Raw genomic sequence first — 1153433 nt, 5'->3', positions numbered from 1 at the left:
TTACACATCCATTCGACTCCTATGCTATTTATTCTTCGAACTCTAATGACACATTCTGATATTGCATCATTTTAGCGTTTTTTGAAATGGTTCCCATGCACTGTCAATATTCTTTCCATCCAGCAACCGACACCATTCCACTGAACTCAGTTTACTCCTCAGTTGATCATAATTTCCTGCTTTGTAGTTCAGCATGTAATCTTTTCTGAATGGAACATTCATAAACTTAGCCAATTCACATGCTTCGCGAGTACCACATGATCACTGTCACCAACCGAAGGCAGAATAGTTACGTATTTAACTGAAACACCCTCTGACACTACGATCAAATCTAACACTCTTTGACTTCATTCTGTCACATGCTGGTTGAGGAAGTTGTCTCGCAACAGCTCAATAAATTCAGTTTCATTCCTCTCGTGAGATTTTACTGCTAGCAAATCAATGTTTGGTTAATTAAAGTCTCCCATTATGATTACTCTTTTCGCGCTCATCTTTTCTGTTTGATGATGCATTTCGTCATCACTAGCAACTGGTCCACTAGGTCTGTAACAACACCCGATTATGTTTTTGATCTTATTAGATTTCACCTCACACCTGATGGTTTCAAACACACTGCCACATGAAAAACTGTTACTAGTATGACATAGATCTCAACACCAACTGGATTCAATATAATTAGCAGCACGCCCCTCCTCTCCTATAATTTCCATGCTTCCTAAAAATATTACCTTATAAAAAATATTACCTTATAAAAAATACGTTAGAATATGTTTCTAATAGTTACGTTTCACTATTTCCTACAATCTGGGGTCTCAACATAATAACCAAGGAAACAAACTCTACCCGTTTGTCTTTGATAATCCTAGCTTTCGTGTACAAACTTAATAAGCTTCCTGCATATTCTTTTGTATACGCTTGTGTGGTATATATACGTGACACAGTTGGACAACTTGCAGATCACTATTCTTCTCTAGTGCCTTATGTATGCAGACATTATTGATGGGTCAGACCCGGACGAACACAAAATCAAAATCGTTCTCTCCTCGTAATCATTTCTAAGATTATGCCAATTCCCGTCATTACCCAGTTAAAGAACATTATGACTCTTACACACAGATTCTCGCCATTCCTTCCATTATAATTTAGTTTCCCTGTCTCTGTTTGTTAGGTCTCATTAAAATTATTATTTTTTCGATAATTCTGTAGGAAACAAGTGTATTTTTCTATAGCTGACCCTGTCTTCGGAACATTTTCATGTAATGATCCTTCCCTTTCGTCATATAAGTGCTAGAGCTAATTCTAATTGCTGTAAAAAAAAAAAAAAAAAGGCGTAACACAAACGTATGAAACTAATATGTATTCATGGTCAGGGTTGTATTAAAATACAAAATACAACGCATAATGCAAGTCATTAACGCAGAATGACTTAGAAAGAAATAATTACAAATTAGCGACTAGACCAAAGATGCTACCGCGATGAGTCTTTTTACTCCATGGAGACACCTTATATAATAATAATTATATAAAATGATAAGCCTTTTTATGTGACGTTTTTTGAAACGTTTTGAAACTCAGGGGCTACCCTGAGTGTCGAGTCTTCAAAATTCGAGTCATCAGAATTCAAGGAGAACCGGCCTACCAGGCCGGAACACGGGGGGGAGAGCTGGGGGAGTATCCCCCTAGTACTATATATTACCAGAAAGTGATAGCTATTCGATACCTTAAAGGGGATACGAGATTAAAGAATAGAATGATGACATTACAACCGTAATGATCATTTAAATCACCCACAAAATTTAAATAGTTATTCGGCTCCGCCAAATAGCCTCCTTCCCGGTCCCACGCTTAGACTGGGAGCCCGGAATCCTTTGCACCTTACGTTAGTGAAATTGGACGCACAAGTCCCATCGTTATAAAAGAACACAAATGCCACATCAAATTTAACGATTTTGGTTAATCTCGTTTTCTGATCATATTCTTAACACTCCACCAAACTGGTTGACAACGACAAGCAGTTTGGTGGATATTCTTGATGTTCATTGCATCCTGCAGAAACGTGTGTCAATTTAAGCAAGCCTGTGAAATTTTAATAACATTCTTAATCGAAACAATAATGGTGGCGAAATATCCCATGCTTATGGATGGCACACATTCAGCTCATGTAACCTCTGTTTCAAGTTCTCCAGTACGCTCACTTTAGGAATCTATGATTTAATTTCAACTCTTATTTCAAATATACCGGCTAGCGCCAAGAATAATATATTTAAAAAAAAAAAAACTTATCGCTCATCTCTAGTTGTGATGTGCATGGATTTTTTATTTCGACAGATGCCATGCCAGTAATGTTAACGGTTGACCAAATTAGTGTGACTTTTGCATATTATGCGTATTGTAATATATCTTTTCTCCTTGTATATATGCATTCCTCTGATTATGACCTCGATATGAAGATCAAAAACGTAGGATGATCATTTTGGTTCATATTAAATTGAAGTTATTACTCTTAAAATCCAGTTGTCTCGACGATTTATTTTAATGAAGTTGCATTCAAGTTCTGATAGAGTGAGTTCTTTAGGAAGTTTATGATGTGCATTAAAATGCTATTTATGAAGTGTAAATGTAATTTCCTCAAACACATAACTAGTATCGGGATCCATCCGTAATTGACCAAAAAAAAAAAAAGAAACAAACAAACAATAATATTGTGAAGTGTTGCTTTTGAGTTTCATCCTCAAATTTCAATCAGAGTAACACTCACATAATTGAAATGGGGGGGAGGAGGAATCAGCTGTTGAGCTGATTAGATATGAATACACTTATTCTCCTCAATCAAATTTGGTTCTCCACTTTAACCGAGAATTATTCAGTATATGTGAAACTATTGGGTAATCGCAAATTGACATTCCCTTTAAATATACTTAACGAACTTCAGAAACTAAAAATAACAAAACTCGAGCTAAAAGTGGAAGTCGTAATATTTTAACAAATTACGCGAACTTCTACGGCCGAGACTCTCTCGACATCTATATAGTCTGACTTATATACACTATCTACCAATAATTGTCCGGACACCCCTGTTATCTGAAGTTATATAGAACTCCAGGTTTGTTAATATAGTCTGACTTATATACATTATCTACCAATAATTGTTTGCACCCACCCCCCCTGTTATCTGAAGTTATGGAACACTCCAGGCTTGTTAATAACATAAAAACTGGTGTACAGATAGTTGGAAGCAATATTTCATCGTAGCAGCTGAATACAGGTAGTATGGCAACATTGCCATATTACCAGTATGTGCCATTGCCGATCAGTTGAAGAATCAAAAATCAACGGTTGGCGATATGATCAACAAATGGAGATGTTCTGGTGTCACTAGTGCAGGAAAACACCCAGGACGGCCGGCAAAAATAACCGAGTGGGACAGGAAGATGTTAAAAAGGGTATCACGCAAAAACCAGCTACAATTGACACAGACCATCTGTGATGAGTTCCAGTGTGCCCATAACACCATGGTGAGCAGTAATACTGTACGAAAAGAACTCCATTTACTGGTTTTCTACGGAAGAGCAGTGGCACACAAGCTGAAAATCACAACAAACAAGGCTGCTCATCTGGCCTGGTGCAAAGAGCATGTGAACTGGATAATTGACCAGTGTAAATTGGTACTCTGGAGCGAATCAAGGTTCACCTGTTTCCAGTCTGATGGTAGGGTGTGGAGGCAGCCTGGTAAATGTTTGTTACCAGTGTGTGTTGTACCCACAGTAATGTTTGGTGGTGGAGGAGTAATGGTGTGGGGTGCATTCAGCTGGTTTGGAGTGGGACCACTAGTTGTAGTCCAAAGTGCCATGAAAGCAGCTCAGTATCTTGATATTCTGGATAATCAGACACTGCCTACACTGTGGTTCTTATGGAATGGTCCCATGTTACTATCAAGACAATGCCACATGCCAGAAAGCTGCAGCTGTTATGGAATGGTATGAAGAGATGAGTGGTGTTAAACAACTTCCTGGCCTGTGCATAGTCTTGACCTTTACCCTATCAAACACCTGTGGGATGAATTGGAGAAGCACATCCTTGATCTGTCGTTGAACTCAGTGCTGCTTTGTTGGATGAATGGAGACAAATCCCACCTGTCTGCTGCACACTGGTGGAAAGCTTCCCCCCTCACAGAGTGCAGGAGGTGATCAAAGCCATAGTGGACATACCCGATATAAGGGTTTGCCTGCTGGTATCAGTTGTGAATTTCTAGTATCCGGACAATTATTGGTAGATAGTGTGTGTGTGTGTATAAATCCTGAAAAAATTACTGGCATAATTTATGTACGATAATGTAAAGAATGAATATACACATATATGCCACTGAATTAGGTACCTTTATGAAGATTACATAAAACATCACTTACAAGCACATATGCAAAATACTTGGTCACGTGTCACCGAGTGTTCTATGCAATTATTTAAGAATCATCAATAGTGTTGATCATAATGGGAAACAAAGGATCATTCAGAGTTTAATAAAGGGCTTAGTGTGGTATTCATATAGCTAGTGCCACGATTTTGAAAACAGCAGAGCTGACTGGCTTTTCGAAAAGTAAGATATTCCATGTGTTTAATCAGTGGAAAAATAACTGACATTGCTTGTCTACGAAGGGTAACTGTGGTCCTAAGAGACAGTTATGGGGAACTATCAGGAACGAGATCACCATCATCTGAGAAGGCTTGTACGGACAAACAGAATTTCCTGTGCACAGCAATTGACTGAAGCATTTTAATGAATGCTGCTACTGACCCATATCTCACTGAACGACATAGAATTGAAGAGGATCGGTATTGGCAGTCACATGCCTATACAGAAACCACTGATTTCTGTGGAAAATGGGAAAGTTCGTCTACAATGGTGCCAGAAAGACTGTGACTGGACACTGGAAAAAGTCATGTGCTCTGATGAGTAATGGTACATCTTGTTCTGTGCTGATGGTACAGGACAAGATGTATGACTTCATGGCAGGAGCCTCATGAAGCAATAAACCCAGCTTGCATTGTAAATGCAGCTCAAGGTTCTGTTGGAATGGAAGAGATCCCCTGATATTGCTGGAAAGTCAGGTGTCATCAAAGAAGTATCTGAACTTTGTTGATGATCAAGTCCATCCTGCAATGTTGACTTTTTACTCAGCAGGTAATGGTTGTTTCATGGACAACAATGCTACTGTCCATCGTGCAAGAATTGTTCAACAGTGGTTCAGCGAGCATGGCAGCGACTTCCACTATCTTCCCTAGCCACTGCTAAACTCAGATTGGAACCCCATTGTGAACGTATGTGACATGTTAGAAAACACAGATCTGGGAGCAAAATCCTCTTCTATCAAATCTGAGCCAGTTAAAGGACTATCTGGTAAGCACTTCTATAGTACTCTCCAGATAGTACTATATGTAGACATAGATGCAATCCAAAACCTTGCCGGCAAAAGTTGGTCAATTGGTAGAGCCTCTGCTACTAATGGCTCAGTTAAGTAAGTTTGAGTGCGGTTAGTAGTTGGAAGGGGACCAATCGTTCGATGCTGTTGGCACACTCTCCCTCGATGAGTCTTTGGACTCCCTGGAGGCGTCTAATAATAATAATAATAATAATAAATGTATCTATGCCAAACTTCATATATGCTGCATATATTAAATAAAAGTTTCTAATTCAGTGGCTAGTATGTGCATATGCCAGAGTAGCATGTGGTATTTCTGCAAGGGATGGAATCTGGCTTTTCTGTATTCTTTTCTATAAACTGTTTATTTATCAATATAGTATCAACTAGTAACATAAATTCAATTTTGAAAAATCTGCCAATATCATTTTAGTATACTGATCTCTACTCTTGAAGTATATAGATATCTTAATCTTAACGAATGAGGAAGGGGATTTGCCTTGCCTTATAAAAGCATCTGCTTTTTTCAACAATTGAAGTCCTATAAAATAACTGCAGAAAGACACTACTTTGAAGTTAACTTCATTTGAATGATTAATAGTCAATCAACAATTTTTTTTTTACAAAAGTAAAGTACTGAAATTTTTGATGCACTATATCAAACAGCCATTATTTTCCTCAATTTACACAGTTTCCTGCTTCAGCTAATGTCTGTTTTTCAACAGGTTATAAATTCTTACTATTATGTATCACATAACTGTGCATATTGTTTTTATCACTTTGCTATTTTTACTATATTTATGATATGACTGAACTTCTGTTGTAATTTAAGTATACTTTTTTTTTTTTACAAAATTGTATTACATAAATGAAGAACTAAAAGAATTTACAAACTGAATAAATATTTTCAGTTTGTAAATTATAGTATATTATATATCCTTAGTGAAGTTATAAGTATATAAAACTATCATATTATTATTACAGCTATTTTTTTGCCTGTCTTCATTTAGGAGTGTCCCCTTGGCTCTTTTCTCAAGAATTCTTAGGGTATTATAAGTGTATTTTAAAGGTAAATATATGCAGATTGATAGAGGAAGAAATTTTGAACATTCCTTGTTAGAAAGTTAGGATGTCTTCTTTCTCCATACTTCTGCTGTTTGCTGTTATAAAAAAAAAAAAAAAAAAAAAAAAAAAAAAAAGGGGGGGGGGGTTGATAAATTAGAAAACCTGGGTTTTTTAAAATAATATATATACATTATTATATTTAAAGGTACTTTTTGGGGAAGGGGAAGGGTTATATGGGAAACTGGGGTGGGGAGCAAATGCTCTCCCCCCTCCCCCAAAAAGTGCCCGCCCTTAAATATAATAAATATATATATCATTTTAAAAAACCTGGGTTTTCTAATTCATCAAACATCCCCCCCCCCCCCTTTTTTTTTTAACGGCAAACAGCAAAAGTATGGAGAAAGAAGACATCCTAACTTCCAAACAAGGTACGTGCAAAATTTCTTCCTCTATTAATCTGCATATATTTACCTTTAAAATACACTTATAATACCCTAAGAATTCTTGAGAAAAGAGCCAATGTATTTAAAATAAGGGACACTCCTAAACGAAATCAGGCAAAAAATAGCCATCATAATAATAGTTTTTAAGAGGAGTAACATGGGAATTTCCCAGAGATAATACCTAAAACTATCATAATTAATTACCAATGGTTTTAATTTAAAAAAATGTTTCTTTTTGTCAGTTCCAGGCAGTGGCATGTCTATTGGCTGTTCAGGTGGGATGCTCATTAGTTAATACAGATACTCAACCACAAAGCATGGAAAAAAGTGAGATTGAAGCCAAACCATCAGATGATATGGTTTTTATTGATATACCTACCCGTTTTACCCCGGAAATGAATTATCACATGGAGCAACAAGTTCCACCTAGTCATTTTACTGCTGGTACTAGAAATGTCTTTTCAGTTGGGAGACGTCCTACAAACAGGAACAGAAGGAAGCCTTTGAATCAAAGGCCTACCTTTGATTCTTATGATTTTGGATTCAGTCAATATGAGAAAGCTCAGTCTTCTCCACTTCCTTCTCCAGTAACTTTAAAGGTTATGACACATCTTCCAGAAAATACGAATGGAGCAAAAGGTGGATTTCCAGTTACCGTATATCGCTTGCCTCTACCATTACGCATTATTGCCATCAACCCTGGCAATCTGTTAAACCGATTGAAGAAGGCAAAATTTGAAGAATTTCCAGTTTCCCTACAACAGCTGCACCATGTACCAATGATGATTCTTAGTGTTAGTCCTCAAGAAGACACAAGTTCTATATATGATACAAATAACTTTAGACCATCTGTCATGTATGATGACTGATGGAACAAGAAAAAAAATAATAATTTGGGCAGCAGCTGTCATATTAAAAAATAACTACAGATATTTTTAATATCGCAACTTCATGACGTTTGACAATGTAATCTAGAACTTGTTTCCAATTGTCAAGTTGATAGCTAAAATCACATCATGTTGTGAGTTAACATGGAAATTTTGCCACTTAGCAATTGGTGGAATGTGATTAATGAGTCTTCATTAATGTGAAATAGGAAATTTCCCTCCCTCCCCTCCAGAAATCTCATCTTCATCTAACAATGCTGATGATCCATATCAAAATCACTTAGGATGAAATGAAGGCTGACAACATTCAGTTCAATTTTGTGGTTGGCAGTATATGAATTCTCAAGAATTTTAAAACTGTATGTTAACTAGGGATATATGTACTGTTGCACTTGTATATAAGAACAATTCAAAGATTTAAAAAAAAACAAAAAAAAAAAACTCAAAGACTATCCTCTAAAAATTATCTCTGAGTATTAGCAATTAGTTGAAATATTCTACAGAAATTTTTATACTCTAGATCCCCTTTTTCTCATTTTTTTCAAATTTTATTTAGCTGTTTATACCCTATTTTTTATAGGTTTTGTAATTAATAGCTAGATAAACCATTTATGCATTTTTGCAAGTTTTATTTTTTAAATGAGTATTTAAAAAAAATTATTGCTTTATGCAGTCTAAAATTTTGTTATATTATTTTTGCTAATTTGCAAAATTTTATCACCAGCTGTTGTCCAGATTTTCCTTATAAGTGCAATAGTACAATAACAATAGAAATTCACTATTATAAGTATTCATTCTGTTGGCTATTTAAGAAAGAGATAAGACTTTTTTTTTTAATTTTAATGAAGTGTAAATTGTTTATTTGGTACAGACTGTCAGTATAACATAATCATTAGTGCATGACTGTGATAATTATAATGTTAAAAAGCAACAGGGTACAATATCTATAATACACTAGTGTATACTACAAGTTGACAAAGTCCTAATTGCCATTAATCTCATGAACAATTAAAACTGCTTTAAAGCTGTGTATTATATATATAAAAGCCTAATACTGAAGAGGAATGTTCAATAAAACAACTTTCCAGAATTGCGAAAGATGGAAAGTTAGTTTGGTTCTATCTATTTTGTCCTTCATTGAATGCATATATTTAAAATGATCACATTACACTGGTAAAATATTCTGTAGTATCCAATTACCTATTACTTAAATATAAAGAGCCAATAGACTTCAATTCGGCGATTTAATATCCCCTATACACACGCTTAATGTATTTATTTATAAATACACAAGCATTTATAAATAAACTGTGTAAAAAGAACATAGCATTAAATACTGGTGCACACACACAAACCAGACCATTCAACAGGACAAGCTATTTAATTAAATAATTGCATATGTAATGATTTAATACACTTGTAATTAGCAAATTTTCAATAGCCAAGAACAAAACAGAGAGAGAAAACCAAGATGAGAGCAGAAACATGCATTGATTACTGTGCTGAAACAGAATCTATATTGCATGGACTCAGATGCCACATTCATCTTAAGCAAGAAAACAAAGCTGTTTTCCAATTTTAAATCTGGTATAGATTCCATATGGTTGATAAAACAATTTTATTTAGATCTCCACTAGGTTTGTGTATCTTTTAGTACACTTCATCAGGACATAAAAAACAGTGAATTATATGAATGAGTTTGACAACAAGCAAATAACAGTAATATTGGTAGATAATATTTGAAAATGACTAACTATGGAAAGTGCATGTTTTTATGTTGTATCCTAATAGTTAGCAATGTGATAAGAACATCCAAGATCATCTTTCGTTAAATATCTGGCACATATACACAGATCTTAGACACTATCATCACATTGTTAGCCATCTCAATAAAAAAACAAGCATGCTTTCCATTGTTAGTCTTTATAATGTTATAAAGTTATGTTATAATGTTAATATGCACTAATGTTACTGTTATTTCCTTGTTGCAAAACTCAGTCATATAATTCACTGATTTTTTTTTTTTTTTTTTTTGATGAAGTGTTGCTATAAAGATTCACAAACTTAGTCATGATCTAAATAAAATTGTTCTAATAACCATTTCTATATAAAATTAATACTAGATTTAAAACAGTTAATATGTTTCCTGTCCTGAGAAGTCAAAGTGGTTTTATTATGTACATAGAAAGTGAAAAGGCAAATGACTACTGCCTCAGATAATTTTGTAAAACAAGATTGAATATAAAAAGATTTGGCACACAAACATGAATATAACTTGTTAATGAAAGTCATGACTCTCTCATCAATCATGATTAACATGTAGCATTTAAACTGTTTCAACTACCATGGTTTAAATGTTTTGAATTACAGAATTTTTCACTGTTACTGAACATAAAACAACCACTTGTCAGTGAAAATGCTTGCAGCACTTTTCATCACAAAGATCAGATAAACTGTGCAGCCATATCCCATACAAGATTTTGTACATATGCATGCTTTTGGCATAATTTCATTGTATTTTGTAAAAATAATTTGTATACTGTATTTACAACAGTATTAAAGGAAATAAAATTATCTGTATAAAGTGTATAAGTTTCTTATTATTTAGATTTATTATGTGTAATGTAGGCATAGAATGCTTATTTTTGACTGCCATAAATCTTCATAAATGTACCCAGTTTGACAAAAGCTGCAGACCTCTCTGAAATTTTGTTCTAAAAATGTAATATTTTACTTCCTCTGTGGCTTTCTATGAAGAATTTCAGGAAAAATCTAACCTTGTGATTCATGTTTCAATTCATTCTAGCTGATAAAGCTAGAATAGATTGAATAAAAAACCCAATAAAGCTTGTATTATTGAGTTCATTGAAATAGAATAATTCATTGAATAGGCTGTGGGACTTGATAATATATCACCGCATATTCTGAAGGAATGTGCCAGAGAGTTGACACCTGCCTTGACATGTTTTTTTAATACGAGTCTTGCACTTGGTCAAGTTCCTAAAGAGTGGAAGGAGGGCAAGATTGTGCCACTTCATAAAGGAGGTGATAGAACTCAAGCATCAAACTATAGGCCTATCTGTGTGTGTCAGGTGTTGTAGTTAAGTTGTTGGAGAAGCTTGTGAGAACTAGGATCCAGAGTTGGGTGGACAACAATGGTATAATCTTTGATGGACAGCATGGATTTGCTAAAGGGAGGTCATGTTTTAGTAATCTACTTACTTATTACAATAAAGTGACTGCTTCCTTGGACAGAGAAGGATACACAGTAATATACTTGGATTTCACAAAAGCTTTTGATAGAGTACCTCATGATAAGTTGACAGTCAAACTAGAGCAGATGGGGTTGGTTGGATATTAGATTAGCATTGGATTGGAGATTGGCTATCTGATAGGTATCAACAAGTTGTGTATGGGGGTGTGATATCCAAGAAAAGGAAAGTCACTAGTGGAGTGCCTCAGGGGTCTGTTTTAGGGCCATTACTATTTAACTTGTATATTAATGATATTGGCGAAGATTTGGATGGAGATATTCAGTTGTTTGTAGATGATGCAAAGTTGGGACAAACTATAAAGAGTAGTGAAGATGTTGTGGCCTTGCAAGAAGACTTGAATAAATTGAGTGATTGGGCAAGCAAATGGGGATGTGAGTTCAATGTTGCAAAATGTAAGGCTTTAAAATTTGGAAAACAAAGATGGGATGCAGAATTTATGCTTGGTGAGAATATATTGTTGGAGGTAGAGGAAATAAGAGATCTGGAGGTGATAGTGGATAAGGATCTAAAATTTAGGGGACACATTGCCAAAATTGTGAAGACAACACAAAGACTTCTGGGAATGATGCAGAGGACACTGACATGTAGAAGTAGGGAGATTCTTGTTCCATTGTATAAGGCTTTGATTAGGCCACACATGGACTATTGTGCCCAGATTTGGTCACCGGGTTTCAGAAGGATGAAGAGATGTTGGAAAGGGTCCAAAGGCGACTGACTAAGGTAGTTTCTGACCTCTGGAATGTTGAGTATGAGGAAAGATTGAGAAGATGTAATTTGCAGAGTCTGGTGGAGAGAAGGAAGAGCGGAGACATGATAGAGACCTACAAGTTGGTAAGGGGTTGTTATAAGATCAATGGTGGAGAAGTTCTACAGAGAATAGTGGGAGATCAGGGAAGAACCAGAGGTCATCCCTGGAAACTGTATAAAGAGGGTGTGAGTAGGGGAGTGAGAGGCAGGTTTTTTTCGTGCAGAGTTGTGAATGATTGGAATGCCTTGCCTGAGCATGTGGTGTCTGCAAGGAGTTTGAGTGTGTTTAAGACACAGTATGATGAGATTGTGTGTGTGTGTGTGTGTGTGTGTGTGTGTGTGTGTGTGTGTGTGTGTGTGTGAGTGAGTGAGTGAGTGAGTGAGTGAGTGATAAAAGGACCTCCCAGATGAGTCTTTGACTACATGAGGTCTTGTTTAATAATAATAATAATAATAATAATGAATCCAATAAAGCTCATAAACAAAATCTTTTATAGCCAGAATTAAAATTTCATTATTTTACATGTGAAATTTTAATGCGAAAGCTTATTATATATTTTACATGTAAAAATTTAATGTGAAAGCTTATTATATATTCAAGATCTAAACAAAAGTTACTGAACATAACTAATTTTCACACCCAACATCAAATTTGTGAAGTTTCTTGCATCTATCTTGGCTGTCTTTCTGAGACAATATTTTTGTCAGGCCTGCAGTATCCACTTCATACTTTGCAAAAACACAAAAACCTTTCTCTGCTTTCACTTACTGATGATGATATGATTTTCTGCATAACATTTAATTAATAAGTAACCAATTGGTAATGTTATTATTATTATTATATGACACCTCTAGGGAACTCATAGCAGGAAGGTACTCGACTCCACATGACCAATCTTCACTACTTAATCCTTCCATCTATGCAATGCCAATATCCACTATCAATTGACAATCTCATTTACTGCCCACTAATATTATATTTTGTCTGTAAATTGTGGGCATTCTCTGGTAAGTTTGGCTGTATGAGGGATGAAAAACTTGAGTTTCTGGGACAAAAATGCTGCTAACTCTATATAAGAGTGACTAACTTACCTTCAGCTGAAAAAAGACCACATAAAGATTCCTCTCATCGCAATAAGAATCAAAGTTGGTCCTTTTCTGTGAATGGGACAAAAGTCCTGTCATTTCTAATTGTGCTATGGAGGTGCTCATTATTATAATTATTAATTATGTTAATAATAATTTTGATGTTCTTGCACATTGTACCTCCCAATGGAAAAAAAAAATAATATGCACTACTTTACATTGGGATTATTATACAGCAACAAGCTTTTTTAGTATTGATTTTTTTCAAATTACATTATTCTTTTTAGCTACAAGGAAACCTAGTATCTGAAACATTGTTCATTTGCTCTTTCTTACAATTACAATGCAATCTTTTGCTCTCTACTCTATCAGAATCATGAACTTTAATCTTTTGAGTGTGCATGTAGTTATTGTAATTTCTTATGCTAATAGATTAATCAAGCAGTTAGGTAAATCCTTGCCACCTCTTTCTTGCAGTCACTTCCAATATATTTCCAAATCTTCAAATAAATATAAGTTCATCTAATATTATTATCATTTGAAGACTTGGAAATATATTGGAGGTGATGGGGTAAAGAAGAGTTAAGGATGAAACTAACTACTCTGAATGAAATATTAGAAAAAATTGCTGAACAAAGAGAAAGAATTACCTAATGTATATGCAGTTTCATGTGCACATTAAGATTTCACAGTTTATTTCAATAATTTTTCCAACCAGTCATTTCAAATGTCATAATAGAACTTCACAAGGGGGTAGTTTTGCACCAAGGCATCTTGTTAGGTGTTCATATATGGAAAACTTCAGCCATAATCTCCCCCCCTCTCTCTCTCCTACCCAAAAGTATTCAAAGTACAGAGTGCAAGTTAAAAAAAAAAAAAAAATTTGAAATGCAGAACTGAAATTTTCCCTGGCAAACTGTGTTGCATACAGATTAAATGCTGTTAATCTTAACCATTGCTTATTAATTATTTATTGACATGTTATCAGTGTTGTTGGTTATTTTAATGGTACCCCAATCTGATATATGTTTGTACTTTTTTTTATGAAGCTAAAAAAAAAAAATAAAAAAATAAATAAATCCTCCTACTGCTTTAATGTGCAGTTAAAAATTCTGATCTTTAAAATTATTTTTGATCTTTTTTGATCAAAAATGATTTTAAAATCAAAAATAATTTTTTTGATTTTTGATTCTGGTCATTTTCTGTAAAATCCCTGTCATTAAAAAAAAAAAAAAAAAAAATTAAATATCCATTTACATTATATATATAATTCAGGATGAAAATTCACTTCTCAAATAAGTGAAACGAACCACCAAAACAGGCTTATTTCAAGAGGATATAAATTCAAAACAAAAAAATCAGCAATTCTTGGGGCTATCACAACAGATCCACAGTTATTCTTAATTGATAATAAAAAAAATCCATACGAACAGAAATCATTTTTCTGCAGTCTAACAATTTAGACCTCCAATTCTAAATATTTTATTATTATTATTACATGACACCTTCAATATTTTTTAAATTCAAACAGCTAAAACTGTTGGAAGTTGGAAGCAAATCCTTCTCTTATAACTTAAGAGAAATGCTACAGGAAACTTAACACATGTCTCAATGACAAAAAAAAGGAAAAAGAAAAAAAAAAGTCAACTGGTTAACATTATTGGAATTAACCAAGTAAATAATATTCAAGTAAATAACTTGAATATTATTTACTTGGTTAATAATATCTTATAATATCTCAATGAGTAGAACAAATCTGAAAACAAACCCCAACTCAACATCACCAGAGTTAAAGATCGGTACTATCAACGTAAGAAGCCTGAATGGCAAAGAATTGGAGCTAGCTGAGGAATTAGATAAGTACCAGATCGACATAATAGGGGTGACTGAAACAAAAAAGACAAAAACTGGTGAGATCTTTCTGAGCAATAAATACAAAACGTTATATTCAGGCAATGACAATCAAGGAAAAGAAGGAGTAGCCATAGCATTCAACACAAAATATGAGGCTAATCTTCTTGAATGGCTGTGAGTCTCAAGTAGAGTAATGTGGGCAAATATGAGAATGGGGAACTGGACAATGAGACTTATTTGTGCCTATGGTCCCACAGAAGGTTCTACTAAGGTAGAAGTGGAGGCATTTTTTGAGGCTTTAGAAAAAGCAACTGACACAATGAAAAAGGAAAAGTTGGTCCTTGTTGGGGATCTAAATAGCAGAGTAGGAAATGATTGTGAGACATACAAAAATATTTTGGGAAAATTTGGAGAAAAGAGCAAAGCTAATAACAATGGCAAATATCTGTTGGATTTCTGCTCAGGACATGGACTGGTTATTACTAACACCATGTTCCAACATAAAAATGTGCACAAATTCACATGGAGAGAAGAGGTTAGGAATAAGAAAAGTCTCATTGACTATGTTATTGTTGATAGTGATGTTTTCTCCCTGGTGCAGGACACCAGAGTGTACAGAGGATTTGAAATTGGAAGTGATCACTATTTAGTCTTGAGCAGGATAAAACTGAATTTCATAGTGAAAAGAGTAACATGTAAGAAAGTTTTAAAGCGAATAAAAGTTGAGCAGCTCTCAGATGTGAACTGTAGACTAAAATACACAAAGATTATTGAAGAAAAAATGAAAGAGTTTGAGAACAGGAATCAAACCTTGGAGATTCAGTGGCAAACTCTGAAGAAAACATTGATTGATTCTGCCAGAGAGGCATGTGGTGAGGTTGTCTGCAAGGATAAAAAAATCAGAACTCCCTGGTGGACACAGGAAGTTAAAGAGGCAGTGAAGGAAAAGAAGAAAGCATATCAAAAGTTCCTGTCAAATAAGTCAGCTTGTGCTCTTAGAGAATACAGAGACAAATGCAAGAATGCTAAACACTGTGTAAAACTAGCTAAACAAGTCATGAGAGGACTTTAGCAAGAATATAGAAAATAAATATCAAGAAGGTAGCAAAATATTCTGGAGGTTGTTGAAGAAGCTTAGGAATGAAGGAAAGAGTGATGTAAAAGGAGTTAGAGATGATAAAGGTGACATGAAAACAGGAGAAAAAGATATCCTTGAAGTATGGAGTAATTACTTTGAAAAACTGCTAAATGAAACAAGCAGTGATGACAGCACAGTGATAAAAAACACTGACCAGGCATGCAGTCAGGAATACATATCCATACTTGAAGAAGAAAAAGCCATCAAAGGCTTGAAATGTGGAAAGGCAGCAGGATTAGAAGATATTCAACCAGAAATGCTGAAGTATGGTTGGTATAAAAGTCTTACAGTGGCTGCACTGCATGGTTCAGAAAGCCTGGACAGAGGGACGAATTCCCGATGATTGGAGTAGAGCTCTCATAGTACCCATATATAAAAAGGGAAATAAAACTGAATGGAGAATTACAGAGGTATTTCCCTACTGAGTGTTCCTGGCAAGATCTATGCAAGTATACTTTAGAAACGGTTGAGAAGAATTGTGGAAGAAAAGCTTGGTGAAGAACAAGCTGGATTCAGGCCAAATAGAGGCTGTCAGGATGAGATCTTCACTTTACGACAAATAGTCGAGAAAGCATGGGAATATAACAGAGATCTGTATTTAAGTTTTGTCGATTTGGAAAAGGCATATGACAAGGTTCCAAGAGAGAAGCTATTCAATACGCTACAGTTATATGGTGTCAATGGGGCATTATATCAAGCAATACTTAGTCTTTATTTGAGTTGTAAGTCAGCAGTTAGAATTGAAGGAAGTACAGGAAGATAGTTTAATGTTAAATCTGGTGTTAGACAAGGATGTACATTATCCCCTATGTTATTCATTATCTATATGGATCACATTATGAAGGAAAGTGGAAAGTGGTATTAAACATGATATCAAAATTGGAGATGTTAATGTCAGCTCTGCTTTATGCGGATGATGTTATACTTCTAAATAAATCCACTACAAGACTGCAAGATTCTCTGACTAAATTGAATAGCTGTTGTAATATATATGGTATGAAGGTCAGCAATAAAAGGACAAAGATAATGAAAATAGGCAGAATCATTGAAAATGTCAACTGTGTTGTGAATGGAGAACCTGTGGAACAAGTAAAACATTTCAGCTACTTAGGCACGATTTTTACTGAAGATGGTAAATTAAATATAGAAATAGACAACAGAATCAGCAAAGCTGGTATGGTGGGAAGTCAATTGAATAAATTCATATGGAATAAGAGAGAAATTAGTCGAAACACTAAATTAGCTGTATACAAGACAATGTTCAAACCAGTTTTAACTTATGGATCTGAGAGCTGGGTCAGAAGTAAAACACTTGACTAAAGACTAGAGACCGCAGATATGGGAGTCCTGAGAAAGATTATAGGCATGAACAGATGGCATCAATGGCAATATCATATTAAAAACGAGGATATTAAGAAAGAACTTGACATTGTCTGCATCCAGGAATGCGTTAGCAGAGCTAATCTCAAGTGGTATGGTCACTTAAACAGAATGGGCGAGGAAAGATCAGCAAAACAAGTGTTCTCTGCCAGGTTGGCAGCAAAACAACCAAGAGGAAGACCAAGATATAGGTGGATTGATATGGTACAAAGTGCCTTAGACGATAGAAATATAAGATCTGATAATGTTGGAGTCTTGACAAGTAACAGACTGATTTGGAGGAAAATTGTAGATAGGAAATTAGTAATGATGTAATTTTTTTTCATGTAGTACTATCATATCCTGTACACCCCTTGAGGGTACTTGGCAGGAATTTGATGATGATGATGATGATGAGTAGAACAAATATTTTTGCTGTTCTGATTATTCTAAAATGTTATTATTGCTCATATTATTGGATAATGATATACAAAATGAAATACATCAACAAAGAAAGAGCTTGTGAATTCAGCAATTTTAAATAAAACCTAGGATTATTAATTGAGTTGAAAGAATTATTGGAAGAACAACAGAACACTGCGCCCTTTGATTGGAAAACTTTGTTCAATTCTCATCAAGACAAGAGGAATCTTTATATGGGTTTTTTCAATTGAAGGTGAGTTAGCCAATCTCATATGGAGGTAGCAGGGTTTTTGGTGGTGGTGATGATAGTAACATCACTGTGTGTGTGTGTGTGTGTGTGTGTGTGTGTAGGTGGACAATTAAGTAGTAAAGAGAGATGGAGAAATGTGTGTAGCAGAACAGAATGGAGTGCTCTCCCACATTGAGTCCTAGGACTCCTTGGAGGTGTCATGCAATAGCAATAATAATAATATTATTTACTGTACTTTAAATCATTAACTGACAAAGCACTTACAACTGACTCAGGCAACCCATTCCATTCATTCACAAGTAAAAAATCTAGTCCTCACACCCTTGCTAACCACACGCTTACTCAACTTTTAGGAATGACCTCTTGTTCTGCTTCCTCGAGCAAAGTGCTGAAACATTTCCCCTGCATCAATCCTATAATATCCTTTACATAACTTAAATATTTCTAGCATATCCCACCATTTTTTCCAACCAACCAGCTTGTAATCTTTGTGTCCCAAAGCATAACTTTTCACTTTTCTACATTAAATCAACATCCATTATGTTTTGCCCATACTATTAACCTATTCAAATCATTCTGCAAGCTCCCTACATCATCTTGATTAACTATTATTCTATCCAACTTTGCAGCATCAGCATCAGCAAACAACTGAACATCTCCTTTCAAACTATTTCCTATATTATTTATGCACAAATTAAACAGTAGTGGTCCAAACACAGAGCTCTGTAGCATCCCCCCCCCACACTAGTCACCTGCCTTCTCCTGGATTCTGCTCCTTCATATACTACTTTTTTGGTATCTGTTCACGAGCCATCCTTTTATCCATATCAGCAGTTTCATATTCATCCCCCATTTGTTATGGTTTGCATAATAGAGTTTCATGTGGTACCTTGTCAAACACCTTTGCAAAATCCAGCCATATCACCATGTAGCCATTCCCTTTATCCAACTCAGCTGTCACCCTGTTATAAAAATTAATTTAATAGATTACTAAGGCATGATCTACCCTTAACAAAGACATGCTACCCCCTCATAGAGTATCACATTCTTATCCACCCATTCCTGAATTCTCTTTTTGATCAACTTTTCCAGTACTTTGTCCACTACTCCTAAAATGCTGATCGGTTTATAATCTGCTACCACAGACTCAGATCTTTCTTTATACAAAGGAATTATTTTGCCCTCCTTCCACTCTCTTGGAATTTTGACAGAGCTGATATCCCATCCAATCCCACAGCTGTATTTGCATTCAGATTCCACAATATCCTAAGCTAATTCACCAACCTTTATTCTCACATCAGCTCCTGTCACCTCTTTGATAACAATATATTCACTTGCATATTCCTTCCATAGTCCTTCTTCCTCCTACTTGCCAACATTTTTTAAAGGAAAAACTCTTTGGGATTTCCTTTTGCCGCTTCAGCTAATTTCTTCTCATAGTCTGATTTTGCCTACCTTATCATGCTGGTCACCTTTCTTGCATTAGCTGGTCACCTTTCTCCTTATATACCTTCCACAACATTTTTTTTTTGGGGGGGCTCATGCTTAATAATATTATCATCAATCTAACTCCTACCTGATTTATCTAGTTGTTGAAATTTTTCACTTGGTTATACTATAAATTAAAGACACCAAGAAATTATATACTTGGTTTAATCCTTTATCCAAGTGTAAGCAAACAAAGTTTGTGCTTGAAGTATTTTCAGGACTAGGGCAACTCGTGGTAAAGGTGGTATGAATTCACATCACTTGCCTTAGTATCCAATAATGCAAAGCACATCTCCTTGCAGACATGTATAATGCTATGCATTATGGGAAGGGTCACTACCCAGACCAGTTTCGACTTTATTGAGGTCTCATCAGTGGGAACCAGACCGAGAGGTGATACCAAAGTTGAAGTAATGTAGAAGTCATATTTTTATATACGAGTCATCAAACCTGATTTACCCTCCTGACCTTGAGTATACAGTGTGATATTGCTTCCTCCAGATATTTCTTGACTATCTCCCCCATGCAACATGAACATCCTTCCCTTGCAAATCTTTATGCCATAGTGATTGGTCTATATACACACTGCTTGAAAAGAAGTAAACAGACACCATTGTGTGAGGAACAAACATCCATGGCATCCAACTTAATAAGATGTCGGACCTCCTTTCACTGGGATGACTGCAGCAATTCTACAGGATATACATTCCATAAGCGTATGATAGTGATCAATGGGAATTTTGGATATAGGGACACATGCCTCTTGATCTCACCCGATGCTCCAGTTCATCCCACAGATGTTCAGTAGGGTTGAAATCAAGGCTCTGTGGAGACCAACAGTAGCTTTATGAGATGGTGCATTGTCTCCTGTGGAAAGAAACAATAGTCAGTTTCGTAGAAATGCTACAAAGTAGGAAGCACTGTATTGTCCAGAATGTTCAGATATACCTCTCAGAGTTCAATGTTTGTGGCGCTACAAACATAGATCCAAGGCCAAACTAGGAAAAACAGGACCACACCATCACATCACCACTTCCAAATTTCATAGATTGGGTTATGCACTCTGTTAAGATGTTCGCCAGGCATCTGCCACACCGACACATCCATCTGCTCAGTAGATGGTGTATTGTGATTCGTTGCTCCATTCTTTTACCTGGACACAGCTTTCCAAACTTCTATGTCCTACTGTACATCCTCTTTGCACCACCGAAGATGCTGCCGCATGTAGATTCAGGTAATGTGAGGGCTTGCATATTGCAGTCCTACTATGGAAACCCATGTTGTGAACCTCAGATCTGAATATTTTTGTGCAGATTCGTGTTCCAGTTGATGATTGGAACCTCACATTCAATGTGTCAGCCAATGAATGGCAGTTTTTACATATTATCCTTTGTAGCACCCTATGGTCACATTTGATGAATGTGGTGGGTCATCCACTGTAAGTAGCGCTTGTAGTTGACTCCCTGCACTTTCATCTCAGGATGGTATTCCTGATTGTTGACCTGGGATGATCCAGTTTGTCAACAATTTGCCAAACAGATAGGCCTGCTATCACAATGCCTCTTTCCAACTCTGTCAGTTCCTGTCTCACAGCATTTTATCTGGACACAGTTGCACTGACTTGGGAGCATCATATTCCTCAAATTTATAACGGCTACAAATGAGTGACTCATTACATGAGACAATGCATCTTGCTCATGGGGTGTCCACTGACTTCTTTCCAAGCAGTGTACACACACACACACACACACACACACACACACATATATATATATATATATATATATATATATGAATGAATGATCTAATAAGAAATCAGTATAGCAGAGTCAGATAACTGTTCCTAAATTTAACTACAGGTGACTGGATAACTAAAAATAGGATCTTAATCTGGAAAATGGAAGAAAAACAGTGCAAATGTACATTATAACATTTTATAAACAAAAAACAGAGCATATATGCAGTGTATCAAATACAAAATCATTATGAATGGGGAAAAAATTAAAAATAAAATAAATAAATAAGAAATCAATACAAAGTCATGATATCTGTTTCTAAATTGAACTGCAGGTGACTGGATAACTAAAAATGGAAACTTTATATGGAAAATGGAAGAAAAACAGTGGAAATATACAGCCCGATGTTTTATACACAGAAAATAGAGCATATACATATCAAATACAAAATCTTTATGAATGAAAAAAAAAAAAAAACTCAACTGTTTATTAATAAGCATAATATTAAGAATCAAGCTAAACAAAAAAATATATATATGAGAATAATCTGTTATGCTATTAATTGCACATAATTAGAAGCATGCATGAAGGCTTGAAGTCTGGTTAGAGTTAAACGTATAATGCAGTGGAATGAACAGCATTAAAGAATAGAATTAAACAATAGTTTCATGATTTCCATTTTTTTTATCTGTCATAAATACATTATCAGGGTGCACTAGAAGACTGACTGGATATGTGGACAACACAAAGGAATCAGAGCTAGTCTACTTTAAAGAGCGTGTAGTTTGGATAAGCACTTTGTGGATATTGGTGGTCTTAGTTTTGGGCGAGAGTCCATGATATACATCCACATTTATTAAAGTCAAGATAATCAGAAATTATTCCTGGAGTCTATAGTTGCACTTAAAAATCACTCTAACCTTAAATAAATATGTATGTAGGACTCGCCAAGATAGGAAATAGTAATATTAGGATCTCTCATCCAACAATCAAGGACACTGAACAGCAGCCACAGTGGATACTCATTCTTGTACTCTAGATTGAACCAGCTCTGCTTTCTTTGTGGACTACAAACACATCAGAATGTAATACAGTATTACATCCTGATGAAGAAGAAAACCATTTCATGAGTATTTCAAAAACAAAATGTGCAATAATATCATCAGAAAACAGTATGATACAAATTTGAATTAAATAGCACAGAACAGATAATCAAATTCAAGTCCTAGGTATTACATTTCAACTCTGATCACAATACCAATGGTATAGAAAAAACTGATATAACATGTAAGCAACAAAGGTATTGTATACGAAAAATTGCATGCTGTCATATGAATATCTAAAAGATAATTATCAAAATTACAATAGATAAAATATGAAGAGCTCCAGAAAGTGCTGTAGCATTCTGTAGTAATAATGCTCTTTTGGCTGAAAATATCCAGAATGCAAGCAATCTTTATAAGAGCTATTCAGTTAAAGGTGGTAAGTTAACCAGTTTCATATAGTGGCAGGATTTTTGTCCTTTCAGAAACTCAGGTTTTTCTGTCTACAAAATAGACAAACCTGACCAGAAACATATGCATTGACAAATGATAGAAACTACAGAGATAGGAGATGAACTACTCTATCATTATGAAAATTTAGGTTTATAAGAGAAAGAGTTACTTGATCATAACAAGCCAAACTCTGATAACAGAACTGTGAAGATGATGAGAAACAGGAAATTAAAAACTAAAGAAAAGATAAGAACAAACATTCAAAGAAAATGAAAATCTCCTGTCTCAGACAAATATTATCTAGTCATTTTAAAAAAGGAAAAGAAAAAGAAGGAAACCAAAACCTGTTTTTTTAACCTGAATAATAACACCTGAACTTACCTATTCTAAAAAAATTTTATGCAAATTTGATTAATAAAAATATCATATATCCCAATTATGAAACATTCCTTTACAGTGTTTTGTGTCTGTGCAGTTAGCCTAGTGGCTATGTGCTTCGCAACCATATGCCTGAGGAAGGAGTGTCCTAGGTTCGATTCCTGTTGAGGAGCTTAAGGATCTTTCTTAGCCATAGCAAGTTCGCCCGTCTTGGGCGTAGACAGCAGAGTCTCCCCCCTCCCCCTCCCCCCCGGTTTATCTGGGGGTTTTCATCCTGCAAGTGAGCAAACCGGCCCTGTGAACAAACAGGCTACATTCATAGAAATAGCACTTAATCTCTCATTAGAAGGGCTCAATCAGTCCTAAGGGGGTGGTCGAGGAACAGGGATATCCCAAACGAATAAATAAATAAATAAAACAGTGTTTTGTAACACTAACAGATTATGGTGAATAAACAGGGAGTAAATATAAATACAGTTTTCTAATATTGAAGAATTGTGTTCAGCCAATTATAAATCACCCAAACTGTAGCTTATCATTTGAAAATTTGAAAATTTTCTGAAATGCAATAAACAGTATTCACTGGATAAAAGCATATCTATAACAGACCTAATGTTATACCCCTCCCCTTCCCCATGTATTATAACATAATCCTTGAACTATTATGCAATACATAGCAAAACTGCTAATGTTTTAGGTTGTATCATTATATTATAAAATATAAAACACTAGTAGTTCTTGTTCACATAAAATCAAAACCTGAAAAGGGAATCAGGAGATACTTCTCATGTTCCCATGTGATCTGTTTTATTCTGTTCCATTATCTAAAAATGTAAAACATTTAGGTATTATATAAAACAAAGGACCAATTAAAACTGATTTTGTTGTCTTAATTAATATAAAATAATTTATTTACAATTATTTACAATATTATATAGTTATGTACAAAGCTGCAATTTTTTTACAGTAAACAATAAAAATATAGAATGTTTTATTCTACAGTCTGAATTAACTTGTATCTTCATCCAGCATATGGAAATCAGAGAGACTGAGAAGCATAAGAAGCAGACTGTGGGATGAGAAGTGGATGATGGATATAGGAGAGTGATTATGGCAGCAAAGTGAAAGAATGCGTGCAGATGAAGGGGCAGATAAAATAAGGAACAAAAAAAATAAGGGTAGTCAGATGCAGATAGAGAGAAAGGTGTGGCCCATAGTATATGATAACTAGAGTGAAGAGAGATAGTGTAGATGGGATAGCTTCAGAGTGGAATTAATCATAGCTGAGGAATTATGGAATTATAATGATGGGAAGGGAAAGTTGGTGATGTTATGGATGGATAAGAGATAGTGCAAAAGTGTAATAATATGATTATAGAATCTCAGATTGGTTATTATTTACATATTAATGCAAGGAGTATCAGAAATAAAGATGCTTAGTTTGAAGCTTCACTGCATTGGTTTTTCCAAAGGATTATTAGTGCATGGAAAACTTAACTGAGAATGGCATGCAGGAGAATAGAAATGGAGGAACACAGAATGCTCACTCAATTTGGAGATGAAAAATGATCACATGACAGTTTTGAGGCTATTTTGTGTGAGGATGAAATAAACAAATGGCACATCTGATGTTATTATAAGCTGGCTATTAGGAGGACAATAATCATGAAATTCTTAGACATGTTGGGCAATTGGCACTTAATATAAGAATAGTAATATTTAATATGCATTTATTTATTTATTTTTATATCAACCCAATAGATGAGATGCCTCAAGACCTAAAACAGAACACTACTATATGTGGCAAGTGATCAGGGAGAAAAAAGAATCTCTTAATGCGTTTTTTTGAAGAATTTAGGTTGTAATCATTGGGGAAAATTGTATGGAGCACTGTTCCAAAGGGGAGAGGTATATAGAATAAAGGAAGAGGATGAGAAGTTAGTTCAGTGAGTTTGGAGTTGAACTATATATGGACATTCACCAGCATCTGTGCATGTTCATACATGATAAGAGGAAACTGGAGGATCTGTGTTATTCGCTGCTCCACTGAATTGGCCAGCTCAGTGGAGCAGGGTCCATGGTAACACACAAACACAGAAAAGGCATAATGCAGAAATAAAGTGTCTATGAGAAAGTGAATGAATGGAGTCAGTAGATTGGTGGGAGTTAGGAGTTAAGTAGAAGACAATTACTGTTTAGAATAAAAAAAACAATATCAAGCTTTTTTTGGAGGCTGAAGAGGGTGTGGACATCACTCTCGTTTGCATTCTAAGGGAGGGTTTTTGGTGTACCATCCCAAATGTGAGAACAATATTCTAAGGTCAGGTGGATTTAGGATTTATAAAGCATTAGAAGTCAAGAGGAAGAGAAGTACTGTTTAGAATGAAAAGAATATCAAGCTCTTTGGAGGCTTTGAAGAGGGTATGGGCATGTTTATGACAGGATAGGCTAGATGTGAAATTCAATCTAAGATCAGAAAACATATTAGTTGGTGAGCAGAATGTTATCAAAAGTTAGAGAGAGTGAGGCATGGTCTTTCCTCTAGGAAATAAGGATAGTGTTTCAGTAGCATTAAAAATCACCACAGATATGGATTAGAAAGAGAGTGAATTTCTAAACTTTTTCTGAGTACAAGGTCAGTATATTATGTTTGTGTATGTTCCCCTAGGTGATTTGCCAGTTCTGCAAGATGTAAAACCTGAGTTTCTGAGAAAAAACTTGTCACCATCATACATCTAGAATGTATATGATGCTGACAAACCTGGCAATGCAAGGTTTAGAGAGCTGGATTTGGAGAATGTAGTTGTGAATAAGGAATCAATATCAACACTGCACTGCCACTTGGTTAGTGAGAGTGATCCTGGAATAATGGCTTGGGAAGCAGTCAAACTGGGGATGGTTTCAGTCAAAAATGAATATATAGTTAACTCTCTCACTATATCAAACACAGATACCTTAGGAATAGTTAGTGTGAAGTTCTTTTAGCAAGTATTATATGTGAGTTTGTTATAATAGTATTTTGTTATAAAAGTGAATTTGTTATTGTGGTGTTTGCTATAATAAAAGTTGACTATATGTGGAAATATAAAGCAGGTAATCAATGAAAAGCCCCACACCAATAGGATGATGATCTGTGAGGAAAAGTGACTGAACAGAAAAATTATGAAACTGTGATAAAGGTAATATAAGATGGCAGACAATGATCAAATGCATGATATATAATATATATAAGGCTAGAAAATAAATGGGCAGAGAGACACAATATGAGAGGAGACTGATAACTGATAGTAAACAGCAAAGGAAATTCAAGATAGGTCTTCTGCTTCTTTGTGTTGTGGTAAGCAAAAGGAGGAAGAATAATTGCAGAAGGGTGACACTGGTGTATGGTGATGATGAAAAAGTAACTGATGCAAAAGGGCATAGTGGAATTTTTTACTGAACACTTTGTTGGTATATTTCATCTTGGTGTGAATGATGTTGGACAATATCCAGAAGTGATGCTTATACTATAGGAACTAGAAATAAATGAACAAGAGGTGTACGAGATCGGATTATATATTAGGTTTAGAGGTTAGATTATATATTAGCACATATATAATCTTGACCTGGCCATTTTATGAAATCATTAAGTATGTGTGATATGAGGTGCTGAGCTAACGTGGTCCCATATAGGAACCATGTTAACTCAGCCATGTGGGTTGGATTATATATTAGCACATATTTTTAAGGAATAAACAAAATTGTTGATTGTGATCTTGACCCAGTCATCTAATGAAATATTGTAGTAAGGAAAGTATCAAAGAGGTGGGAAGTCAAGGAGAACACCTACAGGAAGATTTAAATAGACTTTTAGCTTGGATAGATGAGTAGAGTTGCCATTTTAATATTATTAAGAGCAAGGTGTTATACTCTGAAGCACTAATGCATCTGTTATACTCTGAAGCATTAATGCATCTGTTATACTCAGCAGCATTGGTGAAACTGTACTCCAGTAATAGGTGACATTCTGGATCTTGTAATGAAGGTTTCCAGATGCCTGAAGTTCAAAGGACATACACTGCAAAAACTATGCAGCATATTGCTGCCATGATAAGGAAGACACTAACAAATGGAGATAAGGAGGTAATTGTAACACTGTCGAATCCTTAATCATATACTGAAATGTGTAAACTTCAGAGTTTAGTGAATAGGCAAAAAAAGAGGTGATATGACAGACAATTAAGTTGGTGAGGAAATATTATGGGATTAACATGAAGATGAGGGTTATACATAGAATAGCAGATGAGAAGCCATTCTGAAGTTGCATAAGAGTATGGTGAACAAAAGAATGAAAATGAATTTCTTACCTGGGAGTGCAATGAATCACTGGAGTGTGTGTTGTGAATGAGGTTTAATGTTTGATATACTGTGGGATGACTGAAAACTCCCATAATGAGTCTACTGACCCTACAAATGCTTGTTAATAATAATATGTGTAAAGGTTCCTGAATTATGTAAAAAAATCTTTTCGTTTGCTTTAACTGCACTTCAGCATAGACAGCAATTTTGAACTTAAGCTCTTCATTATGGAAAGGTAATTATCCTACTAAAATGATGTGTCCATCCATCTAAAGAATAAAACACAAACTTAACATCAGCAAAGTTTTTTTAATAATTTAAATAAAACATAAAATTATGTATGCTGAATTATTCATAAAAAACTAAATGAAAAGGTACTTCAAAATTATTTTTTTCAGGATATATCTTACACCCTAGTATTTTATTATTTAGAAATAATTTTATTTCACTGAAGTATTGTACAATTCAGAACACACGCAATTTACAGACAAAAAATACTAGTTGTGGTGGGCGGTAGATGGCGTTGATGGAGATGATTCGTAGTAGAGGTTCGGTGTAGTGGTTGAGACAGTTGTAGGTATCCTCCCGCGATGAGTCGTCGGACTCCTTGGAGGTATCAGGAATAATAATAATAATAATAATAATAATAATTATAAGCTAACTATCATAATCATAAGCATTATGACAGCTTACTTTATGTTTAAACTGGATACCATTCAAGTAATGAGTTTTACGTAAAATTTGTCATGATGCTCACAAAGATTCTGATTAAGAAATTCCTTTTCTAACTAATGTTACTACATTAAAGTAGCTTCACCCCTGAAAAACAGGATAATATACAAAATGCAATCTATAGAAGTCAATCTAAAGGATTTACCAATAACTATCACATAGGTAATTTGGCAAACAACAGTGTACATCGAAATTATCAGATTAAATAAGGAGAATGCTTGAAAGTAGAGAGAAGGCAAAAGTAGCTTGCTCACCACCAGTGGGTGACCAAGGAGGCAAAAAAGCAGGTGTTTTACACTGAGAGTGACAAGAGAGAAGAATGTATTAGTGGACTATGTTATAAATGTTTAGTATTACAATATTGCAATATGCTAATGGCAGAATGAAGTGCTTCTCAATCTTCTAATTTCATGGAAGTATATTAATAAATAATAATAATGTACACCATTAGAATCAGAAAAATTCTAATTTAATAGAAGAAGTTATCCACTTTGCTTATGATAAACATTATTCTTCATTCAAAGTATATGATGGATAAATAATGTTAGCTCTACATTATTCTAAAAAAGGAAGCTGCAGAGAATCCTATTAATCTCTGCAGTGTGAGGAAGCCTCAGCCTAAATGGAATTGAGGGGGGTATATTTAAAATTTTTATTCACAAAAGAATTTCTCTAGCTGACACAGTGTTTACTTTTTACTGAACAACTAGAACATCTCTTATAGATCCAATACCCTATGATAACTAAAGCTAATAATATATGTTCATTCAATTTAAACTTACCTATAAGGGCCAAAGGAATATACATGAAGAGGGGGGGTGGAAGGTCTGGAAAGTTTTGATAACAAAAATGATAATAAAGCAACTGATATAACCATAAGAATGAACATACTAGTAACAGAGTTATGAAGGTAACATGTTCTTATATTCTTCGTCATCGTCTGAGCAATTTAGGTATAGGCTTTTTATGTCCTGTTCCTGCTCTGCAGATGAAGTTGATCTTTCCACCTTATTCTTGGACGTCCACGGTCTCTTCTTCCAGTGTTCTTATATTCTTATATCCTCATATGTTCTTTCTTATGGTTATATCAGTTCTTTAATATCATTTTTGTTCTAGGTGTTTATCACAACTTTCCAGACTCCCCCCTGTGTATCTCTCTCTCACACACACTGGAAGCTGTATAAGGAGAGTGTGAGAAGGAGGGGGGGGGGGGGGTAGAGCAGCAGGTTTTTTGCATGGAGGTCATGAGTGATTGGAACACATTGCCTGAGAGTGTAGTAAGACACTGAATATATTTAAGGTGCTGTATGACAAAAATGATAAAAAATGATAAACTGTGCGCATAACAGTGTGATATCCCACAATGAGTCTTTTGACTCCATGGAGGTTTAATCATCATCAAATTCCTGATATATTGCCTCAAGGGATATACAGGATAATTATGACAATACCACATGAAAAAGTTACACCATTGCTAACTTCTGATCAACAGTTTTCCTCCAAATTAATCTATTATTCATTTGTCAAGACTCGAATATTATCAGATCCTATATTTCTGTCTTTTAAGGCACTTTTACTGTATCAATCCTTCTACATCTTGGTCTTCCTTTGGGTCTTTTTCCTGCCAATCTGGCAAAGAACACTTATTTTGCTAATATTTCCTCTCCCATTCTCATAAAGGTTCTTCACATCATAGACAGGATACAAAACTGGATCTTTCCAACCAAAGGGCTCACTGATACCAACTAAGATATAGAGGCTCTCTCATAAAGATATACAACATCTAAAATTTATTACATTAAGAAACTCGTAAAAATCAATTATTAGCAAACTCAAAAAATTTTACTTATCATTTATACAATCAGAAATTGCTGGTGAAGTCTCCTCATTACTAGTGAAAATCCTCTATAAATTTTATTCCTCTCTTTCTCTCTCTCTCTCTGCTACATCATTCAGAACACATTTTTTTTATTTTTTTTTTATTTTTTGTTAAAGAAATTTACAATTATGACATCAGTGTGTGTTTGGGGGGGGGAGGTTAATAGTAGTATTTATACAATTAGATCATACTACAGACTAGTTAATCCTTCATTGTGGAAAAGTAACAAGGATTACAAATAAAAGCATATCTCAAATAAACTGTGCAGAGCAGTAACAATTATGATGATGTACAAGTAATACATTGCAGATCACTTGTACCACATCATCTGTTTTTTTCTAGGATTATTCTAGGAGAAATTTGATTAATGACTTCAGCCATCATTTAAGATAAGCCCCTGGTTTCTGTTGAAGGAATCATGTGAGTGAATGACAAAATTGAATTCCTTAATACAATGTGAGAGGATATTGTCTTATAGATAGGACGTGGTAGCTGCATCCCAATCAATTCACTGGAAGAGAGTTTATTGGATGATCATTTGATTCCTGTCGGGATCTTATTAAGATACAATTAATCAATACCACAAGCAGTTGCATTATAAGTAGAAAACAAAAGAGGATAAATACCCAAAACTCTAGATCACAATCCCTTGGTAAAATTTTATTTTTTGCTTTTTGCAACAATAATCATCTCATCTTTCCCTTATGTATTAGGCTCAACAGCCCATCATGGTCAAGTCACTTAGCCATAGCCCATGTCCTGTTAGAGCAGTTAACTCCATTTGCACAGGTGTGCTAATGTCTATGAATTGCATGTATTCTCTAGTCTGTCTGTCCTACAGGATAAAAATCCTGCCACTTCTATATGAAAATGGCTAATTCACCTTGAGATGAAAAGTTCTTATAAAGATTCTTCACACCCTAGACAGGATTCACGCCCAAGTTTTTCTAATAAAAGGGCATTTTCAATATCGACTGTGCTATGGGGGCTTCAGTAATAATAATTACAGCCAAAAATGATTTACTTCCTTTGATCCTCTCTAAATGAAGTATAAGCAAACTCAGGAGTGCAGATAAACTTATATTCATAACAGTGCTACCATTTTAAGGGTGGTGACTTCACTATGAATTGCTTTTAACTATCTCAAAAGAACAGCTGCTTAAAGCGGAAATAAGTTAATGTTTTCAAAATTTAGAGAGAAGCAGCTATGGGCATTCAAGTTCTGCAGTAATAATCCTTCAGTAACTTGTGACAACGTTTCATCAAGGAAATGTTTTTTTGCAACCTTTCCTTATGCTTTTAGTGTTTCTCCTTTGCAATGAATTTCACTCTGAAATAATAACAGATTATGTTTGGAAATTCAGCTACAACTTTCAATCATATATGGAGTCAATCTTGGTTACATCAGCCAAAGCGCGTGCGCACGCACGCACACACACGCACACACGCACACACACACACACACACACACACACACACACACAATCTGAATGTAACCCCTTTCATCAAAATTAAAATAAACTATTCTAATATTAACTACAGATACTCGTGGAAAGGCTTAGACGTTGGTTATGCATTTTTTACTAAATAATTTAAGGAAATTACAATGTCAACTAGGATATACATTAAAATAAATTTTAATATGCATCAATATTTTGGCAACGTCACATTGCCATTTTCAAGAAACTTAAGAACAAGACACATGCATGCAGGCTCAACAAACAGTAAGTGAGGAAGAAGCAGGAAGCTATTATTTCTCCTAAAGTCCTGATGGTGCCCCCTAGCAGGCAATGTTGGTATTCTTGGGCGATTGGGCTGAAGGTCTTCTGATGTAGGTTTCCCAAATTTGAGGCAGTCTCATGCAGCCAAATTTGTTGAGGTTTGGATTGTTTCTTAGGGCTGAAGCTGATTCCATGAAAAGCCTTTCATATTTGTATTGAAGAATATTGAAGTATATTAAAATTTATTTTAATGTATATCCTAGTTGACTTTGTAATTTCCTTAAATTATTTAGTAAAAAATAACTACAGATAACAGTATCAGACACTTTTTTTTTTACCACCAAACTCAATAGTGAATAGTGAGTGTCATGAATACTTCACTAAATCAACAGTGAAGCATTCATAACAAAAGCCAGCTGAAAATTCTATAAAATAACATAGGATCTGATCAAAATATAAATAAATAATATATATATATATATATATATATATACAGGGTGTTCGGGATAAATTTGACAGTTTCGTAAGGAAAAAGAAAATCTTCTTTGTATCTATTAAATTTAATGAATTGACAAAAAAACATTACAGGCAGAGTTAATTACAATACTATCAACAAGATTTACTCAAAATAACCACCATTAGCATCGATCACAGCTTCAATTCTGCTTCGGAACCTCGAACAAGCTGATGCTACAGTCTCCCTGGGAAGGGCCGCAAAAACTGTTTTAATTTTATCCATTAACTGGGCTTTTGTATTACTGGAAGTGCGATTGGTGTCTTTTTCAACTGCGCCCCATACAAAATAATCCATGGGGTTAAGGTCTGGGGAGTTTGGAGGCCAAACATTTGGACTGGTGAAGTCGTAGAAATTTTCAGACAACCATTTTTGACTTTTCCCAGAGGTGTGGCAAGGGGCCGAATCCTGCTGCCATACATACGGCCTACCATTGGCTACCCTTGTTATCCAGGGCTTGACTACAGTTAGCAACTCCACGAACAAAGCCCGAATTCCAATGCCAGGGTTCTTCAACACCTGTTCCTGCAGATTTGCGAGGAATTCTGCTGTACGAACGCAATCAGATCGTCTGCTAGGGATCTTTCTTCTTGCTACATCCTCGTAGTCACCATTGCAAGTCTCTAGTTCATGCCTGATTGTTTTTACTGTATTCAGGGAGCATTGGGCAGCAGTCGTAATATCCTTATTTTGATGGCGGGCACGAATCATCATGATACAAGTTATTCTCTTCCATGATTCAGGTGGGTTCCAGCTATCCATCCTTTCTGACATCTTGTATATGAATGAAGAAGGGTCCAAACTTTTAAATGAAGAGAAGTGTGTGTTAATACATGTAACTTACGGAAAAATATAATTAATTATAAATATGTCAAATTTATCCCGAACACCCTGTATATATCATATTTATTTACTATAATTAAAAAATGCAAGAAATTCTAGTAAACTTACCAGCTTCTCACTCAGTTTACCATTCTAATTCCACAGGATACTGGCCTGTGAGACAAGCCGTGCAATGTCCAATGATCTTATTTTGTTTATCAGCTCCTTTCTGCACACAGCTGACTAAACCATCTACAGAAAGATGCACTAAACTAGAGGCTCCAAGTGATGTTGCTAATTGAGCAGAATCTTTTTCATTGGCAATAAGTTCTTCTCGAGTTGGAATATTAATTCCCATATAACAAGGATGATACAATGGAGGAGAGGCTATTCTAAGGTGAACCTATGAAATAACAGAATTTTTATTAAACATTAAATCATTTGAAAGATGAAAATATATATTTTCATCTTTCATGCTCCATAAAAGAATAAAAAATTAAGATATGCACACTACTTTAAACAATAATACCAGTTAGGGTTAGAATATGAGATAATAGCAGTTACCTGTCCTACTCTCATCACAGGTCTTCAGATCATTGGAGACTGTCTAATGATTTCCAAAAGTAACAGCAAAAAAAAAAAAAAAAAAAAAAAAAAAAAAAAAAAAAAAAAACGTTCTGCGTACTCTCTTCGAGCAATAAAAAAGATTAACACGTTATTTGAGGAATAAAAATAAAAGATTAACTCGGTCACAATGGGGGGAGGGAACTCTCCCCATGATCTTAATTTTTTGGCAGGGAGAGAGAAAATATTTCACATCGCAACAATTTTCTGTTTACATATTAGCGGATGCACTGCATATCATGATTGGTTCTTCAAGCGTAACAAAATCACCATGGATGGGGGGGGGGGGGAATGTATTTATTATTATTATTATTATTAAAACAAGACCTCATGGAGTCAAAGACTCATCTAGGAGGTCCTTTTATCTCACACACATCTCATCATACCGGGTCTTAAACACATTCAAACTCCTTGCAGACACCACACTCTCAGGCAAGGCATTCCAATCATTCACAACTCTGCACGAAAAAAACCTGCCTCTCACTCCCCTACTCACACCCTCTTTATACAGTTTCCAGGTATGACCTCTGGTTCTCCCCTGATCTCCCACTATTCTATGTAGAACTTCTCCACCATTGATCCTATAACAACCCCTCATGATAGAGACCAACTTGTAGGTCTCTATCATATCTCCCCTCTTCCTTCTCTCCACTAGACTCTGCAAATTACATCTTTTCAATCTTTCCTCATACTCGACATTCCAGAGGTCAGAAACTACCTCAGTCAGTCGCCTTTGCACCCTTTCCAACATCTCTTCATCCTTCTGAAAACCAGGTGACCAAATCTGGGCACAATAGTCCATGTGTGGCCTAATCAAAGCCTTATACAATGGAACAAGAATCTCCCTACTTCTACACGTCAGTGTCTTCCTCATCATTCCCAGAAGTCTTTGTGTTGTCTTCACAATTTTGGCGATGTGTCCCCTAAATTTTAGATCCTTATCCACTATCACTCCCAGATCTCTTATTTCCTCTACTTCCAACAATATATTCTCACCAAGCATAAATTCTGCATCCCATCTTTGTTTTCCAAATTTTAAAACCTTACATTTTGCAACATTGAACTCGCATCCCCATTTGCTTGCCCAATCACTCAATTTATTCAAGTCTTCTTGCAAGGCCACAACATCTTCACTACTCTTTATGGTTCGTCCCAACTTTGCATCATCTGCAAACAACTGAATATCTCCATCCAAATCTTCGCCAATATCATTAATATACAAGTTAAATAGTAATGGCCCTAAAACAGATCCCTGAGGCACTCCACTAGTGACTTTCCTTTTCCTGGATATTGCACCCCCATACACAACTTGTTGATACCTATCAGATAGCCAGTCTCCAATCCAATGCACTAATCTAATATCCAACCCCATCTGCTCTAGTTTGACTGTCAACTTATCATGAGGTACTCTATCAAAAGCTTTTGCAAAATCCAAGTATATTACTGTGTATCCTTCTCCTCTGTCCAAGGAAGCAGTCACTTTATTGTAATAAGTAGGTAGATTACTAAAACACGACCTCCCTTTAGCAAATCCATGCTGTCCATCAAAGATTATACCATTGTTGTCAACCCAAATTTTAGGATATATTAGAAAACAATAATTAAGGACAATGCTATATTTGGTTAGTATATTTGAATCCCTAAAAAGTCGTAAATATGTGAATTAAAATAATGAAGTCATCTGAGGATAGCAAATATAAGGGCAAGAGAGAAAGGTGTCAATAGAAATACTTTCGTTACTGGCAAATGAAATATTAGTAATTTAAATTTGTGATATTATATGCTTGTGTCCTAAAAGTTGCCTGGGTGAAACAAATAACATGTGATCCTGTAAACTCTGAACATGCCATGATTTGTTTAATTATGATGGACATAATTAAACAAATAAACAAAAAAAAAAATTACAAGGAGAGGAAAAGGCATTGTTTGTGAAATATAAATAACTAACCAATAATAAGCACCAGCCACATACATTGATAGCTCAGTAAATAACTATAGAGAGGGGATTATCCAATGAAGTTAATAATGTTCAGCAAGTGATTCATCCAGGAATGGTAGAAAAATGTGGAGATTAAGGGAGCAGCAAATCAGATTGTAAAATTTCTCGTGCCTGTCATATATATTTATTTCTATGTTTTATTTATATTTTGCTTTGTTTTCTAAGAATTTTCTTTTATTCACTTCTTCTTCTTCTTCTTCTTCTGCAACCTGTCCCACTTAAGCGGGGTCGCTGTTAATAATGAGTCTCCTCCACATCCTCCTGTCTTGGGCTGTCACCACATCCAAGTTCTTCATCCTCAAGTCCTCTTCTACCAGCTCCCTCCATCTCTTCTTTGGCCACCCCATGCTTCCTCCTTCCTTGCACATCCATCTGCATGACCTTTCTTCCCAAATATTCATCCTCCCTCCTCATCACATGACCAAACCATCTCAACCTTGCCTCCTGTATCTTCGCTCCTAAGTTCATAACTTTCACTGTTCCCCTCACATAGTCATTTCTCAGTCGATCCTTTCTGGTCATACCACACATCCACCTAAGTATTCTCATCTCTGCTACCTCCATCCTGCTGATGTTATTTTTCCTTGCGGCCACAATTTCTATAGCATACGTCATAGCTGGCCTCACTACTGTCCTATAGATTTTGCCTTTCAGATTGATCGTCACCCTCTTATTGCATAGCACTCCAATCATCTCTCTCTCTCTCTCCAGTTCCTCCAACCAGCTTGTATCCTGCATCCTACTTCCTTCTCAGCCCCTCCATCTTTTTCCACTGATGACATTTCCTTCCAGCTCCAGATCTGTCTCCTGGTCACCATTCACTTTGCAACATATACTCTGTCTTACTTCTGCTCAGTCTCATACCTCTCTCTTCCAGTACTTTCCTCCATCTTTCCAGTTTAACTGCCACTTCTTCTCTAAGAATTTTCTTTTATTCACTGATGATCAGTATACACTTTTTACATAGTAATATATATATATATAAATAATTTCTGATCATCATTGAAATTATCCACCCTTTTGCAAATCCTACCTTCATCCTACCGCAATTAATCCTTTGTACTCTTACCTATGTTAGCTCTGTTAGTGAAAGACCCTTGGTTTTAGTCTGTCCACTATAACAGGTTACCAACTCCCACACTGTGTAATTTAGAGAAATTTATTTGTTTTACGACTGCACCATTCTAAATTATGTATACAGCATGAGAATTTAAGTTTGAACATATGTAAGACTAAGATTCAAGTCCTTAAAAGCTAGTCGTGGCAATTCTTACTTTAATCAAGCTCGCAGGTTCGATATTTATTTGGAAACAGTGCATTGGCTAATAGATCAGGCAAGAGAGTTACATAAACAAAACATGTTTATTTTAAACTAGTCAGTTGTACAATGTACTAGACAAATATGAAACAAAAGCTCTTAAAGGCCTATCACTTACTCGGCATGTAACATTTATAATTGGACATAACATACAACACTTAATCAACTTGTTCACAACACTTAGCTATCTTGAGCTACCTCTTACATTATACTTAGCTAAACATTCTATTTAGGCATACATAAGTTAACATTTAGCTTCTCTCTCTATTCCCATAACTTAATAGTTAACTAACCACAATTTAACATCAGTAAGTATACATACAATCTCAAGTACAACTACTGTAACATTAACAGATCAGAGCTTACTCACATTTGCGTTTCACACACAGTTCTAACAACTTGGACGATACTTCCATTAGTTCTGCTACACTTTGCCTTTCTTCCTGGGTTCTGGCTATAATTTGGATGGCCCTTGATGGTCTTTCTGTGGCAGTTTTTTCCAGGACAGTGTAGATTGATTCTCCGTTGATAAACTGGAACCACTGTTGATGTCGCAAATTCCACACATTTGTAGCACGTCCGGCAGCTACTAGAAATACATCGGACAGTAACGCTCTCCTAGCTTCCCCCTTCACCTCGAGTCATACGCACAGATAGACCTGGAGCCAAAGTCTCGACATGAACAAAACTGAGAGAGGGAGAGTTCCAAGAACCTAGAGCCCTTTTTATAGCCACATTCATTTTTGTTCTTTGGCGATAACTCTCCGGATCTTCTGTCCATGATGATGTCACTTGGGCTATCTTCGTTTTTGGCGGCAATTTTTTTTTACATTTGTATGACCTTTCGAACTTTTGTTCTTACTGGGTCAAACATAATCCAGACTAATCCCTTATTTTCCATTACACATATTCAATATACATCACTATATACACTTAATAGTAGAATTATTATACTAGTTTTAAACCTCTACAATTTCTGAATTCTACAAATTTTAAAACCTATGTAAAAGAGATCGCGAAAATTTTTTATAAAAATTTACCATGAGAGATTTTACAAAGGTCCATTTTTTCTCGAAAAAAAAAAGTTTTTTTTTTTTTTTTTTGTTATTGTTCACTCTCTGGAGAGGACATTACAAACTCGTTTGTTTCCCCCCCCTCTTTTTCCTTTTCTCTGCGTATTGTCTTAGTGTACGCAAACTTTTGTCTCACCCAACTCTTTTATGTCTCAGAGATTTGTTTACTATCACTTTTGTTTTATGTCGTGTCCCTCATTCCTAGTATTTACCATCCTATCACCCCTCTTTCTTTTGTCAAAATTAGTTCTCCTCATAGGATTTTCCTTTTGAGTCTCAAAATTAAAGAGCCCTTCCCAGATCTGATGGTTAAGAGGTCTATTTCTAATCCTTCTTACCTTCTCTATTCTACACAGGTTGATCCTATCACCGTCCTCCTTTACAGGATCTTTCTCTCTTCCTTGACTATCTGCTATTGCAACACTTGAAATTTTGTAAGCACTAGTCAAGGCTTCCTATTCCTTTATCTACTGAAGCAATTTTTGAAGAGTTAGATGTGTCATGCTGAGATGTACCTCGATTCTTTCTTCTTTGGTCATTAATTTTGACTCTGTATTCAGTAACTTGCTTGGTTCTATTATCTGTTCTCACTGTCCAAGATTTCCAAACACTGCCCTCTGCAGATGTACACGTGATTTCCATCAGGGAAATTTCCCTTTCATTGAAATCACAGGAGAACTTATATTTCTCCAAGAAATCCAATCCCAAAATTACCTGAACGCCTGGGTGAGAAGTCTCGGGGAGAACCAATAACTCCCACGAGATGTTCAAGCCAAACTCAGGTAGTTTGATGTTAACGCTTACTTTTCTTGGTGCACATATTTCAGCCTTTGAGATTCCCGTTAACCTGACAGTTTCTTTAGTTCTAAGACATCATTCGAGACACAGGTACTAATTCTTTTGAAAAATGACCCAGTTATGACAGAGACTTGGGATCCGGTAACAAGACATCGCAAGGTATCCCTTTTATCAATCCTCGAATGATCATCAGAGGCTTCTTTCTCATATTACCTCTTCCTTTTCTCTGGTTGCTTACTGAATAGCAGTGAGTAAACATAACATTTGACTCATGCCTAGTTTCTTGAGGGGAAGATTTCCTATTCCTAAAGCAGTTTCGAGCAACATGCCCAACTTTGTCACAGTTGTAACACCTTGGAGGCTTTCCACTGCTTTTCCCCTTCCTGACATGAATTATTCTTGGAGGTCCTTATTCTGAGCTCATCTAGTTGCTTGATGATTGCATCTAGCTGCTGATCACTGGCTGTTGTAGCCTCTCTACCTCCTGTCTAACTAGCAATTTCAATGCCTCCATGTCAGCAGTCTGTTAACTTCGGCATGGTCAACTTACCCTCTTCTATCTTCTTAACATTAATCATATTTCCTAGGTTTCCTTCTTCTTTCCCTTCTTTTGAGTACTTTTCCTTCGGCATATCAAGGTCTCTCTCACCTTTGGCATCACAGGTGAGATTGTTCCTAAGGAGCATCAGAAACTGGAAGTCTGACCATTTTCCTATCTTCCTTAATTCCTTGACAAACCCGAAAGTGTACTTGATTGAAGTTAGAGGCAGGATGAATGTCGTCAAGCCTCTCCTCTCATTCTCTGACTGCGAGGTAACACTCCTCTAGGTTCTTAATTTTCTTCTTGTACAGTGTTTCTTTCAGTTCTTCCTTTAACCCTAATCTAAATTGATGGAAGACAGCCCAATCTAAATGTGGCTTTTCTTTCTGGAAACAATCAGACTATTAACAAGGTTTAATAACCTGTTGTAAAATTCTGTCACACTTTCCTTGTTTCCCTGAGCACATTTCTGTAACTTCCAGAGATTGGGGCTTACGTTTTTCTCACCTTGGAATACTGGGATATAAGAGTATCCTTGAACTTTGAGTATTCCAAGAAGTCCCTGAGTATGGGAAACGAATTTAAGAAAATCTTGGCTTTACCAACCAGCTTGTTCCTAAGGAGCATCAGAAACTGGAAGTCTGACCATTTTCCTATCTTCCTTAATTCCTTGACAAACCCGAAATATGAAAGTAAGTCATCGCTATCGTCCCCCAGAGAATGATGGAATGACAAGGTGAGGATTAACATTTCTAAAGAACTCCTTGTCATCCATCATGTTAGTATTATTAGAGTCACAATCGGTCACTGTTTATGATTTCTAACCTTACAATTTCTCGAATTTCTTAATTTCTAACTTCATAATGCATTCACTGGGTGCAGAACTTGAAATCAACTCTAATTGAATTTGAGATTTTCAATATCATTAAGACAGTTCATAAATAAAATTCTATCAAAAAAAAAAAAGTTGTAACTAGCATGCAGTATGACCTTTGTGAAAATGCACTGCCTGACACCTTTGTTACATGTAATCAATTCTACTAACTTCACTTGAAATTATAATTACTCTGTATCCTTCTTTACCATGTTTTTGTGTTTTTGCTGATAACTATCTAAAGTTCATGCAACACAGACAGCATGTTCACAAGTCATTCACCTCCCATAGTATGCTTCAACTCTTTATTTACTACTTTCTCTGCAGCAACAGTGAAGGACAAATTAAGTTTTACTATGGATCAAAAAAAAAAAAAAAAAAACCTCCCACAAAAAAACAATTAAAAAATACATAAAAACATCAAAAATCCCAACCAAAAAAAAACCCACAGATATTCCAAATAACAACTTACACAGTTCCTTCTATTACAAGTGTGGAGTGTGGCATGTTCATTCATTAAAACAGACACCCATGTCAGATAATGCTAAACCTTGAACCCTTTCCCTGGTTGATTTTGCTCTAGCTTAAAATTTCTTTACCAAACTTTTTTTGCATTTGAATCTTTGCTGTCTCTATTACTCTCTGAATTCTGATAATCACTCTGACTCTGACCTCTTCATTATCTATATCTAAAGCCTGATTTCCTGCAGTCAAAATACTCCAAACAGCGATGTCGTTTTCCTTGGAGACATCAGCATCTACAACTGAAACTGACTTCCCTTTTGCAGTTTCATTGATCAAGCTTATAAGACGCAGAGGTATTTACTGTTGGAAATGACTTAACATAGTCCATTTACCTGCCAGAATATCAAATAATCCACACTATCCTGCTTTGGCTTTGACTTTTTCTTAACCAGCTTGCCTTCCAAAGATGCAGTAGAGTTCAGTTATCGCTCAGTAACTCAGCTCTTAACTTAGTCCAAGTTTCTTTTATTACAGAATACCCTTTACACTGCCATTCTTGTGTCCTTCGGCATTATAAAGTTCCATGATGCCTACCTCTGTTTTTCATGGTCAGGTTATCATTTCCATTCTTGTGATCAAAACATCTGCTTGGAACAAATAACAGAAATAATTCTTAGGGGAATGAAACCTTTCATTCCCACTTCTATCCAAAATTCCAGACCACTATCCAAGACTTGTTCCTTCATCATCTTGCTTCCACTGAGTACACTGCTTGAACTTTGTTGCGTGAATGAATTGTTCACCAAAATGAAGGTTGAACTTCTCTTACGTTTATTTTAATTTACTTTTTATAGTAAACAAAATATTTAATAAAGGAAAGAAAATTATGAAAATAACAAATTTAAAATGACAATATTTATAATGTGAGTGCCATCTAACACAACATACTTCAAACACAGAAACCATATTATTTTAAATGAAAGTTTTACCTCTTTTGCTCCAGCTGCTTTAAGCATCTCTATAATTGCTTTAATGGTGTTTCCACGTACAATAGAATCATCAATAAGGATAACTCTTTTCCCACATACGTTATCGCTAAGTGGTCGAAATTTTTTCCTCACTGCAAGTTGTCTAAGTCTTTGAGTAGGTTGAATAAAAGTGCGACCCACATATCTATTCTTGCATAAAACTTCAGCATAAGGAATCCCAGACTGAAAATGCAAGGTAGTACCATTTAATGAAGAAAAAGTTTGAAGAAAAATAATGCTGTAAAAGATAAATGACAATACTATTTTGATAATCTTACTTCTCTAATTCTACAAGTAAATGAGAATTGCAATTCTAGAGGAAAATTTTTCATAATTATAGTATTTGGTAATGATAAAGTAGTTAAATCTATCTTAATAGGTTTCTTTTTAGTTCTGTTTAGTTTTTTCATAAGAGGTCCCAATTTATAAATTCAACCAACAAACTTTTTATATAACTAAGATGAAATGAATTTTTTTTTTATCCCCCTTAACTTAAACTTTTTATATGTTATCAATTCTGATGGAGATATATTAACATGTGAATATGATCAGATACAAAAGAACCAGTCGCTGTTTAAATGGCAATGAAATATCTACCATTAATCTCCCTACTGATCATGATGTGTCTACATGTCCACCAAAATATGGGTGTGAAGTATATGAGAGTTGAAAAAATGGATAAGAAGGCTCTAGTCATCATTTATCTCCATTAAGAGGTGTCATAATCTTTCACATTGAGGAGTTAATGTGAAATTAAATTAACTTAAATGAATTAATTCACATTTGTAGCCATCTAAGAGAAGATACTATTGGAAGCAAGAAACATGTAGTTTTAATTTTAAACAGAAATATTACACTAAATATATACAATATGTTTTTTATATATATAGTATTTTCACCCTATAAGTGTAGTTTGTTGTTAATGGCAGGACAAAAATAAACAGCCACTGATGGGTAAATCCAATGGCTACAATAATTTACTGAATGCAAATCATGTATTGCCCTGGAAAAGCAAATGCTAGATTTTTTTTTTTTTAAATTCTGTATAACTGTGAACATTATTGAAGTTAATAAATAATTTTCATGAAACAATTATAGTATAAATCAATTGCATATGTATATATTTTAGAAAGTTCACTGTTTCTTCTCTAAATTAAGTCTTGTTTATTGTTTTCAAAATTCTAGTTAGAAATCACAGAATGCTTAGTTTCTGCATTTTATATGGTTTTTATTTACAGAAAAATAAAAATCTTTTTATATCCTATGACATTTATAATAATGTATAATGTTATCTGCAAACTGTGAGCTGCAGTTATTCTTCATTCCTCTTATTTTCAAGAACTGCACATTACAAATTAAAATAAACAATTATGAAACAAATTATGTAGCAACTAATCACTCTACATAATGTGCAACTTAGTAGTATCAATATTAATGTCATTCTTGTAATTATTTTTAATGCTTTAATGTTAATATTTTTTTGAGGGGAATGAAGGACCATTGTGAATAAAATTTGGTTCTGAAAAAGATTATGTTCAATGAAGAAGAAAATACTACATATTATTAAAGATACCAAGAAATTATATAGTTGGTTTAATCCTTTATCCAAGTGTAAGTGCACCTGAAATATAATCAGGACTGGGACAACTCGTATATAGAAGCTAATTATATAAGCATATACATTAGCTTCTATGTACGAGTTGTCCCAGTTCTGATTATATTTCAGGTGCAAACTTTGTTTGCTCACACTTGGATAAAGGATTAAACCAAGTATATAATTTCTTGGTATCTTTAATTTATAGTCTAACCAAGTGGATAAACTTCCAACAACTACATATTATTATTATTATTGTTGTTGTTGTTCAGTATCTTTTTTGCAGCTTGAAGAATAAAATACTGCGCATTTGAAAAGAAATACATTTACTGCTAGTTTTGACACTTTTATATCACTTTTATACCTGTTTTATACTATACTTTTATAACTGTTTTACGCTAAAAATAAGTGAAATATTTTTAATTCTGTGGTGGATATAAACTGCAGTCTCTGAAATATTATAGTTTGAATAGACAATTAAATCCTTCCTTCCTTTCCTCAAAAAAAGAAAGAAAAAATTAGATTTTGAATTAGTTTCTTTTCGACTTTCTTTTTATAACTGTACCAGATAAGTTATAATTTTTCAATAACATGAAGTGAAGAAATTAAAGTGCATTTTTAAGTGAAGCTATGATTATTATAAATTAAGAAATTGTAATCAGTATAAACATACTAAATCAGCCTGCAAAGGAAATATCAGTATTTCTGTTTAGGATGTCTGCTAACAATCAAATATATGAAAAGAAAATAAATTTTTGATATGCTGCACTGCTACTTAGGATGCTTTAGTGTGACTTCTGGGAAGTGTTCTTTCTTTTTTTGAAATTGTGTAAGTGGTGAGTAATCTCAGCTTTCAGCTTGTTGCTAGGGCAGTGAGGATTTATTAGCTGGCATTTCTAACACACTGCTGATTTCAAAAATAGCAACCAGCAGCAATAGAAGTAGTAACATTTGGGTCTTTGTTTTTGGAAAAAAAAGAAAAACACTCAAAACTAAACTTTTCTTTTTATGGCATAAATATACATGACTTTTATACAGTAAATATATAACATGAAATATATTTCTAAAACTTCGAATAATTTCAGCAAGCATCTAAAAATGATGGAAAAGAAGGTAGTGAAATAGTCAAATTGCAAAGAAATTTCAGTATTTCTGAAAAGGAAGAAAGGTGACCAGCATGGTAAAGAAGGCGAAATCAGATTATGAGAAGAAACTGGTTGAGCAGGCCAAAGGAAATTCCACATAGTTCTTTCATCATGTGGTAAGTAAGAGGAATAATAACTATGGAAGAATAATCTTAATGAGTGCTGATAGTGATGAGATGACAGAAGCAGATTAAATAGTTGAGTTACTGAGTGACCACTTTGCAAGGGTATATCATCCAAGCAAGGTTAATGACAGAGACTTATGAGGAAACACAGGTGGATAAATTGGAGGGTCTTAGGATATTACAGAATCTCATGTAAATGCAGTTATGGGAATAGATGGGATATTAGCTTGCATTTTGCAAGAATGTGCAAGGGAACTGGCAATGCCTCTGATTAGACTGGGCATATAATCCAAGTGAGGATACTGCTTTAACATATGTGACAGAATTAATGTGGGAACAGAGTTGGATGTGGTGGAGGTTCTCAGGATATTGCAGAATCTCAGTGTAAATCTCAAAAGAACTGGCAATGCCTCTGACTAGGCTATATAATTTAAGTCTCAGCTATGGTAGAGTTTCAAGGGAGTGGAAAAAGTGCAAAATAATTCCCTTGCATAAGGATGATTCAAAGACTGCAGCAGCAAACTAGACCAATCAGTATCTCAGGAGTGGTATTAAAAGTACTAGAAAAATTGATCAAAAAAGAGAATTAAAGAATGGGTAGATAAGAGTAAGATACTCTATGATGGAAAACAATCATGGCAATGAGTCTGTTGAATTTTACATAGGTATTTGACAGGATACCACATAAAATTCTGATACACAAATTAGAATAAATGGGGATCGATATGACAATGCTTATTTTGATAAGAGAGTGGCTGCTGGATAGATATCAAAAAGTGGTATATGGAGGAACAGAATCCCAAGCTAAAGCAGGTGACTAGTGGCGTGCTGTAAGGTTCTGTGCTAGGACCACTACTGTTTAATTTGTATACAAATGATACAGGAAATACCCTGAAAGGAAATATTCAGTTATTTGCTGATGATGCAAAATTAGATGGACAACTGTTAATCAAGGTGATGTGGAGAGATTTCAGGATGATTTAAATAGAGACTCTCAGTATATGGGCAAAAGATAATTGGTGTCAGTTTAATGTGGAGAAATATAAAGTAATGCATTTTGGGATAAATAGATTACAAGATGTGAACCATATTAATGGAACTGTACTCCAGGAAATAGATGAAGTTATGGATTTGTGGGTGACAGTAGATAGAGAGTTCAAGTTTAGAGGACATATTACTAAGGTAGCTCATAAGAATGCTTGGGTAAACACACTAACAAGTAGAGATAAGGAAGTTGTTATTCCATTTTATAAGGCCTTGATATCCACATCTGGCTACTGTGCTCAGGTCTGGTCTCCTGGGTTTCTTAGTGATGAGGAAGTGATGGAGAGGATACAGAGGCATGAGCAAGATGGTAAGTGGTCTGTGGAATGTTTCCTATGAGTACAGATTGAGAGTGTTCAGACTGCAGAAGTTGGTTGATTGGCAAAAAAAAGAGGTGTTATGATAGAAAATTGGTGAGACATTTAAGTTACTTAAAGGGTTTTATAGGATTGATTCAGAGGAAATGTTTTAGCACTTGGCTAGAGGGAGCAGAACAAGCGGTCATTTCACTTGGAGAGTTGTAAAGGAATGGAATAGGCTGCCAGACTCAGTTGTAAGCACACAAAAAAATATTATTTCTTTTTTCAAACAGTGAAATGAAGTAAACGATTTCAATTACTCCTGTGCAGTTTATAATTCCATTCCTGGAGCAGAGGAAGAGATTTGAAATTTTACAAATGAGCATTAATCACTCTGTAAAGTATATGTTTCTAATATTTTTCACCACATCTGTCTATAGCAGTTAAGCATTAGATATTATTATTATAAGCAACTTATAATTTAAAAAAAAAAAATCATCTGTTGCATACTTAAGCTAAAATTGAAAGAGATTGAGGTTTACTGATATCTTATTGGATATATATATATATATATATATTTTTTTTTTTTTTTAACTGCCTCACAATTAGGAAGCAAGTAATGAAATTTAACATCCTTTGTCATCATAAAATTGGAACAACACTTTCTAAAACTGGACGCATGATGACAAACTCATATAATGGAATTTTGAGGAAAGAAACAATAATCATTTTAAATCAAATTATTTTAATAAAGATTATTTGAAAACAGTGCAAAAATAACTTCTGTAATATTATCAATAAAATGAAGGAAACTGTTCCATTACGCTAATAAGAAAAATAAAAGGTAAATTTACCAGTAGTGAATAAATTCACTGCTAAGTCTAATCTCCTTTCACGTTTCAAAATAGGTAATTTATTAATTTTATTTTCACACATGTGAAATATGTTTGTATCCCTTCATCACAAACAAAATAAATAAACTGTATAGCAAAAAGTTAAAATATTGAAGGGCAACTTCTGACAAAGGAAATTCAAAATTAAATCTCTGGATGAGACTGGCAATTCACCTTCAGTTGAAAAATCATGAATGCTACTTACACCCTAAACAAGACTAAAACCCTGGTCTTTCCAAATAAACTGTCTATGCCATTCTGAAAAGCACATATAAATCATATATTATAATGAAAAAAAAAAAAAAAAAAAAAAACACCTAACACAACTACAAACTATAAACAAGTTTGTAGTTTTTGCCAATACAGTAATATAATTAGCAGACACTGCTTTAACAAACTATTGAAAAGTCATGAATGAAGCCAATAGTTTGCATTCTAAATTATTTTAGATGTTTGAAGGATAAAAAGCACTTGACAAAGCCAGGCAACTTTACTTGACTAGGCATTGAAATTTGGTTAATAACTGCAATAGAATTTTGCAGCATAACTGACATTTTACGGAGAGCTCAAAACAGATGAAAAACAATATATATATATTAACAGTACATAAACGTAATAAAAATAAACTAACCAAAGCAACATTCTTTTCAAATGTCTATTTGAAAACTAATTTTGTATTTACTTTCTATGAGTCAAAAATTAAGATTTAACAAAAAGTGAGATCCAAAGTATTATGAATTAGCAGATGTGATTGCCAATTTATGGGAATGTAAACCACTAAATGAAAGATTTTACCTGATGCTAATTCTTCACACACACTGTCTCAGTAACTCTTCAATAATACTAACCTGACCCTTCAATAATATTGTAATCTGACCCCTTTTTCACTCTCACTATCTAACAGAACCCCAACTCCAGATTATTACATCATCATCATAATCATCATTTACTGGTATGAACTCCCATGGGGTATTCAGGATATTATGATATTACTGCATTATTACTAGCATCCTGTCAGCACATTCATTCAAAATTAATTTGTTATTTATCAGGTTTCCAATATAGTTACATCTAACACTTCGGTCATCTAAGACTCTGCTAACTGCATCAATCCATATAGATCTTGATCTTCTTCTGGATCTTTTTAATGTCACATAGGATCAAATAACTGTTGTGCTAGCTTTTCCTCTCTCATTCTCTTTACGTGACCAAACCACTTTAAATTAGCTATGCTCACACATTCCCAAATGGTTATGTCAAGTTCCTTCCTAATATATTCATTTTAAATATAATGCAGCCATTCGTGTCATCTGTTTGCTCTGTAATTTTTCTCAGAATTCTTGTAAATGTTGTCTCTAGCCTTTGATCAACTATTTTATTTCAAAAAAACTATCAGATCAACAAGTTAAAATTAGTTTAAACCAGTCAGACGTTAAACATTAGTGTTTAACGTGTGACTAGTATATCTGTTATTTTAACTAAGAATAGGCACTTCTACCGTAGACTTCTGAAAAGTTATCCATGAGGAGAAAAGAGAATAAACTGTTCTCTTTACAGTTTTCTAAGCAATTTTTTCATTACTAATGAAATCAGTTCTCCTTTCTGTCTGAATATAGTTCCTTTCTGGTTTGCATAATTAGAAAAAAGCATAACTTTTTATATTGCAATAAATAAAATCTGTCTTCAGCCTCATCCCCTCAGTGTAGCAATCTAAGAGAATGAAGAAAACAAACAGTAGACCAAAACTACTATTAGGAATACCCTTTCCAAACTGTGCTATCCTTTTTAAAACAATATTAGTCCTAGATTTTCATCTTTGTGGTTGTTCACTATTTGAATGAATTACATTCAGATAAATCTACAGGTCTCTGAATCTATTCCTTTCATTTTTTTTACTTTCTTCTCTCTAAAAGAGACCCATATTTTCATTCCATTCTATAAAACAACCAAACCAAAACATATTAACTGCTATTGCTAGTAGTTGCACTGCTTCCAGAATGATTATGCATGTGTGCACCTGCTTCAAACTTCTGGTTACACTTAATGGCAAACTCCTCATATAGATAGGATAAGACAATGAGTAAAATAAATTTTCAGGTAGGAAAATCAGTTTTACTATACTTTTCAGCCTATTTAAATAAAAGTGATAATTTTTTTATATTTATTTGCCAAAAATAACTGCAATTCTTGAAAGTGAAAACTGCCAACATTATACATTGTCTTCCATTGCCAATGCAAAACTTGGCCAAAGTCTAGAATGATTATGCATGTGTGATTATGCATGTGTGCATAATCAGAATGATTATGCATGTGTGCACATGCTTCAAACTTCTGGTTACACTTAATGGCAAACTCCTCATATAGATAGGATAAGACAATGAGTAAAATAAATTTTCAGGTAGGAAAATCAGTTTTACTATACTTTTCAGCCTATTTAAATAAAAGTGATAATTTTTTTATATTTATTTGCCAAAAATAACTGCAATTCTTGAAAGTGAAAACTGCCAACATTATACATTATCTTCCATTGCCAATGCAAAACTTGGCCAAAGTCTAGCAATATCTTATAATATAAACTAAAGTTATAAACTGTTCAAAAATACAAAATTTTATATAATGATTTATTAATATATTTTTATAGTCTTGTGGAGACAAGAAAAGTAAATTTAATTATAATGATAAATTACATCATATGACAGGGTATTTAAAAGAAAATATGTTACATTACTATAATATTTCTAATTTTTGTATTATAAATTATTCGATGCATAAGTCGGCTAATTTATTAAAGCATAAAATGTGGTGAATCTGAGTGAAAGTCATCAGATCTTTCTAAAATGTATGCCTAAACAGGTGAATATTTTGCTTATTCTATAGATTTGCCATTGAGAAAGAAGTTCTCACAATTTCATCTTTTTATTTCTGATGTTCACACCAAAATTGTTACAGGAGAGTTGCTTAAGAGTCAAAGCTGGATAACTGGGACAAGAAAGGAGTCCTCGATGTAGCTTTTTAAGGAATACAGAGAACTAACTAGAGCTTGTGACCTGATATCCAATCCTCATCTTCTTATGATGACAGTAGGTATCTACTTTCATACTGAACAAACAAAGATGGGCTGGCAGTTTGGGATTTGGTCAACCAAAGTGTATTCTTACTGGCGTAAATCAAAATAAAATGATGGCACAACATGACAGAATTTCATGTTGGCTGAGACATTACTACTTAAATAAGCTTCTCTCCCCCCCCCCCCCCACCTTTGTTTTTGACAAGGAACCAGTGTCAACAGCAAAACATCAGCTACTGAAACAAACTCCAACTCAACATCAGCAGAGTTTGAGATTGCCATTATCAAAGGAAAAGAAATGGAATTAGCAAAAGAATTAGATAAATATCAGATTGACATAATAGGTGTTACCAAAACAAACAACTAAGCAACAAACAGAGGTTGTCAGATCACACTTTCACATATGATAAATAATTGAGAAATTTTGGAATATAAAAAGATCTGTACTTGAGCTTTGATCTGGAAAAGGCATATGACAAGGTGTGAAGAGAAAAGCTGATCCAAACACTATAATTATCTCACATAAATGGTACATTATTGAGCAACACATAATCTATATTTGAGTTGTAAATCAGCAGCTAGAATTGAAAGAGGTACAGGAAGATGGTTTCATGTCAAATCAGGTATGAGTTCAAATGGATAGTTCAATATTTATATGGATTACATTATAAAGGAAAGTGGTATTAAAGCTGTTGCCAAATGTGAGATGTTAATCTCAGCTCGTTACTTTATGTGGATGATGTTATACTCCTAAATAAATCCAGTACAAAGTCTGCAGGCTACCCCTAACTAAATTGAATAAGTTCTGTAATAAATTTGGGAAGAAAGTCAGCAATAAAGAGACAGAGACCATGAAAATAGACATGAATATTGAAACATTTAACTATACTCTGAATGGAAAACATATAGAAGAAGTAAAATATTTAAGCTATTTTGGAACAGTTTTTAGTGAAGATGGCCTATTGAATTTGGAAATATACAACAGAATTAGCAAAGCATGTAGGAAGTCAATTGAATAAATGTATATGGAATAAGAGAGAAATTTGTTAAAACACTTTTTTTACTGTATACAAGGCGGTATTCATACCAACTTTAATTTATGGATCTGAGAGCTGTTAGAAATAAGACAGTTACTGAAACAGACTCCAACTCAACATCAGCATAGTTTGAGATTGGCATCAACCGAAAAGAAATGGAACTAGCAGAAGAATCCTGTTCATTCCCCAAAATATTAGGAAGGAACAAAAATATTAGGAAGGAACGTGACATTGTTAGCATTCAGGAATGTGATAATTTCACTTAAACGGAATGGAAGAGAAAACGCTAGCAAAACATGTGTTTGTTGCAATAGTGGTAGTAAAAAGATCCAGAGATCTAAGTGGACTGATACTGATAGAGCAGAAGTGCCTTAGAAGACTGAAATATAAGCTCTAACAATATTGGAGTCCTGACAAATAACAGATTAATTTTGAGAAAAATTGTCAAAATGAAGTTAGTTATTATGCAAATTTTTCATGTAGTGCTGTCATAATATCATGTGCTACCTTCCTTCCTCTGCATGTTTTTCCCACTTCCATTGCAGGGTTCGCATGTTACATAGATACGTCTTTTGTTAGTACAACCCCCCCCCCCCTGCCGGCTTGTTGCCGAGCCTGCCGCTGAGGGGAAAATGAATTTTTGACTGTAGCAGCATGTGTTCACGGAGCCAGTTTGCCTGCTTGCAGGATGAAAAAACACCAGATAAACTCGGGGGAAAACCTGCTGTCCATGCCCAAGACTGGCTAACTTGGCTATGGCTGAGAAAGATCCTTAGGCTCCTCACGTCATTGATGGGAATCGAACCTAGAACACTCCTTCCCCAGGCATATATGGTTGCAAAGCGCATAGTCACTAGGCTAATCGTGCAGACTGAAGGGTTTATATCAGGAATTTGATGATAACGAACTTGTTACATCAGTATTCAAGTTGTCTTGAATTGTACCAGATTTATTAACCAGAATGTTTAACCAGTAAAGCCTCAACCCGCATGAAATTTTGTCACTTGTATCATCATTTTGTAATTTCTTACAAAATGATGATACAAGTCTTGATGATACAAAACCAATTCTTATTGGTTTAAACCAATAAGAATACAATTTGGTCAGCTAAATCCCAAATTGCCAGACTATTCTTGTTCATTCAGTATCTAGGCAGATACCTAACAGGGTGTGCCACGAGAAGGTGAGGATTTGACATTAGGTCAGAAGCAATGGTCAGTTCTCTGCATTCCTCAAATACAGATTACAAAGACCGATTGAGTATTTGTGGATTGCAAACACTAATAAACAGAAGAAAGAGGTGGCAATATGAATAAAATTTACAAACTTCTGGAAGAGTTATAGAGGATACCAGTAGATGGAATTTTTTCATTTTATGGAAAGCGGGAAGAGGACAAGAGGGCATTCATAGACGTTGGGAATGAATGCAGTAAAGATCGGGTGAGAGTAAGATTTTTCTCTCATAGAGTGATGCTTGATTGGACTGGATCAGAAGGTAATGAATGCAGATAGTGTGAATAAATTCAGGAAAGGTATGAGAGCTAGTGCAGGTAGTATATAGCCACCCTCAATGAGTTCCTAAATTCATGGAGGGCTCTCCTCATAATAATATTTGTGCATTTCTAATCAAATATCATTTATTCCAGCTGTCTTTCAATATTCTGGTTGTCTGAAGTAGTTACTTTGAAATACTGTTAAATGAAAGAAGCAATGAAGTGGAAAAAGCCATCAGAAACTTGAAATCATTTTCCAGTATTCTATCCTCCATTTCTAAATGATAGCTCCATATTTCTCTAAAATCTATTAAATTAGCCCACAGAACATTTTGTCTCCTTCATGATAATTATTTTCTTATATATATATATATATATATATATTTGAGTGTACCATTCAACTATCTGAATACACTCAGTTATTTGACTGATAATTTTTAAAATTTTTATACGTATTAAAGTAAACTTAGCTTTGCTCTATGCTAAGTATATTAACATGTCCTTCAGTTTTTATGATTGAATCTCTAAGGTTTGATTATGGTAGAACACAATTCATGAAAACATGAATCAAACTTTAGAGACTGATAAAAAGTAAAATCTTTGTTTTGCTATTGATTGTATATTTAAAGTCTACAGTTGTAAAATTTTTGAATTTTGATTCTTCTTCTATCCATTTTTTAAAAAAATTTTTTATACTATTCATTTTTGTCATGTTCATAACTAAATGATAAGGCTTTATTTATTTCTAATGTTATTCTCTAGTTAAAGCTTTGGTAAATATGAATTTATGCTCACTTACATGCTGGAATCTAGTTAGTCAGAGTTTAAGCAGAAATCCATCATATTTTCTTATTCTGCTGTTTAATCAAACAATCTATTTTGCTATCTCTTATTTCATCTGTCTTTTTTGATAATCAAAGATGTTCTATATTTCTTTCTTCCTGGCACCTTAAATGTGATCATAGCAATAGTTGCTTCACATTATTGCCCACTTTTCAATTTTAAAATCATTTTGTATCACTCTACACAGAGCCACTTACTATCCAAAAAAAATCTATCTTTATAAGTAGAAGATGACAGAAGAACTGTAGATCCCCTTTTTTCCTATTTATCACAGAATAAATAAATTATCTCATACTTGTTATTTATCTGTATTGGTTTTCTTTGTCTTGATTAATAAAGCTTGTCTAAGATTAAAAAATACTATTATTCTACTCTTTTGTGACTCCTATCCTCCTGTGCAGAGTTTCTTTCAAATCTTACAGTCATGGCCAGACATTTATGAATGGACCCTATCCTCTTGGACTTCAGTTTTTTTCCTATATGCAGCTAAATAGCTTTACAAAGTACTATGGAATGTTGTACATACAATGAGTATAAATTTTCTCATTACCTCTGCAGAAAATCCTAAAGCAGCAGGTGTAGCTGATTCTGGAACTGCACTTACAACATCTGCTTCTACAAGTGCTTCTCTAGCTAACTGTCTTCCACACTCTTGACGAACTGTATACACCATTTGGCCTACAAAAAAATTTAGCTAAAGTTAATGAAATTGAATGATTAGAGAGGTGCAAAAGCATGCTATAATCATTACAGCAATATAACCTTTGGTTTTTTCTTAAAATAGGGCAAAATAAACCACCATTTCTTTTTATAACTTTATTAACCAAGATAGTATTAAAACATATCTTAAAGGATAAATTTTTTTAAATAAATCTGAAAGAGATTATTAACCCTTTAACTGCTGATTTTATATTCTACTGACATTATCCCATGTGCTGAATTAATTTTGCAAAAAATGTATAAATAAAATCAATTAAACTTCTTACTGAAGTAAGAAGTCCAGACAGCATCATACATTCTTGATATACACTTGTTCACTCACAAAAATGGCAATAATAGTGTTTTATAAAATTTGCATAATCAAGGGGTCTCCACTTGATTATGCAAATTACACACATTAATTTATGTAGAAATTAATCAAAATATATAAAGAGCACTATTATTTACAACACAGTTATTACTAAGCCTACCAAGTGCCAGGGTATGAAAATCCTAAAATTTAGCATGGAATAATAATTTTCAAAACAGGGCTGTACACAGAGAAAACATCACATTTGGTGCACATATACCGGCTCTCACGACGCTTCTTCTGCTCAAGAGTGGTATTAGAACAGACATAAACTCGAGCTGCATTCTTCTTCTTCTCAGTAGAAGGTACAGGAGAAGGGAAATGCCTTTCTTTGAGAAGCAGTGGTTGATCTCCAGGTGATGGATGTCCTTTCAACCTCCCTGTTGTTCTGGGGATATGGTGCTTTTGAATTATTTCCCTGATAAGCATGAGTTGGTAGTCTGCTAAGTTTGTGTTTTTTCCAAATTTTACATTATAGAGACAGTGGGAATTTAGTAAAACTTAAAAGCAGGAAAGGAACAACTTTTGGAACCATTAAAAACATTATTTGAAAGGATCTACAAAAACGAAGCAGTGCCTACTGATTGGACCAAATCAGTCATAACTCCTATATACAAAAAAAGGAGATAAAACAGAATGCAATAATTACAGAGGCATTAGCCTCCTCAGTATTCCAAGTAAGGTTTTTAAGAAAGTACTCCAAAAACAAATTAAGCTATATATAGAACTGGCACTAGGAGAAGAACAAGCCGGTTTCACACCAGGGCGAAGCACAATTGATCAACTATTCATTAATACAGCTAATAGAAAAGACACTAGAGTACAACCAAAGTTGCTATAAATTTCATAGACTTTCGTCAGGCATTTGATTCAATCTGTAGAAGAGAACTATGGAAAACTATGGAAGAATTTGGAATTCCCAACAAACCCATAAGAATAATAAAGAATCTGTATGAGAAATCTGTAAGTTTGTACGAATGGAGGACACCTTAGCCAACTGGTTCCACACAGAGAGCGGAGTAAGACAGGGATGCAATCTGTCACCAGACCAGTTCAATCTTACACTGGAAGAAGCAACCAATAAGGCCTTAAACAATGAAGACTCCAGAATCAAAATATATGGGGAAAATGTGACAAATTTAAAATTTGCAGATGACATTGCATTACTTGCAAGCACAGAAGAAAATCTACAGCGAATTTCTGATAAAATAAAGGAGGAGTATATAAAATCTGGATTAAACATAAATATAGACAAAAAAAATATGCAAATAGGAAAAAGAAGCACCAATCTGAAAATTGAAATTGATAGTAAAAATCTAGAGCAGGTAAAAAACTTCACCTACCTTGGAGGAGTTATTGAGTACAATGGTGAAATTATAAAAGATATAAACAGACGAATCAGTCAAACATCCCAAACTTTTGGACGACTTAATAAAATATGGAAGTCAAGAGACATCAAACAAGTAACAAAAGTAAGAATCTATGAAACAATGGTTCCTCCCAATACTCTTCTATGGAAGTGAATGCTGGAATCTCAAAAAGGCTGAAGAGAAAAAATTATTAGTTACTGAAATGGGTTGGCTAAGAAGATTACTTGGAGTATCTCTGCTGGATCAACTAAGAAACGAAGACATAAGGAAACAACTAAAACAAGAAATAACAATAATAGACAAAATCCAAAAAAGAAGACTGTGAGAAATGAAGACATAAGGAAACAACTAAAACAAGAAATAACAATAATAGACAAAATCCAAAAAAGAAGACTGTGATGGTTTGGCCATGTGACCAGAATGGGAACAGAAAGACTATCATCTAAAGCCCTGAATACAACGATGGAAGGTAAAAGATTCCAAAGGACAGCTCAGAATTAGATGGATAGACAAAATAAAAGAAAACCTGAAAACCAAATCACAACAAGCAATATCAAACTGGACAGAATTGTTCGGACTCTCCCGGGACAGACAGACGTGGAAAGAGTTCATTCGGCCTCATCATCATCCACATAGATGATGGAAGAGAGAAGATGAAGGGAATTTAGTATGGTCATATCCTGAAGGTGAAAAAATAGTTTTTTGTAATAGCCAGAAAAATGTAAAGTTCTTGAAGGGGTTGTGTTTTTCCACTGCTTTAGTTGCGAAGATGGTATAGATGGTCTATTATTTGTGGTGAAGGTATGAAACTTGTTTGTTTCGTCAGCTATTGTTGTCATTAGTTCTATGGTAAAAAATTGTTCATAAATATCTAAAGCTGAAGAATCATCAGTGATATTACCTGTGATTATTCCTGAATTACTGCTATCAGATTCGTGTACACTTGGAGTAAATGCATTATCACCACACCACTTGAACAATACATCTTCGGTACGCATTCGCTTAAGCACATTTGTATTGAGACTTCTGTCACTATCTTGCTCGCTTGTAACACTTACATCACCAGGATCTTCTTCATCTGAAGTGCACAATTCATTTAACTCGGACAATTCTTCTCCCGACTCATCATTTGTTGTTAACAATTCATCAATTTGATCATCAGTAAGATAATGTGGATATTTACTGGTAGACACCATATTGTGACATCCCTGAAATCCTCGCAGTCACATGGTTTATGCATCGTGCTGCATATGATTAGTTGCACCAGTTCAAATTTTTCTCTTTAGATGTCATACAAGGACAGAAACCCAAGTCAAATAAATTTCACTTGGTTGGCAACAGATGGAGGAACCTACCTGCGAAGTTTGAATATCTTACGATAATTCTTTCCATACAAAAAAATTGTCTGAATATGAGAGGCGCGCCAAACATACATATACGGGCTCAGCAAAGCAGGCGTATATTTCCGAGCCTGTAATAATACGTTCTCAGCAGTTAAAGGGTTAACAATATTACTGTGAAGTAAAATATATATTCATTATCACATTGTGAGTTATATATAAGTTTCAACTTTTACATCTGTAGAGAAAGATTTTTCTTCTTTACTGGTATCTGCACATGATGTTTTTCCATAATGTTTTGCAACCTACTATACTTCTGGTTAACACAAGACTGTTTCTAGACTAGTAAACTATGTCATTAATTGAGTATATATTCTTTTTCTTCCTCATAATCTTCCTCACCTCTGCTTGCTCTTTCCTTTGACAGCAAGTACCAATTGTTATCCACTGACTATTATACAAGGACATGTTTGCTAATCTTGTCTTGCATTTTGTTTTTGCTACTCTTTACCAATTGAATCACTTTCAGTGTTCACTTTCTCAGGGTTAATCTTTTCATTTTGTATCAAATATCTACATTGCTTCTCAACAAAACTACACATCAGAAGCATTTTAGTTTCGTAAAATCTCTGTTGAAGCAAATTAGCCAAACATGCACATGTCTATAGATATAATAAAAAAGGTGTGCCTTTACATTAAAAGTGACCGATAGAATGGGAAATGTGATGAGGTTATTCTCATGTAGAGATGGGGGCTATTGTTACTGCATTCTATGAAGTGAAATCATAGAGAGGAGAAAGAAGCATTTGTTATTTCAGTACTTCTTATACTTTCAAAAATGTACAAATTGATGATGGAAAATATGAAAAACATGCCTAATTTGATTTTCTAAGTCGACTGCTATCTAGAGTACAGTTTCTAGATTATATAAAATATTTTATGAAATATTTAAAAACTATATATAAAAAAAAAAGTCTTAGCTCACCCATGGTTTAAATGTGCCATGGGTTTACAACCTTTCAATTTATATAAGTTGAAAGGTTGTAAATTTATATGAGTTAAATTTAAATAAGTTAAATAAGTTTCTTTTTCATTTTGTTGAAATTATTGCTTATTGAAGGAAAAAGCTACAAAGTGACAAAATTGCTTTCAAAATGTAAAGTTGATAACTGGAGCACAAAATAAATCTTGTAGTATCCAATGGCTGAGTAGGAACAAGCTTCATCTGAAGCTTACTTATACTTGCAACTGGTTTTAATTCAACCTCTAGCTGTTTTGAAAGTACCAGAAGAAGAATGTGTTATGGTTAAGGATCCCATTTTTTGAAAACAAAAAACATCGACACAATAAATTTTGTAGAATTAAGGGTTAAGAGAAATAAATTTTATTTCTTAACATTATGTACTTTAAAATAAAAACTTAAATATTTATTTGAATTTGAATTTGATTTATTAATGTAGATAACATAAATGTTTATACATACGTCAAATAAATAGAATTCTAATAACAACACTTAAACACAGATGACAATACTTAAACACGTAACACTTAAATCAAACATTAATAAGTATATGAAATATAAAGACATAGAATAAAGATATAAAATGTTAATATGTCAATAAAACGGGAACTACAATGTAAATACAATAAAATATAAACAACACGAGCCTTATGCGTATTGTGCAGATGCATAATATCTGAAATTATATGAAAAATAAATTTATTTAATTTAATTTAAAAATTTTAAAAAACAAATTTATAATTAATTTTTAATATATACCTCCTGTTTTCCTTATTCTGCCTCTTCTTGTACATTACAGCTGGTCGTTGCCTGTCCCATTTTACTGCTACTTGCAGAATCATTATTATATTTGGCTGAAGAATGGATTTTGTGCAAGAGTTGTCGATTCTTAGATACTATATCGAAAAACTCTGAACATGACATGTTTCTGTGTGGATTTTAACAAGCATGATAGATTTAACTGTGTCCAGTTGCAAGCGATTCCTTTCATTTGTCCATAACGAATTCATCAATGAAAAAAATTCATTCAATAGAAGCATTTGATCCTGGTAAGGTCAAACAAAAACTTATAATTGAAGCTATTTCACTGTAAGTAATTTGTTCCTTTTTAAAATGACCAAAGATTTCTTTCCACCTATCCTCAAGTTTACAACTGGCATTATTCCATTCATTAATTTTATACTCAGTTGTACATTTTAACATGGCTGTACTCATCAAATAAGTTCTCTTCATTTAAGTTGAAATTTGGTAAGATGGTCTTAATTTCTTTGACACATTCCATTAAATTTTCCCAAGATACAGGTGTGTTCAAGCAAGCCCATTCCATTTTAGTAAATACACTAAACTGATTTTGAGTCCATTCTTGAATATATTGAATTGCAGTGAAGTAGAAATTGGAAATGTTGTGTCTAAATGATGATTCAGTCATTAAACCTTCTTCACAAAGATTTTTCATTTCTATTTTCACTTCACCGGGTAAATACTTCTCATTTTCACGGAATAAAATTTTCGTAATAAGAATGTCTATCTCTTTTTTTACCTCACAACCCATAGCATATTCTCTTTCAATTCGCTGGATTGCCTCAGAAAACATTTTCATCTGATTTTTTAAAAATAGAAGATAAATGAAAGACTTCTTATCACTGAAAAACGTATTCAAAATAGTTGGACATTTATCTTGAGACAAGAAATAGGATTTAAGCCAATTGCACATTTCAATAAAACGAATTAAACATGGCTGCAGTGAAAGCCATCGTGTTGTGCTATGACCTAAAATAGTCTTGTATTCAGTTTCAACAAAATCACAAAAAGATTTCAGACTTTTGACTCTGACAGTGAATTGGTGAAAATGCTGGAAAACTTTACCCAAAATTGTTTGAATATCTATTGGTAAGATATCAGCAGCAGTTTGTACAGCGTTATGTATAATGTGAGCTGCACAACCTACACCTATTAATTTTCTGTTTAATTTGTTTTGTGATTTAGTAAAAACGTTAATTTTACCTTTCCTTTTTAATCCACCAAAATTTGTGTTGGTATTATCTGCTGAAATGCCTATTATTTTATCAGTAATGTTATATTTTTGGGCAGCATTTAAAATGTGATCACAAATTAGATCAGATGTTTCTCCAGGAAGGCTAGAAAATTCTAATATTTCTGTTGAAATCCCTTTATCAACAGTGAAATCCTCACATTGATAGGTACAATCTTAAGATCAATATGATTAGATGCATCTATGGATATGCAACAATATTTTACAATCCTCGGATCTTCCAATATTTCACTTTTTACATGTAGTGATAAGACATTGGTAATAATAGCCTTGCACTTCGTTTGTGCACATGAAAATTTCTTATTCAAGAATTTTTTTAAAATAGAGGACGTATACAATCCATAGATTGGAAACTGTGATTGTGTTTAACTGCATGAAAAACAAATGTAGCCTCTTGTGCAACCAACTCCATTTCTTGGCTACCTAACTTTTGATACCCAAAAAATGATGTCAATGATTGACTTGAACTTTTTGCAGACACAGCAGACTTGTGCTTTTTTGTATTGACATGGTCAGTTATATTTGCCTTACCTCCGTGTCCAATGTTAAATTCTGCATGTCACACGCTACATTTCACTCTTCAGCTATCATCACAATCATTACTTTTTGTTATGAAAATGAAAGGAAAAAGATCCTTCAATTTTTATTGAAATTACACTTTCTTTTGGGCATTTTGTAACAAAAGGTATACTTTTATTAATTTAAAAAATACAATATTCACAATTAATACAAGAATGCAAGAATACGAAATGAACAGTTCAAAACTAGGTTATATCACATATCCTGTAGCGATATAAAAACAATTTAGCGCCTGACACGTGAAGCTAGTTCGCATAGTGTACGATATCCGGCAGTCCGAAATGTTTCTCATTGGTTGAAAGAAAATGAATTATCGTGGCGCATTAATATTCAAAAACATGTCGACCAATGAGAAACATTTTGGACCGTCGGATATCGTACGCTATGCGAACTAAGCTTGAGACAAAAGATTGCTAAAAATTTACGGCTGACCAGACGAATGAAATAGATGTCGTGGTTGCGATTAGTTAACATACAGTTGGGCGACTGTCTTCCTCATTCTGACATTCTTTTCTCCAGCTGAATGAAATGTATGGAACTAAATCGTTTTCCCAAAATTCTAACATTCTGGTAATTCGCCGAACTACAAAATAAATATGTCTCTGCTTTTTGTTTTGTAAACATACATTTTTAAAAGCACCCAAAAATATTATGACTTGTACTTATTCTTATTAGAAATGTTAATATTTTTATATTCTAAAAAATCCGGGACATTTAGCATCCCGAACTAAACATATCGGGACGCCGGGACAGAAATAATAAAACTGGGGCGTATGGGATCCCTAGTTATGGTCTTTTCACAAAGGTGATGGAAATATTTACTGTAATAGAAAAGTATCCTTAAGGAATGTATGATATGCTGCAAAAATTATGTGGACCTCCAAGGATATATTGAGGTTTTATAAACTCAATATATCCTTTTGACCATCTCTTGGCTGCAAATTATAGATACCACTTTCTTAGGTGGACTTTCCACTAAATGTTGACAAATAAAGATGGATATTTTAACCCAGCTCACTCCCACAGTGAAATTGAATGGTTACTCTTCCTCCCCCTACCAGAAAGATAAACAATTTACAGACATAGTACACTTGACCTCATAGCCTTAGCGACTTTCGCAAAATCACTACATACCATTTCCTTTCAAAAACATAATATCAGAGCAGAGTGAACTCTTTGCATTAAGTAAGTGAAACCCCAAACATTATGTGGAACAATGTGTAGCCTGTACATAGCAGCCCTTCCATGGAAAGGAAAGCTATGGAAATGTTTTGACACAAACGTCTTAAGCTGTGGGTAATCCAAACTCATTATTCATAGAATGCAATGATGCACAACACATTTCAGCACACTTCTTTTCAATTAATTTATGTAGTCCATCTGTTTATTTTCACCATCACATTGCAGTTCTTTTAATGACATCAGCCACAATCTTGATTTCTAATGCTCTAAATGCAGTGTAATAACATAAACTATTGGATGACTACTATGGTAGCCTAGGATAATGCTACATTTGATTTGGTTAATTCTATCAGGTCCTATTTGCAGTATTGTGCAATATAACATGCTTTCATAATCTTATTATGATTTATAACCTTGATTTTTCATCAGTATGCAGTATTCATGAAAAATGGAAGTGCCCACATAATTTTTACAACAGTATATGCTCCATAGTGTATGTATCATTACTATTATTAAAGCACTACTTGACTTAGGTGAGACACATTTTTTTAATCTTAGGTGAGTCCTTACCATTCAAGTGAATTCTCTGAATTTAATGCAAGTTTTGAGCTCAGGCTAAACAAAAGCTTAATTAGCTTACTCAAACCACTATACAAAATTTTGTAAATTTGTAATCAATAAGTCTTAATGACTAAGATCAATGTGCATTAATCCATAAGGATTAAGGTTTTCCATTTAGAAACATGTTAATGAAGTTGTGATTAAACTATAAACTCATTCCATTGATTACTAGTCACTCATAAGTGTTTATTTTACATAAACTTGGAGAAAAGGAGAAATCAATCTAGTTTCTCTTTTCTTCAGATGTAGAAGTCGACTTACAAACTTTCTTTTGTAATTATAGTGGATCTGTTGTCTGACTTGATCCACTATAATTACAAAAGAAAGAATTACAAAAAAGAACCTCCATAACTTGACAGCCAGTATTATACTGAATTTGTTGAACCGTGTTTTATCTCTTATAAATAAGCATTTTTCATTAAAAGCAAATGAAGTTTGCCAGCCTGATTGGCTAAATGTATAAAATATCTACTCTCCAATCAAACAAGATATGAGTCACAATACTACCATGGCAACAGGTGTTTGTGAACATCTTTAGGTGGTATGTGAATTTTGCTGCCTTGTGTGAGATCACCACCTTGACTACTGGAGGCTTGAGGTAGCTTAAAAATGTTTCTTAGGTTCTCTAGAACATAGTTTCTGGATTATCTACTCTTTAGACTACCCATGGTATTAAATGTGCCACAATGGGTCTGCAAAACCTTTAGTGGATGGAATACAACTCACTAAAGGTCTGTAACCTTTAGTGGATGGAATACAACTCACTAAAGGTCTGCAACCTTTAGTGGATAGAGTTGTATGCATAGTTTTGGCAAATGCAAGAAAATGGTGAAAGGACACACAGTCAAGTAAACAATGTTCTTTACAAATGATAGATAGTTTAAAAGTTTCATTTCTTCAAAATTTAATTTAGTTACTGCTTTTAATTTAGCTGTTCGCGCGGTTAGCCTAGTGGCTTTGTGCTTCGCAATCATATGCCTGGGGAAGGAGTGTCCTAGACTCGATTCCCGTCAGAGACGTGGAGCTGAAGGATCTTCCTCAGCCATAGCCAAGTTAGCCGGTCTTGGGCACGGGCAGCAGGGTTTTTTCCACCAGTTTATCTGGTGTTTTTCATCCCGCAAGCTGGCAAACCGGCCCCGTGAACACAAAGGGATACAGCCAAGAATACCTTGAGGCATAGGAGTGACCATTCTATCCTCGTATTTCGGTTACGAAATCCAAGCATGCTTGGAAGGTTGTGGGCCTTAAAGGCCTGTTAAAGCCATTGGGATAGATTTTAATTTAGCTACTCCTTTTAGCTAAAAAGACATACATTTTCTTATCAAATGAAATGTTCTAAATAGTACTCTTTTATTATTATTAATGTCTCATCAAAGGAGAACAAAATTAACCTTCCCACAAAATATGGTAATGTTAAGCAAATCACATTTTCATCATCTGGCTAGGTTAAGTGGAACAGCTAGAAGAATTCACAGTCTACCTGAACAGCCTACACCCATGCATAAATTTCACTCTTGAACTTGAAACAACAGGATAGCATAATCCTAGAGGTCTTCTAAGATAAATAACTTGCCCAGATCAGATCTCAAAATGGATATAAGTACAAAATTATCAATGATACATTATAAACCTCTCCCAAGCAACAACAAATAAACAAGAATACAAAACATGCAGTGATCCAACTCTGATCCAATGCAATGGACAAGATTTCTAAAATACTTTGACAATATGAAATAAAAGTAGCTTTCACTTCACTATGCAAGATCTTGCAAATTTTACATCCTCCTAAACCAATTCATCCAACCACTTAAGAAACCAGTTGTTTATAAAACCTACTATTCACGTGGCATATGTTATGTACAAACAAACAGGATGAACCACATGTCAGAATATGTTAACAATGGAAAAGAAGAGAGAGAATACAAATCAGCATTAAGCTATCTGGCAAACCAAAGTAGGTCTTCCTGTACTATGGTAGAAAACAGAAATGCTATATGCAGACCATAACTGCTTTTTCAGAAAAATTCAAGGAAGCTTTCAAAATGACCCACCTACACAATGCAATAAAAACCAAGGCATCATCTTAGACCAAGTCTAGTTATTGTTCGTCAAATCTCTCTCTCTCTCTCACACACACACACACACACACACACACACACACACACACACACACACACACACACACACACACACACACACACACACACACACACACACACACACACACACACACACACACACACACACACACACACACACACATTATAGGATATGATACACATCATTATGGTCTGAAATGTGTCAGTTCCAGAGAAATATATATACCATCATACACCTGGAAAGAAGTATAGCCCCATGGACAAGGAGCATTATTCCGTGTAACGAGTCATGTGTTTATAGCCAACATAAATTGGAGGAATATAATGCTCCCAAGTCAATGCAACTGTGTCCAGGTGGAATGGCTGTGAGAAGGGAACTGACAGAGTTTGATAGATATTGTGATAGGATGCCATGCTACAGACCTATCTGTTAGGCTGTTGACAAATTTGGCCATCCCAGGTCAATAATCATGATACCATACTGAAATAAAAGTGCAGGAAGTCAACTGCAAGTACTACCCACAGTGGACATACACACTGAATGTGGCAGTAGGGTACTACGTAGGATAATATGGAAAAACCACCATTCGTCAGCTGACATGTTGAATGTGGAGTTCTGGGCATCAACTGGAATACAAATCTGCACAAAAACATTCATAACTGAGGCTCACAAATGGGTTTCCATGGTAGGATTGCAAATGCAAGCCTCCACATTACCTGAACCATAATGCACTGCAATCTTCAGTGGTGCAAAGAGCATGTACAGTGGGATGTGGAAGCTTGTAAAACTGTGTTATGGAACAAACAGTCATACTATGCCCTCTACCGAGCAGATGGATGGGTGTGGGTGTGGCAGATGCCCAGTGAACATTTCTCACCAGAGTGTATAACCCCAACAATGAAATTCAGAGGTGGCAGTGTGATAGTATGGTCCTGATTTTCCTGGTTTTGGCCTAGGACTTCTATTTGTGGTGCCATCAGCACTGAACTCAAAGAGGTATCTGAACATTATAGGCAATGCAATGATTTCTACTTTATGGCATTTCTATGGAACTGACCATTGTCTCTTTCAGCAAGACAATGCAGTGTCATAAGGCTGCTGCTGTAACTGTGTGGTTTATGGACATGAAAATTACCATACTTGAGTGGCCTCCACAGAGTCCTAATCTCAACCCTATTGGACATCTGTGAGATGAACTAAAGCATCAGATGAGGTCAAGGGATGTCTGCCCCTCAACAGTGGTATATCTATAAAGGTATATCCCAATGTGACCTTGTTACATGCCAACAGATAGAATAGCCCAAAATTCTCATTGATAGCTATCGTATTCTTGTGGAAAGTATACTCCATAGGATTGCTGTAGTCATCATAGTGAAAGGAGGTCCTAAATCTTATTAACATAGGTGCCATGGCTGTTTATTTCTCATAACTATGGTATTCACTGATTATTTCCAAGCAGCATATATCCATTGTTAAATAATTTTTCAACTATTAATTTGATTCCTGTTTGCTTTAATACAAAAATTTTAGGATGAGCCTGATAAGCAGGTACAAATCATCTTATCTACTTGACCTTAGGGTGAGTATACAAATTGGGCATGTGTATCCACTGCAACCAAAACTATGTGAACAGGGGAAAAATCTGTTTCAGGATAAATTAGAAACACCAATTTTTAAGGGAAATTCTATATTTGGTTGGTATATTTAAAGTAACTAATAATAAAATCTACTGGTATGTATTGGTAGCTTAGTACTGCAATGACCCTCTATAGTGAAAAATACTCCTCTCTTCTATAATGAACACCATGCTACACTGCTGTAATCAATAAAGAACACTAGAAGTTTTATTGTAACACTGTATATGGCAAAAATGTGTTAATGCGATGGCCACTGTAAGTATGAATAATTATAAACCTCATATGTCATAAATCAGCACACACATACTGTACTGTACTTGCAATTGTTCCATTTAAGAAATGCACTGTTTTTTGACAATTTATTTGTTCATTCACTTTATTAAATTATTTTAATTCCATACAAATGCTAAGTAAGATTACTATTATACAATTTTACTATACACATATTGCCAAGCATATATATCCTTACTATACCCAGAGAAGAACATATAGGGTATATCTCTAGGTGCAAACCTTAGTCTTTGAGTTACAATAAATAGAAAATAATTTAACTTAATATTTGTTTAACATGTTCATGCTGGAATGTCTCATGCCTTATATGTGAGACATGATGCACAAGGTATATGAATGTGAACATGTTAAGATCTAATTTGGGAAACCTAGGAGAAAATGCTCAAAGTCCTGCATTCTATACAATATATAACTGCCTTTTTCCTGGTTTTAAAAAGCATAGCAGCATTTTTTAAAAAGCTAAACTCTACTCCTTCTAGGCACATCCTAATAGTGAGATCATGTGTCAGCTGCTTGGAAAGGTTCTTGACGTATCACCATCAAGTTCTATTTCACGTATGAGCATCAAAACTACATTACAACTTGTACGCTTGGATGAAAGAGATGAGTTGCACTGTATGGGCTATCGACAAAAACTAGCATGAATCTGTGTGTGTGTGTGTGTGCGCGCGTGAGTGCGTGCACATGGGAGGGGGGGGGGTATAGAAGAAAAACCAGAATTCTACTTTGAAGAATTTCTCAGATATCTGTAGTGGAGACAAATGGTGATGGCTTCAGATACAGATCTTCAATAAGTAAGGTGGAAATATCACAACGGATGATAAATCACTTAGAAAGTCTAGTTAAATCCAAGTAAATAAGATACTATTTGGAAGCAGCAACAGGAACTTTCAAAAGAAAGAACTATATATTCCTTTTTTTTTTTTTTTTTTTTTGAACACAAGCCATACCAAAATGAATGAAGAGAAGAGATGAAAACTGACAGGGAAAGGTATGTATTATGCTTTAACTGCCCTTGCTGCACATCTTGAAATGCATCTTATGGAGCAGTGTGTATGTTCAAAAGTTTCACGGAGTGAATTTAGCTGAGGGAGCATAGTTGGAGAAATTGAAAATTGGAATTTTTTAAATAGATGGAATATTTAAAAAATAAATAACATAACATAAAAATAGCTACAGTTGCTTTGTTCATCCATTATCAAAGACATTAAAACAGAAAAAGAAATATTAAAGCAATCAAAACTAAAATAACAGGATTTTGTAAAGGTCATGATAACGTTAACTAACCACTGCAAAATTGATAGAGAATTAAGCAATTTCACTGCTAGGATTTTAAATACAGCATAAATTGATTTCTGGACTAATCCATGAAATATGATATTGTGTATCCTCTTCTCAAAAGGTTGTATATGCATTAAATTTAAAAGACTTATGGATTTAATTACCATCTGGGGAATAAAATTTATGATTAAGAAGACGTGCCATCAAAATGAGTTAATAGCTTGCATACTAATAGAAATAACAACTGAAAATAAAAACTTACCTTCAATAATACTAGCTGGACTAGCAAAATATACATATTCAAATATACAGAATGCTGGAAGCTTGGAATCAGGCCTTGGTACAATGCAGACTGAATGGATGCCTTCTTTTGTGACTTTCACAATTTCACCAGGCTTAACTTCTCGAACCAGTAAGGCAGAAAGCGATGCAAAGGAACATGATTCTGATGATATAACAAATCCTTCATATTCTTTTTCACCTACATGACCTGTAAAAACAATATAGTCTAGCTTATTTGAAGTAAATAATAACTTTTACATGGTGATTTTAGTAAAAATAAACAGAAATACTTTCCATTAAAGCAAAGAATATCTCTCTGTTTCTGTCTGTCTCTCTCTCTCTCACGCATGCACGCACGCATTAAAAGTTTTCACTGCAGTTTAAAAATTCTCAATCTGTCTTCATAATCAGCATTCCACAATCCTGATATCATTTTTAACACTATCCTTTGCACTCTCTCTCCATTATATGAGAATCACAATGGAAACCAGGAGACCAGAACTGCTCACAATAGTCCAAGTGAGGTCTTATCAAAACTTTGTAGAGAGGTAAAATGATATCCTTATCTTTACATGTGAATATTCGTTTCAGCATTGCAATTATCTTTCAGATTGTATTTGCAATCTTTGCTACATGGCCCCTGAACTTCAGCTTCCTATCTACTAACACTCCAAGATCCATCAGTTTTATGTTTCTTCTAGCATAATGGACATCACCTTATGCATATGGTATTCCTTCCACTTCATCCTTTTCTTACGAATCTCTTTCTTAATAAGATTACGCATCCATTTGACTTCTATCCTATTTATTCCTTGAACTTTTGGGACACATTCTGATATCACATCATTTAAGTATTGTTTAAATGCTTCCCATGTACTGTCTTTTCTTCCTATCCAGCAACCGATCCCATTCCACTGAACTCAGTATATTCTTCAGTTAGTCATAATTTCCTGCTTTATAGTTCAGCATTTTCTGAATAGAGCATTCATAAACTTAGTCACTTCCCAAGTGAGTACTGCATGATCACTGTCACCAACCGGAGGTAGAATAGTTACATCTTTAACTGAACCCCCCCCCCCAACACTATAATCAAATCTAAAACTCTTTGACCTCGAGTTCCTTCTGTCACATGCTGCTTGAGGAAGTTGTCTTCCTATGACAGCTCAATAAATTCACTGTTGATATTCATCTCAACCAAACTATAACATCTATTTCTGGAGCAAAACTGTGTAACAGTGTCAACATGCTCTTTTCCTCTTTAATTATGAAAACAGCAATTTTCCTGAAGGCATCTTCCACACTGCAGTACAGAAACTTAAATGTAGATGACCTACTGGGAGAACTTGCATAAATGTTGCAAGAGACCTTTATATCACAGCAGCCAGGAAACTTTACTGGCAGGAACACACATCTGACTTAGATACTGCTATTCCTAATCCAACCATCACGTCACCTAAGTGCTCTGTCTCCTTCCATGACATCATCTATAGTCTACATAAAACATATCAGAAAAGGAATCAGGAGATGCAAATAGATGCTGCTTTACAAATGGAAATGAACTGACTCTCAATACTGTGACTGTTGCAAGATCACTAAACATAATATTTTAAGATATCAAGATTTTTTATGATTACTGGAGTATCCATCATGTTTTGAACTGTGCTGAGAAAATAGTGCTAAAATATAGTATTGTTTAGATCTAACTGTTGATTCTACAATAATACTTTATTTTTATTTTTTTTTTAAAGATTGGATATAGGAATTGTTTGGTGTTGTTTGTTCTGTTTAAATTTTGTTGATTTTGGTTTTTATATGGTTTACTCATGGCAGCAGTCAGAACTTTAAAAATGGCAAACATATATCAGCAACCTGAAATGTTTCAGCTCAAAGATCAAGTTTTCTTTGGTGTGGGACTTTTCCCAGAGGATGTGCTGTGAAAACTGTTTGGCATGTATCAGAATATATGAAAGATTTATGGACTATGGATGAACGAAAAAAATGAGAGTGCAGTGATAGACTGGAGCATTTAAAAAAAAGAAATAGAAAGAGAGAGAGAGAGAGAGAGAGAGAGAGAGAGGTTAGTAAGATGAAGTAAGTTTCAAACGATGATTATGTGACTTTGTAATGGGATTCAATCATTAATAGTGTGTTGAAAAACAGTGCTTAAAACATGATTTTGCAGGTGGCACAATGAGAAAAATAACTGAGGTTTTGCATGAAAGAAATAAATGGGCATTACAGTTAATGGTAGTTCTGGATACAAAATGATTTGGAAGGTAGAAAAAAATGTTGAAAGGAGTTTTTGAGGAAGCTGTTGCAGGAGCTAAAGAATAACAGCATAGTTAGGAAAGTGATTAACATGTTCATAAGTATGAAATAACAATGATTTGAAAAGTAGAGCAGAAATAACAAATGGCAGGATGGCTGAGCTATATAAGAAGAGGATGTGCAATGTGTGAATGTATAGAGCAAATTTGAAGGGAGAACCTCCATAGCTCAGATGATGCTCTTTGGCTGGAAAAATCTGGGTTTGAATTCATCTAGGAAGTTGAAGCTTTTTAAGTGAGGGTGACTTAGTCTTGTACAGAAGTGGCAGGATTTTTCCTCTAGGAAAATTGGATTTTTCTTCTCACAATCAGGCAAACTGTCTAGAAAAACCACATGCAATTTATGTACAAAGTATACTTATAGGCACAGTGCTAATCACATTATCCTAAAATTATAGTTACAAAATCTAAGGATGATACTTGGAAGACTGTGGGCATTTAAATAAATCAACCAACCATAATAAAACCTACAAATGACAATCTGCATGAATAAACAGATATATTAATGTCCTCCAAATACTCGTCTAGAGGATAGATTACTAAAGTAATGTTCATCTTCTAGACATTAATGTCCAATGGACATTTAAAGTAAACATTTAAAGTAATGTCCATAGCTCGGTCTGTAACTATGATGCACTTTGGTTGTGAAGAGACTAGGTTCAAATCATATTTAAGAAGTGAAGAACTTTACAAGGGCTTTTCAACTGAAGGTGAATTAGCTAGGCTCATATCATGGTGGCAAGGTTATCATTCCACAAGAATGACAAACTAGCTAGACAATACATGCAACTGACTGACTGAAGCAGTAATCTAATGGACAAGCTTAGGTGTTGGACTTTATTCATAACTTATTTTAACAACATAACAGTATTACAACACCAAACAAACTAAATTATAAAAAGAGGTTTATTAACTGGCTTATATTTTACTGGATTTCAAACCAGCATCTTCAGAGCACAAAACAACAGGTTACAGTTTTCATGCGACAATTTGTGATGATGATTATGTGATGTCCATTAAAATTCAAATTGTAATGATCTAAAGTCCTAAATTAGAGCTTTCAGATTAGAGAATACATTATAATTAACAGATATAAGGGACTATGCAGATAGATTAATTAAGTTTATACATAGCTAAGTTATATGATCAAGATAGGCCATTGAGTATAATAACATATAATAGAAAGATGTGGTAAGACAGATAAAATAATAAAAAAAGGCCTTTCTAAATCCATTTAAAGGGTTATTATAGGTAACCTAATTCTAATGAATCTCTTACCATATAAGATAACACAAAGAGTTTGTTGTAAAATATTGGACATTTCATTTTACATATATAAACAGATTAAATATCCAATTCTAAATCTAATGATTAGAAAGTGCTATACTATTATGTGCTATGACAGATTTTTAAATGTTGAGAAGAAGAGCAAACTGCCATATTCTTTTGCTGGTGATTTTATATAAACTATAAATTCTGGAAAATATGCTTTAAAAAAAAAAAACTCAAATTAATATTACTAACAACAAAAAAATTAGTCCTTTACTGATTTTAAAAGATTTGCTTACCAACTCTAGCACTAGGTGGCACTAACTTTCCAATGCAGAGTGGTCTATTGCCAAAAGGATCTCTTACAGCATATATTGCATCATCATACATCAATAACAAGGAATAAGATGTAGGAGTCAGAAACATCAAGTACTGTATCCTAGCTGCCCAGTCAGGACCATTCACTTCTTTTTCTGGTGGAGGCATACAAAGAATTTGTGTGATTAATTCACTGTCAGAGCCAGTAGATAAACCAATGCCTTTTTTTAAAATCTAGAAAGGATAAGAATGATATATATAACATTTTGCAATACGTTCACCAATTGCAGCTAATTTACCAATGTAATTTATTATTTAATTCAATTCTAAGATATACCGTGCATCATTATGAAGACAGCAATAGTGGATCCTGTCTCTCTCTCAAACTTTTTAGGTATCACACACAAAATAAGCACAACTTTTTCTTTTACATTTTTACTAAAAAAATTCAAATCAAAAGAAAAAAGCTTATTGTTTTAATGGAAGAAGATTTATTTTATTATTTTTATGCTGGAAATAGGTAAAAAAAAAGTTTAAAGCTTCTATGGTCTTCCATCACTCTGCACATATGGCTGCTGACTTATTTATAATTATGTTTGTGCATGTATGAAACTAGTTAGTGTATGTTTCAAATAATTAGAATGACTAATAAAATGTCCTTAATATTCACACTTATTTTAATTTCAAAACTCTAGGAATGTTATAAAAATTCCCTGTGTGTCTGTAACTTGATCTACTATGGATAGATAGATAGACAGACAAGAAAATCACCTAATATATACTTTGAAGATAAAACTACATTCACCATCATTATTATGATGTCAGGACTAGCAGATGTACTTTGGATATACCTCCATACAAGATTAAATGGAAGAAAACTATGCTGCACACAGAAGTTGCTGAGGGACAGTTGTTGAGTCTGTATCAGCTATGAAGCAGTCTCCTAACCTCAATAAATATGGCTATATTAATTTACTAGAAAAGATGCTTATGTAGTAATGTCTGCAAGATATTTTACAGAATAATTACTGCTGAAATTGAGGGGGGGGGTGAGGAATAGTGATACATAGACTGTATACATGGATGGCTGCTTGATAGAAACTAGTGTGCTATGTATGGTGAAGTGGTGATGTCCCAAAAGAGAAGGGTGACAAGCAGTGTAATATCCGGTTTTGTTCTGGACTATTGTTTAATTTATATATTGATGACATAGTTCAAGATATGAGAGGAGATGATCAGTTGTTTGCAGATGATGGTAACTGGGCACAGTAATAAGAGAGAATTCTGATGTACTTTTACTACAAGAGAATTTGAATATGTTGGTGCTTTGGAAATCTATGAGATAGATAAGGAATTATTGAACAGAATAAAAGGTGATGGGAGAACTATGGTGGTCATCTCCTAGTCATGTGAGTAAGAATTTTTATATGAAGTGGTGACTGAGTGGAATGCACATTGGAGTGGTAATTGATGATAATTGAGTACACTAACACTGAATGTGGTCAAGGCAAGTTATAATATGCATTATGGTTTGAGAATTTAAGCCCATTTGAAATGTGTCTAGTAACTCCATGGAGGCCAGGAAATAATACTAATACAAACTGTTCAACTTTGTGGATAAAGTAATTTATTAAGATAGTATCGTATTTATATTAGGGCTAGAATCTATAATTTTTATTCTGATTGGTAGCAAATCTAAAAAAAAAAGTGGAAAAAGTTAATTCCAAAGAATTATAATTTTGGTGAACATTGCGAATACATGTAACCATCATATGTAGGAACAGTTTGTTACAGTGGATAATTTGTTATAATGCATTTTCTTGAGAACAGTACTGAGCCTATGGAACTTTGGTCAAGACTCTTCAGTAGTTTGTTCAGTATTTGCTATAGTGAGAGATTCCTGTAATTAGAAAGCATGGAATTTCAAGAAGGCTAACTTTAATTGTAATTAACAGATGCGTCGTGGGACATGTTTCATGCAACATAAAACAAGACACACAGCTCAGTGTAAATGTGATAAAGAATTAAGAAGTATAAACTGAGAGACATCATGCGCTATGGAGGCACAATAAGCGCCTCCATAGCGCAATTGGAAGAACGACGGTAATTTGTGCCCTTCGATTGGAAAAGACCTGAGTTTGATTCCCGTCGTGACGGGAGGAATCTATATATGGACTTTTTCAATTGAAGGTGAGTTAGCCAATCTCGTAGCAGTGTTTTTTCTCCTGGAAACTCGGGTTTTTCATCCTGCATACAGACAAATTGGACCTTCAGAACACATGCAATTTACAGACAAAAGATACTCGTTGTGGTGGTGGGCAATGGATGGCGCTGATGTAGTTGATTGGTAGTAGAGGTTCGGTAGTGGTGGAGAACAGAGAGTTGTACACTAGGTGTCCTCCTGCAATGAGTCTTTGGACTCCTTGGAGGTGTCACGAATAATAATAATAATAATAATAATAATAAAGTGACACTAATGTAAAATGAGTAACACTGAAAAGTATCTTGCATAATTTAATGTCTAAGTTTATTCTAGGAAGTAAATTTCATAATAAATCTGGAGTCAAATAGATCAAGTTCGCAAAGAAATACATTCTAAGAAAAAGATGTAGTAACAGTAAGGCTCTAAATAGAAGGTATGCTTACTTGCCGCCATTTTGGATCTAGGGTCACCCACAGTCGTATTCGTTCGAGCTCTTGATTTTTTCGACTTTATAGCGAAATGGGAGGTTGTTCTGTTCCAAATTGTATGTATGTATATATATATATATATGTATCTATATATATATATATATATGTGTAAACATAAATAAGTTATAAATTATCATTGTTTCAAAGATAATTAGAAGTCATATGTCTCGTTTTGTTTTATTTTATTATTAATATTATTACATGACACTTCCATGGAATCCCAGTACTTTCAGTTCCAGATTTTAAAGTACGGATTTAGACAATGCAGAATTTCTAAAATTAATAACAGTATTTTATCAAAATCGCTAATTCATATAAAGCAGTACAACCAATAATAAAGGACATGGGAAGTCTTTTCTTTACGAATTCACGAAAAATGAATGCTTATGAATGTTATACAGCCACTTCTATTTACTGATAAATGATACGAGCTCTAACTGCCAAGATAGCTCCAAAATGGTGGCAAGTACGAGGGGGGATCTGTGTAATAAAATAACAGTATTTCCAATATATGTATTGTATGCAAGTTCATAAGATTTTTCTTATATTTCAATATGAACTTTTAAAAAGCAAGCAGGTCAATGATAATTTATAACTTATTTATGTTTATATATATATATATATATATAGATACATATATATACATACATACATACAATTTGGAGCAGAACAACCTCCCATTTCGCTATAAAGTCAAAAAAATCAAGAGCTCGAATGAATGCGACTGTGGGCGACCCTAGATCCAAAATGGCAGCAAGTAAGCATACCTTCTATTTAGAGCCTTAAGTAACAGCATCATTGTCATCATTTTCCTGATATGTACTCTCAAAGGGTGTACAGGATACTATGACTATGCTCAGGACCGGCCTTCTCTATAAAGGGGCCCAGGTGCAAAAAACCTTTTGGGGGCCCTAAAATATTTTTCAAAGGTAAAAATTAAAGGAATCGAAATAAACGTATTGTAAAACCTCTTACCTGCAAATGATTTTGGCACAGGAAAACAAAAAAAAACACATTTGAAATATAATACGTTTACGCAAATATGTACCGAGTGTGCCCACTCAATTGTGGGGCCCGGGTGCATTGCACCCACTGCAACCCCCGAGATGGCTGGCCCTGACTATACCACATTAAGTTTACATTATTATTAATCTGCTATTAACAATTTTCCTCAAAATTATTCTATTACTTCTCAACACTCCAATATTGTGATATCTAATATATCTAGGGCAGCTCTTCCCAAACTGTGGGCTGTGCCTCCTTGGAGGCCATGAAATAATGAAAACAAATTTAAAATGTTTTATGACTAAGTAGATATTTTTTTATCTTAAAAGAAATGTGTTTAATTTTTATTATCTATTATTTCTTTTTTGTTATATTTATTTATATTGCATATTTATATTTTAATGGAAAAAATCACACATTGGTGTTGGTTCACAAATTTTGCTTCTGGCATATTTCTCAGGAAGCAAAAATGTGCCATGTCAAATGTGTATGTAAGATGATAAAAATGTAATATTTGCATTTGATTTTTGCAATATTCGCTTTGTATGTTTTGTACTGAATATAAATATAAATATTATAATAATTTATGTCTGTATTATGATTTTTTTTTGATGGGGCCGTGAAATATTTTAATTTTTCCAAAGGGGCCTTTACATCCATAAATTTGGGAAGCACTGATCTAGGGCATGCCTGACTGAATCAATCTAGATCTTCTTCAAAGTAGGGTCAGATACTTGCTTTGCTAACTTGTTGTCTTCCATTCAGTTTAAGTAACATACTACCTTAGATTAGCTATGTGCGCACATTTGTGAATGCTAACAACATCCTTTTTAATATCTTTGTTTTAATATGATTTTGCAATTGATGCCATCTGTTCACTCCCATGGTCTCCAGTTTTTGATCAAGTACTTTATTTCTAACCCAACTCTCAGATCCATAACTTAAAACTAGTTTGAACACTGTCTCATATACTGCTAGTTTAGTGCATGGATAATTTTGCTCTTATTCCATATAAACTTATTCATCTGGCTTGCCACCATACCAGCTTTACTTATTCTGTTGTCTATTTCCATATTTACATCCTCTGTCCAAAAAGAAACCAAACTTCTGATAGAAAATAAAACACAAGCCAATTATAATTATTCAAATCATTCATTTCAATCAATATACTCTCCCTCAGCTTCGATACAGTCAATTAATTAGTTAAATAAGTTTTTTATATTGGTTTTTGGGATACTGTTGGAGGTCGTGGTTATTGCCACTTGAACGTTTTCAATGGTGTCGTATCGCTTTTTTTTCATCGGCAAATGAAGTCAGGAGAAGAGAATGAAGTCACAGGATGCTAAATCAGGTGAATACAGCGAGTGATCCAACACATAAACTTGGTTTTTGCTCAAAAACTGTCTCACAATGTTCGAACGATGAGATGGTGCATTATCGTGCAAAAGTGACCAGCTGCCTGCATCATGATATTCATGCCATACGTGACAAATTCTTGCTATCAATCACTTCAAAACTTTCAGATAAAACTAAACTCATCATTAACCGTCTGGCCAGGCAGAATGAATTCTTTGTGGATAATGTCCTTCAAATCGTGGAAACAAATTAGCAGCATCGTCTTTACTTTTGACTTCTCCAAGTGACTTTTTTTGGATGCCCCTCTTCTAGTGGTCTCTACTCAGCACTCTGGCACTTTATTTCGGGCTCATACTCAAAACACCAAGTTTCAAGGAAATTTGATTCCTTAAGAGTGGTTTTAATGAGGTCCTTGCAGTGTTCAATTCGATAACAATTTTTGGTCGTCGGTCAACTTGTAGGGAACAAATCGCGAATTCAATTTATGAAGGCCCAAACTCTCGGTCAAAATATTGTGCACAGTTGATTTTGGAATCCTAATTCATCTTCAACCAATCTCACGGACGATTTTGGGCTTTCTTTGATAAAATCATGCACTTTTTGGATGTTAACTTTGCTCAGTCCAGTTTTTGGACAGCCCAGCTTTTCGTCGTCCTCAAACATCTCACGACCACTTTGAAATCGCTTAAACCACTCGTAAACTTGGGTATGGGATAAGCATTCATCGCCGTATGCTTTTTGAAGCATATGATGCGTTTCAGTAAAACTTTTACCAAGTTTAACACAAAAGTCAGCTCTCTGTTTGAAACTCATTTTCCGACCGTTCATCAAAACACACTGTCACTCTTGGTACTATAACTCAGCTTCTAATGAAACAAATATCATAAACAGTTGACACAACACTAATGAAGGTTGCTGCTTTTGACAACAAAAAGATACAACAGGTGGCACCACTAGTTTCTTCTATTTTCGGAAAGTTCGGTTTCTTTTTGGGCAGAGGGTGTAATTTGCCACCTTCACTTACAAGTGTGATTAAATAGCTGAAATATTTTATTTATTCTATGGGTTATCTATTAAGAATGCAATTGAAGTTTTCTATGTCTGTCTATTTTCATGGTTTGGATTTTTTTTTATTGTTGATTTTCATGCCAAATTTATTACAGTCATTATTCAATTTAGTTAGAGATTCTGGAGAGACTTAAACTGTATTTGTTTAGAAGTACAATGTCATCTCCACAAAGCAAAGAATAAGTTTGATGTCTCCAATTCTAATTTCTTTCATACTGCAATTCATATAGCCCTGATAAATCAGTAAGACAATTTCCACTAACTAAATTCTTAATTAATGATTGAGAAATAAAATTCAAGTTACAGCTAATTAGGAATACTAAGTTTAATCTGAAAAGCTTTTATAGATGCAAAAAAAAGTTAACAGAAATAAATAAAGAAAATTAAACAATACAGGGTTAAAGACTGAAGCTTTAACTCAAGAATACTAACAAGTCATAATTCATAAGATCATTATGAATGAATGAATTCTTATCATTCCAATTTAATCTATAGAGTATGCTGCTCATCTTTATAATACTTGAGTCATCAGCTGGCTTTTCTCAGAGACAATCATCATAAGTGTGACTAGTTTATAATAAGGTATAGTCTTTATTCAGTAATGATTTTTCAGCTTGTTCATATTTTCTGTTTATTGTTCATATTCTCTGTTTATTGAGTTTACTGAACTTCATCAGTAAACCCTGCACTCTCAAATTCATAAATTCAGTTTTGAATTAATTGCATAAGTCTAAGTGAGAAAGAGGATGACATTTTAATATCATGAATACTGAAATCTTTAGTATGCAGAGCATTGAACCAAAAGGTGTGCACAGTGATTATTTTCAAAATGTATGTTTTCATCTTAAAATTTAAGTTACTGTCATTCAACAGTTATATCTTTTTTTTTTCATTGTTGTTTTTTAAATATAAATGTGATGACTCTTCTTAAACAAATGAGGAGAGTGAAAGACAGCAGTGTGGTAAGAAAAGTAGTTTGTGTGTTGCCCAGGGTATGACAATTATGAGTTGTGGCAGAAATCAAACATTTTGAATGAAATGTTAGCAGAAATGTGTGAAGAGAAAGGAGTTCAGTTTGTGTGTGTATTGGACCAGTTTAAGGGACAAATGGAACTGTATAAGAGTGATGGACTACATCTGAATGGTTTTGGAGTGAGTCATATGTAAAAGTTGCTACTGAAAGGAAGTGTAATAAGTGATGCAAACATGGTATCAGGTGAGATCCATGTTATTGGTGGTGTTGGTTGTGCTGATATTGAGTTTATTTGACTGAAAAAGTTGTAATGAGTGAAACATGGTTGGATGAGAATGATATCTTGATAGGAATAGAAATGGAAAGATATGATGTTTTTTTGGAGGATAGGAAGAGCAACAAGAGAAGTGGTGTGCTGCTCATGTTAGTACAGGAATTATGCCCACACAAGGTCGAAATACAATGGGAAAAAGTGGCAGCGGTTCTGAAACAGTTTGGTGTGAGGTGGAGGTTGATAGAATGAGATATTTGGTTTGATGCTGTTACAGGCCAGAGAATGTGGATGGTAGTGATGAAGAAATGAATGGATAACTTGACTTAATGAGCAAGCAAAGGGAGATCATGATGGGTGATGGATGATTTTGATTATGGCAATATTGATTGGAATGAAGAAATAGTGTCAGGGAATATGGAGAATTAATTTGTTGAGTATGGTGTGCAGAACTTCTGAAATTATCCTCATAATCAATTTTTTTACACAACCAAAGAATACTGCAGCCATCAGATGGCCGGAAATGAAGAGGTACTAGTTGCATGGAGGATTATAGTAAACAACACGTCATGCGGTTTATTATATTCCTCTTTTGATTATACATATATAAATTGCCAGAACATAAATAAACCGCCACAGCTTTACATACTCTGGCAGTGTATTATTATTATTATTACGGGCAACTCCAAGAAGTCCTTAGACTCATCAAGGGAGGCCCTAAACATCATATCCATCACAACTATTTGACATTCACACAGTATCTATCATACTTTGCCTTGAACTCATTCACTGTCACAGCACCCACAACAGACTCAGGCAGCTTATTCCACTCATTCACCACTCTAAAAGTAAAAAAATCAGCCACCCGTCCTGTTCTCAAAAATATCCTCTGAATTAATCCTATAGAAACTCTTCAGCAATTTGAATGTCTCGATCATATCTCCCCTTTTCGGCCTATCAACCAATTTCTGCAACCCACAAATCTTCAACCTGTTTTCATAAGGTTCATTCCATAGACCTGCTATCATCTTGGCCACTCACCTCTGGATCCTCTCAACCTCCTCCCCATCAAGAAGAAACCTAGGTGACCAGATCTGGGCACAGTAATCTAGATGGGATTTTATCAAGGCTCGATACAGAGGAACAATAACTTGCTTATCTCTGCTCATCAAAGTATTCTTCAGCATCCAAGAATTTGATGAGCTGATTTAGCCACTTTTGCGATGTGCCCCCTAAACTTCAACTCCCTATCCACCAACATCCCAAGGTCCCTGGCCTCATCAATCTCCTGGAGTACAGTTCCACTAATGTGATATACTGCTGCTAATCTTTTCACCCAAAAATGCATAACCTTACATTTTTCCACATTAAATTGCCATCCATTCTCCTTAGCCCAGCCCACCAATCTATTCAAATCATCCTGCAAAATTTTGACATCTTCTGCATTCACTATTGCCCTACCCAACTTAGCATCAGCAAACAAATGAACCGTTCCTCTCAGATCCTTTCCTATATCATTCATCATCATCATCATCATCATGCATATCGGCCTAGCATGGTGGCCAGTTCCGGCCTTAGAGGTCATCGTTGAATCGTTTAAGAGGACGTCCTGGTTTTCTTTTTCCTAATGGATTGTATTTTAAGGCTTGTTTTGGTAATCTTTCTGTTTTCATTCTTTGAACATGTTCCATCCATCCATCATCATCATCATCAAATTCCTGCGATGCCCTCAAGGGGTGCACAGGATATGACAGTACTACATGAAAAAATTATATCATTACTAACTTCCTATCTACAATTTTCCTCCAAATCAGTCTGTTACTTATCAAGACTCCAACATTATCAGATCTTATATTTCTATCATCTATGGCACTTTGTACCGTATCAATCCACCTATATCTTGGTCTTCCTCTGGGTCGTTTTCCTGCCAACCTGGCAGAGAACACTTGTTTTGCTAATCTTTCCTCTCCCATTCTATTTAAGTGACCATACCACCTGAGATTAGCTCTGCTAACGCATTCCTGGTTGCTGACAATGTCAAGTTCTTTCCTAATATTCTCGTTTTTAATATGATATTGCCATTGATGCCATCTGTTCACGCCTCTAATCTTTCTCAGGACTCTCATATCTGCAGTCTCTAATCTTTGGTCAAGTGTTTTACTTCTGAACCAGCTCTCAGATCCATAAGTTAAAATTGGTTTGAACATTGTCTTGTATACAGCTAATTTAGTGTTTTGACGAATTTCTCTCTTATTCTATATGAAGTTATTCAATTGACTTCCCACCATACCAGCTTTGCTGATTCTGTTGTCTATTTCTATATTTAATTTACCATCTTCAGTAAAAATCGTGCCTAAGTAGCTGAAATGTTTTACTTGTTCCACAGGTTCTCCATTCACAACACAGTTGACTTTACAATGATTCTGCCTATTTTCATTGTCTTTGTCTTTTTATTGCTGACCTTCATACCATATCTATTACAACAGCTATTCAATTTAGTCAGAGAATCTTGCAGACTTGTAGCGGATTTATTTAGAAGTATAACATCATCCGCATAAAGCAAAGAGCTGACATTAACATCTCCAATTTTGATATCAGGTTTAATACCACATTCCTTCATAATGTGATCCATATAGATAATGAATAACAGAGGGAATAATGTACATCCTTGTCTCACACCAGATTTAACATTAAACCATCTTCCTGTATTTCCTTCAATTCTAACTGCTGACTTACAATTCAAATAAAGACTAAGTATTGCTTGATATAATTCCCCATTGACACTATATAACTGCAGCGTATTGAATAGCTTCTCTCTTGGCACCTTGTCATATGCCTTTTCCAAATCGACAAAACTTAAATACAGATCTTTGTTATATTCCCATGCTTTCTCGACTATTTGTCGTAAAGTGAAGATCTGATCCTGACAGCCTCTATTTGGCCTGAATCCAGCTTGTTCTCACCAAGCTTTTCTTCCACAATTCTTCTCAACCGTTTCTCAAGTATACTTGCATAGATCTTGCCAGGAATACTCAGTAGGGAAATACCTCTGTAATTCTCACATTCAGTTTTATTTCCCTTTTTATATATGGATACTATGAGAGCTCTACTCCAATCATCGGGAATTCGTCCCTCTGTCCAGGCTTTCTGAACTATGCAGTGCAGCCACTGTAAGACTTTTATACCACCATACTTCAGCATTTCTGGTCGAATATCATCTACTCCTGCTGCCTTTCCACATTTCAAGCCTTTGATGGCTTTTTCTACTTCAAGTATGGATATGTATTCCTGACTGCATGCCTGGTCAGTGTTTTTTATCACTGTGCTGTCATCACTGCTTGTTTCATTTAGCAGTTTTTCAAAGTAATTACTCCATACTTCAAGGATATCTTTTTCTCCTGTTTTCATGTCACCTTTATCATCTCTAACTCCTTTTACATCACTCTTTCCTCCATTCCTAAGCTTCTTCAACAACCTCCAGAATATTTTGCCACCTTCTTGATATTTATTTTCTAATTCTTGCCAAAGTCCTCCCATGACTTTTGTTTAGCTAGTTTTACACAGTGTTTAGCTTTCTTACATTTGTTTCTGTATTCTGTAAGAGTCAAAGCTGACTTATTTGCCAGGAACTTTTGATATGCTTTCTTCTTTTCCTTCACTGCCTCTTTAACTTCCTGTGTCCACCAGGGAGTTCTGATTTTTTTATCCTTGCACACAACCTCACCACATGCCTCTCTGGCAGAATCAATCAATGTTTTCTTCAGAGCCACTGAATCTCCAAGGTTTGATTCCTGTTCTCAAACTCTTTCATTTTCTTTTCAATAATCTTTCTGTATTTTAGTCTACAGTTCACATCTGAAAGCTGCTCAACTTTTATTCGCTTTAAAACTTTCTTACATGTTATTCTTTTCAATATGAAATTCAATTTTATCCTGCTCAAGACTAAATAGTGATCACTTCCAATTTCAAATCCTCTGTACACTCTGGTGTCCTGCACCAGGGAGAAAACGTCACTATCAACAATAACATAGTCCATGAGACTTTTCTTATTCCTAGCCTCTTTTATGTTTATATTTTTTAATTTTTTCTATTACTGGTTCTTGGTTTAATTCTTTCATAATTTCTTCATTTCTTTTGTGATCAAATAGGGTATACTTTGCAGTTTTTCTCATAAACTTCATTTCTGCTGTTGTTAATCTTTGTTTGTCTTTTTGTTTTATTGTCCAGATTTTGCTTCCATACATTAAGACTGGTAGGGTTAATGTATTGTATACTTTTAGTCTAGTTTGCTTTTGAACTAGATTTGGTTTAAATATAGAGTTAATTATACCTGTTATTTTTAAATATTTTGCAATTTTGACGTTTATATCTTTTTCATTTTCATATGTGATCGTACATCCTAGGTAGTTAAATGAATTCACCTGTTCTAAGATCTTGTTATCTATTACTATTTTAGTTCTTGCTGGATCTTGTCCTTTAAAGGCCATAGTTTTTGATTTTTCTGTTGATATTATCATACCATAATCTTTGGATATCTCATTTAGATCTAAAATAGCTTTCTGTAGTTTATCTTCAGAATTTGTAATTATTATTTGGTCATCGGCAAAGAGGAAAGTGTTTAAGTTTACTGTAGGATTTACTTACTGTAGGTTTAATTCCTTGATGTAAATTTTTATTCCATTTTATTATTATTTCATTTAAGTAGATATTAAAAAGAGTTGCTGAGAGGGGACATCCGTGTCGGACTCCTTGGTTTATCTCTCTTCTATATGATAGCTCATGATTTAATCTTATTTGAATTTGATTATTTTCATATATACTTGTGATAGCTTTTAGGATATTATTTGGTATTTGTCTTTCTTTAAATATGTTAAATAATATGTTTCTTTTAACTTTGTCAAAAGCTTTTTCAAAGTCAATAAATGCAATATGTGTTTCTAAATTGTATTCTCTTCTTTAAAACACTATTTAAGAAGTACAGAATGGATTTAGAAAAGGACGATTTCGGAATATTTCATTAGTTTGCTATTTAAGATTCTGCTATATATTTTGTAACAGGAATTTAGTATTTAGTATTGCAGTGATACCTCTATAGTTTTTAGGGTCATCTCTATTACCTTTTTTAAAGATAGGAATCACAATTGCTTTTTTCCATTCTATTGGGGGGATACCAGTTGAATAAATTTTATTTAAAAATAATAAGAGTCTTTCTTTGAATCTAGTTCCTGCATATTTATATAGTTCTGAACCTAGTTTATCTTCTCCAGGTGATTTTCCGTTTCTTGTTTCTTTCAGGCTGATTTCTAATTCTTCTTTAGTTATTTCCTTTTCATTTTCATTAATTGTTTGCCAGTTGTCTTTTTTAAAATATTTGTCTGTCCACAATTCTGTGTAGTAATTTAGAAATTCTTCTAATTTCAATTCAGTGTTTAATTTTATGTTTTCTTTGGTATCTGCATTTAAGTGTTTCAAAATTTTATATACATTGGGTCTTATTTTATATAAATCATGTTCTAAATTAGAAACAAACTTGTTCCATGATTCTCTGTCTTTTTCTGACTTCTCTTTTAGCTATGGCTCTCATTCTTTTATATTCTATTTCATCTTCTAATCTTTTAGTGCTTAACCATTTGTGATAGGCTTCTTTTTTCTTTTTTATTATTTTTTTGATTGTATCATCCCAGATCTTCAGTTTTTTCCTTTTATTGAATTTTTTGGTCTTTCCTAAGCTTTCATTTGCTGCTGCATTTAGTATCGTTTTTATATTAAGCCATTCTATTTCTATTTCTATTTCTTCATTTTGTTTTATTTTATCTAGATATTGGTTAATTATTTGTTCATATAGCCATTGTACATTTGTGTCATTCAATAGTCTAGTTTTATAAACAAATGTTTCAATTTTTCTTTCTGTTCTTGTTACTTGTAGCCATTTAGATTGTAATCTTAATTTTATTTTAACAAGGAAGTGGTCACTGCTTATTTCATATCCTCTGTGAACTCTATCATCTAGTGAAAATTTTGATGTCTTTTCATTTAGTATAAAGTAATCTAATATTGATTTCCATCCTCTTGCTGCCCAAGTATATTTATGTATGTCTTTATGTTTATATAAGGAATTCATTATTTTTAGGTTATTATAAACTACAAAGTCAATCAATTTTTTACCATTCCTGTTTAGAGTATGTTCTCCATGTATTCCTATATTATTATTAATTTTCGTGTTTCCAATTCTTGCATTTAAGTCTCCTGCTAAAATTATGTAATCATTTTTATTTATTTTATTATATATGTTTTGTAGCTGATTATAAAAATCAATATTATCTTGTTCTCTTCCCTCTTCTGGGGCATATAAACCAATTATTATTAAATAGCCTCTATCTATTTTTATTCTAGCTTCTATTATTCTTTCATTCCATAATTTATAATGTTTTAACTGTTTTGAAAGGGAGTTATGAATCCAAATCATGACTCCTGCTTGCTCTTTGGTCTCTGTCAACTCCACTGTATATCACATTAAAATTTTCAGTTCTCACGGTTCCTTTTAATTTCTTTTTTGTTTCAGTTATTACTGCTATTTTAAAATTTCTTTCATTTAATAATTGGTCTAATTCTATTTCTTTATATGCTATTCCTCTTACATTTCAGTTTGCTATGTGTATTATATTTTGTTGTTTTCATTTTTGTTTTACCTTTTCCATTCCAGGATCGTTTCCTATAGATTCAATCCGATTATCTTTTTCTGTCAGCTTACTAGTAGAATTTTGTTCTCCATGTCAGGGGACTAGCCTGACGATGGAATAGTTCAGTGGTAGTGCTGCTACATTAAGGCTTCTGAACTAGCCTTCTTCCGAATTTAAACCCATAGGAGGAATAGGGTATATTGAAGGGGGAAAGAGTAGATTATAGAAGAATTACAGTAAGGTTTATGGAGAGGGCATAGTTGTAAGGCCAGAAATGAAAAGACCCCATGGCCCTCGAGTACTCTAATAGCATAGAGGTCATAAAATAAGAAGAGTTGGCTAATAAGGCCTTATAGGAAAGATTAAAGTAAGTGGATCTTCCTCACAGTAGTAGAAGGAGAGGAGATAGATCCAGCTAGGGGTCCATGGGAGTGCCGCTTCCCTTACAATTAAGATGATTGCCCCTTATGGCCCTGTTGGTCCACGAGTCCTTATTCAGTATATTCAGACCATCCCACCATATACGCACGCACGCATGCACACACACACACATGGTAGGCTCCCTTATCCGCCACCCAGGGGAAGCGCTCTCTAGGGATTACAGGGTCCCCCGAGAGTGATTCTCGGGGGATCCTGTGTCATCAATGAACAAATTAAACAGCAGTGGTCCAAGAACAGAACCCTGAGGCACACCACTAGTCACAGGCCGTCTTTTGGACTCTACTCCTGAGTAAACTACTCTCTAGTATCTCTCCATCAACCACCCTCCTATCCATCTCACCAACCCTATATCCATTCCTATATATTGCAGTTTACGGATTAGACTTCCATGTGGTATCCTTTCAAAGGTCTTAGCCAGGTCCAGCAGTATCACTGTAAACTGATTACCCTTATCCAGTTCAGCTGTCACTGTGTTATAAAACCTGAGCAAGTTACTGAGGCATGATCTACCCTTCACAAAACCGTGCTGTCCCCCATACAGTATCTCATTTTCATCAATCCATTCCTGTATTTTTTCCTTGACTACTTTCTCCAAGACCTTGATAATGACTCCTGATATGCTGATATTATATTCCTCTTGTAGCTATATTAAACTGAAAGAGGAATATAACACAGTAAACCAAATGCTGCATAGATTACTATAATCCTTCAAACTGGCAGAGATTATACTCTACTGAAATTTTATGTTTCGTTAAAAAAAAAATCCAATTTCGGCCACAAGAAGAATATTAAATATTAAGGCTTATTTATTTTTGTTTGCATATTCTAAATTTGAAGAATTCTTCTCTTTCAAATACATCTCCCAAATTATTTTTGTGAGGAAGTTCTGTGAATTACTTCAGGATTAGACATTACAGAAAGGACCCATTAATACCACTCTCATAGTAGAAACAATGTCTAAATGTATTCCAGAAGTGAGAAGGTTAAATAAGGTAGGTGTGAAATGGATGAATAAAGAGATTAAGCATGCGATACAGAGAAAAAGGGCAGTATGAAGGCAACATAAGAGAAGTGGAAATAACCAATTCCATGAGGACTACAAAGACCAGGCAAGGCAGGTGACTTGGTTAATGAGGGTAGCTAAAGAGAGGTATGAACAGCAGTTAGCTAATGAAGCCAAAAAAAATCCTAAGGAGTTCTTTCCATATGTAGCCAGCAAAAAAAAAGAATGATTATGGAAGGATGACATTGATTGGAGAAAATGGTATAAAGACAGCTGTTGCAGAAGGTGTGGTGGAAATACTTAATGAGCAGTTCATAAAGGTCTTTCAATCTTGTGAATGTGACTTCATGGAGAGATTGAGAGCAGTTGACGATGGGGAGAGAGAGACTGACTGTAAGTGAGCAAGAGGTGTATGGGGGGGGAGCAAACTAGATGTAAATAAGGCTGTGGGACTTGATAATATATCACCCCGTATTCTGAAGGAATATGCCAGGGAGTTGACACCGGCCTTGACATATTTTTTTAATACGAGTCTTGCACTCGGTCAAGTTCCTAAGGAGTGGAAGGAGGGCAAGATTGTGCCACTTCATAAAGGAGGTGATAGAACTCAAGCATCAAACTATAGGCCTATCTGTGTGTGTCAGGTGTTGTAGTTAAGTTGTTGGAGCAGCTTGTGAGAACTAGGATCCAGAATTGGGTTGACAACAATGGTATTATCTTTGATGGACAGCATGGATTTGCTAAAGGGAGGTCATGTTTTAGTAATCTACTTACTTATTACAATAAGGTGACTGCTTCCATGGACAGAGGAGAAGGATACACAGTAATATACTTAGATTTTGCAAAGACTTTTGATAGATTACCGTATGATAAGTTGATAGTCAAACTGGAGTGGATGGGGTTGGATATTAGATTGGAGACTGGCTATCTGATAGGTATCAACAAGTTGTGTATGGGGGAGCGATATCCAGGAAAAGGATGGTTGCTAGTGGTGTGTGCCTCAGGGTCTGTTTTAGGGCCATTGCTGTTTAACTTGTATATTAATGACATTGGTGAAGATGGAGATATTTGGATGGAGATATTCGGTTGTTTGCAAATGATGCAAAGTTCGGATGAACTTTGCATCATCTGCAAGAGTTGAGAAGATGTTGTGGCCTTACAAGAAGACTTGAATAAATTGAGTGATTGGGCACAGGAATGGGGATGTGAGTTCAATATTGCAAAATGTGAGGTTTTAAAATTTGGAAAACAAAAATGGGATGCAGAATTTATGCTTGGTGAAGATATATTGTCAGAGTTGGAGGAAATAAGAGATCTGGGGGTGATAGTGGATAAGGATCTGAAATTTAGGGGACACATAGCCAAAATTGTGAGGATAACACAAGGGCTTCAATCTCCCTACTTTTACACTGACTTGTAAAAGTAGGGAGATTCTTGTTCCATTGTATAAGGCTTTGATTAGGCCACACATGGCCTATTGTGCCCAGATTTAGTCACCTGGTTTTCAGAAGGATGAAGAGATGTTGAAAAGGGTCCAGAGGTGTATTATTATTATTACCCCCATGGGGTCTTGGGTAATAATAATAATAATAATAGACAAGCAAGAACTCAACAACTAATGCTTATGAAATGACAGTTCACCTTTGGGAGACTTCTTTTGATATTATATATCGAACTATTTGTTGCATCCCTTAATCAAAATTCTGGGACTCTGTCACTGGAACTTCTATACAACTGAGCATCAAAGCAGATTACACAGGACAATGTAATCAACACTTTTAACTTCAACATATGTAATTACTGGACTGAAGTTATATGAGAGAGTAAGTTCAAACATTATTCTATACTCAAGTTCATTTTGCTGATTTTCAAAGAAACCAATTAAAACTTAATACAATCTTTTAAATAAAGTTCTATTCTATGAGAATTATAAGAGATTAAATAATTTGTAAAAGCTCCAAAAACATAGCACAATATTAACAAGCTGTAAATTATATAAAATAATCCTTGGAAATTGTGTAAAGATGTTAAGACTGATAAGTAGGGATAGGCAGGTTTGCACCACTGTACAAAGCACTGGTCAGCCATACATGGACTACTGTGTTCAAATTTTATCACTTAGTTTCCAATGTGATGCAGAAAGTGGGGAGGAGATCCAGAGAAAAGTAGCTAAGGTAATATATGACTCTTGAATGTTGGTTACAAGGAGCAGTTTAGAGAATGTAAATTGCAGAGTTTAGTGGATAGGGAGAGAAAAGGTGATATGGCAGAGATGTTTATGTTAATGAAAGAATTTTACTAGATCAATCCAGAAAGGATTATGCATAGAATGGAAAGTGAGATGGAGAGAATGAAATATATTAACAAGCTGTAAATTACATAAAATAATCCTTGGAAATTGTATAAAGATATGGTGAAGAGGGAAATAATGAGTAGATTGTTTACATGGAGGGATTTTTTTAATGGGTGGAACGCATTGCCAAAATGTGTTGTGAATGCTGTTAAATGAGTTTAAGGTTCAATAACAAATGTATTGCTCTCTAAGTGAGCCCTCCCATGATAAGGCTGTTGGCTACATAGAAGTTTGTTATAATATTCCAGCTTTGAATTGCCAGAATGTGTGAATGTAAATTACTTTTAAGTTTCAATATGATAGATATGTTGCTTGCTGAGTGAGACTTCCATGATGAGGCTGTTGAATGTTTGGAGGTGGAGATTTGTTATAATAATAAAAATAATATTAAATTTTATTCATATTTTGCAGTTTTGTATATTTTTCAAATATAGTAATGCTACATATTTTCAAAAAACAGAAGATATAAATATATTTAGAACATAAGACATCATTCTTCAACATTTTTATCAATAAATAACACACTGAGCTAACCTTCTTACGTAGTAATGACCCATTAACCAGTTCACCATTATGGGCTACTGAAAGCATTCCATGTATAGTATGGACAACAAAAGGCTGAATGTTTTGATGGTCAGTACCACCAACAGTGGAGTACCTAGTATGCCCAATACCAAGATTACCTTTTAATCTTAGTAGGTCCTCTTCCTTGAAAATATGACTTACTAATCCAGTGCCTCGATGTGTTACTAGATTGTTTATATCTCCTTTGCTGGTAACAATTCCTGCACTCTCTTGACCTCTGCACAAAAAGGACAAAATATTTATCAGTTCCTTTAACTAAGTATATTAACAAGCTGTAAATTATATAAAACAATCATTATCCAACTCCTTAATAACTTTTTTTTCAAGATGGCATCAGAATATGATGCCATCTTGAAATGATGGAAAATCTAAAGACAAGTTGTAATTCTTAAGATAAATAATTGCATAAATGCATGGGCTGGCAACTTTCACTAAGGTCTCTTTACCAGTTACATGCCAAATTATATATATATATACAATAAAATAATTATTTAACTGTATATATAATTTTAGCACACAACCCATGTGTGTTAAGACTTAAGTGCTAGGAGAAACTTATTAAAAGTTTAATGGAGTGAAACAGCACTAGGAAAGGATTAAAAATGATATTTAATTCTTCCAATATTTCTACTTAGTTACAGAGACGTCATCAGAGAGTACAAAATGAGACATAACACACGCACACATAAAACTAATTGAAACACATGGATGAAAGACTAGTCCTAACTAGGTGGGCACCCCTCCATGAACACCTCTCAGTAGCCTAGGATATAAACTGAGATCTCAAAGAATTAGTGTTTCCTATATTTTGAGAAGTTTTATGCAACCATATTTATTCAAATTAGGCTGATTTTTAAGAGCAGCAGCAGATTCTAAAAACAGACTTTCTCTTCTAAACTTACTGTGATGGAGCATGATAATCTTTTTCCAATTGATTCTGTGAATTATATCCAAAGCATGGTCTGAAAGACCAGATTGACCATGGTCATGACTGCAGATGTATTTTTTTTATGTTCTTCCATTTAGATGGTAGCTGATCTTCCTGTCTGTCCATAATAGGCCAACTTGCAGAACAAAGAACACTATATATGCCTGGAAGTGAGAGAGGAGGGAGTTTGTCTTTAATGGAGCAGATAAGGTTTAAGTGGAGCTTGAAAGTGGTGCATAGATTGCATTTCTTTAAGATTCTGGATATTTTTTCTGATGTCCCTTGGATATAGGGGATGGTGATAGCATTACTAAAATCTTTCTGAAGAGAAGGTTGTAGATTAAGGGAAGGACTGATTTTTTTTTTTTTTTTCGATATTGTGAGAACTGTAGCCATTAGATAGCAAAGTGTGATGTGTGTGATTGAGTACTATTGCAAGAGAGGTCTCATTCGAACAAGCTCTATGGTTTAGTGTTTCACGACACCATACTGAATAGCTAGCATACAACCCACTAACAGACCACTGACCTTAACAATATCAGCTCAGTGGCCTGTCAGGATCATGCAAAATGGTTTCACAGATATATAATTATTACTGCAATAAGATGGCCAGTTTGTCTGATTTATGGGATGAAAAATCAGAGGGAATCTATACTAAGCAATGAACAGCATTGGTTTACTAAGGGAAAGTCAAATTTGAATAACTTGCCTACATTTTATAATAATGTTACCATTGAGTTAGACAAGGAAAATGGATACACCATGATACTTATAGCATTTGCTAAGGATTTTGATGGGATACAGTATGGAAGACTTGCATAAATTGGAGAATTTGGGATTGGATTATAAAATATTAGTATCAATGAGAGAATGGCTGAGTGACAGATATCAAAAAAATGGTATATGGAGATGTCAGTCTATAAGATTGAAGGTGATTAATGGTATGTCACAGGGATCAGTCTTCGGTCCATTGTAATTCAGTCTCATGACCATTGGGAAGGATGTGACAGGTGACACAGTTATTTCCTGATGATGGAAAGATAGGCTGAGTAATCAAGAATGCTACCGATATGCAGTACTTGAAGAATGATTTGAATAGGCTGGAATTGTGGGAGTATAGAAATGGCTATCAGTTCAATGTTAGTAAATGTAAACTCATGCAATTGGTGTAATGTCATGTTATATTGGTGGAATTATGTTACAAGAAACCAATCAGGATAGGAATCTTGGAGTTAGTAGATAAGAAGTTGAAGTTCAAGGACCATACAGCAAAGATTGCAAATACAACTGTGAGGATAATTGCAATGCTGAAACAAACCTTAACATTGAAAAGATGTTTAAAGGTTATTTTTCACTTGGTTAGACTATAATAAATTTAGTTTAATCCTTTATCCAAGTGTGAGCAAACAAAGTTTGGCAACTCCTATAGGTAAAGATGACCTCGCCATTGCTTCTGCCTGGTATCTCCACTCTGGGCCTGGCTCCCACTGAAGAGACCTCAATAAAGGTCGAAACTAGTCTGGGTAGTGGCCCTTCCCTTAATGCATAATATTATACATATCTGCAAGGAGGTGTGTTGTACATTATGGGAGATACTGATATAGGAATGATGCTAGCTTGGTCCACCTTTGCTACAAGTTGCCTGGTGTTGTACTACCTTACCCCAGTCCTGAAGATATTTTCAGGTGCAAACTTTGTTTGCTCACACTTGGATAAAGGATTAAACTAAATTTATTAAAACCTTAACATGTAAGGATAAGGAAGTCATTTTGCCTCTTCATCACTTCATAAGGCCTTGATATGACCTCACTTGGACTACTGTCTGGTTTCTATAGTGATGCTGATACAGTGGGGAGAGAGAGAGAGAGAGTTCAAAGGAAAGTGATAAAGATGATATTGGGATTGTGGTGGAATACAAATGATGAAGACCAATTGGGAATTTGTAGCCTGCAGACATTGTCAAACAGGAGAAAGAGGCAATATGATTGAGATTTACAAACTTCTGAAAGGATCACACAGGATACCAATAGTTAGAATTTTTCATTTTATGGGGAGAGGACAAGAGACCATCAATGGAAGCTGTGAATGAATGCAATGAAGAAGAGGGGGTGAAAGCTAGATTTTTCTCTTATAGTGATGTGGGATTAGCATGGATTGCCTTTACATTCTGTGAGGGCAGGTAGTATGAATGAATTCAAAAAAGATATGACAGCAGGTGCTCATGATATGTGGCCTTTCAAAACTTGGTTGAAGCAAATAAATTAGAAATGAAAATAAGGGAGTGGGGGGAATTAGTTCAGTGTAAATTTGAACAAGTGACATTTATATGAGTTTTTTTTATTTAAAGAATTCTTTAATTAAAAAGAATTATTTTTAATTAAAGAATTTTCTTCTTTAATTAAAAAGTATCTGAAAAAATGCTTTCCTTTATTTCACAATAAATGATGTTATGTTATATTTAATAATACAGTAATTAATTTCTTCTTCTTATTATTAGTAGTAGTATTACAGCAACCCCAATGGAGTCAGCACACTCATCATGGGAGGTCAACTTAACTATTTATCCTACTAAACCTTAAACTCCTTAATGCTTCCAGCATTCAAAAGGTATTCTGACAAAGCATTCCACTTATTCACTACTTTCCATGTAAAAAAGCTCCTTATACCCTCTTCACCACACCTTAACACGACTTCCATACATTGATTCTTGCTTTTTCCTCTCACTTTCCATTCTTTTTATAATCGCCTTTGAATTAATCTGATAAAATTCCCTCACTAACTTAAATGTCTTTATCATATCACCTCTTTTCCACCTATTTGCCAAGCTCTGCAATTTAGATTCCTTTAACTTCTCTCCATAACCACATTCCAAAGTCCTGATATTATCTTGGGCACTCATCTCTGGATCTTCTTCAAAGTTTCCACATCACAATGAAAACTGGGTAACCCAATCTGAGAATGACAGTTGAACTGTGGTCTGACCAATGCTTCATACTTATCCTTGTCAATGTACTCCTTATCATAGCAGTAATGCAATGTGCTGCATTTGCAACAAATGCAATGTAACCCCCGCCCTAAACTTCTGTTCACTGTCAAACCATCACCCTAGATCTTGAATCTGATTCATTTCCTGTTCCTCCTCAAATACAGTACTCACACTTAGCCTTATTCTTTGCACTCCAAAAATGCAACACCTTGCACTTATTAATATTAAAACTACAACTCTTCTCATTTGTCCAAACTACAAATCTATTCAAATCCTTCCAAAGAGAATTAACATCAGTAATGCTCCTTATAATTCTGGCCATCATCAAAAAAGAACTGAAGATCTCTAGTCGATCCACATGCAATACTTTAACTTTTAAAAAATAAGTTAAATAGAAGGGATTCAGGAAAAGACTATTGAGCCCAGAACTGGTTACCTTCCTTTTTTTGAGAAACAGCTCATACACAGCTTGCTGGTATCCTCTCTAATCCAACGTTTCCCAAATTTTTCCTACGACAGAACACTTGACAAATCCTGAAATTTTAATGAAACACCTTGGTTCAAGTCGAGTATCATCGATCGCGTATTCAATGTAAAGCTTAGCACGCACTATCGCCAAAGCAGGCTGTATTGCATCACATTGACCTTGCTTGTGACCACACGTTTCCTAGAATAGATACCTCTGTACTTCACTCATGCTCAGAGGTGTCGACAACTGCAGGCAGCTATCAGCCAGCAGCTGAGTCAAGGCCAGCGCATGCTGGCCTAATAGCAATCCACATGCAAAATGAGGAGCGGCTGATTTTCAAACATGTTTGAACTTGTCACAGCATTTAAAACCATTCCAGGCGCATATTGATTTTGAAAATTTTTAACAGAAACTTCGATCAGGGCTTCCCAAATTGTGCTCTGGGGAAAACAATTTGGGAAACCCTTTTCTAATCAGTCTCCACAGATCACCATCTTCCATGGCTTGTAAACCAACTAGTCATGTGGTAATCTATCAAATGCCTTTGCATAGGCCTAGTATTGCATGTTTGTTCCTCCCCTTCTTACAGGTAATCCAAACAGTTAGCTAAATCTCTTACTCTCCTCCATGGTCATACTTCCTACATTAAAAATTCAATCCAATTAAAGCTTATCAAAAATTTAATTTTAAATAATTCAAAAATAATTTAAATAATTAGGATCCCTATTAAAATTGGTCGAAATATTTCGATTTCAATCAAACCATTTGCAATGGCAAAACAAGTATATGTATACAGTCCTGATTAATTAGATTTAATTCCGTTTCTAGTAAAATGCATTTTAATCTTTATTGGGAATAAAGTTGATAATGTAATCAACATTCTGAAGTCTGACAGGTTAAATACTAAAATCGGCAGCATTCTGTGTGTGTGTGTTCTTGGGATGCTCAGATATATTTTGCAAGCGCTTTGGACACAACTGGAACCAGTATTGGGCTTATTGAAGGGGTAAAAAATTTTAGAAAGGTAAAAAGGCAAGAATTTTAGATTCCAAAATAAATGACTTGACGTTGCACGACATGCTAATTTCGGAATTTCGAGTCGAGACATTCTTTTTCAAGTTTTGTCTCTTCCGGTAGCGAACGAAGACGAGGTGCCCGCTCACGCATTAGTGCGTCCGCTGCGGTCTCCCATAGGCTACCATGTTAAAGAACCAGCCGTTTGAAGGGAAGGGGTCTGATTTTCGAAATAGATTAATTCCCAAACCTGAAACGAGACGGAATTTTAGTAAGTTGCGCTATTCCCACTAAAAGGTTTGCAAGACATGCCAATTTAGTCGAGACATTCTTTTTCAAGTTTTGTCTATAATTCTGTATAACTGAGACCGAAACCGCTAATTTCAATAAACTAAAAGTAACAAACTCATCACGCTACCTAGAGCGAAAGAAGTGGCATTGTGCGAAATGATCGATGCATGTCAGGAGCATTTACTCCTGGCAAGGCCATCCAAGGAATGAAGGTCATTCCACTACGCTCACCTAGCGCTTGAAGCGGAGAAAAAAGAGATAGAAACCACCTCTATTTTTCCCAGTTACTCATCGAAGGTTCGGTTAAGAAGCGCTCGGCCGGGTCGCCAGTCAGTGATCGTGCTAGCATTTACTACCGGGCATGAGGATAATGGCGAAAAGTTGGCTACCAATCGACATAACTCACAGAGTACTGGAGATACAGAAAAGAGGTAAAAAAAATAAAATAAATAAAATAAAAAAAAGACTAAGAACAATATTATGTTTGAAACTCGGAATACTAGAACTCTATAAAAGCGGATAAATAAAACTCCTTAAGTATGATTCATGGAGATATGACTAACTACGAAAATCGATCACTGATAAAAGAAATATACTACTATAGACTGGAACTTCTGAAGAAGCCAACACCACAAGAGGATAATATAGGGTTGACTTCTTGATATAAGAAATGCTTTATTGAATTTAATCTAGTCCATAATAGAACAGAACTAGTGAAGCTAGTTCAGTTCTGTTCTATTAGTATTTTGTTTTATTATATCAGCACACAAAGACTGTGACACCGAAAAGGTTTATAGGAGACTAGGGATTATGTAATTAAATATAACAATTTATAATAATAACAATACTATATCCACATAAAAAGTCAAACAAACGGACTGATATCTAGACGAAAGTTCCACGATAAGATAGTGTTCATACTCATTAAAGTAAAATTTAAATCAGGAATCAATCGACAAGAACATTTCCAGGAGCAGACGTGCGACTTCATCATAATTTAATCATCGCAACTTTGTGGATCAAAATGAATAGGCAGGAAACCGACCACAAAAATGGAATAAAATATAATTAGGGGGAAAAAAATATCTTCAATAAAAGAACAATTCCAAAAACCAATATTTAAGGACTCCAAGAGAATGAACAAAAGAAATAAGGAACGATTGCAGAGCTATGTGAAAAAGAGAAGAAAGTTAGATCTAAAGAAACATTTAGGAGAGAGTATTGTATAAGATACATCAACTGAAAAATAAAAAGCGAAGTAGTGACAAAAAAAAAAAAGGCTAGATCACAGATGAGCTTGAAGAAAATCGAAACAACAGCTGTTTAAACAATGCTTATCGAATCATCAAAAAACACTAAATCTTTTTTACATGTATGGACAATTTTATTGAAGATGATGATGGAACATTGATTAGAATTAAAGAAGAAATAATTGCCCGATGAAAAAGTTATGCTAACCAGTGCCGGATTACCAAATAAGCAGAGTAGGCACCGGCCTAGACCCCACGCCGTTTGGGGGTCCATAGACTTCCAAGATATCCTGAAAGATTTCACTACAAAAAAAATTGAGGAAAGCGAATGTTTAAAGTTTTGTTTGTTTATTAAAATTAAAAATCCCTTACTTTTTGTTTAATAATATTTAATAATTATAGTTTAATAACATATATTTATTTGTTTAATAACATTAATAATTGTTAATGCTTATTTTGTGTAATTGATTAATTAAAATTGTTGGTTGGTAAAAAAAAAAAAAAAAACACGTATTAGGAGATAATTTGTGAGCCCCCCCCCCCCCCCGAGATTTCGACTGCCCTACTGGTCTCCACAGGGTTTAATCCGGCAATGATGCTAACGATGTACCCGAAATGACTATATATGGAAGTGATTATCAGATTGCGGAGAACGTGAAGAACAAGAGCATCTATGAGGGAAAGGCATGGTAGTTGATGGGATAACTGCTAAAATTAATTAGAAGAGAGGGGGAAATATCGTTAGCGTGAACTAGGAAATATGTCAAATCTGCAATACAGAGATGTGAGGAAAAAAAAAAAAAAAAAGATATTGCCGGTACTAGGTAAGATATAATTATATGAATACGAACACAAATGAGATGGATGATATATATTGTGGGACAGGTGCTTGGAGATCCAGATCAGGCTCACGAGAACGGGGATGAAAAGAGCTTCACAAGTAAGCGGACCAGGACAACCATGGACAAATATACTGCCAGAGATCTTTTCAAAATCTGTGAATATAGAAACAGACGGTAAACACTTACGAACTCTATTTTCTATAAACTGTTCCAAAGATCCTAAATGACTTTGGGTAGTAGAAGAAGAAGATTTTGATTTTTACACTAAATAGTTTAGGATCTATTTCTTTTAATTTATTCAAATTTACAATATCCCAATAATGTTTAAAAAAAATTCTTTAACAGACAAAATAGTTAGTGGGCGGTAGATGGCGAAATGTAAATAGCAGATTATGTGACTTCGGTTCAGGTTATTCAGGTATTCTCAGATCCATATTATTATTATTAATAGTAGTAGTAGTAGTAGTAGTAGTATTTCATGACACTTCTAAGAGCTCATTATGGAGGGCACTTTTCACCTCCATAAAGATTTTTTGATAATGCATGAAAAAAAGAAAAAAAAAATCTATGTCTTATAATAGCGGTGGCTAAATTTCCTAGGCCCCAGAGCCAGATAGTACGTTCGTTTTTGAGCAAGATATTTTCTAAAAAAATTAATTGTAAAAAAACACACACAGAGAGATACATATAATCGAATACTTTAAAGTCAATTGAGTGTCACGTGACAGAAAAGATGTACAAGTTTCTCATCCTTAACAGTAAGACAAAGCTTTCCTTCTTGTTTAATATTCTATTTTCTTCTGCATATTTTCGTTTCTTACACTTTGTTCTGTCAAGAAACGGAGTAAGTAAGGGGATTATGTAGCTTCACTTCTACAGCTGAGAAAGTATTTTATCCTACAAACCAATGGAATGAAACACTTAACCGCTACAACACAATACCCACAGGGTAAGGCGAACAGTGCTGGTGAGTTGCCATTGGTGTTTTGATTGGCGATTGATATCACATTATCTTATCCCGTTGGTCACAGAACAAATATTTTGTTGTCAATTAAAATGTTCTTTGTTTTCGCACAGTTTATTATTCATAACACCTCTAAGGAGTCCGAAGACTCATCGCGGGAGGACACCTACTGTACAACTCTCCGTCTCGACTACTACACAGAACCTCAACTACCAATCACCTACATCAACGCCATCTATAGTTGTTTGTATTATATGAAAAAATAATTATATATATTGTATTTTATATGTTATTAATATATTTATAAGCCTCCGTAGCTCAGTCGGTATAGACGAGGCCCTTTGGTCGGAAAAACCTGGGTTTGGTTCCGATCAGTGACGTGAGGAACCTTTATCTGGTCTCTTTCGACTAAAGGTGAGTTAGCCGATCTCATACGGAGGGGGGGTTCCCCCCCAGAACAGGCCAACCGTCCCCGTGAACACACACGTGGATCAACAGTCATAAATACTCAGCCCCCCCCCCTCCATACGAATAAATAAATTTATAAGTCTGAAAATATATATATATATCCTATCCTATCCTAATTTACACTCACGCGTAGACCTACACTTTTTACCGTGTAGACATTCGGAACCGAAATCCTACGGAATAGTTTAGTTACTCCTTATTCCCGGAGGTATCCTATAACTGTAGCCTGTGTGTTCACAGGGCCGGTTTGCCTGCTTGCGGAACTAAAAACCCCAGACAGCGAAAAAAACCCTGCTGCCTAAGACCGGCTAGCTTGACTATGGCTGAGGAAGATCCTTGATCTCCTCACGTCGTCGACGGGAATCGAACCTAGGACACTCCTTCCCCAGGCATATGGTTGCGAAGCGCATAGCCACTAAGCTAACTGCGCGGATAAATAAATAAATTTATGTCTGGAAAAAAAAAAAAAAAAAAAAAAAATATATATATATATATATATATATATATATATATATATACAGGGTGTTCGGGATAAATTTGACAGTTTCGTAAGGAAAAAGAAAATCTTCTTTGTATCTATTAAATTTAATGAATTGACAAAAAAACATTACAGGCAGAGTTAATTACAATACTATCAACAAGATTTACTCAAAATAACCACCATTAGCATCGATCACAGCTTCAATTCTGCTTCGGAACCTCGAACAAGCTGATGCTACAGTCTCCCTGGGAAGGGCCGCAAAAACTGTTTTAATTTTATCCATTAACTGGGCTTTTGTATTACTGGAAGTGCGATTGGTGTCTTTTTCAACTGCGCCCCATACAAAATAATCCATGGGGTTAAGGTCTGGGGAGTTTGGAGGCCAAACATTTGGACTGGTGAAGTCGTAGAAATTTTCAGACAACCATTTTTGACTTTTCCCAGAGGTGTGGCAAGGGGCCGAATCCTGCTGCCATACATACGGCCTACCATTGGCTACCCTTGTTATCCAGGGCTTGACTACAGTTAGCAACTCCACGAACAAAGCCCGAATTCCAATGCCAGGGTTCTTCAACACCTGTTCCTGCAGATTTGCGAGGAATTCTGCTGTACGAACGCAATCAGATCGTCTGCTAGGGATCTTTCTTCTTGCTACATCCTCGTAGTCACCATTGCAAGTCTCTAGTTCATGCCTGATTGTTTTTACTGTATTCAGGGAGCATTGGGCAGCAGTCGTAATATCCTTATTTTGATGGCGGGCACGAATCATCATGATACAAGTTATTCTCTTCCATGATTCAGGTGGGTTCCAGCTATCCATCCTTTCTGACATCTTGTATATGAATGAAGAAGGGTCCAAACTTTTAAATGAAGAGAAGTGTGTGTTAATACATGTAACTTACGGAAAAATATAATTAATTATAAATATGTCAAATTTATCCCGAACACCCTGTATATATAGAACAGCAGTGATTTGGCCAACGATGTCATATATAACCATTAGATCATTAAGGTCAAATTTCGCTAATTTTTACATAAACTGAACAATATGCGGATATTGCACTGCTATGTGAAATATGGATCAAACAACCTGAAACTGAACAATATGTGGAACTATAACTGTATAAGTGGCATAATCTTATACACCAAGAAAATCGCCCCTAGGCCACATCATTGCTAAGGTGATACATCACATCGGATAACTGCATGTTAAAAAATTACACTAACTTGTAGGAATAGAGTTATTCTCCACTTTACAAGAACACATTAAGAACACTTGATAAGAACACATTCGGACTGTGCAGACAGTGACTGCCTGAGTTCCATGGATATGACGAAACAGTGGAAAAAAGGTCCAGTACTGGCTAACTAAAATCATATCTGACTTGTGGAACTTTGCTTATGAAAACAAACTGTGAGAGTTGTAACCTTCAAAGTTGACACGTATAAGAGAAATTTTGCAGCAGGTGGGTTGGGTGAAGCGAAATCAGAGTTATCCCCGGAAGCTAAGTAAAGAATATGGACAGGAAGCATGTGAGGTCCAGGCTGGTTTGAGTGAATGGAATAAGCTGCTAGTGGACATTTGTGATTGCATCTTCAGTGAATGTTTTCGAGGGGCGATATGATGGGTACCATTACAGTGGTGAGTTCTGGAAATTTTAACAAAGGGCTCGCATCGTCGAGCAAAAAAAAAGCCGTATTCCACACAAAACTTTTATTAATACAGCTTGTGTACAAATGCCAATTAAAAAGTATGAGGGGGGACAATCAACCTGTAAAGGCTATCATTTTCAAATAAATATTTCATGATCTAAACATGAAATATTTGCACACAATCATCTGTGTTAATTTATCTTACATAAGAAAAAATATATAAGACATTTTTTAACTATCAAAATATAATAAGAATAAAATCTTTTATAATCGCACATATGAAATAGTCCGCATTTTTTATAAACAAAATAAATGTTTTGTTTGCGATAGAAGTTTTTATGACAAACAATCTATAAATAATACATAAACATTATCTAAACACAATAATATTGAAGTACGTTAAATTTCTCTTTTGTTTTTATACTTCAAGTGATAATCAACGGTACCAATCAAGGAACATTATTTTATAGTCCTATTTATTTATATACGATTACCAAAAGTGAATTCTTATTTGTAAAATGGTAGTAACTATATTATTTTATTTAATAAAATCACTTTGTTAAGTTACCGAGTTTTGTCGCTTAATACATTTCAAAAAATTATGTTGTTGTTTTTTTTTGAAAAAATAAAAAAGTAAACAAGAAAAACAAGGAGCTTGCAAATTCCAGGAAAATTTAACAAAGGGCTCGGGAGAGCCCCCCCCCCCCAGCCCCTTATAGCTCACCACTGGGTACGAAGGCATTTCATTATCTTCAAGGGTCATCTACTCGATGAGATTCCCTTAGATATCAATATACTGATATATATATAAAGATAAGCCGAAATTTGAAACGTTTTATGTCACATTTTTTGTCTTACCAGCTTACCGCTTACCAGCCCGGAACTCGAGAGGGTTGGGCGCCGTAGGCGACCGGGGGACGGAGCCCCCCCCTAGTATATATATATATAAATATTGCTTTTTATTAATATAATCTTATATTAATTAATTATATTATATATTTAATATATATTTTCTATATATTATTATTATATACAGTGGAACCTCGGTTGTCGAACTTAATTCGTTCCCGAAGGCTGTTCGGAAACCGGATTGTTCGAAAACTGAAACCATTTTTCCATAAGAATTAATGTAAATGGATTAATCCGTTCCCGACCCCCAGATGATTGTTTATTTAAACCTTTACAACGATACGTCAAGCATAAGATCGTATACAAACATAATGTAAATGCATAAAATCTTACATAAAAAGAATAAACACAATACATAGATAAAATATAGACGAAAATTGATCTCCTCTTTATTTTTGAGTATTGTACAGATCACTGATTTCGCCATGAACTGCATAGCAAGATCAGAGACACGAACGCCATTTTCATGTTTGGATATGATTTCTTTTTTCAGCTCTATCGTGGTTTTAACAACTTTTCCTTTTGCTTTGCTGCTATCACTATTGTTCTGCGGCCCCATGGTGGCTTAATTAATAATAATTTATGCAAAAAAAAAAGAAGAAAATCAAGAAAACTCATTGCAAATAATTCGAGCAGGTGTCTGCACTGAACGAAGGCTGCTGCTTTCCCGCCTTACAGCTCAGCACGTGGTTGCCGTTTGCCTGTCCGGGGAGCGAAATTCTGGTCGAAAACCGGGGTGTTTTTTGTTCGGGAACCGAATTATTCGACAACCGAGGTTCCACTGTATATTGGCAGAAACCCGAAGTGGAACTCTCATTATGTCATTTGCAACAAATAAGATGAAGTTCATTATACATATGTTATGTTACAAAAAAATTGTTCGTGTATCATTTTTACGATGCTTATACTACTCGCGGATTAATTCCTCAGTCGTATGGTAATTCATAGGGTTAATGTCTCGCTCTATGGTATCGCATATTGTTGGGGTAAAGATTGCTACCATTTCTGAAGTATTACCAAAATAGAACCATTTCTGATTTATTTTCATATTTCATTGACAGTATCCTTAATACTTCTGCAAATGCGTTTCTGCAATATAAGAAACAAATATTTCACATATCGGTTGAATATTTGACCACTAGCAGATCATTAAATTATTCAGCTCAATGTCAATGGTGGGATTATGCTTGAAGAAAAAAAAACTGAAGTTAGGGATCCGGGAGTTATGGTGGATAGAAAACTAAAGTTCAAAGGTCACAAAGCAAAAATTGCAAATACAACTCAGAGGATAATTGCGATGTCGAAGCGAACACTGGCATGCAAGGATAAGGAAGTCATTTTGCTTCTTTACAAGGCCGTGATACGACAGCATGCGCAAATTTGGCGTCCTGGGTTCCGTGGAGATGAAGCTACAGAAAAGGTGCAAAGAAGTTACAATGATGATATTAGGATTATGGAGCGCAGATTAAGAGTATGTGGACTGTAGATTGAGAGTATGTGGACTGCAGACAGTAGTAATCAGGAGATACGGGGGGTGATATGATAGAGGTCTATAAGCTTCTGAAAGGGTGTTATAGAATATCGACTGATGACATTTTCGTTATATGGAAGGTGATTAGAGGACATCTGTGGAAGTTAAATTTGTGTTCGGGTAAGAAAGAGGTGAAAGCGATTTTTCTCTCACAGAACAGTGAATGTAACAGTTTACCTGTAGGGTGTGGATGATGTGTGGGCCTTTCCTCGATTTAATCCCTAGATGTCAGATAATAATGATAATAATCTGCCTAATGAAATAAAATCTGTAATTTCACATTATGAGATTAAATAATATTGATTTGTGTTTCCACAGTATAGTATAAAAGTTTACTAGTAACAGTTGTATGTGACGTTACAATTGTATTTATGTGTTATTGCATTTATGTTTTGAACCAGTGTAGATGGATAGCTATTGTGGTTAACACACATGTATATTCGTTTCACTAGTTATGTTCATTTTTCCTGTTATTTGTATTCTTTAGCCTATTAGTTTTTTCATTTATCAGTTGTGCAATACTTGTGTTATTAATATTATATTTCTATTATTACTTGTATTGCTACTTAGTCGCAACATATAAATTTTCATTTCATATAAGCTGGTGGCAAGTTCGCAACAGCCTATAGGTTAAAACATTCCTAATCACACAAACACGTAAGAAAAGGGGAGTTCATAGTCGTCTACATATAATACTTAATCCCGTTCGTCCTAGTTGGTGTTGAGAATTCGTAGAAGACCAAACAGAATTCTTTTACAGAATGTAATTCGCGAAGGATTTAGGCCTGATAATCTTATTTGCATTGCTATCTATCTATTTTGGATCTTTTTAAAATGAAGATGTGTTTTTTCGAGTTAGTTTTGGTATCTGCCTGGGGTCATTCTAATGTACACTAGTTCTTCGAAGTAATTTTATATTTAGCAGTTGTCATTTATTTTTGAACTGGTTTTAAAAGTATGGGAGATAAAGCTGGAAATTGTATTATAGACTTCAACTTTCAGTCTTTGATATATTTAAACCATTTCATACTCTACCATACACGAAATAGCCAAATTCCAGGCGGTATCATTACAAAAATAAAATAAAAGAATAAATAACATAAAACTGCTCCGAATAAGTTCAGCTGGAAAATCGGCATGCAATTAATTTTTGCAGGCAGAGTTAATTTAGGGGAAAAAAAAAAAAAAAACGTTCTGTTGTGATTACTGGGTAATTTTAATACTGTATAAAAGTTATTGCTTTCGCTCGCTCTTGTTTTTAAAAGCAATAACACTGTTCAAATTCTTCAGACCTAGCAGGCATATATATTCTTAAATTCTATCTCCTTCGCGAATACAAAGATTGCGGAAGTACTCGAATAACCTTGCTTTTAATCATATGTAGATTTTTTTTTCCTTGTTCGTAAAATCATTCGATTCAACGTAACAGACAGGTTTAATAGTCTGAATAATATCTGCCTCATTATTTATTTTTGCCCTAAAATAAATTTAAAGAAAAACTTGAGCTACAACTTTTTTTTTTTGTCCTATTCGAAATAATTCTATACAATCTAAGGTAAAACTGCTCTTAGAACTGGCAAAATCTAGAGCTCCTCTCAGCTACGTACACGGCGGGTTATTTAAAGGCTCAGATAGAGGAGGCTATATGCTAACTGTTTTTTTTATTTTATTTTATTTATTCCATTTAATTTTGTCTTAATAGAATAGCAAAAGGCATATTTACAGATAGAAAGCAAACAACAAAATCCCCCAGACTTAATGTATTGACATCTGAAATGAATAGATTCGGTCTTTATCAAGACCGGAATGGCATGTGTGAAGTCGTATGAATGTTTAGTTGCTGATATGCACTTCTAAACTACTTCCAATTTCCTTCCTGTTGTCAATGAGTGGTTCAAATAGTTTGTACTGCGTTGAAAGTGTAGTTCTGAAACAAGCAGATTCGCTCATTCATTGTGAGTTTTATTATTATTATTACATGACAGCTCCATTTTGGTTCTGTCATTATTTTGCATATCTCACTATGAACTTGGAATAAAATTTATAAAGATATATGCAGGCATGCATACTTGAACACATGTTTAAATTTCGCTATTTCACAATAAGTAAATCCGACTTACCTGTGCTGAAGTCCTATTAAACCGAGATAAATAAGGTGAGAAATATCCAAACTTGTCGGCCAGTCATCACTAGCTACTACTCCAAAGATGCCACAGGCTTCGTGCAGTTCTGAGTCTTGACAAGAAGTCTCCATATTAGGAGACGGTAAAGTAACTGTTATTCGTCACCTGTTTGTATATTTTAAAGTAAAATAAGACCACACTGATTTCAAAACTTTTTTTTGACAAAGATGCTTGTGAACCCTCTTCGAATCACGTGTAGACAAACGACACTGCGCGCCACGTGTTTAAAATACTGCTCTGAGAATAATTCCTCACTCAATGAACAAAGAGCTTTCCACCAATCACAACGCGCGCTTCTTTTAACTGGAGACATGTCCAGCAACGCGTCTTTTCTGCTCTATCAACAGAAGCTGTAAAGCGGTTTTCAAAGAAACTGCCGTAGGCCATAGGAGTTTAAACTTGCATTAAGGTACAAAGTTCCTAATTTCCTTGAGTGTAATAACAAATAATAAAAGAATTTAATCAACACCAGTTGTAAAGAAAATATATTACGTCCTTCGTGGATAAAGCAACTTAAAAAAAAACAAAAAACATTAACCACTTTTATAGTGGTTGAAAACAAGGCATTTATCTTATTCTTCGTTGTATTTATTATAATACATTTCCTCATTGATTGTTAGGGATGATAGAATTCAGCTGAATCTGGAGCATACCGAGTGTTCAAAAAAAAGAAAGAAATTAATCGTTTAAAAAATTTATATAAAATAAATTTATCATAAAATATTAACGAATCGTGATTCGTTATTAGTTATACAATCATAAACCTTTAAATGAATTTTTCTGAAGTTACTAGAATAACTTTTTCACCTTATTTATATCCGATTTTCTTTTATTTACTTTTACTATTACTTTATAATCAATTGTTATCCAGAGCCTCCGTAGCTCAGTCGTATAGACTAAGAAGCCCTTTGGTCGGAAAGACCTGGGTTCGAATCCCGTCCATGACTTGAGGAAACTATTATCTGGTCTCTTTCGACTAAAGGTGAGTTAGCCGCTCTCACACGGGGCTAGAAGGTTTTTCCACTCGGCTTCTTCGTTCTTAAAGAACAGGCAACCCAACTGCATGAACACACACATTTCCCCCAACGTCAGGCTCGGCGACATTGGTGTCGCTCAAAGTCTCATCATGTAACTAGCGGACCCTGCACCAGGTGGAGTAATGCGAGGAAGAATAAGAAGAATCAATTTTTTCCATTTCAACCGCTGTTTACAAATCGTTACCACTAGTAATAAGGATTACAATTGTATAAAATCTCTAGCAAGTATTGCTGCCATCTTAAGCAAACCTAAACTGCCATTTTTAAGCAGCTTTATTTATTTACAGTGGGTGAGCATATTATTAGAGCCACCTCCATAAATTACAGTAACAATTTTACACTTCAACCAGTTATAATAAACGAAAACCTTGTTACACAGAGTTCTTTATATTTTTTTATTAAATAATTATGTTTGCTGATTTTAAAGATACAGTTGACAATACTGTACTGTTGGTTTCATAACCTGTCGTATGGCCACCATTTTGTGCTTAGATTCTCAGCCACCGCTTGACAGCCATCTTGTTCAGTTGCGTTTGTTTATAAGTTATTGAGGTTATTCAAGCGTTTTAATTACTTTTGGAGTGTTCTTATAATATTTTGACATATTATAATTAGTTTATTTCGGCGTTATTTTATGATTTTTTTTTATCCTTTTCTTGACAGAGTGTATTTTTACCATGGGCAAGGCCAAAGATCTTTCTTCAATGAAAATTTCAGAAATAAAAACACTCTTAATGAATACCGAACATTCTCAAAGGAAGATAGCATCAATTGCTAATGTTTTTCGCGAGCATCAGTGGGCCGAATAAAAAATAATAATAATTAAATTAAATTAAAAAAAGATGCAAATATTGAATTGGCACCGAAGCGTTTGAAGAAATGTGGCCGAAAAAAAAAATTACCACCCAACGGGGCGAAAGAAAAATTATAGATATTTGCGTGGAAAACAGGAAGGCACCTCGGAGGGTTCTTACAAAAATGATGCAGGATGCTGGCATTAAGATATCTTCAATGACAGCTCGTCGACGCATAAAGGACTTGGGTTTGAACAATGAAGCAGGAATTCAGGAACCACTCCTGTACCCAAGGTACAGGAGTGGTTCCTGAATAACGATTTCACATTCATGCATGATTCTGCTTGCCATAAGGCAAAAAAAAAAGTAACAAAATTCCTGAATGACAAAAAAAAGTCAAGGTTCTTGACTGGCCTGAAAATTCACCGACTCTCAACCCCGTCGAGAACTTTTGGGAACTGATGAAGCAGGAAATTTCCAAGGAACTTGTCACTAACAAACGCTAATTAATAGATCGTTTGATTGATGTGTGACACAGGAATGAATCAATAAAATTAAACTGCGCCAAATGCATAGAAAATGCCCAAAAGAATCGAAGCAGTAATCGCAGCAAAAAGGCTGCGTTATCAAATATTGATCTCATAATTATTTCTATCTACATTTTTCTTTAATTATATAAGAATACTTTACTTTTTTAAGTGTATCATTAGAGGACTAATTTTAATAAAAACAATTTGATGTAAAAACATTGACATTCTACCCGAAACTCACAAAGTACCTTTTTTCGCACTGTAGCTCTAATAATTTGATCACTCAGTGTATTTATTTTTCCCAAATCGGCATGACAGCATTATTGTCTTCTTCAACAGTAATAAGTGTGTATTATATACGCTACCTGAATTAAAAATACTTACTGTAGCATTAGAAAAATCCAGTTCGTTATTATATGACAGTAGATTCCTCAATTGTTCAAAATATAAATAAATAAATAAATATTTACCTAATGGGATCTTTTCACAAGGACTTAACGGACTCGGGTTCTGAGGATCTAAATTTAAAAGGACACCTAAAATGAAAATATTGGTTACAGTTTATTATCATAATATTTTCATGTTTTTTTTTGTTTTTTTTGTTTTTTTTCCTTATGTATGTGTGCTTGTTGCTGGCATTAAGATATCTTCAATGACATCTCGTCGACCCATCAAGGACTTGGGCTTGAACAATGAAGCAGGATCAATACATCAAGGTACTGGAGATCAAGATGCTACCCCAGGTACAGGAGTGGTTCCCGAATAACGATTTCACATTCATGCATGATTCTGCTCCTTGCGTTAGGCCAGTTTTCCAATGTCCCATATATTTCGAGGACAACATCGTCTTTTATTAATAACTTTTATTCTTATAATATTGCATAATTTATGGTTATTACTTATATTCCTTTTGTGCACGCTCCTGTAGCTCAATAGAAATGTTAACAGCATATGTCCTTCTGTTAAGGTGCTTAGCTGGTTGTTGTGTTACACAATAACAACTACGTCTGTGTATTACAAACATTATTTTAAATGTACAGAAACCGAATATGTTTTCTGGTACACACTGCAGAATGAAAAGGTCAGGATTCTCAGAGGAAATTTTTTGCCACTAGCATATTAAACCAGCTGACTTATCTTTAGTTAAAAAGTCCTATAACCGTCCCTGTCATACCATTATGAGAACAGAACTTAAACTATGCAAACTGTCACTTCGGACAATGATCATACACTATTCAAAGCAACATATTTTCTCTCTTTCTTTTACCAACTCCAGACTCAGAATTAACTAGGAAAGGAATAAACAAATAAAATATGCTAGCGTATTTATTCTTGAAGGCAGTCAGCAAAGTCATTTATCCCTAACTTGGGAAACTGGAAGGGGAGAGGCAAATCCAGCCTTCACCAATCACAGATAGCTGTCACAATGTCAATAATTTTAATTGGCATCTGGGAAGAGAGTGCGGCCGATATCTGTTGCCATACCGTGGTCCCTAACACTATGTATCATTATCAAAATACAGCGAGTGCAAAATAAGTGCTTGAGAATGATTCTGAACGCCCCGTGATATGTTAGAAACAATCAACTCCACAGAGACACAAATATTCCCTATATTTTCTTTTTTCTACAATCCTTAGCAACCAAGTTTTTCCTAAAGACGTCCACACATCCCAACGATTTTGTTCAGCAAGCTGCAGCATACGATCCAACGGACATATTCAAATATAGAAGACCAAAAGCTATATTAGCCTCCTTTAGTGATGCATAATCTCCATGCCCATTCAGGGCGAGCAAACTGCTCATAAATTTTACCTTCACTGTAACCACAACAGATAACGGGGAATATGAAAAGCATCTTGCTTCACCCCTAAAGACATAAATGTCAATTGTCAATTGTCACTATGTATTGTCTGAAACATTTTGAGTTAAGGAATAAAAAACTCGAGTTTCCGGAATTAAAAATCCTCGTGTCCTCTCCAGAGGCCGACTTAGAAAAAGTTCCTCTACTCAACAACTTGAATCGAATTTAGAACGGTCTTTCTTCGGTTTAAAATATCGGAACCATTTAGACTGACTGTGTAAATAAACATGGCAGTAAAGTGATGTACACGATCTTATACGTAGATAAAATAAAATAAATAAATCCTGTAATGCTTTTAATTTTCCAAGGCGATTGGTACAACTCATTTTATCCTAAATAACTTTTGACAGACAGATTCCTTTCCTTCACTAATAGTGAGCTCAAGCTATCAATGAACCAAGACTTTCAGGAAAGTAAATATGGCAGACAACAACCGCCTTTCATGGCTCTAAACCCTGACACTTGTATTATTGTCAGTGATAGTTCTGTGGTCTTTTTTTTTTTTTGGTGCAAGATTAAAATAAAAATCCCCGAGCTTTGGAAAGGTAAAAAACTCTACTTATCCTTGCCGAAGGTCAACTAACTCTAGAACCAGCTGCAGAAGAGCGCACTCTAGTCAGCTAAAAATTAAAATCTGGTCTGGTTCTGGATATTATCAGATTGAAGTGAAGTGCAGTGAGATCTTTCTTTCGAGACATAGGACAGTATTTTAGTAGCACTGAAGTTCTCAAAGTTACCTTGCTTCACTGAAGTATGCAAAGGAGATCAGAGTTCAAGGCGCGGGTTACAGATGATCTTGAAACTGGAGTGTTTGTGTTCTGTAAGGTTTGTCAAATGAAGAAGAGGAATGGTGGGTACCATCATTTGCGAAACTGTGGGTAGGATAGGAGGCCAGTGAACGTAAGTCATTTATGTATGGGAAGAAGAGCAAGAGACTGTGGAATACCCATCATTGACAGAAGAAATCTTCGTATTAAAAAAAAAAAAAGCATCTACAATAACATGTAGCGAACAACCAGAGAGGAAACTCGGCATTCAACTTCAAAGGGAAGGCAACACATGAAGCTGTGGTTTAATAATTTCCTTATTCCATACCCAGTTAATTTTGTCAGAGCTGTCTCTTTGCATCATTTAGTGCAGAAAGACAAGGCAGAGTGACTTAGGGAAGCACATTGCAGAGAAAAGGAAATTTTGGCGAAGTTATGATCTAGATATCAAACGGAGAACTCTTATGCACGGTACCTTTGGAAAAAGCGCAGGTTGTGAAAATGTCAGTACTCGAACAGTGAGGATATACCTTAGCATTTCTCTAGATTAATGAACTTAGTGAAGTTCGACATGCGAACATTACTATACTCAGGAAAGCTTACTGTATTCTCTTGCTTAGTTATTCGGAATTCTTCGGAAAATCAAGCTTCAGCGATAAACAATCAAGGAAGTCGGAGTAGTTATCCGAATTTAGAATGCGATAATTGACAGCAGATTAATGTTACAAAGTTTCGCAAAAAAAAGTTTGAGCCAGAGCAGATAAAAAAAAACAAAAAAAAAACGGTATCCTGGGTTTAACATTCTCAGGAATTGGATAAAGATGCGGTGTATGCAAAGTGACTTATGATCGAAGGAGTCGTACAGAGTCTAGTTTTAATCGCTGAGGTATAACGACTTTTGAGGAACAGTTTTTTTTTTTTTTTTTTGACAAAATGACATTTCTGGTTTAGGTTGCTGGAAGTGATACATATCATTTATGTTTATGTTAAGGCTAAATTTTGAAGTGGATATATTTTTTTGGTTTTTTGAATGGATTTATGGTTTTTAATCGAATTTTAATGTATTTATTCTGAATTGTAGTTTTATTTATTTATTATTTTTTTATCTTTGATGTCTTTCACTTTGATAACAGAAAATAATTAAATGCTAGAAATAATGAAGTGTGAGATGAAAAACTTGCAAAAGTGCCCAACACAGTGAGACTTAGTCTTTGTATGTCTACAAAATTGCCTCTGCATACCCGTTATACTGGGATTACCTCTGCACGTTCTGGCTTAGTGTGTGGCAGCAACATTATTCGCCAACTGATTGGGAAACCTAACGATGCGTTAGTGTGAGGTTGGGTTACTTGTACCATACGCGAAACTGCTTTACTCCCTCAAATGCAATAATTTTGGGTTCCTCTGCATTTGGCATGGCCACCCATACTGCATATAAGAAGGCAGCAGGAGGTGGAGAGAAATAGAAACCAGAGACTGTTCACTGAAGATCAAAACAGCAACTAATTTAGCTCCCCCAGTAAGCAAGATGTGTTTCACAAGGCGGTGAAAGTAATTTAGCTTTGTGGCATTCAAAAGAAAACAAAATGGTCTGCTTAATAGATGATTACTCTGTTACAGACCTACTCCCACTATTTAAACATTCTGTTTCTGCGATTTCTATACGTAATTTGATGGATGATGTTCACCGAAATGGTGACCGTGTTCATCCACTTTCTTTTAAGGATGAACTAAACTAGTTACTATTTATTCCATACTTACTAAACCAACTTCGTATTCTCCTATTTCATTCCATCTACTTCCATCCATTTCTCCAAGTACTGCAATCTCAAGGGGTTCATGAACCACATCAGCGGCTTTATTGTTTCTCCCTAGCCACTCGTCCACACATGGTAATTGTATTATACGAGTAAGTCCAGCAAACTCGAAATCTTTTAATGTCTTGTTATTATCCAAAGGAAGTAGGCAGAACTCTTTTAGTCCTAACGTTTGACGCTGGTAAATAGCAGGTCTGCAACTTAGTCATCACCAATAATTGAATGGACATCGGACAACAACCGCCATCTCGTATTCTTAATCCTAATTGGTACTGTTGAACTGAAATATTAAAAATTTTATGTCGATTTTTCTAAGTTCCACGGTTAAAAATATGAGTTTCCGAGAGGGAATTATTTGCCTTCTCCAGAGAACGACTAATCTGGAAATCAGATGAAAAGGCATAGAAAATAATTCCCTCTAGTCAATAACTGGAATGGAACAGTCTTTCTGTTTGACTGCAGTCACTGGCTCCTCAAGCTACACTGGTACAAGACCCAGGTGTGTTTAATTATTTGTTTTGTCACCAGCGCGAGTTCCATAAAGGCGAACGCGCACACAGTTCTATGGAGATGGAGTGAAAAATCCAGTCTTTCAGTTTGCAATTATTTTATTATTATAACTACAGACAGTACTACCCGACTTACATAAATTTGAACTTACGCAAATTATCCTGAAATGGCTATGAAGAAAAAGTCGAATTATAAAAATTTTACTTATCCCTCGTACGTAACTAGCACACTATCTAACAGTAGTCGTTCCCAAAGCAGACGCATATGTGGTGCATGTGTACGCCTTCCTATTGAACTTACTACTGAACACGGATAGACTGCATATTTGTATTTATGTGCTTTCATTATTTTAGTGTTTGTGTGCGCTGGAGTGTAATACAGCCATGACTGGAAAAAGTGAACTCATGCATCACTACCAAAATTGACGTAGAGATGAAAATTAAAATTATAAAGAAAAAAAAAATTATCTCGTACTTATCTGATAATTATCTTAAAAAAAAAAAAAATACCGAGCACCGATGTAATCTGGAACTACGCCGGTACAAGTTCCAGTTTATGTAAAATTCTAGTTACGTAAAGCTTGTGGAGCTTTCGTAAGTCGGGAACTGTCTATACTTCAATAAATAGTGCTTTTTGTAAAAATGTGGTAATGATATTATCATTTATTTTTTCAGAATTTTGAAATCGATTCTTGGTAAAATTATTATTAATAATAATGGTAATAATAATATTCACTTACTTATAGGCTCACTGAAAAATTGTCTGTGGCGCAGGAGCTGAAAACATGCATCTTGAATGTGCTGATACTATCAGTGATAGTATCAGCACATTCAAAACAGTCTCATTACTTAACGTCTGTCGCCAATTTCAATTATTATTACTATTATTATTATTATTATTATTATTATTATTATTATTATTATTATTATTATTATTATTATACAATATCTCAATCGGATCCGTAGACTCATCGTGGGAGACTTATTGTGGAATGTGAATATGCTAAGTTTTAAATTGTCTAGCAAAACGAGAGAAAGAACATTTTGTATTTTCCCTAGTATTTTATTTTTGATAAATATCTCATACATTATGCTCCTGCATGTTATATCAACGCATAATAATATTATAATATTCTGCAATATAAATCAAACATACAGTAACCATGATTTAGTGTTATTTGATCGTACGAATACTCTTGAAGCTACTAGCTCATTCCCTATTTGGCTGCTCGCTTAGTTCATGTGTTGACTACGCTCAGGTTACTGGCCGAGTATCGAATTACTAGAATGGCATTTTATTAATGTTCCACCAAGAAGCGCATTCGAAATTATCCGTTTCAAGAACATGGTACTACCATGTGGTACACATCAAAGGAGCATTTATCAAGCGATTTACTCTGTTATCGAGTTTCAGGAACATATGTAGTAATCGTTGAAATAAATTATATTTCGTTGTTTTGCATGTCGCACCATCCATGTCATTTTATTCATATTTTTGTCTTTTAGAAAATGATCACAAATATTTTGAATTTCATTTAGTTAAAATAAAGAACCCAAAAGTTTAAAATCAGATTTGTTTGCAATCATAACTGTGGAAAGAGGTAGTAATAAGCCTACTTTGAAATATATCGTTTTTTTTATTGAAAATAATAATTTGCATAAATATTCTTCTTTAAAATAAAAAGCGCAAAATTTTGCAATTTTTATTTTAGAATTGAAAGTAGTTTAATTATTCTTCAAAAGTAGAATAAAAATTTATTTTATTTTTCAAAATAAATTAACCCATCCTATGCAAAAGCAAACAAAGTAATCTGGCAGACTATCTGCCGCCTTTGAGGGAGGAAATCGTGCACAGCAATTGCCTTTGCTGTGCAGAGCAAGGGCAATTAAGGCCTCTGATGGTGCACTTTTAACAACCGAGAAGGATATCCTCCACAGATGGAGGGAATACTTTGAGAGCTTTCTTAACCCAGTGGCCCAGCAGTTGTGGACATCCAAGAGGTGCAAATCGGGGAGATGACTAGTCTCATAGCAGAAGAGGTCCATTTAGAAATAAAATCACTAAAATCGGACAAGGCTGGTGATGATGAAATTCGGCCCGAAATGCTAAAAAGCCTTAAATCGAGACGGGGTTCTCTGGCTGACTCGAGTGTGTCAGGCTGCTTGGATATCTGGGTGAGCACCAAAGCAATGGCAGACAGGCATAATAATACCAGTCTTCAAGAAGGGAGACCAGAGAGATTGCAGCAACTATCGTGGCATCTCTCTGCTCAGCCTGCCTGGGAAAGTATATGCTAGGTGCTTGAAAAGAAGGTGCAGGAGCATAGTTAAGTCAAAGTTCCAGGAAGAACAACGTGGCTTTCGCCCTGGTAGAAGCACAATTGATCAAATCTTCACTTTAAGGCAAGTCTTTGAGAAATCTTAGGAATATGCCAAGCCTGTCTACACATGCTTTGTGGACTTGGAGAAGGCATATGACCGGGTTCCTTCAAGATAAGCTTTGGCAAGTAGTACAGGAGTATGGAGTGGATGGCCAACTATTAGCTGCCATCAAGTCCCTGTATGAATGCATGGACTTTTGTGTCAGGGTAAACAGCACAAAGTCTGAACCTTTCACAGTCTCCGTTGGTCTCCACCATGGGTGTGTTCTGTCACCTCTCCTTTTCATAATATTTATGGACTGGATTGATAGGCACAGCCGAGGCAGTGAGTGTGTCAGAATTGGAAGATGTAGCATTGGACGTCTGCTTTTTGCAGATGACCTGCTTCTGCTTAGTTCTTCCATAGATGACCTCCAGCGGACCCTGGATAGGTTTGTGACTATTTGTGCAGAAGCTGGATGAAGATCAGTATGGCCAAAACTGAAACATTTTTGGTCTCAAGACAACCATCCCAGTGCACTCTGCATGTTAGTGGAGTCCCACTGAGGCAGGTGGAGAAGTTTAAATATCTTGGGTCCATATTCACGAGTGATGGAAAGTGGGACGAAGAGGTGCTAGATACTCGGATTGGCTCAGCAAGCGCAATATTGTGGGAGCTTGGCCTTTCGCGTTAAAGCGGAAGTTAAGCCAGAAGGCAAAGCCTTCTGACTTGTACGTCCCCATCCTCAACCTATGGTCATGAGAGTTGGGTAATGACCGAAAGAATGTGGACACGAATCCAAGCGGCTGAAATTAGGTTCCTTCGAGGGTTTGCGGGGCTGACAAGACTCGACAGAGTCAGAAGCTCTGCAATTCGGGAAACACTCAATACTCAACCGTTGCTTCTCCGTGTTGAGAGAACACAGTTACATTGGTAAGGGCACCTGATCAAAATGCCACAAGAGAGGCCCCCTCCAGCAGGCCCTCTTTGCCAAGCTAGAGGGTGGGAGGCCACGTGGAAGGCCAAGGATTCGCTGGATTGATTATATCCAAAACCTTGAGTGGACACGTTTGGGAGTCCCACTAGAACACCTGAGCTTGGTGGTGGAGGATTGTGACCATTGGAAGTTCCTCTTGCAGCTGCTTCCCCCCACAACCCAGTTAGGAAAGGTGGGCCTTGAAGATTAATATAGGATTAGTGATCACAAGATGGCGATAGTTGTCAACTTTACTCTCTCGACGAGAAGACGACTCGCTGGATAGTTTATATCATAGTTTATATCCAAAACCTTGGGTGGACACGTTTGGGAGTCCCACCAGAACACCTGAGCTTGGTGGCGGAGGATCGTGACCATTGGAAGTTCCTCTTGCAGCTGCTGTCCCCAAAACCCAGTTAGGAAAGGTGGGCCTTGAAGATGAATGAATGAATGAATAAATGAATAAAAGTAAAATAAATATATAGTCTCCTTTATTCTCCAAAGGTAAAACAAAGGCATCGAACAAAGAGTACAGTTGACAACTATCGCCATCTCGTGATCACTAATCCTATATTGCTGTTTGGATAAAAAAAAATCCTAATTGCCTTATGCCAGCGATTGACTAATTCGGAATAAGGAGCTAGAAAAGTTTCCTCTAGTCGATAAAAATTCGAACTTATAATATTATTTCCCCTGATAGTCTAGTATTATGGTAATAGAAATGTTTCCACAAGGTGACAAGAGTCATCCTTTCCTTTTTATTTTTGTTTTTATTATTTTTAACGTCACATTGCCCTAATTCAAGAAATGCAATTCAGTGAGTCGAAGCAGTGCAGATATTTTGGCAATAAGTATTTTAAATTAATAAAGAAATATTTATTAGCCTTAAAATTAATTTATTCATAACAGGTGTAATTAAAAAAAAGTTCCAAAGTGAACCAATTGATACCACTGTAACTAGTGAAAGACATCTCCACCAAATGTCAATATCAGTAACGGCCGGTGAAAATTTTAAGTGGGGGTACTGCATATACAAAATTTAAAAAAAATCTTTTTTCCTAATCAGTAAAATTTATTTATTATTAATAAATAAATTTACATATTAAAAAATTGCTTTATTAAAAATATTCCACCCTCGCCACGAACCAATACCAATAATAAGTTTTATCTCACAGAAATAAACCGCGCAAGCATATGATACACTGCCTAAACGAGCATTGTCAGAATCACTTGTAACGTGCAATCACAAGCGCAAACGAATATCGGTGAGTCTGGCTGCATTTATCCAAACGCGATAATTCTTACACTGGTTAGATCGCAGTGTATTCGTTTCGTGCAACGATAATTGAAAAAATATAATTATTTTCGTGTTTTCAAGTGACATTCGTCATAATTCAGCCTTGTATCTATAATAAATAAATAATTATATGTTATTTTAACAGAATAAAATAAGAGTTGCAAAAAAATAGCTCACCCTCACCACCAACATGCACCAATAATAAAAGTTTCGTATCTCACAGAAATAACGCGCGCAAGCATACGATACACTGCCCAAAGGAGCAGTGTTGGAATCACTTGTAACATGCAATGAGAAGCGCATACGAATACCTGAGAGTCTGGCGGCAATTGGTTGAACGTGATAATTCCGACACTGCGTTAGATGGCAGTGTATTTGTTTCATAATCTAAAGCGTTAATCGAACAATTCCAATTATTAACTATTCAATTACTGTCGAAACATAAGCTGTAACCTTTAACATGTTGTATTGCATTTATATAACGTTGTAAGCATTGTTATTATTTATAAAAACAAACAAAATTTAATTTTTTCATTTTTTCCTTGGGGATGCTGCAGTGTCTCACTGCTTATGTACGGACCGCCACTGGTCAATATAAAGCAGCATATGCTGGCTCATTACTTGTTCAGTTCCAAACTGAACCAATTGACTACTGTAACTAGTGAAAGGCATCTCCACTAAATGTCAATATAAGGCAGAATATGTTGGCTCATTACTCGTTTATTTTCGAGTAGCTTGAGTTATTAAAATATGACCAACTTTGAATAACAGCACATTCACATGAAGCATCGAGTCCTACTTCAAAATAAGAAGAAAAAAAAAAACTCCCTAATTACCACAGTAAGTAGCACTCAGACATTTGATATTAATTTTCCAAGTTCAAAATTGAAGTGAACTTCGTTAATGGTGCTGAACTTGGGAGACATCAAATGACTAACATACTGAATTGCAGGTTAGACGGTGAGTTATAATGCATTTCTATTCAGATACTTTTCGGCGTCCAGGAAGCAGGCCGGATCTACCGACGGTGCAGCACGTGCATTTTCACGGGGCAACAAATTTGCATTTACTCTGCGTTTGACGAGTATACTCATCTTAGCTTGATTTTAACTATCTATGCAGATACACATTTTCAGAACAAAATTCCACCGTTAAATGGTTATCTGTCTCTCTCTCTTTCTGTAATATATATATATATATATATATATATATATATATATATATATATATATATATATATATATATAGTTTATGATATTTTTTTCATTATCTAATGCTACTATTTAGAATTTATGAACAGGGGGAAGGGGCGACAAAATAGGCTATTGCACGGGGGAACAAAATTCCTAGGGGCTGCCCTGCCAGGAAGATATGCTGCAAAAACAACCTGTATAATGGAGTTCTTGATTTTTTTTTTTTCATTATGGCAATGCGCTCGATCATTTTGATTTGTTTCCCGTGGGAATTTCGAGCCTCAAATAAATACAGCTTTCATACTCTCCTTAACCCCCCCCCCCCCAGATCTGGTACTTTGTAACTTTTTTAAGGGACTACTGCAAAAGCTTTCAAGAGTGGCACAAGCACCAGACGTACTGTTAGAAAGTGGAAATGGGGCCACATAGAATTACAAGTAAATGCCATTATTTTAGGGGAGAAAAATACATTTTTTAAAATCTCATCTCATGTTGTAACGATACGCTAGTAGTTTGTATTCTGATGTATGAATCCTGAAATTACTACACTGATGTTTAAGAAACGATTGAAAACTATTTTCCAGAAAATTCTTAGTTTATTTATTTATTTTTATTTATTTTTTTTGACACATTAAATTTTCGTCAGCTTTTACCAACGAGCGGTAATACCAGTTAAAATACAATACAACTAGTAATACTGGCAGATGTCTCGTTTTTATTTTTAATAATTTAATAACTTATTAATAATGAATAAGTACTGTCTATTTTTGGAATTAAAAAGGACAAAACTATTATTTCGTGTCTAGGTAGTAGCTGAATGCAAACTCGCCTCTCCAAATGGGGGGAACTATTACTTACCCCCACTAGTAAGGGAATTTCCCTAACATGATGCTCCTTTTGCTTTTAACTGTGAGTGAAAATTGCACTTTCTAAATTAAATAGGTTCCATTATCCTTATCCGTAAATGTTGTTGACCTTACCCGAATTGTATCCTAGACTTCACAATGGAATTAGTAACAAGGTCATAAACTCCCCGAGATTCATTCTGGCTTAATAGATCCTCTCAAGGGAATTAACGGAAGCACTAAAGGTATCCAACCAAAGCTGTTGCGGGGACGGTAATAAGTTGTCCGCTGTTTACGAAGTGTCTTGACTGTTTTCATAAATAAATAGTAATTTGTCATAAAGAATTTTTTTTTTTTTTTTTGTCCTTAAGTCCACTGCCTTGTTTATCCTTTCTTGCAAGTACTTTCACATCTCAGATTCTGTATTTGCGTATCTCCAAACCATAATAACTTAGTTTATTTTATATATTTTTATTTGAAGTTTAACTTCTTTGAACCTTCCAGGTCTGTGCTTGAAACGAAGAGGATTAATGTTTTATAAATCTCAGTAACGATGTCAGATGCAATTTCTTAACTTTATCCATAAATTGCGTAACATTCTAGGGAAAAGGGATTATGGTTTAGAGACAATAAGTTGAAAAACGAGGCTAGAAGCGCGCTGACCATATGTGCAATGTGTGCGACGCACACAGGCGCCAAATATTTGGTATGATAATTTAAATAAAGTGAATTTTGTCAACAAAATACTTCAGTCTTCATCTGTGAATCTCCAACTTACTTTAGATGCATTGAATGATCTAAATCAATTTTTAAATGATTATAGGTCTGATGAAACTTTCAAAGAAATTGTAGAAAGCTAAAATTCATTGCAGGAAATTTTGACGCAGAATCTGTATTTTGTAGAAGTATACCACTAAGGCGACGTAAAAAGACATCATCATTTGATTATGAACATGAAAATGAAAATATAGTAGATCCTGAAATTTCATTTAAAGTAATTGTTTTTCTCTGCATAATAAATCAGACATTACAATCTTTGCAGGAAAGATTTACTTTATTAAAAGAACCTATGAATTCTTTTCAGTTTTTGTATTGTTAAGTACTTCACAAAATAAAGAATATTTATTATCTTGTAAAAAGTTACGACAAAAATTAACAAACGAGAATTATTCAGACATTGACGCAGACGATTTATGCGAAGAAATTTTACACTGTCAACCATTTATTTCTAATTTTAAAAACGATATATATCAGATAATTCAGTATATTTATTCAAACGGCTTATCCAAACTTTACAATTGCTCTTCGGATTCTTTTGTCATTACCGGTATCTGTAGCATCTGCGGAAAACGGTCCTTTTCTAAACTTAAAATAATTAAAAACTACTTGCGCTTCACAATGGTACAAGACAGACTTTCAAATCTTGCCATTATATCAATAGAGTCAGATATTTTGGATCAACTTGATATACATGATATTATTTGAGAATTTTCATTAATGAAAACTAGAAAAGTTCAATTCACAAAGTGATTTTTCTTTCTGTTTAAATATTTATTTAACTATTTCTTCACCCAATAATGTTTAATATGTTCCTATTTTATATACTTGTAAGTTGCTATTATTTATTTATTTATTTTATTATTTATTTACTTTATTTTTTTCGAAATTATTTTTGTTGTTTTTGTACCCTTCTTGTATGCTTATTATTTTTTATAGATTTTTTTTTTGTAATTTCTGCTTTTTTGTTCAATAAACGTATAATTAATATATTTCTTATTTCATTTTTACTCACTGATACGTTTTTATAAAGTGATTTTTTTATTGGGGGAGGGGGGTATAGGGGCGCCAACTAAAGTTTTGCACACAGGCGCCACACACTACTGGCGCGCCCCTGCTAGAAATATGTAAAAACATTTTTCTCTCATTTCTCGAAATTTTAAAGCTACGGGGATAGAAGTGCATCTCATTTTTTTAAACTAAATAAAAACTAACTAAATAATAAAGATCAGTGTGCATAAATAAATTAGTATTAGTTTATTGGTTAATTTTTGACGTTTATTTTGTGATTATCGTTATTGGCCTTTCAACAGGAGAACGAAGCCCATCTGGTGTGTTACCGGCCTGAACTCCACGGATTATCGAAATTCATATTTATGTTTGTGCAATACACACAATACCCAACCAAGATAATCTCGTACCCCGGGAAGACTCCGTGTGTGATGCCCCTAAGTTTTTTTTTTTTTTTTTTTTTATACAGTATATACAGGGTGTTCGGGATAAATTTGACAGTTTCGTAAGGAAAAAGAAAATCTTCTTTGTATCTATTAAATTTAATGAATTGACAAAAAAACATTACAGGCAGAGTTAATTACAATACTATCAACAAGATTTACTCAAAATAACCACCATTAGCATCGATCACAGCTTCAATTCTGCTTCGGAACCTCGAACAAGCTGATGCTACAGTCTCCCTGGGAAGGGCCGCAAAAACTGTTTTAATTTTATCCATTAACTGGGCTTTTGTATTACTGGAAGTGCGATTGGGTTCTTTTTCAACTGCGCCCCATACAAAATAATCCATGGGGTTAAGGTCTGGGGAGTTTGGAGGCCAAACATTTGGACTGGTGAAGTCGTAGAAATTTTCAGACAACCATTTTTGACTTTTCCCAGAGGTGTGGCAAGGGGCCGAATCCTGCTGCCATACATACGGCCTACCATTGGCTACCCTTGTTATCCAGGGCTTGACTACAGTTAGCAACTCCACGAACAAAGCCCGAATTCCAATGCCAGGGTTCTTCAACACCTGTTCCTGCAGATTTGCGAGGAATTCTGCTGTACGAACGCAATCAGATCGTCTGCTAGGGATCTTTCTTCTTGCTACATCCTCGTAGTCACCATTGCAAGTCTCTAGTTCATTCCTGATTGTTTTTACTGTATTCAGGGAGCATTGGGCAGCAGTCGTAATATCCTTATTTTGATGGCGGGCACGAATCATCATGATACAAGTTATTCTCTTCCATGATTCAGGTGGGTTCCAGCTATCCATCCTTTCTGACATCTTGTATATGAATGAAGAAGGGTCCAAACTTTTAAATGAAGAGAAGTGTGTGTTAATACATGTAACTTACGGAAAAATATAATTAATTATAAATATGTCAAATTTATCCCGAACACCCTGTATATACTCAGGTACAGGCAGCCCTCGGTTTACGCCTCAGTTCCGTTCCTGAAAAAATGGGTGTAAACTGAATCGGCGTAAAACGAACCCAATTTTAATGGGAGGTATAAAGTTACGTTTCGCACAGTCAAAAAATATGCACATGAAGTATGTGTAACATTATTATATTTAAAACTTTGATAATACATAAATATATATTTGTTGAAATAAAATTCGAAAAGATATTACATATTTCTATGTTGGAGTTCCTAGTTTCGGATCACCTGCATTTTTTTTTTAAAAAAGTATCCAGTGTTGACTGCCTAGATTTTCTTTCTTCAAGGAGTTCAGTGTAAGGTCGAATAGATGCGATTACACTCCTTTTTACGTTCACACTCCGTTCCCAATCGTGGTCCATTTCGCCGAGTTCATCAGTCAATGTCTCTATGCTTGCAAAGATACGCTGTAAATCGGCCGTTTTCATATCTTTCAGAGGACCTTCTTCGTTTTCTTTCTCCTTCTTTGGATGTTAACTTACTTGTTCGGCTAATTCTTTTAAGTCTTCATTGGAAAGCGGTTTATCATGGCTCTCTAAGACTTCTGTCACATCTTTAGCTGTAATATCGTACAATCCCACCTCTCGCGCAAGCTTGGTAACATCTTCAATAACATTCTCCTCTAATTCCTCGAAGTCGTGCATAAACGCTAGAAGAAGTTTTCGCCATGCTCCTTTTAAACACTTTGCTGGCACGTCGTTCCAAGCTGCCTCGATGTTGTTAATGCCTTTCAAAATATCGAATGACCGCCAATAGTCTTTAATAGTTTTTGCTGAAGTGTCCAAGATCCTTACCATTTCCATAAATGCTATACAGAGGTAATAGGCTTTGAATATCGATATAATCCCCTGATCCATCGGTTGCAAAAGCGATGTTGTGCTTGGGGGCATGCAAACAATCTTGACATCCAATGGTGTTCTTACTTCAGCAAGGCTTGAGGATGTCCAGGGGCATTATCCAAGAGAAGCAATGCCTTGGCTGGCAAATCATTTTCTTTACAGAAGCGAAGCACGGCAGGACAAAAATAATTTGTGTACCAATCTATAAAAACGTCTTGTTCCATTTCCAATAGACTGGCAGCATGGCTTTTAGACCCTTGAAGGCGCGTGGTGTCTGTGAATGGTACACCAACATTGGTTTAAGCTTCAAAGTTCCGGAGACATTTGCACCCATCAAAAGCGTAAGCCTATCTTTTGCAGCTTTAAAACCTGGTGCGGAACGTTCTTCACAGGAAATGAAGGTGCGTGATGGCAATTTTTTTCCAGTAGAGCCCAGTCTCATCAACATTAAAAATGAGATCAGAAGGATAACTTCCTTGTTCTACACAGTCTTGAAATTCTTTAGGAAAAGCAGCCGCTGCCGCAGCATCTGCACTTGCCGCCTCACCACATAATTTGACACTGTGGCACTTACTTCGAGACTTAAATCTCATGAACCAACCTTTGCTTCCTAAAAATGTTTCTTCGCCTCCATCGGTTTTTTTAAGATCCTCAAAAATTGTTTTTGCTTTCTCAGTTATAACAGCCTGCGTCAGAGGAATGTTTTTCTGATTCAATTCATCCACCAATAATGATAATAATTTTTCCATTTTTTCATGAAGTTTACCCCCTGCTGTAACTTACATGGTTTGCATTTAGTACTGCCGTAGATTGTTGTGCAGACTATTTTATTCTATCTGCATTTTTCATAATTGTAGTAACAGTCGCTGGAGGTAAGTTCATACTTCTACAGACATTAGCACGTGTCTGCCCATCTTCCATTCTTCGAATCACCTCCATCTTCTTTTCAAGTGTGATTGATTTCCGCGCCCTAACACCAAGTTCTGCTAATTTTTCTGCACTTCTATTATCAGACATGGTTTGTAATTACGTACTTTATCAATTTAAATACGTATGTACGTAAAAAAAAATTAAATAGAACAATTAGGTAGATTCAACATTAAAACTAGGTTTGATACATATACGTCGTAGTAGCTAGGTAAACACTCAAACACTACAGTAAGAAAGCACGCGCAAGCAACCGGCGTTATTGTGAATCGGCGTAAACCGAGGGCTGCCTGTACTTTCTAATTGTAAATATAAGTGTTTTTTCAAATTATTAATAATTTCATAACTTCAATATTTCTATTTATCATTTTATTCACTCAGCTATACTACATAAAAAAGAAACAAATAAAATTATTGATTTTACGCTGCAATTTTTTCTTGATAATTTAATAAATAATTTAATAATTTAATAATTTCTAAATAATTTAATCTCTCACTCTCCGTTGTATCGCAAATAAGTTTTGATAAGTTTTAATTTGCTAAAACTTCTTACAGCTGTTGCTACCGTTATAGGAATTGTCAGCAAAATTCTCAATGCGACCCACGTATAGTCCGACCACATAAGCGACAGCTCTCGTTGGCAGACTGCCAAGAAGAGTCAGTTCATATTGAAGAGGAGAAAGAAATAATTCGAAGAACAAATTGGTCAACAACACGCGAAATCACGTGCTTTATAGGTAAAATTTTCCAACTGTTTATACAAGCAAAATAGTTATCACTTTAAAAACTACAATGTTTTTAAGGGTAGATCATGCCTCAGTAACTTGCTCAAGTTTTATAACAAGGTGACGACTGAACTGGATAAGGGAAATGGGTTTACAGTGATACTGCTGGACCTGGCAAAGGCGTTTGACAGGATACCACATGGAATTCTAATCCGTAAACTACAACATATGGGAATGGATATAGGGTTGGTGAGATGGATAGCTGGGTGGTCGATGGAGAGATATCAAAGAGTAGTTTATTCAGGAGTAGAGTCCAAAAGACGGCCTGTGACTAGTGGTGTGCCACAGGGTTCTGTTCTTGGACCACTGCTGTTTAATCTGTTCATTAACGATATAGGGAAGGGTCTAAGTGGGACAGTTCATTTGTTCGCTGATGATGCAAAGTTGGGTAGGGCGATAGTGAATGCAGAAGATGTCAAAGTCTTGCAAGATGACTTAGATAGATTGGAGTTCTGGACTAAGGAGAATGGATGTCAATTTAATGTGACAAAATGTAAGGTTATGCATTTCGGAGTGAAAAGATTAGCAGCAGTATACCACATTGGTGGAACTATACTCCAAGAGATTGATGAGGCCAGGGACTTGGGAGTGTTGGTGGATAGGGAGATGAAGTTTAGGGGGCACATTGCGAAAGTAGCTAAATCAGCTCATCAACTCACTTGATTGTTGAAAAATACCTTGACGAGCAGAGACAAGCAAGTTATTGTACCTCTGTACCGAGCCCTGATAAGACCTCAACTCCACTACTGTGCCCAGATTTGGTCACCTCGGTTCCTTCTTGATAGGGAGGAGGCGGAGAGGATCCAGAGGCGAGTGACTAAGATGATAGCAGGTCTATGGAATGAACCATATGAGAACAGGTTGAAGATTTGTGGGTTGCAGAAACTAGTTGCTAGGCGGAAAAGGGGAGATATGATTGAGACATTCAAATTGCTAAAAGGATTCTATAGGATTAATTCAGAGGATATTTTTGAGATCAGGACTGGTGGTGGGAGAACTAGGGGACACCCATGGAAGCTGGGCAAGAGCGTGGTTAGCAGGGGTGTTAGAGCTGGGTTCTTTACTTTTAGAGTGGTAAATGAGTGGAATAAGCTGCCAGAGTCTGTTGTGGGTGCTATGACAGTGAGCAAGTTCAAGGCAAGGTATGATAGATACTGTGAGAATGTTGAACAGTTGTGTGAACATGATGTTTAGGGCCTCCCTCGATGATTCTAAGGACTCCCTGGAGTAGCCCGTAATAATAATAATAATAATAATAATAATAATAATAATAATAATAATAATAATAATAATGTTCATAAAAGAGAAGTTAATTTTCCGACGTGTAATAATAAACAACTCATCCCACAATACGGAATGGATTCTCCTTCTGTCGACATGCGCAGAAGTGTCGAAGGGTCTCGTATCTGTGGGCGTACTATATTTGGAACTATATTCTGCAAATTGCTTGCTTTTAAAATTTTAAAGTTTCTAACGGCGAATTGGTGTTTTTCGAAGTAAACTGTTTAGAGATTTAATTTCTTCAAAGAGTTCGTTCCTTCGATGTCACTACTATTTTCATCATTAAGAATTGAATGAAACATGCAATGTTTTTCTTAATTCGTTTATATCGCCTATTTTAGTTAAATTAAAGAGAAAACCCCAGTTTTATTCATAAGTTTTTATTTGCTCAAATCTTTCTTCAAGAGATGTTAATATTGTGTCTAAAATGATACTGAATATCGTTGTAAACTGTTTTCTCATTAACATCAACGATGGTGTCTTGAGTTTCGTAATTAAATATTTCTTTTTACGAACTATTATTTTTTCTGCAAATATTGGCTCCGTTCCTAAAAGTTTTGTTAATTCTTCAGCTTGAGTCAAAGCATTTTCAAATCCTGTTTCGTGCTTGATAAATAGACATTTGTATCAATATAATGAATTATTTTATGTTCTTTCAATATTTGCATCTTCTCGGAGCGGAAAAAAAGTATAGCAATGCTTTCATTGCCAGGTGATTATTTTTGGAAGGAGCGCAGGCTCTAAGACCTTAGTGTCGGCCTTAGTTTTGGCGCCTGGGGCGGATGCCTGGTCAGCTCGTCCCTTAATCCAGCACATCGGAGCTTCTGGAGGAAAACACAATCCCGACATAGTCCAAGATTGAGCAACTCATTGATGACGAGGTATGGGGAGGAAATAAACAAGAGAGAGAGAGAGAGAGAGATTGCCGTTGAAAAATTACACGAGTAATCAGTATTGCTGCCAAACCAATATGCATAACACAAGATTTTCAAGTTTGCAGTGAGGCGACGAAAAATAATAAGCTTCTCTTTGTCTCTCTATTTAAAAACCGTATACACAAAATAATCTTCATGTCAAACTTTAAAAATAAAGCTAATGAGTATTACAATAACAAAAAAGGTAAAAAAAATCATAGCAGTCAAGAAGAAAACGAAGGCGTGGCAAGCCCACGACGGGACGGCATGGCAGTTTTGATTAACCTGATACATTTAAAAATATATTAATTATTATTATTATTTATTTATTTTATTATTATTATTTATTTATTTATTTATTTATTTTGGTATTCATCGGATGACTATAAATACTTATCCAACCTCCATTGACCGAGCAATGATTTATATCAAGCTAAGACACTAAGTAAACAATTATTACAAATTTCGAATACCAAATATTGTATTATTAAATAAAATGATATAGTTAGTATTATACAACAAAGATATTAAAATAAACATATTTTCTTTCTGAAACTAGGGGTTTATAACGAAGAGATGAGTTGTTATTTTTCATAGGACAGAAACGAGGAAGAGGAGGAGGCGTTAGGCGTGATTGAGAGTAGAGAGAATCTGAAATCCCGATTTAGAATTCATCATAATTAATAAATAAGCAAACGATCAACTTCTCTTCCTACTATTTACAGTGATTACAGTAGTTTGATAATGTTCAGAAAATATTGTAGCAATTAACGAGATGCAAATTCTGTGAGATATAAAATCCATTTTATTAACTGATTATTATAAGGTATTCAATAAATGAAATATTAATAAATATATAAATACAAGAAAGAAATTGTGAAAAGACAGATCTGGAAACATTGCTTTAACTATTCCATGTACTACAAAACGTCTGCCTACGTTCGAGTCATCATCTAGTCGTATTGATGGGCTTCTTTTTTACTTCATGTTGCTATTCATCCAGTATACCAGTGATTGAACGGATAAGAAAGACTATATGAAGAATATGGAGTAGATTTATAAATCCTCAAATATCCACCAGGCCTATCTCCATAACCAACAGGTCCGTGATCATGATAGTTGGGTGGACTGAAAACTGCAACAAACGGTTGGTTATAGGCATGCTGCGTAGATGCCATTCTGAGAATCATACAAAGAATCACGAAGATAGAAAATGTAATTAAGTCCTGAAATAAAGAAAATTTGTAAGTTATCTCATGTTTTAGGAGGTTTTCTAAATGTCAAGGAAACTATAATAAAAATAATAAATCTTGAAGGAAATGACGCATATGGCAAACTTTATTAAGCCAAGATGGTTTAAATAACTCGTGATTTTTTGTGAGAGAATATGAAACGCTGTGCTAGTGGCTCCATCTCTTGACTAAACTACAAACTTTTATTAAATAGTTGCCTGTTGGGCCCATGCTTATGTGCTCTCTCTCTCACTCTCTCTGTTTTACAGAAATGTAGATAGATAACTCGGAATGATACGTGATTTCACTAAGAGAAAATGAAACGCGCACTAGTGGCGCCATTAACCTGTTACAGCCAAATAAATTGTCTTTGTATAAACCCAATTTCGGTAATGACAGGGCGGTTAATGCTGTGTCCGAAGTTTGTTGTGGTTGTTAATGAGGGCGTTCTCGGATCGATTTGTCGGTTTTTGCAAAGAAAATCATTGCCACACTTTATGTGACTGGCAAATTTACTTTCAGTTTAAACGTCCTTTATTCTTCTCCCATATATCCTAGATGCATGTTTTTCCAACAAAGTGCATTACCGCAACTGAATTCATGACAGAAACGTGTCTTCTACTTATATAAATACAAAAATGTAATCGCTGTCAATGAGCCAACCGCTGAACCACTGTGTTTTTCCTACTCGGGTAGGTGAAAGTAGTTAAATAAAAGAAAATAAAATAAAAAATCACAAAAATCTCCTAGCACTGAAGGACTCCGAATCGCGTCCTTCAGTTGCAATTAATTGAATAAGATATTAACAATACTAGCAAGATTAATATTATGTAGACATTTAAGAAGCAGACTTGTTATATGTCATATTTCATTATTATCATTTTGATTAGCCAAAACCTGATAACGAATTTTTTGTCCTCTATTACAACCATAGAGTGCTGTACTTATCTCTTGGTATTTTATTTATATATTTTATTCTGTCAGTGGCGGATCCAGGGATGAAGGAGAGGGAAGGAATTGAAAATCCCAAAAGAAACCCAAGCAAAAAAACATTGTGAAGTTTTAAATAACAAAAGACAAAGTATTTTTGTTTTTAAAAGTTTCCTTTACATAAATGTTTTTGGTGAAAAAAATGAAGAGATAATATCACTGAAACAGATTGTTATTTTTTTAAGCACTAATTCGTACCTCTCCTTAAAAGGCTGGTTAATCCCCCCATGTTTGACTGTAGACGTTTATAATTGTATATACAAAAAAAAAAACAAGATTTGTTTCATAATTTAATTAAATTCCCAGAGAGAGAGAGAGAGAGAGAGAGAGAGAGAAAGATTACTAGAAGCCTGAAGTAGCTCGAAAAAAATTCTGTTTCGTCCTTGTTTCCGGATTATGTAAAAAATACATAAAAATTACGAAGACAAGACATTACAAGGATTACAAGACAATGTTCAAACCAACTTTAACCATTATGAATTTGAGAGATTGAGAGATAGGCTAGAAATAAAACAGGTGATCAAAGATGTGAGAATTTTGAGAATATCGGGGAGTGAAAAGGTGGAATCATTCGCAAAATGATATTAAAACGAAGATAGTACGTAGTTAATATTACTGAAGAATGTGTATCAGCACTGCTAATATAAGATGGTCTGGTCACTCAAACAGAATGAGAGAAGAGAGGTTAGTGAAACAACCAGAGACTGATTAATGAAGTTAATAGAGACTTACGACTAAATAACAGATTAATTTGAAAGAAAATTATTCATAGGAAGCTAATAATAATGTAAATTTAAATTATGTTTTACTATCACAGTATCTTATACACCCTTTAGGTACATATCAGGAAGTAGTAATAATGACGATTATCATACGCAGTCTAGTTTTATATGAAACACTTGAATATGTTTGTAAAAAGTCAGTGAATCACTTTGGAAGGCCTGCAACAATCAGGTTTCTGGACGGTACAAATATTCGGTATTAGAAATTAGATTAATTTTATAAGAAAAATTAAAATTTCTAGATTTAATTTTCGTCCACACAATGCAACTTTTCATATGAGAATCGCATGTTATGTAGTAAAACTGCACGCAGTGAACGAAAACGCAAGGACGTGCAGTGTCCGAATGTTGCGTAACTGTTAATAATTATCGGTCACGATTCTTATTTGTGCGGAAGTCTGGACCGTATATCTAATGATTAAAAGGATGCAGAAGAAAAAGAATTAGAAATGACACTTTTATGCTGAAGATGGAAGTACTGGAGAAAAGCACTAAGCATGTGAAGGAAAATTAATTGCGGATATTCTTTGGCAGGTTTGCTTGTTTACAAGATGAAAAACTCGAGTTTGCCTGGAGGGAAAAAATACTTCACACCTCCTCCTCCTCTGTCTGAAACCGGTTGACTCACCTTCATATGAAAAAACCCTTATGAAGGTTCTTCGCATATTAGACAGAATTCGAATTCGGTCTTTGCAACCAAGGGCAATAAATAACCACCATTTCTCAATTGCTTATTTATTTATTTTTAACGGAACAATGGCGGTTATTTAAATAAAAAGTTTCCAGACCTGAAGATTCCTAAAAATAAAATCAACACCTTTTATTCTCCAAAGTAGACCGAATTTCTTTAGCCATAATTAACTTTGGAAGGGTGATGTGCACCCGCTCATATATATACATATATATATAATATTCATCAAAGCTTGATTTGCTTCCTCAGTCTTAAGTAAAAGGCTGGTTATATTCCACTAATTCGAGCCCTACCCAAGGGCCTATGAGTTGTGGAAATATTTTCTGAATGCTGTGCCGAACAAAGCGGCCTTTTGCAGCTGCCCAATTTTTAATCCATCTAACTCGAGTGCTTCTAGATGTTTTTTCAGTGTTTTAGGAATGGCGCCTAAAGCACCTATTATTATGGAAACAACTTTCGTTTTCTTTTGCCAGATTCGTTCAACTTCGACTTGCAAATCGCGATACTTTGTAATTTTTTCATTTTCTTTGAAATCAATCCGGCTATCTCCTGGTACTAATATTTCAATAAACTTAACACCCTTGTTTTCACTTTTTTTCAACCACTGTTATATCGGGTGTATTACATTCCAAGCTTTTGTCAGTCTGGATTTTGAAATCCCAGAGTATTTTAACTTTTTCATTCTCAACCACTTTCTGGTGAACTTTTTGCTTCCAATAGTCTTTAGATACATTAAACCCATAATTTTTACATAAATGCCAGTGGATTATTTTAGCTACGTTATCATGTCTTTTACGGTACTCAATTTGTGCGATTTTGCTGCACCCACTTATAATGTGGTCTACCGTTTCTTCCTTTTCTTTGCAAAATCTGCATTGACTGTCTACTTCAATTTTTTATATTTTTGCCTTCATAACGTTTGTTTTAATGGCCTGTTCTTGTGCTGCAAAAATTACCGATTCTGTTTCTTTTTTTAATGCTCCATTTCTCAACCATTGCTAGGTCAAGTTGCTGTCAGCACTGTCCTCTATGCTGTAAAGGTATTTTCCATGCAATGCCTTATTTTTCCATCTTTCAGTTCTCACTTTTACTTGGTTGGTTTTGTATTCCAATTTTGTCTCCATGGGTTTAAATAAACCTCTTTCCTTACCTCAATTAGAAAAATTTCCGTTCTTTGCTGCAAATAATCATTCAAATTTCGTTTTTATTCTTCAATAACTTGCTTTACTTGTAATAATCCTCTACCTCCTTTTTTGCGTGATAGATAGAGCCTATCATTGTCACTGCGAGGATTGAGGACATGGTGCATTGTCATTAATTTTCGAATTTTTCTGTCTAAATCTTCCATCTCTAGCTGGGTCCATTCAACAATGCCTGCTAAATATCTCAGAACAGGTATGGCCCAGGTATTAATTGCTTTTATCAAATTTCCAGCATTAAGCATTGACTTAAGGAGTTTTCTTAGTCGTCTTATGTATTCTGCTCTAGTTCTTTCTTTGATCTTGTTGTGCAAAATTTCTGATGCTTCTAAATTTCCCAAATATTTGTAGCTATCTTCGAATTTTATTGCCTTGATTATTTCACCATTGAGCAGCTTGATTTCGTTCAGATCTTCAAACTTTCCCAAATTGCTTATTATTCCAGCAATTGCACATTTGTCTAAGCCAAAATCCATTGATATATCTTGGCTGAATATGTGCACAGTATTAAGCAATGATCCGAATTCATTCTCTGATTTTGCGTACAACTTCAGATCGTCCATGTACAAAAGGTGAGATATCTTTGCACTTTTTTGCGCAGTTTGATAACCATGAGCAGTTTTATTTAAAATTCTAGTTAAAGGGATCAATGACAAGATAAACAATAGAGGAGATAATGAGTCTCCTTGAAAGATATCCCTTTTATGTTTACCTCTCCAATTTCTTCTCTATTCAGAACCAACGTTGTTTTCCAGTTTTACATGCTGGATTGCAAACATTTTCGTACGTTTTCGCTAATACCGAATAGTTCTGTGCATTTTAAAATCCAACTATGAGGCACCGAATCAAATGCTTTTTTATAATCTATCCAATCCATATAAAGGTTGGTTTTTTTCTACGTTTGCAATTTTTCAGAATCATTTTATCAATCAGCAGTTGGTCTTTCGTGCCTCTTGAATTTTTGCTGTTACTTTTTTGTTCAATTGGGAAGAGAGAATTTACTTTAAGATAGTTGTATATTTTATCAGCTAGTATGCCTGTGAGTAGCTTAAAGGTTGTTGGTAGGCAGGTTATTGGTGTCAGACGTTTTCTGGGTTTGGACCTTTTTCTTTATCCTTTATGATTAAAAATGTTTTCCCTGCTGTGAGCCACTCTTCTTTGCTTTGTCCTTCTAAAACATCATAAAATTGGTTAGCAAGTCTTTCGTGTAAGCCTGTTAGATATTTCAACCAGTAGCCATGTAATTCATCCTTCCTCGGTGTTGACCAATTTTTTTTATCTTTTTTGCTTGCTTTTGAACAATTTCCGTTGTTATTTTTAATTGGTCCATTTTTCGTTCTTGAGATTCGTTCGTAATTTGTTCAATCCACTTTGCCTTGTTATTGTGCCTCTTAGGGTTGTCCCATAGGTTTTCCAAAATTTAAATTTAAGTGTATTTTCTTTGTCTCTGGTATTTATATTTATATTTTCTTTAAGATTATCATTCCTGCAGCAATCAATTTTCTTGTAAAATTTGTGCTGATTTGTGCGAAACATCGAATTTTGCTTGTACTGTTCAATGCATGCACTGTATCTTCTTATTTTAGCCCAACTGCAACGATTTTTTGTTTCAGTTCCTCTAATACTTCATCAATAGCTCGTGTTCCAGTATTATATGTCTTCATGAGGTTATTTCGGATTTTTGTGTTTTTCAGCTTCTTTTCCTTAAGGTTTTTCAGATTGCTCACGTCTGCTCTGAGTTTAAGAATTTTATTTTCCAGTCGATGCTTCCATTTTGGTTCCTGAGCCTTACTGCTTTTGGGTTCACTAATCTTATATCCTAATTCAGATGTTGCGACGTAGGCTATTGAGTACATAAGTTGATTCGTTTGTCCAATAGTTCGGTAGGAATAGCCCTTGCAGCTTTATTGGGCTCTTGTAGGAGTTCCTTCAGTTTTCGTTGAGGTACTTGTCTCAATACTGGAAGCCTAACTCGTTCCAGGTTGCTGTTCATTTGCTCGATAATTGTTCTTGCGAGTTCTTGTTCCTTCTCTGATAGCTTCCTTTCAACTATTTGTATATTTTCAAGATTTTCAGCATTTTGCATGTTGGAATCTAGTTCTGCTCCATTCATATTCTTGGTCACTTCAGGGACAGTACAGTCTCCTTTTACAGCTTGAGGTTTCAGTGTTTCCAGTTCAAGTTCACTAAATATCTTGCGTTTGATAATGAAGCTGCGTTGCTGCATCAGCCTTTCGAATGAAATTTCCAAATTTGGGTGTCGTTCAAGCCAAAGTTGGAACATTCGTTTCTGAAATCCCTAACTGATGGGTTTGAACTGTAGAAGCACTGCATGACTTGTCGATTTTCAGCCATGCTGCACTTTTTCCTAGTAATTACTTTCGAGTTCGGTGGATCTTGCTCCTGTAACCCATTTGTCACTGGATGTCCAAGAAGCCTAACATCAAGTGCGGTCCTTGGTAACCCGCGCTACGACCGATGCGGTATAGAGTTCTGATTTGTCTTCACCATTTTTAACTGGGGATGGGCAGGTGCATGAGATGAAAAAATAGGAAAATAGGAAAGAATTACCCTTAGCCCTCGGATACTCTAATAGCATTGGGGGGAAGGAGCAAGATGAAAAGAAATACAGAGGGAAAGAAGAGTAAGGACCAGTCTACAGATAATATAACAGGTGTATATTACATGAAGTAAGGCGTGGTCCAGCTTCAGGTGCCTCGGGTTCGCCGTGCCCGTACTCACTAGAGTGAGCCCTTGAGGTATATATATATATATATATATATATATATATATATATTTTTTTTTTATTATTATTTTTATTTATTTATTTATTTATTATTATTATTTATTTTTTATTTTATATATATATATATATATATATTTTATATATATATATATATATACATTTTTTTTCAGTGATGACTAAAGATAATTAATGTAAATAATATATACATATTGTTTATTTGTTTTTTTAAATATTTTTAGTTATACGGTCGTGTTTTTTTTTTCTTTTTTTTTTTTTAATTTGGATTTACAGGAGAAAACCTCCTCAACTCCGTAGTGACTGGCTAACTCAATTTCAGTTAGAAGCATCTTATAAAGGTTCTCCTTGTCCTAGTTCCTAGACAGGATTCAGACTCAGAGCTTTCCAACTAAAGGATATCGTAAATTTCGACTGAGCTATAGAAGCTTAGAATGACGTAACAGTTATACTAATGGAAATCATTGTATCCATACATCTCCGCTTTGCCACTGCCAGTTCAAATATTTGAACTGGCAGTGGCAAAGTTAGAAGCATCTTATAAAGGTTCTCCTTGTCCTAGTTCCTAGACAGGATTCAGACTCAGAGCTTTCCAACTAAAGGATATCGTAAATTTCGACTGAGCTATAGAAGCTTAGAATGACGTAACAGTTATACTAATGGAAATCATTGTATCCATACATCTCCGCTTTGCCACTGCCAGTTCAAATATTTGCTTCGTTTATGTTTTGCTGTAGTTGCTTAGTAGTCTTGTTCCCTTCCCAAAGTTGGTACCTCTAGATTTTTGAATAATATAATCGGAGATCCAATTATTTAAATTAAGGGGATATTAAATACCACATTGTTTTAAAATCGAATAAGAAACTCAAAGATCGGAATCAAAGAGTTTCATGCCGAATATAGTAACTATAAAAGTATCGGCGACTACTAGTTTAAGCTAAAGCACGTAGTACAAACTAGGGCAACTCTTAGCAAAGGTGGATAATGATCGCTATTCTTAGTATTTCCCCATAATGTAAAACACATCTCCTAAGAGATATATGATGTTATACATTATGGTGGGAGGTCACTATCCAGACCGGTTTCGATCTTTATGGAGATCTCATCAGTGAGTAGCTAGACCAAGTATATAATGTTTACATCGTCGAAATGAAGCCTATTGGTTCTTTATTTTAAATAATTTATTGGAGATCCAATTTTAAAATCAAGTTGTGAGCAGGCGTTCCGCTGGATCGAGAGAGTTTAAACATTCAGTTTCGTTTAGAGTTTGACAATGGTTTCAGTAGATTTATAAGTCATTTGATTCTTATATTTTAAATTCATTTTCGACACAATAAAATTTTTGAACAGGTATTAGCATTTTGATATATTCAATTGGGATCCTTGTAGTGTAAACACTTCAGTTGTTAGTTCTTGTGTTGTTGAATGTGCTACTAGTAGTACAAAAACATTTGGAAGATTAATAAACGCAGTATTTGATTAGGTTGAAAGTTTCAATTCCCCTGTGTCAAGCGACTAGGCTCTAAAGCTGCTAATATCATATTCATGTTTCAGATAAACTATATAAGTTGTAAGATATAATGTGTTTCATTTTGATCCAGAAAGGGATTATGTCACCATACTTAGATTCACCTTCCCTTGTGCCTCTAGAAATAACGAGCAATCAAACAAGTTAGCTAGAAATCAATTACTGCTTCACTTATACTGTCATTTGTCATTTGTTCAGAATTTTTTCGGGTACTTCTGAGGAATGTTCATGTATCATTACGAACATCTTAAACAATTTGCTGCATCAGACAATTGATTTCGTTTCCACATAAACTGAATGGCAATTTTTAAAGTGAGGAACATATTCTCCATCAAGTTAAATTGCTGCCGTTCTAGAAAATGCCATCGCAAGAGCGATTTAACTTATTTTTTAAGAATACATTTTAGCACATACATCGATAACGAAGTTTTTCTACGGCAGATTCATCTAGTATAAAGATTTCTGTGTTGCAACAACTCTTTGATCAGCAAATAATTATATCTAATTCTCACATATTGTTCCAAATCGTTGATGTAATTTCTTTCTTGAAGTTCTTCTCTAATAAAACATTATATACTGGCTTCTTTCAAACTCTTTTCTGAGATTTGCAACATCTTGTCTTCTAAAATAATCAAAATTCGATTGAACATATTTTCACTAAAATCAATTTATAATCCTTAATTTATAATTTATAATTTTTTTTCCGTCATGTCGGGAACAGAATATCTTCTGTCATGCTATTTTTATATTTTCTCCATTACAATTTTATTCCTGTTGCAATTATCCATTTTATGCAGGATGAGATAAAGTGTATTCGAATATGTAATAATGTTCAGGCATATTGCACCATTCTATCCTACCTTGGTTGCTAAGAAGCAACATAACAAGTATCAAGAAACACATTCCCCAAACCATCACTGCGCTTCCTCCGCTCTGCATTGTCGTGACCAAACAAGATAGTCTATGGTTTTTGAGTGTCGCCATACTCTTTCAATTCCATCTGCATGAAATAACAAAAGCCGGTGTGACTAGAGAAAAGTCTGTGACTTTTCTCCAGTCCTATAGTATCCAATTTCTTTGCCCACTTTAGCCTAAGCGGTTTATTTTTCTTGGACAAGTGTGGTCTTCCTTAATAAATCTCACTTGGATCAGTCTGACACGTTGTACGTTCAGCTCCATCCCTCGTAGCCCTGTTTGTTCTGCGCTGTGTAGCATGTCTAATGGACTTAAAGATTTCAACGATTCTTTGTCTGCCTACAGCACTGGTCAGCTGTTTCTGACCACATGCACAAATTCTATTAATATTTTCTGTTTATCATACCATTGTCGGCATGATAAACAGAAAACTCGAAACATTGTATGTGATGTCCTTATAGGACAACGGTGTCTGAGATACATATATTGGCCTATTTGGCTTTTGCTATCGTCCTTTCGAAGTCACTCAACCAACGTGACCTTTATTCACCATCATATACACGTGAACCCAAATAATGTCTCCCAGAAGAAGTCTATCGCCTATTTCTAGTCAGTGTTTGTTATAGTTAGTCGCATGTTGCTGGTGGATTCCATTTAGGTATGGCGTTAGCACTAATATTTTCTCTACTGAGTACGTTGTAAATTCGATCAAGATAGCTCTTTAGATAGTTTTGATAGAGAGAGAGAGAGAGAGAGAGAGAGAGAGAGAGAGAGAGAGAGAGAGAGAGAGAGAGAATTTAGTTTGCATATGCATAAAAAATGACTAAGTAATTACCTTATGGCTTCAGAAACTTTTTACGAAAGAAAACGATGTCAATATTACGTAACCAGCTACATTTCTATATATAAAAAAATAGTTTGGTTTGCTTCGGACAGGTGTAATGTCGTACTTCCACGATAATATTGGCTTTCAGTGGATGAGTGGTAAGAACATGCTACTGATTTTAAATATTCTGAGTGTAAATCCATCTCGTGATAATTTGTATTTATTTATTATTATTATTATTATTATTATTATTATTATTATTATTATTATTTGAATTGGAAAAATGCATGTATTTTTACTTTACCATTCTTTTACAATTTTAATGTATTAGGACTTTCCCAGCTAAAACTTGCCCTAGAAAGCAGGCTTTGTGTTTCTTAGTTCACAGCAAAACTTTCTTTAATTAACTCGTACAGTTAATCTTCACAGGTATGCTTAATAGAATAACTTAATAATGTTTTCTTCTATCTATTAGTTCTCCTGAAAGATTTATGCTCTAATTAGCAATGGAAGACTGTATTAAAAAATAAATTTATGTCTCTTACCGTGAGAAAGAGGAAGAGAGAGAGAGAGAGAGAGAGAGAGAAGTAAAGAAAAAATAACATACCTTTTGGCACATTTTGATTGCTTTCTCAAGAGAATATTCAGCAGGAACTTGAATGAACTTCCTGTTGTGATATCGAGCAATACCTTTTGGCGTTCAAAATGCAAATATTGTTCAGGTCACTTGAGGTAAGAAGTGAACCGATATTTAATTGTAATTTAGTTTTGCATAGCCATTCGCTGGTTACTTTTGGTCCAGTTTTGTTCGCTTCTTGTTTAACAACCGTTCCCTATGCACCTACTTAGATCAAAGAGATTTGGGTCGTTTCCCTAGTGATCTGTACTTAAGGCATAGATCACTCGCACCCCGCCCTGTATCAGGTTAAGAAATTACATCAGCTCAGTGCGAACAGTGAGCGACTGTACTTGTTTGGATAAGTCAGAAGAAAGAAAGTGTATGCATAACGGTGTTTTTATTTATTTTTTTGTGACGTTGATTAAGCTGCTCGCATGGTCACACAGTTTTGTGCTGTTTGTGCAACACTGTTAATTAATCTAATTAAATAAACAAACCAACGAAGAGAAACTTTGAGGGATAGAAAACTGTTTCAAGTGATTTGAGCACATTTTCAAGGATTCGAATATACTTTCTAAATATTGCACGTTTCTTAATATACTTGTCCTCCCTTGTCATTACGTTTCTAGAATGAACACAATAAGAATTATAATTTTAATTCTGAAGAGTTCTATAAAGTTCTATAAAACAAGAATAATAATGTCGCCAGTTATATTTCATAAAAGAATTGAAACCGAAATTGCTTGGAAATTATATCGGAGGAGCTGAATGGAAGTAATATATTCATTTAAGAGGGGCCGTCGCGATTTTTTTCGATGATTTTAATTCTTTGGGCTAGTGATATAAGTGAAGGCACTACAGCACAGTAGTATCCTGTGGTCCATGTGTTTTGTAAAGTGCACTTCTCTTTATGCTGCTATAATATTAGGTGCAGGTTATATTTCACCGAAATAACAGCAACAAAGAGAAGAAGAAAATGGTATTACTTTAAAGTGCATGTCAATAATTATAATTCCTTTCTTTCTGGTTTAGGCTTATGCGTAGACCCACGCGGTACTATGTAGACATTCGAAATCAAATCCTTATTCCTGTAGTATCCTATGTCTGTATATTCCATGTGTCCCTTTGGCTAGTTTGACTGTTTTGGGGATGATGAAAAATCTTTCCACCTCCGTATGAGACCAGCTAACTCACTTTCAGAAGAAATGCATTCACAAACAGTTCTTTACGTCCCATACAGAATTGGAACCCAGGTCTTTTCAACCAAAGAGCATCGTCGAAACCGACTACACTACTGAGGTTCATTACCTCATGCACAAACGTGATGAATGATTAGAAGCGTAAGCCCTTGTTCTATCCAAAATAAAAAATCTTTCATACCTTGGAATCACAGCACTTGGATTCTGTTCAAGGAATCTGGTCTTCAGAGATAACACCATGTGGACAGGTTCCAACATGAACTAGTAGGGTAAGAAAGTTTCCCGAGAATCAGTTCATAGGAGGTAAAAATAGATCTCTATTATTTTTTTTTATCTTGAGTTAGATTGGTTTGTGGTTGTCTTGAATTACAGCCGAAGCAGAGATGGTATGAGACTAGATTATTGCGCCTATTAACTGCATGTGTTCTTCTCTGTGATTTGTCGGTATAGTGGGATGAGAAACCTTTCCATCCCCGTCATAAAATCGGTTGAGCCACTTTATAAAACTAACGTACAGCGTGTATAAACTTTTTGTAAAGTTCTTCGTGTCCTTGCAGATTTCGAGCTTCTCCTCAACACACTTCTTTCTAACTAAAGGGAATCGTCGTTATCTATTGGGCTATGGAGGATCTCCGTGTACATTATGGAAGAATTTATATGTTTGTATATCATATTATGGAATTCATCAGCTTTCCATGTAAACTTCAAGTGACATTATATTCAGTTGTTGTTGCCAACATTATATCTAATAGTATATATTTCGTATTTAGACATCCATAATTCATAAAATAATATATTGTAAGAAATGAGTATTGTCTTTGTGAGATTATATCAAGCATGTGCCAATAAATTTAGGTAATTTTTTATTGGTATACGCATGGGGGAATGGCTTGATGTTCTTCCATAATTTTGGTAGAGCATGTGATCCCTCCTCTAAAAAAACACGAATTTTAAAATATTTATTTAAGACAATTACTTTGATTAATATTTCAAATCTAGTCCAGATACAGTAGAATGCAAAGTCTGATTTGTATCCATGATATTAAAACGAAGTATACCTACCTGCCCTAATTATGTACGTTAAATTTTCTTTTCTTTTTTTCTTTTTCTTCTTTTCTTCTTTCCTTTTCTTCTTTCTTTCTTTCTTCCTTTTTTTTTTTTTTTTTTTTTTGAAACAGGAATATCTAAATGCTTGATCACATGCCATCCTGCTGTCCCTAATATTGCTGAATATCTTGTCGCTTTATGTATTTGAAATGAAAATCAGACCTGAAATGAGCTGAGTGATTTTGTATTTTGCAGTTCGGTGCATGGTCAATTTTGAGGCATGCTCATTCAGTATTTTTCATTTATATTTGTAAATGCTAAATATATCGACTTTCCCCCCGTTTTATCGAATTGCTTGATGACTTATAAACATTTTTTCTACCGTATATTCTCCTGGCTCTGCCAAGGATATTAATTTGAAAGAAAAATAAAGTGAATATTACACTCAAGAACTGTTAATCTGTTTAAATAATCAGCCCGAGTGGGTTGACAGTTTGTAATTTTGCTTTAAAACTGCTTTAATAAGGTAGATTTTTGGTTTTCGGAATGAGGTACATAAATTTCATTATCTTAAAGAATTCGCTGTTACTTTTCATTTGAAGTGTTTGAATGTTGTAGCTTACATAACAAAACATCAACCTATCTTTGAAAAAAAGGGGAAAAAAACTGGATAAAATTTTAAGTAGACTTAATTAAACATATTATCGCCTTTTCTGTTTTCAGAGCTTAAATTATATGAAGTCAAATGTAATACAGCGACATATTTACTCCTTTAGAACATAGAATTACTCGTAAGTATTATGCAGGCACAATAATAGAAATTACGTTCCATTATAAGATTCGGCTCCTGTTTCATCTTATTCGAAACTTATTCATCAGCAATCTAAGATGTATTAAACAAACAATAAATGGTTTTAACATGTATTTTAATAACTTTTACATTATACACACTATTTTACACTTCAGAAATTCTTTAGTAAATTCTCTATAGATTTCTTGATATCCGATTCCAACTGAGCAGAATAGTTCGATCCTGTATTCCAATGATTCACTTTAGACGTATAAGATTCGGAATTCCATCTGTTTTCTTTGTTATTTTGTTGATTCCAACCCTGAGCTTGATGTTGAGGACTGTTGTGATTCCACCTATTGAACGTATTCTGCTGAGAACCAGTAGACCAACTGTTTACGTTTCCGGTAGACCAACTGTTGGTTCCACCATGATGTGTACCGGAATTTTGTTGTTGAGGCTGCCTGTTTTGGAAATTGTTGTTAGTAGATAAATTGATTCTTTTTTCCCATCCTGTCCTGTGTGTTCGGCTGAAAGAATTTGGTCCGTTAGAAATAATTTCTTGGCCGTATCCCTTAACAAATCCTTTTCCTCCACCATTACCTACCCTTCCTCCTCCTCCTCCTCCTCCTCCTCCTGCACCTAAATTTTGTCTATTTCTCTTGTCATCGTCAAACAAAGTTTGCTGATTCCCAGGGACATGACTGGTAGGCTGCCTGTTTCCGGCAAAATTTTGTTGTGGGATTTGAATTTTGTCAACGCCAGGTGGCGTTCTATTGTTCCACCTTGATTGTGTAGAATGAGTATTGGCACTGTTTTTATTGTTCCATTGATTTCTGTTAATGGGGATTGGACTGCTTCGTCTAACAAAGTTGTGATTATGGTTTTGAAAAGGCGATATGTGGTTAACAGGATGAATTCCAACTGCACCCAATGGAGGTGCACTACCGAAGGTGTTTTCGAAATCTTCGATTGAAGGAACGGAATTTCTCGCAAAAAAATCTCTTACAGCAAGTGGTGGTCCTGGCGTAGGCCAGAAGTTGTCAAATTCCGGACCAGAAAAAAATTCTTTCAAAACCTCATTAGGATCGGTAATTTCTCGATGATATTGATAATGATAAGAATACACTTGCGGAGAAGTTTCAATCTGGGAACTGGCCTTACCTTCCGAGTGGTTAGCTGAGATCTCTGGTGCACTGAATGTGATTATCAGAAGAACCTAGAAAGATAAACTGACGTAAATCTCAAGTAAAAGGCATCTAATTAGGCTTACCTAAATACGCTTTACATAAAGGAAGAAAAAATCTTTCTGTTTAGGTATTTATTTAAAGTTGCGCTACTCGTGTTTATTAGATTTTCTGAAATTAATTATTAAAATATTTGAAAAATTAACCTAAATTCAAATCGTATTAAATTATTGTAGATGTTAAATGCATTGCACACCGCATACTGAGAACTAGGAAATATCCCATAAAAAATCGAGATAAGCCTTCTAGCATATTGTTTTTTGATAGATCATAAAATACAGACGTAAGTTTCTGTGGTTTAGCAGTTCTGTGGGAAGTTTTCGGTATTGAGACCACATTATGATGTAAATAAAGAGTTTAGTAACAACAAGCAATTAAAACGGACAAGTATCGTAAGGCGTAAGACTTACGACTTAAAACCCGACTGTGCTTGTCGGGTTTTAATTGTTTATTGGTATTTAACTCTTTACATCGTAATGTGGTCTCAATGCAGAAAACTTCCCACAGATCATAACATATTCTGGAAGTCTTCCTGTGGACATCAATGTACATCTCAACTCGAGCACATTCTGCTTCGAGTCCTACTGGTCCCGTCCTTATCTCTGCTCTGTCTCCGTCCTTTCGAAAGCTGGATGCTATTATTTATTGCAGCTGCACTTTTTCTCACAGACTCTCTCTCATTGATGTGAAACAAACAGTGGTTCCATTTATAACTGTTCTAAGGATTTGACAGTTTTGAGACCAGGCATCCATTCCCATCGCGTCATCTTACCCGACAACATCACACGCTTATTACCATTGTGACATGAAGCCAGCAAAGCGCATGATTATGCATCGTCCCACCTTGCGTATTTCCTGGAAGTTGAACTTCATCTGTAGACATCAGAGAGGCATTACTTAAAATCAGTCTAAATGTAGCAGCATCATGAAGGCAAAAGTGTGTGTATGTGTGTGTCGACTAACTGAATCGACTAACTTAATCTAAAAATAATGTCATGTATGCGAAAATAAATAAAATAAAATAAAACAAAACAGAAGGATCTGCTTGGCTGTCGTTGTTTGAATCGTTAAGAATTTAAGTATCCCTCTGAAATTTGAAATCCCATAAATTATTCCTAAAAATAATGTATTTTAAGTAGAAATGGGCTCATCCACAATATATATATATATATATATATATATATATATATATATATATATATATATATATATATATATATATATATATATATATATATATATATATATATATATATATATATATATATATATGTATAAGAAATATATATGTATAAGAAAATTTTCCGAACTATATAATGTCCGAAAAATGCAGCATTTTGCTTCGAAACTAAAGAGCAGCCTCATGGAATGTGTTGTTGCGTGCTGACGTCATCTAAAGGAGTAGCTTGTTCCTATGCAAAACTTTATCCATAGATGGCAGCACTAGACAAAACATTACAGTAATTCCTCAATTAATGCACCCCCAATTAGTGCTTTTTCGATTAGTGCGTCAATTTTTTTCGATATACCCAAATTCGATTAGTGCGCCTCTAAAATTCGATTAGTGCGCCTCTAAAATTCGATTAGTGCGCCCATCTTAAAAATAAATGTTACAGATTTTAAAAATTTTCTATCTATACATTTTTATGGCTAACTATTTTAAAAAATCACTCGCCAGAATGAAATAATTTAGTTACCGATTTAAAACATTTTACAAAGTTATTTTTAACGGCATACTACACTACTTCCATGTACACTATGTATTCTACGTTCCAAATTTTTACCGCCAAAATTTATGTCGTCTGCTATAGCACGCCCACAGATTCGAGACCCTTCAACACTTCTGCACATGTCACAAAAAGGAGAATCCATTCCGATAACAGGGTAATCAATTCGTCTTCTGGGATGAGTTGTTTATTATTACACGTCGGAAAATTAACTTCTCTTTTATGATCATTGTAGTTTTTAAAGTGGTAACTATTTTGCTTGTATAACTGTCGTGAAATTTTATCTATAAAGCACTTGATTTCGCGTGTTGGTGACGAATCTTACGTCCTTCATTTCTTTCTCCCCTTCAATGATAACGTCCAAGAGTTAATTAAATCTCATTCTGAAGAACTGAGTGATTCCGACCTGCTAAATTTAGATGCACAGCGGGAAGATCCCGAAGAATATGAAGAAAAATTTACCACTGATAGTCAGCCAAAAGAGATTTCACAGAAACAATTTGAAAATATTTTTCGTACAATCGAAGTTTTTAAGCAGCAATGCTTTGAGGCTGACCCTGATGAAGAGAGAAGCAGCAAAATTTGCAGAAGAGTAGAAGAGGCAATAGGGCCATACCGTTGGTTGTATGAAAAAAAAAGAAACAAAATGCCCGCCAAACTACGTTAGCTCAATTCTGTGTTAAGAAGTAGAATAATAAAATTTATATTCTGAATATGTTTTATTGTCTTTTAGCTTCATGGTTTTCCTTTAACTAGGCCCTGAGACATACCTTAATTCTTTTATAAAAAAAATTAAGGGTCATAAAAGAAATCTGAGGAACGAATTATACATTTTCCCATAGGTTATTATATTCGATTAGTGCGTTTTCGATTAATGCGCCTGTTTTAAAGAACGCATTAGGCGCACTAATCGAGGAATTGCTGTATTTTCATATAAATGAAAATAAGTACTCTATATATACTACATAAAAAAAAGCTTTAAAATATATCGCTATGATAACAAAAGACGTCACTATATAAGAATACTCTTGCGAAATGCACTTTTTTTTATCAACCGTCTCAAATAATTTCCGTGCTTCTTTTGTTTTTTCTTTCTTCATTTCTGCTTTTTTTTATCTTGCTAGATTTTTTTTTTTAATTTTGAGAACAGTGCAGCAAATAATATATATATATATATATATATATATATTATTTGTATATATTTGTATATATATATATATATATATATATATATATATATATTGATAGATTTGTTTCCGAATCCGTGTGTTTCGTTTTTCAATTGTTCTAATGAAGCTCTCAGAGTTCATGGCAGTGCCAATAGAAAGAACGAATTTTGAATTCGCGTCCCAGAAAGTACTGAGAAGTTCAAAGTCGTTACTCCGTACTGGTGTCTATACACTCATGGAAATGAAATTGTTCAATGCATGTCAGTCGGTGGAATTTTCTGCACTTATCATTAAAACAATTCGCCCCCCCCCCCCCCCACACACATTGTTTCATCCGCCCCGAGAGTCTTCTCACATTGTATCATTTCGCTGCTATAATTCAGGGACCAAGATTAAAATTTGTAATGCCCAAAGAAGACGTACTTTTATTACAAATAACAATCTATATAGGTAAATATTCCGTGACAAAATATTGACCTTTATATTTATTCCCTTCTAAATGAATAAAATGATGTATTAGATTAGTATCCTAGTGGTATGACAAATGGCTTACGATTTGAAACAAGAAGCCTTCACTGCGCCTTTCAAAATTTAAGCCCACTTTCAAGATGTGCGAAACTATTTTTTCGCTGGAATTTTGGGTTAACTTTAAACATCGCTAAGTGAATATCCGTTTATTTTTCTCAAAAGCTAAAGACAAATTATCTTTACGAAAGAAAATAAATATATGCATTTTCAGGTTTTCTTAAAATCTGGTTAGGGATTTGCATTGTAGAAATGACTATTGGCTTATATTCTGCGCATTTAGGATAATTTTATGCGTGCCTACGTGCGTGCGTGTGTGTGTGTGTGTGTGTGTGTGTGTGTGTGTGTGTGTGTGTGTGTGTGTGTGTGTGTGTGTGTGTGTTAGGGTTAGGGTTAGGGGGAGAGAGAGAGAGAGAGAGGAGAGAGAATAATTAAGCTTATTTGTTAGTCGCTTCAAATGCCACAGAGAAGACTGCTAACGTGGCGCGATTGTTTTGAAAGTGATATCGTCCTGGATAAAATTATGAAAGGGACCATCAAAGAATAGCAACATTAGACAAAAGCACACATTCAACGAGCATTTTAAAACGGGGGAGGGGGTAAGGGATTTTCTCCAAGGGTTAAAATCTTCAGCTATTCAAGAAGCACATCAACAGGAACCTACTTTCTCTTTTAACCTCTCACCCAAAGTATTCATATACAAAAAGTGGTGTCGTTTACCTGTTCATCTTAATCCCCTTCTGTATAAACTCCTTAACTTAACGTAAATTAACCTCCTTCTCTATATTTCTGTATTATTCTGTAATATACTATTGCAATAATAACCGTAACAGGCAATCGATCCATAATACATTAATTAGGGAAGATGAGATGAGTTATAATACTTATTTATTGATACTGACGTACATATAATTCACGTCTAGTGTATGATAACCTCTTATTGTTTATGTCGACAGATAGCAGGCATTGCAATGCAGAAAACATGTTAACATAAATGATAAAATTGAAATCTTAACTGCTTTAGTCCAGAACAGTGATTTATATTTATACAAATTTATAATATTTAAAGTCTTCTTGCTATAAATATCTACAGAAAAAGCATTGTAATGTAATCTGTTGGGGGGAAAAAATAAACAGTTTATTTTTGGTAGGAAGCATGATAAAGATTGCCATCTGTTGTTGACGACCTTGACTTGAAGGCTCTTAAAGACATGCCAAAGCCAGGAAGTCGTGTCATCCAAATGGCTTTGCCCTTACGTCATTCACCTAATAGCATGCGAAGAATTTTTATCCAATCATTTGACCTTGTTATGAACAGGTTGTTATCTCGCGATTCGAACGAACATGTTAAAAACAATGCACATTTAATGTTATCAAAAGAAGCATTAAATATTGTGAATCTGAGCCGAGGGATTTTGGATAAGAATCTGCTTCCTTAATATTATTTCATGAATGTTTTGTAATGCAATTTCTCTAAGCGTTTGATTGCGATCTTTGAGTCATCAAATACCGAAGTTTCGACTTTTTCATAAAAAAAATAATAGTCCTACTCACGAAAGACTGTCAATTCATAGAACATCACTATCATTGATGGCTTAAGGATTAGGTTAATCTAAATTTAAAGAATTTTAGAAACCAAATACGGCACTTTTTAAACTCCCTTCAGACTACCAATAAGTAAGGTGGTGGTGGTCTCACATAGGCTGACGAAAATCAGTGTGTAACATTTACAAACATCCTTGTCAAGTGAGATTCGAACCCGCATCTTGTTGGTTGGAGAGCGGAGACATTTATTCATTTCAAGTATGATAATTTATTTATTATTTTTATTTTTAAAAAATTTATTATTTATTTGTTTCCTAATAATCACACAGTATAATTTAATACGAGTAGTTTCCACTTCGTGGCTGCCTCTCCAGAAAAATCAACTCATTCTTTCACTTAATTGAGATTTTTTTCGCGTACTTGAATATTTTAATAACACGTGTAAGTAAGAGACCTGTTTTTGTGTCTGGTACCAATTCGACTACCTTGACCTAAAATAGCAACTTTTATTCATTTCCACTTCTCGGGCAGGCTCATCTTTATATCCTTGAGCGCTTCGTGAAGAATAGAAACACCAGTTATTAGCTTAAAAAGATTTCGAACCAACAAATATAGAAGCAGCTGATATAAGATGCCTAATTTACGAGGAAAAGTTATATCAATTAAGATAAAGTATGTATGAAGATAGGATCACTTATAAACAATTGATTTAAAGAATTAACCATTTCTAACTAGTAAATTGAAGCCTGCGCTCAGGCAGTAATGGCTATACCTTTTGCTTGGAGAAACTTGGAGTCCGATCGGGCTTTTTAACTGAAGGTGAATTAGTCAGATTCGTTTGGAGGTGGCATGTTTTTCTTCCCGAAAGTAGGGAAACCAGTTTATGGTCATCACTCGTATCTGCAGATTTAATACATCAGTCCGGAATGCTTAACCGGCATTAAAAATTTCCAGGGTAAAGCAGCGGACTCAACTCACCTTAGGGCAGTTAAAGAGATAAAGAGAACCTGTGGACCTAAATTGGAAAGAAATATTCACTCAATAACCTCTTTGCCTTAAACATGTTTAGTTAAGATATATTTTTTTAGTGTTAGAATAGGCTCCTCGTCAATCTTCCCAATGCTGTCAGTAGTAAAGATGCCGTTTGGTTGGAAAGAGTTGGCTTCGAATACGCAGAATGCGATGCTAGAAATTTATCCAGTCTCATATGGGGAGAGAGAGAAGGGGGGGAGGATGGTTTCTCTATATCTATTCAATCTTTGTGAACAACAAGAATAATCGTCCTATATCGGAACAGCTAGGTCTATAACAGCCAATTTTGTTTGGTCATAACAAGCTGGTCGGTCTAATACGTAAAAGGAATATGAGATATGTATACAAATATCGGCCCTAATGAACATGTGCGGTACATTTGTTATATAATTATTGCTATGGTGTTTTTTAAGCAGAGAAACTTAATATATATTTACATCTACATTGCCACTTGATTATTATGGAAATAACGAAATGATATTAATGTACAAGTTCATGGCCACTAGAAAAATTCCTATAAAAATTACTCGTAATTCTTGTAATTTCGACATTATTTGTAATGTCGACTTGTAATTCTTTTATTCCATTCCATTTCGGCGAATTCGAACTCGAATGTCTTACATTCTGTGGATTGTTTTAAAAATGCTTTATAGTAAGTAATAATTTGCTCAAAAAGAGAAATCAGATCACTTGTTAAGAGAGAGAGAGAGAGAGAGCGAGCATATCAAAATAACTGAATCAATCTTTCTGAAAACTGAAAACTAATTTTCTCAAGACAAAAAAAGAAGCAATCTGAAACAACTTGTAGTAAAGGTTATAACTTGGAACGTACACTCCTTTTTATGAGCTATTATAGCAGAACGCAAGGTCTTAGCTTTATTCTTGTCTTGTCTTTTTTTTTTTTTTTTTTCATTTTTCATTTCATGCTTATCCATTTATCAGATATTTTCCTATAATTGAACATATTCTCATACTTCTCATTCTGTGATAGAAAAGAGATTTTAGCTCGGTAGATTTATCGATGCTTTCCAGATGCGAAAACTTAAATATATTGGCTGAATATTCGAACTGGTTGCTTACTTTCAAGGGTAAAAATCGAAGTTACCTAAAAAATAAAATCCTCTCCCGCCTGCTCAAAACCAGGCAACTTTATAACTAGGAAATCCCCTCCCCTTTCAAGACGGAATTTGATCCCAGGTAGCTCTCCAAGGTAGATCTTTGCGAAATTGCTCTGCCACTAAAGTTCGATATGAAATCTCAGTCTAGTGAAAGCTGTTCTATTAAGAATGGAATAGATCTTTCCAGAGACAGAGATATACCTACGAGGAGCTCTCGCCAGCTCTTCGTAGGTATATAATCTCTGACGTGGCAATGGGCTGGTCATATTGCTCGAAGACAATAGCAACAACAGACAAATGAAGTACTGGGTTAGATTCCACGGGAGGAAAATCGACCACAATGCCAGCCAAAAAAAAAAAAAAAAAGCGATGGATTAATGAAATAGCAAGATATTTAGGACTGACATGGGGAAGTAGAGCCGTTGACAGACAGTCTTAGAGTCATCTTGGTAAGGTCTTCATCCAGCAGTGGATCGAAAATGGTGATGAGCTTGAGAGAAGAATTATTGACTCCACAGAAACGGTCCTCAATCGTGTCCACATTAATACTAACCTAAGCTATAACTTTTTGATTGTCATTACTCCTCAGCCATGTAACTTTGGGGAACGTAAGATTATACCCACGTGAACATGCTCAACAATACTTGTGATATCCAGAACACCTTCAAATGTCAGCATTCCGTTTGTAACTTAATTTATAACTGTTGTTCTCTTGTAATGTATATTTTTTGTACTTCTCGTTTCATTTTATGCACCCGGTAAAGTCTTTTTAAGAAGAAACTAATTGTGCGTTCAAATAATAAATAGTTTTTTTTTCTATTTTAGTCATTAAATTTCTTCTATATAAATATATATATATATTTTGATTGATTTTTAATCTCTCAAAAGAACACCACACCACTTTTAACCCTCGTTATTACATTATAGGTTCAATAGCCTCTTGTCTTGTGAATATTTAAAAAAATCTCTGGTTTTGCAGCAGTCAGCTTACATCCTACTTTCCAGCTTCCTAGTTAAAGTGATAAATCCGGTTATTATTATTAATAATTACTGGTCATTATTAATAATTACCAGTTATTATTAATAATTACCGGTTAAAGTGAATAATTCCTAGAAAAGTCTGGTAAATGTAATAAAAACATGTTTATAGGTTTTATATATAGATAGGTTAGTTTAGGTTAGGTTAGTTTATAATGAAAAAAGTAAGGAAGTACTTCTTTAATCACTTTAATCGTAACATATACATGATAGCAGCAAATGGTTTATCACTAAAGCCATTTTTATTCGTCCATGTCTTGTAATATGCATCATATCTCGAACCATTCTTGACGAATTTCAATTATTTAATCGAGAGATTGTCAGTAAAATTCAGTGAACAGATATATTTGTGTTTCTCGGTCACTTAAAAAATTCCATCCCATGTACAGTAGGTTCTTATATAATATTTTATTTTTACTAAAACTGCCTTTGAAAGCTTTGTGTGATAATCTGTATCTTCCTGAAATTATTGCTACTTCCTCTGACATTTAGTTGGAGGATTTGATTGGGAAGATGAGTTAGTCTATTATGGATGTGGTAGAGTCTTCCCCCCTCCCCCGAAACTATGTCCTATGTCCAGACAAATCCTTCCAGCAAACGAACAAACAAACTTATCAAACCTGCTAGATAACACGCTACTAGCAAACATGATACCCTTACTTAATGGCCTTTGTTACATCAGTGTAATCATGAATAATAGCAATAATGGCAGCAGAAGCTAATAGCAGAAACTTCTCGTCCACTGTTTTCTTTTCATCTTTTTTTCTATATCCAGATATTTCTGTTACATCTTCTAAGATGAAATTCATCTGCTACTGTCATACTTTTTTTCCAGCTCCTGCACGTAGGATTTCGAAGAACTTTAGCAATTCTCCTCCTACTGTGTCAAATACTGAATACCTCAATTTTTTCTAGAAAGAGAGAGAATATGGTTGTTTGGAAATAACGCAGAAGCAGCTAAGATTATGAGGCCAATGTATTATGCCGGTTAACTGCTTGTGTTGTTCTTCTGGTCGGTTTGTCTATTGTGCGTAAAGAAAAAGAAAAAACCCTTCACCTATGTATGAGACCGGTTAACTCACCTTCAGTTTTAAAAACCTTATGAAGATAGATTCTTTCCGAAAGGTCATGGGACGCTCCCAGAGAGAGAGAGAGAGAGAGCATATAATCTTTCCGATGGATCCTGAAACTTATTCTACAGTTAACTACTTCTGAACGATAAAGAACATTAACTGGACCACTTTTGCCACAGACAAAAATGCGAAGGTAAAAAAAAACAAAAAAAAAACCATCCAAAACTCAGTTTATTATCAGCCAGTCAACACAAGGTTATTTGCCAGTGCCTGTCGTGAATTTCAGGACTTAATGAAAAGTTTTCCTCAGCGAGAAGGAAGAAGTCATACTCACTCTTCGGCAGGTTCATGTTTCGGCTTGTCTCCATCTCTTTAAGAACTGGTTAGGGAGAAAATTTCACTGAAATTCCTATCTAAATACCGAGGTAGGAAGATAACAGGATCTTAAATCAGTATGTCTATTTTTCCGTATATCTGGACAGAACTCATTGACGAGCCATTCAAGCATTGACATCTCAGTGAGAATGGGAGGTATCTTCTTGTTCCAAGATGTAAGATTCAGTTGGTGGTTAGTCAGCTATATCTTAGATACGATTTTTTTTATTGTAATTGAAATATTCAAATCCAATTGATAAGTTTCTTTTTTTTTAAACTATGAAATTTGTCCACAAATACTAGGGCATGGTATTTATTTTATCTTATGAGAGAAATAAATATGGTGATGGTTTCATTTTCATTTTTAAATAAGGAATTCAACAGGCAAATTTTCCTTAAAAGATATCCCAATTTTTCACAAATTTCTTTATAACACTGCTTTATGTCTCAAATGATATTTTAACTCCAACTTTTCGTTACTTGAGGATAATCTTAAACTAAGACGAAAATTTCAAGATCACCAATACATTTCAGAAATTAGGTGACCGACATTCTGGAGTATCTGTGATATTCTTGAATTTTACCTGAAATAAATAAATATATGATGATCAATACTTAAAAAAAAAAGTCCTTACCGTGAGCATCATGATGACTCCCAAACTGCTTCATGTGCCTCAACACTAATTCCGAACACTGTGTAAGCTCGGCGATAAACAATCCTCTCACCGTTTGGGGACGCAAAAACAAAGCGGTGGTCAGTAACGGGTTTGTATCCTTTACGGTCTGTTGCGGCCTCTAACGATCACGATCTTCGGTTCTTCCTTTCACGATGCTACATAGCTCCCGAGGACGGCAATGGGCTCGGTTTTATTCAACTGACCTGGAAGATATAAGGTAATTAGAAAGTTCCCAGTCAGCTGTGCCGTCAATATGACCTTTGTTCCACATCGTGACGCTTGTACCACTTATCAGCACCAGAAAACTTTCGCTTTTCTGAATGGATGAGCGGTATTGTACCCGTAGGTGGAAGAACGCCTCAGAAGCAGCACGAGGTTAACTAGGTCATAAACACCTTTTGGATGGATATGTCTCTTTTTCCTCTTCCCCCTTTTTGTTTGTATTCGATCACAGATTTAATTGGTGTCCTGTGGTTCTGGGTTGGCATGGATCCAATTAAGTGGAATGAATACGAGGGGCATATTGCCAAACAGAAGAAATTAAAGGACAGGAAGTTTGGGTATTTTTAGGTCTTAGCAGAGCTTTCACTAATTTATGAATCATGAACAATGGTGCAGTTATGCTTTGTGGTTAAATCCCATAGCTGAAGGTCGTTATTATTATGAAGTTATTTCGTAGCAAACATTTCGTAGTGAACATTTTGACATGATAAAAGGATTATTATTAATAATCATTGTTTTATTTTTACTCTGTACTGCAACTATCCCACAAATAAGTGACACAAGAGAAAAACAACAAAATTAAAACATCCTGAAAATACACTATTACATTTCTGGTAGTCATATTTCATTAGTAACAATGAGATAATCTAAGAATGTATAAAAAAGTTAATTAAACGATATATTTTATATATAAATATTGTTGTTACTAGTGCTTTTTATTCGATAGTAGATAATTTTCATCACTTGGTGTGATACCGTCACCGTTTTTATTGACAATCTTAAGCAGCTTGGTGAAAACAAAAACACATTTGGTTTTTGTAGTAGGATTTCTGGATTATCTAATATAAAAATTCTACATTAGCACCGGGTTACTGATGTGCTATAAGTTTACAAAGTTTCTTCTAGAACTGTTATTAAAAAAAAGTGCTATTCAAGAAGCTGGAGAATGATGGTCTCCTTATAATCAAGATTTTCGGGACCTATGGAACAAATAATCTAATTACTTAAAATTCCCTCCAATTTGCAATAAAATATTCATGAAAATATTCGTTGCAATAATACATTTTAAGAAATACTTCCACTTTCTTGGGTCTTTTAAATTGGAGAACCCAGGACCTTCCTCGTAGGCCTTGTGAAAACAGTAACTTTGGTGTTCACTGACAGTTAGCCCTTAAAATTCTTTATATGGTTATCTAGAACCGATGTAACTCAGATGAATTCTGGATCATCCTTCCAAAAATATATCTCAAACGAGATACTGGCCTAAGCAACTGCTCTCCGTCTTGCAGGCCTCTTCAGAATATCTTACCTGTGCTCTCTAGGGGATTTGTGCTGTCCAGAACATTCTAGAAATCAGTGTTATGCTTTCTGAACTCTTTTGGAACGATTCTGTCTTGATGAGTGATGTCTATGAAAGACTGTCGGATCGTGTAGAATCCGAAGAAGAGATTACAGAAATTCTGAACAGAGGCTTTTTTTAAATGTAGTCTTCAATCATGACACTTCAAACTTACTAAATTCTTAACGACAGTCTCTGGCCTAACTCCTGTATTTATAAACGAGATCTGGATTCGTCGGCGATCCCTGCCATTCATATTTATAAGGAGGTACTCTCGATATTGCAGGTTTTTCTTCTTTTTCTGGAGAAGAATTGACATATTTAAATGGGGAGTCCACAGATAAGGGCTCTCCGAAAGTTACTAACATGCCTGATTCTTTCGTTCTGTCCTTTTAGACTAACGGATTGTCTCTGTGCAAATGCTTTCATTTATAGATAAATTGATGTGAGACATTGAAATTATTCGGTAATAGCTAAACCTGTTACTAAACGGATGAGGGATGCGCGATTTTTGGGAAATTTAGTTATTCAATTCTTACCAAGGTTTAACTAATAATATTAATGTTATATCATAAAAGAATAACAAATAAAAAAACGTCTAAAATCTTAAAATTTGAAAGAGTCCCGATGCGGCAACATTCCAAAGACATGAATGAGATAATGTGTAACTAACGGTGCAACTGTAGTAAGTTTCTACATTTTTGGTTCAGTCGTAAAATGACTGTCAGGCATTTCCCCCACCAAAAAAATACTCACATAGCTGAAGGGCAAGAGAACGAGGATAGAATGAAGACGTTTGTTGTTCCCTCATCATCATCAAACGACAACTAGTTGCCCATAAGATTTAATTTTGGAATAATTTGAGATATGATATCAACAGGATTAGGAAGGATAAAAATTCCGGTTTTCAGGATGAAAAAGCCTGCTGCCTCCATATGAGATTGCCTAACTCACTTTAAAGTGAGTTAGCCTTGAGTTAACCCTAATAAAAGCTCCTTGAGTCTTAGACGGGATTTGAACCTAGGTCGAAGGGGAATGTCACATTCCTTCCAACTGTTATTGCTTTTCATATTTCCAGGGTAATTACTCTAGTTTTGCAATGGTCTTTTCTGAATAATCTCCCATCTTAAGCCTTTCTTCTGCTCTTTCCGATTAGATGGTTGGTTTTTTTTGTTTTTTTTTAGACTATCTTTAGACTATCGTCACCGTTCGCTGTGAAGGTAGCCGGTTTTTCATTTTCAACTTTCTAAATTTTTTTTGTCTGCAATTCTTATATTTTGTTAGATTCGATAGTCTTCTCTTATTAGCAGCACATTTCATCCATAGTTCTTCGAATAACAAAAAAAAATATTTTATTATTATTATTATTAATCTATGATCCTTGACACGCACATGCAACCCGAGCTTCATGAATGTTCTTTGAAGATCTCAGTGTATTACTAATGCAGTGGCTGTCGTCAGTGCATTAGTAATATACAGAGATCTTCAAAGAAGAAATATATCATACTGGATTTACAATACCTTACAACAACCATTTAGGGCCTAAACACTATAACTCGTCGCACCAGTCCATTCTCATACTGACAGAACCCAACTTTTCTCCTCATTCTCTTTGGAACAGTCTACATTATTTAGTGCTTTGCACTGATTAAATCTACAGTTATTCGAGACAAATAATGGCCATGCCCTTCCCATATCCGAATCTGTTATTCTCTACTGTATTATAATGTTTTTACGATATGCTTACTTTAATATCATGAGCTGTTATATGAGCGATACCACGCCTCCTCGCTCAGGTCATAACTTATCGTTTTTATGATAAACTCGACAAAACATCGACCTAATCACCACCCTTCTTTTGCACTAATTAAGAGCTATGTATAAGCTCAACCGTCATCTCATATCGTACTAAGCATATGGAACGAATATAGGATACTGCATATTTTTACAGCAACTTTTTGTGTTTGTGTATATGTAACTGCTATAAAAAGTATAGAGTGCCATTGTGTGTGTGTGTGTGTGTGTGTGTGTGTGTGTGTGTGTGTGTGTGTGTGTGTGTGTGTGTGTGTGTGTGTGTGTGTGTGTGTGTGTGTGTGTGTGTGTGTGTGTGTGTGTGTGTGCGTGCGTGCGTGCGTGTGTGTGTGTGTGTGTTACTACAAAATATACCCCTACACGGTGTTATCGAAAGAATTATACTATGTGGTTTGAAGGACTTCAGTTTGAATCTGTTTAGATTGCGAGCAACATCCATAAAATCAACTGATTTGGAGTTAACTAGCCGGTCTGTTTGGACGAGTTGACAGCGTATATGCTCGTCAACTAAAAAGATGTGGATTCGAAGTCCACCATATACATGAATGTTTTGTGACTGTTTTTTAGGTGGTAAATAAATTTTTATCGCCCAATGAGCATCCTCTAATCAGAGGTATGGAATGGTTTGAAAAAGTTACCATGTTTGATTTGTAAATCTAGCTTGTTTATAAGTTGTCTAATCCATAGCTTACCCAATCCGGTACTAATTCCAATGTAGTATAAGTTAACTAGTCTTATGGAGAAAGATTTTTCATTCCAAAAGCTACTTAAAGCTATGAAAATAAGAACACGCAATTAATACACATAAGACACACACAATGCCATTAATTACCCTACCGTATTATTAAGTTTTATGACTAAATTTATAGTACCATTGATCGCTGTCGATTATCAGGAAATTCTGCAAGAACTCACTTGTCATCTATGTATTTTACCATATCATGATAAATGAGATTTTAATCGGCAGTAATAATGATTCGCTATTGCTCAAATTTTAACGAAACTCAGCTTACATAACGAATACGGTATAACATAAAATGGTCGATTCGCAAAAGGAAATACAACAGCCCGGTGAGCAAGTTATACGCATTCATTCGTTCATAGCTTTATCGATTAATTATTTGCCCTTTGAAGGAAATAACATGAAAGGGATAAGAATACATATTATCACAAAAATACGATTTTTGGATGTGACCCAAATATTCGCTGCTATACGGAAGAGACATGTATGACGAATCCTAAGGTTTACCCTTATTCCATCTACCTACTTTTTTATTTTCTGGTAATCATCATCATCATCATCATCAGATATCCTTAATTAAGAAACCAAATGTCAAAAAGAGAAAAGAGAGAGAGAGAGAGAGAGAGAGAGAGAGAGAGAATGGTTTGCTATAAAACTTCCGAACTGCCCACAAAGTCTGAAATCTCAATGCTTCAATAGCTAGACAAAAGAATTCGGTCAAATCTGCAGTAACGAGTTTTATCCTAACGACTTCTCCTTTATTGTGCAAGCAAACAAGAGAAAGAAAGCAAACAGTAGGAGTCTCTTCTGAGTCACGTTTCCCAAACTACTTCTCCACCTCTTTCTTGGCAATTCTGATTTGATGCGGGTTAGGAAAGCTTCGTTCCCATTCACGGGAATGTCTGTCCTGCTTTCATAATTTTTTCAGCTAACTCCCTAATAGAAAACAAAGAGAAGGTTTATATCATCCTTATTAGATTATTCACAATCGACATTGCAGTTCATTGATGATTATCCATTCCCTCTTCCCTTATTTGCAATGTTCGTTATAGAGTATATTTCATAAAACATTTTTTATTTGTGCTTTTCTTGCAGTTCGAATTTTAAAAAAAAATCCTTCAGGCTTTATAAATCAGTTGTGAATTAGGGTGCTATAAACACTAAATAATACTACGAGTATAGTATTCTTACAACATTTTAATGGAACAGTGATAATATAAATTATTATCACTGTTATAAAGTGATAATTTAAATATAAATTGTTACATTGTTATAATTTTTCGCATTGATCCTTTGGAATTATGACAACCTTGTTATCTTGATTGACTGGTACACTCCGATGAATACAGTTAATAGCTGTTTCCATGATCGAACTGATTACAACCCCCTTTTCCCTCTTCCTGGTCCGTGACCCGGTGTGTACTCCCTTCCTTCCTCCCCTATTACATCCAAACAACTGGAAGTAAATAAACTGTATATATATATATTTTTTTTTTTTTTTTTAATACTGTTCCTTTTTTATATTTGACTCGTAGGGAAATTGTGAAATGCATCACTAACTCACCTCATAACAATTCCACAAACCCACATATATGAATGTTAGTTTTATCAAGCATCATATTAACAATAGGCTTTGCTATTTTTAAGATTTGACTGGCATATCCGGCAGGAGCTTTCCCTTAAGATATGGGAAAAGAGGCTGCTATCTTTTTTGGCTGGATGGACAAGTTTCCACATGTGAGATAATGTTCCAGGAAAATAACTGTATGCACCAAGCTGTAATTATTGAAACGGTAATCTTATCAAATAGATTTTTAGTCTTTAGTCTTATTTTTAATAATAATAATAATAATTTATAACTAATGATAGAGAATTTTGGAATAATGAGAAAATTGAACTCAATTTTTTTTGGTTCTCACACACACACACACACACACACACACACACACACACACACACACACACACACACACACACACACACACACACACACACACACACACACACACACACACACACACACACACACACACAGACTGTTGATGCTAATAATGAGGCACCAAAAATTACCTTCCTCCTTCTCACGGAGGAGGCGGAGGAACAAAGGAAGTGGAGCCAGAATTACGTGGATGGAAATTGTGAATGCTACAATGGCTTGTATTAAGAACGAAAATAGGTCTGCAAAACAGGAATGATCGAAACAAAAAATTATCAGAAAATTAGGTGGAGGAAAACTGCTGTTCAAAGGAAAAATTCCTGACGGTAGAAGATGATAATTAATTATTAGAAATCGCTATTATCTACCTTGTTCCACACGTGCTCTAAGAATAAAACGATATCAAATAAACACCTGATTTTGATGCAATAAATCTCCGCTATTCGGTACTTTCCGAAAACATTGATGTTCACCTAATGACAGCCAATGATACTAATTTTCGCTTCTGCAAACCTTCGAATTTTCTAATTAATTAATTTCCTTTCTATTTTGATTCTATTTTTCCCCTGGTATCGCTTTGACTTCAGTACATAAAGCTTAACCAACACTAGACATTCATTTTCGTCATCTCTCTCTTTCTCTCTGGCCTATTACGCAATTGAGCACATTTTAATACAGAAATAAAAAAACGTTTGTTAGTTTTATACACGTGTATATTAAAGGCTACATGATTTTTTTTTAAAATTTTCTATTACATGTTGAGAAATGAAGCTGCTGGTAGAGTCTCCTTCTAAATCAATGCAGTTGTCAGTGATGTCCATGAAGTTTCAGTCTTTTTTTATTTTATTTTATTGACTTTGTCAAATTCGCCCATAACTCGTTAACATTATCTACTCGTAAAATTATAATACCGCAGCAACTAAGATTATGAGACTTCCTTGTGTTTTCTACCTAAATCATGCTGGCAACTAGTGCAGTGTGGCCAAAGAAAGTTACGTGACCTTTTTTTTCCCCATGTTACCTGAGATCTGCTTTGACAAGTCCAGGAACAACTAAACATCAACTAACTTCACAGAAGTAGCTGGAATCTCTTGATCTTTCTGAAGAGCACCTTTATGCGTGAAACTACACAAATATCAGCCTGAGTTACCGAAAGATCAAATTAACCCTTTGCATTTTTAAGTACGCCTTTTTTTGGAGGTAGAAATTATCGTTGTCGAGTTTCTCGTTCTTTGGAATATTATGAGCGAGGGCGTCTGTCAAATGTTTCCTTGCTTCCTTGATCTCATAAGATTACGAAAGAGGAAGTGGTATGAGTGCGGAAGGAGTTTCTAACATGTAACACCCACGGCACATTTTTACTGCTGCTTCCTGCTTAGCAACTAATTTTTTCAATCCAAAACGTGTCCATAGAGCATGCCTAAATTATCAGTAAGAAAGTCTTTGAAACTTCCACGCTAAATGTAATTAATCCTGTTCTGGAATGGTAGAATTTACGTTTACGTTTTATTTCTGAGTTCACTTCTAAACCACTTTTTTATATATGACAATGGCAACTACTACTAAATTAAGTCAGGCCATTGAGGTTGATACCACTGACTGATCATCCTCTTAGTGTTAGAATGAAAAAGCTATATATACCTTCCCTTGGCTATGTGCGACATAGGAAAGGTTATGTTTTTCTATCATAGCAGTTTATCCAAAGATCTCATGGTGTAGTCACGGTTTAGGGAAATATGACTGTTTTCTTTGACTAATCGTATGATTCTTGCAAAAAATGAAATGGCAGTACAATTAAGAAACTTGGTGTTTTACTTAATCATCCGGATGATATACTCAAGAATGGTGATAATTTATCGACGTGTTTTGTTGTCGGCCAACACAAACACACACGAACTTTCAAAGTTTCGTCACACTCCTTTTTATTTTGCCAAGTGCAAAGCTTTTCTATTCTGATATCTCATTAAAGGTTTTCTCAGCCAATTAAAATCAAGAGGCATCTCCATATGCTTTTTTTTCATATTATTTCTTAACATTCCATTAATGATTTTTCAAAGTGTTCAATAGAGAAATTATTATCTGTACGAAACATTTGTAACGATGTCAGGACATTACACATAGAAAGTTAAAATAAAAGAAAAATGCTAAATTGATCCCAAACTATCATAGAATTGTTCGATTCACGATGGATAGTGAATGTCCAAGTGTGAGGATAGTCTGTGCCTTTTAAAATATATCTGTAAAGCTAGTCTATTATAAATTTTCTCCTGCTCCACGTTTTAAGACATAGACGTACGTGATGTATTATGTATGTATGTACATGAATTATGTATGTAATCGAATTTCTAATGCTACATGAATGTTCTTCATCTTCTGTAATATATTAGGCTCAATAAACTGTCACTTACAAGTAATTTGATCACATAATTTCTCCTTAACTTATTGTCCACAGACGAAACTGATGAGCTACAGGTTTTGCACACCACTCGTATGTAAGGCTAATATAAGGAATGTATAATTTTTTATAGGATGAGGAAATTTTTCTCATCTTTATATTCTCTTCTCTTTCTGTCAGTGGACATATTTTCTGATCAGTTTTGTTTTTTATATTACAATCCTGTTTTATTTCACCACGTTGTTTTTCTTTTTACTGAGCTGTTACTTTTTATTGCTTTTTACTTTTGCCATTTGTCCAATCAATTAAAGTCAACTATCCAGGAATAAAACTGGATAAAGTTGTCTTTATAATTATCACGCAGAAATACACGGGATTTCTGCACTGCCTAGTGAGTATAATAGCAAAGCAAATGATTGATGGGCGAAATCAATACGACAATAAGATTATGTATGCATGTGTGGTGCCTTGTTCTGCTTTGTTCATGTTTCCAGGTTAAGGCTGCGTTCACCGATGCGCTTATTCTGGTACATAATTAGGTCCAACTACTGTCGCATGTCTGGCTAATAGGACAATCACTCCATAACCTGCGAGGTTATTGAGTAAAGCATAAACAAAGACGAGCATTGATAATCAGTTGGGGTAGCATCAAAGCTGTGAAAACCCATATTACTGCAGTTCATGGCAAACTACAATTTAATACACTTTCACCTCCACCTGGTGTCAGGGACATTTTTATGGAAAATAACGATGTATTTAGGTCATCGTTTTATTTATGAGATGCGTCTAAGGTATGAAGAGGAGGTGTGGAGAAATTTTTCATTATGACTTAAAGAGGAATTAACCAAATTCCAATGAACGTACGAGTATACTTGAATGGGCTTTGATTATAGTTATGTTGGGCATAGATATTTGTTTATGAGGTTAGTTTTGTGCTCTAAGACTCGCCGAATGCAAAATATATCGTTTATTATTATTATTATTATTATTATTATTATTATTATTATTATTATTATTATGTATACTTGTCAACATGCTAAAGAATCTGTTAGTGTTGACTGTTTCTTTCAGCCCTGACTGTTTGCCATTCGTTTCTGACTGTTTGCCACATATAATCACTCCCTTGACAATTATTATGCAATTTGATTTTTGAGGTCTTTATTAAAATTTGGCCATTAATCCTTAATATAATTTTTTAAAAAGACGATCTTATTCCTTCTTCATCCATCAGCCCGAGAGTGTGATTAAAATGTGTTCTTCCCCATGGCTAATAACTTTCACTGTACACAGAATAGTGCTAAACTGCAAACATCTCCCTCAGACAAAACTTTAAGAAAACACGGAAAGTTGATGCAGCTCTTAGACGGACACCCTCTAATAACCAAAGATCATTATTGAAAGCGGCGGTTGCATGTCACAACATACCTTTTGAACACTAAAGGGATGAAAATTAGGTTTTGCTGGTGTAACTTAGTCGCGGTTTCTGCTGCATTATGTAAATCGACGGTTATGCGTATTGCGCATAAACAACTCCAGTCAATGGGTCCTTCGTGCATGGTTTCCACGGCTAAAGACGGAGGAGGCGGTATCATGTAGTATGGGTTGTTTTGCTGGTCAGAATCAGAATCTTTATTGCGTATTGACCAATGTAAGTGTGGTGTAACTTACTGGTTATCTTTAGCAGACCGCGCACATTCTGTCATGTAGCATCTGCTCTCAGATGGAGACAATCTTTATCTGACAATGGTAAACATCTGAAAATGTGTCATGTCTGCAGGCCTACGCTGTAAAGAACCGAAACGAATACGTGTGGGATGTTGCGGAACATGCTGTAAGGCGTGTAGACACTGTTCTCCACCATTTACAGGGGGGTGGCTGTGGGAGGAATGTCGACATCATGGCTGCAGATCCACATCGACATCAGGAACATCTAACAGAATCCTACGCTGGTATAGGCAGTTATCCTTCGAAAGGCTTCTCATGATATTAGACAGGTGCTCACGACTAAATGTTGTCAGTCCACAAATGTTGTATTGATATGTTATATTATTACGTACAAACTTGTAAAATTTTAAATTAAATCAAAATTAAGAGTCATAAAAAGAAAACAGATGGCGATAAAGAGCCAAGAGGCTATTTTTCCGGCGGCGTAAATTAAGTTAAGGGGATAATAAATCCCTCATTATTTTAAAGCCAGATACGAAACTCAGAGATCGAAATCTAAGAGTTTCATGCCGAAGAACTATCGGCGAGTCCAAGCATAAGTCAACACCTGGGTGGTACAACACTAGAGCAACTCGTGTCAAAGATGGAGCAAGCTCCGTCACTATCCTTAATATTTTCTCATAATGTAAAACGCAGCTCCTAGGAGATGTATTACTGTTTTACATTATGATGAGAGGTTACTACCCAGACCGGTTTCGACCTTTATTGAGGTCTCATCAGTGAGTAGGTGTTGACTTACGCTTGGACTCGCCGATAGTTCTTCGGCATGAAACTCTTAGATTTCGATCTCCGAGTTTCGTATCCGGTTTTAAAATAATGAGGGATTTATATCCCCTTAACTTAATGAAAACAGATGGCGTTAGGTAGTCAAAACTGAATTTGAGAGAAAGAGGCTAACTTAAAAAGTTGCAGGTTTGTACACCCTCTGTCCAAAAAGAAACCGACCTTTTCGAAAATAGAATAAACTAGTGGAGCAACCTGTTGCATCTTTTTTGTTGTCGTAAGCGGCAACCTTCGTTAGTGTTGTGTCAACTGCTTATGACATTTGTTTCATTAGAATCCGAGTTATAGTGCCAAGAGTGACAGTGTGTTTTGACGAACGGTCGGAAAATGAGTTTCAAACAGAGAGCTGCAATTGACTTTTGTCTTAAACTTGGTAAAAGTTTTACCGAAACGCATCAAATGCTTCAAAAAGCATACGGTGATGAATGCTTATCCCGTACTCAAGTTTACGAGTGGTTTAAGCGATTTCAAAGTGGTCGTGAGAAGCCTGAGGACGACGAAAAGCCGGGCCGTCCAAAAAGTGGACTGAGCGAAGTTAACATCCAAACAGTTCGTGATTTAATTAAAGAAAACCCGAAATCGTCCGTGAGATTGATTGAAGATGAATTGGGGATTACAAAATCAACCGTGCACAACATTTTGACTGAGAGTTTGGCCCTTCGTAAATTGAATTCGCGATTTGTTCCCCACAAGTTGACTGACGACCAAAATATGTATCGAATTGAACACTGCAAGGATCTCATTAAAACCGCTCCTAAGGACTCAAACTTCCTTGAAACGATCGTTACTGGTGACGAAACGTAGTGTTTTGAATATGAGCCCGAAACAAAGCGCCAGAGTGCTGAGTGGAGATCACCAGAAGAGGGGGCATCCGAAAAAAAGTCGCTTGGAGTAGTCAAAAGTAAAGATAATGCTGATTTGTTTCTACGATTCCAAGGGCATTATCCACAAAGAATTCGTTCCACCTAGCGAAACGGTCAATGGTGAGTTTTATCTCGAAGTTTTGAAGCGATTGATAGCGAGAATTCGTCGCGTAGGGCATGAATATCGTGACTACCGACCGTTTGTCAAAACACGCTGTCACTCTTGGCACTATAGCTCGGCTTCTAATGAAACAAATGTCATAACCAGTTGACACAACACTAATGAAGGTTGCCGGTTTCAACAACAAAAAAAGATACAACAGGTGACGCCACTAGTTTCGAAAAGTTCGGTTTCGTTTTGGACAGAGGGTGTAATAATCTGTAATATAGATGATTTTTAATCTAAAGCGTTTGGTAGATGTCGTCTAAAATTTAAGAAATGAAGTAAGAAAGAAATTATTTTTGAAGTACCTTCAAGCAAAAAAAAAAAAAAAAACATTTAGGCGGTTACAGAGTTCAGAACTGGCGCATCATCATATTGTTTTGTTTGTACATACTATTTGTTTGTATATATGAATTGAAACAGATTAATAAGAAATTTTTCTTGAATGTAATTTTGAGGTGCTGTTTCTAGTTCTAGTTTTTCCTCGTTTTTAATGATGCAAGGTCTCCTTCTTTAAAGCGAATTAGAACTTACTTATTTCTTCTATCAGTACATACGACTAGATTTTGCTCATTAAGTTCGTTAGTTCACAATAGAGCAGCTTGAACTTCCCATTACGTGGTCTACTTTGTTGCCGACCATTTATTAATCTTCCCTGACTTAAATGAAGAGAAGTTGGTCACTCGACGTCAGATAAGAGTTATACAAAGGGGTGGTGGTGTTGATCGCATAACTTAGTCTAAACATTAATAATGCTGTGTATGCAATTGTGATGGGCTACACATATTGCGGCCTATATGCAATTACGACCGTCTCTTCCCTTAACCAAGAATTCCAACGTGATTCTTATCGGAATACACACCCATTCTCTGTTCTTGTCAAAGAGACTACAGCATAAAGAAATAGTTTAGCTGGTGTCTGTTTGCAGAGACCACGTAACTGAAACAGTACAGTTTCATATTTAACCTTAATTGGGGTTTGGTTCCATTCTACTTACTAAAGGTGCTGAATGAGAAGCATATATATATATATATATATATATATATATATATATATATATATATATATATATATATATATATATATATATATACCGATAGGCAGCATATTACTGCACTCCAATTTCTTGTGAATTGGGCTTCGCAAGGAAATTAAGGAGTACAATATTGTTCATAACTGCATAAAAATAAGTACAAAATATTATAATATTGAGTTTGGTAAATGACTATGCAATATGCAATCTCTCTGTGATTTATTATTCAGCACCTCATGCCAGTACACATATGGATTTTTAGGCGGGGGAAGGAATGCTGGAGTAAGATCATATTCCAGAATAATTTTAAAGGAATTATTATTACTTCATTACTTGGATTTTTTTTTCTTACTTTAAGGAAAAAAAAAAGTATTTTTTATTTTTTGTAGCTCTTAAAATCTGAGCGAATCTGTGAAACGCAACATTTCTTTCCTTGGAAATTACATGCTTGAATCAGTTGGTGATGACAATGCTCTTTGTTTGGAAAGAACTGAATTCGAATCCCTTCTTGGATGTGATGAACCTTTATGATGACAAGTGAAGGTGAGTTAACCAATCTCACAGACGTTCGAGTTCGGTTAACTCACTTTCACTTAACTAACTTAACTCACATCCCCCAAAACTTGGGGTTTTCAACTCACAAAACAGACAAACTGGCCAGAAGAATGCACGTAATTACAATAACAGACTAGACTGGCCTTAATTGCTTCGGCAGTACTTCAACACAGCGTAACACAACCACAGCATTTCTGAATGAATCAAGTTTGTGATATTTAAAAATTTATCGAAACCAAAAATATTCACTGATTTTTCGTATAAAACTGCTAAGCATCTCCATTTGCATTGCCAACATGATGTCAATGATGGAAATATCGAAGGTATCGGAAGCTTTTTTTTAATAGACCTCTTTCATTAATAAAGTCAGGTCAGAAAACTTAAGCCTACTAAATAATATGAATCCGGCACTACCTATTCTTAGCAGTATGATTATAATCCTGATTTTCTAGATTTCCTAGTTTAAGCTGAAATTTAAAGTATTGTTACTTATCTATTAATGATGATATTATGTTCCCAAGTATTAGAAATGAAATTATATTTATCACAACTTTTATTCCAGAATTTAATCTTGTTCCAGTTTTTAATGTAGTTCCAATTTTAATTTAATTAATTAAATAATTTTAATTTTAATTTAATTTTAATTTTATTCTAGAATCTAGTCTTGTACAAAACATTATGTTCTATACAAGACTAAAATTTTGAATTGCAATAAGTTTTCGGTTGAATCTAATAATCATGTACTTTTTTCCTCCGTGGGATTTTTCGAATACATATACCAGCCACTGAATTAGAAACTTTTATGCAGATATACGTAAACGTCACTTATGCACCACATATGCAAAATCACGTGTTCTAGGCAACTATTTAAGAGTGCTGCTAGTCAGTAATCGTCAATAATGTTGATCATGGTAAAAACAATGGATCTTTCGGAATTCAATAAATAACTTATTGTGGGTTTTCAAAACAGCAGAACTGACCGGGATATCTTAAAAGGTGAGATATCCAGGGTGTTTAATCAGTGGAAAAATAGCCCACATTGCTTGTTTAAGAGACGTAACTGTGGTCCAGTCTGTCAGGAACGAGATCGCCGTCGTCTGAGAATGCTTGTAAGGACAAACAGTACTTCCTGTGTGCAGCAATTGACCGACGCATTTAATGAAAGCTTTTCCCGACCCATATCTGACTGAACTATACGCAGAAATCGAAGAGGTATTGGCAGTCGCATGCCTATTGGCAGTTGTTAACACAACTTAAGGTTCTGAAGGTGGTGTCATGGTGTGGGAGCATGTTCTCTTGGTATGGAACGGGTCCTTGGATATTGCTGGCAGGTCGGATGTCCTCCAAGGATATCTGAACATTATTGCCGATGAAGTCCATCCCGAAATGTTGACTTTTTATCCAGCAGGTGTCTATCGCGCAAGAATTGTTCAGCAGTGGTTCAGCGAGCATGATAGCGACTTCCATCATCTTACCTGGCCACTGCAAATCCCCGATCTGAACTCCATTGGGAATGTATGGGACTTGTTAGAAAAACAAATCTGCCGTCAAAGTCTTCTTCCATCAAATCTGAGCCAGTTAAAGGACTGTGTGATGAACGCCTGAACGCCTTAATTCGTACAACTAAGGCGTTCAGACGTTCATCACACAAATCCATTTGGAATCCAAAACCATTTGGAATCTATGCCAAACCGCATATGTGTTGTAATTCGGGCTAAAGAAGGCCCAACACGGTATTATATAAAAGTTTCTAATTCAGTGGCCGGTATGTGTCGATATCGCATTATCAACAGAACAAGTAAAATACCTTTCAGAAGATGTTGTGAAAATAGTAAGTAAAAGGAAAGAAAAATAATTGGGATTTTCAACAAATAAAACCCAAGCTAGCTTCTTAACTTACAAACCTTGAGAAAACATTAAAGAATACGCCTATTTCACTAACAATCAACGCACTAATCTGGAATGCAGTCCTGTCTTTCCCTTTACTGCTTCAGCAGGATAATTCACAGAGAACTAATTGCATTCTGACCTAGAGGTCGCCTTACAACAAATAAGGTCACGTGATTGACTTATCTCTTATATGTAATTTCTTAATCCTTCTGTCTCTAGTTCTGACCAAATTTCCTTCGGGGATTTTCAGAACAACAACAACAACAACAGGTTTTTAACAAGCTGCAACTCAGGGTGTACAAATCTTTCATCATAGCCGGGTTTCTTCTGTTCACCTTCATGAGTCATACATTTAGTTGTTTATAGATAATGTGAATAAACAATGGATAAAATAGCATAAGTGACGCATATTGAAAATGAAAATCACTGCATTAAAATTACATAAGGTATTGTAAGGATCGCTAGAAATCTATAGATTACAGTCGGTGGCCTCGGAGAGAGGATATTTTGAAAATAACTTCCTCTATTATTAGACAGCAAGAAACATTACATAGCAAGAAATGTATGTTAACAACACATTTTAGTCAGTTCTCAAAATAAAACTTTTAAATACTTATTCGTATTTTATAAGAATTTCTGAGACAAGTAAAAATATAGCAAAAAAAATGTTTTATATATTTGTATGTAGAGTAGAAAAACGCATAAATGATGATGATAATAGTAATAATAATAATGTTTGACATTGACAAGGTTTATTATCATATGGAGTATTTACATATATACAATGAATCATATTTTCTGTACAGTACAAACATTTCAGTACAAAATACAGATACATTAATATTTTATAAATATGAATATTAGCTAAGTATTTATCCATAATATTTACATATGCATGAGCACGAATATGCATGCACGCACGCTTACACACACACACACACACACACACACACACACACACACACACACACACACACACACACACACACACACACACACACACACACACACACACACACACACACACACACACACAGAATAATAATAAGAAGATTAATGATGATGATGAAACTTCTATTAATATTCACTTCTTTTGACACTCTATCGGAATAACTAATAACAGTTACAATAACGAAAAAAATGATTTATCTGTTCGTATCTGATAAGGCCTTATATCTTTCCAAAGCTGTTCCAAAGTTTATATCTTTTCTCGATTTATCCTAGTAGGATTAAAAAGCTTTGCACTATTTTTTTTTAATTAGATATTTTGTAGTGCTATCAACAGATGCTATAAAGTATTATAAATAGGAATAACACAATATTGATATTATAAAAAAGTGAGTAGGGAGGGTGTTTTAACCCTATTTATCTTTTTGGAAAATGAGTGGAAGTCAGTTTGCATCCTTAACAAATCGGAGATAGCTGGTCCAAGACTATGAGTGACTTTGAACAGCATTCAGTGAAGAGAGTACGGCAGCCAACTGCCGCTATCTCGTACCCCCAGCCACAATGGAATATATTATTGCCTGAAATAGTGTGATTTCTAAGGTCTAATTTCTTGAGTCGTGAGATCAAAAACCTTTGTTTTTCAAGGGGAAAAGAAAATCATGCTTGTTTGAACTAGTGATTTGCTAATTGGGAACTGGTCGATAAAATATTTTAAAAAAATGCATCTAGTTGGCGACTCGAATCGAACTTAGAACGCTCTAGAAATCAAAGTAGAAAACCAAATGATACAATAAATCGAATCACTTATTTAAGATATTTGACTTCAGGATCATGAATGTAAAAGAGTTTAGGAGAAAAATAGGATGAAACAGAATGAAAAACAGAATTTTTAACGAATGAAAAAACATAGTAACATCAAGAAATAAGAAAAAACTACATGAAGAATGTTTAAATGTTTTAATTAGTTTGTTTTCTCTATGGAGCAGGAAGATAGTAAATGATTTGATGCCTTCGATATGGGCGTACAAAAGAACATAGAAGATCTTGTGGGTTCAAAAGAAAATAAATGAAGAAGTTTCAGATATGAATAAATACTAAAATGGAAGTTGAAAAAGATACAGAAAAGAAAAATATATGAATGGGTCCTATTGTGAGATATGACTGCCTTTGAAAAGATGAAAAACATTAAGGAATCGTATTTTCTTTGTATATTCAAATGTTTATAACATTATCCCATCAAGTCTCATCTCCATCCAGGAGGTTGGCTGTTATGGATCTCCATATATTCCTGTCCTGGCATTCCCTTGCTTCCTACACAGTTCAGCCTCAGCCAGTGTTTTGAACCATGTGTATTGCTGTCTTCCTTCCCCACATTTTTCTTCCACTTCTTTTTATATTAGACTTTGTTCTTTCCCCAACATTTTCCTTTCAAAAACGTAGTTCAAAGGACTGTCTGAGGCTGAACTGTGCAGGAAGCAAGGGAATGCCAGGACAGGAATATATGGGGATCCATAACAGCCAACCTCCTGGATGGAGATGAGACTTGATGGGATAATGTTATAAACATTTGAATATACAAAGAATACCCCCCCCATTCCTTCATTGTTATAACATTGGAAACACGGCTCTTTTTTATCCGTGTTTAAGTCAAAACAGCAATGGAGTGTTGTGTAATTTTTTGTGATCCATGAATTTCACACTGCATGACAGTTATAGGTGCTCAATTACGCATGTGTAAATGGAAGGCAATACTTATCACTCCGGGTGGTAACCTGATGTACGAGCGGCTCAGTGAGGAAGGTTTTAATCGGCCGAGAACTTCACAGTGCAGTGTGAAAACCTGCTTTTAGGATAGCTAAAGAATCATTTCTCCGATCTTTTCCTTGAGAATCACCCTATCAATACGTTCATCTTTTCCTTACCATACCTTTCGTGTCCTCCTATGATTCTTATTTTGTGAGATATTGGAGCTGTTAGTATACCCATGTTTGCGACTGCCTATTCAGATATTTAGTATTTAAGCTTAAATAGTTACTTCAGAAATGGTAGAGATTATATTTATTAATATTAACTATTATAGTCGTAACTATATAGTTAACAATATTACATGATCATTTCGATAATTAGCTAACATCTTCATAAGGCATTGTTATGGTTCACATAATTTACTATATTATCTTAAACGACGATTTTTACTTCTACCAAACGAAGTAGTACAAGAGGCTCGTTCTATATTGTGGTAGTGAACAATGTCATGAGATGGGCACTGCGTGAGAGTAACGGGGGCGGTGTAATACTTTCCTACTTACATCATGTTTCTAGAAAGGGCGGAACAAAAGCGTTATCTTTCTCAAGGTGATGTGTTGGATGTTCCATCTGATAAGAACTACTTAAAAGAAACCCAGCTGTAAGCTCAATTGGGACAACGTGATGGGTTTCACTTCTCTTAATTCGAATAAAAAGAGAACTGGACTAATTCTAAGACGCTAGCCTGATAAAGTATATTAACATTAAAGCAGGCATGATCTTCTCTTTCTCTCTCTCTCTCCTCTGACTTTTTTTTTTTTCGAAAAAAGAAACTTTTACCAACACCATCATAAAGCCACATTAGAGCTTCAGACTCAGCTTACACGTCACAGATGTTATAATTTAAAAGGCAATTTTTAATTAAAAAAAAACAGCAAAGCAGGGAGCTCTGTCTTTAAATGATTCAGTTAAGTTTATTTAATTTCCTGTCTTTGATAATCACAGACAATAATATCCACATATCCCGTATAAAATAATACCATAGTTTAAAATCACAAAATAAAAACAAACCAATAATTGTATTTTGTTCATATTCAGCAATTGTTTTTTGATTTTTTTTAAAGAATTTTAAAATATATTAAGATGCTACATTTCTATTCTAAAAATATCAGCAGTTTTCGATAAAAAATGCCTCGCCATCTCTTCTGATGTAACTTTGTTCTGAATATATCTTTCGCACCTCTTCCACATTGATTCCATGTAGTCACAAAACGTTACGTGTTTCAGACGCACCTTCTATGTATAAATATTATTCAGAACGGTTTTTGCTGAATATTGTTTATTAATTAACAGCAGGTGTGAAATAGTAATTTCTATATAGGAATATTTGTGTAACATAATTACTTTCAATATATAACCATCTCACACTATATAATTCTGCTTCCATTAAAATTCACATTCACTGCGAGCAGCATTGTAGTTGTATATGGAAATGCATGTGGAAATAACTAATAATTATGCCAAACAATGAATGTTATTTGAATGAATAATATTTAAAATTTAATATTTTAATTCATTAAGTGTAATCCATCGCTCCCTCAGTAACAGCACATGGTTAGCTCCAGGCTATAAATAGCAAATAGGCGGATGCCGAGGGATTGCATGTGTGTGTGTGTAATTCAACGTGAAAATGGAGCACAAGACTTTCAGAGCTGTATGATAGTCGTTCTGCATCTGTCAGTGCAAATGCCACAGAAATTACCTCCCTGCCGAGGTGTTTATCTACAAGAGTGTCTTGAATGTACTAAAAATAACCCACAACCAGACAACTAGCCAACAATAGTCGCATGGCCAGAGACTGCTTATGTGACTGTGTGTAGAGAGCACACGGACAGGCACAATGCGTTTTGTATATATCATGAATGGGATATAACATCACATGACTTCACCTAGTTCCGCTCGTGTCTAAACATGAGATGTTACATACAGGTACTAGAGAACATAGGAACACGGAGAAGTGGAAAAAGGTGGTATGATGTCACCTTCTTAAGTTCAAACAGCATCAGTCGAATCAGTTACACTAAGTAACAACATTTCGGTCTAGTGATTTCGTATACAGTGGGTGGCGTGAGGATTTTTTATTGGGGGGAGGGGATACACGTTAAGTTTCTTAGTGCTGGTTGGTAAGGACATCTGAAATGCTACAACTTGCTCGGAACATTTGTGATGATCAGGAGCACTCCTTTATGCTCGTATTTTATCCACTTCTTAATGGTTATTATTTTCACGATAATGCATCATGCCATTATGTGCAGGGTAAATTTATCATAACTCTTTGCTGGGTCACCGAATCCCAATTAACTGAACAGGACGAATTCCAGACAGATACGATGAATCTGCATATACCGGTATCTCAGTAGGACGTTTTCGGAACCTCATATAATCCATTTCATGATGAGTTAAGGCTGTTCTGAAGAGATGATACTCACTGTTAGGTAGTATACCTAATAAACTGACCATTGATTTTACATAGTAGGAAAAGTAGATCGCTTATCCAGTGAGGTGCCATGCTACTCGATCTGTTTGGGAAAATATATCTATCACAAGTTCACATTAAAACCTGACTACAGATTCCAGGTTTTAATAGCTGTATTATACGGTAAAAAGATTACTCACTATTACTCTAGACTAAATGAGTAGGGTAGTCATTCGAACGGCTAGAAACAAGTTACCAGAAGTACTCAAAATCTGCTATAAAAACACTTGCAGAAGAGAAAAGCCTAGACTTGTGGGAAGAAGAATGGAAGACATCAAAAAACGGATCAACAACAAAAAAATTCTTGCCAAGCATTAGAAGCAGACTCCGGCTGAAAAGACACGTCATTTTTCGACGTGGAAAACTAAGACTACTTACACAGATTCCATATCCTGGAATCGTCATCATGCACTTGTAGTCCACACCTTCAACAGACTGTTGACCACATACTCTACGACTGCCAGCTACTGGATTCCATCCGGATGCCCCTAATACAACATGTCATCACTTCCGGAGACAAGTGGCCAGTATCAAAACAGAGACTTATCGAAAAGTATTTCTCAGAAATAATTAAATTTGCCAATAAGATCAACTTCCAGTGCTTGTAATCTAGCATAAATTACTGATATTGTGTGAATTATATGGTGTTACTATATGGATATATAAAAATATAAATGTAAATATGAATATTGATATAAAAATATAAATATAAATGTTAATCAGTACTTGTAAGCTACATGTAATATAAGCATTGTAATGCAATGGAGCATGTAGGAATAAATTACCTCCTGGTAGGGGTTACTATTGGGAGGAACACACACACACACACACACACACACACACACACACACACACACACACACACACACACACACACCTATATTTGCAATGCCGTTATACTCGCATCAGCTACTTAAAAAGAATTTCTTGTTATCTGAAAATTATTTTCCAAGGCCACTGAGTTTTCACGATAATATATAATTATTTAGGCATTATTACTATTTGCCTATCACATTATCTTTCAATAGCTCTGATATTTTATTATCATTCCGCGAGAAAGTTACTTTTTAAACTAATGACTGTATTAAAACTTTCAAGTGTTGACAGCCTATGAGGGATGAATGGAAATAATAAATAACATTCAGAGATACTCAAGGTAGAGAACGACCGGAACATCTTCCTCATCAGAGTCATTTGCAAATTTAAAGACTGATTGCTCGCAGAAATTAGCGAAAGAAATTAATAAAAATACTGAGGTGTTTTACCCCCCCCCCTCCCCAATCGTTTATAGTCTTCACTAAAATAATCAATCAAGTATCGAAATTTTTTTCGGATTCTCGTTTGAATTTGACTTTATTAAGCTTGACATAATCACGCTTGTTTAATTTTATGAATAATGACGTCACAAAAGTAGTCAGCATAGGATCACAAATAAGAAAACTTTGCTCATGATGTCAAAAGGTAAATTAATATATTACATTAACTGCTTTGACAAATTAAGCACCAACGTTAAAATTTGTGAAATATTAAAATTTACTACAATAGTTTAGTTTCGAAATAAAAATGCATCAGAAACTTGGCTTTTCATAATTTTCGTCTTGCTAACTCCTGAAAAAAAAAGTTTTTAACCTTGAGCCCCAGGAGAATTCAAACTTAAGACAGATTCAAATTTAATCCTCAAAACCGTCGCTTATTCCTGAAGTAAACTAAGGCAGTACTCTGATCACACCAGTTCAATAATTTCTTGATTCTCTTTTTGAAAAACGGACAAACTATTCAAATATCATTTGAACTTTTTTTTTTTGAAAGATAATATATGTGATTTGTTGATAATTTATTAATATGCTATTTTTGTTGATTAAAGTTTAGGGTAATCTGAAATGTGAAATGTGTTTTGTGTAAGAACTTATTTCATTTTATTATTTCTCTATTTTCGGGAAAAAATATCGATGCATAAAATTATAAATAAAAAGACTTAAATAGACACTTGAATGAATAATAATATTATCAACAAGCTTAATACATCAATAAAAGAGTCCTTTATTGTTAATGATTTTTTTTTTCAAATGAGCATAATGTTCAGATAGCTAAAAATCGAAAGTTTGTTCTATTTCAGAGATCGAAACTATCGCCATCTAGTGGCTACATCTTAAATTAACAACGTACATTTTTATAATTCAAGACAGCGTTTCTCAACCTTTCTAAGGCCAAGGACCAGTAAAATGCTGAAAACAATTCTACGGACCACTAAGTTACAGAGGCGTAGCAGAGGGGGGGGGGGGCGATCCGTCTCGGGAGGCACTTTTTTGGCGTTTAAGAAATCTTGCCTTGCTGTCTATAAAACAGGAATTGAGTGATGAAATAGACTTCGACAATGTCATCGACGATTTTACGAACAGAAAAGCAAGAAAAAAATAACATTTTAGAATGTTGGAATTAAAATTTTACTTCAAAAATAAACATAGTGTTTTTAATTTATTTCTCTATATGTCATTTTGACTTTTCGTAATTTTTTAAAAAATCTAAGTAGGAATTACCAACATTGCGGAAAAACTGTGCCATTTATAACATGATAAATCTAAAAGCATGTTTTGAATACATATGGAAACATAATAAATTAAATAGGAAGTAAACGATTAAAAGTGTATCATCATTGAACAAAGTTTTACTTTTTATTAAACAAATAAATAATAATATGATCTAATTATGTTACTACTTACTTTTAATGAGATGATTGAGCTTCTCGGCCTTTGCAGAGTTGCTGGATATCTGGCTCAATATGGGTCAAATTCAGTCGAAGATCGGCACACACACACACTAAGACGATTTCTGTATTTTGTTTTTATTTGAAGGAGCGACGAAAATCCTTTCTCACAAAGATAGGTTGTAGAGAACTGCATGACAATTTTCAATGCTTCTTCAGATAATTCGGGAAATTCACTTCTCATTGAAGGCGAGATCCAAAATCGAGCCAAACCAAGATCACGGAATTGCATTTTAAGTCCTCTGTCACTGAAAGCTCAATTAATTGTTCTTTTTTCGATAACGAAAGGTCGTTCACGTGACTACGAGCCTGAAATGGATTGCGAACCCACAGAAATTTCTTATAAAAGTTATTCAGAAAATATGTTTCAAAATTATGTTTCAGATTTTTGAGGTGGTCACAAACCCTTTCCAGAAACTAAGAATCAACAAAAATATAATTTTCCACTTAAAAGGATTCCAATATTGGAAAAGGTGCAAATTGTCTGTCTTTTACATAATTAATCGATAAAACCCGTTTTTTTCTCGAATGCCTTTATTTTGTCGTAGGCATCAAGAGCAGTTAAAGAATTTCCCTGAAGCGAGAGATTTAATTCATTTAATTTCGAAAAAATGCCTGAAAGACAGGATAGTGTTGATAACCATGCTTCGTCAACAAGGAGTGATGCAAAATCAGAATTTCGTTCATTTACAAATAATAAAACTTCGTGCATTAAGTGAAATAACCTTGTTAGTAGTTTGCCCCTGGAAAGCCAGGGAATTTCAGAATGAAGCAAAAGTTGTGTATATTCACTGCCCATTTCATCGCAGAGTACTGAAAATAACCTGTTATTTAACGGTCGAGCTTTAACACAATTGACTAGCTTTACAGCGTTATATAACACAGTTTTAAATTCTGGTGGCATTCCTTTGGAGGCTAACGCTTCCCTATGTATGAAACAATGCACCCAATTCACATACCATAGAAACAACTCCACTATGCCTGTCTGTAAGGCCGCGAGCTCTATCCGAACAGAAGCCTAGACATTTTTCCCAATGGATCCCTTTGTGTATTATGTAATTATTGAGAGTGTGAAATATTTCTTCTCCAGTTTGTTCGGGATGGCAAAGTTCTACAAAACAGAATATCATCATGAATGTTGTTATCATGCGCATATCTTACGTAGCATATTAACTGCACATCACTTGTAACATCGGTAGTCTCGTCTATTTGTAACGCATAATAAGGGCTCTTCTTAACTCTTTCGATTAACTGAGATTCTATGTCACCTGCCATATCATTAATTCTGCGACCGACAGTGTCATTTGAAAGAAGAATCAAATCAACATCTTTTAGTAACTTGTTGCCAAACATAGTTTTTACCACATCTTTTATAGCTGGAAGTAGCAAATTTTTCCCCAATAGAATGAGGTTTCCCTATTTTCGCTATGCGCAAACTTAAGAGATAGGATGCTTCCAGTGCCTTGTTATTAATGGAACCCATGGCCGAAACCATGATTTAATGTCTCTAAGCATCGCTGAAAAAATTCAATTAGCTCATTTTTCATAGTTTCTAAATGTCGTCTGAGTTTCGCAGGTTTCATGCACTCGTTCGACAACACTTCATAACACAAAACACATTGAGGTTTCTGTTCACTTTCATCTCCACACCAAGTAAACCCGAATTCCAAATATGAACTGTTATATTTCGGACTGTATTTTTTCTTTGAACCGCTTGTTTCTTCTTCTTTAATAGTATCAGATTTACTCGCCGTTACAACACTTGTATCACAATTAGGGTTAGCATCACCTGTTTCATTTACCCTTCTTTTCAAAGTCCTAGTTCTAAGCCACTTTTCCATTATTAAAAAACTTTTCCTAAAATATATATAAATATATGTACTACTGGGGTTAACTCAGGACACACTTTGTTCAAGTATCACTTAGCACTTCTGAAGATATACTGAGCCTTGGTTGAAGGAAACCTTCAATAATAAAAATCAATACACAACAAGCAATTGGTTGAAATGTGATAACATTTTCACTTCAAATCTGACAAAACAGCAAAGGGAAGGCTGAAGCAATAAAACTATACTGTTGTTCACTTCATCCCTCTTTTATTATTGTCATTCTGCGGCTACAAATTTAGCGGCAGAATGACGAATAATAAAAAAGGGTGAAGTGAACAACAATATAGTTTTATTGCTTCCGCATTTGAATATTCTGACGATATTTTTTTCTTCAAGTCTCCGTTTGATTTCAATAATTTTTACTTACTTATGCAATTTTAATTTGTTTAGATAATTAAAAAAATATATATTTATTTAATTAATTTAAGTCTGCCTGCGACCACCTGTCCCATCGTCGCGGACCACAGGTTGAGAAACACTGATTCAAGAGATTTCTGTATGTATGTATGTATGTACATATATATTTATCTAAACGTTTCCAATGTTTTTTACACCAGATTTATTAATGATTTAATCCAAATAAATATAATGGTATAGCAGAAAATGGAGTCTCCCCGTAAATAATAATAATAATAATAATAATAATAATAATAATAATAATAATAATAATAATAATAATAATAATATCATATTGAAGATATTTAAGTTGTAAGTCATAGTAATTGTACGCCGTTCAAGTAGTAAGCCGGGATCTCTTCATTATTAGATACGAATGTAGATGATTTTTTTTTGTTATTAACTAATTCAGTACTTTTTAATTTTATTTTATATACATTTAATTTATGTTTGATAAATATACTTATAACCCTTACCTTTCTCCGTTGGATTAATGTTCTCCATGTCAGGTGACTAGCCTGGCGATGGATAGGGCTGGCAGGGCTACTTTAAGGTTTCTGAACGGGGAAAGAGTAGGTTAAAGAGGAGTAGGAGATTATAGGATCTTCCTCAAAGTAGAGGAAGAAGAAGAGGATGGATCCAGATAGGGAACCATGGGAGTGCCACTTCCATTACAATCAAGATGATTGTCCCTTATGGCCCTGTTGGTCCACGAGTCCTTATTCAATATATTCGGACCACCCCCACCATATCTAGTGGGCTCCCCCCTATCTGCCACCTGGGTGGCGGATAGGGAACAAAAAGACAAACAAAGATTAATAATAGCTGAAATGAAGTTTACGAGAAAAACTGCAATTATACTCTATTTGATCACAAAAGAAATGGAAAACTTATGAAAGTATTAAACTAGGAATCAGTAATAGAAAACAATTAAAAAATATAAACACCGATGGGTGGAACACGTTGAAAAATGAAAACAGAAAGATTACCAAAACAAGCCTTAAAGTACAAGCCATTAGGAAAAAGAAAACAGGACGTCCTCTTAAGAGATTCAACGATGACTTCTAAGGCCGGAACAGGCTACCCTAGGCCTAAATCCTTGACAATCATGATGGTAATACTTATAACCACATTTCTCCATTATGTCCAAATATTTATAGTTCATAAGTTAACGTTACCAAATAATTACATTAAAAAATATTATATTAATCCCATTCACGAGAGGTTGAATACCTTTTCAGTACATTAGCACTGAGTGATGTCTAGATTAGTTACTAATATTCTTACTTTTCATATAAAATGATTAGTTTTTAGAGTTGGAAAATTTAAATAAAAAACAATTAAACAAAAAAAAAACGTATAATACTTTTTTTTATTATTTTTTATTTTTAATGAATAAAAGTACAAGGAAGCTTACTCACTTCCTTCCTGTTATTCCTTTCTTTGTGACCTAGATTTGTTTTCTTTTTCAGAATCTGAAGATGTGGAACATTCAAAGATGCATGAAAACAAATTTATTATAACGACTTGTGAGAAATATTTTTCGTCATATGCTCTCCAGATATTGGATATCTCTTCTGAAGCTCTGAAGGTGGGTAAATAAGATTGTTTATAAACTAATCAATAATATAAACTTCTGTCACAAAATCATGAACATTAAAAAAAAAAAACTATATATGAAAACTTGTAGCGAAAAATTACAACCCTGTTTATTACGATTTCGCGAACATCATTTTGAACAGCTGCATAAAACTATCATTTAACAATATTTCGAATATGATTAAGATATTGTTTTGTTTTTCATTTTAAGATATTAAAGATATATTATTAGCGTGATGTAGAGATCTTGCAGGATGATTTCAATGGACTCGCCGGGAAAAGAATCGCTATCAGTTTAATGTGGCAAAATATAAAGTTACGCATTTTGGGATAAAAGGATTATCGGCTGTATGCTGCATTGATTTCCCTGGGCTACAGGAAATTGATAAGAGAGGGATTTAGAGATGCTAGTGGACTCTCAGTTAAAGTTCATGTTACTCATAGAATTTCCTGCTTATTGAAGAACACACTAATAAGCAGAGATAAGGAAGTGTTATGCCTCTTGATAAGGCTTTAATACGGCTCCATCTGAACTGCTGTGGATAGAACTAGTGACGTGGGTTTATTGGAGATGTGGAAGATGCTGAAAGGTTCCAGAAACGCGTTTCACCATTACTGTGGCATGGCATTGATAGGCGGAAAATTATTTCAGTGAATGGCAATGACGAAACCAGTGCCGGCATGAGATGATGGCACCTAATGGGATGTCTGTAATAAGTAAATCCATAACTTTAAAAAAAAAAAAAAAAAAAAAAAAGGAGAAGAAGAAACATTCAAAACATTGCTTAAAGAACTGCAACATATCCAGAGAGCCAACTGTGCTCAGTGCAGGTAGACGATAAAGTTATAATTCATTCTTCTCTTCTTCTTTTTAATAAAAAATATTAAAATATTGAAATAAAAATATTGAAATCATTTGAGCTCAAAAATAAGAATATTAGTAAACGAATCCATTTTGAAATAAGACTGGTTTAAGTTTAAACCAGTCTCCACTGATTTTTAAGACGGGTTTAAGTCTAAACCAATCTTATGTTAACAGCGATCATTTTTATGATAGCTGTTAACATAATTACAGAAATGGCAGCGATCATTTCTTGATCGCTGCCATTTCTTCGATAGAGATTGTTTTCTTTCCTTCTTTTTTTCTTTTTCCCTTCAGTAATATAGCGAAATTATAACATCAAAGCTTAGCCCACTCAAAATACTAATGCACACCCTTTCGTAAATGAAATTCACAAAAATAAAGAAATCAATAACAATTAAAAAAATCAGAAGTATGGAAATATTCTCCTCGGAACAAGACGTAGCACAAAAATAACTCGACAAAAGGTAGCTTATTTAGAAAGTACTTCTATTACATGCATGGCTTCATGAGAAAGTAACCCATTTTCACTCCACTGATTTTTACTCCATATTAAAAGAGAACTACAATACTGTTAGCGCTAATCAGAGCGAAATTTCCGGGGTTTAATTTCATCTGTCAAACGGTGTGATACCTTTCTTCATTTACTCTTGACTTAAAGGCTTCAACAACAGTTCAGTTTTAGCGTGCCAAGAAAAATACAAAAGACAGAAAGAAATACCTATACACCTTATTTTTTGTAATTTTTTTTCCGTTCCCATTCTCATTTACTAAATAGTTATAATGACTTGTAGATACTACAGTTAAACGTTGTTTAAATGTTATGGTAGCGTAAGTAAGAGGATGGCAATTTAATTGACCAACAAAGGAGTGTTCGGGTGTTTGGTACCCATAAGCAGCATTCTTTTTTGATGCTTTTTATTTTTATTTTTTACAGGTATCATTACAGAACATTACATATTATTATATATATAATGTTTTCGATTTTTGATTTTCGCTTGTGCTGTTAGCGCCGAGGAATAATACTTTGCTTTAAACCTATTATCATAGAGATACTAGCAAGTAATATACGTTTGTTTATAAGTTTAGAATATTGAAGTTGTCGCAGATTCATGCTTGATATTTTCTAATACAGAAACCAAATAAATTTGTAAACTGAAATTTTGTCTATCACAAAAAAGTTTGTTTTATTGTTTTGGACATTTGTTTCAGAGGAATAACGATATAAAAATAATTTGTATATATGTTCAGTGAGGTTAAGTAAATTTTTTAATATAAATATGTGTAATTACTCATAGGAATTTTTCCAGATCTTTTTGGAAAAAGATCTGGAAAAAGTCGTATGATAAGGTGCTTAGAGAAATGCTTTTTCAAGACAATATTTATCGAGTAAAGGGAAAATTATACAAAGCAGTATACAGCCCATGGTTCGGTTAAGAGTCAGTCGTTAGAATTGAAGGAAGTAAAGTACAGGAAGATATTTTGATATAAAATCAAGTACAAGGCAAGACCAGATTTGACACTTTTCACTGTTCATCCATATGGATCATATCAACTTGAAAGAAAATGGCATTCAACCTGATTTCAAAACTGGAATATTCAACTCAGCTTTTTATGCAGGTGACGTCGCTCTCCTAAATAAATTTATTACAAATCTTCTGGTCATTAACTCATCCTTCTTTTATCCTTTTTTATTTCTCAGAAGAAGTTTTGACGGTACTCTTTTAGCTCTAACTTTAAAGAAGTGGACAGCTGAACTTCACCTTGCATCAACGTTATCGGAAGACTTACGCGACTAGTGTATGGCAGACAACTAACACCATTCATGTTCCTAACCCTAAGTGATATTATTGCCGGTTTTTTTTTTTTTAAATTGCGGGGTTGAAAACCAATCGGAAAGAAAACCTTTAATTGCTTGCCCCAAGGATTGACTAACTTGGACACAGGCTGAAAAAGTCTAGAAAAACTTCCTGTAGTTGATGGCTGAAATCGTCTTAAAACTTTTTTTTTTTTTGTCTAAACGGGAGTACGGAAGCATCAGTTATATTCTCAATAGTGAATGTATGGAACAAGTAAAATATCCAGGTATTTAGGCACAGTTTTTGGTGGTGAGATGATAAATTAAATATGGAATTAGATAATTTAATAAGAAAATTTGGTTAAATTTATTTTAAAAAATATGATATTAGATAAGAATTTCTAATTATTAGAATTCAAAAAACTAATGTAAGCAAAGCTGATCTAAAAAAATGGTTTGGGTCACTGAGAATTTGAGAGAAAGTTAGCAAAACAGGGGGAAAAAGATCTCGAGAAAATCCAAGATATAAATGGACACAGTTGGCAGTGACTTACAAATTTAAAAAACGACCAATGTTGTAGCGATCGTAACCGCGAAGTTTCGCAGAGAAGAAGAGGGAGTGTGGGAGAAGCTTACTAGACTTAATAAAGATTTGCAAGGGGCCCGAAGAAAAGAACGAATACTGTTGTAAGAGACTCAAAAGATGTCGCTACGACACTGAAAATACTTGCTAGTAAATTAAATGATCAAATACTATACTACTACTACTACTAATAATAATAATAATAATGTTTAGTAAGTCAGGTTTATTTCCTCCTCATGATCATCTGTGGTTCTAGCAGGCAATTAAACACCCACGATCTTCCAAGTATCCCTGAATTTGGTAACTGTAATTCGAGGATGAGGTATTCTTTAAGTATTCTTTTGTTTGTAAATTGAGTGTTCTATTGGCCGGTTTGCTTGGGTACAGAACCCAGAACTCGAGTTTCCGGGAAGGAAAATCCTTCCAACTTTGTATGTGATCGGCTAATTCACCTCCAGTTGAAAAGTTCAAAGTTCTTCGCGTCTTACATGGAATTCGAAACGAGGTCTTTCCAACCTTCGTCCACTGAACTACGGAAACTCTATGGTTTACTTCTATGTATGCTTAAATTCGTTAAGCAAGCTGTCAATCTCATTTGTATACCAATATTTACTTCTTTTTTTATTTAATCATTTCAAGAATCAGCGTTACACTTTAGTTGATATCCACTTTATGCGGAAGCCAACTGGTAATTTCGGTGATGCTGCTGCTTTGTCTTTATTTATTTAAATAAGCCTCCATAACTCAGTCGTTATAGATAAAGCACTTTGGTCGGAAAGACCTGGGTTCAATTCCCGTCCAAGATGTGAGGAATCTTTATCTGGTTCTTTATCTTTAACCTTCATCTATTTTCTCTTTCGACTAAAGGTGAGTTAGACGGTCTCATGCGGAGGTAGGGGTATTTTCACCCGGAAACTCGTTTTTTTTCGTTCCCCAGAACAGGCAAACCGGTCCCGTGAACTCACGCTTCTACAGACATAGGACACCTCCAAGAATAAGGAGTAACTAAACTATTCCGTAGGATTTCGGTTCCGAATGCCTACACGGTGAAAAGCGTAGGTTCTACGCGTGAGCGTAAATTAGGATAGGAATGTTTATTCCATTTAATTTGTGTTTCTTAAATTCTGTTGTTAATTCACCCATAATTATGTTCCGTAAAAATCAACTTTGAAGCATCATTTGCGTTCATTTTCTGTGAATATATCTTTGATTGTTTGGATTATAAGCAATGGTATATTCCTTTATGCTAGTACTTTCTGGACATTCTGTAACCTACTTCTATCAAAAGCCTTTTCTAAGGCAATGAAACACTTAAATATTAGTTTGTCACATTCTATTGCTTTTTCTATTAGCTGATTTACAACAAATTTATCATCAATATATGATCTTCCCTTATGGAATTCTTGTTGATCATCATTATCATTTAGTCTTGATTCTAATACTTTTTTGGAAAAATTTTGCACATATTTCAGGATACAGCTCAATGACTTTATTCCACGATAATATGTTTTGAAATATCTTAAATTTCTCTTGTTTTTCAGTTATTTCTTTACATATTTTAGCAATTCGTTATACATGCCAACAATTCTAGTTGGTTTCCTTTTTTTTTTTTTGTTCGTTTTTTGTTTTGAGATGAATTATTCTATTAAATGATTGTTTAATTCAATTTCATCTGTGTTTTTTTTCTTTTTGTTTTTTTCTTGCTTAAATATTTTTGACAATTTTTTAAATATTTCTTCTTCTCCTTCATATAATTTGTTAAAACGGTTTTTCCATTCTTCTCTTCTCTATGGCTGCTAATTTTTATGCATTGACAAATTTCTTTTCTTTTGATTTCGGAGACCATAATTATTTCTGTCCTCCGCAAAAGTCGCATTCCAGTTGTTTAGAAGACCTTCCCAATATTTTTGCTTTGTGACTCTTACTTTTATTGTTTATTTCATTTCTTAATCTGTTGTACTTTTCAGTTAGCTACATTAATCTAATCTTGTAAATGTTTATTAATTCTTTTTTTTTTCAGTTTGTTTCTGTCCTGGTGCTTCATATGTTATTTGTTTTTATTTTATTTTATTTTTTTCCCAATGAGAATCCGTATCTTATATCATTAGTAATTAATTAATTATTAACGTTTACTAAAAAAAAAAAAAAACTTCTTTAGTTTATTTTTGTTAAACAATTCTTATTGTTTTCTTGTAATAATTCCTCCTTAAATTCATTTAGTTCTTTACATTGTTTTTTCACTTTATTTTTATTTGACCATGATCATTTCCATTGTCTGCAAATGTTAGAACTCTAATATCTAATATAACATCTGGTTTTACTGTTGTGTTTGTTATTATATATAAATAAGCATATGTCTTCTGTTATGTTTAATGTTATGATTAAAGTATTGTTTATTTCAAATTCGTTAAATGTACAAAATTTAAAAAATCTGAATCCATTTGAGTTTTCGGTTGTTTCATTGAATCGTGGAATGGAATTCCAAGATGGTGAAAATGACTTATTGAAATCCTTCGATGGTCATGTTAATTTTTTATTGAAGGTTATGTATACACTACTTTAATCGTTATTTTACTTGATATTCACTGGATTGTAAACTACTTTATGCTTTAAGTTGAAAAAAATATATAAACTATATATATCAGATATGTTTCTTTTGAGTTATAAAATCTATTTTTCATAAAAATAAGTCGCTCGTAAAAACTGTTTCGGATAAACAAACCAACAAACAAATCAAAACAAACATTTTTAAAATATTTATTTCCAGTTTTATGCTACAGTTTTCTTTCAGGTTGATGAAAAACATCTTTGGAATTAGAAGGAATTTTAATCTGTGTTTATTCAAAAAAGTGAATCGTGCTTATTTATCTCTAAAAATTCATTAAGCAAATGGAGAATTTATACATTTAAAAATTATATTTAATAATGACTTTTATACAATGGGTGATTTTATCGAGTAAATATATTGGTATTGAACACAAGAATGCTTAAAGGTCTCATCAACGACAAAGGGAATCATTTCTCAGTTATCTTCATTAAATATAAAAAATTATATTCACAAAAGTATTTTAGATTTCTTTTCTTTTTTTTCTCTCCGCAGTATATCGATTTTTCTTTTCACTTAGATACCCATTCAACGATTTTGTCATAAAATTTTTATATTTAAAATTTCATCAAGGGAAATTATCCAGTGATTCAGTAATAGTTATAACAATAGCTCAAGTTATCCTGGTCATGGCTTCAGTATAATGATTATGCAGTGATTTCGTTATAATAATACACAAATTCATTGGGAAATGAATTATGTATGGTAATGAACTTTCATTAATATAATACAGAAGTTACATCTAATTGAGAATGCGTTAATTACCTCCTTCAGTAAAAAAAGGATCATGATCATGACAATCAAGAAGCATCACTTGACAGATTCATTTACAATGAAATGTTAAAAAAGCAGAAAACTCTAAGGATCTAATTATCTTTATTCACACTAACTTTAGTTCAATAATAATACGGGATTTAAAAACATATAATGATAATAATTACAATATACTACATTATGGCGCCCATAAATTCATGGGGGGCATAGAGCATAGTTTCATAACTTCAGTTACGTCGACGTCGAGCATAACTCTTTCTAGAGCCAACAGATGAAATTCTATTATAAACTCGGCCATATCCAATACCACCATAAATTCCAAGTCCATATCCCTGCTTTCCATGTCGTTTTCCATCGTATACAACATGCTTACCACTGTTTTCTGCTTCATATCCACCATGATCTCTATCATAGCCACCAGGTCCCGTTTCGTAACGGTTACGTGATGTTGAATACCCACCATATCCACTTGGTGCTTCAATATAATCATATCCACCAGGTCTCCTACTATTAGGATGATATACACCAAAACCTCGTTCGTTAGTTTCGTAACCATCGTACCCACCATATCCTCTGCCTAGTCCTCTATAACCATCAAATACACTTGGTTCTCTCCAAAAACCTACAGTTCCATATCCCCCAGGTCCTCTGCCATAATCATCATATCTACCAGGAGCTCCATAGCCTCCATATCCACCATATCCAACGCCATAGCCGCCTTGTCCTCTAATTCCAACATACTGCCCGCTATATCCTAATCTATTCCCGTAATAGGGAGTTCTTGGTACACCATATGCATGCCCATAGCCGTAGCCTCCATACAAAGCACTTCCCAGTCCACCATAACCGCCACGGGGGACATATCCCCTGTTAACTCCATAGCCATTGATGTAAGCAGGTCCTCTGTAACCACCATAACTTCCATAATCTTCTCTGATGTATCTAGGGCCATATCCTCCAAATGCATGTCCACCATATCCAATTGCACGTCGAGGGCCGAATGGATGCGCAGGATGACCTGCTGGATGTGAAAGATGACCCACTGGATGTAGAGGATGACTCGCTGGATGTATGGGATAACTCGCTGGATGTAGAGGATGACTCGCTGGATGAACAGGATGACTTGCTGGATGTACAGGATGACTTGCTGGATGTACAGGATGACTCGCTGGATGTAGAGGATGACTCGCTGGATGTAGAGGATGACTCGCTGGATGTACAGGATGACTCGCTGGATGTACAGGAACACCGCCATAGTGATATCCAAGTGGATCTCGATAATCAACTGGGTGTACAAGAACTCTGCCATAATTATCATATTTCACTGGACCTCGATAACTGGCTGGATGTACAGGAACACCGCCATAGTGATATCCATTTGCACCTGGATGACCGACTGGATGTGCAGGAATGCCATAACCTGGACCAGGTATATGGCTAGGATAACTCTGAGAACTGCTTCTTGCTCCAGCAGGATTTCCAAGCCTGAAATAATTTACGTTGCCTTGTTGCTGTTGATGTTGTTGTCTTCTATTATGAAGACCGGTTGATCTTATTGCTTCTTTAGCCACAAGATCTGTACCGTGTTTGAATTTAACTAGACCCTTCTCATTTAGAATTTTTGCTCTGGACAATGCAGAAAGACATGCGATCAGTACGATGAACAGCAACCGCTGGCAAAAGAAAAAAAACAAGGAAATTAGTTTTTACCTGCACATAGTTTAACATAAAAAGACAACTAATTCTAATAGAAGCATAACCTTTAGCAATATGAAAACGAATGGAATAAGAAATTTCATATATATAAAATGGATAAATGGTAAAGAAACCATTGTTTAAATCATTGGCTATTGACGATTTTAAAGCTTGAATCAATTGAGCTCTGCAAGGTTTGTCAAATAAAAAAAAAATATATAAAAAAAATCCGAATGGCCATCATCAGCAAAACTATGGATAGGATCTGGGTTCAGTAGGAGAAGATCGTTAGGGTATGGGGGGGAATTCTGGATGAAAGCGAGCTCTGAGTATTCGGCATTGATAGAGAAATTTGGAAAGAGGGTACCATCTATTGTGACCTGCAATAAACTGTCAGAGAAGAAATTGGCAACGTAATTCTCAAGTACTGAAGACAGACCATACGATGATAGCTCTGTAAGGAGGCTCATTTGTTAGACCATATCAAATGCCATAGAAATATCCATGGTAACCACATGAGTTTTCTATGACTTGTATCCAGAAATGGATAAGAGTTCGTTTAGGATATTTTGGAATAACGGCCAAAGCACCTAATGCCAGCTTATTATACATGTTAATACACCGCCATATTGTGTGTTTATTGAGTGTATGTTCTTCTTAGCTAATTTGTCTATATTTAACACCTGAGACATCTTTTGATGTTACCATGTTCTTTGCACTATGCTATAGTTTTCCTAATTCTCTCATACAGTTTATCGATGGATTTCCAACTTTTCTTTCTCTCTGAACTGAGATCTACTCTACCTTAAGTAAGGTCATTAATACTCTATGTCTTCTTGAAAGATTTTAGGAAAAAGTACATGATAGAATGTAATTAGTTTTAGCCATGGCATTTAGCCGTGCTTAGTTTGGTATTATAGGGCGAGAGGATTCTTGAAAACACAAACAGCCTTCCGAAATCGTGTTAGTTGGTATATATTCGAATACAGTACACGTGCGCATGAGAAGTCGTTTGAAAAGTCTGATTATTCTCTCTTACCAATCCCAGTTTTAGCACATTTTCTCCATATCAACGACTGATGTTTTTGGAATGTGTAAATTAGAACCCTTTGCTGAAGGAAATACTATTTTAAGGACTACATGACTGCTAATTCAATATCCATTGCTACGACCTCTGGATTCCATGCAGTCTTTACATAATTTTTGAACTTTAGTGAACAACCCATCGTATGTTTCAAATTTCTTATTAGAATAGCCAGTGCTACTGGAATTTGGATTCGTCTTTCCTAAAGATTTTCCAAAGTCTGCTTGAATAGTACATGTTTGGGCATACTACTTTCTGCGACTTTTAAGTACTGTTCCATCTCTGAAAAAAAGCATTCTCGATACAGCCTAACTACTTTTTTTTATTAGTAACAAGAGACATTCAGATGATATTTCCATTCTGGATTTATTTTTTTGGTTAAACAGAAGTGGTTTAAATGGCGTCCTTATAATTCTGCCATTTTCTTTACTATATTATGCCTGTTAATTGAGCATGTTTTTCTGGTCAATCTGAGAGAGAAAAGAAGGAAAAAAAAACGATTTTTCGTGAGGATAAACCTTCCTCATGACTCCAATAAACAGACTAGTGCTGATGTTACACTGGGTGATAAAAATCGTCTTCAAACGTCTAAAAGATTTTCCGAAATATTCATGCAAACACTACCAAACTAGGATTCCAACCCATAGTTTCTTGGTTGGAGAGAGCGAAAATAATATCCACTCTGCCAACTAGACAAATATTAAATAAGTAAAACTGCGTATCCTTGCCGAACTCATCAATATATTATTAGCCTTAGCTCTTCAACTTTTATTTGTTTATTTAATTTGTATATTCATAGATCTGTTTGTTAGATTGATGTTAATTGTGTAATTGACGATCTCCCATTTACTGTACCGTCCATTTTAAGTCCTGTTACACCAAAAAACAAACCTTCTCAACAGCAGATAATCAGCATCTTTAAATAATTCGTTTGAAACAAAGCTTGTGAAAATCTTTCTAAAATAATGTCGTTAATATCAAAATTTTCATTTTGATATTAACGACCTTATTTTAGAAATAAAATTTTAGAAATTTATTTGAAATAAATAGAAAGTGCTGTCGAAAAAACGAAAATTTTATTGTCTTAATCACTGAACTTGCAAATGATGCTATCTTAATTTGTGTAATATTTGTATTTATCTTCGACTACGGTCTGCATATATTGCATTTATTTATTTCAAACATATTTCCTAAAAGCTCTTTGCACTTTAATAAAAAAAAAATGAAACCTTTGTTCATCTGACAGTTTCACAAATGCATCATCAGAGTTTTTTTTTTTTTTAATTATTTTTGAACTGTGATAAGAGATTTGCTGGAATAATTCAGCGGGGGGGGGGTAAGGTTAATCAAGTCTAATCTGAAATTTAATAAAAGTAATATTCCAGTCTCTGGAATATCCTTTTTGAAAATAATATTTATGACATTTATGTCATTTGTAACTGAATAAATAAGTACTCAATGGAAACTGTTCGAAAATCAATGACAAGATCTGTGTTGAATTAGTCTTATAAAGTCACTATGAACATTGAGATATGCACTTATTGGTTTATCAGCTGATGAATTCTCTAAGGACTGGTTTACTCGATCTAGCACCGCTTACTCTACATCTGATCAAAAAAAGTTTCCTTTAAACTATTTCAGAGGATCAAGATTTCATAGGCGCACGGGGAATGATAAAGTTTTAAAAGACTGCATCAGCATCTTCTAATCCTTTTCTGGACGATTCGTATAACATGAGCTGCTGCCGCGTTGTCTTCATGACACATAGGACTGTTTTTTCATATAAAGGAATTCTCACCGGTCCTATTTAATCACTGCCACTATATGGTTTCTGATCCATATAGTGGTAGGTGACTAAACGTTTTTTGTCTCTATGAACCTGAATTACAGAAGTCAAGCATGAAGTGGAAATGTCCGAATACCTCTCCCGTGACAAAAATTCACGACCCTAAACACACCTATCTACAGGTCACGCTCTCTTTCTTTCTTTCTTTTCTATTTTTATTTAATCACTAGAGGTTTACACTAGTACAGTTAAAGAATCTGGCTTCTCAATGTTACTAATCTCTTTAACCTGAAATAAGTCTAGGAAAATAATGTGCGGGGAAACCATACTTCTTCATGAGAAGATCCAATCACATTGAATTATGAAGTAGACTGATGCTGTTTCACCTTTGAAACAGGGATCAAAAATGGTATTTGCAGTCTGACGCCAAAATAGTGCATGCAATGCTCAATTACAGTTTTTTTCGCTTTCAACGTGGACTGTTAATCAATGGAATGTATGTCTCAATGCTCATGTTGGTATGAGGCTGCATTTAATTCAGTTCCTCTAATCAGTTGGAAGAATTTCTATTAGACAGAGAGAAAGAGATAGTGAGAGAGAGAATTAAATGTAATCCTCTCTCTCTCTTTCTCTCAATACTAATAAATAATAATGTTAATGGTACGTTAATTATAAAATTCTATAATATATAAGTAAATTATAAAAATAAATCAAGCTTTTCATGAACATGATTTTTCCCCAAATATAATTCAAAAGTAATGTTGGGAATCCTATTAATTAATTTGTTAATTTTTTTTTTTTAGAAGTAGCAGTTAATGAGTTACAAGAGTTTGAATAGCTTGAAAAGGAGCATGGGGAGCAACAGAGTTTTTTACTTCAGAAAATAATCAGTGATTACTTGTGAGCTCTGAATCGTGGGTAGCAGACGATCGCACAGGACGGTAACGCGATTCATCAAACTTTCTCTTTAATGAAATAAATGTACCCATTTGCGATAGGAAAATGCGTTCTCGCATCATTATACAACGCCTAGAATCTTTCATTGTTAAAATCAGACACTTATATCTGAAAGTCATTGAGCTGTCTCCATGTCAACATTTTTTCCCATTGTTTGAGAATTAAGGATCAGGTAGTCAGACCATATGACATTTTTCTGCTCCAGGCCTGCAAGTGGATGTACAAGGATAAGGATTTTTTTTTTTTTTTGGTCTAGAACAATCCATTTATAATATCTTCGTTCCCTGTCTTCCGGAAATAGAGTATTCACTACTTACATTCAACTTTGCACGCAATTCATATATCATGTCACCTTTCAATACCTCCTTGAGGTGCCGGCAACTTCTCGTGTCTGCAATTATTGCATGCGCGTCTGAGTACTGTTGTTCTTTGATGACGGTGTGTTTATTCCCTTTTCTCTCGCCAATATCAACTTCTAGATAGTCTGTATGTTCTATTAACAGTTACACCTAGTTCGAACCCACTGCCTTATCTTCAGTTCTGTTGAATCTACATGTTGCATCAGTGTCAGGAGTTGACCTGTGTATATCACTGACGTTTAACACTGTTCATGTAATACAAGCAATTAAAAAAAATATAAAAAAAATAAAAAACTGGATGATAAAGAATATTGTTAGCTATTATAAAAATAATCACCCGCAGAACTCACGCTATTACAGACCATAATGTGAATATTAGAGTTTAGGGGCACGAGATGGCAGGAGGATGAGAAGGATGGAGACTGACTGCCTCCATGTCTTCAAAAAGTTAGTTAGGAATAAAGGAATTCTGCTTACTTTTATTCCCTTTGGGGAATAAAAAGAGAATTTATTTTATTGCATATAATAGAGATTGGGTAAATGAAGACGACAAAATGCATTAAACTATTATATATTAATATAAATTAGAAACTTGAAAATCGCCTTTGCCAGTTTTACAACGATTGGTATGAGCGAGGGCAGATACCACATAATATATCAATTACTTTCACACTAAGAGTAACCACACACACACACACACACACACACACACACACACACACACACACACACACACACACACACACACACACACACAATACATACATAGTTATATATATATATATACACACACACACATATATATACCTCAATCTGAGCTCAGACTGTATGAACGAGAACAAGAACACGTGACATCGTCCATTATTGTTCAACGTCAATAACGTTTTATATCTGCATTCTGTTATTTGAGTTTATGAATAGCCAGACGGTTATGATTTGTATTTATTAATTCTCTTGTTTAAACTTTAAGTTATACTATTTACCCCCTGAAGATGTAAATCCTACGATTTACGAAACTTGTCGGGAACTATTATTTCAGTATTTTGTATAACTGAATAATAAAAAATGTGGTGTAATCACCGAAATATGTCTTTTGAACCAATTAGCCACAGAAGTCTACGCCTGCAATTAATCTCCTTAATTTCCCTCTTTCCTGATTAGCGCTTTATAATAAGATAATAGATACAGTATTACGTTTATAAATTTCCTTCAGTTGATATTCTTGGCTTGTGATCTCATGATCCTCGCAATCATAAGTAGGTCATCAGACTGGGTTAATTATAACATTCCCTATTAACTGAGAGACTATTTATTTGATAACAAAAAAATAAATAAATAAATAACCATTTTAAAAATATTAGATCAAAAGTAAGTTTTATTTTATAAACATGCACTGAAAAATCCAGTTTTTTTTTAGGGGGGGGGAGTGAAAGTCTCCGTCTTTCTTATCTCTCTTTCTGTCTCTCGCTCCCTCCATCCTTTTCTCTTTCCTGCGTGCGTGCGTGCGTGTGTGTGTGTGTGTGTGTGTGTGTGTGTGTGTGTGTGTGTGTGTGTGTGTGTGTGTGTGTGTGTGTGTTCTCTTGAAAATATAGTTCTATATTTAGATTCTCAAGTGGGGAAGACCTATTCTCTTGAATGCGCCTATTGAATGTTTGAACAAACGGAAAAGAGAATAAGAGGAGATGAGAACATTTCTCAAAGTTCAGAAATTAGACATGGATACCGCATGACAATGTTTCTCAATTTAAATTATGTCGAGAGTAGACAACGTTCTAATATGTTTTATATTTTATTTATTTATTTATTTATTTTAATAGCGATGTGCTGGTAAAATTCTGCTAGCCACTATTCTGCTAGGAAAATAGGCTTATTTTAAATATATTTTTTTTTTATTCATGAAGGTGTTCGTCAGAGATAATCATTCAAATATGAGAACGTTTGCATTTTATTTATTTTTCTAGTCTACGTCGTTCTGAACTTAAAAAAAGAAAGAAAGAAAAGAAATGCATCAAAGTAAATTACAGTGATTGTAACAATAAACACGATTTAGTATAGCTGACTAAAATTATTTTACAAATGCAGATAACATATTTCATTGTTTATTTCGTTGTAACTGATGATACGGCACCGACCACTAAGAAACATTGCATTGTATTCCAAAAAGGTCTAGCGGGATATACTGAAATTTCATAAAAGAAATAAACATTTTATAAATTCATTTTTAAACCGGAGGGGAAAAACATATCTTCCTGTCTAATTGAATAATAAGAAGCAAATCTTTTATGAACATGGATTAAAAAAAAAAAAAAAAAACATGAACACTCAGAAATTTTAAATTGAAATGTTAGTTCGCATTAGAATTTCAATACTATACTTTAAAATATTCTTATGATAAGAAAAATTGACATTAGAAAGGTTAACGAATAGAGGCAACGTTTAGAATAAATATTCCATTTCTAATTACAAAGTTAGATTTACATCCAATATACGAAAATACCGCAAACTCATAAAACTATCCAGCTGCCATATTCCTCTTGTAGTAAAAAAAAAAAAAAAAAAAAAAAAAATCACTTACCATTTTGCCGCACTTTATCCAAATCTAATTCGAGTATTTAGCGTTGCCACCTTCAGTGACACTTATATAGGATACCCCGCACAATGAGGGCGCGGCTTACAGAGGGAGGCACTATGTGGAACAGTCGTGCTTGTTTACGGTTGCCTTACCTGGTCCACTGAAGTCATATTTCTTCAGGGATGGAAGGTTTAAGAAAAGAGGAGATTAGCCCCTGGCTGCTGGGGGTCAAAGTCAGTGTGTCTTATGCGGAAGTGTTGAAAAGCAGGTGTTGTTCACGTTTGTTGATTGTCAACCGCCCTTCTCGTACTTTTCGATTTCTTTACTAACGAGGAAGCGAAAACTAGGGCATGTCGAACTATATTCACTTATCCCGAAAGTGATCTCTAATGAAATTCGTTTTTCTCTCTGCGCCAATTTTTTAACCGAACCTTTCTTTGTATTTTCACGATGTCATTAGACATACTCAGCGCTATTTTATCAATTAAAACATAACTAGGACGGCTAATAGGAACAATGTAATTTCCGTATAAGGATGATTTATTTCCCTTTTCGCAGCGGTCGGATAATAGGAAGAATATGCAGTGTGACGAATATGTTATGTGGTGTGAATAATATGATACAACGGGATCATTTTACCTGACTGTATTGTTTAAAGACATCGCGTTCTTGGGGTTGGAAACATTCCAAACGTAATGCTTATGTGGAATGTGAGAATTAAGAACATCTCTGACTTATATCAAACTTTTTTTTTTCCCTGGCTTTATCACAATGAAATTGTTCCATTTATTAACCTGATATGTCATTGAGTAATTAGGAAAGAATACATGATTTGTGCATTTCATTACTCAATGAAATGCACAAATCATGTATTCTTTAACCCCAAAATATGAGATATATTGATTTATTGTTTTCCTATATAATTTCGTATTTTCGTATTAATATATATTTATTTCGTACTTTACAGTGGAATGTTTTTTTTTTTTAATTTTAGCAGTCGTTAGATAATATATAGAGACCATTGGCGAACCCAGAAGGGGGGGGGTGTCCCCAACGAAAAAGGAAAGAAAAAACACTTGAAAAATTTTCCAAAAATCTTTTCCTAATTAAAATTCATTTTTTAAATATTTATGTTGTGTCGTGTCTTCTGTTTCTATACTACTTATGAATTAGCGATCATTGCAGATGCTCAGTTCTAGGTCGTATGCGATGCATAGCGTGCATTCTCAAATCATCTACTGAACTCGCCCCCCCCCACAAGATTAAATCCTGAGTGCGCCACTTGATAGAGACAGAACACTTTTTAAACATCATTAATGTGATAAATTTGTTACCGTATTTTCTCGAATATAACTCGCACCTGTGATTTTACTTTATGAAAAAAGAAATTATCTTTTCTTTAAAAAACACTTTAAGAAATAGATGGTGAAGGTTGTTATGGCAGTTTCAGATATTTTCCAATTTGGTTGAAGAGAATCAGCATTTCAACTCAATCGTCGGCTTGCCTTTGTCGTTGAGTCTCGAGATCCTTTGTTATACCGCACCAATCATATACATAGAGATGTAAGCAACCAGTAGAGGAAATGTGCGAGTGAGAGCATTCACTTCTACTCGATCTTGGATCGCGCGGGAGTGGAGCGGTGAATGAGGTTCTAGTTATTAATTAGGTTCTACACGGAGTGGATGGCAGCCGGCGGCTACGACCTAACTCCGGCAGAGAAGATTAAGAGACCATCATTAGAACTGTTATGCAACTGAATTTTGAGAGCTTGGGACATGATTTTGCCAGAAATAATTGCCAAGATTTTTTTTTAAAACCGGCATCTCTAATACCCTAGATGGGAGTGAAGATTGTGCTATTTGGCTAGATGACTGCCTGTTTTAATTTAATTACAAAAGCATTGTCGCTAAAGATTCAAATATATCGTGTAATGGAGGTGAGCGGCCGATCATTTAAATAACGTTAATAATTAAAATTTAAATACATTAATTTTATAAATAATCTGAACAATTATAAAGTATAATGAATATTCAGGATTTAATTATAAACGTCGATTTAATTTTTTCATGAAAAACTTTAGTTTCCAAAAACCCCCGCATATATCTCACACCACGATTTTTTAACTTTAATTTCGGGGGAAAAAGTGCGAATTATATTCGAGTAAATACGGTATGTGTTTAAAATATAAGTGCGAATAAAAAAATATGTAGGATAGAATTCTTTGTATGAGAAATTAAAATACGCACACAAGGAATAGTGTGCTGGTAAATTAAAATTAAAATAAAATTTTGTATTCCAAATTGTTGTCAATTTTCCTAATTTACAATTTGGAATACAAAATTTTCAACCAATAATAAAATATTAATGACTTCATTGTAATTTTCATATAGCCTATTGAGCTCTTATATTCGTAACCAATCTATGGTTATGATTCAACTATTATTTGTCAAATGAATTGCCTCACAATCCACTAGCTCTTTTCCCAAGAAATTTATCGTAATCAAATCCGATTTGGGATCTACCGCATTTCTTTCACTCACACAAATCGTGTTCGTTAAAATGAAACCTCTTTCAGTACTACTGATTGCAATAGTGCTGCTTATATTTTTAGCTTTTTGAACACTTGCTGGGATTGAAACATTTTTTGATTCCAAGTTATTATCTACACAATCCCGAAATTCATTTTTAAACAATTTGATATTTAAATATTTCATTTAAAATGGTACAATTTTTTTTCACCAGATATCCATGGTGAAGTTAGTTATTCACAAGGGCAAGTAGACGGTTCTAATAAATCGAAATAATTTAAAATGTTTTCATCATCTGCTAATGTTGTAAATTCACCTGACGTAAATTATATTTTCGTAAAGATATAAATTCAATTTTCTACTAATATATTCCTAAGAAGACCAGCGAATTTACAATAAATTCACTGCTCTTTTTAGCACAAGGAGCCCATGATTTAATCAAATCTTTAACTTGAGATTCATGTTTTCCAGCACCAACCTTTAAATTTTCCAAAGCTCTTTTTGTGCGTTTGATTAATTTTTACGCCCTCTGAACGTTTTAGTTGATCTTGACTGATGAAGTGCAGCTGAAAGTAAGGAAAAGTCTTCAAGAATGTCTATCATTAAAGCAAGATCTTGCAAAAAAATTAATGTTACCTAACATCTTTGCCAAGATCAATGCTGCTAGTCATTCTGGATTGAAGTGTGTGCCGCTTTAGTTTATAGCCATTATCAGTTCAACAACAGGTTCACAAAATTCTTGAAAATTTAACAAGCTCAATCAAAACCACTGCATACAAGTCAATAACCCGAAAATTCCGTTCAAGAGACTAATCTGATGCTCTTCAAATCATTTCAGGCCTCCAGTAAATAAGGGTAATAGTGAAGGGCACAAGAGAAAAATGAAAATCAGCTACACCTAAATTATTATTATTATTATTATTATTATTATTATTTAACACCTTCCTAGAGCCGAAAGACTCTTAGCGGGAAGGCACTTCACACCACAACCAACCGTCTACACTACGCCATCTACCGCCCACTAATACAATACTTCCGCAAAGATCCATATCGAATTTCAGAATTTCACTGAGGCATGGATGTCTGCGCTTTCTAGAAGCAGTAGGTTGGAAAGTTGAGATATAGATACTGTCACTCAACCAAATAAGCTAGTGATCAATATCAGGAGCAGCAGTGTGTGTGTGTGTGTGTGTGTGTGTGTGTGTGTGTGTGTGTGTGTGTGTGTGTGTTCTGCATTTAACATAAATGTAAAACAAAACGAAAATTTTAACTACAACTTTTATTTTTAAGAGGACCACCGATAAAAATCATTGATCTATATAATGCTGCATATTATATATATATATATGCGAGGGGGGGGGGTCTGGAAAGTTCTTATAAACACCAAGAAGAAAATGTAAACAATTTTATGTTTTCTTATATATCCTAAAAGAAAGGATATTTTCTAAAAAAAAACATTTTTGAAAAACATTTTTTATATGGAAAAAAATTATGAAAATTTTTTTATGAAAAATGAAGATTTATCCAGATGAACTTCAATGCATACAGTATGTGATGGTTTATCCCTTCAGTCGTTTCCGACCCTAGGTGACTGTAGGCATTACCCGCAAAGTGTTCATGGTGAGCTTCTTTACAGGGTGGTTCTCCATTTCTTTCCCCAATCCCCGTCAATTTTATCCCGGCTCGGGACCGGCATATGGCTGGGACATATTCATGACTGTAATCCATGTGTGTTCACGGGTCCAGTTTGCCTGTTCTGGGAGACGAAAAACCCGAGTTTCTGGGTGAAAAACTCCGTATGACACCGGCTAACTCACCTTTCATCGAATGAGACCCGATAAATTTCCTAACGTCACTGACGGGAATCGAACCCAGGTCTTTCCAAAAAAAAAAAAAGAATCGTCAAATCCACTGAGCTACGGAGGCTCTCTTGATGAGTGCCCTAATTAAATCACAGGGAAGAGATTTTGATAGTAAAAAAGTTCAAAATCGACCGACAGGGGAAATATGGTGTGGTGCTGTAAGTAAGAAAAGATAGTGAATTTTGCATGCTACGTCAGCCATAAGGCAACCAAGAGTTGCAAACGGAGATGCCAACATTCGAGAAACGTTTGCATTGACATTTCTCCCATCCATGGAGATGGATGAGGATTGACCTTAGAACATCCTATGGAGTGATGAATCACATTTTCCTGGGTTACAGGGCTACAGAGAATTCCCGTGCATTTCAAGAAGTTCCTTGCCATTTGCTAAAGATCACAGTACGATTGGATTTATGGCCAAGTTCGTTATCGGATTGTTTTTGTTCGAAGAAATCCATCGAACTGGATCTATGACTTGCATGGTCACAGTTGTCACAGTTGCGCATTATTGGGGCATGTTGAGCAGTTTTGTCATTCTGCAGCTGCAGCAAAGAGGTTGTCTGAACTCAACATTGTCGATACATGATGGAACATCTTCCCACATAGGATGTGAAGTCCAACAATTATTGCATCAACATATCACAGAGGACAGAGTAATCAGTTGCTCATTTTCTTTGACCACTGCATTTGCCAGACCTTAACCCTTATGACCTGTGGCTTTGGGGTTACCTGAAAAGCATGGTGTATTGGAGCAGAGTTCTTCACCTACAGATTTGAAAGATAAAATCACACATCATGTGCAAAATCTTTCAACAGATCAATGGCATTCCACTGCAGACAATGCTGTATGAATGTACCAGCCATTATTAGTCCTGACCAAAGGCCAACATACTGAATGTTACCGTCATTGATCATCCGGATCTCCTTAGTAGTAGGAGTGTTACTTTGAACAAGATCAAGATTAGATAAGGATCCGTGATGTCATTGTTTGCTAAGATCAGTGACGTCATGAGTATGGAATGCTTGGAATTTCGCTGGGGGGACACATCTGTGTGTGATGTCACATTGTGCCTGTAATTGTTCACATATGGAATTGTGGGTGATGGTTACAGATAAAATCGCATATGGAATCCTTGGAATTTCCCTGGGTGACACATCCGTCAATGACATAACATTGTGTCTTTTGGTTCGAGTGTGGAATTGTGGGTAAAGGTTTGAGTATGGAATTCTGGGTGATGGTTAGTGTATGGAATTCTGACAAGATTGAGATGTAGATAAGATAAGAATTAGATAAGTGATGTCAGGTTGTGTGTTTGGTTCGAGTGTGGACTTGTGGGTAATGGCCACATGAAATTCTGGGATGTGGCTGTGTTTGTCATTGACATGAGATGAGCTTTTTGTTCTCATGGATAATGATTCGAGATTGGAATTCTGGGAAGATATTTGGTCAAGTGTCGGGGTGTTTGGCTCGATTGTGGAACTATGGGAAAATATTTGTCAATATAACAGTTGGCATTTTCTAAAATAATAAGTTACTGGATATCACTGGTGTCCTCCTCATCCCCCCTGAAACACACAAACACTTTTTTCTTTCATGTTTACATTTTCTAAAATAATTAATTACTGAAATCGCAGTTTAACTGCTTTTTTTCTTTCATGTTTTTCTTGTCAGTAGGTTGTAGTTAGAAATTTTCTAAAATAATTAATCACAGGCTATCAGTAGTATTCCTTGCACCTCCCTCCCCCTCAGACACATGCACATACTTTTTTTTTTTCTTTCATGTTCACATTCTCTAAAACTAATTAAATGTTACCTTTATTACAAATTCTAAGCAGAATAAATATTCTTAAATATGGAGACCACATCAACGATACCTTAATTGTTCGTTTAAGTTTACAAATACACATTTATTTGAATGAAATATAATTTACAAGTATATTCAAATTGAAAATTTAAAACATGTAATTGCCTAGAAATATTTCACAAGATTTGTCTCTCTTGCTATTTTCCTGAAGAAAGAAAAATTCCAAAGGGTTTTGGGTTCACTCATTTTTTTTACTTTATGGGATACATAAAACAGTACAATAAAGCACAACGCACGCACACACACACACACACACACACACACACACACACACACACACACACACACACACACACACACACACACACACACACACACACACACACACACACACACACACACACACACACACACACACACACACACACACACACACACACACACACAAAAGACGATCTGCGGTCTGAAAGAACGAATTGCAGTAAATAAACTGAAAATATGCACTCGCTTATTGTTCCTTATAGGTTTATGTCCAATGGCGTCATGGAGTTGAAGTGAAAAGAGGATGTTAGTTTCGTAGGTATGTGTGACTGCCTGTGTGTGGAATTCTGGGTGATGATTAGAGCATGGAATCCTGGGAAATGGTGAGAGTATGGAATTCTGACAAGTGAGATGAGTTTTTTTTTGTTCGCTTGTGGCATTATGTTTTTTTTTTCCTGTTCCCAGTATTAATTTCACAATAGTGATATATATATATATATATATATATAAAGGTTTAATGACTATTACCGAGAGAAAAGATGACAAGATATATTTAAAAAAGATACTACTAGTTTACTAGTTTCGTTACATGAACATCCTCAGGTTTCACAATCAAAGAAGTATATAAAAAATTACAGACTTAAAATTGTACTAACAGAACAAGTATAAAAAACAGTAGCGTGTTTGAAAAAAATGCAAGTATAAGTTCCAAACAAACGTTTATTAACAATGGTTTCTCTCCAAAGAAAATTGACAAATTTCTTTCCCCCAGGCACTCAACTACTTCTGAAGATCCCTCTTCCCCAAGAGCCTTCATCTCCTTGCCTTACATCAGCTCTCTTTCACCAAAACTGGCCAAGATTCTCAAGAAATTCAACTTCAAAACGTGCTTCACTACGCTTCCAAAACTTCGTTCATTACTTAGCAAACATAAACAGAAACATCTTCCTACTCAGTTTCCAGGAGTATACAAGATTTTGTGTGATTGCGGAAAGCCATATTATGGACAGACTGCTAAATCCATCCTTCTACGTTTGGATGAACACCGTAGAGATATCTCCTATAACAGGACTAGAGCTAGCGCTCTCTCTAGCACGTTCTCTTTTCAGCTAACTCAGACGAAGGCCGCCAGCACATTGTAAACTGGACTCAAACTGCTAACACATATATATATATATATATATATATATATATATATATATATATATATATATATATATATATATATATATATATATATATATATATATATATATATATATATTATATATAATATATATTTAACTCACTTATTATATTAGGTATTTTTTCCAACACAAATAAATAATTTTTTATTCTTATTTCAACTAAATATTAGGTCTGATACTATAATTTTCAACTTAATTCCTCTGTTACAACTTCCGAAGATTATAATTTAGAATCCTGTATTATTATTATTTTTCTTTTGCATTAGTAAGTGTTGACTGAAAGTAAATGAGACAAACAAGGATTGGAATAAAGTAAAGTCACTGCTGACATAAATTGTCCTACTTTGGCCAAACAGGCAGGACAGCAAATATCAGAATCTCAGAACACAAGGACTACATCCGATTTCACCAGTACAGCCACTCTGGGTTTGCAGACCATGCTCTGGATACTCTGGATATATATATATATATATATATATGACATTATAAAAGAAAGAAAAAAGAAAAAAACACTAAAACACTGAAGCATAAATAAACTATGAACATCATAGAAAGTCTCTATACATAATTGATATAAAATCATTGTGGTTGTATTTAAAGCTGTTCTTTCGTTAGTTGTGTTGTTGGGAAAGTGCATGCTAGTAGCATCTCGTGAACGCCAGCACATGATCACAGCTGAATGACAATCTGGGCGGTTGTAGCTCAAGTTATTATTTAGATGAACAGGATTGAAAATGATTTCTCTAGATTCCACGATTTTTCTCTCTATTTCGTCACTGCAACGGAAGATGTTAGTAGATTTTTCCCAACAGACTTTGTGACTTTGATTTTCATCATTAGGATTAGCTGAGAAAACGATATGACTTGATAATGCACTCGCTCGCTGTCTCTTGTAAGTAATGTCCCTCATGTGTTCTTCCATACGCATTTCGACAGATTTGTCTGTCTGCCCAAAATAAGGAATATCACAATCACACAATATTTTATATACACCCGGGTATTTCAGATGATGATGACAAGGTTTTGGGTGGCTTATTAAAGTGTTAAGTTTACTGCCGAGCTTGAAACGGATACTTCCTTGCATTTTCTTGATGTCAAACTGACTCGCTCTTCTGGTAAACTCAAAATATCGATATATAGAAAGCCCACACATACCAAAAGATATCTGCATAGTCAGTTCCATCACTTCCCTCCTCATAAGCTTGGAACAATTTCCACCTTGGGACATAGAGCCCGTTCTCTTCTGGATGACCCAAATGAACTTCTTACAGAAATAAACCATCTGAAAACTTCTTTCGAAGTTCATGGATATTCCAACTGAATCATTGAACAATTCCTTCTTAATCCTCCTAGACATCACTCAGAAGTAACAAATAGATTCGAAGGCAATATATCTATTCCTTACATAAGTACGGTTTCACATAAATTAGCAAACATTCTAAGAAAACACAATATCAGAACCTTGTTCACTCCACTTCCAAAGATCCGTTTCTTAATAAGCCACCCAAAACTTTGTCATCATCAACTCAAATACCCTGGTGTATATAAAATATTGTGTGATTGTGATATTCCTTATTTTGGGCAGACAGACAAATCTGTCGAATTGCGTATGGAAGAACACATGAGGGACATTACTTACAAGAGACAAAGAGACAGCGAGCCAGTGCATTATCAAGTCATATCCTTTTCTCGGCTAATCCTAATGATGAAAACCGAAGTCACAAAGTCTGTTGGGAAATATCTACTAACAACTTCCGTTGCAATGATGAACTAGAGAGAAAAATCGTGGAATCTAGAGAAATCATCTTCAATTCTGTTCATCTAAATAATAACTTGAGCTACAACCTCCCAGATTGTCATTCAGCTTCAATCATGTACTGGCGTTCACGAGATGCTACTAGCACATACTTTCCCAACAATACAACTAACGAAAGAACAGCTTTAAATACAACCACAACGATTTAATGTCAATTATGTATAGAGACTCTCTATATATGTATATATATATTTTTACATTTACATTTTCTTAATATGATAAATTATGATCTGTGTTAATGATTCTGCTGAAAGATTCCTTTGTCACCGATTTTTACACATATGGTCTTCGTATAGATGTAGTTTTCTAGATCTTAAAAGTTCATTACTTTTTCCTAAACAAATGTTAACTTTTGTTTACAATAATTAAACAGAATTGCATTAATTGACCATCTTGGCATTTGAGAATATAACCGTCTCCGAGATCCAATTCGTAGTCTACTCTACTTTGCAAGTAGAGGAGAATATCAGACCACTTCCTGCGTAACTTTTTATACGTACATTGTGATGTGGCCTTGGATAACCACATCACAATGTACGTATCATCTAAAATAATAATCGGTTTCCATCCTTTTAGAGCTATGTGAAGAGTTTTGTCTCATGCTATTTTTCTGAAGAAAGAAAATTTCAAAGACTTTTGTAGCTCACCCATTATTTTACTTTACTGGACACAAAACACCACAACAATATAATAGCTGCACTGGATGAACGATTGCAGTAACTGAAAAAGACACTCGACTCAATTGTTATTCCTTATAGTACTGTTTACCCTGCCTTTCTTCAAAAAATGTAACATTCGCGCAGATGACTCATGAACATGTTTTTGCATGCTGGTGGATATGATGTTGATGTGATTTTATCCTACTTTGTGACATCATAGGGCAAAGATTATCTCTGTGGCTCGAATGGTTTTCTATATTATTTATCATTATTATGTTAAGTACTTTTTCCAACAAAAATAAAGTAATTATTTATTATTGTTATTATTGTTTCAACTGAACATTAGGTCTGAGTACTTTTCATGTTAAATCTTCTCCACTAAAAATTCTGGCTATTAATTTAACATCTGATTCCTTGTGCTTTCAAGCTACTTCTGTAGCTGAATTTTTTTTTTTTTTCCAAAAAGTTGACACAATTTCTTGAAATATTTGAAGTTTGGCATGAACAAATAAGACTAATAATTCACTGAGTGGATTTTCAAAGAAGTCTCTGATTAGTTTGCGGCAAGAAATTTCACAAGATTTGTCTGACAAAGCAAAAATTTCTTTTGATTTTTCTATTCTAATCTGTTGGATACATCTAATATAGTAACAAAATTGTAACTATTTAATTCATTTGTACTTTATCCATTAAAAAACCCACAATTACGTTATTTGCTAGCTCTGTCTTTTTTGTTCTACATGTAGAATAGTAGGGTCGTAAAGTTTTACAATAAATTTCGACTGTCAGCCACATGATTTTAAACTTTTATCATGTACAACTGTGTGAAAAGAAAAGAAAATGTACCTTCTCTTTATTTTTGAAAACACCACCGAGAGTTACTAATATTCCTTGCTCAAACATCGTTTTTGATGTAAGAGCAAGTGAATATTTCTGTCACTCATATGTCCGAAATTGTTGGAAGGGGGGGAAAATATAGCATTAGGTGGTGGGTGATGGGGTAGTCGAGAGGGTGATGGCAGTCTTCCCTACAATGACCCCCCCCCCTCTCCTCCAGAAGATGTCCGCTCAGTCAAGGGGAGATGAGTGAGCCGCCCCGTTTGCGGATATCTGTTAGTGATGTCACTTATCTCAAACTGATAACCTCTGTTGTTTATCAGTTTGGGTGACATCAATTGTCATAGTCTACTATTGAAATATTGAAATAGTCTACAGTCGATTTTTCTTGATTTCCAGGATTGAACACCCGAGTTGTCAGAAAGGGATGGAAACTCTACTTACTCACTCGGGAAACGATCACAGAAAGGCTTAGAAAAAGTTCCTCTAATAGCGACTGAAATCGAACTTTCGATTTCAGTCGCTATTAGTCTTTTCGGGTGAAGTAATATTACGGATGTAAACGTATTTCAAAAGAGCTACATAAGCTTCAATATTTTTTCTTTTAAAAATATCCTAAGGAATTATCCTCAATGAAATTACAGTTCTCTGAATTGGTAATGATAATCTGGTGAATTAACGGGAGCGTTGCTGAGATAACTAATAATATGTACTAATTAGATTCTTCTAATTTTTGCATTGCTGCAGTGTTTAGTCAAGCACTTATATTTTGTGAAACATGATTATTGAACATGATTTTCTCCTTCAGGTTGGTGTTCAATTCATTCAGAGATTTTGTGACATCAATGCACAATGCAAAGTGGCGCATGCAGTTGTGATTAATTGAGGAGTAGTACTTCCTTTCGTGCCCTACAACAATATTTAATTGCCAACTTCAGTCATACCTACATTTATGCATCCTGCCAAGACCCAACCATAAAACTTTCTCACAGTAATGACACGATTCTCCTATTCACCCATCTTAGTGGACCTCTTCATAACTTGATTTTTTGCGCTCTCTTAATAGATTTTTTTCAGCCTAATTGGTCGAATAGTTAGCATATCTATTATCTAGGTAAAAGACTGCTGGTTCGAATCCCGCCTTGAGCATGGATGCATGTGATTGTTCTTCGCACATGCATACATACAAATATATATTCCCAAGATGGACTGAAACACCATGGATACAGCCGGATTTAAGGCTGCTAAGCTATAACTTTTAAGAGATCCTGTATTGAGGAAATTTTAGGTTATCTACACCGACCCAGAAACTCTTATGACTGACGTGAGGTCTTAACACATGGACCAAGCTTTTGATGAAGTGCGTGTGGGGGGGGGGGGACGCCTCGAGAGCGTATGATCCTTTGCTATTTTCGTAGAATCACCCTAAGATTCTACAGGACAGTTTTTTCTCTAATTATTTTTTTTTTCGGGGAAGATGGGGATATGTATTACTGAGTTTCTTAAAAATGTAGTTTTCATCACTAAGTAGAATACATTCGAATTTTAAAATATCTTTAAATTGTAATTTCAATTCGCTTGCAAGCTATCGGTTGTCTCTGTTAACTCAGTTGGCTCAACGAAAAATGCGCAAAAAAACTTTTATAAAGGCTTTACAACTGAATATGATTGACCAGTCTCATACGGAGATACAAGGTTTCTTCTCCAGGAAACCCGAATTTTTCATTCCGCAAAACAGGCAAACGGGCCTGAGCATTCATATGACCTACAGAAATAATCACACTACTCTTTCATACATACCTTAGATGCACATAATTTCAAACCAACAGCTCTACAGGAAGATGCAATGTAGTACTATCCAGATATATCTATTTTTTTTTTTATTTGAATGAATTTTCGAATGCCTTTCTTATTTCCCAAAGAACGTAGTCTCCTTGGTTTTATTTATGTTCCGAAAAATAAAAAAGGGGATTTTTCTACTCGAACTTATTTATGCTGTCTGCTGTCATCTGAGAATGATCTCATGATTCAGATGGATTAAATGTTAGGCATATTTGTGGAATATTTGCCCAAGTGACAAATTAAAAGGAAGCGTTCATTATTATTATTTTTTTTAGTGCGAATTTCACCCAGGGAAGGTTCTAACTTTTTCTTTCATTTAATATATTAGATGGGCTGTTGCTCTACGCTCGAAATCACACGCAGTACTTTATTGTACTTTTTAAAGCCGCTTCAGGCTTCTATTAAGCAGATTAGTGGTCTCTCACTGGACGATGAGATTCATCGATTACATAATATATTAACAAACACCATGAGGGCTTCGAACCCATTCTATTGGCTGGAGTGAAGACGCTATCCTCGGCAGGTAGGTGGGTGAGCTCATCTATCAAATTTTTGTTTTATTTTAGGATAAAGGAGAGAACTGGATTTGTTTTCGGTCTGCTCTCTAGAAACTTATCACTGTTCAGTTGTGGCTCTTCTATCATGCACTTTTTTTTTTAATATCGTTTCGTCCGAAAGAACACTGAAATAACGCGCGCATCTTGTGAACATCTTCCGCAAGTTAAAGGAAAGCAAAAAGACAGTAGGAAGGTGGTAGGCATTTATGGAAAAAAACAGCATACTCAGGCGAAGGATTTAAAAGTTCCTGCACATTGGGGATAAACTTCATCCTTAAGGCTTGCTATCATTTTCGAAATAAAATCTTTGAGAACACGTACTCTGCTTCTAGTGACTTTTTTTTAACCTCTGAGGCAAGCTGCGAACTTTTGTGATGGTGTTTGGTTCTATCAACACATTTTCTTTGATGAAATTAATTGCTTCACATCGCCTTCATTCAGAAAAATCATATTTTCATCGTTGAAAAAGTTCTAAAGGTTGCTGTAAAACTATTCGCTTCGATATTCTTTACGAATATCGAAGCGAATTTTGATGACTATCTTCCGACCCAGCTAGAGCCTTCAGTTTTGTTAAATTTTCACATTCGAAGCGAGGAGGGTAATCAGTTCAAACATCAATTCAAACCGGTCTGAGACACACAACACCACTCACGTACGCGCACACACATTACCATTTTTATGGCAGTCCCACCCACCCACCCACTGACAGTTCATTAGTGCATTCTATCGCCAGCAAATTAGAGATTAATTAATCTGAGATTCCTCAGACATCAAGCATCGTACCTCTTCCAATTTACTTCAGGATTCTGATAAGCAAGGACGATTTCACACTGAGAGATGCCCATCATCTAACAAGACTTTTCAAAAATATTCACGCTACACTGCGATTCGAACCCAGTACTATTGATTACAAAACTGTACCCACTCTGGTTGCTAGTAGGTCAGCCAACTTGTTTATTTTGCGGGGTAAAATTTGAGTTTCGGGGAGAAATGGGAAGAAAGAGAGAGAGAGAGAAATCTACTACTTCTTTGTGAAACTGGCTTATGATAAACTGTAAGAAATATTACAATCTAGTAAGAATTTTTACATCGATTTAGAATTTTGAACCACTCTATCTATGAACGTTTAAGAGAAAAAAGGTATAAAAATGACAAAAAAGGATCCTGCATCACACATGATTTGTCTCCCGTTTTCCTCGCAATAAAATGCTTTTTATTTATTTACGTCAATTCCAATCATGTTTCAACAAAAGGCGTTTGGTTGGAAAGACCTGGGTCCGAATTTTGTCTTAGTAGTGAAAACTCTTTTCAGGATTTTTTTTTTAAATGTGACTCAATTATAACTCGTGATTATCGCGTAATTTTGGTGTAATTAATTTTTTAAACTAATAAAAAGTAAAGTAATTTTAAAGTTTAATTCATTTTAATTCCATACTCATCCTGCGAAAAGAACAACAGGGTTACGACTTTATAACTCGATTCTTGATATACTCAACCTTATAGTAATGCTGAATGGTTTGGAATGAGATCAACGAAGGGCGGAAATGAAGAACGAAAAAAAAATAGTCTTCCTCATGTTGTACTATGTTAAAAACATAATTTGCAAACACGCTATACCATTGCCTGTGGGCTTTCCTATACGTAACAGATACTCCTTACAGAAGCATGTCTGAAACAAAGCCTAACTACAGGAAGTGAGCCAATGTTACAGCCCATTTCTGGAAGACATGCCTCTCACTTTTGATAATTGCAAATATGGCGCGAATTCGCATTCTAGTTTTAAAAAATGAGGACTTCGTGACAAAAGCAATGTTGTTTATGAAGGCGTAACAATATATGTAGTCTCGCATATTACTAGGATAAAGGAGTGTTCATTACTTGTAAAATATATTAAGAAGCTTTTAACTCGTTGGCAAAAACAAACAACAAAATATTAATATATGATTAATAAATAAATACAAGAAATAAAAATAAAATAAAATAAAATAATGCACATTTAACGTGCTTTCAGTTTTAACGAACACGTATTCTATAGACCTTGATTTGATACGATCTAATTAAGATCATATGAAATAACTAGAGTAATGGGAGCTAGCCATATTACCTAATTATAAGAACTAAAAAAGAAATTAAAAAAACGTCGTTCACACTTTCGTTGTTTTTGTTTTCAAATTCTTATTTGAAAAAAAAAACAATGTTTAATGTTTTTACCATCTTAAAATTCCTATAAAAATACTTTGAATTTATATTTGAAAACTAAACTGAAAGGGTCAGTATGTATAGTTTTTAACAGAAAATACGTTAGGAAAGAAATAGCGATATTAAAACATGTTACTCAATAACCAAAAGGCCAGAAAATTATTCCAAGATTACCTTCCCTGAGAACAGTTTCATCACTCCATCATGTATGGTGAAGTTACCCACATTACTAGCGCCGAGAAAATGTACTTTGGCCTTCATTAGTGTAGTTATTATTATTGGCCGATTGTAACAAAACTAAAATCGTTCACAAATATTTCTCAAAGTTTTAAATAGCTTAAAAAAAATCAAAGTTCATTCCTTTTAGTCTTTTTACTATAATGAACTTGAAACTACGAAAAAAAAAAAAACAACAGGCAATGTCTGTTTTTTTTGTTTTTTTTTTTTATGTGAGCATTACCAATGTCCTGTAATTTTGCTTCTGCTCAATAAAAGACAGTTGTATTCGTGAGAAATTATATCGTTATAATCGTTTAGTGAGGTCGTGAACCTCACTTGTCAGCATACTCTCTCTCTCTGTCTCTCTCGCTCTATCTCCTCGAATCATTAATAGTCATGAGCTCAGCTATCGTTGATGGCTAAGGGTAAAGACTAGCTTCTAATTTCACTACTTTCCAATAGTAATTACAGTTAAAGAGCTCTGCCTACTCTCGTTGATGAGTAAATGGTGTTAGAGGATTTTTAAAAATCTCCTAACTACTTTTATTCTTTAGTAGAGGAATGCAGTAGTCTGTGTAGTCTGTTAATGCCTTGATTTCTATACCACTAGACCTCGAGTAGGCAGGACACGTATTCAACTAACGTTTTGAAAACAGCAGGTAGCCAGCTTCACCCATAGTCCTCACTAATACTCGTAGTTGAGCTCATGACTGTCGACGATTTAAAACTTCATTTAAAAATTCCACCATCTTGCATACTTTAATCCAAACTTGAATATTATTGCGTGAAATAATCTGAGTTGTGCAGTCGATTTTTCTGATTTCTTAGTTAAAAACACCAGTTTCAAGTTTCCGGGAGAAAAAACCTGCAAGAGATCGACTAACTTGGGAACAGGTCGAAGATAAGCTTATAAATAGTTCCTCTTTCTATCTTTAGACAGCCTAGCGCAGAAGATGCAAGCGCCACTTCCACTGAGCTTCACAGGCCTCTACTTCTTAATGAGATTCTTTGATAGATTAATCATTGCCTGTGATTATTATTTATATTATTTATACTCGAATGTAGTAACGTTATTCTAATTGCTTTTAATAATAATTTTTATGTATTTATTTATTTTTTGTTCTTATTGATATTTTTGCTGTAAAATACGTACACACAGTTTGGTAATCATGATTAATTAAGTTGCTTTCATAAAACATTAAGATCTACTATAAGATCAATGTATTATGCTTTCTAATTATGCACACACACACACACACACACACACACACACACACACACACACACACACACACACACACACACACACACACACACACACATTTGAATGGTTTGCCTGTGTTTCAGGATATTAATAATAATAATAATAATAATAATAATCATAATCATAATAATAATAAAAGCAGCAGCAACAACAACAATAAGAACAAAAACAAAAAATCGTGTTTCCTAACAAAAGTTTGTAAGCGATTTGCAAAATTTAGATTAATACTCAACACAGAAAACGTAACAGTGAGATTGTTGCAACAATTGATTAGACAGGAAATCGCATTAATTGTTTCAACAGCTTTACATGAAGGTGAAATGCCATCACTGCGACCATTAGGCTTTACATTTTTTGGACGTCCCCAGCACAGATTAGTTTTATAACTAACCTTGCAGGTATGGTAAAATTATATACTTCATTTTTAAAAGTTTTCTTTACCTCTCTTAATGATAATGAAGTTGACCTGAATTAAATTTAATGGAAATGAATCCGAATGCTGACTTTTCTGATTGGATGAAAATTAACCACTGAGTTCTCAATGATGTGCATTAGCAACGCAAACAAAATCATCGATTTATTTCAGATGAGAATGTTCGATGGTCGTTTGTAAATTACTATGATTTGTAACTGCTAACAAAAATAACTTTTCCTATATTATTGTTGAAAAGAAAGCGCGTGTATATGATGTATTTTAAATAATAGTTTTGATTGTATTTAATTTATGAAAAAGAGCATTAGTTATTTCATTACAATTAAATTGATAAGAACTTATTCATCAATTTTCAGTTTTTATTATTATTATTATTTTTTTTTAATTATATAATATCATAACCAGAAGAGAAATTTGACAATGATGATGTCACGCAATTTCTCGTGTGAGTGAGTGAGATCGTGAGCTGATTATTTATATTAATTCTTGTCTGGGAATAAATTCAGAAAAGTTTTATGCATAATTTAATATCATAATTATTTAATATCATAATTACTAATTATAAAATTTGTAAATTACATAATTACTGAAATTGTGAGTTTGAAGTATCAAATACAGTAAAATAAAGTATTAATAACTTATTAATGGATTTAGAAAAGGACGATCATGTATAGACCCGGCCTTTTGCCTAAAATTAATAATAGAGAAAAGAAGATAATACAATTTAGAAACACATACTGCATTTATTGACTTTGAAAAAGCACTTGACAAAGTTAAAAGAAACATTATTTAACATATTAAAAGAAAGACAAATACCAAATAATATACTGAAAGCTCTCACAAGTATATATGAAAATAATCAAATACAAATAAGATTAAATCACGAGTTATCATATACGAGAGAGATAAACCAAGGGGTCCGACAGGGATGTCCCCCTCTCAGCAACTCTTTTTTAATATCTACTTAAATGAAATAATAATAAAATGGAATAAAAATTCACATCAAAGAATTAAACTTTCTGCTACAGTGAACTTAAACACTCTAATTTTTGCCGACGACTAAATAATAATTACAAATTCTGAAGATAACTTGCAGAAAGCTATTTTAGATCTAAATGAGATAGCCAAAGATTATGGTATGATAATATCAATGGAAAAATCAAAAACTATGGCCTTTAAAGGACAAGATCCAGCAAGAACTAAAATAGTAATAGATAACTAGATCTTAGAACAGGTGAATTCATTTAACTACCTAGGATGTATGATCACATATGAAAAAGAAAAAGATATAAACCTAAAAATTGCAAAATATTTAAAAATAACAGGTGTAATTAACTCTATATTTAAACCAAACCGGACTAAAAGTATACAATACATTAGCCCTACCAGTCTTAATGTATGGAAGCGAAATCTGGAGAATAAAAAAAGGACAAACAAAGATTAATAACAGAAGAAATAAAGTTTATGAGAAAAACTGCAAAGTATACCCCCAGTTGATCACAAAAGAAACGAAGAAAATATGAAAGAATTAAACCAAGAACCAATAATAGAAAAAATTAAAAAATATAAACATAAATGGATGGAACACGTTCAAAGAATGAAAACAGAAAGATTACCAAAACAAGCCTTAAAGTACAAGCCATTAGGAAAAAGAAAACCAGGACGTCCTCTTAAACGATTCAACGATGACTTCTAAGGCCAGAACAGGCCACGCTAGGCCTAAATTCTTGATACACATGATGATAATGATGATGATGAATAAATTATTAAATAAATGAGATGTATTTCTGTAAGCTTTTCTGTTTTTAATTTGCTAATAAAAAAATTAAAAGAAAAAAGAAAGAAAGTTGCGATGCAAATTATGTTGTTGTTGTTATATATATATCTATATCTATATATAAAGATAAATATATATATATATATATAAATATATATATAAATAAAGATATATATATATATATAAATCGATAAAGAGAAATTTATATATATATATATATATATATATATTTCTCTTTATCGATTAGAATAAGGTGGTGTGGAGATTTTTAATCATTGTCCATTATCGCTATTATGAATATTTTAAAATTATTTTCATTCTACTATTTTAATTTAAAGCTATCTTAATGTTTAGTTGCAAAAAAAAGTTTCTTGCAGTATTTATTTATTTATTGGTGATATCTTCCTAATCAGATCTCAGTGCATTATAGCAATTCACAAAAATATTAAGTCGCGCTTATTTCCACCTTGTATGTTCCCTCACTGAAGAGTGCCTTTTTTTCCCCCCGCAAATAGCCCACGGATATCATCGCTAATTCCTCATGGAAAAGTTACGCCAACTGGATGAACATTCGGATTAAAGCATTCAGGAAGTATACGAGATAAATATCATCTCATTTTCTTTCATTATTTTCTTTTTTAAAACATTTTCTTAAGTATTTTACAATAATTTAGCAAATGTGGTTTCCTAAAGATATCAGCTTATTATTTTCTTTTGTGCACTAAACTTCTCTCTTATTTTATTTTATCATTTTCTAAAATGCACATTATTTTTGTCATTTTCTAAAATGCACCCTTTTGGATTTTTTTTTCTGAAACTTACTTCCTCCAATGATACTTAATTACCACGAAATATTTCTTGACCTTCGGTTCACAATGAAATGATATTTGCTATCCTATTCATAGCTAAACTTCACTTTCATTTCATAGGAACTTAATCATAAATGAAGTTCTGTAATAACTTTAATACTCGTTGTTACAACGAACATTAACTTTAGAAACGTTTCAGTCCAATAACTACATTTCAATTTCTATCATCATCCGTCAAGGACGGGTTGAGTCCCCTCCTAATGAGGGGTTTACTGGCGTATTAATGCAGCCAGTTAGCCACTCCTGTGCTGCATCCCCTAGGGATGGTATATTTCTGACTGTATCTGTGTGTTGTTCACGGGTCGGTTTGCCTGCTTGCGGGATGCAAACCCCCAGATAAATTAGGAGGAAAAACCCTGCTGTCCACGCCCAAGACCGGCTGACTTGGCTATAGCTGAGGAAGATCCTTGAGCTCCTCACGTCTCCGACGGGAATCGAACCTAGGACACTATTTCCCCAGGCATATGGTTGCGAAGCGCATAGCCACTAGGCTAACCGCGCGGACACATTTCAACTACTATTTGCCATTTCATAGAAGCAAATTTACAAAATATTCCTGGATCCGTTTTGTTCCTGTTTTCAAGATGTTGAAAATACAGTCTTTATTTGTTTTTCGATTCCATGTTGTCTCTGTTTAATCAGAATATTTTTCTGCATTTATTGTTAAATAATTGATTTTTTCAGTTATTTAACATTATCAACATTTAAGTGATAATATAAACCTCTGAAAACTCCAAGGATTCTGCAAAGGAACACGCATCCAGACTTGACAAGCAACCATATTCTCATTTATACACAACACTATAGTTTCTTGTCAAGTTTAAGTTGCATCCAGACTTTCGAGGCATTAAGAAGTATTTGTGTTCTCAATTGGTGAGATAATTTCAAAGATGCATCGATCTAACAAGCATTCGCGTTGTTCAGTGGAGTCTTACCAGCAGATCGGCCTGCCTATGAAAACGATAAGCGACTGCTGTTTAGATGGGTCCAATGACATATGGGCTTCTTCTAGATCTCCACTGCTCAATCCATCATGTTCAACTTAGTAATTGCAACAGAGGAATATAAACAAGTCTACAACACTCTGCAACAGAGAAATTGCCATAAATCAGGTTGAAGTGTTGCTAGTCACGAGTACCTGCTTTCTGCTATTTTCTCTCTTTCATAATAGTTTTCTCATGATGCACACAAAAACATCAGATATCACATTTCTTTCTTTTATTTTTCCTTCTTTCTTGAAAATATTTTTTCCCTCAATTGACAGCATATGCATCCTGAAATCGTAAAAGAAATCCCAACATTCTGACAGACAGACAGATGGAGGATCTAACAAGCATTCGCGTTGTTAAGTGGAGACCAGCAGATCGGCCTGCCTATAAAAAGATAAACGACTGCTGTTTAAATGGGTCCAATGACATACACGTTTCTTCTTGATCTCCATTGCTCAATCTATCATGTTCATCTCAGTAATTACAACCGAGGAATATAACACGTCAGCAACACTCTGCAACAGAGGAATTGGCATAAATCAGGTTGAAGTGTTGCTAGCCACGAGTATCTGCTTTCTGCCATTTTCTCTCTTTCATAATAGTTTTCTCATGATACACACGAAACTGCACTCACCACATTTCTTTTAATCTTCCTTCCTCTTTGAAAATATTACTCTCACCAATTGACAGCATATGCATCTTGGAATCGTAAAAGAAATCCGAACATTCAGACGGGCAGACAGACAGACAGACAATGGGATATCTAACAAGCATTCGTGTTCTTAAGTGGAGCTTACTAGCAGATCGGCCTGCCTATGTAAATTGTAAGCGACTGCTGTTTAGCTGGGTCCAATGACATACACGCTTCTTCTAGATCTCCATGACTCTCTCTCTCTCTCTCTCTGTCATATCATTGACAACAGAGAAATATAACCTATCTACAACACTCTGCAACAGAGGAATGGGCATTAATCAGGTCGAAATGTTGCAAGGCACGAGTACCTGCTTTCTGCTATTTTCTGTCTTTCATAATAGTTTTCTAATGATGCAAGCGAAACATCACTCATCACATTTCTTTGTCTTATTTTCTTCTTTCTTCAAAATATTACTTTCATCAATTGACAGCATAGACATCCAAGAATTGTACAAAAAATTCGAACATTCAGAGAGATAATGGAGAATCTATCAAGCATTCGTGTTGTTCAGTGGAGTCTTACCAGCAGATCGGCCTGCCTACGAAAACTATAAGCGACTGCTGTTTAGATGGGTCCAATGATATACACGCTTCTTCTAGATCTGTACTGCTCTCTCTGTCATGTTCAACTTAGTCATTGACAACAGAGGAATATAACGCATCTACAACACTCTGCAAGAGAGGAATGAGCATTAATTAGGTCGAAGTGTTGCTAGCCACGAGTACCTGATTTCTGCTGTTTTCTCTCTTTCCTAATAGTGTTCTCATAATGCAAACGAAACATGAGTCATCATATTTCTATGTTTTATTTTTCCTTCTTTCTTGAAAATACTACTCTCATCAATTGACAGCATATGCATCCTGGAATCGTAAACGAAATCCGAACATTCAGATAGACATTAGAGGATCTAACAAGCATTCGTGTTGTTCAGTAGAGTGTTACCGGCAGATCGGCCTACCCATGAAAACGATAAGTGACTGCTATTTAGATGAGTCGAATGACCTACAAGCTTCTTCTAGATCTCCATTGCTCTCTCTTTCATTTTCACATAGTGGTCACTGAAAACATTTCTTAATGTATATTATTGGCCATTCAGTTAATTGCTCATTTATTTTCGGCTCTTCGGTAAATTCCAGAATTATAGAAAAAGGATGCACCGCACAAATCCAGAAAATGGAGCCGGCCACGGGTTTGTCCTTTCTGTTATGATCTCTTTTTTATTCTCCTTTTATACATAAAAAAAATTACTCTTTGCGCTCGTGTGTTTTGTTTATTCTATTCAACAGGTCTGAATTGGTAATGGAGAAATAACAAAATCTGTGACGCAACTGTGGAATCTGATTAGCACACCAGCTGCGCCCAAAGATACACTTTCTATTGCTATTATCTCACTTCAGTTCTGTTACTTTTACAAAAATTCTACATTTTCCGCATAGGCTTTATTTCTTAGAAATAGAAGAGACTTGAGAGAGAGAGAGAGAGAGAGAGAGAGTTCTGAAACAAAATTTCAGCTAATATTGACTTTTTTAGAATTTAACAAGGTTATCTGTGTGAAGCTGCGTTATTTTTTTACCACATGAATTATAATAAAATTTTCTATAACATATTTCTGGATCGATCAGTAAAGGAATAAATATTATTTTTCATGCATAACAGTGAAAAGCAATGTTTGTTTTTGAAAAGAAGGAACTACTATCTATTCATAACGACTAAAGACTAGCTAAGTTAGCAAAAATAACAAAAGTAATAATAATAAAAAAAAAAGTGAACACGACAGGTGGAAAGCATTGGCAGGACACTTTACGAGTGAGGAGCCAAACACTCTTCCTGCTGATTCAGCGTGTCTGAATTTTGCACCAGCCACACCCTAATTAGAATGCATAATACTTTTTAATGGATGGAAAATATAAATGACAGTTGTCTGCCATGACAGAAGATTTTTTTGTAAGTTCAAAACGAAGTCCACCTCCATGGATTAGCATGAAAACGGAATAATACAGACAAAATCAATTATATTTGAGGTCATGGGAAAAGGTGGGATGTTAGAAATATTCTTGACAATTATTTGAAGACGATATATATCACAGGTAAAGTTTTATATATTTGTTTAAAATTAATCCGACCCGTGAAGAAAAAATAGGTTAGAATGAAAGTGCCTAGCATAAAACTGCAATGGGAAGAATTCCTCTTAACTTTGAAAATCGTTACGAATATCAATGCAGAGTATTCGTCATTGACTGAAAGCACTTCTCAACTTGCACAAATAGTGATTTATTCATGCAGTTAATTCGTCGTTAATGCTTAATGCTGATTCATTACTTTTACCCCTAAAAGACGTCTCAATGCAGAAGAGGAGAGCAAATCAGTTATACTTAAAATTTAACGCATCAACTCAAATTATGATATCAAAAAAACCGAGTACATTCTTTTCTACCTATCACATTGGTCTTACTGCTTAAACAAGAAAATATTTTCAGCTTTTTGTTTTCTTTCTATTGCTATACCTTTCGTTCTCTTTTGACAATGTCCATTTTAATGTTAATACTGTCGATTGAATGAATGCTTTTCATGACTTGGTGGAATTTTAGCGAGAAAACTAAAAATGCAATGGAGGATAATAAATAAAAGATTTATTATTATTATTATTATTATTATTATTATTATTATTATTATTATTATTATTATAAAAACCTCCATGGAGTCAAAGATTCATCGTGAGGTGTCCACTGTTATACATACACTTTATTATATCGCGGTTTAAATATGTTCACTGTCCCCGCACTGATCACACTTTCGGGCAATGCATTCCAATCACTCACCACTCTCCATGCAAAAAACCTGCTCCTCACTCCCTTGCTCACACCCTCCTTATACAGCTTCCAGGGATGACCTCTTGTTCTCCTGGCCATCTTCACCCATTCTGTGCAAAACCTCCCCGATATTAATCTGGTAATAGCCTCTTAACAGCCTTATATGTCTCGATCATATCCCTTCTCCTCCTCCTATCAACCAATTTCTGCAAATTACATTTTGTCAATTTGTCTTCATACTCTACATTCCAGAGACCAGAAACCACCTTAGTCAATCCCCTCTGAACTTTTTCCAACGCATTTTCATCTTTTTGAAAACTAGCTGACCAGATCTGTGCACAGTAATCCATATGTGGCCTGATCCAAGCCTTATGCAAAGGAATCGTAACATCCTTACTTCTACAAGTCAGTGTCCTCCGCATCATTCCCATTATCCGCTGTGTTGTCTTCATAATTTTAGTAACATGTCCCCGAAATTTTAGGTCCTTGTCTACAATCACTCCCAGATCTCTCATCTTCTCTACTTCTTCCAAGATATTTCCACCGATTGTGTACTTTACATCCCATTTCTGCTCCCCAAATTTCAAAACCTTACACTTTGAAACATTGAATTGACATCCCCACTCATTTACCCATTCAGCCAGTGTATTCAAGTCCTCTTGCAAAGCTACAGCATCCGCTCTACTCCTGATAGCTCTTCCCAACTTTGCATACTGCAAAGTTGGGGAGAGCTATCAGGAATTGTGATATGCAGTTGTTTGCAGTATGCAAACAACTACATATCACCATTCAAACCTCTCCAAATAACATTTACATACAAATTAAACAGCATGGACCCAAAATAGACCCTTGAGGTATACCACTAGTAACTTTGCTCTTCTGGGATATCGCTCCTCCATAGACAACTCGCTGATACTAATCTCCAATCTAGTGAACTAATCTACTGTTCAGCCCCCATCCATTCCAATTTAATAACCAGCTTGTCATTTGGCGATTTATCAAACCCTTTGCAAAATCTAAATATACCACTGTATATGCAACACCCTTATCCAACGCATTTGTCACTTTATTATAAAAAGTAAGCAGATTGCTAAAGCACGATCTTTCTTTAGTAAATCCACGCTGGCAGCCAAAGAATATTTTTCTGTTGTCAATTCAATTCTGAATCTTAGTCCTAACTAGCTTCTCTAATACCTTAACCACAACTCCAGACACACAGACTGGTCTATAATTCAAAGCCCTACTCTTATCATCTCCCTTATGAATTGGAACAATTTTACCCTCTTCCACTCTTTTGGAACTTGACCCAGTGAGAGACTCATGTTGAAAAGATATGCAAAAGTTGTTGTTAATTCTCTGGCACATTCCCTCAAAACACGTGGTGAAATAGCATCAAGTCCCACAGTCTGACTTACATCAAGTCTATTCAATTCCTCATATACTCCTGTTCACTTACTAACAGTTCCTCCTCCTCCTTCTTTCCCACTCCTTTCAAGTTCTGCATGATGACACATTCACAAGAATGAAATAATTTTATGAATTACTCATTAAATATCTCAACGTCCTCGAATGACTGGTCACCCTGCAAGTGATCACCTCTTGGTCACTCTCACCAACTGGTGGAAGATTTGACACCTCATTTATAATAGCACCATCTGATGAGATGATCAAATCTAATACCCTTGATCCTCGTGTACCCTCTCCGTTACGTACTGCCTAAGGTAATTGTCTTTCAAAAACTCCAAAAATTCGTTTTCTTTACCCCCAGATGCAGTCTCTTGCTTCCAGTCTATATTACCATAATTAAAGTCGCCCATAATGATAACTTGTTTCTTGCTAGCTAGGCCAATTTGCCTAGATTGTATCTTTAAAGACAGCTTAAATTCACTTATTCATTTTGAAGATTTCTTAGAAAATTCAGTTACTATTAAATATGCAGATCACGTGCAATTTTAATTCAAATATCACTCAAGGAGTTATTTTCAACGATCACATGAGGGAAGCTATTAAATTTTTATAAGAAAATGTGAAGCTAGTTTTATTCTGAAAAGCTTTCAGGGATGTCGAAATCTTGATGGCGAACATTGCTATTCATATAACTACGGTATTGATTTTTTGTGGCAGTGAATGATAAAAAGGTCATACAGTGTCAAAAAACGCCTCATAATTCGCATACTGTTTATAGATTTTTTGTATACTCCTTTAGTGGATGTGACATCGAATCTATCGTGTACATAAAGATGAAAATTAAATTTATGGGTTTATTAATGAAAGCAAAGTAACAGCTTTCGTTGCCTTTTGTGATATTTTGTTTTATAGGAAATGCCAGTTGATTCTTGATTTGTATTCAGCAACCGAAATGAAACTTCTATAGACAGAGACCAGTATAACATTTAAGGAAGAACCAAAAAGAAGCAATGGGGAAGTGACAACTTTCCCCATTGCTTTCTAGGAAAAAGATCAAAAGCATTGTGTTCTTTTTAGAGTGCAATCAAAAATCTTCTGAACTTTATGTAGGAAAACAAACAAACAGTATGTATATGGTCTCACTTCTCTATTATCTTTTTGGCTTTGGTTACCGATAAATTCCTAAACGTATTTCATGTAACCTCAAAAAGTATTGCTGTTAGATGTTCGTGTTGCTGAGCTTGATTTAAACGAATTAGTCGCAAAAATGGACAGGATGTTTGACTGTATCGCTATGAATTTGAATCTGCACGCTTAAGGAAGAGTAAGTCTATAATGCCGAAATACTTGTAATTTCGGACAAAGTATTGACAATGCTTATGGATCTAACATTAAAGAAGAATATATGAAAAATTAGAAATGCTTTTATGTATACTGAAAGTCACATTGCGGGATTGAAGAACAGAGTACTAATATGCGGTTCAATTTTATTAAACTGAGATCCCTAATGTGAAAAAGTATATTTACTTTTGCATCCAAAGCTTTAAATTTATGTATTCGTGGATTAGGCCTACTGGGGATACCACGTTAAAAAAAAACGCGCCGAATACTCTACCTCAGAGGTGGTGTGGAAAAGAGTACGCCTGTCCCTTTCCTCTTCTATCTATTCTCATTAAAACAGAAAGTAACGACGAGTTTCTGGTATTTGCTCTTGTTTGATGCGTAACACTTAGTAGCTATATCTGTGAATGAATATATATCCACCTTGGATCTAATCAACAGCCACTGTACGGCCATTAAAACCAAAATCACGGTTTTTATCCCAGAATTTTAAATTCTAGATTTTTAAATACCCGAATGATGACAGTTGGAAACCATTTGAAAACACCTGTGTCTTTTTGTAGCCCGAACAATGAGTTTTCTGTAGAATGAGAACGTGAGTATTACGCGGTAATATTCGTCTGAATGTTTAGTATTGTTTAATTATTTGCGAAAAGTATTAACTTTGAGTGTAATGATGGAGAATGTGCACTTGTATTTTTATGAGATGTTTGTGGGGATGTTAGTTATGGTAGATGCAGGCCTCGACCAGTTCTGGAACTCTTAATTACGAACTGATACTTGTTAGTTGGATCCTGAGGAAGAGCTAATCGTCAGTCACTGCAAGTTATTACAGACTAACTCCTCCAGTCGAATTTTGTTAGGATTTTACTGTCTTATTCATAGAAATTTAAGGCCAGATGTCCGAATCTATACCTTAAAGGTGTGGTCTCATTAAGTTGTTACGTTTTCTGAAAATTGATTGTAGGGATGTTCTTCATGGACTGTTCTGCTGGCGGTTCTTCAAAGGATGCTCTTCGATTTTTGAGCTGTTTTCAAATATAATGTATATTTAGATACTACTGAGTGTCCTCCGGTTATGTGAACGATCACAAACATTTATTTCTAAAGTAGGGCACACAAAAAGTCGAACTTGCCATAAATCTCAAAGTCACAATGCATTTTTTTTCGCTCATATTTCCAAATACTTTACACTTTGGCCACTACCAGAGTACTGTACAAACATAACATGGCTATGACATGTACTAATACAAATATAATATAAGAAAAAGTGCTTAATTCTTCGAATTCTATGAACACTTTTCAAAGGCAGTTAACAAGAAATATCGGAAAGGATCACACAAGTGTAGATCCGATTATGTACGGATAATATACGGACACAGCTTGCATCTATAAGAAAGGAAGTTCAAAGATAACACTACAATTGTGGTTAATACTTCAACTACTTGAAGACAGATCTAATGATCTCATTCAACATGACAAAGTGTAACAGTCGTGTATGAGCAGTTGCCAAGCGATAGTTCAGGAAGACTATCGCTTGTCAACTAGGGAGGATTGTTTGGGATTTTTTTTTTTTTTTTTTTTTTTGAATAACGTCTCAAAGCCATGAGCATCATGTATTATTGCTGTTAAATGCGTTGGCTCTAATGGCCCTTTGTAAATTTTGCTCGAAGAAAAGTCAAAGTTTACTTGAGGGTATGCCTTACTACCTCCAAAATCCTTTTCATTTGAAAAGGCTAAGTTTCTAACTTCGAATATTCCAGATCTATGCCCTCCCCCCCTCCCGCCGACCTATTCCTCTGGGAATACTTGAAACATCAGGTTTATTATTCTTCAATGCCTATAAGTCTGGTTGAAAAATCGCAAATGTGCAGTTCCCTAAACTATGCATGAATTTAATCTTCTGTTGCAGAATGTATGAAAAGAAGTTGCATATCGTCTTGATATCTGTAGGACAATGAACCCAAAAGTAACTGAACTTCCACAGAGTATGAAAAATCAGTTTTGAAGTACTCTTTACAATAATATAAACTTGATTTCTATAAGTGGATGTTGAGTTTTAAGAAATAAAATTGTTGGTAACTGTTAAAATCGTTTATAGTAAGCCTGTGGAATACGCACTAGAAAGAAAATCAGCAATGCTCCAAAATTGAGTGATGTATAAGTGAATTCTCATGAAATGAGGGAGTAATGTATAACTGGATATGTGAATTGCGACTCCTAATGAGGAAGAAGGGAATCGAGATAATTTTTGACAGAAACTGCAGTCCTCTGAAAAGTCAGACACATCAATCAAATATTTATCAACATCATCTCTTTGCATGTTTGGAGTTACATTTCAAGAAAACTATTTTCCTGATCTGGATATGACCAAGTTTCATTACAAAATGAATCCTTTCAATGTTAAAATCAAAAGCAATATTCCCATCATCACTGAACTGGAACATTTCACTGATATCTCTCAGGAATTATATTCCAAACGATGTCTCCTCCACAATTTTGAACAATGAATTCGAATCCGTATGTTTCATTAAATTTTATTAAAACTATTAATTACAAACCTCTATGCCGAGGAATATTGCAAATCTGTAGGAAGATATTGTAAACTACATTTGAAGAAAGCGAATCTGCATAATAGACTTGTGCTCTTTAAGCATTGTCTCGCTGCTGATATAATTCCAAATTTTGTTCAAATTGAAGAAACCATCCAGTCGCGTTCTACCCGGAAGGTTTATCAAAAACCAACAACAAGATGTTATTAGTAAATCAAATATGTGAAACGAAGAAACAGTTTTATACAAATAATGCTCAACTCCTGTAACTTGAAAATATTTCCAAAGACATTCTCAGTGAAGATCATTTTGAATTAATTTCTCGTATTTCGCTATCCTCGGCCAGACGAGCACATTTCACCTCTCTCTCTATGTTTACTGGGCATCTACAGATGCCGAAAGGGGTACAGATTTGTGCCCCTTTCAGTATGGTCGCTCCGATGCTCGATGATGTGCCACACCAGGCCTCGTCATGTAGTCCCGCTGTTTGCTTTTCTGGCGGCCTCAACTCTCTGAAGATCAGTCACTCCCACACACACACACCATCCATCCATCTCACTGATGGTCTACCCCTGCCTCTTCTTCCAGGAATTTTACCTTCTATTGCTGTTCTGAGAACCACCTTCCATCCTTTCTCAGCTAAAAAAAAAATCAGCTAACGCCTTTTTATTCCCGTATATACGGGAGTAGGCGAGGCCATTTAGCCCTATCTAACTTTTGGAGACTGAGTGGGCAGTTCAATCTCCACTGGTACCCAATCAGAGACAGATGGCCCAAGGCTATCACTAATTAAGCGGTACGCAGTGAAGAGAGACGGCTCAAATGTGCCGCCATCTCGTGGTCTCTAACCCTAACACAATATATTTAATGTCTGAAATAATGTGGGTTCTACGGTCGATTTTCTTGAGTTTACAGGACGAAAAACCCGAGTTTCCGGGAGGAAAAACCTGCTTGCCCGTGCCAGCAGGTTTTTCCTCCCGGAAACTCGGGTTTTTCGTCCTGTAAATCTATGTGTCCAAAATATTTTAACTTTCTTCTGTCAATATCCTTAAGGAGTCTTAAAGTTCTACTGATCTTTTCTAATACCCATTCATTTGTACCCCTTTCAGTATATGATATCCTCAACAGCCTTCTGTAACACCACATCGCAAAAGCAGATATCCTTTTCTTCTCTGATTTTTTTTTAGGTTCCAAGTCTCGCATCCATAAGTCGCTGTTGAAAAGCAACTGCATCCAATATCCTTAACTTTGTTCCCATGGAGATAGATCCACCCTTCCAGATTTCAGACAGGTGGCATTTCATCCATAAACGTAAATTAATTAGCAAGTTTGAAATATTAGAACCGCCACAATATTCATTAACTGTATCAAACTCCAAGCTGAGTTATAAATTCAACCAATAAACCAGTAATAAAGTGTGAATTAAATGTTTTGTCTAAAGTTCTCGATTTTGCCATTTCTCCTCGATATATATGTACCTTACTTAGAAATCACGGTAAATGTAGAAAAAGATATAGAGAGTTCATTAACATTAACATTAACATTTCTGGCTAGATGGGTGAAGCAAAATTGCTTTTCATATTCCCCTTTGTCTTGTAATGGAAGAACTTTGAATGGAGTGTTTGTGAGCTATATGCTCGCCCATTGATGGCAGTGAAGTTAGTTGCGTTCAGCTGAACTTAAAATAGATTTTGGTCTTTTAAATTTGTAGATTTCTTGTTCATTATATTCTGGGGCTTCCTTGATTAACGGGTTTGGATGGTTACTTGTCTTGGTAAAGAACTTCTCAGCTAGATTTATGAGAAAGGAAGAGATATAAGGGATATTAACTTCTCTGTGGATCTGGGTGTTTCTTATGAACCAGGGGGCATCCAGAATCATCCTCAGGCACTTATTCTGTAATCTCTGAAGTTTTAGAATGTTAGAATTTGCGGTGTGGCTCCAAGCTGGGGATGCGTAAGTGATAACCGGTCTAATTACCATCTTGTAAATTGTTAATTTTGTTTGCATGTCCAGTTTTCTTTGTCTGTTGATCATAGGGTAGAGCTGTGCTATGACGTTGGATGTCTTTGAGGAAATGTAACTAATATGTTTGCTGAATAGGAGTTTACTATCAAGAATCACTCCAAGATATTTAACTTCAGTCTGCCATGGAATCTTTACTCCCAATAAATAAATATCCTCCATGGTATGGATTTTCTTTCTAGTAAACAGTATGGCTGAGCTTTTCTGGGGATTAACTTGGATCCTCGAGTCTGCCATCCACTTTTCTAAAGTGTGTATGCTATTTTGTAGTCTTTTAGTTGCCAGTTTTGGGCTCAGTGAACTTGACATCAGTGCAGTATCATCAGCATATAATGCAGTGAATGTTGTTCTTGGGTTCAGAGGGATGTCTGCTACATACATTGAAAACAGTAGAGGTGCCAGTAGAGATCCTTGAGGTACGCCTGCAAAGATCCTGCGTCTGGTCGAAACCGTTTCGCCTACCCTGACCTGCATGTATCTGTCTTTCAGATAAGAATGTATTACCTTTATTAGTCTGACTGGGAAATTAAATTTTATCAGTTTGTAGAGAAGACCTTGATGCCATACTTTATCAAACGCCTTCTCTGCGTCGATGAAGATGGCAGCTGTATTGAGTTTCCAGTTGAAACCTTTAGTAATGATTTCTACCAGCCGGTGCACTTGTTGGGCTGTACTATGGGCCCTACGGAAGCCGAACTGTTCGTTAGGCAAATTTCCTAACTTATCTGTTTCTGCTTGGAATCTTGAGAGGATCACTTTCTCTGTTACCTTTCCGAGGCTGGATAATAGGCTTATTGGTCTGTAGCTTTCAGGAAGGTGAGCATTTTTTCCTGGCTTCTTCAATGGTATGATTGTGGCTGTTTTCCATGTAGAAGGGAAATGCTGGAATCTAAAGATAGCATTTGTAATGTTGACGAGATGGACTATGGCCTTTCTTGGAACTAGTTTTACTATTCTGTTAGTTATGCCCTCCGGTCCTGGAGCTTTTCTATTGTTTAGATGGGAGATGATATTTATCATTTCTATTGGATTTGTAGGAGTGATATGTTCTGAGTTGACAATGTTCTGTCTTAAGGTTGACCTAACATGACGATGAATCTTGTACATAAGGTTGATATTTAAATTAGATACGATGGGTTGCACTGAGATTCTAGGTTATCTACTAGTGCTTCGGCTTTCTCTTCATCTTTGTGAACTGTCCCTTTCTTGGTTTGGATAGGGGATATGAGTTGCTTTTTGGTGCGGATTGCTCTTAAGAATTTCCATACAGAATGATCTTCAGCATTGATATTAGCCAATTTGGTTTCCCATTGATGGTTTCTGTGTTTTTGAAGAGCTTCTCGGACCTGCCTGTTTAGATTGTTCAATACTTTTTTATCTTGTGGGGCTCTGGTATTGTGGTATCTCTTCCTGGCTCTATTTTTTGCTCTGATTAGGTCCATGATTTCTTTAGGGATACGGTTTGTTGGGTTGAAGACAGTTGATTGTCTGACTGATTCAATTGCTTTCTGAATTTGTATGGTTAAGTTATATATTGTGTGTCAATCTCTTCCTTTTTACTGATATTGGGTACTGGACCAATATGATCGGGAAGAACCTTGGCTAACTTGTTCCATGGTATGAATGTGTGCGGAGGAGAGAATTGATCTGATGAACCTAGATTGAGCAGTATGGGACTGTGGTCAGAAGATAATTCGTTGACTGATTCCAATTTGAATTGGTCTCTTAAATTTTTAAAAATGACAATGTCCAGCACATCCGAGCCACCCGAAGGGCTGAAATGGGTGGGCTCAGTAGGGCCGGCGACTACAACAGAGTTGAGCATTGCATAGTTGAAAAGTGTGTGGCCTTTGGTGTTAGTAGATGAGCTGTACCAAGATGTATGTTTTGAGTTGAAGTCTCCTGCTATTATTATGGAGTCATTTGGACCAAGTACGGAGTCTAGATCTGTTGTCAGCAGAGGAATGCTTGGAGGGTTATATGCAGCATAGATCTTGAGACTCCCAGCATTGAAGGTATGTACCTCCACACCAGTCACCTCCAGGTTTACTGTTTTGGGCTTGTCTATTGTGTTATGATTCAAATAACTCTTTATATATATGGCTGTGCCCCCACCTCTTGTGCCAATTCTGTCGTTTCTGTACATAGCGTATCCACGGATTTTTGGGTTATTAGCTGGTCTTAGGTGTGTTTCACCAATCAAGATGATATCAGCCCTGAGACGAGTTGAAAGTTCTTGTTGTTCCAAAATCTTGTTCATCAATCCATTTGCATTCCATGCTATTATCTTAAGAGCTTTTGGTTTGAATTTATTATTCATGACAGATGGCTGTTATAATGTTTTGAGTGCTTTGCAGGAATCTCTTTCTGGAAGATGTTGAGGGGCATGTCTTGCTGAATTCTTGCAGCATAGTGGCAAGTGAGGAGGCTGTTAAAACGGATGTTATGTTGGAGCTTTCTAGCTCGAGAGATGTAGGAGGCTTAGTTCTTGCAGCCTCAGCATATGTTTTGGTCATGATTGTTCCTTCTTGTGAGGAAGAAGGCAAGGTGTTTCGGACTGGAAGACGATTTGTTTGGGTTGCTTAAAACGTCTTTACGTGGCGGAACAAGATTGACTTTCGTTGGTCCTCGGTTTTTTGGATTGGAAAGGCATCCCTTGTAGTTGGCGAGATGAGGTCCTCTGCAGTTTGCACAGCATGCTGGAGTTGTGCGAGGTTTGGTGCAAGAGATGGTCTGGTGTCTCTCGCCGCACTTCAAGCACCTGTAGGCTGCCTTACATAGTTTTTGGGCATGTCCAAATCTTTGGCATCTATGACACTGACCTGCAGATGCTCTTTTCCTTAGAGGCTCAGTTGTAATTTTGAGACCGCATACTACAGTCAGTTCATAGATCTGCTTTTGTGTGTTGTTTATTTCCACCAGCACCAAAAGCATTGGCCTTTTATCTGCTCTGATCTGCTCACTTTAACTGGGGACAGGCCCTTTCTGGAGAGATCAGTGGACACATCTTCACGAGTGATATCTTCAGCTATCCCACGTAGAACAACTTTCAGGTTCTTTTCACTAGGTAAAGTGAAGGTGTGGTACTGGACGCTAGCTTTGTCCAGAAATCTGATCATCTGTCTGTAATCCGAGATTGTAGAGGGTTGTATTTTAACTCCCTCATCTCTGTTTTTAGCCCATGAGAATGAGATGTTTTGCTCTCTTAAGGCTGATGAGATAGGGATCCATTTTTCTTTATCCCTTAATATGACTGGTGGTATCTTTTCTTTAGGACCATTGTGTGCTTCTATCTCTGATGTTTTGGGTTCTTCCACATTGGTGGAGATTTTCCTCTTCTTTTTCACCAATTGGAACTCTATATCAGTTTCCAAGGTATGATGTCTGCTGTCTTGGGATGTAGCATCTTCCATACTCGGGGAGTGTGCTAAATCTGATTGCTACTGAGTTATGGGCTCTTCACTCATGTCAACCATATTATCCTCTGTGACTGCTGTGGGAGGAAATGTGTCAAAGAGCTTGACTTTTCCTGGCCAATTATCACTCAGCAGCTTTCCCAGTCTGAGGAATTCAAAGTAAACTTCCTCGAATTTGGCCTCATTTAGAAGTTTTGCCATGATAATATTCGGAAATAAGTCACGGATGGAGAAAGAGTAGAGATTGCTCAAGTGTTCCGAGCAGGTAAAGATAATCCTGTGGACTTTTGAGGGTCCACTAGCAAATCCCGTAGACACACTAAGGTGTCTACCAGCAATAAGATGTGGCGATATAAAATACAACAATGGCGATACTAGCGGCAGTAGACCTACGTATCACCCTTGTAAATTCAATAGACTTACCTGGATAAACCAGTATAGAAAATAAAGTACCTGTTTATGGCAGCAAGTAATTAACTGATATTATTAATGAATAAGCATAAATCTCTAAAAACATATCAGTCAAATTCACAATTCACCATCAAAAATACACGACACGAAACACTAACACGCGAGCCGCCATCTTACTTCAGTCACTCTTAGAGAGTTCACTTGCAGTGAAATAATTAAATTACGTTTTAAGATTGCTCAAGTTTTATACAAAAGAAAACTACCTCCTTTAAATATACCATTTTCAGAAGTACATGCTCCTCGCTAACTTCACCAGAACACTAGTATTGTCATCACGAAGACTGACAAAGGTCATACTACTGTTGTTATGAATATCATCGAGCATAATCGTAAAATTAACATTTTATTAAGAGATCACTCAACCTATAAAGCTATCAACAGGGTGCCAAAAAGCTAGTTATGCTAATCATTACAGGGTTCGCTATCTTATCTCATCAATTCTCCACAAATGCCGCTAATATGTATTGTATTTTGGTATCAAGAAGGAATTTTCTAAGTTCGATTCTATTCGCCAAATTAGATGGAATTTTCATGACATGATATTTTGCCAATTATCGCATTAAAAAAAAAAAAAAAAAAAAAAAAGGACGTCGCTTAGACTTTTATCAGTCACGTTTTCTCAATTCGTCCCATGGATGGAAAGAATGAGTTCAGATCTTGCTTAGGATGTGAAGACTCTTTATAAGGAGTATTTGAGTGAAGTTGATTTAGCCTGTCTGTAAAGGAGTAGCAGAGTTTTTTACTCTCGGAAATTTATTTGTATTTCATCTCACAAAACAAGCAAACGTGCTAGTAGAACACACGCAACTAACAAATAGAATATACTGGCCACATAAATCATGCTTGTTTCGGTCATAAATCCAAATAACGAAAACAGCTATTTCCCCCAGAAAACTTAGCTTTTTAACTGTTCCATACCTAAATTAAAAAATAAAATAAAATAAAATAAAACATCGTGGGAACTCACACTATTTCTGACAACATTGTGAGTGCTAGGGCTTCAAAATCTTCGATAGTCATAGAAAGCTATATTTGAAGGCTAAGGATAAAGAAATGGTTTCTTACCAATTTCTAAAAACATAGAACTTATCTGTGGAGAATAAAAATGTAGCAGAGAATATATTAAATTTTTATTGTATTATAGCACACAGTAAAACAAAGTTTTCCCTTAAAACTTGAAAAAGTTTCGAAATTGACTAAGAGTTTTAAAGAATGCAACGTGCAAGAAAATAATGTGGCCTTAGATTAACGCCCTTTAGGCTCTTCTTCAATATTTAGGTCTAACACACAGATCGGAAATGCACATACGAGGCGTGTTCAAAAAAAGACCGAACTTTTTAAATAGCGCTCAACCAGAGCAAAGTGCGCGCTTAGGCTACTGAGCACACCTAACGGCAGGTTTTGACAACAAATTGCCATTATGCCGCGTTCTGCTATGAGCATTAGTCGTCGAATTACATCCGCTGAAATCAGCACCTGCACAAGCTGTTCGTCGGATCAGTGACAATGAAAGAGCTTGAAGAACGTGTGTGTGTGAAATTTTGCAGCAACCTTGGTAAAAGTTTCACAGCGGCATTTCAATTGTTTAACCAAACATACAGGGAGGACTGTATGAGTCAAACGCAGTGCTATGAGTGGTTCAAGCGTCGATGAATGAGTTGGTCAAAGATTAAGGTGATGCTGGTTGTGTTTTTAGATTGGAAAGGCATTGTCCGTTATGAATTTTTACCACGTGGTCAGATAATAAACAAAGAGCTGTACCAGGAAGTTTTAGCGCGTTTGAACGATGCTGTGCGCAGCAAGAGGCCTGAATTGCAATGATTTGAATAGATTGGTGGTCTGGGCTAAGGAGATGGATGTCAATTTAATGTGGAGAAATGTAAGGTTATGCATTTTGGAGTGAAAAGATTAGCAGCAGTATATCACATTGGTGGAACTGTACTCCAGGAGATTGATGAGGCCAGGGACTTGTGATTGTTGGTGGATAGGGAGTTGAAGTTTAGGGGGACATATCGCATAAGTGGCTAAATCAGCTCATCAAATCACTTGGATGCTGAAGAATACGTTGACGAGTAGAGATAAGCAAGTTATTGTACCTCTGTACCGAGCCTTGATAAGACCTCACCTCGACTACTGTGCCCAGATTTGGTCACTTCGGTTCCTTCTTGATGGGAAGGAGGTGGAGAGGATTCAGAGGCGAGTGACTAAGATGATAGCAGGTCTATGGAATGAACCATATTAGAACAGGTTGAAGATATGTGGGTTGCAGAAATTAGTTGATAGGCGGAAAAGGGGAGATGTGCTTGAGACATTCAAATTGCTAAAGGGTTTCTATAGGATTAATTCAGAGGATGTTTTGGAGATCAGGACTGGTGGTGGGAGAACTAGGGGACACCTATGGAAGCTGGGAAAGAGTGTGGTTAGCAAGGGTGTTAGAGCTGGGTTCTTTGCTTTTAGAGTAGTAAAGAGTGGAATAAGCTGCCAGAGTCTGTTGTGGGTGCTATGACAGTGAGTGAGTTCAAGGCAACGTATGATAGATACTGTGAGAATGTCGTATAGTTGTGTGGACATGATGTTTTGGGCCTCCCTCGATGAGTCTAGGGACTCCCCGGAGTCGCCCGTAATAATAATAATAATTGTTAAATGTTCTGTTATCATCATCATGTGAATCAAAGAACAGGCCTAGCATGGTCTGTCCCGGCCTTAGAAGTTATCGTTTAAGAGGACGTCCTGGTTTTCTTTTTCCTAATGTTCTGTTTAACGGAAATAATTCTCTCGACATTTTTATTATGGATCCAAGGAGACATATCTACTGTATTTTGTTTCTGATATGCGGTTTTTCGAAAGAGATTTTTTTTTTTTGCTGAAAAGTTGACAATTTGTCAGTGGATGTCAAAATATTTTCATTTTTCTCTTGGATACTGGTATTAACACTACTTAAGTAATTAAAAATAGCGGCTAAATATGCCATTTTAGCACACCACATATCATTTTGAAGACATTTTACAAAAGCATCTGTACACCTTAATTTTGTAAAAAGGCCAATAATTCATTCTTCATTTCTAAAATTCAGAATAGCACTTTAGCCCTGGACAACCATCTTATTTCAGTGAGCAAAAGCAAAGATTCGTGCTTGGCTTCCATGGATATGCAAAGTTTTTTAGAAAGGCGTGCTTTTAAGGGTATTGACTTGATGTAATTTACCATATTTACAACTTGGTTTAGTACAGGTTTTAATACTGCCGGTAATTAAGTATTCTCTGTGCAAAAAACAGTGCGTAGATATAATATTTGGGTTTATTTTCTTTACAAGGGTAACAAATCCTTTAATAGAGCATACCATTGACATATAAACGATATTCTGTTTGGTTTAGAAGTCAACGCGCATAGCAGTCTTCAGTTCTTAGGATCAAAGTAGGCAATCACACTCAAAATTGTGTCATGTGACATCTTTTACTGGCAAAATATTTGTAACCAGTCCGCGGAACACCACGGTGAGATTCAAACCCAGCCAAAAGCTCTGGGTTTGAATCTCACCGTAGGCATGGATGTTTGTGATTGTGAAAATACTAGTGGTGGTGGGCAGTAGATGGCGTTGCTGTAGATGATGCGATTCGTTGTAGTTGGTAGGTTGAGTGGAGTGGTGGAGACGGAGAGTTGTGGAGTGTGTGCCCTTCCTCGATGAGTCTTTGGACTCCTTAGAGGTGTCACGTAATAATAATAATAATATTCATTCATTCTTGAATTTTACTTTTAACAACTTTTCCAATACCTTAACTACCACTCCATAGATAGTAATTGGTCTGTAATTTGTTTTTTCTTCTGTCTTAGAGCCAGCTTTATGTAATGGAACTATCTCAGCATCTTTCTACTCCCTCGGAACCTTGCCAGGGTTGAGACAGATTAAACATCTTTGTCAGAGGCTCTGCCAATTCACTTGCACATTCTCGTAGCAGACGACAGATATACTGTCCAGGCTCCCTGCTCAATTCACATTGATATTTTTCAATATACTGAGTACCTCCACCATCTACCTCAATGCTCAGATCACTCCGTGTCATTTCAGTAACTGCAAAGTCACTACCTAGACGATATACTCATGCAATATGATCACTTAGTGACAACTCTTTCTTCTGCTTCTTTCACTTTCCTACCTTAGGCACTGAGCAAAGTTATCGTTTTGCAATCAATTTTTTCTTTACTTGCTATGTAGTGAAAAAAGGATTTTGGATTTACTTTCGCCTGCTTAGCTAATTTTCTCTCGAAATCCTATTTAGCCTTCCTTACCATACTATTTAGGCTTCTTGCTTGTTCTTTATCTGTTCATGGGTATGCAGATTACCTTGTTGTTTATATTATTTCCACAATCCTTTCTTTCTTTCTTTTTTTTTATCTTTTGCAGTTCCTGCTTTATATTGGTAGTCATCCAATTAATTGTTACTCGGTTTACCTTCTTGACCAGGATATACACTCTGATACTGCCTTGCTTTACAATACTTGAAAGCTTCCCATGCAGTAATGACATTCACTCCATGTAGTTTCTTATGCCATGCTCTGCTTCAAGTTGCATCCTAAGTTTTTCCTAATCTCCAGCTTTACAGTTTCCACATATACCTTTCTAGACTGAAATTTCCACATGTTGAGCAAGCCCCAGGATAAGACTATATCGTTATTTTCCTCGATCTGAGATAGAGCTGTGGCCATATCCAGCATTCTCAAGCCCAATTTTAGAGGCTACAATGAGCTGGAGAGAGGATTTATGGAATCAACAGAAATTGTCTTTAATCCGGTCCATCTCAATAGTAACCTTAGCCCTTCCTTATCCGATTGTCCTTATCTGATAGTTACTTTTTAACTATCCAGTTTTGGCATACACAAGATCATACTCGAGTGAACGTTCCCAAGAATACTCTGTCATCCAGAACGATATGAAATGTCAGTAATACGCTTGCAAGTTAATTTATAGCTGTTGTTCTCTTGTAATGTATATTTTTGTATTTTTGTTTTCATGTGATGCACCCGGTGAAATCTACCAAAAACATGAAACTAGTGTTGAATTCAAATAAAAAATAGTTTTCTTTGTATTTTTGTATCTCTTGGCTTCTAAGCCAAGAGATATAAGGGGAAGGCTAGAAAGTTCTGATAAACGCCTAGAACAAAAATTATATTAAAGCAACTGATATAACTATAAAAAAGAACATATGAGAATATAGGAACATAAGTTACCTTCATAACATTGCTACTAGTATGTTCTTTCTTGTGGTTATATCAGCTGTTTTACTATCATTTTTGTTCTAGGTGTTTATCAGAACTTTCCCGATCCCCCCTCCTCGTATATATATATATATATATATATATATAAATCAGGTAACGCCATATATTCTCGTCTAGGCGAGGCAGTTTTAGCCCTAATCTCCACTGGTACCTAATCAGAGATAGCTGGCCCAAGGCTATCACTAATTAAGCGGCACCCAGTGATGAGAGCATTGGGCAGCAGTCGTAATATCCTTATTTTGATGGCGGGCACGAATCATCATGATACAAGTTATTCTCTTCCATGATTCAGGTGGGTTCCAGCTATCCATCCTTTCTGACATCTTGTATATGAATGAAGAAGGGTCCAAACTTTTAAATGAAGGGAAGTGTGTGTTAATACATGTAACTTACGGAAAAATATAATTAATTATAAATATGTCAAATTTATCCCGAACACCCTGTATTTATTTGTTTAATAACATTAATAATTGTTAATGCTTATTTTGTGTAATTGATTAATTAAAATTGTTGGTTGGTAAAAAAAAAAAAAACACGTATTAGGAGATAATTTGTGAGCCCCCCCCCCCCGAGATTTCGACTGCCCTACTGGTCTCCACAGGGTTTAATCCGGCAATGATGCTAACGATGTACCCGAAATGACTATATATGGAAGTGATTATCAGATTGCGGAGAACGTGAAGAACAAGAGCATCTATGAGGGAAAGGCATGGTAGTTGATGGGATAACTGCTAAAATTAATTAGAAGAGAGGGGAGATATCGTTAGCGTGAACTAGGAAATATGTCAAATCTGCAATACAGAGATGTGAGAAAAAAAAAAAAAAAAGATATTGCCGGTACTAGGTAAGATATAATTATATGAATACGAACACAAATGAGATGGATGATATACTGTATATATATATATATATATATATATAATAGCGCGTGTAGCTCAGTAGAAGTGGCGTTTGCACTCTACAGCGTTTGACCTCAAGACGAAAGGAGTTCGAATCTAGTCGCCGACTAGAGGAACTTTTTCTAGGCCCTATCTCGGCCAGTTCCAGAGTTAGTCGATCTCTGGTACGGGCTAGCAGGTTTTTTCTCCCGGAAACTCGGGTTTTTCGTCCCGTAAACTCAAGAAAATCGGCCGTCGACTCCACACTATTTTCAGACATTAAATATATTGTGTTACCTTCGCGCAGAGCAGAACGCAGACGGCAAATAGGCAGACATTGGGGTTTCCAAACAGTGTATTGCAAACAACGAACATGGATAAATGTGTAGATCAGCGACTTTAATCGTGGATGTATTATAGGCCCAAGACAGATAGGTCAGTGTACTAGCTGCCTTCTTCACTGCATGCTGATTAATTAGTGATAACCTTGGGCAAGCTATCTCTGATTGACTACCAGTGGAGATTGAACTGCCCACTTAGTTTAAAAAAGTTAGATAGGGCTAAAAAACGGTCTCGCCTACTCCCTATATGGGAACAAAAAGGCGTAAGCTGATTAAAATTAACACACACACACACACTCACAAAATGGACAAAACATTAGAGATAGGGGTAATGGGAAGTTCATACTGACATCCTCTGTACAAAGATAAACGTACCTAAACAGAACAGACGGTAAATAGGCAGACATCGGGGCTCCCCAGCAGTGTATTGCAAACAACGAACATGGATGTGGAGATCAGCGACTTTAATCGTGGATGTATTATAGGGGCAAGACAGATAGGTCATGGTATACCATAAGTGGTGAGAACCCTAGGGATCTCAAGGGCACCCATATCAAGGGTATACCGCGAGTACACCATCAATGGACTTACCAGTACCTAGAGAGCAAGTGGTGGCCAACCAAATGCCATTGATGACTGGGGTTAATGTAGACTATCCAGGCTGTTACAGACCAACCATAGGGCAATGGCAGCACAAATCACATCCAGATTCAATGTCGGATGTCCAAGCGGGTTAGCGAGCGAACTGTATGGTACACCCTGCATACCATAGGCTACACGTGCTGACGCAATAATCATGTAACACTGTTGAAAGCTCGTTATCAGGCATTGCTCCTCGCTTGGTGTTGATACCATCAAAATTGAACCTCTGCAGAGTGGACTAGAGTCGTATGGTGTGATGAATTCCATTATCAGTTGTACCGAGCTGACGGGAGGAGGCGGGTGTGGCATCAACAGGATGAGACCATGGCCTCGTCTTGCCAGGTCGGCGCTGTTGAAGGAGGTGGTGGCTCTGTGATGGCTTGGGGTGCTTTCTCATGTGACACATTAGGTCTCTTTTTGTGTTTAGATGGAGAGAGAAGTCCTTAAATGCTACAAGCTATCAGAATGTACTGGCTGATCACTTACAGACTTTCATGGTCTCCGCCTTTCCTACAGCTGATGATCTATTTCAGCAGGAGAATCAGTGCCCCACCAAGTGGCAACAACCCCAGCATGACCCAAGAAACACTCATCTGAGTTTGCGACCATACAGTGGCCCCCAAGATTCCTGGATTTAAATCCGATCGAATCTCTCTGGGAGCCATATACTGAGACATCAGATCCATGTCTCAGGGGCATCCCAGCGTCTAAGGGACCCACGTCTAAGGCGCAGTTGTGGAGAATGGAATTTAGCCATGTGAAAATGGCACCTACATTTATAGCGCTGGGTCACTGAAAAAAGAAAAAAGATAATTCTAAGATTGATTCCAATCGCAGATTGGAATCAATCTTAGAATTAAGAACCATCTTAGAATCAAGAACCATTTCTAAGCTTTTCCTCGACCTTTTCTAGAATTATTGGTTATTCAGTCATTGGCAAGGCAATGCAAGTAGGGTGTGTGTCTCTGCTATAAACTAGGCAGTTTAATCCCACAACCCAAGAAAATTGACCATATAAGTCACGATTTCAGAAAATAATACACAATGTTAGGATAAATGATTAAGAGATGGCACCAGTTATCTGCACATTCTCCTTCAGGGGTGCCGATTAAAATCATCGGTATCTTCTGTTAGCTATCGTTAACTGGATATAGGTGAAGATTGACTTTCCACAACTCTCAATTGGGAATAAATGATCACTCCTATTCCCTTTGGAGAATAAAATACTTTAGCTGATTTATGTTTATTTTGGAGAAGGTATACTGACCGGGTTACTCGGGATACGCTTTGGCAATTAGTACTGAAGTATGGAGTGGATGGCCAACTATTTGCTGCCATCAAGTTCCCTGTATGAATGCCTGGAGTTTTGTGTCAGGGTAAACAGCACAAAGTCTGAACCTTTCACAGTCTCCGTTGGCCTCTGCCAAGGGTGTGTTCTGTCATCCCTCCTTTTCATAATATTTATGGACTGGATTGATAGGCACAGCTAAGGCAGTGAGTGTGTCAGAATTGGAAGATGTAGCATTGGACATCTGCTTTTTGCAGATGACCTAGTTCTGCTTAGCTCTTCCAAAGATGACCTCCAGCGGACCCTGGATAGATTTGTAGCCGTTTGTGCAGAAGCTGGAATGAAGATCAGTGTGGCCAAAACTGAAACATTTGTGGTCTCAAGACAACCATTCCAGTGCACTCTATATGTGAGTGGAGTCCCACTGAGGCAGGCGGAGATGTTTATATACCTTGGGTGTATACGTTGGGTTTATACCCACTTTCCATCATTTACGAGTGATGGAAAGTGGGACGTATAGCTAGATACTCGGATTGGCTCAGCAAACGCAATATTGCGGGAGCTTGGCCGTTCGGTAGTATTGAAGCGGGAGTTAAGCCAGAAGGCAAATCTGGCTGTCTTCAATACAGTCTATGTCCCCATCCTCACCTATGGCCACGAGAGTTGGGTAATGACTGAAAGAACGTGGACACGAATGCAAGCGGCCGAAATGAGGTTCCTTCGAGGGGTTGCAGGGCTGACAAGACTCGACATGGTCAGAAGCTCTGCAATTCGGGAAACCCTCAATACTCAACCGCTGCTTCTCCGTGTTGAGAGATTACAGTTACGTTGGTAAGGCCACCTGGTCAGAATGCCAGAAGAAAGACTACGCCAGCAGACCCTCTTTGCCAAGCTAGAGTGTGGGAGGCCACGTGGAAGGCCAAGGACTTGCTGGATAGATTATATCCAAAACCTTGGGTGGACAGTTTTGGGAGCCCCACCAGAACACCTGAGCTTGGTGTTGGAGGATCGTGACCATTGGAAGTTCCTCTTGCAGCTGATGCCCCCTCAACCTAACTAGGAAAGGTGGACCATGAAGATGTATTTTAATTATAGCGTTGTTGACTTTTGTTAAAAATCGGCTACATACTCAAATGTTATTGCGGCCCAAACGGCAAAATTGATCCGTTATCTCGGGGAATGATAATATAGCTGCTGTTTTATTCGAAGTTTAATTGTCCATTACTCAATCGAAAGCTCTAACTATAATTATGGCCTGTCTAAACCTGTGGGAATGGCGTTTACATTCTTAGGACAATAGGTTTTTCAAAGAAATAGATTTAAAATCGGTTTTATTCCCTGCTAGAGGAGCTCTTTTTTTTTTTTTTTTTAAACCTTTCTTTGACCAGTTATTTCAGTGGTAGTCGGCCTTTAGTACGAGCTAAGTGGGTTTTTTTTTCTGAAAATCTGGCTTTTAATCTCTTAATTTAATATAATTGACTATCAAATCCACGCTATTCCACATTGCACTGTATTGTGTTAGAGTTAGAGAAGGTGTCAGTTCCTGCTATGCTCTCTTCACCGGATCCCGTTTTAAAATCATTAATAGATTGGGCTATCTATCTCTGATTGGCTTAGGAGAAAACTAACTTCCCTCAATCTGCATTTGATAAGGCTAAAACGGCCTCGCGTACTTTCTTTGGGAGATAAACGGCATTAGCGGATATTTTATTTTTAGTTACAATTTTGTAACGCTTCCCTTTATCGCTTAGGGGATTGTATGAATATTATACTTATACTATTCAGTTAGAAAACTTCAAAATATTTCTAAAGACTCTTATTTATTTACTCATTCAAAGAAAAGCGAAACTTCTACATTGCCACTCCCACATATACTTCTATTCCAGAAAGTTTCAAAATCTCATGCTCATTTTATCTTATAATAAAAAGAATTAAACTCCAAAAAAGTTTAAGCTGGATTCCTGATAGAATTCAAATATTAAAATTATAGTTGGAAAAAGAATTCAATTCAAATTCGATGCAGCTATCATTGTCATTTTATATATTTTTATTTCTGGTTTTGTTCACGTTTGATGTAATTTTGATTCTTGTTTTATTTTTGCTCCTCCATTAAGTTGTCGTTCGGAGAAAGGTTCACCAGTTTCTGCCTTGTTGTCAATATCCTGGAATCCCATTCCACTGTTGTGATTTCCGAGTGCATAATCTTACTCTTTGCCATATAAAATTTGTCATTATATTTTCCCCTTATCGTTCTATTTTAGTCTTCTGAATCTCTGCATCACTTTATTAATTATTGCTTTCCCAGTTTTTTTTATTATTATTTTTAATCCATATTATCCCCAATTTAAATTATTCTGCTAAACCACTACATCACTTTTATTAATTGTTGCCTTTCTCAGTTTTGCGTCATCACTATCATCCTCTTAAATCATTCCCTGTATCATTAATACATCAATTAAATAGCAACGGACCAAACATACACGTCTGTGGCAGTGCTGGTCACCTGCCTTCTCATGGGTTATACTCTAATAATATTGCTATTTTATGTCAACCACAGCTTTATACATATCACAAATTTCAGTGCTTCCCCATTTTGCTCCAGTTTAAATAACAAAGTTCGGTGTGGTATCATGTCATATGCTTCTAAAAGTTCAACAGGATCATTGAACTAATTCCTTTTCTCTCTGGACTGTCACTTTACTACAGAAAGTGCACAAATGGCGAAGACCTACTGTTGACAATGCCAAGATCCCCCCCCCTCCCAGTTCCGCACACGGAATATTATATTACAATCGACCCCTCCCCGAATTCTGCTCTTAATCAACTTTTTCAATATCTTAACCGCTAGTCTTTTAATACTGATACTGATCAGCATAATTTGCTACCCCTGTCTTGAAATTTGTATATTTCACTTGAGAAGAAAAAACTTCTTAAAGAAAAAATAATTTCTTTATGTAATTGGAGTTCTCGTCTCTCTTCTCAAGGCCAGTATGCTTGTTTTGTGTGATGAAAACCCCCGGGATAAACTGAGGAAGAATCCCTACTGTCCATGCCCAAGACCGGTTAATTTGGCTATGGCTGAGGAAAATCCTTCAGCTCCTCACGTCTCGGACGGAAATCAAACCTAGGACACTCCTTCACAGGCATATGGTTGCAAAGCGCACAGCCACTAGGCTAACTGCACGGACAACTCAACACTTCAGACATAGGATACACCTTATTCTGTGTATTCACCTTATCCTGTGAACGGTTTGAGGTCCGATGATTAATTAACCCTCGACACCGCAAGGTAAAACAGGGTAAAAAGGAAGATGATGAGATGAGATGTAGATCTCGCAAAATATCTGAGACTTAATACTATCAACATCTCAATGTGAATATTGCTATGGGACTGGATGGATATCGGCTGGTGCGTTATGCATGAAGGTGCAACCGAATTGAGTTGCCTCTTACCACACATAAGGCACTGTAGATATATTATTCAGCCCCATAGCAATATTAACATACATTTTGAAGCAGTGGTGGCCCGTACATAAGCACTGCGACATTGCAGCACCCCAAGGAAAAAATGAAAAAAATAAATTTTGTTTGTGTGTATAATTAATAACAATGCTTACAGCATCATATAAATGCAGTACAATATGTTAACAGTTACAGCTTATCTTTTGACATTGACTGAATATGAATATGAATAATTGGAATTGTTCGATTAACGCTTTAGATTACGAAACAAATGCACTGCGATCTAATGCCGATATTCGTTTGCTCTTGTCACTGCACGTTACTTCATTCCCAACTACAACTGCTCAAACGGCAGTCTATTTTTAGTATCCTTACGCGCCTTATTTATGTGAGATATGAAACGTTTATTATTGGTGAACTATTTTTGGTGAACTATTTGGTGAATATGGTGAACTATTTTTTGTAAATCTTATTTATTTTAAGTTAAAGGGAGATGGTAAATCTCGTTTTATTTTAGAGTTATCCTGGTGTTGTAATAATAAAATAATAATAATAATAAAGTTGCCCTGGTGTTGTATTTTAGAGTTGCCCCTGGTGTTGTACTACCCAAGTGATCACTTACACTTGGGCTCGCCGATAGTTTTTTCGGTATGAAACTCTATGGATTCGATCCGAGTTTCGTACCCGGCTATAAAATAAAACGGGATTTACCATCTCCCTTTAACTTAACGTACAGGGTGTTCGGGATAAATTTGACAGTTTCGTAAGGAAAAAGAAAATCTTCTTTGTATCTATTAAATTTAATGAATTGACAAAAAAACATTACAGGCAGAGTTAATTACAATACTATCAACAAGATTTACTCAAAATAACCACCATTAGCATCGATCACAGCTTCAATTCTGCTTCGGAACCTCGAACAAGCTGATGCTACAGTCTCCCTGGGAAGGGCCGCAAAAACTGTTTTAATTTTATCCATTAACTGGGCTTTTGTATTACTGGAAGTGCGATTGGTGTCTTTTTCAACTGCGCCCCATACAAAATAATCCATGGGGTTAAGGTCTGGGGAGTTTGGAGGCCAAACATTTGGACTGGTGAAGTCGTAGAAATTTTCAGACAACCATTTTTGACTTTTCCCAGAGGTGTGGCAAGGGGCCGAATCCTGCTGCCATACATACGGCCTACCATTGGCTACCCTTGTTATCCAGGGCTTGACTACAGTTAGCAACTCCACGAACAAAGCCCGAATTCCAATGCCAGGGTTCTTCAACACCTGTTCCTGCAGATTTGCGAGGAATTCTGCTGTACGAACGCAATCAGATCGTCTGCTAGGGATCTTTCTTCTTGCTACATCCTCGTAGTCACCATTGCAAGTCTCTAGTTCATGCCTGATTGTTTTTACTGTATTCAGGGAGCATTGGGCAGCAGTCGTAATATCCTTATTTTGATGGCGGGCACGAATCATCATGATACAAGTTATTCTCTTCCATGATTCAGGTGGGTTCCAGCTATCCATCCTTTCTGACATCTTGTATATGAATGAAGAAGGGTCCAAACTTTTAAATGAAGAGAAGTGTGTGTTAATACATGTAACTTACGGAAAAATATAATTAATTATAAATATGTCAAATTTATCCCGAACACCCTGTATGTCCCCGGTAAAATAGCCTTTTGGCTTATTATACTTATTTTATTTTGTTAAAATAACATATAATTATTTATTTATTATAGATACAAGGCTGAATTATGACGAGTGTCACTGTTGAAAATAATTATATTTTTTCAATTATCGTTACACGGAACAAATGCACTGCGATCTAACGCGGATATTCGTTTGCACTTGTCACTGCTATTGATACGAAACTTTTATTATTGGTGTTTGTTCGTGGTGAGGATGAAATATTTTTAATATGTAAATTTGTTTATTAATAAATTCGTTACTGATTAGCATTTTTTTTTTTTTTTTTTTTTTTTTGTATATGCACCCTCACTTAAAATTTTCACCGGCCGCCACTGTTTTGAAGCATCCTTGGGTAGTGTTTTATTTTGCTTTATGGTTATAAAACAATAACGGAAATTTAGTATTTTTTCTTTTTATTGAACAATGAGTTTTTGGACGCTATATAAGTACTTGTGCAATAATAATAATAATAATAATAATAAATGGTCTGAATAATGCCTTCCTTCTTCTTTTTCTTAAAAATATATTCCCTAGAATTGGATGCTGTCGCTATCCGCTGGTTAGAAAAGATCCCAGTAAGTTTTGCATCCGAACATAAAAATATTGCTCTAAGCATGATAGAGGGTGTTGTGAGAAATCACGTTTGTCGTCTGTTAATGTGTCAATGATTATGTTTACAGTTATTTGTATGAGTGCTGTTATTTTGTGTACTGCTAATGATTTTATTAACAGATGATATACATAAAATTCTTTCTACTTCATGCACATTTCTCTCTTATTGTAGTATCTCGGTTACTATTTTTGGAAACTATTCAGTCTGAATGCCCAAATTGGGATGAGGAAACCCATGTTAGCTTTCCAGACGTAATTCTATTGGATTGTTACTCCACAACACGTGTTGAAATGGCTTGCCAGTCAACGAAAGTTCTAGAGTATACTTTTTCGTATTTATGCTGAGGAGGTGAAAATTTTTATTGCAGTGTGCAGACTGTATAGGTGTTCAACATTGAATTCAACTGTTGATTACAAGTTTATCAATATACCTGAATGAAAAAAGTAATTAGTGTTTTTCAGTTCTGTTTTCGTAATGTATTAACTGTTTTCTTTTTCAGTTTCTAAAACATATTAGCAACATTCGTTTGAGTTTCTTAAATGTATTAAATATTTATAGATAATAATGATTTCTTTCGTAAGATATTGTAAGATCTAAGTGTTGTACAAGTGAAGGGGGACCAGTCGTTCGATGATGTTAGCACACTCCCCCGATGAGTCTTTGGACTCCCTGGAGGTGTCAAATAATAATAAGTCCGTAGTTTTTGATTATTCGATGTATTAAATATTGCAGTCGTTATACTAAATGATTGATTACAAATGATAAATCATACAAAATGATTGTTTAATTAATTAAATAACTATATTATTATTGCAAGTTCATTATTTGGAAAGGAAATTGAAAGCAAATTGGAAATATATATATATATATACACACACACACACACACACACACATACACTGAAAAATATACTAATTTTATTTTATTTTTTAATGTTAATCCCATACACAAACAGTTGTTCAACTTATAGTACATTAGGTACTGTTAAGTCGAACTTATACTGCTGCATGCTTTTAACAGGTTAGTGCATAGTGGGACTAATTCCCCACTAACCTATTAGTGAAGAGTAGGGCATTATTGAAGCTGATTTTTCAATGTATAACCATGGGGTGAGAGAGCTAGGAGTCATTACTGGAAATTGAGCAGTAGTGTGGATAGGGGGTCTTGAGCACTAAATTTTTTCTGGTAATGTGGTGAATGAGTGGAATGAGGTGCCAAAGAGAGAGAGAGAGAGTATCACATATATTGTGTGAATGACAGTTAGGACTCATTGAAATGTTAAGTGGGCCTTCCATAATGACTCTGCAGACTCCATAGAGATAGTAATGTAATAATAATTACTATGGTTAGGCAGTAGGTTGAAGAGAAAGGAGAAATTTTTTAATATTGTAATATTGTATTTGAAGAACCAAAGATTATACCCTTTGATTCTCTTCCAAAGGAACTGAAGACATGTTGAATAACTTCTACATGTGTTTTAACAGATTTAGAGGGAAGCAAAGACATTACCAATGCAATACTTGATGTGCAATGACTGCATAAGTATTTGTAGAAAATGCATGCAGCAGAAATTGAACATTTGAGTTAAAGAGAGTGGAGTGAATTGCTGAGAAATGAGTCGTTAATCCATCTAATTGCTCTCTTCTATGAGTTGGATATGAGTTGTTTTGGGTCATAATCCATCCCAAACCCATAAATCCATCCCAAATGTCAGAACATTTGGGATAGATTTGGTAATTCAGAGATAAAATAATTTCTTGAGGAAAAAAGAAAGAATGAAAAGAAAAGAAAATCTAATTTCTAGCATGTGGACGAGATATGTGTAATATGTTTGGAAAGATTGGAGATGAGCTATCGCAAGGAGAAAATTTCATCTTATCCTGAGATATGGATGATGCGAAGATTAGAAGAAAAGATGTTTTTGCAAGAAGTAAGGATGGAATTTATCTAACATTGAAATTAACAAAATTATCCAAATCACATTTAAGATCAGAATTTAGGTTTATAGGAGTTGACCAAACTCCTGGAAGTTTGATTTTGCTCAAGAGTTTGCTCTCACCCGTTTCGAGCTGTGATATGAATAGAAAGGAAAGATGGGAGATTTTTTATGAAAGTTGATTGCAATACGCCCAGTTTTTCTTTTGTACACCTTGGCACACTTGGAGAGCCAAGGCTAAGAGAACAACTCAGAATTTAAAGAGTAATGGGAAATGAATGTTTCAATTTCCATACCATTAATAACTGTTTAAGTGATACATTCATTGCAATATTTGGATCAGAGGACTGAAAAGAATAATCCAGCCAAAGAAATTAGGTATAGAAGTTACAAAGATAATCTGTCTGTTGGATGCCATAACTTTTATTTTCAGTTTCTTTGTGAAGCATATATAAAATGGATTGTATATATATTATATATGTGTCATTTATGCCAAAATAAGGCATGGATATGGAAGCTCTTCTAAAACTGTTTTGATAAACTCTTCTTTGTCAAAGTCCAACACTTGGTATAGAATGTATCAAGAGATAAAATGCAGGTTATTTGGAAATCAACATGAGAAAATATGCAGTCAAAGATTAGGATATGATGCCAGATAAATCTTATCCTTTCTCTTCAGAGATGAACACATAAGATGAGTGAACAAGATAACTGCAGTAAGGGATTACAAATAATGTATGATCATTGATATGGAGGAATTGTTGACATAGTAAAAGAAAATGATGAGAGAGGAATAATTGTGCTACCAAACGATGACAGAAAACTGCTGCTTTTTGGAGGTATTGTGTAAGAGAATATATCTGAGTAAATTAAGAATGTCCAGCTGGTAGATGGAAGAAAGAATGATATTGGGAGGGGGAGAGATATTTGTATGCATGCGAGAGATAGAAATAATGAAAGAAAAAGGATGAGCGTGAAATAGATTTTTGAAAAAATACTACCAAATGTTGATGTGCACTTAGATATTATTTGTATACACAACCTCATCAGTAATGTACTTTCTTCTTATGGCATTACTTTCATGGCAACAGGAATTCTTTACATTCGTTGTAAAACTGACCTATCATTCTCTTCTATTTCTGCTATTTTACCACATGTTTCTCTAACTGTAGGCCTCATCCAGAGAATAAATATACATTTGTAATGTATATTGATCTTTGCATTTGATCTTTGGCCCACATCAGACTAACTTGATCATTAAAGTCAGTGAGAGCAATAATATCTAATTGCCATCTAAAATGTTTACATGTTTAAAATTCCAAGAAGGGCATTTTTTACCTGCTGTGTTTAACTTATTATCATTGATTTCTTTCATTGATTTTAGAGAAGCATGATTTGCTGAGGAAGCTAAGATCTGAGACTTTGATGCTACCTAAGGAACATTTTTCTATACTAGTTTTTGTTTCCATGGAAGATGACTGAATGATGCATACTGCAGGCTTATTTTGGATCTCTAGAATAACAAGAAGAATATAGCTAGTAATATAGCTTTTGCTTGCTGTAAAAGACCAGAACTGCAAAGCAAATCTGAGACATTTGATTTTGTGTGTCATGAACAGAAAAAATTACTGTGCTGCTATGAAAAGAGAGATAATATTTTTGATGAAACAGTAATTTATTTTATTGTTTTTGATTTTATTATTATTATTAATATCAGGCATCTGGACATCATGGAGTCAAAAGGCTCATCATGAGAGGTCCAAACTTGATAAATTCCAGTTTCTACACTCATAACACTTTTAGATCCCAGTTTTTTGCACTCACTACACCATTCGTTATATCCAGGGCGCATCTGAAAAGCTAACAGAGATCCTAAAAAAGATATGACCTAACAACCAGTTACAAAGCATATAAGAAATCGACATTCCTTATCTGCTCCACCAGAGACACCAGCCACTCCCCCTTACCTAGAGTATACTAGTCCCTTGCAGTTGTAAACTGTCCTACTACGGCCAGACAGGCAGGACAACTAATATCAGGATATCCGAACACAAAGACTACATCCGGTTTCACCAGTATAGCCACTCAGGGCTTGCTGACCATGCTCTAGATATCTACCACAGAATATGCTGGAAGAAAGCAACTTTACCGCACCACAGCAAATATAAGTATGAAAGGTTATTCCTGGAATCAGCCTCAGCTTTAAAAAACTTCCCAAACCTCAACAAATTTGAGTGTATGAGACTGCCCCAAATTTGGGAAGCTTGCATCCTAAGAACATCAGCCCAACAGCCAAGACAACCCAATTTAGCCTGCTAGGGGACACCTTTAGGACTCTAGGACCAACTTCAGTTGCCTTCATCTGCCTTATTTGCTTGTTGTTAGTGCCTGCGTGCACATATCATAGTTTTATGTTCCCTGAAGATGGCAGTATAACATTGCTGAAATATAGGAAGGTATCGATTAAAGTTTTTATAATTAATATTGTAGTATACGTTGTCATTTTCTGAAAAATTTAAAGTGGTGTAACCAACGTATAAGTTTATCTATAAGAATAGCTTATATTTTGCTGGACTTCACATCACCATCTTCAGAGCAAAATATGTTACAATTTACATGCATTGGTAAGTAAAACAGTTAGAATTGTGACAAACACAAGATCTAAAATCCTAATTTTGCACTTCAAATGTTGTATAAAGAAGCTATTACAGTTACCTAGGAGTTGATCTGAAGATAACTGTCTCCCAAAGTTTTGGCAGATTAATATAATCATACTTGTTAATGTTAAGAGAATGCGCCATTGTTGACTCTAAAAATAGTCTCTCTGACATAATGATTTCTATTTAGCACATTCGTTTTCTTCCATCTAATCTTCTCTGAAGGGATATCCAAAGTGTGTTCTGCCAGTCCTGACTTGCCATAATAACAGTAGTGAATGTATTTCTCATGCTATCCAAGACAGTTATTGATGGATCTTCCTGGTTATCCATGGTAGGCGAAGTCACGTGGAACTTTAATAAAATTTAAAAAATAAAAAATTTGCGGCTGAAAATATCTTCAGGACTGAGGTAAGGTCGTGCAACATCAGGCAACTCCGAGCAAAGGTGGGCCAAGCTCTCATCACTCCTTGTCTTAGTATCTCCCATAATGCAAAGCACATCTCCTTGCGGACATGTATACTGCTATGCATTAAAGGAAGGGCCACTGCCCAGACCAGTTTTGACCTTTATTGAGGTCTCGTCAGTGGGAGGCAGACCCAAACGTGGACATACTAAGGCAGAAGCAATAGGAGAGGTCATATTTACCTATATGAGTTGCCGATATTTTCAGGCACAAATTTTGTTTGCTTACACTTGGATAAAGGATTAAACTAAATTTATTATAGTCTAACCAAGTGCAAAATAAGCTTCCAACATGGAACTTCATGCATTCCAGGATGTGCTAGATGATGAAAGGGGAGCAGATCAGAGTTGCTAATTTGATATGCAGCATGAAGATTACATTTTAATAGTACTTTGGCTATGTTATCCAATTTATCCTGGATATATGGAATGGAAATAGTGGTGCTTTGTTATTGTAGTGTTTGGAAAAGGGAAGTAGGGGCCGTATAGTATGTTATATATTTTTTGGAGTTGTAACCATTGGCCAAGAAAGTATGGCAAAGGTAGTTGAGTTTTGTGGAAAAGGGCGTCATCATTAGAACAAATAGTCCTGGTTCTATGAGTTAAAATTTGAGAATTCCATTTATGTAGATATTTGTGTGTGTGTGTGTGTGTGTGTGTTGGCTTTTTATAAATGTAAAAAGACAGTGAACCATCTGAAAGGCAAGTGATTAATATGTCAAGGAATGGCAGACAGTTATTTGATTCTTTTTACTAATGTGAAGTGAATGTTGGCTGTTAAGTAAATTACAAAGCAATCTAAGGTCTTGTTTGGGCCAAATGGCAAACATGAATGAAATGTAACTAGACTAATGTCTGATTACAGTTTAGGGTTTGAAAGTAGCTATGGTAATTACTTTGTTTGCAAAATGCTGTAGATGATATTGATCTATGATCTACCAGATCATAGATCAATATCTCACCATCTCAAAAGAAAAAAAGTTTGTAAATTACTTTTAAAAAAAAGTTACTTCTTGACCCAAACAAATTAAAATCTCTTCATGTTCAACCACCCCATGCTTATGGGACACCTAAAATCCTTGAATCCATTATTTTCCTATGCCCTATAGTGGATAGTATAAATAGTTCAACTTATAAACTTGTTCAACAGTTAGCCAAGTCACTTGTTTTCTTTACTGGAAATTCTGCTACTTCTATAAAAATCTGTCCATTTCAATCACTAGTAACAAATCGCATCCCTAAAAATTCATCCATAATGGTTCATTTTGATGTCACTTCCTTGTTTATTAATGTACCACTAACAGACATACTTAATTTAATTAGGTTTAACTTCCCCCTCTGATATCTTTGAATTATTCAAATTTCCTATATGTGCATGTTACTTTACTTGGCAAGGAGAAATCTATAAGCACATTAATGGTACCTGCATTGTATTTGCAGGTATTATGTGAATGTGATAAAGTGAATGCAGATATCTAATACCATCCAAAGTGAATGCAGATACCTAATTGTATCTGCATTCACTTTGGCTGCTTCGTTATTGATTAAATTTAGACTATGAGCATCACAGGCACGTAAAAAGCTCAAAGATTTTTGTTCAAAAGCCAATTTTAGAGCCCATATTTTTTCCCTTTCATATTTGCCCCATTGTCATACCCTTGACCTCACATGTCTTCAGTGGGAATGTTCCATTTTTCCAGTTGTTGCATTATTGTTGCACATAAACCACGTCCTGTGGAATCTGATATATCTGCAAAACCTAAAACGTTTTCCTTGATCTTGACAATTCCATTGTCACAGGAAACAAAGCGAATAATAATGGTCATTTGTTCTGTTTTACTTGCATCATGGTGTGCAGTCTAAAATTATGGAATAATATTTAGATTTTCGAATTGATAATAAAATTGTATCCCTGATTGCGTTGCTTAAAGTTTCTAATTTTTATTTTGACTGTCTTTACTCAAATAGTGTACTCTATTGTTTCGTTGTAGGGCCCTTTCATCATGATTTTCCATAACGGAATCAAACTTCGCAAACAGTTCGACTAATTTAAAAAAATTGCCTTTATTCCTTTCATATAATTTATCAGATGATCTGCGAAAAGCTAAATTTTGGCTACCAAGGAATTTTATAATTTCAATCAAGCATTCTGAAACACTCGTCCAATGTTTCTTTTCCATTTCATACATGCTTTGAATCTGTCAATGAATAGTAGTTTTGTTTTTTGAAATTTTTATCAAGTTCCTTCCATTTTAAGAAATTTTTCATGTGAGTTAAACTAGTCTCATGTCTATGCAAAGTTGTTCTTATATTTCTCCAATCGTTATAACCTTCTATATGACTACTTGATTCAATAATTAAATTAAGGGGATAAAAATCCCTTATTATTTTACAGCCAGTATGTGAAACTCTGAGATTGAAAACTATGATCTAAGAGTTTCATGCTGAAGAAATTAACTTCACCAGAAAAATAGCCGTTTGGCTTTTTATCTTAATTATATATGGGCACACCTTTCTGGCATTCATATAGTGAAGGTATGCAAGTTCTTTTCACTTAAACTTTGATATCATCCAGTATCTACTCACTGATGAGACCTCAAAAAAGGTTGAAACCAGTCTAGGTAGTAATCTCTCCTCATAATGTAGGGCAGTATTACTTCTCCTAGGAGCTGTGTTTTACATTATGAGAAAATATCAAGGATAGCGAGGGACCTTGCTCCACCTTTGCTTCGAGTTTCCTTGGTGTTGTACTACCAGGTGTTCACTTACGCTTGGATTCGCCGATAGTTCTTCGGCATGAAACTCGTAGATCGTAGTTTTCGATCTCACAGTTTCGCATTAAAATAATAAGGGATTTTTATCCCCTTAATTTAATTATTTAATTAACTTCGCCAGAAAAAATAGCCATTTGACTACTTGATTTGGTAGGTGTGAAAAGTTTGCGACAAAAGCAAAAAACAGAATTTAAAGTTTCGGAATGAATATGAGCCATATTCTTGGCACAAGCTCCCCGTTTTCTATTTTTCTATTATAATACATGTCGCCAAATTTACGACCATATGTATCTCTGGGATATAGTATTTTTTTCTTTTGAACAGGCCTCATTTCAATTAAAACAACTCATAATTTTTCATCAATATTTCCCCATTCACCTGGACCTTCTAAATTTACAGAGACTAACAGTGTTTTAGTTTCGTGGTCAACTACAACTAAATCTTCAAACTGTTTTTCACTTAAATCATGCACCTTGTTATTTTGTTCAATAGTTGCAATAGTACTTTCATGCAAACTGGATGATGTGCGTGGTTCATCAACTCTGATTTCTGATGTATCGAGTTGGTTACAATCTGCATCAGAATATTTTAATAAATTTATTAAGAGTCCCAGTTTGTTTCTTAATATCTGCTGCTTTTGCAGCATGACGCTGAGGATTTTGTGCACCAGATAACTTGTTTTAATTTTTGATTCCATTTCGCACCATATAAGTCATATGGTGCGCATGTCAGTAGGCTCTTGTTGGTAAGTAACCAGTCATATGATATGACTAGCAACAAATGTTTTGTACAAAAATTAGTTTCTGTGCATAAAAACCGTTCACTGTTCAATTTGATAGTTCAACTTTAGATAGACTGCTGTAGACACAACATTCTGCAGGCAAGCATTTAGCCTGCTCTCGCTGCAAAATTGTAAACATACAATTTTTATACAATGTACAATTTTTTAAAATTTTTATTCGGTGTATCCGGCCTTATTTATTTTAATATTGATCATTCTAAGAATTTTTGTTTTTATGATAAAAATTTTGTTTCTTAAAAATGAACTTATGAACCATTCCCCGGCGGCGGCGGTGCCCGCATGCTCTGAATGCCCACTTCCGCTGGCCCTGCACCTGGCCACACCAATTTGGATCATCCTAATGTAAAAATTGTTTTCCTGCCTCCTAATACCACTTCCCTAATTCAGCCATTAGACCAAGGAATGATTGCGACATTCAAAACATATGTAAGGCGATCATTTCAATACATTTCGAATAAAATGATAATGATCAAAACCTTATTGTTATTGATTGTGTAAAACATGCATATTGTTATTGACTGTGTAAAACATGTCATGAAATGAATGCATGTTGAAAAGCCATTTGGGCAGAATGTGTCAAAAGCGAAAATGCTTTGCCTTCAAATACAACCAATGAAGTTTATGCTGAAATCATCACTTTGGCAGAAACACTTGAAGAATTTGATGATATAAATGAAATAATTGCTGACAGTTCTTAATGAGGAGGAGTTATTAGAAATCGCATTGGGGAAGGTTCACCCAAAATATTTCAGCGATGAGGATGAACCATCACCACTAACTGATAATTTAATTCTTGAAAGGCTTCAGTTTGCAAATAAATTGGAAAATCATTTTCTGATTAATGATCTCATAATTGAACGAGATCTTAAATTCCAGTCAGATCTGAAATCTTGTATGGGTCGCTACAAGGAGCTGTACAAAGAACTCTCCAGTTAGGATCACAACGAACTATTACTGAAATTACTGTTCAAATAGATCAGCCTGTGCCTGAAACAATGCCTCAAAAGGTTTCTGATATAAAAGGAAATCAATTGTCAACAAAAAAAACAAATGAAGGTGATGTACAAAACATTTCTTCAGATGAAAGTGATTTTGCACCAGTTCAGCATTAAAGGATGTACTTTCTATTACAAATCGGCTTGAAATAAAAATTCATTATTAAATTTTATTTTTTTATTTTTGTTTTATTTTTATTTCTAAAAGATTGAGTTTTTTGTTAAAATCCTGAAATAAAAATTGATTTATGTTTTTTAAATAAAATATAGGTGGATATGTTCAAATAAATAAAATTTGTTTCTTTTACCAATATTACTAATTTTTGAAGTTTCTTTGAAGATGTGGAAACTATCTAATATTTTTCTATATACAGTATACTGGATATCTTTTTTACACAATATTCTTTGAAACATATATACCATGTAAAAACACGATTGGGCAGAAATTGAAAAATTTCCTTTGCGTCCATTTTATACAACTCCTTTAATATCTTAAAATGTTTCTGTCATGTACCCTCTTTTCTGCCTATCAACCGAACTCATCTGGAAAATTCTGATTTGGAACCTTCTCTGCTTAGGCATGAAGTTGAAAGAGCAGCTTAACAGCAATAAGGACAGCAGGTGCAGATGGAATCCCAGCAGAGTTAATTATTAAGGCCACAGGGGGTGGAGGGATAAGAGTGTTTCATAGATTGGTTAAAAGGATATTATTATGTAACACCTCCAGGGAGTTCAAAGACTCATCAAGGGAGGGCACTTGCTCTACAACTCTGTCTTTGCCAACCGCAACTAGTTTCATCATCTACACCAATGCCATCAGCTGCTGACCACCACTACTAGTATTTTCACAGAAATCACAAACATCCATGTCCACGGTGGGATTCGAACCTCAGCGTTTTGGCTGGAGAGTGGATATGCTAACCACTCAGCCAACCAGGCTGGCAAGACTCATCAAGGGAGAGCACCTACTCTACAATTCTCCATCTCCACCTCTCAATCCACCACCACCACCACCACCTACAGCGAACTGCATAATCTTGCACAACTGCATCTTACAGCTAGTATTTTCACAGACAATCACAAACATCCATGCCCATGGTGGGATTTGAACCGCAGGCTTTTGGCTGGGGAGCAGATACGCTAACCACTCAGCCAACCAGGCTGTCAGAGACAGGATCATGGCCTAGAGACTGGAAGAAGTCAGTTTTCATACCACCACATAAGAATGTCGATATGAAGGCTTGCGAGAACTATAGAACTATTAGTTTAATATCTCATGCAAGCAAAATTTTATTGAAGATCATGTTAATAGGATTGAACCAAAGTTGAGGCAGGGATGCCAGAGGAACAAGCAGTTTTAGGAAAGGTAAGGAAACCAGAGATCCAATCTTTTGCCTTAGACAGAGCACAGAAAAATATAAAGAATTTAGACTCCCTCTGGTAAAGTGTTTCTTAGACTATTCTAAAGCTGTTAACTGTGTTCAGCATGTGAAACTGTGGGAAGTAATGAAAAGAATGGTTTTTCTCAACACACTATTAGGTTGATAACCAATTTGTACAGGGAGCAAGAAGCCACAGTAAGAACAGGTTTTGGATTAACAGATTTGCTTTAGGTTGGTAAAGGAGGAGTTAGGCAAGGTTGTTTAATATATATGTGGAGGACATTATGCGTGAAGCATTGGGTAAGCTCAAGACAGGAATTAGGATAGGAGGTAAATTGATCAGTAATCTGAGATATGCTGATGATACAGTACTCTGTTGTGATGACAAGGAAGAACTAGGACAAATTCTTGGCAAAATTAACAAGATCAGTAATAACAGAGGACTAAACTCAATTCTAGCAGGACAAAGATTATGGTTCTCAAAGGAAATACAGACAGGGAAGCTCCTGAGAAATAAATGTACCTTACTGGAGAAAGAATTGAGGAAGTCAACAAGTTTGAATACCTGGGATCCATTATTAATGTCAAGAATTGCTGTTCAGAAGACATCAGAAGAAGATCAGAAATGGCTAAAACAACATTTGCATTTTAGACATGTCTCTGACTTGTCTAAAATCTGGAAGGATGGATCTATCTCCATGGGAACAAAGTTGAGGGTTTTGGATGCAGTTGTTTTTCCAACAGTGACTTATGGATGTGAGACTTGGAACCTAAAGAAGTCAGATAAGAAAAGAATAGTTGTTTTGAGATGTGGTGTTACAGAAGGCTGTTTAGGATATCATGTACTGAAAGGCATACAAATGATGTTAGAAAAGATCAGAACTTTAAGGCCCCTTAAGGATATTGACAGAAGAAAGTTAAGATATTTTGGACACATTGAAAGATGGAAGGAGGACTTCTCAGAAGTAATAGAAGGTAAAGTTCCTGGAAAAAGAGGAAGAGGTAGACATCAATGAGATGGATGGTGTTTGCAGAGTGACTGATCTTTCGAGAGTTGAAGTCTCCAAAAAAGCATACAACAAGACTACATGGTGAGGCCTGGTGTGGCACATCACCGAGCATTGGAGTGACCATACGGCATCTGTGGATTCCCAGTGAGCATATGATGAACTTGTTTTTCAACATCCAAGTAATCCTTTCATTCTTCCTAATGAGGATTCTTTACTTAAAACTTTCTGTCTGTCTCTTTTCTTGCTTACTAACCTCAGGAGGAGGTCCTCCATTCTCCCTGAAGCTATTAGAGTACTCGAGGGCTAAGGGTGTTTCCTCCTCTTTCAACTAACCACTAATAGTTATAGTAGTGGGCAGCAGCGCTACTTGTATTAACCTCCTGTAGCATACATGTTACAATACTGCGATGTGGAAGGCAAGGGGGGAAACCATCACATTACATTCCCAAGTAAAAGCAGCAATAGAAGTTAAAAATGAAATCAAGATTGGCGATGGAGCCTTCACTGAAGGAGTCATGCCCGGCAGGAGAAGTAACTAGGCTTCTCAGGTCGACAGCCAATGAAATCCTGGTACTTATTCAAAAATGAAGACAAGAAATAAGCCGAATATTGGAACATGGAATGCAAGAACGCTGCTAGAACCAGGTAAAATAGAAAATGTGAAAAAAGAAATGGAAAGACTTGAAATAGACATTCTGGGCATTAGTGAGACGAGATGGGAGGGACAGGGTTATTTCTGGAGTGGAGAATTTCGGATAATATATTCAGGACAAAAGAAGGGTGAGTCAGGTGTTGCAATAATGCTTCATAAAAAAGTGGAAAGTTAATCACTACAATAATTAACTATAGTGACAGAATCATGGCGATAAGCATTCAAAATGAACCAGTAAACCTCAATATTATAATGGTCTACATGCCAACATCACAACATAGCGATGAAGAAATAGAAGAAATTTATGAACAAATAGAAGAAATCTGGAGCAGCTTTAAAGACAGAGACAATACAATAATAATGGGAGATTGGAATGCTATAGTGGGAGAAGAGAGCAATGATGATGTTTCAGGAAGATTTGGTCTTGGACGTAGGAATGAAAGAGGAAAGCAATTAATAGAATTTTGTACAAAAAACAGTTAGTTATAGCAAATACACTATTTCAAGCTCCAAAAAGAAGAAGATACACCTGGAAAGCCCCTTGGGATTCAAATAGATATTAAATAGATTATATATTGGTTAAGAAAAGATACAGAAACCAAATTAAAAATTGCAAAAGCTATCCAGGTGCCGACATTAGTAGTGACCATAACCTTGTCTTAATGAAAACAGAACTGAAACATAGGAAACAAATCCAAAGATACAAACCAATAAGATGGAACCTTGAAAAATTAAAGAGTGAAGTAAAGAGAGGATACCAAGAGGCAACTGATCATAACATTCCAGAAAACATAAATAGTCAGAATAATATTGAAAACCAATGGAATATGATTAAAGAGTTAATTACAAATTCATGAAATCAATTATTGAAAAATGCATAAAAAGAAAAAAGAAAACATTGGATAACAGATGAAATACTTGGCCTTATGGATGAAAGAAGAAAATATAAAAATGCTGTTAAAGAAGATGTGGCCAAATACAAATATCTTAAAAATCAAATTACAAGAAAATATAGACAAGCCAAAAAAGAATACTTGGAAGAACAGTGTAATAACATAGATGAATTATTTAAAAAAGAAAACATAGAGAAAGCCTATAAAGAAATTAAGAAACTGACTTTCAAATTTAATAAGAACAGCAAAAACAATGCCATCAAAGATGAAAATGGAAAATTACTAATAGAATCTGAGGATATATTAATGGAAAGGAAGAATTATCTTGAAAATCTCTTATAATGGTGAGGAACTTGATGTTGATATCAGCATAGAAAATCAAAATGAAGATAATCTAGGAACCCCAATAATGCGAGAAGAATTTGATAAAGCACTCTCCGAAATGAGTGATGGAAAAAGTCCAGGTGTAGACAATATTCCTATAGAACTGCTACAAAATCTAGGTGATGAGACAAAAACCTTACTCTATCAATTAATAGTCCAAATCTATGATAGAGGGGAATTATCAAAGAAGTTTATGAAATCAACCATAATACCAATACCAAAGAAGAATAATGCAAGCAAATTCAGCCAATTTAGAACAATAGCTTTAATCCCACATGTTAGCAAAATTCTGCTAAAAATTATTCAAAAATAGATTGTCTATTGGATGAAGACCAATTTGGATTCAGAAAGAATAAAGGAACAAGAGAGGCAATACTCTTTTTAATAACAATAATAGAGAGAAAGAGATTAGACCTTAGTCAAAATACTTACATTTGCTTCCTTGATTTAGAGAAAGCATTTGATAAAGTAAACCAGCAAATACTCCTAAATTGTCTAACTAATTCTAGTAGCAAGGCTTATACGTTGGTCAGACATAACTGGTAATTAGTTTACGGAATTAACAACGCATATAAAGTATATTAATTAAAGGTAACTTTAATGAATAACTTCTATATTTCGGCAACGTCACATTGCCATCTTCAGGAACATAAAGATATGGTATGTGCACGCAGGCACTAACACAAAGCAAATGAGGAAGAAAGCAAGAAACTAATATAGTCTGCCACCCATACTGGCAGATACATTCACCAGCAGTTCCCCCCCCCCCCCCTCACAACAATATGGGGTTATAAAAACACTATATAACATGGCAAAATTAATGTGCTCAGATGACAAGGCCCTAACTACTGAACTAAACCACATTCTCAACACTTTCTTAGCCAATGGCTATAACCCCAAAAAAATCCAAAAAATACTAAAACCAGTAAACCACAACCCCCCCCCTCCCCACCTCCACAATAAAGATTACACCAAGTCTATCACCATCCCCTACATCCAGGGCACCTCTGAGAAAATAACCAATATCCTCAAAAAATATGACCTTACTTCCTGTTACAGACCATATAAAAAGTTGGCATCCCTTATCCGCTCTACCAAAGACCAACCACTTCCCCTAGACCTACCTGGTGTATACCAGGTCCCTTGCAGCTGCAAATTGTCCTACTTTGGCCAAACAGGCAGAACAACAAATATCAGGATTTCAGAACACCAAGACTACATCCGGTTTAACCAGTACAGCCGCTCTGGGCTAGCAGATCATGCCTTAGATACCCACCATAAAATTCGTTGGAAGAAAACAAAAATAATTCATCGCAGCAAGTTTAAATACGAAAGATTATTCAAAGAATCTTCAGCAGCTCTAAAAAACGTTCCTAACCTCAACAAATTTGGATGCATGAAACTACCCCAAATTTGGGAGACTTACATTATGAGAACTTCAGCCCAACTGCCAAGACTACCAAATTAGCCCACAAGAGGGCACCATTAGGACTTTAGGAACAATATTAGTTTCTTGCTTTCTTCCTCATTTGCTTTGTGTTAGTGCCTGCATGCACATACCATATCTTTATGTTCCTGAAGATGGCAATGTGACGTTGCCGAAATATAGAAGTTATTCATTAAAGTTACCTTTAATTAATATACTTTATATGCATTGTTAATTCCATAAACTAATTACCAGTTTGTCTAACTAATATTGGCATAGATTTGAGGGATAGGAAAATAATTTATCAAATTTACAAAAATCAAAATGGACGGATTAAAATCGATGATAAGGAGAAAATAATAAATATCAGGAATGGAGTGAGACAAGGATGTATACTTTCACCACTTTTATTTAATTTATATATTGAAAGGCCATTCAGGAAACTAAAGATAAAATAAATAGTGGCATAAAGATAAATGGTGAGCAAGTCGTGTATAAGATTTGCTGATGACATAGCCCTTGTAGCAGAAAACAGAAGAACGTTAAAAACAATGCTAGAATTACTAAATAATAACCTTGAAAAATATAAAATGAAAATCAACACAGATAAGACTAAAATCATTGTTACAGGCAAAATCCTTATCAATACAGAGCATATAGACATCAGCGGGAAACAAATAAAACAAGTGAAAGGCTTTAAATATTTAGGAAGCCTAATAACAGAAGATGGCAGAACAAGAGAAGACATAAGATCAAGAATAAACAATGCAAAAGCCCAATTCTCTGAGATGAGAAGCATTTTAACAGGAAACCTCAACCTACAATTGAAAAAAAAATTAGTAAAGACATTGATATGGAGCATTGCACTGTATGGATGTGAAACCTGGATTCTAGGCAGAGAAGATGTAAGAAGATTGGAGGCTTTTGAAATGTGGTGCTGGCATCACATGAACAAAATAAAATTGACAGAAAAAAAATGAAACCAACAAGTCCTGAGAGAGATAATCGAAACAAGAACTCTAATAAAATCGATCAAAATTAGAAGGGATAGGTGGTTTGGACATATACTTCGACATGATGGACTTGTGAAAAGAATAACTGAAGGCAAAATAGAGGGGGAAAGAAGAAGAGGCAGACAAAGGAAAAGCTTTCTTGATGAAGTCAAAGACAGCACGGGTTTGAGGAGTTACCAGGAGGTAAAGAAGAAAGCCAATGACAGAGCGGAATGGAGGAAATTGCTGCTGAGCTACCAGTTCCAAGACTGATGCAACTGATGAAGAAGTGATCCTTTGAGCTATTTTAACAAATTTTGCAAAATGCCTTCTGAATGTCAACTCTCTGTTCTCCATTATCCCCAAATCCTAGCCTCATCAATTTCCTGCAATTCAGTACCATCAGTGTGATACAGCATATGCAACCTTTTCAACCTGAAGTGCATAACCTTATATTTTACAACATTAAATTGAGTTTAAAATGATTTTAAATTGATTCAATTAAAATCATTATCCTTTTCTCGTAATGCCAGTTTATTTAAATCATCCTGAAGGATATCTATATTTCATCAATACCTTTATCAGCTATTGCTCCTCCCAGTTTTGCATCATCAACAAACAACTGGATATCCCCTCTTAAATCTTTTCCTAAATTGTTGATATACAAATTAGAGTAGTGACCCTAATACAGAATCCGAAGGTGCTCAATTAGTCACCATCATTCTCCTAGATTTCACTCTACCATATACTAATCTCTAGTGTCTGTCTGCAAGCCATTTCTTTATCTATGCTATTAGCTTCATATCCATTCCCATTTTCTGTAACTTTTGTAATATTTTTCCAGTACAATATTCTGTCAAACGCCTTTGCAAAGTCTAGCAATAATCGTGGTGTAGCCATTTCCTTTATCCAATTCCACTGTCACTTTATTATAAAATGTAAATAATTATTATGTGACGCCTCCAGGGAGTCCAAAGACTCATCGAAGGAGAGTGTGCCAGTAGCATTGAACGATTGATCCCCTTCCAACTACTAACTACTAACTAACCACGCTGAAACTTGCTTAACTTTTTGTGAGCCATTAGTAGCAGAGGCTCTACCAATCGACCAACCTTTGCTGGCTTTAATAATTTACTAAGACATTACTAAGATCAAGGTCCATGCGGTTAGCCTAGTGGTTTTGCTCTTCGCAACCATATACCATATGACTGAGGAAGGAGTGTCCCAGGTTCGATTCCCTTCGAAGACGTGAGGAATTTGAGGATCTTCCTCAGCCATAGTCAAGTTAGCCAGTCTTGGGTGTGGGCAGTAGGGTTTTTTCTGCCAGTTTATCTGGCGTTTTTCATCCCGCAAGCAGGCAAACCGGCCCCGTGAACATACGCTACTACAGCCAAAAATATATCCCCTCCCCCAGCGGCAGGCTAGGTGACAGGTCAGGTGGGAGTGGTACTAACAAGAAGTTGCATCTAAGTAACACGTGGACCCTGCATAGGAAGCGGGAATAACGTGTAGTGAAAGAAGAAGAATACTAAGATCCTTGACAAAGCTATGCTGCCCAGTATCGTATTCTTATCTACCCACTATTGGATTTTATCTTTAACTTTTCTAATACTTTAGCAACCATTCCAGATATATTAATTAGTGTAGCTTGCTACCTCTGTCTTAGATCCACCTTTATGCAATGGAACTATGTTACCTGCTTTCCAATCCCCTGGAATCCTGCCAGAGCTGAGACTTAAATTGAACAACTTCATTCAGAGGCAATGTCAATTCTTTTGCACATTCACTTAGTATTCAAGCTGACATGCTATCCAATCCAATGGCTGTGTTCACATTCATATTTTTCAATATGCTGAACATCTGATCATCTACTTCAATATTGATATGTGTCTGTCACATCAGCAACTGCAAAATCTCCATCTGAATAATATGCCTTCATTCAGCAACTCAACTATTTCTTTTGCCTCTGTCACCTTCCTACTATGAGCATTTTTTAAAGTCAGCCTACCATAGTCATTTCTCCTCTTACAAGGGTGTGCTGAAAAGTTGTGATAATCACCATGAAGGAATTGAAGTAGAACCATATAATTACTTATTCTACATATTTCCCATGAAGTGTTATACATTTGTTATAATGCTCCTGTATCATTTGCAATCCTATGAGAAAAAAGTCTCATTTGTAGCACAAACCATTCCTCAGCTGCAGATATGACTTCATCATCTACGGTAAATTTTGTTCCTTTCAAGTATTTCTTTAAATTGATAATAGGAAATAGTCAGATGGGGCCAGGTCTGGCAAATAGGGTGGGTGAAGCAGACATTGAAAGCCCAAGTTGTGTATTGTCTCTTTTGGTTTCACGAGCAGTGTGAGCAGGTGCATTGTTCCTGCAAAAGCAACATGTCTCTGCTTAGTTTCTCATGATGTTTTTCCTTCAGTACCTTCTTCACTTCCTTCAGAGCTGTTGAATAAACTGCTGCTGTAACAGTTTCACCTTTTTTGAGGTACTTGGTAAGGATTATACCATCCCTATCCCAAAAGAGCATGGCAAGAACTTTCCTTGCTGACTTTTGGATCCAGAACTTCTTTGGCCATGGAGAACCTTTGTATCTCAACTCCATTGATTGTTGTTTGATCATAGTGATGGAGCCATGTTTCATCAACAGTCACAATACAAGCTCAAAAATTTGCACCTGATTTCTCAAAATGACCCAAAATCACTTGAGATGATAGCACACATTCCCTCTTTTGGTCATCATGCAAACATTTGAGGACCTACTTTGCTGAGAGCTTCTGCATGTTCAGATGTTGGTGGATAATGACCCCAACTCATTCCCTGGATATCCCCAGATTCTTTGCAATGTTTTTGGCTGGTACTCACAGGTGTGATTGCTGTTGAAGGTTTTCCTGACCTTGGGGCATCTGTTGTCTCAGGATGCCCAGTTTTAAACTTCGCCACCCATTTGGCAACTGTTGGATATGCTGAGGCACATTCCCATAAAGTCTCACACAGAGTTTGGTAAATTTCAGTTGTGGACTTTTCTTGTAGCATGAAAACTTGATAACGGCCTGCACCTCTGTGTTTTCGAATTTCTTCTGACATGACAAAAAATCTCTGATATCTTCTTATATATCCTAAAAGAAAAAGAACAAATTATTACCATTTGATGGAACATGGGAGTTAAAGGGTTTTAAGATATGTTCTTCCTTGTGGTTATATCTTTAATATAATTTCTTTTTCTAGGTGTTTATCGGAACTTTTCACCCCTTCCCCTTGTACTCGATACATAATAAAAAAATCTCTTTTGGATTTACTTTGGCTGACTGTTTTTTCTCATAATCTGATGTGGCCTTTCTTACCGTACTAGTCATTTTGTACTGCTCATGAGTATGCTGTATCACCTTTTCTTTATATATATATATTTTTTTTTTGCTGCTGTTGCTTTTTTTTATATCTCTACTTATCCACTTAATACCCACTGCTTGGTTTAACCTCCTATCCTCAGGTATTCAGTCTGATACTACTTCTCTCAAATAATTCTTGACCGCTTACACACCATTGATATTCTTTCCTTGTAACTTCTCATGGCATTGCTCCAAGGCCTCTGAAGTCTGTTATAAACTCTTTCTTAAAAGATAATTCCACATGTTTAGCAACTTCTCAGAGCAAGGCTGCATGGTCATTCTCCCCAATTAGAGGCAGAATGTCTACCTTGGTTATCAATATATCTTCTAATGTTATTATCAGACCCAACACTCTGGAACCCCTTGTCCTATCTTTAACATGCTGTTTCATGTAATTATCCCTTAGCAACTGTATAAATTCCACTTGCATCTTGCCATGCCCTCTTTCCTCCCTCCAGTCTGTGTCCCTCCTCAGTTAAAAAAGTTTCTCATAATAATTGTTTGGCCTGCACTCATTGTGTTAATCTGTAGATACATGGCATCTACATAGTCCTGTGGACCCTTTGGTCTATAGCAGCACCTAACAATATGTTATGTCCTATTGGCTTCTATCTTACACAGACAGCCTCAAATAAACCATCTTCACCAGACGTAAAATCGTTAACTTCTAATTTTGTTGGTTGTAATTCTTCAGCTATCATCAACAGTACCCAACCTCCTTTCAGACAGTTTCTCTATCCTCTCTGAAAATACAATAACTTTTACATTCTATCCCTGTAACTATATCATTTTCTGTCAACCAGGTCTCACTGATGCCTATAATTTTTGGCCAGGTTGAGCTGACCAGTACCAAACACTCCTCTCCCTCATTCCTGATACTTCTTGCATTTGTGTCTCCTTGAACCCACAATTATCCTTGTGCAACGTCATTACCAACCCATTCAAATCAAAAACCTGTGAAATCACATTCAGTATTGTGTAATAATTTCTACACATGCGTGCACACACAACTTTATCACAAGAGGCGGTCACACATGCTTAATTTATTCCCCCCCCCCAAGATCTTTACTTTTCCTGGTTTTGCCCTTCAAAACTCTCACTAAACAACACTTTCTCCAAACATTTAACTCCGAAACCACTTAAACGTAGTCTGTCAAGTATATATAAGTTCTTTCATCCATCAAATTCACTCTATCATCATTAATTTCCTGATCATCAGATTCATGACATGTATTCTCAAGGGTTGTATAGGTCATTATTTAACTATTTATGAATTTATATTCATGAATTATACATTCATGGATATACATTTATGAATATATAGTTTTTATGAGGAATGTATATATTGCTATTACTTGTGATATATAATTTTTAATTAAGGGATATCTGTAAGGTGTGACTTCACATCCCTTTCTATTACCACTTAGAAAGTAGTGATTTATATATGTTGAATTTCTCCATTTAAGTTATTATAGAAATATAATAAATATAATATAGAAATATTATCTACATATTCTTCATATAATTCAGTGTGTAGTGTTTGCAATGAAGCAGGAATAAAAACAAATATTATTAATCAGAAACATAACTTCTTCAGGTTCATATTTTCCCCTACACAAATATACACACATATATGTTTATGACTTTCACAAAAAATTTTCTAGTACTTTCTATTTATTCTTATATTGTAATTTTCATAGCCTATACCTTATAATCATGCAGTTATGCTCCTAATTTCTCACTCTTCCATACTTTCCCATTCACTTTTTTCTTTCATTCTCACTCTTATTGTGCCACATGCCAAATGTTTCTCAAGTTTCACTTTAGTTCATGTATGTGTACCACTTACTGCCACCTTATCATCCACATCCCAACAAGATTTCTCTTGTTGAAAAATTCTAACTTCCAATCTTTTTTTTTTTTTGCGTAAATACATTACATGTATTTATACATCACTAACAATGTCATGTTAGTGATGACAAGGTAAAAAGAATTACCATGTCATCATTAATACATTTCCTTATACAGAGCATATCTCTTTTACTTAAAAATATCCAAACCACAGAAAAGGATCAGCATCATTGAAGCGATTGATAATTTTGTTTAACCATAAGTGTTTTTTTATGTGTTAGCACAAAGAAAAATAATTAAACAACAGGTTTAATCATTTCAATATTTTGTCTCAGTCACAGAGCCATCTTCAGAATTCAATGTTAAATTTGTAATAACACACACAAATAACAATAAGTGGAAGAAATGAAACTAGAATAAATTAAGACTGAAGTTGAACATTATCAGAACCTTATAACTATAAATAAAGGAGTAAGACAAGGTTTCAGCTTATCCCCAATCCTATTTAACATTTATATAAACAGAATCCTAAAAGAATGGAAAACAACTGTCCAAGATGGAATAAAACTAACAAGTAATAAACAGCTAAATACAATACTTTATGCAGATGATCACGTACTAATTTCAAACTCAGAACATAAACTCCAAATTGCAACTAACCATCTAAATGAAATAGCAAAAAAATATAAAATGAAAATCTTCTTCTTTCTTCTTTTCAACCATTTTCTGTCCACTGCTGGACGAAGGCCTACTCTAGTTCCTCCACCTTTCTCTGTTCTTGGCAATGGTTGACCAATTTTTTTCAACAAAATTTGACTGTTCATCACTCCACCTTCTTTTAGGACGTCCTCAGCCTCATTTCCCTTCTTTTGGAATCCAGTTCATCAGTATGGTGGTCCATGGCTTATCTTCTCTTCTGGATAGATGTCTGGCCCATTTCCATTTTAGTTGCTTATGTTGAAGAATGATGTCAGTGATATGAGTCTGGCTTCTTATTCAGGTGTTTCACTTCTTATCTTTTAATGTGATGACCAGCATCAACCTCTCCAATTTTCTTTGAGTTGTTAGTTTATTTGCCAGTGCTTTTGTTAGCGAACAAGTTTCATAACCATATGTGATGATTAGAAGTATAGACTGGTTAAATGTCTTCCTTTTTAAACAGAGTGGGACATCATTGTTTTGAAAAATGCTTTTCAATTTTCTGAATGCACCCCCAGGCAAGTTGAACTCTCCTATTTATTTCCTTTTGGAGTCTGCAGTTTAGATAAATGAGATGACCTAAGTATGCATACAAAGAGACTCTTTCGAAGAAATTGTTGTCTAATATTATGTTTTTTGGTGTTACAAAATGATTAAACATGATTTTAGTTTCTTCTCTGTTTATTTTTAGACTGACTTTTCTGCTTTCATGATATAGGTCTTCTATCGTTATATTAAGGTCTTCTGGAGTGTTTGCAAAAATTATGATATCTGCATATCTTAGGTGTGTTAAGTTTCTGTTATTAAGTTTTATACCACGGTTTGTCCATTTTATATTGTTAAATATTTCTTGAAGGACTGCTGTAAAGATTTTGGGTGATAGAGAGTCTCCTTGTCAGACACTTTTTTCAATTGATATTTTATTGCTACTTGTGTGAAATTGGATTGTTGCTGCAGCAGTGTGGTATATTTCCTGAAGAATATATGGACCTCCATATATTCTCCAGGAACTCGCTGATTCTGGAGTGCTTTGATTATTGCATTAGTTTTGATGGAATCAAATGCTTTTCATAATCAATAAAGGCTAAACAGAGAGGCAATTGGTTTTCTTCTGCTTTTTCTATTATTTGCTTTACTGCATGAATATCAATTGTGTTAAAGCCTTTACATAATCCTGCTTGTTCTACTGGTTGATTTGAGTCTAGAAGAGGGGTTAACCTGTTTGTTATTACTTTTGTGAGAATTTTGTACAGATTGGAGAGAGAATACTAATTGGACTATAGTTCTTTACTTCTTCTTTGTCCCCTTTTTAAAATAACAGTATCTATGTATTTTAAATAACAGTATATATGTGTGTGTGTGTGTGTGTGTGTGTGTGTGTGTGTGTGTGTGTGTATGACTAATGTACATTAGACACAGTACTAATGTATGACTGATTTTCAACATTTTGTGAGTGGGAGTCTCATATATATATATATATATATATATATATATATATATATATGAGAACAACTTGAAAAAATACAATGGTTTTTATGTATCAATTATGTGTGTGGCAATTTTTATCTGTAATTTCCAGTTTGTTTAAATACTTCATGTTTATTACTATTCTTTTCCTTTAAGAATACCTGAGGAAGGCTGTTATAAACCGAAACTAGTCGTATTATTCTTATTAAAATCTTTATAAGTTATCTCAGTTTTTAGTCATTAAATCTAATCGGGCGGTAGATGGCGTTGATGGAGATGATTCGTAGTAGAGGTTAGGTGTAGAGAGAATTGTAGATGTCCTCCCACGATGAGTCTTCGGACTCCTTGGAGGTATCAGGAATAATAATAATAATAATAATAAAATCTATGTTTTTAAAAAATATATATATATATATATATATATATATATATATATTAGGTACTAATAATTTAAGTAGTGACAAATATAATATGAGAGAAGATATGAAAGGTCTGTTGCAAGAAGTGAGAAAGAAATGTGAGAGAGTAAAAATTATAGGATTACTACCCAGATATGACAGTACTGAGTTAAGGAGGGCGATGATAGCAAATGATTTCATGCTCAGGCTGTGTAGAAGATATGGATGAGAGTTTTTAGATCTGTGGGGAGTGTTTGTTGGCAGAAAAGACTTGCATAAGAAGGGCAGCCTGCACCCTGGAGAAATTACTTCTTGATATGAGACCTAATGCAGAGTCAGGGAAACTAGATCACATCAAGGGAGGAATGGGAAAAATATGTGTGTGAAAGTTGATAAAGATATGAATGTCTTCAAACATGGTTATGTATGTGGTGAAGGGGCAGAAAACTATACTTCAGGTTCGGACCTTTTAAGTATGTCTGGGGAGGGAAAAGAGAAAATTCTAGAACAGGACCAAATAGACTGAATATCTAATTATAAGAATAGGCTAGGTCATAATTTATTATGTCTATACACAAATGCCAGGTCAAAAAAGAAACAAAGGGGTTGAGTTTGTTGCTTTACCAAATATGATGTGGCCTAAGATTGTTGGCATTAGTGAAACATTACACTTAATCCCACTTACCATATCTGGCTATCAGATAATATGGTAAGTGGGATTAAGTGTAATGGGTATACTATTTTTAGCAATGACAAAATAGATAGGAGAGGAGGAGGAGGAGTGCTACTAATGATATCAGATGACTTAAGTCCAGTTAGGGTAGAAACACAAGAAAACATGATGGTAACAATGTCCCATGTAGCAGTGAGTTTGAGTCTATCTAGTGGAGGTTAACATAATGAAATATATGGTGAGGTGTTGCTACAGACCTGGCAGCTGAGTTGCAGGGGATGAAGAAATGCATCGCCAATTTAGTCTTATGGGTACCAAACGAATGATCATTATGGGTGACTTTAATTTTCCAAACATTGATTGGGTAGCAGAGAAATCTCATGATAAGAAAGAAGAGGAATTTATTGAATTGTTGCAAGACAACTTTCTCCAGCAAAGAAGGAACTCGAGGTCGAAGAGTGTTGGTTTGCTCATAGAGCCAGAAGGGGTCTCTGTCAAGAATGTGGCTATTTTACTTCCAAGTGGTGACAGTAATCATGCTGTACTTTCTTGGTAAGTATCTAATTGTATTGATCCTCTGATTAAAAACAGGTTACATGCTGAACTACAAAGTTGGAAATTATGATCAACTTAGGAGAATACTATCTTTGGTTTCATGGTATCAGTTACTGAATGGGAAAAATGTCAGCAATGCATGGGAATCTTTGAAAAAGGGCTTAAATAAGGTGGTAACTGATTGTATCCCAAGTGTTCAAAGAATAAACAGGTTGGGAGCGAAATGGATGTGCAACCTTATTAAGCAAGAGATCCACAAGAAGATGACGTGGAAAGAAAATCGTAAGAATAAAAGTGAGAGGAGTTATGAAATATATATGAAGCTCAGGCCAGAAAAGTAACTAATATTGTGAGGAGTATAAAAAGAAATTGGCCATGCAAGCTAAAGGCTATCCAAAAGAATTTTATCATTATGCCACAAGCAAAAGAAAGAACGAATATGGAAGAATAACTTTACTGAATGCAGATGGTACTCGAGTGTCGGAAGATAATGAGATTATTCAGTTAATGAAAGCTCACTTTGCTAAGATATATCAACCATGTATGTAACATAGTGCACAGTGCTACTGCTACATCGAATGAAGAGTTAGAGGTTCATGAAAATGAGGTTGAAGAGCTGTTGCAAAACGTGGATGAGAATTTGTCTATAGGAACAGATGGAATGTCAGTCCATTTGCTAAAGGAATGTTCAGCTGAAATGGCTATGCCTTTCACATGTTTGTATAACTTGAGCCTCAGCTCAGAATGGAAGGAATGTGTGATAGTTCCATTGTACAAGAGTGGTGCAAAAACTGATGTGTCTAACTACCGACCTATCAGTATCTCTGATGTGGTAGTGAAGATTTTAGAGAAGTTGGTAAGAACTCACATACAGAAATGGGTATACAAACATGCTATACTCTGCAAGGAACAGCATGGGTTTACTAAAGGAAGGTCATATTTTAGCAATTTGCTCATATTTAGTTGGATAAAAGGAATAGATACACTATGATAATGTTGGATTTGTCTAAGGCATTTGATAGGATACCACACAAAAGGCTATTGCATAAACTGGAGAATATGAGATTGGAATATAAACTCTTGACTTGGATCAGAAGATGGTTGACAGACAAATATCAAAAAGTGGTATGCAGTGGGTGTGAATCTGCCAGATTTAAGGTGACCAGTGGTGTACCTCAGGGTTCAGTCCTTGAGCCATTATTGTTACACATTAATGATATCAAGCAGGATCCAGTATCAGATGTGCAATTGTTTACCAATGATGCAAAGATAGGAAGGGCAATCAGGATTGCTACAAATATTCAGCAATTACAAAATGATTTGAATAGACTGGAAATTTGGGCAAACGAATATGGCTATCAGCTTTATGTTAGTAAATATAAAGTCATACAATTTGGCGTGATTAGAGTTCCAGCATCATATTATATTACAAGCAGGGTTATGAAACTGAAGAAGCAAGAGATCTTGGCGTACTGGTGGATAAGAATTTAAAGTTCAAAGGTCACATAGAAAAAGTTGCAAATACAATTCAGAGGATAATTGTGCTGTTGAAGCCAACCTTGAAATATAAGGATAAGGAAGTCATTTTGCCTCTTTATAAGGCTTTGATAAGACCACACCTGGATTATTGTATGCAGATTTGGTCTCCAAGTTCTAAGGGGATAAAGAAGCTGTGGAAAGGGTGCAAAGAAGAGTTACAAAGATTACATCCAGATTATGAGAACATGGCCAAGATCCTGTGTTCTCCTACCAGGAACTTGGCTGACTAGCCATCAGTCATGTTTCGTGGTTGGCTGGCAACCTACAAAATGGTCAAAAACCCTGATGGAACTGATATAGATGGCAGTACCAATATTTTTGTGAAGTCCGGAGGGCCATACCCAGGAAGTCTTTGTATCATGCCTCCACGTGCCCCCCCCCTCGGGAAACATGGTGTCATAATGAGCCATGGCAAAGTTCATACTGAGCAAAGAGCTGGCAGAAAGCTATAAAATGAATCTCTCAAGATGTGATGTGGCAAGGGTGGGAGGTTAGGCCACAACCCCTCCACTACAATGCCAAGAAGAAGGAAGAAAGAAAGAAAGAAAGGCCTTCAAGCCCATGGCCAGAATGGGCAAACACTGGAAATGACTAAATTTCCCCAACTATATGACTACTCTGATCGAAACCATTTATGGAGACCAGAGCATGATGCAATGGGGAAGCGTTCCCAAATAATAAGCATACTGAAATAGCCCAAAGAATTCATAAATATAACAGTAATCAGTACATCTTCTTTTCCTCTATATAGGAACATTTAATTGTAAAATACTTAAAGAAGAGGAAGACCTTACCATCTTACAGCAAGAACTAAAACATATTAAATGGGACATCATAGGTTTAAGTGAAGTTCACAGGCAAGAATTTTTGAACATTTAATAAAACTAAAAAATTGAGACTACTTGTACTATTATGGGAAACTAAAGGACAATACGGAGTTGGATATCTTTGTTTCAGATATTTCCAGAAAATGGAAATATCTGAAACAAAAGCGTTGGCAATGTGTGGAAAGATCGTTCACAGTGTCAAAATTATGCTTAACAATAAAATAATAGAACAAGTTACAGATTTCAAATACTTAGGAAATATAAGCTCACAATACAATACTGATTTACACTTGGAAGTAAGACTACAAATTTACAACAGAATGAATGACATAATTAAAAGAAATTTTGGAAAACAAATGACTAAAGAAACTCGATTAAGATTACATAATATGACCTCTAAACCATCTCTCAAATTTGGAAATAAAACCTGAAATCTAAAACAATGAAACAGACAAAGATTGGAAGCAGCACAAATGAAGTTTCCAAGACCTCTCCTGGGACTCACTAGATTAGATAAAAAGAAAAACACTGAAATAAGAGAATGATTAGATACAAAGAACATCATACAAGAAATAGAAGAATATCAGCAAAATTAGCTACACCACATAGAAAGGATGAATAACAATAGGATTCCCAAACCAGCATATAAATATAAACCTACAGGAAGAAGAGACCGTGGATGTCCAAGACTAAGATGGAAAGATCAACTTCATCTACAGAGCAGGAACAGGACATAAAAAGCCTATATCTGAATTGATCAGACGAAGACAAAGACTAAAGTCTATGAGGGACATCACTATGGGTAGATGTTGCTTCCATAGGACATTAGTCTTGATTTATTCTCTCTTTTTTTTTTTTTTTTTGGTATCTTGAATGCATTTCTTCCACTTATTGTTTTTGGTGTCTGTAATTACAATTTTAACATTATATTCTTGAAGATGTCTCTGTGACTGAGACGAAATATTGAAACAATTAAACCTGTTGTTTAATTATTAATCTTTGTGTCGTAAACCAGCACCTAAGCCTAAATACTTGTTTATCTGAAGGCATTTTCACCGAACAACTAGCTTCCTTATTATATGTGAGGTTGAGATGTAGATGCACCATCTAGTGAAATATTTTTTATTCTATCAAATAAACTTTAGGTTTAATAGATTTCAATTTAGCACTATGTTGACTTGAATGTATACAGTAATATATACTAGTGTCCAAAACCTAAGGACGAATACTATTTCTGAGGATTACAACCACAAATTCAGATGACTCAGTTTGTGGCATTACTTTTTAAATTTTTCAGGAAATGATAATGTATACTAAAATATTAATTTAAAAAACTTTAATCAATACCTTCCAATATTTCAGCAATGTTACATTGACATCTTCTGGGAACATAAAACTATGATATGTGCACGCAGGCACTAACAATGAGTAAATGAGGCTGAAGAAGGCAACTGGCTTCTGTCCTAGAAGTGTCCTGGCTGTTGGGCCAATGTTCTTAGGATGCACACTTCCCAAATTTGCGGCATTCTCATGCACCCAAATTTGAGGGTTGGGAAGTTGAGGCTGATTCCAAGAATAATCTTTCATATTTATATTTGCTGCAGTGTAGTAAAGTGGCTCTCTTCCTGTGTATTTTGTGGTGGGTACCTAGTGCATAGTCTGCAAGTCCTGAGTGGCTGTATTGGTGAAATTTAGCTTGCTAGGGAGGCACCTTTAGGACTCTAGGACCAATGTCAGTTGCCTTCTTCAGCTTCATTTGCCCATTGTTAGTGTCTTCTTGCACATATCATAGTTTCATGTTCCCTGAAGATGGCAATGTAACATTGCTGAAATATTGGAAGGTATTGATTAAAGTTTTTTAATTAGTATTTTAGTATATGTTGTCATTTCCTGAAAAATTTAGTCATGTATAACCAATGTATAAGTTTATCTACAAGAATCAACTTGTGGCAATTTGTATAACTGTGACGATTATGAGTAGAAAGTGGGTACACATTTAAAATTTCAATTCATGTGTAAATGGGTCACATGGTAGCACTCAACAGGATAAAAGGCAAATAAGCAGATTGTGTTTGAAGGAAGCTCTTTTTGGGAAGGAATAAAGTTACAAACTTGGATGTCTTTTAATGTCTTAAAGACATCACTAGATGATTTCTAGTGATGGAAAGCTAGAAGGCCACAGCATTACTGATATTGCTAGAGAGTTTGGAATCTCACATAGCATGGTATCCAGGCTCTGGGTGGCATTTCAAACCGATGGAATATGTTCCAGATGCTTGCTAAGAGGTCGCCCTTGCTCAACCATGGAGCATGAAGACAGATTTTTGGTTATAACAGTAAAGCGTAATCAATGCACCATAGCAGGTCAACTTGCAAGTCAACTCCATTTAAACACAGGTACACTGATATCTCGACAAACTGTGGCAAGACATCTGTGACAAGTAGTCCTATATGCTTGAAGGCTTGCAGTCTGAATCCCTTTATCCACAGCTCATCATAGAGCACGTTTTCAGTGGTGTTGAATCCATAAAATTGGACAAGACACCATTTACAGATGAGACCTGCTTTAGTCTTTCCTCCAATTCTAGATGACACTTGATCTGGTTTGAAAGTAGTACTGCTTACCATCTCAAGAATGTTCTTGAAAACGATACGTATGGTGGTTCTGGGGTCATGGTGTGGGGAGGCAATATGCTTAATAGCCTCACCAAGGTGCAAATGCTGGAAAAAGTGACTAGTGAACGATATTGCAACGAAGTTCTTCAATGTCTTGTTCAATTGTTCTGTGGTGCTGTAGGTGAAGAATTCATTTTTATGGATGACAATGCCACACCATATTATACACAAGCAATGGAGATACTTCTGGAGACCAAGGATATTAATCGAATCAAGTAGCCATAACACTCCCCAGATCTCAACCCCCATAAAACATGTTTGGGTCGCAATAAGGAGATGCATTGCTGCTCAAAATCCCCCTCCAGAAAACAAACAAGTTCTTATCCTTGTTCTGAAGGAGGAGTGGGCCCGTTTGTCTCAAGAACTCTTGAATCACTTTGTGCTAAGCATAGAATGACATTGTGAGAGCTGCATCGAAATTCAGGCTGGACGTATTCCATACTGATATGTCTCTGCGCATAGTTTTCTGTAAGCACTGTACATTTATTCCTTAACTACATCCTTAGGAAATTTTTGTAACTTTTGCCAAAAACGTATTGCAATTTAATTTGTACAAAATTTATAACACATTTTTTGTGTAATATAATTTATCAGTATGCTGGCAATAAATTTATGTAGTCATGAAAATTTTTTACGCACAGGTAAAAATGTAGTTCATCCTTAGCTTTTGGACATGGCTATATATGTATATATAGCCACTGTGTGTGCGTGCGCGTGTGTGTGTAGAAAGTATTTTACCTTGTGTATAATAAATGTTAAAGATACCAAGCTATTTTAAACAAGCTATTAGTGATCAGAGCTTATTCTACTTTTACCATGAGTTGCAACACTTGCAGGCGCAAACTTGACTTGTTTGTCTGTTTGCTTACTTGGGAAATGGAGTAAAACCAGGTTTAAAATAGCTTGGTATCTTTAATATATATATATATATATATATATATATATATATATATATATATATATATAGTGTATTTTGTAACAGATATATTTTTGTAATTTTTATTTATTTATTTTATTTTAAAGTGCCTGAAATTACAGAAATAACTTCACCTGATTTGGAAACAGCTGTTGCTAATGATGAAGTAACTGATGATAAAGAAATCCTTCAGCTGAAAGAATCTGGAAATAAATTATTTGGTTCAGGAGATTATGGTGCTGCTGTTAAATGCTATACCCAGGCTTTAAGGCTATGTTCTCCAAAAAGTTCTGATAGACTGGCACTTTACAAAAATCGTGCTGCAGCATATTTGAAACTTGGTCATAATCAAAAAGCACTGAATGATACTAATGCAGGTAGTAGTTTTAAATTTTCGTATATGAAAAAATATAAATTAAATATTTATTAAGTTTTATCAACAAATTAATTTTTAACTATGATTTCATTATTTCTTGTAAACCACTCATAGCACTAGTATTAGAGAAAAAAAAAACATGATATTTATTTTTTAAAAGTCCATTTGTGGATATTTAAACTGGATGGGACAAGTGTTTGTGAAGTGCACTTTGAATGAGGTGTTGATCAGGGGCAATGCACAAATAAGTGCAGATGAAAGTAGTGAGATTGCAAATGTAAGTGGGAATGCCATCAGGAGAATGTCTTATTTTTCTCTTGTGTAAAGGAGTGTTGCAAAGATGGTTGCAAAAAAACATGCAGATGATTTTGCTATGAAAGAAGTAATTGAAAATTGTAGTGTGAATGACATAGCAAGTGATACATAAGGAGCAAAACTGGGATAGAAAGAATGTGGAATGATAGAAATTAATCAAATTGCAAAGTGGAGTTAGGCATTGGTAAGAAAGAAGAGGAAGCAAAAGAAAATGGAATGCTAGGAGGTGAAGTGATAACAAAGTTGATATTAGAAATTAATTGGTGAGGTTGACAGAGGAATAAAGATGAGTGAAGTGTGGAATAAGGAATTTGAAGAGACTGGCTGTTGAAATTGTTAGAAGGAAGATGTGGATTTGTGCTAGCAGAAGGCTGAAAAGTGATATGTTGTATGGGCTCTGTGTTGAAGGATGTTAAGACAGAGCAGATGTTGAAGGTGTGTATGAGAGGTGGAATAATAATAAGAGTATTTAATAATATTTGTAAAAGCATATTTATGCTTTTAAAAATAAAGTTAAATATTCCAACTTTATGATTGGGATAGCAAAAATTTGTCTCTTCTCCCTTTCTCCTCAGATTTTTTTGTTGATCCACATCTGTTTGGTGTTATGAGATTGAAGTGAGCAGAAATTCTAGATATTTAGTGGGGTGTTGCTTAGAGAATGTAGAGGGAGATGATTTTGAAATATTTAGGCAGAAGAGAATGGTGAATGATAAGCAGCTGATAATGATGGATGACTAATTATGGAAGCATTGATTGGATGCAGGAAAGAACATTTATGGATAAAATACCACAGATAAATATTAAATTTTGCAAAAAATACTGTTAGTGAGTTGTAGATGACATTGTGTGAATGGGGAATAGTGGCATGTGTGTGTGTAGATAGAGAATTTAGTAGTCTGGATGTCAAGTTGTGTGGAGTGTGCTCCTACAGTGAGTCCTTTGACTCCATTAGTAATAAGGAGAATAAATTCCTGCCATTCACAGCATGTGATGGAGGCATCTTGTATGACATGAGTGTTGGATTTTAATATGTAATGTGGTGATAATAGATGAAGTCACCATGATACCACCAGTTGGTGAGAGTAATCATGGAATATAGCTAGATAGATGCTTGTTTCACTGAATAAATTAGAAAACTATGACAAACTAAAGAACCAGATTGCTTACCTGTTATGGCATGATGATTGAAAGGAGAAAAATCACTAGTGCCTAGTGATTTCATTCAAGATCAGTTACTGATGCATTGCCATATTGTATTCCTATGGTTAGGAGGATAACTAGAGTGGAGGTAAAATGGATGAAACACAGAATTATGCTTGTGATGTGCAGAGATTGAAGATGCTATGGAGTCATATAGTACATGGAATCAGATCCTGAAGATATGGTGGAAATGATCAATGAGTACTTTGTCAGGATGTTTATTTCAAGTTGGGAGCAGTGTTAAATAGCAATGGGAAACCAGCAGTTCATAAAGTAGTGTTTGAAATTTTAAATAAGCTTGATGTTAATAAGGCTGTGAGACCAAATGGGATGATATCCCATCTGCTTTCACAGCCTTATTAGCATCAAGAAATGTGCAAAGGAGCTGACAGTACTCCTTTGACCTCGGTTGTTCAACAAGAGCCTGGCAACAGAAACAGTCCTGCAAGAGCATAAAGAGGGGATATATAGATGTTATTTATTTATTTATTTTTTGATTCTTCCTTATTCTAATGCAAAAGGAAGAATCTATGCCGTTAACGTCAAACTGTAGGCCATTTGTGTATCAGGTGAAGGTGTTAATGGCAACAAAACTTGAATTGATGAGAATGGACACCGTTCTAGAGAGCAGTATGGATTTGTTTAGGAGCAGTCTTGATAGCATATTATAAAAAATATGCAACTGGTTATGTTTTATAATATGGTGACAAGTGTATATTTATATGTTAATAAACAAGAGATATTTAGAAGTTAATTTTTATTTTATTTTATATTTTTCGATTTTGCAAAGGTATTCAATAAAATACTGCATGAACTTCAGGTGTCAGCAGTGGAGGATGTGGGTGTGACATATAGCTAGACAGATGCTTGCATAGGAATATTGGTACATAGGAACATTGGTACAGGGGTCACATTGCAAAAGTTGCAAACATTTCCCAGAAATTGCTACTGTAATGAGGACACTAACATGTAGTGATAAGATGGTGATAGTTCTGCCTCCTATATAAAGCATCAATCAGACAACATCTAGATTTTTCATCAGGTCTAGTCACCTGATATCTGAAAGGAGACATTAGAAAGAGTGCAGAGGCGAGTGACTGAAGACCGAGGACTTTGGCATGTTGAGTACAAGGACCAATGCTTGATATTTGCTTGATATTCACTTTTGTGGTTTTTATCAATTTGTATTGCAGTTATGCCTCAGAACTACACATTATTAATTATCTATTAATTTAAAGCTTCAGAGATTATGCTTAAAACCTGGTAGAAAACTATTTTTTAGAGTATTTATTTATTTTTTGAAAGAGAGAAACTCTTAGGTGACAATGTCAGGAGTATTGACATGAAAGCAGGAAATGCAGCAATTTAGATGGTGGTGGTGGTGGTGGGGGGTTGTAGTATATATATGTTAGTCACTTGAAAAATAGTGATCCTGAAGGCAGAATTCTTGAGTGTCTCTGTAGGTGCTAGAGGGATCCAATCTTTAGCAACAGACACCAATTAATGAAATTAATAATTTAAAATTAAGCACATCTGTTATATTTGATATCAGACAGTTTGAAACAGAGATATTTGTTTAATATTCCAGTTCTAAACTAGGAACATAAGTATAGTAATCTGCTGTTCGTTTAACCTTCACTAATACTTCAAAACTTCAAAGTACCAACCTGAATCAATATTGACTTGAAATAGCACTTTTCTGCAATACATAAATGCTTTCCATGCATCAGGCTTATGTGTTTCATTAACATAGGTTTTTTTTTTTTTTTTTATGCTGCCTATCTGCTCTTTATATATGTAGAAGTATGCTAAATTGCTATATGTTATGGATGGTATAACAAGAAAAAAAATAAAACAATAATAACACTTGAATTATTTTTTATTTTTTATTATATCAGTTGACCAACTTCATTTCATGCACACATACACAAATGACAGAAATTAGTTATATGTATTAACAACTTAATTAATTTGTGAAATTGCTGAAATTAATGAAATCTTTTAGAAAGAAAAAATAAATACCATATTTTTAGCAAGTAATAGATGCAAATTCTTGCATTATGGTCTACGAATTCCTGGAAGAGAGCAACCTCTCTCCAACAGTTTTGAGAGCTGACAGGCGCTATCTGATACCATACTTTGTTAGTTTCACAAAAAATAATTGGTGTAAATTTACCTGTAATTTGTTTATTCCCGTTTTTAAGTATTCAAAGTGCATTTATTTATTATTCATTTTCTTAAACCAACAATTATCTTTTCTTGAATATTCTTTTCACTTGATTAGACTATAAATTACAGATGCCAAGAAATTATATTCTTGGTTTAAGATACTTCATGTACAAACTCTGTTTGCTTACACTTAAACCAAGAATAAATGCACTTTGAAAAGAATAATTTATAGTCTAACCATGTGAAAAAACTTTCATCTCCTCTCTATGATCCAGAGTATTTTAGTAATAATGTGATACACATTTCCATTACTTGTATATGGGAAATATGACTTCTGCATTATTTCAACTTTGGTATTGCTTTAAAAAAACAAAAAAAGATTGTTACTGTGCAGTATTACAGAATCCGTCACTATTGTGGAAGTCATAAGAGATTTCCAGAGATGCAGACTAAACCATATTAAAGATAGCCATATGCTCTGAGCAGTGGCCACTCACAACGCTGCTGCAAGGCTGATTTCTACTGCATTAAATGTGCAGAAAACCAAAAACAGAGCTAGCTAAATATGCCGAGTGTGGCAGTCCATATCCCACCAACCACAAAGGCTGGCTGCAAGCAACACTTGGCCATCCAAAACTCAACAAAAGTAAATCTAAGATCCCATCAACAACTCCACGGACACCCACAGCAAATGCTGATAACCCTTAACGGCACAACAAACCACCGAAACACATGCCTCATATGCAGAGGTGGTGGCTTCAAAACCTGAAGGAAAAACAACCCCTAACCTAATGCATCAAAGCTGCTCTCATAGCAGCCACTCTGGGCAAAATGTTAATTGAGTTCAGCAAAGCAAACCTGCCAGGACTCCACAAACAATTCTTGTTGTACTAGTCAGTGATTAACAGACATAGAAGGCCAGCTCTCTACAGATTATGTTCTGGAATGCCAATGTCTAGGAAACAAAATGTGTGAACTACAAGAATTTATGACAAGTTATAGTGCTGAGGTAATCCTTGTAAATGAAATGCACCTTCGATCAGTTGACAACCCAAAGCTCAGGAACTGTGTTCTCTACCTAAATGACAGACCCAGTGCCAGGGGAGTGGCAAAGCCATATTTTTCAAGCTCAATATAGAACACAATGAAATTGTAAATCCTGCCACTACCAACATAGAAATCACAGGAATGGAGGTCCAAACTGCAAATGTGGGGTCCCTGAAAATATACTCTGTATATAGCTCTTCAAGCAAACAGTTACTGGAAGCAGACTTGACTGAAATTCTAGACACAAGTGAAGCAGTGCTAGTATCAGGAGACCCAAACATTAAGCACACAGCTTGGAACAGCAGAACCACAAATTGAAATAGTAGAATCCTCAATGAATTTTCTGCTACCAGGAACACAGTGATTATAGGACATCCAGAACTTGCGTACTATACTACCATGTGGCAGGACTTCTTGATATAGCAATACTACAAAATATCGTGCATCAGTACCAAATAAATGTGATGGGCAACCTCAGATCTGAACACAACCCAATGTTACTCCAACTGGGCTTACAACATGAAAATATCCCAGATTGAATCCCAACTGTTAATTGTACAAAACTAACTACTATACTATATGAATCTATTGGCCCAGTTTCTGCCATCGACTGAAAGGAAAAAATTGACAACTCAATTTTGAGCTTAGAAAAGTTGATAACAACCACGTTAACAGCTGCCACCACGGATTTATCATGCCATCGACTGAAAGGAAAAAATTGACAACTCAATTTTGAGCTTAGAAAAGTTGATAACAACCACGTTAACAGCTGCCACCACGGATTTATCATGCATAAACTCCAACCAATTTCCAGATGAGATTAAAAATTTAATCTGTGAAAAGAACAAAGCCAGGTGACAATACCATAGAATCTGGCCCTAGAACACTGACAAGCACTCAATTGGCAAAGTAAGTCTGATATGCATGTAAAAATTATCAAAATCAACAGTGAGAGACAAAACTGCAGCAGTCCTTAAACGCAGAGGACTAGATGCTCTGGAAAATGACCAAAGCTCTGTGCACAGACCCTAAATCTCTCCCACCAATCTGTGGTGAATGGTCTGGTTTACCTTGACATAGATAAAGTTGAAGCCTTTACTGACAGCCTAGTCCAGACTACACGCATGCAGATCTAGACTTCAACAGTGAAGTAAACACCTGGGTATGATGTATGTTAAAAGCATAGAGTACATAAACCCCATCCAAATGACTTCATTTCACCTGCTGAGGTATGTGAAATCATCACTAAACTTAAGAACATGAAAGCACCAGGCCTAGATGGGATTTCTAACAAAATCATCAAATACCTACTGTATAAAGCTGTAACACATTATTGCTATTATTAATTCAATATTAAGATATCACTACTTTCCTGCACTATGAAAAGTAGCATATGTAATCTTAATCCCAAAACCAGGAAAAGCAGCACACACCTTCCCCAAAACTATTGCCTAATCAACCTGCTTTCCTGCTAGGAAAAATAGCTGAGAGGATAATACTAATAAGATTTCAGAAAGTCACTAAAGAATTAAATCTTATTCCAGATGAGCACTTTGGATTCTATGAGAACCACTCCACAGAACAAGAAGTTCTCAGAGTTGTGGAAACCATCAACATAGCATTTATCTGGAAGCAGCTCACAAAAGGGCGATCTTCCTGGACATTGCCAAAGCGTTCAAAAAATATGGCATAATGGGCTTCTTTTCAAACTCCTGCAAGTCAAATTTCCACTAGGACTGGTTAAACATACCAATTATACCTCAGCGATCGCAAACTCTGAGTGAAGATACAGGAAATTAGATTATCTGAATGCAACATCATAGCAGGGCAGGCATTCCCCTGGTCCCCCTACTATCATCTCTGCTCTTTGCTATCTATGCGGCTGACATCCCACACCTTGTTGTCACCACATAGATCCTATACATAGATGATACTGCAGTAACGGTCCACTCCTTGCAACCTAGATTGGCAACTGACAAACTGCAAAACACAGTCTCAGTACTAGAACAGTGGTTCAAAATACGATGAATTGATTTTAATGCAGACAAGAGCACTGCAGTGTGTCATTCACAAGAACATGCGCATCTCAGGCGAAGTTGTCATATTTGGCACCCTCATTCCATGGCAACTGCTAGAATTTTGAAGTATCGGCTTATTCCCATTTTCTCATCTATTACCATCTACAAAAGACAAACTGTCACCTCTATCATTAGCTGGTGTTCATCAGATTCCTTGTGAATGTAATTTGATATACTTTAGGCAGTCAAGTCATTCTGTGGAAATAAGAATTAATAAGCATCAGTATTACATTGAATATGTGAATCCTCCAAAGTCAAGTCATTCAGCATAGTATTGACACTAAACACAGTATCCGGTGGGATGAAGCTTGTCTTTGCCATAGAAGCAGTTTTAAATATGAATGCGTTTTCAAAGAAGTGAAGCCATTTTACACCAGCCTAACCTGGATTGGAATGATTATCTCTCTCTCCCCCAAAAGCTTGAGTGATTCTCATTTTATGTAAACATCAAAAATAGTTTTAATATTATTTATTAATATAACAGTACATTGATGATGTACTGTTATTTTCAGCATGAAATATCTGTATACTTTCATTAAAGTTAATTACTGTAATTATCATGTAATTTGTTGTTTAAAATATCTAATTAATCCATCTTAATTAAGTAGTTATTAAGTATCTCTTAATGAATGTATATATCTAGTTTGGGAGATAAATCCTAAGCTATCATTCCAACTTTTAGCATTCCTTAAAAGTGGTGATGCTTTCTACAATAATAGGGTATACATTTCCTTGTTTTTAGCTGTTTGCTTGCACACGACAGTTCTTCACATATATTCTGATGATGCATTGCTCATGACAGTAAATTATTAATGCTGATAATTACACCAGTATTATTGTTTATTAATACCTCTGGTTTGTTTGTCATTTTTTCTATTAACCCAAGGTAAAAATAAAGTGCATTGTGTATTCTTAATGTAAATTTTAATTGTTTCTTTTACATAGCTCTAGAACTAGACCAAGCTGATGTTAAAGCATTGTTTCGACGATGTCAAGCTTATGAGAACTTGGAGAAATATGATGAGGCTTTCAAAGATGCAAGAGCTGTACATCATCTTGAACCACAGAATCGAGCGATACAGCCTATTCTTAGAAGGCTAAACATAAAACTTCAAGAAATTGTAAGTTATTTTTTATATATGTGGTCATAGATATGTAGAATTTCTGCTACTTTTTAGTATTGATTAAATTAATGTAAATATTGGCTCTTATAAGATATGTAACTTTTATGGATAATAATAAAATCAATATTTATAAACTGTGTCTGATTATAACTGTAATTTTATGACAGTCCAACTCATGAAAGATTGCATATAGCACATCAATAGCTAAAGTTAAATAACCTAGAGTAATCTAGAAACACTGTTTTAGGTGATGAAATCTGCCTAATTACATTCACAAACAGCCATGATTACATAGGGTGATTTGAATCCAATATGCAAGTTGGAGAGCAAAGAAGGTCTCTATTGGATCAATCAGTCCAATCAAGTTACTCTACGGATGTTGTGTGACCTTATTTCACATTTGAAATTTTAGTGTATGGTCATTTGAGTATAGGAAATTTAGAAAAGGATGAAGAAGTTCACCCTAGAAATATAACACTTGTCTCTGCCAAAATGATTCTCAAGGAATAGTAATATTACAATGGTGTCATTGTTGTTGTGTTCATCCATTAACTGTTAAAAAAAAAAAAAGCCTTAGCGTTCATGAAGTGGAAACTTTGTATTGGATTTTGGTAGAACCAGTTTTTTGCTACATATTTTGAATGACTTATTGAATTGTAATCTTGAACTAATGTGATGTTCAAGATCAACTTAATGACAAGATATAAATTTATCTTTGAGAGATATTCTATAGTAAACATTAATGTATTTTTGAATCCCCATAAAAACATTTTTCCAGCTTAAAAACTGCTCAGAAACATGCATTTTGACTTCAGTTTATTTTTAGAAATTAATTATAGGGGAAAATATATTTTATCTTCTTCTGCAGCTTATCCCACTTAACTAGGGTCGCTGTCTCTAATGAGTCTCCTCCACATCCAAGTTCTTTGTCCAGGTCTTTCTCCTCCCCTGCACATTCATCTGCATGACCTTTATTCCCACATACTCGTCCTCCCTCCTCGTCACGTAACCAAACCATCTCAACCTTGCTTCCTGTATCTTCGCTCCTAAGTTTGTGACTTTCACCATTTCCCTAACATAGTCATTTTATCCTGCTGATGTTATTTTTCCTCAGGGCCACAGTTTCCACAGCATACATCATCATAGCTCTCATCAGTGTTCTAGATTTTTGCCTTTAGATTAACCAGCACCCTTTTATCACATAGCATTCCGGCCATCTCTATCCAGTTCATCCATCCAGCTAGTATCCTGCATCCCACTAATGGAAAAAAATATTTTGTAAATAAATAAATTAGCATAAAAATAGTATAATTCAACATAAATTTATATTGCCTAAATGAAAAATTGACTCCTTTATGTACATATGATAGCCTTTGCATGAAACATGAATTTTTTTTTATTGCTTAAGCAATAAAAAAAAATTTACATTAAACAACAGCAAACATGAAAATTCTTGCTTTCATATCCTGCTCATACAGCCTGGCTATAAGCAATAGTTATATGCACAGATAGCATTGCTGGAAATCAGAACATATATGATACTCAACCATATATACATCTTTCTATCCAATGGCTACATTGCTTATAGGGGAAAAAAAAAAAACCTTCCTCTCTCCTCAATCCTTGGCCACCCCTTCAGAAGAATTTCTGAAATGCCATCACCATCCCCGTACATCTGGGGTACATCAGATAAAATAGTCAAGTCTTTTAAAAAGTACAACCTCTACAAATCTTTTAAACCCCACTGGAAACTTGCTACCCTTATCTGCTCTGCCAAAAATTAGCTCCCTCCTTTCTCAGTGTCTGGAGTATATAAAATATCCTGTTCCTACAAGTTGGCTTTGGACAGACAGGTAGATCAGCCACTATCCATTTAGATGAACACAAATCTTATTTCTGCAATCATGACTATGGTCAATCTGGTCTTGTAGACCATGTATTGGATACCTCTCACATGATCTTCTGGAAGAAAACCACCATGCTCCATCATAGCAAATTTAAAAAAAAAGACTGTTTTTGGAATTTACAGTTGCAGTTACACTCAAAATCAACCACATTTAAATAAATATGGGTGAAATAAATATGAACTACTATCACACATCATGCTGAAATCTGTGTGTAGTTGTTCATATGTGATCATATCAAAGCCGTATAATCTTTAAATAGAGGAATAATAACTTATTCCTGCTTGTCAGTGTTTTTTTATCATCCAATAATCTCTTGAGATGTTTTGTCCACTTTTGCACTGTCCTCTGAACTTTAGCACATTAGCTCTCTTCTGCCATTTCTTTATATTTAATTTGATATATGTAATATAGAACCTGTGGTTTTTTCTCCTCAATTTAATTATCATCTGCAAATAACTGGATACCTCCCCTCCCCAAGTTGCTTTCAGTATCATTAATGTACAAATTGAACAGCAGCAGCAGCCCAAGTACAGAGTTCTGTTGCACACAACTAGTCACTTGCATTCTCCTTGATTTAACCCTGCTATATACTATTTTCTGATGTTTGTTCATCAGCCATTCTTATTGATGCCACGTGGCTTCACTCAATTCACATCAATCTTCATTTGCTCCAACTTACATAATAGGATTCTATACTACCACATGAAGCCCTGTCAAATGCGTTTGCAAAGTCCAGTAATATCCACATACCCATATAGTACCCAGCTACTCATGTGAATATGAGATATTTGGTCTAGAAGGCTAGCTCATGCAGTTACAATAATGCCTTTTTTGTATGAGTGACTTAGGTTCAAATATTTGTCTGGGATGCAAAGATTCTTTATAAAGACTTTTCAGCTGAAATAAGAGATGGTCTCATATGTAGGTAGTAAGGTTTTCCCTTCTAAACTTTGCTTTTTTTTATTTTGCTGGTCAGAGAATGCACATTCATAGACATAGCAGATTATGCAGATAGTAATAACCCTGTTAGAGCACTGATTAGATTTCTAAGAAGCCAAGTTACTTTTCTGCAGCAGGCCATTGAGCCTAATGTGTTAAAGAGGAGATGAGATATATAGTCTGTACCAGAATATAGATTCTGGTACAGACCACAGGTTTATTGTTATTTATATAAAATATTAATGTGAAATAAAACCACCATTCAATTTAGTTAATAATATGCTCCTTGATATGTAGGCTAAAGAACAAGCAAGTACAAGAAATAGAGTGAAACAAATGTTCGATTACCTCTTAAGTGATGCAACCTCAGTTGAAAACAGAAATCAGGTAAGTTCCTTCTTTTTTTCTTCCCTTGCTGTCTGTTGCTGTGACCTTTGTAATGGCATAGTATGACTTTAGCATTGGTTTGGGGTTTATTGATGCAAGGCCAATACTATCTCCCTCATTTTTTGGTTTATTGGTGCAACTCCTCCCTCTCTTTTTAGATCTGAATACATAAATGATCACATGCTGATCGTACTTTTGAAACTATGTATTTCAGGAAAATTAAGTATTTAGAATGTACAGTGATATGAAGTTAATGTATGTAGCTGTCAATCAAGTTGCAATAAAAATGTTGCTAAATATGAATAGGTGAACACCACCTGCTTCTAATGTTTTTAACTGTCTTTCTTTAAAAAATAATATATAAAGAAAACCCAGTTGATTTGCTATCAGGTAGCTCGTCATACTATATAATTCTAAATTCATTCTCTCACCAAACTGAATAGTTTGATGAAAGAAGAAAAAGAAGGAAAATAAAAAAGAAGTAAAAATAAATTAAAATTAATAATAAATAAAATCTGACTATATTTTAAATTAATTTATAACAAAATATGATCAGCTTTTATTTATCATTAATTCTTATTTCTTTATTTTTACTTTTATTTCTGTATTTATTTATTATTTTATTTATTTTTATTTTTGCAGCTAATTACAAATTGTTTGGATTGTCTAATTTGCAGATCTTATCTTATATCCACTTTCTTTTTATGTTATGCTTGAATATACTAATTGTTTTGCTTCATTCATATATTTGTGCTACAATTTATGTACTTAATAAACAATGAATTAATTATCTTTTCACATGGTAACATATATGTTGTGTAGTATAATGATGCTTACAGAGTAAGGTCACTAAACACATGATGCATCAGTTGTACTGTGCTACATATGCAGTAATGGCTGTATTTTCAGAGGCAAAGGTATTTTTTCTGGAAATCGGGTCTTTGTGTCATTGAGGAATTCCCTTATAGTGAAGTATTTACTATAGTAAATACTTCACTATAAGGGAATTTTTTTGTCCTTACAAGTTACTGTTATGAGAATTGACTGCAGTACAACTCCAGTTGGACTGGGAATAATATACTGACTGATATTTTCTTTAACAGGATTGTGAATGTTGCAGAATTATAGAAATAAAGTCAAATGAACATTGTCTGTGGAAATGTAAACAAGCAGAGAGCAGATAATGTGCATCTATGTGCTAGGGAATAGAATGTGTTATTAAAATTGTGGGAGACATTATTCAATTTGGTTGTTCTCTATTGAAGAGGTATTTTTGAGCTACCTTCTGAAATGTGGGTGCAGTATTTCCTGCTCAGGTAGATCTCCAATTCTTAGAGTGTTAGAAGTTGTTTCAGGAGAGGTAGAATCTCATATGAAAGAGAAAGCACAGCTTTTAATACAATGTTAGATGTTATCCAATCATCATCATCAATAAAGAAGTGTTTCTCAAATAACAGGAGCTCTTAATTAAACATATATCTGTTGGATATTGGTGAGATCAGTTAGATTTTTTTTGTGAGAAAGTAGATAAGATGGAATTTTGAAATTGATTAATTTTTAATGTTAATGAATGTTTGGTAATTTCTGAATTGAGGAGTAAAGGGTATCTTTGTCAGTAAAACTGCAAATGCGGTTGGCAGTGAGTAAAAAGTAACTACTGTATAAAAGGAACTGTAAAGTTCCTTTTATACAATAAAGAATTGATCCTTAAAGTATTCTGATATTGCTATTGTCTACTCTCAAAAGTAGTGATTGATCAGAGAAGAAACTATGTCCTCAGTTGGGTGAAATACAACATTACTAGTTACAGTAAATCTTCTTAATTTTAAATCATATAATTCAGCATAGCATGTCCAAAGTGCAGTTGGTATTGATGATGCCCTTTAGTTGGAAACAGTTGGGTCTGATTTACATCCAGGATGTGAAGTATCTTTATAAACACTTTTCATCTGAAAGTCAGTCAGTTAGTCTCACAGAGGTTGCAGGATTTTTCCTCATTGAAATTTATATTTTTTTATCCTGAAAGCCAGACAAACCAGCAAAAGAATACATGTGGTTGATAGACAGTGCACTATACAGATAGGGTTAATCACCTATCAGAACATGAATCAGATTTCTAAGAAGAAAAGTTTCTTGGCTGTGATAGGCTATTGAGCTTAACACATAGAGAAAGATGAGATAGTTCAGCACACCTTACATTACTAATTAGATTGCATATCTCTACCGGCTTTATATATATCTGACCCACAAATGAAAAGATGCAAACCTATAGTACATGAGTGCCATGTGTGGATTTAGATGTAAAGAGAAAAGAAATCTCTTGACATGTTTTTTGAATAGTTAAAAGTTGTAATCTTTGAGGGAAGCCATTTTCCAGAGAACAATGGTATATTATGAAATGAAAGAGGAGAAGGAGAAATTAGTTAACAAAATTTGAAGGTGGATGGTAAATGGACATTGGCCAACAGCTACTCTTGTTATTACAGATTTTGGAGAAGTGGAGAAACGATAGTGACCAGTTCAGGTAAACATTTAATTGGCCACTGACATAAAAGTACCCATAACAGAGATGTAAGGCAGAAACAATATCTGCAAGAGAGGGACTGGAGTGATTCTGTGAGAGAGGGATCATCATTAATTTGGTTTGTCCTCTTAATAGCATCAAGCAGTGCTAGTAAAGCTTTGGGTGCACCCTGAAACATGTGAGCCATATTCCATGTTAGGCAGATTGGGATTTATATAGCATTAGTAGTTGTAGAGGTGAAAAGTGTACTTTTTGTGAAGGGATGCCTTTACAAAAAAATAGAAAAGTACACTGAGTTTTTTGACAGCTGCAGAAGCTTTGGCTGAAATGTGTTTGTGCTAAGAAAGGCTTGTGGCTCAAGTCAGTCCCAGAAGAGAGAGAGAGAGAGAAACCTGATCTTGTTTTGATAACTGATTGTTATCAAAAATGAGGGGGAAGTGATGTATGCTCTTTCTTAAGGAAGTTTTGCAGGTGTTTTAGTACTTGTTATGCTAGTTTTTCACTACTTGTGTTTTAGTAGCATTGAAGTTTATTACCTTCTCCTTGTTGAAGAATAGTGAGGAGATCAGAGTTTAAGCATTTGTTAAGGAGGATCTTGAAGCTTCTCATGATTAGGTAGTGCAGGGGTTCTTGAATAAGAGAGAAGAGTGGAGTGTAACTGTCATCAGCATAGCTGTGGATAGGATTTGAAGTCAATGAGAGTTGGTCATTTATGTTCAGGAGGAGCAGTGTTGGTAAAAGTACAGAAACTTTGTAGCATCCCTGTATTGGTGGGAAAATTTGAGAAGAAACCATCTAGCATGAAACATAGTGAGTGACCAAAGAGAAAGCTGGCAACCCAGTAACAAAAGGTTGAAGGCAGACCATAGGATGATAGTTTGCTTAGTGGACCTTTGTGCATCAGAGATGTCGAAAGTGACCACATGAGTTTCTCTAAATCTTTTTAGAACTTGACTCCAGAGTCAGGTGAGGATTGCTAGATGATCAGGTATGGATTAAGAGAATTCATACTGTTTGTCACTAATTATTAAGTAGGTAAAGATACGAGGTAAAAAAAGATAAGTAAATTAAAATATCAGAAAAAGAGGTCACATGGTATGGTGATTCAATAATTCAATTTGCACTTGACGAAGGAGTCACTAAATTGAGCTTCCTGGGAGCTAAAATTAAGCTGTAACAAAGGCAATAGTAAACCAAAAAAGAAAAGTAAAAGAGGTAGTGCTAATTGGAACTAATAAGTTAAGTAGTGACAAATGTAGTATGAGAGAGAGAATATGAATAACAAGTTAAGAAGTAGGGCAAAGTTAGCAAATGATTCAATGCGCAGGCCATGTAAAAAAAAAAAAAAAAAAGGGGTGTGAGTTTTTGTATGTGTGGAGTGAGTTTGATGGTAGAAAAGATTTGTATAAGAGGGATAGCCTGCACTTGAATGGATTTGGCATCAGGTGCTTAGAGAAATTATTTATTGGAATGAGTCCTCTGCATTAGGTCTCAGGGAAACTAGGTCATCTTGGGTGGAACACTGAGAATGTGTATGCAAGTTCAACAAGAATGTGCAGAGGTTATAGTGATATGAATATAAATGAGCATGGTTATGAATGTGCTGAATGGATGGATTATCCTTTGGGTTTAGGCGTTTTGAATATGTGTGTGCCCGCGCATGCACTAGAAAAGAGAAAGTTGCACAACCAACTGGGCCAAGCAGACTGCAGATTTAAGTATAAGAAAAAGTGAGGAAGTAGCTTGTTATGTATATACACAAATACCAGGAGCATTAGAAAGAAAGTGTTGGATTTTCTGGTGAGTATGTTGTGGCCTAAAATTATTGGCATCACTAAAACTTGGCTCATAGAGTTGGATGTTGTAACTGCAATCGAGTACAAAGGATATAGTATTTTTAGAAAGACAGAAGAGATGTAAGAAGGGGGAGGGTACCACTAATCATATCAAATAACTTGAATCTGGTTAGGATAGAAACACATGAAAGCAATAATAGTAATAATGTTCTGTATGGAAATGAATGTGAGGCTACTTGCTGTGAAATGCAGGCCTACAGGATGAAATATGTGGTGCGGTATTGATACAGACCTAGGTTCATTTGCTGGGGTCCGAAGAAGTACATTGCCAAATTACCCAGATGAGTACTAAATGAGTAATTATTATGGGTAACTTAAATTATACAAATATTGATTATACAAATTATTGATTGACAGAGAAAACTCATAAGAAAACGGGAGACTTTATTGAACTGGTACATAACACATTTGTTATACAGCACATGAGAGAAGCAACTCAAAGACAAAGAGCGTTAGATTTAAGCATAGAATCAGAAGTTGTCTCAATTAATGATATAATTGTTTTGCCACCAGTTGATGACAGTGATCATGCCATACTGGCTTAGGAAGTAGCCAACTATATGGATATTCCAATCAGAACAAGTTATATGCTGAGCTACAAATCTAGAAATTTTGACAAACTCAGGGTAATACTGTCTTTGGTTCCATAACATCACTTTTGAATGGAAAGGATATCAACAGTGCATGGGAAGCTTTGAAAAATATGCTTAAATGATATGGTATCTGAATGTGTCTCTAGAGTTCAAAGAACAGATAGAATGGGAGAGAAATGGATTTGTAATCTCATTAAACACAAATCCATAAAAAGAAGAAGAGGAGGATGTGGAAGGAATATCATTCAGAATAAGAGTAAGAGGAGTTGTGAAATATATAAAGCTCAGACCAGAGAAGTTTTGAATATTGCATGGAAAGCTAAGTTAGAGTATGGAAAGAAATTGACTGCATAGACCAAAGGCAGCCCAAAAGAATTTTATTGTTATGCTGCAAGTAAAAGAAAGAATGAATGCAGAAGGTACCCTAGTATCAGAAGCAGATGAGGTAGTTCAAATAGCGAGTGTTCACTTTGTGTATATAACTTAATGCACAGTTCTACCACTATATTGGATGAGGAGAAGATTGTAGTGTATGAGAAAGAGGTTCTAGAACTGTTACATACCTAAATAAGAATTCGGGTATGCAACCTGAATAATGAAAATATTCAGGTATGCAACCTTTAGTATAGAACATACCTTTAGTATACGTGTTGATGGTACATCAACACGTATACTAAAGGTATGTATACCTTTTAGTATATGTGTTGATGGTACATAACATGTATAGTAAAGGTATGTTCAGCCAAACTGGCTAGACCCTTGACATGTTTGCATGATTTGAGTCTTATCTCAGAAAGGATCCCACAGGAATGGAAAGAATGTATGATAACCCCATTGCACGAGGATGCTGCAATGACTGATGTATCTAATTATCAACCTGTCAGTATCTCTGGTGTAATTTTAAAGATTTTAGAGAAGTTGGTAAGAACTTGCATACAGAAATGGGTGGACAAATAGGCTATACTTTGCAATTAACCATCGGTTTACCAAAGGGTCATGTCTGAGCAATTTGCTCATATTTTATAATGATAATCTTTCAGCTGAGTTGGATAAAGGGAATGGATACACTATGATACTATTAGACTTTGCTAAAGCATTTGATAGAATACCACATGAAAGGCTGTGGCATAAACTGGAGAATGTGGGATTGGAATGAAGATCTTGGGAGGATACAGTGGTTGGCTATGCATGAGAGGAACGAGTGTAGGTGTAAGAGAACTGCATCAGAGATCAAGGGAGAGAGAGAGAGGGAAAAGAAGAGAGGAAATTGCAGAAAGACAGTGTAGAAGCAAGGGATAGGGAGGTGAGAGTTGGAGAGAAAGAGATTACAATCTGTAAGAGTCAGGGATGCCAGCAAGAGAAGGATGAATGAATCTCTTTGGAGTGTCATGTATGGAGATTCGATGATTCAGGGTGTGAAGATTAGAGTGCCAGAGGAGTGCTTGCCTGCTGGAATGATAGAGTGTGGAAATGGCAGTGAAGAGAGTGATGAAAGAGTGGAGGAGATGATAGTAATGGTTGAACAAATGACCTGAGAGGTAGCATGAATCGTGTAACATGAGATTTGAGGTTGATGTTAGACATAGTGTAGCAGAAATGTGTTTGAGGAGAGATAGTAAGGATAGTTGATCCGGTATGACAATCAGAGTGTAGGAGAAGAGCAGTGATGATGAATGAGATGATAGTGAAAATATTCAGGAAAAGGGGTCTGGAATATGTGGATGTATGGAGCACATTTGAGGATAGAAGAGAGCTGTATGAAAGAGATGGATTGCATTTGAATGCAGAAGGGTGCAGGCATTTGGAGAAACACTTGTTTGCTATGCAAGTGAGTGTGTCAGGACAGAGAAACTACAGTTGCACAGGTGTAATTTTGCAGGAATGGTCTCATGTGGGGATAGTGGCTTGAGAAATAAGGAGGTGTACACTATATTTCAGAGACAGGTGCTGGCAATACACTGATTTTTCTGTATACAAATACTAGGAGCATTAGAAATAAAGGGAATGAGTTTGTGGCATCGATTGACTCAGTCTATCAAAAGGTTGTTGGTATCAGTTAAACTTGGTTAACTGAGGAGGATGTTCTAACAGGTATAGAAATTGAAGGGTATAATATATTTTGGCAGGATAGGGAAGGTAAACTTGGTGGTGGAGTGTTACTTGTGATAAGAGATGAATTGTGCACTCTCAGATTGGAGAATCTTAGTTTTTCACTAATGGCTTTGAGCATATATGGTGTGAGATGGATGTTTATCGGACAAGATATTTAGTGGAATGTTGCTACAGACCAGGGAATATATGTGCTGATGAGCAGAAAATGTTTAGGCAAATTAGTTTGGCAAGTGCAATGCAGAGGTGATCATCATGGATGGGGGGAGCTTCGACTATAGAGATATAAACTGGGAAGAGGCGACAACGTGCAGTAATAAGGGAACTGAATTTTTGGATTTCTTGAGGGACAGCTGTCTTAGGCATGATGTAGTGAAGGAAACACAAGGATTGAGAGTTCTAGATTTGGTCATAGCATCAGAGGATCTGATTGTGACTGAGGTCGTACTTATCCCCTGTGAGAGTGACCATGTAGTCCTGACTTGGAGGATGAATAGGTACAAGAAGGTAGTACAAAACAGAAGGAAGTTATGTGGAATTATAAGATGGGTGACTGTTATAGACTTAGAAACCAGCTTGCAGCAGTGCAGTCGATGAAAGTAGAAAAGAAGGGGGGGGGGGAGATCATTAGTGCATGAGAGATACTTGAGAAAAAAATATTGACAGCAATGACATATTGTATACCTTGAATGAAGAAGATAAGCAATTTGGAAGCAAATGAATGACAAAAAAGAATAAAAGGGGAATTGCAGAAGAAAAAGAGATCATGGAAGGCATGTAAAGAGCAAGGTGGAAAACAATTGCATGAGGAATATATGGCTCAGGCTAGGAAAGTGACTAATATTGTAAGGAGAGAAAAATTAGAATATGAGAGGAGACTGGCACTAAAATCCAAGGAGAATCCCAGGGAGTTTTTTCGCTATGTGGTGAGTGGGAGGAAAAATGATAGTGGATGAATTATCTTGCAGGATGGAGAGGAATTGGGTGACCAAAGTTGATGACATAGTTGAGCTATTTAATGATCACTTTATGAAGGTTCAATCCTGGTACTAAAAACTTTATTCCTAGAGGGATAATGAGTGGTGAGGTGTTGGAGTTGAATGAAGGGGTATGTATGCTGAATATTGAGTACACAAAATATCAATAAGGCATGGGGACCGGATGGGTTTCACCATGTGTTTTGGTAGAATGCTGTAGAACTGACTGTGAAGTTAATTGGCTGTTTAATGAAAGTTTTGTAATGGGGAAGGTTCCTGGAGAGTGGAATGTTACAATTGAGTTAAGGTGGTGGTGGTGGAATGGAGGTATCAAGCTGTGGGACTGTTTGTATTTCTTCTGTAGTTAAGATTTTGGAGAAATTGGTAAGAATTCATACAGAATTGGGCAGATAAGGGTAACATTATTTATATAGGCTAGCATGATTTATTAAAGGGTGCTCTTGTTTTGGTGATCTGGTTGCCTTTTACAATAGAGTAACAAGAGCAGTGGATAAGGATGGGGCATTTTTTTTCGTATTTTTTTCAAGGCATTTTACAGGGTGCCACATGACAAGTTGCATCATGTGGGTTTAGATATCAGGTTGGTAATTGATTCTCTGATAGATATCAGAGCGTTGTATATGGGGGAACAGTATCAGGGTGTAGGAAGCTTACAAGTTGAGTTCCATGGGGTTTAGTCCTGGTACCATTTCTGTTCAATCTTTATGTCAATGATATTGTCACAGGACTACAAGGGTATTTCAGTTGCTTGCAGATGATGTGAGGCTTGGGAGAGTTATTGATAATGGTGTCGATGTTTTGGTTCTTCAAGAGGATTTGAATAAAATAGAAGGGTGGACAAAGGCATGGGGGATGTCATTTTAATGCAACTAAATGTAAGGTTTTAAAATTTGGGATCCACAGAAGGGATGCTTGTGTTCAGTTGGTGAGGTTGTTCTGAAAGGAGCAGGGGATGTTGGAGTGATTGTGGATAGAGATGTAGAGTTCTAGGGACATACTGCAGGGGATTGTGAAGACATCTCAGAGAATTGCAGCAAATGTTGAGAGCATTGACCATGAGAGATAAAATTTTGCTGGTCCTGTTGTATAGGGCTTTTGATTGAACAACATCTGGATTTTTGTGCTTAGATCTGGTCACTGGGATTTGAAGGAGATGAAGTAACCTTGGAGGGGGATGCAGAGACAGATAATAAAAATTATGTCAGGACTGTATAATGTTGATTATGAGGATTGATGGAGAGCATGTGGACTACAGAGTTTGGTAGATAGAGGGGATGTTTGTGTGTGTGAAGGGGAGATATTATTATTATTTGACACCTCCAGGGAGGCCACCTACTCTACAGCTCTGTCTCCACCACACAATCCACCAACTGACCTCACTACACCAACGCCATCTACCGCCGACCACCACTAATATTTCCACAGACAATCACAAACATCCATGCCCACGGCAGGATTCAAACCTGCAGCCTTGTGGCTGGAGAGTGGTTAGCGTATAGCGTAATATGATAGAGACATTTGAGCTATTGAAGAGATTGTTATTGTGCTGACATTCAGGATTTTTTTTCATGTGTTAAAACGACAGAAAGGAACAAGGACAAGAGGCCATCCCTAGAAGTGGCAAAAGGAAGTAGTGAGTAAAAGGGCGGGAGATAAGTTGTTTTTGCATGGAGAGTGGTAGGAGCATGGAATGCATTGGCTGAGAGGGTGCTGAACATGCAGACTGTGCATGATTTTAAGGAGTGGTATGATAGACTTTGGGTTCAGTAGTGTTGACTTCCCACGATGGATCTTGTGACTCCATGGGTTCAGGAAAATAGTAATGTTAATTATTGGCTTGGTTAAGTGAGTGGCTGATGGACAAGTACCAGAAAGTGGTAGAGGAGGGATGTGAATCTGTCGTATTATTTAAGGGGGATCAGCCTTGAACCATCATCAAATTACACCTTCAAGGGGTGTACAGGATATGATAGCACTACATGAAAAATTACACCACCCTCCTGTACTTCCTTCAATTCTAACTTCTGACTTACAACTCAAATAAAGACTAATTATTGCTTGATGTAATACCCCATTGACACCATATAACTGTAGCGTTTCGAATAGCTTCTCTCTTGGCACCTTGTCATATGCCTTTTCCAGATCTACAAGACTTAAATACAGATCTTTGTTATATTCCCAAGATTTCTCAACTATCTGTTGTAAAGTGAAAATCTGATCTGACAGCCTCTATTTGACCTGAATCCAGCTTGTTCTTCACCAAGGTTCTCTTCCACAATCCTTCTCAGCCATTTCTCAAGTATATTTACATATATCTTTATATCTTTCCAGGAACACTCAGTAGAGAAATACCTCCGTAATTCTCACATTCAGTTTTATTTCCCTTTTTATGCATGAGTACTATGAGAGCTCTACTCCAATCATCTGGAATTCATCCCTCTGTCCAGACCTTCTGAACTGTGCAGTGCAGCCACTGTAGGATTTTTATACCTCCATACTTGAGCATTTCTGGTTGAATATCATCTACTCCTGCTGCCTTACCACATTTCAGGCTTTTGATGACTTTTTCTACTTCTAGTATGGGTATGTATTCCTGACTGCATGCCTAGTCAGTGATTTTTACCACTGTGCTGTCATCACTGCTTGTTTCATTTAGCAATTTTTCGAAGTAATTGCTCCATACCTCAAGTATATCTTTTTCTCCTGTTTTCATGTCACCTTTATCATCTTTAATTTTTACAGCACTGTTTTCTCCATTTCTGAGCTTCTTCAACAACCTCGAGAATATTTTGCCACCTTCTTGATATTTATTTTCTATGTTCTTATCAAATCCTCCCATGACTTTTGTTTAGCTAGTTTTACACAGTGTGTAGCTTTCTTACATTTGTCTCTGTATTCTCTAAGAGCACAAGCTGAATTATTTGCCAGGAACTTCTGATATGCTTTCTTCTTTTCTTTCACTGCCTCTTTGACTTCCTGAGTTCTGATTTTTCTATCCTTACAGACAACCTCACTACATGCTTCTCGGGCTGAATCAATCAATGTTTTCTTCAGGGCTTGCTACTGGATCTCCAAGATTTGATTCCTGTTCTCAAACTCTTTAATTTTTTCTTCAATCATGTTTGTGTATTTTAGTCTACAGTTCAGATCTGAGAGCTGCTCAACTTTTATTTGCTTTAAAACTTTCTTACATCTTCTTCTTTTGAATATGAAATTCAATTTTATCCTGCTTAAGACTAAATGGTGATAACTTCCAATTTCAAATCATCTGTATGCTCTAGTGTCCTGCACCAAGAAGAAAAGATCACTATCAACAATAACATAGTCGACGAGACTTTTCTTACTCCTTGCATTCTCTCCATGTGAATTTGTACACACTTTTATGTTGGAACATTGTGTTAGTAATAACCAGTCCATATCGTGAGCAGAAATCCAACAAGTATTTGTCATTATTATTTAGCTTTGCTCTTTTCTCCAAATTTTCCCAAAATATTTTAGTATGTCTGACAATCATTTCCTACTCTGCTATTTAGATCCCCAACAAGGACCAACTTTTCCTTTTTCATTGTGTCAGTTGCTTTCTCTAAAGCCTCAAAAAATTCCTCCACTTCTACCTTAGTAGAACCTTCTGTGGGACCATAAGCACAGATAAGTCTGATTGTCCAGTTCCCTATTCTCATATTTGTCCAGTTCCCTATTCTCATATTTGCCCAGGTCACTCTACTTGAGACTGCTTGTTATTCAAGAAGATTAGCCTCGTATTTAGTGTTGAATACTATGGTTACTCCTTCTTTTCCCTTGATTGTCATTGCCTGAATATAACATTTTGTATTTATTGCTCAGAAAGATCTCGCCAGTTTTTGCCTATTTTTTTTCAGTCATCCCTATTATGTCAATCTGGTTATCCAATTCCTCGGCTAGCTCCATTTCTTTGCCATTCAGGCTTCTTATGTTGATAGTACCGAACTTGAACTCTGATGTTGAGTTAGGGTGGGTTTTAGGATTTGTTCCAGTAGCTGACTTTTCACTGTTTGCACTGGTTCACTGGCAAAAACAACGGGGGCTTTGTTTAACCAGGCGACACCCCACCCGGCATACATTCTGTCATTTTGTACCATCATTTTTTTATTTTGGTTTAAGCCATTAAGAATACAATTTGGTTGGCTCAATTCCAAATTGCCAGCCCATCCTCATTCGTTCAGTATCCAGATAGATACCTAACAGGATGCATCATGAGAAGTTGAGGATTGGACATTAGGTCAGAAGCCTTGATCAGTTCTCCGCATTCCTTTTAAGGCTATGTGGTGGTCTCCTCTCAGTTATATAGCTTGGACCATTGTTGTTTAATCTGTATATTAATGATATTAGAAAGGGACTGACAGGGGATCTTTAGTTTTTTGCTGATGATGCAATGATAGGCACGGCAGTCAGAGATACCACTGATATACAGTATTTACATGGTAATTTGAGTAGGCTGGAAGTGTGGGCAAATGATAATGGCTATCAATTCAATGTTAGTAAGTGAAGTTATGCACACTTTGCCCTGATGTGATATCCATCAACATATTATAGTGGTGGGATTATGCTTGGAGTAACTGATGAAGCCAGAGATCTTGGAGGTATTATTATTATTAAGAAAGACCTCTAGAGAAACAGGGACTCATCAAGGGAGGCCACATACAATATGCACAGCTATCATACTTGTTAATTCATTTACACTTCTTGCACACACACAACATCCAATGTCAATCCATTCCAATCATGCACCACTTTATGAGAGAAAAATCTAGTCCTCACCCCTTCTTAGCAGCATTCATTCTCAGTTTCCAAGGATGCCTTCTTGTCCTTTCCCCACCCTCCATAAAATGAAAAATTCCATCAACTGAAATCCTGTAAGGTATAGTGGATAGAAAGTTGGAGTCGAAATGTCACATCAAAAATTGCAAATACAACTCAGAAGATAATTGTGATGTTGAAATGAACATTGACATGTAAGGATATGGAAGTCGTTTTGCATCTTTATAAGACCTTGGTATCACTGCACTTGCACTACTGTGCTCATATTTGATCTCCTAGGTTTCAAAAGGATAAAGACGCTGTGGAAAGGCTGCAAAAAAGAGTTACAAAAATGATATGTAGATTACGAGGATAGGTTGAGAGTATGTGGACTGCAGACATTCGTAGACAGAAGAAAGAGGGATGATATGATAGTGGTCTATAAACTTTTGAGAGGATGTTATAGGATATTGATTGATACAAATTTTCATTATATGGAAGGTGAGGAATGAAAATGGGATATCTGTGGAAACTAAGTTTTTGTGCAGTTAAGAAAGAGGTAAGAACTAGATGACTTTGTGGAGATCTAATAATAATATTTAGCTGTTGGACACCCAGGTGATATAGAAGATTTGTGGGTTACAGAAACTGGTTGATAGGTGGAAAAGGGTGATATGATTGAGACATACAAATTACTGAAGGGTTTTTACAAGATTAATTCAAAGGGAATTTTTCAGAACAGGTGTGTTGGTGAAAGAACTAGGGACCATCCATGGAAACTGAGCAAGGGTATTAGAACTAGATTTTTTGCTTAGAGAGTCAGAATGAGTGGAATAGGTTGCCAGAGTCTGTTGTGGGTGCCATGACTGTGAATAAGTTCAAAGCAAAGTATGATAGATATTGTGCAGATGTTGGATAGTTCTTGATATGATTTTAGAGCCTCTCTCGATGAGTCCAAGGATTCCTTGGAGTTGCCCATAATAATAATAATTCTTCGAAATGATATCTGTATCCTGTAGTACATTAATACCATAGGTGCAATAAGATTTGGATAAACTCCACTCTGGCTGGTTGGAATTTAGTAAATTTTGTATTTAGGATGTCTACAAAAAGATGTCCATGCGACATCTTGTATTCATCTTTAGTTTCAATCATTTTTATTGACAGAAATGATTGAAATGTTTCTGGTATTTACTGAAAATGATTCAGCATTTTGTAAGTCATACTGCAACTTTTGACACACTTGGATTTTTACAGAAATTTCCCATTTGAGGTACATTTTGATACTGTAAATTTGTTACAAACATGACACATACTCTTTGAAAAAAATTATTGAAATATCAGCAATAAAGAATTCAACCCTGAATATTTTTAACACTGAATTGTATGTAAAAATTTATGACTGATTATATTTGCTTATACACAGGTTGTAAATGCAGTTATTTTCATACTTAGTTTCAAAACTGGATGATGATTAAAATTTAGAAATGTGATAATAAGTAGTGTCACTATATAAAAATGCTGTTACAAAGTGCACCTTTTTGTGTCTATTTATATTTCTTACTTTAATAAGTATTTTAATCCTCCTCATCTTTTTTTTAATGATATAGGCTGCAAACAATTTAGTGGTTCTTTCAAGAGATGCTGCAGGGGCAGAATTGATAATGAAGGAAAATGGTGTTCAAAAACTTCTAAATGCTATGAAGAAGGATAAACAAGGAGAGATTTCTTTAGCCTGCATTAGAGTACTTGGGGGAATTTGCCATAATAGCTGTGAAAGAGTATGTTAATTTCTGTTTACCTAGAAAGTAGTTTCAAAAAGTTCTCTTGGTGATATATGCATGAGGATATGATGATTGGTACAAAAATAATCCAAATGTTATAAGTTTTCATATTATGTCATTGTATGAGTGCAAAAAAATTCATTTAAAAAAACAATTACTTTTAAGCTTTGATAAGGAAAAATTCTCAAATGAAAGTTATGCTTTCTTGCTAAAGCTGCAAGTTTTGTGCAGCCTTTTTTTTCATTTTTTTTTTCTTTTGTATCCTGATTATTGTGCTTCAAATTCTTGTAGCAAGTGAACTTTCTAGTTTACTTTTCCTTCATCTTCTGCATCAGTGATTTATATCAGTGTCATTCTATTATGTCTTGTCATGTGATACATATTAGGTCCCTTAGTGTGTCTAGAGAGGTCCTAAAAATGCTGCAAGCTACCATAATATGCTGGCTGATCACTTACACACTTTCATGCCCTTTGCACATCCTGCAGCCGATGGTGTGTTTTAGCAGGACAAAGCACTGCTCCCACCAGGCCACAACCACCCAAGCATGGCTCGAGGAACACTCATCTGAGTTTGGGACCATCCAGTGCCCCCCCCCCCCCCCCCAAAAGATCTCTGGATTTAAACCCAATCGAATCTCTCTGGACACAACTAACTTAAAATTCATACGTATACCACAGTAATTAAATTTTAATAATATATAGATATTTCATCTTAAGTATCTTAAGACATCATCAGTAAAGTTATTACAAACAATACTAGAAATTATATTCAGAGGAACAATTAGTGTGCTTTCTTACATCGGAATCCCTCTGTGCATACAGTAGCGTGTTTGGAGACTAAAATATTTGGCTATAAATTAAAATATATCTGATGAATTTATTTTATACAACTGAGGATAATAATTTCCCAGACCTTTGGGATAGTGAGACAGTCATTACAATTAAGATTAGGTCTGTGATGTAAGGCTTCAGCACTTTCTTTATATAAATACTCATGTTTATATAATCTATGTAGCAGCTGGTGTTTTTCCATTGGATCCTGTGGTTAGGGTTTTCAACTCCATGTTGAGCAACCCTAACCATAGAGCGACATGGAGTTGAAAACTAGATTTGTGCAATTTGATCAAACGGATGTAGTCTTGGTGTCAGAAATGCATCCACTTATAGATCTTCCTGTTTGTCTGTAGTACAACATCTTACAAGAACATGTATACGCCAGGTAGCATCATAGGTGAGAGTTTGTCTTTTGGAGAAGATAGCAAATTGTGGATCTGGTTGATTGGTTTATAGGTAGTAGTGAGTTTGTATTTCTTCATAATATTTGACAGACATTCAGAGATGACTTTGATATATGGTATAGGAGTTCTACGAGCTTCTTCTTGTCTGGGTTGATGTGTAGGGAAGTGGCTGGTGATCTTTTGAGTTGTTTTTGGGTTGTATCTATTTAATAAGCCTGTATCTTTAATAATTTCCAATTCTTGTTTTAAAGACTCTACAGAGGGACAAAATTTGTGTGCTCTGGATACCAGAGATTTTGTTGGATGTGTATATATCAAGAAAGGAGATACCTTGTGATGATTCTTTTTCTAGTGTGAATTTGATGCGAAATTGAAGGTTGTTGATCTTTTCTAGGAACGAATATAGTTCTCCAGACTGCAAAGACATCATCAACATATCAAAGCCATATTTTTACTTTTGGTTCAAGAGTGGAAATTCTAAGTATTCCAGAAAAAAAGTTGGCTAAGTTTGGTGATAAGGGTGGGAGCCCATTGATGTTCCTTCCTCTTGTTTATAAATTTTGTCTTTTCATGTGAAGTATTTGGATGTGAGAACAAATTTAATTACTGTGGTATATGTATGAATTTTTTGGTTATGAATACTCCACAGGTTTCACTGTCTTTGGGAGCAAGACATCAGATACATGTATCTGGGACCGATGTCTAAGCCACAATTGTGGAGAACACTGCAAAAGCATGGATGGAATTCTGGTGGAGTCCATGCCTATTAGGTAGGTGTCTCTATGTTTTGTTCATTGAGTGTATAAACAGGAGGAAGAAACTGCAGTGGGCTCATCCTTATCACTCCACAAACCAACTTTTATCTTGAACACCTAGAAGAAAGAATTTTCTCTTAACCCAAAACCAACAATTTAGCTGCAGTACATTGAAGACATCTTTGCAGTTTGGAGTCGCATGGAAAACCAGAACTCCACTCATTTCTACAAAAAAATCAACAACCTACATTGATTTCATGCTAGAAAAGAATCATCAAAAGGTATTTCCTTTTTAGATGTACACATCCAGCATAAACAAGATGGATCCATTGCCACTTCTGTCTACCAAAAACCAACCTTTTCAGGTCATTATATTCACAATATATCAGCCCACCATCCATTTTAAAAATATGGCATCATAAAATCTTTAGTATGTAGAGCACACAAAATTTGTTCTATTGAAGAATCTCTAAAATAAGAACTGGAAATTGTCAAAGAAACAGCCTTACTAAATGGGTATAATCCAAGAATAACCTAAAAAATAATTAACCACTCTCCTATACAGCAACGTAGACAAGAAGCCCTCAGGATTCCTATACCATATATTAAAGGCATCTCTGAAATGTGACAAAAATTATGAAAAAATATCAACTCATTGTTACCTATAAACCTATCAACCAAATTCATAACCTGCTATCTTCTCCAAAAGACAAACTCTTTCCAATGATGCTACCAAGTGCCATGTTCATGCAACTTATCTTACTATGGACAAAGAAGAAGATCTGTAAATAAACATATCTCTGAACATTAAGACCACATCTGCCTTATCAAACCTCACAAATCTGGCCTTGCACAACATGGAATTGAAAACACTAACCACAAGATCTGATGGAAAAACACCAAGTTGCTGCACAGATCCATATGTAAAGATGAATGTTTATACAAAGAAAGTGCTGAAGCCCTACTTCACAGACCTAACTTGAATTGTAACGACTGCCTCTTCCAAAAGTGTGGGAAATTGTTATCCTCGGTTGTATTAAATAAATTGTAATCTCTTATATTTTATTTTTAACTAATTTTAATTATTTTTAGCCCAACAGTTTTAATCCATGAACACACGACTGTACACATAGAGGCATTCCAATTTAACGTCTGCTCTATACTGTTTCTTTATTCACTTCCTTATTGTTGTTCACTGTTTGTATTGATAGATACGGTCCTCACCATGTTGTTATGCCCGTAGTTAACCATGAGTCACATCATGGTAGTCAACCTCCTAGATAGGAGACGACACATGAATTGGAATAATACGTGAGACAAAATATTTCCATAATAAATTTAATTTTACTGTGGTATTACATGTTATTCTATCATTTTTGAAATTGATTATCTAGATATTGTGGATTATTTATGAAGGTAGTAAAGCTCATGGTTGTATCTGATCCTTCAGAGAACATTATCATTCACTGGGCCAAATATTTTTGTAAGGATTTTTCCTTTCAAAAGCTAAAATCAAATTCTTCACCCTTGCTTTAAATATCTAGGTTTGACATCCATAGGTAACAACTGGATGAATTATCCATTTATATATTTTTACTTTAAACTTTGAATATCTTTTGAACTGAGTACACATGAGAGAGAGGGAATAAACATCCTGATTACCTCTGTTTATTTGATTCTGCACTTCCACCATCTCATCTCATTTCAGTCCAGTTTTTTTTTTTGTTTTTTTGATTTCCAGTTCTTCTGTTAATACTACTCCATTCCTGTCTTTGATCACATTCAATTTAGGCTTAAACTTGCACTTTAGGTCATGAACTAAATGAAACGTCCTGTTATAATTGTGCCTCCTCATCTGCAACTCTATCTATCTAATTTAGCATAAAAATTTTCCTTGTCCTACTTGATAGCTCTTCTGACTTCTCTACGTAATCTTGTATTCTTCAGTCCCTGTGTCTCTTTGTTTCTCTAACTACCTTCTTTTGATTATATTCCATGTTGAATCTGATATCAGTGGGTCTATTGGTATAACCTTGACTCCTTTCCCAAGCATTTTAGTTGAGTTATCCTTACTAGTCTCCAAAAGATCATCCAACTGAGTTGATGTCCGTAAACCCACCAGGGAGTACTCCGACATGGTGTGGTGGGCTGACTTGGAAGGTTTTGGAGTCTTAGTCTTATTGGCTCTTCTTACTAGCTGATGGTCTTTATCACAATCTCACCATTGATAAGAATGCACATCAGAGATGCTTGGCTCCCACTGTTTGGAGAGCCAAGATGTAATCAATCTTCTGCTTTGACCTATCAATGTTCGATGTCCAAGTATAGGTCTGTCGTGGGTGTTTCTGGAAGCAAGTATTGATAATAACTAATCTGTTAGCATGAACAAATTTCAACAATCTTTCACCACAGGTGTTATGTTCACCTAGACCAAACATGCCACACTCAGTCTTAACTCTCATACTCTTTCCCACTTTTGCATTAAAGTCCCCTAAGATGAAAAGTACATCTCTACTTGGTAGGCAGCCCAAAACAGTGTATAGGTTTTCATAGAAATCCTCACTCTCTTCATCAGGCCAGTCTCTGTGGGTGTATAAATTACCACGATTGGCACATTGTTAGGATGAGCCTTAAATCTAGTACAAATATCCTATCATTAACTGGATTATAACCAAGAAGGGTTCTTGCCTGAATCTTCATTAGTATCACAGTTATCCCATGATGCTTTGAATCACCTCCTGAATAAATCATTAGCTTACCACCTTGTCTTTTGAAGTGACCTTCTCCATTCCATGTGGTCTCTTTAATTCCCATGATGCCAATTTTATATCTCTCCATCTCTTTACAGACAATGTCAAGAGTACTCATTTGTAAATCTCATACATTTGATTTACCTAATGTAAAGTTCACCTCTAAGATTAGTACCATACCTTTCGTATTGTTCACAATATCACTGACTTGTGTTGGAGACTGTAATATACATCTCAAACAGGACCATCTGCCTAAGCCCTCTGAACATGGTTCTGATTATTCTGCATGATAACCAATGTAGCATGAGATGTATTATAAGGCACAGCCATATTAGCATCTCACATTGGCCAGGTTGGGGCTTCAACCTGCTAAGTGAGGCAAATACCTAGGAGAGAAGGCTCACTCCCACTGCATTGAAATGAAAAGAAAGAAGAATAGGAACCAGTCTACAGATAATATAACAGATGTATATTACGTGAAGTAAAGCATAGTCCAGCAGCAGGTACCTCATATTTGCCATTCACATATGGGAGTGGCAAATATCTAGTATATATTGCTTATATCTAGTCTAGGCTTATATCCTGTTGTAATTTGCTTAATTATATTATAAGCTTATCCCAGATTATCCTTGCTGTTCATTTCTTGTCTTTTGTGCATATCATTTCATTAAGGACTTGTCGTTTTTCCTTCAACAGATTTTATATGCCTCTTGTGTCAGTTCTTTATATTTTTCCTTCGTTAATCCAAGTTGGTCTTACAGTAAATTCTTTCTATGCTTTATTTTTTATAATGTCTGCTTTATATTTAATGAGTTATAAAACTTTCTGTGTGTAACAGAACAAATATCTGAATTTAAAATAATGGTAGAATGTAAATTTGTTTAACAAGCAGCTGTCATTCCATATCTGGCACTGAATGAAAGAATGAAATAGGAATTTATTGTCAGAATTCATTTAAGGCATAGTTAAAAATTACACATATATGTGATCTTGTGTGTTTGTTGGGGGGGGGACTTATTTGATGCAGTTTAAGATCACTATTTCTCAAACATTAGATATATAAGCCCATCATTGCGTTTATTATTATTGTTGTTCTGGACCTCCATGGAGTCACAGGACTCATCATAGGAAGCCCATGTTAAACAACACAATGGCACTTCTTAAACTAATACCAATCCTTTATTGCCTCTTCAGTCTATCATATTCAACTGGCATCTACCCTACAACATGGAAACAGGTCCACATCCAACCCATCCCAAAGAAAGGTGATAAAAGTGAACTAATGAACTACTGTCCAATTGCTCTCATTTCTGTTCTCTCTAAAGCTATGAAGAAAGTCATCAACAACCAACTCTTGAACCACCTAGAGTCACACCAACTAATCAGTGACCAGCAATATGAATTCCACCACTCGCATTCTACAAATGATCTTCTTGCTTATACCACTCACTTCTGGACTCAGGCTATGGAGAAATTTGGAGAAACTCACATGGTTTCCCTTGGCTTCTCAAAGGCATTCAATTGGGGGTTTGGCATAGTGACCTACTTAACAAACTGCCTTCCTCACTCTGCAACTGGATTGCCAACTTTCTCACTGATTGCTCACTACATGTTGTGCTGGATGGTTTACTCTTCTCAGATTTCCTCACCAATGCAGGAGTATTCCATGGTTCTGTTCTTTCACCCACTCTCTTCCTCTTGTATATAAATGACCTGCTTTCTCAGACTTCCAATCCTATCCATAGCTTTGCTGATGACAGTACACTCCATTTCTCCTTTTCATTCAACAAACCTTGTGGTGCTCAAGTTACTAGAATTCTAAAGATATCTACCATGACCAACAACCTGAACTCAGATCTCCAGCCCTATCCTAGCAGGACAAGGACAATCATATAAATTTCAGTGCCACCAAAACTCAGTCTGATCTCTTGCAAGAAAGAGCTCGCATGCCTTCCCCTTACCTTTAGTAATACTGAGATCTTTCTGGCACAACCACGTTTCAACTATAGCTTCTGCAGCTGCCAAAAAACTTGGTGCAGTTCAAGGTCCTACCTTGAAATGCACTAGACAGGATTTTCATGGAGACAGTACTCTGCTGAATTGGTCTCCATAGGTGCCAATTCAGCAGAGCACTATTATTCCCCCACTCTCTCCTCCAAAATCATTAAAACAATAGCCACTACTAACCAACACCCTTTTACAGTCCATCTTGAAACTCACCAAATCACTTTGGAACAGCCTCCTCCCACTCTGCTTAGGGAAGGCAGAGTGGGGGTTATATTTTTATAAAAGTGAATTCCATCTCCTTTATTGTTATGTCTACTGCTCATGTGTTACTCACTATTCTGGCATAAAAATTAAATGAATGTACTAATATATTAATGAGTTATAAAAATCTGCACTGTGTAATCTTCCCTACCTTTGCTGTATGTCCTCTAAACTTCAAATTTCTATCAATCATCTCCCTAAGATTCCTTGCCTCCTCTGCTTCCTGAATTTCAAGACCTCATATCGACATCCCCATTTCTTTGCTCATCTGTCTAGCATATTCAAATCCTTCAAATTCAAGGGCCACTACATTGATACTACTAATAATAACTCTTCCCATCTTCACTTCATCCATAAACAATATGGATGAAGTGAAGCTGGGAAGAGTTATTGGTAGCCCTACAGCCTGCTGATTATGTCATTGATATAAAGGTAAAGGGGCCCCAGTACTAGCCCAATCTAGTTCATTAACTTAATATCTAAATCCATGTGTTGTAACTTAAATATCAGCTTATCATGTCTTTGTAAAATCAAAATAAAATAAAATGAAAAATGCAGTACATATCTTTCCTTTTTATTAACAGTTCTTGCAACTTTAGTATAAATGACAAGCAAATTACCAAAACAAGTGGATCCTTTAACAAATCCATGCTGACCTCAGATAATATTATCACTTGTCTGCCCGATGCTAAACAATCTCTCAGTAATTTTTGTTCAAAACCTTAATAACTACAGAAAAAATACATACTGGTCTCTAGTTTGACATATTCATCCATTCTACTCCCATCTTTATGCAGTGGCCCTATCTTTCACTCCTTTGGCCACCTTTCCCATAGTTGGACTTGAGTTAAAAAGCCAAGTCAATAGACCTATCAGTTCCTTGGAACATTCTCTTATAACAGCGCTTCCCAAACTATGGGCCGCGGCCCCCTTGGGGGACTTTAGTTTTGTTGAGGGGGGGGCAGAAATAATGAAAACAAATTTAAAATGTTTTAAGACTAAGTGTGCCATGTCAAATGTGTATGTAAGATGCTAAAAATGTAATATTTGAATTTGATTTTTGTGATATTCGCTGTGTATGTTTTGTATTGAATATAAATATTATAATAATATATGTCTGTATAACAATTTTTTTTTTTTTTTTTGATGTGGGGACCTCGAAATATTTTGCATTTTCCAAGGGGACCTTTACATCCATAAGTTTGGGAAGCACTGTCTTATAACATATGGCAAAATTACTTCTACCCACTGCTTTATTGAAATCCAGAGTACTTACTATTTGAAACAGTCTCCTCCTGCACTTCTAAGCCTTGAACCCTCCTCATTCTCTAATAATAAAACCTACTTTTCTAGAATGGAATACTCCAATAAAGTGATCATTAAACAAATTGACCAAATACATCGTAACTCAACCTTTTTTTTTTTTCATCTAAAAGTCATTCTGACACAATCATTTCTCCTCCTACTGGCCACATAATGAAAGAAGTCTTTCCCCCCCCCCCCCCACAAGGCTAATCTGTTCTCTTAAACCAGTTTTGTGTTTCTTATTATGCTAATCACTTTCCTGACCTATCTTATATTCCTCATGCAACTCAACTGCTCTCCACCCTCCTTTATACTTTTTCATTAACTCTTTTTCATTTGCAGTTCTTGTTTGATTTCATTAGTCATCCATTTTACACCAAAATGTTTCATCTTTTTCACTTGAAGTATATAATATATAACTTTGCCATTGTTGCTAATAAATATTTGTTCACTAGTTTCCATGCACTGGTGATCTCTCTCTCCCTCCCTCCCTCCCCTTTCTTCCATCCATGGAACTACCTGAAGTTGATTTTTTTAAGTTTATTATAATCACCTGCTTTATATGTCCACATAATTACCTTATTCCTTGATGCCTGTGCATAACTATTCATCCTTCAAATGAAGCTATGTGGTCACTTTCTCTAGCCAGAAGCAAGGATGACATCTCAGATACAATCAGATCTTCTGGTGCAAGGATCAAATCCAAAACACTTAAACTTTGTGTTCCCTCTAGTACATGTTTAAGACATTTGTCCCTCAAGAACTCTCCTCACAATTTATATGTTGTAGTTAAAATCCTCTCATTGATCACCTGTTTTGCACTTGGCATATAGCAACATCCCACTAAATATCCTTTCCTGGCCACCTCCACCTCACAACTATATGCTCTCGAAACCATTGGCATAATTTCCCCAAATTCTTCACTCTGAGAGGATACAGCTTATCACTTATCGTAAATAATACTCCACCTTCCTGTCCTGCTGCTAATATGCTGTATCCCTCTACTTCTGTTCCTGTCAGAACATCCTCTTCTGTCAACTGTGTTTCAGTGATCCCAACAGTATTTTGACAGGTTGATATCCCTTTTGTTTGCAAGAAGCATTCTCCCCGACTCCATCTACTGCAATATACCATACATTCTCCCATCTTCTAAGTGACTATCCTTACAAGAGGCCCTGCCACCATCCTCCCTGGCAATTCTCCCTGACACTCTCACTTGCAAAGAGAACAGATTTCTCTCTAGATGCCTGCGTCCTTCCATGTTCAAATGCAGCTCATCTCTTAAATACAGTTCTATTCTGTCATCAAATGCACTCCAGATATCCACATAATCCAAGCCTTTCTTTCTTTGTAATCTTGCTATTGTCATTCATTATTGCTGCTCTTCTTCTCAACTCTGCATTATCATATCTGGGTAATATGCTCACTATGTTCCCTCTTACTCTTCTCTGCTCCACAACCTCTAACATTAACCTCATATCTCCTCTCACCACTGGATTCACACTACCTTTCAAATAATTTGTGTATCTGTCATCACTATCATCTCAACCACATGTTCACCTTGCTTAATTGCCATAGTCACACTCCATCGTTCCTCCAGGCAAGCACTCCTCTGGCATTCTATTTTGCACATCACGAAGCATCAAATCTCCATACATCACACCTCTCCTTAATTTCACCTGTCTCTCTCCCACCCTTCTTCCCCTTATCTGCTTTCCTCTCATCTCTATCCCATGCTCCTGCATTATGGTCTTCTTTCTCTCTTCCCCCCTTGTTTTCTTACCTACTTTCCCAGTATGTACTGGGTGTCTTCCATTTCTTTGTTTTATTAAATTTTTATAAATGCATGCTAACTTTTTGCTAAAATATGTTTATATTTTTTGTTTAGATTCTCTCCAGTGATTATTTCTCTATATTTAAACTGTCTTTCATATCTATAATATTAAGGTGATAAAGTTAAAAATTCCATATTTTTGATTCAAGTAAAATCTGTATTAAATGCAGAAATACATATGTGAATGAATGGAATTTTCTGTGAACATCACAAACTTTACTATATATATTAAAATTTTATTTTTTATATATATATATACACACACACTTTTTTTTTTCTTTCTCTGTTTAGACAATAAAAATATTGGAACACATAGGAATTCCATTTGTTATGGATAACTTGAATTCACGGAATGAGCAGTATGTAAATGCTGTTCAGTATTTTATTCAGATTACATTAAATTCACTCACTGGAATGGATATTAAGGAAGGAAAAAAGCCAAATAAAGCATTGTATGAAGGTAACTTTTTTATCCCCTCATTTAAAGATGTTTTGACTATTTTTGAAAATACAGTAATCTCTTGATTATCTGCTGATGCTACATTTCATTTTTTTGTTAGCTGATTAGTTGAGATGATTAATAGCTGATGAATATTTTTTTTAGAAAGAAAATAGTATGCATTTGTTTTCTGCTTAGATAATAGTACTAATATAATTAATGAATGTTATTTTACATTACCGAATGATATTTAATTATTGAAACATTTCAGATTAAATTATTAAATACATTTTCTTGTATTTTAAAAAAGAAAATAACAGCAATGTGTTTTTCAGTTAGGTATTTTTAATAAACATTTATTTGGGAGCATACTTAGCATAAATGAACTTGTTATTATAAACTGTATCTGTGAATATAATGTGCTTATCATGTTGTATTTCTGAAGTTTGAGGTTAATAGTTCATTTATTAGGGTTAGTGAGAAAAAATATCATGCACATTGGTACTGCATTTTTTGAGAGCACTAAACTCATGAGTTAATTTGCTTTATCAGTGCTTGAATATTAACCCTGAATGATTTACTATTTCATTTGCTTTTTTTGCAACATTCATCTTAATAGATATTTCACTGAGTTTAGCATGAGATATTTTATATGATGTAGTGTATGTTCTATGTATTCATTGCCAAGAGTGAATAGGTTATGGTATGAAAGTTGAGAGAGTGGAGAGAGAGTGTGTTGTAAATGTTTTGTGTGCGAGTGCAAGAAATGCATGTCGTGTGGAAAGCAGGAAAAGGAAGTGACGAAGCTTAACAATGTAAGAAAAGATAGCAAAAGTGTTCTTGAGAATGTGTAAGTAGTGAATGATAGTATGGGAAGTATGAATGAAGGTATGAAATAAATGGTTGAAAGTAAAGCTGATGATGAAATGACATATGGAGTGAAATAGATGCTTACGCAGCATCCTTCACAGGACAGAAGGTAGAACGACTGGAGAAACACTTGTTATGTGGTACAGCAGATGGGAGAATGAAAGAAAGTGAATGAAAAAAAAGTATGAAAGTGGAAAAAACTGGAAATAGGGAGCAGGTACTGTATGGAGATTTGATGATAAGAGGTGTACTTAATGAGAAAGTGATGAAAGCATTTATCCCAGATGTGAAGATCAGGGGTGTTAGTGAAGCTATTGGTTTGCAGAAGGGAGAAGTGAATTTCGAGTTGATTGTTCTGGCAAGATCAAATGATTTGATAAGGGAGAAATGTGCAATGAGAGAAGATATGAAAGAGTTGTTGAAAGAAATAAAATTGAAGAGTAAAGAAGTAAAGGTTGTAAGTTCTGAGGCCTTGGTATGATAGGACAGAATTGAGAAGGAAAGACATGATTGCTAATGAATCAGTAAGAATATTGTGCCAGAGGAATGCGTGTAGTTTATTGATGTATACAGTGAATTTGATTGGCAAAAGAATTTATATATGCTTGATGGACTACATTTGAATGGTTTTTGAGTTGAATGTTTAGAGAAAGTGTTTTGTAGTGAGAGGTTGGAAGTGTAAAACCAGGGAAACGAGCTATTGGAGGGGGGTGGAATCAAACATATGTCTGGCCACTCCTAGGATAAATGAGTATGTTTGTATGTACAGAAAAGATTGTGACCAGATTAGATTCAAATGGCTTGGTAATGACATTACACAAGGATAATTGTGATTACAAGAGGATGTTGAAATGCATGCACACAAATGCTAGGAGTATCGCGAATAAACGAGAGGAGTGTTTGGCATTGGTCAGCTCAACCTGGTCAAAACTTCTAGGCATCAGTGAGACCTGGTTGACAGAAAATGATATAGTTACAGGGTTATTGTAATAAAGGTTAACAAAGGGTTAATAAAGGTTATTTTCAGGGAGAACAGAACAGATGATAGGATATTATTAATGATAGCTGAAGAACTAAAACCAGAAGTTAGAGGATTTTAGTAAGAGAGAGAGAGAGAGAGAGATGGTTCATTTGAGGCTGTTTGGTGTAAGATGCAGGTCACTAGGACAAAATATATTGTTGGTTGTTGCTATAGACCAGGAGGAGTCCACAGGAAGATGTAGATACCATGTATCTACAGATTAACACAATGAGTGCAGCCCAAGCAATTATAATGGAAGATTTCAACTATGGGGACATAGACTGGAGAATGGAAAGGGGGACAAGGCAAGATGGAAGTGGAATTTTTACAGTGTTGCTGAGGGATAATTACCTGAAATAACATCTTATATAAGAGACCAGGAGATTGAGAGTTCTAGATCAGAAGATATATCCATAACCAAGGTAGACACTCTGCCTCCAATTGGAGAGAGGACCATGCAGTCTTCGACATGCTCACAGCCTCAACAATTATAGCAAGAACTCTTAAACATTGAACAATATATGAAACAGTGGCTTCTCAGAAAAGACTACACAACAACTGTTTAATTCCTATAATCCTAGCTCATATGACAAGGAAATGCTATGTCAAGTCACAATCCCATCTCTTGCATCTCAGAACTTATTTCCAGTATTTTTAAGAAATACAATTTAGTGGCTACTTTTTTTCCTATCAACAAATTATCATCATGGTTTCCATCTTCCAAAAATAAATGTTCCTGGCTCTTCTTGGTGTAATTTGGTGTCCATCATGATTTGCTGTCTCAGGACTATAATGGAGTAGATATAAAGGCTCCAGATTTGCATCTTCAAAGAAGAATAGTCTGATGATAAAGGAAATTGCACAGCTGCATCATACATTAAATTTGTTGAATAATGGAATTTTATCTGTCATACTACATTGGGATATTCCACTGTCTAAATGCAGCAGTTATGAACATTCCCATTCAGAGGAGAAGTAGGCCTTGTTTCCCTATCAAATATTTCAGTGGGTAGCCTATTTAGCATACAAAGAACCTTTATAAGAGCTTTTTAACAGAAGATGAATTGGCTGGTGTCATATGGAGGTAGGGCACAGTTTCTTTTCTACCTGGAAACTTGTATTTTTCATTTCCAAAATAGGCACACTGGCTAGAAGAACCCACAATTATATGACTTAATGTGCTGTCCTCATAGTATTATGAGGGTGTGCCAAAAAGTTGTGATAATCACCATGAAGGTTGAGGTAGAACCATGTAACTTGCACATTATTTTAAATATTTCCCACAAAGTGTTATACACTTATTACAATGCTGCTGCAACATTTGCAATCCTCTGAGAAAAAAATCTTTCTCTTGTTGCACCAACCAGTCCTCAGCTACAGATATGACTTCATCATATGTGGTAAATTTTGTTCCTTTTAAGTGTTTCTTTTGGAATAAGGAAATGGTCAGATTGGGCCAGGTCTGGTGAATAGGGTGGGTGAGGCAGACATTGAAAGCCCAAGTTCTCTATTGTCTGTTGGGTTTCGTGAGCATGTGCATTGTCCTGCAAAAGCAACATGCCTGTGCTCAGTTTCTCATGGTGTTTTTCCTTCAGTACCTCCTTCACTTCCTTCAGAGCTGTTGAATAAACTGCTGCTGTAACAGTTTGACTTTTTTTTTTTTGAGGTACTTGGTAGGGATTACACTATCCATAGCCCAAAAGACAATGGCAAGAACTTTCCCTGCTGACTTTTTTGAGTTCGGAACTTCTATGGCTGTGGAGAACCTTTGTGTCTGCACTACATTGACTGTTATTTGGTCTCTGGGTCATAGTGATGAAACCATGTTTCATCAACAGTCACAATGCAAGCTCAAAAATTTCCACCTCATTCCTCAAAATGACCCAAAATCCCTTGAGAAGACAGCACACGTTCTCTCTTGTGGTCAGCATTCAAACATTTGGGGACCCACTTTGCTGAGAGCTTCTGCATGTCCAGATGTTGGTGGATAATGACCCCAACTTGTTCCCTAGAGTGTGCAATGTTTTTGACTGGTGTTCATCTATCATCAAGGATCATGGCATGCACTTTGAATGTTTTCATGTGTAATGACTGGAAGTTCTTCCTGACCTGGGGGCATGTGTTGTCTCAGGATGCCCAGTTTTAAAACTGGCCACCCATCTGGCAACTGTTGAATATGCTGGAGCACAGTTCCTTAAAGTCTCACACAGAGTTTGGTAAATTTCAGTTGTGGACTTTTCTTGCAGCATGAAAAACTTGATGATCACCCAAACCTCTGTGTCTTTGAATTTCTTCAAAGCCTCTGCATGTCTTATATATCCTAAAAGAAAAAGAACAAATTATTACAATTTGATGACACATGGGGGCTAAAGGGTTTTACGATATGTTCTTTCTTGTGATTATATCAGTTGCTTTAATATCATTTTTGTTCTAGGTGTTTATCAGAACTTTTCAGCCCCCCCCCCATAATTGCTTCACCATAATTCCAAACAACCCAATCTACAACCACTAGTTATCCAATTCCGTACATAGCAGAATGCGAGTGAGAATGTCTTTTTTGTTATTTGTTTTGTACTGTCTAAATTACTGCACTATATGAATTTTGTATGGATTATATTGAAACACCCTCCATGCTGTGAAAGGGTATTGTCTGCTTGCTGTGTAGCTGCACTTACATGAATGCATATGCTAAATTTATAATCTATTCTATAGTGTAATGCAGGGGCATGTTAAGGTCTTGTTTCTATTGATGTTCTGATCTGGAATGGCCAGCATGATTTTGATTAGGTGTTTAGCCAGTCAACAGGTAGGCAAGCTAGTGGAAATTGACCACAGATAGAATATCCTGAACATTTGTCTAATGCCATTAGGATTTTCACTGGCCAATCCAAATCACATTTAAAGAATACACTTGTTGTAGAAACAAAATGAAAGATCTTATTAAATTCAAGATACAGAAATTGTTTGGTCAGTGTGGTTTCATTGTTTATTTTGCTCAAGAACACCTGCTCGAACGATTTCTATAGATTAATTGTCCACAAGCTATTATAGATTACTATATATTACTGTTAATGGTGCATATTTTATTTGGAAGAACAAGATTTTCAAATGATTTGGAAGTGTAACTATAGGTGGTGTGATTTTCTTCTGCTTTAACAGACATTTTTATGGATTATTTTTAGAACTAAGTGTTCATTATGATATTCTTACTTCTGGTTTTAATTTTTTATGATGTCATCACAGTATTACTTCAATTTTACTTCATTTACTTTCAAGATTAAATAAATTCCTGTTTGTTTTTTTTTATATGTTGGGCCCATATACGAGAGGTTGGCTGGTCAACCTATAGTACTTTAGTACCGTATATGGCTAGTGGGATGGGAAAGGAGAAACTTGTTGACATTCGATTTAAAAGCCTGTATATTGTTTTCCTTGGGAAATACATCAGGGGGAAGACTGTTCCACAGTACAGCAGTAGCAGGGATGAAGGAGAAGGAAAAGAAACTTGTTCTGTGGGTTTCAAGGTGTACTGTGAAGGGATGTTGGGTGGTGGCTGTATGTGTTCCCATGGGTTTAGTACAGAGTGGGGGAATTAATGATGTTTCAGATGAGCATTTTCCATGAAAAGATTTGTAGAATATACAAATTGCAAAGACTAAATGTCTGTGTGAAAGTGGGAGGAGTGAGTTGTTAAGAGATGGATCATTTATCAGTCTAATTGCTCTCCTCTGTATTGAGTCAACCATTTTGAGGGAGATTTTAGGAGCCCCACTCCAAATGTGAGAACAGTATTCAATAGCTGGGTAGATTTGTGATTTGTATAAGGTTAACAGCTGTTTTGAAGTGAAGTAATATCTTGAGCTAAAGAGAAAGCCTAGTTTTTTGGAAGCTGAGGATGCAATGGTTGTGATGTGTTTATGCCAGGAGAGGCCTGATGTCATGGTAATTCCGAGAAGAGAAATTTCATCTTGTCTGGAAATTTGAGTGTTATCAAAAATAATACGGGGGGAAAATGTTTTTTTTTTTTTTTTGTGGGAAATAAGGCAGAACTGGGTTTTACTAGCGTTGAAGTTGACAATGTTATCTGAGCCCCATCGGAGGAGGATGTTGTGGAGGTCCGAATTAAGGGAAGTTGTGGTTGAAGTTCTGTGGGTTGAAGTGAGTTGTGTAGGATAAGGTGCTATTGTTTGCAAAACTGTTTTGGGTTGGAGGTCAACTGAAGTAGGTCATTGATGTACAGAAAGAAGAGGGTTGGTGAGAGAACTAAACCTTGTGGGACCCCAGCATTAATTGGATGGTGGGAGGATAGGGAGCCATCTACCATCACACATAGTGTGTGTCCAGACAGGAAGCTGGCAATCCATCTGCAGAAGTCCTGAGACAGTCCAAATGATGGAAGTTTGCTTAGTAAGCCGTTGTGCCAGACCTAGTCAAAGGCTTTAGAGATATCAAGTGCAACTACTTGGGATTCGCCAAATTTTTCCATGGCATATGGCCAGAGATGGGTGATATATGAGAGCAGGTCACCTGTTGATCGGCATCGACGGAATCCATACTGGTGGTCACTTAATAGCTAGGTACCTTCAAGGTAGAGTAGGAGTTGAGAATTGATGGTTTTCTCCATCACGTTAGATAGGATTGAGGTGAGTGAGATAGGGTGGTAGTTAGATGGCAGCGATTTGTCACCCTTTTTGGGAATGGGTTGAATATAGGCCAATTCCCAGGCTTTGGGATATATACCAGTGGAGTAAGAGAGTGTGTAAGATGGCATAGGATAGGAGTCAGTTCTGCTGCACAGACCTTCAGAGCAATTGGAGGAATGCCATCAGGGCCAGGAGCTTTTTTTTTTTGTGTCTAATTTTGACAACAGGTTTATGATCTCTTTCTGGCAAAAGGATACGGAGGTGGGTGGGGCATTGTATGTTGGGCAGTTGGAATGACTGGGGGGAATTTGCCATTGTCAGTTATGTGTGCATTGGTGGCAAAGTGTGAAGCCAGGAGATTAGCTTTTTCTGTGGGTGATGTTGCAATTGAGCCATCTGAGTATGATAGGGGTGGGAGTAGGGTAGAGCAAAAGTTGCGACCAATTGCTTTGGCAAGAGACCAAAAGGCATGGCTGCTGTTAGGACAGGCTGCAAGTTTCCTGCTTTTTTGCCCATTGAAATTCTGTTTTGGAATCATTGATAATTTTTTTGCATCTGTTTCGGCCTTCAGTATAGGCACTGAAGGATAATGGAGTTCTTAATTTGAGCCAGTTGTGGTATGCCTGATTTTTCATTTATACAGCCTTGGCACATCTTTTGGAGAACCAGGGTTTGGATAGGAGATGGGAGTTCAGAGAAGTGTGGGGAATGTATGTTATCACGTCAGTGAGGATTACTTTGGTAATATGTTCGGTGCATATGTTTGGATTGGAAGACTGCAAACAATAGTCCAACCATGGGAATGAAGCATAGTAGTCTTAGAGGCTGTCCCATTTGGCACTGATTCACTGTATATTTGGAAGGTCATTGGTAAGGAAGAGATCTAGGGTATTTGGGGAGTGATTTGGGTTATTTGGTATTCTGGTCAGCTTGTGAACAATTTGTGTAAGGTTATCGATGATGGCAAATATTTCAGCGTCTCTGCCTGCAGGATCTGTACAACTGGAAGAGGAAAGCCAGTTGATGTTATGGACATTAAAATCACCTAGGAGGATGATTTCACTATTAGGAGAGTGGGACTGGAGGAAATCAACTTTTGAGGAGAGGAAATTAAAGAGCTCGGAGTGGTTGATGGTATTAGGAGAGCAATAGAGACTGCAGATGAATTTGACTGAGTGGGGGAGTGATATTTTTAGCCAAAGAAGGTTAAAGTTTGGTGATTCTAGGTTAGGTGCTCTCTGGCAGGGTATGTCAGAGCAGATATATGCACACACACCACCCTTGGGTAGAAAGGAGTTAAATAGTGTATAGTTTGGGTGGTTGAGATGGATAGTGCCGGGGAAAGGTGAAATTTGAGTTTCTGTTAAGAAGAGTAGGTGGGGTTTGGTTGATTGCAGATGATAGTGGAGACTATTAAGGTTGGAGTTGAGACCACAGATGTTGGTGTAGTGGATATGCAAGGATCTGTGGGGCATGGCTTTGACTGCAAGGGTCTTGCACATTTCCTATGCAGTGCCTGCATCTGGTCTCCTTGGTGGCTACTAGTGGCATCACTTGGTTTTTGCGCTAGTTTGGTTTGTTTGTAGTCTATGGTCCAGCTGTTGTCTCCATTTTGGCTTTTTTCTTCTAGCTATCTTTGGAGTTGGTGTCTTTGTTCCCTTTGTGCAAAGGTTAAGTCAGGTCGAACATGTACATGTGATTGGGGGCAACTGTCCTTTAGCTTGCTATTTATCGCTGTTATTAATTTGGATGTGTTTGTCAGTGTATCACAGATCACTTTCACGAGACGTGGAAAGTTCCTTCCGTCCTTTCTGTTGTTTATGGGTCTGAAATGATGACATTTGATGATATTCCTGGGATCGAAGTTGCATTCACCTGCTAGTTTGTGCTAACATCTTCTTTTAAAGATTTACCGTTTTCCTCTGGAAAGTTCAGAATAATGGCGTTGAGTCTCTTGTTTTCGACCATTGAGCGATGCGTGTACCGTTGATGCAATTAAATCACGAAGTTTATTAGCGAGTACAGATGCACTTGCGATCGGCCGTTGGTCATCGAGTATCTCAAGCTTTGTTTCCAACTTTTGGATTTTAGACAAGAAAGTATCGATCTTGTTATTAATGTGTTGTTCGAGATTTTCAACTCGTTTGCATAGGTTCAGCAGCTATTTAACAGAAGGAAGGCACATCGAACAGAAAAAAGGCTGGTTCAGTTTGATAAAAAGCTTGAGTGCTGATTCATCTATTTTCACGCAGGAAGTATGTAGCCATTTACAACAGAAATCGTACGATATACCTTTTTTCCTTTCGGTAATTTCAGATTCACAACTGCAGCACTTTGCATTGTCTTTTGGTTTGTTGGCTATTGGCTGCGCTACACTGATAGGACTCGACGTAATCTTTCATTGTTGGCCTTTGTTGCCACCATCTTTACTTCGCACAGTATGCTTGGCGTATGTTAGACAGGTATATTAGACAGACATTGAAAATTTATTCGTGAAATGTCAACAAATGGCCAGCCTTGGCTAAGTTGTTAAAATATATGCTTCCAACTAGCCAACAGTCTGCATTTTTAAATCCTGTTATGGACATAGATTTTTGTTTTTCTGAATGTCTTTAGGTGGGAGACAAATTTCATTGTCAAGCACGAGACTGCTGCTCCACTTATTAGTGGGGAGGAGGACTGAACTTCCCTTTTTGGTCTCTCTAGAACAGGGTTTATGGATTATCATCATACCTATCAAGGATTTAGGCCTAGCATGGCCTGTTCTGGCCTTAGAAGTCATCGTTGAATCTTTTAAGAGGACATCCTGGTTTCCTTTTCCCTAATGGCTTGTACTTTAAGGCTTGTTTTGGTAATCTTTCTGTTTTCATTCTTTAAACATGTTGCATCCAATTTATGTTTATATATTTTAATTTTTTTTCTATTACTGATTCCTGGTTTAATTCTTTCATAATTTCTTCATTTCTTTTGTGCTCAAATAGAGAACACTTTGCAGTTTTTCTCATTAACTTCATTTCAGCAGTTATTAATCTTTGTTTGTCTTTTTGTTTTATTGTCCAGATTTCGCTGCCATACATTAAGACCAGTAGGTTGATTCTATTTTTAAATATTTTACAATTTTTAGGTTTATATCTTTTTCATTTTCATATGTAATCATACAACCTAGGTAGTTAAATGAATTCACCTGTTCTAAGATCTTGTTATCTATTACTATTTTAGTTCTTGCTGGATTTTGTCCTAAAGGACATAGTTTTGATTTTTCTATTGATATTATCATACCATAATCTTTGGCTATTTTATTTAGATTTAATATAGCTTTCTGTAAGTTATCTTCAGAATTTGTAATTATTATTTAGTCATCGGCACAATGGAGAGTGTTTGAGTTCACAGTAGGAGAAAGTTTAATACCTTGATGGAAAATTTTATGGGATGCATTTAGGTACTACCAAAGCAAAATCATGGCCTTTAGCCAATACACTAGCTTCAGCATCAGACAACAGACATCCAGAAAGGTTCACACTCCATTTATTAGTAGGAGTGTTGCCAGAAGTAATTTTTCTGGAAGTAATATTTCTGGTATCTCGGAACCTATTGGTTGAAATTTTAAAGAAGTATCACCTTATTCCGACATATTTTCCTATCAACAAAATTTCACATCTGTTGCCATCTACAAGAGGCAAACTGTTACCTCTATCATTAGCTGGCATTTACCAGATACCTTGTGAATGCAATCTGTGTCATAATTTGGACAGACAGGCCATTCTGTGGAAAAAAGAATTAAAAAATTACTTAGATCTGAGTCATTAATTCTTTATTATTAAATATTAAAAAATATTCAAAATATAATATTGATGTTCATTGAGAATTAATGAACATCAGTATTATATTCAATACATGAAACTTCAAAAAATCTGGTCTGGCACAACTTAGTATTGACACTAAACCCAGTATCCAGTGGGATGAAGCTCATCTTCTCCATAGAAGCAGGTTTAAATATGAATGCCTTTTCAAAGAAAGTTGCAAAACCTGTTTACATCAGCCAAATTAGAATTGGAACGATTTTCTCTCTCTCCCAAAAGTTTGGGAGATTCTCATTTTATGTAACCATCAAAAATAGTTTTAATATTATTTATTAATGTATTAATTTCTAGCACGTGGTAATCGTTTTTTAATTGGTTAACTGATTATTGTATGTACCTTGTTTCTTTGATCTGCTTGTTTCTGTGCACTGATGATGTGCTGTTATTTTCAGTATGAAATATCTGTACTTTCATTTCATTAAAGTTAATTACTGTGCTTATCGTGTAATTTGTTGTTTATAGTCATGCCACAGGTACCTTTAAAGATTAGTTCATCTCTCATGCTATTACTGTTTCCACTGCCAAGCACTTCTGCCTCTTCGGTACCACTTTCCTGATCTTTCACCTCATCTTTTACTTCTGATCTCTTGCTTACATAACATACTGCACTTTCATCTAGCAACACTTTCTCCAGTACACTCACTCCAAAGCCATTCAAATGTAACCCATCTTCTTCAGTGGCATTAACAGGGACTTAAGTGGCCATAGCTTTCCAAGTATCCTTGGATTTTCTAACCATAATACGAGGATAAGGCAGTTACCCCTATACCTCCAAGTGTTCTTGTCTGTAAATTGCATGTGTTCTACTGTCTGGTTTGTCTGTTCTGATTAATGAAAAACCCGAGTTTCAAGGGGAAAAAAACCTTTCATCTCTGTATGAGACCGGCTAACTCACCTTTAATCTAAAGAGACCAGATAAAGGTTCCTCACATCATAGATGGGACTCGAACACAGGTCTTTCCAGACCATGGGCTTTGTCTATACAGACTGAGCTGCGGAGGCTCAAATATAACCCATCACGCCTGTAAAATTCCATTTTTCCCTCAAACACATGCCATACATCCACAAACTCTATCTAAACTATACATTGATTGCTATTTTAAGCTTGTGGAAAGTATGTTCCTTAGGATTGCTGCAGTCATTTGCAGTGAAAGGAGGTCCGACATTTTATTAAAGTGGGCACCATGGCTGTTTGTTCCTCAAGCTATGGTGTCTGTTGACTTCTTTCCGAGCAATGTATATATTATATGTTCATCAAATTTTAGCTGCTGTACTAAAGCTGTAGATTTAATTCGCTTTTGAGCTTTTGCAAGGAGGCATGTCATCCATCTCTTAGCAATCTTCCAATTTTTTTTTTTCATGTATTTCTCCACCATAGAAAGTTCATAGTGACCAAATTTTTTGCATCTGTGAAAGTAATAAAGTAGTAAATCAAGTTTGCGAAAGTCTGAATCAAGATGGCTGCCCACTGTAATCATGTTGCCTCTAATTCTGAGAAAATTGGCCATATGTTGACAGGATTCAAGTCAGATTATGACTACTCACATTCAGATGAAAGTAAACGAGGCTCAGATAGTAATTCCGAATGCAATAATGATTTCACATAACTAAAAAAATTGACAGCAATGCTGCAAAAGTCACCAAGTTGAAAAATGTAATTGATAATTTGAAAAGGAAATTGCAGGAATGTTTTAACCATTTAGAAATCTGTATATTGATGAAAGCATGGTAGGTTGGAAGGTTAAATTGAGTTTTAGCCAGTTCATTCCTTCCAGGAGACATAATTTTGAAATAAAAGTGTTTGTCCTGTGTGACTGTAAGACAGGTAATATATTAGACTGTTTATACTGGTTCTGCCACAAAAGTTGTAAACAGTGGCTTTAATGAATCTCATAATAACACTATTAAAGCCATATTTAGATAAAGGGCATTGATTATTTGTTGATTGGTATCCAAGTTCACATTTGTTCAAATATTGGCTGAAAGGAAAGCAGGTGCATGTGAGACAGCTAGGTCAAATATAACAAAATATGCCTTAGTTTTAATGGGAAACTTAAAAAAAAAAAAGGTGTACACGAGTCAATGATTTGTGGTGAATTGCTTTCTGTAAAGTGGTATGATAAACATGATGTGCTTCATTTCATATGTGGGTATGAGGCATAGTGATAAACATGACATGAATGAGTTTTTCAGAAACTACGGAATTTTTTATTTCATCTGTTTGACATTTCTGTAATAAATTATTCCATATCTTAGTCAGTATAGATGAAGCCCTTTGGTTGGAATGACATGGGTTTGATTCCTGTCCATGACGTGAAGAATCTGGTTTCTTTCGACTAAAAGTGAGTTAATCAGGTTTCATACAGAGGTAGAGGGCTTTTTCACCTGAGAACTCTGGTTTTTTTGTCCCTCGGAACAGGAAAACCGGTCCTGTATACACATGGATTCACAGCCATGAATACTTATGACAGTATGTGGAAGAGATAGGTCCTTGCCAAATGTCGTTATGCCTGTAGTCAACCATGAGTTACATTATGGTAGCCAACCTCCTAGATAGGAGGTGACACATGAATGGAAATGGGAATAAATGCATACAGCTTATTTCTGGGGAAAAACTAGGGAAAAAACCTCAGCTGGTTAACTTCAGGCTTGTGTGAATTACTGCAGGTAATTCACCAGCTAATTGAAGGGTACAGCAAACCAAAGATGTGACCTAAAGGGAGAAGAAGATCTATCACTCCTGATCCATTGTGTTTGACTGGAAGACAATTTCCAGTTACTGTGCCTTCTACTGGTGAGAAAAAAAGCAGCTTAAAGAGATGCTTTGGAAGTAAAAATACCACAAACAGCATCTCAAGAATGGACTGACTCCAGGTATGTGTGATAGTGTGATAAAGCACTATCACCCCCCCCCCCCACACACACACACAGGTTTCGAAATTTACCATACAATATTGAACTTTTGAAATTAATGTAACTTGAAAAATATGTTTCTTTTGTCCTAATAAATGATTTTTGAATATTGAAATACCGTATGGCAAACTATAGCTCCTGATCCAAAACAAACAAACATCATTCCATTATATTAGAGCTTTTAGTTTTTATGTCTTACCCAAAAATATTTATTTTAGTCCAACTTAGTGACATTTAGCATACATTTGTGTGTACTAAATTGGGTTGTGCTTTATTTGCTCTACTTCTCCCGAATCTTTTTTATCATCCTTTCTTCCAGACCACTATCACTATGATCTAATGCCCTGCTGCCATGTTTGCATGGCAAACATGCCAAGAAGACTAGGGGATTCTGGTAGTCTTGCACTACTTTGGCCTCTGTTGGCAAGATGAGCGGTCCTGGATGGCCTGGCCAGGATCAATCAGCTAGTAGGCTTACCTGCAAGGGTCAACAGTGTTGCAGTAAGTCTCTCACCCCCATGGTCTGGGGTTAGGATCCAAGCTTGATGTGGTGCTGGTATAGCATCCGGGGTGGAAAGCCAGTAGCCCTGGCTTTCCACTCCCAAGCACAGTCATTGCTTGTTGGTCAGTGGGCCCGATGTGTGGATCCATGTTGGGCAGGGAGTACTGGTGCTGAATCAAAAACCCCTTTAGCATAAGTTCTTCATCCTCAAATGTTTCATGAGGGCCCTAACAAAGTCCCAACCAAGTACTGATACTGTACATACAGCGTTTGGTAACAGAAGTAAGAAACAAAAGATATATGACTAGTATAAATGTACCAGTGTTTTTGGTCATCCACATAACAGGTGAAAAGCCAATAGGAGAAAATGTTCCCCTTCTTCAAAAGGATTTGGAAGGACTGGCAGGCACTCCTGAAACTGTTAAGAAGTTACATTGTGGTGATATCCTTGTGGAAGCATCATGTTAGCAACATTCCGAGAAACTACTGGGAACAACATCAATTGGTGGAATACCAGTCAGAGTAACACCTCATAAAATACTCAACTCTGTAGAGGATTGGTATCAGAATGAATGTTCCTAATGAGAAGATATGTTCAGAGCTTAAAGATCAGGGAGTGACAGGTGTGAGGCACATCCTGATATGCAGGGATTGCCACCTGATTCCAGCCAGGAACATCATTCTTACTTTTGATACACCTAAGCCTCCAGCATCTGTAAGAACAGGGTATCTCAATTGTCCTGTTAGAGCATACATCCCTAATATACTAAGATGCTTTAAATGTTGGAAATATGAGCATGCTCAAATTGCTTGTCATGGCTACTGTGCCTGATGTGGTAGTAAATACCACGATAAGAGTAAAAAAAGCTAAATGTGTCAACTGTCAGGAAGATCATACAGCTTACTCTCATGCATGCCAAAAGTGGAAAGATGAAAAAGAAGTATAAAACTTTAAAACAGAACAAAATATATCAGGATACAAAAACAATTGATAAATATAAACCTGACAAAATGGAAGTTAACCGCTGCTACTCCTGTTTTGAGATCCTCTTATGCTGAGATCAACTAAGAAAATGCCAACATAATCTCAAACATGTATGTTTATTCCACCATCTGATAATTTCAATGTACCTGAACTCTATGATCATGAGTGCTTCTCTGTTGAGTGCATCATTCGCATAACCTACAGCCTTACTCCAGACACAACTCCAAAAATGGTTCCATTCATTGAGAACTCACTTGTCAAATATTTATGACAAAGATGTCACTTAAAGTCTTTTCTTTTAGGCTTGCATGGTGATCCGAATGCATTTTTGGAAATTATGGAGACAACTACCATGTTTGAATAAAAACTTTAGTTTAATATTACTAAAATTTTACAATTCGACGTTTCGACCTTAATGTCAAGGTCATCTTCTGGAGCGTACAAATATACACAAGAAACAAGCTATACTACAATCATACTGGTTCGTTAAAGACACTGACTAACCGCTACCACAATTGTTGGCCTGACCTCTGGTGAAAAAAATAAAAAATAAAATAAATAAATAAAATAAAAAATAAAAAAATAAATAAAATAAATTAAAAAAAAATAAAATAAAATTTTATTTTATTTATTTTATTTTTATTTTTTTTATTTTTATTTTTATTTTATTTATTTATTTTTTTTTTTCACCAGAGGTCAGGCCAACAATTGTGGTAGCGGTTAGTCAGTGTCTTTAACGAACCAGTATGATTGTAGTATAGCTTGTTTCTTGTGTATATTTGTACACTCCAGAAGATGACCTTGACATAAAGGTCGAAACGTCGAATTGTAAAATTTTAGTAATATTAAACTAAAGTTTTTATTCAAACACGGTAGTTGTCTCCATAATTTCCAAAAATGCATGTCACTTAAAGATAAACCACCAGACAACCCCCACAGAATAAAATGGACTTTGGTATCCAGTGAAAGTAAATTAAACTTGCCAACTGACCATTATGCATCAGATGTATTAAATTTTTTACCAAAGGAAGAGATGGACACTGCACATCCATACGTCTCAAAAACAATTGATAAATATAAACCTGACAAAGGTATGCCCTCAACCTCCTGAAAACCAGACAAGTCTATAAGGCCAAAACAATAGGAACATTTTTGCAATTGAACTGTTGTGGGTTTTGCCAGAATATCTATGATAAGATTTCACCACAGAAACACGAATCTTTGTTTCTTTCTACAGGAAACATACTTAAGACCCAATGAGGACCTTACCTTAAGGAATTTCACTGTTCTACACAAGGACAGAACTGGAGGTGATTCTCCTCATGGAGTAGCTATCCTGGTGGGCAGTTATACTCCTTTTTATCATGTCCAACTTAATACTGCTCTCAAAGCATTAGTGAATTGCCTATCAGTGGGATTTCTTATTACAGTGTGTTCAATTTATTTACCACCGAGTGCTGAGTTAAATCGATCTTGATAACCTTATCTTGCAACTGCTTGAAACCATTAATCTAACAGATAAGCTTAGGCGTTGATGGTTATTCATGACTTATTTTTCACGGTGTTAACAACACCACAAACACTTTTATCAACAAAGATGTTTTATTAACGCTAATATTTCGTTGAATCATGTTAATTCTACAAACAGATTAATGGTACTGCTATGGGTTCCCCCCTCTCTCCCCCGTTAGCAAATTTTTACATGGAACACTTTGAAAACAAAGTACTTACCACAGCTACATACAAGCCACAAGTGTGGTTGCACTATGTAGATGATGTGTTTGCCATCTGGCCCCATGGACAAGACACTTTGGATGCTTTTGTCACCTACCTAAACAGCCAACACCCCAAAATTCACTTCACAGTAGAAAAAGAATCAAATAACTGTTTACCATTTCTTGACACATTAGTCACCCGCCTTTCAGATGGATCACTATCTTTTTCTATTTACAGAAAGCCTACACACACAGGAAGATACCTACATAAACAATCACATCATCATCCAGTCCAACAGTACGGCATTTTAAAAACACTTACACACAGAGCCAGAGCCATTTGTTCTAACGATACAGCTCTGACCACCGAACTCCAGTACCTGCGCCATACGTTCTTAGCCAATGGCTACAATCCCTACAAAATAGATAAAATACTACATAAGCCCATTTACTCTGCCCTCCCCTAATACACAAGAATACAACATGACCATTTCTATTCCCTATATCAAAGGTACATCAGAAAAGATAGCCAAAGTATTGTTGAAATATGGCCTTCGCACCACCTTCAAACCTCATGTCAAGCTGGCAACTCTGATCTGCTCACCAAAGGATAAACTTCACACTTTAGCACACCCAGGAGTGTATGAAGCTCCATGTGACTGTGACTTGGCCTATTATGGGCAAACAGGAAGATCAGTGAACATCCGCCTGGAAGAACATGAAAGATACATTCGCTACTATTACTATGGTAAGTCGGGACTGGCAGACCACGCTTTGGACACTCCTTCACACAGGATTAGATGGAGGAAAACGAATGTGCTATTTAGGAGTCATTATAGATCTGAAAGATTATATTTTGAGTCAGCAATGGCTTTGAAGAATTCTCCCAACCTTAACAAATATGGTTGCATTAATTTGCCAAAAATTTGGGAGACGGTTATCCTAAGAAAAACTCCTGGCTAACTGCTTTTTTTTTTCCCCCGTTAGAGGGTGCCAAAAATAGGACTTTAGATCTTTTGTCTTGTGCAATTATATTGTTTCACTCACTCACTGTCGCGTTTATGTGTGTGTTGTGCTCTGATGATGCTGAGTTGAAAATCAACGAAATATTAGCGTTAATAAAACATCTTTGTTGATAAAAGTGTTTGTTGTGTTGTTAATACCATGAAAAATAAGTCATGCTTGAAACCATACTTCTTATGAGTGACTTTAATCATCACAATATTCTTTGGGATAGTGCCAACACAAATAGACAAGGTCAAATCATTGAAAGAATCCTTGACAATAATGACCTCTCCCTTTTGAATAATAGACCCAATACTTTCTTGCATATGTCTACCTGCTCGTATTCTGCAGTTGATCTTACAATCTGTTCCCTTTCCACTCTTCAACTGCTCACATGTGATGTCAAAGAGCATATATGGAAGCAATCACTTTCCTGTTCTTTGCACAATGTCTTCACAGGAACCATGTTCCCCTACACAGATACCAATATGGAAAATGGACCAGGCTGACTGGAACATTTTTTTCCCATCTTGCAAAATTTAGTGCTGGTACTGTCAGTCAAACACCTATCATAAATTTAGTTTAATCCTTTATCCAAGTGTGAGCAAACAAAGTTTGCACCTGAAAGTATCTTCAGGACTGGGGTAAGGTGGTACAACATCAGGACACTCCTGGCAAAGATGTGGTATAAGGTATATTTTGTTGATACCCCCACCAGATCAAACTTAATAGCTTTTAAGCATGCTCAGGCCAAAGCATGTTATGTGAGATGTCAGAGTCAAAAACTATCTTGGATCCAATTTACCTCATCAATTAATCAAATGACCAATGCAAAAATTGTATGGGATAAAATCCAGAAAATGAAAGGTAGATATAGAACACACCATTTGTCCTTAAACCATAATGGAAGTGTTTTTACTGATCCCAAAGCTATTGCAGACACTTCAGGAGAAAATTTTGCCAGAACCTTAGCAAACATATTGATATCCTCCTGAATTTTTAATACTGAAAAAGCAGCAAGAGAAAGGCAAAATTTTTCTACCAATAGGCTTGAGCCATACAATCAGCCATTTGTTAAGGAGGAACTAAAAGAGCTTTTTTACTGTTTCACCCTAGTGCACCAGGGCCTGATGACTCCATTATGAAATGATAAAACATCTGCCATCATAAATTGATGGCAGATGTTTTATCATTATTTTATTGATAAGCATAAAATAAAACATCATTGTTTTATTTTATACTTTTATGAATCTCCTGCTCTTAATATGCAATCAGAATACTTGCAGGTTAGGTTAGGTTATACAAAGAATCTGGAAGAGTTTCCAGATTCTTTGCATAAATCAGTTCTCATTGATATCTCAAAACCAGAAAAGAATCTAACTCAAAGAAATAATTATCAACCTATTGCTCTGGCCAGCTGTCCTGGTAAGATATTAGCAAAAATGGTTAATACCAGACTTCTCTGGTATTTAGAAAGCAACGATTTTCTCTCCAATACATAATGTGGCTTCCTTAGACATCATTCGACTTTAGACCATTTGGTTAATTTAGAAACTTGTATAAAAAATGCATTTCTGAAGCAAGAACATCCAGTTTCAGTTTTCTTTGACATGGACAAGATTTATGACATAGTTGGGAGATATGGCATATTAAAAGATCTCTATAACCTAGGGCTCCAAAGACACCTTCCTGTATTTATTAAAAACTTTCTGTCTAGACAAACTTTCCAAGTCGGAGTGGGAAGTGCAGGGTCAAGAACAGGGTGTTCCTTAAAGGCTCTAAATGTGATACTTTTTGCTATCAAAGTTAACTCAATCACTGAACAACTCTAGACAATGCTCTATACGAGGGTGGTTTGAAAAATTCTTGGCCCAACAAGGGAAAAACTCATTTATAATTTCAAAATTAATTGTTATTTTTCAGCATAATCTCCCTTAAGACTAATACATTTATTCCATTAATACTACAGCACCATTATCCCTTCCCTGTAGTGGTTCTCAGTAAGATCTGCAAAATACCCTGCTACAGCTGCAATCACCTCTTGATTCGAAGAAAAACGTTGACCAGCGAGGAAGAGTTTTAGTTTTGGGAAGAGATAGAAGTCAGAGGGAGCCAAATCTGGGGAATAGGATGGATGTTCCAGCAATTCATAGTGTAGATCCCTTAATTTTTCCATTGCCAAAACATTTTTGTGGGCAGGTGCATTGTCCTGATGAAAGATGATTTTTTTCTTCTGCAAAGCTGGTCTTTTCTCACGAATTATTTCATCTAGTCTGGTTAAAAGATTGGAATAATATTCCCCGGTTATTGTTTTACCCTTTTCAAGATAATTAATAAACAAAATGCTTTAGCATCCCAAAACACCGATACCATGACCTTTCCTGTTGATGGAACCAACTTTATTTTCTTTGACACTGAACAACCAGCTTCTGTCCATTGTTTTGACTGCTATTTGGATTCTGTTGTATAATGGTGAATCTAAGTCTCATCCATAGTAATAAATCGACACATAAAATCAGTTTTATTCTTGTTAAAACACTCCAAGCACTGTTCAGAGATTTTCATGTGAGTGCATTTTTGATCTATTGTGAGCAAGCACGGCACCCATCTTGTGCAATGCTTTTTCATATGCAATTCTTCATGCAAAATATATCCTACACGTTCTTTTGAAATGCCTATAGTCTCAACAATTTCATGCACTTTGACTTGCCGGTCATCCAATACCATATCGTGCACTTGATCAATGATTTCTGGTGTTGTTACACTTTTTGGACATCCTTCACTTGGATCATCTTCAAGGCTGGTACGGCCACGTTTGAACTCGGCAGAGCATTTCTTAATTGTCGAACACAAAGGAGAAGAGTGCCCATAAACTTTTATGAACTTCAAATGAATTTTTTTTGGCGTTAAACCTTCTTTTACAAAGAATTTTATAACTGCGCGATACTCAATTTTATCCATTTCAAGGGATACAGACAACACTTTTGCTTCAGACAGCTGTATAAAACAAACTACTTGATAGAATGACTTGCAATTTCACATGAATGCTTATGACAGATGTACCAACTTAGAAAAAAAAAATCTTGCCGATAGTGTTGCCATCTATGGTCAAGGCCGAGAACTTTTCAGACCACCCTCATATATTGATGCCTTCACAATTTACTATCACTCTCATAACATGAGATATTGAAAGACAACTTCAGCAAGCAGTTGATCATGCTTCTCTGTGTGCTCTAGTGATGGGTTCAGGTTTTCAACAGAAAACAAGTGTCTGTGTACACTTCTCTGTAGCCCTCAGTGACTTATGGATCTGAGAGCTGGGGTTAGAAATAAAACCCTTGATCAAAGACTGGAGGAGACCACATATATAAGAATTTGAGAAAGATTGTGTGGAGTGAACAATGTCAATAATGGCAGAATCATGTTGAAAACAGGGATATTAGGAAGGAAGTTGATGTTGTTAGCATTCAGGAACATATGAGTAGAGTCTCTGGTGGTATGGTCACTTATGAGGAGGAAGGTAGCAAAAGAAGTGTTTTTTGCTAGGCAGGGAAACAAGTTTGTACAGACTACAATAATCAATTATATTGCAATTTGCAATATAATTGAGAACTGAGTTAATTAGTCATTATAACACCATTTTAGTGTTTAGTCAGTTTAGTGTTTAGATTTCATCACCTTCCTACCTGTATTTGTGTAAGGATTAAAATAACATGCACTGCAGTTTGAATAGAACAGTATTTCATATTCAAAATTTTCCATTATTTTACTCCTCATACACCTCTTTCATATGCCTGTTGACGTTAGTTGCCGTTGTTCCTTTATACCGTTACAAATTATTCACTTTTCATTTGAATGATGCTTAATTAGTTTTTATGTTTAACTCAGCATTTCATAAACTTATAGTCAGGTTGCATGTATGTTGTTATCTGCAGCTAATGAAAAGAAAGTTGATACTATTCTGACTACATTGGTGAAGAGTGTGTCATCTAGAGTTATGTCAGCTTTAGGAAGAGATGCAATTCTTGAACTTTTAATAAAGAATGTGGATTATGATGCTTTGAACTGGGGAATGAAACTTCTAGAGGCTGATGGTATGTACAGATAATTTTTGTTTTTCATATATGACATATGATATCCAAAGATTTATTCCTTTTATATATTAATTAATCTTAAAAAAGGAACATTTACATGTTCTTATTTAAATGTTTGAGTTAAAGTTTAATTAATTTCTGATTTCTTTCCAAGAATATTTACAACTAAAGTTCTTTCTTACGGTAATTATTGCCTATTTTTATTTATTATTATTATTTTGAATAACCCGCCTTAGTACATTTTCTTATATAAGAAAATGTACTTGTTTATCTTAGAGGCGAACTTTCCACTTTTCTTATGCATAACCATCATTACATCTTGTGTCATTGCCTTGTGATGATAGATTTTTGAAAATTTTAATGCTTGTAATTGGGCATGTTTAGATAATCTTTAGTTTTGATCAGTACTGACAAATGGATGCTATATCAACTAGCTTGAAATAACAAATAATACATTTAATCAAAATAAATTCATTTTAAGGAATTGCATTTTTAATTAAATAATTAATATGCTATATGAATTGGCAAGATAATCTTACTCTAATTATCTATTTTCACTTGAAAAGTACATTATTTCATTAACATCATAAATAAATAGTGCAGCCTTCTCTTAAACAGCTCTTCCTTGCTGCATTTCCAGCAATGGATACCATGCCACTCACCTCACTTAGTTTTGATTAATACTGACAAATGGATGTTATATCAACTGTAGCTTGAAATAACAAATAATACATTTAATTAAATAATTAATATGCTATATGAATTGGAAAGATATAATCTTACTCTAATTATCTATTTTCATTTGAAAAGTACATTATTTCATTAACATCATAAATAAATAGTTGCAGCTTTCTCTTAAACAGCTCTTCCTTGCTGCATTTCGAGCAATGGATACTATGCCACTCACTGCACTTAATTTTTCCTGAGTAAGAGTGCTCAGAACAGTCATCTAGCCACATTTCAACTGTCTTCACAGCAGTTGGTTTTCTGTATTCAGTCATAATAGGTGCAGCTACTCTTCCCATTTTAAGCCAGTTCATTTGGCTTAAGGCAAGAGTAGATTGATCTTCTTCTGTTATCATTAAAACATAAGTCGTTGATATAGCAGTTATGCTGGTTAGATAATGTTAAAAATAAACATGTTTATACATTAAGAATCAGTATATGAACAATTTGAGATTTTGATGACATCTGCTAGTATACCCAGTTCATTCACTGTAGCTAATTTTTGAACTTTTGTTTTATTTATGTATTATTAACATGATAGTTTACATCTTGGGCTGCCTACAAACACCCATAGAGGGTGCACCACCTGGATAGGACTTTAGAGTCACCCACGTGTTTCATTAAGTATTGTGTTGTCTTTTTGTGTGTGTTACAAGTTTATTTGTACTCTGAAAATTTCTTGGTGACTAAGACAAAATATTGGAAGCATTAAATTTAGTTTTTAATGATATTATTATTAATGCCAAAATGGAGTCAAAAGACTCATTGTTATAAACATTCTTGTCTTTTTTTCCCCTTTACTTAAAGCTTCATGAATTGTGAATGGTTGACTGCCACTATTTATTTATTTCTACCTAGATCTTATTTCTAATGCTCTATATTTGTTTTACGACTGCACCAGTTAGATTATGTATTGAGTGTGAGAATATAAGATTTTAAATTAATGACAAAATAGAAATTGTTAGCATTCCCCGCTTATGTTAATCTTTACCGTTAATTAGTTGTGGCTTGATTATTGATCACCTAAACTTATATTATGCAGTTTCGAAAATTTCAGGATAGTGCATTGACAGAATCAGTCCAATGTGTTGTTCACAAACCGTTTAATTAAATCAGAGGAATATTTACAGTTTGATTCATATTAACACACACACACACACACACATATATATATATATATATATATATGTATATACAGTTTATTACAATAATTTGTTATTTTCAATTCTTCCTAATTCAAACTTAGTTCTAATTTACTTCCTTAAAGCTAAATCACAATCTAGATTATCCTGCCAGTCATATTTACACAAACTGATAATAAAGCATAAATTGAGTAAGCTTATTTCAATATCAATTTACATTATCTTAATATACCCATAAACAGAGACTCTTTATGTACAATCTTGTTTGGCATTATCACATATAAGTACTTACAGTTCTCGTTCAGCACTGTCTCTTAAATGAATTTTTGTTCGCATGAAGTGCTCCGTCTCGTCTTTCTTTCTTTCTGCTGGCTTGCTCTTGATTTCCTTCCAAATTTCTTTTTTGTCCAAGTCTTCGATTATTCCATGGCCTATAGGATCCTTAACATGGCAGCAATGTGCAGCTCTTTTCTTTCGATTCCCAACAGCAGACCTCATGCTGCTTGGACCCAGGTGGAAGAACATGAAACCCTAAGACAAAGTCCTTCTTGATGTCTTACCTTATATAAACCTGGACTTCTGTTGTACGCATGCACACGTTTCTCGAAACTTCCATACATGGTCATGTATTGACATCCAACCATGATGATGCCATACTTCATGCATCTTTTGAAATTACCATATATGTCAATTCTTAAAATTCTTCACTATTCTTAGAATTAGACTCACTAATTAGACATGAGTTAACAGCATTACGTGATCACATCATGCATCACATTATTTTAACAAAGGCTCATGGTTAATTTATTACAAAAATACAACATTATTAGACAAAATTGACATTTTTCTAAGTGCAATCTTCTTAGAAAAAGATGTAAAAATGAACATGATAAGTTACACAGTAACATTATGAGAGATTTTAAATCATCTTAGAAGGTATACACTGTCACAAAATCCTCATCAAACTATGCTTAGAACTTATTCAACATGTCTCAAGTAATCACATTCTCAAGCAATGCATTCCACTCACCAATCACTCTCCATGCAAAGACCCTGCACCTCACCCCCTTTCTTATACCTCCCTTATACAGTTTCCAAGGATGGTGTCTTTTTCAACTCCCTCTCTCCTATTCTATGAAAAATTTCTTTCACATTAACCTGGTAACAAATCCTGACCAACTTATGTCTTAGTCATATCACTTTTCTCGTACTATTCACAGGACTTTGCAAACCCTACATTCCAAAGATGACCATTTATCACCTTAGTGAATCTTCTCTGGATCTTTTCTAAGATATCCTCATCACCATGAAAAACCAGGTGACAAAATCTATGCACATTAATCCATGAAGCCTGATCAAGGCCTTATACAATGGAATCATAACCTCTTTTTTTCTGCACATCAAGATCCTCTGCATCATTGTCATAATCCAATGTCATGACTGCACAACTTGTGCAATGTGGCCCCTGAACTTCAGGTCCTTGTGTGTTACCAGATCTCTCAACTCCTTCATCTCTTTCATAGTGTCCCCACCAAGTGTGTACTTTGCATCTCATCACTGCTTGCCAAATTTCAGAACCTTACACTTTGCAGCATTGAACTGATTATTCCACTTACCCACTCATGCAATCTACTCATACAGTCGTTACTTCCTGTAAGGCTGCAACATCTGCTTGACTCCCCCAAAATCTAAGAGATATCACCACCAGTATGTATCGGGATTATTTTTAGTTGCTGGCAACTGTTGGAGGATCACACACTAAGTTTCAGTCAGATAGATATATTACTCTGTGTATGGCGTTCATTTGAATCGATCAAGTACCATGATTTGTGGAAAATGGATGAGAGAGAATTTCGTGTAGTGATTAAACATTACTTTTTGAAAGGCAAAACAGCTCAGAAAACTAAAGCTAAGCTTGATAAACGCTATGGTGAGTCTGCACCTTCGATTAGAAGAGTTTATAAGTGGTTTAGTAACTTTTGAAGTGGCCATATGAGCACAAGTGACGCTGAATGTTCTGGACACCCTGTTGAGGTCACTACTCCAGAAATTATTGAAAAAATCCATGATATGGTGATGGATGATGACCAAGGAGCAGTCAAAACGATGGGTTGCAAGCGGGGGAATCTGCACCAAAGAAAGCAAAAACTGTTCCTTTAGCAGGAATGGTTATGGCTACCGTCTTCTGGGATGCCCGTGGAATAATTTTCATAGACTTGTAAAAGGACAAAACAATTACCAGAGGGTATTATGTATCTTTGCTTGATCGTTTAAATAATGAAATAAAGGAAAAATGACTACACTTGGCATAAAAGAAGATTATTTTTCACCATGACAATGCACCGCTCACTGTTCTGCAACTGTGACTGCAAAATTGTTCGATTTATGCTACGAAGTCCTTTCGCATCCCACCCCCCCAAAAAAATCTCCAGATTTGGCTCCTTTGGACTACTATCTCTTTCTAAGCATGAAAAAATGGATGTGAGGAAAGAGATTTTCATCAGACAATGAAGTGATTGCTGAAACAATTGCCTATTTTCAAGAGTTGGACAAATCATGCTATATGCACGGATCAAAAAACTCGAGCATCATTGGACTAAATGTATAGACCTCAAAGGAGACTATATTAAAAAATAAAAAATGTTTGTCCCAAAAAATTATGTTTTCTTTATTTTTGCATGGGCTTATCCAACAACCCACGTGTCTACAGTTAAACCCATCCTAATATCATTAATATACAAGTTGAACAACGATGGTCCCAACGCAGATCGCTGTTTTGGGACTATTGGGACAAATATTCCTGCAGCACACCACTAGTGACATTCGTCTTTTGGAATGCTGCACCCCCCCATATACAACTTGCTGATACCTATCTGGCAGCCATTCACCTATTCAACAAAAAGAAGGAAGGGAAAAAAAGGAGAAACCTATTCAACTCACAAGTCTGTTATTTAATTCCATTTGTTTCAGTTTAGTTACCAGCTTGTTGTGTGGCATTCTGTCAAAAGACTTTGCAAAATTTAAGTATACAACTGCATATGCATCTCTCTCTCTCTCTCTCTCTCTCTCATCCATAGCATTCATCATCTTGTTATAGTTCATAAATAAATTGATAAAACAATCTTTCTTTAACAAATCCATGCTGACAGAATACTGCTATTATTTACCAACCCATTTCTGTATCCTAGCTCTCACTAATCTTTCCAGTACCTTATCCACAACTCCAATATACAGATTGGCCATCATCTCTGTGAAGTAGAACCATTTTACCATTTTTCTGCTCCTTTGGGATCTGTGCTGTTGCAAGATTAATATATGGGTATACTAAGGATAGCACCAACTTTCTGGAACATTCCTTTAGGACACGTGATATGTCATCAAGTAATGGCTCACCTTGATATGTCATCAAGGTAAGCCATCTTCTTCCCATTTCCTCTGCACTTAAGCTTCTGATGACTTTACATTGATGAGGATGAAACACTCTTATGAATTGTTTTCACTGAATACCTCAACTATGTCTTGTGCAGCACTTACCTGTCTACCATCTTCGTCCATTAACATCATCTTACCGTAATCATTCTTCCTTCTACTTGCTACATGTCATATACACCCTCTGTCCAAAAAGAAACCGAACTTTTTGAAAATAGAAGAAACTAGTGGTACCACCTGTTGTATCTTTTTGCTGTCGAAAGCGGGAAACTTCATTAGTGTTGTGTCAACTGTTTATGACATTTGTTTTATTAGAAGCCGAGTTATAGTGCCAAGAGTGACAGTGTGTTTTGTCGAACAGTCGGAAAATGAGTTTCAAACAGAGAGCTGCGATTGTGTTAAACTTGGTAAAAGTTTGACCGAAACACATCAAATACTTCAAAAAGCATATGGTGACGAATGCTTATCCCGTACTCAAGTTTACGAGTGGTTTAAGCAATTTCAAAGTGGTCGTGAGACGCTTGTGTACGATGAAAAGCCAGGCCATCCAAAAACTGGACTGAGCGAAGTTAACATCCTGTTTAGAAAAGAGATTATCGATTATACCAGCTGCGTTAATTGTTTTGATAATTATCAATCCTGTTGGCTGCGCCATTTTGTTATAATGAGATTTTATCTCTATTACCTTTATTTCTAATTTCTGAGTGTTTTTATTTATATGCACAAGGGTTCAATTCCGATGGTACAATGACTTTTTACTGTTTCTTTCAGAATTCAAAAAATCATTGACACAAGACAAAATACAAAATATACACATTTAATAAAACAAAAACAATATATACACTTCAAATAAAATTACACAACTAACTACACAATTAACTGGATCCAAGGCCTTTTAAAATAAACTTACACTTTTAGAGATTAGCCATTCTATTACTGGTTTGTTCAACATATACTTAATCATGTCTACAAGACTAAACACCTTGTTTACACAATAACAAATGTTCATAGTCGGTTTCTTTGTTAAGGCCTTTTTCCGAAGATATAAGATTCTCTTCTTCTTTTCCATAGGATCCTTTCTCATCACTCTTATGTAGCATACATTATTCTTCCTGACTGAAGTATAGATATTCTGAATACACCGAAATATAGGTACTCTTACCTCATGCAGTTCAATTTCTATTAATTTATGTACCAGCAAAAAAAAAAGTTTCTTCTACTACTCTATCTAAGTTGCTAAATTCCATCTCCTATTCCAGTAGAAATAACAGATCCGACATCCTTAAAACAGATGAAATTTTCAATCAGCATTTCATCGAACATTCCTATAGAATGTCAATCACAATATCTTCTTTTACGATAAAGAGCCAAGAGGCTATTTTTCTGGCGGCTTAAATTAAGTTAAGGGGATAATAAATCCCTCATTATTTTAAAGTGGGATACGAACTTGGAGATCAAAATCTAAGAGTTTCATGCTGAAAAACTATTGGCGAGTCCAAGTGTAAGTCATCACCTGGGTAGTACAACACTAGGGCAACTCGTTGCAAAGGTGGGGCAAGCTCCGTCACTAGCCTTAATATTTTCTCATTATGTAAAACGCAGCTCCTAGGAGATGTATTACTGTTTTACATTATGAGGAGAGGTCATTACCCAGACTGGTTTTGACCTTTATTGAGGTCTCATCAGTGAGTAGGTAGACCTGGAATACCAAGGTTTAAGTGAACCGAACTTACGTGTACCCCTACTAATGAATTGCCAGACCGGTGTACCCATATATTATTATTACTACGATAAAGAGCCAAGAGGCTATTTTTTTGGCGGCGTAAATTACGATAAGGGTATAATAAATCCCTCATTATTTTAAAGCCGGATATGAAACTCAGAGATCAAAATCTAAGGGTACTCACTGATGAGACCTCAATAAAGGTCGAAACTGGTCTGGGTAGTGACTGCTCCTCATAATGTAAAACAGTAATACATCTCCTAGGAGCTGCAGTTTACATTATGAGAAAATATTAAGGATAGTGACAGAGCTTGCTCCATCTTTGCAACGAGTTGTTGTACTACTCAGGTGATGACTTACTCTTGGATTCGCCGATGGTTCTTTGGCATGAAACTCTAAATAAAAGAATATCTTCTTTTATTTAGCCATACTTATTGACAGTCTTAACTCCTTCACTTTAAAGGCACACAATTCTACGATTCCTTTTTCGGAATCTTCTATTAATATGCCCCTGACTGTCACATAAAAACTTAATTTCCTAAGAACAAAATTTTGCCAGCCTGCATTCTTAAACTTACATTAGCTATCCTTCTTGTTTTTCCTCTGTACTGTGATACTGAACGCTCTCTGTCAGTTGTCAATCACCTATCAAACTCCTCGGCAAGCAAGACGTTATGTATAATGGCTGACGTGTCATCTCCAAGAATGTCTTTACAAAGCACAGCACTTAACAATTTTAAACCACAATAAAATTTTGAAAGTAAGAACTATCCAAATCCAGTAAGTACATAATTTTTTTTAAATGCCTCACATTTCATTTTGACAAAATAACATCAGTAACATGCACATCGCAAGTGCTGACAATATGTGTTATGAAACCTAATAATAAAAACTAATAATTTATTATTATTAAGAGAGACCTCCAAGGAGTCAGAGACTCATCGAGGGAGGCCACATACTATGCACACCAGCTATCATACTTATTCTTGAATTCATTCACACTGTTTGCACTCACAACATCCAATGGCAATCCATTCCAATCATGCAGCACCCTCTGAGAGAAAAATCTAGTCCTTACACCCTTCTTGGCAGCCTTCATTCTCAGCTTCCAAGGATGCCCTCTTGTCCTTTCCCCACCCTCCATAAATTGAAAAATCCCATCGATTGAAATCCTGTATGACCCTTTTGGCAGTTTGTAAGTCTCAATCATATCACCCCTCTTTCTCCTGTTTGCTAGTGTCTGCAATCTACAAATTCTCAACTTGTCTTCATAATCAGTATTCCACAATCCTGATATCATTTTTAACACTCACCTTTGTACTCTCTCCAATATATCAGAATCACATCAAAGACCAGACCTGCGCACAATAGTCCAAGTGAGGTCTTATCAAGGCCTTGTAAAGAGGCAAAATAACATCCTTATCTTTACATGTAAACATTCGCTTGAGCATTGCAATTATCTTTTGAGTATTCTTTTGTATTTGCAATCTTTGCCACATGGCCCACGAACTTCAACTTCTTATCTATTAACACTCCAAGATCCCTAGCTTCATCAGTTTCTTCTAGCCTAATCCCACCAATATAATACGATATTGGATAGGTAATCATGCCGAAGTGAATGACTTTACATTGAACTGACACCCATTTTCCCATGCCCACAATTCCAGCTTATTGAAATCATTCTGCAAGGACTGCATATCAGCAGCATTCATGATTACCCTGCCTATTTTTGCATCATCATCAGCAAATAACTGTATGTTGCTTGTCAAATCCTTTCCAATATCATTAATGTACAGATTAAATAACAGTGGACAGCACTGATCCTTGTGGTACACCACTTGTTACCTTAAACCTTGCAGACTCAGATCCCCCGTATACCACTTTTTTGATATCTGTCAGTCAGCCATCCTCTTATCCATGCTAATGTTGTATAACCCAAACCCATTTTCTCCAATTTATGCAGCAGTCTGTCATGTTGTATTCTGTCAAAAGCTTTAGCAAAATCCAAAAGTATCATGGTGTATCCATTCCCCTTGTCTAGTTCAATGGTAACATTGTCATAGAATGTGAGCAAGTTGCTAAAACATGACCTTCCCTTAGTAGAGATTCACTGTCAACCCATTTCTGAATGCGGGCCGTAACTAATTTTTCTAAAATCTTCACCACCACTTAGTTTGATACATCGGTCTTTGCACCACCTTATGCAATGGAATTACCATATATTCCTTCCATTTCTGCGGAATCTTCCCTGTTCTGAGACTCATATTAAACATCCTGGTCAAAGGAATGATCAATTCAGCTGAACACTCTTTTAGCGCACGTGCTGATATTCCATCAGTCCCTATTGCTGAATTCTTATTTAGTTTGTGCAACAGCTCTAATACCTCGGCCTCACACACCTACATTTCTTCATCTAGTGAAGAGGTAACAGTGAGCTCAATGTTGCGTTCACCAGGTTGATAGCGTTAACGAAATGTGCACTCATTAACTGGATTTAGAAGAGTTATTCTTTCATATTCATTCTTTCTTTTACTTGCAGCATATCAATAGAATTCCTGTGGGTTGTCTTTAGCACGCAGAGCCAGTTTCTTTTCATAATCAGACTTTGCTTTCCGTACAACAGTTGTGACTATTCTAACCTGCTGCTTATAACGTTCATGACGGACGTCATCCTTATGCAAATGGTATTCCTTCCACATCGTCCTTTTCTTACAAATCTCTTGTTTAATAAGATTAAACATCCATTTGACCCTTACTCTAGTTATTCTTCAAACTCTCGGGACACGTTCTGATATTGCATCATTTAAATATTGTTTAAATGCTTCCCATACGCTGTCGATATCCTTTCCATCCAGCAACTGATCCCATTCCACTGAACATAAACAATTTGCAAAAATATTCAGAATTTTAAATTATGACTGTTTTTACAACAGTGCGTTTTGACGAACATTTGGAAAATGAGTTTCAAACAGAGAGTTGCGATTGTGTTAAACTTGGTAAAAATTTTACTGAAACACATCAGATGCTTCAAAAAGCATATGGTGATGAATGCTTATCCCGTACTCAAGCTTATGAGTGGTTTAAGTGATTTCAAAGTGGTCGTGAGACGCTTGCAGACGACGAAAAGGCGGGCCATCCAAAAACTGGACTGAGAGAAGTTAACATCCAAAAAGTGCATGATTTCACCAAAGAAAATATGAAATCGTCCATGAGATTGATTGAAGATGAATTGGAGTGTCCAAATTCAACTGTGCACAACATTTTGACCAAGAGTTTGGTCCTTCGTAAATCAAATGCTCGATTTGTACAATCTCACCTGATTTAGCACCCTGTGACTTCTTTCTCTTTCCCCCAATTTCATTCGTCGATGAAAGGAAAGCGATACAATACCATTGAAAACATTCAAGCGGCAGTAACCACGACCCTCAACAGTATCCCAAAAACTGATATTAAAAAACTCATTTAACGAATTAATTGACCATGCCAAACTGTATTAAAGCTGAGGGAGAGTATATTGATTGAAATAAATGATTAGAATAATTATAATTGGCCTGTCTTTTATTTTCTATCAAAAGTTTGGTTTCTTTTTGGACAGAGGATGTATGTATGGTTGCATTAAAATAAAATATTTGGGAGACAGTCATTTTAAGACCACATTGGTTCTAACTTCTCATCCTTTTATCCAGTCTTAGAGATGCCTCATGATAGGACATTAGTTGCTCCTTTAAAGTTCGAATTGTTTCTACAACTACCAGTTTGGCCAACTTTGCATTCTGTAATAATGTATGTTTATATATTTAAAAGCTTAGGTATTGTTGATTATTCATAATAGCACTTCATGGTATAAACAACACCAAAAGAGGAAAAAAATCAATTTATTAAACTTACTAATATTTCACTTGTTTTTTTCCTACCTGTCATCTTCAGAGCATAATTATAACTGTAACAAGTATAAGCAAAGTGAGCTCAGGGCCCTTTACACCACCTTTTTAGCCAATGGCTACAAGCCTATATAAAATAGATAAAATACTGCATGCACTCCCCATCCCTCCAGCATGCAACATATAGGTTCACAGCAGAACCATTTCTATTCCATATATTCCATGATCTCCATACTACTTTTAAACCTTTAATTTAGCTAGTTACCTTCATTTGTTCTCCTAAAGATAACTTTATCTTCTTACACATGCTGAAGTGTATAAAGTTCCTTGTGCTTGCAATTTAGTGTACTGATGATGTAACATCAGAAAAGATAGCCAAAGTACTGATGAAACAAGTCTCTCTCTCTTGCACACTCTGGAGTGTATGAAGTTCCCTGTGACTTGGCCTACTATGGGCAAACAGGAAGATCGGTTAACATCCACCCAGAAGAACATAAAAAATACATTCACTACTATTATTATGGCAAGTCAGGACTGGCAGACCACGCTTTGGCCACCCCTTTACACAGGATTAGATGGAAGTAAATGACTGTGCTATTTAAAAGTCGTTACAGATTCGAAAGATTATTTTTTAAGTCAGCCTTGGCTATGAAGAATTCTCCTAACCTGAACAAATATGGTTGCATTAATTTGCCAAAACTTTGGGAGACCGTTATTTTAAGAGCAATCCTACAAAGCTGTATTTTTTTAATTTTTATTTTTTCCAGCATTAGAGAGTGCCAAAATAGGACTTTAGATCTTTTGTCCATTACAATTATATTGTTTCACTTACTCATTGTCGGTATATACGTGGTGTTGTGCTCTGATATACTGAATTGAAATTCAGCAAAACCTAAGAGTTAATAAAACATCTTTTGATAAAATAGTTTGTTTGGGTGTTGTTAATACCATTAAAAATAAATCGTGAATAACTGTCAATACCTAAGCTTATCTGTTAGATTCAGCATACTATTAACAACTTTATTCTGGCAATGTTCTCATGGCCTTCCATCTGGTTTTTTAAGTCCTTGGTTTTCATTTTTGCATTCTTCCATTTACATCATAAGGTTCAGTGCTTCTGAACAATTTTCCCCTTGTGAAGAATTTATGGGGACAAAAACGTGTTGAGCAATTATTTAATTAAGAAAATAACATGATATTTTTACCTCTATATCATGATCATCATCAGGAAAACATATATGAACAAGCTACATGATACCACGCAAAAGTAAACTAAATCTAACTGCTTGTTAATCATTTACACTAGCCTGACCTCTGGTGACAAAAATAAATATAAAATAAATAAATAAATAAAGATAAATTAAACAGAATAGATACATAATAAAGTAAAATATTTTATACATAATAAGCGTGGTTAGTAGTTGGAAGGGGGCCAATCGTTCGATGCTGTTGGCACACTCTCCCTCAATGAGTCTTTGGACTCCATGGAGGTGTCAAATAATAATAATAATATACAGATGATTTAAAAAAAAAAAAAACAAAGTCAGCAAGTCTAAAGCCCAAAGTTTGACTCTGATAGGTTGACAATATATTTGCCATTTGGCCCCATGACATTTCTAAGCCACCTAAACAAATCATACAGACATATGCAGTTTACCATTGAGATTGAAAACAATACCCTTCTTCCTTTTCCAAAACAATGAAATGTTCTTAAACATTTATGTTTAAGAACATAAATGTTTTATGTTTAAGAACATGAATATTGTCAACCTAGAAATCCGAAAATAAGAACATATAGGAGATGTCAACAACAACAGAACAGACACCTCAGGATTAGCCCATCATTTCTCGATTTCGAACCGCTCCATAGATTGGGACAACAGCTCCATGCCATACATTGAAGAAGATTTCAGATGTAGAAACTTTAAAGAAGCTGCAGTGGTACTCTGGACAGGAGATAATCTCAACAGAAATCAAGGCATGATATTAAAAGACATTTGGAAAAGCTTAATAAATTCACTATGTTTAGCAGAACTCAATTTCGCGAAAAACTATAAAACTATCTACAAACAATGACCAAGTCTCCATGCTCTTAATGTCACATATCATTTCAATTTTAATAATTTTACAGAAGAAGCCAGACAGCCTTAAGCTGACGAAACTTGTAGACAATTGTATACATATATTTATAAAGAATCATGGTCCAATAATAAATCCAAATAAAATGTCTCATATTTAACCGTTTCCCTTTTGACACGCTTCCTCACACGTCTTCCTCAAGCTGTCTTTGCTTCATAGGCCTACTGTGCACGCACGCACACACACAGGCCAATACATACACAAAGAATCATATCATTATCCAACTTAAAAATCAAGGGTCATCGGCACACTGAAACATAGAGCCCGAACAATTTCCTCCCATGAACAGGTACTGAAGAAGGAATATGAAATTATTAGCCTAACCATCTTAAAAATGCTACAATAAAAAAAAAACACATTTCAATAATGCCATGAAAAGTAAAAAAGATTACAAAAATGCTATAGCCATTCCATACATTAGGGAAATATCAGAAAAAATAGAACACTACAAATATACAATATTAAGGCAACTTTTAATACCCCCGCAAAATTAAAAAGTATATTCAGCTTGTCCAAAGATAGTCTTCTCTACCTTGCCCACTTGGAAGTTTACAAAATTCAGTGCACCTGCAACTTATCCTACATAGGGGAAACAAGGTGCAGAGTTTGAAGAAGAAAAGATGAACACAAAGACCACATTAAATTTCTTCACTATAGTAAAACAGACCTGTCAAACCATGCACTCCAAACATGTCACAGAATTAATTGAAAAGGCATCAAGTCCCTTCACTGCACCAAAACCTGGTTTGAAAGAAAATTCAAGGAAGCCTTTGGCACTGTTAGAGTTAGGCACTGGCCTATGGGCCCCCACATCGTTTAGGGACCTCACAGCAGTGGATCAAAATAATATTGATTTGATCTTGAAAGAAAATTACAAAAAAACAAGCTTTCTTGAATTGTTTCCAAAAGATAGAAAAAAATGAATCAAGAAACAAAAACTTTACATTAAAGACTAGAGAGAAAATACACTCTAGTCTCTCATTACACACTAATATAACTGTATTAATGTGTAATGTACCCATTAACAACTTAAAGTACATAAACCATAGATATTAGGTTCACATTACAATTTATCTCTTAACAGCTCATTTTCTGTTCAGCTGTCAGTTAGAATATTAAATTAAAGAGGCTATTCCAAAGATTTAGAGAGAATTATCCTGAGGGCATCGAGTTGGAGTTTGCAGATGAAATGGTTCATTTCATCTGCAATCATCAAGTATTTCATATCACAGAAGATTTCAAAGCTGATGAAACAGTGCCAGCATCGTGATCATACAAACTCATTTTTGAATATATGGTGCAATCAACATTCCCAAATGTTATGACAGCATTAAGAATTTATAGGTGTGTCATGATCACTAACGCTACTGGTGCACGAACCTTTTCGAAGTTAAAACTGCTGAAAATTGTCATCAATCTTCAATGACACAGGAACAACTGAACTCGCTTACCATTATGGACACTGAATACAATGTCTTGCAAAAGATAGACTTCCAAGATATCCCGAAAGATTTCACCACAAAAAATTGAGGAAAGTGAATGTTTAAAGTTTTGTTTGTTTATTAAAATTAAAAATTCCTTACTTTTTGTTTAATAATATTGTGTAATGTTGAATAATTATAAATAATTCTTTAATAACATAATATGTTTATATGTTTAATAACATTAATAATTGCTAATCGGTGTTTTGTGTACAAAAATTGGTTTATAATAAAATTGTTGGTTGGTAAAATTAAAAACGTATTAGGAGATAATTTGCGGGGGGGGGGGTATTTCGACTGCCTAGGGATATCCACAGGGTTTAATCTGGCACTGCTTTGTGATGCTAATTCATCGTGCCAATCTCATTAAGAATGATGAATTAGTAATTCCAAGAATTTGAGGACCCATCTGCAAGATATATATATAGCATCCAGAACATGATGGCAGAACCCTAACACAAGAAAACATTAAGATAACAAGACTGTAGAGATGCATTTGATGCATTTCCACTGACATGATTTTTATTTCATTATTTTATATATTATTAGTATATTATTATGTATAAAATATTTTTATTTTACATATTTATTTACTTTAATTTATTTTATTTATTTATTTTACTTTTATTTTTTCACCAGAGGTCACGCTAGTGTAAACGATTAACAAAGCAATATATTGCTTACTTTTGTGTAGTGTCATGTAGCTTGTGTTTTGTTTTATGTTTGTTTTTCTGATAATGACCCTGATATAGAGGTTGAAATGTTGAATGCTATTTTCTTAATTGTAAGTAACATAATTGTCAACATGTGTGTTTTTGTCTCCATAAATTCTTCACGATGAATGCTGACCACCATGTAACCTTGAAAGAAAGAATTTTCTTCTTGGCAATTTGTTATATGCTTTTTCAAGATCATCAAAACCTTAAATATACACCATTATTAGATTCCTATTATTTCTCAGCTGCTTATGTTAAGGTAAAAGTGTGGGCTTGGAAATTCTTGTTTGCCATAAATCCAGCTAGTTCTTACAATTTTACCTTCAACAGTTTTTTATAGCCTTTTTCTCAAATAAACTTATATAAATCTTTCTTGGAACACATTACAAAATTTTTACAAATTTATTTATAATGATGACATGACAGCTCTACTCCAGTTTATTTGTATACAAGTAAATTTAATGATAAGAGCTCTACTCCAATCATCTGGGATTTGACCACATGATCAAGTCGTCTTGGGTTATGCAGTGCAGCCACTGCATAATGTTAAAACCACCATGTTTCAGATCAAATATCATCAGCACTATCCTTTTCTGCATTTCATGGTTTTGATAGTTTTTCCTACCTCATCTATTGATATCTACACCTTGTACTTCTGGTTATTCTTTCTACATAGATACAAAATTAATAACGGAAAACTCGCGTACAAAGATTATTTAATAGTATAATTTTTGCCTGTGTGTCACAGGCATCTTCAGTACATTTTAAGCTCAAATTAAACAATAACTGACAATTCCAAAAAGTGCCACCTAAGAAGCTGGTGTAAGATAACTAAAAAGGTCAATAAATTTCCTAACAAAAAAAAAAAAAAAATTATGTCTACAGTAAAAAGATAGGAAAGATTAGCTGATTTATAAAGTACTACCTCCCCTCCCATAAAGGGGATAGACATAAACCGTCGGATCTGTTTAAGTTAGGAGAATGAAGTTGAGTTTCACATGTTTCTTTATAAAGGCGTTCTATGAGAAACTGACTTTTGTGAAGGACTCTTGTCTTTTTCCGATGAACTCTATGTCTAGTGAAGATGGCATGTTCTGCAAGTCCAGACTTTTCAGGTTTAAAGTATTCAATATAAGATGGTGTTCTTCTAGCCGAATAGAGGCAGATCTTCCTGTTTGTCCGAAATAAGATAATCCACAAGAGCGCGGAATCTGGTAGACACCTGGATAATTAAGATGTGGAAGCTTGTCCTTAGGAGAAGTGAGAAAGGTGGAGATTTTTCTAAAAGGTCAAAAGGCAACAAAAATATTCAGTGGTTTTAAAACTTTTGCTATATGTTCACTAATGCCTTGTATATAAGGGATAGCAATGCAGATTATCTTCAACTGTATTTGAAGAGGAAGACATATTAAAACTGTATGGTACAACATGACAAAATTTCATGCCGGCTGTGGCGTCGCCCGGTTAAACAAGGCCCCCGTTGTTTTCACCAGGGCGAACAGCAAAAAGTCAGCTACTGGAACAAATCTGAAAACACACCCCAACTCAACATCGCCAGAGTTAAAGATCGGTACTATCAACATAAGAAGCCTGAATGGCAAAGAAATGGAGCTAGCGGAGGAATTAGAAAAGTACCAGATCGACATAATAAGGGTGACTGAAACAAAAAAGACAAAAACTGGTGAGATCTTTCTGAGCAATAAATACAAAATGTTATATTCAGGCAATGACAATCAAGGAAAAGGAGTAGCCATAGTATTCAACACAAAATACGAGGTTAATCTTCTTGAATGGCAGGCAGTGTCAAGTAGAGTGATTTGGGCAAATATCAGAATGGGGAACTGGATAATGAGACTTATTTGTGCCTATGGTCCCACAGAAGGTTCTACTAAGGTAGAAGTGGAGAAATTTTTTGAGGCTCTAGAGAGAGCTACTGACACAATGAAAAAGGAAAAGTTTGAAACATGTTTTGGTACAATTTGGAGAAAAGAGCAAAGCTAATAATAATGGCAAATACCTGTTGGATTTCTGCTCAGGACAAGGACTGGTTATTACTAACACCATGTTCCAACATATAAATGTGCACAAATTCACATGGAGAGAAGAGGAAAGGAATAAGAAAAGTCTCATTAACTATGTTATTGTTGATAATGATGTTTTCTCCCTGGTGCAGGACACCAGAGTGTACAGAGGATTTGAAATTGGAAGTGATCACTATTTAGTCTTGAGCAGGATAAAATTGAATTTCATATTGAAAAGAATAACATGTAAGAAAGTTTTAAAGTGAATAAAAGTTGAGCAGCTCTCAGATGTGAACTGTAGACTAAAATACACAAAGATTATTGAAGAAAAAATAAGAGTTTGAGAACAGGAATCAAACCTTGGAGATTCAGTAGCAAACTCTGAAGAAAACACTGATTGATTTTGCCAGAGAGGCATGTGGAGAGGTTGTCTGCAAGGATAAAAAAAAATCAGAACTCCCTGGTGGACACAGGAAGTTAAAGAGGCAGTGAAGGAAAAGAAGAAAGCATATCAAAAGTTCCTGGCAAATAAGTCAGCTTGTGCTCTTAGAGAATACAGAGACAAATGTAAGAAAGCTAAACGGTGTGTAAAACTAGCTAAACAAAAGTTATGGGAGGACTTTGGCAAGAACATAGAAAATAAATATCAAGAAGGTGGCAAAATATTCTGGAGGTTGTTGAAGAAGCTTAGGAATGGAGGAAAGAGTGCTGTAAAAGGAGTTCGAGATGATAAAGGTGACATGAAAACGGGAGAAAAAGATAACCTTGAAGTATGGAGTAATTACTTTGAAAATTTGCTAAATGAAACAAGTAGTGATGACAACACAGTGATAAAAAAAACACTGACCAGGTATGCAGTCAGGAATACACATCCATACTTGAAGTAGAAAAAGCCATCAAAGGCTTGAAATGTGGAAAGGCAGCAGAAGTAGATGATATTCGACCAGAAATGCTGAAGTATGGTGGTATAAAAGTCTTTCAGTGGCTGCACTGCATAGTTCAGAATGCCTGGACGGAGGGACAAATTCCTGATGATTGCAGTAGAGCTCTCATAGTACCCATATATAAAAAGAGAAATAAAACTGAATATGAAAATTACAGAGGTATATCCCTACTGAGTGTTCCTGGTAAGATATATGCAAGTATACTTGAGAAACGGTTGAGAAGAATTGTGGAAGAAAAGCTTGGTGAAGAACAAGCTGGATTCAGGTCAAATAGAGGCTGTCAGGATCAGATCTTCACTTTATGACAAATAGTGGAGAAATCATGGGAATATAACAGATATCTGTATTTAAGTTTTGTCGATTTGGTTAAGGCATATGACAAGGTGCCGAGAGAGAAGCTATTCAATATGCTACAGTTATATGGTGTCAATGGGGCATTATATCAAGCAATACTTAGTCTTTATTTGAGTTGTAAGTCAGCAGTTAGAATTGAAGGAAGTACAGGAAGATGGTTTAATGTTAAATCTGGTGTGAGACAAGGATGTACATTATCCCCTCTGTTATTCATTATCTATATGGATCACATTATGAAGAGAAGTGGTATTAAACATGATATCAAAATTGGAGATGTTAATTTTATCTCTTTGCTTTATGCGGATGATGGTATACTTCTAAATAAATCCACTACAAGTCTCCAAGATTTTCTGACTACGTTGAATAACTGTTGTAATAGATATGGTATGAAGGTCAGCAGTAAAAAGAGAAAGACCATGAAAATAGGCAGAATCATTGAAAATGTCAACTGTGTTGTGAATGGAGAACCTGTGGAACAAGTAAAACATTTCAGCTACTTAGGCACGATTTTTAGTGAAGATGGTAAATTAAATATGGAAATAGACAACAGAATCAACAAAGCTGGTATGGTAGGAAGTCAACTGAATAACTTCATATGGAATAAGAGAGAAATTAGTCGGAACACTAAATTAGCTGTATACAAGACAGTGTTCAAACCAGTTTTAACTTATGGATCTGAGAGCTGGATCAGAAGTAAAACACTTGACCAAAGACTAGAGACCACAGATATGAGAGGCGTGAACAGATGGCATCAATCTATGCAATATCATATTAAAAACGAGAATATTCGGAAAGAACTTGATATTGTCACCATCCAGGAATGCGTTAGCAGAGCTAATCTCAGGTGGTATGGTTTTGAATGGGCAAGGAAAGATTAGCAAAACAAGTGTTCTCTGTCAAGTTGGCAGGAAAACGACCCAGAGGAAGACCAAGATATAGGTGGATTGATATGGTACAAAGTGCCTACGATGATAGAAATATAAGATCTGGTAATGTTGGAGTCTTCACAAGTAACAGACTAATTTGGAGGAAAATTGTAGATAGGAAGTTAGTTGTGATGTAAATTTTTCATGTAGAAATCATATCCCGTACACCCCTTGAGGGTAAATTGCGGGAATTTAATGATGATGATGATATATTAAAACTATTCAAAGCTCTTTTAATGAAGGAATTCTGATATCCATTAGGTAGAAAGGAAGAAGTAATATATTGCAGTTCTTTCTGTAAAAGATCGTCTGAAGAACAAAAGGAGTGAGCCCGATGAACCAGTGTTTTAATAGTTCCTGCCTTTTGACTGGGATGGTGATGAGATTCAGCATGGATATAATGGCCTGTATGAGTCTTCTTTCTATAGACTGATTAATGTAGGTTACAATCTGATTGATGAAGAATTAAAAGATCTAAAAAGGATAACTGCTTATTTGATTCTACTTCTAGGGTAAACTGGATCCTAGGATGAAGTGCGTTTAACTTAGTGAGAAACTGTTGAAGTTCATCAGAAGAGCCATTCCATACAGCAAAAATGTCATCGACATATCTGAGCCAATGAGTATGTCTGAGAGAAATGTTGTCAAAGATACATTGTTCAAAATGTTCCATAAAGAAATTGGAGATAGCAGGAGAAGAATGATTACCCATTGCTGTTCCTTCAATTTGTTGATACAACTTATTTTTAAAGGAAAAATAACCAGAATGTATTAGAAAATCAAATAATTTTACAATGTGTGAAGGAAATTCCTGTTGCAGTAATTCAATGCTTTCAGAAAGTGGCACATTTGAAAATAAAGAAACAACATCTAAACTGATCATGATATCAGAAATGTCCATATGAAGATGTGAAATTTTATTTTTGAAATCAGAAGTAGTTTTTATATAAGTATCAGTTCTTCTAGTTGAAGAGGAGAGTAAATTTGATAAAAATTTTGAGATTTTGTATGTGGGGTAACCTATGTTCATAAACCAGGCATTCCATTGAGACCAGTTGTACATTGTATAGTTTGCCCCACTTACAAAATCTCAAATTTATTTTATCAAATTTACTCTCCTCTTCAACTAGAAGAACTGATACTTATATAAAAAATACTTCTGATTTCAAAAATAAAATTTCAGATTTTCATTTGGACGTTTTTGATATCATGATCAGTTTAGATGTTGTTTCTTTATTTACAAATGTGCCTCTTTCTGAAAGCATTGAATTACTGCAACAGTAATTTCCTTCACACATTGTAAAATTATTTGATTTTGTAATACATTCTGGTTATTTTTCTTTTAAAAATAAGTTGTATCAACAAATTGAAGGAACAGCAATGGGTAATCCTTCTTCTCCTGCTATCTCCAATTTCTTTATGGAACATTTTGAACAATGTATCTTTGACAACATTTCTCTCAGACATACTCATTGGTTCAGATATGTCGATGACATTTTCGCTGTATGGAATGGCTCTTCTGATGAACTTCAACAGTTTCTCACCAAGTTAAACGCACTTCATCCTAGGATCCAGTTTACCCTAGAAGTAGAATCAAATAAGCAGTTATCGTTTTTAGATCTTTTAATTCTTCATCAATCAGATTGTAACCTACATTTCTCAGTCTATAGAAAGAAGACTCATACAGGCCATTATATCCATGCTGAATCTCATCACCATCCCAGTCAAAAGGCAGGAACTATTAAAACACTGGTTCATCGGGCCCACTCCTTTTGTTCTTCAGACGATCTTTTACAGAAAGAACTGCAATATATTACTTCTTCCTTTCTATCTAATGAATATAAGAATTCCTTCACTAAAAGAGCTTTGAGTAGTTTTAATGTCTTCCTCTTCAAATACAGAAGAAATAATGCGCATTCCTATCCCTTATGTACAAGGCATTAGTGAACGTATAGCAAAAGTTTTAAAACCACTGAATATTTTTGTTGCCTTTCGACCATTTAGAAAAATCTCCACCTTTCTCACTTCTCCTAACGACAAGCGTCCACATCTTAATTATCTGGGTGTCTACCAGATTCTGTGCTCTTGTGGATTATCTTATTTCGGACAAACAGGAAGATCTGCCTCTATTCGGCTAGAAGAACACCAATCTTATATTGAATACTTTAAACCTGAGAAGTCTGGACTTGTAGAACATGCCATCATCACTAGACATAGAGTTCATCAGAAAAAGACGAGTCCTTCACAAAAGTCGGTTCCTCATGGAACGGCTTTATAAAGAAACGTGAAACTTTACTTCATTCTCCTAACTTAAGCAGATCCGATGGTTTATGTCTATTCTCTTTATGGGAGATAGTACTTTATAATCAGCTAATCTATCCTAACTTTTTATTGTATACCTTTTTTTGTTAGGAAATTTATTGACCTTTTTAGTTATCTTACACCAGCTACTTAGGTAGCACTTTTTGGAATTGTCAGTTATTGTTTAATTTGAGCTTAAAATGTACTGAAGATGCCTGTGACACACAGGCAAAAATTATACTATTAAATAATCTTTGTATGTGAGTCTTCTGTTATTAGTTTTGTATCTATATGTTTACTCACGGTATACTCTTTTAAAACTTATTCCTTCTACGTATTTAATAATTTTTCAAAGAAATTATTGGAGACTTCCAGTATATTTATATACTTTTTTTTTTTCAAATTTTTCATATTTGTATATATATATATATATATATATATATATATTATTATTTTTTTTTTTAATGAAAATTTGTTTAGTTTTGATTTAATTTTTTTATATTCAAATTTTTAAAATTATTTTTTATTTTTATATTGATTTCATACACAAGAGATCAAAGGACTTCTAAGTACATCAGTGTGGAGTGCAGGTGATAACTGAGATAGAAGTTTATTGACTTTTTTTTTTTTTTTGAAGAGTTATAGGTTTTAATTGGTTGGGAATAAGGCTGTTCTAAAAAAGCTCATCCCATGACCTTTGTTTGATTACTTTTACATATAGCTTACTTGTTTAGTGAGACCTGTAGAGTTTCCATAATTAAACATTCACATGTGTGACACAGGAAAAAAAAAAAATCATATTTATTTTACAAAGGAATTTGAACAATGAAACAGTACAGCTCATGTGCCAAATTTGAATTCCTCTGTACAAGTAGTTGATATTTGTTAAAACTATTGGGCTGTAGCATGATAATTAATTATTATGATACAATCTGTTTAACACAATCAAGTATAATAATTTCCTAAACTTTTGGGATAGTAAGGCAGTCATTACAGCTTCGGTACTTTGAATAGCCTTTCATATCTTACCCAGTAAAAACCCAGATCTGTGTAAAAACTTTGTGTTTGCCCATTGGATTCTATGGTTTGGATTTTCAGTTCCATGCTGTGCCACTCCCAATTTGTGTAGTTTGATGTGCTGGATGTGGTCTTGATGTTCAGAAATATGTTTATTTCCAGATGTTTCAGATAAAAATATTCTAGGTTTGTGAGAGTGGTGAACCCATGACAGTTCCTTCCACTTGCTGATATAGTTGTTCTTTCCATGTAAAGTATCCTGATGTGATTGTGAATTTGAATAGGTCCACTATGTCTGCTGGAAATTCTTGGACTAGAATGTGTATTGTTTCAGTATGTGGAATATTTGTGAAAAGGGATGTGATGTCAAAGCTCACCATCACATCTGAAGATGTTAGTTTATTCCTGTGCAAAATTCTGTGGAATTTTTTATTGCAGAAGTTGAGTGGCCAATCACAGGACCAAGAAGGTTTGATATGAATCTTGAGAACTTGTAGGTAGGGCTGCCTATGGAATATATAATAGGCCTAAGTGGTGCCAGTTACTTTTGTGTAGCTTTGGTGCTCCATATATTTAGGGGAAGGGGGGGGGATTCTTGCATGGTAATTTCTGATTTTTTTTTAGCAATTTCTTGGTCTATTGATACAACATCCATTTGTCCAATAGCTTATTAAACTTACTAAGTTAGCTTTTGGTAGGATCTTTATTAAACTTAGAATATGCATTCCAATCACATAAGAATAATTCTGTTTATCATTAATAGGATTTGGTGTCTAGTACTATTGTGATGTTTCCTTTGTCAGCCTTTGCGATGACTACATTGTTATTGTGTTTCAAAGACTATAGTGCTTTCAACTCCGTCCTAATGGATAAGCATCTTAATACATACCAATTCCAAAAAAAAAATAAAAATAATGCACAAAATTGCAAGGATTACAGAACTGTGAGCCTAAATATCCCATGCATATAAAATTATTTTAACCATTGCATCATAAATGTTTTCATCATCATCATCATCAAATTCCTGCCATGTACACTCAAGGGGTGTACAGGATATGACAGTACTACATGAAAAAATTACATCATTACTAACTTCTTATCTACAATTTTCCTCCAAATCAGTCTGTTACTTGTCAAGACTCCAACATTATCAGATCTTATATTTCTATCGTCTAAGGCACTTTGTACCGTATCAATCCACCTATATCTTGGTCTTCCTCTGGGTCGTTTTCCTGCCAACCTGGCAGAGAACACTCGTTTTGCTAATCTTTCCTTGCCCATTCTATTTAAGTGACCATACCACCTGAGATTAGCTCTGCTAATGCATTCCTGGATGCTGACAATGTCAAGTTCTTTCCTAATATCCTCATTTTTAATATGATATTGCCATTGATGCCATCTGTTCATGCCTCTAATCTTTCTCAGGACTCTCATATCTGCGGTCTCTAGTCTTTGGTCAAGTGTTTTACTTCTGACCCAGCTCTCAGATCCATAAGTTAAAACTGGATTGAACACTCTTGTATACAGCTAATTTAGTGTTCCGACTAATTTCTCTCTTATTCCATATGAATTTATTCAATTGACTTCCAACCATACCAGCTTTGCTGATTCTGTTGTCTATTTCTATATTTAATTTACCATCTTCAATAAAAATCGTGCCTAAGTAGCTGAAATGTTTTACTTGTTCCACAGGTTCTCCATTCACAACACAGTTGACATTTTCAATGATTCTGCCTATTTTCATTGTCTTTGTCTTTTTATTGCTGACCTTCATACCATATCTATTACAACAGCTATTCAATTTAGTCAGAGAATCTTGCAGACTTGTAGCGGATTTATTTAGAAGTATAACATCATCCACATAAAGCAAAGAGCTGACATTAACATCTCCAATTTTGATGTCAGGTTTAATACCACTTTCCTTCATAATGTGATTCATATAGATAATGAATAACAGAGTTGATAATGTACATCCTTGTCTCACACCAGATTTAACATTAAACCATCTTCCTGTACATCCTTCAATTCTAACTGCTGACTTACAACTGAAATAATGACTAAGTATTGCTTGATATAATGCCCCATTGACGCCATATAACTGCAGCGTATTGAATAGCTTCTCTCTTGGCACCTTGTCATATGCCTTTTCGAAATCGACAAAACTTAAATACAGATCTTTGTTATATTCCCATGCTTTCTCGACTATTTGTCGTAAAGTGAAGATCTGATCCTGACAGCCTCTATTTGGCCTGAATCCAGCTTGTTCTTCACCAAGCTTTTCTTCCACAATTCTTCTCAACCGTTTCTCAAGTATATTCGCATAGATCTTGCCAGGAACACTCAGTAGGGAAATACCTCTGTAATTCTCACATTCAGTTTTATTTCCCTTTTTATATATGGGTACTATGAGAGCTCTACTCCAATCATCGGGAATTCGTCCCTCAGTCCAGGCTTTCTGAACTATGCAGTGCAGCCACTGTAAGACTCTTATACCACCATACTTCAGCATTTCTGGTTGAATATCATCTACTCCTGCTGCCTTTCCACATTTCAAGCCTTTGATGGCTTTTTCTACTTCAAGTATGGATATATATTCCTGACTGCATGCCTTGTCAGTGTTTTTTATCACTGTGCTGTCATCGATGCTTGTTTCATTTAGCAGTTTTTCAAAGTAATTACTCCATACTTCAAGGATATCTTTTTCTCCTGTTTTCATGTCACCTTTATCATCTCTAACTCCTTTTACAGCACTCTTTCCTCCATTCCTAAGCTTCTTCAACAACCTCCAGAATATTTTGCCACCTTCTTGATATTTATTTTCTATATTCTTGCCAAAGTCCTCCCATGACTTTTGTTTAGCTAGTTTTACACACTGTTTAGCTTTCTTACATTTGTCTCTGTATTCTCTAAGAGCACAAGCTGACTTATTTGCCAGGAACTTTTGATATGCTTTCTTCTTTTCCTTCTCTGCCTCTTTAACTTCCTGTGTCCACCAGGGAGTTCTGATTTTTTTTATCCTTGCACACAACCTCACCACATGCTCTCTGACAGAATCAATGTTTTCTTCAGAGTTTGCCACTGAATCTCCAAGGTTTGATTCCTGTTCTCAAACTCTTTCATTTTCTTTTCAATAATCTTTCTGTATTTTAGTCTACAGTTCACATCTGAGAGCTGCTCAGCTTTTATTCGCTTTAAAACTTTCTTACATGTTATTGTTTTCAATATGAAATTCAATTTTATCCCGCTCAAGACTAAATAGTGATCACTTCCAATTTGAAATCCTCTGTACACTCTGGTGTCCTGCACTAGGGAGAAAATATCACTATCAAGAATAACATAGTCAATGAGACTTTTCTTATTCCTAGCCTCTTCTCTCCATGTGAATTTGTGCACATTTTTATGTTTAAACATGGTGTTAGTAATATCTAGTCCATGTCCTGAGCAGAAATCCAAACAGATATTTGCCATTATTATTAGCTTTGTTTTTTTGTCCAAATTTTCCCAAAATATTTTTGTATGTCTCACAATCATTTCCTACTCTGCTATTTAGATCCCCAACAAGGACCAACTTTTCCTTTTTCATTGTGTCAGTTGCTTTTTCTAAAGCCTCAAAAAATTCCTCCACTTCTACCTTAGTAGAACCTTCTGTGGGACCATAGGCACAAATAAGTCTCATTGTCCATTTCCCCATTCTCATTGCCCACATTACTCTACTTGAGACTGACTGCCATTCAAGAAGATTAGCCTCGTATTTTGTGTTGAATACTATGGCTACTCCTTTTCCTTGATTGTCATTGCCTGAATATAACATTTTGTATTTATTGCTCAGAAAGATATCACCAGTTTTTGTCTTTTTTGTTTCAGTCACCCCTATTATGTCGATCTGGTACTTTTCTAATTCCTCAGCTAGCTCCATTTCTTTGCCATTCAGGCTTCTTATGTTGATAGTACCGATCTTTAACTCTGGTGATGCTGAGTTGGGGTGTGTTTTCAGATTTGTTCCAGTAGCTGACTTTTTGCTGTTCGCCCTGGTTCCCTGGCGAAAACAACGGGGGCCTTGTTTAACTGAGCGACACCCCAGCCAGCATGAAATTTTGTCATGTTGCACCATCATTTTTTATTTTGGTTTAACCAATAAGAATACAATTTGGTCGGCTAAATCCCAAATTGCCAGCCCATCCTCGTTTGTTCAGTATCAAAGTAGATACCCAACAGGATGCACCATGAGAAGGTGAGGATTGGACATTAGGTCAGAAGCCCTGGTATGTGGAGGTCTCCTCTCAGTTATACAGCTTTGACCCTTAAGCACCCCCATAAATGTTTTTCGTCCTCAAAACGAAGTCTGTTAGCTTGATCGGTGGCTAGGATAGGTGACTGATGTTCTTTTCAGTTTTGCTTGAAATCAAGATAAGGAGTACATTTGATTGAAATGGCAAGCTTATGACCCTGTACTGGGATATTTTTAACAGATGCACAACTACTTGTACAGAGAGATTCAAATTTGGCACATGCACTTACTAAAGAAAGAGCCATAAGGCTTCATTTGACTGTTGTGTTATTGCACTCTGCAACATACATTTCTGTTTTATTGTTCAAATTCGTTATCATTGTTCTTCACTCTTACTTATGATGTCTTATGATATGTCAAATGAAATATTTGTAAAATAAATATTATTTTTTACTGTAGCACATGTGTGAATGTTTAATTACATATATCTTAGCTTTCCTACATATGCTAATTTACAGCCAAGAATTTTTCATATGATTTCTTCTCATAGACTGCTTTTTTAACTTTTCTCAGTTCATCATATGCTTCTTCCTGAGTTGATCATTGTTTTTTCAGATTTTTCTTATGTTTCTAATGTTAATATTTTTTTAATGTTTCTAATGTTAATATATTTTTAAAACTCCTGCATTTTTTTCTGCAATAATTGATTGTTGACAATGTTGAAAGAATTTCAACCTTTTGTCAAAAGAAATTTACAATAGTTGTCATTCTTTTCAAATCTTTAGTACACACTTTTCATCTTGCTCAAACACTTTGTAGCAGTCATACATGATTTTAAAACTGACCCTGCTTGTTTTATGTGTATTCTCTCCAAATGAATAATTCATGCATACTTTAATGTTGATATGTGGTGTTAGTTATTACTGAGCAAAAATCTAGCAGGTACTTAACATTATTAGTCCTGCCTTTTATCTCCAAATTTTCTCAAAACATTTCTGTATGTCTGGAATTGTTTCCTATTCTGCTGCTGTTTATATCAAACAATAACCAGCTTTCAAAAAAGATCAGACTTTAAAGATTCCTCTACTTCATCTCTAATAGAACCTTTTGTGAGACCAGAAGTCCAAACAAATATCATTGCCCAGTTTTCTACTTAATACTGGCTCTCATTCAAGAGGTTTATCTTTACATTGAGTATTATAACTACTTCCTCCTTTTCCTTATTCATAGTGCCTGAATAAATCATCTTCTGCTTATTATTTAGGAGCAGTACCTCATCTGTTTTGGTCTTCATGGTCTCATTAAAAGCACTTACATCAATGAGGTATTTCTCTAATTCCTTTGCTAGCTCTACTCAAATCAGGTATAAAACAATGGTATCTGCCCCATTGTTATTCGGTATCTGCCCCATTGTTACTGGGTATGTGCCCCAGGTGTTATTCCTCTATGGATTGCATTATGAAGGCATGTCTAGTGATATGAAATTTGGAGATATTAAATTCAGGTCTTTATTTTATGCATATGATATTATACTCTTAAATTAATCAACTAGAAGTCTTCAGGACTTTTACTCAACTGCCAAGTATAGAGTGCTTTGGAATAAATTTACTTAAACATGTGCTCCTCATTTTAATCATTTTTAAGTGATTTCTTGAATAAAATTCACTTATTGAAAGGACAGCAACAATTCTTAAAAGGATTAATACTACCGAGAAACCTGCAAGTACAGTTTAAGTGTTTAATAACAGTCTTTTTTTTTTAATTCATGTAATATTGACCATGTGCAAGTTGCTCACTAATGCCTTCTGCATAATACAAAAATGGTAGCAACAAATCCCCATGATGACAGAGTGTTCTGGTGTTTTGTCACCACCATTTCTTAATAACAACATTTCTTAATAACTTTGATATCTATGCTCTTTACGTTTATTCGCCCCTTGGTGTCACATGGTAGTATCTAAGTACAAAGGGAATTGCCCCGGGGTAGAGCCAATATCCAAATGTAACAAAGCTTCTGAGGTTCTTCTTCTCATAAAATCCTAAGACATTTATTTGTTTTCACTGCACCACTTAGGACAATTAGTTTAAAGGAAAAAATCTTAAACAAGAAGTGAACACCCAGCTATACCTTAGTGACTAACAACTGTGCAATCGTGACTATAGACACGCTACTCAAATCTCCCGCTTAGGTTTGCATATTTAGCAAGTGGTGCATCGGATAATACTAACAAACAACTGAATCAGAGTAAGCAAAAGATTTATTTAACATTCTAACATATATACAGTTCATGAAAGTCTGGGAAAGATAATTTCTAAATTACAAATTTATGTGCTATCATAGTTATCAAATACGAACAGTAAATTCTCATAACTCGCATAGGATTAACAATAGAGCCGTTCTATATCACTTCACACATAAGATCCTCATAACTCTCTTAATTAAAACCTAGTAAACATATATTATCATTCACATTCACACATCCTAAGGTTATCACTCTTTAAGTTACACTTGTCTACTTTCACAACTTATAATTTGCTACATTCCTAAGTTTAATCTTTGTTAAGTCCTTAGATCTTGATTCACATATCATTCATTTACACTATTTAACAATAAAATTTCACGATACCATATTATAGTTATCTCTTGTGCTTGTTCCTCTCTTTACTTGTCCTTTGACCCTTAAATTGATTTCTTTGTGTTAGGATTGGTACCTGGAATTCCTTGATTATATGCTGGCCCATTCGTTTCAGTCGGTTATGCCTTCCTTTCAATAGGATTCTTGGGGCAAAGTCACTCTTACACATGTGCCGCCTTTTTACCTAGATTTTAAGGCCTCTATGCAGACTACCCTTTTTTTCTGGAGTAATGTGATTCACCTCGGACCGTGCGATGCATAACCTTTCCCGTGGATACGTGGCATCTACCGTTTCCGTCTGCAGGGCATCAGGGCAGAGATTTCCCCTCCTGCTCTCGAACCGTCCCTCCACTCACGAAGTCCACACACCAAAACCAAAACCACCAGGAAAAAAGCCTCATGGGGGAGTGGGGGGTTTCTAACTTTTATATCTCCACACCCTATCGGCACCTTCCGTAATCTTCCTCCTCCTCCCTGACTCATCGATAGTGCTCAACGCGATATCTCTCAGTAGAGGATTTCTTCTTTTCTGCCTACTTATCATGTGCCGTGTGCACACGATATGCTTGCGGCAACTTCCTTTAATCCTGTGCTCTTGGCCTTGAATTACGCTACAGTTATCGTAAAAAATTGTGAGTCATTCATTTAAGCTTTGTCTATCTAATTTCTAGAAATGGTATACTGCTCTAATCATACTATAACGTTCTTTTTCTCTAGAATTTTACCGCCAATATTTAACTAGCTTTAGTAATCTTTCTACATGAATAACACTTCTTTCTTATGCATTTTCACAGTTATTATCCTTTTGTTTAATATATACAAGTTTGTTCACATATATGTAAAGTTTACACTCTTAGACGCAAGCAAATTTTCTATTATAGGTTCTTTACTTGTTAAATTATGAAAGAATAAATTCTCTTAGGAATTTTATCAATCACAATTTAACACTGGGCATATATAACACACTTCAGCTGACCAGCAATGATAAATCCAACGATACTGTCACAGCTGCAGACTAGATGTCACAGACACCAGGAAAGCCTGCTATGCATTTTTTGTTGCCATTAGTCACCCTTTTTTCACAAACTCATGTATAAAAATTGAAGAATCATCATATAAACTTCTCATGACTGCTCACTGTGCCTCTCTTCCAAAGATTCACCATTGATGAAACAAAATAAAATCAGTTGAAGACAAACTAGAAAAGATCCACAATCAGTACTTTGACATAAAATCACACTACCAATACCAGGCAGCTCCATAGCTTCATTGTGTTGACTGTGCACATCTTGATCGAGGCTGAAAAGAAAACAGTACAGCACTATTTTACTCAACTTCTACACTGAAAGTGATAAGCTGAAAGAAGACATCACCAAGGTAATGGAAAATTCTAATTTTGATTGTAGAAAAATCGCCAGCTGCTACCGCTTCGGACCTATGAACAAAAGAAGGGATGGGACAAACTTCCTGTAATTAGCGAAAATAACCTATGATACATCGGTGAGTATATCAGAACTATGAACAACCTCAAAGTCAGTTCTCCCCCAGTCACATATATGAACTTGGCCTGATCTTACTTTTAGCCATTATGAACAAAGCCAATGACTTTGCCAACAGTTTCAATGAAAATGACAAAGCAGCAACAAAACATGGACCATCGACTACAAGATAGGAATACTAGTGCAGAAATTAAGCACTGTTAATAGCAAACTTGAAAACCAAAGTACTGCATAGGAAATGTGTATGATCTGCTTGATCAACAACAACTCCACAGAGACTTTCAGATAATTTCAGCTTCAGTCTTCAGAACCCTGCCTACTTTTCCTGACAAATCCAAATTACTGCCTCTCCAACCATCATCCATCTTAACTTTCCCAAATACACATTCTTCTTTTGACTCAAGGATGGCATATGTGCATACATTCATTTTTACATACAATGGCAGAGAGCATTCTACTTAGAATCTCCTGACTATGGTCTTCTTTGGCTGAAAATCTCTCTCTGTCCCACTGTGTCAAATACATGTGGTTGTTGTATTTGACACTGTGTCCCACTGTGTCAAATACAACAACCACTCTGAACTCTTTGACTTCCTCTCCGTGAAAGTCTGTGTCCTTCAGTCTAACTTTCCTATCAGTTAAGTTATTTTCCTTGTCTATTTTAATGTCTATAACACCAACTGTCTTTCTTTTTCCAACTACACAGACCAGGCAGGTAGAGATGCTGAAACATTTGCCATCACAAACTACCTTACACAAATTGTTCACATTCCCACCAGAGTACCAGATAACTCCACCCACTTTCCAAACACCCTGAGTCTCTTCCTCATTAGTGAGCCTTCCAAATATGCTGTGGAGATTGTATCTCCCTTAGGTAATTCTAACCTGAGCAACATCCACACAGCCATTTCCCAACCAAGAGTCATCTGGCATTATAAGAATGCTAAGCAGGATTCTTATAATGGGGCAGAGATTTCTCTGCCCCATTCCCTTGGTTGGACTATTGCTTTTGGCCTTCCAAAAAAATTCCATACTTCGGTGCAGCACTGAATGCATCACTGAAGTAATCCTCTCTAGAATAAAAGCTTACATCAAAGCCTGAAACATCTACAAGAAAATCATATTGCATCACAAACTGATTTTCAAAGGACTGAAAGGGAAACTTCCATTGTGTCCAAATGGTAGGTGTGGCCAAAGCAGTTGGCCACAATGTCTACCCAACACTGCTCCCACCACTACTGCACCTAGATGGATCTATTGCATCATCACCCACAGAAAAAACTATCTCCTGGCCTTATACTTTTTCTCAAATGCCTGCATAGATGATTTTGGTAAATGTCATCCAAACAGCCAATACTCAATGCCTCACTTACCTTTCACCAGAAAGTAATCAGAACAGTCCTGTTCTAAATTAGATACCAAAAAAATCCCCTGTCCCTGATTCCTCCAGTTATTCAGTTATGTTCCAGAGCTCATTCCTATTTTATGTTGCCTCTTTATGCTCTCTTATTCCACTATATCTACCTACAGTATGGAAATTAGCCATTAATACTCAACTATAATAAATTTAGTTCTTTATCCAAGTGTGAGCAAACAAAGTTTGCGCCTGAAAGTATCTTCAGGACTGGGGTAAACTTTCAACATTAATACTCAACTTCTACACTACCTTAAAAGTTCTCAGTTAATTAATGACCACCAGTATGGATTCTGCCAGTGCCATTCATCAGGGGATCTGCTCACCTATATCACCCATCTCTGGATAAGTAGCATTGAAAGGTTGGGAGAATCCCAAGTTGTTGCACTTGATATCTCCAAGGCTTTCAACAGGGTTTGGCACAAGGGCCTATTAAGTAAGCTCCCATCATTCAGTCTGTCTCATGACTTCTACAACTAGGTTGCCAGTTTTCTCACTGGACACACATTGCATGTGATGGTGTATGGTTTCCTGTCCTGTAATTAATGCTGGGGTCCCACAAGGTTCTATCCTCTTACCCACTCCTCTTTCTTCTATATATCAATGACCTGTTCCTGTTGACCATTAATCTGATATATAGTTTAGCTGATGATAGTACAATACGTTCCTTCTCACTTGACAAGCCTTGCACCAAACTAGCACAACCAACAGAGCAGCAGCCACTGCGAACTTAAATTCTGATCTCTAAACCACTCTTTGATGGGGCTCAGATAACCTTGTCAATTTCAATGCTTGCAAAACACAGTTCTGCCTTATTTCCCATAAAAAAGATCCGTATTCTTCCAGCCTTACCTTTGGCAGCACCCAAATCTCTCCTCGCATAAATACATTACAACCATTGCTGCCTTAGCATCCATTAAATTAGGATTCTTCTTTTGCTCACAGCATTACTTTACTTCTCAACAGCTATTAACCCTCTACACATCACAAATTTGCCCATCCATTGAGTATTGCTCACACATCTGGGGTGGTGTCCCATGAGCTCTCAAAAAATTCTTGATGCAATACAGAAGAGAGTAATCAGACTGATAAATGATTCATCTCTTACAAACTCGCTCCAACCAAGTACAGATGTAGTATCTACTACATTCATCTTCTGTAAATATTTCCATGGTAAATGTTCATCAGAAATAGCATCAGTAATTCCCCTTCTCTTTCTCTCTCTGTAAAATCCATTGAAACATGTGCACTTACCACCCTGCATCCTTTACCAGCCTAACCTCATACTCATAGAACAAATTTCTTTTCCTTCTTCTTCATTCCTGATCTGCTGTACTCTGGAACAACCTCCCCTCAGATGTGTTTCCCAAGGAAAACGATGCAGTGGCCTTCAAATCTAATGTGAATAAGTTCCTCCTTTCTCAAAGCTGTTCCCATATGTGGCACTGATGTACTATAGGCTGACCAACTAATCTCTCATAAAATAAATATCATGAAATAGCATCAGTAATTCCCCTTCTCTTTCTCTCTCTGTAAAATCCATTGAAACATGTGCACTTACCACCCTGCATCCTTTACCAGCCTAACCTCATACTCATAGAACAAATTTCTTTTCCTTCTTCTTCATTCCTGATCTGCTGTACTCTGGAACAACCTCCCCTCAGATGTGTTTCCCAAGGAAAACGATGCAGTGGCCTTCAAATCTAATGTGAATAAGTTCCTCCTTTCTCAAAGCTGTTCCCATATGTGGCACTGATGTACTATAGGCTGACCAACTAATCTCTCGTGTATGGGCCCAACATAAATTGAATAACTGTTATAACAAATTGAATATGAAAATCAGCATTGGAAAAGTCAAAGAAATATGGAAAACTTAAACTGCTTTTATCATTGTAATCTGTAGAGCAAGCAAACCATCAGCTATTTAGTCACAGGTTTAGTGAAGATGACAAATTAAATATGAAAATAGATAATGGAATAAGCAAATTTGGTATCATGGGGAACCAGTTGAATAAATATATATTGGAATAAGAGAGAAATTAGTGAAAACAGTATAGAAGAGCTAATCTAAGGTGGTATGGTCACTCAAACTCAACAGGAGAGGTTAAGAGAACAGGTAATTGATGGATATTAGTCTAGAGCGGGTGTGGCCAACTTCATTCTATACGAGGGCCAATATATGATGAGTGGTAACATCACAGGCCGCACATTTTTAGACTGAACTTAAATAAAAAAATAAACTCTGCATTTTTTCAAGGCAATAGTTATGTTTTGAATTACTATATTTGTTAAATCATTTTACTACTGGGAAAACAATATAAAATACTTGATTAATTTAAATATAAGTTGTTAAATTAAATTTAATTATATATTTCTGTAACCAGAGCAGAGCAAGTGACTTTCAATGATGAGTTACTCTGGAGCACATAGAAATCTACAACTCGCACAGAGAAGCAGTTGAGTAATCTTTTAAAGCTATTTTGATTCATGTTGAGAATATAATTTTTTTTCCGTCATCAGAAATAATGAATATAACTAGTATATCAATCAGAAAATCTACGGTCGAAACCAATAGCTAAATTAATAATACATATAATTTAATATAGTTTTTATCCTGCCGCGGGCCACACAAAATCACATTACGGGCCGCAGGCCTGCTGTTGGCCACCTATGGTCTAGAGAAAGGCTACTAAGTTGGATGATGCTATTTCTAGTACCTTAGACTGCAGTATAAATCTGACAATAGTGAAGACCCAAGAAATAACATTAATTTGAAAGAAAAGAAAAATTTGTTGATCAAAGTTAGCAATATTATGAACTTAATTATGTAATACTCTGATGGTATCCTGTATATGAATATGAAATATTCTGTACATCCCTTGATTATATTCTATACATCAAGGGATGCTTTTTTTGTTAATATAATGGTATCCTTTTTTAATTATGGATGCATTGCTGTGTTTCAGGAATTTGGGCACTGTTGGAAGTTTCTTCTGAATTAATGGACATTCAGTATGAAAGTAGCATGAAAATCACTAGTAATACTCGAACTCATGTTGCTGTTGCTTTAGATCGGATTTTTATTACCATGGATCATGATAAAGCAAGAGAGAATTATCGGAATAAAGTCATGGAATATGTGAAGTAAGTAGAACAGAAAACTTAGGTGTAGCAGTTTTGGCACTCAGCTAAGAGCATATTTGTACAGTGGCAGTAATATAATTTTGAGCCAAACAACATGTAGTTTGCCATCATACATTTAGTATTGTGAATGAGTTAAAGGTTAGAGAATCTGGAAAACCTCTAGAAATAAACCACAGTACTTTTTCAATCCACTGAAGACTTCAAATAAGCAGAGTGGCGATCTCAAAACTGGCTAAACTGGTCAACCAGGATGGCAAGCTTCATGTTGTTTGAACATGTCTGTTTATCTGAAGCCTTCAATGGCTTGAAAAAGTACTTGGTTTATCCAGAGAGGTTTTCTATATTACCTAACCTTTAGCTCACCCACAGTACTAAATGTAGGATAAATTTGCAACCTTTTGTTAAATCGCATAAAAAAAAAAAAAAAAACTTCTATATTTTGCTTATCATAAAGTTTTAATTTTATTTTTTTCTTTTTGTTGCCCAGGAGTGTGTTGATTGCATATCATTGAAGTAACTAAAGTCCATTATTTTGAATAACCATAAAGAGCTCACCAGTATCAGTTTATATGGTTGCACGATATTTGTGTTGTCAACACAGAACTGTAAGCTTTGTAATAAAGAAACCATCAAAATTTTATAATAAAAAAAAATAAATAACTTGGATTAAATACAAAGCAGGCTTTTTCACTTTCTTTCCTCTCTAGAGGAAAAGAAAAATGAATTCAGTATAAATATACTATATTCTCATTAAATGGTTTCCATTGTAATTCCAGTTGGTTACATCAAATATTATTCAAATCATTGGGTTATTTGTATGTGCTATTAAAACTCAAATATGGTTTTATTGAAATTAATAAATAAAACTTCAGAAAGAGACTTGACAGAATATCTGACTTAACAAAAGAAGTGAAGGACTCATTGGGGGGAAGGTCATACAGCACCAGCTGCATACCTCCTCTTAAACTCATTCACACTAGATGCACTCACCAATTCAACAGGCAAACTGTTCCACTGACATACTGTTCTATGAAAAAAAACGTATCTCTCACTCCTTTCTTAACTGCACACAAACTAATTTCCATGAATTCCCCCTTATTCTTATCACCATCCATATAATGAAAAATTTCATCACATGATATTCTGTAACATCATCATCATCAAATTCCTGCCATGTACCCTCAAGGGGTGTACAGGATATGACAGTACTACATGAAAAAATTACATCATCACTAACTTATTATCTACAATTTTCCTCCAAATCAGTCTGTTACTTATCAAGACTCCAACATTATCAGATCTTATATTTCTATCGTCTAAGGCACTTTGTACCGTATCAATCCACCTATATCTTGGTCTTCCTCTGGGTCGTTTTCCTGCCAACCTGGCAGAGAACACTTGTTTTGCTAATCTATCCTCTCCCATTCTATTTAAGTGACCATACCATCTGAGATTAGCTCTGCTAACGCATTCCTGGATGCTGACAATGTCAAGTTCTTTCCTAATATCCTCATTTTTAATATGATATTGCCATTGATGCCATCTGTTCACACCTCTAATCTTTCTCAGGACTCTCATATCTGCGGTCTCTAGTCTTTGGTCAAGTGTTTTACTTCTGACCCAGCTCTCAGATCCATAAGTTAAAATTGTTTTGAACACAGTCTTGTATACAGCTAATTTAGTGTTCCGACTAATTTCTTTCTTATTCCATATGAATTTATTCAGTTGACTTCCCACGATACCAGCTTTGCTGATTCTGTTGTCTATTTCTATATTTAGTTTACCATCTTCAGTAAAAATTGTGCCTAAGTAGCTGAAATGTTTTACTTGTTCCACCGGTTCTCCATTCACAACACAGTTGACATTTTCAATGATTCTGCCTATTTTCATTGTCTTTGTCTTTTTATTGCTGACCTTCATACCATATCTATTACAACAGCTATTCAATTTAGTCAGAGAATCTTGCAGACTTGTAGCGGATTTATTTAGAAATATAACATCATCCGCATAAAGCAAAGAGCTGACATTAACATCTCCAATTTTGATATCAGGTTTAATACCACATTCCTTCATAATGTGATCCATATAGATAATGAATAACAGAGGGGATAATGTACATCCTTGTCTCACACCAGATTTAACATTAAACCATCTTCCTGTACTTCCTTCAATTCTAACTGCTGACTTACAACTCAAATAAAGACTAAGTATTGCTTGATATAATGCCCCATTGACACCATATAACTGCAGCGTATTGAATAGCTTCTCTCTTGGCACCTTGTCATATGCCTTTTCGAAATCGACAAAACTTAAATACAGATCTTTGTTATATTCCCATGCTTTCTCGACTATTTGTCGTAAAGTGAAGATCTGATCCTGACAGCCTCTATTTGGCCTGAATCCAGCTTGTTCTTCACCAAGCTTTTCTTCCAAAATTCTTCTCAACCGTTTCTCAAGTATACTTGCATAGATCTTGCCAGGAACACTCAGTAGGGAAATACCTCTGTAATTCTCACATTCAGTTTTATTTCCCTTTTTATATATGGGTACTATGAGAGCTCTACTCCAATCATCGAGAATTCGTCCCTCTGTCCAGGCTTTCTGAACTATGCAGTGCAGCCACTGTAAGACTCTTATACCACCATACTTCAGCATTTCTGGTCGAATATCATCTACTCCTGCTGCCTTTCCACATTTCAAACCTTTGATGGCTTTTTCTACTTCAAGTATGGATATGTATTCCTGACTGCATGCCTGGTCAGTATTTTTATTACTGTGCTGTCATCACTACTTGTTTCATTTAGCAGTTTTTCAAAGTAATTACTCCATACTTCAAGGACATCTTTTTCTCCTGTTTTCATTTCACCTTTATCATCTCTAATTCCTTTACAGCACTCTTTCCTCCATTCCTAAGCTTCTTCAACAACCTCCAGAATATTTTGCCACCTTCTTGATATTTATTTTCTATATTCTTGCCAAAGTCCTCCCATGACTTTTGTTTAGCTAGTTTTACACACTGTTTAGCATTCTTGCATTTTTCTCTGTATTCTCTAAGAGCACAAGCTGACTAATTTGCCAGGAACTTTTGATATGCTTTCTTCTTTTCCTTCACTACCTCTTTAACTTCCTGTGTCCACCATGGAGTTCTGATTTTTTTATCCTTGCAGACAACCTCTCCACATGCCTCTCTGGCAGAATCAATCAATGTTTCCTTCAGAGTTTGCCACTGAATCTCCAAGGTTTGATTCCTGTTCTCAAACTCTTTCATTTTCTTTTCAATAATATTTCTGTATTTTAGTCTACAGTTTACATCTGAGAGCTGCTCAACTTTTATTCGCTTTAAAACTTTCTTACATGTTATTCTTATCAATATGAAATTCAATTTTATCCTGCTCAAGACTAAATAGTGATCACTTCCAATTTCAAATCCTCTGTACACTCTGGTGTCCTGCACCAGGGAGAAAACATCACTATCAACAATAACATAGTCAATGAGACTTTTCTTATTCCTAGCCTCTTCTCTCCATGTGAATTTGTGCACATTTTTATGTTGGAACATGGTTTTAGTAATAACCAGTCCATGTCCTGAGCAGAAATCCAACAGATATTTGCCATTATTATTAGCTTTGCTCTTTTCTCCAAATTTTCCCAAAATATTTTTGTATGTCTCACAATCATTTCCTACTCTACTATTTGATTTTATTATTATTATTATTATTATTATTATTCTGTAACATCCTTTCAGAAGTACATAGGCTTCTATCACATCACCCCCACTTTCTCCTTTTTACCAGTATGTGTAATTCACAAACTCTCAACCTTTCCACATAATTTAATTCCAATATCTTTGTAACTTTTCTTTGCACCTTTTCCACAGCTTCTTGATCCCATCCGCTGCACCGAAACCTAGGACACCATTACAGGTGTGGTCATATGAGGTCCTTGTAAAGAATTGTGACTTCCTTATTTTTACACATCGATGTTTGTCTCAGCATCACAATTATTCTCAAGTTGTGTTTGCAGTTTTGTGTGACCTTTAAACTTCAAATTCCTATCCACCATAGCTCCAAGTTTCCCAATCTCATCAGTTTCCCCAAGCATAATTCCATTAACATAATATGCTGTTGGAAATCATATCATACTAAAGTGCATAATTCATTGTTAGTAAGTGTAAATCACTTACTAATGCTTACTTCCAGCCTATTCAAATTATACTGTGAGTGCTGACTATCAGTAGCATCTCTGCCTATCTTTGCTTCATCCAGTGACCACCTTAAATAAAACAGATCCACATCTCCTATATACCACTTTTTGATACCTGTCCATTGGCCACCACACCTGTTTATCCAAGTCAGTAGTTTATATGCCAATTCCATATTCTCCAGTTTATGTGATAGCCTTTCATGTTTTATCATATCAAATGCTTTAGAAAACTCCAACAGTATCATTGTGAATTCATTCTCTTCATTGAACTCAACCATAACATATAAAATATGAACAAATTGCTCAGGCATGATCTCCCTTCAGTAAGCCTTTGCTGTTCTTTGCAAAGTATAGCTTGCCTGTCAACCCTACCTCTGTACAAGAGGTCTTACTAACTTTTCCAACATCTTTACTATCATTCTAGATACGGATAGACACATCAGTTTTTGTACTACCCTTGTATAACAACACAATTATCACACATTCTTGTGGGATCCTTCCTGCTCTGAGACTCAAATTATGCAAAAGTGTTCGAGGGCTAGTCAGTTTGGCTGAACATTTCTTTAGCATATATGCTGATATTGAATTCTTATCCAGGTCATGCAACACCTTGAACCTCGTTTTGTGTGTGTGTGTGTGTGTGTGTGTGTGTGTGTGTGTGTGTGTGTGTGTGTGTGTGTGCGTGCCTTGCTCTTGTAGTGGTAATTCTACATACTATGTTACATACACCAGGATTGTAGATCTCAGCAAGTGAGAACTCATTATTCGAACAATTGTATCTGCTTCTGACACAAGGGTGCCACATTCAGTGAAGTTTAAACGTGTGGACAGACTTATGTGTTCGTCGAACATGTTGTTTATTATTTTAACGGTATAATAGAACACAGAAACCAAGTAAATAATTAATTTATTAACTTGATGCTGATATTTCGCTGGTGTTATAACCAGCATCTTCGGAGCACAAAAACACTGTTTGTCACAATACACGAGACTAAAACAACATGGTGTACTTAAACAAAATTGTAGCAGCAACACAAAGACTAGAGTCCTGATTTTGGCGCCCTCTATCTGAAAAAAAAAAAAAAAAACTATCATATATTACTAGAGTCCTAGAAAAGTGCTAGTTTTTTCTTAATATGACTGTCTCCCAGATCTTCGGCAAGTTAATACAGCCATATTTGTTGAGATTTGGAGTGTGTTTTAAGGCTTCTGTCGCCTCTAAGAACAATCTCTCTGATTTATACGGGTTTCTGTGTAGTACTTTTGTGTTTTTCCAGTTGATCCTGTGTGCAGGGGTATCCAGAGCATGGTCTGCTAGGCCCGACTTCCCATAATGATAATTCCGGACGTATCTTTTATGTTTGCTGATGCGGATGTTCACAGTTCTTCCTGTTTGACCGTAGTAGACTTGATTGCATGAGCAGGGTACTTGGTAGACTCCTGGATGTGATAAAGGAGGAATGCTGTCCTTGGGTGAGCAGATGAGGGTGGCTAATTTGCTACATGGTCTGGGAGACAGTCATATTAAGAAAAAACTAGCACTTTTCTAGGACTCTAGTAATATATGATAGTTTTTTTTTTTTTTTTTTTTTTTTTTTTTTTTTTTTTTTTTTTTTTTTCAGATAGAGGGTGCCAAAATCAGGACTCTAGTCTTTGTGTTGCTGCTACAATTTTGTTTATGTAGTGTGTAGTTTATGTTTATTGAGAATTCTTGATATCTTTTCGGATGTGCCTTTAATGTAAGGGATGGTGACTGTTTTGTTGTAGTTCTCTGTGGTGGATGGTGGGAGGGGTTTCTTAGGAGTGTTTAGTATTTTGTTTATTTTATGTGGATTGTAACCGTTGGCCAAGAAGGTGTGGCGTAAGTGAGTCAGTTCAGCAGTAAGAGCCTTGTCATTGGAACAGATTGCTCTCGCTCTATGGGTTAGCGTTTTTAATATGCCATATTGTTGAGAAGGATGATGGTGTGATTGTTTGTGTAAGTATCTGCCTGTATGTGTGGGTTTTCTAAAAACTGAAAATGATAAGGGACCATCTGGGAGACGTGTGATGAGTGTATCCAGGAAGGGCAGACGGTTGTTGGCTTCCAGTTCCATAGTAAAGTGGATTTTTGGATGTTGGCTATTTAAATGTGCTAAGAATGTTTTCAATGTCTCAGGGCCATGTGGCCAAATAGCAAGCACATCATCAACATAGTGTAGCCAAAGTGTTGGTTTGAGAGTGGCTGTATCAATTGCTTGCTTTTCCAGGTGTTCTATGTAAAAGTTGGCTGGGGGGGAAGGGGGGGGGAGCCCATGGCTGTCCCATCAATTTGTTTGTATATTTTCCCTTTCCATGTGAAATATCCTGCATGTATTGTGAATTTGAATAGTTCAAATATATCAGGGGGAGAGTGTGACTTCAGTAGATTTCAACTGGAAAAACACAAAAGTACTATACAGAAACCCATATAAATCAGAGAGATTGTCCTTAGAGGTGACAGAAGCCCTAAAACACACTCCAAATCTCAACAAATATGGCTGTATTAACTTGCCGAAGATCTGGGAGACAGTCATATTAAGAAAAAACTAGCACTTTTCTAGGACTAGTAATATATGATAGCTTTTTTTTTTTTTTTTTTTTTTTTTTTTTTTTTTCCCAGATAGAGGGCGCCAAAATCAGGACTCTAGTCTTTGTGTTGCTGCTACAATTTTGTTTAAGTACACCATGTTGTTTTAGTCTCACGTATTGTGACAAACAGTGTTTTTGTGCTCTGAAGATGCTGGTTATAACACCAGTGAAATATGTTGTTTTAAGGATACTTGCGACATAAGACTGAATGATATAATCACGTAATCACAAGAAAGATATTTATTTAACCAAATATTTCGGTCTGGAAATAGCAGACCATCGTCGGTGGTATTACAAGAACAGTTTAAAAAATATACAAGCTAGAATACTAACAATAGATCGTTGAAATTAGAACATGCCGCGTGATGTTATATCACTAAGTATGAAACGAAATATTTTGAAGTAGAAACATGATTGAATTTGCTATTAAAAAAAAAAAAAAAAAAAAAAAAAAAAAAATTAATGAGTAATCTTGATTAGGCTTTCCCAGATTTTTGATATAGATATGCAGTCATTACGATTCAGGTTGGGATGATGGAGCAAGGCCTCCACGCTTTCCTTGAACAAACGTTCGAACCTATAACGGGATCTATGTAAGAGGCGCGTTTTGGACCAAAGGATGCTGTGGTCAGTTTCAATCCCGTGTTGAGCCAAACCAGACTTTTCAGGTTTATTGTGAAGAATGGATGATTGATGTTCTTGGATTCTTTTTTCAAGAGAACGTCCAGTCTGTCCAGGAAGAGATAAAGTTGAGCGTTTGTCTTTAGGAGAAGGAAAATGAGAAGACAATTTGTTAATAGGAGAATACGTAGCTGTTAAATCATATTTCTTCAAAATTCTTGCGATAGGTTCTGAAATACCGGAGATATAAGGAATAGGTACTCGACGTATTGAATCTTTGTTGTTTTGTGGAGGATTATAAGATGTAAGAAGACGTTGAATACTTTTTTCAGAAAAGCCATTGAGTTTCATGTGTTGCTGGATAGTAGAAAGTTCTTTCTGTAGATAATCAAAAGTAGAACAATTAGTTTTGGCTCTTTTGATGAGACATTTTATAATTCCTGTTTTATGACATGGATGATGGGCTGATTCTTTCAGAATATAACGACCTGTGAATGTTGGTTTCCTGTATACTGTAGTTGTAAGAATATTTGAAGATGATCGGATGAGGAGAACGTCTAAAAAAGATAACTGGTTGTTTTCTTCTAATTCCATAGTAAACTTTATGCGATGATGTAAGGAATTAATACTGTTTAAAAAGGAAGATAAAGTGTTTTTACTGTGAGGCCAAATAGCAAATATGTCATCTATATATCTTACCCAAAAAGATGGTAGAGGGAAACTAGATGTGAAGAGGACTTTTTCTAAATGTTCCAAATAAAAGTTGGCTAAAGTTGGAGAAAGAGGACTTCCCATGGCTGTTCCTTCTACTTGGCTATAAAATTTGTTTTGACATATGAAATAACCAGAATGTATAACGAAATCGAATAGTTTTATAATATCTTGAGGAAAGATGTCAGCAAGTAGTTTTAAAGTTTCCTTAAGAGGTACATTGGTGTATAAAGATTCTATATCAAAACTAACCATAAGATCTGTAGGTTGTAATGAGACATCTTTTAATTTTTCTAAGTTATAGGTTCGAACGTTTGTTCAAGGAAAGCGTGGAGGCCTTGCTCCATCATCCCAACCTGAATCGTAATGACTGCATATCTATATCAAAAATCTGGGAAAGCCTAATCAAGATTACTCATTAATTTTTTTTTTTTTTTTTTTTTTTTTAATAGCAAATTCAATCATGTTTCTACTTCAAAATATTTCGTTTCATACTTAGTGATATAACATCACGCGGCATGTTCTAATTTCAACGATCTATTGTTAGTATTCTAGCTTGTATATTTTTTAAACTGTTCTTGTAATACCACCGACGATGGTCTGCTATTTCCAGACCGAAATATTTGGTTAAATAAATATCTTTCTTGTGATTACGTGATTATATCAACCAGTGAAATATCAGCATCAAGTTAATAAATTAGTTATTTACTTAGTTTCTGTGTTCTATTATACCGTTAAAATAATAAACAACACATTCAGTGAAGTTATTTTTCCACATTCATTCTTTCTTTTACTTGAAGCATAATGATAAAATTCTTTTGGGTTGCTTGTAGCCTGCATAGCCATCTCTTTTCATTCTCTGATTTTGCTTTCTGTACAATATTCATAACTTTTCTGCCCCGTAGTTGATTTCATAACTTCTTAATATAAGGTTGTATATCCATATCGCTTCCACTTGAATATTCACAAGTTCAGATAGTACATAATTTAAACTTATTTTCAAAGCTTCCTATGCAGTGCGGATATCCTTTCAGTTCAGTAACTGATATTAGAGACAACGTGCTATTCTCCTGAGTTTGTCATAATTTTCAGCTTTGTAGTTCAGCATGTAACCCATTTTAATTGGAACATCCATATACTTAGCTACTTCCAAAGTCAGTGATTATAACATAATCACTGTGACAAGTTGGTGGCAAAACAATCACATCCTTAACCAAGACTCTTTTTAATGATATGATCAAACCTAACTTGAGAAAGTTGTTTGCAACAGTTCAATGATTTCTTCTTCAATCTTATCATGAGTTTTCCCTGCTGCCCAATCAGTGTTTGGATATTTTCACTTTTTCACTATATTATTTCAGGAAATTACAACGTACTAGGATATACATTAAAATAAATTTTAATATATTTCTATATTTCGGCAACGTCACGTTGCCATTTTCAAGAACTTGTGTACAAGATACGTGTGCGCAGGCACAGCACAGACAATAAATGAGTAAGAAGAATGAAGCTATTATTTCTCCTAAAGTCCTGATGGTGCCCTCTAGCGGGCGATGTTGGTATTCTTGGGCGATTGGGCTGGAGGTCTTCTGATGTAAGTTTCCCAAATTTGAGGAAGTCTCATGCAGCCAAATTTGTTGAGGTTTGGTTCGTTTCTTAGGGCTGAAGCTGATTCTATGAAAAGCCTTTCATATCTGTATTTGCTACGGTGTATTATCCTGGCTTTTTTCCACCGTATTCTATGGCAGGTATCCAGAGCATGGTCAGCAAGACCAGAGTGGCTATATTGGTGAAACCGGATGTAGTCCTTGTGTTCTGAAATTCTGATATTTGCTGTCCTGTCTGTTTGGCCGAATTCGACAGCTTACAGCTGCAAGGGACCTGGTACACCCCAGGTAGGTCTAGGGGGGGAGGTTGGTCTTTTGTTGAGCGGATAAGAGATGCCAATTTTTTATATGGTTTGTAACAAGAAGTTAAGTTATGTTTTTTTAGGATTTTTGTTATTTTTTCTGAGGTGCCTCGGATGTAAGGTATGGTGATGGATTTAGAGTAATCCTTGTTGTGAGGGGGAGGGGGGGGTTGTGGTTTACTGGTTTTAATATTTTTTGGTAATTTGAAATTTTAAATTTAAATTTTAAATTCAAATTTAAAAGTGACTTAAATTTGATAATTTAAGTCACTTATAATGAGTACTTGTTTTGTACTCATTAGAGTAATTTGGTGATGAATTTCGTAATCCCAATAACTGAACTGCCAGGTCTGTTGCAACACCTCACCATATATTTCATCCTGCTAGTCTCCACTTCACACAGGATAGTCTCAAACTCACTTCTACACAGGACATTATTATTACTTTCATGAGTTTTTACCTTAACTGGACTCAATCATCTGATATTACAAGTTACTTCTTAGCTTTTTCCTATAATCAATCATACCTGCAGTCTTCTTGGCCCATTTGGGAAGCTTTCTCTTTTTTGTCCCCCCCCCATCCTTCCACCATACTCACTCAAAAAACGTATAGGTCCATCTCTTCACTAGATTCATAACCATATCCATTGACATTCATATCATAATTACATTAGCATACCTTAGTTGAATTTGCATGCAAATTCTTACCTAACGACCCCCAATAAATAATTTCTTCAGGCTCTAGATACCGAATCCATTCAAGTGCAAGCCATCCTCTTATATATCTTTTCTGCCATCAAACTCACTCCACTCATCCAAAACCTCATACTCATTTCATGTGCATAGCATGCACGTTGAATCATATGTTAATATAGCTCTCCTTAACATCGTTACTGTAATGTCTCAACAGTATACTAACAGCTTCCACTCTCTCTCTCACTCTTCTCTCTTGCTTCTTCCAGCAATCCTTTCATATTCTTCATCACGGCTTTTCAGTTGAAGGTGGGTTATCCTCAAGTTTCATATGAAGTGCTAGAGCTTGTCTTCCAAGAAACTCAAGTTTTTTTCATCTCACTGAAATAAGCAAATCAGCCAGAAGAATTCACACACAATTTACAGACATAATAGTGTCCTCATAGCCTTAGTTGCTTTAGCTGTAAATCTAAAACAAAGAAATGATCCTTTCATATCCTCTCTCTCTCTCTCTCTCATGCTGTATTTATCACTACTTAAATAATTTGTTCTTGTGATCACTACCATCTCTTTTACATTTCCTTCTGTTTCTCTGTATTAATTTAAATAAAGATTACAACAGAGAATTTAAATATAGGCAAATTTTATTGACAGCATGAGACCACTTCTCTTTTTATGTGAGAAGTAGCTTGAAAAGCTCCATACTTGGGCTGTAGAATAGTGTTTCCAGACTGTGTAAAAATATAATAAAACTACAAACAAATAAATAATATATATAAAAAAATTCTTAGCCCACCCATGGTACTAATGTTTTATAGACAACCTTATGTGAGTGGGGGTAACAGTAAAAAAAGTAATTATTTATTTTATTTGCAGAGCACAGATAGTTTGTCACAGTACACAATCATTATGAATCAGTTATTAGCAGAAATAGTTTTAAAATTGTAATGGACAATACAATAACCTAAAGTTCTAATTTGTCCCCATCTCTCTTTAAATAAAGAGAAATTCACACAAGTATTAGGTTGATCTCAAAATTGACTTTCTCCCAGATTTTTTGTAAATTAATACATCTGTTTAAATATAGGATTTTTATTTATTTTATTTAATCTCTTTTTCTAACAATTATTTTTGTTTTCCAAGTGTACCTATATATGCACAAGGGTTCACTCCAATTGCTGCAGTGACCTCCATTTTTACTATTTCTTTCAGAATCCAAATAATCACTGATTCAAGACCAATATACAAAATGAACACATTTAATATAACAAAAACAATATATATACACTTCAAACAAATATTACATAACTAAATACAAATTTAATTGGATCCAAGGCCTTTTAAAAATAAACTTATACTTAAGACTAAACACTTTGTTTTCACAATGACAAAATGTTCATAACCAGCTTCTCTCTCTGTCAAGGCCCTTTTCTGAAGATATGACTTTATTCTTCATTTTCATAGGATCCTTTCTCATCATTTATGTAGCACACATTAATTCTTCCTGACTCATTTCTGTCTCTTTTTAGTAGAAATAATAGTTAGATCCGGTGTCCTTAATACAGATGAAACTTCCTAATCAGAGTTTTCTCGAACATTCCTTTAGAACGTAAATAGCAATTTGTTCTTTTATTCACTAATGTTTATTGATAGTCATAACTCTTCACTTTTAAAAAAAACTTGCAGTTCTATGATTCCCTTTTCGGAATCTACTACTAATCTTCCAATTAGTGTTTCCTTGAATATTCCTTTTAAAACATCTATAGCAATATTTTCTTTTATTTATCAATACTTATTCCACTTTGAAACTTCATAGTTCCGCGATTCCTTTTTTGGAATATACTATTAATTTTCTTCCGACTGTCACATAAAAAAAACTCAATTTCCTTCGAATCTAAATATCTGTCGGCCTGTGTTCCAATTTCCTCCCGAACGAACTCTTGTTTACAGCCATTACTCTGATATGAACGCTCTCCTTGTCAGCTGTCAATCACACATCAAACTTCTCGGCAAGCATGTGCATGCCATGAAAATGGCATGCGAGAAACTAAATATAATGGCTGACACATTGTCTCCGTTAGTGACAAGAGAGTCTTAATGAAACACAACTAAATAGTTTTAAACTACAACAAAATTCCTTTAAAGTAACACAGCTATTCAAATCCAGTACATCAATTTTTTAACTTGCTTTACATATCACTTTGACAAAATAATTTCAATAATGGGCACATCGCAAGTGCCGACAGTGCATGTTATGAAACTAAAACTAATAAACATACTAACATAAACAACATGTAAAAATATTCAGAATGTTAAATTATGATTATTTTTACACATCCATACTTGTTGATATTTTGTGAATGTTTCATGTTAAAAGTCTCTATGACTTGTAACAACTTCTGTGTATACCACTATTTGCATACTGTAAATGGTGCAGACATCATTTGCAGCAGTATGGCATCTGTTAGGGAGGGGACATTTTCAGTTGTCTTCCAAAAGAGCTGGTGTAGTGAGCAAAACTTTGTTTATTCATATGAATAATGAATCCTTTTATACCTTAAATAAAATTATTTTCTAATTTATATTTTTATGCTTTATTTTGAGTTTTTTTCCCCCTATGGTATTTGATATTAACTTTCTTACATTTTTGTTTTTACTTTATTATATGTAGTAAGGGTAGTTATTGTTTTGTGAAACTTTTTAGTTTAGTGTGTGTGTGTATGCATGTGCAGCAACTAGTGGTAAAGGTGGAGTAAGCTACACACACTTTGCTGTCTTCTGATAATCAGTTTAATATATTAGGGGCTGATAGGGTCTGTATCAGACATCGAATGATAAGATATTGAATGACTGATCACTTTCTAGATCATGGTTTCTAGCCTGCTGTGGCACACTATTGCCGCAGCAGGCTGTATCGCATCACAAAAATACGGCAGCACACACTACAGCCATGTCGGGCTGCAGTGCATTTCTTGTGACTGTACATTTCCTAGAATAGATACCTCTCTACTTCACTTGCTCTTGGAGGTGTCAACAACTACGGGTGGTTAATAGCACAATCCACAAGCAAAGTGAGGAGAACATGTTTGAACTTGTCGCAGCATTTAAAACTATTCCAGGCTCATATTAATTTTGATAATTTTTCATGGAACACTTATTCACTTGCAGAACATAGTTTGGGAAATGCTGTCCTAGATGAATCTCTTAAAAGGTGTTCATTATTATTTTCTATTTATAGAAAACCAACACATATTCACTCAAACAATAACACCGTCATCCAGCTCAACAGTATCCAAAAAACACACTAATATCCAGAGCCAAGGCTGTCTGTTTCATCGAGGTTGCACTTGCTACTGAACCTGCCTACCATCATGACACATATTTAGCCAATGGCTATTAACTCTAAAAAAATAGATAAAATACTATATGTCCCCAATCTTGGCACTCAACTAATATACAAACAAAACTATCACACTCATTTTACCTATGGACAAACTCCATTTTTTTTACATCCAAGAGTGTGCGAACTACCCGATATCCGTGAACTGGTTTGTTGTGAACAGACAGTAAGATCTGTTGATTGATATCTGCCTTGAAGAACATAGGAAACATGCATTTTTACGGAAGTCAGAAAATAGCAGACCATGTTTTAGATATCTGTTTACAGGATTAGTTGAAGGAAAACTATAGTGCTGCGCAGAAATCATTTTAAGTTTGAGAGACTGTGTTTAGAATCAGCAGCAGCTAATATTCTCCAAACCTCAACTAGTAGGGTCATATTAATTTATCAAAAATCTGCAAACCAGTCATTTTGTGATCAACTCGGTGCTTGTAAACGTCTCTTTATCCAGCAATGGATGGCACCAAACATGTAGAACTAAAGTCCTAATTTGGTGCCATCACAATAATAATCACTTATTAGTAATTATTATTGTGATATTAATAATAATATCACAATAATTGTGATATTATTCACAATAATCTTGTGAATAATATCTTGTTCTCTGAAGGTGATGGGTATAAAACTGTGAAGTATTAGCAATTAATATTTCAAAAAATAAATAAATATAATATTTATTTATTTTGGTATTGTGAATTAAGCTGCATAATTATATAGAGTGTGCGAACTACCCGATATCCGTGAACTGGTTTGTTGTGAACAGACAGTAAGATCTGTTGATTGATATCTGCCTTGAAGAACATAGGAAACATATGCATTTTTATGGAAGTCAGGAAATAGCAGACCATGTTTTAGATATCTGTTTACAGGATTAGTTGAAAGAAAACTATAGTACAGAAATCATTTTTAAGTTTGAGAGACTGTGTTTAGAATCAGCAGCAGCTAACATTCTCCAAACTTCAATGAGTAGGGTCATATTAATTTATCAAAAATCTGCAAGATATTATTCACAATGATCTTGTGAATAATATCTTGTTCTCTGAAGATAATGGGTATAAAACTGTGAAGTATTAGCAATTAATATTTCAAAAAATAAATAAATATAATATTTGTTTGTTTTGGTATTGTGAATTAAGCTGCATAATTATAGAAGCAAACAACTACCAATACCTAAGCTTATGTCCATATCCAAATTTAAATATTTGTTCTTGATATCCGAGGTATTCAGTAAGTCTAGCGTAAAGATTTAAATATATACTCATCTCATGGTCTGTCTTCTATTTTTGTAATGTGAGTAAATTGCATTATTCTTATGGAGAGTTAATAAATTAATGATGTTATTTCTAACCTTATTTCTTATTATTGACTGTAATCTTATGCATATGTGATAATAGTAACAGTTTATTGTCTTACCTAAGGATTGCACACTTTGCTCCTTCATGAGAGGAAAGGAGATGAGTTGTTCCTCTCTTTCTATCTTCCCTTCTTTAACTCTGCCCCCTTGAGGGTCTAAATTGTCTGAAAATTTTCCATCTTTGGTCTCTTGAGGAGAGGAACAGGATTACTTAACTCACCACAGAACTGTGTTGATGTGTCAATAAGTTTACAAATGTTCGTGGGTAGGATTCGCATTAAAAATTTGTGAAACTTCAAGTTTCAGGCCTTGTAAATAGTCTCTCTCTCTCTCTCTCACACACACACACACACATGCAAAAGTACTAATCATTGAAGTATTTGAAATAATAGGATATTTTCCTTGATTATCAGCACTGAGTTAAAGGAGATGTATGATGCTAGAAGATCTTTTTGGAATTGGGGGGGGGGATAAGAGAACTAACTTGGCACAGAAGAAAAGGAAGCAATAGCTGGCAGAAGTTATAGAAAATAACTTTAGTGAGCAAAAAAAAAAAAAAAAAAAGCTTGGTAGTCAAATAGACATGAAGTTGCAATTTTTACTTTTTACTTTTGGCTAAAGTGAAATTGGATTTGCTGATAAACAGTTTGCAAGTGTTGTCTTCTGTAGAATGGATAAGATGGAAGTGTTGTTATTTTACTTTGAGCTTTTTTTATGGTGCAGTTAATTATTGTTAGGGAAAAGAGTAATTATACACTTATGTTGAAAACCAAAGCTTGAGTAAAGAATGGGAATTTAAACTAGGAGGAGGAATGAATGCATTCATGTTAGAGACCATCTTACACATGCTTTGCATCATTTAGAAACACTCTTGACTGTATATCACATCTCTTCTGAATCAGACAGGCAAAATGACAAAAATGACTCATGTACTCTAAAGAACTTTTACATATCCCTGGGGATATGTATGCCACACTTCGAGACACACTGATCTGTAGAAACAACAAAAGAAAAACAAAGTGTATTATTACAATCAGTAGGTTCCATCCCAACTTTTGTACTAGCAAAGTAGCACTGCATTTGTATATACTATTACATTTTTCAGCTGAAGATTTTTTAGTTAATGAAAAGAAGAGAAAGAGGTGAGAGGTGCAGATCCCATAGAAAGTAAAATTTATATATATATATATATGTGTGTTAGAGATAGGGATGATGAGAAGTTGACACTGACATTTCCTGCACAGAGTGAAACGTACCCAAACCAAATGCAGATAGTAAATAGGCAGACATTGGAGCTTCCCAACAGTGTATAGCAATCGACGAACATGGGTAAATGTGGTGATCTTAGCGGCTTTGATCATGGAAGTATTATTGGCACAAGCAGATGGGTCATTCTATTGCCCAAGTGGTAAAAACTCTAGGGTCCTGAGGACAACAGTATCAAGGGTCTACCGCGAGTATACCATTAACGGATGTACCAGCACCCAGCGAGAGTGGTGGCCGACCACATGTCATCGATGACTGGGGTCAATGTAGACTGTCCAGGCTGTTATAGACCAATCACAGGGCAATAGTGGCACAAATCACATCCATTTTCAATGTTGGAGGTCGAAGCAGCATCAGCGAGCGAATGGTACAGCATACCATGGGCTACTGCAGCCGATGTCCTAATCTTGTATACCACTGTTGACAGCTCATCATCGGGCATTGCACCTTGCCTGGTGTTGGGACCATCAAAATTGGACACTTTGCAGAGTGGACCAGTGTCATGTGGTCTGATGAATCCCTTTGTACCCAGCTGATGGGAAGGTGCAGGTGTGGTGCTGACAGTATAAGGCAATGGCCCCCATCGTGCCAGGTCGGCTCTGTTCAAATAAAATAATAAAAAATAGTGGCTCTGTGATAGTTTGGGGAGCCTTTGCACATGGCACATTAGGTCCCTTAGTGTATCTGGAGAGGTCCTTAAATGCTTTGAGCTGGTTGTCTGCACATTTTAGGTTATTTGTCTCTCTTCCACCAATTGATAAAGAAAATGATTTAATAATTACTAATAATTGGTTCAAACATCATCCAAGATAACTATATTGTTTATGGAAATGTCCTGGGAATCTGATTTTATAATGATTTGGAACAGGTTTAGAAACTCAGTGTAACAAGTTAAAACTTACCCCAGTGCTATTGTAATTCAGGTCATAACCTATTAATAGCTATAAGTTTTAAAAGAGGTATACCGTGAGTAGACATATCGATACAAAATTAATAACGGAAAAAACTTATGTACAAAGATTATTTAATAGCATAATTTTCGCCTATGTGTCACAGGCATCTTCAGTACATTAAGCAATTCCAAAAAGAGCCACCTAAGTAGCTGGTGTAAAATAACTGAAATGGTCAATAAATTTCCTTAAAAAAAAAAAAAAACAATACAATAAAAAGTTAGGAAAGATTAGCTGATTTGTAAAGTACTATCTCCCATAAAAGGGATAGACGTAAGCCGTCGGATCTGTTTAAGTTAGGAGAATGAAGTAGAGTTTCACATGTTTCTTTATAAAGGCGTTCTATGAGAAACTGACTTTTGTGAAGACCTCTTGTCTTTCTCCGATGAACTCTTGTCTTTCTCCAATGAACCCTGTGTCTAGTGAAGATGGCATGTTCTTAATCATCCAGGTGTCTACCAGATTCTGTGCTCTTGTGGATTATCTTATTTCGGACAAACGGGAAGATCTGCCTCTATTCAGCTAGAAGAACACCAATCTTATATTGAATATTTTAAACCTGAAAAGTCTGGGCTTGCAGAACATGCCATCTTCACTAGACACAGAGTTCATTGGAGAAAGACAAGAGTCCTTCACAAAAGTCAGTTTCTCATAGGACGCCTTTATAAAGAAACATGTGAAACTCTACTTCATTCTCCTAACTTAAACAGATCCGATGGTTTATGTCTATCCCCTTTATGGGATATAGTACTTTTCAAATCAGCTAATCTTTCCTAACTTTTTATTGTATTGATGTTTTTTTTAAGGAAATTTATTGACTTTTTTTGTTATCTTACGCCAGCTACTTAGGTGGCGCTTTTTGGAATTGTCAGTTATTGTTTAATTTGAGCTTAAAATGTACTGAAGATGCCTGTGACACACAGGCGAAAATTATACTATTAAATAATCTTTGTACGTGAGTTTTTTCCGTTATTAATTTTGTATCTATTAATAGCTACAATAGAAATAAAATTGAAGAAGTTAATAAAAATTAGTAATAAAACCTTAAGACCAAATTGGTAATGATAAACTGCACAAGAAACATGTAATCAGTTTAAAGAATCATTTCATAGTGAATATGAGGAATTGAAAAATGAGGATAGTGAAGCAAGTGCAATAATGAAGACTAGGAATGATTTAAAGGATTACAAAATTACCTTACAATGGATTTCAGTGATTACAAAAGTGATGGCAAAGGAAATATGGTTGAATGGCAGGTGTCAAGAAATTGAAGAACTAGTCACTCACTATTATTTTTGAAAACAGGAAGATAAAAGAACTGACAGGAAAGAAAAGGAACAAACAACATAAATATTAAAATATGAAAAGAGGTACTGTTTGAAGAATCAGATATCCTAGAACATTGGTAGAAATTTATTAAATACCTATATTCAGACAATATAGAAGATCTAAAGACTAATAAGGATAATGATATAGTATGCAAATGAAAGAAGAGTAAAGCACCAGGTCCAGATTTAGTTACATAGAAATGATAAAAAAAAAATTAGAGAACAGTATCTAGTTAACAAAAATTTTTATCTTAATATATGATTATGTTATCTTGCCTAAAATATGGAAAACTCAATCATTCCAATACCAAAAAAGCCATATTCACCAAGGTGTGATGATTACAGAACAGTTAACTTAATGAGCAATGTCTTAAAATTATTTCTTAGAATAATATTGGATAAATGTCAAAACTAGATAAATAAAATAATAGTTGAAGAATGATAAAATTCAGAAGTGGAAAAAAAGCATAAATGATCCAGTACTCAACTTTAGAATGATATTGAAAATTCAATTGCTATACAAAAACAGATCTACCTTTGTTTCATACTTTCAGGGGGGGGGGGGGGAAAGAAGAAGCATTTGACAGTATTTTGTGTGATAAATCTATAGGAATCTTAGAAAACATTTGTCTACGCTCAAAGGATTTAGGAATAATAGAAAAGATATACTGGAATCAGCAATCTACGTTACAGAGAAACAACACACTTTCAGAATGGATAGCTATAAAAAGAGGACTCTGACAGGGATGCATATTATCATTATTGCTCTTTGGGATCTCAGAGGATCATGCAGAAAATCAAAACACATTGAGGTTTTCCATTCCTCAATGCATTTTGATTTTCTGAAAGAGACACAAATAACCTAAGATGTGCAGATAACACAGTACTAATCACTGAAAATGAAGAGGAGCTGCAAAATATAGTTAATAAAACAGAGAGCTGTGATAAATTTGAATTAAAAATGATAATTACAAAGGTAAAGTGATAAATAAAAACCTAAACATGAAAGATCCCCTCCCCCTCCATAGAACAAGTAGATAGATTTACATATACTGAGTGACCACTTTATTAGGAACACTTCCTCATTTAGGAAAACAGGCAGTTCCTGAAGACATGTGAGTCATATGGCTGCAGTTTGCTATATAAATTAGGCAGATAGGCATTGGTTCTGCTTTTTGTGTTTGATGTATAAGAATGGATAAAAGGTGTGCCTTTGAGCATGTAATTGTTGGTACCAGAATCTCATACATATGTTCTCTTCTGGGCTTTTCATTCAAACAGTGTTTACAGTGCACCAGGAGTGGTGTAATAACCAGAAACTCTCAAGCCAGTGGCAGTCATAAGGACAAAAACAGTTCATTGATGCATGATGTCAGAGAAAAATGGAAAAGATTGTGAAACATGACAGGAGGGCTATAACAACAGTCAAATCATATCTCATTACAGCAGTGATGGTGGTCTGAGCATCATTTTGGAGCACGTAGTTCATTGCATGCTAGCACAGATGGGGGATACAAGAGCAGACAACCATCCTAGGTCCCAGTATTGTCAGCTAAGAACAGGAAGATGCATCTTCATTAGACATGTGATCACCACACTGGAGAGCTGATGACTGGAAAAATGTCGCCTGACCTGACGAGTCCTGGTTTGTACTGTACCGTGGTGATAGCAGAACTAGAATACGGTGGCAACAACAACATGAGACCAGTGGCCCTTCCTGCCAAATAGCAACATTTCAGGCTGGTGGTTGGGATATAATGGTATGGGGAATGTTTTCTTGACACATGTTTGGTCCCATGATACCAGTTGAACACTGCCTGAATACCACAGCCTAATCTCAACATTGTCACTGATCATGTTCACTCATTCATGGCTGCATTGTCAAAATGTAGTCATGAATGAGTTAGGTACTTCCAGCAAGACAATGTGCAATGCCATAAAGCATGTAGCATGATCAGGTGGCATGAGAAACATGACACTGAGTTTCCTTTACTTCAGTGGCTAGCTCTCAGTCCCCAGATCTCAACCCAATAGGGCATCTCTGGGATGGGTGGAATGAGCAGTTTGCAGTAGCAACAATGTGCCAGTATCCAGTCTGCAACAATTGGGTGATGCCATTGTGATTGAGTGGACAAACATCCTAGAGGAATGTTCTAAGCACTTAGTTGAATCATTGCTACTGAGAATTCTTAAGGCAAAAGAGAGTCCCACTCATCATTAAATGCTGTTCTTAATAAAGTGGCAACTCAGTATATCTGGAAAGTTTGATATTTTAAGGATACTTGTGACATAAAGATTGTATAATATAAGCACGTACACGCAAGAAAGATATTTAATTAGCCAAATATTTCGGTCTGAAAATTTCAGACCATCTTCAGTGGCAATACAAGAACAGTTTTAAAATACAAGGTGGAATACTAACAATAGATCATTTATAAATTGAACAAGCCACGTGATGTTATATCACTAAGTATTAAAGAGAAATATTTTTAAGCAGAGACTTGATTGAATTAAAAATATTAATTAATAATTTCAATAATTTTAAATAACATAAAATTAATGTGAATTATCAATGAGTTATCCTGATTAGACTTTCCCAGATTTTTGATACAGATATACAGTCATTCCGATTCAGGTTAGGACGATGGAGTAAGGCCTCTATGCCTTCTTTGAATAAACGTTCAAATTTATAGCGGGATCTATGTAAAAAGCGAGTTTTTGATCAAAGGATGTTGTGGTTAGTTTCTTTCCCGTGCTGAGCCAATCCAGATTTTTTGGGTTTGTTGTGATGAATGGAGGATTGATGTTCTTGGATTCTTTTTTCTAGAGAGCGTCCAGTTTGTCCAAAATAGGAGAGATCACAGTTGCAGGGAGGAATTTGATAAACTCCAGGAAGAGACATAGTTGAGCGTTTTGTCTTTAGAAGAAGGAAAATGGGAAGATAATTTGGTAATAGGTGAATAAGTAGCTATTAACTCATATTTCTTCAGAATTCTTGAAATAGGTTCTGAAATCCCGGAGACGTATTGAATCTTTGTTGTTTAGTGGTGGATTATAAGAATCTAGAAGATGTTGTGTACTCTTTTTGGAAAAGCCATTGAGTTTCATGTGCTGTTGGATAGTAGAAAGTTCTTTCTGTAGAAAATTAGAAGTAGAACAATTAATTTTGGCTCTTCTGATTAGACATTTTATGATTCCTGTTTTTTGACAAGGATGATGGGCAGATTCTTTAAGAATATAACGACCTGTGAATGTTGATTTCCTGTAAACTGTAGTTGTAAGAGTATTTGAAGGTGACCGGATGAGGAGAACGTCTAAAAATGATAACTGGTTGTTTTTTACCATTTCCATAGTAAACTTTATACGATGACGTAAGGAATTGATACTGTTTAAAAAAGAAGGTAAGGAGTCTTTGTTGTGAGGCCATATAGTAAAGATGTCATCTATATATCTTACCCAAAAGGATGGTTGAGGGAAAATAGATGAGAAGAGGACTTTTTCTAGATGTTCTAAATAAAAGTTGGCTAAAGCAGGAGAGAGAGGACTTCCCATGGCTGTTCCTTCTACTCGGCTGTAAAATTTGTTTTGACATAAGAAATATCCAGAGTGTATTACAAAATCGAATAGTTTTATAATGTCTTCTGGAAAGATGTCAGCCAGTTATTTTAGTCTCTTTGAGAGGTACATTTATATATAAAGATTCTATATCAAAGCTCACCATAAGATCTGTAGGTTGCAAAGAGATATTTTTCAATTTTTCTAAGAAATCTGAGGAGTTTTTAAGAAAGGAACCAGAGTTACTTATGTGAGATTTCAATAATTTAGCTAGATATTTGGTAGGAGAATCGATACAATCTACTATTGGACGAAGAGGAAAGTCAACCTTATGTATTTTAGGAAGACCATAAAATCTAGGAAGTCTTCAAAATGAGTTTTAAGTCTTTCAATTGTGTCGCTGTCTAAACTGATGACTTCATCTAGGAGAAGTTTTTTTCTTTAATTTCTTGAGTTATCTGTTGATTGGATCATAATCAAGTTCTTGATATGTGGAGCGATCTCAAAGTAAAAGAGAAACTTTTCTTCTGTAATTTGCAGAGTCCATAACTACTGTTGTTTTCTCCTTGTCAGCTTTGGTGATAATGAGGTGATTGTTTTTTCTCAAGGACTGTAAAGATTTCATTTCAGAAGGAGATATGTTGGAAGGAGGAAGTTTGGCCTTAAGTAGAGAAGAAGCGACTTCTAGGCGAAGAGCATTAGCCTTATCACTACTTAGATGACTGAGGTTCCGTTCAATGTTAACTAGGAAATCTAGATATGGTATCTTATTAGGAACAATAGAAAAATCATGTCCTTTTGAAAGGATGAGGGTTTCGCTATTAGTTAGAGGACGTCCGGATATATTGACAATCCAATTATCTGGAGCTTTGAAGGGTTTTAGAAGTTTAGGGTTTTGAAGCAATTGTTTCTTCTAAACAATTCAAAACCCTTCAAAACTTTGAAAGGTTTTGAATTGTTTAGAAGAAAGAGCTTTATATTTGCGGTTTAGATGTTGACTTAGTTTATTATATGCTCATTGAGTAGAACGTTTAGCCACATTTAGAACTATGTGTGAAAGATGTGGATCCAAGTTTGTGGAAATATAGGTGCGAAGATCAGAAATATGATGACTGTTAATAGCAAGGTCACATTTAGCAGCTTTAAGTTGGTTATGGATTAAAGATAAGCTGGTGTTCCGATAAATATTATGAGCTCCAGGAGATTTTATAGTTTCTTTAATCTTAGCAAAATTGGGAATAATCTTGTTGTCGCAGCATTTTTTTAAAAAAATTGATCTTCACTCGTAACCTACCTTGTATAACTGAAAGTTTTCCTAATTTACCGTTTATTTTGGTAGCATTTTCCCCGTGAAGGATTAAAATTTGACATAAAGATTGTATAATATAAGCACGTACACACAAGAAAGATGTTTAATTTGCCAAATATAAATATAAATGATCTATTGTTAGTATTCCACCTTGTATTTTAAAACTGTTCTTGTATTGCCACTGAAGATGGTCTGCAATTTTCAGACTGAAATATATTATACTATCTGGGAAGTCTAATTACCAATGATGAAAAACATGAAGAAGAAATCAAAAGATGAATACAGATATCTGAAACAACCTTTCTTAATATGAAATAAATACTTACAACAGAAAAGTTAATATAAATATACAAATATGACTATTGCTTTGTTATGTGTATTCTTTATTATTATATGCCCTAGAAACATGGTCTGTTAGGAAAAAATGGGAAAAAGATTGATAGTTCTGGAGATGTGGTTACTAAGAAGAATGTTGTGGATCAGCTGTATAGAAAAGGTTACAAATTCCCAAGGACTCGTAAGAACAAACCAAAAAAGAAGATTAATGAATGGGATCAGGAAGAGGAAAAATGAAATTCTTAGGACATTTACTAAGAGAAATAAGACTCCATTATGATCATTACAGGAAAACTATTGGAAAAAAGAGGCCAGCCAAGATGGAGCATATAAGGGCAGCCAGCTTCAGATGAGGTTTGAAAGCAGTACAGAGATTTTTTTTTAAGTTCTGGCTATCTCCTAAGAATCCACTCTCTCTTTTTTCTGTTCATGGTGTTTACAAAATTCTGTGTTCCTGTCAATTATCTTATTATTGTCAAACTGGGAGATCTTCAACATAACATCCACCTAGAAATAACACAAGAAATACATCCACTGCTATAACTGTGGTCAGTCTGATCTAACTGCCTGTGCTTTGGATATTTTTTGCAAAAAAAAAAAGAAAGAAACCTACTGTGCTTCACTGCAACAAGTATAAACTAGACAGACTTTTCTTGGAATCTGCAGCAGATTTGTTAAACCAGCCTTATCTTAATAAATATGGTTGTGTTAAACCTCCCAAGATATGAGAAACTTTTAATTCATAGGCCTCCACTGCTAAGGCTAGCCAACGGCACTACACAACAACACAATAGAGGCTGCCCCTTGTGGGACTTTAGGCTTTTAGTCTAATTTTTTTCTCACTTATTTGTTTTAGTATTTTTGTGTTTACTTTTACAATTTTGAGGTTATATCTCTGACAATGTCTCTGTGACAAAGGCAAAATATAGGATCTAATAAACTTGCATTGGTCTTCTGTGCTATATTCATCCCATTAAACCTAATAATGACAGCCTCTTCTGAGACTCAAATATATAGCCTGGTTAAAGTAATAGCCAGTTCAGCTGAACACTCTTTAACACCTGTGCTGATATCCCATCAGTCCCTATTGCTGAATTCTTATTCAGTTTGTGCAACAGCTCTAATACCTCCTCCTCATAAACCTGAGTTTTTTCATCCATTGAAAAGTTAGCAGTGAGCTCAATATTGCATACGCCAGATTGATAGCGTTTAACAAAATGGATGCTCATTACTTGAACAACCTCTTCTGCATCTGTCACCCTCACACCATCTGCATTCAGTAGAGTTATTCTTTCATATTCATTCTTTCTTTTACTTGCAGCATATTGATAGAATAATTCTTTGGGGTTATCTTTAGCTTGCAGAGCCAGTTTCTTTTCATACTCAGACTTAGCTTTCTGTACAACAGTTGACTCTTCTGGCCTGTTGCTTATAATTTTCATAACAGACATCATCCTTATGAATAAGTTATTTCTTCCACATCATCCTTTTCTTAGCAATCTCTTGCCTGATAAGAATACACATCCATTTGATGCCTATCCTATTTATTCTTTGAACTTTCGGTACACATTCTGATATTGCATCATTTAAGTATTTTTTAAATGCTTTCTATGCACTGTTGCTATCAATCTCATTGTAATGAACTTACTCCTCAGTTGGTCATAATTTCCTACTTTGTAGTTCAGCATGTAACCTTTCCTGAATGGAACATTCGTAAACTTAGCCACTTCCCAAGTGAATACTGCATGATCACTGTCACCAATGCCATACCATTGTGTACCTTCCCACAAAAAAAAACACTTCATAATAATAATTGATATTATGATATTGATTTGCTGGATATTTTAAAATACACATTTTATTCTAATATTTATGATGTTTTCCATTTTTATATTTTTGTTCTTTTTTCTCTTCCATTTTGCAGAGTAAGAGAACAAATCATGGATATGCCATGCATTATTGATTTAAAATCCTGGCCTGCTCATTACATATATATATGTGTTTATTAGTAATGGAAAAAAATACTGAAATAAATTTTATTTTAGGAATATGTAATTTATTTTAAAAAGACAATATTTTTATATATTTATTATGTAACTTATCTTTCTTTTTTTTAGTGATAAATTACGTGGCCCAGATGTTGAAAACAAAATCAGGGTGACATCTGCTGTTACAGCACTTCTGCAAGTGAGTTGCTTTTATGTATATTTGTTATTAAAAGGAGATTTATGTTATACTTCTCTTTATAAGAAAATTTTTTCATTGAATGTTTTTCACACAAATTTAGAGATTATTTCTACTTTCACCTATCTCTATAATGGAGACCAAATAATGCTTATTAGGTATTAGGAGATTAAAAATAATAATAACAATAGTTACATTTGTAAATTTATTATGTGCAAGTATAAATACACACACACACATATATACATATTTATTAGGTATTACTTCAGTTTCTTAAATCTGAAATCACTTATAATCTGAAAATAATTACAGTGTAACAGTTTGAAAGAAAAATAGGAAAAAAATTATTGCTATTAGATATTAAGAAAATTAACTTTATTGCTAGATGTGGCACATTTCAGAATGATACACTTGAGAATTAGAAATAATTTATAAAAACATTTCACAGTTGTCTTAAAATGGAACTCAACTGTTACAAATCATCCATTAGCAGGTTAGCAATTACTTCTGCTCTGTAGTAGGGTTTGTCGGTTTTTAAAAACCGGGTTTATAAACTTTTTTGGGGGATAAATTGGTAAAATTCGAAACCAGTTTTTAAATTTAAAAAACTGGTTTCCGATACTAGAATTAATATGTAAAAATTAATTATTTAATTAAAAACATTAACATTTTGATTTGAAGCCAATGTATATGTTACAAGTGAGGAATCTGAAGATGACTGTGGTGAGGATTTTTTAAATTCTCGTGATCTAGATAACAACTGTGAATTCCTTATATTTTCTGACAGTGACAAACAATCAATTTCCCAAATTAGAAAAATTTGCAAATTTTTTAGAAAATCTCCTATAAGATTTAAAACAAGAAAAAGGAAAGGAATTAAGTCTGATTCTTGACTGCCAAATGAGAAGGAATAGTTCAGAAGCTATGATTGAAAGATTTATAACATTAAAAGAATGTGTTGTTTTAGCTTTGAATGATATTGCTGCTTCTCATATATGGAATGAAGCTCAATATCCTAAAATCCTGGAGCTTCTTAAAGTGTTGAGACCAGTACATCTAGCAGCTGAGGCCTTAGGGTAGTGAGATGCCAATTTATTAACAAGTGAAGGCATATTTGAATTTCTGTTAAATGAACTAAAAATTTAAAGACTGAGATTATTAGTTCCAAATTATTAAATGCTTTAGAAGTACGAATTCAATAAAGAAGAACAAGTGGGAGTGGTAACCCTTTTGCTATATTTGCAAAATCCACAAAACATCTCAACAAAGAAATCTAGTGTATTTCCACTAGCTTCAAAATTCGATATTAATAAATTATCTGGAAAAACATTGTCTAGAATATATCCAAATTCTTGTATGGAAACAAATTCCGATGATGAATATATCGGAGGTGGAGTAACTATTAATCAGGACAATGCTCTGAAAGAAGCCATGGAAAAATCATTTCATAGTTTCTTGAGGAACATGAAGAAATAACATTAAATCTGAAGACCGAATTTTCAGTATTTGAGGCAATCAATAAAAGAAAGAAGAATTTAGATTTATTATTTGATGCCCTGAAAATGATAAAACCAAGTTCAGTAGCCAGTGAGAGAGTATTTTCTATTTCAGGCAATTTTGTATCCAGAATAAGAGCAAGATTAAGTAATCGTTTAGTGGACATTTTATGTTTTTTGAAATCATATTTCCTGAAGAAAAATACTAAATGAAATAAAAATTTTGGAAGTTTTTTCCCACTTGGTTAGATTATAATAAATTTAGTTTAATCCTTTATCCAAGTGTGAGCAAACAAAGTTTGCACCTCAAGTATCTTCAGCACTGAGGCAACTCGTGGTAAAGGTGGACGAAGCTCTCATCACTCCTTGTCTTAGTATCTCCAATAATGCAAAGCACATCTCCTTGTGGACATGTATAATGCTATGCATTAAGGGAAGGGCCACTACCCAGACCGACTTTTATTAAGGTCTTGTCAGTGGGAGCCAGACCCAGAGGTGGTGATTCTAAGGCAGAAGCAATGGGGAAGTCATATTTACTTATATTATTCAGCCCTGAAGATACTTCAGGTGCAAACTTTGTTTGCTTACACTTGGATAAAGCATTAAACTAAATTTATTATAGTCTAACCAAGTGGAAAAAAACTTCCAACATCTTTCTCTAAATCCAGAGTAATTGAATAATAAGATGAGATGCCTTTTTGGCAACTCGTATAGGTAAATATGACTTCCTCGTTGCTTCTGCCTTAGTATCACCATCTCTGGGTCTGGCTCCCACTGACGAGACCTCGATAAAGGTAGAAACCGGTCTGGGTAGTGGCCCTTCCCTTAATGCATAGCATTATACGTGTCTGCAAGGAGATGTGCTTTGCATTATGGGAGATACTAAGATAAGGAGTGATGAGGGCTTGGTCCACCTTTACCACAAGTTACCTCAGTCCTGAAGATACTTCAGGTGCAAACTTTGTTTGCTTACACTTGGATAAAGGATTAAACTAAATTTATTGAAATAAAAATTTATAATTTATATTTTGCACGGATTTTAGTTATTTTAACTAAACTCGTCGACCAAAACGGTCCACACCCCGTTAACGCTCTCCCCTGCCTCAGTTTCCCCATAAGTAATCCCTTCCCCTTCTCTCCTCTCTCCCCCTCCAATATGCGCCCTTAAACACAATAGTATATATATATATATATATATATTTATATATATATATTATTAACACAAAACCCAGGTTTCCAAATTTATTTTTCCTGCATCAACCCCCCCTTGTTATAAACAACCTTCAGCAGGATCATGAAATTGGAAGACATCCTAGTATTCAAACAAGGTATGTACAAAATTTTTCCACCTCTTTTATTCTGCTATAATTGCCTTCTATACCCACCCATAATGCCCTAAAATATATATACCCCTTTTTTTTGAGTAATAATAGCCCAATGTATTTAAAATAAGGGACACTCCTAAACAAAAACAGGCTATAATAGCCGAATTATAATAATTAGTTATTTTAATTTTTTTTTATTTGGTTTTGCTTAGAGTATATTTTATTTTGTAATACTTTTGTAGTTCCATAAATATTAAATAAACTAAAAAATTTTAAAATAAGTATACATTTTTTTTACTATTTTAATTATATATATATATATTTTTTTTTTTATTGTAAAAATTCAAAAACTGTTTTTTTCAAAAGTTTGTTTTTGTATAAACCCTACTCTGTAGGAATGATATATAAATAAGAAAATAGTCTTTAATTGAATCTCAAAAATTGTGAGTTTATTGAACAGCTTTTGTTATAGAATGAAAAGAGAACTCTGAAGTAATTTGATTTTAAACCATTCTTTCAAAACCTTGAAATAATTATAGCCAAAAAAAAAAAAGCCTCACATATCAAGAAATTGTGAAATGTCTGTGTGATTCTGATGGCAGGTTTTAGTAACTAACATTGACATATGGAGCTTGCTTCACCTTACATTATCTAGCCTCATTATGCAGCACTGCATTTGAAAGATATAATCTGCTGGAGATTTCACTTCATTATAAAGTATTTTAAGATTTTTTAATATCGACAGTTTGTTTACACTTCATAACTAAAGTATTTGATGGCGTGTTTCAGTATCATTGTTAGTACCAGATCTACATGAAGTCAAAAGACTCATCACAACAGGTACACATGAAGGCCATCCAACCATTCTTTAAACTCATTCAGTGTATCTGCATTTACCAGACTGTCAGGCAGTGTATTCCACTCAGCAACCATTCTCCTTGCAAGGAACCTGTTCCTTATGCATGGAGCTCCTTGTTCTGTTCCCTTCTCACATTCTGTGAAAAATTTCTTCTACATCAATCCTGTAACAGAACCCCTTACTAACTTAAATGTCTCAGTCATATCCCCTATTCTGCTCCTCCTATTCACAAGGCTTTACAAAGCATTCTTTCGATTTATATCAGTGCTTGAACTGGAGTATGGACACATCCTGTGTGGAAGTCATGTCCACAGATCCTTCACAGCATGCACCCACTCTGTAAGATTCTGACATCACCAACTATAAAACATGGCCACAATAAATAATAGCGACATTGAAGTTTAAAATAAAAATAAAAAAAACTTGCATGAAATCGAAAACAAGTGTTTTGCAAAAAATAAAATACCCCTCCAAAAACATCGCGTACCAAAAATAAAAATTTCCACATCCACTTCCCCAGCATTTGTGGCTTCATCATAAATATTAATGATCTCTACAATTACTTGCATCCATCAAAACCTGTTCTGTTATTCATTACAGAGCCCTGACTGCCATCATCTATAACTACAGTTCACTAGCCATCTTAACTATATGGTGCATAATTCCTTCAGGATGGAAAATATGTATTTGTCGCATAGTTACCATGCACGTGCTCTCCTTCCATCCACCTTAAAAATCCATAACTTATTGACATAATCCAACAAATACATGTAACACACCTCACATTTCATGAAACAACTAAAATCGAAATTTAACTCATTTATAGACAAAGCTGATACTTGCTTTTGATGCCAGTCAGTATACCTCACTCTGAGTTTAAAGAACTTATAAACAAAACAAACAAATCAGCCAACACACTGCAAATGTATACAGCAACTCTTACCCATAAACACACACAAAAATCCACAATTGATTAGCTAAGCTATCTTGCCTTTCAATTCCAGTCAATATACCTTACTCTGAGTTTAAAGATTTTATAAAGAAGACAAACAAATCAGCCCACACACTGCAAGTGCAAACTTCTACAACAACTCTTATCTATAAACACACACAAAAATCCACAATTAATTGGCAAAAAAAAAAAAAAAACTTATCTGAACAAGATTTTCTTTTGCAAAAAGCACCACCTAGTGTACTTATCCTAATGTAATGGACTAAGCTTTTCAAATAAAGTCACAGGTGTCCCTAAGAGAATACAGAGAAACATTCAAGAAGATTTAGATATGTGTAAGAATCACTAAAGAAAATCATGCAAAGACTTTGTTAGGAATGCATGAGGGAAAAAAATCATGAAATGACAAGTTTAGAAATGGTGGAAAAAGTACTGTAACAGGAATCAACTCACTGAACTTGCTACTCCCAGTCATCCTTCATTCCTCCCATCTCAATTTTGTGGAACAGGCTCTCTCATGAAGCATTTCTAAAGGACTACAATCTCTAACAGTTCAAGAAGAATATCAACAGATTATTCTACTCCTGACCCTACCCACACATGGCATTTGTTTGCTATAGGCTCTTCTGCCTTTCATGTGTAGAGAAAAAAATCAATGACTGGTGTAAACATATTAAAAATGAAAATATTAAGAAGGAATTTGACATTGTTAATATTCAAGATTAAGAGAAGTTAGCAAGACAGGTGTTCAATGCCATGGTAAGGACAGGACCCAGATGAATTAAAAATTAGAGTGACCCAATTAGTAGTACTTTAGGATTCTCAAAAATAAGAAGTGATAGTGTTGGAATCCTGACAGGGTAATGACTAATCTGGTGGGAAAGTATCGATGGGAAACATTAATAATAATGTTAATCATATAGCTTATTACCCTGTTGACGATGATGAAAAAAAGAAATACATAAATAAAACATTATAAAAAAATTACAAAAAACAAATCTTACAAAAAATCATTTTCACAACAGACATAATAATGTAATTACTAAAATAAAGAGCCCAAAGGCTTCAGTTCGGCGATGTAAAATTATATAAATCAAGTGGATATTAGATCCAGCATAATAATGCTGGATCTAATATCAAAGCCGAATGTAGAACTGAAAGTTTCGTAAGGTAAATTGACCAAAGAGAGCTTACGGGAATGCATTCACGGGTTGCCTTTGTATGGACCATACAAAAGACATAAATAATGTATGTCACTTACAGACATCCCTACCTATTTCTGTTTGAACCTTACATATCAACCTTCCGTACAATACCCTGTATAATTCCTTCTGCCATAACTATATTGACTTGAGCTTTTTGGCAATCCGGTGTCCCATGCCAGATCTGGAATCCTCAGTTTTTGACCTTCTCTGGCTTAAAGTTTTTGCATCCCCATTCAGTTATTGAGAGTTTATTTTTCACTTGGTTAGAATATGATAAGTTTAGTTTAATCCTTTATCCAAGTGTGAGCAAACAAAGTTTGTGCCTGAAATTATCTTCAGGACTGGGGTAAGGTAGTAAAACACTGGGAAACTCGTTGCAAAGATGGAGAAAATTCTCATCACTCCTATCTCAGTATCTTCCATAATGCAAAATACATCTCCTTGCAGATATGTGTTAATGCTTTGCATTAAGGCAAGGGCAACTACCCATACCGGTTTCGACCTTTATTGAGGTCTCGTCAGTGGGAACCAAGCCCAGTAGTGGAGGCACCAAGGCAGAAGCAATGAGATGTCATCCCAACCTATAGGAGTTGCCAAAGGGTGTACAACCTTATTATTAAATTACTCTGGATTCAGAGAAAGATGTTGAGAGTTTATTTTTCACTTGGTTAGAATATAATAAGTTTAGTTTAATCCTTTATTCAAGTGTGAGCAAACAAAGTTTGCACCTGAAAGTATCTTCAGGACTGGGGTAAGGTAGTACAACACCGGGAAACTCTTTGCAAAGGTGGAGAAAGCTCTCATCACTCCTATCTCAGTTTCTCCCATAATGTAAAGCACATCTCCTTGCAGATATGTGTAATGCTATGCATTAAGGCAAGGGCCACTACCCATTCTAGTTTAGACCTTTATTGAGGTCTCGTCAGTGGGAGCCAGGCCCAGTAGTGGAGGCACCAAGGCAGAAGCAATGAGAGGTCATACCAACCTATAGAAGTTGCCATAGGGTGTACAACCGTATTATTAAATTACTCAGGATTCAGAGAAAGATGTTAAGAGTTTATTTTTCACTTGGTTAGAATATAATAAGTTTAGTAACTACCTTACCCTAGTCCTGAAGATACTTTCAGGCACAAACTTTGTTTGCTCACACTTGGATAAAGGATTAAACTAAACTTATTATATCCCATTCAGTTATGTTCATCTAATTTATTTACTGCTCTCCAATCTCTGAAAATCACTCTGACTTCTTCAACTTTCTTGTTGAAGATTTGGCTATCTGAAGTATAGCTATCCAAACAGTGAAGTCACTTAAGTGAGGTCATTTAAATGTTCATAACTCTACCCTGTTCCTGTTTCCAATTCCACTGAACAAAGGGAGGAAGAGATGCAAGTATTTGCTGATCTGACACAAGTGGTCCATTTACATACCAGAATACCAGTTAACTCTCTCCATTCACAACACTCTTGATTATTTCTTAACCACTTCTCTTTCCTGATATACCATAGAGGTTGCCTTTACTCATTATTTCTGCTTTTCTTTCTGTGGTCAGATTACTGCTTCTACTTAATTGATATAAACACTTATCCAAGTAAGTTACTGAACTTAACCTTGTCAGAAAGAAGACCTCCATTTCCCCCACTCTTCAAAATTACTGCCTGCTATCCACCAGTTCTACTTCAGTCTAAGCTATGGTTTAACAACAAGTGTGTCCAGCTAGTTCATGAAAAAAATTAAGCATACTGCAAGCACCATAACAAACACAAGAAGTCCAGTTTCATTCTCACCATACAATAAAGCAGGCGACAAATGAAACAACCATCAACAAATCCAAATCTGGCTTTGAAAGAGCAAATGATAGTCCTTTACAAAATGATCAGCAGATGATAGTCTTGTTCTTTACAAAGGTCAAGAAAGCACATCAGGTATCATTTTGGCTATCTGCGCTTCTATTTCTTTCTTTCCCAAAATGGCACTGCTGTGACAACACCAAAACGGTGATCTCACATTATTCTCCTTCTCAAATTGTTGCCTAAATGACCAGAACAGATCACTTGCTCCCATACTAGAAACATTGCCCCACATGTCTCTGTGGTCTTTTGCCAGAAAGACATCACAAAAATCTCAAGTCCTCTGTTCCTGATGGTATCTCTCCAATGTGTACTGAAAAGTTACACTACAAAACTAACACCTGTCCTTGTCCTTTGTTGTCTTTACACTATTTTATACTTGGTTAGCATCTTTCACAATACATGCAAGACTATATTCATCTCATTCCAAAAAATAAATAAATAAAATAAACTATTGATCCATTTGTCCATTTCAAATTACTACTTGAAAGTTTGCCTTCAAGTTATTGACTCGCTTGCTTCAAACTATTATTTGCTCTTGCTTCACTATTCTTTAAAATAATGAAAACGGTCATCGGACTCAATTTTTCGTCATCCAGAGACCCATTAGATTCGTGGCAGATATTTAGTCTACATCACCTACCTCTGGACACATGCTGCAAAAAAAAGGTTTGGAGAAACTTGTGATATTGCTCTTGATGCTCCATTTCTGGAGCAATCAAGACCTGCTAAAGAAATTTCAATTGTTTGAATTTCACTTATGAATTACTAATTCTACAAATTTTAAATCCATCCACTCTTTAATACTTCCTTGCATTTGGTGCACTACACCAAGGACTTCATTAAAAATTCTTGATACTGTGCAGAGAGTAGTCTGGCTTATCAGTGATCCATTTAAGCAATATATCTCTTCTACAGGTATATTTCCATCAATTCTACTACACTGGAGTGGCAGCCATCATTTTCCCTCTTTCCAGTAAGCCTCTTAAAATTTGAGCATCTGTTTCCCAGCATCCATTTGCGGTCCAACTTCAGATTCACAAAACATGCGTCTTCTCTTCCTCTTTCATTCCGCCTGCCTCTGTTTTCTGGAAGAGCTTTCTTCATAAAGTGTTCCATAATAAATGAAACTCCCATCTAAAGTATTAATACAAATGACATCATTTGTATTAATATAGAGCTGACATTAACATCTCCAATTTTGATATCATGTTTAATGCCATCCTTCATAATGTGATCCATATAGATAATGAATAACAGAGGGGATAATGTACATCCTTGTCTCACACCAGATTTAGCATTAAACCATCTTCCTGTGCTTCCTTCAATTCTAACTGCTGACTTACAACTCAAATAAAGACTAAGTATTGCTTGATATAATGCCCCACTGACACCATATAACTGCAGCATATTGAATAGCTTCTCTCTTGGCACCTTGTCATATGCCTTTTCCAAATCGACAAAACTTAAATACAGATCTCTGTTATATTCCCATGCTTTCTCGACTATTTGTCATAAAGTGAAGATCTGATCCTGACAGCCTCTACTTGGCCTGAATCCAGCTTGTTCTTCACCAAGCTTTTCTTCCACAATTCTTCTCAACCGTTTCTCAAGTATACTTGCATAGATCTTGGCAGGAACACTCAGTAGGGAAATACCTCTGTAATTCTCACATTCAGTTTTTATTTCCCTTTTTATATATGGGTACTATAAGAGCTCTACTCCAATCATCGGGAATTCATCCCTCTGTCCTGGCTTTCTGAACTATGCAGTGCAGCCACTGTAAGACTTTTATACCACCATACTTCAGCATTTCTGGTCGAATATCATCTACCCCTGCTGCCTTTCCACATTTCAAGCCTTTGATGGCTTTTTCTACTTCAAGTATGGATATGTATTCCTGACTGCATGCTTGGTCAGTGTTTTTTACCACTTTGCTGTCATCACTGCTTGTTTCATTTAGCAGTTTTTCAAAGTAATTACTCCATACTTCAAGGATATCTTTTTCTCCCGTTTTCATGTCACCTTTATCATCTCTAACTCCTTTTACAGTACTCTTTCCTCCATTCCTAAATTTCTTCAACAACCTCCAGAATATTTTGCCACCTTCTTGATATTTATTTTCTATATTCTTGCCAAAGTCCTCCCATGACTTTTGTTTAGCTAGTTTAGCACAGTGTTTAGCATTCTTGCATATTTCTCTGTATTCTCTAAGAGCACAAGCTGACTAATTTGCCAGGAACTTTTGATATGCTTTCTTCTTTTCCTTCACTACCTCTTTAACTTCCTGTGTCCACCATGGAGTTCTGATTTTTTTATCCTTGCAGACAACCTCTCCACATGCCTCTCTGGCAGAATCAATCAATGTTTTCTTCAGAGTTTGCCACTAAATCTCCAAGGTTTGATTCCTGTTCTCAAACTCTTTTATTTTTTCTTCAGTAATCTTTGTGTATTTTAGTCTACAGTTCACATCTGAGAGCTGCTCAACTTTTATTCGCTTTAAAACTTTCTTACATGTTATTCTTTTCAATATGAAATTCAATTTTATCCTGCTCAAGACTAAATAGTGATCACTTCCAATTTGAAATCCTCTGTACACTCTGGTGTCCTGCACCAGGGAGAAAATATCATTATCAACAATAACATAGTTAATGAGACTTTTCTTATTCCTTGCCTCTTCTCTCCATGTGAATTTGTGCACATTTTTATGTTGGAACATGGTGTTAGTAATAACCAGTCCATGTCCTGAGAGAAATCTAACAGATATTTGCCATTATTATTAGCTTTGCTCTTTTCTCCAAATTTTCCCAAAATATTTTTGTATGTCTCGCAATCATTTCCTACTCTGTTATTTAGATCCCCAACAAGGACCAACTTTTCCTTTTTCATTATGTCAGTTGCTTTTTCTAAAGCCTCAAAAAATTCCTCCACTTCTACCTTAGTAGAACCTTCTGTGGGACCATAGGCACAAAGAAGTCTCATTGTCCAGTTTCCCCCATTCTCATATTTGCCCACATTACTCTACTTTAGCCTCATATTTTGTGTTGAATACTATGGCTACTTGATTGTCATTGCCTGAATATAACATTTTGTATTTATTGCTCAGAAAGATCTCACCAGTTTTTGTCTTTTTTGTTTCAGTTACCCCTATTATGTCGATCTGGTACTTATCTAATTCCTCAGCTAGCTCCATTTCTTTGCCATTCAGGCTTCTTATGTTGATAGTACCGATCTTTAACTCTGGTGATGTTAAGTTGGGGTTTGTTTTCAGATTTGTTCCAGTAGCTGACTTTTCGCTGGTTCCCTGGCAAAAACAACGGGGGCCTTGTTTAACTGGGCGACACCACAGCTGGCATGAAATTTTGTCATGTCATACGATCATTTTTTATTTTAGTTTAACCAATAAGAATACAATTTGGTCGGCTAAATCCCAAATTGCCAGCCCATCCTCATTCGTTCAGTATCCAAGTAGATACCCAACAGGGTGCACCACAAGAAGGTGAGGATTGGACACTAGGTCAGAAGCCCTGGTCAGTTCTCCGCATTCCTTTAAAGGCTATGTGGAGGTCTCCTCTCAGTTATACAGCTTTGACCCTTAAGCACCCCTTTTTATTATTATTATTTTTTAAAAGATGTTTTGTATTGATCTCCACCAATGAAAGATTGTAAACCTGTGATCAATCAGTACTGTTTGTGGACTAAAGAATTTATTTTATTATTTTATTTATTATTTTTGTATTTTTTAACATTTATTTATTACATAGTCCAGAAACCCTAGAGACGAAATATGAAATTTTTTCAAGCCACCTCAGTCCTTGAGTATGTTAGGGCAGTAGTTTGACACTGGATGCTGAAATTCATTTCCTGCCTAAAGACACACAAACATTCATGCCCATGTCAGGATTCAAACCTGAGGCCTGTTGGTTGGAGTGGAGTACATTAACCCTTCGGCCAACCAGACCAGCATTGACTTCTCCATCACCTTTGAGATTATTGGTGAAGACAATGGTTGTTTGATGGCTGATTTTTATTTCCCTTTTTTAGGAACATGCTGGATAAAAGCTTGCTTTCTGCTGTTGGATATGATAGCTTGAAAAGGAGATGCACAGGATTGATATTAGTCTTGGTGTATAAGCTCTTAGTACAACTGGAGCTATACTATCTAGAATGGAGTCTTATTAGTATTAAGGCTGCTGAGTAATTTTCTGATGTCCTGATCAAAGGTCAGAAGAGTCATACTGTGGAAGGTTATGGAATAGTAGGAGGATATTTGTCTTGATTGTCTAAATAAGAGTTGAAGAATTAAACTGATGCCAAGAGGTTTGTTACCATTGTCCCATCAGGGTGAAAGAGTGGTGGAAACATAGTTGGACAGAAGTTTTACAAGAAACCAGAAGTTCAACTGCTATTTGAATTAGGATTTGGCACTTACAAAATATGCTTTAGATTTTTTTAGCACAACAGGACATGAGGCTGAGATTAGCCAGGAGAGAACAATCTAAAAAAAAAAAAAAAATTAAAAAAGAACCATGGACAAGGTTATGGTCAGAGTTGCCAAGAGGAAAGCTAGTGCCTTTGGTATATTTTGAGGGAGAATAGGTTATTTGAAATTCAACTGCTATTTGAATTAGGATTTGGCACTTACAAAATATGCTTTAGATTTTTTTAGCACAACAGGACATGAGGCTGAGATTAGCCAGGAGAGAACAATCTAAAAAAAAAAAAAAAAATTAAAAAAGAACCATGGACAAGGTTATGGTCAGAGTTGCCAAGAGGAAAGCTAGTGCCTTTGGTATATTTTGAGGGAGAATAGGTTAAAGATCCAAGGTGTTGGAAACATCAAATGATGAAGATTATCTGATAGGTGGGTGGGTAGGTAGGTACATTCTGATTTGTGTTAGATCATTACTGTCAGCAAACATTCAGCTTCTCTTTTAGCTTGGTCTGTACAGTTAGAGAAGGGGAGCCACTAAGAATTATGAACATGAAAATTTCCAAGGAAAATTAGCTCACTGTTTGAGTAATTAGGATGTATGCAGTCAACTTTCAAAGATAAATAATCAAAAAAGTCAGTATAGTAATCAGAATTTGGAGAATACAAGCACCAAATGAAAGCAACAAATTGTGCTGAATGTTTATTAATATTAAATATTTAAGGTTTAATTAAAAAAAGTAAACATTAAAAAATAACATTCATTTTAGAATTTTTGTATTGCTTTAGGGACCACTTGATGTTGGTAATTTTTGTCTGGGACAGCAAGGTGTTGTGGAAATGATGTTGGTCATGGCAGGATCAGATGATTTGTTGCAGCAGGTAAGGCTTTAAATTTACAGTGGATGTCAAAGTCTCTGTCAGACTTTCACATCCATCTGCTGTAGGATTTCACTTGTCTAACTAGCATAGTTCTCAATCATATGCTTCACAGAAACTTGACCGCATAGTTCACTAACCTCTATAAAGTGCATCTGATTCTAATGATTTTAATTTAGATACATTTCAGAGGAGGGATATTTTTGAAATGTTGATCTTCCTATAGTTCATTGAGATATTAATAGAAGAATACAGATTTATAGTTTTTAATACAGTTTATCAATCAGATTTTCTGATGTATTGTTGAGTGCACATAATATAGTTATCCTAATGTATTTGTTTGTTTACCTATCTTCTTAAAATTTTCAAATTAAACTTATTAGCATCATATCAGCTTGTGAAGAATGCTAATATCAACTTTTAATTAAGCACATACTACAGTTATTAGGATTATTTTATTAGGTACTTGGATTCCTAATGATAGAAACAAAATGAATGCTTGTTTGGTTTTCTTTTGAGAGTAATATGAGACTAATGTTGAGATGATCCAAAATGAAATATAGTAGTAATGTTTAACATTCAGGATTTTACATATTCTTGTGAATAATATGAGACCAGTGTTGAGATGATCTAAATAAGACTTCACATCAGTTGCCTGTAGATTAAGGATTTGATGTAAAATCAACATTCTCTATACAAATAGAGGAAGATACTTCACATGCAAACTTTATTTGGGTGCACTTGAATCAAGAATAAAACAAGGATAATTTCTTGTCACATATTTTTATTTACTTTGTAACCAAGTGAAAAAAAAATTTGCCGTTATCTCTGATCTAAAGTATTTTAATAATAAGGTGATACATGGTTTGACTACTTGCACCTGGAAAGTATATTATTTATGCATTAATTCAACCTCAGTATTTCCTGGGTCTGGTTCCCACTGGTTTTGGTTCACGGTACTTAATGAATGCAGTATGTCCCTTATGACAAGCAGTTGTGGATCTCCCAGATTTGCCAAAACAAGATAAACTACAGGTATAAGAGATCTGATACATCCCTAGGGAATTTCAGTGGAGGAAGGAAATTTATCATTTCCACAACCTTAAAATGAAGAAAGCTTCTGTCGTCATCGTCGTCTGAGCAATTCAGGTATAGACTTTTTATGTCCTGTTCCTGCTCGACAGATGTTGGTCTTTCCATCTTAGTCTTGGGCATCCATAGTCTCTTCTTTCTGTAGGTTTATATTTATAGGCTTGTTTGGGAATTCTATTGTTATTCATCCTTTCTGTGGTGTAGCCAATTTTGCTGATATTCTTCTATTTCTTGTACAATGTTCTTTGTATCTAATCGTTCTCTTATTTCTGTGTTTGTTTTAGAATCCAGGTTTTACTTCCAAATTTGAGAGATTTAGATGGTTTAGAGGTCATCTGATTGTTTGACTTCGATTGCTGTTAAATCTTTGATACACATTTATGACAATTACTTTTCAATTTCATATCCTAGAAAGCTTCTATATAGGATGGAATTCATCTTAAATGTCAAAAGTTTCAAGTGCCTAGCAGTGTTCTTGGAAATTCCTTGAACATAAAAGATAGATAGCCACATGGTTAAATACAGGAAGAGCTGAAGATGGAGTAACTCTAAATTTGGCTATGTTGACAAAAGTATCACTGAAACCATTAGATAAAAAGTAGATGTTATGTGTTCTTTCTGGTTGCAGGCAAATGGCCATGAAGAAGAGAAACTTATCCTGGTGGAAAAGAATTCTTATAGTGCCAAAATTTTTGAAATAGGAATGATGGTGAGATAAAGTATCAGTATAATGTCCTGTATCTTCTTCCAAAGACCTGAGAATTGAAGACTGTTATTAGCTGGCAAAGAATGTTGTGTTTTTAAATATTTTCAGTTGCATAACCTTGTATCTTTAAGCCTACTTCTGTTTGACTTGGGTTAGAAAAACCTGGGTTCAAATTCCAGAATGCATAGAAACCTTTACCTTTCAGTTGTGAAGGTGCATTAGCAAGTTTCATAAAGAGTGGCAGGGTTTTTCCTATCTGTCTATGCTCTATCTCGCCATCAGCCCTGCCAAGAATCTTGACACTATATGAATTGTTGTTCACTGGGGTAAGTTTCTCTTCTTGTTTATCATCCTGAAAAACAAGCAAACCAGCCAGAACCCACACAATTAACAGACATATTACACTGGCCTCATAGCGTTAGGTGCTTCACCCATAATTCTATTCCAAAACCCTAAGAACAGTAACTTCCATTTAATTGTTTGACTTTGATACACATTTATGACAAATAACTTTTCAATTTCATATCCCAGCATGCTCTTGTATCCAGAACCAGTCTGAAATATCACTTATCAACAGTAATATAATCAGTTAAGTTTTTTTTTATTATTATTATTGTGTTTTCTCTTGTGCATTTAGTGAAATGTGAATTTAGGCACTTTTTTTTTGAAAAGTGTGTAAGTAATATTTTGTCTCCTGAATAGAAATCCAGCAGATATTTATTTTATCGGATCTAACAAATGCATTATTTCTACCATTGCCTTTTAGTCCAAATTTTCCCCAAACTTTTATATCTGGGATTCATATCTTACTCTGCTGTTTGGTTCTTCAGCAAGAACTAGCTTTTCCTTTTTCACTGGTAGCTACTCTCTCTAGTTCTAAGGATTCAAAAAATTCATCCACTTCTTCCCTAATAGATGGATCCATAGACACAAATTAGTCTTCTTTTTTAATTGTTTATTTTTAAATTTGCCCACAATACTCTAATTGTCATTTCACCAAAAAGTTTCTTGTATTGAAAATGAGCTATTTTTTCCTTATCCTGATCACTGTTACTTGAATCTATCATCTTAAGGTTATTATTTAGAATTATTTGAACTGTTTTAGTTTTGTTTCTGGAATTCTTCTGCTAGCTAGACTGCTCTCTTTGTTGATCGTACATTGAAGGTGCCTTTCTTAAGTTCTGCTGAGTCTGAAGTTATTCCAATTAAAAAAAAGTTATTTTTCATTCCCATCCTAGTTTCCTGATGAAAACAGACCATCTGATCATGGATTCTCAGATGTCAACTCTTATTTATGATCCTAAGTTTATATACTCTAAAAGCCCGAATATTTGTAAATCATAGCATTTACCATAGTGAGGTGGTAAAAGTACTATACTTTAAAATTTAAAATCTTAACTTATTCGTAAGAAGAATTCATAAAAAAATTTAATATGAATTCTAATTTTTAAATCCTTTTTGTGAATTACTGAAGACATGAAAAACTTTAGTCTTGTACTCTCAGTATTATATATATGGTTTAAACCAACACAGAACACAGTTTGGTCAAATAAATCTGAAATTGCCAGCCCATTTTTGTTTGTTCATTATCCTAGTGAATATCTAGTAATAGGATACACCAGGTGATTGGACATATGGACAGAAGCTCTGGTTAGTTCTATGCATTTCTTGCATGCTCTAAAAGTCTCTTTCAGTTATTTAGCATTGACTCATAAGCATCCTCCACAAAAAGGATATAGGAGACAAAGAACTAAAATGAAATAAAATGACTAATTATATTTTCTTTATGCAAATTTAGCAATTGATAAAGCATAATGACTTCATTGTGTGATATGCCTTTAGACTAATAGGGTATAAAGGACTCTTTGAGAGAGGCTATACATCACCTGCACCAGCTACATGCACTCAACACATCAATAAGCAGCCTGTTCCACTCACTCACGCATGGCTCATTGATAGAAAATTTTTTTTCTCTCGTCGCTTTCTTAAATGCATGCCAACTCACCTTCTGTTCATGGCCTTTGTGCTCTCCCCACCTTCTATATAACAAAAAATTTCATTAGCTGGTATCCCATAATACTCTTTCAGAAGGTTGTCACTTGCTCTCTCTCTATCATATCACCACTTCTTCACCTGGTATCTGCAGCCCACATAATCTCAATATCTGCCCTCATAATCTACATTCCATAATCCCAATATCATCTTTGCATATTTATGCACAGTGTATTCCAGGTGTGATCATATCAAAATCTTGTAAAGTGGCAAAATACTTTCCTTATATGGCAGTGTTTTTACATTGCAATTATTCTCTGTGTTTTACTTGCAGCTTTGAACTTTAACTTTTTATCCACCATATCTTCATGATTCCTGTTCCCATTGATTTCTCCATGCATAATCCCAACATATAATAAGATATTGAAAATCTCATCATGCTAGAGTGCATAACTATACACTTAATAATCCATTATCATTTGTTGACAATTCCAAGCCTATTCAGGTCATTCTGTAAGTGCTGTATATTAGTAGCATCCCTGATTGTGTTGTCAATCTTTGCATTGCCTGCAAACAATTGAACATTCCTATCAGGTTCTTTCCATTATCATTAGTGTATAGATTGACCAACAGTGTTCCAAGGACTGAGCTCTGTGGAGAACTACTGGTCACCTTAAATCTGGCAGATTCATCTTTCCATACCACTTCCTAATACCTCTCTCTGTCAGATGCTCTTTTATCTAGGTCACTGATTTATATTCCAATCCTATCCCATCCCATCTTCTCTTTCTCATTAGGTTTTAGTAGTCTTTCACAAGAACTTGGCTTCTTAATAACCTGATTACTGTTTATGAGAAGGCTGTTATGGCTGGTAATCTGCATATATTTTTCTGGCTAGCTTGCCTACTTTGTGGGATGAAAAACCAGAGGAAAACTTGACTACTACTTTATTTACTTAGTAACTTAATTTTTTTTTTTTTTATGTGGTTCCCACCCACGAAAGGTTATTAGTAAACCTATAATACACTTGTACCATGGGTAGGCTAGATTCCTCTCATATCAACAACAGCCTGAGTTACAATCTCTCGGACGCACACGTTGCTTCTGTTCAGTACTGGCGCACTCGCGACAGCGCGTAGTATTCGTTTGTATGGAACTCGTACTTGCATTTTTTCAAACATGCTACTGTTTTTCACTTGTTCTGTTAGTACAATTTTAAGTCTCTGTAGTTTTTTATATACTTTGAGTATGATACCTGATGATGTTCATGTAACGAAACTAGTAAACTAGTAGTATCTTGTTAAATATATCTTGCCATCTTTTCTCTCGGTAATAGTCATTAAACATATTTTATAATATTCCAACCGAGTAAAAATGAATTGTCAAAATATATATATATATATATTTATGAAAAAAATTGAATGACTAGAACCGAGATTTAATTAAAAAGGTTTTAATATAAACACACTACTAGTTTCGGCCTGTAACAGCCTTCTTCAGGTGACATTATAAAAGAAAAAACACTAAACATTGAGGGTTAAAAGACTATGAACAACATAGACAGTCTTTATACATAATTAGCATGAAAACGTTGTATTTGTATTTGAAGCTGTTCTTTCATTTGTTGCATTGTTGGCAGAGTGCGTGCTTGCTGCATCACGTGAACGCCAGTACATGATTACAGTTGAATGACTATCTGGGAGGTTGTAGCTTAAGTTGTTATTTAGATGAACAGGATTGAAGATGATTTCTCTCAATTCCACAATTTTTCTCTCTATTTCGTCACTGCAATGGAAGATGTTTGTAGATTTTTCCCAGCAGACTTTGTGACTTTGGTTATCATCATTAGGATTAGCCGAGAAAAGGATATGACTTGATAATGCACTTGCTCGCTGTCTCTTGTAAGTAATGTCTCTCATGTGTTCTTCCATACGCATTTTGACAGATTTGTCTGTCTGCCCGAAATAAGGAATATCGCAGTCACATAATATTTTATATACGCCAGGGTATTTGAGTTGATGATGACAAGGTTTTGGGTGGCTAATTAAGGAACGGATCTTTGGAAGTGGAGTGAACAAGGTTCTGATATTGTATTTTTTTAGAACTTTTGCTAATTTATGTGAAACAGTACTTATGTAAGGAATAGAAATATTGCCTTTGAATCTATTTGTTTCTTCTGAGTGATGTCTAGGAGGATTAAGAAGGAATTTGTTAATGATTTTCTTGGAATGTCCATTAACTTCGAAAGAAGTTTTCAGATGGTTTATCTCTGTAAGCAGTTCATTTGGATCATCAAGAAGAGAACGGGCTCTATGTCCCAAGGTGGAAATTATTCCAAGCTTATGAGGAGGGAAATGATGGGACTGACTGTGCAGATATCTGTTGGTATGTGTGGGTTTTCTATAGAGATTTCTTGAAAGAGATCCAACTCGTGAACTTCAAAATCGTACAAACAACTTATTAAAAACAACAACTGAATTATCCCGAAACGTCCATTTATCTCTACGCTCTCTCCATCCATTAATTCCTCGCATATATGGTGTTCCTAAAATCCATAAAGAGAACACCCCATTACGCCCAATTGTAGAAGGTATCGATTCTCCTACATACAATCTTTCAAAATACCCTGCCAAATACCTCAAAAGTTTTTCAGGGAAATCACCTTCCTTTATCAAGAACACTACAGAATTTGTTACATACATCAAGGATATTACAGTTGATGAAAATGACATCATGGCTAGCTTGGACATAACTTCTTTGTTCACTAATGTCCCAACAGATGAAGTCCTAACATTACTCAAGGACAAGTTATCCAAAAAAATGTTAGCCTTGCTTACACATTGCATCAGGTCCGGTTACTTCAAATTTCAAGATAATATATACAAACAAAATCATGGACTGGCTATGGGCAATCCTTTATCTCCGGTTCTTGCAAATATTTACTTAGAAGATTTTGAAACCAAGGCTATCTCTTCCTTTATTTTAACACCTAAAGTTTGGAAACGTTATGTGGATGACGTCTTCATTGTTTGGAGCCATGGACATGAATCCCTTATGATTTTCCTCGAACATCTCAATAGCCGACATCAAAGTATTAAGTTTACTGCTGAGCTTGAAACGGATAATTCCTTGCCTTTTCTTGATGTCAAACTGACTCGCTCTTCTGGTAAACTAAAAATATCGATATATAGAAAACCCACACATACCAACAGACATCTGCACAGTCAGTCCCATCATTTCCCTCCTCATAAGCTTGGAATAATTTCCACCTTGGGACATAGAGCCCGTTCTCTTCTTGATGATCCAAATGAACTGCTTACAGAAATAAACCATCTGAAAACTTCTTTCGAAGTTAATGGATATTCCAAGAAAATCATTAACAAATTCCTTCTTAATCCTCCTAGACATCACTCAGAAGAAACAAGTAGATTCAAAGGCAATATTTCTATTCCTTACATAAGTACTGTTCCACATAAATTAGCAAAAGTTCTAAAAAAATACAATATCAGAACCTTGTTCACTCCACTTCCAAAGATCCGTTCCTTAATTAGCCACCCAAAACCTTGTCATCATCAACTCAAATACCCTGGCGTATATAAAATATTATGTGACTGCGATATTCCTTATTTCGGGCAGACAGACAAATCTGTCGAAATGCATATGGAAGAACACATGAGAGACATTACTTTCAAGAGACAGCGAGCAAGTGCATTATCAAGTCATATCCTTTTCTCGGCTAATCCTAATGATGATAACCAAAGTCACGAAGTCTACTGGGAAAAATCTACAAACATCTTCTGTTGCAGTGACGAAATAGAGAGAAAAATTGTGGAATCGAGAGAAATCATCTTCAATCCTGTTCATCTAAATAACAACTTAAGCTACAACCTCCCAGATAGTCATTCAACTGTAATCATGTACTGGCGTTCACGTGATGCAGCAAGCACGCACTCTGCCAACAATGCAACAAATGAAAGAACAGCTTCAAATACAAATACAACATTTTCATGCTAATTATTTTATAAAGACTGTCTATGTTGTTCATAGTCTTTTAACCCTCAATGTTTAGTGTTTTTTCTTTTATAATGTCACCTGAAGAAGGCTGTTACAGGCCGAAACTAGTAGTGTGTTTATATTAAAACCTTTTTAATTAAATCTCGGTTCTAGTCATTCAATTTTTTTCATAAAAAAAAAAATATATATATATATATATATATATTTGTAATTTTTTTATTTATTTTTACATCGTCCAGAAGCCCTGCTCTGGAGACCAAGCATGGAACTTTTTCAAGCTACTTCGGGCCTCTAATAAGCAGTGCAGTGGTCTCACATTGGATGATGAAATTCATCTACCACCTAAAATGAGAGTGCCCCTCATTTGTGAAGTTCTCATAAATGTTCTTCATTTTCTTGATGGGATTCAAGCCCAGGTGATATTTCAATCTGTCAAATTCTTTAGTCCATTGGTCGTATCATAGTGTATTCATTCTCTTTATCCAGCTCATCCATACATATTTACTCATATGTAAAGTATGAGTAAATTACTGAGACATGCCTAGTCTCTAGTAAATCCATGCTGTTCCTTGCAAAATATAACTTGTCTGTCAACCCATTTCTGTATGCAAGTTCTTTCTGACTTTTCCAAAATCTTCATCATCACTCCAGGATGCTGATTGGAATAACGGTTCTAGCCTGCCCTTGTACAAAACAGGACTATCATACTTGAAATTGTTACAATTCTTGACCACAGAGATTAATGAATAACTAACTCTTATTTAGAAGTATTGGTCAAGTGTTAATAAACTATTTAATCACCAACTAGTTTTGCCGGCTATTGCTTTCGGCATCTTCAGGGTACAAATAAGGTAGGCAAAGTAAATTACAAGCTAGATGTTAACTGACAATTCTAATTCAATAACAAAATAGTACTGAGTGTGAAACAATACACATGTGACGGAAACATCATTTACTTGTTGAGAAATATTTTGTAGTTGGTGCTGAAGTTCATTTCATGTGTGTTTAGTGATCTGATTAAGGTCTTCCATATATCAGGTAGGATAAAACCTTGATTCCTGTTGAGGTTTTTTGTGGAATGGGCAACCGTAGCTGCTTCTTTGAAGATTCTGGAACGGTAATTTTCTTCTATATAAGGCATATAACTTTTATTCCATTCAATAATGTGGTTGGTTGTAGAGAAGTGGGAAGAAAGGCCAGATATATCTTGTCTGTTATTTCTTACATAACCAATGTGTTCCCTTTATCTCATTTCAAAGCTTCTAGATGTCTGACCAATGTAACTAAGACCACAGGAACAAAGGATGTTGTAAACTCCAGCATACTTCTAGAAAGGATGGAAGTCTTTCAGTGATCTTAGAAATTTCTGAATAGTTTCAACTGGCTTGAAGGTCACTCTAATATTGTATCCAATACACATATCTGCGACACGTGTATTGTTTCACGCTCAGTACTATTTTGTTATTGAATTAGAATTGTCAGTTACATCTAGCTTGTAATTTACTTTGCCTACCTTATTTGTACCCTGAAGATGCTGAAAGCAATAGCCGGCAAAACTAGTTGGTGATTAAATAGTTTATTAACACTTGACCAATATTTCTAAATAAGAGTTAGTTATTCAGGATTATCATACATTCTTTCCATTCCTATGGGGGTCTTTCCTGAGCTAAGACCCTAGATTATTGTACAAACAGGTTATTGACCTAATCAGTTCAGCTGAATGTTCCTTTAGCACACTTACTGATTTTTTTCCTATTTGTCCCTATTGCCAAGTTTTTGGCCAGGTTATGAAACAACTGTAGAACCTCTTCCCAAAAATAATTTGGAAATGGATATTATTGGCAGTTGCAAACTTTTTAAGCACTTTTTTAAACTGGAGTATCTTAGCTGAAATAACTAACTCTTTAAACAAGTTAAAGGTTTGACTGAAATATACAGACAATGTCTTCACTATTTGGCTGCATGATCCAAAGACTCTTTGTTGAGGAACTTTTTGCAGTTTCTCAATGATATCCACTCCCCAAATTACTCGCTGTTGAAGAGAAAAAAAGAAGGGCTCTCTAGCTTTCTTGGATACTTTAGTTAGTTACAAGACAGTCTGACGAGTCCCTCACATGCACAAATAGGTAAGCCTACACACACAGGGAGATATCTATATGCTGCTTCACATCACCATCTTTGTCCAGCGACTTGGAATTTTTTCAAAGTTGTAGCTTCCAGGGCAGAGTGAATTTCACCCTCAGGACTTCTACTACATATAGAACAACAGGCTCTACTTAAATCATTTGAACAAAATGGTTACAACAACATGAAAAAAAAAAAGCCTTTCTAAATCCTTACAACGAAAATGACAACAACCCTCCCCCGACCAGACTCTATATACACCATATCTCTATTCTGCATTAAAGGTACAACATAGATAGACTGGACTTGCCTCTACAGTGACAAAAAATTAGAATCTATCAACCTCTGGACAAAGTCTTCACCTTCCTGTGACAAATAAAAGACCACCAAGGTTATCTCTCCTTCCTGGATGTCTGCTATATCTACTGTCAATGTGGGATTTGGTATTTTGGTCAGACAAGATGGGCCACTTTGGTAAGAAGAAAATAACATGTATATTTGCTATGGGCAGTCTAAAAACAGACTAGCAGAGCATACCTTGGATGTTCTGCTAGTTTTTTTTTTTTTTAAGCAAACCCCATCCACAAAAAAGCTGTTAGCTTGTATTACATTATAGTACTATCAGTTGGTTAAGGATTAGGTAGCAACCTTGCTGTAAAGACCAAATATGGAAATTTTTTGAAGTAACTTTAGGACTCTAATAAGCAGGATGATGGTCTCACTCCAGCAGTGAAATTCATCTCCCACCTAAAATGACTTGTCACTGACTTCCCATCTGTGTGAAGAACCTTTATAAGGCCTTTTCATTTGAAGATAAGTAGCTGGTCTCATTTGGAGGTATTCAGGGGTTTTTCCTCTCAGAAAGATTTCTTCATCTTACAATACAGATAAATAGGTTTGAAAAATACCTAAAATCGACAGACATAACAGTCTATCAGGCTCGAGTAACTTGTCTTTCATATAAACTAATTAATATTCTTCCAGGGCTGTTAAGTCAGTGTGCATAGCTTGATATAAACTAATCCTTTAACATGTTAAGCGATGAGGTGAAGGTTCTTGAGTTCAGTGAGTCTAGATATTTTGCATTTGTTCTTTCTAGTTTTTACTTCACACATTCATCCTGATGTTGTTGAGAAAAAAAAAGGCAGTGAAATATATAGTATTTATGATTTATTAGTTATCTGCATGGAAAAAAAATTACTTTAAAACTCCTTATATAATTCTCTTTATAAACACCATTATTGAACTGTTGGTTAAGATGCTTAATGATTATTATTATTTTTTATTATTGTTTAATGCTCTATTATCTTAATTCTTCATCAAGAGGCATCATTAGTTTTTGAAACAAAAAATAAGAATAAAGGCATGCATTCACATTTGTTAGCTGTGCTTACAAATATTGATGCCACTCTAATATTAGAACTGTGAGCAAGAAAAATAAAAAATTGATAGTCCCAAACATTGAGAATAACATTTTATGAAAACTTAGGTAAATGGTGATGATTTTTTTTTTTTTTTTTTTTTTTTTTTTTTTTTTTTTGATTAGATGTAATAAATAGAGAAGCTCTGAAATCCATGTAGTATAAAAAGATGCATTGTAAAGATATGTTAGAAGGCATCTTCTGTTTCCCTAGGACACACACCCTTTCCTCATTTAGCTCTCCATGATTTGAATGCAGTTAATCAGTAAATGTCACCCCCTAAAATTGAGATAAGATACGTTATCTTCTTTTAAAATGTTATTGACTTGTTTTGGCAAGTCATTTAGAAAATCTACCTTTCTGGATTCATATGTAGAGTCACTTAACAATCTATATTTGTCTTTCATTGGAGTACACCATATTTGATGGTGTACTCGAATTGGAAAATTTAAGTAAATTTCTTAATTTTGCCAGAGGTTTGAAAGTTGTCTTAATATTGTATTTAAGTAGTGTTCTATCAATTTTTTCTGAAATGCACTTAATGTAAGGTATGGCTATGTCATTTTTGTAATCTTTTTTGCTTTTAATGGCATTTTTATGAAGGATCTTGTGAACTTTTTTTTTTTTATTGTAGCCATTTTTTACAAATGTTTGGTTAATTTCAGAGCTTGTTCATTGGAGAAAATTGTTAGGGCTCTGTGTTTGAGGGTGATGACTCCTAGTTTTTGTGTTGGATGGTGGTATTAATTTTTATGTATGTATTGGCCTGTGTGTGCGTGTAGGTTTCCAGTAGACTGTGAAAGAGAAGCAGCCTGAGGGGAAGACGTGACAAGTGTGACTAGAAAAGGAAGAGAGTTGTTGTTTTTGATCTTGATGGTGAATTGAATATGTTTGTGTTGTTTGTTCAGGTGGCTTAGGAATGTATTTAATGTTTCACAGCCATGGGGACAAATGGTGAAAATATCATCAACATATTTGAGCTCTCAAAGTCTTCTGCATGAAAGTTAGTTATTGGGGGGGGGGAGTGTTGAGCCCATGGCTGTACCTTCTTTTTTTGTAGGTAAAGATTATTTTGTCACATAAAATACCCAAAGCGGAGTACGTGGACAAAGAAGGCTGTGATATCCAGTGGAAATATGTTCTGAAAGAGAATAGTATCATTGATTGGGACATTAGTGAAAAGGGCAGTTATATCAATGCTGACTGATAAATCTTCATCATTGAGTGTGATGTTTCTGATTTTGTTTATGAAGTGTTGTGTATTTTTTATGTAGGAGGGGCAATGACCTACCAACTCCTTGAGTGCGGCCACTAGTTTCTTGGCTAAGTGATAATTAGGGCTGTCTATTCCTTCAACTATTGGACCTGATGTAGATGTTCAAATGCTGTTAAAGAAAGCATAGATCATTTAGAATATTTATGTTTAAAATTTTACATTATCGCTATAAAAATTTTACCGAATGGGTGAAAGTAATTTTTAAAATAGCTATATCAAATATGTATATCAAAAATATCAAATATGCTACCTTTGGGAGGTAGCATATTTGATATACCTTCTTACAGTGATCAAGATCTATGTTAGTTTTGCAATGTTTCTGATGACCAATTCATAAGTAAAATGAGCAAGTTTATTGTTTTATAATGGTCAGTTTTCACTGTAGTAAGCATTGCTATAGTGAAATTAATCACCATGTAACAAACTTCCAAAAATTTCCAACCAGATCCTCATAAAGTGTTATTAGAAAATTGAAAATGACACCTTTCACTATAATAAACCTTCCTGTAGCCCTTATAATTTGGCTGTAGCAAGAATCGTCCTTTTATTTAATTGTATGCATGACTGAATAACAGTTATTATTTTATTTATTCAGCTGAAAATACAGATGGGGTGGGTTTGCAAAAAAAGTAATTTTAATTATCTATTTATCTCATATGTATCAGTGTTCTTTTTCTCATAATTTTTGTTCTTCTATTATTTTTAAAACATTTTTTTTTAAATTCAGGTGAGTCTTTTTTTTTAATCATCACAGGACTTTCTATGTTGCTTTTTATTTATTTTATTTTTTATACTTTAAAAATTGATAGCGGGTCGCAGCAGAAGCTATTATTGCTGGTGCTTCCAAGAAGGATAAATGTACCAGTATTGTTTCCATGGGGACAGATATATTGAAGAAATTATACCATTCCAAGAATGACAATATCAAAGTTCGTGCTTTAGTGGTAAGTAAAATCTTTTTTCTCCTTCCATTCATTGTCTCTTTGTAAATATGGTAAATTGGATTTTTCTACTACATCACAAACATATCTTTTTTATATTTAAATGATATAATTTTGTAGATTTGGTTATCCATTTACTATACTATAAACATAAAGCAGTAACAGAAAAATAATTCATGTTTTTCTCGAGATAATTTTCCTATCCTTTTAATTTATAGTAGTATTTCATTAAAATTAATACCTGTGTAATTTTTTTTCTCCCTTTTATTGTTAAGGTTAGATAATTTGTAATTCCTAATATCTAAAGACCAAGCGGCCTCTGATAAATATGGTTGCTGCAAATCAGGTAATGAAATTCATATAACAAACCTAAAAACATTCATTCTGTAATTGGATTTGAACCAATACCCTGCAGGGTGGAAAGTGGAGCTGTTTTCCATTTCACAGGCTGGATAGCAGCTGTATCCTAAATAATTCTTGCTGGAATTATTCATCAACACTTATGATTTTTATACAGATACTTTTGAACTGCATTTTCAATGAATTCACTTTAAAATGCGTTTATTTTGGATACACTGTTGCATTTTTGTTGTTAATGTCTGAAATGAAATTAATATCAAAATTTCTGTTCAACTGATGTCACTTATACTACCAGCCTAGTTTACTGAGTGGGTAGTACATTCAATTCCAACCAACAGCATAAAGGTTCAAATCTCACCAGAGACATGGCTGATGTTTTGTGAATACCTTTAGTTGTCAGACGAATTTGAATGTCTGATGTGAGACAATCAAATGCTGCTTATTGAAGTCCTTGAAAGCAAGTGTCTTGAAAACATTCTTTATGGAACATTTGGTTAGTCTTTCTTGTACAGAGGCTTATACGCTGGTTAGACATGATAACTAATAATTAAGGAATTGACAGCGTAGACTAGAAATATAAATTAAATAAACTTTAATATATACTTTCCGATATTTCGGCAAACGTCACGTTGCCATCTTCTTGGGAACTTAATACAAAGACAAGTGCACGCAAGTACTACATAACAGCAAATGAGAACAGAAGCTGGAAGCTACCGTTTTTCTAAAGTTTTTCCTAGCGAACACATCATCAAAGCAGCGAAGCCACATGGTAGGTTTTTGTAGGTTTTTAAACTCGCCCCCCCCCTTGCAAAAACCTATCATATGGCTTCGCTATGTTGATGATGTGTTTGCTGTTTGCCCACATGGCCCGGATTCACTCCTCTCCTTCCTAACACACTTAACCAACCAACACCCTAGAATCAAGTTCACCCTGGAAAAAGAAAAAAACAATAACCTCCCCTTCCTAGACACACTAGTCACCTAGTCACCCGCCAACCTGATGGAACCTTGGTTTTCTCAGTTTATAGAAAAACCCATACAGGCAGATACATTCACCAACAATCCCATCACCCCCCCCCCCTCACAACAATATGGAGTTATTAAGACACTATTCAACAGGACAAAAATAATCTGTTCAAATGATCAAGCCCTAACCACCGAACTAAATCACATCCGTGACACTTTCTCAGCCAATGGCTACCCCCCCCCCCCCCAAAAAAAAAAGAATCCAAAAAATACTTAAACCAGTTATCCACAACCCACTTCCCCCCCCCCCCCTTCACAAAAAAGATTATTCTAAATCCATCACCATTCCCTACATCCGAGGCACCTCGGAAAAAATCGACAAAATCTTAAAAAAAAAACATGACTTGACCACTTGTTACAGACCATATAGAAAATTGGCATCCCTTATCCACTCCACTAAAGACCAACCACTTCCCCTAGACCTACCTGGTGTATACCAGGTCCCTTGCAGCTGTAAATTATCCTACTTTGGCCAAACAGGTAGGACAGCAAATATCAGAGTCTCAGAACACAAGGATTACATCCGATTTCACCAGTACAGCCACTCTGGGCTTGCAGACCACGCTCTGGATACTCGCCACAGAATAAGATGGAAGAAAGCCACAGTAATACACCGCAGCAAGTTCAAATATGAAAGATTATTCATGGAATCAGCCTCAGCCCTTAGGAACATGCCAAACCTCAACAAATTTGGATGCATGAGACTGCCCCAAATTTGGGAAACATTTATCAGAAGAACTTCTGCCCAAAGGCCAAGAACTACCAATATAGCCTGCCAGGGGGATCCATCAAGACTTTAGGAAAACGGTAGCTTCCAGCTTCTGTTCTCATTTGCTGTTATGTAGTACTTGCATGCACTTGTCTTTGTATTAAGTTCCCAAGAAGATGGCAACGTGACGTTTGCCGAAATATCAGAAAGTATATATTAAAGTTTATTTAATTTATATTTCTAGTCTACGCTGTCAATTCCTTAATTATTACTTATCATTTGGTTAGTCTCTAGAGGAAGATTTCTGAATTATCTAATCCTTAGCCTTCTCACAGTACTTATACTATAGGCTAACAGTCATTCACTGGTGGCATTTACATTAAAAGAGGCAAAATAAAGAAAAAACAGAACTTGCACTCAGAAATGCGCATAAATGTTCTTATAAAATAATTAATGACATTGCTTTTAGAGTCCAAAGTGGGAGAGAGTCAAGATATATAGAGTGACACCTCAGGGGGGCTCACATTGGTGAGTACGGGCATGGCAAACCTTAGATACCCAAGCTAGACCTGATCTTACTTCGTACAATATACACTTGGTATATCATATCTGGAGACTGGTCTTCTACTCTTCTTTCCCTCTACTCTCTCTCTTACCTCTTACTCCCCCCCCCCCCCGCTATTAGAGCAATTCAAGGGCGAGGGGGGGGCAACTCTTTCCTCTCAAACTGTAGTTTCCACTATCTACTAAAAAGAAGGTAGGCCGAGTTGTCTTAAGGTGCAGCCCCACCACTAGGATACCTATCGTCATTCTAGTCACTTGACATAGGGAAACACATTACTTTCAAGTCTCAACAAAATCCAAACTGGAAAAGGTTAAGAAACTTTGGAAAAAGAAAAAACGTGGTGAAATATGCTACATGGAACATTAAAAGCATAGCACATAAAGAAGAAGAATTAGATAAAATTTTAAATGACGAAAATATAGAAATTGCAGTTCTTACAGAAACAAAAAAGAAACTTAAAGGAACAAAAGAAACAGCTAACTACAATATCATATATAGTGGAGTGGACAAACAAATACATGCAAAAGCTGGTGTAATGATTTGAATCCATAAATCAATTAAAGCAAAAATAACTCATTATACATACTGGAATGAAAGAATATTAGAAGTGCGATTAAAATTAAATAAAGAAAATGTAACAGTTGTTGGAGTGTATGCCCCTGAAGAAGGAAAAGAAGAAGAAAATGATTACTTTTATAAAGAGTTACAAGGAATATATGAAAAATTAAAGAAAACAGACCATATAATTATAGCCAGATATCTTAATGCCAGAATAGGAATGAAAAAAATTAACAATAATATACAAAAATTTGGAGAACCAACAGTAAACAAAAATGAAAGCGACTCATTGATTATACAATATATAATAATTTAAAAATAATGAATACATTTTACAAACATAAAAATATACATAAATATACATGGTGTGCAAGAGGACAATCAATAATAAACTACTTCATAGCAAATGAAAAAGCAGCAAACCTCTTCCTAGACATTAAAGTTAGAAGAGGGCTAGAAATTGACACAGATCACTATTAGTAGTGATCTGTGTCACTACTAATAATGATTGACACAGACCACTATTAGTACATGCAAAACTAAGATTTCTACCAAACTGGCTATAAAAAATACAAAAAAAAATAAACAAACTAGGGAAACAAAATCTAATTACAAAGTAAGACTACTAAATGATTCAAGTTTAAGAAATTTATACCAACAGAGGATTAATAACTAATTCAAGGAATAAAAATACAAGAAAATAAAGACATTGAGAAAGAATGGAATAACATAAAAGGAATTATCACATCAGCAGCACATGAAAGTCTAGGAACACAAAAAATATCATAAAAATAAAAAATTCCATATATGGGACAATGAAATAAAAACAATAACTGAAAATAAAAAGCTGGCTTTTAAAAGTTGGTTAAGTAGCAAAAAAAAGATGAAATTGATTATAAAAAAAGAAGAGCAATAGCCAAAAGAGAAACCAGAAAAAGACGCAGAGAAAGCTCTCTGAAAAATTTGTATCATATCTAGAAAATGACATATACAAAATAAGACCCAGTGCATACAAAATACTAAAATGCAGATATAAATGAGCAAATATAAATTGTGAAATAAATGTAAAAGAATTCTTGGATTACTTTACAGATCTTTGGACAGATAATACTGGCATCAAAAATAATTACACCAGAAACTTACAAAATACCTTAAATGATATGATAACAATAAAAGAATTAAAGGACATCTAAATAAAATAAAAAATGGCAAATCAGTAGGAGAAGATGGGATAAACTCTGAACTGTATAAATTTGCTGGAAAAAAATTTCATCAAAGATTACTAAAATTTTTAAATAAAATATATGCAAATGGACAAATACCAATAGAATAGAATACAAGCATAGTAATACCTATATTTAAAAAAAGGGGATAAAACAAAACCTGCTAACTACAGAGGTATTAGTTTATTGAATACATGCTACAAAATATATATCAAGAATACTTGATGAAAAACTAAAAATATATGGTGAAAAAATATTATTAGAATGTAAGAATGGATTTAGAAAAGGACGCTCTACAATGGATGCAGCTTTCTGTTTAAAACTACTTATAGAAAAAAAAAGAAGAGAATTTAATTTGTAAACTCATTTTTCGTTTATAGATTACAAAAAACCATTTGACAAAGTAAAAAAGATATATGCTGTTTGATATATTACAAAGAATAAATATACCTAATATTTTACTACATGCAATATTCAGTATATACAAAGATAATAAAATAAAAATAAATGAAAAGATTGTCTGAAAAACAATCTATAAACCAAGGAGTAAGTCGAGGATGCCCTCTGTCTCCAACACTTTTCAGTATTTACATTAATGAAATATTAATACAGTAGAATACCTTAAACAATCAAGGTATAGAAATTTCCTGGAATAACAAAATAAATATGCTATTATTTGCAGATGATCAGGTAATAATATCAGGTAAGGAAGACAATTTACAAAGAGCAATATGTAATTTAAACATTATAGTAGAACAGTTTGGAATGAAAATTTCCATAGATAAAACTAAAACAATGGCATTTTGTGGACAAACTCCAGTTAGAAGCAAAATACTTATTAATAATAAAATAATACAACAGATAAATACTTTCAGTTATCTTGGATGTGAAATATGATATGAAGGAGAAAAGGACATAAAATTAAAAACTTCAAAATTTTTACAGGTTATAAGCTGATAAATAGAACACTCAACCCCAAATATAATACAAAAAGAAACGTGCTTGAAAATACAGTACTTTAGCAATTTGTTATTATTTACTGCCATATAATAATATGGCAGTGAAATTTGGGCAATAAACAAACAAGATAAACAAAGAATAAAAACAAGTGAAATGAGATTTATGAGAATAACTGCAAAATACACATTATTAGATCAAAAAAGGAATGAAGACATTTTAAAAGAACTAAAAACGAAATCTAGAAGAAAAACTAAACAATTATAAACAAAAATGGATTGAACATGTAAACCGAATGGCCGACATCCTAAACAAATACGAAAATATAAGCTAATTGGAAAGAGAAGGTAGGGTAGACCTCTAAAAAGGATATTGGATGGATAATGAGACCGGAACAGACCAATATGGTCTATACTTGTAATTAGTGTTATGATGATGTTATGTATCATTTTTTCAGAAATTCTTTATATATATAAAGAATTTCTGAATAGAAAATTTATTAGAATAATAAATTTTCTATTCAGAAAATTTATTATTCTAATAAATTTTCTATTCAGAAATTCCATTATTCTTCTTAAACCTTTGAAACCATCTTTCACCACAGTCACACTGACACTAATCAAATGAGCATGTGTTTAATTATTTTAGCACATCTCGGATGGCCAGGTGAACTAGTTAGGTGACCACAAGAATTTCAATGTGTACTCTCATAATTTTGTCTAGACTAAAGAAGGTGCCACACATTGCCAGAAAATTGATGGTATATTATTCCTTAAGATTTTTATAATCGTGCATAAATTATTTATAATTTTTCATTTTTAGGGCTTATGTAAACTTGGATCAGTAGGAGGGTTTGATGCCTCAATTCAACTTTTTACTGATGGATCCAACTTGAAACTTGCACATGCTTGTCGAAAGTAAGTTAATGCTTTTATTATTATTATTATGATGATGATGCAGTAATACTGGCAATATGCTGTTTTGCAAATATTTGTTTTATTTCCAGTATAGATTGACTTTAATGTCTTCTTGATCCCAACATATGCAAATACATATCTTTACCAAATAGGAATTAATTTTATATTGTCTTTATATTATATGTATCATTAAGGAAAATAGAATATCTTTAAGTTCTAATTGTATTTAAATAATCATGTACATCAAAATATCTAATTAAAAAATATTATTTTTTTTAAATTGAAAATATATGAAATTAACTATAAATACGTAAAGGAACTAATTTAAAGAATGTTTTATTTACTAAACATTACTGGAGTGCTTTGCCAGAGTTACCCTGCCATCTCCAGGATTAAAAAGAAAATTAACAAGGCAAATACCAGCTTTGAAGTGTTGTGAACATTTGTGGGAATTTTCCTGTAACACCTGCACTTTGTATGCATATAGACAACTTATGATGGATGACCTTGTGAATGGTGGAGCGGTGTATTTGCAGTTTATGTAACACTTTCCTAACAGATTTTGTTGGGCTTTGCGCAAAAGTCTCGTGAATCCTCTCTACCTTCTCTTCTGATATTGACTGCCTCCCTCATCCATATTGTTTTGAAATGCTTCCTGTTAAGAAATTTTCTTTTCACAAACGGATACGCTTAGGGTTGGATGCTGCCTTTTTGTACACCTGAACGGAACTTACACTGCACTACTTTGATTGATTTCAGCTCAGCTAATCACCGCACAACTTGTCTCGCTGCTTCCCATCCTGGAATTTCAATTCCTAAAGTTCGTACTCTTAGAGGAATTAGTACCATTATATCAGTTGGGGAAAAAGACTAAAACCTCTACATTTGATTGTAAGAGGGAAAAAACCAACAACTTTTAGTTGTAAGACTGAGGATTAAATAATCCCATGATATAGAAATAATTCTACACTACCAGCAAATGCTCTTTTTGAGCTACTGTAAAAATGCAGCCATGATACCCCCAAAAGGAATTCTGTAATGCAGATATTAACTGCATTACCAGCAGTCTTAATATTTACTTAAAAAAGTGTTAGTGGAGCAAAACCACCAGTAATATAAAATCAAAATGAAAAAGAAACAAGAGAAAACCAAAGTATCATGCAGAAATCCAAGATGTCATCAGTGGGAGCCAGACCCAGAAGAGATATAATGCAGAAGTCATGCTTTTCCCATATACAAGTAGTCAAAAGGTGTCACATCTTATTATTAAAATACTCTGAATTAGAGATAGATGTTAAAAGTTTTTTCACTTGTTAATAATAAAAATTAAAGATGCCAAGACATTATATTCTTGGTTTCATCCTCTATCAAATTGTATGCAAACAAAGTTTGGGCATGAAGTAATTGCACAACATGGGTACTTCTATATAGAAGCTAATGACTTCACATCAATTGCCTTAGTATCTAGCTCCCACTGATGAGACCTCAATAAAGGTCAAAACTGATCTGGGTAGTGGCCCCCATCTCATAATGCATAGTATTATACATGTCCATAAAGATGTGCTTTGCATTATGGGATACTAAGGCAAAATATAAGCACATTTTTGCTTATACTTTGATGAAGGATGAAACCAAGAATATAATTACTTGGCATCTTTAATTTATAACATAACCAAGTGAAAAAAACTTTCATCAAGATTACTAGGCTGTTGAAGAATACACTAACAAGTAGAGATAAGGAAATTGTTATTCCTCTTTATAAGACTTTTATACTTCCACATCTAAATTACTGCTCAGGTCTGGTTTCCTAGGTTTCTTGGGGATGAAAAAACAGTAGAGAAGATTCAGAGAGTAGCGACCAAGGTGTTGAGTCGTCCGTGGAACCTATGAGGATAGATTGAGTGTGTGTGTGTAGATTGCAGAAGTTAGTTGATAGGAGAAAAAGAGGGGATATGATAGAAAAATTTAAGTTGCTTTAAAGGATTTTATAGGATTAATGCAGAGGAAATGTTTCAGCACTTGGCTAGAGGGGCTAGAACAAAAGATCATCAAATGGTGTGGTTAGTAGGGGTGGGGGGTGGACTAGATTTTTTTGCTTGGAGAGTTGTGAATGAGTGCAATAGGTTGCCGGAGTCCATTGTGAGTGCTATGTCTGTTAATGAGTTCAAGAAAAGGTATGATAGATTGTTTGGGTCTCTCATGATGAGTCTTCAGACTCCATGTATGTGCCCGTACAATAATAATAATAATTTCTTAACCACCCAACCGGCTATATGGATAAAATACATCACTCCCGATACACTTCGTATCCATCATCTATTTCAATGTAATATCAAAGGTATTACAATTTTAATATGCACTTTGCATCCATAGTAAGTAACCTTGATGTCTGTAGACGTCATGGCCGGTTGGGTGGTTAAGACAGCTTTTCAGATTTGGGATAAGTTTAGTGTTATCATTCCTGTTAAGATTTTTCTGATAGAGCAGTGCTTCTATAGGATTAAATTATTTATAATTTATTTAATTAGCTGAATTGTAGAATTAACATATTAAATCTATTTTGCCATATTATATGCAATTAATTGATCTATTTAAGTCAGATTTGATAACGTGTTTTCTTTTTCACTGTATTGGAGTATATATGTGATATATATTTCTATTGTGTGTGTTGGGGAGGGGGGGGGGATAGTATTTTAATGAAACACTCTTCTTAAGTCTCTTCGAAAAGTTTTTAGGGAGAATGGAATCTGATGTGGTATTGATACCGCTATCTTTTTGCACTGTCATCAACACATACCACTAGATTCTGTGTAGAATGTTGATGGTGCTATGCGAGGCTGGATTCTTAGGTTATAGATCTTAGCTCTATATTTGTTTATCAGAACTGAACACCTTCCTTTAGAGACATGGAGTTTTGTGTTTTCAGAGAATGAGATGGTTTCCAGATTATCTAAGCTTTAGTTCACCAATATTGCTAATGTTAATGTACTGTAAGATACCCTTTTCTGATCAGATTAATTTAAAGTATCCTTATATCTGGGTAGGTTAGACGTTTAACTTTTGTCTTTTGGCATAGTTGAAATGACTGCTTTTTTGAGATCAGATTTGATGGGACAGTTAGTTGGATTTGCAGAAGATGCTGATGATGCATTCTAGCACGCCACTTCCATATTGAATTCCTGTTCTTTAAATGTCTTGAAGAGGAAGGTTTACGGTGATTGTTTTTACCCCCCCCCCTCCGGCATCACTTTTATGGCAAATATGTGGACGACATTCTATGCATTGGAGAACCAACACCATCACCATCTTACAAGCATCCCTTAACAATTACAGCAACAGACTAAAATTCACCATAGAAACCGAACAAAACAAATTCATCAATTTCTTAAACCTGACATTAATCAGAACTGACAACAAAATAGCCACGAAAATATACCACAAACCCACGCATATCGGAAACTACCTCCATTTCTATTCATACCATCCATATTCAGTTAAAAATGTCATCCTATCACAATTTATAAATGCTTACAAATTCTCAACTAACTGTAATTATCTCAACACATAATTAAAGAATTTAACACAGATTTTTAAAAATCACAACTCTCTTAAACCCACTAAATCTCTCTCACACAAAGAAATATTAGAACACCACAATATAGTCTACAAATTTCTTTGCCAAAAAGACTGTGATATCACCTACACAGGTTCTACCATCAGGTCTTTATGGGCTAGACTACAAGAACACTTCCGTGACTAACATCCCTATTCCAGAACATTTAAACACTAAAAAACGCAACATCAAAAAGAAAAATAGAATACAGAGTGCAGGGAAGACAGAAATAGCAGTTCACGCCCTTGAACAGAAACCTACCCTGATAATTGACAAGGCCATAATAATAGACAAACAAGACAACGAAACGATGTTTAGAATATCGGAAACGATAGCCATAAAATGTGACAGAAACTCGATCAACATCCACCGACCCTACTTAATCTCTGAGTATTGGAAGCTCCACAACATAAAATTAGGTCACGACTCCAACCAATAGGCGATTATACAAGCACCTCAAAGGCAGAAACACCAAGCCGACATGACATAGCCCTACACTTATCCCAAAATGTTCTGACAACGATAGCACGATCGAAACGACTCGCATTCCCATTAATGCTCTCCCCTGCCTCTGTTCCCCATAAAACCCTTCCCCAAAGAAGCACCCTTAAATATAATAATGTATATATATGTATATATATTATTTTTAAAAATAACCCAGGTTTTAAAATTAATTTCCCACCTTGCCTCAACCCCCCCCCCCCTTTTTTTTTTTAACAACCTAACAGCAGAAGTATGCAAAACAAAGACAACCTAACATTCAAACAAGGTATGTGCAAGATTTCTTCCTCTACTAGTCTGCATATATTTATCTTTAAAATACACCTATAATGTCCTAAAAATTCTTGAGTAAAAAGCCAATATTTTTAAAATAAGGGACACTCCTAAACGAAAACAGGCAAAAATAGACGTAAAAATATGACTATTAAATTATTTAAGGAATTTACAACGTATACTGGAATATTAAATTAAAAGAAACTTTAATAAATCATTCCTATATTTTGGCAATGTCACATTGCCATCTTCATGGGAACATACAACTATGACACATGCATGCAGGCACTACAAAATGCAAATGAAGTAGAAGAGAGGGTATTATTGTTGTTCCTAAAATCCTAATGGTGCCCCCCTAGTGGGCTATATTGGATTGTCTTGGCCGTTGGACTGATGTTCTCATGATGTAAGTCCCAAATTTGAGGCAGTCTCATGCACCCAAATTTGTTAAGGTTTGGAACATTTTTTAGCACTGAGGCTGATTCTGTGAACAAACTTGCATACTTAAATTTGCTGTGGTGTATTACTTTGGCTTTCTTCCAACGTATTCTGTGGCGGGTATCCAGAATGTGGTCTGCAAGCCCTGAGTGACTGTACTGGTGAAACTGGATGCAGTCTTTGTGTTCTGAAATCCTGATATTCGCTGTCCTGCCTGTTTGGCCAAAGTAGGACAGTTTACAGTTGCAAGGGACCTGGTATACCCCGAGTAGGTCTAGGGGAAGTGGTTGGTCTTTGGTGGAGCAGATAAGGGTTGCCAATTTTTTATATGGTTTGTAACAAGAAGACAGGTCATATTTTTTTAGGGTTTTGGTTATTTTTTTAGAGGTGCCTCAGATGTAGGGAATGGTGATAGATTTAGTGTAATCTTTATTGTGAAAGGGGGTGGGGAGGGGTGTTGTGGTTTACTGGTTTTAATATTTTTTTTTGGGGGGGGGGTGTAGCCATTGGCTAAGAAAGTATTAGGGATGTGGTTTAGTTCCATGGTTAGGGCATTGTCATCTGAACAGATTAATTTTGCCCTGTTATATAGTGTTTTAATAACTCCATATTGTTGTGAGGGGGGGGATTGCTGGTGAATGTATCTGCCTGTATGAGTGGGTTTTCTATAAACAGAGAAAACCAAGGATCCATCAAGCTGGCAAGTGATCAGAGTGTCTAGGAAAGGGAGGCTGTTGTTTTCCTCTTTTTCCAAGGTGAACTGGATTCTGTGGTGTTGGTTGTTTAAGCGTGTTAAGGAGTGGAGTGTATCTGAGCCATGTGGCCAAATAGCGAACACATCATCCACATAGCGAAGCCAAACAGTGGGTTTTTGTGGGGCAGAGTTTAAGGCTTTCTCTTCAAAAGTCTCCATAAAGAAGTTCCTAAGGGTGGAGAGAGAGTGGTGAACCCATGGCCCCCTCTATCTTTTTGTAGAATTTTCTTTGCCAAATGAAATAGCCTGAAGTTCATTGTGAACTGAAATAGGGCTGAGATATCGGGAGGGAATTTGGCTTGGATGAGCTCTAAGGTTTCCTTGAGTGGGACATTTGTGAATAGGGAGGAGACGTCAAAACTGACCATTATATCAGTATATTGGAGTGAGAGGGTTTTCAATACTGGCCTTGAAGTGGGCTGAGTTTTTTTATGTGTGATGGTGTGTTGCCAGTAAATGTTTGGCTAATTTATATGTGGGGGAATCAATGCCATCCACTATGGGACGTAATGGCACATTTTATTTATGTATTTTTGGAAGTCCATATATTCGGGGGGGTGGGCCTAGAGTTAAAAGGTATTAGTTTGTTGGTAACTTCCACAGGCCAAGAAGTGACCTTCTTAATGTGACCTCCTCCTTAATATTTCGGCAATGTCACATTGCCGATATATTGGAAGTATTTATTAAAGTTTCTTTTAATTTAATATTCCACTATATGTTGTAAATTCCTTAAATAATTTAAGTCATGTGTTGCCAACGTATAAGCCTTTCTACAAGCCATAAAAATAATGTGATATTTATATATTATTCTATGTTATATTATATTACATTACATTATATTATTATCATGTAGCCAGCAAAAGAAAGAAAGAATGATTATGGAGGGATGACATTGATTAGAGAGAATGGTGTGTGGTGGAGATACTTAGTGAGCAGTTCATGAGGGTGTTTCAATCTTGTGAATGTGACTTCATGGAGAGATTGAGAGCAGTTGATGATGGGGAGGAGAGGCTGACTGTGGGTGAGCAGGAGGTGTATGGGGGAGTTGAGTAAATTAGATGTTAATAAGGCTGTGGGACTTGATAATATATTACCACATATTCTGAAGGAATGTGCCTGGGAGTTGACACCTGCTTTGACATATTTTTTAATACGAGTCTTGCATTCGGTCGGGTTCCTGGGGAGTGGAGGGAGGGCGGGATTGTGCCACTTCATGGGGGAGGTAATCGAGCTCGGGCATCAGGCTGTGGGCCTATCTGTTGGTGTTGTGGTAGAGTTGTTGGAGAGGCTTGTGAGAACTGGGGTCCAGGGTTGGGTTGACAACAATGGTATTATCTTTGATGGACAGCCTGGATTTGCTAAGGGGAGGTCATGTTTTGGTGATGTACTTGCTTATTGCAATGGAGTGACTGCTTCCTTGGATGGAGGAGAGGGATGCACAGTGGTATACTTGGATTTCGCGGGGGCTTTTGATGGAGTGCCTCATGGGGGGGGGGGCAGTCAGGCTGGAGCGGATGGGGTTGCATATTGGATTAGTGCATTGGATTGGAGACTGGCTATCTGATAGGTATCAACAAGTTGTGTATGGGGGGGAGCGATATCCAGGAAAAGGAAAGTCACTGGTGGGTGCCTCAGGGGTCTGTTTTAGGGCCATTACTGTTTAACTTGTATATTAATGATATTGGTGAAGATTTGCATAGAGATATTCAGTTGTTTGAAGATGATGCTGCAAAGTTGGGATGAACCATCAAGAGTAGAGAAGATGTTGTGGCCTTACAAGAAAACTTGAATAAATTGAGTGATTGCGCACGGAAATGGGGGATGCGAGTTCAATGTTGCAAAATGTAAGGTTTTTAAAATTTGGAAAACAAAGATGGGATGCAGAATTTATGCTTGCAGAATTTATTAAATGGAGTACAATATTAGACAAAATTTCACTATTTAGTTCTGATTAACAAGAATTTGCTTTAGGAATTGCAGATCATGTTAAACTCTGAATGAGATACTATAATTGTACAATTCTTCTCATTCAGAATTTAACAGAGGCTTCTTCTTCCACTTAAAAATTTTTTTTTGCTTAGATCTTCTAATTAAGATTTAGAGAAAAGGGGGGGGGTATTTGTTCCTTTCTGCTAACTCCAGTGTTTGTGAACTCCCGACTCCTCTTCGTAAGTACTACAAATTTTGTTGATGTTTTCTGTGGACATATGTGGAATTCCAGCAGCGATTGTGTTGAAATTTATCTGGCGAGCGTTTTTTCCACTTATTCCTATTTCTTAATTCAATGCCCTCATTAAGCATGTCAATGCAATTCACTTCTACTGACCTCAGGCAATCTTCCTCTACCTTTATCTCCGAGTTGCATGTATCCTTGTGTAATTTCACACTCGAGACACTGCAGTTATCTAATTTACAACTAACTTCGGGATCTGAAGTGTTCTGAGTCTCAATTTGAATATTTCTAATACCTTTCTCTTCTTTGCCTGATGGTTCTGTGTCCTTTGCGTCGTGAGTTTTCTTTATGAGGTGTTTTCCAACTTCATGATCTAATCTTTTGTTCTTCCTGGCTAACCACTTTCTAACCATTATGAACATTTCACCTTTGTAGAAGTCGCAGGAGAATTGGTATTTCTGTAAGAAGTCAGTTCCCAAAATAATCTGCGAACTTGAGCTAGGTGATGAGGGAAGAACTAATAGTTCTTGCCAAACACATAACCCAAACTCTGGCAGATATATCTTTGCACGAACCTTCTTATATGCATAACAAATTGATTTTGAAATAGTTGACAGCAGTCTGACTGGTCTCCTCAATTCAGTAATGCTCCTCCAGATTCTCAATCTAATACTCTGGAAGTAATCTTCATTTATGATAGAGGGATTTCAACCAGTATCTCTTAAAATGTTACAAGGGGATCTTTGTATACTCCCTTGGATTTTCATCCTTGACTCTCTCTCTCTCGATTTTGTACGGCCTTTATTTCTCCTCTTATTATTACAGGGGACATGCCCGAAATTTGACTCTTTGTTGTTTTTCCAGGAGGGCTTTCTGCCAGAAAAACAGTTCCGGGCAAGATGCCCAATCGTTTCACATCTGAAACATTTTGGGGGTTCCTTATGATCTCTTTGAGCATAACTATTCTGTGATTGAGGTTGAGAGACATTGGATCTTTGTTCAGTCATTGATTCCAACTTCAGCATCATGTCATCAAGTCGTGTAACATAGGCTGAATCTGTCACTCAACTTCTTGTCTTATTGTCTCATTGATCTTTTCTGCTTGAATGATATGAGGCTCTGAGGATCTGACCGAGATGGTCGCCAGCTGTTGTATTACAGCATTGAGACAATCCATCACAGGCTGTTGCAATCATTCCATCTCACGCTTTATCATGGAACTCACCTCTTCCCTATTAATCAGACTCTTCTCTCTTATAAGGCTCTCATTGCAATCAGTCATCTGATTAAAATTATTGGGCTTTTTCATCAGTATTCCCTTGATTTCTTTTATGCTCTTTTTCTGACCTGTTATTATTCTCAGAATTACTAGTTTCCTTGATTACGTTAATATGGCCTACTGTGGATGCAGGACAGATGTCGTCAAGCATCTGTTCTTTTTCTTTAACAGCATTGTAGCAATCCTCTAAGTTTGTCAGTCTTTTCTTATATGCTGTTTCTTGCAACTCCAATTTTAATCCCTGCTTGAACTGGCGGAATACTGCCCAGTCTAAGTGAGGTCTATCCTCACTAGAAACACTGAGACTGTTGGCTAGGATTAGCAGACGATTGTAATATTCTGTTATGCTTTCCCTATCCTTTTGAGCACTCCTTTACAGTTTCCATAGATTGGGTCCAATGCTCCTTAATTTTGAGAATTGCGAAATTAACGTTTCTTTAAATTTTGTATAGTCGAAAGTTTCTTTCAGAATCGGGGAGGAGTGTAACAAATTCTTTGCCTTTCCTGTTAACTTGCTCCTAAGCAAAATTGGTAACTAGAAATCTCTCCAGTTTGCCAATTTTCTCAGGTTCTCGATATAGGAAAAACGTCTAATACATTGTCTGATTCTTCACCAGAATGATGTTAAAGCCATTGTGGTTAATCAGATACACTAATTAAAATACACAAATTTCAATACTAATTCAATTTTATACACAATTTTCCTTGCCGGGCTTAACTCATAACCTACTCACTGTAATTCACTTGCTTTTATTACTAAAAAAAATCTCAGTAACAATAGTTTTTGTGCAAAATCAATATTATAGATGATTACTATACTATTCTCAATCTTAATTAATCACTTAATTAACGTGAATCACATCCTGTCATCTGCGGCATTGTTATCTGGAGTGGTGCTTTAAAATAAGGGCCACTCCTTAACAAAAACAGGCTATAATAGCTGTAATTATAATAATAATTTATTCCTTTTGTCCTTTTAGATATATATTATTTTATGCAAGGTCTCGTATTTATATTCTTATCCTTTACACTCAGTTGTTAGCATCTGTCATTTCTCTACCATGCAGTTCTTAATACATCTGGCCTACTTCTTATTTTAGTGATATTATATTTTGAATACGAATAAAAGGAGGTATTCTTATGAATGAACCAGCCCTTCTATTCTTCTGATAATTGATTCCTATTTTGACACAGAGAAAATTTATTTGTACTGTGCCACTCTGCGTCTAGATAATTGCAAGTGTAATATCCAGGAAGCAATGATCAGAGAACACAATACCACCACTACTTCAAAGACTTACTATAAAATTATTTCTATCCTTAAACACATTACAGTCGTGGTCCTATGCTAATAATTTGGGTTGCCACTTAGATTCGAACTTTTTATGAGTGGTAAAGATGAAAGTCAGGCAAGCACATACTTTAAATTAACATAAAACATTTATTATACTAAAACATGAAAATTACACACACTATGAGATCTTAATTCACATCTAATTATCAAGGTTAGGCAATTTCCTTCAGAACAATACAACTCCAAAATTTATTAAAATATCTGACTATTTAGCAGATTATCTAAGGATCCTAGTTTGTTCACACTAATGGAATACACATTGCAATCAACTGAAATCAAAACGCAAACTCATGCACATACAAAACGTTACTCAACTTGAACATGCAAATTTTATTCCAAATAAATCTTACTAAACTTTCAACATGTTCTCAAGGAACTAATTGCGATATCACAACCCGTTCTTGACGAACAAAGAAATTACTAAGTCACGTTTCCTAGGAACAAACATTAAACTCTCGTAAACGTTCAACATGAACTCTTATTAAGATTATACACGTCCCTTCTTTATGATTCCAAAATATGAAGACAAGGAATTTCTTACCGGGACTGAAGTCATACTTTCCTTCTCAGCTCAATATCTGGGATGGTGGTTCCTCTTTCCTGTTCCATAGACCTTTCTATTGGAGACCGTACCGCATATCACAGGTGGACATCGAGTTTTCGTCAGTAACATATAGCATGGCCCTTCAGTGCTGTATCTGTCTTGGCTATCACAGGAGTGCAAGACATCATTCCATAGGTTATCACCTTAGAAGTCTCCGCAAGTTTCGGCGTCTACATACTGGAATACTGGAACACAGGAACACGAGCTTCCTGGTGGCTGCAACAGGGGCTGGCACAAGAGCTAAGAGAGAGTTTTCAGTTTTGTATCTCGCACTTTCTTCTGCGATTGGTTCTCTTTTCGTGAACAGCGCATGGCTCTTTGACAACTAGTGCCAAATTCAGTGCCGGCGATTGTCCTTGCCACATCGCGTGACGAGTAGCGCCAAATAGGACTCTAGCAGATGATATATCTTTTTGTGTGCGTTACTCATACTTTGAATCTCGTGTCTTGCCCTAGGCAGGCACTCTAAACAAGGGATTAAGTTCCAAGGTCTCATGCATAGTTTACAACATACATATAAATTACTCAGAATTAATCCTTTGTGTGAACAGTAAATTCAAAGTTGTTACTTATATCTTACAATTAAGTGGAGTACAATATTAGACAAAATTTTACTATTTAGTTCTGATTAACAAGAATTTGCTTTAGGAATGGCAGATCATGTTAAACTTTGAATGAGATACTATAATTGTACAATTCTTCTCATTCAGAATTTAACAATAGGATCAATGCTGGAGAAGTTCTACAGAAAATAGTGGGAGATTGGAGAAGAACCAGAGGTCATCCCTGGAAACTGTATAAAGAGGGTGTGAGTAGGGGAGTGAGAGGTGGTTTTTTTTTGTGCAGAGTTGTAAATGATTGTAATGCCTTGCCCTGAGAGTGTGGTGTCTGCAAGGAGTTTGAGTGTGTTTAAGACACGGTGTGATGAGCTGTGTGATAAAAGGACCTCCCAGATGAGTCTTTCACTCTGTGAGGTCTTGTGGTAATAATAATATATATTTCTTTTGTGTGTGTGGGGGGGGGGAATACTATTTTAATTAAACACTCCTAATAAAGATATCACAATGATCTTGCAAGATCATTGTGATATCTTTCTGATTTAGTTGTTCTCTGATAGGTTTTTCTGAAATTTTAGTAGACCAGTCTGGCATGCATTTATTAATTATGAACTTATTTTAAACCAGTAATTTCATGTTAACTTTTTTTTTCTTTAGGTTCTTAATTAATCCAGCTAAAGATCCAGATCTAAGAAAATGGGCAGCTGAAGGGCTTTCTTACCTCACTCTAAATGCAGATGTGAAGGAAGAACTCATTGAAGATAAAACAGCTTTATATGCTCTTATTGATCTAGCTAAGGTAACTTTTATAATAGAGAAGTAAATTTTTTATATCCAAGAGTGACGTCAGTTTTTGAACCCTGATTTGTTTCTAGACCACGTCATGAAATCTAGTAGTGTTGTTGAAATCTGAGAAATTGAGCCTTGTAAAACATGGAACAGACCTTATCCTGAGGAAATTTGAGCATTTATTTAAAGAAAGTTCTGAACCTAATTCATCTAAACTTCAGTCAGAATGACTGCCTCTCAGTTTCAAAGATATGCAAAAGTCTTATTTTAATTACACATCCTTAAAGTTTTAATTAATAATGCAGTTAATTAATAATAATGTAACGTCTCCTCAGTTATGTCTTTGCGTTGTCACATATAACATTGCACTGATCTCACCATTTCAAGTCAATCCATTGTTTGCATTTTACTTTATTAAGCTACTATTTGCTACTGATGATGGCCTGTAATTTTCAGGTCAAAATATATGGCTTGTGAATAAATATTATACACTTATTTCCTTGTGTTTTCTAGTAGTGTCATTCCATGTGAAATCATCAAATTAAAAATTAAATTGTAGCCACATAATTTTGTATTTTGATAAAAGTAAGTTATCTGATTATCCTTTCCTTTAGATGGGAAAAAAAAATTTTTTTTTTTAGATTTTTGCTGGCATTCTGTTAATTATGGTAGCCATTTTTCTTTGGTGAATCCACAGAAAATTAATTGCAGCTTATGTCAAGATTGTCCAATTTCTTATTTTTTTTAACTCTTTACTTTTAATGGTCACTTTTTGATTTCTTATTTGCATTTCCAGAAAAACTATTTTTTTTTCAGATGGCAGCCACCTACTTTAGATGATGTTTTTTTTTTTTTTTTTTTTTTTTTTTTTTTTTTTTTTTTTTTTTTAACTCATTGTGACACACACTATAGGCCTTAGGTTGAATTTACAAGTCTAACTTTTTCTGTTTCAATTACTGCATGTAGTGGAAATTATGCCCCCAAATCATCTTGATTGAATCATTTCTTCTATGGGGAAAAAAAAAAAAAAGAAAATGCCTGAAAGTTTTCAAAAAAATTAAAATGACTGAGTTTGAAGTCCCTCAAAAAAGTAATTCGGGGAAACAAAATAAAAGTTTGAAATTTTCATGGACACATATTTGATAAATGGCTATTAAGCAAAATTGGTCCCACCGTGCTGTTATGTTTATCCTTTAAGAATGAAGAAAACTGCTTTTTTTTTTTTTTTTTTTTTTAAACAGTGTATTTAGTACACCTATCAAGATGAATTGTTTAGGTTCATGAGTGCCATATGAGAGTAGCAAACGGGAGAGTAAAAAATAAATGATGAATGTTTAAAAAGAAAATGAAGTACATAAAGTGTCAAGTGCCATTGATATTTTATTGTACACAGTATTTTAAATTAAAGTATGCCTATTCAGAGCAGTTTGTAGAGCGAACCAGTAGACAAAATATCCTCAAACTTGTGGGAAGAGATTTTGACAGTAAATAACCAGTAGGGGAAATATGGCTCTGTGACCAGAGCATGATGCGGTGGGGAAGTTTTCCCAAATAATAAGCAATATTGGAATAGTCCAAAGAATTCATGAATATAACAGTAATCAATACAATCCTCTATATAGGATCATTTAATTGTCGAACACTTAAAGAAGGGGAAAACCTTACCAACTTACGACAAGAACTAAAACATTAAATGGGACATCATAGGTTTAATTGAAGTTTGCAGGCAGGATGAACATTTAATAAAACTAAAAAATGGAGACCACTTATACTATTATGGGAAAACTAAAGGACAATACAGAGTGGGATTTCTAATTAAGAAAACAATTACACACCTTATAGAAGAACTTAATTATACAGATGAAAGAATAATAGAAAGGATACCTTAAAAACTCTAAGCTTAAAATCAGGATCATCCAAATATATGTCCCACCTCATCCCACACTGATGAAGAGATAGAAGCATTTTATGACTCACGGAAGCACACTCTAAATAAAAAAAGAAATAGCAATCGAAACTTGACTATAGTAATGGGTGATTTTCATGCCAAAGTAAGTCATCCCATTCACCAAATAGATACAATAGGACCACACACATATATGGTACAAGCAGCAACTCAGGAATGGCTCTTACAGAATTCTCTATCAGTAACAAGCTTTATATTATGAATACATTTTTTAAGAAAGCCCTCAAATGGAAATGGAGAAGTCCAAACGGAGAAATAAAAAATGAAATAGATTATATACTGTGTAATAATAAAGAAATAGTTCAAGATACTTCACTACTAAATCAAGTAAAAACAGGAGGTGACCACAGACTGGTCAGAGCCAAAATTAAAATAAACCCCAAATTGGAAAGAATAAAATGGCTGAACAACAAAAAATCAAGATGTTTTGACTTAAAACCTATCGAAAACAAGAAGAAGGATTATGAAGAAAAACTCAATCAAAAACTAGACTTAATAAATATATTTGAAGAAGAAAACATAAATAAAATAAGCAGAAACCTAATAGAAGTAATAATCTCAGCATCCAATGAATCCAAAAGCAACAAAAAGACCATAAACTTTCAGAGGAAACCTTATAACTACTAAAAAAAGAGATGAAATATGAAACAAGACAAAAACTTAATTACTAAAATAGAATATGCAGAACTATGCAAAACAATAAGGAAAAAGAATGAGAAATGAAATAGTATCTTATAACACTAAAAAAATAAAAGAAACAATTGAAAACAATAAAAATAATAGGATTATAATAAGGAACCAAGAACAAATCCTAAGCAGGCTAGAAGAATTTTATTAAGAACTCTATAGTGATACTTCAATAGATAAATCAAATATAAATAACTCTTCTCCATCGCATGTAGAATTCATCCCCCATTCATTTCAGATGAAATAAGACAAGCATTAAAACAAATGAAAAATGGAACATATCCTGGTGAAGACCTAATTCACATAGAATTAATTAAATGGGGAGGAAACAATATAATTCACCATATCACAAACTTACTAAATCTATGCCTATAAGAAGGGAAGATAGCAGAAAATTGGAAAAATGCTACTCATACTGTTATTTAAAAAAGGGTACAAAGAAGTAAAGAACTATAGACCAATTAGTATTCTCTCTAATCTGTACAAAATTCTCACAAAAGTAGTAATAAACAGGTTAACACCTCTTCTAGACTCAAATCAACCAGTAGAACAAACAGGATTCTGTAAAGGCTTTAACACAATTGATCATATTCATGCAGTAAAACAAATAATAGAAAAAGCAGAAGAAAACCAATTCCCTTCATTGATTATGAAAAAGCATTTGATTCCATCAAAACTAATGCAATAATCAATGCACTCCAGAATCAGGGAGTTCCTGGAGAATATATGGACCTCCTCCAGGCAATATATCTCACTGCAGCAGCAACAATCCAACTTCACACGAGTAGCAATAAAATATCAATTGAAAAAGGTGTCTGACAAGGAGACTCTCTATCACCCAAAATCTTTACAGCAGTCCTTCAAGAAATATTTAATAATATAAACTGGTCAAATCTTGGTATAAAAATTAATAACAGAAACTTAACACACATAAGATATGCAGATGATATCATAATTTTTGCAAACACTCCAGAAGACCTATATCATGAAAGCAGAAAAGTCGGTCTAAAGATAAACAGAGAAAAAACTAAAATCATGTTTAATCATTTTATAACACCAAAAAATAATAATAGAAAACATTATTTAAATTAAAGGGATATTAAATCCCACATTGTTTTAAAACCGAATAAGAAACTCAAAGATTAAAATCAGAGTTTCATGCCGAATATAGTAATCTATAAAAATATCAGCGATTACTAGCGTGAGCTATTGCAAGTAGTCCTAGTATGTAGTACAATCTCGGGCAACTCGCAGCAAAGGTGGTAAAGTTCTGTTCTCGGGTGAGTTGCCCGAGATTGTACTACGTACTAGGACTACTTGCATTAGCTCATGCTAGTAATCGCTGATATTTTTATAATTTACTATATTCGGCATGAAGCTCTCTGATTCCAATCTTTGAAGTTTCTTATTCGGTTTTATAACAATGTGGGATTTAATATCCCCTTAATTTAAATAATGTTTATATCACCGAAATGAAGCCTATTGGCTCTTTATATTTAAATAATAGAAAACAATTTCTTGGAAAGAGTCTCTTCATATACATACTTAGGTCATCTCATTGATCTAAACTGTGGACTCCAAAAGGAAATAAATAGAAGAGAGAGTTCAACTTGCCTGGAATGCTTTCAGAAAATTGAAAAGCATTTTTAAAAACAATGATGTCCCACTCTGTTGGACAGTTCTTGAAATAGACAAAAATGAAGGAGTGAGTTAACTTTTATGACCACCTGCATCGTTTTCTAATCTTCCCCTTGGAATTAATTCCCACTATCTCTCTAGTGTTTAGCCTCCGGTTCCATCAAGGGTACCCATAATGACAGCAAGGCATTGCAAACAACACCTTGCACATGCCAAGGAACATCGGCAATAAACCCTCGACAAATGGAAGGAGTGATGAGTCCCATTTCCTGGCACCATGCTGATGGCCAGGTTCGCATTTGGCATAAACCGCATGAAGCTCCTTCCAGTCATCACATATGGTTGTGAAACTTGGATGCTAACAAAGGCACTGTCAAATAAATTAACAAATCAAAGAAAAATGGAGAGTTTGATGCTAGGCATCACATTAAAAGATAAGAAGCGAAACACCTGGATATGAAACCAGGTGTTTCGCATCACTGACATCATTCCACAAACGACTAAAATGGAAATGGGCCGGACATCTATCCAGAAGAGAAGATGAGTGATGGACCACCATACTAATGAACTGGATTCCTAAAGAAGGGAAATGAGGCCGAGGATGTTCTAAAAGAAGATGGGGTGATGAATTGTCAAATTATGTTGGGGATAATTGGTCATCCATTGCCAAGAACAGAAGAAAGAACTGGAGGAGGCCTTCGTCCAGCAGTGGACAGAAAATGGCTGAAAAGAAGAAGAAGAATGAGAAAAGATAGCGAATTTTGCATATCACATTAGCTTTAAGGCAGTTCCTTTGTTTATATGAAGAAGCGAGACTGGCTCTACACTCATTTGATTTGATTTATTGGATCTCTCTTTGCCTGAATGTGCCCTGTTTGTGAACTGTTTCTGTAGGAATGGTGAAAATGCTGCAGCAGCACTTTGCAATTGCAGATGCCTAAAGACTTTGAAGCCCAAAAGATACCAAATACAGTATGATGCATGGTTCATCGATTTGAAAAGACAAGCAGTTTGATGGTCCAACCAGAAAGAGGGCATAAATCTGAAATTTTGCAAACGATTGAAAATGTTGCAACTGTAGGTTCATGCAGTACATGTGCCATATACAATTAGATTTGCTGTACACAATGGCATAGAGAATGTTTGTAGTTTCTTATAAACTTAGCTACAGCCAAGAGTTGCAAATAGGAAATGCCAGCATCTGAGAAACATTTGCGTTGACATTTCTGGCAAGCATGGAGGTGGACAAGGATTGACTTTGGAACATTCTAATTGAGTGATGAAGTGCATTTTCATGTTTCTGGATTATTAAATACTCAAAACTGCTGCATCTGAGCTACAGAGAATCCCCATGTATTTCAGCAAATTCCCTTACATTCTCCAAAGTTCACAGTGTGGATAAGAGTTATGTTTGTTATATGGCCATTTTTCTTTGAAGAAATCTATTGAACCAGATCTGTGACCTGCACAATCACAGTTGTACATTTTCCTGGAAATACAGCAGAGAGGGGTGCCTGAAACACAACCATGTCGTTGCAAGGTGGAGCATCTCCCCACATAGGATGTGAAGTTCAACAATTATTCTGTCAACATTTCACAGAGCATAGAGTAATCACTTGCTCATTTTCTATGAAATGTTCACTAGACCTTAACTTATGTGATTTTTGGCATTCAATGATACCTCAAAAGATAGGCTTATTGAAGCAAAGTTCTTCACTTGGCAGATTTGAAAGACCAAATTACACATACTGTGCAGAAAAAAAACTTTTCAACAGGTCAGTTACATTCTGCTTTAGACAGTGCTGTTTGACAGTATCTGCTATTGGTCCTGCACAAAGGTCATCACATTGAATGTTACCTCCATTGATCATCTGAGTTCTCCTTAACATCTTTCCTTGCAGTACGTCAGCTTTATGTGATATCTGTTTGGTTTCACATTATTTTATGAAATGAGAAAATAAACATCATTGAATATGGGGACATCAATTGGAGGGAGGAAAGGGGACATAGCAAGATGGAAGTAGGATTTATTATACAGTTGTTATGGGATAATTACATGAAACAACATGTTATAGAGGGGACAAGGGGTTTGAGAGTGTTTGGATCTGATAATAGCATCAGAAGATATATCTGTTAACTAAGGTAAACACTCCGCTTTCAGTTGGCAAGGGTGACCATGCATTCTTGTTCTGGAAAGTTGCCAAACATGTGGAGCTGTCAAGAAGGGGTTTATGTTCAATTATAAGGGTGGTGATTATGAGAGACTTAGGAGTCATCTTAGAACAGTGCCTGGCTTGAGAAGCTACAAAGGAAAGAATGTCAGTTAGTGCATGGTAGGTGGTCAGAGATTGCTTGAGGATAGTAGTATCAGACTGCATAATGAAGGTCAGGAAGATAAACCAGGTTGGAATTAAGTGGATGAGAAGGGATATAAAGTAAGAGCTGCAAAAAAAAAGAAAATGTTGTGGAAGAAATATAAAGAAAAAAAGTGATCAACATACTCATGAGCAGAAGAAAAAAAAAGTGCAAGCAAGAAGGGTAACTAGTATGGTAAGGAAGGCCAAATCAGATTATGAGAGAGAATTAGCCCAACAGGCTGAAGTAAACCCAAAAGTGTTTTTTGTTATGTAGCAAATAAGAGGAAAAATGACTGTGGTAGAATGGCTTTGAACAATGCTCGTGGTAGGAAGGTGACTGAACCAAAAGAAATAGTTGAGTTGCTAGTGATCATTTTGCAAAGGTGTATCATCCAAGTGGTGATTTTGCAGTTGCTGATGTTACAGATGTTATAGTGATGCATATCAACATTGAGGTAGATGAACAGGAGGTGTTCAGCATATTTAAAAATATTAATGTGAACACAGCAGTGGGATTGGATTGGATGCATATCTGCCCGTGTATACTACATGAATGTCCAAGAGAATTGGCATTGCCTCAAAGTTGTTCAATCTAAGTCTCATCTCTGGCAGGATTCCAAGGGAGTGGAAAGAGGGTAAGATAGTACCATTGCATTAAGGTCGCTCCAAGACAGGTATCCACCTATCCACTCACTGTCGTAGATATCCTGCAGTCTCTGTCTGTGTTCACTGGGCATCTACAGATGCCGTATGGTCACTCCGATGCTCGATGATGTTCCACACTAGGCCTCGCCATGTAGTCCTGTTGTTTGCCCTTCTGGCAGCCTCAACTCTCTGAAGATCAGTCACTCCACACATGCCATCCATCCATCCATCTCATTGATGGTCTACCCCTGCCTCTTTTTCCAGGAACTTTACCTTCTATTACTGTTCTGAGAAGTCCTCCTTCCATCCTTTCTATGTGTCCAAAATATTTTAACTTTCTTCTGTCAATATCCTTAAGGAGCCTTAAAGTTCTACTAATCTTTTCTAACACCCATTCATTTGTATGCCTTTCAGTGTATGATATCCTCAACAGCCTTCTGTAACACCACATCTCAAAAACAGATATCCGATTCTTATCTGACTTCTTTAGGTTCAAGGTCTCGCATCCATAAGTCGCTGTTGGAAAAACAACTGGATCTAAAATCCTCAACTTTGTTCCAATGGAGATAGATCCATCCTTCCAGATTTTAGACAGGTCTCTGACTGTTGTTTTAGCCATTCCTAACCTTTTTCTGACATCTTCTGAACAGCAATTCTTCACATTAATAATGGATCCCAGGTACTCAAACTTGCTGACTTCCTCAATTCTTTCTCCATTAAGATACATTTGTTTCTCAAGAGCTTCTCTGTTTGTTTTTCCTTTGAGAACCATGATCTTTGTCTTGCTAGAATTGAGTTGAAGTCCTCTGTTATTACTGATCTTGTTAACTTTATCAAGATATCCTGCAGGATGATTTAAATAAATTGGCATTGTGGGCAAAGGATAATGATTGTCAATTTAATATTGCAAAATGTAAGGTTATGCACTTCAGGTTTAAAAGGTTGCATATGGTGTATCATATTGATGATATTGGTTTGCAGGAAATTGATGAGGCTAGGGACTTGGAGATAATGGTGGACAAAGAGTTGAAGTTCAGAGGACATATTGCAAAAGTTGGTAAAATAGCTGAACGAATTACTTGGATGTTGAAAAACACACTAACAAGTAAAGAAAGTTATTATCCTTCTTTCTAAGGCTATGATTCGGCCACATCTTGACTACTGTGCACAGATTTGGTCACGTGGGTTTCTTGGGGACCAGGAGGTGATCGCCAAGATTCAGAGACAAGTGACCAAGATGGTGACAGGTCTGTGGAATACTCCCTATGAGGATAGATTGAAGGCTTGTGGATTACAAAGTTGATAGGCAGAGAAGAAGGTATATGATAGAAACTTAAGATATTAAAGGAGTTTTGATGCAAGTGAAATTTTTCAATACATGACAAATAATCAGAAAACTAGAGGCCATCTGTGGAAGTTGTGTAGGAGTGTGTTGAGTTGGGTATGCAGACGGTTTTTTGCATGGAGAGTTGTGGGTAAGTGGTATGGATTGCTGGAATTGATATATCCATTCTGTTTAAGTAGGCATATCACCTGAGATTAGCTCTGCTAACAAGTTCTTTCTTAATGTCCTCATTTTTAACATGATACTGCCATTGATACCATCTGTTCACTCCTCTAATCTTTCTCAGAACTCTCATATCTGTGGGCTCCAGTGTTTCATCAAGTGTTTTATTTCTTACCCAGTACTCAGATCGATAAGTTAAAATTGGCTTGAACATTGTCTTCTATATGTGTGTGTGTGTGTGTGTGTGTGTGTGTGTATATATATATATATAAATAAATAACTAGCTTAGTGTGTGTTTTGACTAATTCCTCTCTTATTCAATATAAATTTATTCAGTTGACTTCCTGTCATACCAGCTTTCTAAATTTGCTATTTCCAAATTTCACTTAAAATTGTGCCTAAATAGCTGAAATATTTTACTTGTTCTGTAGGTTCTTCATTCAGGATGTAGTTAATGTTTTCAATGTTTCTGTCTATTTTCATTGTTTTTGTCTCTTTAATGCTGATTTACAAATTTATTACAGGTCATTCAGTTTAGTTAGGGAATCCTGCAGACATGTACTGGATTCATTTAGAAGTATATCATCTGCATAAAGTAAAGAGCCAAGATTAAAATCTCCAATTCTAATATTAGGTTTAATATCACTTTCCTTCATAATGTGATCCATATAGATGATGAGAAAGAGTGGAAAAAATGTACACTCTTGTCTCACATCTGATTTAGCATCAGCCCATCTTCCTATATTGCCTCCTCCTCCTCCTAAGTGCAGATTAGAACTCAAATATAGACAAAGTATTCCTAGATATAATGTCCCATTTACACCATATAACTCTAGACTTTCAAACAGCTCTTCTCTTTGCACCTTGTCAGATGCCTTTTCCAGGTCTACAAAACTTGAATATGGATATTTTTTTTAATATTCTCATGATGTCACTATTTGTCTTAAAGTGAAATTCTGATCCTGATAATCTCTGTTTGATCTGAATTCAACTTGTTCATCTCCAAGCTCCCCCCCCCCCTTTCACAATTTTTATTAGCAGTTTCTTCAAGTGTATTTGCATAAATCTTGTCAGGAACATTCAGTAGGGAAATTGCTCTGTAATTCACACATTCAGTTTTATTTCTCTTTTTATAGATGGGTACTATAAGCACTCTACTCCAATTGTCTAGAATATGACTCTCTTTCCAAGTGTTCTGAATTATGCAGTGTAGACACTGTGAGATGTTTATACCTCTATATTTGAGCATTTCTGGTCATATGTGATCTACTCCAGCTGTCTTTTCACATTTAAGGTTTTTCATAGCTTTTTCTGTTTCAATTATTGACATATATATTCCCAATTGCATTGCTGTTGAGTGTTTTCTACCTTGCTGTCAATTGACTGTTTCATTTAGCAGTCTTTCGAAATAGTTACTCCAGATAACTGGAAGATCTTTATTTTCTGTTTTCATGTCACCTTTATCATTTCTAATTCCTTTTGCAGTACTTTTTCCTTTATTTCTGAGTTTTTTTCAATAGCCTCTAGAATATTTTACCACTTTACTGATATTTATTTTCCATACTCTTACCAAAGTCTTCCCATGACTTTTTTTAGCTAGATTTACCCAGTGCTTCACTTTGTTACATTTTTCTCTATAGTCTCTAAGGGCTCGAGTTTACTTACTTACTTGCAAGGAATGCAAGGAACTTTTAATATTCTTACTTCTTTTCTTTGACTGCCTCTTTAACTTCCTGAGTTCTAATTCCATGGAGTGCTAATTTTTCTTTCCTTGCAGATTACCTCACCACATGCCTCTCTGGCTGAATCCATGTTTTCTTCAGGGTTTGCTACTGAATCTCCAAGTTTTTGTTTTCTAACTCTTTCATTTTTTTTTTTTTTTGAATAATGTTTATTTATTTGAGTCTACAGTTCACATCTGATATCTCTTCATCTTTGATTAATTTCAAAACTGTTTTACATACCCTTCTTTTCAATATGAAATTCATTATCCTTCTCAGCACTAAATAGTGATCACTTCCAATTTCAAATCCTCTGTTTACCCTTGTATCCTGAACTAATGGTTCTTGCATCTTCTCTCCATGTGTATGTTCATTTTTATATTAAACATAGTGTTAGTAATGAGTAATCCATTTTCTGAATAGAAACAAAGCAGTTCTTTACCATTATTATTAGCTTTGTTCTTTCCTCCAAATTTTCTCAGAACATTTCTATATATCTAGTAATCATTTCCTGCTCTGTTCTTTAGATTTCCAACAAGAACCAAGTTTTCCTTTTTCATTGTGTTAGCTGTGGATTTAGAAATTTTTTGAGAAAAATTCCTCTTCTTCTTCTATAGTAGAACCTTCTGTATGATTACAGGCACAAATAACTCTCATTGTTCATTTCCCCATTCTGATATTAGCCCACTTTATCTGCTATATATTATCCACTATGTCATTAATATATAAATTAAAGAGTAGTTGTCCTTTGTACAGAGTCTTGTAGCACTACACCAGTCATATCACTAAATCAGTGTATTCTGTCAAATGCCTTTTGCCAAGTGCAGCAGTATCATGTTGTAGCCATTTCCTTTATCCATAGTAGTCTAAAGCCTCCATACTTCTTTAATAATTGAAGCAATTACTTTTTAACATTTTAGTATTGACTGCACCAAAAAAAAAAATTTACACAGATTTATTACATAATTGCTTTTCTTCAGCTGTTATAATGTCTGTAATATTTATTATGTACAGCTGAGCAGAGAAGATTATGGTTTTAAGTACTATGACTTTAGAATAAAAGGAAAGTGACCAAATTTTAGAATCTTTTAAGAATTCATTGCTTTTGTATATAAGTTCTTGAACTTTTAATATTGGATAGGTGGAGAAAGGAATATGGATTTAATCCAAAGGGAATACCTCCGAGATCCCACTTCCCAAAAACTTTTAATTTTGTTTTGTCAGCATTAGCAGTTAATCCACTGATTTTGCTGAACTTTTTCAAAATAGCTAAAACGATGTATATGGAATGGAGTCAATATTCCATAAAGTGCCTTCTACATCATCAGCATTTGCTAATGTTGAGGGAACTGTTATCTCTCGCACAGCACACAAATTGTCAACTTCCTGCAAAAAAAAAAAAAAATTCAGAAACCAATGCAAGGAGCAAAGGACTAAGAGAGTAATCTTGCCTGACTCCTTTTTGAATTTTGACTGGGTCTGATAGGAATCCATTAACTCTGAGGCAGGTACTGTATTGGTATACTCTCCTTTAATGATAGATAGCAGTCTTTTGTCCACACCAGTTTGCTGGAGGATGTGAAATAGAAAGGGATGCTGGACATTATTAGATACTTGAGTAAGATCCACCAAGAGTACTGCTATTGGCTGCTTTTTCATGTTAACCAGACAGAGTAAATCGCAGCAGAAACAGATTAAATTCTACTGCTTGGCCTGGAATCCCATACACCTGTGTGATTTTAATTATGTATCCCATTCCTATTTTGAACTTATCATTGATAATGTGGAAAAATATTTTGTAGTCAGTGTTAGATAGAGAAATAGGCTTCCAGCTGTTGATTAAGGTATGATCTCTTTTTGGAATGAGAATGGTATGGCTTGCTACAAATTCACTTGGTGTGTGACCTGTAGAGAGAAAAGGATTAAACAATATAACTAGAATGGGACGAATAAAATTCCAGGCCTTGCAATAAATTTCTATTCCTAGACCATCAGATCCTCTGGATTTTCTTTTCAGGCATGCTTTATTGGCTGTGATAACTTCAGCTGCTGTAATTGGGCTGTCAAGCCCTTCTTAGGTGTGAACAGGAAAGGCATTAATGTTCCAAGATGTTCCCATGTCCTAGAGTATTTTTGTCTTCAAACAGATTGTTTATAAGTGTTGTTGAAAGGATTGAAGGATTTTGTTGTTGAAAGGATTGAAGGATGTCTTGTGTGGTGGACAGACATGTCTTCACCATTAATGCAGAGTTGGATGATAGTTCTTTGTTCATGGAATTTGGTGAACTGTCTATTAAAGAATGTACCTGAAGGGCTACCTGCTAAGTGCTATTGTATTCTTATTTAAAAATTTCTTTCTTCTACTTGTTTCTGACTTTCCATTTCTGTGGTTCAGAGCAAATGATGCAATGGTTGGCTCTGAACCAGCTTCTCTATTTATACCAAGTCTTTCAACTTTTTTTCTTAGGAAAGTTTGTTCCTTTTTCCATTCAACCATATTGTTTTACTGCTTGTTTGAATTTTGACCATATATCCAAGTTCCTGATAACATTATTCTAGTTTGAACAAAGGGTCTGGAGCTTGGTTGAAAAGATGAGAAATTGGAAGTCTCTCTCTCTCTCTCTCTCTCTCTCTCTCTCTCTCTCTCTCTCTCTCTCCATGGTTCAGAACTGATTTCTACTTGTTCAACCAGTTAGAATTTAAGTAGAACTGTATTATGATCTGACATGTCGATATCAAGATGTTTTATCTGACTTACCCTGCTTATAAGGAAAGAAGAGATAAATTCCATCAAGATGAGAACCTGTACGTTGATTCATGTAAGTGTAAGCCTGTAGATTAAGGTTGTGTATCCTCCATATGTCTACTAGTTGGGAATTGTCAAGATATCTTCAATTCTGCATATCCTACTTTTCCACTTCTGGGAAGTCTTCCTATTTTGTTTAATGTGGAGTTTTCAATACATTTCCAATCTTCAGCTACTATGATGTAGTAGGCACCATATAAATATGTCTGCAATTCATGGTAGAATTTTCATCAGCTGCTCCATTTGATGGAGCATAACCATTAATAAACCTTTGTCTTTTAATTTTTTCTGTTTATCTTCATTTTTTTTTAATGAATGCAATTTTCTTTTTGATCTTGTCTGGATATTAAGTTCTTTCAGTTGTCTTATTGCTTTCCTGTTTCCTCTTCTCTGATTTATCCTTGTGTAATAGTTTCATTTGTTTGCATTTTGTCTTGTATCTGTTCATTTGTTTGCATTTTGTCTTGTATCTGTTCATTTGTTATACTAGATTCATTACTATTAATTTTAACTAATGGTGTTTCATCCATATTTGACACAGAAAATGGCTCTCTCTGTTCTGGAATTTTTTGGATAATTTCTGGCTGATATTGTGGTATGATTTTACCGAGTATAGATTGTTTGAAGGTGCCCTCTTTACTAGATGAATTGGAAGATCATCTGGGAATGTTTTATTCCTTTCTGACGTGATGGTTTTCCAATAGGATGTACTGGAGCTCTCACTTTTTTACAAAAAGTGAGAGCTCCAGTACATCCTTTTTTACTAAAAGGATAGGTATTAATGCAATATTCAGAACTTTTGCATTTTTGACCATGTATCCGTGTTCCTGATAACATTATTCCAGATTTGAGACATTGATTAACATTGTGTCCGATCTCAATACAGTTAAAACATTTAGCTTTGGGACAGTTGCTGTCCATGTGATTGTATGAACAATACAGGTACTATCTTTGTACCCTGGGATAGTTCAACACAGCTCTAGTTGTACTGGTCTTGACAAAATTTGGTACAGGCATGTTCATTGTGAAAGTGGCCTCACCAGAAAACCAGTTGTGATCTTTACTTGGAATACCCTTTCATATGTTACTGATTTTACTCCATTTTGAGAATGTCTGGCTAAGGTTTTCTTTCCTATTTTCCATATATATTCCACTGGAAATCTCTCAATTTTTACTGAGAGATTTTCAGTAAAAGTTTATCTGTGATTTCCACATCTTTAACTACAACTAAAAATTTCTTTCCACTGTACGGTATGGAAGAATAATCTTGCTAGTCCCTACTATCTCTTTTAAAACCTTAGTCACTTATCCTACCTCTTCACATCCTGGCATTTCGATCCCTAGAGTTTGCACTGTTGGAGGAATCAGTACTGTAGGATATATGCTATTTAGTGATATCAGATTATCTTATAATTTTTTTAGCAACAGCTGATTTTGAATAAATAAATAAAAAGGAAAGGATAACTTATAGTTTTATTATATATGTAAATATTTCCTAAAGGTATAGCAAAAATGCATTATTTCTTGTAATTGGAAATGTCTTTTACTAATGTTACACATAAGAGAAATCTTTGTATAGTTATAGCCTAATTTTGATATTTATTTGTTAAAAGGGCTCACCTCTAATTTCATAATTTTATTTCTGTAACATAAGAAACCTTGAGACAGTGTTCAAACCAGTTTTAACTTATGGATCTGAGAGCTGGGTCAGAAGTAAAACACTTGACCAAAGACAGTTCTTTAATGGCATGTATTCATGCCATTAAAGAACTGTAGTCTTTACAACAAGATTTTATTTTACTTTCATCTCATCTGAATGTTGCTTGTTGCACCACAAACCAGTAGTGTGTTTGTGCAAAGTTTGTACTTCTGATGAGGAAGTTGATATAGAGAAAAGAAAACTAAAACAACTGTTGTGTTGATTAGAAAAATATGTTTGGAAAGTTTGAAGTTTAGAGAAGAAATATAGTCTAAAGGAATTCTTAAGCCAAAAAGGTAGAAAAGAGTGTTATGAGGGAAACAAACAATTATCCTATAATTAATGAATGAATTTCTTTCAAAGGAAGCTAAGTTGGAGTCTAGATAAGGGATAAGAAGAATTATGTAGTTTCTCCATAAGCAATGGACAGTTGCTTTTATCAAGCAGCAAACTTATTCTAGTTAAACACTGTAAACTTGAAAGAGATTAACTTTTTTTGTGTTAATTTTACATCTCTTACACCTGAGTTTCTTCATACAGTGAAGAGGTAGCAGTGAGCTCAATATTGCATATGCCAGTTTGATAGCTTTTAGCAAAATGAGCTTTTATTAGTTGAACAGCATTTTCTGCATCAGTCACCCACATATCATCTCAGAGCTTGTTTCTTAGCTTTCCATAACAGTTTGAATCTTCTGGCCTGCTGCTTATAATTTTCACAATCGACATCATCCTTATGCACACAGTATTCCTTCCACATCATCTTTCTTACGAATCTCTTGCTTAAATTAGATTACACCTACATTTCATTCCTACCCTGTTTATTCTTTGAATTCTAGGGACACATTCTAATATTGCATTATTTAAGTATTTTTTAAATGTGGAAAGTTTAAATGCTTGAAATGTGGAAAAGCAGCAGGAGTAGATGATATTCGACCAGAAATGCTGAAATATGGTGGTATAAAAGTCTTACAGTGGCTGCACTGCATAATTCAGAATGCCTGGACAGAAGGATGAATTCCAGATGATTGGAGTAGAGCTCTCATAGTACCCATATATAAAAAGGGAAATAAAACTGAATGTGAGAATTACAGAGGTATATTCCTGCTGAGTGTTCCTGGTAAGATATATGGAAGTATACTTGAGAAACGGTTGAGAAGAATTGTGGAAGAAAAGCTTGGTGAAGAACAAGCTGGATTCAGGTCAAATAGAGGTCGTCAGGATCAGATCTTCACTTTACGACAAATAGTGGAGAAATCATGGGAAAACAAAGATCTGTATTTAAGTTTTGTCGATCTCGAAAAGTCATATGACAAAGTGCCAAGAGAGAAGCTATTCAATACGCTACAGTTATATGGTGTCAATGGGGCATTATATCAAGCAATACTTGGTCTTTATTTGAGTTGTAAGTCAGCAGTTAGAATTGAAGGAAGCACAGGAAGATGGTTTAATGTTAAATCTGGTGTGAGACAAGGATGTACATTATCCCCTCTGTTATTCATTATCTATATGGATCATATTATGAAGGAAAGTGGTATTAAACATGATATCAAAATTGGAGATATTAATGTCAGCTCTTTGCTTTATGCGGACGATGTTATACTTCTAAATAAATCCGCTACAAGTCTCCAAGATTCTCTAACTAAATTGAATAACTGTTGTAATAGATATGGCATGAAGGTCAGCAATAAAAAGACAAAGACAATGAAAATAGGCAGAATCATTGAAAATGTCAACTGTGTTGTGAATGGAGAACCTGTGGAACAAGTAAAACATTTCAGCTATTTAGGCACGATTTTTACTGAAGATGGTAAATTAAATATGGAAATAGACAACAGAATCGACAAAGCTGGTATGGTAAGAAGTCAATTGAATAAATTCATATGAATAAGAGAGAAATTAGTCGGAACACTAAATTAGCTGTATACAAGACAGTGTTCAAACCAGTTTTAACTTATGGATCTGATAGCTGGGTCAGAAGTAAAACACTTGACCAAAGACTAGAGACTGCAGATATAAGAGTCTTGAGAAAGATTAGAGGCATGAACAGATGACATCAATGGCAATATCATATTAAAAACGAGGATATTAGGAAAGAACTTCACATCAGCATCCAGGAATGTGTTAGCATAGCTAATCTCAGGTGGTATGGTCACTTCAACAGAATGGGCGAGGAAAGATTAGCAAAACAGGTGTTCTCTGCCAAGTTAGCAGGAAAACAACCCAGAGGAAGACCAAGATATAGGTGGATTGATACAGTATAAAGTGCCTTAGACGATAGAAATATAAGATCTGGTAATGTTGGAGTCTTGACAAGTAACAGGACTGATTTGGAGAAAAATTGGAGATAGGAAGTTAGTAATGATGTAAATTTTTCATGTAGTACTATCATATCCTGTACACCCCTTGAGGGCACATGGCAGGAATTTGTTGATGATGATGAAGTATATTTTAAACACTTCTTAATGCTGTCGATATCCTTCCCATCCAACAACTGATACCATGACGCAGAATCCTGCAAATATCCCCAGGTGGTCCTAATTTCCTGATTTTTAGTTCAGTATGTAACCTTTTCTGAATGGAACATTCATAAACTTTGCCACTTCCCAAGTAAGTACTACTTGATCACTGTCACCAACTGGTGAATCCATAAAATCAGATCTGACACTCTTTGACCTCGAGTTCCTTCTGTCACATGCTGCATGAGATTGTTGTCTTGCAATAGCTCAATAAATTCAATTTCATTTTTCTCAAAAGATTTCACAGCTACCCAGTCAATGTTCAGATAATTAAACTACCCCATTATGATTACTTGTTTCTCACTCATCTTTATTTGGCGATGCATTTCTTTGTCACTAGCAACCACTCCACTAGGTCTGTAACAACACCCCACTTGAATCTTGTTAGACTCCACCTCATACAAGATTATCTTCTTGAGGGGGGGGGGAGAACAAAACATTTACATTTAATTATAAATTAAATATTTCAGTCAAGACACTGAAAATTTAAATTATCCAGTGATATAGGAATAATTCTACACCACCAGCATATGCTATAGCTGAGCTGCTATAAAATTATTTAGCTGTGATATTATGGTAATCCCATGATACAGATATTAGCTGCACTACTTGCAATCTTATGAATATTTACTTAAATAATCCCATGCTTGAGAGGGGGGGGCACCACTAGCACCAGCAAAATAAAATAAAATATCAAAGTAAAAAAAAAATACAAGTACTTGCTGCAATTTCAAGATGCCATCAGTTGGGGCCAGATCCATGAAGATAAGTTATTAAGAATTATTAAGCATTAAGAATTAATGCAGACGTCATGTATATTTACCAGATACAATTAGTATAAAGGTTTATTATCACTTATTGTTCAAATACTGTGGATCAGAGATAGATGAAGAAAGCTTTTTTTTCACTTGGTTACAATGACCGATGACGTCAAAGACTCATTGTGGTAGGTCCTTTTGTCATACTGTGCCTTAAATATATTCAAATTCTCTTCTCTCTCTCTCTCTCTCTCACACACTCCCACTCACTCACTCTCAGGCAATGCATTTCAATCATTCACAACTCTCCATTAAGGAGGGAGAGCTTCTCACTCTCAAAAAAATTTTGCTCACCCATAGTATGAATTATGGTGTGTGTGTATATTCAGTCATCCCTTGAATTACGCCATGGTTCCGTTCCATCAGGAAGGACGTAAGTCGGTTCAGATGTAAGTCGAAACATTAAATCAACAGAGTTGTAGGGATTAGGGACTTAACAGTAATAAGTGCACTGCCATTTTAATTTTTAAACCTTATAAAATTGTACTGTGCATTACTGCCACTATAAAACAGGAGAATAATCACCCAAATCTTCCTCCACAATCACATCTTCATTACCTTCCCTATGTGAAGGACCAGGCTGCAGCTTTTCTGGTGTAACCTTTGTTTTTTTGATGAAAATGTCCAATGTGTTTTGCTTATTCCTCTTCTTCTTCTTTTCATCATAAATTTGTTTATAGCAAGCAAATGCATCTTGTACTTTCCTTTCTATTAATAAGTAGCATTCAACATTGGGGTCAATGTCTTCAACCATTTTGAGAACATTGCTAACTTCAGAGAACATTTCTGCAAGACCCTTCACTGTGAATTGTTTAACTACCTCTCATTGTTTCTCTTTTTCCTTCTCCTTTTCTCATTCTTCCTCTTCTGCAACACATTGTTCCTTCAGTTCGACCAATTCTTCATTGGTCGACTCTTCAGCGGCACTTCCTATGAGTTGAACTATGTTGTCATCATTCACTTCGAGAATCAGGTTGTTTGCTAGGCCCACTATTTCTTCACTCAATTTACAAAGGTCTTGATTTTTTTCAAAATCATGCACAAATCATTTTAATTTTTTTTTTCATACGCCACTCATACATTGAGAGATCACTTCATCCCAAATTATAGCAGTATTTTTCAATAAATATTAAAGCATTGAAGCATTTGATAAATATTGAATGCTTTCCAGAATGAGAGTCTGGTCATTTCCTTCATTAGCAGAAATGGCTTGTGAAAAAGTTCTCCGTAGATAATAAACCTTAAACACTACAAGAACTCTCTGATCCATTGATTGGATCAATGAAGTAGTGCTTGTAGGGAGAAACATGACCTTGAACTTGGTGAAGATCACTGATATAAGACAGATGACCTGGAGCATTATCTAGAATTAATAAAATTTTAAATTCTACATTTTCTTTCATACAATAGCTTTCCATTTCACTCGCATAACGGTAGATTAAGGCATTCGCAAACAATTTTTGAGTCATCAACTACTTCTTATATCTCTGCTAATGAACTGGAACAGTATGTTTCCTAATGTTTAAGACTTGTGGATTCTCACTGTGCCATATCACAAATGGTTTCAGTTTATATCCAGCCACATTACCCTTAACAGAATCGCAACACAGTCTTTAAGAGCTTTGAAACCAGTCATAGATTTTAGCTTTTTGTGGATGAATTGTCTGCTAAGGCATTTTTTTCTGAAACAAGGAGGTTTCATTCATATTAAATATTTGCTGTGGCAAATAATTTTTATCCGTAATAATTTTATCCAATTTCTCCACAACCTCCTTGGCAGCCTTCTTATCGGAACTTGCAGATTCACCGTATATTTTCACATTATGGAGTACAAAATGCTGCTTGAATCTCATAAACCAACTGAAAGAAGCATTGAATTCATAGTTGTAATTGGGTCCTGCTTTCTCCTTCAGCATGTTGAAGAGACTTGGTGTCTTAGTGGTTATGGTCATAGTGCTAAGGGGCATGCACTTTTGATTCAGGTCCTCTGTGTATGATGGAAGTAGCTTTTCCGATCACTGATAGGACCTTGTCGTTGCTTCGTCACTATCGTCCATTTAATGGAAGCAGATCCTTTCACAGCCTCTACAATTTTATCCTTATTTTTCAAAATGGTTGTCACTGTAGAATGAGATCATCCAAAGTCATGTGCGATCATACTGATTGGCTTACCAGTTTCATGTTGTTTTATAACTTGCAACTTCATTTCAGATCAATTGCTCTTCTCTTTTTCTGTGATTCTTCACTAGGTTTTTTAAGTGGGCGTATAGGGGCTATGTTGCACAAAATATTGCGAAATAATTAACGATAAATACACAACATATTTTTCAAGCACAAAATCAACAGAGGAATTGTTGAAGCTGACTGCCGAAGGAGGGTGCCACTTAATGTGCTGTTGCCACTGCATTGTTGCTAAATGAAAACCTTTTTACTTTACACTTGCTTGCATCTTGTTTGAAAGTATAGTCGAAAATGTTATAAAATGTTATTTATTCCCTTATGGGATCACAGATGTATCTACGAAAGGACCTAACTGGAACGGACATAAGTTGAGGAATGACTACATATGTACATGTACATATATACATACATTCATACAACCACCATTTCAATTTCAGTAACAAAGAGAAGGTCTTTAATGGAATTTAAAACAGCTAAATTAAAATTATGTGCAACAATTTGTTAGATCTAGCTGTCTCTTTAATTTGGTCATTAGTCCATTGTTTTTTCTCCAGCATGTTACATGCTACTCTAGTTTCACTGCCTGCTAATCAGTTACTAGTCTTCAATAACATGAAAAACTTATTAAATTCATTCTCTTATCAAAGTACACTGCATCTGATTTTTGCAGCTGAATTTTGGAGAGAAGAAACACTTGTAAACAAGTGTTTCAAATTTTATGTATGCACCTCATATCCATGGATGAGTTTCTCCTGATTTGAAATATCTGCAGAAGCATCTAGAAGAAGACTCATTGATGCAGTCTGATTTCTTTAACTAATTTTTAGTTAACAACATCAACAGTAATAACCTATACAAATTCTTTACTTTTCATGTCATTTTGATACTGGTCTACTACTGAGTCTGTGAAGTTTTTAAAATCAGTATATAGTTTATTGAATTTAGTTTTATAGCATGCTGTATTAAAAAAGCACTGCAGGTGTTCAAACATTTTTCAGTACATCTTTCTTTGGAAAGCAGAGTTGCATTTTTTACCCATACGATTAATTGACAAGTTCATGTCAGCCTTTTTGTTTTAGCTTATTTGTTTGTTTTTAATGAAAATTGAATGTCTGACAAAGCCTAAATGTCTCCACTTTAAAAAGCATCAAAAAAGCAGGTAGTAATCAAGAGTTTCTGTCAGCAGTTCCAGGGTATTCTTTATACGTTACAGAATGCAGCTTCGTCTTTGTAGGATAACAACTTAAATTCCTCGAGTAATTTGTCTTGAAATCATGTCTTGTTAGTTTTTAGTTGATGACACAACAGAACTCTTTACTCCAGTGTTTTTGATATTTTCTGGTCTCTTAACTTTGCCTTTAATTTTGCACTTCACGATACTACAGGGTGTAGTTTGCATCATTTACTTTCATTTATTATCCATAATGAAGGGTGAATTTATATTAATTATTCATAAAAATCATTCAATAAAAAAGACAAATAAGTTTACAGAAACAACAGAAAATGGTTAACACTGGCAACAGAGCCAGACTAACTTTTCATAACATGATGTCAATCATGTAATCAAGTCTCAGAATCATCTTAGCAAGATAATTGTTTATTTTTATAGCCCACCTAAAAATCTTTTTCCTCATATATATTCAAATATATAATTACAATATGCTATATGTTGTGAATTGCAAAAATAAGACTTACATCAATACTACATTACAATTGCATACATGCCTACTTAAGGGTTACAGAGGGTATTGAGAGAATTACAGTTGGCAGTGAAATAAATGGAAATCAGTCTTGTTAAATTAATTAATTTTTTTATCAATATCATAATATTGTTTTTTTATAAGAATGGTGATGACTTCCAAGTTATGCAAAATAAAATGTTCTTTGAGAATACTTGACTATTTCAAAATTAAGGATGACTTTTAGTTTATAACAGAGGGCAAGAGATAAACAGTGCTATCTGTTGTCATAGATAGGAATTACTTCACATTTCAGGAACAGCAACAAGGTACCTTTGAGTTTTGGCAGGGGCCAACAGTCTATGAAGGAATTAGCTTATTAAGTTAATTACATGTACATACAATCTCCTTGTTGAAAATAAAACCTCTTTATTACATTCATTGGAGGATGCCTGTGAACAAATAGCTTGATAAGGAACATTTTGCAATGAAAATAAGGCAGCAGTACAATTCAAAATATATTTTTGAATGCGTTTAGAATGAGACACTAAAAATTCACTTGCCTGTGATAATTCTCCTGTGACGAGTGAATTGGTGGATTTTTGCAGGCTTCAGTATAGGAGTGCAAGGGAGTCTGATGGTATTGGGGGGGGGGGAATAAAATAAAAAACAGGTAGCTAGTAGGAGAGATAGAGAAAAAGGCCTTAGCTCCTTTATATTATCCTAGCCAAAGGTTATCTTGTTTAATTACAGGAATAATTGTTCTTCATTTATTCCTGTATTTGAATAGAATCACAGTAAACTAACAGGATGGCTAAGAGATGATGCAGAGCACCATATCAGGTGGATATGGTGTTCTGTATCACCTCTCCAGAAGTTTTATATCTCCTAAGTTGTTTCTTCCTGAATCTGAATATTGATGCACTGAACAGTAGAATTTCCATAATACAATATTGTAAAGCATTTGTACATCCTAGTGCTGGTTTTCAAAACCATGCTTTCCTCTCACTTTTACAAATGATATTTTATCTCATTAATTATAGATATAAAAATTTTTTGACATCTAGTGTCCAAGTTTCTCCATTTTATGTTATTTACTGGAAGGATTTTCTTCAAACAAGGTTCCTCCAGCTGAGACATCCTTGGAACTTCCTTAAATGTTAAATAGGGTGTCATTGTTAGTGACCAGATGTGGAAGTTTGTAATGGGAGCAGTTGAATATTTTGACAAACTAGTTTCTGCTGTTATTGATGGATGAAATTGCAGAACCAGAATGATGTAACAGACTCAGGGTTAGACATAGAATGCTAGTACTAAGGGACAACAGCCAAATGGCCATTGTAATCATTGATTCTAAATAGTGGCAGATGCCAGAGAAGCTCTGGACATGTATGATTGGTTTGTAATATTTGATGGATTTTCAAGGCTGTGTTGCTTAAGATTTTAATACCAGAAGCTTGAAGCCTTAGCCTCTGTTCTTCTTTGATAGTTGAAGAAATTCCTTTTAAACTTCTTTGTATCACTTGGACCAAAAATATTGCACAAATTTCTAATACAATTGTTTTTCTTAAGTTGTGATATCTGTAATATGTACAGCTAAGCAGGGAAGATTATCCTTTTAAATATTTTGGCTTTTGAAGAAAAGGAAATTGCCCAATTTTCTAGTTTTCTTAAGTTTCAATGCTTTTCCAAATGTGGTGTGAGTCTCACTCTCCTGGTGATGGTAGTGGGTGGGTGGGTGGGTGGGTGGGGGAGGGGATGTTAGTCCAAGGAGAATGCCTGTAAGATCCCATAATCCTCAAATGTTTGTCTTGTAAGTGTTGTCGGTTAATCCACTGACTTTGCTGAATTTTTCCAAAAAGCAAAAAAGATGTATATTGAATAATTATTCCTCAGAGTTTATACTATTATTTCCTATGCTGATATTTTATTTTTCTTCATAATCAAGGAAATTGTTATTTTGCAAAAAAGCAAGGAACGTAGAGAACAAAGCAACCTTGCATAACTCCTTTTTTGAATTTTAACTGAATTCCTAAAAGGTGGGTAGTTTTATTAGCATATGCTCTGTGATGATATATTGCAGTGTTTTGCATCAATTTGATGTCGTATCAATGGGAGCTAGACTCATGGATATGCTGGAAGCTAAATCAATGCAAAAAATCATATTTTCTTTATATTGTAGCAAAACGGGTATTGACATATTAAAATATTCTATATTAAAGATAGTTATAAACAGTTTTTTTCACTTGATTATAAATTATACTAAACAAGAAATTATATTTCTTGTGGTGAATTTATTGTAGCTGATGCTTCACTTGCAGACTTTGTTTATGCACACTTGTGTAAAGGGTTAAAGTGGCATAGTAACAATAATATATCATAATTTATAATCAAGCAGCAACAACAACACACACACAGAAAAAAAAAAATCTCTACAGCTCTCTCTAATCCAGAGAGTATTTAATAATATCAGCTGTACTATTTTGAAATTTGTGTATGGAAAATATATGCCTTCTCCTTTCATGTAGCTTCCAGTATCTCTCCATGGAGGGGGGGTCTAGCTTCCACTGATGAAACTTCTGCTAAGATTAAGACTGGTCTAGGTACTGACCCTTCCCATAATGCATAGTAGCAATCATGTCCAAAAGGAAGTGTGCAGTGCATTGTGGGGATACTAAGGCAATTTAATATGAAGTCGTCTACCTCCACATACAATGAGCCTAGTCATGGAGATACTTCACATGCTAACATTGTTGTTCATGCTTGAATAAAAGGATTAAAATCAGAATATAATTTCTTGTCTAGTATAATTTAATTCATAACCAAGTAAAAATTCATTCTACAATTATGAAGTCATCTATTCTGGAGTATTTTAATAATATGGTAGCACACCATTTTCTTACATGCATATGGAAAATATGACTATAGCCTTGATATGGATTTTACTATCTCCATGTTTAACTCCCACTAATGAGACCTTAATAAAGGTCAGATCATCAAAAAGAAAAGATGAATTAATAAAAAAATGAGGATAAACAAAAAAATTAAAAGACATATATTAAAAAAAGGAACTAAATCTAAAAGAAGAAAAATAATAAAAACTATAAAGATGGAAAATGTTGTGGATCATCAAATGAAGACTCCTCTGGCTCGGAAGCAAGAGATACAATTAAAGAAAAAATAATAGTTTACTGATTCATAGTTTTCTCAGTACAATTATCATCTACATGAAAAGAAAATAACTATCTTCCAAATCAAGAACAATAGGCATGAAATTGAAATAATGGGAAGCAACTGTAAAAAAAAACTGGAAAACAATTTACAAGAAGCTGCCTACACAATTGCCCCTTCACAGATTGAAGACCTCACCAGGTTCATCCAAAATCTAGAAGTTAGAGACTAACCAATGACACTTCACTAATCATATTATTTCCTTTCTGCACTGCCTCATTAAGTGAATGAGGATTTCACAGGGAAGTTTAACAAGAAGCTATATGGAAACTTATGCTGTGCCTACGTGTGTAGAGGCTTAAGTGCTGTGAGGACATCAGTTGGAGGCTTAATGGATTTTTTACAACACTCAAAAATAATTAAAATAGAATTTAATACTTCCTATGTTTCGTCCTAGTCACTAGGACATCTACGGGGATTACAAAAACAATTAATGTAACATATACACAAATAACAAACAATACTAAGCCCAACCACGTGGGTGACACTAAAGTCCTATCTAAGTAGAGCGCCTTCTAAGGGCAGTAGTAGGTGGCCTGGAATGTAAGGTGGGAACTCTGGTGATGAGTGTTTCCCAAATCTTCGGAAGCTTAATGCAACCGTATTTTATGATTTGGTTGGTTTTTGAGAGCTGCTGCTGCTTCTAAGAAAAGTCTCTCTTTCTTGAATTTGCTGTGGTGGAACATGGTGGTTTTCTTCCATGATACCCTGTGGGTGGTATCCAAAACATGGTCAGCCAAGCCTGAATGGCCATAGTTGTGTTTGAAGATGTAAGACTTGTGTTCCTCTAGAGAGATGGATGCTGATCTGCCTGTCTGTCCAAAGTATGCCAGCTTACAGGAACAGGGTACTTTGTAAACTCCAGGCAGAGAGAGAGAGAGGAGGGAGCTGATCTTTCGTAGAACGGATAAGGGTAGCAAGTTTGCAGTGGGGCTTATATGCTGTGTGTAGGTTGTACTGTTTTAGTATCTTGGCTATTTTTTCGGATGTGCCATGGATGTAGGGTATGGTGATGGCATTTTTAAATTCTTGTTGACGAGAAGGACGGGGAATGGGGGAGGAGTTGATTATTTTTTTGATAATGTGATCGCTGTAGCCATTGGAGAGGAAATTGCTTTGTATGTGGTTAAGCTCATTAGTGAGGGCGGTTCCACTGGAACAAAGATTGTGGGCTCTCTTGGTAAGAGTTTTAATAATGCCATATTGTTGAGAGGGGTGGTGGTGGGAGAGATACATTCACAAACTCTCCCACCTCCACCCCTCTCAACAATATGGCATCATATCCTAGATGGACTTGACAGATTCATAACAGCATCTGAAGGTACTTTAACATTGGCGATCCAATATATGACATATGTTACCAATTGGAAACAGTAGAACATGCATTCTACAGCTGTCCTCTTACTCTGCATATTTGGAACAGATTATATAATGTGTTGGGCATTCTATTACTTACAAGAATAGGTTATTTTTTTGCGGTACCTATAACCTGTCAGCAATGGGAAGGGAATTTAGATCTTTATAAATAATGAATCAAAATACCATTTAACTAATATTTAAGGAATTGACAGCGTATACTAGAAATATAGATTAAATAAACTTTAATATATACTTTCCGATATTTCGGCGAACGTCACGTTGCCATCTTCTTGGGAACTTACTACAAAGACACGTGCACACAAGTACTAATAACAGCAAATGAGACTGAAGTTAGGAAGCTAGCGTTTCCTAAAGTCCTGATGGTGCCCCCTGCCGGGCTATATTGGTAGTTCTTGGCCTTTGGGCTGAAGTTCTTCTGATAAAAGTTTCCCAAATTTAGGGCAGTTTCATGCATCCAAATTTGTTGAGGTTTAGCATGTTCCTAAGGGCCGAGACTGATTCCATGAATAGTCTTTCATACTTGAACTTGCTGCGGTGTATTACTGTGGCTTTCTTCCATCTTATTCTGTGACGAGTATCCAGAGCGGGGTCTGCAAGCCCAGAGTGGCTGTACTGGTGAAATCGGATGTAATCCTTGTGTTCTGAGATTCTGATATTTGCTGTCCTGCCTGTTTGGCCAAAGTAGGACAGTTTACAGCTGCAAGGGACCTGGTATACACCAGGTAGGTCTAGGGGAAGTGGTTGGTCTTTGGTGGAGCGGATAAGGGATGCCAGTTTTCTATGTGGTCTGTAACAAGTGGTCAAGTCATGTTTTTTTAGGATTTTATGGTCCTTGCAGTTCAATGTGATCTTATGATCAACTGCAGGAATGACTGGAGAGCAATACTAGGCAAAGAAGGCCAACTCAAGATGGTTAACTCAGATATGGCTAACCACCTGGGTATCAGTTATCTTTGTGCTTTAGTTTCAATTGGTCTTTTGGTTGTTCATCTGCATTTGACTGGTGAAAAAGGAAAACTGATAGCCTTTGGCTGTATGATGATATAAAAAGAGCTGATGTCTTTCTCTCTCATACTATCTATCTGTCTTTTCTTTCTCCTAATACTATCAGGAGAAAGTATTAGGAACACTCCTCTAGTAACTACTCTGGGTCTACAATGAACATCCCTTTACTATTTCACCTCAGTAAAGATCAGAATTGGTCTGGGTAGTGACCCTTCCCATTCAGTTTAGCAGCATACATGTCCAAAAGTGTACTATGTTTTATTGAATTCTAAGACAGTTTAATGTGAAAATTCTTTCATCTTCAAACTGTGTTGACTCATGCTTTTGTAAAGGATTAAAATAAGAATATTATTTCTTGTCTGGTATAACTTCAACAGTATTAATAACTGATTTGTCTAGCATGATGATGATGATCCTTATCACTGAGAATATTTACCTGCCCTCTTGTTATTTTTAGGTGGTTGAAAAACATTTTGACTAGGAGCATTGGAATTTTATTATAGTTGGTTCTGACATTGACTAGTGATTTAGTGATAGCAAAATTTCATATTAATAGCCTGTGATATTATTCTTAATTTATATCCATCATATAGGTTTGAGAACTACTCTCTAGGTGCCAAAAGACTTGCAATTGTAGCTGGATGGTGGCTTAAAGCTCTCATTTCTTTTAAATATTGTGTACTGGTTGAAGTCAAGTCCTTGAATCAAACAGTACTCAGTTATGTAGATTGAAAACTATTGTTGAACCCTTCAGAACATTAACTTGATCTTGAATTGCTTTTGTTGAAAAAAAAGCAATTATGCTTATAATTATACTACTTATATATGGAAAATGTTTGATTTCTGCATTGATACATTTGTATCTTCTTGGATCTGACTCTCATTGATTATACCTTATAAATGTCTAATCTGTGTAGTGACTCTTCTCATAATGTTTTTGCATTATGACATACTAAGGCAGTTGTGAAGTCAACAGCCTCTATATATACAAGCGAACTAGTGAAATTACTTCATGCTTGTGCTTACCCTTAGGTAGGAGTAAAACAAGAACATAATTTCTTGTCAGGTGGTTGAGAGTGTATATATGTCGAGAAATTATATTCTTGTTTAATCCTTTATCCAGGTGTAAGCAAACAAAGTTTGCACATGAGGTATCTTCATAACTAGGCTTCTTGTATATAGAGGCTAATGACTTCATATTAATTGCTTTAGTATTCCCTAACACAAAACACGCATCCTTTTGAGTGTGCATAATAATATGTGACTTCTGCATTATCTCAATATTGGTCAAAAGTGGGAGCTGAGGTCTCATCAGTGGAAGCTGATGAGACCTCAGTGAAGGTTGAAACCAGTCTGGGTAGTGGTCCTTCCCATACACACCTGAAAGGATGTGTGCTTTGCATTATGGATACTCTGTATACGAGTAGTGTAGTTGTGAAGAGACCACCTCACGTGCAAACTTTGTTTGCTTATACTTGAATAAAGGATTAAACAAGAATATAATTTCTTGGCATTTTTAATTCTTGTCAGGTATAAAAGTAACATATTGTATTTGTGAATTATTTACAGTGAAAGACAGCCTGCTAGAAGGAAGATGTGTGCCAGACATATCAAAAAGTGGATGAGCTTTTTTTTTCCCCCAGTGGTAAATTGTGTGTGTGTTTTTGTGTTGTTTAGATAGTTGAGGTATTAAGACTTGGCATCATGAGGCTGAGGAAATAATGTGCGATATACACTCCTTCAGTATAAACTATAGGAGTGACAGCTGATTTGACTTCCCATTACAAACATGACCTTTTTACAGGCATAACCTGATGTTATTTTAAAGTTGGAAATAGCTGAAGTCAATGCATGGAGTACATTTGCTAATTATTTGAAAATGGAATGTTTTTTTTATAGAATTCTTGATAAAGAATAAGTCTTACAGGCTGCATAAGATAGATAAATGTTTAAGCTCAAGTCTGTTACACAAAATACTTTAACTTTACAGTTACTAATGTTACTTGAATTTCTTTCTTTCTACTTTAACCACATTTATAACTTAAAAAACTCACTAAAGAAGAAAGAAAAGAATAAATAGAAGTTAATAATAATCGGAGTATTATTAATGACAATGCAAATAATAGTGAGAGAGTGAAGTGCAGGAAGTTGGGAGTAATGGTCAACATCAATATGTGATATGACAACACTGTAGATGTTGCGCTCATGTCTCCTGTATTGATGGTGACCATGATTGCATATAGATATACTATCTTTGTATTTGTCCTATTTGTTTATCATAATGCCTGGAAGCCATATTTTAGTTTTTATCAGAACTTTTTTAGCCTCCCCCCCCCTCCCATTAAACTCGGAAATTTCTCTGTTATTATTCAACTAGTAGATGAACATTAAAATATAACCACATATCAGTTCTGTTTTAATAAACATTAAAATAGAACTGATATAAGCAGAAGAAAGAACTATCTTAAAACCTTTTAACTAATAAATTGTTCTGTAATAATTTGTTCTTTTTCTTTTAGGATATATAAGAAGACATGTCAGAGGTTTTGAAGAAATTCAAAGACACAGAGGTGCATGCCTTCAAGTTTTTTTGTACTGCAGGATAAGTCTGCAACTAAGATTCACCAGACTTTGTGTGAAACTTCAGGGGACTGTGCCCCAGCATATCCAGCAGTTGCTAGATGAGTGGCCAAGTTTAAAACTGGGCATTTAAACAACACATGCCACCAGATCAGGAAGACCTTCCACAGTGATCATAGAAACATTGTTGCAGCGCGTGCCATGATCCTTGATGCTAGACGAATACCAGCCATAAACATTGTAAAAACTATGGGGATATCTAGGGAATGAGTTGGGATCATTATCCACCAACATCTTGACATGCAGAAGCTCTCAGCAAAGTGGGTCCCAAAATGTTTGAATGCCGACCAAAAGAGAGAACATGTGCCGCCATCTCAAGGGATATTGTGTCATTTTGAGAAATCAGGTATAAATTTTTTTACTTATAATGTAATTTGATAAAATATGGCTTCATAACTATGACTCAGGGACCAAACAACAATCAATGGAGTGGAGACATAAAGTTTCTCCACTACTAAAGAAGTTTCAAAACCAGAAGTCAGCAGGGAAGGTTCTTGCCATTGTCATTTGGGATATGGATGGCATAATCCTTACCAAGTACCTCAAAAAAGGTGAAATTGTTACAACAGCAGTTTATTGACCAGCTCTGAAGGAATTGAAGGAGGTACTGAAGGAAAAATGCCACAGGAAACAGCAAAGGTGTGTTGCTTTGGCAGGAAAACGCACCTGCTCACGAAACCCAACAGACAATACACAGTTCGGGCTTTCAGTATCTGCCTCACCCACCCTATTTGCCAGACCTGGCCCCCATCTGTCTATTCCCAAATTTAAAGAAACACTTGAAAAGAACAAAATTTACCACAGATGATGAAGTCGTATCTGCAGCTGAGGACTGGTTTGTGTAACAAGGAAAATACTTTTTTTCTCAGATGATTGCAGCATTGTAACAAGTGTATAATACTCATGGGGGATACATAGAATAATGTGTAAGTTACGTGGTGTTATCACAACTTTTCAACACATCTTCATTTTTTTTCATTGTTGTTAAAGCATGATTGGTTTGTATAATAATACATGCATATGTACTTTAGTATATATTTCTTAACATATGTATTACATAATGTTTTAACTTTTTCCACTTGGTTATGCTATAAATTAAAGATGTTGTGAAATTATATTCTTGGTTTAATCCAAGTGTAAACAAACAAAGTTTGCACTGGAAGTATTTTCATGACTGGGCAACTCATATATAAAAGCTAATGACTTCACATCACTTGCCTTAGTATCCCATAATGCAAAGCAAATATCCTTACAGACATGTATAATGCTGTGCATTATGGGAAGGGTCACTACCCAGACCAGTTTCAACCTTTATTGAGGTCTCTTCAGTGGGAGCCAGACCCAGAGGTGATACCAAGGTCCTTATAAGGACTGGCTTAAAGGGGCGAAGCAAGAATGCTTTTTATCTTCCCCGTTATCTGTAGAGGACAGTGTAAGGATAAGGTGTTATTGAACTATAAAGCTCTGATCATGGCATGAGGGTAACAGCAATAGTCGAGCCTCAGTTAGAACTTCATTGGCTACAGCATTGCCATCCATTACCCTCCAAGGGTATTAATCACCGCTACCCTGAGCCTATACCAAGGTTGAAGTAGCATAATGCAGAAGTCATATTTCCATATATGAGTAGCCAAAAGATGTCACACCTTATTATTGAAATACTCTGAATTAGAGATAGTTGTTGGAAGTTTTTCCACTTGGTTATACTATAAATTAAAGATGCCAAGAAATTATATTCTTGGTTTAATCTTACATTTGGATAAAGGATTAAACCAAGAATATAATTTCTTGGCATACTTAATGGTTTTTGTTACCTCTGTTTTAATGTATCTGGTAATATCTTATCTTTCAGATTGGAGATTTGTCTGTAGTTTATGGTGTAGTAACAACTTTGGTGAATCTCACTAATAGCTATGATAAAGAAGAAATAATTCCAGAACTGAAAAAGTTAGCTGAATTTGCTAAACAGCATGTCCCCGAGGAACATATAAAGGTTAGATTATGTGAGATATAAGTAACAATGCTCTAAATTTTTTGTATATTTTATATATCTTTTTCTTTTCAATAAATATTTATTTTTCCTTTCTTTTAGGCTTACACGTAAGGTGATCAGAATGCATTTTGGAAAATTATATTAAACTAAACTTTTTACTCAAACACAGTAGTTGTTTCCATAATTTTCCAAAATGTATATTTATTTTTCCTTTTCAATAAATAAATAATTTTTAAATATATTTCAATTTTTGCAAAAATTGAAAAAAATACAGATAAAAACTTGCAAAAAAATATTTTATGAATATCTTTTTTTATCATCATCATACATATCAAGGATTTAGGCCTAGCATGGCCTGTTCCAGCCTTAGAAGTCATCGTTTAAGAGGACGTCCTGGTTTTCTTTTTCCTAATGGCTTGTACTTTAAAGCTTGTTTTGGTAATCTTCCTGTTTTCACTCTTTGAACGTGTTCCATCCATTTTTGTTTATATTTTTTAATTTTTTCTATTACTGGTTCTTGGTTTAATTCTTTCATAATTTCTTCATTTCTTTTGTGATCAAATAGAGTATACTTTGCAGTTTTTCTCATAAACTTCATTTCTGCTGTTATTAATCTTTGTTTGTCTTTTTGTTTTATTGTCCAGATTTCCCTTCCATACATTAAGACTGGTAGGGCTAATGTATTTTTCTGGTTTTAGTCTGGTTTGTTTTTGAACTAGGTTTGGTTTAAATATAGAGTTAATTACACCTGTTATTTTTAAATATTTTGCAATTTTTACGTTTATATCTTTTTCATTTTCATGTGTGATCATACATCCTAGGTAGTTAAATGAATTCACCTGTTCTAAGATCTTGTTATCTATTACTATTTTAGTTCTTGCTGGATCTTGTCCTTTAAAGGCTATAGTTTTTGATTTTTATGTTTATATTATCATACAATCTTTGGCTATCTCATTTAGATCTAAAATAGCTTTCTGTAAGTTATTTTCAGAATTTGTAATTATTATTTGGTCGTAGGCAAAAAAAAGGAGAGTGTTTAAGTTCACTGTAGGAGCAAGTTTTATACCTTGATGTAAATTTTTATTCCATTTTATTATTATTATTTCATTTAAGTAGATATTAAAAAGAGTTGCTGAGAGGTGGACATCCCTGTCGGACCACTTGGTTTGATAGCTTGTGATTTAATCTTATTTGTATTTGATTATTTTCATATATACTTGTGATAGCTTTTAGGATATTATTTGGTATTTGTCTTTCTTTTAATATGTTAAATAATATGTTTCTTTTAACTTTGTCAAATGCTTTTTCAAAGTCAATAAATGCAATATGTGTTTCTAAATTGTATTTTCTTCTTTTCTCTATTATTAATTTTAGTCAAAAGGCTGGGTCTATACATGATCATCCTTTTCTAAATCCATTCCGTACTTCTAAAATAAAATTTTTGGATAGGAATCGCAATTGCTTTTTTCCATTCTATTGGGGAGATACCAGTTGATAAATTTTATTTAAAAATAATGAGTCTTTCTTTGAATCTTGTTTCTGCGTATTTATATAGTCTAAACCTAGCTTATCTTCTCCAGGTGATTTTCCATTTCTTGTTTCTTTCAGGCTGATTTCTAATTCTTCTTTAGTTATTTCCTTTTCATTTTTGTTAATTGTTTGCCAGTTGTCTTTTTTAAAATATTTGTTTGTCCACAATTCTGTGTAGTAATTTAGAAATTCTTCTAATTTCATTTCGGTGTTTAATTTTGTTTTCTTTGGTATCTGCATTTAATTGTTTCAAAATCTTATATACGTTGGGTCTTATTTTATATAAATCATGTTCTAAATTAGAAACAAATTTGTTCCATGATTCTCTGTCTTTTTCTGACTTCTCTTTTAGCTATGGCTCTTATTCTTTTATATTCTATTTCATCTTCTAATCTTTTAGTGCTTAACCAGTTGTGATAGGCTTCTTTTTTCTTTTTGATTATTTCTTTGATTGTATCATCCCAGATCTTCATTTTTTTCCTTTTATTGAATTTTTTGGCCTTTCCTAAGCTTTCATTTGCTGCTGCATTTAGTATTGTTTTTATATTAAGCCATTCTATTTCTATTTCTTCATTTTGTTTTATTTTATCTAGATATTGGTTAATTCTTTGTTCATATAGCCATTGTACGTTCATGTCATTCAGTAGTCTAGTTTTATAACAATTGTTTCAAATTTTCTTTCTGTTCTTATTACTTGTAGCATTTAGGTGGAAATCTTAATTTTATTTTAACAAGGAAGTGGTCACTGCTTATTTCATATCCTCTGTGAACTCTAACATCTAGTGAAAATTTTGATGTCTTTTCATTTAATATAAAATAATCTAATATTGATTTCCATCCTCTTGCTACCCCAAGTATATTTATGTATGTCTTTATGTTTATAGAAGGAATTCATTATTTTTAGGTTATTATAAACTACAAAGTGAATCGATTTTTTACCATTCCTGTTTAGAGTATGTTCTCCATGTATTCCTATATTATTATTAATTTTCGTGTTTCCAATTCTTGCATTTAAGTCTCCTGCTAAAATTACGTAATCATTTTTATTTATTTTATTATATATGTTTTTTAGCAGATTATAAAAATCAATATTATCCTGTTCTCTTCCTTCTTCTGGGACATATAAACCAATTATTGTTAAATAGCTGCTATCTATTTTTATTCTAGCTTCTATTATTCTGTCATTCCATAATTTATAATGTTTTAACTGTTTTGAAATGAAAGGGAGTTATGAATCCAAATCATGACTCCTGCTTGTACTCTTTGGGCGCTATCGACTCTGCTGTATATCACATTAAAATTTTCGGTTCTCATAGTTCCTTTTAATTTCTTTTTTGTTTCAGTAGTTACTGCTATTTTAAAATTTCTTTCATTTAATAGTTGGTCCAATTCTATTTCTTTATATGCTATTCCTCTTACATTCCAGTTTGCTATGTGTATTATATTTTGTCGTTTCCATTTTTGTTTTACCGTTTCCATTCCAGGGTTGTTTTCCATAGATTCAATCCGATTATCTTTTTCTGTCAGCTTACAAGTAGAATTATGTTCTCCATGTCAGGGGACTAGCCTGATGATGGAATAGTTCAGCGGTTGGCTGCTACCTTAAGGCTTCTGAACTAGCCTTCTTCCGAATTTAAACCCATAGGAGGAATAGGGTATATTGAAGGGGAAAGAGTAGATTATAGAAGAATTATAGTAAGGTTTATAGAGAGGGCATAGTTGTAATGCCAGAAATGAAAAGACCCCATGGCCCTCGAGTACTCTAATAGCATAAGGGTCATAAAATAAGAAGAGTTGGCTGATAAGGCCTTATAGGAAAGATTAAAGCAAGCGGATCTTCCTCAAAGTAGAAGAAGAGGAGGATAGATCTAGCTAGGGGTCCATGGGCGTGCCGCTTCCCTTACAATCCAAATGATTGCTCCTTATGGCCCTGTTGGTCCACGAGTCCTTATTCAGTATATTCTGACTACCCCACCATATATATACACACATGTGCCCGTGCGCACACATGGTGGGCTCCCCCTATCTGTCACCCAGGGGATGCGCTCTCTAGGGGTTATAGCGCGCCCGCCCCCCCGAGAGATCTTTTTTTATGTTACTATAAAAGCTAGTGATCATTTTGACTTGAAATGTTTCATTGTAGAGTTGTTGCATGTTTATTTATCAGCTTCTTGGGTACAGTTGACTATCACTATGGTAAACATAGTGATAGTCAACTATGCGATTATCAAAAACTATATGGTAGTCAAACATAGTGATTGTCACTATGGTAACAACTAAGAAAAATCCTAAGCAAAGCTACACAAATATATTGTGAATTTTAAAGTCATAATGTTGTAGCTCTCCTTCTTCTGCAGCTTTTCCCACTTAAGTAGGGTCGCTGTTTGTGGTGAGTCTCCTCCACAACCTCATGTCTTGGGCTGCAGGCACATCCAAGTTCTTCATTCTCAAGTCCTCCTCCACCATCTCCCTCCATCTCTTCTTTGACCATCCGCGTTTCCTCCTCCCCTGCACATCCATCTGCATGACCTTTCTTCCCACATGCTCTTCCTCCCTCCTCATCACATGACCAAACCATCTCAACCTTGCCTCCTGTATCTTTGCTCCTAAGTTCATAACTTTCACTGTTCTCCTTACATAGTCATTTCTCAGACGATCCTTTCTGGTCACACCACACATCCACCTAAGCATTCTCATCTGCACTACCTCCATCCTGCTGATGTTATTGTTCCTCAGGGCCACAGTTTTCATAGCATATGTCATAGCTGGTCTCACCACTGTCCTGTAGATTTTCCTTTTAGATTGATCGGCACCCTCTTATCACATAGCACTCCAGCCATCTCTCCATTTCCACCATCCACTTCCTTCTCATCCTCACCATCCTTTTTCATTGTTGAACCTAAGTGTCTAAAGTCACTGACCTTCCTGATGACATTTCCTTCCAGCTCCAGATCTTTCTCCTGGCTGCCATCCACTTTGCAACACGTATACTCTGTCTTACTTCTGCTCAGTCTCATACTTCTCTCTTCTAGTACTTTCCTCCAATTTTCCAGTTTAGCTGCCGCTTCTTCTCTTGACTCTGCACACAGCATGATGTCATCTGCATACAACATAGTCCAAGGTGTGTCTTCTCTCACCTCCTCCATCACAATATTAAACAGGAATGGACTTAATGCTGACCCTTGATGCAAGCCAACTGTCACTGGAAAACTTTGTCTCTCCCAGGCAGGTTCGAACTCTTGTCTTCATATTTCTGTACATCTCCTGCACCAACCTGACATATTTCTCTGGTACCTTCTTCTCCTTCAGACAGCTCCAGACTTCTTGCCTTGGCACTCTATCACACGCTTTCTCCAGACCAATAAATACCAGATGTAGCTCCCGTTGCTTCTCTCGAAACTTTTCCATCATCTGTTGTAACCCAAAGATAGCATCTGTCATTGATCGATCAGGCATGAAGCTAAATTGCTTCTTTGCAATCTCCACCTCCTTCCTCCTCAGTCCATCAAGAACCCCCTCTAGGATTTTCTTTGTGTGGGACATCAGCTTTATTCCTCTGTAATTCTTACAGTCTTGGGCATCCCCTTTACTCATAGCTCTCTGTTCCACTCGTCCCACTTCTGCTTTGCCTTCCTCTTAGCCGTCACTGCTTCTTGTACATTATTATTCAACCACCAACCCTCCTTGTTGTCTCTAATCTTTCCAGATGTTTCACCAAGCACCTCATTTGTGCACAGCTTAGAATTATTTTTGAATTATGTCTCCAGAAGTCATGTACACTTTCTAGTCCATCCGAAATCCTCTCTAACACCTCCCTAAAATGGTTCCTCACACTCTCTTCTTTTAAGTGAAAACCACTTAATTTTCTTCCTCCAATGGCTTCCAAATGTTCTTATCTTCGACTTTATTTTAAAGTCTGCGCCCACCAGCCGGTGTTGCTGTGCCACTTGATCTGTTGGGATTACCTTACAATTTGTTACTGCTTTAAGATGTTTTCTTCTAGTCAAAATCAAAATGTAGTCAATCTGTGAACTGTTGTTGCTACTTCTAAATGTTAACAAATACCCTTCCCTCTTACAGAAAAAGGAGTTCACAATTGCCACATCAAACATTACTGCAATGTCCAAAATCCTCTCTCTTTCCTGGTTCATCATTTCCACCATGTACCCTTTCACAGTCCTTATTCTGTCTCCCTATGTGTCCGTTCAAGTCTCCTCCGACAATCACCATCTCCTCGGGTTTGCCATGCCTGTACTCACTAAAGTGAGTGCTTATAAGTATTTATTTCTTATGCAGTAGTCATTCTTTTGTGTATTTTGAGTGGTGGTGGTGGTGGTGGTGACAGGAAATTAACTATTTTATACTTTTATGTTTACTATACTTTTGCCTTTATCTGGAGAGTGTTTACTTTGCTATCAAGATCGCACAATATTTTTAACATGGTGTAAATTTTGTTTTGTTTACCACACATCTCATACAAAGTTGAAAATAATTACTTATGCAGGAAGTAATAAAATTGATTTTGGAATATTTCTTCTTCCATGGATAGGCAATATGCCTGTTCCAGTTTCAAAATTGATCCTTCCATTGTCTTGCTTTTATGTAGACTGGTAGTGTAGAACTTTCTTGTTAACTTCCAGCATCATTTCAAAATAGTCTTTCTTTTTCTGCTGTTTTATTATTTTAGGTTCAACTCTTTTGTAATATCTTCATTTCTGATATGATCTAATCTTGTACTATTTTTTATTATTAGGAATTTAATTTCTTATTTACATTTTAATAAGATCATTTTTGTTCAGAGAATATATCTGATCCACACATTAATGTAAGTGTGGTCATTACTTATAGAATTTTATTTTTGTTTGTTTTCTGAGTTTACCTTTTTATGCTCTTTTTATTGTTCTACATGTTTTGAAATCTATTCAATTTTTTGTCTCTCCTATTCCATCCTGTCTCCTCCTCAATGGCCTGTCACAGCCAAGACTTGACTTCTTAGAAACCTGCTTACAGCATTTATCCTGTTTGCATTATCTGCTATATCCGTAAAATATGCATATTCTTCTGTCTGGTTTTACGTGTTACATGATTTAAAAATCAACATTTCCAGGAAGGGAAAACCCTTCCACTGCCATATAAAACCAGGCAACACACCTTAAGTTGAAGAACTCTGATAACAATTCTTGGCATCACAGAGATTTGAACACTGGACTTACCAGTTATAGGACACACTGTCGATACTAGCTAAGTTACTGAAGCTCTAATTTTTGTCTATATTAGCTCTGTTATTAAATGTAATGTTGCATCATAAATAGTTGAACTATGGCACTTGTTCAAGCATGCAGTTATTGACATTTGTTTTGGCTCTAACTGGGAAATTTTCAGTAAAAGTCATCATAATTTTAGGAATTGAAAATTTCATATTATAGTATATCATATGAAATTTGCATTTGAAGAGTGCTGTTACTCTTATATATCTAGTGCATTTGATTATTGTTTGGTATTGGGACCCTTAGTCAGTGCCGTAACGAGGGCACGGCGAAAGAGGCGCCCGCCATGGCCTCAACTAGGTTTGGGGCGCAAAATGTAAAAAAATAAAAATAAATAGATATAAAAGTCCGCTATTTTATACTGTATTTTTAAATTTCGGCAATATGCCGCTTTAGACACACAAATTCTGCAACTCATTTTGATGGGGTTAATAGTAAGTATTTAACATATTGCATTTATACATTTAAATTTTTCAAAATGTTTGTCATTTTTGGGTTGGGGGCACAAGTTAGACACTTGCATTGTGTTAGGGATGCAAGTTAGACATTTTTCACAGGCGCTTCATACCCTCGTTACTGTACTGCCCTTAGTAAATTGCTATCTTTTGGTTTTCCTTTCCACTTGTTATTTGGGGTAGCCAATTTCTCTCTCTGGTCATTCACTGCAAGTTATGATGGGTGGCTTTCTCTCTTTGAGCTTCTTCACCAATACAGGAGTACCTTCAATATTTTGCCTGCTTTGTCACCTCTTAGTAGGTAACAAAGACCAATAATCTTATCCACAGTTCTTCTGATAATTGGTCTTTGTTACCTACTAAGAGGTGACAAAGCAGGCAAAATATTGAAGTGGTCAAATAGACCAAGGATATTAATCAATAATGGATGCACCAATATTAATGCATCCATTAAATCGGTGAACGATGTCGGAACAAAGTTCTTCACGTTCATTTTTATGGATGACAGTGCCAGACTACATCATACATGAGCAGTGGAGATACTTCTGGAGACCAAGGATTTTGTTAATCAAATAAAGCAGCAAGCACACTTCCCTGATCTGAACCCCATGGAATACATTTGAGATGCAATAAGGAGGTGCATTGCTGCTCAAAATTTCCCTGTAGGAAACAAGGCCTTATCCTTGCTCTGAAGCAGGAGTAGGACAATGTTGCTCAAGAACCCCTGAATCACTTGGTGCTAAGCATGATACATTGTCATGAGAGCTGCATTGCAGTTTTGGGGTGGACATACGCCATACTGAAATGTCTCTGTGCAGAGTTTTCTGTACACACTGTGCATTAATTCCTTAACTATGTCCTTGGGAAATTTATAACTTTTGTCAAAAACATATTGCAATTTAATTTGTGTGAAATTTATAATATATTTTGTGTAATATAATTTATTAGCATGCTGGCAATAAATTTATACCCACATTTGGCTGTATTCATGAAAACTTTTTCATATATAAGTAAAAATGTAGTGTTCGCCCTTAGATTTTGGACCTCAGTGTATTACTTCTGTTCTCTAGAACAGCCTTTCTCTTGAAGTGCTCCCAACAACTACACCATCTTCAGGTAAAATTCAACTTCTTTCCTGACCTTACCTACATCCTACACATGGCACAAATGTGCATATGCTACAGATTCTTCTGTCTCGTGTGTGTGTTTGTTTGTATGTACACACACACACACACTCACTCACTCATTCAGCACTGCTTGGAAGAAGTCAACGGACACCATAGTATGAGGAACAAACTACAATGGTGCCCACCTTAATAAGATGTTGAGCCTCCTTTCGCTGCAGTGACTGCAACCATCCTACCAGGCATACTTTCCACAAGCATGTTATAGTGATCAATTGGAGTCCTGGACTGTTGTGGGGGCCAACCTTCCTTGACCTCACCTAATGCTACAGTTCATCCTATAAATGTTCAATAGGATTGAGATCAGGGCTCTGTGGAGGTGATCAAATGTGGTGACGCTCATCCACAAACCTCACAATTACATCAGCAGCCTTATGACATGATGCATTGTCTTGCTGAAAGAGACAGCAATTAGTTTTGTAGAAACCCCACAAAGTAGGAAGTATAGTACTGTCTAGAAATGTTCAGATACCTCTTGGAATCACAGGACCATACCATCACACTGCCACCCACCCATGAATTTCATAGTTGCAGTTACACATGCTGATACAACACAATTACTGGGCATTCGCCACACCATTATTCATCCATCTGCTTGGTAGAGGGTGTAGCATGATTTGTCACTCCATATCATAGCTTTCCAAGCTTCCACATCCCACTATACGTGCTCTTTGTACCACTGAAGACAATGCTGCATGTTGGTTCGGGTATTGTGGGGGCTTGCATATTGCTGTCCTACCAAGGAAACCCATTCGTAATTTGGAATTATGCATTCAACATGTCGGCCAGAAAATGGCAGTTTTTTTCATATTATTCTTCATAGCACCTATGATCATGTTCAGTAAGTGTGGTGGGTCACTGCAGGTAGCACTTGCAGTTGACTTCCTGTGCTTCCATTTCAGTATAGTATCACTGATTGTTGATCTGGGATAGCCCAGTTTGTCAAACAGATGGGCCTGCTACATGGCATCCTGTCATAATGCCTCTTTCAAACTCTGTCAGTTCCCTTCTTGCAGCCATTTTAGCCAGACACAGTTGCACTGACTTAGGAGTATCATATTCCTCCAATTTATACCAGCTTGTTCCATGACACAGTGCGCCTTGTCCATTGATTCTTTCCAAGCAATATATATCTATTTCTTGTAGATAAACTTATAGCTAAGTATATATATCACATCAGTCATTATCACATTTCCTACTTTGCACTCACGGGGTGTACAGGATACTGTGATGTACTATTTGAAGAGTTTATATTAATACTAACTTCTGACAGTTTTCCTCCAAATTAGTCTGTTTTCTGGCTCCAGTATTATTATATCTTATATTTTGGACTTTTAAGGTACTTCTTTTTATATCAATCCAACTAGATCTCGGTCTTTCTCTGGTTCTCCTCCATAGTAATAAACACCTATTTAAGTGACTATACCACCTGATATTACCTCTACCCACTCATTCCCAAATGTTGACACTGATGCTAATTTTTCTCAGAACTCCCATATCTTTGGTTTTATGTTTTTGATCAGATGCTGTATTTCTGCCTCATTTCTCAGATCCATAAGTTAAAATTGGTTTGAAACTGTCTTGTATATTGTGCTGCTTTAGTGTTTTATTTATTCCTTTCCTATTTCCATATAAATTAATTCAGCTGACTCCCCTATCAAACTAGCTTTGATTATTCTATTGTCTATTTCTGTAGTTAATTTACCATCTTCACTAAAAAAATTGTATCTAAATATCTGAAATGCTTTACTGCTTCTCATTCAGTCCTCATTCAGGATGCAGATGATATTTTCAATGTTTCTGCCTCTTCCTTGGGGATACTCTTTTCCTTCATCTTACTGTTGAAAGTAATGTGGAAGTATTCTTTATTTTTATTGCTGATTTTCATATACTTTTTTTCCTATGTGGTTACCACCCACAAAAGGTTATTACTAAACCTATAGTACATTTGTACCAATTTGTACCATGGGTTGGCAAGTTTTTTTTTTTTTTTTTTTTTCATTTTTGCCAGTTTTATATATTTTTTTTATTTTTACATTGTCTGGAAGCCCTGCTGCAGAGACTAAACGTGGAACTTTTTCAGCCACTTCAGGCATCCAATAAGTGGGGAAGTGGTCTCACACCGGGTGATGAAATTCATCTTCCACCTAAAGACAAACACAAACATCCATGCCACGGTGGGATTCGAGCCCGTGACCTGTTGGTTGGAGAACGGATATGTTAACTACTTGGCCAACCAGGCCATCACTGTTTGAGCAGAATCCAGTTTAATTAAGAAATCTGCAGACTTGTACTGGATATATTTAAAAGTATAGTGTCATCTGCAAAAGGAGCTGAAGTTAACATTTCCAGTTTTGATATCTGGTCTGATACAACTTTCCTTCATGAATAACAGTGGGGGGAAAGAGAGAGAGTGTGTGTGTACCATTGTTTTGCACCTAATTTTACATCAAATTATTGCCCATTACTTCCTTCAATTCTAACTGATGACTTACTACTCAAATATAGACTGTGTATTGCTCTATATAATGTTTCGTATAATCCATATAATTGTAGCACATTTGGAAAGTTTTTCTTTTGGTACACTTTCTCAACTATCTGTCTTAAAGTAAAAATTTGATCCAACACCTATTTTGACTGAATTCAACTTATTTTTCTCCAAGTTTCTCTTCCAAAATTCTCAAGTATGCTTGCATAAATTTTATTAGGAACACTCAGTAGAGAAATTCCTCTGTAATTCTCACTTTCAGTTTTATTTTCCCTTTTTTTATAGTTGGGTACTATGAAAATTCTATTCCAGTCACCTGGAATTCAACCCTCTGCCTAGATTTTCTGAATTATGCAGTGTGGTCATTGTAAAGCATTTATACCTCCATATTTATACATTTCTAGTCAGATATGATCCACACAGCTATCTTTCCAGTATCAAGTTTTTGATGGCATTTTTTGTGCCTCAAGTGTTGATATACTTCATATGTTTAATGTTTTCTACCACAGTGCTGTCACTGCTTGTTTCATTTAGCAATCTTTTTCCTTTTATGAGCTTTTCAATAGCCTCCAGAAAATGTTTCTACCTTTCTGATATTTAATTTCTGTATTCTCTTTCTAAAATGTTTCCATGACATTGTTTAGCTGTTTTTACACATGGCTTCAATTTCTTACATTTTCCCTGTGCTCTCTCATTGAACTTGCTGATTTGTGTGCTTGGAAGTTTTGGTATATTTTCTTTTTCCCCATATTTTGATTATTTTCAAAACAGATTAAAAGCAGGATATAATTGAATATCATACTGAAAAGAAGGGAGTATAAGAAATTAAACACTCTTCTTTTCAGTATGATATTCAATTTTATTCTGCTGAAAACTAAACGGGAATCACTTCCTATTTCAAATCTCTTATATATACTCTTATACAAGAGACATTCTTGACCTAGTATGAAGATCTTGCTACCAACAATAACATTGTCATTGAGACTGTTATTTCTGTGTCTTCTCTCCATGTGAATTTGTGGACATTTTTATGTTGGAACATGGTGTTAGTAATAATTAGTTCATGTCATGAATAGAAATCTAGCAGAGGCTTACCATTATTATTAGCTTTGTTTTTCCCTCCAATTTTTCTCAAAACATTTCTGTATGTCTAGTATTCATTTCCTACTCTGCTGTTTAGTTTTCATCAACACAGCTTATCTTTTTATTATTAGTAGTATTTGTTTTTTATCAGCCTGCTGGTCCACTGACTCAAAATCTTCTCCACTTCTTCCTTAGTGAAAACCTCTTTGGAATCATAGAAATGACTACCATTGTCCAGTTCCCCATTTTGATGTTGCCAAAGACAATATCAAGTAAAGCCCAACTTTACTTGGTATTGTCTGATATTCAGTATTATTTCCTTTCTTTGAACATTATTGTCTGCATTTAATATTTAATATTTCTTATTTAGTAGAATCTCATTTGTTTTTGTCTTCTTTGTTTCACTTATATCAATTATGTCAACATTGTACTTCTGTGATGCTTCTACAGTTCCCACTTCTTTTCTATGGATACTTCTGATGTTTATGGTGCCTATCTTGCAATTCTGCTGATGTTGAGTTGGAGTTTGTTCCTGTGGCAGACCTTGCACTGTTTTCTGTGGTTCCTGATGAAAACAGCTGGGTTTTGTTTAACCAGGCAATGCTCCAGGTGGCTCGGAATTTCATTAAGTTATTTCATCATTTTGTTTTGATTATTTCACTAAATTCTAAATTGCCAGCCAATCCTCATTCATTCAGCATCCAGGTAAATACCAACTAATAGGGTATAAACACCAGAAAATGAGGTTTGGACATTAAGTCAGAAGTCCCAGTCTGTTCTCTGCATTTCTTAGAAGGCTATGTGGCAGTCTTTTCCAGTTTTCTAGCTTTAATTCTTTAGCAATCCCACACATAAAGATTCTTGTAGCTATTTAAATTCAGTTTTCAAACTGTAGTTTATGAAACTGTTTGGATTTGTCTCTAAGCTAAAGTGAAGAACTCAGTGAGTTTAATCAAGAATAACTATTTTTTCTATATAGCCAACTTGCACTATAGTGAACTTGTAAAAGACCATTTAAATAGTTTGCTGGATTGAATTAATTTCATTTATGGTGTCATTGAATGTTGACTGAATATATATTTGTCATTATTTTTTAGCAGAAAAGAGAATAAAGATAGTAATACAGTGTATGCAACATCTACTTTTTTCTTTTTCTTTTTTTTTTTTTGAAATATGATACAATTTTGCAGCTTCCCAAGTCAGCTTTCTATGCTGACTTACCCTTCAGCACGTGCCAAAGGGCTCATCATTTTGCTCTTTAATCCCCCCCCCCAGTAATACCAATTATCTTACTATTAAGTTATAGATGGCTCACTTATTTTGTTTTCAATGATATCATTTCACTCAACCAAAACTGGTTTATTATATATAGAGTTTTGTATTCAGTTACCATCAAGGAAATAAAGGAACTATCTTGCCCATGTGAGTCAATTATTATTATTATTATTACATGACACCTCCAGGGAGTCCAGAGACTCATCGAGGGAGGGCACCTACTCCACAACTCTCCATCTCCACCACTCAATCCACCAACTATAACGAACCGCAACTACTTTCATCATCTACACCAATGCCATCTACTGCTGACCACCAGCACTAGTATTTTCACAGACAATCACAAACATCAATGCCCATGGCAGGATTTGAAGCCGCACCCTTTTGACTGGACAGCAGATACTCTACTCACTTGGCCAATCAGGCCAGCACTCAATCTTCTGAAACACTTTTCTTGTGTTTACATAACTAATTAATTAATTAATTAATTAGTTATGTAAACACAAGTTATGTAAAATTAGTTATGTAAAATTAATTAATTAATTAATGTTGTTAGTAGGATTACTGACATAAAAGATTACTAGCTTCATTATTTATTTGCTTTTTTGCACCTTGATTTACTGAATATAAATATCATGATGTTACTTCTAGGATAGTAAATATTACGTGGACAGAAGATCAAAGATTTTAGTTGAATCAGGAGTTACAACTGCTTTGGTTGCACTGTCTAAAACTGAAAGTAAAAGTAGCAAAGAAATGATAGCCAGGTATTTATATATAGAGATAGCACACCTATATATATATATATATATATATATATATATATATATATATGCATTGAGGTTGTAAAACATATTTTTTAAAAAGAATTGAATGACATTAACAGAGCAAAGGAAAATGGTTTAATAGTATCACACGACTAGTTTCGGCTTTTTACAGCCTTTTTCAGGTATTTTCATAAAAGAAAAGAAAAAACATTAAACATTGAAGATAAAAAACTGCGAACAGCACAGGAAAGTCACTATACATATTTAACGTGAAAACATTGTAGTAAACGTATTCAAAGCTGTTCCTTCGTTGGCCACATTGTTGGTTGAGTGCATGCGTATAGCATCTCATGAGTGCCAGTATTTGATCACAGCTGCATAAGAGTCTGGGAAGTTGTAGCTTAAATTATTATTTAAATGTACAGGTTTGAGGATGATTTATCTAGATTCTACAATTTTTCTCTCCAATTCGTCATGGCAATGGAAAATGTTGATAGATCTATCCCAAAGGATTGTATGACTATGGTTTTCATCATCAGAATCAGCCGAACAAAGGATATGGCTGAATAAAGCACTGGCAAGTGTTCTCTTGTAAGTGATGTCCCTCCTGTGTTCCTCCGTTCGCAATTCAATAGACTTATCCATCTGGCCAAAGTAAGGAATGTCGCAGTCACACCATATCTTGTACACACTGGGATATTTTAGATTGTGATGGCTAAGCTTTGGACGGCTCACTAGACAGCAGATCTTAGGAAACAGAGTGAATAAAGTTCTAACGTTATATTTTTTGAGAACCTTGGCTAATTTTTGAGAGACTGAGCTTATGTATGGTATAGATATATTGCCTTCAGAACGGCGACTAGGAGGAATTAAAAAGGTATTTTTTAGTAATTTTTTGAGAATAACCATTCAGTATGAAAGTAGATCTAAGAAAATTGATTTCTTTATGAAGTTCATCTGGGTCCTCAAGAAGAGAGCGAGCTCTATGTCCCAAAGTAGAAATAATTCCAAGTTTCCGAGGTGGGAAATGATGGGACTGACTGTGGAGATATCTATTGGTGTGTGTAGGGGGTGCTTAAGGGTCAAAGCTGTATAACTGAGAGGAGACCTCCACATGGCCTTTAAAGGAATGCAGAGAACCGACCAGGGCTTCTGACCTGATGTCCAATCCTCACCTTCTCGTGATGCCCTGTTGGGTATCTACTTGGATACTGAACGGACGAGGATGGGCTGGCAATTTGGGATTTAGCCGACCAAATTGTATTCTTATTGGTTAAACCAAAATATAGAATGATGGTACAACATGACAAAATTTCATGCCAGCTGGGGCGTCGCCCGGTTAAACAAGGCCCCCGTTGTTTTCGCCAGGGAACAAGGGCGAACAGCGAAAAGTCAGCTACTGGAACAAATCTGAAAATAAATCCCAACTCAACATCACCAGAGTTAAAGATCGGTACCATCAACGTAAGAATCCTGAATGGCAAAGAAATGGAGCTAGCTGAGGAATTAGATAAGTACCAGATCGATATAATAGGGGTGACTGAAACAAAAAAGACCTAAACTGGTGAGATCTTTCTGAGCAATAAATACAAAATGTTATATTCAGGCAATGACAATCAAGGAAAAGAAGGAGTAGCCATAGTATTCAACACAAAATACGAGGCTAATCTTCTTGAATGGCAGTCAGTCTCAAGTAGAGTAATGTGGGCAAATATGAGAATGTGGAACTGGACAATGAGATTTATTTGTGCCTATGGTCCCACAGAAGGTTCTACTAAGGTAGAAGTGGAGGAATTTTTTGAGGCTTTAGAAAAAGCAACTGACACAATGAAAAAGGAAAAGTTGGTCCTTGTTGGTGATCTAAATAACGAAGTAGGAAATGATTGTGAGACATATAAAAGTATTTTGGGAAAATTTGGAGAAAAGAGCAAAGCTAATAATAATGGCAAATACCTGTTGGATTTCTGCTCAGGACATGGACTGGTTATTACTAACACCATGTTCCAACATAAAAATGTGCACAAATTCACATGGAGAGAAGAGGCTAGGAATAAGAAAAGTCTCATTGACTATGTTATTGTTGATAGTGATGTTTTCTCCCTGGTGCAGGACACCAGAGTGTACAGAGGATTTGAAATTGGAAGTGATCACTATTTAGTCTTGATCAGGATAAAATTGAATTTCATATTGAAAAGAATGAAAAGAATAAAAAGAATGTAAGAAAGTTTTAAAGCGAATAAAAGTTGAGCAGCTCTCAGATGTGAGCTGTAGACTAAAATACACAAAGATTATTGAAGAAAAAATGAGAGTTTGAGAACATGAATCAAACCTTGGAGATTCAGTGGGAAACTCTGAAGAAAACATTGATTGATTCTGCCAGAGAGGCATGTGGTGAGGCTGTCTGTAAGGATAAAAAAATCAGAACTCCCTGGTGGACACAGGAAGTTGAAGAGGCAGTGAAGGAAAAGAAGAAAGCATACCAAAAGTTCCTGTCAAATAAGTCAGCTTGTGCTCTTAGAGAATATAGAGACAAATGCAAGAATGCTAAGCACTGTGTAAAACTAGCTAAACAAAAGTTATGGGAGGACTTTGCCAAGAATATAGAAAATAAATATCAAGAAGGTGGCAAAATATTCTGGAGGTTGTTGAAGAAGCTTAAGAATGGAGGAAAGAGTGCTATAAAAGGAATTAGAGATGATAAAGGTGACATGAAAATGGGAGAAAAAGATATCCTTGAAGTATGGAGTAATTACTTTGAAAAACTGCTAAATGAAACAAGCAGTGATGACAGCACAGTGGTAAAAAATACTGACCAGGCATGCAGTCAGGAATACATATCCATACTTGAAGTAGAAAAAGCCATCAAAGGCTTGAAATGTGGAAAGGCAGCAGGAGTAGATGATATTCGACCAGAAATGCTGAAGTATGGTGGTATAAGAGTCTTACAGTGGCTGCACTGCATAGTTCAGAAAGCCTGGACAGAGGGACGAATTCCCGATGATTGGAGTAGAGCTCTCATAGTACCCATATATAAAAAGGGAAATAAAACTGCATGTGAGAATTACAGAGGTATTTCCCTACTGAGTGTTCCTGGCAAGATCTATGCAAGTATACTTGAGAAACGGTTGAGAAGAATTGTGGAAGAAAAGCTTGGTGAAGAACAAGCTGGATTCAGGCCAAATAGAGGCTGTCAGGATCAGATCTTCACTTTACGACAAATAGTCGAGAAAGCATGGAAATATAACAAAGATCTGTATTTAAGTTTTGTCGATCTGGAAAAGGCATATGACAAGGTGCCAAGAGAGAAGCTATTCAATACGCTGCAGTTATATGGTGTCAATGGGGCATTATATCAAGCAATACTTAGTCTTTATTTGAGTTGTAAGTCAGCAGTTAGAATTGAAGGAAGTACAGGAAGATGGTTTAATGTTAAATCTGGTGTGAGACAAGGATGTACATTATCCCCTCTGTTATTCATTATCTATATGGATCACATTATGAAGGAAAGTGGTATTAAACATGATATCAAAATTGGAGATGTTAATGTCAGCTCTTTGCTTTATGCAGATGATGTTATACTTCTAAATAAATCCGCTACAAGTCTGCAAGATTCTCTGACTAAATTGAATAGCTGTTGTAATAGATATGGTATGAAGGTCAGCAATAAAAAGACAAAGACAATGAAAATAGGCAGAATCATTGAAAATATCAACTGTGTTGTGAATGGAGAACCTGTGGAACAAGTAAAACATTTCAGCTATTTAGGCACGATTTTTACTGAAGATGGTAAATTAAATATAGAAATAGACAACAGAATCAGCAAAGCTGGTATGGTGGGAAGTCAATTGAATAAATTCATATAGAATAAGAGAGAAATTAGTCGCAACACTAAATTAGCTGTATACAAGACAGTGTTCAAACCAGTTTTAACTTATGGATCTGAGAGCTGGGTCAGAAGTAAAACACTTGACCAAAGACTAGAGACCGCAGATATGAGAGTCCTGAGAAAGATTATAGGCATGAACAGATGGCATCAATGGCAATATCATATTAAAAATGAGGATATTAGGAAAGAACTTGACATTGTCAGCATCCAGGAATGCATTAGCAAAGCTAATCTCAAGTGGTATGGTCACTTAAACAGAATGGGCGAGGAAAGATTAGCAAAACAAGTGTTCTCTGCCAATCCAATAATAGTATCAACCTATCTGTATACCGAAAACCTACAAATACTGGACGTTACCTCCATTTCAACTCAGCTCATCACATAGCTCAGAAACTCAGCATTATCCATAGTCTCAAGAAAAGAGCTATACAGTATACGACAGACAAGGATGACCTACTAACAGAATTAACCACAATATCCAGAGAACTTTCTTTAAATGGTTACCCTAAAAGACTCTATAACAAGATTCTATTTACTGATATACCACATCGAGAATGTGATGACGTCCAATACATCAGTACAATTACAATTCCTTTTGTCAACAACCTTTCCAAAAAATTAGCTAACCTTTTAAAACCATACAAGATCAGAGTGGCATTCAAACCAATCAATACTATTCGGAAATTTTTAAGATCACCGAAAGATCCTCACCCATTCTACAAATACTCTGGAGTATATAATATTCCTTGCTCATGTGGTATTAGTTACGTAGGTCAGGCATCTAGAAGCTTCGAAACGAGAAAGAAAGAACACATAGGATATGTCAGAAATAACAGACAAGACATTTCAGGCCTTTCATGCCACTTTGCCTCTACTAACCATCACATTGAGTGGGATAAGAGCCTTATGCCATACATAGAAGATAACTACCATTCAAGAACCTTTAAAGAAGCAGCTACAGTCGCCCGTAAAACTGAAAACCTAAACAAGAATCAAGGTCTAATTTTACCAGAAATTTGGAAAACTTTTGTCAGATCATTAAACATCAAAGAAATGAACTTTCATAACAATTACGTCATGAGTCATCACGAATAAATCACGTTAACGAGACACGCACATTGTCACGCACAATACCAATTTTTGTATGATTTAGAACCATCGGTTATAACCTAGTCTGTAACCTTCATTTTGTGCTTACTGATTTGTATTCCCTGAGGATGCCAATAGAAACAGATTGGCGAAACATGTAGGAGGATAAAAATAAAGCTACTTGATAAAGATTTTATAAAAAAGTGTAATAGTCTTATAACATTAGAACTTTATTCACTCTGCTTCCTAAGATCCACTCTCTAGTGGGCCGTCCAAAGCCTAGCCATTACAATCTAAAACATCCCAGTGTGTACAAGATATGGTGTGACTGTGACATTCCTTACTTTGGCCAGATGGATAAGTCTATTGAATTGCGTATGGAGGAGCACAGGAGGGACATCGCTTACAAGAGAACACTTGCCAGTGCTTTATCCAGCCATATCCTTTCTTCCGCCGATTCTGATTATGAAAACCATAGTCATATAATCATAACAATTACGTCATGAGTCATCACGAATAAATCACGTTAACGAGACACGCACATTGTCACGCACAATACCAATTTTTGTATGATTTAGAACCATCGGTTATAACCTAGTCTGTAACCTTCATTTTGTGCTTACTGATTTGTATTCCCTGAGGATGCCAATAGAAACAGATTGGCGAAACATGTAGGAGGATAAAAATAAAGCTACTTGATAAAGATTTTATAAAAAAGTGTAATAGTCTTATAACATTAGAACTTTATTCACTCTGCTTCCTAAGATCCACTCTCTAGTGGGCCGTCCAAAGCCTAGCCATTACAATCTAAAACATCCCAGTGTGTACAAGATATGGTGTGACTGTGACATTCCTTACTTTGGCCAGATGGATAAGTCTATTGAATTGCGTATGGAGGAGCACAGGAGGGACATCGCTTACAAGAGAACACTTGCCAGTGCTTTATCCAGCCATATCCTTTCTTCCGCCGATTCTGATTATGAAAACCATAGTCATATAATCCTTTGTGATAGATCTAACAACATTTTCCATTGCCATGACGAATTGTAGAGAAAAATTGTAGAATCTAGATAAATCATCCTCAACCCTGTACATTTAAATAATAATTTAAGCTACAACCTCCCAGACTGTCATGCTGCTGTGATCAAATACTGGCGCTCACGAGATGTTATACGCATGCACTCAACCAATGAAGGAACAGCTTTGAATACGTTTACTACAACGTTTTCACATTGAATATGTATAGTGACATTCCTGTGCTGTTCGCAGTTTTTTATCTTCAATGTTTAATATTTTTTCTTTTCTTTTATGAAAACACCTGAAGAAGGCTGTAAAAAGCTGAAACTAGTCATGTGATACTATTAAACCATTTTCCTTTGCTCTCAGTTTGTCATTCCGTTCTTTTTAATATATATATATATACATATATATATACACACACATACAGTATATATAAAATCAGGTGATAAAACAATTTATGGCAGTTTTATGTAATAATAAATATAAATAAATAAACAAAAAATTTTATTAGTTAAATTACATGTCCTCCCAAACTGTAACCCTTTTCTAGCAAGATATGCAAGTTTTTAAACACACTGCTCCTATAAAACTCTTGATATTTAGAAGCAAAGAAATCATTCACCTCAGTATCCAATGCATGCTTATTCATAGTTATTTGTTGGACACAAAATTATTGAGGGTGGGATGGAATTTCTCAGTTAGGTTGTAAAGTTTACCTTGGATATTACCACATTATGTGAGCCCTATGCATTGTTCTGAAGGAATCATCATCTTTATAATTATTCAGTGCAGATGTTTTTTGAAGTACTGGTTCATGTACCTGTAGTTATGTTGAGTTTGAGTTGATGCAGATAGAGCTTGGTTTGGTTTGAGGTTTAATGGTGCAAGTACAGCAGAGGTCATACCAACAGAACATGTCTCAGCAGTACAAGATATTGAATAAAAGGCATAAACAAGTATAAACATCTGTGTAGGTAAAACAAATGTAGAAGGTGTATAAAACCAAATGTAAAAGTTGTATAAAAACATCATCAAATTCCACTTATGTACCCTCAAGGGGTATTCAGACTGTTATGACAGTGTAACATTAACTTTATATTATTACTAATCTCCTATCAACAGTTTTTTTCCAAATTTTCTTTGGAGTGCTGACAAGTCTGTTACTTGTCAGCACTCTAATATTCTGATATCTAGCATTTCTTTCTTCTAAGGTACTTCTGATGGAATCAATCCACCTAGACCTTTGTCTTCCTCTGGAATTTTTTCTGCCAACATTCCATCAAACACCTGTTTTGCTAACCTTTCCTCACACATTCTATTTAAGTGACCATACCATCTTAGATTAGCTGTGCTCACACATTATTGAAGGCAAACAGTATCAAGTTCCTTCCTATTGTCTTCATTTTTACTTTAATTCTGCCATTGATGTCATCTGAACTGTTCAGGCCTCTAATTTTTCTAAGAACTCTCATATCTGTGGTCTCTAATCTTTGATCAAGTGCTTTATTTCTAACCCAACTTTCAGATCCATAACTTAAAACTGGTTTCAACACTGTCGTATATACTGCAAGTTTAGTGTTTTGACTAATTTCTCTCTTATTCCATATAAATTTATTCAACTGGCTCCCCACCATGCCAGCTTATATAAATGATGAATAATAGTTCAACATAATGTACATCCTTATCCCTGATTTTACTTCAAACCATCTTCCTGTATTTCATTCAATTCTATCTATTGACTTACATCTTAAATATAGATTATTCATTTAAATGTTATCTATTTAAATATAGATTCTATTTATCCAATATAATTGTAGTGTTTTGAAAGGGCATAGAACAAGGTGCACTATGCCTTTTCCAGGTCTACAAAACTTGAATACAGATACGTGTCATAATCCCATGATTTCTCAACTATCCTGAATCCAGCCTGTTCTTCTTCCAGTTTTTCTTCTGCAGTTCTTTGTCATCCTCTTTTCAAGTACCTGCCTAAATCTTACCTGGAACAATTAGTAGAGAAATTCCTTTGTAATTCTCACATTCAGCTTTATTCTCTTTTTGATAGATGGGTACTATGAGAGCCTTACTCCACTTATCTGGAATTCGATCTTCTGACCAGGCCCTCTGAATTATGCAGTGTATCTCAAAGGAATTTTGCTGAGCATTTCTGATCCAATATCATATTTTCCAGCTGCCTTTCCACATTTCAAGTTTTTGATGGCCTTTTCTACCTGAAATATTGATATGCACTCCTGTTTTTGCATTTCTCTTTTTTTTTTTTTTTTTACTGTGGTTTTGTTGCTGCTTGTTTCATTTAACAGTCTTTCAAAGTAATTACTCCACACATTTAAATATCCTTATCTTCAGTTTTCATGTTACCTTTATCATCGTTGATTTCTTTTACAGTACTCTTTCCTCCATTTCTGAGCTTTTTCAATGGCCTCCAGAACATTTTGCCACCTACCTGATATTTACCTTCTGCATTCTTACTGAAGTCTTTCCACTACTTTTGTTTAGCTATTTTCACACATAACTTATCTCTCTCTTACATTTTTCTCTGTATTTCTTTTAGAGCATCTCTTGATTTATTTGCTGGGAACTTTTGGTATGCTTTCTTCTTTTCCAGCACTGCTTCTTTAGCTTCTTGTGTCCACGTCATTCTTATTTTTCTATTCTTGTAGACCATATGCTTCCCTAGCTGAATCAATCTATGTTTTCTTCAGAATTTGCCACTAAGAAAGGTTTGATTCTTTTTTTTTGAACTGTTTTATTCTTTCTTCAATCCAGTAATGTTTGTATAGTTGAGTCTAAAGTTCTAAACCTCTAGAAGCTGCTCTTTAAATCTTTTTTATGTACTGTTCTTTTTAATGTGCTATTCAGTTTTATTCTACTTAAAACTAAGTGATGGTCACTTCCAATTTCAAATCCTCTGTGCACTCTTGTATCCTGAAACTGCATGAAGATATCACTATCAATAATATCATAGTCAATGAGAAGTAGTCAGCCATAGCATGTGTAGTATTTGGGATTAATTAACTTTCTGTTTCATCTTGGTACTTTTGGCTTTTAGCATTTGTGAGTGCATTGAATTTGTTATGCAAGTTGCTTTTTATTGTTTTTTTTTTGTTTTTGTTTTTATTGTTTTTTTTCCATCCTCCAGATAAGGTATCAATATGTGAGGTCGACATCAAAAATTGGCAGTTCTACTCCACAACAAATGCAAGAGCGATTCTATTTAGACATTTTGAAGCTCACGTTGTCATTTTAAAGTTTCAGTGAAGAGTCGTATTTTATCATTCTGTGATAGTTGCTGTTTTACAGATTTATTCTGTGAAAGACTTATTTAATAAACTGAAGGTTTCACATTTACAATAATAATAAAGCTTGATTTTTGTTTATAAAGTAGACAATAAGATTTTTAATTTAAGATTTCTGAATAAATATTCAGGGAATCTATAGCTCTGTGTGGTAATGCCTAGGAAAACAAATTTGCTTTTGTTTACAAGACAGGTTTGTGCCCTGTCCAGGAGTCAGAAACTTTTTTTTTATTTTGTTTTTAATAAATGGTAGTTCAGCTGAAGGTGAGTGAGTTGGCCTAATGCTGAAGTGGAAGGATTGTTCATTCTACTAAACTAGAATAGTGAGAGAATACATCACAGTTAATGGACATTGCTGTGATATTGGCCTCATGGCCTTAATTCCTTTGGAGGTGATTCCAACCAAACCAAATGATTTTGGTACATATGGCAATTTATTTTTTGCTGTCATTAGTAAAATGTTCAGTAAAGTTGAATTGATCTGTTTTTATTGTGTTTTAAAATTGTTCATAGTGCAGTATGTGTTTATGATCAAGTTGAATGTCAGAATATAAATAAAATAAAAAAAAAGTCATTTTTCCTGGATGATCTGATCCTTTATTTTGACTTTGAGAATGGATAATGTTCTGTTCGTAATACACATTATGTCAGTGATCAGAGTATTTCTCTCTCTCGGAACTATACAATATTTACTGCTTTTATGTTGGGAAAAAAAAAATTAAAAAAAAAAAAAATATATATATATATATATATATATATATATACACATACACACAGGGGGTGCATAAGGGTCAAAGCTGTATAACTGAGTGGAGATCTCCATAAAGTTTTAAAGGAATATGGAGAACCAACCAGGGCTTCTGACCTAATGTCCAATCCTCACCTCTTTTTTTTTTTTGTGGCACTCCCCGTTCAGTATCTACCTGGATACTGAACAAGGAGGATGGGCAGGAAGTTTGGGATTTAGCCAACCAAATTGTATTCTTATGCTTAAACCACAATATAAAATGATGGTATACAGCATGACAAAATTTCATGCTGGCTGGGGTGTTGCCCGGTTAAACAAGGTCCCCATTGTTTTCACCAGGGAACCAGAGTGAATAGCAAAAAAGTCAACTACTGGAACAAATCCTGAAACACACCTGAACTCAACATCACCAGAGTTCAAGATTGGTACTATCAATATAAGAAGTCTGAATGGTAAAGAAATGGAGCTGGCTGAGGAATTGGATAGGTACAAGATTGATATAATAGGGGTGACTGAAACAAGCAAAAAAAAAATACAAAAATTGGTGAGATCTTTCTAAGCAATAAATACAAAATATTATATTCAGGCAATAACAATCAGGGAAAAGGAGTAGTGATATCAAGTAGAGTGATGTGGGCAAATATGAGAATGGGGAACTTGACAATGAGACTTATTTGTGCCTATGGTCCCACAGAAGGTTCTATTAAGGCAGAAGTGGGGGAATTTTTTGAGGCTTTAGAGAAAGCAACTGACACAATGAAAAAGGAAAGGTTGGTCCTTGTTAGAGATCTAAATAGAGAGTAGGAAATGATTGTCAGACATACAGAAATATTTTGGGAAAATTTGGAGAAAAGAGCAAAGCTAATAATAATGGCAAACACCTGTTGGATTTCTGCTCAGGACATGGACTGGTTATTACTAACACAATGTTCCATCATAAAAATGTACACAAATTCACATGGAGAGAAGAGGCAAAGAATAAGAGAAGTCTCATTGACTGTTATGTAATAGTGATGTTTTCTCCCTGGTACAGGACACCAGAGTGTACAGAGGATTTGAAATTGGAAGTGATCACCATTCAGTCTTGAGCAGGATAAAATTGAATTTCATATTGAAAAGAATAACATGTAAGAAAGACACTCCTTACCCATGTTGCGAAGCGTATAGCCACTTGGCCAACCTCATGGACATTTACTTCGAAAAATTGCTAAATGAAACAATCAGTGACATCACAGTAGTAAAAAAATACTCAACAGGCATGCGATCAGGAATACAGATCGATACTTGAAGTAGAAAAAGCCATCAAAAGCCTGAAATGTGGAAAAGAAGCTGAAGAAGATGATATTCAACCAGAAATGCTCAGATCCTGTCCAGGCCTCCTGAGCTATGCAGTGCATAGTTCAGAAGGACTGACAGAGGGACGAATTCCAGATGATTGGAGTATAGCTCTCATAGTACCCATACACACACACACACACACACACACACACACACACACACACAATGACAAAGAAATTAGCACACCAAGAAGGAAGCATAGGATTCAATTGAAATTTTATTGGTGTAATCATACAGGTGAGTGATGCACATGATGGCAAAAACAGAGCTGAAGGACAATTACAAAGGAATCTGTAGTATGCAATCCGGTCATCATCAATAGCGCACGTTACATGCTGCAATACGGTCTGGCATGGTGGCGAACAGATGCCTGGTGTTGTCCTGCAGCACATTGGCCTACACGTGTTGGACACTGTGCTCCAAATCCTGGATATTGCGGCACGGTGGGAGCTGGCATTTCAGCTGCTCTCAAACATGCTCTATAGGGAACAAGTCCGGGGAGCGGACAGGCCATAGAAGTGTCTGTACATGACATAAGCAGGCCTCGGCAACCCAAGCCGTGTGTGAACAGGCATTATCCTGCTGGTATAGCGCTCCTGGTATCCCGGCCAGGACTGGGAGAACATGGGCCATAGGATGTCGTCCACATACTGCTGCCACTTACCACTACGAGAAGGTGATTGGCTATCATAGGCTATGGCTCCCCAGATCATAATGCCTGCAGTGTGGGAGGTGTGGCGCTCGATATCGAGGTATTATTGTGTCCTTGACCAGGAGTTCCTCCACACCCGGACATGATGATCATCTGTCTCCAAGACGAAGCGGCACTCGCTGAAGACCACACATCGCCAGTCTGTGGTGTTCAACGTCGGTCTCGCCTGGCACCACTGCAAATGGAGTCGGCGGTGTTAATGGGAGCACACGTAAGGGGCGCTAGGATCGTAGATTCGCCTCCACAAGGTGTCGGGAAATGTTCGTGGGCACACAGGAGCCCCTGCATCTGCCTGTATAGTGGACCGGGTCACCTTGGGATCCCTCCGTGCTTGCCGCACAACCCGTCGAAGTGCCGCTCTGCCATGTGGCAGTGCCGGAACGTGTCCACAGCTCCCAACACTGTCAGACAGTATGGTGAACGGTTCATGTGCACGCCTATACAGCAGACCAACCATCCTCCTGTTTTCAGGCCAATGATCATGCTCTGTCAAAGTCCATAAGTTGCTTAAATCGACGTCTCTGGCGTGTATCTGGCATTATTGTCACTCTGTATTCTAGCTTGCGCCGGCCAGTGCTTTTCGCTTTAATCGACTACACACCGGCTTTATAAGGCTGCTGATTCATGCTTACAGCACCACTGCAGGGTGTGTGGGCATGCGCAATCGCACCAAACTTGGATCATTTGCATACCACCCCACACCCTAGCTATTTGCTTAGTTTTGCCGTTGTACCATGTTTTCTTCCAGGTGCGCTAATTTCTTTGTCCATGTGTGTATAAAAAGGGAAATAAAACTGAATGTGTTAATTACAGAGGTATTTCCCTACTGAGTGTTCCTGGTAAGATTTATGCAAATATACTTAAGAAACAGTTGAGAAGGATTGTATGGAAGGGAAGCTTGGTGAAGAACAAGCTGCATTCAGGCCATATGGAGGCTGTCAGGATCAGATTTTCACTTTATGACAAATTGTTGAGAAATCATGGAAATATATAAGAAAGATCTGTAAGTTTTGTAGATCTGGAAAAGGCATATGACAAGGTGTCAAGAGAGAAGCTATTCAAAATGCTACAGTTATATTGTGTCAATGGGGCATTATATCAAGCAATACTTAGTCTTTGTTTGAGTTGTAAGTCATCAGTTAGAATTGAAGTACAGGAAGATGGTTTAATGTTAAATCTGGTGTCAGAGAAGGATGTATATTATCCCCTCTGTTATTCATTATCTATATGGATCACATTATGAAGGAAAGTGGTATTAAACCTGATATATTAAACCTCGTAAAGTAAAGAGTTGTTAATCTCAACTCTTTACTTTACGAGGGTTGTTTGATAAGTCCATGCAAAAATGAAGAAAACATAATTTTTTTAGGACAAACATTTATTTTTCAACATAGTCTCCTTTGAGGAGACTTTGTTGAAAAATACACTTAGTCCAATGACTAAGTGTGTTTTTTGATCCCGTCCATATAGTATAATTTATCAAACTCTTCAAAATAGGCAGTTGTTTCGGCAATCACCTCATCGTTTGATAAAAAAAATCTCTTTCCTGCCAGCCTTTTTTTTTTTTCATGTTTGGAAACAGATAGTAGTCCGAGGGAGCCAAACCTGGAGTGGGGGAGGAGGACTCCGTAGCGTAAATCGAACAATTTTGTAGTCACAATTGCAGAAGAGTGAGCGGGTGCGTTCTCGTGGTGAAAAGGAATCTTCTTTTTCACCAAATTTTGTCGTTTTTCCTTTATTTTATTATTTAAACGATCCAGCAAAGACACATAATACACTCCGGTAATTGTTTTGTCCTTTTCCAAGAAGTCTATGAATATTATGCCACAAGCATCTCAGAAGACGGTAGCCATGACCTGTCCTCCTGAAGGAACGGTTTTCGCTTTCTTGGTGCAGATTCCCCTCTTGCAACCCATTGTTTTGACTCTTCCTTGATCTCAGGCTGGTAGTGATGAATGAATCTATGTTTTGTCCACTGTTACAAAACGACACAAAAATTCCTCAGGATTCCATTGAAACAGCTTTAAGCTGTCCTTGCAACAGTTCACCCATTGACGCTTTTGATCCAGTGTGAGCAAATGTGGCACCCATCTTGCAGATAGTTTTCTCATATGTAAATATTCATGTAAAATATTATGTATGCGGTCATTTGAGATGCCCACAGCCTTAGCAATTTCACGTACCTTCGCTCTTCTATCATCCATCACCGTATCATGGATTTTTTCAATAATTTCTGGAGTAGTGACCTCAACGGGGCATCCGGAATATTCAGCGTCACTTGTAGTCATATGGCCACTTCGAAAGTTATTAAACCACTTATCAACCGTTATAATTGAAAATGCAGACTCACCATAATGTTTATCAAGCTTAGCTTTCGTTTCCTGAGCCATTTTGCCTTTCAGAAAGTAATGTTTAATCACTACACAAAATTCTTTCTTATCCATTTTTCACAAATCATGGTACTTGATCGATTCAAATGAACACCAAACACAGAGTAATAGATCTATCTGACTGAAACTTAGTGTGTTATTCTCCAACAGTTGCCAGTAACTAAAAATAACCTTGATACATACTGGTGGTGCCATCTCTTAGTCTTTGCACGGACTTATCGAACAGCCCTATACGGATGATGTTATACTTCTAAATAAATACAGTACAAGTGTTCAAGATTTCCTGACTAAATTGAAGAACTGTTGTAATAGATATGGTATGAAGGTCAGCAATAACAAGACAAAGACAATGAAAATAGGCAGAAGCATTGAAAATATCAACTGCATTTTGAATGGAGAACCTATAGAACCAGTAAAACATTTCAGACACTATTTTTAGTGATGTTGGTAAATTAAATATGGAAATAGACAACAGAATCAACAAAGCTGGTATGGTAAGAAGTCAGTTGAATAAATTCATGTGGAATGAGAGAGAAATTAGTCGGAACACTAAATTAGCTGTATACAAGACAGTGTTCAAACCAGTTTTAACTTATGGATCTGAGAGCTGGGTCAGAAGTAAAACACTTGACCAAAGACTATAGACTGCAGATATGAGAGTGCTGAGAAAGATTAGGGTCATGAACAGATGGCATCAATGTCAATATCATATTAAAAATGAGGATATTAGTAAAGAACCTGACATTGTTACCATCCAGCAATGTGTTATTGTTATTATTATTCCTGATACCTCCAAGGAGTCCGAAGACTCATCGCGGGAGGACACCTACAACTGTCTCAACCACTACACCGAACCTCTACTACGAATCATCTCCATCAACGCCATCTATCCCCACCACCACCACCACAACTAGTATTTTTTGTCTGTAAATTGCGTGTGTTCTGAAGGGCTGATTTGTCTGTATGCGGGATGAAAAACAGAGTTTCCAGGAGAAAAAAAATCCTGCTACCTCCGTATGAGATCGGCTAACTCGCCTTCGATTGAAATCGTCCAGATAAAGATTCCTCCCATCATGACAAGAATCAAACTTAGGCCTATTCCAGTCGAAGGGCACAATATACCGTCATTCTTCCAGTTGCGCTACGGAGGCTATATAAAGATATAGCCTCCATATGTGTTAGCAGAGCTAATCTCAGATGGTATGGTCACTTAAACAGAATGGGATAGGAAAGATTAGCAAAACAAGTGTTCTCTGCCAGGTTGGCAGGAAAAAGACCAAGATATAGGTGGATTGATACAGTAAAAAATACCTTAGAAGACAAAAATATCAGATCTTATAACGTTGAGTCTTGACAGTAACAGATTGATTTGGGGGGAGTGGGGGGTTAGTAATAATGTAAGTTTTTCATGTAGTACTATCATATCCTGTACACCCCTTGAGGGTACATGTCAGGAATTTGATGATGAGAAATTTTTTTATTGTGTGTTTTCTCTCCATATAAATTTGTGCATATTGGAATATGTTGTTAGTAATTACTAGTCCATATCCTGAGCAGAAATCCAGCAGATGATTTCCATTATTATTAGCCTTGTTCTTTTCTCCAAATTTTCTAAAAGCATTTCCATATGCTTGGTGGGATTCACTTCCTACTTGGCTGTTTAGATCTCCAATAAGGTTTTCCATTTTCTCTACAGAAAGTAGAGAAAACTTTCAGCTGTCCCTTCCAGTGACTCATAAAATTCCTCCACTTCATCAGGAGAACTTTCTGCGAGACCATAGGCAAAAATCAGTTTCATTGTTCATTTTGAAGTTTGCCCACATAACTCTAGTGGAAACTGCCTTCCAATCAAGAAATTTATCTTAATGTTTGTGTTGAATGATATCTTTACTTCTTTCTTAGACTATTATTTCCTATATAGGTCCACGTGGTTAGCTTAGTGGCTATGCGCTTCGCAACCATATGCCTGGGGAAGGAGTGTTCTAGGTTCGATTCCCGTCGACGACATGAGGAGTTAAGGATCTTCCTCAGCCATAGCCTAGTTAGCTGGTCCTGGGCGTGGACAGGCTCCCCCCCCCCCCAAGTTTATGTGGGGGTTTTCAGATACAGTCAGGAATACTTAAGACAATGCCTCCAGCCATAGTTCTGAATTGTCAGCTATGCCAGTCCCAAGCCCAGATAAAAATAGGGGGGGGATTGAGGTGGTGCCGTATCTCCCCGTAAAAGGGGCTCACGGCTGTTGAATCGCCATACAAAATGAATGAATTTCCTAAATCTAACATCCTGCACTTATTATTTAGTAAGATCTCATCTTTATTTGTGTTCTTTGTTTTAGTGATGCTGATTACGTCCACATGGTACTTGTCCAGTTCTTCTGCAAGCTCAATTTTATTTCCATTAATACTCCTTATCTTGGTGATTGCTATCTTCTGTTCTTCTGATGTTTGAGTTTGTTGTTATTGTTCTTCTTTTTCTAGAAGTTGAGCTTGAGTCTATTGCAGTAGCTGACTTTTCACTGCCAGCCTTGGATCCCTGATGAAAACAGTGGAGCTTGTTTAACTAAGTAGCACCCCAGCCAGCATGAATTTCATCATGTTATACACCACCATCATATTATTTGTGGTTTAAGCCAGTAGAGAATATTGCCAGCCCATCCACATCTGTTCAGTATCCAGTGGATTCCTACTAACTAGGCTGACCACGTGAAGGTGAGGATTGACATTTGCTTGGAAGCTCCATTCGGTTCTCTACATTCCTTAAAGGCAATGTGGAGGGCTCCCTCCTTGTTATTTCGCTTTGAGCCCTTAGTTATCCCTGTGTAAAAAAACAAGGGCAAAAAATTCATAAAGACAAACATAAAAAACCAAGTGTTAAAACCAGTTGGAAGCAGTTATTTGGTTATTGAGTTAACCTTGATTGAAAAAAGCATTACACTTAAAACTGAACGTTGCAGGATTCTTTCGTCTTGGATATACAGTCAGGCGAGCACATTCCCACTCAGACTTGGAAGATTCAGTTGAATAAAAAGCTTTCTTGATAAAAAAGAGGGATATTCTCTCTCAGACCAAAATTGTGTAGACTTTCAACATTCCAAATTTCCAAGCAGGAAGGCATCTTGAAGGATGTTTCCAGTTGGATTACATGATCAGGTGTTGAATGATATTTGCAGAAGCTACATTGTGTTCTGGAAAAAAGTTTGTTTCTCTACAGAAATAAAATACCATTCTTTCTAGAATCTTACAGTTGGAGCTATTGGCAAATATCTTATTGGAGATTTTGGATTCTTCTCTGGCTTTCGAAATGCCACAGTAATTGCCTTTTGTCAGATGTCTGGAAAAACATTCTCAAAAAATTCTGTTGAATAGATACAGTAATTGATCCTTGACATTTGGTGACAGTTGTTTCATCATTTATTGGATGTTATTTGGTCCAACAGCAGTTGGGCATCATTTAAGCAAAGCTTCTTTTATTATTCTGTAAATAGCCTGTTGTATACTTCATACTGCTCAAAGAGAACAGAATTGCTGTTTTTCTGTTTTACATTTTGGTTAAGGAACTTTGGGGGATAAGATGATGTTGCTGATGTTTCAACAAAAATCTCTCCAAAGGTATTGACCATTGTCCATCTGTTATGTTCAAGGATGGAGAGTTGTTGGGTGGTATATCTCGAAGATGCGTATTGGATCAATGATTCCTTTTGGCTCTGATCAGGGTCTTTCTTGGACTCAGACATTGAAAGCAATGAGGTTTGTTGTAGGGTCTGCAGAAGATACTCCAAGCTTTCTTCTGTGCTTCCTTTGCTGCTGTACAATCAGTTCAATAGAAATATGGAAACTGACTAGATGTTTTGAGAATTGCAGTTGTGTTATCTTGTGTAATACATTCTGTCATGATTTCTATACCACTGATAGGAAATGAGCTGGCCATCACAGAATTGAATTCTCCTAAGAGAAGGCAAGCCAGTTGAATGGTTGCTCAGTTCCCACTAAAAGAGTGAGAAAAGGGAGGGTGAGCAGACAAAAAAATTGATGGCAGTAAATGTTCAGTAGGCACATGGAACATGGTATTGCTTCCTGTATTCAAGAGGTAGAGATCATTGTTGTTGAGCATATGCTCAACAACTCTTTCTTTGATAGGGACTACCCCACAGTGTGTTGCGTCTGTTTAAATTCTTCATTAAAAGTAAAGGGAATGATAATCAGAGTTGCAAAAATGTACCGACTCTGACTCCTAATGAATTTGAATTGTAATATTTCTTTTTACTTTTTTTTTTAGGTATATTTTCAGATATATTTTAATTTCAAGTTATTTGCAATTTCAAAGTAAAACATTTGATGATAATTTATATATTATATTAGTGAAAGCAGCACCCCATGAAAAAATTCACAATGGCAAAAAAAGTGTCAGCAAAGTCTGCTATTTTTGAGCACTTTACAATAACAACAGATGGGAATATAATGTGTGTCATCTATTATAGATGATGATGATTGTAAAAAAGCATGTGATGCAAAAATTAGTAGTTTTTGTGGTTCTGATAAAAAAAAAAAAAAATACACTTATAAGAGTATCAAATCTAAAAAGACACTTGAAGCATTTTCATCCTAAAGTGTTAGAAGCTGTGAATGAGAAAGATAGCAATAAAAACATTCTCTACTTCATGGTTAAAGAAAGATCAAAAATCTACTGGAGGCCAAGCACAACTACCAAGATTCTTTACATCTGATAAAGTTACCATAACAATAATGCCAGAAAAGTTTAAAAACCATATCCTTTTTTTCACAACCAGCCCTTTTAGGCTTAAATAGAGAAATAGCTAGAAAACTTGGAGTCAGAGTCGAAGGTTTTATGTACTGACTCCACATCCCTAATGATTACTGCAATGTCATTAAAGACATCCTGAAAGTTATCTGGAGCAGCAGGTAAGTAGATGTAGCATACTGTTATAAGAGATCTTACTGAGTGTTGACTGGCAACTGCTGTATGTGTCTGTATTAAATGAAATTTGCTGGAAGAGAGTATGGTTGCCCATGAATTCCTCCATGGGTAAGTTCATCCCGGTCTTGTTTTTATGAATGATGACCACATTTCACAGTGTGGATCATCATTGGGCTTCAAGTGCATTTTCCTGCATGGAAAAAAAAAAACCAGATTGGTTTATACTTTTGCAAGAGATCCTTGATGTCAATGATGTTTTGACAGAATTCACAAAAAGAAACAATGTTTTCACTATTTACAGTTTGATATCAGCTGGCTTCCTATTTTGAGAGGTTTTTGTTTTCATTAGCCTTGGATTTTCTCTTTTTGGATGAGTAGTGTCTATCATTTCTTCATCAGGAAAAATATTCAAGAGGTCATCAAATTAGACTCCCTAGTGCACTAGGTATATTAATTGTTTTTTTCTTCTTCACTGGGAGAATGGAAGGTATCCATCCTACCTGTTATGTGTCTAGAGGCATGTTTGATCCTTTGGGCTGCACATTTCATTATTTTTTTAATTATGAGATTCTTATGTAGCTGAGCCATTTTTGGCATGTCTTCAGGAGTGAGCCCATATCAATTTTTCTCTTTTATGTGTTCTAAAGATACAGCAAGCAAATCATACTGTTCAGGGATGTGATTGTGAACTATAAGAAGGTGTGACCAAGCATATGCATTAAGATCCCTCTTTGTTTACAGTTATCTTTTCAGTGTTGGAGGGTTTAACACTAAATGTTACTACATTTGTGGTATACTGCTTCCTTGTCTCTTGAGAGGGGGATGCTCTATTCGGTTTATTTTTTAGATCTCCTTTTTATCCTTCCAACTTTGGAGTATGCTGGATGATCTCCCTCACAATTCAGGCATTTCAATGTTTTAGTCTTTGTTCTCATGATCTTTACTGCCACATCAGTACAGATTGCAGAGCCATAACAAGAAGTTTAAGAATGACCATACTTCTGACATTTAAAGCAGGCAAAGGGTTTGGGATGTAGGGTCCTAACTGAGCAGTTTAGATATCCTGCTTTCACAGATGTTGGTGGTTTAGGTGTGTTGAAAGTAAAGATAATATTACATGGAAACCAGGTGACCCTACAAATTAGTATTCTCCTTATGGCTGTCACGCCTTCATCCTTCATTTCAGAGCAGATTTCTTCATTTTTCATACACAAAACTTTCATATGTAGTTGAAAGTTTTGTGTATGTGGGTGGGGTAACTCTGATATTTCTTGATAGATATTGCATGGAGATGTTCTGAATGTGTCTGTGTTTTGTTGTTTTTACAAGAATATCCCCTAAATGGAGTTTTTTTCACTGATTTTGAAGATCCTGGTATTCTTCAATCAAATGTAATATTAAAATGATTGGTAATTTACTACTACCTCTGATTTTTTTTGCTTTTTTATTTTGTTCTCAGTTGATGTTTCAGTGTTTCTGGACGTGGTTGGGGCTTGTTGAGGACTCTGATAAACTTGAAGATGAAAAATTACTCCTTCTCATAAGAAGTCTGGAGGATAGAATAGTAATAAAGACTTAGAAGTAGAGCAAAAGAATACAGAAAGAAAAGCATGGTATAGGAATAAGAATGAAAAGCAGCAGTACTGTTACTGGAAGGTCCCCTCCACCATGAACAACTGCCTCACATGGAGAGAGGATTTTAGCTCAATGGACAATATTGCTATATTCTACCTAATACACAGCAAAATTTTCTGTAGTTGAATTTTGGGCTCTGATATACAGTGGTACAGCTTTGCTGGATATTAACCATTGATGTGATATTACATTAATGCTATATCATTCGCTGTTCATAAGCCCACTTTTCATTGTATCTCAACAACCAACCCAAAAATGGCTTATTATTGTGATGTGAAAGCAGTTACAAACAAATTGATAGTTACTGAAATTCGTTGTTAGCTGTGAGTTTTCATGGAACCCATATATGTTTCTGTATCTTTTTTCCAGTCACTAAGTGGTGTCAATCTCTCATTGGATACATCATAAAATGGCTCATCACCTGCTGCAAAATTTTAAAACAATTTTTGGATTGTGCATTTTGCACTCATTGCATCTTTTCTGAATTGTGCATATCTTGTTTATGTAGCATTTGTGTATAGTTTATACTCAGCATGTCTGAATAACTAATTCGAGTACCCATTTTTTATGTCTTTTCACTGTTTTACCAGCACTTCACTTGCTTAGTATCACTTGTGCTTTTTAATTGCATTGTTGTGATGGACAATACAGTAAATGTCCTTTTGATGGCATCCACATAATTTTTGTCAAATACTAACTTTGCAAAAACCACACAAACGTTTGTTCATCTTATATTTTAGAAATCACTGTTAAATTTGTGGTAAATTCACCTTTTTATCTTCAAAACCCCATTCATTTTTTTTTTTAATTCTAGACTAACATATGTAATACTGAAATTTAGCACATACATGATAAAGAGCTGTGGAAAATAAAGTATACTGGAATTATTATAACTTGAGATATCTTGATTTCACTCCTCATGCTGTATAAAGATGTTGTGAGCATGAGAGAGAAAAGTAGATTTTTACATAAGAATAGTGGATGCATGGTGATTAACTTCTCATAGTGAATAGTGAATACACTGGCATTGTGACTTCAAGGGTGACCTATGGAAGGACCTCCTGCAATGAATCTAGTGACCCCATAAAAATCTAAAAGCATACTAATGCTTTAACTAATACTAACAAAACATAATTCTTGATCACTACACAGAGATATTGCTATTCAAGCAATTCGCATATTTGCATTTCCAAAATATGTTGTGAGGAATGTATTGTAGTTAAACTTGTTAACTACTTTTTTAACATAGCCATTTTATGAGCGATTGCATAGTGCAGTTAACTCTCACTATAGTGGATACTATTATAAGTAAGGCTGGCAATAGTATCCACTATTGCCAGTCTCATTGGTCAAGTGGTCAGCGTATCCACTCTCCAGCCAAAAGGCTGCGGGTTCAAATCCTGCCGTGGGCATGGATGTTTGTGATTATCTGTAAAAATAATAGTGGTGGTCGGCGATAGACAGCGTTGCTGTAGATGATGAAGGTAGTTACAATTGGTGGAGATGGGGAGTTGTAGAAGGTTTTCATTGTGTAGAAAGCAGGAGGTGGAATTGTGAAGAAACATCAGGAAATTAAAATAATTATTTATAGCACGGTTGTAGAGTCCATAATTTGTGTAAAATGAAAAGTACTGTGAATGGAGATTGTTTATGGGTATCTATTGCAGATGATGTAGTAGAGTCATTTAATCATTACTTTATTAAGATGTTTCATTCTGGGGAAGCAGATTTTATTCCTCAAGAGATAGAGAGGGTTGAAGAATTGGAAGTGAACAAAGAGGATTTATGTTCAAAACTGAGTACTAAATGTTCGTAAGGCAGTATCGTCTAGATGGGATAATGCCGTATATGGCCCTTAAGGGAATGTGTTAGGAACTGATTGTGCCATTGACTTAGTAGTTTAGAAAACTACTAAGTTTACTATAACTGTACTAGTTACTTTCCTAAACTTTAATGAACAATTGTGAGGATCACATTTTCACTTTAAGAGAAACAGCTGAGAAATCATGGGAATATAGCAAAGAACTATATTTAAGTTTTGTAGATCTGGAAAAGACATATGACAAAGTACCAAGAGAAAAGTTGTTAAAAATCCTACTGTTGTACGGTGTTATTAGGATATATTGAACAATATGTAGTCTTTTAATTCCACTTTCCTTCTGATTTGCAAATCAACAGTTAGAATCGAAGGTGATACAAGAGGATGGCTTGATGTAAAATCAAGTGTGCAACAAGGATGCACATTATCTCCTCTGTTATTCATCATCAAAATACAGCATGAATGCAAAATAACAGTTTCAAAGGATATAGTGGAATTGTTGAATGAGCACTTTATCATTGTATATCATACTGGTGTAAAAGATGAGTTGCAATACATAGAAGGGAGGAAAGTATTAGGAGAATTGGAAGTGAAAGGATCAGAGGTGTGTTAAGGTGTTTTATCCTGGTAAAACAGATTTTATTCCTCAAGAGATAGAGAGTAAGAAGGCAAAATAGTACCCTCCACAAGCATGATTCTAGGGAAGAAATCTCCAATTATAGACCACTCTGTATAACTGCAGTTGTGGATCAAGGTGTTGGAGAGATTGGTTAGGAATGGATTACAGGATTGGATTGATGGGCATAGTAATTCTTCATAATAATTCATAGTAATAGCCATAGTAATAATTCTTTGAGGGGTCAGCATGGATTTGTAATGGGTAAGTCCTGTTTTAGCAATTTACTTGCATTTTATAATAGGATAATGAGGATATTAAATAAAGGAGAATCATATACAGTGATATTCTTGGACTTTGCAAAAGCATTTGATAGATTACCACATGATAAGTTGGTGTACAAGCCGTATATAATGGGAACAGATAGTATGTTACGATAAAGAACCAAGAGGCTATTTTTCTGGTGGCATAAATTCAGTTAAGAGGATAATAAATCCCTCATTATTTTAAAGCTGGATGCCAGATTGTGTTGTACTACCCAGGTGATGACTTACACTTGGACTCGCCGATAGTTCTTCAGCATGAAACTCTTAGATTTTGATAGATTTGTATCTGGCTTTAAAATAATGAGGGATTTATTATCCCCTTAACTTAATTTACGCCACTGGAAAAATAGCCTCTTGGCTCTTTATCGTAGTAATAATAATATATGGGTACACCGATCTGGCAATTCGTTAGTAGGGGTTATGTAAGTTTCGGTTCACTTCATCATCATCATCATCATCAAATTCCTGCCATGTACCCTCAAGGGGTGTACAGGATATGACAGTACTACATGAAAAAATTACATCATTACTAACTTCCTATCTAAAATTTTCCTCCAAATCAGTCTGTTACTTGTCAAGACTCCAACATTATCAGATCTTATATTTCTATCGTCTAAGGCACTTTGTACCGTATCAATCCACCTATATCTTGGTCTTCCTCTGGGTCGTTTTCCTGCCAACCTGGCAGAGAACACTCGTTTTGCTAATCTTTCCTCTCCCATTCTATTTAACTGACCATACCATCTGAGATTAGCTCTGCTAACGCATTCCTGGATGCTGACAATGTCAAGTTCTTTCCTAATATCCTCATTTTTAATATGATATTGACATTGATGCCATCTGTTCATGCCTCTAATCTTTCTCAGGACTCTCATATCTGCGGTCTCTAGTCTTTGGTCAAGTGTTTTACTTCTGACCCAGCTCTCAGATCCATAAGTTAAAATTGGTTTGAACACAGTCTTGTATACAGCTAATTTAGTGTTCCGACTAATTTCTTTCTTATTCCATATGAATTTATTCAATTGACTTCCCACGATACCAGCTTTGCTGATTCTGTTGTCTATTTCTATATTTAGTTTACCATCTTCAGTAAAAATTGTGCCTAAGTAGCTGAAATGTTTTACTTGTTCCACAGGTTCTCCATTCACAACACAGTTGACATTTTCAATGATTCTGCCTATTTTCATTGTCTTTGTCTTTTTATTGCTGACCTTCATACCATATCTATTACAACAGCTATTCAATTTAGTCAGAGAATCTTGCAGACTTGTAGCGGATTTATTTAGAAGTATAACATCATCCGCATAAAGCAAAGAGCTGACATTAACATCTCCAATTTTGATATCAGGTTTAATACCACATTCCTTCATAATGTGATCCATATAGATAATGAATAACAGAGGGGATAATGTACATCCTTGTCTCACACCAGATTTAACATTAAACCATCTTCCTGTACTTCCTTCAATTCTAACTGCTGACTCACAACTCAAATAAAGACTAAGTATTGCTTGATATAATGCCCCATTGACACCATATAACTGCAGCGTATTGAATAGCTTCTCTCTTGGCACCTTGTCATATGCCTTTTCCAAATCGACAAAACTTAAATACAGATCTTTGTTATATTCCCATGCTTTCTCGACTATTTGTCGTAAAGTGAAGATCTGATCCTGACAGCCTCTATTTGGCCTGAATCCAGCTTGTTCTTCACCAAGCTTTTCTTCCACAATTCTCAACCGTTTCTCAAGTATACTTGCATAGATCTTGCCAGGAACACTCAGTAGGGAAATACCTCTGTAATTCTCACATTCAGTTTTATTTCTCTTTTTATATATGGGTACTACGAGAGCTCTACTCCAATCATCGGGAATTCGTCCCTCTGTCCAGGCTTTCTGAACTATGCAGTGCAGCCACTGTAAGACTCTTATACCACCATACTTCAGCATTTCTGGTCGAATATCATCTACTCCTGCTGCCTTTCCACATTTCAAGCATTTGATGGCTTTTTCTACTTCAAGTATGGATATGTATTCCTGACTGCATGCCTGGTCAGTGTTTTTTATCACTATGCTGTCATCACTGCTTGTTTCATTTAGCAGTTTTTCAAAGTAATTACTCCATACTTCAAGGATATCTTTTTCTCCTGTTTTCATGTCACCTTTATCATCTCTAATTCCTTTTACAGCACTCTTTCCTCCATTCCTAAGCTTCTTCAACAACCTCCAGAATATTTTGCCACCTTCTTGATATTTATTTTCTATATTCTTGCCAAAGTCCTCCCATGACTTTTGTTTAGCTAGTTTTACACACTGTTTAGCTTTCTTACATTTGTCTCTGTATTCTGTAAGAGTAAAAGCTGACTTATTTGCCAGGAACTTTTGATATGCTTTCTTCTTTTCCTTCACTGCCTCTTTAACTTCCTGTGTCCACCAGGGAGTTCTGATTTTTTTATCTTTGCACACAACCTCACCACATGCCTCTCTGGCAGAATCAATCAATGTTTCCTTCAGAGTTTGCCACTGAATCTCCAAAGTTTGATTCCTGTTCTCAAACTCTTTCATTTTCTTTTCAATAATATTTCTGTATTTTAGTCTACAGTTTACATCTGAGAGCTGCTCAACTTTTATTCGCTTTAAGACTTTCTTACATGTTATTCTTTTCAATATGAAATTCAATTTTATCCTGCTCAAGACTAAATAGTGATCACTTCCAATTTCAAATCCTCTGTACACTCTGGTGTCCTGCACCAGGGAGAAAACATCACTATCAACAATAACATAGTCAATGAGACTTTTCTTATTCCTAGCCTCTTCTCTCCATGTGAATTTGTGCACATTTTTATGTTGGAACATGGTGTTAGTAATAACCAGTCCATGTCCTGAGCAGAAATCCAACAGATATTTGCCATTATTATTAGCTTTGCTCTTTTCTCCAAATTTTCCCAAAATATTTTTGTATGTCTCACAATCATTTCCTACTCTACTATTTAGATCCCCAACAAGGACCAACTTTTCCTTTTTCATTGTGTCAGTTGCTTTTTCTAAAGCCTCAAAAAATTCCTCCACTTCTACCTTAGTAGAACCTTCTGTGGGACCATAGGCACAAATAAGTCTCATTGTCCAGTTCCCCATTCTCATATTTGCCCACATTACTCTACTTGAGACTGACTGCCATTCAAGAAGATTAGCCTCGTATTTTGTGTTGAATACTATGGCTACTCCTTCTTTTCCTTGATTGTTATTGCCTGAATATAACATTTTGTATTTATTGCTCAGAAAGATCTCACCAGTTTTGGTCTTTTTTGTTTCAGTCACCCCTATTATGTCGATCTGGTACTTATCTAATTCCTCAGCTAGCTCCATTTCTTTGCCATTCAGGCTTCTTACGTTGATAGTACCGATCTTTAACTCTGGTGATGTTGAGTTGGGGTTTGTTTTCAGATTTGTTCCAATAGCTGACTTTTCGCTGTTCGCCCTGGTTCCCTGGCGAAAACAACGGGGGCCTTGTTTAACCAGGCGACGCCCCAGCCGGCATGAAATTTTGTCATGTTGTACCATCATTTTTTATTTTGGTTTAACCAATAAGAATGCAATTTGGTCGGCTAAATCCCAAATTGCCAGCCCATCCTCGTTCGTTCAGTATCAAAGTAGATACCCAACAGGGTGCACCACGAGAAGGTGAGGATTGGACATTAGGTCAGAAGCCCTGGTCGGTTTTCCGCATTCCTTTAAAGGCTATGTGGAGGTCTCCTCTCAGTTATACAGCTTTGACCCTTAAGCACCCCTTCGGTTCACTTAAACCTTGGTATTCCAGGTCTATCTACTCACTGATGAGACCTCAATAAAGGTCGAAACCGGTCTGGGTAGTGACCTCTCCTCATAATGTAAAGCAGTAATACATCTCCTAGGAGCTGCGTTTTACATTATGAGAAAATATTAAGGATAGTGATGGAGCTTGCTCCACCTTTGCATGAGTTGCCCTAGTGTTGTACTACCCAAGTGATGACTTACGCTTGGACTCACCAATAATTCTTCGGCATGAAACTCTTAGATTTAGATAGATTTCGGTCTCCAAGTTTCGTATCCGGCTTTAAAATAATGAGAGATTTATTATCCCCTTAACTTAGATAGTATGTTAGTTAGATGAATCGGAGATTGACTCTTTTAACGATACAGGCAGGTTGTTTATGATGGAGTAGTGTCTCAGAAAAGGAGGGTAACCAGTGGCATGCCCAAATGTTCTGTTCTTGGGCCCCTGCTGTTTAACTTTTTTGAAAATGATATATTATATGGACTAACTGGGGATTTTTAGTTGTTTGCTGATGATGCAAAGTTGGGAAGAATTATAATTTCAATGCTGATGTTAATTCACTTCAGGAGGATTTGAATAGACCTTTTACTTGAACGAAGGAGTGGGGTTGTAGTTTTAATATCAATAAATGCAAGGTGTTGCATTTTGGAGTGCAGAAAGATAAAGCTGTGTACTATATTGATGGTGCCATACTGCAGGAAGTGGATGAGATTAGAGATTTGGGAGTGATAGTTGACAGTAGACTGAAGTTGAGAGTGCGTATTGTTAGTGTTGCAAAAGGCTGCGCATCGTAGTGCTGCTATGATAAGAAGTACTCTAACATGTAGGAATAAGGAAGTGGTTGTGCCACTGTATAAAGTGATCAGACCATACTTGGACTATTGTGCTCATATTTGGTCACCTGGTTTTCAGTGCGATGTGGAGACATTGGAGAGGATCCAGAGGTGAATATCAGGACTTGGGACTTAATGGTTATGGAGGGAGGATGAAAAAATGTTGATTGCAGAGTTTGGTGGATAGGAGGAAAAGAGATGATATGATAGAGACATTTATGTTAGTGAGAGGATTTTATCGGATTAATCCAGATGAGATTATAAAAAGAGTGGAAAGTGAGAGGGGAAAAAAATGCCATCCCTGGAAGTTATGCAAGAGTGTGGTAAAGAGGGATGTCAGGCATAGATTTTTTTACATGGAGAATTATCAGTGAATGGCAGTGTAAATAATTACCAAATGTGTTTTTAATGCAAGAGATTTTAAGATTCGATATAATAAATATGTTGTCAGTTGAATGAACCTCCCATGATGAGTCTGCTGACTTCATGGAGGTTGTAATAATAATAAAAATGAATCGCATATGAAGGAAAGTGGCATTAAACCTGACATCAGAATCGGAGATGTTAATCTCAGCTCTTATTTTATGCATATAATATTATAGTCATAATATACTCAATAATAAAATGTTAATCTTTTATACTATTGATTTAGATTAACAGAATCACTTAAAACATATTTTGCAACTTTTTTGAAGATACTTTTTTGCCATGTATGCCTGGAGGAACGATAGAAAGTGTGACTATGGCAATTAAGCAGGGTGAAAGTGTGGATGAGCTGATTGTGATGGTGGGCACGAATGACTTAGAGGCAGTGTAAATTGCGTGATTAATCCAGATGAGATTATAAAAAGAGTGGAAAGTGAGAGGGGAAAAAAATGCCATCCCTGGAAGTTATGCAAGAGTGTGGTAAAGAGGGATGTCAGGCATAGATTTTTTTACATGGAGAATTATCAGTGAATGGCAGTGTAAATAATTACCAAATGTGTTTTTAATGCAAGAGATTTTAAGATTCGATATAATAAATATGTTGTCAGTTGAATGAACCTCCCATGATGAGTCTGCTGACTTCATGGAGGTTGTAATAATAATAAAAATGAATCGCATATGAAGGAAAGTGGCATTAAACCTGACATCAGAATCGGAGATGTTAATCTCAGCTCTTATTTTATGCATATAATATTATAGTCATAATATACTCAATAATAAAATGTTAATCTTTTATACTATTGATTTAGATTAACAGAATCACTTAAAACATATTTTGCAACTTTTTTGAAGATACTTTTTTGCCATGTATGCCTGGAGGAACGATAGAAAGTGTGACTATGGCAATTAAGCAGGGTGAAAGTGTGGATGAGCTGATTGTGATGGTGGGCACGAATGACTTAGAGGCAGTGTAAATTGCGTGGGGATAGATCAGAGATTCATGCTTGAGGTTTTACAAAAGAAAACACAGAGAGAAAAGATAGTGTGTGTGTGTTATCCAGGTATGATAATGATGAGCTGAGCAGAAGAGCAGTAATAATGAATAGCATAATAGCTAGAATGTGTCAAAAGAGAGGATTGGAATATGTGGATGCTTGGAGGGCATTTGAGGACAGAAAGGAGCTGTATGCAAGAGACTGCTTACATTTGAATGAGGAAGACGTAGGCATCTGGAGAGATTGCTGTTTTCTGAACGAGTCAATGCAGGGAAACTAGAATTCTCAGGATGTGGATGGTAGCTGGAGTGGCCTCTTGTGGGGGGATGGGTGCTTGGGGTGGGGGGAATATCAGGTAACACTGAGTCCAGTGGAGTCTAGAGGTGATAATGGTAAGTATAGAAGCAATGACATTTTTACGCTTTATACTAATGCCAGGGGTATCCAGAATAAAGGAGATGAATTGGTGGTTGATAGCATAAACCTGGCCAAAGATTATTGGTATCTCTGAGATGTGGTTGACAGAAGATGATATAATAACAGGAATAGAAGTAGCAGGATACAGCATTTTTCGGCATGATAGGAAGGGAAAACGCAGTGGTGGAGTACTGCTTATGATAAGTGATGACTTATGTCCTCTAAAAGTGGAGGCTTTGGGGGTATAAACTTGGGGCAGTTCAATTGAGAGAAGAAGGCTGGGATATCATTAGTCATGAGAAATTGTGAAGGAATATTTGTTGGCAGCAATAGTAACATGACACTAATGGTTTTGAAAGCATATGGTGTGAGGTAGAGGTGGGCAAGACATCATATTTAGTGGATGTTGCTGCAAGCCAAGGAGCTCAGAGGGTGGGGAGCAGGAGATGTTTAGGCAGTTGAGCTTGGCAAGTGCAAGAAGAATGATTGTTATGGAAGATTTTAACTACAGCAGTTTAAGTTGGGAAGAGGAAAATGCATGTAGTAATAAGGGAATGGAATTTCTGAAATTCTTGAGGAACAGATGTCTTAGGCAACATGTAATAGAGGGACAAGAGGTTCAAGGATTTTGGGTTTGGTCATAGCATCAGAAGAGCTGATAATAACTGAGTTGACATCTCTCTTCCCCCCATTGGAGAGAGTGACCATGTGGTTTTGACTTGGAAGATGAATAGACATTCAAGAGTATCAAAGAAAAAGGAACGTATGTGGAATTATAAGGTAGGTGATTATAATAGTCTTAGGTATCAACTTGGGGCAGTTCAATTGAGGGCAGAAGGCTCAGATATCATTAGTCATGAGAAATTGTGAAGGAATATTTGTTGGCAGCAATAGTAAGTTGTATTCCAAGAGTAAAGAAGAGGACTCAGCTTGGTGTAAAGTGGATGACAAACAGTATCAAACAGGAACTGCAGTTGAAAAAGAGATTATGGAAGAGGGGTGGAGAGCAGATGCATGAAGAATATAAGACTCAGGCCAGTAGAGTGACTAATATGGTATGGAAGGCAAAACTGGAATATGAGAGGAGACTGGCATTAAGATTCAAAGATAATCCAAGGGAAATTTTTAGCTGTGTGGCCAGTAGGAGGAGAAATGATTGTGGAAGAATGACATTGTGGGATAAAAATGGGAATAGAGTGACTGATATAGAGGACATAGTGGAGTTGTTCAATAAACACTTTATTGGAGTATTTCATCCTGGAGAAGTAAGTTTCAATACTAGAGGGAATGGCACAGGTTCGAGGTTTAGAGGTGCAAGAGGAGAGTGTGTTCCAAATATTGAGTACCCTGGATGTAAGTAAAGCTGTGGGACTAGATGGTATTTCACCATGGTTTTGAGAGAATATGCTAAAGAACTGACAGCTCTGTTGACCTGGCTTTTCAATGAAAGTCTGGCTACGGAAAAGGTACCTAAGGAATGGAAGGAAGGTAAGATAGTGCCATTGCATAAGGGTGGTAGCAGACTGGAAGTGTCTAATTATAGGCCAGTTTGTGTGTCATCAGTAGTTGTTAAGGTCTTGCAGAAATTAGTGAGGGACCATATACAGCGTTGGGCAGATGAGGGTAATGTTATTTGTGAGAGTCAACATGGATTTGTTATGGGGACGGGACATACTCTTGCTTAAGTAATATGATTGCCTTTTATAATAAAGTGACAAGAGCAGTTGATGAGGGGAAAGGCATACACTGCCTTTTTTTTTTTGGATTTTGTAAAGACATTTGACAAGGTGCCACATGATAAGCCGATATTTAAGTTTCAGCACATGGGTTTAGATGTCGGGGTTAGTCAACTGGATTTAGGATTGGCTGTCTGATAGGTATCAGAGAGTTGTGTCTGGTGGAGCAGTATCAAGAAGGCAAAAGGTTACAATCAATGATATTGTCAATGGATTGCAGCAGGATATTCAGTTGTTTGCAGATGAGGTGAAGCTGGGAAGGGTTATTAGTAATACTGCAGATGTGGCAGCCCTGCAAGAGGATTTGAATAAACTAGACAGATGGGCGAATGAATGGGGGGGGTGTTGGTTTAATGTAGCAAAATGTAAAGTCTTGAAGTTTGGAATACATCGATGGGAGGCTGCATACTCAATTGGAGGAGCTGTACTAGAGGAAGTAGGGGAGACGAGATCGGGGGGGGGGGATGATTGATAGAAAACTGAAATTCAGGGAACACATTGCAAAGGTGGTGAAAATAACCCAGAGGACTTCTGCAATACTGAGGACGCTGACCTGCAGAGATGAGAGTTATCGTTCCATTGTATAAGACCCTGATCAGACTACGTGTAGACTATTGTTCTCAAATTTGGTTCTCAGGATATGAAGGGGATAAATTAACTGTGGAAAGGGTACAGAGCCAGATAACAAAGATGGGTTCAGGACTGTGCAATGTTAATTATGAGGATCGGCTGAGGGAATGTGGACTGCAGAGTTTGGTAGATAGAAGAAGGTGAAGTGATATGATTGAGACTTTTAAACTGTTGAGAGGTAGTTACAGGGTTGATACTGGGGAGGTCTTTTGCTTGTTGTAACAGCGGGAGGGATTGATGACAAGGGGCCATTCCTGGAAGTTGCAAAAGGAAGCTTTGAGCAAGAGGGTGAGGAGTGGTTTCTTTGCATGGAGGGTGGTTGAACTGTGGAATGCATTGCCTGATAGAGTGGTGAGAACAAGAACAGTCAGTGAGTTCAAGGAGTGGTATGATAGACTTTGTGTTTCCTAGGAAGGACTGCCCATGATGAGTCTGAGACTTTTAACTCTATGGAGGCCTGAATAATAATAATAATATGTACATCTGCAGTAAGAGCACAATAACTTCCACGTCATCTCATTAATATAAATGTGGACACTGTCTCTGTTCATAGGATCTTGTATTAGAATTTAAAATTTTTAGTACAGTCATATCTAGGCTTCTTTAAAATGCCATTTGAAGATAATAAAAATGTTCTATTTATTTTTATTTTTTTTTATTTTTCAGAGTATTTAATGCTGTTTGTGAGCATAGAGAACTGCGGGGAACAGTGGTTCAGCAAGGTGGTGCTAAGGTAAAGTTGAACTGAAACATTAACGATATTAAAGCTTTCAATAGTTTAATGCTGATAACTAAAATTTCTTTACTTTGTATTAATTTGGTCCTGTGAAATATAAAATTTAATGACTGATAACTTTTAGAAAACTTTTTTTATTGATTTTATGCATTATCTTGCCTGCTTCAAAAATATTTCTGACTATTTAGTTGAAACAAATAGAGAACTGAGAGTATCACTTAAAAAAAAAAAACAGTAAATAAATAAAGGAACACTTTCACTTGACTTTTACTCACCAGAAAGCACATTCTTAACATGAATGTTGTATCATATCATTGTTAAATGAAATATAACCACTACATTTTCAGTTAAACTTAGTTCCTTATATAGTAAGAGTTTCATTATAACAAGAGCTAAAAAATGTCATTAAAATGAATACTTATTATAACCATGACTGTTCATTTTAATGACATTTTTTTCCATTTGAACATCTGGAAAAATAAAACTTGGCTTCATATAGTATGCTTCAAACGAAATATATAATTAAGTTTATTTTATAATACCCTTTTATACCACAAAAAGTTTAATTAAATTTGTATTCTGTTCCCACAATGGTATCTTTATCCTACTGACATTTTATACTTAATTCACACAAGAATGACATTTAAATGAAGTTAGATTGTTGTTTAGAATTGCAGCTAATGCAACTAAAGCTGCATGGCCAGTGTATTGTCTCTTAAATTACAATTTTGTAATTTAAGAGACAATATGGTGGGATGAAAAACTCAAGTTCCTGGGAAAGAAATCCTGCTACCTTGTTTTCATATGAAAAGACCTTTGTTTCCTATATGGAATTTCAATCCAAGTCTTTCCAACCACAGAGCATAGTAACTGTAGGAATTTGCACTTCAAACCTGTTTTAATGCATGTGTTATAGTAGCACAAGAAAAATAAGTGTAAATAGTTAAAAATTTACACTTATTCATCTTGAGCAGTAGCAAAGTATAAAACTGAAAATGAATGGGACAACAGACTACAACAAACTACAACATACTGTAGTGAGTGAATGCAATTGGTAATTGGTGCAGTTAAAGATTTGATTCCAAAAGAGGAAGGAATACAATTTCAGGTTAACTTTAATTGTCAATGAACAGTTAACCAATTTGTCTAGTCAGTTACTAGACAAATTGTAGCATAAAAAGCTGTGTCAATATTTGAACCTGTTTATTCACTTTCTTTGTTGGGCAGTATTTTTCAGTCATATCAGAAACAAAACCAAAATAAACTACTGATCGGCAGTGTCTACTGTGTTGCTAGATGTTTTGTGAAAATAATGAAATAGCAACTGCTCCATCTTTGCAAATGTTTTTACAGAAAATAACCAGATGTACTTGATAATAATGCAGTAACTAATGAAACAGCACTCTTTTTACAACTGTAAAATATTTCTGTGTTTAAGTTTAATACTTTCACTATTTTGCCATGCAAAAATACTTATTACATAGACATTTCATTATTTTTTACTCTTATTACATTAGTCTTTTACTGTTCATGAAAATTGAAAGAAAAATGTTGCCTGGATGGGTAATGCAATGTTGAGTTATATCTAATATATTTGAGTTTGTTATTGTACATGGTTGTATAAATGTATATCATGTCTCTGTTATAAAACAAATTATTTATTAGGTGAAAAGTTTATCATTTATCATATGATGATACAATGGCTGCAGTGTTCCATATGAGCAGGTATGTATCTTATGAAATGTCTGGTTACAGGACAAAACAGTTGAGGTTTTCTAGAGAAAAACCCTGCAACACTATGAGACTGGCTAACTTGCCTTTATTTGAAAAGATGATAAGGATTTGTATTCTAGACAGGATTCGAACCCAGGTCTTTCCAAGCAAAAGGCATCTTGTTGAAACTAACTGAGTTATGAAGGCTTAGTTTATCAGGAAGATTCAGCTATGGAAGTTGAAACTTTATTGAAATATGAACCCATCAACAAGAAGCATAATACAAGCATTAGTACTTTATTATGTGAAAACCTAAAAGAATACTGACAATTTCTTTTAGTTGCCAAAAAGAATTAATTTTTGCTTTTTTTTATTTTTATAAAGGAGCTTATGAATACTTCTGTACTAAAAACAGATATTATTTAATATCTATTAATTATAAAGAATATTTTAAGATTCTTACAGTTTTTTAGTATACAAGAGTTTACTATAAAATAAATTAAAATTTCATAAAATTACAACTTCTTAACAGAGAAACCATCAATCACAACTTCACAGCACTTGTTTTGAATACCAGAGAAGAGTCAGTTTCAATAAGAAGGGGGGAGCATCCACCAGACCTCAGTCATTTTCCCATCATCCTTACTTATTTTAGGACTACTTAGCTATTCATCAGGATGTAAGTGGCCAAGAGAGAAAATTTATTGATGTCTAAATAGTCCTTAGTAACTAACAGATAACTAAGCTGACACGTTGCACCGGTTAGATATAAGAAAAAAAAATGCTGATAATTTAAATATGGCTTATAAAAAGGCCTCATACTTTCAATTAGATATTCATTTAATTAGAAAGAACTTGAGCTTCTATAGATTCTTCTCAGCAAAAAATATCCATCTTACAATCATGAACCTCAAGTGATTTCTAGGCATTTTTGACACTTCAACAGTCTGATGCTTAAAATTCAAGTGGTTAAGAAGAAAGGAGTGACCTATTTATGTTTTTCTTGAACAGTTGGGTGTTGTATTCCTCCAAGGACTACAACATCCAAATACAAGTAACCTTTGTATAATGCGGATGTTAGGTTCCACAGAAATGGTGCGTTATATAAATCACATTATGCGAGACTCAGATCACATAGAAAAAGTAGGGTTATGTTCCGAAATTGTTTTTTTTTAAATTATATAAACAATGACATATCCAACAAAAAATATTTTTATTTAATTCAGGTAATTCATGTAAGTTAAGAAAACACATAAACTATGAAACAAAATACAAAATACATACAATAACTTATAAAAATACAAATTGTACGTAAACTTTATTGCCCATAATGCATAAATCTCTTAAGCAAAATAAAATAAAGTGCATAATTTAATCATAATCGCTCTCTTCAAAACGAACATTTCTTAGATGTTCCTTATTTATGAGTGACCGGACATTGTCATCACTTGAAATCTCTTGGACGTCATTTGTATAATTCTCATTGCATACTTCAGCTGGTTTAGTTATCAAGACGTCAGTAATAAGACCTTACTTACCACTATGCTGCAATTTTTATTAAGTTCATAATATGGAGCTAAACAAATATTCATCCGTGAATTATCTAGAGCACTCCATTAAGGGATCATTATTCGTAAAATAACTTGCTAACTTTCTTGCCAAGTTCAATCCTTGTGCTAATTTCTTTAAACTGAATTCTTTAACGGATTCATCACAATCAGAATCTTCGGCAGAACTTTCCTCTCCATTTGGTTCGACATCATCTATTAATTGTACCAGTTCCTCCTAATTTAAATCTATTTCCCCATCAATTAATTCACTAATTTCATTTTCAACGATGTCACAAACCGTCTACGTGGCCATTACTATAAAAATTGTAGTAACCCTTTATACAGTAAACAATTGATGAACATGCGTGCTAAAGGGTATTTCCCCCTAATGTGAATTTGCTACTTATAATTACATGTGCGATATGGGCAGATGCAAATTTAACAAAGATAAAATTTGATTTTTAAAGCGCACGGTGAAAAATATGTAAAGATAAAGGGTTACTGCAATTTGTAGACCATGTTTTTATTGAAAACGGTTTGTATAAGGACCACGTCGAACAAGGGTTACTACAATTTGTAGTAACCCTTCGATATAACCGCATTATATCGAAAGCGCATTGTATAAGTACCGTGTTATACGAGGGTTATCTGTTATATATAAGTACCGTGTTATACGAGGGTTATGGGAAATAAATCCACACAGGTTTAGAGGATGTTTTCTTTATGTTGAGCCCATACACGAGAGGTTGGTAGATCAACCTATAGTACATTAGTACCATGTATAGTTGATGTGCAAGCTCTTTCCATCACCGCCAACAGAAATTACCGTATTTTTTGGACCATAAGACGTACCTTTTTACATAGAAAAATCGACTGAAAATTGGGGTGCGTCTTATGGTCCAAAGGTAGCATTAAAATACTAATCTTTACACTGTACCAAAGCTGTTAGCGAAGTTCAATTACTGGTGCAATATGTTAATAAAATTAGTAAGCATGCCACTGAAGGTAGGTACCTAAGTTATCTCACTGCATGTGGGTAAATCACCGATTTAGAGCTTCAATAGTCATTAGTGTGTAAACATATGCTTTTGTATGGTTCATTTGAATTATTTTTTATAAGTCGTTAAAACTTTTATCTTAAAATTAGAAAAAATGAGTGTAAAACAGAAAAGACTCATATAACATGAGTTATAAATTAAATGTGATAAATTATGCAAAACAATATGGAAACAGAGCAGCAGAAAAACATTTTGGTCCACCACCAACAGAAAAAATGGCTCGTGAGTGGAGTAAACAAGAGGAACAATTAAAACTGCTATGTAAACACAAGAAAACATTCCATTCGCACCTAGAAAAATGTCCAGAATTGAAGCACAAATGAAAAATTGGATAAAAAATCATTGAAACCTAGGAATATCCGTTTCTACAAATATGATAATTTTTGAAGCGAAACGATGGGCAACTGCTAATGAATTTTAGATTTTACTGGCCGTCTTGGTGCTTTAGATTTATGAAAAGACACGAGTTATGCATGCATACAAAAACCACTCTAGCCCAAAAATTGCCAGCTGACTATGAAGCTAAAATTATGGAATTCCACAGATTTGTCATATCAGCAAGAAGGAAATTTAACTTTGAGCTTAATTAAACTGCAAACATGGATGAAGTGCCTCTAACTTCTGATGTTCCTTCAAATGAGACAGTAGATTCAAAAGATACCAAATCAATAGTGATCAAAACAACTGTTCACGAAAAAACTCACTACGCTTAGTTTTAGCTTGTTGTGCAGACAGAACAAAACTACCCCCATGTTAGTCTTTAAGAGAAAAACGTTACCGAGAGATGAAATTCCTCATGGCATTATTATCCACATTCAAGATAAAGGCTGGATGGACGAAACAGGAATGAAATTAGATACAAAAGATATGGGCAAAACGTCCAGGTGCGTTGTTTAAAAAGCCTGTGATGTTAGCGTGGGATCAATTCAGAGCGCATAAAATAGAATCAACAAAGAAGCTTCTAAAAGAAATACAGAATTAGCTGTCATTCCTTGGAGGCCTTACAAGTCAATTACAACCTTTGGATGGATCTATTAATAAACCATTCAAAAATTTTATGCGGGAAGAGTGGAACAAATGGATGGCAAAGCCAAATCATGATGTTACAACAGGACATATGAAACGGCCAACAAATTTAGAAGTATGTACCTGGGTGAAAAATTCATGGGAAGCTGTGAAAGAAGAGACAATTATAAAGTCATTTAAGAAATGCGGGATAAGTAATGTGGTGGATGGTACCGAAGATGACGCAGTTTTTGAAGGGAGTGGCAACAATAGTTCAGACAAAAGTAATATGAACAGTGACATTAACGAGACGAGTGATAGTACCGAGAGTGAAGATGAACTGAATATTGCTAATACAAATGATTGTAACATTAAATAAAAATTAAGTAAGAATTTGTAAATATTTTTATATAATAAAATATTTTTTTCTAAAAATCGTCTCATCATCCGAAAAATATGGTAGTATAAAATATACAGCTATAAATATTATTATTATTAAACCCTCCATGGAGTTGGCAGAGTCATTGTGGGAGGTTCATTCAAATACCAAATCTTAAAATCCTTAACATTCCTTGCATTGACAGCATATTCTGGTAATGCACTAACAGTTCTCCATGTAAAAGACCTACTCCTTACATCCAAGGATGGCTGCTTGGTTCTTTCCCTCTCACCTTCTATTCTTTTTATATTTATAATCCCCTCTGGATTAATCCGATGAAATCTCATTAAATTAAATGTCTCTATCATATCACCTCTTTTCCTCCTATTCACAAAACTGCAGTCCATATTTCTTCGACCTCTCTCCATAGCCAGCATTCCAAAGTTCTGATATTTGTCTTAGTTACTTGACTCTGAACCCTGACCAGTGCTTTATGCAGTGGCACAACCACTTCTTTATCTTTATCCCTACATGTCAGAGTACTTCTTATCATAGCAGCACTATGATGTGCAGTCTTTACAACATGTGCAATATGACCTCTAAACTTCAGTCTACTGTTAACCATCACTCCCAAATCTTGAATCTCATCCACTTTCTGCAGTATGGCACTGTTAGTATAGTACACAGCATTACGTTTTTGCACTCCAGAATTCCACACCTTGCACTTGTTAATATTAAAACTATAACCCTCACTTCTTTGTCCAAGTCAAAAGTCTATTCAAATCTTTCTGGAGGGAATTAACATCAGCATTACTATTTATAATTCTCTTCAATTTTGCATCATCAGTAAACAACTGAAGATCCCCAGTCCATTTGATATATCAAATTTACAAACTTATCATATTTACAAACAAGTTAAACAGCAGGAACCCAAGAACAGAACCCTGGGTCACACCACTAGTTATCCTTTTTTTTTTCTTTTTTTTTTTGAGACACTGCTCCATCAACAACTTGCTGGCATCGTTCAGAGTGCCTCTCTGATCTATCTAACTAATATAGTATCTGTTCCCATCATCTGCAGCTGTTACACCAACTTATCATGTGGTAATTATCAAATGCTTTTATATTGACCAGTGCTTTATACAGTTAATTCAAAGTCCAAGAATATCACTGTATATGATTCTCCCTTATCTCACACCTCTTACCATCATCATCATCATCATCAAATTCCTGCCATGTACCCTCAAGGGGTGTACAGGATATGATAGTACTACATGAAAAAAATTACATCATTATTAATTTCTTATCTACAATTTTCCTCAAAATCAGTCTGTTTCTTGTCAATACTCCAACATTATCAGATCTTATATTTCTATCGTCTAAAGCACTTTGTACCGTATCAATCCACCTATATCTTGGTCTTCCTCTGGGTCGTTTTACTGCCAACCTGGCAGAGAACACTTGTTTTGCTAATCTTTCCTGGCCCATTCTGTTTAGGTGACCATACCACCTGAGATTAGCTCTGCTAACGCATTCCTGGATGCTGACAATGTCAAGTTCTTTCCTAATATCCTCGTTTTTAATATGATATTGCCATTGATGCCATCTGTTCATGTATAATCTTTCTCAGGACTCTCATATCTGCGGTCTCTAGTCTTTGGTCAAGTGTTTTACTTCTGACCCAGCTCTCAGATCCATAAGTTAAAACTGGTTTGAACACTGTCTTCTATACAGCTAATTTAGTGTTGCGACTAATTTCTCTCTTATTCTATATGAATTTATTCAATTGACTTCCCACCATACCAGCTTTGCTGATTCTGTTGTCTATTTCTATATTTAATTTACCATCTTCAGTAAAAATCGTGCCTAAATAGCTGAAATGTTTTACTTGTTCCACAGGTTCTCCATTCACAACACAGTTGATATTTTCAATGATTCTGCCTATTTTCATTGTCTTTGTCTTTTTATTGCTGACCTTCATACCATATCTATTACAACAGCTATTCAATTTAGTCAGAGAATCTTGCAGACTTGTAGCGGATTTATTTAGAAGTATAACATCATCTGCATAAAGCAAAGAGCTGACATTAACATCTCCAATTTTGATATCATGTTTAATACTACTTTCCTTCATAATGTGATCCATATAGATAATGAATAACAGAGGGGATAATGTACATCCTTGTCTCACACCAGATTTAACATTAAACCATCTTCCTGTACTTCCTTCAATTCTAACTGCTGACTTACAACTCAAATAAAGACTAAGTATTGCTTGATATAATGCCCCATTGACACCATATAACTGCAGCGTATTGAATAGCTTCTCTCTTGGCACCTTGTCATATGCCTTTTCCAGATCGACAAAACTTAAATACAGATCTTTGTTATATTTCCATGCTTTCTCGACTATTTGTCATAAAGTGAAGATCTGATCCTGACAGCCTCTATTTGGCCTGAATCCAGCTTGTTCTTCACCAAGCTTTTCTTCCACAATTCTTTTCAACCATTTCTCAAGTATACTTGCATAGATCTTGCCAGGAACACTCAGTAGGGAAATACCTCTGTAATTCTCACATGCAGTTTTATTTCCCTTTTTATATATGGGTACTATGAGAGCTCTACTCCAATCATCGGGAATTCGTCCCTCTGTCCAGGCTTTCTGAACTATGCAGTGCAGCTACTGTAAGACTCTCATACCACCATACTTCAGCATTTCTGGTCGAATATCATCTACTCCTGCTGCCTTTCCACATTTTAAGCTTTTGATGGCTTTTTCTACTTCAAGTATGGATATGTATTCCTGACTGTATGCCTGGTCAGTGTTTTTTTACCACTGTGCTGTCATCACTGCTTGTTTCATTTAGCAGTTTTTCAAAGTAATTACTCCATACTTCAAGGATATCTTTTTCTCCCATTTTCATGTCACCTTTATCATCTCTAATTCCTTTTATAGCACTCTTTCCTCCATTCTTAAGCTTCTTCAACAACCTCCAGAATATTTTGCCACCTTCTTGATATTTATTTTCTATATTCTTGGCAAAGTCCTCCCATAACTTTTGTTTAGCTAGTTTTACACAGTGCTTAGCATTCTTGCATTTGTCTCTATATTCTCTAAGAGCACAAGCTGACTTATTTGACAGGAACTTTTGGTATGCTTTCTTCTTTTCCTTCACTGCCTCTTCAACTTCCTGTGTCCACCAGGGAGTTCTGATTTTTTTATCCTTACAGACAGCCTCACCACATGCCTCTCTGGCAGAATCAATCAATGTTTTCTTCAGAGTTTCCCACTGAATCTCCAAGGTTTGATTCATGTTCTCAAACTCTCATTTTTTCTTCAATAATCTTTGTGTATTTTAGTCTACAGCTCACATCTGAGAGCTGCTCAACTTTTATTCGCTTTAAAACTTTCTTACATGTTATTCTTTTCAATATGAAATTCAATTTTATCCTGATCAAGACTAAATAGTGATCACTTCCAATTTCAAATCCTCTGTACACTCTGGTGTCCTGCACCAGGGAGAAAACATCACTATCAACAATAACATAGTCAATGAGACTTTTCTTATTCCTAGCCTCTTCTCTCCATGTGAATTTGTGCACATTTTTATGTTGGAACATGGTGTTAGTAATAACCAGTCCATGTCCTGAGCAGAAATCCAACAGATATTTGCCATTATTATTAGCTTTGCTCTTTTCTCCAAATTTTCCCAAAATATTTTTGTATGTCTCACAACCATTTCCTACTCTGCTATTTAGATCCCCAACAAGGACCAACTTTTCATTTTTCATTGTGTCAGTTGCTTTTTCTAAACCCTCAAAAAATTCCTCCACTTCTACCTTAGTAGAACCTTCTGTGGGACCATAGGCACAAATAAGTCTCATTGTCCAGTTCCCCATTCTCATATTTGCCCACATTACTCTACTTGAGACTGACTGCCATTCAAGAAGATTAGCCTCGTATTTTGTGTTGAATACTATGGCTACTCCTTCTTTACCTTGATTGTCATTGCCTGAATATAACATTTTGTATATATTGCTCAGAAAGATCTCACCAGTTTTGGTCTTTTTTGTTTCAGTCACCCCTATTATGTTGATCTGGTACTTATCTAATTCCCCAGCTAACTCCTTTTCTTTGCCATTCAGGCTTCTTACGTTGATGGTACCAATCTTTAACTCTGGTGATGTTGAGTTGGGGTTTATTTTCAGATTTGTTCCAGTAGCTGACTTTTTGCTGTTTGGCCTGGTTCCCTGGCAAAAACAACGGGGGCCTTGTTTAACCGTGCAACGCCCCAGCCGGCATGAAATTTTGTCATGTTGTACCATCATTCAATATTTTGGTTTAACCAATAAGAATACAATTCGGTCGGCTAAATCCCAAATTGCCAGCCCATTCTCGTCCGTTCAGTATCCAAGTAGATACCCAACAGGGTGCACCACGAGAAGGTGAGGATTGGACATTAGGTCAGAAGCCCTGGTCGGTTCTCTGCATTCCTTTAAAGGCTATGTGGAGGTCTCCTCTCAGTTATACAGCTTTGACCCTTAAGCACCCATGAAAATCAAGCAAATTGCTAAAACAGGACCTACCCATTACAAATTCATGCTGGCTCTCATAAAGAATGCTATGTCCATCAACCCAATCCTGTATTCTATTCCTAACCAATCTCTTCAACACCTTGACTACAACTGCAGTTATACAGATGGTTCATAATGGAAACTTCTGCCCTGGAACCATGCTTGTAGAGTGGTGTTATTTTTGCCTTCTTTTCACTCCTTAGGAATACTACCCATTGCAAGACTTGCATTAAACAACCAGGTCAAGAAATACTCAAGAATGATAAAATTAAAAGAAAAGAACTTCAAATCCTATTTGGTCATTTCCTCTAAAATGGCTACCCAATGAAGTTATTAAAAAACACTGCTAATTCCCACGAAACTTTCTGTGTTAACCTGGAAATTAATTGCAAAAGCATGGTAATAAAGTTTCCTACATTCCCCTAAAGACAATGTTTAGTTCCACAAACATCCTGGGATATACAAGATTCCTCTTTTTTTTTTTTTTTTTTTTCCCCAGAAAAGTGTTTGTGTGTCAAACTGGGAGTAGTTTCGAAATCAATAAAAAGGAACATAAAGGAGATGTTGAAAATAAGAGAGTAAAAAGAAGCAGACCCATAGCAAACATCCTCACTGCACATCACATGGTGAATTGGCATGTTTCCTCCATGCTTTACTTAGAAGAAAATACTTTCATCAGATTGTTCAAGGAGTTCTGAGGTGATTTGCTCACATGGCTCACTAAGTAGAAACCAAGGAATTTTACTTCATGACATCTGGTAGTCATTAATTAGTGTATGTAATAATCACAACCTCCATTTTTGACAAAATTAATAAAAGTTTTGCGCTTATTGATGGTGTGTAACTTGTCCAATGATACGATACACATAATTAAAACTATTAATCAGTAGAATTTTTTCAAGTTTATAGAAATAACTGCAATTGGAAACATTTTTTTTTATGTTAAATATCTTCTTGAAGATGCTGTCTGCCATAAAGAGCAAAACATGGAGTAACTTTTCAGTTTTAATGAGGAAAGGTCTACAATTCAAACCTGGTTAATCATTTATAGTTGATAAAAAAAAAAAAAAAAAAAAAAAAAACTACTCATAGTTAATTACTTAAAAATTAATAAAATATGTATTACTTTTGTATAATATTCCATTTATTCAATATAATTCTAGTGTTTTACACAGTTTTCTCTCCAACTTGTTGTAATTCCAGAATTTCTCAGTTATTTGTCTTGAAGTGAAAATCTAATCTTGTCATCCCTTTTTGGTCTGAACTTTGTTGTTCTCCAAGTTTCTCCTCCACAACTTTTCTTATGTAGCACTTTTGTTTTCTTCCATTTGATCCTGCATAAAGGGGTATTGAAGGCATTGTCTGCTAGTCTTGACTTGCCATAACGATAGTGTTGTATGTATTTTTTATGTTCTCCATGGTGGATGTCAACAATTCTTCCTGTCTGTCCATAGTAAGCCAGTTCACAAGAACAGTGCACTTCATAAACTCCTGGATGTGATTAAGAAGTGAGTTTGTCCTTAGATTAATGGATGAGAGTTGCCAAATTGACGAAAGGTTTAAATGCGGTGCATAGCTGATATTTATTAAACATTCTAGATATCTTTTCAGATGCCTTGAATGTATGGAATGGTAACAATTTTGCTGTGGTCTTGTGTGGTAAGCAATGGGAGATTTTTGGGGAACTTTTAATATTTTTTTCCTGTCCAATGGGGATTATAGCTATTGTCTAAGGTGTGACATAAGTGAGTGAGTTCAGCAGTAAGAGCATTGTCATTGGAACAGATAGCTCTCTCTATGAGTTAGTGTTTTTTTTGGATACCATACTGTTGAGATGGATGATGGTGTGACTGTTTGTGCAGTTATCTCCCTGTATGTGTGGATTTTCTATAAACAGAAAAAGATAAGGGAACCATCTGGAAGCCGTGTGATTAGTATATCCAGGAAGGGTAGACAGTCATTAGCTTCCTGTTCCATTGTGAAGTGGATTTTAGGGTGTTGGCTATTTAAATATGCTAAAAATGTACCCAATGTGTCTGGACCATTGTTCTATGTAGAAATTGGCTAAAGGGGGAGAAAGAGGGAGCCCATTGCTGTCCCATCTAGTTGTTTGTATATCTTCCCTTCCATGCAAAATAACCTTTATGTACTGTAAATTTAAATAGCTCAAATATATCCAGTGGAAAATGTGTCTTTAGCAAATCAAGGGTTTCATTTCACAGTACATTGGTAAATAGTGAAGTAATATCAAAACTAAACATTACATCTGAACTTTTTAAGATATGGTTTTCTAATATACTTTAGAGATTAATGGAATTTTTAACAAAGGAGGGAGAATTATTGTCAGTGGGAAGTTAGTAATTTAGCCAAATGTTTAGCAAGTTTGTATGTGCAACTATTTATACTATTCATAATAAGGCAAATGGGTGTACCTTGTTTGTGAATTTTAGGTACTCCATATGTTCTGGGAGTTTTAATATGAAAAAGGCTTGAGTTTACTAACTGTTTCTTTTGGCCAGGAAGTGACTTTCTTCAATAATTTGTAAACTTTATTCATTTGAGAGTTAGTAGGATCACAGCCTATGATTTGGCACATAGACTGAATCTTGTAAAAGTATGTGCATTTTGCTTTCATATTCATTAAATTCATCGCCACACTTGCATTACCTGTGTCTGCTTTAGTTATTTACAGTATAGATCTTTAAAGCAATGATTTCCTTTTTTGGGCATATTGTTTTTGGGAGGCTTGGACTGAATTAAGATGTTGTCCACATCCAAATGAATGTTATAGTTGTTCAATGGAAGCCATTATTTTTGCTTTTGGAACTTGCCTGCCAGCAAAGTTATGTCCTTGACTTAATGCACTGGCAGCGTCATCTGTCAGGGCTACCGATAATAAACTGACAATGACGCAATCTTGTTGTAATAGTTTAATTGCAGTCATTGTGTAGCACTATGATGTTGGAGGTTTTCAAATTTTTTCTGGTGTCAGTTTTTACGTCAGAGATGCTGACAAGGATAGCCCACAGTTTTGAATTTAAAATATCACACAGTTCATCGCATAGAGCATTGATAGTTGTATTCATTTTTGAGAGCTCCTCACAAGTAGTACTAATCTGTTCATGGAATAGTGCTAAACTCAAACTCTCCTATTTGTAAATATGCTGGGCTTTGGCTGAGTGAAACTCGCTTTTAATTCTGACACTGTTTGGTATTATATTAGTGTCTCAGCACCTCTTTATAAAGGCTAATCTGTGTAGTTGCTGTGCCAATTTTAACTTCAACTTGCCGAACTGTCATGCTTATGATATTGTCTCTATGAAGAATTCTCAAACAAGTAGAGGCTTATTTGTTAGTAGTACATGTTAATTTATTTTAATGATATTGATTATAACACAGAATGATAAGAAAATAATTGATATTTATTAACTTATTGCTGATATTTTGCTGGTACAGAATATTTTGCTAGTGCAGAGTACAAGAACAGTTTGTCACAGTACACAAAATAACAACAACAAATTGATATAACAGTGAGACTAGCTAAAAAAATTGTAATGGACAACACAAGGAACTAAAACCCAAAACGTTTTAGTTTAATCCTTTAACTCAAGTGTAATCAAACAAAGTTTGAGCTTGAAGTATCTTACAACTAGGTTTACTTGTATATGGAGGCTGATAACTTCACATATTGCAAAGCAGCACATTTCCTTTTGGATATGGATATCAAAAGCAGCTGGAGTGGATGACAGACAACTAGAAACCCTCAAATATGGAGGCACAGAAGTTTTACATGGGCAGAATTGCACATGTATTGCTCTGCATTATGTGAAGAGCTACTACCCAGGCTGGTTTCGACCTTTATTGAGGTCTCAGTATGGGATACTGAAGCAACTGATATGAAGGCCACAACCTTTTTATATACAAGTGGCCCAGTTGTTAGATACATCATGTGCATATTTTATTTGTTTACACATGGGTTAAAAGAGTATAAGGTGCTTCCATGGAGTCAAAAGCCTCATCATAGCATTATTATTATTATTATTATATAAGGTATTTTAGAATATAATTTCTTGCAAGTATAATTCACTTTGTAACCAACTGGAAAAACTTTCTACAACTATCTCTGATCCAGAGTATTTCAGTAATAAGATGATGCATCTTTTTTGCTAGTTGTATACATATAATATATGACTTTTTCATTAATTAAACTGAAGCAACTGATATGAAGTCCACAACCTTTTTATATACCTTGGTATCTTTTTTGGGTCTGGCTCCCACTGATAATTTCTCAATAAATGGTTGCAACCAGGTTGAGTAGGGCACTTCATAATATGCATAGCAATATTCACATCCCCAAACAAATGTGTTGCATTGTGGGATACTAAAGCACTTGATGTGAATTCAACTGCCTCTTCATGTGCAAACTTTGTTTGCTTACACTTGGGTTAAGGGATTAAGCAAGAATATAATTTCTTCGCAAATATAATATCCCAGAGGGTTAGACCAGAGTGAGACATGTTCAGAGGCAGTAGCAAAGAAAAAGATAGTTTTTGTTATTTTTTATTATTTTTACTTTAAAGTATACAACATAAAGTATAATCTGTGAGGAACTTGTATTTAAAAACATAATATTTTAGTATTGCTGTAGTAGTTCTTTGTGCAGTATTTGAATAATAGTGGCAGCTACAGTTCAGTTTGCTAATGGCTTATCACCAAGTCCTCCCCATTTAAGGACTACATTTTACACAGCATACAATGGAATTTTGTGGTATGCACTGCTTTTAGCATGTATGCATCCTAACAATTAGATATATGGCAGGTGAGAGATTGAGGAATGCATATATATATATATGGAAAATGTAGAAAATGGGAAGGAAATTTTGATTTGGAAATTAGTACAGGTATCCTTTGCTTAACGCGGCGAAATTAATTGCGGCAAGAGTTTGGATTAACCCTGCAGAGCTTGCAGCTGATCTGACAGATACATGCAAAATGTTTAATATAAATATTCTTACACAATTCAGTGTATAGCTTGGAGGTCACGAGTAGCTGTGCATTCATATGTTAAGAGTGATATTCCACACTGTTTTTTGCTGTCAGTTTGGTTTAACACATGTTATGTAAAGGTTTGTGATATTTCACAGTAAATTGTATCTGAGAGATATACCCTGACCTCCTGATGTTTAGTTGGTTTTTTTATTCTTTGTTCAATAATTTCTAGATTGTAACTGAAAATAAATACCCATCATGTATTACTGAAATAGAGAGCCAAAGGCTTATTTATCTAATTTACCTTATTTATTAATTATCATACATCTCCTGTAGGAGATGTGCTTTACATTATAGAAAATACTAAGGAAAGTGATCTGGGACTTACTCCACCTTTACTACGAGTTGCCCATAAGGTTGCTCATGCTTGCATCCGCTGAAACTTTTAGTTTCTATATATTCGGCACGAAACTCTTGTAGTATCTATATTCGGCTATGAAATAACGTTGGGTTCAATATCCACTTAATTTGTACCATCATGTATTATATTTGCAGTGTTTTTTCTTTGTTTTATTGCTTGTTTGCCGAGGTTTGGAGGGTCATTTTGCTTGTTATCATAGAATTTATGACGATTAGAAAAAACTAAGATTGTTCAAATGACTCTTGATAACTTCTTTTGATAAAAAAAAAAATTGCAGTAAATAATGTAGGTACAAGTATTTATTAAACATTTACTTTGCATTCATTTTTTATCTTTCCTAAAAGAGTACCATATAAAATTAATTATTAATACAGTAATCAATCATGGATGAATTGTAATTTTTACCATTAGATTTGATTAACATGGTTTTCATATACGCAGTAACATAGAGGGATTAATTAACCCGCGTTAATCGAGCGATACCTGTATAATGGACCTCAGCAGTGTTACATCAGAAACGGGAGAGTACCAACCGAGAGAGAGAAATGAGCAGCGTAATTGAGAGAAAAGATAACAAGCAGAATGTAAATGAAAAAATAAAAGTAGGGAGTATGGTAAGTTTTAATCATTGCAAAGTTTTCGAAGATGGTTTTATTTGGGAGGATGAATGGCATGCAGGTGAGTAGGTAACTTGGAGAGAGAGAGAGAGAGAGAGAGAGAGAGAGGTGTGCTGAAAAAGGAAGTGGAATATCTTGATATTCCACTTGGAATAAGCATGAAAGTAGAGATTAAGTGACTGGAAATGACGAATGCAAAGCAAATCAGAGTGGGAATGAGAAAGAGTTATGGGAATTGATAGAAGAGGAGAGAATAGGAGGACTAGTAAAAGAGAGTGCATGACAGGACAGGTAAGTAGGGGAACAAAGAAAGAAAGTGTTAGAGGGAGAGAGAGAGAGAGAGATGTTCCCCTAGAATTCCTCAAGTATTCCCATGGAATGCCTTAGGTATATTTGCGTAGAGGAACAATAGAAAGTGTGGCTATGGCAATTAAGCAAGATGAGATGATTGTGATGGTGGGCATGAATGACTTGAGAGACAGTGTGAATTGGGTGGCAAGAGATCTGAGGTTCATGCTTGAGGTTTTACGGAAGAAGACTGAGAGAGGGAAGTTTGTGTGTGTGTGTGTGTGTGTATTGCCTAGCTATGATAATGCAAAGCTCCAGAGAAGAGTATCAATAATGAATAGTGTAATAGCCAGAACGTATCAAAAAAGAGGCTTGAAGGAAATTTAAGGACAAAAAGGTACTGTATGCTCTCGAGAGACAGCTTGTGTTTGAATGAGGAAGGATGTAGGCATCTGGAGAGAATGCTGTTCTCTGAATGAGTCAGTGTGTCAATGCAGGGAAACTAGAATTATCAGAGTGGATGGTAGCAGGGGTGACTTCTTCTGGGAATAGGTGCTTGGAAGAAAGGGGGGGGGGGAATACATTGGGTAATGGTGCATAGATGGGTAGATGGAGTTGAAGAAGCAACTGGAGTGCGCTTGGAAATTCTGAAAGACATGGTCAGTTGCGGATCTGAATGGAGAATGTTATGTTCATGGGATCACCAGGAGTCAAAAACAACTCGATGGAACATAACAACAATGCTGCATCCAGTGAAGTCTGGAGGGGATAATGATAGGTATAGAAACAGTGAAAATGCCTTGATTGTTTATAATGCCAGGAATAAAGGAGATGAATTTGTGCCATTGATAGCATCAGTTCAAAGATTATTAGGATCTCTGATGATGGAAAATGATATGCAGGCAGGAATAGAAGTAGCAGGATACAACTTTTTTTGGCAGGGTAAAAAGCAGTGACATTTGCATGCCCATTTTGGTTGCGTGTACTATTGTGGCTTATGCAACCTGTGCTACAAAATTCACATTTGGTTGACCGTATGATTGCATTTTATCGATGTATGAAAGTTTTAAGAGTGTATAGCACTTCAGTGCTCATCTTAATTGGTCTAATGTGATTAATTATAGGATAACTTTCAATACTTTATCAATTAATTGTAATCAAATTTGTGCAGAGTGTGGGAACAATGTGTTTGTTTTAACCCGTTAACATACAAAGACGCCTGTGACACGTATTTTGTTTATTGCACCAAAATTGATTTTGACGTATCGCAGGCGTTGCGAAGTTCGCATCAATTTCAAATGAATTTAGGGTGTTAGGCAGTGAATAATATATGCATATAAACTTTATTCACTAGTTAGTTTGTAGTGCAATTTATTATCGTCCCTAATATGTCTGCAAATATTTATAATATGTTAGGCGAAAGTGATATTGAAAGCAGAGAGGACAGTTTGGATAAAAACAGCGAGACAAATTTATATCATCAAAGTGTTGGCATTTTTGATTTGTCAAGTGATAATAGTGATAGTAACAGTGGAAGTTCGGTTCAAGGCAATGTTCGTAAACATTTGAGACTGATATCGTCTAGTAGCGATGATTCCGATGTAACAGAAAATGAATGGAATTGGCAAGAAAAGGAAAATATTCCTATTATAAAACTATTTACGGAAATTCCCGGAATCAATGCAATTGCTTTGCTAAGATTTGGTGCAAATCCGACTCCTCTTTCTGTTTTGAAACAAATACTTGATTTCTTTGACATGATAGTTACAGAAACTAATAGATACGGCTCAAGCAATAAATGAGGAAATTACTAAAAAGATTGAAGAATGATATCCAATAACAAGTGACGAATTGCAGGCATATTTTGCATTATTTATAATGATGTCACAGGTAAAAAAATCTAATATAGACATGTATTGGTCAAAGAGGGCTGTGGTCAAGACACCCATATATTCAAAAATTATGCCTCGTGAACGCTTCTTGGCTATATCTCATTTTCTCCATTTCGTGGATAATGAAACAATAAAGAAAGACGACAAAGTATGTAAAGTGCGAAATATAGTCGACTACCTGAATAATAAGTTTCAGCAATTATATACACCAGATAAAAATGTAGTAATTGACGAATCCCTTGTGAAATATAGAGGTCGACTAAATTATGTACAGTTTATTGCTAGCAAACGAGCACTATTTGGGATAAAATTTTACAAGCTATGTGAATCAGACTGGATATTGTTCTAAGTTCAAAATTTATACAGGAAAGGATAAAATTCTGGGAAGCGATACACCTGCATCTCAAAATGTTGTAATGGAGTTGGCCGAACCTATTTTAGGAAAAGGATATACGTTATTCTTAGATAATTGGTATTTGTCACCAGAATTATTTTATTTCTTGAGAAAAAGTAGTACAAATGTTGTGGGGACAGTTAGAACAAATCGCAAGAATATGCCTAAGAAATTGACGACATATGAAATAAAAAAAGGTGAATCAAAACTTGTCGAGAAATTTTGTCATTATGTTGGCACGATAAGAAGGATGTTTACTTGATAAGCACAAAGCATTCAAAAGAAGAAATGATAGATACAGGAAAAGTAAGGAGAAGTAAGAGAGGCGATGAAGAAAAAGTAATAAAACCTAAATGTGTTCTTGAATACAATTGCGGAATGGGCGGTGTCGATAGGCAAGACCAACTACTTGCTTGATTTTCAATTATGCGAAAATGCGTCAAAGGTTACAAGAAAATATTTTTCTATTTGATGGATATTGCTATTTACAATGCTTAGGTTTTATATTCCAAACTACCTAATACATCAAAACTAACAATAGTCAATTTCTGTTTGAACGTAGCAGAAGATATGTTGTCAAATATATCTTTACCTAATTATAGTACCCATGGACGTCCATCGCAAAAGGACTGCCCAATTAGACTGCAGGCAAAAAATTGGGCACATTTCCCTGAACATATACCTCCCCACTGATAAAAAGCAACATCCAGCAAAGAGATGCCATGTATGTGCCAAGCATAATGTAAGAAGTGAGACTACATGGCAATGTAAAAAATGTTTGATACCATTACATTTACCTAAGTGCTTCGAAAAGTATCATACCTTGCAAAATTATTAATATTCTTTATAATCAGGTAACAATTAATGAAATAAATTACATGAATTAAATAAATAGTAGTTTTATCTGTTCCAACTTTAAAAATAATTTATAAGTCAAAGGGTTAAGATATTGTATATTAGAAAACAATAATGAAGGAAAATGCTATATTTGATTGGTATATTTGAATTACTCAAAGGTGTAAAATTTGGAAGAGGAGGACGACGCTTACCTCCTTTGACTACAATACTGTTTCCAATTATAAATGTGGGCAAAAAAAGTTATAAATTTATTGAAATTGTATATTAAAAACTTGTCTATATTATATATAAAAATTTGCCTACACATCAATTCACACTCATGAATGCAAAACAGATGAAACTCAGAAAACAAAAACAGCAACTCATGACATGTGACAACATTCAATTGGATTGGTTGACACAATAACCAATCATAACCTCTAGGTGTTATTGTCTCAGAGCTCACCAGCCTCGAATTCTGAGCAGTTTAAAACTACTAGAATGTTATGAATTTGACCTGCTGCGCCATCTATAAATCTTTTCAAAGAGCTTAAAGGGGTATGTATTTTGAATGCATACCTGGACTATTAACACGAATGTGATGCAATGTTTACGCATTGAAAAGTGTCCTCTTCATGAAGCATTGGTATGTTGCATTTAATTTTAGGAATTATGTGAGGTCTGGAAACAATTAGGGGAGTCTTTAACAATAAATGCAAAAATATAATATTGGTGATATTGCTATTCAGTGGATGAGCACTGCACACCTAGTACACCCAGAATATTCACCCCTGATAGGAAGGGAAAATGCAGTAGTGAAGTACTGATGATTTATGTCCTCTCAGAGTGGAGGATTTGGAGGGATAGTTGCACTAATGGTTTTGAAAACATATGGTGTGAGGTAGAGGTGGACAGGATATTTAGTGGGGTGTGGCTACAAGCTAGGGAGCATAGAGGGTGAGAGAAAAAGATGCTTAGGCAGTTGAGCTTGGCAAGAGCAAGAAGAATGATTCTTATTGGAGATTTTACTACAGTAGTATAAACTGGGAAGAGGAAACTGATGTATTAGTAAGGGAATGGAATTTCTGGAATTCTTGAGGGACAAATGTCTTAGGCAACATGTAGTCGAAGGAGCACAAGGTTAAAGAGTTTTAGATTTGGACATAGCATCAGAACAGCTGATTATAATTGAGTTGGCATATCTGCCCTCACGTTGGAGAGAGAGTGACCACATTATTTTAACTTGAAAGATGAATAGACATGCAGGAGTATCAAGGAGAAAGGAATGTATGTAGAATTATAAGACAGGTTATTGTAATAGTCTTACATATCAACTTGGAGCAGTTCCATGGAAGGAGGAATTGGAAGGGAAAGATATCATTAGTGCTTGAGAACTTGTGAAGGGATATTTATTAGTGGCAATAGCAAGCTATATACCATGAGTGAAAAAGATAACACAATTTGATGTAAAATGGATGACAAACAATATCAAACAGGAACTGCAAGTAAAAAAGAGATATCAGCCCAGAAGGGCCACCCGGTAAGCTGATATTTAAGAGTGACTAATATGGTTGGTCTTCTTCTTCTTGAGTATTCTGCAATTGAGCAGGTTCTTCTCTTAGTAGCAAAAATGTTTCTTCCACTCTCTTCTGTTCTGAGCCTTCTCTTTCAAGGTTGTGTACCTGTCTCTATTCAGCATATCATCTAGCATTGTTTTCCTTACTCTTCCTCTGGATCTTTTTCTGTCTATTTTAACTTCGATGACATCTCTGATGATTCCATTCCATCTCAGAATATGTGAGTTTCCCTTTCTTCTTTTTATCCTCCTTAACAGACTTCTTTCTTCTTCTACTCTTTTTAAGACCTCTTCATTAGTTATTTTATCTGTCCATTTGATTTTTTTCCATCCTCCAAATCAACATCTCAAAGCTTTCTAAAATCTTAATTTCTTCTTTCTTTAATGCATAGAGGGCAACACATAACATTTTATTAGTCTTTTCTTTAGGTTTCTATCCATTTTACTTCTGAATAAATTCCATTTTCTATTAAAGGCATTTCTTCCCATCGCTATTCTTGCTTTTATGTCACTTTTACATTTTCCATCACTGCTAATAGCACTTCCTAGATATTTAAATGTCTTTACTTGATTTTGAAAAAGCTTTTGACTTTGTCAAATGGGATAAGATGGTGGAAGTAATGGAAAAGATTAGTATAGATTGGAAAGACAGAAGGCTAATTGGAATATGAGAAGAGATTGATTGGCCTTAAGATTCAAAGAAAATCCTAAGGAATTTTTTCACTACATGGCCAGTAGGGGAAGAATGGAAGAATAACATTGTTGGATAAAAATGGGAATAGTGTGACTGATGAAAAGGATATAGTGGAGTTGCTCAATGAACACTTTATTGGGGTATTTCATCCTGGAGAAGTAGATTTTAATACTAGAGGGATAGGTTTAGAAGTGCAGGAGGTGAGTGTGTTTCAAATACTGAGTACTCTGGATGTCAATAAAGAAGTGGGACCAGATGAAATTTTGCCACAGGTTTAGAGAGACTGTGCTAAAGAACTGACAATGCAACTCAATTGACCTTGCTTTTCAATGAAAGTCTGGCCATGGGAAAGATACCCAAGGAGTGAAACAAAGATAAGATAATGCCATTGCATAAGGGTGGTAGCAGACTAGAAGTGTCAAACTATAGACAAGTTTGTATTTCATCAGTAGTTAAGATTATGGAGAAATTAGTGAGGGATCATTTACAGCATTGGGCAGATGAGGGTACTGTTATCTGTGAGAGTCAGCTTGAATTTGTTAAGGCATGCTCTTTTTTAAGTAATATGATTGCCTTTTATAATAAAGTGATGAGCGGTTGATGAGGAAAAGGCATCTTCTATCATTTTGGGGGGATTTTACAAAAGCATTTGGCAGGGTACCACACAATAAGCTGATTTAAGCTGCAGCACATGGGTTTAGATGTTAGGTTAGTCAACTGGATTCCGAATTGGCTATCTGATAGGTATCAGAGAGTTGTATATAGGGGGAGCAGTATCGAGGAGGCAGAAGATTTCAAGTGGGGTCCTACAGGGCTCAGTTTTCAGACCTGTATTGTTTAATCTTTATATCAATGACGTGAATTAATTATAGGGAATATTCAGTTTTTTGCAGATGATGTGAAGCTGGGAAGGGTTATTAGTGCAGATGTGTTATCCTCTGCAAGAAAATTTGAATAAACTGGACAGATGGTCTAATGAATGGGATGTCAGTTTAATGCAGCTAAATGTTAAGTCTTGAAGTTTGTAATACATCGATGGGAGACTGCATACTTTGTTAGAGGAAGTTGAAGGAGGCAAGTGATGATCAGGGTATTGATTGATAGAAACCTGAAATTCAGGGAACATATTGCAAAGGTTGTGAAATGAACCCAGACAATTGCTGCAATACTGAGAAGGACACTGACCTGGAGAAATAAGAGTTGTCATTCCATTGTATAAAGTCCTGATCAGACCACACTTCGATTATTTCTTAAATTTGGTCCCCAGGATTTGAAGGGGATAAATTAATAGAGGAGAGAGTGCCGAGGCAGATAACAGAGATGGTATCAGGACTGTACAGTGTTAGTTATGAAGAGTGGCCGAGGGAATGTGAACTGCAGAGGTTTGTAGATAGAAGAAGCAGAGGTGATGCGATTTAAACTGAGGTACAGTAGTTACAGGGTTGACACTGGGGAGTTCTTTTGTTTGGTGGAATAGGTGGAAGGAGTGAGGACAAGAGACAAACCTGGAAGTTACAAAAGGAAGTTGTGAGCAAGAGGGTGAGGAGTAGTTTCTTTGTACCATGAAATGGTTGAACCATGGAATGCATTGCCTAATAGAGTAGTGAGAGTACGAACAGTCAATGAGTTTAGGGAAGGGTATAATAGACTTTGTGTTTTCTAGGATGCACCTCCCACGATGAGTCTTTTGACTCCATGGATGCCTGAATCATAATAATAATAATTTATTTTGTAACCAAGTGAAAAAACTTTCTAGTGTTTCAAAGTAATTACTCCATATCTGTAGAATTATCTTTAATTACTGTCACCACGCTCTTTCGTCTATTTCTGACATTTTTGATACTCTCAGTATTTAGGGGTCAAAATGATCTTGAACAAAAATACAATGTTCTTTCCAGAATGATTCAAAAAGAAGTTGTTTTTTTTTCCTAATTCCACGAATTAGTAATAATGGATTGATAGAATGTTTTTGTTATCATGAATTTTTTTAACTATCTGGATTGGGAGACAATTTGCTTGTGTTCTCTGAATGTATATTTCCAGGTTAGAGCAAAACATTTCACTCCTAGAAAGTAATGCTCCATCTGTAACACACACACAGGTCGACAAATATGCAAAACCTTACTTGCTACACAACTAATTTATTGCCTAAGATCATCTGGTATTTTATGTTATCCCAATAAGGTTAATCATTTTATAATCACTTTTATGATTAACCTTTTTTTCAGTGAAGCATAACGCTATTAGCAATTTAACATCACACAGCTCGTGCTATTTTGAATAATTCAATTGTTTGGATTCTATCTTGTAAAAAAATGTTGTTCAGGCTACTGATAATACTTTGTTAGTTTCAAACTGAAATATTTGACAGTATATTTAATAAATAATACTTCTTGTGTTTACATATAGATAATTCATGATACTATGGCACAAGTTTCCCTCAAAACTAGAATTAATTATTTGGGTTTTATTATTAAGTAAAATATATTCTTTCTAAATAAAATAAAATAAAATTATATTCTAAAAATTTATTGAAATATAAAATGGAAATAAAAGTTTTACTTGTAGAGAAAAGATATAAGCTGTGTATGTGGGTGGGTGGGTGTGTTGCCATGGATTTTTTTTAAATACAACTTATATGACTAGTATTGTATAGAGCTAAATAGTTTTCCACCATTACAGATGCTATGGAATCAAGTACTGCTCTTACACAGAAGAAAAAAAAAAAAGTTCACTCCAAGAAAATATAGTTTGTAAAATGTTTTTAAACCTCTGATTTTAGTCAAACTTCTTATTAAAATCCTTCTCATTAAAAGGTACTTGCATAACTACATATGTAATATATGTATACATATATACATATACATATATAACATTGAAATCCTCTAAACTGTTGTTTACAGTGTTTGTGTAAACAAGTTTAGGGGATTTTAATAGGTTGTCAGGAATATATGACTCATTGTTTACAGTTTTTAATCTTCATTGTCCAGTTGTTCAGGGAGCATCTAACTGTAAATATGGGTAGATGAAAAAATCATTAGTGTAAACTTTTACATGGAGTCTGTCTAAATAAGTTTAGATGATTTTAATAGGCAGATAGGAATGCATAATTCATTGTTGTTTACAATGTTTTAATCTTAATCGTTCAGTTGTTCAGGGAACACTAAGTGCAAGCATGGGTAGATGAATGAAGTCATTACTGCTTGAATTATTTTAATTTGATGAGACTTATTCAAAATCAAAATGCAAGCAACTGAACTCAATGTTCAGCTAGTTAGAAGCCATGCAGGAAACCTGTGCATGAAATGGACCATCTCATGCATTTTCTACTGAGAAAAAGCAAAAGATTTGTATTGAAATATCTCGGACTCAAATCATACAGTTTTTATGCATTTTAGACTCTACTCGATCCATATGTGAGGCATTAAAATGCCTATCATTAATTCTCATAATATTGTCAATTATTTAACAATGCAGCCACAAAAGTATGAGAAAATATAAAAACATCTATAACTAAAAACTGTTAATACTGGAAATTGACTGTGCCACCAGACAAGAAAGCAGCATATTACGAATAAACCTCCAGGATGTTGAATCAAATTCTGTAATAATTAAGACATTGGCATGGTACAGAATGAAACTGACAGAAGAAAATTTGGACAACATTTTAATTTATAGATTATTATTATTCTAAGATCCCATGGAGTCACAGACTCATCTAGGAGGTTCCTTTTGTCATACACACAACTCATCATACCATGCATTAAACATATGCAAAATTTCTGCAGACAACACACTCTTAGGCAATGCATTCCAGTCATTCACAACTCTCCATGCAAAAAATCTTCTTCTCACTGCCTTGCTCACACTTCCCTTATACAACTTCCAGGGATGACCTCTTGTTCTCCCCCAATCTTCCACCATATTATGAAAAACCTCTTCAATATTAATTCTCTAACAACCCCTTACCAACTTGTATGTCTCTATCATATCACCCCTCTTCCTCTTATCCACTAGGCTGTGCATATTGTATCATCTCAACTTTTCTTCATATTCAACATTCCAGAGATCAGAAACTATTTTGGTCATCGGTGACCAAATCCGTGCACAGTAGTCTATATGTAGCCTAATCAGAACCTTATACAATGAACCAGAATCTCCTTCTACAAGTCAGTGTCCTCTACATCATTGCCAGAATTCGTTGTATTGTCCTCACAATTTTGGCAGTACAGCCTCTAAATTTTAGATCCCTATCCACCATAATCCTAAGATCTCATATTTCCTCCACCAAGAGTAAATTCTATATCCCATCTTTGTTTTCCAAATTTTAAAACCTTATATTTTGCAACATTGAACTGGCATCCCAACTCCTGTATCTATTCACTCAGTCTGTTCAAGTCTTATTGTAAGGCCACAACATCTGCTCTACTCCTCATAGTTCATCCTAACTTTGCATCATCTGCAAACAACTGTATATCACCATTCAAATCTTCTTCAATGTCATTAACATACAAGTTAAACAGCAATGACCCTAAAACAGACCCCTGCAGTACACCACTAGTTACTTCCCTACACACAACTTGTTGATATCTATCAGACAGTCAATCTCCAATCCAATGCACAAGGCAAATATCCAACTCCACCTATTCTAGTTTGACTATCAACTTATCATGCAGTAATCTATCAAATGCCTTCACAAAGTCTGAGTATGTTACTGTGTATCCATCGTTCACTTCCAATGCTGCTGTCACCTTTAATAGTAAGTAGATCACTAAAGCATAACCTCCCTTTAGCAATTCTGTGCTGTCCATCAAAGATAATATCATTGTTGTCAACCCAATTCTGGATCCTGTTTCTCACCAGCCTTTCCAACACTTTAACCACAACACCTGACACAGATTGGGCTATAATTTGATGTTTGAATTCTGTCACCTTCTTTATGAAGCAGTACAATCTTGTCTTCCTTCCACTCCTTTGGGACTTGACTCAGTGTAAGACTCATATTAAACAAATATGTCAAGGCAGATGTCAAACTCCCTGGTGCATTTCTTCAAAATATGCTGTGATATATCAAGTCCCAGCATTATTAGTATCAAGTTTGCTTAATTCCCCACATACCTCTTTCTCACTCCAAGTCAATTTCTCCTCCTCATCATTCACTGCTCTCAAACTCTCCATGATGTCACATGCACAAGGTGAAAGACCTTTATGAACTGCTCATTAAGAAGGTGACAGAATTCAAACATCAAATTATAATTGTTGCAGTTTTCCTTATACGATTTTCTCCTGTCAGTGCCATCTTACCATAATCACTGTTTTCCTGGCTACATATCGAAGGAACCCCTCCCCACTTCCCAGAATTTTTTTGGCTTCATTAGCTAACTACTACTTATGAGCTAGTAAGTGTAACTTTTGTCACACTTCCCAGCTGAGTCACTCTCCTTGCCTGTTCTTTGTATTCCTCATGGAATTGATTATTACCACTTCTCTTATGTTGCCTCAATAATGCTTTTTTTGCTCTGTATTGCATGCTTAATCTCTTCATTCATCCATTCACACCTACCTTATTTAACCTTCTGACCTTTTTAATACATTTAGACATTGCTTCTACTACATAGTTCTTGAATATCACCCAAGCAGCATTGACCTCCTTTTCATAACTCCTCGTTCCATGCTACAGCTGCAAAATGTCTCCCAAGCTTCTCATAATCACCAGCCTTGTAGTTCCACATATCTTTTCCTCATGGAAGTCCTCACATGATTGGCAACAACCAAGTAATCACTTCATGGGCACTCACCAACTGGAGGGAGATTTGATACCTCATTTATAATAACATCCTCTGATGAGATGATCAAATCTAAGATCCTCAATTCTTGTGTATCTTCTATTACATATTGCCTGAGGTAGTTGTCCTCCCTCAAAAAGCCAAACTTGTTTTCTTTACTCCAGTTGCTATCTCTTCATCCCAATTGATATTGCTGTAATTACCATCATCCTTTTCTTATTTGCTGGGCTAACTTGCTTATGTATTTCTTTGTCACTAGCCTCCACATTACCAGGTATAGAGAAATATACAATGAAGTATTTCTTTCTATTCACCTCTGTCTCACACCATACTGCCTCAAAACCACTACCACTATTTTCTCTTGAGCCAGCCTGGTTGGCCGAGTGGTTAGCATATCCGCTCTCCAGCCAAAAGGCTGCAGGTTCGAATCCCGCCGTAGGTATAGGTGTTTGTGATTGTCTGTGAAAATAATAGTGGTGATGGTGGACATTAGATGCCATTGATGTAGATGAGGCGGTTTGTGGATGAGGTTGAGTGGTGGAGACGAAGAGTTGTAGAGTAGGTGTCCTCCCTCGATGAGTCTTAGGACTCCCTGGAGGTGTCAAATAATAATAATAATAATAATAATAATGATTTCTACCTTGTATGGACATACTCTTTTTCTGTCATCAACAGCACTCCATCTCCCTTTTTACTCATTCTATCTTCACAAAATATATCATACCCTTCCATCTCTATTTCTGTCAGGACGTCATCCTCATCCAACCATGTCTCACCTATTCCAACAATTTTTGGGTGAACAAACTCAATCAGTGCAACCATTTCATTTCCCTTGTTTCTGATACTTGTAGCATTTGTATATTAACATTACAGCTCATTCATGTTACATCTCAGTAGATTAAGCTCAATAGTAGATTAAATAATGATGAATTATCAGTATTAGGCAAAATATTTAAATTTACAGTAGTGCTTTTTTTTTTCTTTTTCTGTGCCAGCAGTAGTTAAAGCAATTTTAATAGTGGAAAACTATTCAGATCTCTACGATATCAGTCATAATAATTTGTATTTAAAATACGTGACACACACACACTGCTTATATCTATCTACTCTGTTAATCAAACTTTTATTTCCATTTTTCTCTTTCACTAAATTTAATATCGCTATTCTTTTCCCAAGTAACAACAAATAAAGAAATACTATTTTTGCATCATATTTTCTTTCACCATCATAATTCTTAAATGAATCCCGAATTGACAATGAATATAATAAATAAATATTCAAATCCCTTTTATACACCTGTGTCCTGAATCAACATGTTCTGACCACTGTGAATAGTATGACACCATCACATATTGAGTTGGAAGTTTGCAGTCCTTCATTTTTAATGTGTATTTAGTGTAGCAAATGTAGTTAATAATTATAAGCTAAAGATTAATCTCTGAAGACTGAAATGCTTTAGAAAACAAAGGGCAGAGAACAAAATATTTTTATGAGCAGCTACAATATCAATATAAATTTTGAAATAATCAAAACTTAACATTAATTATGAATTGTATTTAGATTAAAAATTAAGCATACTTCAAAAATAAGCTAAAAAGCATGAAAATTTTAGTCATTTGTAGGGAAGAATGGGATCCATTTTTGGTTTAAAGGATGTGTCAGATTATCAGGTGGCGATCACAGGAATTTCCTATGTTATTATCGACATATGTGCAAAAAATAATCACAATAATGTTTGTATATGACAGTTTAATTTATTTATTTTACTCCAACCCATCCATTAAAATGAGATGAGATGCTTTAGATGAGTTCTTGAGTTTTCATGAGATCCATTACTCTTTTGCTTTTTTGTTGGAAGTTTTTCCACTTTGTTATACTATAAATTAAAGATGCCAAGAAATTATATTCTTAGTTTAATCCTTTATCCAAGTGTAAGCAAACAAAGTTTGCACCTGAAGTAATTTCAAGACTGGGTAATTTGTATATTGAAACTAATGATGTGAAGTCATTAGCTTCTATATGTGAGTTGCCCAGTCTTAAAGTTACTTTAGGTGTAAACTTTGTTTGCTTACACTTGGATAAAGGATTAAACCAAGAATATAATTTACTCTTTTGATTTTTATCCTCCTTTACAATGCAAGTTTATTATTATTTATTTTATTATTATTATCATCATCATTTTTTTTCTTTTTTTTGTTGGCATGGTAGTTATGCAACTGAGTTCAGAAAAAAGTTTTCAGAGTGAAATTATATGCAAAATTGTTCAAGAAAATTTTATTTTAGCTTTCATATAATATATTATTGTGTTGCTCTCTGTTGTTGGATACTAGACATTGCTGGTTCTAGCTCTGGAGGGTACTGATATAGGAAAACGCATTGCAGCACAGGCTCTCTCAAGAATTGGGATTACCATCAATCCAGAAGTTGCCTTTCCTGGACAAAGAGTAGGCATTTATTTATTTATTTATTTATTGTCTTGATCTTGTATTATTCCCATGTATTCTTTTCCAGTATCCTGAAACCTAGGTTACAAATATACTCAATTTAAATATGTTTGAAGCTATTAGCATTTTATAAATGGCCTAACCACTGATTAATAGACATACCTTGCTACTCAGAGACCAAATTTTCAAAATATTGATTATACTGATAAATTCTTCTTAAACCTTCTCTGTATTGGAGATATAGAAATTTACAGTGGCTGCATTGCATAATAAAGAATACTTGGTCAGAGGATTGAATTCCAGATGATTGGAGCAGAGCTCTCATAGCATCCATCTATTTAAAAAAAAAAAAAAAAAGGAAAAAACTGAATCTGAGAATTACAGAGGTATTTCCCTACTGAGTACTGTTCCTGGTAAGATTTGTGCAAGTATATTTGAGAAATGGCTAAGAAAAAATGTGGAAGTGGAAGCTTAGTGAAGAATAAGCTGGATTCAGGCCAGATAGAGGTTGTCACTATCAGATTTTCATTTTAAGATAAATAATTGAGAAATCTTCAGAATATAACAAGGATTTGTATTTAAGTTTTCATGTTAGAGGTTTAATGGAATATTATCAGCATGGAGAAAGGATTAAAACTAATTTTAATACTTCCAATATTTTGTCTCCGTCACAGAGACATCTTCGAGGATTACAAAAAAACTTTTTGTAACAACACACACAAATATAATACAATAGTGAGTGAAACTAAAGTCCCATCTAGGTGGTGTGCCCTTTGCAGGTGGCCTAGGATGTATAGAGGGATCTCTGATAATGTTTCCCAAATTTTGGGAAGTTTAATGCAACCGTATTTGTTTAAATTTGGTTGATTCCTAAGTGCAGATGCAGATTCAAAGAATAGTCTTTCTTTTTTTGAATTTACTATGGTGGAGCATGGTGTTTTTTTCCCAGGAGATCCTATGGGTTGTATCCAGGTCCGGCTGGTGGCGTGTGCAATATACACAGGCAGTGCAGAAGAAAAGGTGCTTAAAAGATCTCAAAAAATATGAGATAAGAATTTAAATGAACAACAAATGGTACAGAATGGTACATATAATTATGAATGTACATCGTCTTCCGTTCAGGCCCCTTCAGATCTTCCCGGAAACGAACAAATAAATTCTGAAATTGTATCCTGGACCCGATTATGTCACTGTAAATTTTGATTAAAATTTACGAAAATATACCTAAAATAGTTCTTTTTTTATTTTTTGATGTATCATAAATCAACTTATGATTAATTGTTGAGTTCCGTGTAAAAAAAAATTGTATAAGCAGGACTAATCTGTAGGTAATGTTATACTGTAAAGCAGTTTTCATTTGTTTTTCATTTTCTGTTCATTTTATTCACACTTTATTAAAAAAAAAACTTTTTTGGAAATTCGCTGAACATTAATTGCACACACAAGAAAAATACTAGGCGTCGGTGCTGGTTGTATCCAAAACATAGTCTGCAAGGCCAGATTGACCATAATCGTAATTGCAGATGTATGACTTGTGTTCTTCTAACCGGATAGTTGCTGATCTGCCTGTCTGTCCAAAGTAAGCCAATTTACATGCACAAGGTACTCTATATATTCCATGCACTGAGAGAGGAGGGAGCTGGTCTTTGGTGGAACGGACAAGGGTAGCAAGTTTATGGTGGGGCTTAAAAGCTGTATGGAGGTTGTACTTTTTTAATGATCTGACTATTTTTTCTGATGTACCACGGATGTAAGGTATGGTGATGGCATTTCTGAAGAGATGGTCGTGGAATGGGGAAGGACTTCATTATTTTTTTAATTCTGTCACTGTAGTCTTTTGGAAAGGAAGTGTTTTCTATGTGTTTGGTTGAAAGGGCAGTTTCACTGGAACTCTTACCAATACGCTAGCGGATACGTTAAAAATATATCTCTCAAAAATATTGAGAGAGGAAAAAAATCTAAACATTAAAACACTAACATATTAACATTTGAAGGCATTCTATGTTTCTCTTCATTGTCGGGCGTTCACATGCATTCAAGGTCTCGTGCATGCTAAAGTTGGATAGTAGCGCACTGGCAGTCTGAGAGATTATAGCTGAGGTTAGCATTGAAATGTACTAGATTGAGGATGATTTCTTTAGATTTAGTTTAATCCTTTATCCAAGTGTAAGCAAACAAAGTTTGCTCCTGAAGTATCTTCAGGACTGAGGCAACTCATGATAAAGGTGGACCAAGCTGTCATTACTACTTGTAATGACAGCTTCGTATCTTCCATAATGCAAAGCACATCTCCTTGCGGACATGTATAATGCTATGCATTAAGGGAAGGAGACCACTACCCAGACCGGTTTCGACCTTTATTGAGGTCTCTTCATTGGGAGCCAGATCCAGAGGTGGTGGTGATACTAAGGTGGAAGCAATGGAGAAGTCATATTTGCCTATACGAGTTGCCAAAAGGTGTCTCATCTCACCTTATTATTAAATTACTCTAGATTTAGAGAAAGATGTTGAAGTTTTTTTCTTTTTCTCCTGAAGTATCTTCAGGACTGAGGCAACTCGTGGTATAATGTCCTTGCGGACATTATACATGTCTGCAAGGAGATGTGCTTTGCATTATGGGAGATACTAAGACAAGTAGTGATGAGATCTTGGTCCACCTTTACCACGAGTTGCCTCAGTCCTTAAGATACTTCAGGAGCAAACTTTGTTTGCTTACACTTCGATTAAGGATTAAACTAAATTTATTATATTGTAACCAAGTGGAAAAAAGAAGAAAAAAAAAATTCCAACATCTTTCTCTAAAGCTAGAGTAATTTAATAATAAGGTGAGACACCTTTTGGCAACTGTTATGGTTAAATATGACTTCTCCATTGCTTCCACCTTAGTATTATTACCAGCTCTGGGTCTGGCTCCCGCTGATGAGACCTTAATAAAGGTTGAAACCGGTCTGGGTAGTGGCCCTTCCCTTAATGCATAGCATTATACATGCCCACAAGGAGATGTGCTTTGCATTATGGGAGATATTAAGACAAGTAGTGATGAGGGCTTGGTCCAACTTTACCACGAGTTGTCTCAGTCCTGAAGATACTTCAGGAGCAAACTTTGTTTGCTTACACTTGGATAAAGGGATTAAACTAAATTTATTATATTCTAACCAAGTGGGGGAAAAAAAACTTCCATTTCTTTAGATTCTACAATTCTTTTCTGCAGTTCATCATAGCATCAAAAGATATTTTACGATTTGTCCCACATGACTTGATGTATTATAGAGTTAGTGTCAGCAGAATTCAGGATGTGGTTTGACAGAGCGCTTGCTCTAGTTCTGCCATATGTGAAGTCTCTTTTATATTCCAATCCTGAAATTACTTCATGTGCAAACTTTGTTTGCTTACACTTGGATAAATGGATTAAGCCAACAATATAATTTCTTTGCATCTTTAATTTATAGTATAACAAAGCAGAAAACCTTCCAACATCTCTCTAATCCAGAGCTGTCATGAAAGGTTTACTTATGCTGGGATCTGCCGAAACTTTTAAAGTTTCTATATTAGGCATGAAACTCTTGTAGTTTCTCTATTCGGCTTTGAAATAATATTGGATTCAATATCCACTTAATTTGAATAATTTTGCATCGCCAAAGTGAAGCCTTTTGGCTCTCTTTTTCGGTAATTCTTGGTGCCTTTTATGATGTGACACCTTTCTTGGCAACTCGTGTGGTAAAGTATAAGTTCTGCATCACTTCAACTTGAATATTTACATCTGGGTCTGGCTCCCACTGACGAGACTTCAACAAAGGTTGAAACCAGTCAGGGTAGTGACTCCCCCCCCCCATAACATATAACATCATACGTGTCCTCTAGGAGATGTTTTACATTATGGGAAATACTAAGGATAGTGATCAGATCTTACTCCACCTTTACTATGAGTTGCCCCTGTCATGAAAAGTTTGCTTATGCTTGGATCTGCCGAAACTTTTATAGTTTCTGTATTCGGCATGAAACTCTTGTAGTTTCTGTATTCGGCTTTGAAATAATGTTGGATTCAATATCCACTTAATTTGAATAATTTTGCATCGCCGAAATGAAGCCTTTTGGCTACTCATATATAGAAATATGACTTCTGCATTACATCAACCCTGAAAGCTACAGACCCATAAGCCTATTATCCAGCCTCGGAAAGGTAACAGAGAAAGTGATCCTCTCAAGATTCCAAGCAGAAACAGATAAGTTAGGAATTTTGCCTAACGAACAGTTCGGCTTCCTTAGGGCCCATAGTATAGCCCAACAAGTGCACTGGCTGGTAGAAATCATTACTAAAGGTTTCAACTGGAAACTCAATACAGCTGCCATCTTCATCGACGCAGAGAAGGCGTTTGATAAAGTATGGCATCAAGGTCTTCTCTACAAACTGATAAAATTTAATTTTCCAGTCAGGCTAATAAAGGTAATACATTCTTACCTGAAAGACAGATACATGCAGGTCAGGGTAGGCGAAACGGTTTCGACCAGACGCAGGATCTCGGCAGGCGTACCTCAAGGATCTCTTCTGGCACTTCTACTGTTTTCAATCTATGTAGCATATATCCCTCTGAACCCAAGAACAACATTCACTGCATTATATGCAGATGATACTGCACTGATGGCAAGATCACTGAGCCCAAAACTGCCAACTAAAAGACTACAAAATAGCATACACACTTTAGAAAAGTGGATGCCAGACTGGAGGATCCAAGTTAACCCCCAGAAAAGCTCAGCCATACTGTTTACTAGAAAGAAAATCCATACCATGGAGGATATTTATTTATTGGGAGTAAAGATTCCATGGCAGACTGAAGTTAAATATCTTGGAGTGATTCTTGATAGTAAACTCCTATTCAACAAACATATTAGTTGCATTACCTCAAAGACATCCACCGTCTTAGCACAGCTCTACCGTATGATCAACAGACAAATTAAACTGGACATGCAAACAAAATTAACAATTTACAAGATGGTAATTAGACCGGTTATCACTTACGCATCCCCAGCTTTGAGTCACACCGCAAATTCAAACATTCTAAAACTTCAGAGATTACAGAATAAGTGCCTGAGGATGATTCTGGATGCCCCTTGTTTCATAAGAAATACCCAGATCCATAGAGAAGTTAATATCCCTTATATCTCTTCCTTTCTCATAAATCTAGCTGAGAAGTTCTTTACCAAGACAAGTAACCATCCAAACCCGTTAATCAAGGAAGCCTCGGAATATAATGAAGAAGAAATCAACAAATATAAAAGACCAAAATCTATTTTAAGTTCAGCTGAACACAACTAACTTCACTGCCCTCAATGGGCGAGCATATAGCTCACAAACACTCCATCCAAAGTTCTTCCATTACAAGACAAAGGGGAATATGAAAAGCAATTTTGCTTTACCCATCTAGCCAGAAATGTTAATGTAAATGTTCTTGGTATCACTTCTGATTCTGGCTCCCACTATTTATTTATTGTATGGCATATACACATGGTTAAAAGGAAATAGAATAAAATGCATATGATTGTAGATAAGATACAATATATAAAATTATAAATAAGAAGTAAAACATAAGCAAGCAGATAAAATACAGGTATTAAATATATGACAAGCATCAAGCAAGAATTTAGTCATAATATTTTTACATTTAAATTTTTAATCCAATTGATCACCTCTGGGGATAGGTCAAAAATGTCCTTTAGTTCACCTAGATATGCCGTTAGCTCACATTCCTGAACTACATGATGAATGGTTTGAGTCTTGGCTCCATAAGGGCAGTGGGGGATTCGGTATCTTTCCTCATTTTGATAGTAAGTCTCCGCATACACCATAACCTGTACGGATCCTGTTAGCAGTCTTCCATATATTTCTGGGCAGGTCAAATCCAGATGGTTTTTGAAGAATACTTATGTAGCTATGGACTTCAGGTGATACTGCTTGAGTCCACAATGCATCCCACTTATTCATCAAACTGGCATTCTGACTGAGAAGATTACAGGCGGTTTTAATGACAGGTCTTCTGAATTTTAATCCAGCAGATAAAGCATCTGGAATAAACTCGTGTATTGGGGGATTTTGATTATTTAGGATTCGCAGGCGTAGACTTCTGTGGCTAATTGGTTCAAAAGATATATTTCAATGATTACACCACATTTTTTATTATTCAGTTATACAAAATACTGAAATAATAGTTCCCAACAAGTTTCGTAAATCGTAGGATTTACATCTTCAGGGGGTAAATAGTATAACTTAAAGTTTAAACAAGAGAATTGATAACTACAAATCATAACCCAACCAAATGCAATAAAAATCAAGGTTTAATTCTCCATCAAGTGTGGTCAGCTCTAATTTAAAAAAAAAAAAAAAAAATCTACCTCAATCTGAGCTCGGACTGTATGAACAAGAACATGTGACATCGTCCAATATTGTTCAATGTCAATAACGTTTTATATCTGCATTCTGTTATTTGAGTTTATGAATAGCCAGACGGTTATGATTTGTATTTATTAATTCTATTGTTTAAACTTTAAGTTATACTATTTACCCCCTGAAGATGTAAATCCTACGATTCGTGAAACTTGTCAGGAACTATTATTTCAGTATTTTGTATAACTGAATAATAAAAAATGTGGTGTAATCACCGAAATATATATTTAGGATTCTTTTATATTCACAAAGCAGAGCTTCCTGTTGTTGCAATTTTGGAGGAGAAATATGGCTCAGAATGGGGAGCCATTGTAAGGGTGTGCTTCTAATACAGCCTGTTATTAAGCACATAGTGAGATTAAGTTGAACATCTAATTTGTTGACGTGGTGGCTATTAAGCCATACAGGGACACCATACTCTGCTGTGCTGTAGACCAGTCCCAAAGTGGTGCACTGTAGAGTTGTGGCACTTGAGCCCCATATAGTACTGCAGAACTTCTGAACTATATTATTTCTGGTACGTACTTTCGCAGCGATATTAATCATATGTTGTTTATATGACAGAGTTCTATCCAAGGTTATCCCCCAAGTATTTAGGTGTCAGATTAAATGAGATTTAATGTCCCATCAACATATATCTCTGGTTTTTGATTTGCAAGTCTGTTCAGGTGAAAACAAGAACATTCAGTTTTACCAGGATTTGGTGTTAATCTCCATTTTTTTATATAACTGCCACAAGGCTGACATATCATTTATCAATATTTCTTCAGTTCTTTCTATAGATTGATCACTGATTACCAAAGCTAAATCACCTGCATAAAATTGGTAGCCCATTTTTAAGCACACTCTGTTTACTGATACTTCCCCCATTTCTTCTTCTTTGTCTATGATCTTTTTTCTTTAATTTCCTTTTGCCAACCTTTCCTGGGTCTGCCTATGTTTCTTTTTCCTATTTTCTGGCTTTCATATACAGTTTTTGCTATTCTTCCTTCTTTCATTCGATTAAGATGTTCAAACCATCTCGTTTGGGTTTGTGATATGAATTGATTCAGAGGTACAACTTGAACTTCCCCCATTTACCACTCTGAAATATCGATCACATAATAATTTGTTTATGAGGTGCCCCAGTGTTTTACACAGGATGATCTTAAGGAATTTGTATACGAGTCCCTTCCTCCAGACAGTATCGTAGGTCCCTATCAAGTCAACAATGACTGCAGTAGTCTTCAAGATATGGCTCCAACTGGTAAGACCTTAATAAAGGTCAAAATCGGTCTAGGTAGTGACCTTTCCCATAATGCATAGCATTATACATGTCTGTAAGAATATGTGCTTTGCATTATTGGATACTAAGGCAAGTGATGTGAAGTCATTAGCCTATATACGAGTTTCCTAGTCCTGAAATTACTTCAGGTGCAAACTTGGTTTGCTTACACTTAGATTAAGGATTAAACCAAGAATATAATTTCTTGGCATCTTTAATTTATAGTATAACAAAGTGGAAAAACTTTTAGCATGCATAGTCTGTGAGATCTGATTGGCCTTTGTGGTGTATCAGATGAAGTCTTTGTGCTTTAAGATTCTGATGTCTGTTCTACAGTGCAAGATGCCAGTCTCTTCTTCTTCTTCCTAGCTATTGGCCCTCTTAAGGCAGGGTTTGCTTGTGTGCACTGCTTCCTCAATCTTGCACAGTCTTGGGAAATTTTAGTATTGACATTTTCTGTGCACATGTCTTTAGTTGGCCTCTTGGTCATTGGCTGTGAACATTAGGCCTCATGGCCGATTTTGCCACAGAGTCTTCATTGCTATACCATCTTAAGCATGCCTCTTGCATCTTCTCTGTTATTGGTGTAATGCTGAGGATCTTACCAATGTCAGTGTTTGGTATTCAGTCGCGCCTGGTTACTCTAAATGTCCATCTCACCATTCTCATTTCCATGGTATGGAGGATTTGCTCATGTTTCTTTGTGTTGGCCAGAATTCTGCTCTGTACATGGCTACTGGTCTAATGACTGTTCTATAGGTCTTTGATTTTAGCTATAGTGAAATCTTCTTATCACAGAGAACCCCAGTGATTTGTCACCACTTCATCCAGGCGGCATTGGCTCGGGCTTCAGTAGTTGTTGTATTGCCATTGGAGTTAATGCTGGACCCTAGGTATTCGAACTGGGTGTATTTGTTCAGCTCCACAGCATCTGTTGTAAGAATGTCATCAATTTGGTCAGGATGCCAATATGCCCCTTAAATAGACTGTTAGAAAGCCTTTTACGACTATGAGGTCACTGCAAGTATTCCACCTGTATTTATTACAGTTTATATGTTTTAGAAGCAATTTACATATTATAGGATTCTTTCATATGCTACTAGAATAGAAAGATATTTATTTCCAGTTTGTAGAAGCATTTAAGAAGCAAAAGTCATCTCATTGGATTCTTTCATATGCTTCCAGATACAAGAATAGAAAGAGAAGAGAAATTAATTATTTCCAGTTTGTTGAAGCACATCTTTCATCCTAAGCTTTGATGCATCAGTAAACATATTTGTTGGGTTTGTGTTTTGTCCTCAACATTTTAATTCACCTGTTAACAGCATTGTAAAAGAAAACAGAAAAAGTTACCATTCAGAAAAAAAAAATTCTAAATTATCTTTTTTTTAAGGAAGTTTCAAACAAGCATCTGATATTTCAGATGCTTGTTTTGGTAAGTTTCCAATTTCTCTAAAGATCTGCTGAATGCACTATTTTCCCTCATTAGAGTTATCTTCATCCACAGTTTGTGTCTCAAGTGGTTTAAGAATTGGAAATATACTATCACGAGATACTGATCTCATGGTAAGTTTGGGTCTATTACGTGTTTTAACTATGCAGAAAAGATAAAGATGCTTATAAAGCAGGCATGCTAGTAATTTCTTTGTCCTTTCTAGGCTCTTTGCAAATAATATTTGGCAATGTTATTTGCAATGTTTAACCATCCTTTTTTAAATACTATACTATACTGAGGTCCTGATGTTATCTGGTCTTAGTCTCCACTTTACATCCAAAGTACAACTCTTATGTTTCTTGATCTGGAAAGTGAATGCTTATTATGAAAATTTCAATGTCACTTTCGCATGCACACAGCAAAACAAGTGTTCATTTTTCTTATGCTGCCATATAAATATAAGAATGTCAGACTGGTAAACTAGAATTCTACATGGCAATTAAAATTATGTGGACTGATCATTTGTACAACAGCAAATGAGAAACAGCAAAAACTGCTTTAATACACAACTTCAATTTAAGAGAAATTTAGTCTAACTCACAGATGCCAACTTTTGCAAAACAAAAGAAATTTTCTTAAGCAAACTCTGGGTGATGGGAAAAATATAGATATATTCAATGTATGCACCTTATGTCAAAATTAGTTACTGCTGCCTTAAAGTAAGTATCATTATGCATTGTAGACTGTAGCTCATTGTAGTGCTATGACAAATGGCATCATCAGATTCTTGATATGTGTCATCAAGAAGTGTACAGGATACAGCGATGGTATAATGTGATGCATATAGATGATGAATAAGAAAGTGTGTATCCTGATTTTACCTCAATCTTCCTATGCTTCCTTCAGTTCTAACCACTGACTTACAACTCAAATATAGGATATGTATTAGGATACACCTCATTTTCAAAATAGTTTTTTCTATGAGGCACCTTTTCATTTTGTTCTATATCATAAGTAAAAAAATTCAGTAAAAATTTTAACAGTTTTATTGAATGTTTAAGGGGTCACGACAGTGTGTTAAAGTTTGCATATTGAAATAGCATAATATAGACTATGCATTAGGATGCTCCTCATTTTTGAAGTGTAGTTTTTTCTATGAGGCACCCTTTCATTTTGTTCTATATCATAAGTAAACAATTCAGTACAAATTTTAACAATTTTATTGAATGGGTCACGACAGTGTGTCAAAGCTTGCATATCTAAATAGTATAATAGGTGAATTACAGCATGCAAATTCACAGCCTGAACATTGTTTTAACAAGTCTACTCTTGAATTTTCTAGTTGCTTTTCTCTATACATATTCATGTAATCATGATGGAACATTTTTAACTCGTCAATGTGCTTGATGTTATAAAAACAGCAAGCGCATTGACGAGTAGCATTCCTACCAGGAAGACAACAGAAATATGACTTATTGGACAGATGTCAACCATGTTTCCCCACTTTGTTTTCCTAAAGCTACCTTTCATCAAATAAGTCATGGCATTGTTTCTTCATTACAGAAAGATAATTAAACAAGTATCAATGGAAGGCAGCCCATTCCACACAGCCCGGGATGCATTGATGATCTGGGAAAAGGCAAGAATACCCACAAAGTTGAAAATGCACGTAGTGGGCAAAGTTGAAGGCATATTTAGAGAATAGGACAATCTTGGAAGAATGGAGAAGGAAAACAAGTGGAAAGAAAGTCACCAAGATCTCTTTGACATAGTCATGCCAATGCCTTAGACATGAAAGAAAATTCCAGAAGATAAGAAATTCCTATTGGCACAGAGGGAAAATGGAATGTGTAGACAGGGCACTTGCATTAAAAAGAAGCTGCAACAGAGAAGCCAGAAGAAAATTTTAGAAAGTGAAGGGAAAGAGAAAATGAAGCAAAAGATAATCCCTTTCCCACCCACAAAATGTTTTTCTGTAAACCTATATACACTATCTACCAATAATTGTCCAATACACTTAACCAATTTACAATTGATACCAGCAGGCGAATGTAGGTATGTCCACCTTTGGCTTCGATCACCTCCTTAATGCAACCGTATTTATTTTGATTTGGTTGATTTTCGAGAGCTACTGCAGATTCTAAAAACAGTTACTCTTTTTTGAATTTGTTGTGGTGGAGCATGGTGGTTTTTCCCCAAGCGATCCTGTGGGTTGTAAACAAGACATGGTCAGCCAGGCCTGACTGACCATAGTCGTGGTTGAAGATGTATGACTTGTGTTCCTCTAGGCGGATGGTTGCTGTTCTGCCTGTCTGTCCAAAGTATGCCAGCTTACAGGAACAGGGTACTTTATAAACTCCAGGCACTGAGATAGGATGGAGCCGATCGTTTGTAGACTGGATAAGGGTAGCCAGTTTGCCCCGAATATACGGTTTACCAAAAATCCACAAACCCAATTCCCCACTAAAACCTATAGTTGATGCCACTAACACACCTTACTAGAAACTGTCAAAACAGCTGGCTAACTCGCTGACCCCCCCCCCTTCATTGGACTTTTCACATCCTACATGAAAAACTTTACCCATTTTAAAACTCTAATAGAAAATCTAACCTTAAATAGCACAGACATATTCGTAAGCTTTGATATCTCCTCACTGTTTACCAGTATTCCCTTAATACCTTTAACACTCTTAGAAAACGTATTTCCTTCTGCCATCTTAGATCTCTTTTCCTTTGCCATCAATTCTGGTTATTTTTCTTGGAAGAACAAAATCTACAAGCAGATAGAGGGAACCGCCATGGGTCCCCCCCCCCTCTTTCATCCCTTCTTGCTAATTTTTATATGGAAAATTTTGAGAAACAAGCCATAGCCTCAGCCCTCTCAAACCTTCTATCTGGCTAAGATATGTAGATGATGTGTTCTCTATTTGGCCTCATGGCCCAGACACATTAGATTCCTTCCTCAGTCACCTCAACATCCTACATCCAAGAATCCAGTTTACTATGGAAAAGGAAAAGAACAATAGTTTACCCTTCTTAGACACTTTAGTTACATGCCTTCCTAATGGTACACTTTCCTTCACTGTATATAGAAAACCTACACACACATAGGCAGATACATTCACAAACTCTCCCACCACCACCCCACCCAACAATATGGCATTAGAGAACCTACAATCTTTGTTCCATCTGCCCTTGCAACTGAGCTCAACCACATACACAACACCTTCCTCTCCAATGACTACAGCGATCACAGTAGTAAAAAAATAATCAGTTCCTCCTACATTCCCCAGCCATCTCTTCAGAAAGAGTTTAGAAATTCCATCACCATACCTACATCCGTGGCAAATCGGAAAAAATAGCCAAGATTTTAAAAAAGTACAACCTACACCCAGCATTTAAGCCCCACTGCAAACTGGCTACCCTTATCCGGTCTAGAAAAGATCAGCTCCAACCTCTCTCAGTGCCTATAGTTTATAAAGTACCCTGCTCCTGTAAGCTGATGTACTTTGGACAGACAAGTAGATCAGCAACCATCTGCCTAGAGGGACACAAGTCATACATCTGCAACCACGACTATGGTCAGTCAGGCCTGTGACCATGTCTTGGATACAGTGCCAGGATCGCTTGGAAAAAATCACTATGCTGCACCACAGCAAATTCAGAAAAGAGAGACTATTTTTAGACTCTGCAGCAGCTCTCAAAAATCAACCAAATCTAAATAAAAACGGTTCCTTTTCCTAAGATTTGGGAAACACTTATCATCAGAAATCCCACTGTACATTCCAGGCCACCTACAACCTCCCCATAGAGGGTACTCTACCTAGACAGGACTTTAGTGTCACCCACGTGGTTGGCTTAGTATTGTGTGGTATTTGTGTATATGTTACATTAGTTTTTTTGTAATCCCTGAAGATGTCTCAGTGACTGAGATGAAATATAGGAAGTATTAAATTCTGTTTTAATCCTTTCTGAGTGCTTACAATCCATTAAGCCTCCAACATAATAAATTGACATCCATTATGTTTTGCCCATACTGTCAGCCTATTTAAATCATCTCCTGTAATCTCTACATCACCTTGACTAACCATTACCCTACCCACTTTGCATCATTAGCAAACAACTGAATATTTCCTTTCAGGTTATTTCCTTTATCATTTATGTACAAATTAAACAGTGGTGGTCCCAGCACTGAACTTTGCAGCACACCACTAGTCACTTGTTTTTTCCTTGATTCTGCCCCTCCATGTACCACTTTTTGATATCTGTCCAGCAGCCATTCCCTTATCCACATAACCAGTGTCGTGTCCATCCCCCCATTTGTTGCAGTTTACATAACAGAATTCCATGTGGTTTTTGGTTAGATGCCTTTGCAAAATCCAGCAAAATCATTATTAGAGCCATTTCCTTTATCCAACTCAGCTGTCACTTTATTATAAAAAGTTAGTAGATTTACTAGGACATGACTGACCCTTCATAAAACCATGCTGACCCTCATAGAGTATCATATTCTTATCTACCTATTCCTGAATTCTCTATTTGGTAAACTTTTCTAGTACTTTTATTGCCACTCCTGGGATACTGATTGGTCTATAATTTGCTAGTGCAGCCTTAGAACCTACCTTATGCAAGGGAATTATATTGCCCTCTTTCGACTCCCTTGGAACTCTACTAGATCTGAGACTTAAATTAAATAGCCTAGTCAGAGGCATTGTCAGTTCTCCCATATATTTTAATAAAACATGAACTGATATCTCATCCAATCCCACACTGTATTTGCATTCAGATTCTGCTGTATACTTAGTGCCTCCAGTTCTTCAACCTCTGTTCTCACATCGGTCACTGTCACCTCTGTCATAACAGTATATTTGCTTGGATGATATAACCTTGCAAAACAATCACTCAATAGCGCAAGAATTTTGTCTGCCTCTGTTACATCTCTACCATCTGCACCCATTAGTTATTCTTCCTCCTATTTGCCACGTAACAAAAAAAACTTTGGGATTTCCTTTCGTCTGTTTGTCTAAGTTCTTCTCATAATGCTGCTCACTTTTCTTGTCTGACCCTTGTACTTTTTCTTATGTGTCCTCCATAACATTTTCTTTATTTGCAGTTCATTTGTAATGATACTACTCATCTATCTAACTTCTACCCAATTTTCCCTTTTAACCATGGATATACAGTGAGATATTGCTTCCTCCAGATACTCCTTAACTATCTCCCATGCACTGTGAACATCCTTGCAGATCTTTATGCCATGGTTACTACTTCAAGCTGACTCCTAAATGTGTCATAATCACCTGCCTTGTAGTTCCACATATACCCCTTCTTAACTGGGATTTACACCTGCTTTATTACCTCCCAAGTCAAGACTACATGATCACTTTCCCCAATTGTAGTCACCTTGGTTATGGACAGATTGTCTGATCCTATAACACCCTGAGACCCCCTCTGTCACATTCTTCAAGTAATTATCTCTCAGTGAGTGTATAAATTCCATTTCCTTGCTGCCATGTGACCTTTCCCCTTCCAGTCTATATCTCCGAAGTTGAAGTCCCCCATTATAATTAATCGACTTGCCCTCATTATATTAATCTGCTTATGCATGTATTCCATATCTTTCTTGGCACCCTCTAGCTTATAGCAGCAATCAGTTTTATATTTTTTCCTGTTGGCCTCAATCTCACACTAGGCTGACCCAAACTGTCATCTGCCTGACTTACTCCTACTCTTGTTGGTTGCAATGCATCTGCCATCATAAGTACTCCACCCCCTGTCCTGTCTTCTCTATCCTCCCTGAAAATACTAAATCCATCACATTTTATCCCTGTAACTACATCATCTGCTGTTAGCCAAATCTCACTAATGCATATAGCATTTGGCGAGGTTGCACTAACCAATGCCAAAACCTCCTCCCTCTTGTTCCAATACTTCTGGCTAATGCCAAAAGTATTGGAACAAGAGGGAGTTATATTCTTCTGGCATAATACTTCTGGCATATAACTGCAGCATCCTTGTAGGTCTTCCAACCAGCTTAACTCTCTGAATTGACAACCCTATTCAATATTTTTGCTTGAGAGACTTGATTCTGCATGTGTTGGTCATTCTCACTCATTCACTTCATAGCGTTAAGTTCTGAATGAAACTAAAATTAAATTGTTTCACGTTTCCTACAGACTTAACATGGGCTTGCATTTTTGAATCAATTATTGATATATCAGATATGCTAAATTGTTGTAATGTACTAAAATATTACTAAACAGGACTTTTACTTTTTCATTGAATTATGTTATAATGTAAAGTGCTTAAATGCTTAATCCTTACTGCTCTTGTGTAAGTACTTATAAATTGCTGGGAAAATGGATAATCCGATTTAGTAAAAGTGGCCGGAATCTAAAACACATGCAGCAAGTAGTACACGTGCACCCTTTTGGTAAGAACACTGTCTCCCCCCCCCCTCCCCCACTCATACACTCTGTGATCATGCTAGAATTCTGTGTGTGGCGCTAAGTTATGGGTGACATAGAGGTGAATGGTGCACAATTTAAAAAGTCGTGTAGTGCCTAGAAACGCTCTCTTTTCGCTCGGGATCTCGTGCCTTCCTGCGGTTATGCTGTTGTGTGTGGAACTTCCTCGTGGCAACTTTTAGTTCCCCGTTTTCAACACGGATTCGAGACAATGACTGAGGAACTATGCAGTGAAATTCCCAAAAGTTTACCAGTCGGCAATCAGCTCAGCAGAAGATAGTCACCGATGCTTACGGAAATATCATTGCGATGTTAAGCCAGTTCACCAGAGAACAACGTCTACCTAATTTAGGCGGCAGAGATAAGTACAGCTCGAAATCTTGAAAAATGCCTCAGAAAAAAAAGGCAGAATGAGCTTGGAGTCGAAAGTGATTGTCCAGTCGACATATGTGATGTGGCCAAACGATTCCCCAGCAGTTGGTAACGTACAGTCTATGTTGTTTTTTTAGTAAATGTGTAATAAGAAGAATGTCTGTAACTTTAGGAAGGACTCTAGAGATTGTTTCTTTTAATGATAGAGTAATTATGAGAACTTTGTGAATGAATTAGTGTGAGAGCACGTGGAGCCTAGAGATTGTTTCTTTTAATTATAAAGAAATCTTGAGAATTTTGTAAATGAAATAGTGTGAGAGCACGTGGAGTTATCTTAGTAATTCAATTAACAAATGTCCTTAGTATTGGAGAATGAGTTGGATCTATCAAGTAGAATTTGTTAACTATGTATGAAGTTCTTTGTTGTGCATACTATGATAGAGATAGAGAATTGAATAATTAATACTTATTCCTTAGAAATAATGGATTACTTAATTCTGTGTAGAACCATAATGTGTAATATGTATCAATTGAATTAAATGTTTTGTTCTTTTTGTTTAACTGATGACTTGCCTGATTTTCTTCTCTGTTGCACTTGCTCATAAAATATGGATCACAGCGGGAGATTAATTTATGGTGAGGCTACGACTGCAAACGTAACCTACAGTAATATAAGATTGTAAGCTAAACTGTTTCTGGTTCCTTGATTCTACATTCTTTGTTAATCTAGGATTCGGGGTGGTGCAGTGAAAAATAAATTTTCCCTGAATCCAAAAAAGGAATTAGAACCAGTGTAGAGACAAGGGAGTTGGCATTGACCATTAATATTCCCTTTGTCCCCCCCCCAAACCACTAGCATCATTCTTATATGTAAAGATCGGCCAAGAGAAATATAGAAGTTAAGAGAATAAAGTCTTACTAGAGAAGGATTTTACTAAGGGCACAGATACAAGTGCAATATAACTGTAATTAAGATTTAAAGAGAACAATACGTAAGATAAATAAAGGAGAAATTAAATTTTACAATGGCGACATAGAAAAAGGACAAGACAATAGAAATAGACACAAAAGAATATTAAAATTTTACAATAGGTTCATGAACTCCATATCATTCCTTCTGCACAGCCTGCATATTGATTCATTAGCTATCATTACCCTCCTCAGTTCACTTCCATCATAACATGGCAGCAGACTCGCAAACTTCATCTTCTTGATCTTTTTTTTTTGCTTCTTCCTAACTCTTTCACATCCTCCCTCACATACAATACTTCTCATTTCTCAGGTCATTTGGTTCCAGCCCAAACAATCAGTTCACCTTCCCTTTCTGCATTCTAATGGTATTACTAATATTATTAATTTTCACACCAGGGAAATAAGATTTTTTAGCACTTTCATGAAGTACTCTCCTTATCATAGAATCACTCTAAAAAAATTATCCACTTACACTCTCTCATTTATTCTTACAGTTTTCTTTTTTGGCTTCAATCCTGTTATATTCCAATGATTTCTCAACTATTTGTCTTAGATCCTGGGTTCTTAACACTTGTGGGTCGCGAGCTACAGGTTGTATCACAAGGTGTTTTCTGGAGGGAGGGTGTCGCTTCAGTTATTTTTATAGAAAATTTCACCACGAAGGTTTTCAACACTTATTTATTTCAATATGACTATTCTGCAATATTCTGCTAGTAGTTGTAACACTGAATTTTGATAATTGAAAGGAAGTGACTTAAGGTCCACCACAGGAGATACTTAAAAAAATATCAAAGGCCTGCCGTGTTCATACATATTAATCATTTTATATTATTTTAATTATTTGTTATGGTGGGCTTTTAATACTTTTTCAAATTTCCACCATGGCAGACCTTGATTCACTCTCTAAAAATAAAATATACAAATGGAGTTTTATAATTAGAATAAAATTCTGTGTTACAAATAGTAAACTGAAAAAATATATACTATGATGCAAAATTCATTTTTAATCAGTGTCTCAATGTTTGAATAACAGATCTTCAAATAAAGGTGAGTTGCTCTCTTAATGCAGCTGCAGATTACCCCATATGTTTAGCTGACACCGCCATGTTTGCTTGAAAGAAAGGAGTTGCTTGCTTTGCAGACATTTTAGACCAGCTAAATAAACTGAACCTGAAAGCTAACACATTATCCAATTTCAAGACATCTTTAAGCATTTGTATCCAAGCTGCAAGACGCCTCAGAAAGTAAATCTTGGAAACATTGCCATGTTTGAAAAACTCTGCAGTGTGGTGGAGGAATGTGAGGGTAAACTGGATGAGAGTCTGAAGGAGGAATTACTGAGCACCTTGAATCCCTTGAAAAGGAATTTCAGTGGTACTTTCCTGAATGTAGCCAGCATTTCCAATGAAGTACAGGATGAATTCTTGGATCTGTGAAATGATTCCTTGGCATGTAATTTGTTTTATGAAAAAATTGTTGGCTCAGTGCTGGTGTGTTATGTATCGGTTAGATTTTTAATGTGTTTTCTTTACCCTATTAAAAATGCCTTTTTATGCAATTGTGGCAGGGGTCACAGGTTACTTGGCTATTATAAAAGAAGGTCGCGACTCAAAAAAGATTGGGAAAACACTGTCTTAGAGTGAAGATCTGGCCCTATTAACCTCTGTTTGGTCTGAAATAGCTTGTTCTTCTCCAAGTTTCCCTTCCACAGTTTTTCTTAGACTGTTTCTCAAGTACTTGCATAAAGTAACACTCAGTAAGGAAATTCCTATGTAATTCTCACATTGTTTTATTTAGTAACTTAAGAGTAAAATGCCATGCTTCGTTAACTTCGTTAAATCTTTTTACAAGAAAGGCTGATGACAACTTGAAGAAGCTGAATCTGTAATAGTTTAATGATTCAATCATATTCACCTCTGTCCCAGACAACATTCGAGGTACAATCTAAATGACTTTAATTTTCATGCAGGCAACACAAAATGAAACAGAAAGTTTAAATGAAATATAATCTGTGTACTTATATTTTTGCCTTATAAGACGCACTGTTGTATTGGATGCATTGCATTTTTCATGTTAAATTTTTTGGGGAAAAAATTTCTTTGCACTATAAGACACACTAAGTTTTAACAAGAAAGAACAAAATTGTTTTGTTTTCTGGCATTTATGATGAATCTATGAAACTCAAAAATTTTATTTTCAAATTTGTGCGGAATTTTTTGTGATATTTTCATTTTTGCACGCATGCATAAATCATTTCTCTTCATAAATCTAAAGCACTACGATGGCAATTCTGTAAAATCAGTGATATTTCTTTCTGATGTACTCGTAGGTTTCTGTGGTTTCTGTAAGACTAGTCAAACTTAGGTTTTTCTGACCAAAGGGCTTCATCTATACTGACTGAGGTACAGAGGCTCATGCTCAATTACACTACGCTTAAATGTGGTTGTATAGCTATGTCTGTTCTTCATAGAATCCATGGGTTGTAAAAAAAAAAATACCGTATATGTTAGTGTATAAGATGACTCTCAAATACTACAGAAAAACATTCGAAATCACGGGTTGTCTTATACAGCGAGTATAAAAAGGAAATCTTAATTTCTTGGATGAACATTTAGGTAGTTACAATACATCGTTATATAAGAAAATAGGCAGTGTTTATAAACAAATCAGATTAATTTTTTTACATAAATTTATATAAAATATTACAATAGATGTAAGTCTTAAAAAACAAATAATAATTATTAAAGTCATTTTCATTTTAATTTTCTTCATCATCTGTTGAAAATAGTTCTTGAGATTCATTGTTTAAATGATCGTCATATGGATCCCTGTTCAAATCTGGTGAATTGATTTAGTTTTCATCGTCATCAGTGTCCCACAACAGATTATCTTCTATACCATCCATAAGATTAGAGATACCACATGTTTTAAATGATTTTATTACAGTCTCTCCTTTTACTTTATTCCATGCTTTGATCACAAAATTGCAGAACATATCAAGTGATGCAGCGTGCATGGATCCACTGTTTGTAACATCCAATTATTCCACTCTTCTCGCATGTGATCTTTAAATGGTTTGTTCAAGCATACACCTAGTGATTGCAATATAGAAGTTAAACCACATGGTATAACAGCAATTTTTGTGTTATTTTTTTCTAGAAGACTTTTAGTACTCTGAGTTAAATAACTACGAAACATATCCCATACTAATAAACTGCATTTCTTCATTATACTGCTTGGTCATGTGTTCCACACATTATTTATCCATAATTTCACACCATTTTCGTCCATCCATCCTTTTTCGTGAAAATGTACAAAAACACCTGAAGGAAATTTTATCTTAGGTTTAGTTTTACGTTTGAAGATGATCATTGGTTTTAACTTGGTTCCATCAGTCATACGTGACAACACAACCGTAAACCTTGTTTTTTCATGACCTTTACTTCAAACTAGCATGCTATTACTACCTTTAGACTCCACTGTTTTATTGCTTATCATATCAAAGCTCATAGGAGTTTCATCCATATTTCCAATATTTGACAATAGAAATTTATGTTCTTGTCTCACTGAATAATAAATTTATGGAAACTGATAAGTTGGTGGTCAAGATCTGCTGGTATTTTTTTTTTTAAGTTTCATTTTTTTTGTTGTATTACCAGATTTTGTCTGTTCGTAAAATGATTACACCATCCTGAAGTAGCTTGAAATTTTATACTTTCATCCGGATTCAATCTTGACCATTTTAGTGCATATGCTCTAGTCTTATTTCTTGTAACAAGATAACAGTTCTGCCTTTGTTCAAATACCCATTCTGCAACGTGATTTTCCAGTTGCGGCCATCGGTGATCCCTATTCTCGTCGCACAGTTTTTCTCTGGCAATTTTTTTTAAAATATCTTCTTTCTTCCTCCATTCTCTTACCATCTTCTCGGTTATGTCAAACTTTCTTGCAGCAGCACAGTTATTAGTTTGCTTTGCCATTTCAATTACTCTTATTTTAAATCAAGCTTCATACTTTCTTCGTTTTGTTGCTGGTTCCATGATTTTAAAGGACAACAATTTAAATAATGCTAAAATTTAAAAAAAAATGCAAAATTAATAATTAAAATTGGGGCTAATCACTTTTAATTAGGGTAATGTGCGTAAATACTAATTCTATGTCATGCAAAAAAAAAATGGATATTCATAGATTTAAAAATAACAGATATAACAACAATACCTAATGTTGTATTGATACAAGAAAGAAGAAATGGGGGGGGGGGGGGGTTGTCTTATACAACCGACATAAGCTTAAAAGCTAAAAAAGTCTAAAATTTAAGTCTCATCTTATATATCGGTCATCCTTTACACCAATATACGGTGTATATATATATAATAATGTATTGATTACTAGTTTAAATGCGTGACCATTAACGACAGTGCAACTCTTCAAACTGATCACGCATGCGATGACACACTGTAACTGCACATACATAAAAAATTTTTTAAAAAACACGTGCATAAGATGCATTCAGCTTATAGGACACATCCTAATATTCAGATAAATTTTAGGTACAACAAAGTGTGTCTTATAAGGCAAAAAATACAGTATTTAAAACTTCTTATTGATATGGTTACCCTTATCTGTTCCTCAAAATAGCAACTTCCTTCCCTCTCAGTATACACACACACACACAAAGTTTCCTGCACCTGGAAAATCTGTGAATGTCTTCTGGATCATAAGAAATACATCTACTACCACAATTATAGCCATCAAGGTCTAGCAGACAGTGCCAAGGACACCAAATCAAATGTAAGAAAACTGTTATGCTTCATCGTAACAGGTACAAACACATGAGAGACTTGGAATCAGCAGTTGCTCTTAAAAATTAGCTTAACATTAATAGAAATGGGCGTGTGAAACTCCTCAAGATAAAAGAAACTGCAATTCTTATGCACTTTCCCCATCCACATTCAACAATCCTAGGCTTCCTCCTATTATCTATAGAGGGTAATACGTTCAGTTGAACTATTTCCACTGTGTTTGCATGTTACAGAAATTAAATATTGCAGTTATTGAAAAATGATTTAATTTATTTCTGAGTGCTGTCATCCATTAAAACATAAAATATGTACCTCAGCCAGCATTTATGTTATACAAGCCAAAGGCATTATCTACTCAGCCATTCATGTGATTTGTATGTATTTACTGTTTTGAAAATATTTTCAAAATCAACAAATTTCAGATTTCCCCAAAACTCAAGGACTTCAGATTTTCAGTTTAACTATTTCTGCTTTGTTTTGTGATACATATGTAGGGTAGTGCCAAGACCGATGTATTAAACTATCGACCAATCAATATCTCAGGATTGGTGGAGAAGATTTTGGAAAAGTTAGTTAGGGCTCATATTCAGAAATGAGTTGACAGAGAATCTCTATTTTGCAATGAACAGCATCGATTTACAAGGGAAGATCATGTTTTAGCAACTTGCGTACATTCTGTAATAATGTTACCATTGAGGACAAGGGGAATGAATACACAATGATACTTTTGGATTTTGCTAATGCTTTTGACAGAATACAGCATGGAAGACTGTTGCAGAATTTGGAGAATATGGGTTTGGATTATAAAATAGAGCATGGATAAGAGGATGGCTGACTGAAATATCTTTCAGTTTCAAAAAGTGGTATAGTATACAGGGGATTATGAGTCTGCAAAATTTAAGGTAACCAGTGGTGTACCACAAGGATCAGTCCTTGGTCCACTGTTTCAATCTGTCCATTAATGCCATTGGGAAGGATCTGACAAGCAATATACTATTTGCTGATGATGCAGAGGTGGGTAGGGTAATTAGGAATGCAGAATGATTTGAATAGGCTGGAATTGTGGGCATGGGAAAATGGATGCCAGTTCAATGTCAGTAAAATGTAAAGTCATGCACTTTGGCATGATTAGATATCCAGTGTCGTATTATATTTAGTGGGATTATGCCAGAAGTTGATCAGGCTAGGGATTTTGGAGTGTTAGTAGAAAGGAAGTTGAAGTTCAGGGGCCATATAGGAAAGATTGCAAATATAATGCAAACGATTATTGGAACTCTGAAACGAACTTTGATATGTAAAGGTAAGTATGTCATTTTGCCTCTTTACAAGGCTTTGATAAGACATCACTTGGACTATTGTGCACAGATCTGGTCTCCTGGTTTCTTTTGCGATTCTGATACAGTGGAGAGAGTACAAAGGAGAATGTTAAAAATGATATTAGGATTGTGGAATATTGATTATGAAGACAGATTGAGAATTTGTAGACTACAGACACTAGCAAACAAGAGAAAGAGGGGTGATATGATTGATACTTACACTCTTCTGAAAAGGTCACACAGGATTTCAGTTGATGGAATTTTTTTATTTTGTGGAGGGTGGGGAAAGGACAAGAGGGCATCCTTAGAAGCTGAGAATGAATACCACTAAGTAGAGTGGGGGGATTAGATCTAGATTTTTCTCTCATAGAGTGGTTTGTGATTGGAATGGATTGTCATTGGATGTTGTGTGTGTGCAATCAGTGTGAATGAATTCAAGAGCGAGTATGACAGCTGATGCATGGTCTGTGTGGCCTCCCTCAATGAATCCCTGACTCCCTGGAGTTCTCTCTTAACAATAATAAATGCAATAGTTTCCAAAAAATAAAAGTCTAATAGCATCATATTTATCACTTATACAGTGAAATGCTTTTTATGATCTACTATAAAGTGTTTCAAAAATTAAAAGTATGGTAAACCCCCGAAATTACGTGGTAGGTGAGACCAACAAAAAGCATAAATCGAATTCGCGTAACTCAGGGTATAATTTGCATGTTGATGGTTTCATAAAATCTAATAGATTCGTCTGATGGCATAATGTCTTTTTCTTGTCATGCAAAATTTCTTCATAGCAAGCTAATGATTTTTTTATTCCTTGCCTTGTGGCTACAATTCGTTCCTCGTTAGAATGTATGTCCTCCAAAATCTGTAAACCTTTCTTTTATGATTGTTCTTACTGTGGATTTCTGTAGATCGAACTTCTTTGCTAGCTCACAAATTTTCATTCTGCCTTCAAAATCCTTAATAATGTTCAGTTTTGCTTCCAAAGTCAATGTTTTCCTTTTCCTGCTAGCTGTAGGAGAATCGGACTCACTTCTTTTGGACAACTTTATTATTTTTTATGTGATAAAATTTTTATCAAGAACATAACATTAAACATTCGCAAGGTTTGTAGACTATAAAAATCGTGTATGAATGGAGACCGTGCAAAACACGTCAGTGCTTGTTCACAGCATGTGCGACACTGGCGAATACGGCCAGCGCCTGAAAGATATGACTAGTGGTGAGGCGTGAAGCAGGATGGGAATACATACATATAAGAAACCACGTAACTCTGGATTTGCGTAAGTTGGGGTATGACTGTACTTAAAAATATTCTCAAACAGTCAGCTGCTCTAGATAAAGGAAGTGATAAAATTTCTGAAAACAATGCCTTATATAGTTAACTCTCACTATAACTTAACTACTGAAAACCCTGGTCAGAGTGCCATAAGTACTTTGCTTTTTTAAAAGACATTCACTATTGGCACACTATTTCCCTAACCATTTGTTAGTGAAAGTTTACTGTAAAAATTAAGTAATTTGTATAAGCATATCAGTTTTGTAATGTTGAGTATAGTGTTTAAAATTCTAGAATGGTTTTATTATTTAAGCATTTTAAATGTATATTTTCAGTGTGCCGAAGTGGTAAGGCCTATTATGACACTTCTTCATCCTGATTGTTCAGGACTAGAGAACTTTGAAGCATTAATGGCTCTTGCCAATTTAGCACAAGTTAGTCCCAGTGTAAGGTATGCCAATTTTACTGTAATTAAAAATCCTTTAAATACACATTTAAAATAAGCAGCAGTTTTTAAATAGTGTGCACCATTATGTGCAGTGATTATTGAATTTATAACAATATTTATTGTTATGTGTGAGAACAAGTCAAAAAGTATCCATGACACATTTAATGGTTGCATTTTTTATTTTTATTATTTTTTAAAAGGTTATAATTTTTTTTTCTACCTTTTGCATTAAAATCAATGTTACATGCTATTGTTCTAGATGTGGACCATAGTATCCTGTGCTATTCAACTCCAGACCTGAGGAAAGAAGTAGTAAGTTTGTCATACTGCTAGTGTGTCCTGAGACATGCAAAGAAAGTATCTTGAAATCAGCCCATGTATGTCCAAAACTTACTAAATCCATATAAATTTGATGACGCCAAAGTCTACTAAAAACTTATAATACACAGTATTAGTACCATGGATGAGCTAAGGATCAAATAATTCAGAAATTTCACTCTAGAGACTAAACATGAAAATTTTCAAGCTACTTCAGGCATCCAATTTATTAAACTCATCATAACAACTCGGTACAGAATGCACAAGTGCATCGCCTCTCAAAATAGTTCTCCTGCTTTTGAATGTATTTTATCCAGCTGTTCCTTCATGTGGGGCACATGTTTGTTCCAGAGGATACTTCCTGGTGATGGTACTGACTCCCCCCCCCATCTTTGTCTATTCTTTTATTTCCATATTCTCTGCTCTATTTCTCTTGAATCAATTTTACTCTCCTGTGATCTAGACCACCATCACTGGAATCTAATGCTCTGCCACCATGTTTGCCATGCTGTGCAACCCATGGATGCCTGGAAAGAGGGAATTTTTCCCCCCTCTTTGTCTATTCTTTTCTTTCCATATTCTCTGCTCTACTTCTGTTGAATCAATTTTACTCTCCTATGATCTAGACCAGTGATCTCGAAACTTTTCGCCGTGAGGGCCACATTGGGTACTTCAGCACTGTTCACGGGCCATAGTAATAAAAAAAAACTCGAAGAACTAGATATATGACTTTTATTGAAAGCAGATAAAACTAATTACAGAGTATGTGAGATTAAATTATCGTATATTAATGACAACGAACACTATCAGCAAATTCTCGTATTTTTATCACAAATTAAATAAAACCATTAATGTGAATGATGTAACTGTGTGTTTTTAAAATCTTATTAAACTCGGGTTCAAATTTTGAAGTGCTAATTACAAGTAGCTATTTCAAATGTTCATCAGATAAATTTGTCCTGTATTTTGACTTGATATATTTCATTTGGGAAAAAGTTTGTTCGCAAAGATACGTTTTTAAGTGTTGTTATTTCGTGCGACATTCGCGTGTTTGCTATGCTGTGCAACTCATGGATGCCTGGAAAGAGGGATTCTAATAGTCTTGCACTATGTTGACAAAATGGGTAGTCCCTCCCCATTCTTGAGGTAGGGGATACCAGTCACCCCTCCACAAAATTCGGGACATTTCTTAAAAAGCAATATCAGAATGAGACCTCTTCAACATTCCCCAAAAGGCAATTTGCTCCTAATTAAAAGATCAGCACTGACAACAATGAGAAGAATTCTCACAATGTAGGGATGGTATCCTTGTGCTAACTAGAAATATCAAACTTACATTTCATACCCCAAAACTCCCAACATCAGTGAAAGCAGAATAGCTTTCACTTATGTTTCTTAGACCACCTGTCACTGCTATGCCATCTGTACCCGATATGACAGTAAAGAGCATGGGAATAAAGACTATAAGGACAAATTATCCAAATGTGCTCATTATGAGGAAAGACATAAGGGCATCCAGCTTACTCTGGAGTTTACCAGTGGTTGAATGATGAAAAGGAGATTCAAAAGATCAAGACCAAGCAGAATATACCATACCAGGCGGTAAAGATGACGTATACTACCACAACAGCAGCGACAGCATATAGTGAAAAACATTCTTATCTGAGAAAGAAAAAGTGCTGCAAGGAAAATTAATGAACTTATTTTTTCTTCCTTTTCACAATTATGTTGTTCTTGAGTGGTGTAATTTTCTTGTCATCTTCATGGAGCAAATTAAATGAAAATGATTATAGTGTCATTCCTGAAAACACATAAAAAATTATCCCACTGCATCAATCTACTAATAGATGGGATGGCTACTTCTGCAGCCCAGAGGAAAATAGCATAAAAATATCTAGAGTCCTGGATGGAGTGGATTTTTACATCATATTTGATATTTTTCCTGAAATGGAAGAGAGGGACACTGTTGCCCAGTCCTGTAAAAATTTTAAATAAAAGCAAATCCTCCCAGAACTGTAGACCATATTTTGGGCAGGGATGCACACTATACAACTTTATATGTTTTTATGGTATTTTCCTCTGGGCTGCAGAGGTATCCATCCTATCTAGTCATCTCTGCCTTCCTATGGTATAGGAAGTTTCCACAAAAAGGGGTTCTAGTAAAACCAGCAAGTATTCTCACTAAAAGGGATACACATCTGTGCTCTCATCTAAAGCAAGTGAATGTGACGTAAAGTAAATTCGGACGACTGTTTTTTTAAAGTTCCTTCAATGGCATTGCCAAGTTCTTCAACATGTCATGCTACAGTTACCCCAGACAAACTCGGGTTTTTTAAACACTTCCTTATTATTTGGGCACAGAATTTCCCCATAAAAAATTATGCGATGAGATACTCTTTCACAAACTCACCATTCAAGAAGGCTTTTGATTTTTTAGCAATTTTTGTCAGCCATTACATAACTCACTTTGATGCATGCTTCACTCTCTTCCGTCTGCCTTTTAAACATACCCTGCTGGCATTTTAAATCAATTTGGAGATGGTTCACTTTGTCCACATGAAGCTGCCCTTGAAGGTGATCGAAATTGGTCACATGCTTTGCCTCATAGTGTCGATTTATATTGTATTCTTCTGATACTGACACTGACTCACGACAAATAAAAATCACTGGCTTATCATCAATCGGCACAAAAAAGTACAAATTGGTCCACTTTTCATTAAAAACTCAACAAGAATCTCGATTTACGCTTCTTACTCGTAGACGTCATAATGATAGAAGGTGAACCCAAAAAATGATCCAAAATGGCCGTGTAATGGTTATTATCCATTGAATATGTCTCACACTAATGAAAAAAGTCTGTTAATATAAAACCAAAATAGGCTATGGCTGACACGACGAACCTGCTTGCGCTTATACACAAATATCACACTGTTCACGACTGACTGACTGTGGATGGGATCCTCTCATATTTATATGAAAATAACGGCATATTGAGAACCTTCAAGATGTATCTGGAAGACACTAGACAGCGCACTTGAACGAACTGCTGCTTCAGCCGTCTACCCTGCGACATTAGTACTAGTACTTGAGTACTGCTTGGTGCTGGTAGATGGCTGAAGAAGCATGTCTATTTAATATTTATTTTTATAGGATTTTATGTAAGTATCAAATGCACAGTGTTCCTTGTGAGTCTGGAAAGCATCTTACAATTCTAAATACCACAGTATAGCTTAGTGGCCCGCAGGCTTCATTGAAATTATTTTTATTTAATCACGTTTTAATGTTAACTAGTTATTTTTTCAAAATGGCTGGTGGGCCACAGCAAAGAGCTCCACGGGCCACAGGTGGTCTACAGGCCATGTGTTGAAGACCCCTGACCTAGACCTTGGTCTTCCTCTGGGTCTCTTTCCTGCCATCTTGGCATCAAACACCTGTTTTGCTAACTTTTCCTTACCCATTCTAGTTAAGTGACCATACCCTTAGATTAGCTCTGCTGACACATTCTTCAATGCTAACAATGTGAAGTTCCTTTCTAATATCTTCATTTTTAATGTGATTCTGTTTTAATTCAATTTAAATTCACTTTTAATGTGATCGGTTCACTCCCTTAATTTTTCTCAAAATTCTCTTATCTGTAGTCTCTAGTTTTTGATTAAGTGCTTTATTTCTAACCAAACTCTCATATCCATAACTTAAAACTAGTTTGAACACGGTCTTGTATACTGTCAGTTTGGTGTTTTGACTAATTTCTCTCTTATTCCATATAAATTTATTCAAATGGCTACCCGCTATATAAGCTTTGCTTATTTTGTTGTCTATTTCTTGATTTAACCATTTAACCTGCCATCTTCACTAAAACTGCCTAAATAACTGAAATATTTTACTTGTTCTGTAGGATTTCCATTCAGAATGCAGCTGGAGTTTTCTATGTTCTGCTTATTTTCATAATTTTGGTCTTTTTATTGTTGCCATATTTGTTACAGCTGTTATTCATTTAGTTAGATAACCCTAGAGACTTGCTACATGAGTTTAGGAGTACAACATCATCTACATAATGCAGAGCTAAGTTTGTTATCTCCAATTCTAATATCAGGCGTAGTGCCACTTTCATTCATAATGTGATCCATATAGATGATGAATAAGAGTGGAGATAATATCCATCCTTGTCTTACTCCTGATTTTACATCAAACCATCTTTCTGTATTTTCTTCAATTCTTGTTGCTGACTGACAACTTAAACATAGACTGTGGATTGCCCTGTATAATGTTCCATTCACCCTATATAAGTGTAGTGTTTTGAAAAGCTTTTCTCTGGACACCTTTTTGTATGCCTTTTCCAGATCTACAAAACTTAAATACAGATCCTTGTCATATTCCCACAATTTCTGAACTGTTTGTCTTAAAATGAAAATCTGATCTTGACAACCCCTGTTTGGCCAAACCTTGCTTGTTCTCCAGGTTTCTCTTCCACAATCTTTCACAACCTCTTTTCAAGTGTGTTTGCATAAATCTTACTTGGAACACTCAGTAGAAAAATTCCAATCTATAAAAACGAGAATAAAGCTGAATGTGAGAATTACAGAGTAATTTTTCTACTGAGTGTTCCAAGGAGTACATATCAATACTTGAGGTAGAAAAACTATAAAAAATCTTGAAATGTGGAAAGGCAGCTGGAGTAGATGATATTAACCAGAAGTGCTTAAGTATGGAGGTATAAAAGTTTTGCAGTGGCTCCAGTGCATGATTGGAGTAGAGCTCTCATAGTACTGGAGCCAGTGCAAAACTTTTATACCTCCATACTTAAGCACTTCTGTTTGAATATCATCTACTCCAGCTGCCTTTCCACATTTCAAGATTTTTTACAGCTTTTTCTACCTCAAGTATTGATACATGCTCCTCTTTGCATTCCTCTTGAAAATTTTCCAATATGGTTCTGTCACTTTTTGGTAAAGTAATTAAAATAAAGTAATTACTCCAGACATTTAGGATATCCTTATCTTCAGTTTTCATGTCACCATTATGATCTTTGATTTCTTTTACAGTACTCCTTCCTCCATTTGTAAGATTCTTTAATAGCCACCAAAACATTTTGCCACCTCTCTGATATTTATTTTCTATATTATCACCATGGGAATACTTTGGTATTCTTACCAAAGTATTCCCATGACTTTTATTTAGCTACTTTTAACACAACTTATTTCTATTACATTTTTCTCTGTATTCTTTTAGGGCATCTGCTAATTTATTTGCTAGGAACTTTTGGTATGCTTTCTTCTTTTCCAGGACTGCTTCTTTAACTTCTTGTGTCCACCATGGTGTTCTTATTTTTCTATTCTTGCAGACCACTTCACCATATACCTCCTTAGCTGAATCAGTCAATGTCTTCTTCAGAGTTTGCCACTGAGACTCCAAGGTTTGGTGCTTTTATTCAATTTGTTTAATTTTTTCTTCAATAATTTTTGTATAGTCGACGCTACAATTTACCTGTAAAAGCTGCTCAACTTTAATTCTTTTAAAACTTTCTTACATACTGTTCAATACTAAAATTTCAATACTGAATTAGTACTACAATTCTTTTAAATACTAAATAACTTGGATACTAAAAAGACATCTAGTCCTGATGGCATTTCTCCAAATGTTCTCAAACATTGTGCTTTAGAGCTAATCTGTCCTGTATCATCTCTATAATTTATTATACATACCTGGTACTTATCCCAATGCAGAGAAGCAATCTCATGTCCATCCTATTCCAAAAAAAAAAGGGTGATGGAAAGATAATGCAAACTGCTGATCAATTGCCATCACATCTGTCCTCTCCAAAATTATGGAGAAAGTCATCAATAGCTAACTCCTCCATTACTTAGAGCCCTACCAATTAATAAGCAGCTATCAGTACAGATTCTGCCATTCAAGTTCCACAGCTAAATTCGTAGCTTCATCACTCACCACTGGACACATACCATGGAAAGGTTCAGAGAAACTTATGCTGTTGCTCTTGACAGTTCTAAAGTTTTCTACCTTGTGTGTGACATTGAGGCCTTCTAAACACATTATCATCCTTTGGTCTACCCCCTACTACTTAGAGCCCACCAATTAATGAGCAGCCATCAGTACAGATTCCACCATTCAAGATTCACAGCTGACTTCGTAACTTATGTCATGCACCACTGGGCAGGGCACATACCGTGGAAAGGTTTAACAAAACATGCTGTCACCCTTGACATTTCCAAAGCATTCAACCATGTGTACAATCAAGACCTACTAAACAAACTGTCATCCTTTGGGCTCCTTGCCATCCTCCCTAGTTGGGTAGCCAGCTCTCTCTCTGGTCATTCTGTGTAAGTCATGGTAGATACTCCCTCTCTTCAAGCTTCACCACTAACTGGAATACCTCAAGGCTCTCTCTCCTATTACCTATACTCTTTCTCCTTACATAAATCACCTACTCACAATAACTACTAATCCTATCCACAGCTTTGCAGACAATAGTATTCTAGCCTACTCATCTGACAAACCCTTAAGTGCACTATGAATTGTTGGAACATTTGCCCTATTCCCCAGATTTGGCTCCTTCTGACTTCTATCTCTTTCCAAAACTAAAAATCTTCCTCGCTGGTCAGCGTTTTTCTTCGAATCAAGTGGTGATTGCAGCTGTAGAGGGATATTTTGCAGATCTTACTGAGAATCACTACAGGGACGGGATAATGGTGCCGCTGGAGCATCTTTGAAATAAATGTATTAGTCTTAAGGGAGATTATGTTGAAAAATAAAAATAATTTCAAAATTATAAATTCATGTTTTCATTGTTAGGCCGAGAACTTTTCAGACTGCCCTCATAGATTCACTTCAACCTCTATCTCAGGCACAGTGTTTCAACACATGTCTGTTCAGATGTTTCTATAATAGCTCATCTGAAGAGATGAGCTATTATAGAAAGAATTGCAGCATATTATTTCCACTTTTTTATCTAATGGTTATAAGAATTCTTTCATCAAAAGAGTTTTGAGCAGTTTTGGTATCTCTACCTCTTCAAATACAGAAGAAATAACTCGTATTCCTATCCCTTATGTGCAAGGCATTAGTGAACGCATAGCAAAAGTTTTAAAACCACTAAATATTTTTGTTGTATTTTGTCCCATCAGAAAAATCTCCACCTTTCTCACTTCTCCAAAGGACAAGCTTCCACATCTCAATTATCCAGGTTTCTACCAGATCCCTTGCTCTTGTGGATTATCTTATTTCGGACAAACAGGAAGATCTGCCTCTGTTCGGCTAGAAGAACACCAATCGTATATTGATTACTTTAAACCTGAAAAGTCTGGACTTGCAGAGCATGCCATCAACAGTAGAGTTCATTGGAACAAGACGAGTCCTTCACAAAAAGTCAGTTCCTCATGGAACGGCTTTAGAAAGAAATATGTGAAACTTTACTTCACTCAACTAACTTAAACAGATCCAGTGGTCTACGTCTATCCCCCTTTGTTCGAGATTGTACTTTTTAAATCAGCTAGTCTTTCCTAACTTTTTTTCAATTGTGTATATATATATATTTTTTTATTTATTTATTTTTTTATTTATTTATTTTATTTAATAAAATTTTTTTAATAAGTTTGGAAATTTAATTGACCTTTTTTAGTTATCTTACATTAGCTACTTATGTAGTAGCGCTTGTCAGTTATTGTTCTATTAGCTTTGTACTGAAGATGCCTTTTGATACTCAGGTGAAAATTATACTAATAAATAATATTTTAAGTGAGTTAATTCCAGTATTATAATTTAATCAATAAACTTCTAAAAAACTATTAAAAAAGAAAGATAGATCTACCAGAGATAAATAACTGACAATTTCCTATAATAAAATTGTTGCAAAAATATAAGCAGTTTCCTTCTGTCTACAAGAGATGGGTTTGAAACCTACTGAGAAGCCTGTGTTTCTGTAAACCTTTATCATTCACAAGGATAGGATAGGGGAATGGACCTGCCCGTTGGGGTTCACCATCCTTGGAGATAAACATATCCCTTTTCTGTCCTGCTTAATACTGAAAAAGAAAGAGTTGTTATTTGCCTCTCAGTAGAATGTACTACCCAGTACAGATATTTCCCAGGATTGACTGGATGATCTCATGTTGCAGCTACTACCTTTATTCTTTTAATGGAGGGGGGGGGGGATTAAATGGCTGTAACACTCTGTGTGGTAGTGTGCAATCCAATATCAGAGGAAGAGTTCTGGAGCTCATGTTCAACAATAATAATCTTTCTCTCCTAAACATTGGTTGTAACACCTTCCATATGCTTGTCCAAACATTCACTGCTGTTGACATGACAGTTTGTTCAGCATCCTTCTTCCTGTTTAATGTTTAAATGAGAAATAGATAACATCTATAGCAGTGATCATTTTTCTGTGATATCTGCTGTCTTATGTAAGCAACGATGTATTTTGTCATGAATACGATTGAAAATAAATCAGGCTGACCAGAATATCTTCCTCATTCCCAGCTAGATTTGATTCTGCAACAGTCAGCTCCTTTCCTGTTACTGAAGCAGTGAATTATAATACAGAATGTATGATACAAGCCACCACAACCACAGTACCTAAAACATTGCCAGTTTCCACTTTTCCTCAAACCATGGTGGAATTCATAATGTAGAGCAGGCAAGAAAGCCCAAAACAAAGCTTAGGGTATCTTCTGTAGATACCACCACCACAACACAAAACTTAATTACTACTTAATTACTTTCAAAATGTGCTTGAACAGGAGCATGTTACATCCACCATCACAGCCAAAAGGGACTTTTGGGTAGGGTTCACATCCTCTGTCACAGATTAACAAACATCAAAGAACACCGGGAGAAAATCCAGAAAATTAAGGACAGATATTTTATCCGCCCATCTTCAATTCTGAAAAAGAATGGATGTAAATTACTTACCCTGAATCAGTTGCAGATATTTCTGGGGAGAGTTTGAAGAAAACATCAAACCATTCTTTTACATGTCCAAATTCCTTTCCTTAAAAGCAAAACAGAAAAACATCAAATTCTGTTCACTTTAAGTAGCTAAAGATTATAACAGACTGTTTTAGAATTAACTAAAAGTTGCATTCTTTCAGTGTCAATCAACTGCTGTAGTACCAAATGATATCCATTATATCTGTTATGCAGGGCCACACTCTCACCAAATTTATTTATTATCTCTCTCGAAGAAATATGCAAATCCGTAGCTGAAGAACCGGGTCTACAAATAAATGACACAATTATCAGCTACACGAAATATGCAGGTGATATTATTCTTGCAGAATCCAAAGAACAATTGGAAAAAAACAATACAAATTTTAAATGAAGAGTGGAAAACTTTTGGAATGAAAATCAATCTAAGCAAAACTAAGACAATGAAAATAAGAAGAGATTAGGGAAAAAAATTTTCAATAAACAGGTTCATTACTCACAACCTCGACAACACAGAAACAGTAACATACAAACTTAACAAAGAATGATCTTAAACAAAATACGGAAAAATAACAGCATTTCAAAAAATCCAAACTAAAACTTTATAAAATCATTATTATACCTACAGCTATGTATGGAGCTGAGACTTGGAAACTCAATCAGAAAGAAATGCAGAAAATCAGAGCATTCGAAATGAAATGCTTAAGAAAAATAAGTAAGACTCACTAGTCAGAAAACACAAAACAGAGCAAGTCAAACACAATTTAAACTATAGAGAAGATATCATAGCTATAATTCTTAAACGGCAATTAAGATGGTTTGGACACTTTCAAAGATTACCAAATATAGTCTTGAATGGAATCGTTGGAGGAAGATGATCAAGAAGTAGACCAAAAAGAACTCGGCTACAGTCTTTGATGGAAAGGTCACAATTATCGAGCTTCAGAGAGATGGCAGAAATGTCCAGAGATAGAAACTGGATGGCAAAGATTTATAATAGGAGACTCAAGTTATAATCTGACAGATAAGAAAGAAGAAAAAGAAAAATATATCTCATCATCTATGTGTCAACTGCTCAACTTGTTCAACAGAGTGTTCTGTGAGAATGAATTTCCAGAATTGTCTTTCCAAAACTAGGTAAGGATCTAAAAATACTAACAAATTACTAATTGTTCCAATTAGCTGTTTTTCCAGACTTTGGGAGGAAAAAAAAATGTTAATTATCTTTTATGGCTCCTGCAGAGCAGCAACCTTTTTTTTTTTTTTTCCCAAGATGCACCCTGATTTCTGAAAGCATCATTTAGATAAACTTTTTTTAAAAAAATGCAATTAAACACTATTGGTTTTCTTGCATCGTTTGGCATCTTGAAATACCTCTACAAATTTAGTTTCAAAGGAAACAACCTTTTTTCTATTAAAAACTTTATATCTAACCAAATTTTCTGAGTTGAATCAATCTTCTCTCAACTCTATTTCTTCAAAAGGAGAGAGTCCCGCAAGGTTCTGTGTTAAGTGTCAAGCTTTTTTGCTTTCAAAGTTAACTTGACAACTGAGCAGCTGCCACCAACTGTGAGTAGTACCCTCTGTCTAGTTGACTTTACCATCTTTTGTCATTCTTGCAGCATGGAGGTTATAGAGAGAGAGAGATAGTTGTGCAGCAAGCCACTGATCACCTCTCAAACTGGACCTTGTAAATGGGTTCTGATTTTTACCACAGAAAAGTATTCACATGAATTTTTGCTGCAGTTATGGTTATCATCTTAAACCAGAACTAAGACTGGACAAATGATAATCCCAGTTGCAACAGCAGCTCATATTCTTGGGACTCATATGACAGAAAACTGACATGTCTTCAAAGTTGAACATCTTCACCCTAGCCTCCACCTTTTGGAGATGCATATGTTCATTGCTCAACTTATATCAAGCACTTATCAGATCATGACTTGATTATGGGTCTCAAGTCTATGCTTCTTTAAGAAACAGTACGTTTCACTGGCTGGATCCAATTTACCATGAGGCTATCAGAAATGCAACGAGAGCATTTCAAACATTACCTGTTCCTAGTCTTTATGTCAAAGCAAAATGAACTACTTTTTCAGCAGCTGTTGTATGTGATCAAAATAAAATCATTTTCAAATTATCCCATGTAGCCAGTTATTTTTGTCTATAATAAGGAAATATTTATATCTGTTAGACAGCCAAATGTCTCTTTGATTTCTTAATAAAATCATAAGTTCTGATCATCAGGGTAGTCAATAATGCACATCCATTACACTAGTGACTATATGAAATTTATTTGCAACAATTAATCGCTCATGTCTAATATGCCAAATGCTTCATGAGGACACATGCTATAATTTTTTAGTTTTCAAAAAGTTGTTGACATTCCCAGACTTTTTATTTTGCACTTCTGTATTCTCATTAACTTCATGAAGATGAAGATAGTTATAATATAGCAAAATATTTAAAACATCTTTCTATTATAAAATATATGAATAAATTCCTGTAGATTAGTTATTATTACTATGTTGACCTCATAATTTACCTTAAATCAAGTATCTTAATTTCTCCTAAAAGTATATGTGTTCCTAAAAATCATTGCATTATAGAATTTCATGCAATAAAATTCACAGGACTTACAATAAAAATGGGTTAGGGGCAGAACACTCAAAACCTATGTAGTCTCATAGGTTATGCTCTACATTAAAAAAAAAAAATCTTTAATTCCTAATAAATAAACAAATACAGTACTACAATAAATATGTTCCTTTAGGACTTTGCAGCATTGTCTCTGATGGTGTGCAATGTGGATTCCTTAATGATCTTCCAATATCAATGTTTTTTCATTTCTTTCAAAGGGTTTTTTTTGATTTCAAGCTTTTCCTCAATTTAAGGCTTATCTTTTTTGTTCACTACTTGGATTCTTATGCCCAAGATGCTACTCATGTTTGGAATGCTGCATTAAACACTCATCAAGGAAAGTATACACAAACTCAGAGAAGAACAGTACAGTACATGTTTGTAAGGCAACACACGTTGAGTATACTGGGATAAAAGGGAGAGAGGGATGTGTGTGTGTTTTGTATATTCATCAGTGAGACATTACAGTACATGCAGTCAGGTGGCATTTTTTGCATTCACTTGGTATTACGCAGTAGTACAAAGCATATGAGCCTATATGATTTTGCATTTTGGTGATTTTATTTCCACATTTACTTATCACATACGACCAAGTTTGTGCTCTACAAACACACATTATAGGAGAAACAATGGTACATGATTTCTTGTCAAATATAACATGCCATACAACTCAACAACAAAACTAACAAGTTAAGGGGATAAAAATCCCTTATTATTTTACAGCCTGTATGCGAAACTCTAAGATCGAAAACTACGATCTATGAGTTTAATGCTGAAGAACTATTGGCGAATCCAAGCATAAGTGACCACTTAGTAGCACACCACCAAGGCAACTCAAAGCAAAGGTGGACAAGCTCCCTCAGTATCCTTGATATTTTCTCATAATGTGAAAACACAGCTCCTAGGAGATGTAATACTGTTTTACGTTATGAGGAGAAACCCAAACCGGTTTCAACCTTTTTTGAGGTCTCATCAGTGAGTAGGTAGACCTGGATGATATCAAAGTTTAAGTGAAAAGAACTTGCATACCTTCACTATACGAATGCCAGAGTAGTGTGCCCATATATATTATATATTATATTATAATTAAGATGAAAAGCCACACGGCTATATTTTCTGGCAAAGTTAATTAAATTAAGGGGATAAAAATCCCTTATTATTTTACAGCCAGTATGCCAAACTCTGAGATCGAAAACTACCATCTACAAGTTTCATGCCGAAGAACTATTTGCGAATCCAAGCATGAGTGACCACTTGGTAGTACACCACCAAGGCAACTCGAAGCAAAGGTGGAGCAAGCTCCCTCACTATCCTTGATATGACATTATGAGAAAATATCTTCCCCCCCCCATCCAAGCTGATAGCATGGATGGGGGGGGGGGAAGGATGGTTGACAGACACCAGAGAATGGGGCAACTAGTAGAGAGTGCCTTAGGTTCCATACTCTAGAGTCACTACTCTTTAATTTGTATATTAATGATATAGGTAATTATTTAAAGTTATATATTCAGTTGTTTGCTGATACAAAATTAATAATTTTGTAGGGAGAAAAATAATTGATAAAAGTCATGTAGATATCCTGCAGAATGATATAAATTGTCAAATATATGTGTAAAATTCGCTTGTAAATTTAATTTTGCAAAATATAAGATTGTGTGCTTTGGGATAAAAAGAATACTTACTTTGTATCACATTAATGATACCAGATTGCAGGAAATTGATAAGGCTAGGGATTTGGAGGTGATTGTGGACAGAGAGTTGAAGTTCAGAAGGCATATTGCAACAGTTGGAAAAATAGCTCAAAAGATTACTTGGATGTTGAAGAAAGAGAGGTTATTATCCCTCTTCATAATTCTATGATTCAGCTGCATTTTGATTACTGTACACCTGAGTTTTGGGGGTTCCAGAGATGAGTGGCTAAATTAGGGATGCATCTGTGAAATGCTTCCTATGAGGATAGATTGAAGGTTTTTCTTGATTGCAGAGTTTACAGGCAGAAGAAAGGAGACATGATAATAATAAGAATTGATTATTTTTGATTTCTTTATATAAGTTTGAGCTACTTATTTTGAGATTTTTTTTATTTGATAATTGATGTCTAACCATTTATTTAACAGAAAATGCATATTGAAGGATCATGGATATGCAAAAATAGAAGACTACATGTATAATGATCATGAAATGTTAAAGAGGGCTGCAACACAATGCATTGTTAATCTTATACAAACTGAGGAGGCAAGTTTTTGTTTTATATATCACAAAGTAGAGAATGTTATTTATTTTCCACTTTAAACCTTATATAATTATTTAAGATCTCCTGTGAAATTCTTTTAATTAACATTAATCACAATTTTGTTTTATCTTTAAACAATAAATTGTACGATAACAGCAAATAACTTTAATGAAATGAAAGTACATATATTACGTACTGAAAATAACAGTACATCATCAGTGTGTAGAAATAAGCAAATCAAAGGAACAGGAATACAAGGTACAACAGTTGGTGGTTTACCAATTAAAAACTGTTGCCAAATGCTAGAAATTAATATTAATAAATATTATTAAAATACCGTCATTTTGTATTTTGGTATTTAACAAAAAAAACAAAAACAAAAAAATGGTATTTTAGGAGGAGGTATATAGAAGGAGTAGCCATAGTATTCAACACTAAATATGAGGCTAATCTTCTTGAATGGTAGGCAGTCTCAAGTAGAGTGATGTGGGCAAATATCAGAATGGGGAATTGGACACTGAGACTTTGTCTGAGACATTTGTGCCTATGGTCCCACAGAAGGTTTTACTAAGGTAGAAGTGGAGGAATTTTTTGAGGCTTTAGAGAAAGCAACTGACACAATGAAAAGGTAAAAGTTGTTCCTTGTTGAGGATCTAAATAGCAGAGTATGAAATGATTGTCAGACATACAAAAATATTTTGGGAAAATTTGGAGAAAAGATCAAAGCTAATAATAATGGCAAATGCCTGTTGGATTTCTGCTCAGGACATGGATTGGTTATTCCTAACACAGTACAGGAAGATGGTTTAATGTTAAATCTGGTGTGAGACAAGGGTGTACATTATCCTCTCTGCTATTCATTATCTATATGGATCACATTATGAAGGAAAGTGGTATTAAACCATCATATCAAAAATTGGAGATGTTAATGTAGCTCTTTGCTTTATGTGGATGATGTTATACTTCTAAATAAATCCACTACAAGTTTGCAAGATTCACTGACTAAATTGAATAACTGTTGTAATAGATATGGTATGAAGGTCAGCAATACAAAGACAATGAAAATAGGCAGAATCATTGAAAATGTTAACGATTTTTAGTGAAAATGGTAATTAAATATGGAAATAGAAAACAGAATCAACAAAGCTGGTATGGTAGGAAGTCAATTGAATAAATTCATATGGAATAAGAGAGAAATTAGTTGGAACACTAAATTAGCTATATACAAGACAGTGTTCAAACCAGTTTTAACTTATGATCTGAGAGCTGGGTCAGAAGTAAAACACTTGACCAAAGGCTAGAGACCACAGATATGAGAATCCTGAGAAAGATCAGAGGCATGAACAGATGGCATCAATGGCAATATCATATTAAAAACGAAGATATTAGGAAAGAACTTCACATTGTCAGCATCCAGGAATGTGTTAGCAGAGCTAATCTCAAGTGGAATGGTCATTTAAAAGAATGGGTGAGGAAAGATTGGCAAAACAAATGTTCTCTGCCAGGTTGGCAGGAAAATGACCCAGAGGAAGGCCAAGATATAGGTGGATTGATACGTTACAAAGTGCCTTAGATGATAGAAATATAAGATCTGATAATGTTGGAGTCTTGACAGGTAACAGACTGATTTGGAGGAAAATTGTAGATAAGAAGTTAGTAATGATGTAAATTTTTCATGTAGTACTATCATATCCTGTACATGGCAGGAATTTGATGATGATTATTAACACATTCCCTGCCAACTACAAATATACTCATATGATGCTTACCGACGGTAACGAGATTACTTGTACTGGCCTTGAAGAAGTGAAATTGCTTGGCATGCGGTAACAAACTATGCCCAAGGAGCATGGCAACGAACCTGTTAAAATATTATTAAAAACGATTTTTGATGGTTACTTAAAATGAGAATCTCCCATACTTTTGGGGGAGAGAGAGAGAGAGAGAGAGAGAGAGAATCGTTCCAATTTTGATTTGGCTGATGTAAAAGGGTTTTGTAACTTTCTTTGAAAAGCCGTTTATATTTAAACCTGCTTCTATAGAGAAGATGAGCTTCATCCCACGTGATACTGTGTTTAGTGTCAATACTAAGTTGTACCAGACCAGACTTTTCAGGTTTTATGTATTCGATATAATATTGTTAATTCTTTTTTCACAGAATGACCTCTCTATGAACAGCCTCAATTTTAACTGGTAAAACGCCGACTGCTGTATGTGCCTTGTATTCCCTTTTCTTTGATTTTTTTTACAGACACACTGTTCTGCTTGGCAACATATTCATAAGATGTTATTTATTTTAATAAGAGGTTCTTGCTTTTTAAAATTTTATTTTTATATTTTATTTATTTATTTTTGATATCTATATACTAATGTTTTCAGAATTTCTGCAATTGTGTTCCATATTTGTTTTGAAGCATATAAATTGTATGATTCATCATGTATTTTTAGGTCGTAAAAATATATGAGAGTCCAGGAGATCGAGTAAAATACCTTATGTTGCTATCAGAAGATGATGATATTGATACAGCCAAAGCAGCTTCTGCTGCTGTAGCTATGTTGACAGAAGTGAGTAAGAAATGCTGCAAAAAAGTACTGGAGGTAGGTTGCTCATTAATAACTATTTAATACTACTATATTAATTATTCTATTTAAAAAATCGGCAAATTGCTTCGTTTTGGTTTATGGGCAGTATGCTAATTTTATATTCCATGCTTTCATATCCACTTATACCATTGTAATGTACACAAATTATAATGTTGACATTCTTGCATGGATGACCATAGCACATTACTTCTGATCACTTTAAGGAGACCAGATGCATCCTCTGGTCTTTTGTCAGAAAGAAATCAGAAGGATCCTGAATAGCCTGGTTACCAACCTTGTCTTCTGACAAGGTTGGTATCCAGGAATTGAGGAAGAGTATGATCCTGATCATACTCTTCCCCAATTTGGCTCAAAATTTGTGCTCCAGAATTGCCATCCATTAATACTCATCCAACATCTGTTGGGTGGAGATCTACCTTACAGCATAGAAACAGCATAGCTTTTAACTAGATAAATTTTTCTAGACTTTTTTCCAACTACTTTCCAAGTTAGTTAATGTTTGGCACAGTCAAGTAGCTTTTTTCCTCCCAGAAACTCTAGTTTTTAACCCTGTAACTCTGAAAAATTAGCTCTAGAACTCACACCATTATTAATGGTGTGAGTTGTAGGACACATAATGACAAAAATATCAAGTCAGGGTTTAGAAACTCGAGGAACTGACAGAGTTGTGTGCTGTATTCTTGCCTTAAGGTCTTCAAAATCATCAGCAGCCATACACTGAACTATTGGGTGGAGATCAGGTGTCTGCCAGTTTTCAAAAAGTTAGAGATAAAAGAATTCTGCTTCCTCTTCTTGGGAATAAAAGGTATTGAAGTATTTAATTAATTTTGCTTTTATAAGGAACTAGGAGGCGTTTAATAGAGGGAATTCTAAAAGCAACATCTGCATTAGAGAAAAACTAACCTTAAACAACTTGAAACAAAAATGATACATTATAATAGCCAAGGCTGGTAAAGAAAATGCCATTGTGATCATAAATATGTCATTTCCAAAGACCATATATACTTGATCATTCTGATTATGTAGACCACGTAACCTCTGCTTCCTGTTTAATGTCACTGCATTTCTTTATTAATTCTTCATTAATTTGTGTCCTCCATTTTCATTTTGAGATGTTGAAGAGAAAAGGTTTTTGCTGCTGCTACTTCATGGATAAATTCTGCAATATGAGTGAAGCTCTGGAAAGGTTCTTTAGCCATTGGATCCTCTGTTACCAACCTGGTTGACAAAGTGGTTAGCATATCTGTTCTGTAACCAACAGGCTGCTGGTTCGAATACCCCCATAGGCATGGATGTTTGTGATTGTCTTTAAGTGGGAGATGAATTTCAGTGCCTGGTGTAAGACCACTACCCAGCTTATTGGATGCTTGAAGTATCTCGAAAAAGTTCCATGTTTGGTCTCTAGAACAGGTTTTTCGGACTATGTAAAAAAAAAAAAGAATATTCGAAACAAGAGAGAGATGAGTTTGTTGCATTGTTTGAGTCAATATGCCCAAAGATAATTGGAATAAATGAAACTTAGTTGTCTGAGAAGGATGTGATGTCAGGAATAGAAACAGAAGGATGTATAATTTTCTGGAAAGATAGAAATGCAAAAAGAGGAGGGAGAAGTGCTGTTCATGATTGCAGAGGAATTGTGTCCACAAAGTGTGGAAGTTGATAGTGCATGCACAGATTTTGAATCTGTATGGTGTGAAGTTTTCACATTTCACAACCAGTATATCTGATAGGATGCTGTTATAGGCCAAGGAATGCAGAGAATACTGATTGTGAAATGTTGATGCAAATTTGTTGGGCATGTAAAAAGAAGGTGATCCTGATGGGAGACTTTAATTACAGGAATATAGAATAGAAGGCAGAGATAATGTATGGGAACAAGGAGAGTGAGTTTGTGCAATTTCTGAGAGACAAGTATCTTAAGCAGCATGTGATTGATGCAACTAGAGGCTTTAATGTTTTGGATTTGATGATGACTTCACAAGATGTAGTTGTTAATGAGGTGTTGACACTGCTGCCAGTTGGTGAGAGAGTGATCATGAGGCACTTTTTGGGAAGTGATGAAATAAGAAAAGGTTACTGCCAAAAATGGATACATGTGGAAGTATAAAGCACTTATAGGAAGGTCTGTAGTCAGTTAGCATCAGTATGTTAGGTAGATGAGGTGAGCAGAAAAGATGTTAACAGTGCATGGCAAACTCACAAGGCAGTATCTGACAAAAGCAATGCATAAGTGCATACCAAGGGTTAAGTAAGCAAGTAGAGTTAGGAGTGAAATGGATGAACAATGAAATCAAGCAAGCCGTGCAGAAAAAGAAAATGTTATGGAGGAAAATGTTATACAAGACAGTTGGTGATGATCAAATCCTGAAGAGTTTAAGTGCAGACTAAAAAGGTGGTGAGCATGGTAAAGAAAGAAAAAGTGCAGTATGAAAGAGATTGGCTGGTCAGGCCAAGGTTAACTCAAAGGAATTTTTTGCTATATCACAAGCAAGAGAAAGAATAATTATGGTAGGTTAACACTGGTGGATAGTCATGGAAGCAGAATAATAGCTGCAAAGGATATAATAGAATTATTGAACGAGTACTTAATCACCATATATCATACTGGTGTAAATGATGTGGTGCAATTAAGGTGGTCAGACATACCCCATTTACTGAATTAAATTTATAAAATACCCCTTTTGTAAAATCTTAAATGGGGTACGAAAAATACCCCTTTTCGGTGTTTCGGACATAATATACAATTTTCAATTTTCTCTACTAAATAAATAAATATTGACTATTGCCTTTACTGTGAATACCACCAAGTAAGCAAAATGTAAATGCTACAAATCATATAATACCAAGTTTAGGTGATTATATAAGAAGAAAATTAGCAGCAGGTAAATATTTTGTTTAAATGCATTCTCAAAGACTCGAAAAACTTTGTATCCTACTTATATAGATTTATAGGATATTTATATTATGCTTGCTTTGTAATGCTTGGCACCTGTCACAGGCCCTACACAAGAGGGAGTATGGGCTCCCCTGGTCACTACTTGAGATCTTTTTTATTTCATTGTAAGACAATAAATTCTATAAATATTACTTTAATCCTTTTCACAGAATGTCCTCCTCATTGTCATCAAATAAGGAAGAAGAAAAAATACAGAGGTTAAATCAAAAGGGAAAAAAAAGATAAAACATCAGAATTATTTCAACGAAGAGTGGCAGAAAACTTACACCTGAGTGATTAAAGGAAGAACTGTTGGTAAAGCCAAATGTTTATAGTGCAATTGTGAATTTTCCATAATAAATGTGTTTATGACCTTAAAAAGCATATGCTAAGTAATAAGCATAAAAAAGGGAAAGTATTAGCTAGTAATTCAACTTTAAATTCATTTTTTTCCCCTCGATGTCATCATTAGTTTCGACTGAAGAACAAAAGACTGTTGCCGCCGAAGCTACGTTTGCTTATCACAAAGTGAAACATGTGCATAGCTATCGATCATCGGATTGCATGAGTTCATTATTCAAAACATTATTTAGCGATTCAAAAATCGCTTCTCAATTGACATGCGTGCAAACAAAAATATCTAAAATAATAACAAATGTTTTAGCAAAAGATTGTGTATCGAGAATTTAGGAGAAAATCAGCCATTTTCAATTGCAACAGATTCATCAAATAAAGGAAACATTAAAATGTTTCCTTTAATGTGTAGATATTTTTCTAAATCTAGTGGAGGAGTTCAAACAAAACTTTTGAGTTTCTTTATCAGCCAGTCAGAAACTTCAAAGGATATTTCACTTTGCTTACTTCAAAAGTTGAAGGAGCTGAATTTAAATCCCGAGAACATTGTTAGTTGTTGCGGTGATAATGCTAATATAAATTTTGGTATTAATCAGAGTGTATTTACAGAATTAAAGAAATTTAAAAAGGGTTTAATAGATATGGGATATCTTTGCCATGTCTTACACAATGCAACAAGAAAAGCTACAAGCTGTTTAGAAGTTGATATAGAATGTGTAATTTTAAAAACATATAATGAATTTTGCGACCTAGAATATTCAGATCTAATGTGTCATGTTCCTACAAGATGGTTGTCACTCCTTCCAGCAGTAGATAGGCTAAACAAAAATTTTGAGCCAGTGAAAAACTATTTTCTATCTTTGGAAAGATGTCCACCTATTTTACAAGATTTTTTTTCGAACGAATTAGCTGAAGTCTATCTTTCTTTTTTTGCAAATGCAGCAACTTGTGTCCAAAATGTAATTTGTAATCTAGAGCAGGATGGTCCAATTATAATAGAACTATTTAACCTAATGGCCAATCTAAGAAACTCTCTACTTTCTAAATTAAATGATCATTTTTATGGATTCGTTGCTATACAAAAATTGAAATCGTGTCCAGTAGAGAGAGAGAAATTTGTTTAAGAAAAGGGCAGACGATTTTCTGAAAACTTTAATTCAGTATATTGAAAAAAGATTTAGTTTTGAAAATAATAAGTATGAGTATTTTAATATATTCAAATTACATGAAGTGGCACAGTTTGATCTTTTCTTAAAAGTTATAGATTTATTTAAAATATCCAATATTAATATTGATTTACTATATGAAGAGTACGTCCTGTTAAAATCGTTCCATAAAAATATTGACACAAAAGAACTCAAAAATATCACAGATATTTGGATAAAATTTTTAAATGCATATGATGATATATCTAATATTGAAAAAATTATTAATTTTGTTTTTGCTTTACTTCACTCAGATGCAATGAGTGAGCGAGTATTTAGCTTAATGTTCAACTCTTGAAAAAAGGATAGGAACAGATTAGACCTAAAAACTGTTGAGGGAGAATTACTGGTGAAAACCAATTACAATATGTTATGCAAAGAATTTTATTAAAAATTTTATTAAAAAAAGTTGTATTAAAAAATGAAAAATTGCTAAAAGAAATTCATTCGAATAAAAAATATTGTTAGGTAAATACTTCTCTTTTGATAAAATAAATCAGGTTTGCTGAATTTATATTGTAAATGATTATGCAAAGCATATCATGAGAATATTTCTAAAAGTTTACATTAGTGTTCATAACTACCAAAATGAAATATTTAAATTTTGTTTAAAGACTTGCTATGAATTTGACTAATTATACCAAAATTTAACCAACTCTGTGTTTCATGTATTTATATATTATGAAAATCTACAAATCTACTACCTGGTTATTTAATGAAATTCTTGCAGTGTGTAGGTTTTCTAAGGAATGGAAAGAAGGCATAATAGTACCACTTCACAAGCATGGTTCTAGGACAGAAGTGTCCAACTATAGACCAGTGTGTATAATTGCAGTTGTAGTCAAGGTGTTGGAGAGATTGGTAAGGAATAAAATACAAGATTGAGTTGATGGACATAGTATTCTTTATGATGGTCATCATGGATTGATAAAGGATAGGTTCTGTTTTAGCAATTTACTTGCATTTTATGATAAGGTATGAAATGTGTTAGATAAGGGAGAATCATACTGAAAGTTTATTTTTCACTTGGTTAGACTATAATAAATTTAGTTTAATCCTTTATCCAAGTGTGAGCAAACAAAGTTTGAGCCTGAAAGTGTCTTCAGGACTGGGGTAAGGTAGTACAACACCAGGCAACTCGTTGCAAAGGTGGTGCAAGCTAACATCAATCCTATCTCAGTATCTCAAAATAAACTTTCAACATCTTTCTCTAAATCCAGAGTAATTTAATAAAAAGGTGGCACACCGTTTGGCAACTCCTATAGGTAGAGATGACCTTGCTAATGCTTCTGCCTAGTATCTCCACTTGGGCCTGGCTCCCACTGAAGAGATCTCAATAAAGGTCGAAACTAGTCTGGGTAGTGGCTCTTCCCTTAATGCATAACATTATACATATCTGCAAGGAGATGTGTTTTGCATTATGGGAGATACTGAAATAGGAGTGATGTTAGCTTGCTCCACCTTCGCAACGAGTTGCCCAGTGTTGTACTACCTTACCCCAGTCCTGAAGACACTTTCAGGCGCAAATGAAAAGCCTTTGATAGATAACGCATGATAAGTTGGTGTGCAAGCTGCAGAGGATGGGAGTAGATAGTATATTGGTTGGAATGGATTAGAGATTGGCTCTGAAAGATACCAGCAGGTTGTGTGTGATGGAGCAGTGTCTTAAAAAAAGAGGATAACCAGTGGCGGGTTCTTGGGCCCCTGCTGTTTAACTTGTTTGTAAACGATATATCATGTGGACTGACTGGGGATCTTCAGTTGTTTGCTGATGATGCAAAGTTGGAAAGAATTGTAAGTAGCACTGCTGATGTTAATTCCCTTCAGGAAGATTCGAATAGGCTTTTGACTTGGACAAAGAAGTGGGAGTTGTAGTTTTAATATTAATAAGTGCAAGGTGTGGAATTTTGGAGTTCAGAAATATAACGCTGTGTACTATACTAATGGTGCCATACTTCAGGAAGTGGATGAGATTTGAGAGTGTTGGTGACAGTAGATAGACTGACGTTTAGAGGGCATATTTCTAGTGTTGCAAAGATTGCACATCATAGTGCTGCTAACATAAGAAGTACTCTAACATGTAGGGATAAAGAAGTGGTTGTGCCACAGTATAAAGTACTGGTCAGGCCACATTTGGACTATTGTGCTCAAATCTAGTCATCTGGTTTTCGATGTGATGTGGAGACGTTGAAGAGGGTCCAGAGACAAGTGACTAAGACAATGTCAGGAGTTTAGAGTGCTGGCTATGGAGAGAGAGAGAGATTGAAGAGATGTGGATTACAGAGTTTGGTGGATAGGAGGAAAAGAGGTGATATAATAGAGACATTTAAGTTGGTGAGAGGATTTTCTCGAATTAATCCAGAAGAGATTATAAAAAGAGTAGAAGGTGAGAGGGGAAGAACCAGAGGTCATCCCTGGAAGTTGTGTAAATTTGTGATGAAGAGGGATGTGAGGAGTAGATTTTTTACATGAAGAATTGTCAGTGAATGAAAGTCATTACCAGAATATGTTGTTAATGCCAGGAGTCTTAAGGATTTTAAGATTCTATATGATAAATATGTTGTCAGATGAATGAACCTACCAATGAGTCTGCAATAATAATAATAATACAAACATATACACTCATGTTCATAGGAACTGCATCACCTGCTGTAACCGGTTTTTTTTTTTCGGTAATTAAATTTGAATATCTATTTGAAAAGGGATAATAACACCATAATAACATAATAATTTTCACAAATAATTAAGATGGTTATATAACATTTTTATTTTTGATTAATATTTGGCTCTTTTTAATACGAGATATGACATACTTAGGAAATGCCAACATACTTGACAAATATGCAGATATTTCAAAATGGAGTGGACATGGATATTTTCACTGGAAAAACAAATACCACTATCAAAATTTAGTTCACCTACACAGTTTGACTAATATTCAAAGCTAAAAATTCACTTTTTGTTGTTTAATGCTTCGTGGATCTTCCTCTTGCCTTTATTACAGTTTGGCATTGGCTGGCCTTCGACAAAATCAATTTCCTAACGAATGCAACTGTCAATTCATGGTTCCATATCCTTATAATGGCTTCTTGGAGCTTCCAAAATATTTTTGGCTTCTTTTATATTTTGGCTCCATTTGGTACCACATATTCTCAATGGAGTTTGAGATTTAGACTGTTTCCTATTCACAGTAGTCGCTGAATCAAGTGTTCACTGAGCCATTTATTAACCTGCAACAAAAATTAAAGCTTTTTTAAGTACTAAACACAATTTGCATAGTATATTTTAGGGTTATAATAACATTACTTACAATTTTTGCCATATGACAAAGGGCAAAGTCATCCTGAAAGATGCAGTTTGTCATTACAGTAAAGTTCTGTGGTAATAGGCAGCAATTCTTCTAAAATTTTGTGGCACATTTGTGTATTCACTGAACCTTTTGTGAAATGCAAGCATTATGATATGACATGCAGTCCAAGATCATCCGACTGGCTGAGAATTTGACTGTCGACACCAATTTATCAGGGTTAAATTTTTTCCCTGATCATTTTCAAACTATCTGTCTGCCGTCGATGCCCTGCAGGTTAAACTTTTTCTCATCAGAAAAAATTACTCTTTTCCACTAATCAGGGGTATGTTTGGCATGCTATATTTTAGGATTATAATAGCATAGTATATTTTAGGGTTATAATAACATTACTTACAATTTTTGCCATATGACAAAGGGCAAAGTCATCCTGAAAGATGTAATTCGTCATTACAGTAAAGTTCTCTGGGTAGTAGGCAGCAATTTTTCTTCTAAAATTTTCTGGCACACTTGTGCATTCACTGAACCTTTCGTGAAATGCAAGCATTATGATATGACATGCAGTCCAAGATCATCTGACTGGCTGAGAATTTGACTGTTGACACCAATTTATCAGGGTTGAATTTTTCTCCTGATCATCTTTGAACTATCTGTCTGCCGTCGATGCCCTGCAGGTTAAACTTTTTCTCATCAGAAAAAATTACTCTTTTTCACTGATCAGGGGTATGTTTGACATGCTCTTTGCACCAATTTAACCGAGCCAATTTCATTTTTTAACAAGGGTTTATTTTTAGTGTCTGGCTATCAGTCCTGTTGCATGAGTGTTCTGACACTTACAAAGCTTGCACAATGCCCATTGTTCTTCCCAGTCCCATTTCAGTTCTCTGGATGATGCAGAGTGATTTTTGACACAGAGCCACTTTAGAACTTGATCTTAGCATGGTGTAGACCATAGCTTTCTTCCTGTCCTCTTTCCTTTCCGCAGATTCAGTTTCCTTCACTTTTGACAGCAGCTGTACACAGTAAGACTACAGGACACCCTTTTAGCTATTTCATGGGAGGAATAGCCTTCTCTTTTTAAAGCTTGAATCACACTTTTTCTGAGATGTTAACTGCACTTAACTAGCCATAGTGATCTCAGCATGAAAATGCAAAAACTAGCTCTTGTTGTCTATTTATAGCATAAAAAATGTTGATGCAATAGCAGCAACTATTACATTATACAGAAACCCATGGGAATGATAGATGATGCAATACAACAAAATATTTAATGGTAAACCAATGAAAATGACCAGTTAACTACTAAAAACTGTATTCATGTAAGGTGATGTGGTTACTATGCAGATGTGTCAAAAAAAAAAAAAAATGGGAGAGAGAAAAAACCCTTAGCCTTCCCACAGAATAAATGTACTACAGGTTTCAAATGTGGGTGGATGGGAGCTACATAAAGAAAAAAAAATATAATCCCGCTTTATACTAGGTTTGTATTGTATGATAAATTAGGTCTTTCCAATGATATTTATTTGCCATTCAACAGGAATGAGTTTTATATGTACACTTACTTCTGTGGTCTGAGTTGAATGCTATGCTGTTTTGAGCTGATCTCACGTATTTTCCATTGATTAAAATATAATCTGTTTGTGTTCTTGTTCCATTTGGATGTTTCCAAGTTCATTTTCTTATAGGTTTGTGTGAAAATTGCTTTATAAATTGACAATTAATGAGGGTTGCATGATTTTGTCCATTTCCATTTGTAGAATTGTAGTATGTGAATGATAACTAGTTAAACATAGTACAGTCTTTTATTTATGTAACTTTTTATTAGCATGAAGTTTTTTTTTTATCAGCAACCATGCATCATGATGAACATTTACACTTAATTAAGTTACATGAACCAGAACAATTGGGACTTGCGAAACAGGCTATCACCACCAGATATCAAATTTTTTGGAAAAAATTAAGGTTCTCCATTAAAGTAATAATCTCTAATCTGCTTGGTTGCTGAGTGGATATATGGGTAGATATGGATGTTGCTGAGTGGATTGCAACAGGATCTGTGCATATCCACTCAATAAGAGTAGATAGCGTATCCACTGTTGCTGAGTGGATAGCAACAGGATCTGTGGGTTCATGTCCCACTGCAGTTGAGACATGAACACACTAGATATTTGTAAAAGCCTGCTCTGGATGAGTTGTATAGCTCCTTGAGGCGTGTCTTTTAAGTTCTGAAACCTTGCTACGTTGTCCAAATCTCAATAGAAGTGACGGGCTTAAATTATCCCTTTTATGGGAAGTAGTTCTTATTCAAACATTCCAAAATTAATTTATTTTATTTTATTATTTTTTTAAACCTCTTATAGTTATTTTCTTAGAACCTTAATGCATTTAGACCATGCCATTCTGCATCATGTACATGTATGTAGTTCCCACTTTTCATTGTTGAATCTACTGGTTTCTATTCTAGTTGTTTAATTTGAAAGTCATACTGAAGACGCTCTTGTTACTTGGGCAAAAATTTTATGCAAGTAAAATCCACATTGTGTTTAACTAGTTATGTGAAAGATCGCATATTTTTTGTAATTACCAATTACTGAAACATCTGATCCTCTTTTGCATTAAAATCTTCACCTCTAATGTGGAGATTGTGTTAGAAAAGTGCAGAGGTAATTTCAGAGCTGATTGTAGAAAGCATTCTTGTAGCGTTCACCTAAAGTCTCAGTGGGTGGGTTAATACAGGTTCTAGTTTAATTAAAGATACCAAGAAATATACTTAATCCTTTTATCCAAGTGTAAGCAAACAAAATTGCACCTGAAGTATTTTCAGGACCAGGGCAACTCATATATAGAAGCTAATGACTTTACATCACTCACCTTAGTATCCCATAATGCAAAACACATATTCTTGTGTTCATGTATACCGCTATGCATTATGAGAAGGGTCACTACCCAGACTGGTTCTGACCTTTATTGAGGTCTCATCAGTGGGAGCCAGTAATCCAGATTATTTTAATAATAAGGTGTGAACACCTTTTGGCTATTCATATTATGAAAATATAACTTCTGCATTACTTCAACCTCAGTATCACCTCTGGGTCTGGCTCCCACTGATGAGACCTCAGTAAAGGTCGAAACCAGTCTGGGTAGTGATTCTTCCCATAACATAATGCATGGCAGCATACATGTCCGTAAGGATATGTGCTTTGCATTATGGGATACTAAGTCAAGTGATGGGAAATCATTAGCTTCTATATGCGAGTTGTCCCAGTCCTGAAAATACTTCAGGTGCAAACTTTGTTTGTTTGCTTACACTTGGATAAAAAGATTAAACCAAGTGAAAAAACCTTCCAACAGGCTATAGTTACTTTTAGATTCATGTTTCAAGTTATGGCCATTATTCTCTTGGAGATAGATGAGATGTAACTATAAATCCTTTTTTTGACTAGAACTCAAACACTGCCAGATTTGTCTTATATTTAAAAAAATTAAAAAAAAACTCCTATTACATTTTTAATAGCTGTACAAAGCCTTCAATTATAAGAGAATGATTAACTAGCAAACTTTTAGCTGTATTTCTTTCTTACAAATGTCCTAGCCAGCTAAAACTCATATCTTCAAGTCTATTGATTTTAACAGCGTAAGCTTCTATATATATGTATACATACTGATTAAATATACAGATATTTATGCAGATTAACTGGTTGAGGTGTAAGATGGTGTCATTGTCATTTGGCTTTTTGCCTCCATCCCAGCTCTTTCAGAGTTAATGTCATTTCTTAACATTATCTGCCATGGACTTAGTTTTATCTTTGAAATAGAAAAAGAAGTGACTGTAGCCTTTCTTGATACTTTTGCTGCAAGATCCTCAGACAGTGCCTTTAAATGTTCAGTTTACTATAGACAGGAAAGACAGTCTGTTTTCTTTCCCATCTATAGTAAACTGATTTGAAGGAACATTTGTACCTGTTGACATATGCAACTAGTTGAGTATTTGTAACGTTAGTAAAGTTTTTTTTTATGTATATATATTTTTCTCATCATATGGTGGTTGTACTGAAATTTTTAAGTAAGATTTTTGGTTACTTCCTGAATTGAAGGCACATCTCTGGAGTATCCATTTGGATACTCCAGAGATAATAAACAAGTGTGAAGTCAAAATGGTCTGAAAAACAACATGAAGAGTTTTACTGTGATGGCCTGAAAAACTTGTTTAAGGGAGGCAATGGTATACAAAAATAAAATAGAGATGTTTCAAATTATTTTTTTTTATTTCACCCATGTATCTCTTTTGGGTGAAGAGCTATTACGAGTCATTACTTTCAGAATGCCCCATATATGTCATTGACAATCTAAAGTTCAATTAGCATAGCATGTTAAATCACTGGAGATGGAAGACAGCTAAGTTATTACACAAGTTATATTTTAAATTACAAAGACTGTTTTTGGAAGTGACCCAAGTTATACAGAGCCTGGAAATGATAGATGACAGAAATAATAATTTACTTTCAAATCAATTTTGTTCCACTGCCTTTAGTCTATGTTGTCCAACAACACTGATTATTAGTGATTACACTTCCCCATGTCTACAACCAGGTCACGTTCAGTTCTTTTGTTGTTTCTTAGAATCATACAGCAAAGCATAAAGCCATTAGTCAAATCAAAAATAGCCATCTTAAGAAGTATGATCCTATGGTAAAGAAGTTTTACTCTTTTATTCTTTATTAATCTGGGGGATCAAAATAATAGTGATTATACTTGAAACAGAAATTTTCTACTATCAGTGAAGCCAAATTAAAAATAAAGATTTATGGATCTGCAAATTTGGAAATCATGAGAGACAGCACGTTCACTGAGACCTTTAAATGAAATTGAAGGTGCAACTTGATGAGCATTTAAAATGGTGACAAGTTTCACCAGAAATTTCAAAACAGAAAATAACAAGACACATAAATCTTACATGTCTGTGGGATGCATGCATTGTCAGTGAAAATCTGTTTTCTGGACTTATATCTTGACTTTCTTCCGGCAAACTTGGATGCTTTTAGCAATGAGCATCAGGAGCATATTTATTTAGAATTAATAAATATGCTCCTGATATGTATGTATCTACGATAAATATGTATGCTGATGTAGTATCAGGACAAGTGACTGACTGTTGTTGTTGTCCGCTCGTTTAGCTTGAGTGGCTACGTGCTTCACAACCATATGCCTGGGAAAGGAATATCCTGTGTTTGATTTTCGAAGCTGATGTGAGAAGCTTAAGGATCTTTCTCAGCCATAGCCAAATTAGCCGGTCTTGGGCACGAACAGCGGGGATTTTCTCCCTAGTTTATCTGGGGGTTTTCCTCCTGCAAGCAGGCAAACTGAACACACATGGATTACAGTCGGGACTACTTAAGACCCAGCCATAGGCCTGATTTGTCAGCTATGCTGGTCCTGAGCCAGGATAAAATTTGGGCGTATGATGAAATAACGGCCGTGAGGCCCCGTAAAAAGGGACCTCACAGCTGTTATTTCATCATACGCTATGAATAAAATAAATAAATGGCTGTTGAACATTATTATGGGATGATCAATAGTTAAAATGTATGCATAAGTTATTAAGAACCAAAAAGTTCATGTGAATTCATATGTTTACACAAAAATGAAAGAAATTAGAATATTAAGTATATGAGATTTTGTTGCATTTCAAATCAGTCTTCAGGCACATTGTCATAGGATATATATATATATATATATATATATATATGTTAAAAATACCAAGCAATTTTAAACCTGGTTTTACTCCATTTCCCAAGTAAGCAAATAAGACAAACAAGTCAAGTTTGCACATGCAAGTGATGCAAGTCTAGCTGATCCTACAGGTAGTGCAATGTTTGTCTTGACTTGTTTGTCTTTTTTGCTTATTTGGGAAATGGAGTAAAACCAGGTTTAAAATTGCTTGGTATTTTTAACATTTACTACACCCAAGGTAAAATACTCTCTCTCTCTCTCTCTATATATATATATATATTCATTTTTCTAAATTAACTGACTTAAAACCCGAGAATTATAGCACAATGACATTTATTTGAAAAAACGCAACATGTTTCGTCAAGAACGACTTCATCAGGCGATAAGAACATAGAAAGATATTAAAAGACACGAAATTAACATTGACACACTCTAAAGCTATACAATTATAAAGCCATAATATTCGACTGTAAATTACAGTTATTATGAGCTTGAACTACAGTCAGAGTTAAAGTTCTATTGTTGTACACCTGTGCGTGTGTGGAATCATGCGATCTCCAGTATCTAATAGTAGAGTTGAAAGAGTCAGGCAAATTATAGCTAAGATTGTTATTCATGTGAAAAGGGTCCAAGGTGATTTCTTTTGAGTCGACAATGCGGCACTCTACTTCATCATGGCAGATGTGTAGGTTTGAAGTTGATGTCCAGTTTATTTCATGTTGGTGGCTTTCGTTGTTCGTGTTTATTGAAAACAGGACATGGCTTGACAGAGCAGAACATATCCCAACCCCGAGTTAATAGTACTAATCATATATATATATATATAATCTGGCACATTCCAATTTTGGATAAAAAGAAATTTACAGTTGTTGGGTTGGAGTTTGTCTTAAAATAATTGTATCCAAAATTTCAGTAAATTAATGCTGTCATACTTATTGAGGTTAGGGGTATTTCGTTGCCACCATCAACTTCACACATAGTTGACTCTCAGTGCAAACACTGCTATAACAACTTACTCACTACAACAAACTATTAGAAAGTCCCAACTACAGTACATTAGGCATAATTCTATGCATAAAGAAATTAGCTATAGCTAGATATTAAGACTGGTTGGGACTTATCAATAGGTTGTTATGGTCAGTGAGTTTGTTATAGTGAGAACGTTTGTGTAGAGAAATTTACTTCTGTAAGAGTCAACCGTATAGTCTCACTGACTTGTAATGACTCATATATAGCACTATACTTATTTTCCATCTAATCCTGTGGGAAGGCATTGTCCAAAGTATGATCTGCCGGTCCCAACGTGCTATAGTGATGGTAGCAAATGCATTTCTTGTGTTGTCCAAGGCAGATCCTTCTGTCTGTCTAGAATAGGCAAGGTCTTATACATTCATGGACATGGTAGAGGATGGAGACTGTACCTCAGTGACTATTAGTTTAATGTATGGTTTAAACATGGCACTGACATTATATTTATTTAATACTTTAGCCAGCTGCCACTTCATTTGTATGTAGGAAATACAGGGAACAGGCTTCAGTTTTGGTATTTGTGTTTGATGAGAGAGGGATAGTAGAGAGAGAGAGAATACTTTATTCCTTATTCATTTATTCACAATATATGTGGTGAAGGTAGTTGAATTTTGTGGCTGGAGTTTTTTGTACTCTAAAGATGCTGGCTTGAAATCCAGTGAAATATGAACTACTTAATAAATATGTCCTTTTATTCTTGTAGTAGTGTTAAAACTATTAAATATAAGATGAATAATGACCAACACCTAATCCTTCTGCACTACATGGTTTAAATGAGTTCAATATGCAGTTTCTATTTTTGTGCCTTATTAAAACTTTCAGCTAGTCTAAATTTTATTTTCATTTTGCTCAAAATTCAGGTAATTTAAAATTTTGGATTTTCTCTACCAACTGCTAATTATTTATTATCATCAGCAAATTAAAGTTTATACATGTGACAAACCATGACAAGTTCACTTTTTGTTATCCAGTGTTATTTAAACTGACAATATTTAGGTTGCATGGTATTTCTTTCTCTAATAAACTGTAGTAATAACTGTGTTTATCTCTGTTTCTCTAGTAATAATTCTTTTAACTTTCGGCTAATTTCAATTATTATTATTATTATTATTATTATTTGCCACTGTTAATTTTACTGTTTAATTTAGCCTCTGAGTTGTTTTAGTGTTGGTTTGGATTTTCTTTAGAGTTCCCCCCAACTTGACCTTGTATAGATGTGATGCAAGGTTCATTTTGGATTTGCTCTGCCAGCTGCTAATTATTTATTATCATCCCTGTTACTTTTTACATCTCAATGATATTTACACCAAATTTGTAAATACAGTTAACTTCTTATAGAATAACATTGATGCTATAGGAGTGGTGTTCAACCTTTTTTGCTACACGAGCTACTTTTCTATAAATAGTTATTCGGCGATCTACTCTCTTATATAGATCACGTTCTCCCAACCTGATATCTGATTATGCACAAATAAACAACTAAAAAAAAATACACAACTAAAAACTTTATTTGTGTATTTAAAAATTTATTTATCACTTTTAATTATTTTAATACAACAAAAAAAAAAATAAAATAAAAATATATTGGAATAAATGATCATTTGTAATTTGGTTTCTTAATTAATTTTTTATGATGGTCATATTTGAAAAAGCGGATTCTGACAAGTATGTCGATCCGAAACACGACAGAATTTTTCGTCGTGCAATATTAGTTAATATTGGAAATTTTTCATGTGCATACTTCCAAATGACTTCATTGTTTATTGGTTTTAAATGTAAACTATTTTGAATGTTTATTATCTCAAGTTCTACTTCAGCTTGGTTTATATCAAACAGCCCACTAATTTTATTTGAAATTTCTGTAATGTTCAAGTTTTCTTGAAATGGATTATTGATAAAAGATACAATCATTTCAGTTTTATTAAAATCTTTAAAGCTTCAATTTATTTCTTCCTCAACTAATTCTATTTCACGAATAAATTCTTTTAAATCATAGCGAAGCATTTCTTGATTTTGTTCAAAAAATTTTACTAAATATGGGAGATGTCTAAATTCACGGTCATTTATATTTTTCTTTAATAAAAGTAAGTATGTTGGAAAGTTTTTATTTAACTTAACATGTCAATTAAATTTTTATCTCTACCTTGTAACTCGAAATTTAAATTGCTTAATTTCGTACAGAAATCTACTAAAAATGTTCAGTGTAGCAACCATCTTTTATCACTCAATTGTGAATAAATATCTCCTTTTTTATCAAGAAAAATTTTTATATCGTTAATTAATGCAAGAAATCTTTCTAAAAATTGACTTCTGCTGAGCCAGCGAACATTATTGTACAACAGAAGTTCCCTATCATCATCTGCCTGTAATTTAAATAACTGCCGTTGCAGGGCTTTTCCTCGAACAGAATTTACAATTTTAAATGTAATATCCAAAACATCTTTTGTGTTTAATCTTTTACTACACAGTACTCGGTGAATAATACAGTGGTATGTTAAAAAATCTGGATATTTGTCATCGTTTTTACATAATGAAATGAAGCCTGATTTATTACCTATCATTGCAGGAACACCATCAGTAGTAATAGACACAAGTTTAAAAAGCCGAAATTTGTGTTGTTTCACAAATTCATCAAATGAATTCTCCCCTAGTCCTTCCCAATAATGGTATAATTTTCAAAAGTTCTTCTTTACTTGAATAATCTTGAAATACCATGCGAATAAATACCATTAACTGAGCAATATCAGTGAAGTCGTTTGATTCATCAAATTGTAATGAAAACGCAACACACTGGTGAATATCTGACATTAATCTGGCCTGGAAACTTTTCTACGGCAATTGGAACTCTTCCTTCGGCAATTTGAAACCCTGTCTGCGGCCTAGAAGTAGTCTCTCTCTAGCGACGTCTGGAAGTGAGAAACTCCTCTCTCAAGCAACGTGGATCTGAGCAGTCTCTCTGATGGCAACTCTGGACCGGGTGGCCTTTTCTCTGACAGCAATTCTGGAACCAGGACCCCTTCTGCTTGCTTCAGTCTCTTTTTATTAGGCCTCCTCTGAGACCTCGCATGAAATTTGGCAACCCCCAAAGAATCGGTATGAGTCTTTCATCTTAAGTTTCAAGTTCAGCACGCCTTTTGTTCTCATCCACTTTCTTTTGATTGTAAGTTGCCGGCCATTGGAAAGTTGTTTGAACTCTTTCTGACTGACTTCGGAGATCTTTACACTTAGAGTGAGCTTGCAAGCCTTTCCCATACAAGTTTCAATAACAATCTTTCTAATGCCGCTATGTACAGCTTTGGCGACAAAAACATTGCCTTTGTTTTTAACAGTCTAACATATTCTTATTAAAGCAGTATATACAGTTAGGTTCAAAAGAGTTATTTACAAAAACATCTAATACAAACTATACTGAGCCAAAGTTTATTTTTTACAATATTCACATGGGACTTAACCTAAGTAAAAAATTGATGTAATGTGCTTTGGAATATTTAATATTTAAGCTACAATCGTGTTTTTACACTTTGCTTATAATCGTATTCACTCGGCTTGCTGTTTGACTTCCACTGATCCAAATTAATTCATTTACCCAGACTTATAAGAAAATTAATGATTTGACAATTTTAATGAAAAATAAATAAACAATAGCAATACACTTAAAGCGAATTAAGAATAATACAAGATAATGATAAATAAAATATTATGTTTTCAGTTTTAATTAAATTTGTAAGGAGGAATACACAAGAGATAGACCAAAAATCGCTCCATGATCGACGGGTTGAACACCCCCTGCTATAAGACATCAGCTGGGGCTTTTTGATGGTAGTTAATTATTGCACATGGAGTTTATTATTACATGATTGCATAGCTTTTTCCATATAAAAGAGATATGAAACAGTATTTCATTCCTTTCAATAGTTATATGAAAACAGCACAATTACTTTAAAATTTTAGTGCTGATAATATTTAAGGAATTGTTCATAAATTAAAAGTTATATTTCTGTTTAGGTATTTTTAAAAATTTATGAAAACAACAAGGCTGCAGTTAGATGCAATTTATGAAAAATCATTATTAATTAGTAATACTTTCTCTGTAACTCTTTATTGCTGTAAATTACTCAGTTCCCTTATATTTTTAAGTATATGAAGTACAAGAAATTAGAAAAAAAAACTATAAAAATTCAACTTTCTATTATTAAGAGACTCGTAAAATTTGCTGAATGCATTACTTATTCAGAATTAATTTAAAATGTTCAAACAGATTTACTTTTTTTGCAGGTGACACGGTGGCATGAAATACTATGCAAGTTAACTGCAAGTGAAGATAAAGATTTGGTTCATCGTGGCGTTTGCATAGTGTACAACCTGATAAATTGTACAAAAGCTATAGCGGAGAAAGTTATTGAGACAAACTTGCTTGAGATATTAATGGCTATTACTAGACCTGAAGTTGATGATATTCCACAAAAAGTGAAAGCATTAGCTTCAGAAGCATTGCAAAAAGCTGAGGAATGGAAATTAATTAAACCAAAAGAAGAATTCACTGAAAGTGATTCTGAATAAAAATCAGTTGTTAAACCATAAAGGACAGAATAAATTTTTTTTTTTAATAATTGTCACATAGTGATTATTAGTAAACATGGTATATAGAGACTGCATTATCAAAACCAGAAAGTTGGAGGAAGGAAGTGAGATTGCATGCAGAAAAAAGATCTCGATTATGGATTGGATTTTTTTCTTTTTTAATAGAACATTATTTCTTCAGTCGTTTTTCGATTGATAACTTTTCAAGGGTTAACAAAATTTTAAAAAAATGTAAAAAAATACACACACGCACACACACACACTACATATGTAGCAGTATCACCATGAAAACACGGTGATGCCACTTTCTTAGACTCATTCTGACAGACTATATACTGATTGTTAAGAGAGCACTGTTATTAAGCATTGGATTATCATTACTTCCAGTTCCAAAGGTAATAAAGCAAATCATATCCAGTAATGAAATAGAAGTAGATTTAGATAATGATTCATTAAAATTAGTTCATGATATTTTAGAAGTATATCATGTTGCTTATTGCAGGAAACAAGGTCAGGGTGTAAAATGTAGTAAGAGAAAAATCCTTAATCACCTAAATGAATATTATTACTTATAGTGGCTTATTGATACAATTAATTGTCCCATAAGAGCATTGTGGAATGGAAACACATTAATCAAGTATAATAATAAGAAAAATTATAATTGGTCTAGACTCAAATATACAAACATCACTGAAGAAAAAATTAATGAGTTTGAAAACAAGACCCAAACCTTGGAGATTCATTGGCAAATCTTGAAGAAAACATTGATTCAGCCAGAGAGGCATGCAGTGAGGTTGTTGTGGTTGTAGTGATATTAAAATCAGAACTCCATGGTGGACTCAGGAAGTTAAAGAAGAATGCATATGGAAAGTTCCTGGCAAGTAACTTAGCTTGCACTTTTAGAGAATACAGAGAAAAATGTAAGAAAGCAAAACACTGTGTAAAACTAGCTAAACAAAAGTCATGTGAAGACTTTGGTAAGAACATAGGAAAAAAATATCAGGAAGATGGAAAACAAATTCTGAAGGCTATTGAAAAAGCTTAGAAATGGAGGAAAAAAGATGACATGAAAACTGAAGATAAAGATATTCTAGATGTTTGGAGTAATTACTTTTGAAAGACTACTAAATGAAACAAACAGTGTCAGCATAGTGGTAGGAAACTCCCAACAGGAATGCAGCCAGGAATACATAGTCATCAAAAACCTGAAATGTGGAAAGGTAGCTGGAGTAGATGAAATTCTTAATGCTCAGATATGGAGGTGTAAAAGTTTTGCAGTGGTTACATTGCATAATTTAGAATGCTTGATCAGTGGGTCGAATTCCAGATGACTGGGGTAGAGTTCTCATAGTGCGACTGCAAAAAGGGGAAATAAAACTGAATGTGAGAATTACAGAGGTATTTCCCTACTGAGTGCTCTGGTAAGATTTATGCAAGTATACTTGAGAAATGGCTAAGAACAATTGTGGAAGGGAAGTTTGGTGAAGAACAAACTGAATTCAGGCCAAAAATAAAATTGTCAGGATCAGGTTTTCACTTTACGACAAATAGTTGAGAAATCTTGAGAATATAACAAGGATTTGTATTTAAGTTTTATTGATCTAGAAAAAGATTTATGTCAAGAGGAAAGTTTTTCAAAAACACTCTAGATATATAGTAAATGGGAGATTATATTGAGCAATACATAGTCTCTATTTAAGCTGTTAGTTAGAATTGAAGGAAGTAAAGGAAGATGGTTTGATGTTAAATCAGTGGTGCAGCAAGGGTGCACATTATCGCCGTTATTATTCAATATCTTTATGGATCCCATTATGAAGGAAAGCGGTATTAAAGTTTATATCAAAATTTGTAGTGTTAATCTTAGTATGCAAATAATGTTATACTTCTGAATAAATCCAGTACAAGTCTTCAGGATTCCCTGACTAAATTGAATAACTGTTGTAATAAATTAGGTATGAAAATCAGCATTAAAAAGACAATGAAAACAGGCAGAAATGTTGAAAATTGATCTCAACTGTATCCTGAATGGTGAACCTATAGAACAAGATTTATATGGAATAAGAAAGAAATTATTATTATTATGAGAGACCTCCAGAGAGTTAGGTCACATACTACATGCACCAGTTATCATACTTGTTCTTGAATTCATTCACACTGCTTGCACTCACAACATCCAATGGCAATCCATTCCAGTCACGCACCACGTTATGAGAAAAAAATCTAGCCCTCGCCCCTTCTTAGCAGCATTCATTCTCAGGTTCCAGGGATGCCCCTCTTGTCCTTTCCTCACCCCCCATAAATTGAAAAATTCTATCAATTGAAATCCTGTATGACCCTTTCAGAAGTTTGTAAGTCTCAATCACATCATCCCTCTTTCTCCTGGTGCTAGTGTCTGCAGTTTACAAATTCTCAGTCCATCTTCATAATCATTATTCCACAATCCTGATATCATTTTTAATACTTTATTTTGCACTCTCTTCAATAATGCCTTACAAGAGGACTTGAATAGATTGCATGAATGGTCAGATAAGTGGAACTGTCAGTTCAATGTTGCCAAGTGTAAAGTTTTGAGATTTGATAAGCAACGATAGGATGCAAAGTATACACTTGGTGGGGAAACTTTAACAGAAGTAGAGGAGATGAGAGATTTTGGAGTGATGGTGGACAAGGACTTGAAATTTAGGGCCACATTGCACAAGTTGATAAGACATATCACATTGAATAATGGCTATGATGAGAACCCTGGCATGCAGAAATAGAGGGGTTATGATTTCATTGTATAAGGCCTTGATCAGACTTCATATGGATTATTGTGCACAGATTTGGTCGCCGGGTTTTCATGGTGATGAGGATATGTTGGAAAGGGTACAGAGAAGATTCACAAAGGTGGTCTTTGGAATGTGGAGTATGAGGACAGATTGAGAGAATGTAAGTTGCAGAGCTTCGTGAATAGGAGGAAGAGGATGGATATGATCGAGACATATAAGCTGGTCAGGGGCTGTTATCAGGTAGACATGGAAGAGAATGGGAGAAGGGAGTAGAACAAGAGGCCATTGCTGGAAACTATAAGGATGGTGTGAGCAAAGGAGTGACAAGCAGGTTTTTTGCATGCAGGATGGTTGGTGAGTGGAATGCATTGCCTGATTGTGTTGTAGATGTGGACACATTGAATCAGTTTAAGACGAGGTTGGATGAGCATTGTATGCAGTAGTGAGTACCTCCCACGATGAGTGACTCCATGGAGGTCAAATGTTGATGATAATATCAGAATCACAGTGCAGACCAGACCTGCGCACAGTAGTCCAAGTGATTCAGCATTGCAATTATCTTTTTGAGTTGTATTTGCAATCTTTGCTACATGGCCCCTGAACTTCAACTTCCTATCTACTAACACTCCAAGATCCCTAGCCGCATCAGTTTCTTCAAGTATAATCCCAAATATAATACGACATTGCATATCTAATCAGGCCGAAGTGAATGACTTTACATTTACTGACATTAAAATGACATCCATTTTCCCATGCCCACAATTTCAGCCTGTTCAAATCAAGCTGCCAGTACTTGATTTGAATAGGCTGGAAAGATAAGTAGGGTAATCCTGATTACTCTACCTATCTTTGCATCATCAGCAAATAGCTGTATATTGCTCTTCCCAATATCATTAATGTACAGATTGAATGACAGTTGACCAAACACTGATCCTTGTGGCACACCACTAATTATCTTAAATCTTCCAGACTCACATCCCCCATATATCACTTTTTGATATTTGTCAGTCAGCCATCCTCTTATCCATGCTAATATTTAGTATCATGATGCATCCATTCCTCTTGTCTAGTTCAATGGTAACATTGTTATAGAATATGAGCAAATTGCTAAAACCTTCCCTTAGAAAACCGATGTTACTCATTTCAAAATAGAGATTCACTGTCAACCCATTTCTGAATGGGAGCCCTAACCAACTTTTCCAAAATCTTCACCACCACTCCTGAGGTACTAATTGGTCGGTAGTTGGATACATCGGCCTTTGCACCACCCTTGTGTAATGGAATTACCATATATCCTTTCCATTCCTGTCGAATCTTCCCTGCTATGAGACTCATATTAAACAGCATGGTCAAAGGAATAGTCGATTCAGCTGAACACCTTTTTAACACACGTGCTGATATCCCATCAGTCCCTATTGCTGAATTCTTATTCAGTTTGTGCAATACCTCGTCCTCATATACCTGAGTTTCTTCATCCATTGAAGAGGTAGCAGTGAGCTCAATGTCGCATACACCAGGTTGATAGCTTTTAACAAAATGGACGCTCATTAGTTGAACAACTTCTTCTGCATCTGTAACCCTCATACTATTTGCATTTAGAAGAGTTATTCTTTCATATTCATTCTTTCTTTTACTTGCAGTATATCAATAGAATTCCTGTGGGTTATCTTTAGCATGCAGGGCCAGTTTCTTTTCATACTCAGACTTTGCTTTCCGTACAACAGTTGACTATTCTAGCCTGCTGCTTATAATTTTCATAATGCACGTCATCCTTATGCACATGGTATTCCTTCCACATAATCCTTTTCTTACAAATCTCTTGCTTAATAAGATTACACATCCATCTGACTCCTACCCTATTTATTTTTTGACCTCTTGGGGGACACTCTGACATCACATCATTTCAGTATTGTTTAAACGCTTCTCATGCACACTGTCGAATATTCTTCTCATCCATCAACCAATACCATTCCACTGAACTCGGTATACTCCTCAGTTGGTCATAATTTCCTGCTTTGTAGTTCAGCCTTTTCTGAATGGAGCATTCATAAACCTAGTCACTTCCCAAGTGAGTACTGCATGATCACTCACCAACCAGAGGCAGAATGTTTATGTTTTTAACGGAAATGCCCTCTGACACTATAATCAAATCTGCCACTCTTTGCTCTAGAGTTCTTTCTGTCACATGCTGCTTGAGGAAGTTTTCCTGCAACAGCTCAATAAATGCATTTTCATTCTTCTCGTGAGATTCTACTGCTGCTACCCAATCAATATTTGGGTAATTAAAGTTACCCATTATGATTACTCTTGTTGCGCTCATCTTGTCTATTTGGTGATGCATTTATCACTAGCAATCGATCCACCAGTTCTGTGACAACACCTCACTATGCATTTGATCTTGTTAGATTCCACTTCATACCATATGGCTTCAAACTCACTGCCACATGAAATACTGTTAGTAGTAGAAGTAGTACTATAATCATAGGTCTCAACTTTAACTGAATTCAAGTCATCCGATATCATTAGCAGCATGCCCCCTCATCTCCATCCTTCCTAAATATTGTGCACCCTTTATACTCAATACCAGTTAGTATGTCTGATAGCCAGGGCTCACTAATGCCTACAATTTGAGGTCCCATCATATTGACTAAGGCAACAAACTCTACCCTTTTGTTTCTGAATACTTCTAGCATTCATGTACAGACATAAAATTAGTCGCTTAAACATTGCAAGAAGCCTGGGAGAAAATGGTATCAATATGGAACTTTTCAAATCTCTGGAGACAACTTCAGATAAACTACTACAATTCATGAATAAGATCCTAAATGGCCAGTGAACACCAGAAAACTGGCAAAATGCTATGATCGCCCCATCTTCAAAAAAGGCAATATTAATATGATTGTCAAAACTATAGAGGCATTAGCCTTTTAAACACCGGATATAAAATATATTCAAGTCTCGTAAAGACTAATGAAATATTATGAAAATGTTTTTGGGGCGGATGAAAGTTTCTGTAAAGGCAGATCCTGCACTGATGCCTTTTTCACTCTTAAACTTTATAGACCCATATGTTATTCATTGATTATAAAAATTCTTTTGATAAAGTCAATCATAATAAGTTACTGGAATTTTAAGAAATAACAACATTCCTAACTAACTAGTTAAAGCAATTTTCAGTGTATATATATATATATAAAACAGTGCTTAAGGGTCAAAGCTGTATAACTGAGAGGAGACCTCCACATAGCCTTTAAAGGAATGCGGAGAACCGACCAGGGCTTCTGACCTAATGTCCAATCTTCACCTTCTCGTGGTGCACCCTGTTGGGTATCTACTTTGATACTGAACGGATGAGGATGGGCTGGCAATTTGGGATTTAGCCGACCAAATTGTATTCTTATTGGTTAAAACAAAATATAGAATGATGGTACAACATGACAAAATTTCATGCCGGCTGGGGCGTCGCCCGGTTAAACAAGGCCTCCGTTGTTTTCGCACAGGGAACCAGGGCGAACAGAGAAAAGTCAGCTACTGGAACAAATCTGAAAATAAACCCCAACTCAACATCACCAGAGTTAAAGATCGGTACTATCAACGTAAGAAGCCTCAATGACAAAGAAATGGAGCTAGCTGAGGAATTAGATAAGTACTAGATCGACATAATAGGGGTGACTGAAACAAAAAAGACCAAAACTGGTGAGATCTTTCTGAGCAATAAATACAAAATGTTATATTCAGGCAATGACAATCAAGGAAAAGGAGTAGCCATAGTATTCATCACAAAATACGAGGCTAATCTTCTTGAATGGCAGTCAGTCTCAAGTAGAGTAATGTGGGCAAATATGAGAATGTGGAACTGGACAATGAGATTTATTTGTGCCTATGGTCCCACAGAAGGTTCTACTAAGGTAGAAGTGGAGGAATTTTTTGAGGCTTTAGAAAAAGCAACTGACACAATGAAAAATGAAAAGTTGGTTATTGTTGGGGATCTAAATAGCAGAGTAGGAAATGATTGTGAGACATACAAAAATATTTTGGGAAAATTTGGAGAAAAGAGCAAAGCTAATAATAATGGCAAATATCTGTTGGATTTCTGCTCAGGACATGGACTGGTTATTACTAACACCATGTTCCAACATAAAAATGTGCACAAATTCACATGGAGAGAAGAGGCTAGGAATAAGAAAAGTCTCATTGACTATGTAATTGTTGATAGTGACGTTTTCTCCCTGGTGCAGGACACCAGAGCGTACAGAGGATTTGAAATTGGAAGTGATCACTATTTAGTCTTGATCAGGATAAAATTGAATTTCATATTGAAAAGAATAACATGTAAGAAAGTTTTAAAGCGAATAAAAGTTGAGCAGCTCTCAGATGTGAGCTGTAGACTAAAATACACAAAGATTATTGAAGAAAAAATGAAAGAGTTTGAGAACATGAATCAAACCTTGGAGATTCAGTGGCAAACTCTGAAGAAAACATTGATTGATTCTGCCAGAGAGGCATGTGGTGAGGTTGTCTGTAAGGATTAAAAAAATCAGAACTCCCTGGTGGACACAGGAAGTTAAAGAGGCAGTGAAGGAAAAGAAGAAAGCATACCAAAAGTTCCTGTCAAATAAGTCAGTTTGTGCTCTTAGAGAATATAGAGACAAATGCAAGAATGCTAAGCACTGTGTAAAACTAGCTAAACAAAAGTCATGGGAGGACTTTGGCAAGAATATAGAAAATAAATATCAAGAAGATGGCAAAATATTCTGGAGGTTGTTGAAGAAGCTTAAGAATGGAGGAAGGAGTGCTATAAAAGGAATTAGAGATGATAAAGGTGACATGAAAATGGGAGAAAAAGATATCCTTGAAGTATGGAGTAATTACTTTGAAACAGCTTTGGCTGACCATGTTTTGGACACCACCCACAGAGTATCATGGAAGAAAACCACCATGCTCCACCACAGCAAATTCAAGAAAGAGAGACTTTTCTTAGAAGCAGCAGCATCTCTCAAAAACCAACCAAATCTCAATAAATATGGTTGCATTAAGCTTCCGAAGATTTGGGAAACACTCATCACCAGAGTTCCCACCTTACATTCCAGGCCACCTACTACTGCCCTTAGAGGGCGCTCTACCTAGATAGGACTTTAGTGTCACCCACGTGGTTGGGCTTAGTATTGTTTGTTATTTGTGCATATGTTACATTAATTGTTTTTATAATCCCCGTAGATGTCCTAGTGACTAGGATGAAATATAAGAAGTATTAAATTCTATTTTAATTCTTTTTGAGTGTTGTAAAAAATCCATTAAGCCTCCAACATGATGTCCTCACAGCACTTAAGCCTCTACACACGTATGACTGTAAGTGAGTAAGAGGTGTTTGGGGAGTTGAGTAAACTTGATGTAAATAAGGCTGTGGGACTTGATAATATATCACTGCATATGCTGAAGGAATGTGCCAGAGAGTTGACACCTGCCTTGACATATTTTTTTAATACGAGTCTTGCACTTGGTCAAGTCCCTAAAGAGTGGAAGGAGGGCAAGATTGTGCACTTCATAAAGGAGGTGATCGAACTCAAGCATCAAACTATAGGCCTAGCTGTGTGTCAGGTGTTGTGGTTAAGTTGTTGGAGAAGCTTGTGAGAACTAGGATCCAGAGTTGGGTTGACAACAATGGTATAATCTTTGATGGACAGCATGGATTTACTAAAGGGAGGTCATGTTTTAGTAATCTACTTATTACAATAAAGTGACTGCTTCCTTGGACAGAGGAGAAGGATTATTATTATTATTCAGGCCTCCAAGGAGTCAAAAGACTCATCGAGGGAGGTCCTTTCTAAGACATAAAGTCTGTCAAGACTCATCGAGGGGAGGTCCCCCTCTGAGAAACACAAAGTTTATCATACCACTCCTTAAACCCACTGACCGTTCTCGCTCCAACCACTCCATCAGGCAATGCATTCCACGGCTCAACCACCCTCCACACAAAGAAACCACTCCTTACCCTCTTGCTCACAGTTTCCTTTCGTAACTTCCAGGGATGGCCTCTTGTCATCACTCCTTCCCGCTGATCAACCAAGCGAAAGAACTCCCCAGTGTCAACCCTGTAACCACCTCTCAACAGTTTAAAAGTCTCAATCATATCACCTCTCCTTCTTCTATCCACCAAACTCTGCAGTCCACATTCTCTCAGCCGATCCTCATAACTATCCTTGTACAGTCCTGAAACCATATTTGTCATCCGTCTTTGTATCCTTTCCACAGTTAATTTATCACCTTCAAATCCTGGAGACCAGATCTGAGAACAATAGTCTAAGTGTGGTCTGATCAGAGACTTATACAACGGAATGATAACCCTCTTATCTCTGCAGGTCAGTGTCCTTCTCATAATAGCAGCAATCCTCTGTATTACCTTCACCACCTTTGCAATATGTCCCCTAAACTTCAGGTTTAAACAATCATCAACCCCAGATCTCTTGTCTCCCCTACTTCCTCCAGTATAACTCCTCCCATAGAGTATGCAGCATCCCATCGATGTTTCCCAAACCTCAAGACCTTACATTTTGCTGCATTAAACTGACACCCCCATTCATTTGCCCATCTATCTAGCTTATTTAAATCCTCTTGCAGGGCTACCACATTAAACTGACACCCCCATTCATTTGCCCATCTATCTAGCTTATTTAAATCCTCTTGCAGGGCTACCACATCTGCACTATTACTAATAATCCTTCCAAGCTTCGCATCATCCACAAACAACTGAATATCCCCCTGCAATCCACTGGCTATGTCATTGATATAAAGGTTAAACAATATAGGTCCTAGTACTGAACCCTGTGGGACCCCACTTGTAACCCTCTGCCTCCTGGAAACTGCTCCACCATACACAACTCTCTGATACCTATCAGACAGCCAATCCTGAATCCAGTTGACCAATCTGACATCCAGACCCATGTGCTGCAACTTAAATATCAGCTTATCATGTGGCACCCTGTCAAATGCCTTCGCCAAGTCTAAGAAAATTGCAGTATATGCCTTTCCCTCATCTAATGCTCTTGTAACTTTATTATAAAAGGTTAGCATATTGCTAAAACAAGAGCGTCCTTTCACAAATCCATGTTGATTCTCACTGATAACATTACCCTTATCTGCCCAATGCTGTACACGGTCCCTCACTACTTTCTCCAAGATCTTAACAACTACTGATGACACACAGACTGGCCTATAATTAGACACTTCCAGTCTGTTACCACCCTTATGCAATGGCACTATCTTACCCTCCTTCCATTCCCTGGGCACCTTTGCCAAAGCCAGACTTTCATTGAAAAGCCACGTTAAAGGTATTGTCAATTCCCTAGCACATTCTCTCAAAACTCGTGGCGAAATACCATCCAGTCCCACAGCTTTACTGACATCCAGAGTACTCAGTATCTGAAACGCACTCTCCTCCTGTACCTCCAGACCACATACCAGTCCTATCCCTCTAGCATTAAAACTGACTCCTCTAGGATGAAATACTCCAATAAAGTGTTCATTGAACAATTCCACTATGTCCTCTGCATCAGTCACTCTATTCCCATTTTTATCCCACAATATCATTCTTCCACAGTCATTTCTCCTCCTACTGGCCACATATCTAAAAAATTCCCTAGGATTTTCTTTGGATCTTAGGGCCAATCTCCTCTCATATTCCAGTTTCGCTTTCCTTACCACACGAGTCACTCTTCTGGCCTGTGTCTTATATTCCTCATGCATCTCTTCACCTGTCTCCTTATATCTCTTCCATAGCCTCTTTTTCGCATGCAATTCCTGTTTAATATTGTTTGTCATCCACTTTACTCCAAATTGCGCCCTCTTCTTCACTCGTGGTATACAACTTACCATTGCTGATAACAAATATTCTTTCACAATTTCCCATGCACTGGTGATATCCCGGCCTTCCAATTCCTCCCTCCATGAAACTTCCCGAAGTTGACGTCTAAGACTATTATAATCACCTGCCTTATAATTCCACATAAGTTCCCGTCTCTTTGATACTCCTGCATGTCTATTCATTTTCCAAGTCAAAACCATATGGTCACTCTCTCCAACTGGTGGGAGAGATGTCAACTCAGTTATTATCAACTCTTCTGATGCTATAACCAAATCCAAAATTTTTGAACCTCTTGTTCCCTCTGTTACATGTTGCCTAAGACATTTGTCCCTCAAGAATTCTAGAAATTCCATTCCCCTATTGTTACATGCATCTTCCTCTCTCCAATTTATACTACTGAAGTTAAAATCTCCCATAACAATCATTCTTCTTGCACTTGCCAAACTTAGCTGTCTAAACATCTCCTGGTCCCCATCCTCTGTGCTCCTGGGTCTGTAGCAACACCCCACTAAATATCCTGTCTTGCCTACCTCTACCTCACACCATACGCTCTCAAAATCATTTGTCTCACTACCTTCCAAATTCTCCACTCTTAGAGGACATAGGTCGTCACTTATCATAAGCAGCACCCCACCACCACGCTTTCCCCTCCTATCCTGGCGAAAAATGCTATACCCAGCGACTTCTATTCCTGTTTTTATATCCTCTTCTGTCAACCACGTCTCAGTGATCGCAATAATTTTTGGCCAGGCTGATGCTATCTGCGCCACCAATTCCTCTCCCTTATTCCGGATACTCCTGGCATTAGTATACAGCATATAAATGCCATTGTTCCTATACCCAGCATTATCCCTTCTAGACTCCACTGGGCTCAGTCTTACCTGACATTGTCTCCCTTCTCCCAAGTATCCATTCCCACAAGAGGCCACCCCTGCTATCATCCTCCCTGGGACACACTGACTCGTTCAGAACAGCAATCTCTCCAGATGCCTACGTCCTTCCTCATTCAAATGTAAACGGTCTCTCGCAAACAACTCCTCTCTTTCCTCAAACGCACTCCAAGCATCCACATATACCAGTCCTCTCTTGTCACACATTCTCGCTATTATGCCATTCAATATCACCGCTCTTCTGCTCAGCTCATCACTATCATACCTAGGCAACACGCACACTATTTTTCCTCTCTCTGTCTTCTTCCGTACAGTCTCAAGCAAAAATCTCATATCTCTCGCTGCCCGACTTACATTACCACTCAAGTCATTCGTTCCTACCATCACAATCATCTCATCCACCCTTTCTCTTCTCTTAATTGCCATAGCCACCCTTTCTATTGTTCCTCCTGGCAAACACTCCTCACGCATCCTATCCTGAACACCACGGATCATTGAGTCACCATACATTATACCTCTTACCATTCCATCGCTCCTATTGTTTCCATTCTCTCCTCTTCTTTCATTCCCATACCTCTCTCTTCTACTGTTTCCATTCTCTCCTCTTCTAGCACTCCCATACATCTCTCTCATTCCCTCTCTCCTACTGTTTCCATTTTCTCCACTTCTAGCACTTCCATATCCCTCTCTCATTCTGTCTCTCCTACTTCTCTTTCCATCCGCTCATCTTCTAGCATTCCCATACCTCTCTCTCATTCCATCTCTCCTACCGTTTCCATATCTCTCTCTCATTCCGTCTCTCCTACTGTTTCCATCCTCTCGTCTGCTAGCATTCCCATACCTCTCTTTCATTCCCTCTCTTCTACTGTTTCCAATCTCTCCTCTTCTAGCACCCCCCATACCTCTCACTTATACTCCTTAAATTCTCTCTCTCTCCTACTCTGATTCGCCTTGCATTCATCTCTTCCATTCTCCTAATCTTATCTTTCATACTTCTGCTCTCATTCACTAGACATTCCACCTCCTCTTTCAACTCATCTATCTCCCTCTGCAGGTCAGTCACTCTTAATCTAAATTCACTCTCCCAAACAAAACCATCTCCCAAACTTCCACAGTCACTCACACCTTCCACACTATCAACCATTATTTTCTCATTCTCTCCTATCATACTACTTGTCTTCCTACATTCATTCTCCGTTCCTGGAGCAACAAAGTCGGATATCGATATATCTAATGTACTTATTTCCTCCAACTGCCTGCATTTTGCGCACATACGCTCTCCACTCTCTTTAACAAACCACATATGTAATTCCTTAGAAGCATACATGCCGCAAGTACTGCATGCCACAAAGTCCCTTATGATATTGCTAATAATTGAGTTCTTAAATGGCGGAGGACTTGGCGTTACACCACTTGCGACTGCTGCTGAATCCACCATCATTCCTTACTGCCGAGTAGCGTAATCCTTAATAATTATTCAATTAATAAATAAGAGGGGAAAAAAGTACAAACATCAGAACATTTAAGTACTAATATAATTAAATAAAATGAAATATAACTAAATACAGTAACTTAGCTTCGTTTTGTCTTCCACCGTTACGCGTTCGATTCTGACGGTACCAACATATATTATATCGCGACAGCAACTAACTTCCGAAAAACAACCACTGAAGTACACTCTTATTCAGAGAAACAATTCAGCACTCAAAAACGTAGAAAAACGGGAAAAAAACGGACTATTCACCGATTAAAAATCACACAGTAATATACTTGGATTTCGCAAAAGCTTTTGATAGAGTACTTCATGATAAGTTGACAGTCAAACTTAAGCAGATGGGGTTGGATATTAGATTAGTGCATTGGATTGGAGACTGGCTATCTGATAGGTATCAACAAGTTGTGTATGGGGGTGCAATATCCAGGAAAAGGAAAGTCACTAGTGGAGTGCCTCAGGGATCTGTTTTAGGGCCATTACTATTTACCCAGGCAACTTTTAGGACACAAGCATATAATATCACAAATTTAAATTACTAATATTTCATTTGCCAGTAACGAAAGTATTTCTATTGACACCTTTCTCTCTTGCCCTTATATTTGCTATCCTCAGATGACTTCATTATTTTAATTCACATATTTACGACTTTTTAGGGATTCAAATATACTAACCAAATATAGCATTGTCCTTAATTATTGTTTTCTAAAATATCCTAAAATTTGGGTTGACAACAATGGTATAATCTTTGATGGACAGCATGGATTTGCTAAAGGGAGGTCGTGTTTTAGTAATCTACTTACTTATTACAATAAAGTGACTGCTTCCTTGGACAGAGGAGAAGGATACACAGTAATATACTTGGATTTTGCAAAAGCTTTTGATAGAGTACCTCATGATAAGTTGACAGTCAAACTAGAGCAGATGGGGTTGGATATTAGATTAGTGCATTGGATTGGAGACTGGCTATCTGATAGGTATCAACAAGTTGTGTATGGGGGTGCAATATCCAGGAAAAGGAAAGTCACTAGTGGAGTGCCTCAGGGATCTGTTTTAGGGCCATTACTATTTAACTTGTATATTAATGATATTGGCAAAGATTTGGATGGAGATATTCAGTTGTTTGCAGATGATGCAAAGTTGGGACGAACCATAAAGAGTAGTGAAGATGTTGTGGCCTTGCAAGAAGACTTGAATAAATTGAGTGATTGGGCAAGCAAATGGGGATGCGAGTTCAATGTTGCAAAATGTAAGGTTTTAAAATTTGGAAAACAAAGATGGGATGCAGAATTTATGCTTGGTGAGAATATATTGTTGGAAGTAGAGGAAATAAGAGATCTGGGGGTGATAGTGGATAAGGATCTAAAATTTAGGGGACACATTGCCAAAATTGTGAAGACAACACAAAGACTTCTGGGATTGATGCGGAGGACACTGACGTGTAGAAGTAGGGAGATTCTTGTTCCATTGTATAAGGCTTTGATTAGGCCACACATGGACTATTGTGCCCAGATTTGGTCACTTGGTTTTCAGAAGGATGAAGAGATGTTGGAAAGGGTCCAAAGGCGACTGACTAAGGTAGTTTCTGACCTCTGGAATGTCGAGTATGAGGAAAGATTGAAAAGATGTAATTTGCAGAGTCTAGTGGAGAGAAGGAAGAGGGGAGATATGATAGAGACCTACAAGTTGGTAAGGGTTGTTATAAGATCAATGGTGGAGAAGTTCTACAGAGAATAGTGGGAGATCAGGGGAGAACCAGAGGTCATCCCTGGAAACTATAAAGAGGGTGTGAGAGGCAGATTTTTTTCGTGCGGAGTTGTGAGTGATTGGAATGCCTTGCCTGAGAGTGTTGTGTCTGCAAGGAGTTTGAATGTGTTTAAGACACGGTATGATGAGATGTGTGTGAGATAAAAGGACCTCCTAGATGAGTCTTTGACTCCATGAGGTGTTTAATAATAATAAATACACAATGAAAAAACTATTTGTTATAGAAATATTTGAACAGTGTTGGCTTTCCTTTTTTTTTCATCATACAACTTCCAGCAGTGGACAACATGCTTCTCCCCAGACCATGGCAAAATAATATCCTACTTTTGATGTTAGGATCAACATCCATTACCTTTTGTTTGAGGTTCCCTGTGATACAAAAGATTTCACCCAGTTCTTTTACCTGAGGTAGGTAGTGGGAAAATGCTTGTTTAGTGCACACATAGGATTCAGATCTTTTTAAACTATAATATAAAAAAAAATCGCATTAAGTGGAATAGCATTGTGTAAAGTAAAATGTGATATAATGTTTTCAAATCACAGTAACTGAAAAATGTGTTAAGTGATAAATGTGTAAAATTAAAATATTTCATTTTTTAATTTTGGATATACAGTAGATAATACAACCCTTATTTAAAAAAAACCACATGACTCAATTGCATGGGCAACATCTTAGTAAAAACCTATTTGGAGTTATGCTCTTGAATCTGTAGAGTATGTTTGAATAAAAAAAAAAAAAAGAGGGAGTGAAAAAGAAAGCTATTAAGAATAACTATGTTTGAGAATCAGCACAGTATACTATTTCAAAAATACTCAAGAAGAAAATTGATAAATAGTGATATTTCAGTTTTTATGTATTTATTTTTTTAGTAAATTGCTACTTTTGTGCATATTTTAAATAATGTATCCCTTATTACCAGTGGTAAAAAATAAATATCATTACTTTGTTAAATATGTCTTCAAATTTAAAAAAATCACAACAAAAAATAATAAGCTTAGTTTAATCCTTTATCCAAGTGTGAGCAAACAAAGTTTGCACCTGAAAGTATCTTCAGGACTGAGCTAAGTCCTGAAGATACTTTCAGGTGCAAATTTTGTTTGCTCACACTTGGATAAAGGATTAAACTAAACTTATAGTCTAACCAAGTGAAAAATAAACTCTCAACATCTTTCTCTGAATCCTGAGTAATTTAATAAGGTTGTACGCTTTTGGCAACTCCTATAGGTGGGGTGATCTCTCATTGCTTCTGCCTTGATGTCTCCACTACTGGGCCTGGCTCCCACTGATGTGACCTCAATAAAGGTCGAAACCGGTCTGGGTAATGGCCCTTGCCTTAATGTGCATAGCATTACATATATCTGCAAGCAGATGTGCTTTGCATTATTGGAGATACTGAGAAAGGAATGATGATAGCTTTCTCCACCTTTGCCACGAGTTGCCTTGGTGTTGCACCACCTTAGCTCAGTCCTGAAGATACTTTCAGGCACAAACTTTGTTTGCTCACACTTGGATAAAGGATTAAACTAAACTTATTATTGTCTAACCAAGTGAAAAATAAACTCCACACACCAAAAAAAAAAAAAAAAAAGTATGCCAAGCTCCAGAGAAACTTTTCATGTAGCTGAATCATCAGAAGGAAAAGCAACAATGAATAAATTGATAGATTTATAATTCTTTCTATACAGAAATATTGAACACTCCATTATATTTGCAACTATAATCAGTGTTTTGGCAGTACAGTTGTGTGCACCATCTACAAGATCATGACTTTTACATTTAAATACTTATAATTAGCATATGACAGAAGAAACTTGAGGTCTCTTAGATTTGATCATAGTGTGCAGCGCCGACTCCTAGTATTTTTTTTGTGTGTGCGATTAATGTTCGCCACCTTTCCAAAAAAAAGTTTTTTTTTGAATAAAGTGTGAATAAAACGAACAGTAAATGAAAATCGCTTTACAGTATAATGTTACCTATGGATTAGTCCTGCTTATACAATTTTTTTTTTTTTTTTTTACACGGAACTCAACAATTAATCATAAGTTGATTTATGATACATCAGAAATTACACTGATATTATCGGGTCCAGGATACAATTTCAGAATTCATTTGTTCGTTTCCGGGAAGATCTGAAGGGGCCCGAACGGAAGACGACATTCATAATTATATGTACCATTCTGTACCATTTGTTGTTCGTTTAAACTCTTATCTCATATTTTTTTGACATCTTTTAGGCTCCTTTTCTTCTGCGGCGCCTGTGTATATTGCACACTTCGCACATGCCACCAGCCGGGCCTGATAATGTGAGAAGGGACCTTGAGATCACAGTTAACGATGTAAACGTTGTTGCCGCCAGTTAGTGACAGTTAATTATATGCCATACTGTCCTAGAAAGTAGTTAATTATATGGATGTTCCAATTAGAGAAGTAACATCTTGAACTACAAAGCTGACAAGGCAAACTCAAGAAAATGCTATCTTTAGTCCAGTGGTATTAGTTACTGAATGGAAAGGATATCAGCAATGTATGGAAAGCTTCGAAAAAGGTGCTTAAACAAGATAGTATCTAAATGTGTCCCTAGAGTTCATAGAACAAATAGTGGGAATGAAATGGATTTACCTTATTAAGCAAGAGATCCATAAAAGAAAATTATGTGGAAAGAATATTGTGAAAAATGAGAGTGAGAAAATTTATGGAATATTATTATTATTATTATTATTACTACATAACACCTACAGGGAGTCCAAAGACTCATCGAGGGAGGGCATCTACTCTACAACTCTGTCACCACCAACCGCAACTATCTTCATCTACACCAATGCCATCTTCCGCCGATCACCATGACAGACAATCGCAAACATCCATGCCCATAGCAGGATTCGAACCCCCAGCCATTTGGCTGGAGAGTGGACACTAACCAGGCCGGCATATATCAAGTTTATGCCAGAAAAAGTACATGTATTTGTGCAGAAAGCTAAATTGGTTGTGCAGGCTAAAGTTGCTTTGTGCTCTGAAGATGCTGGTTTGAAATCTAGCAAAATATAAGTTACAGGTAATAAACATATTTTTTGTAAAATAGTTCATTTGGTTTCGTTAACACCATTAAAATAAGTTATAAATAATGTTCAACACTGTCATGTTGTACTATCATTTTTTATTTTGACAGTGTTGAACATTATTCATAACTTATTTTAAATGGTGTTAACGACACCAAGGAATGCGGAATGCACCAGGAATGCGTTAGCAGAGGTAATCTCAGGTGGTATGGTCACTTAAACAGAATGAGAGAGGAAAGATTAGCAAAACAAGTGTTCTCTGCCAGGTTGCAGGAAAAAGACCCAGAGGAAGACCAAAATATAGGTGAATTGATACAGTAAAAAGTGCCTTAGAAGATAGAAATATAAGATCTGATAATGTTGGAGTCTTGACAGGTAATAGACTGATTTAGTGGAAAATTGTAGATAGGAAGTTAGTAGTGATGTAATTTTTCATGTAGTACTCTCATATCCTGTACACCCCTTGAGGGTATATATCAGGAATTTGATGATGTTCAAACCTAAGCTGGTCTATTAGATTCAAGTAATTCTATAGCTATCTAGGCCAACTTTGCAGTATGCCCTCTGAATTTCAACCATCAATTTCCTGGAATACGGTTCCATCAATATGGTATGCAGCTTGTAATCTGTCTTCTCAAAATGCAGAACTTGACACTTTTCCATATTAAACTAGTATCCATCATCTTTTTTTCCCTTCTCCATGCTGTCAGCATATTTAAATCATCCTGCATGTTCTCTACATCCTTGATTAACTATTAGTCTACCCAATTTTGCTTCATCAGTAGACAAATGAATATTTCCCTTCAGATTGTTTTTCAGCATCAATTATGTACAAATTGAACAGTAGTTGCTCAAGCACACTGCTAGTTGCCTGCTTTCTCCTGAATTGTGCTCTTCTATATATATACTGCTCTTTCTTTCTTTCATTGTTACATGGCTGTCAGTATTCATTATGGAGACAAACTTATTCTAACACAGAATAATTGCTCTAACATAGAAATTTATGCCTATTAGTTCTGCACAGTGATATATTGCTCTTTGATATCTGTCCATCAGCCATCCTCATATCCATATTGCCAGTTTCATATCGATTCTCATGTTCCAGTTTGCTTAACAAAGTTCCTTGTGGCATCCTGTTACATGGCTTTGTAAAAATCCAACATGCATCATGTAGTCATTCCCTTTATCTAACTCAGCCGTCACTCTGTTATAAAAAATTAGTAAAGAACTAGGACATTACCTAACTCTTTACAAAGGCCTATAGTGTATCATATTCTTATTCATCCATTTCTGAATTCTGTCTTTGACCAAATTATCCGATGCCTTACCACTTCTAATGAAATACTGATTGTTCTATAATTTGCCTGCAAAACTATTTTGCACTCTTTCGACCTCAATGAAATTCAACCAGAACTGACTTAAGTAAACAGCCTTGCCAAAGACAATGTGAATTCCTTTGCACATTCTCTTAACATATGAGTTAATATTCCATCTAATCTCATTTGCAATTCATCAACTTCTATTCTCGCATAACTTTTTGTCACAGCAATATTCTCACTCAGTCCTTGCAAAGCGGTCACTCAGTAACTCAACTATTTTGTCTGCTTCTATCACCTAACTACTGTACCCAGTGGCGGCTCGTGGCTTGAAATCGTGGGGGTGCTGCAACTTTCAAAATATACATACATACACACTGTAAGTACAGTGTATACGTGTTTAGATAAACTATCAAAATTATGGTAAAAATTTAAAAAAAATTAAACATAAAAAATATTGTTTATTATCGATAAAATTATACAGTTTAGCATAATTCGAAATTACTTAAAAATAAAATCCGTTATCATAACCCCAATAATGTTCTAAAATAAAAACTATAACAAATGTCATGTCTTTAATTATAATGTCCAAATATTTAGAGACGGAGTAAGGAACCGCGCTACGGACAGTGCCGCATTACGCTAATAGCTCACATCTCACTATGACGTGCATATGCTTGTGCGCGTAGCAATATGACACTGTGGTAAACACAGTGCTGCTAGCATCCTTCGCCCTCCTAAGTGCTACAAGATTATTATTATTATTCCTGATACCTCCAAGGAGTCCGAAGACTCGTCGCGGGAGGACACCTACAACTGTCTCTACACCTAACCTCTACTACGAATCAACGCCATCTACCGCCCACCTCCAACACCACCACAACTAGTAATTTTTGTCTGTAAATTGCGTGTTCTGAAGGGCCGATTTGTATGTATGCGGGATGAAAAACCCGAGTTTCCGGAGAAAAAACCCTGCTACCTCCGTTTGAGATCGGCTAACTCACCTTCGATTGAAATCGACCAGATAAAGATTCCTCCCGTCGCGACGAGAATCGAACTTAGGCCTATTCCAATCGAAGGGCGCAATGTACCGTCGTTCTTCCAATTGCGCTACGGAGGCGCATGATGGATTTTTATTATTTTTTATACAGAATAAGAGAATTGTATAGGATTGTTGATGATAAAATTAAATATGACAAGCAAATATTAATAAATATATTATATATCGAGAAAAATTGGGGGTGCTGCAGTTCCGCAGTGCTTATGCAAGAGCCACGCAACTGTACCATCAGCAATTGTACAAGTTATGATTCCTAGTCATTCTTCCTTTTACTTGCCACATACGAAAAGAACTTAGAGATTTTCTTTGACTACTTCACTAATTTCTGCCCATAATCTGATTTTGTCTTCCTTACCCTGCTGGTCATGTTTTTTTACCTGTGCCTTATACTGCTCATGAGCTTGCTAATCACCTTTCCTCCCTATATACACTCTATAACATTTTATTTTATTACAGCTCCTGCTTAACGATACTACTCTCCTGTTTTCTATATCCTTAGATGTGAAGAATATATTACTTCGTATGAGGCCCCATCCACTGCTAGCACCTTTTTCTTGTAGATTCTTATGCTGCTTAGGCTTCTCCTACACTTTTGATAATCTCCTGCGCGGTAGGCGATTACATATTCCCCTTCTTAAATGACACCCTCCCAAGTTAAGGCCACATGATCAATCTTCCAGTTGGAGATTGTCACCACCTTGGTTACAGACAGACATTGTGTTCCTGCAGCCAGATCCAGCACTCTCGAACCCTGAGTCCAATCTGTCGTGCTGCTTCAAGTGAATAAATTTCATTTTCATCATGTGATCTTTCCTCCTCCTAATCTCTTGTATATCTCTGTAGCTGAAGTTTCTCAATTAGACCTGTACTTATTTGTACTGATTTGCTCACATATCTATTCCACATCACTTTTTGACCTATAATAGCATCCAACAATATATTTTGTCCTGTTGACCTCTATCTCACATTAGGGTGCCTCAAATGAAGTGCGGTACACACGAGTATGTCATTCTGATCTACTATTTTTTGGCCTCAGTTCATCTTCTGTCAGCACTATCCTTCCTTCCATCTTATTATCTCTCTCTATCCCCTCTGAAAATACTGTCTCGTCGCATTCTTTCCTTGTAACTACATCATTTACTATCAGTCAAGTGATGCTAATGCCTATAATATTTTACAAAGTTGCACTGACCAATGTGAGAAACTCTTTCCTCTTATTCCTGATATTTTTTACACTAGTATACATAAACTGTAACATCCCCTAAGACCTCAAATATATTAACACAGCGTATTGACTGTCCCATTCAATTTTATCACTTGAGAAACTAGATTCCAAATTTTTCATTTTCATACTCACCTTGCACCCACCCTAATAGATTTAGTTTTCTCAACTTTGAACTTCAAACTCTCAATGCTTTTTTGAGACATAATTCCAAATCTTTCATAGTGAAAAATTTATGGAGACAAAAACGCACACGTTGGAGTAATTACTTTACTTATAATTAAGAAAATAACACTCAACATTTTGATCTCTGTATCGAGGTCATTATCAGGAAAATACATATGCACAGGACACAAGCTACGCTTTTGTGTAGTGTAGATGACACTACACAAAAGTAAGATAAATAAAGATCGAAACCAGTCTGGATAGTGGCCCTTCCCTTAATACATAGCATTATACATGTCTGCAAGGAGATGTGCTTTGCATTTTGGGAGATACTAAGAGAAGGAGTGATGAGAGCTTGGTCCACCTTTACCACGAGTTGCCTCAGTCCTGAAGATACTTCAGGCGCAAACTTTGTTTGCTTACACTTGAATAAAGGATTAAACTAAATTTAGTATAAGATAAATCTAAATGCTTTGTTCATCATTTACCCTAGCCTGACCTCTGGTGAAAAAAAAATTAAATATCTACAAAAATATGAATTGATTAAACAAAATAAATGTTTATACATATTAGTATAATAATATTCAGATGATAGAAAAAAAATCTCTAAATAAATAAAAATAAAGTTTTATAACAGAACTACTTTAAACACATCTCTAAAGTCCTCTTATATTAAGATTTTCTTGTGCTCGGTTCTGCCATCATGCTCTAGATGCTGTATAGCTAATTAATTATATATAGCTTGTTTAGATTCGGATGATATTTCAGCATCTCACAAGCTTCCTTAAACTTTCAAATCGGGTTTTGGTGAGGTGTAGGGACTAGACTTCACATACCACATTGAAAGAGATCTAAAATTCCTCCCCTCCAATATAGTTGATATGGATAAAAACATCCACCACACTAAATTCTAATAAACAGCTAAGTTGCAATTTAACCAAAGCATAAAAATTAGCCCATCGATTGCTAAGAATTAACCAAGATATCGTTATTACTAAGGCAGATAAAGGCAATGGTACCGTCATTCTTGATAGAGCAGCATACCTTGAAAAAACGAATCAACTGGTATCCGACCACAACATGTACCAATTGGTTAACTATAATCGTACAAACCACATCAAAAAAGGAAAACAGAATTAAGTCATAAATCACGTGGCCAGAGGAAACAATAAGCTATTACCACATTATACCCACACTCCCAGAATTTAAGTCCTGCCTAAAATACAAAACAAACATACCACCATGACTGATAGTTGAGGAATCAACATCCCTAATTATCACTTAGCCGAGAAATTAGCATATACACTCAAGGAGTTGGTGAGTCATTCCCCCTTCCAATATAAAAAATGCACAACACTTCATAAATAAAATTAGAAACATCAGAATCAACTAAAGATTTATTAGTCAGCTTTGAGATAATTGCCCTTTTCACTAATGTTGCAATTGGTGATACTATTCTTCTCAAAGAGAACATATTTCTGCCCAGTACCATGACCCCCCCCCCTCTTTGCCCGCATACTTCGCTCCAGGTGTTATTATAATTGCTACCTGCAAAAAGAAGGTATAGCCCCCCACACACACACACAACTAACTTTTATATGGAGGACTTCAAGCAATGAGCTCCAGATTCAGCAAGCCTAAAATGCCCGGAGTCTGGCTCAGATATGTTGATGATATTTTTGCCAATTGGCTCCACAGCTGCAAAAGATTAAATATATTCCTAAGTCACCTGAATAAACCACAGAAACGTATCCAATTTACTATCGAGATTGAAAACAATAACTCTTCCTTTTCTAGACACAGACACACTTTTCGCACGTCTTTCCTCAGGCTGCCTTTCATTCACGTTCTAATGCAAACCTATACATAAAAATTCATACCACCATCCAACACAAAAACTATCGGTCATCAGCATCCTCAAATGTAGAGCCCTAACGATCTGCTCCAATGATTAGACACTGAACAAAGAATATGAAATTATTAGGCAAACGTTTATAAAAAATGGCTACAACAACAACAACAAAAAAAAAGTTCACCATATTCTCCACAATAATACCATTAAACACAAAAAAAGATTACAAGAATGCTATAGCCGTGCCATACATTGGTATGGCATTGGGGAATATCAGAAAAATTAGAACACTTCATAAACATAACATTAAGGCAATCTTCAAACCTCGTACAAAATTAAGAAGTAAAATCCCCTTCCCTACCTTACCCACCCAGGGGTTTACAAAATTCAGTGCACCTACAACTTACCTTATATAGGGGAAACAGGGTGCATCATCCCAATAAGAAAAGACAAACATAAATGCCACATTAAATTCCTTCACTATAGTAAAACAGGCCTGTCAGACCATGCACTTCAAGCATGTTATTGAATCAACTGAAAAGGCACCAAACCTTGTTCGAAAGAAAGATTACAGAATCCCAACACAAGAAAACCTTAATATAAGAGGACTGTAGAAATGTGTTTAATGTTGTTCCACTATAAAACTTTATTTTTATTTATTTAGAGAATTTTTTCCTATCATCTGTATATTATACTGATCTCTTCTTCTTCTGATGTGTATAAAAAATTATTTTATTTTGTTAATTTATGCTTTTGTATATATTTTATTTTTTAATCAATGGCCAGACTAAGCTAAACAATTAACAAAACATTTAGATTTATCTTACTTTTATGTAGTGTCACGTAGATTGTGTCCTGTGTATGTTTTCCTGGTGATGACATCGATATGTCGAGTGTTATTTTCTTAATTATAAAGAAAGTACTACTAAAATAAAAAGTCAAAAGGCTTCATTTTGGCGATGTAAAATTATTTAAATTAAGGGGATATTAAATCCCACATTATTTCAAAGCGGAATAAAAAACTCAAAGATAGAAATTAAATCAAAGAGTTTCATGCCGATATAAACTATAAAGTTTCCGCGGATTGTAGCGTAGGCTAAAACACATGGTTCAATGCTAGGGCAACTTGTAGCAAAGGTGGATAAAGTTCTAATCACTATTCTTAGTATTTCCCATAATGTAAAACACATAAAAAAAAACCTAGGAGATGTATGATGTTATACATTATGGTGGAAGGTACACTACCCAGACTGGTTTCTACCTTTATTGAGGTCGAAACCAGTTTATTTTTTACCGGATTATTATCTCCTTAATTTAAATAATTTTACATCACTGAAATAAAGCCTTTTGGCTCTTTATTTTAGTAATTTATTGGTGCACCTTTTTGATAACTCGTATCGCAAAATATATAAGTTCTCTTCACTATAATCTCGGTATTATCTAGGTCTACCTACTCACTGATGAGACCAGGCCCGTTTCTACATTTTGCGGGGCCCTGTGCGAAATGGAAAAGCGGAACCCCCGAAAGTTAGTAACATTTATGGAAATTTTAAATTGAAGAATATCTTGTTAATTAATTAAATCAAATACGAAAAATGTTTATGCGCATAAATAAACAAGTATGCTCTTTAGCATCAATTTAAGTAAAGGGAAAAAATTAGTTAAAAAATAAATGTGTTTGTATGTACGTGATATATTATTTTATTATATAAGTACACATTATCATATAAATACACCAGAACAATGATTTATTTAATAATATAAATAATAATATAAAAAAATGAAAAAAATATCAATTTTTATTATAAAGAATGAAAAAATATATGTATAACAACTTATAAGATTTAAAAGAAATCTTAATATATTAAATTTTATTTAACCTAATGCGCTTATCAATAAAATCATTTATAACGCTATCAAAATTCAATTTTTTTTGCAATTTCATGCTCTATAGATATTATTGCCAGGGACGACAAAAGTTCTTGAGACACAGAAGATCGCAAATAGGGTTTTTTTTAATTTTAATTTAGAAAATGACCTTTCTGCTGATGCGACCGTAACTGGACTGGTCAATAATATTTTAAATGTCGTAATAATATTTTGATAAATATCCGACAAATTATTTGCAATTATGAATTTTAAAATATTAATGGGTGCATCTTCTGGAACAATATTTCTAAAAATAATTAATTCATTGTAAAAATCAGATTCATCAATATCTGTATTTAATTTTTGATACAGCTGTTGCAGCAAAATTTTAATTCATTTTCTGTTATTTTTCTTATTAATTTCATATCATAAAGAAATCCAAATGATTTTTCGTAAATTTCATACAATTCAAATCTTTTTTGACAGATTGTAGAGCAGCATCTAAAATTACAAAAAAAGAAATTTATCCTAAAATTATCTTTGTTATCACCTGTGTGTGATTCATCAGGCGTTTCATAATCAAAAAATAAATTTCTTCGACGTACTCGACTTTCTTTAAATTTAATTTCTATTTCTAGTATATTTGACAGTTCTTTAGCAATCTCAAAACAGCTATCAAATCCTGATATTCTCTGCTCTTCAAAGTATTGCACTAACTCTTTAATATGCTTAGTTGCTACGTCTATGGGAATGTTTGCATTTTGTAATACTTTACTTACTAAATTAACTTTTGACAAAATCTCATACCAAATTACAAGGCTTAGTATAAACTCAAATGAATCTTTTGTTCATATACTGAAACCACTTCTACTTTGATAGTATTATCTGATGCAGTTTTAAATAATTCTTTTAGTGCATTTAAAAATTCTGGAATTTGAAAACGTACAGTTCTGATTCTATTCTACATTCCCATCTTGTATCCAGGAGCGCCAAGGGTATTTGTCGCCCAGGTACAAACTTTTATCGGACGTCCCTTAAAAAAATAACTAAAAGAAATTTCATGTAGCATTTACTACAATAAATAAAATAGCAATGTTTTCGCCCGGGTGCAGTACACCCTTTTCACCCTCGGGTTGGTGCGGCTCTGCTTGTATCACATAACGATTTTGGAGTTAATTGTTTAACAAATTTCTTTAATATGTCCCAACTTGAAGTTGAGGCAGCAAATAATGTATATATTTTTTCTAGAACATTAAAAAAAATTATTGCTATAATTGATGATTTTGCGACATCCCCTAAAATCAAATTTAAATTATGACAAGCGCAAGGAGTATAAAATATCTTTTCCTTTTCATTTAAAATGTAAGCACGGACTCCCTTATATACTCCTTTCATATTCGCTCCGTTATCATAGTACCCTTGCCCTCTACAATTTGACAATTTAATATTTAGTTTATTCAAAGTGATTTAATATTTTCAGATATACCTTTACCAGTAGAGTCATTAGTTGTTAAAAATATCAAGAAGTGTTCACGAATTTCAATATCTGCTTTAAATATATGTAAAAATCTAAAATGTACTGAAATTTGCTCCTGATGACTAACATCAGGAGTACAATCGAGAATTATTGAATAGTACTTTGCCTGTAGTATCATATTTACAATATTTTGTTTAATTTTGGTTCCCATATCAACAATTAATTTATTTTGCACAATGGGTGATACATACGAATTTTGTTTCTTACCTATAATTTTTTTCCCCGAACATCGCATTAAATGATCTTTTAAAAGTGGATCAAATTCTGCAATTAATTCTATGATTCCAAAAAAATTACCATTATGGGCTGTGTACAAAGTATCAAAATTACCTCTAAAAGCTAAATTATGTTCGGATAAATAAAGAATTGCTGCTACTATTCGTCTTAAAACATTTCTTAACCGTTCTGCTTCAAATTTGATGACATTTTGATTTGCCTGATCAATTGTATTGTGATTTTTTAAATTACATTCCATTTGTGTCAATGAATACATGCATTTCATCTGCACTGGATTTCGTCGTGCGACTTTAATCTTTCACTTTCATGTCGCCAGTCAGAAAAGCCATTATTAGATAAAAAATTATTATCAGAAGAAAATAATTTGCAACAAAAACAAAAAATAGAGTTGGAAGAGTTTGAATATACAAGCTATCTTCTGTTTTGCTTCTCTCCGTTTGCAATTGTCCTAACATTGTGAGCTGTGGAAAAACACCTCTTGTTGTCATCTTTTGGAAAATCATTTTCAGTCGGAGGAGACGGTGGATCACGTTGTACAATTTGTGTTAGTGTTGTGTTGTTCAAAATTTTGGGCCATGTTGCTGGATCATCAATAGTAAATAGTTCACCTTCCTCTGGTGTCTCAGTTTTAGGATCTTCAATACTCATTGTTTGACCAAACGCGTCTTGTCTTGTTTTAATCCCTTTGAATATTTCAGAACTCTCATTATTAACAAATGTGGAAGCCGAAGAACTGTTTGTAGTTATCTCAGAACTCCCGTTATCAACTGATATATCTGAACAATTATATGAGTTCAACTTCATAAATTTAAACAGTGAATTTCTTTGACGTTCCTCAGCCGCTTCTTTTTCTTGTTTTCGCTTTCGTTTTTCATGCCCACTTGGGTATTTTCTTCCATAATGATCTCTCTCACGACTAATCATACTCTAGAATTAAATATGATAGATTTAATTATAAAATAAGTTAATAAATTAATTTATTTTAGTTAATTTATTAACTAAAATAAGTTAATATTACTTACCTGATAAATAAAAATGAAATTTTTATTTATGAGGTAAGTAATACCTGATAAATAAATGAAAAATTACTTACCTGATAAATAAAATATATCTAAAATAGATAATATTAGAAAATAAATAAATCTAATATAGATTGAAACTGCTATTGAAGAAAAATTCTGATGTCGGATAACCTAAAACCAGTTTACAAAATATATTTTTTAAGATGTTTTGCAAGTAATCTCACATAAAAAAATTGCCATGACAGTACGTGTATATACGTACTTGTTCATAAAATCAAACTAAAATTAAAAAAAAAACTCCTTAAAATTATTTAAAACACCTGTTTTAAAATGCACCTTTCCCTATTTAACACTATGTTGTACGATATTGTTATATATCTTAGAGTAGTTTCAAATACTATCGCTCTAGCGCTACGATCTTATTTCGCTTACTATAATAACAATAGTTGGTTGTAAAATTATATACATATATTTTTCTATATAATAATTACAATATTAATTTATATAATATTAAAAAATTTATTTTCTTTTTTCAATTTTTTGCGCTTTGCGGGGCCCTTTGCCACCGCACAGTTCGCACACCCATGAATACGGCCTTGAATGAGACCTCAATACAGGTCGAAACTGGTCTGGGTAGTGACCTTCCACCATAATGTATAACATTATACATCTCCTAGGAGATGTGTTTTACATTATGGGAAATGCTAAGAACAGTGATCAAAACTTTATCCACCTTTGCTACGAGTTGCCCTAGCATTGAACCATGTGTTTTAGCCTACGCTACAATCCGCCGAAACTTTATAGTTTGCTATATCGGCATGAAACTCTTTGATTTAATTTCTATCTTTGAGTTTCTTATTTGGCTTTGAAATAATGTGGGATTTAATATCCTCTTAATTTAAACAAGTAAAGTAAATACTCCAACACGTTTTTGTCTCGACAAATTCTTCACTATGAATGTTGCCACCCTATAACCTTAAAAGAAATGATTCCAAATCTGTTCAAGTGCAATCCATCAGCATTATACAGGGTGATTCAGAACTCTTGGGCCAAACTTTAAGGGGTGATAGAACACACCTAAGCAAGCACTTTTCTTCATACAATGCATGGTCCGAACTCATGCGGTGAAGCACTAGGTGTTAGCAACTACTGTGTCAGGTAATGAAGAAACACGAGAATGATAGAGATTTGAAACAATTGCAGAAATTACAGAACATAAATTAAAGAATTTTATTGAATAAATTACAGAAACTGATCAAAAGAGCAACACCCAATATTAATTCAGGCTTCACACCTTTGATGTAGTGATTGGCGTACATTGGTGAAAACACCAGGCATTTCTCGTACAGTAGCAGCAGCAATAGAAATCCTGGCAATAAGGTCCTCATTGAAATCGATGGGGCTATCGTAGATCAGGATTTTCATATGGCCCCATAGGGAAAAGTCCAGACATGAGAGATCGGGCGATCGTGGAGGCCAAGCGATGGGACTATCCATCGTCCTGGAAATGTTGCATCCGAAGCGTTCCGCACATCCAGGCTGAAATGGGGTGGCGCTCCGTCGTGTTGGAACCACATACGTGTTTGAATGTTTGCTGGAACAGGGTTCAGTAATTCTGGCAAGACCTCTTGTAAAAATTTTAGGTACGTTCTTCCATTCAGTCGTGCTGGCAGAACGTATGGGTCAATCAAATGGTTACGTAGGATTCCAACACAAACATGTATGCATTCGTCAATGAATAAGACATGTGCATCAAAGTCTGGCTGCACTGCAATCTGCTGCAAGAACCACTGTGCAAAATCCACACCAAGCTAGTAATCTGCATGTGTCAAGGCATGCACCCTCTGTGCATGGTAGGGTTGTAATCGTTGGTCTCATAGAACTTGCCACACCGTCGATTGGGGCACACGTATGGCACGGGAAATTGCTCGCGTGCTACATCCAGGATAATCTGCAACCCTACGTAGAATTTTCTCTGTAACATGTGACATCCTCACACTCCTTGCATGCCCTTATCCTGCATGTCGCTGACAAAGGAGCCTATTTCGCACAGATACCGGTGCAATCGCTGAAAGGTTTTACGATCAGGCACGCGTCTGGTCGGAAAGCGCTCTCGGTACAGTCTTTGGGCTTCCCTCGCATTTCTGTCCGCAGCTCCATAAATGAAATGCATGTCAGCCTTCTCCTGATTTGTGAAAGAATCCATCCTTTTTTGCACTCCACGGTAGAAATAATAAATTTAGTTTAATCCTTTATCCAAGTGTAAGCAAACAAAGTTTGTGCCTGAAAATATCTTCAGGACTGAGGTAAGGTGGTGCAACTTGCAGCGAAAGTGGACCAAGCTCTCATCACTCCTTGTCTCAGTATATCCCATAATGCAAAGCACATCTCCTTGCAGACATGTATACTTCTATGCATTAAGGGAAGGGCCACTACCCAGACCGGTTTCGACCTTTATTGAGGTCTCGTCAGTAGGAGGCAGATCCAGAGTGGTGATACTAAGGCAGAAGCAATGGAGAGGTCATATTTACCTATACGAGTTGCCAACCGGTGTACCACCGTATTATTAAATTACTCTGGATTTAGAGAAAGATGTTGGAAGTTTATTTTGCACTTGGTTAGACTATAATAAATTTAGTTTAATCCTTTATCCAAGTTTAAGTAAACAAAGTTTGTGCCTGAAAATATCTTCAGGACTGAGGTAAGGAGAAAGGTTAAGTGGGTAGATTATGTGCCTTCCATATTCCTGGGATTTTTAGACCATTATTGTTGTTAAGATTAGGGTTGTTGATAAGAATCTCATAGGCTTCCTTAAATTTACGTTTATATCATGTTTTGGTGTAATGTAAACAACAGATATTTTTCCAGTCAATTCTTTGTAAAGTGTTTAGGGCATGGCCAGAAAGGCCAGCTTTACCATAGTTGTTATATTTAATTTGTCGTTTATGTTCCTTTTGTCTGATAGGAATTCCCCTATAATCAACAATTTTCCTTAGCAGTTCTTAAGTATATATACATGCATAAATCTTACCAGGAACATTCAGGAAGGAAATTCCTCATTGATTCTCACATTTAGTGTTATTTCCCTTTTATTTATAGATGGGTACCATGAGATCTCTACTTCAGTCATCCAGAATTTGACCCTCTGACCATTTCTGAATTATGCTTCCATATTTGAGCATTTCTGGCCGAATATCATCCACTCCAGCTGTCTTTCCATATTTCAGGTTTTAGATGGCTTTTTCTACTCTTCAAGTACTGTTGAGTGTTTTTTTAGCTGTCGCTGCTTGTTTCATTTAGTAGCCTTTCAAAGTAATTACTCCAGACATCAAGAATATCTTTATTTTCTGTTTTCATGTCACGTTTCTCAGTTTCTAAACTTTTTCAATAGCTTTCCAGAATATTTTTGCACCTTCTGGATCTATAATTATTATCACGACCTGCAAGGAATCCAAGGACTAATCACACACATACATATATAAGCATTAAATCCTATAACTAATGATTGCCTCCTAAATTAATTTAAGAGTTTTAAGAGTAATTAGGGATCCTAGAAAATGATCATGTATTTAAATTTTCTGCAATAAGGTAAGTTGTCTTCCCCCCCCCTCCCATTTGATTCGCTGTGTCTATGAGTGACAGATGAATTTTTTGTGTTCTTTTAGGTGGATATAATAGATGAGTTTGTGGCTGCAACAGACTTCTGAAATTAAGAAGGGATACAGTTTATCTTGGGAAGAATGAAAAGGGCAGATAACTTAATGCGGGAGGACTGAACGCTCTATGGAGATTGCGTTTTTAAGGTTCTTGGGTAACTGAGATACAGGGAATATAAATAGTATTCCTATGATCTGTATGCTGTGGGTTGGTGTTTTGTTAGGTTTGTAGTTATTAACTAAGAAAGTATGGTTGGATTTAGTTGTAAGAATTGTCTTCTCAGAACAACTTTCTGATACTGTTAGCCAGTGTTTTAATAATATCATTATTGCTGAGAAGGCGAAGGTGATGATATTGGAAATATACCACTCATGTGAGTATATTTTCTATATTAAGAAAGAAAGGGAGGATGTGTAATTAAAGTGTCAGGACAGATTATTTTGCTTTATATTTCTGTAGTGAACTAGAAACACCAGAGTTTTATTTGAAAAATATGTCTGAACCATGCAACCAAAGAGAGAGAATATGTGATCAATATATTTTAGCCACAAGGTACAACACATCGTGTTGAGTATTTTTTTTTTTTTTTATATCCATTTTCCTCAATTACATTATTCTCCACTGAGTTCTAGGCGTCAAAGAAATTCTTTGGACTTCCGACTTTGACTATCAAGCGAAAATAAAGAACAGTGCAACAGTGAACATCCACCTCTGGGTAAATGCTCTCTGCCTCGAGGAAGATACAACTATTAAGGAAAAAAAAAAAAAAAAAACAGCTGCTGCTAAACTGTGGACATTTTTTTTTACATGTTCACATCTAGCAGATCATGCCTTGGACCACAACTCATAGATTCGTGTGTGTGTGTGTGTGAAGGAGATGAAAAAAAAACAAAAACTCATTTTATTGCAAAAAGTTTCAAAAATGAATGATAGACCACTATACGAGGGTGGAAAGTTCTCGGCCTAACAATGAAAAAACATTCATAATTTCAAAATTGTTTTCATTTTTGAACATAATCTCCCTTAAAACTAATACATTTATTCCAGCGCCATTATCTTGTCTCTGTATACTAGTGGCCAAAATTGTGGAAACCTTTTGGAAAAAGTGTATTTCTGAGGTTTGATGGCTCATAACACCACCTTTTTTTTTTGAGTAATACCATAAAATTATATATATATATACAGGGTGTTCGGGATAAATTTGACATATTTATAATTAATTATATTTTTCCGTAAGTTACATGTATTAACACACACTTCTCTTCATTTAAAAGTTTGGACCCTTCTTCATTCATATACAAGATGTCAGAAAGGATGGATAGCTGGAACCCACCTGAATCATGGAAGAGAATAACTTGTATCATGATGATTCGTGCCCGCCATCAAAATAACGATATTACGACTGCTGCCCAATGCTCCCTGAATACAGTAAAAACAATCAGGCATGAACTAGAGACTTGCAATGGTGACTACGAGGATGTAGCAAGAAGAAAGATCCCTAGCAGACGATCTGATTGCGTTCGTACAGCAGAATTCCTCGCAAATCTGCAGGAACAGGTGTTGAAGAACCCTGGCATTGGAATTCGGGCTTTGTTCGTGGAGTTGCTAACTGTAGTCAAGCCCTGGATAACAAGGGTAGCCAATGGTAGGCCGTATGTATGGCAGCAGGATTCGGCCCCTTGCCACACCTCTGGGAAAAGTCAAAAATGGTTGTCTGAAAATTTCTACGACTTCACCAGTCCAAATGTTTGGCCTCCAAACTCCCCAGACCTTAACCCCATGGATTATTTTGTATGGGGCGCAGTTGAAAAAGACACCAATCGCACTTCCAGTAATACAAAAGCCCAGTTAATGGATAAAATTAAAACAGTTTTTGCGGCCCTTCCCAGGGAGACTGTAGCATCAGCTTGTTCGAGGTTCCGAAGCAGAATTGAAGCTGTGATCGATGCTAATGGTGGTTATTTTGAGTAAATCTTGTTGATAGTATTGTAATTAACTCTGCCTGTAATGTTTTTTTGTCAATTCATTAAATTTAATAGATACAAAGAAGATTTTCTTTTTCCTTACGAAACTGTCAAATTTATCCCGAACACCCTGTATATATATATATATAGATAGATATCAGTGGAAAGATAATTTAATCAAGAATGCAACGCAGAAACGTTTATGAAGGATTTTTTTTTATTAGAACAGCAGTTATCAAGAAGGAAAAAAAATGAGGTATACAAAAATTCTCACAATGTGAGTTAATACGTAGCTGGATAAGCTTTAGCGTTAATTACGGCCTGACAACGCCTTCCCATGGAGTGAACCAAGTTTTTTTTTAGTTCTGCAGCTGTTATGTGAAACCAAGATTGAATTATTGCTTCTATTAATTGGGTTTTATTGGTGGATTGCTTATGATTAACAAGTTTCGTTAGTCGGCTCCATAGATTTTCGACTGTGTTAAGGCCTGAGCTATTCCCAGGCCATTCCAGCACTGGTATACGATTATCTTGAATCACTTTTTGCACAGAGCAGCAACATGACAGAGTGGAAGGCTTCAGTTTGGGCTCAAGTATTTAATTTATGTATTTTTGGGTATTTATAATTAATCATGCAAATTCTTCCCACACCTTATGATATCATATTATCCCAGATCATAACACTAAGGGGGTTGTTTCACGGTAGGTGTCAGGATGCAAATCTTCTCCGATACTTCTCCTTACGTATTTTATGCTATCACTACTAAACATGGAGATTTTGGTCTCATCACTCCAAATAACACTATCCCATTGTTCTGCTGTCCAGTTAATATGGGGTTTAGCCCAGTTTAATCTTTTCAATCTTTGTTTGAGAGATGAAAATGGCTTTTTTCATGGAATTCTAGCATTTAGACAAAATTCCTTCAGTCTGCACTGAACAGTCCTTGCACTCAACTTCACAGTGTATTGGGCCATTTCATCTTGTATGCACCCAGATGATTTTCTTCTGTCACGTAGGCACAGTGTTTCAATTCTCCTATCATCACTTGCTGTTGTGCACCTTTTCCTGCCTTTGCCAGTCTGGTTTTGTAATGATTGAGTGTCTCCTATACCTCTTCAAAAATTTAGAAATGCCACCTTTGGTTAAGTTTCCACAAATTTTTCTTCTAATTTCTTTATAACTGTAGCCTTGTTCACTCAATAGTACTATTTCACATCGCTTTCTGGATGACCAGTCAACTCGTTGCGCAATTTCTTTAATTTTATTACGTTTTACAAGCTCACTAAATGAAAGAACACTAAAAGAAAACCCAACCAACTTGATAGCAATCGTATAACACACTGACAAATGTCCTCCTCTCAGATCCAATACATGACATCAATAGTTGAATCCTACTGTGACCTTATTGGCTCATTGCCAAAACAAGATGACACCTGACTGGCTCTCTAAACACTCATACTCATTGGCTACATTCAAATGAAGGAAAGCTACTTCGCATCAACCTAAGCAAGTTGTGCTTCTTTTTTTCTGGTTATTTGGCTATAACTTTTCATAGAATACAGATAATTGAACAAACTTTGTTGTATTACATTCTTGCTTAAATTATCTTTCCATTGATATATAATTTTATGGTATTACACCAAAAAAGTGGTGTTATGAGCCATCAAACCCCAAAAATACACTTTTTCCAAAAGGTTTTTACAATCTTGGCCACTAGTGTAGTGGTTCTCTGCAAAATATCCCTCTACAGCTGCAATCATCTCTTGATTCGAAGAAAAACGCTGACCAGCAAGAGCGTTTTCGTTTTGGGAAGAGACAGAAGTCAGAGGGAGCCAAACCCGGGGAATAGGGTGGCTATTCCAATAATTCATAGTGCAGATCCCTTAATTTTCCCATTACCAAAACACTTTTATGGGCAGGTGGATGATGAAAGATGATTTTTTCTTCTGCAAACCGAGTCTTTTTTCACGATTTTTTCTGTCTAGTCTGGTTAAAAGATCAGAATAACATTCTGCGGTTATTGTTTTACCCTTTTCTAGATAATTAATGAACAAGATGCCTTTAGCATCCCACACTGATGTCATGTGTGCTGATGGAACCGACTTTGTCTTCTTTGGCGCTAAGAACTGGCTTTTGTCCACTGTTTTGACAGCTGTTTGGATTCTGGTTTATAATGGTGAATCCAAGTCTCATCCATAGTAATAAATTGATGCACAAAATCAGTTTTATTCTTGTTAAAATGCTCCAAGCACTGTTCAGAGATTTTCGTGCAAGTGCATTTTTGATCTGCTGTGAGCAAGCGCAGCACCCATCTTGCGCAAAGCTTTTTCATATGCAATTCTTAATGAGAAATATATCCTACACCTTCTTTTGAAATGCACATAGTCTCAACAATTTCACGCACTTTGACTCGCCGGTCATCCAATACCGTATCGTCCACCTAATCAATGATTTCTGGTGTTGTTACACTTTTTGGATGTCCTTCACATGAATCATCTTCAAGGTTGGTACAGCCACGTTTAAACTTGGGAACCCATTTCTTAATTGCCGAAAATGAAGAAGAGCGCCCATATACTTTTATGAACTTCGAATGAATTTCTTTTGCTGTTAAACCTTCTTTTACAAAGCATTTTATAACCACACGATATTCAATTTTATCCATTTCAAGGGATAAAATTGAATATCGAGTATCGAATAATTGAATACCTTTTATCCATAAAAGGGATATAGACAATACTTGCTTCAGACAGCTGTAAAACAAACTACTTGATAGAATGACTTGCAATTTCACATGGATGCTTATGACAGATGTATCAACTTGAAAAAGAAATGTTGCTGATAGTGTTGCCATCTATGGTCGAGGCAGAGAACTTTTCAGACCACCCTCGTAATTAGGGAGCTAGACGTTCTTGACACCAAACTTTAGAAATATGATTAGTCCTAACTTCTTAGAATGTAAGCAATTTTTTTTTTAAATGTCATTCATTCCCACACACACGAGATTGGAGAACCTATAACAGATTCATGCTGTGCATGGGGTAGTTAAGATAGAAGAAATCTCTCTCTTTTTTTTCTTAGAAAAATATCAAATACCGTCTTTAGGGAATACTGTTCTAGAGAACAGAGGTAGATAGAATGAGAGATGAAAGTAACAGTAAATCAGCAAGTGGACAATAAATGGTTGTTGAGTAGATGTTAACTCGTTACTGTAGGTTTAGCAGAAATTGGGAGAATGATGGATATATATATATATATATATATATATATATATATATATATATATATATACAAACCCCCCCCCCCCAATTTTTTTTTATTGGGTCTTGAGTTAATAATTTCTTCAGTTCTTGTAGAACTAAACTTTAAGTCATAGAAAGGTTTTGCTCTTGGTTCCAAAGTGTATTATACTTGACAAGAAATTATATTCTTGTTTTAATCCCTTACTGAAATGTAAGGAAAGTTTGTATGTATGTGAAGCATCTTCATGATTAGTCGACTTATATATAGAGGTTGTTGACTTCATGTCAATTGATTCAATATTCCATAATGCAAAAACATTACAGGAATAATCAATTGATGTAAGTCAACAGCAGCCTATATATACAAGTCAAGTAATCTAGTTATGAAGATACTGCTACCTTGGGCAAAGGACTAAAACAAGAATACGACTTCGTATTAAGTATAATATACTTTCTAAGCAAGCAAAAAAAAAAAAAAAAAAAAACTTTATACATGTTAATAAGGGAAACAAGCAATATAGATATAAATTAGACTTTGTAACTTATACACCCTCTATCCAAAAAAACCGAACTTTTGATAGAAAATAAAACACAAGCCAATTACAATTATTCAAATCATTTATTTCAATCAATATACTCCCCCTTAGCTTCGCTACAGCGTTTGGCACAGTCAATTAATTCGCTAAATGAGTTTTTTTATATCGGCTTTTTGGATACTGTTGAGGGGCGTGGTTACTGCCGCTTAAACGTTTTCAATGGTGTATCGCTTTCCTTTCATCGGCAAATGAAGTCGGGGAAAGAGAAAGAAGTCACAGGGTACTAAATCAAGTGAATGCGGCGAGTGATCCAACACAAACTTGGTTTTTGCTCAAAAACTGTCTCACAATGTTCGAACGATGAGATAGTGCATTATTGTGCAAAAGTGACCAGCTGCCTGCATCACGATATTCATGCCATCAATCACTCCAGAACTTCGAGATAAAACTCACCATTGACCATTTGGTCAGGTGGAATGAAATCTTTGTGGATAATGCCCTTTCAGTAGTAGAAACAAATCAGCATTGTCTTTACTTTTGACTTCTCCAAGCGACTTTTTTTTCGGATGCCCTTCTTCTGGTCTCTACTTAGCGCTCTGTTTCAGGCTCATACTGAAAACACCATGTTGAAAAACGATCGTTTTTCAAGGAAGTTTGAGTCCTTACGAGCAGTTTTAATGAGGTCCTTACAGTGTTCAATTCGATACATTTTTTGGTCGTCGGTCAACTTAGGAAACAAATTGCAAATTCAATTTATGAAGGCCCAAACTCAGTCAAAATGTTGTGCACGTTAATTTCGGAATCCCCAATTCATCTTCAATCAGTCTCGCGGACGATTTCGGGTTTTCTTTGATGAAATCATGCACTTTTTGGATGTTAACTTCGCTCAGTCGTTTTTGGAAGGCCTGGCTTTTCGTAGTCCTCAAGCATCTCACGACCACTTTGAAATCGCTTAAACCACTAGCTTGAGAACGGGATAAGTATTCATCACTGTATGCTTTTTGAAGCATTTGATACGTTTCAGTAAAACTTTTACAAAGTTTAACACAAAAGTCAATTGCAGCTCTGCTTGAAACTCATTTCCCAGCTACTTGTCAGAAAACAGTCACTATAACTCGGCTTCTAATGAAACAAATGTCATAAACAGTTGACACAACACTAATGAAGGTTACCGCTTTCGACAACAAAAAGATATATGTAGCCCAACTGGTTTCTTCTATTTTCGAAAAGTTCGGTTTCTTTCTGGACAGAGGGTGCAGCTAGTGAAGACAGAACTCAAGGTTAAAGATACCAAGAAGTTACCACTTGTTTTAATCCTTTATCCAAGAATAAGCAAACAAAGTTTGCACCTGAAGTATTTTCAGGACTGGGGCCACTCGTATACAGAAACTAATGACTTCAGTGACTAAAATACTTCAGGTGCCAACTTTTTTGCTTATACTTGGATAAAGGATTAAACCAAGTATATAATTTCTTGGTATCATTCATTTATAGTAGAACCAAGTGGAAAAATTTCCAACGACTATCTCTAATCCTGAGTATTTTAATAAGATGCGACACCTTTTGGCTAGTCGTATATGAAAATATGGCTTCTGCATTACTTCAACCTTACTACATAACACCTCTGAGAATGCTCCAACTGATGAAACCTCAAAAGAATAATTGTTTACCCTTCCTAGACACCTCAGTTACATACCTTCCTAACGGTACTTTCCTTCATTGTATATAGAAAACTCATGCACAGAGGCAGATACATTCACAAACTCTCCCACTACCACCCAGCTCAACAATATGGTATCATTAAAACTATTACCAAGAGATACCACAATCTTTGTTCCAGTGGAACTGCCCTTACAACTGAACTTGACCACATACACATTTTCCTCTCCAATGGCTACAGCAATCACAGTAAAAAAAAAAATCAGCTAACGCCTTTTTGTTCCCATATATAGGGAGTAGGCGAGGCGTTTTTAAGCCCTAACTTTTGGAAACTGAGTGGGCAGTTCAATCTCCACTGGTAGCCAATCAGAGATAGCTGGCCCAAGGCTATCATTAATTAATCAGCACCCAGTGAAGAAGGCAGCTAGTAAGTGTCGCCATCTGGTGGTCCCTAACCCTAACACAATAAATATATTTAATGTCTGAAAATAGTGTGGGTTTGACGGCCGATTTTCTTGAGTTTATGGGATGAAAAACCCGAGTTTCCGAGAGTAAAAATCGCAATCACAGTATCAAAAAAATAATCAGTTCCTCTCTGGTCTTCTCAGCGAAGATTTTAACAAGTACAACCTACAGACAGCATTTAAGCCCCACTGCAAACTTACTACCCTTATCCGTTCTACAAAAGATCAGCTCCCTCCTCTCTCTCAGTGCCTGGAGTTTATAAAGTACCCTGTTCCTGTAAGCTGGTGTACTTTGGACAGACAGGCAGATCAGCAACCATCTGCCTGGAGGAACACAAGTCATACATTTGCAACCACGACTATGGTCAGTCAGGCCTTGCTGACCATAGGATATCCTATGGATACAACCCATAGGATATCATTGGAAAAAAAACCACCATGCTCCACCACAGCAAATTAAAAAAGAGACTATTCTTAGAATCAGCAGCAGCTCTCAGAAATCAACAAAATCTTAATAAATACGGTTGCATTAAGCTTCCTAAGATTTGGGAAATGCTTATCACCAGATGTCCCACCGTACATTCCAGGCCACCTACAACCGCCCTTAGAGGACGCTCCACCTAGTTAGGACTTTAGTGTCACCCACGTGGTTGGGCTTAGTATTGTTTGTTACATTAGTTTTTTTTATAATCCCTGAAGATATGTCAGTGACAGACTAAATATAGGAAGTATTAAATTCTGTTTTAATCTTTTCTGAGTGTTGTAAAAAATCCATTAAGCCTCCAACATGTCCTCACAGCACTTAAGCCTCTACACATAAAATACACGTATTTAAGTATGAGTACTTAAATGGACTCCCTCCCTGATACTTGGAGTATTCATTCGTAATAATAAAAAATATTGTTGCTGAAATTTACTCCTCTTTTAAAAGGTATTACAGTTTAACTTCACAATGAAGGCTGGTGACTTGACATCGGTTGTTTTAGTATACCATAATGCAGAAACATGGGAAGGTTCAATTGATGTGAAGCCAACAGCTTCTATATACAAGTAGTCTAGTCAAAGATACTTCATAAACAAGCTTTGCCTGCAAATTTGGGTAAAGAATTAAAACAAGAAAATAATTTTTTTTTTCCAGGTATAATAATCTTTGTAACGAAGTGGAAAAACTTCCAATAACTATCTAATTCAGAGAGTTGAAAAAAATATGACGACACATCATTTTACTATTTATATATATAGCAAATATATGACTTGTGCATTGATTTCATCTTAGATCTATATTCCATTGATGAGACCTTGATGAAGCTTGAAACTGGTCTTGCTAGTAACCTTCCCATGTTTTCGCATTATGGGATACTGGCAGGTGACATGAAGTCAACTACCTCTATATATATATACAAGTTGATTAGTGTGAAGATACTCCATGTGCAAACTGTGTTTGCTTATGTTTGGTTAAAGGATTAAAACAAGAATATAATTTCTCAAGTCTAATATATTAGACTTGAGAAATTATAGTTTTCTGTACTGTTAACACACACAATTTATATTTTAAGTGGTCAAGAAAAAATCACAAATTTATTTCCGATTGGCATGATTTTAAACTTAATTCTCTAGGAATTAGAAAAATGATTGATTCAACAAATTAAAATAAAAAAAAAGTATATACAGTATTTAATAAAACAAACAAAAAAATACACATCACATGGCAGATCCTCATTTTAAGACTTCTCAATTTACAAGTCCCCAAGTTAGAATCTTTCTTTAGGCACGGATGCTTATCATTGTCTTTAGGTGGGAGATGAATTTCATTAACTGGTATGAGACTACCACCCTGCTTATTGGAGATCTGAGAAGTGGCTTGAAAAAGTTCTATGTTTGGTCTCTAGCATAAAGTTTTGTAGAATATGCATCATCTTAAAGAATAAACAAAAAATTTATATTATGCTATATAAAGTTCAAACTGTATTTGGGTTCAATTTACAATGGCTTGCTCAATGACAGTTTCCCAGGAACCAATGAGGTCGTAAAAGCAGAGGTCTGTGTATACATAAATCTGCTAATGCCTTTTATTTCTTGAAGGGAGAAAGTGAGACCACTTTAGCACTAACTTCTTTGAAGATCAATGGCTAGTCTGCTGGATAGAGACTATTAAGAAAGAGAGTATGGCTGACAACTGTGCCATTTCCTTGTCCCTAACATCATATATTATCATCCTAAGTTTCTGGAAGGGGAAAACACAGCATCCAGGAATGCGTTAGCAGAGCTAATCGTGGTATGGTCACTTAAACAGAATGGGAGAGGAAAGATTAGCAAAGCAAGTGTTCTCTGCCAGGTTGGCAGGAAAACGACCCAGAGGAAGACCAAGATATAGGTGGATTGATATGGTACAAAGTGCCTTAGACGATAGAAATATAAGATCTGATAATGTTGGAGTCTTGACAAGTAACAGACTGATTTGGAGGAAAATTGTAGATAGGAAGTTAGTAATGATGTAATTTTTTTCATGTAGTACTATCATATCCTGTACACCCCTTGAGGGTACATGGCAGGAATTTGATGATGATGATGGAAAACACTTTATGCCAAAGATCAACTAATTTGGGAACTGGTTGATTAAGGGCCTGAATAAAGCTCCTCTAGTGGGTGACTAGAATTGCAGTTTGAACAGCTTATATTCTGGGTTTAATGCTATGAAAAGAAACTTCATTTCCACAAGGCTATACAGGCATTTATTTTTGTGAGAGTTTTAAAAAATTTTTGAGGGAGGTTTTTTAATTTTAATTAGTCACTATATTTGTTCATGTTTAATGTCATAATTCAGATAGGTTAAAAACAGTGGGATAGATATCAGGGAGAGGGGATACTCTTCAATGTGTCATCTCCATGCCATAATTTGGCCATAAAAGTATGCACCAGCTGATCAGATGTAGTTCTTTACATTATCTGGGAACAAATCTGCAGAACCAACCACCTTACTATTTAAATTGTTGGAGGCTCTGGATCTCTACAGTATGTTTGACATGCTCTTAAAGGCACTCATATGTTATGTTTGAAGGTGGGAGAGAAATGGAACCTCTGCTCTGGAGGCCAAACATCAGTCACTGCAGATTTCCAGTAAGTAAGGTAGTTGTATTTCACTGATGGTGATCTGCCATTCAGTTGGCAGATCACCATTATCTTCAACTAAGAGGATATATCCTTTGATATGATCCTAGTTATTTAATAAGGGAAGAGATTACTAAATTGTAATGGGTCTACAGCCAATGCTATTGTAAAGTTATTTTTTACTCAAAATGTCTTGCATTTCATTTGGTTATTGCTTTTTGGAGCAACACTCCTGAAACATATTATGCTTCTGGCAGGAAGGGACACACAGCCACCTTAAAAAAAAAAAAGAAATGCAGATGCCAAACCTTTTCATTCAGTATGGCAATGTTTTCAGGTCTTGCACTGGAATCATAAAATTGATGGGTACCATATTGCTGCATTTTTCAAGAAGATAATATGAAATAAAATTTAAATAAGCTTTGAACTGTCTCTGAAAGGTTGTAACCTATACTATGTTAGTGCCAGTTAAGTATTTATGAAATTTATTTGGCTTGCATTTGAGCCTGCCTTCAGCAACTCACATATATATGATTCTTTCTGCACTGATTACAGTAAAAGACAAAGATGCCTTTTATTCCCCAGAGGGAGTAAGCAGGGTAGTTTTAGCATAGCTAACCAACTCTTTTGAAGTCCAGTGGCCAGTCAATCTTTGCCTAAAGGCATCTGGGAAAAAGAGTATGGCAGACAGCTGCTGCCTGAAATAGTGCAAGTTCCATGGTCAGTTTTCTTGAGTTGCAGGATTAAAAACGCAAATTCCCAAGAGAGAGAAAAACCCTACATGTCCATGGCTGAATAAAAGGCCAAGAAAAAGTTTCTCTAGTTTGTCTCTGCCACAGATAAATACAGATATGTTACATAAAGTGACACTGCAGATTATGCTTCCACAAATCAATTTCCAGAAAATGTGTTACCAAAAACTTTCAGATGTAGATATCCATTGACCGCATTGTTAAAACAGACCATGATTAGCTAGTGAAATTTGCTACCAGTGTGCATGGGAATGAGTTTAAAATTCAACATATGTTACCAGTTAAGTAAAACCTTCCATAATAGTAATACAATTGGTATTATTATAATAACTGTAAGGTAGCCGATATGGTCATCTATATCAGCCTTGATGCAGTAATCATAAGATGTATTTTTTATGTTCATTCAGATAACATTCACTTAGGAGAGTGACTAAGGCTTTAGAGATTTAAATCTTGAGTGTATTTGCTATTGTTTTGAGATGCCCTGGATACACAGGACAGACAATGATTTCTCAATGCTAATTTTGTAATTAGCATTGGGAAGGAGAGAGTATATTGCATGTGAATGGGGAGTGACTGTAGTCATCACCTAATTTTTTTTCTTCCGAGTCAGTCTAATTCATTACGAGAGAGAGAGAGAAAGATGAGTTATCTAAGCAAGTGGTTCTACTGACTAAATTTTTAATATTGCTTTGTTGGGATAGTGACCATCCCTCTATGTATCAGGCCGTACATGTTGGTTTTCTGTATGTAGATAATGAGAGTTTTAGGACACCTAACTATTGTATCAAGGAAGAGACAGACTCTTAATAGTATATTTTCAATGGCAAATTATGCCATTAGTTTTCTCATTCAAGATAATTTTTTTTTAGATGTTCCATGAAAAATTGGCAGGAGTAACCTCCTGCCTGAACTTTCTATTTGTTTATAATTTTTTCTGAGTCTTTTGAAATAATGCAACTATTATAGTTACATTATTTGAACATTAATAAAACAGCTTATTTATTTTTTGTTCATAACTAATAATAATAAAAAATGTCTTAATCCTTTTTCTTGTTGTTGTAAAAATCTCAAATATGTAACTGTAATTATGTCAGTTGAAAAAAATTAAACAGATTATTTAAAGAGTCCCTTTAAGGAAGATATTTAAAATGTATAACAAGGACCTATTGTCTTTCTTTCAACATCATTTCCATATTCCATTAAAAAGAACATCACAAAGAAATTTTTTCCAACTGTATTAAGACCAAAAACACAGCTGGAAGTTTTAATTACAGCTTTATTCTTTTATATATATATATATATACCTATATATAAAAAAAAGCTGGAGTCCAATAACTATCAAAATTACACTTTTATCCTTATTACTTTCATTACATTTTGACGCTGACCCCGTTTAACATGGGATAAGGCATAGTGAAAGAAGAAGATTTTCATTACATTTTGAAGACACTTAATTTTTTTCAGATAATTACTTAATTATATATTCATAACAGAAACATTTCATATTACAAAAAACATAATTTGGATTTATACAAATTTTGTAACATTAATTGAAATTACTAGAGAAATAAATAAATCCCTAAAATTCCAGTAAATGATCCAACAAGAAGAATCAACAATGACCTGAAAATATACCCTATGGAAGCTTTTACTTAAAAGAAACTGAAATTTATTTCAATTATCAATAATTTAAACTTATTTTGAAATCATTATATCAATGTATATTTGGACAATTCAGCAGTTTTAGTTCATGTATTCAACTCCAAATACATGAATACATGTATTTGGAGTTGAATACATGAATTCAACTCCAAATTGTACTTTTGAAGAAAATTGAGTTTAGTTCTCTCGTCTTTTTTTTTTTTTTGATCCCATTATCTTAAATTACAGAAATATGTATTGCAAATTCCTCATCATCCTGGCCTCCACAAAAAATATATTTGAGAAAATGGAATATAATTTACTTGAATAGTAAATCCTAACATCTCCATTCACTGAAGCAAACATTCCTTGTTGATCTCAATGAACAAGAAAACAAAAAAAAGTTAACCTCTCAAAAATTATATGGCTGTTGGAAAAAATGGCCTCCGGCAGCAATATTTGGTTAGTAAGTTTTCAGATCAGTAATGGATATGTCACAACTAAACATAATAAAATTCAATAATTTATGTGGAATAGGAAATAAATCAGATCCAAACATTTAGAAGTTCAGCCATTCTTTCTTATAAAGATAACTAAAAATTCATGTTTAGCAAACACAACAGGTAATGAATATAGTTGCAAAAGCCAACACTGATATACTTTGTTCTTATGTTTCAACAAGAAATTTTGTTCTTTTTAAATAAAAACCTTGTATGTGCATTCCAAGTTGCAGAAAGTTAGTGAATAATTTTTGATCTTATCTTACTAGATCTGCTTCAGAAGCTTAGCTAAACTCAAATGCCTTAGGCTGCTCATTATTAATGACTCAATGTCAGACATATCCCTGGAAAACAAAATTTGATCTTTTAAAGAGAGAGAGAGAGACCATCACAGGTTTCAAGGTTGGCATTTATATACTACTATAGTTTTGTATCTAGGGTGGGGTGTTGTAGGGATCACTAGACAAAGGCAGTGATTCCAAGATGGGTTTGAATTCTCTAAACTCAAATTCTGTTAGCAATTTATCCCTTCTATTAACTAGATTTCATTAATACCAGTAATTTTCAGCAAAACTGCATATATCAATGCAATGAACTCTTCCCCATTAATAATTTAAAAAAATATATAACAACTGATCACCAACAGATTAAACAACAGTTATAGCCTAACCAACTCAAATGATCACATTATACCCCATCCATTTCTAAATAACTTAGGGAATTGAAACAACGTAGATCCGAATATAAATTAAATAATACTTAAAAAGAGGAAAACAACTGCCTCCCCTTCCTAGACACACTAGTCACCCGCCAGCCTGATGGAACTTTGGTTTTCTCAGTTTACAGAAAACCCACCCATACAGGCAGATACATCCACCAACAATCTCACCCCCCCCCCTCACAACAATATGGAGTGGTAAAAACACTATACAACAGGGCTAAACTAATCTGTTCTAACGACATAGCCCTTAACACTGAACTAAATCACATCCAAAACACTTTCTCAGCCAATGGCTACCCCCCCCCAAAAATCCAAAAAATATTAAAACCTACAAACCACAGCCCCCCCCTCCTCCCCCCCTCCACAAAAAAGATTACTCTAAATCCATCATCATTCCCTACATCCGAGGCACCTCAGAAAAAATTACCAAAATTCTAAAAAAACATGACCTCACCTCCTGTTACAGGCCTTACAGAAAATTGGCATCCCTTATCCGCTCTACCAAAGACCAACCACTTCCCCTAGACCTACCTGGTGTATACCAGGTCCCTTGCAGTTGTAAACTGTCGTACTTTGGACAAACAGGCAGGACAGCGAATATCAGAATTTCTGAACACAAGGACTACATCCGGTTCTACAAATATAGCCATTCTGGTCTTGCAGACCATGCTCTGGATACTTGCCACAGAATACGGTGGAAGAAAGCAAAAATAATACACCAGAGCAAATATAAATTCGAAAGATTATTTATGGAATCAGCCTCTGCCCTAAGAAACTCCCCAAACCTCAATAAAAAATTTGGTTGTATGCGACTGCCCCAAATTTGGGAGGCATACATCAGCAGACCTTCAGCCCAACGGCCAAGAACGCCTACTTAACCCGCCAGAGGGCACCATCAGGACTTCTAGGAGAAAGATAGCTTCATATCTTCATTTCCAGTTACTATATTGTTAGGGCCTGTTGTGCTCCTGCCTTCTGTAAGTTCCTTTAGAAAATGGCAATGAGACATTGCCGAAATATCGGAAATATCTATTAAAGTATTATTTAATTTATATTCGGATCTACGTTGTTTCAATTCCCTAAGTTATTTAGAAATGCATAACCAACGTATAAGCCTATCTACGAGAAACCCCATCCATTTATATTGTAATTGCACATTTGCCCAATGGCACACCTTTTCTTTCTCAGTTTACAAAAAAATCCACCCACACAGGTAGATATGTACATAAACTTTCCTATAATCTCCCATTCTCAATAATATGGTGTCACCAAACTTCCATTAAAGCCATCAAAGGCTTGAAATGTGGAAAGGCAGCAGGAGTAGATGATATTCGACCAGAAATGCTGGAGTATGGTGATATAAAAGTCTTACAGTGGCTGCACTGCATAGTTCAGAAAGCGTGGACAGAGGGACGAATTCCCGATGATTGGAGTAGAGCTCTCGTAGTACCCATATATAAAAAGAGAAATAAAACTGAATGTGAGAATTACAGAGGTATTTCCCTACTGAGTGTTCCTGGCAAGATCTATGAAAGTATACTTGAGAAACGGTTGAGAAGAATTGTGGAAGAAAAGCTTGGTGAAGAACAAGCTGGATTCAGGCCAAATAGAAGCTGTCAGGATCAGATCTTCACTTTATGACAAATAGTTGAGAAAGCATGGGAATATAACAAAGATCTGTATTTAAGTTTTGTTGATTTGTAAAAGGCATATGACAAGGTGCCAAGAGACAAGCTATTCAATACGCTACAGTTATATGGTGTCAATGGGGCATTATATCAAGCAATACTTAGTCTTTATTTGAGTTGTAAGTCAGCAGTTAGAATTGAAGGAAGTACAGGAAGATGGTTTAATGTTAAATCTGGTGTCAAACAAGGATGTACATTATACCCTCTGTTATTCATTATCTATATGGATCACATTATGAAGGAAAGTGGTATTAAACATGATATCAAAATTGTAGATGTTAATATCAGCTCTTTGCTTTATGTGGATGATGTTATACTTCTAAATAAATCCACTACAAGTCTGCAAGATTCTCTGACTAAATTGAATAACTGTTGTAATAGATATGGTATGAAGGTCAGCAATAAAAAGACAAAGACAATGAAAATAGGCAGAACCATTGAAAATGTCAACTGTGTTGTGAATGGAGAACCTGTGGAACAAGTAAAACATTTCAGCTACTTAGGCACGATTTTTACTGAAGATGGTAAATTAAATATAGAAATAGACAACAGAATCAGCAAAGCTGGTATGGTGGGAAGTTAATTGAATAAATTCATATGGAATAAGAGAGAAATTAGTCAGAACACTAAATTAGCTGTATACAAGACAGTGTTCAAACCAGTTTTAACTTATGGATCTGAGAGCTGGATCAGAAGTAAAACACTTGACCAAAGACTAGAGACCGCAGATATGAGAGTCCTGAGAAAGATTATAGGCGTGAACAGATGGCATCAATGGCAATAGCATATTAAAAACGAGGATATTAGGAAAGAACTAGACATTGTCAGCACCCAGGAATGCGTTAGCAGAGCTAATCTCAGGTGGTATGGTCACTTAAACAGAATGGGCGAGGAAAGATTAGCAAAACAAGTGTTCTCTGCCAGGCTGGCAGCAAAACGACCCAGAGGAAGACCAAGATATAGGTGGATTGATACAGTACAAAGTGCCTTAGACGATAGGAATATAAGATCTGATAATGTTGGAGTCTTGACAAGTAACAGACTGATTTGGAGGAAAATTGTAGACAGGAAGTTAGTAATGATGTAGTTTTTTCATGTAGTACTATCATATCCTGTACACCCCTTGAGGGTACATGGCAGGAATTGGATGATGAACTTTCATCAACAGAGTCTCCAACTTCTGTTCTACCCCAGGCTTCCTTTACAGCTGAGCTCACCTTTATTCACCAAACCTTTCTCTCTCTAGTGGATACAGTGCCATAAAGATCTACAAACTATCTTCCTCACATCCCTCTTGACATACAGACTACAGGAATACCATTACTGTTCCCTATATCTGGGGCACTTCAGAAAAAATAACCAGAACTTTAAAAAAATATAATTTCTGCACTGCTTTCACAAGTCATTTGAAGCTGGGTTTCCCCTCTCTGCTTTCCTAAGGATCCACTTGCTGTTCTAGGTATTTACAAGGTTCCTTGTTCTTGTAACTTATATTATGGTCAAACTGGAAGATCTGCTGCCACAACTATAATCATCCAGGTTTAGTTGACCATGCCTTGGATAACTTGTACAAAATCAGATGGAATGAAACCATTATGCTTCATAATAGCAAATACATTGAACGACTTTTTGGAATCAGAAGTAGATTTAAAAAACCAGCCTAATCTTAATAAATATGGTTGTGTTAAACTTTTCAAGATTTGGGTGACTAATTGTTAGGCCTAACTGCTCAACAGCTAAAGCTAGTCAACAGCACCCATAGAGGGTGCCCCTCATATGACGAAGCTTTAGATAGTTTTAAGTTCTTCCACTTATTGCGTGTTTGTTTTGTGCATGTTATTACAATTTTAATATTGTACTCCTCAAGATGTCTCTGTGACAGAAATGAAATATCAAAATTATGCCTGCTGTTTAATTATTTCTCTTTGTGCTGTATTCATTTCATTAAATTTTAGTATTTTGGTTGTAATTACCACTGTTGTAGTTTCACAAATGAACCATTACCCTCAGCCTGAAATTTTCCTTTTCAGCTTTCTTGACTGAGAATTTCTCGTTAAGCAACTTTCGAGAATAAGACTGCATGATCACTTTCCCTAGTTGTGGTTATGGATACCTCTTCTCGATGCTATTTTCAAATCAAGCACTCTTAAATGCTGGGTCCTGACCATTACATGCTGTTTCAGATAATTATCCCTTAGTAACTGTTTAAATTACATTTCCTTCTTTCAGTCTATGTCTTCATAGTTGAAGTCCCACAATAATTGCTCGGCAATTATTATGGGACATGTATTGATGGGACATCCACAATTTTTACCCTGCCCCAGTTCTAATGCAGCAAACAATATATTTTGTACTTCTGACTCCAGATAGCATCCAATGAACAATCACCATTAGTCTTGAACCTCTACTTTTGCTGGTTGTAGTTCTTTAGCTATCATCTCTATCTTTCCAGAAAATACAATACCCTTTACATTCTCTTCCAATTAAATAATATTCTCAACCTAATATTACTGATGCTGTTAATTTCTGACCAAATTGGTTTGACCAGTGCCAAAAACTCCTCTGTCATTCATATAGTAAACATGCATTTTCACATCCCTTTAGACCCACAATTACCTTTCCATGATGTAATTACGAAACAGATGACATTAAAAAGATAAACTACACTACTTGATCATTTATGAACTTGCACTCATTTGTCCCAGGGAATGGCTGGACCAACACTTGACTGCATCCTTCACTACCTCATTAGTAATACTCCTCAATTTTATTACTATCCTCTGTCTCAGTTTCCCTGATATTTTGCATTTTCAAGATCTCAATGACAACGATTTCTTCAAACATCTGCAATTCATCACGCATACTCATTTCACTTTTCCCAATCACACATACACACCCTTTCTCATTGTGAAGATGTGCGTGGGTGTGTATGTGATTGATGGCATTTGTGGATAACTCACTCTGATATAGGGGGTTGTTATAGGATCAATGCTAGAGAAGTTCTACAGAAAATAGTGAGAGATTGGGGGAGAACCAGAGGTCATCCCTGGAAACTGTATAAAGGTGTGAGTAGGGGAGTGAGAGGTAGGTTTTTTCATGCAGAGTTGTAAATGATTGGAATGCCTTGCCTGAGAGTGTGGTGTCTACAGGGTGTTTGAATGTGTTCAAAGCACGGTATGATGAGCTGTGTGTGTGTGTGTGTGTGTGATAAAAGGACCTCCCAGATGAGTCTTTGACTCCATGAGGTCTTGGGTAATAATATCCCATGTCAGAGCATGTCCAGCTTAGAATCTGTAACTCATTCTATCAAATTTTTTTCACTCTCAGAAACTGTAATTCATTCCATCAAATTTTTTTTACTGTCATTCTTAATGTCACCACAACCATTATTTGGCTTTCTCTAGCTGAACTTTCTTAATAGTAAAGTTACTTTCCTTGAAGATTTTAATGATGACAATTCCAGCTGACTTTCCCTTTCAAACTGTGCTGATCAGGAAGGTATAGAAATACTTATGTATTTGCTTTTACAACTAACTCATATACAAAGTGTCTGGGTCAAAAACAAGATCTGTCTGCCCATAGAAGGTCTCCAAAAACATAAACTACCACCATTACATAAACCATGCATTGGACATCTTTTTACAAAAGATTAAATGTGGAGAGTGAAAAAACTACAATAACTGCATAGAAGTAGTTAGAAGTCCGAAACACTATTTTTGGAGTCAGCATCAACAATGAAGCATGAATACACTGACTTCAACAATGACTGCATCCACCCCCTATAAGATGCCATGGATATTAGTTCTGTCAGTTATAGCATCCTATACAGATGGATGCAGATTGTTGAAGTTCAATACATGTATTATTATTATTATTATTATTATTATTATTCAGGCCTCCATGGAGTCAAAAGGCTCATCGAGGGGAGGTCCCCCCCACCCCTAAGAAACACAAAGTCTATCATACCACTCCTTAAACTCATTGACCGTTCTCGCTCTCACCACTCCATCAGGCAATGCATTCCACGGTTCAACCACCCTCCATGCAAAGAAACCACTCCTTACCCTCTTGCTCACAGTTTCCTTTCGTAACTTCCAGGGATGTATCTATGCTTCGTTGCTGATGCTGACTTCAAAAATAGTCTTTCATGCTAGTAATTTTTTTAGAATTTTTTTACAACTCTAGCTTGTTAATGTCGTAAGTTCTATGAAATATTTTTGTTTTCTGTGTATGCTTCTTTGAAATTCAGCAAACAGTTTCTTAATAAGTTATCCATTAAAAACTCATAACATTCAATACCATCTTTACTTTTTTGTCAGAAATAGATCAAAAGAATCCTATCTGAGCTAGATTCTAAGTCTTCTGATTGCGATTGCAGCTCGTATTTAATGTAACAAGGCATCATCAAATTATCAACCAAACTGCTTTCACTTCAGTTCTTTCTAAAGTAAGAAAGAAAATTATGCACGGTTATGATAGTGGACACTTCTCAACTAATAAATGATTGTCAGTACAGATTCTATCACTGCCAGCCATCACTGATTTTGCTTATGAGTTTGGCATAAAATCCTGTTTAGTAAGTTCCTATCGTATAGTCTGAACTTCAACAACTGGATTCGCTCCCTGATATGCCATTTGTCTGATGGTAGAATGGATAGCTCCTCATACTTTCTAACTAATGCTGTACTACAGATCTCTATTCTTTTTTGTACATTGATGACCTTCTCCAGCTGACTGCAAATCCAATCCAAAGCTTCGCTTATGACAGTACACGGATTCTTCCTTCTCAAATGGCAAACCTTGCACTACACAAATCACTAAATAAATATTCTAGAATATCTCCTACATCCCTAAATTCAGATCTCCAAAATATTTTTTAGCAGTTTCCAATGCTTGCAAAATTCAATCATCCCTCTCTCTCTCTCACACAAAAAAAAAGACCTTTCTTTCTTACAGCACCCAAATTGCTGTGACATTAAGAATGAGAACTTTTTAACTGAAAAAAAAAAAAAGAAAACGGTCAACATCATACAGGAATGGCAGGGATCCCCTCCTGGATGCTAGTTTTTTTTTTTTTTTTTTTTTTTCAATGATCTTGCAAAGGAGAGAAACTGCCCTAAAGGAATACATACAATTAAAGACCAACCAGAATAGCCTGATAAACTTTAGTTGTTTTGGCTGTAATTCAACCACTATCTCTTCAGGTGGAATATAATTTTCATTGCCTACCACCTACTTGTATTCATTGTATTCATTTGCTTCATCAACTTTGAGAAAGCATTTGACAAAGTCCAACATACTAAAGTGATTGAATTCTTAAAAAGAATGGATTAGATGGTAAAGACATCAGGATCATCGAAAACTTATATTGGAACCAAAAGGCATCTGTTCAAGTTGATGACATTATTACAGACTCCATTAATATGAAACGAGGAGTTAGGCAAGGATGTGTGCTGTTGCTGCTCCTTTTTAACATATACTCAGAAGCCATATTTTAAAAATATCTCAAAAGGAAAGGATTATTATTATTATTATTTGACACCTCCATGGAATCCAAAGACTCAGCGAGGGAGGACACCTACTCTACAACTCTCCATCTTCATCCCTCACCCATCAACCACATCATCTACACCAATGCCATCTACTGTCCACCACCAGAAGTATTTTCCCAGATAATCACAAACATCCATGCCCACGGTGGGATTTGAATCCGCAGCCTTTTGGCTGGAGAGCAGATATGCTAACCAGTGAGCCAACCAGACCAGCATAATATAAATGGTGAAATCATCAATAACATCCAATATGCTGATGAGACAGCTCTTCTGGCTGACAATATTCAGGATCTTCAAAATCTTCTCAAACTAGTGAATGAAGGGAGTTAAAAAATGGGATTAAGAATAAATATCACCAAAACTAAATCCATGGTCATAAACAAGAAGCCAATTCTTAATTAAGTACCTTTTTTAAATGGGAAATAAAGAGACCACCTGGTTAAATGAAGAATGCAGTCCAGAAATGGATTAGAATTGAAATGGCAAGAAAAAAATTTCTCCTGATGAAATCAACACTGTGTAACTGCAATTTAAATTTAGAGCTTCGAGTACACATGATTAAATGCTATGTATGGTCTGTACTGCTGTACAGTGCAGAAACTTGAAGACAACATCGATAAAAAAACTTGAAGCCTTTAAGATGTGGTTATACAGATGAATGTTAAAAATCCTATGGACAGCAAAAAATGTCCAATCAAGCAGCACTGGAACAAATGGGAAAATCATGTGAACTTTTAAATACCATAAAAAGAAGGAAAACTGCATATCTTGGTCACCTACTTCATAATGAAAAAAAATATAAGATACTTAAATTGATTATAAAAGGGAAGATAAATGGAAGAGGAGGAGAAGGAAGAAGAAAATCTTGGCTGGCAGACAGTGGATTGGCATGAGCTCCCTGAGAGACTATTCAGAGTGGCTAAGGATCGCTCAAATTTTGCCAAGGTAATTGCAGACCTCTGATAGGAGTGGCACTCAAAGAAGAAGAAGACCACCTGCTTATTAAAGACCTGAAATGGCATAATAAAAAGTTCTATGCTTAGTCTCCAAGAGCACAGTTTCAGATTTTCTTATCCTACCCACAATATTAATGAACTAGGTTTCCATCCTTTCAGAGGTGGGATCATGTATAACAACTCGCAAAAAATCCTTGATTCAGTATAGGAGAGCAATTAGGTTGGTTAATGCTGTATCTTTCACCAATTCCCTATAATCTCTTTCAAAGAGAGATATAGTTGCTGCTACTTGCATTTTCTACACATATCTCATTTCCTTTGGTTTTTCCCTCTTTTATGTGTTTCCTACAGAGTATAATCTCCATGTTAATAAGTTTCTTTTTTCTACTCTACTTTCTGTTCATCCACAGTATTTATGTATTATAGCAGTGAACAACCTCTCATATATGAGATTACTGTTTAAAAATCTTTATACATGTGCTCAAGTTCTTGAATCTCCATCCTTATATATCTAGTTTTCTCTGTTTTCCTTGACTTTTTACATTTTCTTTCTCACAGAACAGTAGTTTTTAGAAAAATCTAACACCAAATCTACCATTCATGTGAAACACATGAATTTTTTTTTTCTCTCTCTTTCTCTTATACCATATTTATCTCTTTTTTTTAAGCCTCTTCATCTCCACTAGTTTTACCTGCTTGTACACAACCTATCTTATCTTTCCTGATATATCAGAAGATAGAAAAATAAATGTCAATAAAAATTAAAAAAAAAAAAGAAGTCCAATATGACCCTTAAAACTTAGAAAATTGAACATTATACTGGACTACTCTTCCAGATCTTCTTCTCTGTATCCATAAAAATGCATATTAATTTTAAACAGAAGACTTAATTTACAAATAAAAATATCCAAAACATACTAACTTCTAGAAAATATTTGTATCTGATTCTAAAATTTCACATGGTCTGATCATCTTTGCAAGAAATTCATATATGTCCTGCTCACTAAAATCACTAAAATAAAAATAAAAAAATGCATGTGGGTGTGCGTGCACATCATGCTATCTAGAGATAATTAATTTGAAAACTAACTAATTTTTTTTTCATATACTGCATCACTAGACATAATTTTATACATTAGACAACTTAATCATGATTTTATTATATATATCACTGTATAATCATAGCTTAAATATTTAATCACTACAGATTAATTCTATAATCATATCAACAGTCTGCCACTGTTATATTAAGGCAGGTGTTCATATAATCTAATTTTATACTAGCTTCCTCAGGTTCCCAAAGTTTTTAAGTTGAAGGAACACACTATTGATTTTTTTTTTTTTTTAAAATAATGTAATAACAACCTATTTTGACTCTTTTATATTAACAATGAACTGATATATATTTCAAATATCACCACAAAATATACACACAATTGTATATTAAATATACAAGTCATTTTTACTTACCAGTTCCTTAAGAACAATAGAAGATTCTTTAGAAACTGACCTATGAAAAGCAGATCAAGTTAATTCACAGAGACAGATGATATGGGCTTTTAAGAACAAATTTCTGAAAACATGGCAATAAATGATAATAACCAAAACTTGTACATACTTCTGTCCTACTGATATTTTGTATCATGAGATACCCTCTCTACCACAGAATTCAATAGGAAATGGTATAAGCTTGATGAAATTATAGAAACTGTGTTATCTTCCCAAATAATTTTTTTTTTCTTTTTCCAGAAAACTTACTTTTCTGGAAAAGCCTGCCTAAAAGTTTTTTTTTCCCCAGAAAACTACAAACAGCACAAAGAATACATACCTGAAACAAAAACTTTTATGATGGTAAAGCAAGATGCATGCAAACACAGGCCAATGAAACACCTGAAATATTTCTGTGTAAGTACTCAGAGCACTATATGTATTTTTTTTTTTTTGGGGGGGGTAAATTATCTAAGTTGACTGACAACACTCTGGCATTACTTCTCATACACTGACTAAGTTATTATTATTGTATGGGAAATGACATGGAGTCCAAAGATTCATCAATGAAGACTCACACACTCCACATAATATCTGCTGTATACTTCTCCTTCAACATATTCACCAGCAACGCACTCACAACAGACTCTGGCAACCCACTCCACTCATTCACCACTTTTGAAGAAAAAAATCTAGTCCCATACCCATGATAACACCATTGATACACAAAGAATCAAATTCATGAAAAAAAAACAGCCTCCAAAACCGTTAGGTCATGATTATATTCATCGAAATCTGCTATCTCTCTCTCACACACACATATATATATATATTGTTTGTTTACATTTAAATATGCGACAATATATATCTGATCTTTCAGCTTCAATGTCTTACACATCCTGGTTTATTCAATCCTAAATCCCTCTAGGAATCGTATTCTCTCATCCCTCAGAGGAGGATACAAATATTAGAAAGCTTTAGATGTTTCACAGCATCACTCTTTATCAATATGAAATGTTATCACAAAAGTTTTCATTAAATAATTCTACTAAATCATTTACTTTGCTACCATCAACTGGTACATTATCTTTTTATAATTGTCCTTCCTCAAATAATGAAACAAACTTGCACTTCCTTCAGCCTGACTAGCCAATCTCCTCTCATACATTATTTTATTTTTTTTTGTCATGCTTGTCACTTTTTTTATGTAAAAGTTCATTATCCTTATCTTACACCTCTTCCATAACTTTATTTTTTCCAATAGTGCCTACTGCTTAATTTCACAGTTCATCCATTTCATTCTTTCTTTATTTATTTATATCACTATACAATACAATACAGTACATTACTTGTTTCAGATGTACTTTCACTAATTTCCATGATTTACTAATCTCATTCATCAGTTACCCTAATTATTATTATCCTATGTGGTTCAAAATAATCAGCCACCTGTAGAGTTTCACATTTTTATTTATTATTATTATTAACATCTGACCTCCATGGAACCAGAGAATCATCATGGGAGGTACACACTATTGCACACAATGCTCATCGAACTGTGCTTTAAACTGATTCAATGTGTCTACATTCACAACACACTCAGGCAATACATTCCATCACCAATCACTCTCCATGCAAAGAACCTACCCCTCACACCCTCCTTATAGTTCCCAGCGATTGCCTCTTCTACCCGCTCCCATTTCATGAAAAATCTCTTCCATGTCAACCTGATAACAATCCCTGACTAGCTTACATGTCTGATGAATCATACCCCCCCCCCATTCTTCCTCCTCCTACTCACAAGGCTTTGCAACTTACATTCTCTCAATCTGTCTTCATACTCCACATCCAAAGACCACTGACCACTTTTGTGAATCTTCTCTGGACTCTTTCCAACATATCCCCGTCACGATGAAAAACCCAGTCACCAAATCTGTGCACAATAATTCATATGAGACCTGATCAAGGCCTTATACAATGGCATCATAACCTCTCTATTTCTGCATGTCGGGTTCCTCCACATCAGAAGGATTGCCATTATCACATGTGATGTTTTCACAACTTGTGCAATATGACCCCTGAATTTCAGGTCCTTGTCCACCATCACTCCTAGATCTCTCTCTCTCATCTGCTCTACTTCCTTTAAAGTTTCCACACCAAGTGTATACTTTGCATCCATCATTGCTTACCAAATCTCAAAACCTTACATTTTATAACGTTGAACTGACAGTTCCACTTACCTGCCAATTCATGCAATCTATTCATGTCCTCTTGAATAGCATCTAGGCCATAACATCTGCTTAACTCTGCATTGCTCTCCCCAGTTTTGCATTTGCAAACAGCTACATCACTAGTTAAACCCATCCCAATATCATTAACATACAAACTGAACAATGATGACCCCAAAACTGATCCCTGTGGCACACCACTAGTAACCTTTCTCTTTTGAGATACTGCACTCCCCCCTCCCATATACAACTTTTTGATACCTATCCGGAATACTACCAACTCAGAAGTCTGTTATCCAATCCCATCCCATCTGCTTCAATTTATTTAAGAACTTGTCGTGTGGCAGTCTATCAAAAGCCTTTGCAAATCTAAGTGCACCACTGTATATATGCATCTCCCCTGTCCAAGGTATTTGTCACCTTGTTATAGTACATAAGTTAGTGAAACATGATCTCCACTTAACCAACCCATGCTGATAACCACAGAGAATAATGCTGTTATCAACCCATTTCTATATCCTACCTCTCACCAATCTCTCCAGTACCTTCACCACAACTCCAGAAATGCAGACCAGTCTATAATTTAAAGCTACAGCCTTATCACCACCTTTATACAGTCGAAGCCATTTCACGGTCAAATCTCTTTTATGTGCTCTGAGAGTTGAGTAGTAGATTTTTTTTCATGGAGAATTGTGGGTAAATGGAACTCATTACAAGAATATGTTCTTAATGCAAAGAGTATTAAGAATTTTAAGTTCAGTAATAATAACAACATTCTATCAAATATGTTGCTCTATTTAATTCATAGTGAAAATCATAAAATAAAAAAATCAGCCTCATAGTTGTTTTGACCATGATGCAAAACAACCAAACATGTTCTGAACACTCTTGCTTCTCTGTTCTTTAATTTCATTCATTTTCTCATGTTCGTTCATCTAACAATATGCACTACTACTATAATCACTCTTACCCTTGTATCCATTTTCCATAACCTGTTTCTCATATTTCTGTCTCTCTCTGATTCTTAGCTACATTCACTTTAATCTTAATTGTACACCTTCAATCTTATCACACAGCAGTTGCTCCAAATGAACATCAAACTCATTCCATAAAGTCCATCTATCTTAAATAATTTCAACATCCTTTTAAATTGACTACGCACCTCACAAACTACAAACTGTTTTATTCACATAGCTCTGATGATATTCATTATCTCTGCTCTCCTTTTCATTTGCATAACTTACCATTGTTATGCATGGACAACATATTAAACACTTTTCCCAACTATGATATAACACCACAGTTGGGAAAAGGTTCCCATTTTTCAACTCCTACAAGAGTTAGCTGAAATACCCTTCACCAGTTTTTTTTTTTTTTAACCTTCCTAATTATTGTGCCCCAAACCATCCCTAACTCTAATGCCCATTCATTTCTTTCATGCAAAGCCTGTTTAATAGACAAACATTTTCAATTTTAGTACATAACTTCATGTTGAAGTTAATGCATTTTGGTGTACCTGTTACCAGATAGTTTTCTCAAAGAAATTAACATACACACCAATGTAAAAACAACAACACTCTTTCAAGACTCCTGACAACAAATCTATTTAGATGCAAGCCATCCACCTTATATAAATCTTTCTTCCATCAAACTTACTCCACAAATGCACAAACTCCACGCCATTCCTCCTGCACAATCTCTGTACTGACTGGTCTGCTATCATACCTATCCCTCTCAGCTCATTTCTATCAAACCATGGTAACAGACTCTCAACTTTAACTTTCTCTCTTTTCCTTCACAAGCACTAGCAACTCTTTCAGGTCTTCTCACACATCACACTTGCCACCTGATAAATCATTTGTATTAAAATAAACATCTCTTTCAAATTAATTCTCTGCATCATTGACATTCTTTATCTTACCTCCAAGAAAACATGATTTCATTACACTCTTCTCAAGGACTTCCAATATCAATGAATCGTCATACAAAATCCAATTCTTATTTTTATGCTCTTTCATGCTCTACTTTCTTTCATTTCTGTCTCATACCAACTCCAGGCGTTTTCCCCACCAATCAATCTCATGTTTTGTTCTGTGAAGAATTTCACATAAATGCACTATCTTTTTCCATTACTATTGGGTCATTCCTCTTCATTTTCCATTGCATCATTTGTACATACCAACTGCAACACTAACACTAATCGCATTATCATGCATTTTGCCTTTCAGCGCACCACTGTCAGTCTTCTTACTCTCTTCACACTTCTGGCATTTGTTCATGAAACATTTTCAATAAACGCATTCTTTGGTTTCATTCTTCTTTCAAAAATCTCTCATTCTGCAAAGGCCATACATTTCACACATGCTGCAGTGAACGTAATCACACCTGCCACACATTTAAAATTGTCCATCATTGTTTTGCATTTGGCACCATGATGCACAGTATAGTGTATAAGAAAACAAATATTAAATATTAAATCTTTAAAAATCAGAAAATTAAAGATGTAATATTTGTTTTCTGTATCTTTACCCTTACAGTTAATCATACAAACACTCATAAATATGATGCAATAAGAATGAACTTAATTGTTGCTAAATATTTCCAAAAAGAACTTATCTTTCAGCATTGAAATTCATCACTTGCATTATTTCTACTCTCTCATCAAGAATTTTTACAGGATTAATGCAAAGGAAACTTTTCAGAAGAGGTCTAGTGGTGGGAGAACTAGGGGACCATCCATGGAAACTGAACAAGAGTGTAGTAAGCAAGGGTGTTAGAACTAGGTTTTTACTTGGAGCCATACTTGGAAATTGAGTAAGAGTATGGTTAGCAAGGGTGTGAGGACTAGAGTTTTTGCTTGGAGAGTGGTAAATGAGTGGAACAGGTTGCCAGATTCTGTTGTAAGTGCCATGAAAGTGAATGAGTTCAAAGTAAAGCATGATAGATATTGAGCAAATTTGGAAAGTGTGCAGATATGCAGACTCTACACATATTGAGCAAAATGTGTAGAGTCTGCCTTGATGAGTCTGTGAACTCCATGGAATTACCATGTAATAATAATAGCTGTATTCATAACTAATTATATACTGTATATGACTGTTCAACAACTATTTTGCTTCTTTAAGAATAGCAGACCTGCATCCTAAGGAATATAATATCAAAATTTCCCAATCTCATTTCTTTCCTCAAGTCACTCAACTTCACACTACTGATTTAGAAATTATCCACATTTAAAATTAGGTGCACTATGGGAAGCCATACATTAGACAGAAAGATTAACTAAAATTGGAAGAAGGATGCACGAGTTATGTTGAACTTAAGGAAAAAATTGTGACTCATGAAAATATTTTTTTATTTTAAGATGATAGCTGGTGTATGGAATGAACCTTACGAGAACAGGTTGAAGATCTGTGGGTTACAGAAATTAGTTGATAGGCAGAAAAGGGGTGATATGATTGAAACATTCAAATTACTGAGGGTTTTTTACAAGATTAATTCAGAGGAAATTTTTCAGAACAGGTCTGGTGGTGGGAGAACTAGGAGCCATCCATGGAAACTGAACAAAAGTGTAGTTAGCAAGGGTGTTAGAACTAGGTTTTTTACTTGGAGAGTGGTGAATGAGTGGAATAAGCTGCTAGCGTGTTGTGGGTGCCATGACTGTGAATGAGTTCAAAGCAAAGCAAATACTGTGTGAATGCTGAATAGTTCTTGACATGATGTTTACGGCCTCCCTCGATGAGTCTAAGGACTCCTTGGAGTTGTCCGTAATAATAATAGTAATGTATTGCTGGCCTGGTTGGCTAAGTGGTTAGCTTATTTGCTCTTCAATTAACAGCCTGTGGGTTTGATTCTCACTATGTGTATGGAGTTTGTAAATGCTTTAGGTGGGAGATGAATTTCATCACCTGGTGTGAGGCTATTGCCCCACTTACTGAAGACCTGAAGTGGCATCAAAAAGTTCCATGTTTGGTCACTAGAGCAGGGTTTCCAGATTATCTAAAAATAAATAAATAAAATTAATAAAAATGTGATAGAAAATCAGTATTACACTGACTTTCTAAAGAAATAACTTTAGGTCAATCCTTTAAATAGGAATGGCACCCTGAAGATCATAACATCTGTAAGGGTGTGGTTAGCAAGTGTGTTAGGACTAGATTTTTTTTGCTTAGAAGGTGGTGAATGGGTTGCCAAAGGTAGTTGTGGGTGCTTCATCAGTGAACAAGTTTAAGAAGAGGTGTGATAGGTATTGTGTGAATAATGGATCTTCCATGATGAGTCTTCTGACTCCATGGAGTCAAAGACTCATCTAGGAGGTCCTTTTATCATACACACAGCTCATCATACCATGCTTTAAACACACTCAAATTCTCTGCAGATACCACTCTCTCAGGCAAGGCATTCCAATCATTCACAACTCTGCATGAAAAAAAGAAAACCTGCTTCTCACTCTCTTACTTATGCCCTCTTTATACAGTTTCCATGGATGACCTCTGGTTCTCCCCTGATCTCCCACTATTTTCTGTAGAACCTCTCCAGCATTGATCATATAACAACCCCTTAATAACTTGTAGGGCTCTATCAAGTGCCACCATATTGGTCAGTTGCCTCTGGATCCTATATATAACAGAGTAAAATTGGGTAAATAATTGATGCTCTATAAGTAGCAATAAAGTGGTGTCAGTGCTACTCAGTAGCAGTGCTGACAGAGCACTTGTCAGACATGAAAAGATGATATTAATCTGATAATACTTCTTCAAAAATTGATAAGGGAACAGTTGCCATTATTAATCTCTATTTTTTGCCTAGGCTAGCTCTACTAAACTCAGATCAAGAATTTCTACATAATAGGTCAAGGCAGGCCTTGTTCATGAGAAATGCCTATGACCTAAGTCAAGCATAATAAACTAGAACATGAACTATATTCCTCCAAAAATATCTTGCATGGTATAGACATGAACAGCTGATGTAGACCAAGTATGCTGGAGCTTACATCTCCAGAAAAGTCATTTGAGAGATGAAAGCTATACTCACAATGCTGAGGTTAACTAAAAGAATTAGTAAAAATAATTAATTTTTTTAATTTATTAAAAATAAATATTGGCATTTTGTTGCTAGTGTTTGGATGCATTATCACTGTCAACTATGAAATGTAAAATTAAAAAAACCCAATCATTTGCATAAGAATTTCAATGCCAAGTTCAGATGACAAATCTCTTAGTATATGAAGACACATATCAGGAGATTTAAGGAGGGGGGGGGTCTAGAAAGTTCTGATAAACGCCTAGAACAAAAATTATATTAAAGCAACTGTTATAACCACAAGAAAGAACATAAGTTATCTTCATAACTCTGCTACTAGTATGTTCCTTCTTGCAGTTATCTCAGTTGCTTTAATATCATTTTTGTTCTAGGTGTTTATCAGAACTTTCCAGTCCCTCCCCCTTGTATTAACACAACAACAACAGCAAAAATGATGAATCATCTTTGAAGTGAAATATCTTGACTAATAAATTAATACAAATATTTCACTACTACTATCTGATGATGCAATAATGTAAACTAAAAACAAAGTACAAAATAAGAGAGACAAATCCTCTGTCAGGATTTCCAAACCTTCTTGCTAAAGTGGAGTCCTAAAGCAAGCAAAATTTTTTTGCAGAGCCCTCACAATCAATTTTGCAGAGTCCTCAATCTTTAAAATAAACATGTAAAGGAAGAAATCAATAAACACTCACCATTTTACAATTTAGTGCTCTGCAAATTTAAAAAATGTAAGTTCCTTTTAATGACTACAGTGCAGTTGTTGTTTTGAAATGCAGGGTTTTTCAAAGTCTGGTATGATGGACGTAACTTGTAGCATTATTTCAGCATTTAGCCTGTTTCTATGTTTAGTTTTAGTATCTGCATATAGTAAGAACGTCTTTTCACAGAGGTATGTTGTTGAAAAACATATCAAAAACTTAAAGATAGAACAGCAATTTCTGAGTATTTTGCATATAAGTCAATCCAAAATTGGGTGCTTAAGGGTCAAGGCTGTATAACTAAGAGGAGACCTCCACATAGCCTTTAAAGGAATGCGGAGAACCGACCAGGGCTTCTGACCTAATGTCCAATCCTCACCTTCTCGTGGTGCACCCTGTTGGGTATCTACCTGGATACTGAACGAACGAGGATGGGTTGCCAATTTGGCAACCCATCCTCGGATTTAGCCGACCAAACTGTATTCTTATTGACTTAAACTAATGTAGAAAATGATGGTACAACATGACAGAATTTCATGCCAACTGTGATGTCGCCCGGTAAAACAAGGCCCCTGTTGTTTTTGCCAGGGAACCAGGGCGAACAGCGAAAATTCAGCTACTGGAACAAATCTGAAAGCACACCCCAACTCAACATCACCAGAGTTAAAGATCGGTACTATCAACATAAGAAGCCTGAATGGCAAAGAAATGGAGTTAGCTGAGGAATTAGATAAGTACCAGATCGACATAATAGGGACGACTGAAACAAAAACGACAAAAACTAGTGAGATCATTCTGAGCAATAAATACAAAATGTTATATTCAGGTTACATTACAATCAAGGAAAAGAAGGATTAGCCATAGTATTCAACACAAAATATGAGGCTAATCTTCTTGAATGGCAGGCAGTGTCAAGTAGAGTGATGTGGGCAAATATCAGAATGGGGAACTGGACAAAGACTTATTTGTGCCTATGTTCCCACAGAAGGTTCTACTAAGTAGAAGTGGAGGAATTTTTTGATGCTTTAGAGAAAGCAACTGACACAATGAAAAAGGAAAAGTTGGGCCTTGTTGGGGATCTAAATAGCAGAGTAGGAAATGATTGTAAGACATAAAAAAATATTTTGGGAAAATTTGGAGAAAAGAGCAAAGCTAATAATAATTGCAAATATCTGTTGGATTTCTGCACAGTACATGGACTAGTTATTACTAACACCATGTTCCAACATAAAAATGAGCACAAATTCACATGGAGAGAAGAGGCAAGGAATAAGAAAAGCCTCATTGACTATGTTATTGTTGATGGTGATGTTTTCTCTCTGGTGCAGGACACCAGAGTGTACAGAGGATTTGAAATTGGAAGCGATCACTATTTAGTCTTGAGCAGGATAAAAGTGAATTTCATATTGAAAAGAATAACATGTAAGAAAGTTTTAAAACGAATAAAAGTTGAGCATCTCTCAGATGTGAACTGTAGACTAAAATATACAAAGATTATTGAAGAAAAAATGAAAGAGTTTGAGAACAGGAACCAAACCTTGAAAATTCAGTGGCAAGCCTTGAAGAAAACCCTGATTGATAAAGCCAGAGAGGCATGTGGTGAGGTTGTCTGCAAGGATAGAAAAATCAGAACTGCATGGTTGACACAGGAAGTTAAAGAGGCAGTGAAGGAAAAGAAGAAAGCACATCAAAAGTTCCTGGCAAATAAGTCAGCTTTTGCTTTTAGAGAATATAGACACAAATGTAAGAAAGCAAAACACTGTGTAAAACTTGCTAAACAAAAGTCATGGGAGGACTTTGGCAAGAACATAGAAAATAAACATCAAGAAGGTGGTAAGATATTCTGGAGGTTGTTGAAGAAGCTTAGAAATGGAGGAAAGAGTGCTGTAAAAAGAGTTAGAGTGATAAAGGTGACATGAAAACAGGATAAAAAGATATCCTTGAAGTATGGAGTAATTACTTCGAAAAATTGCTAAATGAAACAAGCAGTGATAGCACGGTGGTAAAAATCACTCAACAGGCATACATCAGGAATACATATCCATACTTGAAGTAGAAAAAGCCATCAAAGGCTTGAAATGTGGAAAGGCAGCAGGAGTAGATGATATTCGACCAGAAATGCTGAAGTATGGTGGTATAAAAGTCTTACAGTGGCTGCACTAGTTCAGAATGCCTGGACAGAGGGAAGAATTTCCGATGATTGGAGTAGAGCTCTCATAGTACCCATATATAAAAAGGGAAATAAAACTGAATGTGAGAATTGCAGAGGTATTTCCCTACTGAGTGTTCCTGGCAAGATCTATGCAAGTATACTTGAGAAACGACTGAGAAGAATTGTGGAAGTGAAGAACAAGCTGGATTCAGGCCAAATAGAGGCTGTCAGGATCAGATCTTCAGTTTACGACAAATAGCTGAGAAAGCATGTCAATATAACAAAGATCTGTATTTAGGTTTTGTCACTCTGGGAAAGGCATATAACAAGATGCCAAGAGAGAGAGAAGCTATTCAATACACAACAGTTATATGGTGTCAATGGGGCATATTTAGTCTGTATTTGAGTTGTAAGTCGGCAATTAGAATTGAAGGAATTACAGGAAGATGGTTTAATGTTAAATCTGTTGTGAGATAAAGATGTACATTATCCCCTCTGTTATTCATTATCTATATGGATCACGTTATGAAGGAAAGTGGTATTAAACATGATATCAGAATTGGAGATGTTAATGAATGACTGTTGTAATAGATATGGTATGAAGGTCAGCATTAAAAAGACAAAGACAATGAAAATAGGCAGAATTGTTGAAAATGTCAACTGTGTTGTGAATGGGGAACCCGTGGAACAAGTAAAACATTTCAACTACTTAGGCACGATTTTTACTGAATATGGTAAATTAAATATGAAAATAGACAACAGAATCAACAAAGCTGGTATGGTAGGAACTCAATTGAATAAATTCATATGGAATAAAAGAGAAATTAGTCGGAATACTAAATTAGCTGTATACAAGACAGTGTTCAAACCAGTTTTAACTTATGGATCTGAGAGCTGGGTCAGAAGTAAAACACTTGACCAAAGACTAGAGACTGCAGATATGAGAGTAGTAAGAAAGATTAGAGGAATGAAAAGATGGCATCAATGGCAATATCATATTAAAAACAAGGATATTATGAAAGAACTTGACATTGTCAACATCCAGGAATGCGTTAGCAAAGCTAATCTCAGGTGGTATGGTCACTTAAACAGAATGGATGAGGAATGATTAGCAAAACCAGTGTTCTCTGCCAGGTTGGCAGGAAAACGACCCAGAGGAAGATCAAGATATAGGTGGATTGATATGGTACAATCTTCCTTAGACGATAGAAATATAAGATCTGATAATGATAATATTGGAGTCTTGACAAGTAACAGACTGATTTGGAGGAAAATTGAAGATAGGAAGTTAGTAATGATATAAAGTTTTCATGTAGTACTATCATATCCCGTACACCCCATGAGGGTACATGTCAAGAATATAAATGATGATGATGGTCAATCCAAAATGTTAAAAGTTTGCTTTCTTTAAATTTGGTTTTCAATTCATAGTTAGTTGAAATTTCTATTAGCTTCTGCTTCTCCTTCCAAGGCAAGGCTTGTGTATTTGTGGAATCCACAAATGGATCTTAATCCAAAGAAAATTCTCTGTATTACAAACAAATATTGGCCAACTAATTCGCTCAACTTAGATAGATATAGAGAGATAGAGGCTTTTATATCTGAATGCAGGGAAAGCTGGCTGGCGAGAAGAAATTCACAGAGATATTCAAAGCACCCATGTTTTCCCTCAAGAATGCATTCATTCCAAAAGCTTTAGTTTGTGTTGGAGCATATTGATCTTACCTTGAGCCTTGAAATATGTAACCTTGTTGCCTGCCTTTCAATGAAACATTTGTTTCATTTAAATTAGAGAATATACCTGAGAGATAAGTCAATCTCCAAAAATGTATCTTTAATTTAGAGGCTAAATTGTGTTGTAGTTCAGACAAAAAACATAAATTTCCTCATATAGCTCATAAAACCTCACAGAGCCTGGTTTGGGAAACCTATATGACAATCAACTGCTGTCATGTTTATTTAATACATAAGCATGACAGCAAACAAGGCAAAGTAAATATGATATATATAAGGAAATAGCCATAGAAAACAATGAATTTGAATTTGTTAATTCAAATTCACTAACACCTTTTATATCCTATAGGGAGTGGGCAAGGCTAATTTAGCCCTGTCTAACTTTTGGAGACTGAGGGGGAGGGTGGGGACAGTTCAATTTACAACATGAGTAGCCAATCAGATATATCTGGCCCAAAAACTACCAGTGTTAACTAAATCTATATGTATATTGTTATGACAGCATATAAAAGACCCTGAAATTAAAAAATATATATATATCTGAATATTTTATGTCTAATTATAAACAACACCCAGTGACGAGAGGCAGACAAGTGCTGTCATCCTGTGTTCCCTAACTCATTATATTAAAGTTTGAAATAGTGTGGGTTCTACAGTCAATTTTCTCAAGTCCGCCTAGAGAACAGTCCTCCTTCAGGCAGCCTGGCACTATGTATATAAATGCCATTTCCATATACCTCTTATGTAAACTGGTTTCCAGCAGTAAATCTCAAAGTAGCAAAAATGAACAATGAGATTCATTTTTGTAATAGGACATAAGAATGGACAAAAAGATACCAGGAAGGAACAACTTCAAATGTAAGGTCACTTAATAACAAAGAAAGGTAATAAGTAGAACCAGAAAACAAAAATATACTGCACTACTAAAATAGAATCATACATTCATAGTCAGGAGTGGGAATGATGATCATGCATGTGCATAAGGAAATACAAAAGAATATAAATACAGTAATGGCCTAATAATCCACTTAACAGTAACAACAGAAAGACGACTAGTCGGTTGATTTGGATTTATAGGTGAAGCAATTAATGCTATGAGGCCAGTGTATTATGTCTGTAAATTGTGTGTGTGTTCTCTTGCCCAGTTTGCTTGTCTTGCAGGATGAATAATCTGAGTTTCTGAGGAAAAACCTCTGCCTCAGTATGAGACCTACTAAACACCTTCAGTTGAAAAGCCCTGATAAAGATTCTTTGTGTACAGAAAGAGGAAAGAATACAGAATGTTCAATGTTAACTAAATCTATTTAAAAAACGGTTGCATTAAACTTCCCAAAATTTGGGAAACTTTAATTATCAGAGATCCCTCTTTACATCCCAGGCCACCTGCAAATGCCCATAGAGGGCGCACCCCATAGATAGGACTTTAGTTTCACTTTGTATTGTATTTGTGTGTGTGCGTGTGTGTGTTGTTACAAAAAGTTTTTGTAATCCCCGCAGATGTCTCTGTGATGGAGACGAAATATTGGCAGTATTAAATTAGTTTTAATCCTTTCTCAGTGCTGTTAATATTCCATTAAACCTCTAACATGAGGTTAACTAAATCTATATGTATATTGTCATGACAGCAATATAAAAGACCCTGAAATTAAAAAAAAAAAAATATATATATATATATATATATATATATTATATATCTGAATATTTTATGTTAACTAAATGTAGCTGTTTACTGACTTTCTGGTTAAGTGATAGGATAGCAACTTTATAAATTGACCACCAGGCCAGATGTATCCAACATTTTGTCTTCTCTGCAGACCCATTTAACATTAAGAAAAAGATGGGCAGCACATACCCCCTACACACACAAACACTTTAAAAGTCTGATGACAAAGAAAATTATTCTATAAATTGCAATACAGTGAACTATAATATAGTGAATAGACAATAAGAACTTTTTTTTTTTATTATAAATACAAATTGCAACAGAGCTTGTGGATTTTTTCAGAAGCACACCGACTAAGTTTATTTACTTTAATTTTTGAAAACAGTTAGAAAAGTAGTTAAAAAAACACAGACATAAAATAAAATATACTGTAACTAATAGATTGACAATAGGCCATAGATAAAAAAAATCTGAATAATGACCATATGCATTTATAAAACAATTGTAAGTCCTTGCAGATATAGCATTAATAGTGTGCATTTCCTTATCCAATTATGAATGTGCAGAGTGCCAGTTAAATCAATCAAATCAATACTGACTTTTGGGCAAGGCCAGTAAAAGTACAAGTGAAACTATAGAGATCATATTAGTGGTTTATCAAGATGAGACAATCAAAAATGGTTCTGGGTGATTTGGTTTAGTTTGAATCACAGCTTAAGCAACTGAATCCAAACTAAGGTCTGTATGTTATGTCTGTTTCTTAGGAGGAAAATTCTACCACCACCTCCAGATGGAACTTTAAGTCACATTACCAGTAAGTCAAACAGATAAAAAAGACAATGAACTTTCTTTATTTGGACTTAATATCTGATATTTATATTTGAGAGATTTTTTTATTTTATTTTATTTTTGTTAAAAAATTAAAATATTGTGTACTTATATTATTATGTAACACCTACATAAATTATAGTTTGCCATATTTTTCAGCACTGTGAAAGCATGAAAGAATAGAGATTACAATTAAGTCAGATGTTTAATGTTGAAGGAATTTATTTAAATAAAGGAACTGTGATGAGGAGTTTGAAAGGATATTTGAATGAAAAAAGTTCATTTTTTTTCAAGAACACTCACTATCAGACAATTTCTAAAAAATAAATAAATAAATAAATAAATAAAAATAAAAAATGACTATAAAGTTGGATCATCTATTGTGTTTTCTCCAGATTTGACCTCTGGTGATTTTTTTGTTTTTTCTTTCAAAATTAAAAATTGAATGACAACAAATCAGTGATATCAACATTAAAAGTGACAATAATCCCAAATGATCTTTCTGAAGTCAGGTCCATCAATGTTTTGAGCTTAATGTCTACTACTTTATAATATCTTCTACTTACATCTCAGTCTTTCTTAATCTGTTTGAAGCAGTGTTGACTGGATAAATAAGTGATGGAACCAACTGCATTTTGTGACAAGTGCCATTGGTATGTAAGTATTCAGATATGCTTTCTATAGGATTATTCCAGAAACTTTATTGTTGACTTGTAAGACTAATTTCTGGTATACAACTGTGAACTATGATGCTAAATACAAAGAGTGAGTAGCTCAGATTTCTTCAAGTAATAACTAAACATTAAGGTTCAATGCTAGAAGGAGTCTCAAACAGGTAATTTTTTTGATAAATGTATCAAACCAAACTGGGACTGTTCAAAACCTTTCCATTTAGTACATTGCAAAAATGCAATTTTAAGCATTTACTTTAAACTTGAACCACCATGGCATCCTATTGACATATTTTAGAATAAGTACCAGATTAGAAAAGAGATCTTGAAATGTGGGGGAGGGAAGGATCAAAGATTGCTGTGCCTATGTATCTTTTGTATTTTGCTAGTAATTTCTTGCAGTGTATGTCCTTTGATGTCATAAGATATTCAATTTCAAATATCATTTGATAAAATTTAATTTCTATCAAGTAAGAAAAGGCAAACAGAAAAAAAAAAAAAAAAGTTCAAATCTAAATCATTCTATACATCTTCTATACAAACAGTATAGGAACAGTTCCATAAAAATTATACTATATTTGGAAAGTTAATTTTTTTTATTACTACACATCTTGAAAAGAAACTAACTTTTCCCCCTTTTTTTTTTTTTCGCTAAACAAATGAAATGAAAAAACACAAATGGATCTTTCAAATGAAGTTTAATGAGATGGTGTCAGTGAGAATCCTATTAACACTTATCATTAAGTACTAATAAATACTAACACAATCTGCAAAAGTAATGCAAAGAGACTAGAAAATGATAAATTGCTTCTGATTTCATTCTTTGGTTATTTTAATTTTTTTTTTCACACATTCTAAAACTATCTCAATAGAAGAACAATAAGAAGGTTATCTAGCTTCATTCTTAATATACCACATTAAATGGAGATCTAAAGTTAATAAAAGCACACATATGATACATTATTTTTTTCGTTTCTTTTTCTCCTCCATTTCTAGTAATGCTTCACCTTCCTTAATCTGATTTAATAATTTGCATTTATATTTCACAGAAATCATTCCTCATTTTTTATTAAAAAAAAGCATTTAAGTTACAAAAATAATATTGCACAGTGGCATGACACTATCAATAATATATTATACTTTTAAGAACAAAATCTAAATAACATTTTGACTGTTTTGAAAATGCCTAAACACACAAAAATTTGAATCTGCTGTGGTGTCTATGGAATACACTATAAAAAGCTTTATTAATAAAGAAAAGTGTACTTTCAAATTTCATAAAATGATTTACAAATCTGGTATCTCAAAAAATTAAAAAAATATTATAATTTAATATATAATTTAAGATTTTATTTGTAATGTATCATTTGATGAGTAAATATGAAAGGTAATATAAAACAGCTTTACTAACAATTTGCAAAGAGTATCAATGAAAGGGCTTAGAGCCTGAGTCATATTTTCCAAAAATTGACATTGTATGTACCATTTCAGAATAGTTCAAACTATTTCAATGAGGTAAATGTAGATCAAACTCCTACCAAATACATTTATTTTCTTTGCTTGGCTTGAAATAGATATTTATTATGTTTTCCTAAATACACATGCACACACAAACATTATCCACGTGAAATGTAGATATTTATTCTGCTTTAGTAACTATATATACATACACCTACATCAGCTGGCAAGGACTAGTGAACAGAACCTCTTGATGTGCATGTACAGGCATTTTCAAAATAGATAATGAAAACTAAATAAATTAATACTGAGTTCTATTTAAAATATAAAAAAAATGCATTTTTTAATTATTTATTCACTTTCAAAATTAATTCTGGCAATACCTCAATTAGAAATTATTACAATTTTCAAAGTTTTTTTTATTTATTTCAAAGGAATAACTTGTAATATAAATATTAATTTGAAAGTAGGTAAGTTTGCAACACACAGATAAAATTAGAATTTTTTAGCATTTAAAACATGGATTTTGTCAGTATTTCTCAATCTTCATATCTCACTTTAACTTTAAAACAAGCTATATATACATAGGATGTAGATTACCTTATTTCTTATCTCAGAAAATACATACATACATATATAACATACACTTATCTGTTTGCTGGAAGGATCTTAAAGTTAATAATAATGACAAATGATGATGAAATTAATATCACCTAAAAATGTTCATAATTATAGTCAAAGAGCTAAAGTTTATATTTTGTGTAATATACTTTGAATGACTTAAGAAGATACTTATATAATACTTTTATATACACCTACCCAGTGCATTTATTTTGCAGCATAAAAATATAAAAATCTCTAATACATGATTCTCCTCTTACACACACACATTTATAATAGAAAATATCATAACAAATGTCCAGCATCTGTTTATGGACAGTTCGATACTATGGAAACTCAACCTGAAATTTAATATATATATATATATATATATTCACTGTTCACAGTATGAATAATCATAAACATCACTTTTAACTTTACTCATTATACGTAAGCAAGAATATACAAAGGATTCTTTTTCCTAGCAGCACACTATACCACTAGCTTTTTTCCCATAAGATAAAAAAAATATTCATTTTTGATACTGTGATTTATTGATGACCTGCATTACAAAAAAAAAAAAAAATGTTAAAAATTAAAATAAAAAAATTCAATATTCAATATTTTAATAGTCGTTTTTAAAAAAAGTTGTCCTCCTTAGGAGTTTATATTTTTTTTTTGTTCTGCAAAAAAAAAAAATAAATAAATAAATAAAATACAATCATTTATTTATATATACTTATGTTTCATTCATACTGATACTGGGTAACAAGTATGTGAATGATACAGAAAATGCCTAGAAGAGATATTTAAAAAGGATTACATTTTTGGTTCAGTTTCAAAAACTTTTTAAAGGATGTTAAACATCCTCTTAAGTGTTAAGATTTTAAAATCAGAGCACTTAATATATAATGAAGAGGTATATTTAAAATGTGCTAGGCACTACATGCTACCACAGAAACATCTATTTTCCTTCTCAATGAAAGCCAACGTGGATCACTGGGCAGAGCTTTAAGAAACAAATTACAAATATAAAAGCATGTTATTTAATAATGAGTCAACTACAAATGCTGTTGTTTTTCAGAATAAAAAGGGAATAGGTTGAGCATGAACTAAAATCATTACCATGGCAAACAATTCAAACACAAGTATTACGTTTTCAATGCAGGAAAAATCTACACAAAATAACACAAAACGATAGCAAATTTCACCAATCCAGCTTAAATTAATATTAATAAAATTAGTAAAAAAAAATAAGAGTACAAGAAATGACAAGTTTCTGGAGTGCACATTTCAGTTTAGAATAAATCTTCATAAATACAGAATGTGACAGACATTTTCTAATATTTACAGCCAAACCATGAAACGTGATTTATTCACAAATGAAGGTTAAAAAAAAAAAAAAAAAAAAGACTGTAAATTGGCTGATTAAATAAAATTAGAACAGAGTACTTATAATGTGAGTTTTAGAAGACTTTAGTCACTGAAATGCTTCTTATAGTATCACAAGTACTAATATGTATTCAGTAATGGTTATGCATCTATGAAAACACAACATAAATGTATAAAGTTGACATAAATATCTTGCAATTAAGATTAAAAAAAGTCTTCTAAATAGTGTTTAGCATTCATTCTGTGATTTGTAGAATTAAGAACATAAAACAGAATAAGTAGCTGGGAAACTGAGTAATCGGTTGATCTCATCTCACTTATTTCAATTTTTGTATTATGAGATAAACTTCATAGCTTATAATGGATATATATTTTTGATGCATTTTCTCAAGTTCATTCAATGCTCAAGATGTTGGGCTATGTTATGCTGACATACAGTCATCTCATCCAATAAATTGTAAACAGAATATTACATTTCTCCATGGGCTAACTAATTTGGAATCCTGAAATTAATAAAAATATAATTAAAACTAGCAATCAGACAAAATATATCTTTGGTAGGCAAATTAATAATTTCTCTACTTAATCAACTGGCAAGACCAATAATTAAACTTATAAATCTGTTTTGCTGAATTATACATTTATGTAAGAGTGAGAACAACAGACCAGGATTGCTACACTAAATGATACTGGCTGTATTATTCACATTTAACAGATAAATAGTTATTAGAAAAACAATTTATATCAAAACCAAACACACTGACTACATTCACAGGATGACATTATAACCAATTTCAATTTATAAAAATAAACAATTTAGGACAACTGTACATCTTTAGTTCACTAATTACTATTTCTACAAAATGAGATATTTTTCTATAGAGCAATAACGAACTAAATCAGCTGTAGACATATCTACATACTGCAATCATAAAAAAAAAGCACAAAGGGTATAAACTCTAAATTAAAGCATACTTTCTTAGAATATTTTCTCAAACACAGCAGAAGATAAATGGTGCATAGAGACATATATTCTCCACTATGGCCTTATGTACCAGAGTACTCCAGATTTTCAACATGTGCACTTTTTTTGTTTTATTTCCATGGTAGTATTATAACATAATTAATTCAAATGCTTATGAAATACAAAAATAAATGAAAATTTAGCTATCTCCAATGATTGTTGCACTCACATAGTGTTCTGGCATTTTCAACTCCAGTGATCTTTAACTGGAATGTAGTTGAAATAAGTACAGATTTCCAAGATAGCAGAAGATAAAGAACACAACCATAAACTTTTAGTGTTCCTATGGTTGTATGATTAGGAATCTATTGAATTAGTCCTCATGAGTACCTTGTAACAATGGCGACACACAGGTACAGGATGTTTCGTAAAGTGGCCTGGTAGAGAAATTCGTTTATCAATACAACGGACACAGAAAACTTCTCCACAGCTCCAGCAGTGAAACTAAAAAATAAAATTGATTACATCGTATCACAAATGAAAAATTGGGAATCATTTAAAAAAAAAAAAAATTAGAAATTAAAACTACACACTTCTCAAAGTTCAGTTTTAAGAATATTAACCATTCAGGAATGAGAATAAGCATGTTTGTAATAAATATGAACAGTTAACTAAAATTATAATAGTATGTAAATTTTTGGACAAAGATCTGTATTTCAGTTTTGTCAATCTGGAAAAGGCATATGACAATGTGCCAAGAGAGAAACTATTCAATACACTATAGTTATATGGTGTCAATGGGGCATTATATCAAGCAATACTTAGTCTTTATTTGAGTTGTAAGTCAGCAGTTAGAATTGAAGGAAGTACAGGAAGATGGTTTAATGTTAAATCTGGTGTCAAACAAGGATGTACATTATACCCTCTGCTATTCATTATCTATATGGATCACATTATGAAGGAAAGTGGTATTAAACATGATATCAAAATTGTAGATGTTAATATCAGCTCTTTGCTTTATGTGGATGATGTTATACTTCTAAATAAATCCACTACAAGTCTGCAAGATTCTCTGACTAAATTGAATAACTGTTGTAATAGATATGGTATGAAGGTCAGCAATAAAAAGACAAAGACAATGAAAATAGGCAGAACCATTGAAAATGTCAACTGTGTTGTGAATGGAGAACCTGTGGAACAAGTAAAACATTTCAGCTACTTAGGCATGATTTTTAGTGAAGATGGTAAATTAATTATGGAGAATCAACAAAGCTGGTATGGTAGGAAGTCAACTGAATAACTTCATATGGAATAAGAGAGAAATTAGTCAGAACACTAAATTAGCAGTATACAAGACAGTGTTGTTCAAACCAGTTTTAACTTATAGATCTGAGAGCTGGGTCAGAAGTAAAACACTTGACCAAAGACTAGAGACCACAGATATGAGAGTTCTGAGAAAGATTAGTGGTGTAAACAGCTGGCATTAGTTGCAATATCATATTAAAAATGAGGATATTACGAAAGAACTTGACACTGTCAGCATCCAGGAATGTGTCAGCAGAGCTAATCTAAGGTGGTATGGTCACTTAAACAGAATGGGCGAGGAAAGATTAGCAAAACAAGTGTTGTCTGCCAGGTTGGCAGGAAAACGACCCAGAGGAAGACCAAGATATAGGTGGATTGATACGGTACAAAGTTCCTTAGATGATAGAAATATAAGATCTGATAATGTTGGAGTCTTGACAAGTAACAGACTGATTTGGAGGAAAATTGTAGATAGGAAGTTAGTAATGATGTAAATTTTTCATGTAATACTATCATATCCTGTACACCCCTTGAGGGTACATGGCAGGAATTTGATGATGATGATGATGATGTAAATTTTTGGGTTGGTTTTTTTTCCCCCTGAATGATTTTTTTTTCCCCAGTATTCTTTTTGATTGGCACTTGACCATACTCCACGTATATAATTCTCTGTAGCAAGCAGGCTAAATCACTGAGGAGTATAAAGGGTTTTATCTCTTGCAGGTGACAAGATGAAAGTCCCAAATTACGGAATATAAACCATGATAAGGGATTATTTGATGGGGGGAATGAATATACACAATACTTAAGGATTTTCCAAAGGCATTTTATTATTACTATTGCACAGGCAGCTCCATGGAGTCTGAAGACTCATCATAGTAGGCTCACACTAATCTATCAACATAATATCTATCATACCTGATCTTTAACACATTTAATGACAAAGCACAAATAACAGACTCTACAACCAATCCCAACTCTACTGGCACTCTTGCCAATCACTTTTACTCGATTTCCAGGCATGATGCCTTGTTTTGCCTCAGGTGTTCAATACTGAAAAAATTCTTCCACATCAATCCTGTAAAACCTTTGAAGTAATTTACAGGTTTCTATATACATTCTTTTCCATTTATCGGGCAATTTCTGCAACATCAAAACTCTTGATCTATCCTCAGAGAGCATTTCATAGACTACTCACCATCTTGGTCACTCATTTCTGGCCAGATGTAGCCATACCAACACCCTATAAATAGGAATGATAAGTTCTTTATTTCTGTTTATTAGGAGTTCTTGAATAACCAAACAATCCTATGAAGCTAATTTGCCCTTCCTGCAATATTACTCCCATACTTCAGTTCCATCCCGTAATATCCCCAAATCTCTAGCATTATCAAGTTTCTAGAGTACAGTTCTGTTAAGGTAGAACACACCTTGTAATCTTATCTTCACAAACATGGCTGACAATTTTCCACATTAAACAGGAATTATCCTTTTCCCATATGCTCAGCCTATTTAAATTGTTCTGCCAGCTCTCTACATCACCTAAATTAACTATTATGATGTTAGATAATTTTTGCATTATCAGCAACTGGATATTTCTATATCATTAAAGTACAATTTAAATATCAGCAGTTCAAGCACAGAGCTCTGCCCTGTGGCACACTGCTGGCCACCGACCTTCTCTGAGATTCTGCTCTCATACACTATGCTTTGGTAACTGTCCATCAATCATCCTTGTATCCATATCATCAAATCTGTTACCATTTGCTCCAATTTGTGTAGTTCCATGTAGTATCTTGTAAAATGGCTTTGCAAAGTCCTGTGGAAATACTAGTTGTGGTGTTGGTGGGGCAATAGATGGTGTTGGTGTAGTTACAGTTAGAATGAGCTATAGACTAGACAGAGTTGTTAGAGTAGGTGCCCTCCCTCGATGAGTCTTTGGACTCCCTAGAGGTGTCATATAATAATAATAATAAATATCAAAAAGGTGGCAAGATATTCTGGAGGTTGTCGAAGAAGCTCAGGAAAGGAGGAGAGAGTGCTGTAAAAGGAATTAGAGATAATAAAAGTGAAATGAAAACTGGAGAAAAAGATATCCTTGAAGTATGGAGTAATTACTTCGAAAAATTGCTAAATGAAACAAACAATGATAGCACAGTAGTAAAAAACACTCAACAGGCATTCAGTCAGGAAAACATATCCATACTTAAAGTAGAAAAAGCCATCAAAGGCCTGAAAGGTGAAAAGGCAGCAGGAGTAGCTGATATTGTTCAGAAAGCCTGGACAGAGGGACGAATTCTGGATGACTGGAGTAGAGCTCTCATAGTACCTATATATAAAAAGGGAAATAAAACCAAATGTGAGAATTACAGAGGTATTTCTCTACTGAGTGTTCCTGGTAAGATTTATGCAAGTATACTTGAGAAACAGTTGAGAAGGATTGTAGAAGGGAAACTTAGTGAAGAACAAGCTGGATTCAGGCCAAATAGAGGCTGTCAGGATCAGATTTTCACTTTACGACAATTAATAGAAGTCATGGGAATATAACAAAGATCTGTATTTAAGTTTCTGGAAAAGCATATGACAAGGTACCAAGAGAAAAGCTATTCAAAACACTACAGTTACATGGTATCAATGGGGCATTATATCAAGCCATACTAAGTCTTTATTTGAGTTGTAAGTCAGTAGTTAGAATTGAAGGAAGTACAGGAAAATGTTAAAGATACCAAGCAATTTTTATAAGCTAGGTTTTAATCCTTTTTCCCAAGTAAGCAAACAGACAAGTAAGTCAAGTTTGCGCCTGCACGTAGTGCAAGCTGAGCAACTCGTGGTAAAGGTGGAGTAAGCTCCGGTCACTTTCCTCAGTATTTTACTTTAATGCAAAACACATCCCCTTGCGGAGATGTATGATGCTATGCATTAAAGGCAAGGGCCACTATTCAGACTGGCTTCGACCTTTATTCAGGTCCTTACTCCACCTTTACCATGAGTTGCCTCACACTTGCACTACGTGCAGACTCAAACTTGACTTACTTGTCTGTTTGATTACTGGGGAAAAAGGATTAAAACCTAGCTTATAAAATTTGCTTGGTACCTTTAACATAGTATATACCCAAGGTAAAAAACTTTCTACAGGAAGATGGTTTAATGTAAAATCTGGTGTCAAACAAGGATGTACATTATACCCTCTGTTATTCATTATCTATATGGATCACATTATGAAGGAAAGTAGTATTAAACCTGTCATCAAAATTGGAGATGTTAATCTCAGCTCTTTGCTTTATGTGGATGATGTAATACTTCTAAATAAATCCACTACAAGTCTGTAAGATTTAGTCTGCAAGACTAAATTGAATAACTGTTGTAATAGATATGGTATGAAGGTCAGCATTAAAAAGACAAAGACAATGAAAATAGGCAGAATCATTGAAAATGTCAACTGTGTTGTGAATGGAGAACCTGTGGAACAAGTAAAACATTTCAGCTACTTAGGCACAATTTTTACTGAAGATGGTAAATTAAATATAGAAATAGACAACAGAATCTGCAAAGCTGGTATGGTGGGAAGTTAAATGAATAAATTCATATGGAATAAGAGAGAAATTAGTCAGAACACTAAATTAGCTGTATACAAGACAGTGTTGTTCAAACCAGTTTTAACTTATGGATCTGAGAGCTAGGTCAGAAGTAAAACACTTGACCAAAGACTAGAGACCACAGATATGAGAGTCCTGAGAAAGATTAGTGATGTAAACAGCTGGCATCAGTTGCAATATCATATTAAAAATGATGATATTAGGAAAGAACTTGACACTGTTAGCATCCAGGAATGTGTTACCAGAGATAATCTCAGGTGGTATGGAATGGGAGAGGAAAGATTAGCAAAACAAATGTTCTCTGCCCCGAGAACACTTGTTTTGAAAAAGACTCAGAGGAAGACCAAGATATAGGTGGATTGGTACAGTAAAAAGAGCCTCAGAAGACAGAAATATAAGATCAGATAATGTTGGAGTCTTGACAGGTAATAGACTGATTTGGAGGAAAATTGTAGATAGGAAGTTAGTAATGATGTAAATTTTTCATGTAGTACTAGCATATCCTGTTCACCCCTTGAGGGTACATGGCAGGAATTTGATGATGATTTTTTGTTACATTTTTACTGATGGCTGATTTTAAATAAGTAAATAAAGAGGAAAGGATAACCTTTAATTTTATCATGTATGTAAATAATTCCTAAATATATAGCAAAAATGCATTATCTCTTATAATCAGAAATTTCTTTACTACTAATGTTATGTATTAAAGAAATTACTTTTTTTTTTGGTTTTTTTATAAAAAAAAAAAGTCTCACCTTGAATTTAGTTTTTATCTCTGTATCTTAAAAAACTTTGAGAGAAGAAAATATTGAACTTTCCTACAATGTTTTTATACCATCAAAGAACTGTAGTCTTGTTTACATAATAAGCGATGTATTTTTTTAAATTAAAGATATCAAGAAATTATATTCTTGATCCTTTATTCAAGTGTGAGGAAAGAAAGTTTGCACCTGAAGTATTTTCAGTACAAGGCAACTCATATATAGAGGCTAATGACTTCACATAACTTGCCTTAGTATCCAATAATGCAAAGCACATATTCCTTACGGACATGTATAATGCTATTCACCTCTGGGTCTGGCTCCCACTTATTTATTTATTTGTATGGAGTTTCCTCCCTATTTCTCCCCCCTGTCCCTACTGGGGCGAGTTGAGCTCCCCCCTCATGGGGGTTAAGTATTTTTATGACTGTAGATCCGTGTGTGTTCACGGGGACGGTTTGCCTGCTTGCAGGATGAAAACCCCGCCCCCCGATAAACTGGCTGTCCACGCCCAAGACCGGCTAACTTGGCTATGGCTGAGGAAGATCCTTAAGCTCCTCACGTCGTAGACGGGAATCAAACCTAGGACACTCCTTTCCCAGGCATATGGTTGTGAAGCGCAAAGCCACTAGGCTAACCGCACGGACTGGCTCCCACTGATGAGACCTCAATAAAGGTCGAAACTGGTCTGAGTAGTGATCCTTCCCATAATGCACAGCATTATACATGTCCGTAAGAATGTGTTTTGCATTATGAGATACTAAGGAAAGTGATGTGAAGTCATTAGCCTCTATATATTAGTTGCCATGTCCTGAAAATACTTCAGGTGTAAACTTTGCTTACACTTGGATAAAGAATTAAACAAAGTATATAATTTCTTGGTATCTTTAATTTATAGTATAACCAAGTGGAAAAACTTCTAACAAAGATTTTATTTTTGTTTCACCACCATGTTATTTTCTGCACCAGGCAGTAGTGTTCTTGCATGGTTGGTATTTCCAAAAAGGAAGTCGATATACAGAGAAAGAGAGAGAGAATAGAACAGCTACTGTATAGTAAAACAAAAGTTTAAAATTTGCAGTATAGTTTAAAGGATTTCTTAAGCAAAAAAAGTGGAAAAGAGTATTTTGAGGAAAAGAAATAGTTATCCCAAAGTTAACAAATGAATTTCTTTCAAAGGAAACTAAGTTGAGGTGTAAATAAAGATGTATTTAGAAGAATTATATAGCTTTTCTCAAAGCAACAAAACAATTCCTTTTAATACGTTATGCAGAAAATGTATTCTAATTAAACACTGTGGTGTTTAAATTGGGAATTTTTTGTACTCAAGGATAAGGAAGAAGTAGAAGTTCCACAAAGAAAATGGAACTTTAAAATTTACACTATTATTTGTTTGTAAATAAAGATATTAAATTTGAATTTAACTCTGCCTCTCACTCAATCTTTTAAGTTAACTTATTTTTAAAATAAAATCCTGGATCTAAATCTGTGATATTAACTGAAAGGTTAATAAACCACTCAGGTATACTCTGATATATATACATGAAAAAAGTTTAATTATTATTATTACCAGAGATTCCAGGGAGTCAGCGACTCATCAAGGAAGTTCACATATCACCAATACCAGCTGTCGCACCTTTTCTCATATCCCATCACATTACCTGCATTCACCACCTCCAAAGCAAAGCCATGATAATCACATGCCACTCTGAGAGAAAAATCTAGCTCTCACCCCTTTCTTGATTGCATTCATTCTCAACTTCCATGGATGGCCTCTTGTCCTCTCCCTGCCCTCCATAAAATAAAAAATTCTGTCTACTAGTATCCTATATGACCCTATAAGTGTCCTGCAAACTCTATAAGAGGTTTGTAGGACACTTATTAACTTTCATATCATTTCCATCTTTCCCCTGCTTGCTAGTATCTACAGTATGCAATTCCTCAATCTGTTCTCATAAACTGTATTTCACAGTCCTGGTATCATCTTTAACACCATGCTTTGCACTCTCTTCATTTTCAACCAAATCACATCACTTAAGAAACTGGTAGACCAGATCTGTGCACAATAGTCAAGTGAGGTTGTATTCAAAGCCTTATAAAGAGGCAAAATGACTGACTTCCTTATCTTTACATGTCAATGTTCATTTCAGTACTGCAATTATCATCTGAGTTGTATTTACAAATCTATGGCTATATGGCTCTCTAAACTTCGACATGCTATCTATTAAAACTCTAAGAGCTCTGGTCAGAACAGTTTATTCTGGCATAATTCAACCAATATAATAAGCCATTGGATATTTCACTACACCGAAGTCCAAATGTTGCTAACATTGAAATGTTAATAACGTTATGTGACCAATTCCTGATGTAGACTCTAAAGCAGCATGTATAGGATAATATGATGGTGCTACATGAAAAAGTTACATTATTACTAACTTCCTGTTGATAATTTGCCTCCAAACTAGATTGTTATCTGCCAAGACTCCAATATTGTTAGCTCTTATATTTTAATCTTCTAAGACTTCTAAAACTGCAACAATCCACTTACATCTTGATCTTCCACTGAGTCTTTTTCTTGCCATCTTGATATTAAACACCTATTTTTCTAATCTTTCATCTCCCATTCTATTCAAGTGACCATATTTCCTGAGAGTAGCTCTGCACGCGTGCACGCACACACATATTCCTGAATGCTAACAATGCTAAGATATTTTTTAATATTTTCCTTTTTAATATGGTTCTGCAACTTGATGCCATCTGTCCACTCCCTAATTTTTCCCAGAACAATTTAATCATATGTGGACCCAGTCGTTGACCAAATGTTTTTCTTCTAATCTGGCTCTCAGATTCATAAGTTAAAACTGGCTTGAATGATGTCATGTATACTATTAGGTTTAGATTAGTGTTTTTACTAATTTCTCTCTTATGCCATAAAAATTAATTGACTCCATCTATGCAGGTTTACTAATTCTCTTGTCTATTTCCATATTTAATTTGCTATCTTCACTAAATATTATGTCCCAATAGCTGAAATTGTTACTTCTTCTAAAGGTACTAAATGCAGAATGTATTTGAAGTTTTTCTATGTTCCTGGCTATTTATACTAGTTTTGGTCTTTCAGTTACCACTTTTGAATTTTCTCTAGATCCTTTCTAATATATTCTCATCATAAAATCAGGCGAAATCTGTGTACAATAATAAATATGAGTCCTGATCAAGGCTTTATACAACGAAACCATAACCACTTTATTTCTACACATCAACATCCTGTGCATCATGACCATAATCTGATATGATGGCTTCACAACTTGTGCAATGCGAATCCTGAACTTCAGTCCTTGTCCACCAATACTCTCAGATTTCTCATCTCTTCTACCTTCAAAATTTTCCCACCAAATGTATACTTTGCATTCCATTGTTGCTTACCAAATTTCAGAAACTTACACTTTGCAAAACTGAACTGATCATTCAACTCACTTGTCCACTCATAAAATATATTCAAGCACTCTTTTAAAGTCACATTTGGTTGACTCCTCATTGTTCTTCCCAATTTTGCATCATCTGAAAACAGTTGCATATCTCCAGTTAAGCCCATCTCAATATTAATATACAAGGTGAACGACAATGGTCCCAAAACAGATCCTTAAAGTGCACCAATACTGCACCCCATCTACAGCTTTCTGATACCTAGCTCTCACTAATCTCTTCAATATCTTAACCACAATGCAGATATACAGATTAGACTATAATTTGCAGCCACAACCTTTGTGAAGTGGAACAAATTTACCATCTTTCCACTATCTTGGGACCTGTGATGATGTAACTCTTATTAAACAAGCATACCAAGGCTACTGCCAACTCCCTGGAACATTCCCTTACAATGTGTGGTGATATATCATCAAATCCTATTGCCTTATTGACATCAAGCTTACTATTTCCTCATATACCTCCTGCTCAATCACAAGTAAGCCACTCTCTCCCATTTCCTCTATACTTGAGCTTCTCGTGATTTCACATTGAAGATGATGAAACATCCCAATGAATTGTTTCCTGAATACCTTAACTATGTCCTCTGTAGCAGTTACCAAACTACCATCTTCATCTTTTAAACATAATCACATTCATCACTTCATAATCATTCTTCTATCTACTTGTAACATATTGAACAAACTCTCTAGAATTTTTCTTGGCCTGGTTTACTAATTTACTCATTTTGCAGTTTTGCTATTCCATATTTAGGAAGGTGACCCAGTTTTGCCAACGTTTGCTTCCTCTTCTTGCAGATTTCATCCTTATTCCATTCATTCATCCTTTTGATCTTTGAATACATTCACACACATGATGTTGCTAATGATGACGATGTTAATTATCTCTTGGTCACTTCCCAAGCATCATTTATCTCCTTCCTGCTTAACTTCTTATTCCATGCTATAGCTTCAAGCTGTGTCCTAAGACAGGCCTTGCAGTTCCACACATATATTCTTTCCTCATAGAAGTCATCAGATGATCACTTCATGGTCACCTTCACCAACTGGAAAGAAATGTGATACCTCATTCACAATCACATCTTCCAATTAAACGATTAGATCTCAGACTATTGATCCTTATGTGCCCTCCCTTGCATACTGCGTAAGATAGTTTCTCTCAGGAAATTCATTTCTCTTATATCCAAAAGCTATCTTTTCATTTCAATCTATATTAACATAATGAAAATCACCCATAATGATCACCCTTCCCTTGTTCACTAAACCAAAGTTGTTTATTACTGATTTTCATGCCATATTTGTTACAGCAGTAACAAATCAATAACATATCAAATATTGATATCAGGTTTAATACCACTACCCTTCACAATGTAATGCATCTAGATGACAAATAACAGTAGAGATAGAGAATGCTGCTGTTAACAATCCAATTTTGAATATATGTCCTGACGAACCCTCTTTAACACTTTTAACCACCACTCCAGACACACAGACTGGCCAATAATTCAAAAGCCTTATTTGTATCATCTCCTTATGGAGGAGAACAGTTTTTGCCTTCTCTCTACTCCTTTGGAACTTGGCCCAATTTAAGACTCATGTTAAAGAGTCAATGCTGTTGTTAAGTTCCTGAGACATTTCTTCAAAATATGCAGTGATATATCATGAAGCCCTGCAGCCTTATTTATATCAAAATATCATATAAACAAATAAAATTACATCAAGAAATTTGAATTGGACACCTTTTACAGTTGTTCTCTTTATGTACATTTCCTCTTTTACTAACTGTAATATACGAGTAAAATAAATAAATACAGTTTCAAGAATGATCAAATATCACTTGGCCACTCTATCAAAGCCAAAGCAAGTAAAGAAAACTAGTACACTGGATTGATACATTTAGTTCATCTATAACTGCATATGATGTCCTATGATACTACAAAATATAGTACAACTTGCAAAAACATAAATTTTAATATCACAATATGAAACAAGTAATAATATACAAAATGGCATTCTAGTAAGTTCTCACTCTCTGTCTCATATTTGAAATACAAAATAAAAATTTAAGGCAAACAGAAGTAGACATGTAAACCAGAAAAACACTACATACTTTCCTACTAAAATGATCAAATGGAGTAGAGCAAATACACTGCCGAATATTTCGAAATGACTTCCAATCAATAGCTACAGATTTCAGTTCGTCTTTCAATTGTTGAAATACAGCATTGTCCAACTTCCTTTCACTTATTTCTGAAAATAAACAAATAATTTAACAGAAAATCTTATGTTATAAAATCACCGAGATTCACTTATCCATTTTAGAGAAAAATCTTTCCTCTTCTCCTCAACAAACTAGTATGTTAACAAATAGGTTGTTAAATCTATATTAACTAAAATAATTTCTTCCTAGACTCAAGACTAGTAACCAATATTGCCAAGCAATATGCATTTATTTATTTTTTTAGTGTATGGCTCACACATGAAAAGTTACATAACATTAATTCTTAATATATATGAACATAATAATAGACATATGTACATTAATAAGACATAATACAGTCATAAAAGAGACATTCAAGACTACAACTGTATGTCTGGGTTGATTATCCAGTCAACTGCACTTGGTGTAGCATGGATGAAGTCCGACAGGTTTTCATTTCATGTGTGCACGTTAGGCACATTCTGCTGTAATACGATCAATTGTCTGGTGGGGTGATCCACAGTCGCACCTGGGTGAGGCAATCATGCCCCATTTGTAAAGGTGGTCTGCACATCTGCCATGATTGGTGCGGATTCGGTTACGGGTAGGCCAAGTTTTCCAAGGTAGGTCAAAACCCGAAGGCATCTGTGTTAGGTCCACTAATTCATGGAATTCCCTTGTTGAAGTGTTACACCAGGATTCTTTCCACTTTTCCTTCATGTTGAAACTTGCCTCTGCAAGATGTTTTGCTGTTAAGATTGGAGGGTGCCTTGACTTTAGCCTGTTTATTTCTAGGGATGAGATGTCTTTGTGGATTGGAAGATTTTGGATTTCCATGATTTTGCTGTATTCATGTAGAAGAAAGCTGGATCTGCAGATGTATGGAGGTAGAATGTTGCTTAGCACTGGGAGCCAGTAGGTTGGAGTTGATTTCACAGTTCCAGAAATAAGGCACATAGTGGTGTTAAGCTGAGCATCAACCAAATACACACGGACGCTGTTCAGCCATATGAGTGAACAGTATTCAGTTGCAGAGTAAATGAGACCAAGAGCAGTGCAGCGAAGCGTTGTTGCTGATGCACCCCCAAGTTGTTCTGCATAGTTTTTGCAGTAAATTTTTTTGTGTTTTTAGCTTGGATGCTGTGTTAACGAGATGTGGTTTATAAGATAGAGTTCTATCCAAAGTGATGCCCAGATATTTTGGGAATCTGTTGTAGCTTAGCAGTTTGTGGTTGAAGTAGACCACGAGTTCTTTATTAGCCTGGTTATTGTTCAGGTGGAAGCATGAAACTTCTGTTTTGCTAGAATTTGGGCATAATCTCCATTTGCTGAAGTATTCATCTAGAACTGCAAGGTCATTTGTTAGTGTATGTTCTAGCTAAAGCAATGTCATCAGCGTAGCAAAACTTCTTGGAGGCTGTATTAGGTAAATCTGCGAAATATAAGTTAAAAAGGAGGGGAGCCAGAACTGACCCTTGTGGTAATCCATTATTCAGTGTTCTTTGTTACTTTTGTTCTTGTCCATACATAAGGACATGGAACAGGCAGTTGTTTAGCATGTTATCAATTGGTTTTGCTATTGTTCTGCATGGGACTGCACGGAGTAACTTGCAGATTGCAGCATGCCTCCAGACTGTATCATAAGCTGCAGCTGTTTTCAGGCATTGTTGGTAGCCGGCCTCTGTGTGTGTGTGTGTGTGTGTGTGTGTGTGTGTGTGTGTGTGGTGAGTGACAGAACCTGATCACAGAAGTTTCATTTATGTCTGAATCAGGACTGTTCCACTGGGACTTGTTTTATTATCTTAGGGGCAATTCTGTTGTGGATGAGCTGTTCTAGGAGCTTATAATAGGTGCTAAGCAGGGCGATTGGTCGATAATTTTCTGGTTTGTTGTTGTTGGTTTTTCCTGGTTTTAAGATGGGGATAATTTTTGTCCTTTTAAACTCTTTCAGAAGTCTAGCAGTCTGGAGAATGTCAGAGAAAAAGCAAGCCAACTACTGTTGAGCTTTTTGGCCTGTCTTCAAAAGGAAATCAGGGTGAATTCCATCAAAACCTGAAGCCTTGCACGGTTTCATATCCATTAGAGCAGTGTTTGTCCTTGGCAGTATATCTTGATGTGCTGACAATGTGTGATGCATACTGGTTAGGAGAAATAGCCGATTGTTCCTGGACAGCCATGGTGCCACTACCTAGTTTTCTTAGAAGGCACCATGCTTTTTTACTGGAGTGCCGAAAATCGAGTCTTTCTACTGTCTCAGTCTATTCCTTCTGTCAGTTGGTGTCAAGGCTGTGAATGAGTTCATCTGCAATGTCAGGATTGCCACACTCTAAGTATTCTTCGTACAAGTTATGTCATCATCCCATCCAGGAATATACTCCTTCCGGAGCAATATGCAGTTCTTTAAGTACAAGTACATGGCTCTTTTATCCCAATATACAGAAAAAGCATTGAGTAATTATGTAATCAGCTTTTAGATATAATTACATTACTAGGCATTTTGTGCCTGATGACGAGATCAGCAGCTTCAAGCATAGCATGTCCATGCTGTATAAGCTCATCTTGCAAATTACTTGATCTTATGCTTATTCTAAATGAGTTTGTTTCTATATGTTGCCCTCTTTTGCTCAATGCCAAATCATATTGTGTACTGTAGTAATCATAGTATGTTCATATTTCAAGAAATTCTTAGTATTTAATTACTTTTTTCCTCTGAAAAATTATTAATTGCTATAAGACCTAATACAGATAGTCAGGGAAACTAGATTATAATGAGAAGAATGGTGAGAATTTGTGCAAAACAGAGACTATGTTATGTAACTGTGTTAATGATAGGAATATATATTATCACAGAAATCATAGAGATCTGAAAGTTGTTGAACTGAATCATGCAGACTACAGAAATGAGTATACAAAAAAAGCACTCAGGTAATTTATTATGGCTATACATGAATGCCAGGAGTATCAGAAACAAAGGGTTAGTTTTCTGCCTTAGTGAATACATTGAAGCATCAGATTGTAGGCATTAACGAGATCCAGATATCAGAGGTAGATATACTAAACGGTGTCAAATGTAAAGGGTACAGTATTTTCAGAAATACTAAGACAGGAGGGTGATGCTAATGAAATCACCATCACCCTCCATATTAGAAGGATACTGGATGTATAAGCAAATTTCCTCCATGATGAATTTCTCCGTGATGAAAAGTCTGGATGGTAAGAATCTAATTACGGTAGAAAGTTATAACTACACTAGAAATAACTTTCCATGTGGTAATGAGTTTCAAGTCATCTATGTGAGGTGGAGTCTAACAAGATCAAATATATAATGGGGTGTTGTTATAGACATGGTGGATCTATTTCTAGTGACAATAAAATGCATTACCAAATAAACATGATAAGTGTGAAACAAGTGATTATTATGGGTGACTTTAATTATCTGAACATTGATTGGGTGAAAGTGAAATCTCATGAGAAGAGTGAAACTGAATTTACTGAGCTGTTGCAAAACAACTTCCTCAAGCAGTATGTGATAGAAGAAACTCAACATCAAAGAGCATCAGATCTGATTATAGCATCAGAAGGGGTTTTAGTTAAAATCGTGACTGTTCTGTTTCTGGTCGGTGACAGTGATCATGCTGTGCTAACTTGGGAAGTGGCTAAGTTTATAGATATTCCATTCAGAAATGGTTACATGCTTAACTACAAAGCAGAAAATTATGATCAACTGAGAAGTATAATAGGTTCTTTCCCATAGTTTTTTTTGCTAGTTGGGAAGGATATCGGCAATGCATGGGAAGCATTTAAAAAATACTTAAATGATGCAATAGTGGAATGTATCCCTAGTGTTCAAAGAATAAGCAGGGTAGGAGTGAAATGGATGTGTAATCTTATTAAACAAGACATTTGTAGGATATCTGTATTAAAATTCAGAAATACAAAAAATTAAAAATATAAGAATGAATTAATTTAAAGTTAAGAAGTTAACAAGATATTTTATAAAATAAAAGTAATTAGTGAAACATTTGTTTCTTTTTGCATGTCGCGAGCAAGATGTTTTAAGATGTTAATTTTTGGATACTGAAGTCTTGCTTATATGTGAAATAAATTTATTAAACTTAGCTGTAAGGAATTTTGTATGAGCCATCAAGTGTCGAAATGTTAGTGCTGTATGTATCAAGACAATTCTTTTTGCTGTCAATTACAAGAGAAGCAAAAGATATCAGTAAATTATTGGAAGTGATTAAATGAATTTACCTCAGTGAGATTGTGAAATGAAGAACTACTACAAATTCTGGCTGTTTCATTATGAAATGATACTTGAATAACTTGTCAGAAATATGAAAGGCACTTCATCGTTTCAAGCACAACTCTAAACAGTAATGGCAGCGTACAATGGTGGACTGGAGTGGAAATTGTTCTAATGTATTTCCAAGCATGCACAGAAGTGAAAAAAAAAGCACAGCAGAAGAAACTATGGCATTTCTTATGTCTTCATGAAGATGGAACAGAAACTAGAAAGTTATAAATTAGAAGGCTGAGAGAAGATAAACAGATAAGTGAAGTTTTTGTAGTCATTAATCCATATATGATTTAATTCAGCTAAATTAAAAGGAACTTTATTGCTCTCCAGTTCACATAGAAATGGGCCCAGAAAAGTTTGTGGTGTTTTATTTAGGATTCTAAGTCTGAAAAATGATTTGAAACTATTTATGTTTTTTTTTTTTTTCCCAAAGAGGCATGCTATCATAGAAAGTGAATTCATTCTAAAGTAATGATACTGCTGATATGGTTAATTTAGTTATTTCTTCAGAATCTTTCATATAGAAGGCAAATTTGTTCTAAAGTGATAAAACTGTTGATAAGGTTTAATCAGTTTCAGTGGAGTTTGTTGTTACTTTCATATAGAAAGTGAATCAAATTATTGAAGCATCATGAAAAAATATGCTTTCTTCAGTGTTCTGTTATTTTTAGTATGCATGAAGAATTTAACAGGCTTATGTTACTGTTATACTGGAAGCAGTTTTATGTCAGTCTTTCATCTGTGTGAATTCAAGAAGGAATAAAAGTTTCTGCAGGAAAATGAAACTGGAATTCAAAAAATTTTGATACAATAATTGTTAGCTTATATGTTTGAAGAGAAATTGTGTGGCTAGTGTTTTTCATATTGTTTGATATTGTGATTTGAAGAAGATATTGGTGCTTGCATAGCTAAATAATATTGATTTTATGTTGTAAATATGTGTTCTTTTTGTGAATTAAAGATTTTTATTTTTGGTTATAAGGTGTTTAAACTCATGCTCAATCTCTTAATGGGCAAATGGTTATTGAGTTAATTTAGAAGATAAGATGTTTATGGAGATCATGGGATATGAATCTGTGTGTAGCTTAAACTAGATTGTTTAGTTTCCATGTTTTCTTTTGTTTGAAATTAAGAGTTAAATCACTTGGAGTGGGAGGAGTATTTTATTAAGGGTGCAACTGATAGGATTACATGCACAAAAGAGAAAAAAAATGAAAATATACACTCCCCTCCTCCTGCCCCACACCAACAGATTCTTTAGAAAAAGATGATGTGGAAGGAATGATGTGTGCATAAGGATGATGTCAGTTACAACAGTTGTAAGGAACAGGCCAGAAAAGTTACAACTGTTAAACTGGCTTTGCAAATAAAAACCACAAAGAATTTTATCATTATGCTGCAAGTAAAAAGAAAGGATGAGTATGCATATGACAGATGCTGAAGAGATTTAATTAACGAGGGCCCATTTTGCTAAAAGCTACCAACCTGATGTATGCAATGGTGAGCTCACTGATACCTTTTAACTGGATGGAGAAACTCAAGTGTATGAAGAGGAGGTACTACAGCTGTTGCACAAACTGAATAAACAGTCACAATAGAGGCTGAAGGTATATTAACACAAATGTTAAAAGAATGTTCAGATGAACTGACTGTTCCTTTGACCAGGCTATATAATTCGAGCTTGAAAATAGAGGATTCACAAAGTGGAAAAAATTCACAATAATCTCATTGTATAAAGGTGGGGCAAAGACTGACGATGTGTTAACTATCAACTTATTAATATCTCTGGAGTGGCATTGAAGATTTTGGAAAAGTTAGTAAGATCTTATATACAGAAATGGGTTGACACAGAATCTATACTTTGCAATGAACAGCATTGGTTTACTACAGGAAAGTCATGTTTGAGAAACTTGCTCACATTCTGTAATAATGTAACCATTGAGTTAGACAAGGAGAATGGATACACTGTGGAAGACTGTTGCAGAAATTAGAGAATATGGGATTGGATCATAAATTATTAGCATGGATAAGAAGATGGTGACTGGCAAATATTAAAAAGTTGTCTGTGAAGGATGTAAGTTGACAAGATTAGGGTAACCAGTGGTGTACTCCATGAATGAAATATTTGTCCATTGTTATTCAGTCTTTACATTAATGATATTGGAAAGGTTCTGAAAGGAGATATAACAGCTATTTACTCATGATGTAAAGATAGACAAATATAGTAGAATGATATGAAAAGACTGGAATTATGAACATGTGAAAATGGCTTTCAGTTCAATGATAGAAAAAAACTGGCTAGGCTAGGAATTTTGGAGTTTCAAATGATAAGAAGTTCAGGGTCCATGTAGCAAAGAAAGCAAATACAAACCAGAGGATAGCTGCAATGTTGAAATTAATTTTAACATGTAAGGATAAAGAAGACATTTTGCCTTTTAATAAGGCCTCAATATGACATCACCTGGACTATTTGTGTGCAAGTTTGGTCTCTGGCTTTTGTGGAGATGTTGATACAGTAGAAAGAGTGCAAAGGAAAGTGGTAAGGATGATACTGAGATTGCAGAATACAGATAATGAAGCCAGATTGAGAATTTGTGGACTGCAGCAAACAAGAGAAAGAGAGGGTGATATGATTGAGATTTACAAATTTCTGATAAGGTCATATATGATACCTAGTAGACAGAATTTTTAATTTCATGGAGTGTGGGGGAGATGACAAGATAGCATCCATGGAAGTTGAGAATGAATTCAGTAAAGAAGGGGAGGCAAGAGATTTTTTTTCTCTATTTTCCTCACAGAGTGTAAATTAAAGATGCCAAGAAATTATATTCTTCATTTCATCCTTTATCAAAGTGTAAACAAACAAAGTTTGCCCATAAAGTAATTTCACGACTGGGGGCTACTTGTATATAGGGGCTAATGATTTCACATCAATTGCCTTAGTATCCCATAATGCAATGCACATATCCTTACAGACATGCATAATGCTATGCATTATGGGAAAGGCCACTACCCAGACCAGTTTTGACCTTTATTGAAGTGCAAGGCATACCTCTCCAAAAACTCTGAGTGATCTACAAGATCATTCTAAATTTCACCGAATGACCCTAAAGTTCTGAATAACAGAACTTCTTACTCCTGACCTGAATCACTCCAAGACAGGAAACTCAGCAGTGGTTCCACAAAGTGACAGGCAAAAGCCTACCACCAAGAACTCTCTACTCCCCAAGAAGTAGCAAACCCAATGACCAGCATAATCAATGTCATCAGTGAGAGCCAGAGACAGAAGTGATACTGTTAACTGTTAACTTAAATGGCGAGATGGACGTCAGTCCCTTGGACTTTTATCCCTTCATTGCTAGATTGTGATTATCGATATGAGAAATTTTTTTTGAGCGCATGGCTCGCCTGAATTAGGGCTGTGTAGAATCGTTTGAAGCGATGATCAGAGCTGCCTTCGGACGTTTGTGTCTCCATCTGTCGTTTTCATCATAATTTGATGCATCACGAATGAGTTGGTTGGGGTGGAGTGATGCCTGGGAGAAGTACTTGGTTGCAGTCTGGTTGAGATATGAAGGTATGTCTGGCATGTTTCCATCTTGGTGGAGGAGAGCATTCCTAACAAACCACGGGGCGTCGAAGATCATTCGGAGGCATTTATTTTGTAGTACCTGTAATCTTTTGATGTTGCTGGGGGAGGTGTGGCTCCATGCCGGCGATCCGTACGTTAATATGGGTCTGATGATTGTCTTGTATATTGTTAGTTTGTTTTCTGTACTGACTTTGCTTCTTCGGTTGAGTAGCGGATAGAGTTGAGCTATTGCTGAGTTGGCTTTGTTGCAGGCATGTGAGATGTGGGAGTTGAATCTGAGTCGGTTATCCAGTTTGATACCCAGGTATTTGACTTCTTTTTGCCATGGGATATCAGTGTTAAACATCGTGACTGCTCCGTGGTGGGTTGCTTTCCTTCTTGTGAATAGTATGGCAGTACTTTTGTCGGCGTTGACATCTATCCTCCATTTCTGAAACCATTCTTCAAGATTTGTTGCTGCATCTTGTAGTCGTTGTGTGGCTAAGTGTGGCCTGAGTGATCTGGTCAGTATTGCCATGTCGTCTGCATAGAAGTCCGTGGTAGTTGATACTGTGTTTGGTAGGTCTGAGATGAAAATGTTGAAGAGTAGCGGCGATAGGAGGGAGCCTTGCGGGACACCTGCTGTAATGCTTCTCATGGAGGATCTGAGGCCACGTAGCTTAACTTGAAATTTTCGGTCTTTCAGATAGGATTCTATGATTTTTGCTAGATTTAATGGGTATTTTGCAGCTAATAGTTTGTGGATGAGGCCTTTGTGCCATACTTTGTCAAAGGCTTTCGCCACATCCAGAAAGATTGCACCTGTGTGTTGTTTCCAGTTGTATCCAGTAGTTATGAATTCTATAATTCTGTGGACCTGTTGGGTTGTGCAGTGGCCTTTGCGAAATCCGAATTGTTCTTTTGGGATTAGGTCGATCTTGTCCGTTTCATTTTGTAGGCGGTTCAGAATTATCTTTTCCGCGATTTTTCCCAGATTTGATAGGAGGCTGATAGGTCTGTAGTTCTGGGGGAATTGAGGTGCTTTTCCGGGTTTGTGGATGAGGATTACATCTGCCTGTTTCCAGCGAGTGGGGAAGTAGTTGAGTCTGAGCATTGCGTTGATGATCGCCACTAGATGCATAACTGTTTTATGGGGGAGTGCTTTTATGGTTTGGTTTGAAATCTCGTCAGGACCTGGGGCCTTTCTGTTGTTGAGGCTCTTGATGATTTGATGTACCTCCTTTGGTGTAGCATAGCTTGTATTGTCTTGGCTGCTGGTTTGATGGAGTGCACAGCGGACATGCCTGTGTATTTTTTCAATGAAGTGCAAGTCTGCATGCGCATAGTTGGGGCTGAATTGCAGTTCCAGGGCATCCGCGAAGGCTTCTGCTTTCTCGTCGTCTCGGTAGGCCATGCCCCTTTCTCCCTGGATTGGCTGAATGTTGGGGCGGTCGGTGCGAAGGGCTTTCGTCATTTTCCACAATGAGTTGTCTTTGGTGTTTAAGGAGCTTAGCTTCTTCTCCCACAGCTGGTTTTTGTGATCTTTGATCGCATATCGAACAAGGTTTGTTGCCCTGTTTAGCTCTTGTCTATCCTGGGGGGATAGTGTTGTATGGTAACGGCGTCTGATCCTGTTTTTGCTGCGGATGAGCTTTAGAATCTCTTCTGGGAGCAGGTTGGCTTGAGCTGGAGTGGTAACGGTGGAAGCTGCTGCTAGGCCAGCTTGGATTGTGCTTTCCAGTGTTCTGATCGTTGTATCTATTTCTTTAGGTGAGGAGATGGTTGGAACGGGTCCTGTGAGGTTGCAGAGGATAGCGTTCAGCTTTTTGAAATTTGTGCAGGACTGCCTGGGGATGATTTCTGTTTCCCCGCCTAGGCTTAGTAGTACCGGATTGTGGTCGGAGCTTAGATCATTGACTACCTGTAACTGGAATTGGTGCGAGGTGTTCCTAAAAATGGCTATATCCAGCACATCAGGTCTTCCTAGCGGTCCGTAGTGTGTTGGTTCGGTGGGACCTGCTATGATGATGTTTCTTTTCATAGCGAACGTGTGTAGGCTCTTCCCATTGTTGTTGGAGTTCCTACTGTTCCATGCAGGATGTTTGGCATTTAGGTCTCCTGCCACAATTGTTGCTTCATTTGTGTCCAGGAGCTGGGAGAGATCCGAGGCTAGTAGTGGTTTGCCTGGAGGGTTGTAGACTGAATACAGCTTTAGGTTACCTGCATTGTTGGTGTTTATCTCAATTCCAGTTTCTTCCAGGTGTGTAGTCGTTGTCTTCTTGATCTCATTGTATCTTATGTCTTTTTTGACAAAGATAGCCGTTCCACCTCCTCTGGCATTGAGTCTGTCATTCCTTAGTAGTGCGTGGTTCCTTAGTTTGGGGTTGTCGCAGGGCCGAAGGTGCGTCTCGTTGATTAAGAGGATGTCTATTCTATGTCTTGCTGTAAATTCTTGTAGTTCCAAGAGTTTGTTGTTTAGGCCGTTGGCATTCCAAAATGCGATCTGTATGAAGTTGTTCGAGCCAGGTGTATTATTCATTGCTTATCATTGTGAAGATGACTTGAGTGTTTTTTAAGAACATGTTCGTATCACTCTGATTGGGGTTGGTCTTGCTAAAAGCCGTTAGCATCTCCCCTAGGGTGGCAGCAAGGATAGCAGCTGTGTTCTGACTTTTGGGCATAGATTCTGCTGATTTAGCCTTTGAAGTGACTGCTGCAGCATATGAGCTGTGTGATGTTCGCTGATTGATATCTTCTTCAAGGGGTGTTGCACGTTTTTGAGCTGGTGGAGTGCCTGATTTTCTGTTGCTTGCCAGGTTATCTGGGTGGAGAGTGCAGCCTCTATAGTTGGCTGGGTGTGGGCCGCCGCAGTTTGCACATGTGGCTGGAGTTGTGCGTGGTTTGGAGCATGTGTGAGTAGGGTGACTGTGCCCGCACTTCACACATTTGTATTCTGCTCTGCACAGTTTCTGTGCATGCCCATATCTCTGGCAGCGATGGCATTGTCCTGCTGTTGTTTTCTTTCTGAGTGGTTCTGTTTTAATCCTGAGATTGCAAACTGTTTTGAGATCGTAAATCCTTCTTTGTTCCTTATTAATTTCCACGAGAACCAGCGGCATGGGACGTTTGTCTGCCCAGTACATTCTTGATATTTTTATGGGCTCCAGTCCTTGAGATCTAAGGTCGACGGCTATTTCTTCGGACGTGATTTCTTCTACCAGTCCTCTAATGACAACTTTTAGGTTCTTTTCGCTTTTCAGTTCGAAAGTGTGGTATGGGGTCTTTAGTTCGTCCATCAACTTTGTTAGCCGACGGTAGTCTGATGTCCCTTCGGGCTGGATACGGACTCCTTCGTCGGAGTTTTTTGCTGTTTTGAATTTAATCTCGGAGTTTCTCATGGCCTCCGAAATTCTCGACCATTGTTTTTTGTCTCTTAAGATTACCGGCGGGACTCGTTCTTTGATCTGTGCCACTGTGTCCATTGGCTGGTGTTCCAGTTCTTCGGGTGGTGTCTCTTTTCGTCGCTTTTTTCTGCTCACCGTTTGGTAGTCGTCTGGTTCTTCCGGAGTCTGAGTATCTGTGGCTGGGTTGTTGTCTCTTGTTTCATCCTGAGATGTGGTGGGGAGATTTTCTGAAGGTTGATAGTCCTCAGATTCGACTTCTGCGATTTGATGGATCTCTACTTTACCTGGCCATTTTGTATGTAGGAGGTTTCCTACATGTCGGAAAATTGCAAGTAGCTGCTTAAAGTCTAGTTCATCATAAGGAGTGCTCATGATGATTAAGACTAGTCTTTTACCTTTACCTTACCTTACCTACTTACCTAAAATTTCTGATCACCTGTCTCAATCTTTATCTTTACCTTACCTTACCTTCACTAATCTAATCTAATCACTCTAATCACCGGATCACCTTTCATTCGCGAAAAAGGCTGCAAATTTCCGAATCAGAAGTGATACAAAGGTTGAAGTACTGAAGTCACATTTCCATATACAAGCAACAAAAAGGTGTCACATCTTATTACTACAATACTCTGGATTAGAGACAGATGTTGAAAGTATTTTTTTAAGTTGGTTATACTATAAATTAAAGATAAAGAATGAAACTAAGAACATAATTTCTTGGAATCTTTAATTTAGATTATAACCAAGTGAAGAAACTTTCATCATCTATCTCTACTTCTAATCCAGAGTATTTTAGTAATGAGGTGCGACGCTTGACTACTTGTATATGACTTCTACATTCTTGTTCTTCTTCCTCTATGCGTTTATCCCGTTTCCAATGCAGGGCCCGCATGTTACATTTTGATGCGACTTTTTGTTAGTACAACCCCCAATTGGCCTGTCGCCGAGCCTGCTGCTGAGGGGGGTGGGGGAATGTATTTTTGACTGTAGCAGCATGTGTTCACGGGGCTGGTTTGCCTGCTTGTGGGATGAAAACCCCCAGATAAACTGGGGGGGGGGGCCTGCTGTCCATGCCCAAGACCGGCTAACTTGGCTATGGCTGAGAAAGATTCTTAAGCTTCTAACGTCGTAGACGGGGAATCGAACCTAGGACACTCCTTCCCCAGGCATATGGTTACGAGGCGCATAGCCACTAGGCTAACTGCATGGACCTATATGACTTCTACATTACTCCAACCTTAGTATCACTTTTGGGTCTGGCTCCCACTCATGAGACTTCAATATAAAGGTCGAAACTGGTCTGGGTAGTGGCCCTTCCCTTCTTACTGTATAAATTCTGTATTGTATATATACAGTGGTGCCTTGGTTAACAACGGCCTCAGATAACGACGTACTTGGTTAACGACGAGTGGATGTAAGAAAAAAATCTCTTGGTTAACGACATAGGCTTTGGTTAACGCTCTCGATTACGTGAACCTCTATCTGATCTAAAAAACCGGAATTTTCCAATCGCACTCAGCCACGCGGCATAGCTGTGAAGCTCAGGTACGTTTGACCCATCATAGCCAGCTGTTTACATTTTCCGTTTATTGTTTCTTTTCTTGTGCTGTGCTTTATTTTAAAATTTGTGGTTATAAATGAGTTTTATGATGAAAAAACAATTAGTATTTAAGCATTTATTTTTTATGTGTTGGTTCATATAGATAATAAATCGGCCGGTGCGTGTCACTGTTCGTTCGCCATCAAAAGGCAAAATCAAATCTCATCTGTATAATAATCATTGTATCTATAAGCTGTTAATCAGTGTATGTTACGGTAAGTGCTGTATCTAATATCGTCACCTTACAAGCAAAATGCACTAAGTCAAAAATTGCAGGTTTCGAATTTAACTGTTAACTTTTATTTCAAAAAGTTTTTTTTTTGAACTTTTACTTTTATTTTCAGGTGACGATATGTTCTTGGTATCCCTTATCTTAGTTTTGTACAATTTGTAATAATGCCGTATTTTGCGTATTTTTTTTATAGAGTGAATTTTTTTACCATGTGACAAAATGGGTCCCAAAAAGAAAGCTAGTAAGGAAAAAAAAAAAAACAGAAAAATTTTCTCTATTGAACAGAAGAAAGAAATAATAGCAAAACATCATGAAGGTGTGAAAGTTATGCAGCTAGCTCGAATATATGAAACCAGTCATTCTACAATATCAACCATTTTGCCTAAGAAAGAAGAACTTATGGTAGCTAAGGTTGCTAAGGGAACTTCAAGGTGGAATGTCAGAGGGCTTCTTTTTGAGCAAATGGAAAATCTATTACTAATTTGGATCAAAGAAAGAGAAATGGCGAGCGATACTATATCTCAAAATGCAATCTGTCAGAAAGCCAAACAGACTTATCAAGATTTGAAAAAGAAGACTTTGGGATCAAGTTCTGAGGTAGATGATGATGATTTCAAAGGTAGCAGAGGTTGGTTTGACAACTTTAAAAAGAGAACAGGAATTCATAGTGTGGTCAGACACGGAGAGGCAGCTAGTGCTGACAAAGCAGCAGCAGATAAATTTGTCAATAGCTTTATAAGAATTATAGAAGAAGGAGAATACCTACCTCAACATCTTCAATTGTGATGAGACTGGTTTATTTTGGAAGAAAATGCCCAACAGGACATTTATCACAAAAGAAGAAAAAACACTTCCTCGGCATAAACCAATGAATGATAGGTTAACATTGCTTTTAGCAGCAAATGCAAGTGGAGACTGCAAGGTAAAACCAATGTTAATCTACCACTCAGAGAATCCCCGAGTATTCAAAAAGTTCAATGTCTCTAAATCCAATCTCGGTGTTTTGTGGAAGTCTAACTGCAAAGCCTCTGTGACAAGAATAGAATTTAGAGACTGGATTGGCAAAGTGTTTGGACCAACTGTCAAAGCCTATCTTGAGCAACACAATCTGCCTCTAAAAGCCATTTTAACCTTGGATAACGCACCTGGCCATCCAACGGGCATACAAGAAAAGCTACCAGAGGAATTAGATTTTATCAAGGTGATTTTTCTTCCTCCCAAGACTACATCTCTGATTCAACCTATGGATCAGCTGATAATTGCAAATTTTAAAAAACTTGACACAAGGGCACCTTTTTACCAGGTGCTTTGAAATGTGTGAGGCTACCAACATAACCCTAAGAAAATTTTGGAAGGAATAATTCAACATTGTCATAGTAATTAGGCTAATTGTAAAGGCTTGGCAAGAAGTAACAATGAAATGTCTCAAAGCAGCATGGAGGAAACTGTGTCCTTCCTTTGGTAATGAGAAACTTCAGATGAAGGACGCAAATTGGTAAAGGATATTGTGGCAACTGCTCATGATCTTTACTTAGAAGTAGAGGAAGACGATGTTGAAGAATTATTGGAGATGCATGACCGAGAACTGCCTACTTTTTCAAGCAGCAATGCGAAGAAAAGGAAATGAAAATTTCATCTGAAGATGAGGATGGAGAGAAAGAACAAATTAAGACTGCTGAAATCAAAAATGTTTTGTCAAAGTGGGAAGAAGTTCAGAATGTTGCTATGAAATGGAATCCAAACAAATCTGAGGTTATCAGAACTGCAAATCTATTTAATGAAAAGTCCATGCAGTTTTTCAGAAACATTTTAAAAAAGAGGCAGAAGCAAACAACCCTAGACATGTTTTTTACAGGTTCATTTGTCAAAAAACTCCGAAGCAAGCCCAATTGTCCTTCCGGTGAAGATTGATAATTAAAAACTGTTTTCATGAACAATTCATTTTATTAATGTTAATTTTTTTTTGAGTGGCTGGAGCATTATGCAATAAGAGAGTGCCGATCAATCTGAAAAGCAAAATCTATAGGACAGTAGTGAGGCCAGCTATGACGTATGCTATGGAAACTGTGGCCCTGAGGAAAAATAACATCAGCAGGATGGAAGTAGCAGAGATGAGAATGATTAGGTGGATGTGTGGTGTGACCAGAAAGGATCGTCTGAGAAATGACTATGTGAGGGGGAACAATGAAAGTTACGAACTTAGGAGTGAAGATACAGGAGGCAAGGTTGAGATGGTTTGGTCATGTGATGAGGAGGGAGGACGAATATGTGGGAAGAAGGGTCATGCAGATGGATGTGCAAGGAAGGAGGAAGTGTGGGCGGCCAAAGAAGAGATGGAGGAAGCTGGTAGAAGAGGACTTGAGGATGAAGAACTTGGATGTGGTGACAGCCCAAGACAGGAGGATGTGGAGGAGACTCATCATCAACAGTGACCCCACTTAAGTGGGAGAAGCTGCAGAAGAAGAAGAATGTTAATTTTTTTTTTTAGCAAATACAAATACTGTATAATAAATAAATGATATTTACCATATTTTTATGACATTTTAAATGAGTTTTATCTGCATTTTTAATATGTACTATGGTTGTAGGGAGGAGCCAGAACAAATTAATCGATTTTCAATTAAATCTTATGGGGAATCGCACCTTGGATAACAACAGTTTTGGTTAACGACGGTAATCCTGGAATGAATTACAGTTCGTTAACCAAGGCACCACTGTATTCTCTTCTTACTATACATGTCAGTAAGAATATGTGCATTGCATTAATACTAAGGCAACTAACATGAAATCATTAGCCTCTATATACAAGTAGTCCAGTTATGAAATTACTTCATGTACAAACTTTGTTTGCTTACACTTGGATAAAGGATGAAACCAATAATATAATTTCTTGGCATCTTTAATTTATAGCATAACCAAGTTGAAAAAACTTTCAACATTATTATTATGGGTATTTCCATGGAGTCGGTAGACTCATCGTGGGAGATCCAAACTATCAAAACATATCTATCATATCTCTTCTTGAATTCATTTACAGACGAAGAACTCACAACTGAGTCAGGCAATGCATTCCACTCATTCACCACCCTCTAGGCAAAAAATCTCGTTCTCACACCCTTCTTTAATTTCCAGGGATGACCTCTTGTTCTTCCATCACTATCACACAGTTGAAACATTTTCCTTGCATCAATCTTATAAAAACCTTTTAGTAATTTAAATGTTTCTATCATATCCCCCTCTTCTCCATCTATCAACCAACCTCTGCAATCCACAAGCTCTCAATCTATCAATGTAGGGAGCATTTTTTACATCGCTCACCAACTTAGTCAATCTCCTCTGAATCCTCTCCACAACCTCCTCATCTCCAAGGAATCCAAATGTGGAAGTATCAACGCCTTATAAAGGGGAATAATAACCTCTTTATCTCTGGATGTTAGTGTGTTCCTCAATAACCAAGTAATCCTATGTGCACTCTTGCACACCTTAGCAATGTGCCCTCTGAACTTCATCTCCCTATCCACCAACATCCCAAGTCTCGATAATCTCTTGTAGTACCATTTCATCAATGTAGTACACAGCTAGTAATCTTTTAATACCAAAATGCATAACTTTACACATCTCCACATTGAACTAACATCCATTACCTTTTGCCCATTTTGCCAGTTTATTTAAATCTTCCTGCTTGATCACATCAGCTTGATTTTTTATTGCGCTACCCAACTTTGCATCATCAGCAAACAACTGAATATCTCCCTTTAAGACATTCCCTATATCATTTATGTACAAATTAAACAACAATGGCCCAAGCACAGAGCCCTGAGGCACACCACTTATCCTGGACTCTGCTCCTCCATACACCACCTTTTAGTATCTCTCCCTGAGCCATTCTCCTATCCATATCACCAGTAAGTATCCATCCCCATCTGCTCCAATCTGCGCAACAGTATTCCATGGGTTATCCTGTCAAAAGCCTTAGCAAAATCCAGAAAGTACCACTGTGTAGCCATTTCCTTTGTCCAACTCAGATGTCATTCTATTATAAAAAGTTAATAAATTGCTAAGGCAGGATCGACCTTTAACAAAACCATGTTGGCCCCTATAGAGTACATATCCTGATCCACCCATTCTTGAATTTTGTCTTTAACCAATGTTTCTACTTTTCCACCACTCCCGAGATGGTGATTGGTCTGTAATTAACTACTGCAGTTTTAGAGCCACCTTTATGCAAAGGAACTACTTTGCCTTCCTTCCACTCCCTAGGGACCATACCAGAGTTCAAACTTAAGTTAAATAACCAAGTAAGAGGCGTTGACAATTCCTTTGCACATTCACGCAACACCCAAGCTGATATTCCATCTAAACCTACAGCAGTGTTTGCATTTAAATTTTGCAATATACTAAGTACTTCTGATTTCTTAACTTCAATTCTCACATAATTTTTGCTACAGAGATATCCTTACTTGAGTGATAGACTTTTGAAAAGTGATCACTCAGTAACTCTACTATTACATCTGAATTGGTCACCTCAATACCATCAGGTGACCAATTCCTAAGCCTGCACTCATTGCACTAATTTGCTGATGCATGAATTCAATATTATCCCCTGTACCCCTGGCCTATAGCAGCAACCAACTGTATATTTGGTTGCATTGGTCACTATTTCACACCAGACCACCTCAAATGAATTATCATTCACATGTCTATCATCTTGATATACTACTTTCTTACTTTCTTTGGCTGCAACTCATCAGCTATCATCAACAGTACTCCTCCCCATGTTCTATCTTCTCTATCCTCCCTGAAAATACTGTACCCATCATATTCAATTCCAGTAACCACATCTTCTGCTGACAGCCAAGTTTCACTAATGCCTACAACTTTTGGTGAGATTGCACTGACTAATGCCAAAAATTCTTCCCTCGTATTTTGAATGCTTCTTGCATTAGTATACAAAAATTGCATATTCCCTTTAGTTCTTATACCAGCTTTTGAACTGATATACATGTCGCTAATTTCAGTAGTCCCATGCCGATTTTTATCCACCCTATTCTGCAATTTATTCCGCGAATAAGGATCAACAAATATACAATCACTGCTTTAGTTTCTCCCACTAACACTCAACCTTTTCAATTTTAGTTTCCTTGCCCAATTACTTGAACTTATTCAGAAAACAGTAACTTCTTCAATCGCTTATGACCTTGCATGTTCAGATGCAACCCATCTCTTGCATACAGCTGTCTCTTGCCTTCAAACACACTCCAGACATCAACAAATTTCAGACCTCTTTTTTTTTTGCACATTCTTGCAATTATATCATTCATTATCATCGCTCGTCTACTTAACTCATAATTGTCAAAATGAGGCAGTACACACACTATCCTCCCTTTAATACTTTTCTTCTTCACGATATCTAACAATCTTCTTAAATCTTTTGCTATCCGATTTATACTACCACTCAGGTCACTTGTACCTACTATCATCTTTTCTGCATCATGCCCTCTCTTTATTGCTAAAGCTACTCTCTCTATTGTTCCACCAGCCAAGCATCCTCAGGCATACGGCTCTCCATACCCTTAATCATAGAATCACCATATATTGTACCACTCATAACTTAATTCAAGTTCAAACAAGCGTCACCCATGGCCTCATTTTCTACGCTATTCAACATGACTCTCTCCCAGTTTCATTACTCAACGCTGTTTTACTTACTCCCTCACTCTAACGACATTTCGTTTCTTCTAGACCTCTTGTGTGCTTTCATTCTGTTGACTCCCAATCACTCCCATACTATCACTTCATCAATCACCAAATACACTCCCATACTTAATCCTGTTCTAGTTACTTCAGATGAAGTAATCTCCATAGTCCTAATTTCCCTATTCAACACATTTAACTCAGTTTTTACTGAGCACCTCCAATTCCTCTTACAGAAGATGAAGGTCACTTTTCATTTTCATGAACTCCTGCTGAAGTTCTTTCGCTATGGTCCCGACGTCTGCTTCCATTCCTAATCACTCCAGCCTATCCTGACACTTCTCACATACGTCGACGTTTTCATTCTTCTCATTTAGCCAAACAGCACAGATCCTTCACATTTTTTTGCACATACATAAAGCAGTTTCCGCAACACATCCATTGCGAAAAATTCAACACAGAGCCAGACTTTTGTATAGAAGTCCTCTGAGCCACTGACATACGTCTTTTTTTAGATGCAGAAGTAGTGAAACAAACAGCAACAAAAACACAATATATATACAACAGAATTGCAAACAATAACACCACTGAAGGACACTTGTATCCAACCGAAGCACAACTGCAGCACAATTTCAGACAAAAAGCCACACTATACTTTCAACACTTTCTTTTAGCACACTATACCGCCTGACAGAGTGATGTATAATTGAAATGGATTGCTTTTGGAGGCTGTGAGTGCAGGTGGTGAGAATGAATACAACAAAAAGATATGATAGCTGTGTGAGTGATATGTGTCCTTCCTGACTCCCTAGAGATCTCTCTTAATAATATGTAATGCAACTTCCAAGATATTGCATTCTCAAGAAAAATGACACAAATGGCTCTTTTTCCCTGAAAAGTTAATGACTTATCCATACAAGACTAAGGATCAGGGGAAGGATGCAGGGATGCTTTCAGTAGTTTACTGAATAGAAACTAAAATAAACATTAAAGTAAAATCATCATTACAAGGATAAGAATGATTACTAAACTAAGTGACTCTAGTTAATGAATACTACCTTATCCAAATATCTTCTGCGTTTTGTAGATCTCAGCTATTAAGCCATTAAAATTCTATTGTATAGGTGGAATACCATACCAATGACTATATAGCTTAATTTAAACTGTAAATTTGTTGATGCAGCTAACTCGCGCTGCAGAAAACACCATTATAACAAATTCACTCAACAGCCAATTACTGAAAAGTCTCAAATGAAGGACTATAGATGCAATGCCATTCTAAAAGAAATTCATTAGAGAAAACTATCCACTATAAATAACAAACTATTTCTTCATTTCTATGAGTTCTCTATTATGAACACTCACTGTATTAAAAGCAAGTATATTAAAAGTCTTGTCTAGGACAAATTATCTTTAACAACTTTGCAACAATCCTTTTTTTAATGAAGATGCCATTTATGAATTTAAGATTAATTTAAAAAACAAGAAAAACAATCTACAGAATTATCAAAAATATGAAACTTCCAGCACAAAATTTGAAATATTTAATACATTAGTTTAACATGATCTTTAAAAAAAAAAAATCTTATAAGCTAAAAGTAATTACTTACTGTTATTTTGTAATCGTAACTCAAGGTCCTGAATATGTTCATAATTATTTTCCACATCACTGAACCCCGAGTCTCTCACACTCGCATAACCACCATCAGCTTCAGGTGAGGTAGGTAAGACTAGATTGTCCAGCTGGTCAACACCACTATCTATCATTCGAGAGTCAATATCTTTACTAGGTGTAATTGCATACCCAAGGGCTTCTTTCACTTGACTAATTCGCTAGATATTAAAAAGTTTAGGATGCTACGTTTTTAATATATTCAAAATTATTATATCAAATTATGGATTATAATTAATTATAACAATTATACAATAAGGAATTATAAACTCTTGGCAAAGTAAGCACTGTTACAGCAAACTTGTTCATTATAACAAACGGTCAAAAAATCCTGGCCAAAAGTTATTTTAAAAGAATTTTACTACAGCAAAGTATTCCTTTGGAACCCACTGTTCACTAGAATGAAATATGACCACATGTAATAATATCTATAGCTTCAGAGGCCATTATTCACTAAAATTACAAAAGTAGGACTTCTAGATTACATACTGTATAAAAATAAATGAAATAAAAAATTAGCTCAATGACAGAACTAATGTCCTATGTGTTTGCAACCTTAACAGCCAATGTTTCAGTTATGATAGCTGTATGATATCAGAAACATTATCGGAAATCAGTTTTCCAGTAGATAAACATTTTGGAAGTTTTTTTTCCCCCACTTGGTTAGACTATAATAAATTAAGTTTAATAATTTATCCAAGTGTATGCAAACAAAGTTTGCGTCTGAAGTATCTTCAGGACTGAGGCAACTCGTGGTAAAGGTGGAGGAGACCTCTTCCCTTAATGCATAGCATTATACATGTCCACAAGGAGATGTGCTTTGCATTATGGGAGATACTAAGACAAGGAGTGATGAGAGCTTGGTCCACCTTTACCACGAGTTGCATTAGTCCTGAAGATACTTCAGATGCAAACTTTGTTTGCTTACACTTGGATAAAGAATTAAACTAAATTTATTATTGTAGATAAACATTTTTTTAGCTACATAAATACAAATGGAATTTGTTTAGTTAAAAAAAATATGTAATTCCCTTTAATATAAAATACTTTGTTACATGTATCAATCTGAACTTAATTTTTACTTAAGTTCAGATCGATTTTATTTTTACTTAATTATGTATTAAAAATTAAATTAAAACAATTAATTAGTACTCAGTGATGAGTAATAATTTAACTGTTATTAAATAGTGATGCATCAATAACAATTTATCTATCAGACCATAAAGAATTTTTTATTCTATATGAAGTATACCTTTTGCAATAACTGGATATGTTCTTCTAAACTATTAATGTGATCTTTTGTGGCTACCAAAATATCACCTAAAGGTTCACGAGGATGGACACCATTTTCAAAGCGAATATACATCCCACGCCAAAATCTATAAAAGCAAAGAAGCTATTAACAAAATATAAAGTAATGTTTGAATGTAGGTTGAAAAGTAATGCCTATTTTTGAATAAAAGCAGAAATAATTAAATAAATTGACTCTTTAATTACATATCAACCTTGATTGTGATATATTTTCAAATGTTAAATCTCAACATCAAAAATATTTAAGGAAAACAACAAAAGAGTAAATCTATGACCATGACTTTGAACCAGTCTTTTGTTATTTTTTCTCTTTTCTCCTCATCAATGTTGAAGTGATGTCTATGTCCATACAAATAAGTTATTTGGAGATAAGGTTGGTTTACAGTTTGCTTTATTTGGATTTATGGCCAAAGCACCTCAAGCTATCAGGTTTCAACCCTACTAACTCCATATTACAGGAGCTAAGACCAGACTATTCAGATGTGGTATGATTATCCAACCCATGCCCATACATGGCAATGATGTACTACATCACTGTTTTGCAATTTGCAGAGAAAATAGAAGATATTTAAGGGGGAAAAAAGGACATTTCATGGACTGGTGAACAATATGGAATCTGGCATAATCATAATGGAATATGAAGTTGTCTGATGATTTCAGGTTAGGTCTTTATCTATCGAGGATTTTTGTTTTATTATTATTGATAGCCACTGTTGGATTTATAAAAAAAAAAAAAACTGTCAATACAATGCCTTTACTATTCAAAACATGGGAGATGGTAATGGCAGGTATGACTCTAATCAAAAGCTTCGCATTTTTTTAGAAGGAAATGACTTACAACTTCTATTCATCTCTCATAATAAAAAATTCTTAGTCTTCTTGCAGAGACTCAAGTCTCATTACCAGTAATGACACCTTAAATGAGGAGGCTTTTCAGCAGATCTGTAAAAGAAACAAGCAAACTTCAGCTCTCAAATCTTTCATTTCTCATATAAATAGGCATGATATCTAATCACGATCAATTTTTCTACAGTTTTAGTCTCTTTACCATAACTGTGTGATGGCCAGAGACATTCTTTAAGGTTTCAGCACTCTAAGTAGTACTCAAGCCTTAAAGAATGTTTCTGGCCATCACATGGTTTGATGAACCCATTTATCCACCATTCTCTGATTTTTCATCAGATGTTATGTCCTTTTAAACACTGTTTTTCAAACTGTGGGTTGTGAAATCATTTCAGTGGGTTGCAACCAGCATTTTTTAAAAAGAAATATAATAGAAAATATCAGAATGTACCTCACAGATTTTGTAGCTTTAACACATTGATGCTGGGTAGTGTCATATCCCATGTTTCCCTTCAAGAGGGAAACTAGCTTGAGAGTATATTATTTCCAATCCAGGTTGAGCTGCTGCATTTTTACAAAGTTTTAAATATTTATGGCAAGCTATTAATGCTTTGATTAAATTTTAATTGTAAAATTAGTACTATTATTTCAATGATAATGTATAGTCTCTGTGGGAGAAGGGTTGTTTATCATTATACAGAGTCTGGTCGTGGTCATTCCAGATCTCTCTCTCCAATTTACACTAATTTTCACTACATATCATACATAGACTCTAATTGTGCCCATACTATACCTAGTAGTATAATAAAATTACCTGTTCTTCTGGATATGTCCTTCTAAGCTATTAATGTGATCTTTTGCAGCTACTAAAATGTCACCTACCAAATGCTACCAAAATTGCATTTGCAATATGGTGTGAGTTATGAATGGGATATTTATCACCATACAGCAGCGGTTGAAATAAATATTTATTATTTTATTTATTATTATTATGCGACACTTCCAAGGAGTCCAAAGATTCATCAAGGGAGGGCACCTACTCTACAACTCTGTCTCCACCACTTAATCCACCAACTACAGCGAACTGCAACTCATCACCTACACCAACACGATCTGCTACCCACCACTACTAGTATTTTTTGTCTAAAAATTGTGTGTTCTCAGGGCCGATTTGTCTGCATGCGGGATGAAAAACCAGAGTTCCCCTAACCTCCGTATGAGATAACTCGCCATCAATTGAAAAAAACCAATTAAACATTCCTCTCATCAAGATGAGAATCAAACTTATGCCTTTTCCAATCAAAGAGCGCAATGTACCATCATTCTTCCAATTGTGCTATGCAGGTACTAATGATCTTTCTACAGGTCCAAAGAACAAATCCTCTGTGATCCTCAGACAATTATTCTGGAGTGGAACAAAATATTTTTTCTGTAAATATATTTCTATCCTACTGAAATAATTGATGTTTATACTCTAGAATATCTATCTTTGAGGATGGAGTGATCCCCACCCCCAACTCCTGTAAAACATTCTGGTTTTAGCAAAAAATTTTTCACTCTCAGAAAATAATACTGTATCTGAAAAGAAAAGAAAAAAAAATATTTGTTTTTAAATCCATGACAAAACATACACACTGCTTATATCTTCATCATCATCAAATTCCTGCCATGTACCCTCAAGGGGTGTACAGGATATGATAGTACTACATGAAAAATTTACATCATTACTAACTTCCTATCTACAATTTTCCTCCAAATCAGTCTGTTACTTGTCAAGACTCCAACATTAGCAGATCTTATATTTCTATCATCTAAGGCACTTTATACAGTATCAATCCACCTATATCTTGGTCTTCCTCTGGGTCGTTTTCCTGCCAACTTGGCAGAGAACACTTGTTTTGCTAATCTTTCCTCGCCAATTCTGTTTAAGTGACCATACTACCTGAGATTAGCTCTGCTGACAATGTCAAATTCTTTCCTAATATTCTCGTTTTTAATATGATATTGCCATTGATGTCATCTGTTCACGCCTCTAATCTTTCTCAGGACTCTCATATCTGCAGTCTCTAGTCTTTGGTCAAGTGTTTTACTTCTGACCGACCCAGCTCTCAGATCCATAAGTTAAAACTGGTTTGAACACTGTCTTGTATACAGCTAATTTAGTGTTCCGACTAATTTCTCTCTTATTCCATATGAATTTATTCAATTGACTTCCAACCATAACAGCTTTGTTGATTTTGTTGTCTATTTCCATATTTAATTTACCATCTTCACTAAAAATTGTGCCTAAGTAGTTGAAATGTTTTACTTCTTCCACAGGTTCTCCATTCACAACACAGTTGACATTTTCAAAGATTCTGCCTATTTTCATTGTCTTTGTCTTTTTATTGCTGACCTTCACACCATATCTATTACGGTTACATGTTAAAATTACACGAGACAAAATTATACTGCCAAAATTACACAAGGAAAAAATTACATATAAATAAAAATACCCTAAGAAAAAATCACACAAATTTGAATATTCACACCGAAGTTTTTTACTTTAGAGTTTTTAAATTTTTATGATGAATTTTATATTTATTTTCAGATAAGAGTTCCGTTAATTTTGTAATACTTTATAAGACCTAACTGTTGGCTTTAATTCGATTAAAATATTATTGGTATTTTTTTGTCAAATTAAACACAAACTTTCTTAATATTGCAAAAATTACTGTTATTTTAAAAAATAATAAAAAACAAACACTTAGTCATATAAGCTATACAACGTAAAAAATCCAATCGTCTATTAGAGTTGTAATTTTGTACAATATTTGAAATACGTGTTCTAGCGAAATGTACCTACAACATCCTGGGTTTCGTTCACCAGTTAAATGCTGCAAATAGTTTGTATGTTGTAAAGATAATTCTTTAACAATGTTTATCCAAAAATTTCCAAATAGTTGGATGGGAACACTGAAAAAGTGACCGAAGCCCATAGTGCCATCCTTCAATACAATTTGTAGTTCTAACTATACAAGTTGGCTGCAGAGTGTCTATGGTTCAAAGTAGAAATATTGAAGAGAGGTTGTCTATAAGTGCCATTCCTGAGCTGTTGACCTCGAATATATGTACATTCGAAGTAAAGGAGAACTTGCTTGATTTGTTCATTATATTCGTCTAAATTAGAGAACAGATCAGCAACTTCTAAAAATGTTTCTAACACTTCTTCTTCTAGTAAAAGTGCAAGTGATTGTAACATTTTAATGTCTACTGCAAATGATTGATTGGAGTCATATAGAGATTTTAGTCCACATTCATTTACTTTGCGTATAATAGATTGTGATAAGTGGAAAAAGCAGCCACCAATTTCGATCTTTTCAAACATGGTATACGGAAAGCATTCATTGCTGCTGTTTCAAAATCGGTCAAAATTTTTCGTGGTCGAGCTTGAGGAATTTTCTCCAGTAACTTGTTCAGCATCTTCATGTATATTTCTTCCTTTTTTTCCCTGGTAGAAGAGCCAGTAAACAAGGAAAAGTGACGGCTGAATCATATGGATATGGATACTGTATAACTGATAACATATTTCTGGAACCACTTTAAATGTACCATCTGCTAGCTAAAAATCATTAACTACAAGTTATCTAAATGAGTCTTGTGACCAATTAGTATTATACGTTCTGGATCTTCTGCCCTGGAATCATCAATAATCCATTTAGAGTACTTCTCTGGTATTTCAAAATTTTTGTTATCTGGATTTGACAGAACGTTTCCAATTGTTTTAGCTTTGGATCTATTTAATCACCTTGTCATGGAGCTATTTTTCGATAGGCACATTTTTAATCCGTTTGATACAGTCACTAAACTGTTAGCTATAATTGCACGAGCTGTTGCGCCTGGATTTGACATTTTTCTTTTCATTTGATTTGCAAGTTGATGAGCTTCAGATTCAAAAGTCCTATTAACATGACAGTGTTCTGAAGACTCACGGATAATCTTGTTGTCTCTGGTATGGAGCAGTGATCAATAATGTAAAGTTCTGAACTTTGCACAACACCAATGAATAGTTCTGATAGCAGTTTCACGGTGACGAACAAATTCAAATCCTTTCTAAATTATAATTTGATCACCTTTATTACTAACGCTATACTCAAAATCAGCCATGGATAAATTCAAAATTAATTTAAAAAAATTAATCACGAAATTTCATTGTTATTATGATTGCAGTAGAGCTCTCATAGTACCCATATATAAAAAGGGAAATAAAACTGCATGTGAGAATTACAGAGGTATATCCCTACTGAGTGTTCCTGGTAAGATATATGCAAGTATACTTGAGAAACGGTTGAGAAGAATTGCGGATGAAAAGCTTGGTGAAGAACAAGCTGGATTCAGGTGAAATAGAGGCTGTCAGGATCAGATCTTCACTTTGCGACAAATAGTGGAGAAATCATGGGAATATAACAAAGATCTGTATTTAAGTTTTGTCGATTTGGAAAAGGCATATGACAAGGTGCCAAGAGAGAAGCTATTCAATACGCTACAGTTATATGGTGTCAATGGGGCATTATATCAAGCAATACTTAGTCTTTATTTGAGTTGTAAGTCAGCAGTTAGAATTGAAGGAAATACAGGAAGTTGATTTAATGTTAAATCTGGTGTGAGACAAGGATGTACATTATCCCCTCTGTTATTCATTATCTATATGGATCATATTATGAAGGAAAGTGGTATTAAACATGATATCAAAATTGGAGATGTTAATGTCAGCTCTTTGCTGTATGCGGATGATGTTATACTTCTAAATAAATCTGCTACAGGTCTGCAAGATTCTCTGACTAAATTGAATAACTGTTGTAATAGATCGTGTCAGGACAAAATTACACAGGAAAAATTACACATGATAAAATTGTGCTGTAAAAATTACATGAGGAAGAAAATTACACATAGATAAAAATAGACTAAGAAAAAAAATTAAAAGGAAAAAATACACAAATGAGAAATTACACATAAAATAAAATTTATCAAAAATTGTACAAAATTTATAACCAGCAAGGGGTAAATCACTAGTGCAGATTTGGTCAAGGGGATTAGGGAGGTGGTTTAGCTGATAACTTAAAATGATGTAGTGACTAGCTACCCTAATTAGTACTTACCTCTGATTTACAAGGAATAATTTCCTAAGGTAAAACCAGTCAACAATTGTTAATCATCATAAACTGCTCAAGAATTTCTAAGAATTGTTTGGGTGAAGGTATATAAGTAAATTTTTATCTTACATTCTTCAGTTCTAGTTTAGTGGCTCTTAATACAACTCGTGTATAACGTGCGAGTCTTTCAGTGCAGCCACTGAAAGACTTTTATACCACCATACTTCAGCATTTCTGGTTGAATATCATCTACTCCTGCTGCCTTTCCACATTTCAAGCCTTTGATGGCATTTTCTACTTCAAGTATGGATATGTATTCCTGACTGAATGCCTGGTCAGTGTTTTTTACCACTGTGCTGTCATCACTGCTTGTTCCATTTAGCAGTTTTTCAAAGTAATTACTCCATACTTCAAGGATATATATCTTTTTCTCCCATTTTCATCTCACCGTTATCATCTCTAATTCCTTTTATAGCACTCTTTCCTCCATTCTTAAGCTTCTTCAACAACCTCCAGAATATTTTGCCACCTTCTTGATATTTATTTTCTATATTCTTGCCAAAGTCCTCCCATGACTTTTGTTTAGCTAGTTTTACACACTGTTTAGCTTTTTTACATTTGTCTCTGTATTCTCTAAGAGCACAAGCTGACTTATTTGCCAGGAACTTTTGACATGCTTTCTTCTTTTCCTTCACTGCCTCTTTAACTTCCTGTGTCCACCATGGAGTTCTAATTTCTCTATCCTTGCAGACAACTTCACCACATGCCTCTCTAGCTGAATCAATTGGGTTTTCTTCAAGGCTTGCCACTGCATATCCAAGGTTTGGTTCCTGTTCTCAAACTCTTTCATTTGTCCTTCAATAATCTTTGTGTATTTTAGTCTACAGTTCACATCTGAGAGCTACTCAACTTTTATTCGCTTTAAAACTTTCTTACATGTCATTCTTTTCAATATGAAATTCAATTTTATCCTGTTCAAGACTAAATAGTGATCACTTCCAAATTCAAATCCTCTGTACACTCTGGTGTCCTGCACCAGGGAGAAAACATCACTATCAACAAGAACATAGTCAATGAGACTTTTCTTATTCACTGCCTCTTCTCTCCATGTGAATTTGTGCACATTTTTATGTTGGAACATGGTGTTAGTAATAACCAGTCCATGTCCTGAGCAGAAATCCAACAGGTATTTGCCATTATTATTAGCTTTGCTCCTTTCTCCAAATTTTACCAAAATATTTTTGTATGTCTACAATCATTTCCTACTCTGCTATTTAAATCCCCAACAAGGACTTTTCCTTTTTCATTGTGTCAGTAGCTTTCTCTAGAGCCTCAAAAATTCCTCCACTTCTTCCTTAGTAGAACCTTCTGTGGGACCACATAGGCACAAATAAGTCTCATTGTCCAGTTCCCCATTCTGATATTTGCCCAAATCACTCTACTTGACACTGCCTGCCATTCAAGACGACGAGCCTCGTATTTTGTGTTGAATACTATGGCTACTCCTTCTTTTCCTTGATTGTCATTGCCTGAATATAACATTTGTATTTATTGCTCAGAAAGATCTCACCAGTTTTTGTCTTTTTTGTTTCAGTCACTCCTATTATGTCGACCTGGTACTTATCTAATTCCTCCGCTAGCTCCATTTCTTTGCCATTCAGGCTTCTTATGTTGATAGTACCGATCTTTAACTCTGGCGATGTTGAGTTGGGGTGTGTTTTCAGATTTATATTGCTTATATCTTCCTTATATTTATAAGGAAGATATAAGCTTATAGAACTCAAGCAGGCTGTGCTGGAAAACAAAATGTTACAGAGCAGGTACAAGGCAGTTGGTGGTGATCAGACCCATGAAAATAGTATAAACTGCAGACCAAAAAGGTGACAAGCATGGTAAACAAAGAAAAGTGCAGTATGCGAGGAGATTTGCTGGTCAGGCAAATGTTAACTCAAGGGAATTTTTCCACTGCATGGCAAGTGTTAAATTGTGAATGAAGAATTTTATGATTATTAATACTTCATTCATGATTTAACATAAATTGCATATCCTGAGCTAATTTTACTCTAAGTAAATTCTAATTTAAATACTTACTGTTATTTTTTTTTTATCGAAATAATAATTGTAATTTTTTTTAATTATTTATTCTGTATAAATTCATTATATAATTTGTAAATGTATCCTAAGTGGACTGTAAGATGTGCATTTTATTTATTGTAAATGAAAGTGAAAGCAAATTTAAGAAATTCTGCTAATGAGATTTGATTGGTCACTGTCAAGTAAACGGAGTTAATTTTAGATAGCGCGTGCATGGAGCACGAGCTATGGTATTTGAAGGGGAGAAGGAGTTGATATGAGCTGAACTGGCTAGAACCAGATTTTGGCAGGAAGAATGAAGGTATTTTATTGGAAAATGAAAGTAAAATGGAGAAGCATTCAGGACAGCATGGAGTGAAGTAAAGGGGTGGCAGTAATGGGGATTTGGAAATGCCGTAAATAAATTAAGAAGGGACCGGGAAATTAATAGGCAATTAGGAATATTTCTACGGAATTCTAAAATTACGTCGAATTCCAATTGTTTTGAGGAAGAATAGTGCAAAGCTGAAATTAATGTGTAGAAGAAAATAAGGAATAAGTAGATTACCTGAAATGAGTGCGTCAAGACTTGTGAAGCTCTATGTTAAATATTTCAGTCATTATAGTGAAGATTTCTTTTGAATAGTGTTGCTTCAGAGTGATAGTTAACTACAGTTTTAAGTGTGCCTATAGTGAATCCAATGTGTAAAAGATGTAACCCAGTAAGAGCAATCCATTTTTTTTATATTTCAGCATGAAGATATAAGAGTTAGCTCCACCTAATATATCTTAACATTAATTGTGGCGTTCTACTAAAAATAGCCGAAGTATGGAGCTTTAAAGTGTTTTCCGCTTGAAGTGATAACTGCCTCATAATTAAATTAAGTGTTAGTTGACTAAGAGAGAATTAGAGAATTCTACTTTAAGAATAATTACTGTGAGATTCTGTAACATTGAACTGTGTGAACCATTTTTAATTATTCGGAAGATTGTAAAATTAGGCATCAGCTGGATGTCTGATGCCTAACATTTTATGTTTGTTATGAGTATTTGAACCAAGTTGATTTGCATTATCTTGTTTTCAAAGTCATACTTTATGTACATGTTATGTCACCCTGAATTAAATGTTTTGTTTTATTGATTCCAATTTGGTGTTTGCCTGATTCTCTTTCATTGCACCGTTCATAAATTTTATCAGACCTTGCGGAAGCCTTAAATGATAATATTAACCTCGGCCTGTAGAAAAGTGAGATTGCTGAAGTTAGTTGATGATTGATTCCACTATATTATATAGACTAATCTGAATATAGGGTGGTGCAGGATGATATAAATTTCTCTATATTTGGATTAGTAATCAACCAAAATTAATTAAGATAATAAAAAACAGATAACTTAAATAAGAACTATGTTCTAACAAGATGGTGGATTCAGAGCCAGGATGTACGATCCAACACAATCATCATCATCAAATTCCTGACATGTACCCTCAGGGGATTGTACAGCTTATGATAGCACTACATAAAAAACTTACATCACCACTAATTTTCTATCTACACTTTTCCTACAAATTAATCTGCTACTGTCAAGACTCCAACATTATCAGATTTTATATTTCTGTCTTCTAAGGCTCTTTTTACTGTACCAATCCACCTATATCTTGGTCTTCCTCTTTTCCCTGCCAACCTGGCAGAGAATACTTATTTTGCTAATCTTTCCTCGTCCATTCTGTTTTAGTGACTACTACCTGAAATTAACTCTGCTAACATATTCCTGGATGCTAATAATATCAAGTTTTTTCCTAATATCCTTATTTTTAATATGTTATTGCCATTAATGCCATCTGTTCACATGCCTAATCTTTCTCATGACTCTCATATCTGCAGTCTCTAGTCTTTGGTCAAGTGTTTTACTTCTAACCAGCTCTCTGATCAATAAGTTAAAATTGGTTTGAACACTCTCTTGTATACAGCTAATTTAGTTTTTTCACTAATTTTTCTCTTATTCCATATAAATTTATTCAGTTAACTTCCTGCCATACCAGCTTTGTTGCCTCTGTTGTCTACTTCCATATTTAATTTACCATCTTCACTAAAAATCGTGTCTAGGTAGCTGAAATGTTTTACTTGTGCTATAGGTGCTCCATTCACAATGCAGTTGATATTTTCCATTCTTCTGCCTATTTTGATTTTCTTTGTCTTGTTATTGCTAACTTTCATACCATATCTATTACAACAGTTATTCAATTTAGTCAGGGAATCTTGCAGACTTGTAGGGGATTTATTTAGAAGTATAACATCATCCGCATAAAGCAAAGAGCTGACATTAACATCTCCAATTTTGATATCAGGTTTAATACCACTTTCCTTCATAATGTAATCCATATAGATAATGAATAACAGAGGGGATAATGTACATCCTTATATGACACCAGATTTCACATTCAACCATGTTCCTGTACTTCCTTCAATTCTAACTGCTGACATACAACTCAAACAAAGACTAAGTATTACTTGATATAATGCCCCGCTGACAACATAGAAATGTAGCGTTTTGAATAGCTTTTCTCTTGGCACCTTGTCATATGCTTTTTTCCAGAAACTTAAATACAGATCTTTGTTATATTCCCATGACTTCTCAACTAACTGTCATAAAGTGAAAATCTGATTCTAACAGCCTCTATCTGGCCTGAATACAGCTTGTTTTTCACTAAGTTTCCCTTCTACAATCCTTTTCAACTGTTTCTCAAGTATACTTGCATAAATCTTACCAGGAACACTCGGTAGAGAAATACGTCTATAATTCTCACATTCGGTTTTATTTTACTTTTTATATATGGATACTATGAGAGCTCTACTCCAATCATCTGGAATTCATCCCTTTGTCCAGGGCTAATGAACTATGCAGTGCAGCCACTGTAAGACTTTTATACCTCCATACTTTAGTATTTCAGGTCGAATATCATCTACTCTGGCTGCCTTCCACATTTCAGCCTTTTCATGGCTTTTTCTACTTCAAGTATGAATATGTATCTCTGGTTGCATGCCAAGTCAGTGTTTTTTTTTTTTTTTTTTTTTTTTGCCACTGTACTGTACTGTCATTGATTGTTTCATTTAGTAATTTTTCAAAGTAATTATTCCATACTTCAAAGACATCTTTATCACCTGTTTTCATGTCACCTTTATCATCTGTAATTCCTTTTATAGAACTCTTTCCTTTATTTATTTAGCTTTTCTCAATAGTCTCCAGAATAATTTTCCACCTTCCTATACTTATTTTCAATGTTCTAACAAAAGTCTTCCCATGACTTGTTTAGCTAATTCAAAACAATGCTTTGCTATCTTACATTTGTTTCTGTATTCTCTAAGAGCACAATCTGACTTATTTGGAAGGAACTTTTGATATGTTTTTTTCTTTTCTTTCACTGCCTCTTTAACTTCCTGTGTCCACCATGGAGTTCTGATTTTTCTATCCTTGCAGGCAACCTCACCACATGCCTCTGCCTGAATCAATCAGTGTTTTCTTTAGGGCTTGTCACTAAATCTCCAAGGTTTGGTTCCTGTTCTCGAACTCTTTCATTAAAAAAAATTTTTTTTTTTTAAAATAATGTTTGTGTATTTTAGTCTACCTTCTAGCTGCTCAACTTTTATTCGCTTTAAAACTTTCTTACGTGTTCTTCTTTTCAATATGAAATTAAATTTTATCCTACTTAAGACTAAATGGTGATCACTTCCAATTTCAGATCCTCTGTACACTCTAGTGTTCTACACTAGAGTGAAAACATCATTATCAACAATCACATAGTCAATAAGACTTTTCTTATTTCTTGCCTCTTCTCTCCATGTGAATTTATGTATATTTTTATGTTAGAACATGGTGTCAGTTATAACAAGTCCATGTCCAGAGCAGAAATCCAACAGGTATTTGTCATTATTATTAGCTTTGCTCTTTTCTCCTAATTTTCCCCAAACACTTTTGTATATCTGACAATTATTTCCTACTCTGGTATTTAGATCCCCCAAGAAGGACCAACTTTTCATTTTTCATTGTTTCAGCTGCTTTCCTCTAAAGTCTCAAAAAATTCCACCGCTTCTACCTTAGTAGAATCTTCTGTGGGACCATAAGCACAAATAAGTCTCATTGTCCAGTTCCCCCATTCTGATATTTGCCCACATCACTCTACTTGAAATTGCCTGCCATTCAAGAAAGATTACCTCGTATTTGGTTGAACACTATGGTTCCTTCTCTTCCTTGATTGCCATTGCCTGAATATAACATTTTGTATTTATTGCTCAGAAAGATCTCACCAGTTTTTGCCTTTTTTTGTTTCAGTCACCCCTATTATGTTGATCTGGTACTTATCCAATTCCTCAGCTAGCTCCATTTATTTGCCATTCAAATTTTTATGTTGATAATACTGATCTTGAACTCTAGTGATATTGAGTTTGGGTGTGTTTTAAGATTTGTTCCAGTAGCTGACTTTTCACTGTTCGCCCTGGTTCCCTGGCAAAAACAATGGGGGGGGGGGCATGTTTAACCACGCGATGCCCCAGCCAGCATGAAATTCTGTCATGTTTTACCATTATTTAATATTGTGGTTTAAGCCAATAAGAATACAATTTGGTCAGCTAAATCCCAAATGCTAGCCCATCCTCATTCGTTAATAGATACCTAACAGGGTGCACCACGAGAAGGTGAGGATTGGACATTAGGTCAGAAGCCCTGGTTGGTTCTCCGCATTCCTTTAAAGGCTTTGTGAAGGTCTCCTCTCAGATATACAGCTTTGACCCTTAAGCACCCCATGGCAAGCAAGAGAAAGAATAATTATTGCAGATTAACACTGGTGGATAGTCATGGCAGCAGACTAACAGCTGCAGATGATATAGTGAAATTATTGAACGAGCACTTTATCAGTGTGTATATCATACTGATGTAAATGATGCAGTGGAATATATAGAAGAGAGGTAAGTATTAGGAGAATTGGAAGTGAAAGAAACAGAGATGTATCAGATGTTGGTTGGGTTAGATGTGAATAAGGCTGTGGGAATGGATGACATATCACCATGTATTCTTATTCACCACAGTAGTTGGCTATGCCCCTGATCTGGATATTTAATGGAAGTCTTGCAGTGGATAGGGTTCCTAAGGAGTGGAAAGAAGGCAAAATAGTACCACTCCACAAGCATGGTTCTAAGACAGAAGTCTCCAACTATAGGCCAGTCGGTATAACTGCAGTTGTGGTCAAGGTGTTGGAGAGATTGGTAAGGAATGGAATTCAGGATTGAGTTGATGGGCATAGCATTCTTCATGATGGCCAGTATGGATTTGTAAATGATTAATAATTTACTTGCATTTTATGATAAGATGACAAGTGTGTTAGATAAGGGAATATATAGTGATATTCCTAGCACTTTGCAAAAAGCATTTGCAAGTACACCAACTTGTCAAAAGATTGACAAGTTGGTGTACAAGTTGCAGAGGATGGGAATAGGTAGTATATTGGTTAGATGGATCAGAGATTGGCTCTCTGAATGACCAGCAGATTGTGTATGATGGATCAGCTTCTCAAAAAAGAAGGGTAGTCAGTGCCATGCTCTAGGGTTCTGTTCTTGGGCTCCTGCTGTTTAACTTGTTTGTAAATGATATATCATGTGGACTGACTGGGGATCTTCAGTTATTTGTTGATGATGCAAAGTTAGGAAGCATTATAAGTAGCGCTGCTGATGTTAATTCCCTTCAGGAGGATTTGAATAGACTTTTTTACTTGGACAAAAGAGTGGGGTTGTAGTTTTAATATCAATAAGTGCAAGGTGTTGCATTTTGGAGTGCAGAAATATAAGGCTGTGTACTATATCGATGATGCCATACTGCAGGAAGTGGATGATATTAGAGATTTGGGATTGACAGTAGACTGAAGTTTAGAGGGCATATTGCTAGTGTTGAAAAGGCTGCACATCGTAGTGTTGCTATGATAAGAAGTACACTAATATGTAAGGATAAGGAAGTGGTTGCGCCACTGTATAAGGCACTGGGTCAAACCACACTTAGACTATCGTGCTGAGATCTTGTCACCGTGTTTTCAATGTGATGTGGAGACATTGGAGAGGGTCCAGAGATGAGTGACTAAGACAATATCGGGACTTTAGAATGCTGGCTATGGAAAGAGGTTGAAGAAATGTGGATTGATGGATAGGAGGAAGAGAGGTGATATGATAGAGACATTTAAGTAAGTGAGAGGATTTTATCAGATTAATCCAGAGAGGCAAGGTCAGATGTTGAGAGGGGAAGAACCAAAGGTCATTCCTGGAAGTTGTGCAAAAGTGTGGTGAGGAGCAAATTTTTTACACGGAGAATTGTCAGTGAATGGAACGCATTACCAGAATGTGTTGTTAATTCAAGGAGTGTTAAGGATTTTAAGATTCTATGTGATAAATATGTTGTCAATTGAATGAACCTCCCACAATGAGTCTGCTGACTCCATGGAGGGTGTAATAATAATAATAATAATATTAAAAAGTGAATAAATGCAATGATTAATTTTTAAACAACTACAGACATGGAATAAGGTTGTATAAATTGTCAACATCTCTAGACCTCTAGTGACCAACTAAAACTATGGAACTCATTAGAAGCTGGTATTTACTAAATCACTTCAGTAATTTACTGAAATGACTCACTTTTTGAACAGGTGGCATTCACACAGAAATGACTTTTTTCTGGTTGAATGTTACTTACTCAAAACAAATAATGTTGTATATAAAAACATACCTAATTGCCTGTGGAAGAAGAGAAGGGCAAAGAATTTCTTCAGAGATTTCTTCACAGTCTCTTTTATAAAGTGGATTCAAAAATTCAGTCAGATGTTTTGATATATAGCCCCATAAAGAATAAGTGCGCTCATTCAATCTTAAAGAAAAGAGAAAGATTTAATTACTAAAATATTGAGCCAGAATATGTCTTACAAATGGTAAACAAATGATTATTAAAAAAAAAACATGATGTGTTATCCTCTATCATCAAACAATTACTTAAAGAAGTTCAATTATCAACTAAGACATCAAGTTAAATGTCCATCATAGTGCTCCTCCTGTTTAGAGATATTCACAGAAGAAAAAAAAAATCATGAAACCACATTGCCATAATGTCATTTATTTTATTTTATTTGAAACTACTAAATCACTAAATAATATTAAATAAGTTAATAATTAATTAGTTAATAAGATTAGAGTTCAGAATGTTAAAAATTTAACCAATAATACTTGTATGGTAATGAGGGAAAAAAATAATATTGTTCAATTTTTCAGGTTAATTGTTTAAGGCAATTTTTAATAAAACAACAAACATTATAATTTCAAAAAGATTTTTCAGAATTCTTAATCACCATTTCTTACAAATTTCACCACAAAATTTAAAAAATTATCAATTAAATACCAGCTTATCGTTAAACTTTAGATTATGTGAAAAAATACTGATTATTAACAAATAATCAGTATTTTCAAATCTGTAGTTTCAAAATCAGCATTATTACCAAATAATAAATTTATAAGGAACAGACAGACAGATGTGTGAGAAATCGGAAAGGTTATATACCTCAGTTTTTAGTCAGTAATATCTAATAAATTTGGAGAAAAGAGGATACTTATTTTCTAGATTCCAGTGTTAAATTTCATAACTGGGCAATCGAGAAATATTGTGATTATATGCATAAAGAATGGGAGGTTGCATAAGTGTCAAAGCTCCATATAGCCTACAAGGAATGCAGAGAAGGGAATGGAGCTCCTAAACCCAATATCCAATCTTCACTTGCCCTTGATGCACCCTGTTGTAATGTATCCACCTGGATACCAAATGATCAAGGATGAGCCTAGCAATTTGAGAATTTATCAATTTGAAAATTCTATTCTATACTGGCTTAAACCACACACACAGATATGACAGTATAATACAAGGCTGATGCTGTTTTAGTCAAGGAACTATGATAAAAAGTGACAAGTCACTATAAGAATATAGCTGAGAATATACCTTACTCAAAAGATAAACACTATAAAGCATAAGCAGTGTCAATGGGAAAGAGGTAAATCTAGCAGAAGAATTAAAGAAGTACCATGGCGACATAATCGGTGTTACACTACCAATATAAAAAGAGAAAAATAGGTGAGATACTTTTAAATAATACGATGTTTCAGGAAATAATGATCAGGGAATATTATAGTGTTCAACACTGAACATAAGGATCATTTTTTTTTTTTTGAATAGCAGGAAATTTCAAGTAGAGTGCTGTAGGTAAATTTCAAAATGGGAAATTGGTCAACAAGATTCATTTGTGCCTATGGTCCAAAGAACATTATACAGCAGATCACCACTTTATAGGTGTCTGTTTTACAATCTCAAACTTTTACAATGGGTAAAAAATTTCTGTTATGGCTGTGTGAACTGCCAAACCGTCAGCAAGTCGCTGTAAAAAGATCACTTTGCAGGTGCAGAAGGGAGAATAACAGTTAAAGTGAACTGCTGTAATCTGCCTTGTATATTGTCAGTTTAATTTAAAATTAATTATAGTGCAGTACATATAAAGGCGCTAAAAATGTCTGGAAAGCAATAAATTAGCAGAGAGGCATGAAATGTTTTGCCTTCCAAGTCTGGAATGAAATTAATGGAACATGCTCCAAGTTTTCAATTGTCCCATTCTACAATTCTAAGCGTACGGGAAATTGTCAACTGTAATAAGGAAGTGGAATTTTTCAAGTAATTAAAAACGGCAGATGATAAAAAGCTGGCTTTGTTGGAGATCTAAAATGCAGAACAGGAAATGAATCCTAGACATGCAGAAATAATTTGGGAAAATCTAGAGTAGAGATCAAAGTTAATTAAAATGGCAAGTTATTGTGTTGACTTTCATTACAGCACACACCATTATAAACTCAAACAATAACAAACTATAACAATGTCTTAACAAAAATCCTCCTCCATAAGCACAGTGATGTTATAAAGGAAATTTATTATGGCTAACTATCTACTAAAACAAACTACTCATGGTGTTGTAAGTCTGCTATAGTGAGAATATCTGAGAGATTTATGTTCAAGACATGAACTACTCATTACCACCACTATATTCCAATATAATGATGTGCATATAATTAATATGAAAAGAAATAAGAAAGTCTAGTTCATTATGCTATTGTTGACAGTGATAGACTAGTTGAACAAAAAAGTGCACACAGGTGACTGATTTGAAATAGGTGATTGCCATTTAGTTTTGGATAGGATAAAAATTGATAATTATGCTGAGAAGAAAAAATGTGTTCAAAAAATTTTAAAAAGAATTGAAGTTAAGCAACTTTCAGAGGTGAGCTGTAGACTCATATGTACTACAAATATTATTAGATAAAAATTGAAAGAGTGAAAACAAGAACTAAAAACCTTGAAACCTAATGTGAAAATCTGAAACAAACATGAGGTAGAGTTATTAGCAAAGACAGAAAAATTCATTGCTTCATAGTGGACTCAAGAAGTTAAAGAGAGAGTATTGGTGACAAGTAATTCAGCATGTCTGATGCATTTACCATCAAGGCGTGTACAGCACTATATTATCAAGTTTGTATCATAATTAAATGATTACCACCATTATATTTCACCATAATGATGTGATAAATTAATATGGAAAGAATAAGAAAGTCTAATTCATTATGTTATTGTTGACAGTGATAGCATTTTAACTAGTTGAGCAAAAAAGTGCATACAGGTGACTGATTTGAAATTTAATAAATATTTTATTAAAATTTTATTCTAAATTTGTTATTTGTCAGGTCTTCAACAGTGTAAATCTGTCATTTTAGCCATCTATGGCACTAATAATAACATCACTCCACTGATATCCTGGTTATCCTCCGGGATTTCCCCTTCCATCCTGTTTTGCTAAACTTTCCTTGCATCTTGTTTAAGTAACCATAGATTAGCTCTGCTTACACATTCTTGAATGCTAATGATGTAAATTTCAAATATCTCCACATTTTTAATATGATTCTGCTAGTGATGCCACACAAAGTACACTTTTTTCCATTCCATTTATGCACATCATTATGTTGGAATATGGTGGTAGTAATGACTAGTTCATGTCCTAAACAGAAATCTAGCAGATACAATTGACTCTCACTATAGCAAATTGGTAATCTCAAAGAGTACTTTGTTTTAGGGGATGGTTAATTATAACAAATTGCCTTTCTAATATAACTGTGCTTATGGAGGAGGATTTGAACACCATTGTAGTTCATTCCTGGATCTGGCTCCAATTGAAGATACCTCAATAGAGGGCCTAAACCAGTCTGGGTAATGACTCCCTCTCGTAATGCATAGCATTATGCATCGCAAAGGAAGTGTGCTTTGCCTTATGAGATACTAAAGAAATCGATGTGAAGACTTCAGCCTCTATAGAGACATATAGAGTAGTTATGATACTTCACATGCAAACTCTGTGTGCTTACACTAGAATTAAACAAGAATATACATTTATTAAGAGATAATTATGTTGTTCATTCTGAAAAAGAAACACGTAGACACAGTCTGAAATATTTATTCACATATTGTGGATCATTATTACTGTCTTACACTCATGATGTCCCATGATACGTGAATCGAAATATTTGTAATTAGTCCATCTTAATTAAATATTTTCAACTATGCCTACATGTTATTTATTCAGAAACAAGAATATAATTTCTTGGCAAGTATTAATTACTCTATAACCAAGTATTTTGACCAAGTATTTGATCATTGGTATGATCAAATAAGTTGGTCCTTGTAATTAACACATTTGGATGTTTTACATTTGCAGTCTAAATTCTCATGCTGTTTACTGCCACATCAGGTACAGATGACAGCCACACAATAGGAAATCTGAGTGTACACATATTTCTGGCATTTGAAGCAGTGCAAAAGATTTTGGGATGTAAAGTTGAACAGAGGGGTGCTTAAGGGTTAAAGCTGTATAACTGGGAAGAGACCTTCACATAGCCTTTTAAGGAATGCAGAGAACTGGCTGGGGCTTCTGACCTAATCTCCAATCCTCACTGTCTTATGGTGCACCCTGTTAGATACCTAACAGGGTGCACCACGATACTGAATACTGTACACAATACTGATAACCTGAATATTGAACGAATGAGGATGGGCTGGCAACTTGGGGTTTAGCTGAGCAAACTGTATTCTTATTGGCTTAAACCACAATGTAAAATGATGGTACAAGATGACAGACTTTCATGCTGGCTGGGGTGTCACCTGGTTAAACAAGGCACCCCCCATTGTTTTCATCATAGAATAAGGGTGAACAACAAAAAATCAGCTACTGTAACAAATCCCAGAACATGTTCCAACATCAACGGAGGTCAAGATTAGCACTATGAACTTAAGAAGCATCAGTAGAAAGGACATGGAACTATCAGAAGAAATGAATGAGTACCAGATCAACATAACAGGTGTGACTGAAATAAAGAAAACAAAAACAGGTGAGATCTTTCTAAGCAACAAATACAAAATATTATATTCAAGCAATGACAATCAGGGAAAAGAGGGAGTAGCTATAGTATTCAAAACTAAACGAGGTAATCTTCTTGAATGACAGGCAATATCAAGTAGAGTGAATGTGGACAAATATCAGAATGGAGAACTGGACAACGAGACTTATTTGTGCTTATGGTCCCACAGAAGGTTCCACTAAAGAAGAAATGGAGGGATTTTTTGAGGCATTAGGAGGGCATTAAATTTTTGAGGCATTCAATGAAAAAGAAAAGTTGGTCCTTGTTGGAGATATAAACAGCAGAGTAGGACATGGTTACCAGACATATAGAAATGTTTTGGGAAAATCTGGAGAAAAGTGCAAAGCTAATAATAATGGTAAATGCTTGCTGGATTTCTCTTCAGGACATGGATTAGTTATTACTAACACCATGTTCCAGCATAAAAATGTGCACAAATTCACAGGGAAAGAAGATGCAAGAAATAAGAAAAGTCTCATTGATTATGTTATAGTTGATAGTGATGTTTTCCCTGGTTGAGGACACAAGAGTATACAGAAGATTTGAAATAGGAAGTGATCACTATTTAGTTTTGAGCAGGATAAAACTGAATTTCATATTGAAATGAAGAGTGTGTATAAGAAACCTTTCTTTCAGTGTTACACGGTAATCAGCATTCATTTTAGAAATTATGGACTTTACAACCGTGTCATAAATAACTCTTTTACTATCCCGACGTTTCGATCTTCATATTAAGATCATCATCTGGAGCATATATAAATTTTGCAGGCAGTTTAAAGGTGGCTTTGTGGTTGTATTTTTGTAGTCTCAATCTTGGCATGACTTCTAGTGAAAAGAAAAAAAAAAAAAAGGGGCACAGCCAAAACACTATTAACAAAATTCTCTACAAGACCTCAATAAAAAACAAAGACAAACCAGACTATAATAAAACTATAACCATTCCTTACATTAAAGGGACATCAGATAAAATAAACAATACTACAAAAATACAACCTCAAAGTCACCTTTAAACCTCCTGCAAAATTAAAAAGCTTACTCAATTCATCCAAAGACCCACTCCCTCCGCTGGCTCACCCTGGAGTATACTGTATTTACTGCACCTGTAACATACCATATATAGGAGAAACAGACACAATTCCTATCAGACAAAAAGAACATAAACGGCACATTAAATATAATAATTATGGTGAAGCTGGCCTTTCTGATCATGCCCTGAAAACCTTACATAGAATTGACTGGAAAAGCACTAGTTGTCTACATCACACCAAAACATGGTATGAACGCAAATTTAAGGAAGCCTTTGAGATTATTACCAACCGCCCCAATCTGAACAATAATGATGGTCTAAAAATCCCAAATATATTGAAGGCATATATTCGACCCACAGAACCTTCCTCTCTAAGAGCAACTATAAACAGGACTATAGAAAATTCAGGCCTAAATCAAAAATAACAATTGTAATGCTAAAAATAGGACATCATTGTTACTGAAAGAAAACTATCTTAAGAAAGAATGTTTATTCATGTTATCATAAACAGAATTTAGCAATTTATTATTTATAAACTACATCAGTTTATAAATATATATATATATTTTTTTTCACTAGAGGTCATGCCAGTAGAATAACTTGTGATCAATTCATTGTTTCTCTAGCTTACTGTATATAATGTAACTTAGCTTGTCCTGTATATTTGTATATGCTCCAGATGATGATCTTAATATGAAGATCGAAATGTCAGGATAGTAAAAGAGTTATTTATAACACGGTTGTAAAGTCCATAATTTCTAAAATGAGTGCGTAAGAAAGTTTTAAAACAAATCAAAGTTGAGAAGCTTTCAGAGAAACTCTTTGTGCAAACTCTTGCCACACACACACACACACACACATCGCTTTTTCCCATCATCCACTCACTCTTGTCTTGGCCATTCTCTTCTATTTATACCATCCACTGTACAAGCATCAAGGATTTGATCTTTCTACTGTTATCCATTCTGCAGATATGTCCAAAAAAACTTTAGTTTTCTTTGAATTATTTTTTGCATTAGATTCTCTTTGCAGTTAACTTTAGAATACAGTTCTTCAGTTGTTCCTTTTGCACCTGTCCAATTCCTGAAATTTTTCTATAACATGTTCCATCAAAAGCCAATATTCATCTCACAGAGAACATCGATCACCACCAATTTCTAACAACCATAAAGACTTGTGAATATGCAATGTTTCCAGCAGTCTCAGCTTTATGGGAAGGCTCACTGATTTACTTTTCCATATCTTGCCCATTGCCTGCAGGTTTATTAAACTTTTGTTATATGAGATCTTTATCTCTTTTTTTTTTTTTTTTTTTTTTTCAGTCTAAATCATGTGTCATGTTACTCCCTAGGAATGTGAAGTTCCTAATTTCTTCCAGCTCTCTTGTCCTTTGACCTTTAATTGCTTTTCTTCCTCTTTTCTTGGGATATCATTGCTTTTGTTTTATCAATGTTTATTATCAGACCATATCACTTTTCTTCTTAACTTCAGCACTGCTCTTTCTAATTCCTCTTCATCAATAATGATTATATCATCCAAAAATCTAAATTGTTTATTTTCATATCTTGACTGAAATTCTCCTTATATTATTCTTTATGACATTCATTATTCTTTCCAAAAGCATGATAAAGGTGCATGGGATTATTGGGTCTCCTTGCTTCATGTTGTATGGAACCATCTTCCTATTTTGTGACAGTTTCTCATAGCAGCCACTGCATTGTCACTGATGTTCTGCAAGAGGCATCAGGTTCCTGTCCACTCCATAAGATTCAATGTATTTCAGTCCATATCACTTTCTGATTTGTACTATCAAAAATTTTCTGAAAGTCAACAAAACAGGTATCAATATTTTTATTTTTGCCTAGTGCTTTCTCCACAATTAATCTTAACATAAATATTTGCTGTACGGTACTTCTGTCTCTTCTAAATCTTGCTTGGTCATCTTCCCGATTTTCTTCCATTAATTTCCTTATTCTTTCTGTTAATGTCATCATAAGTATTTTTTCCCACATTACTCATTAGAGCTATTGTTTTGTAATTTTTTGCAGTCCATTTTGCTTTTTTTTTTTTTTTTTTTTTTTGTGAATAGCTACCAGGATTGATCTTGTCCATTTCTGTGGTGTTTTGACCTCCCATGCCATGTTATACAACCAGTACAGCTGGTCTATTATCATCTCTCCACCATTTTTCAGCATCTCTCCAGTGATCATATGATTTCCAGAGCTTTTATGGTTTTTTTCAGGTGTTTTACTGCTTTTACAACCTCATCTCTCAATATATCTCTTTCTACCTCTGTGCCTGGTGGTGATATTTCCCTTAATTAATCAATTAAATTATTTTGGACCTCAGTATTTCCCTGTGACTATAAACTAAGCAGCATCCACACCCTCTTATTTCTTCTGTGTTCATCAAGATTTCACCATTTTCATTATTTATAGTTCTCTGCTATGGACTCTATTTCTTGTTGATGTTTCTGATTATCTTATATACTTCTCTTGTTCTGTATTTGCCACAGTGTTTATTGATATCCTTGCACAGTTCCTCTAGCCATTTTGATTTGTTTCTCCTAACTGCTTTCTTCACTTCACTGCCTTTTGCTCAATAGTATTCTTCCATTTCAACAGAGATCTCTCTCCCCTAATCTTCAATGAATTTTTTTTCATGAATTATCTTGAATGTCATCTGTGAGATCCGTCTCTTCTTTGACTTTTCTGTGTCTGGGACCGTTTGCTCTGCTGCTTTCTTGATTGCAGACACTACTTTGTTGTTTCCATTCTCAAGTTCCTTTTCTGTAATGAATTTCAGATTTTCCTCAAGCACTTTCCTATTCGCTTTCCCTGTAATTTCCTTGCTCAGTGTCCTCATATCTCTCTGATGCTGACAGTGAGCCTTTACTTCAGTTTCAACATATTGGCAATCACTAAGCTGTGATTCGATTCCATGTCTGCTCCTTGAAATGTTTGACACTGCTGAAGTGATGTAGCCCATATCTTGATTATGAGTATCATGTCTAGCATGTTCTTAGTTCTTTCATCTGGTGACTACTATGTCTACTTCCTGCAGCCTTTTTGCTGGAATTGTATATTGCAAATTACCATGTCATGCTTCAAGGCAACCTCAAGCATTCTTTCTCCTCTTTCAGTGCTTTCTCTGTATCCATATTTACCAATTATCAATTCTTTCCCATCCTTCATTGTGTTTTCCAATCTCCTTCAATAATTAGTATATCTTTCTTTGATACTAACTTAAAGGTTATTTCCAACTTGCTATAGAATAACTGTATTTCTTCTTCAGTACTTTCTAAACTAGTTGAATAAACCTGAATTCCTGTGATGTTATAGTCTTGCTGCAAGTCTTGCTATTATTATTTTTTCATTTACTGGTTTGTATTCTAATAATGCTTCTCTTTCACTTAGAAGAAATCCAACTCCTGTCTCATGTTTTATACTACTGTCAGACCAGATGATTCTTCCACCCCTCATCACCCCTGACTCCGTCTAGAGCATTACTGCTAATCCAAGGATGTCACATTGGTATCACTCCATCTCTTTGCAAAGAAAGTCTAGCTTTCCAGGAGTCTATTAAGTAGAAACATTCTATGTTCTAACTGATAGTTTTAGTTTTATTGCACTTCTTTTAGTAGCCAACTTGTAGATTCAACCCAGATTGCTCAGTTGGGTACATGGACCATGTCTATCTGGACAATGTCTGAGTCAGCATGTTGCACTTTTCCTTTGCACCAGATTTCAATCGTGTTTTATTTTTACAGTCAGCACATCAACCCTTATCCGGCCAACTTTAAGGTTCTTTCAGCACCCCAACATGGGAAACAGACACTGTTTGTAGCTGCCTGTCATGGATCAGATACCCCATCCGGTTCACAGACAATTCATCACAAGCAAAATTAATTGCGGGAAAATTTACCACAAGAAAAATTCATTGCAGGAGCTATTCATCATGGAAAAAATTTGCTGAAAACGTTATTCACTAGAAAATTGAAATAATATTGTTTATACCTATATATAACAAGTAAATACTGTGCAAGATAAATTTCACAAAATATGATTTTTTTATGTATTTATGTATTCATGTATTATTTGTTTAGATTTTAATTACATTTTCATAATATTTTTATTCTTATACAATTATTTACCAATTATTTTTTCCCATCCTTTACTGTCCTTTCCAACTTCCTCCAATAATTAATATATCTTTCTTTGATACTGATTTAAAGGGTTATTTCCAACTTGCTATAGAATAACTGCATTTTTCTTCAGTACTTTCTAAAGTGGTTGAATAGACCTGAATTCCTGTGATGTTATAGTCTTGCTGCAAATCTTGCCATTATTGCAAATCAAATCTTGCGAGTATTCAATAAATATGAAAATAATATATTTATTGATCAGTGAGTTTCCTAATTTTAGGTAAGAAATTCATTTCTTACCCAAAAACAATTACAAACATTCGTGCCCATTGTGAGTTTTGAATCCACAGCTCATTGGTGGGAGTGGGTACGCTATCTCGTCGGTTGTTAACCACGATATTTCTGGTTACAGTTTATTTTTGAATTTCGCAAGAGGTGTAATTAATTACGTATTTCACTTTGGAAGTATCTATCTATCTATATATATATATTTTTTTTTTTTTTTATAAAGAAGATTAAATATAAAATTTAAAATTTCTTAGTATTATAAAATACTAGTATTGGAGGAAAAGGTAAAGACTAATATTGCACCCATAGATGGCAATTTAGCTTATGCTGCTTTACATAATTAAGGATTTACATAATTTTATTATCATTTTCTTTAATATAATTACTCAAAAGTGAACCTATGATCTTAAGCTAGCTCTGTAAACGATAGCAGCATACAACACGTCTTTTGTATGCAAGAAAAGTGGAATCATTTTCAAAATACATGTGCATTCAATAACTGAATCACGTCACCTTCTGAATCAGTTCAGATAAAAGATATATCACACCTGGATGGATATCTAAATGCGGAGAACAGAAAGAAAATGAATGGTTAGAAGAATAAATATTCTTAAATATTGTGCCCTTTCTCCTTAACTATTCTTAAATATTTTATTCTCCCTAATAACTATTCTAACTATTAATAGAATAGTTAATAGGAAGAATAGAAATATGTAAATAGTTAACTATAAATATTAGTTGGATATAACTATTCTCCCTAAATATTCTTAAATATAGTGTTCTTTCTCCCTAACCATCCTATACCAGTTCTGTAACAATTAATATTCCATCTTCAGAGCCTGTAGCAAGAAACAATATTAATAACTTTATAAGGAATAAAAATTTTTAGAAAGCTAAATATAATTGAAATCTTAAATATATAAAATATTTCTTAAATTTTTAAAAAACATTTTTAAAAGAAATTTTTTTAAAAGAAATATTTTTTTAAAATATTTCTTATATGGGAAAATTTTTTTTCTCTCACATATATCCATGATGAATCTTCGTGCAATTAATTTTCCCATGATGAATTGTCGGTGATGAATTGTCCAGACACACCCCTATCCTTTCTTCCTCACAACAAAATCGGAATATATCGATTTGTTATTTGGAATATGATATATTCCAAATAACAACAAAGGACAAACAAAATATTCCTTTTAGATATTTTTTACAGTTCCACTAAAAATTGCTCATTTCTCTGCAGATACCATAAATAAAAACTTCTGCACCTCTATTATGAATGAATGTGCTGAAAAATTTCATCATTATAAATTACAGTGAATACCTCCCAATTAGGATACATCAAAGAGAAAAAGTTTTTTTTTCTTCTTAATCATAACAAATCCAACAGTTTAATTCATTTCACTTCTAGGATTCCTCTTCAAATGTCCAAACCCAATGTTCTCTCTCTACTTCATCCCACTGTTTTTCAGTCAACCATAACAATGCTGTCTCTCTTTCTTCTCCATATTTCTCCAATGACATGATTCCCAATGAATGAAATTTGCCAGTTATGCAAACAGCGAGTTCTAACAAAATGTCTGAACTGTGGTTATTGTAAAATACATATTAACTTCACTGAAACACAATAAACGTATTTCAAGAAATTCTAAACAAAGAGAGTAACGTAACTCAGTAATAGAGAATCTATATTAAAAAAAAAAAAGTGTATAGTTCCCTTGTTTTCCATTATACAATTCTGTTTTGCCCACTAGATCACAGTAGCTGGAGACTGGAAATGTACTGAAAATTCCACATTAAACAAAATAGGAGGACATCCCCCAGGAGTGGAAAAGTGGGATATGCACAGTTAAAAATATGTCTCGACAATGCTCAAGTGGTAGACATATGGAGTATTTGCAATCCTAATCTCCAGGCTTACACGTACATGAATAAAGGTATTAGTACCTGTCTTGATTGAATTTATATCTCTTCTTCCCTTATAACTAGGATAATTCAGATAAAACATCTTGACATCAACATGTCAGATCATAATCCAGTTCTACTTAAATTTTGCTGCATGGAATAAGAAGAGATCTTCTGGACCATGGAGACTTCCACCAAATTTTCTGTTGAGCTTTTCAACCAAATTCTAGACCCTAAGTTCAAACTGGAATAATGTTACCTGGAACTGGGATATGTGGTTAAAATCCAAATAAGCAGTAAAACAAAACATGATTAAATGGGAAAAGGAACAGGCTCTCCTCAAAATAAAAAAGTTGAAAGACTTGTATAAAGAGAGAATGTGGTTCATAGCAAACCAGTGCAATGGTATACAATGCAGCAACATCATTAGAAACAATAACATAGAGATAAAAGTGGAAAGGCAGAAACAAGTAGAAGAAAGAAATTTTAAAATAAGAATACAGCAGCACTTAGCAGATAGCCCTTCAGCTGCATTTTTTACTAGACAATTCACCAAATTCCACAAAGAACTATCATTGAAATTTGCATCGATAGTGAAAACATGTCCACCACTCAAGACATCCTTGATCCTTTTAAAAACACTATAAAAATCTGTTTGAAGACAATAGTACTGTGGGAAATTATAACTCTTGGAACATTAACAGTTTTTCCTGTTCATATCCAAGATGGGCTTGATAAACCACATTACTGCATCTGAAATTACCAAGAATGCCAGACAAGAAAATTCACAGGACCTGATGATCTAGGGATAGAGTTTTACCACGAGGCCTGTGATTTTATTCTTCCCATTATAGTTATACTGTTGAATTCTTTTCTCATCAGGACACATACCAACTGAATTTGTAGCAAGCTGCACATCCTCATTTCAAAACCGAATATAGATCATATCTTACTCAGTAGCCGGAGGCCTATTTCTCTATCTAATACTAAACTACAAGAAATTTTTCCATATTATCAATAACAGGCTCAAAATAGGAATGAGATACATAATTAAAAGCACACAGGTGTGTGGAGTTTTAGGCTGAGCAGTAGAATTTATTCTGTTTCTGCTATGTGATCTACTCCACTTAGTTAATATGAAAAAGCAGTCAATGGCAGTGTTGATAGCAGACTTTACTCAAGCATTTGATAATGTCCAGGATCCCTTTCTGTTCCACAACATCCAGCAAATTGGTGTGTGTTAAAAGCTGCTATCTATTGTTAAAGAGGCCTAGGCCAATTCAACTACCCATCTTCTAGTTAATGGGTTCCTATCAGTTCCTTCAACTATGAAGGAAAATAAGGTATTAGCATATGCAAAAATGTAGTAGGCACTTTGAGGGATAATGATTCCATATACATCTTTTTTGATAAAATTTGAAATTCAGCAAGATCAGTGGATTAACTGCTAATGCAGAAAAGTTTTTGGATAGTGGGGTCTCCGAGGCATTCCTTTTGATCTAAACTCTAAGAGAGTATCCCCCACCGCTCACTATACTTGTAATTTCCTTCTCCACTTACCCAATTATCAGTTCAAGAACTTATAAATAAAAACATTGAAACCTTAGAAGACTGGAAAATTGGGCCACTTCTCTTTTCTTCTAAAGCCATAGTACTTAAAACCATGATCTTCCCTACTCAGTTGCGCATAATAAATATTATAAACATTACAGAAGCTGAAGAAAATAATTATGAATTTCCATAATATGGCTGCCTTCCAGTGAATTCCATCAAATGGAAGCACTTTAACATTGGAAATCCAATCCTTGGCATCTGCATTGGAAACAGTAGAATATGCATTCTACAGCTGTCCTCTTGCCCTGCATATCTGGAACAGATTACGTAATGTGTTGGGAATTCCATTACTTACAACAGAACAGGTTCTTTTTTTTTTTTTTTTTTTGCAGTACTTGCTACCTGTCAGTAATAGGGAGAGGATTTCGATTTTTATAATTAATGAATTAAAATATCATTTATAAAATACATACAAATGCTTTACAATATTGTATTGTGGAAATTTTATTGTTTAGTCAGACGATTTTGGTATTTAGAAAGAAATACTCTAAGAGATAGCAAATGTTTGGCTAGGTGGTGTCGACCATCCACATTCTGAAATATTCAGCAGGGGGGAGGGATAAAATTCTGTCTATTTTATGTCTCCAGCAATTCCAGGGATGATGGAGAGCAATCCTAGGCAGAGAAGGCCAACTAAGGTGTTTAAACTCAGATAAGGCTAACTACCTGTGTATCAGTCAGTATCAGGTCTTTTGGTTGTTCAACTGCACAAGACTGGTGAAAAAGGAAAAATGATAGCCTTTGGCTATATGATGATATAAAAGAGCTGAGGCCTTTTTCCTCTATTCTCTCATACTATCTATCTATCTATCTATCTGTCCTTTCTTTCCCCTAATAGTATCAGGCTCTCTCTCTCTCTTGTATCCCTATATTAAATTACTTTTTCACCTCAATAAAGGTCAAAACTGGTTTTGGTAGTAGCCCTTCCCATAATGCTTAATATTATACACACCCAATAGGATGTGTAATTGGCATTACGGGATATTAAAGCAAGTGATGCAAAGTCATTTGACTCTAGTATATACAAGTAGCCCCGTCATGAAGAAACTTCACATGCAGACTTTGTTTGCTTACACTTGGATAAAGGATTAAACCAAGAATATAATTTTTTGGCATCTTTAACTTATAGTTTAACCATGTGAAAAAACTTTCAACAATAACAGCATACATCATCATTCATTTTTCAACAATTTTAATATACTTTCTTCTCTAAAAAACAATCTTATTCTGGAAATTAACATACCTGAGATCCACTCTGTCTTTTTCACAGTTTCCCACAAAAGTGCCAAACTGGCATGAATAAACATGTTCGTGGACAGTCAAAAGAAAGCGTTCATTGAACTGAAATGCTGTGGGAAACTGCTGAGTCAACTGCCACACTGCATCTATAAACTGTGTGAACACTGGTGCTATCTCTCGAGGATCACCTTTAATGTGGCCACATCTATCAGTGAACTTATGGCCGAATGCTAACCATTCTTTTTCTATCAGAGCCTAAAGAAAATGTATATATTAAAAACAAAAGTCCTGCACTTATGACATACGATGTTTGCATATCTCTATTTACTGTCATGTGATTTTTAAGTAAGCAATGAAAAGAAGCATATTAGTTAAAATAAATAAATAAATTTAAGCAATCTATTATAAAAAACCTACCACTCATTTTTAACCTTTACAGATTTCAAAAAAGCCTTTGACTCCATTAACAGAGAAGCAATATTTAAAATACTCAGCTTCTATAGTCTACCTTCAAAAATCATAAAGCAATCTCAGTACCTTATAAAGATTACAATGCTACAGTAATCTTTAAAACAAAAACATCTGAATCTTTTCCAGTGACAACATGAATCCTGCAAAGTGATGTACTAGCACCTTATTTGTTCTAGGTATGCTTGAATTACATCTTCTGGACGATAACACAGAAGATCTTGGTTTTTACCATTAGAACATTCGACCACACCATGCAAATAACTGATCTTAGCTTTGCTGACAACATTGTACTTATTGATGCACAAAAACATCTCAGTCTACTAGAGGCACAGGTTTGCAGATCAACATCCAAAAGTCCAAAGTATTCTCAGTAGGTTATAAAAACCTTATACTTCATATCAACAATAGACTCTTAAAAAGAGTAAAGGACTTTTGATATCTTGGATTAAAATCAGCAATGCAGAAAATGGTATTAGAAAATGTAAACAGATGACTCTAGTCTTCCATAAACTCTGCCTCATCTGGAAATCATCATTAATATCATTAAAGACAAAATTGAGACTATACCATGCAACTATCTTCTTAGATCCATCCTTCTTAGATACAAGTAGATCCATCTTCTTGTATGGTTCTCAAACCGGGACGATAAGCACCAAAAAAAAACTACAGATATAATTAACTCCTTCGGAACTACATGTCTCAGACTGACACCTGGATACACTTGGATGGACTGTGTCACTAACTCTACTGTGCTAAATCTGACTAAGCAAGAGCCACTTGTCAATACAGCCAAGAAATTATAACTCAGATGGCTTGGACATCAACTCAGACATACTAAAGTCTCACTCTTTTTGGAATCCCCTCATCCTGCACAAACCAGGAGATGGCAATCGCCATAGAGGAAGACCATACAAAGAATTTGGCAATTATGTCATCGTGGTACTTTTCCAGTTCTTCTGCATTTGATTTCCTTCCATTCATATTCCTTATATTGATGGTTCCTATCTTCAGTTCTTCTGATATCGGGTTTGTTCTTCTATATGTTGAGCTGGAGTTTGTTCCAGTAACTGACTTTTAACAATTCATCCTGGTTTCCTGATGAAAACAGTAGGAGGTGTGTGTGTGGGGGGGGGGGGGGCTGTATTGCCTTAGGTTGCACAGCCAGTTTCTTTTTATAGCCACATTTAGCTTTTGTACAATACATATCCCTCTTCTAGACTGCTCCTTATAAATTTCATAACTGACATCATCCTTATGCACATGGTATACACATCCTTTTTTTCTTAAGAATCGCCCTCTCTTAATGTGATTGCACATCCATTTCAATTATATGATGAAACTTATTGGCCACCAATTGGTTCCTAGATCACAAGACATAGTCTTTCTCTGATGAGCACAGATTTACACCTCAATTCTATATTATTTTGTATCTAGATAGTTTCCTTTACTCTGACTGTTTAATGAGATATATCCAGAGCTATTAGCAGACTCACCAATGTGAAGGTGTAGGTAGAACATCTAACTAATGCAGAATAAACATTATTTGCTGAAGTTTAGATTCTAAATTTGCAGTGGACAAAACACCATTATCATAAGCTTTTTAGACTTCTAAAGTTGATTCTTAGATACTACAATTATGCAAGCTTGTTTTAAGCTTTTCATGAACCATCGAGGTTCTTTAGCTGTGGACTTCACAACCACAACTGTCTCGAGGATAAAGTGGTTGGCCCTATGCCTCCCGGTGTGACCTATGTCTGTGGATGTGTGTTTTCACAGGGCCAGTTTGCCTGTTCTGGGGAGGGGGGGGTTTGAAAAACCAGAGTTTCTGGGTGAAACAACCCCTACCTCACCTTTAGTTGAAAGAGATCAGATAAAGGTTCCCCACATCTTGCACACGGGAATCAAACCCAGGTCTTTCTGACCAGAGGGCTTCATCTATACTGACTGAGCTATGGAGGCTCCAATTATGCGAACTATCACTGGTAAAATGTCCCTTCAGTAAAATGTCCCCAAAATCCACTTTATGCCCAAATTGAGCAGGTATCTTCTAAAGAAGCTCAGAAGTTAACAAAACCATGCTTTGATTATTCCAATGGTTCTTCTTAATCAATGATGTCTATTCAAAAAGATGAACATACTTTGGCTCAAGAACAACCTCCAGCTCTTTAAGAGAAATATCAATTGATTACTTTACTCTTGACCCCAATCCACACACACACACACACACATGGCATTCATTTATTTGATATAGGCCTTGCAGCCTCTCACGTGGGGATGATAAAAAAGAAAACTAGTGACCTCAGTTTGACCAATGTATAATATGCATTTCATGATGTAAATACCAGCTTTTTTTATTTCATTTTAATCATTTATTTATTTGTATTTAATGTATCTAGTAACTTGGTGAGGCATTCAAACACAATGTTATTCTTATTTTGCTTTATACATGCTGCAACCTTGCAAAATCAATCCATTGTAAACAGGATGATAAGATTACTCTTGTTAGTTCTTTAAAACATGAATTACGTACTTTTGAATTTTATACCTGATCTGTGAATCAAAGGAACAGATGGAAATATCAGACCAATGAAATAACTATCAAAAGCACTAATATAAGGCACATATATTAGTGTAACAGTTGATGCCTTTTAAGCAGTGCAATATAAGTACCTCATGCCAGAGCATTTTAATAAGCACTCAATTACTTCTGAAGCTTTTAAAATTTCAATGTGCAAACAATGAGTACCTGTTACAACATTATAAGGATATTTATTATCTTAACTGTTACCAATGGTATCATCATTATCAGCCATTGTCGATCCACTGCTGGATGAATGGATGAAGGCCTTTCCAAGATTACTCCAAAACTGTCTGTCCATGGCTCTCCTTTTCCACGTCACTCCTGCAAATCTGATTGATATCATCAATCCACTGTGATTTAGGTCAGCGTCATAGTCATTTTTCCTCTCGTGGAATCCAATCCAGTACTTCTTTTGTCCATTGTTGATCTTGTCTTCGAGCAATATGCCCAGCCCATTGCCACTTCATATGCTTCACTGTTCCTATGATGTCAGAGACTTTGGTTTGATTTCTTATTCATGTGTTCCTTTTGTGATTCAATCTTGTGATACCAAGCATACTTCTTTCCATACTGAATTGTGTTGTTCTTAATTTTTGAATTTCCTATGCATTCAGTGTCCATGTTTCACAGCTATATGTCAGTATAGGAAGAATATACTGGTTAAAAACTTTTCTCTTCAGACATAATGGTAGTTGGCTTTTGAATATTGAATGCAATTTTCCAAATGCTTTCCACCCAAGCATTGTGCACCTTTTAATTTCGTCCATGATATTCTGTTCCATTGATATCTGTTGTCCTAAGTATATGTAATGATTTACTTGTTTAATTTCTTCATTATTGATTTTTATTATTTCTGGTTGGACATAGCTATTGAACATAACTTGGGTCTTCTTTAGGCCAGCTGTTTTGCTAGCAATTTGGAGTTCATGGATACGAGTCTGTAATTCATGAGCAGTTGAAGTAAAGATAACCATGTCATCTGCAAAGCGCAAATAGCTTAAATATCTTCCATTTATCTTCAGACCTTTCCCTTCCCAATCAAGAAGTTTGAATATTTCTTCTAGGCATGCTATGAATGATTTTGGAGATATTGTGTCATCCTGTCTTATACCTCTCTGTATTCCCACAGTAGAGATGCTTCCATTGAAATGAACTGCTGCTGTGGCATTGGTGTATGCTGATTTGATGGTTCTGAGGTATGGCTCCTCCACACTTGTTGGTTTCGTTATGCTTTAAGTACTGCACAAGCTTTAAGTGAATCAAGGGCTTTCTCATAGTCAATAAAACCAAGACATAGTAGTAATTGATATTCATTGCACCATTCAATAATCTGTACAACTTGAATATGGTCCATTGTACTAAAGCCCCTTCGAAATCCTGCCTGTTCTTTTGGTTGTGCTAGGTCTAGAGTCGCACAAAGCCTATGAGCTAAGACTTCTGTAAACACTTTGTGGTTAGTAGACTGATAGGTCGGTAGTTCGTCAAGTCTTCTATCTCACCTTTTTTATGTATCAGAATTAGGGTAGCCTTCTTCCATGTTGTTGGTACATCATTTTTCTTCAGGCATAAAGTAAGTAGTTCTGCTAAGAGTTTGTAGATTATTTCTCCACCTGTTTTTAGAAGTTCAGCTATAACTCCATCCTCACCTGCAGCCTTCCCATTTTGCAAGCTTTGGATGCTCCACATAACCTCTTCTGGTAGAATCTGTGGTACTTCAGCTGTGTCGTAGCTGTCTTCTTCTTCATTTAATTCATCATCCTGATATAATACTGAGTAAAATTCTTCAACTCGTTTTGCTACAGCATACCTATCTCTGGTGATGGTCCCATCTTGTAGTTTGACTGCAACCATCTGTTTGTTGCTGTTCATCAATTGCTGTTTGGCTTTGTTGAGACTATGATTGTTTTCAATTGTTTGTTGTATGAATTTACAATTGAATTTTCTTATTTCTTCTGTGATACGTTTCTGATCATTTTGCACAATTCAGTGTATTCAATTTTATTCTGTAGGTTAAATGATTGTTTCATTTCTCTTTGTTTCTTCAGAGATTTTGTCTTGTTTCTGTTCTGTGGTACCAGCTATTTCAAGTGAGCATTGTAAAAGGTTTTGGGTAATAATGTCATTACTTTCTGATAGATCAGCATTGTCATCTATAATAAGATGTTTAAATCTATTGATTAGATTTAAACATCTTATTATAGATAAGATGTTTAAATTTAGTTCGTGTTGGAATATATCTTTTTTAATGTTGAGTTTGTGTGCATCTATGTTTTGCTTTGATCTCCGAAACATTTTTCTTCTTTCTTTTTGGCAGTTTATTTGGATTTTATTGCATACCATACAATGATCACTTCCAATGTTGGAAGTGTTTATAACAGAGCAGTCTTGAAAGATGTTTTTCTTATTGCTGAGGATAAAGTCAATTTCACTAGTTTTTCCATTTGGACTTTTCCATGTCCATTTTCTATGTGTTTTTTTCTTGAAAAAGGAATTCACGATATACAGGTTTTCTTTTTCTGCAAATTCCATTAACCTTGCTCCTCTGTTGTCTCTCATGCCATATCCAAAATTTCCCATTGTAATGGGAGACTTTAATGCTAGAATTCATATGAAAGTCTCCCATTACAATTCTGAAATGATATTTTCCTTCATTGTAGAGTTGGGATACAACATGATAGAAGGCTTCAATTTCTTCATCAGTATGACTTATTGTTGTTGCATAGACTTGGATGATCTTAAGAGTGTATTTTTTCGAGATTTGAATAACAATACTTGCTATTCGATCGGATACACTGTCAAATTCTATTATGTTGTTCTTCAGTTTTTTGTTGATCAAGAATCCAACTCCACTAGTTCTTTCCTTATCTTGGCCTCTATAATATAGTAGGTCTCCATTTTTTAATTGAAGAATTTCTTCACCATTACGTCTAACTTCGCACAGTCCAAGAATGTATCATTTTAGTCGCTTTAGCTCTTCAGTTAGCCATGCTAACAATGGTATGTTGTAATATATAATTAATATTTAAATATCACATGCAAGTACCATGACAACCATCATTAGGCCACAGATTTTGTTAAAATTACTTAACAAGTGCAAGGAAATTGTCCTGCTTCTTTACAATATTTTTTTTTAAATAATGTAATAAATATAATTTTGATAAAAAAACTAAACCTACCTGAAAACCTGTAATAGTTCTGTAGTAAGGATCTATCAATAAGGAAGCCAATGAACAAGTTTGTGCAGTGCGATCCCAGCCATCAGAACAATGCACCAAAACACTAATTCCATCCTCTAATGCCTACAGAACAGCCAAACAAGAAAAATGACTGCATCATAACACATCACATAACAATTATGACATAAAAAGTTTCAACCACTGATATCTTAGTTACTAAGATAATTATTAATGCATGTGAATATGTTTAATATTTTATATATTCTGAATGGGATTAAAAGCGGTTTTTTTTTTTAAATACACCAAACCTTAGGAATGCAATCTAACATTGCCATAAGTGATTGATTCTGGACCAAGTTTCAGGTACTGCTGATGTCTCTTCCCTTCAATTGATTAAGCCAGTGCACATCACCAATCTGTTTCCTTAATTTATCATAGTCCACTGCTATGTAAGTAATTCCACACATCTCTCTTGTTCTGTGAAGCTTGTAACTTCCTATGTAATTCCCCCCATGTTAAAACCACATAAGCACTCTCCCCAACTGCAAAAGATAACTGTCCATATGTAGCTCAAGGAATTCAATCTCCTTACTTATAATATTTCATGCTTCCAGTCAATGATGCCATAGTTATTATTATCACCCTCCTGTTAGTGGAATATTTAGTGGGATGTAGCAGCATCCCACTAAATATCTAAAATTTGTGCTTACTGCAACCTCACATCAAATGACCTCAAAGCCATGATTACTACTGCTGTCTTCAAGTTCCACATTGAAAGAACACAATTCTTCTGAAATCATTAGTAATGCTCTATCCTACTCTTCTTTTCTGTCTTTCCAAAAAATGCTATGACCATCACATTCTATTCCCATGAGTACGCCAACCTCCATTAACCACATCTCACCAATGCCAATGATTCATGGACTGACTAACTATACGAGGCCAAACTCTGCACCCGTATTACTAATACCCAATGCATTGTGTATAAGCACAGTAGCTTTTCTCTGGTCTCCCTGCCTTTCCTTCCCACAATTCTTTACCCATCATTAAAGTCTTTTTGACTTTGCTGCTCCTAGTGAGGCCATTCATGTATTCCTATCTTGCCTTCCTTTTTCCATTATCTCACACCAGTTCTGGTATCTTACAATCACAGTCCCACTATCTAGTTCCCATTTCACTGACTAGATGCACACTCACCTCCTCCTATCACAATCTATCCACCTTCACACTATTACTTTCACTCAATTTTTTTATACATTGTTCTCACCCAAGAAAAATTTGCAAAAAATCTTTCTTGGGTGAGAACCCTATAATACATTTTGTATACAATGGGTGGGATAAGGATATTTTTTTTTTTTATTTTATCAACTATATATATTTTTTGTAATTTTAATTATTATTATTTTTTTTACTTAGTCCAGAAACCCCACTCTAGAGACCAAACATGGAACTTTTTCAAGCCACTAAGGCTACCAATAAGCAGGGCAGTGGTGGTCTCACACTGGGCAATGAAATTCATTTCCCACCTAAAGACAATGGCAAACATTGTCTTTAAGTGCGGGATTTGAACCAACAGCCTGTTAATTGGAGAGGCTAACCACTCAGGCACCCAAGGCCAGCAGTTTGCTACAAATGTAGTTCATTTGCAGCAAACAGTTCTCTCCTGACCTTCAAATTTATCTCATACTTCCACATTCTAGGTATCATACCATTCGTGATCATCACTCTTCTCTTTAGCTCTCTACTATGATTACCTTGGCAATACACTCACAATTCTCTCTCTCTCTCCCACACACACATACACTCTTCAACTTTACTGTGTCTAGCAACACTTGCAATCCCATGCTATCTCATTCACACTTCCTCACAAATCATTTGTTCAAACAAGCACAGCCAACTAAGGTATGTATGTAAAAGAATGAGAGAGAGTGTGTTCTTCTACTTCCCCTTCTTCTTCTGGATAGTTTCCTGTTTTGCAAGCTGAAAAATCTGAGTTTCCAGTACAAAAAAAAACTTTCACCTCCATACGAGATCAGCTAACTTGCCTTCATTGAAAAGTCGAAAAATAAAAATAGTTCACTCCTACACAGGATTCAAACCCAGGGTTTTTCCAACTGAAGGGCACTTTGATACTAACTAAGATACAGAGGCTATATAACAGATCACATGAAATAACGGGAACTAACTGAATAAGTTTCCCATTATTTCATTGGATATTCTTGTATCCATTTTTGAAGATTTAATATGAATGAGATCATAAGCACAAAAATATCATTGAACTCTTAAGAACAAAGCAATGTCATTTTATAATAGAATGTACTATGACAACATTATGTAATGAAAATTTATTTTATTTTTTTTATGTGAATCCCACCAAAGAAAGGTAAATTATTGCACATTAGTACTGTGAAATATGAATGTCTCTTCAAAGAAAGTTGTGAAGCCCTTTTACACTGGCCTAATTTGAATAAGAATGATTGCTTCTCTCCCAAAAGTTGGGAAGATTCTTATCTTTTGTAAATATCAGAAGTAAAATTTTAATATGATTTCTCTAGCACATGGCAACCACTATTAAGGTCAACTGATTGTTGTACTTGCACTCCTGTCTCTTTGAAATGCTTGATATTCCGCACACCGACAATGTACTGTTAATTTCAGTGTGAAATATTTATGTTACTGTGTTAAAATTTTTTTTCTCCCATGCCTGTAGTGGGATCTGGATTTACATCCTATTAGTTGGAAAGCAGGGATGCTATCTACTTGGACAACAAGGCCCGCAAATCCTCATCACTGCAAGAACTCACTGTGGCATTTTCACAATTTCAGCAGCATTATGCCAATTTCAGGTTAATTTCTACATCATTTCTGAATTTCCTACTCTTCCACCAAGTACATTCACACCTTGCCTTCCAAATTTTGAAACATTATGATTCACAAGACTTAACTTTTTGCCCCACTCACTTATCCATTCAGATTATTCATGCTCTTCTACAAAACCACAACTACTGCTCTACTCCTCATAGTTCTCTCCAGCTTTGAATCATTTGCAAAAAAATGCATATTCCCTCAAATCTCTTGCTATTTGAGAGTCGCTTATAATTAACATACATAACTTACTAGGTGTGAAAGGAGGAGGGGGGGGGAGAGAGAGAGAGAGAGATATTCATTAAATAAATAACTATCATTACACAGACTTTTCATGGGGTTCAATTATCAAGGAGAAGCCCACACTACTCACTATTAACACAATATGTTATGACTAAGCACTCATGATATTTAATCAGCCTATGCGAATTACACAACATCTAGATTTGATCCCTTATTTACTCACCTTGTCATGCACTGAAAAATGTCTTCTGGATCTATCATATAAAACTCCTTTAGTAACTTAAACATTTCTATCATTTCTGCCTGTCAACCATATTTTGTAAAACCTATAAACCTTCTATTCAAATTATGTAGAATAATCCATAGAGAAAAGTGACCATTTTGGGGTCATCTCTGGATCCTTTCAACCACTTCCTCATCCATCATAATACAAGTAACTAAACCCATGCCCAGCAGCAGTCCAAACATACCATATAAAGAGGAATAATAACTTTCTTAACCATACTTTGTCAGCAATATCATTAAAGTAATCATTTGAGCTATTCTGTCTACTTTATACAATATTATTAAATTATTATTATGTGACATAATAATAATAGTCTTTGGACTCCAGGGAGTCCAAAGACTGATTGAAGGAGGGCACCTACTCTACAACTCCCTGCCTCTACCAATCCACCACCTGCAACTACCCTCATCATTCACACCAACGCTATCTACCGCTGACCACCACCACCACTAGTATTTCTACAGACAATCACAAACATCCATGTCCATGGCAGGATTCGAACCCACAATCTTTTGGCTGGAGAGTGGATACGCTAACCACTCGGCCAACCAGGCCGGTAATATGTTCTCCAAACTTCAACCTACTATTATCCTCAAATATCTTGACACATTAATTTCTTGAAAAATCCAGTTCCATCAGTGTAAAATATCTAGCAATCTTTTAACCCCAAGTGCATAACCTTACAATTTGTCAAGATGAACTGGCAACTATTATCATTTGCTAACACTTGTCAGTATATTAAAAGAACAATGCAGGATTGCTAAATCACTTTTATTAATCATTAGCAAACTAAATGCCCCCCCCCCCCTTTTCCTCCAAATTATTCTGTTACATATCAGCACTCCAATATTGTCATATCTAACATTTCATGCTTCTAAAGCACTTCTAACTGAATCAATCCCTACATCAGCATTTCCCAAACTTTTCCAATGACGGAACACTTCACAAATCCTGAAATTTTCACAGAACACCTTGGTTATTTTGTAACATATTAATTAATAATTAATCATTAATTAATAATTAATTAAACATAAACATCATTAAATTAATTTGTGCTGATTTTTGACATATCCCATTCTGATCACCAAAAAGTACTTATGAGTGAATGCAGACTTTTTCTCCTGTGTGCTGGTAGTTTTCTCCTCTTTTTGTACATCCTGGAGGTCGCTCTGTAAGCTGGTTGGTGGTGGATGACTCACTATCTGTTGCATCATAAACACCTTCAATAAGAGATTTCTTAATACCAAAATTAAACAAAGTCCCTCATCTGTTATTCATATTAAAATTTAAATCTGCAGGCCTATTACTTTTAAAAAATCACGGCACTACGGTTGCAAAACTTTCACCCTACAATATGAACTTGCAAAGAAAGCATTCAGTATTACTAGATTTGAGAACCGGATATAGACTACCTTGATATTCAATTTTAGTGGAAAAATTTTCTTTATACTTCCTTGCTGCTTGGTCACTGACATTTGCTACACAGATGTCATTTCCTTTAGTTTTGAGAACAGAGGATACCCATCCATTGTTATAATCTGCTTGCAGGCAATTTTTATGACCAATCATAAACAGCGGTATTCCCTTTCCCAAATGTTGAAAGGTTTCGATGTGTGAAAATTAATGATAATTCATGAATACTTCTACATTTAAAAATACACGGCTTGGTCACTAACATTTGCTACACAGATCTTATTAGGCGTTCTGGGTCTTAGCTTTTCAACATATTCATGAATATTATTCTCCTCAGAATATTTCCTCTATAAAATATTTATTCATGAGAAATGCTTAGAAAACTAAAATGACAAATTCCAAGAGAACTTCTCATGGAACACTTATTCACCTTCCACTGAACACCAGTGTTCCGCAGAACACAGTTTGGGAAACCCTGCCTTTGGTCTTTTTATGGGTAGCATTCCTACTATCTTGGTATTAAATACCTGTTTTGCTAACCTTTCCTCAACCATTCTATTTAAGTAGCTATACCACCTTAGATTAGCTCTGCTGACACATTCTTGAATGCTAACAATGTCAAGTTCATTTCCAATATCTTTTTAATATGATTTTGCCATTGATACCATTGGTTAACTTCCCTAAGTGACACTAGGGTTGCTGAAGCACACGGCAGGTGATTTTTAGCTGTGATAAAAAAAAAGTCTTTTGGAGTTTTGTTGTTATATAGTGTGTTATTTTTGGGTTACTGAGAAGGTGAGGTCGCAGTCAGCAACATTTGCGGTGGAAGAGAAGATAAGTTTTCGCTATCTAGTATAGTTGAATATAGCGTTTATATTTATATATATTTAGTGTTTTTATATATATATATATATATATATATATATATATAAACACACACACACACACACACGATACAGTGTTTATATATTTTTTTTAGCGATTAGTTTAGTAGTTACTTGGCAGTAAGAATGATGGCGGATGCAGCTGCAATCACAAATGACGTGTCACCAAGTCCTCTGCCATTTAAGAACTCTATTATATGTAACATAATAAAGGACTTTGCAGCACGCAGTGTTTGCAGCATGTATGCTTCCCAAGATTGGATATGTGGTGGGTGAGAAAAAGGGGAGTGCGCATATGCGCAAAATGCAGGCAGTGGGAAAAAATCAATGAATTAGATATTTCGATAACTGACCTAGTTGCTTCAGAGATGAGTAGTGTGATAGGAGAGAATGACGACCGAAATATGAATGAGAAAATAAGAGTTGGGAGTGTGGAAGGCTTGAATGACTGTGAAGTTTTCAGAGATAGTTTTGATTGGGTAAATGAATGGCAAGTAAGAGTGACTAACTTACAGAGAGGGATAGATGAGCTGAAAGAGGAGGTGGAATGTCTTGTGAACGAGATGAGAAGTATGAAAGATGAGATTAGGAGAATGGAAGAGATGAATGCAAGGCGAATCAGAGTAGGAGTGAGAGAAAGTTTTGGGAATAATAGAAGAGGAGAGTATAGAAGCAGTAGGAGAGAGGGAATGAGAGAGGGGTATGGGAATGCTAGATGAGGAGAGAATAGAACCAGTAGAAGAGCGAGAGAGAGTTATGGAAATGATAGGGAGAGAATGGAAACAGTCAGAGAGAGGAAATGCGAAGGAGTGCTGGAACTAGAGATAGAGTGATGCCAAGACAGCAGTTAAGTAGGGGAAACACAGAGAGAAAGGGTTAGAGGAGAGAGAGAGAGAGAGAGAGTGAGAAATGCAGGTGAGCAATCAAGGAACAGAATGGTTAGAGGTGTGATGTATGAAGACTCGATGATCTCAGGTGTACAAGATGGGATGCCAGAGGTATGTTTGCCTGGAGGGATGATAGAAAACGTGGCTATGGCAATTAAGAGAGTGTGAAAGGATGGATGAAATGATTGTGATGGTGGCACAAATGACATGAGAGACAAAGTAAATCAGGCAGCGAGAGATCTGAGATTCTTGTTTGAGGTTGTGCAAACGAAAACACAGAGAGGAAAGATTGTGTGTGTGTGTGTGTGTGTGTGTGTGTGTGTGTGTGTGTGTGTGTGTGTGTGTGTGTGTGTGTGTGTGTTGCCCAGGTATGATAGTAACGAGTTGAGCAGAAGAGCAGTAACATTGAATAGCATAATAGCCAGAATGTGTCAGAAGAGAGGATTGGAATATGCTTGGAGGGTGCTTGAGAACAGAGGGGAACTGTATACGAGAGACCGCTTGCATTTGAATGAGGAAGGACAAAGGTATCTGGAGAGATTGCTATTTTCTGAATGAGTCAGTGTGTCAATGCAGAGAAACTAGAATTCCCAAGGTGGATGGTATCAGGGGTGGCCTCTTGTGGGAATAGGTGCTTGGGGGAAGGGGGGATGACATCAGGTAACACCGAGTCCAGTGAGGTCGAGAGGGGACAATGATAGGTATAGAAGCAATGACATTTTATGCTCTATACTAATGCCAGGAGTATCCGAAATAAAGGAGATGAAAACAAACTGAAAACAAACCCCAACTCAACATCACCAGAGTTAAAGATCGGTACTATCAACGTAAGAAGCCTGAATGGCAAAGAAATGGAGCTAGCTGAGGAATTAGATAAGTACCAGATCGACATAATAGGGGTGAAACAAAAAAGACCAAAACTGGTGAGATCTTTCTGAGCAATAAATACAAAATGTTATATTCAGGCAATGAAAATCAAGGAAAAGAAGGAGTAGCCATAGTATTCAACACAAAATACGAGGCTAATCTTCTTGAATGGCAGTCAGTCAGTCTCAAGTAGAGTAATGTGGGCAAATATGAAAATGGGGAACTGGACAATGAGACTTATTTGTGCCTATGGTTCCACAGAAGGTTCTACAAACGTAGAAGTGGAGGAATTTTTTGAGGCTTTAGAAAAAGCAACTGACACAATGAAAAAGGAAAAGTTGGTAATTGTTGGGGATCTAAATAGTAGAGTAGGAAATGATTGTGAGACATACAAAAATATTTTGGGAAAATTTGGAGAAAAGAGCAAAGCTAATAATAATGGCAAATATCTGTTGGATTTCTGCTCAGGACATGGACTGGTTATTACTAACACCATGTTCCAACATAAAAAGGTGCACAAATTCACATGGAGAGAAGAGGCTAGGAATAAGAAAAGTCTCATTGACTATGTTATTGTTGATAGTGATGTTTTCTCCCTGGTGCAGGACACCAGAGTGTACAGAGGATTTGAAATTGGAAGTGATCACTATTTAGTCTTGAGCAGGATAAAATTGAATTTCATATTGAAAAGAATAACATGTAAGAAAGTTTTAAAGCGAATAAAAGTTGAGCAGCTCTCAGATGTGAACTGTAGACTAAAATACAGAAATATTATTGAAAAGAAAATGAAAGAGTTTGAGAACAGGAATCAAACCTTGGAGATGCAGTGGCAAACTCTGAAGGAAACATTGATTGATTCTGCCAGAGAGGCATGTGGTGAGGTTGTGTGCAAGGATAAAAAAATCAGAACTCCCTGGTGGACACAGGAAGTTAAAGAGGCAGTGAAGGAAAAGAAGAAAGCATATCAAAAGTTCCTGGCAAATAAGTCAGCTTTTACTCTTACAGAATACAGAGACAAATGTAAGAAAGCTAAACAGTGTGTAAAACTAGCTAAACAAAGGTCATGGGAGGACTTTGGCAAGAATATAGAAAATAAATATCAAGAAGGTGGCAAAATATTCTGGAGGTTGTTGAAGAAGCTTAGGAATGGAGGAGAGAGTGCTGTAAAAGGAATTAGAGATGATAAAGGTGAAATGAAAACAGGAGAAAAAGATATCCTTGAAGAATGGAGTAATTACTTTGAAAAACTGCTAAATGAAACAAGCAGTGATGACAGCACAGTGATAAAAAACACTGACCAGGCATGCAGTCAGGAATACATATCCATACTTGAAGTAGAAAAAGCCATCAAAGGCTTGAAATGTGGAAAGGCAGCAGGAGTAGATGATATTCGACCAGAAATGCTGAAGTATGGTGGTATAAGAGTCTTACAGTGGCTGCACTGCATAGTTCAGAAAGCCTGGACAGAGGGACGAATTCCCGATGATTGGAGTAGAGCTCTCATAGTACCCATATATAAAAAGGGAAATAAAACTGAATGTGAGAATTACGGAGGTATTTCCCTACTGAGTGTTCCTGGCAAGATCTATGCAAGTATACTTGAGAAACGGTTGAGAAGAATTGTGGAAGAAAAGCTTGGTGAAGAACAAGCTGGATTCAGGCCAAATAGAGGCTGTCAGGATCAGATCTTCACTTTACGACAAATAGTCGAGAAAGCATGGGAATATAACAAAGATCTGTATTTAAGTTTTGTCGATTTGGAAAAGGCATATGACAAGGTTCCAAGAAAGAAGCTATTCAATACGCTGCAGTTATATGGTGTCAATGGGGCATTATATCAAGCAATACTTAGTCTTTATTTGAGTTGTGAGTCAGCAGTTAGAATTGAAGGAAGTACAGGAAGATGGTTTAATGTTAAATCTGGTGTGAGACAAGGATGTACATTATCCCCTCTGTTATTCATTATCTATATGGATCACATTATGAAGAAATGTGGTATTAAGCGTTTGTTGTCAAAATTGGAGATGTTAATGTCAGCTCTTTGCTTTATGCGGATGATGTTATACTTCTAAATAAATCCGCTACAAGTCTGCAAGATTCTCTGACTAAATTGAATAGCTGTTGTAATAGATATGGTATGAAGGTCAGCAATAAAAAGACAAAGACAATGAAAATAGGCAGAATCATTGAAAATGTCAACTGTGTTGTGAATGGAGAATCTGTGGAACAAGTAAAACATTTCAGCTACTTAGGCACAATTTTTACTGAAGATGGTAAACTAAATATAGAAATAGACAACAGAATCAGCAAAGCTGGTATCGTGGGAAGTCAATTGAATAAATTCATATGGAATAAGAAAGAAATTAGTCGGAACACTAAATTAGCTGTATACAAGACTGTGTTCAAACCAATTTTAACTTATGGATCTGAGAGCTGGGTCAGAAGTAAAACACTTGACCAAAGACTAGAGACCGCAGATATGAGAGTCCTGAGAAAGATCAGAGGCGTGAACAGATGGCATCAATGGCAATATCATATTAAAAATGAGGATATTAGGAAAGAACTTGACACTGTCAGCATCCAGGAATGTGTTAGCAGAGCTAATCTCAGATGGTATGGTCACTTAAATAGAATGGGAGAGGAAAGATTAGCAAAACAAGTGTTCTCTGCCAGGTTGGCAGGAAAACGACCCAGAGGAAGACCAAGATATAGGTGGATCGATACGGTACAAAGTGCCTTAGACGATAGAAATATGAGATCTGATAATGTTGGAGTCTTGACAAGTAACAGACTGATTTGGAGGAAAATTGTAGATAGGAAGTTAGTAATGATGTAATTTTTTCATGTAGTACTGTCATATCCTGTACACCCCTTGAGGGTACATGGCAGGAATTTGATGATGATGATGATGATGATGATGATGAATTGGTGACGTTAATAGCATCAGCCTGGCCAAAGATTATTGGGATCTCCGAGACATGGTTGACGGAGGATGATATAATAACAGGAATTGAAGTGACAGGGTACAGCATTTTTCGTCAGGACAGGAAAGGAAAACGTGGTGGTGGAGTACTGCTTATAATAAGTGATGACTTATGTCCTCTAAGAGTGGAGGCTTTGGAAGGCAGCGACACTAATAGTTTTGAAAACATATGGTGTGAGGTAGAAGTGGCCAAGGTAGGATATTTAAACATCTCCTGCTCCCCAGGTGGGGAGCAGAAGATGTTTAGGCAGTTGAGCTTGGCAAGGGCAAGAAGAATGATTGTTATGGGAGATTTTAATAACAGCAGTATAAGCTGGGAAGAGGAATATGCATGTAGTAATAAGGGGATGGAATTTCTAGAATTTTTGAGGGACAAATGTCTTAGGCAACATGTAATAAAGGGAACAAGAAGTTCAAGAGTTTTAGATTTGGTCATAGCATCAGAAGAGCTGATAATAAGTGAGATGACATCTCTCCAACCAGTTGGAAAGAGTGACCATGTGGTTTTGACTTGGAAGATGAATAGACATGCAGATATATCAAAGAAAATGAAACGCACGTGGAATTATAAGGCCAGTGATTATAATAGCTTAGGTATCAACTAGGGGCAGTTCCATGGAGGGCAGAATTGGAAGGGCAGGATATCATTAGTGCTTAGGAAATTGTGAAAGGATATTTGTTAGCAGCAATAGTAAGCTGTATTCCACGAGTGAAGAAGCAGACACAATTTGGTGTAAAGTGGATGACAAACAATATCAAACAGGAACTGCAGCTGAAAAAGAGATTATAAGAAGAGATATAAGGAGAGAGGTGGAGGGCAGATACACGAAGAATATAAGATGCAGGCCAGGAGAGTGACCAGTATGGTGAGGAAGGCAAAACTGGAATATGAGAAGAGATTGGCTCTAAGATCCAAAGAAAATCCTAGGGAATTTTTCTGCTATGTGGCCAGTAGGAGGAGAAATGATTGTGGAAGAATGACATTGCTGGATAAAAATGCGAATAGAGTGACTGATGCAGAGAACATAGTGGAGTTGTTCAATGAGCACTTTATTGGAGTATTTCATCCTGGAGAAGAAAGGTCTTAATACCAGAGGGATAGGGCAAGTTCAGGGTTTAGAGGTGCAAGAGGAGAGTGTGTTCCAAATACTGAGTACTCTGGATACCAGTAAAGCTGTGAGACTGGATGGTATTTTCACCACGGGTTTTGAGAGAATGTACTAAAGAACTGACAGCTCCATTGACCTGGCTCGTCAATAAAAGTCTGGCTATGGGAAAGGTATCCAAGGAATGGAAGGAAGGTAAGATAGGGCTGCTGCACAAAGGTGGTAGCAGACTGGATGCGTCTAATTATAGACACATCCAGTCTGGATGTGTTATAGACACATCACATCTAATCTCGGAGAAATTAGTGAGGGAATATATACAGCATTGGGCAGATGAGGGTAATGTTATTTGTGAGAATCAACATGGATTTATTAGGGGGTGCTCTTGCTTTAGTAATATGATTGCCTTTTATAATAAAGTGACAAGAGCAGTTGATGAGGGAAAGGCATATACTGCCATTTTTTTAGATTTTGCAAAGGCGTTTGAGGGTGCCATATGATAAGCTGATATTTAAGTTGCAGCACATGGGATTAGATGTCGGGTTAGTTAACTGGATTCAGAATTGGCTGTCTGATAGGTATCAGAGAGTTGTGTATGGTGGGGCAATATCAAGGAGGCAGAAGGTTACAAGTGGTGTTTCACAGGGCTCAGTACTGGGACCTGCATTGTTTAACCTTTATATCAATGATATTGTCAATGGATATTGCAAGAGGATATTATTCAGTTGTTTGCGGATGATGTGAAGCTGAGAAGGGTTATCAGTAATAGTGCAGATGTGGCAGCCCTGCAAGAGGATTTGAATAAACTAGACAGATGGGCAAATAAATGGAGTATCGGTTTAATGCAGCAAATGTAAAGTCTTGAAGTTTGGGAACCATCAATGGGAGGATGCATACTCAATAGGAGGAGCTAGATCTGGTGGTGATGATTGATAGAAAACTGAAATTCAGGGAGCATATTGCAAAGGTGGTGAAGGTAACCCAGAAGATTGCTGCAATACTGAAAAGGACGCTGACCTGCAGAGATAAAAGAGTTATCGTTCCATTGTATAAGACCTTGATCAGACCACACTTAGACTGTTGTTCTCAGGTTTGGTCCCCAGGATTTGAAGGGGATAATTAACTGTGGAAAGGGTACAGAGATGGATAACAAACATGATTTCAGGACTGTACAATGTTAGTTACGAGGATCGACTGAGGGAATGTGGACTGCAGAGTTTGGTGGATAGAAGAAGGAGAGGTGATTTGATCGAGACTTTTAAACTGTGAGAGGCAGTTACAGGGTAGACATTGGGGAGTTCTTTCACTTGGTCAAACAGTGGGAAGGAGCAATGACAAGGGCCATCCCTGGAAGTTACGAAAGGAGGCTGTGAGCAAGAGGGTGAGGATTCGTTTCTTTGCATGGAGGGTAGTTGAACCATGGAATGCATTGCCTGAGAGAGAGAGAGAGTGGTTAGAGAAGGAACGCTCAATGTGTTCAAGGAGTAATATGATAAACTTTGTGTTTTCAGGAAACACAAACTTTGTATTTCCTGATCTCCCACGATGAGTCTTTTGATTCCATGGAAGCCTGGATAATAATAATAATAAATTTTCTCAGAACACTCATATCTATGATTATTAAATCACTTAAGGAACTGAACAACGTAGATACGAATATAAATTAAATTACACTTTAATAAATATTTCCGATATTTCGGCAACGTCACATGGCCATCTTCAAAAGGAACTTACAAAAAAAGGCACGTGCACGTAGGCACTACAACACAGTAACTGAGAATGAAGAGATGAAGCTATTGTTCTCCTAAAAGTCCTGATAGTGCCCTCTACCTGGCTAAGTAGGTGTTCTTGGCCGTTGGGCCGAAGGTCTAATGATGTAAGCCTCCCAAATTTGGGGCAGTCGCATACAACCAAATTTGTTGTGGTTTGGAGAGTTTCTTAGGGCTGAGGCCGCTTCCATAAATAGTCTTTCGAATTTCTATTTGCTACGGTGTATTACTATAGCTTTCTTCAACCGTATTCTGTGGCGTGTATCCAGAGCATGGTCTGAAAGACCAGGATGGCTGTACTCGTGAAAACGGATGTAGTCCTTGTGTTCAGAAATTCTGATATTCGCTGTCCTGCCTGTTTGACTAAAGTAAGACACTTTACAGCTGCAAGGGACCTGGTATATACCAGGTAGGTCTAGGGGAAGTGGTTGGTCTTTAGTGGAGCAGATAAGGGATGCCAATTTTCTGTATGGCCTGTAACAGGAGGTCAGGTCATGTTTTTTTAAGATTTTGGTAATTTTTTACGAGGTGCCACGGATGTAGGGAATGGTGATGGATTTAGAGTAATCCTTGTCGTGGAGGGGGGGGGGGGGCTGTGGTTTGTAAGTTTTAATATTTTTTGGATTTTTTTAGGGGGGTAGCCATTGGCTGAGAAAGTGTTGAGAATGTGATTTAGTTCAGTGTTTAGGGCCATGTCGTTAGAACAGATTAGTTTAGCCCTGTTGTATAGTGTTTTCACCACTCCATATTGTTGTGAAAGGGGGGGGGGATTGTTGGTAAATGTATCTGCCTGTATGGGTGGGTTTTCTATAAACTGAGAAAACCAAAGTTCCATCAGGCTGGCGGGTGACTAGTGTGTCTAGGAAAGGGAGGCTGTTGTTTTCCTTTTTTTCCACTTGATTCTTGGGTGTTGGTTGTTTAAGTGTGAAGAGACCTCAATAAAGGTCAAAACTAGTCTGGGTAGTGGCCCTTCCCTTAATGCATAACATTAGACATATCCGCAAGGAGATGTGTTTTGCATTATGGGAGATACTGAGATAGGAGTGATGTTGGCTTGCTCCACCTTTGCAACGAGTCGCCCGGTGTTGTACCACCTTACCCCCAGTCCTGAAGATACTTTCAGGCGCAAACTTTGTTTGCTCACACTTGGATAAAGGATTAAACTAAATTTATTATTGTTTTCTTCAGAGATTGCCACTAAGACATCAATGTTTGTTTCTTGTTTTCAATCTGTTTCCTTTTTTCTTCAATAATGTTTGCATAGTCATCTACAGTTCACCTGTAAAAGCTGCACAACTTTAATTCTTGTTAAAACTTTCTTACATACTTTTCCTTTCAATGTGATATTCAGTTTTATTCTACTTAAAACTGATGGTCCCTTTTAATTTCAAATCCTCTGTACACACTTGTATCCTGAAACCAGAATGAAGATATCACTATAAACAATGATGTAGTCAATGAGGCTTTCTTGTGTCTTCTCTCTGTGAACTAGTGCATATCTTTATGTTGAAACATGGTGTTAGTAATAATTAGTCCATGTCCTGATCAGAAGTTCAGCAAATACTTACAATTATTATTAGCTTTGCTCTTTTCTCTGAATCTTCCCAAAACATTTCTATATGCCTGGTGGGATTCATTTCCTACTCACTGTTCAGATGTCCAACTAGGACAATTTTTGCATTTTTTTTTTTATGTCAGCTACCTGTTCTAATGACGAAAAACTCTTCTACTTTCTCCACAGAAGAACCTCTTGTTGGACCATAGGCACAAATAAGTTTCATTGACCATTTCCCCATTTTGAAGTTTTCCCCTATAACTCTATTTGAAACTGCCTTCCAATCAAAAAGTGATTTAAATTTAAATAATGCATAAATTAAACAACAGCAGTCTAAGAACAGAGTCCTGTAGCACATCACTACTCACTTGGCTTTACCTTCAAAGCCTATACGTAGCAAAATAACTCTTTGGGATTTTCTTTAATATGCCAACTTTCTTATAATTTTATTTGGCTTTACTTACTATACTACTCCCTATTTCTTGAACATGCCTTGTACTGCTCACAATCAACGGCAATATACATACTCTGTTAATCACTCATCCTCTTATCCATGTCACTAGCTTCAAATCAATTTATGACTAGCTTCATATTTCTCTCGATTTGCTCCAATTTATGTGACAGGGTACTGTGCAGTATTCTGTCAAATGCCTTGCGATCTCGCTATATATCATGGTGTAGCTGTTCCCTTTATTCAACTCTTTTGTAACTTTGATGTAGAAATTGAGTAAATTATTAAATCAAGACATAACCCTTCACAAACCTATACTCTTTTCATAGAGTATCATTTCCCATGCACCATTTCTTAATTCTGTTCTTAACCAACTTTTCGAATATCTTAACCACTATACTCCTGAGATACTGAATAGACTATAATTTGAAGAGCCATCTTTATGTGATAGAACTATCTTGCTCTCTTTTCTAAACCTTTAGAACCTTTCCTGTAACATATCAGATGATATCCTCAGCTATTTCGATAGGCTGTATTTCACAATGAAATTGTATAATATCCTGAATACCTTAATTTCAGCTACATTTATTTTCACACTGGTCATTGCCATACCAATCACTGCATCATCGGCATATGGATGATGCAATTCTCACAAAGTAATCATTCAGTAATTTAAGAATTTCTTCTACCTTCTTCTACGATCTTCACTTGAAGTTATCCTTTCATAATCATTCTGACTTCTACTCACTACGTAGCAAAATAACTCTTTGAGATTTTCTTTAATATGCTAACTTTGTTGTAATTTTATTTGGCTTTACTTACTATGCTACTCCCTATTTCTTGAACATGCTTTGTGCTGCTCACAAGCTTGTTGATAAGCTCAGTTTTTTATTAACAATGCTCCTTGGTTGAAAAGACATGAATCTGAATCTTATCAAGAATATATGTAAAGTTTTTTACCTTGGGTGTACTATATGTTAAAGATACCAAGAAATTTAATAAACTTGGTTTTAATCCCCCCCACCCCAAGTAAGCAAACAAGCAAGCATAATATAAGTTCTGCATTACTTCAACTTTGGTATTACCACCTCTGGGTCTGGCTCCCACTGATGAGACCTCAATAAAGGTTGAAACCGGTCTGGGTAGTGACCCTTCCCATAATACATAGCATTATACATGTCTGTAAGGAGATGTGCTTTGTATTATGGGATACTTAGGCAAGTGATCAGAGCTTATGCTACCTTTTCCAGGCATTGCCTCAGACCTGAAAATACTTCAGGCACAAACTTAGCTTACTTAGGGAGGGAAAAAAAGGATTAAAACCAAGTTTATTAAGTTTCTTGGTATCTTTAACGTATCAAAAATATAGTTGCCAGTTGGGCAATTGATTAGCATATCTCCTCTCCAACAAACAGGCTATGGATTTGAATTCTGCCATTTACGTAGATGTTTGTGAATGTGTTTAGGTGGTAAATGAATTTCATCACTCAGTGTGAGACTGCCACAAAAAAACTATAAACTTTTCAATTGAAGCAAGTTAGTTGGACTTATGTAATTCAGGTTTTTATCCTGTAAAACAGGTAAACCATAAAGAGAATGTACTAACATATACAAAAATAATAACACTGGACTCAAAGCCTGAGATGTTTCAGCTGTAATTCCAAGCAATCCAACCTGCTGATCACATTTTTTATCATCCTACCAGCCTTTTTTATCCCCAGCTCCTCCTTAATGGGGCTATACATCAGATACTACTATCTTTAATTCCTGACCATTTTCTGTGCACTGCTAACACTGCTCGATAATAAATCTCCAAATTCTCTCCTAAGTTTGTCATAATCATCAGCTGCTGTAAGTTTCACGTCCTTTCCTAACTCAAAATTCTACCCACCCACCAAGTGAAGACTGCACAATTACTTGATATTCAAAGGCAAAACTACTTTGGTTGTAGGCAAATTCTCTGATGTTACCGCAAAATTCAGCAGCTAAAACCCAACTTTACTTCCTTCACAGGCTACTTTTATCACAATTCCATACACAAGAAGCTGGTCAATCTAAAGTGCATTAGTTCCCTGGATGAGTAGAATGCTAATTGCTAATCATAAACAAAAACTTGCTAACAGTGGATAATTGAGGATCTACACTCTTTAAAAAATACAAAAGAGAGTGTGTTTCAAAATACAGTTGAAGAAGGAATTAATATTATTGTTATTACTATTATTAACATCAGACCTCCATGAAGTCAAAAACTCAATGCAGGTGTGTAATAGTGTTTACCACACACACACAAAGCTTATCAAACTGTACATTAAAATCATTCAATGTTTCAGCATTCACAACAACACTTTCAGGCAATGCATTCCACTCACCAACCACTCCATGCAAAGAACCTACTGCTCACTCCTTGGCTCACACCCTCTTTATAGTTTCCAGGGATGGCCTCTTGTTCTACCCTCTTTCTCTTTATTCACGAGGCTTTCCAAACTGCATTCCCTCAATCTGTATTGATATCCACATTTCAAAGACTAGTTCACCTTTATGAATCTTCTCTGGACCTTTTCTAACATACTCATCACCATGAAAACCAGGATAACAAATCTGTGCACAATAATCCATATGGATATATGCAACTGTTTGCATCAAACAGTTGGATCATCAAACTGCAAACATTTACACATCTCCAGTTAAACAACAACAATGGCCCCAAAACAGATCCATGCAACATACCACCAGAGACGTTCCTTTTTTAGGATACTGCATCCCCCACATAACTTCCTACCTAGTCACCTATCCAGCTCACTAATCTGTTATCCAATCCAGTCTGTTTCAATTTATTTAACTAGTCTGTTATCCAAGCCTATCCATTTTAATTTATTTAACAGCATGTCACGTGGCAATCTATCAAAATCGTTTGCAAAATCGAAACATCACAGCATATACATCCCCCCTGTCCAATATATTCACCACCTTGTTATAATACATAAGCAAATTTGCAAAACATGACTTCTCTTTAATAAATTCATGCTGACAATCACAGAGAACACTGCTGTTATCAACCATTTTTATAGTTCTCACTAATATCTCTTGAATACCTTTACCAAAACTCTACATATATATGTGTATATAAGGGGGGGGGGGGAAGGATTCGCTGTTAGGTGCCGTACTGTCTGTGTAGAGTGGATTTATCACTCCTGAAGGATAAGTAACTTTTTTTGTATTTTAGTTGAAAATAGTAGGTTAATTATTGCAATATTTGTTTTAAACAGTGTGACTGAACGAGCCATTTAATTTGTAAGTAAACCTAGTATTTTTTTTGGTTTAAATACGATATTCGGTATGGCATCAATACATGATAGTGCAATGGCAGCAAAGCCCACGTTGCTGGGTGATTTGAATTTGCTGGATTTTGTGCAGTGCAGTATGTCTGAAATGTATTCATCGCGAAAATTAAAGGATATATGGAAGGAAATTGAAACTGGAGAAAGAATGTGTATTAAATATTAAAGTTACAGATTTAATTAAATAGCAAAGAGCCAAAAAAATGGAAGCATGAAGTTGAAAGGAAACTGATAACAGGAACATTAAACATACTGATACTTCAAGGTAAAGTTGAGGAGTTAGTGGATATGATGATGAAGAGAAAATTGGATGTTGTAGGTTTGCTTGAGATAATGATGAGAAAAAAATTTTTTTTTTGTTTTGTAATGGGGTAGAAGCAAATAATATGCTTATAAAGTGTGAAGGAGTTGGTGAGAGGTCAATGAGGCTTATAAATAATAGCATGGTCAGAAATGGTGGAAAAGATATTTGAGAAGCAAATGAAGGGAATTATCCAAGATAAGAGTATAATCATCTTAATAAATCTTAATATACAAGTCAGAAGCAATCTGACAAGAAAAAAAAATTATGGCACCATTTAATTTCAGTCAAAGAAATTATGAAAGAAAATTATTATTTCTGTATGAGAAACAGCTGGTTAAAATCATAAGGAGTGATGACAAAAATCTGTAATACATTATTTCATCCTTGATAAAGAATGGAATAGGGAAGTGAAGGATATCAAAGTTTTGTCATTTATTGGCTTGGATTGAAAACAGTCTTCTTACTATACTCATGTAGTAAGAAAAAGAAAGATAGCAAGCTTAAGATGTGGATGCAAACAGAATAACATATAGCAAGAACATGAGTCTCCAATCAGATGTTAAGTCTTAAGAGTTAATGACATAACATACATGAAAAATGGGAGAAAGTTCAGTAATGGTTGGAAGAGCAAAGTGTGTGGAAGGATAGTGGAAGAAAAGGTGAGGGGTGGGGGATAAAAAAAATAAAGCATTTAGAAAATTTATGACTAGGTCAAATAATGATAGATTTTTTCCAATGAAAGGGATGCAAAGAAAATAGTTAATGAAGAAGAGAAAAAGCAGAGTTGAATATGTCATTTGGAGAAAGATATTAATGAGAATAAGAAAATATTATATCAAATAATGAAGAATTGAAAAAGTGGTGGAGGGGGGGGTTAATAAATGTCAATCTAATGCCAGCTGGAAGAGAGTAAGATGTTAAGGCAGTGTTAAAAATCTATTTAAAACAAAGCTGATAAAATGAAATGAGTACACAAGTCAAATATGGAAATGGTTCTCAAGGAGATTGAAAAAACACCAAAGAATAAAAAATCTCTGGGCCAGATGATTTGTCCATTGATTTATCAGTATCTAGTAATTTAGGATCATAATGGTTCAGTAACATTTTCAACATCTTTAAATTAATCTAGAGCAAGAAGATGATTGGACAAAAAAAGTTATCATCCAAACATAGATGACTGGATGAAAAAAGTTATCGTCCAAATATACAAGGCTGGCTCAAGAAGAGAGTATATAAAAACCATAAAGTAATAATATTAGTGTGTCAATATGAAAAGATTTATAAAAGGATAATGGCAACAAGATATGACAGAAGAGGTTTTAGAAAAGGGAGTCAACCGTTGATTTGATTCTACTGCAAGGAAAACGATGATGAAACACTGGGAGTTTGGAAAATGTCTATTTATGGCATCTGGATTTGGAAAATGTCTTTGTAATTTCAATGTGGGGGGAGGTAATCTGGAAAAATTTGAAAAAGATAGGCACACAGAAAGAAAAAAATAATCATCTTCTTTAATATGCACCTTAAATTTCATAGTGGTCTTAAGACTACATTGGATAATTTGTAATGATTTAAGCTTTACAGTCAGTTCTCACTATAGCAAATGCTATTATAATATACTTGGTAATGATATTATATATGATGTATGCTATTAAAATATACTTTGTAATTTGTAATGATTTAAACTTTACAGTCAGTTCTCACTATAGCAAATGCTATTATAATATATTCAGTCACACACACACACACACACACACACACACACACACACACACACACACACACACACACACACACACACACACCATAGTGAGGCATCTTATCTCCATTGATGTTTATTGTGGTGATGAACACTAAATATTGTTAAATCAGGAAGCAAAGCAGTGGTATTTGATGTTAAAATAATTTGGGTACATTCAGAAGAAGAGCAACAGAATAAGTTACAAAAATGGAGCAGTGTAATATTTTTATATATCAAGAGCAATAGGAGTGAGAAGCATGTTTTTAAATTAGGGGGGAAATGTACAAATGAATGCCATTATAGTTGGCATCAAGCAGTGAGGAGGACTGAGCATTTTAAATTGGATAGTGTGTAACGTCTGATTAAATTCAGATCAGGAGATATTGAGCAGAATTTCACTGGACCAAGGTTTCTTTAATAGTGTACATGATCTAATTTGAGATAATGAAGTTCTATTTAGGTGCAAACTTTTAAAAGAAGTTACTTTTGGTTACCTGTTTTTCTTAGCAGCAGAAACATGGAGGATAACATACAGCAATATAAATAGAATATAGAAAATAAAAGTGAAAGATTTGAGAACAATGCTAGCAAAATAAGAAATATGGACATTATGTGCATTGCATCCAGAACAACTGGCTCTACTTACATTATTTGAACATAAAAAAAACTTACTAAACTCCTTAAAAAGAACAATCCCACCATCCCCAAACCAGATTATACATACACCATATCCCTGCCCTACATTAAAGATAAAGATAGTCTCGCTTCTATAAACAACACAAAATTAGAACAGTCTACAAACATCTGGACATGTCCACCTTTCTGAGATGATCCTCTCTCCTTCCTAGGTGTCAAACAGTATCCCCTATCAATGTAGGATCTGACCACCATGGTAAGAAGTAAGGAACATAAAATATATATTCAGTATGAACAACTAAAAGTGGACCAGTGCAACATGCCTTGGATGAATACCATTTCATCAGATGGAAAAAAAAGCTAGGCTACCACACAGAGTCCTTTTCAAATCACAGAGACCATTCCTGGAAGTGGCTCATGTTCTACAGAATCCACTGAACTGCAATAGATGGTTCTATAGATCTGGTGCACTGCCCTATTCTCCTGTTCAGCAGTAATTGCAGAATATCATATCAGAGAGCAAGTACTACCACTGTCCTCCACACATGACTATCCTTGTTCTTGGGGTCATTTTATTCCCAGTCTTCACTATGTGTCTGTGTGTGCATGTGTCTGTCTGTCTTTAAAGTGCCTTTGATAATGCTAGCTTCAGCTGGAAAAATGTCATGTGTAATAATTAATTTAATTAGTAAATTAAATATTTTCATTTCGGTTTCAAATAGTTTTTATTTCAGAAATTTCAACATGATCAGTAGCAGCTATCTAAACCTCAAGATTATTTCAGCTTACAAAACTACAAACGGTCTAGCTCAGTTTTTAGGCTGACACCAGTCATTTGATTCTTAGGAATAACTTTAGATGGCATCAAAGCATCTTCAAATAGTAATGACAGTAGCCTTTGATTGGAAAGAAGAGCTAGATTAAAATACCACCTAGGATGCAAGAACCTTTATAAGGGCTTTCCAACTGAAGGTGAGTTAGTCAGGCATGATAAGCAAAACAGCTAAACCAACCAGAATACTTGCAATTTGCAGGCATAATAAACTAGACTCACAGCGTTAGTTGCTTTGGTCATAATTCAAAACACCCCAGCCCACATCCATCCAATTTGAATAGTAGTGACTTCTCAAATGATGGAGTCGATATACTCAAAGTATGAGAAAATGGAATATCAAAGTACATCGTATTTCTGCCCCTTCCCCATCCAGTCTTATGACATGCCCAAATGCATTTTAATCCCACAGTTCCTAATAATGTTCTAGTTTTAACTTAGTATATGTGCTACGTGATATGAAAAATAGCAACTGTTAGGGTATAATTAGTCAGTTTTAAATTTCTCAGTCATGCTTTAAAGACTATAATGATGCTATAAAGAAATTTATAGCAAATTATCTGGTATTAGTTGTATTTATTCAGTTCAATTATTTTACCATGGTTAATGTCTACATAGATATTTATGGGGAAAAAAAAAAACATCAATTCCTTTACATATTAAGAAGAGAAGAAATTATGCTAATTATGGATTTCTGTGAGTTTAAAAAAAAAATTCATTCTTTTCTTTACAGATACTAATGAAAATATTTACCTTTGCAATAAAGACTGATGCCTCCATTATTGCTTTGACATGTTTCAACCAACCACTGGCTTCTAGTCCACTGAGAAAAGCATTCATCACAGGTACTTTTAATTCACAAGCTCAATGAGAAAAAAAAAAAAAAATTTCTTCAGTACTTGAAGGCACAGTTCAGATAAGTGAAAAATTTCCTAGAATGAGTTTATCTCTCTCTCTCACTCACTCACTCACTCACACACACACACACACACACACACACACACACACACACACACACACACACACACACACACACACACACACACACACACACACAGAGAGAGAGAGTTTGGATAAGTAAAAAATTCCTAGAATGAGTTTGTTATATACCGTAAAACCCCCTTTTTTTTCACTTCAGGGGACTGATGGAAAAAGTGTAAATAGCAGGAAATGTAAAAAACATTACAAAAAAGGCTAAAAGATGCCTTACTGCTAGTATGTGACTACAAACTAGTTTAATTTAATTTAATAACTGAAAATAAATGAATTTACAATTACTTACATTTATCTATTTTAAAAAATCTTTAATTGTTGGTTGTATTTGCTTTTTCTGCACTCTTATAAGTTCCACCTGCCTCTCCACAGTGTATAAGGTATTATATGCCCCATCTCCTGATGCACTTGCAATATACCGCCTCAAAACAGAGATAGCTTCCAATGCTTCTTTACTAGTAGGAATGGTATGTTCTTGATCACAGTCTTCTTCAACCACTTCCTCCTCCTCTTTTTCACCAAGGTGGTTGGAAGGGATGTCTTCTACACTTGGTGCCATTGATGTGATCACACCAGCATCAACATTGAAATGAGGAGACTCATCCATCACATACCAGTTATTGGGCTCTGACATATCTTCTTCTTCCTCTTCTTCCACAAACGTAACTCCTGCCTTCCCGAAACAGGATATGGTTTCAGGAGTAACATGCACCCATGCTTTGGCCACATAATGCATGGCATCAAGGATTGATATGGTCATTTGTTTTGGGTCCATACAATTATCATGCATAAACACAGCTTTTTCAACAAGCATTTTTTTATATTTCCATTTAAATGCATGGATGATGCCCAGACCTAATGGCTGAAGCTCACACGTACAATTAGGGAGAAAGAACAATAATCTAATGTTTCACAAAATACTATTACTGCTAGACATTTGTCTAGCAGTAGTAGTATTTTGTGGTGATTTGCCCCCATTTTAACATCCAGAGCATGCATGGTGGATGTGAAGATGCTGCTGGTCATCCATGCTGTGCTGTTGGCATCATAATTAGTAGGCAGATTTTTCACATTCTTAAAACACCTTGGCTTTTTTAATTAGCAATTACCAGTGAAGGTAATTTTTCTGATCCATTAGCATTGAACATGAGAAAGGCTGGAAAGGATGTCTTCTACACTTGGTGCCATTGATGTGATCACACCAGCATCAACATTGAAATGAGGATACTAATCCATCACATACCAGTTGTTGGGCTCTGACATTTCTTCTTCTTCTTCCTCCTGTAGTTGTTCCTCCTCTTCCACAAACATAACTTCCACAATGTGAAATCACATCACAACATGTTACAGGTGCCACGAGCTACTGACAGTTTAAAATTACTGATATGAAAACTTCACAGTATCAATTCGTACTGTGATTGAATGAAAAATCACGGTATCGCTCATCACTACATCACTGTTGCAAGCGTGCAAGTCACTATGATGGCGGAAACGAAACTACAGCAGAAAGCAACGCCATCTGGGAACAGAAATGCGCAGATTTCCACAGAAATCGATTTGAATGAGAGGAAATCAATTCGAAAATCAGTGTTGCCACCCAAGAAAAACTGCAAATCATGGGAAATAACATCCACATCAAGTTGTTAATGGTGGGAAAACAATATATCACAAGAATAGGCCTTAAGACGGGACCAACAGAAAATGACGTAAATGGCAGGAAAACATAAATTGCGGGAACGTAAAAATGGGGTTTTACTGTATATATATATATGTTGTTCAGTGGCATTGTGTGCTCATTTCAGTGAGGGGTGCTGTCGTGTGGGTTATGCTACTCATGCTACAAATTTAACGTCAATTTGATCATATGCGTGGTCAAATTGACGTTAAATTTGAACATGGGGGCAATGCTTGGAGACAAATAATTACATCAATAAATTTTTATAATTATTGATTTAATTAAATTGATGTAATTAAATTAAATTTAATTACAGAGGAATAAAGTTGATGTCCCACACAATGAAATCCTAGAAAGGGTTCTTGATGGTAGATTGAGGAAGGAGGTGGAGATTGCAAAGGAACAATTTGGCTTCATGCCTGGCAGATCAACAACAGATGCTATCTTTGGGTTACGGCAGATGATGGGAAAAGTATCGAGAGAAACAAAGGGAGCTACATCTGGCATTTATTGATCTGGAGAAAGCATACGATAGAGTGCCAAGGCAAGAAGTCTGGAGGTGTCTGAGGGAGAAGAAGGTTCCGTAGAAATATGTCAGGTTGGTGCGGGAAATGTAAAGACAAGTGTTCGGACCTGTCTGGGACAGACAGAAAGTTTTCAAGTAACAGTTGGCTAGCATCAAGGGTCAGCATTAAGTCCGTTTCTGTTTAATATTGTGATGGAGGTGGTAACAGAGGAGATGAGAGAAGATGCGCCTTGGACAATGTTGTATGCAGGTTGACATCTTGCTGTGTGCAGATTCAAGAGAAGAAGTGGGAACTAAACTGGAAAGATGGAAAAAAGTACTGGAAGAGAGAGGTATGAGACTGAGTAGAAGTAAGACAGAGTATGTGTTGCACAGTGGGCGGCAGACAGGAGACAGCTCTGGAGCTGGAAGGAAATGTCATCAAGAAGGTGAGATACTTTAGATACTTAGGTTCAACAGTGGAAGAAGATGGAGGAGCTGAGAAGGAAGTGGGATGCAGGATACAAGCGGGTTGGAGGAACTGGAGGGAGATGGCTGGAGTGTTATGCGATAAGAGGGTGCCAATCAATCTGAAAGGCAAAATCTATAGGACAGCAGTGAGGCCAGCTATGACATATGCTATAGAAACTGTGGCCCTGAGGAAAAATAACATCAGCAGGATGAAAGTAACAGAGATGAGAATGCTTAGGTGGATGTGTGGTGTGACCAGAAAGGATCGTCTGAGAAATGACTATGTCAGGGGAACAGTGAAAGTTACGAACTTAGGAGCGAAAATACAGGAGGCAAGGTTGAGATGGTTTGGTCATGTGATGAGGAGGAAGGACGAATATGTGGGAAGAAGGGTCATGCAGATGGATGTGCAAGGAAGGCAGAAGCATGGGTGGCCAAAGAAGAGATGGAGGGAGATGGTAGAAGAGGACTTGAGGATGAAGAACTTGGATGTGGTGACAGCCCAAGACAGGAAGGTGTGGAGGAGACTCATTATCAACAGTGACCCCACTTAAGTGGGAGAAGCTGCAGAAGAAGAAGAAGAAGATTGATTTAATTAAATAATTACATCAATAAACGTCTTTTAACTTTTTTTGATGTAACTATTTGTCAATGTAAACTATAAATACATTACTTTCATTTTGCATCGATTTTAATGATCTTTAATTCTTGGAAAAAAAAGGTATTCAGAATTAATCGTTTTTAGCACAATTTCATATATATAAAAAAATCGACCGGCATATTTTATTAAAAATCAACTAATTAATTAATCCTAAATTAAATTATTTCAGTTTTAAAGCAAAAAAATCATTAAACTAACAAGTAAAATAATATTAAATTACATACACTTACCTTTTAAAAATGAATTTTTCTGTTTAAATTTATTTCGCTATAAATTTACAATTCACACTCAGTAACTCACTAGATACAGAGGGCAAACTAACCGGTCACTATTCACAAATCAGAAAAAGATGAACCAAAAACAGGAACACGTTTTATTGCTGCAATAAAACACATGCTCTATGGCTACCCTGGCGTAGACCGAAACAGGCCAACCCATAATAAAATTTTAAGACAGACAAAGCATTCCCAGGGTCGAGGGTGTAAGATTACATATCTCAATCAATTTTATGATTATAATTTCTGGAATTTTTTAATCGATCCCGGGGGAAGTATATCGATATATGAAAGTTTTGAGAGGGTATAGCACATCAGCATTCATCTTAATTGGTCCAATGCAATTGGACCAATTATAAGATGCGAGAATAGGAAAGAATAAGTGTGAGTAGAATCACTTTCATTAATAGTAAAGAATAATTAATAATATCGTTTGTGATATGTGTGTCCTATAAGTTGCTGGGTAGAGTGAATAGCATGATCCTATAAATTCTAAACATGAATAAGTAAATTTATGATGGCATAATTAAAAAAAAAAAAAAACTTATGAAGAGAGAGTATTGCAGGAATAAATATGGTTTGATGGAGCAGCAAATCATCTCATAAAATTTGTTGCACATGTTATGTGTATTTCTCTGGTTTGTGTATATTTCACCTGTTTTCCAAGAATTTTATTTTGTTTACTGAGACTCAGTATACATAACATCCGATCATTATCGGAATTATCCACACTTTCGGGAATCCTATATTCATTATTTTTTTTTTAGTATCAGAGTTCTTCTGTCTTATCAATCTCACATATGCTCGTATTTTGTTGTAGATCAAGCATCTTATAATACACAGAATATTCATTTTTATTCAGGAATAGATATTTTTTACTGTCTGTTGTTTCTGAAGACTAGAATAAAAATGTCTCTATATGCCGTTAAAAAACTTTGCAATCTCAACAGATGCTATACTGCACAAGCAAAAGAAAAAAACAATTACCATTTTTCTCCTAACATCCACTTTCAAATTTTCAGTTCCAGAAAACATTTGATTACTTTTTCCAATTTCTGTGGGTATTATATGGCTGTATTTAAAAATCAAAACTTAAATTATCCATGTCTCACTCTAGTATTTGCCACACCACGAAGCGTAAATCCTTTGTGCTTCCCAAATAAAAGGTGCACTTGAAGCATAGCTATTGTTCATTTGATCTTTATGCCTTCCATATTGAAAATCATTAATTGATAAATTAAAGTATTCAACTTTATCCTACAATTAATTCCATTGCAGCAATTAAGATGAGCGCTGATGCGCTATATGTTCTTAAAACTTTCATACATCAATAAAAATGCAATCATAAAGTCAAATTGATGTGAATTTTGTAGCATAACTTGCATAAACCACACAACAGCACACAAACCCAACCTAAGGGGGGGGGCATGTGACACTACTGATATATATATATCTATATGCATAGAACTAACAACAAGCACATGAAAGTAGCAGGAACATCACAGATTGTTAACAAATTAATTTATTAATAATTAAATATAGAAGAGAAACAATGCCAAGAAGAAACAAATGTATTAGGTATATTAAATATATTTATTTAATGCAAATGCTGCTTGTTTCACATTTCATTCAGTTTCATTTTATCCTCCAAGAAAAGGTTCCTAATTTCATCAGAATTCAGTATATCATTAATGAGTTTAAAGTAGTAAAATGGCTATTATTGGTATCACCAAATAATCAGAAAGACTGATTATCAAAAATGCTGAGCATTTTTGATAATCAGCTGAATAGTATCAAAAAGGTATATGGAAGCCAGAATCGAGGCAAAAAAAAAATGACTGATTAGTAGCATGCTGCAAGGTTCATCAGTGCTGGGACCATTGCTCTTTAATTTGTACATAAATGATATAAGAAATAACCTGAAAGGAAATATTCAGTTGTTTGCTGATGATGCAAAATTAGGTGCAGTAATAGGCAGGATGATTTAAATAGCTTGTCAGTATGGACAAAAGATAACGGGTGTTGGTTTAATGTGGAGGAATGTAAAGTTATGTATTTTAGGATAAATAGATTACAAGCTGTGTATTTCATTGATGACACTGTTCTCCAGGAAACAGATGAAGCTAGAGAGAGAGAGAGAGAGTGTGTTAAAGTTTAGAGGACATAATTGCTAAGGTAACCCATAAAATCAACTCATAATGAAAACAAATTTAAAATGTTTTAAGATCAAGTAGTTCTTTTTTTTTAATCTTAAAAGAAACGTATTTAATTTTTATTATTTCTTTTCTATTTTTTTTATATATTTTAATGGAAAAAAATCACACATTGGTGTTGGTTCACAAATTTTGCTTCCTGCATATTTCGGCGCTTAATGAATATTAGTAAATATATGGGGTTCGCCGCTAGAGTGCCAGGGGAACGGTCGTATTTTCAGGGAGCTCCCGAAAGCTAAGTACAATTGTGAATGGAAATTAGAATAAATGTTAAAAATCATAACGTAATATTGTTTAAATTTGGTAGTTTGTTGTGTCTATGTGATTTTGGTGTAAATTCCGTAAATTAATTTAGTCTTTAACGATACGTTTCATATATTTGAATATGGCGCCAATGCGACGTAAGATAATGGCGTCCAAAAATACGACGCCATTGTTCAAAAACTGTAGTGTGAGAGAGTTTGTCCGGTGTGATGTGTGTGGAATGTATGCATTCCCGAATGAGTCTGGAGTATGGGTTGAAAGTGATAGTGGTGGGAGAATGTGTAGAAAGTGTATGCAAAGTGAGGAGTCGAAGTATGTGTCAGGTTGTGAGACAGTTATGGTTGAAGAAAGCCAGAATGCGAGTGAAAATAGTGGCTCGATAGGGAATTGCGGTGTACAAGATGGCAATGTGAGCGGTGATCTAAGAAAGAGTGAGAGCAATTATACAGAAAGAGAAAATGGTTTGAATGATAAAAAAAATGAGGAATTATTTGTAGGAAGTGAGATCGCTAGGCTGCGCGCAGTGATACAAGATGCGCAGCGGCAATTAGAGCACCTGCAAAACTCTTTCCAGAGTGATTCGGCTAACGGAAATAAACAGCGTGGGCGAGTTTCCGAAATTAAGGAGAGAGTATTGTATGGTGACTCGTTATTAAGAGGAGTAATAGATGGGAGTGTAACTAAATCGTACTTGCCGGGTGCGAAATTTAAGGATGTAAGTGAGAGCATTAGAGTGCAAAAACAGAGGGTGAAAGAAATAACAATTGTGGCTGGTACGAATGAATTGAAAGGTGATAAATTTTTTATGAGAGAAGACTTGAAAGTATTGTTAAAGGTAGCGAAAGAAAAGAGTGACAGAGTTAGAATGGTGAGTCTGTTACCGCGGTATGACAGAGAGGAGTTTAGAAGGAGGGCCATAATCGCAAATGATATTATGCGCAGGTTATGCGGACGGTGTGGTGTGGAATTTGTGGACGTGTGGAATGAGTTTGAAGGGCGAAAGGACTTATACAAGATGGATGGACTGCATTTGAATGGACTTGGTGTGCGGAGACTGGAAAAAGTGTTGCTGAATGAAGTGAAAATGGATGTGCAGAACCAGGGAAACTAGAACTACCAAGGAGGGGGGGGAAGTGGATATCCAGACATCAGTGAGATAGTTGAGTGTAAAAACGTATACAATGTACCTGAGCCAGCAATAAGGACAAAAAATGGGAATGGGATATTTAGAATAACGCATCAAGATAGGGGTGGGACAAAGGGAACACTGCAATTCATGTATACTAATGCCAGGAGTATTAGGAACAAGAAGGAAGAATTTTTGGCCTTGATTGGCTCTTCCTGGCCACAGGTTATTGGCATTAGTGAACATGGCTGACGGAAGATGATATAGTTAGTGGGATAGAATGTGTAGGTTATAGTATGTTTAGGAGGGACAGAGAGAATAAAATTGGGGGAGGGGTGTTATTGATGATAGCTGATGAACTGCAGCCAAGGAGAATTGAAGTATTGCAGGATAGTGAAAGGAGCTCATTTGAGGCTATTTGGTGTGAGATTGATACTGGCAGAATAAAATATACAGTTGGGTGCTGCTATAGACCAGGTGATGGAATAGATGGTGGAGATGGTATGCATAAACAAATTGATGAAATGAGTGGAAGGAGGGTAATTATTATGGGGGATTTCAACTATGGTAACATTGATTGGAAGGAGGAGAGGACACATGTGAGGAAGGAAATGGATTTTATTCAATTATTAAGGGATAACTATCTGAAACAGCATGTAATTGAAAATACTAGGGGTGTGAGAGTGCTTGACCTGGTAATAGTATCTGAGAATTTGACTGTAATGAATATGACCATGTTGCCACCTATTGGTGAGAGTGATCATAAGGTCTTGACCTGGGAGGTGGGTAAAGGTGTGAAATTTGTGATTAAGACAGGGTATATGTGGAATTAACCATGCTGGCAAGTATGACAAGCTTAGGAGATTGCTTGGATCAGTGCCATGGCATGTACAACTGCAAGGGCTGGACGTCGATAGAGCATGGGAAGTGATCAAAGAGCATTTACAGGAGGTTATGGCTGATTGTATACCTAAGGTCCGAATAGTGAAACAAGGAGGGGTTAAATGGATGAATAACACCATTAAGCTTGAGCTGCAAAAAAAGAAACAACTATGGAGGGAATTTAAAGAAAGGGGTGACCTGCAGGCACACGAACGGTATAAAATACAGGCTAGAAGGGTAACGAGTGTGGTAAAAACAGCAAAAGCCGATTATGAAAGGAAACTAGCTATGCAAGCAAGAAAAAAACTGTACATGGCAAAATGATTTTAAGGAATGACGATGGTAAAGAGTTCACTGAACCAGTCGATACAGTGGAGTTACTGAGCACGCACTTTGCAAAAGTATATCATCCAGGTGGTGACGTTGAAAAAATGAAGGAACCATTAGTTTATATGGGAATTGTGATGAATGAAGTGGAGGTGAATAGTCTATTACAGAACCTTAATGTGAATACATCTGTGGGATTGGATGGTATACCGGCACGGGTCTTGCATGAAGCGGCTAATGAATTATCAGTGCCCTTGACCATGTTGTTTAATCTGAGTCTCAGGTCTGGCTTAGTCCCGAAGGCGTGGAAAGAGGGGAAAATAGTTCCACTGCATAAAGGAGGATCCAAGACTATGGTTGCAAATTACCGACCGATCAGCATATCTGGAGTCGTTGTCAAGGTCTTGGAGAAAGTAGTCAAGGGAAAAATACAGGAATGGATTGATGAAAATGAGATACTGTACAGAGGACAGCATGGCTTTGTGAAGGGTAGATCATGCCTCAGTAATTTGCTCAAGTTTTATAACAAGGTGACGGCTGAACTGGATAAGGGAAATGGGTTTACAGTGATACTGCTGGACCTGGCAAAGGCGTTTGACAGGATACCACATGGAATTCTAATCCGTAAACTACAACATATGGGAATAGATATAGGGTTGGTGAGATGGATAGCTGGGTGGTTGATGGAGAGATATCAAAGAGTAGTTTATTCAGGAGTAGAGTCCAAAAAACGGCCTGTGACTAGTGGTGTGCCACAGGGTTCTGTTCTTGGACCACTGCTGTTTAATCTGTTCATTAACGATATAGGGAATGGTCTGAGTGGGAGAGTTCATTTGTTCGCTGATGATGCAAAGTTGGGTAGGGCGATAGTGAATGCAGAAGATGTCAAAGTCTTGCAGGATGACTTGGATAGATTGGAGTTCTGGACTAAGGAGAATGGATGTCAATTTAATGTGACAAAATGTAAGGTTATGCATTTCGGAGTGAAAAGATTAGCAGCAGTATACCACATTGGTGGAACTGTACTCCAAGAGATTGATGAGGCCAGGGACTTGGGAGTGTTGGTGGATAGGGAGATGAAGTTTAGGGGGCACATTGCGAAAGTAGCTAAATCAGCTCATCAACTCACTTGGTTGTTGAAAAATACCTTGACGAGCAGAGAAAAACAAGTTATTGTACCTCTGTACCGAGCCCTGATAAGACCTCATCTCGACTACTGTGCCCAGATTTGGTCACCTCGGTTCCTTCTTGATGGGGAGGAGGTTGAGAGGATCCAGAGGCGAGTGACTAAGATGATAGCAGGTCTATGGAATGCACCATATGAGAACAGGTTGAAGATTTGTGGGTTGCAGAAACTAGTTGATAGGCGAAAAAGGGGAGATATGATTGAGACATTCAAATTGCTAAAAGGATTCTATAGGATTAATTCAGATGATATTTTTGAGATCAGGACTGGTGGTGGGAGAACTAGGGGACACCCATGGAAGCTGGGCAAGAGCGTGGTTAGCAGGGGTGTTAGAGCTGGGTTCTTTACTTTTAGAGTGGTAAATGAGTGGAATAAGCTGCCAGAGTCTGTTGTAGGTGCTATGACAGTGAGCGAGTTCAAGGCAAGGTATGATAGATACTGTGAGAATGTTGAACAGCTGTGTGAACATGATGTTTAGGGCCTCCCTCGATGAGTCTAAGGACTCCTGGAGTAGCCCGTGGTAATAATAATAATAATAATATGCTTATTCATATAAGTTTCATTTCAAAGGTATTGATAAGAAGCACAAAAAAGATTACAAATGCAAAATCTTGAATATAAATTGTATTGAATATAAATGCAATAAATATTATAATAATATATGTCTGTATTATGATTTTTTTTTCAATGGGGAGGCCGTGAAATATTTTAATTTTTACAAAGGGGGCCTCTTTACATTCATAAGTTTGGGAAGCACTGATCTAGATGATTTCGTGCAGGGAAGAATTATTGGAAAATTTAAAGAAGGCTGAAGAATTATTGATATTGCCAGAGAATTTGGAATCTCACATAGTGTCGAATCCATGCGCTAGGCAGTATTTCAAACCAATGAAATATATTCCAGACATTTGCTAAGAGGTTGCACTTACTCTACCATGGAGTACTGATACTCATGGCATTCTGTTCTGCACACTATGAATCAATGAATGTCCATACATACAAAGGTGTGCTGAAAAGTTGCAATAATCACTATGAAAGAATTGAGGTAGAACCATGAAAAAAAAAACACGATTACATTTTGATGAAAGATGGGGGTTAAAAAAATCCACACATCCTAGATCTCTCTCTTGACACATCCTCACTGTCATGTCATTCACTGTGGCTACTCTTCTCAACTGTACATTATCATGTACAGTTGGGGAGAAGAGTAGCTCTATTGTGCTTTTCTACTGTATAATCTCTAAAACATTAACCTCAGATCTCTTGCCACCTAATTCATGATACCCTCAAGCCATTTGTACCAACAATCACTATCATCTAATTCTATGTTCTCACCTCACTTAATTGTCATGATCACATACACTATTATTCCTCCAGGCAAGGAATCATCTACCATTCTGTTTTGCACACCATGAATCATTGAATGTCCATACATATGAAGGTGTGCTGAAAAGTTGTGATAATCACTATGAAGGAATTGAGGTAGAATCATGAAAAAAAACCAAATTATTACATTTTGATGAAACATGGAGGAGTTAGTGTTTTAAGATATGTTCTTTCTTGCGGTTATATCAGTTGCTTTAATATCATTTTTGTTCTAGGTATTTATCAGAACTTTTCACCCCCACCCCATAGCACTTCTCATAGATCTGTTCATTCCTTGCTCACATGCATTTATCTATCCCTTCTTCTCTACTCCATTCTCTGTCTCCCCCCCCCCCCTCTCCTACATGCTTCCTCTTTGTTCTCTCACTTAACTGCCTTCCTCTTGTCTCCATTCCTCATTTTCTCTCTTTCTCTATTCCCCCCCCCACCATTCTCATAATATTTTCTTGCTACTAATCTTGTTTGTCTCACATTAGTTTACCTTTCAAATCTCTCCCTTCATACTACTCAACTCATTTTTGATATCTTCCACTTCATTTGATGATTAAAAAAGATTATGAGTTGGCAGTTATTCAACTTTGAGTTTTTGCAATTATATTCACAACACACACAAAAAGAAATTTAGTTATTTAACTTTGAATGATTAACCAAGTTTGACTCACAGACTTTTTATTCATTAAAACTGAATGTTTCTCCAACATGTTTCATTGTCTATATGGCTAAGAGTATCTCCAGGAAGATATTTAACACAAATACAAAACTCAAACATTTCCAACAGCTGTTATTTCTATAAATTGAAAAATACTGGATTAATAGTTTTAATCACATATATCATTAGGCAAAGCATGTGCAGTCTATACATTATTGTGTAAACTCTGTATGTGATTGCTAGCATAAGAGAGGTCACAAATGTTGCATACACTTATTAATGACTTCCAGATGTCATGAAGTATAAGTCCTCAGTTTCTATTTAGTGTGTCATGTGAACAAATAACCTCGGAAGACTCTTTGAATGATCTGATGAAAGTATTCTCTTCTAAGTAAGACATGGAGGAAGTCTGCCAGTCTACTCTGTGATGTTCTGCAAAGTATGTACCACGAGTCTGCTTTTTTCTACTCTCTTGTTTTCACAATATGTTTTTTTTTTTTTTTTTTTTTTTTTACAGATTTCAACACTTCTCTGTTTGACCTACATACTACTTTCCACAAGAACACTTGTATACTGCAGAATGTTTATAGAACATAATGTTGCTTTAGGAAACTTTGTAAGGTGTTAATTAGGTTGAAAAGCATTTTTAATGTGTTCCCAACATATGGTAAGGAGCCCATGCCTTTATAATTAATATCCAGGTTAATATGGAATGGTTCATTGAAAAATAAAAGTTTCTTCACTAGCTTCTTAGAGTAGCTATTTTGGAGGAACTGATCAAATAGGATTTGAAGTTCTTTTTTTAAATTTCATCATTCTTCAGTATATTTAAAGTTCTATTTTTTAAGCTTATAATAGTACCTAATTTTTTGTTAGGAATGATGGAAAGGGCTTGCATGTAAACACCTGCCCACGTGGATTAATTTCCTCAACTTTTATGGAAATTTCTTTCTGCTTTTTAACAAAATTTCTTTCTGCTTTTTAACAAAACTTGTTATAATTTCCCAACTTTAAATCTTAAAGAAAAAATTATTTTCACAAGTTTTTTACATTTTAAAATTAGGAATGGGATTATTCCTAAAATTTTTAAGCATATTTAAATAAAAAATTTACAAAATTTATCTTCATCTCATCTTATTCATGGTGGAATTCATCATTAGCAGGGCAATTTCATAGTGTGATACTTCAGATCTTACACCACTGAGTTTACTGTAGGTAGATTTATTTCACAGTCCTGTTAGGATTAAGATGTTGTGCATCATATGACAAGCTGGGTGATGTAACTGTTATGAATGTTAAGTAGGGACAGAAATGCAAAAATCAATAATGGAAAGGGAAAATGGGAAGGGAAGGGATTGGTAGTAAGAGAAGATGGAAGGAATTAACTAGAGTAAGTTAAGGAACTTTACATCTTTCATAATGTTAGTTTATCAGAGGAGTTAAAAAGAGTTAAAAGGCCATGGAGTGAAATGGCCAATCACTGATCTCCCATCTAAAATTAAATAGTACAGTCATACCTCAGTTAATGTTACCTCTGGCAATGAAGCCTCGATATAACGAAGTCTGCAATTTCAAGCCCCATTTTAAGTAAAAATATTAAAATTATAAGGTCAATGTCTGGTAATCATGTGATAGGTGAACGACGGTGATTCATCACATACTCCCAATCTGTTTGTCTGTTTTAACAGTTTCGAGCATCATCCGTGTAATTCAGTTGTTGTTTACACTTCATACGGTGCATTGCAATAAATTATGTATGTTCTCTGATAGCATTATTGTAGATTTTGTAAATATTAATATTCAGTTAAAATGTCAGAATTCGATGTTTTCCACTTTCGATTCTTACGTCACGTCATTTCTGGTTTCACCCGTTCTCTCAATTTCATTTCCTTCTGTCACTCCTGCCCTTTTTAACATCCGTTACAGTTTTCAAATTCCTCATTTTCTTTTTTACTGATTTGGTAAAATTTTTTCGCCTCTCTTTCACACTATCTTTCTCTTTCGAGCGTGCACTCATTTTCCCCGCGACATTCTCGTTACTAACACTTTCTGTCATGAATTTCATGTTAGCATTCATCAATTCCTCGTTCAGGTCACACTTTGCACACACCCTCCTTCCATCCGCCCTAAACATCCACAAATCATTTATGTAATCGAAAGAATACATATAGCACACCTCATACTTAATGAAACGACTGAAGTCTAAGTTAAAGTCATGGAATGACAAAGCCGCCGCCATGTTTTCTCTGCTGGTTACTACTCTAAGGTCTAATAATAACAAATTCATAATTAAGTTTAGGCAAAAAATCCTCCACACTAATAATACTGGTAGCACACAACTTTTACAGCAGCTCTTACTCAAACAAATACTCATATATACAGGGTGTTCGGGATAAATTTGACATATTTATAATTAATTATATTTTTCCGTAAGTTACATGTATTAACACACACTTCTCTTCATTTAAAAGTTTGGACCCTTCTTCATTCATATACAAGATGTCAGAAAGGATGGATAGCTGGAACCCACCTGAATCATGGAAGAGAATAACTTGTATCATGATGATTCGTGCCCGCCATCAAAATAAGGATATTACGACTGCTGCCCAATGCTCCCTGAATACAGTAAAAACAATCAGGCATGAACTAGAGACTTGCAATGGTGACTACGAGGATGTAGCAAGAAGAAAGATCCCTAGCAGACGATCTGATTGCGTTCGTACAGCAGAATTCCTCGCAAATCTGCAAGAACAGGTGTTGAAGAACCCTGGCATTGGAATTCGGGCTTTGTTCGTGGAGTTGCTAACTGTAGTCAAGCCCTGGATAACAAGGGTAGCCAATGGTAGGCCGTATGTATGGCAGCAGGATTCGGCCCCTTGCCACACCTCTGGGAAAAGTCAAAAATGGTTGTCTGAAAATTTCTACGACTTCACCAGTCCAAATGTTTGGCCTCCAAACTCCCCAGACCTTAACCCCATGGATTATTTTGTATGGGGCGCAGTTGAAAAAGACACCAATCGCACTTCCAGTAATACAAAAGCCCAGTTAATGGATAAAATTAAAACAGTTTTTGCGGCCCTTCCCAGGGAGACTGTAGCATCAGCTTGTTCGAGGTTCCGAAGCAGAATTGAAGCTGTGATCGATGCTAATGGTGGTTATTTTGAGTAAATCTTGTTGATAGTATTGTAATTAACTCTGCCTGTAATGTTTTTTTGTCAATTCATTAAATTTAATAGATACAAAGAAGATTTTCTTTTTCCTTACGAAACTGTCAAATTTATCCCGAACACCCTGTACTTAAGTATTCCAAGAATAACTTATCGTAATCTGGAGCTCTTCATACACACATCCGCCATGCTTGACTAACGAGCGTCCTCCTATTTTTTAGTTCTATTACAAAATTGTTCCATCTTTCTATAAGCTGATTTTTTTTCTTACTTCTTTTTTTTGCAGTAACAATGTTTCTCTTGTACTATTCTACTTCTGTTGTTCTAGAATTTAGCCATTTCTGATAACTATCTTTTGTTTTTAAATTTTTATTATATTTTTTTTATTTCTCTTTTCCAGTTACGTAGTCCTTTTTTTCCCTATTCCATTTACTCTTTATTTTTGAGCTTTCTGCTGCTGCATTTATCAAAATGTTTCAAATTTTCCAATTCCTCTTCTATGCCATTTCATTCTTGTGTGGGTTCTACTTTTTCATCAAAGCATTTTTGATACTGCTGCCTCATATAAGATTCTTGTAATAAAGAAATTTTGTCAATTTGTTAATAGGCATTTTTCATTATGTTTCTTAGTTTAAAGTTTTTACTAATACCATATAATGATCAGAATTTAATATTCAGAAATTTGATATGCTCTTATATCTAGGATTAACTCGGATAGCTTAAATTTGCAATTATGTAATCGATAACTAATTTATACCCTCTGGCTGACCATGACTTTATGTATTTCTGTTCAAATGCTGAGTTCATTAATCTCATATATTATAATAAGCTGGCCTGCATAGCCCTGAGAAAATGGAATTTGCATCCATACTGCTAAGCTGCTTGAAGAAATTTCGAAGTTTGATTGTTAGTCAATCTGTAATATGGGCAAGTGGGATGTTTTTTCTGCTATAAATATAGGCTTTAAATACCACAACTCAAGAAAAGCAACTCTAGAACTCAATTATTTCAAACATAAGTGTACACACACACACAGTATGGCACATTCTTTTGAAATGCCTATAGTCTCAGCAAGTTCACGCACTTTGACTCGTTGGTCATCCAATACCATATCGTGCACTTGATCAATGATTTCTGGTGTGTTGTTACACTTTTTGGACATCCTTCACGTGGATCATCGTCAAGGCTGGTACGTCACATTTAAACTCGGCAGCCCATTTCTTAATTGTCGAAAATGAAGGAGATGAGTGCCCATAAACTTTTAACTTTATGAACTTCGAATGAATTTCTTTGGGTGTTAAACCTTCTTTTACAAAGAATTTGATAACTGAATGATACTCAATATTATCCATTTTCAGGGATACAGACAACACTTTTGCTTCAGACAACTGTATAAAAAACTACTCGATAGAATGACTTGTAATTTCACATGGATGCTTATGAGATGTGCCAACTTAGAAAAAAAAATCTTGCCGATAGTGTTGCCATCTATGGTCAAGACCCTCGTATGCCATTCATCTGCATGCGCATTAATAGAATAACTTGTGTAGAGTCTTTTTTAAATAACAAAACCTGTGGTGCGTTCATAATGAGAAGAAAAACACGTATAAACCACAGTGAAAATTATTTAATTGTAAATATTTCATCCTAAGTATCTTAGGACATCATCAGTATGTTATTCCTAATTTTTGTTTAAATACTGTACTGATGATGTCCTAAGATACTTAGGATGAAATATTTACAATTAAATAATTTTCACTGTGGTTTATACGTGTGTTTCTTCTCATTGTGTAGAGTCTATGCCATTCCATTGGTAATGGTGTAGACTGGCAATGGTGTTGACATTGTAAGAAAAGACATTTATTGTTGAGCATTATTTTCATTCATACGGAGTTGGTAGAGCAAATGGTCCAAGCCTACATGTTTGTGAACAGTTTGTTTGTCACTTCTGTAAGTGTGCCTCAAGCAATAGTATCATCGCCTCAATCTAGAAGTTCTGATGTACCAGGAGTATTCTGCTGGAGACCTTTGAGGAGACTACAAACTGTTAACATAAATGAGAATCACAGGCATGTGTCAGAGCAAGTGTTACAATCTCCGAAATGCAGTCAATGCTAAAAAGTGGTAAAACTTGGAATATCGAGGCTGTCACTACAGAGAATTCTTAAATTCTCGGTGCCTTTTCATATGTCATTTAGATGGGTTAGTGTTTAACAACAATGAATTACACTGCACAGTGTGAATACTGTGCATGCATGCTGGCAAGTGACATGTATGGTGGCAAGAAGGATGGATCTTCACACCTATGAAGATCCATCCTTCCTCCATAGTGTATGGTTCTCAGATGAAGCGCATTTCCATCTAAGCGGTCATGTAAACAGACAAACCTATAGGTATCATCAGACCTGAATTTGTCCTAAAGAAACCTCTTCACAGTGAGAAGTGCAGTTTCTGACCATGGCATAATTTGGCCCTACTTCAAGAGGGGGTGGTGTAACCATGACCTTGAATAGTGAATGCTACATTGAGAATGTGTTGGTTCCATTCACCCAAGATTTGCATAGGATGCATAGGATATACATAAAATCATTCCATTTTGTGCACAGGTATTCCAACAGGATAGATCAACTTGTCACACATCACATTGTTCTAGAGTCTAATTATCAGAATACTTCCCTGGGATGCTCATTTCGAGGTTCACAGAATTCCTATACCCTTCATGTTCTCCTGATCTCACATCACTTGATGCCTTTGTTTGGGATATGATAAAGGAATGGGTATTCCACCATGACCCACTTTCAAACCTTGATGAACTAAGGGATAAAATTACACAATATATCCAGCAGATGCCCAACCCTTGTTCTCCAAGATGACAGAGAATCTTCGCATGCACTACAAAACCTGTCTCAAAAGAAAGGTGCCCATTTCAAGCACCTAATCTACTGTCGTTGATGCTTTATCCAACCATAATTCCACCAATAGTTGTGGATGCGCATATCATCAGGTGTAAACATATATTTCTTTGTTAATAAACCTGTTTACTCCATAACATATATCATTGTAGTTATTCAGTACTTTTTTTTTAACCATACTATGTGTGTGTGCATGTGTGTATGTATATATATATAGTGTTATGGACCATGGGTGATAGCTGTTTTGACATACCCTCTTCCCCAGATGGCACTTAAAAATCATTGATAATCTTGGGGCAGCTATCTATGATTGGCTATGGGTGCAGGTTGGCTACCCTCAGTTTCCAATAGTTAGGACTTAATGGTCTCACCTACTTCCTTTGGAGAATTAAAGGTATTAGTGGATTATAGTGGTTTATCATAAATTAAAAAATCTAGTAATCTGCATCCATTATATTACAAATTACATCATGTAATCTACCAATGTATGTTTTGAATTTCCCATTTCTTATTCTGGCATTTAAATCTCCTGCAAGTAATAGTCTGTTTCACTAGTTTTTATCTATAACATTCTGAAATTCTATAAAAAAGTGTCATTTTCTTTTTCTTCTTTACTTCTTCTGGTACATAAGCACTGATTATATACTGATTATTATGGTTATGTGACTGGTTAGTGAGCAAATTATATTATTATTATTATTAGAATATTATTAGATTATTATTATTATTACTATCAACCAATTTCTGCAACTCACAAATCTTCAACCTGTTCTCATAAGGTTCATTCCATAGACCTGCTAACATCTTAGTCACTCGTCTCTGGATCCAAGGCCAGGGATTTGGGAGTTTGGTGGATAGGGAGTTGAAGTTTAGGGGGCACATCACAAAAGTGGCTAAATCAGCTCATCAAATCACTTGGTTGCTGAAAAATACTTTAACAAGCAGAGACAAACAGGTTTTCCTCTGTATCGAGCCTTGATAAGCCCCATCTAGACTACTGTGCCCAGATATGGGCGCCAGGGTTTCTTCTTGATGGGGAGGAGGTGGAGAAGAGGATCCAGAGACGAGTGACCAAGATGATAGCAGGTCTATGGAATGAACCTTATGAGAACAGGTTGAAGATTTGTGGGTTGCAGAAATTGGTTGATAGGTGGAAAAGGGGTGATATGATTGAGACATTCAAATTACTGAAGGGTTTCTATAAGATTAATTCAGAAGATATTTTTGAGAATAGGACTGGTGGTGGTGGTAGGAGGACTAGGGGCCATACATGGAAGCTGGGCAAGAGTGTGGTTAGCAAGGGTGTTAGAGCTAGGTTTTTTACTTGGAGAGTGGTGAATGAGTGGAATAAGCTAATTATGGTATTCTTCATTATAATATTTATTGGAATGAAGAGCTAGCATTAGGGAATAAAGAGAACAAATTTCTTGAGTTCTTAAGGGTCAACAACCTTAGGCAGTATGTAACAGAGGGCATCATTAGAGGATGTGATTGTGAATAGTGTCTAATCTTCTCCTGGTTAGAGAGAGAGTGACCATGAAGTAATCACCTAGGTTGCAACCAGTCACATGAGAACTTCTATAAAGAAGGGATATGTGGAACTCATCCACATATAATATGTGGAACTACAAGGATGGTGATTATGGAAAGCTTAGGATACAACTGGAAGCTATAGCCTGAAAAGAGGAGTTGAGTGGGAAGAATGTAGATGCTGCGTGAGCATTGATCAATAGCTATTAAATAGCATCGAAGTGTGAGTCTCTTCCAAAAGTGAAAAGGGTAGGAGGAAAATGGATGAATGAAGAGATAAAGTGTGAAATCTAGAAGGCACTGTGGGGGCAACACAAGATGAATGTTGGTAAAGATAAGTATTTGCATGAAGAGTACAAAGAGCAGGTCAGAAAGCAACTTGGTAAAGGCAGCAAAAGTACAGTATGAGAAGAAATTAGTCAATCAAGCTAAGAAAAATCCTATTGAGTTGTTTCAATATGTGGCAAGTAGAAAGAAAAATGACTATGGGAGGATGATGATAGGTAGCTGATGACACTGGCAAAATGATAACCAATGCAGAGGATATATAGTTGAAATATTCACTGATCAGTGAATACTTCATCCTTTTAAATGCTACATCAGGAGAAGCTGTAGTGTAGAGGGTATGGTAGAGGAGGGACTGATGGTGAATGAGCAGGAAGTATACGAGGGATTAAGTAAACTTGATGTTAATAAGGCAATAGGATTTGACACAATATTGTCACATGTCTTGAGGTGTGTGTCTAAAGTTGTTAAGGTATTTCATCAAGCAGATGGAAGCAAGGGAAGAACTAGATGCCATCCATGGAAGTTATATATGTATAGTGTGAGAAGCAGGTTTTCTTTGCATGGTATTTGTTAAGGTATTAAAAAGTTGGTGAGAACTAGGATTCAGAAGTGGATTGATAATAGCAGTATTCTTTATAATGGTCATTATGAGTTTGTTGGGGGGGGGGGAGTCATGTTTCAGCAATCTGCTTATGTATTACAACAAGGAGACAAATTCACTTGATAAAGGAGACGTATATATGATGGTGTCCTTGGATTTTTCAAAGGCCTTTGACAGATTGTAACATGATAAGCTAGCTAAATTGAAACAGATAGAAGTAAATAACAGGCTAGGAAGTAGGATAGCTGATTGGCTGTCAGACAGGAATCAGCAAGTTGTATATATAATTATTCCAAGAGGAAAGTCACTAAGTGTGGTAAGTGAAGAAAGTGTGAATGAGTTCAAGTTCGTGGCTGAATGATCTTTTGGCATGAGAGAGTATAGACCTCATGCAATGAGTTATTTGACTACATGGAGGTCAGATCTACTTCTTCTTCTTCATGTAGCTTCCTCAGTGAGAGGGTGCAGAACCATGTCCTTCCAGTTCTCTCTGTTGGTGGCTTTCCTTTTTGTTTCTGCATAGCCATGTGATCCTGTCCGTGATCTTATATCTTCAGGCCATGTCCATCGTTTTTTGCCTCTTGATCCTTTTCCCATAATTTTTCCTTCTAAAACTGTTAATATCCTCTGTCCTGCTGAACCTCTCAGTACATGTCCTGCCAATCTCATCTTTCTCTGGATCATTTCCTGTAATAAAGATCTCTGTGTTCTCATTCTCTATGTTTGGACATCTGTATTTGTCACATGTCCTGTTCATGGGATTTTCAGAGCTTGCCTATAGCACCACATTTCAAAGGCCATTATCTGTTGCCTTACTCTCTTCTTTAATACCCAGGTCTCACTTCCATATGTGAAAATTGGCCACACTAATGTTCTTATCATTCTTTTCTTTGTCTCGATACTCACAGAACTTCTGAGCAGATCTTTATTTTTTCAGAATGCATCTTTAGCTATGGCTGTTCTTATTTATATTTCTTTATCTTGCTTTCCATCTGCAGTAAAGTAGGTGCCTAAATATTTGTATTCTGTTGTATGTTCAATTTTCATATAGTTTATGAATATTTCTGGCTTGGATCTACTTTCTTTTGAGATTTTCATAAATTTGTTTTTTTTGCATTAATATCTAATCCAAATTCTTTACCTTCTTCAATTAGTAGCTGCAGTAATTAATTTGTTTCTGTTTTCTGCTATTAGAATGGTATCATCAGCATATCTAAGATTGTTGTATTTTATACCAGTGATACTAATTCCTGTTTTTTGTTTTTCAGTCTTTTTCATCACTGTCTCACTATAGATATTAAATAGATTTGGTGAAAGGATACAACCTTGTCTAACTTCTCTTTTTATTTTCACTTCAGAAGTCTCAGAGTTAAACAGCTGCATTTTCTGTTTGATGTAAATCATTTTTATAATCTTAAGTACATGATCTTCTATGTCTAATTTATCTAATATATTGAACATTTTATTATGTTTTACCTGGTCAAAAGCCTTCTAAAGTCTATGAAGCATATGTAAATGTTCCTATTTCTTTCAAGTGATCTTTCTATTAGTATTTTTAGTTCCAGTTTTAGTTTTTCTTTCTTTCTTCTTGTTTATTGATGTGGTTTTTAGCAGATGTTATGATAGCTGCGAGGGTTCATTTTCGTTTTGCAACTGTGCAGACAGCAGTTCTGAAATATTTTCGTTAAATTTTGATTTTATAATCGGATTTTGTACCATTTGCAGATCCCATTTTAGGGGTTGACTTCTTTTAAATTTTAGTGTTCTCAGGCGAATATTCATCTTCATTAAGACCAGTCTATGATCAGATCCATAGTCAGCACTTGGCATCACCTTTGAGTTGATCACCGTCTTCAATTGAAGTAACGTTTACTGACTACAATATAGTCTAATTGATTTTTGTATCTTCCATCCAGACTTTCCCATGTGTATCTTGCTGTTGGTTTTTGCTCAAAATAAGTGTTAGTTATGATGAGATTGTGCTTGTTACAGAAATCAATCAGCTTTTGTCCTCTCTCTCATTCTGAATTCCTAGTCCAAATGGACCCACGTGTGTAGATGTTCTCTCTGATCCAACTTTTGCATTCCAAACACCCATAGAACAAATAACTTGATCTTTTTTGCCTCCGACTTCTTTTATACACCATTCTATTTTATCATACATGATATCTATTTCTGCTTCCTCATTCTGTTCTGTAGGAGCATATATTTGGATGATCAGCATATCTCTAGGTTTAGATTTCACTAGAATTGCCATTACTCTATCTGATTTTTTGATTATATGGATAATGTTTTTATTAGTTTTCTTCTCTACAATAAATGCTATGCCTCTTCTTGATATTTCATCACCTGACGTATATATTTTATATATCTTACCATTTGGAAGTTTTGACTCAAAATCTGATGATCCTTTCCAAAAAGTTTCACTTATGGTATACTAATATTCAATTTTTCCATCTCTCTTTCTCATCACATTAGCCAATTTCCCACATTTATTCAATCCTCTTACATTCCAAGTAGCAACATTCAAGCAATTTCTGCGTTGAGTTTCTTTATAGAAGTCACGGACTGACAATACCACAGGGCTGCTATATCACCCTGACACCAACGTTCCAGGCATATTGAGACTACCCAGGCTTTGATTCTTTTCTGTGTAGACATGATGCTTTACTACAGATACTACTACTAATAATAATAATTCCTATAGATAATTTTGTTCCAAATTAATCTGTTATCTGTCAACACACCAATATTATTAGAGCTTATATTTCTATCTTCTAAGACACATCTCACTATATCAATCCATCTAGATTTTGGTCTTCCTCTAGGTCTTTCCTGCCATCCTGGAAAAGAACACTTGTTTTCCTCTCCTTTCCTCTCCTTCTGTTCAAGTGAATACACCACATAAGATTAGCTCTGCTAACAGATTCCTAAATGCTAACAATACCAATTTCTTTCCTAATATCTTCATTTTTAATATGCCACTGCCATTGATGCAATCTGTCCATTCTCCAAATCTTTTTTTTTAGAACTCTCATATCTGTGGTATCTAGTCTATTTTATTTCTAACCCAGTTCTCAGATCCAGTGGTTTGAAAATCATCTTGTATACATCTAGTTTAGTGGTTTGACTGTCTTATTCCATATACATTTATTTAGTTGACTTCCCACAATATCAGCTTTCTTAATTCTGTTGTCTATTTCCATATTTAATTTGCCACCTTCACTAAAAATTGTGACTAATTGCTAAAATGTTTTACTTGTTCTAAAGGCCATTCAAAAAGTAGTTCATGTCTTCAATGTTTCTGAATATTTCCATTGTCTTTGTCTTTTTATTGCTGATTTTCATGCAAAATTTATTACAGAAGTTAATCAATTTAGTCAGGAAGTCCTGCAGACTTCTATCTGCATAAAGATTCTCACAATTAGGTTTATTTCCTTTTTTATAGACAGGTACTATGAGCTCCACTACAATCTGGAATGTGACCCTCTGACCATCCCTTCTGAATTATGCAGCATATTCACTGTAAACTTTTATAACTCCATATTTGAGCATGTCTTGTCAAAAATCTCTACACTGGATGCTTTTCCACATTTCAGGTTTTGTGGTGGCTTTATCTACTTCAAGTATTGATATGTCTTCCTGATCATTCCTGCTGAGTGTTTTCTACCACCATGATGTCACTGCTTGTTTCATTTAGCAATCTTTCAAAGTAATTACTCCAGACATCTAGATTATCTTTATCTTCAGTTTTCATGTCACCTTTATCGTCTGATTCCTTTTAGAGTACTCTTTCCTTCATTTCTAAGCTTTTTCAATAGCTTCCAGAATATTTTGCCACCTTCCTGATATTTACTGTCTATTATGTTCTTACCAGTCTTCTCATGACTTATCTTTAGCTAGTTTCACAAATTACTTTGCTTTCTTACATTTTTCTCTATATTCTGCAAGGGCACAAGCTGACTTACTTGCTAGGAACTTTCGATATGCTTTCTTATTTTCCTTGACTGGCTCTATAACTTTCTGAGTCCACTATGGAGTTCTGATTTTTCTATCCTTGCAGACAACCTCATAACAGCTTCTCTCTCTCTCTGGCTGAATCAGTCAATTTTTCTTTTATAATATTTGAGTACTTTAGTCTAGAGTTCACATCTGAAAGCTGCCTCAACTTTGATTCATTTTAAAACTTTCTTACAAACTCGGTTATCAGTATGAAATTCAATTTTATCTTGCTCAAAACTAAATAGTGATCACTTCTAATTTCAAATACTATCTATATACTATTGTATCCTGAACCAGTTGGAAAACATCGCTATCAAGAATAACATAGTTAATGACACTTTTTCTTATTTCTTGCATATTCCCTCTAAATGAATTTGTGCACATTTTTATGTTAGAACATTATGTAATTAGTAATAGCTAATCCATGTCCTGAACAAAAATACAGCACGTACTTACCATTATTATTAGTTATATCACTAATATTAGTTATGCCCTTTCTCCAAATTTTCCCAAAACATTTCTATATGTGTGGTAATCATCTCCAACAAGGACCAATTTTTCCTTTTCATGGTGTCAGCTGCCTTCTCTAATTCCTCAAATTTTTTTTTTTCTTACTAGGACCTTCTCTAGAACTATAGGCAAAATAAGTACCATTGTCCAGTTCTCCATTCTGAGAATATGGCCACATCACTGTGCTTGATATTGCCTGCCAAAATTATCTTCATGTTGAGTGTTAAATACAATAGCTAATCCTTCTTTTCATTGATCATTATTGCCTAAATAACATATTGTACTTGTTGCTTAGAAAGATCTTTCATCTCATTTGTTTGGGTTTTCTTTGGTTCAGTAACACCTATAATGTCAATCTTGTACTTATCTAATTCTTCTGTTAATTCCATTTCTTTTCTATGCTTCTTATGTCGATTGTGTCAATCATCAGCTTGATGATGCTGAGTGGATTTGTTGATAACTTTGGCCTTCTTTCACTTCTAATGAACTGCCTCCTCTCACTAATATCATGAAAGCACTCTGGTGGGTCTTGTTCTATGATTCTTGATATTGCCTGTCAAGATTAGAGTTGTAAAGAAACCTTCTCTGAGGCTTCTGTTTTTTTCACCTGTTGAAGGTGACAATTCTGCCTCATATTAACTTCTTATTAATTAATTACCATTAATAATTAATCATTATTAATAATGATTAATCAATGATCTCATTCTATTAATAATTATTATAATTAATTATTTACAGAATTAATTCATATTAATTCTGCCTTAAGTTCAAAGCCAGAAATTTCTAAGTTGCAAAAATACAAAACTACTCAAAAAAAAAGTACCTTAAGACAGTAATAATAGCTTGCTAATTACAGATTTACTCTGATGTCATGATTTCATTAGCACACATTTTGTATAAGATTAGCAAGGCACCATTTCAAACTCACAAAACCCAGGAAAGAATCACAGATCAGAAATCCTAGGATACTTCCAATCAATCTTATGACAATCCCATATACCACACTACAAATTATTAATATAAATTAACTGAAAAACACCCAGCATTAACCATATGCACCTTCTCAATTATTATTATTAGTAGTAGTATACTATCCAAACACAAAATAAGACTCTTTGGTTCCCCCAGATAATACAAAAAGACTCAGATATGCTTATCTCAAAAATCCACCTTAAAACATGATCTACATTTGATCAGATATAACCAATATCAAAATGCACATCACCAACTTATGGCCAGTTATATTTAAATTAATAAAGCTAATTTTCCAGAAGTGCAAAATACCACTAGACCTAAAAACAGCAGTAATAACTCCATTATATAAAAAAGGAAAACCCGGTGAAGTTAACAATTACAGGCCTATATCCTTGCTGTCAGTAACAGAAAAAATCATGGAAAGAATAGTTAATGAAAAAATAACCATATCTCAGAAATTCAATATAATATCCAACACTCAATATGGATTTCGTAAAAATAAAGGAACCAATATCTTATCAGATGACTGTGACATAATCAACTCATCTCTGGACAAAAACTACTTTGTATTTGCAGTAACTCTTGACTTCTCTAAGACTTTCAACACCATAGAGCACACAATTCTTTTAAAAAACTCGAAGCAGTAGGCATAAGAGGAAAACTCCACAAATGGTTTGACGACTTTCTGTAAAACAGAACAGAACCACAATAACACAAAATACAATAACAGAACCGAGATTAACTGTGGCATTCCTCAGGGGAAATTCTACTGCCATGCCTTTTCAATATATTTGTAAATAATCTATCCAAACTAAAACTATACAGTGACATCTATCAGTACACAGATAAGACACTACTCATATCCATACACAAAGACCCATCAACAGGCTTACAACATTTACAAGCAGACTTCAACATAATTCACTGACTGGTTCATGTGCAATTCTACTGTGATAAACAGTAATAAATTCTCACCTCATCATATAGCTATCCGAGAAACCCTCGGATAACTACAGATCTCGCATGCATATCACTGAAATGTCATATCCCGCATTGTCTAAGAAAACTAAAACCTATCCTTTCCCTACAATCCAGGAAGTTACAAACATCAAATACTTAGGCCTAAATATTTGATTACAATATGAAATGGAGCACATATTAACTATATACACAAAATACTGCCATATTATTGTATTAAATGTGTTACAAGACACACATTACCTCCAAATACTAGAAAAAAATCATCTATAAATCCCTAGGTGAGTCTATATTGAGATATGGAATATCACTATGGTTCTGCATCGCAATACTTAATGGATAAATTAAACTCATTACAAAACAGGCTGATGACAACAACAGCTCAGGAGCACCTAGATAGTACTCCCTTTTCCATCCATCAACACATATCGACTGCTAACTATAAAAAAATCTTAGCCATTACACTATCATGCTAAAATACCATTTTTCCAGAAGATATCAAAAAATAATAACAATTTCATATCAAATCAGACAGCCGCATATAACATACATTACAAGTAATTATAAAAATCCATATGGAAAAGCAACCCATCAATTCTATATACCAGACTTATTAAATAAGCTTCCATACAACAAAAAGAACCTAACTTCATATGCTGCCCTAAAGAGAACTTTATAGTTCTTATACTCAACACCTGGCAATAACAATGCCTGATATTAAAGTAGCCACATACAAAAAAATATTAGTAAGCGAATGGAACCTAATACATCTCCATATAAGCCAAACATTGGCTTCAAAAGATGTGAATAATATAAATATTAAATATACTGTAAGGTTATTATACTTACTATATGTATATGCATATTATAATGTACACGAAATGTATAGGTATATGCAAAGTGAATGTATATGGATATAAAATATATGTAATTGTATTATCAACTAATCCTCATAATATTACAATGTAAAATGTAATAATATATTAATATCATGATGTAACATACTAAAATATAATATGATAATATGACTATAGGGGTGTTTAAGGTCAAAGCTGCATAATTGAGAGACGACCTCCACATAGCCTTTAAAAAAATGCAGAGAACCGACCAGGCCTTCTGACCTAATGTCCAATCCTCACCTTCTCGTGGTGCACCCTGTTGAGTATCTACTTGGATACTGAACGAACGAGGATGGGCTGGAAATTTGGGATTTAGCTGAACAAATTGTATTCTTATTGGTTAAATCAAAATAAAAAATATTGGTACAACATTACAAAATTTCATGCTGGCTGGGGCGTCGCCCAGTTAAACAAGGCTCCCATTGTTTTTGTCAGGGAACCAGGGCGAATAGCAAAAAGTCAACTACTGGAACAAATCTGAAAACACACCCCAACTCAACATCACCAGAGTTAAAGATCGGTACTATCAACATAAGAAGCCTGAATGACAAAGAAATGGAGATAGCTGAGGAATTAGATAAGTACCAGATCGACATTATAGCAGTGACTGAAACAAAAAAGACAAAAACTGGTGAGATCTTTCTAAGCAATAAATACAAAATTTTATATTCAAGCAATGACAATCAAGGAAAAGTAGGAGTAGCCATAGTATTCAACACAAAATACGAGGCTAATCTTCTTGAATGGCAGTCAGTCTCAAGTAGAGTAATGTGGGCAAATATGAGAATGGGGAACTGGACAATAAGACTTATTTGTGCCTATGGTCCTACAGAAGGTTCTACTAAGGTAGAAGTGGAGGAATTTTTTTGAGGCTTTAGAAAAAGCAACTGACACAATGAAAAAGGAAAAGTTGGTGCTTGTTGGGAGATCTAAATAGCAGAGTAGGAAATGATTGTCAGACATACAAAAATATTTTGGGAAAATTTGGAGAAAAGAGCAAAGCTAATAATAATGGCAAATATCTGTTGGATTTCTGCTCAGAACATGGACTGGTTATTACTAACACCATGCCTCAACATAAAAATGTTCACAAATTCACATAGAGAGAAGAGGCAAGGAATAAGAAAAGTCTCATTGACTATGTAATTGTTGATAGTGACGTTTTCTCCCTGGTGCAGGACACCAGAGCGTACAGAGGATTTGAAATTGGAAGTGATCACTATTTAGTCTTGAGCAGGATAAAATTGAATTTCATATTGAAAAGAAAAACATGTAAGAAAGTTTTAAAGTGAATAAAAGTTGAGCAGCTCTCAGATGTGAACTGTAGACTAAAATACGCAAAGATTATTGAAGAAAAAATGAAAGAGTTTGAGAACAGGAATCAAACCTTGGAAATTCAGTGGCGAGCGTTGAAGAAAGCCCTGATTGATTCAGCTAGAGAGGCATGTGGTGAAGTTGTCTGTGAGGATAGAAAAATTAGAACTCCATGATGGACACAGGAAGTTAAAGAGGCAGTGAAGGAAAAGAAGAAAGCATAACAAAAGTTCCTGGAAAATAAGTCAGATTATAATCTTAAACAATACAGAGACAAATCCAAGAATGCTAAACAGTGTGTAAAACTAGCAAAACAAAAGTCATGGGAGGCCTTTGGCAAGAATATAGAAAATAAATATCAAGAAGATGGCAAAATATTCTGGAGGTTGTTGAAGAAGCTTAGGAATGGAGGAAAGAGTGCTGTAAAAGGAATTAGAGATGATAAAGGTGACAAGAAAACGGGAGAAAAAGATATCCTTGAAGTATGGAGTAATTACTTTGAAAAACTGCTAAATGAAACAAGCAGTGATTACAGCACAGTGGTAAAAAACACTGACCAGGCATGCAGTCACGAATACATATCCATACTTGAAGTAGAAAAAGCCATCAAAGGCTTGAAATGTGGAAAGGCAGCAGGAGTAGATGATATTCGACCAGAAATGCTGAAATATGGTGGTATAAGAGTCTTACAGTGGCTGCACTGTATAGTTCAGAAAGCCTGGACAAAGGGATGAATTCCCAATGATTGGAGTAGAGCTCTCATAGTACCCATATATAAAAGAGGGAAATAAAACTGAATGTGAGAATTACAGAGGTATTTCCCTACGGAGTGTTCCTGGCAAGATCTATGCAAGTATACTTCAGAATCGGTTGAGAAGAATTGTGGAAGAAAAGCTCGGTGAAGAACGAGCTGGATTCAGGAAAAAATAGAAGTTCTCAGGATCAGATCTTCACTTTACGACAAATAGTCGAGAAAGCATGGGAATATAACAAATATCTGTATTTAAGTTTAGTCAATTTGGAAAAGGCATATGACAAGGTGCCAAGAGAGAAGCTATTCAATACGCTACAGTTATATGGTGTCAATGGGGCATTATATCAAGCAATACTTAGTGTTTATTTGAGTTGTAAGTCAGCAGTTAGAATTGAAGGAAGTACAGGAAGATGGTTTAATGTTAAATATACATTATCCCCTCTGTTATTCATAATCTATATGGATCATATTATGAAGGAAAGTGGTATTAAACATGATATCAAAATTGGAGATGTTAATGTCAGCTCTTTGCTTTACGCGGATGATGTTATACTTCTGCTACAAGTCTGCAAGATTCTCTGACAAAATTGAATAACTGTTGTAACAGATATGGTATGGAGGTCAGCATTAAAAAGACAAACACAATGAAAATAGGCAGAATCATTGAAAATGTCAACTGTGTTGTGAATGGAGAACCTGTGGAACAAGTAAAACATTTCAGCTACTTTAGCACGATTTTTAGTGAAGATGGTAAATTAAATATAGAAATAGACAACAGAATCAACAAAGCTTTTATGGTAGGAAGTCAACTGAATCATATGGAATAAGAGAGAAATTAGGCGGAACACTAAATTAGCTGTATACAAAGTGTTCAAACCAGTTTTAACTTATGGATCTGAGAGCTGGGTCAGAAGTAAAACACTTGATCAAAGACTAGAGACCACAGATATGAGAGTCCTGAGAAAGATTATAGGCATGAACAGATGGCATCAATGGCAATATCATATTAAAAACGAGCATATTGGGAAAGAACTTGACATTATCAGCATCCAGGAATGCGTTAGCAGAGCTTGTCTCAGCGTGGTATGGTCATTTAAACAGAATATGCGAAGAAAGATTGGCAAAACAAGTGTTCTCTGCCAAGTTGGCAGCAAAACAACCCAGAGGAAGACAGATATAGGTGGATTGATATGGTACAAAGTGCCTTAGATGATAGAAATATAAGATCTGATAATGTTGGAGTTTTGACAAGTAACAGACTGATTTGGAGGAATATTGTAGATAGGAAGTTAGTAATGATGTAATTTTTTTCATGTAGTACTATCATATACTGTACACCACTTGAGGGTACATGGCAGGAATTTGATGATGATGATGATAATATTACTATATAACATTAAAACATTATTATTATTATTAAAAAAAATATCTAATAATATGTTTGTGTGAAATAGGATATATAAAATTTGAATTGTAATTTTAAAAAAATTATTATTGTTGTTGTTGTTGTTATTTATCATCATCAATTTCCTGACATGTGCACCCTCAAGGGACAGGATATGATAGTACTACATGAAAAATTTACACCATTACTAACTTCCTATCTACAATTTTCCTCCAAATCAGTCTGTTACTTGTTAAGACTCAACATTATCAGATCTTATATTTCTATCTTCTAAGGCACTTTGTACCATATCAATCCACCTATATCTTGGTCTTCCTCTGGGTCATTTTCCTGCCAACCTGGCAGAGAACACTTGTTTTGCTAATCTTTTCTCGCCCATTCTGTTTAAGTGACCATACCACCTGAGATTAGCTCTGCTAACGCATTCCTGGATACTGACAATGTCAAGTTCTTTCCTAATATCCTCATTTTTAATATGATATTGCCATTGATGCCATCTGTTCACGCCTCTAATCTTTCTCAGGACTCTCATATCTGTAGTCTTTGGTCAAGTGTTTTACTTTTGACTCAGCTCTCAGATATCCATAAGTTAAAACTGGTTTGAACACTGTCTTGTATATAGCTAATTTAGTGTTCCAACTAATTTCTCCCTTATTCCATATGAATTTATTTAATCGACTTCCTACCAAACCAGCTTTGTTGATTCCGTTGTTTATTTCCATATTTAATTTACCATCTTCACTAAAAATCATGCCTAAGTAGCTGAAATGCTTTACTTGTTCCACAGGCTCTCCGTTCATAACACAGTTAACATTTTCAACAATTCTACTTATTTTCATTGTCTTTTTATTGCTGACCTGCATACCATATCTATTACAACAGTTATTCAATTTAGACAGGGAATCTTGCAAACTTGTAGCAGATTTATTTAGAAGTATAGCATTGTCCGCATAAAGGAAAGAGCTGACATTAACATCTCCAATTCTGATATCATGTTTAATACCACTTTCCTTCATAATGTGATCCATATAGATAATGAATAACAGAGGGGATAATGTACAGCCTTGTCTCACACCAGAGTTAACATTAAACCATCTCCCTGTACTTCCTTCAATTCTAATTGCTGACTTACAACTCAAATAAAGACTAAGTATAGCGTGATATAATTTTGCAATGACTATAGCATATTGAATAGCTTCTCTCTTGGTACCTTGTCATATGCCTTTTCCAGATCGACAAAAATTAAATACATATCTTTGTTATATTCCCATGATTTCTCAACTATTTATGGTAAAGTGAAGATCTGATCCTGACAGCCTCTATTTGGCCTGAATCCAGCTTGTTCTTCAAACTTTTCTTCCACAATTCTTCTCAAACGTTTCTCAAGTATACTAATAGCATAAATCTTACTCAGTAGGGAAATACCTCTGTAATTCTCACATTCAGTTTTATTTCCCTTTTTATATATGGGTACTATGAGAGCTCTACTCCAATCATCGGGAATTCATCTCTCTGTCCAGGCCTTATGAACTATGCAGTGCAGCCACTGTAATACTCTTATACCACCATACGTCAGCATTTCTGGTCGAATATCATCTACTCCTGCTGCCTTTCCACATATCAAGCCTTTGATGGCTTTTTCTACTTCAAGTATGGATATGTATTCATGACTGCATGACTGTTGAGTGTTTTTTACCACTGTGCTATCACTGCTTGTTTCATTTAGCAATTTTTTGAAGTAATTACTCCATACTTCAAGGATATCTTTTTCTCCCATTTTCATGTCACCTTTATCATCTCTAACTCCTTTTACAGCATTCTTTCCTCCATTCCTAAGCTTCTTCAACAACCTCCAGAATATTTTGCCACCATCTTGATATTTATTTTCTATGTTCATGCCAAAGTCCTCCCATGACTTTTATTTAGCTAGTTTTACAGTGTTTAGCTTTCTTACATTTGCCTCTGTATTCTCTAAGAGCGTGAGCTGTCTTATTTTCCAGGAACTTTTGATATGCTTTCTTCTTTTCCTTCACTTCCTCTTTAACTTCCTGTGTCAACCATGGAGTTCTGATTTTTCTATCCTTGCAGACAACCTCACCTCATGCCTGTCTGGCTGAATCAATCAGGGTTTTCTTCAAAGTTTGCCACTGAATCTACAAGGTTTGGTTCCTTTTCTCAAACTCTTTCATTTTTTCTTCAATAAGCTTTGTATTTTAGTCTACAGTTCACATTGTCTGAGAGCTACTCAACTTTTATTCATTTTAAAACTTTCTTACATGTCATTCTTTTCAATATGAAAGTCAATTTTATCCTGCTCAAGACTAAGTAGTGATCACTTCCAATTTCAAATCCTCTGTACACTCTGGTGTCCAGCACCAGGGAAAAAACATCACTATAGACAATAACATAGTCAATGAGACTTTTCTTATTCCTAGCCTCTTCTCTCCATGTGAATTTGTGCACATTTTTATGTTGGAACATGGTGTTAGTAATAACCAGTCCATGTCCTGAGCAGAAATCCAACAGGTATTTGCCATTATTATTAGCTTTGCTCTTTTCTCCAAATTTTCCCAAAATATTTTTGTATGTCTCACAATCATTTCCTACTCTGCTATTTAGATCTCCCAACAAGCACCAACTTTTCCTTTTTCATTGTGTCAGTTGCTTTTTCTAAAGCCTCAAAAAATTCCCCCACTTCTACCTTAGTAGAACCGTCTGTGGGACCATAGGCACAAATTAGTCTCATTGTCCAGTTCCCCATTCTCATATTTGCCCACATCACTCTACTTGAGACTGCCTGTCATTCAAGAAGATTAGCCTCATATTTTGTGTTGAATACTATGGCTACTCCTTCTTTTCCTTGATTGTTATTGCTTTTTATTGTTATTATTATCTGAGTATATGTATGTAATTTATCTGCGACATAAAGTGTTAAAAATTTTTTAAAAAATGTAAATGTACATGGATATATACGAAGTGTGACAATTTAATTCTCGGAATGGCCACATAGTGTTGCACGTGTGGTGATTTGGTTGGAGTCACGTGAGTAATCATCTTTGTACATGTTTTAACTAATACCTGTTGTAACATAGTAACGTAGATAGATACTCAAGCCAATAGAGCCATTTGCATGTTGACTATTGCTAAAACAATACAGATCTGTGTGTAAACTTTGGCATAAAAATGTGTGATCAAAATTTCAAGCAGCGTGTTAACATCAAATTTTGTGTGAAAAAACTGCTAATGAAATATTGGAGCTGTTGAAAGTGGCATATGGTGTGGATGCTCTGAAAAAGTCAAGTGTCTTTGAGTGTTTGAGCCATAAAAAATTCAAAGGTGGGCGAGAAGTGAACAATGACCCCAGAAGTGGGAAGCCAAAAACCAAAAATTTATTTTTTTGTTTTTGACAGCCCAATGTGATGCAAATGTGAACAGAGAGCGAGATTTGGTACAGTCTGATAGATGATTAAGTGTGTAATTAATAGCTGATGAATTGCAAATGAATGGAGAAACAGTCAGAAACAGATCAAATCCTCGGATGCCCCTGTTACATACTGCCTGAGGAAGCTGTCCCTCAAAAACTTAACTAATTTTCTTTACTTCTGGTTGCTATTATGTCATCCTGATCCATATTGCTGTAATTAAAATTATCCATAATGATCACCCTTCTCCCATTTGCTTGACTATTCTGCTTATACATTTCCTGGTCACTATCCTTCATATTACCAGGTCTATCTCAACATTCAATGAAGTATTTCATTCTATTCACTCTAACTCATACATAATGCCTCAAAACCCATTCAACTATTCCCCCCCCCCCTTGCATCTCTACATTGTTTGAACATAACTACTTTTCTATCATGAATAGTAATATTATCAACATTACGCTTTCTATTTTTGCAAAATACATCATATCTGTCCATCTCTATTCCTGTCAGGATGTCATCCTCATCCAGTAATGTTTCACTTATTCCAACAATTTTTGGACGAATGAACTCAATCAATGCAGCCATTTCATTTCCCTTGTTTCTGATACTTGCAGCATTTGTATACAAATATAACAGCTTAATCCTGGATCTATAACAAGGTTCAAAAAAAAAAAAAAAAAGGTGTTAGGAATAGTAAGTTTTAAAAAAAAAAGTACAAAGGTTATCTATGTACTTCTAATTTTTGTACTTTTTTTTTTAAAACTTTTGTACTCTTTTTTTTAAAACCTGAGAATGCAATTCTCGTTAAAACGAGAATTGCACTCTCAGGCTCTGGAAGGATTTTTGAGCAATTTGTTACAGTTCATCATTTTGTTACAAGACCAGAACAAAATGTATTCACAAAACTATACATAATATCTACTGTCATACATTACTAACAATAGCTAAATATATCAAACATTTAATATTAAAAATTAAAACCAAGTAAGCAATTAAATAGGATTTTCATACTTACTATCAATGAGTTTCATCAAACTGTTTCTCATTACATGGATATTCTCAATACCAAAGAATTGGAATTTTATATTTTCATAAAAGTTTTCATTTTCATATCCTTTTCCTGTTGCCTTATTGGCTATTGCATTAATCTGGGAAGGAGAAAAAAAGTAATGATATCACATAATATCTAAATTAGCTAGCAATGCATAAACCAAAAGCTTTTATAGATTAAGTCAGTGGTGGTACATAACAATTTCACTTTTCTCAAATATATCGATGTCTTCATTCCACATTGATATGATGAAACAACTACTGCTGGAGTTTACTTTGTGAAGCAAACGTGACAGAAATAAAATAATAATAATAATAATAAATATAAATATAATAATAGTTAATAATAAATAATAATAAATAATAAAAAACAAGTAAGAAAATAAAAAAGATTTCTACTCAAGACACAGAGGAAATCATTATTAAAACCGTGTTCTAATATTAAAATGTTCAGAACTTCAAATGGAAGAACACATTTGAAACAAGAAAAATTTTATTAATGACATCAATGTTGATAGCGAAATGTTCAACTTTGTCTAGGATAAAAGTGTTCAGATCTGAAATAGGAAATGCATTTGCCATGCAGTTATTATGAGCAAAAAAATGAATCTTACTGAAAGGAAAATGCATACTAAAGAATGAGAGAGGTGAAATTGTTATGTAAAGAATTAAAGTTGAACAGCTTTCAAATGTGAACTGTAGTTTCAAATATCCCACTTTGAGAATATTTCACTTTTCTCTACGAACATAAGTGATTGGGGAAAAGTGAGAGTTTGTAGACAAAACAAAACTTAAATTATCAGAATCAGAGGAAAACACCCAATGAAACAGCCATCGAAATATGTGATGTAGTTGTTGGCAAGTATAGAGGCAAAAATAAGGATACCATGACTTTAAAAAGTATCCTTACATAACATGTAAGGATACTTTAAAGTCCATTGATAGAGGACTTTAAAGTATTGTTAAAGGCAGCGAAAGAAAAGAGTGACAGAGTTAGAATGGTAAGTCTGTTGCCACAGTATGACAGAGAGGAGTTTAGAAGGAGGGCCATAATTGCAAATGACTTTATGCACAGGTTATGCAGACGGTGTGGTGTGGAATTTGTGGATGTGTGAAATGAGTATGATGGACGAAAGGATTTATACAAGATGGATGGCCTGCATTTGAATGGATTTGATGTGCGGAGACTGGAAAAAGTGTTGCTGAATGAAGTGAAAATGGATGTGCAGAACCAGGGAAACTAGAACTACCAAGGAGGGGGGGGGGATATGCAGACATCAGTGAGACAGTTGAGAGTAAGAATGTATATAATGTACCCGAGCCAGTACTAAGGACAAGAAACCAGAATGGGATAGTTAGAATAACGCATCAAGATAGGGGTGGGACAAAGAGACCTCTGCATTTCATGTATACTAATGCCAGGAGTATTAGGAACAAGAAGGAAGAATTTTTGGCCTTGATTGGCTCTTCCTGGCCACAGGTTATTGGCATTAGTGAAACATGGCTGACAGAAGATGATATAGTTAGTGGGTGTTAGAATGTGTAGGTTACAGTGTGTTTAGGAGGGACAGAGAGAATAAAATGGGGGAAGGAGTGTTATTGATGATAGCTGATGAACTGCAGCCAAGGAGAATTGAAGTTGTATTGCAGGATAGTGAAAAGAGTTCATTTGAGGGCTATTTGGTGTAAGATTGAGACTGGCAGAACAAAATATATAGTTGGGTGTTGCTATAGACCAGGTGATGGAATAGATGGTGGAGATAGTATGCATAAGCAAATAGAAGCAATGAGTGGAAGGAGGGTAATTATTATGGGGGATTTCAACTATAGTAACACTGATTGGAAGGAGGAGAGGACGCATGTGAGGAAGGAAATGGATTTTATTCAATTATTAAGGGATAACTATCTGAGACAGCATGTATATGAAAATACTAGGGGTTTGAGAGTGCTTGACCTGGTAATAGCATCTGAGAATTTGACTGTAATGAATATGACCATGTTGCCACCTATTGGTGAGAGTGATCATAAGGTCCTGGGAGGTGGCTAAAGGTGTGGAATTTTCGATTAAGAAAGGGTATAGGGTGGAATTACCGTGCTGGCAAGTATGACAAGCTTAGGAGATTGCTTGGATCAGTGCCATGGTATGTAAAACTGCAAGGGCTGGATGTCGATAGAGCATGGGAAGTAGTCAAGGAGAATTTACAGGAGGTTATGGCTGATTGTATACCTAGGGTCCGAATAGTAAAACAAGTAGGGGTTAAATAGATGAATAACACCATTAAGCTTGAGCTTCAAAAAAAGAAACAACTGTGGAGGGAATTTAAAGAGAAAGGTGACCTGCAGGCACACAAACGGTATAAAGCGCAGGTCAGAAGGGTAACAAGTGTGGTAAAAAAAGCAAAAGCGGATTATGAAAGGAAACTAGTTATGCAAGCTAAAGAGAATCCCAAACAGTTCTTTCAATATGCTGCAAGCAAAAAAAAACATTACATGGCAGAATGATTTTAAGGAATGACGATGGTAAGGAGGTCACTGAATCAGTCGATATAGTGGAATTACTGAGCGAGCACTTTGCAAGAGTATATCATCCAGGTGGTGACATTGAAAAAATGAAAGAAACATTAGTTTATATGGGAATTGTGATGAATGAAGTGGAGGTGAATAGTCTATTACAGAACCTTAATGTGAATACATCTGTGGGACTGGATGGTATACCGGCACGGGTCTTACGTGAAGCGGCTAAAGAATTATCAGTGCCCTTGACTATGTTGTTTAATCTGAGTCTTGGGTCTGGTTTAGTCCTGAAGGTATGGAAAGAGGGGAAAATAGTTCAACTGCATAAAGGAGGATCCAAGACTATGGTGGCAAATTACCGACCGATCAGCATATCAGGAGTCGTTGTCAAGGTCTTGGAGAAAGTAGTCAAGGGAAAAAATACAGGAATGGATTGATTATAATGAGATACTGTACAGGGGACAGCATGGCTTTGTGAAGGGTAGATCATGCTTCAGTAACTTGCTCAAGTTTTATAACACAGTGATGGCTGAACTGGATAAGGGTAATGAGTTTACAGTGATACTTCTGGACCTGGCTAAGGCATTTGACAGGAGACCACATGGAATTCTAATCCATAAACTACAACATGTGGGAATGGATATAGGGTTGGTGAGATGGATAGGTGAGTGGTTGATGGAGAGATATCAGAGAGTAGTTTATTCAGGAGTAGAGTCCAAAAGACGGTCTGTGACTAGTGGTGTGCCGCAGGGTTCTGTTCTTGGAACACTACTGTTTAATTTGTTCATTAACGATATAGGGAAGGATCTAAGAGGAACAGTTCATTTGTTCGCTGATGATGCAAAATTAGATAGGGGAATAGTGAATGCAGAAGATGTCAAATCTTGCAGGAAGACATGGATGGATTGGAGTTCTGGGCTAAGGAGAATGGATGTCAATTTAATGTGACGAAATGTAAGGTTATGCATTTTGGGGTGAAAAGATTAGCAGCAGTATACCACATTGGTGGAACTGTAGTCCATGATATTGATGAGGCCAGGGACTTGGGAGTGTTGGTGGATAGGGATATGAAGTTTAGGGGGCACATTGCAAAAGTGGCTAAATCAGCTCATCAACTCACTTGGTTGTTGAAAAATACTTTGACGAGCAGAGACAAGCAAGTTATTGTACCTATTTACCGAGCCTTGAAAATACCTCAACTCGACTACTGTGCCCAGATATGGGCGTCAGGGTTTCTTCTTGACGGTTGAGGAGGTGGAGAGGATCCAGAGGTGAGTGACCAAGATGATAGCAGGTCTATGGAATGAACCTTATTCAGAAGACCATATACCAGATGACTGGAAGAGAGTTTCATTGCACTGATTCATTAAAAGGGAAACAAAACATATGAAAATCGATTTCACATTTTTGGAAACTTCCAACTTTTTGTTAGTTTGTTAGAGTGAACGAGTTTGTTAGAAATTTATATATCTTGTTATAGTGAGAGTCAACTGTATTTAGTAAATAAAATAATAGCCATTAAGTGCTCATAATGAAATCCTATCGAATCAATGTAAGAGAAGTGATAAACATCTATGAAGACTTAAAGTATAATGCACTGCATCTTCTGGTGGCTATTAGAGCTGTAATTTTATATTTTAATAAAAACATCTCATCATCATTCCTTGAAACACATCCTCAAGGGTACTATAACAGGATATTACAGGATACTATAGCAGTTCAACAAAATTAATGTTACTGAATTAATTAGCTCAACACAATAAATATTCAACATAAATGCTAGCTTGAGTGATGAAGTAGTTAAATAACCCATTTTCCAACCAACAGGATACAGCTTTAAATCTCACCATTCAGTGGGAGACTTTTCTTTAAATCAATATGAAAAACACAAGGAATAAGTAATAGTATTTATTTATTTAAGGTCATATATTTCAGTCTGAACATTACAGGTCATCATGAACAGTGGCCAAGTTCCTTGTGACTGTCATCATTCTTATTTGGACAAACTGGATGCTCAATAAAAAAGAGAATACACAGATCTTATATTAGTAACAGTAAATCTGAGAAATCTGGCTTGGCACAACACAGAATAGATACAAAGCACAATATCCTGTAGTCTGAAACACACTTACCTCATCGATGTCAGTATAAATTTGAATGCTTGTTTAAAGTGGAGGTCTTACTTCATCATCCAAACTTAAATTGGAATGACTGCTTCTCTCTATCTAAGATATGGGAAAGTCTTTGTAATCAACATCAATGTTTTTTTGAATGGCTAATGAATGATTGATTTTGCAATATTCCCACTGCATTACATATAACATCACATGGCTCTTACTTTTTTTTAAATCAATCCACTGTTCGCATTCTACTTTGTAATAAACTACTGTCGACTCTGATGATGGCCTATAATATTCAGGCTGAAATGTATGGCATTACTTATTCCTTGTGTTAACTTAAAGAATCCTCTCCATGAAATTAAATAACAAGCAGTGGGAGACTTCCACTCCACTTATTGGAGGTCTGAGATCGCTCAAAACAGTTTCATGCTTGATCTCCAGGATTTCCAGATTATGTAAGAAATAAATAAAAAGTACAAAAAATAATAATAATAAAAATCCTTACTCTCACACAGAGTACTAATGTACTACAGAATCACATAACCTTCCATAGATGGGAAATCACATAAAAAAAAAGAAAAGAAATGTGTGTGTGTATATATATAGAGAGAGAGAGACAGAGAGAGTTAGAGTTCAGATGGAAATTGTGTGTACATACACACACACATTTATGTACATATATTTATATTTATTTATTACATATTTATTTACATATGTATAACCAAGTATATGTACAAAATTAAAAACCAAGATTAAAACCAAGTATAACATTTCTTGGTATCTTTAACATATATATATACACACACACACACACACAATAAAATTAAATATCCATTTGTTCTAGCTACCTATCAACAACCTTCCTCTAAATTAATCTGTTATTTTTTCAAGTCCCCATTATTGCTAACTCTTATAATTTCATGTTAGAACATGAAATTGTATCAGACACCTGTTGTCTTTTCTCTCATTAAGTTCATAAGACTATTCCTGTCCTTATGTGTCATCTATCTGATCCTACTAAGATTCTTATTATTATATTATTATGTGACACCTCCAAGGAGTCTAAGGTCTCATCATGGAAGGGCACTCTACTCCACACAACCTGCTGCCTGCACTTAATGCTTCATCTACACACAACACCATTTACTATCTTCTAATAATATTTTTTGTCTGTAAATTGTGTGTACAGCACTCTGGCTGATTTGCCTGCATACTCAATGAAAAATCCAAGTTTCCAAGAGGAAAACTTTGCTACCTCCATAGCTACTGACATTTAATTGAAAAAGTCTGTATAAAGATTATGAGAATCAAACTAGGTTCATTTCCAATCAAAGAGTGCAATGTTCCATAGTTCTTCTAATTGAACTCAAGATCAAAACTATTCATAAGGTTCTCTCCAAAACATCACCTTCTGCCCTGTAGAGGTTGTAGATAATGTTAAAACCATATAATCCCCTCCTCAGTTTATACATATGGCTGTCCAAAATTTACAAACAAAATGTGCCAATGAGCATAATGTGTATGGTAGTGATTCAACTACAAATCAGCAAAGCACTTAGGCAAAATGCTCTCTCAGAATACTAGTAACACCTGTTGATACATGAAACACTATTTTAAATATAAAAATATCCTCATGTTCCATTACTGTGGAGAATGAGAAATTTCATTACTTAGTGATAAATTTTGACATAGCATAGTCTCTTTCTTCACTTAAAGACAGCTTTACTTAAACCCAAGATGAATTTCCTCCCATTATATCAGCAGGATTTCAGCTCACCATGACACGAACTTGGTCTATCTTGTTTAGCAAGGAAAATTCTACAAACAGAAAGTACAGCCATGGGCTCTTTGATTTCAACTCTGATGGTTAACCTAACTTCTTTATGAAGACATTTGAAGAAAAAGCTTTAAACTTTGTCCCACACAAATCTGTCTATATATATGGTTACACTATGTACATAATGTATTCTTATTTTGGCTATATGGCCCTGACACATCCAATTCAAACCAGAAAAAGAAAACAATAACAGTTTACCCTTACTGGATACCTTAATTACACATCTACCTGATGGATCCTTGGCCTCATTTTCTACAGGAAACATCTCCACACACACACACACACACACACACACACACACACACACACACACACACACACACACACACACACACACACACAGATACATCCACCTGAGTACCACAACTATGGGCATTCATGACTTAAGATTGATTGTGATTTGAATACCCTTTACAAAATTTGCCTAAATAACACCATCTTGCTATTCAGAAGCAAATATGAATATGAAAGGTTCCCTTGAATCTCCTTCTATATTGTAAAACTATCCTAAACTCAGTAAATCTGAATACATAAAACTGCCTTTTATCTGGGAAATGCTCACACTCAGATCATCAGCACCAAATATATTACACTTGTGTATTTTCCCCCTGATGATGCCAATTTGTCTTTGGCAAATGTACGAAACAATAATTAAATTATTTTAGTTATTACACAATATATTTTGTTGTCATCTTCCTAAACATACCAATATGATGTCTCGTCCTATTTTTTTATTAATTTTTAATTTTCTTTATCTATTTATAAACAAACACATATTCAACTCTACTAAATCAGATAATCATTATACATGAAATTTTAATTAACCTATCCTCCAGTCATAATCACATTTATATGTAGCTAATAAAGACAACTGAACGTATTTTCAACCCCAAACAATAAAAAAAATCTGTATATTTGGTTTATTTAAAAAGTTTAAAATGATTTATTTAAAAAGATACTACTAGTTTACTAGTTTGTTGAATGGATCAACTTCTTCAGGTATCACAATCAAAGAAATATACAAAAAATAACAGAGACTTAAAAATTGCATTAACAGTACTAGTACAAAAGACAGTAGTACATTTTGAAAACAGTAATGCAAGCTTGAGTTCCAAATAAAAATTGACTACGTGCTGTCATGAGTGCACCAGTATTGAACAGAGGCAATGTGTGCATCAGAGAGATTGAAACTTAGGCTGTTGTTGATATGGGAAGAATCTAAGGTAATTTCTCTGGATTCAACAATCTTTCAAGTTCATCATAGCACACATGGATATTAGAAGTCTGTGTCCAGTCCACAATGTGTTGGCAGCCTTCATCTGAGTTAACAGAAAAAAAAAAAAAGAACGTGGCTAGAGAGAGCGCTGGCTCTAGTCCTGTTGTAGGAAATATCTCTACAGTGTTCTTCCATACGTAAAAGGATGGATTTAGCAAGCTGGCAGTAGTATGGCTTTCCACAGTCACATAAAATCTTGTAGACTCCTGGAAACTGAGTGGGAAGATGTTTCTCTTTAGGTTTACTAAGTATTACTATTATTATTATTACGGGCAACTCCAGGGAGTCATTGGACTCATCGAGGGAGTCCAATGACTCCCTCGATGAGTATGGAGTAAAGTTTTGGTAGTGTAGTGAAGCAAGTTCTGAAGTTAAATTTCTTGAGAATTTTAGCCAGTTTTGGTGAAGAGCTGATGTAAGGCAAAGAAATAAAGGCTCTGGGGGAAGTGGGATCTTCAGAAGCAGTTGAGTGACAGAGAGAAAGAAATTTGTCAATCTTATTAGGAGAGAAACCATTATTAATAAAAGTCTTTTTAAGAAAAAGGAGTTCATTTTCTGTTTCTTCTGTTAGTAAAGATTTGGCCCGGTGTGCTAAGGTGGAAATAATACCAAATTTTTGCAGAGGGTAGTGATGGGAAGAAGCATGAAGGTATCTGTCAGTATGAGTAGGTTTTCAAAATATTGAGATTTTAATACTTTCAGAACATCTGGTAAGCTTCAGATCTAGAAAGGGGAGGCAGTCATCGGATTCCGGTTCAAAGGTAAAAGAGATTTTTCATGAAACTTGTTTAAGTGGTCCAAAAATAAATTGAGGTTATTGACACCGTCTTCCCAGATGAGGAATAAATCGGCTATATAACAATACCAAAATTTTGATTTAAGGGGGAAGGAGTTAATAGCTTTTTCTTCAAAATTGTTAAGAAATATATCTTTCACCAAACTGGCTAAAATTCTCAAGAAATTTCACTTCAGAACTTGCTTCACTATGCTCCATACTTAGTAAACCTAAAGAGAAACATCTTCCTGCTCAGTTTCCAGGAGTCTACAAGATTTTATGTGATTGTGGAAAGCCATACTATGGCCAGACTGCTAAATCCATCCTTTTACGTATAAGAACACAGAGATATTTCCTACAGATTGAAACTTAGGCTGTTGTTGATATGGCAATGTGAGCATCTCTCTGATGCACACATTGCCTCTGTTCAATACTGGCGCACTCGTGACAGCACGTAGTCAACTTTTATTTGGAACTCAAGCTCGCATTACTGTTTTCAAAATGTGCTACTGTCTTTTGTACTAGTACTGTTAATGCAATTTTTAAGTCTGTTATTTTTTGTATATTTCTTTGATTGTGATACCCGAAGAAGTTGATCCATTCAACGAAACTAGTAGTATCTTTTTAAATAAACCACGTCACCTCTTTATCTCTCAGTATCAGTCATTTAAACTAATTTATATATATCACTGTATATAAAGCTGGCATGGTTGGCCGAGTGGTTAGCGTATCCGCTCTCCAGCCGAAAGGCTGCGGGCTCGAATCCAGGCATGGGCATGGATGTTTGTGATTGTCTGTGAAAATAACAGTGGTGATGCTGGAGAGTAGATGGCATTGGTGTAGATGAAGTGGTTTGTGGATGAGGTTGAGTGGTGGAGACAGAGAGTTGTAGAGTAGTGCTCTCCCTCAATGAGTCTTAGGACTCCCTGGAGGTGTCGAATAATAACATTTATCATGCCTTCTAGTAGGGTCTTGTTCAGTGATGTTATAAATGATATGTTATAACATAAAACTTTATGTTATAAACTGGTTAATGGATCAGTAACCTCAAAAAGGTGCCCTCAAAGAACCATGTGGTCACAGGTGAGGTGTTTTTTTCAGGTTTGTTTGCCAGCGTCCTTAGTGGTGTAGTGTTGCTGTTGTTCTGAACCAACTTGAAAATGTTCTATCAAATCTCATCTTTATTGCCTACTATAAATAAATACAAAAAATTAAACCCAACCATCAAACTGAATCTCATAAACTATCAGCCCAATGCAATACTTCTATGCATTTGGTCAATCTCCTCTGAATCAGAATGCCTTTCATTCTCTTGACATCCATGAAAAACTTGAGTAAAGCAGTGATCCATAATTAATATAATACCCAAATGACATTTATATAACAGTATCACAACTTTGCTCCTCCTACTAGTAAAGCATCTTTTAATTAAAGCCTATAATCAGATAACTGAGAATTACTATTTATCTTACCAATAAAACTACTGAACTCAAACTACCTATTAACCAAAATATTATACATATTTATTAACTTTTTTAAAGCTTGTCCATTCAGCTTAGGTCCACTGAATACTAACTTCTTACCAAATCACACACCTGCATTTATTCACATTAAATTTTAAATCCCACTTCCTTGCTCATTCTTCTTCCAATATTTTAAGACCATTTCAGAAACTGGTTACTCTGTCCACCTTCATTTCTTCACCAAATAGAAGAATTTTATCCTTAATATCTGAACAAAACAATACTACCACCACCAAAAACCCTAGCAAACAAATCTGAAAAACACCCCCACCAGTGACCAATGGCTCTTTGAGGACACCTTTTTGAGGTCACTGATCCATTAATTAACCAATTTCCTACTTATCTTACTAAGGATCATCAATACTGGCAGTTACTTATGTAGAATGATATGAAGTTTTGACGAAATGCAAATAAATCACAGCATGAACCATTATGATGGCCTATTTTTCTCATGGTTGCATCATAAAAAGTAAACAAATTTGTCATAGCCAATCTTTTATTAATGAAACAATGTTGTATCCTGCCCAACAAGCAATCAAGAATTTACCAGATAAGATTTCCAATTAATTTTTCCATTACTTTGTAATATTAATAAGACTTGTTGATTTACAATTCTCAAATTTATGCAATGAAACAGCCTTATCAAGTGGAAGAGTCCAGAGTTCCAATCAGAAAGTTCTATTTCTAACATCAGTGATTCAATAAAGATGGACAATGGACTGATTAAACCTGAAATACACTGCTTAGCATCAGAGGAGATTATATCATCCCCACCTTCACATCATAAGTCTGGTGGTAAAGCTTACACATCAGTGGTTCACAATGGTATTAGTTAAGGATATTACAGTGTAAAAAAAAAATGTATATACACACACACACAACGAATAATATCAAATGATTTTGAGAATGATAATGTCCAGAGATTTGATGATAAGAGGTGCAGTGAGTGAACAGGTGCACGAGGTTTGTTTACCAGGAGGTAGAATGAATAGGGTGACTGAAGCATTGGATAAGAGGAGTACATGAGCAAAAGAGTTGGTGATGGTAGTTGTCACAAATGAGGTGACTGGTAACAAGAAGAATGTAAGGGGGGAATGTCATGAAGCTATTAAGGAGAGTGAAAGATAACAGTGTGGTAAGTTAGTCAGCATGTTGCTCAGGTATGATAATGATGATTTGAGAAGGCGAGCAAAGATTATGAATGGTACACTAGCAAAGTTGTGTGAGGAGAAAGGAATTCATTATGTAAATGTTTGGGATGAATTTGAGAGATGGATAGAAATGCATAAAAGAGATGGGCTACAATTAAATGGATTTGGTGTGAATTAGCTGGAGAAACTATTGCTGCAAGAGAAAATGACTGAGGTGAATGGAAGACCTCAGGAAGCAAGGGGTGTTGTGGAAAAGCAGAAGAGTAAGGTAGGAGAGTTTGTGAATGGAGAGGTGAGTGGCATGAGTGAACACAATGGGTGAACAGAAAAATGGGAGAGACACTGCGTGAGAAGTGTAGATGATGGATTCAGGAGTAGACACATGAGTGCGCAAGAAAGGATTAAGTTAGTTAAGGATGTGGGGGTTACCATTTAGGTCTGGGGGAAGGGTGTAATATCAGTGATGACAGAAGGAATGGACAAGGAGAAGTGTAGAGGAGTCATATCTGAAAAGTGTGATCAGTGGACCTTGTTACAGAAACAAGCTAGTGTGTATATTTACAAATGCTAGAAGTATTTGAAACAAGGGGAATGAAATTGTATCTTTGATAGAGTTCATTTACCCAAAAAATTACTAGAATAAGTGAGATGTGGTTGGACAAGAATGACATTCTGACAGGAACAGAGATGGAGATATGCAGTCATTTGTGAAGGAAGAGGCAGAAATGGAAGAAGAGTGCTGTTGATGATAGAGGAATTGTGCCTAGGGTGGAGATGCAAGGAACAAACAATGACAGCGGCTTTGAAGGTATGGTGTGAAGTGGAGGTGAACAGGATGAAATGTTTACTACAGTGTTGCTATAGACCTGGTAATGAGGAGGGCAGCGAGAAAAAAATGTATAGGCACATTGGTCTGGCTAACAAGAAAAAAAGTGATCATTACGGACAATTTCAATTATAGCAATATAGACTGGAATGGAGAGACAGCATCAGGTCAAAGAGAATGAATTTCTTAGTTTTTGAGGAATTACTACCTTAAGCAGTACATAACAGAGGCCACACATGGATGGAGGGGGGGGGTCTTGGATTTGATTATCTCATCAGAAGATGTTGTAAACAAAGTGTCGCACCTTCCTTCAGTTGGTGAATGACAACCTCAAGAAGTGGCTTGCAGAGATATCTTAGAATGAGGAATTGGATTGGGAATGAGGAATCAATGCTGCTTGGTTTCTATCAAGAAGCATCTGGCAGAGGCAATGACTGAGGTATTTCAAAGGTCAGAAGATTAAATAAGGTAGGTGTAAAATGGATGATGAAAGAGGTGAAGCATGCAATATAGAAGAAAAGGCATTGTGGAACCAGCACAAGATGAGTAGCAATAATCAATTATATGAGGAGTACAAAGAGCAAGCAAAAAAGTTGAGTATAGCAGAAATGCAGTATGAGCAGCAGTTAGAAAATGAGGCCAAAAGAAATCCTAGGGTTTTCTCTTTTTTTCAATATGTTACCAGTAGAAGGAAGAATGATTATGGGAAGATGAAGATGGTCAGTGTTAATGGTAGAATGATAAACATTGAGGAGGATATAGTAGAGGTGTTTGATGGCAAGTTCATTAACATATTCCATCCTTGTGATTATAAATACAAAACTTGAGAGCAGTGGGAATGGGAGTGGAACCAATGATGGTGAGTGAGCAGGAGGTATATGAGGAATTGAGTAAACTTGATGTCAACAAGACCATGGCACTTGAAGACCATACCATGTCTTGAGGAAATGTTTCAGGGAGTTAGCAACAACTTTAACATACATTTTTAACATGAGTCTTAGATTAGCCCAAGTTTAAAGAATGGAAAGATGGCAAAATTGTTCTGCTTCATAAAGGAGGTAAAATTAAGCTAGGGCTTTGAATATAGGCCAATCAAGTTGTCTGGAATTGTTGGAGAAGTTAGTGAGGATAAGGATTCAGATCTGAGTTGAAAAGAGCAGAATTCTTTTTAATGGCAGCATGGGTTTGCTAAAGGAAGATCGTGTTTTAGCAATCTGCACAAGGTGATGAATACATTAGAAAAGGGGGATGCATATACAATGATATACTGTATATAGATTTTGCAAAGTTTTTGACAGGTTTCCACATGACAAACTAATGAGATTGGATAGTAGATTAGTGCACTGTGGAGATTGGCTGTCTATCAGCAGGTTGTGTAAGGAAGGGGGGGGGGGTGATGTCCTAGAACAGTGGTGGCGAACCTTTTTATGTGCGCATGCCAAAAGTTTACAAATCAAGTTGATGGCGTGCCAGACAGTTTTTAGTAGGGGAAAAATTAATAGAAAATCAATTAATTTATAATAATATATAATATTTTATAAATAATTATTTACAATTTTATAAATAATATTTTATTTTACTTATATTATTTATTTATATATAAATTTATAATATTATTCAGTGTAAAACTGATTATTGTATTATTAAATTGATTTTAATGTTGGTTTGAAAAAAAAAAAATGGTAGTGAGAAAAATATTTATGCATTGTAACTCACCATAGATGTCAGATGAGCAGGGGAAGCTCAACTTGTCGGTGAAGTGCTTACCATATTTACTTGAATATAACTTGCCCTTGCATATAACTCACACTCCTGATTTTACTTTACGAAAATAGACATCAAAAAGTTTTGCATATTACCTCGCGTACGAAAAATGTTTAAATATGTTCATGTCGAGGCGATAGTAACTCACTCCCCCCCCCCCCCCCTCGGTTAAAAACAAGCCCTCCCCAAAGCCATTATACTGCAGATGCAAGAAAAACTAGTGTAGTTTTATTGTATCCCTGTACAGAGGCTTTTGCAGTCTGTGTAATATATTTCTTAACAAATAGTGTGATTCATTAGTTAGCACCGTTTTTATTCCAGCTGGCTCTAATTGCACTATTATTGTCCCGTCCCACAGAAACTATGCTGTTCAGACTCGTCAACAACTGTGTTTCAGTGCAACCATATGTTGCACTGAAACACAGTATCTAACTAAAATCTATTGTCAAATTTTTCAATTACATGAAATAAGTGTTTGTTTTATTGCATTTGAAATTCTTGATGTCATCATGACAGATCACAAAGACTAACTTCATATAAAATTCTACCACGAATTGAAACATGCCATGTAATTATGGTGACCATACGTCCTTTATTTCACTACTCTGTCCTTTAGATTTTTTTTTTTTTCTAAAATGGCCGTTTTGTCCTTTATTTTGTGAATTGAAATAGTAAATTGAATTGAATTGGACTTTGGACAATAGTAAATTGAACTGAAGCCTTTGGCTCTTCATTATAATTAGTAAATTGAATATTGATGCCAACATATTTAAAGATGCAGTTCATAAATTTTACCAAACCTGCATTGATTATTTAAATAACTGAGACAGCTGTTTCGTGGAAATGGAAGTATTTGAATGGGTCCTACTATGAGAAATCCCTCTGAGGGCTAAGATCGAGGAAAGTGTTTTGTTCATTTCCAGTCACTGGAACTTAAATATAAATGACGGCGAACTATTTGATGAAGTTTCGTGTAGTAAAAGTTATGTCATCTGCGAAAAGATCGAAGAATGGTGACAAAATGACGTAGTAGGGTTGAATATTTTAAATATTTCACAGATAAACATGTATCTTTTAAAAACATTTTAAAAATCATTGAATTTTGCTTATGTCTCTCTGGATATAACGCCCCACTAATCGAGTATTTTCATTAGTGAACAATATGTGGACAGTGAAAAAAACCCAATTAAAAATCGAGACATTGAAAGCATGCATTTATACAAAATGGAACTTTGATATGAATTGAATACAGTTTTATGAATTTTTAAAACAAACCTGATTTATTAAAAAAAGTTCATTCTTGTGTAAAGTATCAAAATTAAATTTTTTTAAGTGATAATACGATTGTTTAAAATGCTATGTATATGCTTATATTTTACAATAAACGCTAGTTTTAGTGAAAAAAATAAACACAACCTGTTTTTTTTTTTTATATTTATTATTGAAACAATTTCTGATTTGTCCTTTATTTTCTCCCAAAAAAATATGGTCAGTGTACATATAATGCATATGTGAGTTCGCCTGCCAGCTCAACCCAAACAAGCAGGAATAAAATTCAACCAAAGGTTGAAACTTTGTGTGAGTTGAGCTCGCTGGTAATTAGAAGTTCCGTCGGAACGATAATGACACTCCATCGTGAATGTGTTAAAACTAGGAAATGTATAGTGAATGTTGTTATGACAGTTTCAGATGTTATGGAATTTGGTTGAAGAGAATTAGCATTTCAACTCAACACTTGTCGGTTGCCAGACCCAAAGACCCTACGTCTTTGGGTTGCGTGATCTTCTGTTAATACCACACCAATCATATGCACATCTTCATAGCTGCTCTCTTGTGTAAAACAAAATTTAACTTGTACGTATTGTAATAATTAAAAAAAAATTGAATAATTTATAATCACATAAAAGGATATTATCTGTAAATTGTTGACATGCCAGCGAAATTCTCAGACGTGCCACCTCTGGCACACATGCTATAGGCTCGCCATCTATGGCCTAGAAGATGAAAGTCACTAGTGATGTGCCCTAGGAGTCTGTTTTTTTTTTTTTGGGGGGGGGGGGGGCACTGTTCTTTAATTTGTATATAAATAACATTGGAGAGGGCTTACATAGTGATATACAGTGGTTTGCAGATGAGACAAAGTTGGGAAGAGTTATGAGAACTAGAGCAGATGTTGCAGCTTTGCAAGGGGACCTAAATAGACTGTCTGAATGGACGTGTAAGGTTTTAAAATTTGGGAAGCAAAGATGGGATGCACAACCATATTAGCATTTTGGGGTGAAGTCACTGCAAGAAGAAAGTGGTAGGGTTGCAGAGGCCCTTTCCACATAAGATGAAATGAAACAGCAAAATAGAAAAGATTATCCCTATTCCTCGAATACTCTAATAGCAATGGGGGGAAGGAGCAAGAAGAGAAGAAAGAAGGAAAGAAAAAAGGGGAGGGACCACAGATAATATAACAGATATGCATTACATGAAATAAGGCATGGTCCAGCATCAGCTTTTGACTGTGTTCAGCATGTGAAAAACTGTGGAAAGTAATGAAAAGAATGGGTTTTCCCTCAACACACTATCAGGAGCCAACTTGAACATATGAGCATATGGATAAGATGGGATATAGAGTATAAGATTGGTGGGGATATTTTAAAGGAGGTGGAGGAGATAAAAGATTTGGGAGTTATAATGGATAGGGACTTGAAATTTCATGGACATTTTGCTAAAATTGTGAGGATAATACAGCAGATTATGAGAATGATGCAGAGACCACTGATGTAGAAGTAAGGATGTTTTGAGTCCATTGTACAATACTTTGATCAGGCCACATATGGATTACTATGCAAAGTAGTGTTCAGGTTTTCAAAAGTATGATAAGATGTTGGAGAGGGGTTCAGAAACAATTGACTAAGTTGGTTTCTGGTCTCTGGAATGTGGAATATAAGGACAGATTGAGAGAATGCAAATTACAGAACCTAGTGGATAGAAAAAAAAAAGGGGGGGGGGCACATGATAGAGATGTAACGTGGATGAGATTCTTCATAGAATATCTGGAGACAGTGGAAGAACAAGAGTCCATCTCTAGAAGCTGAATAAGGTGGGTGTGAGTAGTAGATTTTTTGCATGAAGAGTAGTCGATGATTAGAATGCATTGCCTGAGAGTGTGGTATGTGCAGAGACAGTGAATGCATTAAGTCAAGGTATCATGAGCTGTGCATGTGAGTGGGACCTCCCTCTATGAATCTCTTGACTCCATGAAAGCCTGTTGATAATAATAATAATAAAGTGGGACTGAAGAAGGGAAAACCAAAAGTCAGCTTAAAGATCTAAACAGCATCCTCTAGTGGGCTACAATGGGTATTGGGCTGATGTTCTGATGATGAGCACTTTCCAAAATTGATATGCACCTAAATTTGTTGATATTTAGATAGTTTCTTATAGCCAAAGCAGAGGATTCCAGGATCATCATCAACTTCCTGATTATGCATTCTCAAGGAGTGTTCACAGATTACTATTACAGCACTACATGATTAAGTTTACATTTTTATTGATCTTCTATAAATAAATAGAAGATCAATTTTATTGATCTATTTATTTTCCTTCCAAATTAGTCTGTTACTTGTCAGCATGTCAATATTGTCATTTCTAACATTTCATGCTTCTAACCAAATCAATCCACCTAGACCAGTGTTTCTCACTGTGGGGCATACACCCCCACGGGGGGAGGGGTAACTTAATATTTGGGGGGGGGCAATTAAAATGTACATGTAGATATTTATACATATTTATATTATACTTTTTCAGAATTTGGCTAACTATTATGCTAGAGGAGGGGGCATCAAAATCTTTGAGACGTTGAGGTGGGGCATGATCCAAAAAAGGTCGAGAAACACTAACCTACACCCTGCCTGGTCTTCCTCTGGGTCCCTTTCCTGCCATCTTTGGATCAAATATCTGTTTTGCTAACCTTTTCTCACCAATTCTATTTAAGTAGCCACATCACCTCAGATTAACTCTGCTGACACGTTCTTGAATACTAACAATGTCAAGTTTCTTCCTAATATCTTCATTTTTAATATGATTCTGCCAATGATGCCATCAGTTCATCTCCCCCTATTTTTTCTCGGAACCCTCATATCCATGGTCTCTAGTCTTTCAAGTGCTTTATTTCTAACACAACTCTCAGATCCGTAACATAAAACTGGTTTAAACACTGTTTTGCATACTACTAGTTTAATGTTGGCTAAATTCTCCCCATCATGCCAGCTATGCTTAATCTGTTGTCTATTTCCAGATTTAACTTGCTATCTTCACTAAAAACTGTGCCTCAATGGCCGAAATATTTTACTTGTTTCATAGGATCTCCATTCAGAATGCAGCTGAAGTTTTCTATGTTCTTGCATATTTTCATACTTTTGTTCTTTTTATTGCTGATTTTCATGCCAAATTTGTTACAGCTGTTATTCAATTTAATTAGAGAATCCTGGAGACTTGCACTAGATGTATTTAGAAGTACTTCATCATCTGAATAAAGCCAGAACTAAGATTGACAAACCCAATTCTAATTTCAGGCCTAATGCCACTTTCTTTCATAATGTGATCCATGTCGATGATGAATAAGATTGGAGATAATGTGCATCTGTTTTTAATCACATCAAGTGAACTGTTCCGATTATGTTAAAAATCTTGTCAGCTTAGCCAATTATGTTAATATCTCTGTAAAGAGACTATGTATACACCAAATTTAGGCAGATTTACAAGAGTTCAATCCAACTGGTGGAATGACTTAACTTCATGATTTTTAGACTCCAGGAATTAATTGACTTCAGACCAAATAAAAAAATTATATTTAATGAAACTAAATAAAACTACATACATTATAAATACACTAAATTAATAACTATAAAACTAATTGGATCCAATGCCTTCTATCAAGATCTCCTTTATAGGATAAATTCATTCTCTCTCTCTCTCTCTGATTCATTCTATTATGGTTTGCCTCACATGTACTTAACACTACCAGACTGAACATTTTGTTTTTTACAACAATTTCCTACAAACAATAAATGTTAATCAGATTTAGTTCTTTATCAGACCATTAAAATTTAAAACTTCTTAACTTCCACAGGATTATGCAGTGTTTTCTTATTTAGCACATATTGTTCCATTCATCCTCACCGTTTCACTGGAATATAAACATTCTTAACTCAGGCAGTTTTATTACAAGAGGCACCAATCATAAATTCATTACCAGAGAACATCAGTTTCCTTTACTACTTTATAAACATTGTATCAAAGTAGACTCCACTTTACAGTTTCAGATTTTTCTAATTCCATCACATGTTCCAATAAAATAATTAATATCAATGGTGATGTTGAGACAGAAAGGAAACTTTTCATTTAGCATTTCATCAAACGTTGAAACAGAACATCTACTTAATACATCCTTTTATTTACTGTTGACTCTCACTTTTCCAGTTCAAGGATTCACCTTGCTACCATTCCTTTTTCAGAATCGTCTATTAATTTATTCCGACTGTCAAATTTTCACAAAAATTTCCTAAAACAAAATTCTTTGGTCTCTGTTCTCAAACTTCCATTGTTTCTCTCTTCTTGTTTTATCTGCTACCCAGGTACCAAAATGCTCTCTCTGTGTGTGTGTCAGCTGTCAATCATCCATCAATCTCCTTGGTGAGCATGCACACTTCATCTAAATGGCAAGCAAGATGTTAGATAGTCATGGCTGACATGTTTTCATCATTAGTGAAAAGAGAATGCCTTAATGATGAATGACAGATATCACAATGCTTAACAATTGTGAATTACACTACACAATATCGAAATTAATACAATTACCAGATCTAGTAAGTACAATTTAACTCAAATACTTTACATTTCATTTTAACATAAATATCAAGATCGGGCACATGGCAAGTGCCCCACTATACATATTACAAATCCCAAACTAATAAATACTAGCATAAAGAAACAATTGCAAAAATATTCACAATTATAAATTATGACTATTTTTACACATCCTTTGCTTACCCTTGATTTTACATCAAGCCATCATCCTGTATTTCCTTCAATTCTAACTGCTGACTGACAACTTAAATATAGCCTATGTATTGCTCTATAATGTTCTATTTACAGTATATAATTGTAGTATTTGGAAAAGCTTTCCTCTAGGCATCCTGTCATATGCCTCTTCCAGATCTACAAACCTTAAATAGAGATCTATGTCATATTCGCATGATTTCTCAACTATTTGTTGCAAAGTGAAAATCTGATCTTGACAACCTCTATTTGGCCTGGACACAGTTTGTTTTTCTCCAAGTTTCTCTTCCACAATCTTTCTCAACCTCTTTTCAAGTATGTTTGCATAAATCTTACCTGGAACACTAAGTAGAGAAATTCCTATGTAATTCTCACATTCAGCTGCTTTATTCCATCTTTTATATATAAGGAACTATGAGAGTGCTACTCCAATCATCTAGAATTCAACTGTCTGCCAGGTCCTCTGAATTATGCAGTGTGGCTATGCATCTACTCCATCTGCCTTTCCACATTTCAACTTCTTCTACCTCAAGTATTGATATGTACTTCTGTTCACATTCTTATTCAAAATTTTGTATTACTGTTCTGTCATTGCTCATTTGATTTAACTGTAAAGGGAATCAAAGATGATAAAGGTGACATGAAAATTGAAGATAAGGATATCCTAGATGCCTGGAGTCTTCCAAAGTAATTACTCCAGACATCTAGGAAATCCTTATCTTCAGTTTTCATTTTTCTCACCTTTATCATCTTTGATTCCCTTTACAGTACTCTTTTCTCCATTTCTAAGCATTTTTCAATAGCCTCCAAAACGTTTTGCCACCTTCCTGATATTTATCTTCTATATTCTTACCAGAGTCTTCCCATGACTTTTGTTTTTAGCTACTCTTATTACACATTGCTTAGCTCTCTTACATATTTCTCTGTATTCTTTTAGGGCATCTCCTGACTTACTTGCTAGGAACTTTTGGTATGCTTTCTAGAACTGCTTCTTTAACTTCTTGTGTCCATCATGGAGTTCTTATTTTTTCTATCCTTGCAGACCACTTCCCACATACCTCTACCAGCTGAATCAATCAATGTTTTCTTCAAAGACTGCCACTGAGATTTCAACGTCTGGTTCTTGGCAAAAGGAAATGGAGGTGGTTAGAGCATGTGTTGAGGAAAGAAGATAAAATAGTAGTAAAACACACTCTAGATTGGAACCCACATGGTAAAAGAAGATGGGGAAGGCCAAGAGAAACATGGAAAAGAACAATACTGAAAGAAATAGCAAATATTAATAAAAATTGGAACCAAATAAAAGAAGAAGCAAAAAACAGGTGAGTGGAAAATGGTGGTGGAAGACCTATACTCCCAGGTGGAGTGAAGAGGATTAAGTAAGTTATCATCTTGATTCCTTTTACAGTATTCCTTCCTCCATTTCTCAGCTTTTTCAATAGCCTCTAGAACATTTTGCCACCTTCCTGATATTTATTTATTTATTTTTATATACTTACCAGTCTTCCCATGACTTTTGTTTAGCTACTCTTATTACATATAGCTTTGCACTCTTACATTTTTCTTGGTATTCTTTTAAGACATCTGCTGACTTATTTGCCAGGAACTTTTGGTATGCTTTCTCCTATCTTTCTTATTTTTCAGACAACTTTGCAACATACCCTCCCTAGCTGAATTAATCAATGTTTTCTTCAGAGATTGTCAATGAGACTGCAACATTTGATTCTTGTTTTCAATCTGTTTCCTTTTTTCTTCAATAATGTTTGCACAGTCAAGTCTACAGTTTACCTGTAAAATCTGCTCAACTTTAATTCTGTTAGAAACTTTTTTACATACTCTTCAATGTGATATTCAGTTATATTCTACTTAAAACTAAATGATGATCCCTTTTAATTTCAAATCCTCTGTACACTCTTATATCCTGAAACCAGAATGAAGATATCACTATAAACAATGATGCAGTCAATGAGGCTTCTTATTTTTTGTGTCTTCTCTCTACATGAACTTGTGCACATCTTTATGTTGAAACATGGTGTTAGTAATGACTAGTCCATGTCATCAGAAGTCCAGCAAATACTTACCATTATTATCAGCTTTGTCCTTTTCTCGAAATCTTTCCAAAACATTCTTATATGACTGGTGGGATTAACTTCTTGCTTGGCAGCTCAGATCTCCAACAAGCACCACTTTTTCCATTTTCTTTATGTCAGCTGCCTGTCCTCATTGTCGATTTCCCTACTTTGAATTTTGCCCACATATCTGTACTCAAAACTGCCCTCCAATCAAGAGTTTATCTTCATGTTTGGCCTTGAATTATTTTATTGCTTCTCCTTCCTTTCTATGATTGCTATTGCCTGAATATATCATCCTATACTTATTATTATTATTCAGTAAGATTTCACCTGTTTCAGTCTTCTTTGTCTCAGCAATACCAATTATATCTAACACAGTACTTTTCCAATTCTTCTGCAAGTTCGATTTCCATTCAATTAATACTCCTTATAACTGATGGTTCCTACCTTCAGTTCTTCTGATGTTGGGTTTATTTTTCTTCCTCTAGTTGTTGAGTTGGAGTTTTGTCCAAGTAGCTGACTTTTCACTGTTTGCCCTGGTTCCCTGACGAAAATAGTGGAGGCCTTGTTTAACCGTGTGATGCTCCAGCCAGCATGAAATCTCATCGTGTTGCCATTATATGCATTTGTTGTTTAACACGTTCACTGCCATGCTACTTTGGCATAGTCTGTTCCCGTACGCTGAGCAATTTCACTTCTTCAAGGTCAGTACGGTACTCTCGTTACCGGCAGTCAGCGTCATACGAGTATACTCGTAGTTGGCTTGTGCAGAGCATATACCATCCATGAGAATACACAGTTTTGATGCTAGCTCCACACGCCAAGCATTTTCGCTTCTTCAAGGTCAGTAAGGTAATCTCGTTGCCGGCAGTAAGTGTCATACGAGTATACTCGTAGCTGGCTTGTGTAGCTGGTTTACCAACTACGAGTATACTCATAGTTGGTAGCGAACGTGTTAATAACAGAGATTACAATTTCATCGGTGAAGTCCCAAATTGCAAGCTCATCCTTGTTTGTTCAGTAACCAGTAGATACCTACAAATGGAACATACCACATGAAAGTGTGGAGTGGACATTAGGACTGAAGCCCTAATGCGATGTGGAGGTCTCCTTCCACTTGTTTGGCTTTGACCCTTCAACCTGATTCCAGGAAGAGTCCATATTAATATTTGCAAAGGAAGAGTAATGTATCTGGCATATTTTCTAGTGGACATCCAAAGTGTAGTCCTCATGTATTGAGTGGCAGTAGCAGTGGAACCAGATATAGTCCTTGTGCTCAGCGATTCTGATGTTGGATCTCCTGCCTATTTGCTCATAGCAGAACAGCTTACAAGTGAAAGGTATCTGCTAGACACTAGACAAGTCTAGGGACCATTGCTGGTGTATGGGGGGGAGGGGGAGAATACAGATGCCAATTTTTTTATATAGTCTATAAGTGGTCACAAGGTTGTATTTTGTTTGAGATTTTTGCTAGTTTTTCAGACATGCCTTGGTGATTCACATGGTGCAGTCTATGGTTTGGAAGGAGAAGGGATTATGGAGTTTTAATACTTTTTGGATTTGGTGGGAACTGTAGCCTAAACTAAGAATGTGGATGTGATCAAGTTCGGAAGTGAGGGCATTATTATTGGAACAAATCAACTTTGTATGTGAACCAAGGTTTTTATATCCCATACTGTTGGAAGGGGGGGGGGGGGAGTGCCTGTTGATGAAAATTGAGAATGCCAATGATCCATCAAGTTAGCATGTAATCAAGGTATTTAGAAATGGGAGATTGCTGTTGTTTTCTGTTTCTAAGGTGAACTGGATACTGAATCTTAGGATGTTGGTTGTTTAGCTATGTTAAAAGCATCCAAGCTATGTGTTATCAAACAGAGAACACATCGTCTCCATAGCATAGCCAAACAGTATGTCTATAAAGAGAAGAGTTCGGGACTTCTCTTCAAAGGTCTTTCATGAAGCAGTTAGCTAGGGAAGGAGGTGAAACCTGCCATGCTATGAACAAACAGGCAGAAGAGTCAACATCAAAATCCCAGGCAATGATGATATCAATGAGGAAATGAAGTATGATGGCAAGATATGACAGACCAACTACACTGAATGGGTAACGCTACATGGGATGAAGGGAAAGCACCAAAGGAGTGTGAACAAGATCAATTATAACTTTTCACAAAAAATAAATAAAAACTGCAAAAATTACAACACTATTGTCCCAGTAAGTCTGGAGAAAAATATTTATAATGATATGAACAGAAAGGATAAGGAAACTAATGAAAAAAATCTAGAAGAGTAAGCAGGATTCAGAGGAGACAGGAGTAGTACTGTGCACCAAATATTAATATTTGGTGAGATCAATTGTGGAGAAAATTATATATAAATATTCATGCCTGCATTGTTAACTTTTAGAAAGCATTCAACAGTAGATCAGAAAGTGGCATGGACTGTACTGGAATCTCAGGGAGTGGACAGGAATCTGATATACCTATTGCAGAATATAAATGATAATGCAGAGACTGTTGTGAGAAATTGTGGAAAAATAGGAAGATGGTTCAGGACAAATGAGAGGCATGGGACAAGATGATCTAACATCTCTAAGCATGTTCATTGTGCTTTTGGAAAGAACAATGGATGTCATAAAAGAGAGAATATAAGGGAGATTTCAGTTCAATGTATAAGAATCAAGGATTTAAGATTTACAGATGACAAAGCCATTACTGACGAAAACAAAAAAGATCTTGAAAGAATACTGCTGAAGTTAAGTGAAGAAGTAAAGAGATATGAGTTGATAATGAACACTAAAAACACTGAAACAATGATACTTAAAGAGAAGAGGAAGGAGATAGGATCTCAGATAACAAAAGCAACAATAAACCTAGAGACAATGGACAAGATACAGAGACAAAGCTGGAAATGTCATGCTCTCTATGGATGTGAGACATGGATAATGGTCAAAGACTCTGTGAAACAAATATTGGCATTTGAAAGAATGCGCTACACACAGGTTCAGCTAATTGGATGGATAGATGGATGGATGCAAAAAATAATAATAAATAAAGAACTCTACAGAAAACTAAACTGCAAAGAGAATAATAAAATAATAGAACATAATTAGAAGGAAACTTAAGCTTTTCTTTTTTTGGACATATCTGAAGAGTGGATGATAGCAAAAAATTCAAACACTTGACATTTAATGAAATGGACAGCATAAACAGAAGAAGACAACCAAGACGAGAGTCAGTAGATGTAAAGAAGTGGTATGAAAAGGGTGTGCAAGAGCTGAACCAACTGGCAATGCACAGAAGGGAATGGCAGAAAACAGTAAAAACCATATCTGACAGCAATGGACACAAGACCCATGGGCATTTAGTGATGATGAAACTAAAACTGCATGTTGAGGAGCAGCATAAAAGAGCTATGAGAATGATAGCCATGGTGATAAAAGTAAGGCAAGACTATGAAAAGAATTTAACTGAGCAGGCAATGTACTTTTGCAGAAAGGGAAAAATAACTATGGAAAAATAACCTTAGTGAATGTGGAGGGTAGGAAAGTCTTTCATGTTTCAGAAACAACAGAGCTGCTCAACTATCATTTCAGTTATGTGGCGGTGGACTAGTTGAAAGGATAGAGGCGAATCAGTTGGAGATAAAGCTGCTACAAGAATTATTGACTTCTGAGACTTAAATTAAACAGTCTACTTAGACACTGCGATTTCTCTTGTACTTTCTCATAGCACATGCCCATTCTCATATCCCATCCAATCCCACGTTTCTAGTCACAATGAGATTTCTTAATATCTTACACAACTACAATTCATCAACCACTTTTCTCACAATACTCTCTGTCATCATGCTAGTCAATGCATTAATCTCCATTCAGATGACTCACACTCTCAAAGTGATTACCCAGTAAATTAACCATTTCTTCCACGTCTAGTATCATTCCTGTTATCTGTGACCTCTTTCAAGCTTCTCCTTCTTCCTTTGCACGTTTTTCCCATTTCCATTGCGGGGTCCACGTGTTTGGCCTGTCGCTGAGGGGGGAGGGGGGGTGACATATTTTTTGACTGCAGAAAAATGTGTTCATGGGGCCAGTTTGTCTGCTTGCAGGATGAAAAACCCCAGATAAACTGGGAAAAACCCTACTGTCCACACCCAAGACCGGCTAACTTGGCTATATATCTGAGAAAGATCCTTAAGCTCCTCATGTCAGCAATGAGAATTGAATCCAGGACACTCTTTTCCCAAGCATATGGTTGCGAAGAACATAGCCACTTGGCTAACCACTTAATCTCAAAGAGTTCTTTCACTCTGTAGTGAATAAAAGGAAGAATGATTATGAAAAAATAGCTTGAAAGAGATTACAGATCTCTTTCAAAATTTTGCAAAGCTTTTGATAGATTGCCACACAACAAGTTGTAAAATAAACTGAAACAAATGGGATTGGATAACAGACTTCTGAGTCAGTGACTGGCTGTAAGATAGGTATCAGAAAGTTGTATATAGGGGTGCACAAGCATAGAGCCTTGCAGCATACTGCTACTCACCTGATTTCTGCATCCTCGTATATTACTTTATGGCATCTGTTCATCAGCCACCCTTGTATCTAGGTCTCCAGAAATACACTTACCCACTCGCCACAGGGGAAGAGATCCATTAGTAGATCACAGAGTGAAAGACCTCTTTGAGATTAAGGAAATCCCAAAGCTTGTTTGGCTAATTTCCTCTGAAAAATTAACTGAAATGAAATAGCCCTTAATTTATCCTTAATTTACTAATTTCAAGCATTCCTGGTGGCATTTAAAACATGTATAACTTTGAAGTCCATCTATGCACAAATAGTAATTTATATGTCTATTTTTAATGATGGCTGATGAAAAACCTAAATAAATATTATGCTGTCTCACCTTTGGTCTTGTATCTACTACATACATAAATTTTGATTTTGGACTAGTTTTCAAAATACAGTTGAGAAGCTGCTCATCTTCAACACATCGAGCACTGAATCCTGATAATGGTTGGCTGCAACGACAAACTGAGGCCTACAATAGAAAAAAAACTTAAACAATTGTTGTGAAGTTTCTTTTACTATACTATAGATCTATAACTCTAAAAAAAAAAAAAAAGACTTTCTAAAATTCAAATCATTACAGTAGTAAAATCACTGCCATAACAGTAAGAATATTTTAATATTAATATTAATGGTAAAGATGAATAACATTTTGGATATCACCAAATGATATGCCATGACAATGGGAATACTTTCATTTTTTTAATATTAAAACAAAAACCTATGTCTAGTGTTCTTCAGAGACATCATAATCAGAATGAATTGATACATCATCAAGAAAATAATACCAGTTACATTTTCTGAGTTAAGTAATAATTCAGAGCTTCATGTTGGAGGCTTAATGGATTTTTTTACAACACTCAAAAAGGATTAAAATAGAATTTAATACTTCCTATATTTCGTCCTAGTCACTAGGACATCTACGGGGATTACAAAAACAACTAATGTAACATGAACACAAATATCATACAATACTAAGCCCAACCACGTGGGTGACACTAAAGTCCTATCTAGGTGGAGCACCCTCTAAGGGCGGTTGTAGGTGGCCTGGAATAAGGTGGGACCTCTGGTAATGAGTGTTTCCCAAATTTTTGGAAGCTTAATGCAACCATATTTATTAAGATTTGGTTGGTTTCTGAGAACTGCTGCTGTTCTAAGAAAAGTCTCTCTTTCTTGAATTTGCTGTGGTGGAGTATGGTGGTTTTCTTCCAATCATACCCTGTGGGTGGTGTCCAAAACATGGTCAGCCAAGCCTGAATGACCATAGTTGTGTTTACAGATGTAAGATTTGTGTTCCTCCAGGCAGATGGATGCTGATCTGCCTGTCTGTCCAAAGTACACCAGCTTATAGGAACAGGGTACTTTGTTAACTCCAGGCAGAGAGAGAGGAGGGAGCTGATCTTTCATAGAACGGATAAGGGTAGCAAGTTTGCAGTGGGGCTTATATGCTGTGTGTAGGTTGTACTTTTTTAGAATCTTGGCTATTTTTTCGGATGTGCCACGGATGTAAGGTATGGTGATGGCATTTTTAAAATCTTGTTGACGAGAAGGACAGGGAATGGGGGAGGAACTGATTATTTTTTTGATACTGTGATCGGCTGCAGCCATTGGAGAGGAAAGTGCTGTCTATGTGGTTAAGCTCAGTAGTAAGGGCGGTTCCACTGGCAAAGATTGTGGGCTCTCTTGGTAAGAGTTTTAATAATGCCATCTGCCTGTGTGTGTGGGTTTTCTGTATACAGTGAAGGCAAGTGTATCATTAGGCAGGAGTGTAACTAAGGTGTCTAGGAAGGGTAAACAATTGTTCTTTTCCATAGTTAACTGGATTCTTGGATGTAAGCTATTGAGATGACTGAGGAAGGAGTGTAACATGTCTGGGCCATGAGGCCAAATAGAGAACACATCATCTACATATCTTAGCCAGATAGAAGGTTTGAGTGGGGCTGAGTCTATGGCTCATTTTTCGAAATCTTCCATATAGAAATTGGCAAGGGGGTGAGAGGGGGGAATCCATGGCAGTTCCCCTCTATCTTCTTGTAGATTTTGTTCTTCCAAGAAAAATACCCAGAGTTAATGGCAAAGGAAAAGAGATCTAAGATGTCAGATGGAAAAACGTTTTCTAAGAGAGGTGTCAGTTAGGGGCATATTGGTAAACAAAGAGGAGATATCAAAGCTTACCAATATGTCTGCATTATTCAAGGTTAAATTTTCTATGAGGGATTTAAAGTGGGTCGAGTTTTTTTATATAGGAAGTGGACCTTCCAGTGGGGGGGGGGGGGGGGGGTCAGAGAGTTGGCCAGCTGTTTAGACAGTCTGTAGCAAGGTGCATTGGTGGCATCTACTATAGGCCTGAGTGGGGAATTGGGTTTGTGGATTTTTGGTAAACCGTATATTCGGGAGGGACGGGAGCGGAAAGGTTTAAGTTTTTTCGTGATGTCAGGGGGCCAGGAAGATACTCTTTTAAGTAAGATTTTTAATTTCTTAACATGTTTTTGTGGGATTGGGTTCTAGCAGGATGTAGGTAGCACGATTGCGGAGGATAATATTCATTTTACGATTGTATTCACTGGTATTAAGAACGACTGTGGCATTTCCCTTATCCGCTCTGGTGATGACGATACTTTTTTCTTTCCATAGTTTCAGGAGAGCAGTGCGTTCGGCATACGATATCATGGAAGAAAATATGGTATACATGGTATAATGGAAGAAAACCACCATGCTCCACCACAGCAAATTCAAGAAAGAGAGACTTTTCTTAGAAGCAGCAGTTCTCAGAAACCAACCAAATCTTAATAAATATGGTTGCATTAAGCTTCCAAAAATTTGGGAAACACTCATTACCAGAGGTCCCACCTTATTCCAGGTCACCTACAACCACCCTTAGAGGGCGCTCCACCTAGATAGGACTTAGTATTGTATGATATTTGTGTTCATGTTACATTAGTTGTTTTTGTAATCCCGTAGATGTCCTAGTGACTTGGACGAAACATAGGAAGTATTAAATTCTATTTTAATCCTTTTTGAGTGTTGTAAAAAATCCATTAAGCCTCCAACATGATGTACTCACAGCACTTAAGCCTCTACACATGAATAATTCAGAGCAAAGAGCAGTAGAAATGTATACGGTATCTTTCTCACACATATACAATTAAATGCACTGAATTGGTTGCTCATAAATGGCTAATACTGCAGTATAAGTCCAATGCAATGCAAGATCAGATAAGTTCTTTCCAAATGTTATGCAAATCGCAACTAGTTTCTGTTCAGACTACTATGCCAGTAAACTATTTCGCTGAAATTATTAAAGTGAAGACCAAGGAAGTCATTTTCAAGATAAGGCAATGAAATCATTGACCAATCCATTTACCTGTTCTCGGAAGCAGGAGTAGAGGGACCTGACATCACTAAAGTATTCACTCTTCTGAAATTATGAAATTCAATTTCATAATTTCTCCCAAAGTAAAAGTAAGTATTGCCACAAGGAGTAAAACTGTATAGATAGTCAAATACGTCTGGAAAGTAGCAATAATACTGTCTATAAAAGATTGCAAAGAAGTCTGAAGTTTTTGAATCAGTTTAGGTTTATATGAGACTCTTATGTCAACTTCTTGTAGCAGACAATCAAAGGTCACACTTAAGAATAGTAAAGAGATAAAGTTATTGTATAAATCATAATTCTGTGGTGGAACTGATAGTTATTCTATGTATGATACTTTATAGGCAAGTTATGCAATATAGGCCATGTGGCCTGTTCCGGTCTCATGCCATCTCTTTCTTGGTCTTCCGATTCTTCTTTTTCCACTTATTTTGTATCTGTATAATATTTTTGGTAGTCTGCTGTTGTCCATTCGATTTAAATGTTCTAGCCATTTTTGTTTATACTGTCTTATGTAGTAATTAATTGGTTTGATTTTTAGTGATTGTAAGATTTCTTCATTTGTTTTGTGGTCCCACTTGGTATATCCAGCTGTTTTTCTGAGGAACTTCATTTCTGCCGTTTGAATTCGTTTTTCATCTTTCCTTTTCATGGTCCATGTTTCGCTTCCGTATAGTAGAGTTGGTTTTGACAAGACATTATATAGTCTGATTCTAGTGTGTTTTTGTACCAGGGATGGCTTAAATATACTATTTATTATGCCATTTACTTTGACAAAGTTTGATATTTTAGTGTCTATGTCTTTTTCTTCTTCGTATGATAGATCACATCCCAAGTATCTGAAAGTGTTTACTTGTTCTAGTATTGTATTATCTATCACTATTTTACTTCTTATTGGGTTTTCTCCTTTGAATGCCATTATTTTTGTTTTTTCTTTGGATATTGTCATATTATATTGCTTTGAGATATCATTTAATGATTTTAATGATCTCTGTAAGTCATCTTCTGATGTAGCTAATACTATTTGATCATCTGCAAATAGTAGTGTATCTATCTTCATTTGCGGGGTCATTTGTATACCAAATGGGTTATGCTGTTTCCAGATTGTTAATATTTCATTTATATATATATTGAAAAGCAGAGGTGAGAGGGTACATCCTTGTTGTACTCCTCTTGATATCTCTTTCCATTCTGAGGTGTGTTCTAATTTAACTGCTATTTTATTTCCTGTATATATTTCTTGAATAGATTGTAAAAGTTGGTTTGGTATGTTTAAATTGGTTAATATTTTAAACAATTTTTGTCGACTAATTTTGTCAAATGCTTTTTCATAATCAATAAATGCCACATGTGTTTCTTTTTGAAATTCTCTTCTCTTTTCTATTAATAATTTTAAAGTAAAAATTGGATCTATGCAGGATCGGCCTTTTCGGAAGCCATTTTGTTCTTCTAGTAATTTGTTTTCTACAATGCTTAGTTTCTCTTTTAATATTCCTGCATATATTTTATATCCTGTATTCAGCAGGCTAATTCCGCTATAATTATTGCAATTGTCTTTATTTCCTTTTTTATAGATTGGGATGACCAGTGCTTTTTTCCAAGAGTTTGGGGTTTTTCCGGACATCCAAACCATATTAAAAAATTTCAAAAGTCTTTCATTAAATTTTTCACCTGCATTTTTGTATAGTTCTATATTTATATTCTCTTCTCCTGGCGTTTTCCTATTATTCATCTTCTTTATTATATTTTTCAGTTCTAACATTGTGATATTTTCTATTAGGTCATTCTTTGTCTTATAAAATTTTAATTCATTGTTCTCATCTGTCCAGAGATTTTGGAAATAGGTCACCCATTTTTCTAAATCTATTGTTTGTATTTTTATCTTTTCTTTTATTTCTTTATTCATGTATTTTATTACTTTATAGGTTTTGGGTTGTGGCTTAAATAAATCCTTTTCTAGTTCTGTTACGAAATTGTTCCATCTTTCTCTATGTTTTTTCCTTACTTCTCGTTTTGCAATTGCACTATTTCTTTTATACTCTATTTCTGCTTCTATTGTTTTGGAATTTAGCCATTTCTGGTAACTGTCCTTTTTGGTTTTTATTATATTTTCTATTTCTTTGTTCCAGTCTCGTAGTCCTCTTTTTCTAATCCATTTGTGCTTTATTCCTAAGGTTTCTGTTGCTGCTTTTGTGAGAATTTGTTTCAAATTTTCCCATTCATCTTCTATGTCACTTGATTCGTGTGTGGTTTCTGTTTTTAAGTTTGTGCATTTTTGATATTGTAGTCTAACTTGAGGATCCTGTAATGAAGAAATTTTGTAGCTCGGCTGGTAAGAATTTTCAATTCTATGTGTTTTTAGCCACTTTGGTTTAAAACGAATTTTTGCTGATACCATATAATGATCAGAGTTTAATTCAAAGCCTCGATATGCTCTTACGTCTAAAATTAATTCCGCTAATTTAAAATTTGTGATAACGTAGTCAATTACTGATTTGTATCCTCTGGCTGACCAAGTATATTTATGTATTTCCTTGTGTTTAAACATTGAATTCATTATTCTCATATTATTATAAATGACAAAATCGTGCAATCTGCGACCATTTTGATTACATGTATCTTCGTCAAATTTACCTATGTTTGTTTTGTATTTTTTGTTTCCTATTCTGGCATTTAAATCTCCTGCTAGCAGTAAATAGTCAGTTTTGTTTGTTTTATCTATGGCATTCTGTAATTCTTTATAAAATATATTACTGTCTTCTTCTTTTCCCTCTTCTGGTGCATATGCACCAATTATTGTTATGTGGCCTCTTAATGTCTTGAGTCTAATTTCTATTAATCTTTCATTCAAATAGTTGTAATATACAATATTGTTCTTTAGGGATTTATGTACCATAATCATTATACCTGCTTTTGCTCTTTCTTCTTTTTTTACCCCACTTTAGATTTGTATATAGTTGTTTGTTTCTTTTTCTTTCTTCAAGTTCTTTTTAAATATCCAGTAAAACTGATTGTAGAGAAGTACATTTATATAAATCTTCATCTTTCCCTAAAATGAAAAGCTGCACTATTCTCTGTTTTTACATAAGTAGGGTAATAAATCCCAACTTTTACTGAGGAAAGTGAAAAGAAATGCATGACAATATAAAGCTGTTTGATTGATTGTCTATAAACTTTTAGTGATATATTGCATCTAGTTTTTAAATGATTAATATTTTTAGGATGTTGGTTGTTCTTTCCAATTTGGACGGTAAATTGGAATTTTTGATGCTGACCATTAAAAAAAAATGCATATCTTCCAAGTTGTATTGGTAAGCAATAAAAGCATCATTGTATAATACTAACATATGGATGACCTCAGAACAGCTTCTAATAAGACTTTGTTGATATTAACTCAAGACACCATACAAAAACAAGATAAATATGACAATTTACTTAGCAGCAGATATTTCACTGGATATTAAACCCATCCACAGAGCCCAAAAACACTTGTCACAGAACATGACACTAGAAGCAATTTGTGAAAACAAATTCAAATTGGAAAAAGAATTAAAATCCCACTGTAACTTATAAGTCTACAACCACTGGACTGAAAGCAGTCATTATAAATCAAAATATCTGCTTATAATAACTTCTGTATGGTATTGATGGAGTTGCTTAAAAGTCAGAGTAGATAACTGGCAGAAAGCCTCTACACAGACTTTTAAGGAATACCAAGGACTGACAAGGGCTTCTGATTTAATCCCCACATTCTTGTGGTATATCCCATTAGTAGGTATGTAATGAATAATGAAAGAGCAATGATCAGCTGGCAATTTGGAACATAGTCAACCAAATTATTATTATATGACACTTCCAGGGAGTCCAATGACTCATTGAGGGAGGGCTCCTGCTCTACAGTTATCCGTCTACACCACTCAATCCCACCAACTACAATGAAACGCAACTACACCAATGCCATCTACTGCTATCCATCACCACTAGTATTTTCACAGACAATCACAAACATCCATGCCGGGATTCAAACCTGCAACCTTCTGGCTAGAGAGTAGATACACTGACCACTCGGCCAACCAGGCTGGCATTATATTCTGTACTGGCTTAAACCAAAAGGCAATGATAGTACAGGATGAAAAGTAAACCAGCTGGGGCATCACCAGGTTAAACAAGGCTTGGCACCTGGTCATGTTATTATTATTATTATTTCACGCCTCCCAGGGAGTCCAAAGACTCACTGAGGGAGGACTCATCTACAACTCTCTCTCTCCACCACTCAATCCACCAACTGACCTCAAGAATATCAGCGCCATCTACTGCCAACAACCACCACTAGTATTTCCACAGACCATCACAAACATCCATGTCCACGGTGGGATTCGAACCCGTGGCCTTTTGGCTGCAGAGTGGATATGCTAACCACTCAGCCAGCCAGGCTGGCTAACTTGTTTAACATTGTTTATCACAGAACAAGTGTGAACAGCAAAAATCACTATAAACATAAGATGCAAAAACAACCAAGTGATATCCTGCAATGGCTTAAGCAAGATGAAAAGTAATACCAGTTGAGCATCACCAGGTTAAACAAGGTTCAGAACTTGACCATGTTTAATTTTATTCATCACAGAACAAGGGTGAACAGTAGAAAATAGCTACTGGAACAAACTCAAACTTAACATCAGCAAAATTCAAGAGGCACTATAAACCTAAGATATAATTAACAAGAAGAGGAACTTATAGAAGTATTAGAGAAGTTCCATGTCAACAAAATTGCTGTCATTGGAACAAAGAAGACACACACATACACGTGAAATTCTTCTAAAAATAACTACAAGACACTAAACTCAGGACAACTGATCAAGGAAAGGAAGGAGTAGCTTTAGTCTTCAACACTAAACATAATCTTCTTGAATCATAGGCAATATTAAGCAGAGTGATGTGGAAAAATATCAGAGAATTGGACAAGAGACTTATTTGTGCATAGGGTCCAACAGAAAGTTCTACTAAGGAAGAAGTGGAGGAATTTTTTGAGTGATCAGAGAATGCAGACAATATATGAAAAAAAGAAAAGTTGGTTGCTGGAGATCTAAACAGCAGAGTATGAAACAAATGCACATAAAAAAAAAAAAAAAAAAAAACTTGAGGAAAAGACAAAGCTAACATTGGTAAATACCTGCTGAATATTTGTTCAGGACATGGATTAGTCATCACTAATGCCATGTAATATACAGATGTATCCAAATATTAGATGGAGAGAAGGAAGCAGAAATAAGAAACATCTCATTGACTATGTTATTAAGAAATATAGTCAACATAAAGGTGGGTGAAATATTTCCTTTGCATCAATGCTATAAAACCCTTTAGGTAATAACTTAAATATTTATATTATATTCCCTCTTTTTCACTTTTCAACCAATTTTTGCAACCCACAAACCCTCAATTTACTATCACAGGGAGCATTCCATAGACCACTCACCTGTGGATCCTATATACTTTCTCATTCTACCAAGAAACCCAGATGACCAGACCTCAGCACAATAATCCAGATGTGGATATATCAAGGTGTTATAAAGAGTTATAACTTTCTTATCTCTGCTTGTTAGTGTGTTCTTCAATAACCACTTTGAAAATATGCTCTCTGAACTTTAACTCTCTATCTACCACCACTCAAACATCTCTAACTTCATCAATATCCTGGAGTACGTTTCCATCATTGCGGTACACAGCTTATAATCTTTTTATCTCAAAATGCATATCTTTTCATGCTTCCACATTAAACCAGCACCATTATCATTTGCTCATACTGCCAGAGCCTATTTAAGTCATCCTGCAAGCTCTCTATATCACTTTGATTAATTATTACTCTAATCAGCTTTGCATCATCAGCAAACAACACAATATTTTCCTATATTAATATCATTTAGGCACCAATTAAACAGCGATAGTACAAGCACAGAGCCTTGCAGCATACTGCTACTCACCTGGTTTTTGCTTCCTCATATATGAATTTATTGTATCTTTTCATCAGCCATCACTGTATCTAGGTTTCCAGAACTCGCTACAGGGAAGTTATCAGAAACAAATACCGAGTGAATTTTCAGACTCATTCTAAATGCGTCCAAAATATATTCTTTTCTTCACATTATTAACACTTTTCATTTATTTTAAAACATCATTTCATTCACTATCAAATTGTTCTATCACAGCAGCCTTCAATGAATGTAACAGAATAAAGTTTATTTTCAACTAGGAGAGAGAGTATCTTTGTGTCATTATTTTAATAAGTTAATTCCTTTGTACACTGTCTGACTCTGCAAAAAGTTACTTTGGATAAAGATATTCTCAGAGATATCCTTCATTGCTATTTCTGAAATATAAGTAATTCCAATCTATGACAATAGGCAGCACAATTTATCTCTCACTCTCTGTTATAAACTTAAGTCTATCATGTGTCTGGAGATTAATTGTAAAGTAAAATCAAGTAGTGCTTAAGGGACAAAGCTGTATAACTGAGAGGAGACCTCCACATAGCCTTTAAAGGAATGTGGAGAACCGACCAGGGCTTCTAAACTAATGTCCAATCCGCACCTTCTCGTGGTGCACCCTATTGGGTATCTACCTGGATACTGAATGAACGAGGATGGGTTGCCAATTTGGGATTTAGCCGACCAAATTGTATTCTTATTGGCTTAAACCAATATACAAATGATGGTACAACATGACAGAATTTCATGCCAACTGTGATGTCGCCTGGTTAAACAAGGCCCCTGTTGTTTTTGCCAGGGAACCAGGGCGAACAGTGAAAAGTCAGCTACTGAAACAAATCTGAAAGCACACACGAACTCAACATCAAAATAGTGAAAGATCGGTACTATCAACATAAGAAGCCTGAATGGCAAAGAAATGAAGCTAGCTGAGGAATTAGATAAGTACTAGATCGACATAATAGGGATGACTGAAACAAAAAATACAAAAACTGGTGAGATCTATCTGAGCAATAAATAACAATACAAGATGTTATATTCAGGCAATGACAATAATGGAAAAGAAGGAGTAGCCATAGTATTCAACACAAAATACGAGGCTAATCGTCTTGAATGGCAGGCAGTCTCAAGTAGAGTGATGTGGGCAAATATCGGAATGGGGAATTGGACAATGAGACTTATTTGTGCCTATGGTCCCACAGAAGGTTCTACTAAGGTAGAAGTGGAGGAATATTTTGATGCTTTAGAAAAAGCAACTGATACAATGAAAAAGGAAAAGTTGGTCCTTGTTGTAGATCTAAATAGCAGAGTAGAAAATGATTGTCAGACATACAAAAATATTTTGGGAAAATTTGGAGAAAAGAGCAAAGCTAATAATAATGGCATATACCTGTTGGATTTCTGCTCAGGAAATGGAGTGGTTATTACTAACACCATGTTCCAACATAAAAATGTTCACAATTCACATGGAGAGAAGAGGCAAGGAATAAGAAAAGTCTCATCGACTATGTTATTGTTGATAGTGACATTTTCTCCCTGTTGCAGGACACCAGAGTGTACAGAGGATTTGAAATTGGAAGTGATCACTATTTAGTCTTGAGCAGGATAAAATTGAATTTCATATTGAAAAGAATAACATGTAAGAAAGTTTTAAAGCGAATAAAAGTTGAGCAGCTCTCAGATGTGAACTGTAGACTAAAATACACAAAGATTATTGAAGAAAAAATGAAAGCGTTTGAGAACAAGAACCAAACACTGGAGATTCAAAATCAAGCCTTGAAGTAAACCCTGATTGATTCAGCCAGAGAGGCATGTGGTAAGGTTTGTGCAAGGATAGAAAAATTAGAACTCCATGGTGGACACAGGAAGTTAAAGAGGCAGTGAAGGAAAAGAAGAAAGCATATCAAAAGTTCCTGGCAAATAAGTCAGCTTATGCTCTTAGAGAATATAGAAACAAATGTAAGAAAGCTAAACACTGTGTAAAACTAGCTAAACAAAAGTCATGGGAGGACTTTGGCAAGAATATAGAAAATAAATATCAAAAAGATGGCAAAATATTTTGGAGGTTGTTGAAGAAGTTTGGAATGGAGGAAAGAGTGCTGTAAAAGGAATTAGAGATGATAAAGGTGACATGAAAACGGGAGAAAAAGATATCCTTGAAGTATGGAATAATTACTTTGAAAAACTGCTAAATGAAACAAGCAGTGATGACAGCACAGTGGTAAAAAACACTGACCAGGCATGCAGTCAGGAATACATATCCATACTTGAAGTAGAAAAAGCCATCAAAGGCTTGAAATGTGGAAAGGCAGCAGGAGTAGATGATATTCGACCAGAAATGCTGAAGTATGGTGGTATAAGAGTCTTACAGTGGCTGCACTGTATAGTTCAGAAAGCCTGGACAAAGGGATGAATTCCCAATGATTGGAGTAGAGCTCTCATAGTACCCATATATAAAAGAGGGAAATAAAACTGAATGTGAGAATTACAGAGGTATTTCCCTACGGAGTGTTCCTGGCAAGATCTATGCAAGTATACTTCAGAATCGGTTGAGAAGAATTGTGGAAGAAAAGCTGGGTGAAGAACGAGCTGGATTCAGGACAAATAGAAGTTCTCAGGATCAGATCTTCACTTTACGACAAATAGTCGAGAAAGCATGGGAATATAACAAATATCTGTATTTAAGTTTAGTCAATTTGGAAAAGGCATATGACAAGGTGCCAAGAGAGAAGCTATTCAATACGCTACAGTTATATGGTGTCAATGGGGCATTATATCAAGCAATTCTTAGTCTTTATTTGAATTGTAAATCAGCAGTTAGAATTGAAGGAAGTACAGGAAGATGGTTTAATGTTCAATCTGGTGTGAGACAAGGATGCACATTATCCCCTCTGTCATTCATTATCTATATGGATCACATTATGAAGGAAAGTGGTATTAAACCTGATATCAAAATTGGAGATGTTAATGTCAGCTCTTTGCTTTATGTAGACGATGTTATACTTCTAAATAAATCCGCTACAAGTTTGCAAGATTCCCTTACTAAATTGAATAACTGTTGTAATAGGTATGGTATGAAGGTCAGCAATAAAAAGACAAAGACAATGAAAATAGGTAGAATCGTTGAAAATGTCAACTGTTTTGTGAATGGAGAACTGTGGAACAAGTAAAACATTTCAGCTACTTAGGCACGGTTTTTACTGAAGATGGTAAATTAAATATGGAAATAGACAACAAAATCAACAAAGCTGTTATGGTTGGAAGTCAATTGAATAAATTCATATGGAATAAGAGAGAAATTAGTCAGAACACTAAATTAGCTGTATACAAGACAGTGTTCAAACCAGTTTTAACTTATGGATCTGAGAGCTGGGTCAGAAGTAAAACACTTGACCAAAGACTAGAGACCGCAGATATGAGAGTCCTGAGAAAGATTAGAGGCATTTACAGATGGCTTCAATGGCAATATTAATATCATATTAAAAATGAGAATATTAGGAAAGAACTTGGCATTGTCAGCATCCAGGAATCTGTTAGTAGAGCTAATCTCAGATGGTATGGTCGCTTGAACAGAATTGGCAAGAAAAGATTAGCAAAACAAGTTTTCTCTGCCAAGTTGGCAGGAAAACGACCCAGATATAGGTGGATTGATATGGTACAAAGTACTTTAGACGATAGAAATATAAGATCTGATAATGTTGGAGACTTGACAAATAACAGACTGATTTGGAGGAAAATTGTAGATAAGAAGTTATTAATGATGTAAATTTTTCATGTAGTACTTTCATATCCTGTACCCCCACCCCACCCCCTTGAGGGTAGAGATCAGGAATTTGATGATGATAAAATCAAGTATTTTCAAACAACATTTCATTTAACTTGTAACTTATGTCCATTCTTATAAAAATCTGGGATACCATTAAACAAACAAAAAAAAAAACTAAATACAAAATAAAACAAATTTATATTCGTTTTATCTTAGCATCGCTTTTAACATCGTAATTCACAACACGAATTAGCTTACATGATGAAAAGGATTTTTAATAGTGCTATTTAATAAACACAATTATCTTGAACAGACAAATCAGAGACTAGATAGTGTAAAAATTAGGGACCAGAAAATGTTAAAAAGGCCTGCTGAAGAAAGGCCTACTGTTGTAACATCAACTGAAAACAATCAAGGCATGCATTCAAGACAATTAGCTGAAGGAACTGGAATGGCTGTGTGCCAGAAAAGGCCTCGAACACCTTGTAGTAAAGTGCTGACATTTAGATTTCAAAAGACATTGAATTTTCACAAATCAACCCAACTAGCTTATACGAGGTGTGGCTATTAAATAATGAGACAAGGTGCGCTGTGAATCATGTACTCGTAGCAGTAGGATGCGCTTGCACCATGAATGACATTGAAGGTTCTAGAAGCATTTCAGATAAGTGCTGTCGCTCGTAGTTAGTCTGTAGGCAGTTATAAAAGAAACACATGTCGCTTTGCCAGAATAATGTCATCATGGAACAGCTGACAGCAGAGCCATACTTGCAGGAGAAGATCATCACATGTGATGAGACATGGATTTTCCAGTACAATCCAGAAACAAAGAGACAATCACCAGACTGGAAAACCCCCATGTCACTGAGAATGAAAAAAGAAAGAATGAGAAAGTCAAAACTGAAGGCAATGCTGATCGTTTTTTTTTTGTTTTGTTTTTTTTATATCGATGGTTTGGTAATGGTTGAATGGGTACCAGAGGGTCAGACAGTTAACCAACATTATTACTTTGAGGTTCTGGCCAAGCTGAGAGAACGAGTGAGGAAGAAGAGACCTGATCTGTGGAAGAACAATGCTTGGATTCTCCATCAGGACAATGCTCCAGCCCACAGTGCACTGTCTATAAAGCAGTAACTGGCTGATAAAAAGATGCCAGTGTTGGACATCCACCTTACTTTCTAATCTTTTCTAATCATCCACCTAATCTTTCCTAACTTTTTATTGTATTAAATTTTTTTTATTTTTTTTTTATTTATTTATTTATTATTTTTTTTTTTTTAGGAAAGTTATTGACCTTTTTAGTTATCTTACACCAGCTACTTAGGTGGCGCTTTTTGGAATTGTCAGTTAGTGTTTAATTTTTGTGCCTAATTGTACTGAAGATGCCTGTGACACACAGGCGAAAATTATACCGTTAAATAATATTTCTACGTGAGTTTTTCCGTTATTTATTATGTATAATCCACCTTACTCACTGGAGTTGTGCGACTTTTGCCTTTTTCCAAAGTTGAAATCTGCATTGAAGGGCACCCATTTTCAGTCAGTGGATGAGGTAAAGGAGAAAATGGCAGTGCTACTGAAGCAGATAACACCTGATAATGTGCAGCACTGCTTCCAACAATGGAAAATTCATATGCAACGGTGTATAGATAGAGGAGGGGAGTATGTTGAAGGGGGATAACAATTAAGTACAATTGTAATAATAAACCACATTTGCAACCAGTCTCGTTATTTAATAGCTACATCTCATATGTCTCAATCACATCTTCCCTCTTCCTATTCGTGAGGCTTTGGAATTTACATTCTCTCAATCTATCCTTGTACTACACATTCCAAAGACCACTGAGCATTTTTGTGAATCTTCTCTGGACCCATTCTAACATATCCTTATCACCATGAAAATTCAGTTACCATATCTGTGCAGAATAATCTATATGATGCCTGATCAAGGCCTACACAATAGCATCATAACTGCTTTATTTCTGCCATTCAAATTCCTCCACATCATTACCATTATCCGATGTGACATCTTCACAATTTGTACAATATGGCCCTGAATTTCAGGTCCTTGTCCACCACCACCACCAATCCAAGATCTCTCATCTCCAATACCTCCTTTAAAGTTTCCCCACCAAGTGTATACTTTGTATCTCATCATTGCTTACTAAATTTCAAAACCTTACATTTTACAACACTGAACTGATGGTTCCACTTACCTGCTGATTCATGCAATCTATTCAAGTCCTCCTGTAAGGCCATAACATTTGCTTGACTCTACATTGCTCTCTCCAATTTTGCTTCATCTGCAAACAGCTGCATATCACTAGTTAAACCCATCCCAACATCATTAATATACAAGCTGAACAACAATGGCCCCAGACCCTTGTGGCACACAACTAGTGACCTTCCTCTTTCGAGATACTGCACCTATATACAACTTACTGATACTTATCTTACAGCCAGTCACTGATCCAACTCAGAAGTCTGTTATCCAATTCCATTCGTTTCAGTTTATTTTAAAACTTGTTGTGTGGCAGTCTATCAAAAGCTTTTGCAAAATCTAAGTATATCTAAGTATATGAATCCTCCATGTGCAAGATTTGTTATCATCTGTCACTTTGTTATAGCACATAAGTTAGTAAAACATGATCTCCCTTTAACAAACCCATGCTGATAACCATAGAGAATACTTCTGTTATCAATGCATTTCTGTATCCTACTTCTCACGAATCTCTCTAGTACCTTCACCACAATTCCAGACATAGAGATTGGCCTATATTTTGTGACCAATTTACATTCTCTTAAGTTATTTACATTTACATTAATTTACACTAATGTAAATTTAGGTAAATTATCTCTAGGCTATCACCATCTTTATGCAATGGAACAATTTTACCTTTGTTGATGGAACCTGTGCTGTTGTAAGACTCATATTAAACAGATATGCCAATTCTCTACTGCCAATTCTCTGGAACATTCTCTAATGTGTCATCAAATTCTATCGCCTTACTGACATCAAGATTATTTATTTCCTCATAATATTTCTTTTTTACAGTCGAACTGCATACTCACCAAACCTGCTACTCCCAGTCATCTTTCATTTCTTCCACTTCAATCCTGTTTATTATACAATGAAACCTATGGAGAATTTATGACTAAACAAACACATGTAATAAGCTTTAATAAGTAAATATTTCATCCTAAGTATCTTAGGACATCGTCAGTACAGTTAATTCAAACAGTATTAGGAATAACATACAGTTAGGGCACGTGATTACAATGGAATCCCAATATGCGTGCAGTAGCGTGTTATAGAATTAAATTAAAATATATCTGGAGGAAAAAAAAATTACATTAAAATAAGATAACATACATAAAAATTATTTTACACAATTTTTATGACAATTTCCCATACTTTAGGAATAGCAAGAACGTCATTATGGTTTAGATTTGGTCTGTGAAGTAGGGCTTCAGCACTTTCTTTATATAAACGTTCATGTTTATATAAAGATCTATGTAGAAGTTTGGTCTTTTCTCAATGGATCCTATGGTTTGGGTTTTCAACTCTGTGTTGAGCGAGGCCAGATTTCTGCAGTTTGATAAGACGGATATGGTCTTGATGTGTTTATGAACAGATCTACCTGTCTGTCCATAGTAAGACAGTTTACAGGAGCATGGAACCTCATACATGCCGGGTAGCATCAGAGGTGAGAGTTTGTCTTTAGCAGAAGGTAACAAGTTATAGATCTGGTTGATGGGTTTGTAGGTAGTAGCAAGATTGTATTACTTCATAATTTTTGAAAGACGTTCAGAGATGCTTTTAACATAAGGTATGCGAATCCTATGGGCTTGTTCTTGTCTAGGTTGATGTGTGGGTAAGTGACTGATGATTTTTTGAGTTGTTTTAAGATTATATCCATTTAGTATGCCTATATTTTTGATTATTTCCAATTCTTGGTTTAGAGATTCTTCAGAGAAGCAGAATCTGTGTGCTCTGGTTACTAATGATTCCAAATTTTTGAGGTGGATGATGAGCAGAAGAATTGTGAATGTAGCGACCTGAAAATGTCGGCTTGCAATGACAGAAGTGGAGATGGAACAATCTTCTTTTCTTTGGATGTGTAAATCCAGAAAGGAGTTACCTCTGTGGAGATTTTTTTTCTAGCATAAATTTGATGCGAGGATGAAGGAGGTTTATTTTATTTAGAAACAGATGTAGTTCTTGTTCGGAATGACCCCAGACAGCAAAGACGTCATTGACATTTCGTAGCCAAATTTTTAGTTTGGGTTTAAACATGAAGATTTTTTTTTCAAGATATTCTAGAAACAAGTTTGCTAAGTTTGGTGATAAGGGAGATCCCATTGCTGTTCCTTCCTCTTGCTTGTAAATTTTTTCTTTCCAAGTGAAGTAACTGGACGTAATAACAAATTTGAATAATTCGACAACATCAAATGGAAATTTTTGAGTTAACAAGTCTACCATTTCCTTATGGGGAATATTAGTGAAGAGGAAGACAATATCAAAGCTAATTAGCATGTCAGTTTCTAACAGTTGAATGTCTTTTATTTTGGCATGAAACTCTGTGGAATTTTTAATTGATGAGGCTGAGTGGCCTATGTGAGGAAGACAATCTCTCACCTCTGGTGCTGCCTGGTGTGTACGAGGTTCCATGCTCCTGTAAACTGTCTTACTATGAACAGACAGGTAGATCTGTTCATAAAAGCATTTTGGAACATCAAGACCATATCTGTCTTATCAAACCACAGAAATCTGGCCTCGCTCAACATGGAGTTGAAAACCCAAACTATAGGATCCATTGGGAAAAAACCAAACTTCTACATAGATCTTTATAAAAAAAATGAACGTTTATATAAAGAAAGTGCTGAAGCCCTACTTCACAGACCAAATCTAAACCGTAATGACGTTCTTGCTATTCCTAAAGTATGGGAAATTGTCATACAAAATTGTGTAAAATAATTTTTATATATGCTATCTTATTTTACTGTAATTTTTTTTTCCTCCAGATAAATTTTAATTTAATTCTATAACACGCTACTGCACATATATTGGGATTTCATTGTAATCATGCATCCTAACTGTATGTTATTCCTAGTACTGTTTGAATTAACTGTATTGACGATGTCCTAAGATACTTAGGATGAAATATTTACTTATTAAAACTTATTACTGTGGTTATTACGTGTGTTTGTTTAGTCACTTCAATTCTGTGGAACAGGCTCCCTCACAAAGCATTTCCAAAAGACTACGATCTTCAACAGTTAAAGAAGAATATCAAAGTATTACTGTGTTCCAAATCCTGCATCTGTTTGCTATAGACTCTTCAACCTTTTGTGTGTGGGATATATATGCATATATATAAAAAGATATCAGAACTCAAAGAGTTTTATTTGTAACATGGCTGATCCTTTTCCTAATACTTTCAGTAATTTTGGGTGAATTCCAGAAAACAGTATATGATTTTTTTACCACTGTTTCAATTTCAGCAACAATGAAGGGGACATCTTGAATAGGAATTAAAATAGCCACATTCAAATTATGTGCACTAAAATGCTGATATAAGTTCTAGTATGGCATGTCCCTCCTTTTTAATATTGCCAGTAACCTGTTTTTTTTTCCCAGCATATTACCTGCTCTATCTGTTCCAATCCCTGCTAACCAGTTACCACTCTCCCATTGCAAAAATAACCTCTTCATTTTATTCTCTGATATATCAATGTACTCTGCAGTTGTTAAGTTATGGAAAGAAACTATGAAAGCAAAAAAGCAAACCTCTTTCAGTTTTTATCTATGACATCAGCAATAACTGACAAAAATTCTTGATGCTTCATATCATTTTGGTCCTGTTCTACTACAGCACCTGTATCTAGTTTATTTAGCAAGAATGTTAGCCACTAGAGGACTGCAAGGTCTGTAGTTTAGAAATAAGCTCTGGAAAATAGAAGTGCTATTTTCAGTAATAATTGGTGATATTGCTTGAATTTTAGTTTAGCATTGTTTATTTTCATTAACTTAGTGTGTCTGAGTGATTTCTGCATGCTTTATTAATTGAAATTTTGAATTTTGCCTTATTTAAACAGAACACAATGGCAGTATTAATACAAGATCAACCAGGTGGACATCGAAAGGTGTGACTAAGAGCACTGTCAAACTCAAGTGGCATTAACAACATAGACTTTTCAAACATCGTTCAATATTCTGAGTGTAATATATATATGTGAGGAGACTGAACAGTAGACAAGAGAAAGTTGGATTTGCAGGGAGTGCGATATTTTCCTAGATTATGACTTAACGAATACAAAACAGGCTGAAGAAATAAAAAATGGTGCAAATGAAAGAAACGGGAATGGAACGAAAGCTAGTGAAACTGAGGGAGTGAAAGAACGCAAGAATGTAGAAGTGAAAGTTAGTGATAAGGGAGCAAAAGGAAGTATAAATGAGGAATCAGAAGTAAGGTGTGGTAGAATGAGAGGTAGCGAGACTACAGGAGTGACAGAGAGTGAAATTGTTGGAATGCAAGATTTGATGAAACAGTTATTCAAATGAAATGAAGAACACGCAGAGTGATATTAGACATTTAGTGGAACTTAATGAAAGTCTAATGAAATTAAAGATATAATTAAAACAGAAGCAAAGAAGAATATTCCAACAATTTGTAAGAAGAAGAAGTCCAAATGGCTGTCAGAAGATGCCATCAAAACTGCTCAGGAAAGAAGGAAAATGAAGGCCACAGGAAATTTGCAGGAAGTAGGGATTTGAATGCAGAGTTTCAATGACAAGCCAGAAGAGACAAGGAAAAATACTTTAACCAGGAATGCCAACAAATAGAAGACCAAATCAAGAAAGGAAAAACAAGAGATCTTTTCAAAAAGATCAGGGAACTGACAGGGAAGTTCAGCTCCAAGGTGACAATATTGTCAAGTAATCACAAAGGATATCTTACAGAAGTGGCAGACATCAAAGAAAGATGGAAAGAATATACAAAAGCCCTTTACAGAAAGGACTCCAAAATTACTGAAAAATTTGAAGAGATACACAGGAGCCATTACCACTGGAGAGTGAAGTGAGATGGGCACTGCAACAACTATCCAGTAAGAAAGCACCAGGAGGAAATGGAATACCTATTGAGCTGCTCAAAGCCATAGGAGAAGAGGAAATTAAAATTTTAACAGCTCTATGTCAACGAATTATTTGGATTACAACTACATGGCCTAGGGAATGAAAAAAATCAGTTTATATACCTTTATTGAAGAAAGGCAATGCAAGAGGGTGAAAAAATTACAGAACTATAGCATTGATTTCTCATGCAAGTAAAGTCTTACTTAAGATCATTCAGAAAATACTGGAACCATTCATGATGAGAAAAATGCCAGATGAACGGGCAGGATTTCGAAAAGGCAGACGAACAAGAGATCAGATCTCCAATGCGAGATAGATAATAGAAAGAGCACAGGAATATCAAAAGAATGTCTACCTTTGTTTCCTTGACTATAGTAAGGCTTTGGACTCTGTAGATCATGCGAAACTGTGGAATGTGTTAAGAACAATGGGAATACCAGAGCATTTCATTATCCTTCTGAGGAATCTTTATTATGAATAAGAAACTACTGTCCATACAGATCTTGGAGAAAATGAGTATTTCACAATAGGTAAAAAGGTGCGCCAAGGATGTATCTTATCCTTATCCTCCTAAGATCCCTGCTTAACTTGTACAGCAAATACATTTTAAGAATGGTAGGACTGGAAGAGTCTTCAGTTGGAATTAAAATTGGTGGAAGAAATATTAATAATTTGAGGAATGCAGATGTTACCACCTTGCTAGCAGAATGCAAAGAAGATTTGGAGGAACTTATTATGAAAGTAAAAAAAAGAAAGTGCTAAATATGGCCTTAAACTTAACCTCAAAAAGACAAAAGTTATGGCAACATGTGAACTTAATGATTTTGAAGTAGATGGGGAGAAAATGGAAGCAGTTAACAATTTTGTGCTCCTAAGTTCCTGAATTGATAAAGATGGGTATTGTACTGAAGAAGTTCGAAGATTATTATTACTCGGAAGGGAGGCGACAAATTTAAGCAAGATCTTTAAAGATATCAGCCTTGTAACAAAAATCAGAATCGTGAAATCAATGGTATTCCCTGTGGTACTGTATGGATGTGAAAGTTGGATCCTGAGAAAGAGTGAAAGAAGGAAGATATATGCATTTGAATTATGGGTTTGGAAAAGCTTACCAAGAATATCATCAACTGAAAAGCAAACCAAAAAATCAGTGATAGACAGAATAAAGCCAAATTGCTCCCTCAAAGCTATGATCATCAAGTAAAAATTATCATACTTTTGACATATTATGTAAGCAAATGACAGTCTGGAGAAGAGGATGATGATTGCTAAAATTGAAAGAAGCAGGAGAAGAGGAAGACCAAGAATTAGAGGTGGATGGAGTTAAAGAAGCAACTGGAATGCAACTGGAAATTCTGAAAGATATGGCCAGGAACAGATCTGCATGGAGAACGTATGTTCATAGAATTACCAAGAGTTGAAAATGACTCAATGGAACATAACAACAAAATGAGTCTGCAAAAGAATACAATGAAAGAAAAAAGGGTAAAAGAGGTGACAATGATTCACAATAGCAAGATAATTCAGGCTTTGAACAAGAGGAGGAAATGAGCAAGAGAATTAGTGGTGGCTGTGCGGACAATAACTTAAATGGACAAAAGGAGAATGTAAGGGTGAATATCAGAAGGTTATTGAGAAGAGTTAAAGTGGGAGAGGTTCTTTCAGTGTGTTGCTGAGGTATATGGCAATGACCTGTTGAGAAGGAGAGCCGGAATCATGAATGGTATGCTAGAAGAGCTGTGTGAGGAGAAAGTAATACAGTTTGTGGATGTACCATTATTTCCATGTGTTTGAAGAAAGAATTGAATTATACAGACATGATAGGTTGCATTTAATGGCTTTCGAGTGAGTGACTGGAGGAATGTTGCTTAATGGAAGTACAGCGTGTGATGCAAGCAACAGATCAGAAGAGTGGTATAAAGAGACAGAGGTACTTGGCAGTGGAAACAGTAGTAGTGTGAGTTGTAGAGAGAATAGTAATGCAAGAGAAACAGGCAAACAGGGCGGGGGGGGGGGGGGACATGGAAACATGGCACAGGGAGAGTGGATGTTGGAAGCAGCAGTGTATGTATGGATAGAAATGAAATATGCTGTTATGTTGGTGGGAAATTGAGACTGAGCAGATATATATGTGATAAGCAGAGATAAAGGTGATTGGGCAAGGAAAGGTGTGATGGGGAAATCACAACTAACAAATGGCTTGGACAGAATTGGTTATAGACCTAAAATGAACTGATGTGTTTATTTACAAATGCCAGAAGTATCTGAAATAAGGGAGATGAAATGGTTTCATTGATTGAGTCTATTTGGCCCAAAAATATTGGAATAAGTAAAACATGGTTGAATGATGATGATATCCCAATGGAAATAGAACTGGAAAGATACAGTATTTTTCTGGAGGATAGAAAGGACAAGAAGGGAGGGAGAGTGCTGATGATGATAGAAGAGAAATTATGTCACTCTCATCAACTGGAGAGTGATTTGACACACCTCATTTATAATGAATCCTCTGATGAGATGATCAAATCCAAGACCTTCCAATCCTTGCATCCCCTCTGCTACATGCTGCCTGAGGTAGTTGTTGCTTAAAAACTTAGGAAGTTAATTTTCTTTACTTCCAGTTGCTATCTTCTCATCCCAATCTATATTGCCACAATTAAAACTGCCCATAATCATCACCCTTTTCCTATTTGCTTGGATACTTCGCTTATGCATTTCATGGTCAGTACACTCCACATTACCAGGTCTATAGCAATATTCGACTAATTATTTTAATCTATTTACCTCTATCTCACACCATACTTCCTCAAAACCACTATCACTATTTCCTCCCTAACATCTGTACCTTGTATGGACATAACTTCTTTTCTATCATCATTAGCATTCCTTATCTGTTTTTCCCTGTTATTTTCAACAAAAACATCACACCCTTCCATCTTCATTCCTGTCAGGATGTTATCCTTATCCAGCCATGCCTCATTTATTCCAACAATTTTTAGGTGAAAGTACTCAATCAATGTAACCATCAATACCCTTATTTCTGATACATCTAGCATTCATATACAAACATAACAGCTCATTCCTGGATCTATAACAAGTTTCATTGATATCACTTATTAAATGTGACTTCTCCTTACTTTCCTTAAGCCATTTCTTTTTCTTCCTATGCATCCCAGAATCTGCTTCAAACCCAACTGTTCTCCCTTCATCCTGGATCTCCCATTCCTTTCTTGTCTACATGGACATTCACTTGCTCTTTGAGCATTGACTTTTTCACGCTGTGTTCCCCTGTCCATACTGAGTCTCCTCCATTCCCCTGTTTGCATTGCACATTGTCTTATATAAAATAGAGGAACTTATATGGTTGTTGATCAGAATCAGTAATCTCCAGATGACAATACAGCAAGTCATTCATGTAAATAAATAAATAAATATATATATATATATACACACAAAAAAAAAAAATTATTAAAAGAATAAGTTTAGCATACTTTATTCCTGTGTAAATATGAAAGAACAGGAAGCCTGCCTCGACTGCGAAATCTACTGCTCCCAACAAGAGTAGGTGTTGTAGCCGTAACAGGAACATAGAGGTAACTAGGATAAGTATCACAAATCTAAAAGACAAAATAAATTAACTTATGAATTTTAATAAAACTACATGTATATAAAGATGTGCATTTTCTTTTTGGAATGCTTGGTTAATGAAACTATCTTTAGGCCAACTTACAATATCAACTTAATCAATATATCAATATAAATGATATCAATCCTATACACTCTGTTTACAAACCAAATGTGGAATCATTTTCAAATTCAATCTTTCAATAATCGATTGACAGCAGGCTATGAATGAATGACAAGAACAATCAGCATTATATGACACATCTTTGTAAGAACAAAGGTGAAAATGATCATCATGATTACTGTGTAAAAAATATTAATTTCTCAGAGAATGAGCAACAAGACGAAAAAGAGGACGAGAAGAAAAAGGATGCGACAGACGGATGAAAATGATGAAATGAATGACAAAGATTTCAGAACAGAATTCAATAGCCATAACAGACTGATGAAAAAGATGAGAGATAAAATAAAAGAGAAGATACAGAACAAAAAGAATGAATGGCACCCATCTAAAATTATGACGCATTTTCATTAAAAAAAACTAGTGATTATTATTATTATTCAGGGAGACCATCAGGGAGTCTGGGACTCTGAGGGAGGCCACATATTACACGTGCCATCTATCACACTTATACTCGAATTCATTCACACTGCTTGCACACAGCATCCAATGTCAATCCATTCCAATCATGCACCACCCTATGAGAGAAAATTCTAGCCCTCACACCTTCTTAGTGGCATTCATTCTCAGCTTCCAAGGATGCCCTCTTGTCCTTTCCCCACCCCTCCATAAAATGAAAAATTCTATCAACTGAAAGACTGTATGACGTTTTCAGAAGCTCGTAAGTCTCAATCATATCACCCTTCTTTCTCCTGTTTGCTAGTATCTGCAATCTACAAATTCTCAATCTGTCTTCATAATCAGTATTCCATAATCCTGATATCATTTTTAACACTCTCCTTTGCATGCTCTCCACTGTATCAGAATCACAACAGGAAACCAGACCTGCACAAAATAGTCCGAGTGAGATCTTATCAATGCCTTGTAAATAGGCAAAATTACATCCTTGTCTTTATATGAAATTTTGTTTCAATATTACAATTTATCTTTTGAGTTAACTTTGCCATCTTTGCTATATAGTCTCTAAACTTTAACTTGCTATCTATTAACACTCCAAAATCCCTAGCCTGATCAGTTTCTTCTAGTAATCCCACCAATATAATATGGCATTGGATAGCTAATCGAGCAAAAGTGCATGACTTTGCATTTACTGACATTGAACTGACATCCATTTTCCCATGCCCACAATTTCAGTCTATTCAAATCATTCTGCAAGTACTGCATATCAGCAGCATTCCTAATTACCCTACCTGTCTTTGCATCATTAGCAAACAGCTGTTTGCTGATGATGGAATAAAATTTAAATTTAACAGGAATAAAAAAAAAAAGACTGATGATATGTCACCTGTTAAAGCCTTTCAAATATCTTAATGTATACACTGAATAACAGTGGACAAAGGACTTACCCTTGTGGTACACCACTAGTTACCTCGAATCTTGCAGACTCACATCCCCCATATACCACTCTTTGATATCTATCAGTCAGTCATCCTCTTTTCCATACTTATATTTTATAATCCAAATCCATATTCTCCAATTTATGCAACAGTCTTTCATGTTGCATTCTGTCAAAAGCCTTAGCAAAATCCAAAAGAATCATAAAACATGACATTCCCTTAGTAAACCCGTATACTGTTCATTGCAAAGTAGAGATTAACTGTCAACCCATTTCTGAATGCGAGCCCTAACTGATTTTTCCAAAATCTTTACCACCGCTCCTGAGATACTGATTGGTAGATAGTTGGATACATCGGGCTTTGCACCACCCTTGTGCAATGGGATTACCATGCATCCTTTCCATTCCTGGGGAATCCTCTCTTTTTATCTTAGTCAAAGTTTATGAATATTTCATTCAGAAAAGGTTACATGTTGCGAACTACAAAGCAGAAAATTATGACCAACTGAGGAGTATACTGAGTTCAGCAGAATGGTACCGGTTGCTGGATGGGAAGAATATCGACATGGGAACTGTCTAAAAAATACTTAAATGATGTATTATCAGAATGTGTCCCGTCCAAGAAGAATAAATATAGTTGGAGTCAAATGGATGTGTAAAAGGAGAGATTCATAAGAAATGGATGATGTGGAAGGAATACCATGTGCATAAAGATGAAAATCAAAATACAATTTCTTATCTTATATTATATATATTGTTTCTTCCCAAGTGAGTACTGCATGATCACTGTCAGCAACCAAAGGCAGAATAGTTGTCTTTAACTGAAACACCCTCTGACACTATAATCAAATCTAACACGCTTTGACTTCTGGTTCCTTCTAACACATGCTGCTTAAGGAAGTTGCAATAGCTCAATAAATTCAGTTTCATTCTTTTCATGAGATTTTACTGCTACCCAATCAATATTTAGATAATTAAAACTCTCCCATTCCGCACACCCATCATCTCTATTTGGTGATGCATTTCTTTCATCACTAGCAACTGATCCACCTGGTCTGTAACAACACTCCCACTATGTAATTGATCTTGTTAGATTCCACCTCACAGCAGATGGTTTCAAATTCACTGCCACATGAAATACTGTTGCTAGGACTACAATCACAGGTCTCACCACTAACTGAATTCAAGTTATCCAATATTAGCAGCATGTCCCATCGCTCCTATCCTGTCTATCCTTCCTAAAAAAATTTTTATTATAATTTTTTATTATAATAATTTTACTATAATTTTCCAAAAAGGTTTAAAAAAACGATACTCTTCCTTTCTCTTCTGGTTATGTGATAATGATTATCAGCTGATTAGAAGTTACTACCAATTTATGGAATATCAAAGTAAAAGAGACAGAGCTAAGCCATGAAATCACAGAAAATGCTAAGATAATGAGACCAAGAAAATAAAAACATATAAGATTCTTCTGAATAATTGTCAAAAAATACAGGTTCATAATAAACAGGAAAAGGAAGGAGTATTTTAATCCTAAACCTAAAGTTTTGAATTGGGAATAGTTTTAAGGAGTGATGTGGATAAAATTGCAAAATGGAAAATTGGACAATGTGATTTATATATATCTAGAATTCAACTGAAAATGTCAATAGCAAAGACCAAGTTGAGTTCTTTTTTGTTCTAAGTGCTCCACGGCAGTGCAACATATATCTTTCTGTTGAAAGAAGTAGGTATGAATCCTGTGTAGAGCATAAGGTACCTTTTTAACTGATGAGTTAGCAAGCCTCATATAGAGGTAGAAATTTTTCCTCTCAGAATACTGACAATATATTCTTCCAACTCAAACAAGCCTAGTGGCCCCAGTTGCTTTGGCAATAATTGACAACCCATAAATGACAATGAATAATGAAATAAAAAACTGAGTTATCACAGGAGGCAACAGACAAAAAAGAGAGAAACTGTTCTGCAAGTGAGTGTTTCGTTACAACATAAAACCATATAGAAATATAACGTTTAAAGAAAATTCAAGGAAAACAGCTAAATGCAAAACATCTACTACCTATTGATGAAAATTTATCACTTTTCAGCATGACATGTATAAATTTGTATAAAGAGAATATAAAAGAAACAATATATATAATATAAGATAAGAAATTATATTTTGGTTTTCATCTTTATTTGAAGAAAGTATAGGAAAATAAGTTTGTGTGTGAAATGTCTTCATAACTCTTAATTATATACAGAAAGTAATGACTTCTCACCATGTTGTTCTTTGAATCCCATAATGCCCACACACATTGCCTTCTAAGGCATGTAGAATGAATCATTATGGCAAGAATCACAACCAAGATTGAGTTTGGATCTGGATTGTGTAACTATTGTTTTATGTCAAGTTACTAACATAATGACAGGTATCCTAGTGGCAGAGCTACCATGAAAGAAATCATATAAAAATAAAACAATATAGTTATATGAGATAAATGGAACATTATACAGAAAACAAAACACAGTTTATATTTAAGCTGTAAGTCAACTGTTAGAACTGAAAGAGATACAAGATGGGATATCAAATTGCCGGCCTGGTTGGCTGAGTGGTTAGCGTATCCGTTTCCAGCCAAAAGGCTGTGGGTTCGAATTCTGCCATGGGCATGGATGTTTGTGATTGTCTGTGAAAATACTGGTGGTGGTGGATGGCGTTGGTGAATTGAGTGGTAGAGTAGGTGCCCTCCCTCGATGAGTTCATTGGACTCCCTGGAGGTGTCACGAAATAATAATAATTAAAAAATAATACAAAAATCAGGTGTAAGACAAAGGTACATACTATCTCTATTCTTATTCATCACCTATATGAATCATATTATTAAGTGGCATAATGTCAAAACTGGAAAAATTCAACTCAGCTCTTCCCTTCATGCAGATGATGTTATTACTCCAAAATCAATCCAGTACAAGTATTCAGGATGGATTCTTTACTAAATGGAATAGCTGCTGTAACAAATATGTCATGAAAATCAGCAACAACAAGACAAAAACTATGAAAATAGGCAAGATATGAAACACATATTTTGCATTTCTAATAGAGAAACACCACTGCTAAAAAAAAACAACTGATAAAAAAAAATAAATAAAAAAAAAACGATGAAGAAGAATAAAAAATAAACATATCAGACAATGAAATAAGAATAACTGAAAATAAAGAATAGCTTTTAAATGATGACTGGCAAGTAAAACATGAGAAGATTAAAAGTTAAATATAAAAGAGAAAAACAAAGAAAACAGAAAAGAAAAAAGAAAACACAGTCTAGATAAATACAAACTGGAAAAAATTTGTAGCACATCTGAAAAATAATAGGAATAAAGGAAGTCCTAATGACTATAAAACATTAAAGTATATGAAGACTGAAATAAATTGCAAAGACAGGCTAAAAAAAGATTTAGAAGAAAGAATTTTTACATTCCCTTCCAAATCTATGGACAGAAAACAATTACATGGATGGGAGAAAAACTATAATAAAAACACAAAATAATACATAAGATATAACAACAGTGTGAAACAATCAATACAAAGACATATCACACCAATAAAAGAATTGATCTGCAACCTGGTGGGCTGAGTGGCTGGAGATCATACCTGCTCACCAAACGACACGTTGCAGGTTTGAATCCTACTATGGGTATCATAGTTTGTATTTGTATTTAAATGAGAGATAAATTTCATCACCTGTGTGATACCATCACTTATTCAAGCCTGAAGTAGCTTTTCAAACTGCTTCAGGTGCCAATTATGCAAGAGAGAGAGCATGCATGCAGGGTTCCAGAAATACAACTGAAATGTACTAGCCACAAAAATATTTTACTTGCCCAAAATATTGGTCTACCTTACATAAATATTGTTATATGCAATATTTCATAAAAACTAAATGTTATTATGACAAAACTAATACATTCTTTAATTCTCACTACACATTACACATAATTATAAAAAATATCCCTTCCTTTAATGTGGGTTTAAAATGTATGCTAAAACTCATCACAACTCAGTTTGTGTTTTCTTTCCTTTATTATTCATAATGAAGGTGGATTCGTATAAATTATCGATAAGCGATAATTTAATAGGAAAGACAAACAACAAAATATGTGAAAACAAGAAAGTAAAAAGCACTTGCTATGGAGCCAGACTCACTTTTCGTGAAATATGTTGCTTGCAAGATAATTGCATTTTTTATATAACATTATTTAAAAGTCTTTTCTTTACGTAAAATGTATAGGAGGTTTAAAATATCTAAGCTAATTCATGTAGTAAACCATGGCAATAAGCTTAGGACAATGATATAGATCAAGAAATACATGGACGATATAAGAAAGTAAGTAACACTTGATGTGGAGCCAGACTCACTTTTCATGAAATGTACTCGGTATGTACACATAATAGTAGCTAATTTTTCTCACTTCATGACAGAAACAAACAAAGAGGATGACTCTAGAGAGGGGTAGAATGAGAAGAATATTGTATGACACTGCTGAGAAATAAATGGTGGGGGGGGAATCGACAGTGGATACTTATAAAGTCTTTCATATAGAAAAAAAAAAGGTTAAAAGTTATCAGTTATGTTATAGCAATGACAACATGACAGCTTGGATGAAGAAGATATGGCCGATTGAGTTTTAATCATCATCAAATTCCTGTCATGTACCATCAAGTACAGGATATAATAGTATAGTATTATATGAAAAATTTACATCATTACTAACTTCTTATCTATAATTTTCCTCTAAATCAGTCTGTTACCTGTCAAGACTCCAACATTATCAGATCTTATATTTCTATCTTCTAAGGCACTTTTTACCATATCAATCCAGCTATATCTTGGGTCTTTTTCCTAACAACTTGGCAGAGAACACTTGTTTTGCTAATCTTTTCTCGCCAATTCTGTTTAAGTGACCATACCACCTGAGATTAGCTCTGGTAACACATTCCTGGATGTTAACAATGTCAAGTTCTTTCCTAATATCCTAATTTTTAATATGATATTGCCATTGATGCCAGCTGTTCATGATCCTAATCTTTCTCAGGACTCTCATATCTGCGGTCTATAGTCTTTGGTCAAGTGTTTTACTTCTAACCCGGCTCTTAGACCCATAAGTTAAAATAAGTTTGAACACCGTCTTGTATATACAGCTAATTTAGTATTTTGACTAATTTCTGTGTTATTCCATATAAATTTATTCAGATGACTTCCTATCATACCAGCTTTTAATAAATTTAGTTTAATCCTTTATTCAAGTGTGTGCAAACAAAGTTTGCGCCTGAAAGTATCTTCAGAACTGAGGTAAGGTGGTACAACACCGGGCGACTCCTTGCAGAGGTGGAGCAAGCTACCAACGCTTCTATCTCAGTATCTCCCATAATGCAAAGCACATCTCCTTGCGGATATATATAATGTTATGCATTAAATGGGAAGGGCCACTACCCAGACTAGTTTCGAGCTTTATTGAGGTCTCTTCAGTGGGAGCCAGGCCCAAGTGGAGATACCAAGGCAGAAGCATTAGCAAGGTCATCTCCTCCTATAGGAGCTGCCAAACGGTGTGCCACCTTTTTATAAATTACTCTGGATTTAGAGAAAGATGTTGAAAGTTTATTTTTCACTTGGTCAGATTATAATAAATTTAGTTTAATCCTTTATCCAAGTGTGTGCAAACAAAGTTTGCGCCTGAAAGTATCTTCAGAACTGAGGTAAGGTGGTACAACACCGGGTGACTCCTTGCAAAGGTGGAGCAAGATACCAACACATCTATCTCGGTATCTCCCATAATGCAAAACACATCTCCTTGCGGATATGTATAATGTTATGCATTAAGCATTATGGATAAGGAAGATATGTAGGAGGAGATGACCTTGCTAATGCTTCTGCCTTGGTATCTCCACTTGGGCCTGGCTCCCACTGAAGAGACCTCAATAAAGGTCGAAACCAGTCAGGGTAGAGGCCCTTCCCATTTAATGTGTAACATTATACATATCCGCAAGGAGATGTGTTTTGCATTATGGGAGATACTGAGATAGAAGTGTTGGTAGCTTGCTCCACCGTTGCACGGAGTCGCTCGGTGTTGTACCACCTTACCTCAGTTCTGAAGATACTTTCAGGCGCAAACTTTGTTTGCACACACTTGGATAAAGGATTAAACTAAATTTATTATAGTCTGACCAAGTGAAAAATAAACTTTCAACATACCAGCTTTGTTGATTCTGTTGCCTATTTCCATATTTAATTTGCCATCTTTACTAAAAATCATGCAAAGTAGCTGAAATGTTTTACTTGTTCTATAGGTTCTCCATTCACAATGCAGTTGATATTTTCAATGCTTCTACCTATTTTCATTGTCTTATTATTGCTGACTTTCATACCATATCCATTACAACTGTTATTCAATTTAGTCAGGGAATCTTGCAGACTTTTACCAGATTTATTTAGAAGAAAACATCATTCACATAAAGTAAATAGCTGAGACTAGCATCTCCAATTTTGATATCAGGTTTAATACCACTTTCAATCATATTCAAAATGAATAACAGAGTGGATAATGTATATCCTTGTCTGACACCAGATTTAACATTAAACCATCTTCCTGTACTTCCTTCAATTCTAACTGCTGACTTACAACTCAAATAAAGACTAAGTATTGCTTGAACTGTGGACATCCGCCTCGGTGAACACAAAAAAAATATAAACGGCACTTTCGCTATGGCAAGTCGGGTCTGGCCAACCATGCTTTGGATGCCCCCTGCACACAGGATCAATTGAAAAAAACAAAAGTACTGCACAGAAACTTTTACAAGTCAGAGAGGTTGTTCCTGGAATCAACAGAAGCCCTGAAACATACTCCAAACCTCGACAAGTATGGCTGTATAAATATACCAAAGATTTGGGAGACAGTCATTCTAAGACTTTACTCATACTAGTCCAACTGTCACACTGGATTGCAGTTGTCTCGTTACTGTAACTCACTTTGTTTGTATGCTCTGAAATATTAGCGAAATATCAGCGTTAAGTTAATAAATAGTTATTTTCTTATCAATCTGTGTTCGCATCTATACTGTTAAAATTCAATCAACATGTGTGACAAACACATAAGCCATTCCAATGAATAGCTTCTCTTGGCACCTTGTCATATGCCTTTTCCAGATCTACAAAACTTAAATACATATCTTTGTTATATTTCCATGATATCTCAACTATCTGTCGTAAAGTGGATCTGATCCTCACAGCCTCTATTTGACCTGAATCCAGTTTGTTCTTCACCAAGCTTTTCTTCCACAATCCTTCTCAATCATTTCTCAAGTATACTTGAGAATTGTTACTGATGATATCTGATGAACTGCAGCCAAGGAGAATAGAACTTGAACTGCAGGATAGAGAAAAGAGCACATTTGAGGCTATTTGGTGTGAGATTGAGGCTAGCAGAACAAAATATACAATTCGGTGCTGCTATAGACCAGGTGATGGAATAGATGGTGGAGATAGAATGCATAAGCAAATAGAAGCAATGAGTGGAAGGAGGGTAATTATTATGGGGGATTTTAACTATGGTAACATTGATTGGAAGGAGGAGAGGACACATGGAAAGAAGGAATTGGATTTTATGCAGTTATTAAGGAATAACTATCTGCAACAGCATGCAATAGAAAATACAAGGGGTCAGAGAATGCTTGACGTAGTAATTGCATCTGAGAATTTGGCTGTAACGAATATGACCACGTTGTCACCAACTGGTGAAAGTGATCATAGGGTCTTGACTTGAGAGGTGGCTAAATGTGTGGAATTCTCAATTAAAACAGGATACATGTGGAATTACCAGGCTGATAAGTATGACAAGGTTAAGAATTTGCTTGGTTCAGTGCCATGTTATGTAAAACTGCAAGGGCTGGATGTTGATAGTGCATGGGAGGCAGTTAAGAAGTGTTTGCAGGAGGCAATAGCTGACTGTATACCTAGGGTCCGAATAATAAATCAAGTAGGGGTTAAATGGATGAATAACACCATTAAACTTGAAATGCAAAAAAAGAAACAACTGTGGAGGGAATTTAAGGAGAAAGGTGACCTGCAGGCACATGTACGATATAAAGCATACATGTGCCTGCAGAAGAGCCTGCACTCATTACCAGAAGGGTAACGAGTGCAGTAAAAAAAGCAAAAGAGGATTAGGAAAGAAAATTAGCCAGACATGCTAAAGAGAATCCCAAACAGTTTTTTCGATATGTTGCAAGTAAAAGAAAAAATGTATATGGCAGAATGATTTTAAAGAATGTTGATGGTAGGGAGGTAACCGAATCAGTTGATATAGTGGAATTACTGAGCGAGCACTTTGCAAGAGTATATCACCCAGATGGTGACATTGCAGGAATGAAGGAACCAACAGCTTATACGGGAATGGTGGTGAATGAAGTGAAGGTGAATACCCTATTACAAAACCTCAATGTCAATACATCTGTGGGAGTGGATGGTATACCACCTCGTGTCATACGTGAAGCGGTCAAAGAATTGTCAGTGCCCTTGACCATTTTGTTTAATTTGAGTCTCGGGTCTGGGTTAGTCCTGAGGGGTTGAAAAGAAGGGCAAATAGTTCCACTGAATAAAGGAGGTTCCAACACTGCTGTTGTAAATTACCGACCAATCAGCACATCAGGAATCGTTGTCAAGGTCTTGGAGAAAACAGTCAAGAGGAGAATACGGGAATAGATAGATGAAAATGGGATACTGTATGGACAACAGCATGGTTTTGTTAAGGGTAGATCATGCCTCAGTAATTTTTTCAAGTTTTATAACACAGTGACGGCTGAACTGGATAAGGGTAACGGGTTTACAGTCATCCTACTGGACCTTGCTAAGGCCTTTGACAGGATACCACATGGAATTCTAATCAGTAAACTGAAGCATATGTGGATGGATAGGAGGGTGGTTGATGGAGAGATATCAGAGAGTGGTTTATTCAGGAGTAGAGTCCAAAAGACGGCCTGTGACTAGTGGTGTGCAGCAGGTTTCTGTTCTTGGACCAGTACTGTTTACTTTGTTCATTCACGATATAGGAAAGGATCTGAGAGGAACTGTTCATTTGTTTGCTGATGATGCAAAGTTGGGTAGAGCAATAGTGAATGCACAGGATTTCAAAATTTTGCAGGATGATTTGGATAGTTTGGAGGGTTGGGGCTAAGGAGAATGGATGTCAATTTAATGCAGCAAAATGTAAGGTTATGGATTTTGGGGTGAAAAGTTTAGCAGCAGTATACCACATTGGTGGAACTGTACTCCAGGAGAATGACGAGGGCAGGGATTTGAGAGTGTTGGTGGATAGGGAGTTAAGTTTAGGGGGAACATCGCAAAAGTGGCTAAATCAGCTTATCAAATCACTTGGTTGCTAAAAAATACTTTGACGAGCAGAGACAAACAGGTTATTGTTCCTCTGTATCGGGTCTTGATAAGATCCCACATAGACTACTGTGCCCAAATTTGGACACCAGGGTTTCTTCTTGATGGGGAGGAGATGGAGAGGATCCAGATTTGTGAGTTGCAGAAGTTGTTTGATAGGCAGAAAAGGGATGATATGATTGAGACATTCAAATTACTGAAGGGTTTCTATAAGATTAATTCAGCAGATATTTTGAGAATAGGACTGGTGGTGGGAGGACTAGGGTGCCATCCATGGAAGTTGGGCAAGAGTGCGGTTAGCAAGGGTGTTAGAACTAGTTTTTACTCAGAGAGTGGTGAATGACTGGAATAAGCCACCAGACTCTGTTGTGGGTGCCATGACTGTAAATGAGTTTAAGGTGAAGTATGACAGATACTGTAATGTTGAATAGTTGTTCTTGACATGATGTTAGAGCCTCCCTCGATGAGTCTAAGGACTCCTTGGAATTGCCCGTACTACTACTACTACTACTACTAATAATAATAATACTTGCATAAATCTTACCAGAACACTGAACAGAGAAATATCTCGGTGATTCTCACATTCAGTTTTATTTCCCTTTTTACATATGGGTACTATGAGAGATCTACTCCAATCATCCAGAATTCGTCCCTCTGTCCAGGCCTTCTGAACCATGCAGTGCAGCCACTGTAAGACTTTTATACCTCCATACTTGAGCATTTCTGGTCAAATATCTACTCCTGTGGCCTTTCCGCATTTCAAGCCTTTAATGGCTTTTTCTACTTTATGGATATGTCTTCCTGACTTTATGCCTGTTGAGTGTTTTTTACCACTGTGCTATCACTGCTTGTTTCATTTAGCAATTTTTCTAAGTAATTACTCCATACTTCAGGGATATCTTTTTCTCCAGTTCTCATGTCACTTTTATCATCTCTAATGCCTTTTAGCATTCTTTCCTTCATTTCTGAGCTTCTTCAACAACCTCCAGAATATCTTGCCACTTTCTTGATATTTATTTTCTATGTTTTTACCAGTCTTCCCATTACTTTTCTTTAGCTAGTTTTACAGTGTTTAGATTTCTTACATTTGTCTCTGTATTCTCTAAGAGCACAAGTTGACTTATTTGCAAGAAACTTTTGATATACTTTCTTCTTTTCCTCCACTGCCTCTTTAGCTTGCTGTGTCCAACATGGAGCTCTCATTTTTCTATCCTTGCAGACAACCTCACCACATGCTGCTCTGGTTCAATCAATCAGTGTTTTCTTCAGAGCTTGCCAATGAATCTCCAAGGTTTGGTTCCTGTTCTCACACTCTTTAATTTTTTCTTGAATAATGTTTGTATATTTTAGTCTAAAGTTCATATCTGAGAGCTGCTCAACTTTTATTTGCTTTAAAACTTTTAACATGTTATTCTTTTCAATATGAAATTCAATTTCATCCTGCTCAAGACTAAATAGTGATCACATCCAATTTAAAATCTTTCATACACTATGATGTCCTGCACCATGGAGAAAACATCACTATCAACAACAATAACATAGCCAATGTGACTTTTCTTATTCCTTGCCTCTTCTCTCCATGTTAATTTGTGCACATTTTAATGTTGGAACATGGTGTTAGTAATAACCAGTCCATACCCTGAGCAGAAACCCAACAGGTATTTGCTGTTATTATTAGCTTTGCTCTTTTCTCGAAATTAACCAAAATAGTTTTGTATGTGTGACAATCATTTTCCACTCTGCTATTCAGATCCCCAACAAGGACCAACTTTTCCTTTTTCATAGTGTCTGTTGCTTTCTCTAAAGCCTCAAAAAATTCTTCCACTTCTGTTTTAATAGAACCTTTTGTGGGACCATAGAATAAGTCTCATTGTCCAGTTCCCTATTCTGATATATGCCCACATCGCTCTACTTGAGACTGCCTACCATTCAAGAAGATTAGCCTCATATTTAGTGTTGAATACTAAATATAACCTCATATTTAGTGTTGAAAAGTATGAATACGTTGAATACTACTATGGGGGTGAATACTATGGGGTGCTTCAGGTTCAAAGCTGTATAACTGAGAGGAGACCTCCACATAGACTTTAAAGGAATGCAGAGAACCAACCAGGACTTCTGACCTAATGTCCAATCCTCACGCTCTCGTGGTGCACCCTGTTGGATACCTACTTGGATACTTAACGAGAATGGGCTGGCAATTTGGGATTTAGCATACCAATTGTATTCTTATTGGTTAAACCAAAATAAAAAAAATGATGGTACAACATGCCAAAATTTTATGCCGGCTGGGGCGTCGCCCGGTTAAACAAGGCACCTGTTGTTTTCGCCAGGGAACCAGAGCGAATAGCGAAAAGTCAGCTACTGGAACAAATCTGAAAACACACCCCAACTCAACATCACCAGAGTTAAAGATCGGTACTATCAACATAAGAAGCCTGAATGGCAAAGAAATGGAGCTAGCTGAGGTATTAGATAAGTACAAGATCGACATAATAGGGGTGACTGAAACAAAAAAAGACCAAAACTGGTGAGATCTTTCTGAGCAATAAATACAAAATGTTATATTCAGGCAATGACAATCAAGGAAAAGAAGGAGTAACCATACTATTCAATACAAAATATGAGGCTAATCTTCTTGAATGGCAGGCAGTCTCAAGTAGAGTAATGTGGGCAAATATGAAAATGGTGAACTGGACAATGAGACTTATTTGTGCCTATGGTTCCACAGAAGGTTCTACAAACGTAGAAGTGGAGGAATTTTTTGAGGCTTTAGAAAAAGCAACTGACACAATGAAAAAGGAAAAGTTGGTCCTTGTTGGGGATCTAAATAGCAGAGTACGAAATGATTGTCAGATATACAAAAATATTTTGGGAAAATTTTCAGAAAAGAGCAAAGCATAATAATGGCAAATATCTGTTGGATTTCTGCTCAGGAAATGGACTGGTTATTACTAACACCATGTTCCAACATAAAAATGTGCACAAAGTCAGATGGAGAGAAGAGGCAAGGAATAAGAAAAGTCTCATTGACTATGTTATTGTTGATAGTGATGTTTTCTCCCTGGTGCCAGACACCAGATTGTACAGAGGATTTGAAATTGGAAGTGATCACTATTTAGTCTTGAGCAGGATAAAACTGAATTTCATATTGAAAATAATAACATGCAAGAAAGTTTTAAAGTGAATAAAAGTTGAGCAGCTCTCAGATGTGAACTGCAGACTAAAATACACAAAGATTATTGAAGAAAAAATTAAAGAGTTTGAGAACAGGAATCAAACCTTGAAGATTCAGTGGCAAGCCTTGAAGAAAGCCCTGATTGATTCAGCTAGAGAGGCATGTGGTAAGGTTGTCTGCAAGGATAGAAAAATTAGAACTCCATGGTGGACACAGAAAGTTAAAGAGGCAGTGAAGGAAAAGAAGAAAGCATATCAAAAGTTCCTGGCAAATAAGTCAGCTTGTGCTCTTAGAGAATACAAAGACAAATGCAAGAATGCTAAACAATGTGTAAAACTAGCTAAACAAAAGTCAATGGAGGACTTTGGCAAGAATATAGAAAATAAATATCAAGAAAGTGACAAAATATTCTGAAGGTTGTTGAAGGAGCTTAGGAATGGAGGAAAGAGTGCTGTAAAAGAAGTTAGAGATGATAAAGGTGACTTGAAAATGGGAGAAAAAGATATCCTTGAAGTATGGAGTAATTACTTTGAAAAACTGCTAAATGAAACAAGCAGTGATGATAGCACAGTGGTAAAAAACACTGACCAAGCATGCAGTCAGGAATAGATATCCATACTTCAAGTAGAAAAAGTTATCAAAGGCTTGAAATGTGGAAAGGCAGCAGGGGTAGATGATATTCGACCAGAAATGCTGAAGTATGGTGGTATAAGAGTTTTACAGTGGCTGCACTACATACTTCAGAAAGCCTGAACAAAGGGACAAATTCCCGATGATTGGAGTAGAGCTCTCATAGTACCCATATATAAAAAGGGAAATAAAACTGCATGTGAGAATTACAGAGGTATTTCCCTACTGAGTGTTCCTGGCAAGATCTATGCAAGTATACTTGAGAAACGGTTGAGAAGAATTGTGGACACTCTTGGTGAAGAACAAGCTGGATTCAGGCCAAATAGAGGCTGTCAGGATCAGATCTTCACTTTACGACAAATAGTCTAGAAAGCATGGGAATATAACAAAGATCTGTATTTAAGTTTTGTCGATTTGGAAAAGGCATATGACAAGATGCCAAGAGAGAAACTATTCAATACGCTACAGTTATATGGGGTCAATGGGGCATTATATCAAGCAATACTTAGTCTTTATTTGAGTTGTAAGTCAGCAGTTACAATTGAAGGAAGTACAGGAAATGGTTTAATGTTAAATCTGGTGATCCATTATCTATATGGATCACATTATGAAGGAAAGTGGTATTAAACATGATATCAAAATTGGAGATGTTAATGTCAGCTCTTTGATTTATGCGGATGATGTTATACTTCTAAATAAATCTGCTATAAATCTGCAAGATTCTCTGACTAAATTGAATAACTGTTGTAATAGATATGGTATGAAGGTCAGCAATAAAAAGACAAAGACAATGAAAATAGGCAGAATCACTGAAAATGTCAACTGTGTTGTGAATGGACAACCTGTGGAACAAGTAAAACATTTCAGCTACTTTGGCATAATTTTTAGTGAAGATGGTAAATTAAATATAGAAATAGACAACAGAATGAGCAAAGCTGGTATGGTGGGAAGTCAATTGAATAAATTCATATGGAATAAGAGAGAAATTAGTCGGAACACTAAATTAGCTGTATACAAGACAGTGTTCAAACCAGTTATAACTTATGGATCTGAGAGCTGGGTCGGAAGTAAAACTCTTGACCAAAGACTAGAGACCGCAGATATGAGAGTCCTGAGAAAGATTATAGGCATGAACAGATGGCATCAATGGCAATATCATATTAAAAACGAGGATATTGGGAAAGAACTTGACATTGTCAGCATCCAGGAATGCGTTAGCAGAGCTAATGTGAGATGGTCTGGTCACTTAAACAGAATGGGCGAAGAAAGATTAGCAAAACAAGTGTTCTCTGCCAGGTTGGCAGCAAAACGACCCAGATGAAGACCAAGATATAGGTGGATTGATATGGTACAAAGTGCGTTAGACGATAGAAATATAAGATGTGATAATGTTGGAGTCTTGACAAGTAACTGACTGATTTGGAGGAAAATTGTAGATAGGAAGTTAGTAATGATGTAATTTTTTTCATGTAGTATTATCATATCCTGTGCACCCTTTGAGGGTACATGGCAGGAATTTGATAATGATGATACTATGGCTACTCCTTCTTTCCCTTGGTTGTCATTGCCTGAATATAACATTTTGTATTTTGAGTTTTAATGACCTGTCCATTTTTTCAAAATATTTCATATAGAAAGAAAAATAAAGTTCTGAACCTCAGAGAAGACCAAAGGGTGGAAGAAAGTAAACATAACTGGTTTATATTATGACTTTTAGAGAAAACCAGCAACTAAAATTTTGCTTGTTTTTTGATTCTTTAAAAGAGAATGCTGTAGGGTTCAAATTAAGTATTTCAGATTCAGAAGTTATATTCTCAGAGAGCTGAAAATAAAATTTCATTAACAAATTCATTGAAATGAAATGTTAAAATGGTGAGAAAATAGAAATTGTAAATTAGGCAATGAAAATAATATATTTTGAATGCATTCAGAATAGAAGATAAAAATTCACTTGTCACTTGTTTCTGATAACTTGCCACAAGTGAGTGGACACTGATGACTTATACATGACTGATGTGCTATAGGTTTACAATCTTTAGTGCATGGTCAATGCATATAAAAAAATATTAACTTAAACAAAATAAGAAAATGGCAAATTCTTATGCCCATCACATGGCTAGTGTGGAAAAAAATCAGGCACAACAGGAAGATGAAATAAAATCCAAATTACGTGAACTACTATTAAAAATGTATCAAAAATTATTAACTTTTTAACGAAATACATAAAAATAGAAACAAACACTGATAAGGAAGAAAACGAAAAAAAAAAAAAAAATTATATATATATATATATGTGTGTGTATATATATATTCCATCAATATATATATATATATATATATATATATTCCATTTTTGAACGTGTTCCATCCACATATATATATATATATATATATATATATATATATATATATATGGATGGAACACGTTCAAAGAATGAAAATAGAAAGATTACCAAAACAAGCCTTAAAGTACAAGTCATTAGGAAAAAGAGAAACAGGACGTCCTCTTAAACGATGACTTCTAAGGCCGGAACAGACCAGGCTAAGCCTAAATCCTTGATACGCATGATGATGATGATGATGATGATATATATATATATATATATATATATATATATATGTATATATCAGGGGAGTATATTGAGGATGTGCAGTGCACACCCACGGAATAGCAATATCACCAATATTATGTTTTTGTATTTATTCCTATTAAAGACTCTCCTAATTGTTTCCTGGTTTTTCATTATTCTTAAAATTAAACACAACTTTATGTTGGTAAACAGAAAAACAATGCCAAAGCTGACTAACATACTCGACTCTTATATTTGAATATTCTTGATTTTTTAGAAAACATGGAATTCTTAATAAATGATCTGGATTGTCCAATATGGGCAGTTAATAAATGTGAAAGAAATTTAGCAATTCTATAGGTGGGAGTGTCAATACAATTCACAATGGGTGTTACTGGACAACCTCCTTTATGAATTTTTGGGAGACTGTATAAACGAGGAGTCCTTCCAAAATGGGTGTGTAACTTATACAAAATATTTTGATCAGAGCAAACAACTTCATGAAGGAACTTATTTAATTGCTTAATCTGTGTTTTTGCAGGGTTATAACTAATTTTTTGATAGGTGGAGGTATCCTATAAAAGGCAAACTATCTTTCTCTTATAGTCATGTTCTTGACTCATTTCAATCATAGCATTTGACTCATGAGGGGAAGGTGCAGAACATCAGTAGAATGGAAGTGAAGGAGGCCATAAAGAGGATGAAGAATTAAAAATATCTGGACCTTGACAGGATTCCAGTGGAGGCATGGAAGGCACTGGGGGTAAAGGGAATTGACCTGCTGTGGGACCTGTTCATAAAAGTTTGCCAACAGGAAAATATGCCCGAGGAGTGGAGGGAAAGTACACTTGTCCCTATCTACAAGCGTAAAGGGGATGCACAAAACTGTAAGAATTACAGAGGAATAAAGTTGATGTCCCACACAATGAAAATCCTAGAAAGGGTTCTTGATGGAAGACTGAGGCAGCAATTTGGCTTCATACCCGATCGATTGATGACAGATGCAATCTTTGGGTTACAGCAGATGAAAAGTTTCAAGAGAAACAATGGGAGCTACATCTGGTGTTTACTGATCTGGAGAAAGTGTACGATAGAGTGCCAAGACAAGAAATCTGGAGGTGTCTGAGGGAGAAGAAGGTACCGGAGAAATATGTGAAGTTGGTGCAGGAGATGTACAGAAATGTGAAGACAAGAGTTTTTTCTGGGAGAGACAGAAAGTTTTCAAGTGACATCAAAGGTCAGCATTAAGCATGGAATTCTTAATAAATGATCTGGATTGTCCAGTATGGGCAGTTAATAAATGTGAAAGAAATTTAGCAATTCTATAGGTGGGAGAGTCAATACAATTCACAATGGGTCTTACTGGACAACCTCCTTTATGAATTTTTGGGAGACTGTATAAACGAGGAGTCCTTCCAAAATGGGTGTGTAACTTATACAAAATATTTTGATCAGAGCTAACAACTTCATGAAGGAACTTATTTAATTGCTTCATCTGTGTTTTTGCAGGGTTATAACTAATTTCTTGATAGGTGGAGTTATCCTATAAAAGGCAAACTATCTTCCTCTTATAGTCACTTTCTTGACTCATTTCACTCATAGCATTTGACTCATGAGGAGAAGGTGCAGAACATCAGTAGAATGGAAGTGAAAAGAATATTAAACAGGAACATTAAGTCTGTTCCTGTTTAATATTGTGATGGAGGAGGTGTTAGAAGAATGCACCTTGGACAATGCTGTATGTGGATGACATCATACTGTGTGCAGAATCAAGAGAAGAAGTGGCAGCTAAACTGAAAAGATGGAGGAAAGTACTGGAAGAAAGAGAGGTATGAGGCTGAGCAGAAGTAAGACAGAGTATGTGTGTTGCAAAATAGATGGCAGCCAAGAGACAGATCTGGTGCTGGAAGGAAATGTCGTCAGGAAGGCTAGGGACTTTAGATACTTAGGTTCAACAGTGAAAGATGGAGAGGCTGAGAAGGAAGTGGGATGCAGAATACAAGCTGGATCCAGGAAGTGGAGAGGGATGACCGGAGTGCTATGTGATAAAAGGGTACCGATCAATCTAAAAGGCAAAATATACAGGACAGTAGTGAGACCAGCTGACGTATGCTATGGAAACTGTGGCCCTGAGGAAAAATACATCAGCAGGATGGGGTAGCGGAGATGAGAATGCTTAGGTGGATGTGCAGTGTGACCAGAATAGATTATCTGAGAGATCACTATGTAAGGGGAACAGTGAAAGTTACAAATTTAGGAAGGAAGATACAGGAGGCAAGGTTGAGATGGTTTGGTCATGTGACAAGGAGGGAGGATGAGTATGTGAGAAGAAAGGTCATACAGATGGACGTGCAGGGCAGCAGAAAGCACAGGTGGTCAAAGAAGAGATTGAGGGAGCTGGTGGAAGAGGATTTGAGGATGAAGAACTTGGATATGGTTACAGCCTAAGACAGGAGGATGTGGAAGAGACTCATTAAAAACAGCGACCTACTTAATGGGGATAAGCTTCAAAAGAAGATGATCTTTCTCTTATAGTCAGCCTTATCCATTACGACTACAGCTTTTCCTTTATCCACTTTAGAAATAGATATATGGTTCTTTTGTCTTAATGAATGCAGTGCACGGATTTCGGTAGTAGATAAATTACACAGAAGTAATTAGCTTCTAAAGTGTAAAACAGCAACTTCAAAGCATAGTTTATTAGCATCTTTGCTTGAAAGTCCTGACAGACTGCATGCAATATTATGCAAACAATGAAGACACAAAATGGATTTAGGTACCAGAGCAAAATCATGGCCTTTAGCCAACACACTTGTCTCAGTATCAGGCAACGGGTGTTTAGAAATGTTTATAACTGATTTATTAGTAGGAGTGTTATCAGCAGTAAATTTTTGCTTACAATATAATGATTCATATTTTTGTGTAAAATTTTTTGTAAAATGGGGAAATGGAATAAAACAAGGGGGACACACTTGGAAGTTGTATAAGGAAGGGGGTGTGAGCAGGAGCATATAAGGAGCAGGTTCTTTACATAAAAAGCAGATGGTCAGTGAAACGCTTTGCTTGATACTGTGGTGAATGCAGAGACATTGAATGAATTTAAAGCACAGTTTGATAGGCTCTGTGTGTGTAACAGTGTTTGCTTCCTGCAATGAGTCTTTAGACTCAATGGAGGTTTGGTGTTAATAATAATAATGTCTCAGCCTCATGTCCTATGGCACTATAACAGTGCAAATTTGAATTACCTTTTGGATCTCCATGTCTGATTTCCACTGTCTGATTACTGCTTCCCGCTTCTGATCTTTGCAAGTCTGACTGACACTCTGTCCATATTTCTGTTTCTATAGATCATTCTTCTCAACAATAAATCTCAGCCTCATGTCCTATGGCACTATAACAGTGGCAATTCAAATGACAGTTTTGATTTCTATGCCTCATTTCCACAGCCTGATTATTGCTTCCCTTTTCTGATCTCATAGCACTTGCTCTGATCTAATAACCAAAATTATTCATTTTTTTTTATGTTGCTCCCAACCACAAAAGGTTATTTTGTAAACCTGTAGTACATTTTGTATCGTGGGTGGGCTAAGGATTTTTTTTTCTATCTTTATATATTTTTCATTTATTTATTTATTTTTTACATAGTCTGGAAGCCCTGCTCTAGAGACCAAACAATCAACTTTTTCAAGCCACTTCAGGCCTCTAATAAGCAGAGCAGTGGTATCACACCAGGCAGTGACATTCATCTTCCACTTAATGTTAATCACAGACATCCATGCCCAAGGCAGGATTCGAACCCGCAGCCTGTTGGTTGGAGAGTGGGTATGCTAACCACTTGGCCAACCAGGCCAGAAAAAAAAGTTATTTGTTAGCAGAGCATTTTCATTTTGATAGTTTTTCTTGCTAGGATGAGTGCCTTTATTAAACACTTCACTCGAAACTCTTGACTCTAATCCAAGCCCTGTTTCTTCAACAATTGTGACAAAGCAGTCCAATCAAAAATTCAGCATATGTTCAATGGCTCAAATCAAAAACTCAGCCTATCACTTGGCTTACAATACAATCCATAACAATAAAAAATCAACAAATCCAAAGCAGACTTTGTAAGAGCCAAATCTCAAATAATGTCTGATAAAAAAGGCAGTTGAGCCTTCTGGTTCATCACCAGGTTGTGGGATGCAACTTCTGTCTTTCCATGTTTTTGTTTCTCACATCCTGATAGTACAATGATAACATCTCCTAAAGATAAAACAGGCAAAGATAAGTATTTTCCTTCAATTCTTCTTCACACAACCAAGACAAATCTCCTCCACTATTCCATGAATCATCCCATAGTAGTCCTCTGATCTTTCATGAGAAGAACATTAGAAAAATACATCAAGCAGATTCTTCAAAATGACTGATTTTATCATTAGCCCACTCCACTGAAATTTTCATTCCATGTGTTCATCGATGACAAGACTTCCAGCATCACGACACACTTTACAGCCCAACATTTTATTCTTGACATACAGCCACTTGTTTCTCTTGCAGAAGTAATTTTTCTGCAAAGGTGTCCAACATTCAGGCCAATCATTATCAGAATCTGCTTCCTTTTAACCACTTGGATCTTCGGTCTTGGTTTTGTGATCCTCTTCACCAAGTGTATTTTCGGTGCTAGTTTTCTGTTTTACAGGATCACAAGTAGATTCAACAATTTCTGCTTCTTCAGCCTTCTTTTTTTTACTCACTGGCATAAAGTAACTACTTATTTTACTCATTTTGAACAATGATTGCACTGATTTAACTTAGATTAATTCAAAACTCACATGAACAACTGCCTTGCCTGTTGCAGAGTGAATATAGAACTGATAAACTGATATTGGAAGCAATCTGAAGTGAACACAACTTCCTGTTTCCTGTTGCATACCAACATATGAAACAGGAAAGCAGGGTACCAACTTATGAGTAATCAAAACTGAAAATTCAATTCGTGAACATAGTACCATCTACCAGAATATTTATAATACATTTTGCTGTCAATAAATTGCAAATTTTTAAACACTTAAGAAAAAAGTTGCCTGTATACTGCATATCGTTGCATACCGCCAGAAAAAAGCACTGTCCTGGGGTATCCATACTTTTACCTACACTCATCCTCCCATACATCAACGATCGTCTTTCTTTCTTTCTCTCTCTCTCTCTGACAAACGAAGAGGATTAGAGAGTACTGTCATTAGTTACAAAACTTTGTAGTACTCAGGTGATTCAAATTTCAAAATCTTCTACAGGCAATTGCTTTAACACTGATCTCTATGCCATTCTCAAGGGTGGGATGAGGATAACATTAAAATGGCATTAAGATAACATCAATATGGCATTAAAACTCACAAGATGAGTTTTAATGCTACTTAAACAGAAACCTAAATTCAAACCTCATCTGAAGCTGACTGCCCTCATCCACTCTCTCTCTCTCTCTTTCAAGGATTCTCTACCACCTCTTTCTCTTCAAGTGTTTACAAAGTTGCTTATTCTAGCAACTTATTATATTACAGTCAAACTGCAGTATCTCAAGCATCCACCTAGAAGACAAATACATCTGAAACCATAAGTATGGTCGGTCAGGTCTAGATGGCCATGCCTTAGATATTGTACACAGAATCAGATGGAAGAAAACTATCATGCGCCTTCATAGTTAATACAAACTTGAAAACCTTTTTTTTAAGAATCAGCAGAAGATTTAAAAAAACCCACTTAATCTTAATAAATATGCATTTTTGGAAATTATGGAGTCAACTACCGTGTTTGAATAAAAACTTAATAAATATGGCTGTATTCAACTTCCCAAGATCTGGGAATCTTCAATTCCTAGCTCTCCTCAATGGCTAAAGCTAGCCAACAGCACCCATAGAGAACTCCTCAAATGACTAAGCTTTCAGTCTAATTGTTTTGTTTTGTAAAATTTTGTGAGTGTGTGTGTGTGTGTGTGTGTGTGGACACACACATCGGGGAAAAAATTTTAATATCATTTCCCTGATGATGTCTCAGTGACTGAGATAAAATATATGATTGATTAAAATGCATTTAATTATACCTGCTGTAATTATCCCATTAAACCTTATAATGACAATTCTGTCTCATTCCTATAATGAACAGGCATGCTTCACTCTGCCTCATTTTTGGCAGAATGGACAACATTCCTCAGAATGCTTGACTGTATTCAGAGGAGAACTATTTGCTTAAAAGATGACTGTCTCTCACTAACTTCTTCCAGTCACTTTCCCCATATATGTTCTGTTGCTGCATTTTGTCTTTTCTGTAAATAGTTCCATGGATACTACCCTCCATAGCTCAGTCAGTATAGACGAAGCCCTTTGATCAGAAAGACCTGGGTTTGATTCCCGTCAGTGATGTGAGGACAAAAGAGATCACATAAAGGTTTCTTTTGATGAAGGTGAGTTAGGAGGTAGGGGGTTTTTTCACCCAGAAACTTGGGTTTTTAGTCCCCCAGAACTATGTCTCATATGGAGGTGGGGGATTTTTTCACCCAGAAACTCAGGTTTTTAGTCCCCCCCCCAGAACAGGCAAAGCAGCCACATAAACACACATATACAGGCATAGGGCTAAGCAACTTATCCTCAACTTACAGTTGCGAAGTCCAAGAATACTTGGAAAGGTTGTGGGTGCTTAAGTGCCTATTAAGACCACCGATAGGATAGGATAGTTCCATGGATACTGTCAATCCTCTAATCATGTAAAGAAACTCAACAAATTGCTTCCTTCTCTCTAACCACTTGTCCATACACAGTACTGTTGTGTCATAAGGTCTTGGGGTCTCTAGTGTGTAGATGACAAAAATCTGTTTATCCACCTTTGAACTGTTGTAATTTAAGCGTGCTAAAATGTCTATAATTCCTTGTAGACAATACAAGCTTAGTTTACATTGAAAGATGCCAAAAATTATATTATTGGTTTAATCCTTTATCCAAGTGTAAGCAAACAAAGTTTGCACATGAAGTAACTTCACGAATGGGCAACTCGCACATAGAGACTAATGATTTCACATCACTTTAGAATTCCATAATGCTAAGCACATATCCTTACTGACATGTATTTGGAAGTTGTTCCACTTAGTCATACTATAAACTAAAGATAAGAAATTATATACTTGGTTTAATCCTTCATCCATAGTAAGCAATTCAAATACACTTCATCCAAAGTGTAAGCAAACAAAGTTTGCACATGAAGTAACTTCACGAATGGGCAACTCGCACATAGAGGCTAATGATTTCACATCAATTGCTTTAGAATTCCATAATGCTAAGCACATATCCTTACTGACATGTATTTGGAAGTTGTTCCACTTAGTCATACTATAAACTAAAGATAAGAAATTATATACTTGGTTTAATCCTTCATCCATAATAGAAGTTTTTTCTAGAATGCCTTTATTTTGTCGTAGGTGTCAAGAACAGTTAAAGAATTTCCCTGAAGGGAGAAATTTGGTTCATTTAATTTCGAAAAAATATCTCAAAGACAGGATAGTGTTGATAACCATGCTTCGTCAACAAGGAGTGATACAAAATCAGAATTACATTCATTCACAAACAAAACTTCATGCCTTAAGTGAAATAACCTTGTTAGTACTTTGTCCCTGGAAAGCAGCCAGCAAATTTCAGAATGAAGCAAAAGTTTTATATATTCACTGCCAATTTCATTGCAGAGTACTGAAAATAACCTGTTATTTAACTGTCAAGCCTTAATGAAATTAACTTAGCAGGACTGGGGCAACTCATATATAGAAGCTACTGACTTCACATCACTTGCCTTAGTAAGTCGGTAGCTTCTACATACAAGTTGCCCCAGTCCTGAAAATACTTCAGGCACAAACTTTGTTTGCTTACACTTGGATAAAGGATTAAAGCAAGTATATAATTTCTTGGTATCTTTAATTTATAGTATAACCAAGTGGAAAAACTTCCAACAACTATCTATAATCCAGAGTATTTTAATAATAAGGTGTGCCATCTTTTGGCTACTCATATATATATATATATATATATATAAATATGACCTCCACATTACTTCAACCTTAGTATCATCTCTCTGTCTGGCTCCCACTGATAAGACCTCAATAAAGATCAAAACCAGTCTGGGTAGTGACCCTTCCCATAATGTATAGGATTATACATATCCATAACAAAATGTGCTTTGCATTATGGGATACTAAGGCATGTGATTTGAAGTCATTAGCTTCTATATACAAGTTGCTCCAGTCCTGATACCTCAGGGACAAACTTTGTTTGCTTAAACTTGGATAAAGGATTAAACCAAGTACAGGCAGCCCTCGGTTTACCTCTCACTTCTGTTCCTGAAAAAATGGGCATAAACCAAATCGGCATAAAACGAACCCAATTTTAATGGGGGGTACAAAGTTATGTTCCGTGCAGTCAAAAAATGTGCACATGAAGTATGTGCAACATTATTATATTTAAAGCTTAGATAATACATACATATATATTTGTTAAATTAAAATTATTAATAAAGAAAACAAAACAAAATTATATATAAAAAATATGAAACTTCGAAAAGATATTACATATTTCTACGTTGAACTTCCTGGTTTCAGATCACCTGCATTTTTTTGAAAAAAGTATCCAGTGTTAACTGCCTAGATTTTCTTTTTCTTTCTTTTAGTCACGGTTGAACAGATGTGATTACACTGCTTTTTATGTTCACACTCCGTTCCCAATCGAAGTCCATTTCGCAGAGTTCATCAGAAATGTTTCTATGCTTGCAAGGATACGCTGTAAATCAGCCGTTTTTATATCTCTCAGAGGACCTTCTTTGTTTTCTTTCTCCTCCTTCGGATGTTGACTTAATTGTTCGGCAAATTTATTTAAGTCTTAATTGTAAAGCGGCTTACCATGTCTCTCTAAGACTTCTATCACATCTTCAGCTGTAATATCGTCCAATCCCACCTCTCGCACAACTTGGTAACATCTTCAATAACATTCTCCTCTTGCTCTAATTCCTTGAAATCATGCATAGATGCTAGAAGTAGTTTTTGCCATGCTCCTTTTAAACACTTTGCTGACACTTCGTTCCAAGCTGCCTTGATGTTGTTAATGCCTTTCAAAATATGGAATGACCACCAACTTTAACAGTTTTTCCTGAAATGTCAAAGACTCTTACCATTTCCAAGAATGTTATACGGAGGTAATAGGCTTTGAAGATTAATATAATCCCCTGATCCATCAGTTGCAAAAACGATGTGTTTGGGGACATGTATACAACCTTGACATTCAATTATGTTCTTACTTCAGCAAGGTTATGAGGATGCCCAGAAGCATTATCCAAGAGAAGCAATGCCTTGGCTGGTAAATCATTTTCTTTACAGAAGCGAAGAACGGTAGGACAAAAATAATTTCTGTACCAATCTATAAAAATGGGGGTGCTTAAGGGTCAAAGCTGTATAACTGAGACCTCCACATAACCTTTAAAGCAGATGTGGGGAACCCTTTTAGTAACATGGGCGAAAATTGCTAATTTAAAAACTTCCACGGGCAACTGGCAAATTTTAACTCTTATATATAGTGTATGCAGTGTACTGATGTACATACGAGTACATCAGCAAAGGGGCAAATTGAAATAGACTTGCAGGCGAAATTTCGCCTGCAGGCGAGGGGTTCCCCACCCCTGCTTTAAAGGAGTTCAGAGTACCGACCAGGACTTTTGACCTAATGTCCAATCCTCACCTTCTCATGGTGCACTGTTGGGTATCTACCTGGATATTGAACGAACAAGGATGGGCTGGCAATTTGGGATTTAGCCGACCAAATTGTATTCTTACTGGCATAAACCAAAATACAAAATGATGGTACAACATGACAAAATTTCATGCCGGATGGAGCGTCACAAGGTTAAACAAGGCCCTCGTTGTTTTCACCAGGGAACCAGGGCGAACAGCAAAAAGTCAACTACTGGAACAAATCTGAAAACACACCCCAACTCAACATCACCAGAGTTAAAGATCAGTACTATCAACATAAGAAGCCTGAACGGCAAAGAAATGGAGTTAGCTGAAGAATTAAGTACCAGATCGACATAATAGGGGTCTCTGAAACAATAAAAGAAAAAAATTGGTGAGATCTTTCTGAGTAATAAATACAAAATGTTATGTTCAATGATAATCAAAGAAAAGAAGGAGTGGCCATAGTATTCAACACTAAATATGAGGCTAATCTTCTTGAATGTCAGGCAGTCTCAAGTAGAGTGATGTGGCCAAATATGAGAATGAAAAACTGGACAATGAGACTTATTTGTGCCTATGGTCCCACAGAAGGGTCTACTAAGATAGAAGTGAAGGAATTTTTTGAGGCTTTAGAGAAAGCAACTGACACAATGAAAAAGGAAGAGTAGTTAGTCTTTGTTGAGGATCTAAATAGCAGAGCAGGAAATGATTGTTAGACATACAAAAATATTTTGAGAAAATTAGGAGAAAAGAGCAAAGCTAATAATCATGGCAAATACCTGTTGGATTTCTGCTCAGGACATGGACTGGTTATTACTAACACCATGTTCCAACATAAAAATGTGCACAAATTCACATGGAGAGAAGAGGCAAGGAATAAGAAAAGTCTCCATGACTAGGTTATTGTTGTTGATAGTGATGAGTCGAAAGATTTGAAATTGAACATGATCATTATTTAGTCTTTAGCAGGATAAAACTGAATTTCATATTGAAAAGAATAACATGTAAGAAAGTTTTAAAGCGAATAAAAGTTGAGCAGCTCTCAGATATGAACTGTAGAACTAAAATACACAAAGATTATTGAAGGAAAAATGAAAGAGTTTGAGAAAAGGAAATAAACCTTGGAGATTCAGTGGGAAGACTTGAAGAAAACCCTGATTAATTCAGCCAGAGAGGAATGTGGTGAGGTTGTCTGCAAGGATAGAAAAATCAGAACTCCATGGTGGACACAGGAAGTTAAATAGGCAATGAAGGAAAAGTAGAAAGCATATCAAAAGTTCCTGGCAAATAAGTCAGTTTGTGCTCTCAGAGAATACAGAGACAAATGTAACGAAGCTAAACACTGTGTAAAACTAGCTAAACAAAAGTCATGGGTGGACATTGGCAAGAACATAGAAAATAAATATCAAGAAGGTGGCAAAATATTCTGGAAATTGTTGAAGAAGCTTAGAAATGGAGGAAAGAGTGCTGTTAAAGGAGTTAGAGATAATAAAGGTGATATGAAAACGTGAGAAAAAGATATCCTTGAAGTATGGAGTAATTACTTCGAAAAATTGCTAAATGAAACAGGCAGTGATAAAAAACACTCGTCAGGCATACAGTGAGGGATACATATCCATACTTAAAATAGAAACGCCATCAAAGGCTTGAAACGTGGAAAGGCAGCAGGAGTAGATGATATTCGACCAGAAATGCTGAAGTATGGAGGTATAAAAGTCTTACAGTAGCGGCAATGCATAGTTCAAAAAGCCTGGACAGAGGGACGAATTCCCAATGATTGGAGTAGAGCTCTCATAATACCCATATATAAAAAGGGAAATAAAACTGAATGTGAGAATTACAGAGGTATTTCACTACTGAGTATTCCTGGTAAGATTTATGCAAGTATGGCTGAGAACAATTGTGGAAGAAAAGTTTGGTGAAGAACAATCTGGATTCAGGCCAAATAGAAGCTGTCAGGATCAGATCTTCCATTTACGACAATTAGTTGAGAATTCATGGGAATATAATAAAGATCTGTATTTAAGTTTTGTCGATCTGGAAAAGGCATATGACAAGGTGCCAAGAGAGAAGCTATTCAATACGCTACAGTTATATGATTTCAATGGGGCATTATATCAAGCAATACTTAGTCTTTATTTGAGTTGTAAATCAGCAGTTAGGATTGAAGGAAGTACAGGAAGATGGTTTAATGTTAAATCTAGTGTGAGACAAGGATGTGCATTATCCCCTCTGTTATTCATTATCTATATGGATCACATTATGAAGGAAAGTGGTATTGAACATGATATCAAAATTGGAGATGCTCTTTTCTTTATTCGGATAATATACTTCTAAATAAATCCGCTACAAATCTATAAGATTCCTTGACTAAATTGAATAACTGTTGTAATAGATATGGTATGAAGGTCAGCAATAAAAAGACAAAGACAATGAAAATAGGCAGAATTGTTGAAAATGTCAACTGAGTATTTTCGTGGTCTTTGTCTTTTTATTGCTGACCTTCATACCATATCTATTACAACAGTTATTCAATTTAGTCAAGGAATCTTAAAGACTTGTAACAGATTTATTTAGAAGTATAACACCATTTGCATAAAGAAAAGAGCTGATGTTAATTTCCTTCATAATGCGAACCTGTGGAACAGGCAAAACATTTCAGCTATTTAGGCACGATTTTTAGGGAAGATGGTAAATTAAATATGGAAATAGACAACAGAATCAACAAAGCAGGTATGGTAGGAAGTCAATTGAATAAATTCATATGGAATAAGAGAAATTAGTCAAAACACTAAACTAGCTATACAATACAGTGTTCAAACCAATTTTAACTTATGGTTCTCAGAGCTGGGTCAGAAGTCAAACACTTGACGAAAGACTAGAGACTAGAGCAGATATGAGAGTCCTGAGAAAGATCAGAGGCATGAACAGATGATATTAATGGCAATATCATATTAAAAACGAGAATATTACGAAGGGGCGCTTAAGGGTCAAAGCTGTATAACTGAGAGGAGACCTCCACATAGCCTTTAAAGGAATGAGGAGAACGGACCAGGGCTTCTGACTTAAAGTCCAATCCTCACCTTCTCGTGGTGCATCCTGTTGGGTATCTACTTGGATACTTAACGAACGAAGACAAGCTGACAATTTGGGATTTAGCTGACCAAATTGTATTCTTATTGGTTAAACCAAAATAAAAAATGATGGTACAACATGACAAAATTTCATGCCGGCTGTGGCGTCGCCCGGTTAAACAAGGCACCCATTATTTTCGTCAGGGAACCAGAGCGAATAGCGAAAAGTCAGCTACTGGAACAAATCTGAAAACACACCCCAACTCAACATCACCAGAGTTAAAGATCGGTACTATCAACATAAGAAGCCTGAATGGCAAAGAAATGGAGCTAGCTGAGGAATTAGATAAGTACCAGATCGACATTATAGCAGTGACTGAAACAAAAAAGACAAAAACTGGTGAGATCTTTCTGAGCAATAAATACAAAATTTTATATTCAGGTAATGACAATCAAGGAAAAGAAGGAGTAACCATAGTATTCAACACAAAATATGAGAGTCATCTTCTTGAATGACAGTCGATCTCAAGTCGAGTAATGGGCAAAAATGGGCAAATATGAAAATGGGGAGCTGGACAATGAGACTTATTTGTGCCTATGGTCCCACAGAAGGTTCTACTAAGGTAGATGTGGAGGAATTTTTTGATGCTTTAGAAAAAGCAACTGACACAATGAAAAAGGAAAATTTGGACCTTGTTGCGGATCTAAATAGCAGAGTAGGAAATGATTGTCAGACATACAAAAATATTTTGGGAAAATTTGGAGAAAAGAGCAAAGCTAATAATAATGGCAAATACCTGTTGGATTTCTGCTCAGGACATAGACTGGTTATTACTAACACTATGTTCCAACATAAAAATGTGCACAAACTCACATGGAGAGAAGAGGCAAGGAATAAGAAAAGTCTCATTGACTATGTTACTGCTGATAGTGAAATTTTCTCCCTGGTACAGTACACCAGAGTGTACAGAGGATTTGAAATTGGAAGTGATCACTATTTAGTCTTCAGTAGGATAAAACTGAATTTCATATTGAAAAGAATAACATGTAAGAAAGTTTTAAAGCGAATAAAAGTTGAGCAGCTCTCAGATGTGAACTGCAGACTAAAATACACAAAGATTATTGAAGAAAAAATGAAAGGGTTTGAGAACAGGAACCAAACACTGGAGATTCAATGGCAAGCATTGAAGTAAACCCTGATTGATTCAGCCAGAGAGGCATGTGGTAAGGTTGTCTGCAAGGATAGAAAAATTAGAACTCCATGGTGGACACAGGAAGTTAAAGAGGCAATGAAGGAAAAGAAGAAAGCATATCAAAAGTTCCTGGAAAATAAGACAGCTCACACTCTTAGAGAATACAGAGGCAAATGTAAGAAAGCTAAACACTGTGTAAAACTAGCTAAGCAAAAGTCATGGGAGGACTTTGGCAAGAATATAGAAAATAAATATCAGGAAGGTGGCAAAATATTCTGGAGGTTGTTGAAGAAGCTTAGGAATGGAGGATAGAGTGCTGTAAAAGGAGTTAGAGATGATAAAGGTGACATGAAAACGAAAAAAAAAGATATCCTTGAAGTAGTAGAAAGGCTTAGACTATTTATTAATAATGCACTGGTTATGCACTATTACTAAACAGTTTAGGGAAATAACAACGTAGACTAGGATATACATTAAAATAACTTTTTAATACAAATCCAATATTTCGGCAACGTCACAGGTCATTAAGACACTATACAACAGGGCTAAACTTATCTGTTCAAATGACAATGCCCTAACCACAGAACTAACCATATTCTCAACACTTTCTCAGCCAATGGCTACCCTCCCAAAACAAACCAATAAACCACAACCCCCCCCCCCCCCCCTCACAACAAGGATTACTCTAAATCCATCACTATACCCTATATCAGAGGCACCTCGGGAAAAAAAAAAATTACAAAAATGATAAAAAAACACGACAACTTCTTGTTACAGACCATATAAGAAATTGACATCCCTTATCCGCTCCACTAAAGAAAAACCTCCCCCTCTAGACCTACCTGGTGTATACCAGGTCCCTTGCAGCTGTAAGTTGTCCTACTTTGGCCAAACAGGCAGGACAGCCAATATCAGAATTACAGAACACAAGGACTACATCTGGTTCCACCAATACAGCCACTCTGGTCTTGCAGACCATGCTCTGGCTACCCGCCATAGAATACTGAGGAAGAAAGCCACGATCATTCACCGTAGTAAATACAAGTACTTTTCATGGAATCAGCCTCAGCCTTAAGAAACAATCCAAACCTCAACAAATTTGGCTGCATGAGACTGCCTCAAATTTGGGAAACCTACATCAGAAGACCTCAGCCCAATCACCCAAGAATACCAATATTGCCCGCTAAGGGGCACAAGTAGGACTTTAAGAGAAAGAATAGCTTCCTGCTTCGTCCTCATTTACTGTTTGCTGTGCCTCCATGCACGTGTCTTGCTCACAAGTTCCTGTTGAAAACGGCAACGTGACGTTGCCGAAATATTGGATTTCTATTAAAAAGTTATTTTAATATATATCCTAGTCTACGTTGTTATTTCCCTAAACTATTTAGCAATAATCCTTGAAGTATGGAGTAATTACTTTGAAAAACTGCTAAATGAAACAAGCAGTGATGACAGCACAGTGGTAAAAAACACTGACCAGGCATGCCGTCAGGAATATATATCCATACTTGAAGTAGAAAAAGCTATCAAATGCTTAAAATGTGGAAAGGCAGCAGGAGTAGATGATATTCGACCAGAAATGCTGAAGTATGGTGGTATAAAAGTCTTACAGTGGCTGCACTGCATAGTTCAGAAAGCCCACACGGAGGGACGAATTCCCGATGATTGGAGTAGAGCTCCATCACCTCCATCTTCTTTTCAAGTGTGATCGATTTCTGTCCCTTCTTAACGCCAAGTTCTGCTAACTTTTCTGCACTTCTTTTATCAGACATGGTATGTAATTATATACTTTATCAATTTAAATACATATGTATGTAATAAAAATTAAATAGAACAACTAGGTAGATTCAACAGTAAAACTAGGTTTGATACATGTGTCATAGTAGCTCGGTAAACACTCAAACACTGAGAAATGATGCCTGCTGGCATCGTTTCTCAGTCAGACCACACTACAGTAAGAAAGCACGCACAGACATCTGGTGTTATTGTGAATCAGCGCAAATTGAACCGTCGTAAACTGAGGGCTGCCTGTATATAATTTCTTGTATCTTTAATTTACTAACATGTATAATGCTATGTATTATGGCAGGGAAAGGGGGTCACACATCTTATAACTAAAATACTCTGGATTAGAGATAGATGCTGGAAGTTTTTCCACTTGGTTATACCATAAATTAAAGATGCCATGAAATTATATTCTTGGTTTAATCCTTTATCCAAGTGTAATCAAATAAAGTTTGTATGTGTAGTAACTTCATAAGTTTGCACATGAACAAACTTTGTTTGCTTACAATTGGATAAAGGATTAAACCAAGAATATAATTTCTTGGCATCTTTAATTTATAGTTTAACTAAGTGGAAAAACTTGCAACCTCTAATCCAGAGTATTTGAATAATAAGGTGTGATGACAACTTTTGTCTTCTTCGGAAATACAACTTCTGCATTACTTCAACATTGGTATCACTTCTAGATCTGGCTCCCGCTGATGAGTCCTCAATAAAGATCAAAACTGGTCTGGGTAGTGACCCCCCCCATAATGCATAGCATTATATATGTCAGTAAGGATATGTGCTTTGCATTATAGGATTCTAAGGCCAGTGATGTGAAGTCATTAGTTGCACAGCCATGAAGTTATATCAAGTGCAAACTTTGTTTGCTTATACTTGGATAAAGGATTAAACCAAGAATATTATTTATTGGCATCTTTAATTTAAAGCATAGTTTACATTCAGAGAAGCATTTAAATGAATTTTCTTCATCATTCTATTTATATAGATTAATTCAAGATTCTTTATTTAATGTACTTATTGTATGGCATTATGCACATGCAAACCAATTAACAACATTTCATGGGTTAGAGTCGCTTTAAAAAATGTTACAGCAATCAATGCGATTAAACAGATAAAATATGCATATTAAAGTTTGATAATTGTCACCTTCCTTCTAGAAATTAAAATTATGTATTAAAAAGTCTAACCTCATACTCCTTATTAATTGTTGTAAGAACCCAATGTTCGTTTGGAACACCCATTCTAGAAAATTCTGCTTGAACATCAAATTTGTTCCAGCCTTCTTTCTTTGAAATATCTTCTGTAGATGCAGTGTAGTTGAAACAGTACAACTGTTCAATATTCACTATTAAAAGAAATTAATACTAAATAAACTTTTTATGATTTATTTGAAATATGTTATTTACAGCATGAAATGTAAAGTATGCTGAATACTAATATGATCACAAGATTCATATCAAAGTCAGAAGTGCAATGCATTTTTTAGAAATGTTAGAAAGTTTCTTCCCCCCCCATCTTTCTGCCCATTCGTGGTACTGATGTACTATACATCGAACTGATGTTTATGTATGGGATTACTATAAAAATGGCCACTGGATTCACCCTTGGGTGTATGAAAATAGATGTAAATTATACAATATACAAATTTTGTGGCCTCCTAAAAAAAGATCATACTTTCTCAGTCTGATGGATGTGTTTAGGTTAGAGAGGAGGTCTACAAAATGTATTTTATCTGAATATACCACCATCATAACAATGCCACCTCCAAACATACTAAAGTTTGGAGGTAGCAGTGTAACGATGTATAGTTGCTCCCATGGTATATATTAGGTCCTATTGTTGTAATATCAAATAATAACTGCTAGGTTTTTGCATTGATGGTTCTGGAGAATTGTATCTCACAATGGGACAATTTTATGTTACTGGCCCCTGTATCTTCTAATAATACAACATCTCATGTCGCAAAGAAATGATTAGAAACCATGATTTGAAGATAATTACAATGGAGCCAATACAGAGTCCCAAATCTGAACATTACAGAACATCTGTAAGATAAGATGGAATACAAAATTAAGGTAGGCCAAGAAAGACAATCCTCTTCATTAGTGTAATTTACCAATATACTAAGAGAGGACCACAATGCCACTAACTTTCTATCAAAAATTATTAGAAAATTAGACAATTCACTTAAACAGCTATTATAACTAAAGACCAGCATTTTATTAATTTCTGCCAATAAAGACATTTTGTTATGTTCACACACATACCATGAAGAGTAGTAAGACAGTGTATTGGAATATGAAGCGTCAAATTCTACTATAAACATCAAATTACACAATAACTACAGTATACTTTCATTTCATTAACTTTAATGAAATGCAAGTCAGATATTTCATACTGAAAATAACAGCAAATCAAAGAAATGGGAATACAAGATACATACAACAATCAGTTTACCAAAAATGCCTGTATTTTCATTTCATTAAAGTTAATTATTATGATTATTGTGTAATTTGTTGTTTATCAGTGGTGTGGTGTGCCCATTTTGATTGGGTGTGCTGTCGTGGCTTATGCAACCCATGCTACAAAATTCACGTCAGTTTGACCGTGTGAAAGTTTTAAGAGTGTATAGCACATCAGTGCTAATCTTAATTTGTCTAATTCAATTAATTGTAGGATAACTCTGAATACTTTATCAATTAATTGTAACTAAATCTGTGCAGAGTGGGGCAAAATGTGTTTGTTTTAAGATACTGTATATTAGAAAACAATATGAAGGAGAATGCTATATTTGGTTGGTATATTTGAATTACTCAAAGGTGTTTAGAGGAGGAGGATGAGGCTTACCTCCTTCGACTACAATACTGCTTCCCATTGTAAATATGGGCAATAAAGTTAAAAATTTATCAAAAATTATATATTAAAAACTTGTCTATATTATATATAAAAACTTGCCTACCATGTCAGTTCACACTTCACGCATGCAAAAAAGATGAAATTCAGAAAACAAAAACAGCAACTCATGACAAATGACAACGTTCAATTGGACTGGTTGACACAATAACCAATCGCAGCATCTTGGTGCTATTGTCTCAGAGTTCACCTAGCCTTGCCTTCCGAGCAGTTTAAAACTACCAGAACGCTAAGAATTTGACTGGCTGTGCCATCTGTACATCTTTTCAAAGGGCTCAAAGGTGTATGTATTTTGAACACACACACCCGGGCTATTAATGCAAATGTGATGCAATGTTTACACAACAAAAAGTGTCCTCTTCGGGAATCATTAGTATATTGTGTTTACTTCTAAGAATCATGCGAAGCCTGGAAACGATTAGGGGAGTCTTTAACAGGAATAAATGCAAAAATAAAATATCGGTGATATTGCTATTCGGTGGAATAGCAGTGTACACTTAGCACATCTGGAAGGTTCACCCCTGTTGTTTATAGTCATGCCACAGGTACCTTTAAAAATTAGTGAAATTCTACTGTTAGACAAGTTAATGCATAAACATTTGAAATTTTTTGAAACACAATGTCCTTTGGAATGAGACAAGCCTCATTCCAAAGCACATTGTGTTTAGTATCAATACTATGTTGTGCAAGAACAGACTTTTGAGGTTTAAGATATTCAATTCAATATTGATGTTCTCTAATTTTTTTTTCTTCCACAGAACAGCATGTCTGTCCAAAGCATGCTAGATTACATTCACAAAGGATCTGGTAAACACTAGCTAGAGATGAAAGTTTATCTTTTGTAGATGGGTAAGAGATCAGAAATTTTGATAGGAAAATATGTGGGTATGAAGTGAAGCTCTTCAAATTGTACATTCTATAAAGCTATCATTTGGTGTAGAAATGAGTCAATTATTCATTGAATTTGATGAAGGTTGTAGCAATTTGAAGAAAAAGAGCAAACGTTACGTGCTCTATTAATTGATGATTTGACATCCCCAATTTTTGAGGAGGTGTGATGAGCAGAACTTTGATGTATATATTTTGCCATTAATGGTAGGTTTCTAATAAACACTGCTTGATAAAGTACCAGAGGCTACAAGTAAGCATGATATCTAAGAAGGGTAATCACCCAGAAATCTCTTCTTCCATGGGTGAATTGAATACATGCATGTTGATTCAATGTAGGAAAATGGTTAGTTCCAGAGGCACGTGGTATTCAGGGTGTGCTAAAGGTGAACTGCACACCTGAAAAATTCACAAAGAAATAATTTTTGAGCAGTTATTTATTTGAAATAAATAGTTATGAACTGTTATAAATATTAAGAGATTCAGAGTGTAACTGTAAATCAGACAAGGCAATACTTGCCTTCTCTGATTTACAGCACACAGCTCCATACAAACATATGGAGCTGTGTGCTGTACTATATTATATTGGTCGAACTGTGCTTCAGGAAATGATAAGATTTGGGGTGTACAAGGAATGGTCGACAGCAGCCTGAAGTTCAGAGAACATGTTGAAAGTATTGTAAAAATTACACAGTGCATTGCTTAAACAATAAGGAGTAGTAGAAACAAGAAGGTGGTTCTTAGCTCATATATGGTCATCTCTCCAGATGTGAAAACTCTGAAGAGAATTCAGAAACAAGTGACTAAAGTAATTATCAGGGTTCTGGACTTTTGGTTATGGAGCAAATGTAAATTGTAGAATTTAGTGAACAGGAAGAAAAGAGATTATGGAATTTTACAGGATTAACGCAGAAGATATTGTGTTAGAAGAATATAGATGGTGTAGAAGGCTATAGAAGGTGAGAGTAAAGCATGAGAGGCCTTCCCTGAAAGTTATATAAAAGCAAACTGAAAGAAAAGTGAAGAACAGAAGATTTTTTTTGTGAAGAATTGTGGGTGAGTGGAATGCATTGCTGGAATGTGTTGTGAATACTCCGAGTATGAATGATATTAAATGATGGACATGTTGATCTTTGAGTGAACATCCTTTTATGAGCTTGTTGACTCCATGGAGGTTTATAATAATAATAAATATACAACTCCAAACATCTCATAATGCATGTGCATGTATCCTTTATAACATAAAGAGTAATAAATAAATATTATACACAAGACTCGAAAAATTTTGTACTGGCCTACCAGTCAATAAACTGTGTAATTCTTCCAATTCTGGATGCAAATAACATGGCACACAATTCAACTCTGGCTTTCATGAAAAGGGACTAGGTGCAAATTCACTTTCATAACACAATTTTTCTTTTGTAATTTAGCCCTATGCCCAAAAAAGTGCAGACATTGTTGGCCTATATTACAAAAAATAATATTAACTGTTAATCATATGGCAGCAGTTTCCTACAGGAAGGGCTTTCAAAGAGCTAAGATCTACAAAGCAAGCAGTGGTGACTGCATGGAAGTGTGCACATTTATGAGTGTACATGCCTAATCTGGAATCTTAAGCATTTATCATCAATCACAGATAGAAATCTTATTTTTTATATTCAAATCTATTTCAATGACACAAGCAAAACAAGTAATTCGTGATGGTTATAAATATATTCATTCTGTTATATGCAATTAAATTTGTATCACAAATATGAACTGGGATATTTAAAATACCGTTTAAATTAATAATCACAAAATCAATATGATGGCAGTATAACTGTCAGTCAATGCAAGTTCAGCATGTTGACATAAAAATGAATTTTTTATTTACTGCAATTTATTGTGCACAGTATAATTTACCATTAATATAAACTGCAGATGGCAGTGTAAGTCAAGCTACTTTATAGAAAGAGTAAAGGCCTGTTCTGGAATGTTGGCTAAATCAATGAAAACTTCAAAATATTATATACATCCAATTAAATTAAAGTATCCACAAGTGAAATAAAAATATAATGCTAATATAGCACATTGCTACTAAACACTCTTACTTGGTTGTGAGAGTTGAAGAAGTGAAGTATATGTCTCATGACAGTCACGTTCTCTTGGTATTACACAGGTGACACACATGAAATTCTTACAGCGAATTTGAAGTGGAGATCCTTGAGTAGTTATTGGCATCTTATTCACTGAAGCAATTTGCATAAGAGGAATCTGAAACAATTGTACTAAGATTAAAAGTGAAATAACTATAATATGTAATAATATCTAAAAAAGATATACAAAAAAGGACACATATATTACTTACTGATGTGTATATTACTCAATGACGGGTTAGGAAATGAACAGAAAATATAACATTTCATGTTCCCAATAATAAGATATATGAATCAACAGCTGTTACTTATTAAACAAATAGCATGAAGATTATCATGGAATTAAGTATTGCCTGTTAGTTAACACTAAGTTAGCATGTATTCATAAAAATTAACAAAAAATGAACATCATATTACTCAGAACTTCTGTCTGTTTGTTAGTCAAAATTCTTGATATCTTCAAATCACATCTGGTTATTGCAGGCCAGCAGCTGTTTTAGTATTCTAGTGCTTGTCAGGTATTTATTAAAGCACTACAGTTGTTTTCATAAATACCTGAGTTGCTTAAGAGTCAAACCTATATAAAGGCTGTGTGTAGAGACCACATAACCTTTTCAGGAATGTGAGAACTTTCCTGTAAAGGTTATGTGGTCTAGCCTAATTTCCAATCCTTACTTTCACATGGTGCATCCGATTAGTAGGCATTAACCTGGATACTAAACAAATGAAAATGGGCTGAAAATTTGGGATTTAACTATGCAAATTTTATTCTGTATTGGCTTAAATCAAAAGGTAGTATTGGTACTATTTGGTGGAGTCCTGCTGGCTGGGGAGTCCCATGGTTAAGTGAGGTTCCTGCTATTTTCATTAAGTAACTAGGGTAAACAGTAAAAGATCTGTTATACTGGAACAAACTCAAATTCAAAATAGGTGCTATCAATGCAAGAAGAATCTATGTGAAAGAAGTCAAACTTGCAGAAGATTATTTTATTTTCAATAAAGAAGACAAAAACAAGTGAGATCCTTTAAATAACAACTACAAGATGTTATATACAGGCAATAATTATCAGGAAAAGAAAGGAATAGCTATAGTATACAACATTAAAAAGAAAATGATTCTTGAATGGTAGGAAGAGGAGACTAAAAACATCAAAACAGGAATTGGACAAATGAGATATATTTCCCTATGAACCATCAGAAAATTCTACTAAGGAAATGAGGCATTTTTCAAATCCCTCATTTCTTCAACTGACAAAAAACTTGGTTGATGAAAAGAATAGAAAATAAAAAGCACAGCCGAGTAGGAGGAAATGAATACTAGACATATGGAAATGTTTGTGAAAAAATAGCAGAAAACAGCAAACTAATAACAATAGTAAGTGAATGCAGGATTTCTGTTCAGGACAAGAATTAATAATAATTAATATTATGTACCAACAAAAGGTGTGTACAAATTCACATAATGAGAAGTCACAAGAAATGAAAAAAAGTGTCACTGACTATGTTAATGATATCTTCATGTTAGTTCATGACACAACCATATGTACAATCTTGCCATAAATACTGTCACAATTTCCACACACATACCCATGTTGTGCACCAGAGTTGCACGAGACCAATTCTCTTAGTAGCACTGTGTGCAGCTAACATTCATGTGTTTATCGGGGGGGGGGAGGGGACCAATTCTCTTAGTAGCACTGTGTGCAGCTAACATTCATGTGTTTATCGGGGGGGGGAGGGGAGAATTATCTAGAACTATGTACTTGTAACAGCACTTCACAAGGTTGGAATGCAGCCACCTGTTATTTTCAACATGCTAAAAACACTCTAGATCAGTAGGATGGTTGTACATTGAACTACTGATCATTATAACAATACAGAAAATGTATCTGACTGCCAAAGAACAGGTCGACCACACTACATTAGGATGCAACAGTTTGTGAGGGCTGTGAAGGCATGCCTCCACCGTAATCCTGTGAAAATGCAGAGTCGTGTCACAATAGATGAACATTTCACAGAGAACGATGTCACGTGTACTAATGAGAATGAGAATTGAATGAGAGCAGACTGTTATTCTACTGGACCCTTCCTAACACCCACAACTTATGTGGCAGAGGGTGATAAAATCAAAGGCACTTCTCAGAGAGGTCATCGGTCTGCATCAGTGATGGTTATGTAAGGGGTGACATATCAAGGGATATCCAAGTTGCACTTCTATGAGAAAGGGATCAAACCTCCACCAAAGTGTATCAAGACAATGCTGGAACCTATGGTACGGCCCCTGAACAATACCTTGTTTCATAATAGGCAATAGACCTTCTAACAGGACTCAGCCCCTGTACACAAGGTGACACAACAGTAGTTGGAGGTGAATGTGCCTGACCACCATCAACGTCTGATTGGCCATTTAGAAGTCCAATCCGAATCAATTAGACTTCAAATTATGGTTGGAGCTTGAGAGAGAGTAGCCTGCAAAAAACAACCAAGCATTACCAGCCTGAAGGTGGATTTGGAGCAAGCAATGGCAGCATTTCTGTTGGATGTTGTGCATGATATCATCAATATGTGACTAGTTAGTAATTTTTGATTTTTATGACACAAAACATCGAAGGTCATACTGCAGTACACATGGTAAATGGTTAGTAAGACACTTACAAACAGCCATGTCCTCGGTGGGATTCGAACCTGCGGTCTCTTGGCTGGAGAACAGATACACTAACCACTCATCCAATCAGGCTGTGTGTGGTTGGATGAGTGGTTAGTGTATGTGGCCTCACAGACTTCAGGCATGCATGAGGGTAAAAGATGGATATTTCAAACATTCGGTGCTGCCATATGCATGTTAGACATGTGGTTCGTATATGCAGAAAGCTGTAATATGATTTTACTGATAGATTAAAGGTTTATGTGCTGTTCAAGATGTAACAGTATTTATGGCTAGACTAGGTACAAAGGAATTAAAACAGATAGCGATCATCATTTAGTTTTGAGTGGGATAAAAATGAAATGTTAAAAAGAAAAAATGTAAAGAAGTTTTATAAAAAAAAGTTTTTAAAATATTGAGCAGTTTGCAGAAGTGAACTGTACATTCAAACATAAAAATATTATTCATGAAAAAATGAAAGAGTTTGAATGCAAGAACAAAACCTTGAAATTACAAACTGAAGAAAACAATAACTGATTCAGCTAGAGATATGTAGTGAAGCTCATTCACGGAGAGAAAAATCAGAACTCTATGGTTGATACACAAAGTTAAAGGTAGCAAGCAAGCATTAAAAAGAAGGACGTGCACTGAAAGTTACTAACAAATAAATGGAAGACAGCATGTGCTCTGACAGAATACACAGAAAAATGTAAGTCAAGCAGTATGTAAAAAAAAAAAAAAAAAGTAAACAAAAATCAAGGGAAAAGTTTAGTAAACATATACCAGATAAGGTGGCTAAATATGCTGGAGGACATTGAAAAAAAAAAAAACTTCGAAATGGAGAAAACAATACTGTAAAAGGAATGGTGGAAAGGAACAAAAGTATGATGCAGGCCAAATGAATAAATTTAGCAAAACACTAAACTAACTACACACAAGACAGCTTTCAAGCTAATTTTAAATTAAGGATCTGAGAAAAATTAGAGCAGTGAACAGACAATATTAATGGCAGAATCATATTAAACATGAAGTCATTGAGAAGGAAGAAACTTGATGTTGTTAAAATTCAAAAATGTGTGAGTAGTGCTAATCAACGGTATATGGTCACTTAAACAGAATGGAAAAAAGTGAGCAAAACATATGTTTTATCCTAGTAAAATATATGTTTACCTTAGAAGATGGAAATATATAATCTGATAACAGGAGTCCTGAACAAGAAATGGCTAACATGATGGATTTTCGACATGAAGTTAGTAATAACGTAAACTTAATCTATAATATCCAGCATCCACACACACCTTGAGGGCAATATCAGGAATTTGATTATGTTACTCACTTAGTTAGGCTCCTCCCATGATGAGTATACAGATTCTGTGGAGGTTGTCTTAATAATACAAGCTAATTTCAAAAGTTCTGTACACTGTATCCCTGTGGTTAAATAAAACATTTATTTACCAAAATATATTTTACAGGCTGTCAATAAAACCTCCATTTTCCTTTACAATACAACCAAATTTCATCATGGTTCTTTCAACCTAGGTAATAGATTTGCCTGGGATTATGTCAAGTGTATGGAAGGAAAACACTTGCCATCTATACTTTTCTATGAGGCTGGACAATTCACATGAAATCTGTTGTCTCACAGTGTCATACAAAATGCACGATATATGATCAAATATTTCCTTTAAAGTCTAATTTCTCAGAACAAGAATACCAAAAATGGATACAAGCATACAATATTGTTTACTAAGTCTGGATGACAAACAGTATGATGATGGAAACTTACATCATCCTAATGGTTATGCATGCACAATGAACCTTGGAATAATAATACCACCACCAATTTCTGGGATGGTTACTTCAAGGTTATCACTAAGAATACTGCAGAATAATTAAGTGCAAGCCTGAGTAAATCATGTCCCCAGCAAGTCATGAATGTTTTTATGAAGGTTTTTAGATGGTAGACGATTTTCCTCACTCTACCTTGCTTAGTGAAAGCCTGAAATGCCATGAAAAAAACTGTTTGGTTTCTAGAGCAGGGTTCCTGGTTATCTAAGTGCTGTCCCACCAATAGCAGGAATCAGAACTTTGCAACCTTCTAACAACATTCTTATTTTCAAAAGAACGAAAAAGCACAATATTGCAAGTTAATAACAACAGCCTAATTATCTGGCATTCAAAAAGCAACTAGGACTATTTAAAGGTAACAACTCATGGATAAGTCAATTTCTAAGGTATATATATGACTGTCAAAATCTCATGTTATGGCTTAATGGAGTGAAACAGAATTAAGATCTTCTCTCTCTGTGTGTGCCTGTAATATATAAAGTGTCCAGTTCCTGCAGGTTGGCCTACTATGAACAGACAGGAAGATCAGCCAACATCTACATAGAACACAAAAATACATCTACAGTAATGACTATGGTCAATCGGGCCTTGAAGACCATGCTTTAAATACAGCTCATAGAATTAATTGCAAAAATATCACTATGCTCCATCATTGCAAATTTAAAGAGAAAGACTATTTTTGGAATCTGCAGCTGCTCTTAGAAATCAGCTGAATTTAAATAAATATGGTTGCATTAAACTTCCCAAAATATGGGAAACACTAATACTTTGAGATCCCACTTTACATCCTAGGCTGCCAACAAGCACCCCTACCTAGTTAGGACTCTAGTCTTTCACCAACATGTTTCACTTAGTTTTGTGTTGCTTTGTGTGTGTGTTACAAATCATATTGTACTCCCTGGTGATGCCTCAGTAACTCAGATGAAATATTGGAAGAAATAAATAATATTTTTAATCTCAGTGCTGTTTCACTCATTAAGCCTCTAACATGAATTTCTCCTAGCAATTAAGCCCTAACACACACTGTCAAAATATTTCAAATATTTCAAAAATAAACGATATAAAATGTAGCATACAAACAAATGTCAGCTTGTACAATATAATGGCATGTTAGACTTAACCATTAAGATGTTCTCACTGCAATATTCAACAAATGCAGATTTACTGTGTTCACTATTATATATTGAGTTGTTTTGTTTTTTTTCCACTGCGTAAAGATGGTGATAAGGCTGTAGCTTCAAATTATAGGCCAATCTGTATATCTGGAGTTGTGGTGAGATTGGAAAGTTGTGGGAGACTGGAAAGATTGGTGAGAAGTAGGATACAAGTATAAAATCCAAGTACACTACTGTATACATATACAGTAGTGCTTGGATTTTGCAAAAGCTTTTGATAGAGTGCCACATGACAAACTGTTATATAAATTGAAACAGATGGGATTGGATAACAGACTTCTGAGTTGAATCAGTGATTGGCTATCAGATAGGTATCAGAGAGTTGCATATGGGAGAGCAGTATCCTGAAAGAGGAAGGTCACTAGTAGTGTACTGAAGGAGTCAGTTTTGGGACCATTGTTGTTCAATTTGTATGTTAATGATATAGAGATGGGTTTAACTAGTGATATGCAGCTGTTTGCAGATGATGCAAAACTTGGAAGAGCAATGCAGAGTCAAGCGGATGTTATGGCCTTACAAAGAGGACTTGAATAGATTGCATGAATGGGCAGATAAGTGAAACTATCAGTTCAATGTTGCAAAGTGTAAGGTTTGAGATTTGGTAAACAATGGGATGCAAAGTATGCACTTGGTGGGGGAAACTTTAAAGGAAGTAGAGGAGATGAGAGATCTCAGAGTGACGGTGGACAAGGACCTGAAATTCAGGAGCCAAACTGCACAAGTTGTGAAGATGTCACATCGAATAATGGCAATGATGCGGAGGACAGTGACATCATAACCTCTTTATTTCTACATGTCAGGATCCTCCTGTGCAATAATCCATATGAGGCCTTGATCATGCCTTATATGGATTATTGCACAGATTTGGTCACTGGATTTTCATGGTGACGAGGATACGTTGGAAAGGTCTAGAGGAAATTCACAAAGGTGGTTTTTGAAATGTGGAGTAGAAGGACAGATGAAAATGTAAGTTGCAAAGCCTCGTGAATAGGAGGGAGAGAGGGAATATGATTGAGACATGTAAGCTAGTCAGGGGTTGTTATCAGGTTGACATAGAAGAGATTTTTCATAGAATGGGAGGGGGGGGGTAGTAGAAGAAGAAGCCATTGCATGAGAAGAGGGTTTTTCTTTGCATGGAGAGTTGGTGAGTGGAATGCATTGTCTGAGTGTGTTGTGAATGTAGACACATTGAATCAGTTTAAGGCTTGGTTGGATGAGCATTGTGTGCAATAGTGTGTACCCCCTACGATGAGTCTGACTCCATGGAGGGCAGATGATGATAATAGTAACAATAATTTTTTTAAGATATGTTAATTTTACTTCCTGTTGTTTCACATGCTGTTTTATACTTCCCTTCAGCGTCGCCATCTTTAACAATCCCGGATCACATTATGAAGAAAAGTAGTATAAAACCTGATAACAAAACTGAAGGTGTTAATATTGACTCTTTACTCTATGTAGATGATGTTATACGTCAAAATAATTACAGTAGAAGTCAGCAGGATTCACTCACTAAACTGAATAACTGCTGCAATAAATTTGGTATGAAAACCAGCAATAAAAAGATAATGAAAATAAGCAAAAATATTGATAACATCAACTGCATCCTCAGCGGAGAACTTATAGAGCAAGTAATTCAGCTATTTCAGCTATTCAGGAATAATTTTTAGTCAAGATGATAAATTAAATATGGAAATAGATAGCAGAATTAGCAAAGCTGGTATGGTAGGAAGCCAACTAAATAAATCTATATGGAATAAGAGAGAAATTAGTGAAAACACTACACCCACTATACACAAGACAGTGTTCGAACCTGTTTCAATGTATGGATCTGAGAGCCGGGTTAGACCAGAAAGAAAAACACTTGATCAAAGACTGGAGTCTACGAACAGATGGCATCAGTGGCAGTATCACATTAATAATGTTAGGAAATATCGATGTTAGGAAAGAACTTGATATTGTTAACATTCAGATGTGTTAGCAAAGTTAATCTCAGGTGGTATGGTCACTTAAACAAAACAGGAGAGGAAAGGTTAGCAAAACATGTTCTTTGCGAGGATGATAAGAAAAGGCCCACAGAAAGACCAAGCGCTAAGTGGATTGATACAATAAAAACAATAATACAATAAGGATTCAATAATATTGGAGTCTTGACAGGTAACAGGTTAATTTGGAGGAAAACTTTCAATAGGAAGTTAGTGATGATGTCACTTTTTCATGTAGTACTATCATAATAATATCCTGTACACCCTCTAAGATTACATGTCAGGAATTTGATGATGACAGTGATGAAGATTGGTTAAGATGTTTCAGATTTCTGTCCATGACAGTGCACTGATTTCAAAGATCAACATTTTGTGAATTTCAAAAAATGAAGCTCAAATTAAAAATATATATATTTACTGTAAACATATATATATATATATATATATATAGAATAGTTAACAGTTCAGTATATTAAATCATTCTCTTTATCCTTCTAAGGAAATCTTACAAAATTATATTCACTGTAGACCTACAATTAGTAAATAATTTCTTACTGTCACATATATCTAACTTTATATGGACATTCTAAAGATTGCACAATTGCACAAAGGAAATATATATATTTCACTCTCTAACTCTCACAGTTAAATTCATCTCTGAAGTATTCATCTATGTAGTATTCATATTGAATACTACATAAAAATTAATACAGCATTCAGCTAAAAGTACCATATTTTCATGTAAATATATGGGAACTTCTTATGCAGCATTTATTTCATCACTGTTCTTTTTGTCTTCCTTTATTTTATTCATTTCTTTTCTTTTATTGATTCTACTCATTCATTCCGTCTTATCTCTCAAAGTCGTTAATCACAATAAACAAAGTTATAGATCTCACTTGATTATTATACTTGCATGTAATTTCTTCTAGCAACATAAATTTCATGACAAACATTTTCTTCATTTGTTGAAACAGGCAAGAAGATAATCACTCTGACATTATATATTTAGTTTAATCCTTTATCCAAAAGTAAGCAAACAAAGTTTGTGTCTGAAGTATCTTCAGGACTGGGGAAACTTGTGGCAAAGGTGGACTGACTTCACATCACTTGCCTTAGTATCCCATAATGCAAAGCATATCTCCTTGCAGACATATATAATGCTATGCATTATGGGAAAGGGAGACCGCGCGGTTAGCCTAGTGGCTTTGCGCTTCGCAACCATATGCCTGGGGAAGGAGTGTCCCAGGTTCGATTCCCATTGTAGATGTGAGGAATTTGAGGATCTTCCTCAGGCATAGCCAAGTTAGCCGGTCTTGGGCACGGTCAGTAGGGTTTTTCTGCCAGTTTATCTGGCGTTTTTCATCCTGCAAGCAGGCAAACCGGCCCCGTGAACATACGCCTCTACAGTCAAAAAAATATATCCCCCCCAGCGGCAGACCAGGCGACGGGTCGGTTGGGAGTAGTACTAACAAGAAGTCGCATCTAAGTAACACGCGGACCCTGCATAGGAAGCAGGAATAACGCGTAGAAGAAGAAGAAGATTATGGGAAAGGTCACGACCCTGACCGGTTTTGACCATTATTGAGTTCTTTTCAGTGGGAGCTAAACCCAGATGTGATACCAAGATTGAAGATACTTCACGTGCAAACTTTGTTTGCTTACACTTGAATAAAGATGAGATAGATGCAATGAGTGAGATCGCGTTGTTGAATGGTGCGAAAGGGCAAAACAGCAGCTAGAGCATATGAGCAAAAGTCGACTGAATAAACCAGCCAATAATAAAAAGTATGACAGGAAAAATAGGCGTATGAGTGTGAACATGAACAAAATGAAGGATAGAGTGCTGTATGGAGACTCGTTAGTACGAGGTGTGTTAGTAGAGGATTTGACAAAATCGTACCAACCTGGTGCGACCATAAAGGACGTAACTGAGTCTATTAGAGAGCAAAAGGAAAGGGTGAAAGAAATGATTGTTGTGGCAGGTACGAATGATTTGAAAGGAGATAAAATGGAAATGATAGAAGACCTGAATGAATTGTTTGAGGTAGCAAAAGAAAAGAGTGAGAGAGTTAAAATGATTAGTCTTTTGCCACGGTATGACAGTGAAATGTTTAAAAGGAGGGCCATAATTGCGAATGACTTTATGCGTGGGTTATGTATTGTGGTGTGGAATTTGTGGATGTGTGGAGTGGGCTCGATGGGCGAAAGGATCTATATAAGATGGATGGCTTGCATTTGAATGGTTACGATGTAAGGAGACTTGAGAAAGTGTTGCTGAATGTAGTGGATGTGCAAATTCAGGAAAACTAGATTTATTAAGGGGGGCGGGTAGATATACAGTCCTTAGGGAGGCAGTTGAATGTATGAATGAATATAATATGCCTGAGCGAATAAGGACAACAAATCAGAGGGATAATTAATATAAAGCATCAGGGTAGGGTTGGGGCTAATGGGGGGTCTTAAATTCATGTACACTAATGCTAGGAGTATTAGGAACAAGAAGGAAGAGTTTTTGGCCATGGTTGGCACTTCCAGACCACAGGTTATTGGTATTAGTGAATCATGGCTGACTGTAGATGATATAGCTAGTGGGATTGAATGTGATGGATATGGTGTTCAGGAATGACAGGGAGAATAAAATGGGGGGAGGAGTATTGTTGATGATAGCTGATGAGCTACAGCCAAGGAGAATAGAAGTTGAATTGCAGGATACAGAAAAGAGCACATTTGAGGCCATTCGGTGTGAGATTGTGGCTAGCAGAACTAAATATACAATTGGGTGCTGCTATAGACCAGGTGATGGAAAAGATGGTGGTGACAGTATGCACAAGCAAATAGAAGAAATGAGTGGAAGGAGGGTAATTATTATGGGAGATTTCAACTATGGTCGCATTGATTGGAGTGAGGAGAGGACACACGGGAGGAAGGAATTGGATTTTATGTGGTTATTAAGGGATAACTATCTGCGACAGCATGTAATGGAAAATACTAGGGGTCAGAGAGTGCTTGACCTAGTAATTACATCGGAGGATTTGGCTGTAACAAATATGACCACATTGCCACCAATTGGTGAGAGTGATCATAGGGTCTTGACTTGGGAGGTGGCTAAAGGTGTAGAATTTTCAATTAAGACAGGGTACATGTGGAGTTATCGGGCTGGAAAGTATGACAAGCTTAGGAGTTTGATTGGTTCAGTGCCATGGCATGTACAACTGCAAGGACTAGAAGTTGATAGTGCATGGGAGGCAGTTAAGAAGTGTCTGCATGAAGCAATGGCTGACTGTATACCTAGAGTCCGAATAATAAATCAAGTAAGGGTTAAATGGATGAATAACACCATTAAGCTTGAGCTGCAAAAAAAGAAACAACTATGGAGGGAATTTAAGGAGAAAGGTGACCGGCAGGCACATGAACGGTATAAAGCGCAGGCCAGAAGGGTAACGAGTGTGGTAAGAAAAGCAAAAAAGGATTATGAAAAAACATCGGCCATGCAGGCTAAAGAGAATCCTAAACAGTTTTTTAGATATGTAGCAAGTAAAAGGAAAAATGTATATGGCAAAATGATTTTAAAGAATGCCGATGGTAGGGAGGTAACTGAATCAATTGATATAGTTGAGTTACTGAGTGAGCACTTTGCAAGTATATATCAACCAGGTGGTGACATTGCAGAAACGAATGTACCAGTAGATTATACGGGAATTGTGGTGAATGAAGTGGAGGTGAGTAGTCTACTGCATAACCTCAATGTCAATACATCCGTGGGATTGGATGGTATACCAGCTCGTGTCGTACGAGAAGCAACTAAAGAATTGTCAGTACCCTTGACCATTTTGTTTAATTTGAGTCTCGGGTCTGGGTTATTCCCGAGAGGGTGGAAAGAGGGGAAAATAGTTCCACTGTAAAGGTGGTTCCAAGACTGCTGTTGTAAATTACCGACCGATTAGCATATCAGGAATCATCGTCTAGGTCTTAGAGAAATTAGTCAAGAAAAGAATACAGGATTGGATAGATGAAAATGGGATATTGTATGGGGGACAACATGGTTTTGTGAAGGGTAGATCATGCCTCAGTAACTTGCTCACGTTTTATAACACAGTGACGGCTGAACTGGATAGGGGTAATGGGTTTATTTACAGTGATACTACTGGACCTTGCCAAGGCCTTTGACAGAATACCACATGGAACCCTAATCAGTAAACCGGAGCAGATGGGGATAGATATAGGGTTGGTGAGATGGATAGGAGGGTGGTTGAAGGAGAGATACCAGAGAGTGGTTTATTCAGGAGTGGAATCTAAAAGACGGCTTGTGACTAGTGGTGTGCCGCAGGGTTCTGTTCTTGGACCACTGCTTTTCAATTTGTTCATCAATGATATAGGAAAGGATTTGAGAGGAAGTGTTCACTTGTTTGCTGATGATGCAAAGTTGGGTAGAGCAATTGTGAGTGCACAGGATGTCAAAATTTTACAGGATGATTTGGATAGTTTGGAAGACTGGGCTAGGAAAAATGGATGTCAATTTAATGTGGCAAAGTGTAAGGTTATGCACTTTGGGGTGAAAAGAATAGCAGCAGTATATCGCATTGGTGGAACCGTACTCCAGGAGATTGATGAGGCCAGGGATTTGGGAGTGTTGGTGGATAGGGAATTGAAGTTTAGGGGGCACATTGCAAACGTGACTAAATCAGCTCATCAAATCACTTGGCTTCTGAAAAATACTTTAACATGCAGAGACAAACAAGTTGTTGTTCCTCTGTATCGAGCCTTGATAAGACCCCATCTGGACTACTGTGCCCAGTTATGGACACCAGGGTTTCTTCGTGATGGGGAGGAAGTGGAGAGGATCCAGAGATGAGTGACCAAGATGATAGCAGGTCTGTGGAATGAACCTTATGAGAATAGGTTGAAGATTTGTGGGTTGTAGAGATTGGACGATAGGCGAAGGAGGGGTGATATGATTGAGACATTCAAATTACTGAATGGTTTCTATAAGATTGATCCAGAAGATATTTTTGAAAATATGACTGGTGGTGGGAGGACTAGGGGCCATGCATGGAAGCTGGGCAAGAGCGTGGTTGACAAGGGTGTTAGAGCTAGGTTTTTTACTTGGAGGGTGGTGAATGAGTGGAATAAGCTTCCAGAGTCTGTTGTGGGTGCTACAACCGTGAATGAGTTCAAGGCGAGGTATGATAGATACTGTGTCAATGTCGAATAGTTGTTCTTGACATGATGTTAGGGCCTCCCTCGATGAGTCTGTCGACTCCTTGGAGTTGCCTGGAACAATAATAATAATAATAATAATAAAGGATTAAACTAAATATATAATTTATAGTCTAACCAAGTGAAAAAAATTTCCATCTCTGACATTAGGAGTATATTTAATTGAGCAGTTTCAAATACACTTTCAAGAAAAAAGAACTTAACTGCAGATTTCATCTTGCTTCATGGAACATATGCTACTTGCTTCTGAAATGAGCACACACCATTCTCACCATACGAAGGGTTGATACATTATACTGTCCTTCAATATTAATGTCAATAAGACCACAGTAGTTTTTTCCTCCTTTCTAGCTCTTCCACTTCTTTCTTGCTTGCTAGCATTTCTATTACCCAGCAACAGCTGTTCCTAATATTATCATCATTAATGTTATTATTTGATGACATCTCCAAGGAGTTGAAAGACTCATCGAGGGAAGGCACCTACTTGACAACTCTCCATCAACTACTACACTGAACCACTTCTACCATCATCATCATCATCTATACCAATACCATCTACCGCCCACCAACCCTAGTATTTTTGTGTGTGTAAATTGTGTATGTTTTGAAGGCTGATTTGTCTGTATGTGGGAAAAAACCTAAGTTTCTGGCAGAAAAAAACTCTGCTACCTCCATATGATATCAGCTAACTCATCTTCAATTGAAAAAAACCCATATAAAAATATGCCTCCCTTCACAACGAAAATCTATCGTAGGCTTTTTCCAATTGAAGAGCGCAACACACCATCATTTTTCCAATTGCACTACAGAGGCAACATGATGTGCATGCCTGTTCCCAAGATTCAAAGCAAAACTCAATGACAAAATGGCTGTTACTAGCAAATGCACATCACAATAGTAGGAACACTTATGAATAGATATAAAATAATATACACATATAACATTACCTCTATGTAATTCCTTAGGAAGTTCCCTTTGTTACTCAACTGCTTAACCACATGGAAGTTCCATTAATACTAATACATTATTTATTATACTAGTATTACAAATATATATATATATATATATATATATATATATATATTGTTTAAATTTCCTTATCATATAACAAAACTTATTCCCATTCAAGAAATTTACACTTAGTGTAAATTTATTGAATAGGAATACTGCAGAAATGCAAATAAGTAAATCACTACTAAGTAAGATTTTTAGAAGCTTAATGCATGTCTTCTCTGGTCTTTTATCAAAAAGACATTAGAGGAGTCCTAGAATAGCATGGAATACCATCAGTACCAGTCTTCACTGATACTTCACTATGTACTCCCGCAATTGTACTTGAAACTTTTTTTTCCAGTAAGTAATACTCATCCTATAAAATCTTTACAATCTTCATACTCATGCAGATACAGCATGAAACCAAGCCTATATTCAACCTATTCCAAGGAAAGGAAAGATAAACAGCCATGAAGTTATCATCCCAATCACCCTCGCCTCAATTCTCTGAAAAATAATGGTAAACGCCATCACTAGTCAACTTCTTCATTCATTTTGCCAACTGGAATCCAACCCAGTTAATTAGTACCCCCAATATTAATTCTGCCATTCTCAATCTACAGCAGCATTTCTCAAACTTTCTGCCCTTGCGGAATCCTTGAAATAATATCCATGTTGTAGGGGAACCCCCTACATAATAATTATTATACAGGGTGTTTCAAAAAGAATATCGCAATTTGAAAATTGTATATCTCTGCAACCACAAATGAAGAATCTGAAGATTATTTTTTCAGCAAGACAGAGCACTGCCACATTGGAAGCTCCAAGTTCGTCGGTTTCTAAATGAAACATTGCCTCAGCGTTGAATTGGATGCACGGGACCCCCACAACTTGGCACTACACTCTTGGCCTCCGAGATCTCCAGACCTTGTGACTTCTTTTTATGGGGATACATAAAAGACTGTGTTCATGTTCCTCCATTACTCGCTGACTTGGATGAGCTCAGAACCAGAATCACGGCTGCAGTAAATTCTGTGACAGAAGACACTCTCAGATGCATTTGGGATGAATTCAGCTATCGGCTTGATGTTGTCCGTGCAGCAGGTGGAAGGCACATTGAGCATTTGTAATTGTGGTGAGTGAAACTTTAGGCCTTACTTCATACTTGGTCATTTATTTTGTAACTGTACCACATTTTCATTATTAAATATAATTATTTTAAATCGGGTCATTCTTTTTGAAACACCCTGTATATCATTGTTAATATCATTCTTTATTGTTTATGAATTTAAAGAACGTGAGGAAAACAAATAATAAGTGCTATAATAACTTTATCGTTTATTTTTAATTTTCAAATTAATCATATAAATCAAAGTAAAATGTCATTTAAACAAAAATATGTGCCAAAGAATTGTTATTTTAAACAAATATGAATAATAAAGTTTAATTTTCTAATGTGAAACCTGTACTTGTCTTTTGGTACACAAATACTTAATTCAGGGTCAAATTTTAGATAAACAAACACGGATTTCATCTTCAACAGAAAGAAGACGATTTCTGTCTTTGCTCTTAATACTTTGTCAAACAAGAAAAAGGTTGCTCACATATGTAAGACGTTGAAATCTGCAGCAATATATTTATTGCTTTCCAATGAATAGTAGGATCCTCTTCTTTAACAGAAATCCAGAACATTTCCAGGGATAGGTCAGTAAATCTCAAACTTGGATGGAAAAACTGCTATTTTTCAGTTTATCACACAAAACTTCCTCGACGTCATTTGACATATCTTGGATACGTCGACTTATCGTACTGTTTGAAAGTGGAATATTTTCAATTTCTAGTACTGCATCTTGTCCCACTATAATTTTACATGCTGGCATTATTAGGTTCTCACCAACTGTGTGACTTTTCCTTTCCTGTGCAATAATTTCTGCTACCAAATAACTTGCTTCCTGAGCCTTTTCATTGACACTGAATTTATTCATAAAAACTGCACTCTGTTTCTTTCGAGATTGCAATAGCGTTTTAAAATAATCAGCACTTTTATTTTCCATATCATTGTGATTTTTCGTGAAATGTCTTTTCAATTTTGCTGGAGCCATTGCTGTATTTGGAAGGTGTTTGCCACAAATGAGATACAGTGGAAGAGGACAATCTGGATCACCAATCAATGTAAAGACCATTGATAAGTAATTTTCATTGTAAAGATGAACCTTTTTTGCATTTGTGTTTTGAAATTCAGTATGAGATTCTAATTCTTCATCACTAGCCTCTTCAGAATTGTCTGGATTTTTTCTCTTCAAAAATTTCCACATTTTAACGGTTAGAAATTTCTATAAAATAAAAAATCTAAAAAAGATGATAAATCAAAATTAGACTAATAAAACAAGCACAAATTATAAATAAAGGAAAACAAAAGAAATACATGGGAAAATGGAGAGAGAAAAAAAAAAACGGAACAACTCCAGTATACAGTGATCGTTGTTAACATCGCACAAAGCACTTATGTAACCTCATTCACTATTCAGAACAAACTATTGATATATCGAATTGAAAGTGTGAATATATTTTCACATAGGTTAGCTAACAGTGGTTGCCATGTAACTCAAATGAAATTGGTCTTGAAACAATAAAAATACTTAATACATGCGACACTATCATTAAAGGTATTAGTTTTTAAAAAAAATTGGTTAAAGGGCCGAGAAAATTAGTTTATAAAACAGATTCAGTTATGTTAGTAATATAATATTTAGTAAATCAATAAAAATATAATAGAAAAAGTATAATAAAAAGAAATTAAACAATCATGAAAAATCGGGTGGCTCCCGTTAATGCATAAGTACCAAATAATGCAGTTAATAATATTATTTTAACATAATTATTATTTATTTGAGTCTAGCTTTTGTAAATACACATAACACCTAAATGCACAATTTGTAATGATATAACTAATAAAATTGATGAAATAACAAAAATCGATATTGCTCAAACTATCGAATGGAACCCGAAATAAAGGAGTAACCTTCCCAAAAATTATGATCACCGTAAAGTGGAGTTTGGCCGAGAAAACATACAAACTTTTCATATTAATGAGTGAAACGTACCTACACGCTAGAAAACACATAAGATTGATAAGAGACCGACTGCGTTTCTCGCGTTTCTTGCTAGCACTGATTCATAAGCGACACCAGCTAGCGCTAGAACTAGCTCCAGTTGCCGTATGATGAGTGGATCACAGACAGCATTGCCTCGCATCCTAGTGGGAGTTAATACAACTAATGCGAACTCGAATTTATTCCTTTCAGAAAAGGTTTATTTTCTTCCACAGTTTAATTTCATTTATTTGCCACTGCTATTCATTATTATTTCTTGCGGAACTCCTAGCAATGTCTCGCGGAACCCCAGTTGAGAAATGCTGATCTACAGGGATCTCCTTGCCGATATTACTCTTTGGAATAACTTATACATGCCAAGAAATTATATACAAGAATATGATTTCTTGGCAAATATAATTTACTTTATAACCAAATTAAAAAGCTTTCTAATACTCTTGAAGAGAAGCTATTGGAAAGGTTTAGTAGGGTTGATGAAAATTATGTGGTTGCTCTAGATACCTGAGCAATTCTGGTCCACTCTTTGCAAGTGAATTGCACACTTTCCTCTCTGGATGTCATGGTGAGTAGCTTCCACTATATGTGATGATGAGTAGCTTTCTTTCTTTCCCACCAATACCCCAATTTTTTGCACATTTTTTTTTCTGCACACATTCTTTCTCCTATTCATAACGATTTACTCTCATTAATCTCAAATCCTAGCTATAGTTCTGAAGATGAACATACACTTCATATTTTTTTAAATTGCTCAACTTTGCAGTGTTCAAAATCTGAGCTACAAGATACTACATAAAGAATGCCTTAAATACTAACCTCTTTGCCAAACAAATGGCAGCAAAACTTGAGATAAGTAACACTAATGTAAGAAGTCAAACTGGCAGTAGAATTAGAGCATGTCATGTCTTAACTGTTGCTACTGCAAAAAATAATACTAAAGCAGGTGAAATTTTACTAAATAACAAGATGTTATATTTTTAACAACAGCAATCTGAGAAAGAAAGAAAGGAGTAGCTGGTGTTAGCTAGTAGCCAGAAAGGAGTAGCAACATTAAACAGGGAATTGGACTTGTGTTTAGGTAGTTTTACATATTGCTTTGCTTTCTTACATTTTTCTTTGTATTCTCTAAGAGCTCAGGCTGGTTACTTGCCTGGAGCTTAATCAAGCTTAATCAATCAATGTTTTCCTCAGAATTAGCCACAGAGAAGTTTCATTCTTGTTTTTAAACTTTTTCATTTTTTCATAGATAATGTTTGTGTATTTCAGTCTACATTTCACCTCTGAAAGCTACTCAGTTTTGATTCATTTTAAAAGTTTCTTACACTCACTTCTTTTCAATATGATTAGCCAATTAGCTGCTTTGCTTTGACATACTGCTTCATAAGTGGTGCATCAAAGAAGCAGATTTAAATTGTGTTGTGATTTTTTTGTGATAATTGGAAAAAAAAAATTTTTTTGAGATGCTCTATTTTTACGTACATGAAACTTATTTGTGCCTGTGTTCCATCAGAAGGTTTTAGGTTTTACTAAGAAAGAAGCAGAAAAGTTTAAGTCATTGGAAAGACAGCTGGTCCTTGTTAGAAGTGTAAAAAATACAACAGAAGATAAATACTGGATATACAGTATATTTCAGTTATATAAGAAATATTTCAGAAAAAATTGGAGTACTCTCCAAATAATAATGAAAAAAAAACTAATCATAATGCTAAGTATTTAATGGATTTCTGTTTAGGACATGGACTAGTCATTACTAATACCATGTTTCAACATTAATTCAGACAGGGAAGCATGTGGGGGAAGTTGTTTGCAAGGATAGAAAAATTCCACACTTCTTGGTGAACTTAAAAGTAGTAGTCTTAGAAAAGAAGAAATCATATCAAAATTTCTTAAGCAAGCAAGTCAACACATACTTTCAGAGAATAGAGAGAAAAATAAGCTATGTCTTAAAGTAACTATACAAAAGTCATGGGAAAGTTTAGTAAAAAAAAAAAATCAGCTAATGCCTTTTATTCCCGTATAGGGAATAGGCGAGGCCGTTTTTAACCCTATCTAACTTTTGGAGACTAAGTGGTCAGTTCAATCTCCACTGGTACCCAATCAGAGATAGCTGGCCCAAGGCTATCACTAATTAAGTGGCATGCAGTGAAGAGCATGCACAAATTTTAAAAGTTTTGCTTCCTTGGGAAAAGGATTAAAACCAAGTATAAAATTTCTTGGTATCTTTAACATATAATAAACCCAAGGTAAAAAACTTTCAACATCTTTCTCTCATCCAGAGATTTTTATCAATAAGGTCAAGCACCTTTTGTCTATTTGTATATGAGATATATATGACTTCTGCATTACTTCAACCTTGGTATCTCTCCTGGGTCTGGCTCCCACTGATGAGACCTCAATACCTTCCCATTATGCATAGCATTATTATACACATCTGAAAGAGGGCGTGCTTTGCATTAGGGGATACATACTAAGGCAAGTGATATGAAGTCATTAGTCTCTATATATATAAGTAGTAGCTCAGACGTGAATATATTTCACATGCAAAACATTGCTTTGCTTCCTTGGGAAAAGGATTAAAACCAAGTATAAAATTTCTTGGTATCTTAAACGTACAAGATCTAGGTGGTGTTATATCTTTTCTTTCTCTTAAGTGTATATTTATTTATTTTATGTTTTATTATCTCAATTACTATCTTGTTATACACTTGTTATGATATTATCTCTCATCCCTTTACTTAGTATTGTATCTTAGCTAAAACCTATTCCTTTAGTGGCCTATCATTCCAATAGATCATGTGTGCAAATCCTACAAACAAAGAGAATGCCTTAGGCTAGGGCCAATTTTCCTTGGTTGCAATTCTGGAGTTAACTCCTTTTTAGAATTAAGAAAAATTTATTTTTTGAAGTTGTGCCATCTTAATTCCTATACAAGAGAAATCTCCTTGTCAGATAGTTAACACGCAGACTGTCACATGATCTTGGAATCTAGTAATCAACAAGCGCTTAAATTACTTTCTTCAATTAGCAATCGTAACCAGTCCCCTCGCGCTTGAATTTTTTTATACAGGCTCTAATTTAAGCAAGTGGTGCAATGGTTTGAGAAATCAGGCAATTTACTTAGGCAAAGAAAACAAGAATGTTTATTCATTCTAAGATATTGTACATAGTAACTAAAGTTATTCTAAACATAAAAATTTTAGAATAACTTTGATTGGTGTTCCTGCAGGTAACACCAATCTATCAGACAAGATCTCATTACAATTAAAGCGTTACACTAAAAGACATCAGCAAATCAAACTGTCCTATTCTCGCTCACTTATCACAGCTATGCAAGTGAATAAAATAACTACTCAATATCCAAAGATTAGATTATAACACACCGAAAATGATTCAAGGACAATATCTGTTAAAATATACTACTAGAATTACAACAATTTACCACAGGTTAAAGTACTAGAGTCCTGTCATATATTAGCAAGTCCTATCACTTATTACATTAGCACATTAACTCTTCCTAGCTCTGTTCACAGTTCAATGGACAAATAAAAGGTTTTACTTGTAAGTAGAGGTGTCTGTGGTTTAGAAGTTCATAAGGCATATTCCAGTAATTGGACCACATTTTTTATTTTTTAAGCTAAAAGCACAATAAAGAAATAAAACCCGACAAGTTTCGTAAGGCGTTTGACTTATATCTTCAGGGGTAAAAGGTAACTGAAAGTTAAAACAACAAAAAAGATAAATTAATAGTTCATACTATACAGTTGTAGCCGTCTGACTGTTTATAAAATTAATAAATCAGAATGCAGATTTAAAGCAGTGCTAAGTTTAAACAATGCTGTAGGATGCCACGTTCTGTTGTTCATGATCATAATGTCCAAGGTCTGACTAAGGTATATTTTTTATCAAAACTTCCACTGGCCACAATGTACTCTGGCAGAAAACAAAAATGTCTTATATAGAAAAAAACTGTTACATAAGGAAATTTAAAGAGGCTGCAAACATGCTTAAAATTCCAACACAATGCAATAAAAACCAAGGCTTAATTCTACCAAGTTTGGTCATCTTTGATAAAAAATATACCTCAGTCAGACCTCAGACATTATGATCGTGAACAACAGAACATGGCATCATCCAGCATTGTTTAAACTTAGCATTGCTTTGAATCTGCATTCTGAATTTTTCATTTTATAAACAGCCAGACAGCTACAACTGTATAGTATGAACTATTAATTTCTCTTTTTTGTTGTTTTACCTTTCAGTTACCTTTTACCCCTGAAGATGTAAGTCAAACGACTTACAAAACTTGTCGGATTTTATTTCTTTATTGTGCTTTTAGCTTAATAAAAAAAATTTCATTCGAATTACTGGAATATGCCTTATGAAAAGGTTTTATGTTACCGACCCAGTGGACTAAGCAGGAATTTCCTCTCGATCAATCTCTGCTGATTCCCTCGGCTAGTTTCCTCGATCTGCTACCTGTTGTCTTCAGATTTTGCCAACTAGTGATTGCGTTCACGAATCACTCCTGTGCAGATGATTGTGATACTACTCTGACGGATAGGTGCGCATGGTCCTGCATAAAGCTGCAGTCTTCACCAGCTGTTTAGCTGTGCCGCTGCTATGCCTGGACCGGACCGCTACCCTGACTGCGTGGTCGTCGTTGACCATCGTTCTTCCTGTCCGCACGAACGACTTCTACTGGAACCCGAAACCAAGGGGGAAAAAAAAAAAGCCTCGAGCTCGTGCTGCCAAATCTTTTATATCACTCGCGGCTGCTCTCCCTACTAGGTCACTGATTGCTTACGGTACCTAAGCTTTTTGCACTCCGTGCTATCTTCTTTAAGATATGTCTCCCACGTGGGTGTTTTGCATGTGCCTCGGACTTCGCATCGCAGCTGCCTGGGGTTATGTCTATAAGCTGATTAAAGTAATGTGAACTTTGCTCTAACTTTCTTGCTCCAAAGTAACTTTACAAAGACTTTAATGATTCTTGTCTGTTATTTACAGGACAGTTTACAATATAACACATACAAAATTTCGTTAAGAAAGTATTATTACATTATTTACAAAATCACTTACACCTATGTACAAGCATTTCTTTTGGAGAATTTTGCATCTTAGTTAAATCCCGAATAAAATGCCTAATAATAAATTAAACCTTTCATTCCAGATTTAACATTGGGTCGATGTTAGAAGTGTCTTAGAAGCTCTACCTAATTCAGATTTGGAGAAAGACTGTTGAGAGAAAGCTAGTAACAACATAAACATGATCATGTAGTGCTATCATAGTGATATGTATACTTCTTTAGGAATGTATCAAAATTTTCATGTTGCAGACAACTTTGTCATCTTCAATGTTACCAAAACACAGTCCTGTCTCATTTCATGCAAGAGGTTCACATTTCATCTCTGCTCATCCATGATTATACCAAGTTCTTCACAAAGATCAGATCTGTTTCTCTCTCGCTTTTCTTGAATTAAATTACACTTTTAGCATTTCTTAGTATGTGAATATAACATCCATAGCCTCCTCTGTCTCCAAAAAAACAAGGTATTACTTTTCACTGAAGATATCACTTCTCACCTATACAACTTATCACACTACATAAATCCACCTAATGCTGCCATTAGAAACTTTATCACATTTGGAGGTAGTATACTAGAAACCTACGTGGCAAGAACATAGAAAATTAATATCAAGAAGGTGGCAAAATATTCTGGAGGTTGTTGAAGAAGCTCAAAAATGGAGGAAAGAGTGCTGTAAAAGGAGTTTAGAGATGATAAAGGTGACAAGAAAACAGGAGAAAAAGATATCCTTGAAGTATCGAGTAATTATTTCGAAAAATTGATAAATGAAACATAGTGGTAAAAAACACTCAACAGGCATACAGTCAAGAAATACATATCCATACTTTAAATAGAAAAAGCCATCAAAGGCCTTGAAATGTGGAAAGGCGGAAGGAGTAGATGATATTTGACCAGAAATGCTCCAGTATGGAGGTATAAAAGTCTTGCAGTGGTTGTACTTCTTAGTTTAGAAGGCCTGAACAGAGGGATGAATTCCAGATAAATGGAGTAGAGCTCTCATTGTACCCATATATAAAAAGGGATATAAAACTGAATGTGAGACTTACAGACGTATTTCCCTACTGAGTATTCCTGGTAAGATTTATGCTAGTATACTTGAGAAACGGCTGAGAAGAATTGTGGAAGAAAGGCTTGGCGAAGAACAAGCTGGATTCAGGCCAAATAGAAGCTGTCAGGATCAGATCTTCACTTTACGACAAATAATCGAGAAATCATGGGAATATAACAAAGATCTGTATTTAAGTTTAGTCAATTTGGAAAAGGCATATGACAAGGTGCCAAGAGAGAAGCTATTCAATATGCTACAGTTATATGGTGTCAATGGGACATTATATCAAGCAATACTTAGTCTTTATTTGAGTTGTAAATCAGCAGTTAGGATTGAAGGAAGTACAGGAAGATGGTTTAATGTTAAATCTGGTGTGAGACAAGGATGTACATTATCCCCTCTGTTATTCATTATCTATATGGATCATATTATGAAGGAAAGTGGTATTAAACCTGATATCAAAATTGGAAATGTTAATCTCAACTCTTTGCTTTATGCAGACAATGTTATACTTCTAAATAAATCTGTTACAAGTCTGCAAGATTCCCTGACTAAATTGAATAACTGTTGTAATAGATATGGTATGAAGGTCAGCAATAAAAAGACAAAGACAATGAAAATTGGCAGAATCGTTGAAAATGTCAACTGCATTGTGAATGGATAACCTACAGAACAAGTAAAACATTTCAGATACTTAGGCACGATTTTTACTGAAGATGGTAAATCAAATATGGAAATAGACAACAGAATCAACAAAGCTGGTATGGTAGGAAGTCAATTGAATAAATTCATATGGAATAAGAGAGAAATTAGTTGGAACACTAAATTTGCTGTATACAAGACAGTGTTCAAACCAGTTTTAACTTATGGAGATGAGAGCTGGGTCAGAAGTAAAACACTTGACCAAAGACTAGAGACCGCAGGTATGAGAGTACTGAGAAAGATTAGAGGCATGAACAGATGGCATCAGTGGCAATATCATATTAAAAACGAGAAAATTAGGAAAGAATTTGGCATTGTCAGCATCCAGGAATGCGTTAGCAGAGTTAATCTCAGGTGGTATGGTCACTTAAACAGAATGGGCGAGGAAAGATTAGCAAAACAAATGTTCTCTGCCAGGTTGGCAGGAAAACGGCCCAGAGGAAGACCAAGATATAGGTGGATTGATACGGTACTATTCCTTCTATATGTCAATAATATTCATCCCTACCTTACAGAAGACACAAAAGTAACTTGCTATGCAGATGATATAGCCATCTGGCACACTAGTGCTAAAATCACAGAATCAGAGGAAATTCTAAACAAATCCATGAGAGGATTAGAAAAATGGTCAGACGAACTTAAACTCAAAATCAACCCAGACAAAACAAAACTAAGTACATTTAGTACAGACAGGAAAAATAGACATTCCTACAATCCCAAAGTCATGATCAATAACAAGCTAATTGAAAAAGTCACAAATCCAAAATACCTTGGTATTATGCTTGATCAGGAATTACGTTTTGCACAACACATCTCTAACACTTCCAACAGAGCTCTAAAAAAATTAAATATACTGAAAAGGCTTTGTGGAACAAATTGGGGCGCAAAGCCAAAAATCCTCAAAACTACTTACACTACACTAATAAGGCCAATAATGGAATATGCAGCACCTATCTGGTCACCTTCGGCCTCATCGGTAAAGAAAAAACTAGACAAAATACAAGCAAAAGCATCCAAGATTATCATTGGTGCAGTCTCATCCACTAACAACATCAGAGCCCAACAGGAATGTGGGCTTGACCTGCTGGAGGACAGACGAAAATTTGCCACCATAAAATTCATAAATAATATCAGAAGCTACGAAAGTGATCATATCTCCCTAAAAACTTATGAACATTGGAACCAAAATTGCAGACTTCACAGATCATCAACTTTACAATATGATGACACCATCAGGAAAGAAATAGGTCTTGATCAGCTAAATGTTCACATAAACAAAGAACCTCTATTTTCCAGTCCTTTACCTTTAAATACCTCCATAAATCTAAACCTTACCAAACTCTGTACAAAAAAAGAACCAAAAGAAATGCTTAAAGAAAAAGGCCTAAATACCATCAACCTTCTTTCATCCTCCAAACAGGTTATTTGTTATACCGATGAATCATCAGACACCAATATGATTAATGGAGGCGCTGGTGTTCTCCTTCTACTCCCGAAAGGTGAAAAACTTTCAATAAAAGTTGGATCTGGGAGAATCGCTTCCAATTTTACCAGTGAACTCTACGCAATAAATAAAGCACTTAGAAGCCTACTTAAATCTATCATCATCTCAACAATCTGAAGGAATTATAATTTACAGTGACTCAAGATCAGCTATGGAGGCAATCAAAAATGGCAATACCAAGCTCACACAAGACATCCATAAACTCTTAAATCAACTAAAGTGTTTAGGTAAAAGTTGCATTTTACAATGGATTCCTGCTCATGTAGGCATTGATCACAACGAAGCAGCTGATAAATTAGCAAAAGAGGCCAGAGAACTCAACCAAGAAACTCATATGATAACTCTTGCTGATGCCAATGCACTAGCAAAAGCTAAACTAATTCCATTGAAATCAGTGATACAACATCAAATTCCCGAGATCAATGCTGACAGAAGGACCTCCACCACGATAGCAAGACTACGAACAGGACATTATAGAGGAATGAAGATCAATACAGATGATACGAGAACATATAGAAACTGCAACAACTGCCCCAATACTGAACTGACACCCACTCACATCTTTACCTGTCCAGCAATTACAGCAGCCTTGCAAGAAATAGATCCTAATCCTGAACAACAGCTCTATACAAACAAAATCACAGACATAGCCAAAGCAGTACAAGGAGCACACGGAAACATCTAAGACTCTTCAAAGGACAAGACAACAACAACATACAGTACAAAGTGCCTTAGATGATAGAAATATAAGATCTGATAATGCTGGAGTCTTGACAACTAACAGACTGATTTGGAGGAAAATTGTAGATAGGAAGTTAGTAATGATGTAAATTTTTCATGTAGTACTGTTACTGTGAAAGACCGATATCTGGCAAATGTCGATATTCTCCGCTGAATGTCAGCATTCACATAGTCGCTTGGTGTATGTACGAAATATTTGCTAAATATCATTATTTCTCACTTTTACCGGCAAATGTCGACATTCAGCATGCACTGGTGGTGAATGCTGAATAAAAATATTTTTATTACGTTAAGACAAAAATGCAACTTTTTAATATATGATATATGTCAAAATAGGAGAAATAATATTATGATATATGTCAAAATAAGAGAAATAATATTATGATATATATGTCAAAATAGGAGAAAGTTTTGGTTTTACAACTGCATTTAGTCGTGGAACACTTCTTTTTGCAATTACAGCATGTATAGCCTTGTCCTCCATTTTTCGAATTAGTTGCAGCTGCTTCTCTCAGCGACATTTCTTGAGAAGAAATCTCATCTATGGAAAGTAACTTTTCTTTACAAATTATGAACTGATTACGGGTATAAAGCTGCTTGAGGGTACCATTTTTGTTTGCTAATTTATAAAAGTTGGAGTCTTCTATTCCAACAACAACCGCCAACACATTTCGAGCATCTGTACGACCATGGTCGACATCAAGGACTTGTATTCGTACAGTATCACCAATTTGAGCAAGAGGAAATTTTCTTTTTGAGGTTTGTAACATTTTCATTGCTAGCAGTAGAAGATTCTCTTTCGTGGCTGCTCTTTTTATAGAAATAAACTCGTGTTGTTCAGTCAGGACTTGATATGAAGACGTGGTAGGTTAGGTTAGGTTCTCGGCTTTTCGTTTCGACCCCCACCAGAGCTTATCTGTGCTTGTCGACATATACCGGCGATGGTGCGAATGTATGATAATATAACCAAATATGTCAGTCTTTCACCGACGTATTTGGTATGTGTCGACATTCACCGGAGAATATCGACATTCTCTAATTTTGGTCTTTCACGGTAATAGTACTATCATATCCTCTAACCCCCCCCCCTTGAGGGTATATGGCAGGAATTTAATGATGATGATGATGATGCACTAGAAACCTCCCAAGAAATATCCTTCAGCACAGCATGAATTGTCCAAAATAGTGTAATCCAACTGATTCATAGCACTCTCACATATTCATCTCCAAGCACTTTCTCACAAATATTCTGTTTCAGCCCAATTGGTTATGTTGAACTTGCTGCCACATTCCTGCATTTTTCTTTATGACTGTAAATACATGAGCAACAGCTGGTCAACATTTGTTCACTGTTTGGCTTCAAACACAATGAATCAACTTCTTATCCATCACCTCATTCACTGTTTAATTCTGTTCCTCAGAGCATTTCTACACCCACCCACCCACCCACACACACACACACGCACGCATGCACCAACACAAAATGTTTTTTCTAAGGACTACAACCTTCAGTTTTTATGAACAACTGAAGGTTTTAGTCCTTAAGAACTGAAAAACACACAAACACAAAATGTTTTATCTAAGGACTACAACCTTCAGTTTTTATGAACAACTGAAGGTTTTAGTCCCTAACAACTCGAGGTTCTAAGAACTGCAATCTTCATTTGTTCAAAAAATATCAGCGAGTTCTTTGTTTCTTCTAACCATCTACTTATTCATAGTATCAACGTGCAACAGGTTTTGTAGCTTTTGTGTGTGGGACTGATATAAAAATATATAAATGAATAAAGAGATAAGCAACTGTCTCTTGTCAAATGCAAAGACATTTGGCAGATTATCACACATGAGAAAAATGGAAAGGAATGTGAAGCAGACAACATGGATGGGAGAAGGTTGTAGGTATCAGACAGCAGTATATTATAGAATATAGTCTAAGAGATACTAGTGAACAGCAGCAGCATGCTTTGAACTTTATGCTTGGACCTCTCTGTTTAATTTGTGTGATGATGACATTAGAGATAATTGAAGGGACTAACTAGTTGTTTTTGCTGATAATGCTAGGCTGCAGAGAGCAAAGTAAATGAAACTGATAGAAATATCCTGGAGGAAGCTCTGATAATGTGGGCAAGGATAGTGGGTGCCACTATCCTTGGTTCAGTGCAGCAACCATAATATTATCCATTTTGGTTTGAATGGGGCATATGCTGCAAAAATTTAGGCTGGAGAACTGGTAGTGATAATGGACAGATTAAAGTTTAAGAGATATATTGCAACAGTGCACAAAAATGACACAGAAAAGAATGTTATTGCCCTTTATAAAGCTTTGATACAATTACATCTGGATTACAATGCTCAGATATTTGGTTGCCTGACTTTTGTAGTGATGAGGAAGTGGTGGTGGTGGTGATTATTCAGAAGCAGGACCTGTAACCAAGATGGTAACAGGTCTTTGGAATGCTCACTATGAGGACAGATTAATTAAATTTGGTTGACACGCAGTAAAGAGATATGATAGGAATTATATAAGTTGCTAAAGGGATTTATAGGACAGATGCAGAATAATTTTTTTTTTAATTTTTCAATGTATGACAGAAGAAAAAAAAAAAGGAAGGATCTTCCCTGGAAATTGAGCAGGAATGTGAATAACAAGTAGGTAAGAACTAAATTTCTTTCCTCGTAAAGTGATTAATGTGTATAATTGGTTAACAGAGGGAACTGTAAGTGCATTATCAGTGAATGAGATGAGGTGTAAAAGATACTGTGTCAATTAGTATGGCTTCTTGCAGTGAGTCTTAAATCTTCATGTAGATGCTAGAATAAGTATCATGGCAACTGCCATCCTACTGTAATGTTCATGCAGATCCATGTTTTAAGTATACCAAGAATGGGTTAACAACCAGAAAATATACAGCCAGTGGGAATCATGGATGTCCAAATAAGCATGGAAACCTGTCACCTAATCATGCTGTTCATAAGTGTATCAACATCCAGTCAATGACAATCATGGTTAGAGACAGCTTACTGTTATGGAAAACCAATAATGGTTATTGTTGTGTCATGTGGTAATTATAAGAGTCATGTGGTCAAAACAGAGTCATTGGCCTGGTCAGCTGAGTGGTTAATGCCTGACCTCTAACCAACAGGCTACAGGTTCAAATCCTGACACAGGAATGGGAACTTGCCATTAGATGTCTTCAGGACTAAGGGTAAAGGTGATACAACACCAGGGCAACTCGTTGCAAAGGTGTAGCAAGCTACAAACACTCCTGTCCCAGTATCTCCATTAATGCAAAACACATCTCCTTGCGGATATGTCTAATGTTATGCATTAAGGGAAGGGCCACTACCCAGACTAGTTTCGACCTTTATTGAGGTCTCTTCAGTGGGAGCCAGGCCCAAGCTGAGATACCAGGCAGAAGCATTCGCAGGTCATCTCTACCTATAGGAGTTGCCAAATGGTGTGCCACCCTTTTTTAATAAATTACTCTGGATTTAGAGACAGATGTTGAAAGTTTATTTTTCACTTGGTTAGAGTATAATAAATTTAGTTTAATCCTTTATCCAAGTGTGAGCAAACAAAGTTTGCGCCTGAAAGTATCTTCAGGACTAAGGGTAAAGGTGATACAACACCAGGGCAACTCGTTGCAAAGGTGTAGCAAGCTACAAACACTCCTGTCCCAGTATCTCCATTAATGCAAAACACATCTCCTTGCGGATATGTCTAATGTTATGCATTAAGGGAAGGGCCACTACCCAGACTAGTTTCGACCTTTATTGAGGTCTCTTCAGTGGGAGCCAGGCCCAAGCTGAGATACCAGGCAGACCTCAATAAAGGTCGAAACTAGTCTGGGTAGTGGCCCTTCCCTTAATGCATAACATTAGACATATCCGCAAGGAGATGTGTTTTGCATTAATGGAGATACTGGGACAGGAGTGTTTGTAGCTTGCTACACCTTTGCAACGAGTTGCCCTGGTGTTGTATCACCTTTACCCTTAGTCCTGAAGATACTTTCAGGCGCAAACTTTGTTTGCTCACACTTGGATAAAGGATTAAACTAAATTTATTATACTCTAACCAAGTGAAAAATAAACTTTCAACATCTGTCTCTAAATCCAGAGTAATTTATTAAAAAAGGGTGGCACACCATTTGGCAACTCCTATAGGTAGAGATGACCTGCGAATGCTTCTGCCTGGTATCTCAGCTTGGGCCTGGCTCCCACTGAAGAGACCTCAATAAAGGTCGAAACTAGTCTGGGTAGTGGCCCTTCCCTTAATGCATAACATTAGACATATCCGCAAGGAGATGTGTTTTGCATTAATGGAGATACTGGGACAGGAGTGTTTGTAGCTTGCTACACCTTTGCAATGAGTTGCCCTGGTGTTGTATCACCTTTACCCTTAGTCCTGAAGATACTTTCAGGCGCAAACTTTGTTTGCTCACACTTGGATAAAGGATTAAACTAAATTTATTATACTCTAACCAAGTGAAAAATAAACTTTCAACATTTGCCATTAGATGGAAGATGAATTTCATTTGCCTGGTATGAGACCACTAATCTGCTTATGAGGAGGCTGTAGTGGCTTGAAAATTTTCTGTTTGGTCTCTAAAGTGGGGTTTCCAGATTATGTAAAAAAATAAATAAGAAATGCAAGAAAGTAAAATAATGGTAAAAAAATCTTAGCTGCACAGTATTATAGGTTAGCAACCCTTTGCTGGTGTGAGATAAATAAAAAATAAAATAAAATAACTGAGCCACAATTCAAATAGCAGTGCAATGCAACAGTAATCTTCAAAAGAGAATATTGGCATGCACAAAATACAACAGACCTGTAATGGATGGTACAGCAGCTACAGCCATACCAACATTAGACACTTGAAGAGTGAAAACAGGTCACCCGTTCCAATATATCCAGGTTCCCATTGTCTCATGCTGGTAACCAACAGTAGGCTGAATTTCATGCACATGGCAACAGTAGCACTAATTAATGGATCTATCAATAATGATGTGAAGGTGTTTTTGTGGTAATCATTATGTCCCTTGATAGAGGTAAAGTTAGAACTGAGCAGGCAACCAACCTGCTCAATCATGAAATCTCAATCAAATGGGATGAGGTGGAATAAGCTATATGAATATTATCACAATCCTATTGCAGAATGCAAATTAGTCTCTGACTGGATGCAGTCAAAGCTTCTTGCACATCTACAAGATAGAACTGTTCTTTGAACTAAAGAAAACAATTTGCTATTAAACAGATCTACTCTTAAACTGGTCACTTGGTGTATACGTATGTATGTATGTGTCTGTATACAAGGGTGATCTGAAAAGTTCTTGGCCTAACAATGAAACAACAAATTTATAATTTCAAAATTACTTTTATTTTTCAACATAATCTTCCTTAAGATTAATACATTTATTCCAGCGATGCTCCGGTGCCATTATAACGTCCCTGTAATGGTTCTCAGTAAGATCAGCAAAATACCCCTCACCCCTCTACAGCTGCAATCACCTCTTGATTCGAAGAAAAAGGCTGACCAGTGAGGAAGAATTTTAGTTTTGGGAAAAGATAGAAGGCAGAGGGAGCCAAATCTATTGAACAGGGTGGATGTTCCAACAATTCATAGTGCAGATCCCTCAATTTTCCCATTGCCAAAACACCTTTGTGGGCAGGTGCATTGTCCTGATGAAAGATGATTTTTTTCTTCTGCAAACCAGGTCTTTTCTCACGAATTTTTTTGTCTAGTCTGGTTAAAAGATTGGAATAATATTCCCCAGTTATTGTTTTACCCTTTTCAAGATAATTAATAAACAAAATGCCTTTAGCATCCGAAAACACTGATGCCACGACCTTGTCTTCTTTGGTGCTGTACAACTGGCTTCTGTTGTGTACTGGAGAATCAAAGTCTCATCCATAGCAATAAATCGATGCACAAAATCAGTTTTATTTTTGTTAAAATGTTCCAAGCACTGTTTAGAGATTTTCATTCGAGTGCATTTTTGATCAGCATAGCACCCATCTTGCACAAAGCTTTTTCATTTGCAATTCTTCATGCAAAATATATCCTACACATTCTTTTGAAATGCCTATAGTCTTAGCAATTTCTTACACTTCGATTCGCCGGTCATCCAATAGCACAGTGTTTCTCAAAGTGTGGTGCACATACCCCCCCCCTAGGGGGGTATGCGAAAGATCTTAAGGGGGTACGTGGTAATTTTTGGCTATACATCATTAACGCATGGAATCATTATTAAGAATAAAAGAATTATTTTAAACGTATATATTTCTCAATAAATTATATATTATGGCACCGGAGCTTCGCTGGAATAAATGTATTAATATTAAGGGAGATTATGTTGAAAAATAAAAATAATTTTGAAATTATAAATTTGTTGTTTCATTGTATGAATTCTCGTACTCAAATTGCAAGTTACTATCCATGATATTCACATCCTGGCATGAACTATTATTATTTTGATAAAGGGGTACTTGATAATGATGAAAATTTAAGAAGGGGTACGGGGATATCTGAAGTTTGAGAAACACTGCAATAGCATATCATACACTGATCAATGATTTCTGGTGTTGTTACACTTTTTAGACGTCCTTCATGTGGAGACAACACTTTTGCTTCAGAGAGCTGTATAAAGCAAACTACTCGATAGAATGACTTGTAATTTCACATGAATGCTTATGACAGATGTGCCAACTTAGAAAAAAAATCTTGCTGATAGTGTTGCCATCTATGGTCGAGCCCAAGAACTTTTCAGACTATCCTCGTATTATATTCATTATTATACATATAAATTAATATGTTTATAAATTAATAAACAATAAAAATTTCCACCAGTCTAACTTAATAACTTACCCATGTTTCTTTCTTTTCCTCTGGATCTACAAAGATTAAATGTGTTGTTGTCAAATAGAGATTTCCAACTGACTGGTATTTATTGTTGAAACGATCCAACATGCGCACATTTTCTATCTAAAAAAAAAAGACGGGGAAAAAAAAATTTAACTGATATTAAATCATATTACTAAAAGTGACAATAGAAGTTCTGAGGAATAATTAGAGGAAGAAATTATTCTGAGGATATATGACTATGGACACAAAGACAATTCATGCAAAAAAACAGCAACAACAACAAAAAATAGTAAGCTATAACATTTTTCCATAAAGAGCTCTGGGATATTGTTCATAAGCAATGATATCAATTATCAGAAACATGTATTCACAAGAAAAATAATAATTTTATTATTGCGAACATTTTGACCTGAAATTAACAACCTATCAACAGTACACAAGCACAAGGTGAAGCTTGAACAAAGCAATGTTACTTTTTTTTTTTTTTTTTTTAAAACCACAATAAATCTGAAAAATCTGGCCTGAACAGCATTGGGCACTAACCACAATATTCTTTGGTTCAATACTTGCCTTTTACATCTGTGTCAGTTTGAGTGGCTATTTAAAGAGAGTGACTTTAGTAAAACTTTAGTAAAACTACTAAAGTTTTACTAAAGACCAACCACTTCCCCTAGACCTTCCTGGTGTTTACCAGGTCCCTTGCAGTTGTAAACTGTCTTACTTTGGCCAAACAGGCAGGACAGCGAATATCAGAATTTCAGAACACAAGGACTACATCTGTTTTCACAAATACAGTCATTCTGGGCTTACGGACCATGCTCTGGATACACGCCACAGAATACGGTGGAAGAAAGCTACAGTGATACACCGTAGCAAATACAAATTTGAAAAATTCTTTATGGAATCAGCCTCAGCCCTAAGAAATTCTCCAAACCTCAACAAATTTTGTTGTATGCGACTGCCCCAAATTTGGGAGGCCTACATCAGCAGACCTTCAGCCCAATGGCCAAGAACACCTACTTAGCCCGCTAGAGGACACCATCAGGACTGTTAGGAGAACAATAGCTTCATCTCTTCATTCCCAGTTTCTGTGTTGTAGTGCCTACGTGCACGTAACTTTTATGTAAGTTCCTTTAGAAGATGGCAATGTGACGTTGCCGAAATATCGGAAAATATTTATTAAAGTTTAATTTAATTTATACCCTTAACTACGTTGTTCTATTCCTTAAGTGTTTTAACAATCCTCATAAATGGCAAGCGATAATGTGTCCCCCCCATTTTTTTTACTATTTATTTTATTTTTTTAAATTTTATTTGTATTTTAATTAATTTATTATTAATTTTTTTCAATTCATTCAAATTTAACTATTTTATCTAATTTTATTTCATTATATGCCAAGGTTAATTTATTTTAATTTTAAATGTCATTTTATTTTATATTTTATTTTGTTTGAGCTTCACGCTACAATGGCCTGCTTCAAGCTAAAATATTTGCAATAGTAAAATTATTTTTCTTCTGAATACATTTCTAAAAATCATTACTATGTTGCAAGTGCCACAAAAAAAAAAAAAAAGACAATCAGATTAATTGCTGATGTTATTCTTATAATAAAATTGCACAGGTATAGTAATAACAATTCATTTGGAGAGAGGAACTGATACAGAATACTAAGTAAATGCTCTCCTGCTGAGCAAGTTCAACCTATAACAACTGATGCTTTGCTACCCTGACTATTTGAAGCATTTTTTTCTTCTCAATATTGTTTATGAATAACTTTCTTCCTCATGGGCATAAATGAAGATGATTCTGAATAATCAGAATGACCAAGTATTCTCCTTTCAAATATTTTGTTCTCTGACTAATTTTATGGTTTGCGGAGATCAACCCATGGCATCTGATTGCACATCAACCTAGTGGTATCAGTTGAAATGTTTTTCCATGTTATATAACAATTATCTACAGCTTCAATGATGCTTCTTACATATACTTTTCTTTGCAAATTTGTAATGCAATTGTTAGAAATCCAGTAGTAACTTACATCAATTAATTATAGTCTACTATATCTAGGAAACTTTAAATTTATGAATTCTTTCTTATTTTTAGATACTAAATGGATAAATTTCACTACAACCCAAGAACCAATGAATGAACCATGTGTTCACCACCACTACAACAGTACTTTTTTGTCTGTGGGCATGTTAACTACTCAGCCTGACAAGCCAAATGGTTAACATGCCCACTCTTCAACCAATAGGTTGTGGGTTTGAATACTCATGTGAGCATGAAGGTTTGTCAACATCTTTCGGTGGGAGATGAATTTCATTGTCTAGTATGAGATCACTACCTTGCTTACTGGAAACCTGAAGTGGCTTGAAAAAAGTTGAACTCATGAAAAATTGAACTCAGTTTTAATTCATTCATTCATTTTCTCTAATGCCCTCTAGCATAAAGCTCAGCAGTGCTAATAGCTCTATTTAAACTATAAACTGGTGGTTCTCAAACTTTTTCGATTCTCGGCGCCCTTGCTGAATCCAGGTTTTCCCAAGGCACCCTATGTTAAATTCTAACAAGTACACTTTGTGAAATAGTGAATATTTTTTTAATTAAAGGTTACGTAAAAATAAATAAAACACATATTTAAGATCACAAAAAAAAGTAATTGAACAAATTCAACTAATTATCATTAGTGGGATGGATGAGCCTGTTGATCACTGCACATTTTCTCAAATCTTCAAATCAAACCGGACACAGCCACCCTCATTTCCTTCTCCACATTGATTTTCATGCGATACTTAGTTTTGATCACAGCAACCGCCAAAAATCCAGTTTTGCACAAATAAGAAGTTGCAAATGGAATTAAAATTCTCTGAGCTTTTTTCACTCAGAAAGGGATATTAATCTTTTACTGATATCCAAAATTTAGTTAATTCCATGCTGCTAAATTTTGTTTTCAACGTATTGTCGCAAGACAACTCAATAAAATTCTCTTCTTCTGCAGCAGTAAATTTAGATGGAGTACTGGCATTAAATGGATCTTGAATCCATGCAAATTTATCGATATTATCATTTTGAAAATATTTCTCAAACCAGGTGATAAGCTGTGATAAGTGTTCTTCAAAAATGGATTTCATACCTTGAGAGAAATCAACTCCATTGGAGGTCAAAAACTGCTGCAACAAGGGAAAACATTTTTGCCTCTGTCTTCATTCATTTTTCTTTTCCATAGTTTTAGTTTTTTTTTTTTTATAAAAGCTGAAATTTTCTCAATCGACTTTAAAACGTGCATGTTGCATCCCTGCAGGGAGAGATTCAGAGCATTCATCATTTCAAAAATATCACATAAGTATGCTAGTTTTACCAAAAAAGCTTTATTGACAAAAGTTGCAGTATACTCGTGGTCTTCCTCTTTAAGAAAAATATAAATTTCCTGTCGCAGTTCAAACGTACGAGACAAAACATTACCACGAGACAGCCATTGCGAAGTGCTGTAGTACAACAAAGATGTGTGCTCGGATCCCATATTCTCACATAGTTTTTTGAAAAACCTTGCCTTCAATGGCCAAGTTTTTATAAAGTTTACTATATTCACTACATATTCTAAGACCTGGTTCAATGTAGGACTCAGATATTTTGACGCGAGTGCTTCCCTGTGAATAATGCAATAGGTGCACAGCGCATCAGGGGCTTTGCTTTGAATAAGTGCCTGCAATCCTCCATAACAGCCGGACATAGAACGAACAAGTCTTGAGCCTTAGCACCAGCAGTGATACTTTTACAAAAGAGAAGGTCTTCTAAAATGTTATTACCATCTATAAACCGTACAAATCAAGTGAGCATCATTATTATTATCTGTGGCCTCATCCAGCTGCAACCCAAATTCCTTCCCTTTTATTTTTTCAATTAATTGATCATTGAGGTCCTCTGCTATGTGCTGTATTCTGCGACTGATGGTGTTATTGGACAAAGGCACTTTTGAAAGCAGCTTCCCAGCAGACTCACCGATCATAATGTTTACCATATGTAACAGCAGCCAGTAGAATGAGTTCTTCTGCGATGGTATGAGGCTTCTTATATTTTGCGATTCTATGTGCCACCTTGTAAGATGCTAGCAAAGCATTGATTTAATTTTGTTGATTTATTGATTTTATTGATTTAACTCTTTTAACTTTCTGGTAAAGTAGTCATGATGTACTAACCATGCTGGGATAATTAGTTTCTAAATGGCGTTTCAACTTACTTGGTAGCACGCACTCTGGGGCCAAAACTGTCATACACAGTACACTCTGCGGCCTCCCTTCATCATTACTTACTTTCCGAGTCCGGAACACCAATCACTCAACATCCAAAAAACAGCGGATTGTATCGCCTTGTCGTTGACCATCAGAATGTCATCCGTGGAGCACTCATCGATTAGATCTGGGCAACATAAAAGATGTTCGTCAGTTTGGACGTCTCCGCAGTCACAGCTGTCATCATCTACATAACTCCATTTCATCAGGTTACTTCTGCATCTGGACACTCCCACTCTAAGATGGTTCAGAGTCCTCCAGTGCTATAGGGGAGGTGATATCACTTGGTTAACTCTTCCTTAATTATGGGGGCTTCTTGAAGTTTAACCTTCTTGAAGATTAGTTCTTTGCATAAAACTATGCCTTGATTTGAGTCGAGAAGCTGTGATGATATGGCCGTACATTGGATGTCTTTCGTCCATCATCTGCTTTTTTTTCTCCATCCCACCAGCCACTTGACGTCTTATGCCTGGTGGCGCTATGCCTGCTAAGGGATACAGCTTGATGACTGGGGTTGGTCTTAGGCATCTGGTTATGATCCTAATGGTATCATTTAAAGCCACATCCACGTGTTTAGCATGGGCGGATGCCACCCACACTGGGGCAGCATACTCCCCTGCAGCAAAACACAATGCCAAAGCCGTCGAGCAAAGTACCTCTGATTGAGCTCCCCACGTCGTGCCGGTCATTTTTCTTATGATATTTCTTGCATAGATTTTTCATTTTAGTTCCTGGCAATGTACCTTATACGACAAGGTATGATCCAGCTTAACTCCAAGATATTTGGGATTGCTGCAGTGTTCGAGGCGTTTTCCTCTCCAGACAATGTTCAACTGGCATTTTGCTTCCCTGTTGTGCAGATGGAAAGCACATACCTGAGTCTTGTTTGGGTTAGGCTTCAGGCAATTGGTCTCATAGTAATTGGAGAGTATTTCTAAGACTTCTGTCAACCTCTTCTCAACTTCTTCAAAACTCCTTGCTTGACTGCATATAACTGTGTTATCAGCATAGATAAATCTCCTCACTTTTGGGTGGGTTGGCTGATCGTTAGTTAGGCCAATATGCTTCCTTGAGGTAAACCATTCTTCTGATTTCTCAGTCTGCTCTTCTTTCCTTGCAAAGTTACGTAGAATCGTCGATTCTGGAGCATGGTTTTAACTACATTCATGAGGTGAAAATCTTTCGTTATTTGGTACAGCTTGACCAACAGTTTCTTGTGATTAACAGTGTCATATGCTGCTGAAAGATCGATAAAAGCTGCTCCAGTCACAAGCTTCTTCTCGTAACCATCTTCGATGTGCTGCGTGAGATTCAGAATGTGGCCACAGCAGGACTTTCCAGGACGGAAACCGGCTTGCTCGGGTATAAGTTTCTCGTCAATGTTTGCTGCTATTCTTTCCAGAATCATTCATTCAAAAACTTTATACAAGTGGCAGAGGAGAGAAAGGGCAAAAATTCTTCGACTCTGTAGGTTCCTTTCCTGGTTTAAGTAAAGCTACCACTTGAGCTTTCCTCCATAATTTGGGCAACTGAAGAGATTCTACACACCTATTCATCAATTTCACCAGCCATTGGATGGTTACAGGACCGAAACGCTTTATCTGTTCTGTCTGAATGTCATCCAGGCTAGCAGCTCTATTCTCTTTCAGGTGACATATAGCTTTTCTTAGTTTTTCTTCGGAGAACAGAGAGGCTAGAATTAGTCTCAGCTCTTCACCATTGACTTCTGTCGACGTAAAACCAAAGTCCAAATAACTGTCATCATGTTTTTTATATTTATGCTTCTTCATGCTATTCCAACTATTTGACGGTGTGCCCTCTTTATTTTCTCTCTCACAACGCTTATTACTGTTTAGTAAAAACCAATCAATTTTTAAAAATACATACGAGAAGAAATACTTCAAAAACTTCACTTGACTAAATCACAACAATATTCAGTTGATATAATCTCCGAAAACTAATTTAACACTAACACCGCGCGAAACCGACAGCTATTTATATACGAACACAACGTACTGAAAAAGTTCGAGAAACTACTAAAACAATCGAGAAACTTAATTATTGTAGAGCGCCATCCAGTAACCATTTGTAGAGGCTTCTGCAAACAATTATTACTAAGTGAGTTACTGATTTGCACCAGGTCCACTAGATGTCGCATCCTATCACATTGAATTGAAAAATGAAATAAAATTTAAAAAGATAAAAAATTATTGATATAAAATTAAGAAAATTTTGTAATCGTGGCGTACCTGTGAGGAAGCCGTGGCTCCCCAGGGAGCCACGCCGCACACTTTGGGAACCACTGCTATAAACAATAAAATTACATAAACACAGGAAAAAGAAAATGCTGGTAGTTTACCATTCTTGAACAGTCTTACTTGTATGAACTCTGGTACTATTTCAACCAGTGTTCATCAAAAACCTATCTTTATTGGGAGATACACTGATCAAAAGTCTGCTCATCACACCTCTTAAAAAATTGGTGTTATCAAGTCTTTATTTAATAAAGCACATAATGTTTGTCTGCCTCCCCCTCAAGCTTACAACAACTTTTCAATATCAAAATTTTAATGGAAGTGAATGATTACAACCCTCATCAAATCCAGCAGAAATAGATGACTCCTATGTTCCATTACTTAAGGATTCTTCAATAGACTGCAGGGTTCCAATCCCTTACATTTCTAGTATCTCTGAACCTGTTGGGAATTTTGAAGTATCACCTTTTTCCCACATATTTTCCTATCAAAAAAATTTCTCATCTGTTACCATATATAAAAGACAAACTGTCATCTCTATCTTTAGTTGGTGTTTACCAGATTTCTTGTGAATGTAATATGATAACCCGTTCTGTGGAAAAAAGAATTAATGAACCTCAATACTACATTGAATACATGAAACCTCAAAGTCTGATCTGGGCAATTCATGCAGATTACTGGCACAGCATAGTAATGACACTAAACACAGTATCTGGTGGGATGAAGCTCATCTCCATAGAAACAGTTTTAAATATGAATACTTTTTTCAAAGAAAGTTGTGAAGCCCTTTCACATTAGCCTAACTTGAATCAGAACAATTCTCCCTCTCTCTCCCCCAAAAATTTGACATTCTCATTTTCTGTAGACATCAAAAACAGTTTTAATATTATTTAGTAGTATTAATTTCTAGCTCGTTGCAACCATCTTTAATTGGTAAACTGGCTGTTGTATCTTGTATTCCTGTTCTTTGATTTGCTTATTTCTAAACACTGATGATGTACTGTTATTTTTAGTACAAAATATTTGTACTTTCATTAAAGTTTATTATTGTGGTTATCGTGTAATTTTGTTGTTTATAGTTTTAATAAATTACTGCACTAATGGAATTAATGATCATATAATGATATTAATTATCCCTACAACAGAATCAAGCCATTATGATTTGGCAGTTTATTTATTGCTATTTGTGACATTCATTTTTGAATCATTTTGCAATGAAAAATTATCTCTAATTGAAACTGATATAAAAACTTCGTAAACTGTAATGTTGGTGTTGAATTTTAGATAAAATATTTACCTGGTACATAAAGTTCACCAATAATAATGATACTATTATCACCCTACACATTAGAAGTCTGAAGCTTAAAAAAAAGTTCCATGGTTGATCTAGAAGCAGGATTTACAGATTATCCAGCCATTCAACTTACCAAGGTGCTAATATACTATAGATTTATAACCTTCCACAAATAGGATTCACATTAAAAAATTCTATCAAATACACTTGAGAGACAAGAGTTATTCATACATATAGGTAGGCACATATGATTAATAAGTGCTTATGCTCATGGTAAGTTTAATGGAGTGAAACAGCAATAGGAAATTATTAAAAATAGTATTTAATGCTTCCAATATTTCATCTCAGTTACAGGGACATCATTAGGGAGTAAAAAAATGAGACTTGTAACACACACAAATAAAGGCAGCACAAGACTAACTTGAAACACATGGATTAAAGACTTAAGTCCTAACTAGGTGGGATACCCTATAGACACCTGTCAGCTGGATAAGCTGGGATCTTGAAGTATTAATATTTTTCATATTTTGGGAAGTTTTATGCAACCATATTTATTTAAATTGGGCTGATTTTTAAGAAGAGCAGCAGATTCTAAAAGCAGTCTTTCTCTTCTAAATTTACTGTGATGGAGCATGATGGTCTTTTTCTAACTGATTCTATGAGCTGTATCCAAAGCATGGTCTGTGAGGTCAGATTGACCACAGATGTATTTTTTATGTTCTTCCATTTGGACAGTAGCTGATCTTTCTGTCTGTCCATAGTAGGCCAACTTGCAGGAACAAGGAACTCTATATACACCTGGAACTGACAGTGGATGGAAGCATGTCTTTAGAGGAGGGGAAAAGTGTAACTGGTTTTAAACGAGGCTTGAAAGTGGTGCAATGATTGTATTTTTTTAAGATTCTGGATATTTTTTCTTATGTACATCAGACATAGGGGGATGGTGATAGCATTAGTAAAATCTTTCTGAAGAGAAGGTTGTGCATTGGGGAAAGGATTGATTTTTTTTTTTTTTTGATATTGTGGGAACTAGTCATTAAATAGAAATGTGTGATGCACATGATTGAGTTCTGTTGCAAGAGAGGTCTCATTAGAAAAAAAGATTATAAGCACTGTGGGTTAGTGTTTTTATGACGCCATATTGTTGAGAGGAAGGTGATAGAAAAGTTTGTCAATGTATCTACCTGTGAGAGTGAGTTTCCTATATACAAAAGAACAGGTTACCATTATATAGGCATGTGACCAATGTGTATAGAAAGGCCAGACTATTAGTTTCCTTTTTCACTGTAAATTGGATTCTAGAGTGAAGACTATTGAGCTGACATAGAAAAGTATCTAATGTGTCTAGGCCATGAGATCAAATAGAAAAGACATTATCTAAATATCTTTACTACATAGAGGATTTGGGAGGGCTGAATCAAGATTGTTTTTTTCAAAATCACCCATAAAAAAAATTGGCAAGGGGGGGGAACCCCATAGAGGTATACCCTCTGTTTATAAATTTTGTTCTTCCAAGAAAAATAACTGGAATGGATAGCAAAGGAAAAGAGGTCAATGAAATCGAGGGGAAATACTTTTTTTAAAAGCAATTAGGTGTAATTTAAGGAAATTTTAGTGAACAATGTAGTGATCTCAAAACTCACTAGGATATCAGACAGCAGCAGATTCTAAAAACAGTCTTTCTCTTCTAAATTTACATTAACAAACTCTCCCTCTCGGTTCCAAGTGTACATAGAGTTCCTTGTTCCTGCAAGTTGGCCTACTATGGATAGACAGGAAGATCAGCTATCATCTGAATAGAAGAACATACAAAATACATCTGCAGTCATGACTATGATGAATCTGGCCTTGAAAACCATGTTTTAGATACAGCTCACAGAATCAATTGGAAAAAAAAACATCATGCTCCATCACGGTATACTTAGAAGAGAAAGGCTGTTTTTAGAATCTGCTGCTGCTCTTAAAAATCAGTCTAATTTAAATAAATATGGTTGCATAAAACTTCCCAAAATATGGGAAACTAACGCTTTGAGATCCCAGTTTACATCCTAGACTGCTGACAAGTGTCCACATAGGGGTGCCCAACTTTATTTTTTCTGTCCACATGCTTCCCTTCATGTGTCACAAGTCTCATTCATTTTGTAATCCCTAACAATGTTTCTGTAACTAAAATGAAATATTGAAAGCATTAAATACTATTTTTAATCATTTCCTAGAGCTGTTTCACTCCATTAAACTTTTATGAGTTTTTCCCGGCACTTAAGCCTTAACACAACTACTTATACAATTTGTGCACGTATCAGAGCTGATCCTTGTGGAAAACCAACTGAACCAGAGAGCTCTATTTCTCAATAGAACCTCTGGCTCAATTGTTTATCAATAACATCCAAATATTAATACTGTGTTAACCGACAGTTGGGTGAGAGATAAATGCTGCAGAGAATTATTTCAGTGCATAATTAATAAGGTGCAGAGATGGATAACAAAAGTATCAGCACTGTACAATGTTGATTATGAGGATAGACTGGGGGTATGCAGACTGCAGAGTTAGGTAGATAGAATGCAAAAAATAAGGGGGGGGGGATATAATCAAGACATTTAAACTGTTGAAGGGTTATTATTGTATTAACACAGGAGATTTTTCATATGGTAAAATGAGGGAAAGGAGCAAGGACAAGGGGCCATCCCTGGAAGTTGCAAAAGAAGATGGTGAGTAAAAGGATAAGTTTTTTTTTGCATGAAGAGTGGTAGGAGCATGAAATGCTTTGCCTGAGAGGGTGGTGAATGTGTACAGACTGTGAATGAGTTTAAGGAATGGTATGATAGACTTTGTGTTGACCTCCCAGTCTTATAACTCCATTGAACTCAGGAAAATAATAATAGATGTTGGCATTTATATTCTGGTGGTTGGAAATTGTGCAATGGATGATGCCTGAAATTAAGCAGTAGGTGTTCAGGAAGAAAACCTGCTGATAAAGATGATTTAAAATTATGTGAAATGAATCGTAATGCTGGACAAATTTCATCATTGTAAACACAATTCACAGCATTATTATTATTATTACTGTTATACGTGCACCTCCATGGAGTGCAAAGACTCATCACAAGAGACCCAAATCTATCCACACAATTTATCATACCTCTCCTTGAACCCATTAACATTAACCCATTAATGTTAATGCACTCGCAACTGACTCTGGCAACTCATTCCACCCATTCACCACTCTCCAATCAAAAAATCTAGTCCTCAAACCCCTACTGACCACACCTTTATTCAACTTTCAGGGATGATCCCCTTGTTCTGATCCCTCTAGCCAAGTGCTGAAACATTTCCCCTGTATCTATCCTATAAAATCCTTTAAGCAACTTAAATGTTTCTATCATATCCCTTCTTTTTTTCCTATCAACCAACTTCTGGAATCCACACACACACCTCCAATCTATTCTCATAGGGTACATTCCACAGGCTACTCACCATCTTGGTCACTCGCCTCTTAATCCTCTCCACCGCTTCCTCATCCCAAAGAAACCCAGGGGACCAGACTTGAGCACAGTAATCCAGATGTGGGAGTATCGAGTTGTAATTCCCCTTTATAAGGCCTTATAAAGAGGAATTACAACTTCCTTATTTCTACTTATGGGCTAATTTAGCAACCTTAGCAATATGTCCTCTAAACTTTAACTCTACGTCTACCACCACCTTTCAAACATGAATGAATATGAATTCACACTAAAAAAGGAGACTAAAAATAATTCTAAAAATTAAATAAAATTCTAGAAAATAAAGAAGAATAATGGTTAGCAAGCTACATAAAATAATATCACTAGAAATTTGGCATGAATTTATTAAAACCTTGTCCTGTGTTATCAGTCTAAATTTGCTATATGGGAAGTTTACCCAAGGCTTGGTTTTTAAGATTATTTGATCAAAGAATGGTCTGTCTGGATTTCACAAAGGCATCTGACAGAATGCCTCTGTCAAACTTGCCCATAGGTTAATGGATTTGGAAGTCACTGTTAAACTGATTGAGCTAAGGAGGGTTTCTATTTTTCAATAGAAAGGAATATAGAATGACATCCTGTGTAGTCATACACTGAAATAGGTCTGTGCAAAGTTTAATCTCTAACCTCCACTATCTGTTAATACCAACATTTTTCATAATGAGTTTCTTCACCAGGTCAAAAAAAGTAAATTATACTTGACAAGAAATTATATTCTTGTCAAGAATATTATATTCATCATCATCGACTAGGCTATTCATCACATCAAATTGCCTCAGTATTGCATTATGCCTAGCCTTCCAAACACATATAATGTTATGTACTATGGAAAGGCTCATTGTCCAGATTTGTTTTGACCTTTGACATCTCCTCAGTGGGAAAGTCAGGAACATGGAGATACTGTAAGCTAAATCAATGCATAAGTCTTTTCTTTTTTTTCATATATAAGTAGCAAAATGGTATATCATTAAATACTCAGGATGAGATGGTTGTAACAAGTTTTTTTTTTTCACTTGGTCAGCAAGTAAATTATACTTGACAAATTATACTTGTTTTTATCCTTTACTCTAGAGCACTAGTTCTCAACCTTTTTTGGATCATGCCCCACTTCGACACCTCAAAGTTTTTGATGCCCCTCTAGCATAATAGTCAAACAAGTTCTGAAAAAGTATAATATAAATAGGGTACTTCAAATAAAAAAAGGAGCATAGGTAAAACTGTTTTAATTTGACTTTATTCAATGAATATAAATTTTATATTACACTCTGTATATTATAAAACATAAATCAAACTCAACTCGGGAAAATAAAATATAAGTTAATATGATCCTCGAGCTTGATGTCTGTTGCAATGAGTTTTTATTTGAGGTACTAATTTAGTCAATTTCAATCTCAAATCCCCAAGGTTTATGATATCAAGACGATTTATTTTTTTCAGTAACAAGTCATTTACAGCACTAAATCCATATTCAACTAAACATGACGACGGGAAGAGCAACAGTAATTTTCTTATAAAACTAGTTGAATTTGTGTATTTTGTTTCTGTCTCGTCATGAAGTCATGCCATTGTTCCTTTTATGTTGAATAAAGTTCTAATAAACTCATCATTCTGCATTTCTGAGAGTTCTTGATACTGCATGGCCACAATAGTCAAGTCCACTAGCATTGGCTGAATAAGAAAATCTGTCATTTAAATCACAGGCCATTTTGCTCAAGTGATCCGCAACTTATTTAGCCAATAAAATTGGTCAAATACCGCATGGTTAGCCAAGTAGCTATGCACTTCGCAACTATACGCCTGGGAAAGGTGTCCTGGGTTTGATTTCTGTCATTGACGTGAGGAGCTTAGGATCTTTCTCAGACATAGCCAAGTTAGCTGGTCTTGAACGTGAACTGCAGAGTTTTTCTCCCCAGTTTATCTGGGGTTTTTCCTCCTGCAACCTGGCAAGCAGGCATAGAACATACACCAGGAGACATAGAGCTAGCTACCTTATCTTCGGGACAGCTACGGCATAAAAGGGCTTAGGATAGTTCCGTAACAGGCCAATAGGTCTAATACAAAAAAAGGGAGAAGAAGAAATTGGTCAAATTTTTTGGCTGAAACATTCTTTTGACATAATTGCAGAAATGCAATGAAGCCAAATATCTTAGCCTTTGCATCAACAAGGGTCTTATTTGCTCCTTGCAGTTGCTTATTTAACACATTCAGCTTTTCAAAGATATCTATCAAATAACTCACAAATGCTTGACCATCAATGTTTGTAGGAGTTTCATTTCAGGTTTGTCATTCAAAAATTCTACAACAAAAACTGCACAAAGTTAAATTGGCACTGTTTACTTTTCAGAAATGTCAGATTCTATGATCTAACTTTAACACACTTATGCTTTCTCAGACATAGCCATGTCTGAGAAAGCATAAGTATTTATGTTGACTGCTGTACTAATGTTGCCATCTTTTTTTCCCCAGAAAGTTCAGGATTGTAACATCGATAATTTATCGCCGACAATGATGATTTTGGTTTTTACTATATCGGTGATGAGGCTGATCTTCACATGCAAACTTTTGTATTGAGGCCATTTGATATGAAGTCAACTGTCTCTATATATCAGAAGATTGTGAAAATATGTCTCATTTTTTTTTAGGAAAGTTATTGACGTTTTTAGTTATCTTACACCAGCTACTTAGGTGGCGCTTTTTGGAATTGTCAGTTAGTGTTTAATTTTGAGCTTAATGTACTGAGGATGCCTGTGACACACAGGCGAAAATTATACTAATAAATAATCTTTCTACGTGAGTTTTTTCCATTACTTATTGTGTACCGATATGTCTACTCACGGTTTAACTCTTTTAAAACTTAGAATAAAATATAATTGAGTAAAATTTCATTCTAGCAAGTGAAAAAACTTGCTACAATAATCTCTCATCCAGAGTATATTAATAAAATGGTAATACACCATTTTGCTATCTGTATATGAAAAAAAAAAAATAATAATAATAATTTCTACATTGATTTTGCTCTCAATATCTCCACAAGTTTAACTCTCGCAGATGAGACCTCAATAAAGGTTGAAACCAATCTAGGCAGTTATCATAATGTGTGACGATATACACGCATATGTATATGTAGAATGTTGATTAAGGAATAGCTGTGCATTATTCATTATAATAGCATGTCACACATAGACAAAGTTGATTTTTACTTTGCTGTCTCAAGACTGCATACAAGAAGAGATTCCATTCTCCACATACCCTGCTGTTTAATTTTTAATTTCCAGCTGAAGTATACTGATGATGGTTCACGATATGTAAAATGAAATATCTGTAGTTTAACTGAGTCTTAAGTAATTTTTCAACTGTATTTATATGTGAACATAGTATAAACATATCTGGATGGAGCGCTGTGCATTATGAGATAACAAGGCAATTCAATGCAAAGTCAACTGCATCTATATACAAGTAGCTTAGATGTGAAGATATTTAACATGAAAATATTTGTTTGCTTATGCTTAGGTAAAAGATAAAAGCAAGAATATAATTCCTTGTAAAACATATAATTTATCGATACTTTTCACGTACTAAGATTCCAAGAGATAATCTGGAAATTCTGCTTTAGAGATCAAAAACGGAATTTAATGGTTACAACCCTAATCAAATCCAGTAGATAATGGATTCCAATGTTCCAACACCTCAGGATTCTTCAACAGACCGCAAAGTTATAATCCCTTATATTTCTGGCATCTCAGAACCAATTGGTAGAATTTTGAAGTATCATCATCCCATTCCCACATATTTTCCGATCAACAAAATTTCTCATCTGTTGCCATCTACAAAAGACAAACTGGCACCTCTATCATTAGCTGGCGTTTACCAGATACTGTGTGAATGTAATCTAATATACTTTGGACAAACAGGACGTTCTGTAGAAAAAAAGAATTAAAGAACATCGATATTATATTGAATACATGAAACCTCAAGTCTGGCACAACATAGTATTGACACTAAACACAATATCCAGTGGGATAAAGCTCGTCTTCTCCACAGATGCAGATTTAAATATGAACGCCTTTTCAAAGAAAGTTGTGAAGCCCTTTAACATTCGCAAAATCTGAATCGGAACAATTGTCTCTCTCTCTCTCAAAAGTTTGGGAGAATTTATTAATACTAATTTCTAGCACACGACAACAGTTTTTAATTGGTAAACCACCAACTGTTGTATGTACTTTGTAATCCGATTCCTTTGATTGCTTGTTTCTACACACTGTCGATGTACTGTTATTTTCAGTACAAAATATCTGTACTTTCATTAAAGTTAATTACTGTGGTTATCGTGTAATTTATTATTTATAAACATGGAATGTTTTCAATCTAAGCTGTAAATAAATGATCTCCCACACTAAGGGTAGTATACCAAGGGTTCCTTAGCAAGTGAAATGAAAATGAAATTATATAAATAAAATGGCATACAGAAACCTATCTAACACCTGCTATCACATTCAAATTAGTTCCTTTGGCCAGGTAATACCAATAATAGCAATTTGTTTCCCAAAGCAAACCACAAATTCTTCTTTTGGGAAGGGTACAATTCTAACATTCAGTGTCTATACCGGTTTAACCAAGTTTTCAAAAAAATTTAGTGAGCATATTTCTTTTAAACAGATCCTTTAAAATGAGAGCAACATTGCAGACAAAAGTGATTCCAAAATGTTACTGATAGTAGATGCAAGTAATATTAGTAACTCAAAAGAGTTATTTCAGGAAGACAATTCCATCTGTACAACTATCATGTCTCTCCTTTAATCTGCTCACTCAGAACAGATTAAAGATAAAATCAGATAAAATTTAGTTTACATAACACTGATAACCATATTTCTGATCGATGAAAGTTGAGGAAGGGGAGGACAGAAAGGGAGAGAGAGAGAGAGCAAAAAAAGGCTATTTGCTATATCAATGGTGCAATACTGCAAGAAGTGGATGAGATTTGAGAGTGAGTGTTAACAGTAGACTGAAGTTTAGAGCAGAGAGTGCTTAAGGGTCAAAGCTGTATAACTGAGAGGAGACCTCCACATAGCCTTTAAAGGAATGTAGAGAACCGACCAGGGCTTCTGACCTAATGTCCAATCCTCACCTTCTCGTGGTGCTCCCTGTTGGGTATCTACCTGGATACTGAACGAACCAGGGCAAACAGCGAAAAGTCAGCTACTCCAACAAATCTGAAAGCACACCCCAACTCAACATCATCAGAGTTAAAGATGGGTACTATCAACATAAGAAGCTTGAATGGCAAAGAAATGGAGCTAGATGAGGAATTACATAAGTACCAGATCGACATAATAGGGATGACAGAAACAAAAAAGCCAAAAACTGGTGAGATCTTTCTGAGCAATAAATACAAGATGTTATATTCAGTCAATAACAATCAAGGAAAAGAAGAAGTTAGCCATAGTTTTCAACACAAAATAGGAGGCTAATCTTCTTGAATCGCAGGCAATCTCAAGTAGAGTGATGTGGGGAAATATCAGAATGGGGAATTGGACAATGAGACTTATTTGTGCATATGGTCCCACAGAAGGTTCTACTAAGGTAGAAGTGGAGGGGCATTTTTTGAGGCTTTAGAAAAAGCAACTGACACAATGAAAAGGGAAAAGTTGGTCCTTGTTAGGGATCTAAATAGAAGAGTAGGAAATGATTGTCAGACATACAAAAATATTTTGGGAAAATTTGGAGAAAAGAGCAAAGCTAATAATAATGGCAAATACCTGTTGGATTTCTGCTCAGGACATAGACTGGTTATTACTAACACTATGTTCCAACATAAAAATGTGCACAAACTCACATGGAGAGAAGAGGCAAGGAATAAGAAAAGTCTCATTGACTATGTTACTGCTGATAGTGATATTTTCTCCCTGGTACAGGACAGCAGAGTGTACAGAGGATTTGAAATTTGAAGTGATCACTATTTAGTCTTGAGTAGGATAAAACTGAATTTCATATTGAAAAGAATAACATGTAAGAAAGTTTTAAAGCAAATAAAAGTTGAGCAACTCTCAGATGTGAACTGTAGACTAAAATACAGAAAGCTTAGTGAAGAAAAAATGAAAGAGTTTGAGAACAGGAACCAAACCTTGGAGATTCAGTGGCAAACTTTGAAGAAAACCCTGATTGATTCAGCCAGAGAGGCATGTGGGGAGGTTGTCTTCAAGGATAGAAAAATCAGAACTCCATGGTGGACATAGGAAGTTAAAGAGGCAGTGAAGGAAAAGATGAAAGCATATCAAAAGTTCTTGGCAAATAATTCAGCTTGCGCTCTTAGAAAATAAAGTGGCACAAATGTAAGAAAGCTAAATACTATGTAAAACTAGCTAAACAAAAGTGATGAGAGAACTTTGGCAAGAACATAGAAAATAAATATCAAGAAGGTGGAAAAATATTCTGGAGGGTGTTGAAGAAGCTTAGAAATGAAAGAAAGAGTGCTGTAAAAGTAGTTAGAGATGATAAATTTGACATGAAAACAGGAGAAAAAGATATCCTTGAAGTATGGAGTAACTACTTCGAAAAATTGCTAAATGAAACAAGCAGTGATAGCACAGTGGTAAAACACACTGACCAGGCATGCAGTCATGAATACATATCCATACTTGAAGTAGAAAAAGCTATCAAAGGCTTGAAATGTGGAAAGGCAGCAGGAGTAGATGATATTCGACCAGAAATGCTGAAGTATGGTGGTATAAAAGTCTTACAGTGGCTGCACAGCATAGTTCAAAAGGCCTGGACAGAGGGGAAAATTCCCGATGATTGGAGTAGAGCTCTCACAGTACCCATATATAAAAAAGGAAATAAAACTGAATGTGAGAATTACAGAGGTATTTCCCTACTGAGTGTTCCTGGCAAGATTTATGCAAGTATACTTGAGAAACGGTTGAGAAGAATTGTGGAAGAAAGCTTGGTGAAGAATAAGCTGGATTCATGCGAAATAGAGGCTGACAGGATCAGATCTTCAATTTACGACAAATAGTTGATAAAGCATGGGAATATAACAAAGTTCTGTATTTAGGTTTTTATGATCTGGAAAAGGCATATGACAAGGTGCCAAGAGAGAGAAGCTATTTAATATTCTACAGTTACATGGTGTCAATGGGGCATTATATCACGCAATAATTAGTCTTTATTTGAGTTGTAAGTCAGCAGTTAGAATTGAAGGAAGTACAGGAAGATGGTTTAATGTTAAATCTGGTGTGAGACAAGGATGTACATTATCCCCTCTATTATTCATTATCTATATGGATCACATTATGAAGGAAAGTGGTATTAAAAATTATATAAGAATTGGAGATGTTAATGTCAGCTCTTTGCTTTATGCAGATGATGTTATAATTCTAAATAAATCCACTACAAGTTTGCAAGATTCCTTGATTAAATTGAATAACTGTTGTGATAGATATGGTATGAAGGTCAGCAATAAAAAGACAAAGACAATGAAAATAGGTAGAATCTTTGAAAATGTCAACTGTATTGTGAACGGAGAACCTGTGGAACAAGCAAAACATTTCAGCTACTTAGGCACGATTTTTAGTGAAGATAGTAAATTAAATATGGAAATAGATAACTGACTCATCAAAGCTGGTATGGTAGGAAGTCAATTGAATAAATTCATATGGAATAAGAGAGAAATTAGTAGGAACTCTAAATTAGCTGTATACAAAACAGTGTTCGAACCAGTTTTAACTTATGGAGATGAGAGCTAGGTGAGAAGTAAAACACTTGACCAAAGACTAGAGACTGCAGATATGACAGTCCTGAGAAAGATTAGAGGCATGAACAGATGGCATCAATGGCAATATCATATTAGGATGATATTAGGAAAGAACTTGACATTGTCAACATCCAGGAATGCATTAGCAGAGCTAATCTAAGGTGGTATGGTCATTTAAACAGAATGGGCGAGGAAAGATTAGCAAAACAAGTGTTCTTTGTCAGGTTGGCAGGAAAACAACCCAGCGGAAGACCAAGATATAGGTGGATTGATATGTTACAAAGTGCCTTAGATGATAGAAATATAAGATCTGATAATGTTGGAGTCTTAACAAGTAACAGACTGATTTGGAGGAAAATTGTAGATAGGAAGTTAGTAACGATGTAAATTTTTCATGTAGTACTATCATATCCTGTTCACCCCTTGAGGGTACCTGTCAGGAATTTGATGATGATGATGAAGAAGAAAGCCCAATGTCCTCCTCTTCTACAAGTCATGTAATGAAATTTCTGTCCAACTTCTTTCATATAAAAAACATTTTATGAACTTGTATTTATATCTCCTATTCACTGGGGTAGTCTACATTCCTTTAATCTATCTGCAATTTCAGCATCTACCTTAACCAATCTTTGCACACTCTTCGCTCATTCCTGACCCTTGAAAGCCAGGAAACCATTTCTTTTCTTTTTTTTAAGAAGCTCTCACCCAAGAAGGGTTATTTGTAAACCTATAATACATTTTGTACTGTGAATGGGCTAGGAATTTTTTTTTTTATCAATTTCACATATCATTATGTGTTTTTGGTCTCTCAAGCAGGATTTTCAGATTATTATTTTTTTTTTGCATAATCTGGAAACCCTACTTGAGAGACCAAACATGAAACATTTTTAAGCCACTTCAGGCCTCCAATAAGCAGGGCAGTAGTCTGACACTGGGTGATGACATTATCTCCCACATAAAGACAATCACAAATATCCATCTTCACAGTGGGATTCGAACCTGCAGCCTGTTGGCTGAAGAGCAGGTACATTAACCATTTGTCTAACCAGACTGGCGATGTCAGCACAGTTTATTATTATCATCATCAAGAGAGAGCTCCATGGAGTCAGGGACACATCAAGGGAGGCCACATACTACACACACCAACTATCATACTTATTCTTGAATTTATTCACACTGCTTGCAGACACAACACCCAATGGAAATAAATTCCAATCATGCACCACCCTATAAAAGAAAAATGTAGCCTCACCACCTTCTTAAGAAGGTGGTCTGAAAAGTTCCCGGCCTAGAGACCATAGTTAACAAAACTATCGGCAAGATTTTTTTTTTCTAAGTTGATACATCTGTCATAAACATCCATGTGAAATTACAAGTCATTCTATCAAGTAGTTTGTTTTATATTTTATATCACTAGTGCATGGGAAATTGTGAAAGAATATTTGTTATCAGCAATGGTAAGTTGTATACCACGAGTGAAGAAGAGGACACAATTTGGAGTAAAGTGGATGACAAACAATATTAAACAGGAATTGCATGCGAAAAAGAGGCTGTGGAAGAGATATAAGGAGATAGGTGAAGAGATGCATGAGGAATATAAGATACAGGCCAGAAGAGTGACTAGTGTGGTAAGGAAAGTGAAACTGGTATATGAGAGGAGATTGGCCATAAGATCCAAAGAAAATCCTTGGGAATTTTTTAGCTATGTGGCCAGTAGGAGGAGAAATGACTGTGGAAGAATGATATTGTGGGATAAAAATGGGAATAGAGTGACTGATGCAGAGGACATAGTGGAATTGTTCAATGAACACTTTATTGGAGTATTTCATCCTGGAGGAGTCAGTTTTAATGCTAGAGGAATAGGACTGGTTCGAGGTCTGGAGGTACAGGAGGAGAGTGTGTTTCAGATACTGAGTACTCTGGATGTCAGTAAAGCTGTGGGACTGGATGGTATTTCACCACGCGTTTTGAGAGAATGTGCTAGGGAATTGAAAGTGCCTTTAACGTGGCTTTTCAATGAAAGTCTGGCTTTGGCAAAGGTGCCCAGGGAATGGAAGGAAGGTAAGATAGTGCCATTGCATAAGGGTGGTAACAGACTGGAAGTGTCTAATTATAGGCCAGTCTGTGTGTCATCAGTAGTTGTTAAGATCTTGGAGAAAGTAGTGAGGGACCGTATACAGCATTGCGCAGATGAGAGTAATTATCTGTGAGAATCAACATGGATTTGTGAAAGGACGCTCTTGTTTTAGCAATATGCTAGCCTTTTATAATAAAGTTTCAAGAACATTAGATGAGGGAAAGGCATATACTGCAATTTTCTTAGACTTGGTGAAGGCATTTGACAGGGTGCCACATGATAAGCTGAATTTAAGTTGCAGCACATGGATCTGGATGTCAGATTGGTCAACTGGATTCAGGATTGGCTGTCTGATAGGTATCAGAGAGTTGTGTATGGTGGAGCAGTTTCCAGGAGGCAGAGGGTTACAAGTGGGGTCCCACAGGGCTCAGTACTAGGACCTATATTGTTTAACCTTTATATCAATGACATAGCCAGTGGATTGCAGGGGAATATTCAGTTGTTTGCGGATGATGCGAAGCTGGGAAGGATTATTAGTAATAGTGCAGATGTGGTAACCCTGCAAGAGGATTTAAATAAGCTAGATAGATGGGCAAATGAATGGGTGTATCAGTTTAATGCAGCAAAATGTAAGGTCTTGAGGTTTGGGAAACATCGATGGGATGCTGCATACTCTCTATGGGAGGAGTTATACTGGAGGAAGTAGGGGAGACAAGAGATCTGGGGTTGATGATTGATAGAAACCTGAAGTTTAGGGGACATATTGCAAAGGTGGTGAAGGTAACACAGAGGACTGCTGCTATTATGAGAAGGACACTGACCTGCAGAGATAAGAGGGTTATCATTCCGTTGTATAAGTCTCTGATCAGACCACACTTGGACTATTGTTCTCAGATTTGGTCCCCAGGATTTGAAGGGGATAAATTAACTGTGGAAAGGATACAAAGACGGATGACAAAGACGGTTTCAGGACTGTACAAGGATAGTTATGAGGATCGGCTGAGAGAATGTGGACTGCAGAGTTTGGTGGATAGAAGAAGGAGAGGTGATATGATTGAGACTTTTAAACTGTTGAGAGGTGGTTACAGGGTTGACACTGGGGAGTTCTTTCGCTTGGTTGAACAGCGGGAGGGAGTGATGACAAGAGGCCATCCCTGGAAGTTACAAAAGGAAACTGTGAGCAAGAGGGTAAGGAGTCGTTTCTTTGTGTGGAGGGTGGTTGAGCCGTGGAATGCATTGCCTGATGGAGTGGTGGGAGCGAGAATGGTCAGTGAGTTTAAAGAGTGGTATGATAGACTTTGTGTTTCTCAGGGGGGGGACCTCCCCTCGAATAGTCTTTTGACTCCTTGGAGGCCTGAATAATAATAATAATAATATAGCTGTCTGAAGCAAAAGTGTTGTCTGTATCCCTTGAAATGGATAAAACTGAGTGTTATCATGAAGTTATAAAATTCTTTGTAAAAGAAGGTTTAACGGCAAAAGAAATTCATTCGAAGTTAATAAAAGTTTATGGGCACTCTTCTCTTTCATTATCAACAATTAAGAAATGGGCTGAAGAGTTTAAATGTGGCCATACCAGCCTTGAAGATGATCCACGTGAAGGATGTCCAAAAAAGTGTAACAACACCAGAAATCATTGATCAAGTGCACGATATGGTATTGGATGACCGGCAAGTCAGAGTGAGTGAAATTGCTGAGACTATAGGCATTTCAAAAGAACCTGTAGGATATATTTTGCATGAAGAATTGCAAATGAAAAAGCTTTTGCAAGATGGGTGACACACTTGCTCACAGCAGATCAAAAACGCATTTACATGAAAATCTCTGAAAAGTGCTTCAAATGTTTTAAAAATAATAAAACTGATTTTGTACGTAGATTTATTACTATGGATGAGACTTGAATTTCACCATTACACACCAGAATCCAAACAGCCGTCAAAACAGTGAACAGTTGTTCAGTGCCAAAGAAGACAAAGTCGGTTCCACCAGCAGGAAAGGTCATAGGATCGGGCTTTTGGGATGCTAAAGGCATTTTGTTTATTAATTATCTTGAAAAGGGCAAAACAATAACCGGGGAATATTATTCTGATCTTTTAACCAGTCCAGACAAAAAAATTCATGAGAAAAGATCTGGTTTGCAGAAGAAAAAAAAAATCATCTTTCAAGACAATGCACCTGCCCACAAAGGTGTTTTGGCAATGGGAAAATTAAGGGATCTGCACTATGAATTGTTGGAACATCCATCCTATTTCCCAGATTTGGCTTCCTCTGCCTTCTATCTCTTCCTAAAACTAAAATTCTTCCTCACTGGTCAGCCTTTTTCTTCGAATCAAGAGGTGATTACAGCTGTAGAGGGATGTTTTGCAGATCTTATTGAGAACCATTACAGGGACATTATAATGGTGCTGGAGCATCGCTGGAATAAATGTATTAGTCTTAAGGGAGATTATGTTGAAAAATAAAAATAATTTTGAAATTATAAATTCATTTTTTCATTATTAGGCCAAGAACTTTTCAGACCCACTTGTAGCTATATTAATTCTCAGCTTCCAAGGATGCCATCTTGTCCTTTCCCCACCTTCCATAAAATAAAAAATTCATCAACTGAAGTTCTGTATGACCCTTTCAGAAGTCACAATTATATCACCCCTCTTTCTCCTATTTGCTCGTGTCTGCAGTCTATAAATTCTCTATCTGTCTTTATAATCGATATTCTACATTTCTGGACCTGCGCACAATAGTTCAAGTTGGGTGTTATCGAGGACATGCAAAGAAGCAAAATGACATCCTTATCTTTACATATGAAAATTCGTTTCAGTATTGCCATTAACTTTTGAGTTGTATTTGCAATCTTTGCTACATGGCCCTGAAGTTCAACCTTGTAATCTACTAACACTCCAAGATCCCTAGCCTGATCAGTTTCTTCCAGCATAATCCCATTAATATAATATGATATTGATGCCCACTGAATAATTATGCCAAAGTGCATGACTTTGGCATAATTTTTGGCATTTACTGAAATTTTTGGCATTTACTGACATTTAATTGTCATCCATTTTCCCATGCCCATAATTCCAGCCTGTTCAAATCACTTTGCAAATAACATGCAGAATTCCTGCTTACCTTACCTATCTTTGTATCATCAACAACTTGGTGTATGTCACCTTTCAAATCCTTCCCAATATCATTAATGTATAGATTGAATAACAGTGGACCAAGTGCTGATCCTTATGGTACACCACTAGTTACCTTAAATCTTGCACTCACATCCCTCTGTATACCACTTTCTGATAGTCAGTCAGTCATCCTCTTATCCACGCTAATATTTTATAATCCAAACCCATATTTGTCAATTTATGCAACAGTCTTCAAGCTGTATTCTGCTAAAAGCCTTAGCAAAATCCAAAAGTATCATGGTGTATCCATTCCCCTTATCTACTTCAATGGTAACATTATTATAGAATGTGAACAAGTTGCTAAAACATGACCTTCCCTTAATAAATCCATGCTGTTCATTGCAAAGTAGAGATTCACTGTCAACCCATTTCTGAATGTGAGCCCTAACCAATTTTTTCAAAATCTTCACCACCACTCCTGAGATACTGATTAGTAGACAGTTTGATACACCAGGCTTTGCACCACCCTTGTGCAATGGAATTACCATATGTTCTTTCCATTCTTGCAGAATCTTCCCTGTTCTGAGACTGAAATTACATAGCCTAATCAAAGGAATAGCCAGTTCAGATAAACACTCTTTTAGCACACGTGCTGATATCACATAAGTCTCTATTACTGAATTCTCATTCAGTTTGCGCAGCAGCTCTATCATGTTGCTTACACCAACTTGATAGCTTTTAGCAAAATGGATACCCAGATGAACAACTAATTCTAGTAGCAAGGCTTATACGTTGGTCATACATAACTGGTAATTAGCTTACGAAATTAACAATGCATATGAAGGACATTAATTAAAGGCAACTTTAAGGAATAACTTCTATATTTCGGCAACCTCGCGTTGCTATCTTCAGGAACATAAAAATATATTACTTTGGCCAAACAGGCAGGACAGCAAATATCAGGATTTCAGAACACAAAGACTACATCCGGTTTCACCAGTACAGCCACTCTGTGCTGGCAGACCATGCCTTAGATACCCACCATAGAATTCGTTGGAAGAAAGCTAAAATAATATACCACAGCAAGTTTAAGTACGAAAGATTATTCAAGGAATCATCTGCAGCTCTAAAAAATGTTCCAAACCTCAACAAATTTGGGTGCATGAAACTACCCCAAATTTGGGAGACTTACATTATGAGAACTTCAGCCCAACGGCCAAGACAACAAAATTAGCCCGCCAGAAGGCACCATTAGGACTTTAGGAACAACATTAGTTCTTGCCTTCTTCCTCATTTGGTTTTGTTAGTGCCTGCGTGCAAATACCATATTTTTATGTTCCTGAAGATAGCAACGTGACATTGCCGAAATATAGAAGTTATTCATTAAAGTTGCCTTTAATTAATATCCTTCGTATGCGTTGTTAATTCCGTAAGCTAATTACCAGTTAAAGATGAACAACTAATTCTGTCTGTCACTCTCTCACACCATCTACATTCATAAGAGTTATTCTTTCATAATCATTTTTTCTTTTACTTGCAGCATATCGATGGAATTCTTGTAGGCTGTCTTTAGCTTGCAAAGCCAGTTTCTTTTCATACTCAGACTTAGTTTTCTGTACAACAGTTGTGATTATTTCAGCCTGCTGCTTATAATTTTTATAACAGACATCATCCTTATGCACATGGTAATCCTTCCACATCATCCATTTCTTATGAATCTCTTGCTTAATAAAATTACACATCCATTTGACTCCTTTATTTATTCTTCTAATTCTTGAAACACATTCTGATATTGCATCATTTAAGTAACCGATACCATTCTGCTAAACTCAGTACACTCCTCGGTTGGTCATAATATCCTGCTTAGTAGTTCAGCATGTAACTATTTCTGAATGGAACCAGAAACTTAGTCACTGCCCAAGTGAGTACCAAATGATCACTGTCTCCAACCGGAGGCAGAATAGTTACATCTTTAACTGAAACACACTCTGATACTATAATCAAATCTAACACTCTTTGAACTCGAGTTCATTCTGTCACATGCTGCTTGAAAAAGTTGTCTCGCAACAGCTCAATAAATTCGGTTTCATTCTTCTCATGAGATTTTACTGCTACCCAATCAATACTTGGATAATTAAAGGCTCTCATTACTCTTTTCGTGCCCATCATCTCTATTTGGTGATGCATTTCGTCATCAGTAACAACCAATCCACCAGATCTGTAACTACATCCCACTATGTAACTGATCTTGTTAGATTCCACCTCACACCAGATGGCTTCAAATTCATTGCTACATGAAATGCTGTTACTAATACTACAATCATTGGTCTCAACACTAACTGGATTCACGTCATCTGATAATAATAGCAGCAAGCCCACTCCTCTCCTATCCTGTCTATCCTTCCTAAAAATGCTGTACCCTTTACACTCAATACCAGTTAGTAGGTCTGATTCTTATAGCCAGTCTCGCTAATGCCTACAATCTGAGTTCCCAACATATTGACCAAGGCAACAAACTCTACCCCTTTGTTTCTGACACTCCTAGTATTCGTGCATAGACATAATAACCTACATCCATGTTGTTTTGTATACTCTTGTCTGCAGTCTGCAAGTCTTGATGATGCATTAACTTTTGGAGAACTTACAGATCTCTATTCTTCTAGTTCCTTATACATGTAGATATCTTCACACGTTTGAAAAGTCCATACCACACAAACACAAAATTGTTCTCTCCTCATAATTATTTCCATGATAATGCCTATTCCAGTCATTAGCACAATTATATAACACTGTTATCTTACACTCATATTCCCATCATTCCTCCTATAATAATTTAGTTACCCTGACTCCATGTTAGGTCTTATAGCAGTTATTAGTTTTTCAAGATTCCTAATACCAAACACATTTACGAAGAATATAAGACGCAGGCCAGGATAGTGACTAGTACGGTGAGGAAGGAAAAACTGGAATATGAGAAGAGATTGGCTCTAAGATCCAAAGAAATCCTAGGGAATTTGTTTAGCTATGTGGCCAGTAGGAGGAGAAATGATTGTGGAAGAATGACAATGTGGGATAAAAATGGGAATAGAGTGAGTGATGCAGAGGACATAGTAGAGTTGTTCAATGAGCACTTTATTGGAATATTTCATAGTGGAGAAGAAGGTCTTAATACTAGAGGGATAGGGCAGGTTCAGGGTTTAGAGGTGCAAGAGGAGAGTGTGTTGTTCCAAATACTGTGTACTCTGGATATCAGTAAAGCTGTGGGACTAGATGGTATTTCACCACGGGTTTTGAGAGAATGTGCTAAAGAACTGACAGCTCCATTGACCTGGCTCTTCAATAAGTCTGGCTGCGGGAAAGGTACCCAAGAATGGAAGAAAGGTAAGATAGTGCTACTGCACAAGGGCGGTAGCAGACTGGAAGTGTCTAATTACAGGCCAGTTTGTGTCATCCAGGGATGGCTCGTGCATAGGCACTGCAGAACTGCAGCATCCCCAATTTTTCTCGATAATTGGGGATGCTGCAGTTCTGCAGTGCCTATTAATTTATTATATATTAATTTATTTATTAATATAAATAAATTAATAAGCATATTTATTAATTCATTTATATTTGCTTGTAATATTTAATTTTATCATCAACAATCCTATACAATTCTCTTATTTTGTATAAAAAATAATAAAAATCCATTTTGTAGCACTTAGGAGGCCGAAGGTTGCTAGCAGCACTGTGTTTACCACAATGCCATATTGCTAAGCACGCAAGCATATGCATGTCATAGTGAGATGCGAGCTATTAGCATAATGCGGCACTGTTCGTCACAGCAGTTCCACTGTTGCTTATATACAGTTTGCGCCAGTAGTAAAGTGTTTGTAGCTTATCATGTTTACTCCATCTCTTTAAATATTTGAACATTACAATTAAAGACATAACATTTGTTATAGTTTTTATTTTAGAACATTATTGTGGTAATGAGAATGGATTTTATTTTTAAATAATTTTGAATTATACTAAACTGTATAATTTTATCAATAATAAACAATATTTTTTCATGAAACAAAACAAGAATATATTTTATTTTTAAGTAATTTAATGATACCAAACTGTATAATTTTATTGATAATAAACAATATTTTTTCATGTTGAATTTTTTTTTTTTAATTTTTACCAAAATAATCAAATACAAATAAGATTAAATCACGAGCTATCATATACGAGAGAGATAAACCAAGGGGTTAGACAGGGATGTCCCCTGTCAGCAACTCTTTTTAATATTTACTTAAATGAAATAATAATAAAATGGAATAAAAATTTACATCAAGGTATAAAACTTGCTCCTACAGTGAACTTAAACACTCTCCTTTTTTTTGCCTACGACCAAATAATAATTACAAATTCTGAAAATAACTTACAGAAAGTTATTTTAGATCTAAATGAGATAGCCAAAGATTATGGCATGATAATATCAACAGAAAAATTAAAAACTATGGCCTTTAAATGACAAGATCCAGCAAGAACAAAAATAGTAATAGATAACAAGATCTTAGAACAGGTGAATTCATTTAACTATTTAGGATGTATGATCACATATGAAAATGAAAAAGATATAAACGTAAAAATTGCAAAATATCTAAAAATAACAGGTGTAATTAACTCTATATTTAAACCAAATCTAGTTCAAAAACAAACCAGGCTAAAAGTATGCAATACATTAGCTCTACCAGTCTTAATATATGGAAGTGAAATTTGGACAATAAAACAAAATGAAAAACAAAGATTAATAACAGCAGAAATGAAGTTTATGAGAAAAACTGCAAAGTATACCCTATTTGATCACAAAAAAAACGAAGAAATTATGAAAGAATTAACCAAAGAACCAGTAATAGAAAAAATTAAAAAATATAAACATAAATGGATGAAACACATTCAAAGAATGAAAACAGAAGGATTACCAAAACAAGCCTTAACGTACAAGCCATTAGAAAAAAGAAAACTAGGACATCCTCTTAAACGATTCAACGAATGACGTCTAAGGCCGGAACAGGCCATGCTAAGCCTAAATCCTTGATACGCATGATGATGATGATGATGATAATTTTGATATTTTATCCAAACACATATACACTGTACTTATAGTGTGTATGCATAGTTCAAAAGTTGCAGCACACCCATGATTTCAAGCCACGAGCCACCACTGATGTCATCAGTAGTTGTTAAGGTTTTGGAGAAATTATTGAGGGACTATATACAGAGTTGGGCAGATGAGGGTAATGTTATCTGTGAGAATCAACATGGATTTATTAAGGGGTGGTCTTGGTTTAGTAATATGGTTGCCATTTATAATATAGTGACAAGAGCAGTCGATGAGGGAAAGGCAAATACTGTCATTTTTTTTTCGATTTCGCAAAGCCGTTTGACAGGGTGCCAGATGATAAGCTGAGATTTAAGTTGCAGCGCATGGGTTTAAATGTCAGGTTAGTCAAATGGAATCAGGATTGGCTAACTGATAGGTATCAGAGAGTTGTGTATGGTGGGGAAATATCAAGGAAGCAGAAGGTTACAAGTGGGGTTCCACAGGGCTCAGTACTGGCACCTGTATTGTTCAACCTTTATATCAATGACATTGTCAATGGATTGCAAGGGGTTATTCAGTTGTTTGCAGATGATGTGAAGCTGAGAAGGGTTATCAGTAATAGTGCAGATGTGGCAGCCCTGCAAGAGGATTTGAATAAACTAGGCAGATGGGTAAATTAATTGGGGTATCGGTTTAATGCAGCAAAATATAAAGTCTTGAAGTTTTGGAATCCATCGATGGGAGGATTCATACTTGATTGGAGGAGCTATATTGGGATAAGTAGGGGAGGCAAGAGATTTGAGGGTGATGATTGATAGAAAACCGAAATTCAAGGAGCATATTGCAAAGGTGGTGGTAACTCAGAGGATTGCTGCAGATCTGCAGGTCAGCGTCCTTCTCAGTATAGATAAAACACTGATCAGACCACACTTGGACAATTGTTCTCTAGGATTTGAAGGGGATAAATTAACTGTGGAAAGGGCACAGAGGCAGATAACAAAGATGGTTTCATGTACAATGTCAGTTACGAGGATCAACTGAGGGAATGTGGACTGCAGAGTTTGGTGGATAGAAGGAGAGGTGATATGATCGAGACTTTTAAATTGTTGAGAGGCGGTTACAGGGTAGACATTGGGGAGTTCTTTTGCTTGGTGGAATGGTGGAAAGGAGTGATGACAAGGGGCTATCCCTGGAAAGTTATGAAAGGAAGCTGTGAGCAAGAGGGTCAGGAGTGGTTTCTTTGCGTGGAGGTGGTTGAACCTTGGAATGCATTGCCTGAGAGAGAGTGGTTGAAGTGGGGACAGTTAATGGGTTCAAGGAGTGGTATGATAGACTTTGTATTTCCTAAAAATGACCTCCCACAATGAGTCTTTTGACTCCATGGAGACCTGGATAATAATAATATTATTATTACCTATGCAATTACGCCCTCGTTTACTTGTCTTTTCTGTTTTTGAATTGCCTGCATTATATTTTTAATTTTTGCTCCTGGAAAACTCGATGTTATAACCCGTTCATCAACAGGATGTTTTATTATACAGTTGCCATACCAAATAACATTCTTCTTTTTACAAATGTTACTTACCTGATTCCATGCTTTGTTTCTTACTTTGCTGCTTAATATTCTTTTCCTTCCTATGTTCATTCAAATGCCACTTGACTTTCTGTAAATTACATGTCGTCTTTGTGATAATCTGCTTAATTTCACAATTTTGGAGGTTAATTAATTTTCAATAATCTCTTGAATATCTTCAATAATCTCCTTAGCAGGGAAAGAAGGTTATTGACTCTCAATTTTGCTGCCCTTCTTAGCATTGCATTTCTTGTGCACTTTGGCACCATTTCAAACAATATTTATTATTGTAATACTGCTGGCCTGGTTAGCTGAGTGGTTAGCATATCCACTCTCACGATTGTCTGTGAAAATACTAGTGGTGGTGGTGGTGGGCAGTAGATGGCATTGGTGTTTCGTGGATTGAGTGGAGACAGAGAGTAGGTGCCCCCACCACCCCAATGAGTCTTTGGACTTCATGAAGGTGTCACATAATAATAATATCTTAACAAAAAATATGTTATAAAACACTATATATATACTAAAAACACTAAAATTCTACACTAATATATTATAAAACATTAATTTTCTGATGGAAAAATACAATAAAACAGATAAAAGCCAGTTTTACATAAATTACACCAGTTTTACTCTAAATTCACCAACAATGCAGTATCTGACAAAAGCAATGCATGATTGCACCAAGGGTTAAGCGAGTAAATAGAGTAGGAGTGAAATGGATGAACAGTGAAATCAAGAAAGCTGGAAAAGAAAATGTTATGGTGGAGGCACAAGACAACTTGTGGTGATCGGATCCATGAAGAGTATAAAATGCATACTAGAAAGGTGACAAACATGGTAAAGAAATCAGCTGCAGCTTTATCACAGTTACAAAGGATATAGTGGAATTATTGAACGAGCACTTTATCGGCATATATCATATTGGTGCTGTGCAATATATAGAAGAGAGGCAAGTATTAAGAGAATTGGAAGTGAAAGAATCAGAAGTATATCAGATGTTGGTTGTGTTAGATGTTAATAAGGTTATGGGAATGGATGTGGTGCACATCCTTAAGAATGTGCACCACAGTTGACTATGTCCCTGACTTGGTTATTTAATGAAAGTCTCACAGTCGGTACGGTTCCTAAGGAGTGGAAAGAAGGCAACATAGTACCACTATACAAGCATGTTTCTAACACAGAAGTCTCCAACTATAGACCAGTTTGTATGACTGCGGTTGAGGTCAAGGTGTTGGAGAAAGAACTGGTAAGGAATACATTACAAGTTTCGGTTGATGGATATAACATTCTTTATGAGTCAGCATGGATTTGTGAAGGGTGGGTCCTGTTTTAGTAATTTAATTGCATTTAATAAGATAAAAAGTGTGTTAGATTAGGAAGAATATTCTGTGATATTCTTGGACTTTGCAAAAGCGTTTGATAGATTACCATGATAAGTTGGTGTAAGCTGCAGAGGATGAGAATAGATATATACTGGTTAGATGGATCAGACATTGGCTCTCTGAACAATACCAACAGGTTGTGTATGAAGGAGCAGTGTCTAAAAAAAGGAGGGTAACCAGTGGTGTGCCCCAAGGTTCTGTTCTTGGGCCACTGCTATTTGTAAATGATATATGAGAGATAACATAATGATATATTTTTTATGAGAGAGGACTTAAAAGTATTGTTAAAGGTAACGAAAGAAAAGAGTGACAGAGTGAGGATGGTGAGTCTGTTGCTGCAGTACGACAGAGAGGAGTTTAGGAGGGCCATAATCACAAATGACTTTATGCGCAGATTATGCAGATGGTGTGGTGTGGAATTCGTGGACGTGTGGAATGAGTTTGATGGGCGAAAGGATTTATACAAGATGGATGGCCTGCATTTGAATGGATTTGGTGTGCGGAGACTGGAAAAAGTGTTGCTGAATGAAGTGAAAATGGATGTGCAGAACCAGGGGAACTAGAACTACCAAGGAGGGGGGGGAGAGTGGATATGCAGACATCAGTGAGACAGTTGAGTGTAAGAATGTATATAATGTACCCGAGCCAGTACTAAGGACAAGTAATCGGAATGGGATAGTTAGAATAACGCATCAAGATAGGGGTGGGACAAAGGGACCTCTGCATTTCATATATACTAATGCCAGGAGTATTAGGAACGAGAATGAAGAAAAAGTGTTGCTGAATGAAGTGAAAATGGATGTGCAGAACCAGGGAAACTAGAACTACCAAGGAGGGGGGGGTGGATATGCAGACATCAGTGAGACAGTTGAGTGCAAGAATGTATATAATGTACCCGAGCCAGTACTAAGGACAAGTAATCGGAATGGGATAGTTAGAATAATGCATCAAGATAGGGGTGGGACAAAGGGACCTCTGCATTTCATGTATACTAATGCCAGGATTATTAGGAACGAGAATGAAGAATTTTTGGCCTTGGTTGGCTCTTCCTGGCCACAGGTTATTGGCATTAGTGAAACATGGCTGCCGGAAGATGTTACACTTAGTGGGATAGAATGTGTAGGTTATAGTGTGTTTAGGAGGGACAGAGAGAATAAAATGGGGGGAGGGGTGTTATTGATGATAGCTGATGAACTGCAGCCAAGGAGAATTGAAGTTGTATTATAGGATAGTGAAAAGAGCTCATTTGAGGCTATTTAGTGTGAGATTGAGATTGGCAGAACAAAATATACAGTTGGGTGCTGCTATAGACCAGGTGATGGAATAGATGGTGGAGATAGTATGCATAAACAAATTGATGAAATGAGTGGAAGGAGGGGGAGGAGAGGACACATGTGAGGAAGGATTATCCCTTAATCAATTATTAAGGGATAATTATCTGAGACGGCATGTAATTGAAAATACTGGGAGTTTGAGAGTGCTTGACCTTTGGTAATAGCATCTGAGAATTTGACTGTAATGAATATGACCATGTTGCCACCTATTGGTGAAAGTGATCATAAGGTCTTGACCTGGGAGGTGGCTAAAGGTGTGGAATTTTCGATTAAGACAGGGTATAGGGTGGAATTACCGTGCTGGCAAGTATGACAAGCTTAGCAGATTGCTGGTTCAGTGCCATGGCATGTAAAACTGCAAGGGCTGGATGTCGATAGAGCATGGGAAGTGGTCAAGGAGCATTTACAGGAGGTTATGGCTGATTGTATACCTAGGGTCCAAATAGTAAAACAAGTAGGGGTTAAATTGATGAATAACACCATTAAGCTTGAGCTGCAAAAAAAGAAACAACTGTGGAGGGAATTTAAAGAGAAAGGTGACCTGCAGGCACACGAATGATATAAAGCGCAAGCCAGAAGGGTAACGAGTGTGGTAAGAAAAGCAAAAGCGGATTATGAAAGGAAATTAGCTATGCAAGGTAAAGAGAATCCCAAACAGTTCTTTCAATATGCTGCAAGCAAAAAAAAAAAAAAAAACTGTACACGTTGGAATGATTTTAAGGAATGCCGATGGCAAGGAGGTCACTGAATCAGTCGATATAGTGGAATTACTGAGTGAGCACTTTGCAAGAGTATATCATCCAGGTGGTGACATTGAAAGAATGAAGGAACCATTAGTTTATATGGGAATTGTAATGAATGAAGTGGAGTTGAATAGTCTATTACAGAACCTTAATGTGAACACATCTGTGGGATTGGATGGTATACCGGCACAGGTGTTACGTGAAGCGTCTAAAGAATTATCAGTGCCCTTGACCATGTTGTTTAATCTGAGTCTTGGTCTGGTTTAGTCCCGAAGGTGTGGAAAGAAGGGAAAATAGTTCCACTGCATAAAGGAGGATCCAAGACTACTGTTGCAAATTACCAACCGATCAGCATATCAGGAGTCGTTGTCAAGATCTTGGAGAGAGTAGTCAAGGGGAAAATACAGGAATGGATTGATGAAAATGAGATACTGTAAGGGGGGGACAGCATGGCCTTGTGAAGGGTAGATCATGCCTCAGTAACTTGCTCAAGTTTTATAACACAGTGACGAATGAACTGGATAAGGGTAATGGGTTTACAGTGATAATGCTGGACCTGGCTAAGGCCTCTGACAGGATACCACATGGAATTCTAATCCATAAACTGCAACATATGGGAATGGATATAGGGTTGGTGAGATGGATAGGTGGATGGTTGATGGAGAGATATCAGAGAGTAGTTTATTCAGGAGTAGAGTCCAAAAGACGGCCTGTGACTAGTGGTGTCCTGCAGGTTCTTGGACCACTGCTGTTTAATTTGTTCATTAACGATATAGGGAAGGATCTAAGAGGAACAGTTTATTTATTTGCTGATGATGTGCAAAGTTGGGTAGGGCAATGAATGCAGAAGATGTTAAAATCTTGCAGGAAGATTTGGATAGATTGGAGTTCTGGGCTAAAGAGAATGGATGTCAATTTAATGTGACAAAATGTAAGGTTATGCATTTTGGGGTGAAAAAATTAGCAGCAGTATACCATATTGGTGGAACTGTACTCCAGGAGAATGATGAGGCCAGGGACTTGGAAGTGTTGGTGGATGGGGAAATGAAGTTTAGGGGACACATTGCAAAAGTGGCTAAATCAGCTCATTAAATCACTTGGTTATTGAAAAATACTTTGACGAGCAGAGACAAGAAAGTTATTGTTCCTCTGTACCGAGCCTTGATAAGACCACATCTTGACTACTGTGCCCAGATATGGGTGCCAGGGTTTCTTCTTGATGGGGAGAAGGTTGCGAGGATCCAGAGGCAAGTGACCAAGATGATAGCAGGTCTATGGAATGAACCTTATGAGAACAGGATGAAGATTTGTGGGTTGCAGAAATTGGTTGATAGGTGGAAAAGGGGAGATATGATTGAGGCATTCAAATTGCTGAAGAGTTTCTATAGGATTAATTCAGAGGATATTTTTGAGATCAGGACTGGTGGTGGGAGAACTAGGGGACATCTATGGAAGCTGGACGAGAGTGTGGTTAGCAAGGATGTTAGAGCTGGGTTCTTTACTTTTAGAGTGGTAAATGAGTGGAATAAGCTGCCAGAGTCTGTTGTGGGTTCTATGACAGTGAATGAGTTCAAGGCAAGGTATGATAGATACTGTGAGAATGCCGAATAGTTGTGTGGACATGATATTTAGGGCCATCCTCAATGAGTCTAAGGACTCCCTGGAGTCGCCCGTAATAATAATAATATCATGTAAACTGACTGGGGATCTTCACTTGTTTGCTGGTGATGCAAAGCTGGGAAGAATTATAAGTAGCACTGCTGATGTTAATTCCCTTCAGGAAGATTTGAATACACTTTTTACTTGGACAAAAGAGTGGGGTTGAAGTTTTAATATCAATAAGTGCAAGGTGTTGCATTTTAGAGTGCAGAAATATAAGGCTGTGTACATTATCAATGGTGCCATACTGCAGGAAGTGGATGACATTATAGATTTGGGAATGGTAGTTGATCAGTAGACTGAAGTTTAGATGGCATATCGCTGTGTTGCAAAGGCTGCACATCATAGTGCTGATATCTAGGGATAAGGAAGTGATTGTTCCACTGCATAAGGCACTAGTCACACCACACTTGGACTATTCTGCTCAAATCTGGTCACCTGGTTTTCAGTGTGATGTAGAAACATTGGAGAGGGTCCAAAGGCAAGGCTAAGACAATTTCGGGACTTTTAAATGCTGGCTATGGAGATAAATTGAAGAAATATGGGTTGCAGAGTTTGGTGGATAGGAGGAAAAGAAGTGACATGATAGAGGCATTTAAGTTAGTGAGAGGATTTTATCATATTATAAAAAGAGTAGAAGATGAGAGGGGAAGAACCAGAGGGCATCCCTGGAAGTTATGTAAAAGTGTGGTGAACAGTGATGTGAGGAGTAGATTTTTTACATGGAAAATTGTCAGTGAATGGAATGCATTGGAGTGTTAAGGATTTTTAGATTCTATATGATAAATATGTTGAATGAACCTCCCACGATGATGTAATAGTAATAATAATCACCATTATCCTGCTCATGATCATGAATCATCACGGTGCATCCTGCTGAAAATGTATCACACTTCATAAAGAGCCAAAACTTCTTTACCTTTAAAGGCCATTGTTCTATACAGAATCATAATGATTCTTTCTGTAACCTTCGTCTACACACTGCATTTATCTGCTATAGGCTCCACTGCATCTCATGTTTGAGAGTAATATATAAAAAAAAAGAAAAAATCCATCGCTAATTTCAAAACATGGTTCTGAACTTTACTTCCTGTTCATCAACACTCGCAGATCCTTATCCTCATCAGATTTTTTAACAGTAAGATCCCATCAATGTAATTCTCTAGAATCTCTTCAATTTATTTTATTTTAAAAATCTTCGCACTGAAATGCAGTACTATATATTATGGTCTACCAGAGCATAGGCTGATGCCTTTGTCCCAATAAGGCCAAAACCAAAATACATCAAGATCTATCCACGCAGGTACGAGGTATTCTAGAAATCATTTTTTGGTGATGATGCCAAGCCACCAGTGTGCCCTGCAAAACTCTAAGCAACAAGATTTTAATGTCTGCCAAAGTAATGCCTACAGAAGTCAAGTCTTCGTAACTCTCATTGCACGATACACCATCAATGGAGGTGGAAACACTAGTGAAATGAGGAGCTGCCCCAAACTCCTCTTCAATCTATCAAGCAAGATCTATATTCTGCCCATAATACGAGACCTTGTTGCTATGATGAATAACAAGTGGGCACCCAGTACCCACTGTCTGTGCATCAATAAACCAAATTCTTTCATCCATCTTTGCAATTAAATCGAGCTTTCTAATAGTGCAGTTGAACCACAGTCTCTCAACCTTTGTTTTTCAACCAGTTATTTAATATGGACACCACGGCATCATGCCACTTCACCCGAATACCATGAGTTCAAAATCATCATTGGGAAATATGAGAAAGGGTTTCAGTGTAGCGACAACCTGCCTAACAACTTACGTCACCTCTGTGGCCACAGGTTGTGCAGGCCCTCGTGGGCAGGGCACTAATCCTAGCCTCGATTAAGTCAATAATTTGTGATGAGGTAGGAGTCTAGTACCTTCCCGTACCCACTGGGGAAGCAGTAGATTAGATTCATAAAGTGATGCACCATCAACAGAGTTATATAGCTGAGTAGCCCATTTCTTTTGCTCTGCCGTTGCAGTCTCTATCAGTTGACCTTGATATTTGGTCCACCCTATAGTATGCCAAAGGTCTTCCTGGATAACAGGACAATGAAATGCATTTCTGCAAATTTGAGAAGTGGATATTTCTAATTTCTTAATTCTATTATAACGGAGGCATGGGATAAACTAGCAGACGGAAGGGATACCAAATATACCATCCTTGTGGCATGAAAATAGGCAACAGGAGTATCTAAATTTAGGAAGCCTAAGCCATGAACGAATGGCAGAGAATAGCCCTATCCATACAGGACAGTATTGAGACATAGGTATACCCAAGTATCAAATTATGATAGTACTGATAGTACCTAGACAATAAATAATTTGAAAGGAGGAAAAGCCTTTGCTGGGGTTTGAGAGGAACTTTTCTTAAAGATGACAAAAGCATTTTCTAAAGAGAAGAGAATAGAAGACTGTTCTTTTGGTGTAAAGAAGATGCCAAGGTATCTCCATTCCTCCAGGACAGTAAGGCAATGGCCTATTGTGCAGAAAAAAACTCAAAATTTTCGACCTTTAGCTTCTTGCCACGCCCCGAAGGGACAAGTGCTAATGAGCAGGACTTCTCTACATTTATGGTAAGATCTCTAACATGAAAGAAATCAACTGCCCAGTCAAGGAGTTCCTGCAGGTCTATCTTAGTGGAGGCCACGAGAAAAAAAGTGCACGACTACTATTACTGCATTTAGCATCAAACCAGCATCCATTTTCATTTATCCATCTATGCATCCCAAAGTATGCATTGTAATTATTCAATAATCCTCCATGTGGTATTCTGTGAAATGTCTTTGTGAAGCCCAATAATATAATATCCATTTCCCTTTTCCAACTCAATTCTAAAAAAAAAAAAAAAGGCAGGTTATGAAGAAAGAACTCCTTATGCCTACTGTTCCATCATAAAGTATTAAATCACAAACTATCAGTTACTGTATATAACCTAACCAGCTTTTCCAAGACCAGCACCACCTTTTCACAATAAAACTATCTTGTCCTCTTTCCACTCCTTCACTGGAGACCTAAAAGAATCAACCATATTAAAGGCATTACCTGTTCACTCAAACAAGTGCAATTCCCAACCAATCCCACTGCTGCATATGCACCAAGATTTTGTAGTATCCTTTGTATTTCCATCATTGTCCACAACAGCATCAGATACTTATTCTCTCTCACTCTCTCCTTGGATCCACCTCCATCTGACTATTATTCATAATAATTCTTCCTTTAATGCACTACATACTGATGGAATTTTCTAGGATTTTCTTGACCTGCTTGTCTCATTTCTCATAAGTAAAGAACCTCTTCTATATTGCTTTGTAACACCATTGCTCCTGTTCAATTTCTTTCTCCTGATAGTTCTCAGCTCTTACTTGATGAATTTATTCATCCATTAACCCCACATCAGATTTATTGTTATGATTCTAGGAATTTACTCAGATAATGCTTCTTTCATCAAATACCTACTGAGTACTGCATGCAAAATAGTAAAGAACCCCCTCTTAACAGGTTTGCATGCATTGTTTGCATTCTGTGGTACAATAGCATACTTCAAGATGCCTTTAAAATTTATTTCTTGCTCTATAGTTGTAATATATAGTCTATAACCAAAACTTCTACATGCCTAACCACTCTCTTTAACTGCCAGCAAGGTGGCATATTATTGACAAATCCTCTGATGCTATCACTAGGTCTAATACACTCAGATCTTGGATGCTCACTGTTAAGTACTATCTAAGATAAAGCAATTACTCAATTATTTGACATTCAAATATATTATCAAATCCTCATTTAAATCATCATTTAATGGGTTAGCATATCATCTAACAACTGTATTTCAGCTAACTGTAATTTCTGTGAGTCAAACCAGCAAATATATTTCCGAAGATGATTAATAGCTGAGCGATTACTGCAAGCGTCTCTCAGTAGCTCAATAATATTTTTGTGTAGTATTTCTTCTATCCTTTTCTGCATCTTCATGATTAAAATCATTCATAATGATTACTAGTCATGTACTCACTGAAGTGATTTACCAATGCATTTGTAGGATACCCATATCCTATTCTATACAAAAATAGCATAGTCTTCAATAGCACAGTGTAGTTGTATATAGAAAGCAGGTCATTCAACATCAAATTGGTCTTTGTATCCTGTACGGTCTCCCTTTGTGGGAGAGTGCATTATACTGACTTCTCATCACAAGGAGCTAGACCTCTAAAACTAGTGTGTTGTGTATTATGAGATGCAAAACAACTTGATATCAAGGCAGTACCCTCTATATACAAGTAATTTGGATAACTGTGAAGATATTTCATGTACAAACTTGCTTTGCATATGCTATGGTTAAAAACAGATTTTATAACCACATGCTATGGCAATCTGAAATTCATAAAATGATAACAATACAGAAATATGCCATTTTGAAATATGTATAGAAATATGATTTCAGCCATCAGAAAATCTCTCAGTATTATCATGGGTCTCACTTCCATTGGTAATGCAAGGCAGAGTGAATTCAGAAAGCACTGTCCACTTGTTTTGCCCCGCTGTGGGATATCCTCAGAGTAAGACAATCTCACTAATGAATATCAATCAATAGTAATAAAAAACACTTACTTAAAAAGAGGTTACAGTAGAATTGCTTTGGCAAGATTCCCCAGCCAATACTCAAACTATTTGAATTTGCAATTCATTCTAATTTCAGCTGACAGAAAATAATCTATACCAACTACTTAATGGAGAATTTTGATCAACATTATCTTTTCAACATTCACCATGAATATTCTTTTTTTCAGTTGAAAAGGTGAGAAGTCAGTTTGCCTCGATGAGTCTTCAGACTCCTTGGAGGTGTCATGAAATAATAATAATATATTTGGAGTTTAGTGGCTATTCCTGTCTTTACATGATTATAAGAAAGCAACAGAATGAGAGCGTCCAAATCAGTGAAGCAATGCTCATCAAAGTACCTATAAAAAGGATATGATACAGAACAGTGTCTATGAGAAAGTACCACAGGGAGCCTGTGAGAGGGGAGCAACCTATTCAGCAGAATACCCTCTTCTGTATACAATCAAGAATTCTTAGGGAAGTTTTGGGTCCACCATCCTTGTTGCTCCAGGAACGAGGAATGAATGTAGGAAGACAGGTAGTGTGATAGGAGAGAATGAAAAAAATATAGATATGAATGAGAAAATAATAGTTGATAGTGTGGAAGGAGTGAGTGACTGTGAAAGTTTAGGAGATGGTTTTGTTTGGGAGAATGAATTTAGATTAAGAGTGACTGACCTGCAGAGGGAGATAGATGAGCTGAAAGAGGAGGTGGAATGTCTTGTGAATGAGAGCAGAAGTAGGAAAGATAAGATTAGGAGAATGGAAGAGATAAATGCAAGCCAAATCAGAGTAGGGGAGAGAGAGAGAGAATTCTGGAAGTGTTAGAAGAGGAGAGAAAGGAAACAGTAGAAGAGAGGGAATGAGTGAGAGGTATGGGGGTGCTAGAAGAGGAGAGAATGGAAACAGTAGAAGAGAGGGAATGAGAGAGAGGTATGGGAATGCTAGCAGACGAGAGGATGGAAATAGTAGGAGAGATGGAATGAGAAAGAGATATGGCAGTGCTAGAAGAGGAGAGAATGGAAACAAGAGGAGAGATGGAATGAGAGAGAGGTATGGGAATGCTAGAAGACGAGACGATGGAAACAGTAGGAGAGACGGAATGAGAGAGGGATATGGAGGTGCTAGCAGCGGAGGAAAATGGAAACAGTAGGAGAGAGGGAATGAGAGAGATGTATGCTAGAAGAGGAGAGAATGGAAACAGTAGGAGAGAGAGGTATGGAAATGCTATAAGAGAGAATAGCAGTAGAGGAGAGGGAATGAGAGAGCCCTATGGGAATGAAAGAAGAGGAAAGAATGGAAACAATAGGAGAGAGGGAATGGTAAGAGGTATAATGTACAAAACTCAATGATCCGTGGTGTTCAAGAGAGAATGCGTGAGGAGTGTTTGCCAGGAGGAACAATAGAAAGGGTGGCTATGGCAATTAAGAGAGATGAAAGGGTGGATGAGATGATTGTGATGGTAGGAACAAATGACTTGAGTGGTAATGTAAGTTGGGCAGCGAGAGATATGAGATTTTTGCTTGAGGCTGTATGGAAGAAGACAGAGAGAGGAAAAATAATGTGCATGTTGCCTAGGTATGGTAATGATAAGCTGAGTAGAAGAGCAGTGATATTGAATGGCATTATAGCGAGAATGTATGACAAGAGAGGACTGGTATATGTGAATGCTTGGAGTGTGTTTGAGGAAAGGGAGGAATTGTATGCGAGAGACTGCTTACATTTGAATGAGGAAGGACGTAGGCATCTGGAGAGATTGCTGTTCTGAACGAGTCAGTGTGTCCCAGAGAGGATGATAGCAGGGGTGGCCTCTTGTGGAAATGGATACTTGGGAGAAGGGAGACGACATCAGGTAACACTGAGCTCAGTGGAGTCTAGAAGGGATAATGCTGGGTATAGAAACAATGGCATTTATATGCTTTATACTAATGCCAGGAGTATCCGGAATAAGGGAGAGGAATTGGTGGCACAGATAGCATCAGCCTGGCCAAAAGTTATTGAGATCACTGAGATGTGGTTGACAGAAGGGGATATAATAACAGGAATAGAAGTCGTTGGGTACAGCATTTTTCGTCAGGATAGGAGGGGAAAGCGTGGTGGTGGGGTACTGCTTATGATAAGTGATGACCTATGTCCTCTAAGAGTGGAGGCTTTGGAAGGAAGGGAGACAAATGATTTTGAGAGCATATGGTGTGAGGTAGGCAAGACAGGATATTTAGTGGGGTGTTGCTACAGACCCAGGAGCACAGAGGGTGGGGACCAGGAGATGTTGAGACAGTTCAGTGTGGCAAGTGCAAGAAAAATGATTGTTATGAGAGATTTTAACTACAGCAGTATAAATTGGGGAGAGGAAGATGCATGTAGCAATAAGGGAATGGAATTTCTAGAATTCTTGAGGGACAAATGTCTTAGGCAACATGTAACAGAGGGAACAAGAGGTTCAAGAGTTTTGGATTTGGTTATAGCATCAGAAGAACTAATAATAACTGAGATGACATCTCTCCCACCAGTTGGAGAGAGTGACCATATGGTTTTTGACTTGGAAAATGAATAGACATGCAGGAGTATCAAAGAGACGGGAACTTATGTGGAATTATAAAGCAGGTGATTATAATAGTCTTAGAAGTCAACTTCTGGAAGTTTCATTGAGGGAGGAATTGGAAGGCTGGGATATCATTAGTGCATGGGAAATTGTGAAAGAATATTTGTTAGCAGCAATGGTAAGTTGTACACCACGAGTGAAGAAGAGGACACAATTTGGAGTAAAGTGGATGACAAACAATATTAAACAGGAATTGCATGCGAAAAAGAGGCTATGGAAGAGATATAAGGAGACAAGTGAAGAGAAGATGCATGAAGAATATAAGACACAGGCCAGAAGAGTGACTAGTGTGGTAAGGAAAGCAAAACTGGAATATGAAAGGGGATTGGCCCTAAGATCCAAAGAAAATCTTAGGGAATTTTATAGCTATGTGGCCAGTAGGAGGAGAAATGACTGTGGAAGAATGATATTGTGGGATAAAAATGGGAATAGAGTAACTGATGCAGAGGACATAGTGGAATTGTTCAATGAACACTTTATTGGAGTATTTCATCCTGGAGGAGTCAGTTTTAATGCTAGAGGGATAGGGCTGGTTCGAGGTTTAGAGGTACAGGAGGAGAGTGTGTTTCAGATACTGAGTACCGTGGATGTCAGTAAAGCTTAGGGACTGGATGGTATTTCACCACGAGTTTTGAGAGAATGTGCTAGGGAACTGACAGTGCCTTTAACCTGGCTTTTCAATGAAAGTCTGGCTTTGGCAAAGGTGCCCAGGGAATGGAAGGAAGGTAAGATAGTGCCATTGCATAAGGGTGGTAACAGACTGGAAGTGTCTAATTATAGGCCAGTCTGTGTGTCATCAGTAGTTGTTAAGATCGTGGAGAAAATAGTGAGGGACCGTATACAGCATTGGGCAGATGAGGGTAATGTTATCTGTGAGGGTCAACATGGATTTGTGAAAGGGCGCTCTTGTTTTAGCAATATGCTAGCCTTTTATAATAAAGTTACAAGAACATTAGATGAGGGAAAGGTATATACTGCAATTTTCTTAGACTTAGCGAAGGCATTTGACAGGGTGCCACATGATAAGCTGATATTTAAGTTGCAGCACATGGGTCTGGATGTCAGATTGGTCAACTGGATTCAGGATTGGCTGCCTGATAGCTATCAGAGAGTTGTGTATGGAGCAGTTTCAAGGAAGCAGAGGGTTAAAAGTGGGGTTCCACAGGGCTCAGTACTAGCACTTATATTGTTAACCTTTATATCAATGACATTGCCAGTGGATTGCAAGGGGATATTCAGTTGTTTGCGGATGATGCAAAGCTGGGAAGGATTATTAGGGAAGGATTCTCTATGGGAAGTAGGGGAGACAAGATATCTGGGGTTGATGATTGATAGAAACCTGAAATTTAGGGGACATATTGAAAGGGTGGTGAAGGTAACACAGAGGATTGCTGAATTATGAGAAGGACACTGACCTGCAGAGATAAAAGGGTTATCATTCCGTTGTATAAGTCTCTGATCAGACCACACCTAGACTATTGTTCTCAGATTTGGTCCCCAGGATTTGAAGGGGATAAATTAACTGTGGAAAGGGTACAAAGATGGATGACAAAGATGGTTTCAGGACTGTACAATTTTGGTTATGAGGATCGGCTGAGGGAATGTGGACTACATAGTTTGGTGGATAGAAGGAGAGGTGATATGATTGAGACTTTTAAACTGTTGAGAGGTGGTTACAGGGTTGACACTGGGGAGTTCTTTTGCTTGGTTGAACAGCAGGAAGGAGTGATGACAAGAGGCCATCCCTGGAAGTTACGAAAGGAAACTGTGAGCAGGAGGGTAAGGAGTGGTTTCTTTGTGTGGAGGGTGGTTGAACTGTGGAATGCATTGCCTGATGGAGTGGTGAGAGCGAGTACGGTCAATGAGTATGATAGACTTTGTGTTTCTTGGGGGGGGGGGGAGACCTCCCCTCGATGAATCTTGATAGACTTTTGTTCTTAGGAAGGACCTCCCACGAGAGTCTTTTGACTCCATGGAGGCCTGAATAATAATCATCCCAACATAAGTTGGGATGATTATTATTATTATTATTCAGGCCTCCATAATAATCATCCCAACATAAGTTGGGATGATGATTATTATTATTATTATTCAGGCCTCCATGTCCTGAATAATAGCCCCATTTCTATATAACACAGTTCTATATAAATCCCCAGTCCAACCAAATATTCTATCCTTGGTTGGACTGGGGATTTATATAGAACTGTGTTAGGAGTTGAGCAACAAAGAAAAGTAGCATTTTGAACAAAACGAATGTCAAGTTTCTGAAAGCCAGAAGCAGAGGAGGCTATGGATGTATAGATTTATGTAAGGATAAGCTAGATTTGCAAGTTAGTCCAAGAATAAAAACTGATCTTGACTGGAAATCACACCATATCAAAAGTTAGAGGGAGTGAAGTAAGACCTTTCTTTATAATAAGACAGGACTACGTTTTGACTCTATGAAGCCGGCAGACTCATCATGGGAGGTTCAATCAACTGACAACATATTTATTCATACTGAATCTTAAAATTCTTAACACTCCTTGCATTAACAACATATTCTGGTAATGTAATGCATTCCATTCACTGACAATTCTCCATCTAAAAAAATCTACTCCTCATGGCCCTCTTCACCACATTCTTGCATAACTTCCAGAGATGGCATCTGGTTCCTCCCCTCTTTGACTCTTTTTACAATCTTCTTTGGATTAATCTGATAAAATCCCTTCACTAACTTAAATGTCTCTATCATATCATATCTTTTCCTCCTATCCACCAAACTCTGCAATCCACATTTCTTCAATAGTCCTGATACTGTCTTAATCACTCTTCTCTGGACCCCTCTCCAATGTTTCCACATCACAGTGAAAACAAGGTGATCAAATCTGAGCACAATAGTATAAGTGTGGTATAAGTGCTTTATACAGTGGCACAACCACCTCCTCATCCCTACATGTTAAAGTACTTCTTATCACAGCAGCACTATTCATTCATTCATTTTGTATGGTGATTCAATGGCCGTGAGTCCTTTTTACGAGGAGGTATGGCACCACCTCAATTCCCCCCCTATTTTTATCCGGGCTCGGGACCAGCACAGCTGACAATTCAGACCTATGGCTGGAGGGATTGTCTTAAGTATTCCTGACAGTATCCATGTGTGTTCACAGGGCTGGTTTGACTGCTTGTGGGATGAAAAACTCCAGATAAACTGGGGGAAAAACCCTGCTGTCCACGCCCAAGACCAGCTAACTTGGCTATGGCTGAGGAAGATCCTTAAGCTCCTCATGTCGTCAACAGGAATCGAACCTAGGACACTCCTTCCCCAAGCATATGGTTGTGAAGATTTGAGAGTGATGGTTGAAAGTACACTGAAGTTAAGTCTTTGCAACACTTGCAACATGCCCTCTAAACTTCAGTGTACTTTCAATCATCACTCTCAAATCTCATCCATTTCCTGCAGCACAGCAATATTAGAATGCTACACGGTTTCTCAAATGAAAAGTACTGTGATCAACAAAGATTTGAAAGTAGAGGATCACTGATGTGCAGAAGGAAGAGCATGAGTGAGCATATAGAATCTTGGGGTACTCTAGCTCTGATAAAGAAATCAAAATCTAATGAGAGGAAGCCATTCACAATGGCATGCAAAGGGAAACAGGCAATCTAGTCACAAATGGCTGCAGGAAGGCCATAAAGAAGGTGATTTGATAAGAAGACAATTATGTGGCAAATAAAACGATAAAAAATACAAGGCTTTCCTAATCCTTCAACTGCTGAAGAAGTCGACTATATGATCATCTCTTACATTTAAGGCATATTTGAGCATATTGCCAAGACTTTTAGGACTCAACACTGAAGTAGCATTCTATACTGTCCAAAATCATTTGCTATTTTTAAATTTGTAGGATGAAGACTAACTGGCAAAATACAAAGAAAACTTTGAACAATTTCTGCATGGAGAGAAAAATCATAGCTTCATAGAGGACTCAGGAAGTTAAAGAGGCAGTCAATGAAAAGAAGAAAGCATATTACGTTTATCAACAGATAACTGTGTGTTATTCATTCTTAATAAGTAACACATTGACAGTTAAAAATATTTAATTAAGAGGGATCAATTACAAATGTTTCAAATACATATTTCAATAACAATTTTTTTTTATAATCACATGTACACACACACACACACACACACACACTTCAAATGATCCTAATAGTTTTTTACTGGCTGTCTCATGACTAGATATAAAGAGAGATTCCAACCTACATATACCTTCATTGTCTTTTAATTTTTTTATTTCAAACTAATTTACATTGTTGATGATCCACAATACATGAACAGAAATATCTGCAATTGATCCTGGCCTGGTTTTCTCTTTTAGTCGTTTCTGACTGTAGGTGACTTTATAGGCATTGCCCACAAAGTATTCCTGGTGAGATTTTTACAGGGTAGTTCACCATTGCTTTCCCCAACCCCCAATTTTATCCTGGCTCAGGACCAGCATATGGCTGGGACATATTCATGACTGTAATCTGTGTGTGTTCACGGGGCTGGTTTGCCTGTTCTGGGGGATGAAAAAAAACCTATGTCCATATGAGATAGGCTAACTTACCTTTCATCGAAAGAGACCAGATAAAGGTTCCTCACATCACTGACAGGAACCCAGATCTTTTCGACCAAAGGGCTTTGTCTATACTGACTGAGCTACAGAGGCTCTGTAATTAATCCATCTTAAATAAATATTTTTAACTGTGTCTATGTGTTACGTATCAAGAAAGAAATAATACTGAAACCTTCTACAAACAAATCAGCATTTACTCTGAGAGAACAGAGAAAAATGTCAGAAAGCAATGTGTAAAAAGCAGCTAAACAAAACTCATGGGAAGACTGGTAAGAATATTGAAGATAAATATCAGGAAGGTGCAAAACATTCTGGGCTATTGAAAAGCTTACAAATGGAGGAAAGAGCACAGTAAAAGGAATCAGAGATGATAAAGGTGATATGAAAACTGAAACTACAGATATTCTAGATCAGTGGTTCTTAATCTGGGGGGGTGCGAGAAAGCATTTTCAGGGGGTGCAAGGGAAGTTTCTAAATTTTGACCCAGATTCGATGGATGACAGCTATTTAATAAAAGACGATCTTATTGAAATACGAGCCAATGCACATATTCAAATGGAATTTGAAAAACTGGACTTAGAACAATTCTGGTGTACACAGTCAGAACCTTATCAACTTTCAAAAGTGATGAATATCCCACAAATGGGATTTTCGTCACTTTTGCACATAAAAACATATTTTATGTATATGTATAAAACAATATTGTATGTATATGTAAATGTATGTGTTTATTTTTCAATAAATAAATTATCTTGCAATAAATAAATTATCATTTAATTTCCTAAATAAAGAAATAGAAACTCATTTTTTGAGGGGGTGCGAGAACTTATTTTTAGATTCAAGGGGGTGCCGATCACTAAAAAGGTTAAGACCCACTGTTCTAGATATATGAAATAATTACTTCAAAAAACTGTTGAATGAATCAAGCAGTAACAGAGCAGTGGTAGAAAAAATTCACATTGAGTGAAATCAGGAATACATATCAATACTTAGATATTACTTACTTTACTTACTTAGATACAAGTAGCAAAAGCAATCAAACATTTGATATGTTGAAAGGCAGCTGAGCAGATGATATTCAACCAGAAATACTCAAATATGGAGGTATAAAAGTTTTACAGTGGCTACATGTATAATTCAGATACTGATCACAGAGTCCAATTCCAGAATGACTGGAGTACAGCTGATAGTAGCCTATCAATAAAAAAGGGAAATAAAATTGAATATGCAAATTACTGAATTTCCATAGTGAATATTCCAAGTAAGATTTATGCAGGTATACTTGAAGGGGGGGGGAGGAATTGCAAAAGAGAAACTTGGGAAAAAAAACAGTCTAGGTTCAAGACAAACAGAGGTTGTCTGAATCAGATTTTCAGACAACCTATGAAAGAAAAAACAATATTTGCATAGCTGAACCTTCTGTAGGACCACTTCTGTGGTCCCACAAAAGGTTCTACTAAGGTAGAAGTGGAGGAATTTTTTAAAGATTTAGAGAAAGCAAAATAGAAGAGTAGAAAATGACTGTCAGACATTCAAAAATATTTTGGGAAAATTTGGAGAAAAGAGCAAAGCTAATTATAATGGCAAATACCTGTCGAATTTCTGTTCAGGACATGGACTAACACAATGTGCCAACATAAAAATGTTCACAAATTCACATGGAGAGAAGAGGCAAGGAATAAGAAAAGTCTCATCGACTATGTTATTGTTGATAGTGACATTTTCTCCCTGTTGCAGGACACCAGAGTGTACAGAGGATTTGAAATTGGAAGTGATCACCATTTAGTCTTGGGCAGAATAAAATTGAATTTCATATTGAAAAGAAGAACATGGGCAACAGATGATATTGATGATAGTAGTGTCGTAGTTGGAATAATATGTAGTAGAGGAGAGGAAGAGATGAATTTAGTGAGGTAGAGTAGTGTGTCCTCCCAAGATGAGCCCTTGGACTCCCTGGAGGTGTAACGTAATAGTAATAATAATAATATATAAGAAAGTTTTAAAGCGAATAAAAGTTAATCAGCTCTCAGATCTGAACTGTAGAATAAAATACACAAACATTATCCAAGAAAAAATGAAAGAGTTTGAGAACAGGAACCAAACCTTGGAAATTCAGTGAACAAGCCCTGAAGAAAACACTGATTGATTCAGCCAGAGAAGCATGTGCTGAGTTTGTCTGCAAGGATAGAAAAATCATAACTCTGTGGTGGACACAGGAAGTTAAAGAGGCAGTGAAGAAAAAGAAGAAAGCATATCAAAAGTTCCTGGCAAATAAGTCAGATTGTCAGTTAATGGGAGAAAAATCCCTTATTGTTTTTCAGCCAGTAAGCGAAACAACGATCGAAAACTACAATCTGAACGTTCATGCCGACGAACTGTCAGCGTATCCAAGCATAAGTGACCACTTGGTAGTGCCACACCACGGCAACTCGTTGCAAAGGTGGAGCAAGCTCCCTCACTGTTCTTGATATTTTCTCATAATGTAAAACACACAGCTCTTAGGAGATGTAATACTGTTTCACATTATGAGGAGAGGTCACTACCCAGACCGGTTTCAACCTTTTTTGAGGTCTCATCAGTGAGTAGCTAGACCTAGAATATCAGAGTTTAAGTGAAAAGAACTTACATACTTTTGCTATACGATTGCCAGAAAGGTGTGTCACTATATTATATTATTATAACATAGTATAACTAAGATGAAAAGCCAAACGGCTATTTTTTTCTGGCGAAGTTAATCAGTTAATGGGAGAAAAATCCCTTATTGTTTTTCAGCCAGTAAGCGAAACAACGATCTGAACGTTTCATGCCGACGAACTGTCAGCGTATCCAAGGATTTTTCTCCCATTAACTGATCAACTTCGCCAGAAAAAAAATAGCCGTTTGGCTTTTCATCTAAGTCAGATTGTGTTTAGAGAATACAGAGACAAATGTAAAAAAGCTAAACATTGTGTAAAACTAGCTAAACAAAAGTCATGGGAACACTTTGATAAGAAAATAAATATCAAGAAGGTGGCAAGATATTCTAGAAATAAATTTATATGGAATGAGGCAGAAATTAGTCAAAACACTAAATTAGCTGCATACAAGACAGTGTTCAAACCAATTTTAACTTATGGATTTGAGAGCTGGGTTAGAAATAAAACACTTGACCAAAGATTAGAGGCCCCAGATATGAGTCCTGAGAAAGATTAGAGGCGTGAACAGATGGCAATATCACAATTAAAAATGAGGATATTAGGAAAGAACTTGACATTGTTAGCATCCAGGAATGTGTTAACTCTGCTAACACATTCGTGGATCTAATTCCTCTAGGTATAGGTGGAACAATATAGTAAAAAGTGCCTTAGAAGAGAGAAATATAAGATCTGATAATGTTGTAGTTAAGGGTAACAGATTGATTTGAAGGAAAATTGTAGATAGGAAGTTAGTAATGATGTAAATTTTTCATGTAGTACTATCATATCCTGTACACCCCTTGAGGGTATATATCAGGAATTTGATCATGAGGATTTATAAGCATAAGTATTTATTTATTTATCTGCTAATATTTTGCTGGTTTTAGCTTTGATATTACTTCACTATTTACTACATGTACCATTAATAGAGACCTGAATTTTGTAAATCCTATTTGTCACTAGGCATTTACAGTATATGCTGGTTACTTAAAGTGGAAAAGAAAAGTATACAAGCAACATATAAGAAAACAATGGATCACATACAACAGAAACTGAACACAAAAACATCAGATTCGTCATTGTTAATTAAAAACTTAGCATGCACAGACTTTGGATGCTATCATCATGTTGCTAACAATAAGGATATAACATAAAAATATGTGCTTTGTGTCTAGTCTTTTTCAAACATTATGTAGTAATGTTATCATTATTTGCTAGTCTTTTTCAAATATTATGTACTAACGTTACCATTATTTGCTTGTCACCGAACTACATCATCTAATTCATTTTTTTCCCCATGTCTGTTAATATCTTTTCCTCACAACTCATCAACCTATTGATATTAGCTGACTTCAGAGTTTCTCATAATCACCCACCTTATAATCCCACATAATTACTTTCTTGACAACAGCCTTTTCCTGTTTGACCACATTATCATTCTCACCAACCAGAGATAGCATTGATAACTCATTCCCAACCACATCTTGTGAGGATATCACCAAATCCAACACCCAAAGCTTCATGTTACTTCCATCATATGCTGCTTAAGACAGTTTTCCCTCAGAAACTCAACAAATTCACTCTCTTTGTTTTCATTACCCTATCTCTTCCTTCCAATCGACATTCCTATAATTAAAATCGGCCATTAGTATCGTCTGCCTTCTACATAACCAACTAATTTGTTTAAACATTTCACAATAAGCACTCCCCACATTCCCTGGCCAATAACAACATCCTATTAGATACACTCTTCTAGTGATCTCAACCTCATACTAAACAACTTCAAAATCCTCAAATGTACTACTGTTTTCTGCTCTTAAAGGACACAATTCCTCTGCTTTCCTTAATAGCAGTCACCCTTCACTTTCCTATCCTCTCAAAAAATTCTATATCCACCATTTCAATTCAGTGACAATATATTCTCCTGAAACAGTCAAATTTTACTTACCAACTATCTTTGGGCATATCGACTCAATCAATGCTACAAACTGGGCCTCTCTATTTCTGATACCCCTTGCATTAGTATACAAACATAACAATTCCACTCTATTTGAGGCCATCCTGCCAATGCATCACTGAACTCTGGACAGAACACCTCTTTTCATCAATCTGAACAATCCCCCATTTCCCTGATTGACTTTGATTTCCATTCATATATATCTCTCTCATTCCCACCTTTACACAATGCATCACTCTGCCCAACCATAATCACTTCTCACCTTTGTATCCATCTTCTTTCACAAACTGCTTCTTGATTTCTCTCTCTCTCTCTAATACTTAGCCATACTAATTTCATCTTCACTTTGTGTCCTCTTAACAAACAACAATTGCTCCAAATGACCAACGCCAAACCCACTCAAATGCAATCCATCAACTTCAAACTATCCCAACTTCTTTCAAATTCACTACCTTTACAAACTGCACACTTTTGTCTAACACAGTTCAGCCATCTTGTCAATGAGTATCATTGCATTCTCTCTCTCAACTCACTATTAACATGTCAGGGCAACACACTAATCACTTTCCCAACAACATTATTAACCCTTCAAGTCCTGCAACAACTTCTTTAAATCCTTTCCACATTCCTTGTCTCACCATCCAATTCATTTGTGCCCACCACTACTACTACTAATTCTGATGCACAATCCTTCCCTCCATGGAAAGTATCAAATATCTGTTTCAATGTACCATCTGAAAAAAATGGCTTATGTAACTTGTTACTTGCAACTCCTTCTAATGACTGAATCACCATACATCATTACCCAAGCATTCTTCGATACTTGTTTCTTCCTATTAACTTTTTTTCTCATTCACATCAGTCAACTACTTCTTTAGACATTCAATTTCCTTATCCATATGTATAACCTCACTCTTAATTTTCATCAACTCTTGCCTAAGCTCTTCCACTTTATTTCAATTAATATCGTTGCCAGCACTTCAATTCATTTTCTGATTACTTCTGGTGATGCTTTCTTGTTTTTGGAATGCTTCAGTCTGTCATTACACTTCTCTCACACACTCTGATACCTTCTACCTTCTCATTTAACCTAACTGTCCATATTTTTTTTTTTACATTGTTTGAGACATAAAACTATTTTTGCAGCACTTCCACTGCAAAAAGTCCAGAGAAAAACCTGATCTCTAACTTGAAACTTCCTATGCTGAGATTAGGGATGATTCTTTTTAGGTTTTTCCGATTTCCATGATATTTTCATATGACTCCCCAAGAAAAAAATTAAAAAAAAAAAACTTCAGTGTTATACAGATGCAGATTTAAAACTGTGAGACTAATTTTGGAATCTGTATATATCTCACTCCACAACATTTCACAATCTAAATCTCAAACTATCAGCCAATCTCCTTATCGTGCCTATCCATGATCCCAATTAGAACTGTAGCATTACACTATTTAGCATTCAGTCTGTTAATTATCTGCCTTTTTTCTGCATTACACCATGCATGTTCTTATCTTTATGCTTTTGAAGATGCATTGGGGACCAAACTAAAATAATGGCTTAATAAAAAAAAAAATGTTTTTTTAAATGAATTATTAATAGATGTTTATTCCTTCCATTAAACATATCATGAGTGACAATAAGCATCAAACTGTCCACAACAGATCTTCATGTTCTTATAAGTAAAAATCTGGTGCTGACAATCCTTATTTGACCTAAACCCAGATTGTTTTACATCAATTTTTCCTTTCAATAATACTCTCATAGATTTATGAAAAAATTTATTTTAAATTACAGATTTATGAAAATATTTGTTTTTCTTGGAGAAAGTTGGAGGAAATTCCCCTGTAACCCAGCTTTATTTCCTTTCTAGAAATTCCTGTATAATTCTCAGTTTCAGTTCTATTTATTTTTATATGCTGGGCTTGAAAAATTAATGCATTTCAAGCAAGAATTTTTAGTTGACAAATAAAGAAATCAGAGAGAGGGGTTTGAGTTTAATCGTTAGTTTTATTTACGTAATGCCAGTTCTACTGTCATTTTTATCACTCGGCCAACCAAAACCAAACATCTCATGGAGTAATATCAGGGGAGTGAGTTGGCCATGCAAATGAAAAGAAGCAAATAATCACTCTTTCTTCTGCAAAAATCTCTCTTCTGACAATCCCAATTTGACCTAAACCCTATGCTTACCACTCAGCCAACCAGGCAGCCAGCCTGGTTGGCCGAGTGGTAAGCGTATATGCTCTCCAGTCAAAGGGCTGCAGGTTCGAATCCCACCATTGGCATGGATGTTTGTGATTATCTGTGGAAATAGTAGTAGTTATTATTATTATTATTATTATTATTATTTGACATCTCCCTCGATGAGTCTTTGGACTCCATGGAGGTGTCAAATAATAATAATAATAAAGATGCCATAGAAGCTGCTGTACAAGTCATGCAATGTGGTAAAGTGCTCTATCTTGCATAAAAATGGTCTTGTCCAGACATTGTCATTGCTGAAGTTGTGGAATGACAAAACTGTTTAGTAAATGGATTTGTAAAATGTAGGTCTTGTTTTAGCAATTTACTTTCATTTTATGATAAGGTAACAAGTGTCTTAGATTTTATTTATTTACTCGTGTGGGGTTCCCCCCATTCCTCGACTGCCCCCTTAGGACTGGTTGAGCCCTCCTAATGAGGGATTAAGTACTATATCCTATGACTGTAGCCTGTGTGTTCACGGGGCCAGTTTGCTGCTTGCGGGATGAAAAACCGCAGATAAACTGGGGGGGGACCCTGCTGTCAACACCCAAGACCGTCTAACTTGGCTATGGCTGAGAAAGATCCTTAAGCTCCTCACGTCATCGATGGGGAATCAAACCTAGGACACCCCTTCCCCAGGCGTATGGTTGCAAAGTGCATAGCCACTAGGCTAACTGAGTGGACAGTCTGTAGATAAGAAAGAATCATATATGGCGACATTCTTGGAATTTGCAAAAGTGTTTGACAGATTACCACACTTGGACCACACACCTGATTAGTATGGTGCATAAGCTTCAGAGGAAGGGAATAGATAGTATACTGGCTACATGGATCAGAGATTGCTCTCTCTCTCTCTCTCTCTGAATGATACCAGCAAGTTGTGTATGATGGAGCAGTGTCTCAAAAAAGGAAGGTAACAAGTGGTGCACTCCAGGGTTCTGTTCTTGGCCCCCTGCTGTTTAACTTGGACTCATATGTAAATGATATATTGTGTGGACTGACTGAGGATCTTTAGTTGTTTGCTGATACAAAGTTGGGAAGAATTATAAGTAGCACTGCTGAAGTTAATTCCCTTCAGGCAGATTTGAATAGACTTTTGACTTGGACAAAGGAGTAGGATTGTACTATACTGACAGTGCCAAACTGCAGGAAATGGATGAGATTCTAGATTTAGGAGTGATGGTTGAGAGCAGACTAAAGTTTAGAGGGCACATTGTAAGTGCTGCAAAGACTGCACATCATAGTGCTGCTATGATAAGTACTCTAACATGTAGGGATACGTGGTTGTGCCATTATATAAAGCACTGGTCAGACCACACTTGGACTATTGTGCTCAGTAGTCATGTCTTAATTAGTCTCCTTACCAAAATTTGGTGACATTTCAGTTATTAGGTTGAGCTGCATAAGGCTCTAAATAAGGGGAGGATTTAAATATGTAAACAACAATCGCTCGATTAATGCACCCCCCCCCCGATTAGTGCGTCTCTAAAATTCGATTGGTGCACTTATATACATCTTAAAAATTTTCTATCTATACGTTTTTTATAGCTAACTATTTTAAAAAATTACTCACCAGGATGAAATAATTTAGTTACCAATTTGAAACATTTTACAGAGTTATTTTTTAATGGCATACTACACTATTTCCACGTACGCTATGTTCCAAATTTACCGCCAAAATTTATGTCGTCTGCTTTACATAGCATTTTGCTGACCATATCTTGTGCTTCTCCGTACTTTTTTATTTTAAATTATTTTCCTAACCTTTAATCATGAGTAAAAGAATTAGTGAGCAAAAAAACAGAAGTGTGAAAATGATTCGAAAAGTAACCTGATTGGAAGAAAAACTTGAAATAATAAAGAATATGAACAAGGTGAGTCCAGAGCAAAGATAGGACAAGAAGACAAAAATGGGTGAATCAACTGCTGAATACAAAGAGAAAAGCAAGGCTGCTTGAAGTTCATCATGCATGCACTGAAAATCAAAGTATTATAATGATTGTATTAGAGAGACTTATTTTTACATGGATCGAAGATTGTAACCAAAAACGGATCCCGTTATACACTGGCATTATTAAATCAAAAGCATTGTCTCTTTGTAACCTGGAAAGAAAGGGCTATCAATGATGGAAAAGAAGAATTCCACATTAGTGCTGGTTGTTTTGAGCATTTCAAAAACAGAAATAGCCTACATAATGTTCTAATCACAAGCGAAGCTGCAAGTGCAGATAAGGAGATATCCAGAGATTTTGAAGAAAATTGTGTAAGAAGGGGACTATTGTGATCAACAAATATTTAATGTCGATGAAACTGGCCTTTTTTTTTTTTTTTTTTTTTTTTTTTTGGAAGCGAATGCCTTCCAAGACTTTTCTAGCCAAATCAGAAAAATTTCAGCCTGGTTATAAAGTCGCAAAGTCGAATGAAATTACTGCTAGCAATCTGCAAGCCATTTGGAAGCACATTCTTCCACATTATGCAAATGATTTTAGAGGCTTTTCAAATGAATCTAAGTTAATTAAATCTCAATCTGAGAAGTTGAGTGATTCTTATCTGCTAAATTTAGATGCACAGCAGGAAGATCCTGAAGAAAATTTAATCACTGACAAGCCCAAAGAGGCACAGAAACAATTTGAAAATATTTTTCGTACAATCGAAATTTTTAAGCAGCAATGCTTAGAGACTGACCCTGGTGAAGAGAGAACCAGTAAATTTTGCAGAAGAGGCAATAGGACCATACCGTCAGTTGTATGAAAAAAAGAAACAGAATGCCCGCCAAACTACGTTAGCTCAATTCTTTGTTAAGAAGCAGAAGAATAAATTTATATTCTGAATATGTTTTATTGTCTTTCAGCTTCATGGTTTTCCTTTAACTAGGCCCTGAAATATACCCTAATTCTTTTATAAAAAAATTAAGGGTCAAAAAAAAGAACTCTGAGGAACGAATTATACATTTTCCCATGGGGTATTATACACCTGTTTTAAAGAACGCATTAATCAAGGGATTGCTGTATATATATATATTTAAATGAGCACATTGTGACCTCTACTCCAGATAACATCTAGGAGTATATATCTCGTACTCAGTGTAGCTACTGCAAAAGAGTTTATACTTCCATATTTAAGCATTTCTGGTTAAACATCCATTACTATAGCTGCCTTTCAACATTTTACATTTCTCATGGCTTTTTCTTTCTTTAGTAATGAAACGTACTGCTGACTACATTTTTATATCTTCTATCACAGTTCTATTACTGGCTTATTAAAGGTATGAGGTAGAGATAGATAGAATGAAACAAAATTACATGCTAACCAGTAATGAACTTTAATGGAAGTACAAATATTTTGTACTGAAAATAACACTATATCATCAGTGTGTGGAAACAAGTAAATCAACAAACAGGAATACAATACATACAACAATTGGTTTACCAATTAAAAATGGTTACTGCATGCTAGAAATTAATATTAATATATAATATTGAAACTACTTTTGATGTTTACATAAAATGAGAATCTCTCCAAATTTTTTGGGAAGGAGAGAGAGAGAATCATTCCGATTCAAGTTAGGCCAATGTAAAAGGACTTCACAACTTTCCCTGAAAAGGCGTTCATATTTAAAACTATTGCTAAGGAGAGGACATGCTTTTATACTACTGGATACTGAGTTTAGTGTCAATACTATGCTGTACCAAACCAAACCTTTGAGGTTTCATGTATTCAATGTAGTATTGACGGTCGTTTATTCTTTTTCACATAGCATGGCTCGTTTGTCCAAAATGTGTCAAATTACATTCACAGGGGATCTGGTAAACACCAGCTAAAGATAGAGGCAACAGTTTGTCTTTTGTAGATGGTAACAGATGAGAAATTTTGTTGATAGGAAAATGTGGGATTAAAGTGATACTTCAAAATTCTACCAAGAGGTTCAAAGATATCAGAAATATAAGCAGGGTTCCAATCCCTTATATTCGACAGTTGCCAAATACCATGTCACTTACCATATCTGTAACTTTTTTTTTGTTAAAACATATAGTTTGTGAATTTTTGTTTCCATACACTTCTCATGCATGAATTCTTGTTTACATACACTTCTTCATTCATCTCTTTTTCTCAGGGTAATGCCTCCTTTAAGCATTTTCTAAAAATAGATAAAAAAATAAACAATTAAAAGATAATAAAAATAAATACTCCAATACATTTTCATTTCCAAAGGGAAGTACACAGAACCTTTTGGCCCTAACTTTGAAAACTTGTAGTATCAGACTCTGAAGTCAATTGCCATCATCACTGGTAGTCGAATTCATTTCTTGCTGATGATTTGTAGACGTATGGGTAATGAGACTAAGGCATACAACTGCCACAATCTTGTGTTGCTAACCTTAAAAATGGTATTATTGTAAACTAATGAGAAACTAACATTTTTCTAGGTTTTGCAAAATTAAAAACCTATATGTCCTTTGCCAAAGATGAACTTGAGGCTTCCCATAAGCATCAGCAATATCACATTTCTACAGCAGTATAACTGATCTGCACTAAGTAGGGAAATTTGCATTTCCTCCTTTACTCAGTTCTTTTTTTTTCATTACTACTTGAATTGCTCTCCTTCATATCATAATTTCGATTTTCTTTTTCAACTTATGGTAGCAAGGTGACTGAACCAAAAGAAATTGTTCAGTTGCTGAGTGATCATTTTGCAAAGGTATATCATCCAGGTGGTGATTTTACAGTTGCTGTTACAGAGATGAATATCAACATTGAAGCAGGTGAACAGGTGTTCAGCATACCAAAAAATATGAATGTGAGCACAGGGACTAGATGGCATATCAGCCCACATACTACATCAATGTGCAAGAGAATTGGCATTGCCTCTGACAAAGTTGCTCAATCTAAGTCTCAGCTCTGGCAGGGTTCCAAGGGAGTGAAAAGAGTGTAAGATAGTACCATTGCATAAAGTGGCTCCAAAACAGAGGTAGCAAACTACATACAGCACGTTTCTAGGAAATGTGCTGTCACAAGCAAAGTCAATGCGATGCGCTGAGGCCCAGCACACCTGTAGTGTGCGCTGTCGCATTTTTGCAATGCGATACAGACTGCTTTGCCGATAGTGTGCGCTTAACTATACATTGAATACAAGACCAATGATACTCGACTCTAACCAAGGTGTTCTGTTAAAATTTCAGGATTTGTGAAGTGTTCCGTCGTAAGAAAAGTTTGGGAAACGCTGGGCCACCATGATACTGCTCAACTTTGCAAAGGCATTTGATAGAATACCACATGGAAAACTATTACAAAAACTGGAACAAATGAGAATGGATATGAGGCTAGCATGGATAAGGGGTGGCTAAAGGATACACACCAGAGAGTAGTATATGGTGGAGTGGAATCTAGGAGAATGATGGTGACCAGTGAAGTACCACAGAGTTGGTACTAGGACCATTACTCTTTAATTTGTATATCAATGACATAGGGAAATATTTAAGAGGGGATATTCATTTGTATGCTGATGATGCAAAACTGGGGAGAGCAACAGTTGACAAAGGTGATGCAGATATCCTGTAGGGTGATTTAAATAAATAAGCACTGTGGCATAAGATAATGATTGTGGTCTACCCAGCCTTCTCTTTCTAATTGATTGTCAACTTAATGTTGCAAAATGTAAGGTTATGCACTTTGGGTTGAAAAAGTTGCACATGGTATATCATATTGATGGTATTGGATTGCAGGAAATTGATGAGGCTAGAAACTTGGGTGGACAAAGAGTTGCAGTTCAGAGGGCATATTGCAAAAGTTGGTAAAATAGCTCAAAGGATTACTTGAATGTTGAAAAACATGCTAATATGTAAAGATAAAGAAGTTATTATCCCTCTTTATAAGGCTATGATTCAATGACATCTTGACTACTGCACACAGATTTGCTCATCTGGGGTTTCTTGGGGACGAAGAGGTGGCAGAAATAATTCAGAGACAAGTAACAGTGACAGGTCCATGGAATACTCCCTGCAAGGATAGGTTGAAGGTTTGTGGGTTACAAAGTTTAGTTGATAGGAGGAAAAGTGGGGGCATGATATCAACTTTTAAGATAGTAAAGGAGTTTTATAAAATTGATGCAAAGTGAAATTTTTCAATATATGACAAATAGACAACTAGGGGCCATCTGTGGAAGTTGTGTAAGAGTGTGGTTAGTAGGGATGTGCAGACCAGATTTTTTGAGTGAGGATTGGTGAGGTGGAATGCATTGCCAGAATTGGTCGTGAGTTTCCTGATAGCGAATGGATTCCAGGAAATGTATAATAGGATTTTGTGCATAATGATTAATTTGGAGGTCTCCCATGATGAGTCTCTTGACTCCATGGAGATACCAGAAAATAATAATAATAACTCCATGCTTATCATTATACAGCTCAGGCACCCTTAAGCCCTCCTCAATACATGTCCATATACCAGTGTCTCACATCTCTGAGACCTCCAACACATTAACTGCTCACTTTTGATAATATTCAAGTTGCCAAGATTAGTTTTTCTCTTCTTCGTTGACTTTCACACTGGCACAAATACATCATGTCCATAGCCTCTTCAGATTGAAAACAAGAACCAAACCTTGGAGTCCCAATGGCAAACTCTGAAAAAAAAACATTGACTGATTCAGCTAGAGAGGTATGTGGTGAAGTTATTTGCAAGGATAGAAAAATAAAACACCATGATGGACAAAAGAAGTAAAAGAAACTGAAAAGACATGAAAAGACTGAGAAAAATTGTGGAAGAGATACCTGGAGAAGAACAAGCTGGGATCAGACCAAACAAAAATTGTCAAGATCAGATTTTCACTTTAACACAAATAATTGAGAAATCTTGGGCATATCATATAACAAGAATCTGTAGTTTTGTAGATCTGGAAAACACATAAGACAATGTACACAAAAAGCTTTTGAAAACACCGCAATTATATGGGGTAAATAGAACATTATACAGGGCTATACACAGTCTATATGCAATCTGTCAGTCAGCAGTAAGAATTGGAAGAAATACAGGAAGATGGTTTGATGTAAAATCAGGTATAAGACAAGAATGCACATTAAATTCATTCTTATTTATCATCTATATGGATCGCATTATGAAAGAAAGTATTAAACCTGATATCAAAATCAGAGATATCATACTTAGTTCTTTGCTTTATGCAGATGATGTACTTCTAAACACATCCAGTCAATTCTCCAGGATTCAATAGCTAAATTGCATAACAGAAGTAACAAATTTGGCATGAAAATCAACAATAAAAAGCCAAAACTAAGAAAATAGGCAGGAACATAGAATAAACTTCAGTGCATTCTCAATGGAGAACCTATAGAACAAGTAAAATATTTTAGCTATTTAGGCATGGTTTTTAGTGAAGATGGCAGGTTAAATCTGGAAATAAACAACAGAATAAGCAAAGCTGGTATTGTGGGTAGCCAGCTGAATAAATTTATATGGAATAAGAGAGACATGAGACAAAACACTGAATTAGCAATATACAAGATAGTGTTCAACAGTTTTAAGTTATGGATCTGAGAGTTGGGTTAGAAATAAAACACTTCATTGAAAACTAGACACAACAGATATGAGAGTTACGAGAAAATTGGGAAAGTCAACCAATGGCAGAATCATATTAAAAATGAAGATGATAGAAAGAAAGAAACTGGATATTGTTAGCACTCAAGAATGCGTCAGCAGAACTAATCTAAGATGTTATGGCCACTTAAATAGAACAGGTAAGAAGAGGTTAGCAAAACAGCGGTTTGATGCCAAGATGGCAGGAAAGAGACCCAGAGGAAGACCAAGATTGAGGTGGATTGATTCAGTCAGAAGCACCTTAGAAGAATGAAATATTAAACATGGCAATACTGTAGTGCTGACAAGTGATAGACTAATTTGGAGGAAAATTGTTGACAGCAGATTAATAATAAAGTAAACTGAATCTTGTAGTGCTGCTGTCATAGTAGACTTAATACTCCTTGAGGGTACATATCAAGAAAGTAATAATGATATGCATGTACTGTATATGGATACACAAATATTATTGCTGTCTACAAGAGACTGTAAACTTATAAAAAAAAAAAAAGACAAATCTCATATACTGCTTTAACTTAGAGATGGTGTAATATGACCTCATTTGATCATACACTAATAAAACCCAAACTAACCATCTAAGGTGCTATAATATTGTCATATATTATTACAATAGTCATTTAAAAAAATTCAGTCACCCAATCATTAGCATTATATCAATACACAAGAGTTTCTCCACATCATCAAAGCTGGAAATACATTTCTGAATTGGGTAATTTTTTTATGCATTTCCTACCCACAGTGTTAGAGCCATGAGTGAGCTAATGATTTTGATTTAGACTCCAAACAATCCAAAACCTGTTGGAATCTTTTTTTCACTTGGTTAGACTATAAATTATCTATTTAGTTTAATCCTTTATCCAAGTGTAAGCAAACAAAGTTTGTGCCTGAAGTATCTTCAAGACCGGGACAACTCGTGGCAAAGGTGGACTAAGTTCTCATCACTTTCCTTAGTATTCCATAATGCAAAGCCCATCTCCTTGCAGACATATATCCAAAAACTCTACTCTAGAGACCAAACATAGAACTATTTCAAAATATGCAGGTGTCCAATACAGGGTAACAGTTCTCACACTGGACAATGAAATTCCACCTATCATCAGATATAAATCATTGCATCAGTAGGATTCGAATCTGCAGCCCGTAAGTTGGAGAGCAGATACAATAAAACCTCAGCCAACCAGGCTGGAAAATTTCAAAAGCTGGGGTAAACTCTGGCTATGAAGTGTTTTATTCATTAATTTCATGTTTCCAGATTGGTCTGTTTCACTTTGGTCACAAAACTACCATTACTGAAAATGCCTAAGAAAAAAGTTCCTTGCATCCATTATGGGATTAAAATGGATCATTCAAGCAGGTAGTGGAAAAGAAATTAAAAAAAAAAAGATAAAAGGAATAGTAAAATGTAGAAAGCAGTGTGACAAAAGTAAACTTTGGTTTGTCAATTTAATGCATACATTTGGAGAAATTATAAAAAAAACATCACTCTAAAAGTCTAGAAATAAACAAAAAAAAAAGTATTATTTCATTCACTACAATTAATGCAAAGAAGAAAAAAAATGTCTTATTTTAATTTTTCAAATATATAAGAAAAATTTATTATCATGTGACAGTTACTTAGTTGATAACATATTTGTTTTTTCACAACCATTCAACGCACTGAACGAAAATAAGCAGTTATTGAGATCATTGCCTGGAAGTAAACTACATTCCATCATAAGTGTAATATGGAAACAGCAAGTTTGTTTTTTTTTAATGAAAACTATTCTGGATAAAAATGTATTTTTTGTCCTTGTTTACGAAATGCTGTTCCCACTTTTCACTCCACTGTATTAACTGTCTAAAAAGGTATATATTAAGTCATGCTTCCGTTGTTTCTCATTTGACATGGCATGTTGACAGCTGTTATCTCAAGTTCTGTGTCTATAGCTGAAATGTTCTAAAGAAACAGTAAATAAAAACACATACCGGAATGATTAATTCTTGTTTATATACTCGTTAGTCTTATTACAAACGTGAATATTAATTCTTATGTTTGTGATGCACACAATTCACAATATAAAACCGGTAGAAATTATTAAAAAATAAGTGTAAGAATAAGTCAAGGGTAGATGCAGGATGCTTATTACCTTCGGCTTTTTAATTAATTCCATTTTAATGGGACAAAATTTCACCAAAAAAAGAGATAATCAATCCATGGTTCTCCACTTCAATAGCTCAAAATAATGCTTTATCCAAATGACTAATCCATCTTACGAATTCTTATGCCAACGAATGTCCATGCAATCAATACCACCATGTTACGCCCCCTGGCGATATGACTAGATGTCCACAAGAGGGAGCTAAGTTGGCACAACCGGAAAATGTTTTACGGAAGTTAGTATTCTTTAATAGAGATTAGTGGGTTTAAAGTGCATTTTGTTTAGGGAGGTGTTTCGTACAGACATTTGGAGTTCATGAATTTCCTTACTGTTGGTTTTATTGCGCTCAGAAGTGGCATTTCACGTTTTACGTAAGGAATATTTTTATAAACATAATGCATGCTGCGCCTTACCTCACATCTAGTCAGTAATAAATTTAATCAGTTATATGGTGAATTAAATCTCCTGTAATGTTAAAACTGATTCAGTTAACTTTATTTTCCACATATCGGGTCTGGAACTCCATCTGAGCATATTTTGCATGCATCGTGAGGGTGGTATAAGAGAAAATAAAGTATGATGGTTTATTTTCTGAGATGAGTAGTTCTAATGAACACAATTTTTTGACCAGCAAATACGAGTAGGCAGTTGGATAGTTCAAGATCCTCCTCCTCCAAGAAAGATGGAATTGTGTACTGCCTCTCTCTCTCCCCCAGAACTGGATTCTAACTTCCATTTATAAGCTGTATTTATTTGCATTAAAAATAATTGCAGTCATTAATTATTTGTCTTTGACTCCAGGAAGTATTTGGTCATAACTAATCAAGCACTTATTCCCTGCTGATTAGAAATGTAGCTTGCTATATTTATTTATTCCTATGCATGTCCCAATGGTCCTTATAGGACCATTGGGACATGTATAAGAAACATGTTATGAATTTATTCCCTCTCTCTCATTTAATGAAGATAAGAGGACATAATTTTTTCTCTTGTCAGTCCAACTGATTTGTAGTCCTGTCTCTGATGCAAATCCCCATTTCCATGAAGATAAACCTTCTAATGCAACTCTCAGCATTTCATTCAATTCGATAAAAATGTCCAAATCACTTCATTTGCTTTCTTGTGATTGTTACAATGCTGTTACATGATTATCACCAAAGAGGAATAATTCCTATGTGCATCTTCCTTATATATTGTTTATCACTGTCACTGATCTATATGATGAATTCTTATGCTAATGAATATCAAAAGAAGTCAATATAACTGTTACACCTTCTGGCAATTTGATTGGAATTCTAAATGCCTTCTCACTGGTTCCACATTCAATATAGCTATTCTTAAGAGGCTCTACAATGTTTAATTTCAGAAACTAGGATTTGTTTTTCATCTTCTCTTAATAAGGTTACTTTCACATCCATACAAAAGTATAGAATTTTTACAAGAGTAGGAAGGAGAAAAAGGCTTGTCTTATTGAAAACTTACCTTTCCACAGTGGCTTGAGCTATTTGAAGGGACATTCTTGTTCTCTCAGTTCTTTATTGATTTCATGTTTAGATTATGCATCTTTGAGTTATGCCTTCAGGATTGGTAATGAGTGTTTTTATATATATATATATATATATATATATATATATATATAAATGGAATCAGTAGCTCATGCTCAACATAGATGTACAGAAGTTAATACAAAATCGTTTCAAGCTATGGGTGAAACTGCCTGTAGAGCGCTTTTCTTTTCTCCTAGTAACAAAGCTTCTTAAGTACCATATAAAGAAGACAAAAATGAATGACATACCCAAAGGTTGACCTACACTATCAGAGAAAATTATAATCCCACAAATACAAAATAGAAGTTATTTTTCACGGTATACAGTTAATTATAAGAACCTATACTACCAATAGTACCTAACCATATAAAGTGGATAAACTAATATTGTCTTATCTTTATACAGTGAATCTGAATATGTTAAACCAGTCATAAAAAATCTCCTGAAATTAACAAGATCCAAACAATACATAGTTCCAATGTTGACTATTTCTTTATTTTTTTAAATTCTAATGACAATGGTATAATTTCAGGAAATATCCATGTCTGAAAATGCAACTCTTTGCATGTTATTTGGGAATTTTTATAGATTCTGAAAACTCATTGTGTGAGGTTCATACTTATCATTATTGATAGAAAACTCATGCTGCTGCATGTATTCCATTTCACTTCTTCACCACTCCCTCAGCAAAAAAAAAATTTAGTCCTCACATATCATCAACCATTTATATGTAACTCCCAGGGTGATTCCCTTGTTTTTTCTTCTTTCGTCATGTATCATGTATTGAAAAATTCCTTCTACATTTTACATTAACATTGAATGTTAATGTAAAATAAACATTAGTAGAGTTGGTAGAGTTTCTGCAGGATAACTATCGTAAGCAGCATGTGATGGAAGCAACTAGAGGATTTAGTGATATCCTCACAGGTTGTGAATGTGGTATCAGTACTGCCACTAGGTATTCGTTTGGAAGGTAATCCAACAGGAAAAGATTTATCAAGAAGGTATAAGCAGTATGTGAGACTAAGGTGGGTGATTATGAGAAGCTCCCTAGTCAACTACCATCAATATATTTGGTTGATGAATTGTGCAGAAAAAATACTGATAGTGCATGTGAAATGATAAAACAGTATCTGACACATACCAAGAGTTAAGTGAATAAATTGCGCAGGAGTGAAATGAATAAACAGTGAAATCAAGTAAGGAGTGGCGAAAGAAATGTTATGGAGGAAGTACAAGATAGTTTGCAGTAAACAGAAGTATGAAGAATATAAACTGCATGCCAGAAAAGCGACAAGCATGATTAAAAAAAAGAAAAGTAGAATATGAGAGGAGATTGGCCAGTTAGGTCAAAGTTAGTCCAAGGGAATTTTTCTGCTATATGGCAAATGGATACTGGGGGATAGTTATTATTATTATTATTATTTTCGGGCTACTCCAGGGAGTCCTTAGACTCGAGGGAGGCCCTAAACATCATGTCCACACAACTATACGACATTCTCACAGTATCTATCATACCTTGCCTTGAACTCGCTCACTGTCATAGCACCCACAACAGACTCTGGCAGCTTATTCCACTCATTTACCACTCTAAAAGTAAAGAACCCAGCTCTAACATCACTGCTAACCACACTCTTGCCCAGCTCCCACCACCAGTCCTGATCTCAAAAATATCCTCTGAATTAATCTTATAGAATCCTTTTAGCAATTTGAATGTCTCAATCATATCTTCCCTTTTCCGCCTATCAACCAGTTTCTGCAACCCACAAATCTTCAACCTGTTCTCATATGGTTCATTCCATAGACCTGCTATCATCTTAGCAGGTCTATGGAATGAACCACCTCCTCCCCATCAAGAAGGAACCGAGGTGACCAAATCTGGGCACAGTAGTCAAGATGAGGTCTTATCAAGGCTCTGTACAGAGGTACAATAACTTGCTTGTCTCTGCTCGTTAAGGTATTTTTCAACAACCAAGTGAGTTGATGAGCTGATTTAGCTACTTTCACAATGTGCCCCCTAAACTTCATCTCCCTATCCACCAACACTCCCAAGCCCCTGGCCTCATCAATCTCTTGGAGTACAGTTCCACCCATGTGGTATACTGCTGCTAATCTTTTCACCCCAAAATGCATAACCTTACATTTTGTCACATTAAATTGACATCCATTCTCCTTAGCCCAGAACTCCAATCTATCTAAGTCATCCTGCAAGACTTTGACATCTTCTGCATTCACTATCGCCCTCCCCAACTTTGCATCATCAGCGAACAAATGAACTGTTCCACTTAGATCTTTCCCTATATCGTTAATGAACAGATTAAACAGCAGTGGTCCAAGAATAGAACCCCAATTATAGTAGCAGAGTAATCATAGCAAATGATACAGTGCAATTATTTAATGAACACTTCATCAGTATATCTCATAGTGGTGTGAACGACGCTATGCAACATGTAGACATGAGGCAAGTATTAGGAGAATTAAAAGTGAAAGAATCAGAGTTGTATTAAGTGTTGCTTAGGTTAGATGTTAATAAAGTTGTCGGAATTATTATCCTAAGATCCCATTAAGTCAGACTCGTCTAGAAGGTTCCTTTGTCATACACATAGCTCTTTATATCATGCCTCAATAAAATTCAAATTCTTTGCAGACATCTCAGGCAATACATGCAATTGTTCACAATTCTTCATGCTTGTCACTTCCTTGCTCAGACCCTTATACAGCTTCTGGGAATTACCTCTTGTTCTCCTCCATCTCCACTATTTTATGAAAAACTTCTTCAACATTAATCCTATAACAATTGCTAACCAACTTATACGTCTATCATATCATATCATCCCCCCCCTCTTCCTCCTATCCACTACACTCTAAATTTCATCTTCTCAACCTTTATTGCATAAGCAACATTCCAGAAACTACCTTATTCAATTGCCTTTGGATCCTTTCCAACATCTCTTCATCATTTTGAAAACCAAATCTCTGCACAGTATTCTATATGTGTTGTCTAATCAAAGCCTTATACAATGGAACCAAAATCTCCATACATCTACAACTCAGTGTCCTCTGCATCATTGCAAAAATTGGTTGTGTTGTCCTCACAAATTTTGCAACATGTCCACTAAATTTTAGATCTTTATCCACCATCACCCAAAGATCTTTTATTTCCTCCATCTCCGACAATATATTATTATTATTTTGGTAACCTCTATGGAATCAACAGATTCATCATGGGAGGCCCACTCAACCAGCAATGCATTCCACACACAACTCTCCACATAAAAAATCTACTCCTCACACCTTTCTTCATCATATCTTTATTCAACTTCCAAGGATGGCCTCTCATTCTTCCTATCTTAATTTCCACTCTTTCTATAGTTCCTTCTGTATTAATCTGATAGAATCTCTTAACTAACTTGAAAGTCTCTATCATATCTCCTCTTTTCCTCCTATCCACTAATTTCTGTAATCCACATTCTCCCAAATGTTCATTATAACCAACACTTGATATCACTTTGGTTATTTTCCTTTGGACATTCTCTAATGTTTCCACATCAATGAAATTTAGGTGACCAAATATGAGCACAATAGTCCATATATGGTCTAACCAATGCCTTATACAGAGGCACCACCACCTCTGTATCCCTACATGTGAATGTACTTTTAATCCCCACGAAGTGTAAATTCTATATCCCATCTTTGTTTTCCAGATTTTAAAACCATACATTTCACATCATTGAACTGATGTCCTCACTCCCATGCCCATTCACTTAGTTTATTCCTCATAGTCCTTCTCAACTTTGCATTATTTGCAAAGTTGGAATATTGCCATTCAAATCTTCTCCAGTAACATTAATATATAAATTAAACAGCATTGGCCCTAAAACACACCCCTGAGGCATTTGTTGTTATGTTCCATCAAGTCGTTTTCGATTCCTGGTGACTCCATGAACATGAACATGGTGAGTTAGCCGATCTCATACGGAGGTAGCAGGGTTTTTTCTCCCGGAAACTCGGGTTTTTCATCCCGCATACATACAAATCGGCCCTTCAGAACACACGCAATTTACAGACAAAAATTACTAGTTGTGGTGGTGTTGGAGGTGGGCGGTAGATGGCGTTGATTCGTAGTAGAGGTAAGGTGTAGAGACAGTTGAAGATGTCCTCCCGCGATGAGTCTTCGGACTCCTTGGAGGTATCAGGAATAATAATAATAATAATAATAATAATACATTCTCCATTCAGATCTTTCCTTGGCCATATCTTTCAGAAAGGCATACCCCCCCCCCCCTTAGTGAATTCCAGGATATTTCTCCCCCATAAAACTTGCTGACATGTATGAGATAGCCAATTTCCAATCCAATGCATTAGTCTAATATCCAACCCCATCTGCTCTAGTTTGACTATAAACTTATCATGCAGTGATTTATCAAAAGTGTTTGCAAAATCTAAGTATACTGCTGTGTGTCCATCCCCTTTGTCCAATGAAGCTGTCACCTTGTAACAAATAAGTAGATTACGAAAACATGACCTCCCTTTAGCAAATCAATGCTGTCCATCAAAGATAATATCATTATTGTCAAACCAATTCTGTATCCTGGTTCCCACCAGCCTCTCCAACAATTCACAACACATGATACTCAGATTTGGCCTATAATTTAATTTTTGAGTTCTGTCACCTTCCTTATGAAGCAATAAAATCTTGCCTTCCTCCCACTCCTTTGGAACTTGACCCAGTGTAAGACGTATTAAATAAATATCAAGGCAGATGTCAACTCCCTTGCTCATTTCTTAAAAATATGTAGTGATATATCATCAAGTCCCACAGCCTTATTAACATTAATTCTTGTGTAGAGGCTTAAGTGCTGTGAGGACATTATGTTGGAGGTTTAATGGACTTTTTACAGCACTCACAAAGAATTAAAATAGAATTTAATACTTCCTATATTTCGTCCTAGTCACTAGGACATCTACGGGGATTACAAAGACAATTAATGTAACATGCACACAAAAACTTACAATACTAAGCCCAACCACGTGGGTGACAATAAAGTCCTATCTAGGTGGAGCGCCCTCTAAGGGCAGTTGTAGGTGGCCTGGAATGTAAGGTGGGACCTCTGGCGATGACTGTTTCCCAAATCTTCGGAAGCTTAATGCAACCGTATTTGTTAAGATTTGGTTGGTTTTTGAGAGCTGCTGCTGCTTCTAAGAAAAGTCTCTCTTTCTTGAATTTGCTGTGGTGGAGCATGGTGGTTTTTTTCCATGATACTCTGTGGGTGGTGTCCAAAACATGGTCAGCCAAGCCTGAATGGCCATAGTTGTGTTTAACGATGTACGACTTGTGTTTCTCTAGGCGGATGGATGCTGATCTGCCTGTCTGTCCAAAGTACGCAAGCTTACAGGAACAGGGTACTTTGTAAACTCCAGGCAGAGAGAGAGGAGGGAGCTGATCTTTCGTAGAACGGATAAGGGTAGCCAGTTTGCGGTAGGGCTTATATGCTGTGTGTAGGTTATACTTTTTTAGTATCTTAGCTATTTTTTCCGAAGTGCCACGGATGTAGGGTATGGTGATGGCATTTTTAAATTCTTGTTGATGAGAGGGACGGGGAATGGGGGAGGAATTGATTATTTTTTTGATACTGTGTTCGCTGTAGCCATTGGAGAGGAAAGTTCTGTGTATGTGGTTAAGCTCAGTAGTGAGGGCGGTTCCACTGGAACAAAGATTGTGGGCTCTCTTGGTAAGGGTTTTAATGATGCCATATTGTTGTGAGGGGTGGTGGTGGGAGAGTTTGTGAATGTATCTGCCTGTGTGTGTGGGTTTTCTGTATACAGTGAAGGCAAGTGTATCATTAGGCAGGCGCGTGACTAAGGTGTCTAGGAAGGGTAAACAATTGTTCTTTTCCTTTTCCATAGTAAACTGGATTCTTGGATGTAGGCTATTGAGATGACCAAGGAAGGAATCTAACGTGTCTGGGCCATGAGGCCAAATAGAGAACACATCATCTACATATCTTAGCCAGATAGAAGGTTTGAGTGGGGCTGAGTCTATGGCTCGTTTTTCGAAATCTTCCATATAGAAATTGGCAAGGGGGGGTGAGAGGGGGGAGCCCATGGCGGTTCCATCTATCTGCTTGTAGATTTTGTTATTCCAAGCAAAATACCCAGAGTTGATGGCCCACAATCTTTGTTCCAGTGGAACCGCCCTCACTACTGAGCTTAACCACATACACAGAACTTTCCTCTCCAATGGCTACAGCGAACACAGTATCAAAAAAATAATCAATTCCTCCCCCATTCCCCGTCCCTCTCATCAACAAGAATTTAAAAATGCCATCACCATACCCTACATCCGTGGCACTTCGGAAAAAATAGCTAAGATACTAAAAAAGTATAACCTACACACAGCATATAAGCCCTACCGCAAACTGGCTACCCTTATCCGTTCTACGAAAGATCAGCTCCCTCCTCTCTCTCTGCCTGGAGTTTACAAAGTACCCTGTTCCTGTAAGCTTGCGTACTTTGGACAGACAGGCAGATCAGCATCCATCCGCCTAGAGAAACACAAGTCGTACATCGTTAAACACAACTATGGCCATTCAGGCTTGGCTGACCATGTTTTGGACACCACCCACAGAGTATCATGGAAAAAAACCACCATGCTCCACCACAGCAAATTCAAGAAAGAGAGACTTTTCTTAGAAGCAGCAGCAGCTCTCAAAAACCAACCAAATCTTAACAAATACGGTTGCATTAAGCTTCCGAAGATTTGGGAAACAGTCATCGCCAGAGGTCCCACCTTACATTCCAGGCCACCTACAACTGCCCTTAGAGGGCGCTCCACCTAGATAGGACTTTATTGTCACCCACGTGGTTGGGCTTAGTATTGTAAGTTTTTGTGTGCATGTTACATTAATTGTCTTTGTAATCCCCGTAGATGTCCTAGTGACTAGGACGAAATATAGGAAGTATTAAATTCTATTTTAATTCTTTGTGAGTGCTGTAAAAAGTCCATTAAACCTCCAACATAATTATTAACATTAAGTTTGCACAATTTCCCATATATCTCTTTCTCACACACACACAGTCAGTCGGTCAGTTTTCTCACACACTCCTGCTCCTCATCTACTACTCTGTCTTCATGATGTCACATTCACAAGCATGAAACACCTTTATCAATTGCTCATTAAATATCTCAACTATACCGGACCAGTTGTCCTTATGCCATTTCCTCAAATCAGTGTCATCCTACCATAATCATTCCTTTTTCTGTTGGATACATATTAAAAGAGCTTCCTAGGGATTTTTTTTTTTACTAAATTAGTTAACTGCTCCTCGTACTTCACATTTGCTACCCATCTTATGTTGCCTTCATAGCCTTGTCCGCGCGGTTAGCGTAGTGGCTTTGCGCTTTTGCAAGCATATGCCTGGGGAAGGAGTGTCCTAGGTTCGATTCCCATCAACGACGTGAGGAGCTTAAGGATCTTCCTCAGCCATAGCCAAGTTAGCTAGTCTTGGGTGTGGACAGCAGGGTTTTTTCCACCAGTTTATCTGGTGTTTTTCATCCTGCAAAGCAGGCAAACCGGTCTGAGGATACACGGATTACAGTCAGGAATACTGACCCAGCCATAGGTCTGATTCGTCAGCCTATGCCGGTTCCGGAGCCCAGATAAAATTTGGGGGGGGACCAGATGGTACCTTGAACTCCCATAAAAAGGGGGAACGCAGTATCATCACACGAAATATAATATATTCATAGCCTTCTCTGTATTGCATGCTTAATCTCTTTATTCATCCATTTCATACTTACCTTATTTAACATTCCGACTGTTGGAATACATTTAGACATTTCTTCTACTGGATAGTTCTTAAATATCACCCAAGCAGCATTGATCTCCTTTCCACCCAACTCCTCATTCCATGTAGCTGTAATCTGTGTCTTGAGCTTCTTATAACCACCAGCCTTGTAGTTCCACATATGTCCTTTCCTTATAAACATCCTTGATGGCAACCACCCAGGTAGTCACTTCATGGTTACTCTGACATCTGGAACAAGACTGACACCTCATTTATAATGACATCCTCTGATGAGATGATCAAACCCTAACCCTCCATCCTCGCATGCCCTCTGTTAACTGCCTGAGGTGGTAGTCCCTCAAAAACTAGGAAAAAATCATTTTCTTTACTTCCTGTTGCTATTTCATCATCCAAATCTATATTACCATAATTAAAATCACCCATTATGATCACTCGTTTCCTATTTGCTTGGCTACTTTGCTTATACATTTCATGGTCACTATCCTCCACATTACTAGGCCTATAGCAACATCCGACTAATTATTTCATTTTAATCATCTCTGTCTCACATCATACTGCCTCAAAACTACTGCTACTATTTTCCCTTTGCATCTCTATCTTGTATGGACATAACTCTTTTTCTATCATCAGTAGCCCACTATCACCCTTTTTACTTTGTTGTCTTCACAGAAACATCCCACCCTTCCATTTTTATGCCTATCAGGATCTTATCCTCATCCAACCATGTCACTTATTCCAACAATTAATTTTTGGGTGAACGAACTCAATCGATGCAACTATATCATTTCCCTTGTTTCTGATACTTCTAACATTTGTATGCAAACATAACAGCTCATTCCTGGATCTACAACACATTTCACTGATACCACTTATTAGATGTAATTTCTCTGTATCTTCTTCAAGCAATTCCTTTTTCTCCTTACTCATCCCAGTAACTTCTTCAAATCCAGCTGTTTTCTCTACATCCTAGGCCATCTGATTCCCTTCTTGTCTACACACTCATTCACATCCTCTTTCAGCATTGATTTTTCTCATGCTATGTTTCCTTGTCCACCCTGAGTCTTTCCCTGTTTTTCTTAAACACTTGTTCTCTTATTCTCTACACTCATGCTAAACACTTCTTCATTCATAAGCACCACTTCAATCTCATCTTCCTAATTCTCTCGCTCTTTCACATCACTTAGTAAGCTCGGATTCATTCTCTGCACTCATTACTCTCCCTTCCAGCAGAAATCTCTCATCTCCAAATGACTCGCACTAAAGTCATTCAAATGCACTCCGTTAGTCTTATACAGGTCAATTCATCCTTCAAGCTGTAAAGATTAATAGAGTGCATTTGAATGGCTTTAGTGAGTCATTTGGAAAGATTTAGTGTGAGTCATTTGAAGAGCAACATATCATTTATAATTTTTGCTCTCCACCTCATCTCATCACTGTCATATCTGTCATACTGACCACCTTTCCTGACATGCTATTATCTTTTATCTCTCTCAACAACCTCCTGATATATGGTCTTACATTCTCCTCCTGGAAAACAAACCTTGTGCATCTTCTCATTTACCACACCTCTAATAATTGAATCCCCCATATAATATTGCTCATGAGTAATTCATTACCTCCTTCGTATGGATGTCATTTGTTTTCTTCATTCTTCTGTACATAACTGCAATTCTCTTTGTTTCATTCTGCATCTGACTTATCTCATCTACAACTCAACTTTCTAATCTTGAGTCATAATTTCACTATCGTTTGCCACCAGAATAGGTTACATATCACCATATATATTTTTTAAATGTGCAAAAGAGTTAGCCATGCTCTTGACCTGGTTATTTAATGAAAGTCTTGCATTGGAAATGGTTCCTAAGGAGTGGGAAGAAGGCAAAATGGTACCTCTTCACATGCACAGTTCTAGGACAGAAGTTTCTAATTATAGATTGATCTGTATATCTGCAGTTATGATCAAAGTGTTGGAGAAATTGATTAGGAATAGAATACAGGATTGGGTTTATTGACATGAGATTCTCTATAATGATCAGTATGGGTTTGTGAAGGGCAGGTCTTGTTTTAGTAATCTGCTTACATTTTATGATAAGGTGATGAATGCCTTGGATAAGTGAGATTCATCTACAGTGATTTTCTTGGACTTTGCAAAGACATTTGATAATTACAATAAGAGAAAGAATTGGATAACAGATTGGGTTTCTGAGATTTACCAGCAAGTTGTGTATGATGGAGTGTCTCAGAAAAGCAAGGTGACCAGTGGCATGCCTCAGGGTTGTGGATGTGTGTCTCTACTGTTTAACTTTTTTGTTGATATTTCATGTGGATTGACTGGGAATCTTCAAATGTTTGCTGATGATGCAAGGTTAGGTAGATCAGGAGTATTGCTGATCTTAATTCTCTACAAGAAGAGTGATTTTTAGCTTGGACAGATTAGTGGGGTTGTAGTTATAAGGTTAATAATTGCAAGGTGTTATACTTTGGGATGTAGTGCTATATACTGTATTGGTGGAGCTGTACTTCAAGAAGTGGATGAGATTTGGGATCTAGGGTGAATGGTAGGCAGTGGACTAAAGTTTTGAGGACATTGCAAGGATAGAAAAGATTGCCATTGTATTGCTGCTTGAATAAAAAATAATCCTGGTGTTTAGGCTGGGGTACCTTACACACTTTCTTATCCCATTTGAATAGCCAACATCCAAGCATTCAGTTCACAACAGAAACAGAAAGTAACAACAGTCTGTCCTTCCTAGACACCCTAGTTACAAGACAACCAAATGAATCTCTGATCTTCAGTCTAAAGAAAACTCTCACACACAGTTAGATACATCCATCAACATTCACATCACCTCTGCCCACTCTCTCTCTCCCAACAATTTGGAACTATAAAAACCTTAGTTCACTGGGCAAAATTAATTTGCTCAGATAACATTGCACTCAACACAGAACTCACCCACATATTAAAAAAAAAAAAAAAAAAACACTTTTTTAAAAAGAATTATAACACTATGTACCCACACCGCCCCTCCAAACATAGATTACAGCAAATCCATCACCGTCCCTTATATCCATGACATCTCAAGAAGGGTGGCCAAGATATTAAAAAAACATAATCTTGTGACCACTTATAAACCACACAGAATGCTAGCAGCCCTTATCTACTACCCCAAAGACTAGCTACAACCTCTGGATTTAGCTGGAGTTTACCAGGAGCCCTACAGTTGCAACCTTTCTTATTATGGACAAACAGGTCCTGTCCTGTCAGGTGTCTTCTCCCTTCAGGAGATTGACTACCATGTATCTCCACCATGTCCTGTTCTGCACCTCTCTGCTGCATTCCTCATATGAGAGATAGGTCCAGTCTTCTATATTTTTCATCCACTCCAGTCTCTGTCTTCCTCTCTTTCCCTCAACAGTTCCTTCGAGAAGTGTCCTTTGTAGGCAGTTATGTCTCAGAATATGTCCAAAATAGCTGACTTTTCTCTTTTTAATTTCTTTCATCAGGCTCCTGCTTATGCCTACCATCTCTAGTACCTCTTCATTTGTCTTTTTGTCTTTCCATGATATCCTCATAATTCTTCACAGCATCCACATTTCAAAGGCCTCCAGTTTTTTCACACTCAGATTGGAGAGTGTCCATGTCTCTACTCCATATAATAATGTAGACCATATGTAGCATTTGGAGATTCTTAGTCTTGTTTTCAGATTTAATTCTCTAGATCAGCGGTTCCCAACCTTTTTTGACTCGTAGAGCCCTTTTTAGAATCAATTTCTATGGTGGAGCCCCTTAGGCCTACCCCTATGCCTTACAATATCTTTATATTGTAAAGATATACCTACCCTATGTCTTACAATAAGGTCCATACAATAAACTCAGTTCCTCCAATTTAATCATTACATCCAATTCAATTCGAATACATATTCATTCATTACTTGTTATTCGAAATGTTTATTATTCATTATAGAAGACAATTCCTATTTAATTTTACTATCTACAGTGCAACTAGAGTGCACTGTAGTGCAACAGTTGGCCTAAATTAAGACATAACATGAAATAACATATAAAAGTTTAATGAGACACCTGTGGAAGCATTTTTTTGCACAGTTTACTTATTTTAGGTTCAATTGATGATAATTGCAGGCGAATGTCTGGTTCTGCATTTAAGCAGCTTCTGTATTTTGTTTTGGTACCTGTATAGGTAAAGAATCCCTCTTCACAGAGATATGTAGTTGAGAAAGGCAGCAATACTAATTTTGCTTTCTCAGACAAGATTTTGAATTCATCTTGTAAATGCAGCCAAAACTCTGGTAGACTTTGGTTTTGAAACGTGATTTTTAATTCGCTGTGAGATGTCAAATCTATGAGGACCTCATATTCCTCTGAGTTTAAGCTGGGTGGTTTTTTTGTTCACGCTGAACACATTCAGTACCCATTTAAAGTCATCGAGCACCTTCTCTTGAGCTGTCGGAAAATAATGTTCAAACGAGTCTTTCAAAGCTTCGAGATGCACCTGAATATTTTTCTGTATTTTTTCTTGAATCTTGATGTTATTTTCATTCAAGAAGCTTTATGTAAGAGGGAAGCAATCGATATCTTCCTTTTCCACGCACTCCAACCAATACATAAGTTTCCTCTTAAAAGAAGCCACTTTGGCGTTTGCATCAAAAACTGTGGCAGTTTTTCCTTGCAATGATAGATTCATTTCGTTCATTTTGCCAAAAATGTTGGCCAAATATGCCAGTTTTCACACCCAGTCTTCATCATTTAAAACCATCGCCAATAGAGTTATGGGCCATCAAAAATGCTGCTACCTCTGCATGCAGTTCCATCAAACATGTCAACTCTTTTCCTCGAGACAACCACCTTACTTCAGTGTGCAGTTTAGCAGGAAACATGGAACTGTTGGTCAACACATTTCTGCAAATCACACAGAGAGGCCGACCATCATTTGTTTTTGCAAATCCCATATTCAAGTAACTTTCTTTGTATTTTCGTTTTTTATTGGGAGGTCTTTCCCCCACTGCCCCACTTCTGTCGCGTTTTGCAAACAATGATTGAGGTGGTGCCGCAGATTCAGAAATGGTTTCTTTTGCGGAAAGCTCTTCTGACAAACAAACGCTGGAGTGCATTGTTTGGTTATCATATTTTTTTTCGTTGGCTCATCTGGCGAAGTAATGGATTGAGCTGCTGATTTGTCCTCCTTTTCAAATGTAACATCTTTTTTCTTTTTTCTTCAAATTATCTGTTGTTTAAAGCCAGCAATCCATGCCTGAAAGAAAATCACACAGGAATATGAGAATAACCGACTTTATCTTTCATAACCCAGAATACAAGATAAAGCAAATAAAAATTTTATAACAAAATACAAATACTTACCTACTTGAAAACCAATAAAAGCACCTGAGTCAATCAATAATGTAATGTTTTTCTACTGGAAATGTATCGCAGTAGTTCAGGATTCGAACATACAAGTAGAACAAAACACAGCACTTTATTAATGAACACTTACTAACTACACAACTAAACACTCACAAAGAAGTCAAACGCACAGAAAACTCAGAAGAATCACTAAGAAAACTCACTATGAAGTGATTCTACTTTTTGTTTCTTATTCTTTAATTTCATTCAATTTTTATTTATTTTATTTTGCCGGAGCGGCCGCGGATCCCTTAGGGCTCCGCAGAGTACAGGTTGGGAACCACTGCTCTAAATGTTAGTAGATTTTTCATACTGTTGAAAGTTGACCTTGCAATTTCAGTCCTTTTTCTAATTTCGTCTTCTGTCCTGCCATTCTCTGTAATCAAGTGTCTGAGGTATATGCATGTTTGCACCTGTTCTAATTTATTTCCTTTTATATTGATGCATATTTTTGGTATTTCCTTTTCTCTTGAAATTATCATGATTATTGTCTTTTTGAAGTTGAAACTGAGGCCATACTGTTCGCCGTGCTTGAGGGTTTCATCTATAAGAGTTTTGAAGTCATATTTGTTTTCAGCTAGAAGAACCATGTTATCTGCATATCTTAGGTTATTAATATTTCTGCCTCCTAGAGTGATTCCTTTGAGGTTACTAATTTTATTAAATATTTCTTCTGTGTACAGGTTAAAGAGAATCGGAGAAAAGACACAGCCTTGTCTCACACCTTTCTGAACTGGACAAACAGGTAGGACAGCCAAAGTGCATATATCAGAACACCAGGATTGCATCTGATTCCATCACTACAGCCGCTCAGAATTAGCAGACCATGTCCTGGACACCTGCCACAGGATCCAGTGGGGAAAAAAGCCACCTTACTCCACCAAAGCAAAGTAAGGTTCGAGAGGCTATTCCTTGAATCTGCTGCAGCTCTCACCAACTACCCCAACCTAAACAAATATGGTTGTATCAGACTGTCCCTCACTCATATGGGAAACCTTCATCTGCAGACTGTCAGCCAAATGGCCAAGTACACCCAACCAAAATCAATAGGTGGTGTAATTGTAGGACTCAAGGTCTTCCTGTATCTCACTGGCTTTCATCTTTGTTACTGAAGTATGCTTGTGTGCATCCGTTTAATACCAGTGTATTAATCCCAGAAGATGCCGATTTAACTTCGGTGAAATATAGGAATTAGTAATTAAATATTTTTGGTTATTATCAAATCTGTTATTAATTTCCTTAAACGATATATGATACAGAATAAAAAGTACATTGATATAGGGATAAGGAGGTGGTAGTGGTGCCTCTATAAAAGGCATTGGTCTTGACCACACATGGACTATTTTGCTCAGATTTGGTTGCCTAGACTTCATTGTGATGTGAAAACACTAGAGAGGGTTCAAAGACAAATAACCAAAGTGATATCAGGACTGGAGTGTTGGTTATGAAGAGCATTTGAGGTAATGTGGATTCAGACTTTGGTGGGTTAGGAGGAAAAGAAGAGATATGATAGAGACCTTCAAGTTAATTAAGGGATTCTACCAGATTAATACAGAAGGAATTATAAAAAGAGTGGATGTTAAGATGGGAAGAACAAGAGGCCATTCCCTGGAAGTTGTATAAAGATGTGATGAAGATGGGTATGAGGAGTAGAATTTTTATGTTGGGAGTTGGTAAGTGGAATGTATTGCAAATGCAGGGAGTGTTAACTTCAAAGTTCATTATGGTAGACATGTTACTTGTGAGTGAGCCTTCCATGATGAGTCTGTTGACTCCATGGAGGTTAACAAAATAATAATGTTAAGTTGGTGTTCAAGCTTCAGAGGGTGGGAATAGATAGTATATTTGGATTGGTGATTGGCTCTCTGAACAGTACCAGCAAGTTGTATGATGGAGCAATGTCTCAGAAAAGGAGGGTAACCAGCAGCATGCCCCAAGGTTCTGTTCTTGGGTCGCTGCTGTTTGTCCTCTGAACTTCAACTTCCTGTCCTTCATTATCTCTAGTTATCAATTTCTTGCATTTTAGTACCATGATAAGATTATAATTTGCAACATGCAGCTTATAATGGCAGCCTGGTTGCTAAGTGGGTAGCTTATCTGCTCTACAGCCAAAAGTCTGTGGGTTCGAATCCCACCTGTGGGCATAGATGTTTGTGATTGTGAGATACTAGTGGTGTGGTGGTCTGTAGATGTCGTTGGTGTATATGATGTGGTTCGCTGTAGTTGGTGAATTGAGCAGTGGAGATGGAGAGTTGTAAGGTAGGTGCCATCCCTCAATGAGTCTCTGGACTCCTTGGAGGTGTCACATAATAATAATAATGTTCTCATCTCAACATGCATGGCCTTGCACTTTTTTATGCTGAACCATTATGCTTTGTCCAAACTATCCTGAAGTATCTTTATATTGCCTTTAACTATTGCCATCCCCAATTTAGTGTCATTGGAGCAACTGAATATTTTCCCTCAAATCATTCTCAATATTATTAATGCAGATACTGAACAGCATCATCCCAAGTAAAGTCTTGGGATGATGCTGTTCAGTATCCTTAAACGATATATGATACACTGCTGGTCACATGCTTTTTTACATGCCTTGATTCTATTCTGCTAGTCTGTCCATTAGCTACTTTATCCATGTTATAAGCTTCATATTCATCCTCTATTTCTGCCAGTTTACTTATGTATTTCTATTTGCTATCCTACTAAATTCCTTTGCAAAGTCCAAGTGAAACCACTTTTCTACAAATGAGCTAGAGCACATACAATTGGCCATAAGGAGGAACTAAAAATATCACTTTATTCTTTCATGTCAGTGCAATAGCACCTGATGACATCTATTATGAGATAAAACATCTTTTTGTGGATCTCCTTCTCTGACAGAATATTTACTGAGAAGTTTCAGGATTCATGGCCTAAGTCAATTGTCATTTCTATCCCAAAACCAGAAAACAGATCCAATACAAGCAATTATTGGCCTATTGTTTGTACCAGCTGTCTTTGTAAGATATCGGAGAAAATAATTGTCTGGCATTTTGAAGCAATGATTTTCTTCTCTCCAACTGTAGGCACTATTCAGTATTGGATTATTTGGTCTATTTAGAAACATGTATAAGAGACATATTCCTTAAAGGTGAATATGTGTGTGAATGCCATCAAAGTAAATTCAAATCACAGAACAATCAACCCCCCCCCCCAATAGCCAGTACCCTGTATGTTGATAACTTCTCAATTTATTGTCATTCTTGTAATATAAGAGTCATTGAAAGGCAACTTCATGAAGTAGTTGGCATTATCTTTTCATAGGCTCTTAGAAAATCCACTGTTCACCCAGATCCAGAGTTGCACGTGGGACAAACTGTAATCCCAGTAGCAACAGAAGTGTTCTTAGGGTTCCTTTTTGAAAAACTTACATTCCTTACGCACATTCATCTAAAAGTAAAGTGCAAGAGGTCAATGAACGTTCTTTGCATTTTCATCCTCCAGAGAATGGATGCTTCACCCTTATGGTTCATTTGTGTGCTCAAAGCTTGATTATGGGACCCAAGTTTTGCAAGAGAAAGTATCCTGCAACGATTGAATCCTATCTATCATCATAGTGTATAAATTGTTACTGCTGAATTTTGCACATCACCTATTTAAAATCTTTATGTCAAAGCAAATGAAACTATTCTGTCGCTTCATTGGAAAAATGGACTAATATTTTTGCCCTCTATTTTGAAGTTCAGTATTATACACAGAGTACCATTTGCCTGTTTAGTATGCATGTGAAGGAGATTATACAAGCTGTTGGCATGAATGCTGAAAATATTACTCGCACCACACTAAACATGATAGTAATTCTCTATGGCAAGTTTGCACTGTCCTTTCATGCAGCCTTTTTTGAGCAGATGTGATCATCACGAGTCGTAAAGCAAAACCCTTTATCTAATTGTATCCTTTTGCCATGTAATGGGGTGCCAAACATGACCACTTGTCCTCCCTCTGGGGATACTCATCTTCTTGAATAGCACTACAGTGCTCTTGTCTTGCCATTTTTAACCATTGTTCTAATTCTGAAAAACTGTAAGTCTTTCAGTTGCTAATCTACACTAATGTCCAAAGCGTAAAGATGAATGCTACTTCTGAAGATTGCAACCAAAAATTCAGACAAATCAGCTTGTGGCAATTTGCATAATTGATAATTTTGAGCAGAAAGCAGGTGCATATTGAAATTTTTGAATCATGCATAAAGGGCAGCACTCAACAGTGTAAAAGGCTGCACTAAGCACATTATGTTTGAAGGAAGCCATTTTCATGAAAGAATAAGGTTGCAAACTTAGATGTCTTGTAATGTCTCAAAGACATCATCCAGATGATTTTATGCAGGGAACGATTATTGGAAAGCTTGAAATTGCCACAGAATTACTGATATTGCCAGAGAGTTTGGGATCTCAGTGCTCTGGGCTGCTTTTCAAACTAACTGAATGCATTCCAGATGTTTCCTAAGAAATCAGCCTTACTTTACTATGGAGCATGAAGACAGATTTTTGGTTATAACAGCAAAACATAATCGATGCATCACAGTAGATCAGCTCCATTCAAGCACTGTTATGCAGATATCGCAACCAACTGTGGCAAGACGTACAACAAGTAGTCTATATGCCCGAAGTTCCTGTGCCCCTTTATCCACAGCTCATCGTAGTGCATTGTATCCATAAAAATTGGGCAAGACACGAATGTGCTAATATACCCTTTACATATGAGAGTCATTTTAGTCTTTCCTCCGATTCAAGACAACACTCGATCTTGCATGAAAGTGGTGCTGCTTACCATCACAAGAATGTTCTTGAAAGGGATAGATACGATGTTTCTGGGGTCATTGTGTAAGGAGACATTATGCTTCCGATGCACTAAGCTACAAGTGCTGGAAGAAGGGACTATTACTGGTGAATAATATTGCAATGAAGTTTTTCAATGTTCATTTGTTACGTGCTTTAGGCAAAGAATTAATTTTTATGGATGACAATAACACACCACATTATACCCGAGAAATGGGATACTTTTGGAGACAGAAGATATTAATCGAATTGAGTGGCCAGCATGCTCCCTAGATCACAATCGTAGGGAGCATCAATCATGTTACATTGTACTAAACATAGTACACCGTTTTAAGAACTGCATCGCAGTTTTGGGTGGACATATTCCATACTGAAATGTCTCTTTACATAGTTTTCTGTAAGCACCTGTACATTAATTCCTTAACTGTGTTCTTAGGAAATTTATAACTTTTGCCAAAGACATACTGCAGTTTAATTTGTATGAAATTTATAACACATTTTTTGTGTAATATAATTTATTAGTATGCTGCCAATAAATTTATGTTCAGATTTGGCTGTAGTTAATCATGAACACTTTTTTTTTTTTTCATATACAGAAAAAATGTGGTCCCTCACTAGCTTTTGGATGCCAGTGTACATCGGAGGGAGCATTCCATTATTGCAGTACTGTCTGCATTTTGGAGCCATCATGGTGGCAAACTGTGGTATGTCAGCCACACAGATGGCAAAGAGCAGAGGTGATAGCTAGGAGCACTGGGAGATTTTGCTGTGATTTTGCATTTAGACGATCCAATTTCCTGCAGCTTTACTTTGAGTTTGTGATCACTGAGATGGGATTTAGTAAGTTTAACCAGTCCAGTGTGTTGACTTCACTTCCAGAATTTTGAAAAGAAGCTTGCTTGCCATGTTTTGTTGAATGCTTTGGCAATGTCTAGGAAGATTGCTCCTGTGCACTACTTCCAGTTTTACCCTATTGATGTTTGCCACAACTCTCAAAACTTTTTCAGTGGAGTGTTTCTCCCAGAATCCAAATTGCTCCTCAGAAATGAGATTTAATTCTTTAGTGATTAATATATGCAGTGTTGTTAGTATTACTCTCTCTCTCAGCTGTTTTTCATGGGCAGGAGAGCAGGCTGATTGAGCAATGGTTTTGAGGGAATTATGTTGCTTTTTCCTGGTTTTGGGATTGTGATTGCATCAGCTACTTCCTGTCATGCTCAGAAGCAGTGATATTTTAATACTGTATTAATAATAGCAATTTTAAATTTCTAACATCATCAACCACCAGGGGTGTTTGATGATATTAAAAATCCCACCTGGACCTGGTGCTTTTCTATTTTTAATTTTGGTAACAATTTCATATACCTCACCAAAGGTTTTCATAGTCTGTGCATTTTATCATATAGCATGCCTAGTGTGTATTTTACTGATGAAGTCTAGGTCTGCATAGGTGTTTGGACTATATTGCTTTTCTGTCAGCAAAAACTTTGATTTTTTTGCATTGTGTCAAACAAGACTATGTTCACTATGGATTAGTGTGAGGAAGGTTTATGGTTTATTCATAGAGCTTTGGTCATTTTCCAGAGCATTTGGTCTGTGTGTTTAAGGACTTTTGTTTTGCCTATTATTATGGAATTTGATAGTTTTTTTAAATCATATCAGACATTGTTCATAGCACTGTTGAGCACTTGTCAATGTACTAGGGCCAGCCCAGCATTCTGTGGTTTTAGGATCTGGCTCTGTTCCTTTCGTGGATGAAATTTTTAATCTCATCCAGAAGTCAGAGTTTGTGGATGTCATATCCATGTCAACAGCTGTTTTGTCTGCTTTCCTCAGCTCAAAATTGTTTCTTCCTTTGAGTCAATGGTTAGAACACTGGACTAGTAGATTCATGTAAAGCACTTGTTAGTTTTGTCTAGTTGATGATTAGGATCCAATCTGGGATATTGGTCTTCTCATCCCATCTGGAGTAAAACTGGGTTTGGTCAGAGCCAAGGTCATTCACTGCATGTATTTGGTATTGGCCCATGATATTTTTAGTATCACTATGTCATGGACATTAGGAAATCCTACCACATTGTACATGGATTCTGGAGTTTCCAGAATCATGATGTTCCTGGTGGCAACAAAGTCATCAAGGATCTACCATTTCAGTATGTAGTTTTGCTGTTCCAGGCTGTGTTGTGTGCTTGGTTTGTGTCTAGGATTTCAGTTAGGTCTGCTTCCAGTTATTGTTTATTTCAACTGAGTATAACTTAAGGGGACTTGCATTTGCAGTTTGGATCACCATCCCTGTGATTTTTATGTTGGTGATGAGATTTACGATGTATTCTATTCTCTCCTCCTTTCCCATAACACTGGGCTTGTCATTGCAGTATGGAACATAATTCCTGAGTCTTAGGTTGTTAGAGTTGCATTTCATTTACAAGAATTGCCTCAGCACTGTAGCATGTTGTAAATTCTTGTTAGTGCATTTTATTTCCTTCCTCGACTGTTGACCTTCCAGAACACAACAGAAAGTTTGGCCTGCAGGTTTAATGATCAGTTAGTGCAGTGAGGATTGTTTGCGTATGACTCAACTTATTTATGAAATTTCTGGCTGGAGTTTGTATTGCTGAATTTAATTAACATCTTGCCCAAAGTGGCTGCTACAATTGCAGTTATACTCAGTGGTGAGCTATAAGGGGCTCGCCCGAGCCCTTTGTTAAATTTTTCTCAAATTTACGAGCCCTTGTTCTTCTTATTTACTTTTTCATCTCTCATCACTGCATGCCACTTAATTAGTGATAGCCTTGGGCCAGCTATCTCTGATTGGGTACCAGTGGAGATTGAACTGTCCACTCAGTCTCCAAAATTTATTTATTTATTTAGCATATGGTATAATAAAGACACATGGCATCAGAATATATAAATACATATTTGTGCAGACAATAAAAATGAAACAAGTAATGCACATATACAAATATCAGATAAAAAAAAGAAAAAAGTCGAAAATTTTAAGTCTAGTTCAGATAGCCAATCAAGAGCTGAAGGATCTGTCTCTCAGGTCGCCAGGGTAGGCTCTTATGCTGCAGTTCTCCACAATGTGCTGGATGGTTTGATTTATGTCCCCCCCCCCACAGTCACATTAGGGTGTAAGTGATCTTCCCCACTTGTATAAGTCTCCAAAAGGCTAAAACGGCCTCGCCTACTCCCTATGTACGGGAATAAAAAGATGTTAGCTGATTTTTTTATTTTATATTTTGATAATTAAAAAATGTTTTTCTTATATAAGATAAATTAACACAGATGATTGTGTACAAATATTTCATGTTTAGATCATCAAATATTTGTTGAAAAATGATAGCCCTTACAGGTTGATTGTCCCCTCATACTTTTTGATTGTTATTTGTACACAAGCTGTCTTAATAAAAGTTTTTGTTTGAAATAGTTTTTTTTTTTCAACGATGCGAGCCCTTTGTTAAAATTTCCATAGCTCACCATTGGTTATACTGGGGTTTGATTTTTTCTGGTGATTACCACTGCCATTGGTTTGGTATGCCATTGTAGGGAAGGGAGAGGGTATCAGCATTTGCTATGAGTGAATATGTACTTGGTTTTTGCAAAAATCATTTGATTCTTCCCACAAAAAATCAAAATCAAATCTATTTTTTTGCAGGAAAACCATTGTGTTCTGTCCAGTTAAATGAGGTTTTCTCCTCATTTAATTGGCATTGCAGTTGTTGAGTAGATGAATTTTTTGACAAGAGTGCATTATCCAGTCGATTTCTTCTGTCATAATGGTTCTGGTTTTATAGCCAGGTCACAGATTGTTTTTAGGTCATGATCTCTTGTTATTATTTGCTGATTTTCACCAGAACACAAGTTATTGGCCATTTATTTGCTCAGAGCATACAGCTTACTTTAACAAGGTTTAGTCTGAAGTTTTGGAGATCTTTTGCGACTTCATTGGTGGTTACTGATTCATTTAGAGTTTTATACTGTGCAGCATCACCATGAAGGTTTTTTAGAGCTAAGTATGTGGTACTGAATATTTCATCGTTCAAAAATTTAGTGATTGCCTGGTAGTTGTTACTGTCTCCGACTGTGTTTTGAATTTTCTTATTCATGCTTTCTTTGATAAAATTTATTTTATAGCTTTTGTGAGCTGTGGCCACTGCAGTCCATTGTTCCTGACCTCAGAATAACTGGAGCAAATTTTTCTTATAGTGATTTGTTTCTGCTTCCATGGGATTGCAGTTAAAATAGATGTCACTTCCTCCTGCTGTTTTTACTGCTAATTCACTGAACCCATCATGTTCCTTAGCTGTTTCCTGGGTTAAATCTGAGACAGTTTTGAATATAAAATCTGGGATTCTTGTCTGAGATAGCTATTGGCCTCGCAAACTCAACTTGCAGTCATTTGGACCTTTTATCTGCAAGAATTCATAGTAACTTTTGAACTCGAGCCTTTCTCACTGGTATCACCCATTCGGAGTTGGCAATGAAGTTGTAAATTCTAAGTTAAGAGAAGGAAATAAAATTGAATATAATAAAGGAAAGAAAAGCGAAATAGTCATCAAATAACTAACACGTACTTACCCTCAGAGAAGTCTTGAATCCAAAGCCACTGAAGATAGATCACAATGAATCAGTCTCAGTGAGTTGCAATAATATAATAATCATCAGATTACCAGCCTTTACAGAGCTCAAGAAGAAGATGCCTCGTGAATTTGTTTACTTAATTGGATACAGGTTGTTGTTGAGTCCATTGAAGAGCTTCTAGATGTGACCATGGATCTGTAGAACTGCTTTGGCAATCTGTTGAACTTTGATGGAGTAGAGCTTTTCTCTAGGGTTATTATTATTATTATTTGACACTTCCAGGGAGTCCAAAGACTCATCGAGGGAGAGTGTGCCAACAACATCGAACGATTGGTTCCCTTCCAACTACTAACTGCGCTCAAACTTACTTAACTGAGTTATTGTCAATTTTCTGTAGAGCAGCAATTGCTGGACAAGAATAGATATGGGCAGGTGTTAGTTCAATTCCTGGACAGTTTTTGCATGATTCTACTATCGCCTGACTGTATTTTCATGTCTTTAAAATGTTCGTCCTTAGTCTGGCAATGACTGTGGTTATCTCTCTATCATTCTTCTTCTTGAGTTTTACCAATCTTATTTTTGCGATAGAATTAGCATCAGTTATTGATAGTGGATGTAATTTTTGAAGTATCTTGCTTCTTTGGCTAGTCTGTTTGCTTGTTCATTGCCTTCAATATTTACATGGGCTGGTATCCATTGTAGTGTGCAGTTCTTATTTTTCAAATTTAAAGTTCTTAATAGTTCATGAATTTCCTGTGTGAGTTTTGTTTTTACATTTTTTAATGCCTCTAGTGCAGATTTTGAGTCTCTGTAGATGGTTATTCTTTCTGTAATGTTTATCTGGATTTGAGAGATAGAACTTGAGAGCTGTTCGTATCAGTTAATTCACAAGTGAAGTTCCAAGCTATTTTGCCAGCTGTGGTTTTGATTTGCATTTTCTCACCTCCAATTAGAGTTAGAAAAACCCCTGAACCTCCTTGGTTGAGTGCTTCATCAGATGATCCATCAGTGTAGGCAATGACATGGTTTGGATTATTTAAGTGATGTATGGTGTTGAGTCCTTTTCTTTTCTTGCTGTGAATCTATTTTTGAACAGGGTTCTAGGAGATTTAAGTTTATCATTATGTTTTTTGGAATAGTGGAGAATATTGGAAAAGAATGGCTCTTTGCTTTTAATTTCCTGTCAAGTCCAATTAACTTCATTACCATGTGAAAGACTTTCTGCAACTGTCTCTGATCCAGAGTATTTTAATAATAAGGTGATACACTTTTTACTACTTTATTTATATAAAATATATGACTTCTGCATTAATTCAACCTTGTATTATCCCAGGTCTGGCTCCCACTGATATGACCTGAATTGAATCCAGTTGAAGCAGTGATGTAACCCTTCTCAAAATGCACAGCAAAATGCAACAAAACAAAGTCTGCCTTGTATCATACAATAATAAGCTATTGATGTGAACTCAACCTTTATATACAAATGGTCCCTTAGTCATGAAGATACTTGACATGCATACTTTGTTTGCTTAGAGAGTAGATATGCTAATCACTGGGCTAACGAAGCCACAAAGTGAGATTATTATTGAACTTTTTTAAACTGGATGAGAATCAGAAATTACTGAAATGAGAAAAACAAGCTGACATACAGCCTATGGAAGATTATGGTCAAGGAGAAGTTGAAATTATGGTTCATAAAAGATATAAAAATAAATTGATCTCCCAGAGAATTGCAACTCTTAAATTGAAAATCAATAAGCTCTTTGATTGTAATACAAATATGCACCTACCTCCAGTCAATCACATGAAGAAATCGATAGTTTCTATATGTGCATCTCTCTTTCCCTCTCTGTAACACTCTTAAGAGAAAATGTTTTAATGGAAAATTATAGTAGGAGGTTTTAATTGTAGAGTAGGTAAGAAAACAACAGGGAAAAAGTGCTTTAGATGTGCATGGTGTGGGCCAAATAAATGACATATAGGCCAAATCCTTATTGACATAGCTGGGGATTATATATTGGTGGTACATGAAAAAATTATAACGGACTTGGAGATCGCCTAATGGGAAAGATTTAATGAAATTGAGCATATTATGACTGGCAGGAATGAAAGACCTGAGGAAGCAAGAGGTGATTGAAAGATCAGAGGAAAGTAGGAGAGCTTGAGAATGCAGAGGTGAGTGACATGGGTAGAGAGAGAGAGAAGGAACATAAAGACAAACAAGAGAACTGGGTAGACAGGGATACACTGCATGAGAAAAGTGAATGATGGATACAAGAGCTGATGCATGCATACATAAGAAAAGATTGGTATGACCAGGAATGTGGGAGAAACAAACAGGTCTGATGAGAGATGTAAGATCATTGATGATAGAGAACAGTGGCTGGAGGGGTCATCTGAAGACTGTGATTAGTGAGGCTTCCTATAGAACAAGAAATAAGCTACTTATGTTTACAAATGCCAGTATGGATTGGATGATTAGATGTAGATGACATTCTGACTCAGCAATAAAGATGGATGGATATGATGTTTTTTGTAAGGATGGGCAGGATGGGAGGAGGAGGAGTGCTGTTGATGTAGCAGAGAATTGATCCCCATCTAAGGCGGAAATGAAAGTAGTAAACAGTCACAGTAGTATGGTGTGAGGTGGAGGCAAATAGGATGAAATGTCTAGTTGGGTGTTGCTGTAGACCTGGTAATATAGAGGGCAGTGAGAAGGAAATGTATAAGCAAATCAGTCTAGCTAATAAGAAAAGGGTGATCATTATGGGTGATTTTAATTATCGTAATATAGATAGGAATGAAGAGATTTGGTCATTCCTCTCTGGATCCATAATGTTTCCACACCCATTGGATATCTGCTAACAGAGGGCACCACATGAAGATAGACATAAGCTCAGAAGCCCCAGTCAGCTCCACGTTCCTCAAAGATAATGTGATGGTCTGCTAGTTTGGCTTTGACCCCAAAGCAACTCCTTAAGTAATATGAGATTGGGTATACGATCCAATACCCAACCTGATATTACTTAAGTTTACACACATGCTGCCTCAAGTAATTAAGGCAGCATGTAATAAACCTCTCAGTAGGTGTATAAATTCTATTTCCTTTCTGTCATGTGGTCTTTCCTCCTTCCAATCTATATCTCCATAGTTTTTAAGTCCCCCATAATAATTACTTGACCTGCACTCATTGTACTAATTTGCTGATGGATGTCTTCAACATCATCCCTTAGCAGTAACCAACTGTATATTTTTCTTATTGGTGTCAATTTCACACCAATCTATCTCAAAAAGACTGCCATCCTCCTGCCTGACTTCATTCTTTTTGGCTGCAATTCATCTGCTTTGATTAGCAGTATCCTCTCCCCCATTGGTTAGGTTGCACTAACCAATGCAAAAACTCCTCCCTCTTGTTCCTTATACTTCTGCATTAGAAACTGTAATCATCCCTTCAGGCAACCCCAGCAACCTTTATTTCCTGAATTGACCCCCCCCCCTCGAGAGACTAGATTCTGTATTTGTTGGTCATTCTCGTGCTTGCTTGCCGCATGGATACCTTCACACACATTTACCTACATCCACCCTAATTGCTTATCTTTTCCTGATTTTGCTCTTACACCCTCCTCTCAGTGAACAAAAGCTCTAATTAGACAAACCATTTACATGCAGTACGTCAGCATTATGCAAATCCTTCTGTCTGTCAGACCATAGGTCCACGAACACTACATAATTCCTTCTCACAACCTGCTTAGTGATTTGTTTGTTGTCAACACCTTTCTTCTCAGTTTGCCTCTATCATAACATCGCAGAAGATTTACATTCTTCACCTTCTTGCTCTTCTTTTTTGTTTCATATACAACAACTCTTTGCATCCTTCCTTATAGAATACTTCTCACCTCTCAGGTCATTAGTACCAACCAAGAGAATTAATTCTTTCACCTTACCTTTCTGCATCCTGATAGCATCACTAATATTATTCGTTTTTGTGCCAGGGAACAAGATTTTATGCTTTCATTAAGTACTCCTTCCATCATAGAATCGCTGTACAAAATGTTCTTATTGCCTTTGTTTGTTGCTCTCATATAAACTTGATTTTTGCATCAGACACCTGCTTTTTTTCTCTTTTTCAACTCTGCTAACCTCATGATGTTTCTGCATTTTTTTTTTTTTCAAATTTGCACTTTGTCCTGTGTAGGATAACACTCAATCACACTATTTCCTTATTGAGATTCACTGCATTCTCCTGAACCTCCATCATTGCATGCTCAACATTAATTTCAACATTAAAATTTTCTGTCTATCAATATTGTCTACTCTACTCTGCTAACATGCACTTTGTTTTTGCTCTGGTGCTCACTCACTACATGCTAACCATTTGGGACTCCTTTCATAAATCCTTCAGCTTTCACATTGAATGCATCTCATTCACTCACTCATTCACTCACTCACTCACTCACTCACTCACACACACACACACACACACACACACACACACACACACACACACACACACACACACACACACACACAGCAAATTTGGATGAATAAAATCATGCAAATTCATTTCACTCTCACAAATTCAATTCACTTTGCAAAGTATCAAACAAAAATTACAGAGAATGAATAAATCAATTACAAAACTGAAATATAAGCAAGCAATAGCACAATACAAGAGAGAAAATAATGGAAATATGCAAAGGTAAGGAAACATATATAAATCCTCGGTGAATGAAGTAGATACTGAACCATCAATTGTAATAGAAGAATTATGGAATGGCTTCAAATCAGCAAAGAATAACAAAAGTCCTGGAGAAGAATGTTCACAATTTCATAAAGTCATACTGGAATTATTCAACAATATTTCAACTACTTCAAAGGTAAAGAAACATATATAAATCCTCAGTGAATTTAAATGAAGTAGATACTGAACCATCAATTGTAATAGAAGAATTATGGAATGGCTTCAAATCAGCAAAGAATAACAAAAGGCCCGGAGAAGAATGTTCACAATTTCATAAAGTCATACTGGAATTATTCAGCAATATTTCAACTACAAAAAAAAAAAATCACAGCAATGGCATAAATCAGTGATTATCTTATTAAATAAAAAAGGTAGCAGAGATGAGTTCAATAACTACAAAACAGTTTATTTCAGCCGTACAAAATTTATATCCAATGTTTCAAATAGAATCATAAGATTTTTGTATAATGCATAGCCTAAATATGCATAGATAAATATGCATATTCTAAGGTAAATATTAAATGAAATTTTCCGAGAAATTATATTCCTGTTTAATCCATTATCCATGTACAGTATGATGCAAAAAAAAAACAGTACTGAACTTTGACATCCCTTCAATTCAATCAGTATGAGATATGCCGTTTGTCTGCATGCACATTAATAGAAGAGCACATGTAGAGTCTATGCCATTAGATTTAGCATTAGCAATGGTGTTGACATTGGAAGAAAAGATGTTTATTATTGAGCATTATTTTCATTCATGTGGAGTTAGTAGAGCAAATGGTCCAAGCCTACGAGCAGTTTGTTCGTCATTTCCATAAGCGTGCCTCAAGCAATAGTGTTATCATTGCCTTAATTGAGAGGTTCCAACATACCAGGAGGGTTCTGCCACAATGCAAAGGGCATTCAGGAGACCACGAACTGTTAACACAAATGAAAATCGCAGGCATGTGCTGGAGCAAGTCTTACAGTCTCCGAAATGCTGAATAGCAGTAAAACTCGTTCTCTACTGAGGCGGTCTCTACAGAGAATCCTTAAAGAGCTAGGCACCTTTTTGTATGTCATTCAGGTAGGTCAGTGTTTAATAGCAACAGATTACACTGCATGGTGGAAATACTGTGCATGCATGCTTGCCAATGTCTATGAAGATCTGTCCTTTCTCCATAATATCTGGTTTTCAGACTAAGATCATTTCCATCTACGCAGTCATGCAAAAAAGACAAACCAGCAGTAAAACTCGTTCTCTACTGAGGCGGTCTCTACAGAGAATCCTTAAAGAGCTGGGTACCTTTTTGTATGTCATTCAGGTAGGTCAGTGTTTAATAGCAACAGATTACACTGCATGGTGGAAATACTGTGCATGCATGCATGCTGGCCAATGTCTATGAAGATCTGTCCTTTCTCCATAATATCTGGTTTTCAGACTAAGATCATTTCCATCTACGCAGTCATGCAAAAAAGACAAACCTACAGGTTTCGTGGTTTCTCAAGATGTGAATTTGTCCAAGAGAAACCTCTTCAAAGTGAAAAGGTGACCATATGTGTGCAGTTTCTGGCCATGGCATAATTGGGTCCTACTTCATTGAAAAGGATGGTGTAACCATGACGTTGAATAGCAAATGCTACATTGAGAGAATGTGTTGATTCTGTTCACCCAGGATTTGCATAGAATGTGTCATGTAAAAACATTCTATTTTGTGCACAGGTATTCCAACAGGACAGAACAACTTGTCACACATGCGGGTCTAGAGCCTATTTATCAGAATACTTCCCTGGGAGGCTCATTTCGAGGTTCACAGAATTCCCGTACCCTTCCCATTCTCCTGATCTCACGTAACATGATGTCTTCATTTGGGGTATTCTAACATGACCTGTCCTCAAACCTCGATGAACTAAGAAGTAAAATTACATAATATGTTTAACATATGTCCCAACCCTTGTTCTTCAGCAAGATAACAGAGAACCTTCATGTGCACTATGAAACCTGTCTTGAAAACAAGGTGCACATTTCGAGCACATAATCTATCTTCGTTAATGCTTTATTCAACAAGATTCCACCATTAGTTGTGGATGTACATACCATCAGGTGTAAACACGTTTACTCTATAACATATATCGTTGTAGTTATTCAGTACTGTTTTTTTTTTTCCCACCACACTGTATAAGCAAACTAAGTTTATATATGAAGTATCTTCATGACTGGGTTACTTATATATAAAAGCTAATCACCTAAGATTAGTTGCCTGGGTATCCCATTATGCAAAACATACATCCTTTCAGAGATGCTAGACTGATTTTGACCTTTATTGAGGTCTTATTAATGGAAGCCAGACCCAGAAGAGATACCAAGATTGAATTAGTGCAAAAGTAATTGCCTATACAAGTAAGAAAAAGGTGTTTCATCTTCTTATTAAAATTCTCTGTAGTAGAGATAGATGTAGAAAGTTCTTTTGTCTTTGTTACAGATTAAATTTGCCAAGAACTTATACTATTGTTTAATCCTTTACCCAAGTGTAAGCAAACAAAGTTTGTGCATATAGTAATGACATTATATGGAGAGGCTGATGACTTCACATCAGTTGCCTTAGTATCCCATTATGGGAAGGGCCAAAAGGTGGGGAGGGACTTTCTACATCTATCTCTAATTCAGAGAATTTTAATAATAAGGCAATACACCTTTTTCTTACTTGTATATGGAAAATTACTTCTGCATTACTTCAACCTTTTGTATCACTTCTGGTTTGGCTCCCACTGATGAGACCTCAATAAAAGTCAAAACCAGTCTGAGTAGTAACCTTTTCCATGATGCTTAGCATTATATGCATCCAAAAAAATGTGTGTGTGCTTATGTGCATCATTATGGGATACTTTGGCAATTTATTTGAGATCGTCAGCCTCTATATACAAGTAGCCTAGTTATGAAGGTACTTCGTGTACAAACTTTGTTTGCTTACACTTGGATAAAGGATTAAACAAGAATATAATTTTTTGGCAAATTTGATTGATAACCAGTTGAAAAAACTTGCACATTAGTAATCTGTCTAACTGGAGTTTTAGCTAGACAGATTACTAATATATACCGTAGAATATGTATTAATATTGGATACTGTCTTGGAAAGCTCTGCTCCAAATTATATCTACCTTTCATAATTTTTTTTTTTGTACTATAAAAATAAAATAAAAGCACTTCTATTTCTTTGTATAATACATAGTGCTTTTAAATTTACTTTGCATTTACCAAAAATCAATATGAACTGAGTAAACAGCATCAGTTTTTATTTGTTCATTATGTTAGTTAGTACTATTGAAAAAAAAATATTTTTTTAGAGATTATAAGGATATTATTAACTCTTTCCTTCATGGTTACACGGTGATCAGAATTCATCATAAAAATTATGGGAACTGCTTTATTATTATTACCCCAAGACCTCATGGAGTCAAAGGCTCATCTGGGAGGTCCTTTTATCACACACAGCTCATCATACCGTGCCTTGAACACATTCAAACTCCTTGCAGACACCACACTCTCAGGCAAGGCATTCCAATCATTTACAACTCTGCATGAAAAAAACCTCCCCCCCCCCTCACTTCCCTACTCATACCCTCTTTATACAATTTCCAGGGATGACCTCTGGTTCTCCCTCGATCTCCCACTATTTTCTGTAGAACTTCTCCAGCATTGAACCTATAACAACCCCTTACCAACTTGTAGGTCTCTATTATATCTCCCCTCTTCCTCCTGTCCACTAGACTCTGCAAATTGCATCTTCTCAATCTTTCCTCATACTGAACATTCCAGAGGTCAGAAACTACCTTAGTCAATCACCTTTGGACCCTTTCCAACATCTCTTCATCCTTCTGAAAACCAGGTGACCAAATCTGGGCACAATAGTCCATGTGTGGCCTAATCAAAGCCTTATACAACGGAACAAGAATCTCCCTACTTCTACACGTCAGTGTCCTCTGCATCAATCCCAGAAGTCTTTGTGTTGTCTTCACAATTTTGGCAATGTGTCCCCTAAATTTTAGATCCTTATCCACTATCACCCCCAGATCTCTTATTTCCTCTACTTCCAACAATATATTCTCACCAAGCATAAATTCTGCATCCCATCTTTGTTTTCCAAATTTTAAAACCTTACATTTTGCAACATTGAACTCACATCCCCATTTGCTTGCCCAATCACTCAATTTATTCAAGTCTTCTTACAAGGCCACAACATCTTCACTACTCTTTATGGTTCGTCCCAACTTTGCATCATCTGCAAACAACTGAATTTCTCCATCCAAATATTCACCTATATTGTTAATATACAAGTTAAACAGTAATGGACCCAAAACAGACCCCTGAGGCACTCCACTAGTGACTTTCCTTTTCCTGGATATTGCTCCCCCATACACAACTTGTTGATACCTATCAGATAGCCAGTCTCCAATCCAATGCACAAATCTACTATCCAACCCCATTAGAGTAAAACTTCAGTTTAGAGTAACTTCAGTTTAATAATAACTTCAATTTAATATGAACCAAAATAATCACTCCATGTTTTGACCTTCACATTAAGGTTATCATCTGGAGTATACACATATATACAAAGAAACAAGCTGCACTACAGTCTATGTGGTATGCTAAAGTTACATTGATTTGGTCAACCGTTAAAACTATTGGCCTGACCTCTGGTGGAAAAAAAAAACACACCCTTACTACATCAAAGCTAAAGTCCTGTTATCTGTTGGTTACAAAAATAAATTAAGCTAGAGAGCAACATGTTCACGCAAAAGTTACTCATATGAGTATACATATTAATTAAAACAAAACAGTATGGATGGTGGCCAATGAAAGCTGAAATAAATGCTTAGAGTCCTGAAGTTAGGGTTTTAGTGGAAAACTTGAAAATATAAGCAGGCTGAATGTGTGCCATCCAAATTCTTGGGATTTTTATGCCACCATTATTGTTAAGATTAAGATGGTTAATCAAAATTTTGCAGACTTAAAATTTCCATTCATACCAAGTTTTTGTATGATGTAAAGAATATGCTTTTCCAATCAATTTGGTGTAAGGTATTAAAAGCGTGATCCGAGAGACCTGCTTCACCAATATAAGGTAAGTTACAAGTGTAATAGATACGATAAACTCCAGGGTGAGCCAATGGGGGAGAGGATCCTTAGAGGAGTTGAATATGTTTATTATAGATGGTTTAAAAGTGACATTAAGATTATAATGGTACAGAATTTATTAATTTTTTCTGATAACCCTTTAATGTATCGAATAGCTATGGTTTTACTGTAATCTGTGTTATATGTATTTTTTATGAAGAACTTTATTGATAGTATTGTTGCTGTCGCCTTTATTTATAAGTGTATTGCTAATAATTTGTAATTCTTGTTTAAGAGCTTGTTCATCATGGCCAATTGTTATAGCTCTGGTTTTGAGGATGTTAATGATTCCAAGTTTTTGCGAAGAGTGGTGATATGGGTCAGCATATATATATATATATAGGCCAGTATATATAAGCTTGTGGTAAACCGTGAAGGATAGACTTCCTGAGAGATAACCTGTGACCAGTGTATCTAGTAAAGAGAGCGAGTTCAGATTTTCAATTTCAGCAGTAAATTCTATGCGCTCATGTTGTTTGTTTAGGTGGCTGAGAAAGGTTTATCATTTGGCGGCCATGTGACCAGATAAAAAAAACATCATCAATGTATCTATGCCAAACTGTATGTTTTAAAGTGATTATTTTGGTTTATATTAAACTGAAGTTTACTCTAACATGGTAGTTGTTTTTGGATATTATTAACTCATTGATGTTATAGCTAGATAAGATAGAAACTTAGTTTTGAAATTTACCACAGAGCTTATGAGAATATAACCTCTGCATAGGAATTGCCTTGAATTGACACTACTTAAAACATTAACTCTGCCCAGGAGTCTGTATATTTACCCTTTTTAAGTGCATTTAGGTTTCACTGGCCTGATAGCTGTTTCAAAATATTTAGTTTTCATCAGAAACCAGGTAGTGAAACCTCAAAGCCCTAATAAAAGGCAAACTATAACATCAATGGATCATCATACCATTGAAATAAATTGAAATCATCATTATTGAAATAAAGAGCCTAAGAGGCTCTTTATTTCAATAATTCTCTCTCTCTCTATATATATATATATTCATTTTTATTTTACTAGGTAAAACAACATACTGAACATGAGATTGATTATACTTAATAATGCTGATGAAGTCAGTGCATGGGCTGCCAAATATATCAGAAAAAGAATACACCAGTTTAATCCTGGACCTGATAGATACTTCACTTTAGGACTTCCCACAGGTACTGAATAGAAAATTCATAATACAAGTAGCAGTTTAGTTGTGTTTTTTTTTTCTCCCCCCCCCCCCATGAAGATGTTGCTTCCTGTGTAGTTGCTGGATCAAGTTGTAAAGTTTCCTCCCTTGATGAGTCCTTTGACTCTTTTGAAGTGTCACATAATAATAAGATAACATATAAGAATGTTGTTTGTAGGATAATAAGAGTTTATTGTTAGTATCGCAAATGAACATAGCAGTATATTTGAGCTATGTTTTTAAATAGTGTATAGTGTGGCTTTTTATCATATAATTGCGTTTTTTTTTCTTTTCCATTCTGGACACAAGTGTCCTTCAGTAGTATTTTTTGTTGAAATTTGTTTATTTGTGTTTTTGTTGCTTGTTTGTTCCTACTACTTCTGCTTTCTGAAACTGGCATCCATAAAGAAGCACACTTTAGCAACACAGAAAGCTTTGGCATGAAGATAGTTCTTCCCTGTTTTTCCGAGCAGATACATTGAGAAAATTGCTTCATGTATATACCAAAAAATATGAAAGATTTATGAGCTGTTGGAGTGAATGAAAAGAATGTATGCCTCGATGTATGCAAAAAGTGTATTGATGGATTACAGCAGGGTTTCTCAAACTGTGTTCCGCGAACACAGTTTGAGAAACCCTGAAGGTGAATAGGTGTTCCGGGAGAAGTTCTGGAATTTGTCATTTTAGTTTTCTAAGCATTTTTCATGAATAAATATTTTATAGTAAAAATATTCTGAGGAGAATAATATTCGTGAATATGTTGAAAAGCTCAGACCCAGAACACCTAATAACATCTGTGTATTGTTAATTTTCACACATCGAAACCTTTCAACATTTGGGAAAGGGAATGCCACTGTTTATTACGGGTCATAAAAATTGCCTACAAGCCCATTACAACAATTGGTGTCATATCCTCTGTTCTCAAAACTGAAGGAAATGACATCTGTGTAGCAAATGTCAGTGACCAAGCAACATATTTTTAAACATGGAAATATTAATGAATTATTGTTAATTTTCACACATTGAAATCTTTCAACAATCGGGAAAGAGAATAATAAAAATTGCCTGCAAGCCGATTACAACAATGGGCGACATGTTCTCAAAACTGAACGAAATAACATCTGCATTGCAAACGTCAGTGACCAATCAGCAAGGAAGTATAAAGAAAATTTTTCCACTGAAATTGAAGATCAAGGTAGTCTGTATCCGGTTCTCAAATCTATTACTACTGAATGCTTTCTTCGCAAGTTCATATTGCAGTGTGTAAATGCTTGTTCTGAAACCGGAGGGCTGTGATTTTTTTTAAAAGTAATAGGAATACAGAGTTAAAATCTAATATGAATAAGAGACAAGGCACTTTGTTTAATTTTGGTATTAAGAAATCTCTTATTGAATTGGTTTGTGATGGAACAGATAGTGTTCCGTCACAAACCCCTTTGTAGGCTTGAGTCATCCACCTCAAGCCTACAAAGATCTCCAGGATGTACAAAAGGAGGGGAAAACTACCAGCACACAGGAGAAAAAGTCTGCATTCACTCGTAAGTACTTATAATAATATTATAAATATATTGTGATCAGAATGGGATATGTCAATGAAAATCAGCACAAATTAATTTAATGATGTTTGACTGAAGAAACTACGACATGCTACAAGATTTCATTAGTTCCATGATTGATAACTAATTTAAATGTAATTTATATTTCAACATGCCACACCTTTACATAAGTGTACTAATACTCTTTATGATTATGCCATAATTAATTATTAATACTTATGTTAATGTATGAACTTTAAAAAATTTTGGAAAGGTATTTACGAGTAAATTTGTTGGGACCGAGCCCCTTGGGAAAAAAAAAATCAGCTAACGCCTTTTTATTCTCACATGTAGGGAGTAGGTGAGGCAGCTTTTAAAAAAAGAATTCTTCTTACTCTTTTAACTAATTTTATAATTAATATCTGATTTATTTCAAACTGTTTAATTTTTGTTGCTGAACATTTTATCAAATCATTCTTATTACAATTGCTTTTACATTATTTGATATGGTTTAGTACAATTCATATTTACTTTTGCATGTTGCAGTCTTTTTTTACTATTTTGAATTATTCATTTACTTTTATATTATTTGACATTTCTTATTTATAATCATATTGTTTTTCATACTAAAGTTACCTTTACAACACAATTCTATTTGTTTTTATTATAGCTCTGACAAATATTGGAATTTGAATATTATTTAAAAAATACCCATGGATTCTTGTTTAAAGACAGGAACTTTAACACAAGGAGGAGCAAGTACTTCTGCTGATACATCTGCTCGTATGATTGGAGAAGATATGGAATTGCAAACTGTGGTTTCTTCAAAAGCTAATATTAAAGAACAAGAGTCATCTAAGAACAGACCAAAACGGAAGTACCATGAAAGTTATTTAAATTATGGATTTTTGTGCATTGGCAATACACATGCTCCTGATGCAATGTGTGTTTTATGTAATAAAATACTAGTAAACAGTTCTTTGGCTCCAGCTAAACTTCGTAGGCACTTCAAAATGAAACGCACTGATTACAAAGGAAAAGATATACATTTTTTTAAGAGACAACGTGACTCGCTAGAAAAATCACACAAAGAAACCAAACTTTTCGAAAATAGAATAAACTAGTGGTGCCACCTGTTGTATCTTTTTGTTGTCGAAAGCGGCAACCTTCGTTAGTGTTGTGTCAACTGTTTATGACATTTGTTTCATTAGAAGCTGAGTTATAGTGCCAAGAGTGACAGTGTGTTTTGACGAACTGTCAGAAAATGAGTTTCAAACAGAGAGCTGCAATTGACTTTTGTGTTAAACTTGGTAAAAGTTTTACCGAAATGCATCAAATGCTTCAAAAAGCATACAATGATGAATGCTTATCCCATACTCAAGTTTACGGTTTAAGCGATTTCAAAGTGGTCGTGAGATGCTTGAGGACGACAAAAAGCCAGGCCGTCCAAAAACTGGACTGAGCAAAGTAAACATCCAAAAAGTGTGTGATTTCATCAAAGAAAACCCAAAACCGGCTGTGAGATTGATTGAAGATGAATTGGGGATTCCAAAATCCAACTGTGCACAACATTTTGACCAAGAGTTTCGGCCTTCGTAAATTGAATTCGCGATTTGTTCTCCACAAGTTGACCGACGACCAAAATATGTATCGAATTGAACACTGCAAGGACCTCACTGCTTGTAAGTACTCAAACTTCCTTGAAATGATTGTTACTGGTGACGAAATGTGGTGTTTTGAGCATGAATCTGAAACAAAGTACCAGAGTGCTGCATGGAGACCACCAGAAGGGACATCTGAAAAAAAGTCGCTTGGAGAAGTCAAAAGTAAAGACAATGCTGATTTGTTTCTACGATTCCAAGGGCACTATCCACAAAGAATTCATTCCACCTGGCCAAATGGTTGATGAGTTTTATCTCGAAGTTTTGAAGCAATTGATAGCAATAATTCGTCGTGTATGGCATGAATATAGTGATGCAGGCAGCTGGTCAGTTTTGCACGATAATTCACCATCTAATCATTCGAACATTGTGAGAAGACAGTTTTTGAGCAAAAACTAAGTTTGTGTGTTGGATCACTTGCCATATTCACCTGATTTAACACTTTGTGACTTCTTTCTCTTCCCTCAACTTCATTTGACGATGAAAGGAAAGCGATACGACACCATTGAAAATGATTAAGCTACAGTAACCACGACCCTCAACTGTATCCAAAAAACCGATATAAAAAACTCATTTAAGAAATTATTTGATCGTGCCAAACGCTGTGTCGAAGCTGATGAAGAGTATATTGATTGAAATAAATAATTTAAATAATTATAATTGGCCTGTGTTTTATTTTCTATCAAAAGTTCAGTTTCTTTTTGAACAGAGGGTGTAATAAGGGAGAATCATATACAATGATATTCTTGAACTATGCACAAATGTAAGTGGAACTATAAGGTGGGTGATTATGAGGAGCTCTGTAGTCAACTAGCATCAATACATTGAGTTGATGAATTATGTAGAAAATATGTTGATAGTGCATGGGAAATGATAAGGCAGTATCTAACACAAGCAATACATAACTGCATACCAAGAGAAAAAGCAATTAAATAGAGTTGTAGTGAGATGGATGAACAGTGAAATCAAGCAAGCAGTGTTGCAAAAGAAGTTATGGAGGAAGTACAAGACAGTTGCAAGGAACATATGCACGAAGAATATAAAGTTCAGGCTAAAAAAGTGACAAGCATGGTTAAAAAAGAAAAAGTAGAATATGAGAGGAGATTGGCCAGTCAGGTCAAAGTAATCCAAGGAAATTTTTCTGCTATATGTGGCAAGCAAGAAGAAAAATAATTATGGCAGGTTGATACTGGTGGATAATTATGGTAGCAGAATAACCATATCAAATGACACAGTAAAATTATTTCAAGAACACTTCATCAGTGTATATTATAGTGATGAATGATTCTGTGCAACACTTAAAAGGGAGGCAAGAATCAGGAGAATTAAAGGTGAAAGAATCAGAGGTATATCAGATGTTGCTTGGGTTAGATGTTAATAAGGCTGTGGGAATGGATGCCAAAGAATGTGCAAAAGAGTTAGCTATCTCCTGGTTATTTAATGAAAGTCTTGCAGTGGGGAAGGTTTCTAAGGAGTGGAAAGAAGGCAAAATTGGATTGATGGGTATAAAATTGTTTACATCACAATGAAAACTTGGCATCTTTAGCAAACATTTGAGGATCTCCAGTCAATCCACATGAAATATCATTAAGAAATAAGTTAAACAATAAGGGCCCAAGACCAGAATCCTGAGGCATGCCACTGGATACTGTTGTGCTCATATTTGGTTGCTTAGTTTTCATTGTGATGTAGAAACTTAGCAATCTGCATATGTTTTATAATAAGGTGACAAATGTGTTGGATAAGGGAGAATCATACACAGTGATATTCTCAGACGATGCAAAAGCATTTGTTAGATTACCACAGGATAAATTGATGTACAAGCTGCAGAGAATAGGAATAGATAATATATTGGTTAGATGGATTGGAGATTGGCTCTCTGAACAATTCCAGCAAGTTGTGTATAATGTAGCAATGTCTCAGAAAAGGAAGGTATCCAGCAGCATGCCTCAGGATTCTGGACGTGATATTCTCGGACGATGCAAAAGCATTTGTTAGATTACCACAGGATAAGTTGATGTACAAGTTGCAGAGAATAGGATTTTTTTTTTTTATTGTGAACATAATCTTTTCTTCTTATTATTATTATTATTATTGCGGGCAACTCAAGGGAGCCCTTAGACTCATTGAGGGAGGCCCCAAATCATATTCATCACAACTATTCGACATTCATACAGTATCTATCATACCTCGCCTTAAACTCATTCACTGTCACAGCATCCACCAGAAACTCTGGCAGCCCATTCCATTCATTCACCACTCTAAAAGTAAAGAACCCAGCTCTAACACCCTTACTAACCACACTTTTGCCCAGTTTCCATGAATGTCCCCTAGTCCTCCCACAACCAGCCCTGTTCTCAAAAATATCTTCTGAATTAATTTTATAGAAACCCTTTAGTAATTTGAATGTCTCAATCATATCTCCCCTCCTCTGCCTATCAACCAATTTTTGCAACCCACAAATCCTCAACCTGTTCTCATAAGGTTCATTCCACAGACCTGCTATCATCTTGGTCACTCGCTTTTGGATCCTCCCCACCTCCTCCCCATCAAGAAGAAACCTGGGCCAAATCTGGGCGCAATAGTCGAGATGGGGTCTTATCAAGGCTCGATACAGAGGAACAATAACCTGCTTGTCTCTGCTTGTCAACATATTCTTCAGCAACCAAGTGATTTGATGAGCTGATTTGGCCACTTTTGCAATGTGCCCCCCTAAACTTCAACTCCTTATCCACCAACACTCTTAAATCTCATGCCTCATCAATTTCCTGGAGTACAGTTCCACCAATGTAGTAAACTGCTGCTAATCTTTTCACCCCAAAATGCATAGCCTTACATTTTGCCACATTAAATTGACATCCATTTTCCTTAGCCCAGACCTCCAATCTATCCAAATCATCTTCCAAAAATTTTGACATCATCTGCATTCAATATTGCCCTACCCAACTTTGCATCATCCACAAACAAATAAACTGTTCCTCTCAGATCCTTTCCTATATCATTAATGAACAAATTAAACAGCAGTGGTCCAAGAACAGATCCTTGGGCACACCATTAGTCACAGGCCGTCTTGTGGACTCTACTCCTGAATAAAAGATTATATACAGGATTAACCGGTTTTGGATTCTCTGTAGTCAGGCAGAGAGTTTACATACTCTTGTTGAAGTATGTTATATTGAAGTCACTTATAAGGCAAATTATTATTATTATTTTTTTTTAAGATTAAAGCCATTAAGTGTTATTTTGACGTGATGCTGTATAAGAACATAAATGTGGAAGAACATAAGAGTTACTATAGCACAATATTATCTATTTACATGAGAGTGCCAGCTGATTAATTTTTGCACTGTTAAGCACAACAATCCTTCCTCTCCCTTTCTTAGGACGAAGGGGGGAATGATGTCACTTCTATGCTGGAAAGTGGACTATGGTGCAGTCACCCTGCTCAGCCAGGAGTTGATTCCATGGATTCCAGTCTTGGTGGAAAAGATCTAAGGTGTTGTTTTGCCTATGGTGGTTATGCTCATGTCGGATCTGACTTCTCACCTTTTGTTTGAAGGCTGCAACGAGTTGGTCAGTTGCGTCTCTCTGTGAAGTTGCTGTGCTGTCTGGTCTTGTATGTCTGAGGTAGAAGTTGTCTATTACTGCTTTCACGGTGATGAAGAGGTAATTGCAGAATGAATGGTTATATGACTCCGCATGGACGAGATTGAAATACTCCTCTTTTGTATGAATAGTACCACAGGTGAGAGCTGCCGTTTCCCAAGACAAACTGATTAATTTAGTGTTGACTGGGCATTCCGAGTAGATATGTCGGACTGTTCCTAATTGGTAGCAGAACAGACAGTTATCTGAGATGTTTGAGTTAAATTTTCGTAATATAGTAGGAGTGGGTAATACATTGTGCCACATTCTCCACTAAATATCTGCGTCAGGTTTGATGGCTTTTGTGCGATATGGTAGGTCCCATTGAAATAGTGTTTGATCAGATGATGCAGGATTTTCCAGTAAAGTGCTTTGGTTCAACTGTTATGTTAGAGTGCTGTAGATTTTGTTGGTGTTGCTGGGTGTAAGTTTCTCCCATGAGTTATTGGTTTTTATCAGAAAGATAGGCACTGGATCTTCTGAGTTGGGAGGGCTAAGCCCCTCTTCTGTTATGCTATCAGGCATAGCGGCTTGAAAAGTGGCCTTTACAGTGTGTATCTGCTCAGACTGATTCCTATATTCCAGGTTTTCGAGTGATTTTGGAAAGCGCCAGGTGAGGCTTGGAGAAAGAATGTCACCCAAGATCCTCATGCTTTGCCAGCTCCATGGAGGAAAGAAAATCTCTTTCTGAGTGATCGGGCTTCTTACCATCGTGTTGTGAAGATGGATTCCATGAGGATTTCAGGTAGGGATGCTGTCTTCACCGTGTGCTAGAGGTTTAGCTTCTTCCATTGTCGAAGGGCATCTTTGTAGGTTTGTTAAATTTACTGGCACTTGAGCTGTTCTCATTCTTAAGATTGTGGAGAGAGAGAGACCTCTAGTGGCAGAAGTGAAAATATATTCAGTGGTGCATTTGTGTGATATTTCCTGTTGTAGGGTATTAAGGAGAAATCGAGCGCAGAACATTGTTATCCTGTTGTCAATGGAGGTCAAATTTTGTCCTCCATCTTTGAGAGAAGTAGCTTGGAGTAGGAAAGCCAGTTTGTTTTGTTCCATATGAATCGATAGATGGTTGACTTTATTTGTTTGATGAATTGCACTGGTGGCGTGAGAATCTTTAGTGTATGCCAAAGGACATGGTGGCTATTTGGTTAATGATTATTGTTCTCCCTCTTGTGGAGGTAGAGGCTCGTATTGCTGCCCACTTTCCTAGTACTTGCTTGAAACGTTTGTTTAGTGTTTCCCAGTTCTTATCCACATGAGAGGGCGTTTTTCCTAGGTAAATCCCCAGGTATTTGTTTCCCTCTGCGGACCAGGTACTAGATATTCGGGAATCCGTTCGGTTTGTCCATTTGCCACACCACAGTCCTATGGTTTTATGTGTGTTTAGTTTGACTCCTGAGGCTGCCTGATATTGTTGGTATGCCATTTGTATGTTATGGAAGTCCTCTTCTTTGCAGGCTATGATTGTAACATCATCAACATATGCTGTCAGGGTTATGGTTTGGTAGGGAAGTTTAGGGCGAGATGCCCTAAGTAGCATGCTGAGTCTACACAAAAAGGGGTTCAATGGCAATTGTGTAAAGAGGACCGGAAAGTGGACAGCCTTGTTTAATACCTCTGCTGTATGGTACAGTTATGGTGAGCCTGTTGTTTATTTTCATGCAAAACTGTGCCTTGGCATACAACATCTTAATAGAATGAATGATGCCAAAGCCAAATGCTTTCAAGCAACTGAAGAGATATAGGTGTTCAATGCGGTCGAAAGCTTTTTCTTGGTCTAGTGTTACAAGACCCATTGTTTCACTGTTGTTGTTCACTATGCTTATGAGATCCCTTATGAGGTGTAAGTTTTCGTGGATAGATCTTCCAGGGATGGAATAGCTCTGATGCCTATTTATTATTTCGCTCAGAGCGGGTTTAAGTTTGTTGGCAATGGCTTTTGATATAATTTTACAGTCGGTGTTTGTGATAGAGATGAGTCTCCAATTTCCTAATTTCGTCGCGTCTCCTTTCTTTGGAATGAGTTTAATAACTGATGTTGTCATATTGAGTGGGAAGCCATCAGTATTCGCGTCGACAAATACTCTGTCAAAAAACAAAAGACTCTCACTAACAACAAGGTGTAACACAGAACTCCCCATCACGTTACACGATCTGACAACTGCCTGTACCTCCTTACCTAAAGATTAATCTCCTGGCATAGACAGGCTCACCACTGAATTTTACCAGTCCTTCTGGGAACAGCTTGGACCTATCCTCTACAGAGAATAGGAATAGATAATATATTGGTTAGATTGATTGGAAATTGGCTCTCTGAACAATTCCAGTAAGTTGTATGTGATGTAGCAATGTCTCAGAAAACGAAGGTATCCAGTGACATGCCTTAGGATTCTGGTCTTGGGCCCTTATTATTTAACTTATTTCTTCATGATATTTCATGTGAATTGACTGGAGATCTTCAAATGTTTTGCTAAAGATGCAAAGTTAGGTAGAATTATCAGGAGTAGTGCTGTAGAAAATAGGTTAATTCTCTACAGGATGATTTGAATAGACTTTTAGACTATGGTAGACTGAAGATCCAAGGGCACGTCACAAATGTTGCAAAGACTGCACATCATATTGCTGCTTTGACATAAAGTACATTGACATGTCTAAAGATAAGGTGGTGCTGCCTCTATATAAGGCATTGGTCAGATCACATGTGGACTGTTGTGCTCATATTTGGTCACTTAATTTTCATTGTGATGTAGAAACACTAGAGAGAGAGTCCAAAGACAAATAAGCAAAGTGATATCAGGACTCTGGCATGTTGGTTATGAAGAGCATTTGAGTGAATTTGGATTACAGAGGTTGGTGGATAGAAAGTAAAAACCTTTAAGTCAGTTAAGGAATTATCAGATTAATATAGAAGGAATTATAAAAAGAGTGGAAGCTAAGATGGAAAGAACAAGAGGCCGTCCCTGGAAGTTGTATAAAGATGCGGTGAAGAAGGATGTGAGAAGTAGATTTTTAGTGAATGGAGTGCATTGCATGAGTTTATTGTGAATGCAGGTAGTATAAAGAACTTCAAAGCTCATTATGATATAGACATGTTGTTGGTTGAGTGGGCCTCCCATGATGAGTCTGACTCCATGGAGGTTACCAAAATAATAATAATGTTAAGTTGGTGTTTAAGCTTCAGAGGATAAGAATAGATAGTATATTTGGATAGATGGATTGGTGATTGGTTCTGAACAATATCAGCAAGTTGTATGATGGAGTAATGTCTCAGAAAAAGAGGGCAACCAGTGGCATGTTCCAGGTGTTCTTGGGCCACTACTGTTTAACTTTTGTTTGTAAATGATATATCATAATGGACTGGCTGGGGATCTTCAGTTGTCTGCTGATGATGCAAAGTTTGGAAGAATTATAAGTTATACTGCTTGTTAATTCTTTTCAGGATGATTTGAATACACTTTTGACTTGGACAAAGGAGTGAGGTTTGTAGTTTTAATATTAATAAGTGCAAGGTGTTGCATTTTGGAGGCCAGAAATATGTCTTACTATATTGACAGTACTGTGCTGCAGGAGGTGGATAAGATTTGGGAGTGATGGTTGACAATAGACTGAAGTTTAGAGAGTATATTGCAGGTGTTGTGAAGACTATACATTGTAGTGCTGCTATAATATGTAGGGATAAAGAGGTGTTTGTGTCCCTGTATAAAGCACTGATCAAATCACACTTCAACTGTTGTGTTCAGATTTGGTCACCTGGTTTTCAGTGCGATATGTAAACATTGTAGAGGGTGGCCAGAGATGATTGACTAAGACAATATCAAGACTCTGGAATGCTCTGTGGAGAGAGAAGTTGAAGAAACGTGGATGGCAGATTTTGATGGATAGGAGAAAAAGAGGTGATACAATAGAGACGTTTAATAATTAATAACGAGAGTTGTTTTATTGGATTAATCCAGAGTGGATCATAAAAAGAGTAAAAGGTAAGAGGGGAAAGAACCAGAGGCCATCCCTGGAAGTTATGTAAGAGTGTGGTGAGGAGTTGATTTTTTACATGGAGAATTGTCAGTGAATGAAATGCATTACTGTAATAGTGATGCATTTCATGATTGGTTGATTGGTGGAGCCTCTGCTACTAATGGCATGCAAAAACTTTGAGCACGTTTGAACAAGTTTGAGCATGGTTAGTAGTAGGAAGGGATTAATTGTTTGATGCTGTTGGCACATTCTCCCTCGATGAGTCTTTGCACTCCCTGGAGGTGTCACATAATAATAATAATATGTTGTTAATGCAGAGAGTGTTAAGGATTTTAAGGTACAGTATGATAAATGTTGCCAGTTGAATGAACCTACCACAACGAGTCTGCTGACTCCATGGAGAGTGTAATAATAATAATATAATAATTATGTTCAAATAGAAGTAATGGGAATTCCTTTTCTAAAATTCATAATAGGAATTCTGCAAGTTAGTATGTGTATGTAGTATGCTAAGTATAAATATTGTTCATCAAAAACAAACATATGTAAAATATGTGAAAATTTTAAACTTGTTTTTAACATAGTATATGAAGTTGTATAAAACAAGTCACAGTAATAACTATAACATGTGTCATCTGTTTTTATGGCTTTTTTTTATAGTGATTTTTTTCCCACTGGATTGGAATATATGAGGTGTGACAATTTAATTCCCCAAATGCACCTGTAAAAACCTAAGTTCAGAACTATACATTAGTGGCTACTGTTACCTTCCAAGTAGTCCCCTTTGGCATGTCTTACACTGATTTAGACAGTATTCCCAATTTTGGAAACAGGCCTGGAGCTCTCCATTGAATTACTGGTACCCTTTCATCTTTTAATAATTGTCCTATTTAGTTTTGAGAGCTGAGAAATTGCAGAGGTCCCACTGTGTTACACACACAATTTATCATACCGTGCCTTAAATTAAAAGAAATAAAGTGACAGAATTAATAATATTAACCAGAATGAATGATTTAAAAGGTGAAAGGTATGGACTGTGAGAGGATATGAAGGAGTTACTGGAAGAAACAAAAAGGAAGAGAGAAAGAGTAAAGTTTATAAGTCTACTAGCAAGGCTAAAGTAGAAATTGCAAATATGAGTCAATGAGTAGGATGTGTAGAAGAAATGGTATGCAGTTTTCAGATGTTTGGAGCAAATATGATGGACTTTTACATCGCTCAATTGCAATTGAATGGATTTGGAGTAAGGTGAGAATTGAATTTTAAAATGTGGGATAAGGCATTTTCTGGGGGAGGGCAAGTGTACACATGTGCTGGCAACCCTTGAGGTGAGTCATTGTGAGAAAGATTAAGAATTAAGACTAACCTTTAGTCATCCTCCTGCCTTGAACAGTGGCTTTTCATAGAGCATATTAGATTTCCAAGCTCAGGTGGAAGGCCTAGTCAAACCGAATTTCTTCTTTCTGCTAGTAGACATCGTTTTGTGTGCAGCACTTGTTATCTGTACCGAATATTTTCAGTTTGCCTTTAAATGGATCATTAATAGTAGCTGCAGCAGAAATGCCATTCCTCCCAAAATAATTATTATTTCAGTTGTTTTGCCCACCTTTATCCCATAACTTCTTCTCATTACAAATATGATGTAAATTTGCAGTATTGGCCGGCAAAGGTTGGTCGATTGGTAGAGCCTCTGCTACTAATGGCTCAGTTAAGTAAGTTTGAGCGCGGTTAGTAGTTGGAAGGGGACAATCGTTCGATGCTGTTGGCACACTCTCCCTCGATGAGTCTTTGGACTCCCTAGAGGTGTCAAATAATAATAATAATAATATGTTCTAATAGCTGTATTATGTATAATGTAATGGAGCGTAATATGTAGGCCCTTAAATAAGTAAGAGTTTATTATTGAACTTTAATCCAAGTGAATTTCATTTATGGAAACTTTCCAGTATTTTCTATGATGTAATTTTATGTCCTTTTTTCAATCTATTAAGTTAGGCCTTTCTCTCTCCCCCTAAAACTGAGTCATAACTAAAAAGTTAGGTCTCAGTTGGTACAGGTTAAATACTGTTGGAATGAAGTTTCTGTCAGTATTAAATTTAAAACTTCCAAAATTAAAAAAAAAAAAAAAAAAAAGTCATTTTTTAGAAATTGTGTGTGTGTGCATGCACACAAAATACAGTATTTCAGCATCACCGTTTTTTCATTCATACCATATTTTTATTTGAAAAAGTCATTGTGTAGAACAAAATTATTTATTTTAAAATAATTTTCTTCTGATTATTAGGTAGCACTCCATTAGGAACATATAAAAAACTGATTGAATTCTACAAGGAAGGAACTTTATCGTTCAGATATGTAAAGACATTCAATATGGATGAATATGTAGGTAAGTTACCAAGTGTTGTCAAAGCATGAATGTATGTATGAGTATTCCATTAGCTATATTAGAAATAATTCATTATTTAAATAGCGTACAATTGAAAGAAAAGTATACTTATAGTAACTTAATCTTAATGTTTAACTCACTTAACTTACTATTTAACTCTATTTTCTCAGAACCAAGATTCATCATATAGTTGAACTGTTTTAATACTGGTATCCTCCAAAAATGATTAAATGTACACTTATCCTATATAATTGTAGGCAGCCATTCTAGTGTAATTCATCAACATTATGAATCCATTAATTTCCCATCACTGTTTAAAAAAAAAAAAAAAAAAGTTATATGCATCAAAAGAAAGAAGGGGGGGGGTAAAGGGAAGAAATGGATTTTGGATCAGTATATAGGGGTCGCTTAAGGGTCAAAGCCAAATAGCTGTGAGGAGACCTCCACATTGCCTTTCAAGAATGCAGAGAACCAATGGGCTTCTGACCTAATGCCCAATCCTCACCTTCACATGGTGCACCCTCTTATACTATAAATTAAAGATGCCAAGAAATTATGTTCCCGGTTTCATCCTTTATCCAAGTATAAGTAAACAAAGTTTGCATGTGAAGTCACTTCACGACTGGGATACTTGTATATAGAGGCCAATGACTTCACATTAATATTTCAATATAGTATAACCAAGTGAAAAAATTTTCAACATCTATCTTTAATTCAGAGTATTTTGGTATTAAGGTGACACCTTTTGTCTATTTATATATTGAAATATGACTTCTGCATTACTTCAACCTTAGTATCACTTCTGAGTCTGGCTCTCACTGATGAGACCTCAATGAAGGTCAAAGTCGATCTGGGTAGTGGTCCTTCCCATAATGCATAGCATTATACATGTCCATAAGGATGTGTGCATTGCATTATGAGATACTAAGACAATTGATGTGCAAGTATCCTAGTCATGAAGTGATTTCACACACAAACTTTGTTTGCTTACACTTGGATAAAGGATGAAACCGAGAATATAATTTCTTGGCATCTTTAATTTATAGTATAACCAAGTAAAGAAACTTTCAACATCTATGTGTCTTTCATAGACATGATAATGTCATCTCTATATAAGAATGTTTATGAAATACACACTTCAGTTCTAAAAAGTGTGTGTTGCATAAATATTCTTATATAGAGACATCATTATCACAATTGAATCCAGAGCCATTTATAGCTTATGTATGTTAGACATTGTTTTGCCTAATTTTTTCATTCAAAACAAGCAAACAAGTCAGAGAGTACTTGCAAAAAACAGACATAATACATTGGTCTCATTATTGGAATAATAATTTAAAAAAAAAAAAAAAGCTCTATTTTTCTGGCCTGTGTAGCCCAGTGGAAGTGGCGCTTGGTTCGCTCGAAGTCAGACTTAAGTTCAAGTCTAGTCGCCAACTGGAGGAACTTTTTCTGAGCCTTTCTTCAGCCGATTCCTGAGTTACTCGATCTCTGGCACGGGCAAGCGGGTTTTTTATCCTGTAAACTGAAGAAAATCGACCGTAGTACCCACATTATTTCAGGCTAACATATCTTGTTAGGGTTAGGTACCAAGAGATGGCAGCACTTGTTTGCCAGCCTCTTCATCTGTGGCTGCTATAATTAGTGACAGACATGGGCCAGCTATCTCTGATTGGCTACCAGTGGAGATTGAACTGCTCACTCAGTCCCCATAAAGCTAGATAGGGTATATAAAGGCCTCGCTTACTCCCTATAAGGGAATAAAAGGCATTAGGTGATTTTTTTTTTTTTTTTTTTCTTAAATTTAATTTTATTAATTCCAACCAGTTAGCCATCCACTAAAAATCGTTCTAATGAACACAGAATTGAGAACTCAACAAATTTTGTTCATTCACAGTCTACCACAACTCTACACACACAGGCCAATATGTACATAAAAATTCATACCACCATCCAACACAAAACGTACGAGTTATCTATGCCCTTATCATCAACACATAGAGCCCTAACAATTTGCTTCAATCAGTAGGTGCTACACAAAGAATACGAAATTATTAGCCAAACGTTTATAAAAAAATAGCTACAACAACAAAAAAAAAAAAAAAGTTCACAAGATCCCCCACAATAATACCATTAAAAGCAAAAATGATTACAAGAATGTCATAGCCATACCATATATTAGGGGAACATCAGAAAATATAGATAGAACACAGCATAAATGCAATATTAAGGCAACCTTCAAACCTCCTGCAAAATTAAGAAGTATACTCAGTTCATCCAAAGATCCCCTTCCCTACTTGCCCATTCAGAGGTCTACAAAATTCAGTGCACCTGCAATCTAAAACCGGCTTGTCAAACTACACACACTTCAAACATATCAGAGAATCAACTAGAAAGGCACCAATTCCTTACACTGCACTGAAACCTGGTTTGAAAGAAAGTTCAAAGGAGTTTATGAGATGCTAAAACATCACCCAAAGAGATGGGCCCTCAAGAATCTGCTAGGCCATCTGCAATCTATATAGTATCCAGAACATGAATGCAGAGCCCCAACACAAGAAAACCGTAATATAAGAGGACTATAGAGATGTGTTTAATGTGATTCTGCTATAAAACTTTGTTTTTATTTATTTAGAGATCTCTCTATTATCTGTATATTAGTATATCATCATCATCAAATTCCTGCCATGTACCCTCAAGGGGTGTACAGGATATGATAGTACTACATGAAAAAAATTACATCATTACTAACTTCCTATCTACAATTTTCCTCCAAATCAGTCTGTTACTTGTCAAGACTCCAACATTATCAGATCTTATATTTCTATCGTCTAAGGCACTTTGTACCGTATCAATCCACCTATATCTTGGTCTTCCTCTGGGTCGTTTTCCTGCCAACTTGGCAGAGAACACTTGTTTTGCTAATCTTCCCTCGCCCATTCTGTTTAAGTGACCATACCACCTGAGATTAGCTCTGCTAACGCATTCTTGGATGCTGACAATGTCAAATTCTTTCCTAATTTTCTTGTTTTTGATATGATATTGCCACTGATGCCATCTGTTCATGCCTCTAATCTTTCTCAGGACTCTCATATCTGCGGTCTCTAGTCTTTGATCAAGTGTTTTACTTCTGATCCAGCTCTTAGATCCATAAGTTAAAACTGGTTTGAACACTTTGTATACAGCTAATTTAGTGTTCTGCCTAATTTCTCTCTTATTCCATATGATTCAATTGACTTCCTACCATACCAGCTTTGTTGATTCTGTTGTCTATTTCCATATTTAATTTACCATCTTCACTAAAAATCGTGCTTAAGTAGCTGAAATGTTTTACTTGTTCCACAGGTTCTCCATTCACAACACAGTTGACATTTTCAAAGATTCTGCCTATTTTCATTGTCTTTGTCTTTTTATTGCTGACCTTCATACCATATCTATTACAACAGCTATTCAATTTAGTCAGAGAATCTTGTGGACTTGTAGCAGATCTATTTAGAACTATAACATCATCCGCATAAATCAAAGAGCTGACATTAACATCTCCAATTTTGATATCATGTTTAATACCACTTTCCTTCATAATGTGATCCATATAGATAATGTACATCCTTGTCTCACACCAGATTTAACATTAAACCATCTTCCTGTACTTCCTTCAATTCTAACTGCTGACTTACAACTCAAATAAAGACTAAGTATTGCTTGATATAATGCCCCATTGACACCACATAACTGTAGTGTATTGAATAGCTTCTCTCTTGGCACCTTGTCATATGCCTTTTCCAGATCGATAAAACTTAAATACAGATCTTTGTTATATTCCCGTGATTTCTCCACTGTTTATAACTAAGATGAAAAGCCAAACGGCTATTTTTTCTGGCGAGGTTGATAAGTAAAGGGGATAAAAATCCCTTATTGTTTTTCAGCCAGTATGCGAAACTAAGATCGAAAACTACGATCTAAATGTTTTCATGCCGAAGAACTGTCGGCGGATCCAAGCGTAAGTGACCACTTGGTAGTGCCACACCAAGGCAACTCGATGCAAAGGTGGAGCAAGCTCCCTCACTATCCTTGATATTTTCTCATAATGTAAAAACACACAGCTCCTAGGATTTGTAGAACTGCTTTACATTATGAGGAGATCACTACCCAGACCGGTTTCAACCTTTTTTTTGGGGTCTCATCAGTGAGTAGCTAGACCTAGATCATATCAAAGTTTAAGTGAAAAGAACTTACATACCTTACACTTGGATCCGCCGACAGTTCGTCAGCATGAAAACGTTTAGATCGTAGTTTTCGATCTTAGTTTCGCATACTGGCTGAAAAACGAGGGATTTTTATCCCATTTACTTATCAACCTCGTTAGAAAAAATAGCCGTTTGGCTTTTCATCTTAGTTATAATATGTTATAATATAATATAGTGGCACACCTTTCTGGCATTCGTATAGCGAAGGTATGCAAGTTCTTTTCACTTAAACTTTGATATGATCTAGGTCTAGCTACTCACTGATGAGATAATGTAAAGCAGTTCTACAACTCTTAGGAGCTGTGTGTTTTTACATTATGAGAAAATATCAAGGATAGTGAGGGATCTTGCTCCACCTTTGCATCGAATTGCCTTGGTGTGGCACTACCAAGTGGTCACTTTCGCTTGAATCCGCCGACAGTTCGTCGGCATGAAAACGTTTGGATCGTAGTTTTCGATCTTAGTTTCGCATACTGGCTGAAAAACAATAAGGGATTTTTATCCCCTTTACTCTCCACTATTTGTCGTAAAGTGAAGATCTGATCCTGACAGCCTCTATTTGACCTGAATCCAGCTTGTTCTTCACCAAGCTTTTCTTCCACAATTCTTCTCAACTGTTTCTCAAGTATACTTGCATATATCTTACCAGGAACACTCAGTAGGGATATACCTCTGTAATTCTCACATTCAAATGTACTCCAATTGTCTGTAATTCGTCCCTCTGTCCAGGCATTCTGAACTATGCAGTGCAGCCACTGTAAGACTTTTATACCACCATATTTCAGCATTTCTGGTCGAATATCATCTACTCCTGCTGCCTTTCCACATTTCAAGCCTTTGATGGCTTTTTCTACTTCAAGTGTGGATATGTATTCCTGACTGCATGCCTAGTCAGTGTTTTTTATTACTGTACTGTCATCACTGCTTGTTTCATTTAGCAAATTAGTATATTGATATATTAATAGTATATTAATATTAGTGTATTGATATGTATAAAACAAAAAAGAAGAGAGAAAGAGTAAAGTTTATAAGTCTATAAATAGTTATTATTTTTTCTAATTATAATTTTTTTTCACCAGAGGTCAGTCTAGGGTAAATGATTAACAAAGCATTTAGTTTTATCTTACTTTTGTGTAGTGTTATGTAGCTTTTTCTTGATGATGACCTCGATATAGAGGTTGAAATGTTGAATGTTATTTTCTTAATTATAAGTGATTACTCCAACACGTGTGCTTGTGTCTCCATAAATTCTTCACTATGAATGCTGACCACTGTGTAACCTTAAAAGAAAGAATCAACAAATTTAGTTAGAGATCCTAACTAAATTTCATTAACTTGCACCATCCAAGTTAAGATTATTGTTTTTCAAATGGTTTGCTGAATTTTGGCAATAAGAGTTGTAAGATTACAACCAGAATTGAGTTGATTAGACAAAAATTAACAGACTTCCTAAGTAACAAATTCCAGTAAATTTCATATAGTCTTTACTTTTGGATCATTTCAAAACAAATGGTACAATTAAAATCAAATTGAGTTTACTTGATAAATTTTCATAAAGATCCCACATACAATAATTCATAATAGGATATGCATTCCAATGGTTGTGAAAATGTACATTAAATGCAAAGGAAACTTTAAAACTAAGAACAACATATGGTATCACAAGACTGGATCACAAAAGGAATCCTTGGGTAAGAAATCAAATCGAAGTCTCTGACATCATAGAAAGAGTGAAACATCTGAAGTGGCAATGAGCTGTGCATATTGTTCAAGGACAAGACCAACAATGGGCAAAGAAGCTCTGGATTGTATCCCAAAAGAGGAAAAATTACCACAATTGCTGATATAAAAAAAAATTTACAATGGATTGATGAAATCATCCAGGCGTGACACAGAGAAGAAAACCCATTGACAGATAAGTAATTTTGGAAAGGCCTTCCAGTTGTCAGCCATTATCAATCCAGTAGTGGATTGATAATGGCTGACAACAACAACGATATATTCTAAAGGAAAGGAATAATACACATGCAGATAGACAGACAGACAACAATAAGTGCTTATGCATTTTATGAAATATACCTGAAAGTGTTTAGGTAATATTAATACTTAGTTATGAACGATTTGTCAAATAGTCGTTAAACACAGATACTTTCATGTTAAATTTAAAAATAATCATAAAAAGCCAGAGTAAGTGTCAGTTTGATTAATAGCACATTAAAGTTGCTCGTGGAAAATTCCCAAAAATAAAATCTTCATAAAGAATTGAAACGCAATCTAATGAAGCAACATTGCAGTGAATTCTTCTTGGTCCACAAAGTTTCATTAGTTGAAGTATGGCACTTACTCATTTTGCATTAGTGAGTAGCCATTCACTGTGTTCTTAGAAAGATCAAGCACATTTTGTATATTGTCAATATAGTGTATAGTGAACACTACTGTAACAAAATGATGTGCTATAATAAACTATGGAAAAGTCCCAGCTTAAGTATTCCCTTAGAATCGGTGCTATTTTAAACTTACCATTACAAACAGTAAAGGCTGAAAACCTTCAGTATAGCAAAATGAATTTCTTAGCAAATGACATCACATCAGAAGACAAAGAAAATCAATGGAAATAAAAAAACAGAAAAAAAATGAAAAAAGAGCAAAGAAAATAGCTAAGATCTGTACATTGAGTGCAGAACACAAAGGAAACATACATGAAGCACTCAAATTGACAATGTGAAAAAGTGCAGCTGCAAACAATAATATGAGAAATAAGAAAGAACTAAAAAAGGATGAAATTATAAAAATCTAGAATTAAAGTTTAAATTTCAAAAGATTCATTAGCTTAATGCCAAATTGACTAATGCTCATCACTTCTGTAAATATATGTGACTGTAAAAAATTAGTTTTTACAATTAAAATGAAGATTTAGCTCAAGATATTCATAAGCACCTCTATAGTGTAACTGGAAGAATAATTGGACATTGCACCCTTTGATTGGAAAAGACCCTTAGTTCGATCTCGTTGTGATGAGAGGAATCTTTATATGGTCTTTTTCAAATGAAAGAGTTAGTTGATCTCATTTGGAGGTACTAGTGTTTTTCCTCCTGGAATCTCAGGTTTTTCATCCCACATACAGGCAAATCAGCCAACAGGACACAGTTACAGTTACAATTTATAGATAAAAAATACTAAATGGTGGGCAGTACATGGCATTGTGTTTTAATGGTAGTCATTGTGTGTAGTTGGAGGATTAAATATAGAGAGATGGCGAGTTGTGTGGTGTGCCCTCCCACGATGATTCCATAGCGTAAATTGGAGGTGTCACATAATAATAATAATATTCTAAATCATAGCTTTAGAATTTTTTACCTTATAAAAAATCTTTCAGACACAAAATGAGCTGCCACCCAAACAATTTTGTAACTTTTACTTAAATTCAAATTAAAGAAATGCTGTATGTATGTAGGACAATATCAACGCTTATGCCAGCTATACATCATTGTGTCACTGTCTCAATCAAATAGCTGACATTCATACCAGGTAAGTCTAATCACTTTTCCTATCACGTCATATTGACTAATGCTCATCACTTCTGTTCTCTTTTGTCTTTGTAATTGAAGGTGACCAAATTGACTGACTACTGAAGTTTTCAGGTTAATTTGATTTTAATCGTACAGACTGCACATATTTAGTATATCTTGAAGATTTCAAGTAAATGACAGAAAACTCTCCATCTGTGTCCCTAGCAGTATAATAAGATATAATATACACCTCCAAATCAAAAATGCCATCTGTGTCCCTAGCAGTATAATAAAATATAATATACACCTCTGAATCAAAAAATGGAATAATCAAAGAAAATGTGTTGAATGATTCACAATTCTAATTTATTGCATAGAAAATAATTATCACCAAATATGAATTACCATCATCTAAATCTGTGTACTTTATATAACCATGTAAACACATAAAAATCTTATATAAATTATAAGAAAATAATTGTTATTTGGAAAGACATTCACAAAATTAGAATAATGTTTAACATAGTTTAGAATATTTCAAATTTTTCCAATTGGTTTTGAGAAGAGCATAAGAAATAGCATATATTTCAGTAGCTGCAGGACTGATTCGGTGTGTGTGGAATCGTTTGTATGTGGATTTCAGTTAATCATTTGCTAAAAAAGGGGTGAATGATTGACATATCAGAAGCTAAGAAGTTTTGTATGGTGTCCCTACACAAAGAAGGCCAAACTGAACAGGTTATAGCTAAAGAACTGAAATGCTCTCAAGCAAGCATGAATAGAGTAGAGTATTAAGACAATATTCTAATAACCTGAGTTTTCAAAATAATCCTGGCAGTATTGGCCAAAAGGTAATAACTACATCACGAGATAAGAGGAGATTGAAGAATATCGTGAAGAAAAACTGCTTCCAAAGGGTAAGGTATTTTCACAGGATATGGAAAGAACTAGGTGTCAATGTGTCTAAATCTACGAGGGTGGTCTGTAAAGTTCTCGGCCTAACAATTAAAAAATGAATTTATAATTTCAAAATTGTTTTTATTTTTCAACATAATCTTCCTTAAGACTAATACATTTATTCCAGCGATGCTCTAGCGGCATTATCCCGTACCTGTAGTGGTTCTCTGTAAGATCTGCAAAATATCCCTCTACAGCTGCAATCACCTCAATTCGAAGAAAAATGCTGACCAGTGAGGAAGATTTTTAGTTTTGGGAAGAGATAGAAGTCAGAGTGAGCCAAATCTGGGGAATAGAGTGGATGTTCCAACAATTCATGGTGCAGATCCTTTAATTTTACCATTGCCAAAACACCTTTGTGGGCAAGTGCATTGTCCTGATGAAAGATGGTTTTTTCTTCTTCAAACTGAGCCTTTTTTCACGAATTTTTTGTCTAGTCTGGTTAAAAGATTGGAATAATATTCCCCAGTTATTGTTTTACCCTTTTCAAGATAATTAATAAACAATGCCTTTAACATCCCAAAACACTGATGCCATGACCTTTCCCTGATGGAACCCCTTTGTCTTCTTTGGTGCTGAACAACTGGCTTCTGTCCACTGTTTTGATGGCTGTTTGGATTCTGGTGTGTAATAGTAAATCCAAGTCTCATCCATAGTAATAAATCAACACACAAAAAATTAATCTGCTGTGAGCAAGCACGGCACCTATCTTGTGCAAAACTTTTTCATTTGCAATTCTTCGTGCAAAATATATCCTACATGTTCTTTTGAAATTCTTATAGTCTCAGTAATTTCACACACTTTGACTCACCAGTCATCCAATACCATATCGTGCACTTGATCAATGATTTCTGATGTTGTTACACTTTTTGGACATCCTTCTGGTGGATCATCTTCAAGGCTTGTATGGCCATGTTTAAACTCAGCAGCCCATTTCTTAATTGTCGAAAATGAAGGAGAAGAGTGCCTATGAACTTCGAATGAATTTCTTTTGGCATTAAACCTTCTTTTGTAAAGAATTTCATAAGTGCATGATACTCAATTTTATCCATTTCAAGATAATTAATAAACATTGCTTTAGCATCCCAAAACAGGCAGCTGTATAAAACAAACTACTTGATAGAATGACTTGCATTTTCACATGGATGCTTATGACAGGTGTACCAACTTGGAAAAAAAAAAATCTTGTTTATAGTGTTGCCATCTATGATTGAGGCCGAGAACCTTTCAGACCACCCTCGTAAGACAACTTCACAAATTGGTTTTAAATCATGTGTGCCTAAGATGAAGCTGCTTATGACTTCCAAGCAAAAGGCAGCTAGATTGCGATGGTGTAAGCCAGTGGTGCTTGACCTTTTCGTAGTCATGGAATGCTTTTGATTATAAGAAAAAATTGGGGAACACCAAAAGCATTAGGGTCATAAAACTAACAATGAAAATATGCATGGACTTGCCTTTTATAAAAATGGAACTTATTTAAAACCGGTACTTGAGCTTGTCAGTTTTTGCAGATTTCAGCAATATCAGGTCTAATATGTGATATAGCTACCCTCATCTCTTTGTCTATATTAGTAAGTCTTTCATGCTTTTTAATTTTTATATTGGTTAATATTGAGAATTCAAGTTCACACAAATATGATGTTGAAAACTGCAAACAAAATTTTCAGTGCCGTTGTGGAAAGAAAGAGCTAGGTATTCGGCTCAGACAAAAATCCAAAATTCCTCAAGAGTTACTTCAGAGAATTTCATTTTTAGAGTACGATCCGTTGACAAGGTAACTAATTGTTCTTCTTGTAACAAAAATTCACAACTCGATGGATTAACTGTGCCAAATAGATTTCGTATCCAGTCATAATTGTATGTATTTAAGGAAGGAAAGTAACTTGAAATCTTTTCTTCCAAAAATGTTAAATGTTCTATTATAATGGAAATAATTCTCTCGACATTTTTATTATGGAACGAAGGAAATATCTACTGTATTTTTTTCTGATATGCAGTTTATCCAAAGAGAGAACTTTTTTCTTAAAAGCTGACAATTTGTCAGTGGAAGTCAAAATATTTTCATTTTTCCCTTGAATACTTAAAAATTAATTAAAAATATTGGCTAAATATGCCATTTTAGCACACCAAATATCATTTTAAAGACATTTTACAAAAGCATCTGCACCTTCATTTTGAAAAAAGGTCAATAATTCATTCTTAAGTTCTAAAATTCGTAATCTTTACCCTGAATAACCATCTTATTTCAGAGTGCAAAAGCAAAGATTCGTACTTGGCTTCCATAGATATGCATTTTTTTTTTTTTAAGGCTTGCTTTTTAAAGTCTTGACTTGATGTAATTTACCATATTTACAACTTGGTCTGGTACAGGTTTTAACAGTGCCGGTAATGTTTTTGAAACTAGGCGCTGTCTAGGCACTGCCTAGATATAATATTTGGGTTTATTTTCTTTGCAAGGGTAATAAATCCTTTTATAAAATAATCCTTTAATAGAGAGCCTACCATTGATGAAGCACTGTCCTTACAAATTCCTATGCACAGCCCCCATGAAATTTAAAAATTTTCTAAATATGACGTTAAAGAATCAAAAATATCTTGTTCTGTTGTAAGTTCTCTGCAGCAATTGATTCACCATTTCGTTTTCATTAATAAAACAAATTAATCCTATTATTATTATTATTATTATTACTACGGGCTACTCCAGGGAGTCCTTAGACTCATCGAGGGAGGCCCTAAACATCATGTTCACACAACTGTTCAACATTCTCACAGTATCTATCGTACCTTGCCTTGAACTCGCTCACTGTCATAGCACCCACAACAGACTCTGGCAGCTTATTCCACTCATTTACCACTCTAAAAGTAAAGAACCCAGCTCTAACACCCCTGCTAACCACGCTCTTGCCCAGCTTCCATGGGTGTTCCCTAGTTCTCCCACCACCAGTCCGGATCTCAAAAATATCCTCTGAATTAATCCTATAGAATCCTTTTAGCAATTTGAATGTCTCAATCATATCTCCCCTTTTCCGCCTATCAACTAGTTTCTGCAACTGTATATGAGCTTTACCGCTAATGTCAATGGGCTTGTCAATTTGTAAAGCAAAATGTTGTTTGGAAAGTTTATTGGTAAGTATTTTCTCAATATTATCTGACATATCTTTAATTTTGTTTTTTATTGTACAAATCGTCCTAATGAGGAATTTCCTAATTTCTTTTTTTGCTTCGTCACCAAACATAATGTTTACTATTTCACAACATGCTGGTAAAATAAAAGACTGCTATAGTATGTGGTTTTAATTTTACAGCAATTGTGACATCTTTCACTGGCGGAACACTTGTAACCAGTTCGTGGAACACCGGTTAAGAACCACTGGTTGTAAGCAAAGACTGTTATGAGGTCAAGAGGTAATTCTTGAAATTTTTTATTACCATGGGACGCACAAAAGTATGTTTTGTGTGTCCCATGGCCATCAAGGGATACATGTTTGGCATCTTAAGCAAGAAACATTTGATAAAGAATGCATGAAGCATTCGGTGAAATTTGCAACCTCTGTCATGGTATGGGCTTGTATGATCACAGAGGGTCCAGGTAGGCTGTGTATTGTTGTACAAAAGAGTCAATTCCAAAGTATACCAAGAAATTCTTGAGCACTTTATGTTACTGGCATCAGAAGATTTATGTAATGGTGATTTTCTTTTTCAGCAAGATTCAGCATCTTGTCACACTTCCAAGACTACTATTAGATGGCCCAAAGAAAGGCAAATCAATGTAATTACTTGACTGGCAAACTCACTATATTTAAACTCCATTGAGAATTTGTGGGGAATTATGAAGAAACATCTTCAAGAAGCGCCAAGAGACCAAAATGAACTTGCTTCTAGTCTACAGACTATATGGGCATGTTTTGATAAAAAAAAAATAAGTCTGTGAACTGCTAGTAAATAATATGTCCAACCATTTATGAATGATCATAAAAGCTAAGGGGGGGGGATGCAACAAAGTACTAATTATTATGTTGTTTCCCTTTGACTGTAATTTTTGTGCATTTATTTTTGCATTATTCTAATATTTTGAACCACATATTTTGCGAATGTTTTCAAATAACAGTTTTCTTATAATTTATAGTACATTTTTATGTGTTTGCATAGTTACATGAACTACAAAGTACATAATTTATTTGATCAGGCTTCCCAAACTGTGGGCCGTGGCCCCCTTGGGGGCCATTAGTATTGTTGAGGGAGCCATGAAATAATGAAGACAAATAATTTTTTTTTTTTAAGACTAAGTAGATATTTTTTTATCTTAAAAGAAACGTATTTAATTTTTGTTATTTTTTATATTTTAATGAAAAAAATCACGCATTGGTGTTGATTCACAAATTTTGCTTACTGCATGTTTTGGCACTTAAAGAATATTAGTAAATATATGCTTTTTCATTTCATAAGTTTCATTTCAAAGGTATTAATAAGAAGCACAAAAAAAAGCTTACAAATGCAAAATCTTGCACTCATTGAAATGCCCAAGATTTTCGCGCTTTAAATTAATATTTCATTATTAGTGTACACAGGTGTGGGCGATGCGCTGGAAAGAAATACACTTAGGATGCTTTGTATTAATATATATCTGTATTAAGATTTTTTTTTTTTTTTCGACGGGGGGTGTGAAATATTTTAATTTTTCCAAATGGACCTTTACATCCATAAATTTGGGAAGCACTGATTTAGATGATGCTAATTCATATTCAGTAATAATTATTTTCTATGCAATAAATTAGAATTACAAATCATTCAACACATTTTCTTTGATTATTCTAATTAATTAATGATAGTATTGTATCATCATCATCTAAAGACAAGGCTAATGTCCTAGCTTCATTCTTCTCTTCTGACTTTTCCAAGACAAATTATCTTCTTTGCTAGTATCACATGCTTCTTGTAACCTTCCACCAGAAAAAGAGAAGAATCATGAAAAACCTGGATATCAAAAAGGCATCTGATCCTGATGGAATCCTGCATATTGTGCTCAAGAACTAACACCTGTTCTTTATATACACTAAACTATATTCAGCTGGCATCCACACTACAGCATGGAAGCAAGTCTGCATACAGCCAGTTACTTTTAAAAAAAAAAAGTGATAAATGTCACCATCAAACATGGATTTCACTGATCTATATCTGCAGGAGATCACTTAGCTCACATCACTCACCTTGGGACTTATGCCATGGAAAGGCTCAGAGAAACCTGTGCTGTTGCACTTGATATCTCCAAGTCATTTGATAGGGTCTGGCATTGAGACCTTCTCAACATATTACCATCAAAAGAAATCAGATTGCTAGTTTTCTCTCAGATCGATCACTTTGTGGAAGGTGTTCTCTCTCTCTCTCTCTTCAGATTTTCCTATTAAGGCAGGTGTCCCTCAGAGCACTGTCAATTTCACCCATCCTCTTCCTGATTTATATAAACAACCTACTCTCATTAACTTCAAACCCTATTCATAGCTGATGATAGCACTCTACACTTATCATTCTTAAGTGATATCTTAAGTCTTATATGGTAAGCTTTGCAGTGCTCAAAAATCTCAAGTTTGTAAAATAAGTACCCCAAACTAATTTCTTCAATATTTTAGATGCTTTCAGAACACAGTTTTTGCTTGTTTACTTGCAAGAAAATACCTCAGATCTTCTCCACTTACTTTTGGTAATAATCAGCTCAACGGTTAAGATTTCTCTCTCTCTCTTCTTCAACTGATTCTTACTCCAAACCTCATCATCATCATCATCATCAAATTCCTGCCATGTACCCTCAATGGGTGTACAGGATATGACAGTACTACATGAAAAAATTACATCATTACTAACTTCCTATCTACAATTTTCCTCCAAATCAGTCTGTTACTTGTCAAGACTCCAACATTATCAGATCTTATATTTCTATCGTTTAAGGCACTTTGTACCGTATCAATCCACCTATATCTTGGTCTTCCTCTGGGTCGTTTTCCTGCCAACCTGGCAGAGAACACTTGTTTTGCTAATCTTTCCTCTCCCATTCTATTTAAATGACCATACCACCTGAGATTAGCTCAGCTAACACATTCCTGGATGCTGACAATGTCAAGTTCTTTCCTAATATCCTCATTTTTAATATGATATTGCCATTGATGCCATCTGTTCACGCCTCTAATCTTTCTCAGGACTCTCATATCTGCGGTCTCTAATCTTTGGTCAAGTGTTTTACTTCTGACCCAGCTCTCAGATCCATAAGTTAAAACTGGTTTGAACACTGTCTTGTATACAGCTAATTTAGTCTTCCGACTACTTTCTCTCTTACTCCATATGAATTTATTCAATTGACTTCCCACCATACCAGCTTTGCTGATTCTGTTGTCTATTTCTATATTTAATTTACCATCTTCAGTAAAAATCGTGCCTAAGTAGCTGAAATGTTTTACTTGTTCCACAGGTTCTCCATTCACAACACAGTTGACATTATCAATGATTCTGCCTATTTTCATTGTCTTTGTCTTTTTATTGCTTACCTTCATACCATATCTATTACAACAGCTATTCAATTTAGTCAGAGAATCTTGCAGACTTGTACCTGATTTATTTAGAAGTATAACATCATCCGCATAAAGCAAAGAGCTGACATTAACATCTCCAATTTTGATATCAGGTTTAATACCACATTCCTTCATAATGTGATCCATATAGATAATGAATAACAGAGGGGATAATGTACATCCTTGTCTCACACCAGATTTAACATTAAACCATCTTCCTGTACTTCCTTCAATTCTAACTGCTGACTTACAACTCAAATAAAGACTAAATATTGCTTGATATAATGCCCCATTGACACCATATAACTGCAGCGTATTGAATAGCTTCTCTCTTGGCACCTTGTCATATGCCTTTTCCAAATCGACAAAACTTAAATACAGATCTTTGTTATATTCCCAGGCTTTCTTGACTATTTGTCGTAAAGTGAAGATCTGATCCTGACAGCCTCTATTTGGCCTGAATCCAGCTTGTTCTTCACCAAGCTTTTCTTCCACAATTCTTCTCAACCGTTTCTCAAGTATACTTGCATAGATCTTGCCAGGAACACTCAGTAGGGAAATACCTCTGTAATTCTCACATTCAGTTTTATTTCCCTTTTTATATATGGGTACTATGAGAGCTCTACTCCAATCATCGGGAATTTGTCCCTCTGTCCAGGCTTTCTGAACTATGCAGTGCAGCCACTGTAAGACTTTTATACCACCATACTTCAGCATTTCTGGTCAAATATCATCTACTCCTGCTGCCTTTCCACATTTCAAGCATTTGATGGCTTTTTCTACTTCAAGTATGGATATGTATTCCTGACTGCATGCCTGGTCAGTGTTTTTTATCACTGTGCTGTCATCACTGCTTGTTTCATTTAGCAGTTTTTCAAAGTAATTACTCCATACTTCAAGGATATCTTTTCTCCTGTTTTCATGTCACCTTTATCATCTCTAACTCCTTTTACAGCACTCTTTCTTCCATTCCTAAGCTTCTTCAACAACCTCCAAACCTTTCTTGGCATAATAACCATCATTTCTATAGCATCCTTAGCTTCCAAAAAACTTGGCATCTTTTTTCACTCAGAATAATTTTTCTCTTCTGACCAGTTACTTATTCTGCATAAATGCCAAATCTAGTTAACCATGAAATACTGGCTTGGTGTCGCACTGATTAAATCGTCGGCTTGTCGAGAGCTCCTGAAAAGATTAGTAGTATTTTGTGTTAACATTGGCAATTTTACTAGAAATTTAAGTAGTATTGTTTGCTTTTTGTTTCTTGGTGTGCCTGTGCAATTTTTGTGTGTTTTCTGTTATTTTAATTATTATTTTTAAGATAAGATAGCGTACATATGGCACTCTTAAAAAAATAAAAAATGGCAGCCAGATCACCGTGTTTGTTTAAGAGTTTTGATGTAAACAAATTTATGCAATGTGCTGTCTGTGAGATGTATGCTTTGCAAAGAGCGGTGGGAGTCTGGTTAGATGGTGATAGTAGAGTTAATATCTGCAGAAAGTGTAAGGAGAACGAGGATCTCAAGCGTGTTTCGGGTGGCGAGAGTGATATCGTTAACGATAGTCAGAATGTAGAAAATGGCGGTGTGATAGAGAATTGCGTGGTAGTGCCAGATAGTTGTGAGAGCATCGTTGAAAGTGTAAATGACGGTAGAAATACAGAACGAATGGATGATTTGATTGATAATGAAAATGGTGAGATAAATGCGAGTACTGAAATTGTGCATTTGAATGGTGCGATACACAGAGCAAAAAGGCAACTGGAACGTATGGAAAAATGTGTGCTGAACGTACTGACTAATAACCGACGAAAGTCTGTGACGGCAAATAATAGAATGTTTGTAAACGTCAGTAAAATGAAGGAGCAAGTGCTGTATGGGGATTTGCTATTAAGAGGTGTGATAGTTGAGAGTTGACGAAGTCGTACCAGCCGGGTGCGAACATAAAGGACGTCAGCGAATCTATTCAAGTGCAAAAACAGAGGGTGAGAGAGATAATAATCGTGGCAAGAACAAATGATTTGAAAGAGGACAAAATGGAAATGATATAGGATGTGAGGAAATTACTTGAGATAGCAAAAGAGAAGAGTGAGAGAGTTAGGATGGTGAGTATTTTACCACGGTATGACAGTGAAGTGTTTAGAAGGAAGGCCATAATTGCCAATGACTTTATGCTTGGGTTATGCATGGAGAGTGGTGTGGAATTTGTGGATGTGTGGAATGAGTTATGGGTGAAAGGACTTATATAAGATGGATGGGTTACATTTGAATGGAGTTGGTGTATGGAGGCTTAAAAAGTGTTGATGAATGATGTGGAAGTGGATGTACAGACTCAGGGAAACTAGATTTATTAAGAGGGAGGGGGAGTAGATATGCAGACTTTAGGGAGGCAGTTGAATGTATGAATGAGTATATTATGCCCGAGTGAGTACAAAGAACAACAAATCAGAATGGGATAGTTAGTATAAGGCATCAAAGTAGGAATGGGACAAATGGGCTTCTGCAATTCATGTACACTAATGCCAGGAGTATTAGGAACAAGAAGGAAGAGTTTTTGGCCTTGGTTGGCACTTCCAGGCCACAGGTTGTTGGTATTAGTGAAACATGGCTGACAGAAGATGATAAAACTAGTGGGATTGAATGCGACGGGTATAGCGTGTTCAGGAGTGACAGGGTGAATAAAAAGGGGGGAAGGAGTGTATTGATGATAGCTGATGAGTTGCAGCCCAGGAGTATAGAAGTTGAACTGCAGGATAGAGAAAAGAGCACATTTGAGGCTGTTTGGTGCGAGATAGAATCTAGCAGAACAAAATATACAATTAGATGCTGCTATAGACCAGGTGATGGAATAGATGGTGGGGATAGTATGCATAAGCAAATAGAAGAAATGAGTGGAAGGAGGGTAATTATTATGGGTGATTTCAATTATGGTAACATTGACTGGAAAGAGGAGAGGGCACATGGGAGGAAGGAATTGGATTTTATGCAGTTATTAAGGGACAACTATCTGCGGCAGCATGTAGTGGAAAATACCAGGGGGCAGAGAGTGCTTGACCTAGTAATTGCAACTGAGAATGTTGCTGTAATAACGAACATGACCATGTTGCCACCGATTGGTGAGAGTGACCATAAGGTCATGACTTGGGAGGTGGCTAAAGGAGTGGAATTTACAATTAAGACATGGTACATGTGGAATTACCGGGCTGGTAAGTATGACAAGCTTAGGTGTGTGCTTGGCTCAGTGCCATGGCATGTAAAACTGCAAGGGCTGGATGTTGATAGTGCATGGGAGATGGTTAAGAAGGTTTGCAAGAGGCAATGGTTGACTGTATACCAAGAGTCCGAATAATAAATCAAGTAGGGGTTAAAATGGATGAATAACAATATTAAGCTTGAGCTGCAAAAAAAGAAACAATTGTGGAGGGAATTTAAGGAGAAGGGTGACCAGCAGGCGCAGGAACAGTATAAAGCTCAGGCCAGGATGGTAACAAGGGTGGTAAGAAAAGCAAAAGTGGATTACGAAAGAAAATTGGCCATGCAGGCTAAAGAGAATCCCAAACAGTTTTTTCAATATGTTGCAAGTAAAAGGAAAAATGTTCATGGTAGAATGATCTTAAAAAATGCTGAGGGTAGGGAGGTAACTGAATCAGTCGATATAGTGGAATTACTGAGCGAGCACTTTGCAAGAGTATATCATCCAGGTGGTGACTTTGCAGGAATGGAAGAACCTACAGCTTATACTGGAATTGTGATGAATGAAGTAGAGGTAACTAGTCTATTACTGAACCTCAATGTCAATACATCTGTGGGATTGGATGGCATACCAGCTCATGTCATAAGTGAAGCGGCTAAAGAATTGTCAGTGCCCTTGACCATTTTGTTTAATTTGAGCCTCGAGTCTGGGTCAGTCCCAAGGGGGTGGATAGAGGGGAAAATAGTTCCACTGCATAAAGGTGGTTCCAAGGCTGCTGTTGAAAATTACCAGCCAATCAGCATAACAGGAATCATTATCAAGGTCTTGGAGAAAATAGTCAAGAGGAAAATACAAGATTGGATAGAAGAAAATGGGATACTGTATCGGGGACAGAATGGTTTTGTGAAGGGTAGGTCATGCCTCAGTAACTTGCTCACGTATTATAACACAGTGACGGCTGAACTGGATAAGGGTAATGGGTTTACAGTGATACTGCTGGACCTGGCTAAGGCCTTTGACAGGATACCACATGGAATTCTAATCAGTAAATTGCAGCATATGGGGATGGATATAGGGTTGGTGAGATGGATAGGAGGGTGGTTGACGGAGAGATATCAGAGAGTGGTTTATTCAGGAGTAGAGTCCATAAGACGGCCTGTGACTAGTGGTGTGCCACAAGGATCTGTTCTTGGTCCACTGCTGTTTAATTTGTTCATTAATGATATAGGAAAGGATCATCTGAGAGGAACAGTTCATTGTTTGTGGATGATGCAAAGTTGGGTAGGCCAATAGTGAATGCAGATGACGTCAAAATTTTGCAAGATGATTTGGATAGATTGGAGGTCTGGGCTAAGGAAAATGGATTTCAATTTAATGTGGCAAAATGTAAGGTTATACATTTTGGGGTGAAAAGATTAGCAGCAGTTTACTACATTGGTGGAACTGTACTCCAGGAAATTGATGAGGCACAAGATTTAGGAGTGTTGGTGGATAAGGAGTTGAAGTTTAGGGGGGCACATTGCAAAAGTGGCCAAATCAGCTCATCAAATCACTTGGTTGTGAAGAATACATTGACAAGCAGAGTCAAGCAGGTTATTGTTCCTCTGTATCGAGCCTTGATAAGACCCCATCTCAACTACTGTGCCCAGATTTGGTCACCTAGGTTTCTTCTTGATGGGGAGGAGGTGGAGAGGATCCAGAGGCGACTGACCAAGATGATAGCAGGTCTGTGGAATGAACCTTATGAGAACAGGTTGAGGATTTGTGGGTTGCAAAAATTGGTTGATAGGCGGAGGAGGGGGAGAGATGATTGAGACATTCAAATTACTGAAGAGTTTCTATAAAATTAATTCAGTAGATATTTTTGAGAACAGGGCTGGTTGTGGGAGGACTAGGGGACATCCATGGAAACTGGGCAAAAGTGTGGTTAGTAAAAGTGTTAGAGCTGAGTTCTTTACTTTTAGAGTGGTGAATGAGTGGAATGCGCTCTGAGCGTCTGTGGTGTAATCTGTGAAAGTGAATGAGTTTAAGGCGAGATATGATAGATACTGTATGAATGTCGAATAGTTGTGATGAATATGATTTGGGGCCTCCCTCGATGAGTCTAATGACTCCCTGGAGTTGCCCGTAATAATAATACTGCTCTCACATTTGCGGTGATACACCTGTGACCCTCCTAAAAATTCTCATGCTGTTCAGAAAAGGGCAGTTCAGTTGAGTTGATTAATGACACCTCTTACAGAATCTCTTCAGCAACTGTCTCATAGATCAGTTTCAGTACTGTGTCTCTTCTACAGATATTTCCATAGCTACTGTTCATCAGAACTAGCATCTACTGTCTCCCATTTCTGCCAGATCTACAGGAACTCAAGCAACAGCTGCTTAACACCCCTTTTCAGTCAAATCTGCTACTCCTTTTCATTCCATCAACCTCAGTTCTGTGAAACACCCAATGAAGGGAGAATTTCCAAAGAACTGCAGCGTTTAAGAAGAATATCAACAGATTACTCCGGACCTGTGCCCACATACAGCATTTATTTTCTACAAACCCTGCAACCTCCTATGTGTGTGAGTAATATTAAAATAAATAAAGAAATAAAAATATTAAGCTGTTGAAAATTAAACATTAATTCTGGATTTTAATTTTTTTTAATTACATACACTTAGTGTTCTTTCCTTTGTGTTCCATTATTGTTTGTAGTTTTACTTCTTTCACATTATCATTTTGTGTGCTTTATGTATTATTACTGCCAGTTGTTTATATTCCTCATCAGTGTGCAATTTTCTATCATTTTTATTTACTTGCAATTTTCTTTGTTCTGTCTCCAGTGATTTCTTTTTCTCACAATTTCTTTTGTTCTATTTCTAGTGATTGTACCCACTCCCATACTCACTTTAGTGAATACAGAGTGGCAAACCCCAGGTACCTGGGGTTTGCCTTACTTCATATAATATACATCTGTTATATTATCTATAGACTGGTTCCTCCCCCTACCCTCTTTCTTTCTTTCTTTCCTTCTTTTCCCTTCCCCCAATGCTATTAAAGTATTCAAGGGCTAGGGGGGGGGGTGAATCTTTCCTATTTTGCTATTTCATTTTGTCTTATGCAGTGGGGAGTCTACCTCACTTAGTAGACAGAAGTCTCAATTCATTTGGCCAAAGTGGAATGAATCAGGGAACAAAACTTCCAAGATATGTGGAAGTCTGTGCAATTAGCCTAGTGACTATGCACTTCACAACGATATGCCTGGGAAAGGAGTGTGCTGGGTTCAATTCCCATCACCGACATAAAGAACTTAAGGATCTTTGTCAGTAATAGCCAAGTTAGCCTGTCTTGGGCATGAACAGCAGTTTTTTTCTCCCCAGTTTATATGGGATTTTTCCTCCTGGCCGTGTGAACACACACAGCAGCCATAGAATATACCAGGAGACATAGGGCTAGTCACCTTATCCCTCGGAATGGGTACGACTTGGAAGGGCTTAAGATAGCTCTGTAACAGGCCAGTATGCCTAACACATAGAAGGAAGAAGAAGAAGAAAATATGTGGAAAGGGCCTTTGCAACCCTACCATTTTTTTTCTTACAGTGACTTCACTCCGAATGCTAATATGGTTTTGCCTTATAATACATCTCATGCTATTATAAGATTTACATCTGATTATTCTGCATTGATTATTGTGCAGAATAATCAGAGCCACGTTCGGGGCTTAGGCCCTGAACGTGGAATACAGAAGGCATAGGATTAATCTTAGATGAGAATTTTACATAGGCACATGGAATGTTCCAGGTCTACAGATGGGTACTCTTGATATTTTCTGTAAAAAGACAGAGAGGTATAAAATTGACATCATGGGAATTACAGAGACCAGATGGAATGAAGAAGGTCACTTCAAATGTCAGGGTGGTAAGCTAGCTGTTTAGTCAGGAGGTGACTCAAAGCATCATAGTGGGGAGGGGGTTCAATAACTTAGCCTTCCTGCATTTCTCTTTTTCGAGACACCGTACTTTGTGTTTTATTAGGAGATGTTTCATTTGGGTTTTTTAAGAGATGCAGAGATTTTTCAATCCTCCCGAAGTTCTTAATAATTAAAGGATATATTCAATCTAAACGAGCCAAAAGTATCTACAACAAAACTTCTTTGGTGCTAATTCAAGAAAGGATACAACACATCAGGTATGAACTAAATATTATTGACCTTAATTGCCAGAACCATTTTGACGATATTTCAAACAGTATAAACTACACCACCTGGAACAGTATAGACCAATGTTACAATTTAGCTGTGAGAAAACTTTCCAGTTAAGCAAGGGGAACCAAATTAAAAAATTTGAAGAACTGTATAAGAAAAAATGCCATTCTTATAACAACCTCCCAGATGACAAAGTGATCTTCAACATGTCGAATCACAGCCTTACCAAACAAGAATCCGACATCCTAAAGAAAGGTTTCAACTTCTCTTTCACCCCTAATTTCATTCCAAAAATGGACTTCATTTGTGGAATTGAAAAAGGCCTCCGTCCTCTCCCAGAAGCTGCAGCTAACAATATTAGATTCCAGACCACGATTATCCTTGCAACAGCAAAACAACCCAAACAGAACACCACTCCGTACAATAGGAAGGCCATTCATAACTTACATAACAACAAAGAGATAATCATTACTAAAGCTGACAAGGGGGGAACTCCACAGTCATTCTAAACTCAAAAGACTATTTCACTAAGATAAACAATCTCCAACGGACAGTTCTACGTATAAAATACTAAAGAAAAATCCTATCATGACAAACCACCACGAAACAAACCTGCTGATCAGAAATATAACTGGTTGGCCTGAGGAATTAAAAAGAAAACTCAAATTCGCACATCCCGTAACGCCTCACCTTTATGGTGTACCCAAAGTGCATAAGGAGGTGTTCCACTGCGTCTGGTTGTAGATGGCAGATCCTCCCCTGCATACCTATTGGCTAAACATCTTGCCAACTTACTAAAAGGAAAAATTAGACAAACAAAATCCTATATTAAGAACTCTCAATAATTTGTAGAGAAACTGAAGTACATCAAGACATCACAAATGGACATAATGGCCAGCCTGGATGTAGTATCTTTATTTACGAATATTCCAGTGGAGGAGGTCGTTAACACTATTAAAGACCTCTTCCCTACAGACATTACATAGTTGTTCAGTCACTGCTTTAAATCAAATTTCTTAGTAAACAACACAGTTTACCAACAATTAGAAGGCCTAGCAATGGGTAGCCCACTGTCACCACCTTGTGCAGGCCTATTCATGGAAAAGTTGGAAAATGAAATTTTTGCCAAAATTACACCTAAACCATTGATATGGTGGAGATACGTTGATATTTTCATCATTTGGAATGAAAACATAGAAAAACCTACAGGTGTTTTTAGAGACACAACAAGATTAAATTTACTCTAAAAGTTGAAAAAAACAGACAACTCCCCTTCCTAGACATACTGGTGAAAAGGCAGGAGGATAATTTTAAGCTGTCCATATACAGAAAACCTACAGATACGGGACATAATTTACATTATTCTTCCAACCATCATCGATCACAAAAACATAGCATCATTCACATGTTACAGAACAGAGCCAAAAAGTTTATTTCTGAAGAAGAAGAGGTACAGACAGAACTTTCTCAAATTGCTATAACACTATCGCAGAATGGTTTTCCTACAAATATCAACAAGTTCCTTTATAAAGACAACCTCCAACAACAAGAAACAGTCACCCAGTACGCTTCGACAGTAGTCATCCCTTATGTAGATTCAGTCTCCTCAAGATTAGCGAGAATGTTAAAATCTCATAATATCAGAGTGGTATTTAAGCCTACCACTACCATCAGACAAGTATTAAGATCTCCTAAAGACAGTGTACCATTTTTCAAATATCCAGGTGTTTATAGAATTCCATGTACATGCAGCCTTTCATATATTGGGCAAACTTCAAGAAGCCTGGAAATCAGACAGAAGGAGCATGTTGGGGATGTCAAGCACAACAGGACAGTCTCCTCAGGCTTAGCACATCACTTTGCAACTTCCAACCATGCAATTGACTGGGAAAATAGCTCTGTGCCGTATTTGGATGATGATTAATGTTACAGAATTTTCAAGGAAGCGGCAGTGGTATTAAGAATGGGTAACAACCTCAACAGAAATCAGGGTGCCATACTGAGAGATATATATGGAAAAACTTAATCAATTCACTCAGTTTAACGGAACTACAATACCCGAAAAATCATGTAACATGTGTGCCTACAACACATATCCATGATACTGACTGAAGCTTCTCAACACATGCATGCATTGTCAAGCATAGTTTCAAACAAGTGCCTAACAGTTAGCAACGTTTCTGTATTCTCTCATATTTTTTTTGTGTACCGTTCAGCCTTGACAAAGCTAGACGGTCGCTAGCGAAACTAGTTGGCAGGATTATATTAATAAAGTACCAATGGTCTCATAACCACAAAAAGTCTCATTTTTAAATATTTTATGACCAAATATGTATAATTTAAGGAGAGACTTACTTTACATCTTAGGGAATGTTAATGCAAAAGTGAAACAGTATGAGGCCTGAAAGTTGCATGTTTGGTCTGGGTGAACATGACACCCCTGCTGAAAGACTGTTGGAATTTTCCCACACTAACAGATTAGTTATTACCAATACCTGCTTCTAGAAATGTCCATGACAGACCTATACTTGGACATCTAATGTTGATAGGTCAAGGCACCAGACTGATTTCATCCTGGCTCTCCAATGGTGGAACACAAGCATCTCTGATCTGCATACTTGTCCTGAAGTAGACTGTGGTACAGACCATCAGCTAGTAAGAGCCAAAGTAAGACTGACTCTGAAACCTTCCGAGTCAGGCACATCCCACTAGACTGGATGTCAGAGTAATTCCTAGTGGGTTCACAGAAGAAACATCAACTCAGTTGGATGATTTTTTTGGAGACTAGTGATGAAAACACACCAGAAATGCTTCGGGAAGGAGTTGGGGTTATGATACGGAATACAGCTAAGAAGCATCTCAACCCAATAACATCAGGAGACCTGTGGATATCAGATTTAATGTAGGATCTAATTGAAAGAAGGTATTTGGAGAAACAAAGAGACATGGGGACTGAATAATAAAAGAGATTACATAGAGAAATCAGAAGAGCCATCAGGCAGGACAAGGAAAAGTTTTATACATGTGAAAAGATAGAGTTGCAGATGAGGAGGTGCAATTATTAAAAGATGTTTCTTTTAGTTCATGACCTAAAGCACAAGTTTAAGCCTAAATTGAATGTCATCAAAGACAGGAATGTTCCAGCACTAACAGAAGAACCGGAAATCAAAAAAAAGAAGGAAAGAATACTGTGAGGAACTGTACGATACAGGATAAAGAACATTTGGAAGAACCCTCTCACCAGGAAAATTTCAATTTAGAACTAATTCCACTTAGGCATGAGGTTGAAAAAGCAGTTAAAAGCTTAATAGCAATTTGCCCTGGGTTCAGATGGAATCCAAGCAGAGTTAAGACTGCAGGGGATGGAGGGATAAAAGTATTTCACAGATTGATTATAAGAATATGGGAGAGAGGATCATGACCTAGAGACTGTAAGAAGTTGGTTTACATTCCACTACATATGAAGGATTGCAAGAACTATTAGTTTAATATCTCATGCAAGTAAGATGTTATTAAAGATCATTCTAAATTGAATTGAAGCCAAACTTGAGGCAGATATGCCTGAGGAACAAGCAGATTTTTGGAAAGGTATGGGTACCAGAGATGAGATCCTTTGCCTTAAACAGATCATAGAGAAGTACAAAGAATTTAGACTCCCTGTGATAATGTGTTTCATAGACTATGCTAAAGCTGTTGACTGTGCTCAGCAAGAACTGTGGGAAGTAATAAAAAGAATAAGTTTTCCTAAACATACTATTAGGCTGATGCTAACTTGTACTGGGAGCAAAAAGTCGTAATAAGAACTGAGTTTTAGATTAACTGATTGACTTCACGTTGGAAAGGGAGTTAGGCAAGGATGTTTGCTTTCTTCTCACTTGTTTAGTATCTATGATGAGGACATCATGCATGCAGCATTGGATGAGCTCAAGACAGGAAATTAGGATAGTTGGAAGTTTATCAGTAATCTAAGTTGATGATATAGTACTCCTCTGTAATTACAAGGAAGAACTAGGACATTTTTGACAAAGTTAATGAGATTAGTAAGAACAGAGGACTTCAGCTCAATCCCAGCAAGACAAAGATTATGGTTCTCAAGGGAAATACAGACAGGCAAGCTCCTGAGAAACAAGTGTACCTTAATGGAGAAAGAATTGAGTAAGTCAACCAGTTCAAGTACCTGGGATCTATTATTAATGTGAAGAATTGCTGTTCAGAAGTAGATTAGGAATGTCTAAAACAACAGTCAGAGACTTGTTTAAAATCTGGAATGATGGATGAGATAGATTTCAGTTATGAGGGAGTGGCATAGAAAAGAAAAGCCATTGATAATTTTATCTGTATGTGAATCAACAATGGCTGTTACTATTTATGATGAGATGTTATTTTGAATAGTTTAGTCAATAAAATGGAATTCTGGCAGTGTGTGTGTGTGTAATTTTCATTCACCCTGCCTGATGGGGAAAAAGAAACAAAATCAACAATGACTGCATTGCAACATGCCTACAATCCATTAAACATATGCTTAGTAGAGCCTTAAATAACCCTGCAATACAGTGCATGGTTTTTTATTGTTATTATTTCAGTTGTTTTTGTGAGAGCTATCTTGATATCCATGACAGATTTCTGTTATTCAAAGAAAATGATCGAGTGTAGGTTTCAAAAAATCTGCGATCATCAAAAATTTAGTGTATTTATGACAGACGTATTGAGTCATTTCTGACTTAGGTTCTCTAGACATATTCATTTTGTTTTGTCTAAAAACTTTTGTCACCACAAATGGTCCATTTAAAATAGTTGAATGAATTTGCTTTCAAGATCCTAAATACTAAATCTTATTCAACCGTTTTCATCATTTTGCCAATGTTTTTACCCAAAAATTAACTATTGAAACCAAAATTAAATCGCACAGGCTTTTGTGTGTGTACATCCTGGATCCCAAATTTTATTTATTTTCATCCATCCAGATTATAATTATATAATTTCAACATGTTTTCCTATTTTGCACCTACAAATGGTCCAGTTGAAATAACCCAACAGATTTTTTGAAGGATTTTAAATTTCAGTAATATCTGTCCTGCCAGAGTCCTGGAATAGCTTGCATAATGACATCAAAACAAATCTATATGCTTTTTGTGAAGTGCATAGTTCAGGCATTCATGACAAAATTATCATAGATTTTTGTTGTTGTTATTATTATAAAGTAAAAATTTTAATTGACAGCTAATTCTCATTTATTCATCTTACATGAAAGTTTCACTCTTATTAATGAAAATTCTCTTACAAAGTATTGATCTACTAAAAAGATTTCATTTGGAAGTTTATACATTATTTATTTCAATCATCTGTTATCCAATTTTCTTAATATAACCTGCATTATGAAATAAAATGTTTTTGTTTCCTAGGTCTTCCAAGAGATCATCCAGAAAGCTATCATTCTTTCATGTGGAATAACTTCTTCAAGCATATTGATATACTACCTGAAAATGCTCATATTTTGGATGGTAATGCTAAAGACTTACAAGCCGAATGTGATGAATACGAAAACAAAATTGAAGAAGCTGGTGGTATTGAACTATTTGTTGGAGGTAGTTCATTCTTTCTATACCATGTTTTGCTAGTTGGTATACTTTGACTGATAAGAATTTTCATTAATAATAAAACACACTCGCTTGAATTGTCTATCAAATTGTATTATTACCCATGTAAACTCTACTCTTATAAAACATTCTGTTTTTATATTACCCTGCTTTGTCTTTGTTTTTACCTATAATTTGGGAATGGATGACTGCCTTAACTATCGGCTGCCGCCATCTATCTATTTCTACTATATCTCATTTCCCATACTTTATAGTCTAACAAATTATTTGTTTTATAACTGCACCAGTTAGATTATATATTGAGTGTGAGATTATAAGATCTTAAATCAAAGACAAAGCAGATATCATTTATTTTCCCCACTTATATATATATATATATATATATATATATATATATATATATATCCTTACTTTAAATTAGTCATGACTTAATTATAAATCCCATAAACTTCTATCTTATGCAGGTTTGAATTTTTTAGGATAGTGCATTGACAAAATCAGTCCAATTTGTTGTTCACAAACCATTTAATTAAGTCATAAGGAAATATTTACAGAATGATTCACATGTGTATAACAGTATCATTACAGTTCTCTTACTAATCTCAATTCTTTCTAATCTAACCTTAGTTCTAAGCTAATTCACAATCTAGCATAATATTAATTGAATATAAGGCATACCTTGTTTAAGCCTAATTCAACATTAATATACATTCCCATAAACATAAACACTTGACATACATTCTTGTTCAGTACTATAACTACTTGCAATTCTTGTTCAATACACTGTCTTTCATATTAACCTTTTGTTCACACATAAGTCTTCTTGTCTTTCTTTCCGTCTGCCGACTTGTTCCTGATTTTTCTGCTAAATTTCTTCTTTGTCTGAGCCGTCTTTATTCCTTGCCTTATAGGACCCTTAACTTGGCAGTGATGTACAACTCTTTCATTTCAAGACGAAATAGTTGTAGATCACTGCCAACTCTTTCGTTTCAAGACGATCGACACAATGCTTCTCATGTGGCGATGGATCCAGGCAGAAGACTCAGAATCCATGATGCTTCTCTTTATATTTCTAACAGCAAACCTAGTGTGACGGTGGACCCAGGTAAGAGAAGGTTTGAAAACCCTAACGACAGTGACAGTAATGACGTTGGACCAAAGTAAGAGAAGGCTTAGAAAACCTCAAGATAGATTTCCTCCTCGACGACCTGCCTTATATATCCTCGGACTTCTCTTGTGTGCATGTGCACATCTCTTGAAAAATGGTCACGTATTGCCCTTCAGACATGCTTCAGACATTGATAACATTGCACACAATAAAGCTACATTGGTTGCCGAACAGAAAAAATATAATTTAATAAGGAAATTCAATTTACTTTAGAAAGAAAAAGATAAACAACAAAAGCATCTAGATCACTCTAAAGTAGTGATTAACCTATCTTCACAAGTCCTGTCAAAAGCAGAAAACAATCTTCTAATGAAAGGCTTCAATTAACGCTGCAGCACATTCCGAAAGTAGATATCATTGCACAAATTGAAAAAGGAATCTGCAATTTGCCTAGCGACACAGCAGACCTCATCCGCATACAAAGTTCTGCATTACTATTAAAATGCAATACCATGCAAGAACTTATCAAAACCAGAATCTGCAGCACTTAAAAAATTAAGACTTGACAACAACATCGTGATAATTAAAGCAGATACAGGGAATGCCTCTGTCGTCATGAATTACGAAGATTACACAAGAAAGATGAACACCCTCTTAGAGGATTCTACCATCTATTATTACCAGAGATACCACATGGCGAGCAGCACATAATAAAACTAATGACTTAATCAAGAAGATACCTAACTGGCCTGAAAACTAAAAAGAACTCTATCATCTAAACACCCATTAGTCCCAAGAATTTATGGAGCGCCAAAAATATTATCAACACCTGACCTCCATGGTCAGAGACTCATCGTGGGACGTACTCACTATTGCATACAATGCTCATCCAACCGCGTCTTAGACTGATTCAATGTGTCCACATCCACAACACACCCAGGCAATGCATTCCACTCACCAACCACCCTCCATGCAAAGAACCTGCTTCTCACTCCTTTGCTCACGCCTTCCTTATAGAGTTTCCAGCAATGGCCTCTTGTTCTACTCCCCCTCTCCAATTCTATGAAAAAATCTCTTCCATGTCTACCTGATAACAACCCCTTAACCAGTTTATATGTCTCAATCATATCCTCCCATCTTCCTCCTATTCATGAGGCTCTGCAACTTGCATTCTCTCAATCTCTCCTCGTACTCCACATTCCAAAGACCACTGACTACCTTTGTGAATCTTCTCTGTAAATTCAATTTATTCAAATATAATTTGAAGCCACAGCCTTATCACTGCCTTTATGCAGTGGAACAATTTTATGCTCCTTTCACTCCCTTGGAACCTGTGCTGTTGCAAAACTCTTGTTAAACAGGCATGCCAATGTTACTGCCAGTACTCTGGAACATTCTCTTAAGATGCGTGGTGATATTTCATCAAATCCTATTGCCTTATTAACATCAAGGTTATTTATTTCCTCAAATACCTCCTGCTCACTCACAATTAAGCTATCCTCTCCCATGTCCTCTACACTTAAGTTCCTCATGATTCCACCCTGATCAGGATGAAACACACTTATAAATTGATCACTGAATACCTCAACGATGTCTTCTGCAGCAGTTACCATTCTACCACTTTCATCCCTTAACTTCATCTTTCCATGATTGTTCTTTCTTCTACTTGCCACATATCTAAAAAAACTTTTCTAGGGTTTTTCTTAGCCTGATTTGCCAATTTCTGCTCATACTCTACTTTTGTTTTCCTTACTAACTGAGTCACTTTCCTAGTTTGTTCTTTTTATATTCTTCATGTGACTGATTACCATTATTCATCTTGTTCTTCCTCCAAAGGACTTTCTTTTTCCAGATTTCATGCTTAAGCTCTACATTCATCCATTTTACCAACCTTATTCAACCTTTTGGCCTCTGGGATACATTCGGACATTGACGCTGTTATGTATTTCTTTGTAAGTTCCCATGCAGCATTTATTTCCTTACCGCTCAATTCCTCGTTCCATGTTATAGCTCATAAAAAATACATAAAATAGATACTTCGCTAAGACCGATTGTAGATGGAAGAGATTCTATGACATCAAATCCGGCAAAATATTTGATAAACATGTTAACACCACATATAAGAAAAACAGATTTATTCATAAAAAACAGTTTACATTTTGAGAAGATCAAGAATGTCAATATAGAACCTTCAGACGTTTTAGCAAGCTTGGATATAGTAAGCCTCTTCACTAATGTACTGAGAAATGATACAGTGACTCTTTTTGAAAATCTTTTTCCACCAGATGTTGTAGATCTATACAAACACTGCATGAATAATATGTTTTTCACATTCCAGGACAAATTTTGGGAACAAAAGGAATGCCTAGCAATGCCCCCCCCTCTCTTCATGGAAAACTTTGAAACTAACGCTCTTAATAACTATCAAAAGAAACCCAAGAGATGGCTAAGGTATGTGGATGACATTTTTGTCCTTTGCCTCTGGAACAGCAGATGAATTAATTGTTTTTAAAGAATATCTTAACAGAATACACTCAAATATAAAATTCACTTTGGAAATAGAAGAAAATAAAAAATTACCTTTCCTGGATAGCCTCATAGAAAAAAATGAAGAAGAAAAAAGTTTAACCTTTTCCATTTACAGAAAATTGACAACTACAGGAAGATTTCTTAATGCAGCCTCACACCATCACCCTTCACAAAAAATAGGTATAATAAAAACCTTGAGAGACAGAGCATATAAGATATCCAGCACGGAAAAAAAGCAAAATGAAGAATTACATTACTTAACACAGAGCCTCACACTTAATGGATTTGAGCCAAAAACAATCAAGAAAATCCTGAACACAGTTCCCACAACCAATGTAGAAAAACAAGATTTCAAGAACGCAATCTCACTACCATACATCAAAAATGTCACAGACAGGTTAGCGACATTGCTCCACAAGTAAAACTTAAAAGTAGCTTTTCTCCCTTTAGAAAAAATATCAAGATACCTACATCCACCAAAACCTTCACACCATCCCATAAAAAAAACCGGGAGTCTATCAAATCTATTGTTCATGTGGTATTTGTTACTTAGGCCAGATGGGAAGGTGAGGAGAAATCCGTATGGCAGAACATTAGAAAGACGTAGAAAAAAGAAGAGAACACAAATCAGGCTTAGCTTTCCACACAACTTCCATTGGCCATAAAGTACCTTGGGAAAAAACGATCATGTCATATATTGATAAAAACTATTTCACAAGGAAATTCAAGGAAGCGGGAAAAAATGCTTAGAATTCCTAAACAGTGCAACAAAAACCATGGTTTGATATTACACGAAGTGTGGTCGGCATTCATAAAAAATCTAACTTCGTCTGATCTTGGACATAACATACGCAAAGCCCAGAATGTGACAACAAATAACAATGTTCCAACAAACATTCAGTAACGAATGTTTCAATTTTTTCAATGCTACAATTCAGAAACATCTAATGGACTAGGAATTTAATCTTTGTTGTGTTTAACTTTTTATACCTCAGTGCCCCTGATGATGTAAGCCATACGACTTACAAAACTTGTTGGGTTTTCCTGTCCTTATGTATCCTGTTCATTTTTAATAAACATGTGGTCTCAATACCGAAGTCTATCTCTCAAAGGTGCCTACTCTTTTCAGGGAGCCAGCACAAACAATTAAGTCGACTACAGGGGGGGGGATTGGCAAAATTGAAGATAGGTACCATCAAGATAAGAAATATCAATAGAAGTGGATGTGGCAGAAGAATTAGAAAAGTATCATGTTGACATAATAGTGTTACCAAAACTAGAATAGGTGAGATATTGCCAAGTAATAATTATAAAATGGTTACATTCAGACACTAGTGATCAGAGAAGGGAAAGAGTAGTTGTAGTATTAAACACTAAACATGAACATAAGCGTCTTACATAGTAGGCAATCTGGAATACTGCATAGAAATGGCAGCATTCTTATTATTTGAGATTCACAGTGACATTAAGCATTAATTTATCATATTACAACTATGAGTTTCAGTTGTGTTAGATTATGATGGAAAATCCTTAATCCTTTTTAAACATTTTGGCTACATGACTTTTCTTCCTGTTCTGTCTTAGACTTTGTGGTGTTATAGTCTTTTCTATACATACACTTAATAAAATAGTGCAATCTCTTAACCTCTGTGGTCTTCTTGACAGGCTTTTATGTGGTTTCCATGCTCTTATATTCTGATCCAAGTGTCATTCTATAGTCTAGCATTGTTTACCTACTGCCATTTCATCTTAGCCACTCTTAGCAAGAATATTCAATGTAGATGAAAATCTACATTGAATATTTTCGTTCTAATATATCCTTGGTTAGTTTTTGTAGTGTAATGTTTAGCATAATTTTCTACATTCTGTATTCTGTTTTTGCACTTCATCCATTGGACTTTTAGTAATTTGGGTGAAAAGCAGAATGTCAATGAAAGTCAATGACTGTCAATGAAAGATGGCTATAGCAAGTTTTTTTTACTTGGTTAGAAATTAAATTATGCTTTAATTTCTAACCATGGTGGGATTTCGACACGAAATCCCACCATGGAAGAGGAGGTGTTGCATGCGATGGACAATAATCCAGAGACAAGCACATGTGCTGTTGCCTCTGCTATAGGAGTATCTTGATCCAGTGTATTGCGCGTTTTGCACTCTGAGTCCTTACATCCATTTCATCTGCAACAGGTCCAGTTACTGATGGCCGAAGATTATCCTCGACATGTGGAATTTGCACAGTGGTTTCTGCAGAAACGTGCCGTAGACCCGGATTTTCCAACTGGTGTTTTGTTCACGGATGAAACTTCATTTACCCTCGAATGGGGTCTTCAATCACAATGCTCATGTGTGGGCCCATGAGAACCCACACACTGTGCGATCACATGCTGCACAACAATGCTTCGCCATTAATGTATGGGCAGGTATCATTGCTGACTGTTTAGTCGGCCCATACCTGTTACCACCTCGACTGGACTCCCAGAAGTATCGCACCTTTCTGGAAGAAGTTCTGTCAGATTTACTGAACAATGTTCCATTGACTGTGCATCGGCAGATGTGGTTCCAACACGATGGGGCTCCAGCCCATTTTGGCATTTTGTGTGTCAGTATTTGGACAGGTCCTTTGGGGCTTGATGGATTGGGCGTGGTGGACCCGTTGCATGGGGACATTGATTTCTTTCTGTGGGGAAAGCCATGGTGTACGAAATGTCTGTTGTCTCTGACATGGACCTCGTGTCAAGAATCGCCATTGCCTCTGCTAATATCCGGGAAACTCCAGGTATTTTTGAAAATGTACGGCAATTAATGTGTCGTCGGTGTCATGCATGCATCACTGCTAATGGTCGTAACTTTCAGCACCTAATGTGAAACCATATTATGTATCCAACTACTATTGAACTGTTCAGTTACTCCTAATTAAGTTTTTTGCACTACTTACTGCCTTGTGTTATTTCTGTATCTTTGTGTCCCTGTTAGTATCGTTCGTTTCTGGTCATGCTTTCCTATGTGAGTATGGTTGATTTTGATGTTCTCTACCTCCTCCTCAAAGTTTGTACGTGGAATTTTGAACCACCCTGCATATGTCGCTTCCACATCTGGCAGTCACATTTTCACAAAGCTTATATGGCTTGCTAACTGCAACTTTTTTTTTAGTAGAATTTTATTTGTAAAATTATCATTTGTGAACTGTCTTAATGATAATGAAAATCTCAAATATAATTCAAACTAATTTCAGTTATACTCGTGTACATCTTTATTTCCTTTAGAAAATTTGCCTTACATAAATTGTGTGATTTCTGTACCCAATAGCTGCATTATGTATGTATTTTCTGGAACTGAAAATTTGGAAGAAAATGTTAGGATAAATGTATTTTGTTATATGCTATGTTTATTGCTATTATAAATCTGTTTTGCTTACGTGCATGTGGCATAGTGTCCATTGGTGGAGGGGACAGGTTTTTTATTATGAGTCCTTCCATTTATCTGTAATTGAACTAATTGTTACTAAATATAGTACTAGTACACAGATGTAAATATCTCTGTATTTAGTAAAACAAGAAAATTACTTGTTTTTCTTTCTTTTGCAGAATAGTGTATGAGGATGGAACACTTTTCATGATATAGGATCATTTTTATTCCAGTTTTTGGAAAGAACTGATGTAGTAACCATTCCTCTATTCCTGAATAAAAATTAATACTTCTATGTATTATAAACGGCTTATTTACAACAAAATACTAGCATATGCGAGATATCTATGACTGATAAGACAGAAGAGCTGCTGATAAAAAAAAAAAATAAATAAATAACAATATTAAAAAAAATGTAGAATTCACAAAAGGGTGAATAATTCTGATAATGATTGGAAATTATGTGTATATATCTGTTACTATGTAAAAAGTTACTATGTCAATGTCTTTCTAAACTTCTACGAGAAAAATACATAGATCTACTTCTCATTCAAGAATCACATATCGAAACTGAAGATCAAGTTAAATATAGAGCAATAATCCCTGGCTACGACATTCTCGGGATTACTACAGCAACATAAAATATGTCCGAAATGGTATTGAGAATGCTGTGCTGATATCTTCTTCGAGTGATGACGAAATCCATAAGATCGCTGTTAAAATAGCAGACATTACGATTGTGAATGTATATAAACCACCTGCAACTGTTTGGCCAAATGATGTTCTACAGACATACTCCCACTCAACGGTGTACTCTGGGGACTTCAACAGTCATCATACTTCTTGGAAATACGATCGGAATGATCAAAACGGGGAAATATTAGCTGAACGGGCAGATCAACACCGTGTTCACTTGGTTTTTGATGCCAAAGAAAAAGGCACCTTTAAATCAAGAGCCTGGAATAAGGAATATTATAACCCAGATTTGACATTAGTCTCCACTGATAGAGAAAATCACCCTCTACAGACTTTCAGACATATTCTTGAGGTTTTTCCAAATAGCCAGCACCATCCCATCTTTATGGAATTAGGAGCCCAAATTCCAGTGATAACATCATTTCCTAGACCAAGATGGAATTTCCAAAAAGCCGACTGGGAAAAACTTCACTGCGGATCTAGACGCACACCTTAGAATTCCCCCAACTTACAAAAACACTACATGGTTCACTGGAGTAGTTATAGCGGTGGCAAAAATACATTCTTCGAGGCTACCGAAAAGAATACGTGCCTGGATGGACCAATGAAAGCGAATCCCTGTATCGGGAATTCCTTGAAAGTAAGGATCCTGAGATAGGAGAAGAACTGCTCCATAGTCTTAATGCTGCTCTTAGGGAAAAGTGGATTCAAATAACTGAAAACATAGATTTCAAACACTAGTAGAAAAGCTTGGTTCAAGCCCTCTGTACCAAAGAAATCTCCTCTTGTCAATCCGAATCAGATAGCTGCTCATATTGTTTCGCTTTCTAGAGCTCCGATAGATAAAGAACATTCTAAAGAGGTAAAACGCAAACTAAAGGCTATGAAGTCTGTAACTCAAAAGAATCAATAATTCTCTTTGCCTTTTTCCTGTGAGGAAATATCCTCGGCTCTTCAAAATATCAAAATGGGGAAGGCTCCTGGATTTGACAATGTTCATAATGAATTCCTGACGCACTGTGGACCTTATGCAAGATTGTGGCTGGCTAAGTTCTTTAATGATATACTTGAAAGAGGCTACATTCCTAAAGAATTTAAAAGGACAAAAATCATTGCTGTGTTAAAACCAGGTAAGCAAGCAGACAGAACTGAAAGCTATTGCCCCATAGTCCTTTTAAGTGCAACCTACAAATTGTTGGAGAGACTAATATTGAACAGGATCAGTGATAAAATTTTGGAACGTGTTCCAATAGAACAAGCAGGGTTCAGAAGAGATCGCAGCTGCACAGATCAAGTTTTCAGCTTAACAACCTACATTGAAGCAGGATTTCAAAGATGCTTGAATACTACTGCAGTCTTTATTGACTTAACAGTGGCTTACGATACTGTTTGGAGGAAGGGACTCATATATAAATTTCTTAAAGTTATCCCATGTAAAATATTGGGTCATCTCCTAAACAACTTATTGTGTGATCGATATTTCAGGGTAGTCACTGGAGGAAGCATCAGTAAAAAGAGTGCTTAAGAATGGATTACCTCAGGGCTCAGTGCTCACACCACTGCTTTTCAGCCTTTACATTGCAGATTCCTGAAACAGCCAGCAGGAAGTTTGCTTTTGCAGATGATCTAGCTTTGGCGATCAACGACAAGTCTATCAAAAGAACTGAAGAAATATTGACAAATGATCTGTCGGCTTTATGGCAGTTCTATAAAAAATGGAGATTAACACCAAATTCTGGTAAAACCGAATATTCTTGCTTTCATCTGAATAATAGTCTTTTAAATCAAAAACTAGAGATATATGCTGATGGAACATTAATTTCGTTTAATCCGACACCTAAATATCTGGGAATAACTCTGGATAGAACTCTGACATATAAACAGCATATGATTAATATCGCTGCTAAAGTTTGCACCAGAAAAGTTTGGCAGTTCAGAAGCTTTGTGGTACTATATGGGGCTCAAGTGCCACAACTCTGTGGTGCACTGCAACGGGTCTAGTTTACAGTGCAGCAGAGTATGGTGCTCCTGCCTGGCTCAATAGTTACCATGTCAATAAACTAGATACTCAACTTAACTCCACTCTGTGTGTAATAACAGGTTGCATTAGGAGTACACCCTTACAATGGCTCTCCACTTTGAGCCATATTGCTCCTCTGGAACTGCGATGACAGGAAGCCTTGCTTCGTGAATATAAAAGAATTTTAAATAACCAAAATATCCCAATACATGAATTTATTCCAGATGCTTTATCTAATAGACTAAAATCCAGAAGATCTACCATAAAAACCGCCCATAATCTTCTTAGCCAGAATGACAGTATGGTGAGTAGGTGGGATGTACTGTGGTCCAAGCAGTATCACCTGAAGTTCGCAATCACATAAACATCTTCCAAAAACTATCTGGATTTGACTTGCCAAGGAATGTGTCGACGACGGCTAATAGGATTCGTACAGGCCATGGTGTATGTGGAGACTTACTTTCAAAGTGGGGTAAGATACCAAATCCCCACTGTCCCTGTGGAGCCGAGACCCAAACCATTTACCATATAATATAGGAATGCGAGCTGACAGCATATCCAGGTGACTTTAAGGATATCTTTGACCTATCCCCAGAGGCGATCAACTGGATCAAAAACCTAAATGCTAAAATATGACTAATCTTCTGCCTCACGCTTGTCATAAATTTCATATTTGTATTTGCCTGAATATAGACTTTTTTTTCTTTTTTATTTTTTTATTTATTTTTTTAATCATATATGTGTATCTTATCTATACTCATGTGTATTATATCTTATTGTCTTTTAACCATGTGTACAAGCCATACGATAAATAAATAATAAATATGTAAAAAGTGTATCTAGATCATCAGTGAACAAAAGACAATTTTTAGAAACCAACTGAAACCTAAATAAAAGAGAGATAAATACACATCAAGCACAAATTTCATAAGATAATGGCTGAGCCATCAACCCACATGTATTCCTGCCACACCTAAATGAATCACTTGATCAACATTATTAGTTCATTGGATTAGTCCTTCATTATAGTTATTTACTAAGCTACCAATTGTATACAGTGGCTGTTTATTAGTTAGCACTTCATAGTTTGCAAATAAATCTCTTTCCCTCCTCAAAAGTTTCTATTATGCCATCATGCATGCACATATGATGCATGTCGAGAGTTTACAGAATCATATGTTATTCACTTTACTCAACTTATAGAGTAGACATATAATGGCACAAATATTAATTATTAATAATTTGTTTGCTATAACAAAAGTATTTCTATTTGCAGCTGTTCTTTCTCTTCCTTATATTTCCCATTCTCACATAGCTCATTAATGATGGTTCACACATTTATGCCTTTTTAGTAATTAAAATATACCAACCAAGTATAGCATTCTACTTAATGTTGTTTTCCAATATATCCTAAAACAAACATTCCCCCTCCCCATATACACACTTTACACAGATTTTGGTTACACCTGAATTATGACAGACATGTGGTGTCTGTCATAGTTCTGCCAATATGCAAGCATGAAACTGTCATGGGGTCATGGGGTCATGGTGTTTTCTCTTGCCAACCAGATGGTTGGAATGATAGCGAGAAGAGTCTGATTGCCATGACACGAACGTGTTAATTGTTTTTGTATTTCTCATCGCACAAGCTGTCTTACTTGCTATCCTGTTGTATGCTTTTTTCTTCTTTTCCATTACAGCATCTTTAACATTCTGATCTACCATGCGGTTCTGATTTTTCTCTCTTACAGACAACTTCACCACTTGATTCTTGTTTTCAAACTTTCATATTTTCTTGAATAATATTTGTATATTTGTGTCTGCAGTTCACCTCTGAAAGCTTTTCCATTTTGATTCCTTTTAAATCTTTGTAGATCCAGTCAAGCTTTAGCAATAGCATTAATATCTCTATCTCGCACATCTCATATTCTTTCCTGAAGTTATGGCTTAACAACCCATTTCTAAATCATATGACTCTTTCCTGTCTTCACACATTCACTAAGATTATTTTGTTCTTTCATGGTCATATTTCTTTGCCACATAGTAATGTCCATCCATCTGTTCATTGACATCAACAGATACTGTATGGTCACTCCGATGCTTGGTGATGTGCCACACCAGTCCTTCCCATGTGGTCCTGTTGTGTGCTTTTCTGTAGGCTTCAACTCTCTGAAGATCAGTCACTCCAGACAACACCCAATCCATCCATCTCATTGACAGTCTACCCATTCCTCTTTTTCCAGCAACTTTACCTACTATTATTGTTCTGAGAAGTTGTCCATCCATCCTTTTAGTGAGTCCAAAGTATTTAATCTTTCTTCTGTCAGTATCCTTAAGGAGCCTTAAAAAAGTTCTACTGATCCTCTCTAGCAGCTATCCTTTTTCTATTCGGTTTCTTGAGTGTGTCCAAGTCTTGCATCCATAAATTTTTGTTGGAAAAACAAAATCCTCAACTTCGTTCCAGTGGAGATAGATCCATCCCAGATTTTAAATGAGTCTCTGACTGTTGTTTTAGACATTCCTAATCTTCTGAACAGCAATTCTGCACATTAATAATGGATCCCAGGTACTTGCTGACTTCCTCAATTCTTTCTCCATTAAGGTACATTTGTTTCTTAGGAGCTTCCCTGTCTGTATTTCCCTTGAGAACCATAATCTTTGTCTTGCTAGTATTGAGCTGAAGTCCTCTGTTCTTACTAATCTCATAAACTTAGTCAAGAATTTGTCCTAGTTTTCCTTGTTATTACTATATCATCAACTCAGATTACTGATCAATTTCCACCTATCCTAATATCCTGTCTTGAGCTCATCCAATGCTGCATGCATGATGTCCTCAGCATAGATACTATGAGGAGAATGTATAAATCCTTGCCTAACTCCCTTTCCAAACTGAAGCCAATCAGTTAAGTCAAAATCCAGTTCTTACCATGACTTCTTGCTCCATGTACAAATTAGCTATCAGCCTTATATTGTGGTCAGGAAAAACCTAACTTCTTCCAGTCTCTAGGCCATGATCCTGTCTCCCATATCCTCGTAATCAATCTATGAAACACTTATCCATCTGAACTCTGGGCCTTATTGCTGTTAAGCTGTTTAACTGCTTTTCAACCTCATGCCTAAGTGGAGGGAGTTCCAAATCGACATTTCCTGGTGAGAGGGGCTCCTCCAAATGTTCTTTATCCTCACTGTTGTACAGTTCTTCACAGTATTCTTTTCATCTGTTTTTGATTTCCATTTCTTCTGTTAGTACCAGTTCATTTCTGTCTTTGATGACATTCAATTTAGGCTTAAACTTGTGCTTTAGGTCACGATATAAAAAAAAAAAAACATCCTTGTATAATTCTGCTTCTTCACCTAGAACTCGATCTGTTTACATTTATTAGTATAAAACTCTTCCTCGTCTTTCCTGGTGGCTCTTCTGACTTCTCTATTAATCTCTTATATTCTTCAATCCCTGTGTCTCTGTTTTTCCAAGTGCCTTCTTTTGATTAGATCCAAGTTGAATCTGATATCCATGTGTCTCTTGGAAAGAAAAAATGTTGCTGTATAAGGCACTCTCCTTTCTACTTTTTCTATGCTCTTGAGTTTGGTGTCATCACCTTTCTCCCATTATTGGATCTACAACATTTGCTTTTTATGTGGCTCTCTTGTCTTTAAGGATGTGGGATATAGCTTCCTTTGATCACTTACCATGCATTGATGAATTTCAATGCCAGTTTTAATTTCCACTTAACTGAATTGTCATACTTGTGATATCGTCCTTGATATTGCATGTATCATTCATCATCATCATTCTCCTTCTAGAATAGTTATGCGAGTAGAGAGACTTGGATGTTAGCTCTTATTTGGGTTAATTTTTTTACATCTGACTTAACTCCATGCAAACAAAATAAATATAATAAATTATTTAACCAATGATTTAAATTAAAGATATCAAGAAATTATATACTTGGTTTAATCCTTTATCCAAATGTAAGCAAATAAGTTTGCACCTGAACTATTTTCAGGACTGGGGCAACTTGTATGAAGAAGCTAATGACTTCACATCACTTGCCTTAGTATCCCATAATGCAAAGCACATCTCCTTGCAGACATGTATGATGCTATGCATTATGGGAAGGGTCACTACTCAGACCGGTTTCGACCTTTATCGAGGTCTCATTAGTGGGAGCCAGACCCAGAGATGATACTAAGGTTGTAGTTCAGGCACAAACGTGTTTGTTTACACTTGGATAAAGGATTAAAGTATATAATTTCTTGGTATCTTTAATTTATAGTATAACCAAGTGGAAAAACTTCCAATTCAAGCAATGATATTTTGTTGGATTTCAAACTAGCATCCTTCAAACAAAAAACATCTGTCACAGAACACATAGTGTGACAATTAATTAATGTGGAAACAATTGAAATTGTGCAGGTTTCACTTGTCAAGCATTTTTGTGCTCTGAGAATACTGTTTTGAAATTCAGTGAAATAGTAGTAGCAGCTTAACAATTATCTTTATTTCACTCTTGTGATGTCAACTCAAAAAAAGTTACTGTGAACTTTTTTGCTTTTGCAGCTATTATCCTATAACAATAAATTGTGTGATTATACATACATATTTGTAATTTCTTAAAGATTTTGTTTACTTTATATAAATTTGTTTTATAAATAATATTTGCACTTTATTTGCTTATAAATTTTCACCATGAATTTATTTATAGTACAATTCAGTTTTCATTTTTGCATTCTCTGTAGTATCTCCATCATATCTAAATGCTTGATCACTGGTGGGAAATCTCATAGCAGTAAACTTTAATTATTAGGCCTTTGTGTTTGTATGTATTGAATTAGAACGAGATGTCTCTCCTAAAATATTATTACTCTCCATTTTTAATTAAGTACTGAAGTCATCGTTATAACCATAGTTTTCAAACTATAATTGGCATATCCAGATTGTTTAGTTTTTTTTTTGCCTTTTTTCTAAATGAGTGTTAATTTATCAAAAGTGGTTAGAGTGGTAAAATTTGTCAAATATTTGCCTGATATAACATTTAACTTTCAGGTATTGGTCCTGATGGACATATTGCCTTCAATGAACCAGGTTCTAGTCTTTCCTCTCGTACACGTGTTAAAACGCTTGCAATGGACACAATCCTTGCAAATGCACGATTTTTTAACAATGATTTGTCTAAAGTTCCTCATGAAGCTTTGACAGTCGGAGTTGGAACGGTGATGGCTGCTAAAGAGGTATTGTTTTTATTAGTTTGAAAAACAAAGTTTATATTAAATTTTCCATGAATTACTAGTTCTCACTAATGTAATGTAACTTTAGACTTGCATTACATCACTAATCCTCTGCTCTCTTTGTGGCAGAGTTGTTTCATCATATCACTTGTCAGAGAAAGTGACCCATATGCAATTTCATTCTGTGACAGGAGGAACCTGCAACTTATTACAGTGTCCCATGGAGACACTGTAATAATAATAACTTTATTATGTCTTTTCAGTTGTAGCTTAATTAGCTAGTCTACTTAAGTTACTATTACTTGCAGGTCAGTTTTGTATAAATCAAAACTTAGGTAAGATAATTATATTGGAATCACATATATATTCTGTAAACACTTCTAAATATTGGATAAATACATAATAAAGCCCATTCTTCAGAATGGGATTTCAAACTCAAAATTTTTGGGACTGGTCCATATTTTTGCAAATGCCACAGATCACAGCCATAATTTTTTATAAATAAATAAATAAATAATGAATAGCTTACCTGACACTTTTTATTTAGCATAAAATTTGCACTTTAGTATATAGAGCATCTTCAGTATGACTTTCAAATTAAATAAGTAGAAGAGATAACTGGAAACTCAACAATGAAAAAATGTGAGCTTCATATATGACTGACGTAGTGGTGTGCAGTCTAAAATACACCAAGTTTTTAATTTCATAAATTGAAACGAAAGAAATTATTAATTCTTCAAAACCATTAAGTACAGAATATGTGAAGAACTAATTTCCCATAGGAGGGATAACTTCAGACCATCATTTCTATATTTGGATGGTGAAGCAAAATTTCACAACTTTCTTTCTGTAAACAACATTCCATGAGATAACTGCTTTTGTGAAATACCTTAAGATTTTTTCCAAAGGACCTGATGTTTGATGGAGGCAGCTTGTTCTGCTAGTCTAGTTCAGCTGGACTAGCAGAACATGCCATTTGCTAGTGTTTTCTGGCTCATGGAATTTAATATAATCGAGATGTTAATCATGGCAAACAGCCACCAATCTACCTGCCTTTATAATCCAGTATGATAATCCACACTGGTACAGAATTTGGTAGACTCCAGGTTGGTCTAAAGGCAGAAGCTTATCCTTTGCAGAGCCCAAAAAAATTGGAAATCTTGTTAAAAAGCAGAATGATAAGCAAAGGCTACTATTAGATCTAAGCAGTTTGGCTATTCATTCAAAAACATCTTTAACATGAGAAATTAACATGATAGATTCCTTCTTGAGAGGCAGGTGACAATGAAATCCTGTAGCTGTTAACGGCTTTGTTGACATAAGGTTCATGATGTGAAAGAGCATGAATGTAAAGTCTGGTATTGTTTTTTTGTTTTTTTTTTAAAAAGGAGAATGAGTAATACGTTTTTGGTTCCTGAAAACATAATCGAGATGTTAATCACTATTTGCCTTACAATGAGCTTAAGTTTTTTTCCACCTGGGGTTACCTCCTAGCTTAGTCACAACTGAAAATATTCTTTGAATATTATGAATTCTTTATACATAATAGTGTGGTTTTTGAAATTCAGCCAACATTCAATAAATATTTAATAAATGTATTTATTATTAAATATGTAATAAAATAAATTCATACATATATATTTGAGCTCTCAAATATCTGACATTCAACTAATTAAATCCTCCATTAACCAACCAGTGAATGAGTTAACATGTCAAATGACTTCTGGGCTAGGAGAGCATCATGTAATTTATACCTTCAGTTAATCAAAGTGAAAAATAAAGGAAAGAAAACCAAAGTACTTGTCTTCCTAAAGTATGAGATCTCATACTTTAGGAATTTTTATTATTTTTTATCTCTGTAAAGAGATTGTTTTACACTGAGTGTTAAGTAATAATGCAGGAGTTTATTCCGATTGGTACAATGACTTTTAACTCAATTTATTTTAGACCAAATAAAAACTATATACATTTTTTGAGTGAAGTGAGAATTTAATCCAACTAAAATAATATATACATTTTAAATAAAATTACATAAATAACTACAAAATAAATTGGATCTAAGGCCTTCTGAATAATCTACACTTTAGATATCTCCTTATCTTAAAAGAATACAATCATTCACTCTGATGAACATTTTGTTGTTGTTGTTGATAGACTAAACGCCTTGTTTACTCTGAACATTTTATTGTTGTTGTTGATAGACTAAACACCTTGTTTACACAACAACAAAATGTTCATTAGTCAATTTTCTTGTTAGGCCCTTTCCTGAAAATATAAACTACCTCTTTACTTCCATGGGATCCTTTTTTTTTTTTTTTTTTAAATTCCTTATTTGGCATATGATTTTTTTTCAATCATTCCTCCTGTTTCACTGGAGTATAAATATTCTTACTTCTTGAAGTTCAGTTTGATGCACAAATTACCAATTTTTGTACTAGAGAAAGAAGTTTCTTCTACTACTTCATAAACAACATATCTAAGTAGAGCTCTTCATGTTAAGCCACTTTACAGTTTCAGATTTTTAATAATTCCATCACTTTTTCCAGTAGAATAACAAATAGATTCAGCATCCTTTAGACAGCAGACGAAACTTTCCATTCAGAGTTTCCTCAAACATTGAATTTGAACATCAACACCAATATCTTATTTTATTTACTAAACACTTGTTGACAGTCTCAACTCTTCCAGTTTAAAGATCCACAGTGCTATGATTCCTTTATGGAATCTTCTATTAATATTCTCCTGACTATCACATTTTCTTAAAAACTTCCTAAGAACAAAACTCTCTGGTTGCCATTCTCAAAATTTACATTCTCTCTCTCTACTTGTTTTCCTCATTTTCTCAATCTCGATACTGAACGCTCTCTCTCTCTGTGTCAGCTGCCAATCGCCCATCAATCCCCTCAGTGAGCATTCACACTTCCTGTAAATGGCAAGTGAAAAGTTATGTGTAATGGCTGACACGTTGTCTTCATTAGCATTAGGGAATGTCTTCACGAAGAATAGAAATACCTCAACACTTAACAATTTTGAATTCCAATAAAGAAGATTGAAATTATAAAAATTATCACAATCTAGTAAGTACATCAATTTCGAATGCTTTACATTTCATTTTGACAAATCAATACAGGCACATCTCAAGTGCTGATCATATGTGTTAAAAAACCAAAACTAATAATATACTAACCTACATAGAGAAACAGTTGTAAAAAAATTTATAATTTTAAATTATGTTATTTTTACAATAGCGTGGTTGAAGTGATTCAGAGGTCATATATTATCCATATATATCATCATATGATGTATATGGATAATATATGACATATACCCTCCTGACATATACCCTCTGGGGGGGGGGGGGGGTATAGGATCTTATGATAGTACTACATGAAAAGTTGCATCATTACTAGGTTGAAGATTTGTGGGTTGCAAAAATTGGTTGATAGGTGGAAAGGGGGAGATATGATTGAGACATTTAAATTGCTGAAGGATTTCTATAAGATTAATTCAGAGGATATTTTTGAGAACAGGACTGGTGGTGGGAGGACTAGGGGACATCCATGGAAGCTGGGCAAGAGTGTGGTTAAGAAGGGTGTTAGAGCTGACTTTTTTACTTTTAGAGTGGTGAATGAGTGGAATAAGCTGCAAGAGTCTGTTGTGGGTGCTATGACAGTGAATGAGTTCAAGGCAAGGTATGATAGATACTGTGAATGTCGAATAGTTGTAATGGACATGATGTTTAGGGCCTCCCTCGATGAGTCTAAGGACTCCTTGGAGTCGCCCATAATAATAATAATTACTAACTTCCTATCAACAATTTTCCTCCAGATTATCCTGTTATCTTTCACATTCCAATATGTTCAGATCTCATATTTCTGCCTTCCAAGGCACTTTTTACTGTATCAATTTGTCTACATCTTGGTCTTCCTCTGGGTCTTTTTCCTACCATCTTGGCAAAGAACACTTATTTAACTAATCTTTCCTCTCCCATTCTGTTTAAGTGACCATACATACACATTCCTAAATGCTAACAGTGTCAAGTTCTTTCCTAATAGCCTTGTTTCCAATATGACAGTGCCATCTGTTCAGTTCCATAATCTTTCTCAGGACTCTCAAACCTCAGTCTTTGATCAAGAGTTTTCTAACACAGCTCTCTGATCTGTAAGTTAAAATTGGTTTGAATACTGTCTTGTATACAGCTAATTTAGTGTTTTGATTAATCTCTCTATTACTCCTTATAAATTTATTTAGTTTACTTCCTACCATACCAACTTTGCTAATTCTGCTGTATTTTTCCAAATTTAATTTGCCATCTTCACTAAAAATTGTGCCTAAACAGCTGAAATATTTTACTTATTCTATAGGTTCTCCATTCAGGATGCAGTTGATGTTTTTAATATTTCTGCCTATCTTGCTTATCTTATGAATATATGTCTTTTTAATGCTGATTTTCATACCAAATTTATCACAGCAGTTATTCAATTTTTTCTCAGAGAATCCTGTAGACTTGTCCTGGATTTATTTAGGAGTATAACTTCATTTGCATAAAGTAAAGAACTGAGATTCTAGTAGTAAGACTTATACGTTGGTTAGACATAACTGGTAATTAGTTTACGGAATTAACAACGCATATAAAGTATATTAATTAAAGGTAACTTTAATGAATAACTTCTATATTTTGGCAATGTCACATTGCCATCTTCGGGAACATAAAGATATGGTATGTGCACTCAGGAACTAACACAAAGCAAATGAGGAAGAAAGCAAGAAACTAATATTGTTCCTAAAGTCCTAATGGTGTCCTCTTGCGGGCTAATTTGGTAGTCTTGGCAGTTGGGCTGAAGTTCTCATAATGAAAATCTCCCAAATTTGGGGCAGTTTCATGCACCCAAATTTGTTGAGGTTAGGAACGTTTTTTAGAGCTGCTGAAGATTCTTTGAATGATCTTTCGTATTTAAACTTGCTGCGATGGATTATTTTTGTTTTCTTCCAACGAATTTTATGGTGGGTATCTAAGGCATGGTCTGCCAGCCCAGAGCGGCTGTACTGGTGAAACCAGATGTAGTCTTGGTGTTCTGAAATCCTGATATTTGTTGTTCTGCCTGTTTGGCCAAAGTAGGACAATTTGCAGCTGCAAGAGACCTGGTATACACCAGGTAGGTCTAGGGGAAGTGGTTGGTCTTTGGTAGAGCGGATAAGGGATGCCAACTTTTTATATGGTCTGTAACAGGAAGTAAGGTCATATTTTTTGAGGATATTGGTTATTTTTTCAGAGGTGCCCTGGATGTAGGGGATGGTGATAGACTTGGTGTAATCTTTATTGTGGAGGGGGGAGGGGGTTGTGGTTTACAGGTTTTAGTATTTTTTGGATTTTTTTGGGGTTATAGCCATTGGCTAAGAAAGTGTTGAGGATGTGGTTTAGTTCAATAGTCAGGGCCTTGTCATCTGAGCAGATTAATTTTGTCCTGTTATATAGTGTTTTTATCACCCCATATTGTTGTGAGGGGGGGGGGATTGCTGGTGAATGTATCTGCCAGTGTGGGTGGGTTTTCTGTAAACAGAGAAAACCAAAGATCCATCAAGCTGGCGGGTGATTAAAGTGTCTAGGAAGGGGAGGGTGTTGTTTTCTAAGGTGAACTGGACTCTGGGATGTTGGTTGTTTAAGTGTGTTAGGAAGGAGTGGAGTGTGTCTGAGCCATGTGGCCAAATAGCAAACACATCATCCACATAACGAAGCCAAATAGTGGGTTTTTGTGGGGCGGAGTTTAAGGCTTTCTCTTCAAATGTCTCCATAAAGAAATTGGCCAAGGGTGGGGAAAGTGGTGAACCCATGGCTGTCCCCTCTATCTGTTTGTAGAACTTTCCTTGCCAAACGAAATAGCCTGAGTTCATTGTGAACTGAAATACGGCTGAGATATCGGGAGGAAACTTGGCTTGGATGAGCTCAAGGGTTTCTTTGAGTGGGACATTAGTGAATAGGTTTTAGTATTTTTTGGATTTTTTTGGGGTTATAGCCATTGGCTAAGAAAGTGTTGAGGATGTGGTTTAGTTCAATATGGGTATCTAAGGCGTGGTCTCATTGGAAGAAAACAAAAATAATCCATCGCAGCAAGTTTAAATACGAAAGATTATTCAAAGAATTTTCAGCAGCTCTAAAAAACGTTCCTAACCTCAACAAATTTGGGTGCATGAAACTGCCCCAAATTTGGGAGACTTTCATTATGAGAACTTCAGCCCAACTGCCAAGACTACCAAATTAGCCCGCAAGAGGACACCATTAGGACTTTAGGAACAATATTAGTTTCTTGCTTTCTTCCTCATTTGCTTTGTGTTAGTTCCTGAGTGCACATACCATATCTTTATGTTCCCGAAGATGGCAATGTGACATTGCCGAAATATAGAAGTTATTCATTAAAGTTACCTTTAATTAATATACTTTATATGCGTTGTTAATTCCGTAAACTAATTACCAGTTATGTCTAACCAACGTATAAGTCTTACTACTAGAATCATGATCATCCACGGAGATGCAATCGCACGAAAGACCCGTCAATACAGCAAATTGAGGTCGAAGATATCGAGGCAAATAAATCGGCTGACGTTCCTAAAACGTTGCCGGGATAACAAAGTGATCCCTAATTGTGTCAAATTGAAGCACCGTTTTACTTCCGAGAAAGCTCTACGCATTTATAACCGCACTGGCTTCGCCCTGTTAAGAGAACAAATTACCGCGACGCGCATTCTCCTTGCCGATGAAAACAAAACCTTACGGGCGCTAGAGGAAGAGCTTTCTAATACACTCGGCCTTGATCTATGGTCTATACTTCATGACATCTCATGCACATCGGCAAGAAAGGAATTCGAAAAAATACGTAGTCGGCACGTGAAAAAATACGAAAACCTGACAAGGACTTCTACTTCTGTACCCCAGCCACCACTCAACACTGTAGTCAACCTCTCGTCGGCAGTTTTAAAGCCTGAAGCACTCACCGCACTTTCACGTGGTCACAATTTCGCCCTAGCTCCTAAAAGGATACCTGCTGAAGAAATCATGATCCAAATAGAGCGTGGAATTCGCAACCTGCCTAACCATATCGCCAACAACGTGAGACTGGATGTAGTCGGTGTTCTCACTAAAACCAAACCTCCAAAATCCAACTTATCCAAAAACGAATATACAGCCCTACAAGAATTGAAAAACAACAAAAAAGTAGTAATCACCAAAGCTGATAAGGGAAGCGCCACTGTGGTACTCAATCAAAAAGACTACAAAGGTAAGCTAAATTCTTTAGTACGAGACCGTACTACTTACCTCCCCATTGAATATAATCCGACCAGCTCTCAGATTAGAACTATCCACAGACTCCTTAAGAAAGTCACTTCTTGGCCTGTGGAAGTCACCAACAAACTTAAACCTTATAACTCTAGACCCCCCCCCCCCCGATTATATGGACTCCCAAAAATACATAAACAAAATGTGCCATTGCATCCCATAGTGGATGGCATTGATTCCCCCACATATAAATTAGCCAAACATTTAGCCAAAACGCTCACACACTACACTGGCAACACAACCATCAGACATAAAAAACTTGGCCCACTTTAAAGCCAGTATAGAAAATCTCACACTCCAACACACTGACATAATGATCAGTTTTGACGTCTCCTCCCTATTCACTAATGTCCCACTCAAAGAAACCCTTGAGCTCATCCAAGCCAAGTTTCCTCCCGATATCTCAGCCCTATTTCAGTTCACAATGAACTCAGGCTATTTCGTTTGGCAAGGAAAGTTCTACGAACAGATAGAGGGGACAGCCATGGGTTCACCACTTTCCCCACCCTTGGCCAATTTCTTTATGGAGACATTTGAAGAGAAAGCCTTAAACTCCGCCCCACAAAAACCCACTATTTGGCTTCGTTATGTGGATGATGTGTTTGCTATTTGGCCACATGGCTCAGACACACTCCACTCCTTCCTAACACACTTAAACAACCAACATCCCAGAGTCCAGTTCACCTTAGAAAACAACACCCTCCCCTTCCTAGACACTTTAATCACCTGCCAGCTTGATGGATCTTTGGTTTTCTCTGTTTACAGAAAACCCACCCACACTGGCAGATACATTCACCAGCAATCCCCCCCCCCCCTCACAACAATATGGGGTGATAAAAACACTATATAACAGGACAAAATTAATCTGCTCAGATGACAAGGCCCTGACTATTGAACTAAACCACATCCTCAACACTTTCTTAGCCAATGGCTATAACCCCAAAAAAATCCAAAAAATACTAAAACCTGTAAACCACAACCCCCTCCCCCCTCCACAATAAAGATTACACCAAGTCTATCACCATCCCCTACATCCAGGGCACCTCTGAAAAAATAACCAATATCCTCAAAAAATATGACCTTACTTCCTGTTACAGACCATATAAAAAGTTGGCATCCCTTATCCGCTCTACCAAACACCAACCACTTCCCCTAGACCTACCTGGTGTATACCAGGTCCCTTGCAGCTGCAAATTGTCCTACTTTGGCCAAACAGGCAGAACAACAAATATCAGGATTTCAGAACACCAAGACTACATCCGGTTTCACCAGTGCAGCCGCTCTGGACTGGCAGACCATGCCTTAGATAAGCCAAGTGATTTGATGAGCTGATTTAGTCACTTTTGCAATGTGCCCCCTAAACTTCAATTCACTATCCACCAACACTCCCAAATCCCTGGCCTCATCATTCTCCTGGAGTACAGTTCCACCAATGCGATATACTGCTGCTATTCTTTTCACCCCAAAGTGCATAACCTTACACTTTGCCACATTAAATTGACATCCATTTTTCCTAGCCCAGTCCTCCAAACTATCCAAATCATCCTGTAACATTTTGACACCCTGTGCACTCACAATTGCTCTACCCAACTTTGCATCATTAGCAAACAAGTGAACACTTCCTCTCAAATCCTTTCCTATATCATTGATGAACAAATTGAAAAGCAGTGGTCCAAGAACAGAGCCCTGAGGTACACCACTATTCACAAGCCGTCTTTTAGACTCCACTCCTGAATAAACCACTCTCTGGTATCTCTCCTTCAACCACCCTCCTATCCATCTCACCAACCCTATATCTATCCCCATCTGCTCCAGTTTACTGATTAGGGTTCCATGTGGTATCCTGTCAAAGGCCTTGGGAAGGTCCAGTAGTATCACTGTAAATAAACCCATTACCCCTATCCAGTTCAGCCGTCACTGTGTTATAGAATGTGAGCAAGTTACTGAGGCATGACCTACCCTTCACAAAACCCTGTTGTCCCCCATACAATATCCCATTTTCATCTATCCAATCCTGTATTCTTTTCTTGACTAATTTCTCTAAGACCTCAACAATGATTCCTGATATATTAATCGGTCAGTAATTTGCAACAGCAGTCTGGGAACCACCTTTATGCAGGGGAACTATTTTCCCCTCTTTCCACCCTCTCGGGAATAACCCAGACCCGAGACTCAAATTAAACAAAATGGTCAAGGGTACTGACAATTCTTTAGTTGCTTCTTGTACGACACGAGCTGGTATACCATCCAATCTCACGGATGTATTGACATTGAGGTTATGCAATAGACTACTCACCTCCACTTCATTCACCACAATTCCGGTATAATCTACTGGTTTATTTGTTTCTGCAATGTCACCACCTGGATGATATATACTTGCAAAGTGCTCACTCAGTAACTCAACTATATCAACTGATTCAGTTACCTCCCTACCATCGGCATTCTTTAAAATCATTCTGCCATGTACATTTTTCCTTTTACTTGCTACATATCTAAAAAACTGTTTAGGATTCTCTTTAGCCTGCATGGCCAATGTTCTTTCGTAATCCTTTTTTGCTTTTCTTACCACACTCGTCACCCTTCTGGCCTGTGCTTTATACCGTTCATGTGCCTGCCGGTCACCTTTCTCCTTAAATTCCCTCCATAGTTGTTTCTTTTTTTGCAGCTCAAGCTTAATGGTGTTGTTCATCCATTTAACCCTTACTTGATTTATTATTCGGACTCTAGGTATACAGTCAGCCATTGCTTCATGCAAACACTTCTTAACTGCCTCCCATGCACTATCAACTTCTAGTCCTTGCAGTTGTACATGCCATGGCACTGAACCAATCAAACTCCTAAGCTTGTCATACTTTCCAGCCCGATAACTCCACATGTACCCTGTCTTAATTTGAAATTCTACACCTTTAGCCACCTCCCAAGTCAAGACCCTATGATCACTCTCACCAATTGGTGGCAATGTGGTCATATTTGTTACAGCCAAATCCTCCGATGTAATTACTAGGTCAAGCACTCTCTGACCCCTAGTATTTTCCATTACATGCTGTCGCAGATAGTTATCCCTTAATAACCACATAAAATCCAATTCCTTCCTCCCGTGTGTCCTCTCCTCACTCCAATCAATGCGACCATAGTTGAAATCTCCCATAATAATTACCCTCCTTCCACTCATTTCTTCTATTTGCTTGTGCATACTGTCACCACCATCTTTTCCATCACCTAGTCTATAGCAGCAACCAATTGTATATTTAGTTCTGCTAGCCACAATCTCACACCAAATGGCCTCAAATGTGCTCTTTTCTCTATTCTCCTTGGCTGTAGCTCATCAGCTATCATCAACAATACTCCTCCCCCCATTTTTATTCTCCCGGTCATTCCTGAACACACTATACCCATCACATTCAATCCCACTAGCTATATCATCTACAGTCAGCCGTGATTCACTAATACCAATAACCAGTGGTCTGGAAGTGCCAACCATGGCCAAAAACTCTTCCTTAGTGTACATGAATTTAAGACCCCCATTAGCCCCAACCCTACCTTGATACCTTATATTAACTATCCCACTCCGATTTGTTGTCCTTATTCGCTCGGGCATATTATATTCATTCATACATTCAACTGCCTCCCTAAGGACTGTATATCTACCCCCCCCCTTAATAAATCTAGTTTCCCTGAATTTGCACATCCACTACATTCAGCAACACTTTCTCAAATCTACTTACGCCGTAACCATTCAAATGCAAGCCATCCATCTTATATAGATCCTTTCGCCCATCGAACTCACTCCACACATCCACAAATTCCACACCACTCGTCATACATAACCCACGCATAAAGTCATTCGCAATTAATGCCCTCCTTTCAAACATTTCACTGTCATACCGTGGCAAAAGACTAATCATTCTAACTGTCTCACTCTTTTCTTTTGCTACCTCAAACAATTTATTCAGGTCTTCTATCATTTCCATTTTATCTCCTTTCAAATCATTCGTACCTGCCACAACAATCATTTCTTTCACCCTTTCCTTTTGCTCTCTAATAGACTCAGTTACATCCTTTATGGTCGCACCAGGTTGGTACGATTTTGTCAAATCCTCTACTAACACACCTCGTACTGACGAGTTTCCATACAGCACTCTATCCTTCATTTTGTTCATGTTCACACTCGTACGCCTATTTTTCCTGTCATACTTTTTATTATTGGCTGGTTCATTCAGTCGACTTTTGCTCATATGCTCTAGCTGCTGTTTTTCCCTTTGTATCGCACCATTCAACAACGCGATCTCACTCATTGCATCTATCTCATCTTTTTTATTCTCTGTAAAACCATTAATATTATCATTCACACTTTCTACATTCACACTCTCACAATTCTCTGGTACAACCTCGCCGTTTTTTGTCATATCCCTATTTTCTTCATTCTGAAGTTTGACAAAAATATCACACTCACGATCCGAAATACACTTCAATTCCTCATTCTCCCTACATTTTCTACACACATTCACTCCTTTATTATCATCTAACCACACTCTGACCACACTCTGCAAAGCATACATTTCGCAGATAGTACACTGAATCATCTCCTTTACATTACCGTTCTTGAAAGAAGATGGCAAACCATCATTACTGGCCGCCATTTTCCTTCGTACTGGAGCCATACTAGTAATGTATTTTATCAAATTATAAATTATAATACCAAAAACACACAAACAGATGCACTAACAAAGCAAGGCAAACAAAACTATGAAATATTAAAGTAAATTTATCAACGATAACTGAAAATAACGCTTATCTTATCAGGAGCTTTCACGAACACTACACACTACGAATCCCTCTAGCAGCGACTTCCCGACATAGATTATGTTATAAAACACTTTAGTACACTAACTACACTAATAAAACTACCATAATATACTAAAATTACACAATTAAATCTAACAAAATATTAATAAATCAACAAAAATCACAAATCTTTCAAGAGCTCTCCGACAGTACATCCTTTCACCAGCTAGCCTCGACACCAGAATCAAAATTTACACCATATAACTATAGCGTTTTGAAGAGCTTTCCTCTTGGCACCTTGTCATATGCCTTTTCCAGATTCTACAAAACTTAAATATAGATCCTTGTTACATTCCCAAGATTTCTTGAACTATTTGTCTTGAAGTGAAAATCTGATCCCGGCGACCTCTGTTTTGGCCTAAATGCGGCTTGTTCGTCTCCAAGCTTCTTCTCCACAATTGTATTTAGCTGTTTCTCACGAATACTTGTATAAATCTTACCAGGAACACTCAGTACACAAATTATTCTGTAATTGTCATTCAACTTTATTTCCTTTCTTATAGATGGGTACCATTGAGTGCTCTACTCCAATCATCTGGAACTTTATCCTCTGACCAGGCTTTCTGAATTATGCAGTGTAAAAACTGTAAAACTTTTATACCTCTATATTTTTGCATTTCTCATCAAATATCATCTAGTCCAGTTGCTTTTCCACATTTCAGGTTTTTTCAGTGCACTTTCCTCCATCTCCATTATTTTTAATGTTCTTATCATAGGCTTCCCATGACTTTTGTTTTGATAATTTTACACAATGTGCTTTGCTTTCTCATAGTGTTCTCTATATTCCCTAAGAGTTCAAGGTGACTTATTTGCCAGGAACTTTCAATATGCTTGCTGATTTTTCTATCCTAATGGATTACCTCACCATATTCCACTGTGGCTGAATCAAAGTTTTTCTGTAGAGTTTGCCACTTGAATCTCCAAAAGTTTCGTTCTTGTTTACAAACTCTTTCAGTTTTTCTTGAATAATGCTTGTGTATTTGAGTCTACAGTTCACATCTGATAGCTGTTCAACTTTGATTCATTTCAAAACTTTCTTTCACACACCCTTTTCAATATTGCAGAATAAAGTTCAACTTTTCAAGTTCAATTTTATCCTGCTCAACATTAAATGGCGATAATTTCCTGTTTCAAATCCTCTGTATGCTTTTTTGTCCTGAACCAGTGGGATAACATCACTGTCAACAATAACATAGTCAATGAGACTTTTCTTATTCCTTGCCTCTTCTCTCCATGTGAATTTGTGCACATTTTTATGTTGGAACATGTTTTTAGTAATAACTTGTCCATGTCCTGAGCAATATGTAGCAGGTACTCACGATTATTATTAAATTTTCCAAATTTTCCCAAAACGTTCTTATGTCTGGTAATAATTTCCTACTCTGCTGTTTAGATTTCCAAGAAGGACCAACTTTTCCTTTCTCATCGAGTCAGCTGCCTTCTCTAATGCCTCAAAAAAATTCCATTTCTTCCTTATTAGAATCTTCTGTAGGACCTAAGCACAAATAAGTCTCATTGTCTAGATCAGTGATGGCGAACCTTTTTACCAAGGTGTGTCAGACATCCTTTTTTTTTTTTAAATATTGACGTTGTTGATGTGCCACTTGCATACATGCATTATAAATTTAACTACATAATCATAGATGGTGGCTTATACATATCATATAAGGCTATTTATTTAATAGGACATTGATATAAAAATCTATGAATTCATATTATACAATTAATTTAATAAAGTGAAATTACGAACTTACATTACGTTTAGTGACTTTTCTGTTGCTGAGTACGTAGAAAGTTCATTATAGAAGAGCTATAGTGTGTACATTTTAATGCTACACAGGCAGCGCTTAAATCATTGCTCAATCTATTTCTCCCTTTTGATTTGATATTATTTAAGGTAGAAAATAGAGTTTCACAAGAGTATGTAGAAGAGAAAATTATTAGAAGAGCTTTAGCAAAGATTTTAAGAGCATGAAAGTTTTCAGGATGGCTACATGCTTAGAATTTCACAGTCTGAATTTTTACATGCAGTATCATGCAGACATTCCAGCTCAAGTTCTAATTCATTTTTTCTTTTCTAGATAGGATTACACTGGAAGTCGGCTAGTTGCATTTCTAGATCTTTTAAACCCAACTGCTCAAAGCCATCTAATTTAAGATCCATGAATTCTGTTTCATCAGGATACTTTATGAATTGGATTGTTTGTTCCATCATTCGAAATTATTCAAATCTAGAAGAAAACTGCTCGGTTACTGACTTTAGAACTTCGATAGATTAGCTGATATGTTGTTCACAATTTTTGGGGCTGGTTTCATTAAAAAAAAAAATTTTCACTCTTTGGAAATACTTAAAATTGTTACTTTTTAAATCACGTTGAAATATTTTGAGTTTATTCTCAAAGCTCTTGATTGTGCCAAACATAACATCGACAGATTTTCCGAAATCTTGCAAATTGTATATTAAGTTCATTCAGGTGCAATGAAAAATCTGTCAAAAACATCAGCTTACTGAGCCAAGCAGAATCGTTCAACTGAGAAAATTTGTGCTCCATGCCCTTCGTATTTAAATATAATTTAATTTCATTTAAACATTCAACAAACCGTTCAACCATCGAATGTCATTGTACATTAATAGACCATTGTATACTGATTCAACTTCGCTAAAAGTGAATTAAATTCTCGTTTGTTTAAAGCCCTGGCAGCAATAAAATTAGTTACCTTTGTCACAATTCTCATCACATCATCCAAATCCTTTAAGCCTGATTTCGCACACAGTGTCTCCTGATGCATAATGCAATGGAAACCAGGAGATGACCAACATATTCTGTAAATTGTTTGATAAAACCGACAATACAGCCAACCATGTTAGGCGTGCCATCAGTTGTAATCGAAAATATTTTCGATAAATCTATCTGGTTCTCACGGAACACTTTAACAACACAGTCGCATATGTCTTTACCTGTCGTGTTTTGAGGTAAATTTTCTAACTTTATCAATTCCTCGTGCATAGAATCACCGTGAACATACCTTGCAATAATAGCCATCGATCTGATGACGTAATATCTATAGTTTCGTCGAGACAAATGGAAAAACAATGGCATGAGTTCAAGTCTTGTTGTATTTAATTTTCTATACTAGCATTCATTGATATAACTTTGTCTTTAATAGTATTCCTACTTAATGGTAACTCTTTCATGCGCATTACAATAGCTTCCTTATTATGAAAGTCCTAAAATAAAAATGGTGCACACTTTACGAAAACTTCTTTAATATAATCACCATCACTAAGTGGTTTCCCATGTTCAACAATAGCATGTGAAATACTGTAATTTGCAGCTACTAAATTTGAAGGTCCTGAAACAAATTTAAAGTCCCTGATTGTGATTTTGCCAGTTTTAGATGTTGCGATATGTATTCTTTGCATTCTTCAAAAGTTTTTTCTAGGAGCCATTCTGTGCTTAGATTCAAAATGTCTTCTTACATTCCAAGTTCTACTCACAGATAGCTCACCATACAATTTACAGAGAACTTTATCGCCTCTATCAATAACACCATATTGTTCAGTCCAGGCATCATGGAAATTTCTTCCACTTCCTTTCTGTGATAATTTGTTTTTTATTAGTGCTAGCTATCATTGTAAAAGGGTTCACAAATTAAATAAGAGCACAATTATATATAGCATAATTAAACAGTAATAATTAATAAGAACTAACAATTACTGGAAATGAATTATACACCAGCAACTCAAATTACTTAAGTGGCAGACCATGCAAGACTACCACTACCTCTTTCAGCAGGGTTGCCAGATTTATTCGTAGCAATTTTACGTTCGTAGCAACCTTGTTACGTTTTACTCTCTATCATGCTAATAAATAGCAGCTATTTAGAAGGTTTAGTCTGCAAGATTCCCTGACTAAATTGAATAACTGTTGTAATAGATATGGTATGAAGGTCAGCAATAAAAAGACATAGACAATGAAAATTGGCAGAATCGTTGGAAATTTCAACTGCATTGTGAATGGAGAACCTGCAGAACAAGTAAAACATTTCAGCTACTTATGCATGATTTTTACTGAAGATCGTAAATTAAATATGGAAATAGACAACAGATTCAACAAAGCTGGTATGGTATGAAGTCCACTGCATAAATTTATATGGAATAAGAGAGAAATTAGTCAGAACACTAAATTAGCTATATACAAGACAGTGTTCAAACCAGTTTTAACTTATGAATCTGAGCTGGGTCAGAAGTAAAACATTTGCCTAAAGACTAGAGACCGTAGATATGAGAGTCCTGAGAAAGATTAGAGGCGTGAATAGATGGCATCAATGACAATATCATATTAAAAACGAGGATATTAGGAAAGAACTTGACATTGTCAGCATCCAGGAATGTATTAGCAGAGCTAATCTCAGGTGGTATAGTCATTTAAACAGAATGAGCGAGGAAAGATTAGCAAAACAAGTGTTCTCCACCAGGTTGATAGGAAAACAACCCAGAGGAAGACCAAGATATAGATGGATTGATACAGTACAAAGTGCCTTAGACGATGGAAATATAATATCTGATAATGTTGGAGTCTTGACAAGTAACAGGTTGATTTGGAGGAAAATTGTAGATAGGAAGTTAGTAATGATGTAAATTTTTCATGTAGTACTAGTATATCCTGTACATCCCTTGATGGTACTTTGCAGGAATTTGATGATGAAAAACTGTGTAAATAAAAACCGTTCTTATATTTTTTCATATGCACTATATTCGTGTAAAAAAAGTATATAGTGCATATGAAAAAATAGAAGAATGGTTCCAGATGTGAAAACCCAGTACAAACAATAAGTTATTTGCAAAATATATGAAAATCATTGAATAAAACTCTATTTAATTTTAGTGGAATATTTTTTTTTTAATTTTAAATACTTATTTAAAGTATATACATATGTATCATTCTTAAAGAAAACAGTGTGTCACTAATAAAACAGAAATTCAAAAAGGCTCAAATACACTGTGCATATCGTTATTAAAATTTATTCACCATCACTTTCTGACAGTAGCTGCATTCTTTTGTGTGAGACTGGAATAAAATCACTTCCATCACTTGAAACACTTTGGCCTCTGTGTTGCATACTACAATAGCGAAACATCTTCAGTAAAAGGAACTAAATTAGCATTAATTTCCAATTGATTGGAAATTTTCCAATTGAAGGTTGATTTTTTTTTACCAAGAACTCTGTAATTAATCATTGAGATCTCCTGTTTTTACTAGATCTTTGTATAATTCTGCGTATCGCATCATACATTTCACGTTTAAGAATACTGAACGTGTTCAGCTTGTTCAGTATTTGGATCATGTGTAAGAAAATGACTTTGCAATTTACTACCCATTTGAAGCCCTTCTTGAATTAATCCTGCAGTGAGTGGAACCTCTTCATCACTTTTTTCTTTTTCATCGATTCTCAAGAACAGCTTCTGTTATTTCATCATCATCACTAATAGCCTTGTCAACCATCAATTATTCAATATCTGCAGACAAAAAAATCATCAAATCCTTCTCCTCCAACTCCATGTGTTAATCTGGTGATATTGGGATATTCAGTTGTTTGCAAAGGTACGGGGGTTTTCTTTTTTCCACATTCTGGCCAAGTAACTTTCCAACATGCATTTAAAGTTAATGGTTTAAAATCTGATAATGCCAACTTAGCAAGTTTGATACAATCCAAAATGTATTATTATTATTATGGGTATCTCCATGAGGTTAGTAGACTCATTGCGGGAGACCCAAACTATCAAAACATCTATCATATCTCTTCTTGAATTCATTTACAGACGAAGAACTCACAACTGAGTCAGGCAATGCATTCCATGAACCTCCATGTGAAAAACTTCATTCTCACACCCTTGTTAACCACACTTTACCTTAATTTCCAGGGATGGCCTCTTGTTCTTCCATCACTATCACACAGCTGAAACATTTCCCCTGCATCAATCTTATAAAAAAACTTTCATTCACCAACTTAGTCAATCTCCTCTGAACCCTCTCCACAACTTCCTCATCTCAAAGGAATCTAGGTGACCAGACCTGAGCACAGTAATCCAGATGTGGAAGTATCAATGCTTTATAAAGGGGAATAATAACCTCTTTATCTCTGGGTGTTAGTGTGTTCCTCAATAACCAAGTAATCCTATGTGCAATCTTGGACACCTTAGCAATGTGTCCCCTGAATTTCATCTCCCTATCCACCAACACCCCTAAGTCCCTAGCCTCATCAATCTCTTGGAGTACCGTTCCATCAATGTGGTACACAGCTGGCAATCTTTTAGTGTCAAAACGCAAACTTTACACTTTTCCACATTGAACTGACATCCATTACCTTTTGCCCATTTTGCCAGCTTATTTAAATCATCCTACAAACTCTCAACATCAACTTGATTTTTTATTGTGCTACCCAACTTTGCATCATCAGCAAACATCTGAATATCTCCCTTTAAGCCATTTCCTATATCATTTATGTACAAATTAAACAACAATGGCCCAAGCACAGAGCCCTGAAGCACACACCACTGATTACCTGCCTCATCCTGGACTCTGCTCCTCCATACACCACCTTCTGGTATCTCTCCCTGAGCCATTCTCCATCCATATCACTAGTTTAGTATCCATTCCCATCTGCTTCAATTTGCACAACAGTATTCCATGGGGTATCCTGTCAAAAGCCTTAACAAAATCCACTGTGTAGCTATTTCCTTTGTCCAACTCAGATGTCATTCTATTATAAAAAGTTAATAAATTGCTAAGGCAGGATCGACCTTTAACAAAACCATGTTGGCCCCTATAGAGTATCATATCCTGATCCACCCGTTCTTGAATTTTGTCTTTAACCAACTTTTCCAATACTTTTACCCCCACTCCCGAGATGGTGATTGGTCAGTAATTAACTACCGCAGTTTTAGAGCCACCTTTATGCAAGGGAACTACTTTGCCTTCCTTCCACTCCCTAGGGACCATACCAGAGTTCGAACTCAAGTTAAATAACCAAGTAAGAGGCATTGATGATTCCTTTGCACATTCACGCAACACCCGAGCTGATATTCCATCTAAACCTACAGCACTGTTTGCATTTAAATTTTGCAATATACTAAGTACCTCTGATTTCTTAACTTCAATTCTCACATTAGTTTTTGCTACAGGTACACAGATATCCTTACTTGGGTGATAGACTTTTGAAAAGTGATCACTCAGTAACTCTACTATTACATCTGAATTTGTCACCTCAGTACCATCAGCACCCACTAAAGTTATTCTTTCTTTTACTTGCCATATAGCTGAAGAACTCTTTGGGATTACCCTTGATCTCATTGGCTAAGGTCTTCTCATAATTTGATTTAGCTTTTCTTACTATACTGGTAACCTTCCTAGCTTGAGCCTTGTACTGCTCATGGGTGTACTGATCACCTTTCTCCTTGTAAATTCTCCATAACATTTTTTTTTTGCAGATCAAGCTTGATACTACTACTACTCATCCATCTAATGCCTACCTTGTTTGTTTTCCTGACCATGGGGACACAATCTGATATTGCCTTCCTCAGATACCTGCTGATTTTATCCCATGCACTGCTAACATCTTTCCCCTGCAATATGTTCTGCCATGGAATAGCTGCAAGCTCACTCCGAAGCTTGTTATAATTGCCTAACCTGTAGTTCTGTATGTACCCCCCCCCCTTCTTAAGAGAAAAATCCACAAATTTTGCAACCTCCCAAGTTAATACCACATGATCACTCTCACCTTACTTATGCATATATCCTCTGAACCAATGACCAGGTCCAACACTCTCATACCACATGTCCCTTCAGTTATGTGCTGTTTCAAGTAATTATCTCGTAGAAGATGTATGAATTCCATTTCTTTTTGCCATGTGATATTTCTTCCTTCCAGTTGATATCACCATAATTAAAATCCCCCATAATAATCACTAACTCTAATTTGCTGATGCATGAATTCAGTATCTCCCCCTGTACTCCTTGGCCTATAGCAGCATCCAACTGTATATTTGGTTGCATTGGTCACTATTTCACATCAGACTCAAATGAACTATCATTCAGATGTCTATCATCTTGATATACTACTTTCTTTGGCTGTAACTCATCATCATCAACAGTACTCCTACCCCTGTTCTATCTTCTCTATCCTCCCTGAAAATATATTGGAATGTTCTTATGTAGTAAGTTTTAAAGGTAGCGATCACACTCTGGTCTTGTGGTTGTATTAAGGATGTTGTATTAGGTGGCAGAAAACAAAATTCCACATTCAGGTGTTCTAAAACAGGATGGCCAAGAGCATTGTCTATAATCAATAAAACTTTAAAAGTACAGATTTTTTTTCCATCAAATAGCATTTAACTTCTGGAACAAAACGACGATGGAACCATTCGTTAAAAATTTCTTTTGTAACCAAACCTTTTTTCTTTGCCTTCCAATTCACTGGTAACATGCTAAAATCCACACCTTTCATTGCCCATGGTCTTAGGGATCGAGTAATGAGTAATGGTTTTAATATACAATCTCCTGAAGCATGGCTCAGGAGATCATATATTAAGTACTTGTGATTTCGCTACATAAGTTATACTTGACCTTTTTTTCCAAAAAAGATCGGTCTCATCTGCATTCCAAAGTTGACCTGGAGTGTAACCACCATTTTCAGTAATTTTAGAACTTTTGAATGAAATTCCCTAGCTGCTGGTTCATTTGCAGATGCGGATTCTTCTTTTATTTTTACATTATGAAGCACGTATCTTTTGAGGAATTTTGTAAGCCAACTTGTACTTCAGAAAAATCACAATTCTTGGCTCCTTTTCCTGAATCCATTTGTACAACCATAACGCTTTCTCTTTGACATTTCCATCTAAAGGTATTCCTTTTTTGGGGGGGAGGTGCTTAAGGGCCAAAGCTGTATAACTAAGAGGAGACCTCTACATAGCCTTTAAAGAAATGTAGAGAACCAACCAGCACTTCTGACATAATGTCCTGTCCTCACCTTCTCGTGGTGCACCCTGTTAGATATTATTACGGGCGACTCCAAGGAGTCCTTAGACTCATCGATGGAGGCCCTAAACATCATGTCAACAACTTTTCAGCTTCCATACAGTATCTATCATACCTTGCCTTGAACCCACTCGCAGTCATGGCACCCACAACAGACTCTGGCAACTTATTCCACGCATTCACCACTCTCCATGCAAAAAACCTAGTTCTAACACCTTTGCTAACCACACTCATGCCCAGTTTCAATGGATGGCCCCCCTAGTCCTCCCACCACCAGACCTGTTCTGAAAAATATCCACTGAATTAATCTTATAGAAACCTTCAGTAATTTGAATGTCTCAATCATATCACCCCCCCCCTCTTTCGCCTATCAACCAATGTCTGCAACCCACAAATCTTCAACATGTTCTCATAAGGTTCATTCCATAGACTGCTATCATCTTGGTCACTCGCCTCTGGATCCTCTCTACCTCCTCCATCAAGAAGAAACCCTGGCACCCAGATCTGGGCACAGTAGTTAAGATGAGATCTTATCAAGGCTCAATACAGAGGAACAATAACTTGCTTGTCTCTGCTTGTCAAAGTATTCTTCAGTAACCAAGTGATTTGATGAGCTGATTTAGCCACTTTTGCAATGTGCCCCCCCAAACTTCAACTCTCTATCCACCAACATTCCCCCCCAAATCCCTGGCTTCGTCAATCTCATGGAGTACAGTTCCACCAATGTGGCATACTGTTGCTAATCTTTTCACCCAAAAATGCATAACCTTACACTTTGCCACATTAAATTGACATCCATTCTCCTTAGCCCAGTCTCCCAATCTATCCAAATCATCTTGCAAAATTTTGACATCATGTGCATTCACTATTGCCTCTACCCAACTTTGCATCATTAGCAAACAAATGAATAGTTCCTCTCAGATCCTTTCTGATATCATTAATGAACAAATTAAATAGTAGTGGTCCAAGGACAGAACCCTGCGGCACACCACTAGTCACAGGCCGTCTTTTGGACTCTACTCCTGAATAAACTACTCACTGATATCTCTCCGTCAACCACCCTCCTATCCATCTCACCAATCCTATATCCATCCCCATATGCTGCAATTTGCTGATTAGAATTCCATGTGGTATCCTGTCAAAGGCCTTAGCAAGGTCCAGCAGTATGACTGCAAACCCATTAACCTTATCCACCTCAGCCGTCACTGTGTTATAAAACGTAAGCAAGTTAGTGAGGGATGATCTACCCTCACTACTCTTCACAAAACCATGCTGTCCCCCAAGAAAATCAAACTGAATGCGAGAATTACAGAAGTATTTCTCTACTGAGTTTTCCTGGTAAGATTTATGCCAGTATACTTGAGAAACGGTTGAGAAGGATTGTGGAAGAGAAGCTTGAAGAACCAGCTGGGTTCAGGCTAAATAGAGGCTGTCAGGATCAGATTTTCACTTTACGACAGATTGTTGAGAAATCATGGGAATATACAAAGATCTGTATTTAAGTTTTATAGGTCTGGAAAAGGCATATGACAAGGTGCTAAGAGAGAAGCTATTCAAAACACTACAGTTGTATGGTGTTGTCGGTGGGTCATTATATTGAGCAATATTTCGTCTTTATTTCAGTTGTAAGAAAGCACTTAGAATTGAAAGAAGTACAAGAAGATGGTTCAATGTTAAATCTGGTGTCAGACAAGGGTGTACATTATCCCCTGTGTTATTCATTATCCATATGGATCACATTATGAAAAAAAGTGGTATTAAACATGATATCAAAATTGGAGATGTTAATGTCAGCTCTTTGATTTATGCGGATGATGTTATACTTCTAAATAAATCTGCTACAAGTCTGCAAGATTCTCTTACTAAATTGAATAACTATTGTAATAGATATGGTATGAAGATCAGCAATAACAAGACAAAGACAATGAAAATAGGCAGAATCATTGAAAATATCAACTGAATTATGAATTGAGAACCTATAGAACAACTAAAACATTTCAGCTATTTAGGCATGATTTTTAATGAAGATGGTTAATTAAATATGGAAATAGACAGGATCAAAAAAGCTGATAAGAAGTCAACTGAATAAATTTATATGAAATAAGAGAGAAATTAGGCAAAACACTAAATTAGTTTTTTACAAGACAGTGTTGAAACCAGTTTTATCTTATGGATCTGACATCTGGGTTAGAAGTAATACCACTTGACCAAAGACTAGAGACCGCAGATATGAGAGTCCTGAGAAAGATTAGGGGTGTGAACAGATGGCATCAATGGCAATATCATATTAAAAATGAGGATACTAGGAAAGAAGTTAACATTGTTAGCATCCAGAAATGTGTTACCAGAACTAATCTCAGATGGTATGGTCACTTAAACAGAATGGGCGAGGAAAGCAAAACAAGTGTTCTTTACCAGGAAAAAAACCCAGAGGAAGACCAAGATATAGGTGGATTGATATGGTAAAAAGGGCCTTAGAAGATGTTGGAAGTTTTTTTTTTTCCCACTTGGTTAGACTATAATAAATTTAGTTTAATCCTTTATTCAAGTATAAGCAAACAAAGTTTGCAACTGAAGTATCTTCAGGACTGAGGCAGCTCATGGCAAAGGTGGACCAAGCTCTCTCACTCCTTGTCTTAGTATCTCCCATAATGCAAAGCACATCTTCTTGTGGACATGTATAATGCCATGCATTAAGGGAGGGGGCAGTACCCAGACTGGTTTCGACCTTTATTGAGGTCTTGTCAGTGGGAGCCAGACCCAGAGGTGGTGATACCAAGGTGGAAACAATGGAGAAGTCGTATTTACCTATACGGGTTGGCAAAAGGTGTCTCACCTTATTATTAAATTACTCTGGATTTAGAGAAAGATGTTAGAAGTTTTTTCCCCACTTGGTTAGACTATAATAAATTTAGTTTAATCCTTTATCCAAGTGTCAGCAAACAAAGTTTGCACCTGAAGTATCTTCAGGACGAGGCAACGCGTGTAAAGGTGGACCTAGCTCTCATCACTCCTTATCTTAGTATCTCCCATAATGCAGAGCACATCTCCCTGCGGGCATGTATAATGTTATGCATTAAGTGAAGGCCACTACCCAGACTGGTTTCGACCTTTATTGAGGTATCGTCAATAGGAGTCAGACCCAGAGGTGGTGATTGCTTCCACCTTGGTATCACCACCTCTGGGTCTGGCCACCTTTGCCATGAGCTGCCTCAGTCTTGAAGATACTTCAGTTGCAAACTTTGTTTGCTTACACTTGGATAAAGGATTAAACTAAATTTATTATGGCCTTAGAAGATAGAAATATAAGATCTGACAGTGTTGAAGCCTTCACAGGTAATAGATTGATTTGGAGGAAAATTGTAGATAGGAAGTTAGTAATGATGTTAGTTTTTCATCTAGTACTATCATAGCCTGTACACCTCTTGAAGGTAAATGTCAAGAATTTGATTATGATGATGGTATACCTTTTTGTGAGCAATATTCTATCCAAATTACTAATGCCTTTTCCTCCTTCACTTTTTATAATGTCTCTCGTATACGATGATAACTTGGCACCTAATTTTGTTCCATAAAGAACAGATTTTCTAATGGCCTCTTCATTTTTCTTAATCGTTCTCACGGTGGCTTTGTTGATTCCAAAATATTTCCCTAAGAATGTTGAACCTTCTCCAGCTGCTAAGCAATCTGAAATTTGGATCTTAATTTCTAAAGAAATAGCTTTTTTTTTCTTCTTCTGTCTAACTGAATTATCTGACATCATGATTAATGGGGTTAATGTTATGAAAATATCTCAAAATAGTATTTGATATTACGCATACAAAACTTCAAAATTTAATATATTCCTGTATAACTCTTTTGTTCATGAAACAAAACTTTCATGAACAAAACACAAGACATGTAAATGTTTTGAATTGTAAGCAAGAAATGATTGTTTAGCAAACAGCTTAACTCCTTCCAAGCAGCTTTATATAGGTGTGCCTCCCGTAATAGACTAACTTAACTTCGAGGAATCAGCATAGCATCCTTTGGCTTCCAGGAACCAACAGCATGTGAACATAACAGATCATCTTTCGGCTTAACTTTGGGGAATCGTAATTGCAAAAAATTTATTTTTTTTTTTTTTTTTTTTTTTTGTCGCCGGCACCATTGTTTACATTCTGTAGCGTACAGTAAAACATCGTGGGGATTCTCAAATTTCAAGTTTAAGTACATATGTATCATTCTAGGAAATGATTATTATAATGGAAATACCCTTTTTTTTAACAGAACTGAATTCAAACATTTAAAAATAAGCACCATTTGAACCATGTAAAATCAAAATATGCCGTGTATAAATAGAATTGCTTCTGTTTTTGAAATTGTGTAAAAAAAGAATTAGCTGTATAAGGGAGATATCCGTAAGCATTAGTTCAGTATAAACTAAAATGGCATGCAGCACAGAACTTAATTTCCGAGAACATGTTCGGCAATGGCTGTAGTAGTAATTAAACTACAAAAACTGGTTTCTGGTAAACTGAAAACAAGTATTTTTTGAATAAAACTGAATGTAGTCTATTTTTATGAGATGGAAGAATCTGGTTCTTATGGTAGTTTAGCAAATGCTATAAGCAGGACTATGTTCCAACTGTAAAGCATGGTAGTAGTAGTTTATAGAGATGTTTTTGTGGTATGGTACTGAAATTATGAGTTTTTTTGTTGAAAGTGTTTTCACTTGGTTTAATCCTCTAAATGTAAGCAAACAATGTTTGTGTATGAAGTATCTTCATCTGGGAATAGAGGCTAATGACTTCATATCAGTTGCCTTAGTATCCCATCATGCAAAGCACACACATTGAATTGCATAATGAAAATTGCATAATGTTAGTGGTCTACACCACCTAGCCAAAAATTCAATATCTCCTAGAATGCTTCTTTCTAAACACAAAAATCGTCTGACTGAACAATAAAATTTCCACAGTACAGTTAATTGTAAAGTATTTGTATGTATGTCATATTGCTGGTTTTCAAATCCATGTTTCTTCTTACCTTCCATGAATGGTATTTTAATTCTTTAATTATAAAAATGAAAAGACAGGTGGTAATGCGATGTTCAGAACTTTTGCATTTCTGCCATGATTTGAGACTGATTAGTGATATGTCCGATCTCCATACAGTTGAAACATTTAGATTTGGGGTAGTTGTATAATTTACAATGCTGCCACTCACTTTCTTTGTACTCAGAGATAGTTGACTATAACTTGAGTTGTACCAATATTGACAAAATTTAGGGGTGGGTGGGAGGGAGCTGTTAAAAACAGTTCCCTCCCTTTATTTTGTAGAGCATGTTTATAATAGGCAAGTGAACATAGTGAATGAATTCATATCACTGGAACACTAATTTGTTTGGATGAGTCAAAGTTTGACCTTTGACTGGATAGTTCGACCTGCATAGTTCAAATGGAATTCACCTTATCAGATGTGAACCTAGTGAAGTCTTTTCACCAAGGCTGTTTAAAGAACTAATTGTAGAAACATTATCATCCTATATGATAATGTTGAATATGGCTGGCATTGTTAGGGCAATAAGAAGTTACCAAGAATGAAAAGAGAAATTCAGGAGATGATGAGTGTAGATATTGTCTATATATTGCAGTACACCTGTGGTGTTCTATCATGCCATATTCATGCTGCTGCAATAAAAACAGATGGTAGTCTAAATAATTATTTTAGAAACAATGTATTGATCATACAGTATTATTGTATTCTTATATCTTCATGTTATTATGTGTGTCCTGTGTTCAGTACAATTTTTTTTTTAATTAAAAATGTCATGAAGATTACACAGACTGGTATTTTTTTTTCATTATTATTATTAATTTATATAAAGAGCCTGTGTAGCTCAGTGGATGTGGCGTTTGCACACCACCGCGCTTGGCCACACGAAGGAAGGCTTGGTTTCGAGTCTAGTCGGCGACTAGAGGAAATTTTTCTAAGCCTTTTTTCGACCGGTTCCCGAGTTAGTCGATCTCTGGCACAGGCAAGCAGGTTTTTCCTCCCGGAAACTCGGGTTTTTCGTCCTGTAAACTCAAGAAAATCGACCGTAGAACCCACATTATTTCAGACAATAAATATATTGTGGTAGGATTAGGGACCACGAGATGGCGGCACATTTGAGCCGTCTCTCTTCACTGCGTACCGCTTAATTAGTGATAGCCTTGGGCCATCTGTCTCTGATTGGGTACCAGTGGAGATTGAACTGCCCACTCAGTCTCCAAAAGTTAGATAGGGCTAAATGGCCTCGCCTACTCCCGTATACGGGAATAAAAAGGCGTTAGCTGATTTTTGATTTTATTAATTTATTTTGTAGAGAAGTTTTACTTTCAAAAAAATATTAAAAAAAATTAGAAAAAAAAAAGTGCTTACATTCACTTCCTGGTATTTCATGCACTACACTACTAACACTAAGAGCAAAACTATAGTGTATTTTTCAGTGCTTTTTATATGATTAAGGCTTGCTTAGGAGTGCACAGAGTTCTAGTCTTATCCTTGGGTTTACTTATCTGTATAAGGGGGGTGCAGAAATTTTTCGAATGGTTCCGGAGGACTAAGGTATTTAAAAAAAAAATTAAGAAATGTGACTTTAGAGACTTTCAAAATTCATAGTTAATTTTTTGGTAATGCAAGACATATCTAAACTTGATTTTTAGTTATTGATTTAATTTTATTTCTTTGCATGCCTGTAGGTAATGATTATTATAACTGGAGCACACAAATCATTTGCTCTTTATAAAGCTATAGAAGAAGGAGTCAGCCACATGTGGACAGTTTCTGCATTCCAGTCTCATCCTAAAGCTATTTTTATATGTGATGAAGATGCCACTCTAGAACTTAGAGTGAAAACTGTAAAGTATTTCAAAGGTTTAATGAGAATTCACAATAAACTTATCCAAGATGAAACAGTTATTGAAGAAGGGGAAGAATCAAAGTGATGTGCTTTCTCTGAAAGTTAATAATTTAGTTTTCAAAAATATTCATGTTGAATCATTGTTTTTATACTCTCGGTGGCTACAATGAGATATTTTAATAATGATATTTTTTCTTCTGTGGAAAAGGTAATTTTCAACTATCTTTTGCAAATCATGCATCTTTAATTTCCAGTCTTGGAAAGTATATTGAAATGGCCACATCCTTGTGCAATAATATTTGTGTGTGTGTGTACCAAAAATATAGAATTGTTATTTTTTTAAAATGGTTGCCTTGAAAGTTTTGGAATTGAAAACCTTTTGGAATTAAAGTTTGATATTGAAGATTGATAAGCTCTTGATTATTATAAATATAGTAAATAATTTATTTAAATAATAAAGTTTAAAATTTTAAATAGACTATTTCTTTGATTCATCAGTTTGATGATAAAAGGGATTTCTTTGAAATTCTTCATGATGGTATCCAAAGCATACAGTAACAATCAATCAATGATTAAAATTAAGCCACAGCGCTCTCACTAATCAGTTAATCCATGTATATCATACAATGAAGTATAAATTCTTATAAAATTTTTGAGCATGGCTGATATAATACATAAACAGTGTAAAGTAATGTTAGTATAAAACAGTAAATAATGGCCAAGACTGTACTGTGCTTATTTAGTCTTGACCATATCTTATGGGAATGCACTTTGGCTAGTATTTGGCCGATTTGTATTTGTATCTCAGCTAGTATTATTTACTATAAAACTATAATAAATAATGGGTGAATCTGTCATCCACAATTGGGCGTAATGGCATATTGTTTGTGGATTTTTTGGCACCCCATATATATGTTGGAGAGAGGATTATGATTTGTTTGTGACTTCCATAAGCCAAGAGAAGTCATAAATTAGAAGGCTTTGTGGGAGTTCATTATACTCTTCAAGAAAAATGTCTGAAGAAACATTACTAGGATTCGCTATTTTTAATGCAATAAGCTCTTGGACATTTTTGCAAAACCTAAAGACCTGTTGCATTTGTTTTGTCTATCCATATGAATTGCTTTACTATTCCTCTGGCAGGTGCCAAGCTATGTGCTGATTTTGTTTCAAATGGACCATTTACAGGACCAAAGTATTTTTAAATTGCATTTAACAGTAGCTTCACTCTAGCTTGATGGAATTTAATTGAAAATTTAGGTTAGGTACACAAAACTATGTCAATATCAGTTTTCGATTCAGTAATATTATGTTATTGCCAAAAATTTGTCAAAATTAGCTGATAGTAATACCTCCATTCATGCTGTGTGGAATTAATTTTGGTTTCAATTAGGCCATTTGTACAAAATTGGACAAAAGAAGACTGTATACATTATATAAGCCAAAAATGACTCAATGTTTCATAAACTACAATATAACTTACGACCAGTGCCGTATTAAGGGGCGGGCTGATTGGGCAGCTGCCCGGGGCTCCAAAACTAAGGCCAGCAAGAGCCTTATCTATGCAACTTTGAAAAGGCGAAGTAGAGTCTTATTTCTTATTAAATGTCCATAGGGAGAGTGAAGAATGTATTGATAGCAATAATAAACAGTAACAGTAAAATAAACCACCGCTAGATAGCAGGGACTTCATTTTATAACGGTCGTCATCACTATTCATTATGCATGATTTTTTTTTTTAATATTTAAGATAGGATGGATCGCAAAGAAATTAAATTAAAAATATTATGCACTATAAAGTTATTTTAATTTAAGCTCGAATTATAAAAGTTTAGTAAACAAATCAAAAATGTACATAATATTCAGTAGGTGAGGTGGAAGCATGCGCAAAAGGTTGAATATTGGTACCACGTGGCACATTAGCTAAAACAATTAACTAATTTAAAACTCTTGGAAAAGTTGTCAAACAAAGACTTTCTCCATATTGATTCTAACTTTAGGTGTTAGTTCATTAAATTAGAATTATACAAGATCATCCTTGTCCATTCTGTGTTTGTGTATGTTGTGTGTTTTGAAATTATTAAGTATTTCTTTTTGTTTTATTTTGCCTATTCTTGAAATTTATAATAATACTGGTAATTTAGTGGTAAGTTTTACATTTTATTATTTTTACTAATAAATCCCCTTTTATTGTTAATTCAATTTTTTTTTAATCATAGAAATTTGGAATTTCTAACCCTTCAAAATGTCTTCTAAAAAATTATCTGGAGCAGAAAACCGTAAAAGAAAATTAGAAAAAGAAAGAAATATTTCTAAAAGTGCAAAATATTTAACTTTGCAATTAATATTTAACTTCCTAAATTCAACAACAACTTCATCTTCACCTGACTCTACTTTTTTTAACATTTCAATAAAAGAAGATGCATCATGTGATAAATTCTAGAGAATTAGACTCTGATATAATGATATATAGTAATGATATAATGATGAAATTTTTTTATTTTTTTTTTAAATAATTGTTTGCAATAATGTCCATACTTGTTTTGTATGTTATGGACTGTAGTACCTAACAGATATTTTGGGAATTATACGTCATGTGTTCATTTTCTGTTTGTTTTTGTGCTTTGCTTTTTTTTTTTACTGCCATATTTAAAAAAAAAAAAAAAAAAAAAACGTAAACCATTATGTTTGTTCTATTTAAGTTTTAAGTTCTGATCTAGTATTATTTACTATAAAACTATAGTAAATAATGGTAAAAATAAATGAAGTGCACAACCTATTAAAGAATGATCTATTCATAAACAAATTTAGTTGCAAAAGAAAGAGTACTCTTTTCTTACTTGACATTGAACGTGTCAGCAAGTTTCCCAATTTAGCATCTATAATACTTAACAAGTCATTAGAAATGGCAGCTAAAGAAGAATATGGGCAACTAAAGTCTAGAATCATTATTATTATTATTATTACTATTATTATTATTATGTGACACCTCCAGGGAGTACAAAGACTCATCGAGGGAGAGTGTGCCAACAGCATCAAACAATTGATTCCCTTCCAACTACTAACCATGCTCAAACTTGCTTAACTTTTAGTGAGCCATTAATAGCACAGGCTTTACAAATCAATCTAGAAACCTGTTCATAATCTGAAAACTAAGAGGCAATTGGCTGATTGTATAATACCTGTTTGATATGGCATATTATTATTAATAACATGGTTTGTTTTGATGGACATGTTCAAGATTAGGTCAAATTTCTTGCAATCAGTCAGTAGAGATGACATGGAAATCATATAATGATATTTAAATGTGTTTCACCATTTGCATGTGAATCACCAAAAAATCAGCCATGCATAAGACAAAAACATCTATGTATAGCTACATTTAAAGATAAATAAGATGATCCTTCATTGAAATGGCACATACATTGTCAATGAAAATTAATGTATTATATATAGTTAAATCATATAAAGGTAACCCTCGTATAACGCTCTACTTGTACAATGTGGTTTTAATATAACACGCGGTCTACAAATTGTAGTAACCCTTTATCTTTTCCTATGTTTTTCACCGTGCGACTTGAAAATCAAATTTTATCCTTGTTATATTTGTGTCTGCATGTATCAGCATTTATATTAAGGGAAATATCCTTTAGCATGCATGTACATCAATTGTTTATCGTATAAAATGTTTTTTGTTGAAAATTGTGTTCATTTTCTGCCAGGAAAGGGCATTAAAAATCATAAGTGTGTTAATCTCAAGCTGAGCACTTTATTTTCTAGTGAGTTACATACATAATTAAAATGTAATCCTTTTTTATGTAAAAAAAAAATATTTTTATAGTAATGGCCCCAAACTGCAACGAAAGAGAAAAACCAACATTGAAAAGAAAATTCATTTCTCTCGAAGAAAAAAAATTAAAATCAGTTGAAAAATGGAGAAAAACCAGTTGTTGTGGGGACTTTGAATTTAAATTAATTAATAATTCGAACAATCAAACAAAATGAACATAAAATTCGAGAAAGTTTTATTGCTAGGTCAACGGTAAGTGCAAAGCATGTTGTTCGTGTACGCGATATTCTAATGGAAAAAAATGGAGAAATCTCTAACGATTTGGGTAGAAGATTGCACTCAAAAGGTAATTTTCTTGGATGGAAATCTTATTAAACAAAACTCTCAAAGTTTATAAACATTTGTAGTGCAGACCAGGTGTTCAATGCGGATGAATCTGGGTTATATTGGAAAAAAATGCAAAAATGCACCTATATTTAGAAAAATGAAAGATCAGCTCCTGGATTCAAAGTTTCCAAAAATAGAATTACTCTAGGGTTTTGTAGTAATGCATCAGGAGATATTCTAATGGAAAAAAATGGAGAAATCTCTAATGATTTGGGTAGAAGATTGCACTCAAAAGGAAATTTTCTTGGATGGAAATCTTATTAAACAAAACTCTCAAAGTTTATAAACATTTATAGTGCAGACCAGGTGTTCAATGTGGATGAATCTGGGTTATATTGGAAAAAAATACAAAAATGCACTATATTTAGAAAAATGAAAGATCAGCTCCTGGATTCAAAGTTTCCAAAAATAGAATTACTCTAGGGTTTCGTAGTAATGCATCAGGAGATTACATGACAAACCAATGTTTATTAACTGATTCTCACATCCTCGTGCTATGAAAGATTAAAATATTCGCTTTATTTTATTTCGCCTAAAACATTTATGCATTATGGACAATGAAGTTTACGTACAATTTGTAATTTTTATAATTTTATACTATGTATTTGTTTCATAGTTTGTTTCCTTAACTTACATGAATTACCTAAATAAATAAATTTTTTGTTAGATATGTGATTGTGTATATAATTTTTTAAAAAAAATGAAAAAATGCACCTATATTTAAAAAAATGAAAGATCAGCTCCTGGATTCAAAGTTTCCAAAAATAGAATTTCTCTAGGGTTTTGTAGTAATGCATCAGGAGATTACATGACAAACCAATGTTTGTTCTGAAAAAATGATTTCAGAACAAAACCCTACTTTTTCTATGTGATCTGAGTTTTGCATAACGCGATTTATATAACGCAGAATTTCTATGGAGCCTAACATTGGTGTTATACGAGGGTTACCTGTATATTAAAATAATATATAGTTGAAAAATTAAAATTAACAAAGGAAGAAAGCAGGAATTTATAGGACAAAGGTTGGTGCTGATTTAAAAAAAATAAATACTATCAAAATTCTGTGAGTAATTGTGAGAAGCCACAAACAAGTTTTCACTAAGCCAGTCACACTTTAACTTCACATTAAAAATAAATTGAGAAGTAACCTTGTCGTGAAAATACTTTACACAAGTAAACTTTTATGCTGATACTTGGATAAAGGATTAAACAAGAATATAATTTCTTGGCATTTTTAATTTAATTTGATCAGAATGATTATTGTTCATTTAGCAGTCTGTGATAAAAATTACTTGTTAGTCCCACTCCATCCTTCTTACAGCAATCCCATTCACAAAAGGCTAAAAATCTATAGCAATAATGCAATGACGTCGCAACTTGTGCAGTCTGACCCCTGAATGTCAGATCCTTTTCCTCCACCACTCCCAGGTCTCTCATCTCCTCTTACCTCCTTCAAAATTTCTCCACTGAGTGTATATTTTTGCATTCCCTCATCGCCCACCAAATCTAAGAGCCTCGTGCTTTGCATCATTGAACTGATAGTTCCACTCTATAATAGATTTAGTTTAATCCTTTCCACTCATTTTCCCACTCGTACAATTTATTCAAGTCCTGTAAGGCCACAACATCTGCTTGACTTTCTTGCTCCTCTGTGTTGCATGATCTACAAACAGTTGCATATTTTCAGTTAAATTCATCTCAGTGTCATTAATATGCAAGTTATTATTATTATTATTGTTCCGGGAAACTCCAAGGAGTCGACAGACTCATCGAGGGAGGCCCTAACATCATGTCAAGAACAACTATTCAACATTCACACAGTATCTATCATACCTTGTCTTGAACTCATTCACGGTCGTAGCACCCACAACAGACTCTGGAAGCTTATTCCACTCATTTACCACTCTCCAAGTAAAGAACCTAGCTCTAACACCCTTGTCAACCACGCTCTTGCCCAGCTTCCATGCATGGACCCTAGTCCTCCCACCACCAGTCATATTTTCAAAAATATCTTCTGGATCAATCTTATAAAAACCCTTCAGTAATTTGAATGTCTCAATCATATCATCCCTCCTTCGCCTATCGTCCAATTTCTGCAACCCACAAATCTTATGGAATGAACCTATTCTCATAAGGTTCATTCCACAGACCTGCTATCATCTTGGTCACTTGTCTCTGGACCCTCTCCACTTCCTCCCCATCACGAAGAAACCCTGGTGCCCATAGCTGGGCACAGAAGTCCAGATGGGGTCTTATCAAGGCTCGATACAGAGGAACAACAACTTGTTCGTCTCTGCATGTTAAAGTATTTTTCAGAAGCCAAGTGATTTGGTGAGCTGTTTTAGTTACTTTTGCAATGTGCCCCCTAAACTTCAATTCCCTATCCACCAACACTCCAAAATCCCTGGCCTTATCAATTTCCTGGCGTATGGTTCCACCAATGCGATATACTGCTGCTATTCTTTTCACCCCAAAGTGCATAACCTTACACTTTGCCACATTAAATTGACATCCATTTTTCCTAGCCCAGTCCTCCAAACTATCCAAATCATCCTGTAAAATTTTGACATCCTGTGCACTCACAATTGCTCTACCCAACTTTGCATCATCAGCAAACAAGTGAACACTTCCTCTCAGATCCTTTCCAATATCATTGATGAACAAATTGAAAAGCAGTGTTCCAAGAACAGAGCCCTGTGGCACTCCACTAGTCACAAGCCGTCTTTTAGACTCCACTTCTGAATAAACCACTCTTTGATATCTCTCCTTCAACCACCCTCTTATCCATCTCACCAACCCTATATCTATACCCATCTGCTCCAGTTTACTGATTAGGGTTCCATGTGGTATCCTATCAAAGGCCTTGGCAAGGTCCAGTAGTATCACTGTAAACCCATTACCCCTATCCAGTTCAGCTGTCACTGTGTTATAAAACGTGAGCAAGTTACTGAGGCATGATCTACCCTTCACAAAACCATGTTATCCCCCATACAATATCCCATTTTCATCTATCCAATCCTGTATTCTTTTCTTGACTAATTTCTCTAAGATCTTGACAATGATTCCTGATATGCTAATCGGTCGGTAATTTACAACAGCAGTCTTGGAACCACCTTTATGCAGTGGAACTATTTTCCCCTCTTTCCACCCGCTCGGGACTAACCCAGACCCGAGACTCAAATTAAACAAAATGGTCAAGGGTACTGACAATTCTTTAGCTGCTTCTCGTACAACAAAGTTAAATCACAATAGCCCCAAAACAGCTCTTTGATGCTTCAATAACATTGATTCATTAAGAACAAAATCTGTGTGCACCTGACATTTGAGATAATTGTCACTGCTTCCAAATATTCTGCATTTTTGGATTATAATTTATACCACAAATATAAAAAAGTAAAATCTCTAACACTATTTATTCACCACAGGTGAATAAGTAACAAAGGCAGAACTACTTTAACTCTCATGTACTTTTGAAAATCAGTGTGCAACCAGTCTCCATCCTTAGCTCATGGCTGCTGATGATCTTGAAGAATGGTAGTGAGAGTATACAGCAGACAACTGCTTTCATCTTGTGATTCTGAATTTTAACTCATGTCTAAAATAGCAAGATTTTATGCCAAAACCACAGATTGATGAACTCAGAAAAAGTTCCTTTAGTCTGTAACTAGAAATGACTACCAATAATAGTCTTTTTTTTATGGAACCAGAACAGGGCACACATTTTGAAGAATAATTAATCATTATCTTGATCAATCATAATAGTATAATATTCTTTTGAATTGAATTGTTTGGAAATATGGCTGAAGTACATCAATTTCTTTTCAAGTAGGTATATTATACCAGACAAGAAGTTATATTCTTGCTTTACTTTACCCAAGCAATAAGCAAACAAAGTTTGTACATTAAGGTTGTGCATCTTCACAACTATTCTATTTGTATATAAAGGCTGTTGACTTCACATCGATTGCTTCCGTATCCCATAAGAATATTATGGAAGGGTTACTACCCAGACTAGTTTTGACCTTTATTGGGGTGAAAATGTGAAGGTGTGTTCATCATTGGCCCAGACTAGCACAGAGGTGTGGACTAATAGTATTGGGATAAAGAAAAGATAGATAGATGGATGGATGGATGGTAGGCAAGATAGGAAGTTTTGTTCTGCAGAATACAAAATTATCTGATAATGACCTCCCAATTGTTATTGAAAATGGCAGAGAACCATCACCAAAAGGCAACATGCTTCTTTACAGAGTTTTAAAGCACACTCTTTGGAATGTGCTTTAAAACTTTGCAAAAAGTTTTGTGGTGGTGATTTCTAATTTTATGTAGTATGCTTCGTCAAAAGATTCATCGTGCATTGTTTCTATCTGTCTGTCCGAATAACTAATACCCTCACAATTGTCTGAGGCAGACAGATTTTCATTTTCACTAAAAATCTGCCTTGCAGACATGAGGCAGATTTTAATTGGAGTTTCAAAGATTAAGCTCAAGAGATATTTCTCCTTTGCTATCTTGGATGTGGCATGGGTCCTTTTCCTTTCGATAAATGATGTGATAATTTCAGCTTTGAAGTTATTTAGTAATCCTATTTTGAATGACTCAAATTCATCAAAAATTCTATTATGATAATGACTCAGCTCAGCTTTCATTAGTAAATTTATTGCATTATCTCATAACTCTGGGGAAGTAATAGCAAACCTTATTCTATTCAATGACTGTTCTTTTCATGGTACATCAGTTTCATGATATCAGAGTTATGTCAGTCTTTCCATTGTTATGGTGACATAGTCCATTAATATTTAATTTCTAAAGATAATGCAGTAATATACACCATATTTTTAGAAAATGTGAGTTTGCTTGCTAATGATTTCTATAACGTGAAAGAAAAACATTTTAATTGTGTTTGGATGAGTACACTGGTTTATTTGTTTTATTTGTGAATAAAACAAATAATTATTTGTGAATTGTGGTCCTTTAACATATTAATTTGTTTATTACATAATATATACAGTAATGCATGACAATCATATTAAAAAGGCCATTTACTTTTAATGTTTGAAATGTTTTATTATAATTATTTAAGAATTGAATAATATATGCACGTAAACACAAGAAAGATATTTAATTAACCAAATATTTCGGTCTGGAAATAGCAAACCATCTTCAGTGGCACTACAAGAACAGTTTTAAAAACAATACAAGGTGGAATACTAACAATAGATCATTTAAAAATAGAACAAGCCACATGATGTTATATCACTAAGTATTAAAGGCAATATTTTTAAGCAGAGACATGATTGAAATAAACATATTAATTAATAATATTAAATAACATTAATATGAATTAATGAGTTATCCTGATTAGACTTTCTCAGATTTTTGATATAGATATACAGTCATTCCAATTCAGGTTAGGATGATGGAGTAAGGCCTCTACACTTTCTTTGAATAAACGTTCAAATTTTTAACAGGATCTGTACGAGGCGAGTTTTTGACCAAAGGATGTTGTGGTTAGTTTCAATCCCGTGCTGAGCCAATCCAGATTTTTCAGGTTTGTTGTGATGAATAGAGGATTGATGTTCTTGGATTCTTTTTCTTTTCTTTTTCTAAAAAGAGTACTCATCATCTTCTCGATTCTTATAATCCACCACAAAACAATGAAGATTCAATACATCGAGTTCCAATTCCTTACATCTCCGTGATTTCAGAACCTATCGCAAGAATTCTGAAGAAATATGAGTTAACTGCTACATATTCACCTATTAACAAATTATCTTCCCATTTTCCTTCTCCTAAAGACAAACATTCAACTATCTCTCTTCTTGGAGTTTATCAAATTCCCTGCAACTGTGATCTCTCCTATTTTGGACAAACTGTACGTTCTCTGAAAAAAGAATCCAAGAACATCAATCCTTCATTCATCACAACAAACCTGAAAAATCTGGATTGGCTCAGCACGGGATTGAAACTAACCACAACATCTTTTGGTCAAAAACTCGCCTCTTACATAGATCCCGTTATAAATTTGAACATTTATTCAAAGAAAGCGTAGAGGCCTTACTCCATCGTCCTAACCTGAATTGGAATGACTGTATATCTATATCAAAAATCTGGGAAAGTCAAATCAGGATAACTCATTAATTCATATTAATTTTATGTTATTAATATTATTAATTAATATCTTTATTTCAATCATGTCTCTGCTTAAATATATTCCCTTTAATACTTAGTGATATAACATCACGCAGCTTGTTCTATTTTTAAATGATCTATTGTTAGTATACCACCTTGTATTTTTTTTTAAAACTGTTCTTGTAGTGCTACTGAAGATGGTCTGCTATTTCCAAACCGAAATATTTGGTTAATTAAATATCTTTCTTGTGTTTACGTGCATATATTATTTAGTCTTTATGTCACAAGTATCCTTAAAACATCAAATGTTTAAGGATTGCTGTGAATAGGCTATTTCTAGACTATATTATTCTTACTGATCTTTATATATTGCCATATGAAATTCTGATTCAGATACAATGGACAGATATGAGCTTTTTTTTTTAAATTTGAATGAAAAAAAATGAATTCGTGGCTCATGTTCAAAACTATATGAAAGATTAAGGCGCTAGTCATAATCATGTGTTTGTGTTCATGCATTAGGGTACATGTGCTTTGATGTAAGAAAAAAGATTTCTTTTTTTTTCTCTCGCTCTCAACTTAAATTGTTTTCGTGTTGAACATGAAATGTTGTTGCTGCAGGATGCTTAAATCATGTAAAATTTGTAATTTTTAACTATTTTACTGTGTTTTTTCCCTTAGAAAATTAGTGTTTTTAATAGTATATTAGTGTAGATGTTTGTGTTTTTAGCATATTTCATGTTTTATAACATTTTTGTTTAAGATATTACAATAATAAATATAGTTTGAAATGGCACCAAAAATGCACAAGAAATGTAATGCTAAGAAGAGCAACGAAGTCGAGAACAAGAAGGCTTGTCCCACTAAGGAGGTTATTGAAAATGAATTAACCTTCAAAATAGTGAAATTACAGATTATCAGAGGGGCGATGTGGGAATTATAGAAAGTCAAGATCCGTTTGAATGTACCTAAGGAGGAAAAGAAAATTAAGCATCAAAATAAGAAACAACAAACATGGAATCAGGTAAGTCAGTAAGTAACATTTGTAAAAAGAAGGATGTTATTTGATATGGCAACTCTATCATAAAACATGCTGTTGATGTGCAGTTTATAACTTCGAGTTTTCCAGGAGCAAAAATTTAAAATATAACGCAACCAATTTAAAACCAGAAGAGAAAAGTAAACGAGATCATAACTGTACTAGGTACTAACGGCTTAACTAGTGATAAGTTCAGTATGAGAGAGGACATGAAAAGGATGTTGGAGGAGGTGAGTGTGAAGAGTGAGAAAGTGAAAATAGTATATTACCTTGATATGATAAAAATGAATTAAGAAGAAGGGCTATGATGGCAAACAATTCGGTGTGTAGGCTATGTAAAAGGAACAGACGTGAGTTTTTGAATGCGTAGAATGAGTTTAAGGGAAGATCAGATTTGTTTAAGAAGGACAGCCTACACCTGAATGTGTTTGGTATCAGGAATCTTGAAAAACTAATAACTGATATGAGACCTAACACAGAGTCGGGGAAACAAAATTATGGGAGGAATAGTGAGAATCTGAGTGTAAAAGTGACAATGTTGTATGATTATGCTAATGACAGGAATGGTGGATATTATCATGGAAATTATAATGATGAGAGAACAATTTCGACATTGCGTTCATCCGGTTCTCTCACATCAAACGTGTGCAAAGATGTCTGCATGAATAAATCACTAGAGAAGAATAGGATCTGAAAGTTGCCCAAATGTGCAACTTTCATGCATTCAACTTTTGTGTACTCGTCATGCTGACGAATATACAAAAGAACATGCAGGTAGATTATTATGCCTATTCACAAATGCTAGGAGTATCAGAAACAAAGGGGTAGAGTTCGTTGCCGTAGTCAATATGTTGGGACCTCAGATTGTAGACATTAGTGAGAGTTGGCTATCAGAATCAGACATACTAACTAGTATTCAGTGTAAAGGGTACAGTATTTTTTGGAAGGATAGGAGATGAGCGGGTGTGCTGCTAATGATGTCGGATGACTTGAATCCAGTTAGTGTTGAGCCTTCTGATTGTAGTACTAGTAACAATATTTTATCTGGCAGTGAATTTGAATGGGACTTCAGATTGTAGGCATTAGTGAGAGTTGGCTATCAGAATCAGACATACTAACTGGCATTCAGTATAAAGGGTACAGTATTTTTTAGGAAGGGTAGGAGATGAGCGGGTTAGCAGTAAAATCTCATGAGAAGAATGAAACTGAATTTATTGAACTATTACAAGACAACTTCCTCAAACAGCATGTGACAGAAGGAATTTTTGGTTCAAAGAGTGTCAGATGGTGTTTCAGTTAAAGATGTAACTATTCTGCCTCTGGTTTGGTGACAGTGATCATGCAGTATTCACTTGGGAAGTGCCTAAATTTATGAATGTTCCATTCATAAAAGGTTACATGCTGAACTACAAAGCAGGAAATTATGACCAACTGAGGAGTGTACTGAGTTCTGGAGAATGGTATCAGTTGCTGGATGGGAAGAATATTGACAGTGCATAAGAAGTGCTTAAAAAAATACTTAAATGATGCAATATCAGAATGTCTCCCGAGAGGTCAAAGAATAAATATTGTAGGAGCCAAATGGATGTGTAATCTTATTAAGCAAGAGATTCATAAGAAACTGATGATGTGGTAGAAATACTGCATGCATAAGGATGTCCATTATGAAAATTATAAGCAGTAGGCTAGAATAGTCACAACTGTTGTATGGAAAGCTAAGCGAGTATGAAAAAAAACTGGCTCTGCAAACTAAAGAAAACCCACAAGAATTCTATCAATATGCAGCAAGTAAAAGAAAGAATATGAAAGAATAACTCTTCTGAATGCAAATGGTGTTGAGGGTGACAGCTGCAAAACAGGTCGTTCAACTAATGAGTGTCCATTTTACTAAAAGCTATCAAGCTGGTGTATGCAACATTGAGTTTACTGCTACCTCTTCACTGAAATTAAACTCAGGTGTATGAAGAGGAGGTACTACAGCTGCTGCACAAACTGAATAACAATTCAGCAGTAGAGACTGATATATCAGCACGGGTGTTAAAAGCGTGTTCAGCTGAACTAGCTATTCCTTTGACCAGGCTATATAGTTTGAATCTCAGAACAGGGAAGATTCTGCAAGAATGGAAAGAACATATGGTAATCCCATTGCACAACAGTGGTGGAAAGACTGATGTATCCAACTATCAACCAATCAGTATTGCAAGAGTGGTAGTGAAGATTTTGGAAAAATTGAATTCACTGTCAACCCATTCAGAAATGGGTTGACCTTGAATTATTCTAGTAGTAAGACTTATACGTTGGTTAGACATAACTGGTAATTAGTTAACGGAAATTAACAACGCATATAAAGTATATTAATTAAAGGTAACTTTAATGAAGTTAAATTTAATGAAGTTATTCATTAAAGTTACCTTTAATTAATATACTTTATATGCGTTGTTAATTTCCGTAAACTAATTACCAGTTAGACCTTGAATTACTTTACAATGAACATCATGGGTTTACTAAGTGAAGGTCATGTTTTAGGAACTTGCTCACATTCTATATTGTAACCACTGAACTAGACAAGGAGAATGGATACACCTTGAAACTTTTGGATTGTGCTAAGGATTTTGACAGAATACATCATGAAAGATTGCATAATTGAAGAATATGGGTTTGAATTATAAAATAACGTGAATAACGTGACTGATCAAAAAGTGGATACATGGGATTTGAGTCTGCAAGATTTTAGGTAACTACACCATGATTCAATCTATTCAGTAATGAAATTGGAAAGGAATTGACAGGCGACCTACAGCTATTTGCTTATGATGCAAAGATAGGTAAGGTGATTAGGAATGCTGCTGATATGCAGTGCTTGTGGAACAATTTGAATAAGCTGGAATTGTGGGCATGGGAAAATGGATGTCTTAGTTCAATGTCGGTAAATGCAAAGTAATGCACTTTGGCATGGTTAGATATCCAATGCCATATTATATTTGTGGGATTATGATAGAAGAAACTGATCAGGCTAGGGATCTTGGAGTGTTAGTAGATAACAAGTTGAAGATCATGGGCCATGGAGCAAAGATTGCAAATATAATTCACATAATAATTGCAATGCTGAAACAAACTTTCACATGTAAAGATAAGGATTTAAAGGCCTTGATAAGACCTCACTTAGACTATTGTGCACAGGTCTGGTTTCCATTGAGATTCTGATACAGTGGAGAGATACAAATTCTCAATCCTGATAAAATGATATCAGGATTGAGAATTTGTAGACTGCAGGTACTAGCAAACAGGAGAAAGAGGGGTGATTTGATTGAGATAAACTTCTGAAAGGATCACAGGATTTTGGTTGATGGAATTTTTCATTTTCTGGAGAGTGGGGAGAGGACAAGGGGCATCCTTGGAAGCTGAGAATGAATACCACTAAGAATGGAGTGAGGGCTAGATTTTTCTCTCATAGAGTGGTGTGTGATTGGAATGGATTGACATTGGATATTGTGTATGCAAGCAGTGTGAATGAATTCAAAAATAAATATATTTGATGTGTAGCATGTGGCCTCTTGATGAGTCCCTTACTCCCTGGAGGTCTCTCTCTCTTATATAATAATATACACATACAAACTGGTGTCCAAAAGCTAAGGGCAAACTGCATTTTTACCTGTATATAAAAATTTCGTCATGATAACTAAATGTGGACATAGATTTGTCTACATACTAATAAATTATGTTACACAAAAAAGTTATAAATTTCATATAAATTAAAGTATTATGTTTTTTGACAGATTTCCTAAGAATGTAGTTAAGGAATTAATATACAGTGCTTATAGAAAACTGTGAAGAGATATTTAAGTAACGTCCACCCTGAAGTGTGATGCAGCTCTCACACCATACCATGTTTAGCACTAAGTCATTCAGGAGTTCTTGACGCCTTGTTTGTTTTCTGAAGGGGAATTTCAAGCAGCAATTTATCTCCACAGTGTTTTCGAAACATGAACATGTTCTATGGCAGGAATTACCAACCTTTTTGAGCTTCGGAGCACTTTTAAGATGATGAAACTACTTGAGGACCCCCCCCTCCCTACCCAGGCATCTTTCTTAAAACAATTAAGATAAATTTATGTTGTGGATAAATAACAAAAGGATAATTGTAATATTGTTTTTTTATCAGAAAGGAACAAAAATGTTTTAAACAAATGAAATAAATTGTGAAGAAAAATGGATTTTAATGGAATCCTTGGAGTTGCATATCGTTGACAAGTGCTTCGTGGTTGGAAATATAAGATGATTTTGCAGCTCACAAACAGTCGTCGAGATGTTCATCCTTTAGTCTCGATCTGTATTTTGATTTTATGATGTTCATTGTGAAAAAAAAGACTCACACAAGTATGTTAATCCAAAAAAAGACGCAATGTTGTATGCACAAGTTTTTAAAACAGGAAATCTTTCTCTATTCACCAACCTCCAACAGTTTTCATCACCTTTATATGACTGATGTCATATCATTCCTGATATCTAAAATTTCCAGTTCTACTTCCGTTGTTACATTGTTAAAATTTGTAATGAGTCAGCAATATTGATCACATTTAAGTCTGTAAAAGAGTTTAAAAAAAACGATACCATTGACTCAATAGTGTTGAACTGCTGAAACCTCTTGTCAAATTCTTCTTGAAGCACTAAGCGATTTAACAAACGATTCAGGGACAAACTAATGTCGATCATTTTTCTTGAAATTTGGGAAATAATTGAGAGATTTCTTCTCCAAATGATATATTCCACAAAGTCAGATTCTCTTTGAATGATCTGATCGAACTTATCATCGCAATGTGTTTATCCTTTCCTCGGAGTTCCGAGTTTAGAGAATTTTAATTTTTCTACGATATCCGTAAGGAAACCCAAATCCATTAACCAAAAACGATCATTTAACTGCTCATAGTTCTGTCCTTTGGATCTGAGAAATGCTTTATCTCTTCAGTCGAACTCGCAAATCTTGATAGTACTTCTCCTTTGCTTAGCCAGCGAACTTCGGAATGAAGAATAAGATCTTTTTTTAGTTACATCGTTGGTACTCTCAATGAGCGACTTAAAGAGGCGGTCCTGGAGAGGAGAGGCTCTAATTGGATTTATTTTTAGAACTTTTCATAATGTGACCGAAGGAGAGAACTTTACCATACAGTGCTTCTTGGTGAATAATACAATGGTATGATCAGTGCCTGCTTGAGGGTATGTACCGCCCCTAGGCCAGTTTTATCAACGCATTGTAAGACAAGACAGGCATCATAAAATTCTTTATTGTTAAAACAGTTTATAGTTATTGCCAAAAAAGTGTGTATCGAGCATTTTGGGGGACACTGCTCGTACCTCCAATGCTTCGACTCTCTGGTCCTCTTTAATAACATTACTTTTTATTAAGATGTCGACGCCCCTAGGGCGATGCCTAAGTCTAGAGCCGGCCCTGGGCATGACATAAAGATCAAAAATGATTTGTTTTCCCTGCAAAGAGCAATAAAATCTTTGGAAGTACCCACCATTGATGGGGTTCCATCAGTGGTGATCACTGCCAACTTGCTTAAAGAGAAATTATTCTTTCTATGTACTGTTTAAGTGTACAGTAAATTTCCATTCATAGAATGGAAATTTACCATGTAGGCAATAATTTTAACAGCTCCTGCCTAACAGAAAAAGTCCCCAAATACCATTCTTACTAAAATAGCCAATTCTGCTGTATCTGATACATTCGTTGACTCATCAAATTGCAGGGATAAGTATTCACATTTTCCTAAATCATTTTTCAGTTGGGTTTGCATGTCAAGGGAAATTGAGCTCAATCGCCTTGTGATTGTTTTATTTGAAAGCTGCAGGTCTGATATTGCTGTCATAATTTTTGTTTGTTTTTAAACCCCTGAAATAAAGAATCTGCTCCTGCAGGAAATGCCTCTTTTATCAATTTACCATCCTTATGGTTTTTTTCCCTTTTTGCTATTAACTGAGTAATTTTATTATAAGCAATAGTGGCATTTTTATGCATTATTGTTGGTCTAATAAAAACTATATGTTAAGATGTAAGTTTTGATTTTAGTTCACACATTTTTCTTTCTCAGTTAAGAATTAACAAGATAGTTGTAGTGAAATGCCGCTCCACATTATGTTTCTTCATAATTGCAACAGAATTGCCAAATACCAAACACACACTTGTGTTTTATTTTAACAATGCAGTGGGTTTCTTCCCATTCAGATTGCTAATTACATATTTTCTTTTTTCTACTATTCACATTCATTTTAGGGGAGGAGGATAACTGTTTAAAATCCAAGAACTGTTAATAAAGGTGCACACTCAACCTCACTGATACCGACTTTTAGCTGAAGAATACAATTTGAAGAGAAAGACTAATTGCTGTTAACACACTGAAAGCAGGCCACTTTTTTTATGCAGGATCTTCCTGCCTGTTCATTTCCTGCAATAAAATCAATAGAATAATAGAGGATTCTACATGCAGAGCGGGAACCTCTGGATACATTTGTGGGCACAGGGTTGGTAACCCCCGCCCTGTTCTACGGGGTTGAGAGTTAGGGAGCATGCTGGCCTCTCGACTCAATTAATATTCTCGGTCTCCAGAAGTATCTCCACTGCGCATGCACAATGTAGTTTGGCATTGTCATTCATAAAAATGAATTCTTTGCCTACAGCACCACGGAACAACCGAATATATCATTGAAGAACTTTTGCAATATCATGTACCAGCCCCTTTTTCCAAAGCTTGTAGCTCGGTGCATTGCATCCATTAAGCATACTACCTCCCCAGGCTATCACTCCAGCACCACCATATCTATCCCTTTCAGCAACATCCTTATAATAAGTATCACTTTTGTGCGAGATCAGATGTCTTCTTGAATCAGACGAAAGACTAAAACGACTCATCTGTAAACAGTACATTAGTGTCTTGTTCAGTTTTTATAGATATAACACCACTGAAAACGTGCTCTACGATGACCTGTGAATCAGTGACGTTGATATAGCTTTTACCGCCACTCTCAATACACACCGAAAATACTACAAAAAGTCTAAACGACGTATAGGGTAAGGGTTCAAAGTGCCGCCTGGGGCGGACCTTACCCTAGCTACGTCACTGCTGTAAATAAATAAAAATATGCAGACTACAGGACATCGGGTTTATAGGCCAACTTATCACAGATGTCTTGCCTGCGATTGCCTCATACTTATGCTTGAATCGAGCCAACTTACAAGCTGGACCTCCCATGGTGCATCGATTACGTTTTGCTGTTATTACTAAAAACCTCTCTCCGTTCACCACGGTAGAGCGAGGGGTGACTGCTTAGCAAACGTCTGTAACACATTCCATTGGTTTGATATGCTGCCCAAAGCCTGGTTATAATGTTATGCAAGACTCAAAGCTCTGTCAATATCACTAATTCTGTTGCCACCTTCACTCTTTCTGATAATTCTCCCCCCCCCCCCCCCGTGAGATCATCTAGATGAAATCTTTGAAACGAACGTTTTTTTTTAACCTGCTAGTTATAGTTTGGAATACATCACAAGAAAGGCTGTTCCAGAGAACAGACGAACGAAATAAAAGAGGAAATCAGTAGTAGTTTCAGTATGTGCATGCATGCAGTTGCATAGTAAAGGGATGCTGGGCAGCTGCAGCTCTGGTATTGACAGGTGCAACAGAAAGTGGAGGAATGAAGGTGTCCAATCCACTGGAGCAGTAACCCTGGATGTATCTTTAGAATAGACAGTGCTGAAACTGCATTTATGGGATGGAGTTTGATATGAATCACTAAGAGACAGAGGGATCATCAATGAGCCTAATTGCCAATCTCTGGATAGTATCAAGGTTTTGGTACACTACTCCGAACATGTGAGCAGTATTCTGAGGTTGGGAGCAGATTTGGGATTTGTATATAGTTAAGAGGCTTGAAAGGAAGAGAGTGCCTACTTTTTTTATTGGATGCCGAAGAGACTAATGATGTGCTGTCTTTATTTGTAGAGAGACCAGAGTCAAACATTAATCAAAACAGAGAGATGTGATATTCTCTGGTGATTATGTGTTACTGAGGGTAAGGGTAGGTATGCTAGTTTTTTGCAAGATAAAAGACAAGACTGTGTTTTGTTGGCAATCAACCTGACAAGGTTGTCTTTGCCCCATTGAAGGAAAGTATGCAGATCATTGTTTAAGGCCCTGGTTGTGGCCTGGAATATCAGATTACTGCATGGTTTGTCGAATGAGTACTCTTCATCAGCAAAGCTGTGTATAGGATTATTTTTTATTGTGAGTAGGTCAGTTATGAACAGGAGAAGGTGTAGGTGATAGGACAGAGTATTGATGGTGAAGCTCGAAGAGAGCGAGCCATCTACCATGACTCGCAGAGAATGACCAGAGAGAAAGCTAGCTACCCTATTACAGAGCCCTAAGGATAGTAATATGTTTAGCAGGCCACAATGCTACAGTAGAAAGCTTTGGAAATCACAAGGGAAATCACAAAGCAACATGTTTCTCCGAATTGTTTCATGGCATGTGTCCAGTGGTGGGTGATGTAAGCTACGAGGTCAGCTGTGGATCTCGAATGGTAGAATTCATACTGGAGGTTGCTGATTAATTGGTGTGCCTGTAAGCAGTGGAAGAGTTGACTATTGATAACTTTATAGAGAGTAAAGACATCATGTCAATTGGACAGTAGACTTCTATCACCCTTTTTTTTTTTTTTTTGAATAGGGTGGATATTAGATTGCTTCCCTCCGTTATAATTTCTTGTAGAGATGATGCGGGAAGGATGTTAGCTCTGGAGCATAATGTTTGAAATGAAGAGATACCAGAAGCCTTTTTATTTTCCAAGTTATTTAGAAGTTTTCTTGTGCATGTTTTTTTGTCAAATAACTACAGAAGGCATATGGTGCTTAGATTGCGGTATGGTAGGAGGTGATTTTCCCTTGGTCATCTACACAGGACTTTAAGGAAAAGAATTTTCTCTGAGATCCACTCTGCCTTCGGGTGAAATAATGCCATCAGGATGAGAGAGAGAGAGAGGCGGAAGTGTAGGAAAACAGAAATGCCATTGAATGGCCTTAGCAAAGTACCAAAAGGCTTCTGTTTGGAAATGAGGTGAATTTTTTTGTTGTTGGTGGTGGTGGTCTTCATAAAATCAGATTTAGATCTGCTGATGACTGATTTACATATATTTCTTGCTTTGGTATAGCCAGGTTATGCAGCTGGATTTCTTGACACCACATGCAGAAGGCTAAATACATTTCTTCGTCTGCTTTGTCACATTTCCAGTTGAACTAGTACTTGGAAAGCAGATGAGAGTTATGGGGATGATTGCTTTCATGCAGTAAATGAATCTTACTAAATAAAGCAAGGAATCCATGAGTTAGATAAGGTCAAAAGCAGCTGATTCTAAACTAGCCACTCTGGTAGGCTGTATCAGCTCTCATTAGGCACGTGCTACCCTTCTGGCAAAAAGAATCATGAAGTGTGTTGTTTCTGCATTGGAGATGAATGGTAGTAAATGTAACTACAATGTCGTTTTCTATCAGGGATAAGATGTCTGGTCTGGAAGACTAAGTGATGGTGAATGGCAGTATTGTCTGTGTTGATGCCATGGATGCTAGTAAAGTGGACGTGAAAGTGAGTTTTTAGTGAAGAAATTATTTACTTTGTATATCATGACCGGTTGTGATGTGACTTTTTTACTGGATTGATTTTTAAGGGAGACTCACTTGTTGCAGTGTCATTGTTCTAACAGTCTTCATAAGTTGGATCGTGATTTGATGGAAGAATATAAGGGACATGCAGTGAGAAGATACTCTTGAACAAGACATTGATACAGTGAGAAAGCAATCTCCGTGGCATCGACAGTGATGCCACTACCCGGAATCTCTCTCCACACATGACATGTCAGAGCATGTGGCAGCAGGGTTATGCACCAAATGACTGGTAAGCCTCCTGATTTTACTAACTTCAGGCCCGTGCACTAATTGGTGGCTGGCCTGCAGCACCACCGTTAAGTGGTAGGCTAAATATATTTCTATCAGGAATAGAGAATGTTATGGGAGAATAGAATCTGTGGTGATTCAGTCGAAAGATTATTTTCTAGATGTTATCCTCGGATCGAGAAATAACTTGGAAAATAACAAGAACTAACTTTTGAACTTCAGTCAGCACCAAGCTTCCTCCCTTAGCTAATCATACAATAGCTGACAAAGTTCAGATCAACAGCAGACTTTGAAGGATGCCTGCAAATTTTTTATTTTCTAGACTACCTCAACAACGAACATCTAAATATTAGGTTCACTTAACAAATTAGTCAAATGGTTGGCTGCCTCGAAAATTAAACATATATCTTCAGAACCTACTGATAGAGACCTCCATGCAATTTCATACCATTACAAACATCAAAAATTAGGTATTATCTCAACACTTGGAATGAGACCATGCCATATATTAATGATGAGGAATGTGGAAGAACTTCAATTTCTACAATATTCTGTCCTACAAAATAACTATTTTGTAGGACAGGATATGTTAGAAGTGCAACCCCTAGACTCCTTACTGGCCAGTGGACCCAATGCCATCCCACCTCTGCATTGAAGTCAAAGGTTTTCCCTTCCCTATACTGGAAATAATGAGCAGTGTGGACTCTCCAATGAATCTTTTGAATTCATGGAGATACCCATTTAAAAATAAATCTAATAACACCTCTTATTCCTGTAGGTAATATGTAGGTAGCCAGTCAGAGATAGCTGGCCAAAGTCTGTTACTAATTGTAAGCTGCATCCAATGAAGGGATGAATTATGTGTCGCCTTCTCGTGATCTTTAACACAATATTATTATTATTATTACAGGCAACTTCAAGAGTCCTTAGACTCATTGATGAAGGCCTTAAACATTATAAAAGAACTATCCAACATTTGTGCAGTATCTAGCATACTTTTATTTGAACTCATTCACAGTCATAGCACTCACAACAGCCTCTGGCCACCTATTCCTCTCATTCACTAATCCAATCACTGTCCAAGCAAAAATCATGGTTCTAACACCTTGGCTAACTATATTTTTATGCATTTTCCATGGTAAAATCCTTTCAATAATTTATATGTCTCAATCATATTACCCCTTTTCAATCACCTATTTGGCCTATCAATCAGTTATCCAAACTGGTTGATAGGCTGAATAGGTGATACCTACAAATCTTCAACCCATTCTCTTAAGGTTCATTCCATAGACCTGCTACCATCTTGGTCACTCTCCACCTCATCAAGAATGGTGCAAGATCTGAACACAGTAGCCAAGATGGGGTCTTATCAAGGCTCGATAAAGAGGAACAATAACCTGCTTGTCTCTGGTCGTCAAAGTATTCTGTAACCAAATGATCTGATGAACTGTTTTAGCCATTTTTGCTATGTTCCCCCAAAACTTTAACTCCTTATCCACTAACACTCCAAATTCTCTAGATTTGTCTATTTCCTCGAGTACAGTTCCAGCAGTGTGATATACAGGTGGTAGTTTTTTCACCCCAAAATGCATAACCTTACACTTTGCCACATTAAATTGACACTTATTCTCCTTACCCAATCTGCTAATCTTATCCAAATCAAACTACAAAATTCTGACAACTGTATTAATTATTGCTCTACCCAAATTTGCATCATTGACAAAAAACTGAACAGTTCCTCTGAGATCCTTCGTTATATCGTTAATGAACAAAATAAACATTAGCAGTCCAAGAACAGAACCTTGCGGCACGTCACAGGCTTCTTTTAGACTCTACTCCTGAATAAACTTTTCTGATATCTCTCCATCACCGACCCTCCTATCCATCTCACCAACACTATATCCATTCCCATGAGCTGCAGTTTACTGATAATTCCATGTGCTATCCAGTCATAGGCCTTTGCAAAGTCCAGTAGTATCACTGTAAACCTATTACCTTTATCCAACTCACTGTATTATAAAACGTTTGCACTTTACTGAGGCACAAACTATCCTTTACAAAACCATGTTGTCCCCATTCAATATCCCATTTCCATTTATCCATTCCGAATTTTGCTCTTGATCAACTTTTCCAATACTTTTACAGCTTCTCATATGCTGATCGCTTGGTAATGTTGCAAAGTGTAAGCTTTTAAAGTTTGGGGGAACAAAGATGGGAGATGCAGATATAGGAGTTGTGGGAATATTTTGGAGGAGGTTAAGGAGATGAAGGATTTGGGGGGGGGGGGTTGATACAGACATTTCATAGACATTTTGCTAAAATTGTGCGTACGATACAACGGATTATAGGAATGATGCAGAGAACACTGACATGTAGAATAAGGTTTTGATTCCATTGTACAAGAATTTCATCAGGCCGCATATGGATTATTGTGCAAAGATTTGGTCGCCATGTTTTCAAAAGGATGATGAGATATCGAAGAGGGTTCAGAGATGATTGACCCAGTTGGTTTCTGGTCTCTGTAATGTGGAATATGGGAACAGATTACGAAAATGAAAATTACAGAGCCTAGTGGATAGAATGAAAATGGGAGACATGATCAAGATGTATAAGTTGATAAGGGGTAATTACCAGATTATCACGGATTAGATTCTTCATAGAATATCTGGAGATATGTGTGAACGAGAAGCCATCCCTGGAAGCTGTATAAGCTGGATGTGAGCAAGGGAATGGGAGTAGCGGTTTTTGCGTTTGGATATTGGTGAGGGAGTGGAATGTATTGCCTGAGAGCATGGTGAGTGCATTGACAGTAAATGTATTTAAATTGAGGTACGATAAACTGTGAATGGAGAGTGGGACCTCCCATGATGAGTCTCTGACTCCATGCAAGTCTGTTGAGAATAATAATACCACTTGCTTTGATTCTGTAATGTATTATTCTATTAGCAGTGGTAGTACTAATAAACAGAAACTGGTGCAGAACTCACCTCTGATATATTCTTACATAAATGTTAAACTATATTTACATAACGTTGTCTCTACTCTCGACGAAATCCTTCATTAATTTTAAGATACTTGCTATTACTAAATATTATCTTTCTCCAGTTTTTGGATCCTATAACAATTACTTTAATTAGATATATTATAGTCTCTATCAATCAACTCTTATATTTTTTAGTATCTGGAATGTGGCAGTTAACACCCTGTTTAAGTCTAGAATATGGCAGAACTGTTTATTTTTCTTCCTTTATTTAAAAAAAAAAAAAAAACGCTAACGCCTTTTATATCTCTATAGAATGTTCCCAAGCCGGATTTAGTCCTCCTTCAATTTTGGAAGCTGAGGGGGAAAGGGGGAAAATAGTCGCAAGGGGTAGCTAATCAGCGATAGCTGGCCAAGAGAATCACTGATTATAAAAAGTATCACATGAAGAGGTGGATGACTACTGCAGCCATCTCGTGGTACCTAATCTTAACACAATATTTATTTTCTAAATATGTATGGTTTCTGCGGTCGATTTTCTTGAGTTAAAGGAGCTACACAAGCCCATTATTAAAAAAAATCAGTTAAGCCCATTATTATTAATATTTTTTCAATGGATCTAACAGGCATTTAAGCGCCTAAGACCTTCCAACTATTCGTGGATTTCTTAACCATAACTCGAGGATAAGGTGGTTAGCCCTATCCCTCCCAGAGTGTCCTATGTCTGTAGATGCATGTGTTTATGGGGGCCGGTTTGTCGGTTCTGGAGGACGAAAAATCCAAGTTTCCGGGTGAAAAAAAAATGCTACCTCCATATGAGACCGACTAATTCACCTTTCGTCGAAAGACACCAGTAATTCCTCACGTCACGGAGAGAATCGAACCCAAGTTTTTCCAAACGAAGGGCTTCATCTATACCGACTGCGCTAGGGAACTCAGTGGAAGTAGTGCTTGCATCCTCTGTACTAGGCCGTAGAACCAACATTTCAGACATTAATAGAGTCTGTTAGGATTAGGTACCAAGAGATAACAGTACTTGTTTGTTGGTGTCTTTATTGGTGGATACCTATAATTAGTGATAGACATGGACCAGCTATCTCTTATTGGCTATTGGTAGAGATTGAACTGCCCACTCATCTCCAAAAGCATGATAGGATTTGAAGCCCTCGCCTACTCCTTATAAGAGAAGAAACGGCGTTAGATTGTTATTATTATCATCAAATGCCTATGTAACAGTGGAAGTGGTGCTTGCATCCTCTGCGCTAGGACACCCAAAGATACACTTAAGTTCAGGTCTAGTCACCGACTAGAGGAACTTTTTCTAAGCCTTTCCTCGAGCAGTTCCCAAGTTCGTTGATCTCGGACAAGGGATTGTGGGCTTTTTCTCCAGGAATCTCGGTTTTTTTTGTCTCGTAAACTCGAGAAAATCGACTGTAGAACCCATACTATTTCAGACAAGAATCTATCCTGTTAGGGTTAGGTGCATAGAGATGGCGGCACTTCTGTGCCTGTCTCTTCCTCGGTTGCCACTTATAATTAGTCATAGTCATGGGCCAGTTATCTGTGATTAGCTACTGATGGGGATTGAACTACCATTCAGTCTCCAAAAAGCCAGATAGGGTTAATAAGGCCTCGCATACCCGCTATAAGGAATAAAAGGTATTAGATGATTATATTATTATTGTACCAGTTAGAAGGATCATCGTGAGATCTCCAGTGGTCGCACACACTAGCTATTATTTGTACAATATCTATAAGAACACCTCTTCTTCAACCCATTCATGGACATAGCATTCAAAATCACCTCTGGAAATCAATTCTATCCATTCACAATTCCTCAAGCAAAAAATCTAGTCTTAACACCGTTCCTAACCTCATTCACACAGTTTCCATGGATGACCCCCCCCCTCATTCTTTCCCTTCCTGCCATTCACTGAAAAAAAAATTTAGTGTCAATCCCTTAAAACGTCTTTAGTAACTTATATGCTTTTACTATATCTATTATTTTTCGCCTATCAGCTAGGTTTTGAAACCCACAGATCTACAACCTATTCTTGTAGGAAGCATTCCGTTGACCTGCCACAATTTTTATCATCTGCTTCTGGATTCACTTCACTAATTCTCCATTCCAAAGAAATTCGGATAACCAGGTCTATGACTCAGAGTCCAGATGTTACCTTACTAAAGCCTTATAAAGGGGAAGAATAAGTTCTCTATTCGTGCATTTTAATATATTCAACTATCACGGAATCTGATGTGCTGTTTTGGTTACATTAGCAATATGCTTTCAAAATGTGAACTCCCTCACAATTATCCTCCCCCCACTAAGACCTTGATTGCATCAATTTTCTGCAGTTCAATTCCATCAAAATAACACAGGTCCTGTTCTCTATTCCGAAAATGCATCACCTTAGACTTCACAGCTATTTACTTTTCCCATTCGATACCTTCATTTACTATCGCTCTTCTTAGTTTTTCATTATCAGCAAGCAATTGACTATATTCTGTCAAACCATTTCCTATACCATTGAAAAACAAATTAAAAAGCAGAGGACCAAGTAATCAGCCCTGTATTATACCATTGGTCACTTACATTCTCCTGGACGCAACTCCTCCATAAACCACCTGTTTATATCTGTACGTCAGTCACTCTCTAATCAAAATTCCCAGATTAATATCCATTCCATTTTGCTCCAATTTGTGTAACAGTTCTATGTAGAATCCTGTCAAATACTTTTGCAAAATCTGGCAATATAAGAAATGTGTGTAACGGAGTATATATATATTTTATCCAACTCCATTGTTATCTGATTATAAAAAGTAAGCAAATTACTAAGACAAAACCTACCCTTCACATAATCATGTTGTTCCTTATACCGTATCATAGTCATATCCACCCATTCCTGAATTCTATCTCTCATTGATTTTTCTAATATCTTAACCACCACCCTTGAGATGCTGATTGCCCTAAAATTTGCTACTTCTTTCTTAGAGGTTATTTTATCCTCTTTCTATTCCATTGGCACCTTTTCAGCTGGGACTTAAATTAAATAACATGGTCACATGTGCTGATTCCGTGGCTATGTTTGTATTTAGGTTCTTCAATATTTCAAGCATCTCAATTTTTTTCAAACATCCTCCTCTCAGTTAATTTCCCATCTGACATTGCAATTTCAGCACCTAGATGGTACATTTCCTGCAAAATGCTCACTCAGTAATTTAATTATTTGTCTTGGTTCTGTTATTTCCCCACAATCAGCACTTTTTAAAGTCATCCTTCCATTGTCATTACTCATTTTACTAGCTACATATTGAAAGAACTCTAAGGTTTCTTTTGTATTCACCAGCTATCTTTCTTTCATAATTAGGCTAGGACTTCTTTTACTGTACAGGGCATCCTTCTTGTGAGCCTTGTACTGCTCATCAGCATTCTGATCACATTTTCTTTATAATGTCTCATAACATTATCTTTGTGTGCAACTCCTGCTTAATGTAGCCATTCATCCCTTTAACCTTTACCTTCTTATTCTTCTTTTTTTTAAATAAAGTAAAATACGAATTTTTTATCATGAGATCGTTTATATTGAACTATAAAGTTGGTAATTATTATATCTGTGGTTTGAGAGACTACACTCAAAGAATGTCAGAAGTGCATAGGAAATAGTCAGGAATTATTTGAGATAAATATTACCACACTGCATTCTCACGTTCAGGAACGTAAATGAATTGATTTTTTAATCTGAAACGAATGAGTAGAGATATTAAGCAGACATGCAAAAAGAGAACATGGAGGAAATATAAAGAAATAGATGATTATGATGTTCATGAGCAGTACAAGGTGCAAGCAACATGGGTAACTAGTATGGTGTGAAAGACCAAATCGGATTATGAGAGAAAATTAGCTAAGCAAGACCAAGTAAATCCGAAAGAGTTTTTGTTATGTAGCTATTAAGAGGAAATATGACTATGGTAGGATGATTGTAATCAATGTTGATGGCAGGAAAGTTACAAAGGAAAACGACATAGCTGAGTCGTTGAGTGATCACTTTGTATAACTGATTTATCCATGTGGTTATTTTATGGTTGCTGATGTGACAAAGACTAATGTAAAAAATGAGGTAAATGAAAAGGAAGATGCGGGACTGAATATCATGTCAGACCATGTACTATGTGAATGTGCAAGAGAAATGGCATTGCCTCTGGTAAAGTAGTTCACTCGAACTATTAGCTCTGGCGATGTTCAAAGGGATTAAGAAGAGAGTAAGACTGTTCAATTAAACAATTTCATAAAAGTGACTCAAAGACAGAACAAATTACAGTCCAATTAATATCTCCGGATTGATCATAAAAGTATTGGAAAAGTTTGGTAAAGATAAAATCCAACAGTGGTTGGATAGGAATACGACACTCTGTGATGGGAAGCATGACTTTCTAAAAGCTAGGTCCCACCTTAGTAATTTA

The 1153433-nt window shown here is 35.6% G+C and overlaps 5 protein-coding genes across 11 annotated transcripts; 2 read left to right on the top strand and 3 right to left on the bottom strand.

Moving 5' to 3' along the window:
* Window positions 1–27580: 27580 nt before the first annotated feature.
* LOC150106673 (amidophosphoribosyltransferase-like) lies at window positions 27581–106514 on the bottom strand. The gene is made up of 8 exons (XM_090393451.1): window positions 106381–106514; window positions 90424–90691; window positions 72030–72282; window positions 68115–68342; window positions 53859–53986; window positions 41730–41951; window positions 33178–33451; window positions 27581–27649 (listed from the first exon to the last, which is right to left on the bottom strand). The coding sequence occupies exons 1-7, from the start codon at window positions 106512–106514 to the stop codon at window positions 33194–33196; spliced, it is 1491 nt and encodes a 496-aa protein (XP_090249577.1). The 3' UTR covers window positions 27581–27649; window positions 33178–33193.
* A 36596-nt stretch (window positions 106515–143110) lies between these two features.
* Window positions 143111–154818, bottom strand: LOC150106672 (uncharacterized). Its single transcript, XM_090392625.1, has 2 exons — window positions 154454–154818; window positions 143111–144188 (listed from the first exon to the last, which is right to left on the bottom strand). Exons 1-2 carry the CDS (start codon window positions 154463–154465, stop codon window positions 143142–143144), a joined length of 1059 nt encoding a protein of 352 aa, XP_090248751.1. The 5' UTR covers window positions 154466–154818; the 3' UTR covers window positions 143111–143141.
* A 91899-nt stretch (window positions 154819–246717) lies between these two features.
* Window positions 246718–614874, top strand: unc-45 (unc-45 myosin chaperone). 2 transcript variants are annotated; one of them, XM_090393271.1, is made up of 21 exons: window positions 246718–246869; window positions 278387–278656; window positions 286413–286588; window positions 289735–289824; window positions 304291–304461; window positions 314906–315074; window positions 336503–336661; window positions 372205–372382; window positions 398744–398813; window positions 411717–411809; window positions 425241–425375; window positions 431593–431687; window positions 443891–444032; window positions 476351–476491; window positions 490425–490540; window positions 523885–523951; window positions 554059–554172; window positions 578854–578969; window positions 592985–593102; window positions 595549–595698; window positions 614540–614874. In XM_090393271.1, coding segments are annotated over exons 1-21 (2856 nt in total). In that variant the 5' UTR covers window positions 246718–246868; the 3' UTR covers window positions 614825–614874. The 2 variants fall into 2 exon arrangements, with proteins under 2 accessions (XP_090249397.1, XP_090249396.1); XM_090393270.1 differs by lacking the exon at window positions 246718–246869 and adding an exon at window positions 246912–247350.
* On the bottom strand, window positions 603377–1005007 carry Mtmr6 (Myotubularin related protein 6). 6 transcript variants are annotated; one of them, XR_016548365.1, is made up of 18 exons: window positions 1004885–1005007; window positions 940391–940507; window positions 907422–907584; window positions 902718–902875; window positions 868287–868412; window positions 844875–845009; window positions 818027–818159; window positions 782389–782498; window positions 759476–759598; window positions 753252–753502; window positions 738265–738402; window positions 723393–723519; window positions 722079–722301; window positions 701578–701717; window positions 690550–690824; window positions 670872–670911; window positions 629976–630087; window positions 603377–603428 (listed from the first exon to the last, which is right to left on the bottom strand). XR_016548365.1 is itself a non-coding variant. In XM_090393272.1 (15 exons), the coding sequence occupies exons 1-15, from the start codon at window positions 1004906–1004908 to the stop codon at window positions 690678–690680; spliced, it is 2115 nt and encodes a 704-aa protein (XP_090249398.1). In that variant the 5' UTR covers window positions 1004909–1005007; the 3' UTR covers window positions 688676–690677. The 6 variants fall into 6 exon arrangements, 3 of the variants coding, with proteins under 3 accessions (XP_090249398.1, XP_090249399.1, XP_090249400.1); XR_016548364.1 differs by lacking the exon at window positions 603377–603428 and having other exon boundaries at window positions 629546–630087; XR_016548366.1 differs by lacking the exons at window positions 603377–603428; window positions 629976–630087; window positions 670872–670911 and adding an exon at window positions 688676–689859.
* A 101-nt stretch (window positions 1005008–1005108) lies between these two features.
* On the top strand, window positions 1005109–1125110 carry Oscillin (glucosamine-6-phosphate isomerase Oscillin). Its single transcript, XM_090392624.1, has 6 exons — window positions 1005109–1005267; window positions 1039999–1040141; window positions 1053256–1053357; window positions 1081415–1081597; window positions 1096415–1096599; window positions 1124538–1125110. Exons 2-6 carry the CDS (start codon window positions 1040018–1040020, stop codon window positions 1124781–1124783), a joined length of 840 nt encoding a protein of 279 aa, XP_090248750.1. The 5' UTR covers window positions 1005109–1005267; window positions 1039999–1040017; the 3' UTR covers window positions 1124784–1125110.
* Window positions 1125111–1153433: the final 28323 nt, after the last annotated feature.

Source organism: Typopeltis vanoorti, chromosome 5 (assembly GCF_054136105.1).
Source record: "Typopeltis vanoorti isolate ZY-2024b chromosome 5, IOZ_Tvanoo_1.0, whole genome shotgun sequence".
NCBI classification, from domain to species: domain Eukaryota; kingdom Metazoa; phylum Arthropoda; class Arachnida; order Uropygi; family Thelyphonidae; genus Typopeltis; species Typopeltis vanoorti.
This window is presented reverse-complemented; position numbering and strand designations above follow the sequence as displayed.

Coding starts and splice junctions, on each gene's coding strand:
- Mtmr6 (XM_090393272.1), bottom strand. CDS start 1,004,908: ATGGAATTAATTAAAAAGCCGAAG. Junction 782,499..818,026: donor TTTGATGAAACTCATTGATA/GTAAGTATGAAA, acceptor TTTCTCATTGAG/CTTGTGAATTAAAAGTACCT. Junction 701,718..722,078: donor GTTACGATTACAAAATAACA/GTAAGTAATTAC, acceptor GTTTATTTTCAG/AAATAAGTGAAAGGAAGTTG.
- LOC150106673 (XM_090393451.1), bottom strand. CDS start 106,514: ATGGAGACTTCTTGTCAAGACTCAGAACTGCACGAAGCCTGTGGCATC. Junction 90,692..106,380: donor TTAATAGGACTTCAGCACAG/GTAAGTCGGATT, acceptor CTTTTTGTGCAG/AGGTCAAGAGAGTGCAGGAA. Junction 68,343..72,029: donor GCCACCTAGTGCTAGAGTTG/GTAAGCAAATCT, acceptor TTGTTTTTACAG/GTCATGTAGGTGAAAAAGAA.
- unc-45 (XM_090393271.1), top strand. Junction 444,033..476,350: donor CTCTTATTGATCTAGCTAAG/GTAACTTTTATA, acceptor CTTATCTTTCAG/ATTGGAGATTTGTCTGTAGT. Junction 554,173..578,853: donor TTGCCTTTCCTGGACAAAGA/GTAGGCATTTAT, acceptor GTATATTTTCAG/TGTGCCGAAGTGGTAAGGCC.
- Oscillin (XM_090392624.1), top strand. CDS start 1,040,018: ATGAGATTGATTATACTTAATAATGCTGATGAAGTCAGTGCATGGGCT. Junction 1,040,142..1,053,255: donor CACTTTAGGACTTCCCACAG/GTACTGAATAGA, acceptor TCTGATTATTAG/GTAGCACTCCATTAGGAACA. Junction 1,081,598..1,096,414: donor TATTGAACTATTTGTTGGAG/GTAGTTCATTCT, acceptor TTTAACTTTCAG/GTATTGGTCCTGATGGACAT.